The 907,515-nt window shown below is 42.3% G+C and overlaps 3 protein-coding genes across 6 annotated transcripts in view; 2 read left to right on the plus strand and 1 right to left on the minus strand.

The window, feature by feature from the left end:
- Nucleotides 1-110,249: 110,249 nt before the first annotated feature.
- Nucleotides 110,250-749,041, plus strand: LOC126326837 (ankyrin repeat domain-containing protein 6-like). Its single transcript, XM_049995795.1, has 15 exons — nucleotides 110,250-110,651; nucleotides 408,257-408,393; nucleotides 660,990-661,128; nucleotides 681,867-681,965; nucleotides 687,561-687,662; nucleotides 696,148-696,348; nucleotides 698,482-698,580; nucleotides 703,948-704,046; nucleotides 704,167-704,373; nucleotides 706,281-706,460; nucleotides 714,003-714,345; nucleotides 715,125-715,341; nucleotides 735,199-735,485; nucleotides 739,038-739,295; nucleotides 748,650-749,041. Exons 2-15 carry the CDS (start codon nucleotides 408,326-408,328, stop codon nucleotides 748,823-748,825), a joined length of 2,475 nt encoding a protein of 824 aa, XP_049851752.1. The 5' UTR covers nucleotides 110,250-110,651; nucleotides 408,257-408,325; the 3' UTR covers nucleotides 748,826-749,041.
- A 3,906-nt stretch (nucleotides 749,042-752,947) lies between these two features.
- Nucleotides 752,948-799,348, minus strand: LOC126326853 (signal transducing adapter molecule 1). Of its 4 annotated transcripts, none has more exons than XM_049995796.1 (11): nucleotides 798,574-799,348; nucleotides 798,000-798,160; nucleotides 797,569-797,814; nucleotides 793,163-793,238; nucleotides 775,315-775,497; nucleotides 774,188-774,304; nucleotides 772,154-772,256; nucleotides 766,688-766,761; nucleotides 763,052-763,254; nucleotides 757,132-757,418; nucleotides 752,948-754,149 (listed from the first exon to the last, which is right to left on the minus strand). In XM_049995796.1, the coding sequence occupies exons 1-11, from the start codon at nucleotides 798,614-798,616 to the stop codon at nucleotides 754,017-754,019; spliced, it is 1,626 nt and encodes a 541-aa protein (XP_049851753.1). In that variant the 5' UTR covers nucleotides 798,617-799,348; the 3' UTR covers nucleotides 752,948-754,016. The 4 variants fall into 4 exon arrangements, with proteins under 4 accessions (XP_049851753.1, XP_049851754.1, XP_049851764.1 ...); XM_049995797.1 differs by having other exon boundaries at nucleotides 752,948-753,452; nucleotides 798,574-799,328; XM_049995807.1 differs by lacking the exon at nucleotides 798,000-798,160 and having other exon boundaries at nucleotides 752,948-753,452; nucleotides 798,574-799,052.
- A 102,290-nt stretch (nucleotides 799,349-901,638) lies between these two features.
- Nucleotides 901,639-907,515, plus strand: part of LOC126326895 (chromatin assembly factor 1 p55 subunit) — a 53,976-nt gene continuing 48,099 nt past the window's right edge. The window contains exon 1 of the mRNA XM_049995808.1: nucleotides 901,639-901,859. Within this exon, the coding sequence (XP_049851765.1) occupies nucleotides 901,841-901,859 (19 nt within the window). The 5' untranslated portion in view covers nucleotides 901,639-901,840. The remainder of the gene's footprint in view (nucleotides 901,860-907,515) is intronic.

Consider the following 907,515-nt stretch of genomic DNA (forward strand, 5'->3'; position numbering starts at 1 on the left):
CTAAATTCTGGACATCAAAGTCTGTTAATTACTGGTACTTTTGATTTTAAAACCCACCAGTGTCATAAATGAGGCTCTAATGCAAATTTCAGATCTGCTTGCACAAGTATATAGATAGAAATCGTCCACCACAGTCATTCTTGCAGTTATCTGTTCTCACGTATGTGGTTTGTAATCTTAGCTGCATAACATAATTACCCCTCTGCCTGACATGGCCTTCTGTAAAGGTGGGCAAAATTTAATTGTTGCCATCTTAAAAGGGACTGTTAACAGCTGCTTCATCGCATAAGAACTGATTTAGCCCTTTTTTTTTTTTATAAGTTCTTGAAATTTAAAAGGTTTAGTTGTAAAGGCAAATTGGCTTGTTTGGTAACCTCTTGTGATTCTTCTGCCAAAGTGTTTCACCTTTATGTGATCTATTGCATACTTAAGTTTTTACATTCATAATATGAAACAACTGTTCCTAATTAGAATAAGTTTGATATCTCTTAATTTATAATTTGTCTAATTTCACACCCTAGAAGGTTCTCATTTACAACAGGGTGTATGGAACACAGTGAAGTACAGAGAACATGTTTTATATTTAATCAAAGTTTTTTACTTCATTCCAATAGCAACACATTCATGTTTGTATCACCTATGAAAGAAAACTCTTCGACAATGCTGTCCACTTTCCTGTGATGCATTTCTGTATTCACAGCTGTTCAGTAAGGATGGCATTTTGAAAGATAAATGTCGTCTCTGTGCTATGATTGTTTCAGTCTCTCTAGTGGATGGCATAGTATTTTCATATAAAATATTATCTCATTATATATAGTGATTATTTGTTTGTGCTATGTGCAGACAAGTAGATGATTGTTCCAAGTTCTCTACTGGCATATGAAGTATGGTTTTCACTGTGATATTTGCCTTAGACACATCTTTTATTTCCTCCACAGTAGTTAAAAATATTAGTTATTTAAATAACAGCAGTACTTTCGTATTTATGTATTACCTCCTTTTCTGCTGTGTGTGATAATTTGTCCTCATTGTACGGTTTGTATTATTGTAAGCCTGGAATATCAGAAAATATATGTCAGAATATTTACATCTGACAAAGGAAATGAGTTTATTAAAACTGAGTATACTCCAGTGGGATTTGAAAGATATACTTGTCACAATACATAGACTAAATGGAATTTAAAATAATTTCAGTTAACAAATTTAGTCCCATTTGAAAGTTTGAAAATATAATATACAACTGTGTCTGAAATGGAAGTGAATTTTTAACAGAAGGTTATTCATAATTCTGAATCAGGAACAGAACTGTGCTGGAAATAAATCTGGAGCACTGAATTAACAACTGAGTCTGAATTCCAGACTACTTACTTCTTTATAGTAAACTGTATTAACTGACAGTTAAAAATGAGAGGGGAAAAACTCAGAGAGAAATGTAGACTGCAGATTGTAAATATAAAAGTGGATGAAGGGAGACTGTGAAAGTGAGTGGAGAACAGAGAGATAAGAAGCCAACACTTTGTAGGGAAGCCATTCATCATTTTTGTAGGGTAGGAATACAGGTGTCGGTGAAGTGAAGCTTCAATTTGTATGGAGTGAAAGAATACCCACTGTTTATGTCTTATAGTACACTAGTAAAATCTTGGCTGTGACTGATACAGGTAGTTTTCCAGTGTTCTTAGATTGTGACAGAGTGCTTGAAAGTTATGTCACCAACAGAAAATGCTCAGCAAAACTTTAATTAGTTGGCAAAGTTTTCATGTAGTCTCACTAGTTATTGCCCCCCCTCCCTTTGCTTCTCTTGCCACTGGATATTGACAGAGCATCATTTCATGACCTGTGGTTTGTGAACCTTGAGGGGTTCACAAAATATTTCGAGGGGTTCACCAAAACTCTTTTACCATAGTGGCAGATTTAGAGGGTATGGCCTATTTCCGTTTCCTTAGTTTCTGTGACATTGTCATAATAATAATAATTATTATTAATAATAGTTATTATTATTATTATTTTAAAACTAAATGAACCCTGTAATGCCCCTTACTAAGTATGTGTAACATTGGGAATGTATCACATTATTTCCACAATAAATTAATGTTTACCACAAATGCCTTATTTACAGTTATATAACTATGTTATGAATACATTATTTAGCTACAGTGGAAATTTGGTCTGCCAGCTTCTTTGTGTTCTATCAACCATATCACGACCTCACTAAGGAACAGTTACAAGGTGGTCAGGCCTTTGATTTTCAACAATAGCCTTCCTCTTTGCTTGTGACAAATGCAGTAAGTTGTCAGTTGTGTATCAGAATCATTTTTGTTCACATTAAAGTGGATAACTTGTTGTAAAGTGGAAGTTGAAACGGAAAACAGGGTTTAACAAAATCACAAGTTAGTGTTGTGTCAACAGGTCATTCAGCTTCTAATGATGTGTAGCAATCTGACAAAAGTGAACCGTGTGTAAAGAAAAGAAAGTAAGATGATAATTACACTATGATTGGATTTTCATATATAGGTGACAAGGGCTTTACAAGACCACAGTGTGTTCTTTGTGATGACATTTTGCTAGCAGTAGTTTGAAACCTTCTCTGCTTCAATGCCACTTAGAAACTAAGCACCCCACCCACGTAAACAAATCTGCTGGTTTTTTTTGTTTTTTAAACACGAAAAGCTAACGAGTGGAAAAATGAATTAAATACTTTTGCAACCCCTGCAAACAGTGACAATGACAACAACCTTGAAGTGTCTTGTCGCGTTAGCTACAGAATTACTAAAACTCCAAAACCTCATTCAGTATCTAAAGATTTAGTGCGACCATGCATCAGTGAAGTAGTGCAGTGCATGCTTGGAGAATATTTCACAAAAAAAAATCAATATGGTACCATTGTCTGATAATACGATCAACTGCCAAATTAAAGACAAGTCAAATTATGTCGAAAATGAAATTTTGGAAAGAGTTTATGCCAGCCCTTCTTTTGCAGTGCAACTTCGTGAATCAACTGATCTTGCCCATTTACCTGTTTTGTTATTTTTTGTCTGTTACATTACTCGGAAGTTTGTAGAAGTGGAGCTACTATTCTGTAGTTCCTTAAGAGAGAACTATGGGAGGAGAGATATTTAAGTTAAGCAGTGAATACTTTTATGAAAATTCAATAGACTGTATTTGCTGTGTAAGCATTTGTTCAGATGGTGCAGATGGGCTGTTATGCTGGATTTGTTGTCAATGTGAATGCTCCTTAGACTCATTGTTGCGTTCATAGACAGGCTTTTGTTTGTAAACACTTGCCCGATGGATTGAAATCTGAATTGAATGATGCAGTGAAAGTAATTGTTATTAATGCTCAGTGTATAATTTCCTACATCTTTGCGGTGCTCTGTGAGGAAATGGGAAGCATTCATAGGTCTTTATCATCTCACCCTGAAGATAGGTGGCTATCTCAAGGGAGAACTATTTCCAGACTAAATGAGCTTAAAGCCTTTCATAAAGCAAATTACATGGAAAATGAAATCTTGCTTCAGACTTTACCTTATTTGGAAGACATTGTCTCAAAAATTAACAGTTTAAACTTATACCACCATGAGTCAAATTGGAAACGTGTTTCGATCGGATACAAGCTAAGTGTTTTAACACTCTTCATGACTTCCTGGTGGAAAATCATCTTCCTTTAGACAAAAATTTCAAGAACATGGTTGAAGAACATTTCAAGGAAATTGAGAAAACTTTCAGAAAATATATCCTGCTATGTCCAACAATATCAATTTGATTTGCAATCCCTTCAAAGAATCAACAGTTTAAGTATCCACATTAAGGGTAAATGAAAAAAAGGGAACTTCTAAGAATTTTCACTGATTTTGTTACAGAAAACTTACAAATCTTTGCCATTAACTGGGTTTTGGTTAAGTTTGAAGGATTTCCCAGCATTAGCGAATACAGTTGTAATGGCTTTAGTACCCTTTTCACCCAAATATTTGTGCAAAACGTCATTTTCTTCATTTGCCGCGTAAGTTAGATTAAGTATTGTGGAGGCTTAGGGACCGATGACCTCTGCAGTTTGGTCTCATAAGACCTTACACCACACACACACACACACACACACACACACACACACACACACACACACACACACACACAGAGAGAGAGAGAGAGAGAGAGAGAGAGAGAGAGAGAGAGAGAGAGAGAGACGTTGTACTGAAAATGATTTGAAACTTTATCTAACTTCTGTGGTACCTGACTTGAAAGCTTTGTGCCATGGAAAGCGACTGCAACTTTCTCATTGAATTGCAAGGAAGAGGCGTTGAATTACAATGAAAACTAGGCCTAGGGTTGTGTAACTTTTGAGCTGTAACTAGAGTAACTTTAGGTTTTAACCCCTAAGGGTTAAGTTAATTGTAGCTTATTAAACCATTTGCTTGGAATTAAATTCTATACACATCTACTGTATCTATATTTAAAAGCAAGTGGTTCATCCAACTCAGATCGTTGTAAAAGGGGTGTATGGGTTGAAAAAATTTGAGAACCGCTACAGTAGAGGATGTACTCCTGTTGTATTATGGTCAGGAAATTACAGTTAGGTCACCATCTTTGCCTGTTAATCCAAAGGTCCCAGCCATCATTTGTTAAAATGTTTAATTGAACACAGGCTGTGGTAGTCACTTTTATTCAGTCCATGGCTTTGTCAAAAGAGAGTGGACAAGTAGATGGATGCACAGGGTACATTCTTACCGCTGTGGTGAGAGACTGCCTCTAAAAGGATGATAATCAGCAATGACCAATAGCTTGAGAATGTAGAAGGCAATGTAAACCACTACATTAAAGGCATTCTTCTCTCCTGTCAGTGTTCAGGTAGAGGCTGTGCAGGTGGGTATTCTACAGGGGAAGAAGAATAAGGGTAATATTGTATGAATTGCAGTTTGTTATATTAGAAGTTTGAATGTTCTAGAGAAGGTGGAGAATTTCAGGAAAGAAATGAGCAGGTTTAATGTAGTAGGGATGAATGAAATTAATAGAAAAGGGCAAATTTCCATAGCTAAAAGGATAAATTAATAGTTCAGAGCAATACTGTTGTAACTAGCATTGCTCAAACTTCACTGTATGATAAATTGAAAGTTTCAGTATTTCTCACAAATCAACCTGGAAACATACACATGTGGATGATACTTAGAATGTGCTGTCGTTCCATTGTTGTTAGGTACTTTGCTGCAGCAAAAGTTCCAGAAGTTACTTCAGATATGGGATTATTGATAAAGGTATTGCTGTCTGACATTAATGTCACAATCATATTTCACTGAAATTGTACTGCTTCACATTTGGCTACACATGTGAATATCTTTATTTAATTAATTCTGTGGACAGTAATAATGCATCTATGACATTTCTAATTGCAAAGCTTTCTGGCACGTGAATGTGGTAATACGTAAGCAGAATCTCTGTAACACTTACATGTTGATCAAAGCTACCAGTAATTTATGCCGGGGAAGGTTATTACTGTGTCGTCCATACAGGAGTCTGTCCGATGGTCAAACGGCAGTTTGTTTGTACAATTCACCTGTGTGAACAGTTTCCTGAGCATGAAATTTAAAACTTCGGGTTTTGTTTTGCCATCTTTAATTGGCACACCAGACTGGTCAACAATGGACTGAATGGAAGCCTTAGACGTGCTTAGCGATTTTATGTAAGACCAGGTCTTTTGCTAAGGTGTGATGGTGGTAGTTGTATGCTTCGCGCATAGCTTTTTTTCACAGATGCCCAAATCTCTAATAACCTACACTTCTCGATGCCAGTTCCCTGTCTAAGTGAAATGCTAATAACTGCTCTATCTAGCAGAAACACTCTCCTAACCTTCTTAACAGATTTATTAAAATTTCATGATCATAGTTGCTACATCGATATCATGGTTGCTAATCCCCAGTTCTATACTAACAAATTCAGTAAGGTCCAGCCTGTTTGTAGCTACAAGGCATAAGATATTTCCATTTGCATGGGCTGCTGAACTAGCTGCTCAGATACTTTTCAGCAAACATGTTCAAAAGTATTTCACATGACTGTCTGTCTGTAACCCCCGCAATGAATCCAGAGACATCCCAGTCTATACTCGATAGGTTAAGGTCGTCTCCAACTAGTATTGCATGATCTAGGTACTGATGTGCTGTTGACTCTAAACTGTCTCTGAACAACTATAGGACTGTCGTAGTAGTATCTTGTGGCTGGTAAAAACTTGTCAACTGCAGTGAACACAACCCCTCCTATGGACTGTAATCTGTCTTTCTGATAAATATTCCACAACTCGCTAAATATCTCAGAGCTATCCGCTTCAGGTTTCAGGCAGCTTTCGGTCCAAGAATAATTTTGAGTGCAAGAACTTTCCTGGAGGGCAGTAAATTTGGGAACTTTGTTACGAATACTTTGACAGTTTACTGATAAAACTATGACAGATGAAGTGTCTTTATTCTGAACACCGTTTGACTTCTCTTGCAGTATATCAACTGGTGAGTGTGCATCAGAGCACCTCCAACTGTCGCCTAGTCTAAAAAAAACCATGTGCAATCCACAAGTACTCTGCTACCCGAGAAGCTGCCTTCTTTGTGTAGTGCAACCCTGACCTGTCAAGGGGAGTCCTACAAATCTCAACACAATAATGCAGGCGTAGAAATGTGCAGCCAAGACTATCACAGCTTCGACGAAGCCTTTGACTGAGATCCTCCATGTGGCTCCAAACCAAAGGACCCCAATCAACTCTGGAAACAATGGTGCAAACTGTGGGTTCTGCTTGCACCCCACACATGAAGCTGGTAGTCTCAACACCTCTGCCAGCCATGTGCACAAACTGAGGATCGTATCATAACCTATGCAAAAGACGTCATTGGTGCCACCGTGAGCCACAACTTGCAGACGACTGCACACTGCACACTCGACAGCCACAGGCAAGGCCGCCTCCACATCTCGCATGAGGCCCCCAGCAGGCATACTGAGCACACATTGGCTTTCTTTCCAGCCCTGAACCCTATCTGCCTCAGGGTCTCAATAACTTGCCCATTTACAAGAAACTTGTGGGTAATTGTATTAGTCTGTACATTACTCACACTGTACAGATACATGAAAAATGGAAATTGTTTTGATTCTGACCACAGAAATTATGAGAAGAGAACATTTTTGTAGTCATTTTCACTTTTCTGCAGCTAAGAACCTGTAGACACAGCTAGCTATGTCTGTGCTTCCTCTACACCCAATTCTGTCACACCACATGAAGCATGATCCCTTTCTAACTCCCATGTTTTAGATTGTCAGATTCTAGTGCTCAGCTTTCTTTTGTAATAGAGCAAGAATGCTTCACAATGTGGAATGTTGAATACCTGCTGCAGATTAAAACAGGCACATAGAAATGTACTGTCAGTTTATGCCAACTTACCAGTGGCTGCTTCTGTGTGAGCCATGTCTTTGTTTTTCAAATGTGTCCGTATTTTTTCCTCTAAAGAAGACTTATTTGATGGTTCAGCATTACTGTAGGCCTCACACTCATCACATGCATCCTTTTTAGGTTTGTTTGTTTGGGGTTTAGACAAATGACTACTCCAAAATAAGACACCTTCACATCTTGTATTTTCTGATGAAGAATCTGATTGCAGAAAATCTTAGTTTCTTGCTTTTTCTAGGCCCATTTGTAACATTAATCTGGAATGGCTCATTTTGTTATGTCAGCCAAAAGACAGAATGTAAGCTAGGTTAGGCTATATACAGTACAACACATTGCACTGTAACATGATTCATTGATTTTTTGCTACAATATGTTTAATATGATCATTGAGATAGAATAATCATACTTACGGCACTGATGACTAGGTGATATTAAACAATAAGCACAACACAAAATAGATAATTTGGTTTCTTTGTTCAGTGAAACAAAATCATAAAACCACTTATTACAAAAAGCCACACAAGCTGCCAAAGATATGAGTACAGAAGGACTGTAACAGCAGCATCAATGGTATTGCACTGAAAATGTAAAAAGTCTATTGTTATGATATTTGGACATCTTTATATGATGGATCAGTAAGTGGAGTACAGCCGATAGAAACACAAAAAACAACCGAAAATTTAAGCTCCTAGCTTTCGGAATAAATGTTCCTTCATCAGGGAGGAGAGAGGGGAAAGAAAGGAGCTTAAATTTTCGGTTGTTTTTTGTGTTTCTATCGGCTGTACTGAGCTGAGGTAAGTACTGGCCAGCCCCTCTATCTCTTTGTTAATAATTGTTTCACATCTTTATATGAGATTTTCCATTAATTAGTTGGATCAGTAAGTGGAGCAGTTAAAATTTTATTTCACTGACAAAACTTTATCTTGGACTACACAGTGGCACTGTAATTTAATTTTCTCCCAAAGTGTAGTTACAATAATATTCCTCTGAACCATCAAAATTTGCAATGAATGAGTCAGTCTTTCGATCATTGAATTGAAACCAACATCAGCCTTTATTTCAGAGGCATGTATGTCCATATCACAAGACAATGGCAATGAAACAGAGAAAATATATGAGGCATTAGTGTAGTTTATAATATAATATGTTGAGAATGAAACCTAAATAGTCATAGTTGAATGGTGCACCAAACTAGGAGAGAGTACGGAAGGCAGAAATATTGGAGATTAGGGTGAAACTGAAGTGTTGAACAGTTCAGTAGAAACCAGATGCACTATAATAAAGAAGGAAATAATTAAGGCAGAATTGGACACCATGTGTACAGCAAAAAGCAGTGCCATAGGTAATGAAGGAAATACACCAAATTATTAATGATGGAGGATATAAGATTGCTACGACTGATTGTGAGACAGAAAAACAATGTTGAATGTTGCTTAAGAATGGAATTACGTCAGTGCAAACAGGCTGACTCATAATGGGCCACATAATTAAAGAAATTATGAGAAGGTACGATCATAGGAAAATTCAAAATCTCCACCACTTTCCTACTCTTACTAGCCAGCCACATTCTGACTCACAACTATTTCACTTTTGAAGGTCAAATCTATGACAATTCTGTGTCGCTGCTATACAGCTTCCTAAGACAGCTTATTTATGGGCCATCTGGAGGAATTTTTCCTTTCCTATCAACACCTCAGACCCTTTGTCTGGTTCAGATTCACTGATGACATTTTAGTGATCTGGACTTGTGGCAAGGACAACCTGTGCTCCCTCCTCCTTAACTTTAACATCTGTTTCATATCCTTTCCATGTGACCCTTCTCAACTCGGTGAGCTACCTTCCTAGATGTTGATCTTCACCTCTCAAATTGATCCATAAATACATCCGCTGATATTATGTGCACCAACCACCAATAGTATTTCCATTTTGGTAGTTGTTGCCCATTCTCTGTTAAAATGTTTCTTCCATATATCTCCACCTGTGGATGCCACATCTGTAGTGGAAAGCAGGATTTGTCAAAATTCGCTGCTAACCTTACCAGAGCCTGTATTGACAATGTCCTATCCCCTCTGACTTCAGTAACCCTATTAACTAGCCATGACCAGAACTCCCCTTAATTACTCAGGATCACCCTGGCATTGAAAATCTCACCTACATGTTTCACCAAGCCTTTGGCTGCTGAGAGATTAAATATGACATTGAATACAAAAATAGTAATGGTGTTAACCTGTGTTGTGCAAATTAGGAATCTTTCTTTCTTTTATTTATTTATTTTTCTTTATTCTGGGTCATCAGTCTTATGGCTGGTTTGACCCACCACGAATTCCTCTCCTATGCCAACTTCCTCATCTCAGGGTAGCACTTGCAACCTACATCCTCACTTATGCGCTGCATGTATTCCAATCTCCATCTTCCTCTACAGTTTTTGCCATCTACAGCTCACTCCAGTACCATGGAAGTCTTTCCCTGTTGTCTTAACAGATGTTCCATCATACTGTCTCTTTTCCTTGTCAGTGTTTTCCACATATTCCTTTCCTCTTCGATTCTGCAAAGAACCACCTCATTCCTTACCTTATCAGCCCACCTAATATTCAAAATTCGTCTGTATCACCACATTTCAAGTACTTTGACTCTCTTCTGTTCCAGTTTTCCCACAATCTATGTTTCACTATCATACACTGCTGTACTCCAAATGTACATTCTCAAAAATTTTGTCCTCACTTACCTTATATGTTGCTATGCCTTACAGTGAAGTGCTATTTATAATAATTATGTTAATTGAACTATAAGACTGCACTCCATATGTTCAGGACTGTTGCCAGTGAACTATGGCAAGAGTTCAGTTTGGAGAAGAGCAGTTATCACAGGTCAGCCTTTCCTGCGGCAAGGTGTCTGGAAAGAGACTACTACTTGGTTTCACCAAGCTTCATTTATGAATTCGATGACTCTCTTAATACTGACAGTTGCCGAAGTTACATTTTTGCATTTCATCGATGTCCGTTTACTGTTACGATCATCAAAACAGGCATCAAAATTGACGTGTCGATTTTGGATTTTGAAGCGATTTGTTTAAACAGGATAGGTTCACTACACTTGGATATTCAGGAGTTGTGATAAAGCTAACTGATTGCAGTTGTGTTGTCTAGCTGTGAAGATGAGAAATAATGTTGATGTGGAATTATTGTGCATAAATTTGCTGGAAAATCTGAATGAGCAATTTCAGAGTCCAGTAACCACTTCTACATCTATACTCTGCAAACCACTGTAAGATGTACAGCAGAGGGTAAGAGCCATTGTACCAGTTACTAGGGTTTCTTCCTGTTCCATTCACATATGGAGTGTGGGAAGAACGGTTGACTGTGCTTGCAGTAATTATTCTAATCTTATTCTCATGGTCCCTATGTGAGCAATATGTACGGGATTGTAGTATAATACTAGAGTAACCATTTAAAGCCAGTTCTTGAAACTTTGTTAATAAGATGGTTTACACCCATCTTCAAGAGTCTTCTAGATCAATTATGTCCGCAGCTCGTGGTCTAGTGGCTAGCATTGCTGCCTCTGGATCATAGGGTCCCGAGTTTGATTCTTGGCTGGTTGGGGATTTTCTCTGCCTGGGGACTGGGTGTTTGTGTTATCATCATCCTCATTTGTGGCAGTGGCTAGAGTGGACTGTGTAACAATTGAGGCTTTGTATGGGCGCTAATAACTGCCCAGTTGAGCGCCCCCCCCCCCCCCCCCCAAACCAATCATCGTCATCATCATCATCATCCTAGTTCAGTCCCTTCAGTATATGTGGGGCTCTCTCCCACAAACCTGTGACTGTTCGTGCTGCCCATCTCTGTACATGCTCATATCCTCTGTGGTATGGGCACCACACATTTGAGCAATATTATAGAACCAGTCACACAAGTGATTTGCAAGCAATCACCTGTGTGATTGCACTTCCTCAGTATTCAGCCAATAAACCGAAGTCAGTCATCTGCTTTACCCACAACTGGACCTATGGGATCATTCCGTCTCATATACCTACATAGTATTTGTATGAGTTGGCCAATTCCAGCAGTGTCTCATTGATATTGTAGTCATAGGATACTACGTTTTTTTCATTTTTTGAAGTGCAGACTTTAACATATGTGAAAATCTACAGCAAGTTTCCAGTCTCAGTACCACTTTGAAATCTTATCAAGATCTATTTATGCATTTTCTTTCACGTAGTATTTTATTATAGATAACTGCATCATCTGCAAAAATCCTGATTTTATTTTTAATATTGCTTGCAAGGTCGTTAATAGACAAGTGAACAGCAAGGGTCCCAACACACATCCCTGGAGCACACCCAAAGTTACTTTTACATCTGATGATGACTCTGCACCCAAGATAACAAGCTGTGTTCTCCCTACCAAAAAGTCCTCAATCCAGTCACAAACTTCACTTGATACCCCGTATGATCATACATTTGACAATAACCATAGATTTTGCATTGAGTCAAACGCTTTTCAGGAATCAAGATATACTGCATCTACCTGGTTGCCTTGATCCAAAGCTATCAGTATGCCATTGGAGAAAAGTGCATGTTGGGTTTCACGTGATCGATGTTTTAGAAATCCATGCTAGTTGGCATTGAGGAGGACAGTCTGTTCAAGATACCTCATTATTTTTGAGCTCAGTATATGTTCTAAGATTCTACAAAAAATTGATATCAAGGATATTGGACAATAGTATTATGGATGACTTCTCAACACCACAGACAGTGAAATTTATTTCATTCATCTTTTCAACAGTATGAGGATTACATTGGGGCAGTTTTCCTGTGTTTTCCTTTGTAAAGGAACATTTGAAAATGGAGTTAAGCATTTCAGCCTTTGCTTTGCTACTCTCAGTTTCAGTTCCTGCCCCATTCACTAGGGACTGGACACTAACTTTGATGCCACTAAAAGCTTTTACATATGACAAGAATTATTTTTGGATTTTGTGAAACGTCATTTGACAATATTCTGCTACAATAGTCACTGAAGGCATCACACATTGATCTCTTGACAGCCAACTGCGTTTCATTGAGCACCTCTCTGTAGCCCTACACTTTGTTTTACACCTATTATACAGTAATCTCTGTTTCTTTAGAAGTATCTTTACAGTAACTGTACACCATGGAGGTCCCCTCCAGTTATGAACTGTACTTCTGGTTGCATATCTATCCAGTGCCTGGTCAACAATTCTTTTAAACTTGAGCCAGAGGTCCTCTACGCACTCCTGCTCTGTGCTGAAAATTTTGGGTTCCTCATTGAGATGTGGCACTACTGGTTTTCTATCTAGTTTAGTGAACATATGTATCTTTCTGCTTGTTTTAGTTGCCCTTTGTACTTTGGTAATCATTGCTGCCACAACCGTGTCATGGTCACTGATACGAGTTTCAATGTAAACATCCTCTAAAAGGTCAGGTCTGTTTGTTGTCATTAGGTCCAATATTTTTCCATCATGATTAGGGTTCCTTTCTATCTGTTCTAAATAGTTTTCAGAGAAGACATTTTGTAAAGTTTCACAAGATGTCTTATCACACCCAAATGCACCACTCCTTTTCCCATTTCCTTTCCTTTCCTTTCAATATACACTTAAAATTTCCCTAAAAATGTCACTGCTATCACCTCAGGTTTCAACCAACATTCTGTATCCAGTGTTATGTGAGCTCCATTGCTTTTCATGAGCAGTTCAAACTCTGGCACTTTGTTGTGAATACTTCAGCAGTTTACCATTAGGATTTTAATAAGCTCACCTGTGTGAAGCATTTGTTTCAATCTTACACAGATACGTCCAAAAAAGACCCTCGTGTGCACCCCAGACACAGTCATCTACCTGAATAGCACCCTCTGATGTGTAGTGTACACCTGACTTATTAAGGGGGGGGGGGGGGGGGGCTACAGTTCTCAGCCCTACGGCACATGTCCTGGAAGTCTGGAAGTCTCAGCCTAGATGGTCACAAAATCTTTGAAGTCACTGGTTCAGTCCTTCCACTCGACTCAGAACCAAAGGACTGTGATCTGTTCTGGGGACAATGCTACAAATTGTGAGCTCCATTGAAACTCCATATGCATGGCTGGTCTCTTCAGCCTTCTCTGCCAGTCACTGGAATGTCCCAAGAATGTCTTGTTCCAACGTGTGCCACAATCTGCAGTTGGTTGCACCCTGTTCTCTCAATGCCTGCTGGAGTAGCCTCTTCAAAATGTTGAATGAACCCCCAGGCATACATGCCGAGTGCATCTGGTGTCCTTTCCTGTCCCTTGCTGCCATTTGCCTAAGGGGTACCATCATTTGCTGTACATTTGAACTGCCAGCCATTAATAGACCCATACCCTTTTGCATTTGCCTCCTCCTGGCACCAGGTAAAACAGGTTTCCCCAAAACAGGTGAAGAGAGTCCCACTGTCTCAATTTCAGTTTGTTTCAATGAAAGACAGCATCTCAAACTTGTTGGTTAGGAAGATCGGTACAACACGCTGAATCCTCTCTGAGCCCTGTCCACCCTTTAAAGGACACCTAAATCCTACATTGACATGCCACTCACAGTGAAGTGGATGGGTAATGACAGATCCTATACTTTCTGCAGAGGAGACAGGAGAGGATAGTACTAGAGGTACCTATGGTACAGGTGTCACAGGTACAGAACGCTTGGGAGCTCTTCCAACACACTCAATTCACAGCAGTTGTCAATCGTTTGACAGTAGTCAGGACAATTTCCAGCTGCTTACCAACATAAATCAACTCATCCCGTGTCCAAGAACAGCAGTCACAGTGGGGCAAAATTTTGGGTGGTACAGTGTATTACAAGCAGAGAACAAATAACATTAATTTAAACCTGTTAGTTATTTCTTAATCTGTTGAGCTAAAAAGTTGATAATTCCCTGCAAGAAATGAAACATATATGCAAAACGAGTTTTCTATTAAGGCAACACGAAAACCTGTGCTAATAATTACTAGTTTCTTAAAACGTTTCGAAGTTAGTTATAGTTGTTTGCAAAATCGAAAACAAAGTCAAATTACAATAAATTCAGATAATATATAGGGATGTATACACAATATGTTAGAAAACTGCTACAGGAACTAAATTACAAATGCTGAATTGCTTGTACATTGTGCAAAGGGCAATGGTAGGTTCTGCAAATTCACAAAAACACACGTTTATTTGCATTCAACTACAATGAAATTCAGGGCTAATGTATTCTCTGGCTGAACTGTGAACCACAAATGCTAATTTGCCACAAAATAAATTACATACACAAAACACTCGTACCGGTAACCTACGAAACATAGTTACGTAAGCATCCAAAAATTCTGAAACTAATCTATTTCTCACTCAATTGTACAATGAAATTAGAGAAAGAGTGTTTTGAAAGAGTATATGCCTACTGTCCCAAAATTTTTAAAAGAGAATTACTTAGGCTGTGTTCACTGTGACACTGACAATGGTCATCAGGTGCCGTCACCGAAGGTTGCCCAATAACATCAGGCGACAGCTTGGTCACTGTGCATCCAATCTCATTTGTCGCTGTTTGACAGGATCTAGGTGCTTAGGTTAGGTTAGAATCTATACTATGTATGATTTTAGCCTCAAAAAGACAGGGTGGATACCACAATGCCTCTGTGCTTGGAGACGAGTGCTGCAGTGCAGTGTTTTCTATTAAAAAGGTACCGTGTATGTGAATAAGCTACACCAGTCTCGAAAAGAACGTGGGGAATATTGTACATTCTGTCATCAGTTATTGGCATTATACGATAAGCTGTACGAATATGAAGTAAAGGGGAAAATGTCATGCTACAAAAGATAAAAAACGCTTTAACTTTGTGACAATTTGTCCTTTTCCCACCATCGATTAGCAAGATGAGGAGCCATTACCTTTGACTCTAAAATGCCACTCTTTATGTGTTTCATATGTATACGTGTGTATTAAGAAAGTAAGAAGTTTCAATGATGCACCACATTAAGGCTCTCTTCCAAAGACATTTTTCTGAGTAAAGGTTATTATGCAACAGTGATAGAATGTGTGACTTCTATGTATAAAGGTTTTGTCAGTAAGTTACGAGCACATAATGGTTAAAAGTTATGTGGTGAAAGTAGATGCTGTTTCTACTGAATGATGCAGGAATGAAATTTGTGTGAGAGTAAGGAAGAATTAATTTATAATGTAAGATAGCTTTTTGGTTTCACAGCAGCTCACCTTATTCAAAAAATAGTAAAAATTAATGCAGTATTTGCAGGATATTCAGATTCTGGGCTACTGCAATGGTCCTTAAACGCTTGATCACTGCTCTGCAAACACATATTCAATGAATTTGAGAAAGTTTCTGGTGTCTTGACCTTGAAGTATTAGTTATTTGTTTCAATTTGATGTCAGTTATTGATTTTCCTACTCATGTGGAACAGGAAAGCAGCACACTGTTAGGTAATGTTTTTATGGACCAAGGTAAATTCAATCAAATAAAAACTTTTCCTATTAAGAAAGGTACGTCTGATCATAATGCACAGCTAAAGTATATGACGTAGCTAAATACAGTAATGCAAAACTGTTCTCCAATGGTGCACTCAATGATTTGACAATTGCAAAGATTAGGAAAAGCTTGCAACAGTTAGACTGGGGTAAGGTGTACAGGGAATCTGGTGCTGGTTTAAAATTTAACCTATTTCATGATATCTTTGGGAGTACATTTGAAAATAGTTTCCCTAAGAAGACAGTGAAATATCATTGTACGAACCCATCTAAAAAGCCATGGCTTATTAAAAGGATAAAAAAATCTTGTAAACAGAAAAGGGAAATGTATCTTATAGCTAGAAGGAATAATGATCCAAAAAGAGTGAAACATTATAAAAACTACTGCACAGTATTAAGGAAAGTTATCAGAAAGTCCAGAAGTATGTGCATTATGCCTGAGATTAGCACCTCTGATAATAAAATTAAAACAATTTGGAATGTTGTTAAAAGGGAAACTGAGAGTGCAGGAAGACTGTATTTCTATCAAACTCAGTGAAAAGTTTAACAAAAAGTTGGCAGCTGAAAACTTTTTTAATAGACCTAATCATTTTTTAAGTGTATTACAGAAAATGTGTTGTAGAAAATGCCAGGCAGTATAGATGCAATTTTGATAACATTGAAATTCAGCCCCTCTCTCCTACCAAAATTACGAAAATAATAAACTTACTCAAAACTAAAAGCTCACATGGAATTGATGGTATTTCCAGCAGAGTACTAAAAGCTTTTTCCTAACAGATAATTAGGATTTTCAGCCACATGTGTAGTAGCTCATTGAAAAAGGGAATTTTTCCAAATAGACTGAAATATGCTATTGTTAAACCAGTGAGTTAAAAAGAGTGGTAGGTCTGATGCTAACAACTACCACCCAGTCACACTTCTGACAGCTTTATCCAAAATTTTTGAAAAAGTAATTAATTCAAGAGTAGCATCACATGATTGTAAAAATGAAGTACTAACAAAATGTCAGTTTGGTTTTCTGAGAGGGTTTTCAACAAAAAATGGTATATATGCTTTCAATGATCAAATATTAAATGCCCTGAATAACTGAACCTCACCCTTTGGGATATTTTGTGATCTCTCAAAGGCTTAAGACTGTGTAAATCAAGAAATTCTTCAAGACAAGCTTAAGTATTATGATATGAGTGGGACAGTGCACAAATTGTTTAATTCGTGCAGAAGGTTGGAATTAACAGTACAGATAGTCTGCAAAAATCAACAGAGGCCTCTTAACTGGGGATGTATCAAGAATAGTCTCCCACAGGTTTAGTCTCGGCTCCGTTATTATTCTTGATATGTACTTATGACTTGCCACTCTCTATTCATGAAGATGCAAAGCTAGAACTTTTTGTTGATGGTACAAGACCCAACAAACAAGAACCAGCTGAGGAAACTGGAAAAAAAAAATCTCCCAGAAAATTATTAAGTAGTTCTCTGCAAATGGACTCTCAGTACATACAATTATATACAGTAAATGGCGTAACACCATTAAAAATGATGTTGTTGTGGTCTTCAGTCCTGAGACTGGTTTGATGCAGCTCTCCTTGCTACTCTATCCTGTGTAAGGTGCTTCATCTCCCATTACGTACTGCAGCCTACATCCTTCTGAATCTCTTTAGTGTATTCATCTCTTGGTTTCCATCTACGATTTTTACCCTCCACGCTGCCCTCCAATACTAAATTTGTGATCCCTTGATGCCTCAGAACATGTCCTACCAACCGATCCCTTCTTCTAGTCAAGTTCTGCCACAAACTCCTCTTCTCCCCAACTCTATTCAATACATCCTCATTAGTTATGTGATCTACCCATTTAATCTTCAGCATTCTTCTGTAGCACCACATTTTGGAAGATTCTGTTCTCTTCTTGTCCACACTATTTATCATCCATGTTTCACTTCCATACATGGCTACACTCCATAGAAATACTCTCAGAAACGACTTCCTGACACTTAAATCTAAACTCGATGTTAACAAATTTCTCTTCTTCAGAAACACTTTCCTTCCCATTGCCAGTCTACATTTTATATCCTCTCTACTTCGACCATCATCAGTTATTTTGCTTCCCAAATAGCAAAACTCATTTACTACTTTTAAGTGTATCATTCCCTAATCTAATTCCCTCAGCGTCACCCAAGTTAACTCGACTACCATTATCCTCCTTTTGCTTTTGTTGATGTTCATCTTATAAACTCCTTTCAAGACACTGTCCATTCCATTCAACTGCTCTTCCAAGTCCTTTGCTGTCTCTGATAGAATTACAATGTCATTGGCGAACCTTAAAGTTGTTATTTATTCTTCATGGATTTTAATACCTACTCCGAATTTTTGTTTTGTTTCCTTTATCGCTTGCTCAAAATACAGATTGAATGACATCGGGGAGAGGCTACAACCCTCTCTCACTCCCCTCCCAACCACTGCTTCCCTTTCATGTCCCTCGACTCTTATAACTGCCATCTGCTTTCTGTACAAATTGTAAATAGCCATTTGCTCCCTGTATTTTACCCCTGCCACCTTCAGAATTTGAAAGAGAGTATTCCAGTCGACATTGTCAAAAGCTTTCTCTAAGTCTACAAATGCTAGAAACGTAGGTTTGCCTTTCCTTAATCTTTCTTTTAAGATAAGTCGTAAGGTCAGTATTGCCTCATGTGTTCCAGTATTTCTACGGAATCCAAACTGATCTTCCCCGAGGTCGGCTTCTACCAGTTTTTCCATTCGTCTGTAAAGAATTCGTGTTAGTATTTTGCAGCTGTGACTTATTAAACTGATAGTTCGGTAATTTTCACATCTGTCAAATACCTGAGGATATTTCGCTTGTCTCATACATTTTGCTCACCAGATGGTAGAGTTTTATCAGGACTGGCTCTCCAAAGGATGTCAATAGTTCTAATGGAACGTTGTCGACTCGTGTTTCGACTTAGGTCTTTCAGTGCTCTGTCAAACTCTTCATGCAGAATCATATCTCCCATTTCATCTTCATCTCCATCCTCTTCCATTTCCATAATATTGCCCTCAAGTACCTTGCCCTTGTATACACCATCTATATACTCCTTCCACCTTTCTGCTTTCCCTTCTTTGCTTAGAACTGGGTTTCCATCTGAGCTCTTGATATTCATGCAGGTGGTTCCCTTTTCTCCAAAGGTCTCTTTAACTTTCATGTAGGCAGTATCTATCTTACCCCTAGTGAGATAAGCCTCTACATCCTTACATTTGTCCTCTAGCCATGCCTGCTTAGCTGTTTTACACTTCCTGTCGGGTTTTTGAGACATTTGTATTCCTTTTTGCCTGCTTCATTTACTGCATTTTTATATTTTGTCCTTCCATTAATTAAATTCAATATTTCTTCTGTCACACAAGGATTTCTACTAGCCCTGGTCTTTTTACCTACTTGATCCTCTGCTGCCTTCACTACTTCATCCCTCAAAGCTAGCCATTCTTCTTCTACTGTATTTCTTTCCCCCATTCCTGTCAATTATTCCCTTATGCTCTCCCTGAAATTCTGTGCAATCTCTGGTTCCTTCCGTTTATCCATGTCCCATTTCCTTAAATTGCCACCTTTTTGCAGTTTCTTCAGTTTTAATATACAGTTCATAACCAATAGATTGTCGCCAGAGTCCACATCTGCCCCTGGAAATGTCTTACAATTTAAAACCTGGTTCCTAAATCTCTGTCTTGCCATTATATAATCTAATTGGAACAGGCTTCTTCCATGTGTACAACCTTCTTTTATGATTCTTGAACCAAGTGTTAGCTATGATTAAGTTGTGCTCTGTGCAAAATTCTACCAGGCAGCTTCCTCTTTCATTTCTTACCCTCAATCCATATTCACCTACTATGTTTCCTTCTCTTCCTTTTCCTACTGTCGAATTCCAGTCACCCATGACTATTAAATTTTCGCCTCCCTTCACTATCTGAGTAATATCTTTTATCTCATCATACATTTCTTCAATTTCATCATCATCTACAGAGCTAGTTGGCATATAAACTTGTACTACTGTAGTAGGTGTGGGCTTCGTGTCTATCTTGGCCACAATAATGCATTCACTATGCTGTTTGTAGTAGCTTACCTGCACTCCTATGTTTTTTTTATTCATTATTAAACCTACTCCTGCATTATCCATACTTGATTTTGTATTTATCACCATGTATTCACCTGACCAAAGGTGTTGTTCCTCCTGCCACCGAACTTCACTAATTCCCACTATATCTAACTTTAACCGATCCATTTCCCTTTCTGCCCGGAGTTCCGAATGGGGGACTATTTCACCTCCAGAATATTTTACCCAAGAGGGCGACATCATCATTTAACCATACAGTAAAGCTGCATGCCCTTGGAAAAAATTACGGCAGTAGTTTCCCCTGCTTTCAGCCGTTCGCAGTACAAGCACAGCAAGGCCGTATTGGTTAGTGTTACAAGGCCAGATCAGTCAATCATCCAGACTGTTGCCCCTGGAACTACTGAAAAGGCTGCTGCCCCTCTTCAGGAACCACGCGTTTGTCTGGCCTTTCAACAGATACCCCTCCATTGTGGTTACACCTGAGGTACGGCTATCTGTATCGCTGAGGCACGCAAGCCTCCCCACCAACGGCAAGGTCTATGGCTCGTGGAACGGGAGGGGTGGGGTGGCGGGGGGGGGGGGGGGCATTGACAAATATAGACATTGAAAAGAAGTCTGTTGCCAAGGCAGCATATTCAAAATATCTGGATGTGTGCACCGATGAGAAATTGAATTGGAACAAACATGCTTATGATCTGCTGAAACAGTTAGGTTCAGCTACTTACGCTATTACAATTATTGCATATTTTGGCGATAAACATATCAATAAATCAGCCTACTATGCACATTTTCTTCTACTGATTTCATATGGCATCATATTTTGGGGTAATTCATCATTAAGATAAAAAGTATTCACTGCACAAAGGCATGTTATCAGAATAATAGCTGGATCCAACCCAAGATCACTTTGCAGACATTTATTTAAGGATACAGGGTACTTATAAACAGTGGAAAAAATCAAAGTTTTTTGTGACTTTATTAAATCCTGTAGTCCTTCCTGATTACACTGGCGTATACATTACAGGGTTTCAAATGAAAAATGACTTATATATACCAAATTTGAAAGTTACGGTCATGTATGCCACCACGCCCCCTTTATTTCTGTTACAGAAAGCAGTATTATTTCGAAAAGAACTGCGAACTTTGTTTCCAGCGATTACATGTATAGTACATTGTGTATGTTGGTAACAGTGCAGGTTTCTAGTGTCTGTAAATGATTATCTTTGCTAGTATTTACTTTTCTTTGACTGAAGCAGTTTGTTCACGTGTTATATAATGTTTGTTGCCCAAGTGCTACATATATTTGTGGAAGTACAGATCCTTTAGTGTGCAATAAATACAAATTATGTCATGCATCAAGAAATTCAATAAAATGAAATTCCATGGTAACCAGTTCACAAGCAAAGCAAGCCACGCTGTTGAAAGTAACCTATGTATCAGTTCTTCAGGGAAGAAACTCCCACATCGCACACCTCCTGGGGATTCAGATTTTTATGTTAACAATGATGGTGATTGTAGTGGATTTGCTGTAGTGGATGTGGTCATCTTATCTCCTTCGATAAAGGCATTGGCAAAATGTAAACAATGTGAAGGTGTAGGCTGTCTGGAAATAACCAAACAACAAAGTACCAGGAAGGGTGTAGCATCAAAATTAGTTGTTCTGTGTAGATCCTGCTATAAACCCTCTTCGAACATTGTGCATAATTTGTATGATGTGAATTTGAAGTTAGTGTATGCAATACGTGCAATAGGAAAAGGAAAAAAGGCTGCTCAAACGTTTTATGGTTTGATGGAGCTTCCTCCTCTCCCTCCTCCTCCTCCCAGTAAGTTCAGCAAGTACATAAAAATACTTTTAGTTGCCTTAACGGTTGTGTCTGAAGCATCTTATGAAACATGCAGTATAAGAAACTGTAAACATTAGTGGAACCAGGGACATTGCTGTTGCACTTGATGGGACATGGCAACGTCGAGGACATTGTTCCTTGAATGGTGTTGCAAGTGCTACTTCCCTGGAGTATGCAGAAGTTGTTGAAGTTGAGTGCTTACCTGAGCACTGCCACACCTGCCATGGTAACACTGAAGAACATATTGAACACAAGTGTTCTAAGAATTATGATGGTTTCAGTGGAGGTATGGAGTGTGATGGAGCTCTAAAAATATTTCAGAGGTCAGAGCCTATTTATAATGATAGATATGTGAAGTACCTAGGCGATGGGGACTCTAAAGCTTTCAATCAAATTAATGAGTTCAATGTTTATGGTGATACCTCGGTAACAAAACTGGGGTGTTGTGGACATGTGCAAAAGGGGATGGGTGCTAGACTGAGGAAGCTATGAAAAGGAATGAAAGGGAAGTTGCTATCTGATGGAAAATCTCTGTCTGGCCGAGGCAGAGTGACAGAAACTGAAATAGACTATCTTCAGAGTTATTACGGAATGACCATTAGATGAACTGCACCTCTAAATGATGTCACAGCAATGAGAAAAGTTGTATGGGCCACCTACTTTCATAAGTTGTCCACAGATGACCACTCTGTGAACAGTCTTTGCCCTGAAGGAGCAGATTCTTGGTGTGGTTACCAAAAAAGCGAAAGAAAGTCGTAAAATATACCATCACAAGCATTCTCTTCCTGAGCATGTTATGAATGAAATAAAACCAATTTTTAGAGACCAGAGTGTTCCTGTTTTGATTAGTAAATGTCTTCATGGGGGCACTCAGAATACAAATGAAAGTTTCAAATATTGCATGTGGGAAAGATTACCCAAGAATGTTTTTGTAGGAACAAATACACTACTGGCCACTAAATTTGCTACACCAAGAAGAAATGCAGATGATAATGGGTATTCATTGGACAAATATATTATACTAGAACTGACACGTGATTACATTTTCATGAAATTTGGGTGCATAGATCCTGAGAAACCAGTACCCAGAACAACCACCTCTGGCCATAATAATGGCCTTGATACGCCTGGGCATTGAGTCAAACAGAGCTTGGATGGCGTGTACAGGTGCAGCTGCCCATGCAGCTTCAACACGATACCACTGTTCATCAAGAGTAGTGACTGGCATATTGTGACAAGCCAGTTGCTCAGCCACCATTGACCAGACATTTTCAATGGGTGAGAGATCTGGAGAATGTGCTGGCCAGGGCAGCAGTCGAACATTTTCTGCATCCAGAAAGGCCCGTACAGGACCTGCAACATGCAGTCGTGCATTACACTGCTGAAATGTAGGGTGTCACAGGGATCCAATGAAATGTAATGTCCACTGTTCAAAGTGCCGTCAATGCGAACAAGAGGTGACCGAGCCGTGTAACCAGTGGCACCCCATACTATCACGCCGGGTGATACTCCAGTATGTCGATGACGAATACACACTTCCAACGCGATGTCGCCAAACATGGATGCGTCCATCATGATGCTGTAAACAGAGCCTGGATTCATCTGAAAAAATGATGTTTTGCCATTTGTGCACCCAGGTTCGTCATTGTGTACACCATCACAGGCACTCCTGTCTGTGATGCAGCTCCAAGGCTAACCGCAGCCATGGTCTCCAAGCTTATAGTCCATGTCGTTGCAAACATCGTCGAACTGTTCATGCAGATGGTTGTTGTCTTGCAAACGTCCCCATCTGTTGACTCAGGGATCAAGACGTGGCTGCACAATCCATTACAGTCATGCGGATAAGATGCCTGTCATCTCGACTGCTAGTGATACGAGGCCGTTGGAATCCAGCATGGCGTTCCGTATTACCCACCAATTCCATTTTCTGCTAACAGTCATTGGAATTCGACCAATGCGAGCAGCAATGTCACGAGACGATAAACTGCAATCGCAATAGGGTACAATCCAACAGTTATCAAAGTTGGAAACATGATGTTACACATTTCTCCTCCTTACACGAGGCATCACAACAACGTTTCACCAGGCAACACCGGTCAACTGCTGTTTGTGTATGAGAAAACAGTTGGAAACTTTCCTCATGTCAGCGTGTTGTAGGTGTCGCCACCGGCACCAACCTTGTGTGAATGCTCTGAAAAGCTAATCATTTGCATATCACAGCATCTCCTTCCTGTCAGTTAAATTTTGCATCTGTAGCACGTCATCTTAGGGGTGTAGCAATTTTAACGGCCAGTAGTGTACATTAAAAGTTGGTGTACTAGATGCAGTGATATATTTCAATGATGGACTGATAGGAAGGTTGGAAGGCCTGAGAAATTTAGGCATAAAATGTTGCTCTAATAAGGAATATAAATTGCTTGCATGTGACAGGCAACGGATGAATGAAGCTGAAAGATTAGCTCTTCAGGTTACCAAAGATCCAAGAAGTGCTAAAAGGAATGCCAAGAGGGAGCTTGAAGGTGCAGAAATGCTGCAGTATGAAGACTATGCTTCAGGAATGTTCTGAGGCACAGTTTAATTGGTCTTATATCTTCAATCACAGTTTCCCACAAGTTGAATATTTCAGAATTCAGGTATAACTATTTCCTAAAGTTTATAAAGCGTTGCTCTAATTTTTTCTGTAATTTGCAATAGTCCATACCTATGTAGTAGACCTAAGCTTTAATGCAGAATCAACTGAATTATAGAAAAAAACTACATTTTTACTAGGAAAAAATTATAAAAATTAAAATGTAAGATGTGATATTTTTTATCCTTGTAATATACATAATAGGTGAAATTAAACAGGTCTAGTACATCAGCCATCACGTCATGCATATATGGTAAAAAATCTGGTTTCCTTCAAATGTATAACATTGGATTAAATGGTAGGCCCACCTCAATTTGAGGAAGCATTTAGGAAAAAAAGTTATATCAATTTCTTTTTAAATTTTTTAATAACCCTAAGCAGGTTCATTAAAAAATTTAAAAAGAAACTGATACAACTTTTTTTCCAAAATGCTCCCTCAAATTGAGGTACCATTTAATTCAAAGTTATACATTTGAAGGAAACCAATAACCGTAAGCAGGTTCACCCCCCCATGAACCATGGACCTTGCCATTGGTGAGGAGGCTTGCGTGCCTCAGCGATACGGATAGCTGCACCGTAGGTACAACCACAACGGAGGGGTATCTGTTGAGAAGCCAGACAAACGTGTGGTTCCTGAAGAGGGGCAGCAGCCTTTTCAGTAGTTGCAAGGGCAACAGTCTGGATGATTGACTGATCTGGCCTTCTAACAACAACCAAAACGGCCACGCTGTGCTGGTACTGCGAACGGCTGAAAGCAAGGGGGAACTACGGCCGTAATTTTTCCCGAGGGCATGCAGCTTTACTGTATGATTAAATGATGATGGTGTCCTCTTAGGTAAAATATTCTGGAGGTAAAATAGTTCCCCATTCGGATCTCTGGGCAGGGACTACTCAAAAGGATGTCGTTATCAGGAGAAAGAAAACTGGCGTTCTACAGATCGGAGCGTGGAATGTCAGATCCCTTAATCGGGCAGGTAGGTTAGAAAATTTAAAAAGGGAAATGGATAGGTTAAAGTTAGATATAGTGGGAATTAGTGAAGTTCAGTGGCAGGAGGAACAAGACTTCTGGTCAAGTGAATACAGAGTTATAAATACAAAATCGAATAGGGGTAATGCGGGAGTAGGTTTAATAATGAGTAGGAAAATAGGAATGCGGGTAAGCTACTACAAACAGCATAGTGAACACATTATTGTGGCCAAGATAGATACGAAGCCCACACCTACTACAGTAGTACAAATTTATATGCCAACTAGCTCTGCAGATGAAGAAATTGAAGAAATGTATGATGAAATAAAAGAAATTATTCAGATAGTGAAGGGAGACGAAAATTTAATAGTCATGGGTGACTGGAATTTGAGTGTAGGAAAAGGGAGAGAAGGAAACGTAGTAGGTGAATATGGATTGGGGATAAGAAATGAAAGAGGAAGCCGCCTGGTAGAATTTTGCACAGAGCACAACTTAATCATAGCTAACACTTGGTTTAAGAACCATGAAAGAAGGTTGTATACATGGAAGAACCCTGGAGATACTAAAAGGTATCAGATAGATTATATAATGGTAAGACAGAGATTTAGGAACCAGGTTTTAAATTGTAAGACATTTCCAGGGGCAGATGTGGACTCTGACCACAATCCGTTGGTTATGACCTGTAGATTAAAACTGAAGAAACTGCAAAAAGAAGGGAATATAAGGAGATGGGACCTGGATAAACTGAAAGAACCAGAGGTTGAATGTTTCAGGGAGAGCATAAGGGAACAATTGACAGGAATGGGGGAAAGAAATACAGTAGAAGAAGAATGGCTAGCTTTGAGGGATGAAGTAGTGAAGGCAGCAGAGGGTCAAGTAGGTAAAAAGACCAGGGCTAGTAGAAATCCTTGGGTAACAGAAGAAATATTGAATTTAATTGATGGAAGGAGAAAATATAAAAATGCAGTAAATGAAGCAGGCAAAAAGGAATACAAATGTCTCAAAAACCCGACAGGAAGGGCAAAATGGCTAAGCAGGCATGGCTAGAGGACAAATGAAGGATGTAGAGGCTTATCTCACTAGGGGTAAGATAGATACTGACTACAGGAAAATTAAAGAGACCTTTGGAGAAAAAAGAACCACTTGTATGAACATCAAGAGCTCAGATGGAAACGCTGTTCTAAGCAAAGAAGGGAAAGCAGAAAGGTGGAAGGAGTATATAGAGGGTTTATACAAGGGCGATGTACTTGAGGACAATATTATGGATATGGAAGAGAATGTAGATGAAGATGAAATGGGAGATACGATGCTGCGTGAAGAGTTTGACAGAGCACTGAAAGACCTGAGTCGAAACAAGGCCCCCAGAGTAGGCAACATTCCATTGGAACTACTGACGGCCTTGGGAGAGCCAGTCCTGACAAAACTCTACCATCTGGTGAGCAAGATGTATGAAACAGGCGAAATACCCTCAGACTTCAAAAAGAATATAATAATTCCAATCCCAAAGAAAGCAGGTGTTGACAGATGTGAAAATTACCGAACTATCAGTTTAATAAGTCACAGCTGCAAAATACTAACACGAATTCTTTACAGACGAATGGAAAAACTGGTAGAAGCCGACCTCGGGGATGATCAGTTTGGATTCCGTAGGAATACTGGAACACATGAGGCAATACTGACCTTACGACTTATCTTAAAAGAAAGATTAAGGAAAGGCAAACCTACGTTTCTAGCATTTGTAGACTTAGAGAAAGCTTTTGACAATGTTGACTGGAATACTCTCTTTCAAATTCTAAAGGTGGCAGGGCTAATATACAGGGAGCGAAAGGCTATTTACAATTTGTACAGAAACCAGATGGCAGTTGTAAGAGTCGAGGGACATGAAAGGGAAGCAATGGTTGGGAAGGGAGTAAGACAGGGTTGTAGCCTCTCCCCAATGTTATTCAATCTGTATATTGAGCAAGCAGTAAAGAAAACAAAAGAAAAATTTGGAGTAGGTATTAAAATCCATGGAGAAGAAATAAAAACTTTGAGGTTTGCCGATAACATTTTAATTCTGTCAGAGACAGCAAAGGACTTGAAAGAGCTGTTGAATGGAATGGACAGTGTCTTGAAAGGAGGATATAAGATGAACATCAACAAAAGCAAAACGAGGATAATGGAATGTAGTTGAATTAAGTCGGGTGATGCTGAGGGAATTAGATTAGGAAATGAGATACTTAAAGTAGTACAGGAGTTTTGTTATTTGGGGAGCAAAATGACTGATGATGGTCGAAGTAGAGAGGATATAAAATGTAGATTGGCAATGGCAAGAAAAGCGTTTCTGAAGCAGAGAAATTTGTTAACATTGAGTATAGATTTAAATGTCAGGAAGTCATTTCTGAAAGTATTTACATGGAGTATAGCCATGTATGGAAGTGAAACATGGACGATAAATAGTTTGGACAAGAAGAGAATAGAAGCTTTTGAAATGTGGTGCTATAGAAAAATGCTGAAGATTAGATGGGTAGATCACATAACTAATGAAGAAGTATTGAATAGGATTGGGGAGAAGAGAAGTTTGTGGCACAACTTGATCAGAAGAAGGGATCGGTTGGTAGGACATGTTCTGAGGCATCAAAGGATCACAAATTTAGTATTGGAGGGCAGCGTGGAGGGTAAAAATCGTAGAGGGGGACCAAGAAATGAATACACTAAGCACATTCAGAAGGATGTGGGTTGCAGTAGGTACTGGGAGATGATGAAGCTTGCACAGGATAGAGTAGCAAGGAGAGCTCCATCAAACCAGTCTCAGGACTGGAGACCACTGGAGAAGCAGGTTCAAAAATATTCAAAGTACTTCTTAGAAAGTGTGCTGCATTACTGGATATCAACAAAAAATCTGTAAAACCTATACATTATAAACAGTGCCGGAATGAAATAGATGTTGATTTTTACATAGTATTGAGCACTAAAAGTACTCTGTATCCTCGAGGAACTTGGAATATTCACTGTAATTTCAATACATATACAGGGTGGTCCACTGATTGTGTCCGGGCCAAATATCTCATGAAATGAGCGTCAAACGAAAAAACTACAAAGAATGAAACTTGTCTAGTTTGAGGGGGGAAACCAGATGGCGCTATGGTTGGCCCGCTAGACCGTTATCGGTGCCACTACGATCGCATCCATAGTTGAAGCCTACAATTGACGTCAACAGAACTGGTTCATCGTGCTACTCACGAATGTTCGAAGTTTCACAATATATGCAATAGAAATTGGTATTGATACTATCAATGAAAGAGCCGGCCGCGGTGGTCTCGCGGTTCTAGGCGCGCAGTCCGGAACCGTGCGACTGCTACGGTCGCAGGTTCGAATCCTGCCTCGGGCATGGATGTGTGTGATGTCCTTAGGTTAGTTAGGTTTAAGTAGTTCTAAGTTCTAGGGGACTGATGACCACAGCAGTTGAGTCCCATTGTGCTCAGAGCCATTGTTTATCAATGAAAGATTACGCGGAAGCGACGTGAAAAATAACGTATGTGAATCTAGAATTGTAAAATGAGGTGGATCCGATCAAAAACAGCAGTATTTTTTTAATTTACTGTTTGATATTGGAATAAAAATTCAGTATGATAATTTCATGATCCTGATAATGATATATTCATGTATTAAGCTAGTTTTACTTTATTATTGCAGTTATTATTTGAAGTTAATTTTTGATCGCTGTCGCCTCCTCAGTTGGGGCGAATCCGATCACCGTTGTATTTCGTCTGCAGGAACGGAATCTGACTTCCAGTGGAGTGAATCCGATCACTATTTTGATTTTTAAAAAATATTTTGCTGTATTTGCAACAAAATTTTACAATGTCTAGACTAAACAAATTTTTACAAGCACATCAAACTTGAGATTTTTGCTATAAAAACAAAAGAATTAACGAAATTTGACAAAAATGTCATAATCAATGTGAAAATTATTTACTCAATGTCATAATCATCTATCCCTTCAAAAATAAATTTACCTCGCCTTCCGTGTCCTGGAACAACTCCTTTTTTTTTAAAAAAATAATTTGGGCTCTTTGTACCTCAGTTGCATCGTCAATTTCTGGAAAGACACAATAAAAATTACCATCAAGAACTTTCTTTCTCAGAAATTTAATTTCGTAGGCGTCATTAGAGATGCTTTCAATTTTACCAAAAACATCTGAACATCTTCTTCGTAGGAAATTTTACTATGGTGAAATCATTTAACAGTTCCTTTTCCTGGAGTTAATGCTGAAAACTTTGCTTGGCGCGGCCTTTATTTGTTTCATTAGAGCGAACCTGTTTCAATTTCATTTCGAAGACTGCTGCCCAAGAAACTTGTGATAAGCTGTTAGGTCAAACCAACCAGTCTCATTCCTGTCATAACCTGCACCAGCTATGCCCCCTTAAATCCAAGTATCGTAGAGGAGTTTTGCCCTATAAACTTTGTGTGGTGGGAGGACTGAGCCGTCGGCAGCTGCTGCAATCGTCACATTGATACTTGATTTATAAATATCCACTCTCCTCTCAGGATGTTTTGTGCCTCGCTTCACTATTACTTTCACGTGTCCAGGATCGTCACAGAAGTTTATCTCGTTATAGTTCATAATGTTGGAGGGAGGGACACTGTCTCAAGGTCACTCCAAGGTTTTTAAAATAATCAGTCACTGTTTCTCGGGTAACTGCTGCATTTACCCTCTTCACATTTTCACTTACTCTATCCGTTAGTTCTCTATTTCTTTTCAGAAAAATTTACCCACTGTTGCCCAGGTCGATTTTCACTAAATCGTCTTTCAATCCTCTCTGCTCGATTGACATATGCCTCTACAATTTCCCTAACATCATTATTTCTCAAAGGAAACACCCCCATTTCGCACAGCACAATAATCCTTCAACCAGACTTTTTTCAAAATGGTTCAAATGGCTCTGAGCACTATGGGACTTAACATCTGTGGTCATCAGTCCCCTAGAACTTAGAACTACTTAAACCTAACTAATCTAAGGACATCACACACATCCATGCCCGAGGCAGGATTCGAACCTGCGACCGTAGCGGTCTCGCGGCTCCAGACTGTAGCGCCTAGAACCGTCCGGCCACTCTGGCCGGCAGACTTTTTTCCTCACTGTTGGTTAATGCTGGTTGGACGCCTATTTTCTATTTGCACCTTTCATTGAATTTGTCATTTAATGTGGTACATGGAACTGCGTATTGCTCTGAAGCTTTCCGAATGCTTAATTTTCCTGATTTGACAGCTTTCGCTGCATTTAGACGAAATTCTCATTTGTAGTTAGATTTCCGTGTTGGTCCCAGAACCTTTTGATATATTCGCATAATTGGATTCACCTGACAAAAATGCAGTTTTGTAATTAGGCCTGCACAGTGCTAAGCAGTATTAGGGAAAAAAACGGAACTATATCACTTAAGACGCTCATATGCAAGCAATAATATTGCAACTTACCAGCTGCACTTCCAGAGTAAAGGGGGCCAGCAGAAGTTTTCACACTGTTGTGTTGACTACACGAGTGTAGCACAAGAATCAAACACCTACTAACAATGCGATTTGCTGATTGCACGCACTCCAACGCACCATTGTTGTTGATAGATTAGTCAAGAATTCACGACAATGGTCAGCTGCAATGTAATCGTTAAAATGCCACGCTCAGTTATAGAAACGTGGAAAAACCGGTATATGATCGGATTGGCACCACCTGAACGCATTCGCCTCATTTTACGGAACTTTTAAGTCACCACATTACCCTGTGCACGCTGTCTCACACAAGGGGACATTCCTGTGTCGGTATTTATATATAAATAAACGTGCGTATTGCTCGGATTTTTCACTTAGCTGATTCTGTCCACACTTTTACTCTGGCGTGCCGTAGGAGAACACTGCAGCATAAGTTTATCTCGATCAAAATCGCTAAAATGTGGAGCACCAACAAAGTACGTCTTCTGCTTGTTGCAGGTAACAATGCTTACTTCCACACAATGAATGACATAAAATTCATTAAAAGATATATTGTCTAAGAATGTAGTATTAAAACTTCTAGAGCAAATTGAAAATAGACAAGAGTATCTTACTGACAGTAACAGACCATTAACCCCAATACAACAGCTGATTTCTATGCTACTGGATCTTTTTGTACCAAACCTAAATGGAATTTCTAAATCAACTATCTGATGATATATCAAGGTGTCACAAGCAACTGCTTCGCTGAAACCCTGTATGTGAAATTTTCGCAAGGTGATAAAACTCGTTCAGTTATTCAGAACTTGTACGTGACTAGTAACTTGTCTGGAGTAATAGGAGCTGTCGACTTTCTATCTCCTTGTGGTCATAATGCGGGAGTGTTTCGCAAGAGAAAGTCGTGCATCTCCTTTAATATGCAGACAGTTTGCAATACTACCCAGCTAATTAGGAATATTGTAGTTCGCTGGCCAGGGTCAGTCCATGACATTTTATTTTTGACAACGCAGGGATCAGAATGTTATTTGAAACAGGAAGAATTCAAGAAGGGTATTTACTAGGTGATAATGGATATTGCCTTACGCCTCTCCTTCTAACACCGTTCTTAACTCCAAGAAATCAAGGAGAAAAAAAAAAAAATTACAACACAGCGCAAAAGAATTACAGAAACACTATCGAATGACAGTAAGGGGTTTGGAAAAGGAGGTTTCTGGCTCTACCGTTGGGTTTAAATACATTAGTAAGAACATCGGTGATCATTATAGTGGTTCAAATGGCTCTGAGCGCTATGGGACTTAACATCTGAGGTCATCAGACCTCTAGAACTTAGAATTACTTATACCTAACTAACCGAAGGACATCACACACATCCATGCCCGAGGCAGGATTCGAACCTGCGGTCGCGCGGTTCCAGACTGAAGCGCCTAGAACGGCTTATTATAGTGGCTTCATCTGTATTACACCGCATTGTTATACAAACAAAGGTTGAAGATCCTCCAGAAGATCATGAACTCCATCGCTGTCTTGAGGATAAAAAGGCGAATTAATAGAAAGTATTTAGTGTTTGAGGAAATAAACGTACGTGGTGTCGCAGTTCTACGGAATGGACCTGCAGTCGCTAATCGAAAAGATTTTCTCTAAGTGAAATGTATGTTAAAATGTGGTGAATACGTGAACGCGTAATGAAGTTTTAATGTAAAAACGTAAACCAACACATTCTGTTATATTCCGCCAATAGATTACAAAAACCATGTAGAAATAAACTTCATGCTGGAAAACCCACTGAGTATGATGTGCTGATTTCCAAGAAAGAAACACTCTTGTGTTGTAATAATTTATTTTATTTGTTTAGGTATATTCGAGAATATACGCAGCAATATTAGAGTACCCTTACTGGTAAGTATGAACAAAAAATACAATATTAGTGATCTGTAGAGTGATAGCAAAAATAAATTGTTTCCTTACTTCAAGGAAAACAGTATTATTTTTAACTTATTATTATAACTATTAACAAAAAGAACACGAACACAAAGATAATGACAGAATCCCACTTTTCACTTATTTTCACACATCTACTGACTCTTGGAGAACAGAAATGCTTTTAGCTTTTCATCCTGTTTCCTTTTTCATCTGTAGCAATTAAGATTCCTCTTAGTGTTTTTCAAGAAGGGAGTGTAACTGTTGGTTACGCAGATTTTTTTCTCGCTTACGACAGTTCCGATAGTTTCTCACGGGCTCTTGCACCTTCTGTACTTTTTACTTTCTTCAAGGAAGGTCTGTTCCATGCTGTTTACAGCTTCTCATTTGTAGACGCTGACGAAATATTGTTGCTGGTGATAAGTAGTGCTTCTTGTTCTGCATCTGGTACATCTATTTCCGTCTGCATATCTAGGACACGTTCCTCCAAAATCGAGACCGCACTGTCCCGAATGTTCTGATAACTATCAGATTAAAGGTTGCATAGGCAGCATCACAATCAATGCTGTTTGCAAGCGGATCTACCCGAGCACTGATTATCTGCAGTAATTGAAAATGATGTTTCGTCCAGTGATGGTGGGGTTGTAGCAACGCTACCTCCTGTCTTAACATGTTCACCCTTTCGTGTCCCCTTTTTTGGTTTTGTCCTTTGTTTGAAATTGTCAGTTGCTTCACCGTTCTTTTCTTTACTGATTAATTTGAACTGAAATAGTGTGCAAGCTCTTCCCATGCTTTGTCTTTTTCACACAATGTTGCGCCGTCCGTTTTCTTGTTTTCAACTACTTCTTTCATTTTGGAAATGAGACACACAAACAAACTTTTCTCATCATCAGAAAATTTGGATCATATCTTCTTTGCTTCTGCAGTATTTTACATTTCCGCCGGCCGGTGTGGCCTTGCGGTTCTAGGCGCTTGTCTGGAACCGCGTGACCACTACGGTCGCAGGTTCGAATCCTGCCTCGGGCATGGATGTGTGTGATGTCCTTAGATTAGTTAGGTTTAAGTAGTTCTAAGTTCTAGGGGACTGATGACCACAGATGTTAAGTCCCATAGTGCTCAGAGCCATTTGAACCATTTACATTTCCTTTGCGTAATTAGGATGTACTTGTAAGAATTAACATAAATTACAAGTAGAAGAGATCGAATACGTTTACTGTTTCCGCTATAGGTTTGGCGATCTACATTTTTCAACTGGAAAACAGAAAACAAACGATAAAACTCGATAGCGTTGATTAGTACACGATACGAGACTTTCATGACCTAATGTAAACTCTGTTCTGAATTGACAGTCTGTCAAAACAAACGCATTGTCAATTCATTCTGACTCGTGCTAATGAAACGCTATAGCTTTTGACGGTACGTCGGAAGTAAACGAGCTGTCGAATTTGATGTTTGCGTAGCATGTTTAGACTGAGGTAGGTGAAACGCGACATACATGTCATTGGCTGCCAGTGGCGGATGTGCATAACACTTCAAATCTAAGCTTCCCTGCAACCTATGTGGACTGAAGTTTGCTTTTTGGTTACTCTGTTATCTTCACTGCGTTCATCCATCAAGTTCGACATGCATTTACTTTGCCATTATTTCTCTCTCACTTCTATTTGCTCCTATATCTCTCATGCTGTACTTGTAACTTACCTATTACTCTCCAACAACACACTGCAATTTGAGTCTTGGATGTTACTCCAATGCAAGTTCAAACTTCTCTCATACATCATTTTGTTTTTCCGATCATGTGATTGGAGTGATTTGCCATTCCTTTGCCAGACTATGATATTGAGTATTTGACAATCACGATGTCAATGCAGCAACAAAGGTACTTATATACAATTCAGTTGTTATTCCTCCTTTACGGATCTGAATTCTGGGCAAATGTCAGTACCCTTGAAGATGCACATACAACAAGTATACGAATGACGGTTTTAAGATGCCAGTGACGATGAGCAGGACATGTAGTCCACATTCCCAATGACCACATTCCAAAACTGCTGTTTAGCTCTGAATTCACAGTGGGCAAACGATGTGTGGGAGGTCAGAGGAAATTATTTAAGAAAGTAATTGAGGTAACATGATGTGTCACATAAACATTAACATCTGGGCGACATGAGCTCCCGAGTGTGCATCGCGGAACACTAGTCCATTGCGGAGCTCTTCTTTTTGAAGGAAACAGCTGAAAAGTAGTGACTGGTAAGAGGCAGAGGAGAAAAGAAACGGGTATGTTGCGAAAAAACAGAAGGATATAAGCTGTTCTCTCTGGGACCACCTGCCATTGCTGTGGCACATTGTATACATCCTGCATCAGACTGTATAGTCACACCCAGTGGCGGATATAGAAAAACTTAAAGGAGGGGACGCTAAATATATCTTGAGCTACCTTTACTTAAAAAAAAAGTCACATGCAAAGTTTAACTCTGAAATAAACACTTTATTCGCACTGAAAAATTGCAACACTGCTACACTTAGCACTGAAACACACACGGTCACACTCCGCGTATTTCTAATGTCACTAATGCCAGTCGGTCTAGGGCGCCTTCCCACGGTTCGCGCGGCTCTTCCCGCCGGAGGTTCGAGTCCTCCCTCGGGAATGGGTGTGTTTGTTGCCCTTAGCGTAAGTTAGTTTAAGTAGTGTGTAAGCCTAGGAACCGATGACCTCAGCAGTTTGGTCTCATAGCAACTTACGACAAATTTCCAAATTCTAATGTCACTAAGTGCAACACTGACTGAAGTCCGTGGTAATAGCCAATAATCGCAGTTGTTCACTTTTTATCACTTCCAAGTTATCGCGACGATTGTAGCTTTCAAACTGACTACCTGGCAGCGGCTCTACTTTCCTTATGTATGTTGCTCGGTTGTTTCGAGAACATTCACTGCCAGAATGTTCGCTTCCAGACTTTTATGGAGTGTGAACAGATACTTACTCAGAAAGTGACAAGCGAAAATGTACCTTACGACGTATAATATAAGAGTGGGTTCCCAATGATGACGTCATACTGCAATTTATGTGTGTGAACTTTTATTGTCGATTCCGTTCCCTTCTAGTGCATTTGATAGAGGGTATAATCATCATCATCATCATCATCATCATCATCATCAGGATTTCCTTCGAGCGAGCCGGGTAGGAACTTTGTGAACGATATGCCTCCATTGGTTTCTGTCCTGGTATAGCTTTTCCCCTATCCACTACTCCTCTTGAGATCTTCGTTACCCTGGTGTGTCCATCTCTTTCTAGGCCGCCCAGTTGGTCTTCTTTCTGGTATCTCCATCTCCAGATACTGGAGTAGAGTTCGAGTCGGGGGCATTCGCTTCACATGATCGAACCACTTTATTCTCAAAGCACTTGTTCTATCCTCTGTAGTCAATGTTACCTGCAGATCTCTCCTTACATAATCATTCCTGACTCTGCCTCTCCTAGTTTTTTCTAGAGCTGACTTAAGGAACTTCATTTCACATGATTGTATTTGTCTCTTTTCTCTCTTATTTATGACACAGGCTTCTAGACTATACATCATGGTTGGCAGGAGATAAATTCTATACATGGTCTGTTTGGCTCTTCGAGGGACTTCCTTGTCCCAGATTAGATTTTGTGCTTGGTGGAAGAAGCTAGATCCTTTTGTTATTCTGTTTAAGAGTACTAGTTTGGAACTTCCATCGTGTGATATGATGCTACCCAGATAACCTTCTCCCGCTCCATTATGTTGTAACAAGGTGTGGGTGATCTGCTCATTTTCATTGCCACTGTCTTGTTCCTTCTCACAGTCAATGGACCCGTGTAACTACCCAATTCTTTATAAAATCAAAATTACAATCTCACCACAATTATTTAAAGGAAACATCACTGGTGATGGACAAGCTTGTGATTGTTTTACAATTTTCATTTGACTCAAAACGGACTTTATAAACTTCAATTCGTACATTTACCCTCTTACTGAGGCAATATAGAAATCTTCACTTTGATTGAATTACATAAATACGAATAGGAACCATATTATTTGGCGTCTGCAACCAAAATCATTGATAGTAGGCACGGTGAACAACCAATCACAAACAATCGTTCTTTTTTAACCATGTATCAAGAGACTAATAACACCATACACTTCCAATCAAAGTTACTCAGCCACATAATACCACAAATTCATTAAGAACAAAGAGATCTTAAAGCTTAATAAAACTGAACTGCCCACATATAGGTCCACAATGAAACATGCTTATACTAAAAATACAAAGTGAGTCAACCAAGGTCGCAAAACTTGCACAAAGGAATAATAACAAGTTGCACGTTCATTAAACAAACACAAATGGTTAAGTGTTAAATAAGAAGGGCTAGTAATAACTCAACCAATAAAATGAATAACAGAAAAGCCAATATTAACGAGGTGGCCTCACTTAACTAACGGACATAATGACTCAGAATGATTCCCAAATTGCAATTAACTTTAGAGAACAGCGTTAAGGCCCACAGCAATGTTTGGAAGCAATAGCGCTACGGCCGGCAAGGTATACGAGCGTTCGCTCCCCGCGGCTTGTGCACGGGTCACATAGCAGGTGGTATATATTTACATATAATCCCACCGGCCCCACAATGAACAGTCCTGACAAGAATCCATAAATGCGCCGACGCCAGGGAACGAACAGTCTTAACAAATGGCCTGCAGCACAAATAGATTGCAATGAAAACAAGGCCAGATCACAGCCACACAGGAATATATAATAAGCACGCCCCCAAATTCTTAAGGAGCTATACCCTAACATTACTTGTCCCTCAGTAAATTAGCAGGGAACTTAGAGATCACTTCCAGTTGCCTTAAAGCACTTTCAACATTAAATAAACATACCAAATGCGGCCGTGACAAATGATTAAACCATTAACTTTACGGCTGCCGGGCACGTACACAAGCACAGCCAGTCCCACAACGAACAATATGTCCTAAAACGCATGAAAACCATTTAAAACACACTCCACGGATGATCAACAACGGAATGAGGAACATCAGCCTCCTTAAATAGCCACTGTGGAACTAAGTTCAGAATCATCTCCGGTAGCTACCCATGCCACAATAAGTTTCAACAATGTTCTTAGTTAAACACAGAATAAAAGTCGTACGTAACTTGGAGCTTGCAAATTATGAGCTGGGAAGCTGCTCAGCGTGAGACGACGAATCCACCACAATTTTGCACGACAAGGCTCCTAACGATCGGCACCGTACATCCGGCACGCGCAAAAGAAAAAAAAAAAAAAAAAAAAAAAAAGGGCGGTGAGTCCGGCGAGGCCCATCCACCACGGTTAGGGACGCGGGCTTGTTTTCAAGACAAGTTGGCTCGTTGAACGCTGACCGGAGACTCACTCGTCACACGTTCACCCGGAAAACCCGCCGGGGGAGCAGTCAAAGACAACAGGACAGCCGAACATCGATATCAGCGGTGCAAGTCGAACACCCTAGCGCCATCCGCCACGGCTCATTAACTTCAATTTTTTAAATTCTGTGTGCCAGTAATCTAGTCTCCTCTGACTCTCCATGTCCGTCTCTCCCCAAATGGCGATGTCATCAGCAAAAGCAAAACCGTTGAGATCTTCATTTTCTTCTTCCTTGATTTCTGCCATGATTGTATCCATGAGTGTAATTGAGAGTAAAGGGGAGAGCAAACTGCCTTGTTGAACACCTCTCTTTGTCTTAAACCATTTTGACCCTACTTGTACACTTCTCTCACAGCCATCGTACAACATCTCGACTTTCTTAATTAATGAATGAGGAACATTACGTTTTCTCAAGCGTTCCCATACTTTATCCATTGGTACACTGACATATGTTTTTTTCCAAATCCACGAATACTACTATCAAGTCTTTTCCTTTTTCCCAATATTTCTTCATTAACTGATGGAGGGAGAAAATGAGATCTATTGTTCCTCTATTACTTCCGAACCCATGCTGTTTTTCCTCTAATTAGTGTTCTAGAATTTTCCGCAATCTTTTTTCTATGACCTTTTCCATTATCTTAAGGCAGTGTGATTCCTCGGTAGTTGCACATTTCTTTCTACTACCTTTCTTGAACAATGGTATTATAATTCCTTTTTTCCATTCATCTGGCACTTTGTTTTCTTTACATATCACCCCCAGCACCCGGTGTAACCATTGTATTCCATTGATTCATGCAGCTTTAATCATATCGACTGTCACCTCATTCATGCCAACCATCTTCCCACTTTTATTGTTTTAGGGAGTTCTCAGTTTCTAACCAAGAGATTGGCTCCTGCTCTTCCTCTTATTCAATGCCTTTGGTGTCACTTTCTTGTACGCCTTCCCTATTTAGTAAGATTTCAAAATAATTCTTCACCTCTTCTCTGATACCTTCCATGTCCCTGATAATATTTCCATCCTCTGTAAGGGAACAATTGACAGGAATGGGGTAAAGAAACACAGTAGAAGAAGAATGGGTAGCTCTGAGGGATGAAGTAGGTAAAAAGACCAGGGCTGCTAGAAATCCTTGGGTAACAGAAGAAATATTGAATTTAATTGATGAAAGGAGAAAATATAAAAATGCAGTAAATGAAGCAGGCAAAAAGGAATACAAACGTCTCAAAAATGAGATCGACAGGAAGTGCAAAATGGCTAAGCAGGGATGGTTAGAGGACAAATGTAAGGATGTAGAAGCTTATCTCACTAGGGGTAAGATAGATACTGCCTACAGAAAAATTAGAGAGACCTTTGGAGAGAAGAGAACCACGTGTATGAATATCAAGAGCTCAGATGCCAACCCAGTTCTAAGCAAAGAAGGGAAGGCAGAAAGGTGGAAGGAGTATATAGAAGGTTTATACAAGGGCGATGTACTTGAGGACAATATTATGGAAATGGAAGAGGATGTAGATGAAGACGAAATGGGAGATAAGATACTGCGGGAAGAGTTTGACAGAGCACTGAAAGACCTGAGTCGAAACAAGGCCCCCGGAGTAGACAACATTCCATTAGAACTACTAACGGCCTTGGGAGAGCCAGTCATAACAAAACTCTACCAGCTCGTGAGCAAGATGTACGAGACAGGAGAAATACCCTCAGACTTCAAGAAGAATATAGTAATTCCAATCCCAAAGAAAGCAGGTGCTGACAGATGTGAAAATTACCGAACTATCAGTTTAATAAGTCACAGCTGCAAAATATTAACGCGAATTATTCACAGACGAATGGAAAAACTGGTAGATGCAGACCTCGGGGAGGATCAGTTTGGATTCACTCGAAATGTTGGAACACGTGAGGCAATACTGGCCTTACGACTTATCTTAGAAGAAAGATTAAGGAAAGGTAAACCTACGTTTCTAGCATTTGTAGACTTAGAGAAAGCTTTTGACAATGTTGACTGGAATACTCTCTTTCAAATTCTGAAGGTGTGCAGGGGTAAAATACAGGGAGCGAAAGGCTATTTACAATTTGTACAGAAACCAGATGGCAGTCATAAGAGTCGAGGGGCATCGGCATGAAAGGGAAGCAGTGGTTGGGAAAGGAATGAGACAGGGTTGTAGCCTCTCCCCGATGTTATTCAATCTGTATATTGAGCAAGCAATAAAGGAAACAAAAGAAAAATTCGGCGTAGGTATTAAAATTCATGGAGAAGAAGTAAAAACTTTGAGGTTCGCCGATGACATTGTAATTCTGACAGAGACGGCAAAGGGCTTGGAAGAGCAGTTGAACGGAATGGACAGTGTCTTGAAAGTAGGATATAAGATGAACATCAACAAAAGCAAAACGAGGATAATGGAATGTAGTCAAATTAAATCGGGTGATGCTGAGGGAATTAGATTAGGAAATGAGACACTTGAAGTAGTAAAGGAGTTTTGCTATTTAGGAAGTAAAATAACTGATGATGGCCGAAGTAGAGAGGATATAAAATGTAGACTGGCAATGGCAAGTAAAGCTTTTCTGAAGAAGAGAAATTTGTTAACATCGAATATAGATTTATGTATCAGGAAGTCGTTTCTGAAAGTATTTGTTTGGAGTGTAGCCATGTATGGAAGTGAAACATGGACGATAACTAGTTCGGACAAGAAGAGAATAGAAGCTTTCGAAATGTGGTGCTACAGAAGAATGCTGAAGATAAGGTGGATAGATCACGTAACTAATGAGGAGGTATTGAATAGGATTGGGGAGAAGAGAAGTTTGTGGCACAGCTTGACTAGAAGAAGGGATCGGTTGGTAGGACATGTTTTGAGGCATCAAGGAATCACAAATTTAGCATTGGAGGGCAGCGTGGAGGGTAAAAATCGTCGAGGGAGACCAAGAGATGAATACACTAAGCAGATTCAGAAGGCTGTAGGTTGCAGTGGGTACTGGGAGATGAAGAAGCTTGCACTCCTTTTTTTCATTCACAATTCTCTTTGCTTGGAGTTTCTTTTGTCTGTGTTCCATCTCCAGTGATGTCATCCTGTGTTCATCTTTTGGTACCAGCCCCTGGTCCAAATTTCTTTTTTCAAAATCCATGTTTTTCTTTGTCATATTACGTTTTTTAATTGCATCTTTATTCTATCGTTCCACCTACTGGTTTCTTTGCCTTTCACTTTACCCTTTGTTTTGCCGCTTATCTGCACAGCACTGTTAACTATTGATGTTTTAAATAGGTTCCACTCTTCCCTTTCAGTTTTTAGCAATTTTTGTGCTACTAGATTTTGGAAACTTTTCTTATTTTTTTCTTCTTTCATCTTCCACTCCTTAATTTTTGGCATTCTTTGTACAGCATTCAAACTTTTCATCTTATAATTTAGATCAGCTGCTAGCAACCTGTGGTCGCTCTCCAAGTGCGCACTTGGTGTGACTTTAGTGTCCCTTACTTTTCCTCCAGTTAATTTGTCCCTTAAAATATGGTCTATAACTGTCTTAGATTTGCCATCCCTGCCATGTTGAGTAATCTTATGGCTATCTTGTTTCTTGAAGTATGTATTCTTCACTAAAAAGATGATTCCTTAAGCACAGATTTAGAATTTCTTCACCCTCAACATTTCGTCTTCCGTATCCAAAAGGGCCCATCACCTACTCATATCCATTTGTATCCGTGCCGATCTGAGCATTCAGATCCAAATTATCATAATTTTATCTTCTCTTACTTGGTCTTCCAGTTCTTCAAGGAATATCGTTTTTTCTTCCTCACTGCACGCTTGCTGAGGTGCGTGCACTTGGAGTATAGTAAAACTATTCTTTCCCAAGTTCGCTCTTGCTCTAATTATCCTTTCACTTACAAAGCTCACATCTGTAACTGAATTGATATCTCTGTAAAACACAAACCCCCTCCATTTTTTGCCTCTTCATTGTGACCCTCCCTGTATAATTTGTATCCACCTCTCTGCAATTTAGAGTTTTTCCGTTCCACTTGGCCTTACTCAATGCAAGGATATGAATCTTTCTCGTCTCCATCAGCCTTTCCTGTCAAGGTTATTACATTTAGTGTTCCCACTCTCAACTTGTTTTTGTCTTTTTGTTGAGTTCTAGTTTTCTGTTCTTGTTTAGTGTATCATCTTGCGTTCCTTGGTCTTTCTTCAGGCTGTGAAGAGCTGTCATTCGTTCCAGGGGAACAAGAAGTACTGTCTAGATTAGGTATTTTTAATCCGAGGCTCGTTCTTTGATTGAAAGCAACGACAACTATTTTCATCTGCTGGCCTGCTAAGCCTAATGCATCTGAGGATTTTCTTTCTGGGTTTACTCCCTCAGCCTTTGAAGATCCCTCAGTGGTTCCACTCTTCATTTGCCCTCAGGACGGAAAGCGTGCCTCCTCCACCAGCTGCGCCGTACCAAAGATATTCTCCTCCGCCGTAGCTGTCGTTAAGGACTTCGCCGTATCCCTGACAAGGGTTTAATAATGGCAAGGAAAAATGAGAGGTTTGGGATAGGATAGGATAGGAGACAGGCTAATGATAGGTCGTTGTGGGACACACTTCGTCTGGCTTCTCTCCTTTAGCCTGTCCGGCATGGGTGACTGCTGGTAGCTACGCAACCGTCGGCGTAGCCCTCTGGATCCAGAGCACGCAAACCTCCTCGCCAGCACAGATAGTCCTACGTTAAGGCAGTGTCCCCTGAGGAGGAGAGGGCCTATATAGTAGCAATGCGATTTTAGGAATCGTCTCGAAAGTCACTATTACCGGTGATGTACGCACCAATAGTTTCCCATACCTAACTCGTGTTACGAGCTATTAGTAAAAATATTGTTACGAGTTTCCTCGCATAAGAAGCTGAGTAACACCGTGGTGTAGTGGTTATGATACATGGAGGGTCGTGAGTTCAAAACCTGCACTTTACAATTTCAATTTCTATATTCGGTTCGAGTACATTCTAGAAGTGTCGACAAATGTCAAGAATCATTGTACTGGAATGTTCTGTAGCTGTATATACACTGAAACTTCCTGACAGATTAAAACCGTGTGCCCGACCGAGACTCGAACTCGGTCGGGCACACAGTTTTAATCTGCCAGGAAGTTTCATATCAGCGCACACTCCGCTGCAGAGTGAAAACCTCATTCTGTGTATACTGTATGTGTAGCGGCCGGATGCAGTCCGCTCCGCGCTCTTGTATGTGCAGGTGCTGAATAAACCTTCGTTAAGTGAAGTTAGTGTTCGTCATTCATCTAATTACACCTTCTTTTGACGTTATTCTGGTGAAGACTTTGGGTATTGGAACTTGTGATAGCGCACATTATCGACGACGAAGTGGCTCCCATCAGGCCACGACAGAGCCGCCGTTTGCGTGGCGCGAAACCCGACTTCGAGTCATATTCAACAGATCGCAAACTACCGGAGACAAAAGAAGAAGAGGACGTTACGATGCCAGCAACTGTGTGCTACCACATGAGACATCGTTCAGGGTTCTCTGGTGACGATGTCCAGGATCCAAACTACTGGCTGAAGGTACATGAGCGTATAGCCAAATTTAACAAATGGGACGACATATTTAACAAATGGGATGACACCGTGAGTTTGGCTAACGTATTTTTCTACTTGGAGAGCACTGCCAAGCAATGGTATGAGAACAATGAGGAGAGGTTCACAAGCTGGGAAGTATTCCAGGCGGAACTGCGCAAGTGTTTCGGTGACACACAACGACAGAAGTGCAAGGCTGAAGATAAATTAAAGTGCAGGGCACAGCGTCCAGGAGAAACTCAGCATCCTACATTCAAGATGTCTTCGAGCTGTGTAAAATTGTGAATCCTAGAATGATGGAGGAAGATAAGGTTGCTCATCTCGTAAAGGGTGTTACTGAGGACATGTATCAAGCCCTACTCCTGAAGGACGTTTCGACAGCAGACGGCTTCGTAAAATGGTGCCAGTATATCGAGACAATGCATCAAAAAGAATTACACGCAAGAAGTTTGAACGGCTTCCAAACGTCGTATCGATGTCTGTGATGGAGGAAGGAACTGATTTCACAAGTGTTCTTAGTCAGATGGTGAGAGAGGAAGTTCATAAAGCACTTGGACTTCTCGGCGAGAAAAATAACCGAGACACTTCAGGTCATAAGAGAGGAAATGGAACAGACATTGAACCCAATCTCTCGTCCTTCATTTCCCTGTAAAACGATGAAAAAGTCGAGACTCAGGCGAAGTTACGTTCCTACAATGCCGCATGAGGAACCTGTTTGGGCGCCAAGGAAGACTGGCGTCTGTTTCCAGTGCGGACGACCGGGACATGTGGTGCGCTGTTGTCAAGAAAGGTGGCGGATATTTGATGACACCAGGGCCACAAGGCAGCAGACCGATCTTAGCCGACGCCAACTCCGGGACGACGAAGATGAGCAAGAAGGTGTGGGCGCAGGACGACGTAGACCACCATCGCTGCAAGCTAGCCGGCCGGAGAGGACGCTCCCCAGCACGCCGATCAAGGTCTCCATCGCCGTTTAGAAGCTCCAGCTGGTCACCTAGCCGCCACAACCTGGAAAACTAAAGGGTGCGACCTTCCTTGGAGATGAGGCCGCCGAAGAGAAAAATCTTCCGCCGTCGATCACTACAAAAATGTTAGGAAACTACGTCGTTATACTCACGGATGGCCGACCAGCCCAAGCTCTTGTGGACTCTGCAGCATCATATTCAGTCATTTCGCAGAAGTACCGTCGCCAGTTGCAGAAACCGTATTCGTCGACAGCAAAACATATCTGCTGAAGGTGCCTAATGGGAAATAATGTACCATTCGTGTGGGTATAAGTGGCCATACACAGCCCTTCAAATGCATCGTCTTACAAGAGTGTAGTCATGACGTCATGCTCGGATGGTACTTTTTTAAAGCTTCTCAGGTAATTATAGATTGTGGTCGCTCGAAGATTATACTAAGCGAGATGAGATACTGTGCACAGGAAGATGCGCTTCCGAGTGTGTGGAGTCTATACGTGTTGGATGAAGTGAAGACTCCTGCAATCAGCGCTAGAAAGTTAACTGTCACATGTCATAACATGCATCAATCCATGGATCTTGCAGTGGAAAGTAAGAGAAGCATACCACTGAGGAATAGCTTGCTCATGCCAGCCTCTGTCGTCTCGTTTGAGAAGGGATTCGGTGAATTGTGGTTAGTTAACTGTCGCCGAGAACCGCAGATCCTTCCAGGGCGCATGTGCGTTGCAAACGCTGAGCCGTTAATTGAAGAACAGCTGAGCGTCATAGAAACTTCCCATGCCAAGTGTGTGGGCGAAATTAGCGCTACCACTACGAGACAAGATGTTCTAGCTTGACTATCACCAGATCTCACTAAGGAACAGCAGAAGAAACTACTTGCATTCTTCAAGAGTTCTCTTCAATCCACAGGTGAAGAGCAAATTTGACAAATCGACATTGAAGCACCGGATTAGCACTGGAGACCATCGACCAATAAGCCAGAGAGCATTCCATGTGTTAGCAACGGAACGTCGAATAATTCGCGTCGAGGTAGAGAAAATGATGAAGAATGACATCATTCAGCCTTCGCAGAGCCCATGGTCGTCACCAGTGGTCCTCATCAGGAAGAAGGATGGCAGTTGGCGCTTTAGTCTTGATTACAGGAAGCTTAATAAGATAACTAAAAAGGACGTTTACCCTCCTCCGCGAACTGACAATACACTACATTGTCTGAAGGTGGCTAAGTTTTTCGCAACCATGGACATGTACTCGGGATACTGGCAAATCGAAGTAGATGAGGCTGATCGTGAGAAAACAGCATTCATCATCTCTGAGAGCCTGCATGAGTTTAAGGTAATGCCGTTTGGTTTGTGTAATGCACCAGCAACTTTTGAATGGATGATGGATATTCTTCTACGTCACCTGAAGTGGACGATGTGTCTTTGTTATTTAGATGACATTATAGTTTCTCGGAAACATTTGATGAACATATAAAAAGGTGGGGGTCGTTCTTAAGTGTCTCCAATATGGCAGACTGAAACTTAATCCAAGAAAATGTCTTTTGGAGCAAAAGAAATCAAAATACTTGGACACCTTGTGTCAAACGAAGGTGTACGGCCAGACCTGGAGAAGGTGAGATCTATAACGGAATTTCCTGTTCCTAAATTTATTAGAGATGTGAGAAGCTTCATCGGATTATGTTCTTATTACCCTCGTTTTATCAAAGATTTTTGTATCATAGCCAGGCCACACCAAGGGTTTATCTTGGGTGGTGCTCATCAAGATTCTTTCGATGTGCTGCGAAAAGCTCTGACGACTAACCCTGTACTTGGTCTGTATGATGAGAGAGCGCCTACAGAACTACACACAGATGCTAGTGAGTATATGATCGGTGCTGTTCTGGTGTAAATTTCGGATGGAAAAGAGAAGGTTATAGCCTATGCTTCTAGGACACTTACAAAAGCCGAGAGAAACTACTCAACAACAAAAAGAGAATGTCTTGCTGTGATCTGGGCCATGTGCAAATTTCGACAGTATCTCTATGGAAGGCCATCCACAGTTGTTACAGACCACCATTTACTTTGTTGGTTGGCAGGTCTTAATGAACCAACAGGACGATTCGCTAGGTGGGCACTACATCTTCAGGAGTATGACATTAGCACAGTGTACAAAAGTGGAAGTGCGAGATGCCGATTGTCTCTCAAGAAACCCTGTGCAAGACCATTAAGACTTTGATGAAGACAGTGACTGTTTCGCTGCACTACAGGATCTCTCTGCTGAGCAGAAGGACGCCAAGGTATCTCAAATTATGCTTGCCTTAAATCGGTCAGAGGATGTGAAAGGACAATTGAAGGTAGTTAATGGATCACTTTGAAAGACAAACTTTGATCCGTTTGGAAAGAGGTGGCTACCAGTGATTCCTAAACACATACGCTTAGATGTCCTACAGAAATTCCATGAAACACCTGAGGCCGGACATTTAGGATTTATTAAGCCCTACGATAGAATCTACAAGAGATTTTTCTGGATGGGTTTACTTAGGAGTGTCCGTCACTATGTGTCGGACTGTAGATATTGCGAGAGGAGATGGGCAGTTCTTCAGGAACCACCTGGCCGGCTCATACCAATTCCACCAGCCGACACGCCTTTCCAGCGTGTTGGGATTGACCTTCTCGGACGATTTCCAACGTCTGCTAGTGGCAATAGATGGACCATTGTTTGCACTGAGTATCTGACACGCTATGCCACTACAAAAGCCCCGAAAACAGCCGAAGCATCTGAGGTAGTCAAATTTATCGTGGAAGACTTTGTATGAAAACACGGTGTCCCAAGGTCGTTAATTACGTATCGAGGAAAAGCTTTTCTGTCGAATCTTGTGACAGAGTTAAACCGTCGGTGCATATTTACTCATCACATGACGACTGGCTACCATCCGCAAACTAACAGGGTTACTGAACGCCTTAATAAGACCTTGGCCGACATGCTATCAATGTTCGTCAATGTTGAGCAGAGCAACTGACATGAGGTGCTACCTTTCGTGACGTTTACCTACAACACCACCAAACAAGACACTACAGGATTTACGCCATTTTTCCTGGTGCATGGGCGTGAGGCGACTACGACGATGGACTCTGTATTTCTGTTACATCCCGATGACGCGGACGACGACTAGATCGGCCAGGTGTTAACCAGAGCGGAGGAAGTTCGGCAGGTAGCTCGACTCCGCACGCTGCAGGCTCAAGAAAACGATCGCCAAAGGTATGACGCAAGCCACCGCCCTGTTGTCTACTAGCCCAGTACCTCGTTTGGATCTTCACTCCAGTTCGGAAGGTTGGTCTCTCTGAGAAGTTCCTCAGGCGCTACTCTGGACCTTATTAGGTTGTAAGACAGTTGTCTGATGTTACATATCAAGTTGAAGATTTCGACCCCGACACAAGACGACGAAGAAACATCAGGGATACGGTCCACGTCCATCGAATGAAGCCCTATAAGGATCATGCAACCCAGGGTAAATTGGAAGCTCTAGCGACAGGTAACAAGCGGAAAGGTGACGAATAGCGTAGCGGCAAAAGAGGCTGTAAGAAGATCACCGCCAGGGCGAGAATCAGTAATCAGGAGTCGGAGTATACAGGACCGATGACTCGTTCCCGGACTAGGAGTACGTAACACTGAGACGCTGTTCTCATAAGGAGAGAGCAATGTCACATATAAAGCTGAGTAACAGCGTGGTGTAATGGTTATGATACTGAACTGTTGCATGGAGGGTCGTGAGTTCAAAACTCACTTGCACTGTTATATTTTAATTTCTGTATTCGGTTCGAGTACATTCTAGAAGTATCCACAAATGTAAAGGATTATTGTGCTGGAATGTTCTGTAGCGTTATGTAAGATATAGTTAACGAATTAAGTTTATTGTAATTGATAACTAATTCAGTATTGGGTATGTGAATCGTGTAGCTGTATATATACTGTATGTGTCCTGGCCGGAGGCAGTTCGCTCCGCGCTCTTGTATGTGCAAATGCTGAATAAACCTTCCTAAGTGAAGGAAGTGTTCGTCATTCATCTAATTACACCTTGTGCTGCGTAACAAAATTTTCATTGAAAAATTACTATGAATTACTGTTACTAATACTTCACAATCAACTGATCACTCTCACTCTTGACTAATCTTCACACTAGCACTTGCTACAACTAGGATTTTTCACTTATTCATTCTTCAGTCTTAGTATTTCTGCTCCTGAATATAAACTAGCTTCCTATTCTGCGAATAGTTCGTATTTACAACGCTACGTATCGAAGGATCTCTGTACAACAAAACAGTAGAATAATCGCGACTTTTCTCGGACAAATGCCGTACGGGATAACGTATCGAGATCAATAGAATGGCCGCGACTTTTCTCGTAGGTTTGTATTAGCTATCTATGCGCCAGACAGAAACGTGTAAGATACGATAACGCGGACGCGCGTGCTACATAGGAGACTACAACTACTCGATAACTCGATTCAGTCAAGTCGACTGACGAAAGAAACGAACGAAGAGCGTGCGGGCTGACTGGTGGGGGCGGCGCGTGAGGCAGTGCACTCTCACCTCGACTGACAAATGATTGGAAGCCAAATCAATCAACTGCGAATGTTTGCTATGATGATAATGATGGATACACAATATTTCGTCTCAACGATACTCGTATTATTTCTGTACGTCTTAGGATTGCCTTGGCGTGCTATGTTATTCTACCTGAATGTGCTCTCAGGATTTCCAACTGAACAAATTCACGTTTTCTGATGAGGTGATCTATAAGGTTTTTAAAAGGCAGAAGCAGATGAGAGATTATTGTGTCATGCAGTTATGTACTTTTTCTTTGTATATGAAGGAAAATAATCCATTTGTGAAAATGTTCAAAATGGCTCTGTGCACTATGGGACTTAACATCTTAGGTCATCAGTCCCCTAGAACTTAGAAGTACTTAAACCTAACTAACCTAAGGACATCACACAACACCCAGCCATCACGAGGCAGAGAAAATCCCTGACCCCGCCGGGAATCGAATCCGGGAACCCGGGCATGGGAAGCGAGAACTCTACCACACGACTGTGAAAATGTAATTGGATATATATCTACTAGCATGACAAAAAAAGACGCATCGCGAAGGAATTGTTCAAATGGAATGGAAATTGGTAGATTTGATATATGTGTACAGACAAACAAAAGACCACAATTTCAGAAAAAAATGGATGATTTATTCAAGAGCAAAAGCTTCACAAACTGAGCAAGTCAATAATGTGTTGAACCATCTCTGCCCTTATTCAAGCAATTATTCAACTTGCCATTTATCGATAGACCTGCAGGATGTCGTCCTGAGCGAGATCATGCTAAATTCTGTCCAACTGGCGCGTTCATTTGTCAAAATTCCGAGCTGGTTGGAGGGCTCTGCCCATAATGCTACAAGTGTTCCCCGTTGGGGAGAGGTCCGACTTCCTTGCTGGCCAACATAGGGATTGGCGAGCACGAAGACAAGTATTAGAAGCTCTGGCTGTGTGCAGACGGGCATTCTCCTGGATCGCTTGCCATGGAGGGTAACAAAACAGAGCGTAGACGCACTGCTGTACTGTAAGGGTGCTGCTGATGACAACCGAAGGAGTCCTGCTATGAAATGAAATGGCGGCCAAGGCCGAATGGTGGGCGACGGTCAGATTGGTGTCCCACTACTGCCTGGTGCACCTCTGGACACGTCTTTGCTGATTATCAGGGCTCACTTCGAAGTGGGGCTCATCACCAAAGACAATTCTAGCCAATGAGATTCCACACTGAAGTGGCTGGAGACTCCCCTGACAGTGGTGGGGAACCGACCTGACTGTCACCCACCATACAGCCTGACAACCAGGAGTGATGGTACAGGGTACCATTTCACTTCATAGCCATACTCCTATGGTTGTCACACGCAGCACCCTTACAGTACAGCAGTAAGCTGACGATATGCTACAACCCGTTTTGTTGCCCTTCAGGGCAAGCCATCCTCGGCTTACATTTCAGCAAAATAATGCCCGCCCGCCCGCACATGGTGAGATGTTCTACTGCTTGTTTCATGCTTGACGAACCCTACGTTGGCCAGCAGTGTCGCCAGATGTCACCCTAACTGAGAACGATTGGAGCGTTATGGGCAGGGTGCTCTAATCGGCTCGGGATTTTGACGATCTAAAGCGCCTGTTGGACAAAATTTGTCACGATATCTGTCAGGCAGACATCCAACAACTCTATCAATGAATGCCAAGCCGAATAACTGCTTGTATAAGGGCCAGCAGTGGACCAGCTGGTTACTGACTTGCTAAATTTGTGAAGCTCTTTCTCTTGAATAAATCATCCAATTTTTCTGAAATTTTTTATCATTTGTTTGTATATATATGTACATCACATCTACCAATTTCTGTCCCATTTGAGGTTCGTCCTTTTTATTTCCCCCCTCCTTTTATAGTGTAAAAAAAAAAATCTACCCACCAAGCGGCCGTAGGGGAAGACAAACACAAAAGTTATGTAAATGTGCAAGTTTTCGTTGCCAGTTGCTCCTTCTTCGGGCAGAAGGGTTGAAGGAAAAGGAAGAGCGGCGAACGAAAGGGACTGGCGACGTTTAAGAAATGGAAAAGGAAAGTTGCCCAGAACCACAGGTCAGGGGAGACTTACTGGATGGGACGAGAACGAAAGAGGGATTCGGTCAACTCACTCCACAGATCTTATATATAGCAGATAGTAAACGAGAATATTTTACAGTTTGGCCGGCCGGTGTAGCCGAGCGGTTCTAGGCGCTACAGTCTGAAACCGCGCGACAGCTACAGTCCTGCCTCGGGCATGGATGTGTGTGATCTCCTTAGGTTAGTTAGGTTTAAGTGGTTCTAAGTTCTAGGGGACCGATGACCTCAGCAGTTAAGTCGCATGGTGCTCAGAGCCATTTGAACCATTGTACAGTTTTCCTTGTTGTCAAGGTTATTTCATCTATTTTTATAAGAAAAAGATACCAGTCCGTTGTGTGGACGGTTCGTTTCCTCCATATCTTTGGAACAGCAAAGGATAGAAATGACGTGGTTTTTTAAGCAATCAGTCAGTAGTTTTGTCAAGAGTTAATTCTGCACACATATAACAAAAAGAATTTACGCTATCCACTCAGGTTCGAGGCATATCTTGATCAGAATTAAGAGCTAACGCAGACCTTAACAAACTTAGAGCAACAAGCAATCACTTCATCTATTGTCATAACTTTCAGTGCTGAGATGAAAGTGACAACAAACAACGTGATTCTATGTGTTCCAGCATGACTCATCGGCTGTGATACCAAAACACCTTAATTTCGTCATGTGTCCAGAGTAATTTTGTGATGCTAGAAATTCCGTTTTATCTGTCTGAACGAAATATACAATGCATCTACTTTTAACCCTTTATACATTGTATCAATTACCATTTTTTAATTTATTTATAATTATTTTGCTTTTGGTACAAAATAATCCCTTGTAAAGTAAAAGTAGTTTTTTCTATGCTTTAGTGTAAATTATTCTCGCTGGTACTTACCATCAGGAATTTGAGGAAACACTCAGAAAGGACAAATTCAGATACATACAGTTTTATTTACATGTCTTCTTACAGTAACCTTGAAAACAGTTCTTTGTTTTCATTACAGCAGAGAAACATATTGCAGAATGAGCATTTAGAATGAGGTTTTGAGTATATTTTTCGAACTGAACACATCCCCCCCCCCCCCCCTCTCTCTCTGTTAGCTCTGTTGGGAAAATACAGGCCAATGAGCACCCACATTCAGCTTCGTTGTGTCTTTTGACAGAGAAAAGGAACTCGTCCTCTTCTTTGGTTGTTCTAGTGTGTTTTGGCTGTTGGACGCCCTCTTTTCTTACAGAGCTACTTCCTTGGGCTCTTAGTCCCGTTGCAAAGGTCTTTCTGAACTCTAGTAACGAAACATCTCTGTAAATGAAATAGGCATTAACATATGACATTTCAAGCAGGTAGGAGAACAATCTGTGCCACCATTTCTTCGAATTCCTTCTTTGTGTCATATAGTGCGTGGAACATACCTGCCTTGTCTACCCCGCCCGCTGATAATTGTAGTCTCAGAGAACTGCAGGTGCAACAACACCTTTCTTTGTCACATCCAGATCTTCACGACTAAAGTTGGTAGAATCAGTGCCTTGCTAATCTGTTGGAAAAATTGCTGTCTGTTCGGACGAACAGTTCCACAGGCAAATATATTGTTTGCCTTCAGGTGTTCAAACAACTCATCACTAGTGTACAGCCACATCCTTTGAGTGACCTCTTCAGTCAGTTCCCAACACTGTCGCTTAGCCCAAATCTCCCCTTATCTTCATTCCTCGTTGTCGACGGGACGTTAAACACTAACCACCACCACCACCACCACCACCACCTTATCTTCATTGTCCAGTCTCTCGCCCCAGTGCTCCTAATTTTACGAAGTTTATCAGAGCTATATTTCGGGAAAGCGCTGTTGTCATTTACGTGAATATTTGCAAGAATGTCAAAGTCAGTGCCACTTGACAAGTAGTGATTCAGATGAGACAAGCGATCTTGAAACGTCCCCTTAGAGAAATTATACACAACTGTGCTTAAACTGACACACAATATTTTTAGCGCAACGCAATCTGACTTTCAAAAATCCCTACAAAAGAATGGCCCTGACTAACATTAACCTATACCTTTCACAAATCACTTACCTCACCAAAAATCTTCGTTACTCGAACTACTGCAATACGGCGAGCGCCACTACTGCCAGCTAAATAAAAGATTCAAACTACGGAAGGCACTAACTACTGATAGGTATAGTTAGCAAATGAAAGATTTTAATAGAGAACAAACAATGTATTTACCTTAATAGTCATAATATATATAGCAGTTCATGACATACAGTCTTACAAATTTCAAAACTCCGCCATCTCTCTCCCCACATCCACCACTGCTGGCGGCTCACCTCCAACTGCGCAACGCTACGCGCTGTTGACAGCCACCTGCCCAACGCTACAATGGCGAGTGTTATAACAATGCCAACCAGCCACAGACTGCACACAGCACAGCCAGTGATTTTCATACAGAGGTGGCGTTACCAATAAAAAAACCTAAACAGCCTACTTACAATCTGAAGTCCTAAAAATGCCTGTATTTCTCCTTCTTCACTCTCCTTTGTTTTTCTTGAATGTACATATTACTTTAAAACATCAAAGCCGGCCGGAGTGGCCGTGCGGTTCTGGGCGCTACAGTCTGGAACCGAGCGACCGCTTCGGTCGCAGGTTCGAATCCTGCCTCGGGCATGGATGTGTGTGATGTCCTTAGGTTAGTTAGGTTTAATTAGTTCTAAGTTCTAGGCGACTGATGACCTCAGCAGTTAAGTCGCATAGTGCTCAGAGCCATTTGAATCATTTTTTGAAAACATCAAAGTTTCGGTTCACATTAAGGTACAGCAGTGAGAAAAACACTGCTGTCTCTGTTTCTACGAATGCTGCAAAACTGGACCCACTTCCTTTGCACATGCTGGCAAACTATTTGACAGATTTATCTTTTCCCACTTCCTTTCACTCTGAGGGACTGACGCATAATCGTCACTAGAATCAGATTCAGGAATTATTATAATATTTTGTAGTTTGGAACAGTTTGAAACAACACAATTTCATTCCCCTAATTCTTCTTCTGAACTGCCCTGTGACGGTGTGTCAATGTCAGAAAGCACATCTCCATCCAGGACAGCTAGGATTTCTTCCTCTGTAAGATGTTTTTGGTGATGTATTCTTGCTAGAAGCAGAAAGGTAGTATGTAGTGTCAAGATTGAGATCGTATTAACAAAAATTGGAATCATGTAATTATTACTAGTGAATTAGTCTTATTTAAAATAAAACTCATCAAATTTGTAAAGTTTTTGACATTGATGTACATTCTCTACATATACGGGGAGTATAATGAACTCAATATTTTCCGTCTATAAACACACGAGAAACCTCCAATTTCCTGTTGGTACTTTCAAGTACCAACATACACATTAGGTTCTACAACGCCACTTGACTGTGAGTGGCATGTCAATGTTGAGTCGAAGCGCCCTGTACAGGGTACCCAGGCACCACAAAGGCCACAGGGCGCTGTACCGATCCCCCTAACCAATAAATTTGATTTTTTTGTGTTTGTGGGGATTCGAGGTGCTATCTTTAACTGAAACTGAGCCAATGGGACTCACTTTCGGGGAAACCTGTTTTGTTCAGTGTCAGGAGGCGGCAAACGCAAAAGAGTAGGGGTCTGTTAACCGTCAGCAGTTCAAACGTACAGCGAATAATGGTACGTCTCAGGGAAATGGCAGCAAGGAATCGGAAGGAACATCAGATACATGCAGTGAGTATAACCGGAGGCCTCAATCAGCATGCTGCAGAGGCTATTGTGGCCGCCATTGAGAGAACAGGGTACAGCACACTACAGATGGTGGCGCAAGCTGGAACAAACAATGCTTGTCACCTAGGCTCTCAGGTTATACTTGGATCAGTCGAGCGACTAGCAGAGAGGTTGCTCGTGGGATTTAGGTGAGAATCATGATCTGCAGCGTTGTCCTCAGAACAGATCGTGGCCTCTTGGTTCTTAGTCGAGAGGGATGCCTGAACTAGACATTCTGACGGTTCTGTGCAAGCTAGGTTGTAACTTCCTATACAACGAAGGGTTGAGATTTGTAGGGTCCCCCTCATTAGCTGAGGTGTGCACTACATATGTGCAGCTGCCCACGCAGCCGACTGTGTGTGAGGTGCATACAAGTTTTTTTTTCTTTAGATAGGCAACTCTCCATCCAGTCAGGATAACAATAGATTTGGGAAATCCAGAAGTATCAATGTAAGATCCAAAGAAATTCCTCCCACGGACAGGAATATCAAAATCTGCAAGCTAGCCTTTGGTGACAGAAGTTCTCTGTCTGCCAAACAAGTAAAAAGTCGTAACCACTACACCCAAGAGGTGACGCGTATATCAACAGCGCACCGAAATTTGACATTCGAAAATAGTGGCTCCTGTGTGGACCACCTAATGAGTTGACTAACTTAACATAAAATTAATTTAATGCCTTCAAACCCACAACAAAATAAATGAGAGATTAGAGTCCACACAGAAGCATACCGACAATCCTTCTTTCCACGTACAATACGAGACTGGAATAGAAGGGAGAACCGATAGAGGTACTCAGGGTATCCTCCGCCACGCACCGTCAGGTGGCTTGCGGAGTATGGATGTAGATGTAGATGTAGATGTAGACATCATAGGGAATAAGAATGGGTGTCTTTGAAAAATTAATAACAAGGACCTACGGTATCACAAAGAGATTTATTAGCTAATATCAAGGTAAAGAGACAACAGACATATAAATAGAAACTTCAACGATATAACATTTCATTAACACGACCTCAGGTTGGTTTGCAATGGACTTGGGGAACCTATATGGAATTCATGTGTAGATGAGATTGGCTACTGTGAGTGGAAGAATTCCAATCTAGGCAAGCACATTACGTTCTATCGTTCCACTGATTGGTCTCTCGCGTCTAAACATAATTAAGCATGCAATGGACACCGGGAGTGACTACTGTGAGTACAAGGCTGCTACAAAAAAGATGGCTGTGAAAACGATTGTTCAGCTTCTGAATCTGCCGAAGCTGCGCAACGTTACTGATATAGCCAGTGAAAGACGAGATGCTGTCATATGCTGGAGGTGACCATTGCATTAGGGGCACCTTCAGCACTTTCCTCGAGCAGCAAGCGAGTTCGTGGAACCTTCTCATTGCTAGTCTCCCTTTGTAGTCACCGAAACTGGCCATAGGCCGTGCAGGGCAGTGGCTTATGGGCCGCCGTTCTGGAGGCCAGGCTTGTTTGCTGGCTGCTGAACCAAGAGGCTGGGAACGCAGGGGCTGAACGCAAAATGCCACTTCCTTAGAAACTGGTGGCCCCGGGCATCCTGGAGCCGGCCTAACCGCTTTATTAGCGAGTGGACGTCGTGTGGCAGTCAGGTCTCCTTATTCCGTGTGTGGGTCCAGGTAACCAGGTAAAGCGCCGTCAGGCTGGCGCTCGGCTAATTTGTTTATTATAAGAACAGCGTACATTGTGAGACGGGAGGACGCAGAGTGTGCTTGCCTAGTTTGGCATTCTTCCACTCGCAGTAGCCAGTCTCATCCACACATAAATTCCAGTTAGGTTCTCCAAGTCCATTGCAAACCAACCTGAGGTCGTGTTAGTGAAATGTTATACCTTTGAAGTTTCTGTTTATATGTCGCGTTTCTTAGATGCCGCCGTGCCTCGTCAAAACGGCGCCCACTAAATCGTTTTATGGGCGAGACAGAGCACTTTTCACGAGGAAGCTTCCCTCATCTTGTGAAATGCACCAGGGGTTTGGCTGCAGGAGCTACAGGCACTGTGTGCTGTTCTTTCGGAGAATAGGATGTTTACTGCACTGCAGCGATTGGTTGACGAAGATCGGTTTCCTTGTTAGAAAACATGATTGGCGCGGTAACCACTGCTGGGCCATGACAGGTTTATTCAAGAACATCGGGGGGAACGGCAGTTTCTCGGAAGGTTGTGAGCAACTGGAGAGGAGAGGATTTGCTTCTCGACCGTAACGGAGTACAGTCGCTAGAGCTCTTCTGTTTCTATAGAGAGAGCAGTTACCTGTAAAGACGTCCGGACACCCGAGTCAAACTGTATATTTTCGTGGACGTGAGACAATCACCGATGGATGTTGGGTCATCTCCCGCAGTACAATGCGCCACCGAACTTAGCAGCTCAGGCCGCGTCTGCATGCAGATGGCTGCCAGAAGCAGAGTTCGTTTTGTTTGCAGATGACACAAGTATTACAAGTCCGTATTTTCATGGATATTAATAAATGGTTTAAAGCCAACTCACTGACATTAAACTTCGAAAAGACTCACTGTATGCAATTCAAAACCTGTAAGAGGTTTCAACCCAGCATATGCACAAAGTATGAAGAAGAGCAGATAGAAGAGGTTGACAGTCTTAAATTCCTGGAATTACAACTTGGTAATAAATTCAGTTGGGAGGAGCACACCACAGAACTGCAAAAACGCCTTAACAAATCTGTATTTGCAATTCGAGTGTTAGCAGACATAGGCGACATAAAAATGAAAAAGCTTGCATACTTTGCCTACTTTCATTCCATAATGTCATATGGTATAATATTTTGGGGTAACTCTTCAAGTCAAACAAAAGTTTTCAGAGTCCAAAAGCGTGTAATAAGTATTATTTGTTGAGTAAATTCACGGACGTCATGTAGAAACCGCTTCACAGAACTGGGTATACTAACTACTGCCTCTCAGTATATTTACTCCTTAATGAAATTTGTCCTAAATAATATATCTCTTTTTCCAAAAACAACTCATTTCATACATACAATACCAGGAACAAAAATGATCTGCACAAGGACTTAAAAGCACTTACTTTAGTTCAAGAAGGGGTCCACTACTCAGGAACACTCATCTTCAATAATTTGCCAGCAAACATAAAAAATTTAGTTACAAATAAAGATCAGTTTAAAAGGAGCCTGAAAGACTTACTAATGGCCAACTCCTTCTACTCCATTGACGACTTTTTAAATAGAAACAAATGATGTATTGTATATATTCATACTATTAGTATTGTTATTTCAGCTTTAAAAAAAATTGACATCTTCCACATCCACGAGGATCTCCTCAGCACGGATCCAATCTAGCATCTCGTCTTTCACTCACTATATCAGTAACGTTGCGCAGCTTCTGCAAATTCAGAAGCTCATCAATCGTTTTCACAGCCATCTTTTTTATAGCAGCCTTGTACTCTACTGCCGAATTTAATTCTACTACTGCTACTCAAGTCATGCAATTACTGTTAGATCAATCAGTGGTTTACCCTAACCCTAACAGTACATCAGATCAATTGGGGAAAATTTAGATACACCAAAGGCGAATGAAATTGTATGATAATCACCGAAACAAAATGAAAGGGGAAGTGCCTGACGGGCATTACCACGGCAGTGGCCTACACGGAAGGCGCACCGCCATCTTTGAATACCCCACTCTCACAGTAGATAATTTTTCGCCATTTGTGGCTCGCTCAAGGCAAGGGATAATGTGACACAACACAAGGAAAAGCCTCAATTAAAAAACATGATAACAACCACTAGTCATGGTGAAGTCAGAAAGGGCAGAGATCGTGCAGGCGAATATTGCCAACCTCACAGCCAATTTTACTCTCATTCACAGGAATACCCATATGCACACACATCCTCTCTTCCACTTGCAAGAAAGTTGAGCACTGCTGGGTGTTGCCATTGTTAGCTCCATGGAGCACATGGTCGAGCAAACATCCAGACTTAATTCGTTAACAAGGCATAGTTTAATTGTGTCCACCACAAACCCACCATTCACTAGAAGAAGGAAAGGGGAAATACTTATAAAGGTTATGTGAAAAGTGGCCATGTACATTCAATGTCCCTGAGCAAAGAAAAGAGACAGCCAGACTGACGTAACCTAATGTCCTTTCGTATTGATTCATTAATTCAACATAACTGTTGCGCAATTTGCATTCACGTTTCATTAATACATGGAGTAGACGTGTAGCTGGATTTTCAAAATGTGTGTCACAATTTATACATGAAAAATAAGTTTATTAAAAGGCTATCAGTAAGTGAAAAACTAGTGAGGATACATACGAAAATAAATATCCAAGGTACACAAAAGAAAAAAAACAAATGAAGTCTAATGGTAACATTACATGAAAACACAAAACTAGGGATGTTTATAGCAGGGACTGACCACAGTGGCCAGTTGTGGTTTAGTGCTCACCAACCAAAAATGAGACCTACTTAAATCTATCAATTATAGCTTGTAATTTTAACGAGTGAGGTAGTTGATGACCAGAAACTAAGTTCACTGAACATTTGTGCACACAACAACAATGAAATACATTTTTTTCTTTGGTTTATGAAATAAATTGCGAATGGGCTCGACCTATCTCGGGTAGGTCTCGACAGAATTGTTTTACACAAGGCACTACGTAACACAGGCTGACAGCACAGTAGTCTTGGTGAGAGTTGCGAGCAGTCTTACAGACCAGGCCCATGCGGGAGTCGGTGGGTGTGGGCGTTGGTGGCCGTGATGTGTGTGATGTCCTTAGGTCAGTTAGGTGTAAGTAGTTCTAGGTTCTAGGGGACTGATGACCTCAGAAGTTAAGTCCCATAGTGCTCAGAGCCATTTGAGCCATTTTTGAACTGCTAATATATCCGGATCGAGTCCACTTTGAGCACGTATGTGTATTTTTAAAAACACTGTTTCAGCAAAAAGACCAGTTATCATTGGATAACAGGAGGGTGCAGATTACAGGCACGGTGTAGATGGTGTGACATAGATGACATTCAGTGAGAGCAGTGATAGTCCTCCACTGGAAAAAGTAAAGCCAAACACAGTGTTCATATTTGACGATGTTGCTGTGTAAAACCAATATCTGATTCGACGATATTTCTGTTTTGGTCGCCATTTGGTTGTTTATGTATTTTATCTGACTCAGACATATTCCATTGTCCGAAAACTGCTGGTGGGAGTAATGCAAACCTAATTATTGCATTCAAACAGAACAATCTGAATTTAAAGTACATTTACTAGGCTCAGACGGAGGTAAAGACGGAGCTTCTAGGAGTTCCTACGTACATCCATGGGAAGAGGCGAGATTTATGAAAATTTTAGATTCATGAAAAACAAAAAAACATTCTCATTCAGTGCTAGTGAGAAAAAATGTGAAAAATAAATACGCAACCAGTGTTAATATCGTATCATTAAGTTAAAATTATCTCTGTGTTGGATAGCAGAGTTAAATTGTACCTCAAGAACTATGTTGCACCTCAAGAAGTGAACTGTACCTCAAGAACTGAATTATAATCTCATGAACTGAATTGTAATCTGAAAACCTATATTGTATGTGTGTGAAATGAATAAACGAAAAAGTAGCATACGCCTTCGTTGTTGTTGTTATTTACAAAAAACCTATCCCTGTTGCAAGTATACATATAAAGGCTGTGCAGGACATGAATGACATTATATGGAGACAAGTCCGAAAGAACAGATATCATCTCCATATATAGTTCATGCTAACCGACCATGACCTTCTTCTTCTGTGTGGATGCACACGCATTGCCCGAACTCTTACGGGACTTGGTAAGATTTTCTGCCAGAAGTAATTAGTGTAGTGGGCAGGGGCACTACAAATGTAATGTGTGGTCATTAAGTAGGGAATGTAGGTCTCACGGGGAGCGTGCAAGGGATAAATCCCTGCAGTCGCACTATCCTCTGTGCTTCGGTTGCTCGGATGGATAGAGCGTCTGCCCTGTAAGCAGGAGATCCCAAGTTCGAGTCCCGGTTAGGACACACATTTTCAGCTGTCCCCGTTGATGTATATCAACGCCTGTCGACAGTGTAGGGTCTTGATTTAATTATCATGAATGACATTGGTTTTTCTGAAAGTGAGTGCTGTTAAGGAGGTGAACTTTAAGACAGAGAATTAAAAAAATATGTACAATGCTTGCACGAATAAGCCCATTGTGCAGCATAAATTGGCTTATCGGAGCAGGAAGCATGTGACCATGTCCGCTTCCAAAGACATATAGCAAACATGTATAAAATTATTTCTAGGAGAACCTCAGACATAGCATCAGGACGTAAATGTATAAAGGTGTGGAAAAAAAAGTAATCTGATTGTGATGTAAAATTTCATTTATTTCTCAAAGTAATTTTGGATTTTCATAAGCAGGTGCCACAGCAACACTATTTTCACACATCTTCTTCTTGAGTTGATGGAGAGCAGGGTACTCGTAGAATTCCAGGTCTTGAATAACAGCAAACTTGAAGTTTCGACACATCTCCTTCCCCTTCACGTAGATGACGGTCGAATAATCGAAGCGCTTTATAGCGTATACCAGGATCATCCCAGCGAATTCCATAGTAAAAATGTGTTAAACACTTCGCACTCTTCCATATTTTAGCGCACCTCAGATCCTCGGAAGACCTCGGTGATGCTATGTTTGCTGAGAATCTCTCTATTATTCCAGCATGTTCTGTCTATGCCATGTCTTTAAATATGAACTTTCTACGCTCATCATCACAGAAACCATGAAGTAGAGCAACAGGTAATTAAAAAAGTGGTAGCATCTTACTTGCCTATGTAACAAATATTATTATTATTATTATTGCCTTTTTCAGCTGAACACCCAGTATAATATATCTTAATTGGTCTGTCAATGTTGCTTTGCGCATTTGAGTTATAGGGCTTAAGGCAGAGCTCATACTTTGAAATGAGTTAATCCCTTTTAAACATGCCAGGTAGCAAATAAAATCTGTGCGATATATATACAGGGTGAGTCACCTAACATTACCGCTGGATATATTTCGTAAACCACATCAAATACTGACGAATCGATTCCACAGATCGAACGTGAGGAGAGGGGCTAGTGTAATTGGTTAATACAAACCATTAAAAATGCACGGAAGTATGTTTTTTAACACAAACCTACGTTTTTTTTAAAATGGAATCCCGTTAGTTTTGTTAGCACATCTGAACATATAAACAAATACGTAATCAGTGCCCTTTGTTGCATTGTAAAATGTTAATTACATCCGGAGATATTGTAACCTAAAGTTGACGCTTGAGTACCACTCCTCCGCTGTTCGATCGTGTGTATCGGAGAGCACCGAATTACGTAGGGATCCAAAAGGAACGGTGATGGATCTTAAGTACAGAAGAGACTGGAACAGCACATTACGTCCACATGCTAACACCTTTTTATTGGTCTTTTTCACTGACGCACATGTACATTACCATGAGGAGTGAGGTACACGTACAAACGTGGTTTCCGTTTTCAATTACGGATTGGAATAGAGTGTGTCCCGACATGTCAGGCCAATAGATGTTCAATGTGGTGGCCATCATTTGCTGCACACAATTGCAATCTCTGGCGTAATGAATGTCGTACACGCCGCAGTACATTTGGTGTAATGTCGCCGCAGGCTGCCACAATACGTCGTTTCATATCCTCTGGGGTTGTAGGCACATCACGGTACACATTCTCCTTTAACGTAACCCACAGAAAGAAGTCCAGAGGTGTAAGATCAGGAGAACGGGCTGGCCAATTTATGCGTCCTCCACGTCCGATGAAACGCCCGTCGAACATCCTGTCAAGGGTCAGCCTAGTGTTAATTGCGGAATGTGCAGGTGCACCATTATGCTGATACCACATACGTCGACACGATTCCAGTGGGACATTTTCGAGCAACGTTGGCAGATCATTCTGTAGAAACGCGATGTATGTTGCAGCTGTTTGGGCCCCTACAATGAAGTGAGGACCAATGAGGTGGTCGCCAATGATTCCGCGCCGTACATTTACAGTCCACGGTCGCTGTCGCTCTACCTGTCTGAGCCAGCGAGGATTGTCCACGGACCAGTAATGCATGTTCCGTAGATTCACTGCCCCGTGGTTCGTGAAACCCGCTTCATCGGTAAACAGGTAGAACTGCAACGCATTCTCTGTTAAAGCCCGTTGACACAATTTCACTCGATGATTAAAGTCATCACCATGTAATTGCTAATGTAGTGACAAATGAAACGGGTGAAAGCGGTGACGATGCAGTATGCGCATGACACTACTTTGACTCAGTCCACCGGCTCTCGCAATGTCCCGTGTACTCATGTGTGGGTTCATGGCAACAGCAGCTAGCACACCAACTGCATCCGCTTCTCCAGTGACGGGCCTGTTACGGACCCATTTGCGTGGTATGACCATACCTGTTGCATACAGTTGGCGGTAGATGTTTTGCAATGTGCGGCACGTTGGATGCTCTCTGTCCGGGTACCGTTCTGCATACACCTTGCAGGCTTCAGCTGCATTTCGTCGACACTCGCCATAGATGAGTATCATCTCCGCCTTTTCAGAGTTCGTATACACCATGGTCACAGTTCCTACAACACTACACTATCACAGACGTCTGGTAACACGGTGTACTACAGTTGGTTTGCTTGCGGAGACGAATGCAGAATAACAATAGCAGCAAGCGCTACATGCGAACACTGCGACAGCTAGACCAAAACACAACAGTGCACTACAGCCACACTCGTAAACACGGTCGTCATCGTAAACATGTCCCTGCAGATGCTGCTCGCCGTGTTTGTTACAACACGCAACTGAACGTCGGAGGTTTCAAGAGTCAACTTTAGGTTACAATATCTCCGGATGTAATTAACATTTTACAATGGAACAAAGGGCACTGATTACGTATTTGTTTATATGTTCAGATGTGCTAACAAAACTAACGTGGTTCAATTTAAAAAAAAACGTAGGTCTGTGTTAAAAAAACATACTTCCGTGCATTTTTGTATGGTTTGTATTAAACAATTACACTAGCCCCTCTCCTCATGTTCGGTCTGTGGAATCGGTTCGTCAGTATTTGATGTGGTTTACGAAATATATCCAGCTGTAACGTTGGGTGACTCACCCTGTATATCACGTACTGATTCTACAAGCTGAGTAGAGAACATGTAGTAATCAAAAGCGTTCACCTGGAGACGATCTTTAATCACTTCCATAAAAGTATCCAAGAGCACATTACACACATTTCTCGATTTCGCCCACTCAGACACGTTGTAAGCAGTAAGATTCTTTTTTTCCCAGCGAATCAGTACTCTTCAAGGGTAATTGTTCTAACATATTGAGGAATTAAGAGCTCTAGAACATTTTTTTATAATGTGTGGTGCAGCTGTGTTCTTGAATAGGTAGAGTTGTGCAGTCACTATCCCCCTTTAACAGCGATAACTGAAGCATGACCATACTTTGCACAATACACACACTACCGCTCCTCAGATTCACTATTAGAATTAGGAATTATCTTATTCATAGACATCCTACACACATTTCCAGTTGAATAACTGAATGATAGCGATTATTCAGTGTAGTGATTATTCAGTTACGTACAGCTGGTGCTCCGAAAGGGACAAACAGAAGTCTATTGTATGCTTAGAATAAAGCAGTCTTTACTTTCAAGTCCATGGGAGGTTTCTGCATAGCATGGTATTCCGCACACACGTTATAGGATCAAAACAGGTCTGTACAGTTAGTCGTCACTACTCGCTCATGTAGCAAACAAACTCTTTGCATGACGCTCTAACGTACTCTTTTGTTTTTTCAACAAACTCAATTTTGCGAGTTGCAACAACGGATCTGCCTCGTGGTGATCCTCCTCCTGGTCAAAGTGTAAACAGGTGCGGTGCTTAGCAACAGAAACTGAAAAATGTGCTCAGACTAGAACAGTTGGGCCCTAAAATTAACTCCGAATGGATGTACTATAGTATGTATTGCACTTGCAATTATATCTTAGTCAGGGAAAATTTGTATGATGTGGGTGATGGTAGATATGTCTACGGTGACACAAAGCCCGAATTGTCGGTCTGAATATATATAAGACACCGCTGTGTGTTGCTGGATTCACAACTATCAAACGCACGAAAAGGTGTCGTGGAAATGGTGAAATCGATAAAATAACAAAAAGACTCAAATTATTTTTGAAATTGTAATTATATCCCCTATTCATCAACAGATATGTGATGCCAGGAGGTTTTTTTGTACTGGGCAGTGTGAAAACGACACCCAGCTGGGGCGAGTGCGGACGTATCATCAGACGTTTCTGGTAAGTAATCAGACTACTACTCATGTCAAACATTACGAATGCCCAGGCGTAACAGGAGAATAGATCTGACGTGGCGAATTGTTATTTCAACGCATTGAAGAGTATATCCCAACGTAAGTGGTGACAGATTCATTTCGTAAACATCTGCATAATGTAGCAATACGAGGATTCTGTAACACCATAATTATACTCTAAATATTTTGTACTGATTAATTCTGTTCAATGTCAAGTATGTATTGTTCACTATGTAATGTCTTTGACCTATTGTAATGAAGTGGAAAGATGTGTAAAATGTTTTGTCTTTACTATTTAAATACTTTGTATTAATTGGAGGAAAATGTTATATAATTATGTGGCTTTTGTGTCGACATGTTAATGTATTTAAATATTAAAATTTTATAAAAGATGTTTTTTTTACAACTATGTATAAGCTGGTTCATATCTAGGCACTTGCGTTGTATAAAATGAAAAGCAACAGTACTTCCCATTTGCAACGGAAGTGAGTTGGCGCTCGCCAAAATAAGATAGACGCGGGCTAAAAGGTGGGTAGGAGTCAGCTGGCTGCTGGACAAGTCTGGTCTGAGCAGCAAGTAAGTGAGCAGCAAGTGCCGAGGGTAGCATCCAGTACCTGGACTAATGTGGAAAGGCCTCGGGTGTGTGTACGGCTATAAAATATTACTCTTTTAATGAAAAAGGCTCCAATGTTGGAAGTATCGTCGCAAAGAAGAAGATAATGGAGCAAATTACATCCAGAGGAAAGACCAGGTAGCCACCATGGACTCGCCACCAATATTGAACCATCACTACAGTAAATCTAAGAGGTCGGAATTCTGTCAAAGTATGAACCAGCACATTTAAGTGTTGTTTAATTTGCAATGTTGTTGTTGTTGTTGTTGTTGTGGTCTTCAGTCCTGAGACTGGTTTGATACAGCTCTCCATGCTACTCTATCCTGTGCAAGCTTCTTCATCTCCCACTACCTACTGCAACCTACATCCTTCTGAATCTGCTTAGTGTATTCATCTCTTGGTCTCCCTCTACGATTTTTACCCTCCACGCTGCCCTCCAATACTAAATTGGTGATCCCTTGATGCCGCAGAACGTGTCCTACTAACCGATCCCTTCTTCTAGTCAAGTTGTGCCACAAACTCCTTTTCTCCCCAATCCTATTCAATACTTCTTCATTAGTCATGTGATCTACCCATCTAATCTTCAGCATTCTTCTGTAGCACCACAATTCGAAGCTTCTATTCTCTTCTTGTCCAAACTATTTATCGTCCATGTTTCACTTCCATACATGGCTACACTCCAAACAAATACTTTCAGAAACGACTTCCTGATACATAAATCTATATTCGATGTTAACAAATTTCTCTTCTTCAGAAACGCTTTCCTTGCCATTGCCAGTCTACATTTTATATCCTCTCTACTTCGACCATCATCAGTTATTTTGCTCCCCAAATAGCAAAACTCCTTTACTACTTTAAGTGTCTCATTTCCTAATCTAATTCCCTCAGCATCACCCGACTTCATTCGACTACATTCCATTATCCTCGTTTTGCTTTTGTTGATGTTCATCTTATATCCTCCTTTCAAGACACTGTCCATTCCATTCAACTGCTCTTCCAAGTTCCTTGCTGTCTCTGACAGAATGACAATGTCATCGGTGAACCTCAAAGTTTTTATTTCTTCTCCATGGATTTTAATACCTACTCCGAATTTTTCTTTTTGTTTCCTTTATTGCTTGCTCAATATACAGATTGAATAACATCAGGGAGAGGCTACAACCCTGTCTCACTCCCTTCCCAACCACTGCTTCCGTTTCATGTCCCTCGACTCTTATAACTGCCATCTGGTTTCTGTACAAATTGTAAATAGCCTTTCGCTCCCTGTATTTTACCCCTGCCACCTTTAGTGGCAATTTGCAATAATAAGGCCAATTTTGTGAAACTTGTGTCCGATCCTTGATTTGGTTCCTCTCATGATACCTTTTAGGATCCACTCCACATAAATACTGACATCCGAGTATCCTGTGTGTTAAAATGTAATGAAAATAAATTGTTGATTATTTGCACAATTATTAATGCAAAAGGATATCTAGAGATACTGTGGTTTCAATGGAAGTTAAGGGAGGAAGTTAGCGTTGCATTTATGAAAACCTCCATAGTGATTGATTTGCTTTATTTCAAAGTGTTTGTGTTTTAAAGATAAACTGCATTAAATTCTGTTAATGAAAATTACTGGTTGTATCAATGGAAATAAGACAACACGATGTCTTGAGGTTAGTTAGAGTAAAATGCATTTAAAGCCATACTTAAGAACCTGTATAAAATATCACCGGCATTAACTGTTTTAATGTCCTGCAAGGAGAGTGAAATTTGTGGAAGAGTAATACCTAAATTTGCATCTTACAAATCGTCTGAGAAACATATGTTAATTTGCTTTAGAGTAATGGTCAGTATGAGAATCCCCACTTTAGTGTTGCTTAATATGAAGAAGCATTCTTGAACAATGAATTTACTAATTGCATTATGAAGTAATTGTAGAGTTGTGTGTACTTTATGTAGTAAAAATTGCAAAGACAGTTTGAGGGCCCCCACCTAATTCTTTGCCTATGAAAGATAAAGTTACTGTAATTGCTTTTATTCATTAAAATAGAAACGAGACTGCTTCACAGAGAGGAAAAAAGATCCTATTGTAAGTGACTTGTAATTAGCTTTGTACTATATGAAAAGTTACTATTGAAACAGGACAATGTTAATGTCCAATTTTGGTTTAGTAGTGTCTTTCACAACATTTGATGATGAGATAACTTATATATGACAAAGTATTACTGTTGAGAAGAAATAAAGTGTCAATTGTTCCTGTGAGAGCTTGCACATACTATTTATAACTGCTGGTATTCACTGTATCACTTATCTGATTATAGTAGAGTTTCATTGCACTTCTCTGGGAAAGAAGTAATGGTAGCTTTCCTTTACCAAAATTCAATACAGATTCTTTAAAAGTAATGTTTGTATTACTGTGCCTAATTAGGCTGGCGACCGTATTTTATTTTACTTAAGTAAACTTGGTTACTTAAGATATTTTCCAAATTTCAATCTTAACCTTTTTGATTTATACTGTTATATTAAATTCAAGTTCGATAACCCAAACCCATTAGGCAACTCACGGTCAATTTACTCAAATCCTCCCAGAGGGTAACATTAACTGCGTCGTAATACCATAATTGGTAATACACTGTATGTTGATATAACACATGACGCAGTATAGTGCTATAATTCAACTGGACCTCCTATGGTGTACAAACAGGATGGACCATACGGCTGCAACAAAATGGATATACAGAGAGTCCCCTCCTTGGCTCCCCTAAGCATATCCTCGCGTTTTCCTTGTTACACTATCGACTCCGACGTTGATTACACTATACCAAGCAATATTGGTGATCTCTTTCGAGTGCGGGAGCGCTGTTGATTATCACATGTGCCGGATGCCAGTGCTTTAACAACACTTGTTTGAGAGAGTCTTGGCAGGATACAACACCTTCCGGACGCGCAGACTGGAAGACTTAAAGGTCAAATAATTTCCTAGAACTGAGGAGAATCGAGACTCGTAGCTGGTGTGAGCGTGGGCATACCGTAATTTTGTCGGGTGGTCTACACATATAAATGATAACTGCACTGCTTGTCTGAAATTTGTATATGTTGCAATGGGAAGTTACTGTGGCTTATGTTCTGGCATGTGAAGAGGATATGACTGTGTGTCCTGTAGTGATGGAGGTATAGATTCAACACATCGATAGATATAAGGGTATGAGGGAGATTATATGTGGATAATTATGTGCTTTATAGATATTGGGATTCGTTCCAGTACCACAGCCGTCAAGAGAAGACATTTCCAGTACATCACTCGGTGTCAGATTGCAGCAGTGATCGTCATATTTAATTTTAATTACACTGATAATATATGTGCGTGGTTCCCACTACTCTTGTGAGTCTTGAGATGGCCACAGAAAGCATATCACCAAGCAGTCAGGTCGGGCCAGAAACAGTATCTCAGTGGACGCCTTTGTTCTGAGCTGGGGCTTCCCCCTTCTTTGCACAACAGTTTGGAAAGACTGAGAAAGCTTCTGGTCCGCTGTGGCTCATTACGATTTGGCTTCTGGGACCTCCTGGATGGGTGAATAGTGAACTAATATCCAGTTTGCATTGAGTCGCTTTCGGGACCAAGTGTGTAGCTTGTGTACTCCATGGAAATTTGAGAAGATTCAATATGACGAGTGTTTATGGTGGGAACATCGACAGTATTCGAACTCCTGCCACTCTGCTTCTCCTGGGGTCGGGACACTCTACAGCCGACAGGTTTCTCTCTGGCGACGTGCACTTCCACAGATGCGGTCGTGCTCCGCATTTATGACGAGAGTTTCCTCTGGTCTCTGAGTGCTGGTGCTGTACTGCAGCATGGTGCCTATGGACGTACAGAAGGTGAGTACGTGGGATTTAAGAGTGTTTTCAACAATCTCAGTAATCTAGTTGTGAATGGGCTGCGTCTCTCAATACATCGCAGCAGTATTTTTTGTTGTTCCTATCCTACAATGCGGTAGACGATTTCCTCCCTCCTTCTTCGTCCTGGTGTAGCTGAGAGAACTTAGAAATTCTGTAGCACTTTTATAAAAGAAAATACACCTAGAATACATGTAGTGGTTGGGAACTACATAACCGTGACGGTATAAATTCACATTGAAATTTTAAATTCCAACTATCATTTCATACGTCACCGCTTCCAATCGAGACATAAAATAACAATAGGGTTGGATTATTTAGTGAAATTTCCCATCAAAAGGCATAACACTGCTGTTTATGCACGCAAAATATTGTGCAGTGTCGGTCTCTTTTTATTTCGAGCCGGCCGCGGTGGTCTCGCGGTTCTAGGCGCGCAGTCCGGAACCGTGCGACTGCTCCGGTCGCAGGTTCGAATCCTGCCTCGGGCATGGATGTGTGTGATGTCTATAGGTTAGTTAGGTTTAAGTAGTTCTAAGTTCTAGGGGACTAATGACCACAGCAGTTGAGTCCCATAGTGCTCAGAGCCATTTGATTTTTTATTTCGAGTAGTTTTGAACTGCGCGTGTTTGAAGCAAATTGTTTAAATGCCTATATTAAAGCTTTAATTAATATTTCCTGTAGCACATCTGAAGCAGCATTTGTGAGATCTTCAAGATATGATTTTCTGCACCAGATTTAGTAACTCCTGGAGCAGATCGTTAGGTGTATGGATGGTTCAAATGGGTCTGAGCACTATGGGACTCAACATCTGAGGTCATCAGTCTCCTAGAACTTAGAACTACTTAAACCTAACTAATCTAAGGACGACACACACATCCATGCCGGAGACAGGATTCGAACCGCTCGGCCACTTCGGTCGGCCGTTAGGTGTACTGTAAGAAAAGTGCGCCAGGAACACTGGGGCAGTTAAGAGTCCATGGCGGAATGAAACATCTCATGCTGGTTCCTATATCATGTGCAAAGCAAACCACAGCTCTCTCTCTCTCTGTATGCAACGATATCTTTTTTTAAAAGTGTATTTGGAGACATCGTTAATTTGTGTATGTGAAATAGCTAACACCTTCGCCTTATACCTGCTACATCTTGATCATGTGACCGGAAATTAATCATTTATTAACTTTAGCAATATTTCTGGATAGATTCCCTGTCAGGTATTTGCTTTGAATTGAAGGCATCATGCGTGCACGGGTGTCCGACAAGTTGGGTCCAGCATAAAGATCACTTGAGATGGTGGTGGACTCCGACGGGAAGTGTGCTTTCGTTTGAGGAGGGCTTAGCTCGCTGCTGCTTGTAACGGCGATTCGAACCCTCCACGCTGCACAGCTGCACAGCCTACACAGTGAGGCAGCCGACAGCCATCGGGGCCGCGGTGCGTGGGCTGGGGCAGCCTGCGCAGGTGGCCGGACACGACATGGTTTCTCAGATACGCTTAAGCGATCTGTGACGGTGTAATCACGTGTTTCTCTAAGCGATCGGAATGAAAAAAGTGCAGCAAAAGCTTAAATATTCCACGCACTGCAATCGATTTCCTGACAAATTCTTCAAATAAACTGTATTCCAAACATCACCTTGTAACCCATAAATTGTTTAAATAAACAGTATTCCACACAATGTCTAAATTGTTTAAACAATATTCCATACACTATGATCGATCAGTCAGTATTTCCAGAAGTGGGAGGGGCAAGCAAAACTGAAGGATGTAGATATAATTGATTAATTAATTACTCCAAAAATTTGATACAGCTCGTGAATACCAAAACTGGTACAATTGAGCAGTTTTCCGCCAATTTTTTCATACAATTTAATTAATTAGTCAATTAATTTGATATCGCAAGTGGTGTCAGGTTTCTGAGAGAGTGGGGAGGGTATGGGGGAGACGTGGAAAACCAATCAACCAAACAATAGGTTAAGAATGGATTATCACCAGGGGGTCATAATTCTCTTAGCAGAACAATAGATTAAGGACTTGTCAATCGAAAGAGAACAATAGGTTTGTCCCTGAATGTATACGTGCCCCTGAATGTAGGCAACCCGTGCTAACAAATTGCGCTGATGTCCATTTAGTCCCCCTTCTAATGTCCACTGATCTAGAGGTGATCTTATTCTGCAGCTCGAGCACATGCGTATGCTGTTAAAAACAAATAATTTTCCTCTACTGGAAAAGCTGTAGTAGAAACAGCAGCATTGCGTGAGTCCATTGGGTGCAACAAATGTTAATCTATAGCTGAGCTATTAAATGATAGTTTGTAGGTGAAGACTTCCACATATTATTACTCATCCGATAAAACAACGCTTCCAAGTCCGTGTTAATCTGAAGTTACAATTTTGACACTCACACACAATCACAGTCACTCACCACTGTTAGCTTATGGTAATTAACCAAACCTGTTGGCAAAACGCTCGATCTAATGTGATCCAAATCGATCTCTTTGAAAGCTCATTTGTCGCTCCTGACTTTCACAATATGCTATGCGGATTTTGGTTATTCAGAAGTCACAGTTTACACATAAAAATCATTACTTCGCGTTTTCATCTTTTTCACGCGTATGTGTTCACTTTGCGGCACTCCACGGTCAAATTTAACTCATAATTACGTAAATTTTCAGATCTACCCAGAGCTCTTTACACAAGCGTCCATATGTAATGATGGCTGAGCTCCTAGCCTTAGAAAGCAGTTATGTAGTTCACAAAATACCAGTCACAACTTTATAATTTTTATGAACTATTTATTAAACGAGCAAATTATCAAAATAACTCCCTCTTTAAACAACAGAATTATCGAGAAGTAAGCTAACAGCATTTTACAAATTCCCCTAAGATCATGTTACACTCTCTTCGTATAGTCACAGTTCTCATGCTAATGTGTACTCAGTTAATAGACAATAATAGTCATTTATTATATCACTCTGCATTCACACCTCCATTCACACCTCCATTCACACTAATAATTAAACTTACTAAATTAAAATAATGAATAAAAAATAGGAGTGCAAGTAAGCTACTACAAACAGCATAGTGAACGCATTATTGTGGCCAAGATAGACACGAAGCCCACGCCTACTACAGTAGTACAAGATTAAATGCCAACTAGCTCTAAAGATGACAAAGAAATTGAAGAAATGCATAATGAGATAAAAGAAATTATTCATATAGTGAAGGGAGACGAAAATTGCATTGGGGGTAAGAAATGAAAGAGGAAGCCGCCTGGTAGACTTTTGCACAGAGAACTACTTCATCATAGCTAACACTTGGTTCAAGAATCATAAAAGAAGGTTGTATACATGGAAGAAGCCTGGAGATACTGACAGGTATCAGACAGATATATAATGGTAAGACAGAGATTTAGGAACCAGGTTTTAAATTGTAAGACATTTCCGGGGGCAGATGTGGACTCTGACCACAATGCATTAGTTATTAACTATAGATTAAAACTGAAGAAACTGCAAAACGGTTGGTATTTAAGGAGATGGGACCTGGATAAACTGACTGAACTAGAGGTTGTACAGGGTTTCAGGGAGAGCATAAGGGAACAATTGACAGGAATGTGGGGGGAGGGGGGGGGGAGATATACAATAGAAGAAGAATGGGTAGCTTTGAGGGATGAAGTAGTGAAGGCAGCAGAGGATCAAGTAGGTAAAAAGACAAGGGCTAGTAGAAAGCCTTGGGTAACAGAAGAAATGTTGAATTTAATTGATGAAACGAGAAAATCTAAAAAAGCAGTAAATGAGGCAGGCAAAAGGGAATACAAACGTCGCAAAAAGGAGGTCGACAGGAAGTGCAAAATGGCTAAGCACGAATGGCTAGAAGACAAAAATAAGGATGTAGAGGCTTATCTCACTAGGGGCAAGATAAATACTGCCTACAGGAAAATTAAAGAGACCTTCGGAGAAAAGAGAGCCACTTGTATGAATATCAAGAGCTCGGATGGAAACCCAGTACTAAGCAAAGAAGGGAAAGCAGAAAGGTGGAAGGAGAATATAGAGGGTCTATACAAGGGCCGTGTCGTTGAGGACAATATTATGGAAATGGAAGAGGATGTAGATGAAGATGAAATGGGAGATACGATACTGCATGAAGAGTTTGACAGAACACTGAAAGACCTGAGTCGAAACAAGGGCCCGGGAGTAGACAACATTCCATTGGAACTACTGACGGCCTTGGGAGAGCCAGTCCTGACAAAACTCTACCATCTGGAGAGCAAGACGTATGAGACAGGTGAAATACCCTCAGACGTCAAGAAGAATGTAGTAATTCCAATCCCAAATAAAGCATATGTTGACAGATGTGAATATTACCGACCAATCATTCTAATAAGTCACGGCTGCAAAATACTAACGCGAATTCTTTACAGACGAATGGAAAAACTGGTAGAAGCCGACCTCGGGAAAGATCAGTTTGGATTCCGTAGAAATATTGGAACACGTGAGGCAATATTGACCGTACGACTTATCTTAGAAGATAGATTAAGAAAAGGCAAACCTACGTTTCTATCATTTGTAGATTTTGAGAAAGGTTTTGACAATGTTGACTGGAATACTCTCTTTCAAATTCTGAAGGCGGCAGGGGTAAAATACAGGGAGCGAAAGGCTATTTACAATTTGTACAGAAACCAGATGGCAGTTATAAGAGTCGAGGGTCATGAAAGGGAAGTAGTGATTGGGAAGGGAGTGAAATAGCTTTGTAACCTCTCCCCGATGTTATTCAATCTGTATATTGAGCAAGCAATAAAGGAAACAAAAGAAAGGTTCGGAGGAGGTATTAGAATCCATGGAGAAGAAATAAAAACTTTGAGGTTCGCCGATGACATTGTAATTCTGTCAGATACATCAAAGGACTTGGAAGAGCAGTTGAACAGAATGGACAGGAGGCTATAAGATGAACAGCAACAAAAGCAAAACGAGGATAATGGAATGTAGTCGAATTAAGTCGGGTGATGCTGAGGGAATTAGATTATGGAATGAGAAATTTAAAGTAGTAAAGGCGTTTTGCTATTTGGGGGGCAAAATCACTGATGATGGTCGAAGTAAGAGCAGATAAAATGTAGACTGGCAATGACAAGGAAAGCGTTTCTGAAGAAGAAAAATTTTTTAACATCGAGTATAGATTTAAAAGTCAGGAAGTCGCTTCTGAAAGTATTTGCATGGAGTGTAGCCATGCGTGGAAGTGAAACATGGACGATAAATAGTTTGGACAAGAAGAGAATAGAAGCTTCCGAAATGTGGTGATACAGAAGAATGCTGAAGATTAGATGGGTAGATCATATAACTCATGAGTAGGTATTGAATAGAATTGGGGAGAAGAGGAGTTTGTGGCACAACGGTACCAGAAGAAGGGATCGGTTAGTAGGACATGTTCTGAGGTATCAAGGGATCACCAATTTAATATTGGAGGGCAGCGTGGAGGGTAAAAATCGTAGAGGGAGACCAAGAGATGAATACACTAAGCAGTTTCAGAAGGATGTAGGCTGCATGAAATGAAGCAGCTTGCACAGGATAGAGTAGCATGGAGAATCGCATCAAACCAGTCTCAGAACTGAAGACCACAACAACATTAAATTAACAACGATTGATGAAAAACGTAATAGTGACAGTGGATACAGTTTTGTTTCTAAAATATGCCGCTTTAACTACGTACGATTTGATAGTCCGTAAGATTCTGACACCTTTCGGCCACAGCTGTAGCAACCTGCGGCTAGCTACTGGATCGAATTGTACATCTATCGAGTTAGAACTATGACACATGTATGAAAGTGCTTGCCACCGTATGACATACATAGGCGCGTGCAAGGCGCTACGACTCAGTTGGCAATGCATCTCGTGTCATCGAGCGGAATGATCCGTGTTGTCAGAACAACTTCTTCATATGCTATGTCAGTTGTGGTCTTCGTCATTATTCTGTGTTTGATGTCGAAGCTGCCTGTTCGCACTAGTGACTCAATAATCCGTGCAAGTTCCTGGCGCGACACACATTGACGATCAGGATAAACTTCCCTTTACCGCTCTACCAGGTCGACAGCATTTCTTTGACTTCCGCCATGTAAACGTAACATGGCTAACTTCTTTTTAATAGTGTACATGTCTGTATGCAACGAATTTAAGCAGAAATGTCCTGTCGATCGGTAGCGACTCGAGAATATGTATTCTGGGTGTTCAGAAAAATTAGAGAGAGAGAAATTAATAGCATTTACAATACAACAGTTATGCTTATCAATAAGTTTATACAACTGCAGCCACTGACAATAATAATAACAACAGTAATAATAATATTAATAATAATGAGATGCAGAACTTATCTGACATCTGAATTGTTTTTGTGGAATATTGTGGTTTTGTACATAATTAACTACAGTTTAGGGTAATAACGAGGTAATTTGTAAGCTTTCATATCTCTCCATTTCGCATTTTTGTGTCAGTGGAAGTTTTCGTGCATTTCCATTTTTTCGGACAAATGTACAAGATCTTTAACAGATGTGTTAGTACACGATTTTACTTCCGTGTTGAAAAACAGGTACTCTTACGATGGACACTCACAATAACTTCTGCTGACTGTAAACAGACTTCACTGTTACATGTTCGGCTGTAGTCACGCTTATTTTACACTCTCAGTGAAAGGATATGTTCTAAGAGGCTCTACTTCCTTTGCGGTAACTCTTCCTGGTAATTTACCTCTGTGATCGCAGAATGAGATTTTCGGTTTGCAGCGGAATGCGTGCTGATATGAAACTTCCCGGAAGGTCAAAGTTGTGTGTCCGACCGAGACTCAATCTCGCGATCTTTGCCTTCCACGTGCAAGTGCTCTACTGACAAAAGTGCCCACGCAGGGGTCACGACCCATCCTCACGACTTCACTTTTCATTTAGCATTTAAAATATATTCAACGTAATTCATGTTTACACTGCTCACGAAAGCCGATTCCCGAACAGTAAACAACCAACTCAAAACACGATGTGCCGTTTGTGGAAAAGATTAAACTCAAATAGTAATATATGAAGATGGAATCTGTTCTTTCGCACATGTCCGAAAGAACAGATACTATCAGTGACCATGCACCTCTCTTAGAATGAAACGATAATTAAATCAATAACGTGTGCTCCGACCGGGACTCGAATCCTGGATCTCCCTCTTACACGGCAGACGCTCTACCCATCTGAGCCTCCGAGGGCACAGAGGATAGTGCGACATGGCGGCCGGTCGATACCGTTGAGCCTTCCGAAACCTGTTCGGACGGAGTTTAGTTTGTTCCCACAAGTATTTGCTCAAGGTCCACCCTGGGCCACACTAATAGACAAAAATCGAAAGATTTGCTCAATTTGCCTTGGCTGCGGGAAGTGTGTAATGTTTAAGTTTTGAGCCAGTTCTGTAGGATAGCTAGAGGGTGCTCATTCTTCCAATACGTATACAAATGGTCGCTAGAGCAAGGACTATCCAAAACATTTGACCTCTTATCTCTGTGATCAATGGAGTCGCAAATACGGGATGAGTCAAAAATGACTTTATAAATCGGGAACGATATAGAAATTTACTAACTTATAGAATTTTGTAGCAAACAACCTGAAGTTGTCAAGTGTCATTTTGGCTCCATTTGATTACTATTTGTGACATGGCGAACACCCTACCGGTAATCAATTTCTTCCCACACTTGTTGCAGCAAATCGGCCTTAATTTGTTGAACGGCAGCATCGTTACGATTTTTCAGGTTGGCTAAATTGTTTGGTATAGGAGGAACATACAAACGGTCCTTAATGAGACCCCAGACAAATAAATCTAGTTGTGTCAAATCTGCGGAGCGAGTCGGCCATGCGACTGGCCTGGGGGACGATTATCGAGGAAACCTCGACTTCCGTGAGGAAACGAGGTGGTGCGTCTTGTTGGTAGTAAATCATCCTCTCTCGGTCATCTTTATCGATCTGTGGAATTAAAAAGTTTTCAAGTGTCAGCGGATACACAATACTACTGACATTTTTCTCCACGAATAAGAAGGGGCCATACACTTCCAGTTTGCTATGGGCACAAAACACATTAACTTCGGGCCTGTCACGAACGTGTTCTAGAGTTCCATGTGGATTTTCGCTGCCCCATACTCTGCAGTTGTGAGTGTTCACCGCGCCAATGATATGAAATGTCGACTCATCGCTGAAGATTATTGTGTTCAGGAATGCCTAGTCGTCGTCTCCCCGATGCAACATTTCCACACAGAATTCCCCACGAATAAACTTATCTGCATCACTAATAAGCTGTGTCATTGTGAATCTGTATGGTTTTAAGTGTAAACGTTTCGGCAGTGCTCGCCATACAGTCTTTTGTGGAATGCCAGTCTCGCGAGACCAACGTCGCGTTGATTTTTCTGGACCGTGAGTCAACCCCCCCCTTAACCTGTTCGACATAAACATCAACACGCGGGCGACCTGGTGATTTGTCATGACACAATGAACAGCCTATCTCAGCAAAGTTCTTGTGCAAAAGCAGTGGCGGATTTATATATAGGCCCACTAGGCAAGAGCCTAGGGGCGGCACCCTAAGGGATCGGCTCTCTACTCATTTTAACCTTTTAAAATAACTGAGCTTACAAACGACAAAAATTTTTAATGCTGTTAAACAACATGCTAGTTTATATAAGCCTTAAGGACGAAATTCGACAATACAAGCTTGGAAATATACATAGTTTACTTGGCGACTGAATGGAAATTTAACATTGGGTTTCTGTCTGGTATCATCTTCATGATTGTTCAAAATATTTTGAAGTAAGCCGTCAGGGCAGCAATCTACAATACAATGTTTGAAACGTTATTATTCCGAGAATGTTGTTGGCTTCTACTTAACCCATATTTCCCCCGTGAAGCTACTGAGACCCCTGAAAACCTGTGATAAACTAGTCAGCAATTTCTTAAATACTGTAACATATGCGGGTCTCAGTATGTAAAATCTGACTACTTAAATTTCTTGTAGAAATTACGCAGAAGTGTAAAGTCAACCCTCCATTACTGTAATTAATGTGAAAGCTCTGTGGTCTTCAATATCTGAGCATTGATTTAATGAAACCCGTTCAACGAAACATGTTAATACTGAGAACGTTTTACATTTTTAAACACATATTTACACGAAAAGAACATAAGCAGAATATCTAATAATGTGTGAAATACACTTCACAACAGTTTGAAAATTTTATTTATTTATGTATTTAGTTACTTGTTTGGCGAAAAAAGAACAAGAAACCAACTTTCGTTTGTCTCATTTATTGCGCTGCAGCCTGCACGATATCCAAGTTCCCACTTCGTGCAACCGGAAGTACGTGGCATTGCAAATGTTATATTAAACTTCTTCACTAAGCTGTTTTTCTTCGAGGAAAGGTTATTTTTATTTCATGATGGAACAAATGGTGCATTTTCGTGTAGACATAACAGCAATGTTCACACAAATGACAACACACCACATCAACTGCCAACAATACTGTTTAAACTTTGTAGTCTCTCTCCTCTGCCCACAGAGACCGCTAAAATGTTATAGGAATAAGTGGAATAACAGTCCATCCAGCACACCTCACTGCAAGAAATTACAAAAATTATTTGCTTTTTAAATTAGAAAGACAGTGTCAAGAATATTCAGAACATATTTGGGACCCAGCTAAAATTCTGGCGACGCGGGAAACAGAAGACAAAAATGGGACTGTCCTGTTTTCTTTACGATACGAATTCCAGCCGGCAGGTGTGCTTCTACTGTTCACTGACAACAGAGAAACAGGTGACAATGAAATTAAATTATTCTGCATTGGTCAGTTGATTACTCCGTGTGAAAAGGAAAAATCTTTGTGCTCATGTGCGGTGTAGTACGCATGGAACTGGATACAGTCTTTCTTTCTTTCCTTTTACAATTTTTTTCTTTTGGTTTGACTGTTGAATGACAATTTTGTAAGTGCCTTAATATGAATAACGTGAAAAAAGCAAACGGCAAAATTTCGGAAATAATCGAAGGAAATGCGAGAATGAGAAGCCAATGTTCTAAAAACGCTTGGCACAGTAGATAAATTTTTTGCAAATAATGTTGCTGGTTCGGCTTCGAGTTCAAGAAGTACGGATGATATTTCTGGCATTGAAGCTGTTGTAAAAAAAGCAAATACAAACGAAACAAAAGTTAAAAATGAAGAAAAGCAAATTCTTCCTCATTTCGAGTTTCAAGAAAAACTAAGTGTCGAGTCATACATTACAAAAAGAAATAACCTCGTTGGTGATGATCCTGCAGAATAGTGTGTCAATGAATCAACAATCGACATCCTCTTACAACGTGGCATTAATCAAAAGTGTAACGGTGATTTTTCTAATTCAAGAAGATCAATAGGCGATAAAACCAGATATTTGAACAAAAATGTATTTTACCCTAAACTTTTAAATGTCAAATCAACTTTGCTTGATTTTCTAGTATACTCCTGTAGCACCGGTGCTGTTTTTTATGCACCATGTAAATTGTTCGGAGGTGAGGCCGCGATTGCTACTAAAGGTATTGCGAATAGGAAAATTTCCTAATATTTTATCTCATAATGAGAATTCACATTAACAAGCAAAAAGTCACTTGGAACAATAGCTAACCATTTCGGGTCATATGTTGAGACATAAAACATGTACTGGCGCAGTGTGTTGAAAAGGGTGTTTGCAGTTGTGAAGAAGCTAATAAATCGTGGACTTCCCTTATAATGATCAATTTATGATGTCTCTTGAACTTATAGACGAGTTCGATCATTTTATCGCAGAGCACATTGAAAGATATGGAAATCCAGGGCAGGACCATACAAGCTATCTTTCTTCAACAATCTGTGATGAAATAATAGAGCTTCTTTCTGAACGAATAAAAAGAATGATCATAAGTAAAATAATATCTGCCAACTACTTCTCTATAATAGTAGATTCCACTGCAGACGTTTCACATATTGATCAATTATGTTATTCATATTAAGATACGCGAACGAGAATGATGGACCTGTTGAACGTTTCCTTCTGTTTTTACCAAACGGGGGACCCAAGCCCGAAAACTTTGCTCAGGCCATACTGAAAGTCCTGTCTACAAATTCCATTGATATTACTGACTGTAGAGGCCTAGTCACATGACAACGCAAGCAATATGTCAGGAACTTCCACTGGTTTTCAGGCATGCATTAAAGTAAGAAATCCGAAAATGCGTTATGTGCCTTGTGCAGCACGTTCTTTGAATTTAGTCGGCACTAGTGCTGCAAGCTGTTATTGGAAGCATTTTTCAATGTAGTGCAAAACCTTTATAATTTTTTCTCGGCTTCTACACAGCGCTGGGATGAACGTCTTTCTTTTATGAAACCGGGAAGCAAATAGGCAAAAAGTTTATCAAAAACACGTTGGTCAGCAAGAGAGAAAGCGTGTGTAAGTATGTATGAAAACTGGAAGGGCGTTTTCAGTGCCCTCACACTTGTTGCCAATAATACGTTTTAAAAACCACTTGTGCGAAATGAGGCTTCAGCTTTACTGAATCAACTCAGCAGATTAGAAACAGTACTCATGATGACAGCTTGAAAGGACATACTCCGAAGATTTAATAGTGTAAATTTGAAATTGCAAAGTGTAAATATTGATACCTAAATAGTGCATGAATTATATGAATGACGTGTAGGATTTAACGCATCAATTCGTGGCATGTTGGACTGTTATGAAAATAAATCCATGGAGATTGTGACTGATATAGACTGTGATCACGAAAACGCAAACTTCATGATGACGAAGAAGCGGACTCTGAAGAAGTTTTTCTAACTGGAAGGGAAAAATTTAGAGTCGAAACATTTCACCCAGTACTCGACAACTTGTACGCCGAATTAGTGAGGAGGAAGGAAAGCTATAGAAACACTGTTGGACTCCTTCACAGTTTTCAGTGACCTTAAGAACAGTTCATCTGACGATATTGGTGAACGTGCAGCAAAACTCCAAGCGTCATATGACACAGATATAGAGCCTTCCTTCCCTAGTGAATGAGCACATTTCGCGGAACTTTTGAAATTCTGAGATTAGTGATATACCAACCGAAATGAGTAAATTCTTAAGAAGAGGGTGGTTACAGTGCGTGTTTCCGAATGTTGAAATTGCTCTTAGAATTTTTCTATGTGTGGCACTTGCAAATTGTTCAGCAGAACCCTCGTTTTCGGCTCTTAAAAGACTGAAATCGTACATACGTTCAGCGTTGTCTAGGGAGAGGTTGAACCCCTTGTCCATTCTTCACATCGAATCTGACCTCCTAACTGGTAACCGTCTGAACTATGAAGATACGATCAACGAGTTTTCTGCCGTCAAAGCCAGACGCAAACTTTGCGGACTGTTGAGTTTGTTTATTCATTCATATTAGTTTTAAAAATGTAAGATTATAATGTGATTTTTATTGTAACTTAGAGCACATTCATTGTATTTACAAACTACGTGTTACGTGTTTATTTTACTACTGCTTATGGCAGAACGCGGAACTTAGCCTCGTTTACGGGCAGACGTGGCCGAAGGCGCCCGACAGTGCTAAACAATACCCGAATGACCCAGGCCGCTCGGCGCTGTATAGTCGAGTCATACTGATACTGTAGTATATTACAACTGATGCGTATTTTTGGCGTCTGCTGAAATGTATAATTATCGCGGAGAGACGCTCAGATGTAAAATTGTTAATAAATAACGTACTTCGCCGGCCCCTGTGGTCTCGCGGTTCTAGGCGCGCAGTCCGGAACCGTGCGACTGCTACGGCCGCAGGTTCGAATCCTGCCTCGGGCATGGATGTGTGTGATGTCCTTAGGTTAGTTAGGTTTAAGTAGTTCTAAGTTCTAGAGGACTAATGACCACAGCAGTTGAGTCCCATAGTGCTCAGAGCCATTTGAACCATTTTTGAAATAACGTAGTTCAGTTCTGTCGATAAATACGTAAAAGCTTTGATAATAAAGTTAGAAAAAGCTATGGTGAGAGCAATAGCTGCAGTACAAAACTGTTCAGCCCTGACATAGATTAAAGGTATTTTGTACACTTAATTATGCAGCATCTAGCTACACAGACCCTAATGCTTTACACGTTAACTATTAGATTATAAAACAAATTAGATTTTTCCACACTAGTCTGTAAAATTATGTAATAGCAAATACAGTCTGTGTTTGTTCGTCTATATTTAGCTATCAGTTCGTGCACCGAAATCTCTATTTCAATTTCTTTTCTTACGCTGTCCTGTAGATTCACGTATTAATACCGAACATTTTTTATCTGCTACACATTCAAGTTATTAGATCGTAAAACGAAAGTTTAATTTTAATTTTGAACGCATCTCTGTAAAAGTACGTACTAATTTTTAATGTATGACACGTTAGCTCCAATTTTTAGATCGTAACACAACGTTTTAATTTTCATTTTCACCGGTTTCGTGTAGAAGAACATAGTAAAAGTGAATGTGTAACAAAGATCCGTTGTCTCCTACACGCTCTACTGAATTTTTAGGGCACAAAAGAAAAGTTATTTTCCTTGTGTTCGTTTTTGTTGTCTTTCGACAGTAAAATGTGTTAACACAATGCAGTTTTAAGTTTGTTTTATCCGCTGCCGTACAACAAATACAGATCAGACTAGACCGCTGAAGCCCCCTTCAGAACAACGAATAGCTGAGTACGGAAACAGCTCACAGCACTCCCATCCAAAACGGCAATTGTGATGAGATCGGGTAGTAGTTATTATTTAAAACTTTTTCTTTGGTAGGGGTGGGGGGGGGGGGGGCGCATATAATATGGTGTGCCTAGGGGCGCAAAATTTTTAAATCCGCCACTGGCCACGAGTAAATTGTAACTCTACTTGGAGGTTCATTCACGTATTCGTTGCGAAATTTACGCCGAACAGTAGTTGCACAGTTCGTTTCATGAAACCAAAACACACAGCGACAATCTCCGCACCAGTGAAAGTAGACATTTTAACGATGCGCTACCCTGGCGCTCCTGGTGGCGGAAAGGGGTACCGGTGCGTTGCGTGAATCAAACTTGAGGTTGTTTGCTACAAAATGGTACATGTACCGATTCTGTACGTTATCTCAATAAATTTCTACATCATTCGAAACTGTAAAGTCCTTTTCAACTCAACCTGTATGACCTCGTGGAAAATCGCATTTTGGTGTGCGGCTTTTTCGAACATACTGGTAGCGAGCACTTATCGTGCTCGACGGACAGCCGTTCCGAAAGCTGCGCCGGCGTAACGGCCCCGAAGAGCCCCCTCAGTAACTGCGGCGAGCGTGTGTACTGCGGCGCGCGCACAGCCGTTCCGCAGGTGTAGACAACGGAGATGAAAGCCTGTACCAGGAAAATACCGACGCGTGCTGATGTTGACGTGAGATGCGCGTATTAAGCGTCTATGACTGTAAGTTACGCGACAGTTCACTTCAAATTCTTTCTTTGTCAGCATAGTCGATATGGAAAGAAAGCACATTCCAAAAACTGAGTCAGCCTGAAGATTAGTGTCTCTGAAAAGTGTTCTAGGACTAAACATGAAAAGCATTGTGTGAAGTATTGACAACAACGATACAAATATGATGTTGTACAGATAAATAAATAAATGCCGGCATAAAAACAATGGTACCAGGATATAATAAGCATTTTCCCTACAATGACATACCCAGTTTCTTGTTTCTCTTGGTGAAGTACTTTGAAGCGCCAAAGAAACTGATATAGGCATGTGTATTCAAATGCAGAGGCATGTAAACAGACAGCGTACGGCGCTGCGCTCGGCAACGCCTATCTAAGACAACAAGTGTCGGGCGCAGTTCAAAAAATGGCTCTGAGCACTATGTGACTTAACATTTGAGGTCATCAGTCCCCTAGAACTTAGACCTACTCAAATCTCACTAACCTAAGGACATCACACACATCCATGCCCAAGGCAGGATTCGAGTCGGGCGCAGTTGTTCATAGAGATTTAAGCGAGTTTGGGCGTAGTGTTATAGTCGGCGCACGGTCGATGGAACACAGCATCTCTGAGGTAGCGATGAAGTGGGGATTTTCCCGTGCGGCCGTTTCACGAGTGAACCGTGAATATCAAGAATCCGGTAAAACATCAAATCTTCGACATCGCTGCTGCCGGGAAAAGCTCTTGCAGGAACGAGACCTACGACGACTGAAGAGAATCGTTCAACGTGACAGAAGTGCAACCCTTCCTCTAATTGCAACAGATTTCAATCCTGGGTCATCAAAAAGTGTCAGCGTGCGAACCATTCAACTGAACACAATCCATACGGGCTTTCGGAACCGAAGGCTCTCACTCGTGTACCCTTGATGACTGCGCGACACAAAGGTATACGCCTCGCCTGGCCCATTAACACCAACATTGGACCGTTGATGACTGGAAACATGTTGCCTGGTCGGACGAGTCTCGTTTCAAATTCTATCGAGAGGATGGACGTGTACGGGTATGGAGACAACTTCATGAATCCATGGACCTTGCATGTCAACAGGGGACTGTCCAAGCTGGTGGAGGCTCTGTGCAGTTGGAGTAGTATGGGACTCCTGATATATCTACATACGACTGTGATTGGTGACACGTAAGCATCTTGTCTGATACCTGCATCCATTCACGTCCATTTTGCATTCCGATGAACTTGGGCAATTCCAGCAGGACAATGCGACACTCCACACGTCCAGAATTGCTACAGAGTGGCTCCAGCAACACTTTTCTCAGTTCGAACACTTCCACTGGTCACCAAACTCCGCCGACATGAACATAATGAGCATATCTGGAATGCCTTGCAAAGTGCTCTTCAGAAGAGATCTCTACCGCCTCATACTCTCACTGATTTACGGACAGCCCTGCAGGATTCAAGGTGTAAATTCCCTCCAGCACTACTTCACACATTAGTCGAGTCCATGCCACGTCGTGCTGCGGCACTTCTGCGTGCTCGCGATGGCCCTACACGATATTAGGTAGGTGTACCAGTTTCTTTAGCTCTTTAGTGTAGATGCTGAACTATGAATGGACAAGAGCACTAATCTATTTACTCTTTTCTAAAAGGATGAAACACACTTATCAACTTAATTCAATCGTGTGCCGACAGAAGCGCTGTATCATTGTGAGAGATACAGAGGCGAACGGGTGTGCCGGGACGCACTGCCACTACCGCCACGTCATCATAACGCACCTGTGCGTAGCATTCAAGAATTGCTCCATAACGTAAGAGTGAAATTAAAAATTGAAATAGCTTTTCCAAACTTTGTCAGTGTTTGTTTCAGAATATTAATGTTAAAATTGTGTAATCTCAAAATGATCATTCGATTGTTGTTGTTGTTGTTGTTGTTGTTGTTCTGGTCTTCAGTCCAGAGACTGGTTTGATGCAGCTCTCCATGCTACTCTATCCTGTGCAACCTTCTTCATCTCCCAGTACCGACTGCAGCCTACATCCTTCTGAATCTGCTTAGTGTATTCATCTCTTGGTCTCCCTCTACGATTTTTACCCTCCGCGCTGCCCTCCAATACTAAATTGGTGATCCCTTGATGCCGCAGATCGTGTCCTACTAACCGATCCCTTCTTCTAGTCAAGTTGTGCCACAAACTCCTTTTCTTCCCAATCCTATTCAATACTTCTTCATTAGTCATGTGATCTACCCATCTAATCTTCAGCATTCTTCTGTAGCACCACATTTCAAAAGCATCTATTCTCTTCTTGTCCAAACTATTTATCGTCCATGTTTCACTTCCATACATGGCTACACTCCATACAAACACTTTTAGAAATGACTTCCTGACACTTAAATCTATACTCGATGTTAACAAATTTCTCTTCCTCAGAGACGCTTTCCTTGCGATTGCCAGTCTACATTTTATATCCTCTCTACTTCGACCCTCATTAGTTATTTTGCTCCCCAAATAGCAAAATTCCTTTACTACTTTAAGTTTCTCATTTCCTAATCTAATTCCCTCAGCATCACCCGACTTAATTCGACTAGGTTCCATTATCCTCGTTTTGATTTTGTTGATGTTCATCTTATACCCTCCTTTCAAGACACTGTCCATTCCATTCAAATGCTCTTCCAAGTCCTTCGCTGTCTCTGACAGAACTACAATTTCATCTGCGAACCTCAAAGTTTTTATTTCTTCTCCATGGATTTTAATACCTACTCAGAATTTTTCTTTTTGTTTCCTTCACTGCTTGCTCAATATACAGATTGAATAACATCGGGGAGAGCTAAAACCCTGTCTCACTCCCTTCCCAACCACTGCTTCCCTTTCATGCCCCTTGACTCTTACAACTACCATCTGGTTCCTGTACAAATTGTAAATAGCCTTTCGCTCCCTGTATTTTACCCCATACATTGTCAAAAGATTTCTCTAAGTCCACAAATGCTAGAAACGCTGGTTTGCCTTTCCTTAATCTAGCTTCTAAGATAAGTCGTAGGATCAGTATTGCCTCACGTGTTCCAACATTTCTACGGAATCCGAACTGATCTTCCCAGAGGTCGGCATCTACTAGTTTTTCCATTCGTCTGCATTTTGCAGCCGTGACTTATTAAACTGATAGCTCGGTGATTTTCACATCTGTCAACACCTGCTTTCTTTGGGATTGGAATTATTATATTCTTCTTGAAGTCTGAGGGTATTTCGCCTGTTTCACACATCTTGCTCACCAGATGGTAGAGTTTCGTCAGGACTGGCTCTCCCAAGGCTGTCAGTAGTTCTAATGGAACGTTGTACTCCGAGGGCCTTGTTTCGACTCAAGTCTTTCAGTGCTCTGTCAAACTCTCCACGCAGTATTATATCTCCCATTTCATCTTCATCTACATCCTCTTCAATTTCCATAATATTGTCCTCAAGTGCATCACCCTTGTATAGACCCTCTATATACTCCTTTCACCTTTCTGCTTTCCCTTCTTTGCTTAGAACTGAGTTTCCATTTGAGCTTTTGATATTCATACAAGTGCTTCTCTTTTCTCTGAATGTCTCTTTAATTTTCCTGCAGGCTTTATCTATGTTTCCCCTAGTGAGATAAGCCTCTACATCCTTACATTTGTCCTCTAGTCATCCTTGCTTTAGCCATTTTGCACTTCTGTCGAACTCATTTTTGAGACGTTTGTAGTCCTTTTGGCCTGCTTCATTTATTGCATTTTTATATTTTCTCCTTTCATCAATTAAATTCAGTATTTCTTCGGTCACCCAAGAATTTCTACTAGCCCTCGTCTTTTTACCTACTTGATCCTCTGCTGCCTTCACTACTTCACCCCTCAAAGCTAACCATTCTTCTTCTACTGTATTTCTTTCCACCATTCCTGTCAATTGTTCCCTTATGCTCTCCCTGAAAGTCTGTACAACCTCTGGTTTTAGGGACTGATGGCCTTAGCAGTTAAGTCCCGTAAGATTTCACACACCTCTGGTTTAGTCAGTTTATCCAGGTCCCATCTCCTTACATTCCCAACTTTTTGCAGTTTCTTCAGTTTTAATCTACAGGTCATAACCAATAGATTGTGGTCAGAATCCACATCTGCCCCTGGAAATGTCGTACAATTTAAAACCTGGTTCCTAGATCTCTGTCTTACCATTATATAATCTATCTGAAACCTGTCAGTATCTCCAGGCTTCTTCCATGTATACAACCTTCTTTTATGATTCTTGAACCAAGTTTTAGCTATGATTAAGTTGTGCTCTGTGCAAATTTCTACCAGGCGGCTTCCTCTTTCATTTCTTAGCCCCAATCCATAATCACCTACTACGTTTCCTTCTCTCCCTTTTCCTACTGCCGAATTCCAGTCACCCATGACTATTAAATTTTCGTCTCCCTTCAAAATCTGAATAATTTATTTTATTTCATCATACATTTCTTCAATATCTTCGTCATCTGCAGAGCTAGTTGGCATATAAACTTGTACTACTGTAGTAGGCGTGGGCTTCGTATCTATCTTGGCCACAATAATGCGTTCACTATGGTGTTTGTAGTAGCTTACCCGCATTCCTATTTTCCTATTCATTATTAAACCTACTCCCGCATTACCCCTATTCGATTTTGTATTTATAACCCTGTATTTACTTGACCAGAAGTCTTGTTCCTCCTGCCACCGAACTTCACTAATTCCCACTATATCTAACTTTAACCTATCCATTTCCCTTTTTAAATTTTCTAACCTACCTTCCCGATTAAGGGATCTGACATTCCACGCTCCGATCCGTAGCACGCCTGTTTTCTTTCTCCTGATAACGAATCCTCTTGAGTAGTCCCCGCCCGGAGATCCGAATGGGGGGCTGTTTTACCTGCGGAATATTTTACCCAAGAGGACGACATCATCATTTAACCATACAGTAAAGCTGCTTGCCCTCGGGAAACATTACTGCCGTAGTTTCCCCTTGCTTTCAGCCGTTCGCAGTACCAGCACAGCAAGGCAGTTTTGGTTAGTGTTACAAGGCCAGATCAGTCAATCATCCAGACTGTTGCCCTTGCAACTACTGAAAAGGCTGCTGCCCCTCTTCTGGAACCACACGTTTGTCTGGCCTCTCAACAAATACCCCTCCGTTGTGGTTGCACCTACGGTACGGCTATCTGTATCGCTGAGGCATGCAAGCCTCCCCACCAAGGGCAAGGTCCATGGTTCATGAGGGGGATCATCTGATTAAGCTGCGCTAAATACATTATTTGAAGAATAAATAAGTGGCGCTAAATAATGAAGCTAGAAAGTCAAAAATTGTTCAGAATATGCAAAAGTATGTCACAACTGATAGTTACAAGTGTCAACTTAATCAATGCAATATTTTGGTCAAAATCGGCGTTTTTACGAAAACTTGAAGGCGCTAAATATTAGACTCACAAAGATGAAGTTTCATATGTAGCCTCAGTTTGATAGAAAAACACTAACAACATGACACCATTAAGCTACCTCTATTAGTTTTGAAGTCATTTACTAAAAACCAAATTTGGAACAGAAACGTCGTTATTCATATCAGATTAAGTGTCATTCGTATTTATGATAGAATGTTCTAAATACAACACTTGATTACATTCATTAAATAATACAGCTGTACCAAGTTTCAAGACTTCATTGCAAATAACAGTCAATACAAGGACTCTTAAAAGAGGTAGTTTGGAGGTCATGTTCTACTGTTGGTTCCGTTCTAAAAGTTCTAGCCGGCAAAGTTTAAATGCACTTAAGCTGAAACTTTTCCAGTAACTGAAGCCAACTTCACTTTAATTATATAAAAATTGTGAATATTGTAAATTGTTGCACAACAGAGATATTAATTAATACGTGTCCAAGGTAAGAGCCATTTAGACGTTGCTGCTTGTCCCGAGGGCTTTTGACAGCGGATATTCCATTCGGCGGTCCGCTGCGTCCATTTATAAATACTGCCACAGAGGCAATGAGGGAGACATTTCGCACCGAGCTATCAATCTGTGTGCGCCAGTGAAACGCCAATATGCGCTGTGTTTCGGACGATTTTAGAGCTAGGTACCTACCAAAAGCGTTTTCCGGAAAAATAGGAAGTGAACTCGCGAGGACTAAATACCATCCTTGATCGCTTAGCATTCACGAAGTCACTGTTTCTGTGTTGCCTGTAATGTTGACAAACCAGCATGGCAAGTGGTGGGATTATTTTCCACTTTTGTAGCGAGAAATTAACTTTTATCTACATCTACATCCTTACTCCACAAGCCACCTGACGGTGTGTGGCGGAGGGTACCCTGAGTACCTCTATCGGTTCTTCCTTCTATTCCAGTCTCGTATTGTTCGTGGAAAGAAGGATTGTCAGTATGCTTCTGTGTGGGCTCTAATCTCTCTGATTTTATCCTCATGGTCGCTTCGCGAGATATACGTAGGAGGGAGCAATATACTGCTTGACTCTTCGGTGAAGGTATGTTCTCGAAACTTTAACCAAAGCCCGTACCGAGCGACTGAGCGTCTCTCCTGCAGAGTCTTCCACTGGAGTTTATCTATCATCTCCGTGACGCTTTCGCGATTACTAAATGATCCTGTAACGAAGCGCGCTGCTCTCCGTTGGATCTTCTCTATCGCTTCTATCAACTCTATCTGGTACGGATCCCACACTGTTGAGCAGTATTCAAGCAGTGGGCGAACAAGCGTACTGTAACCTACTTCCTTTGTTTTCGGATTGCATTTCCTTAGGATTCTTCCAATGAATCTCAGTCTGGCATCTGCTTTACCGACGATCAACTTTATATGATCATTCCATTTTAAATCACTCCTAATGCGGACTCCCAGATAATTTATCGAATTAACTGCTTCCAGTTGCTGACTTGCTATTTTGTAGCTAAATGATAAGGGATCTAACTTTCTATGTATTCGCAGCACATTACACTAGTCTACATTGAGATTCAATTGCCATTCCCTGCACCATGCGTCAATTCGCTGCAGATCCTCCTGCATTTCATTACAATTTTTCATTGTTGCAACCTCTCGATACACCACAGCATCATCTGCAAAAAGCCTCAGTGAACTTCCGATGTCATCCACCAGGTCATTTATGTATATTGTGAATAGCAACGGTCCTATGACACTCCCCTGCGGCACACCCGAAATCACTCTTACTTCGGAAAACTTCTCTCCATTGAGAATGACATGCTGCGCTCTGTTATCTAGGAACTCTTCAATGCAATCACACAATTAGTCTGATAGTCCGTATACTCTTACTTTGTTCATTAAACGACTGTGGGGAACTGTGTCAAATGCCTTGCGGAAGTCTAGAAACACGGCATCTACCTGTGAACCCGTGTCTATGGCCCTCTGAGTTTCGTGGACGAATAGCGCGAGCTGGGTTTCACACGACCGTCTTTTTAAAAACCCATGCTGATTCCTACAGAGCAGATTTCTAGTCTCCAGAAAAGTCATTATACTCGAACATATGATTAGGAGTCAGGGCGATAGACCATTTTACGTGGAATTTACTGCAGAGAACGCCTCTGAACTGCTAATACTACTGTTTCTGATAGGGACAATATTATTGTTATCAGGAATATTATTATGTTTGTTAGTGTGAACTTTCGCTGAATATATTAATCAATTAGAACTCAAATCTTTTATTTATGGTCATAGTTCCTGATCCCGCTGAATAGGAAAATTTTCTTTCAGTGAGCACAAGAATAATGGGGGCTGCAGATTGTAAATTATGGTCAGTATGTTCTCATCACTTTCTGGCTGACCACAAAAATAGTTTTCAGACACTTGTAAAAACGGCGACGACTGATATTAATCCACCCACCGCCCCAAATTGACACAGAAACATACATTATTTACTTTTACAACATATAAATATTAATAAAAGATACTGTAATAATTGTTATATGACGTAATGCGAAGCAATAAACTTCAAACTTGCCTGTCCTCTTGTTTTTCGCGATAATGTCTTGATTCTCTTTAGAGTGGAGATGACCTCTCTGCTGTGGCTGTAGTTATAGGAAGTGTGGTCAGGTTGTTGATATTTGGATACATGCCTTTGTAGTATATTTACAGTGCTTTCATGGCTCACGACGGTATGAAATCTGTTTCCACAGATTTCTTACACCAGAAATGTAATTCACCAAGAACGTCGTGAAATCCACGTTCCATTTCTTCAATATAGAATCCGAATAAGGCCTTTAACTCATTTCATTCTTCTCTATTTAAAGTACTTCTCTAGCTGAAATTGGGAACAGTGAAGAAAATCCATCGATCAGTTCCTTATGTTCTGTAAACTTAAACTTTATTATAAAACAATCGAAAAATGAGATACAAATCGCCCGTCGGTAGTACTGTTCAGGCTCATGCATCAAGCAGTACGGTCTGTTTTTTTGTATCTTGACCACCCGGAAAACCAAGTCTGAAACGTCCGGCTGTTGATAAATTTCGGTTGCTCTCTCACAAACAGTCCCGAAACTCTTTGTAGCAACAGACCCCAGAATACCCAGGCCTTCTTTAGTGTCTTCATCTGCTTCCACAGCTTCTCTCAAACAAAATGTTAGTTTCTGCAGTCACATTTCCACTCTTCAAGTGTTTTTTTCACTAATGGGTCTGTCTTATGGAGCATTACCCTTATCTTTATTGCATTTAAATGACCATTAGAAACAAACGATTTGTAGTTTATTAAAATGGTAACAACCTAATTTTAATATTGAGTGGATGATACAGAAGTTATATTTGTTGTCATGTAAGGTTAGCGTGATTCAACTATCGCAAGTATTCAACAACATTACATTCTTCCGAAATATAAATAAAAAAACTTACCCTGAAATATCACTTCAGGTGAACTCAACAATCAACACAATCTCAGTCACTCTAAGCACTGCAACTTTATCCTTTCCATCTGCGTGACGATCGTTTTAAAACTTCCACAGACTATTCATCATTTAGCATTCATGTAAACACACACTCAGTCGTTGGTTAGCGATCCTAGGACACGGCTTCTCGGTGTCATTACGCCATTGAAAAAGGTCTAAGTTATGTATTACGTATATCATTGTTGCATCACTATGAATGAAACTCTGATACACTCTAAAGTCTAAGGGATTAAAAAGTCTTCAAGTTTTTGTGACTACCACGTTGCGTCAGCCATGTTTCTTTTATTTCAAGTTCTAGTAATCTCAGCTGCAATAGTTCCACTCCATAGATTTCGATAGAATTCGGTATTAGTTGTCGGTACTAAGTTAAGATTCGACCCGAGTGGAGCATGAGTTACGGAGAAAACAGGAAGGAGAATCTTGTTGACACGTTGAGGAGGGACTTAAGAGGGGAAATGTTGTCTGTCTCCTAGAAATTGATGCAACTTCAGGTACGTGTGCACGAAAATAATCAGCAGCTATGCCATAAATTACACACTGCAGTAACAAGGTTATATGAAAAGATATCATAGAGTTCTCCATGTTCAAACACATTCGTTACCGGCACACTATTTATTTTTCAGTTGACACACGACACGGGTTCTCTGCGCTATAGCACTACAGCTATTGGGGCACTGAAGTTGGCTGCAGTCGTAAACATAAGAAGTCGGAACGTAGTGCACCGACATGTAGCAATAACAAGTAGGGAGCCGAAGCTCAGCTTGCATCGACAACTCATAGACATAGCGCCACTTCTCGCTGCTGCCAGACTTTGCAAAATTTAATTTCGTATTCATTAAACTAATAATTGTCATATTTTAACGTGAGAGTCTTTGAACATTTAAACCTACTTAAAAAGACTTCATTGCTTCGTGTGTCTTTGTGGGGGGAGGGGAGGGGGTTGTTTGGACCCCTCGTCCCCTCCCAGTGTCTACGTCCCTATTATTAGCATTCTGCATCTTTATTCTTCGTGTCCACATATTTATTTCTCAACATAGTCACCCTGGTGAAGAACACATTTCTCCCAAAGAGAGATCTGTTTCTTGATATTGTCACTGTAGAATGTTTAATTTTGTTGACGAACCCACAATGTCACATCTGTTTGCACCGCTTCATTACTATCAAAGCGAAATCCTCGAAGGGGCTCTTTAAATTTTAATACCTGATGAAAGTCGTTTGGGGCGTTGTCGCGGCTCTATGGAGGATGATCTATGACGGTGAACCCAAGGTGTCGGATTGTTGCAGATGTCGCAGTGCTCGTGTGTGGTCTGGTATTGTCATGCTGAAGGAGGGGTTGCTCTGTGTATGGACAAACTCTTAGAGTTCGAAACTCGATTAGAGCACACTCTTGGTCACGCAACAACATATTAAGTTACACACCGTCATGTTTCAAGCTACAATTCGAAGCCCCCTAACGGCAAGGTGCTGCAAATATGAAAATGGTGTAAAATGTTAACAGCGTTTGGCTTACTTAAAAAGCTTTGAGTTTTCACATAAAAAATTCGGAGACTTTACTTTTCAGCACGCTCTAGTATTACGCTTTCGCGAAACGTTACTCCCATGCCTTCCACGCTACACCAGAAAATGCCAGATTTTCGCCTTTGGATAACACTTGTTTCGCTACTACATAACGTACACTATTCTTGGAACTACCGATTTGATGGAAACATTTCTGGGAGAATCCTTGTAGTACATTAAAATGCGTTTTCAAAAAGACAAAGACAGTGTCAAAAAACGTAGTGTTAGTAAATATCAGTATGTATCAGTTTTATGGAAATCACGTGGTTAATGAATGACAAATTTTAACTTTCCATTGAATGGTAGTTTTCCAGTTTTCACTTTTGTTGTTTCGTTTATGTACTTCTTCCAAATCCATCAGAAACAAACGCAAAATAATTTTATTTAAAAAAGCGGATAAAGTGCCACTAGAAGCCTTCCTAAAAGACAATTTCCATTCCTTCCGAACTGACTATGCGAATGTAGACGAGATGTGGCTCAAATTCAAAGATATAGTAGCAACAGCAATTGAGATATTCATACCTCATAAATTGGTAAGAGATGGAACGGATCCCCCGTGGTACACAAAAAAGGTCCGAACGCTGTTGCAGAGGCAACGGAAAAAGCATGCGAAGTTCAGAAGAACGCGAAATCCTGAAGATGGGCTAAAATTTACAGACGCGCGAAATTTGGCACGTACTTCGATGCGAGATGCCTTTAATAGGTTCCACAACGAAACATTGTCTCGAAATTTGGTAGAAAATCCGAAGAAATTCTGGTCGTATGTAAAGTACACAAGCGGCAAGACGCAGTCAATACCTTCGCTGCGCAGTGCCGATGGTACTGTTATCGACGACTGTGCCGCTAAAGCGGAGTTATTGAACGCAGTTTTCCGAAATTCCTTCACCAGGGAAGACGAATGGAATATTCCAGAATTTGAAACACGAACATCTGCTAGCATGAGTTTCTTAGAAGTAGATACCTTAGGGGTTGCGAAGCAACTCAAATCGCTTGATACGGGCAAGTCTTCAGGTCCAGATTGTATACCGATTAGGTTCCTTTCAGATTACGCTGATACTATAGCTCCCTACTTAGCACTCATATACAACTGCTCGCTCACCGATAGATCTGTACCTACAGATTGGAAAATTGCGCAGGTCGCACCAGTGTTCAAGAAGGGTAGTAGGAGTAATCCATTTAACTACAGACCTATATCATTGACGTCGGTTTGCAGTAGGGTTTTGGAGCATATACTGTATTCAAACATTATGAATCACCTCGAAGAGAACGATCTATTGACACGTAATCAGCATGGCTTCAGAAAACACCCGCTCTTGTGCAACGCAGCTAGCTCTTTATTCACACGAAGTAATGGCCGCTATCGACAGGGGATCTCAAGTTGATTCCGTATTTCTAGATTTCCGGAAAGCTTTTGACACCGTTCCTCACAAGCGACTTCTAATCAAGCTGCGGCGGTATGGGATATCGTGTCAGTTGTGCGACTGGATTCGTGATTTCCTGTCAGGAAGGTCGCAGTTCGTAGTAATAGACGGCAAATCATCGAGTAAAACTGAAGTGATATCAGGTGTTCCCCAGGGAAGCGTCCTGGGACCTCTACTGTTCCTGATCTATATAAATGACCTGGGTGACAATCTGAGCAGTTCTCTTAGGTTGTTCGCAGATGATGCTGTAATTTACCGTCTAGTAAGGTCATCCGAAGACCAGTATCAGCTGCAAAGCGATTTAGAAAAGATTGCTGTATGGTGTGTCAGGTGGCAGTTGACGCTAAATAACGAAAAGTGTGAGATGATCCACATGAGTTCCAAAAGAAATCCGTTGGAATTCGATTACTCGGTAAATAATACAATTCTCAAGGCTGTCAAATCAACTAAGTATCTGGGTGTTAAAATTACGAACAACTTCAGTTGGAAGGACCACATAGATAATATTGTCGGGAAGGCGAGCCAAAGGTTGCGTTTCATTGGCAGGACACTTAGAAGATGCAACAAGTCCACTAAAGAGACAGCTTACACTACACTCGTTCGTCCTCTGTTAGAATATTGCTGCGCGGTGTGGGATCCTTACCAGGTGGGATTGACGGAGGACATCGAGAGGGTGCAAAGAAGGTCAGCTCGTTTTGTATTATCGCGTTATAGAGGAGAGAGTGTGGCAGATATGATACACGAGTTGGGATGGAAGTCATTACAGCATAGACGTTTTTCGTCGCGGCGAGAGCTTTTTACGAAATTTCAGTCACCAACTTTCTCTTCCGAATGCGAAAATATTTTGTTGAGCCCAACCTACATAGGTAGGAATGATCATCAAAATAAAATAAGAGAAATCAGAGCTCGAACAGAAAGGTTTAGGTGTTCGTTTTTCCCGCTCGCTGTTCGGGAGTGCAATAGTAGAGAGATAGTATGATTGTGGTTCGATGAACCCTCTGCCAAGCACTTAAATGTGAATTGCAGAGTAGTCATGTAGATGTAGATGTACAGTACAATCATTCTCTGGATTCTGTTGTTCCACTGTCAGAATCTTGTGCTCTCTGCTGTTTCTTTTATTGAAAACTGACAAGCCTGGCAGACGTGTTGCTTTGATGAACTCTGCTGCTGGTGTTGTTCGTGAAAGTGAAGGAAATCTGATTTTGTGACATATTGAAAGTTTCTAATCAGGGACGAAATATTTAGTTTCACCTGAGTGCTTCGGTAGTTAGGTTTTGGAATCTCTACGTATTGTTTCACACAGTTTCTGTGTTTTCATCAGTCGCTGAGCCAGATGCTGTCGCCTGTCCTGTTTCAGAGGAAAGCCACTAAGCCTGTAAGACCCGGGCAACGACAGAGGGTGGGAATGTTGGTAGTTGGGAGATCCAACGTTAGGCGCGTCATGGGGCCCCGTAAGGACTTGGCTGACAAGAAGGGAAAGAAAACCAATGTACACTCCGTGTGCATACCGGGTGGGGCCATTCCAGATGTGGAAAGGGTCCTCCCGGATGCCATGAAGAGCACAGGGTGCCGCCATCATCAGGTGGTTGCTCACGTCGGTAACAATGATGTGTGTCACTTTGGATCAGAAAAGAGTCTCTGTAGTTTCGAGCGGCTAACAGAAGCGGTAAAGGCTGCCAGTCTTGCTTGCAAGATGAAAGCAGAGCTGACCATTTGCAGCATAGTCGACAGGACCGATTGCGCACCTCTGGTACAGAGCCGAGTGGAGGGTCTGAATCAGAGGCTCAGACGGTCCTGCGACCGTGCAGGCTGCAGATTCCTCGACTTGCGCCGAAGGGTGGTTGGGTTTCGGGTTCCGTTGAATAGGTCAGGTGTCCACTATACGCAGGAGGCGGCTACACGGGTAGCATAGGGGCTGTGTGGCGTGGACTGGGCGATTTTTTAGCTTAGAGGGTCTTGGGAAAACATTAGAAGGGCTTGAGTCACCAAGTGTTCAGGCCGAACACAGGAAGAAAGTAGATACAGGAACCATCGGTACAACAGTTGTAAATTGTCATATCTGAGTTGGGAAATTACCAGAGCTCCAAGCGCTAATAGAAAGCACTGATGCTGAAATCGTTTTAGGCACTGAAAGCTGGCTGAAGCCGGATATAAGTTCAGCCGAAATTTTTTGCGAAGACGCTAACGGTGTTCCGAAAGGATAGGCTAAACACGGTTGGCGGTGGTGTGTTTGTTGCTGTTAGAAGTAGTTTAACTTGTCGCGAAATTGAAGTAGATACTTCCTGTGAGTTAGTATGGACAGAGGTCATTGTTGGCAACGGGAATAAAATAATAATAGGATCCTTTTACCGACCTACGAATTCAGATGATACAATTGCTGACAGGTTCAAAGAAAACTTGAGTTTGATTTCAAACACGTACCCGGCTCATACGATAATAATTGGTGGTGACTTTAATTTACCCTCGATATTTTGGCGAAAATATATGTTTAATCCCGAACGTACGCATAAAATATCATCCGTAATCGTGCTAAACGCATTCTCTGAAAATTATTTCGAGCAGTTAGTTAATGAGCCCACGCGAATAGTAAACGGTTGTGAAAACACACTTTACCTCTTAGCAACAAATAATCCTGAGTTCATAATGAGCATCAAAACTGACACAGGAATTAGTGAACACAGGGTTGTCGTAGCTAGATTGAATATTGTAATCCCCCAATCCTCCAAAAATAAGCGAAAAGTACATCTATTCAAAAAAGCAGATAAAAATTTGCTTGACGTCTTCCTGAGCGACAATCTCCACTCATTCCTTCCAAATTATTAATATAAGTGTAGACCAGAGTGACTTGAAATCAAATAAATACTATCGGCAGCAATTGAGAGATTTATACCAAATACATTAACAAACGACGGAGCGGATCCTCCTTGGTACACAGAAAGGGTTAGAACACTGTTGCAAAAACAACGAAACAAACATGCCAAATTTAAACAGAAGCAAAATCCCCAAGATTGGCGATGTTTTACAAAAGCTTGAAATTTAGCGCTGACTTCAATGCAAGATGCTTATAGCAGTTTCCACAACGAAACTTTGTCTCGAAACTTGGCAGAAAATCCAAAGAGATTCTGGTCGTATGTGAATTATGTTAGCGGCAAGAAATAATCAATGCATTCTCTGCGCAATAGCAATGGAGATACTATCGAAGACAGAGCTGCCAAAGCAGAGTTACTAAACACAGCCTTGCGAAATGCCTTCATAAAAGAAGACGAAATAAATATTCCAGAATTCGAATCGAAAACAGCTCCCAACATGAGTAACGTAGAAGTTAATATCCTCGGAGTAGCGAAGCAACTTAAATCACTTAATAAAAGCAAGTCTTCTGGTCCAGACTCTGTACCTATTAGTTTCCTTTCGGAATATGCTGATGCATTAGCTCCGTACTTAACAATCATATACAACAGTTCGCTCGACCAAAGAACAGTACCCAAAGACTGGAAAGTTGCACGGGTCACACCAATATTCAAGAAAGGTAGTAGGAGTAGCCGGCCGCGGTGGCCGTTCGGTTCTAGGCGCTTCAGTCCGGGACCGCGCAACCGCTACGGTCACAGGTTGGAATCCTGCCTCGGGAATGGATGTGTGTGATGTCCTTAGGTTAGTTAAGTTTAAGTAGTTCTGAGTTCTAGGGGAGTGATGACCTCAGATGTTAAGTCCCATAGTGCTCAGAGCCATTTTTAGTAGGCGTAATCCACTAAATTACTGGCCCATATCGTTAACGTCGATATGCAGCAGGATTTTGGAACATATATTATGTTCAAACATTATGAATTACCTCGAAGAAAACTGTCTATTGACACACAGTCAACATGGGTTTAGAAAACATCGTTCCTGTGAAACACAACTAGCTCTTTATTCACATGAAGTGTTGAGAGGTATTGATAAGGGATTTTAGCTCGATTCCGTAATTCTGGATTTCAAGAATGCTTTTTACACTGTACCACACAAGCGGGGTGTAGCGAAATTGCATGCTTATGGAATATCGTCTCAGTTATGTAACTGGATTTGTGATTTCCTGTCAGAGAGGTCACATTTCATAGTAATTGACGGAAAGTCATCGAGTAAAACAGAAGTGATTTCTGGCGTTCCCCAAGGTAGTGTTATAGGCCCTTTGTTGTTCCTTATCTATATAAACGATTTGGGAGACAATATGAACAGTCGTCTTAGATTGTTTGCAGATGACGCTATCGCTTATTGACAAATAAAATCTTCAGAAGATCAAAACAAATTGTAAAACGATTTAGAAAACATATTTGAATGGTGCGAAAAGTGGCAGTTGACCCTAAATAACGAAAACAGTGAGGTCATCCACATGAGTGCTAAAAGGAATTCGTTAAACTTAGGTTACACGATAAATCAGTCTAATCTAAAAGCCGTAAATTCAACTAAATACTTAGGTATTACAATTACGAAGAACTTAAATTGGAAGGAACACATAGAAAACGTTGTGGGGAAGGCTAACCAAAGACTGCGTTTTATTGGCAGGACACTTAGAAAATGTAACAGATCTACGAAGAAGACTGTCTACACTACGCTTGTCCGTCCTCTTTTGGAATACTGCTGCGCGGTGTGGGATCCTTACCAGGTAGGACTGACAGAGTACATCGAAAACGTTTAAAGAAGGGCAAGACGTTTTGTATTATCGCGAAGTATGGGAGAGGGCGTCACGGAAAAGATACAGGATTTGGGCTGGACATCATGAATAGAACGGCGTTTTTCGTTGCGACGGAATCTTCTCACGAAATTCCAACCACCAGCTTTCTTCTGCGAATGTGAAAATATTTTGTTGACACCGGCGAAAATATTTTGTTGACACCGGCATACATAGGGAGAAACGATCACCACGATAAAATAAGGGAAATTAGAGCTCGTACGGAAAGATATAGGTGTTCGTTCTTTCCGCGCGCTATACGAGATTGGAATAATAGAGAATTGTGAAGATGGTTCGATGAACTCTCTGCCAGGCACTTAAATGTAATTTGCACAGTATCCGTGTGGATGTAGGTGTAGATGTAGGTCATTGAGCTAGAAGGAGTAAAGTGGAAAATCAGTCTCACATTTGTCGATAGTCAATTCAAAAATTTTACTTTAAAACAAACTTTGTTTTGTGGGGAAAGACGCATCACAATTTTACATGAAAAACGAGGTGAAGAAACCGATTTTTTTAAAAGAGCTGTTGTTCCTGACGTTACAAAGTAATTTTCGAAATCGATAGTATAAATGGTGATGAAATAGAATAATGACTGGATAGCTCAAGTGAAATTTCGGATCATCTTCCTATCGGAGATAGATAGCGTGTTAATTATGCAAAGTAGATTTTCAAATCTGATGTTGCAATTCACAGTAGCGTTGAACGACCAAAACGTATTGAGGTACCTGTAATGTTTCCATAAGGTGAGGTCAAACAGCCGTAAAGTATTTTATAACATGCGTTTTAACCATCAGCTGTTTATTTGTCCTATTAGTCACCTACCGGTTTCGGTTATTAGCCATCATCCAGGATGTAGGGTACAAGAGATTGGTTAAGAGCATCCCATATTCGTTTGAAGCTGAACAATACCGAAATTATCCAGTGAAATTGTTTGTGAGCGATAGAGGCGGGATGTAGTATATTCCTACAGTTATCATTTCAAGCCGGTTCTTGAAACTTTGTTACTAGATTTGTAGGGTTAGTTTATCTTCAAGAGTCTGCTAGTTCAGTTCCATCAGTATCTCTGTGACACTCTCCCAAGGATTACAAAAACTTGTGACCATCTGTGCTGCCCTTCTGTGTATATCCCCCATTAGCCCCATTTGGCACAGGACCGACACAACATAGAATCGGTTGCACGACTGATTTGTAATCAATCTCCTTTGTAGACTGATTGCACTGCCCCAGTATTCTACCAATAAACCGTAGTTTACCACCTGCCGTTACTCACAACTGAGCCCAAGTGATCATTCCATTTCATATTCCTACAAAATGTCAGACAGAGGTAATTGCGTGAGTTGGCCGATTTCAACAGTGACTCATTGATATTATAGTCATAAGATACTACAATGTTTTCGTTTCGTGAAGTGCATAATTTTGTATTTCTGAACATTTAACAAAAGTTGCCAATATTTGCACCACTTTGAAATCTCATGAGCAGCTCCTTTCAGATAATAGTTCACCATAAACAACTGTGTCATCTGCAAAAATGCCTGGGGTTACTATTCATATTGTCTGTAAGGTCATTAATATACAACATAAACAGCAAAGGTCCCAACGCACTGCCCTGGGGCACACCTGAATTCGTTCGTCTGACGATGACTCTCCATCCAACGTAACATGCTGTGTCCTCCCTACCAGAAAGTCCTCATTCCAGTCACAAATTCCAATTGATGCTCCACGCGTTCGTTCGTGCTTTTGACAATAAGCGTAGGCGTGGTACTAAGTGAAATGTGTTTCGGAAATCAAGAAACACTGCATCCACCTGACTATCTTGATCCAAAGATTTCAGTATTTCTTTTGAAAAAAGTGCCCGTTGGGTTTCACATGATCGATGTTTTCGGGATTCATGCTGATTGGCATTGAGGAGGTGATTCTGTTTAAGATGCCTCATTACGTTTGAGCTCAGATTATTCTAAGATTCATCAAGAGCCCGATGTCAAAGATATTGGACGGTAGTTTTGTGAATCACAATGGAGTGTTAAAGAGTACTGATTGAAGATTAGGATTAATTTCTCGTTTGGTAAAGAAATATTTGATATAAAATAGGTAGTATAGAGCCGAACAGGAATGGTGAACCCAGTAGAAGCTGCGAGGTACATCTACACCTACATTTACATAGATGCTTCGCAATCTGCCTTACGGAGCGTGGCGGAGGGTACCATGTACCACTACTAGACATTTCTTATCCTGTTCCGCTCGCAAAGAGCGAGGGACAAACGACTGTCTATATGCCTCGATATGAGCCATAATTTCTCGCATATTATCTTCGTGATCCTTACGCGCAACATATGTTGCCGGTGTACAGTCGTTCGGCAGTCAGCTTCAAATGCCGATTCTCTAATTTTTTTCAGAAGCGTTTCTCGAAAAGAAGGTCGCCTTCTCTCCAGGGATTCCCATTTGAGTTCCCGAAGAATCTCCACAACACTTACGTGTTGTTGGAACCTACCGGTAAAAAGTCTAGCAGCCCCCCTCTGAACTGCTTCGATATCTTCCTTCAATCCGACCTGGTATGGATGCCAAACACTTGAGCAGTACCTAAGAATAGGTCGCACCAGCGTCCTATATGCGGTCTCCTTTACAGGTGAACCACTCTTCCCTAAAATTCTACCAATAATCTGAAGTCGACCATTCGCCTTCCCTACAACAGTTCTCACATGCTCGTTCCATCTCACACCGCTTTGCAAAGTTACACGCAGATATTTAAACGACTCGACTTTGTCAAGAATGTAACCGAACATCTTCCTACTCATCCGCATTACCGGCCGGAGTGGTCGAGCGGTTCTAGGCGTTTCAATCTGGAACCGCGCGACCGCTACGGTCGCAGGTTCGAATCCTACCTCGGGCATGGAAGTGTGTTATGTCGATAGGTTAGTTAGTTTTAAATAGTCCTAAGTTCTAGGGGACTGTTGACCGCAGATGTTAAGTCCCATAGTGCTGAGAGCCATTTGAAATCAACCGCATTAACTTTCATTTTTTCACATTTAAGACTACCTGCCATTCAACACATCAGTTGGATATTTTGTCTAAGTCGCCTTGTATCTTCCTACAATCAAACTGTAGCACCTTATCGTACACCACGGCTTCATCAGTAAACAACCGCAGATTGCTGCCCACCCTGCCCGCCAAATCATTCCTATATATAGAGATCAACAGCGACTCTAACACACTTCCCAGGGGCAACCCTGACTACACCCTTGTCTCTGACGAACACTTGCCGTCGGGAACAACATACTGGATTCGATTACTTAAGAAGTCTTCGAGCCACTCACATATCTGTGAACTTCTTCTTCCATATCTACATCTACATCCATACTCCGCAAGCCACCTGATGGTGTGTGGCGGAGGGTACCCTGAGTACCTCTATCGGTTCTCCCTTGTATTCCACTCTCGTATTGTTCGTGGAAAGAAGGATTGTCAGTATGCTTCTGTGTGGGCTCTAATCTCTCTGATTTTATCCTCATGGTCTCTTCGCGAGATATACGTAGGAGAGAGCAACATATTGCTTGACTCTTCGGTGAAGGTATGTTCTCGAAACTTTAACAAAAGCCCGTACAGAGCTGCTGAGCGTCTCTCCTGCAGAGTCTTCCATTGGAGTTTATCTATCATCTCAGTAACGCTTTCGCGATTACTAAATGATCCTGTAACGAAGCGCGCTGCTCTCCGTTGGATCTTCTCTATCGCTTCTATCAACTCTATCTGGTACGGATCCCACACTGTTGAGCAGTATTCAAGCAGTGGGCGAACAAGCGTACTGTAACCTACTTCCTTTGTTTTCGGATTGCATTTCCTTAGGATTCTTCCTATGAATCTCAGTCTGGCATCTGCTTTACCGACGATCAACTTTATATGATCATTCCATTTTAAATCACTCCTAATGCGTACTCCCAGATAATTTATGGAATTAACTGCTTCCAGTTGCTGACCTGCTATTTTGTAGCTAAATGATAAGGGATCTATCTTTCTATGTATTCGCAGCACATTACACTTGTCTACATTGAGATTCAATTGCCATTCCCTGCACCATGCGTCAATTCGCTGCAGATCCTCCTGCATTTCATTACAATTTTTCATTGTTGCAACCTCTCGATACACCACAGCATCATCTGCAAAAAGCCTCAGTGAACTTCCGAAGTCATCCACCAGGTCATTTATGTATATTGTGAATAGCAACGGTCCTATGACACTCCCCTGCGGCACACCCGAAATCACTCTTACTTCGGAAGACTTCTCTCCATTGAGAATGACATGCTGCGTTCTGTTATCTAGGAACTCCTCAATCCAATCACACAATTGGTCTGATAGTCCGTATGCTCTTACTTTGTTCACTAAACGACTGTGGGGAACTGTGTCAAACGCCTTGCGGATTTCAAGAAACACGGCATCTACCTGTGAACCCGTGTCTATGGCCCACTGAGTCTCGTGGACGAATAGCGCGAGCTGGGTTTCACACGACCGTCTTTTTTGTAACTCATGTTGATTCCTACAGAGTAGATTTCTAGTCTCCAGAAAAGTCATTATACTCGAACATAATATGTGTTCCAAAATTGTACAACTGATCGACGTTAGAGATATAGGTCTATAGTTGTGCACGTCTGTTCGACGTCCCTTCTTGAAAACGGGGATGACCTGTGCCCTTTTCCAATCCTTTGGAACGCTTCGCTCTTCTAGAGACTTACGGTACACCGCTGCAAGAAGGGGGGTAAGTTCCTTCTTGTACTCTGTGTAAAATCGAAGTGGTATCCCATCAGGTCCAGCGGCCTTTCCTCTTTTGAGCGATTTTAATTGTTTCTCTATCCCTCTGTCGTCTATTTCGATATCTAACATTTTGTCATCTGTGCGACAATCTAGAGAAGGAACTACAGTGCAGTCTTCCTCTGTCAAACAGCTTTGGAAGAAGACATTTAGTATTTCGGCCTTTAGTCTGTCATCCTCTTTTTCAGTACCATTTTGGTCACAGAGTGTCTGGACGTTTTGTTTTGATCCACCTACCGCTTTGACATAGGACCAAAATTTCGTAGGATTTTCTGCCGAGTCAGTACATAGAACTTTACTTTCTAATTCATTGAACGCCTCTCGCATAGCCCTCCTCACTCTACATTTCGCTTCGCATAATTTTTGTCAATGCACGTAACAGTTATATGCTCGTACCTTCGTTAGCAGCCTGCACTGGGGCACCATGTCAAATGCTTTTCGTAAATCTGGAAATATGGAATATACCTGTTGCCGTTCGCCCATTGCTCTAGTATATCGTGTGAGAAAAGGGCAAGCTGAGTTTCTCACGAGCGACACTTTCTAAAACCATGCTGATTCGTGGACATAAGATTCTCAGTTATATTCGAACTGAGAAAATGTTCGAGGGTTCTGCAGCAAACCTAGGTCAATGCACGTAACAGTTATTTGCAACCTGCTGGCTGTCCAATCCTCTGTTGAAGCTACTTTACGGTTGCTGAGTAACAGCCATGTTTAAAACTGTATTTAGAAAATATTCATCACAATAATAACCACAATAATCACAGCTTCCAGGAAGCGTAAAGGCAACAGTAATTGCAAGCTGCTGCAGCGTAAACGAATCTTTTCTCACTGCACCCAATCTCAGCAACTGTGACAATTAGTGTAACCCTGACGCGCTGCCTGGACTTTCTAAGACTCCAGACAAACAACATTCATTTGAATCTCAGTCCACCTATTAGTGTCAATACTGTTGCCGACATTGGCTCATCATTGCTGTATTCCCGTCGCACACTGCGCCATGCTGCCAATAGCCGCGGCTTCACAACATAGTAATTTTGGGATAAATACTACAATGCAGTCAATTTTAAGACAATTTCTCCCCCTCTTTTTAATAGCTTTGTCAACGTTTCTGAAGAGGTTTGAACCCTCTACATCCCTCTGACCACGCTCATGCTTACTAATGTCAAGTTCACTCGTGATGAAGAGAGAGAGAGAGAGAGAGGAAATTACCATTTTTACATGTTTTGCACGAACAAAAATCTGATCAGCTGCTCGCGCTATCTCTCTTTATAGCAAACTTTCATCACCCAGCCAAGAGAGCAGTTTTAAACATGCTGATACATAAATCTGTTTCTGTCAAAGACCAATTCCATTCAAAATTCAGATATGAGAAAAGGTGTTTTGGAAGAACCGTTATCATGAACGAGACATTAAATTAGCCCCCTCTGAGAAACTAAAACACGAAGATAATCTTTATAAGACGATTAGTCTACAGATCTCCTTCCTTTATTTCGGAACTGTAACAAATAATATAGACAGTATTCTAGCGACATAAGGTATACCAGTCAATTTTCTTATCGTCCTAGAAAATTGGCGAGATACTGCGCCTAATAAAAGATGGTTGAAATGGCTCTGAGCACTATGGGACTTAACTTCTGGGGTCATCAGTCCCCTACAACTTATAACTACTTAAACCTAACTAACCTAAGGACATCACACACATCCATACCCGAGGCAGGATTCGAACCTGCGACTGAAGCGGTCGCGCGGTTCCGGACTGTAGCGTCTATAACCGCTCGGCCACTCCGGCCAGCAGTAAAAGACGTCTTTGTGTCAATGTTCCTGGAATGTATAAAATTCTTATGAGTTCGGTAGCAGTCATATTGGTCACTCTATACCTACATTTAAGAACTCTGCACAGAGCACCGACATTACATTAAATATTACGTTTTCGACAAATCTGCTGTTGCTGAACGCAACCTTGTCCCATGCATCTACCTACTGGGATTCTATCATCAAAGAAGCCGTTGGGATCAGAAAGTGCTAGAGTTGTAAAGCTACCGTAGGCTACCGTAGACAACTATAAGTAAGCGTACACTACGATAGTTTTCATAATAGCTTCCGTCAGTTAAGATCATACCCATGTAATCTGTAGGTTCGGTTGGTGTGCTGCCTTTCTATCGGGCATTACCTCACAACGAGCGTTCTCTTTACGTGTGTTATCAGTATTTTACTAGATTCCCCTAAAAACCGGAAGCGATGAATCGTCTACATTAATAAAACTGACAAACAGCAGTAACGGATTCCTGACTCGAGGAAAAATGATCCTAGGGAAAAAGGCCCTACGGACGTGTGTCCGGAAATGCATCGTTGGCTCGTAGATGGCGCTGACGAATGAAAGTTCCTCTGACCACGTGCCGTGTGTTCCTTGTGTGTTGCAGCTGTGTGGTTTACACAGCGTACTGTAAGCAGCATAATGGTTCGGCATTCATGTCGGGAACAAGCCGAGACGATGTGTGTGCAGGTCGAAGCAGATGGGAACGGTCGAGAGGCAGCGAGGCTGTACAAGTACCCTCGCGGACGCCGACCACGTCACACGACATTTCAAGCCCATTTTGGGCGTTTGTGTGGTCATGGTTCCTTTCAGACAGACGAACGTGCAGGGCGACAGCGGATTGTATGAACATCAGATTTGGAGTACCGGGTTCTACAGGATATTCAGACGAACCCTAGTACAAGCTCCAGGCAAGTGGCCCGCCAACATGGTGTAAGACAGTACGATTATGTGTGTTCCGCATGACAACCGCTACTATCCCTGTCACCTGCAACGAGTCCAAGGATTATCAGTAGCGGATTTTCGTCTGAGGGAAGGATTTTGTCTATGGCTTTCGCACCAGAGCATCGCAGTTGTGAGATTTCTTTCACCAGTCCTCTTGACCGACCTAAGAAAGCGTGCATCGCATCTCATGAAAGCCACTTTGTACATCTGTTGTAACGTGGATGCGATGCACCTCTGTATTTTGTTCCTGGACGATTTGTTGTCGTTGAAAGCACACCATCCATTTCCAGCCAGTTCGTCGGTTTCATTAATGTTCACCCTGTATAAAGGGCTGGTTAACCTACAGAACATTTTTGTTCCAAATAGTTTCCCTCCCATCTGTTCCTTAGGAATAAAGAGTATTTATAGCATAAATGAAACTGTCAAAGTTTAATTAAAGTTTTATTCGAAAATTGTTGGTTTGTCAAGTGAAACAGGGGGATATTGTGGTAAAAATAAAGAAAAAGATACAGATTTATCATATGGCGCTAGAACGCAATTTCCTCAACAAAAAGGTAAAATAAAAAAAGAATAAAAAACAATAATATGGCAAACATCGCTTCAATACGTCGTCGAACTTGTACAAAACATATTTCTGTTATTCATAAATAACTTTCGCATTTATTACAGGAAATTCTTCCCTTTAATGATGAAAAACGGACTATTGAATACAAAATAACAATAATTATATACATTTTTATATTTGTGCATTTGAACTGTACTTCATCGAAAATAATTGCTTTGGCTGCAAAAAAGGACAGACGTTATGAGATCAGCTAATTTTTGTTACTTGTAAAATGTAATTTGTGTTCTTTAAGGGTATAATATACGCAATGAATTAAACTGAATGATGGGCGATTCTGATTATGTGCAAAACAAAAAACCACACAAAACGAAGAGAATTTTTCTCTCCTACACATTCATTTATGTTTCTTTTCCTACCAATTCTACCAGTACTATCGGTACTCCTACCATTTACTACGTCATTTGTGTACTGTACCAAAACTACCAAAGCGTAATTTTCATAGAGCGCGACTCTGACTACAATATCTTTAACCGAGACGGCGATTATATCCTTAATGGCACATGAAAACGGCTGTACGATGCCGAAAGGCCACAGAGAAATAAGCTAAGTTTTTCACCCTCTGATCCTCGACACCAAGGCGAGAACTTTTCATCTGGCTCTTGTATTCTTCAACGTTCTTCAGCAGGTAGATCCCGATGATGATGACAAAAATCGTAGTTGAAAGCTTGACTATACATACAGATCTAACGTGTCAATAAATCTGAGAAAAAATTATCCAGTTTTTTGATGGCATATTGTTATAGCTCATCCATGTGGACGAAACACAATGTGACTAGCTTAAAATGTCATACAGAGAAAATTTTTCCACGGGTCTAATACATATTTAATTACGTCTTTGCGTAACATGAAACAACATTATAAAATTTCATAGACATCAAAGCCGAGCAGAGAACTTTTCACCATGCCCTTCTATTTTTCAACGTTCCCTCTCTGTCGTACGCGCCGTATGAGATGCCGGCGTGCATAGCGCAAGGCGCCAGTGTGCATATGTTGCTCTTGGCCGTGCGCTCCCTCCGAAGCCCGGCGCTGGGCGGTGTGTCCGGCGCGCCGACTGAGATGCGGCCAGAGGGGCAGGGACTGTACGCGCCGCCCGCCGCCCACCGACCGGTTCTCTCCTCCCGCGGCGCGCCGGCGGAGGAATGCCAAGATGGCGGCCAGTGCGAGCGCCCCTGCCGAGGAGCGAGGCTGCGTCGCCTCAGTCCAGCGCCCGTGGCTCTCGTGCGTCCCGTGACTCGCGCTCTGGTGTAGTGCAGTGTGGTGTGGTGTTTAAGTCATATGTGCTAACTTGTCTGTCTGGTCAGACGACACTCGAGTGCATATTCGTTTGTTGACTGAGCGTGTGGTCTACTAGCAGACAGCGGTACGGCTTCGCGCCCTACCGCTGTCAGGCGGAGTGCCCCGCATCTCCTAACAGAGCGGAGTAACCTTACTTTGGTGGTGTGTTGTGTGAGAATGTGTCGGTGTCACTCGTGCAACATCTATTATTTGTGCCATTTAAGGAGTGTCGTTTCATAGTACTGTACTGCGCGCTGCTTTGACGCGGTGATTTCAACGCAAGGTAAGGAAAGCAACAGAATCGTAACTTATGTTTCATACTATTGTACTGTGTGCTGTTTTGCTGTGGTAATTTCAACGCAAGGTAAAGAAAGCAACATAATCATAGCAGAAGCTTTCTTCCGTCGATGTCAAGTAAGGTGATAGCAATTGTTATATTCGTTCTCTCGAGGAACAACATGAATACCAAAACTGTTTACACAGTGTTTTAATGTTTCGAGGAACATCTGCTCGTAAACGTCCAGAAGAGCAAAGGAGGAAATTCCTTTTGCTCATTTTGTCTTTTTTTGAACCGCTCCTTTTGCTCCAGGGGATTTCTTTTACGAAGGAAGTGAGAGTCGTATTGGACACAAATGATTTTTGTGTGTGTGTGTAATTAACTGTTGACATGAGTGTTCTGCACTATTTCGTAATAAACCATCTATCAATCAGTTCCATTATTATTATTTAAGTTGCATCAGCTTCACATTCAGCTGTGATTATATATGTTGTACGTCTACACAAATAGTCGCAAAAAAATATATATATTGTGAATGTGATGTCCGCTATTTCGCAATTACCCCCATAATAAATACAAATAAATCCGACAAATTTCAGACATGTGCTTTTTTTAAAATCTCTTGAAATTAGACTCGCTTGATAGCTTCCGAATAAAGATGTTCGTTGGCAGAACGATTGTGTTATAAATATCAGATTTGCTAGGTTATCACAAGGAAAGATGACTTAAATCTGGAAATAAATTATCATTAAAGCGACAGGTGACTTGCCTATTATTAAATAGTGTGTAGTTTATCTACAGCTAGTGTCACTCCACTGTGAAAATTACAAGTAATGCTGCATGCGCAACTACTATGTATCTTTTAAGATGGGAAACAACTAAAAATGAATATCATGTTAGAATAGATCAAATAGTTTTTCGTGATAAACATTGGTCAGGGCTGTTCCTTCTGCTCTGCTCCACAACTAGTAAGTGGACTCTTTATTTTGCGTAACAATACGTCAATATTTTGGCATGTTAAAGTACCAGACATGTTTGTTGGAATTTTGTGGAAAATGTCAACTGCAGATGTCATATTGTCAAATGAATGGAATTGTGATATTACTGCTTCTCAGCGCTATGTGAAATACAGGAATGGAAATACAAGAAGAGTAAGATTATCAGAGAGAGAGAGAGATAGAAAGAGAGAGAGAAAGGGCGGGGGGAGGGGATGGCGATTTACGTTGGCGATATTAGTTCAAAGATAATGGATTGAATACATGCCTAGTTAACACATTGTTTGTGTTTGTCCCATTAATCATGAAACTGTGTATTCAGTATTACACTATTATTACATAATTTCACATCACAGTACACACCATGTGATAAGTTCATCTAATAACTTTTCGTCTGCAAAGTGAAGAAAAAAGAAAGAATCTACCTTTACTCGCGTACTTTAAATTACTTAGCAAAAGAGGCAATGATATTTGAAATGCTTTGATAGTTTTCTTTAAACAGTTGTTCACTACTGACGCAGTGTAACAGCGAACTCAGTTCGGACTATCAAGTTTATTGCAGACAAAACTCGGAAAACTTTGTGGTTATACTACAATGAGCAGTCTTGCATAGATACGGTACTCATCTACAAATTATGACACAGACATGTGCCAAGACTCGTCAGGCGTTTGGAGACGACCGTCTACTTGAAACTTTGTAGTCTTACAGTTATAAAGAAGGTTTTATTGTTCAGTGACAAGGTTACGTTGGAGGATGATGTGTCACCGTCAATAGTTTTTAATCTGTTTATAGCACTCATAAGTACATAGTAAAATTTCCTATCCAAAGTAATATCTTAACGACGTCCACTTATAATTATTTTATTGAAGAAAAATTTGCAGTATAAGAATAAAACAGTTTCTCATGGCTAATAATATACGAAAAGGTGTTCTGCGAACTGGATTATCGTATCTCTATCATCGCAGTACTCCTTCACATCATAAACTACGTTGAGTACCTGATAGAAGATCAACGTTGACTTTGTTATTTCTAACTCGTGTTGTTTATCACTGAGAGGTTTTCAAATTTCAGCTGAAATAAGCCGGCATTTCACGTAAAGGGTGCATTTTACGTAGTTACAATCATTGATTATAGTTAACCGTCAGTGTGAAGTAATTATGAAAGCGTGTTTAACAAATATACGTAAGTCTGGGTAGCTAGTAACATAAATGTGGAAATAATTCTATTTTTATTTATTTACTGTATGACTGCCACCTTAGGGAAGCATCAGTTCTCTTAGCCCTGTATGAAACTAATTTTCTGTTGCCTAGTAGATTTCTGTCAACTTTTTGCGACGATTTGGGGCTTATAAAAATTCGGAAAGTAGGCCACAAAAGAAACCGTCTTCTTAATAAAACTCCTGGAACTGTATTGCAATACACAAGTGCCCTACAGAGGGAATTATTCATTAATTTACGAATAAATTGTTGCCCTATAAATTTTATTTGCAGCCAACCCGATTGTACAGCATTTGCTTGTCAATGGGAAGTAACGGATTGTATGAGGCAAACTTTATCGCGTTTGTACGCGTGGTATCCTCACCAGAACAAATGACAACAGTTTCATAACATCGATCTTAGAGGGGAGGCGCTTAGATCTTCTAGTAAATGATTAAGTGTCGCTAACTTCACGCGAATTCAAAAAAATTCCCGGGTAACATTACGATTCTAACCGAAAGCAGCCAAAACTCAGACACCTGTTGAATAGAGCGGGCAGCGTAGCTGCAACGGAATATGATATACGGATTTGAAAGAAAAGTTAAAATGAAGGTTTCAAAGCATAGTAGAACGGAGAATAGCTACTTATGCAATATCAATTTTGTGGAAGCTACAGTAGTGAAGACACTGAGAAATATTCTGTCTAAGAAGTAAACTTATACAAGATAGCCGAAGCAAGGGAGAAAGCGTAAGTTGATGTGTAAGTCATTATTGTACCCATTTTGGTTGGAGAACACCGAACCTGTTTTCGTAAATTACAGTGTAGGAAATATTGCAACCAGCCACAAGCTTTCCTGAAATGACATAATTATATTATTACTAATGTCGGGCCTGAGCCCGTCATCAGATGGTAGCGTTAACTTCTTGCAAGTTTTGCGTATATGTCCTAAAGTATAACAAAACTTTTTTGATGCATAGTTCACAAAGGATTTTCCGTTTTACATTTGCGTCCTAAAATTTAGTAATAAAGTCTTTGTAATTACATAGTTCTACACTCGTATATGCTCTATACATTGTACTTACTTTTTGAAAAGTCCACCTTTACTTAAAGTAATGCGGACGTATGAGTATTCTCCAATAAAAAAAATCTTAAATGAAATATTGAAAAAGAGGGGAAGTTTCTAAACGTGTACATATGAAGCACAGGAACCAGAATCCTAATTGGGACTTGTGAAAATGCAAGAAGAAGAAAATGGAACATTTTAGATGTGTCGCTGCAGAGGGACGTCAAACATTAAATGAAGAGAAAACGTAGGGAGAGACAATGTAGAATGTCACAAGAATAATTAACTTACCTGTGGAACATCCTCTAAAACACACAGAACAGTGACAGTGCTCTGGAAGAAGTAGTAGAGGGGGTAGAAAAGTTTGGAATATGCGAAACAGATTATGGACTGGTGGATATACTAAATACGTAGAGGTGAAAAGACAGGAATATATGAAGAACATCGTCATTTGGAATGGCGAATCACGAAATCACGCTTACATTGAGATCTATTGTCTAACTAGATCGAGGTCAGATGTACTGATTTGTGTATGAAGAAAAGTCGAATCTTCCCATCTCTCTATTTATAACGTTGTTACTAAGATGGCCAGGGAATAAAGAATTGTGTTAGAATTTTATTACTGAAAGTGCATGGCTGTGAAAGCACAAAACGTGGTTCAAAGGCGTTATTTGCCTAAAGGGAAGCCGAGACTCGTGGACGAGTAGGGTTCGTTTCAAGAAAATGTCCCAATCGCTGAACGCTTTTGCACACTGAATATTTTAATAAAGTGTAAATTCTGCTTGAGCAGTAAGACGTTTGCTGATTTTTTCCCTGTATGTTGTTCAGTGGCAACCCATAGCGGGTATGGCAGAATGGGCCGTCTATCGGACAAGATGAAAATCAATAGCAATCATCTTCTGTCTAATTTCCGCAGTTGAAGTACTTTTTCGGTTTCTAATTTTTGTGTATACAGCGAGTTCGTTCACAGGCTGTAGAAGCGCACACTACATTCTGTAGCAACAAGTAAATGGAATATGGCTTTCTTCATTCTCCTAGCTCGAATAATACTGTGGTATCGACATGCTAGTCGATAAGATTCAATGCAGACAGCTCTCGACGACCCTGTCCACTATTAATGGGTTGTTAAACACGAACTTCTAAATATGAAGTGATGAGAATTCGTAGAAATGTAGCGCATTTCACAGATTGTAAAAGTCAGGAGTGTGAAACAAGTTATAATTGTTGAAACATGCGTCCGACCGTCCTGACTTAAGTTTTCCGTAATTTTCCGAAATCGCTGTAGGCAAATGCCGGGATGGTTCCTTTGAAAGGGCACGGCCGATTTCCTATCCCCTCCATCCCTAATCCGAGCTTGTGCTCCGTCTCTAATGACGTCGTTGTCGACGGAACGTTAGACACTAATCTCCCTCTCCTCCTCCCCCTCCTTCAACTTATAATATTTTGGTGCCTCAATCTTCCTTATGCATATTATTATTAAGCATCAATAAGTCTGCCCATGGATTTGTCATAAACCGACCGGAATAACATGTTTGACATTTTGTGGATATCTCCACAATGGAACAGCAAGCAGTCACGTTTGCTTCTTCCACTAAGTAGCCTCAGAAGTCACATCACCGCACCGTAACATTTAAGGAGATTACAACGCAAACAAAATCTTTTAGAAAGTTGGTATATGTTTGTGTTTATTCCACCTTTTTTAATGTTTCAGTATAATCATTGGTAATTATCAAGTCAGACAAAGCTCATGGTCTGAAGTATTTAACGACTTATATTCTAATGATGTAGTGTACGAATTAAGATTGTGGATTGAAAGTACTTATAGCGCACACACAATAACGTCACGTTTTATATCTACACACACGGTGTTGATGGGAATCTGTATAATGGTGAAACCTGAGATGTTTAAATGTAAGCTACAGAGAAAACAAAAGCAGTAAACTTGAAGCAGGATCGTTATAGGTACATACATATTGTGAAATAAGAAGAGTGTACAATTTCTTTTCCACTGATACGGACTATAAAAGAAACTTCTTCATTCGCAGACGTAGGTAAATGCTCAAAAAGCGTGCGTTTGTTTACAGCACGGTATAAAAGGCCAAGTTCAAGAAATAGTTACTTCGAGAGATACAGGTTTCTGCAGTCTTGAGCACTACAACTTTCAAAATAGTTCCATGTTATGTACGCTGCAGTGTGCTTCAAACGAAAAAAATATGGAGCTGAGTCTTCTAGGCCTTGAATGATACAAATATAAATAAAACAAAGCAAAGTAAGTCAGTGTTTATCAGAAATGCTACACCAAAAAGGATACAAGTGCCTGAAATGATCTGTATACTACACATATTTATCTATCCCAGCAAAATCAGTTTCTAACATACAGCAACGAACATGGTTACAGAAGTTTACATAAACTATATACAATCGCTGGCATTGAGAATGAAGTACATGGCAAGCTACCATGTGTTCCAGTCAGAACCTCTAAAGGCACATGCACGAAATCAGAGATATCATGGTATTCAGAGGAACGCGACAAACAAGTTGCTAGCTAATCATATTCCAGAAACGCTCTAAGGTCGACATGTTAGGCCGTTCGGGGGACTGTTCTGTGGGAATACTGCAAGTGGAGCTATCTGAAGCAGAAAAAGTGCCCGAGGAATCTGAAGCAGGAGCAGTACTCAGGAAACTAAATCTCCCTGATGTGGCTGGTGTTTTTCAGTTCTCTCCCACTATATAAGAGGCGCATATAGCGTTCATTGGCCGCTCAAGCCATCACGCTGGTGTTTTTCTTTGGTGCCATAGGCCGCAATATTTCGTGAAACAGGGTAGCGAGCGGGTAGAGGCGCGTTTGAACACACCACCTCTCGCAACAGTTTCGTGATACTTAAACGTATTGTACGATTCTCTTTCGCGGCGAGGCGCATCAAAGACCTCTTCGCTTCTATCGTTTTGTGTATCATAAATGACGTCATTTGTTGCGCTCGAGATGACGATCTAGGACGAAAGCTTCTACCTCATATAATTACACCAAAACTACTCGCTTTTGTGGGATTCAAAGAAAAGGTAAACCACAATCGGACGAGAAGGGAGGATGTGTGGAAAGTCTCAACTTCCAGACCAAAAGTGATAATTTGGCAGATCATTGACGCAGGATACTGCGTGTAGTGACGTAGATGAATTCCTGATCTCTTCAGTGGATTCAATTGCCATTTCTAGCGGAAACAGATTCTCATATTCACTATGTTTACGTGGGGCTCCCAAACTGGACTTCGTAAATCGATATCGCAATACCGATTCTGGACATCCGGATGTAACTGGTGGTTTTCCACTTACACACTCGATTTTTGCTGCTATGTAACCGCACAATCGATTTCGAAACATACTTGGGTTTTCACATTAAGTTCGTTTCTTCTTTTTTTTTTTTTAAAAAAAAAGATCGACTAATATGGACGGAGTGACATTTTTTACAGTGATGGAAAAGAAGAAATATTAGACTTAGCATGAAACCGTCTGTCTTTAATACTCAACTGAAGAGAAATAGCGATTGTTCTGACTAAATCATAAACTAGAACGACTGTTCTCCAGACGCTATATTTGACTGGGCTAGCAAATCAGCTTCAGACCGCAACGTTTAACACGACAACGAAAGACAGTTTCCGAAATTCAGTTTTCGTTTTCCTGAAGATGAGTCGCATGTAAACGTAGTGACTGAAATCGTCGACGGAATAATTCCTTGCTCCGACTATGGTGACATCGCTTTCGTCCTTCAAATTCAGCGCCGTCATGAGGGCGGGCGCTGGTGCAGCAGCCAGAGAAAGGCCAGAGCACGCCGGCGTGGTTGCCTCGGCCAGACTGACGGCTCGCCTTATTCGTGCCTGCTTCGCGCAACGTATCGCTCTCTGTAAACAGAAGGATGAGACAGCCGCCTCACGAAACAGCTCCATCCAACCGCTTCGCGAGCGTATCTTGCTTGTAGCAAACGCACCTCAACGGGAGGTTTACTATCTTTTGGTTCAAAATATCGATTTTTTAAAATTGCATTTTTAGATCCATAAAAGTGTTTAGAATCCACCCCGAAACGGTTTTTCCGAATACGGAACGGAAATGTTTGTTATTCGCGGTTGAACAAAAAAATGCACCTGCCTGAAATCGACCTTTTTCACGCACCACTTTTTTTCTTTCGGAGGACGAGTTATTGTACCGGTGCTTGGGAGGAAACACACAAAATTCAAATGAAAGTTTGAACGCTTGTGTTTGGGAATTAGCCTCAAAGCATTTGCGTTCTGGTCCGAAGATTGTGGATATTTCGACTTTCCTGGCAGTGAGCAGCTTCAATGAAGGATTTCAGCAGTTCTGAAGACCATGACAACGATGGACGTCACCCTGGGACTCTATTCGACGCAGTTCGCCAAGCATTCGGACGACCACCGGATTCAAGCGGCCAAAAACCGCTTGTCACCGGCCGTACGAGGGGCTATGGAGCTGCGCAGGATGGCCTAGATCGAACATGATTCTTTGTTTCCGACGAAGCTAACTAAATTGTCTAGAAGTTGTACCACTTTTATTCCGATCCATCAACTATATTTTTACTTGGCCGACGCAGTCGAAAAATCGATGAAAAAAACCCTATTTTTCAAATGGCCGCCATTTTGTTTCTTATGGTCCAAATAACTTAAGTGACGTACAACTCCTAAAGAATCTTATATACTTCGCTAACGTCAACTCAATTTTTATTTCAGACGAGCCGGCTGATCTGTGACATACAGCGCGCGGAGGTCTACATCGAAATTTGCTGACGGCATTTTCGCCTTTGCTCTTCGATATTTCCGGTCGAAAAAATTCCAGTTTGTAGAGGAAATATCAATAAACATTTTGAGACAATTTGACATTGATAACACATCCTGAGAAAAAACTTCTCCAAGAACACGCTTTTTTCGGGCCATATATAGTAAACCTCCACTTAACGCCGTAGGACTATATGGTGCAGAATTCCCCGTTGCATGCTCTTGCATCGACCCAATACTGGACAAACTCTGCGCAACGTTACAGCTTTGCGAAAGAGATGGTAGTCATCACCTGCTGGGTTGGTTGGTTGATTTGGTGCAAGAGACCAAACAGCGAGGTCATCGGTCTCATTTGATTAGGGAAGGATGGGGAAGGAAGTCGACCGTGCCCTTTCAAAGGAACCATCCCGGCAATCGCCTGAAGCGATTTAGGGAAATCACGGAAAACCTAAGTCAGGATGGCCGGACGTTGGATTGAACCGGCGTCCTCCCGAATGCGAGTCCAGTGTGCTAACCATTGCGCCACCTCGCTCGGTCGTGCTGAGGTAACAATGCGTGTTTCAGTAGACGCTTGTTGCTAGGATAGAGTAAGGAATATCATTCGGTAAATAAACAGATGTGCAGAACACAAATTTTGTTGGCTCAAAAATCAGGCGACTTTGTGGTACTTACCCAAGAAAACTAACTGTTCCTCCTTTCACGCAGCTCGATTTTCATCAGTAATCACAACAATTATTCCCAATTGTTGTTACTAATAAACAGATGTGTAAAAACAGGAAAAATACGCGCATCGTTAAAGTTTAGACCTTTGTGAAAACTAAGCAAACAACGTTATACTGCAATCAGGCGACAGTTCTGGTTTGAAGCTGTCGGTGTGCTTACAACCCTATGGTCACTCGATAGATATTTGTATTCTCTGGTTACGCCTTCTTCGCCAAGTAGTTTTACAGATGATTCAATGTCATAACAGGATTGTTGAAAGAATCCTACACGAAAGAAGTGGTGTACAAAAAAGCTCGCTCGACTGATTATTCAATGCTATTGGTCAGTCTGAAACACCAGATTGGTTTGACGTTCAGGCTGCTATGCAGGGACCAGCTGGGCCTCAGTGTTATACTTTGTAGTTTTTACGAGTGGAATATCTAATTTAGAATTTTAAATTTTGATAATTTGTTACAAATTAAACCAGCTATCTTGCCATAAAAGATTTCCGTAAAATTTTCAATGAAAACAACTGTAAGAAAATAAAACATAACATGGGAGCCCCTCACAGAATCTTCTATAAAATTTTCCGCATTTTGACAGTTTTATGTTGACTACCTTATGTTATTTTGTTATCCTAGCATGCATTGTTGGCTGCCTTGTGTTTTTCAGTTTTTCTAGCACGCACTGTTGATTTGATATTGTGTGGAAACAGTTCATTAGTCTCCTAGCGCGCATCGTAAGGTGTGGTAATTTCAAAAAGAAAAAGTGAAACTTTTGATTTAGATAATACTACGTACTTAGAAAAAGTTATGTTAATTATAAATGACAGCAGGGATGAAGGTGCATATGAAATGAACATTGAAATTTGGGATTCTGAGGATGGTGATGCTTTAGAACGCGAAAAGGAAACCCCAAACATACAAGACTGCAGATATAACAGTGAAGATAAGAGCGACGGAGACAATGAATACAACAGTGCTGAATGCCTCATTGCTAAAAGTGGTATGGTATGGTCAGCTGACCCAAAAAGGCAACTAGACGGACTGCACACAATACAATTATAGTATCTTGTTGTTTGACCACCTCATCTCAAGGGTAAGTGAAGCTCTCAAATTATTCATTGATGAACATATGTTACAAATTATTATAGACTGCACTAATAAAAAGGTTCAATGTTTTTATGAGTAAATAACAACGGTGGTACCCTACAAATACTGATGAAATGTATGCCTTTTTAGGCATTCCATCACAATGGGATCCCTAAAAGCTAAAAGGGAGTCTGTAGAATTTCTGTGGACTGCAGATCCTCTTTACAACAGGGACATTTTCCTTGCTGCAACATCTAGAATTGGTTTCAACAATTATCATGAGTTATTAAATCTGATTATGTAAGTACAAAGGCCGATCGAAAAGCAGCTTATAAATTAGCAGCAATTAGAGTTATTTTTAAATTTCTTGTTACCTACTGCAAATCCTGATTTTTATTTGATTGTGGACGAACAACTTGTTTTCTTCCGAGGACGCTGCCCTATTACGGCGTATATGAAATACGGCATATAAACCTGTGCGATGGCAGAACTTACAGTTTATACCATTAGATTCAAGTGAAAAGAACGAGGGACAACGAGTGGTACTCGATCTAAAGGACTATCTTCATGTGAGTAACGTCGTCACAACAGATAATTTCTTTACCTCTGCCTCTCGTGAAGAAGAACTCTGCGAGAAGAAACTGACCCTCTATGGTATCCTAAGAAAGAACAAGGCAGATATTTGTAAAGTTATGCTTCGTAATGCATCCAGACCACTTAGAGTCCTCTACGTTTACTTTCAAAGATGAACTAACAGTAGTATCCTACATACTCAAAAAAACGCAGGCTCTAATTTTGCTAAGTAGTAAGCACCACGACAAGAGATTTGAAAAAAGAAAAAGAAAACTGTAAACCAAATATAGTTTTCCATTAAAATCAAACAAAAGGCGATGTTGGTACACTGGATAAAATGATAGCCGAGTATTGCACAAATCGCACAACAAGGAGATTGCCGCATATTCTGTAAGTGGACTTGACCAAGGTTCCCAAAATGCGGTCACGTTATGCAGACGACAAAAACGCAACATGGAAAACAAATTATTCAGTTACCAGAAGATACAGTGTTCTAGAACTAGGAAAGGAGCTGGTAATTCTACATATGAAGTAGAGGATACAAACTCCAGACGGTCTACACAGCCGGCCGGTGTGGCCGTGCGGTTCTAGGCGCGTCAGTCTGGAACCGCGTGACCGCTACGGTCGCAGGTTCGAATCCTGCCTCGGGCATAGATGTGTGTGATGTCCTTAGGTTATTTAGGTTTAAGTAGTTCTAAGTTCTAGGGGACTGATGAACACAGATGTTGAGTCCCATAGTGCTCAGAGCCATTTGAACCATTTTTCGGCCTACACAAAGTTATCATAGATGCCGTTTGAAATCTGATCCCGGAAGAAAAGAAGGCAGAGGTTGCAGGAGGACCACAAAAACTGAAAGGTGGATGGCAATTATGTACGAAAAGGCAGAGGGTATTGTGTCTTGAATGTTACAGTAATAAATAGTGAACGCGAATTGCGGAACTGCATGTAAAAACCTTAAACGCCACTGATAGTACATTATAAAAATGTTGAAATTCAGTTATAAATTCCAGTGAAAAATAAAACATAAAATACAGCGAAAAATAAAACATGAAACAAGTTGATTCAACTAATGCGATAGTTCTGGAATGTAAAAATGACATTGTAGTTTATAATTCGTTTGTTTAATCTATTTGATAACGCTAATTTTGAGGTAAACTGTTGGCAAAATAATGTTGAGACATCGGAATTGCTGTTTTAAAAAGATTTTATTTGTTCTAAGTAGAACATAAGATAATTATGTGGTGTTAATTCGAGTTTTCTGGACTCTCAGTGGTTTAAGGACAGCAGTCTGACAGCTAATAGCCGATACAAAGAGGAGCCCACGGTCGCAGTACGTTTCGTCATGACTTCGTTCAGTGAGCGTGAGAGTGTTACGGAGGTGCTTCAGTGGCGGACAGTACAGTAGAGGCGCTGTGTAGTACGGGGAGGTTTGGGTCCAGTCCTCACATTCCAAGAAGAGTCAGGCAAAGTACTACTTCTTCCCAGATATATTTCGCTAAAAGGCCACTGCGATAGAATTAGAAAGATTCGACTTCATATAGAGACTTGCCGCCACTATTTGAAGATTTGTGGATAGCATGTAAACAATCAAACTATTTATGATTTTGAGTCTGACGGACGATCTGCCGCATTCAGTGGAGCAGGTAACATACACTGTCAGAAATAATTGCAAAATCTTCAAGGTCTGCGTTCAATGGCACAAGGGTATCATATGTGGATACTGAGGGGTTGTAGTATTAGTGATTAATTTTCGCGGTCATCGGTGATCGTATGTCGCTCAAGAGGCCTGGTTGTGCATCCTGTCTGTTTGCTCTGCAAGCAGCAACTGTGCTGAGTTTAGAACTGAACAGTGCTTACAAAAAATTCATTCTGCGTTACAACAGTGTCCCAAAGTCGAGTACGTACCCCTGTCGAACAACTTGAGGCATTTGAAAGGGGTTAACATTGCGAGCCTGCGATAAGCTGAAAGGACGTATCGGTGGATTGTTGCACAGGTTGGGTACATGTTATCGATGGTGTGTCGCTGCTTTCAACAGTGGTCTGTGGAACATTCCTGCAACTAGTTTAGGATACGGACGTGAACGAAATATAGACACACGTCAAGATCGATGCATTGTGTGAGCGGCGGTAGCCGACCGAACATCGTCCAGAGATGACATCTGGGAACATGTTGCATCTGCTGTTTCATCAGAAACCAATGGGAACCGCCTGTTAGCAGCAGAATTGAGATCACGTGTGCCTAAGGAGAGACTACAGCTGATACTACGACACCACCTTGCAGCGTTACGCAGGTTGCAGGTTGACTGGAGTGGTGTTATCAGCGATGAGAGCACGTTTTGTCTGATGGTCGTACGCGTGTATAGCGCTGACCTTGTGAATTGCCTATTCCAGAGTGCATTCGCCCTTCGCCCACAACATACAGGTCTCATCTCAGGCTTCATCGTATGGTGGGTCGTCAGTTACAACTCGCGGTCTCGTTTGGCGGTTCTACAGGGGAAAGTAATGAGTGCCCGCTACATTGCACAGGCCGTTATCGCTATGCTACTACCACTTCTTCGACAGGAAGGTGATGTATTTTTTCAGCAGCACAATGCACGTCCACATACAACGGCTGCGACGAAAGCGCTCTTCGTGGTGTACAACAATTGGTTCCTTTTACCGGTTTACCGACGCAGAGTGCCACCATATGATACACGAATTGGAGTGGCATTCTTTAAAAAAGACGTTTTTCGCTGCGGTAGGAGCTTCTCATGGAATTTCCATCATCAACTTTCTCCTCAGAGTGTGAAAATACTTCGTTGGCGCCGACGTACATAGGGAGCAATAATCACCATAATAAAGTAAGAGAAATCACAGCGTTTTCCAACTCGCTGTTCGACAGTGAAAGGTAGAGAAGTAGCTTAAACGTTGTTCGATGAATTCTCTGCCAGGCACTTAATTTTAAATTTGAGAGCAGTGATGTAAATGTAGATGAATTGCCCTGGCCAGCTAGATGACCAGATCTCTCCCCAGTCGAACAAGAGTGGAACATGGTGAAGTGGGAACTGTTCTCCGGACCCTGCAAGAACCAATGCCGAACTGCAACAAAAGGTCCTTGGGTCAGTCTATCGCCACCTTTACTGTCCTTTGAATGCAAGAATACACGCCTGCATTGCCGCCAGAATGAGGTGCATTGCGCATTGATACCGCTGTTTGGGCACCCTTTACTGTAAATGTTTTTAATTCATTCTGAATTTATTATCACATAGTTATACAATGATGAATTGCCTGTGGCATCACTTGTCAATAAAATCTACTTGTCCTTGAAGATGTCGCATTTTTTTTCCGCCAGTGGATAACCAATCGGGGGCAAACGTCCGGTTAGGTTCTGCTACGAGGATATCTTCTACATCAGAAGTGACTGTTCAGTCCCGTCGTTAATAAATATTCTTTATTTAATAATGTGAGATTCACTCAGCCACCCGCCCACTGCAGACGGCACGAAATTAAACGGGAAAGCTGAGCGAGGATTGTTGTTTGTTCCTCGGAAGCGGCATTATTTGGCCTTTGTATTACGGGCGGCTGCAGCGTTCCTAATAGAGCCATGTAATTGCGAAGCGGTGCTGCGGTTTGGCGTTGCACGTCGCGGGTAATGGCCCTCCCTGGCGCTGCTCGCTGGCAGGAGGCGGCCCCGGCGTCGCTTCTTGCGCCGGGGTGGTGCCCCACGGTCACCAACCGGTTTGCTTAATGCACTTCCCTTGCTTCATACGTCTACCCGCTCTCATTTATAAAAAGATTCAGAATATGCGGCGAGCATTGTCGTTTCTCACTGTCTGTTAATCAGTTCTTCAGACTCGAATGGCATCATTTAACACACCGAAGAGTAAAGAAGGAATACCTGCGTTGAAATCTTCACGGCTATAGCTGACCTCCCCCCCTCCCCCCTCCACTTCCGACCGCTTTATCATTTACCTTTTCTCCTCTACCAGTGGATGATGTCCATTAATAGTTTCTTCTGTCTTTAAAGAATTGCAGCTCTCTGTGGATAAATGTAAATCTAATCCGATAATCAAGTGAAAGAATCGCTTAGTGTCTGTAGCTTACTTCACGTAGACTGTATGATCGGCGCAGATATTTTTTGTTGTGTTCTGTTTTTATTTGATAGACTTCATATGTTGGTTCGCAAACTGCGACAAATTCTAAACTGTCCACACTAATTAGGGCCGTAGAAACATTGGCTTTTCCGAATGTAGTTCTGATCAGAAACCGATTCTGGTTGCTGAGGTCAAAGGTTTTTGTTCGTCGTGCCTTTTGCGGTCTTATGGTGATATTTCCATAGAAACGGCCATTCTCTAACACGTATCTTTTTATATACAACCGAGAAGTGAAATACCAAATGTCGTAGATGTAGCTTTAATTATTTTATTATAACAAAATATTTTCTTAAAAATTGTCATTCACTATTTCGCCCAATTATGGGGGTTGTTTCCAAAAAAAGTGAGACACGTTTTAGAAAAAAATCTGACGGAGAAGCCAAGTACAAATTTTCATTGATTTAGTTTTGAAAATGCTTTAATAATGAAATAATTTCATAAAACTTTTCATCCCCTATTTCCCTCCATTAGGGGGCTGTATTTCTAACCGAAAAGTCAAATACCAATTTTCATAGGTGTAGCTTTAAAAATAATTCAGTAGTTCTTTAATAATGTATTTTTTAAAAACTTTCACCTACTATTTTAACCCCTTAGTGGCTGAATTTCCAAAAATGCTCATAAACAATTTTTTTAAAATTTCTGACTGAGAAACCAAATACAAATTTTCTTAGTTGTAGCTTCAAACTACCCATGACAGCAACATTTTCAAAAAGCCTTTTATCTCATATTTCACTCCCTTAGGAGTGGAATATCGTACAGTCCCTTCTTAAAAGATGCCTATAGTGTAAAATTCACACTCTCTCCAAGTTTCAAGTTTCTATCCTTAGCGGTTTGGGCTGGAAGTCTGTCAGGACATTGCCGTTTGTATACAATGTGTCCCACATAAAAACCGGTACGCCTCACGCCCGAGATTCAAGTAACAATGAATAGCTAAAAAAGAACAGGTTACAGCAACGTAAAAACATGTAGCTATCTGTTTATAAGAGATGCTAGAACTGGTGGCCATGGGCATTTCGAGACAGTGTTGTCACTTCACAATCAATCCGACTACAGATGATTGACCGGTAAGTGAGGCGCATTATCGGTTTTGTTTCGGGTGTGTGGGACACCCTGTACATAGATAACAACATCACTGGCGAAAGTTTTGAGCACGCCACATCGTATGTTGGCAACACTAAGAAGTAATATGAAATGGGACGATCACGTAAGATAGAGGAGGAGAATGGAAAACTTAGATTTGTTGGAAGGAAAAGTTCTGTGCGTCTAAAAAAGAAATAACACAGAAGACCCCAGAGCGACAATTTATAGAATACAGTTTGTGTCGTAACAGATCGATACAGTCCACACTAAACTGTAACAGAAGCGCTCAGGGAATTAAATGGGAATCCTAGGAAGGAAGACGACCTAGTTCCGGCAAACCTTGTTGGATAAATTTAGAGCTTAAAATAAACAATCAGTCGAATAAAAACAATGTACTTGTTATTGAGCCTTAAATGAGATAATGTGTTCGAAAACGACGGTGCGACCGCTTTGCTCTCACCAATGTATATCTCCTGGAGGGATCACGAAAGTAAGAGACATTAGGGTACGCAGAGAGGCGAATGTACAGTCATTTTACTCCGCACAATACGCGGATGTAATGGGAAAGAAAATTGATAACGTTGGTATGATGTACCCTCCGCCATGCACTGCACCGTGGCTTGTGAACTAAATATGTAAAGGTAGATGCAGACTTAATGGTCTGTTTCTGTATCTAGTGAATCCAACTTTTTTTCAAAAATTCTTCCTCTTCCCCATAAGAATCCTTTTTCATAATATGTCATTGAACATTATTTTCCGTGACTCCAGTATTTGTCCTTGTAATCTCGGATCTTTTATTTTAAGCTCAGGGTTGGCCGTATATCCATCTCTCTTGTTTTCTCTCTTCTTGTGACGTCTTGAACTATGCTCAAACACTACATTCTCCATTGGTCACTGCCACAAAGGCAGCTTGTTACAGCCATTTGATTACTAATTTTATCATTTGTGTGTATACACTGAACCGTTTCATGTATGACTGTAGCCGCGCGGGGCAGCCTGCGGGGGCTAGAGCATCCTGTCACGGTTCGCGCGGTTCCTCCCGTCGGAGGTTCGAGTCTTCCCTCGGGCATGTGTGTGTGTGTTGTCCTTAGCGCAAGTTAGTTCAACTTAGATTAAGTACTGTGTAAGCTTAGGGACCTATAACCTCATCGGTTTGGTCCCATAAGATCTTACCACAAATTTCCAATTTTTTGTATGTGTGTAGTAACCTCAACCAATCACTTTGCTCTGTTTTATTTTTAAAAAACCGTAACAAGCTTAGTGTACGTAACCTTAGTTTAAGATGGCTCAGTCAGTGTTGATACTGATGTTTGTCCAGCAGGTCGGAATAACAGTTTTCCTACTGTATGAAAATGGAGGGTAATTACTATTCTCAAAGCATTCTAAGATAAACATATTTTGCCAGCCGCCGGTGGCCGAGCGGTTCTACGCGCTTCAGTGTGGAACCGCGCGACCGCTACGGTCGCAGGTTCGAATACTGCCTCGGGCATGGATGTGTGTGATGTCCTTAGGTTAGTTAGGTTTAAGTAGTTCTGAGTTCTAGGGAGCTGATGACCTCAGATGTTAAGTCCCATAGTGCTCAAAGCCATTTAAACCATTTTTAAACATATTTTTAGTACTTCGATCACTTATCCGTGTTACGTTTTCTTGTCATTGTACAGCCGGATGATGCTTTTGCAAGAATTATTGCGTCGAGTTTTCAAGAAATACTTTGCAGTATTTACTTAGAAATTGTTTACCGAGAATCTGAGAAAGTATAAGTATTACTTATCCATTCCCGATTTGTTCATTCATTTAACGCAATTTATCCTTTGTCGCAAATTATCAGTGGCGTTCCTTCTTTACAATTTATCACAAGAACACTATATATATATATATATATATATATATATGTGTGTGTGTGTGTGTGTGTGTTTGTTATACACTGAGGGACTGCAGAACTTCCAGGAAGTATCCAAAAATTACATCCTCATCGAGATTGGTTAGTGAAATGGACAGGAAGTATCTGAAATGGACCAGATACTTCCCACAGGAACGGTTATGAATGAAAACAGCCACTAAACGATAGTGTAAGAGGCAGTAAACGCGCAATAATAACTGTAAAGCCTGCTAAACAGCTTGAATAATCAATGGATCTAGTCTGCTTACTACCATCACAACCGCAGTAATGCATCAATACATGTAAATAATGTAAGCCATTCAGTTCTATTCGTCATTAACACCTCCAAAAAAATATAGTTACGTAGTCCTCGAATAGCTCACTTCAAATGCTGGACATCACCAGGCTAAATGTGCCTGCATATGCAACGACAGCTGAAAATTGGTGCGGGATGGCACTCGAACTCGCATTTTCAAATTTTCCGAACAGTCGCTTTAGTCGTAAGGCTGTCTGAGCAGGCCTACACGCCTGACTCCAACTTCCAGTGTCACTGATGAACACTGCAGGTAGAGGTTCTCCCTCGATGTGTATGGGTGTAGCACGAATAAGGGAACGAATTTTATCCCCATCGATCCATCAGTTTGATATCAGTGGATTTCATTCAACACGTACATATCAACTGTCGCAGGGTAAAGATCCGTTGTGCAAGAAATACGTTTCTCTTTTGATGCCATTCCTATATACGTCACAGCTCCTGGGAGAATCTTTGGTTGCCGTGTTCGGAATTCATTATGGAAAGAACATCGACAGTGAAATCGGGTTGCAGTAGACCAGTAGTTAACGGCAACTGCTTGCGAAAAGTGAGAGATCGTGATTCGAGACCCATTCTGACAAAAAATTTCACATCAGAGCAGGTTCCGCATACCCGAACGTGTCTCTCTAATATCACTTCATTCCATTGCAACTTCACTGATTTTGTCTTCATTGATACCAGGACTGTGTTTCAGTGACTAAAAAAATTTCCATTTGTGACTGTTCATAGGAGATGTCCAAATAAAGAGTAGAAGTCTGGTGTGCTGTAGCGAGTCTAGATTACTTCAGGAGGAAGTCGAGCGATGCTATGACACACAAATTATTCGTAATTTATTAAAACTTGAGGGCAGCAAATACTTTGGAAACTCTTATTGTCCTCAGAGAGTAGCACTTGCACCCTACGTCCTCAATTATGTGCTGTATGTATCCCAATCTCTGTCTTCCTCTACAGTTTCTACCCTGTACATCTCCCGCTAGTACCGTGGAAGTTATTCCGTGATGTCTTAACAGATGTCCTACCATGCTGTCCCTCCTTCTTGTCATTGTTTTCCAAATATTCCTTTTCTTGCCGATTCTACAGAGAACCTCCTTATTCCTTACATTATCAGTCCATGTTATTTTCAACATTCTTCTGTAGCAACAAAATATTCGGTTCTCCCCTCTGTTCCGGTTTTCCCACAGTCTGTTTTTCACTACCATACAATGTTGTGCTCCAAAAGTATATTCTCAGAATTTTCTTCCTCAAATTAAGGACTTCATTTGATACTAGTAACTTACGTTGACCAGGGATTCACTTTTGCCAGTGCTAATCTGCTTTTTATGGCCTCCTCGCTCCTTCAGTCATGTGTTGTTTTGCTCCCACGGCAGCAGAAGACCTTAACTTCGCCCACTTCGTGATCACCAACCCTGATGTTAAGTATCTCGCTGTTCTCTTTTCTGCTACTTTCACTACTTTTGTCTTTCTTCGACTTATTCTCAGTTCGTATTCTCTATTCATTATTCATTCCATTCAGTAGGTCCCGTAATTCTAGGTCACTTTCACTCAAGGGAGCACAGTCATCATCGAATCTTATAGTTGATATCCTTTCACCCTGTATTTTAATTCCACTCTTCAGTCTTCTTTTATTCCCGTCATTGCTTCTTCGATGTACAGATTGAATATTAGGGGTGAAATACTACATCCCTGTCTTTCTGTCTAGACTCTGGCCTAAACTTTTAGGCTGGAGGTTTCAGCATGTTTCAGAGTGGCTGGCTGTTCCTTTTTTTCTTGCGGCCAGCCAGCCACATCCATTTGCTATATTGTTTCAGCTCCTTATATCACTTTCTTCCTGTGTTGCTAATGCCTTACTACTGACGCAATGCTTCATTTCGTGCTCCTGTGCATGTACGCCCATAGTTTTCCAACGTACTTTTTTATCTTCCAATTTTGTGTATTTTGACACTCGTCTCAATCTGTTTTCGCGCGAGCGCTAAAGACCTTGCTGTAGTGCGCCCATACAGACATCTCCATCTCTCCATCACCTCTCTTTTAATCCGAGCACCTCGTTCTTGGTCTTCGACTCTTATTATTCCCTATTGGCTCTTGTACAAACTGTATGTATGTTACCCGTCTTTCCCCATAGCTTACCCCTATTTTTTCGTAATTTAGAACATATTTCAACATTTGAGATATTCGAAGGCCTTTTCCAGGTCGCACATCCTACGTCTTTTACTTAATATAAAATTATGAATTATAGAATACAGCAATCAGTCGCCCTTTTTTAGATTTCATTACGCAAATCCAGATTTCGGCTAGTAGCTAGCCATTCTCAGTGCCTGTAAAATGCAGTGCTGAACCAGCTAGGCAAAATCTTCTGTAAAATGCAGTGCAGTCCCAGCTAGACAAGATTTATAAGTCACATAAAAAGACGCTGAGTGCACCCACTTTCCGAATGGAATGTAACCTGACATAAAATTATGAATAACTGCTCTGTTAGCAGGTACCCAGATCTGCGCAAAGGCGATTCTGTCTTCTTAAGCGACGATTACGAGTGGTCGCTGATTACACAGAGAGCGGGGCGAGCGGCAATGCCCTCGGACATACACCTACATCTACATCCATACTCCGCAAGCCACCTGACTGTCTGTGGCGGAGGGTACTTTGAGTACCTCTATCGGTTCTCTCTTCTATTCCGGTCCCATATTGTTCGTGGAAAGAAGGATTGTCGGTATGCTTCTGTGTGGGCTCTAATCTCTCTGATTTTATAATGGTCTCTTCGCGAGATATACGTAGGAGGGAGCAATATACTGCTTGACTCCTCGGTGAAGGTATGTTCTCGAAACTTTAACAAAAGCCCGTACCGAGCTACTGAGCGTCTCTCTTGCAGAGTCTTCCACTGGAGTTTATCTATCATCTACGTAACGCTTTCGCGATTACTAAATGACCCTGTAACGATGCACGCTGCTCTCCGTTGGATCTTCTCTATCTCTTCTATCAACTCTGTCTGGTACTGATCCCACCCTGCTAAGCAGTATTCAAGCAGTGGGCGAACAAGCATACTGTAACCTACTTCGTTTGTTTTCGGATTGCATTTCCTTAGGATTCTTCCAATAAATCTCAGTCTGGCATCTGCTTTACCGACGATCAACTTTATATGATCATTCCATTTTAAATCACTGGTAATGCGTACTCCCAGATAATTTATGGAATTAACTGCTTCCAGTTGCTGACCTGCTATTTTGTAGCTAAAAGATAAGAGATCTTTCTTTCTGTGTATTCGCAGCACATTACACTTGTCTACATTGAGATTCAATTGCCATTGCGTGCACCATGCGTCAATTCGCTGCAGATCCTCCTGCATTTCAGTACAATTTTCCATTGTTACAACCTCTCGACACACCACAGCATCATCTGCAAAAAGTCTCAGTTAACTTCGGATGACATCCACAAGGTCATTTATGTATATTGTGAATAGCAACGATCCTAGGACACTCCCCTGCGGCACACCTGAAATGACTCTTACTTCGGAAGACTTCTCTCCATTGAGAATGACATGCTGCATTCTGTTATCTAGGAACTCCTCAATCCAATCACACAATTGGTCTGATAGTCCATATGCTCTTACTTTGTTCATTAAACCACTGTGGGGAACTGTATCGAACACCTTGCGGAAGTCAAGAAACACGGCATCTACCTGTGAACCCGTGTCTATGGCCCTCTGAGTCTCGTGGGCGAATAGCGCGAGCTGGGTTTCACACGACCGTCTTTTTCGAAATCTATGCTGATTCCTACAGAGTAGATTTCTAGTCTCCAGAAAAGTCATTATAGTCGAACATAATACGTGTTCCAAAATTCTACAACTGATCGACGTTAGAGATATAGGTCTATAGTTCTGCATATCTGTTCGACGTCCCTTTGAAAACGGGGATGACCTGTGCCCTTTTCCAATCCTTTGGAACGCTACGCTCTTCTAGAGACCTACGGTACACCGCTGCAAGAAGGGGGGCAAGTTCCTTCGCGTACTCTGTGTAAAATCGAACTGGTATCCCATCAGGTCCAGCGGCCTTTCCTCTTATGAGCGACTTTAATTGTTTCTCTATCCCTCTGTCGTCTATTTCGATATCTAACATTTTGTCATCTGTGCGACAATCTAGAGAAGGAAGTACAGTGCAGTCTTCCTCTGTGAAACAGCTTTGGAAAAAGACATTTAGTATTTCGGCCTTTAGTCTGTCATCCTTTGTTTCAGTACCATTTTGGTCACAGTGTGTCTTAACATTTTGTTTTATCCACCTGCCTCTTTGACATAAGACCAAAATTTCGTAGGATTTTCTGGCAAGTCACTGAACGCCTCTCGCATAGCCCTCCTTACACCAAATGTTTCTGCGGCCTGGTAAGGAAACGCATGGGGGCGTGTCTACTGCGACGTCAGCTAGTCGTTGACACCTCTGGCAGCGACTGTCTTTACTTGGGGTGCCGTGTTTCGCTACCTCGTCTCGTGGACGATACCGTAAGAAAAACACCGCGCTGACGTACAAATTCGCACATCGTTTGCTGGCGACGGGAGAGAGCAGGTGTAGGCGCTGTTTCCCGGGTTGCAGAGCGCGCCTGCGCACGGGACGCGACTTTACCGCCGGGGGCTGGCCGCCTCTCGCTGCCCCCCTGCGTGCTCTGGCTGCAGCGGCGCGCGGGACGCGGGCCACCAGCTCTCACAGCACCAGTAGGCTACCTCCATTCCGAAGCAGCGGTGACAAGTGACGGCCGTTGCGGTCAGCGTTCCGGGAACGCCGGGCCAAGGTCAAGGAGTGAGCGGCGTCGCGCTCCGCGTGCTGCCCCCACCCCTCCACCCCCACCTCCACTAATGCAAAGGCACGCTGCTAGTACGTTGGTCGGCAAGTGTGTGCATTACTCTGTTCCTTTCACATTTTGTCAAATAAACCCATAGGCCGTCCTCTCACCGTACGTGAAAACGCACGCGAACGAGGAGCTGGTGACGTCACAGCGTGGAATTCCACGTTCCGCTACACTGCGGAGCGTAAAATGAAGAACCCGACATGTCAGGTTTTTGTCTCGTGGACAGAAGCGTGGGCAGTGCGATGCGACATCGTTCTAAGTAACAAGCAGAACATAGCAGCCGCGTTATTGTATGGCTTTAAACATCGTATTTGGTGGGTTTTCTTTCTCATGGAGTATATAGTACGAATGTCAGCTGTTTTAAAGAATCAGTAAATTGAGGATCTCTTGTAAGCAAGCCTCTTCTGCTACAATTAGTTATAATAAAATGACAGGAAACTGCATATCGTTACGTAAAGGCTTCCTGTAGTATTTTTAGTGTTTTAACTTATGTGCTAGGAAAGTATGCCGTTTCAATGCTATGGCACAATTATGAAAGAGCAAAAGCGTGTCTTTTTGCTAGCTACAATTTGCATATTTAATATCAAATAATGACATTTGTAGATAAAGTTTTTACGCAGTCTGTACCATATTACCGAGGTCTGTCTCGGTAACTTAGTTAATAGCATCGTGAGGTGTGAGCTGTGAAATGAGGTAGCACGTTATCCTCCACTTTCTTCCATGTTTTTTGTTTCACCTAACGTTTTCTAAGACTGTAAATCTTTCGTATTCATTTAATAGAAGCATTATCTCAAAAGTCGATTTTATTTATTGTAAATATTGTATTTCCTGCAGTTCTTGGTTCAAAGGCCAACGACTGGAATGTTTCCTCAGTGGCCAGAAATCTTAACGCGTCAGTTTGTGCCAGACAGTAAACACAAGTTACACACAGGAAGTTTTACCGTTATGAAACTTTCTGTAAAATACGTATACCAATCTCTGTGTTTATGGATTGGCTCGTGTTAGTACCTTGCCGGCAACTACACTACTGGTCTTTAAAATTGCTACACCAAGAAAAAATGCAAATGATAAACGGGTATTCATTGGACAAGTATATTATACTAGTACAGACATGTGATTACATTTTCATGCAATTTGGGTGTATAGATCCTGAGAAATCAGTACCCAGAACAATCACCTCTGGCCGTAATAACCGCCTTGATACGCCTGGACAGTGAGTCAAACAGAGTTTGGATGACGTATACAGGTACAGCTGCCCATGGAGCTTCAACTCGATACCACAGTTCATCAAGAGTAGTGATTGGCGTATTGTGACGAGCCATTTGGCTCTGAGCACTATGGGACTTAACATCTGTGGTCATCAGTCCCCTAGAACTTAGAACTACTTAAACCTAATTAACCCAAAAACATCACACACATCCATGCCCGAGGCAGGATTCGAACCTGCGACCATAGCAGTCGCGCGGTTCCGGACTGAGCGCCTAGAACCGCTAGACCACTGCGGCCGGCGACGAGCCATTTGCTCGGCCACCATTGACCAGATGTTTTCAATTGGTGATAGTTCTGGAGAATGTGCTGGCCAGGGCAGCAGTCGCAGTCGAACATTTTCTGTATCCAGAAAGGCCCGTACAGAACCTTCAATATGCGGTCGTGCATTATCCTGCTGAAATATTGGGTTTCGCAGGGATCGAGTGAAGGGTAGAGATACGGGTCGTAACACATCTGAAATGTAACGTCCATTGTTTAAAGTACCGTCAGTGCGAACAAGAGGTGACCCAGACGTGTAACCAATGTTACACCATACCATCACGCCGGGTGATACGCCAGTATGGCGATGACGAATACACGCTTCCAATGTGCGTTCACCGCGATGTCGCCAAACACGGATGCTACCATCATGATGCTGTAAACAGAACCTGGATTAAGACGAAAAAATGACGTTTCGCCATTCGTGCACCCAGGTTCGTCGTTGTGTACACCATCGCAGGCGCTCCTGTCTGTGATGCAGCGTCAAGGGTAACTGCAGCCATAGTCTCCGAGCTGATAGTCCATGCTGCTGCAAACGTCGTCGAACTGTTCGTGCAGATGGTTGTTGTCTTGCAAACTTCCTCATCTGTTGACTCAGGGATCGAGACGTGGCTGCACGATCCGTTACAGCCCTGCGGATAAGATGCCTGTCATGTCGACTACTAGTGATACGAGGCCGTTGGGGTCCAGCACGGCGTTCCGTATTACCCACCTGAAACCACCGATTTGATATTCTGCTAACATTCATTGGATCTCGACCAACGCGAGCAGCAATGTCGCGATACGGTAAACTGCAATGTGACGAAAATTCAGTTGATTGAACGAATAACTTCTACTAATATATATCTGAGATCATTGTACAACATTATGTAGTGTTCCACTACCAGCAATTCGCTGTTCAAGTCATCGACGAGTCCATAATCTTCTTCGCGATTTTATCTCCTCTTCCACAATTGCTAACAGAATTAACACGGCTATTTTACACGCGTCCATTTTTGTAAAGAAAATGCATGGTTTGCGAAGTAAATAAAACCGACAACTGTCGCTGGAGAGCGCTGAGAGAGCAAATCACGTAAACCAACTCGTCTCGTGTGCCAACGGCGCTGTCTCTCCAGAAGACGGATGTTCCGTCTGCGCCCACGTCAACGTTAGCTGCCTCGTCCCAAGCGAGGATGGCTTTACAGCGCATTAATTATTCGTGCCAGGAAACAGATGGTTCTGTGGTATTCACACCTGCCAGCTTTGCTTTCTTTGCAATTAGAATTATTACATTCCTTTTTAAGTCTGAAGGTATTTCCCCTATAGCATGTATCTTGAACTCCAACTGGAATGGTGCTATCAATGCTGTACTTTGCAAAGATCTTAATAATTCTGAGGAAATGTCATCTATTCGATGGGCCCTGTTTCTTCTTAGGTCTTTCACTGCTCTTTCAAATTCTTCTCGCAGTACTGTATCTTCCATCTCATTTTCATGTATTTACTTTTGCTGTAATGTTGGCCTCAAGTTTGTTTTCCTTATATAGACCGTTTGCCTATTCCCGAGTGGCCGCGCGGTTAGAGGCACCATGTCACTGACTGCGCGGCCCCTTCCGCCGGAGGTGCGAGTCCTCCCTCGGGCATGGGTGTGTGTATTGTTCGTAGCATAAGTTAGTTTAAGTAGTGTGTAAGTCTAGGGACCGATGACCTAAGCAGTTTGGTTCCTTAGAAATTCACACACATTTGAACATTTTTTGCATATTCCTTCTACCTTCCAGGTTTCCCTTCTTTGCTTAATACTCGCTTGCTATCTGATCTCTCGATATTCATACAATTGTTTCTATTTTCTTTAAAGATCTGTCCAATTTTTCTATAGGCGACGTATATCTTTCTTCTAGTTATAGATTGAAGCGCTAAAGACACTGGTATAGGCTTGCGTATTCAAATATAGAGGTACGTAAACAGGCAGAATACGGCCTGCTGTCGTTATGTGCAAGACAACAAGTGCAGTTGTTAGATCGGTTACTGCTGCTTCAGTGGCAGGTTATCAAGATATAAGTGAGTTTGAACGTGGTGTTATAGTCGGCGCAAGAGCGTTGGGACACAGCATCTCCGAGGTACCGATGAAGTGGGGATTTTCCCGTACGACCATTTCACGAGAGTAGCATGAATATCAGGAATCCGGTAAAACATCAACTCTGCGACATCGTTGCGGCCGGAAAAACATCCTGCAAGAACGTGACCAACGACGAGTGAAGAGAATCATTCAACATGACAGGAGTGCAAGCCTTCCGCAGATTGCGGCAGATTTCAAGGCTGGGCTATCAACAAGTGTCAGCGTGCAAACCATTCAACTTAACATCATAGATATGTGCTTTCAGAGCCGAAGGCCCCCTCGTTTACCCTTGATGATTGCACGACACAAACGTTTACGCCTCACCTGGGCCCGTCAACACCGACATTGGATTGTTGATGACTGGAAACATGTTGCCTGATTGGACGAGTCTAGTTTCAAATTGTATCGAGCGGATGGAAGTGTACGGGTATGGAGGCCGTCTTGTGAATCCATGGATCCTGCATGTCAGCAGGGGACTGTTCAAGATTGTGGAGTCTCTTTAATAGTATGAGGCGTGAACAGTTGGAGTGGTATGGGACCCCTAACACGTCTAGATACGATTCCGACTGGTGACACGTACGTAAGCATCCTGTTTGATCACCTACACCCATTCATGTCCATTGTGCATTCCGACGGACTTGGACAATTCCATCAGGACAATGCGACACCACAAACGTCCAGAATTGCTATAGAGTATTTCCAGGAACACTCGACCGAGTTTAAACGTTTCCGCTGGCCACCAAACTCCCTAGACATGAACATTATTGTTGGGATTCCTTGCAACGTGCTGTTCAGAAGAGATCTCCACCGCCTCGTAATGTTACGGATTCATGGACAGCTCTGCAGGATCCATGGTGTCGATTCCCTCCAGCACTACTTCAGACATCAGTCGAGTCCATGCCACGTCATGTTCCGGCACTTCTCAGTGCTCACGGGCTTCCTACACGATATGAGGCACGTCTACCAGTTTCTTTGGCTCTTCAATGTACATGTTTCTATGCCATTGCATTTGTCCTGTGCCATTCCTGTTAGCCATTTTGCAATTTCCCTCAATCTCATTTGTTAAACATCTATATTCTCTTTCGCCTGTTACAATTGCCCCGTGTTTATAGTTTCTCCTTTGGCCAATAAATTTCATCTCCTGTGTTATCCAGGGATTTCTGCTAGGCATTGTGTTTTTACCTGCGTGATCCCATGTCGTCTTCACTCTTTCACATCTCAAAGCTATCCATTCGCCTTACAATGTACTCCTTTTCCTTGTTTCAGTCCAACATCGTATAATGCTGTCTCTGAAACTTTCAAGAGCCGCTGGTTCTTTCAGTTCATCCACGTCCCAGCGCTTAGAACTCCTAACTTTCTGCAGTTTCTTCCGTTTTAAAATGTAGTTCACAAACAATAAATTGGTCATTTTCAATACATATTTTCTTCTTCGTTCTATACATATTGTCTTCTTCGTTCTACAGCATCTTTTTCCACAATCACCATATAACCTGATCACGTTATAAGCATAAGCTTTATACGATACTCAGCTGATCATACTTTATGTAAGCATTCCAGCAACTTTATTGTCATGTGTTTACTTACCATTGCTTGTGTAATCACTTTTTGTACGTTTATTTCCTTTGTGATACAGAGAGCGTGAAGATGGCCCAACGTAGAGAAAAATCGGTTGGTGAATAATAAATAACAAAGTTCCTCACACACTTAAATAACAAATTGAAATCTTTACAAAACGGGGCTCATAAGCAATTAAAACCGCAAACATGGCATATACACTATTTCATACATTAAAATCAATTGTCAGTACGAGGATGAAAGCCGAGGTAAGGTTCTGTGATAACTAAGTATGTGCTGCATGGCTTGTTTTTCCTTGCATACTTGTTGCGTGACAATGTGATTTTGTACCTGTGACTGCCACATAAATGTAGGGCAGCCCTTCCATGACGGTAACAGAATACAAATGCAACGGGAAAACCTCAGGTATAGAAGGAGTTCTACGAATCGTTGTTCACATTATCGTGGTGTTGCTCTGTCGTGATAAGACATAAGGCTTAATTGTGTATGTCTCGCTTTGCATTATTATGGAAATGTCAGGAAAGTGCTAGGGCATAGCCTGGCTCTTGCTGAACAAAACTGCCAGGGTTGTCGCGTTTAGCATACTCATCCCACTGACGGGATACCGTCAATCAGTGTGGTGCCCTAGCCTTCCTCAGAGTAATTGCCAAAAGCTTCTGCAACTAATTCAGGACACAGCCACACAGCTTGAATACGAGGTGCTCCTCAACTGATAAGCCAAATAATAACTAAAATATTTTCAAGTCTAGGATTTCTAACGGTGCCAGGTCAAGCGGCGCAATTTTCATTCAGGAGCACAAGTGTTCAAATCATCGTTTGTCAGGCTGATACAGTTTTGGTAGCAGACTCATGGAAATGTTGACCCTTTGCGTGTTCTGATGTAATTATCGACCAAGTGCTATTTATTGGTTACTGAAATTGTCCAGTCTAAGCCGGGATAGCAATTAAGTAATTTAAGCCATCGTTGACTGAAACTGACTTCACCGTTTCTCGTTTTAATTACATATTAACTATAGGTCCTTTGATAGTTGCCTGAGCAAGTCTGCTCATAGCCCGAGGAAGCCAAGGGCACCCACTGCCAATAAGATCACGGCTATTAAGCACAGTGGTGCTCAGACCAATCTTCGGAAAGACAATGCGTTTAATTTTTTAAGGCTACATAACATTCTATTGAAGGTATGAGTTATTGGCAAAGTTTTTCATTTGGGATGCCAGATATATTACGTCCTCGGTTATTCTATCTTAACGACAAGTTGGTGATATAAGTGCGAGTACTGTTGCAGAAAAAGTTTAAAGACAAGTTTCAATCCAAAAGACTAAGGATTATTAATCAGCACCTTTCTTCAGTCAGCCCTTTTTCGTATCGCAAAACTGCAGACACACAAAGAAAATTAATGCACAGCTCGCCATCGAAGCAGTCGTAGTCGTCTTGTTTCTACCTTATAATATGGTCCGTGAGGAATTCCACTACCATTTGATGTTGAGATATTTTCTGTTGGTGAAGATGAACAAAACTTAGTGCGCCGCTGGCTACGCATATGTCATCGTCTTCGTGTGTATTAAAACAATGTCAGAAGAATTCTGGTTTAATTTGAGGTTATGCAGAAAATAGTTGCTTCCCACCTTTTAATTGTGTCGACTCAAAAGTTATTGCAATGACAACTGGTACATGTAGATCTACGTTGATACTCTACAAAGCACATTTAAGTGCCTGGCAGAGGATTCATGGAACCACCTTCACAATTCTCTATTATCCCGTTCTCATACAGCGCGCGGAAAGAACGAACACCTATATCTTTCTGTGCGGTCTCTGATTTCCCTTATTTTATTATGGTGATGGATTCTCCCTATGTAGGTCGGCGTCAACGAAATATTTTCGCATTTGGTAGAGAAAGCTGGTAATTGAAATTTCGTGAGAACATTCCGTTGCAACGAAATACGCCTTTGTTTTAATGATGTCCATCCCAAATACTTTATCATTTCAGTGACACTCTCTCCCCTATTTCGAGTACTCTGACAGCTCTCTGAGTAAATCTGCTCACAGACATGAGGAAAGCGAAAACACTCACTTGCAATAGCACTCGAGATTCGTAAATTAGGCAATCCAATGACACTGCAGCTCTCCTACGTTAAATTAACAAAGCAGCCGATGTGTTCGGACGGCCGTTGTCTGAGAAATACAGACAGGTATAACCACTAACCACCCTGGTCGAATGACATCGAGGAGTTATTTATCCATTTACTGCGATAGGGAGTTATTGACAGATTTGAAGTAATTCAGAGTTGGTAAGTTGGTAAGTGCTGGACCTTGTGTTATACATCGGACTGTGGAAGCGAGTTCTATGGGCTGACGGTAACACAGCGGTGGTAGTAAGGGCTGCTGCGCAAACCGTGTCAAAGAGCTTTTGTTACATCTCGAAGGACTGGTGTCATCATCTGTGGCGTTACTGCAGTTACAGGTAGAACAGTCTGCATAGAAGGCGCCTTGGTCAGACAGTCAGCTACTGCTCTACTACTCAGCGCGTACCGAGTGGTACCAGCGTGTATTGAGCCAGGCAGAGGAAAAAAAAGTTGAGGCCTACGCTCTCTTATTCTCATGATCTCTACGAGAGATAACCGATGGTGGCAGCAGAATTGTAGCCTAGTGTTATTTGAATACTGGATATCTAAATTTACTCAACATGGTTTTGCCAGAAAAAAGTAAGCTTTGTTTCAAAGATTTCCATGTAAACCTTGTAGGCAGAGCATTCACAGCTGTGACTAATCGTCTTGGAGATTAAGAAACAGCTTCAGCTTTATATAATCTTTTTATTGTCAGATCAGAACTTGTTTCGTGGCACTGAAAACCACATCTTCAGGTGACATCTGCGTAACAATGAGTCATGAAAGAATAACAAACCATAAAATACCCACTAACATGAAATTTTTTAAAGAATATGTAAAAGAGACAAAATTGTATTCGCTTAACTACTCTGCTAGCCATTCAAAATGCAACACCAATAAGGAATCACACAGTCAAATTGATTTGAGAGGTAACACATTGTACAATGATCACATGATAGAAAAAACGGCCCCATGTGAAGTGAGGAAGATGATGAAATCAGTATTGAGTTCGCCTCATTGCTGGCTATAACCACTGCTACACACCTCGGCACTGAACCCAGGAGGCTCTGGTTGTGTTGTTGAGGTATAGCAGTCCAAGCTGCTTCCCCATATTGCCAAAGTTGGTCTTGTGAAGCAGTGAGTGTGTATCGTTACGAAATCATCGACCATACGTTTTAGATAGGCGAGAGACCGGGAGGCTAAAGCAGTAAAGCATCCGATGGGTGATGAAGAAGTCTTGAACAATGGGTGCCACATTTGGTAGCTCACTGACCTGTTGTAATGTGGCCGTCGGCAAGCTCCGATAGTATGGGAGGACAACCTGCTCCGACACTTCAGGGTCGTAATGCAGGCTGGTCAGTGTACCGGCAAAGTGTACTAGCGGGGCTGCGGGAGTGGTGTCCAATACCATCCCAAACCATAATACCGTGTGCAGGACTAAGTACGGCGATGCTTGAGGCACTGTTCAACTGTCTTTTACCACAGTGTCTCCAGACTCTAATTCCGAATCGGGATTCGTCGGTAAAAACAGTGTCGCTTCATTCGGTAGTCCATGTCCGTTGTTCATCGCACCATTAACGGCGCAAGCGCCTGTGGCATTGACTCAGAGGTAAACGCAACAATGGACACCTTGCAGACAGTACACTCTGCTGCAAACGACGTCAAATATTACGCGCGGACACTGCTCGTCGCGCAACGAATTTGTTGCGATACCGTGCGTGATGTGGCAGAGCGATCCGTCACTGCCATGCGCACAGCATGCCTGTCATCACGTGTGGCGGAGTAACGAGGTGGATGCAATCGGTTCCGTCGGTCCGTCATTCTCTCCTGCATCCAGCGACTACAGATCCGCATCGGAGTTACTTGGTTCCGCCCAACACGATCACCGACTTCTCTGAAGGATAATCCGCATTCCCTAGAGACAACTATTTTTGCTCGGTCGAGCTCAGAAACGTTTTCGAAAAACGCTCTCTGTCTTCTGCAAGGCATACGGAAGCTGCTTACGCAAAACACCCACACGAAAAAACAATGCCAGTACGTCCACAGGGCCGTCTGTTTCCCCTTTACATAGCACTTGCAGGTGGCGCTGCTGGTTTCCGTGATGCGCTGAAATGCTAATCGTGAGCATCGCTCGTCACAGCAAACAAGTGCTGTAAATTTCACGTGATCTGCATGCTTCCTTCAGGGTAGCGCATTTTGGGTGGTCAGCAGTGTAAGTCATAAGAGTCAAGTAGCCCGCAACATGGAACCCAACATTCGTTATCAGACCAAACTGATAAACCGCTAACTGGCGGTACGTCAATGACTCAAAATCAGCCAGACGTAGCGATCCAGGTCCAAAACGATCGATGGAACGTAAGCGAATTACATCACAGTAATCCTCTACTAACACATAAAAAACTATATAAAGCCACGATGAGCTTACAGCGAAATGGCACTATAGTCCATAAAAACTGGACAATGTGAGTCAAGCAAGTGGCTTATTAACGGAAAAGAAGGTACAAATAAAATAAACACATACCGCAACTCCAATCTATGCTCAAATCTATCAAAAGATTGCATTCAAAAGAGACATAATCTATATGTTTACCTAGAAAATCTCCAAACAGTCGAATGTTTTGGGAAGTTAGTTTACATAGACAACCAGTTTTGGCATCTCAATAATGCAATCTTCAGGATCCTGTGTACTCTATGTGTAGATACTTGGGTAATTGGAGCTATCAATATCTGGATTCCGTCAATTCGTTTTTGGAGTCTTTATTTCGAAGACAACTGGGTTGTTGTCAAGTCTTCGAAATAAACAGTCCAAAAACGAATTGACGGAATCCACATATTGCCGGCTCCAATTACCCACATATCAATATATCTGATAATCTATATGTAGAGTGCACATGACCCTGAAGATGGAATTATTGAGATGCCGAAAGTGGTTGTCTATATAAAATAACTTCTCAGGACATACGGGTGTTTGGCGATTTTCCATAGTAAGTATTTGACCGGCCACTGTCCCATATCCACAATAGATCAGCAGAGATATGCTGTTGTGGTTCGGTGAATCTATAGGTGGCCCCCTTACACGTTTGTTTCTCTCCATGGGTAATGTGGTTACGCAGATGCGTAGATCGATTCCTCGATTCTTATGTGCGTTCTTACGCCTATACGACAGGGTACGTGTCATCGTACAAATGACAAGTCTCGACCAAATGTGATTCATCTGGTGGGAGAATACTGTACAAAGGTACTTTGCGGGACAGGTTAAGTGAAATTATATTCATGATTTATTAATTTTATATTATGTCTTATGTTTCATGTTTTGGAGACTTTTCATTACGCTGTATTTTAGTCTGTCAACAATGTTATGATTTTTCCCTTCTTTGTCTAAATGGAGGTACTTAGTGGAATCAAAAAACAAGCAGTCACAAATGTGTTGGAAAATAAGTGAAAATTCAGGATATCAATATTGTTTCTGTCAATGTACTGTTTTCCAGTCTTTGAACTCCGCTTGAATGTGTACCTTGTTCCAATGAAACGACAGTTCTATATTTTGCCACAGAATTCGTAAGCGCATATGTGTGCAGCCGCCAGTGCAGTGCATAAGAAGCACACAACTCGTAAAAGTACTGTAGTCTCGGTTTCTCTTCTCCAACAAAAGCAGCCGTGCCGCGTGCCGCAGCTCAAGGCAATTCGGAAAGCTACTGCGAGAGAGTACTGGTTTATTGATGACAATCTTTCCTATTACATCGGATTCAATTAGGCGTAGTTGCTAAACATACAGCTATCTGCGGCTTTTAACAGATATAATGAAAGTTCTTTTATAGTTCTTCATCCCGAAGATACCTATGATGAAATGCATCCCATAACCGGTTTGCAAGGAAGAGAACATATTTCAACGTTTTAATTACTAACGCCGTATTAGGATGCCACAGATGTAGTTTATGAAGTCAATGACTCTCGGGCTCTCAGCACAGTCAGCGCAATAGTTAAGCACAGACATATTAGTCTTGGTACGATGTTCTATCACAGTTTTAAAAATTAAGAACTGGTAAATACTTTCGACCTGATAATATGTCATGATACGTTACGTAAAGTTTCGTTCATAACGAACATATTTATAAATCACACTCGATACTACACTACACAAACAGATTCTCTCATGTCCGTCGAAAACAGAATAGACTTGCCCCTTGCTGTGCTGAGCCATTCCCGCGCCTACAGCATGACGTCACGTTCAACCTGTTGTAAATGTCGCGTTCACCAGCCAACGGCAACTTAAAATATACTGCATCTATGGCCCCGTTCTAAATTGGCGATTATATGTAAATAGGGACCTGTATTGTCATATTGGCCACTGGGCAGTGAATATGAAGGTTACGTCTTCCAACAGTCTTGTTACGCAGGACCTAGACAACGAAAATTCTGTTGTCGTAAGTATATTTTTTTTATCGAGGAAGGAACGTTCGTCATTGTCATCAAGGAGGTATTATAATTTCCGCCTCATTATACTGATCACCCATATTGCGTTGACTCCTGACCTACTCGTAGAACGTAATGTGCAGCGAGCTAGCTTGCGAGACAGAGACGTGAGACACACCAAATGGACCCAATCCGCCCGGCGGATTAACGAACCTGGACAGGTACACCAGCCAGCCTCAGTATGGATTTTAGGCTGTTCCCCACGCTCGTTTAGGCAAATGGTAGGCTGCCCCCCCCCCCTCCCCCCGTCCCAAATTTCGCCTCAGAGAATACGATACACAAAGAGTTAAAATAAGATAACGCACAGGATAAAGTTTACACAACGTACGATATTGCGGTGTCTGTGTTGTACAGGAGTAGGACGCAGTGGTTCAAAAAGGCTCTGAGCACTATGGGACTTAACATCTGAGGTCATCAGTCCCGTAGAACTTAGAACTACTTAAACCTAACCTAACCTAGGGACATCACATACACCCATGCCCGAGGCAGGATTCGAACTTGCGACCGTAGAGGTCGAGCGGTTCCAGACTGAACCGCTTGGCTACTCCGGCCGGCTACGACGATATGTTCCCTCGAACATGCATACATGTAGACACTTGGTTGACAGTATATGGAAGCCTGGGTCCGAGGGTGGAGCGTGCTCGGATAGCCTAATGGTAAGGCGACTGCTCGAGATAAGCGGGAAATCCAAGTTCTGCTTCCGGCCAGGCACACATTTTCGTTGTCATTCCATTACAGAGCTGACAGTTGTCAATAATCGCAATAGAGAATACATTTCATGCGAAGTTTACACGATTCGCAGACAGCTGGCGCACACGACTTCCCTCCCATGGGGTACCTTGACAACTGCGGCGTCAGGAACGGGCTCCGGCCACAGTGTTAAATAACAAAATAAAATTTGCCAAAACTTGAAAAAGTGGACCTATACTAGACGGGGTGAACGCTGTGGAAAAGAAGACGATCACGTTGATTCCTGCTACTATAAATAATATCTTCCAGAATGTGTGATTTGTCCATACGTAAAAGTACCTGTTTACTAGCATGTAAACACTGGATCACACAGCGAATTATAGAGGCATCAGCATTATCTTATAATAAGTCTTTAAGTCCTGTGATACGTATGCACAAAGATTATTCTCAGACAAGATTCAATGTACTAAAACGTGTGACTAAAAAAATAATCAGAAAATTTATGAAATGACTGGCAATAGCTGATATAAAATAAAGTGCTCTCCCTTTATTTACGGTCACCACGAACCGACAACAAAGCTTCGCATGTGCTTCGTTTTAAGTCAGGGAAGTAATAATGATCTCCTGAAGATAATTTTGCCAATATGCACGAACAACAGTCTGTAGACGTGCTGATTTTTAGCACGCTTTCAGATATGGATTCGATTTCCACGAGAGATAGCACTCGCAACATCCAAGTTGGTTAATGATATCGGCTGAAGCAATGAATTAAAATGTGCACAGTGCCAAATTTCGAACCCCAGTCTCCTGCTTACTAGGCGGATGTGCTAGCCGTTACGCCACGCTAACACTGCGGCTGGTAGGCTAGCACGGATGACTCTGGTACGTGTGCCTTCCCGATACAAATTCCAGCTGACACCTTAGCCCATTACTGTTTCCTTCTAAACTTGCATGCATCGTACATAGAGGTGAGATTCAATATGTCTCAGGAACATCAACCGTATATGATCAATAGCCGAGTAGGTTGTTTAGCCTATTAATGAAGTCATCTCAAATAGTGTTCAGCAAAGATGTGCTTTAAAGAAACGTGGTGATCGTCGCACAGTTCGTTTCGGTACCACTGCGACAGTATATCTGCTATTGTCCCTGTTGCAATTGTGATTCTGCAAAGAAATGAAGGACAGTTGGTGATTATATAGGGTGGCCCAGGAGGAATGGTTAATATTTCGAGATACGACAGGAAATATCATCTGAAGCAAGAGAGTTTAGTAAACATGGGTTCTGAACTGCGTACCTTAACGCTATGAGCACTTCATATTCGGTACTGTGAAACAAACCTCTTTAACTTTAAGCTCTGTGCTTTTCGTATTTTGAGAGGTCGTAGCGTGTACCAAAACAGGAAACAAATGTCCAGTAAACTTGGGTTCTGAAGCGCATACCTCAACAGTTATGAGCACTTGTTCATTTTCTCTACTGTGGAACACATTTCTTCTATTGAACAAGTGCTCGTAGCTCTTAAGTTAAGCATTTTGGAACCCATGTTTACTTGACTTTTTTGCTTCGAATGATCGTTTCTGTCATATCCCTGAATACTGACCCCTGGGACACCACGAATAAAGACAACCAACAAAACTGCTTCTTTACGATCTTAAACAGATATTGTACACAATTAAATCCATGAATCTGTCACAGCGACAAACAAATTAGTGAAGAAATAATAAAATTTTATGAATTTTTCTGACACGATTGGTTGACAAAGTCACTCCGCATCGAACTGCTGTGCACCTACAGTAGTCTTAACGCAGACTCCATACTCACTCTGCACTTCGTTTGGAAACCACATTTTCAATCATCTCGTGGAAGTGAAAATGTAAACTGTGCTCTACTGCTGTACCTATGTAGAACACCGTTAGATGGATAATTACTTTCCATATTTGATGCTTGTAAGTATGAGCAGCCACCCTGGAACGATACATGTAGCGGCTGTTTTCTACGAGGAACGTTCCGAAAGTTATTGTTTTTCACCTGGAAACTTTATTGCCAAAAATAAATACACCATGGCGTCATGAACTATAGACATTGCACCATTTTTCTACATAGTCGCCACCGACATGGGGACAATTGTCGTGTCGTGGAACCGTTCTGAATGAACCGCTCTGGTAAAAGTCAGTGCCTCAGTGGGGAACTGGAATACTTCCACGGCACTGCAGCGGCCGTGGAGTCTGGAGTAAAACGGTGCACCCATGTCTCATTGTCTGTGCTGATTCTGACAGGAACTGATTTTCCTCTTGCACGTACTGCATCAACCGATCGAATCTGATCCCTATTCCTGCACTCTTGTGATCCGGTGTCAGGATTCTCGGTAGCAGACACTTTTCAGTAACCCAATACATCATGGAGATTGTTATGCCTCTGCGCACGCCCAATACGCAAGTGGCTATCACGTCTGACACCGTTATGCGTCTGTCCGCTTACGCCATGTTCTCTGCTGTAGCAACGTTGTTTTCATTCGTGGATGTGGAGGGACATCCACTTCGACGTTCGTTCATCCTCTACATTCTTCGTTTCTTCTCTAAAGATGCAACACCATCGATCACCCGTCTGATGGGACGTGATCTCTTCACTGTACATGGTCTGTAGGCGTTCATGGAGGACGGACAAGCTAGTCCCACGAGCCCGTTCATACCAGATAGCAGCACTCACTTCCACTGGTGACCACACTGTCACAGCTCGTCTCATTCGTGAAGTGGCTAGGTTGGATTGTGCAAAAATGGGACTGTACAAAAATTGGGACTTTGTACGGGCGCTGATGACCGCGCAGTTGAGTGTCCTACAAACCAAACATCATCATCGTTCGTCTGTTTGCCAGGGTGGCGTTTAGTCGAATAATATCGGGCCTCTCTCTTTCGGCGCTCTCCGCAAGCGTCGTTCCTCTTTAGCTGATGCCCCTTCCATCGGCGAACCGCAGTAGGCGTGGATCTATATGACGTTTGTTTGTGTCGCCCAGTGTAGCATCTTCTCTTTCAAAAATAGTGACGAAACTTACTTCCGGAACATCTCTCGTATTTTATGCTCGCTGTATGTTTCCTTTCATTTTCTGTTCTGTTTTATGAACTAGCAAACTTAACGTTGCTGGATAGTATATTGTACGTGCAGCTGAAAAAAGAAAGTGAACCTTAGATCGAAGGATAGACGATGATGGCTTCTCTAGCTTCAAGGAAGAGGATCTGTTTTGGAAGCTGCATAATCCGTAACTTGCTTTGGATAGACCTGGTTAGGCAAGCCAGGAAATGAGGAAATATTTTCACCTCGTTCAAGTCAGTTCGATACTTCAGTTATCCGCTGATGTTTAGGAGACCACGCTAGCAATGAGTCTTTTCGAAAAACCGAGTTGTAGTTCATTCCGGTAGCACAGTAATTCAGAATCAGACTATGTAGCCGTAGTGCTGCTTCTAGTGATTCCATGTACGTCGGTTCCATAGGATAAAGCGCCATATGCTGTTCAGGAAAGACATTCGACTTTATCAATAAGCTACTAACGAGAAATTTCATATTGGGTGCATCTGGCCTAGACCATTGGTGAAACCACAGGGGGCAAAATCCTCTCCCTGTCATTGGGATTTTCTTTTCTGTGGTCTCCATACATCATTAACTGCAAGTGCCGGGATAGTTACTTTGAAAAGCACATTCTCTAGTCTAGTCTCCTACATCCGTAACTCTGTATTCTGTATATATGAAGACAGTAGCTGTTCTCTAAAGAACAGAATACTGTTGATGACCGTGCACCTTTTCCCTGGAATAAATAATGACTAACTGAAACCCTCAGCTGCCGACAGGTGTTGTCGATTTACCTCGATGTGGAGTGAATGGGCAAATGTCTATAAGGTACATTGCATATGTAGAATTGTGGACAGTTGGGAATGTGAGTCTCACTGGAAGCGTACAAGGGATAAATCCTTGCAGTCGCGCTATTCATCTGTGTCCTCGGTGGCTCAGATGGACTCTTCCCACCAGTGAAAATTTCAGCCGGCACGGTAGCTCAGCGTGTTCGGTCAGAGGGTTAGCTGCCCTCTGTAATTAAAAAAAAAAAAAACTGAGCGGATGAATCAATAACGAACTTCAATGGGCGTCAGGTGACGTCCGCCACGAACAAAAAATAAAAAAATAAAAAAATAGATGGATAGAGCGTCTGCCATGTAAGCAGGAGATCCCGGGTTCGAGTCACGGTCGGGGCACACATTTTCAGCTGTTCACATCGAGGTAAATCAACGACACCTGTCGGCAGATGAGGGTTTCAATTAGTCGTTTATTCTGTATTCTGTGTTTCTCGTAACAATCGTAGTCAGTATTGCTATGTAGAAAGTAAATGAAGTTTTTTATGTTAATTGCGGGGTACGGCTCTGAAATTAAAACGTGAGCCAGAATGTGGCGTTACATCATTCACTGTAAACCCCAGCCGGCCGAGTGGCCGAGCGGTTCTAGGCGCTTCAGTCTGGAACCGCGCGACCGCTACGGTCGCAGGTTCGAATCCTGCCTCGGGCATGGATGTGTGTGATGTCCTTAGGTTACTTCGCTTTAAGTAGTTCTAGGTTCTAGGGGACTGATGACGACAGCAGTTAAGTCCCACCGTTCGCAGAGCCATTTTTGTAAACCCCACAATAAGCTACGAAATTCATTTGTAAAATTTTAGCGACGCTATTTTAGAATTCCATTCAAGATACTTTAGTTCTATTGTAAACTGTGGTGACTAAAACCCATGACAACGTAACAGAATTACATTATAATAACCGTAACTATCAGTCACAGCTGCAGTTTAGCGTCTTGCATCATCTGTGCAGATCATGCTTACACATTTTCCCACGGGAAAATGCGTGAATGGGTGGAAAACGTGAGACGCATTGACAGTGGAGGTAGCCGGATCGTTTCGCTGGTTAATTAACCGTCTACTTATGGCCGCCGAGGCCCATTAACTAAGCCGTCCACTGATGGCGCCAGTGTATCCTGGAATTTTCCCCACTGCGTTGTTCTTGTTCGTGTTTGTGCGCGCAGGGTGGACGAACACGTAGAGAGAAACCTATTATGCAGGGTGGCAAGAAATGAGGCACAGGCATACCACGTTGCTGCAGGCAAGTGGTAAGTTCTTGTTAAAGCTCTGTGTTGTATGGAATCTAGAGTCTATTACGGACTGTTCGCTATGATCTGATGTGTAACAAAAGCGGAACACGCCTGGTTGGTTGTGAAAGATTACTTTCTTTACGTTGCTCACCGAGGTCTAACTTTTTGTGGGCGGGCTGCTATAACAATGAAATACTTCTTTAGATTTGCCTCGTTTCTGATTTTTCAAAAAAATACCTCACCGATCATTGTATTAAATGGTGTACAGAACTCACCGAAAACCATCTTTTAACAGATATTTTGGGAACAATTTGATGTGTGGACACTAATTTTAGCCTCACATGTTTTTCTGAATTGTATTTTGTGCTGCAAGTGCAATAAAACGCGTTAATTATTCATGTACAGCATAGGCACTCATCTTGAAATAAAAACAAAGTAGAAGCGTGATTCTTTTCTGGAAATAGTTTAAAGCAGACTTCTAAAAAAAATCTTTGTCCTGATTCACAATTTTTTAATAATTATCAAAAATCTCAGTAATTAACTCACAGTTTTTCTTTAAAGTAAGTCTTATTTTCCAATTTATGTCATAATAATAGTCTTTTAGTTACGTATCTTTTAAGACAGTTTGCAAAATATCAGCCTTCTATCTTTAGTAGTTATTAATCAATGTCTACAGCAAAAAAATTGACTTCCAGGAAGTCCAATTGAAACTTGTTTGTAGACGTACCCTGAAAACCGCTAATGAATCCCAAGTGCATAATCATCTTGTTTATGGTTTCGTTCACCTATCCCTTTTCTTTTTCAGATTTCTTGGTCTTATTCTTGCTTGTTTGGTGGCTTCCAGCACTGATTTCTCTGCTTCGAAGAGTCTCCTGTACTCAGTAGCAATTAAGAATGTTTGCGTATTTAGTCCACCAGGCACTCCCACAACTCCATAACGTTAGACCTTGTCACTGCAACATTATTGAAACACAGCAGAGCATCCAGTGCACCCATTTTCAAAGTATTTAGTTCTACCAGAACAGCTTTTGGTATCCATTCCCATATAATATTGTTAAAATTGTTATTTGGGTTTTGAGTCTTAACATGTAATTACTTGCGTCACTGAGACATTAGACGCTAAAAAGTCGTATAAAATAAATGAGAACAAAATTCTGTTTTTAACAGAGCTTTCTGCGTGGGATGGGGGCGCCGTCAGGTGTACAGAAACTTCTAAATTCCTCAAATGTTGGAGAGTTGTTCGGTACAGTTTCCGCGAAGTAAATTTTTGTTGTTCGGAAATCTACAGGAGAATTTTTGAGAAAAAGAATTAAATCAATTTTGTGACACTTATTCACATATTAGTCCCCTTAAATCTTCTTCACCCTCGTGTCATCTCCTTCATCTAGGAAGTAACTTTACAGGAACGACGTGTTTAGTTCCGTAACAAAATTCCACGCTCACTCCTCGTGCTTTCTGTATCTTCATCTTGGAATGTCTCAGCCATCGATGTAAGACAGGACGTTAAACTATCACCTTCCTGGATGGTTCTGAGACGTTAACGTGCACCGAAGTTTGGAAAATATTGCACTAGCTACGTTGTCGTCATCGGAGCGAAACTTGTCCCGCGAGGCGTTTCGAAATATAGGGGCAAGCCCCCGACAATTGCGGCGTAACTCTTCCGAGATGCAAATCTCGTGAACATGTTTTCCTTCGTTCGACGCCGGAATGCGAGTGGGGTCTGGTTTAGGAGGTAGCCGGGCCTGCGTACAGGGCACCGTGCCGGTTAGTGTGTCAATTAAAAAGGGACGCGGCGCCGCGATGAAGACGTCCTGTCGGCGCGCCGCCGGGGGCAGTAAAGTGCGGCGCTTAACGACGCAGCCCCCACCAACACACACAAAACAACCTTCCAGGCGGGACTCTCCTTTACCTCGTTTTCCGCTGGACGTATCGCCACACTCACATTTACACGAGACGTTATTTGAGACACGCTCTGCAGCTGCTCCGTCCCACACCTTACTGCTGTCCGAGAAACACACACGCACACAAAACACGGACCATTCGCATTCCTCCGCTAGCGTGCAGAAGAACAAAGCGGCTCTACTTAATCTGAACCTGCTCGCAGAAAGATGAAACTTAACACGGAAAGCCATTCGATACGGAGAGCTCAACGATGTAGCTTTCAGCTATGTAATAATTGACCGTTTTATGTAGTATCTGAATCAGTAATTCATAGTAAACTTTAATTGATTAGGGGATAGTATTGGAGTAGAAGTGATCCTTTATACAGGATCCATTGACAGTGACCGGGCCAATATCTCACGAAATAAGCATCAAACGAAAAAACTACAAAGAACGAAACTCGTCTAGCTTCAAGGGGGAAACCAGATGGTGCTATGGTTGGCCCGCTAGATTGCGCTGCCATAGGTCAAATGGATTTCAGCTGCGTTTTTAAAAAAATAGGAAAGCCCATTTTTTATTACATATTCGTGTAGTATGTAAAGAAATATGGATGTTTTGGTTAGACCACTTTTTTCGCTTTGTGATAGATGGTGCTGTAATAGTCACAAACGTATAAGTACGTGGTATCACGTAACATTCCGCCAGTGCGGACGGTATTTGCTTCGTGATACATTACCCATGTTAAAATGGATCGTTTACCAACTGCGGAAAAGGTCCATATCGTGTTGATGTATGGCTATTGTGATCAAAATGCCCAATGAGTGTGTGCTGCTCGGTATCGTGGACATCATCCAAGTGTCCGGACCGTTCGCCGGATAGTTACGTTATTTAAGGAAACAGGAAGAGTTCAGCTACATGTGAAACGTCAACCACGACCTGCAACAAACGATGATGCCCAAGTAGGTGTTTTAGCTGCTGTCGCGGCTAATCCGCACATCGGTAGCTGACAAATTGCGCGAGAATCGGGAATCTCAAAAACGTCGGTGTTGAGAATGCTACATCAACATCGATTGCACCCGTACCATGTTTCTATGCACCAGGAATTGCATGGCGGCAACTTTGAACGTCATGTACAGTTCTGCCACTCTACACACAAGAGAAATTACAGGACGATGAGAGATTTTTTGCACGTGTTATATTTAGCGACGAAGGGTCATTCACCAACAGCGGTAACGTAAACCGGCATAATATGCACTATTGGGCAACGGAAAATCCACTATGGCTGCGACAAGTGGAACATCAGCGACCTTGGCGTGTTAATGTATGGTGCGGCATTATGGGAGGAAGGATAATTGGCCCTCGTTTTATCGATGGCAATCTAAATGGTGCAATATATGCTGATTTCCTACGTAATGTTCCACCGATGTTACTACAAGATGTTTCACTGCGTGACGGAATGGCGATGTGCTTCCAACATGATGGATGTCCGGCACATAGCTCGCGTGCGTTTGAAGCGGTATTGAATAGCATATTGCATGACAGGTGGATCTGACATCCCCGGATTTCTTTTTGTGGGGAAAGTTGAAGGATATTTGCTATCGTGATCCACCGGCAACGCCTGACAACATGCGTCAGTGCATTGTCAATGAATATGCGAACATTACGGAAGGCGAACTACTCGCTGTTGAGAGGAATGTTGTTACACCTATTGCCAAATGCATTGAGGTTGACGGACATCATTTTGAGCATTTATTGCATTAATGTGGTATTTACAGGTAATCACGCTGTAACAGCATGCGTTCTCAGAAATTGTAAGTTCACAAAGGTACATGTATCACATTGGAACAACCGAAATAAAATGTTAAAACGTGCCTACTTTCTGCATTTTAATTTAAAAAACCTACCTATTACGAAATGTTCGTCTAAAATTGTGAGCCATATGTTTGTGTCTATTACAGCGCCATCTATCACAAAACGTAAAAAGTGGTCCAACCAAGACATTCATATTTCTTTACGTACTACACGAATATATAATAAAAAATGGTGGTTTCTATTAAAAAAAACGCAGTTGATATCCGTTTGACCTATGGCAGCGCCTTCTAGCTGGCCAACCATAGTGTCATCTGGTTTCCACCTTCAAGCTAGACAAGTCTCGTTCTTTGTAGTTTTTTCGTTTGACGCTTATTTCGTGAGATATTTTGCCCGGTCACGATCAGTGGACTACCCTGCAGAAGTGAGATCTGACTTTCTGTATACAGTCCAGTCACATTAATGTGACCACCCATCAACAGCCTGAATAATCACTTTTGCAACGCGGATCGTTGCGACCCGTGCAGAAATAGAGACCGTGTGCTTCTGGAATGGCACGGGGAGCCATGCCGACTAAAGTACCGTGGCCAGCAGCACTATGTTTCTCGGCTGAGGATCGATGGCGCAAACAATCCGATCGAAGTGGTCCCACAGATTCTTAATTGTGTTTAAAGCCGGGGAGTTTGGTAGAGACGACAGTAGGGTAAACGTATCCTAGTGCTCTTCTAGGGACTCAGTTGTTCTCTGCCGTCTCCGAATAGGACATACGCGGTTGACCCACAGCTATCTCATTCGTCGTGAGAACCCGCTCAAGTGTCGCTGTGATGCAGGACTGATGGACTGCCCCCTTTTAGCGCCCTTGCGACAGTTCTTTAATTTACCAGCTGCTCTTCCTTTAATTCTCGGTCACGATGCCTCTATAGCTGACTCAGTTTTACGTTTTATCCGTGCAGCTAGGTTTTATCACTCGCTCTAGTGTGGGCGCTCTCGCATGATTTCTCAGGCTACACCCATCCAGCGACTTTTGATTGTGACGTGGATATCAAAGTAGTGTTTTTATGGTAAAAAATTGTGTTGGTACATTTATCAACGCTTTCCAGCTGGAGGTTCTTCGTTTGTAGTTGAGTGGTTGACCTTTCACCTGATCCATCAACCTCTGTAGACTGTTGCCCCTGCAACTACTGAAAAGGCTGCTGCCCCTCTTCAGGAACCACACGTTTGTCTGGCCTCTCAACAGATACCCCTCCGTTGTGGTTGCACCTACGGTACGGCCATCTGTATCGCTGAGGCACGCAAGCCTCCCCACCAACGGCAAGGTCCATGGTTCATGGGGGGGCCAACAAAATTAGGGATATTAAAAATCTTCTTGAGCTTCCAAAATTATCGTAAATCTTTAGACCTTGGCTATACAGTTATGTGAAGTATAAAAAGTATATTACAGAAACTTACTTAGTTTAGCAGACAGTCGATACCTTCATCGTAGAAGGATTATGCAATGGTATATTCAGAAATTTACACATTGTATGTGATTTCAGACACTGCTAAACTAGGTAAGTTTCTGTAATATACTTTTTATACTTCACATAAATGTATAGCCGAGATCTAAAAATTTGTAACATCTCTAATTTTGTAGGCTTCTAAAGATGGAAAATTAATTTGTCGTAACCGATTAGACATAATAATTTTTTTTGCAAGTATTGACTGAAATTTTGTCCTGAAAAAAATAATAATACCACCACGAGTTGACGAACAATTCATTACCATCATCTTTATATTTTCTACAGATCACATTTCGAACGTTTTGTGTCATCAAAGAATATTACCTGAAAATAAAAATATTTTTGAAGGAAGTAATAATGTGAATTCGAGTTACAATAAAACATTATTTTTCACTGCCAGTTGCAAACTCAGGCTATTAACAAATGCTACGGATACGTTTTGCCACAATTTGTATTAGTGATGCTTTGTAAAAAAAAAAAAAAAAAAAAAAAGTGTTCAAATGTGTGTGAAATTTTATGGGACTTAACTGCTAAGGTCATCAGTCCCTAGGCTTACACACTACTTAACCTAAATTATCCTAAGGACAAACACACACACCCAAGCCCGAGGGAGGACCCGAACCTGCGCCGGAACCAGCCGCACAGTCCATGACTGCAGCGCCTCAGACAGCTCGGCTAATTCCGCGCAGCGATGCTTTGAAATCCTCCAATGTTTTCCTTAAGGTTCTTCAAGCATTATGACTAGGCGATTGTTTAGATATTTTTATGTGAGTTTTCGTATAACGCAGATGATGGCCTGCGACAGCAACGGGTCTCCAGAAATTATAAACTGTTCTAATACCACTACCTATCAATCCCAAAGAAAGCAGGTGCGGACAGATGTGAAAATTACCGAACTATAAGTCACAGCTGCAAAATACTAACGCGAATTCTCTACAGACGAATGGAAAAACTGGTAGATGAGGACCTCGGGGAGGATCAGTTTGGATTCCGTAGAAATGTTGGAACACGTGAGGCAATACTGACCTTACGACTTATCTTAGAAGAAAGATTAAGAAAAGGCAAACCTACGTTTCTAGCATTTGTAGACTTAGAGAAAGCTTTTGACAATGTTGATTGGAATACTCTCTTTCAAATTCTGAAGGTGGCAGGGGTAAAATACAGGGAGCGAAAGGCTATTTACAATTTGTACAGAAACCAGATGGCAGTTATGAGTCAAGGGGCATGAAAGGGAAGCAGTGGTTGGGAATGGAGTGAGACAGGGTTGTAGCCTCTCCCCGATGTTATTCAATCTGTATATTGAGCAAGCAGTAAAGGAAACAAAAGAAAAATTTGGAGTAGGTATTAAAATTCATGGAGAAGAAGTAAAAACTTCGAGGTTCGCCGATGACATTGTAATTCTGTCAGAGACGGCAAAGGACTTGGAAGAGCAGTTGAACGGAATGGACAGTGTCTTGAAAAGAGGATATAAGATGAACATCAACAAAAGCAAAACGAGGATAATGGAATGTAGTTAAATTAAGTAGGGTGATGCTGAGGGAATTAGATTAGGAAATGAGACACTTAAAGTAGTAAAGGAGTTTTGCTATTTAGGGAGCAAAATAACTGATGATGGTCGAAGTAGAGAGGATATAAAATGTAGACTGGCAATGGCAAGGAAAGCGTTTCTGAAGAAGAGAAATTTGTTAACATCGAATATAGATTTATGTATCAGGCAGTCGTTTCTGAAAGTATTTGTTTGGAGTGTAGCCATGTATGGAAGTGAAACATGGACGATAAATAGTTTGGACAAGAAGAGAATAGATGCTTTCGAAATGTGGTGCTACAGAAGAATGCTGAAGATAAGGTGGATAGATCACGTAACTAATGAGGAGGTATTGAATAGGATTGGGGAGAAGAGAAGTTTGTGGCACAACTTGACTAGAAGAAGGGATCGGTTGGTAGGACATGTTTTGAGGCATCAAGGGATCACAAATTTAGCATTGGAGGGCAGCGTGGAGGGTAAAAATCGTAGAGGGAGACCGAGAGATGAGTACACTAAGCAGATTCAGAAGGATGTAGGTTGCAGTAGTTACTGGGAGATGAAGCAGCTTGCACAGGATAGAGTAGCATGGAGAGCTGCATCAAACCAGTCTCAGGACTGAAGACAACAACAACAACAACAACAACAACAACATCTTCATGTATTCATGCACGTACTGTTGCACAATTCTGATACGTTTGTTGTGGACGAGATTGTGGATAACCGTTGATCGAAAGACATTTCACAACGTATTATCAGAACTTAAGGACAATGAAGTCTCCGGGGGAGCTATGCGCACAATCTCGAAATGGTGCTAAGTGGAACTGTTTTTTGCATTCCTCCCGAAGAAATTTCCACGTCTTAGAAAAATATTGGGGAAAAGTACGCACCTTTCATTATATCTGTCTTACAGATCGCAATGGCCAGAGAATATTAAGATCCACAGATTGTGGAGACCAGAAATGACGTGTGTCTCTCTTGCATGCCCAACAAGCCAGCACATTTCCAGCCGTGACGCGAGCGCTACTGTTTTTGAACAGACAATTCCTTGTTGGGAACTATACCTACATCACTGACTGAGCATGGTAACATAATAGTTCATACACTTTACCAGTATCCTCCTGTCACTTACTACCATGAGACTTCAAAATACATTGCAGAACACGGAATGTGCTTCACGGCTGGAAAAATGACATCTCGACTAAGAACGCCAAATGTTGTAAAAATAAATTTTTATACGATATTGACAATGAACCCAAAATACACCATTCTTACATTTAGTAACCAACCTTCAGAAAGAAAATGATTGTTGTCCTGTGCCAACCCCAGTAACGGGCAGGAAAATTAAAGCAAACAATCAAATTAAAGAGTCTCAAGTCTTCACTGGCGTGAAGTTTGTTCGCACTGCTGTTGAATCTTTCGCTGGGAGCTGGGAGCTGGACATTGGCACCCTTCTCACGTATGCTGATTACATCGTCCAGGGTGCCTGGCACCGTACATAATTCAATCTACGTGGTCGACATAACCAGGCTTGAGGCAAAGGGCTTCCCGAATTGCTAAACACTCTGAACTATAGATTCTTCATTCCGTGGAGCTGTATAGACGGCGAAAATATTTCAAAGGGAATTTCTGCACAACCGCGTGATCTGCGCCGTAGTAACTGCAGGGTCGAGAGACATTAGTGTCATGCAGATGAGCTGTAAACTCTCGTCTCCCTGCCTCACACCATCCAAGTGCAGCAATTTGAGCGAAAAGCATGTACTGTATTAGGTGCGGCACGCTGTTACTACGTCAGCATTTTATTCTAAATGCGCGAACGTAGCATCACACGACGCCAGCTTGGAAAGTGGCGCACTTAGTTGCTAAGATATTCACATTTCTCTTAATAAATTACCTCTGTGTCTCATAACCAGTGTACATATCTTTACCTAACATTTCATTAGAGAGTCCGAGGGAAAGTGCGAAGCCGTAGTCATTTTAACTGCTCTAAGCAGTTACAAAAACAAGGACGAATAATAGTTCCATAATTACAAAACTGCAAGGATAACTGACCTTTATTACTGAAGCCACAGCACCAAAAACCTCTAATGAGTTGGAAATCTCCTGTCACTTACCCAATGACGTAAAATGTCTGGCAGCATGCAAAGCTAAGCAGAAACTGTTGCTTGACGACTCCTTTAGTTGTACGGACGAAATTTTGTTGGGAAAAATGTAGGTTTTTGTGATACAGAAACGAAAAATATTTACTTCTGTCGTTTTAGAGTGAGGATTCATCCACTGTAATGTATAATCATCCGTAAACTGGCTGCCATTAATAATAATAATAATAATAATAATAATAATAATATAATAATAATAGTGTACCCCATCCATGGTTACTACAAATATTGGATATATACAAAGTAGATCCTAAATCGATACAGTTCCTAAACAGAGTAATGAAAACTTGGAAAACCACACTTAATATCCAAACAAATTCAAATAATATCACATCACAGCCAATACAGATTAAACGTGGAATATACCAAGGAGACTCATTAAGTCCTTTCCGGTTCTGCCTTGCTCTGAACCCACTATCCAACATGCTAAATAATACAAATTATGGATATAATATTACTGGAACATACCAACACAAAATCACACATTTGTTATACATGGATGATCTAAAACTTATGGCAGCAACAAATCAACAACTCAACCAATTACTAAAGATAACAGAAGTATTCAGCAATGAATATGCATTTTGGAACAGACAAATGTAAGGAAAATAGCACAGTCACGGGAAAACACACTAAACAAGAAGATTACATATTGGATAACCACAGCGACTGCATAGAAGCGATGGAAAAAATAGATGCCTATAAATATCTAGGATACAGACAAAAAATAGGAATAGATAATACAAATAAGAAAAATGTAGACAAAGACTAACAAAAATACTGAAAACAGAATTGACAGCAAGAAACAAGACAAAAGCTATAAATACTTATGCTATACCAATATTGACCTACTCATTTGTAGTAGTGAAATGGAGTGACACAGACCTAGAAGCACTCAATACACTTACACGATCACAAAGCCACAAATATAGAATACATCACATACATTCAGCAACAGAAAGATTCACATTAAGCAGAAAGGAAGGGGATTTATCGACATAAAAAACCTGCGTTATGGACAGGTCGACAATTTAAGAAAATTCTTTCTAGAACGAGCAGAAACTAGCAAAATACACAAAGCAATCACTCATATAAATACATCGGCTACACCATTGCTATTTCATAACCAGTTCTACAACCCTTTAGATCACATAATATCAACAGATACGAAGAAAGCAAATGGGAAAAAGAAAACACTACATGGCAAGCACCCGTATCATCTAACATAACCACACATCGATCAAGACGCATCCAACACATGGCTAAGAAAAGGCAATATATACAGTGAGACGGAAGGATTCATGATTGCAATACAGGATCAAACAATAAACACCAGATATTACAGCAAGCATATTATTAAAGATCCCAGTACCACAACAGATAAATGCAGACTTTGCAAACAACAAATAAAAACAGTATATCACATCACAAGCGGATGTACAATACTAGCAAATACAGAACACACCAGAAGACATGACAATGTAGCAAAAATAATACATCAACAACTTGCCATACAACATAAACCAATAAAACAACCCGTTTCCACATACAAGTATGCACCACAAAATGTACTGGAGAATGATGAATACAAATTGTACTTGAACAGAACCATTACAACAGATAAGAGAACACCACATAACAAACCTGACATCATATTCACCAATAAAAAGAAGAAATTAACACAACTAATCGAAATATCCATACCCAATACAACAAATATACAGAAGAAAACAGGAGAAAAAATTGAAAAATAATCCAATTGTCTGAGGAAGTCAAGGACATGTGACATCAGGATAAATTTGACATTATACCAATTATACTTTCAACTACAGGAGTCATACCACACAATATCCGCCAGTACATCAACGCAATACAGCTACATCCAAACGCATATATACAACTACAGAAATCCGTAATTATTGTTACATGTTCAATTACCCGAAAGTTCCTAAATGCAATGTAACATATACCGTACAGTTAAAAGCAAGCCACGCTTGGTCAAGGTCCGCGTCACTTTCCATTTTTAACCAGACATAACGTCTGAGACTACATTCCATTATCCTCGTTTTGCTTTTGTTGATGTTCATCTTATATCCTCCTTTCAAGGCACTGTCCACTCCGTTCAACTGCTCTTCCAAGTCTTAAATATTTTACTGTCCCCTCTAATTTCGATAACTCTGCCTCATCATCAAATAATCAATCTGCTATCTTCCCATCCACACATTTTCCAAGAATACCTAACCTCTTGCGTTTCCTGAACAATGTGTATCAACTGATACAGTTGAACTTTATTACAGAATTCTATTAATCTTTCTCCTCTTTCATTCCTACCACTGAGGCCATATTATCCTCAGTTTCTTTCCGTGCGTCAACGTCCCGATCCTCCACAATTATAACGAGTTACCCGTCCAGAGCCCACATATGTTCGACGACGTCTTCATCTTCTGCCTGCGACGTCGGCTTGTATACCGGAACTATTGCTGTTGTCGCTGGTCTGCTGTTAACTATAATGAGAATAATCATATGACTTCTTTTCCTTGTGCCTGTGTTCCGCTTCGGCGCTGAGTCGGCGTGGTTATTAACGAATTTGGCACCTTTAAATTAAGAAGAGACCGGACACGTTCCCTATAGCCATTCCGTTCCCCCCGGGACGGACTATGTGTAGCGTTCTTCGTGTGAAAGTGAGTGACAGCTTTCTACATGATTGCGAATCGTAAATCTGAGTCGGGACTTGGGTACCAGTCCGATATTCAACTATTAGGACGTGCGAAATCGCATAAAAACCACGTCCAGGCTGATCGGCACACCGACCCTAGTCTTTAGTCGGCATAGTTGAGTCGATCTGGGTGATCCGGGCCACTCGTGACTCCGCTCTCGCCACCTCCCCCTCCCCCTCCCTCCCCCCCCCCCCCCATGCACCTCTTGGAAGCGGTGGTTTAACATCCATGGCTATCCGAGCAGGTCGAAAATAATCCGATGACTGAATTGTTCAAAGCAACTCACTCTCTGACCTACCTTATTTTCATAACGAATACTACGCTCATTGGACCATTTTCTGCTGCTACTGATAGACCCTACCTTCCCATTTCACTTCATTGAGTCGACTGTATCTAGATGGAGCCTCTGGATTTCCATTTCCAGATTTTCCAGCTTCCGTACAACATTCGGACTTTTGACATTCACGCTCCGACTCGTAGAGTATTACTCTTTTGTTGGTTATTCAAACTTTTTTCCGTTGGCATCTCGTTCTTGACAGTCCCCTCCCTAACATCAGAGTCGAGGACTAATCCGGAATTTTGTGCCAATGGAGAAAACACCATTTTTTTCAGTTCGAGACCATATGTCCTGTGGATACACATTGTATGTTTTCAATGCTTTGGTTTTCTCTTCTGCAACCTCGTGCCGTTGATCATTACTGATTCTTACACCTTCGAGGAGCAGTTTCCCACCCCAAGGCCAAGCGGGTGCCTCCAGCCTCTTACCGCTCCCTTTCTCTCTTTGACATGACCTTTGGCAGAACAAGTGTGAAACCACGTATCAGAAATCCTCATCAGGCAATAATGAATTTTTATAAAAAATTAAGTAGTCGCGGGATCCAGGACGTTTTCATTAATAAAAGACTTTCCCCCTAATTCTATAGAGCGCAAATGCGATATTCGCAGTAGACGGGAAACGAGCCTCGTTTCTCCTCTAAGAGATCCTGTAAAAGCTGCGTAACATCCCGCAGTAACGAATTTTTTAAACAGAAAAAGGAACTGATCACTCTCTCAGAAAGAACGCACGTTGGGCTAATCGAAGATGAGATTCGTAACACAGTGATATAACGCAGTCTCTTCGATTTTTTTAATGACGAACGACGTTACGTCAAAAGGGTGACGTCCAGCGATTAATGCTGCTCCCTCGTCACGAAAATACGAGATGTTGCCATTTCCCAGAGTGGCCCCGTTACACAGCACAATTACGTCTATTATTAGTATATATTTATTTGTGACCATTCATTCTACAGTCATTTGCAAACACCGAGGTATCGTAAATAGCACTCATTATGCAGTAGTTTAGTCAAGACACAGTGGAGAATTTAAAGTTTCAACACCCAAGCGAAGGCAGAGCAACATGAAAGCGCTGACGACAACACACTTTAACGCCGTAAATCAGTAACAATTTGCCATTGAAGGTGTTGCCTTACGCAACACAAACTGTTTTGTATTCGTTGTGCAGAAAACAGCCACTACATTCTACATACAACAATTTATTTATTGTTGTTATTAACAACAAAAGAATCGAAGGTTCATTTAAAGAAAAAACTCTTAATTTTTTTTTTCAAAATGAGAAGTTATTTGATTGATTTCGGCGTTTTCATCTGTACTCTGTGTCTGCTTTCAGACATCATCTGTGTACATATAGTGATTGATTTTCAGACCACATTGTGCACCTTTTTCTTTTCATTTCTAAGTAACCCATAATAACAGAATTTGCTATTTTTTATTTTAAAGAACGGACCCTACTGCAATATAAACTTTGGTCAGTTATGAATATAAATTGGGAATGCTACGCAACAGTACAAAAACGATTATCTTTAGTCGATGGCTCACATGGATTGGTTACGTAAAAGAGCATGAATGGTAGACTTCGATAAATCCTATGTAACTCACTCATTTCCAGCAGACCACCTCATATTGTCCTTCAAAGGCGCTAAAACTATTAGCTCTAAATTATTTTCATGAACATAAACCCAAAAATTTGGCATGCTACAAGTATGGCAGAACATTGGAAGGTTTGCCATTATACGACTTCAGTTCGACTTAACCTATTCGAACAAGATCGTGGAACAGAAGGAGCAGAAACTCCAAAGTCGCGCACGAGTCAGTAGATGCAATATATGTGAATCCTTTTATACGAAACGAGTATAAGAGTACGTGGAGAAAAACGTGGGGTGGCCGAAAACTACGATGGGCCAAAATAATATTTCCGTCTGGTCCTTAATTTACTATGTTGACATATTGGCGAGAACACTGACAGTTGTCAGCTAATGGAACCCCAAGTACTCCTACAGAGGGAAGAATGCTATCACCTTTCAGACTCTGCTTGAACTAGTGGACGGTTGGGCAGTATTCTTGAATTAACTTGACTTTCCAGCCCTTCACGTGGTTAGGTTCTTAGTATACCGCAGCCCTCTGTAGTCACAATGGCGGACAACTGTAGAAATTTCGTCTGTAATTCAATTGTAGTGTAGAGACGAATGCAAGATCTAGGTTCAGGAGCGGGATCAAATTTGGATAAAATATATCATTGACACGATTCACGGATGACAATGCTATCTACATCTACATCTACATTTATACTCCGCAAGCCACCCAACGATGTGTGGCGGAGGGCACTTTACGTGCCACTGTCATTACCTCCCTTTTCTGTTCCAGTTGCGTATGGTTCGCGGGAAGAACGACTTTCTGAAAGCCTCCGTGCGCGCTCGAATCTCTCTGATTTTACATTCGTGATCTCCTCGGTAGGTATAAGTAGGGGGAAGCAATATATTCGATACCTCATCCAGAAACGCACCCTCTCGAAACCTGGAGAGCAAGCTACACCGCGATGCAGAGCGCCTCTCTTGCAGAGTCTGCCACTTGAGTTTGTTAAACATCTCCGTAACGCTATCACGGTTTCCAAATAACCCTGTGACGAAACGCGCCGCTCTTCTTTGGATCTTCTCTATCTCCTCCGTCAACCCGATCTGGTACGGATCCCACATTGATGAGCAGTACTCAAGTATAGGTCGAACGAGTGGAAGAATTAAAGGGCGTGCTTAATGGAATGAACAGTCTAGTGAGCAGAGGCTGCAGTTGAGTAAACCAAAGAAGGACGAAAGAAATGACGAGTAGCAGAAATGAGATTAGCTATAAACTTATTAAATTGAGGACTGTGTAACAGACAATGAGAAAAAATTCTGCTGCTTTGGAAGCTAAATAAGAAGAATGGAGAATATAAATAGCAGAGTGCTAGAGCGCATTGTCCGGTAAATATATAATTTGAAGATGAAATTTTTGAGAATTTACATGTGGAGCATGGCATTGTTTGGAAATGTATCGTGGACGGTTGAAAAATAGGATAAAAAGCAAATATAAACGTTTGAGACGTGACGTTAAAAAGGATGCTGAAAATGACGAGGACTGATAAAAATATACGAGTACAGGGGGAGGGGATCTTCGCAGCATCGGCGATGACTGGAATACTATTACGTGGAAAATCGTGACCAGATGTAGGGACAGGACGTGTTAAGACATCAGGCAATAACTTTCATGGGACTAGATGGATTCACAGAGGGCAAAAATTGTGCGGGAAGACAGAGAATGGTATAAGCTCACTGGACAAACAATTTAAGAATTTTTAGCATATTGTAGCCCCATCAGCAACTCTGATATTGGACAAAAAAATTTATCACCCCACTGCCTACTCGCAGATGAACCGTTAAGCCTCTGTAGATGGAGCAGCTATCACGTCACGTGCTCATGGACGCGCGCACTGCCGCTGTGTGAGCTTGAGGCAGTAGCAAGCAGTGAGACATTTATGCTTCAACCGGACGTTGCACGTAAACAGGGGTAAATGCATGGACGTGACGGAGTGGCAAAAAGAGGCAATCGTGTTTAGCCGTGTCCGCAGCCATGCGGTATGTGAAGTTACTGAATTCGTTGGTGTTTCCCCGACTATCCAACGTGTCTACACGCAGTGATGTAGGCATGTTGTCACAGGACGACTCGTCAGAATTGCGGTAGGAAAAAGATCTTGGCTGGAAGAAAATGTGTCTGGTTTTCTGAACACTTCCCCACTCTAATACATCTGGAATGACCTGCAGAATCACCTGACTTGAACTTCACAGAAAATACATGGGTCATGTTGGGACAGCGGGTAAAACGCCGACATCACTATTCCCACAATTTGGTGGAATTGCGCGATGAGATCCACAGCGAACGGCTTAACCTGGATGCGACCTACCTTCACAATCTTTTGGACTCATTTCCTGACCGAATTCAGGCGGCTATTAAGTCCAAGGGCTTAATTACACGGTATTAAATTATGCTTCTAATGTTTTCTCTAGGGCTGATTAACTGTTTGTCCGGTGGGCTTATATCTAAAAAAAGAATTGAGGTGAGATGAAGAGATTGACACGAGAGAGAAAGTGCTGGTGGACTGCGTGAGAGTAGTCAGAAGAGTGATGGAAAACAGAAAAAAGAAGTGTAGAGATCTTCAGCTACTGCTAGGTAAGGCAAGGATGGTAAGTTAAATAACACTTCCTTTCTCCTGGTAATTACTTTAAGCGACTGGGTTAAAGGCTTGTCTCGGCTAATCGAAAAGGGAACTTAAATACGTGTACATGGTGTGAAATTCAGCAGCTTGATCACCATTTGTTTCAACTGAACATTTGTTATTCGTTACGATCACAAGATGTTTGGCGATTGTTGCTTCTTTAACAAGTCATTTTGATGTATCGCACTACGACAGAAAATGGTCTAGCAGTATGATGTGATTACTGAATAGACGAACCACGGTCGTAGTGAAGCATCAGAAGATTATTTGTTGAATGAACCGAAGCCCGTCATCGACGAAAGAACTGTGCTCCTGGTCCAGACGGTAAATATATGAGGAGTCAAATGAAAAGGTACGAAACGTCATAACAACCAAACCGGTTGAAATTTGCATATTCCGCTTTGGGATAAGGTAGTGAGACAACTAAGGACGCGAATTCAAAGCTGTGCCTTCAGCAGCCAAGGTGATGCTCACGGTCTTTTTCGACATCCTAGGTCCGATACTCATCGAATTCCTCCTGCGCGGAAAAACCATTAACAGTGACGTGTACTGTGATACATCCCGTAGCCTGCGCAAGACCATAAAGAGGAAACGGTACGAGCTACTCTAAGATAACGCTCGTCCACACTACCATAAGATCACGCAAATTGAATAAAAATTTTCTGGGTTTGTGACCGCATTGTCAATATACAAAACTACCGACGTTTCGGTCACTGTTGCAATTGTCCTTCTTCAGGGTGTTTCTGTTTACTGTTAAATGAGAAAACAACGGGTGCGCAAAATTCTCTGCTGAGCAGGCATCAACCCAATTTTCCGATTCAGCGACAGAATGAAAGATATTCTTCGTACAACGAAAGATGCAGTTGACAAACTTCATGTTGCTGGCGTTTACGAAGTCAGTTGCGTATGTGGATTAATGTATGTAGGTGATACAGAGCGACACATCAGCACACGGATATCTGAATACGAAAGATATATCCGACTAAGACAACACACCAAGTCAGGCGTGGCAGAACAACAGGATGAGTGCGGCCGACAGATTGATTTTGGTGAAGCTCGCGTGCTGGCGAAACAGCGGAGGAAGATTAGAGAGGCAACAGAAATAGCCAAGCGACCCGGCAATATGAGCAGAGCTCACGTGAAGCAGTACACATAGGGGCGCGGGAGACGTCAGCGGCTGCAGGTACGTACATAGAGTACTGGCGCGCCTCAACCAGCGCTAGAAAGCAGGAAAACAACGCCACGTGACAGTGCCGCCTGGTTTTTCCATTCGTCGATTTCCACCAATCAGAACCAGTAATCAAAACGTCGGGTTTCCAAAAATTAAAAGAAATCATAAAAACACCAATAAAGAATTTGTAGCGTCCCTCTCCTTGATCCTTAAGAGCCTATCAGAATTAGGTAACAGCTGCGTCTGCTGGTATATAAGAAACAGTTTTCTCATTCAGCAGTAAACAGAAACATCCTGAAGAGGTCACTTGCAACAGTGACCGAAACGTCGGTAGTTTTGCGTATTGACAATACGGTCACAAACACAGAAAAATTTCATCAACTGTGACAATGGTCGCTGAAGCCTACGTTTCTATGTACTGGCCAAGTGGGAACATCCAGCTACTGCCCAGGCATGTCGCCCTACGACTTCCATATATATATAAAGAAACGCGAAGGGAAGCGATTCAACTCGGATGACGAGCTGAAGGACGCGGTGGAGGACTGGCTGCTGTCAAAACCACAGAAATTCAGGAAGCAGGGAATCCTTCGGCTCGTGGAATAGGGGGACATCTGTGCTCAGTGCTCAGGTGATTACTTTTGAGTAAAGATTTCAATTACACCAACAACGTTGTTTCATACCTTTTCTTTTCAACTCTCCTCATTTATTCTATGGATATCTGTTTACAGCTGGTACGTTGTGGCATACTTTAAGCTGTACGCGCAAGACCAAAGTTCTCCGAGACTAATAGCTATCCGCATACTGGCTTGCACGATAGAAAGTGGCATAGAAGAACTTCTCTGAAAGGAAGACTTAATATTCTTAACAGTTCCAGCGAGGTGCCGTGGCGGATCGATGTCTTGGACTCGTTCGTTTTGGCTCGCCTGTGCTCGTATAAAACAGAATGCAAGAGGTGCTAAGTGGCGAAGGCGCGTCTCGGACCAGGGGAGTGGAGAATGAATGCAAATGTCGGTGCCGGAAGTGGAGCGGCGCGAGCAGAGCGAAGTAGAGGAGACCGCAGCGCGGGGTCGCGGCGGGCGGTCGTGACCGGCTGGCCGGTGGGCGGCGACTCCGGCTATCTCACTGTACTTCTCTCGCCCGCCTGCAGTACGACGACGCTGCCAGCCTGGAGGTCACTGCACGCCTTCCATTGCGATCCACGTCCGCACTTTCCTGTTCGGTTCGACGGCGCAGCAATGCCCGACATCTTTATGTGCGATACGACTTAATAGTGGATGGAAAACGAATTTCGGGAACCAATTTTCGCTGTCGTATCTACGAGGGGTAGTCAAAACTTTAATTGCCCCCTGAAAAAATAAACTTACGAGATCAATCCTTGTTTTCAGGTGAACTGCCTCTCCCTTTCGTACATAAAATAGAACACGAAAATGTGAAACTTCCCTGTGATTAATATATTAAACTTCAAATTAAATACAGCCCATGATGAGCACTACCCGTCAGGGTAGCCGAGAGCTCTACTGCGCTGCTTCCTGGACGCGGGTAGGCGCGTCGGCCCCGGATCGAATCCGCCCGGCGGATTAACTACGAGGGCCGGTACGCCTGTCAGCCTGGATGTGGTTTTTAGGCGGTTTTCCACATCCCGATAGGTGAATACCGGGCTGGTTCCCACGTTTCGCCTCAGTTACACGACTCGCAGACATTTGAAAACGTTCGCACTGTTTCATGGCTTACACTAGAAGCAGACAGCTGGGGAACACTAATTCTGTTCCAGGGGTTCTGGGTGGCGACAGGAAGGGCATCCGGCCACCCTCTGTAACTAACACTGCCAAATCCGCAGTAACACGGCCGGCCCCGATTTGCACTGGGACAAAGGCCCAAAGGAAATGATGATGAATAATCGTGAGCACACAAGAAAGGACAAAATTACGTTCAGACGCGGGAGTGCATCGGAACATAACCCAAAGGCAACACTTTTAAAACCACAACACTCTACTACAGTATTTAACATCAAATAAATGGCTATGACCAAAAAATATTGTTAATTACAAAGGCTGTTACAACGGACACAACACGTCCCCTGGCCTCACACTGTGCCAACAGCGGCCGCCTGTCGTTACGAATAGTTTGATTAGGGGTTGATACAGGAAACTTCTAAAACAAGATGAACAAACATGATGACATAATATTGCAACAGTAATGTATCAAAAAGCTGCTATAATTGCTAGACTTTTACATTAGCAATAGGCTTGTTTTGGCATTATTGCCATCTTCAGACTATCTACAACCAAATATTATTTGTTAAAAGTTGTAACGTTACAAATCGTAAAAATTTTGTTTTGCAGTCTGCTAGTACTTACTTCCATTCTGCTTCGTGGCGCCCTATGCAGCAATAAGGTTGCTGCATAGGGCGTTTCTAACTGCTGCCAAATTTTTAAATATTTAACTTAATTATCTCTGTTAAGTACTGTTATTCGCATATGTAAGCTAGGTCTTTTATTGCTTGTATACATTATTGTGGTTTTGACAGCTACGATTGGCAGCTGATCAAGCGATGCTATATGGTTATAATTTGTTTATTCATTTGTCTGTATCGCACGGGATTAGCCGAGCGGTCTAAGGTTCTTCAACATCATGACAGGGCAAATCTTAACAGTTATCTACTTTACATACCTCTTAATTAATTTTCATGTTGCAAACCCGTGAGATAAACTAATTAAGGAATAAATAAGTTAATTAGCTTAGGAAAAACATGTTTTGAAAACATAAAACTAGAAGCAGTCTTGGACTGTGCGGCTGGTCCCGGCGGAGGTTCGAGTCCTCCCTTGGGCATGGGTGTGTGTGTGTGTGTGTGTGTGTGTGTGTGTGTGTGTGTGTGTGTGTTTTTCCTTAGGATAATTTAGGTTAAGTAGTGTGTAAGCTTAGGGACTGATGACCTTAGCAGTTAAGTCCCATAAGATTTCACACACATTTGAACATTTATCTGTGTATCAATTATCCGTGGCGTGATATTATATTTTTTGTTGTGTTTTTGTAGTGTGTTTATATCTGTGTTTCTGAAGATGGTGATAATGTCGAAATAGGCCTATTACTAATGTAAAAGTCTAGCAATTAACAACCATAGCACCATTCTGGTGCATTACCATTGTTTATTATGTCATTGGAGGACAGTTACCGTTCTGGGGGCCCAAGAGAAAATAAACATAATGATTTCACAATCCCACAACTCGCCCTAGCTCTGAATTTCAACAGTGGCAATAACTATAGTTCACAAAATATCTTCGTAAATAAGAAAACAACCCAACTTTAAATAAAACATACGTGGCGTCGGTTAATGGCGCCGCGAAATTACTCAGCAGTTACTTTATTTGAAAAGGCAACATACATCAGGCAATAACCGCCCAACAGCAAACATTTAGTAAAAGGTCGCGGTGATAAGCAAATGGATCACCGATTGCAAATTGTAGGTTATTAAACAGGAGAATATTTGCTACAAACTTGGACCGCTAAGATAATTCAAATAAACGAAAATCACAAAAAGCTTTAAAAGGAACTTTACACACATATGAAAATAAAACATCTTTTGGAAAAATAAACAGCGCAATGATGTGTGAAATTAACATAAGAATAATAAAGCTCATTGCTGTTAGGAGGAGGGCAACACACATTATACAATTAAAGGACGGGCAATGAACAAAGTTTTACAGACTTCCAGATGCTGACCCATATCATGCCAAAACAAAGCTGAATTCTGTTCAACCACATAGAATACTTTTCCATCAGTGCACAAAGCCTTCCCAATGTGACACCAACTATTGAACAGAGCTCGCACTAGGCATGGACGAAGCGCAGACTCTTTAGCAATGGAGTGCTACAGAGTATCCGGTTTGTGACTGTAGAGGTCAGAACCAGACAAGCAAGCACAGTAGAGATGAATGCCCCTTGCGTTCCTACAAGGGGAATTGGAGCGACCTCATGAAAGCTGACGATACGGCTCTAATAAGGATTAGGAGCCTAGATATTGACATTTAGTTAGTTTTATAGGTACTTTTGTATTTTCCTATTCCTGTTATGTATAGTATTACTTATATACCTGTAATTTTAAACTGCATGTGAGCCATACGAATAAATAAATAAAACAACGTTGCTTGGATCCACTGCTGTGAATTACAGGTTTAAAAAAATACTTAGACACCACACGACCGGCCGTTACGGTCGCAGGTTTGAATCCTGCCCCGGGCATGGATGTGTGTGATGTCCTTAGGTTAGTTAGGTTTAAGTAGTTCTAAGTTCTAGGGGACTGATGACCACAGAAGTCCCATAGTACTCAGAGCCATTTGAACCATTTTGAACCACACCACCTCGTGCCTATCGTAAACAAACTTCCACGAAGCACTGCAATCCGCTCGGTAGTGAACCACCAAATTCACTTGCCCTTCCCCAGGTCTCCAGCGACCCACGCTTTCCTCCTGTAAACTTCGACGCCACACGCTCTCCACCTCGCGGCTAGCGATACATCGAGGTCCGATAGCAGGACTCTGCCATCGACTACGGGCCGTGTGACAGGTACAGGTCACAAGTCTTGTAACAGTTTGAAATTCTCAAATGGTTCAAATGGCTCTGAGCACTATGGGACTCAACTGCAGTGGTCATCAGTCCCCTAGAACTTAGAACTACTTAAACCTAACTAACCTAAGGACATCACACACATCCATGCCCGGGGCAGGATACAAACCTGCGACCGAAGCAGTCGCACGGTTCCGGACTGCGCGCCTTGAAATTCTCCACCGCGCTGTTGTAGCACGCCAGTAGAGCAGCCAAAAATAGATGGTGCAGCCCATCGATAACGTGGAGTATCGTAGGGTAACTTGGAAGGAGAACAATGCTGCAGCAATCCATCTTAGTTGGCGGAAGTATAAGGCAACAAGGTACCACCGTATGGCAGAGTGATAAGGTCTTGTTAACGCTTCCACTCCGATCAAACAGGAATAAATGATGAAGTACGAAGTGGCAGACTATAGCTCTGTGAAGAACCAAGAATCACAAGAAGAGGCTCTGGTGTATGTAGACTGGTATATTACAATTGAGGCGATAGTGGGAAAAGTTTTCGACATCCCGCACCATCGTTTTATTATGACAAAAGACGCCGCCCGTTAGGTTCCGCGGTGTTCACCAAATCACAAAGCTCGCCGAACCGTGGCAGCCGCTGATATGTTAGAGCTGTGTCAGTATGAGTTGGTCAGACACTTTATCAACTCGTACACCGGGCTAGGTGTGTCACTACGACCACCGGACATAGACGCATAGCAAGCAGTGGAAAAGTGCGGGTTCACCACCGCCGAAATATGCGAAGAACCAACCATCATCGAGCAAATTGATGTGGTTCGTTGAGTTTGCCGTGGTGTGATGCCAATAGATTTTGCTGTAAGGTACAAACCGTCACGGCATCCTACACCGAAATCTGCTGAGGAAGGTTGTCAAGACGAAGCATCGCGAGAAGTGGTTCAAGTTCGTCGTTCACGTCGACGCTCCAGCTGATTCTGCACATCGATGTCATACATGCTGCTTCTGTAGGCTATAAAATTTTGCGTCACCTAACATCTCACACGATGACTTCATACTGTTTCTTCGCGGGAAGAAACCATTTCATGGCAGGCATTTGGAGAATTTCAAGGCAGAAAGTTTACTGAACAGCCAAAATGCGGACTTCTACAATCAAGGTCTCTGCCAAGTAATCCATACCCGTGAAAAATGTACCGCACAAACGACTGGGTATATGGACCACGAGTAATACGACCATCATACCACAATGTTTCATGGTCGCAGCTAGATTTTTTTCCGGTTGATAGTTGAAACTTCATGACCACCTCTAGTAAATCAATTTCAGTCTTCCGAGCCTCAGTTGCATTATATGAATGATGTCTGTAAATCACACACGAATGATGTCTGTAAATCACGAGTTCCGTTTTCGTCAATATGGTAAAGCACCCTTTTTTATTTTTTTAAGAGAGAGTGCAATATCCACCTGGATACCACGGAACGTTTAACGAGGAGAAGAAAGAAATTGTTCAATTAGAGATATGTAGAAGTCTTAACGACGGCAATTAACAAGTGCGAAAGTGTTTTCTTGCAAATATCTATCTCACGAACACTGTGAAGAAAAGCCGAAGGGATTACTGATCTAACATGATGAGAAACAATATTTTCGATAACTGGAATGTCCAAAAAATTATCGAGTAATACATATTCTTATATAAAAACACAGAACTGGCGAATGTGGCCATCGACGGTGAGAGCCTTTGTCACTAAAGAGAGGGCGCCTGTAACGATACAGGAGAAATGTAAATGTTCAGGGATATGAGACGAACGATCTTTCGTAGCAAAAAAGTCTGGTAAACGTGGGTTCTGAAATGAGTTCTTTAAGAGCTATGAACATTTGTTTATATTCGCTACTGTGAAACACATCTCTTCTACTGAATAAGTATTCACAGGTCGTAAGCTATGCATTTTAGAGAATTCATTTACTAGAGGTTTTTGCTTCGAACGGTCCTTCCTGTTATTTCCCTTAATATTAACCATTCCTCCTGGGATGCCATATATAGCAGTTAACAAATTAGCCAGCCACTCAAATTACAGTTCGTTTATGTCGAGTCAGCAAGTATGTCAACATTTACGTATCTCTTCCCACAAAATAGGATAAAGGTGGTTTTAGTCAGTTAAACAAACGAATTGAGTAACTTCTTGGCCAGTTCAATACTCCTTTCGCCTTCACTCCAAACACAATCACTTCGTCAACACTAATCAACATTTTTTTTAAAAAAAAAAAAAAACAAGGAACAGCTTGATAACTAATCACGGCTCAAATGTTGCGGACGAGACGTTATACCCTAACCTTACTTCCGCCTTTCCTAAACTTCGTCAAGCATATTATCTATCAAGCATATTATCTTCCACTTTCCCGTGGCCATTTCTAGTCACTCTACGTATTGTTTTCTCTCCTCTCTCCAGTAGTTATACTCAACTGCTTCTCCAGTTTTTCTTATTTCCATTTCTTCCCTCACGTTCATTGCTGTCGTAACCCAAATTATAAATCTACATATTTTTATAAAAATCTATAATATTCCGTGTAATTTTCTATTAGTTATGTTATTAATGTTATTATCCCTTGTCTGATTAGTCTTTCTGGATGTTGCATTCCATACAAAATATAAGCCCCATTTTAACACAGAATTTGAAGTATGTCTCATAACTAACATTGTGATAAATAGGGCCGGGCAAACGATACTCGTGTTCGAACGAGCTCCAGATTTCCCGATAAGCCGCCCCGTTCGACGCAGTATCGAACCATCACGTGGCATTTGAGCTGCGGGGCGCGAGTGCAAGGGATACGCGAGAAACTATGAATTACGATCACACCGACAAGATACGACTTGAAGGAAACAGTATTAAATCTTACCACTGCGCAAACTGTTACAGTGTATAAACAAACTTGCAATAAGAGTTCTCATACACTGACAGATATGTAAATGCTGATTTTTACGTAAAAGTAGCAGGCAAAGGCGAAAACGACCTCAGAAAAATTACTTTACTGAATCTGCTGTATTTGGGTACGAGAGAATAATGATTTGCCAAGCGGGTTGCAAAATAGCACTCCAGTTCCTGTTTACATAATGCTATAGCAACAGGTAAAAACGGTACCAGATTTTAATCATTTTGGGAACAAGATGGTAACATTCAAATGAAACAAGAAAGAAAATTAATTAAGCATTATTTGCCTAACAAACGAAATATGTGGTGGTAAACTGACTGTAATTGATCCTTCGAGAATAAGTTATAATGACAAGACCAGTCTTGCAGGTAGCATCATAAGAAGTCACTAGATCGCGGGACAAGCGAAAGCTCAAGAATTAGAATCGTGGTTTATTTGTTACCGTTTTTACTTACGATCGACACACTGAAAGATACTTTAGTCCGTGTTTCACAGTTGTTTTTATTATTAAAATCCACGGTACAACAAAAACTCTAACATAGGTCGTAGACATAGTACCAACAACAGTCGCTAGACAGCGGGCCAGTCGACTGAACTCAATATTTCCCGAACTGTGACGTAAACTGTTCGAACAGTTCGAATCGTGCGCAAACACAAGCCCTACGATACACATAGAATAATGCTTGGTTACGCTTAAGAGAGAGCCCTACGGCGCTTATATTGCCAGAATAATCCTGTCTCGTTCGTCACTAATGACGCTACTATCACTTTGTACGTAAATAGGAACCATGATGTATCAATACGTCCACCTTGTTATTTATTTTTATTTACTCATCGAGGGATTATCTCTCGGTGACGCAGCGTTTGTCGTCATAAAAAATGTGAAGTTCCGCGTTCTGGGCCTAGACGGGGCAGTCGTGCACGGCCAACCGCTGTGTCATCTCCGGCCATTGCCGTCATCGGATACGGTACGGTATGGACGGGCACGTGGTCAGCACACCGCTCTATCGGACGTTGTCAGGTTTCTTGACCTTAGAACCGCTACCAGTCGGTCGAGTAGAGCCTCACTTGGCATCACAAAGCTAAATGCTCCCCGTTCCAGTCCTCCCACCAAGGAAAAATCCCCAGCAGTACCGGGGAATCAAACCCAGGTCCTCTGAATAGCAGACACCAGCGCTGACCACTCAGCTACGGAGGCGAATTTGCCATCAGAACACAAAGAAGATAATCAGTTCAAAAGATACATTTATACACAGAATATAGAAGTTTTCTTTTTTGAGGACAGAACAGGTGGTCTTACCGAGCACTCAGTTTAATATGACATGCAAGCTGACTCAGCTGGTCTTGTCGTGCAGTTCGTTCTGGAATCGTGACGTCAGCTTAGGGCAATGTCGATGATATCTTCTGCTGTAGGACTGATGCAGCTTATGTCTAAACCTCGATACAGATGAAAAGTACTGATGACAATGCTCACCGCGATGTACCCAAATCATCACTGGAAGACCGCTGGATACACCAGCTTGAAAACGAACGCTGCTTTTTGTGTTTATAGATTGCGTTTTGACCCAGTCGATGTGAGTTCAGACACAATGTGGTAACGGAGAGCGTAGGAAATTAAATAGTGAGGGTCGCAGTCTTAGGTCCTCTCTCACTCTAGGAAAATACTGCGCCGTGATGCAATCTTGTTTCGATGTTTTTCGATGATTTGGTGGGCGGGAAAAAGTCACAATCGTGCGAGATCCCTTAAGAAAAACCACTCTCGTTACCTGAGAGCAGGCTGATGCTACCGAGTCTTTACAATTATCTTCACTGTATGCGAGAAAAGACGATTTGGAGCCAGGTTCGGCTGGGCACCTTTCTTCTTAAATACATTAACGTAGTACTTGCCGAATGCTTGTTATGAAGTTAGAAAGCGGAATCATACCGGATATTACTTTATGATAAATAAGTACTGTCGAACATTTGCTCCTGGTGCTTTAATTTGTAAGCTTTAGCTAGCCATGTTATTTCACTCATTGTAAAAATTTTTGTCGAAGCTCCGAGGCATTAAAAGCTTTAATATATAAACATATACTGTACTAATGATGTTTTATGTAACCTGTCATATAGAAACTCGTATGTGGTACTCACTGTTTTCTTTGGTTCATTTCCACGTGATAAAAATAGAAATAAAACAAATGTTGCAATTCGCGAACAGATCAGATATTTACGCTTTGAATTGTCAGAAACAGTGCCTGTAAAAGTAAAACAGAATATTTGCTTGTGGAATTACTAAATGAATTTATTTACAAATATTTATGTAGTAATTTTATTTCAGGACACTGTGAAACATCTGGAGAAATTAACTGTTACTCTCTAGATTTAGTCATGTGTTTAGTCTTTTAGTGGAGACTTTTTGTTTTTCGTTGGTGATGTATCAACAATTTATAGTTAATATCCTATAATAATTCTACTAATGTTTAGTAATTAATATAGGAACGCACTCGTACTTTTAAGCCGCACCGTGAACGTTAAGTCACATATGTGATTTTGCAAAAGTTGTTTACTGTTCCGCTAACGGTCTGATGGTAGGCAGAACAGAGCGGTAAGAACCACCGCCCGTATTCGTTGCTCGACCAAACCGGTTCAGGCTTCCTGTTGTTTCACAGCGCCATGAGAACAGAATGCCGCGCGCAGCCATTCTTAGAATCACCGTCGACTTCTTATTCTGTCGGCTTTGGATAACATCTTCGTTAACAAATCGCAGCACCATGAGATACGAGTCATTACAGCTGGTTTATGTACAACAGGTTCGACGCCAAAAGCAGTTTTGGCGCGAAGTACAAAATTTTACTGTTAATAGTGAGGCAGGTAAGCTTTACATATGCCAGGCTGAAATGGTACGTTAGGAACCTGAGAAACTGACAAGACACTCCGTCGGGTGTACGAATGAAAAATCATTCTGGAAGTATGATCTTTCAGCGGTGCCGCTAGGCTCATCCAAGCACCGTTAAAGGTCTCTGTATATTGTCGCAATGCATTTTCTCCACACTACTGCTTTACTGACGTTCCTCAGTTGTATTTCAGACATAATACGAGAACATTAGTTTACGGTTCCTCGAGTGAAAGGTCATCTTAGATGACTGTCGAGCGAATATGAAAATAAGGTCATAACGATGAAGACGAAAGAAATGGCAATAATTATGTTCTCAACCAAAACTGATTAGTCACCATTTCCGATAAAGCATGCTTTCTCTCATTCTAGAAGGTACTGCGTTTCCTTAATGACGACCAGCGAAAAATCTGTGCGCCCCTGGCCAATCTCTTCCGTTGAAGAGAAAGTGCCGCGACCACCTACGGAAGAACTGCCACTTTGTTATATTCGAAAATTCTGAGACATATTTATTTTTGAACAGAAAAAGACGCTTGTGAACGTTCAATTCTGTGATGTGGTTGAAACTGGAAAGAGCAGTGAATGTTTCAAATAACACGAGGTGGGCAGAAATGGTTCAAATGGCTCTGAGCACTATGGGACTTAACATCTGAGGTCATTAGTCCCCTAGAACTTAGAACTACTTAAACCTAACTAACCTAAGGACATCACACACATTCTTGCCCGAGGCAGGATTCGAACCTGCGACCGTAGCGGTCGCGCAGCTCCAGACTGTAGCGCCTAGAACCGCTCGGCCATAGCGGCCGGCAGGTGGGCAGGAATACCTGCCGGACTGAACATGCAGATGCATCATACGCGCAGGTAATTTGTACGAAGAGATGCCTGACGTTACTAGATATGCTGCATCTTGTTCATCTCTATCCGATTGGAAGCTTGGATTTTTTTTAGGTATCTGTCACGTCATCAACAGAATACACCTTTATTTATTTAGCGTATAGCATTACACATGAACAGCAACTAAAAATTGTGGATTACATGATTTTACAAAATTTTACAAAAATATATTAATTTCGTAATATATTAATTTCGTAATTTATAATTTAAAAAATAAGTCTATAAATTAATATCTAATTTGTCGATCCATTCAAGGGCTGGCTCTGTCACTTCAAAGAAATCTTCCAACTTCACATGGTAGGCTCTTCTGCTACAGCTTGTTACAATGTGATGGATCGTTTGGTGTTTCCACAGTCGCATTGAGAAGACGAAGCTCTTCCCCGTCTGTAGAGGTTTTCAGAAGCACAAATGCTGTGGCCTGTTCGGATCCGACTAATTGTTTTCCAGGGACGTCGCGTTAGTTCCATTCCGGCTGGTCTTGTGTCAGATTTTTGGAGGGTCTGATGTTCCTCACAGTGTTCCACATATCTGTCCACTTTTTGTTGATACTGAAAGTTGCTGCCTGTAACTAATCTGCCACTAGGACAGATGTCTGCCTAGATTTCAATTGGTTCATTCGGAGTGCAGGAACATCAGAGTCCATAGGAAGCTCGGGGATTTTAAGCAATTTTTGATATTCCTTGAGGAGGGCGTCCTGTCTTCGGAGGTCTGGTGGCGCAACGTTGCTTCGAAGTGGTAACCAGTATAGTGGAGTAGAGCTGATGCAGCCTGTTACTGTCCTCATTGCTACATTTAGCTCCACGTCAACTTTCCTCACATGTGTGCTGTTAAACCACACTGGGGCACAATATTCGGCAGCAGAATAGAGGCAGCGCATCGCAGTGTCGTAGCTCTTGCGTCCCTTGAGGTACCACTTAACTTCTGTATGATGTTATTGCGTGATCTCAGCTTTGCTGGAGTGTTTTCCATGTCCTCCCTGTAAGAAAGGGTTCTATCAAGAGTCATTCCTAGATATGTTGGAGAGTCTTGATGATGAAGGAGCTGACCATTAAAGTTGACATTCAACTTCGCGTTGGCCATTCTGTTGTTAAGGTGAAAGCTGCTGACTTCAGTCTTCGTTGGTTTTGGAATCAGTCTCCACTTTTTGAAGTATTCATCTATTGTGCTTCGATCTGCGAGTGGGATCTCCTCACCAGCTTCAAGAGTTATCTGTTGAGTAGCCAAGGCTAGATCGTCTGCATAGATGAACTTCCTTGACTCTGTTCAAGGGAGGTCAGATGTATACAAGCTGAACAGGATTGATGTCAAAACTGAGCCGTGGAGAAGACCATTATCAAGTTTCTTCTGTCTGCTTAGTTGGTTGCCAAGGAGTACTTAGTAGTATCTCTCAGACAGCATGTTGTTTATGAGCCTGACTGTGGTTTGGCAGTGTGTAGCACTGACGAGTTTGTGCAAGAGTCCTTGTCTCCATATTGTATCGTAGGCAGCTGTAAGATCAATAGAAGCCATTGATTTTTAAGGCGACGTTGGAATCCAGTTTCTATGTGTGTAGTTAAGCTGAGCATTTGGTCTGCGCAGCTTCTGTTTGGTCTGAATCCTGCCTTTTCGATGGAAATAACTTCATGGATCTTTGGACTGATTCGTGTTTTTGGTGTTTCGCGTGGCACTATCACAGCACAGGGCTACACTGACGCTTTAAGCACCTTCTTGCTTCCCACTATTGAAGAGCAGTTTGGGGATGACGATTGCATCTTTCAACACGATCGAGCACCACTTAATTTGCACGAGCTGTGGCGGAGTGTTCACACGACAATAACATCCCTGGTCTGTACAGAGTCCTGACCTGAATCCTATAGAACACCTATGGGATGTTTTGGAACGCTGACTTCGTGCCAAGCCTCAGCGACAGACATCGATACCTCTCCTCAGTGCAGCACTTCGTGAAGAATGGGCTTCCATTCCCCAAGAAACCTTCCAGCACCTGATTGAAGGTATGCCTGCGAGAGTGGAAGCTGTCATCAAGGCTCAGGGTGGCCCAACACCATATTGAATTCCAGCATTACCGATGGGGGGCGCCACGAACTTGTAAGTCATTTTCAGGCAGGCGTCCGTATACTTTTGATCACATAGTGTGTATATCATGCATAAGGGGAGTTCACACAGAGAGGGGGAGGGATAGAGAACAGCGGGCAACCAAGTCAAACGGAAGTAAGTCCAGCACCGGAGCACAGGTGCCAAAATCCACAAACAGAAGTACCTTACACAAAACCAACGTGATCACGACGCCCACATCAGCAGACGGTCACTCGCAAATCCAGGTAGCGTAGAACACAACACTCCACACCAGCTCGGCGCCGAACAAGCTGCCGCCCACTTAGACGAACGACTGTCGACCAGACCCCGAATCGCATGCTCACCGTTCTTCAGCCGTTCCTCTCTCTCAGTGTCCCACCGTACGTCAACAGCCCGTATCCAACCTCCTCTAACCAGAGCCAACTACAAGCGGATTGAAGGGTCACCCGGTGGCGTGAAAGGGAAACGGGTCGCGCCACTAAGCAAAGATACAACAGCTAGGAAAACGAACCGACACTGCTCAGGCAGTGTCATGCTTCCCAGGGGCACGTCCAAAATTACTTTTGCATAACTGGGTAATTTTCCAACCAAGATAGTATGGTGTGTTCTGGCTCTAAAAAAAATTCTGTGCGGTCTCAAATGTATTTTTCTTCCTTATCTGGCATCAAACTGCTACTGAATGGAAAGCATAGCAACAACTACTTCACTTCGAGTAGTAGAAATAAGTGTTTTAAATGCAAACTTTTTAATTTCATTCACACATGCCGTACAGTCTATTCGAACAATACTCCCGACTCCGTTGAGGACGTTCGGGGACGCATTATTTAGGCTACGCAGTCACAAATTAGCACCGTAAGAAATATGCACGTAAAACGTTTGTGGGTCTTCAAGTTATACGTGAGTGAGGCAACACAGTAATACGGCACAGGAACGGCACCATTCGTTGTGAAGATCTGAGTTCAAATCCCAGCCTGACCTTCTCGATTTAGGATTCTGAGATTTCTTTGAAATATGTCACACAAATTCTGTAGGCGGCCGCTGTGACCGATCGGTTCTAGGTGCTTCAGTCCAGACCCGCGCTGCTGCTACAGTCGCAGGTTCGAATTCTGCCTCGTGCATGGATGTGTGTGATGTCCTTAGGTTAGTTAGGTTTAAGTAGTTCTAAGTCTAGGGGACTGATTACCTCAGATGTTAAGTCCCATAGTGCTCAGACCCATTTTTGAACAAATTCTGTGTTGAAACGTCTTGGAGATTAAAACTTTGTGCCGTACCGAGACTCGAACACTGAACCTTTGCATTTCTCAGGCAGTCGTTCTACCGGCTAAGCTATCCACCTACGATCTGTCCTCACAGTCTAACTTCCGGCAATACCAGTACTCTTACCGTCCAAACTTCACAGAAGGTCCTCTGCACTTCTTACGAGACTAGCGCCGCGCGGGATTAGCCGAGCGGTCTCCGGCGCTGCAGTCATGGCCTATGAGGCAGTTCCCGGCGGAGGTTCGAGTCCTCCCTCGGGCATGGGTGTGTGTGTTTGTCCTTAGGTTAAGTAATGTGTAAGCTTAGGGACTGATGACCTTAGCAGTTCAGTCCCATAAGACTTCAAACACATTTGAACGAGAATAGCAGTCCTGGAAGAAACGGAACCGCGAAGTCGTGGCTCAGCCACAGCCTGGGGGACGTTTGCACGACGAATTGCAGCGGAATGTGCGGAGAGTGCGCTTATTTGAAACTGCCTGGAAGATAAAAACTCCATTTTTTTGGGAGTGCACGCCAGGTAAGGTATGCAGGGAAATGTCTGTGAAGTTTGAAAGTTAGAAGATGTACTGGCCGAAGTGAATCTGTGAGGGCGTGTCATGAGTCGTGCTTAACTGACGCGCTGACAATACTGCCTGCCCAAAAAAAGGTCCCAGGTTCGACTCCTGGCCCGACACTGTTTTAATCTGCAGGAAGTTTTAGGTCAGCAGACCCGCCGCTGTAGAATAACGGAAAGCTGCGTTGGTTACTCATTAAGACCACAGTCAGTGGTCAATACTATCCTTGGCGAATTGAGCTAATGCACCGGCTTTAATGACGTCGACACCGCTGGAACCTTAAAGTCGAACATTCTTTTTTCGGAGTCATACAGCTGTGTGCAAGCCTGCGCCTGCTACTGGAGTGTAGCACAGTGTGTGTATACTCGCGGCAAGGCCTAATGAGACCCGGACAGCTAAATTACAGCTCGGCCGTCACTGCCTTCTATACCTGCCCTCTCCGCCCAATCCAGAACCGCCTCGCGGCCATCGTGATGCGCCTTGTAAATTATTGCGTCGTCGGCCGCATTAGTTATTAGCGGTTTTTCATATCACGTCCGCATCCGCGCCTTCTATTTGGTCTACAGGATTTATCGCGACCATCTCTCGCCGCGAAGCTGCCAAAGACATCCGCTGAAATGCCAGCACACACACACACACACACACACACACACACACACACGCACACACGCAAGCGCGCGCGCGCACACACACACACACACACACACACACACACACACACACACACACACACATAACCTCAATATCAGCGAGCATGCGTTATCTGCAGCTGATGAACGATAACCAGCATTACGTCTGTTGCTATATGGGACATGATGTTCATTTCGACTTAAGAACTTTGTAAAGCCTTCATAAGCAAAGCAATTATTGCTTGATAAAGCGAAGTCTCGATTAGAAGCCGCTAATAGTACCGATAGATTTAGCGGCTCTAACAGGCTGTTTGCTGATGATCCTGCTGTCTGCAGAAAAGTGTCCCTGAACGATTGTAATGAATTGCGGAGCACCTGGAAAACTTCTCCACTTAGTTTAATGATACGTCGGTATCTGAAAATGTATATATATAAATATAAGATAAGGCCTATAACGAAGAGAGAAAATCCGAAAGCATGTGATTAGCAGATTAACGGTGGGCATCTGGAGCACGTCACATCTTGTAAGTGTCTAGGTGTAGTACTAACAAGCGATATGAAATGAGACGATCAGTATTAGGGAAGGCGAACGGGAGATTAGACTTGTAGGAGTGGTTCGGGTAAAATGAAGTATCGCATACAAGGCGTCAAGTGCGACTAGCTCTCCTGTAACAGTGTTTGGAATCCGTATCAATTAGGCGTGACAGGACACATGGAAAATCGGGACTTTTTGTATGAAATCTGAGACAGAAAAATAGAAAATCTTTTGTTGTTTACAAATGACAAGCTTGATGAAGTACGACTTGTGTGTATGTCACTGCCGGTCAAAATAACTGCTAGCGTTATATGCTTTAAACGTAACAGTGTAACCTTATTTTCGGAAATAGTAATGCAGACCTAATTTTAAACTACACCAGTGACAGACAACATTTCATTGCTCACCTGGGTGATATGCGTCTGAGATTTTAGCTATATCGGTAATGAGACAAAACATTACGACCACCAGTCTATTACAGCAGTGATTCCGCATAGTATAAACTCGAGAAGTCCTTGGTCGGTTTCCGAAGGTAAGTGGCACCGAATTTCTGTGCAGAAGTCACGAGATTATCGTAAATTATGGGCCCGAAGTTTGTGGGTGCAGAGCTGGCGCCCAATAACGTCCCAAATTTATTCTATCGGGTTAAAGTCAGGCGAATTTGGAGGCCAAGACATTAAGAACGAGTCTGGCGTTGTGACAAGTACAGTTATCCTGCTGCATGATGCCAACACTGTAAGGAAAGACATCAAGGATGAAGGGATGAAGGTGGTCCGCAATAAAGTTCAGGCAGTCCATGGTTGTCATGGTGCCACGGTTACTACAGCCGGTACCATGGAAGGGCAAGTGAATGTCACCCTTGGCATAACACTGGTCCCACCGTCCTGCGATATAGGTGCAGTACATGTTTTGGGCAGGTGCTGGCCTGAATGATGTCGGACGATTTGCATTGAACGGTGTGCTGCGAAACACATCTGGCTGTACCAGTATCGTATTCTGATGTCAGATCTTCCACAGATCGATGCCTATTCTTGCTTCACAGAGTGGGCAAGCCTCCGACCTCTAAATTCTGTGCCGGCCCCGGTGGCCGAGCGGTTCTAGGCGTCTCAGTCCGGAACCGCGCGACAGCTACGGTCGCAGGTTCGAATCCTGCCTCGTGCATGGATGTGTGTGATGTCCTTAGGTTAGTTAGGTTTAAGTAGTTCTAAGTTCTAGGGGACTGATGACCTCCGTTGTTAAGTCCCATGGTGCTGAGAGCCATTTGAACCATTTTTCTAAATTCTGCGATGAGGCGCCCTTCACCCACATATTTTCATAGACGCTCACGACGCGAACACCCGACCAGCGTATGCGTTTCCGAGAATCTCGTTCCGTGTCAGTCTGCTCTTTTTCATAGTTGCATGTGTCAGTGGATTTCCCAGTTTGCGAGCCGTATGGTCGCTACAACGATTCTCCATTCGTCTGCGCTCCGCTACTGCTTCACGTGGCCACATCGCCAACAGGCGGCATTCACTCTCGCGGTGGGCAGTTGTGATCTTTTGGCCCACATTTGGTTGGTTCCTTTCTTGTTTCTCTTGAGTCATCAGTCTTCTGACTGCTTTGATGTGGACTGCCAAGAGTTCCTCTCCTTTGCGCAGAATATTTATGTTTAACCTGCGTCGACAGCGAAGTCATTGGAGACGGATCACAAGCTCGGATGAGGGAAGGATGCAGAGGGAAATCGGCCGCGGCCGCGGTGGTCTCGCGGTTCTAGGCACACAGTCCGGAACCGTGCGACTGCTACGGTCGCAGGTTCGAATCCTGCCTCGGGCATGGATGTGTGTGATGTCCTTAGGTTAGTTAGGTTTAAGTAGTTCTAAGTTCTAGGGGACTAACGACCACAGCAGTTGAGTCCCATAGTGCTCAGAGCCATTTGAACCATTTGAACCTTTCAAAGAAACTATTCCGGCATTTGCCTGAAGAGACTTAGAGAAATCACGGGAAACCTTAATCCGGATGGCCTGACGCCAGTTTGAACCTTCGTCCTCCCGAATGCAAGTTTAGTTTGCTAACCACTGTGCCCCTTCATCTCGTAGTACCACTTGCAGCCAACGTCCTTAGTGACTTGTTGGATGTATTCCAAACCCTATCTTCCCCTACAGGTTTTATCCTCTACGACTCCCTGTAGTACCATGGAAATTATTCCTTCATGTCGTTACACATGTACTATCGTCCTGCTCTTCTCCATGTCAGTCTCTTCCTCATGTTCCTTTCTTCTTTGATTCTACGATATCTCATCAGTCCACCTAATTTTTAACATTCTTATGTAGCAACAAAGCGCAAATGTTTCGATTCTGTTCATTTCCGGTTTTTCCACAGTCTGTGATTCGCTACCATACAGTGATGTATTCCAAATGGGCGTTTTCAGAAATTTCTTCCTCAAATTTAGATCTTTGTTTGATACTAGCAGACTTCTCTTGGCCAGGAGTGATCTTTTAGCCTGTGCCAGTCTCCTTTCTGTCCTCCTTGCCTCATGCGTCGTGAGCTATTTTGATTCCAAAGTAGTAGAATTTCTTACCTTGGTCTACTTTGTGATCACCAACCTGATAAGTTTGTCGCTGTTCTCTTTTATGCTACTTCTCGTTATTTCTGTTTTTCTTCGGTTTACGCTCAGTCCGTATTCTGTATTCATTAGAATGTTCATTCCATCCAGCAGCTCTTATAATTCCTCATGACCGCCACTGATGATAGCAATGTCCTCAGCGAATCTTATAATTGATATCCTTTCATTCTGAATTTTGATCCCACTCTCGAATCTTTGCTTTATTTACGCCATTGTTTCTTCGATGTATAGATTGAACAATAGGACCGAAAACCTGCATTCCATTCTTACACCCTTTTTAATCCTAGCACTACGTTCTTGGTCGTACTTTCTTACTGTTCCATCTCGGTTCTTGTACATATTGTACTATGCCCGTCTTTCCTCATAGCCACTTGTCTCAGAATTAAGAACATCTTACAGTATTTTACATAGCCGAACGCTTTTTCCATGTCTTCAGGCCCTACGAACGTGTCATAATTTTTCTTCAGTTTTGCTACCATTATCAAGTGAAACGTCAGAATTCTCTGGTCCCTTTACTTTTCTTAACGACGAACTGATCGTCGTCTAACAGATCCCCAGTTTTCTTTTCCATGGTCTCTATATTATTCTTGTCAGCAACTTGGCTACATGAGTTGTTAAGCTAACTGTGTGGTGGCTCTCATAATTAGCTGTCTCCGGAATTGCTGTCTTCGGAATCGTATGTATGGCGTTTCTCCGAAAGTCTGACAGTATTGCTCCAGTCTGATCGATTCTACACACCAACTTGAGCAGTCGTTTGGTTGCCGCTTCCATTTGTTACGGCACAGAGTATAAGTTATTAAATTTTTAACAGAGTTGAACCACCTTGACGTGAGATAGGCTGGTTACGCCACGATTAGCAGCGGACCAGGGAGCACGGTGATGCAAGACAGACGGACAGCACCGTCTCCAACTCTGCAGCAGCTGAGTGACAGATAGTCCACGCAGCGGGAAAATAGAAAAGGAGTGCCACTAAGCAAAACAAGGCAGCATGAAGCTATAGACACGGCTAGGGAAAACACTCATAGACCAATTTAAGAGAGAGAATCAAAGCAAGGGTAGCAGAATAACGAGGCCACATGCGGTCATCGGTAGTAAACCGCATGTCACAGAACTAGGGAGAGCTCTTTAAATACCGGAGCCAAGTAGAGGAGAACGGTTCAGATCAATGGAAACGAGAGTCCGTGTCGATGGCATTCCGTTCCACGACCATGTCGTTTTAGTAAGTCTTGCCTCAGATCAACCAGCGCAGTACCGGCCAGCCGTGGAGTGCCGCAGAGCTGAATTCCACTGACGAGCTTCATGCTGTCACACCAGCTACTACCGATGGGAGAGCTGATGAGTTACCAGCAGACCAGCAGCAGTGCAGTACCAGGTGCTGTACTCTCTGAGTGTTGGCGGAAGACTACGACCAGGTTCCTGGCGGACCAACGTCCAGTACGCCAGTGCACCTGGGTGCGCGGCCTACCAGGCCGGCAGTGCTGGGTTCAACGCCTGCCGCCTACACCACGCCGCGGATGGGGTGGTCCAGGGAAGAAGAGGCACGGAGAGGGATCGAGTACACTCCAGGCAGCAGCTGTCCATGCCGTACCAGGCTGGGCTATGCGTCCGTATCGACGCAAGACGAACGACGTCTCTCTAGGACGCAGGTGCAATGACTGGCGCAGCGTCCGACGCTGAGAGATTGTCCGTGGCCAGGGCAGGAGGCAACTACGGCCAACAGTGGACCATCCTTTGTAAACTTGTCACAATAAGCGATTCTCTGAATAATCAAGTTTTCTTAGCGCCACGAGCGCTTCCAGACGATTCCTGACATGGTGCAGAGGCGTCATCCGCTCGGCCCCTCTGTACATTATGATTTTAGAAATTCCGTTGGAATGATGTCTGTTCATTTTGATTCTAATACTAGAACCCCTATCTCTTCCATATCGACTCCAATTTCTTCTTCTATCACGTCATCAGACAATTCCCCCACTTACAGGCCCTCATTGTAGTCTTTCCACCTATCTGCAGTCCGCAGCTCGTGGTCGTGCGGTAGCGTTCTCGCTTCCCGCGTCCGGGTTCCCGGGTTCGATTCCCGGAGGGGTCAGGGGTTTTCTCTGCCTCGTGATGACTGGGTGTTGTGTGATGTCCTTAGGTTAGATAGGTTTAAGTAGTTCTAAGTTCTAGGGGACTGATGACCATAGATGTTAAGTCCCATAGTGCTCAGAGCCAGAGCCACCTATCTGCTCTCTCCTCTGCGTTTAACACTGGGTTCCCTCTGCGCTCTTAACGTTTCCGCCCTTACTTTTAATTTCATCGAAGATTGTTTTAATTTTTCATATGTTGATTCAGTCCTTCTGAACACATTTTTTTACATTTTTCATGGAGTCGTTTTGCCTTGACTTTCATGCACTTACTATTTGTTTTATTCGTAAGTGACTTATTCACCTCTTTCCCTGAACATTTTTGTACTTCATTCTTTCGTCGAACAGCTGGAGTATTTTTTCTCCTACCCATGGTTTCTTCGCAGTTGCCTTCTTGTAGCCAAGTTTTTCTTTCCAACTTCTGTGATTGCCCTTTTTAGAGATGTCAATTCGTTTTCAATGGAACTGCCTACTGCATTATTCCTTATCGCAGCATCCACATGATCTCATCATTCCCAGTACTTTGACATTCCGCTTCCTTCCACACTGATTCTTCCGTACGATTCTCTTAAACTTCAGTCTACGCTCCATCATTATTAGCAGTAAACTGTAATTTCAGTCTTACAATGCAACATCTGATTTTGACATATCAGATCGTGATGTAATCCAGCTGGAATCTTCCCTTATTTCCGACTATTTTCCACGTGTACCTCATCCTCTTGCTATTCTTGAACAAAATATTCACTATTACGAGCTGAAATTTATTGTAAAACTCAACTAATCTTTCTTCCTTCTCTTTACTTCTATCAAACGCATATTCGAGTAACCGTTTCCTTTATCCTTCCGCAGCAACCATATTAAAGTGCCCCGTGACTATTCGATTTTCATCTCCCCTTACATGCTGAATTACCCGGTCAGTATACTCGTATATTTTCTCTCTCTCTTCATCTTGTGCCTGCTACTTCGGCATGTATTCCTGACCTATTGTTGCCTGTGTTGGTTTGTTGTCAATTCCGATGAGAACAACCGTATCACCGGAAAGATCACAGTAATTCACTCCGTGTTGTACTATTGATAAGGAATCCTACTCCCGCTATACCATTTTCTTCTGCTGTTGATGTTACCCTATATCCGTTGGACCAGAATGCCTTGTTTTCTTCCTGGAGCTAAAAGCCAAAAGAGTCATAACGCTTACATCTAACACTTGCCAATTTTAAACTTGTAGCGCTTTTAAAATGACCTTTTAAGCTGAGATCACTGTGCGGATTGAAGTGTAACGTCCGCTTACCTGCCCAGGGAAGTTTACAGTGTTGCGAGCTGTGAACATCATCATTGTGCCGGAGTAGGCATCAGGCGAGCAGGCCGGCCTGGAAACGGATAGGGGGTCATTACGCGTTATTACAGATTCCGCCCCGCAGGTTGGGCAGCTGTGGGCGGCAACCAGCGGGCGGCGGCCGGCCGCCCACGGTCGTGTCATCATCGTCAGTAAAATGACAGTCCGTGACAGGACCTGCTCCAGCCCCGCAGGCGTCGCCTTTAATATGTTTGTTCATAATGTTTTCTGGAGTTTGAACTACGATTTTACTGTGTATAAAGCTGGTATAAAAAGCAATTACAACGTGATGGATTAATTAGAAAACTTGGAGCACGCATACCTAATTGTGAAACCACAGATTAGTACTACTACAATACTTCAAATCATTTGAGACGACGCTCGTAGGTTTCAGAGCGCAATACTTAAAATCATATACCTTCGACCTTAGGATTTGTTTTTTATGGCAGGTAACAGGTCAGTACTTTGTGATGCGGTGAAAAATACGTTAAACTTTGAGTCCTCCTCCAACTTGCTGGGTGAGCCGGTTTTGTGGCAGGAGGAAGCCAAGGGCGCACATACTCGAATAGGACCTTGGCTGTTTCACCATTTCACTTACTTTACTTCCTCGTGTTCGAAGGTGAAAATTCTTAAGCCCAAAACTGGACTTCGTGCAGTACTTCCTTATTCTTCTGCCATAATTCAACGAGAGTGGATTTCCTGGGACAGCCAGGACAGGTCTGGAGACGTTCCATATCCTGATATTCGCCACAATCACAACTGTCGTCGTAATCGTCTGTGAGGCCCCACTCCATCAGGTTTGCTGCGGTTCACGCTTTTCCAAATCTTCCGTCATATGTTCCCGTAGCTGGACATCTCCTGCAGTGAATGGCAGTCATTTGGAGGTTAGTTAAGTTCTTTGTTCAAAAATCTCTCGAGCTAGAAATGAGAAGAAAAGTAAGATTCTACAGCTACGTACATACCCCGCAAACCGTCGTACGGTGTGTCACGGAGGGTCTCCTATGCCATTACTAGCCACTTCCTTTCCTTTCCTTTCCCACTCGCAAATAGAGCGAGTGAAAAACGTGTATGTACCTCCGCACGAGCACTAATGTCTCTTATCTTTTCTTCGTGGTCCTTACGCGAAATGTTCGTTGGCGGCAATAGAACCGTTCTGCACTCTGCTTCAAATACCAGTTCTGTTCTTCGAAACGAACGTTGCCTTTCCTACAGGGATTCCCACTAGAGTTCCCGAAGCAATCCGCAACACTTGCATTTTGTTCGAACTACCGGTAACAAATCCTTTAATCTGACCTGGTGCGGATCCGAACACTTGAGCATTACTCAAGAATGGGAAGTCCCCTTGAGGACGAAGTGACTGAAGCTACCTGCTCGGATAGAGAATGAAAAAAAAGAAAAGAAAAAAAAACTGGCCGTGCAAATGTCAGCATTCAGCTTAATCGATTTAGTTTCAAGCAATCCAACGCAAATCTGGATGGTCAGACGCTTACATGAAGCCTATTCCAGCAGTACGAGTATCCAGTGCCTTACCCACTGTGCCATATCGCCCGAGAGCCTTGTACATGACAGAAAGCATCTCCGCTTTTGAAATATTTTTCAGTCCTTTGTGGAGGTAGTGAAGAGCACACTGTTGCGTAACAAATGGTCGTTACCTGTTTCCTCGATGACGTGTCAAGCCGAGGAAGTAGCGGCATATACTATACCAGTGGAGACGTCTCCCACTCTCCAGGTAACAAGTTATGGGAGCCAGTGTCCCTGGAACAGGCACTTACGAAATGGTATTTTGTTACCTTCGTCTGCAGTCGAGCATTTGCTGACGGGTATATCCACTAACTGCACGAGTGGTGTCAGTCTTCAGTGCAAAAATCGCAAACGCACGCTGGGGCCGTTTCACTCGATGCGAAATAGTGTGTTACAGTACTGATTGTGGCGGAAAACCTTCCTCGCTTATGTTTAGTCAGTGAGGCGAAGGGAACAAGTGCGGTAAATTACCAGACTGTGAGCCAATTATCTCTCCGCATCGTGATTAACTTCTCATGATCGGGATTCACGGTCGTGGAGAATTTTTTTGTATTCGCCGTTGACTGTAGAAATTATTTATATCACAATTGCAGTATCGGACTTTGGGACATTTGGAAGTGGTAGTGCAAAACATTTTGTTTCAGCAGATGTCAGACCATAAAATCCTCAAATCCTCCGAATTGCATACATGTCATAGTCAGAAGTAAGCCTTTTCACTGTAGATGATCGTGCGCTTCTACAGTGAAAGGGATTACTTTCGACGGTGACATGTTTACAAGTTGGAGGGTTTTAAAATCTGTCATGTGGTGAAGAAAATATTTTGCAGTACGGCTTGAAAATGGCCCAAAGGCCGAAACGGCAATTGTGAAATAAATACAGTCAACGGTGAATATGATGTCCTTAAAAAGTCTCTATGTTATGTTTGATTGAGTGGGGACGACTGCGTACTGCCATTGGTTAGATGGAGTTAACCATAGTAAATCCCCCTGATGCTTCTCGAGCAGTCACTAGGCTGTACACCGGCCATGGGGTTCAAAAAATTCCTCCATGTCAGATACGTAACCATCTGCAATATCACAAAAAATAAAACACTGCCGGCCGCGGTGGCCGTGCGGTACTAGGCGCTACAGTCCGGAACCGCGGGACTGCTACGGTAGCAGGTTCGAATCCTGCCTCGGGCATCGATGTGTGTGCTGTCCTTAGGTTAGTTAGGTTTAAGTAGTTCTAAGTTCTAGGGGACTGATGACCAAAGTTGTCAAGTCCCATAGTGCTCAGAGCAATTTTTTGAAAACACTGTGCAACACTCACAGGACTAAGCGCTGCTAAGTTGAGGAAACGAGAGAGATGTGCCTCAGTATTTATGTAGTCATGTAGTCCTCGAACATGAAGATGTCATAAAGTTCGTGTTTGGCCAAATAAATGACATCGCAGGTAGAGTCACTATGAGGCACAGCGCCTTATCAATCTGATATTTGTCACGTAGTACGTTCCAAAAGCAATGGAAGTATGCGGTAATTACTTTAATTTAACAGAGAAGAGTCTTGCAGTAACGGCAGGCTTACAGACCGGCCACTACTATGACTTCCGTTTCCGCATCCAAATGTCACAAGAGTACAGTATGGAGGAGAAAGCTTGTGCTTCCATATACACGGATGTTGGATATCTTCTTCGCCTCCTCTGTGCTTTGTCTGCTCTGAGTGATTGATGGTTTTGCTGTAGCTCTTGGCGCACGGAAGATATTTTGAGATCTGTAATTTTTTTGCTATATTTCAGTTATCCATGTTATGTAAGGAATGACATCTACCAAACGTTTCATGATAATTTCTATAAAAGAACGTACAATATGACTGCGTGTAAGTTGTGCAGTACCGGCCACTCGACTTTCAGTATCGGCCAGTAGTAATTTAAATTTTTATATTATATTCTCTTCTTCTCACTTCTTTTCAGATTGAAATGATTTTTTTTTTTTGTCGTCAGTCTACTGACTGGTTTGATGCGGCCCGCCACGAATTCCTTTCCTGTGCTAACCTCTTCATCTTAGAGTAGCACTTGCAAACTACGTCCTCAATTATTTGCTTGACGTATTCCAATCTCTGTCTTCCTCTACAGTTTTTGCCCTCTACAGCTCCCTCTAGTACCATGGAAGTCATTCCCTCATGTCTTAGCAGATGTCTTATCATCCTGTCCCTTCTCCTTATCAGTGTTTTCCACATATTCCTTTCCTCTCCTTATTCCTTACCTTATCAGTCCACCTAATTTTCAACATTCGTCTATAGCACCACATCTCAAATGCTTCGATTCTCTTCTGTTCCGGGTTCCCCACAGTCCATGTTTCACTACCATACAATGCTGTACTCCAGACGTACATCCTCAGAAATTTCTTCCTCAAATCAAGGCCGGTATTTGATATTAGTAGACTTCTCTTGGCCAGAAATGCCTTTTTTGCCATAGCGAGTCTGCTTTTGATGTCCTTCTTGCTCCGTCCGTCATTGGTTATTTTACTGCCTAGGTAGCAGAATTCCTTAACTTCATTGACTTCGTGACCATCAATCCTGATGTTAAGTTTCTCGCTGTTCTCATTTCTACTACTTCTCATTACCTTCGTCTTTCTCCGATTTACTCTCAAACCATACTGTGTACTCATTAGACTGTTCATTCCGTTCAGCAGATCATTTAATTCTTCTTCACTTTCACTCAGGATACCAATGTCATCAGCGAATCGTATCATTGACATCCTTTCACCTTGTATTTTACTTCCACTCCTGAACCTTTCTTTTATTTCCATCATTGCTTCCTCGATGTACAGATTGAAGAGTAGGGGCGAAAGGCTACAGCCTTGTCTTACACCCTTCTTAATACGAGCACTTCGTTCTTGATCGTCCACTCTTATTATTCCCTATTGGTTGTTGTACATATTGTATATGACCCGTCTCTCCCTATAGCTTACCCCTACTTTTTTCAGAATCTCGAACAGCTTGCACCATTTTATATAGTCGAACGCTTTTTCCAGGTCGACAAATCCTATGAACGTGTCTTGATTTTTCTTTAGGCTTGCTTCCATTATTAGCCGTAACGTCAGAATTGCCTCTCTCGTGCCTTTACCTTTCCTAAAGCTAAACTGATCGTCACCTAGCGCATTCTCAATTTTCTTTTCCAATCATCTGTATATTATTCTTGTAAGCAGATTCTACGCTTGATCTGTTAAGCTGATTGTGCGATAATTCTCGCACTTGTCAGCTCTTGCCGTCTTCGGAATTGTGTGGATGATGTTTTTCCGAAAGTCAGATGGTATGTCGCCAGACTCATATATTCTACACACCAACGTGAATAGTCGTTTTGTTGCCACTTCCCCTAATGATTGTAGAAATTCTGATGGAATGTTATCTATCCCTTCTGCCTTATTCGACCGTAAGTCCTCCAAAGCTCTTTTAAATTCCGATTCTAATACTGGATCCCCTATCTCTTCTAAATCGACTCCTGTTTCTTCTTCTATCACATCAGACAAATCTTCACCCTCATAGAGGCTTTCAATGTATTCTTTCCACCTATCTGCTCTCTCCTCTGCATTTAACAGTGGAATTCCCGTTGCACCCTTAATGTTACCACCGTTGCTTTTAATGTCACCAAAGGTTGTTTTGACTTTCCTGTACGCTGAGTCTGTCCTTCCGACAATCATATCTTTTTCGATGTCTTCACATTTTTCCTGCAGCCATTTCGTCTTAGCTTCCCTGCATTTCCTATTTATTTCATTCCTCAGCGACTTGTATTTCTGTATTCCTGATTTTCCCGGAACGTATTTGTACTTCCTCCTTTCATCAATCAACTGAAGTATTTCTTCTGTTACCCATGGTTTCTTCGCAGCTACCTTCTTTGCATCTATGTTTTCCTTCCCAGATTCTGTGATGGCCCTTTTTAGAGATGTCCTTTCCTCTTCAACTGTGCTGCCTACTGTGCTATTCCTTATTGCTGTATCTATAGCGTTAGAGAACTTCAAACGTATCTCGTCATTCCTTAGAACTTCCGTATCCCACTTCTTTGCGTATTGATTCTTCCTGACTAATGTTTTGAACTTCAGCCTACTCTTCATCACTATTATATTGTGATCTGAGTCTATATCTGCTCCTGGGTACGCCTTACAATCCAGTATCTGATTTCGGAATCTCTGTCTGACCATGATGTAATCTAATTGAAATCTTCCCGTATCTCCCGGCCTTTTCCAAGTATACCTCCTCCTCTTGTGATTCTTGAACAGGGTATTCGCTATTACTAGCTGAAACTTGTTACAGAACTCAATTAGTCTTTCTCCTCTTTCATTCCTTGTCCCAAGCCCATATTCTCCTGTAACCTTTTCTTCTACTCCTTCCCCTACAACTGCATTCCAGTCGCCCATGACTATTAGACTTTCGTCCCCCTTTACATACTGCATTACCCTTTCAATATCCTCATACACTTTCTCTATCTGTTCATCTTCAGCTTGCGACGTCGCCATGTATACCTGAACTATCGTTGTCGGTGTTGGTCTGCTGTCGATTCTGATTAGAACAACCCGGTCACTGAACTGTTCACAGTAACACACACTCTGCCCTACCTTCCTACTCATAACGAATCCTACACCTGTTATACCATTTTCTGCTGCTGTTGATATTACCCGATACTCATCTGACCAGAAATCCTTGTCTTCCTTCCACTTCACTGACCCCTACTATATCTAGATTGAGCCTTTGCATTTACCTTTTCAGATTTTCTAGTTTCCCTACCACGTTCAAGCTTCTGACATTCCACCCCCCGACTCGTAGAACGTTATCCTTTCGTTGATTGTTCAATCTTTTTCTCATGGTAACCTCCTCCTTGGCAATCCCCTCCCGGAGATCCGAATGGGGGACTATTCCGGAATCTTTTGCCAATGGAGAGATCATCATGACACTCCTTCAACTACAGGCCACATGTCCTGTGGATACACGTTACGTGTCTTTAATGCAGTAGTTTCCATTGCCTTCTGCATTCTCATGTCGTTGATCATTGCTGATTCTTCCACCTTTAGGGGCAATTTCCCCACCCCTAGGACAAGAGAGTGCACTGAACCTCTATCCGCTCCTCCGCCCTCTTTGACATTGCCGTTGGCAGAATGAGGCTGACTTCTTATGCCGGAAGTCTTCGGCCGACAATGCTGATTATTTATCAAAAGTTAGGCAGTGGCGGGGATCAAACCCGGGACCGAAGACGTTTCGATTATGAATCAAAGACGCTACCCCTAGACCACGGGTAATGATAAGAAATGACAAAAAATGAAGAGAAAAATCAAATGAACAATGCGTGGAAATAGTTGTGAGCAAGGATACGTCTAACAAAACGGCCACAGGGAGGCAGCTGAAGCCTTTTCTACAACTGGAAAAGGAAAAGAGATTAAAAGGAAAAAAAATAAAGTCTGAAAATGAGTTGAAGGAAGCTGAACTTAACTCGAATGTTCCAAAATGAAATAAACATGCAAAACATGGCCATGGAAAGCCGATTGCTAAACGGCCAAGAAAACTGAAATTTACTGGAAATAATAGAAGAGACTGTAAAGTGCATTACGTGTATTTTGGTGCAATTTGAAGAAGACTGGGTGCAGGGTACCGAGTACAGAGAACGAGTGCGGGGCTGCACATGGCGAGTCGATGAGGATGAATTACCGATAATGTCGACCAAGTCACGTGTTCATCTATACGGATGTTTATGTTCGGGGCACTCCATAGAGGATACATATCCTACAGGATGGGAGGGAGGTTTACTAAAAAATGTTCACTGAATGACTTTGGCATTCGCAACTTCTGGGAGCCAACAAATTTTGTCATAACAATCTACAATTCGTAATACCATCGATGTTAAAACATGCATCGCCATACTATTGCGCTTCAAGTTGGTCGGTGTTCTGTATCGAGCGCTGTCACATTACACTGAAATTTCAATTCGTCTGACCTATAGAGTGTGTCTTGTCTACGTATGCGCAGAAACAATCGACCTACACGTAATTTAAAAGTGAATAAAAAGTTGTTGTTATTGTTGTTGTTGTGGTCTTCAGTCCTGAGACTGGTTTGATGCAGCTCTAAATGCTAATCTATTCTGTGCAAACTCCTTCATCTCCCAGTACCTACTGCAACCTACATCCTTCTGAATCTGTTTAGTGTATTCATCTCTTGATTTCCCTCTACGATTTTTACCCTCCACGCTGCCCTCCAATGCTAAATTTGTGATCCCTTGTGATCCCTTGATGTCCTACCAACCGATCCCTTTTTCTAGTCAAATTGTGCCACAAACTTCTCTTCTCCCCAGTCTTATTCAATACATCCTCATTAGTTATGTGATCTACCCATCTAATCTTCAGCATTCTTCTGTAGCACCACATTTCTAAAGCTTCTATTCTTTTCTTGTCCAAACTATTTATCGTCCATGTTTCACTTCCATACATGGCTACACTCCATACAAATACTTTCAGAAATGACTTCCTGACACTTAAATCTAAACTCGATGTTAACTAATTTCTCTTCTTCAGAAACACTTTCCTTCCCATTGCCAGTCTAGATTTTATATCCTCTCTACTTCGACAATCATCAGTTATTTTGCTCCCTAAATAGCAAAACTCCTTTACTACTTCAAGTGTCTCATTCCCTAATCTAATTCCCTCAGCGTCACCCAAGTTAACTCGACTACCATTATCCTCGTTTCGCTTTTGTTGATGTTCATCTAATATCCTCTTTTCAAGCCACTGTCCATTCCATTCAATTGCTCTTCCAAGTCCTTTGCTGTCTCTGATAGACTTACAATGTCATTGGCGAACCTTAAAGTTTTTATTTATTCTTCATAGATTTTAATACCTACTCCGAATTTTTTTTGTTTCCTTTATCGCTTGCTCAAAATACAGATTGAATGACATCGGGGAGAGGCTACAACCCTCTCTCACTCCCCTCTCAACCACTGCTTCCCTTTCATGTCCCTCGACTCTTATAACTGCCATCTGGTTTCTGTACAAATTGTAAATAGCCATTTGCTCCCTGTATTTTACCCCTGCCACCTTCAGAATTTGAAAGAGTGTATTCCAGTCAACATTGTCAAAAGCTTCCTCTAAGTCTACAAATGCTAGAAATGTAGGCTTGCCTTTTCGTAATCTAGCTTCTAAGATAAGTCGTAGGGTCAGTATTGCCTCACGTGTTCCAATATTTCTACGGAATCCAAACTGATCTTCCCCGAGGTCGGCTTCTACCAGTTTTTCCATTCGTCTGTAAAGAATTAGCGTTAGTATTTTGCAGCTGTGACTTATTAAACTGATAGTTCGGTAATTTTCACATCTGTCAACACCTGCTTTCTGTGGGATTGGAATTATTAAATTCTTCTTGAAGTCTGAGGGTATTTCGCCAGTCTCGTACATCTTGCTCACCAGATGGTAGAGTTTTGTCAGAACTGGCTCTCCAAAGGCCGTCAGTAGTTCTAATGGAATGTTATCTACTCCTGGGGCCTTGTTTCGACACAGGTCTTTTAGTGCTCTGTCAAACTCTCACGCAGTATCGTATCTCCCATTTTATCTTCATCCACATCCTCTTCCATTTCCATAATATTGTCCTCAAGTACATCGCCCTTGTATAGACCCTCTATATACTCCTTCCACCTTTCTGCTTACTCCTCTTTGCTTAGAACTGGGTTTCCATCTGAGCTCTTGATATTCATGCAAGTGGCTCTCTTTTCTCGAAAGGTCTCTTTAATTTTCCTGTAGGCAATATCCATCTTACTGCTAGTGAGATAAGCCTCTACATCCTTACATTTGTCCTCTAGCCATGCCTGCTTAGCCATTTTGCACTTCCTGTCGATCTCATTTCCGAGACGTTTGTATTCCTTTTGCCTGCTTCATTTACTGTATTTTTATATTTTCTCCTCTAGTCAATTAAATTCAATATTGCTTCTGTTACCCAAGGATTTCTACTAGCCCTCGTCTTTTTACCTAATTGATTCTCTGCTGCCTTCACTACTTCATCCCTCAGAGCTATCCATTCGTCTTCTACTTTATTTCTTTCCCCCATTCCTGTCAATTGTTCCCTTATGCTCTCCCTGAAACACTCTGCAACCACTGGTTTAGTCAGTTTATCCAGGTCCCATCTCCTTAAATTCCCACCTTTTTGCAATTTCTTCAGTTTTAATCTACAGTTCATAACCAATAGATTGTGGTCAGAGTCCACATCTGCCCCTGTAAATGTCCTTCAATTTAAAATCTGGTTCCTAAATCTCTGTCTTACCATTATATAATCTATCTGATACCTTTTAGTATCTCCAGGGTTCTTCCATGTATACAACCTTCTTTTATGATTCTTGAACCAAGTGTTAGCTATGATTAAGTTATGCTCTGTGCAAAATTCTAACAGACGGCTTCCCCTTTCATTTCTTAGCCCCTATCCATAATCACCTACTATGATTCCTTCTCTCTCTTTTCCTGCTGTCGAATTCCAGTCACCCATGACTATTAAATTTTCGTCTCCCTTCACTACCTGAATAATTTCTTTTATCTCATCATACATTTCTTCAATTTCTTCGTCATCTGCAGAGCTAGTTGCATATAAATTTGTTCTACTGTAGTAGGCATGGGCTTTGTGTCTATCGTGGCCACTATAATACATTCACTATGCTGTTTGTAGTAGCTTACCCGCACTCCTATTTTTTATTCATTATTAAACCTACTCCTGCATTACCCCTATTTGATTTTGTATTTATAACCCTGTATTCACCTGACCAGAAGTATTGTTCCTCCTGCCACCGAACTTCACTAATTCCCACTATATCTAACTTTAGCCTATCCATTTCTGTTTTTAAATTTTCTAACCTACCTGCCCGAGTAAGGGATCTGACATTCCAGGCTCCGATCCGTAGAACGCCAGATTTCTTTTTCCCGATAACGACGTCCTCTTGAGTAGTCTCCGCCCGGAGATCCGAATGGGGGACTATTTTACCCCCGGAATATTTTACCCAAGAGGACGCCATCATCATTTAACCATAAAGTAAAGCTGCATGCCCTCGGGAAAAATTACGGCTGTAGTTTCCCCTTGCTTTCAGCCGTTCGCAGTACCAGCACAGCAAGGCCGCTTTGGTTACTGTTGCAAGGCCAGATCAGTCAATCATCCAGACTGTTGCCCCTGCAACTACTGAAAAGGCTGCTGCCCCTCTTCAGGAACCATACGTTTGTCTGGCCTCTCAACAGATACCCCTCCGTTGCGGTTGGACCTACGGTTCGGCTATCTGTACCGCAGAGGCACGCAAGCCTCCCCACCAACGGCAAGGTCCATGGTTCATCGGGGGTTACATATTATTCAGGCAGTAGGCGGCTTCCAAAGTTCTTTCCCGCAACTAAAAAAATTTAGCTGAAAGTATTGGCTAAATCGTTGACAAAAATTGGAGAAGGATTTTTCATCTGTAAATTATCGGTATTTCTACTGGTGACATTTTCGTGTATAGAAAGACTTCATCCTATATATACCGCCACTGATGAGCAAGTTTTCGGAAGATAATGTTTACGAAAGTAACTAATTTATAGGGGAGAGTCGTGTGGTAACGGCCGGGTTATGTTTTTTGACTTTACTGTGTAGTTGCGGTGGTTTAGTGGAATATTAATATACTTATACTGTTCTTTTACCTCAAGACTTGTTCTACGAATAGCACAGTGTAATTATTTTTATTTTTATGTTTATAGAAAGTAAAAGTACTACAATTACTAGGCTTTTGGAAAGTGTCTTGCAATATCGGCCATTGAATTTCTGTAATAAAATCAGTTGTTAATGATGCACTGCACTGCTACTTCTTGAATAATAATGAAACAAATAAGAATGGGAACTTATTGTTACTTTTTCAGTTCGGTTCACCAATGTTTAGCTCATTGATTTCCAGGGATCGCAAATGAAATAAAAGATTTTCTCCAGACCCACACATCCAAAATGCCTCTATACTTCGGTCGCTTGCAACGTCCACGCTGTCACATTAGTGCTGCGACGTGTCATCCAGTATTCAAACTGTCATTGCCTTATTTTCTTAATGGTGTACTTTGTCTTCACACCGAGTCCAACACTGCCGTAATTCAAGTTTCTTCTACTGCATTTACTATCTTCATGTTTCGAGTATCGCTGGCCAGAAACATTTTATCGATTGCTTCTCTTGATCTGATTGTCTTAAATCAGCTTTTATCTTCAGGAACTGGATTTGAAGTCTGTAAGTTGTATTGCCGTCTCTTGCGGAAGTAGTTTCTCTTAGTGTGGGTAGAAAACAGTCTTTTAACAACTTTTATCTCTGTAAACACGTTACTTTAACGTCCTTCATGATTTGTTTTATATATTCTAATATTTTGGTGCCCCTACAGCACTTCCATTACATATACGAAGTTGACGATATCTAGGTGCCATCTGTTCCTCCTCCTTGTAACTATTTATCTCGTCTATTCTTTCTAGAGATTTTTCGTTTTATGCATTGTTTCTCTACTTAATTTTAAATTTCTTTCCGTAGCACCGCGAGTCATTGTTCTCGTTTTGTCTTATTCCAGCGATCGACGTTTCAGTTCCATACAATCCTCAACTGTGAAAGGCTGTGTCATGTACATCCAAAACAATATATTCTGAAACACACAGTATTTGGCAGAAGTCCCTTGGGACCGCTGTCACTCCTCTTCGTCTCCTTTCCTGTCCTATTCGTGAATGGTCTATGAGAAAGACGAGTGTGTGAAAGAAAATGCCGAATCTCAGCTGATTAAGTGTCGTAAGCTGCAACTTATTCGTGAAGAAATACTTTAGAATATACACTCCTGGAAATGGAAAAAATAACACATTGACACCGGTGTGTCAGACCCACCATACTTGCTCCGGACACTGCGAGAGGCCTGTACAAGCAATGATCACACGCACGGTACAGCGGACACACCAGGAACCGCGGTGTTGGCCGTCGAATGGCGCTAGCTGCGCAGCATTTGTGCACCGCCGCCGTCAGTGTCAGCCAGTTTGCCGTGGCATACGGAGCTCCATCGCAGTCTTTAACACTGGTAGCATGCCGCGACAGCGTGGACGTGAACCGTATGTGCAGTTGACGGACTTTGAGCGAGGGCGTATAGTGCGCATGCGGGAGGCCGGGTGGACGTACCGCCGAATTGCTCAACACGTGGGGCGTGAGGTCTCCACAGTACATCGATGTTGTCGCCAGTGGTCGGCGGAAGGTGCACGTGCCCGTCGACCTGGGACCGGACCGCAGCGACGCACGGATGCACGCCAAGACCGTGGGATCCTACGCAGTGCCGTAGGGGACCGCACCGCCACTTCCCAGCAAATTAGGGACACTGTTGCTCCTGGGGTATCGGTGAAGACCATTCGCAACCGTCTCCATGAAGCTGGGCTACGGTCCCGCACACCGTTAGGCCGTCTTCCGCTCACGCCCCAACACCGTGCAGCCCGCCTCCAGTGGTGTCGCGACAGGCGTGAATGGAGGGACGAATGGAGACGTGTCGTCTTCAGTGATGAGAGTCGCTTCTGCCTTGGTGCCAATGATGGTCGTATGCGAGTTTGGCGCCGTGCAGGTGAGCGCCACAATCAGGACTACATACGACCGAGGCACACAGGGCCAACACCCGGCATCATGGTGTGGGGAGCGATCTCCTATACTGGCCGTACACCTCTGGTGATCGTCGAGGGGACACTGAATAGTGCACGGTACATCCAAACCGTCATCGAACCCATCGTTCTACCATTCCTAGACCGGCAAGGGAACTTGCTGTTCCAACAGGACAATGCACGTCCGCATGTATCCCGTGCCACCCAACGTGCTCTAGAAGGTGTAAGTCAACTACCCTGGCCAGCAAGATCTCCGGATCTGTCCCCCATTGAGCATGTTTGGGACTGGATGAAGCGTCGTCTTACGCGGTCTGCACGTCCAGCACGGACGCTGGTCCAACTGAGGCGCCAGGTGGAAATGGCATGGCAAGCCGTTCCACAGGACTACATTCAGCATCTCTACGATCGTCTCCATGGGAGAATAGCAGCCTGCATTGCTGCGAAAGGTGGATGTACACTGTATTAGTGCCGACATTGTGCATGCTCTGTTGCCTGTGTCTATGTGCCTGTGGTTCTGTCAGTGTGATCGTGTGATGAATCTGACCCCAGGAATGTGTCAATAAAGTTTCCCCTTTCTGGGACAATGAATTCACGGTGTTCTTATTTCAATTTCCAGGAATATATATATATATATATATATATATATATATATATATATATATATATATATATATATATATATATATATATGTGTGTGTGTGTGTGTGTGTGTTTGATCCCGCGTCCGAACACAGAATATGTTCAGAAAGGAGATACTCCGATCTCTGCCGCAATCAGGCAATGAAAGAATTCATTGGTGACAAATGAAATTTTGTATCAAGGCCAGTATTTGAACTGCTGTCTCTTGCTTACCAAGGAAATGCGTTAATCCCACTTTGGGAGAGTGTTGTGAACACTCCTGCACGGACTACCTAAGTACGCCTACCCCCCCCCCCCCCCCCCCCCCCTCTCCACGACCAATCCAAATTATCTTCCATTGCCCGAATGTGGCAGAGATCGGAATTGCTCCTTCCTGAATGTATTAGAGAGGTGTTCCAAAAAGAATTACCTGATTTTTGATTGTAATAATTACGGAACCTGGGACGTGCCGGCAAGGAAGTGTGCGTTGTTTGTATGGGCGTGGCCTAGACTCAGAAAATCGCCGTTTTCAGTCAGTCAGATATAAGACGGCGTTCGCTCAAAAGAAGGCGTTTTGTGTGCTGCAGTTTGCAAAGAATGAGTCAGTGATTTCGGTCCAGCGTGCCTTTCGTCGACATAATACGCTTATATCGGAACTCAAAAACGATCATGTCATTATTGAGAATGAAAGAGACACATAAAGTGAACTTTCTTGTGCCATTTCTGTGAAAAAGTGTACAGTCCCTTCTTTTTTGAGGAAAACACAATGACTGGAATGAGCAATGTTGCAATGCTACAGAACTGGCTTTTTGTAAAACTTCAGGAGGACCCCCATGGAGCTCCGCCACACTGACATAACAACATACGTAAGTTTCTCAATGACAATCTGCCACAAAGCTGTAAGGGCGCACGGGACCCTGAGACCCTGCCCTGCATTCTTGGCCTCCAAGACTGCCAGATATGAGTGAACACCAGAATAACAGCCGCCATAACTTCTGTAAAAGCAGATACACTGTGTTAAGTTTATGACGTAATTAGCTATCGTCTAGATGTTGTTCGAGATACTACTGGCGGACACACAGAGCATTTGTATTAGCGTAGCTAAATCTATAAAACTTTTGTGAGTATTTTGCAATTTATACCATGTCTGTAATATTTTTTTATCAATAAATATGTTTTGAAATCAGACATTCTTTTTGAAATGCCCTGTATGGGGGCCATGAAGGCTAATATGATCATTCAGTGCAGAGCACTTTTCGCCCGACCTCATACGGGACTTCTCGTGATGCGACCAGCAAACAAAGGAAGAAGGGCTAGGAGACGCTGTTGTCGTAATGTGTGGCAAATGGGAATTTGGTTTGAGGGGGAGGCATACGTGTGAAATCCGTCCAGTTCTGTCTAACCACTGAGCTAAAGTAGTGTACATAGTTAACGCATCTGCCTCGAAATCAGGGGACCAGTGTTCGAATCCTGGCCTTGGTGCAAATTTTCATTTGGCGCCAAAGAATTCGTTCATTGCCCGACTGTGGCAGAGATCAGAATTTATCTCTTCTGAACATTTTAATTCTACAGTTCACGTCGATACGCTACACATATCAATTTAAATGTTTTATCCTTCTCTTTACGCACAAAACCCAAAAAATTATCCACGGCATCACAACGTCTGTTATTCCTCACAGTCGTACCAGTCGACTGTTCAGTCGAAAACAGGCATTCTTATGCCAAAGATACAGACACACACATTAAAACGGACATTTTCTTGTAATAGTTCAGTGTACTGATATTTATTTCTAAACGTAATGAATAAAACAAAATAATAAAAGGAAAAAAAAATACTTCCGCCAGATCTGTAAAGTTGTTTCCATTTTTTGCGCAATATTCCGACAACCAACCTAGCTGTCTTCTTCAGGTGACGCAAGTTTTGCTGCTGTATGTATTCGCCATCTAGACTCTAACCAGACCGTGAACTACTGTTAGCCTCACGCCGGTATTTATAATCGAGTTCGATTTCGGTCCCACTACACTCTTAGATGCTCTTTTGTTTTTCAGATTCGCACAGATATTCCCTGAAACGCAAAATCTCTGAGCGTTTGTCATCTCAGGTGGACGTGATGGCTGACGAGATTTTAATAAACTGAGTGGCGGAGCCAAAGCGTTATTCAAACTTAAACTGCTTTCCCTGGTTGTTAGTCTTTCTCATATCTTTATTTATATAGACTCCTTAATTATGCTGTCCCACAAACTTTGCAGTTTGCACCATGATACTGGTCGCATTGTCTTTCACTTCGTGATTATATTCGATCTCTGTCTCCACTCTTCGATCCGTCACCATCGGTCACAAAGAAATTCGGCGCTAAGGACTTTAGCTCATAGAGGTGGAAGACTTTCAGACAAGGAAAGCCTCGCGTAAAAACTGCGACACATACGAACAGTATTCTGAATGAATGAGTACTCATAAAATTGAACGGGCTATGCAGCCTAAACAGGGAACGCCTGAGAAAGGGGTTGAGACAAACCAAGGAAGAGAAACCAAACGTCGTTGTGCTGGCTTATATCCGGGAAGATAGGTAGACTCTTACGGAAACATGGGCGCCACTGTATTTTGCCCCTTCAACTAAAATAAAAAGTATTTTTTGTTATGTTAGAGACGGTCTAGGTCTCCGAAAGCCGGAGGTTTCTTGCATTCCATACGAATGTAGCATGTCTTGCGTTGGGCAGACTATGAGAACAGTCGAGGAATTAGCGACACGCCTGACTAAAACACCCAACCAAATCAGCTGTCGTTCAGCACTGACTCGAATATAATCACGAAATGAAATACGATGAGATCAGTATTGTGCAGCAAAAGCCAAGTTTCTGGGACATCACAATTACGGAAGCTATCGAAACAAAAATGTCAGGAAACCTAGCAAACAGGGACGGCGCTCTAAGTTTAAATAACGCTTTGGGTCCAGCACTTAATTTATTAGAATCCCACGGGCCATCACATCCACCAGAGTAGGAAAACGCTGAGAGATTTTGGGTTTCTCGGAGTATCAGTGGGAACTCTGAAAACCAAAAGCGCATCAAACGTCGTAGTGTGCGTCAGGAGTCGAATTCGTCTATAAATAGCGGCGTGAAACCGCAATAGTTCACACTGCGGTTGGAGACCAGTCAGCGAATACACAGAACTGCACAAATAAGGGTCACCTGAGGAAGTTGAGTCGGTCGTCAAAATATTGTGCAGAACATGGAAACAACAGCTCGGCAGAACACCCTGAAATTCACTATTAATCAATCACGCTGAGAAAACCTGAGAGATCACATTTATATAGGCTTCCTAGAGCCTCTCTTACAGCATCTCTAAGCCTCTGTGTCGCTGTAGCACTTCCCAAGAGAACCTGCGAAGAAATGCACTGTTTTGGCATCTTCTCTATCCTGTCCACCGAATTTCCTGTTAAATGTCAAAGGACTGACGATCAGTGTTCAAAGATAGGTCGAACAAGGGTTTTGTAGGCTAATTTTTTGTGCCTAAATTTCATTTCCTTAGGAAGCTTCCTGTATGTGTCAATCTAGCATTGCTTTTCCTACACTAGTGGTCGTTCGACCTGAGTTGCTCCGGGTGCATATTCATAGATATTTAACTGCTATTAACATTTCCATTGATTTATCGCCAAATGTATAGTCGAATAGTAATGCGACTTTCCGATTAAATATACGAAATATGTTAAATTTATCTACGTCAACTGCTCTCTTTGAATTTTCTGCGACAACTCAGGAATTTCCTTTTCAGAGTATTCATTGCTACTTTTATAGATACTGTATAGTCAAAAGCGGCGGGCATTATTAACACATTACTGACTCCAAGTATCAATAAAACAACGTTGTCAACAGTGATACATTATAATGTTCTTTGAAGAGGGAATCATCTCTTACATTCCTGCTCATTGGCTTTCATTTCGGCTATTAGGCACTTACGAGTATTTATTGATTTACGTACACACTTGAAGTGCTGTTTCGTGTTTCTGCGGCGGGTCTGCTCTGCACATCACTGTCTCAGAACTAACTTCCAGTGGCATGTTGACTTTAATCGAAATAACGCGCACAACATTAAAGGACGCCTCTTTGGATCGACATTACGGTCTGCGAGACGTTCTTGTTTCATCTCAAAACTTGATTAGATCTGCACTTTTTTTTCAAAACCCCATTTTTTCCACAGGTCTGTACGATTACCTGCTCCATTCCAGCCTCGTATATTATGCACCATTTTGTGGTTCTAAATGTAGTTCACTTAATTTTATTTTTCGCTGCAGATAAAGTTTCGTTAAATGTGCTGACGCAGTTCACGTTTTTAGTAGTCAGTCTTTTTCTTTAAATTTATTTCATTAAATGTCTGTGGGCGCTACAAGATCCTAATGATTTCTTTGCGGTCCAGCACGAAGAGCAGATTCTTGCTGTGATATGTCCTTTGCACGGCGACGGGCCATAAAAGTCGTGGCGTTTCTTTATTTTATTTCGCCGCGTAGCATACTTCGGTTATAATCTGTTTCACACGAATCAGATATGAATATTAACGCCTCTTCTCAACCCACGTCATAGTGTGAGGAACACTTCTTTACAATAAAATGAAAATGTTTCCAACGCGGGATTTCCGAAACTAATCTATTCCATACAAGGTGGAGGAAAAAAGTTTGATGCGCGAGAATGTCTTCATATATTCCAAATGCGTGCTGTTCTTCTATTGAATTCGCTTGATGTTTCGCTTCTTTTACGTTTTGGCAGTAGTAAGTGACGGACAGACACGGTTGCACTGTAATTGCAGTATGATCCGCTGGAACCTTCTTTACTGCATGTAAAATCTGCATCGCTGACGCTAAGAAATTACCGGCTGCTTGAAGCAGAATGCTTCGCAAAAATTCATATACCCGTTGAGAACGCGAGACACATCAGAATAAATTCTCTCGGCTTGCACCGGGTATGCCAAATCTACTTCCGAGGAAGTTTTCGAGTCAAGATGTGTATCTTTCAAGCTATTCAAAAACGCACCGAGATTAGAATCAGGTCTCTGATCTCTCAAAAACTCTGCTAGTGCTCCATACTGTGCAGCTTGTCTCCAGGCGTTTTAATGGCGTTGCAAGATAGCTTGCAGCTAAATGATCCCAAATCAGACCCTAATCGGTGAATTCAGAAGACAATCTGTTATACTGCAATAATGCATGTTTGAAACGTTTTCGATTGCTAAGTTAAAACTGGTTTCTGAATTGGAAACTTCGGAATTTTGCTTTGATTAGTAATACGTATCTCTGCGAAGTGCTCCTTTTCTTAACTTCAAGAAACTATAGATGAGCGGCTGATAATGACGTTGACAGCTCTAGAAAAATTTATCCATTTGTTGAAAGCAAGTACTTAATTTCATTGTACAGGATGTTAACAACAATGTGACGAACTTTTAGTTTATCTGCGTCTTCACTACAAGCAAACAAACGGTTCTTCTTTTTTTACTGGACTTTTCGTGTTTACGGCGTTGTGACTGTTTCCAGTAGAGCGCTCATGTTTTTGGCTAAGGAAATAGAGCAGCAGTCAGCGCTGAGGCAGCGTAACGTTTAACGTACAGTCGACGTGGGTATCATTACGAGCACAACCTCACATTTGACACACATGGCTTACCAAACAGGACGTGACTTTTGTAGAAGGAACCGTCCCGACATTAGCTAAAGTAATCTGGGAAAACACCTAGACCTAAATCAGACAGCCAGGACGAAAATTTGAATCCTGCTAACTGTATACTAGCATAATGGCTAAAGAACAGAGGTACGTCACATTTTATTGAACATTGCAGCAGATATTGGCTTCCTCGAATATGAATGCCATACTTTCCAGCCATTAATAATAACGTAACCAGTGTGTAAATTGTGTACACTCGAGGATCACAGGGACCTGTCTCATCGTCTGGAAATCTTGGCCAATCAAGTTTCGGCTCTTAACACCGAGGACAGTTCTCGTTATCTCAAAAGACTTGGATTTAGTATTCATTTAAAACGGCTTAAAAGACACTCGTGAAGATTATGGCAAAATAAACCTGATACCGATGACTAAGTTACGGCTAGATAAACTTCAGTGCCCTAGAAGATTCACCTTCAATCACGGTTCCTACGGGGAACATGCACATCGCTTCCCCATAATGCGACTGTGTTAAAGAAAAGGATACCAACTACACTTGCTTGTTTGAACAAATAATAAGCTACAAGTAAAATACTAAGAGTCCTTACTGAAATGATAAATATATGTAAAAAATACTTTTGAGATTGATAGCTTTATCACAGTCGTTTCTAATTCCCAAATATTCCAGTATGAGTATGCGAGACAATGGCCATCGTCCATCGCGAGCTCGGTGACGTCGGTCTTTACCTATACAGACTACTTTCCTTACCGCTTCTAGAGCATTGGAACACATTTTCTATCCACAACTTCCATACTCAGTTATCAACTTTGCCCGCTTCTCCATCGTGGTTTTTCATATTTTTCAACAGGAATAGATGTTTTTGAGTTGTTCTGTGGCAAGAGTCTGTTACCAGAGAGAGATTTTCGCTCTGCAGCGGAGTGTGCGCTGATATGAAACGTCCTGGCAGATTAAAACAATGTGCCGGGGCGAGACTCGAACTAGGGACTTTTGCCTTTCGCGGGCAAGTGCTATTCGGACTGAGGCAAAGGTTCCGAGTTCGATTATCGGTCTGGCACACGGTTTTTATCTTCCAGGAAGTTTCATATCAGTACACACTCCGCTCCAGAGCGAAAATTTCATTCTGGAAACATTTCCCAGGATGTGACTAAGCCATGTTTCGGCAAAATCCTTTCTTCCAGGAGTGCTAGTTCTGCAAGGTTCGCAGAAGACCTTTTGTGAAGTTTGGAAGGTAGGAGACGAGGTACTGGCAGCACTGAAGCTGTGAGTCGTGCTCGGGTAGCTCAGTCGGTAGGGCACTTGGCCGCGAAAGGCAAAGGTCCCGAGTTCGAGTCTCAGTCTGGTACACTGTTTTAATCGGCTAGGAAGTTTCAAGAGTCTGTTATCTTCAACAGATCACAACAGACATATTGATGGAGCAGACGGTGTTCGACACTACGCGCCCCTACTCACATCTCGCTCCACACAGACGAGCAAGGACGCATGTTAATAAATATATTGCTGTTTGTATGTTGCTCTATTCACAGAAATGGATAGGTATCTCTTGTGTGTTTATGCGCTCTGTTACTCCTTTTTTCATTAAGATGTTGGCATCAATTAATGATCGAAGTGGAAACAACAGGTCCTCATCGCGTGCTTAGTTCGAAACGTGTTATTCAAAATTTAAATTCATCGTGTTCGTACGCTTGCGGCTGGTTCAGGTAATTATCCCAGGGAAACAATTTTTGCAACGTGCCAACTAGTTTCTGCTTCCATTTAATTACCGATGCAGCAAAAAGTAAACCTCAGTTACTGGCTGCAGCAACCTGGAGCTAACTCAAAATGTGAGAGCTCGTTTCCGCTTCATGTTGTTCATGTTGGCGAGCTCCGAGGAGGTTATTTGCCCGCTCTAATTACATAGCAGCGCTCCGAATTGAAACATATTTTGAGCGAATCGATAAACATTGTTAAAAACTGTTCGACTCTACCGTGACAAATGAACGTTAGAATTATTGCTAGGCGAATAAGACTAGACGCTGCTCCTACTACACGTAGCTTGGTGACTCAGTTGGACAAGTCCTTGGATACAAAGGTCAGAGCTACGTGAATGAAACATTGATTCCTTTGGAATTCTGTCCTACGTTTAATTTTCCACAAATTAGACTGCACAGTGTTATACATTTGAAATATTATTGTTGTTCGAATTCATAGTTACAATTTCTGATGCTACTCTTACTCAATTCTAAAAGACTAATCCTGGTAGGGACATTGTGTGTTTCAGAGAAATATTTGCTTCAATAGGTATAAAACAGAATATAATGGCAGCACGCTTAGAAGTGCGCGTGGAACCAAAGAGACTTCTGTCGAGAAGTCTTCTGTCGGATTTCTGTCAGACAACTGTCATTGCGATGCCGCCAGTGTCTTGCGTGCTGCTGCATCCGATTTGCAGTCCTGAGACCGTGCTGGATTGGAAGATATGGACAGCAAGCTGTGACGGGTTACCTGGCACACGGGTGCCGAAGCAATCAGCTAGAGCCTTTGTGACGGCTACGATAGAAGCGCTCCCGCGGCAGGCAGAATCGCATAAAGGAGCGCAGGAATTGCATGACACAGCGAGATACGATCGGCACCGTAAAACACGGCCGTCCGTGCCACCCGCGGCCCTGCCGCCCCCGCAGCTCACGGCGCCTACCGGGGAGGGGGTGGGTTGCACACGCTGGGGGCAGTTTTTTGCCCCAGCCGTAACATCCCATTACGTATCGCTAGAAACCCGGAGGTATCAACGAAATGGATCTAGACTTTATTCAGCAGTACTCTCTATCGGTTCCAGTCCCTAATATACGTCTCTAAAACTGGTAATAAAGAAAAATAGTCGATTTTCTAATACAAGCGCTACATCAAGCAATGTTTCTATTTTGACCACAGATTACAAATTAAAAAAAAAATAGAAATTGAGCAACGAGTATGAAATTACAGAACAGACTGTCGGAAAAAGGTGAATAATACCCACAATAAATACTTCGAGATGGGCCTGTGTCACCGTCACTGGGGGCCACTGGACGGCTGCCTCTGACACATTTCCCGATGATCACAGTATTGCTATAAATTTGTCTGATGTGTCATTCGAGCCTGAGGAACCTGTTTTACCTCTTCGTAAATGTGGACCAATAACTATCGAAACTGAAACTGGGGGATATACAAACAGTTTTACTGAACCATGTTCTTATTTCTAAAAAAAAATTGTTTACGGCGATGTTACATATAATTTGCCCGAGTGTGCTACGATTTGATGCATTCAGGTACACAAAATTAGGACACCATCCAGACGTTTCTTTTCGGCACGTCTTTCCCCTTATGGCTCTCACAGTCGAAAGTAATGTAGACGCAACACAAGGCAACAACGTACAAGGAGCTGTATTCGAGCATAAACAGACCAGAATTCGAACACTTCGTGGTCTCACAAAGTAGAGACAGTTCCTTGTGCTGTCTACATGGTTACCGACGGGGGGGGGGGGGGGGGGGGGGGGGAGGAAGGAAGGAGGAAGCGTAATGGCTGCTACGAAGTTTTACTCACGGCACGAGCAGCAGTGGGGCACCGTCCACCTGACTGACTGCTGTTGCACGACTCCTATTCGGGTTTCGTCTTTAAAGTGTTAAAATCTTACCAGAACTTATCATACTTCCTCCGTGCCCTCGTTCAAAACCAATATCTTATCCTGTCGTTTCGCTGGTAATCTGTTCCGTGAAGTTGACAACATGTCGCCTGCCTTTGAAAATAAACGCTCGGCGTGCACTGATATCCCTGGAATTGCCAATACCTTATACAACTAGGAGACTAAAACTTTAATGTCTTCTCACTGCTCTAAACTATTTGCCCACAGCGATGACAAGCGTATTCTTTAATAAAAACTCAATCCATCTCTTTCATAAGCCAGAGTATTTTCGAAAGAAGCGACTGCTCCATCCGCTTTCTTTCGTTTGCTGTGTGCTAATGTCTTATTATGACTCCAAAAGTTTTGTACCGTTTCAAGAGAGGAATCTCTACCTGGCTCGCTGCTGCTGGTGCCAGCGGTAGATTAAAACAGATTTAAACAACAATACAAAACAAACAAGTGAAGTCGAATAACACAAACTAGGGGATTCTAAGTGGATGAACTTCGAGCGAAACGTTGCCAAGATTTCCGAAACATCACAAGTACACCATCTGATAAAGTATTTGGTCACCCCTATGTATTGCGGAGAGGTGGGCCAGCCAGTTACGACAGTATGCGAGGAGTTGTGTGTTGCCAGTACAATCTACAGAAGACATCACCCCCCCCCCCCCCCCCCCACACACACACACACACACACACACACACCACGGACGTCGACAGTAGCTCAAAGATGGAAGAAAAGAAAACTACTTCGAATCCTGCCTCGGGCATGGATATGTGTGACGTCTTTAGGTTAGTTAGGTTCAATTAGTTCTAAGTTCTAGGCGACTGATGACCTCAGAAGTTAAGTCGCATAGTGCTCAGAGCCATTTGAACTATTTGAAGCAAAAATTCTTCCATCCTGGGAGCCCCCTACTCACTGCTTGATGAGAGGTCTGCCCTCTCTGAACACTGTGTACTTATGACCTCCCGGGTTCCCATCTCTGCGAAGCTGTAATGGAGAAACAAGTTATTCAGACATTTCCACAGCGTGCAGAACAATATTGTTTATACGCAGGCTGCTGAAGCTTTGCACTTGACAACGAGCGCTGTGTATGGTTTTTATCGCGTGCTTGCGTTGTACTGTGTTTTGTTTCGGTGTAGTTTAGAAAATTCTGAATGCCACCGAAGAGACTTCGTACGCCTGAAGACAATGCTTTGCGTCAAAGTGTGCCGCTGGACAACTAGTCTCTGAAGTTACTACGGAGTTTTACGAGAAGGAGAAAGAATACGTCAGCATTCGTGGACAGGCATCAGTTCTTGCCGATAAACTTGTAGAACGGACATCAAAGGCTCTTGGAATTAGTGCAAGAACAGCAGTAAGCAAGGGAGTGTTATTGCAAAAGTTAAAAGATGTAGATATGGGGCAAGACGATTCCGAGCCGTGTAGATCACATAATATGGTATTTTTAGCGACCCACGGAAAGGAGAAAAAGCAGCCTCACCTCGTCACCGACTTAGATTCTTTCGAGGCTGAAGCAGTTCGTAGGAATAATTATGGTTACTGCAGCATGAAAGAATGTCCTACCGTAGCAAAGTGTCGTTAAAAGAAAGTGAACTTTTCACAGGTGGGAAAACGTCACTAAAATTTGTGGTGAAAAGTACGGGTTTTCGTTACAAAGTGCTAGATGAACGCAAAGTCCTGTTAGGAAAGGCGCGCGTATTGTTACGGCTCGAAAAATATTCTTCTACAAAATTGTGGACAAAGATATTCATTCGAACTGTCTTGGTGATGACGATGATGAAGACGATTTTGGCACTGATCGCGATTGGAGTGAAAATGGGGAGCTGGATGGAATTTCGCCATTGTCGCCGTAAAATGATGAGTGAAAAGCTACGACCATCGATCATTTATTGCATCGTTGTCATTATAAAATGAAGACCGAGAAGTAACAATCTCGCTATTGTTTCAGAAAAGCGGTTGTCATCAAAAGCTTATTGTCAGTACTTCTTTGCTCCGTTATCGAAAGCGTGATCTTCGTTTTTCTTATATCTAAATTATTGTGCGGTTGTTTATTTTCTGCCATTTTGGTAGAATGTCAAAAACGAATTCTCATGTACACTGTTAATGCTCATATTGCTCAATAGCTTACATTTTCGAGATGGAACACAAAACTGTATGGTTTTTTGTGTGTATGCAAACTGCTGTTGCAACATCGCTACTGCAGTATAGCCAACCTAACTTGACGTAGCACCAACTGTCAAGTGTAATGTTTCGCCGACGCAGATACAGAAGTCGCTACACTACTCGGGTGCTCTCATATGACGCTTACGTCAGCGCATTGAGGACACAGGCCTCTTCAAGCGGCCTATGGTCCTACTGAGCAGGCAGCAGGTCCATATCAGAATAGATACGAGGAGGTAGTTGTAAAACACAGGGAGCATAAGGCTATTTAATATTTGTATAGAAACCGGAAGGCAGTTATAAGAGTCGAGGGACACAAAGGGAAGCAATGGTTGAGAAGGGAGTGAGACAGAGTCGTAGCCCATCTCCGATGTTATCAATCGTACATTGAACAAGCGGTAAAGGAAACCAAAGAAAATTTGGAGTAGGAATTAATATCCAGGGAGAAGAAATATAAACATTGAGGTTTGCTGATGACATTCTAATTCTGTCAGAGACAGCAATGGACTTGGAAGAGCAGTGGAATGGAATGGACAGTGTCCTGAAAGGAGGATATAAGATAAACATCAACAAAAGCAAAACGAAGATAATGGAATGTAGACGAAATAAATCAGGTGATGCTGAGTGAATTAGATTAGCAAGTGAGATACTTAAAGTAGTAGACGAGTTTTGCTGTTTAGGCAGCAAAATAACTGAGGATGGCCGAAGTAAAGAGGATATAAAATGTAGACTGGCGATGGTAAGGGAAGCGTTTCTGAAGAAGAGTGTAGATTCAAGTGTGAGGAATCTTTTTTGAAAATATTTGTATGGAGTGTAGCCATGTAGGGATGTGAAACATGGACGATAAACAGTTTAGACAAGAAGAGAATATCTGGCTTTAGAACTTGCTTATTAATAATAGTGATGCTGTAAGTGTTGGTTGATAATATTTACTGACAAAATGCAACCTAACGCTAGATTGCGTACTTACGGCTATCCTGTGTGGCCGTTTTTTAGTACGACTTTAAAAAGAGAGAGAGATTATAAATTGATCACCGATGCGACGGTTCTCAAATTGTGTTCAGGAGACGTACGGATTGATTAAGCGAATAATTGATCTTTTGACCCGAATTGACTTCACGCAATCAGAATCTTCGATGAAAATACCTAACGGACCTATATGAATATAAACATGGAAATGAAAGCAAATTAGTGGAATTTCGTAAGAGAAAGATTAACAGATCGGAAGTTGAACACATTAGTGGTCTCTCAAATACAATCGAGACACCCCGATAAAGAGCGAACCTGTAACAAAGGTCATATACGTATAATTTGAACATCATTTTTGGTTAGTGAAAGAAAAGAATAATAAGAAAATTACTGCATCATAAAATATTAATATATTCTGAACAAATTGGCTTTAAACTTATACACATTGAAATAATACACAATAAATGCATGACTTACATCTGATATTTCTTTTCTAAATGGCGCAGTCCAATAATTGTTGCTTTGTCAGTCCGTTCCTTCTTAAAATTAAATGACCTTGCGTGTGCGTAAGTACATTGTAAACACACCCGGGTTACCGAAATGCTTGTTCGTCGTTTCACATAGTTTTACACAAAATAAAAATAGAACTTGTAGCAATGCTATTTAGTACGTCGTAACATGTCGGCGACCAAAAGTACAAGTGATAATGAAGTCTCCTAGAATATTTCTTAAGAAATTATAGATTGTTCTTTCTTCTGTTTTGCAGTTTCTTGCTATCAAGCGCAGCGGCAATGATTTTAAATATCTGCGCCCAGTGTTTATTTAGAGTATTTAAACGCTGGACGCTCGTTTTGGTATAGGTGCTCATTAAAAAAATATTTCATCTCTTTACTCTCGTGCTGTGATGCTTAGCATCTTTACGAACTACAGCTCGTTGGCTGTCATTTTCTTTAATGATAAATATCTCACATGCAAATTAGCTGAAATCCAATAGTATTACCTATAGAAGCTTTTGAAATGTGGTGCTACAGAAGAATGCTGAAATTAGATGGGTGGATCACGTAACTAATGAGGAGATACTGAATAGAATTGGAGAGAAAAGGAATTTGTCGCACAACTTGACTAGAAGATGGGATCGATTGGTAGGACATGTTCTGAGGCATCAAGGGATCACCAATCTAGTATTGGAGGGAAGCGTGGAGGGTAAAAATTGTAGAGGGAGACCAAGGGATTAGTACACTAAACAGATTCAGAAGGATGTAGGTTGCATTAAGTACTGGGAGATGAAGAAGCTTGCACAGGACAGAGCAGCATGGAGAGCGGCATCAAACGAGTCTCTGGACTGGAGACCACAGCAACAACAAGTAATTACAGTATGACACAAGAAAAGACATGTTCAGCAACAAAGTTCAAATTCAACACTCACCATCAGGCCTAGCAGGCAATACCTTCGGGTAACACACTTCAGCCAACAGCTCAATAGGCGGAACCTATTACGAAGAAACCAAACGCATTGTTATTGGTAGAGAAGAAGTAGCAGCAGAATTAGTCGCTCAGGAGAGCTCAGTGGCTTTGATCGTGGATGTCACCTTAGCAATAGATCCATCAAAGACGTATCAGTATTTCTAAGCCTCTGCTATCCGATTGTTGTCACTATGGCCGGCCGCGGTGGTCTCCCGGTTCTAGGCGCGCAGTCCGGAACCGTGCGACTACTACGGTCGCAGGTTCGAATCCTGCCTCGGGCATGGATGTGTTTGATGTCCTTAGGTTAGTTAGGTTTAAGTAGTTATAAGTTCTAGGGGACTAATAACCACAGCAGTTGAGTCCCATAGTGCTCAGAGCCATTTGAACCATTTTTTTTTGTTGTGACTATGAAGCGGTAACGAGAAGGAACAACCTTAACTATGCCAAAAACCAGCCACATCTCACGTACTGATGGACAGTGACCGTCGAACATTGCGGTAGGTGCTGGTAAAATACCGCTTGAAATCAGTGAACCAATCGTGAGTTCCAGAGTGCTACCAGCAGTCCAGCACTCCACACATTGCTGCAGTCAAGGCTAAGCGTCGCTTGAGGTGGCGTATTGAGCGACGTCACTGGTCAGTGGATCCCTGGATACGAGTGGTCTGGAGCGATGAAACACGCTATGCCCTGTGGCCATACGATGAAAGTCTTCGGGTTTGCGAGTGCCATTATGTGTGGTGCCAACAGTACGGGAGTGTTCTTCATGGTTGGGGTGTGGCCCCCTTATCGCGCCTAAGAAAATGCTAAATGCGAGAAGATGTGAACACATTTCACAGTATCGAATACTTCGTGCGGTAGAGGAACAGTATGGAGGCGATGACTGTATCAGTATTACAGTGAACCCAGTCACAAATGACGTCATGATTTGTGGAAAACAGTATTCCCGAAGTTGACTGGCCTGCTCGGAGTCCCGAACTGAGTCGACTGGAATACGTTTGGGATGAGACAGACTGTCAACTTCGCTCCAGACCCCGAGCGGTTCTAGGCGCTACACTCTGGAACCGCGCGACAGTCGCAGGTTCGGATCCTGCCTCGGGCATGGATGTGTGTGGTGTCCTTAGGTTAGTTAGGTTTAAGTAGTTCTAAGTTCTAGGGGACTGATGAGCCATTTTTTCGCTTCAGACCTGAGCGTCCAACATCGCTATCTTCTTTGGTTTCAGCTCTGCAGGAAGAATAGGCTACCATTCCTTCACAGACATTGAGATATCTCATTAAAATTGTCTCCAGAAGAGTTGAGGCTGTTAAAGGCGAACGGTGCACGCGCCGTTCATTAATGTCCCCTAATAGGAGACCGGACACTTCTTGATCAGATAGCATTTACGCACACTCACTCTTTTGCACACACGCACACCGCTCGTTCAATTGTTGGCATGATGAAGCGCTGAAATTGAGTCATACGGACAAAATTTTGGGTAAATAAAATAAGCGTAATAAATCATTATTAGCATAATTCAATACGATACCTGTTATAAATTACTGATAAGAGTAAAAGCATCAGTTGAAAGATATCGAGTAAAAGTGTATTGATATTGAAATGAAAGAACTCGATACGAAGAAGTATCGATAACTTTCCCGTGTCGCTTCCCTAAGGTAAAGAGGAGAATAGAGGAGAAGCAACAGACGTGACTGTACCTAAAGAGGCGAGTAGAGGAGAAGCAATCTTCAGCCTTGGTTGTTTATTATACGATCACGGTAGAAAGACTTCGGGTCGTCAAGCATAAGCTCTGAACTACACCTGCGACTTGATAATTTTACAACTAGGTTGCTTCGTCGCACAATGGAAACAATACAACTCGCGCCTATACAGGCGTCCTACGATCGAGGGAAGTAACAAACTTTTAATTTACACACTTCATTCCTTAATTACAGCGAAGTGATATTTCATTCACCGCATTAATCTGTCCTAAATATAATTAGAAATAATTTAGTTTTCAACCAGACCCATAAAACTCTCGTTTAATTTCCGACCGCGGAGAGAATTAAGTTTAATGGCGAATAAATTTACTGTCTGAAGGTTTTCCTTTGCGGCTTAGAGCTGTTATAAAGGCGTAAATCAGCTGAGAGTCGCTTTACAAGGTGATGGAACGTATTTTTATCATTCCAGATACACAGTGTAAGAAAATATTCTACTTTCGAGTTGACTGCACCAGTAGTTCCTGGAATGTTTGTTTTCTTAAAACACACAACTGCTCGCTGCATCTCTCCCCGTGGTACTGTCGTTACTGATGCCCCAATTAGTTCCGAACCCTGTCGGAGGACATGGGAACAGCCGGTCGCTGTAGCATCACTAATTTGTGATTCACGGAGTAAATGGGCAGTACAAGCCGCCGCCGTGTTTCCCCTAATGCTCTGCAATCTGTCATCCAGTCCGCGTCACGCAGACGTAACACGAGGGTCCGCATTAATATGAGGCGGAAACGAATACCTAACATGCCAGCCGTCAGTGTTACTTCAACGACACTCCTTCTCTCTCTTTCTCTCTGTTTCTTTCAGCGATTGTTTGCACGTGAACCTTACTCTCATAAAAAAAAACCGCTTCAGATGTTGCCGAAGCAGTTTGATAGATGATGCAAATTACCGTGAAGATGGCAGGTATTTCGGTTTACATGTCTAGTTTGCGCTATTGAAAGCAATGGAACTGTAGCTTCAGATCTTCGTCGTCTGCTACGCGTGTTGTGAGTGTGTTGTGTTGTCGCAGCTATAAGCTGAAATTACGCGCCAGCTAGCGAACCCGTAATGCAGCGTCAGCAACGAGTGTTTATTCTTGGACTTTTGCTTTTCGTGACAGATCCGTTTTTCATTCATTGTTATGTCTATATAGTTAAGGAGCTTCCTCCTTTATGGACCAATGCTTATCATTCAGGAGCGGTTATAATTTCAAGTAAAACGTTGCTCGGTGGTATTACGTGTCGAGTGTATTTATTCTGTTAAATAAAGTTCCTACTTTTCACGGATCACGAGAGTCATATATTAACTACTACGACTCTTAATAAATTCATAACCGCTATTCAACAGCCCTAGTTCTAGCTACACCCGACAGAACCAAGAAGAAAGGTAGGACGATGACATCGTGTCTATGTCACGGTAAGATGGAACGCTTATATGTTTATGCAGGGATGGTGGGAGGAAGCAGCAAGACCTTGGAGAAATTACGTTTTTAAATTGTTACCCTTTCGTTCTTTCTATATATGTTATATCACTATAGAATAACATGCGGTTTTTTTCCACCAAAATACTGTCAATCACGAGGAAGGCCCTCTGTTGCATGGGCGACATCCTCTAAAGTAAAATATGCCAGAGGTAAAATAGTCCCCCGTCCGGATCTCCGGGCGGGAATTGCTCAGGAGGCTGTCATCAGGAAAAACGGAATTGCCATTCGTCGGATCACAACGCGGAATGTTAGGTGCCTTCATCGATTAGGTAGGTTAGAGAATTTAAAAAGGGAAATTGATAGATTGATGCTATAGGACGAATTAGTAAAGTGCGGCGGCACTCAAGTCAGTATAGGGGTATTAAATAGGGGTCATGAAGGAATAGTTTTGATAATGAATAAAGACACAGGAATGTTTGTAAGCTATTAGCAAGAGCATAGCGAACAAGCTATAGTAGCCAAAGTAGACACCAAGTCAATACTCACCACATAAGTATAAGTTTACACTACAATTTACTCCATAGATGAAGAAGAGATTAAAGGAATGTATGAGAAGGAAAAGGAAATTATTCAGATACTTACAGGAGACTAATATGTATTTGTGACAGGTGACTGGGGAATTCGGTGGTTGGAAAAGAAGAGAAGGAATATAATAGGGGAACACGGACTGGGTGAGAAGAATGAAAGAGCAAACCGCCTGCTATAATTTTGCACAGAGTATAACTTAATAATCGCTAAAACAATTTATAAATGGCGAAAGAAGACTGTATACATTGAAGAGACACGAGGAACGCAAGAAGGTTTCAGATGGATTATATAATGGTAAGACAGAGATTTGGAAACCAAATTTTAACCTGTAAGACACTTCTAGAGGCAGAAATGGACTCTGATCATAGTTTATTTGTTATGAATTGCAGATGAAAACTTAAGAAACTGCAAGAAGGTAAGAAATTAAGGAGACGCAAGTTGGAGAAATTGAAAAAAACAGAGACTGTTTAAGGTTTCAGAAACAGCATTAAGCCATTCGGCTGAAACAGGAGAAAAGAATGTAGTAGAAGACGAATATATAGATTTGAGAGATGAAATAAGGAAGGCAGCAAACAATCACGTATGTAAAAAAAAAAAAAGGCCTAGCAGAAATCCCTCGATAACACAGAGATGTTGAACTTAATTGGCGAGGGAATAAAATACATCAACAAATTATGAAGGAGGCCAAGGCGAATACCGATATCAGCCAGTACTAGCCAAAGAAGGGAAAGCTTAAAGGTGGAAGGAATATGTAAAGGTAAACAAATCATAGGAGGAAACAAATCATATGGCATTATTATGGAAAGAGAAGAAGAAATATATGAAAATGACGTGTGAGATATGATACTGCGAGAAGAAATTAACACGGCACTGAAATACCTACGGAGAAATAAGGTTCCTGGAAGAGACAAAATTCCCACAGAATTATTGACATCCTTTGGAGAGCAGTCATGAAAAAACTATTTCACCTGATGTGCAAGATATTGGTAGAGAAAATCCCTCAGACATCAGGAGTAATGTAAGATTTCCAATTCGAAGAAAGCAGTATTATCGGACTATGAGTTTAATAGGTGGTCGTTGCAAAATAGTGACGCGTATTATTCACAGAAGTTTGAAAAAACCGATACAAGCCGACCTCGGGGAAGATCACCTTGGTTTCTGGATAAATGCAGGAACACCTATGGCATTACTGACCCTGCGACTTATCTTGGAAGACAGACTGAAGAAAGGCAAGCCTACGTTTATAGCCTCTGTGTATTTAGGGAAAGCTTTTGCCAATGTTGGCTTGACTACTCATTTGAAATTTTGAAGGTAGCAGACATAGAACACAGGAAGAAAATATTATCTGCAAGAAATACTGCATTTATTTAGTTAAGATCCTCTGGGTTGTTACGCCACTTCATATTTCTTTAAAAGATCGACGTTTCGACCCCTCTGTTGGGAACGTCTTCAGGATCTTGGGGTGTTCACTGTAGATTGAGCACTCTCAGAGACCAGTGTCGCCTTCTCTTACCAAGAGGAGTTTTCCCGCGTTTGGAGAAGTGGGATCACTGGATAAAAATCTTGTGTTTACCATTGGTGGGGCAAGGCATTTATATAGGCCAGTCCAGTAACATTAATGAGGCCACCTGTAAGAAGCCTAAGTAACACCCACTGCTGCGAGACATGCAGGAGGAGAGTCAGTGAGATTCTGGAAGATACCGACAGGGATCTGGAGCCATGTCGACTCCAGGGCCGTGGCGAGGGCACTGGCCAAGGTACGAGCAGTCCTACCTAGGGGGTTGCACAGAGCCTCTAGTGGGTTTAAATCCTAGGAGTTTAGTGGCCAGGAGAGTTCGATAAACTCACGCTGGTGCTCTTCGAACCACGTACGTACACTGTCAGCTATGTGACGCCGATCAATTGCTTCGAACGTCTTCCTGTCGGGACACATTCGTTCTGGAAATCTGTCTCGATACAAACGTACCGCGCCACGGCTATTGCCCCGTGCTAATCCATGCATGAAATGGGCATCCGCCAACTCCGCATTTGTAAACATTGTACTGATTGCAAAACCACGTTCGTGATGAACACTAACCTGTTGATGCTACGTACTGATGTGATTGATGCTAGTACTGTAGAGCAATGAGTCGTATGTCAACACAAGCACCGAAGTCAACATTACCTTCTTTCAATTGGGCCAACTGGCGGTGAATGGAGGAAGTACAGTACATACTGACGAAACTAAAATGAGCTCTAACATGGAAATTAAGCGTTTTCGGACACATGTTCACATAACATCTTTTCTTTATTTGTGTGTGAGGAATGTATCCTGAAAGTTTGGCCGTACCTTTTTGTAGCACCCTGTATACTGTCCGCTGCTGGTGATGCCACCTGCCGCCTGTGAGCGGTTACCTCACGCTGAGTTCGAACATGGCCGGTGGTCACATTAATTTTATTAGACCTTGTAATGAGGACTTAAAAGGGAAGCAGTAGTTGAGATGGGGGAGCAAGGAGATAGCATTGCACTCTCTCGTTTGATTGGGGAGGGGGCTGTTACACAATCTGTACACTGAGCAAGCAAGCAGTAAATGAAAGCGATCACAAATTTGGAAAAGAAATTAAAGTTCAGGAGGAAGGAGTAGTAATGTTGATGTTTGGAGACTGCATTGTAATTCTATCAGATACAACATAGATTTCTGAGAAGAGTTGAATCTAATGGATAGTGTGCTGGGAAGAGATTATTAAGATGAAAGTCAACAGGCGATGCTGAGGTATTAGATCAGGAAATGAGTCACTAAAAGTAGCAGACGAGTTTTGCTTTTTGAGCAGCAAAATAACTGATGATGGAAGAATTAGAGAGGGTATAAAATGCAAACTCGGAACAGCAAGAAAAGCACCCCCATAAAAGAGCAATTCGTTAATATCTAATGCAAATCTAAATGTTAGGAAATCTGGACTGAAAGTATTTGCCTAGATTGCAGCCATGGACGGAAGTAAAACATAAACGGTCAACAATCCGGAAAAGAAGAGAATCTGAATTTTTGAAAAGTGGTGCTACGGAAGAATGCTGAAGATTAGATGGTGCAACAAATTAACTCCTCTCTCATAATCAGAGATGAATGTGTACTCTTTATTACTAATAATGCATATCATCGTTTAAGTAATTACACTTTTCAATTTTTTGAAAATAATTTAGGCACGGAACATCTCTTGCTCTTCACCCTACCTCTTATGAATTGCATCGTGTAAGGACGCCATTGTTCTTGCTAAATGTAATTTTGGTGTAAAAATATGATTAATTAAGCTAGGATATGTTTTATTTCTTATCAAAGGTACCAATTTCATATCTTAATAATATGTAAAACCGTTGTCTATGGTTCAGCTCTTAATAACGTAGGTACCTGATTGGTTTGGTGACGTGTTCGTTACGCACCATTCTTGCTCGCCATTATGCGTACATTTGCATTCTTTATAAGTCTAACTTTCCAATCTACATTTCTTCCCAAGAACTCCGGTTACTGGCTTTGTATAATCCAAAAAATGCTCTTACATTGCACATTATATTATCACGATCCGCCGTGACCAGAATTTTCCGCTCCCCAGTGACGATTCTCACCTGATTTCAAGAAAAAATTAGACCAGCAGGTAACAGAAAGGTTTTGGAAAAGTAGGAGGTTTGGTATTGATGAACACTGATTATTCTAACGATACATATTTCATTAATGTATTCCTGTTGTGGACACTTTTATGTATCCAGAATCCGAATAATTAATCTCTGTAGCATTCAACTACAATATTTTTTTTCAAAATAACTACACTTTTTGAGGAATGCATTACGATGGGTAGATCGAATAACTAACGAGGACTTACTGAACCGAATTGAGGAGAAAAGTAATTTACTCCTTGTGCAGAAAGGTGTGCAGTATGCTGCTGCATCCATGTTCAGTAAGCTAGCACAAGAATTCAAAAATCTACCCGCTTTCAAATCGAAACTGAAGAGTTTCCTCATAGGTAACTCCTTGTATTCTGTCGAGGAGTTCCTTGAAAATTAAGCTGATTCTTGTTCCTTTGTTGATTGCTTTTACTTAAACTTATGCCTTGACTTTTTTGGGTTCAAAAATTTTTATTTTTATCTGTTATTACTTTTACGTTGTAATTTCATGTACAGACACCTCAATTTGGTCCTATGGAACTTGACGTGTAAATAAATAAATATTTTAAAACTTCACTAAAAGAAGGGATCGGTTGATAGGACACATCCTGAGACACCAAAGATTGTCTGGTTAGTAATGGAAGGAAGTAATGGGGATAAAAATTGCAGAATGAGACCAAGGCAGTAAGCAGATTCAGATTTCTGTAGGTTGCTGTAATTAATCGGAGACGAAGAGACCTGCGCAGGATACACTAGCGTGGAAGAGCAGCATGAAACCAGCCTTCGAAATGAAGATTACAACAACAACATATCATACCATTGAAGAAAGAGGAAAGGCAGAGATACAGGGGCAGTAGACAAGAGAGGAAGAGGGAGATAGTACAAACGTTGGTGGCTGGATATTTTAGGTGTCGTATCGGGCTGTTATAAGAATGGCGTAAAAAATAATTCGCCTCGTCGATGGATTGCAATTTACATTTCAACAGAGGTAACGTAATCAATTTAACACAGTCTAACCCATACAATCATGCCACTCCCGCTTATTTCTGTAGTTATACTCCGCGACAGAAGCGCTCCCAAGCGGCCAGCAGGCTACACTTCCGAGAACGGTACCCGATGAGCGTGAACAGTACCGTTTATATTGATTTGTAACAAATTTTCTACAGTGGAAGGCATATGAAGTGCCATAAAATTGACAATAACTAATAAATGAAACATTTGTCTTTCTTTGCGTCCTAAGGACAATGGGAAGTGTAAAATGGTTTATTACATGATAATTTAGCTATGATTTTCTTGTAACCTACAGATATTCACTGAAGAACGTCGTTTTCTTTTAACGATAAAAAAATGATAAGTAAACGCCAGAAGACCTGACCTTTTGCAAAAAGATATCGTAAACCTACTCAAGATGTGGAATTTTTTTCACTACGCTTCCTCTCAAATCAGTGAATGTAGGACTTAGAAAATTTGAATGGAATGCAATAACTAGATTGTTTAACGTAGCAAACAAGCCACCAAAGCTGTAGCTGAGGGGAAAACCACACAAGTGATAATAAAACGACAAAAGGAAGAAAACTGTTTCCCAGTACAGAAGAAACCAATTCCACTATTGTTGCTATGTTTGAACCATAAACGGCAAGAATTTTCAACACATTCACTTCTGAAGCGAAATTGGTTACATTTACAAAAATACTCGTGCATTGGAAAGTCAAGGGAAGTGTAAGAATGTGCGAATCATTAGACTCCATACAAAACTGTTACGTGTCAAGACAAGTGCCTATCACAATAAGAACAGACAGCCAACAGAAATAAATGTTTGTCATATATGAAATATGTGTTTATATTCCGGGTAGTAGAGGTTTATCTCACTAGGGGTAAGATAGATACTGCCTACAGGAAAATTAAAGAGACCTTTGGAATCAACATGGATTCCGGAAACAGCGATCGTGTGAGACCCAACTCGCTTTATTTGTTCATGAGACCCAGAAAATATTAGATACAGGCTTCCAGGTACATGCTGTTTTCCTTGACTCCCGGAAGGCGTTCGATACAGTTCCATACTGTCGCCTGATAAACAAACTTAGAGCCTACGGAATATCAGACCAACTGTGTGATGGATTGAAGAGTTTTTAGCAAACAGAGCGCATCATGTTGTTCTCAATGGAGAGACGTCTACAGACGTTAAAGTAACCACTGGCGTGCCACAGGGGATTGTTATGGGACCATTGCTTTTCACAATATATACAAATGACCTAGTAGATAGTGTCGAAAGTTCCATGCTGCTTTTCGCGGATGATGCTATAGTATACAGAGAAGTTGCAGCACTGGAAAATTGCATAGAAATGCAGGAAGATCTGCAGCGGATAGGCACTTGGTGCAGGGAGTTGCAACTGACCCTTAACATAGACAAATGTAATATATTGCGAATACATAGAAAGAAGGATCCTTTATTGTATGATTATATGATAGCGGAACAAACACTGGTAGCAGTTACTTCTGTAAAATATCTGGGAGAATGCGTGCGGAACGATTTGAAGTGGAATGATCATATAAAATTAATTGTTGGTAAGGCGGGTACCAGTTTGAGATTCATTGAGAGAGTTCTTGGAAAATGTAGTCCATCAACAAAGGAGGTGGCTTACAAAACACTCGTTCGACATATACTTGAGTATTGCTCATCAGTATGGGATACGTACCAGGTCGGGTTGACGGAGGAGATAAAGAAGATCCAAAGAAGAGCGGCGCATGTCGTCACAGGGTTATTTGGTAAGCGTGATGGCGTTACGGAGATGTTTAGCAAACTCAAGTGGCAGACTCTGCAAGAGAGGCGCTCTGCATCGCAGTGTAGCTTGCTGTCCAGGTTTCGAGAGGGCGCGTTTCTGGATGAGGTATCGAATATATTGCCTCCCCCTGCTTACACCTCCCGAGGAGATCACGAATATAAAATTAGAGAGATTCGAGCGCGCACGGAGGCTTTCCGGCAGTCGTTCTTCCCGCGAACCATACGCGACTGGAACAGGAAAAGGAGGTAATGACAGTGGCACGTAAAGTGCGCACCGCCACACACCGTTGGGTGGCTTCCGGAGTATAAATGTAGATGGAGATGTAAGACAGAACCACTTGTATGAATATCAAGAGCTGAGATGGAAACACCGTTCTAAGCAAAGAAGGGAAAGCACAAAGGTGGAAGGAGTATATAGAGGGTCTATACAAGGGCGATGTACTTCAGGGCAAAATTATGGAAATGGACGAGGATGTAGATGAAGATGAAATGGGAGACATGATACTGCGTGAAGAGTTTGACATAGCACTGAAAGACCCCGGGAATAGACAACATTCCATTAGAACTCCTGTTAGCCTTGGAAGAGCCAGCCCTGACAAAACTGTACCATCTGGTGAGCAAAATGTATGAGACAGGCGAAACACCCTCAGACTTCAAGAAGAATATAATAATTCCAAGCCCAAAGAAAGCAGGTGTTGACAGATGTGAAAATTACCAAACTATCAGTGTAATAAGTCACGGGTGCAAAATACTAACGCTAATTCTTTACAGACGAATGGAAAAACTGGTAGAAGCCGACTTCTGGGAAGATCAGTTTGGATTCAGTAGAAATATTGGAACGCGTGAGGAAATGCTGACCCTACGACGTATCTTAGAAGCTAGATTAAGAAAAGGCAAACCTACATTTCTAGCATTTTTAGACTTAGAGAAAGCTTTTGACAATGTCGACTGCAATGCTTTCTTTCAAATTCTGAAGGTGGTAAAATACAGGGAGCGAAAGGCTATTTACAATTTGTACAGACACCAGATGGCAGTTATAAGAGTCGAGGGACATGAAAGGGAAGCAGTGGTTGGGGAGTGAGTGAGACTTGGCTGTAGCCTCTCCCCAGTCTCAGGACTGAAGACCAGAACAACAACATTCCGGGTTACTACCCGCAGTCATATATATATATATTGTATATTGAGCAAGCAGTAAAGGAAACAAAAGAAAAATTCGGAGTAGGTATTAAAATCCATGGAGAAGAAATAAAAACTTTGAGGTTCGCCGATGACATTGTAAATCTGTCAGAGACAGCAAAGGACTTGGAAGAGCAGTTGAACGGAATGGACAGTGCCTTGAAAGGAGGATATAAGATGAACATCAACAAAAGCAAAACGAGGATAATGGAATGCAGTCGAATTAAGTCGGGTGATGCTGAGGGAATTAGATTAGGAAATGAAACACTTAAAGTAGTAAAGGAGTTTTGCTATTTGGGGAGCAAAAAAACTGATGCTGGTCGAAGTAGAGGGGATATAAAATGTAGACTGGTAATGGCAAGGAAAGCATTTCTGAAGAAGAGAAATTTGTTAACATCGAGTATAGATTTAAGTGTCAAGAAGTCGTTTCTGAAAGTATTTGTATGGAGTGTGGCCATGTATGGAAGTAAAACATGGACGATAAATAGTTTGGACAAGAAGAGAATAGAAGCTTTTGAAATGTGCTGCTACAGAAGAATGCTAAAGATTAGATGGGTAGATCACAGACTAGATTAGATGGGTAGATCACATGACTAGAAGAAGGGATACGTTGGCAGGACATGTTCTGAGGCATCAAGGGATCACCAGTTTAGTATTGGAGGGCAGCGTGGAGGGTAAAAATCGTAGCGGGAGACCAAGAGATGAATACGCAAAGCAGATTCAGAAGGATGTAGGTTGCAGTAGGTACTGGGAGATGAAGAAGGTTGCACAGGATAGAGTAGCATGGAGAGCTGCATCAAACCAGTCTCAGGACTGAAGACCACAACAATAACATTCCAGGTAGTATAAACTGCAGTCATATACACTCCTGGAAATTGAAATAAGAACACCGTAAATTCATTGTCCCAGGAAGGGGAAACTTTATTGACACATTCCTGGGGTCAGATACATCACATGATCACACTGACAGAACCACAGGCACATAGACACAGGCAACAGAGCATGCACAATGACAGCACTAGTACAGTGTATATCCACCTTTCGCATCAATGCAGGCTGCTATTCTCCCATGGAGACGATCGTAGAGATGCTGGATGTAGTCCTGTGGAACGGCTTGCCATGCAATTTCCACCTGGCGCCTCAGTTGGACCAGCGTTCGTGCTGGACGTGCAGACCGCGTGAGACCACGCTTCATCCAGTCCCAAACATGCTGAATGGGGGACAGATCCGGAGATCTTGCTGGCCAGTGTAGTTGACTTACACCTTCTAGAGCACGTTGGGTGGCACGGGATACATGCGGACGTGCATTGTCCTGTTGGAACAGCAAGTTCCCTTGCCGGTCTAGGAATGGTAGAACGATGGGTTCGATGACGGTTTGGATGTACCGTGCACTATTCAGTGTCCCCTCGACGATCACCAGAGGTGTACGGCCAGTGTAGGAGATCGCTCCCCACACCATGATGTCGGGTGTTGGCCCTGTGTGCCTCGGTCGTATGCAGTCCTGATTGTGGCGCTCACCTGCAAGGCGCCAAACACGCATACGACCATCATTGGCACCAAGGCAGAAGCGACTCTCATCGCTGAAGACGACACGTCTCCATTCGTCCCTCCATTCACGCCTGTCGCGACACCACTGGAGGCGGGCTGCACGATGTTGGGGCGTGAGCGGAAGACGGCCTAACGGTGTGCGGGACCGTAGCCCAGCTTCATGGAGACGATTGCGAATGGTCCTCGCCGATACCCCAGGAGCAACAGTGTCCCTAATTTGCTGGGAAGTGGCAGTATGGTCCCCTACGGCACTGCGTAGGATCCTACGGTCTTGGCGTGCATCCGTGCGTCGCTGCGGTCCGGTCCCAGGTCGACGGGCACGTGCACCTTCCGCCGACCACTGGCGACAACATCGATGTACTGTGGAGACCTCACGCCCCACGTGTTGAGCAATTCGGCGGTACGTCCACCCGGCCTCCCGCATGCCCACTATACGCCCTCGCTCAAAGTCCGTCAACTGCACATACGGTTCACGTCCACGCTGTCGCGGCATGCTACCAGTGTTAAAGACTGCGATGGAGCTCCGTATGCCACGGCAAACTGGCTGACACTGACGGCGGCTGTGCACAAATGCTGCGCAGCTAGCGCCATTCGACGGCCAACACCGCGGTTCCTGGTGTGTCCGCTGTGCCGTGCGTGTGATCATTGCTTGTACAGTCCTCTCGCAGTGTCCGGAGCAAGTATGGTGGGTCTGACACACCGATGTCAATGTGTTCTTTTTTCCATTTCCAGGAGTGTATATTCTAAAGTATTTCTTCACGAATAAGTTGTAGCTTACGACACTTAATCAGCTGAGATTCGGCATCTTCTTTCACATTTATTTCACGATCATTCATGTCTTTTGATAACTTACTAGAGTTGGAACGCAAAAATATAATAACTATTTCGTTAATTCAGAAGAAAAACAATTAAAAACAAACGTTAATATTAAGGCTGCTTTCTCACCGCTAGGGGCGCTAGTGTCATTCCAGCTGTCAGATGGTAACAGTTTTCGCAGCTGTGTGTGTCGCGTTTGTTTGACAGTGGTGTAGACTTACGAAGGATGGTCATAGTTTTCATTATCATCTTGAAAAACTGAAATTTCATAACTAAGATTTTGTTTATTTGTAGGTACATTCTGGAGTGCCGATAGACATTAAAATCCTCGAGCCACAGTCCTGTATCACACCGCTAGAGGAAACAAAACTACACTGTGCATCTCTACTTAACAGTGGGCTGCTCCGTGTTGTCCTGGGTCTTCTAGCGGCGCGAGGTTTTTAAAGTGTGTCAAGGTTGCAGACTGTAACTGCAAATAATCAGAAAAGGAATAATATAACTTTTATAAAAATTTATGACCATCCCTCGTATGTATGCCAGTAACAAGATCCGATAAATAAATGGATAAGGAACAGACAACTCTTTCAGAAAGCAAGCTAAGGGGGAGGAAAGTAGGAGAAAGGAAGGCAAACACGTTACATATTTTAAATGATTCATTGAGGATGAATAATAATTGATCGAGGTAAGTACATCCTTGGAAGAACATCATCATATTATCATGCTTACATAGCGTCATTGGTTAATGAATTGTTGTGGATAGTCAGATCGTTCTATATTATATCAGAGAAATTTTCTTTTAATAAGAACTTCTGCAGAATAAGATTTCAGTGCACTCACTCTTTATGGTTATAAAATCAATAGTCACTCCTTACAGCCTTGAAATCAAACTTTGATACGATATTTTTCCAGTAACACTTCTGAGATTACCTGTTGTCCATGGTGAGAGACAACGCCTAAAATTTGGAATTCTCGGTACACAGTTGACACTATGACTATGTGTATGGAAGCAGCCTACTCACTCCGTATAAAATTCACATCAGTCTTTCTATTGTGTGCCAGCTAGTCCGCTGTAACTAGCTCTGACGTCATAAATGTGGCGCAATACTTTAAAAATCAAGTAAATAACCTGAAACGTTGCTAGCATGTCAGGAGTAATACTAAATCAATATGTGTTGATTATCAGTTCAATAAATTTAACCATTTTCGAAATTTGGACGTTTTTTTGTAAAAATTATTGGCGCAATAGAGCTAGAAACTTGAAAATTAATATTTAGATTCCTATTGCACAATAATTTAGTAGAAACAGTATTCTGGATCTCACAAATTAAAATTTTAGTTGAAATTCATGATTTTCTGGTTTTTGTATTAAAAATTAAGGAAGCAAGAAAGATTAAGTAGGCGAATAAATAAAGCTAGGATGTTTAAATTTATGTAGAAGGGAGATCCGCTATAATCATAAAGATGTGAGAAGTTTCAACAGAATAACTATAAAACTATAGCGATAGCGTATCTCCGAAGGGCAAGTTCGGAGCTCGTCTGCTGCGTGTAGTGTAATTAAATAATTTTATTATGATTACTTACCTGTGTGCTGATTGCACATTTAAATTGAGAGCTTCATCGGCCATCAGAAAAAGAAGCAATGATTTATTCAATAACTTAAAGTGGTGCATTACTAGCCCTGCGGCTAGTCGGGAGAGCGGATTAGATCAGGCGTTCTCTTAGCCGTCCGCACCGCGGCTTTATATATAAGAACGCTGCGCTGATTGGCGCACCACCTGTGCCGGGAGTCGCGTCGCGTCGGTATCATTGCTATAAACAGCTTCGGATGCCGTAATAAGTTACTCGGGATATGCGATACATGAAATCGTTTTCGAGTGAAGTGTTAATTCTGGGATGACTATAATGATCTTTCTTCAGTTTGCGTATGTCGTATTTTCACGTGCCGCCGCGGGACATACATTCTACCATTATTTAGCGTGGCGTTTGATGAACATTATTATCAAATGATGGCGAGCATTCACTAAAACATTTAATTTGGACAGTTATAGTTGCATCAGTGCATTAGACTCTGAACTGATCTGTTAGTTGGATTGTGTGGATTCTTTTTGGTCTGTGACTTAACATTTTAGAGAGAATCGTTTTTGATTATGAATCCCAGACAATCTCCTAATTCCTCAGAGCTATAAGCTGTAGCTATAAATGTATTTCTCAGATGAAGTGGGCACTAGGAATTCTTATTACAGGCTTCACGTTTTGCTAATCACTTTCTGGTTGCCAATATTGTAGTTAGAGAGCCAGTGGCCGGCCGCGGTGGTCTAGCGGTTCTAGGCGCTCAGTCCGGAGCCGAGCGACTGCTACGGTCGCAGTTTCGAATCCTGCCTCGGGCATGGATGCGTGTGATGTCCTTAGGTTAGTTAGGTTTAAGTAGTTCTAAGTTCTAGGGGACTGATGACCATAGATGTTAAGTCCCATAGTGCTCAGAGCCATTTGAACAATTTTTTTCTTTTTTTAGAGAGCCAGTGTTGAGAACCGCAACAACAGCAATAAATAAATAAAAAGGAACAAATATAACAATTTATTCCACCCGCCGCCTCACATATGGTGCATCGGCCGGGAAAAACAAAACATTTAATAACAATTTATCCACCCGCCGCCCTACATATGGATCTGGGAATACTGAATTCCCTAACGATTTCCGAAGTGGATTGTCCCATGTATCTGGATACCATTCCACGTTCAAAGTCTGTTGATTCCCATTTTGGGGCCATAATCACTTCGGAAACTTTTTCACATGAATCATCTGAATACAAATGACATCTCCCCCGATGCGCTGCCATTTTATACGTTACGTACGCGATACTACCGCCATCTGTATATGTGCATACCGCTATTCCATGTCTTCCGTGATCTCAGTGTAATCTAGTTAACTGTTATTTATTTTGCGTTGATGACCATAACTGATGGACCATTAAAGTTATATCTGACGAGAGTAGTTGCCCGATGATCCAATCATAACGACTCTTCATCGAGTATTTAGAGTCTGGTGATATAGAACGAATTATCCGGGTACCTATCTTACTTGATTAGGGAAATCACTGAAAACTGAAAACCATGGTGTTTGTATGAGGATTTGAAACCAACTACCCACGAATTCGGGTTTTAGATACTACGTCGGTTCTTTTCGGTCTGAATTGTCATTGGATCGTCACAGCAGAATTAAGTTATTCTGGGACTTCTTTATGGGTACTTAATTCTGAGAAGCGGATAGTTTTTGCCTTCTCGTGGCAGTAAATGTAACTGCCAACTAAGCACGCACGGGTTTATTAAGTTTGCCATTTCTGTTTTCGCCACCACTTAAAACAGCAGGATTGTCTTCAAGGAACGGTAATTGTTCCCTACACTTTTTTCCCCTCTTTACATCAAGAGGAACTTTAGGAAACGCAAGTAATTTCGTGACGACGTCTCCACTACTCCATCATCCTTTACTGTGTATCCATTCTTCTTCGTGGTTTTTGTTTGCTGAGAGTTCTGACATACTGTCTTTCATTTAATATCCTCAGTTGGTTTATTCATCATTGCGGATGTAGTTAGCTAAGAAGTGTGATGCTCCCTTGCTATTTATTGTCGGATATGTTCATTTCTTTCTTTCGGAATTTTCGTGTTCTTTCTGTTTTTTTTTTTTTTTTTTTTTTTTTTTTTCTACAGCTTTCATCAGTCATCAACGCAGCTTTCTCACGTTTTATTATTGCTTTCCCCGTGAGTTAGTAAAATATTTGTCTCATATCTACTCTGTTTCCCGTAACTTAACTTTTAATTAGCACGCTAGGGTTCTTCATTTCGTCACAATTGGTTGCTTTTTCTTAAATGTAAACCGCATTAAATGTTCTTTCTGATACATAATATTACAAGAAAACGGTCTTTTCTCCAGGGAATTATGTTTGTAACTGAATAAACCAAGTTCCGACATTTTTATAAAGAGTAAAGGCTGATTTTACCGTAGTGCTTTCTATGCTTGATAGGAAAAAATCGCCGCTGTAAATAATCCTATTTTACAAATTTATTGGTTTCTGGGGAACAGTTATCATTTGTTATTCTGTATTTATTTATGGTATAATTCCTCATTGAATTGTTCAAGCCATATTTTACATTAGAATTCTATTAGTGGTTTTCAATCTCATCCAGGACTTTACTAATTGAAACTGTTTGGCAGTTATTCTAACTCTGAAACAAAACTCGCAAAAGAAAAATGATATGACTCGTTGTATCAATGCAAACAGAGCTGAGGTCACAAAAGGCACTTTCAAAATTTTGTTGAGCCATACTATAATACAAAGAAAACAGGAGGTACAAACAAAATATTTTTCTCCGCCTTTGACGACAGTATAAATTTGGCAACATTTACAAGGCTGCTGTAAACTAAGTGAAAGCTTCATTTGCAACCTAACTAACTACAGAAGTCGCAATTATTTGGATGTCCGTTGAAATTGAATGCCAAAGACTTCACATGGACCGTGATTGCTCCAAACTCTACCGGAACTAACAGCACAAGGTGACCTCTCTTTCTCATAATTATAGTATTATAGCCTGTAAAAAAAAAAAAAAGTGAGTCACGATGATACGTAGCAGTATAATCTTCAACAGTCTGAACACGCGTTCTCTTCCGCTTATCGAGACACTGGACTCCGACTACCCAAATCACTCTCAATATTTAGATTTCCGTCATCTCCCTTAATCACTTAACCCACATATTGAGCAACTTGAGATTAAAGCTCATATTTTGCACGCATGTTTGCTTTCAGATTATAATCTTTTGGAAAAGGATTCTGTCTTCCTTTATTTTCACCAATACACCCAGAATGAGATTTTCACTCTGCAGCGGAGTGTGCGCTGATATGAAACTTCCTGGCAGATTAAAACTGTGTACCCTACCGAGACTCGAACTCGGGACCTTTGCCTTTCGCGGGCAAGTGCTCTACCAACTGAGCTACCGAAGCACGACTCACGCCCGGTACTCACAGCTTTACTTCTGCCAGTACCTCGTCTCCTACCTTCCAAACTTTACAGGAGCTCTCGTGCGAACCTTGCAGAGGTAGGAGACGAGGTACTGGCAGAAGTAAAGCTGTGAGAACCGGGGGAGACTCGTGCTTCGGTAGCTCAGTTGGTAGAGCACTTGCCCGCGAAAGGCAAAGGCCCTTAGACTTGCACCAGGCGAACGGCCTACCCGACGGGAGGCCCTAGCCACACGGCGTTTTCATTTCCTCTTCCACCTATCTGTGCCTGCCGCCTCCTTGCCCCTCACTGCCTTCTCTCTCCACTTTACCACGCCCACCCCAATAGGAGGGTGGTGCTTCTTTCCCCTACAATAGTTCCTTCCAGATTGTAGCTAATATGTGTAGGAAGTCTGATTGAAATCGTTCCAGGAGCTCAGGATGAGCTTTTTACTGTGTCTTTGCCTGCATACGTCAGTGACAAATTTCACACATATTTAGACCCATATTTCACCTGCATTTGTAGCGAATTTCGCCCTGCAGTTTCATTGTCACGCAGCTCGCTGTCGTATCGCCTGAACTATTTGCTGTACAACGAAATAGCTTTGGAGGTACATCCAGTGTTACATGTGGCTGCTGTCTGCGTAATATGTTGCGAATAGATGTAATAGCAAATAAGCAATAAATTAAAACGCCATACATGAAGGCGCAGTTTTTCACGCATCTCGGTATTTGACGTCGTGTCTCCTAAACCTCGTTTTGGACAACGATGTCATTTTGTAGGTTCATTCAGAAATATATATATAAATAGAGTCTGCAAAATATGTTGCGAATAGAGTTAGTGGTAAAGAAAAAGAAGCTAAAACATAGTGCATAAAGCTGTAGCTTTTCACGGGTTCATTGGTTATGACGTCATATCTCCTAACCAGAGTGTCGAACAATAATATAATTTTTTTTTGTACATTCAGTGGTGTACGTGAGTACTCTCAGCAAAATGTGTTATAATATAGTTAGTAGTTAATAAGTAATAAATTGAAACTTTATGTTTCATGCGCAGTTTTACTGCATGAATGGGAAAATGTAAGAAGCGATAAACTTTATTTCTTTCATCATTTTGTGGGGATCATCAGCGAAGAAGAGTCTCGTGAATACATAAATTGTATGGATTTTGTTTCGTGAAGGAAAAACTCTTTTTTATTTTTATCCTTGAGGAAATTGCATATTTCCCCCTCAGGGGGTAATTACGGCCAGGCTGAGAACTGTTGTGTGCGACAGTTTCAACTGTCGCACGTTCCAGAACGGGCTGCAGGCTTGCGTGGGCCGGTGGGCAGCGGCGAGCCGTGGCGAGCAGGCGCGACCGCCGTCCAGCGAAGTCAGCCGGCAGCCGGCAGCCGGACCCCGCGAGCTGTTCCCGTTATGCGAGGCGGCGCGGCGGGCCACACAGTGTACCGGCCGCGTTTCTCGTACCGGGAGTCCGGAATCTGTACAGGCTGTCTCCGCTTCTCGCAGCCCCTCGTCAGGTCACGCGTCTGAGATGGGGCGGGCGTTATGTGCGGAATGGAAAGGGCGTCTCGTTTCGCTTTCCGAATTTGTCTTCCGTTGCGTTTCGCCTGATCTGGATTTGAATTCAGGGAGGTCATTTCTAGGGTTCCGTGCCTCAGTTCGTAAAAAAAAAAAGAAAAAAAAAACCACCACACCTTATAGGACCACTTCGACGTCCATCTGTGTGTCTGTCTGTATGACTGTTAAGACCCCTTTTCTCAGGAATGGGCATACGTATAAAGTTGAAATTTATGTAGTCTGTAAATAGTCTTAAGATCCTTGGCGGTGTGAAAAATTTATAATTCTAAGTCAATATAATCAAAATATACGGCCGTTTATGTCACATATTCGAAAACTCATTCATAAAAACCTAGAGACGAACTGATACATTCGCGTCGATTATGGTGGTTTAGCAGCACACCCGTTCCCCTAGAGCAGTGATTGGGTTGGGTTGGGTTGGGATGATTTGGGGGGGGGGGGGGGAAGAGACCAATCTGCGAGGTCATCGGTCTCATCAGATTAGGGAAGGACGGGGAAGGAAGTCGGCCTTGCCCTTTGAAAGGAACTATTCCGACATTTGCCTGGAGCGAGTTAGAGAAATCACGGAAAACCTAAATTAGGATGGTCGGACGCGGGATTGAACCGTCGTTCTCCCGAATGCTAGTCCAGTGTGCTAATCACTGCGCCACTTCGCTCAGTGTAGCAGTGATTCTTGAGCTTTCTGAAACAATGACCCCTGAGTGCAACCATTCTCAACGTTACCGCCTAACTTAACTTTAGAATGTAAACATGTTTTCTGGGAATATTGTAATTTTTAAAATGGAAGAACAGAAATTATATTCATTTTTATGGGTGCTTTTTTAAGCCAAAATGATACAATGAAACAATTGTTGCTGTTTATTTCTAAGAACATTTTTTGAAGAACGATGAAGCAATTTTCAGTGCATCACGAGGGTTACCTATGACTCCATCTCAGAAAAAAAGGTAACAGTCCACACTGAGGATTGACACGCTTCCTCTTCCTACGACACCTGCTCCATCCATTCTCTGCACTCTGATTTAAAATCAACCAATGCAAAATTTGTGCGCTATACTTAGGCCTGCTGTTTGTGCATCACTTGATTGTTGGGTTCCTCACTTCCGAACTTTCTGAAATTGAAAGACATCAAGCTGCCATGCTTTGCGCCTCACCACAGCCATTATTAATAATAATAATAACTATAATACAGTGTAGGTCCTATAACAACTTAGTGGCCGTTACATAATTACTGTTGTGTTTTGCTGTCCAGTGGTTCGTTTATTTTTACGAAGGGAATAAAGAAGCAAACTATGGTCTATTGTGGGAACCACCTACAACTTGGACAAGGTGTTTTCATTAGATATCTAAGCATATGTACCCTATGCGTCTCAATTCCAGTGTCACAGATGCAACGCACAAAGTATGTATGCAGTGGATGGGTTGCGTGAGGAAGTTCTTCAAAGTATCGTTTCAAACATTAATGTTAGTGTTTGAAGAAAAATCCAGTTGTTGGCAACTTATATAATCAGTATTACAGTCTAACAAAATAGTGATAATATTGTTTTTTTAAATAATTTAGTGTCATGGCTGAAACGCAATTCAACCCTGTTGTTTTTTCCCCTCAGAAAATTAGATTTGTCCCTCTGGAGGTAGTTAACCCCAGGCTGGGAACTCGTGTGCTAGACTGTGCAAAGCTAGCACTGAGCGTGCTGCCGCATGTCCTAACTTTTGTTTTCTGTTGTATGGATCATTTTAGACGACTGCCAAGATGGTTCCTTTAAAGATCTCGCTGTAATCTTCTGCTCCCGTCATCAATCTCAGTAATGGTTACACCGCTGTCTAAATAGGTTATCAAGCTCTAGCGTTGATCTTCTTCTGGTCTCTGGCACCTCAATAGCTGCCGCCGTCTGACGGATTCGCCTGATTTCCGCGACAACGCGGACGCTATCATCCATCACAATGCACGGCGTGGTCTTCTCTTCGTGGTACCGGACATCTGTGGTGCGATTTGATCAACGATCGACTCACACGTCCTCAGGTGGTCACTGTACACTGACAGGCGGCTATGCACAGAAACCTAGTTGGGGATAGTTGCGAAGCGTCTTGCGGTACCTCACTGTGCGAGCAGCCACTCTGTGAGAGAACGGAAATATATCTCGCAGCCGCCGAACGATTAGTGATGCAGGAATTAGAGAGCTGCTGCATTTGACACGCTGGACGAGTGTGACGCGCCGGACAACAACGTACGAGCTGTAGTCGTGTTCCCTCCAAAAAGTGTGTGTAGCTAACCGATCAGAGTTTCATGTTACGCCGCGGTGTCAGTCACCTGATTCAGCTTTGTGGACAAATTGTAGAAAGCAAGTTAGAATGTCAGCATTCCGAAAGCTCTCGTCTGTCAACGTTTCTGCTGCTGTCCCTGTAATACTTGTCGCCAGGTTATAAGCCGTCGGTGTAAGAACGAGCACGATAAGCGTCTGCTCAAACTACTGGGCTAATAAGAGATGGAGATGTGAATGATGTGAAGGATAGGATGACATGTGGTATCAGAAAGTTAAATTTAACGCAGGGACAAAAGTGCAGTCTGCAAGCACTTACACCCGAATCCGAAATACTGAGTCTTGAAGTGAGACTCTTGCATTCAAGAGAAAACAGTGTCTTCCTATATTCTGAGTTTGTTTCCTATAGTTACATTCCTGTTGCTCTCAACCAGCTAATTCGTATGTATGTGCAGCTATTGACTATTTCACGACTTTCCTAACACTTCTCTACGTCTACATCTTACACGCTACTCTTTTTTGCTTATGTCTTATTCTTTTTTTGCGGTTCCGTATCTCAATGGATAAAGAAGGAAGGAAAGAAGTTTGAGTTTAACGTCCTGTCGACACCGAGGTCAGTACAGACGGGTCAGTTGGTAAAAAACAGAACACTCGTCTGTCTGGCTGTTACGGCCCCTTCCTCTCAGGAACAAGTACAGGTATCAAGTTCAAATTTATATCAAGCAGCAAGATGTATTGTCCATAGGGGGTGTGAAAAATTTATGCCTCCAAGTGCAGTCAAAAGAGACGGCCTGTTATGTGACACACTTTGATACTCACAAACTCACTCATCAAAACATGTAGGATACCTCCTGTTGACCTAAAATCAAGGTTCCGGAGAATAAATAAAGAAAAAAGTCGAAAACAGTTAACTTGTAATTATATCTCACAAAAATACTTCTTGCCATTTGTTGTCTGTCTGACTCTTTAAGACCATCTTTTCCCAGGCAGCCACGCTGAAATTTATGTCAAATGCTAAGGTCTAGGGTCCTCTGTCGGTGTAAATAACTCAAACTTCTAAGCCAAGGCGCTCAAAGGTACGGCCATGTGTCTCGCATATTTTGATACTCGCAAACTCACTCATCAAAACCCATTGATGAACCAATACATGCAGTTCGGGCTTGATGGTTTAACTGTAAAGCGCACACCGGAAGCCGCGAGATCTTGGTTGAACCAAAGATTTTTCGATCTTCGCTTTTGTGGAATCCACCAGAAGTGGGTGCCTATGAATAGGCGTGTGTTTAGGCAGATAGCAGAATTGACTGGAAGCACTTGCAATCAGAATAGCATCGTGAGTTTACTTAACTTCAAACAGCAAGTCCTAGAGAGTCAGTTAATCAGACGGCAGTCGTCAAACATAATCACACTGACAGACAGACTACTATAAACACTGTTGAGGCTTCGGCTGACTCCGCCAGTTGGCTGGACGGGCCTCGTTGCGGCGTCTTTTATGCCGGTCCCGTGGCGGTGCTAATGACGCGAGAAGGTGTGTACTCGAGCCGGCCGCTGATTGGCTGGGCCGTCCATGCTTTAGGCCAACCTCGGTATCCGTTCTGCTGTTTTGGCGTCGATACTACGTTATTACATTCTACCCTCAACTCCTCTCGTGAAAAACTCCAAGTCGCCGTCGTATGTTGGCGGGAATAACAGCGGGTAGGCGAAAGTCTGGATACAGGTGGCGATACTCAGGAGACAGGGGCCAAAATTGCAGCCGATACCGAATGGCCGGAAACGTCGAGCTGTAAAACAAGCCGTACGTTACGCACTCACATCCAGGGGCAGAGCATTATCTCCCGTCAGTGAAGGCGACACAGCGCCGGGAGATAATGCACTGACCACTGGAAGGCGGCAGGGCTAAAGGGGGCCGGCCAACTTTTGCGGATGCGGTTGGGGCTGCGGTGATGCCGACGGCGACAGCGGCGCGGAACCAGGAGCCGAAGGCGGCCGAGAATGCACGAATCTGGAAAGGAAAAACCCACGGCAGGATCGAGCAGCCCTACAAGCGAAGCTGATTCTGTTAACGCTTCTGCAACCTGATGGGAGCCTGTGGTACATAGAGGGAGCGTCCCAACACTCTCGATAAATATATATGTTTTTCGATAGGGTCCGCCTTTAGCAAAACACAGTTTTGTTTTTTAACCCAAACATGTTTCACTGCAGTTGCAGCATCCTCAGTGGGCTTTTATTTTCCATCTGTTAAAGATAAAGAACGTTCTTTGTTGTTTTGTATACATGTAGCTATTAGTTTTTTTTTAATGTAATTATAGATATTTGAAAAAACACATAAATTATGAAAATCCATACCTTATTTACCACATGGTGTGGTTTTTCTGACGCCTTGTGTTTCTACAATGACCGACAGTTTGTCATCTGCAACCACTTATACCTTAAAGTAGATAAATTGTTTAATCCAAAATTACGATTTGAAGAACTATGTTATTATTATGCCTGAAATTATTTAATTCTATGTGTTTGTGTGTGTGTGTGAGTCTCTATTTACATGGTGTTTCACTTACTCTTTTTTCGTCTTCATCTCTGTCAAACACTGAATATTGAGTTGCCACTGCCACTGTCACTGTCACTCACTGTTTCACTGTTTATCAGCTATAAAAACAAAACATGGCTGGCAGTGGAACAGCTGGAGGTGTAAAAACAAGATGGCTGACAGTGGAACAGTTGAAGGTGTTCCTGGCGGCTGTTTTGAAGCTTTCAGAGGTGACTGAGATATTTTTACTTTTTTTTATTATTATTATTCTTTTTAGTGTGTGTTTGTGTGTGTGTGTGTGTGTGTGTGTGTGTGTGTAAAAGGGGGAGACAGAGAGAGAAAGAGAGGGAGAGAGAAAGGGAGGGAGAGAGAGATTTTAGGTTTCAGGATCTTTTTTTTCTGGTGGTTGGGGGAGGGGGGTTAAGATCTCTATAGGTTGGTTTTGTCTGTTAATTCTTTGAGGGCAGAGAACAGAGTGCCATTGCAGAGAGCTGTGTTTGGGTTAAAAAACAAAACTGTGTTTTGCTAAAGGCGGACCCTATCCAAAAACATATATATTGTTAAAGCAAACACGGAAAAAAGAGCTTCAATACCAAGATGATTACTCTCGATAAAGCCTCATTCCCAGTTCCTGTGTATGAAAAGAGAAGACAACTTTAGAGCTCCGCGGAAGGTGCAGCAACCGAAGCAGTGTTCGATGTCGGCTGCCACGCAAAAGTTCCGCTGGTGACTGGCCGTTGCTTGCCTGGGAACAGTAGGATGAGAGGAAGATCACTAACGCCTGGTCTCGCGTATGGGAATTGCGTAATTTGTCCATCTGGTGCTTGAACATTCGGACGATAGGTTCCGCTTCACCATTAGAGTGAGGATAGAAGGATGCCTTCGTCACATGCTTGATGCCGTTGGCGTCACAAAACTGTTGAAATTCTGACGAAGTGATATGGAGTCCATTGAGAGTAAGGTCTGCAGCCGTTTCCTGAGCAATCTGACGGTGGTGTCTGGGAAAAGTGTTTCACTGTTATGAGCATTAATGTATCAATTAATGTTGTCTTTCATCGGAAGAGTACTGTTCTGCCTCATTAACATCACGGCAGGGGCTACACGTTCGTGTAAATGTCCTTGACGATACTGTTTGGCACTTTTATACAAGGAAGAACTGATTTGACGAAATACTGAGTATTTATTTCTGGGGAAAAATTTGCTTTTTTCACCTGACGATGGAGTTACCGAAAAGAGTAGAGTAGGTTTTAATTAAAATAAAAATTTGAAATTAAGACGAAATATTTAACAACTACTAAAATTATTAATAACTATTTTGACATATCGTATATATCAACATATATGAAAGTGGAAACATTTAACAGGAGAAATGACGTTTCTCTGTTTTAAGGCTGAGCCTTTTTTTGAGACAGCAAAAGCTTGTGCTAATAAATGTTCGAAGCAAGAGGTTTGTTTGTCGTCCATGGAAACTTATATGTAGGGTTCATTTTCTTTAATGGTTGGTCATGGTTCATATTCTCGATTATTTTGTTTATATAATATTATTTACGAGCCTTTAGGTAGATGAAGATTATTAATTAACAAGGGCGGAGGAACGTAGTTTCCGTAGCTGGTCAAAATTAGAAGAAAACTGCTTCCACTTATCTGAGACTAAACAAAGCTTTGGAAATCAGCGAAGAAAAAGTTGGCATTACCTGAAGAAATTATTTATAATAGTGAAAGATTAAATCCGAATATATTTTATAATATTGTACTTTATTATTGTGTTGTATAAACGACACAAATATCTTTGCTTTTAATACATCTGCGAGTATTGAATCACAAAGAAAACAGTAGTAACTCGTAGAATGAAGAAAATTTGATGCATGTTGCTTACTTTTTTCATCTCTCGTTGCATACAGTGTTTTGCATTCTAACTTAATCCACACCTCTTTGAGAACTCACAGTCTGCTGCCAAGAAAATTCCGCGGGGCAGGGTACTGGAGGAAAAAAACTGAGAAAACTACAGAACTACAGTGAAATATGACCAGGCAGAAGACGGTCTTAATAGCACTTTTCTGTGTAGATAATCGCTCTTGTCAGCGTTCGCCGCCTCATTAGCTCTGTATGGATATAATGATGATGGTGAAGACGTGTTCCGCCCATTATGAGGGTCAGTCACTGCAGGTTCCGTATTCTACACTTCTACTCGTTGTTCATCATCCTTTTCGTACGATGCATTCACCTCGATATTGTCTCTTTTTCTACCTCTGGTCCTGTCTCCAGTCAGCATTCCCTGTGGTGCCTTCTTTATTATACAGTCTATTTTCATCTTGTGTCCTAGCCAATTTATTTTCCTCCTATTATCTTCTCGTTCACCCTTTGTAACACTATATCCTTTCCACCTCCATTCCTCTCCACATCAAACTCACAATCGTCTCAGCATTTCTCCTGTCTGCGTCACAGTGTCTATGTTACGAAGGATTAGAGCAATACTCCATAAAAAAACACTCTACTAATCTTCTCCCTAAACTATCGTCAAATTAGACCACAATTATCAGTGCCTAACGAAGAAAGGAACCGAAAACATGCTAGCAGACGACATTTACTGATGTAGGCGAAAAATCAAGCAGAATTCACCGTAAATAAAACAAACAGTTTGTTAAAGAACTGTTTATCGATGTGGAAAATAAATGAAATTGTAAATATCTTTAATTACAGACAACTGATGATGTTTTAATAGAGACGTGCCTGGTGAGCAAAACAAGCATTTCCTTGTTGTTGTAATGAGAGAACAAAAATACCCTCAGAAATGGTAAAGCAACTACAGACAATATGGCCTCTTAGATGAAGACTTTTCCTTAATTGCTTATCTAATAGATCACAGAAAAATATTATCTATGCCATAGCTATCCTTGTTTTTATTTCTTGATTACATGTCATGTTACTCGTAGCTATGCAGATCAGATACCTGAAGTTATAAATTTTTACTTTATCTTTCCTGATTGCCTTCTAAAACTCGTTGCCTTACTCTTCTTCACATTCTTCTTCATTCCATATTGCTCACAGCCAGTGTTCTGCTCTTTTAATGTACTGTTTATTGCCTTTTTCATTTTCACTTAGTAACTATGTGAATCGTTGGCTCGTTGGTTCGTTGGCACAGTGGTGAAGTGTTATCCTATGGAGGCAAGGGTCAAGGGCTAGGTCCTCGCTCAGTCCTAAGCTTTTTATCTGTTATTTCTGCTAGTGTTTGTTGACGTATAAATGCTGAGTTGCACTGTGGACGTTAAACTGTAGCTGGGTGGGTAAGTCACTTGAAAGTGGAGGGAAGGGAAGAGCACTCCACCATGCCTAGCAAATAGAGATAAGAAACAGCGCGAGTACGAGTCTAGTGTTCCAGGTTGCATACTTCACAAATCAAGGAGCCGCTGCTACGTCAGTGCTAACGGGCTTCCCTTGTTCGTGCTGTAGTTCCGCGAATATGACACAGAGTCCGAGAACTGCGGTCGCTTCATACTCGTCGACTCGTTCTGCCTTACCGAAGCGTGCAGGAGTGCAAGGCTACTTGTGACTTTTTGTTAGTGCCGAAGATGAGTTAACCACTCTGTTGCTGTAAAGTAGCACTGACAAGGCGAAATGACCGATTGTCGGTATCAAATGGGCTTTGACGGAGCTGTGTTTATCAGACTGTGTTGGATATAACACGAAAATTAATTTATGCAAAATGCGCAACTGCAAAATGTCCCATTAGAGGAGGAGTGATATCTAGAATAAGTTTCACGCTATAATCCACGCTTCAGACGAAAAACACACAAAAGTTCGTTCAATCTAAACAAAGTGGTTGTGTTCTTGCTTATTCCACCTCCATTGTGGGAAAACGTATTTACTGAATCAAACGAAGACTGGGCACAGAGCGTCACTGTTATATCCAAGGGGGGAAAAAGTGACTGCCTTTTATGGGCTAACAGCGAGTTGCACAGCTTATCACTCAATTCCTTAATTTATTCCGGCCGGGGTGGCCGAGCGGTTTTAGGCGCTACAGTCTGGAACCGCGTGACCGCTGCGGTCGCAAGTTCGAATCCTGCCTCGGGAATGGATGTGTGTGTTGTCCTTAGGTTAGTTAGGTTTAAGTAGTTCTAAGTTCTAGGGGACTGATAACGTCAGAAGTTAAGTCCCATAGTGCTCAGAGCCATTTGAACCTTCATTTATTTTAATAATGAATCACCATTTAGACAATATATTTCATCCTCTTGTCATGTTTTTGGTACTTTCTCTATAGACTCGGCAAATCCTTGATAGTCTGTACATGTCAGCGTAATTGTTGGACATTTTTGAATAGACTTTAAATATTAAAGTAAATTTACAGAGGGCTTCGAAGAAGCTTCATCTGTAAAAATGTATATATGAACATAACAGTAGCCACTGCTAAAAAATCATTCGTTATATTGATGTTCAACTTAGTCTGTCGTACCTGAGAATGGCTGTAATGCCGAGATCATGACTGTGTGGAATAAATGACTAGAAGTTTATAGTTTAATGATGGAATTTTTTTATAATTTTTACGTAAGTAGCAGGAATGCTACGAGTCCGCAGTTATACCGCCGAACTCGACCACTTGTAGCCGACAACAGACTTCATTGACGAGTGGGCTGCGGGCACATGGTGACGGCGAGTTCGGAGATGGCGTCAAGGATTTTGCTGGCGAGTTTAAAGCGAGTACACGGAGTTCGCTTCAGGTTTCTACTAGTAAAGCACTGTGGTGTTCCAAACAACTTTCGACTTGATGGCAGATTTACCATTTTAAATGTTTTATCAGAAGATCCTATACATTTGATTTTCTTTCCTCCAGTTCTCACATTACTATTTTGGTGGAATCATCTAAATTCTAGAAGATACCAACTGAGAAGGTGAAAAACAACTGCCTTGTCTAACCTCTCTCCCAATTCTATTCCTCCTGTTATCTCATTTCCTATTCTTACATTCATCTTTTCTATGATTTATAAATTGTTAATAACATCTACTGTTTCCAATTAATTCCGATCTTCTGCGGGACATCTAAAATTTTAATCCAGTGAAATCCGTCAATAATTTTCTCCCACATAAACTGCATATACTTCTGTATCATTCTCGGTGCGTTTCCCCAATTTTTCATCCCAATATAGTTCTATATGTCGTACCTTTGCCCCTTTGAAGCCTAACGGCTCTTCGTCCATTTTTGTTCCAGTTTTAGACTGCAGTCATATGCATAGACGACACTATTAGAACACAGTAATTCCGCAGTTTTATGCGGGATTGCCGTATCCTGTCTTCAGCACATAGAGGAAGATGAGGGTTTAGGCGAGAGCGGATGTGCTGAGGCATCAGTATATCGTTACACCGTACAGGGCGATACCCACGAGAAAGAGAGGTCGTGGCTTGTACGTCACACCACGTGACACTCCAGGTCTTAACGAGTTCCTGCAGCCGTCTTCGGAGGGGACCGCGTAACTGTTTCAGACGAGTATAACAATTCTTAACTGTGCGTTTAAATGTAAGCAAGCTCTCCACAGTACTTGACATAGTTAAGACATTTAGTGGGTATCTTTTCATTGAGATACTGATTTCCCGTGGGCCGTACACGGAGCCAAGAATGTGGTCACTGAGAGAAAAATTGCTATATGACTACCACAAATAAATTTTAAAAAATATATCTCTAATTATCACTGACTTGTATTGACAACATAATTTTTAAAAACATATAGATGTGTAAGAAGGGTTTGAACCTGAAAATCCGATACAGTTACCGAATCTGGTATAAGAAATCATTAAAAACAGTAAGTAGTTTTCAAAATTTTAAAATACGTATTACATTCCTAGATTACAATATTTTCAAAAGGTCGACATAAAGTACTCCCTGCCCCCCCCCCCCCTTTCCACCACCACCACCGTTTGTATCGCGAGCGCTAACGACGGTGCATCTCGACATTTTTATCATCGATAAACATTGCCAGAGATGAAAGAACGATAAATGTCAGGTAATAATCCTTAGAAGTGGCAGGCGATCGAAACTTAGACTTAGGCTCAGTAGTCTTACGTTACCACCGAGCCCCTGTGGCTACAAAGAAGAAATTACAACAGTGTATCCTGAAGAAAATGAAGTAAGTAAAATGAAAGCGTGATCATTCAGTGAATTCACAACGATTTAGTTAGCCGGCAAAGTCTGCGTAGCCCAAGAGTCGTTCCTTGCAGACCGCACAGTTTCAGGGAGTGTTGTTACTAATGAACGGCGTCGGCGAGTGTGTAAAAGAGGTCAGCGGCGCTGAGGGAGGCGTCCAGGCTGCGTGCCGTGGACGGTGAGAGCTGGCAACGCCGCTGCGCAGCGCAGGTGTCCTTGCGGGGCGTGACCGCCGAGTCCCGCGTTCGAGGCACGCGCGCGTCTAGCCTATCCCGACCCGGCTCGTACCTTACCGGCCGGCCGCTGACTGCGCTGCGGGACTTAACACTGCGCTAGTGCAGCAAGCCCATAGCAGCAACAGTGTTGCTGCTTCAACCAAACTGCCGAAAAACAGCTTTGCGACTGCGAATGTGTGTCGAGATGTTCAAGGGTAGCAGGGAATGAAAGTATGAGGAAAGCTTTTATGCAACATTTGTAGCTTTCAAAGAAGCATTTGATTCGATTTACAGGGAGACATTATCCAACACTTTAAAAAAGTTTGGAGCTGACAACAAATTAGTGGCAATGAGAAAAGATACACTACCAAATGCTAAATGCAGAGACAGATTTTTAGGTGAAAAATTCAAGGCTTTTGAAATCAAATCTGGCGTAGGACAAGGAGATAAATTGTCCCCACTGCTGTAGGATTGTGTGCTCGAAAAGGTAATCAGGGAAAGGAGGAAAAGCGCAGAAGAAGAAGGAATTTTTAAAAAGTCCCAAAGGGAGAAAAGGGGACGACCTGAGTTTTGAGAGTTTGGCTTTTGCAGACGATCTTGATGTCTTAGCTGAATCTGTAGAAGAGGAAACAACGGAGGTAAATATCATAAAAGAGACAGCTTCAAAAGGAGGTGTATGAGTATTTTTGAAACAAAACAAAGTATATGACAGATGCGAAGAAGACACTGAAATACATGGAAACTGATTACGGAAGGATAGAAACGACTACAAAATTTAAGTATCTCGTTGAAATAATACAGTCAAATGCTTTGGACAAAGAAGTTAACTTAGCAAGGGCAAGGAAAATGGATGTGGCTTTTCATCTAACAAGAAATACTGTCCATAAATGCAAAACTCCAGTGCTACAACACTGTCATGAAACCAGCATGCCTTTATGCTTCAGAATTCCTTTCGTTACATACAGTTAAACAATTAGATGAAAGAGAGTGAAGGAAAGAAAAATAATCAGGAAGTTCTGGCACCAAAATATTGAGTATGGGAAATTTAATTTAACAAGTAAGAAAGAAATTTATGAAAAAATACAACCAGTATCAGTCACAACGAGGAAGAGAGGAATTGTATTCTATCAACATCAAACAATTGCTAGAAGAAACGAGAATAATAAAAAGAATTTTTAACTTTCTTAAAAAAAACCTAAAAATACCAATTACGTGGTTCAAAGAAGTTAAGGCAGACCTGAGAGAAATGGAAATAATGGAGGAAGCAATAGGAAGAAGAGGAAACTTCAGAGCAAAAGCAAAATGTTTCAAGGGCATCCAGGATAAAACATAGAAAACACAAGGGCAATGAAGACAGAAGAAAGATTAGAAACCCATAGCGAAAGAACTACTGGAAAGGATGAAAGGAGAAAAGAAAGAAACATAATTTATTTCATGCGATCCTTAGAAGGAAAATAAAAAAAGAAACCTCATGAAACTACAAAAAACTTCACTTTGAAATTAACACAGCACTGTAACCAAACTAAAGACAGTCCGTTAAAAAGTGCACATCGTGGCTCATCCGTGACATCGTAATCTGTTTCTGATTGTTACAAATCCGTGTGCTCTAAACACGCTTGGATCCGTTGTAAACACGCTTGGACCTTTGCCGACATGCTGTTCAGACGGTGGTCCAGACGTTGCTGCCAACGGCTGTCTCACACATCGACTCTTGAGGTCTTCCAGTGTGTGAGGAGGGCCTCTGCGACGGCACATTGTGAGTTTCAGTTGGTCCCAATCTGGCTCATGCCAACAGATACCGCAATCTGTTCCACTTCGTTCGTACCTGTCTATGTGTGGGAAGATGTCCCGATGTGGGAGCGGTATACTCTTCGTTCTCATCGCCTTTCAAAATGAATCCATCAATGAAATGTTGACTCTAGTCCACACAAAAGGTTCGCAGACTCTGGCCCGATACTGCACAGCTTTCAAATTACCCTCGATAGCTGCGAGATGTGTCCCATCTTGATAAATGAACCCGACCTAAGGTTGCCACGTGTCCGATATATACATAACACACTGAAGAGTTGAAGAAACTGGTACACTTACCTAATATTGTGTTGGACCTCGCGAGCACGCAGAAGGACTCAATGTCTAAAGTAGTGCTGGAGGGCTGTCCATAAATCCGTAAGAGTATGATAGGGTGGAGATCTCTTCTGAACAGCACGTTGCAAGGCACCCCAGATATGCTCAACAATGTTCATGTCTTGGGAGTTTGGTGGCCAGCGGAAGTGTTTAAAGTCAGAAGAGTGTTCCCGGCCCGGGTTCGATTCCCGGCGGGGTCAGATATTTTCTCTGCCTCGTGATGGCTGGGTGTTGTGTGTTGTCCTTAGGTTAGTTAGGTTTAAGTAGTTCTATGTTCTAGGGGACTGATGACCATAGATGTTAAGTCCCATAGTGCTCAGACCCATTTGAACCAAGTTCTCCCGGAGCAACTCTGTACCAATTCTGTAGGTTTGGGGTGTCGCATTGTCCTGCTGGAAGTTCCCAAGTCCGTCGGAATGCACAATGGACAGTGATGGATGCAGGTGGTCAGATAACACGCTTACGTACGTGTCGCCTGTCAGAGTCGTATCTAGACGTATATGGGTCCCATATCACTCCAACTGCACACTCTCCGCACCATTACTGAGATTCCACCAAATTGAACTGTTCCCTGCTTACATACAGGGTCCATGGATTTATGAGGTTGTCTTCCATACCCGTTCACGTGCATCCACTCAATACAATTTGAAACGAGACTCGTCCGACCAGGCACTATGTTCCCATCAACAGTCCAACGTCGGTGTTGACGGACCGAGGCGAGGCGTAAAGCTGTGTCGTGCAGTCATCAAGGGCACACGAGTGTTCCTCCGGCTCCGTAAGCCCATATCGATGCTGTTTCGTTGAAAGTTCCGCACACTGACATTTGTTGATGGACCAGCATTGAAATCTGCGGCAATTTGTGGAAGGGTTGCAATTGTGCCACGCTGAACAATTATCTTCAGTCGTCGTTGGTCCCGTTCTTGCAGGGTCTTTTTCAGGCACCAGCGATGTTTTACCGGATTCTTGATATTCACGGTACACTCGTGAAATGATGGTAAGGAAAACTCCCCACTTCATCGCTAGCTCGTGTCCCATCGCTCGTGCGCCGACTATAACACCACGTTCAGACTCACTTGAATGTTGATAACCTGTCATTTTAGCACAAGTCACCGATCTAAGGATGCGACAGACACTTGTCTTATATAGTCATTGCCGACCGCAGCGCCGTATTCTGTCTGTTTACGTATCTCTAAATTTGAATATGCATGCCTATAGCAGTTTCTTTGGCATGACCCAGTTTCGTCAGGCCTTTTAGCGATGAACTAGAGAACGCACAACCAAGGTTCATTCCAAGATAGTGACGTGTGAGCGAAGAGTAAGTATGAGGAGGAATAAGGAGGTATACCAAAAAGATATGTATAAATACCAACCAATGTTATCATCCAACGTTTTAGCAACGTATAAACTACTATATAATTTCGTTAACAGTGACAACATCAAGATATAGCTCCCTGCACTGCTAATATAATGCTTCTGGTACTTATAATGCCAGGGGAAGACCAAAGCTCAGTTATTTGACTAAATCCGCACGTGCTACTCTGCAGAATATACGAGTGGAACGCTCAGCCTCTGAATGCACGTCCTATGTACCTCCTGTGTGTACGTGCCTGAATACTGGTCCGTCTATACTTGTGGCTGTAATACACGACTGTGATTCTCGTAAATTGTTCTACTATTATCTTTAGATTGTAACTGTCATATAGACTTGCACAAATATTCAATTCTCTGTCTGCACCTTTGAAATAATTCTTATAGTGCATAGCAAGGATATTTTATTGGTAATTTAGAAATAGAGACATTAATGTGGAATGAATTGAAAATATTCCAAATGCGTACCAACGGTGACTAACGATTTCTCATCGCGTCCCCAGTAGGGTTTTTATAGTATTCTACCACTTTGTATCCTGTGTTCCTTTTAAGTATAATCTGATATGACAATTTGAAGAACATATTGGTTTATGACAATCAGGCCTTTTAACCGTACGTTACATCGCACAAAGAAACGACTTAAAATACCGCATTTTCTACTCCATACTTCACTGTTGGCACTGCACATGATGACAGATAACGTTCCGCAGGTATTCGCCAAACCCATTCATCGGATGTTTCCAGTCATCCACAGTCCAGTGACTTCTCTCTTTACATCACCTCAAGCGCCACTTAGCATTGATTACAAGAATATGTGGCCTATAAGGAACTGCTCCACCACTGTATCACATTCATTTTAATTCCTGAAGCACAGTAACTGGGGTGGCTAGACTGCTGGTAACACTTTGGAACTCACAAATGATTCATTTCGTCAACTTTACGCTATTTTTGGAACCACCCTCCGGATTACTAGACTGCTTTTATCAGTCAGTTTAAGCGAGGTCTACATGGTCTTCGTTTAGTTGAGGTTGTTCGTTCTCGTTTCCATTCGCGTTCACATCAACAAATGAGACTGTATGTTTTCATAGAACTTTTCAAATCTCAAACATATAAGATGCTCATGTGCAGACTGAAGCGACGAATGAAAACAAGACGGGGATTTGAACCTGGGTCTGCTGCTCTCTAGCCAGATGTGCTAGCCGGCCGCGGTGGCCGAGCTGTTCTAGGCGCTTCAATCAGGAACCACGCGGCTGCGACGGTCGCAGATTCGAATCCTGCCTCGGGCATGGATGTGTATGGTGTCCTTAGGTTAGTTAGGTTTACTTAGTTCTAAGTCTATGGGACTGATAATCTCAGTTGTTAAGTCTCATAGTGCTTAAAGTCATTTCACCATCAAATGTACTAACCACGACGCCATCCTGGCACGGTGGCTTCACACAACTGCATCGACTATCCTAGCATGGCTACTTCCTGAGGCGTGAATGGGAATTTCGATTGAGGAGGGAGGCGAACTAGGGTTGTCAGGGGGTCGTGGTGGTTAATGCGATTAGTGAACAGCATGCCCGGGTTCGAATCCCAGCCGCGGCACAGATTTTAATTCATCGCTTCAGCCTGGGTATATACGTTATCAACTTTTGACTCGGGCATCATTAGAAGGGTAGATTTGTTACTCAGGTGTCGTCCTGTGACAGTTCGAAGTCACTAAGCTATCCTGATCGATCCATTCCGCTGTTACCGCTATTCTACTGACAACACAATACTCTTCGCGTCCTTTCTAATAGAGTGTTCGGCTCTCGCGAGATCTAGTGGTCAATCCTGCATTACGCGAAGGGATTCTGATACTTTTGATCTGATACTGTATTTCTTCTTTGCTTTGTTGAGCCTCTTCCCCTTCATTTGGATACAGACATTCCACGCCACTGGAATAACGACCTTGTTGTACAAGCTTTGTTCTTGTACGATCCCAGTCGCTTGTCAATCGAACATAGTTGCCAAACTGACATATTTTGTCAATGCCGGTTATCTAGTCACTGAAAAAAGTTTCTGCGATAAAATTTGATGATATTGTGCGAAGTTGGAGTTGAAATCTGATATGCAAACGGTATTCCATTCCGTACATTGTTCCGACATTCGCTTCACTAAAACAGAAGTAAATTGTTATTTGCTTTGAGAAGAGTACAGCACGCAGCGTCACCTTGCTGCAAAAGCTTCCTTCGTTTCCGGTCTGCGGTCCGCTTGGAACAGCATTCCCCGCCCCACCCTCTTGTAGTGAATCCGAGACTTCTGGTCGGATGTTGACGTCCAGAACACAGTACACACAAGTGTCCACACCTCGGTACAGCAGTTGCTGCGTGCTTGTGGTGCTGGCGGTTTGCACAAGACTCCAAACGGCGAGTTAACAAGACCACAGGAGCAGGTCAGTGTACATTAAGCAGCTGACCGCGTGGGCAAACATGCTTCTTCCCGGCAAACAGAGCTCTGCCCACATTAACGAGCAAGTCTGTCCACTAACGAGTACCGCGGCACCTGCTTCAGGCGGCCCTCACACGCCCAATATTATTGACGCAATGACGATGTACCGCAAACGGTACAGTGTTACTGCGCAATATTTATGCCGGCGACGCGTCAGGTAGAACTCTGCCTTCATAGCGAACATATCGGCGCTCGCCTATCGGGAAATCGTATGTATTGTGACTGAGTTTCTTAGTTTGCGAAATACAAGCAGAAACTACGCGGAACGGGTGTAACAAGTCCAAGTTTTCTTTGGAAATTTGTGCTAAGGTTTTATTTGACCAAACTTCTTAGGTCATCGGTCCCTAAACCTACACGCTACTTAATCTAACTTAAACTAACTTACGCTATGGATAAAACACACACCCATGCCCGAGGAAGGACTCGAACCTCCGGAGAGGGGAGCTGCACGGGCCGTGACAAGGCGCCCTCGACCGCGCGGCTACCTCGCGCGGCCAAGTTTTCTTTGAATAACTCAACGGACGAGAGAGGTTTTTATGCTAGCATAGGTTCTAAACAACAACTACTGCTACTTAAAAGTTTAACAAATGTACTGCATAATTTATCACACATCTCTGCTGGTTCTTTGGATATCTCAACTGTTACTAATATTGGAAACGACATAAAACAATTATGCTAACACAAAATTTATATGATCCAGTGTTTGTACTACGACATATGTCGCGAGAAAAATAAACGTGTATGCTCACGGGATAGTTGGACTGGCCTTATTTGATAATTCTGAGAACTGCTACATGTAAACTAAACATTTCTGCTGACTGTTATGACACCATCTTCAGTTTTCTGTATTATTATGGACAACGAGGTATCAGTCAGGAACTCCATTTCTTCAAAGTACCACATGAAGCTTTCACATACTTATTACAGGGAACTTTCTGATCGTTTGTCATTTGCTTTTCTCGATTTTTTTGGTGGAAATTCATTCGAAATAAATTTGTCTCGGACGCGGCAGGAACTGAGATGAATTGTGCAATACTACTCTCACATGGAAACAATATACTACAAAAGGCAGGAACTGAGATGTATTGTGCAATACTACCCTCACATGGGTACAATATACTACAAAATGCATTGAACGAGCGTAATGTTTTTAAAGCTCTGTAGTCTTACGCAATATATTGCACAAACCATCAATACCATACTCAAACGGTGATTGTTATTGGACGCTTCTCATTATTTTGCAACAAATACTTAGCGTCTGAGGAACAATATCAGCTGCTGCTACTGAATAGGGGCTTCAGTAGAGCTTTGCAAATAAGGTAAAAGTCCCGATACGATCACTTCTCCGTTGCCAACGCGTAGAAGAATTATGTGACAGTTTGCCTTTGGACAGAACTACACTGTCCACTCACATTAACGTGGCCACCCGTCCAAAGCCTGAATAACCACCATTTGCTGCGCGGTCAGTTCCGAGGCGTACAGGAGTATATCGGTAAGGTTTCTATAAAGTACCGACAGGGATGTGGAGCCTGTGACGTGGCCACCTGGGCTAGGTTTCTCGGATGAGAATCCATGGCACGAACAGCGAGATTGAGACGGTCCCACAGATTCTCGATGGAGTTTATATCCGGGAACTTTGGTGGCTAGGGGAGTACGGCAAAATCATCCTGGTGCTCTTCGAACCACGCTCGTACTCTGTGAGCTGTGCTGGCCGCGGTGGTCTCGCGGTTCTAGGCGCTTCAGTCTGGAACCGCGCGACCGCTACGGTCGCAGGTTCGAGTCCTGCCTCGGGCGTGGATGTGTGTGATGTCCTTAGGTTAGTTAGGTTTAACTAGTTCCAAGTTCTAGGGGACTGATGACCTCAGATGTTAAGTCCCATAGTGCTCACAGCCATTTGAACCATTTGAACCACTGGTGGAGGGATATCCTAAATGATTGTCCGCCTTGTTGCTCATTTATCGACGGATTCCTGTCCTCCGATAAAAGGATTACGTAGTTATACTGTTTATTCCCCTGGCAGTTGTTTGTCTTGACAGGAATACCTCCCGGTATGATCAGCTCTTCTGAGCTGCTTTAGTCCTTGACATCATATAGTCAATTAACTGCACTGTTTTTCTACAATCACTCTCTTATCTGGCATTGACTTTTGGAATACCTGTGATCAGCTCCTTTTTTTTGTCTCTGTCTTGACTTACTCAACTTCCTGTGGTTTATCCGATCTGCCTGTGGATTCTCTAACTGTGTTAAATCTCTTCTAGGCTGTATGTTACGGCCGCCTGCGAATGGCCGCCTTTATATGGTTGGAACGTTCATTGCAGGCGCTGAGGAGGTAGGTCCAACCACATGGGCAAAAACTGAAAAATAGCTTGTAATTTTCTGAGATTCCTTGCCATTTTCGAGACTTTTAACTTCTTATGCTCCTCTTACACTCCGAAAGTTGACACCCCCCCCTCCTTGCATCCTTGCCTGTGGTGGGTCCATGCCCAATCCTGCTTTAGAGGGCTGCTCTTTCAGTAAGGGAGGAGCAGGCAGACACCCGACCCCTCCAGAGTGGGTAAGAGCCAGGAGGTGTAGTGTAGCAGGGTTTGGTGTGAAACGGTGTACGTTACCTCACACGCGAGGCGGCCAGCGCCCCGTTGTACGCAGCCAGTGGCGCGGAAAGGCGGCAAGCCGCGCTGCCCAGCGCCTGTCGCCCACCGCTGTGGAGCGCGCGCCGGCCTCTGCAGAGAGCAGTCGCAGGCCCGTTCTGTGCTCCCACGGTTGCTGCTGCTGCCGACAGGTATTTAGCGAGCCGTGAAATTACAGGCGGGACGCATTCTCGGGCCGGACGGCGCCCGTGTGATCGTGCATGGCAAACGAAGGTGCTTGCATTCTGGTCACTCACGTAGCACGGCGAGCGCCGTGCGGCAGCTGTTACGTTTTGATGTTCCTCACCGTTAAACAAGAGCGCGCAGGGTATCTGCGCACGAATATAACAAATGGTTACTACACTCCATTGTTCATGAATCAAGCAAATTCAGGAGATGCCAAATGTTAACAATGCTGGGATATGCATTATTCAATATTATTATGGTTCAAAAGTAAAGTTCCGTTTATTTAGTTAGTCAGTTAGTTTATTGTTCCGCAGATCATATAACAATAAACGTTATGGAGTCGAACGTGTCAACAGAACAAAACATTCATGGGATTTTCAAACTTGGTTGGACATCTTGAAAGAAAATATATCACGTTTTGAATACCTCGTCGCAGCAAAAATGTCTGTCCTTACCGTACCCAAGAGAGCTCGCTGTGTGTTTTGCTTTGAAGAATCCAAGTCTGCGACAAGACAACTGTGCAACGTAATTTTCATACAGAATATGCCTACTGTTCGTAAGTGTAACAAGTGTTTTATTGAAGTGGATGCTCGGTAAGACATAACAAATCATCAAGTAGTCCCCATCCATCTGACGACGTTGTAGCGCAAGTGAGACAAAGCTTTATGATCGGTCATGCAAAACCTACACGACGTCGTTCTCGAGGGCTGTGCGTCTCTCATATGACTGTCTGGCATGTGTTAAGAAAACAGTTGCATCGGCAACAACCAGGATTCTCTATATGTCCACGTTCCAGAAAAACAGTTGGATCGAGGTGCGCCAGTCGCATGGCCCCCTCGTTCTCTGGACCTGACGCTGTGCTCCTCCCTTCCTCTTCTCCTTCCCCTTCTTGCTACGAGCCTAGGCTGAAAATAGCGACAAAAAGCACACAGCTATTGTTGCCTGAAACCACATCACTCTACCATCAGCCTATGTTTGGAAGCCTCTATGGACAGGGACAGACAATAAAATATATAATTAAATGCACCCCTTTTAACTAGGAAACGACAGCTAATTGGAATTTTTGGTTGTCGTTTTCTTATCATCGCGATCGATATAGTTTCTGAGTTACATTTTCACTGTTAGCCAGTGATAATCGCCAAGGAAACAAATTAATTTCGTAACTTTATTTTTTCGAGGTCGATATATATATATATAAGAAATATGAATGTTTTAGTTGGACCACTTTTTTCGCTTTGTAATAGACGGCGCTGTAGTATTGCTCACAATTTTAGACTAACATTTGGTAACAGGTAGGTTCTTTAAATTAAAACACAGAACGTAGGTACGTTTGAACATTTTATTTCGGTTGTTCCAATGTGATACATGTACCTTTGTCAACTTATCATTTCTGAAAACGCATTCTGTTACAGCGTGAGTACCTGTAAATACACACATTACTGCAATAAATGCTCAAAATGATGTCCGTCATCCTCAGTGCATTTGGCAATACGTATAACGTCATTCCTCTCAACAGCGAGTAATTCGCCTTCCGCAATGATCGTACATGTATTGAAAATGCGCTGACGCATGTTGTCGGGCGTTGTCGATGGATGACGATAGCAAATATCCTTCAACTTTCTCCACAGAAAGAAATCCGAAGACGTCAGATCCGGTGAGCGTGTGGGCTATGGTATGGTGCTTCGACGACCAATCCACCTGTTATGAAATACCTGTATGCTATTCAATACCGCTTCAACCGCACGCGAGCTATGCGCCAGACATCCGTCATGTTGGAAGTACATCGCCATTCTGTCATGCAGTGAAACATCTTGTAGTAAAATCTTGTAGGAAATCAGCATACAATGCACCATTTAGAATGCCATCGATAAAATGGGGGCCAATTATCCTTCCTCCCACAATGCCGCACCATACATTAACCCGCCATGATCACTGATGTTCCACTTGTCGCAGCCATAGTGGATTTTCCGTTGCCCAATGGTGCATATTGTGCCGGTTTCCGTTACCGCTGTTGGTGAATGACGCTTCGTCGCTAAATAGGACACGTGCAAAAAATCTGTCATCGTCACGTAATTTCTCATGTGCCCAGCGGCAGGACTGTACACGACATTCAAAGTCGTCGCCATGCAATACCTGGTGCATAGAAATATGGTACGGGTGCAATTGATGTTGACGTAGCACTCTCAACACCGACGTTTTTGAGATTCCCGATTCTCGCGCAATTTATCTGCCACTGACGTGCGGATTAGCCACGACAGCAGCTAAAACACCTACTTGGGCTTCATCATTTGTTGCAACTCGTGGTTGACGTTTCACATGTGGCTCAACAGTTCCTGTTTCCTTAAATAACGTAACTATCCGGCGAACGGTTCGGACACATTTATGATGTCGTCCAGGATACCGAGCAGCATACATAGCACACGTCCGTTGGGCATTTTGATCACAATAACAATAAATCAACAAGATATCGACCTTTTCCGCAATTGGAAAACCGTCCATTTAACACAGGTAATGTATCACGAAGCAAATACCGTCCGCAGTGACGGAATGTTAGATGATACCACGTAATTATACGTTTGTGACTATTACAACGCCATCTATCACAAAGCGAAAAAAGTAGTCCAAGTAAAACATTCATATGTATTTACGTACTACACGAATATGTAATAAAAAATGGGGGTTCCTATTAAGAAAACGCAGTTGATATCCGTTCGACCTATGGCAGCGCCATCTAGCGGGCCAATGATAGCGCCATCTGGTTTCCCCTTAAAGCTAGACGAGTTTCGTTCTTGGTAGTTTTTTCGTTCGATGCTTATTTCGTGATATATTTGGCCCGGTCACTATCAATGGAGCACCATATATATAAAACTTATTTATATAAAAGAGATATGCACTTAAAATGTAGAGAGACATATATGCGCTTATGCAAAAAGCCGCCCGCTACTCACAGGGAGCGAACAATGTTTGGCACCGAGTATATCCGCAGCTCCCTCCATTAGCAGCCACCTCATTTCTCTCTGTCAACAAACAGCGGCGCGTAACTGTTTAGCGGTGAAGACACGCCTGTCTGAGTTACCATAACGTGTTTTTGCGGTAGAGGTATTTTTGTGAAACGCCTTCCACGAACTTCCTCGCGGCCAGATGCTGTAGCCGGTGAGTGAGGGAGCCGCATTCTGGAGCGCCGCTACGACCGCAGCCACGGAATGGACGGTGCAGGGACAGGCCGGGCCGCCGGGCTGCAATCACAGGAACCGCCGGCGGCGGCCAACAGCGCCTCCGCTGCTGCTGCTGCTGCCGCGGGCAGCGGGGGGCCGACACGCCAACTCGACGGGACACCAGTTCCCAGCAGCTGGCCGTCCTCGTGTTACAAAAGGCAACACACGAGACCAGGCACTCGAGCTACTGGAAGATGGCAAATTACTGCGACACGTCAAAAGATTTTATCATTACGAGTCCAAAGGACAAAACACTAGCTATTCCTCGAGAGAGCACGCTGGTCGCTCTGGAACGCAGTAGACGGTATAGGACTCGTACCAGGCGGTCACGTGACCCGTCACCGCTGGCGCAAGACGTGGCTGTGAAGTAGTATGTTTACGCCTGTTACTACAACCCGCATCTGCTCCCAATGGAAGTGACTCGATGGGGCAGTCACCATATTTATTTCGTTATATTGAGCTGTTTCGTATTATAGCTTGCGGGTATACTCGGGGTGGTGCGAAACATTGTTGGCTCCCTGTGAGTAGCGGGCGGCTATTTTTAGCCTAGGCTTGTAGCAAGAAGGGGAAGGGGAAGAGGAAGGGAGGAGCGGAGCATGTCTCATATAAGCATACTGTCAGTCAGTTACCAGATGTGTTCTGGTCCTGTGCTGGAGGAACGTGTTACTGAAGTGTAGCTGGTGCGTGTGGTCATTTGGATTCCTGTGATTCAATATGCCTCGCAAATGCGTGGACAAGGTAATGGTGCATTGAAAATTTATCACAAAGATGTCACCATTACCATCAAACGTCAGTTAATGACGCGTCAACGATGTAAGCCTTCAAGAGACACCAATATACCCATGACAAAAGACCAAAATCACATGACCGTGGTGTGGTGTAATGGGTAAAGTCGTGGACTACAGTGCCGAAGGGTGACAAACTCCGTGGACATCTGGACACACAGTTCACTACTTGTCTGCTGAAGGCGAGAAAAATGTCCTGAGTGACATTGTCCAGTTGTCTGCAATCCCAAATACGGACAAATTTTCTCTAGTTTTCTTTTTAGTGTCTTTCTTAACTGACCCTGGGGTTGGGGTGTTACTGCAATGAGGAGTTGATCCACGCCTTTTCCCCTCTTAGTACCGTTATTCTCTGGGCATGCTTTTCTCCGACAAACTATGCATGGAAAATCGCACCAAATGTGAAGAATTGCCGTACCCTCCTCATAGCGACGTCGGTTGGTTGCTACGTTGGTGGTATTATAAAAAATTATTTGTAACAATAAAATAAACTTGTCTCACTGATTTACTTTATACCCTACGCTGTTCTTGGTTTCTGGGGGAGGAAACGGGACAGGGTGAAACTCCTGTACACTTTGCTGCCATCCCTCCTTTTGCGCGTCAGGAAGATTTCTTTGTGGGGAAAAAAAGGAAGTACGTTCATAGGTTTGCGTCCTGCTCTGTGCTAATACTCTTCTTTCTTAGTCTTAGCGTTTTTAACACATTCTGGGACTTTCTTATGAATGTAATACAAATTTTTTTTAGCAGTATCCGATGTTATTTATGTCTCCGGCTGATTAGAAAACGAAGAATGAAGTAAATATTTCACTGTTTATTTCCGAACATGAGGCAACTTCCATCTTTGGAATCAAACCAGTCACTAGACTTAAATCCGGGGAATATGGTGGATGGTGCAGTGCTTCCCAGCCCCACCGACCGAACAGAGCAGCCACAGCTTGCGCTGTATGCGCCGGCACAATGTCGTGCAAAATGATGGGTGGCTTTCCCAGAAAGTGTCGCCACTTCTTTCGCAAAGCTGGTCGCAGGTGATGCTCCAAAAACGGTCATACTGTGCATTGTCGGTCTGCCTTGGAGGAACGTAATGCGTTAGGATAACACCATCACAGCCGTACACGAGAATCACCATAACTTTCACCATACTGGGGCTCTGACGCACTTTCGACTTTCGCGGCGACCCATAATGTCGCCATTCATTGGATTGGCGTCTCAGTTTCGGCAAGTACGATGGGGCCCATGTCTCATCCAGTGTTACAATGCGGCGTAAGAAAGCCTGTCCTTCACGCTCATGGCGCTCCAAGTGCGTCTGACCAGCGTCGTAACACATCCATTTCCGCATTTCCATCAAGTCATGCGGAACCCATCGTGATGCAATTTTTCGCACTCCGAGGTATCCCTTCACAGTCGCATGCGCTAAGCCAGTTTCGTGGGCGAGCTCACGAATCGTATGTCGTCGGTCACTGTCCACTAACGCGGCAACAGCATGCACGTCTTCTTCAGGGACTCTAGGACGACCTGCCCGATGCATATCTGCCACAGTCTGCCGTCCTTCGTTGAAGTCTTGTAACCAATGTGCCACTGTTCTATGCGGCAATGCCGATTTCCCGCACTACTCTTGAAGACCTTGATGAGACTGTCGTGCTATACGACCTCTGGCACATTCAATCTTGATCCAACTCCGTTGTTAGTTTCTCGAAAACATAGTGACAGCGTTACGTTAGACCGCTCGCTCACAAGTGACTGTGTTTCCCTCGACTGTGCGCTCGCCGGTGACGTTGGACAGGCGAGTCCCTTTGCTCGGAGGTAAGGTAGGTATCTCAACGGCGTGTGCTGTCAGCTACAATAGTAGATTCCATTGCCTACTGTCTCCACAGCAGTGTTGCCACTATTTAAGTTACAACCTATGTATTTTGACTCAAACTGAAACAGCTGATAGTGGGTTCACAACCGGGTATACTGAGATGGGGGAACCAATGATCGGGAATGCATAGTTATTGTGTTATGTTCGTACATAGCGTACACCGGATAGCAACAACGTAGCAATTACTCAAACTGACGACCGCCAGAATGAGTGCATGCGTGGCAACACCGCATCGAGTTCTGCCGCACTCTCTCGAAGATCCGTACTGTCTGTTCTACCAGGAGACAGGCAGCTTGGACCGTAGCAAGCAGGTAGTCATCCGTTACTGAGGGGGTTTCATACACCAATGTCTTGACGTAAGCCAGAAGAAAAGTCCAGAGGTATGACATTCGGCTGTCGTACCATGGGACACGACCTCCTGTTACAATCCGACGGATTGAGATGTTCTTGGACATTAATATCGAAGTGGGCTGGTGCACTGTGGTGCTGAAACCACATTTTTCGCGGACAACGAGGGGTACAGTTCCCAAGAACTGTGGAAGCACGTCTCGCAGGAATACCAGATAACGTCGACCAGTCAAATGGCAATGTTGTGAGAAGGTCGTATTAGATGATCTTGGACAATGTCCGCCCATATGTTGACAGAGAATCGGGGATGGTCGCCACTTTTATGGGTGGCGTGGGAATCGTCCTAAACCCAGACATGACTGTTGCGGCTGTTGAAAAAACCATCATGGGTTAATGAAGTCTCATCCATGAACAATAAAAAGTGTACGAATCTTGTCACTACACCATTGTGGTGGATAATCGACTGTCAGAAGTGACTGCGGAGCTCAAAATCCATCAGTCTCAGTGCTTGGGCACGTTCCTGATGACAGGGATGTAATACCTGTTGCACCAGTACTCTTCACACTTTATCATTAGGGCCACTTGACGAGTGCTGTTGCTGGTGGTGATCCACACGATCCAACACCATCTCCTCTAAGTCTGGAGTTCGGACATGTCTTTGGCGGGACCTTGGCCGACTCTCTGTGGCATGAATGACTCCATCTCTCGTAATTTGGTATCCACGGAGATGAACTTCTTCAATTTAGGATGACGCCTGTTGGGAAAGCGTTCTTTGTACATTGGTGTTGTTTGACAGGCACAACATTATGCCGCTCCGTACTTCAACTGCGTGTCTGCCAACTCTCGTGACGAGTAACATTCCATCTTTGACTACACGTTATGCAATGTACGCAGTAACACACCTCAACATGGACACGTCATAAGCTGTCTGATGCAATGGACAACTGACACCAGGGTAAGTGGGGTCCGTGCAGCACAGGTTAATGCAGGCGATGCATGCGATCGTCACTTGACACACGTGCTATCAGCCAAGTTGTGTGCAGTATGTGTGTTTGGTATACAGGGTGTTACATAAAGGTACCGCAAAACTTTCAGGAAACATTCCTCACACACAAAGAAAGAAAAATGTTATGTGGACATGTGTCCGGAAACGCTTACTTTCCATGTTAGAACTCATTTTATTACTTCTCTTCAAATCACATTAATCATGGAATGGAAACACACAGCAACAGAACGTACCACCGTGACTTCAAACACTTTGTTACAGGAAATGTTCAAAATGTGCTCCGTAAGCGAGGATACATGCATCCACCCTCCGTCGCATGGAATCACTGATGCGCTGATGCAGCCCTGGAGAATGGCGTATTGTATCACAGCCGTCCACAATACGGGCACGAAGAGTCTCTACATTTGGTACCGGGGTTGCGTAGGCAGGAGCTTTAAAATGCCCCCATAAATGAAAGTCAAGAGGGTTGAGGTCAGGAGAGCGTGGAGGCCATGGAATTGGTCCGCCTCTACCAATCCATCGGTCACTTAATCTGTTGTTGAGAAGTGTACGAACACTTGGACTGAATTGTTCAGGAGCTCCATCGTGCATGAACCACATGCTGTGTCGTACATGTTCTAGCAGCACAGGTAGAGTATCCCGTATGAAATCATGGCGGTGAATCGAGGGAGTGCAGTACATACTGACGAAACTAAAATAAACTCTAACATGGAAATTTTCTTTATTTGTGTGTGAGTAATGTTTCCTGAAAGTTTGGCCGTTCCTTTTTGTAACACCCTGCACATCACCCACTGCCTGTCTAGTGTACAACAGACACCCGGGATATTTCCGAGAGTGCGGCGGAGCTGCATGCCCCATTGCAATAGATGCATTGAGACTCGTGGTCGTCGCTTTGAAGAATTACTACCAAATACATTGTTGCTATACCGTGTACGCTGTGTATGTCCCTAGTACAATGAACAAGCATTTGCGGCCATTGGTTCCCTATCTCAATATACTCCGTTGTGGAACCACTATCATCTGTTTCAACTTGACCCAAAAGATCTCGATAATCAGATGTTTCTCGTTGTTATCGCTGTCATTCTAAACAGCTGAATCCCCCCCGCCTTTCTCACTACTCCTAACTTCTCGCCTGACCCCTGATACACGTCGTTCAACGCCTCCTGACAAACTTTTTGTGTCCAGTGAGCTTATTAACCTCGTAAAGAGCCGCACCAGTGGATGTGGTCAGCTTGTCGCGTCAGATAAGGACAGCAAGCCGTGACATAGCGCGGTGCCGCGGATAGGTGTGACGAGTCCTGAGCGCGGGTCCCGTTAGGCGCGCCGCGTGGGAAGCGGCCTTGCCTCAGCCTCAGACAGGAGCGACACGTCCAGCCCAGGCTCGCGCGGCGCAGCACGGGGCTCTCCCGACCACCAGCAGGACTGCGAGCCGTCAGACTTCTACACTGCGGGGAAAGAATGCAACACCTTCAGGGAATGCATGTGTGTACGTACTGATGTGTTGTAACGCTAGTGATTCATTTGTCACTGGCATCCACGACCGTATGACGCTCTGGAAACCTGTCTGTGCACTTTGCAGGCAGTAACTGTGATAAGTTCAGAGATGAATAGTTCATTTTGGTGCACAACCACGCTCTGCCGACGAGAACGTACTCCTGGTGAACAACTTCAGCCATTTGAACAGGGTCGCATTATGTGTGTGGTCGAAGCTGGATGGACGTATCGGCGCTTTGTTGCACGTGTTGATCACAGTGTGTCGCTGCTTTCAGGAGTGGTCTGTGAAACATTCCCACACCTGTAGACCAGTCTCTGGACATCCAGATAGTACAGACGCCGTCATGTTCGACTCATTGTGCGAGCAGCAATGGCCGGCCGAACATCACCCAGGGACTAAGTCTAGGCACATGTGGCAACTGGTGCGTGATCAGGGACCATTGGTAACGATCTTCTTATAGCAGAATTAAGATCACGTGTATCTCTGACATCACGACAGTGCCAGGTGTGGCTACTCTGGAGTCGTGGAAGAGTTGACTGGTGAGTGGAATGACGCTGTGTTGTTGGAGTAGGTTCGGTTCTTATGCGGATGATGCATGTACACGTGTGTGGCGTAAGCGTGGTGAGCTGCCTGCTCCAGAGCGCCTTCGCTCACGACACAAAGGTTTCGTCCCAGGCTTCATGCTATGGGGGACCATAAGTTACTACTCGCGGTCGCTGTTGGTGTTTCTGCAAGGTAAAATATCCTGCGCCGTGGAATTACACAGCCTGCTATCCTCGTCTTATTGCCATTTCTTCGACAGGAAGGTGATGCGCTTTTTCAGCAGGACAATGCACGTATACACAAGGCTGCCGTGAAGCAGCGTGCTCTTCGTGGTGCACAACAGATGGCCTGGCCAGCGACATCATCAGGTCTCTAGCGAATTGAACTGTTATGGATATATGAAACAGCAACTCACTCGTTCTCCGGGGCCTACAAGAACCTTCGTCGATTTGCAACAAAAGGCGCAACATGCTGTAGACTACCTATTGCAGTATGCCATTCGTCAGGTTATATGATTATCTGCACGCGAGAAAGGACGCCTGTGTTGCCGCCAGAATGGAGTGCACTGTGTATTGGTGCGAACTATCTGTCACCTCACTTAACAGTAAAATGACCTTATCCTTGAATCTCTTCCTTTTTCTTTCCGGCACTGTATTTCGCTGCAACATCTCGCTGGAAGAAACAGTAGCCAGCAGCTGCCGACCACTACTGCCCGCACATTTCGTCGAAATTACTCACAGCAACCGCGAGAAGCCCCGGGTCCAGGGTTCCGTCTTTTCTTTCTTCCAAGTGTATATCTTTGTTGAACAGTATGCAATTTCATTACATCATGATAAACATGCTAAGATACTGCATCGTTAAAAAAATAATGGCGGTAAACCTTCATTTGCATAAGAATACGTTGTGTCTCTACTACAAGATACGTGTCATAAAACACCGCATGAAACTGACACACAAAGCGGATATAACACAACAAAAATGTCGTCAAACCGCTCAGCTATGACAGGTGAGATGAAAATAGTTCTGGAACACCTTCTTGTAGTTCCGCTTCTTCTCTGTGACATAACGTTCTTCTGAAATACAGAGTTTATTAAAAGTTTTAATATAACAACAAAAATTTGGAAACATCAGTAAATCGTTTTAGAATAATGTGCACGAAATTGTAATAAAATAAACATTTGAAAAATATTCCTCAGAAAATTCTCTTTTTTGCGGAGGGTCATTCCCCCTGTCTTGCCTTATTCCTGTGGCACGCCGTTCTAGCCGTGGACTCACGAACCGTGTCTGATTCTGTCGTTGACGGCAGATTTGGTCAGCCTGTGAACGTGGGCCTTTACCCGACTGGCATGTTACCGTTCACGCCCGATCCCATCCCTCACTGAAGCAACTGAAAAGTATCCTGTGTTAAACTTCATTAGAATCGCTTGTCATTTTCAAGACACCAGTTTTCATCCCGCTTTAACACCCGAAAGTTAGGTTTGAAATCTGGAAAGTGATGTCTGTAAACATATTAACGTTTCTATCGAAATTTTCTTTTTGGGTGCGGAAAGAGGGGCATGAGTGGAGGTGAGGGTGGTCTTGACCGTCACCCGCTTCAGCCCCCCCTCCCCCCCCCCCCCCTCCCCGTCATATAGAAGTCAGTTTCACACGAAATACACGAGCTCTGCGGAATTGACAAGATTTGAAGTACAAGATACAGTCCATAATTACTACTCTAAACCTACAAACCAGTTATTGCAACCTAGGAAGAAATTCATAGTTTTGGCCTACCGTATTACTACTATTTAAAGCAATTATTGATTTGGATTGAATATTTTAAAATTCCATGTCAGAGTAGTAAAAATAATGTGTGTATATAAATAAAGTAAGCGTATTTTTTTCATGGCATTTCCGATCATCTTCTACATATTATTCTTTGCAAGCACATTGCTGAAATCTTTCTGCTTGTAGTCTGGATTACACGCGTGTTCTACTAGTCGCTCATCGTCATTGTCTCCGTCACTATAACTGAAATAATATAAAATGCGCAAAGAATGTAGCACAGCGGGCAGTGGCAACGTGACTGCCATACTGGTATACTGGTTCTTCCGCGGTCCTCGTAGCAGTTGCGAGAGAGAATCGACGGTGTCACGATTGATGACTTCGGAGCAGTTAAAGCGAGAATGGGTCTCTTGATTTGTCTGACAAACGCGTATATCCTACTGCTGTTCGGAATGTGTTCTGTATTTCAGGTTTATTTGAACCATCTGAGAATTGAAGAAACTGAAGTTGTAGATATCTGACGGCGAATGCAAACTATCCCGTGAAAACCTACTTACAAAGATTCAAGGACTAGCTTTAAACGAGGATTCTAGGAATGTACTACAACTCCCTATGTAACGCTCTTGCACTGATCGCGCAGACTGGCCTAATTACAGTGCCCACAGATGCATTTGAGCAAGCATTCTTCTGCGATACTTGAGTTAGTGGCACACGAAGAAGCCAAAGTAACTGGTACGATAGAGAGAACACTCTGCCATCCACATCACAGTGGTTTGCACAGTACGGAGGTGTAAAGAACAGTGATAACACAAAAGAAGAGAAGCGAAGTACTGTTGATGTTACAGGATGATGAACATTAAGTGGACTATGAGGAAGTTCTCCGCAGAGTCGCTGAGCAGAGGGACGTATGGAACACACTAGTATAGAACACGCGAGAGCAAGGCCGAATGTGTGGAAGAGGTTATAGAGCAGGTTTTTTTTCCAGCAGTCCGTCTCAACTGGCTGCCGATAAATTATGGTTATTAGTGTGGATTTGATTTCTGTATATTGATGTTTATTCTGTCTTGGTTACAGAAATTTTATTCGTTGAGTTTTCGTAATGCGTCGTTTGCACCAAACTTGGTGTTTAGAATTATTGGCAATATCTGATGACTATCGATTTCAACTGTGTGCGTTTTGTGGAAGCTCGTTTGTAGATACTTAACAGTTTTCGCTTATGTTCCCTTAAAGTGCATGTCACTCTTGCGAGAACGGAAATACACAAACTGCACACGGTTTTCTTTCAGTGGTATTTGCATCCGTTAAACTCTCCTGCCCTCAATACTTACTTGTATCCGCTATTTTTTTCCAGTCTGGTGCATCACTTCCGCGCTGTTTGTAAAATTCTGTGCACTATTCCTTTTTAGTGTACGTTCATTTTAAAATTTGTTCATTTATGATATTCTCTGTGATTGGAAACTGCCAGCAATTGCTAATTTTTGTATATGGGTGTGGTTGGGTTTAAGGATTTTTAAAACCGTCCCTATTTTTATTCGTCGACAGTTGCTGCTCGTTAGCCTGTCTGCAAATGTTGAATGTCAGTGGTAGCTTTTCAAGGAAAAATCAAGGAGAATATTAAGTTTGTGTTGGACAATATCTCAAAAGTAGGAATATCTACAGTTTTTGTCTTGGCTAATCTAGACCAATGTGAAGGACTGTGCACCCATCCAATCAGCTACATCTCCGTGCTCGTAATGTACCTATGTAATTCACTCTTTCCTGATCCTCGATTCCGTTCGCCCAAGAAGTACACTGCAAGTGACTTACAGAACTCTCAGATGAAGAAACGATGACGCGTTTCCAACAGACTTCCAAAAAAGTCTGGTGCTGTGCAGTGAGAAAGAATACGGCAACAGCTGCTAGAAGTCGTGAGCGCAGACACTGAGCCTCGGCTTTCTACAAACATGACCCCAATCCCTGCAGACAGATCTCCTCTGCAAAGAGTTCGACAAAGAGCAAAGTCACGTCAGATGACAAAAAAACGGAGCTTCCTACGCAGAGCTACACGAAAAAGTTAGTGTAAAAAAAGAAAAGAAACGAAACGGGTTAAATCAAAATTTATGGAATTTCAAAACGCTTTTCATCGTAGATAGCGACATGGATTTAGGCTTTTATCGAAAACGCCGCTATTTACCACCAGGAAATAAAAAAAAGAAGCTGCCATTGGTTTTGAGTAATTTCACTTCTCTGTATCAGGCAGTATATGTGTTTCTATCTACTGGAACTCGAGCACTTTTTTTTGCAGACTTGTTTCAAGAGCCGTTCCAAATAGAGATAGCGTTATCCGAAGCAGTGATGAATGACGCTCCAAGTACCAGTGTGTTCTGAATACCAAGAGAAAATATGGATTGTTGTAACCAGTCGAGTTGACTGCATCGTAATTCCGTTATGCGTTTCACTGGATTTTTTTCATCTATCATCACGTGGATTTTAATTAGTATGGCATGGATGTATCATTCGTTCAACGTTTTGGGTAATCTATGACACTGCCTTTCAGTTGTTAGAGGCTACTTCTCCAGTTGTATTTGCACCACATTCTGCACAGTGCCGCAAATTACACAAACAGTTGAACACTCAATACATCCATGTCTTATTGATGTAAAATCCACCTAATTATGGAGATAAAATGCACTGAAACGCATAATGCATAATTATTACTATCATTTGCCTTTATGACCAGATTGGACCACTTTAGTCAATCATTTCCTGGTCCTCTTCTTCAGTAAGCGCATATTTCTTTCTTTTTTAACTTCCCAGTATCTTTTCATTCGTTCTGATATTTCCTGACTTTCCTCATCTGTAGCCGGCCGCTGTGGAAGAGCATTTCTAGGCGCTTCAGTCCGGAACCGCGCTGCTGCTACGGTCGCAGATTCGAATCCTGCCTCGGGCATGGATGTGTGTGATGTAGCAACAAGTAGCATGGATCAAGGAAATTTAAGAGGACATGGGAGAACTATATATAACCTTGAATGATCTGCAAAACAAGAAAGAAAATCTCAAGAAACTGAAAGACAAGAAAATAAGATTTAAACAAAAAGTAGACAAACGACTCACAATGAAAAGAGTATTTACAAATGAGGAATCAAATGGTTCAAATGGCTCTGAGCACTATGGGACTTAACATCTGAGGTCATCAGTCGCCTAGAACTCAGAACTACTTAAACCTAACTAACCTAAGGACATCACATACATCCATGCCCAAGGCAGGATTCGGACCTACGACCGTAGCGGTCGTGCGGTTCCATACTGAAGCGAGGATCATCTTACTGTTTTTATCTTTTAGCATTAATGTTGGGGGATCATATCTTTGGAGTTGTCTGCTAAATGTTTTGTAGTAATCTCGTGAGCTTGTTTTCTTACTATTTGTTTCTACCATAGAAAGTATACCTTTTTGATATTGACGTTTGACCTTCCTTCATGTTTTTTGAGTCATCTTTCTTTGTTTTGTGAGTTCCACGTAAAACCCTCTGTTTTTTGACTCTGATATCTTAACCAGGCGTGCTGTGTATCTTCCACTGTTTTATTACATTTGTCACACCAGTGGCGTTTTTCCCTAGTATTTATTGGGGCTACTTGTTCAGCTATTTGTTTCAATTGGGGAATTATTTCATCCAGATCATCTGTTATTTTTAAATTCCTAGTTTGTTCTTCATATTCCTTGTTATTTATCAACTTATGAGGGTCATAGGTTCTCTTCTTTTTTGGGTGGGATTATTCCTTTTTCAATGGGGTGAATTTAATTTTTATTTTTATCAAGTAATGAGCTGATCCGGTGTCAGTTACTCTCAGGACTTTCTCATTGTAGATTTCCTTGTACTTCTTATCCATGCAGACATGATCCAACTGCCATTCCCCCTTTGTCCAGTCTGGGTGTTTCCAGGTTTTGAGTTTATTTGGTCTTCTCATAAGTATGTTGATTTTGAGATCATGTCATAGTTTCTACAGAATTCCACCAAACTCATGTCATTCTGGTTTGTTCGTCGTTGTACTGGCCATTTCTCTATTACATCTCTATATCTCTTTTCCCTTCCTAACTGGGCATTAAAGTCTCCAGTTAAAATTTTGGTGAGATTTTTGTTGGTGTTTATTGTTGTCTGATCCAAAAGTTCCCAAAATCCATCCACATCTTCTCTGTGGTCTTTTCTGTTATTTATGTCATTAGTTGGGGCATTTATTATTGTGTATGTTCTAGTTGCCACTTCTATAGTTAAATTTGAGCGTTGAAGAAATTGCACTTTGAATTTCATTATGGTATCATCATTTTGAGGTTGACCACGAATCCTGTTCCGAACTGCGGGCATTTCTTCATTGCTCTTTTCCCTCGTATTCCCTAGAAAATTTCTATACCCTTGTGATTCCATTGGTTCTTGATCAGTGTTTCTCATTTCTTGAAGTCCGGTTATGAGTATCCTCTGCCGATCCATTTCGTCTGTCAAAATTTTGAATGAGATAATTTATGTTGCGCGTGGGTATGTTACTTATCTGTCCTGTCTTGAGTCTAAGTTTCGGTCTTCTGTCAGTCTTGGGCATTTTCAGATGCTCCAACACATCTAAGTTATCTTTTAAGTGACTGCCCGCCGTATCCGAACGCAGTCTTTCCTGGCTGTTGCCAGGCGGTGGAATTTTCCTTAAAAGATTTACTTCCATGGTTGACTGTCAAAGTTGTTGAACCTTGTGTGGAGCAAGCTCCGGGTTACGACTACGGTTGTGAACCGTAGGGCGGCCCAGTTGTTCGTGGTTGAATCCATAATATTGCATAATATTGTTTAAAGAACAATACTAGTTACAGCAATTTGTATTTTCAATTAGTGTTCAGCCCTTCTTCAAAACTTCATGGAAAACTGCCGCCTGGCGAACCACCACTGTTTCATCCTCCATTAGCCGTCAGTGGTCGACAGTACTAGAAGAGCGTGTGGTCAGCACCGCGACTCCCTCGCCCGTTAATGTCAGCTTCATAAGTCTTCAAGTCTCCTCTCGAGACTGAGTGGACTCAACACTCTACAAGGTGAGATGCTTGTAGGGAGAAATGACTGCAACCGAGTGCTCTATATCGCATCTGACAGATACACCGACCACGCTGCTTGTGGAGTGCAGATGTGCTGAAGAAAGGAAACAAAGCTTAATACAGTCTACTCCTAAAAAGGAATGTTGTTTGTGCGATTACAAGCAATATACATTTTATCTGCTGTATCTGAAGCTTTGGAGCGTTTAACTGCACTGCTCAAAAGTAGCTGACCATCTCGATTACCTCACATTTTCAGAGCGATCACATCGCTTTTGACGCATCGACTGTTAATAAGAAGATACTTAATTTTTCAAATAGTGGTGCGATGAGGCTCGAATTTAGGTACCACATTTACTAATCATTTTGTAGACAAAACTTTAATACTGATGCCTTGAAGCCACACCTGACCGCAGGCTTTAGACAATCTGTTCACCTGGCTTATTCACAGTCGAGATCTTACATCTGCATGAGGACAGTTTTAAAACTTGGGTGACAAACAGGATCTGAAGCTAATATCTCACACAGCCCTCGTCCGTCCCTGTTTCCCCTCCCTCCTTCTCATAAAAGAGGAACTTGGTTGTTTTTCCGTATTGTAAAGTGGTGTCTTTTCTATGGTAAACAGTTTGCATGGGTGTAGGCAAATGAAACGAAATATTTGTTATGACATCCAAGAAGAACTCAGCTGGTAGCAGATTGGGGCTAAGTTTTTGCAGTTTCTAAGTACGCGGAAGAGCTCTGCCCTGTCCGACAGAACTTAGAAATTTCAGAAAACTACCTTCCGCACCTACAGAAAATGGGTTGAACATCTCAGAGCGTCCAAATATCCTCTACCATGATACAAATCTTACAAGCAGGATTACATCACACTCCACGTTCGCTTGACCGAACCTAAACTCCCAACGTAAGTTTGGTCCCCTCAGGATATCCAATGCTCAATTGCGGTAGGCATGAGGAGACAAGTGACTCCGCTGTCGCACGCTTTGTTTTCCCGGCAGTTTCTCAACTGGCAGAGTTCTTAGACGTATGTCATCCCAACATACGATATGCACATATACAGATGGCTGTAGTATCGCTTAAATAAGGTATAAAAGAGCAGTGTATTGGGGGAGCTGTCATCTGTACTCAGGTGATTCATGTGAAAAGCTTTCCGACTTTATTATGACCACACGACGGGGATTTACAGACTTTGAAAGCGAAGCGGTAGTAGGAACTAGACGCATAGAATGTTTCGTTTCGAAAATCGTTAGGGAATTCAATATTCCGAGACCCACATTGTCAAGAGTGTACAGAAAATACCAAATTTCAGACATTACCTCTCACCATGGGCAATGCAGTGGCTGACGGCCTCCACTTAACGACCGAGGGCAGCAGTGTTTGCGTTAAGCTATCAGTGCTAACAGAAAAGCAACACTGCATGAAGTAACTGCAGAAATCAATGTGGGACGTACGACGAACATATTCGTTAGGACAGTGCAGCGAAATTTGGCGCTAATGAATGGGATATGGTAGCAGACGACCGACGCGAGTGCCGTTGCAAACTGCCCGACATCCCATGCAACGCCTCTCCTGGGCTCGTGACCATGTCGGCTGGGCTCTAGACGACTGGAAAACCGTGACCTGGTCAGATGAGTTCCGATTTCAGTTGGTATGAGCTGATGGAGGGGTTCGAGTGTGGCCCAAACCTCAAGAAACCGTGGATTCAAATTGTCTACAAGAACTGTGCAAGCATACGATGGCTCCATAATGATGTGGGCTACGTTTACGTCGAAAGGACTGAGACATCTGGTCAAACTGAACTAGTCATTGACTGAAAATACCTATGTTCAGTTTCTTGGAGACCATTTGCAGCCACTGAGGTTCCCAAACAACGATGGAATTTTTAAACGCACCATGTCACCAGGCCATATCTGTTCGCGATTGGTTTTGAGAACATTCTGGACAATTCTAGCCACCCATCGAACATTTACGGGACATAATCGAGAAACCAGGTGGTGCACAAAAGCCATCACTGGCAACACTTTGGCAATTATGGACGGCTGTAGAGACAGCACGGCTCAGTATTTCTGCAGAAGACTTCCAACGCCCTGTTGAGCCCATGCCACATCGAGCTGCGGCACTACGGCAGCTTAAAGGAGATGCGACACGACACTCAGAGATCTACTGTGAGTTTTGTCACCTCAGTGTAAATCGATTTCACGGCCTGTTTTAGCTATACCTTTCTCGAGTTCGTTGTCCACTACAGACGTTCACTTGTGGAATAAGCTGCACTGTAACTCAAATCTAATAGAAAATCATACAGGACTAAAAAATATCCTGGATAATTTTCATTCTCGTGTTAGCTATGTTCGATGTAATTCACATCTTTTTCTTTTAAATGCGGTAAAGAAATCTCTCTGTTTAATTCATTGTTCCACTTTGCTTTTCTTCCTCTCCTCCTTATTCTAATGAACAATTTTGTCTCAGTAGCCGCACGAAACAGCAAAGTTTTATAATGTCAAGATCGTACCTGATGATCTAGTGGCCGGCACGATAGCTCGGCTTCTTTGTCCGGGGACTTTCTCCAGGCCATTGACTCATACGGAATTATTATTATTATTATTATTATTATTATTATTATTATTATATTATCAGCACTGTTTATGAACAAGAAACAGTGTAACTATAAGCAGAAAATAATTTTCAATTTAGACTGCCCAAGACTGACTTCACTTTTTTCGTTGTTGCAGGTACCTGTCTTTTCTGCAGCAGCTTCAGTAGTTCTGCCTTCAGAGCTGCTTGTCTTCGAATTGTGTGATGTTTGAGTGGTTTGACCCCCTTGCAACAGACAACTGTAGGTATTGTATCAATTCATTTAGTACTCCACTATCTCTGTAAGAGATTTGTCAACTGAGCACAATTTTTCCCCAGGCGTATGAAATATAAATAGTTGTTGTTATTGTTAAAAATTGCAAAGTAAGCGAGAAGCAGACTGCGGCCAAATGTATCTATGAACCTTCTGTCAGGCCTATCCACAAACGTGCATCCTTTTAGTAAAGTTCGTTCCTAGTAAAGCTGCCAATTTTTCATTTTCTAGCACGTCCAGTTGTTGTTATTTGAAATACACCTGTTTCTCACCAGAAATAAAAATACGCTTCAGTGCAAGTTCATAGGTCAGTGTTTTGCATCTGAATATTGTTTGACCTTATATCAGAGTCCAAGATAATGAATCGCAATACCCTAAACATTTTTCTGCAACTTCGCTACTGCAGCGCTACCAAGCGGTTGGAATGTATAAACACACTACGAAATTACTGTATATTATACATAGGGAGTGGAGAAGCATGTTACGGCGGAACAATATGACAGGGGATGCTACTGTAGTGCGGCTGCTAATTATTTGAGAACATTAACATTCCCGAGGGGATGGAAACAAGTCAGTGTTCGTTGCAGCTAGTTCTAGCGTCCTGTGTATTCTCTCCTCTGTATGGCTGCAGACTACACGCACTTGTTCACATTTGTGCAGTGAATTCAGAGCATGCGAGGGGGGTAGTGGGTATTGCCATTCGAGTTGCTGTAGCTGTCCATGGATATTTCCACTATGTGCGCGTCCTCGACCACGGTTCATGATATTTAATGATTCAGAAATAATCATGGAGAAACTACAATGTTTTGTGCATTCAGAAACACACGGTATTACATAAGGCCATATATGATGTGGTAGTTTTGGGAAAACAACCGTTTAAAACGATAATTAAAAAATTATAAAAATTATCAAAGAATGCGAGGGAAAAGCAAAAGGAATTCAGTTACGAGGGACATGTGCAAACAAGACAATCATAAAATGGCTAGCATTTGCAAATGAACCTGGCAATACACACCAACAACAGATAACAAGCACAAAAAGCGCTGAAATACTTACATAAAGTCTCAGCCAAAATGGTTCTTCAGACTTCACATGAGAAAACTCAACACCTGGTAAGGAAGAACAAAAATACACAAGCCGTGCACACAAAATACGGAAAGGTTAACAGAGGAAAACTTCAAATATTTTGGGAACTGCATACAAACAGGAGGATGTAACAACGCATCCGACACAGAACGAACAGAAAACTTTCAGACAGCGTACAAATTGGCGTGGACGCACTACAATAAAATAAACAGTTCAAGACAGGCAAACTCAGGCACCAGAGTACAACTGCAATACCAGAAGCGCTTTACACATCAAAAACGGCCACAACCAGAGTATCGGGCAGCAGAGAGGTAGAAAAAATGGAACGTAAAGCCGTCAGAAAAATTTTTGGAGCATTACACAGTGATCGTTTATGGATGAATATACTAACCAGAAAATTATACTAACACACAAACAAACTCACAGACATGATCAGAAAACAATGAGTAACATTCTATGGATACACATATAGACTGGACAACAACAGACTCATAACGAGAACTTTTAATGTAGCAAACAGTTCAATCAAAAAAGCCAGTTGGTTTCAACAAATAAAAGGAAACCCAAAATAAACAGGGATTAGTAGGGAAACGATATATGAAAGAGACAAATTCAGAAAAAAATTATGAACACACGACTTGAAGAAAAAGAAGGGAAGAATACAGGCAAAATATGGAGAGAGAAAAAGAAACAGGAACACATCGAAAGAATGAATAAGTTTTGGGAAGACAAAAAGAAGAAGGAAACAAGAAAAAATTAATAATCATGCAATATTCAAATTAATCACTGTCTTCAGGGAAAAAGTGTGTAATAATAATAATAATAATAATAATAATAATAACGATAATGATAATAATATGAAAATGCGACGTTTTGTTTTGTTTGTTGCACTCAGTTTTAAGAGAAAACCTGTAAACAGCAAGTGCACGAATTTAGAGACTTTTTCTGACGTTTACACATCAGACCGAGGATGGCAGCGCATTTAAAACATTATACAGATTGTTTTCTTCATGAATGTACGGATTTCACATCGTTTGCCTGCTGACACTGACCTGTAGCAAGACTGTAACTATTACTGCAGGGTTCTAATGATACTCCATTATTTGCGACTGATACGCACAAGGGAAATAATATAAAGAAATAAGACGCACTACTGATCACAGAACTTATACTTGACGTTTCTACCATGTCCGAAAGAACAGACGCCACACGTATAGTTATATAGATACTGTAGATCTCGACAGTCGGACGACCATTTCAATGCGGATGTGTACCATCGTTCGTCCCATAATTATAACAGAATGACACTGCGAGAAATGGGGAAAATGAACGGGGGTCACAGCAGCACTTGGTGAGTCTGAGTCGAAAGGGAAGCGCGTCCGATTGGCCGAGTCGATCAGGAGGACCGTCCGCGAGAAGCGGAGAATTTGGGTTCAAGTCCTGCTCAGGTCACAAATTTTCAAGTGCAGCTACTGAATTATTTCAACCCCCAAAGCAGCTATGTCACACAGCTTTCCTTTAGTTAAGAATGTAAGGCTGCGTAAGTCGATCGTTAGTGTCTGCTCTTCCTGACATGTCCGAAAGAACAGACACCCCTCATATAACTGGAGTCGGCATCGCTATTAACACATAGACAGCGACAAAATCTCTGGCTGCACATGGATGTTCCGTGGCTTTGTGGTTGTGTGTGTCTATGACGTAATTCTGCCAACTGCATACAAAAGTATGCACGGTTTATTAGTACGGCAGTTCAGCCATAATGACAGTGGAAGTCCTTAAAATCTTGAGTTTAAATCTGACGCGTCAAAAAATAAAAAATAAATCCAAGTAAGCTATTACTCTCCGTACAATTTTTCTGTGGCGTTTTCCGAAGCAGTTTCTTGAGCAGTGTCATGAAGCTCTCGGGCTAACAAAATTTAGATGTTACGAATCGCCCAATGCTCGTTTAAACTTTCTCTGTCTCTCCTGTCAATCAAACTCACTGAGAGACCGTACTGATGAGGTATGCTCAGTAATCGTGCAGACGAGTATTTCGTAGGCAGTCTTCTTTGTCCATGAATACTCTCTGGGAACAGTATTCGTCCACATTCTTCCTGTGAATCCCAGTCTGGTGTTGGCCTCCAATAGTACTAAGATTAAAGTGGCCGTTGCGGCTTAAATTGCTCCGGGCGGATAGAGGTCGATTTAGGACAACTGTGCTTGATTCCAGTGATTACTCGCCGAGGGTATAATCAAACGACATCGGGTCATTTCGCCTATTTACGCACATGACATTACTTTCTATTACGTTGGAGATCCGCTGCCGATCTCTTCGCCAAGCGTTGATTATTTGCTGGTCACCCTGTAATTCATTACAATGTTGTAATGACGCGATCTTCCTGTCTCGTATGCGAACAATCTCAGAGTGTTTCTGACATGATCTAAGATTATATCTATGAATGCAGTGCCCCTGTGCCAGTTTTTCCAGTTTTGCATCTTTTCAAGCGTCTCAATGCAGCATTATTATCATCACAGTAATTTCTATTATTATTATTATCATTATTATTATTGGGCCTATTATCATTATTGTCAATATATCTGAAATAGGTAAACTCACACAACATTAATATCCGGATACATGAAAGTCCGGGTGCGATAGCACTGGTTCGGTGAGAAGTATGAACTAGGATAATTTCTGATCACATTATTGAGTCAATTCTGACTCCAACCAGATTGATAGGACCGATTCAAGTTATTTTTCTTAGAGGTGTTCTTCCTTCTGTTTTTGTCGACCTAACACTACGGGCTCGTCAGACAACGTGGCTGCAAAATGACTGGGGTCCATCTCAAGCAAACATGCGTCATAATCCTGGCTCAGATACCAAAATTGACGGACGCTAATAGACGGGGACGTGTTCCATGGACATCACGGTCACAATATCGTGCATCTATTGACTACTTTCCGTTGGTGCTGAAAGGCTGTTGTGTATGCTGCTCTTGTAACATCTACAATCTCACCACACTTCCTTTACCATGAGCATCAGTCTCTTCACCAATGATGTACAATTTATAATCAGATTGAAGGTCAAAATATAGTACCTCCTTTTTAATCTTCTACGTGAATAATTCTTCTGTTGGGTTTTTAACGCGTCATGATATTCAAACAATTTTCAAAGTATCGAGGACCCTCAGCGCCAAAACCACACATTTCGGAACATGGATTTTCTCTTAAAATTGATCGTTTTCCGTTCCGCTCGACATAGTAAGTGTTCTGCAGCTGAAGTCCCTGCATCCACCTTTAACTAATAGATTGCTTAACTGATTAGAATACCAAATACCTTAAAAAATTTGACCCCACAGTTTTCAAATTTCGACGTTCCTCCGAGCCAAAATCGTGTATTTCTGCAGAGGGTTCCGTTTCACATAAACAGCTTGCTGCGCCGCACGACATACTTCGCACTGTGTGTGTTTCATCTGTGCACACTAAACGAGTAGCATAATATTCTGTTTGAAGACAATTTGACGAAGAATACCGGATTCGTTTTCTTCTGGTCATGTTGTTCGGACCCTTAAGTTATCAGGTAAACTAAATTTCTAAATGAGATTAATTGAAGGAGACTGGGGCTAAAACAATGTCAGCAAACTCTGTCACTTCCATTATGAACGTAACCCATTTTTACAAAACGACTTTTAAGTTTTCAGTTTCATTACTTGTTTCAGTGCTTGAAGCATAAGGAAACTTTGATCCCAGAAAGTTTCATTACAGAGAAAAGAATGTCTGCTGGAAAAAAATCTTTAGATTGTGACTAAGTTACTTTTTGCGATACCTTATCTTCTAGAGGTTCTAGTCCAGTAAGAGAAGCGGCAGAAATTTCTATGTTAACGTAGGAGAGAGCCACCGACTGACTGAACCATTGATTTGGATAGCGAATTGTTCGCAATGGTGTTAAAAGGTGTTCGTATTGCTACTATATGACAGCCAAAAAGCGATCTATCAGCTTAGATAATTCTGAACAGGATTCTTAGAAACAGGTCGCCTTACTGAAGTACATTCAGCAGGTTGCTGAGAAGCAGGTATCAAGTATTGTCGTGTATGATGGAGAACTTTTTCCTTGAAACACTGGCTGAGCTATGACAGAACAGAGTGAAACACTGTTTCGCAAGTATGAGGTAAAAAAAATAATCTTCGCCTTTTGCAGAGTGTACTACACGCACTATGCAACTAATCTCAGAATTTTAGAGTCTCTGTGTTGTCTTTAATGAAATAGTAATGTCGTAAGCTACTGCTCGCACTAAGAATGTTGTTGTGGGTGAGTTAATCGTGTGTGTGTGTGTGTTTTGGCTGTGGGAGCCGTTAACGTCATCTGACTGCTGACTGTCGTAAAATACAGCCCTAGTCACTGGGAAGCGCGAGCTGGTTTTTCAACGGCATCCTAGTCCCAGCCAGGAAGCTCTCAGGGCGCGAAGTTATGTCTTTGTAAAACAAGTGTTGAGCTCAGAGATGGTCTGAAACTCTAATGTCGCATTAATTCAGCTGGATATCTGTAACAAATGGAACTACTGTGAAATGAATAGTGAACACTTCCAACACGTGATATGAAAAACGTTTCTCTATACAGTGCTCACAAAGGTCTGTCAACTGAGAAGGAACCAAGTCCTCGTATTTAAACTTTAAAAATGCTGATCCCATATAAACAGTATCTGATTTGGTGAGTGGTCTGCTACTCGAATACTCGTATTACATTCGGCAGTATTGCAGACTGGACGAAGTAGACGAGTGCAAATCGCGCACTTACATCTACATAATTTCATATACACTGACAGAAAAAAATCGCAGCGCCAAAAAATAATTAACTTAGAGTAACGGAATTTCGGGAACACATTTGTCTAGGCGACGTATTTAAGAGGTTAACAATGCAAGATCTCAGGTTAACGTAAGTGAGATATGTCATACCGGTGTAACCACCAGATTGTTGAATAAAATCATGCGATCTTTAATGCCTTATGTTCTGCGGGTGCCAGATGTCATTTTGTGGTATTACGTCCCATGCTTATTGCACTTGGAGACATGTCTGGCGATAGAGCAAGCCAATGCAGCTTGTTGATGCTGTGTAGAGCATGTTGGACGAGTGTTATCCTGTTGGAAAAAACCCTCTTGAATGTTGCTCACCAATGGTTGCACAACAGGCCGAATCACCAGATTGACATACAAATTTGCAGTCAGGGTGCGTAGGATAACCGCGTGAATGTTTCTGTTGTCATGCGGCATCCCAGTTGTAGGTCGAGTGTGTCTACCACGCAGAAAGCTAAGTTGCGTGCGCTCACTTGGCCTCCTCCTAATCAACACACTATCATCACTGGCACCGAGGAAGAACCAGCTTTCATCAGGAAACACAACAGAGTTCCTCACTGCCCTCCAGTGAGCTCTCGCCTGACACCACTGAAGTCACGAATGACGGCGGTCTGGGGTCAGTGGAATGCACGATACATGGCGTCTGGTTCAGAGATGTCCTTGAAGAAACCAATTTTTAATAGTTCGTTGAGTCACTGTTGGTGCCAACTGCTGCTCAGATTGCTGCTGCAGATGCAGTACAATGCGCCAGAGTCATACGCCGGAAACGACGGTCTTCCCTCCTGTTGTGCCACGTGGCCGTCTTGAACGAAGTCTTCTTGCGACCGTCGTACCGCTGCCAGCAATGACGTACACTGGCCACATTCCTTCCAAGCCTTTCTGCAATAACGCAGAATGAATATGCAGCTTCTCGTAACCATAATAGAGAACCTCGTTCAAACTCGGTGGGGTGTTGATAATGGGGCCTTTGTCGCCTTAAGAGCATTCTTGACTAACATTAACTTACCACGTCCTCCCTCAAAGGTAAATATCGCGCCCGACCGTTACAACGTGTACTTAAATATGGTGGCACTACTAGCACCTTTCTTATGCGAATGGCGCGGGAACTGAATAGACATCGTCCTTCAGATGCAGAAACACGTCTACAAATTTCAATTTATGTCACACAACTACTGCTTGGTGTTGCGATTTTTGCTATCAATGTACATGTATACTCCTTAAACACATTTTGTACCAGTGTTATGGATTTTATGTCCTATTACGTTCACTGTGTGATCCTTCCTAATGCTTGCCCAACGTTTTGAACTGTTCTGACCATTGCTTAAAGTGTCAGATTCTTTTCCTACTACGGGCTTCTTTCGCCTTGGCCTCACTCTTCATCACAGCCAAGATGGTCAAGCATGCTTTAAATTAAGATCGGAAGGGGACATATAAACTTTAATTAAATAATTACAAACTTCAGATACAATTAAACAAATACATTGTTTCATAGGGATCCATAAATGCAATTACAAGAAGCCATATACATTTACTAAATTTGAAAACACTGAAATTAGTGGCAAAAGTTCTTTTACTGCAGTAATTGGCTGAGGGAATAAAGAAAACCAGACAGAAGAAAACGTGGAATAAATACGAATATAGAAATCAAACATGAAAAATGAGGACGAGAGAGGTCATGTCTAGTAACCAGAGGGACACGACAGCAGAAAGCCGGAGTTTTTCTTAGGGGGGACGCGCAGGCTAGTTGGTCCAGATGTGGTCTAAATGTAAGTTTCTATCGTAATTCTGTTGTATTCAGCTGTTTCGACTAGTGCCCGACAAGAGTGTAAACTGTTTTCCTCGACAAGGCCTGCAGCCGTTCCTGAACTGGGGCCTAAAGCATTCGGGTAAACTATCGCAACATGGCGCCTAAGCCGAAGGTCCATGTGGCCTGGAGACTGACTGTACTAACTGCGGAAGTTGCTTTTACCTGTAGAAGATCAGACCAGAAAATATGCATGACAGCAAGCTTTGATACTGTTTAAAACTTCGGTACTCAAAGAAAGTAGTCGACTGTTGAGAGAATTACTGTGTTTTACAGGTAAGCTGTGTCCACTTTCGCAACTCTGGGGAGGCTGCTCAGTTATGTTGCCAGTCTCTTAACGGTTGAATATGCCCCTATGGTATAACCACGCACAAAGGCTTACTTTTAACGGAAAACCTAGGCGAAAATTACTAGCTTCTTAATGAAATGGAACAAAGGTCCACAAAAATCCCCACCAGACATCGCTAGCTATTTAGAATCTCTGCTCTTGCATCACACATAAAACATAATTATTCATTAATAACTTCAAATTTCTATCTTATTTCTTCCTCAAAGACTTCTTATGCTTTATCTTCTCCACTTATCCTTTATTGACAACTTCTGCAACCCCTAGGGAGAGGAGAATCTCAATTAACTTATCAGTGTTGTTGCTGGTGGCCTAGGAAAGACACATATTACGCTCATAACTCTGGTCCAAAAAGGCAGCAAATACAGAGTCATGCCAGGGCTGCCAAATCAGACGAGTAGCCGTTACTGTCAGCACCGTAGTCATAGCACAGATTATGACAAATGTTGAACCTAGATCAGTAGACGTTTGCTTGAAGCTGGCGTAAGAACGAGGCGGCTGCTAGTCTAACGTCCTCTCTCACCTCATTACCACACGGTCCGTCTCCGAAGGTGTAGGTAAACAAGGAACTTGAGGCACGAATGGCACAGTGTTGCGATTACTGATGGAAGCCGCTTCTACTTTGGTGTCAGTAATGATATGCTTACTAATAAGGCATACACGAGGACAAAAGCAACTTTGTAAATCTGTGAAATTAAAATCTCCTTCTGGCTAGGATTCAATTCCGCGCTGCTCCATCTCTGCACTGTAACATATGTGGATCCTCTCTGGCATCCTGTCAACGAAAGTGGTGGCCTGCTGGTCAAGACAGTCCCAAACTTCCATGGTTGTCTTCTTGAGGTCAAGTAGTGTATGAGCAGCGCTGCTGTGGTGACGCAATGCAAGTTTCAGTGGTCCCAAGCATCCCCAACATGCGTGACGTCAGCAGATACATCAGGACATTCCTCTGTATTGATGTGTGCCTCTCGGTGATACCATGGGAAGCTGCGCGCTCTTTCATTATCTTATCCCCTCCCAATATTGCACAGCCCTAAAATAACTAACGGTAGTGATATGAAGTGCGAGACATCCGTACGCAATACCGGCCCGAATCATGACTGACCCATTCCTTGCCGAACCATTGCGCTTGCAGTACACGATACCGGCCCCTGTCACCCATTCCTTGCAATACCTGTGTGACTGCAGGCATGACACATGTGTTTATATCTGGCACTCTCCACACTCTAGGATACGAGTCATAAAAATGCGTCAAACAAAACCTGCATTCGTCGGTACATAGAACTCTACTCCACTTATTACGGTTACATTCGTATTTCTTTGCGCATCTTCTTCGCACACAGCGATGTTGCGTCAAGAGGTCAAATTAATCGTGTTGACATACTGACTGGGCAGCCACAAGTCTTCCAGCTGCCTCCTAGAGGTACAGTGCCTGTCAGCGGTAATTTGTAACTGCCAACGATGTCTAATAGGCAATTTTTCTGTGTTTCCTGTCTGATGATTATGGTCGATGTTCCTATGGCGTCGCCTTGGTCTACGGTAATTCTTCGTCATCTTCCCGTGCCGAATACATTCCTTGTCTCCAACCTGCGCGTGGTGTAGGCAGGCTTAAAGTGGCTCTTCGAGGTTTGTTGGCGGACTTAACAGTGTAGACAGACAGCATTGGTCAGTTCATAGCTGAATTAACGGCGAGCTCTGCTGAAATGCACGCAAAATACAGGTTTACTATTACCTCCATCACACAGGTGGCTCTACCTAGCGACACCCTTTGGCAAGAGGTTTCCAATTTATATCACACACACATACACACACACAAGCACACAGACACAGACAAAATGAGGAAGTCATGAGGGTGGCTTACACAGAAACCAAACGCAATAAAGAAGCTAAGTAATGAAAAACTGTTTTTTAAAGGAAGATAGACAACATGTTTAAAAATAGTTCAAATGGCTCTGAGCACTATGGGACTTAACTTCTGAGGTCATCAGTCCCCTAGAACTTAGAACTACTTTAACCTAACTAACCTAAGGATATTACACACACCCATGCCCGGGGAAGGATTCGAAACTGCGACCGTAGCGGTCGCGCGGTTCCTGGCTGTAGCGCCTAGAACCGCTCGGCCGTCCCGGCCGGCTAGATGACCAGAACCGCTACCAATAATTAATGGAGCGTCAGTAAACTAGTGAAGAGAGAGTAAAGAAGTTTCCGTACATGTGGTCGCAAATTACATAACCACATCTAAAGTTGCTGAGTAAGACTTTATACACTACAGTAAGGACAGGCAGGCTACAGAGTGTTCCGGTAACTGTCATTGTAGGAGCTGAAATGATTAGCGAACAAGTTAAGACAGTAAACAGAAGATTTACTTAACTTTTATTTCTGTAAGCGCGTGAAGACGTATTACAAGTAACGCAGCAAGGTTGTGTCGGAACCGTGACCAGGTGACGTCTGAGTAGCGTTGGGCAGGGAAATGGCTTCGACCGCGAGTGGGCTGTGTGGCTGCCGCCGGCCGCCCGTATTGTGGGGGCAGCGGTGCTCGTAGTCCATACCTGCCGGAGGCGTGGCTCAGCAGACGCGCACGCTCCGCCAGATCCTGCACGACTGCCGTCGACATCTGACGGAAATCAGTTTCAGCTGTGAGATGCTGGTAGGGTATATTGATAAGTGGTACCACTAAAATAACGAAGACTTAGATAAACTGTGCAGTGAGAGGGATAGTGTAGCTAACGCACAATATTTATCATAACTATTAAGGATAAATAGATGAGAGTATGTAAAGATGAAAAGGTGCTACTATCCCTGCTTTTATATTCTGTTCAACCACATTGGATATTTCAACACTGACGACTTGAAATGAACAAGAGGACCGGGAAATCGTTATTTTGCAAACATGAAAATACAAGTGCAGTATACAAATGAGGGAAGTGTAATTCTCGAAGAACAACAAAATAACCACATATTCATTACATACCATATGTAGTTCTTGCTGGAATAGAACAATCGGGAATGAAGAAATGACTAACTGCAGTTAATAACAATAATTTTTAAAAAAAGAGATGCATCGCCGGCCGGTGTGGCCGTGTGGTTCTAGGCGCTTCAGTGTGGAACCGCGCGACCGCTGCAGTCGCAGGTTCGAATCCTGCCTCGGGCATGGATGTATGTGATGTCCTTAGATTAGTTAGGTTTAAGTAGTTCTAAGTTCTAGCGGACTGATGACCTCAGATGTTAAGTCCCATAGTGCTCAGACCCATTTAAACCATTTTTTGAATCAGATACATCATTAACAGATAATACAGAAAGCACAGCATCAGGAAGTCCTACATACATTTTTCACGAAGGCGATGGTTTTGCAGAACCAAAAAAAAAATGCAAATTTGTCGAATGTAAATCAAAAAGATATCACTGCATTATCAGGTAAAACAACAGTCATATGTCGTAAAAGATAGATACATCATACCTACCTTAATCAGACCAACCGGACCACCGTAATGTCTCTAGCCAGCAACTGGCATGCAAACCAGTGACGTAGAAATATTTTCTCTTCCTGGACGTTAAATACTGAATTATGTTCAACCAGAGATAAAATGTCATCTTTAAATTGATTTTCAAAGCTGATAGGGATGACGAAAAACAAGAAAGGATATGAAATAAATTCTCGCTCTTGAGCGCGCGAGCAAAATATAACTTTTGTATTGCAGCCCCAGTGGAGGCGAAGTGTACGGTGGACACGTCCCAGCAAACGGTCTGCCTCTGGGCGGGCAGGCCCAGGAGTAAACACGCTAGCCACGATCCAGCCAGCGTCCCAGAGACTAGCCTATCCGTCCGCAGTCATCACGCCGAATACCGCAAGCCACCCACGGCCCCGGCAAAACAAACCGGCTGCGAGATCGCAAAAGAAAGAAGAACTTAAAGAGGAGGTAAACATTGACTATAGTGACAAGAAGGCGTCACCATTACACATGCGAAGTGGGCTTGCCAACGTGAATTACTATGGAAACTCGTAACTGAAAGACAGTAAGATTTGAGCTCGATTAACGAAGTATTTTTAACTTGCCAACGGAGGGAGTACCATATGGGAAAAACTGTACGGTCAGATAGTTCCTGAGTGTTTTTTTTTTTTTTTTTTTTTTTTTTTTTTTTTTTTTGATGATAGACTTTGCACAAGATACGTGTAAAGAGAAGTCAATATCAAACGAGTCCAGAGTTGGAGAATGGAAGAAAATGGTTCTAATTACTTCATAAGTTCATTGTAACGCATTTTAGAGGTATTACGAACACCTATTTAGGCTCATTCAAAATGAATGTTATTAAGTACTTAAAGAACAAGGAATTAGTTGGAATAAGATGAAGCGCTAACTGGTACGGAGTGGTAATTGCAAACGAAGGGAAACACCTCTCTGCTGTCAGACATAAACTGCTGTCTGCTTGGAAATACAGCCATCGACTGCCCAGACGTTGCAGCTGCTTAGCGTTCTGTACAACGTAACATATACGTAATTTTACATGTTTCTTCGGAATGCTGCGTCATTTGAAGCACTTACCCCACGTCTCTTCATACTTCACGCTATGAGCGGAGTCTTGTAAGTGCTATAGACACATAAATTAAAAAGGCAATTACTGTGCAAGTCCCTTTTAACGGCGACACAGAAGTGGTGTTTTTACGGAGCTTTAAACCATGCGAGTGAAGCTGAGTCAACTTCTATCCTGTGTTAGTGGCAGCAGTTCGGCAGAAAGGGGTGTGAATATCTCCACTACATCGTATGATATGCAGATATCCTGTACTGTTACCTACATATTTCTGCATTACAGAATTTCCGGTTATCACCGTTATCGCTCCAAACTTCGAATCAAATCTCTGCATGCACACAATACCTGTCCATAGAAGGCGTCGGCGGAGGTCCTGTTAAAATACAAGTGATCGACAAAGTATATAGTAACAGCACTGGTTTCCAAAAGTCAACTAAAAATCACGAAATTATGATAGCTCAAAAAGTTCTGTGGAATGCGATGAAATTTGGTTAAATAGTAAAACACTTCTGTTGTCCGTGGTGCTGCGTCAAACTGGTACGTTCATTTCACACTTTTCAAACAGTTTTTAATTCTAATATACAATCTTTATCAAAATATCAACATTACATGACACAGTATAGCAATTTCATTTGGTTTTATGAGTGCCTTGTGGCAAGTGTTTGCATGCAAACTTCTGAACTTCGGCTCTGTCTGGTGCAAAGTATATCGTCAATCCTTCAATATAATGTTCACGAACAACTGAATCCATGTGTTTCATTTAATATTACTGTTTTACATGGTATCTAAAACTATGCAACACTTTCAAAATGACTTATTCATATAAAAGTTATACCAATTTTGCAATGTTTGAGGAACAGATCAAAGAAGGAAATATCCCTTTTGATTTTTTTGATTTTTTTTACAGTTGATCAGACTGATCATATAGTCATCTACGTATTAAAATGTTTCTTTACACTAGGATATAGCCTATAAAATTTTCTTTTCGTGGTTATACTACAGTTTTCTTTTAAAAAAATACATTAATTAGGCACGGAAATGTAACTAATATGTTATACGTTTTCATACAGCGGGCGGATAAGTACTCGACAACAGGTAGCTAGATTTTACTAAAATGCTCGGTTGTTCTTTCCGTTATCCGTCACGAGGACTGCAGAAATAAAGGTTGGTTCAAATCTCCGGCTGATATTCCATTAAGCTCACAACATGGGGAATCACTAGTCTTATTTCGATGCAAAGGACTAACAAATAAATCATACGCGAATCTCATTGTTATTAACGGACTTTCTATTTCCTTTAAGCGAATGAATTAAGATTTTGGGGAAATACCGGCATGTATTTTTGTGTAACGCTTGTCTTTTAGATTCATTCCGTGTGCTTTCATGCTCTTCAAGGGTCCGTACTTGTAATTCTATTGATACTTTCAGTTGGTGACAGTTTGAAATCACGTGTTTGTAGTCAGTTCTTTGCCTTTTGTTCTACTTCGTCCATCGGCTCGTTCTTGCGAATTGTGTTTTCTCAACTCCTGTTTGTTACAGAGAATGAGTTAATGAGGTGTTTGCACCATAGTGGACGACTGCAAAGACTGAAGTACAATGTTGCTATCTGATAGGATTAGAAGTTTCTTAGGTTTGACTGTTTGGCCATAAATGACTACTTCTCATGGCATATGCTTACGCGCAGGAGACGGGCTTTCTTTGGGGAGTAAAAATTGTTGACGCTATCCGGTGTTTCGCTAGAAAATAACACAGCTTGCATTGCTTTTGTCATGGACTTTTGGTCTATCAGTGGTATTAAAATCTTGGTAGTTAAGTTGAATCACATATCGCATTTGTAGCACCGTATCGGCTAGTTCCCAATCTGTTGCAGCTAGGCACTGTTAATCTGGGGAGTAGTATCGTGCACAGGTCGTATGCGCTCGTGCAATAGTAGTGGTTCGTTAGCCACCAGTGTGTTGATGATGAAGGGATGTGACTGATGTGAGCTACAATGAGCAAGTTGCGACTGATCTATTGGTTGGATTCACTGCCCGGCAGAAGATGTTTCTCAGCATCATCTGAAGTGATAGCACAGCATTACCTGAGCTGCAGTAAGTAGGGTAAGATGGACAGTATTTTTGACCCAACGGCTTCCGTAGTTTCACTTATTGTTCATAAAATGGATTCTGATTAGTTTAATAAATTTTTCTTTGAAATTTATTGCCATAGTGCTTTCGTCTATTCATCTGATTAAATTTTTGAATTAATAATATTTTATGTTAATCATGCTCACACAACGTTCAGTATCCATTATGTGTCAGTCCATTTCACTGCCTAATCGCGTCAAAACAGATCTTCTAGTAAATGAAATGTTTGTTGAAGATGCCGGTCAAAATAGTGCCAAAATATTATATTGGTACCAAGTACATGCACAAGTCTGCCGAATTCATGTACAAATGCGTGTGCGAATTACTTATTTCTTGCAGCTTTGTAGACAGTTTGTTTTAACCAGTTGGCGAATAGATAATGAAAAACTGTGAAAGAGTTTCAAATAAGGCTTAATTAAGTGGCCTTAAGTACCGACTGTTGAGAAACATCATTAAGTAGATGGACCACGATAGTTTCACTAGTGTTCATCATAGTTTCAGGGCTGAGGGGGGGGGGGCGGAGGGGGGGGAGTGGATTAATTTCAATATCTGTAGTGTGATTGTGACAAATTCAATGTCTAATCAAAATGTTAATCAATCTCGTTAAATACCAGTCAGCTAATCGGTGCAGTTTTCCAGTCAGGAGAACAGTCAGGGTGAGAACAAATTTTTACGTGACTTCACGTATCCGTTGTAATAAAAATGGGACGAGATGTAGCTTAATCTGTTCACTATAGGCCGAAAATTAAGAAGTGTCCACGTGAACTTCAGTAAGTGTTTGTAATTGTACTCTGCGATTGATGAAAAGGACCATCAGGTTGCAAGCTATTTTTCATACTTTATTTATGTAGTGTCACATATTGCGCAGCTTGGATAAGTTCCATCACACGCTGAATCATCGTAATTGTTTTCTGGACTTTTTCCTCTTAATGTAGAGAAACCAATTTGTTCTTGGGGCATGTCTCAGTTGGAGGTAGACCGCATTAGATACCTCTTTCCTACGCTGGTAAATCATAATTCGAAGTTCGTCTGCTAAATAAGAGCACGAGTTTACATCTAATTTAGTGTTTCTGCTAAGGTTGCCACTGGAACAATTGTTATTGATTACTGCTATTTCAACCATAGCTCACATTGTACCCTTATTTTCATTTTTTATTTTTATTTTATTGTCTTAGCGTGATGGCTGGGCAAGGATCCGAACCCTGTTCCTTTGGAAAGAGCGCCTGAACACCTGCGCCCCATTGCTCGAAGCAATAGTTGGGAACTAGCTCGCTGAGCAGACAGGATGCACTTCAGTGACAATCAGAGTATAGGAGATGTACCACTTGTAGCTGTACGTTTATTGCTTGAAACTGGTATACAATTCCTCGGGAATGCTTCCATGGCCATTAAGCAGTAATAATCATTTCGCGAGAGCTTACAAATGAAGACAAGGGGCAGTATAATTAGCAGCGCTATGTCGTTAGGCTGGCTGGTCTGTTTGCCGCTCTGGCCTAACAAAACTGCCGTACTACGGTGTACCAACAGCACATAACTATTTGTAATTAGTTTTAACCTGGAACTCAAGGGACAGCTGCTCTCCACGTGTCTGCAAATGCTTGTCTTTATAGGCACAATCCAATAATAGTAATGGCAGCCTCCGTCGCACGTAATGATTGCCAGTTGATACTTGGCTGCTGTTCTCTTTCTACCTCTAAGAATTGTAGAAGCTGGAAGCACATTTCTGTAGGCACGTCACAGTATAACAAAATGATTCAAATGGCTCTAAGGACTGTGGGACTTAACATCTGAGGTCATCAGTCCCCTAGACTTAGAACTACTTAAACCTAACTAACCTAAGGACATGACACACATCCACGCCCGAGGCAGGATTCGAACCTGCGACCGTAGGAGCAGCGCGGTTCCGAACTGAAGCACCCAGAACCGCTCGACCACAGCGGCCGGCATAGTATAACTGTTTGATCCATCACCATGGGAATACCACTGTTACTTGAAGCCGTACTTGCCCTCTGTATACCGACGGGGGCCCCTAAGTGGGAACGTTCAAATCTTGAGCACAAGCCGTCTTTCTCAAGAAAATTAAGATAACGTATGTCTTACGCAAACGATTAACACAGAACTAAGTAGTTTCCTACCATCTCCTTGAACGCTCTGGGAACAAGAGGAGAAACTGTCACCTTAAAAATGTTAGATACGGAGATCTTACGAAATGTATACAGTTGAACAGAGTTCCTTTGCTTTATCTGTGGTTATTCTTACCCACATTTGTGATGTATATGTTTTCCATTCCGTTCAATACTTCAGTCAGGTTTTCGGCCCGAAGGGTTATGAAAGCCTTGTACGTTATCACTCATATCAATTCCCTTGCAGTTATATCATTTCCTGAAATATGCTTCCATTTACCAGGTGTCTCCAACTGGGAATTTTCTGCCTCTAAAGTCAATAAACATTGAGGATATTCTGATATTCTTTATTGTATCTACCATTATGGAGAACAATGTCAGAATTGTTTCTCCAGAGCCTTACATTTTTTTGAACCAAAACTGACCTTCGTGCAGCCTTTCTTTAATTTTTCTTCCAATTAATAGCCAACAGTTCAAAAGTCCGAATTCTTGAGATATAGAGCCCGCTAGTTTTCACGATCATCCTCTGAGCCATTATGAGTACAACCTAGATTACATGTTAGCAATAACGACCACAGTGGCAGCCATTAACAGCCTGCCGTCCACCTCCTGCTCAACATGCGCACTCGTGACCAGAAGTTACCGACTCTTCTGAGACTTACACACGATACAACATGAGGCTACCTATCAAGTGTGCACTAAAAGGCACATTGCAAACATTGTGACACAAGGCAGAGTGTTACGGGTACGAAGTATACCCGAAAACCGTCCACGAGCCATGGGCGGTGTTTCTGTGTTGTGGATAAATGCATCCACATGGCATGGGTAACGCTTCCCTTTTCTGAACGAGAGTCCCTGAAGATCATCAGTGGTCCGTCTGCATTGAGCTGCAATCCTGCGTACATTGTTCAATTTATCTTTAACCGTGCTTAAATCCGGGGAACGAGCTAGTCGTTAGAGACATGTGCTGTCGTATAGTGGATACTCGGGCATCCCAGCAATCCTGTTTGGATGGGAGTTATCACTCATTTGATGGAACTCAGATCTAGGGGTACCAAGACGAAGGCTCACGTATCATTTGCACACCCTCAGTCATCGTAGGACCCATAGGGAACAAATGTAGTGGCCTATCTGCTGTTAATAATATGTCGCCCCCACGAGAACACTAATTCCGGTTCCTTCCCTCAATGTTGGCATTGCAGTGACGTGTTCCAGGACGTTGCCAGGTGATACATAATGAGTAGAAATCTATCGGCTAAACCGTGAAACATCTGTGAACGAGAGACCAACCCGTTGTTCTGGGTCTATTCACAATAGAAAGGCACTACATTCGCTGATAAATGAGGTCTGACAGGTCGTCCAACATAGAGGAACGTCTCGATACAAATGATACACAGACTGAAGATGCACAGCGCGGGTGATGTGCATGTCCTCCGCCAAGGGAAGTTACAGTGTTTTCTGGACGTCTTCCTTGAGACAATTGATGTTAGGATGTCGAACATGGTCTAACTTTGCCCGCGCTACTATTAACGGCCTAACGTCTCGTACTTGTTGCAATCTTCTTCACAACTGTGACATGATGCTGAAGGCAACAACTGACTCGTAATCCATCTCAGATCTTTGATCTGCCACGTCTAACGGCATTCACAGGAGTTTCCATCTTCCCACCTGCCTCATACTTTAATACTGTCTACGGTCCTCTCCGCCCCCCCCCCCCCCCCCCAACACACACACACTCGCGCACACACGCGCGCAGCGAACTTGCAAATTTAAAAGCCCTTTTACACGAGGGCGTGCTAAAAAGTAATGCTCCAATTTTTTTTGTGTGAAAACGCTTAAAGCTTTTTTTAAATAAAACAAACATCTTACATCTTTATTCTTAACGTCTACACATTTGCGACTGCTGCTATAAGGCTCCGAACTGTAGCGTGTGACAAAGGTGGTGAGTAATTTAACCATATCCGTGCGGGAGAGCATGTTTAATCGAGTTTCGAAGAGTTCGTTCACACATGGCGCACTTTCTCCTTTAGCATGGCTTTGCCAGACCACATACGAGCGCTGCGAGGTCTGGAACAACCCGTCGTCTTAGGTTCACTATCACCGATCGTACTTCATATAATCTCGACTTGACCCCAGCTGATTTTCATCTGTTTCCAAAACAGAAAGAATACCTTCGAGAACTTTACTTTGATAGCGATGAAGTGGTGCTAGCAGAGGTGATGTCGTGTCACCGTCAACGAAATCAAACATTGCGCAGTGACGGTATCGACAAACTGGTTTGTCGTTGGGAGAATGTGCTAACTTGAGAACCTGTAGCCATGAAGAATGAATGTCAAGAATGTTAATAACGGCTGTTCTGTTTAAAAGGCTTGAACCGAGATTTTAGTGGGGTTGGAGGACTGGGATTGTACTAACTGATGAGGTTGAGTAAAATAATATTGACCGAAAAATGTATTTGCGGCAGGCACAGTAAACTCGGGGCTAGACCCAAGATAGTGTCGTGGCTGCGGGAGCACCTGCTTGGAATCCTACGTCAGGCACCATCGACAACCAGTAACGGCCACCGGCGCTTTCCTGTACTTGTCGGCGTAAGAAGGGTAAAAGAACAGGCCCGCAAAACTACAGACCAATGTCCTTAACATCGGTTTGCTGCAGAATTCCTGAGCATGTTACCTCTCCAACCGAGAATTAGAATTAATGGGCAAATTATTTGTATTTTAAGAATGAGATTACGTAGTAATTTGTGACCACGTGAATATTAATTATTACAGGTGCGCCAACTTTATTCGCGCTTGAACATCGGACTTCGTAACGAAATAATAACTGCAGGCTCTGAAAAGTTTGTGATCCTTAGTAGAGGTCTGCATGCGATGTAGAAAATGGCTGCTAATTCTTCGCCTGCCTGTCGTTTACTGGAAAGCATTACAAGTACAAACAGAAAGCCGAACATTTTATATGTCAGCCGTGAAAATGGTGGTAATTAGTTTTACAGTAAATTCCCAGTTAATGCAGTTATCATTAGCTAATAATCACATATGCTTACATCATCAGTGGGCAAGGCAAGAGAGAGCTGGCTAGCTGAAGGAGAAGAGAAGAGAGAGAGTTTGTTAAAGACAAGTGATTAACAACTTACAAAAATTCAGAGATAACGTTTTGTTGATTTTCATCGCAATGACTAATAAATACAAAGAAGTGCCAAAGAAACTGGTAATCCTGCCTAATATCGTGTAGGGCGTCCACGAGCACGCAGAGGTATCACAACACGACGTAGCGTGAACTTGACGTCTGAAATAGTGCTGCAGGGAACTCACGCCATGAATCCTGCAGGGCTCTCCATAAATCCGTAAGAGTACAATGGGGTAGCGATCTCTTCTGAACAGCACTTTGCAAGCATCCCAGATGTACATGTCTAGGGAGTTTGGTGGCCAGCAGGAGTGTTTAAACTCAGAGGAGTGTTCCTGCAGCCACTATGTACAATTCTGGACGTGTGGGGCGTCGCATTGTCCTGTTGGAATTGCCCAAGTCCTTCGAAATGCACAATGGACATGAATGGATGCAGGGGATCAGATGCTTACTTACGTGTCACCTGTCTGACTCGTATCTAGATGTATGAGGGTTTCCATATCATTCCAACTGCGCAAGCCCCACACCATTACAGAGTCTCAACCAGCTTGATCAGTCCCCTGCTGTTATGCAGGGTCCATGGATTGGTGAGGTTGTCTCCATACCCGTACACGTCCATCCGCTCGATACAATTTGAAACGAGACTCGTCCGACCAGCAACATGTTTTCAGTCATCAACAGTGCATTGTCAGTGTTGACTGGCCCACACGAGGCGTAAAGCTTTGTGTCGTGCAGTGATCAAGGGTAAACGAGTGGGCCTTCGGCTCTGACGATACTTCGTTGAATGGTTCACGCGCTGACTCTTGTTAGTGGCCGAGCATTGAAATCTGCAGCAATTTGCGGAAGAGTTGCACTTCTGTCACGTTGAACGATTCTCTTCAGTCGTCGTTGGTCCCGATCTTGCAGGATCTTTACCGGCCCCAGCGGTGACGAAATTTGATGTTTTACCGGAATCTCAATATTTACGGTACACTCGTGAGATGGTTGTACGCGAAAATCCCCACTTCATCTCTACCTCTGAGATGCTGTGTGCCATTGCTCGTGCGCCGAGTATAACACCACGTTAAAACTCACTTAGATCTTGATAACCTGCTATTGCAGCCGTAACCGACCTAACAACTGCGCCAGACACGTGCAGTCTTATATACACTCCTGGAAGTTGAAATAAGAACACCGTGAATTCATTGTCCCAGGAAGGAGAAACGTTATTGACACATTCCTGGGGTCAGATACATCACATGATCACACTGACAGAACCACAGGCACATAGACACAGGCAACAGAGCATGCACAATGTCGGCACTAGTACAGTGTATATCCACCTTTCGCAGCAATGCAGGCTGCTATTCTCCCATGGAGACGATCGTAGAGTTGCTGGATGTAGTCCTGAGGAACGGCTTGCCATGCCATTTCCACCTGGCGCCTCAGTTGGACCAGCGTTCGTGCTGGACGTGCAGACCGCGTGAAACGACGCTTCATCCAGTCCCAAACATGCTCAATAGGGGACAGATCCGGAGATCTTGCTGGCCAGGGTAGTTGACTTACACCTTCTAGAGCACGTTGGGTGGCACGGGATACATGCGGACGTGCATTGTCCTGTTGGAAGAGCAAGTTCCCTTGCCGGTCTAGGAATGGTAGAACGATGGGTTCGATGACGGTTTGGATGTACCATGCACTATTCAGTGTCCCCTCGACGATCACCAGAGGTGTACAGCCAGTGTAGGAGATCGCTCCCCACACCATGATGCCGGGTGTTGGCCCTGTGTGCCTCGGTCGTATGCAGTCCTGATTGTCGCGCTCACCTGCATGGCGCCAAACACGCATACGACCATCATTGGCACCAAGGCAGAAGCGACTCTCATCGCTGAAGACGACACGTCTCCATTCGTCCCTCCATTCACGCCTGTCGCGACACCACTGGAGGCGGGCTGCACGATGTTGGGGCGTGAGCGGAAGACGGCCTAACGGTGTGCGGGACCGTAGCCCAGCTTCATGGAGACGGTTGCGAATGGTCCTCGCCGATACCCCAGGAGCAACAGTGTCCCTAATTTGCTGGGAAGTGGCGGTGCGGTCCCCTACGGCACTGCGTAGGATCCTACGGTCTTGGCGTGCATCCGTGCGTCGCTGCGGTCCGGTCCCAGATCGACGGGCACGTGTACCTTCCGCCGACCACTGGCGACAACATCGATGTACTGTGGAGACCTCACGCCCCACGTGTTGAGGACTTCGGCGGTACGTCCACCCGGCCTCCCGCATGCCCACTATACACCCTCGCTCAAAGTCCGTCAACTGCACATACGCTTCACGTCCACGCTGTCGCGCCATGCTACCAGTGTTAAAGACTGCGATGGAGCTCTGTATGCCACGGCAAACTGGCTGGCACTGACGGCGGCAGTGCACAAATGCTGCGCAGCTACCGCCATTCGACGGCCAACACCGCGGTTCCTGGTGTGTCCGCTTTGCCGTGCGTGTGATCATTGCTTGTACAGCCCTCTCGCAGTGTCCGGAGCAAGTATGGTGGGTCTGACACACCGGTGTCAATGTGTTCTTTTTTCCATTTCCAGGAGTGTATTTCCGACCACAGCGCCGTATCCTGCCTGTATACATAACTCTGTATTTGAATACGCATGCCTATACCAGTTTCTTTGGCGGTTCAGTCTACATTAAGTTTGTTTTCTCTGACCTTGAACAGAAAAGATAATGCAACTACAGATGTTAAAAAGCATTTATAATAGAAAATATATACAACTTCAAGAATAATTTGGTATATGTACGAAAAGAAGTCGATGCATTGTTACATGTAGGCTTTTCTTTGTCTACGTATTGCAAAACTACAGTACATTTCCAGACGTTTGGTCTCTCTTGAGGGGGAATGCTGGCAGAAAAAAATATCAAGCTTTCCTGCAACATTTGAAATGTGCCACGAAACCAAAGCAAACAAGAAAACTAAGAGTGAGAGGCAGCATGGTCGTCAACTACTGTATTACAGTGCGACAGGAACTGGTTAACTTCCTATGTTAGGAAACGACGCCAAAGCTAACTGATCCAAGCGACGTGTTTGGCAGCTGATGCACACGCAAGCAATAGCGCGCACCCAACACGAGCAGTCGGTTTTGACGTGAAAGTCGCTCGGGTAAAACGATCTGAAGAGCTTCGCCCATAAGAGCTGTTGCAGGCACACGGAAAGGTCTGGTACTGGCGCTTCAGATATGTCACTTGCTTTCGGATCACATATCGAAGTGAACAACTTTTTTTATCGTTTATTCAGAAGCTCCCTTGAGTTATGGAGTTGTGTGTGCGTAACTTCTCCGTACACGCCGAGCAATGTAATGCTGTGTAATACCCCGGTGGCGCCACCGCTGTCTCCTTTGTAAGCAACGCCGGCGGCAGCGCTAATGAAGCGATCGTTGATCCCGGCATGCGCTGCGGCCGGCCTCCACACAGGGTATTTAGCTGCGACGCCGACGGGCGTCGTTGCGCTGCCGGCGCGCGGAATGCTGATGAGGCGCTCCAGTCCGCTCCACTCCACTTCCAGTCCCAGCGCCGAGCGTCGCGCTTCATGGCCAATCATAGCGGCGATTACGCAGCCATTTTCTGCGGTAATTTCTTTTCTGCATTCATAAGGAGCGGCCCTCCGCGTCAGGGTAGAATTTTGCATAACAAAATGTTTTACTCGACGTACACGCCCTAAGACATGGGCGATGTTCGGGGAGGTGTGACTAGGGAAGCCTAAGGATACAGTTCTCCACACTCAATTTTTCTCGAACGCTGCCTAGTGGTGTCGAGATGAATCTGGAATTAAATTTTAAGACATATAAAAAATATATAAAAGTTATACTGCGTCTTCCAATATACTCTGAGGTGACAGACATTATGTGATTCCTCCTTATATCGTGGCAGACCTCTGTATGCCCGGCGTAATTCAGCAAGTCGACGTGGCATGGACTTAACAAGTTGTTGGAAGTCCTCTCCAGAAATAATGAGCCATACTGTCTTTACAGCCGTCCGTAATAGCGAAAGTGTTGCTGCTGTAGGATTTTGTTCACAAAATGACCTCTCGATTATGCCCATAAATGTTTCGATGGGATTCATGTCGGACGAGCTGGATAGCCAAATCATTGGATCGAATTGTCCTTCAAACCAAATGTGAACAACTGCCGATCATTGAAAGGGGGCATTGTCATCCATCGTTGTTTGGGAACATGAAGTCCATGAGTGGCTACAAATTGTAGCCGGACATAACGATTTCCAGCTAATGATCAGTTCAACTGGACCAGAGGAGCCAGTCCATTCCATGTCAACACAGCCCACACCATTATTGACCCACCAAAAACTTGCACAGTGCCTTCTGGACAACATGAATCCATGGCTTCGTGGGGTCTGTGCATGCTCCAACCCTACCATCAGTTCGTACCAATTGAAATCGAGACTCATCTGACCAGGCCACTGTTTTCCAGCCGTCTAGGGTCCAACCGATACGGCCACAAGCCCAGGAGGGGCGCTGCTGACAATGTCGTGCTGTTAGCAATGGCACTCGCGTCTGTCGTGTGCTGCCACTGGATACGTTAGTCGTAGGTGCCACATTGATTTCTGCGGTGAGTGGCAGGGTTGCTTGTCTGTTAGCATTGACAACACCACGCAAACGCTGCTTCTGTTGGTCGTCAAGTGAAGGCTGTCGGTCACCGCGTTGCCCGTGGTGAGAAATAATGCTTGAAATTTGGCGTTTTCGACTCACCATTGATACTATGCATCTCGGAATGTCCCATGCGTCTATCTCAAACTATCATTCCGCGTTTAAAGTCTGTTAATTCCTATCGCGCGCCCAAAACTTTTTCGCATGAATCACTTAAGTACAAATGACAGCTCCTCCAATCCAGTACCCTTTTATACCTTGTGTACGCTATAGTACCGCCATCTATATATGTTCATATCGCTATCCCATGAGTTCTGTCACCTCAGTGTACACTGATAAGCCAAAACATTATGATCATTGCCCATAAGGAAACTTTATTCTGCTGGCGATGTTGCGGACGTATGGCCACAAAAGACGAGTATGTTAGAGACGAATTGGGAACCATTCTAGCGACGATACGGGAAATCCGGTGACTCACGCGACTTCCACAAAGTGTAGATTGTTATGGCATCTTCCACTAGGATAACTATCCATATCAAAAGGCAAGAATCGTGATACATTGCTTTGAGTAGCATAATAGTGAAGTAACGTTAATGTCTTCGGTCACCAAATACGCCTGTCCCGAACCCGATGACACACCTAGCATTATATTCGGCTCCCACCTACTAGCGGTCCGTATTTTCCTAGAACTGTGTGCGTTTGCGTAGACATCGCCGGTTAATTTTTGCAGCACTGCCACTAACCCCGCCCCCCCTCTTTCTTCCAGTCGCGAAAGGCACGGGAATAAAGATCGTTGTTAATCCTGTCCGTGAGATCGAAGATTTTTAGATTTTATCGTGAGGTGTACATAGGAGAAAGCAATATATTCGTTGACTCCTGTAGCAATGTACGGTTTCGGAATTTTGACGGTAAACCACACTGTGATACACAACACCTCTCTTGTGCAGGCAGCTATTTGAGTTTTATAAGCATAGTTACTCAAAGTTTCCGTGACGGAAAACGTTGCTCTTCTTAGGATCTCACTCTCGTCTCTCAGTCGCTTCTGGTAAGCGAGTTAGACTCACGAGCAATATTGCAGTAGCGCTCAAATGAAGATTTTTGTAATCTACCTGCTTCGTGAGCTGAATGCAGATCCTGGAGCTTTTCCCAATGAACCTCAGTGTGACTTTCCTATGATAAATTTTATGTGATCGTTCCACTTTAAATCACTCCGCACACATACACCCGGGTATTTAGTGAATGTGACTGCTTCCAATGAGTGTTCGACAGTCGCATAATCATGCAATGTCTCCCGTCCTATACATGGGCGATGCATTAAACTAAGCGTCGATACTCTGCAGATCTTCGTCTACAGCTCAGACTGTACTTCCGAGAAAGCACAGACGGAGACGTAAACAGCATGCCCTTCGGCACTGTCACATACAGAACGCTGTTAAGCGCTGCTTCAATATATGATCACTCCAATAATTATCAAGTTGTTACAAGAAAATAAACAGGACCATCTCTACATCTAGACAGGTACTCCGAAAGCTGCCGTACGGTGTATGGCGAAGGGTGCCCTGTGGAGCTACTAGTCCTTTCCTTTCCTGTTCAACTCGCAAACAAAAAATGGCTCTGAGCATTATGGGACTTAACTTCTGAGGTCATCAGTCCCCTAGACCTTAGAACTACTTAAACCTAACTAACCTAAGGACATTGCACACATCCATTCCCGAGGCAGGATTCGAACCTGCGACCGTAGCGGTCACGCGGCCCCAGACTGTAGCGCCTAGAACCGCTCGGCCAGTCCGGCCGGCCACTCGCAAACAGATCGAGGGAAAAACCACTGTCTATATGACTCGCATGAGTCTTAATTTCTCATATGTTCGTGGTCCTTACGCTCAATGTCTGTTGGAGGCAGCAGAATCATTCGGCAGTCAGCCGGTTATATAAATTTTCTCAATAGTGTCCCTCAAATAGAACATCTCCTTCCCTCCAGGAATTCCCATTTCAGTTGTCAAAGTATCTCCGTGTTGTTCGAATCTACAGGTAACAAATCTACGAGGGTAATCCCAAAAGTAAGGTCTCCTATTTTTTATACGTACATAGACCTGTTTATTTTCCACAATGGCTTACATTAGTTTACAGCTTGGACATTTAGCTATTTTTCGACATAATCACCATTTCCGTCGATGCATTTATGTAGACGCTGTAGCAGTTTTTGTGTGCCCATGTCATACCAGCTCGCCGCCATGCTGTTTCTGGACTCAGTTGTTACGGGTGACGAAACCTGAGCATACCACTTTACACCTGAGGCCAAGCAACAATCACGCTAGTAGCGGCATCCTTCTTCGCCAAAGCCGCGGAAATTCAAACAAAGACAGTCTGCCGGTAAAGTCATGACAGCCGCGCGGGGGATTAGCCGAGCGGTTTGGGACGCTGCAGTCTTGGACTGCGAGTCCTCCCTTGGGCATGGGTGTGTGTATTTGTCCTAGGATAATTTAGGTTAAGTAGTGTGTAAGCTTAGGGACTGATGACCTTAGCAGTTAAGTCCCATTAGATTCCACGCACATTTGATCAGTTTTGAGGATAACATACTGGGCTCTATTACTTACGAAGTCTTCAAGCCACTCACATCTCTGTGAACTTGTTCCATATACTCGTACCTTCGTTAACAGTCTACAATGGGACACCGTATCAAATGCTTTCCGGAAATCTATAAATGTGGAATCTGCCTGTTACCCTTCATCCATAGTTCACAGTATATCACGTGAGAAGGTGCAAGCTGAGTTTCGTACGAGCGATGCTTTCTAATACCGTGCTGATTCGTGGACAAAAGCTTCTCAATCTCAAGAAAATTTGTTATGTACGAACTTAGAATATGTTCAAGTATTCTGCAGCAAACCGAAGTTAGGAATATTGGTGTGTAATTTTGCAGGTTCGTTCTTTTACTCTTCTGATATACAAGTCACTTGCGATTTTTTCCAGTAACTTGGACCTTTGTACTAGGTGAGTGATTCCCGATAAATGCAAGGAAGATAAGGGGCCAATTCCGTAGAGTACTCTTCGTAAAACCGAAATCGGATTCCATCCCGACCTGAGGACTTACTGGCTCTCAAATCTTTCAGTGTTTGCTCTACGACAGGGATGCTTATTACTATGTCGTCCACACGGAAGTCTGTCCGATGGTCAAAAGACGGTATGTTTGTACGATTCTCGTGCGTGAACGATTTCTTGAACGATAAATTTAAACTTGGGCTTTCGTTTCGCTATCTTGAACTGCCATACCAGACTGATCAACAACGGAGCGAATGGAAACCTTGGACGCGCTTAGTCATTTTACATAGGATCAGTATTTTCTCTGGTTCCCTACCATATCTTCCGCTATGGCATAACGGTGCTAAGGCATAACGGTGATAGTTCTTGTATTCTTTGCTCTAAGATTTTTTCACAAACTCATGAATCTCGACTAACCTATGCTTGTGCATTCTGTTTGGAACTGAGAGTCCAACAGCCTCCACTTCCTCAGAATCTTCCCAGTTTCGCTATTGGACCATGGTGGGTCTTTCCCATTCTTTGATCACTTACTAGGCACATAACTCTTGAAATTAAGATTTACAATCTGCTTGAACTTTGCCCGTAATCCCTTTGCTTCTATCTTATTGGAACTAAGTGACATCAGTTCACTCTTTAAATGAGATGCTAACAACTGTTTGTGTGCTCTATCTAGCAGGAACACTCTCTTAGCCTTCCCGAATGATTCATTAACTCTCGTATCCATAGATGCTATAATGACATCATGACCGCTAATACCCGGTTACATACTGACTTTGTCGATAAGATCCGGACTCTTTGTAGCTACAAGGTCTAAGATATTTCCATTGCGCGTGAGCCACCGAGATGTTTTCACGAGATTTACATGGTAGTACCTGGGCTGTTGATTTGCAAGACAACGTCACGATCTTCATCTATGACCGTGGCGCTGTCTCAACGTATTTTATCGAGAACGGTTAAGATGGCTGTTTGTACTACGGTATTTTAATCTGTATAGTCCATTGAAGAAGTTGTGGGCGAGCAACGCTCGTGAGCGATTAACATATTAAGACCACAACTACTCTTTGATTTCAGAAACGGTACTTCAGATAGTCATGCGCAAGACAGTTTTTGATTTTAGTCAGTCCTGATTTTCGGGAACGGGTACAGATATTACAAAGAACAACATGAGTCATTGTTATCATTTCTTCTCTTTCTTTTCCTATTTAATAACTTACTTGTATATTTTCCTTTTTATTCTTATTCTAAGAAACCAGACAGTTGACAGCATTGACCAGTTGCCTTGAGTTACAGGATGAAATGTGAAACACTTGACGCAACCTTTGAAGTACTATAGCTAGTAAATGAATCACGACTATATTGTGACACAGTTCGTGCACTGCCTTCCTAGGTGAGGTTAAATGAAATCGATTGCAAAGTGTGTTTTCCTGAGAATACGAAAACTGAGACGCGAATGCAACTGATTTCTCTGTACAGTAAATATCTGTGTCATTACGACCAAATATGTCACATCCTTCCCCTGTCAAACCATGTACTGATACGATTGTCGACCTTCCACCGCAATTCCAATTCGATTTGTATCACTGTACTGTTCTGCTCAGGAACAGCGTTGCCCGTGGTAGGAAAGAATCCGAGCCTCAGTGCTGTGCTTGGTGTTAATGTTGGAAGTTCCACAACATGACACTTGCGTGGAAATAGGGACATTCACTGTGGGTGTGGCATGTTGTTCGAGAAATTCGACATCTGGGATAGGGGCCATAAACGCCAAAAATTCCTGGAAGATAGAATGCAGAAAGCGTGACTCAGCAAGTAAATAAAAGGAAATACGTTGCCTTTAACAAATCTAACGCTTCTTTGAGACGTAAGGTAATATTAGCCTATGATTACTACAGAGGAAAAGACTTATCTAGGGGTTCATTTAGAAGCAGTAGATCAAGGGATCGGGAACGAAGACCGGTTGTGCGATCCACACGCGGGTTTTATTTTACGCAGCTGATCACCTATGCAAAGACATCTTGCCCATTTCGTCACGGAGCAACTGACACAAACAGCTATAACCGGTCGTCTTCACTGATTTTCCCACGATGCTTTTCGAAGAATTTTACCGAAGTTGATAGTAGGAGATTACAATTATTTATGTCTTTCACTTGATATTCCTAACGGTCACTGTCAGGGCTAACTTAAAATATTTAGAATTAAAGTCATCAGAAAGCTCTTAGTGTCTTAATGAGATATTGAGCGGCAAGTCTTGATGTTTCTTTCTTTCCTGGAGACGTAAGTTTTTACAAGATTTCCTGTTGATGTACGTGGATTTATGTACTGCCGCAGCGTGATCGCGAAGACACGTCTGTGTACTGAAGCTCCTCTCGGAGGCAGCCAGTTTGAATCATGATGGTGGAAGAAATTTTAATCACCTGCGTTTGGCTGTGGAGGGAGGAAGGGGGGGGGGGGGGAGATGTTGACGTTCAGGTCCTGATCACCAGACTTTCCTCCAATGTCCTGGATTAAATTCCAAATGTCCTCTCTTGGAGTGAGACGCTGTAGATGATGATCTGTCTGCCAGGTGGGTACACACCCGTGGCGTTATTCGAGAGGAGCGGCCTATGTGTCGGCACCTGTCCCACCCATATCACCACAAACAATTACACCACGCTGCGCAAATACTCATCACAGTCATCCGCAAGACACAGATTCCTCATAGCAGGTCGGAGGAAGGAAACAGCAGACGACCTCTTCTGGAAACTTCCACAGGGCGGCAATGAGGGATATCCGCATCTGTTGTGGATAACGTCGGAAGTTCACAGAGCTTTTTTGCGGATGATGCTGTAGTATATCGAGAGCTTGTAACAATGGAAAATTGTACTGAAATGCAGGAGGATCTGCAACGAATGGAGCAGGGAATGGCAATTGAATATAGCAACTAGAAGCAGTTAATGCCATAAATTATCTGGGAGTAGGAATTACGAGTGATTTAAATGGAATGTCCATATAAAATTAATCGTCGGTGAAGCAGATGCCAGACTGAGATTTACTGGAAGAATCCTAAGGAAATGCAATCAGAAAACAAAGGAAGTAGGTTACAGTACGCTTGTTCGCCGATTGCTTGGATATTGCTCATCGGAGTGGGATCCGTACCAGATAGGGTTGATAGAAGAGATAGAGAAGATCCAGTGGAGAGCACCGCGCTTCGTTACAGGATCGTTTAGTAATCGCGAAAGCGCTACGGAGATGATAGATAAACTCCAGTGGAAGACTCTGCAAGAGAGACGCTCTGTAGCTCGGTACGGGCTTTTGTTGAAGTTTCGAGATCGTACCTTCACTGAGGATGGGTTAGGTAAGGTTAGTGTTGTTTAACGTCCCGTCGACAACGAGGTCATTAGAGACGGAGCGCAAGCTCGGGTTAGGGAAGGATGGGGAAGGAAATCGGCCGTGCTCTTTCAAAGGAACCATCCCGGCATTTGCCTGAAACGATTTAGGGAAATCACGGAAAACCTAAATCAGGATGGCTGGAGACTGGATTGAACCGTCGTCCTCCCGAATGCGAGTCCAGTGTGCTAACCACTGCGCCACCTCGCTCGGTTTCACTGAGGAGTCAAGCAGTATATTGCTCCCTCCTACGTATATCTCGCGAAGAAACTATGAGGATAAAACCAGAGAGATTAGAGGCCACACAGAGGCATACCGACAATCTTTCTTTCCAGGAGCAATACGAGACTGGAATAGAAGGGAGAACCGATAGAGGTACTCAAAGTACCATCCGCCACACACCGTCAGATGGCTTACGGAGTATGGATGTAGATATAGATGTTCCCAACAATCATTTACTGAGTGCCCGGTTGTGGCTTTGTTCGCAGTTTTAGTACTTATTTTCAGTTGTCTAGTGTTTATGTTACGTTAAGATCACCTAGGAAGGTAGATAGTGCCTATCCCCAGTTCATCAAAATGAAAATTTGTGCTATACGTTTTAGGTTCTCAGATAGATTGTTTGCTGTGGGAATTTGAGGTGAACATGTGAATTTACATAGAAACGGGTGTGGAAGATGACACAGTACCCCCAAGGTCAGTCTATACTGCTTCGAACTAACTCTACTTAGTGCGTCCCTTCCTTTGATCCATGTCATATTCATTTCCATGTTTCGCAAGGTAAGAGCTTGCTCAGTGGAATTGGAGCGTGAAGATATTACAGTAAGCCCAGACTTTTTCTCGATTATCACGTTCTCCTTCTCATTGTAAGGCCGCCATTGGGCACGGCGGTGCGTGCGGAGAGTGCCGACTATCAGTGCAGCACTTAAAGTGGGAGTGCTGTCGCTTTCTCCGGCGCCGGACAGCTGCTGTGCCGTGGACCTCGCTTGCCAATGAGCGCTCGCCCTCGCAGCCACTTGAGGAGCGAAAGTTGTAACCCACATACTGCGCTCAGCAGGCGCTCACCTCGCTAAACATCCAGCGAGCTGCCCATGAGACACGACAAAGTCCATATCAAATGTTCCGAAGTTGGGTCACAAAATTAAAAAAAGAAATAACTTTATTCGCCTACAATGTAATTTTCATTGACCACAGAGAGCTATTGGTAATATTGTCTTGCAAGTCTTGTAATCCTCAAGCAGTAATGTGTTTATACTGCTGCTGCTGCTGCTGTTATTGCTGCTGTTGTTGTTGTTACGAAAGATAACGGAGGTGCAGAAACTCAGTGCTGGAGCATAGTCGACTCCTCTCAAATAGTACCGGGTGAGCCGCCGAACGTCGTCCCCCATTCGACGATCCCATGATCACACTACAGCGCAGCGACCCCATTCGACGATCACATGATCACACTACAGCGCAGCGACCCCATTCGAAGATCACATGATCACACGATCACACTGCAGCGGAGCGACCTGGAATTTAATTCGACCGAGCAAAGCACCACTGCTGAAGAGAACATTAGAGGTTTCGACCACTGTGGTCACTAATTTAGATATCTGTCGAAGTGTGATGGAAAGAACTGTAATGTACAATCTTGAAGGTTGTCTACCCTACTCTGGGTGTAACTGATAGTATTAGATTTTACTCCCTATAATGGCAAACTAAGAGAGCAGTTTTTCTTGTTTGTTTGTTTATAACTTGCTCCATTACACACTATTTGTAATAATCCATGTATGTATTTTGTGTGTGTTCGTAAAGTAATGTTTGTGTTGTATGATGATGATGATGAGGGAGAGGGTGAGGGTGAGGCCCGGTGCTAGCACATAGCCTACCCCTCTCCAATAGCACCAAGGGGGCCGCCAAGCTTAACATCCCCACTTGGCGGACGATTCACCATCAACTGTGTCTCACGCCCTCACTGCACAAGGTATTGTGGAGAGGTTTGATATTCAAAGCAAGACACTGGCGCAAAATCTGTTGATCAGGAATTTTTACCCCACCACCTCTTCTCCCTTTACCGCCCAATACCAACAGAGCAGTATATTTCAGCTTCAGCCCCAAAACAGGTTGAACCAATCACAAAAGCATTGTCTGCTCGCTGCTTTTGAACAGCGCGTGCATCACTTTCGTTTATTTCGGCAGCTTATGACACAACTTCTTTTTTATAAAGACTGTGACAAGTCTCTTCATACTCTTTACATGCGACTAGCTGTAACAAACAAATCTATTTAGATTTAATGCGTTCGACACCATGTAGTGCTTGATATTCCTCTACATGTGCATGAGTATGCAAATGCATTCATTGTAACACACCTTGCCATTTCGAAAGGTTTATGCTAAGTTTGCTAAGTAGAATACTGCGTTATATAAAGGTAAGAAAAAAGTAAATGATGTTAGTAATTCGATGTTTACATGTCGAGAAGCTGCCACTGTAGTGGAATCACGGTCAGCCTCAAGGAAACAGCTAGTGCTTCATTTTTTTCGGAAAGGTAATGGATTAAGCAGCTAGGCGGAAAGGTTTATTGAAGCATTTCCCACGTTGGAAACGATGTGATCACACGGACCTACTGTCGTTTGGCCATAACTGTGGGTTCTTTGGTTGTTCTGGGAGAAGGGGCGTCAAACTAGAACACATGAAATATTAGTTCTCCTTATTATATAAGTGAACAAAAAATTACTTAACTTTGACACAGTTCTTTGCCACAGGAGTACTGGGTAAATTTCAGCTGTCATGCGCTCGCAAAGAGTCATTTGATGTTCTAATTAACATACTGTTCTCTTGAGGTACAATGCTTAACACTAACAGTTGACCTGGAACTTTAACTACTCGTTGGTGCTAGACGATGTCGTTGACTGCTGTAACCGAGTTCTCGAACTGGGAAAGAGCTCTTCGAAGATCGGCTCCATGGTGACCTCAGCGCTGAGAAAAAGGCGTAGTCTTCGGGAACGCCTCCCATACGTCGTTGTAGATTGCAGCGAGAGGCCTCTCTGATGTCTCTGGCACTGAGTCGCATTGCAGACTTTCATGTGGCACCGCGATCTCTGAAGGTACCATAGCAGACATCAACAGTACATATTTCCTCTCAGACTTTGTGAGGAGGAAACTGTACAGTCGCGTTCACACTGTGAGTGAAGTAAGAAAATCAGAAGGAACTCTTCACCGTTAGCAAATGACCAAACGATCATCGACAGTCAATCACTTCTACCTGAAATAATGTGGCTAGCAATACAATGTGTTTGGTACTGCGAGAACAATGGTCGTGTCCTGACCCAGACTCGAAAGAAGGAAGGAAGGAAGGAATATTTAGGTTCAGAGTTCTGTCGACGACAGGATCGTTGGAGCAGAAGGTCGACTTGTTGAAGAACAGAGAAAGAAATCATCCGTGTCCTTTTCAAGGGAAGCATCTCTTAAACGGTTTGTGGAAACCACGGAAAACATACAACTGGATCGCAGGAGTAGTATTTGAACCGATGATCTAACGAATAACAGTCCAGTGTTTCACTATTGCGCCATTTCGCTCTGTCCGTAGACTCGAGTCCTGCTGACAAACGCCAGCCGTGCTTAGTCGATGGTTGCGGCAACAAAGTCGGATGCACCTGTTTATCGCTTGCATTCTTTTCGCAGAGCGTTGCTTTGCAAAAATGGTACTGAAGTAGACAATATGGACGTATATGAAGTGCAGTGGCATAGTACTGAGGATCTATAGAGAAAAGTCGACAGAGAATACTTGGACTGCCTTAGCTGGAGCCTAGTTAGCTGACTATGTTTACAAGGGGTAACATTCCCTGACAACTTGTGCTTCTAGCGTTTCGTCTACATACATCTGTTTATCGCTGAACATCAGAAAGTGTTATTCAAGGGAATTCACGGTTTTCAGAAAAAATTCCTTAAAGGTAACAAAAACACACACACATACATACACACACACACACACACACACACACACACACACACACACACACACTCGAACTTAGTGCTCGCCTTTCGAAGGTAAATCCTATGAAAGATGCTAAGGAGGCTTCTTAAGCAGTGCGAAGGGTTTATTCTATCACAGAAGAAAAAAATGTTGTTAATAAGATACTGCACACACCAGAGATGAATTCCTGATCGTGACTAGTGGTACATGATGTCATCTAAATGACTCCAGGATTGTTAGAATTGTTACGGGATAACTTTTTTCAACGACTTCAGTCTTCAGACTGTGGGTGGGAGAGGGTTTCAGGGACAACTTTGAAGTATTGCTGTGAATGTAAGAAGTAGCTACAAAATTAATTATCATTGGCGATTATTTTGGTACATAATTTTCCGGTGAGACGATTCCGGACTGAGGTTCTTAGTCTTATTATGGTACCTATATTGTTTTTGTTTCACCATTAAAGTTTGTTACATCAGCGGAAGGCCGACACTCTCCATACAGATGAAGTGCCAAATGCCTTGTTGTAGGAGCTTGTAAGTAGGAAATGCTATTTTGCCTGAAAGATATATAAACAAACAGATGCGTCGCTGTTGATGTAGAAATATTGTATGTATTCTAACGAACGATGACTTCCGCAGTACGGAAGCGCTATGAGTAGAGGTGTGCGAGGATAAAAGACTGGCGTAAATTGATGTTTGCTGAAGCCGGACCTCGTAATTTGCATTCCACGGACTAGTAGTGCACTCATTTGAATTCGTTTTAATACAGTTAATGCTGTCATATTCGTAATACATTTTACAAGCGAAAATTTGTCATCATTATTGAAACTGATTTTATGAAATGTTGTGGCGAATATTGCCCCAACATTGGAAAGTCATATAAAGTGGTGTTCAAATGGCTCAAATGGCTCTGAGCACTATGGAACTTAACATCTGAGGTCATCAGTCCCCTAGAACTTAGAACTACTTAAAGCTAACTAACCTAAAGACATCACACACATCCATGCCCGAGGCAGGATTCGAACTTGCGACCGTAGCGGTCGCGCGGTTCCAGACTAAAGCGCCTAGAACCGCTCGGCCACACCGGCCGGCACAAAGTGGTGTCAAGAGCTGTCATCGCATATTGTGCATTGGTGAACGTTAGTAATATTGTTCATTTATCAGATTATGTAAATTCACCATAATGTTAAATCATTGTTCAAATAACTTACGGGAATGCATTCGGTTGACGGCGTCTACAACCGCCGGCAGGTGCACACACTGTCATTTTCGAGATAAAACTGCAGGCAGAAAGCATCGTGCAAGGGAATTTAAAACCTCGGTTTGTAGAACAATTCCTCAAAAGTAACACACACACACACACACACACACACACACACACACACACACACACACACACACACGAAGATATCGGTAGTGAAAATTAATGAAGTTATCGGTAGTGAAAATTAATAACCAACTCTGTCTTCCTATGGAATATAACAACATGGAGATTCTGGCATGCACTTCCAGCTATTAGGATAGTTTACTGAGAAGGCCCTCTGAAATTAAATTGGCAGGTTTTTGCTTAAATTCTGCGTGCAATACTGCTGTCTCCATGGTCAAAAAACGGAGGGGCAGTTAATGCTACCTCATACGTTAATTGTTAATTTTCATTATAGCTAACTTCTGATGTCGGTAATCTTTGGTTCAGTGGTGGCGCTATTGCTTTCAGGAATTGATCTACAAACCGGGGTTTTAAATTACCTTGCAGGACGCTTCCTTCCTACAATTTTGCCCTGAAAGTGACAGGAAGAGCACCGGTAGAAGTATCAGCTGTTGTCGACGACGTCACCTCGCTGCGTTCCCATAACTTATTTGAGCATTGTGTATGCCGGGAGAAAATCATGCTGAAGCGTAACAATTTTCAGAGTAACAAGTACTGAACTGCATACTTGGAAATATATTGAAGAGCAATGCTGATAGATTCACAGATTTTATACAAAATATTATTTGTCATAAGTGGTTCGCAAACAACACTTACACCACGGAGTGAATATTCTAACGGACGGATGTCGCCGAACAACATGTCTTGGGGCAGGTGTTGATGTTTCGCTAAATGACCTCTGCTATTGCAAACGAAATCAGATGGACTTACGCATCAAGACTGGTGCGACGGAAACACGACGTGCGTGTATCAGAGTGCAAACATTTGGAAGAAAGCCAACTTATTCCTTGCAGTAGTCGACAGCAAATCACCCTCTCTAACATGCTGCATTCAAGCCAATACAGTGTCGCCGTCGCGAATGGCTAATAATAGGTACTTAATACAATTATTATTATTATCATCGAATGCCTACGACGCAAATAGGAATAACTGAAGTATTGACACTATACTACGATGTAATAATTACTGTGGGAATCTGTAAATATGCTACCAGATGTCCGCATCAACGCCCGGTTTTGTCAGCTGTTATTCAGTGATATATCACAGGATATCTTCATCCGCGGCGACCTCTTGTTATGTAGTATCCAGGCGCATGGGGCATGCCGTTCCGGAATTGTCTGGAAATTCAGTATTTCGCGGTTCCCCGTGTAGTGAATGGGGAAAACGTCCTTAAAGGCGCCGTCTGCCACTACGGACAGCAGTCCGTGTACTTAATTGGCGTGACCCACTGACATCAGAGCGCACTCATCTGGCAACCAGGAATGCTTCACTACACCAGGCAAATTAATTTTAGTTAAACAAATCCTAAATACATTCGGTAATATCAGAGCAGCGTTATTTGACACTGATGAGTTATGACAGCAGTAGATGGGACACTGCGTCTGCTCCTGGCACACAATTTGAAGCTGGGTCGTCCCTCGGGCCTTATTCGATGTACCACAACCGCTGGTGGGACAAATCGTGAAGATTTTCAGATGATGTGCAGATCTCATAAAGTCACTAACCTCAGCCGTCCCCAACGCTTTGCACTGCATGCTAGTGTCTCTGTGGTAGGGGCAAGGGCAGGTGAAGAGGGGGGGGGGGGGGCGAGGGGGGAGAGATGTTTCATCTCATACTTGAGGTCCAATGATGAGAGTGCTTTAGTTTTTAGTGCAGATCACTAAATTAAGCTGATAGCTGACCTTACACACCTTCAATAGATTACCCGTCCCATGTTGTCAGTGACATTTACCAGTCTTTTTTGCGAACCCTGACGAAGGTTTCAGAACATCTTCAACGACAGATTTGGATACCAGGTCGAATATCTGGGAATAATTGAACGATCCGTTTATAACCTGAACACTTCGCTTGGAACAACCAAATATGTAGGAACGGAAACTTAACTGGCAGATTATAACTGTGCATCAGACCAGATCATAAATCGTGAACCTTCTCTTTCGCGGGCAAAGCTCTTATCGAACGAGCTAGCAGGGTGCTACTCCTGATTTGTCGGACCCGTACAACAGCTGTTGAGGCAGCATCTGTAAGAAGCCTTGAGATCTGCGTGTACATTAAAAAATTCCTAAAAATGAAGGTTTTGGCTTATCAGTCAGTGAAATATATGGTCACTCTAGCGAACTGTTAAAAATTGTAGCTAAAGTAAGAGAAAATTCTATAGAACCCAATATCAACATATGCAACTTGTGACCGTACTCGTATCCAGTGACTTCAGTTGCTCCCCTGCGGATACTACCAAATAAAGGAACTACAGTATAATTTTCTCAGTTCAGCGTGCTGCCAGTCAAATTTATATGGTCTGAAACTTTTGGATGGTAGTTATTTAAAAAGAAAAATCAGCTAATAACAACAATACTGCTGGTATTGAATAAGACCTGATTTATAAAGGAATAAACTTGATTTATTTTTCACATATTATCAGCATGCTCCTCGGTTGCATTAGATATTAATGAACACGCAGCGGGATTTTATATCCCTTGCCTTTGTTACTTTTGCAGTGGCAGTATTCTTCAAGTGGCAGAATTGGACAGAGACAAAAAATACTAAGAGCTTAAACACAATGGCCGGAACAAAGGGGACCTGAGACCCGAAGAGGAAGCTGAACAGCTGTGATGTATGTTGGCCTGTCGTATATTCTAGCCCAAACGAGCAAAACATGTAAATGTAAATGTAGAAGTCACTTCTACATTGTAAGTTATATGTATATTTTCCCTGTCGGCTGATTTATTAGCGGAGTATTAAGCGACACGGTAATAAATACCACATTGTAGTGGTCCATTCTCGTCGGGCTCTCGCAACCAGCTGTTCGAGAGGAGCTGGGAGGAGAAAGCCGGAGATAGTCGCGAACTTATGGCAGTGTTCACGGAGCCGTAGGCGTAAAAAATGTTTCACGTAAAAAGCGGATAGCAACAGTGTTGACGGGAGGAACTGAATATATTTTGGTCTGTAAGACCTTGGAGATACCTATAACGAAAATTTTCCATTTCGTAAGCTATCTTGCTGTAGAAATCTCCGAGCATTCCTTGAAGGATGAACGGAACATGTTAGAAGCCATTTCCTTCCTATGAGTGACGTCAGAATTTGGAGTATAACTTTCTGGAGAATAAACATTTGATAACAACACAAAATTTAAAGTAATCGGGAAGTCTTAGTAACTGCGGTCGCTTACACGCACCTATGCGATAGCGCTCGACTCGAAATTAGCGGATTCGAATTCCATTGGTAGGAGGGGTGAGGTGGCGGCAGTAAGTTTCTGATGAGCAGTTTTCGCGCCAATGTCCTTAGTCAAGTTACAAACCTCCCTGCAGTGTCTCGTGGAGTGAGGCCTTTTGACAATGTCGATGGCAATCCGTCCGTCGAGCGAAGACGCTATATCTATGTATTCCTAGGTGCGGGAATTTATTGCAGCATGCTACGGCTGGCCGCTGTGGCCGAACGGTTCTAGGCACTTCAGTCCGGAACCGCGATGCTGCTACGGTCGCAGGTTTGAATCCTGCCTCGGGGATGAATTTGTTTGATGTCCTTATGTTACTTAGGTTTAAGTAGTTCTAAGTCTAGGGGACTGATGACCTGAGATGTTAAGTGCCATACTGCCTAGCAGGGCGCTGCGTCAAACGCCAGGCGCGGCATGATGCCCGTCAGAATGTAAAAAGTGGAAGTGGTGTTTTTTTTATATAATTTGACAACTGCACGTGGGAATGATACTAGGGCTGCCTTGTGATACCTGAATTCAATGAGAATTTTGTGCTACTGAAATAGAAAAATATTTAAGCTTTTAAGAAAAGTTGGTTTTTCGCGCTACTCAATATTTATCACGCCATATCTCCTAAACAGCAACATAATTTTGTAGTTGGCTTTAGTAGAAGAAACGTTCTGGCCAATTGAGTCAGCAACAGTGAAGTAATAAAACAAACATCCGAAAAGCGACAAACTTTTTCCTTTTAAATCAGTGTGTGTGTGTGTGTGTGTGTGTGTGTGTGTGTGTGTGTGTTTGTGTGTGTGTGTGTGTGTGTGTTAAACGAGAAAAAGTTTCGGAAAGGTTTGAATTTACATTTACAGTTTGTTAGAAGTCGGTAGGTGCTACAGTTTCCCACAGACGAGAGCATTATTGTGTGGTTCATTGGCGTGAGCCGAGTTTCAGCGCGCTGCGGGGAACATTTTTGCTATTACAGGCACGGTGCAGTACGACGCGACAGTATTTAGCGCAGTGGTCGATCTAAAAAGCTGTTAGTTATGGCACTCCGAAAGTTCATGGAAGTTAGAGAAGAAGAGGAAGACTGTATATTATTACGAACAGAACACAGTAAGAGCAAAGCAGACAACTGTTCTTACGTCGTGAAGAAGAACGATCGTATAACACTGTAGTGACATGACGATGGATGATGCCGAGAGCGACAGTTACCACAGTCTTACAACGTAACAAAAATTAATTAACTGCTCAAGGACAACGTGATATCCTTTGGAGGTGTCTGCCCAAATTAACTGTTTTTGCGTTCGCTTCTTAAAATCGCTGCCAGCCACGTTCCACAAAATACGTTGTTCGGATGCTCATGCTGTTAGCACCCGCGCGCGTGAAACAAATCCTGCAGCTGCCGCCAAGCAGTCGCTGCTGCTCGGTTCGACGAACCCCCTCTCCTCAAAAAAAGCGTTTCCCGCAGGTAGAGCCCGCAGAGGCTTTGCGTTGCCCGCATCCTAGGAAAACGGTCTGGCATATTTGCATTGTGCGAGTGGGGAGCGCAGTCTCATACGTGTTTTGCGCGGAACTTTGCGCGAAATTCTCGCAGATGGGAAAACGTAGCTTAAGCTCTGCGACCACCTTGTTGTTATTCGACAGGACTGCAGGCCATTTCCCTTGTCTCAACAGCATACAGCGCAAAAATGACACCATGCTTTGCACACAACCATTACAGTCGCCTACAATCACATACAATTTCAATTGAGACCCAAGTCTCACACACCAGAGGGAAAAAGGGGCCATTGTGCTCGGAAGAAGAAAACAGTTTCCGATTAGGCGGCCGGACCTATCCCTGGTGGTTTCCCATTCAATAATACTATACTACTACTACAAAGTGACCAGGCCCAGTGGACACATCACACGAAAGTTACTTTTATCCTTGAGTTTCGCACACCATTGTATATGTAGAACGAAACGATGTGTTGCTCGATTGAATGTGTAGCATTGTACTTACTCTTCACTAAAAACATCTCTAGTCGAATAAAAACATCACTAGTCCAACATAAATTTTTCCGGTATCCCTGTATCGTATCTGTGCCAAGTATGTGACATTATGTAGATAACGTGAGTGGGACAGAGCAACCGAATCTGAAATCCGGCTCTTACAATATAAGCCATTAGCGTCCCGCACGCCATTCCATGACGTACACGAAGCAACTACCAATTAGATCTTTCTTTAGAAATTCTTTGTCTCACATGGCTCGCGTCTTCGAACTTTCAGTTGATTTCATTTCAGAGCAAATTGCATCGCTTGCTTTCCATCCTTACCTTGTGCCCTTGTATTTTTCTCCTTCATTAATCAGCTGAAATACTGAGTAAATTACCGGAAAAGTGAGACCTCAGCCAAAAAGGTTATTTTTGGGGGGTGGGGGGGGGGGGGTGGGAGAAGGGAGGGGGGAAGTCGCATCCATACAGCCATCTCAGTGGTGAAAAGAAGACGATACGTCGTGTTCTCAGGCAACTTCGTGTCAGATACGACGATATGCTTGTAAGGGCAACACAACACCCAGTTCGCGAGAGGAGAAAATTTCCAACTCAGCTGGGAATCGAACCCTGACCCCCTTCGACTGGCAGCGGAAGAAGTGTTACGCAGTATCCTATGACAGCTAGTGCTCACAGTATGTGCTCTACCCTCGACTTCGTCTGAGAACTGACTCTCGTAACTGCACCGTACGGCTGGTGCAGGGCTGGTGCAGCACGGCCCGCATGGAGGTCAGTGGCCCATAAGCGCCGCGCCGCTGGTTTGGCGGCAAACAGAATTGGCCCCGCGCGGCCCGTCCTTGTCCTGGAAAGTGCCGCCGGCCCCTCCCAGTGATTACGCAAGGCCGCTCATCCCACACCTGCCAACCTGACTCTCTCCGCCCGCCGCCGCGGCACCGACCTCCGGCGTTCTGCACTCTGCCGGTTGTTACGCAGCGAAACGAGTGTGGGTTGCAACTTTGCGGCTGCACCGAGCGACAAAAAGAGGGCAATTACTCCTGCGTGCCGCATTTCCAGAGCACGTGAAGTGGTGGTTACCTAAAGGAACAGCAGTGTCATCGTAAAAGAAAATGACATCCGTTGTAATCTAATGAATGGGCGCGTAATTAGTTTACAATAGTTGAAATCATGCTAGAAGCTTCTAGAAATAAATTCACAGACAACTCACAGAGAGTTCTGAAGACACATGTGATGTTTCGTGGTAATGGCTCCGCAAGGCATCCAAAGCGTTTCAAAGCTGTTCCATCCACATTCACATATACAATCTGCAAATCATTATAAAGTGCGTCGTAAAGAGTACTTCCTGTTGGACGACATATTAGAGTTTATCTACATCTACATCTATACTCTACAAACCACTGCGGAATACCTGTCACACTGTAAGTCCCACTGTCTGAGCTGTCAAGGTTTCATTCCGTTTCATTCGCGAATGGAGTGCGGGAAGAATGATTATTTAAGTGCCTCCATGGGTGATATAATTAATTTAATTTTGTCCTGACATGCATTGTCGAGGCAACATTGCATTGTGCTTCTGAACAACACAGGCACTGTAATATCATATTCATCCGTCGAGAGAGGGCAAGCAACCTCAGATTAAAATGACTCCTCTGTACGGGAATATACGTAACGAATGTTCGAGTGCAGGTAGTCGAGACGTGGTTGACATAATATGGAAGTTTGGGTCTGTCCTTGAAGCATGCTCGGATAGCCTAATGTTATAGCGACTGTCCCCGATAAGCGTGAAATTCTGGTTCGAGTCCCAGGCGGCACAAATTTTCATTGTCGTCATTCCATTATACAGCTGGTGGTTGTCCACAACCGCAACTGCGCAGACATGTCGTATATTTCACAACGGCTGTAGTCGCCGAAGTGACTGTTCCTTCGGACATGCAGTTCGTGTTCGTAGAGAACAAGCGCTGCCCTCTCACACTGTCCTGGTCACTCTTGCCGATAATCGCCGTCCAGGAAAACGAACTGGGTTCTCTTAGACCTGTATTACACTATCAAATTTCTTTGTCAAAGTTGATACGTCAAATATTTTTGGCGAAGTAGTTTGATGGTGTAAAAGTGCACTTTGTCAAATCTCGTCTGTCGTGAAATAAATTTGATCAAATCTAGCTCCTCGCTGTAGATATGACATGATACCACTTGGAGCGCTAGCATCGCTGCAGCGTTCTGTCATCTGTAGTGTGTTTATAAACACGGCCTGTAAATACAAAAATGGCTCTCAGCACTGGGGTCATCAGTCCGGTAAATACAATTGGTGTGTACTGATAACTACAAAATTAATAGAGATGTATGAAGCTGAAGAGGTACGTTACAACTAGAGGCACGCTGAATACAAAAATGGATTAAGAAGATTGGAGACCTAACCTAACTCTCTCCTGTGGCAAGGAATCGGAGTATTACAGTGAGACTGCCTTCTGCAGATATAGCAGTTCTTAGGTGAGTGTTGTGCTTTGTGATATGAGGATACACTTCACTGAGCACATACTGAAATGTATGTTCATCCATTCTTAAAGTAATTGATGTACGACTTGACGTCCTCCACTACGAGCTCACGTAACAAGTTTTGCTGAATGCTTTTACTGTCTCGTCGTAAAACCCACAGCTTCACCCAGGTACGTTTCCTTTTTTGTCCCCAGCTTCTCTTCCACATGTGCACACAGTGCAATTGTGGTACATGCAACTGCTGCTGTTAATAACAAGTTATTGTTGTCAGCCATCTTGAACTTTGACGAAAAATATAATGACAGTGTAATATCCCTTTTTAGCGCCACGTCAAAGATCTTTGTCAAATAAATTTGACGAATATTTCATCATATCTTTGATCAAATCTTTGACAAAGAAATTTGATAGTGTAATACCGGCCTTACTTCTGAGCCAATTACGCATCGCAGAACCTATTCTGTATGCTCGGACCCCCATTAAGTCTGCAGTGGGAGACTACTTTGGGAATATGCCCTTCATCTATGATTCGCAAGATGTAATATGAGAAAAGAGCAAGCTGAGATGTGCACTAGAGACATTTTCTAAAACCGTACTGATGGGTGGACAGAAGCTTTTCCGTCATGGAAATTTATTATTCGATCTGAGAAAATGCTCAAGAATTCCGCAGCAAACCGATCTTGAGGATACTGGTGTGTAATTTTGCGGGTCTGTTCTTTTACCTTTCTTATATACAGCAGTTACCTGAGCTTTCTTCCAGTCGCTTGGGACTTCGCGCTGGGCGAAAAGTTCCCTGTAAACCAGAAATGGGAGTCCATCCAAATGTGTCGGCATATTATTTTCAACTATAGCAGTTTCTTTTCTACGTCACGGGTGCTTATTACTATATCCTCTATACGGCCGTCTGTGCGACGGTCTAAGGACGGTTTGTTTCTACGATCCTCCTGCGCGAATAATTTCTTAAAAGCGAAATTTTAAAGTTCAGCTTTTCTTTTGTTGTCCTCTACCGGCGCACCAGACTGGTTGACGAGTGAATGAATAGAATCATTCGACCAGCGTAGCGATTTTAAGTAGGACTAGAAGTTTCTCGAGCCGGCCGCTGTGGCAGAGCGCTTCTAGACTCTTCAGTACGGAACCGCGCTGCTGCTATGGTCGCAGGTTCGAATCCTGCCTCGGGCGTGGATGTGTGTCGTGTCCTTAGGTTAGTTAGGTTTAATTAGTTCTAACTCTAGGGGACTGATGACCTCAGATGTTAAGTCCCTTAGTGCTTAGAGACATTTGGATCATTTTTTAGAACTTTCTCTTGTTTTCAGCAAGATCATCTACGTCTTTATAGCCGCAAGAATTTCTACTAACTTTTGCCCGTCGACCTTTCCGCGTTCTTTTTTGAACCGCGAGTGCAACAATCTGTTTCCTCAGCGCTCTCCGAATTTCGATATTAATCCACTCAGTCGGCACATACTTCTCCGGAACGCGATTTATGAGCTGTTTAAACTTTGATCATAATTCTTCTATGTCCATAATAAATGGTAAATAATAGGAGAGAGCTTAAAAAGTGTAAAAATAATAGTATCGTTTTATCAAGGAGGAGGAAGGGCAGAGCAACATAAGAATATCAATATTTACAAAAAGCAAATGTATGCGTCATCCATTCATTTACAATCGCCTCACTGAAGAGCATTTGCATATAGCCTCAAAAAACAAGTCAGATATTAACATACAGTCAGATATTAACATACATTCAGAAATAAATTTTCTGAAGCTGATACAAAATTTTGATGATGCCCACTGCATTTATTCATATGACGATAACAGCAATATTTTAAAAAATAAAGACGGCTTCCGCATAATAATCGATATATTTAAATGAAATGTAGAAATATATTTGACAGACATCTCATGTGACATGAATGATGTGACCACATCGAGGATGCAACTGAAAATGAGGAAACGGCCGTAACTAGCTTTTTTTTGGTCATCAGTCTACTGACTGGTTTGATACGGCCCGCCACGAGTTCCTTTCCTGTGATAACCTCTTCATCTCAGAGTAGCACTTCCAACCTACGTCCTCAATTATTTGTTTGACGTATTTCAGTCTCTGTCTTCCTCTACAGTTTTTGCCCTCTACAGCTCCCTCTAGTACCATGGAAGTCATTCCCTCATGTCTTAGCAGATGTCCTATCATCCTGTCCCTTCTCCTTATCAGTGTTTTCCACATATTCCTTTCCTCTCCGATTCTGCGTAGAACCTCCTCATTCCTTACCTTATCAGTCCACCTAATTTTCAACATTCGTCTATAGCACCACATCTCAAATGCTTCGATTCTCTTCTGTTCCGGGTTCCCCACAGTCCATGTTTCACTACCATACAATGCTGTACTCCAAACGTACATCCTCAGAAATTTCTTCCTCAAATTAAGGCCGGTATTTGATATTAGTAGACTTCTCTTGGCCAGAAATGCCTTTTTTGCCATAGCGAGTCTGCTTTTGATGTCCTCCTTGCTCCGTCCGTCATTGGTTATTTTACTGCCTAGGTAGCAGAATTCCTTAACTTCATAGACTTCGTGACCATCAATCCTGATGTTAAGTTTCTCGCTGTTCTCATTTCTACTACTTCTCATTACTTTCGTCTTTCTCCGACTTACTCTCAAACCATACTGTGTACTCATTAGACTGTTCAAAAATGGTTGAAATGGCTCTGAGCACTATGGGACTCAACTGCTGAGGTCATAAGTCCCCTAGAACTTAGAACTACTTAAACCTAACTAACGTAAGGGCAACACACACATCCATGCCCGAGGCAGGATTCGAACCTGCGACCGTAGCGGTCGCGCGGTTCCAGACTGCAGCGCCATTAGACTGTTCATTCCGTTCAGCAGATCAATTAATTCTTCTTCACTTTCACTCAGGATAGCAATGTCGTCAGCGAATCGTATCATTGATATCCTTTCACCTTGTATTTTAATTCCACTCCTGAACCTTTCTTTTATTTCCATCATTGCTTCCTCGATGTACAGATTGAAGAGTAGGGGCGAAAGGCTACAGCCTTGTCTTACACCCTTCTTAATACGAGCACTTCGTTCTTGATCGTCCACTCTTATTATTCCCTATTGGTTGTTGTACATATTGTATATGACCCGTCTCTCCCTATACCTTACCCCTACTTTTTTCAGAATCTCGAACAGCTTGCACCATTTTATATTGTCGAACGCTTTTTCCAGGACAAATCCTATGAACGTGTCTTGATTTTTCTTTAGCCTTGCTTCCATTATTAGCCGTAACGTCAGAATTGCCTCTCTCGTGCCTTTACCTTTCCTAAAGATAAACTGATCGTCACTTAGCGCATTCTCAATTTTCTTTTACAATCTTCTGTATATTATTCTTGTAAGCAGCTTCGATGCTTGAGCTGTTAAGCTGATTGTGCGATAATTACAGCACTTGTCAGCTCTTGAAGTCTTCGGAATTGGGTGGATGATGCTTTTCCGAAAGTCAGATGGTATGTCGCCAGACTCATATATTCTACACACCAACGTGAATAGTCGTTTTGTTGCCACTTCCCCTAATGATTTTAGAAATTCTGATGGAATGTTGTCTATCCCTTCTGCCTTATTTGACCGTAAGTCCTCCAAAGCTCTTTAAAATTCCGATTCTAATACTGGATCCCCTATCTCTTCTAAATCGACTCCTGTTTCTTCTTCTATCACATCAGACAAATCTTCACCCTCATAGAGGCTTTCAATGTATTCTTTCCACCTATCTGCTCTCTCCTCTGCATTTAATAGTGGAATTCCCGTTGCACTCTTAATGTTACCACCGTTGCTTTTAATGTCACCAAAGGCTGTTTTGACTTTCCTGTATGCTGAGTCTGTCCTTCCGACAATCATATCTTTTTCGATGTCTTCACATTTTTCCTGCAGCCATTTCGTCTTAGCTTCCCTGCACTTCCTATTTATTTCATTCCTCAGCCACTTGTATATCTGTATTCCTGATTTTCCCGGAACATGTTTGTACTTCCTCCTTTCATCAATCATCTGAAGTATTTCTGGAGTTACCTATGGTTTCTTCGCAGCTACCTTCTTTGTACCTATGTTTTCCTTCCCAACTTCTGTGATGGCCCTTTTTAGAGATGTCCATTCCTCTTCAACTCTGCTGCCTACTGCGCTATTCCTTATTGCTGTATCTATAGCGTTAGATAACTTCAAACGTATCTCGTCATTCCCTAGAACTTCTGTATCCCACTTCTTAGCGTATTGATTCTTCCTGACTAACGTCTTGAATTTCAGCCTACTCTTCATCACTACTATATTGTGATCTGAGTCTATATCTGCTGCTGGGTACGCCTTACAATCCAGTATCTGATTTCGGATTCTCTGTCTGACCATGATGTAATCTAATTGAAATCTTCCCGTATCTCCCGGCCTTTTCCAAATATACCTCCTCCTCTTGTGATTCTTGAACAGAGTATTCGCTATTACTAGCTGAAACTTGTTACAGAACTCAATTAGTCTTTATCCTCTTTCATTCCTTGTTCCAAGCCGATATTCTCCTGTAACCTTTTCTTCTACTCCTTCCCCTACAGCTGCATTTCAGTCGCCCATGACTATTAGATTTTCGTCCCCGTTTACATACTGCATTACCCTTTCAGTATCCTCATACACTTTCTCTATCTGTTCATCTTCGGTATGTATACGTGAACTATCGATGTCGGTGTTGGTCTGCTGTCGATTCCGATTAGAACAACCCGGTCACTGAACTGTTCACAGTAACACACCCTCTGCCCTACCGTCCTATTCATAACGAATCCTACACCTGTTATACCATTTTCTGCTGCTGTTGATATTACCCGATACTCATCTGACCAGAAATCCTTGTCTTCCTTCCACTTCACTTCACTGATCCCTACTATATCTAGATTGAGCCTTTGCATTTCCCTTTTCAGATTTTCTAGTTTCCCTACCACGTTCAAGCTTCTGACATTCCACGCCTCGACTCGTAGAACATTATCCTTTCGTTGATTATTCAATCTTTTTCTCATGGTAACCTCCCCCTTGGCAATCCCCTCCCAGAGATCCGAATGGGGGACTATTCCGGAATCTTTTGCCAATGGAGAGATCATCATGACACTTCTTCAACTACAGGCCACATGTCCTGTGGATACACGTTACGTGTCTTTAATGCAGTGGTTTCCATTGCCTTCTGCATCCTCATGTCGTTGATCATTGCTGATTCTTCCACCTTTAGGGTCAATTTCCCACCCCTAGTACAAGAGAGTGCCCTGAACCTCTATCCGCTCCTCCGCCCTCTTTGACAAGGCCGTTGGCAGAATGAGGCTGACTTCTTATGCCGGAAGTCTTCGGCCGCCAATGCTGATTATTTATCAAAATTTAGGTACTGGCGGGGATCGAACCCGGGACCGAAGACGTTTTGATTATGAATCAAAGACGCTACCCCTAGACCACGGGTACTACTCGTAGCTAACTACAATTACTTAATAAATATTCACTTATACCAATAGTCTGGTGGGAATGATGTTGTTCCTTAAATCTCTCATGCTCATTACTTATCCTCTGCGAAGGAAGGGGGTGAAGGGATAAAAATTCGCGGAGTCGTAATAATATGCGGTATGTGCTGGCAGCGAATGGGAGAGCGAGATGTCGGTCAGTTGTTGCAAGCTAATTAAAGGTAAAGTTACCTCCTTATATGTTCAGCTATTAAAGAGAACAATACGTCTCGAATTGTGTCGGTTACTTGGAGATTCTGGATGTCCTAGTTTCCCAAGAATTTGTTGTAATCTGTCAAAATCACTTTTTCTCCAGCTTAACTCAGGCGAGAGTACTCGAGTTAGGTCACGTAGATAATGTGTGGTACTTGTTCTTTCCAGTGGCAATGATTATTAATACAGTGAGTGACTGTTCACTAAGTTCAGGTGGACTCTGTTTCTCCGACACCCTATTTCCGATAAATCGTGCGACGACATCTGAGACTATATCTTTGTACAGTAGGGACGGCAGCTTCATCCGTATAGTATTTGTAGAACTTATTTTACTTGCAATCGACTTCGTTATTACGTAACCATCTTTAGGCCCCCTCTAATGCTGTACAGGAAGACAGAAATCGTCAGCTTTATATACGAAGCTGAAGGCACGTACGCATATTTTTGGGGAGCACTGCTTTTATTTTTCATGAAATCGTCACACTTGCAACTGCAACACTGTTTTCAAACATTGCCCCCCCCCCCCCCTCCGCTCCAGGTGGTAAAATAATGTTTTCTATATACGCGACGACGCATCACATTCCAATCGCTGTCCTGTCCACCTACAGTCACCGACTTTCCGAGATTTATCAGACTGTCTGCAGCTGCAGAGTCAGCAGAGAGCGAGGCGGCGTCAGTAGGGGACAGGGTAGCGATCGCAGACGCCGCCCCGCGGCTGCGAGCCGGTCACGAGCACGTGGTCGTGCAGGTGATCTGTTACGGTGTCCCCGAGCACGGTTTTCTTACGTTCGAAAATTATTTACAGCGTTGCTCGACTGGTTCAGTGTTGGGGAATACATTCGCTGTTGGAACCGAAGCAGGCGGCTGTTTATCTCACGCCGGAGCAACGGCACACGAACAAGTTTGGCAGCTGTGTTTTCTCCTGCGATGTAGTTCTCACTCGGACCATTATTTGTGTACCGTAGGTGGGGTCGACATTGCCAACCGAAAGTGACTGGCCGTGCAACTCCCTTACTTTTCCTCCAAACGAGTTCCCAACAAAGCTTGCTTCGAGTGGAGTACATTCGTACAAATTCGAGCCAGTTGGTGGACATCACTGGGGACAAATATGAATATTTCAAGCAGCTAAATCCACGCCCTTGACAAGAAAAATTTCTCGTTTCAGATAAATTGATAGAAAAAGTGGTCAGTTCTTTGGATTCGGGAAGGGAGGAGTTCACTGCCCCGTCCGATCATCTAGTTCCTGTTTTTCCCAGGTTACTCTCAGTTTCTTTAAGTAAAACGTGGGATGATTACTTTGAGAAGAATTTAGCCGACTGCCGTCTTCGTCATTCCTAAACCCGAGCCTGTAATAACTTTATTAAACACGGATCCTCCTGCCTGTATTAGTTCTGGACGCAACTAATTGGCTGTTCATACCACACACAATGAATGAAGACCATACTCAATCTTATGTACCGCACTCAAAGCTGATGAAGAGTATTGAATTTCTAATGATCCTGATGAAGGTAAAACATGAATTTAGTCCTACCTCGCAATAGGCATTTGAGAAGGAAAGTAATGTTCAGCACTAACGTAATAGTTTATTTGGAACCTTATATACGGTACATTGGCACGCTCAGTGGGTTGGTCTTAGGACGTAATTACGTTCAGCCTTGTCACCGAGCGAGGTGGGGCAGTGGTTAGTATACTGGACTCGCATTTAGGAGGACGACGGTTCAAATCCGCGCCCGGCCATCCAGATTTCGGTTTTCAGTAATTTCTCTACGTCGCTCCAGGAAAATGCCGGGATGGTTCCTTTTAAACGCATGGCTGAATTTTTTTCCGTCCTTGAAGCATAACGAGCTTGTGGTGCGTCTCTAATATTGATGTGACGTTAGATCCTAATCTAATGACGACGAGACGTTAGATCTTCATTCATTGACTTCGCTCGACCATGACTGGTAACCCAGCCTTGTTACTCACGTCAGTGTCGAGTTATATTACTACGTTCGTGTGGATAAGGCTTTTGATTACTTTTCAAATTTAAATTGCCACTGAGGAAAAACTTAAACTCTTTGGTTGGAGGCGAGCTGGTCGTAGAATTGCCACCGCCATCTGCAAAGCATCCGTAATAGTACAGAAATGACAAGTGTGGGGAAATAACGTCACAACATTTTATATCGCGGAAGTAAAGGAAAGAAGTAGATAAGGGAAACACTCCAAGTTAATAGCTATTTTTCGAAAGTAGTATTTTAGAAAGCTTCTGAAGAGAACTGTTGATTAATTTTGTGGTTTTTCATTGACCGCATTGTGACCTCCTTCTTGAGAGATTGTGAGATGTTCTTCTCTTGCTTAAAGGGTGCATTAAGAATTATGCAATGGACGAAATGATACAGAACCAGCACAATGTTCCAGAGTATAATGTACTCTATAAGGATTACGTCATCTATTTGGATTAATCATTACGCAGCCGACTGGGAAAATCACATGTAGTGGAAGAGAGAGAAATTTCTACGAAACAAGTATAAAAGCTTTGTCTGAAAATTACCCGACCAATGATGTACACTCAGTCGCAAAAGTAACGGCGCATAATTTTGCAGTTTGCCGCATGAAGAAATACAGAAATTGCACTTTCTAATGTATTTGGGACTCTGGGTACGACGTCGCAACGTGAAACACACGTCAAATACGAAGACTTGCTGTTGGGCATGTGTCTGTTACGTAATATTTCCTGAAAAGGGCTTGGGAAGGTGCAACAAAAGTATTCGGACAAAAGCGGACAACGTGAGAGAATAGTTCATTCCGAGACGCACAGAGGGTGAAGCGACTGCAGTGTGTCCGACATTTCCGCGAGACGATAGCAGGTCGGCAATGAGACGCAGGGGGAAGTGTTCTACGTTCGAGCAAAGGCAACTTGTCGTTTATCATGACGCAAAGGGGAAAACCTGCAAGGAAATTGCCGCAATAGTGAACATGAAGAAAAGCACAGTTCACGACATTATTAAACGGTTTTCAGAAAGAAGACAGATTGGAATTCCGTTGCAGTACAGGACGGACACGGACATTTTCACAGAGATATGACGTGTGATTGTGCGAAAGGTACAACAGACGCCGAAAATATCTGCCATACGAATTGCAAGTGAGATGGAAGGAGAACTTGGTATAAAAGTTCATCCCGAAACCGTACGGAGAGTACTACGACGATCGCAGTACCATGGTCGAGTGGCACGGCGAAAGCCGTTCATAAATGCATTGAACCAGAAGAAACATATGCAGTTTGAGAGGGAATACGCCGAATACGATCAGGCTTGGTGGAATCGGGTGATATTTTGCGACGAATGTAAATTTACACTATGGCAAAGCGACGGAAAAGCAAACGTGTGGCGAAAGGCCAATGAAGAGCTGAATCCCAGCAACCTCAAACCAAAAGTAAAGTTTGGAGGTGGGAGCATCATGGTGTGGGGATGCATGTCCGGCAATGGTGCGGGTGATTTGGTGTTCATTGATGATACGATGAACAAAGAAGCGTATTTGAATATACTGCGAGGACATTTGAAGCAGAGTGCACGACATGTAGGTATTGCGAACAACTTTCATTTTTATCAGGATAATGATCCCAAGCATACCGCGCATATTGTACAAATGTGGTTGCTCTTCAGTTGCCCGAAAGTATTGCACCCCCTTCCCCAATCACCAGACCTGAACCCAATCGAACATTTGTGGGATAAATTGAAACAGATCCTCCGCGCGGACAACGTCTATACGAAGTATGCCTAGTAGATTGGAGGAGGTATTGAAAATTAAAAGTGAACCCACAAGGTATTGACATTTTCCTCCTACAACTTATCAACGTTTATTGGACAGTGTCCGAATACTTTTGTAGCAGCAGGGTGTTTCATTTTTGTTGTTAATTTTTCTGTTATTTATGTTTTGTAAACGAAATGATACAATAATTCTTTTGTAATTAATGTTGTTACGCATGTATATTACTAATAAATATGTTTGGGTTTCATAGTCAGTGTTTCTCGAGTACTCATTGTGAAACTTCCCACTGTCCGAATACTTTTACGACTGAGTGTAAGTACAAACCGCGCAATTATGGTATGCGTGATTAGATTAAGAAAGAGTGAATGACAGAATATGTCTCACAAAAATAAAAAGTAAATTGCCTTACTATGAAATAAAAATAGAACAAAAACAGTCTGTTGGAAAGCATGCATCTTTCTGCCTGAGTGAAATCAAAATTTTCTGCTGGGTAACGGAAGTATCGTGTTGCTTCAGGCCGTGCACTGTAATGCACTGCTCTGCAAAACTTAAGGATCAGATAGGCAAAGGAACGTAAGATATTATCCACCGAGTAGCAATGAATGAAAGTGTGGTAGCATATTCTCAGAGCACAGAAGACTGGCTCTCACATGGCGTGAGGCCAGGCGACAATAGCGTCAAATGCAGCTGACCCCACACCACGTGGCAGTTGGCAGTTGAAGTGTCCGCCCCCGGGAGCTGAGTGTTGTGCCGGCACGGTAGCTCAGCGTGTTCGGTCAGAGGGTTAGCTGCCCTCTGTAATAAAAAATAAAAAAACTGAGTTAATCGATCAACAACGAACTTAAACGGGTGTCTTACGACGTCCGCCCCGAGCAGATGCAACGAACTGAAGCGAACAGAAATGAGATTAAAAAAAAAGTGGTCAGCACAACAGAATGTCAATCCTAAGCGCCCGGGTTCGATTCCTGGCTGGATCGGGGATTTTCTTCGTTCAGGGATTAGGTGTTGTGTTGTCCTAATCATCATCATTTCATCCCCATCGACGCGCAAGTCGGCGAAGTGGCGTTAAAACGAAAGACTTGCACACGGCGAACGGTCTACCCGACGGGAGGCCCTCGTCACACGACATTTACATTTAGTTGAAGTGACGGGGGGGGGGGGGGGGGGAACAGCGTGTGTGTCAGTCGGCGAACAGCTACGGTGCACTGTGATTGTATTTATTACAACATGGCCCGGACTACACACGGGGAGGAATCACCGGGAAACTGGAAGAAGGACTAAGTGTACAAGTGTAGCCCAGGAGTTTTTTATTGGTCACAGCATTGTTCGACGTGCACGGGGAGCGTTGCGGACGACATGCACTGCTGCTGGTCGACCACGGCCAGCTACAGCAGTAGGTGAGCGCTACATTGTGCAATAGGAAACAAGGAATCCTCGTCAAACGGCGGGCACAAATGCCGGACTGCAATGAACGCAATTGGACGCTCCACAGTGGCACGGCAACATCGGCAGCACAGTTTGCGGTAGTGCCAAATGCGTAGTGACTGAACCACCGAGGACTGAGATCGGGTCTTCCTGGATGACAGCGTAGTGACTGAACCACCGAGGACTGAGATCGCGTCTTCCTGGATGACAGCGTAGTGACTGAACCACCGAGGACTGATATCGGGTCTTCCTGGATGACAGCAGACTCAGTCTGAATAGTGATTCTGGATATGCCCTCATATAGTGGGAAGTGGGAACTCGTAACGCACCCACGAACGTAGTCCAACAGGGTCATTTTGGTGGTCAAGGTGTTATGTTGTGGGAAGAGGTACATATTGACCTTCAAACTTTTGTACACGGTACTCTGACGATTCAATGTTATTATGAGACAATAACCCTTCCTCATGTGCGTCTTATCACGCCGTGCTTTCGGCAGGAGCTCGTGGAACGAGCCTGGCCTGTCCCCCGTGTTAAATTCCATCGAGCGCCCGTGGGATGCGGTGGGGAGACGTATTGCAGCACATTCTCATGCACCAAAAACCATCCATCACTTTCTATCCCAACTGGCGGCGGAATGGAAGGTCCTACCACGTGAATTCTTTATCAGCGTCGTGGCCATCACGGATGCAAGTTGCAGAGCATACATTGTCGTCCGTGGCGATCACAACACACTGATTTAATATCCGGTGGACCATCATGTTTCGTGGTGACTAGGACGTTATTATTGTCTTTGAATAAAAGTGTCATTTCTGTTCGTCTCATTATCAGCTATCTCCTGTATTACGCTGTAGCAGCTCTTTCCAAGTTTCATCGAACTATGTCACTTGGCAGCGACACATCATGTGAAAGTCACTTTCGTCCTTAATTTTTTTCCTCTGGTGTATATCTGGATCCTCCGCGGTATGTTGTCCACAAAGTGGTCGAGACGTGCTCTTCAGTCCCTCCATCGCTTTAACGGCGCTGTCCTGGAGTTATCACAGCGTGAGAGAGTTCCTGTAATGACCCATTCCAAGGTCCAACTGAGCGAAAGCAAGTTCAGTCGATTTCACACCAGCAGGAAAGGCAGGTTAATTCCCACCTACTGGAGGTGGTAGACGTCGCGTTTTCGTCCGTCATCGTCTTCAAAGCCGAGCTCATCGCTGAATGTTGTCTCTAGAAACATCCGGATATTTTCAAATTACCCTCGATAGCAATGAGAGGCAAAAGGAGTAATCTGAATTGGCCTGACACAGCTGTTATAATGCCGCTGCTGCCGAAAACGATTTACGGCAAGGTGCTGCATTTTGTCAAAGGGCTGCACCCTTTCCTGTAGCTCCTGTTGCGGCGTGCTATGATACTATGACGCAGAAATTCCATTGTGTATAATTCTGCAGGCGTACACCTGAAAAAAAATAACGATGTAACACTGTTTTTCGGAGGCGACAATTAAAAATAAGAGTATATACTGCCAGCTGCAAAATACTAACGCGAATTCTTTACAGACGAATGGAAAAACTGGTAGATGGGGACCTCGGGGAGCATCAGTTTGGATTCCGTCGAAATGTTGGGACATGTGAGGCAATACTGACCTTACGACTTATCTTAGAAGAAAGATTAAGAAAAGGCAAACCTACGTTTCTAGCATTTGCAGACTTAGAGAAAGCTTTTGACAATGTTGACTGGAATACTCTTTTTCAAATTCTAAAGGTGGCAGGGGTAAAATACAGGGAGCGAAAGGCTATTTACAATTTGTACAGAAACCAGATGGCAGTCATAAGAGTCGAGGGGCATCGGCATGAAAGGGAAGCAGTGGTTGGGAAAGGAGTGAGACAGGGTTGTAGCCTCTCCCCGATGTTATTCAATCTGTATATTGAGCAAGCAGTAAAGGAAACAAAAGAAAAATTCGGGGTAGCTATTAAAATTCATGCAGACGAAGTAAAAACTTTGAGGTTCGCCGATGACATTGTAATTCTGTCAGAGACGGCAAAGGACTTGGAAGAGCAGTTGAACGGAATGGACAGTGTCTTGAAAGGAGGATATAAGATGAACATCAACAAAAGCAAAACGAGGATAATGGAATGCAGTCCAATTAAATCGGGTGATGCTGAGGGAATTAGATTAGGAAATGAGACACTTAAAGTAGTAAAGGAGTTTTGCTATTTAGGAAGTAAAATAACTGATGATGGTCGAAGTAGAGAGAATATAAAATGTAGACTGGCAATGGCAAGGAAAGCGTTTCTGAAGAAGAGAAATTTGTTAACATCGAATATAGATTTAAGTGTCAGGAAGTCATTTCTGAAAATATTTGTTTGGAGTGTAGCCATGTATGGAAGTGAAACATGGACGATAACTAGTTTGGACAAGAAGAGAATAGAAGCTTTCGAAATGTGGTGCTACAGAAGAATACTGAAGATAAGGTGGATAGATCACGTAACTAATGAGGAGGTATTAAATAGGATTGGGGAGAAGAGAAGTTTGTGGCACAACTTGACTAGAAGAAGGGATCGGTTGGTAGGACATGTTTTGAGGCATCAAGGGATCACAAATTTAGCATTGGAGGGCAGTGTGGAGGGTAAAAATCGTAGAGGGAGACCGAGAGATGAGTACACTAAGCAGATTCAGAAGGATGTAGGTTGCAGTAGGTACTGGGAGACGAAGAAGCTTGCACAGGATAGAGTTGCATGGAGAGCTGCATCAAACCAGTCTCAGGACTGAAGACCACAACAACAACACTGCCAGATAAAATTAGTGCACCTGGAAAAACGAAGACGAATTTGATTCAGTGGATGCCACCTGGGGAACAGCAGATGTACTGCTATGGTTTCGAAGTCCTCCGCCAACTGATAGCGTAATAGCGTACCATCCTTTAACGGGTAACGTTCACAGCCAGAAGCCTGAGTGTGGTGCAAACGCGTAAAGCAAACAGGCAACCATGCCACGGAGATGCACTCATGCTTCCTGCAGCCAACTGAGCGAATTCGAAAGGGGTCAAGTTGTGGCCTTCCTTTCGGAGAACTGTGCCAGCTGTGCAACGATGCTGGTATCTGTGCACACGCGAACATCTTCACACCCGTAGACGCGCTTCTGGACGCCCACACAGCACAAACGCCCACAGGACCGTCGTGTTGTAAGGGCAGCAGTGGCAGATCGTACAGGAACCACAGCACGGGTGAGAAAGCTTGTGAGCAGGTACGTGTCTACATCAATTGTTGCGAATCAATTATTACCCTTCTTCCACTCGCGCCCCAGCATCGACATGCACGGCTCAACTGGTGCGACCAGAGGCTCACTTGGAAGACGGAACGCCCCTGGTACATGCAGAATATTGTTAGACCCGCCCTTGCCGTTCCTGCAACAGGAAGACGATGTGTTGTTTCAACACGATGATGTTCATCCACACACGCCCCTTGAAACTCAAAATTTTCTGCAATGCATGCAACAACTTCTGTGGCTAGCACACTCTCCGGACTTGTCTTTAATCGAGCACGTGTAGGATATGACGGGACGAGAAGTGACAGGAGTGCGACTCGTCAACCAACAACTCCTACGCGAAGAGGTGAAGCAGGCGTGGCACAACATATCCCAGGACGGTATTCGCCATCTGTACGGACGACTGGATGCCTGAGTCAGCGCCTGCATTGCCGGCCGTGGAGACTACACTACGTACTGATACGGGTGCTTCGGCAAGGGTCGATACCTTGCATTCTTGTGCTATTGGTGTCTGGGTTAATCATTTCATTTACTCCACATGCATTGTTGCAACAATAAATCTTGAGTGAATTGGAATCCTCTAAAAAGACGTACTAATTTCTTTTTCAGGCAGTGTATTAAGCGAGTCAACCTTCTTGCAAGAACACATTTTACCAGTAGTTGCATCATCGGCAGATTCTCCTTTAATTGTTTCTTTTTGTTACAGTATGTGCGCCGTTTGGCTGTCACACGAAGTTCAGCGCAAGTCTATATTAATACAGTATGTCATCATTGCCAGATTTTGTTTGTTCTGAGCTGTACTTTATTACTATTGGACTGCTAAATGAGTTTTGTAACTACTTCTTTGTTGAAAGTGACTTTTCTCGTACTCACTGGCGAATTCTCGTTCCTACTTCGTCGCTGTCTTTTGCATTCTTTTTCGCCTGCACATTAATTATCAGTTTCTGCAAGCACTGGAACAGAGCTAAAATTTCTTTACGATAAATGTAACTTTAAGGGTATTCCTCATGGAGCCTACACAAAAAAGGACTTCTTTGATTGGCGAGCAAGAGTATTAGAAATGTTGAAAAATCTTTACTGGCAAGCACTCAAAAGAACACGTCATGTGTATCGCTAGAACCCATGCAGAAAATTTGAGGAATCGTCTTCCAGGGCAGAAGCTACGAATTCTCTTCAGTCCACTACGTATACTCCCGTAGAGATTGCCCATCGACTTCCATTTTTTTCAAAGCTATTGCTCTTCTGACGGGTTTGGTGCTGCCCGCCACGAATTCCTCTTCTGTGCCAACCTTTTCATCTCAGAGTATCACTTGTAACATACGTTCTCAATTATTTGCTGGATTTATTCCAATCTCTGTCCTCCTCTACTGGTTTTGCCATCTACAGCTCCCTCTAGTACCCTGGAAGTTATACCCTGATGCCTTAACAGATGTCCTTTCATACTGTCCCTACCCCTTGTTTTCTACATAATCCTTTCCTCTCTGATTCTACGCAGAACCTCCTCATTCCTTACATTATCAGTCCACCTAATTTTCAACATTAGTCTGTAGCACCCCATCTCAAATGCTGTTCCGGTTTTCCCACCGTTCATCTTTCACTACCTTACAATGGCGTTCTCCAAATGTACATTCTCAGAAATTCCTTTCTCCAATTTTTGATACTAGTAGGTTTCTCCTGGCCAAGAATGCCCTTTTTGCCAGTGCTATTCTGCTTTCGATGTCCTCCTAGCTCCTTCCGTCATTAGTTATTTTGTTGCCTAGATAGCAAAATTCGTTAACTGCAGCTACTTCATGACAATCAATCCTGACGTTAAGTTTCTCGCCGTTCTCGTTTCTGCGACTTCTCATTACTATCGTCTTTGTTCGATTTACTCTCAATCCATATTCTGTACTCATTAAACTGTTCCTTCCATTCAGCAGATCATGTAATTCTTCTTCACTTTCACCCAGGATAGCAATGTCATCAGCGAATCGCATCATTGGTATCCTTTCACCTTGAATTTTAATTCCACTCCTGCACTTTCCTTTTATTTCCATCAATGCTTCTTCGATGTACAGATGGAACAGTAGGGGAGAAAGACTACATTGCTGTCTTACACTCTTTTTAATCCGAGCACAACGTTATGATCGTCCTCTCTTATTATTCCCTCTTGGATCTTGCACATATTCTATATTACCCGTCTCTCCCTATAGCTTACCCTATTTTCTTCAGAATTTCGAACATCTTGCACTGTTTTACATTGTCGAACGCTTTTTCCAAGACAAATCCTATGGACGTGTCTTGATTTTTCTTTAGTCTAGCTTCCATTATCAACTGCAACGTCAAAATTGCCTCAATTTTCTTTTCAATTTTCTGTATTTTATTCTTGTCAGCAACTTGGGTGCATGAGCTGTTAATCTGATTGTATGATGATTCTCGCACTTGTCAGCTCTGGCAGTCGTAGGAATGGTATGGAAGTTATTCGTCCGAAACGCAGATGGTATGTCGCCAGACTCATACATTCTACAGACCATTGTGAATAGTCGTTTTGTTGCCACTTCCTCCAATGATTTTAGAAATTCTGATGGAATGTTACTTATCCCTTCCGTCTTAGTTGATCTTAAGTTCTCCAAAACTCTTTTAAATTCTGATTCTAATACTGGATCCCCTGTCTCTTCTAAATCGACACGTGCTTCTTTTTCTATCACATCAGACAAATCTTCACCCTCATAGAGGCTTTCAATGTATTCTTTCCACCTATCTGCTCTCTCCTCTGCATTTAACAGTGGAATTCCCGTTGCACCCTTAATGTTACCACCGTTGCTTTTAACGTTATCGAAATTTGTTTTGACTTTGCTATATGCTGAGTCAGTCCTTCCGACAACCATTTCTTTTTCGATTTCTTTACATTTTTCATGCAGACATTTCGTCTTAGCTTCCCTGCATTTCTTATTTATTGCAGTCCTCGGCGATTTGTATTTCTGTATTCCAGAATTTCTCTGAACACTTATACACTTCCTTCTCTTATCGATCAACTGAAGAATTTTTTCTGTCAATTATGTCTTCTTCGCAGCTACCTTCTTTGTACCTCGGTTTTTATTTCCAACCGCTGTCATTGTGCTTTTTAGAGAGGTCCATTCCTCTTCAACTGTACTGTCTAGCGAGCTATTCTTTATTGATGTACAGCCTTAGAGAACTTCAAGCATAGCTCGTCATTCCTTAGTACCTGTCCGTATACCACTTCTTCGCGTATTGATTCCTTCTGACTTTTAAACTTCAGCCTACAGATATAATTATGCACATAATATTCTCACAGATGTGTATAAACAATTATTCTTACCCATACTCCAACTGAGAATGGAACAGGAACAAACCTCAAAATAACGTACAATAAAAAGTAAACTCCATTACGTATTTCAGTGATTAGAATAGATGTAGATGTAGATATACACTATCCAATCACAGATATCCAGACACTTATTAGTGGACATTGATATGGTGTCCGCCTGCAATTCGCCTTTATGACGGCTTCAGCTCTGCTGAACAAACGTTCAATGACGTGTCTGAATGTCTGTGGAGGAATGGCACCACATTGTTTCTCAAGAACCGAAACCAGAGATGGTAGTGACGGTGGATCGAAGTTGACGTTCTATCCCATTCCTGTGGTGTTCCATTAGGTTCAGGTCGAGACTCTGGGTAGGCCAATCCATTTCAGGATTTCAGGACTGTTGTCGCCCACAAAGCATTGCATCATAGACGCTGATTTATGACAGGGTTGCCTCGTCATGCTGATGCAGACTGTTCCTCTAGTGTACTCAGCACACGATGCTGTGAAATGTGTTCACATCTTTCCACATTTAGCGTATTCTTTACCAAAGAAAGGTGTCCACACTCTAAACCACCTACGTATCGTAACACCACCTCATTGTTGCAACAACAAATGGAGGCATTCGCCAAACCCAAACCCAAACCGTCCCAACATATTACCCAACGTATAACGTGATTCATCATTCCAAATCACTCGTTTATAGTTTCCCACTATCCAGTGACGTCGCTTTTTATACCGTCTCCAGTATCACTTAGCACCAGGTACAGAAATGTGTGGCTTCGATTAGCTGTTCGACCGTTGTACGCCATTCTTTTTAACTTACTACGCACAGCATTTTGCTAGCTGGTCTCTCGGTAGCACTTTGCAACTCACGAGAGATTCCATCCCCTGACGTCTTGCGACTGTTTTACAATGCTCGACTATCCCTGTCCATCAGCACAAAAGGTCAGCCTGATTTTTGTTTAGCTATGGCTGTTCCTTTGCATTTTCACTTCACGATCTCATAATCCATATTGGCTTGGACAGCTTAAGAAGGGCTGAAATGTTCCTGATGGACGTTTTACTCAGGTGCCATCCAACGACAGTCCACTTTCGAAGTCCTCGAGCTCTTCTGAGAAACCCATTCTGCTGCTACTCTGCTTCACTATTACATCTCAGTACTCCCTGCTTCCTTTAATACTGGCGGCTCTTCCTCTCGTGACGTGTAGTGGTCGACTCCGCATCGAATATGGGTGTCCGGATAAATTAATCAGATAGTGTATACGTAAAAAAAAGGCTAAGAAATTTAACGGGGCTCTTAAGACCCATTGGTACCGACTGACCGCCATGTCATCCACAGTCGATAAGCGTCAGTGGATGCGGACATGAATGGGACGTGGTCAGCACCCCGCGCACATGGCCGTTTTCAGTTTTCGCTACCGGAGCCGCTTCTTGTCAACCAAGTAACTCCTCAGTTGGCCACCCCGCTTGCGAAAATCATTCAACTGACCCGATCACCCAGTCAAACCCGACAATGTATATTTTCGGTGATCTGTTGCCACTGAGGGCAGCCCGTTGGCCTAGTGTATTTGTAACCTCAGAAAATACAGGCGATACGTGAAATATGGACGACTTGTTATGGCTCCAGTAACCGGATAGTCTCTGGAAATGATTTCTAAGAGTCGTACCAGTACCCGCTGTGTAGTTCGGTGTCCTATCGTGTGATTCTGGTTACAGCAGAAAAATGTTTACACCACTGGAGGAAAATCATGAAAATGTGTTCGTTGCGATATCAGCTTTGTGACTGAATGAGGATTTCACTAATGCTGGAGTCCGTTATTCGTTCGTGAGTGTTATCTGCGATGGCGTCAGAAGACGAATCGGGTGTTGGTAGCGGAGGATGGAACACGACAGCAAGCCGGTGTTTCTCAGGTCCTCCGCGGAGAGAATGAAGCGTGCGTCACGACTCCTCGCTCATTGTCATTCCTTTCACGCAGTTTTCTCCTTCCTCTCCGTCCCCCTCCTCTCTCCCCCGTTACGTTCTCTGCAGTCACCATTCGTGCGGTCAACCACCCGTCTTGTAGCCCCTAGCAAACTACATGCAAGATCTTATTGTTTGACATGATCACATTTGGAGATAAGTGATCTGTTGTATTAAAGCTGTGAATTCGGAAAAAACTTAAATACTCAAGATCGAAAATGTAATTTTATTGATTTCTAGATTAATCTACAATTGCCAAAGGGTGGAACGCATCTTCATAATTGTAAGTTTCACTAATACTGGAGCCCGTCATGGCACATCGTCAGTTATGGAAGAGAGGTGACCACAGTGTCTACAATTAACTTGTTCTACAATTAACTAATAGCTTGTAGTAGTAACGTTCCGAAACGATTTAAAGCAGCGTCCCCTTGCTGCATCATGGTTTGAAATCTTATCTTCATTTAATTTCGAAGCTTTCGTGTAATGTGCTCCGCAAAGCAAAAACTAGTCAGTCAATAAATAAATAGGATCTTTGGTGTTAAACGTTGTCTTCAACATTTGACAGATGACAGATGCGGCGTACCAAAAACGTTAATTCTCAGCCAAGTTGTAATGTCGCTTCATCTTATAAAATACTTACAATGCTTAAATAATCCATTGTACGACCGCGTTACTGCTGCCTTTCTCACAGCGGTACTTCAGTGTATCGCGTTTCTGACTAAAACTAAAGTCTCATCCCGAACAGGCCATGAAAGCCCAACGGTACCGCCCGGAAGCCGTGTCATCCTCAGCCCATAGGCGTCACTGGCTCGTTAGAAACTGGACGCAAGCTCTGCTTTGGGAAGGATCTATACTGTCATGTTCTTTTCAAGGCAACCATCCCAGCATTTACGGAAACTATGAAGAACCAAAAAACTGGGAGGAGGTTTGAATCGCAGGTCATCCGAATGGGAGTCCAGTGTATTACCAAAGCGTCGCCTGGCGTGTGACAGGGGAAACGAAAAACATTGTTGCCTCTAGAGGGAGGTAATGGGTTTATGCAACGCACTGTCAGTGTTGAACTGTACTGAACTGGACGTTACCGAAAAGAACGTGTCGTTTTAGTTCGTTTTTGCTGACGATAGTATCGCGCGTCACATTTAATGCCAGAAGTTACCCACTGATAACTAAGCACCGTCCAGAGTAGTCACAACATTAACTCGTCAAACGAGACTCATCTTTCTCTGATCTTTTTGCATTCCATACTGTTCGTTTATCTCGTTACTTACGACATAGAAGTTGATAGCATTCGTTTTAGTGCATATCTCAGTAGAGGAGATGGGGTATTTATACTGTAAATTTCCTAAGTCCATTGTTTATATCTTCTTACAGACCTTGTGTTGCTGAGCGCCAATTCTGTGATTTAACGTGTATGAAAATCCAACTTACGCCATGTCGTTGGCTTCGTGCCACTGCCCTTGGCGGAGATGGCCAAGTGCTGCCGCACGTCTTACATTAGCATTGGAGCAACTCCAGTGGTGTCGCCGTGTCGTAGTTGAAGCCTGCTGACATTCCACTACGAGCGGACAGGTTCGTTCATATGATAGCACTCGTCTTGTCTGATATAATGTGTGGGTCTACGTTGCTACACGTTTAGCCACAATTACGACATGTCCTACTTTCTTGAGGACCTGTTCTACGGTACAGAAAGAGTATATAATCTAATCTAATCTAACTGACCATCACTTGATTGACAAGGAAATTTGCAGAAATTCGTGACAAGGAAGGATAATGACAGCCATTGAAAATTGTTTATAAATTTAACGCTTGTGCTTCCATTCCATAATTTCTCTTCACCATCTCTGCTGAAACTTACAGCAGTTGCTTGTCCCCGACAGTTCTGAAATTCCTAGAGGATCAGAAATATTCACGAAGAGCGCACTGAACAGTAGGTGAATCAGCAAGTGGTGCTAAGATGGATTCACCTGTTGCTTTAAATCACAGTTACTTTCGTTTGTCTTCAGCAATCCTGACTCATTTCGTAAGTGGGGTTTTCGCTATACGTCTGCATTTGTTCAGCAAAGTTCTCTCCAACAGCTCAAGGGCGTTACTTATTTTAAAAAAAGATATCCTTGGTCTTCAACAATCAAGTCAATTTTTCCGTTGATTTTGTTCCATAGCCTGCTTGATCTACCGGATATTTCTTTCGATGTCAGGGCATTATAGATTAAACAATAAATATGTGAATGTCGTAACCTTTGAATATGGCCTTCAGATGCTGGAAGTGCTGCATCAATTGTAGAAATGAGTAGTGCGAAACGCGCCACTCTTTAGTCCGCCGGGTTAACTCTCTTTAAGTCCATATTTATACAGGATGGTTGCGGGACCACGTCTCTTCAGTATAAAATGTCAAATCAAAACACCTTCAGCCGTCAAAATTTCCAGTTTTATTCTATTTGTGCTACCAGCTTCAGCGCTACTTTACGTCATCTCCAGGCCACCTGGCCGACTTGTAGGGAGAATCCCACCACTTGTACTGTAGAAATAGCGGTCAGCAACGAGTACATTCTCTGGTACGATTATGCAAGAGGTGGGATTCTTCCTAAACCTACTTTGAAATTATCCCTTTCGTTACCTTCACATTCATAACTCCCTTCCGATTTTCTCATGGCCTACTCGAAATTATCGAAGGAGTGTATTTTGTGATTTCCAGGCACTGTGCTTGCAGGAATCTCTCTTGAAATTTGTAGACAGACATCAGTTTCAGTTGGAAAGTCCTCAACAATTTTGTTGAAACATTTCTCTTTCCCAGTTTGATATTAATGTCTACCACAACAATTTTAACATTATTAGGAATTTTCTGTATTTCCGATTCGAGCAATTTCCGGAATTCATGTGCTTTGTTTGGACTCTTTTTGCCATCGACATTGATTGTTGCACTGGCATTAATTAATGTACGAGTTTTATTCACACATTTTATTGTTAGGAGAGAAATCTTTAAGAGAGAGATGAAAATCCCTTCACAGGTCCAGCGATTCTCTTGTTCACAACAGAAGCTGTCCCCCTTGTATAGTACATTTTCCAGGGTAGCCTTCATAAATTCTATAATTTTAGAACTTTTCAAACTACAAAAGCGTTCATTTTTGTAAACTGTTTCCTGGACTGCCATAATTACTATGTTCTGTTCGTCAAGGATTTTGGTGACCTGTTTCAATTTTCCTACTTGTAAACAGGAGTTGATGTTTCATGTTCGAGTGAAATATTTACGTTTCGATCTAATTTTAGAGTTCCCATTTCCAAAGAGCTCCGACTCTTTCTTATCCCTGTATGTTGTTATGCGCTCTCTAGAATCCAGTGGCTCAATCGCATTGCTTGGTGCAATGAGTGGTTCACCTTTCAGTTTACCGACCTAGAGTGCTTTCTTTCATATTCGTTTCCATCACGCATACTTATTAAAAGTATCTGGGGAATATATTTCCGCTTTCCAGAAGTTAAGATTGAGATTGCAAGTCCGTGAGCTGAGCTCAGCATGGCACTACTCACAGGGTGCTATTAGCCGGAACCTTATGATTTTTTTTAGCCGTGATTCTAGCCGGCTGTGACAGAGTTATTCTTATTCGACCGTTTAAAGAGTAGGACCTACGTAGATCTATTGGTTTGGTTTAATCTTCTCGCTTTCCTTATCACCTCACTATTTCTGTCACTACAGAGGTCTCGTCGTTCTTGTGACCATTTGAATTTTAGGTTCAGATTTCTTTCAGTTTGATGCCTGGATGTGAACTTAACAAGAGTCGATCTTTTCTCATCCTGCCAGTGGATCACCAGTGATCTCCTTTGAGATCCTTCTCGGTGTAGGCTAGCCTTCGTACTTTGATTTTTCTGGTCCAATTTGTCCCGGGGAATATGTTCTAGGTTAAACGAGATTCGTCCATTCGTGCCGTATGCCCATAAAATTTTTGACATCTTTCCCGAGCAATGAAACTGAGCCAAGTCGTCATGGGATTTATTTCTTCTGAACTTTAGCGTATGAAGATATCGTCTAGGACCCGAATACTTTAGGGGGACATTGACATTCACTGTCAGTGCCAATGTCTCAACTGCATAGAGTGCTTCAGTGAGAACGACAGTTAGATAGTGGCTTAGTTTGTCTCGGTGGAAAGGGATTATGTTCTAATATTTCAGATACAACTTCCTGCCAGTTTAAAATCTATACTTGAACACGGAACCTCAGCGTTTCCGAAGTAAATCCAGGAGCGACCTCGAACATCCTCAAAGCCTTGTTTTCGCTGTAGCTCTCTCAGAACTTACAAATAAGCGCAGACTGTGCTGCAGAGTGAAAATTCATTCAGTAATATTCAAGATGATTGTGTAGGTTTTATGAAATTTTTCTGCATAAATTGTACTGAACACCATAGCAATGTGGGCGTCCCCGATAATTTCCACTTGAGGTGTTCGAAGTATTGACGCACTCGACGTATTGAACCTGAAAGCCATTAAATTCGCGTAGAGGAGCAGTACTTGCACTTCGTAAGCGTAACTCTTATCTTCTCAAAAATGAGATTTGTTTCTATCAAAATTATCTGTGAAAGTCGCTGCACAAGTTAGTCGGACGTTAAAGTGAGATATCAACGGCCGCTTACTTCCGGCAGACGCAATTGTGCGGAGCCATTCACGCAGTTGAATCCGAAGCCGTCTGGTGGAGGGGGAGGTTTGCTGACCGTTGATGAGGCGGCGAACGGACTGCATTGTTCCCCGCTGGCGGGCTGTCGCCGTGCGGCATTGTTTGTTTTAGGCGTGCGGTGGGAGCGGCATTGTTCACCGTCCTCCCATTGTCCCGCTAGCCGATGCCAACGTTGCGGTACTGCGGCGCGGTCCGCTCGGCTTTTTGACTTCGAGCAAACACGCCTCTCTCTTAGGGTTCCTAGCAGAGCTTGATTTGTAAAAAAAGGAGGTTCCTGTACTGTGACTTTCTGGGAGAGGTCTTCAAACGTTATTTTGAAGGTTTTCCTAGCATTTAATAGCGCCAATACAACTTCGTAAGGGTAAAAACTCTTGTGCGCAAACAATCTTTTGTTACATGTTTTATTAATTAAATTAAAAATTGTTTTTCGATTTACGATTCGTTACCAAAAAGAAATTACAGTAATTTGAACCACTACACAATGAATAAGGAAAAAATCTTAAATGTTTTAACTTACAGTTTATGTAACTGTCGCAAATTTGGTAAGTCCTGTATCTCTTCTGTTGCTGTTGCCTATGAAGTGGGTAAACTTCTACGTACTTTGAAGGGTGAAAACGAGTCTTGGGGTAGCACCGGTTCCTATCAGATCACCGAAGTTAAGCGCTGTCGGGCTTGGCTAGCACTTGGACGGATTACAATCCGGTCAGCCGAGCGCTGTTGGTAATCGAGGTGCTCTCAGCCCTTGTGTGGCCAATTGAGGAGCTACTTGATGGAGAAATAGCGGCTTCAGGCACGAAGACTGACAAAAAGTCTGAGAACGGCGTGCTGACCACATGCCCTCTACGTCTGTACCTGTGAGACCTGTGGTCTCAGGATGACACGGCGGTCGGTACCGTTCGGCCTACAAGGACTGTTCGGACTGAGTTTTAGGAGCCATTCCATTTCAGAAAGAGCATTGAAGAAACAGTTTTTGTTAACAGAGAGGCTCTGCCGTCAGTAACGATCGGATTCACAGTCACACTGGAACGTCTTGATGATAGGTGTCAACTGAAGCTAATTTGTGGGATATTTTACTTTATTCGCAATATTTAGCAAAGTTCTCGCAACTGTCAATTTGTCACAATTGAAAACGAACTGCAAATGTCTCAGTATCATTCCGGATTATTATTTTTTTTTCGTACCACATCTCAAAATCTGTAGTTCTGATATATTTTTCGCACCTTCAGAAATCAAGCGCTGGTTGCCATAGTAAACTGTCAAAATTACCGAACACTGCGTGGCGAAACGATTTGCTGAGCTGAGGGCAGAGCGTAAAAGCAACAAAACACGTAGCGAACACAAAAATTTACATTATTACTTGTCACAGCTTTGAACACAATGTTGTTATCTTTAATTTTTCCGTAAAAGTTGCATGTTGCAAATTACAACGAATGCACAATTCTGCTTTTATCAGCAACACGCGATCTAGTGTCGGTTCTAGGCGCTACCGCGCAGGTTCGAATCCTGCCTCGGGCATGGATGTGCTTGATGTCCTTAGGTTAGTTAGGTTTAAGTAGTTCTAAGTTCTAGGGGACTAATGACCAAAGTTGTTAAGTCCCATATTGCTCAGAGCCATTTGAACCTCTTTTTTTTTTTTTTTGCTGTTATCATATTGAGACTCAATTTCTTTCCAGCTTCAGACCACGAATGATTCATGTGACGGAAAACTTTTTCCACATTGGCACTGCTGAATGAAACCACTATTATCTTTTCGTTAATTTAGTTATATGAATGGAATCCTAAATATACCGAACCACCCATACTTCGATATCGAACCGAGCAGTTCGCTAAAAAAACCGTTCACCTGGCAAGGTAGTTCTCTCTTCGGTACGTATGAAACCGCGACACAGGGGCACACCCACAGTGGGCGAGAAGGGCAATGAGACAACTGCCGCCAGTCACTACCCATTTATTTTTCGAATATGAAAAAGGACCCGCAACCACACGGCTCGGATTTCTGTGACGTGAAACACCTGGAGAATTATTACTAGACTGACCTGAAAATATTCATAAAATGACGTAAAATGATAAAAAACATATACGAGTTATAAAATGAACTAGAACAATGAAAACCTGTGTAGGAGTCAGGAAAAAACTACGAGGGAGAATGGAAAGTAACGCAAAATAATTTTTTCGGTGGTTTGCAGCTGGAGATCTGAAATTTCACGACGATATAGTTTGAAGTTTGCGCTACAGAGGGTACTTCGTTTCGATGTGCAATTGTGGCGAGAGAAGCGTGAGCTACGAAACAGACTAGGCACACATGTTACAGTCAGCTTGTGAAAATCAGAGAATTGTAGTTGGATATTCATGGGCCAAAGGTCATAAACCGAGTGATACTCACAGAGGCATCCGTGGCGTGTATGGGGACGACTGTATGGACGGCTGCGAAGTCTCCAGGCGGTGTGCATTCTTCCAAGAGGACCCTGTGAACTCCAGGCTACGGACGGCCGGTAACAGCTGCAACCCCGCAGCTTGTCGGAGCCATTGAAGCAGCAATTTTGAGCAACTGGCATGTGCAGCTGCGAACCTTGTCGCAGAGTTCAACATTTCTTATGGTTGGTGCACGATATTGTTTATAATTCGTTGAAATTTCTTTAAGTCAGTGTTCCCTAGGTGCCTAAGAACTTGTCAGACAACCACAAATGCCAGTTTATGATGAAAAGCTTGGATCACGTAACACGTTACGCACCAGAAGGGCATGAAATTTTGAAAGGAATCGTACCACTACACTTCGAAAACAAGCAGGCTTCTGTGGAGTGAAACATGCTGCTTCCCCAGTATGAAAGATATTTAAAAAAAGTGACTCAATCAGCTTGGAAAGTGCTTATGATGGTGTTCTGGGATATGCACGATGTGTTACTGGTGGACTTTGCTGAACACTGAACCACTCTGAATGCTGCAGCCTATACTAACCCTTTGATTAACTTGTGCCGTGCCGTTCCTGACAAACACCACAACATTAATGCCGACGGTGTCAAACTTCTAGATGTCAATGCTTGCCCTCATGTCACTACTCCTTTTCGTGAGCAAACTGCCAGTTTTGGGTGATAGGTGTTCCAGCATCCACCATACAGTCTGGACCTTGGAGCGTCTGTTTGGTCCCATGAAGAAATATCTGGTCGGGCAACGCTTTGCGACAGATGCAGAAGTGAAATCAGCAGTCCGCAGATAACTATATTCCAACTAAAATGGACTTCTACGAACAGCCAGTATCGAAACTAGTACCTTTGAGAACGTTGGTGACTCTGTAGAAAGAAGGTAAAAGATCCAAGTTAATCTATGATACTTTTTTGTAGCCGCCTTGTCACGGTAAGTGCGGCTGCCCCCAACCGAGTTTCGAGTCCTCCATCGGGCATGGTGTGCGTCTTGTCCATAGCGTAAGTTAGTTTAAGTTAGATTAAGTAGTGTGTAGGCTTAGGGACCAATGATATCAGCAGTTTGATCCCATAAAACCTTACCACAAATTCTAAAATTCTGATCCTTTTTTTTTGTTACCTATTCAACTTTTTGGTAATAAAATTATTGTGCGTTACGTTCCGATCTCCCCTCGTACAAAGAGGATAACTAATTTTAAATCGTGATGTTTTTATTTTAGAAATTTCATTATCTGTAGATGTACGAAAACCGCTGTATAATATTTCTCAAAGCTGTTGCAATGTATGAAAGTCAGCATGCAGATGTTCTCGAAAGTGAGGGAACGTCAGTTGTCGAACATATGCTTGTAGTTAGAAAATCATTCAATACTTGCTGAATGAAATTTTCCTTTAGTTCCAGGAAAGAATCTAAAAACATCTACCCACACGAATATTTCACAAATTAACATTGCTGTTGGTACAATATCAATACAAAATATCGATATTTTTGTTTCAGTACTCATAACCTGATACAAGCTAAGGACAGGAACTAATGTGACAACGACATCAAGGAGATAACCAATTTATTTTCAACATGGGCAAATAGACTGTTGAGCAACATTGTTCCGTTTTTCGTAGAGGCATATGAATTGTTCGTTCTTGCTAAGATTGAAAGAATAAAACGTTGTGTCATAAGCGGGAGTTAAACACAAACGTGTAAAAAATGAAACAAATCTTAAAAATGACATCATCCTTAAAAATTAAACCAATGTAACGAAAAGCGTTTACGTTTCTGTAACCAGAATATTCAGTATTTTAGTATTTGTGAACAATGTGTAGAGCCATAACTAAAGAAAGAGTACATGTGAACAAACTCCGGGCACTAGTAACAAGCTGTAATGAAATAAAATGAAGCTGCCGATTGGCTGAGTGACTAAACCACTGAGTGTGTACGCCGGTCAACTCGGCAGTATTAATGAAGTACATTGTAACAACTTTCCTAGTGATGCAGCTTACTGAAGAGTTAGTTTTTCACTTAAATTTTCAAAGATCAGAAGATAACGATATACGGCCGACATCGGTAATTCTGACAAAAGACCTTTTTCTCAAATAAGAGTATATTTTTGATTATTTTTTTTCATTCGAGAAAGGTTCCAGTTTTCATATTCTTACAGTATCGGTATTGTCTGCTTTGCAGTTTGATTCTAGAAATTTAGTTACCTGTTTTTCTGGTGATAGTCATTTGGTGTAGGGTGACCAGACGTCCCGTTTTTAACGGGACTGTCCTATTTCGTTCTGTGTCCCGTTGTCCCACAAAATATTCAGAGGGACGCCAAGTGTCTCGTTCTTTTCGTAATCAGCGGTAAACTTGTCTTTTTCTGCTTCATTTTTTGTCGATTATTTTTACGTCAATTTACTGCCATACATACAGTTTTTTTAACATTTCTTGAGTCTTGATCTGTCTTGAACGCAAAGATGGAATAGAAAAGTACTATTTTGGTCACGGGATGAAGAGATGTCTGAATAGATCATTTTCCGTCATAATGGTCAGCGCCAGTGGCTTATGCGTGAACTTCACATTTTTTTTTAGCGATTATTTGCTACTGCAGAAATGACGGATGGATGTAACAAGTTTTCGTTAAAGAACGGGGGCTATCAATGTTCAATTGTATTTGTAGTTACCAATTAGCCATTCATTGTTAGATGATACAGATTTGCAATAGACTTTTACAGACAACAACGAGAAGTAGACGGCAATTTCAACACAGGGTTCGGCAAGCTTGCTTTAGTGCGCTTCAGTGTCTGTTGTTTGCTCTGAGTGAAAGTAGTTCGTGCCCGTTAATAAGGGGAAGTGTTCTTTCTCGAAAACGACGAAATAGAGTCCCTTTTTTTGAAGGAAACCACGAGTACAAAAGCGGAATGTACATTGTATCGTACAGTTTTTTTTCCGTTGAACATGGAGGACATGCCCATATAACACAGCACCTAAAGGAAAACAAGCACTTGTTGACAGTTTATGCGAGAACTTCTAGCAGCATAACTTCCTTTGTAAGTAGCAATAAACTAAAAACAGAGGAAGATAAGCTTATAGCACCGAAAGGACTGTGTCCGTTCCATGCCTACGTCAATGGACTGCATGGCTCTTCTTATCAGAGACCTATTTGAGAAGAAATTCACATGTTCTAGGATAAAATGCGAGTCGAATTTAGTGAAAATCTGGTCACTCTAATTTTGAGTTCGAATTTTTTGCCAGTAAAGTTCCTGGACAGGATGTTTTATTTTCTGAGTTAGCAATACTAAAAAGGAACGAACGTTGTTTTTGTGTTAGCTGATACGTGTATGTCCTTGAAACGCCCTTGGCTATGTCTCCGCGCAAACTCACTAGGTTGCAGAGCTGTGCTCAACAACACGGTGACTGGGTTTCTGGCACATTAGTTACGGTGACGCAATGGATGATGATTGTGAGCAAAGAGTGAACCTTAAGTTCTGCGTTAAAACCCTCAAGTGAATTCAGGACAACGGTTAATCAAGCTTTTGCAGGCGAAGCACTTTGAAGAAGTCGTGTTTTCGTGTGGCACAAAAGGCTTCGTCCAGGCCAATCGTGATGATTGTTGAGGATGCAAGTTGGTGCTACCAGTATGATCCTCACACGAAGCGTCAGACTCGGAAAAGGTCAAAGGCAACCTTCGAGAACAAAGACAATGTTGATCGCATTCTTTGATAGTGAAGGATTAGTTCACCATGAGTATGTTTCTGCAGGTCAAACAGTGAATCGACGCCGCCACCCGGATTTGTGGCATTCTCAGGATTGGTTTTTACTGAATGACAGTGCTAGACCCCAATACAGCTTTACCTGTTACCGGGTGTCTTGTCAGACATTCTGTTATTGCCAACCCACGTCCTCCAGATTTGCCCAACCTCTCGCCTTACTATTTTTTCTTCTTACCGCGAGTGAAAAGGCGACTGAAATGAAAACTTCATCAAGATATCGCAGACATTCAACGGGCTGTGAAAAATGGACTTACAAGCGTAGCAGTTGAAAATTTACCTGCTTGCTTCCAAGACCTCCAGAAACGTTGGCAACTGTTTATAGGTAGGCATTACTTCAATAGGAGCTACGAAAATTACTTGGCAAGTGCAATTTTCTATTTAAAAAAAAACCTGTTCTGGAACTTTTTGACAAAGAAAGTTTATAGATTTTAGGTTTCATGTCGCACTTTCAGTCATAAGTGTTTTGCACCCAAGAAACTCGTCTATTGGTTGGTTATGAACGCAAATATTAATTCTAATTGTATGTACTGTTTTGAAAGCCGTAACTTCCATATTATGCACTGCACTTTCTTTAACTTCTGCTACAGTGTTACACAGTTCTGTCGAGGATATAGCTCTCCTCAAGCTGCCTCTAAAGTCTATACGTATACAAGAATTACTTATCCGTTTCTTGGAATCTTCTTTTCTTTTTTTCTTCTTTGTCCTAAAAACATTAGAAAAGCGTTCCTATCTGTGGTTGCGATTCACAACCAATAATAATGATGCTATGATCGGAATATCTCCCGATTCTCTACCTACCGGCCGACCTTATGCGAATGCACCGCATCTTGTGTGTGATCAAGCTTAAGTGTAGAGTAAAATGACGCGAGGAATCTTAATTGTTATTGAGACACAGTACGAACAAATTCGTTCAGTTGTTCCGATAGGTAATTCACTTTGCGATAGTCTTGTGCCGCGAGGCTGTGAGATTGCGCTGACGCACCGTCGTCTGTGCCACGACCTGCGGACGCGATTCGGCGCGCTCAGCGGGGAGGCAATTTGTGGGCTGCAGCCGGAGCTGCCTCCCTGCCCCCTGGCGCCTTCTCACAGGAGGTCCTCAGCCCGGCTCGCCCTCTCTGCCTCTCCTCTGGCTGCCATCCTACACCTCGCGCTGGTCCTCAGCCGCTAGCGGCGCAGTTATACGCGCTACGAGTTTCTGACGAGTGCACCCAACGGTCACGTAGTGTATGTGAGGCTCTTTATGTCGGAGTATGCTGTGCTGAGTAACTCACTTGGAATCTGGATACCAGTTGGCACGGAACATGAGAACTTCATGATATAGTGAGATATACCAACTGGAGATGGTATTTCCCCAGACATCTAACTAAGGCTACGTACTTATTTTATCTTATATATATTATAAGTACGTAGCCTTAGTTAGATGTCTGGGGAAATATCATCTCCTGTTGGTATATCTCACTATCCCGCTCGAATACTCATGTTCATCCAGTATCTAAAAATGAGAGCACTTTGTGACTTCCAACAAAGATTCTACATAATATCAAATCTTTATGTGGTGGTGGTTAGTGGTGGTTAGTGTTTAACGTCCCGTCAACAACGAGGTCATTAGAGACGGAGCGCAAGCTCGGGTTAAGGAAGGAAGGGGAAGGAAATCGGCCGTGCCCTTTCACAGGAACCATCCCGGCATTTGCCTGAAACGATTTAGGGAAATCACGGAAAACCTAAATCAGGATGGCCGGAGACGGGATTGAACCGTCGTCCTCCCGAATGCGAGTCAAAAATGGTTCAAATGGCTCTGAGCACTATGGGACTTAACATCTTAGGTCATCAGTCCCCTAGAACTTAGAACTACTTAAACCTAACTAACCTAAGGACATCACACAACACCCAGCCATCACGAGGCAGAGAAAATCCCTGACCCCGCCGGGAATCGAACCCGGGAACCCGGGCGTGGGAAGCGAGAACGCTACCGCACGACCACGAGATGCGGGCCCGAATGCGAGTCCAGTGTGCTAACCACTGCGCCACCTCGCTCGGTCAAAAAAAATCTTTATGAAACATTTTGTCGCCGACAACCCCCACAAAATGATGAAAGGAAAAAAAGTTTATCAATTATTATGTTTTCGCTGTTAATGCAGTAAAACTGCATGACATTTTACTTTATTCCGTCTCTACTAACAAACTTTACTTGGAAACAGTAGCCACATACACCACTGGATGTACCTTCAAAATTATGTCATTGTCCGACGAATAGTTTGGGAGATACGATGTCATACATATTGAGTTGTGTGAAAATGAAACTACAAGGCGAAATTCGCTACAAATAAAATACGTGTACATACGTTAAATTAATGTGACGTAGATTTGGCATGTGCGTACACGGACAAAGCCACGGGTGGAAAGCTCATCCTAAGCCCCTGGAACGATTGCAATCAAGTGTGGTACACACATTAGTTACGATCTGGGAAGGAATACTGTGGAGGTAAGAACCACCAGCCTTCTGTTGTTGGGGTGAGGGTGATAACGTGTACAGAGAAGGGGAAGGAGGAGTGGGAAAAACAGAGAGGGGAAAGGAGGAGATGAACACAGATTGGGGGGAGGTGAAGGGATTGGACAGCGAGGGGGAGGAGGAGACGTCCAGAATCAGGGGATGGAGGAGACGGACAGTGTATGAGGAGGAGGAAATAGACAAAGAGAGTGGGAGGAACAGATGGACTAATTGATATAAATACATATCCTGGTGTTTTTTAATAAATAACTGTTTAACCATAGGGTGGAGCTAGTATTCTATAGATCATGATCGAGGTCCATTGTAATGACGTGGAACGTAAGAACTGGTTTGCAAAATTATGTCTACACTATACTGCATATGCTGCATAGACCTCTACTACCCGTGTATTCTAAGACGATGCCGACAAGGTGGCTGATGGTAGTAATGTAGTCAATAAAAATCGAATACTTCCATCGATACTGTATCCTTTCTGGTTCCTACCGACTTTAATTAGGAGACAACACTGTGTTTAAGATATCTACATTTCGATAAATCAGATAATTTCGAACTCGTACAGATTACACTGTTTACCCCACGCGTTTTATTATGCTTAACTTGCGGCACTTGGATTACAGGAGTGTCCACACAAAGGAAAAAAAAATCTGTTTAATTCTTTTAAGCTTGGTAAAAAAAGTTTTACTTGCACCTAAAACAAAATAGAAAGAGATTTAATCTAGGTAATTAATAAGACTGAAAGGAGCAAGAATTATGTTTCTTCCCAGTACTAATGTTAAGTTTTTTCTTCTTTTTTTTAGATAAAAAGCCATGTAGTTACAAGCATTTACCGTTAGGGGCAATTCTACAAACTAACCTATTCATTGCGATAAACCGTCTATCTATATCTTTAATGTCTATACCAATAAGTTCCCGAGAACAGCAACAGTACGTTCTACAGTAATTACTTCTTACCTTCAATGCGAACGGGTTGATCTTGATCGGTGCTGCTTTCCTCCGTGTCCTATGTATTCTTTACCTTCTAAATTCAGCTTTTTAATAACACTCCTTTTGTAGGGTTCTAGATGTACCTACCTCTTTCATATTTTAATGGAATATTATTTAAATCGCTATATTAGCTCATTTTGTAATAATTGCCATAAGTTACTAGCTCTACAATAACGTTATCTCCATTATTTAACAATGAACACAATACACGCAGATCAAGAAAAAAAGAAAACAGGCAAAGAGATTCAACTGCAGAAAATAATTTGCAGTATTACCAACAGTTGAGTGTTAAAGAGGGGCGGGGGAGAGAAGCAGTGACTTAGGTACTTCTTGACACTTAATAAAAACGACTGATAGCGAAACGTCGAACGAATGCGCGACTGAATCATGTTTTGACATTCAGACCTGTGTAAACCCGTCTAGATACCAAAATACAGTTATATCATAACGTGAAAAGATTGACTTAATACCTTTTAAAAATCACCCATTCAATCAGTTTTCAGGTGAGAGTAGATTTCAGAACAGCGACACAGTAGATGTGTGTCAAAATTCGTAGCAGATTCTCAAAGACGTTTCCAGATGTGTAACTATGTTCTTGAAAGCCAGCGCTACCTGCTGTCGAAATTTTCTCATTTGTGTGTCTTACGTAGTGAGGGACAGAGTCCACAACGAGTGACAGTGGATACGAATCGATGCGAGTCTTTGCGATCCAGTGAGAAACCGGTGTTCGTTAACATCCTGTAAATATTCTGTAGAGTTAATTTAAAAAAAAATGTTCAAATGTCTGTGAATTCCTGAGGGACCAAACTGCTGAGGTCATCGGTCCCTAGACTTACATACTGCTGTAACTACCTTAAACTAACTTATGCTAAGAACAACACACACACACACCCACACACACACCCATGCCCGAGGGAGGACTGGAATCTCCAGTGGGAGGGACCGCGCAATCCATGACGTGGCGCCTCATACCGCGCGGCTGTTAATTCGGAATTCTGCAATGAGCAAGCCGTAGTCAGCAATTCCAAGACATGAAATTATATACCTCTGAAACGAATAATACGAGGAAGGAAAGAAGAGTGGAAGGATGAGAGTTAAATGCTATGTGCAATCAACAGATTACGTTACAAGCCTAACTGGAGAAATCGGCCGCTGCCACTTTGAAGAAACACACTAGCACTCGTGTCAAAGATTTAGCGTGATCACAGAAAGCTATTGAGGACCGGAGGACAGAGATTTTTGTTCCGCTTCCGCGTGTACGAGAACTGAGCTTTAACAAATGACCCACGCGACTCTGACGACGTGAAGGATGCTCTATCCTACGCATACGCGCGGTGCTCGTTCCTAGTTTGCTCCTCGATATACAGCAAGCAAGCGAAAAGATTCTCCCAGCTTCTTTCCAACACGCCTGTCATACTGTTCTCGGAGCTCTCTGGACATCTGTAATCACGTAGCGCGTGGATATATTCGCGCCGGCATCAAATAATCCTCTGCTTTGTAATATTGGTACATACAAGAAAGAAGACATATTTGACAAGTAACGAGTTTTTGCTGGCGGTATCCCGCTGAAGCGAACTACCCAGTGAGTGTCTCTCCCAATACTCGCATCAGCCGCCTGTTGCCCTTCCTGACTCCGCGGCGTCACCGCAATCTAAAGTGAAGACCATATAGACGACACGTGTCTGCGAGTCTGTTAAATTCTGACCTGCGGGTTTCAGTGTTTTCATTGTTCCCTTCCTAGCTGACATATGGTTTTTGAGATTTGATTAGTTGACAGTACTGCATCGTCACTTCTGTGATGAATGGGACGTCATCTGTTCTGTGATCTGTCACATCAACCTTATATACTAACCTTGTCGCTTTTTCTTTCTGTTTTATTTGATTGTTACTGATTATCACTTGTGAGCCGCGCCACTGAAACTCTATTGCATGTTACATAGCCTACTGCATGTCATATATGTACAAGTCACACCTACAGTCTTACGTATTTATCTTTTATTCACATCCATACAGGAATTAGCGAACATCTAATCTGTGATGTTATATATTAGTACCATAGGTATGGCAGTAAAATTCAAACATAAATTATATTTTGTTTACATGCATAAAAAAATAATAAAGGTATTAAAATAACATTTTTGCCTATTCCGAATACTACATATAACGTCCGTAAGTGTTTTATGCTTTACTATGTGGTGTGATATGTAAGTTAACATTTAAATATCTTTCGGCATTCAGTTACGAGCAGTTTACCGACAACGGATACAACATTAACTCCTACTGTCTTCAAAATTAACACGGTGATGGGAATGTCACATATATCCAAGCAGTACTGAATCGAACTGGGGAGAAAAGAAACGTATGGCACAACTTAACTAAAAGAGGCACATTGAGGCGTCATCAAGGAATACTGAACTTGATATTAGAGGGAAGTATAGTGGGAGACTGGGAGCGGTAAAAATTTTAGAGGAACACTTAGGTGTGAATACAGTAAGTAGGTTTGAGTGGAAGTAGGTTTCCGTAACTATTCAGAAATGGTAGAAGTTTGCTCAGTAACATGGAAAGCTGCATCAAACCAGCCTTAGGACAGAAGACCACACACACGAAATATTTTATAAAATCCTTGCAAACAGCTTTGACTTTTTTTATTTGTGTTGATACATGCGCGACAATATCGGGACAGCGCACTCGTGATACATATCACGACCTGGACTGTGCCATGAGTGCTCAATTCCTGCGTTTCCGTATGGACTTGAGTGCATTCGCAACTTCGTCCTGAGTCCACCCTCTCAAAGAAACTCATTCCTTTCTTCTCTCTCCCTCCCCTATTATTACTGTCCGTCGTTTTCGTAGGCCTCTGGATTCGCCTACAGTGGCACGGTGTTCCTAACTGAAGCGCTTCTAGCAAACAGAACGGAGACAAGTCGTCAGACGTAAAAGTAACTTCGGACGTGCCCCAGGGAAGTGGTATGGGACCATTACTTTGCAGAATTTACTGGGTGGTTACAATTAAACTTTCCCTATTCATCACGCTATAACATCGAAACTGATTACCGTAGGAGTACCAAACTTGGTAGCATTAATTTCAAGGACATGGAGAAGAGAAATAATCCAGAACTAATTCCACTGAAACACTTTTAATGTGCTGCGGCGGTACGTCCTACCATTACTTACCGGTACCATTACTGCTACATAAGGGCCTCAGTATGGCGCCAGTGTCCAGAAGAATCTGAAAGCGCAGGATTGCATTGTGCACAGCAGAACGAAGCATGTCCGCAGGTATGCTGGCTACCTCTCTTGACATGCTGTGCTTCAGATCAGCACATGTGTGAATGTTACCGAGGTAAACAAGAAATCACAGGGATTGAGAGCAGCCGATAGTACCGGCCAAGCATTTGGAACCGATCGACTGATAGTTCGATTGTTTCCAAATGTGTTTCGGAGAAGCAGGTGAACATGACGAGCGATTAACTAAGGTACGAGCATATGGGATTGGTTCCCAAGTATGTGACTGGCTCGAAGACTTCGTAAGTAACAGAACCCAGTACGTTGTCCTCGGTGGTGAGTGTTCATCGGAGGCGAGGGTATCGTCCGGAGTGCCCCAGGGAAGTGTGGTAGGTCCGCTGTTGTTTTCTATCTACATAAATGATATTTTAGATAGGGTGGATAGCAATGTGCGGTTGTTTGCTGATGATGTTGTGGTGTACGGAAAGGTCTCGTTGAGTGACTGTACGAGAATACAAGATGACTTGGACAGCATTTGTGATTGGTGTAAGAAATTGCAGCTAACTCTAAATATAGATAAATGTAAATTAATGCAGATGAATAGGAAAAAGAATCCCGTAATCTTTGAATACTCCATTAGTAGTGTAGCGCTTGACAGTCACGTCGATTAAATATTTGGGCGTAACATTGCAGAGCGATATGAAGTGGGACAAGCATGTAATGGCAGTTGTGGGGAAGGCGGATAGTCGTCTTCGGTTCATTGGTAGCATTTTGTAAAGATGTGGTTTATCTGTAAAGGAGACCGTTTATAAAACACTAATACGACCTATTCTTGAGTACTGCTCGAGCGTTTGGGATCCATATCAGGTCGGATTGAGGGAGGACATAGAAGCAATTCAGAGGCGGGGTGCTAGATTTGTACTGGTAGGTTTGATCATCACACGAGTGTTACGGAAATGCTTTAGGAACTCGGGTGGGAGTCTCTAGAGGAAAGGAGGCGTTCTTTTCGTGAATCGCTACTGAGGAAATTTAGAGAACCAGCATTTGAGGCTGGCTGCACTACAATTTTACTGCCGCCAACTTACATTTCTCGGAAAGACCACCAAGTTAAGATAAGAGAGATTAGGGCTCGTACAGAGGCATATAGGCGGTCATTTTTCCCTCGTTCTGTTTGGGAGTGGAACAGGGAGAGAAGATGCTAGTTGTGGTATTAGGTACCCTCCGCCACGCACCGCATGGTGGATTGCGGAGTATGTATGTAGATGTAGATGTGCAGTGGGGCTCCATCTTGCATGAAAACTGTTGAATTTAATGCGACTCTCTCCTGTAGGCCGGGTATGACGTGCTGTTGAAGCATACCGCAATATCGCTGGCCAGTCACACTGCACCGGGCTGTGGTCGTCGAGCGGCAACCTGTTCAAAAAAGAATGGACCAATAATGAATATAGCCGTGAAGCCACACCATACGGTGACACGTTCACCTGCAGAGGAACTCGATGCGCAGTGACTAGAGGTGAAGATCTTCACACTCGGCAATTCTGTGTGTCCACCTCACCTGTCAGAGAAAAATGAGCTTCGTCTGTCCATAGTATTGTCCAGAGCCAGCCCACTTCAGCTTCAATCCTTCCGAGAAGGAAGAGAGCGAAGTCAACACGTCGTTTTGTAACCTGCTGTACGTTACGGATCTTGTACGGATACCATTTGAGAATGGTTCTAAGCACCTCCCGTGGACCACGGGCTGTTCTACTGTCGTGACACAGCACGCGCACTGCTTGAAGATCGAGAATTGCACGCAGCGTTGTCTGCCATAGCAACAGCGATTGAGTAACCACCTGAGGTGCAACCGGTCTTCGGCCTCTTCCCAGAGCGACGCCCAGTTCTCCAGTTTATTCGAAATTCTTCATTATGCTCCGCACAGCAGGTGGAGAAAGATGAATCTTTCGTAATCCTTTCAGTTGGCGATATTCTCCAAGTGCAGCATTACTATTCTCTTAATAATAGAGCTAGGCCAATAATACCCTGCTCCTTTTGTGCAAACTGATGCTGACATGTCAACAAGTGCTCGGCGACTGGTCAGGCATGTGAGAGTATGACTCACGATGACTGATCACGGCACCTTGCGGCATTAGTTGGAACTGGAAGGTGGCACTGTGGCGCTTGGAAATAATGCACCCCCTTACTCTGGACATTAATGCTTCCAAGTTTTGCACTCGTACGGTAATTAGTTTCCGTGTCACAAAGTGGTAAACATCCAAAGTTTAATTGTAACTGCCCGTTATATAAATGAATTAGTAGATAACGTCGGAAATTCGATGATGGCTTTCCGCGGACGATGCTGTTCTATGCAGAGAAGTCGCGATCCAAGAAACTTGTAACGAAGTGCAGGAAGACCTGCAGAGGATCGATGCTTGGAAAAGGGAATGACAGTTGACCCTCAACATGAATAAATGTAACGTATTACGAATACATAGAGAGAAAAACCGTTTACTGTATGATTATAAAATTGAAGATCAATCACTGGAAGCAGAGCTAGAAAATATCTGGAAGTATGCGTACGGAACGATTTGAAGTGGAATGGCCACTTAAAATTAAAAGCGGGTAAGGCAGATACCAGACTGAGATTCATTGGAGGAATCCTGAGGAAATGTAGTCCATCAACAAAGGAAGGAGGTCACAAAACACTCGTTCGGCCAGTACTTGAATACTGCTCGGCTGTATGGAATCCGTAAGGGATAGGAATGATAGAGGAAATAGAGAAGATCCAAAGAAGAGCAGCGCCTTCCGTTCGGGGTTCATTTAGCAAGAGCGAAAGCGTCACGGAGATACTCCGCCGACTCAGTGGCAGATGCTGCAGGAGAGGCATTCTGCATCACGAGGTGGTCTGCTGTTAAGCTCCGAGAGCGCAAGTACCTGGAAGAGTCAACCAAAGTATTGCTTCCTCCTACGCATATCTCATGCTAAGATCATCAAGACAGAGATACGAGCCCACACGGAGGCTTACCAGCAATCGTTCTTCCCGTGAACCACACGCAACCGGAGCAGGAAAAGGGGACAGTGACACTGGTAGACAAGGTTCCGCTACACACAGTACGGTAGCTTGCTGAATATAGATGAAGATGTAGATACTTTTCGTGGTACTCCTTCAGACATGTGGCTGTGGGTTGTCCCGTGATATCGCCTTAGCTTCAATGCTTAACGTTTGTTGTTTATGTTCATTTCGCTATTCATTCCTTTATTTTTACGCCACCTGTTGGTTGGACATTGCGAAGTTCCTTTTGATTTCCCAAATATTTCCTTATCCCTCTCTTTCAAACCTCGGTCTGTTGCAATGCACACATGTATCACTGTGTTCTCATCTATCGTAATTCCATTACAGTTTCCTAGTTTCCCACTGTCGTTCCTGAAACTTAAATTACTGTACACTGCAGATGCAAAAGTGGGCCGTGAAATGTGTACAGCTGCCGCTAACAAACTGAGAATTGCCTAGATGTCTGTAGAAGAGTGGACGTCACTAGCCTGAGAGCCAAAGAGCGAACGCGAAAGACTTCTTCCACGAGAAATAATTCTTATAAATTCAAACCGTAGGCTTACAGGGGAAGTGTCAATTTGAATAAAAGCATTTTGGATATTAGGGCGCGTCCGTATAATACATTAAAAGAACAAAAGTGTCCATGGTTGGATCAGCTTTGCAGCGCTCCTATTCAGGACGACTAATTGCCCCGAAGAGGACCGCTGCAGTATCGGTCGAAACGTCGGCACTTCCAATTAAATTTTCATAACTAGGATTCACAGTCATGTGAACTTTCTTGAAAGACATCATGTTTACGCCAGTGACTGTTAAACTTTTTATTTCCACTATTGCAATTTCGGCCTTAGGCCATTATCAAGTGCAGATGTTTTGACTTCAAGCCATGATTACTTTATACAAGCTGCCACATTTATATGTCGTTGTCATTTGCTATTATATACATTCGTATACTTAGCTCCATTTGTAGCGAAGTAATCCTCGGTTCTAACGCTAGCATAGTGCGTAAAAATAATTGAAAACGTTATTCCAGTATGCGATTGTGAAATGCAGGAAATGATAACCGGTTTCAGTCTGTGGTGATCACTTTTAGATCTCTAGCCTGGAAACCACGATCGTAAATTTAAATTCGAAAATTCTAATGGGTCATAAAATGCAAACATAATTGACACATATTATGAGATTTTCTGCATTGCATTCATTTATGTTCGGCAAGGCAGTAGATCGACATTTATTGAAAGAGGCGGCAGTGTGCAAAGGTATTGTTAATGATAAGTGTGTAAACGTTTTGAAATACTGACATTCTGGCCCATCTAGACTGAGCGCGAAACTGATTTAAAGAACCGGCAAATAGTGTTGGCCCTGGAATCAAATGTTCAAATGTGTGTGAAATCTTATGGGGCCTAACTGCTAAGGTCATCAGTCCCCTAAGCTTACACACTGCTTAACCTAAATTATCCTAAGGACAAACACACACACCCATGCCCGAGGGAGGACTCGAACCTCCCCCGGGACCGGCCCTGGAATCCTGCAAAGTGTAGTTTATAAGATCTAATACCACGCTATACATCGTAGCCGTTGTACCAACCCCACTGTCACAGTGCGAGGTGTCACAGCTGTAATAAACACTGGATTCGTAATGGGAGAGTGGTGGTTCAAGCCCACTCTCGGCCATCCAGATTTGGGTTTAACGTGATTTTCCTAAACAGACAGAAACTGTGGTACCGTGTGTACAGAAACTTTCTTTCTGCTATTCGAATGAAAGACCATTACGATTAGGTAAAATAAATGCCGTATGGCTAGGGCCTCCCGTCGGGTAGACCGTTCGCCTGGCGCAAGTCTTTCGAGTTGACGCCACTTCGGCGACTTGCGTGTCGATGATAAGGACAACACAACACCTAGTCCCTGAGCGAAGAAAATGTCCGACCCAGCTGGGAATCGAATCCGGGCCGTTAGGTATGACATTCCGTCGCACTGACCACTCAGCTGCCAGGGGCGGAGATTAAGCTTAGGTGGTTAATGCAGAAAATGGGATGCGAGAAGCCATGCTTGGCCTCTCCCTCACTTTCTCTCTCCCTTCCTTCATATCTACTTCTAACATTTTGGAGCTCTCCCTGGGGCAGAAAGCCGTTGCCAGCGACTGCGGTTTAGGAGTCTGACGGGCAACAGGAGCTAGCTCGGCGCGCTCTGTTGCTGTTCCGTATCCTGCCCGTCCTGCTGGCTGCGCGCTAGTATCACCCCACCAGCACACACATCTCGCCGTACTGCGCACGTACTCAGACACGTGTCCCACAGCTGCAGACGACGTTACGTAAGTCCTGGTTTTTAAGGTATAGAAGCTCAATCTCTAGAGCAAGAAATAAATTCCCCAGCGTCACACACAGTGGGCGTTTTCGTTTTTCTTACTTAGATACACCTTGCAAGGGAAAGTAAATTTAGTTTCAACTTTAACTATGGTTTTTTTTTTTTTTTTGCTTTTCTTGTTATTCATTTATGCGTACACGAAGTGTTAAAAAAGTATTCAGAGTTGCTTTTTCTCATTTGTTTACTCGCGTGTTTACTGAATTCTGCAGGTCGTTCGTAATGCAAAGATCTTGCAGTAGAAGAGATGTGTTTCACCGTGGCGCAGATGAACAAGTGTTCATAGCTTTTAAGGTATGCAATTTAGAGTTCATGTTCAATGGAAGTTTTTCTTTTGGTCCACTCTACCGCCATTTAGAATATGGAATACTTTGTTCCTGCATAGAGGATGTTCCATCTATGTTGACCACTCTAAATCGCTTTTTGTCCAGAAGCAAAATAAAAAAAAGATGTATCAAGCAAGAGAAGTGCAGGTAGAAATGGTACTCAGGAACCGAGAATGTAAGTTTAGGTTTAAACTTTCCATTTCTTGAAGCGTCACAACAAGATGAGAAAACATCCGTGACGAAGTTGGGTTCTTGTCAGTTGTTCTGTGAAGCATTAGACCTACTTAAATCACAAAAACAAAAAAGTAATGGAAATATAGTTTTTAAGTAAGAAATTCCCTTACTCTAAACATGGTCTCTCTCGTTCAAAAGCACTGCAGTACTGTTCCACACTCTACACAGGATCTCGTTCAAAAGCACTACAGTACTGTTCCACATTCTCTTTGGTTGTGTATTTAGTAATAACGCAAACCTTTTATAGAAGATGGTTGAGTGGCTGGCTGGTGTCCATCTTCGTTTTTTCTAGTTTTTTACTTGCAACCTCAGCAGGTGACGACTTACATTACCTCGAGCGCCTAAACTGTGTACTGTGTATGAAAGTTAACTTCTACGTTTTTAATAACGTCATGTTTATATGAATGGTACAATGTGTCTTGAGGAGAGTAAGTGTATTAGTCAATAAAAAAAATAGTGTGCTATTAAAAAAAAAGGACTGCTGTTCACATGTTCGCAACGAACAAAGTTAGATGACAGGCAATAATTTAATTTTATCCATTTCTGACACTGTTTCTTCCATGACTGTATTACTTCCGCAAAATAAGGAATAATCGTCTTTGTGATTTTATTTCAACGCACGATGCATTTCGAACCCTGGAGGTTAATCTTCAGGTGCTTTGACAGGCTACATCGATTATATTTCTTTTTTTTCAGATTTAAGTAATTTTGGTCTGTTTCCAGTGGTGGATACATGGCTTTTGGAACACAGCATGACGAAACATGTTTATGGACATATACAGTACATACATGTATATACTCTGCATAATGCACTGAAACAAAGTCACGATTTTGACTGAAGGCGGTTGTTCTTTATTTTACGAAAGGCAATAATGCTGTTAAGCCCCCCGGGAAGCTAAGGACCGTTATCTTGATACATTTTTATTTAGATTTTGGACAAAATGGTGTATGTATGCTCCAGGTAAATGGGCAGCCCTGTATAAGATACTAGCAATTACCTTAAACGTTATTCAAATCAGATGACGGAAAATAAAAAATTATTTCAATACAAATGTAAAGAATTTTAAATTGTTACAGTTTATTTTCGATACGTTTCGAATACTAATATCAATTTCTCGGGAATTTTATCCTACATGGTGTAGACTATGATATACATATTTGATTTGACGAAGATAATGACTCCTATCACTCGTCCAGAAGAAAGGTTGGCACAGGTGTGACTTTTCCGGTGTTAGCCAGTCTTATCTACATCTACATCTGAACTCTGCAAAAGGCTGTGAAGTGCATGGAAGAGGATACTTTCCTTTATAACATGTGGGGATGCTCTGGCAGGAGTGCCGTAGCGCCCAGCCTGACGGCACATTTCCTTAACCCTCAAGACACGCATTCCGAAGACGAAACTGCGAACGCACCACATTTAAATGGCACTGCGTACGACTTGGTTTTGTATTTACCTGACTAACAACATAGATCACAAACGAAATAAATTGTCCGGAAGCCTTTCACACACATGTTTCTCGAAGTATTTTATTATATTTGCAATGTCATTACGAACACGTGGGAACTCTTCCTGAGGTGTGGCCGAGCGGTTCTAGGCACTACGGTCGCAGGTTAGAATCCTGCCTCGGACATGGATGTGTGTGATGTCCTTAGGTTAGTTAGGTTTAAGTAGTCCTAAGTTCTAGGGGACTGATGACCTTAGAAGTTAAGTCCCATAGTGCTCAGAGCCATTTGAACCATTTGAACTCTTCCTGACAAAAACAATGCAGACCTCCTGGACGGTTTTAACGTTAAAGAATTTGTCTTTTAAATGGTAATTACATTTGACATCAGTGTGTTCCATCTTCACATGCATAGGTGTGTTCTCAACAGAAATGGCAAATCTCGCGAAACCAGCTTGAAAACAAATGTAAGATGTAAGGTTGGCAGAGTTCTCAAAACATTTAGAAAACTTGCCTTGCAATGCTTTTAAGGGCAGGAACAATGAGCTACGTGAAAAGGATGATATTTTTTTGTCAGAATTTGTCCCTTCCATAGTGCGATTTACCTTTTAAATCAACGCATGCTCGTCAATGCTTGCAGTGTGTTACTGTGGACAGTTTACAGCCAAGTCCACTTAAAACGAGAGGTCTGCAATAAATTCCTGATGTTCCAATTTTCGTTCCTGCTTTAATTTTCCTTCATAAATTCAACGATAGCTGGATTTAAATCGAAAACCTGTTCCAGGCATGTCCTTGACTTAACCAACGTACTTTGCAGTAATATTTGAAGTCTACATATTCCTCTTTCAATTCCTTCAAAAGGTGTTTCTGCTGACAACGGGATAATGCGTGTGACTTCAGAAAATTTACTATTCGCACCACTAATTTCATCATGTGCTCTTTGCCCGTAAATTTAGCACTCAAATATTTCTTGATGTACAGAACAATGAATCCTGTCTATCATTGTAACTTTTTACTCTTTTATTGTCAACTAAATCTTTAAATTCTTTTTGCGTGGAATTGTAATGTCATCGCACATCAAATCTGCGGTAACTGTCGAAGTAACTGTATTCCGCATAAGTGATATTGAGAATTATTATCAGTCTTTTCTGCCATTTCCATTCATTTTTAAATGCTTCTGACGATAGATCGCTAGACTATCTCTTTTTGGGCAAACAGCCACCGGACCTGGGAACTTTTTTTACACAGCACACAAACAGCGAAGGGTAAATAGCGCCGACCCCACAGTCCTGCCGAAATGAAGATAAACATAATGTCGCGTTGTACCGAGTACTTCCGAGAAGTACCGATAAAAGCCGAGACAGGTCCAGCCTCGGCCCGCACCATGTATTAGGGTTTCTTTCCGTTCCATTCGCTTATGGCGCGTTAATGGTTGATTAAATGCCTATGTGTTTCCTCTAATTGGTCTAATATTTTCCTACGGGAGCGATAAGTAAGTGGTTGCAGAACGTTCCTAAAATCCTCACTTAATACGGTTCTTGAAAGTTTCTAAGCAGGCATTCGCATTATAGTCTGCGCCTACCTTGAGGAGCCTGTCATCATTTTTGTGATGGTCTCCGTTGGCCATACAGCTGTGTGGGCATCCGGGCTCCCATTCTCTCTATACACCCAAGAGGTATTCTAGGATGAATCACACGCCTGTAGATTCAGTGCATTTTCCCAATATCCTACCAGTGAACTGAAGTGTACCACTTCCTTTATACACGACTAAGCCCAAGTTATAGTTCCAGTGCAAATCGCTAGAAATAGTTACACCCTAATAATTGTGATGCATTGATGTTATGTTCCTAGAATATTGTGTGACGAGTAAGTGGCTTGAGGGCGAAAAGACTCGCCATGATTTAATAACAAAATTTGTTAATAGCTGAGTAAGCAGGGTCTGTTACAATACCGGTTCAGAGTGAACGTGCGAATGATGACAGCCGTTAGTAGAAATTTGTACGTCTCTAAACAGATTGTTGAGCGAAGCATGCAGCTACCACCGCCACAGCTTAGCAGATGGTCTTGCCGAGACCGCACTAAAATTCTGTTCCTAGGTAAAATTGGACAGCAAGCGAACCACAGATAACCTTAAACACAGAGTCAAGGATATTCACTACCCGTCCAGCTCGCCCATTCTTCTTTATCCCAGTAAAGTGGCGGTGAATTATTCACGATGGCAGAAAACGTATGCAAACCTTCCGCCATTCCTTGCAGACTGCGCACCTAATCTCATATTCGTATCAAACTTGTGTTCGTGATGTCAAGAGCACATTTTAATTATTTTGATACTTAAAAATGCTGCTCAGCAATATTCGCATTAACCAGACTGAAACAATTTACCTACCTAACTGCAGACCGTTGTAATTTTTAAGGGCATGGAAGCCAGTTATAGTTCCTGCTTCGGTCACTGTACTCGAGGGGTCTTCCCTAGGCGGTGCGCATGAGGTATGCCGCTCGGGCACACACAATGAGGGCGTGTTCCATCAGCGGACCTAGCCACCCGCGCACAATGACCAAGGCGCCGCTGCCATGGCTCAGTTTTTGCCGTAGTTATTCATTTCTCGAAGCCAGGGTCTTCCCATTTACACGAGGCCCCGCCGTGAAATGGTAGCCGGGAGATAGCAGTGCTTTTTGCCCGTAACTAATCGCCTGCGTAGCGTGACTGGACGGCTGCTAATGGGGATTTACTGCCACGGGGGCGCGCGCTTTGGCGGCGCCAGACGCTCCTTGCTTTGTTTCTGATGGGAACGCGCCGATAATGTCCAAATTGCTGTAGGCGGTGATGTACAGCAATTAATTAGAAACCAATTTCACTTCCTTATAGAGAGAGGCAGTAACTAGTTCCATAAAGCGGGCCTACGGAAGCGTCCAGTCGTAAAGCGCAGGACCGGTAAAGAGCATGTGTTCAGATTCTAACACAACTCATACCTTCTTTTCCCTAGCGTTCAATGCGAGAGCTACCTCTCCAAAATTTAACAAATTCTGTTTTGTTGCGTAAATATGTGGCCGATACCCATTCCTAACGCCACAGTCGTCAAACTGACCTAAGGAAGGGAAGTTGCGTACGCCATCTGTCTGTGACTCTCGTGAATTTGTTCTGTGTGTTATTTCAGCTGTTTGTGTATCGTATTCGCTGACGCGAAATTTGGGGACCAGTCCAGCATTTGTCGAAACGAGCGTGGGAAACCGCCTAGAATTCACACTCATGTTGGCCGGTGTACTAGCGGGGTGGAGGGGGGGGGGGGTGAGTGTTACATTGTAACTAAACCATCGTAAATTGCACTATTCCATACTTCATTCGAATGAAGTCGTAATTTGAAGGTTATGCATTAGTTCATTGCAGTTATTATACCTCCTGTCGTAAGTTACGTTCCAAATTAAGTACAAAATTTATTGTTTTATACGCTACCGCAATCGTAAATCTGGCGAGTGTTTAGTAATTTAGGATTTGATTTGATACGCGTCTGGATCACGTCCCTGTCTTACAAGAAGCGCGCTGCAGTTAGGCTATTCGAGCAGATGTAAAATCAGGATCACTTTCTTTCACTGGTGTCATGTTCCGCGCTGACGCAGGGTCGGCGTTGTTAGGAACGGATTTGGCAAGGTTAGGATGAAGGGGTGGCCGGATGCCCTCCCTGCCGCCACCCCGTACCCCCCGGGACGGAATTAGTGTACCCCTGCTGTCTGCGTCGAGTGTAATTAATGGAATAGTGCGATTGTGTTCAGATGTCTGCAAGTCGTGTAACTGTGGCGGAACGTGGGGACCAGCCCTGTATTCACCTAGCGGGATGTGGAAAACCTCCTAAAAACGACATCCAGACTGGCCAGCACACCGACCGACGGCGGTAATCCGGCAGGCGAATTCGATCCGGGGCCGGTGCGCCTACCCGAGTCCAGGAAGCAGCGCATTAGCGCTCTCGGCTCACGTGGCGGGTATGTAACATTAGGTTCACTGACCGCTGTTATTAACTCGAACAACAAAATGTATGCCCGAAATATGCTCAAGTGATACGTCTATCATGGGACAGTAAGTTGTTTCACGAGCAACAAGGCTGTCAGAAATTAGTGCAGACTGTTGCTGAGAGTGAAATAATAGTTCCTAACAGTGGGTGGAAGGGTTAATCAGCTTGGCTGTCGAGGAGGTTACTTTTTGGATGGATTTGCGCGAGCAGGGGAAAGAAGAATACTTCCTTCTTGTGCCGTTTTGTAAGTGCTTTAGCTGATACTATTCTGTTGACTTACTTCATGTCCATCCAGTGACTGCTGCGATGGTAGAGCGTCTGTCCTCGTTTTGTAGCATCTTTCTACACTATTTTGAGTGACTTTTCATTTTTCACAATGTTTTCAATGTGATGCTAACACTGCACAATGTACTAATACATGACAACTCGATATGTGTGTGTTCATTAGAGCTCACTATTGTTATGGTCTGCGCAGATACGCCGACAGAAAGAAATATCGCAATATAAGGAGGAGTTGTGCGTCGTAAACGAAAGTTGGTAGCCGTGTTTCTACATCTGAAAGTGATATCTATTAAGATTTCGCATCAGTCGCATAAGAATGGTGCTAGCAGCTCCATTGTGAGAATGCAAATTAGGTTTCCTTTAAATACAAGCCGCAACGATAGTGAGCGTTAGTTACCTTTGAGATTGGACATGGTGGGTTGAAGCTAGTCAAGACTGCCTCTAAGGCAACAAAGACGCCATTGGCAACACCTCACCGAGCTTGAACGAAGTCGTGTAATGGAACTACGAGAAGGTGAATGTTACTTCTGCGAAACTGCAGAAAGACTTGGCAGGAATGTACCCATTGTATGTGACTGCTAGCAGCGTTTGTTACGAGAATGTGCTGTCTCAAGAGGACTGGGCTCCGGACGGCCACGTGGCACTACCGAGAGGGAAGACCATCGTGTCCGGTGTATGGCCCTGGCGCACAGTATTGCATGTACTGCAGTAATTTGAGCAGCAGTTGGCACCATGCTGACACAACGAACTGTTACAAATCTGTTACTTCAAGGACAGGTCCGAGCCAGACGTCCCGTAGCGTGCATTCAACTGACCCAAAACTGCCGCCATTTGCGACTTCAGTGGTGTCAAGCGAGAGCTCACTGGATGGCTGAGTGGAGGTCTGTTGCGTCTTCTGATAGAAGCCGGTTCGTCCTCGGTGCCGGTGATAGCCGTGTGTGTTGGCTAGGAGGCGGCCAGGTGAGAATTCTTATGACACCAGGAGCAGTCTCGTGGTTATCTCAAGCACCCTGACTACAAATTTTTACATCAATCTTATGTCGACCTGTTGTGCTGCCGTTCATGAACAACATTCCAGGGGGTGTTTTCCACAAAGATAACGCTGGTTCACTTGCCGCTCTTATAACCCAACATTCTCTACAGAATGTTGAGGTGTTGCCTTGGCCTGCCCGATCGCCAGATCTGTCTCCAATCGATCGCATTGGGACGTCATCGGTTGACAACTCCAGTGTCATCTATAAGTAGCATTAACTGTCCCTTTATTGACTGACCAAATGCAACAGGCATGGATCTCCATCCCACAAACTGACATCCAGCACCTCAACAACACAAAGTACACTACTGGTCAATAAAATTGCTACACCAAGAAGAAATTCAGACGATAAACTCGTATTCATTGGACAAATATATTATACTAGAACTGACATGTGATTACTTTTCACGTAATTTGGGTGCATAGATCCTGAGAAATCAGTACCCAGAACAACCACATTTGGCAGTAATAACGGCCTTGATAAGCCTGGGCATTGAGTCAAACAGAGTTTGGATGGCGTATACAGGTACAGCTGCCCATGCAGCTTCAACACAATACCGTTCATTAAGAGTAGTGACTGGCGTATTATGACGAGCCAGTTCCTCGGCCACCATTGACCAGACGTTTTCAATTGGTGAGAGATCTGGAGAATGTGCTGGCCAGGGCAGCAGTCGAACATTTTCTGTATCCAGAATGGTCCATACAGGACCTGCAACATGCGGTCGTGCATTATCGTGCTGAAATGTAGGGGTTCGCAGGGATCGAATGAAGGGTAGAGCCACGGGTCGTAACACATCTGAAATGTAACGTCCACTGTAGAAAGTACCGTCAATGCGAACAAGAGGTGACCGAGACGTGTAACCAATGGCACCCCATACCATCACGCCGGTTGATACGCCAGTATGGTGATGACGAATAAACGCTTCCAATGTGCGTTCACCGCGATGTCGCCAACCGCGGATGCGACCATCATGATGCTGTAAACAGAACCTGAATTCATCCGAAAAAAATGACGTTTTGCCATTCGTGCACCCAGGTTCGTCGTTGAGTACAACATCGCAGGCGCTCCTGTCTGTGGTGCAGCGTCAAGGGTAACCGCAGCCATGGTCTCCGAGCTGACTGTCCTTGCTGCTGCAAACGTCTTCGAACTGTTCGTGCAGATGGTTGTTCTCTTGCAAACGTCCCCATGTGTTGACTCAGAGATCGAGACGTGGCTGCACGATCCGTTACAGCCATGCGGATAAGACGCCTGTCATCTCGACAGCTAGTGGTACTGGGCCGTTGGGATCCAGCAAGGCGTTCCGCATTACCCTCCTGAACCCACCAATTCCATATTCTGCTACAGTCATTGGATCTCGACCAACGCGAGCAGCAATGTCGCGATACGATAAACCGCAATCGCGCTAGGCTACAATCAGATCTTTATCAAAGTCGCAAACGCGATGGTACGCATTTCTCCTCCTTACACGAGGCATCACAACAACGTTTCACCAGGCAACGCCGGTCAACTGCTGTTTGTGTATGAGAAATAGTTTGGAAACTTTCCTCATGTCAGCACGTTGTAGGTGTCGCCACCGGCGCCGACCGTGTGTGAATGCTCTGAAGAGCTAATCATTTGCATACCATAGCATCTTCTTCCTGTCGGTTAAATTTCGCGTCTGTAACACGTCATCTTCGTGGTGTAGCAATTTTAATGGCCAGTAGTGTATGTACATTTGATGCTTGCATTCAACATTTCGGCAGATACACCGGTTATTAGTGTACCAGCATTTCACATTTGCAACGGCTTATCTCGCGTTTCCATTAATCTGTTGTCTTGCATTGTTTGTCCTCTAAATACTTTAGCTAAACAAATGTAATCGTGAAATTTCACTCTCTTCATTAGTTATTTTTCGGTGCTGTGATTATTTTCCACAACGTATAAGGTACTTATCGAAAGGTCAATACACTCATTTTAATATAATTTATATTTAAGTATACAATTAAATACTTCTTTTTTACATTGTATAGGGAAAAAATTCCTTATTTTTCATTGAATACTCCAGAACTGTAACAGTTTTCTTACAAATATTTTCTGAAAGGTGGAGCAATAAGATTGTGCAAGATAAACCTGAAGCCTACGGAACTGGTACTCTGATAAAAACTATTTTCTCGAGATTTTTAACGTTTCGTTTTAACTGCATGCATATCCTTACATATATTTCCTGTAGAAGCTACTCATCATTACTAGGATGTTAATTAGCGTTCTTTTTTATTTATATTCTCAGAATCTGAGATTAAATTTGGTCACAGAATGAATCACTATGTTTAGTTCTTTGAATGCAGATTCCTTTTTAAGGGAGAGTTGTGACAATCTCTACATGTGAATATTACGTCACTTCAGAAGTTTCAAGATTACTGCAAGGACCTCCTGAGTAATAATGCACTGGCGGAAAAAATGCAACACCTACGAGTATTGTTTTCAGTGGCACCAGGGTGTAATATGTGCACACTCAGTGGTTGCAGCGTTAGTAATTAATTTGTTACGGTCACCGTCGCTCAGGAGACCTGTATGTTCCCCCTCTGTTTTGACTTCACAGGCAGTAACTGTGCTGAGTTGAGCAGTGAACAGTGTTTGCAATATTCGTTCTGGGGTACAACCATGCCCCACCGACGATAGTGTACTCTGTTGAATAACTCCAACCATTTTAATGGGATCACGTTGCGGTCCTGCGGGTAACTGGATGTATCGACGGATTGCTACATATGTTGGGCTCAATGTAACGAACGTGTGTCGCTGCTTTTAACTGTGGTCTGTGGAACATTCCCACGCTCGTCGACCGGGTTTTGGTCGTCCGCGTACTACAGCCGCAAGCCAAGATCGATGCACTGTGCGAACTGCGATGCTGAGTGAACATCATTCAGTGATGAAATCCGGACACACGTTGCACCTGCTGTGTCATCAAGAACGTTTGAGAACCTTCTACTTATTGCAGTAGTAATCTCACATGTGCCTCTGGCTTGTCTACCGCCGACATCACAACACTGCCAAGCATGGCTACACTGGTGTCGTGAAAGAGTGGGATGCTGCCGTGTTCTCTTCACTGATGAGAGTAGGTTCTGTCTGTATGTGAGTAATGGACGTACACGTGTATGGGGTAGATCTGGTGCGGCCTATTCCAGAGTTCCATCCTCAGGCTTCATGGTGTGGGAACCCACCAGTTACAACTCGCGATCACATTTGATGTTTCTGAAGGTAAAGTAACCAGTGCCCGCTACATTGTACATACTGTTATCCCCGAGTCCTTCTCAGAAAGGATGTGCTTTTCCAGCAGGAGAACCCACATCCAAATACCGCTGCTGCGACAGAACGTGCTTTTCGAGGTATAAAACAAATGCCCTGGCCAACAGGATCACCAGATTTTTCACCAACTGAATAGCTATCGAACATGATAAAACGAAAAATTACTCGTTCTCCAGATCATGCAAGAACCATTTACGATTTGCATTAAAAGTTGATAGATACTTTTAATGCAGGAATACGAGACTACATTGCCGTCAGAGAGCGGGAGGGAGGGTGGGAGGGTGTGAGGAGGGGGCTGTGTGCACTGTGTAATGATGCGACTGTTTGGGTACCCTTTACCGTGACATGTGTGTCTCATTTGGTCTGAATTTGTTATCATATACATTTAGAATGATGAACCACCTGTCACATCATTTATCAATGACTGACCTTGTCCTTCAGGGTGCTACATTTTTTCTGTCACTGTGTATCTCAAATGTAATAGACAGTCACGATATCGGCCGCGAGTGTAATAGCGTCGAGGGTGTGGACACTAAGATATCCCAAGATGGTCGTCTCAGAATGGTACGTGAATCGTTGGGTATATACCACATGTTCCTCGGTGGTTGTGGAATCAGAAATGCTCGGTTAACGACATCATTGTTTATTTAACAAGACGCTATTGCATTGACTGAAGATAGCGACCAGATGGCGTGCGTTGATCGCCCGCCATCCGGCCGCGACGGGCGCGACCGTTAGGGCGGTAGACCGCCGGCTCAACAGCAGCGGCCGCGTCGTCCTCAAAGCTTCTACGCATTAGGCCAACGAAAGCCAACGAACGAGAGCCAATAGATTCGGCCGAACTTTGGTCACCATCGCACGGAGGTTCGGCCTTTCGTCTTCACCATCCCGTTGGGTTGGAGCCAAGGGAATCGGCCATGTGGAATCTCAATTGCCTCTGATAATTTGTTGAAATTAGTGCTATTTTTTAGTTACAATTTCTCCGACTGGTATTATGGAGGAAGAAGGGGATTTAGCAGCGTCGCATGTGCAACACTTAGTTTCGTCCAAGAAGCTGATTATCAGACAAATAAGAATAAGAAGTGGAAACGACGTACTTATGACCTCTCTTTAAAAACTAGGGAGCAGTGTGGTGAGACAAGATTAATGTCTCACCTTGAAGCTAAATTGGAATATGGACTGTCTCATACCTTTTTTCCAAATGAAAGCAGATTTCGAATTGTTACTGAATTTTGTAGGTCCTAAAATTTCCCAAGTTGAGATCAGTAGAGAACTCTACCTGGAGCAGAAAAATATAGATACTGGAAACTCATACGCCAACTTAAAGTATACCTTAAAACATCAAAACAGCTCATTTGCAAGATTATATCTGAATTCTGTTCAAGCATAATTAAAAGTCTAGACGAATATGTTAAGGTGAGCTCACTGCGAAAATATGTCAGTAAAAAGTACGTTTTCTTTTTCTCATTGTGCACATCATTTTCTAACAGCTTACTTGTTTCTCTCCATGCGTCTCATCATTTCAGTTTTTAATTTGTGATCGTGGTTATCGCAGTTTCTATCTTCCCATAGACATTCCCGTTCACGGTAAAGGTCAATCAGCTTCAACGCTGTCACTGCAGTTCATTTCACATTCCATTTTTTTTAAACACCATAAATACACACCTGTTCAACAGACACACCAGTCGCTACTGAACCAATGAACATTCAGCCCGGCTTCCACACTAGGTAAGGTGTCCGCAGGCCAACCCATGGTCAGTGCTTTGTCGTTACTGCCTGCTGTGCGAACCGCAACCAAGGCCAACCGCTTCGTTGGCCCAGATTGCCACCTGTATACACCAAGCAAATCTCGGCCAACGAAGAAGTGGGTTGGCCTTTTGATGCCAGACTGACGTACGGGAGCGGCAGGCGCGTCTCTGCTGAACAGCCACGCTGCCCCGGCGGTAGGCTTGGCGCGAGGTGCGAGCGCACTGGACCCGAACCCACGACCCTGAAGGTGTCTCCCCTTCCCTTGTGGGATACAGCTGGTGCGCCTGTAGCATCGGATCCAGGAGCAGCCCTCAGACCATCAGCTGGTGTTTGATGCAGCGGGACATGGACGTAGCTGAGTGACCCTCATGGGACAGTTGACTGGCGTAGGCAGCAGTCGGAGGACGGAGAGAGGATTGCGATTAACGTCCCGTCGACATCGACGACATTGGAGACGGAGCATACGCTCGGATTGTGACAAGGGTACGGAAGGAAATCGGCCGTTCTTGTCGTTAGAACCATTCCGGCGTTTGCCTGGACCGGTTTTGGGACATCACATACAACCTAAATCTGGATGGCCGGACACTGATTTGAACCGTCGTCCTCCCGAACGCGAGTCCAGTGTGCTAAACACTGCACCACGTCGCTCGATAGCAATCGAAGACAAGATAGTGCTTGGCACGAGCGGCGAGTGCTTACACCCACTCATTATGACGAGGAAGAGCTGTTGATAAATCGTCGACCAAAGCAGCGCAGCGCTCCCCGGCGTGGGGAAATCCAGGTAACCACCGCAAGCGACGGGGTCCTTGCACTATGCTGCGTCGACAGTACTGCAGCCACGGAAGCATGACTCCATAGACAACTAGTTGGCCTGCCTTGCAACGGGTTGTGAAGTCTGAAAGGAGGCAACACAAAGAAGGCTCTCAACTTAGAACTGTAAAGTTAAGGTTACTCCTTTCTTGCTCACTTGCTACATGCTTGAGTAGCTTTTAAGTGACTGTTACGAAGTTCAATAAAAAAAAAGACTAAAATATTTCTTCGTTTCTGAAAACAATCTCGTGGCTCTTTTTTGAGATTTTTTACTTCCACATTCACAACATGTTTTGGAGCCAGCCCATTGTTTGGTGGCCTGTCGGTAATTAAAATTTTGGATCAACAGTTTTGGAATATCTAGAAATTTCCGTACGTAGACGGCGCTTCCATGACCGATTACTTAATGAGCAGATCAGTGGAACAAGGGATTAGTTTTTCATATTTTTCATAATTTCTTCAATTGCACTGGAAACAAAAATCTTGCGCTGTTCGCAGCCACTGTTCATAACACTAAATATTCGATAACTTTTGCCGCATTTTTGAGTTTATTTGTTTTTAATATGCTGCAATTTTCACACATGCAATAATTGCCGTCATATCTTCCACGAGTTTATGTCTTTGAGGTTTACTTTTGCCATTTGTTAGAAATCTCGATATACAAGAACTACTAAGTTTCCTTATGATATCGGCGGTTCCCCCGCGAGATATGCTAGCCAAAGGTGACCTCTACTTTAACTGCCGCTCTGGTACTGGTAAATTTGGTTTCTGTCTGTGCGAGTGAAAGGTTATTGCACCATACGCATTTCTTGATGTACGGTATTTACAACCGCTTCTTAAGCTTATGCAGTTACACATGGAATTGTAAGATTTTGCCTTTTTTGACATCTTCGATTTTTTATTATTTTTTTACGTTTTTGAACCTTTCAGTTGTGTATAACTTTATTTGTACTCTTCAGTTAAAATTTCCGGGCTGAGAAGCTGTGGTCGATGTATAAAATTTCTATCTAACGTTTCGTCTCAATCTGCGGGAGACATCTGTAATCGTCCGGCTACTGCTACACACTACAAGGTGACCTCAGAAGATGTATCTCGCAGACGGATATGAAACGTTAGTTGTAAATTTTATACATCGACCACGGGCTCTCAGCCTGGAAGTTTCAACTGAAGACAACACCGGCCGTAAAAGCCTACATTGTATGATTATATTTGTACTATAGAAAGAATTTTTAAAATGGTTCAAATGGCTCTGAGCACTATGGGACTCAACTGCTGTGGTCATTAGTCCCCTAGAACTTAGAACTACTTAAACCTAACTAACCTAAGGACATCACACACATCCATGCCCGAGGCAGGATTCGAACCTGCGACCGTAGCAGTCGCACGGTTCCGGACTGCGCGCCTAGAACCGCGAGACCACCGCGGCCGGCAGAATTTTTAATTCCAGATTTTAATTACTGGTAGATCACCAGAAGATAACGTGGACCCGAAATATATTGTGAACGTGGAAATAAAAAAAATTACGAAAACAGCTACCCATTTTTTTGAGCAACCATGAAGCATTTTTAGAGACATTTTTATTATATTTGTCAGGATAGTTGCCTACCTCTCCCAGGACTTTGCCTGAAATAAATATTATGAAGTGCAAAATCCTCTGTCAGAGCCCCAAGTATATGTGGTGTTCCTTACGACCATGACAGGTCCCTAGAGGTGGTAATTTTTATTTTCAGATAGTGTATCAGCAAGGTAACCGCTGTGTTCTTCCTACCACTTTAAGGTACCGTACAAGTACGCAGTCTGATGCAGATGAGCTGTTCAGGGCTGAAAATTACGGCAATATTCCTGCTGTATACTGTAATGTCGTGGAATCTACGTGTGAAAAGTTAATGGTTGTCAGCGTCCCTATATCCGTTTCCCCTTTAGAAAGCTTGTAACAGCGACAGCTAGATTTTTTTTTTCCTCCCCTGCCTCCGGAGCTTTCCTTTGTGGCTGTCCCCCACTTCCGCGGCCTGCGGTATGATTCACAGAAGGCAGCGGTCATTGTCTCGGCGTCGGCCTCTCCGATACTCCGATCACGCCGGCTTCGCTTCCTCGCCGCCAGCCGCGCCGTGCCGCGCTGGGCTGGGCTGTCAGTGACGGGAAGAGGTCGCCTGCTACTGCTGTGAGACTTCCCAGCTGCAGCGAGTCTCTTAATGCTTCATGGGTAGCGACTAAATTTGTGGAAAATAAAAAAAATGCCCCAGGCTCTAATCACATTGCATTGTATACATTGTTTGATCGAAAGTACCTGGACATCTCTTTGTAATGCAGAAAGGGCCACTAGAGCCGCTCGTATGAAGGAAGACGGCGAGTATTGTGTTGCCAATAGAGAAGCAGTTAACAGCAGGATAAAAAAAAATGGTTCAAGTGGCTCTGAGCACTATGGGACTTAACATCTGTGGTCATCAGTCCCCTAGAACTTAGAACTACTTAAACCTAACTAACCTAAGGACATCACACACATCCATGCCCGAGGCAGGATTCGAACCTACGACCGTAGCAGTCACGCGGTTCCGGACTGAACGCCTTAACCGCGAGACCACCGCGGCCGGGTACAGCAGGATAGGTCGGTTAGGAAAGCTCAGTGGCTTCAATAATGGGCCAGCGATTAGATGTCGTCTGAATAATGAATCATTGCGGGGCACTTCAACAGTTCTAAAGCTGCCGAAAACGACTGTTGGAGATATTCTCAAGTGGATACGCGAGACAACAGTCACAGCTAATTCAAGACCAGGAAGACCTCATGTACTGGCGATCAGCCACGTTCGAGCATGGCTGAGAATAGTTGTAAAAATAGCATGAAATCGGCAGAAGCCACGAGCAGTCGAGCTGGCTCAGTTACTGAGTATTGGAAGTTGAAAAGAATTGGGTACAGTGGTCGAGCATCTCTTCAGAAGCCACCCGTCTCTGTAGAGACGCGTGAGGTGGTGTAAAGAGCGATGTCACAGGACAGTGGATAGCTGGAAACCTCTGATTTGAAGTGATTAATCACGTTGCACCTTGTGAACAATTAGGTGGAAGGGTTTGGGTCTGGCGAAGGCTTGGGGAACGTTACGTTCCGTCAGTGTGAACTGCAAACAAATTGTTTTACGAAATGGGGATGTTTTTCGTGATTAGAGAGTGCTGCCCTTATTGCGCTTGGAAACGCTAAACGACGAAGGATATGAACACATTTTACAGCATCGTGTACTATGAGGAACAGTTGTTTGTATCAGCATGGCAATGGAACCTGTAACAAAGCAGTGTCTGTGAGGCAATGCATTGCCATCAATAATATACCTCAAATGGACTGACACGCCCAGAGCTCTGATCTGAACTCAGTGGAACACTTTTGGGACATGGTAGGACGTCGAGTTCGCTAAAGAGCCCAGCATACAACATTACTACCACCATTTCTGATTTCGGATTTTAAAAATGGGCTGCCATTCCTCCAGAGACATATAGGCGGAGGGTGGGCACATCCCGTATTAATGTCTACCAACAGTTGTCCGGTTACTTTTGAGGAGATAGTACCGGCCGGGGTGGCCGAGAGGTTCTGGGCGCTCCAGTCGGGAACAGCGAGACCGCTACGGTCGCAGATTCGAATCCTGGCTCGGGCATGGATGTGTGTGATGTCCTTAGGTTAGTTAGGTTTAACTAGTTCTATGTTGTAGGGGACTCATGACCTCAGACGTTGAGTCCCATAGTGCTCAGAGCCATTTTGTTAAGTTCCATAGTGCTCAGAGCCATTTGAACCATTTTTATGAGGAGATAGTGTATGGTCGCAACGACTGAGTCGTGCACCTCTGGGCAGATTGCCTCGAAGTACAATTTCAGTATATTGTTTGTCATGGTTGCTCAGGGGATGTTGACGGTAATATAAATAGAGCCAGAATCTATCGCGTCGTGGGTCACATATCCTCCATGACGACAGTTCGAATGATCGTCCCGATCACTGGATATGATGAACATTTCGTAGAGCGCGTTGAGTAAAGAGGGAAGGTGTGCTACGAAGAACGCGACATAATGGGGTGAGTTATGGACTGAATGCATCACATAATGTTCAGCGTTTTCTGAACAAGCATCAGTAACGAGCCGTTATGAAAGCTGTAACCTCTCATATCACGCATCCTGGAGCAGGTATTGTGCTGTAAGGAACCGCTATGTTTACTGCCGTTCATTTATTCAACACTACATCCGCAATCGACTGTCACTTACACCAATCCACCATTGCATTCGGCTCTACAGTCTATCACACGCTGCACCATCTGAGTCGGTCTGCGTGGTGATGGTGATGAGACAGACGAATTCTGTCGAGTAATGCAATGATGTTTCACAGCCACTGAATCATTAAATTTTTAAAGTAATCGTTTCCACCTGAGCCGTTTATTGCTTTATCTGTAAATTAATGCATATACTTGCTGAAAACATACATTAGTGTAAGCGTGTAAGCACATTCAGATCATTGACTTTCATAATCTGCCGTGGCATGTGGTTGTACGAACGAACAGTCACGATGAAAGGTAATACAGCAATGATGTTACTATGCAGTCGATAGGTTCACACTCGTTCACTTTCATTGTCCGTCGGAACGAAGGTAATCACATCGAATGCAGAATAACGTACTAATAGCATGAGTGAATGCAGACCGCTCGCGTATTGACATATATCCTCAATGTCCGTGCATCTGCCTGCCCTGGTGAAGTCTGACAGCAAAAATTTTGATTGTACTTACAAGCGTCCACTGATTCAACCTACTTATCACACTTTTCCTGTTGCCGAATTTGTCCAGTACTATGTATGTACTGAATAAAACTTAGCAGATGGAGCAATATGTAGCTGAGGTGGAAATTATAACTTAAACATTTAGTGTCACCTTATTCATAAGGGAGCTTCCAGCAAGGGGTATCTGACTGTCATCCGTGCTGATAGTTTGGAAGGATCAAAAGACCTAAGTTCAAATATGGTTCTGAGCACTATGGGACTTAACACCTGTGATCATCAGTCGCCTAGAACTTAGAACTACTTAAACCTAACTAACCTAAGGACATCACACACATCCATGCCCGAGGTAGGATTCGAACCTACGTCCGTTCCGGTCACGCGGTTCCAGACTGAAGCGCCTAGAACCGCACGGCCACACCGGCCGGATGGTATCACATTGACCTGGGTGATGTCTAGTTATGCAGATAAGTATATAACTGCTTAAAAGTAATGAGGATAATTAAGAAAAATTTAATTAGTGATTTGAGATAAAATTATTATTTAAATGAACTGCCAAAAATTTTCTCTCTTCAACGCCCAGATGTTTCGAGCATAAAATGGAGCTTCTGTGCTTTGGCCTGGTCTCTCTTAATAATGATAACGGAATAGCGAACTATATTTAAATATATTATACATCATAGTTTCTGAACAAAACATTAAAATAAAAAAGTATAAAAACAGTTCAATGTTTTATGATTTATCTAAACGTAAATAATAAATTAGATTTAAGAAACATTTGACGTGCCTTTGAATGGTGCTCGTAAGCATATATAGCAAATAATGTGCCGTTTGAGAATTTAAAGTTCAATGTGTAACTTAGAATTTTGTAGTGCTATTGGATATTTGTCTTTATAACCCACCATACAAACATCCTTTAGTACCCTTTAAAATTCTGCCTTAAACATTCTCAATCGACAGCTCATTTTTCCACATGATTTTGACCATCATTCAAAGGCGCGTCAAATGTTTCTCTAATCTGTTTTATCTACCGTTTAGACAAATCATTTCACAAAATATATGAACGTTTTTTTTTCTAAAATGCTTTTATTCACCAATATGCAGTCCTGATCTGGAGCATTTCCTTAGTGCTTATTGCTGCTGTTGAGTGGCGTTGTTTAATACAACATAAGCGAAATGGAACGTGATACAGAATGCCGTATACGTAGGGAAAAAGAGTAAAATAAGGAAGACTAGAGGTTAACGTTTCATGACACTGGAGTTATTAAATGCGGTGCATTACTCAATTGTAGAAGATCGAGGTAGTCCTTTTTGAAGGAATGTTCTCCGCGTGGAATGATTTACGATAACCGTGTAAAAGTTAAGTACCGATGGCGGGACGGGGTTGTGAACTCCGCCCCTGCAACTCGTGCCCACCATCTCATTTCGCTCGGCCACAGGAAGCAGACGCAGTTAAGGGCGGCAACTCACGCTCTCCGTCGGAACTTATTTCCCAAGATTACGTTTTCCAAGCTATGCATTCTAAAACGATAACGAGCTCGGTTTGTGGAGGAATGGCGCAATTAACATGGCGGAAAAGCGATCTTCTAGCATTGGTAACAGCAAAAATCTTAATTTTAATGCCTCCTGTAAGAAATAACTGGCCCTTTTTACATCGTAATGAGAAGACGGAGACTAACTGGTTTAATCCGAAGCTATCCAATCCGAAGCGAATTTCCTTGACTGTGGCCGCCTGTTACAAAAACGGCTTTCGGTGTAGTACTTCACTCATGGGTACTCCTGGGTGCTTCTGATTGAAAACGTTTTTTTGTCGTTTCTCGTCGTCATCACGTAACAAGATGAGCATACACCTTTCGTGAGACTTCCACGGAAACCGACGTAATGTTATTGAAACTTCAATGTTTTCGTTTTGTTCTCATTCTTCTCCACCCTTCTTGTAGGTGAGTGGTGAAATCAGAAAGCCACCCACGTGCACGATAAAAGGGAGGTTCTCCTCCTCTTGGCACTTTCTCGCAATCACAGTAACTTTCGAATTTTATATTTTTTTCCAAAATCACGTCTCAGCTGAATCTGGACTGTTAATCACCTACTCATCTATTTGTTTCAATAATGTCTAAGTTTATGACATTAGCCAAATTGCCTGGTTTGCGAAATTCAGGACCTCTGCCTCGAAGCCCTTCGACTTTGCCACTCAGTATCATTAAACTATTTATTCCAGTGCCTTTTTCCTCTTTCGAATTATGTTGTCCTTTATTTTTTCGAGTCTGAGTCCTGTTTTAATTCAGAATGGTTGCGGTATTTTCCTAGTTATTTGCCTTTAGCTCACATGTTTACGAAAGACTGTTTGATTGAAATTTTTGTTTCTTATCTACTTTGAAATGACTGTCGAAAGCGCGATTAATCTGTGCGTAGAGTCGTATGAATTTAGCAAGACCACGAAACATATTGTATCGTCTGCTAACTGAGCTAAGGTTGAAGGTTTCCTTTTTTTTGTTAACCTCTCTGATATTTCCGTATTCGTCCCTCAATTTGAGTTATTAGCCTGTTCAGTAGGAAACTAGGAAACATTTTGTACTTGACGAGGTTGACTTGTATTCATCTGTCGCTGTTCTCTGTTTTGTGAATGGGTGTGTTAGTGCAGAGTCCTGGTAGTCTAATATTTCTTGTTTCCGTTTTTAATTAGACTGGGCAGAACCTTTTTTCGTGGAACCATCAAGTACTCACATGCCTGCAGTTATTTCATCTTCTCGAGATACTTCGTAGGATTTTCATTGTTTTTTTTAATTTGCTTTTAACCATATTTATTATCACGTATCAAGAATATGACAAATGGGAACTACAGAAGAGTCTAACAAAAACCGAATATGTGACAGTGAGTAGGCCTAGTGACTAAGCTGTTGTGAGCTAGGTAGAAAAGTGTCAATATTTGCTGGCATATACAGACAAAAACAGATTGAGCAATGCAGAAATAAAATACAGAATACAACAAAGCAGATGAATTCTTGTTGGTGGGACAAAAACATTTATAATAATAGTAAGGAAACTGGTGGTAGGGTAATGGTTTTATCTGTCGTATGCAGTGGACCAGAACTATTGATTTTAAATGCAGGCCCCAAAAATAGACTAATAGGTGTGGAAATTGTTTATTGACGAAGGAGCATCAGGATATCAAGGATCGAGAAAAAAAAGCTAATGAAGAGCTAGAACGAGAGAAAATGAGAGAGAGGTGGAAATGAAAGAAAATCATTAAAATTGTGTGGGTATTTGTTGAGAATGCCAGGACAACGGTGACTAAAGAAAATTTTTGAATGGGCGCCGCTTGGAGGAGTAAACGCGGCAAACGGCGACGTTCTTGGTATGACAACATCAATGAAATAACGGAATAACGGAACATCGCGAAGGGCGCAAGGATGATGCCCTGAATTGAGAGGTTTGGCAGAAGATAACAGGAATACAGCAAAACGTTGTTATCAATTGATCTTTGCATTAATTAATCCTGTAATAATAAAAATTTTAATAATATTATGACACACAAAATAACTTCATGTTACACTGAACAATGGCCTTTCTGTTCATTTGGCCTAGCGCTAATCACAAATTAGTTTTATCTATTAATTTGTACAGCATTTTCTCGAATGCGAATGTGTTAATTAAAATAAAAGGAAATGTATACATCATTGTTCTTCGTATTGTCTCATCCTCTCCCTGGTGTGATCCAACCGAGGCGTTCCTTGGGGGTTGGGTTGTTTGGGGAAAAGACCAAACAGCGAGGTGATCCGTCTCATAGGCGTTCATTGAAATCATTTTCCATACAAGCCGTAAATTCCAAATCCGACTGCATATTGAGATGGTTGACAATACACATTAATACACTCTAAACGGGTTCACTGCAGTTTCTTATGAAACATACGAGGGGCGTTCAGTAAATAATTCAACAGCTTTTTTCAGAAAGTAGGTTGGTTTTATTCAGGATTTCAATACACCATATTTTTTCCCATTCGTTTGGCTACAAAACACTATATTTCAACACAATCTCCATTCAGTACGACAGTCTCACTCCACTTTACTGGAAGGGCCTGTACGCTACCGACCTACTGGCCGACGTCTGAGCCAATGTCTTGGTGCATCAGTAACCGGCCCATCATCCACGTACTACTCCCGGCGGAGTGCACCCTTCATTGGGCCAAAGCAATGGGAGGTGCGAGATACAGACTGTAGGGAGGATGAGGGAGAACAGTCCAATGAAGTTTTATGAATTCCTCTCTGGTGCGCAGACTTGTGTGAGGCCTTACTTTGTCACGGAGAAGGAGAAATTGGTTTGCATATTTGTGGCGACGAAGAGGCTTAAGTCAGTTCTTCAATTTCCTGAGGGTAGCACAATACACTCAAAAGATTTGACCGTTGCACCAGGAGAGAGGTTGTTTTTTTTTTCAGTTAGAAGTGATGTACTATCTTTCATCGCCAGTGATGACGTACGACAAAAAATTGTCACCACTAACCCCTCGTAACTCGCAAGCAATCCCGCACAGATGGTACTTAGTCGCTCCTTATGGTCTTGTGTTAGGCGGCGAGGAATCCAACGACCACACACCTTTGAGTACCACATGTGGTGGATGAGTGTGACAGCACTACCAACAGAGACGTCCAGTTGAGCAAAGTGTTTGACTGCGACCCATCGATCAGCTCGAATGAGAGTGTCCTCACGTACCAACCATGCAGGAGTCACGACTGTTGGGCGGCCGACAGGCACGAGGGATAACTTTGCGCGACATTGTTGCGATGATGACAGACGCCTCGCCCAACGACTCACCATGATTTTGTTTACCAACAGCTCTTCGTAGATATATTGCAAGTGCCTATCAATATCTGCGAAGCTCTTGTTTTCTGCAAGAAGGAACTCAGCTTTCTGCTTGGAACCCACCTCCGTTATAGACGACATTTTGAAGGCTATGCATAGCGCCGCCACCTATCGGAACTTCATGAAACTATAGGGGTTCACGCGGTAAAGTTCCACTATGTTTCATAGCAAATTTCGCTCTTTTTAAACCGAAATCGGTCGAGAAAAAAAGTGTGGAAATATCACAAAGTGGACTATCACAAACGCACGCACGCACACACACACACATTCGCTGATCACTGATTCATAACTTATAATTAATTATAAATTTGTAGTTTTTCAGGAAGACGCTCTGCCTGCTGGATTCTCGTGACAATATGTCTTTGAATACGTTCGCTTGCCACATGGCCACTGGAATCTTTCGATGGGTGAGACTGCTTCTCACATATGATGAGCAAGAACTGGCCGTGTGACGTCTGTGAAGTTTTGCAGCGAAATTATAGGCTCCGAAATACAGTGGGCATGTATTATTAAGACAAACATTTTCCTTATACAACAGCAAACGTCTGGTCTTCGCTCAAATGTAAGAAGTTGTTTGTAAAGTCGCATTACGGAATTAACATCTGCGTAACGTTTTTCAGCGTTTTAAATAATAATTTTTTGTCGTGAGTTAAATGCTGCGCATTGATTTGACGAACTAATTTCGCTATGTATACCTTGCGGTGTTTTGTTCGCATATTAGGCTGAGACTGGCACCTACAATTGAAGGGCTTATTTCAGTAGTGTTACAAGTCCTTACCTCCACTTTTCTGATTATAGTGCTTCTGACATTAATGATCCAAACAAACAGAAAGAAAGGTTCATCTCTAGCAAGAAGCCATATGCTTGAATATTTCTGATATCTCAACTGCAGATTTTTCAGCGCTCATTTAACTTTAGGACTCTGTATCTAAAAATGAACAAAAATGGACTTGTACCACTATTGAAATAAGCCCTCCTATTGTTCCAGAAACGTTTGTGCTGGGACGCCTTCTATCCAGTTGTATTCACAAATTCTTTCAAGTCTGTGCTAGATATCTGTCCTGCCAATGGAGCAGGCGCGGCAGCGTGTCTCAGGACGAAATTATACCCAACGCCGCTTCGAATTAGCGCTCAGTTGGCTGCGCTTTCGCTCCAGTTGCTGACAATGACAAATGAAGAGAAAGCCACGACCGTCGGCCTGCACTATTCAGAGCTCAAATGCAGCGTGGCGCAGTTCTCAAAGTGTTCTTTCAAGTGAATCGACGTCCAGCAGGAAACAGATCGAATTAATGGCCATATACAATGAACGTTTGTGACCATCGTTAAAAGGATACAAATAGATGAAAGGGACTTAATCATTTTCTTCACGTGAAAGAAACACACGGTTGCATGGAACATTGCACGTAACTTAGAACTTCTTCCGTCAGAAGCACTCGAAACAATGCATGCTTTTGAGGTCACTGACACGTTTCGAGTAAACTCATCTTCCCAATATCTGCAGAAAGATTACAAAAGTCATGAGGAACACAGCTTTTTTTGAAGTAATTACCAAGCAATAAAATTGGCAAAAAGACAAAAATAGATTCAAAAATACTTAGAAACTAAATATATTAAATAGGACATTATACAGTAAAGACCATAAAATATATCACTACAATATATCAAAAACAAGAGAATCACAATAAATATACAAAGAAAAGCAAAGTGAATAACATAATATAGTACATAATCAAAATAAATATATTTTTTTTAAACAATAAATAAGTAGCTGGAAAAGCATACGAAAAGGATTCGTAAACACAAGTCGGAACTTAGAAAAAAAAGACCGTTTACATGAGCAATTACATAATGCCGAAATGTGAATGAAGGGAAAATATTGTCAAAATGTTGGTTGAAGTATAACACTGAAAAATACATATACATTAATGTAGTGATAATAACATCTTTTGGAACACTGTTTTTGGGACACGGCGAACAAAATTACAAAAAAAAAAATTTTAAAGCGAAAACAGTCTAGGTTCGCCGTAAGTCGTTAAAATTTATAACTGATTAATCAAGTGATCGGTTTTGATCGTGTTATTATCATCAGCAGACCATTAAAACTTCTTGAGGACATCTGGAGAGAAGGGCATGGAGCAGGCTGCTATGTAGCAACGATAAACAATGCTTCCATCCATGTTGTGCCCCATTCTTGGTGTTTTTGTGCAATGTTTCCCCCCTCCTCCGTTTTTATCTTACTCTCGAATGTGTTACCTATCATTCACAAATTAGGAATACACACAGTGCAAATCTAGTCTGGAGTACATTGTTTTTATCACTTTGTTAACGTATATGTATTTTGTAATGGTACAATTCAACGAGCAATTTGACAACATTTTGCCTCCATAAAAATTGTGGCATTATATAATTACTCATGTAAATGGTTATCTTCCAAGTTTCGCATTGTAGTTGCATACCCACTTCCTTATGGTTTTGATTCTTGTTAGTTATTCTTAATTTTTAATTATGTAGTTTATCATGTTATTCACTGTTTATGAATATGTGTAATAAATAAAGGTTGGCATTGGGCACGTCTGTTCCCTTCTTTCTCCCACACTCAGTTTCAGTCGTACGTCTTTGATTTTAGCTGTCCAGATTAATAAGATTCTGTCTTTTCGCAAATGTAATGCACATGTATTTTTTATGTAGTACGACACATGACGACTGTGTTACGTAGCTTTCATCTGTTTTCCCCCTCCTACTCTATCTTTTACTTTTGTTTTGTATTTAGTCTAATTCTTTTATTTTTGACATTTGGTAACGATGTATTTTATGGTCCTTAGTGTATAATTTCCTGTTTAATATGCTTTATTTTTAAGTATTTTTATGTCTATATATGACTTTGCGAACACATTCAGCGCTACTTTGTGCTGCTATTTGCAGCACCTGGTGGCGATGTTTGTAACCTTTTACATATAGTCAAATTTTCTCACTCAGTTGTACTCTGATGTCGATTGCTTGTACACGGCGCTATACCATCCGAATAAAGCTCACTACCTCCTTTGCTATGCTCATTTCAATATACGTTCTTCTAAATTTTTGCCAGTTTGATTACTTGGTAATTACTTCAAATAATGTTGTGTTCTTCGTGAGTTTTGTAAGCTTTTTGCAGATATTCTGAAGATGCGTTTACTCGAAACGTGTCAATAAAGTTGAGTTGCTGGACAACAAGTGACTCAATTTTTTTCCAGCGAGTATAACAGCAGTGTATAAAAAAAAGTCGAAAGCAGTACGTATTGACAACACTGGAACAGCTTGTGTACTTCTCAAGTGGAGAAGCTGTAATGAGAAGCCAGTCAGTCCTGTTCCTGTAAGTTACTTCGTATATCGCAAAAACCTTGCAAGACTGTAATTTAAGATTGCCTCGCTTCAGAGCTGCGTGTACCATTCACAACCATTTGTCTCGTACACAGGCAGGCCGATAATATATCTTCTGTGCAATTTTACACAGGCTTTTTAAATGACAATTGTTGCTCTGAGGCCACAATAGGTAAGTGAAATACTTTGCTCACTTCTTTCCTTCGGAAAGACGGATTTTTATCTGATGGTAGATATATTAGAAAGGAGAGGAAGAAAATTTTGCTACATAACTTATCTCCTCAGGAAAGAAACAACAGTTCCACGAAGCACTGACACCCGTTGTTTATGCTATCAACGTCTAGTGCACAATAGAGGTTTGGCAGTAATCATGTTTGGTGACGTACAATCTGGTCACTTGGAACTGTATGTGGTTGGAGTTGTTGTTGCTACGGTCTTTAGTCAGCTCTCTGCACTAGTCTATTCTGTGCAAGCCTCTTCGTTTCCGCGTAACTGCAGCAAGGCACATCAATCTGAAATTGATTCCTGGATTCAAGCCTTCATCTCCCTCTACAATTTTTACCTCCCACACTTCCTACCAAGGTCAAATTTACAATTTCGTGACGTCTCAGGACGTGTCCTATCAACCGACCCCTTCTAAATGGCAACGTCTGCCATAAATCTTTTTTTTTTAATTATTCATCGTGGCTAGATTCATTATTCATCCGATCAACGCTTCTAATCTCCAGCGTTCAACAGCACCACCTTTCAAAAGCATCTGTTCTCTTCTTGTCTGAACTGCTTATCGTCCACATTTCAGTTACATACAAGGCTACGTTCCAGACAAATACCGCCAGAAAATACCTCCAATAACTGATATTGCATATTGACATATTAACCAATTCCATAAATGCCTTTCTCGCTATTGCCAATTTGCATTTTGTATCCTCTCTACTTTTCCCACCATCAGTTATTTTACTACCCAAACAGCAAAACTGAAATGTTACTTTTAGTGTTTCATTCCTAATTTTATTTGTTCAGGGTAACCTGACTTAATTAAACTGGATTCCATTACCCTTGTTTCAAGTTTTAAAACTTATTTGTACTTGGCTGGAGCAGCAACCGTAGTATGAAATCTTCGTCAAGAAATAATAAACAGCATATCAGTTGCAAAATGGAAGGTTTGTTTAAACCCACTGACCAAAGTTTAACGTTTATTAAAAGGTATTCTTCAGAAGGAAATTAATGACAACTGTGTTACATGTTATAGCGGAGGTACGCTAAAATATAGCCAAAGGAGCCAGTGAAACAAAAAAATTCACCTCCATAATAATACTGAAAACATACACAACATAGTGGTCGTCATTGAGTAATATCTCACATAAGAACATCTAATCCACTAACCACTCTGTCACGCATGTTTTCAATATTATGGAGGTGATATGTTACATTTTACTGACGCCTTTGGGCTATATTTGAGCGTCTCCGCTGCGATATGTAACGCAGTTGTCCTTCTGAAGAAGAAGTTTTGCAAATGCTGAAGCCGTGGTCAAACGGTTGAAATAAACCTTCCATTTTCCAGCTAATTTGCTTTAAATTATTTCTTCACGTAGCCTTGTTTTATCTTTGTCGATATTAATCCTATATCCTCCTTTCAAGACGCTCTCCATTCTTTTCAACTGCTCTTCCAAGTCCTTTGTAGTCTGTTGCAGAAGTACAATACCATTGGCAAACCTCGAAGTTTTTATTAATTCTCCCTGAACATTAATTTCCTTTCAGAATCTCCCCTCGATTTCACTTATTGCTTTTACAATGTACAAACTGAATAACGATGGTCAGGCTACAACCTTTTCTCCTCAACCTTTCTCAACGTCTGTTTTCCTTTCAAGGTTTCGATTCTTATACCTGCAGTCTGGTTTCTGCAAAAGTTGTTCATAACCGTTTTCTTCTCATGTTTTATTTCCGCCCCCTTCAGAATATCAAAGAGAGTGTTTCAGTCCACGTTGTTGAGTTTTTTCCTAAGTCTACAAATGTTATAAACCTAGGTTTTTATCTTTACTTAAACTATTTTCTAAGATAAGTCTTGTCAGTACTGCCTCATGTGCTCCTCCTACTTTCTCCGCATTCCAAGCAGATCTTCCTCGAGATCGGCTTCTACCAGTTTTTCCAATCTTCTGTAAATAATTAGTTTCAGTATTTCCCAACCATGCCTTATTAAAAAGGTACTACCATCTTTGTAATTGTATTTCTTACGTTCTTTGTGAAGTCTGAGGCTATTTATCAAGTCTCATATATCTTTCATGCCAGGTGGAATTCTCCAAAGGATCTCAGTAATTCTGTGGGAATGAGGTCTACTCCGGGGAACTTAATCCGGCTTAGGTCTTTCAGTGCTGCATCAAATTCTTATCACGGTATCATACGCCTCAACTTATCTTCATGTACGTTCTCTTCCGTTTCTGTAATACCGTCCTCATGTTTGCTTTCCTTGTATAGATCCTTCCAACTTTCAGCTTTCCCTTCTTTGTTTCCTACTGGCTTGCCATCTAATCTTCTGAATTCATACTGCTGATCCTCATTTCTACATAGGTCTCTACAATTTTCTGTAGGATGCATCTGCGTTTCCCTTTGTTACGCACGTTCCTGCAGCTTTGCATTCGTCATCTATCCTTCCTGTTCAGTCATTTTGTACTTTCTGTCAATATCATATTTTCAACCTTTTTATTCCCTTTCGGCTGCTTCATTTGCTGCACTTTATATTTTTTTTCCATTCTTTAGTTATATTCAGTGTCTCTTGTGTTATCCAGGAATTTCTGTAGATCTTATATTTTTACCTATGTAATCCTGTGCTGCCGTTCCTACTCCATCTCACAAAGCTATTCATTCGTCTTCTATTGTATTCCTTTCCCCTGCTTCAGTCCAACGTTGTCTAATGCTCCCACTGAGACTCTCAGCAGCCTCTGGTTCCTTCAGTTTATCCCAGTCCCATCTCCTCAAATTCCTACCTTATTGCAGTTTCTTTAGTTTTAATCGTCAGCTTTCATAACCAACATATTATCGTCAGAGTCCACGTCTTTCCCTGGAAAGGTCTTGCGGTTTAAAATTTGATTTAGAAATCTCTATATTAACGTCATAAAGTCAGTGTAACACCTTAAATGCTCCCAGGTCTCTTTCACATCACCAGCGATCATTCATGAGTCTTAAAGTGTTAGCGCCGATTAAGTTACGCTACACTTCCTTTTTTGTTTATTTCACCCTTACTATTTTTCCTTCACTTCCTTTTCTTACTATCGAATTCCAGTCACCAAACACAATTCAGTTTTCGTCTCCCTTGACGATTTGTATAATTGCTTTTGTGTCATCATACATTCTTTTACTCTCATCTGGAGAGTTAGACTGAGGTGAAAAAAGGTCATGAAGTAGCGATATGCACATACACAGATGGCGGTAGTATCGCGTACACAATGTACGAAAGGGCAGTACATTGAGGGGGGCTGTCATTTGTGCTCAGGTGATTTATGTGAAAAGACTTCCAACGTGACTATGCTCGCACGACGGAAAGTAACAGACTTTGAAAGCGGAGTGGTAGTTGAAGCTAGAGGTATGGGACATTACATTTAAGAAATTGTTTGGGAATTCAATATTCCGAGATCCACAGTGCAAAGAGTGTGCCGAGAATACCAAATTTCAGGCGCTACCTCTCACCGTGGATAATGCAATGGCCGACGGCCTGAACTTAATGACAGGGAGTAGCGGCGTTTGCGTCGAGTTATCAGTGCTGACAGACAAGTAACACTGCTTGAAACAACAGCAGAAATCAATGTGGAACGTACAACGAACATACCCGTTAGGACAGCGCGGCGAAATTTGGCGTTCGGGACTATGGCAGCGATGACCGACGCTAGTGCCTTTGCTAACTGCCTGCAGCGTCGCTCCTGGGGTCGTGCCCATATCGGTTGGATCCTAGATGACTGGAAAACCGTAGCTTGGGTAAATGAGTACCGATTTCAGTTGGTAAAAGCTGATGGTAGGGTTCAAGTGTGGTACAGACCACCCAAGTCGTGAACGAGGCACTGCGCGAGCTAGTGGTAGCTCCATAATGGTGTGCGCTCTGTTTACATTGAATGAACTGCTTACTCTGATCCAACTGTACCGATCATTGACTTGAAATGGTTATGTTCTGCTACTTGGAGACCATTTGCATCCATTCATGGACTAACATGCTCCCAAACAACGGTGGAATTTTTATGGGTGACAATGCGCCACTTCAGTGGGCGACGGTTGTTCGCGATTAGTTTGAAGAACATTCTATACGATTCGGGTGAATGGTTTGACCACCCATCGAACATTTATGGGACATAACCGAGAGGTCAGTTCGTCAACAAAATCCTACACCGGCAACACTTTCGCAATTATGGACGGGTATAGAGGTGGCACGGCTGAGTATTTCTGCAGCGGACTTTGCCAACGACTTGTTGAGCCCCTGCTATGTCCAGCTGCTGCGCTACGCTGCACAAGAAGGGGTCTGACACGATATTTGATTACCTGCGGCTTTTGTCATCTCGGTGTAAGATTACATTAATGTGGTCGCTGTTGGCTTCGTGTCTGTCTTGGCTGTGATAACGCGTTCACTATGTTGTTCATAACAGCTGTCCCGCATTCCTGTTTTCTTATTTATGATTAGACGAACTCCTACATTACCTGTGTTTGATTTCTTGTTTTATAGCCCTCTCCTGACTTGAGCAGAAATCCTGTCCTTACTTTCACCGCAATTCACTAATACCGACAATATCTAACTTCAACGTATCCATTTATTTTTTTATATTCTCCTACTTTTCTACCGGATGAAGGGGTGTAACGTTTCTCGTTCCGGTCCGTAGAATGGCAGTTTTTAGTTTTCTGACTACAACATCCTAGTAGTCCCCGCCCGGAGACCCGAAAGTGAGGCTATTTTAGTAATTTTGTCATAACGTGGGGCCACAGTCATGATTTCGGCTTCAAAGTGCCATTATCAAGTGTTGTAAGTGCAATATGCCATCTTAGGCACTTTATAACACTTAAAACACTTGATAATGACACTTTGAAGCCAAAATCATGTTTGTGTAAGTGCAAATGTAACACTGTAAATAAATAGCAGTCTAATGGCGGTACTGACTTTAAAGTGTGAGGCTATTTTGCCTCCAGAATATTTTATCCAAGTAGACAACATCATCATTAAGCCATAGAGTAGACCAGAATACCCTCGGAGAAAAAAATAACGGCTTTAGTTTGCTACAGCTATCAGCGATTTGCAGCACTAGCACAGCGAGGTAATGCTGCCTAATGTTACAAGGCTACGCCAGTCATCCAGAGTGTTGCCCTTGCAACTACTGAAAAGCTTGCTACCCCTCTTGAGTAACCACATGTTTGTCTGGCCTCACCGCAGATACTACTCCGTTGTGGTTGCACTTATGGTATGGCTACCTTTATCGTTGTGCCACTCAAGCCATCCCACGCCAGGAAGCTCCATGGAGCATGGGAGGCTAGATGGAGACAGATATATTTTCCCACGATCAGAATCGTTCCTACAGATAGGCGAAGTAATATTATCGAACAGGCGAATGTGCATCTCACAAACGTAGATCACATCTCCAGAACTGTTAAAATAATATCTGATTTTTTCAGCATTCAATCTAAGACAAGGGTAAAAAACGACGTACCACGACGGAATCATCCGAATGGGACGGCAATCGGTATATGGGACTTACATATACAGAGAAACAAGTGATTACAATTTCAGAAAAACTAGAATTTTATTCAAGAGAAAGAGCTTCTCAGAGTGAGTGCTGGTACACCTCTGGCCCTAGTACAAACAGTGCTTCAGCTTGGCACCGTAAGGGTGCCGCGCATGACAGCCAAAGGGGTCCTGCTTCGAATTAAGACCTGTCTGGAGATACCCCGGACAGTGGGGAGATACCAACCTGACCGTCACCCAACGTAAGATCCAGCAACCAGCAGAGATGGTCTAGGGTGCTATGTTCTTTCATAGCAGGACCCCTTTGGTTGTCAGGCACGGCACCCTAAGGGCGTAGCAGCACGTCGACGGTATTCCAGGCTTCATTTTGTTGCCCTTCATGGTAAGACATCCTGCCCCCCGCCAATACACGGCGAGAATTTCTACTGCCTGTCTTTGAGCTTGCCAATCCCTCCGCTGGCTCGCGAGGTCGCCGGATCTCCCCCTAATGGGGAACATTTGGAGAAACCTGTGCAGGGCAGTCAGACTAGCTCGGGACTTCGGCGATACAACCCGCCAATCGAACAGCATTTGGCATGATATCCCTCAGAAGGACATTCAGCAACTGTATCAATCAAGGCCAAACCGAATTACTGCTTGCATAACGGCCAAAGGCGGACCAACGCGTTATTGACTTGCTCAGTTTGTGAAGTTTTTTCGTTTGAATAAATCATCCAATTTTTCAGAAATTGTAATTAATTGTTTGTCTATATATATACATCACATCTACAAATTTCAGCCTAATTCAGATTATTCCTTCGTGGTACGTCTGCTTCTTATGTGCTAGAGTGTATTGCTGCAGTACATGGGGCAATGACGTAGCTTTTTGCGAACTGTATGTCTGTTACGAACCTTGTACGAAAGTAAGATGAGGACGTTGAACAGTTCAGACAAAAAGAAAATAAGTGTTTTTAAACTGTAGTGGTACAGAAGAATAATGAAGACTGGATGGATAGAATGGATAACTGAATCGAACTCGTTATAAAAGAAACATCTGCCACACGTTGACTATAAGAAGGGAAGCACCAAAGAATCATCAGTTTGATAGAGGACGGATGTGGTAGCGGACGGAAGAGTGTATGTGCTAGGGAGCCCGCATCTCGTGTCGTGCGGTGGCGTTCTCGCTTCCCACGCCCGGGTTCCCGGGTTCGATTCCCGGCGGAGTCAGGGATTTTCTCTGCCTCGTGATGGCTGGGTGTTGTGTGATGTCCTTAGGTTAGTTAGGTTTAAGTAGTTCTAAGTTCTAGGGGACTGATGACCATAGATTTTAAGTCCCATAGTGCTCAGAGCCATTTTTTTATGTGCTAGAGAGTAGGGAGAAGTGTGGCGGGGGGTGGGGGGGGTGGGGGGGATTGTAGACACAGGTCGAGTCTAGAGGTTCAGCTGTATGTAGGTTGCAGTAGCGATTACGTAGATACAAGAGACTTGCACAGGATAGACTAGCATAGCGAGCTGGATCAAACCGGTCTTAAGACTAAAGACTACTGCAACAGCAGGAACAGCAGCAACAACAACAACAACATGCCCCCTTCATTTCAGCTCCTCGCCAAGGAACAAAGACAAGTCATAGCGAATGAGACTCAGAAACATGACATATGAAATATTATTCCTTGCTAATACTAATAAACAGACAAAAGAAAGTTCGCAGCAAAATCCTCACTAAAGATCTTGGGTGTAAGTAGAAGTGAATTCTCGGTAACAGCCGATTCCATAAGTGTCTAGTATATCCCGATTGCGCTAGAGATAATATTGTTGACGGATTTCTGGTTAGAAAACTTGCGGTTGCTGAGACGGGTTGGATGATAATCGAGGTCAACAATAATATCAATATCCATGAAACTGACGATATTCGCCTCTCGCCAGCCTGCAGTTTTCAAATATTCCACAACGCAACTGAACAATGCTTTGTGCTCGGTTGAAATCCGTATTGAGGAACGTTACTGCTTAGATAATCATAGGGCTGGCAGTGTTATGTAAGTTCTAACAATAAGACAAAAAATAACAGATAGACCAATGGTACTCTAGCTGAAATTTGCTTGTATTTGTTTGATAATACCTTGTTTCGAGGACGTCATATAAAGCTTTTTAGGCTTTGCGTGATAATTTTTGTATTGTGGTGATGAACCTAGTCATAAGAACGGCAGCACTTTTCTGTCACCAAACCTTGATTGAATATTTTCCACCGATCTATTGACTGACCCAACCCTGTCGAAGAAGAAAGATGCTACACTGGTTCAAGATCTTTGATCTACACTAATTTGCTGCTCGGGAGAAACTTAAAATTCTTGTTTCTTGTTTATTGTTTTATAATAACAGTTAAGTTCATTAACAAATATGTCTTCTACTACAGAGCTTACTTTTCCCTATGGTAGGTCGTAGGACAGTGAGAAAATGAGATTGTAGGATGTTAAAATAAAAATGTAACTGAACATCGTATCGCCACCTGGTGATCAAATTTCCTTTAGGCTAAATAAGATTTAGTAGACATAACGTTATTCAACAAGAGGTGATAGTGAATTATTACTTATTCTCCGGTGTATGACTGCCGTGATAGACCATGCTATTTCGCTGATCTACTTAAAGACTATTTCTAATTTTATCATAATGGAATACATATATCAAGGGGACATTTCTGCACCGGAGAGCAGACTGTTTGGGAAACCAACAATGTATCCATTACATTCATTAACGACAATGGTGCGATTTATATATGCATTAATGCGTTCTTGAACTTAATCTCAAAAAATCCCTGATGTGTTTGTCACAATATCGGATGCGTAAAAAGCATATACTGATCACAAAATGCAAAAAATATCTTCATATCACTCATGTGAAGCACAGTTATCTGCAGGGAAGTTTCCTCGTTAAGAAATGTACGGAAGTCCACTTTAAAAAATCGCCGTCGGTATAACGAAACTGCTTTTTGCGTGAGTAAACTAAGGTAACGCATACAAGTAACAGAAAAAAATATTGCAACCACTGAACTTTGGTTTTAGGCGTTGTACTCTCTATAAAGGAGGAATGGTCTAGAGTATCTCGAGTATTTCGGATCCTCACAGTAACAAATTAAAGTAGGAGATAGAAAGATTTGAGAGACATGCTAACAGATTTGTAACTGCCCGGTTCAATTAAGTATTAACAAAGATACTCCGCATTCTAATGGGAATTTCTAAAAAAGAAAAAATTAAAAAAAGCCCTCTATTCGCGTCACGATGGTGGTCAATGAACCAATAATTGTGGCAGATTATAAAATGATTCTAGCATCTCCTTTGTATGTATAGCGGAAGAATCATACTGGTCGCCTACAGAAAGATACAGGAAGTCACGTTTCCATATTGCATTCACAAGTGGCACAGGGAAGAAGGGACAGGTAACGGCACCAACACTCCACCGCCGTGCAGTCTGCAGCGTCTTGCGGTGTATTTACGCGGTTGGCTTAGAGGAGAGGCCATCCGCCTACCCGTTCTTCTCCCATCAGCATTTCAAATGTCGTAGATTCCCTAGTAGCTCTCTCTTATGCCTCTCTCGCTCTCTGCTGTACACATCTCTCTCTCTCTCTCTGTGTGTGTGTGTGCGTGTGTGTGTGTGTGTGTGTGTGTGTGTTCGTCAAGAATCGCTCTATTTGTCAGCAAGTCTGAAAAATCTTCCCAGATGACTGCCGCAACATCCATTAAGTAGTGAAGCGAGTCAGGGAGGAAACGGAAATCGTTACCTCAACATGTTCAGAGTGGAGATCTGACTCTCGCCTCACTGTGCCTCGTGGGGGAGGGGGGGAGGGCGGAAGTAATACACCAACTTCACAGGTGAGCCGATACTCGTTCGAAACCAGTTTTCTGATTGAAATTTTTCTCCAGAGTTTCAGATTCATGGTGCCATTATCTCGCATTATACTTCTTGTAACAGCGATGACGAATCATTATATATCATTGTTCTATCGATAAAAATATGTGGAAAAATCATATATCGAAATCCGTTTTTTAGTTACTTTATTGCATTTGCATAATGCGCTTTTCAGTTAAATGCCTAGCGCGATTCTGCGGGCAGCGCTAGATACCCAAAACATTAAGAACAGCTGTCCAATTTCCACGATTCGATGTCAGTCATCAAAGGTTCATTACCGTGCTAGCGTATAATACTATAAATCGTAATAAATTTCCACCCTCTAGTTCCAATTAGGGTAGAAATAAATCTCAATGTGTGTTTTGTGCAGACAAGGAGGCGTGAAACACAATATTTCAGTCACCAAGTTTAAAACACAAAAAATAATTTTCTCCGGACATTGGTTAATGCAGCGATTCAGATTCCAACGATTTTTATAAACGGGGAATAACATACAGTCGGCAACATCATCACCAACACTAGATATGATCTTATTATGCAGCGATATTGCCTTCTGCAAAATTAGTGACTTTTCGATACATACGGAAACGTCGTCTTCAGAAAGAATAGTTAACTTCGTGATGAAAACTCCTGCTTGTGACCAAAATGTGTAGTTGCGCATGGATGCCGCAACAAACGACCACGCGGGAGAATCGGTGGCTCTTGTCGAAAATAAACGACGAGTACCTACCAGGAATCACGTGAGAGACACACAGGTTCTGGCCCAGTTGGGCTGCCCGCCAATCCTGCAGGGCGTACGGTTTTCCGAGGCTACAACACTCCTTTCACTACTGAAACTTCATGCAATTCATGGCCAACGTTCTTCCTTTAGACGAAACAGCTCAGTGAAATCTTTATAATGTTATAATTTTATGTAAGAATTAGTTAGTTTCATAGTCGTCAGATTTTTCGTTGTGAGCTACAAGAAAGGTAGCGATGGCTGCGTAAATGTTGGTGCGTGACTTATCGATTCCTTCCAGCATTATTTGAACATTGTTTGATCTTCCTTTACACGCCGAAAAGTCGTCATGTGCATATCTTCGAACTTGTGTACAAAACAGTGTTATTTTTTTATTGGTAGCAGGCGTGAATTCTTGTGTTTTTATCTGTTGTTAATACCAATTAATGAAACGCGTAGTAAAAGTATGTGTTAACCTGGTACTCTGCTGGTGTGACGAATGGCGACAGGCAAATGAAAATTTTATTTTCTAAACAGAAAGAAAAATTAAGTGCTGTTCTTCCATCAAAGATATGGAAGTGAAAAAAAGAAGGGACATGCCGCTGTTGACTCACGGCGAACTTTGTTTTGAAGCCAGAGTGGGCGGGGTCTGCTGCCATCTTAAGCAGCCCAAAACGTTATCGAACGACTGTCTGCGACTGCTTCTCGTTCATTATTTCTGTCGTGTGCATGTAACAACTATTTTAAAGACTAAAAATTACAGTGCTTAAATGAATAACATAGTGTCAGGAAAGCAATCTGGAACGTGTTTCTGTTCCTGACTGCGTATTTGCTCTAGTAATAGCACACATTTGGCATCGTTAATGTAACATGTTTTTGCTGATAAATTTCGAGAAACCAAGAAGAGAAGAAAATGATGTGAAAAGCTGCTTTCGTAATCCATTTAATTCTACTTTTACTGTATTTATATCGATAGGAAATGAAGGTGGAACTCCGAAACCAATGCTTGTTTTCTTACTGGTACCACTTCTTGTTCACCGATTCTTGTTCGTTATATTTTAGGCTTTCAACTCGTATGCACAACATTTTTAACGTTCACGTTTGCAAAAAAACTTTCCAACTTGTCCGTAACTAGCACATAAACGTGTGCGACTAGGAAAGAAGCAAGGCAAACTATTGTATCTTACGCATGTTGACAAAGTGAACGACTTTTGGAATGTCAAAGAAACCAAATTGCACAGAGGTATACCTCCATACAGAATAATTTTTTAGATTGTTAGTGTAGTAGTTTCACAATACTTTCAACATATTCTCACTCTGAAATCTTACATGTGATGCTGTATTCAGCGTGTGACCAATAATAGCAATTTACAGTATAAAAAAACGATATAATTTTTAAACATTTTCCAGCATTTTACAATAGTATAAATGTGATTAAGGGAATGGTCTCAAACGGTTAGACGCTCTAAAATGGATATTCTGCTTTAACATGTTTGCAAGTCATTTTTTAGTAATGATAGCCTAACCTGTGTAACACATAAGCCTACTTTCCTAATAATAGCCAATTTGTTTCTTTTCCCGGAATTTTTTCGGCAATAGTCATGTCATTTTTACAGGAATAACCAAAAGTGTCACAGTTGGAATGTACGAGACCTATTCGGAAAGTAAGGTGCGATTAGTCGCAAAATGGAAACCACTGTGAACATCAAAGATGTTTTATTTGCAACAGTTAGCTATACCTTCCAGCTACTTCTCTACATAGTCGCCACTCCGATTTAGATATTTGTTGTAGCGTTGTACCAACTTCGCAGTACCCTGCTTCCCGTCAATTCTCTACGCTGGTCTACAGCTCGTTGTCTGTGCCAGAACGTTGTCTTCATAGCTAGCGGTTCATGTGGGCAGAGGTGAAACTCAGGGAGAGTCAATTAAGGGCTCTACTGTCGATGATGAAACAACTCCCATCGAAACCGCTGCAGGAGCATCTTCATTGCCCCTTCAGAGTGCGGCCGAGAATTGTCATGCAGAAGGGAACGTATGACAGTTATGTGTATTGCATCACACCAGGCCCTCATACTTGTTCTAAACATCTTCACGTGCTCCCTGTGCGCCCAGAACTGAAAAGAGCGACGTGACGCGAACCACGAGCATACTATAACTGTTCAACACATCTCTGCAAAGCTTCGTCAGATTTTCACTGTGGTTTCCATTTCGCACCTCATAGGACCTTACTTTCCCAATAGCCCTCGCATGTCATCTACTTCATTTTGCTTCTGAATTTCAATTTAAAGTTTTCAGAGAATACAAGTCTACACCATGCTTTGTGATGTACCAATAGTTAGTTAGCTAGTTTCATTTTCCATGTATCATTTGCGTGATAAATCGTAATGATATGGAACGAATTACTTTATATCAACGTCAATTGTTTTGCAAATATCGCTCCATGCTGATCATTTACTAGTTTTTTTTTTAAAATTAAAGATAGACAACTGTTAGTAATTCCTGCCCATCACCATTTACACAATACAATAATAGATAGTCTTCTGTGGAATAGGAGGAACTGTGAAAGAGAAGCGTTTCCAGTTTACTTTCAGATTTTACTTTGCTGTGTGTGAGGCGGTTTATATCAATGGGTATGTGATGAAAATTTTGATTGCAGCGTTGTTAACCCCTGTTTGTGTTACAGGCAACCTAAATGTGGTGTAATGAATGTCATTTTTTTCTTGTGGGATTGTAATTATGTACATCATTGTTCCCCTTGAAGTGCAGTGAATTATTTACAACAAAGTTGATGAGGGGACAACTATACCGTGGAGCGAATAGAGTGATACTCACACGCCGAGCCGAAGGGAAGTACCGGTATAACGAAAAGAGAGGTCGCATAACTTTTCGGTAATAGCCTTCAGGAAAGGAAGGAAAGAGCACGTGCGCGCGCGCGCGCGCACACACACACACACACACACACACACACACACACACACATTCATACAATCATACGCACAAAGCTCACACACACATGACCATTGTCTCCGGCGATTCCAGTCTGAAACTTTTTTAAAGAGGGAAGAAAATATGAACAATGAATAATTATCGGCGACAGGAATTTAGGACATGAGATACTGCACCAATAACGTAACCGTGTGTTGTGCGGGTACGATATCATTGATACTCTGACGCCGGAGCGTTTGAAGTTTGGAAGGCATCGAAAACATAGGAACTAATAAAAGTAAACAGCGCAGTCATAACTCACGTGTACAAAAGAAAACATTGCTTGAACGGCTCCACTTACGAATGAAATGTGATTCATTTAAAGTTAAGATTACGATCGATTCGATTAGTACACCAGATCACCAAAGTCGATAAATATCCCCAAAGGTCTAAAATGGGAAGCGACACGTCAGAGTGACTTCACAGGGGGGTATCACAGTGGTGAACTGTGGAGGTATAAATGCGGTGCAGCTAATGTTTTGGACTACATAAGATGTCGGACGTCGGCCACAAGTTAGCGCCGTAATTATAACTCCCTTCCACAATCATCACTTTTTTACTATTGCTTGAAAAACCACCAATCGGCTCCACGATTTGCCGTAAGTGACGATCGTGGCAGACGAGCTGGCTTACTGGTGACGCTTTCAACAGCCGATATCGACACTTTCTTCGTTACAAATGCTGCTTTGCAATAGCCGTCTGCTGTGGCAGAGCGGTTCTAGGCGCTTCGGTCTGGAACTGCGCTGCTGCTACGGACGCAGGTTCGAATCCTGTCTCGGGCATGGGTATGTGTGATGTCTTTAGGTTAGTTAGGTTTAAGTAGCTCTAAGTCTAGGGGACTGATGACCTCAAATGTTGTCCCATAGTGCTTAGAGCCATTTGAATTTGAATTTAACTTTGCAATACATTCAGCCGCGCGAAGTGTGATTTATTCGTTAACGTATTTTATGAATACTTACTGTTTGCTGGTTGTGGAATCCAATGACAGAAGCAATGCGCCAACAGGTTTCTCGCAGAACTGGCGCTACTGACAAATTACTTCCGTGTGTGCTGTTGTTAGCGTGAACGAGAAAATGGCTCTGAGCACTATGGGACTTAACAGCTGAGGTCATGAGTCCCCTTAACTTAGAACTACTTAAACCTAAGTAATCTAAGGATATCACACACACCCATGCCAGAGGCAGGATTCGAGCCTGCTACCGTAGCAGCAGCGCAGTTCCGGACGTTAGCATGAACGTTCTCATCACAATGTCATTAGGCATGCACAACTTTACACGCACTGACGATTATTTTTCCCAACGCAGTGATATCCGATGTTTTACAGGTTAAGCAGCCCCCACCCCCACCCCCACCCCTCTCTTAGAGCATTTAGCAGCTGACGTATTAAAAAGCTAGGTCAGCATCTCCAACAACTATTCCTCATCTGGAGTTTTTCTTCATGAGTAGGTACAAAATTTCCCTCGGGAACTCATCAGTAATCTGAATGAATGCAGGACACGCAGTTTATAAATTATCAGCGTCTTCTCAAACGCATTCCAGGAGTTATGGAACAGAGTATTAACACAGTCTTCGCTACCTACATCGCCTTGACCATCTTTCGTGAACACAACAACACAATACGTCTACAGTGACAGCGGTCCTAATTTTTCTCTGTACTCAAATGATAATCTCTCTAATGAATTCTAACATTTAAGTACAATTTTGTAAAAATAAAATTAACTGAAGTGTTCCTATTGTTGTGATCGAAGCTTACATTAGGTACCGGTCAAGCAAAACACTTTCTCCCGCTGTATGTAGTGTTCCAGGACAATATATAGGTATTTACATTTGTAGATCGAATTCTTAAGATAGAGCTACTAAGGAGGAATAGCATTTCTGTCATACAGTTTATTAAGTTCAGCAGTCGAATATAACAGTTAATAACTAATGGAACACGGCTTTTCCAGAAATTTATCGTGCCACTGCAAACAAGATCGTTGTTATATCTATGACTTTGGGGACCTCACCAAGGACAAAGCTTCTGTAAGCAGCAATACGTTAACGGAAATGCATCAAGGCAGAAAACTATGCCCTGTGGGGAAACTAAAAGACACGTCCACCAGTGTCACATACTATTTTGCCAAACAGCTTCGACATAAGAACAAGAGTTTGACAGGCAGTTGCTTAAATCTTGGACAGGTGAACAAATCAGTGAGGAATAAAGGTGTGCAGAATTTTACACAAGAAGAAGCACAATGCCCCAGCAGATTTTCTGGTCTTTGCAAATTTGACGGAATTGCTAAAAATAGAGGCTAATTTGACACAAACATCTAGTCGATATAGCACTGTGGTCTACTCTGAGCATAAGGTATTACAAGATTCAGTGATGGTGACGGAGACTGAAGGCCATGTGCTGTAGCGGAATGACATATTACGGTATGTGGGGAAAGACACAACATCTAAAGCAGGGTGGCCCCAGGAAAGTATGATAGGACTGCTCTTGTTCTCTGTATACATAAACGCCCGGTCGGGTACGATAGGGTAGACAACACTCTGCAACTGTTTTCTGATGATACTGCAGTGTACAGGGAAGGGTGGTTGAAAGACTCGAGAAGGATACATGATGCTTATTCACAATTTCTATTCCGTGTGATGAATGTGTTGTTTAAAAGTGGAAAAATATAACTTAATGCAAATGAGTAGGTATAACAGATCCATCGTGTTCAAATACATTATTAGTAGTGTGAGGCTTGACACAATCAAATCGATTAAATGTCTATGCGTAACGTTGCAGAGCGAAATAAAATGGAACAAGCACATAAGATGGATTGTAGCAAAGGCAGATGGTCGATTTCGATTTATTGGAAAAATCTTAAGAAAGTGTAGCTCATGTCTAACAATACGGAACACTTGTGCGACCCGTTCTTGACTACTGCTCCAGTGGTTGGGATCCCCGCAAGGTCTGATTAAAGGAAGACATCGAAACAAATCTGACTACTAGATTTGTCGCCGGTGTGTTCCATCAACACCCGAGTATTTCTCCATAAACTCAAATAGGAATTCCTGGAAAGAAGAAGACGTTCTTTTAGTTAAACATTATTGAGATCGTTTTGAATACCGGCATTTGCCACAGACTGCAGCACTGTTTTACCACCAACGTGCACAGGATGTAGGAAAATTGCCGCACTTGGAGGTTGGCTTATGATTCCTCATCCCGATTCCAGACAAAAGTTTATCCAGCAAAATCAGATCGAGAAACGTACCAGATGTCTTAGCTCACTGAGTAGACTGTTGGGACATCAAACCCACATCCACCATGGATCCTTTTTCTATTTTTTAGACGTCTGTTTCCCAGTTCTCGTCGTTTATAAGCAGGACTTCATTTTGTCACATGACAATAGCCTATCATATGACAATAGCCCATCACATGGCAGTGGGATCCATTAAACTGCATGCGTGGGTCTACTAACGGCGCAGTGCACAACCATTACTGCTGCTGTCGAGTTCATGTAGGGTGGCTTCTAGATGGAGTGCACAAACAATGAAAACGTCGGTATGCTTTTGGTGCTGGGTGCATCCCATAACCAAGCTGCTTCTGCTACTGCTGCTGTTCATCCGTATGCTGCACGGTATCCTCAAAGGCGCCTGGAGCAAAGCTTTCGTGAAACCGGTAATCTTCGTCCACAGGCAATGGAAGGAGGTCGTCCAAGGATTAGGCACACTCCACAAACAGAGGAAGCGATTCTTGAAACCATTTACCAGTCACCTCGGCGAAGTACCCGTGATATTGCACAGCGGTTCCAAATATCTCAAAGTCTGGTAGTTGAATTGTTGCACGTTAACTCAACACCAGCGGGCAGAAGACAGTATTCGAAGAGTACAGTTTTTGAATGGCTTTTGCACCAAGTAAAGGTAACGAACCTTTTTAAAGTAATGTGATATGGACTGACGAGTCTAGCATCACTGTTGAAGATATTTTCAAAATCCACAGCAGCCATTATGGGCGGGAACACAACCCACGAGTCATCTGTGTACACGGCTTTCAGGCACGCTTTGGCATAAACCTATGGGCTGGAATCCTGGGAGGAGTGCTTCTGGGCCGTTACTTATTCCCAGACGTTGAATGCGCCTTTGTATCGTCCGTTTCTTTGCAATACTTTGCCTGACACATTAGAAAACGTTCCATTTGTTGTCCGGCCACAGCTATATTTCCGGCATGATGATGCAATGCCACGCTTTGGAATGAATGTCCCTGACACTCTCCCCCTATAGAGCTAAGTGCCCCAGTGATTAGCACACTGGACTCGCATTCGGGAGAACGACGGTCCAAACCCGCTTCCGGCCATTCTGATTTAGATTTTCCGTGACTTTCCTAAATCGCTTCAGGCAAATGCCGGGATGATTTTCTTGAAGGATCAAGGACTTTAAATCGTATTTCTATTAAACCTATTGGTGGTACTAGCTAGATACATTTTTGTCTTGAATTAGGATGATGAAAGGACCGCACAACAGACTCGTCCGCAGGAATATAGAGTTGTTTTCACTAGCTTAATTTGTGAGAGGAAAAGGAATGACTAGCAATGATACGAGATACCATATGCCAAACGCCTTATGCGGGCTTCTGGAGTACGTATGTAGACGTAGAAACTACAGGTTAATAAGAATACAGAACAAAGATAAGAACTGCTCTGGTGTTCTGTTTCACTTCCGGCTATTCAGATATAAGATTTTTCCAGGTTCCCTAAACCCCTATTAGGAAAATACTACGAATTGGTCACAGCTCATTTCCTTCCCCATTCGTGTTTAAAAGTAATACTGAAGATATAGTCCGCGAGCAGTGCAATAGATATGAACGAAAACACGTTCATCCGAATGCTACAGAACTCGAAATTTTTACTGAAGGATATTTGTATGAAGGCGTGAACGATAGTTGAAAGCACTTGACATTTTCGAAAAAAAAAAATCCGTGAGAGGCAATACAGAGTATATTGTTGTGGGAGACTAGCTGATGTTACCGCCGACGAGACGACCCGGCTGTAGCAATTACAATCTTTTTTACTATTATTTCAACACCACGAGATGACAGTTGTAGTATCACACGACTTGAATGGCGAAACCAATGGCAACAAAAGTTGCCACAAAATTTGTTTACTGAATTATAGTCTCAATTTGAGTCTACCTGTCATAAATATGCGCAAATAACTCACGTGGTTGTTATAGTATGCTAATATTTTTTTTGTTTTATTTTGTTGCAGCGGGGTGTGATATGGACAGCATAGTGGCGACATTCGAACGACAGAAGGAATCGCTGCCACCGTTCACGAATGCCTCATGTCTTTGGTGTCAAGAAAAAGCAGCCCTCGCCCAGCGGGGAGGCTGGGAAACCCCAAAGGTACAGGTGCCGCGTCCGCATCCAATGCTGCTAACCTAAACAGAAATGTGTTCACTGGTTGTCGTAATAACATAGTTGTAATTGATTTGTTTACTGAATACGTGTTCCCTTAAAATGCAATACTGCAAAAGGTTGAGAGTTAACTGAAGCCGCTAATAAACACACACGTCTTAAGTGAAAATAATCACATAACTCCCTGTGCAACAAAGATTTTGAAGCACTAGAAAATTTTTTAAACAAAGTTGTGTTTTGTCTGGTAAGTATTTTGGACTCACTGGGTATGTTAAACAATCTGCTGAATAGCAAGACTCATAGAACTCTAGAATTTGGCAAACGTAGTGGGTAAAGCATTATTTTTCATTACTTTTGAAAAGCATGTGTAGCGCACGTACAAGCACACACGCATGCGCGCGTATACACACACACACACACACACACACACACACACACACACACACACACACACAGAGAGAGAGAGAGAGAGAGAGAGAGAGAGAGAGAGAGAGAGAGAGACCAGAAACGTGATCTACAAACGGAATGATACTAAAGTCTAAGAGAACTGAGAAATGTGTTGCAAGTGCATAGTTACACAGTGGTAGCTTGGTAGCGTACCATGCCACTCAACTACGGAAAAGCTCGCCTCACGTGGACAGTGTACTCATATCATTTGGCGCATAATCGCAAGATGATAATTTCAAAACCTTCTGAAGTTCTTGTGAGATTGTGTTCCAGTAGCAAATCACTGTAAAACAAAAGGACTGAAAAAAATAAAAATCCTATCTTATTAAGAAGTACGCACACAATAAAGATAGTACATTAAAAATGTGCTTCAATAAGGCAGTCATATCACGAGCGAACTTATATTTCTGGGGTATAAAGTGTCGCCATCTTTCGAATAATCTGCTGAAACTATTCTTTGATCATTAATTCAACACTTTTATCTGAGTAACGTCAACCATTGCTTCCCTAATCGAGATCTTGTTAGTCCACAGCCACGCCACCGAAGAAATTGTACAGCAACAGGAAATTCAAATTCAGAATTCCTGTTAGTCAACAGGAAATTCATCTCTGTCGCTATGAAATACAGGCCCAGCTGCTTGTCGAATGAAGGGCAGTGTTTCGCGCTCCGAATTTTTGAGGAGCAAGCAATTATTGTTGGGGTACCTGAGATACTCCGTGTTAAGGTGCTGGATTGGAACTCGTGAGGATGGCCATTCAAATCCCCTTCCAATCACCCAAATGTAGGTACTCTGTGGTTGCCCTACACCGCTTTAGCGAGTTTCGAGATGTTTCGTTTGAAAAACGTCCACAGTCACTGTCGTTTCCCAAGTGGACAAGTGCTCAGTTCATTCACTCCTAATCACTTCGTCATCGACAGGCGTTAATCCCTGCTGTGTACGACTTCGTACACTATAGTAAGGAGAGACGTGGTGTAGCAGCTGTCTTTGTAGAAAAGCTGGACAGGAGCGGAAACGATGAGCAACAGCTTCACGTAAGTGGTAGCTTTCTTCAAGCGTATAAAGTCTCATTAGAAATAATGCAAAAAAAGGTTCAAATGCTTCTGAGCATTATGGGACTTAACATCCGAGGTCATCAATTCCCTAGAACTTAGAGCTACTTAAACCTAGCTAACCTAAGGACATCACACACAGCCATGCCCGAGGCAGGATTCGAACCTGCGACCGTAGCGGTCTCGCAGTTCCAGACTGCAGCGCCTAGAACCGCGCGGCCACCCCGGCCGGCCCCAAATATTTAATCGACGTGACTGTGCCAAGCGCTGCACTACTAATGGAGTATTCAAACATGGGATTCTTTTTCCTATTCATATGCATTAATTTACATTTCTCTATATTTAGCGTTAGCTGCCATTCTTTACACCAGTCACAAATCGTGTCCAAGTCATCTTGTATCCTCCTACAGTCACTCAACGACGACACTTTCCCGTACACTACAGCATCATCAGCAAACAGCCGCACTTTGCTATCCACCCTATTGTAAAGATCATTTATTTAGATAGAAAACAACAGCGGACCTACCACAGATGCTCAACACAGTAGCACAGGAACAGCAGTCGAGCTTCACCATTTTGGAGAATCTCATACCCACACACTGGACTGTAAGAATATCCTCTTTGTTAAAATTGCTTATGTCAGTGGACTTCCCCATTAGCGACCTGGATCGTTTCTAGAATGATTCCGATTCGTCTCTGCTCTGTTTATACAGTTTCCTCAACGCGTCACGTGCCCGCATTGGCAGCAGCCGGCGTTCAGTCTCGCCGTGGGCACTGGTTGTAATGTTTTGCCGCATCGGTGTACACGGAATTACATTTATTATGTCCTGGTTGTTTGTGCACAGTACATCAGAAGTGCAGTTATTTTGATCTTAAGTCAGTTTCGAGACAATGTTAGTGGCATCCAGAATGAGATTTTCACTCTGCAGCGGAGTGTGCGCTAATATGAAACTTCCTGGCAGATTAAAACTGTGTGCCGGGCCGAGAGTCGAATTCGGGACCTTGCCTTTCCCGGGCAAGTGCTCTACCAACTGTGCCACCCAAACACGACTCACGCCCTGTCCTCACAGCTTTACTTCTGCCAGTACCTCGTCTCCTACCGTCAAAACTTTACAGAAGCTCTCCCGCGAACCTTGAAGAAATAGCACTCCTGAGAGAAAGGATATTGCGGAGACATGGCTTAGCCACAGCCTGGGGATGTTTCCAGAATGGGATATTCACTCTGCAGCGGAATGTGCGCTGATATGAAACTTCCTGGCAGATTAAAACTGTGTGCCGGACCGAGAGTCGAACTCGGGACCTTTCCCTTTCCCGGGCAAGTGCTGTACCAACTGAGCCACCGAAGCACGACTCGCGCCCCGTCCTCCCGAGTTGGAGTCTCGGTCCGGCACACAGTTTTAATCTGCCAGGAAGTTTCAATGTTAGTGGCATGCTGGACGACTGCCAGGTACGTGGAGCCTGCGCGCCTGCGGTGTATCCGTTTAGGGCGCGGCAGGCACGGAGCGTGCGGTGAACCGCAGAGCGGCTGCCGCTGCTGGCAGGCGGCCGGCGTTGCGCAGCCGACGAGCGGCGGATACGCTGCAGCCGTGGCGTGGCGTGCTGCGCTGCGCTGCTCTACTGTGTCCAGGCGCTTCTTGCTGCGCTCTGCCCGTCACGCGCCTCGGATGCTGCGCCCGCCCTAAACCACACAGTCAACCACTTCTTGTCTGTGTACCGCGCCACGGCCTGGCCATTCGCCTTTTTGTAACGCAGAGTGAGATGAAGAACTATCTGCGCTGTGTGCGGATCCCGCAGTTAGCGTTGCATCATTTGTGAGGCCACACGCACAACCGAGCACACGCGTCCGAGGCGACGCGACGTGTAATCGATCCATATTAGGCTGCCCCTTTAGTATAAAGATACTACCGTTTAGCTTCAGACTGACGAAACCACTTGTTGGGAAAGTTCGCTGCCGCTAGCTATCGCGGTAGTCTCGATAGAGACGTCGTGGCATCCATTATATTTCGGATGTTCAAAAAATGGTTCAAATGGCTCTGAGCACTATGGGACTTAACATCTATTGTCATCAGTCCCCTAGAACTTATAACTACTTAAACCTAACTAACCTAAGGACAACACACAACACCCAGCCATCACGAGGCAGAGAAAATCCCTGACCCCGCCGGAATCGAACCCGGGTGCGGGAAGCGAGAACGCTACCGCACGACCACGAGATGCGGGCATTTCGGGTGTGCTGCCGCAGAAACGCCATTGTTTTTACGGATAAAAAATTTATTTCGTATGCCACTATTGGCTAAGAGTTCCTGAAGAGGCATGTTTATCCGCCCGTTTGCAAGTTCTTTCAATAGGACGCCCCTTGTAGTAGGCTATACACGATTTCAGAGGATATAAAACAAACTTTTGTACTTAATTATGTATGTAACGTACCATTGGAGATCTAATAACTGTAATTAACCAATGCGTAATCTATAAATTATGACCTCCTTTAAATACGGGCTGATCAAAAAGTCAGTATAAATTTGAAAACTGAATAAATCACGGAATAATGTAGATAGAAAGGTACACAATGACACAAATGCTTGGAATGACATGCGGTTTTATTAGAACCACCCTATTGCTGGACGCGTGAAACATCTCTTGCGCACGTCGTTTGGTGGTGATCGTGTGTTCAGCCGCTACTTTCGTCATGCTTGGCCTCCCAGGTCCCCAGACTTCAGTCCGTGCGATTACTGGTTACCTGAAGTCGCAAGTGCATCGTGATCGACCGACATCTCTAGGGATGCTGAAAGACAACATCCGACGCCAATGCCTCACCATAACTCCGGACATGCTTTACAGTGCTGTTCATAACATTATTCTTCGACTGCAGCTGTTGTTGAGGAATGATGGTGGACATATTGAGCACTTCCTGTAAAGTACATCATCTTTGCTTTGTCTTACTTTGTTATGCTAATTATTGCTATTCTGATCAGATGAAGCGCTATCTGTCGGACATTTTTTGAACGTTTGTATTTTTTTGGTTGTAATAAAATCCCATGTCATTTCAAGCACGTGTATCAATTTGTACCTCTCTCTCTGCATTATTCCGTGATTTATTCAGTTTTCAAATTTATACTGACTTTTTGATCACCCGGTAAACTTCAAGTATAGTAGTACAGTTTACAATGGTTTAGTAGCAATATAACTTTCCCCTCCTGTAGTGTTCTGGGGTTAACCACCCAATAGGCCTGCCGGACAAAGGGGACCCTTAGTTTAACGTGGAATCTGAACCATGTGTCGTTCTTGGCATACATTCACACTGTAAAGGAGATCCCCCAAGCTTACCGTTTCCAGGGTTTCGCTTTGCCAGTAATCCATCAAACCTCTCTATTCTCTTATCTACAGTACTTAACTTTATGACCAACGTTTAAAATTATTTCTTTGCGTCTTTTTGCGTGATATATTCTACAACTGAGAGCAAATATGAGCAGAGGTTGAATCACTCATAAAATAAGGTCTGGGATGACAAGTTAAGCAATCAAAACTGCTAAATTAATTTTTGTCTTTATTCGATATCTTACGACGTCTTCGTCAGCTCAATAACTAGACGTATTATTCAGCTTGCCAAGAGGATATTCAAGTTCTTTTTTTAAAAAAATGTGTTCTTTGAAATGAATTACTGCGGGCACTTTATCTTTCACACAGAGCATTCTATCAACTTTTCTTTATTTCCGTAATTGCTTCTTTGATGTATAGATTAAACAGTATGGGTGAAAGACTACATCCCTGCCTCACACCGTTTTTAATCGGAGCACTTCGTTCTTGGGCGTCCTCTCTCATTGTCCCCTCTTGTTTCTTGTACATATTTGACCATTTGACATTGTCGACAAATCCTGTGAATGTGCCTTGATTTTTCTTTAGTCTATCTCTCTTAATTACACACTTCGATAAGAGAATTCCTGTAGCTTCCTTCGCCAGTGAGTCTCAGAAATGTTGCCGCTAGTATTTCGACAGTGTCGTACAACAGAATGTGGCCAGTGTCGATGCAGAATTCTGTCGCAACCGATTTGTTGAGCTGTAGCAGCCGGTGTACCTTCGGTGTTCTGTGCATGACTGTCCGACCTATGAAGACCACCCGCTTATGAACACCCGCTTTGCGGATCTTCAGGTCATCCGTGACGGGATTAAAAAGTGCTGCTGTATTCGGCGGAGGGCGGAAGATCACTTTATACTGTTACTTGGTGGCGATCCGACACATGGACGGAAGCCACGGATCTAAATGTCTCTAGTCTTCCTGTTTAAATCCCCCTGTTGCGGCTTTCATCTACATCTACATCACACTCCGCAAGCCACCTAACGGTGTATGACGAATCTTACTTCTGGTACCACTAACCGGTCCCTCACTTCCCTGTTGACTCACGAATGTAGCTTGTGGAAAGCGATTATCGGTAAGCCTTTGTACTAGCTCTAACTTCTCGAATCTTCTCCATATGGTCACTTCATGAGATGTTTGTGGGAGGAGATAATATGTTGTCCGACTTCTCCCGGAAAGCGCTCTTTCGAAATTTCGGTAGTAAACTTCTCCGTGATGCACAACGCCTCTCTTGTAACGTTTACCAGTGGAGTTTGTTGAGCACCTCTGTAACGCCCTTGCAGGACTAAACGATCCCATGACGAAAAGCTCCACTCGTCGTTGAATCTTCTCTAACTCTTCAATTTGTTTTACCTGGGTTTAAGGAGAGACCCAGTTAACAGGGCCAGAATGTGCTCCACTGACAACAAAAGGCAATTTGTAGTGTGAAACTGTAAGATGCTCCCACAATACTATGCTTTCAGGCAGCGTCAAGGATAAATTCTGTCGTCTAGTGAGAGACTTACGATAAAATGGGAGAGAGAGAGAGAAGAAGATCGACTATTTTTGTTGTTGTAGGTGAAATTGTATAAAACAAAATATTTCTTTTGTACTCGTATCCACGCAATAAGATAATGTATAGCGAGCTCTTCAGAGTTGTTTCGCCGCACGCTGTAGCCGTGCGGTCTCAGGCGTCTTGTCATGATTCACGCTGCTCCCCCCGTCGGAGATTCGAGTCCCTCAGGCATGTGTGTGTGTGTGTGTGTGTGTGTGTGTGTGTGTGTGTGTGTGTGTGTGTGTGTGTGTTGACCTTAGCGTAAGTTAGTTTAAATTAGATTAAGTTGTGTGTAAGCCTAGGGACCGATGACCTCAGCAGTTTGGTCCCATAGACCTTACCACAAATTTCCAATTCCAGAGCTGTTTCGTAAAGACATAAAACATCCCTCTGTAATGGGTGGCGATTTTATAACTAATTTCGTGCCAGTTTAACTGCATTTTAAGAGACGTTAAATCCTAGTAATCACTTGACGCATACAGATTATATTAAAAAGCATAACTTGCACTTTGAAATGAAAAAAGAAACAATTATACCGCTAATAATGAAACCTCTTTCCTTTTAACTGTTCCGCCAGTGCTCAGAGAAATATTCTCGCAAAGAGACGACATCGCTCGATGACGAGTACCGATCTTATTAGTGTGATGCTAACTGGGGCTTCACCACGATGACGAGGTTTGACTGGAGCAAATTCAGCTTCCTCGGCCACCCGTTCAAACAGGACCGCGCACTAGTCGGAGGATTCTGGGAAGGTTGCTGTGGTAGTAACCGCCCTGGATCCCACACAGAGCGGAGGTGGCATCGATGCGACATGCAGCAACCTTCACAATCCGTAAACAGAAAACTTACGGGCGATCGTTCACATCTTCACTTCACCGGCCAACATTCCATCTGTTCACAGTCCGGCTAAACAAAGACCTTCTACCTACCTTCAATCTTAGTACCGCAGTTGGCACTCTAGTATCTCTGGCTTTGAGAGCACGATATTCACACAGCTCCCTCCCTCTCGCGAATTCGGTCATATGTAACAGGAAACAAACTCATCAGATGAGTTAAGTTAAAACTAATTTCCAGAGTTACCAGCTTCGACCGTTGGCATGCATTAAAGAAATTCTCACTACAAGTTTCAGTAAAAATTTTCATTTCTGTTGGTGTCAGGCAAAGAACCAGCTATTTTTGAACGCAGGAAAACTCATTTCCTTGCAACGTGCACATTCACGTATTTGGTGTCTGTGCGTGTGTGTGTGTGTGTGTGTGTGGGGGGGGGGGGGGGGGGGAGAGAGAGAGAGAGAGAGAGAGAGAGAGAGAGAGAGAGAGAGAGAGAGATTATTGGAGGTTGATGTAATATGCGGAACCCACATCGCAAATTGTTAGCCCACGTTATCTTTTGCCTGCGCTTGTGTGCCCGTCATAACAACAACTGCTTTGCATTTCCGTGCATAGGCGGGCAATGCTTCTTGTAGCTCCCGTGTAACAGAGAAGCCGAGTCTAATCGCACATTCATTAGTAGCTTGCTTCTCGTTACAAAACCTGTGAATAATCGTATGACCAACGACGCGAAAACTATATACTGCTATTGCAGCAATGACTGTAGTCAGCGCGCCCAGCGATAAAGCACGCCGATATTGCGGAAATGTCACGCGTAATGAGGCAGCGTAGAGCAGTGAGCAGTAAGTGTGTGTGCGCTGTCGGACTGGAGTCGGCCCCTTTCACTCGCGAGCTGCACCGAGGGGTCTGCACTATGTGGGCGACAGAGAAACACGACGTTTCTCACAGGCCGTCTTACTGGCACCATTTCCCTACCCGTGTGCCGTGTAAAGTACAACGGAATTTACCTGACCGCTGGTATTGGTCACAGGAAACTACCAATACTAAAACATGTCTAGCTTATAGCCATTTTTCTTCAGTCTGGTACCGCGCGACCGCTACGGTCGCAGGTTCGAATCCTGCCTGGGGCATGGATGTGTATGATGTCCATAGGTTAGTTAGGTTTAAGTAGTTCTAAGTTCTAGGGGACTGATGATCACAGATGTTAAGTCCCGTAGTACTCAGAGGCATAGTCATTTTTCCTTGAAGGTAAGGTAACAGTGTGCGCCACTTGTTGGCGAATGCAGGTAATTTCTTTGAAAGGTGTACACAAAATGAATCTATAAGGTTAAATGAATAAGACAGTATCTAAATGACAACGTACACTATCTGATCAAAAGTATTGGGACACCTATTAGTGGACTGATATTTCAGTGTCAGGTTAAGTAAAAATCGCTTCCAGTTACGGTGAGTCTGAAACTGAAAAACGCACTGTGATAACTTCTGCCAGCTTGCTGCTTATTTTTACACGTACGATATTCGACAGTTGCGTTCAAGTCTACACAGGCGCCAGTCTTTAAGTACATTTAATAGCTAGATCTTACCTGCGTCTGTGCTCACATATCAGCAGTTTTGTTGTGAAGAGTGACGGTGAGTGAGTAATCTACTGTACGTGCAATAACGTATCTAATTGTTCCTGTAAGCACAGCTCGTAATGTGTGGCCCGCTAACCCCCCCCCCCCCCCCTTCCCCACCCAAGCTGTCCCAACGCACGACGCGTCAGCAGGCACAGCTTCGCTGCCGAGTAGTGCGTACAGTGGGGTGTGTCCAGGAGCGCATATATTCATTCTGAAAAGTAGCTGTAGATTATACGAAGTGTACATTATGCAATAAATAGTGTGAAAGTATGGATTAAATACATTGTAGACTGTTTAAGTACTGTATTCATTATTTTGAAACGAATCACGCAGCACATACCAGCCAATAAGAGCGTAATAGTGTTCAAGGGTTTGTTGCCGGATGACATTCTGCAAATTCCGCAATATTACCTCGGAGCAAATGTCCCACATCTTCAGATGGTTCACCCTTGCTGGTGGCTAGGCATGACCGACGGTATCCGCAAGTCGACGCTTTTTATATAGGACACACTCTCGAAGAACGCGGAGGCGCGGAAATCACGCATGCGCAGTCGTTTGCATATAGACTGTGACATACTAAAACGCCCTCTGCCGAAAATCCCAGAGTGGTCCTCCTGCGCTTGCGCTGTAAGGCTGTGTTTACTAACAGTGCAGCCAGACGTCACTCAATAAAAAGTTACACAAGACCAATATTATGACGGGTCTGTTATCGAAAAAATTTGAATTTTCTCATCGTGATTTAATAGCAGCTAATGCAGGGTTTCACGCTGTGCTCAGTCGAAATCCCGCATCCCTGTTGTTGAGAGTATCGGCTGTACATATATGTATTGCTTCCTTAATGGCGCAGCCGGCCGTGGTGGTCTCGCGGTTCTAGGCGCGCAGTCCGGAACCGTGAGACTGTTACGGTCGCAGGTTCGAATCCTGCCTCGGGCATGGATGTGTGTGATGTCCTTAGGTTAGTTAGGTTTAAGTAGTTCTAAGTTCTAGGGGACTAATGACCACAACAGTTGAGTCCCATAGTACTCAGAGCCATTTGAACCATTTGAACCTTAATGGCGCAACCCCAGAAAGATGATGGCGGGGATAAAACTTCCGTCTTTTCATAAATCATGCGATGTCCTGTATTCAGAGAATAGTCCGCAACTGCCGACTTTTCCGCTTGACGTAGGCATATATGATGCTGATGTTCATTGCAGCGTTCTTGTACTGTGCGACATGTCCGGCCTATACAGGGTGTTACAGAAAGGTACGGCCAAACCTCCAGGAAACATTCCTCACACACAAATAAATAAAAGATGTTATGTCGACATGTGTCCGGAAACGCTTAATTTCCATGTTAGATCTCATTTTAGTTTCGTCAGTATGTACTGTACAACGTGATCAAATTGTAAATTTTCATAATGAACATGTGTGGGCTGAATTATGGAATTTGCACAACGTCATTGACGGCAAACCCATGAAGACTATTTACAAAATATCTGCCAGGAAAGCTTGAAGAGTCACAATAAAAGCGTTTTCACAAACGTAATAAGGAGCAAAAGGCAAAGAGTAAATAGATCTGTGAAAGAGTAAATATTTTTCCCTAATCCGCGCAATATTTTTCACATCAGTATCTTTTACTATATACTTTCTAAAGTAGTGTATGTTCTTCCTTAGAGCTCCTATCGCCAGACCAAATTTAACTGTAATGAGTTCAGTCGTAAAACGTAACAGGCAGAGTTATTTTTGCATTTATAAAATTACTTTCGATGAAACTTTCAGTCATGATATCTTTTTTCCGTGAGCCGATTTTGATGAAATAAGGCCTATACGTTGCCCAAGCTCAAGTTGCCTGCGAAAGCCTCACGAAAATTCGTGTAGTAGTTCTAGAGAAACGTGTTCAGACAGGTAGATAGTTTTACAAATTTATTATTAATATAGATGTGACGCTCTACAGTTTGTTCACCTACCTACTTTTGTAGGTTTACAATGATTAACAGTACTGACCTTCTCAAGCATTTTCTCAGACTTAACCATCTATGAAATGATGATATCGCACGCTCTACATCCATAAACATAATATTTTCCAACAAAAATAAACACGTGTCCCATAACTGCAGGTACTGATTGATCCAGATAGGTTCCATTTTTCATTAGCTTCAAATATGCAATCTCAAATGAGCAAGGTCCTATTAACAATAAAATCAATAGGTGCAAATGTGTCATAGGGGAACTTACGCAGGGCAGGAGAGTGCACCGAAATGCGGAAAATGTTGAATGGGCTATTCAGATATTCATATTTTGTTAAGGCTGCATTAAATGAGAACAAAAGGGCATACATCGTTAGATCGAATGCTTGCGTTTGTTTTCAAACAGCTTTTGAATTAACTATGGCTTCATAGACAAGAAGAGAATAGAAGCTTTCGAAATGCGGTGCTACAGAAGATTGCTGAAGACTAGATGGCTAGATCACATAACTAATGAGGAGGTGTTGAATAGAATTGCGGAGAAGAGGAGTTTGTGGCACAACTTGACTAGAAGAAGGGATCGGTCGGTAGGACATGTTCTGAGGCATCAAGGGATCACCAATTTAATATTGGAGGGCAGCGTGGAGGGTAAAAATCGTAGAGGGAGACCAAGAGATGAATACACCAAGCAGATTCAGAAGGATGTATGTTGGAGAGCTGCATCAAACCAGTCTCAGAACTGAAGACCACAACAACAACAATGGCTACATGACGAGAATTAACTAGGTGTGGAATACAAAAGCTACTGACGGAAACACAAGTACTTACAAGCTATACGGAACAGTATAGCTATCAACAGCAGTCGATCGCATGTGGGAGAAGAAAACCGATTACCGCTAAATTAACAAATAAAGGCGTTACTGAGGGCTAATTCTGACACATATCATTGCTGATACAGGTCACTAACGTGGCACTGCCTACTAAAACGAAGTTTTTCATTCCCTTATGTCTCATATATAGCATCTATCAGCTTTTATTCATGACTTAATGCAATCGTGCCAAGGAAGGATACACCGACTTCGCCTCTGGCTATAAACTTGTATCGTTCTATTGTTATCGGAAGTAATCGACCATATAATCCATCATCAGTTAACGGAACACCCTAGGATTAATAAGAATGTTCTTAGAAATCAGGCTTTGGGGAACATCACAAAACCGCAATCGCCTTGTTTGAACTAACAGATGAAATTGACGACACATCGACACGGAGCATCTACAATGGTTCTTCTTAATTTCAGAAAATCTATGGACATGGTCTGTCTAAAGAAACTACTTACAAAATGAAAATATTGTATTCTGTCATGATACAGAAATATTATGATTGATATCTTACAATTCACGAACATTACATAACGAAATGAGTGCAGTATCAGATGTCTCTCACGGGTATTATAGGGCCATGTTATTTACCCGATATACAATTTCCTCCTCACTGTCTCACTGCATTTTTTTATGCAGACAACTGTATCCGACCAGCATATAGTAATGTGGAGGGACAGATACAAGTTCTATGAATCAAGGTCGATTTTTTTACGGTTGAGTCAAGAAGAAGTTTGTGCTTTAAGGGAGTGAGACTGAATCAGAAGCACCTATCATAATTCATTACACATTGGAATTCGTAACAATGCAGCTTGCTTCCACATAAAAATCCCTCTCACTTTCTTAACTGGAAATTATATTTACAGTTACAACATCATAAATCGATAAAGTACTTTCGAGTATCCTCATTAACTGTTGCTCAGACGTATGTCTGTGTGTACCCGGTGTAAGACAGAGAGGCTCCGAAAGCCCTAATGTGACCGCAGTAATGATAGCTGGCGCAAGATACATGAAATATTCGGTGCCTAAAGTCGTTCAGAAATTGGGCTGCTCAGTGCAGGATGGTCACTGTCTAGCGAGGGAGGACTCACCTGTCAAATCGGACAGGCAGCGCCTCGCCACGTGTGCCTAATAACCGAGAACACTGACTGACGAGCAGAAACGGCCGCGTTAACAGGCAGCCGGCACGGTGATAAACAACAGCCAAATTAAATTAAACGACTGTTGAAACAGCGAGTGGTTGATCTAATCAATACAGTGAAATCTGACAGTAATGATATGTAGAAACAGAAGAGCGGCGGGAGTGCAGTTTTTATAGGCGACTCACTACTGAAAGACTCGTAGTTCAGCTGGTAGGTGCTGATTTGGGAGTGGTACAGGTCATATAAAGGAATTGAGCAACGTGGTGGCGTTTCACCCGTGTTTCTTTTTATTTTGTAGCCATCAGTCTTTTCACTGTCGTCTTCTTCTTCCTATTCATCCCTATATATCTGGTACAACGAACATTAAGGGTCATCTCGTTTAAATACGGGTATTCTAATATTTCTCTGCCTCTACAATATTTCCCGTTAAGTAACCGTTCCAATGCGGAGTTCGAAAAAATCCTATGTCATCTACTAGCGGATACAGATATCCGTCCATATGTGATTCTTGAAGTTTTCCCGGCGTACTGAGTATTCGATGAGATTTCGGGATTGCAGCCGGATCACGTTGACTTCTTGCCACGATATTTCGGCTGGCAATCGTCCAGCCATCTTCAGGTGAGTGTGCGTCACTGGAGACTGCAAGTTCCGGGAGTCAGCTTTATAGCAAAAAATTGGCGCGAAAACGCATGCGCATTGGCCACCGTCACAGGAGCGTCCTCTGTCGAAGTCCGCGCCCTCTGGAGCTACTGTTCTATCTTTGGAGCGCAGGCACATGCGTAAAGGTGAAAACTACATGTCCGCCCTCTGTCGGAATGCGCGCCCGCGTCGCTAAAAACAGACGTCAGATGTCGCTAGACGTGTCATTTAGAATAAACCGTCTTCTCTCAGAGGAAATTAGAGAGATCACCGGGTCCCAAGCCTTGTCCAGTTGAAGAAGTCAACGTGATCCGGCTGCAATCCCGAAATCTCATCGAATATCCGTCCATATATCTATAATCACAACACTAATATCTACTTAGCGGATGAAAGCCTGCGGCGATGCGGACATGTGCGAATGTATTTGTAGATAACTGCAATAATAATTACTCTGTGGTTAAGACCTAAAGGACAATACTCAGATTTTCTTCCAATTTTGAAATAGATATGGTCGATTATAATGATTATTATTGTTTAAATTATTATTATTACTCGTTCGTGAGAGAGCGCCGCTTTAGAGAGTTCTATGCGTCTGTCACGAGCACGGTAGATGCATTGTTAACAACTGGAAGAGCTACAGATGGCGACACGGCCATCTTTAGAAGTTTTCTGCGCACATGCAACTTACTTTCTGCTTCCGTTCTACGTGCAGCTGCCTCCCGTCTGAGTAATTACTGTTTCTTTTGGATTAACAGACATCACTTATGCAGTTACCGCAAACTGGCAGAAAGCGAGGTGAAGGCTGTTCTAGGACGTTGTGGAGCAAATTCATTAACATTCAGAAAAGTTTATTTTGAGTATGAAATGCATGAAATAAGGGCTCTGCCTTCCAACGATCTAGGTTTTACGCCATGTAACAAGATTATTATTAATAATGTACACGAATTGTAAAACTAATTCTTTAGTGGTTCCTGATGATAAAGAAACTACGACAGAAATAACGTTCGCGTCTTGTGACACGTGTGTAATCTAACGCATGTGAGCTTTATTTGAGTCGTTGTGTTATCGACCATATAGTAGAAGCAGCAATAGATTTTTATCCGCACAGCGGAAATAATGAGGAACAGACAGCAAACACGTTCATTCTGACGACTATAATGCTTCTACCTTGTTATCTGGGAGCCATGTAACACGTGGGGTATGTGTAGATTATCGTCGTTATATTTTTACCTTTATTGAATGGTCAGCATAGCATTTTGTTACATTAACAATCATGTGCTACCAAACCCTTTTGGAAATGAACTGAATAAGATTGTTAAAACATTTGTATCATTCTTTTCTTTTTCCTCCTTTAATTACGACCAGTGGCGTCTTAACGTCCTAACACACTGACACGCATCTTCTCAAGTCGGTAGTAAATGGGTCTGGCACTCCGAAATCCCCAAACCGCACCAGAAGATCCGTTCGTTGATGCCAATGCTCCTCGCTGGACACGAAACAAATAGAAATTAAGCACAAAAATCTGGTAATCTTTAGAAAATAACACTCAATATAAGAGAAGTATACTGAAGAGCCAAATAAGCTGGTACACCTGCCTAATAACGAGTAGGTTCAAATGGCTCTGAGCACTATGGGACTTAACATGTGACGTCATCAGTCCCCTAGAACCTAGAACTACTTAAACCTAACTAACCTAAGGACATCACACACATCCATTCCCGAGGCAGGATTCGAACCTGCGACCGTAGCGGTCGCGCGGTTCCAGACTGAAGCGCCTAGGAACGCTAGGCCACTCCGGCCGGCAATATCGTGTAGGGCCCCGCGAACTCGTAGACGTGCCGCAACATCGACTAATGTCTGAAGTAGTGCTAGAGGAAATTCGCACCATGAACCCTGCAGAGCTGTCCATAAATCCGTAAGTGTACGAGGGGGTGGAGATCCCTTGTGAACAGTACGTAGCAAGGCATCCCAGACATGCTCAGTAACGTTCATGTCTGGGGAGTCTGATGGCCTGTGGAAGTGTTTGAACTGAGAACAGTCTTCCTGGAGCCACTCTGTAGCAATACTGGACGTGTGAGGTGCCGCATTGTCCTTCTGGAATTGTCCAAGTCCGTCGGAAAGCACAATGGATATGAATGGCTGGAGGTGAACAGACAGGATACTCATGTACGTATGACTTGTCTGAGTCGTATCGAGACATATCAGGTGTCCCATTTCACTCTATATGCACGCACACCACTCCATTACAGAACTTCCACCCGCTTCAACATTCCCCTGCTGACATGCAGAGTCGAATGGTTCAAATGGCTCTGAGCACTATGGGACTTAACTTCTATGGTCATCAGTCCCCTAGAACCTAGAACTAATTAAACCTAACTAACTTAAGGACATCACACACATCCATGCCCGAGGCAGGATTCGAACCTGCGATCGTAGCGGTCACGCGGTTCTAGACTAAAGCGCCTAGAGTCCATGGATTCATGAGGTTGTCTCCATACCCCTACACGTCCATCCGCTCGATACAATTTGAAACGAGACTCGTCCGACCACGCAGCATGTTTCCGGTCATCAACAGTCCAGTATCGGTGTTACGGCCCCGGCGAGGCGTAAAGCTTTGTGTCTTGCAGTCATCAAGGTTACACGAGTGGGCCTTCGGCTCGGAAAGCTTATATCGATGATGTTTCGTTGAATGGTTCGCACCCTGATACCTGTAGATGGCCCCGCATTGAAATCTGCAGCAATCTGCTCTTCCGTCACGCTGAACGATTCTCTTCAGTCGTCGTTGGTCCCGTTCTTGCAGCGATGTCTGAGATTTGATGTTTAAATCTAGATTATCTACCATTGTAGCAGCGGCAACCGATCTAACAACTGCGCCACCCGAGTTGTCTTTTATAGGCGTTGCCGCCCGCAGCGCCCTAGTCTACCATGTTTACATATCTCTGTATTTGAATACGTATGCTAGTAACAGTTTCTTTGGTGCTTCAGTGTAGCCGTCACCCACTCAGATAAATTGCGTGACTTACTTCACCACACGTAGTGTTATAGCTCCAAACGTTGAAACACTACAATGCATCGAATAGGCAGGACGCCTCATGTGATGGCACAATACTGTGTGAAACCTTACTGCGTTCCACTCCAGGGTGGTCTAACTGAAACGGCGGTGCGCTGACCGCGACCCGGCGCGGCAGGCAGGCAGGCAGGCAGGCAGGCAGTGTTCCTGAGCACGCGTGGGCGGCGACCCGCCGCCATCGCTGCCGCCCACGCGCCGTCAGTCGGCGGTCAGGGGGCGGAGAGGGGTCGCCCGCTGCTCGCACTGCGTCTCCGTGCCTGTCAGCGGACCTCACCAACTGCCGACTCACAATGACTGACGTGTTGCGTATCAGCCTTAGGCTGCGGCCACAGTGGCACCGGTATCGGTGCAACCCGCTGACGACCGACATCGGCCGAAGACGACCGATTTTACCTCCTCAGTACGCCACTACACTGAAGCCGCTCTTATCGCCCGAACGTACAGACTTTGGACGACAATCGGTGAAATTAAAATCAGTTTGTTTTCTTCAGTCATACTGGCCGACTTTCTCATACACGAAATATGGAGCGTGAAAAACTAAAAGGTTTGGTCTAATAAAGAGCTAGTTTGTAACATCCCGAGGATGAAAATATCATAATCGGGATATAGTTTAGAATCTATGGACTAATATCTCTGGAAACCACAAATAAGCAGAATAATAACTGGAAATTTTATGCACAAATTGTAACCTCGAAAAATAATTTCTTCAAATGAGAAGGTGGCTTACTTTATATGCTTATAGTTAGTGTACTTTATGTTTTTTGTGGTAGGCTGCCATTAGTTGTCTACAAATTATTACTACTGCTTACTGGTGTTTTTATGTCAGTAAGGTGATGATTCTGTTAATATTACGTGGTTTGCTAATGTGGTGTAATGCATGTATTTCCACTTTTCAGATGATTCAAATGGCTCTGGGCACTATGCGACTCAACTTCTGGGGTCATCAGTCGCCTAGAACTTAGAACTAATTAAAGCTAACTAACTTAAGGACATCACACACATCCATGCCCGAGGCAGGATTCGAACCTGCGACCGAAGCGGTCGCTCGGTTGCAGACTGTAGCGCCTAGAACCGCACGGCCACTCCGGCCGGCTATTTCCACTTTTCAGTGGTTCAGATGTTCAGAGTACTTTATGCTAAAGTTTATGCTTGTCCTTCACACATGTGCTGAATGACAGTCGTTGATGGTGAAACCACGTAGATCCGCACAAATTTAAGTAAATACAGCGAAATAGTGTTAATAACTTGCTTTTCACGGTCACCACGAATTAACTCGAGCACGTAACGGAACGTTTCTCTCTTCGCCTTATTTATTCGTAAAACTTACGTTGTTACCCCGATAACTGAGGACAGAATGTACATAATAGCCCATTCACATACATTCGGCTTCTTTTTAACAGCAAAGGCAATACGCAGCACTCGTCTCTAAGCACAGAGGCGTCATGATAACCATTCCACCCCAAGAGATTAAAATCTAACCTACTTCAGACGGGGAAAAGATTCTAATCTAGCCTAATCTCCTTGAGCCCGCAAAAAACTGACGAAGAACCTAACCGGATGCACCGTGTCCAATCTGTCTTGCCGATGTTACAGAGCTACATCTGGCGACTGTGTCTGACGACCGTACTCGGTGCCACTGTGACTGCTGCCTCATGCCTCCAAACTTCCATGCTTGACCGGTATTACACTGTCAAATTTCTTTGACAAAGCTGCTTTGTCAGATGTATTTGACGTAGTGTAACAGGGAGTTTTCGTCAAATGTTGTTTTTTGTTAAATCTATTTGATCAAATCTAGCGCCTCGCCAAAGGTTTCATCAAAGAAAGCGATCGTCTTCTCTTTACTGCAAACTGCATAAATAAACGCACCGCGTAAAAACACTTTGCGTTGTGTATATGGGGTGAAGAATCACATTCATAGCCGCAAAGGACGTCGTATTTCGGAGCTTATTGTAGCGCTATAAATATGCAAAGGCGTTCTATAAACTGGGATGAAATAAAATCCTTTTCCTTTTGTAGCCAGAGAGATAAAAATACACTCTCTTCCTCTAAAGCGAGTTTGTATAGTCTGCACTGACAGATTTGTATAAGAAGTGAAAAACAAGAAAGGTGTGAGGCATGTTCATTGTCACCACTGATGTTTATTTGCTCATTAAAACGAGGATTAAAGAATTGCTCTTAGTTGAGGACAGAAAATTAACACAGTACGATTCACTGATGATGTAGAATTGGTACGTAACTGAAAATGAATAGGAATGGAGTTTTGTGTTAAATGAAATGAAACATGTTGCAGCCAGGAAAGGGAAGCTTGATAGATACACGCAAGGGATAGAAAGGAGAAAGCTAAAAGTCTTTTATAACAATAAATAGGAGCTAATGTCTAAGAATGTAAAAATCGCCCCTAGTTTTGAATGTATTAAAATTACTCTGAAATCTGTAAGGATATTCGCTAAACGAACTACAGTTGGCTTAAAGCACCAGAAAGTACTTGGCAAGCACGTGGATGTACTCATTCAGTTTGTTTTAAGCTTGAAAACATCAGGTTATAATTCAGTTCTCATCTTGAAGGATTTTCGATGATATCATTACGACTCGGCTGCTGTGAATTGTCTACATCACATTGCACTCAGATTTTACTATTACATGTTAACATTGACAGAAGGAGGGATATCAGTTTAATTACATTTCGTATCCCGTTGGAAAAGTGACTGCCCTGTTTAGAGACTGACAACGTGAAACTGGCAGAGTTAAAAATAGATTTTTCTTAGTCGATATCATGTGGTTCTTCTAAAGGAAGTACGACGAAACATTTTACGACAGTGCAGTACCTCTTTCTGCGCCATGTAAAACGTCTTTGTCAAACAAATGTGGTGAATATTTGATCAAATTTCTTCGTCAAGGAAAGGAAATTTGATAGTGTAACACGCGCCCTACAGAGTACCATCGCACAGATTTTGGGAAGTATTTTCATGATTCTGATTAATGATTAGTCCTTGGAGCAAAAATGGTTCAAATGGCTCTGAGCACTATGGGATTTAACATCTGAGGTCATCAGTCCACTAGAACTTAGAACTACTTAACCCTAACTAACCTAAGGACATCACACACATCCATGCCCGAGGCAGGATTCGAACCTGTGACCGTAGCGGTCTCGCGGTTCCAGACTGAAGCGCCTAGAACCACTCGGCCACACCTTCCGACAGTCCTTGGAGAAAAAGGTGTAGTGATGCAGTGACATAACAAAAGTACACTCCTGGAAATTGAAATAAGAACACCGTGAATTCATTGTCCCAGGAAGGGGAAACTTTATTGACACATTCCTGGGGTCAGATACATCACATGATCACACTGAGAGAACCACAGGCACATAGACACAGGCAACAGAGCATGCACAATGTCGGCACTAGTACAGTGTATATCCACCTTTCGCAGCAATGCAGGCTGCTATTCTCCCATGGAGACGATAGTAGAGATGCTGGATGCAGTCCTGTGGAACGGCTTGCCATGCCATTTCAACCTGGCGCCTCAGTTGGACCAGCGTTCGTGCTGGACGTGCAGACCGTGTGAGACGACGCTTCATCCAGACCCAAATATGCTCAATGGGGGACAGATCCGGAGAGCTTGCTGGCCAGGGTAGTTGACTTACAGCTTCTAGAGCACGTTGGGTGGCACGGGATACATGCGGACGTGCATTGTCCTGTTGGAACAGCAAGTTCCCTTGCCGGTCTAGGAATGGTAGAACGATGGGTTCGATGACGGTTTGGATGTACCGTGCACTATTCAGTGTCCCCTCGACGATCACCAGAGGTGTACAGCCAGTGTAGGAGATCGCTCCCCACACCATGATGCCGGGTGTTGGCCCTGTGTGCCTCGGTCGTATGCAGTCCTGATTGTGGCGCTCACCTGCACGGCGCCAAACACGCATACGACCATCATTGGCACCAAGGCAGAAGCGACTCTCATCGCTGAAGACGACACGTCTCCATTCGTCCCTCCATTCACGCCTGTCGCGACACCACTGGAGGCGGGCTGCACGATGTTGGGGCGTGAGCGGAAGACGGCCTAACGGTGTGCGGGACCGTAGCCCAGCTTCATGGAGACGGTTGCGAATGGTCCTCGCCGATACCCCAGGAGCAACAGTGTCCCTAATTTGCTGGGAAGTGGCGGTGCGGTCCCCTACGGCACTGCGTAGGATCCTACGATCTTGGCGTGCATCCGTGCGTCGCTGCGGTTCGGTCCCAGATCGACGGGCACGTGCACCTTCCGCCGACCACTGGCGACAACATCGATGTACTGTGGAGACCTCACGCCCCACGTGTTGAGCAATTCGGCGGTACGTCCACCCGGCCTCCCGCATGCCCACTATACGCCCTCGCTCAAAGTCCGTCAACTGCACATACGGTTCACGTCCACGCTGTCGCGGCATGCTACCAGTGTTAAAGACTGCGATGGAGCTCCGTATGCCACGGTAAACTGGCTGACACTGACGGCGGCGGTGCACAAATGCTGCGCAGCTAGCGCCATTCGACGGCCAACACCACGGTTCCTGGTGTGTCCGCTGTGCCGTGCGTGTGATCATTGCTTGTACAGCCCTCTCGCAATGCCCGGAGCAAGTATGGTGGGTCTGACACACCGGTGTCAATGTGTTCTTTTTTCCATTTCCAGGAGTGTATTTACAAACCGCACAGTTACGGAGCGTGATTAAGATAAGGCAATTATTCGGAAAGAATTTACTTCAAATTTCACTCGGAGAATTATAAAGAATCTAATAAAAAGTATCAGAGCTCCCTATCGGTGGACACCAGAATTGGATGTGTCTACCTTTCGCCTTTATGACGCCGGAACTGTGCTGGGGACACTTTCATTCTGGTTTTTGAAAGTGTGTGGAGAAATAACACCCAGTTGTTACTCAAGGGCCAAAACCAGAGATGGTAGTGATGTTGGACGCCGGGGTCTGGAGTGAAGTCGAGGTTCTAACTATGTCCAAAGGTGTTCCATTGGGCTCAGGTCGGCATTTGGGGAAAGCTAGTGCATTTCATTGCCACCCAAATGCAGCTTCATGACAGGGTGCACTGTCATGCAGGGAAAAAAATCGCCTCTGAAATTTTTCTGTACTGGATACAGTATATAATGTTGTGAAATATGTTGATATCCTTCGCGTATAGTATTTTCTTCAGCGCGGTAAAGGGTCTACACCCTTACTACGAAAAACACCACTTACCGTAACACCAGCTCTCTGTTCTCCACATCGGCAAAACGCTTAAGTCAAACTGCCATATGATATAGCGTGATTCTTCAAACAAAATCATTCGTTTCCCATCATCCACTACTCAGTGGCACTATTTAAGCAACTCCAAGCATTGCTTGGTGTTGACTACAGAAATGTGTGACTCATGAGGGGCTGCTCGATAATAATGCCCCAGTCTTTTTAGCTCCCTACACACGGTCACTGTACTTGCTGGTCTGCTGGTAGCACTTTGGAAATGACGAGTGATTCCTTCTGCGGATTTCATGCGATTTTTACAACTACTCTTCTCAATGCTCGACAGTCCCTGTCCATCGCCTGGTTGTCCCTTCTCGATACCACTTCGCATCAGTACTACTCGACTTGGGGGAAAAACACGTCAAACACCGCTTCAACATTTCGCCGAACTTACAAAAAACATGCTTCTGTTATTCATAAGTAACTCTCGCATTTATCAATAATAATGAGAAACTCTTGCCTTTCATGATGAACGTTCTATTTAGTAGAAAATAACAATAATTGTACATAATTTTTTTTACGTTTGCGCATGTAAGCTGTACTTGCATCAAAAGTATTTGCTTAAAAAAATGAAAACAAAAACGCGTAAGTTAAGCGATTAACTAATTTTTATTACTTGTAAAATGCAATTCATATTCTCTAAAGATATAAAAGAGGATTAGCACTGCGGGTATAGTTATGTGTGGAAAAAAGAGACAGATCGTCGGCTCGTATTTTCTCTCCTATACATTCATTTATGTTTCCTTCCCTACCAATACTACCGGTAATCCTACCATTTATTACGTCATTTACATAGTGTAACAAAACTACCGATCGCTTAATCAGATCTATCACAGCATTGATGGTTTGATGCTAAAGGCACTGGTATTTCCAAGCAAAATGAATAAAATGTTGAGTTGCGGTAGAAAGCACTGGGGCTCATAGAGCTAAGTGTATCCGTTGGTGCAGGAGACTGTAATGGGTGTGCCTACTGTGTGTTTTCACATTTGTGTTGTATTCATCTCAAAGAAAAAATGGTTCAAATGGCTCTGAGCACTATGGGACTTAACATCTGTGGTCATCAGTCCCCTTGAACTTAGAACTACTTAAACCTAAGGACATCACACACATCCATGCCCGAGGCAGGATTCGAACCTGCGACCGTAGTGGTTCCGCAGTTCAAGACTGAAGCGCCTAGAACCGAACGGCCACGCCGGCCGGCATCTCAGAGAGCACCAACCGAGATGCCGAGCTTAAGGTCCCCACATGACGACTGATCTCCAACGTTGTCGTACTTCCCTACTCCATCAGGCAATACACTGAGGTTTGTACTTTTAAGTCACAAGATTGGGGCAAAATCTGACGCTCAGGAACTTTACACTACTACGTCACCTCCCCTTGTTGACCTTCCATCACCAGGATTCGACTCGGTTACATTAGAATTGAGGATGACGGTTAAAGGCATGCGTCATCGACCTCCGCAACGGAAGCGAGTGGTTTGTGCAAAATAATATGTACAAGCGAGAGAAAAACTCTGATAGTACCTAATTTAAATGTTAATTATAAACTTCTGGAGACTGCCCCAGAGTTTCAATGTCCTCTTCTTCCTCATCATAGCGAGTGTCTCACAGTCACAGGGTTCGCTTGTTCTTCTTCATAATGATGAAATGCGTCTGTTCTCCCTGCCGCCAAAGTCGTGAGTCAGCTAAATGAGGCAAATCGCTTGCGACCTGTTGTGCGAACTTCTTGAACTGTACGTTCGTGGGAAAGCCTCACTCGGGCTAGCGAGTGTACCGGATCAACTGACATTAATCCGACTCGCGGGTTCAGTGGTGTTCTGGGTCACCTCCCTATCTGGGCAACTGGCGCTTGCGCGTAATCTGCACGAGCAGGTTTCTGCCACGTCCTTTAAACACACAGCAGTAGCATAACGAAGCGATATGGAGTGGAGTGAGTATCTGAAATTCGTAGCGTAGGAGACTTAGATTTGCTGGCGAGATTCTGAGGAAGGAAAAGTAACATTACTGTGGTATAGAAAATCTACAGGTCTGCTTCAGTCTGACAACAAGCACAACTGTTCGGTGCGTCGGGTCCTGTTAGTTGTGGGCAGGACTTGAGCGACAACGAAAGAGTTGTGAGAGCTCATATAGTAGCATCATAGCAGTCAGAAGAATGGATTTCCAGGCACAACGCACTACACTCCTGTTACAATACTACGAAGTTTCTACAGTTTAATCCATTACCGGTAAAGTCTGAGTGAGATTTGTCACCTGAAAGGCTTTTTGTGGTTTAGAAGCTAGCCGCTGTGGCCGAGCGGTTCTAGGCGCTTTAGTCCGGAACTGCGCTGCTGCCACGGTCGCAGGTTCGAATCCTGCCTCGGGCTTGGATGTGTGTGATGTCCTTAGGTTAGTTAGGTTTAAATAGTTCTAAGGCTAGGGGACTGATGACCTTAGATGTTAAGCCCCACAGTGCATAGAGCCATTTGAACCATTTTGTTGTTTAGACTGAAGTTTAGAGTTCGTCGCCATTTTCCTGTCGACAGCGAGATACTGGCTGTATCCAGTTACTGACTTTATACAAAGGGTGTTCAGTAAGTAACGCAACAAACTTTTTCGGCTAATTTCGATTATAGAAGTGTTGAATTTGTTGTGGTACATCGTGGATTACTCCCGCTTCAAGTCCTGTAGTTTCATGAAGTTCTAATAGGTGGAGTCGCTATACATAACCTTCAAAATAGTGTCTGACTAAAGGAGACGCGATCCAACCAGAGAGTTGTCAATGAGTTTCTTTTGGCGGAAAACCAGAACTTCGCTGATATCTATAGGCGCTTACAGAATGTCTACGTAGACCTATCAGTGAGTCGTTGCGCGAGGCGTTTGTGATCATCGGAGTAAGGTCGAGTAAACCTGCACGATCTCCTGCATGCCGGCCGGCCGCAAGCAGCTGTGATCCTTAGAATGCTGGAACGTGCAGACACTCTCATTCGTGGTCATCGACGAATCACAGCTAAACACCTCGCTGCACAACGGGACGTCTCTGTTGGTAGTCTGACACACTGGTGCTGGTTGCGCTACTCAAAGGTGTGTGCCCGCCGGATTCCTCGCCACCTAATAGATCATAATGAGCAACAAAAGACCACATCCATTACATGGATCGTGGGGAGGTATTTGATGCGGCAAGACGTTGGATGCGACGTACACCAGTAAAGTAGTACCATTTGGCGTACAGATCCTCCTAGTAAGGTGGCGTCGTCGCATTGAACGGAGATTACGTTGAAAAATAGTAGTTTGTAGCCAAAAGTGTGGGGAAATAATACGGTGTATTGAAATCCAAGATAAAACCAACCCGCTTTCAGAAAAAAAATGTGTTCGTCAATTGTTGACGACCCTTGTACATCACACAATATCACTTTATTGAATAGTTATCTATTCACGACATATTTTTGGTTTATTGTAGGCTGGTTCTCCATACAGTTACTCTTCCGGGATATCACAACTGTGACTAAAAGACTGTCACTTCGTATGTCTGCGAATGTCTTTCTTCGCGACGGCTGCTTTCAGAATGACTAATGACTACTCGCTCTTGACTAAGGACTCCCCGATGCATCCAGGTTTTACATCATCCCCGAGCTACTATAAGGCTTCTGGAAATTTTCCTAATTTCGCGAGACAGGGATTTTCCAAAACGAAGACATATCTCCTTATTTCCTGGTGTGGTAGCCTTATGTAGCATCATGACTGTGAAATGGAAACTTACTGTTCATCACAAGTCCTTTGATAGCTTCAGTTGTCGTTAGCCCACAGCGTTAAACTTAAGGTGGGAACTTATGCCTTGCTTAGGTCTTATATGACGACCTGTATTTAGATGTAGACTCCGAAGGGCGGAGCAACTTGGAATTGTTCACGACTAAAAGTCATTGCCAAAGATGAAAGACATAAATAATATTTTAAGGAACTTTCCGCCATTTGACTGTAAATTACTTCCTGTTGTCATATGAACGTCTTCTTCCCACATTACATCTACCTTAGTGTATGCATCCAAGATAGTTGGTCAGCCATCAGTAGCCCACGATTTCATTTCTGTCAATGCTTTATTCCTCGTGGGATGTAGAACATTTTTAACGAAATTTCCATCATTTATTTCACACAATCAATCATTTCGGATTTTTTGCCATTCTCAAGTGCAGTATATTTGATCTGTCTCTGTGAGATGTCACTGTTGATGAAACATATTTCTGGACTTATAAACAAATCGTAAGTATGTACTTATATCCTTTAATACAACTGGTTTGCAAGACCAAAAATATGTTCTTTTTTTTTTTTTTTTTTTTTTTTTTTGACGATGGCACGTCACGTACACAGATTGGATATTTTGTAACGTTCCAACATGCACTTGACAATGGCTACAGAATCTTAATCATGATTCTGTGAAATAAATGAATAGTAATTCACAGTCAAATGGAGGAAATTTCCTTAAAAATATTATATATGTCTTTCACTAAGCATAAGACCTTAGCAAGGCACAAGTTATCATTGTTAGTTTAACGCTGTGGGCTAACGATAAGCCGACGATTGCCGTACAGAGGAAACCATAGTGTGTGAAAAGAAAGAGCTAGAGGGTTGATCTGCCGACTCAGACCCAGTCGGATGTGAACAGCATTCAGCGAAAGAAAACATGGTGACTGACGAAATGTATTCGGTACTCCAGGTCACCAACGGCTTTCTCCACAGAGAATAAGGAACTGGAGGATTATTCAAACTTCTGAGTCGTCACGAACGTGTGGAAAAAAATATAGGCGAGTAACGGAACGTCCCGTTATTCCGTATCGGCTATGGATAATTAATGGGAGGAATTCGAAATTTTTGAGGCAGTGACGAAACGATATTTGAGTATCGCTGCCTACTCGTTACTGGCGACATGCAACAGTCCTAATACTGGCGGAAATGCACGGAGAGGACCACCGGCGGATCTACGCATCTCGGTAGTGGCCACTCGGGTCGTATCCTGGTATGCATAGCGGGCTGCCTACGGTGCGGTAGTTCAGGAGCGTATGTAACCCGCGAGTACTGCAAGGCAGCTTCGGTACCTCTGACACTCGCCTGCCCGCCTGCAGGGCGCCGATACAATGGCAGTTCTGGTCAAATGGCTCTGCATCAGTGTTATTTCGGCTGACGCCCTCTTGTGAACCACACACACTTGACATATTCCGGCAGCCGAATTAACTTCGCGGCGGGGCTCCCTTGATGTCGCGACCAATGGACCAGAGCCAACAGTTAATTACGACGCGGCCGCCGGACCCTTCTGCGGCTGCTGACCGGAACCAATTAGAAGGGAGAATCGCCGCCAGGGGCGCCAATCAGAAACGCCGGTGGTCTCCTGCCGTAACGCTCTACCCAGACAAAAATTACTTTGGTTTACGTGTGTACCGGATCCTCCTCTATCTAGCCTTAGTAGTGGTACGGTGGTGAAATTTTATGTGTGAAGTTCCAGCTTTCTTGCTGAAGATGACGTGTTAGCTATCATATTTGAGGGCTCTCTGGCCTCCAAGCAGCTGGTGGAGAGCCGCGACGCGACGCAGCCTGCCTTATTTTCACTTTTCGCTTTGGGTGTAGCGTAAGAAAAATGTGCTCTAAAACGCGTACGAATCGTATAAAAACTCACGATGCACGGTGGCACACAACAAGCTGTATCAATGATTATGGAAGCCGACGCTAAAATGGAGCACTTTATTTGTTTTCAATTGGATCAATAAGGTTCTGAATTGCATTATCCCCTTTGCATATCTAGCAATATCTAGGAAAATTAATGATCGTATTAAATGTAATAATGTTTGTCTCAGGAAACTTGACTGACGGAGAAACCAGAGATTTTAACTGTTATGTCCCTCGAAAATTACTCAAATAATTGTCTACCGGTTAGCGTAATGTTCGCTACGTTAAAATTTCAGATAGCAAATTTCAGGTATTATCACTTCAATAATGTTCACTGTCCGTATTCTTTATCTGTTAACAATTTTAGTCTCCCTAAACTATCTCCGAAAAGAAACCTTTCCATTTCTTTAACTGATTCATTAAACTTGGGGAAAATGATGATCTTTGGACTCATATCGACAATATGGCGAATTTACTTTTTGGAATAAATCGGATAAGACAATTTTTATACACATATCAAAACCGTTTTTACATCACCCCGGTTCCGAGAGTTCCGGAACATGTACATAAATTTGGAATAGAGGTCAACATAAACATCATTTCCGCCCTTTGTATTGCTCATGAAAACCACACACTGCATGTGGTACCATCATACAGGGAGACCTTCAGAGGTGGTGATCCAGATTGCTGCACACACCGGTACCTCTAATACCCAGTAGCACGTCCTCTTGCATTGATGCATGCCTGTATTCTTCGTGGCATACTATCCACAAGTTTATCAAGGCAATGTTGGTCCAGATTGTCCCACTCCTCAACGGCGATAAGGCGTAGATCTCTCAGAGTGATTGGTGGGTCACGTCGTCCATAAACAGCCCTTTTCAATCTATCCCAGGCATGTTTGATAGGGTTCATGTCTGGGGAACATGCTGGCCATTCTAGTCGAGCGATGTCGTTATCCTGAAGGAAGTTATTCACAAGATGTACACGATGGTGGCACGAATTGTTGTCCATGAAGACGAATGCCTCGCCAATATGCTGCCGTTATGATTGCACTATCGGTCGGAGGATGGCATTCACGAATCGTGAAGCCGTTACGGCACCTTCCATGACCACCAGCGGCGTACGTCGGTCCCACTTAATGCCACTCCAAAACAGCAGGGAACCTCCACCTTGCTGCACTCGCTGGGCAGTCTGTCTAAGGCGTTCAACCTGACCGGGTTGCCCTCAAACACGTCTCCGACGATTGTCTGGTTGAAGGCATATGCGACACTCACCGATGAAGAGAACGTGATGCCAATCCAGAGCGGTCCATTCGGCATGTTGTTGGGCCCATCTGTATCGCGCCGCATGGTGCTGTGGTTGGAAAGATAGATCTCGCCATGGGTATAGGGAATGAAGTTACACTTCACGCAACCAACTGCGCACAGTAAGAGTCGTAACACGACGTCCTGTGGCTGCACGAAAAGCGTTATTCAACGTTTTGGCGTTGGTGTCAGGGTTGCTCCGAGCCATAATCCTTACGCAGCCGTCATCCACTGCAGTAGTAGTCCTTGGGCGGTCTGAACGAAGCATGTCCTCGACAGTTCGTGTCTCTCTTGCATCTCCTCCATGTCCGAACAACATCGCTTTGGTTCACTCCTAGACGCCTGGACACTTCCCTTGTTGAGAGCCCTTCCTGGCACAAAGTAATAATGCGGACGAGATCGAACCGCGGTATTGACAGTCTAGGCAATGTTGAATTATAGACAACACGAGCCGTGTACCTCCGTCCCGGTGGAATGACAGAACTGATCGGCTGTTGGATCCCCTCCGTCTAACAGGCGCTCCTCATGCATGGTTATGGTGGCTTTAGTGACATCTCTGAACAGTCAAAGGGACTGTGTCTCTAATACATTATCCATAGTTAACGTCTGTCTTCAGGAGTTCTGGGAACCGGGGTGATGCAAACTTTTTTTGATGTGTGTAGAATTGATATATTGTTTCAACTTCCAGCTCACAATTACACAACACACCGACGCGACTAGTGCTAACGGACAATGTTGGTACAGAACAAATCTGAAGACACAGAGAACGTACAATGTATATAACATAAACAAACTAATTGGTTGAGCTTTAATTTATTTTAGTACCTTTACTCTTCGTCACTGTCCTTCTCATTTTAAATACTTTTTATTGAAATATTATTCAAATACATTTCCGAAATGTTCCTTTAGAAGAAGGAATGAGTTAAAATAGTCTGTTAATTACCCATCGACATGGCGAGCGTTTATAATCGTGGCAATAGACGCACGACCTAGATGCACAATGTTTATAACAATATTCGGAGGGAAACACGATTCTATTGTACTGCAATTTTCTAATCACCTTTCTCTTTAGGTAAATGCCCTAACGGATCTCTCAACATTGAATGACCTCCCATAGCGGAGTTTGTGGTGGAACGTCGTCAGGCTCGAGCCGTCCTTTATCCTTCGTAAAAGATTGTGTTAGAGACTGGAGTCTTGCAGTATCGCAGCTTACGGCGACCACTGAGCGAGAAGAAACTCACTTCCCGCGACTAAGACTTTCTGTAGTTATATGTGAGTAATCATTCACTGTTGTTTCCTCTGCGTGTGTATAAATCTCGTGTTCGTGTCTGATACTGAAATTCCTCTTCCTATTCTGGTTGCATCATACTAAGGACGTACGTGTCTTTCCAGTCGAGAACCTCTGCGCTGTCAATTTGAAACGTGTGCGCCAACGGCGTACTGACAAGAAAATTACTGAGAACCCTAACGCAAACACAGGTCTTCACCCTCGCCTCCTTAGCGGTGTAGTCGTTATTTATGTTGGCTTATAGCGTGTTACGGATGCGGTGTGCTCCGTCAAAGTCACGTGGGAGAGCCCGGATAAGATCGGGCCTCGCGGCGAGGCGCTGGCGTGATCAAGGTCAGTCTCCCGGCGTCGCCCGTGCTGGGATCCAGACGGGCCGCGCCTGGGGGACGTGACGGTTCGCTTCCATAACTGACGTGCTGGCTGGGTTGGTCGACTTCAAATTTCACGTTCTGGTATGACGTCAGCTGAATATTACCTAACACAGCCAGATTATTTTCGGATCCGGGAAAGCATCGCGTACATACTATATTTTCTTCAAAGGAACATTTGGAAACACTTCTTTAATGAAACATGCCGTATAATAGCAATTTAGAAAGTTCTGGTCTTTGAAACTGATCCATAAATTAAAAACCACTGATACTTAAAACTGATTGAGGTTTTCTTGAAGGACATCGAATAAAATCTGACACACTGATGAGAACTGTGCTATCAATATTATCTCGAACAGAATCCTCCCGTTTTTACTCGGGGAGTTGCAATATGTGACGAAGGACGGACGTCGTAGAGAGAACTAACAGCATAAATGTTACCACCTGGTAGATTAAAACAGTTCGCCAGGTGCGGATTCATGATTCCCCCCTCACAAACAACATTTTAATAGAAGAATCTAATTTTTTTTCCAAAATTCGCACCTGTCTTTCGGAGACTAAGGGCCATGGAAACTTAAGTGCCTCTTAAATAGCAAGGTGTTCTAGAAATTTGAGGCTACATTTAAGACAGACATTTCAGTTTCTTGAGAGAGAGCAGCCTACCGACATGAATGGGCTCTTAGGCTGACTGGTAACAGTTTTTCAACAACAAATCCAACACGACCAATGAGTGCACAGGTGGAACTGTCAAAGAACAGGAAGACTTTCCACTAAGGGGAAATGAATAGCGTAAAATGGTGGCTTCTCAAACGTAGCTGGAAATAAGTTAAAGAAACAAGATTCCCATAAAACTCGAGAACTGTTTTATGATCTACGAATACTACACATCAAAACAAAAGTTATCATAACTGTATCATTATAGATCGACTGACGGTGCCTTAAAGTGGAAAGCTGAAATGCGCCTGGGAGAATAAAATACACCGCAGCAAGAGAAGGCGTTTTTTATTTACGAAAGAAGAAATATCTCCCTCATTTACACACCTTCATAGCTGCATTCTGTAGACCTGTGTTTAGTGAAATACTGATGGTTGTGGATGCGCGTGTACTGCCCAAATTTTCAGAAGAGTGTCTTTCATATGCTATATTTTTTCCTAATTATAACTTCTTGGACATTTTGCTAAAGCAGAGGTGGCCAAGAAGTCGGTTTACGAACCTTGCCAGGGCATGTGTGCCGTAGTACTCAACCTGGCTGCCCATTTCCCCCGTCACCACGCCACACTGTCTGAGTGGGAGCAAGGGGAAGAGGGGTAAACAGTGAACGTGCTGCATTTAAATGGAAATGCGGTCACGCTGAATACGACTTGCTTTCGTATCTCATAATTCTCAACAACAAAGATCACAAATCTTCAATATTATTTAGTAATTTTTACTACTCTGAATACATAATATAATTTTTATCTGGTACAAACTATTGGCAGACTGAGACAATTACGCAGATTTTCGGTCTCAGGTTGCCACATAATCATGACTTCTTTAGTTTCATAATCAAAAAAATGCCTTTCCCGTACACATGTTTGTCGAAATATTTTATCACGTTTGACGTCGTCACAGAGGCCCGTAAACTCTTCCTGAGGGAAATAATGATGTCCTGGACAGTTTCAACATCAAAGGATTTTTCAACAAAACTTGAATTGCATTCCAGCTCAGTCACTTCCTTTTGCACATGCACATGGGCACTTTCATCTGAAATGTCTAACGGTCTCGAAGCCAATTCTAAAACAGTTCTTATAAACAGTTTTTGATGTTGCTGAGCAGCAGTCGTACGGTAATTTTTAAATGAACACACATCATTTGACTGTATTGTTGTTTATTTAATTACGGCCCAGGTTTTCGCCTTCTATGCCATTTTCAAATTTTAGACCGGCGTTTACAAACCAATTCTTGTAATTCTTTCAAGACCACAACGAATTATTCAAATCTCGCGTTTTCTTAAAATCTAGTGAGTTTAGGGAACTGGACTGTGTTTATCAGAATGTATCCCTTGTAAACTGCGGTTTTATTTTGAAATGCATCCCCATCAACTCCGAAGGAAGTTATTTATCAGCTAGCACTGTCGTTCTTACTGTGGGCAGTGGGCAGTCAAGTCCACTTAAAATGCTAGCTCTGCAATTCCTTCCGGATGTTCTAATTTTCATTCTTGCTTTCCTTCATAAATTCAAAAATAGCGAGTTTGAAATCGTAAAATCGTTCCAGGCATGCCAGCTCATTTAACCAACGTACTTTGCAGTAAAACATAATGTCTCCACCCTCTTCGTTCAGTTCCATTTAAAACTGTTGCCACAGACAGTTAAATAATACATGCGACCTCTGAAATTCAGTTCATTTTCTTTACGTGCTCGATGCCTGCATATTTAGCACAGTGTGCTTCTTGATGTACAGAAGAATGTACCTGATCTGTCGATCGTTGTGATTTTTTGCTCTTTCATTGTCAAATAAGTCGTTAAATTCTTTCTGCATCGTTTTGTAACGTCATCTCGTAGCAATTTTGTAGAACACGTCGATTACGCAACTGCTTAACAAATATTGAGAATTCTGGTCCCTCTCTTCTGTCATTCGCATTCGTTTTTAATGGCCTGTGACGATAGACCGCTAGACTGCCTCTTCTTGTGCAAACAGCCACTGGACCTGTGAACATTCGTCGCACCACGAACAAAAAGCGGAGGGTAAACTGCGCTGACACCACGATTCTGCCGAACGGACACAGTCGTGTCGACCGAAAAACGCACCACAGTATCAAATCAAATGGCGCGCCGTACCGAATTCTTCCGAGAAGCTCCGAGGAAAGACGAGGCAGGTCAAGCCTCGGCGTCACATCGTGCCCGCGTGCCGTTTCGTCCGCCGTGGCCGGCCCTGTCCCAAAGTAATGCACGAAACACTAACGCAAATATATTGTTATATTTAAATATGTTATATATTTGTTATTATTATTAAAATCGTAGACATCTGTTTTATGCGGAACATAAGCGCAACAAAAAGTTATATTTGTGGGGCTTGAGAGGGGACAGACAGTAACAAATGGTGATACGTCCTCCAGAATACGAATCCAGTACCCTACCACTGCGCCATCTTGCTCGGCACCATCACACAGGTCCCACATCAAACGTAGGTACCCTACAACGAGCTGGTTTGGCTGATGGTAATAGTCGCTTAGGTTCTGCTGCTGCTGGTCCATTCTCAGAGCAGTTGCATCAACAACTCCTCAGACGTTCTGCACCGAGATAGATGAAAAAAAATCCCAATTTTGGACATAGTGTCTATTCTAAGGGCAGCAACAGCAAGTTAGTTCCTACATTACTGATACGAGTAAGCTTCGTCAACTTTTTTCGATGCCTGTGGTAACGGTATCGAGAACAGACATTCGATTACTTCATAGTATCGTAAGAAAAGTCAGACTCCATCGGAAGCATGGTACTGCGTTAGAAAATAATAATGTTTCACACTCGTTTAATAAGATTTAAAACGTCCTGGGAACTATGTAGTATCAAAAAACACAAGCGCTGCAGAGAAAATTAAATACCATGCGCAATCTGTAATAAACATATTCCAGTAATATTACATGATTCGAGTACTTAATTTAAACTCAGTTTTGTTCATACAAACATAGCGTAATCCCCTGCATATTGCCATTTATTCGGAATTAGACATTTTTACCTCAAAAAAGCTTATTTTAAACGACTGCTTTTGTCTTAAGAGAAACTTATAATAATTCCATATACGAGCAGCATAAAATTTATGTCGACGCCTAAATTTGTTTACGTTTGGAATGAATCTTAAAGCCTTACGTTTTTATTAGCTTCGTTCTTGAAAACATAGGATAATTCCAATCTTTCTCTTTTTATTCTAAACAAGTCCTTCTGTTAAAATTCAGTAACACAGTCTCGATCTCAATAAACGTTTATTATAGTTGGCAGCTGGTTTCGGTCTAAATTACAGACAAGCAAGACCAGTGTTCAGAAAGCTATGTAATTTTATGACATTTATTCACAAATTTCAAGTAAATCGCATCAGTCGTCAGCCGACTACGATTTCCTTTAAGAATGTCTTTGTTTGCAAAGGATGCTCTCAAAAGAAACAATTTCGCAGAGTTGTCTAGAACAGTGGAGTTCTGTGGGGCATTTAACAGCGCTCGTTTCGATTTCCTGTTATGGAATTTCACTAATAAATCCAAACATACAGCAGCCTCCTAAATTTCGACTTCTCGAGGCTGTCTGCGACAGTGTTTTGTTCCAAGAATAAACAATAAACTTCTGACGCTGATCAGCCTGCACGTAGCTGCACGCAGTTCACTTGACTTTTATCATTATTATTTACATTGTAGTGCGCAAGTAATTTGCTGCAACAAATGGCTTCAAGCCATATTTTATTATCCTTTGTGAAAGCCATCGTCGTCCTAAATTGGACGAGTCTAGTCAGAGAATACGCAGCTTCCATTCCTGTTGGCCGCCATATCAAAGGAACTGGTTGTTCCGTACCGAGGCAGCCTCCAAGGTTTCTGTTCCCCTAATGATGTGCTCCATCGGTCGCTATGGATTTGAGACACAAAACACATAGCCTTTGTATCTGCCCGCGCCTCAAGTTTCCTTGTGCGACTGCTTTATGTACGCTATAGGCGTACTGCCACTGTCACCTGCTACATTTAAGAACCCTTCTGCGTAGATCCTGAAGTACGCTACGTGTCGCCAACTGTCGCCGTGGGTAATAAAGCGTGCTGCAAGTCGTCTGCACGTACCTCACTCGATGACGCTGAAGCTCACAAAAGGGACAAGTTGCTGAAGTTGCAAAAAGTGGTGACAGCAGGATTTTGTTTTCGTGTTGCTCTGATTAACAAATGGTGCCCCTAAGTATCGCTGGTGAATGTTACAGCGTACCATTAATGACATCGATGAATTTCACTCATGTAATTACGTAATGGCTCAAATACATCATAAACTGGATGAGACCAACGTCGAAATATATGTGCTACGCTACCAGATGTGTGTATAAAACGAAAGTCTGTCCGTATGAAGATTTTAATTAATGATGATGTTCCGTCGTGAAAAACTTTCTGCACCAGGAACCTGTTGCTTCATGACATTAAATGTTAATATCTAATGTGACCTATTCACTTTGGTGATATTTACGTAAACGCTTCCAACCTGGAATTCCTTTGTTTAAGCACTCTTTTCTCCGTAATAGTTTCTATTGTATTCACCCTGCACATAACACTACAAAAACATATCACTGAAACACCATATAAGGTTTCATTAGAAGTAGTTGTGGCCTATCGCACATTGTTTTCGAGATCGCTTTACTGGAACTTTTCAGTTGTGACCTACTTCATGACCTCCGGCCTAAAGCTTGCGAATGATATGATAAATAGGTCGACAGTAACTGAATTAAGTTACCAACGATTTTACCCCCATGATAGTAAAAAAAGTAGAAATAGTCGAGGATGAACAACCCAATTATAGAGGTGTCAATCATCTCCTTTTTAATGACCAACTCTACAAAACTTCTCTTCCTATCAACACTGTTGATCGGCGCGCTCGCGGAGTATGTCGAAGGAATTAGTAGTTCCACTTTCTGTCACCAGATAACAAGTGCGCTGCAAGCAGTCAGAGTTTCTCCTTTTGGCGCTTGGTGACGAGTGTTAATTTCTTTTGTGAAGCAAATGTTGGTGTAAAGGGTTATGGCTCAAGTTCCCATACGAAACGCAATCGCTACATACTGCTGGTAATGTTGTTTTATGAGAACGGCAGTAACTGCAGCGCTGCATGACGGGAATATCACTGATAGAAACAGCTGCGAAGAGGCCCCATGTCAATAAGTGGGCTGAAGAATACAATCAAAAAATTTGAAGTAAAGTTGAATTAGATGATGCAGCATGGAGAGGGAGGCGGCCCATTCTGGCAGTTGTTGATGTTGCTGTAGCTACAGCCGACCGTGCAGCACATGCCTACAAATTCGACAGCCAGTGCTCGCGCTGCGTACTGAGCGAGGTGGGCGCAGTGGCTGGCACACTGGACTCGCCATGCGGGTAGACGACAGTTCAGATCCGCGTCCGCGCATCCACATTTAAGTTTTCCCTGGTTTCCCGAAATCCCTTCAAACGAACGCCGGGATGGTTCCTTTGTAAAGGGAAAGGCCACTTTTCCTCTCCATCCTGGACACAATCTGAGCTTGTGCTCAGTCCCTAATGAACTCGATGTCGACGGGACGTTAAATACAATCTTCCTTCTTCCCTTTACGAGCTGTGTCACGGGAATTGTCTCACCTCCAGTCAACAGTTGTGGCACTTTTTACACTGGTAAAGTTCTGACATTCTGACACGAGTCAGAATGTAAATGGATGACAGACGGCCAGGAAATATTCTTTGGAGAGACGAAGCACATTTTACACTGCACGGCGCCGTGATGCACAGAATTGTCGCATATGTGTTTCTACTCCGACACATGTAGTGCAGAAATGTCCGATTCACTCATCTTACGTGCCTGTGTGATGTGGTTTCACAAACTCCTTTATTCTCAGTCTGTTTTTCTGCGAGGAGACGACACCTCTCGAGCCTGCTGGCACTGTGACACTTGCACAATATAAGGACCTCCTTGTGCAACACGTGATCACAGCTTTCCAAGAACACAACTGTGTGCATACCACTGTTTTCACGCAAGATAGAGCGACACTACTTGTCGCTTCCCAGATGTAAGATTTGCTTCGAGAAACGTTTGGTAACGACCGCATCATCTCTAGGCAATTTCAAGATGCACGGTCTTCTAGATTCCCCGACTTAAATCCATGTTACGTCTAGCTGTGGGGAAATCTAAAAGATTCTGTCTATCAGGGATTCATCCAGACTCTTCCTGATCTGAAGGATAGCACACGACGACATATCGTTCTGATCACACTGGATATGCTACGAGCAACTGTCGACCAAACTGTGCGACGGATGCAGCACGTTGCTCAGCCAGGAGACCATCTGAACACACGTTTAACTTACGATCGTATCCTAATAAACATTTTCATCATGACGCCCCTTTTCCTGCACCCACACCACATTCTGACTGCTTTCTGCGCCATATTTTCACCTGGTGGCAGAACGTGGAACTATTATTTGTCTTCAGCATACTCGGCGAGTGCACCAATTAATTAACATACCTACGATCTTACAACCCGCGCAGTAACGCTAGAAACACACTGTATATTACAAAAAGTTCCAGTATAAAATGGGCCAGCCGTCATTTGAGAAATTATTAGCCTAGCTTGTACTTCTACTAAAACTAAAATGTGCAAAAGAGAAAAGTCATAAAGACATCAGGTTGGATCTAAGTACGAAGAAGTACTATGTCACAAAATTTTACTCCCAAGAAGTGATGAAATGTACTCCAGGCCTGACAAGTGTACTAACACAGCAAAAAGGCCATCGGACCAGCTTTCATTGCTATTGTATGTTTCTTTCTCTGTTATATGTTTGTTTCTCTACTATTCTCTCTATTTTGCTACTCGCTGCTCATTTAATAATTAATGATATACAAATTTAAAACCAATTCCATTCACAAATGGGCTCATCGCCATGATATGACACGTGGCCATGTTCACTGTTCGGGCGCTGATGACCGCGCAGTTTAGCGTCCCACAAACCAATCATCATCTTGATCACTGTTGCAGTAATTTTGTCGTAGATTCTTTACATTTCAAGGTCTTCCATTAGCGATTCCTTTGTCACATCCCTCCTCAGACGCGTTCTCCGAACCTGTTTTGTTTTAAATGTTGTCGAGTGTGTTACGAGTTTTTAAAAACCACCTGAACTGATGAGCAACATTACAATAAAAATGTCGCACATGTATAACTTTTCTCGAAGCTTACATTCTTTTCTTTTCTTCACTCGCGTGTTTTCAGTATGTGAATACAATTATTATTATTATTATTATTATTATTATTATTATTATACAACGATGCTTCAATGACGGCGGGTTCTGATTGATCGGCTACTTAGTTAACCACTTTCGGGTACAAAACAAATTCTTTGCCGATGGTATTCAATACTGGCACTGTAACTGCGTATTGTTATCATACTCGCCTTTATAATGTATCAGCGGCAGAGTCACTAAATTTCAGCCCATAGCAGAGGTTTTTCTTTCTCTGTGATATTCAGTGAGGTTTTAATATTACCAGTTGAGCACAAAGTATTAAAGTATTTAGTTTTAATCTTGCCCCGTTCTGCGTCGATTCGTTGCAGTACTTCGCAAGAACAAGTAAACATGATCATGTTTGAGGAAATAGTTTTGAAATATTAGTTCTGTTATGTTTAATGAGAATATATCGTTCCTCACTGCGCCTGAGGCACTGATTATGTTTTAGCTTCGTGGTTCCATAATGATGTATTAAGTGACACATAGCTGAGTAAGAATGTCAGTTGTTATCGGTATCAGTCCGAAGACTGGCTGGGTGCAGCTCCCCGCGCTAAACTGCTCTCAAAGTCTCTATTATGTCTTGCTTCTTAAATGACATAAAAACAATTAATTTGTAGCATCTTCAACTTTCACCGTTGTAATTTCACTTCGCCCTATTTTTCGTAGATCTGAAGATGGTTGTAAAGCAGCTGAAACCGGTTCTCTGTCTGTTTCATGTTGCGATCAAAACAAACTTTTGTGAAAAATTACGGACCGTGTATCTACTCAAATGACTGTCAGGTCTTAAATATAATTATAGCACTGCTTTCGTCCTGGAGGTGTACAGCTTGTTAACGGATTTATGAAATACGAATACCCTATTAGCGGAGGAGACACAAGTCGCAACTAATCATGCTGCTTCATTTATACACTGAGTGCTCTGTTTTTAGTTTGTTGTACTTAAAAAGATAAACATTAGCGTATCTAAGACGTGCTACCTTTCTTGTACGTTTAAATAAACATAATAATTCGTCCCATCGCATATTGTACTTCCTTCGTAACTTCTAGAAAGCAATTATTTCCCGTTATCGAAACAACTTGTACTTTCCCAAATTTCAAAGTCGAAAAACGCGCAAATTCGAACATTCATTATCCACCTCCTAGTGACCCAGCGAGGTGGCGCAGTGGTTAGACACTGGACTCGCATTCGGGAGGACGATGGTTCAATCCCGCGCCCGGCCATCCTGATTTAGGTTTTCCGTGATTTTCCTAAATCACTCCAGGTAAATGCCGGGATGGTTCCTTTCAAAGGGCACGGCCGACTTCCTTCCCCATTCTTCCCTAATCCGTTGAGACCGATGACCTAGCTGTCTGGTCTCCTTCCCCAAATCAACAAACCAACCAACCTCTTAGTGATAATTATGTATGATTTTGTATTTTTACGCAAAGGGCCTTTTGTTTACATCTTCTTGCGCTGCACTTGGAGAAAAAACATCACAATTAATGTGAAATTTCTAATTTTGTATCTTTCTTAGATTTAAGCCAGTCCCAATATGTGTGAGCAGGTACGTGTTACGCGCACTGAAGGGCTACTTAGGTAAGCCATACGTGACTGATTGATTCAGAGGCTAGGATATACAGACGTAGGAGCAAGAGGAGCGAGAGCCTGCCGCGCCAGCTTGTCACTGTGTGCGATGCTGCAGCAGACCTCTGGGCGGCCGACTTCTCAGCAACTGGCCTTTCCCGTCCCACGTCGCGCTACGACTCTTAGTCGTAACTGTCCCTGCTGGCTGTTACGTTGCGTATTCAGCTGCAGTGTCACAAGCCTGCTACGTATACTTGCCTCGATCTTCTTAAGCCGTGCGTTTGTCAACAGCTTTCAGATATTCAAAGAGTTCCATTTTTACACATCAGTCATTTTGACTGCGAGAACAATTTTGCCAGAGCACTGAAAGACCTAAATCGATACAGGGCCCTTGGGGTAGGCGACATTTTCTCATAATCATTGAGGCCTTTGGGACAGCCAGCCATGACAAAACTACACCAGCTGATGTGCAAGACATACGAGACAAGCGAAATACGTGTAGACATCAGGAAGCATGTAATAATTTCAATTCTAAAGAAGGTAGGCGCTGACAGTTACGAATAATGCCGAACCATTACTTTAATGAGACATTTTGCAAAATACTGACTCAAATTACTTGCCGAAAAATGGAAAAACTAGTAAAACCCAATCTCGGGGACCATCAGTTTGGATTCCGAAGAAATTTGGGAGCACGTGGAACAGTAATGACGCTACGACTTATCTTAGAAGACAGGTTAAAGAAAGGCAAACATTATGTTTATAGATTTAGAGAATTGACAATGTTGAGTGTCATACGCTCCTTGAAGTGATGAAAGTAGCAAGAATATAATACAATGATCAAAAGATTGGATTTGAAGTACATGATGGAGAAGCAGTAGTTGAGAAAGGAATCAGGCAAGTTTGTAGCCTATCGCGATATTATTCAATACCTACACTGACCAAGCAGTAAGGAATCCAAGGATGAATTTAGAGAGGGAGTTAAAGTTGAGGGAGAAGAAATAAATACTGTGTGGTGTACTAGAGACATTGTAATTCGGTCAAAAACATCAAAGGACTTGAAAAATCAGTTGGAAGGAATAGATAGTGGCTTGGAAAAAGAGTATAAGATGAGCATCATAAGACGTAAAACAATGATGTGGTAGAAATAATTCAGACGACGCTAATGGAATTAAATTAAGAAATGACACACTACGAGTAGTAGATGAGTTTTGCTATTTTGGAAATAAAATAATCGATAATGTCCGAAGTGGCGAGGATATAAATGCCGACTGGCAATAGCTCGAGAAGAATTTCCGAAAAAGATGAATATATTGTCACAGAAAAAGACAATTGAAAAAAACCTTAAAAAGTTGTAACACAGAAACGAATGACACTCTAGGGACAGAAAAATGGTAGTTAAAGTGCTAAATGTTGAAAACAGAGACAGAAAGGAAAGCTGCAAACTTTCAACCAGTTTGCTACATGAGAGAAAGGTGTTTGGCTTAAAAATGATGAATTAGAAGCTAATCGGTGAGTACTTTTCTATTTTATTACAAAAAATGCAATGAACTGTTTTAAATTTGTAACCTAAATGTGCAAACGAAGACAGGTAATATTTCAGGACACCCACTGAAGATGTCTTGTAACGATGATGAAACCTATCTGGGTGCACAAGATCAGTAAAAAAACCTTAAATGCAGCAATCAAAAGGTGTTGTTCTTTTAAAATACTGTATTTTATATGCAGTTTCTGCGAAAATGATCATCACAAGAAATTCGTTATAAATTTCAGTATTAGGAAGTATTTTCTGAAGGCATTAGTAGGGTGTGTTGCGATGAACGGAAGTGAAACTTGGCCGATAAACAGTTCAAATTAGAAGGTGAAAAAAGTTTTCGAAATGTGGCAGAACAGAAAAGTGACTAATATTTAATAAGGAGGTTCCGAATCGAACTCGGGAAAAAAGAAATCAATGGCACAAACTGACTAAAGGGAGAGGGTCGGTGGGTAGGTCACTTCATCATGTACCATGGAATCCTCAGTTTGGTAGTGGAGAGAAGTGAGTGAAACTAGAATTGTAGAGGTACACCAAGGGGGTTATAATGTGAACACATTGCAAATAGAGACGAAGAGGATTGAGCAGGGTAGAGTATGTTTGAGAACTACATCAAACCAACTTTCGGACTGAAGACCACAGCAACAACATGTCCTCTTGGTCCAGACGAAACGTAGAAGCAGAAATTTCACATCATTGGTTTGGGGAATGGGGTAACGAACTCTTTCTAAGATACTCCCCATGTGATGAAACTAGCCTGGTACTGAGGAATGAGACGGTGTACTACTTTAAGGCAAGCACCGGCGAGGTGGCGCACAGGTTAATGCAGTGGATTCACATTCGGAAGGAGTGGAGTCAGATCTACGTTACATCATTCCCGTTTTGATCCTCCTTTGTTTCCGTAAGGAGAACGTGGTGACACCTCGTTTGAAAAGGCCTCGTCTGATACCCTCCTCCAACTTTGTGCTAATCGAGCGTGTGCTCCGTTTCTATTGATCTCCGTGTTAACGAACGCTTAACACTAAACCTCCTTTCTTCTACTGGTATAAAAGAAATAACTCTAAAATGTATTAAATGCCCTGAAATGAATGTATCGACGGGGATGAAATGAATTCAAATTGAGCGGAAGGCACCTGCAGTGCCATGGGTACGTGGTGGAAGACTGAGACCGGTCTGGAGGAGAGCAGAGATTGCCCTGTGGTTTAGGTGACTGCTCGTGATGAGCATCCGGGCTACAGCCCCAGTCCGTCACAACTTTTCAATTTGCCATGTTGCATACGCAAATCTTGTCCTAATCTGACTACACAGTGTACACACTCTCATACACAACGGAGACTCGCTGTGCACTAAGACTCAGTTCTCCTGAATTAAGATGAGAATCCAAAAGATTTTACATAGTGCAAGTTTAAATTAAAAAAAAAAAACACACTATATGACAATTTCAAACGCTTCAGTTTAGTTTTCGTATTTACGTCTCACATCTTCCCTATGTTCCGACGAATTTTGTATTCCAGGCAACCTTAATCAGGGTGCAATAAGCTTCAGTCATTCGACAACATTCGTATAGGGGCCCAGCAGTCTTAATTCTTCCGCATGTATCAAAACTGATCCAGTGAAAATGTTTTGATACGATTGATGTTTCTTATTCTGAGGTGGTCTAGATAGCAAAAAAATTCCTTTTTTGCCGCTACAGATTAGTGATCGTAGAAGTTAGAATCGGAGCTCAGATCTACCATTGATTGCACTGAAGCTCCTGTTCTCGAGATTGAACACTAGTTTGAATATGTTAGATAAGTTGCTGATACCGTAACTTTTTTATTGGACTAATATTCACTGTAGCAAAGAAGCATACCTCCAGCTGATTTAAAGAACAATACATTGCTCACTGAATAACAGGTACTACGAGCTCTATTTAGGATACTAACTCAGCAATTAGAGATCGCTGATGAGTTTCTAGAATGCTTGGATTCTTCTAGTTAGGAGACATGGCATAAAATTGTTATGTTTCTGTCTTTACAACCATCATATTTGGCTACAAGAAGCTCTTCTTAGAGCAGTTGAGAAGGCAGCAGTGGCAAGATGACGTAATGTGATGTGAGGTACCGATGATAAAGGGTTTGTTCGGTAAGCGTATCGTGGGAAAGACCGCCTAAATTGTGCTCCTTCTCCGCGATTGGCAGGTGCGTTCGGAAGCTGCGCGCCAAAACGATAATTTTCTGTTATTAATGTTAGACAAACTAAACGGCGTATTTACTTGTATTTCAAATTAATCCGTCTCTCTACAGCGTGCTATCATTCCATTATTTCACAAGTATTAACAACCAGCAGAACAATAAAAATCTGTTGAACGAAAAGGCAGACGAAGCACTTCGATGATATTCGGATCGCGCCTAGCTTGGATGGCGGGCGAAGTGGTTCGGCTGTAAGATCAGAGCTGGTTCGGCGGCGTCGGAGGACAGACGTGTTGTCCGTCGCAGTAGGTGTCAATTAAGAGTTTGTTAGCAGTCTATAGTTTATAAATGTGACAAATGGACTGACAGTGTAGGAGCACAGACAGGTTGTCTGCGGTGGTTGGTATCAGTTAAGACTTAATTATCAATGTCTGGTTTATAAATGTGACAGCTGGTTAGGTAGCTATGGAGGACAGACATATTGTCAGTCGGCATTATATTAAGACTTCATTAGAAAGTACAGTTATTTGGACATTTAGTTGAGGACAGTGTGATAGTACGTAAGGAAATACGCAGTTCATTATTTTGTTGAATAATGGAAAGTATTTGTGACTCTGAAGTGAAATGTAATTGTGCAGTTTCCCGTGTTCTGCTAATAAAAAGCGAATGGCATCCCACATAAACAAACTAACTGAAAATTTAATTATTGACAATATATCACTCCTGCGCTAAGATTTTCTTACAGTCTCAAGATAATCTACGTACTGTTTTCTGCGCAGGGGACAACTACTATAGAAGAATGCACGTTGGTGAACATTAATTAGAACTTGAACATCCCACTCAGGGCGATGGAAGCAAATAGGCACCTCACATGTACTGCAATCTTAGTACAAATGAGATTAGTGTCACGTCATGTGTAGTGTCACAGAGGAGGTATGAAGAAGAGAAATATTTCTGAGGGAAGGGGGTTTATCATACGCTCGTATATATCACTATCTATCCTGCCTCCCTTTTTCTACTTGCCGTACAATGCCTTCAAGTATTAACGTGATCGGTGCAGTGGGAAAAGCTAGTGGTAGTATGACTTTGGTTATTGGCCCTTGTAACTACCAATGCAAAGCGCGGTAAAACGAATGCAAGTGTAGAAAGTTTGAAAAAAAAATGACGTTCCAATGGTTTTAGAAACAACGTATAATTTAAAATATCATAGAAATGAAAATCACTGGTGTAACTCACCGAATAGAGTTCTCCCTTCAGACCGATAGATCTAATAATTTATCTGTGGAAGATTTCAGTTTTTTTAATTTATTTTTGGATGCCAAAGACATGTGCTAACGTTTCTCAGTAGAAAAATGACTAAACAAATTTTATAAAGAAAAAGAAAGACTTAGGAAATAGTCATAGATTTGACATATTTAAAATATAGTGGCAAGAAGAACTACGTTCTAAGGAATTGTGCGCGCATTATTATGTTCCCTAGTACATTCAGTAGAACTTCTTTGCTGCTACTGAAATGGTGTCTCAGAACCAATCTTGCAAAAAGCAAAGACCTTTCTGCTCATATTATAGTCCTCACTTACCATACGGTTTAAATTTTCCAGGAGACAAAAATATTTCACAGTCTACCTCTCTCAATTTCTCGTGTAGATCTACGAATCCAACAACTGCATGTTCTCTGGTATTTTTCAGACCTACCTTCTTGGCTGTAGGGCAGGGGAATTTTCCCAGTGGTAAATTGCCAGATTTTGAATGACACACGTACTTCACGAAGATCGGTTTCCCTTGGTGCGTACCGTAAAATACGGAGAGAATAACCGTCGGGAGCGACATGAAACTAGTTGTAAGAAAATGTGGTTCCAGGCTGTAAGTCTTTTGAAGACTGTTGAGGAATTAAAATTCACCAAAAAAAGAAGCGGCAAAAAACACGTTCGAGAGGTTCTTGATGTTTGCTCATAGGTCTGCGACCGTTAAAATGTTGGACTGACAGCGGAGGCAGAGAATATTCAAGGAAGAGGGACGTATTTTTTCACGGGACCGTTTGCTCGACGCCAGAACGCTACGGAGATATTCTTGCAAACCCCCTTGGCAGATGTTAGAGGAAATACGTTGTGCACACGGAAGGTTACGATTGCAGTCCCGAGATTGACCCAGAAAGTCGGGCAGCATATTACTTCCTACCACATACGTCTCTTAAAATGACCGTGACAAGAAAATCGCAGAAATTGCAGGTTATCCGACAGCCTTTCTGCCTTCGCAATATTTGCGAATGGGACTGGTCATGGAGGAAGTGATAAGGGTGCCTTAAGTACCCTCTGTCACACAACTTAAGGCGGCTTGTGGAGTGTAGATGCAGCTGTAGATTGATCGTCAATGATACCCAAGTTGTTCTCCAACTACTCCCAACAAGAATACACCATAAGAAACAAAATTGGAGAATCTGACATGTTATACCAGCTATACAGAGCTCAAGTACATTCGTTTTAATTAAAAATTTGTGGCCTCCATTTGTGTCCTAATAAAATGTTTGTGCACTATCTGATCAAGGGTACGTGGAGATCCCTATGTAACGCGAAACTGACCACTAGATATCACGGGAAATGGATCCATCCGGCTGTACGAAAGGAGACTGGAACTATTGTCAGTAGAAAAGCAGTAACGGCAGAATCGGTTGGCCAGAGAGCTGAGGAACTGAACGTGGTCTAGCCGTTTGATGTCAACTGAGTAACAGATCCATTAGGGATATGACAACTCTTTTCAAGTTGCCGAAGCCGACTGTTCGTGTGACTGTGAAGTGGATACGCGAACGAACAATCATAGCTAAACCAAGACCAGACAAATCCCGTGTACTCACGGGACCATCGAGCTTTGAGGAGCTAACACAATGACTGTGCTTAGGGAGTTTAAAAGAATGGGGTGCCGTGATCAACCAGCTCCACATAAGACGCACATTCCTGTAGTCATTGTTAGCGATGTTTGAGGCGGCATAAAAAGCGACGCCGCCGGACAATGGATGATTGGAAACGACTGATGTGTAGTGCCGCAAGTGAAGTACGAAGGAGGTGATGTTATGGTCTGAGCATGATTTTCGTGGTTAGGCTGTAGGCCCTTTCTTGCGCTTATTAAAAACTAAATGCGCAGGGATATGAACACGTTTTACACCTCTGTTCTGCTTAGAGTAGAGGAACAGTTCGGAGAATATGGTTGCTTCTATCAGTGTGACTATGCACTCTCTCAAAAAGCAGGATCTGTTAGGTGTGGTTTGTTGACATTAACGTCCACAAAACGACTGACCTGCCCACAGTCCCGAACTGAATCCAGTGGAACACCTTTGGGATGAATTAGAACGTAGACTTCGCTCCAGACCCAGAATCTACAGAAACCTTCTGTAACTTCGGCTCTGGAGGAAAAAAGGGCTGTAATTCCTCCATAAACATTCAGACACCTCATTGGAAATGTCCTCATCAGAATTCAAGAGTTGTTAAGTAGTTGAGTGGACACGTCCCATAACAATGACCACTTATAGGTGTTCGGGTATTTTTGATCACGTACTCTCACTCGTAATGTGTGCACTGTGTACAATCCAACTGCCTTGTATCACATTCAGTAAGATGTGGCTAGACCAGGAGTCCTAGTCCAGAAGCGTGCGAACACGAGCGCTTCGCTGCAGAACGGGGTCTGCCTCTGGCGGGCGGTGTGAGCGTGGCTGTGCAGCGAGCAGGTAACGTAATGGCTGCCGCTCGCCTAATGGAGCGGCTGTGCCAGGACGCGGCTAATTGCAGGCACACCTGCTGACGTGGCCGCAGCTGCCTGCGCTCCCCGAGGAGATCCATTCCCTGCACACGGCGTCACTCGCTTCCAAAATCCAACGCCTTCCTGTGCCAAATGCAAGTTGCAAACGCCTGCTTCCAACATTTGTTTACTTGAGGTCGATTCACACACTTGGAACGGAAAGGCAAGACGTTCAATAATGCGTTTCAAATAGCAGCGTTCACATACATCTTCAATGGAACGGAACGCTAGGCGTCTTCTCCGATTTAACTAATGAGTTTGATTGTGTTGATCGCGAAATATTACTGCAGAAATTGGATCATTATGGAATAAGAAAAGTACCTCACAACTGGTTCCGCTCATACTTTAAGAACACACAGCAAAAGGTCATTCTCCACAGTAATGAGAACGGCTATAAAGCTGCCCCGTACAGTGTAGGGTGCCTCAAGGGTAAAATATATATAATAGTGGTCCCCGCAGTGAACATTAAGGCACCCCGTATAGGGTGAATCACCTGAAATGTGCACCGCAAATTTTGCAGAAATAGAAGTACTGTTGAGGTGCAGGATTCACAAAATGGATTGACAGGTAGCCAGGGGCTCGTATTGTTAACCAATACACAGGTTGTAATAACACTTAGAAAGTTTTTTTTTTCTTTTCAAATGGAGCAATCCCTACTGGCATGAGCGGACTAAAAGTAGAGTACGTTAAATGTCAGTGGTGTTTGTTGCAGTATTATAGTACTAATCGTTTACGAGATATTGTATTTTGAAATCATTACATTCCAACACTTGCTTGTGCCATTCATCCTCTGTAGCTGTTACGCACGATGTTATGTTAGCTTACATTGTGCTTGTATGTTCCTTGAATGCATTGTGACTTGCTTGTTAGTGTGTGACAGTGCAAGCGGTAGGTCGAAAGTGGAGAACGGGATTTATCAACGCAGAAAAGGCCGACATGCTCTTCGTGTACGGAGAGTGTTGAAAGATGCGATACGTTCTTGTATGGTGCATGCGGGAAGATATGCCAATCATCTCGGCAGTTATTTGTCACCGTCTTCAATCAGTTACGTGAAAGTGGTAGTGTAACACCTAGACAAAGTAACAAAAGGAAAAAAAGTGACGACAGAAGAGAGAAAATTAATGTTCTTGCTACTGTTGCAGTTGATCCGCACGTTAGTTCCCGCGAAATCGCACGAGGAAATGGCATGAGTCCGCAAATGTGCTATGCATTCTCCATCGACATAGGTTCCATTCCTACCACATCTCCCTACATCAAGAGCTGCATGGGAACCATTATGATAATCGTGTTAACTTCTGTACATGAGCATTAAAACAAGATTCCCCAGATGTATCATGATGTTGTTTAGTGATGAAGCACACATTTACCAATCATTGCCAGGTAAACCCAGAATTATGCACTATTGGTCTGTTGACACTCCCCGTTGGCTTCCTCAGGTGGAACGTCATCGTCCACAGAGTGTAAACGTGTGGTGTGGGATAGTGAACCATCAGCTCATAGACCCGTTTTTCGTAGACGGTACACCGGACGTCCACAAGTATCGCAGCCTCTTAACAGACAATCTTCCACGGATGCTAGAAGACGTTCGTATACAGACTATGAACCCGTGGTACTAACACGATGGCTGTCGAGCCCATAGTGCGCTACTTATGAATTGCTTCCAAATCGTTCGACTGGACGCAGGGAATCTGTACCTTGGCCGACCCGTTCCCCGGGTTTGGAACCTGTGAGGAAAGCTGAAATACGCTGTCTACAAGGACATATAAAATACATCCGATGACATGCAACGACGTATTGCTGCAGCATGCTCGAACATCTCCGCTGAAATTACGGAAAGTGTGCAACAGTCGTTCCATACAACACTGGGAGCTTGTGTTGCCGCTACCGCTGGTCATTTTGAACACAACGTGTGGTGGTCAATTATGTCGTTAGTGGTCAGAATGCACATAACTAGCGTGTACACTTGTGCTACCACAGTTACTGCACAAGTGTTGGTGTGCGGACATTTCAAAATACGAATCTCGTAAACGACTCGCACTAGAATCCTGCAATAAACACCACTAACATTCTAATTTACCCTACTTTCCGTCTGACAATGTCAGCAGACACTGTTCCATTTAGGAAAGTGCATGTTTGCACAAAAAATACACTTTCTAAGTATTATTACAATCTGCTGGTTGGCTATCAATACGAGCCCCTGTCTACCAATCCATTCTGTGAAAACCGCACACGTATAGCACTTCCCATTTCCCTCATATTCGCGTTACAAGTTTTAGGTGATTCAACCTGTCGTCTGCTTAGGATTCATGATGATGATGATGATGATGATGTCCCGTACTCCGAGGAGCGTAGGGGACGATGCGGGAGACCCGCACCGCCGTACTAGACAAGCTCCTAGTGGAGGTGGTTTGCCGTTACCTTCCTCCGACCATAATGGGGATGAATGATGATAATGAAGACGACACAACCACACCCAGTCATCTCGAGGCAGGAATACATTTTATTTTATTTATTACCTTTATGATGTAAATTCCATGTGATGTCTCGTTTCCTGACCATGGAGATTTGCGCCTCAGTTTAGTGCTATGGAACGAGGCGTGTAAAATAAATTGTAAAAAAATGACAAGAAGATATGACAATGCGTTAAGACGTCAACAAATAATTTCAGTACTACTTGATGGAGCTGTAGGGAGTAGAAAACGTTGGCAAAGACAGATATTCTAACATATCCCACCAATAACTGAGGATGTTGGGTACAAGTGCTACTCTGAGATGAAGACGTTGGCGTAGGAGAGGAATCCGTGGCGGCTGCATTACACCAGTCAGAAGACTGATGACTCAAGAAACCTCTACGAATCTACTTTATGTGATCTCGCGCATTCACTGCTTCAGCTGTTTTCCAGGAGGGACGTAAGTTGTGTGAAACGCAACTAGCTCTTTATACTCATCAAGTAATAAGTGCTATCGACAGAGGATGTCAAATTGGTTCCATATTTTTAGATTTGCAAAAGGCTTTCGACACCGTTCCTCAAAAGCGTCTTCTATCCAAGACGAAGTATCGCCTCAGTTGTGCGACTGGATTCGTGATTTCCTGTCAGAAAGGTCACAGTTCGTAGTAATAGACGGAAAGTCATCGAGTAAAACAGAAGTAATATCCGGCGTTCCCCAAGGAAGTGTTATAGGCCCTCTATTGTTCCTGATCTATATTAACGACATAGGAGACAATCTGAGTAGCAGTCTTAGATTGTTTGCAGATGATGCTGTCATTTACCGTCTTGTAAAGTCATCATATGATCAAAACGACTTGCAAAATGATTTATATAAGATATCTGTATGGTGCGAAAAGTGGCAATTGACCCTGAGTAAAAAGAAGTGTGAAGTTATTCACATGAGTACTAAAGAAATCCGCTAAATTTCGATTACGCGATAAGTCACACAAATCTGAGGGCTTTAAATTCAACTGAATACTTAGGGATTACAATTACAAATAACCTAAATTGCACATAGATAATATTGTGGGTAGAGCAAACCAAAGACTCCGATTCATTGGCAGAACATTTAGAAGGTGCAACAGGTCTACTAAAGAGGCTGCTTACACCACGCTTGTCTGTCCTATTCTGGAGTATTGCTGTGCGGTGTGGGATCCACATCAGGTGGGACCGACTGATGACATCGAAAAAGTACAAAGAAGGGCGCCTCGTTTTTTGTATTTTGGCGAAATAGGGGAGATAGTGTCACAGACATGATACGCGAATTGGAGTTGCAATGATTAAAACAAAGGCGTTTTTCGTTGCGACGGGATCTTCTCATGAAATTTCAATCACCAGTTTTCTCCTCCGATTGTGAAAACATTCTGTTGGCACCCCACCTACATAGGGAGAAATGATCATCATGATAAAATAAGAGAAATCAGGGCTCGCACAGAAAAATTTAAGTGTTCGTTTTTCCCGCTTGCCGTTCGAGAGTGGAACGGTAGAGACACAGCTTGGAGGTGGTTCATTGAACCCTCTGCCAGGCACTTTATTGTGAATAGCAGAGTAATGACGTAGATGTAGATGTAGACTTGAACCGAAGTACTCCCCCCTGATCTCTCATTATCGTATTGTGTGATCTCTACGTCTGATACACGATGGACGCAGGAGAACTGTTGAAATATCTTATTCGAATTTCAGTTCTCTTGAACTTCCATAGATTAGTGTAACGTGCTCGATTTTATCAAACTATTATCTGAGTTGATCACATATTTTTGAAGGTACGCCATGTCCTCAAAATACGAGGGTAATCCCAAAACTAAGGTCTCCTTTTTTTTTATAAGTACATACATCTGTTTATTTCTACAATGGTTTACATCAGTTTACAGCTTGAACATTTAGCTATTTTTCGGCATCATCACCATTTCTGTCGATGCATTTTTGTAGACGCTGTGGCAGTTTTTGTATGCATATCTCATACCAGCTCGCCGCCATGCTGTTCAGAAAGTTATGAATCTCCTCTTTCACCTCGTCTTTGGAGCTGAATCGATTTCCGGCCAAATGTTCTTTTAACCTAGGGAACAGGTGATAGTCACTGCGCGCCAGGTCAGGATTATAGGGTGGATGGGTGATTATGTTCCACTGAAACCGTTGCAGGAGAGCAACTGTTTGCCGAGCGATGTGTGGGCGAGCGTTGTCATGGAGGATGTGTACGCCCTTGCTCAACATTCCTCTTCTCCGGTTCTGAATCGCCCGTTTGAGTTTTTCCAGAGTCTCACAGTACCTGTCAGCGTTAATTACGGTCCCAGCGATTCAGCTCCGACGACGAGGTGAAAGGAGAGATTCATAACTTTCTGAACAGCATGGCGGCGAGCTGGTATGAAGGGGCATACAAAAACTGCCACAACGTCTACAAAAATGTATCTACAGAAATGGTGATTATGTCAAAAATAGCTAAATGTTCAAGCTGTAAACTGATGTAAACCACTGTAGAAACAAAGAGGCCTACGTACTTATAAAAAAATAGGAAACCTTACTTTTGGGATTACCCTGGTACGGCGTCAAGCACTATATTTATAGCAATAGTTACGTTTATCACTCCATTCGCTGCACTTTCAGATTCGCCTTACATTTAGCGTTGTTAATTTCGTATATATTCTAGAAATGTTTATAACTACGTACAGGTGGGTTGTATAATAGCCGCACGCTGGGCAGCTGAGCGCAGTTTGTGTCGACAAACAAGAGGAGCAGCGGAAGGCAAGGCGGGGCAGCTGTGCAGCGGTCGCCACACCAGCCAGCTGCGTCCTCAAAAACTTTTTGTCCCGAAGACGCCGAAGGCCTCAGACGCCCTGCCGGCGCAGATACCATTCACCCCTCTTAGTCTTTGATCCTGCTCCTTCTGTTTTCCTGCTCATCTTTTTTGTATTTCACTTTATCCTTATTTGTCGAAGACAATAAAACTAAAACACAGCTGTAAGTCCCACGCACTTACATGGAGCAAAAACGATTGAGGCCCCTGGGAACCATCAATTAACATCTTACAGTCATGTCAGCTTGTCTTTTACGAACTCGGTAGGAATCTATCGTGAAAAATCGAGGTAAACGGAATTTACTTTAGATTCTCTAGGACACACAGCACAGTTTGTCGCCTACTCAAAGAAATACTTGATCTGCTGTAATAGTCCTTTCTTGCAACTTAATATGTTATTTTCCAGAATTCATTCTAATGAACAACACATAATTCTTGTGTATCGTTCTTTGACTTCTCTTCATCTGTTAGTATCGAAGGACTTCAATTTTTCTACTGAAGTAAATATGTATCTTTTTCTAAATTCAGTTAAACAAAGACGAAAAATCTTGAATTAAGATTCACATTCAAACAACTCTGACCAAGTTCATGCAGAACAGACAATAATTATCTCTATTAGTATTCAACACCATTCAGATTTAGGCAAGGTACAACAGTTTTTGAAAAGTGACAATTTAATATCACATTTACTTGGTTGCCATGAGTTACTTTATTGTTCATTTGGGAATATCACATTTTGAAAGAGTGAACACAATAAATATGGTTATTGTTCTTGGGAAGGGACGCTTAAGGCATGGTTATCGGAAATAGCTTAGATTTTACCTGAATTACGCCTCATGGATTCAACCGATGGAATTCGTTTACTCTTGTTGGCTATACGTTGTGTTCGCGACCATATATTCGGCGTCTGCGTGCCATTGCGACCACCAGCTGTCTGACTTCGCGACTTGCGTTCAGTGGAACTCGGAGTGCCGCGGCCAGCCACAGGGTACTATATGAACTGCGAGTTACCGCTCTTATTTGTATTTACGCATGTCTCGTTAGGATTCATATGTCACTACCTGTAGTTACGTTGAAAATTTTTGTATCTTCGTAGTGATACGTAAGTTCGTGATGGAAAGTATCCGATATTGGAGTAGGTATCGACACTGCTAATTTGGTATTAATCAAAGAATTCAGATAAGCGTTGAGCAAAGGAATGAAGATCTTTAGCACATATCATCCATAGTTGCTCTATTGATTCTTGTCTTAGTTATTTTCACCAATTCCTGGCAATAGACGTTCCTTCTTATGTGTAACTTCATCCAAAATGTATCATAAACTCTATGAAACGGTTATCTCACAAGACTCTCTAGTTGTTTTCACCTTGGCACAATCCTGTTTGTTACTTGCGCTGGTCGCAAATGTGTTTTTACACGCGAGAGTGACGAGTTACTTCATAGCGCTATGTGAACTGCGAATGCACAAAATATGAACACAGTTCTCAAACTACATAAAACGGTCATAAGTACAACAAGCAAAATGAGTAATCGTACTCACTATAAACATGTGATCAAAATATTGGGAATTTTAACTACACCCCTTGTTGATAATTATACAATTCGTTGTGTGCATCAAAAATAATCTCCGTAATTAGTGCAAAAGCAGCTCCGTCCATGACCAGGGAACAAGATACAGGCTGAACATTTACCAAGAAAGAATAAACATAGAGCTTAAACAGACACTTTCTTCCAAGAATTAAAATTATACAATAATCTGCTTAAGGAGGCTGAAGAAACGATTAAAACTAAGTTTTTTTTTAAACAAAAAAGCATTTCAGAAGTACCTCGTAGAGAACACAATCTATACATTGAAGACTTACTTAGATAACACAGGAGCAGGGTTGGTAAACATGGAACTCTAGAATAATAATAACAATAATAATAATAATACAAAACAAGCTGAGAAGATCAACATTTGCGGAATTTTGAAAATATGCAATAGAACCAGTGACAATATCATTACACAGTGAAAATGTGGAACAAAGAAGAATTCCCAGAGCGTTGAACTACAGTTACAATCCATCCATTACATAAAAAAGAAAAATCAAATCCAAACAACCGTAGCGGATTTCCCTCTTGGATTTCACATATGCAGTCATGTCAAAATTCTGTACAATCGTTGTACTGGAAATGGAAGAATACCAAAGAGGATTTAGACCATGGAGAAGTTGCGCTGAAGAGATACAATCACTTTGAAATTGGTAATGCACTACCATAAAAGAAGACAAAAATAAGCGTATGACTGTATCCACAGATCTTCAGTGATGAAGAAGATACTAAGGAATTTCGATCTCTGTCCCAAATTAATAAAAATATTAAATCTAATTCAAACATGAGATTTAAAGTAAAGTTCGGAGCAGAAATACCTGGGCCATTTACGAATAAAACAGGAAGATCGCCGTTACTTTTCAACTGTGCAGTCGAGTAAGTGATAGGAGAATGGTACAAAGAAAATACTGAAAGCATAACAGTTCGAACGAAGAAAGATCAAATAAAGTTAAATTTCTTGGGAAGCTCAGATGACTTAGCATTGTTAGCTAATAACATTCACGGAACCAGAAATCAAATAACAAGCCTAAAAATATATGGCGCAAGAAATAGGACTCTAGATATCATTAGACAAGACTGAGATAATGGTAGCAGATTCACTAGTAATCAACCAAAAAAGTTCATAACAGGAAAGTAAAAATAATGAAAGATTTTCAATACCTAAGAGAAATTTTAACATACAACCGGGATGAAAAACCTGCACGGTAATTAAGAACTAACAAAATTATGAGAGCTCAAAATAAACGTGGTGTACAACAAAAAAGTCTAGCAATCAAAACTAAAACATTACAAGACGGTGATTCAACCAGAGGGGACATACAGAAGTGAGACTCTTTTCAGCCGCGCAGAAATATAGAATGGACAAAATCCTAAAAGTAGTGAGAAGAATAGCTACAGTAGACATAAATAAGAAATTTCAAAAAGATGGGCAGTGGCGGATAGGGCTGAATGAAGGGGTGTACAGCGAACGGGAGTGCATTATAAGTTCTACATGGAATAATGGATGTCTTTTTCTGATAAAATTATTAGGTCAACAGAAACCAGATTACCAAGAAGAATTATAAAAAAAATATTTCGATCGATGAAGTAACATGCAATATGGATAAAGGAAATCATAAAACATATGAAAGAGCTAGATTAATCCTGGGCGATTAGCAAATCAAAACAGAAAATTTGAAGGAACCGAAAAACATAACGAAATAGGATTTAAACAAAAACAGACAAACGACAAACAGCAAAAAGGGTATTTATAGGTGAGGAACGACAAAAAGATCAGAACGAATGAAAAAATACTGGGCAATTTGGAAAGAAAACCTATTGAAGACGATGACCAGAAATGATTGACTGAAATGATCCAAGGAGGCCGTAAAAGCAGACTAATAATACATACATGCATTTGTCAATTCACGCAACACTTTCACACTATGATATTTTTTGTATGAAGAACGTTACACTCAAAGTTCTGCAATGTACAGTTCAAACAACGTATGCTCTTTCTGAGGTGAACATCTTACTCATTGTGCAGAACTGCTGACTTAGTTCTTCAGGCAAGCAAATGAGAAGTTGCAAGGCACAAAATGGAAACAAAACAACTGATATCAGCTGATCATGTGTGTTATACAATGAGGATCCATAGAAAGTGGTACACTTGCCTAATATCATGTAGGCCCCCCGCGAGCGCGCAGAAACGCCGCACCACGACGTGTCATCACCCCGACTAATGTCTGAAGTACTTACATGGATATGGTAATACCATAGCCATATAAGTATATAGTTCTGGCAATACCGGCCATGACCTTCTTCTTCTGTGCGGATGCACACATATTCCCCAACTCTTACGGGACTTGGTAAGAATGTCTTCCGCGAGTAATGAGTGTGTTGGGGAGGAACACTACAAATATAGTGTGTGGACACACAAGGTGAGAATGTGAGTTTCACGGGAGGCGTGCGCGAGATAGTCCCTGCATTCACGCTATCCTCTGTGCCCTCGGTGGCTCACATGGATAGAGCGTCTGCCATGTAAGCAGGAGATCCCAGGTTCGAGTCCCGGTAGGGCCACACATTTTCATCTGTCCCCTTGATGTATATCAACGCCCGTCAGCAGCTGAAGGTATCCTAATGTCTGAAGTAGTGATGGATGGAACTGACACCATGAATCCTGCAGAGTATTCCTGGAGCCACTCTGTAGCAACCCTGGACGTGTGGTGTGTCGCACTGTGCTGCTGGAATTGTCCAAGTTCGTCGGAATGCACAATGAACGTGCATGGATGCAGGTGATCAGACAGGACGCTTACGTACGTGTACCTGTCAAAGTCATATCTAGACGTACCAGGGGTCCCATATCACTCCAACTATACACGCCCCACACCATTACAGAGCCTCCACCAGCTTGAACAGTCTGGTGATATGCAGGATCTATGGATTCATGAGGTTATCTCCATACTCGTACACGTCCATCCCCTCCATACAATTGAAACGAGACTCGTCGGACCAAGCAACCCGTTTCAATAGTGCAATGTCGGTGTTGACGGGCTCAGGCAAGTCGTAAAGCTTTGTGTCGTTCACTAATCAAGGGTACACGAGTGGGCCTTCGGCTCCGAAAGCCCATATCGATGATGTTTTGTTGAACGGTTTGACGCTGACACTCGTTGTTGGACTAGCATTGAAATCTGCAGCAGTTTGCGGAAGGGTTGCACTTTTGTCACGTTGAACGATTCTCTTCAGTGTTCGTTGGTCCCGTTCTTGCAGGATCATTTTCCGGCCGCAGCGATGTCTGAGATTTGATGTTTTACCGAATTCCTTATATTCCCGGAACACTCTTGAAATGGTGTACGGGAAAAATCCCTTCTTGGCTAATGGTTCAAATGGCTCTGAGCACTATGGGACTCAACTGCTGTGGTCATCAGTCCCCTAGAAGTTAGAACTACTTAAACCTAACTAACCTAAGGACATCACACACATCCATGCCCGAGGCAGTATTCGAACCTGCGACCGTAGCAGTCGCACGGTTCCGGACTGCGCGCCTAGAACCGCGAGACCGCCGCGGCCGGCAAATCCCTTCTTCATCGCTACGTCGGAGGTGCTGCATGCCATCGCTCGTGCGCCGACTATAACATTACATTCAAACTCACTTTAATCTTGATAACGTGCCATTGTAGCAGTAGTAACCGATCTAACAACTGCGCCAGATACTTGTTGTCTTATATATAAGCGCTTCCGACCGCAGCGCCGTATTCTGCCTGTTTACATATGTCTGTATATGAATAGGCATGCATATACCGGTTTCTTTCGCACTTCAGTGTATTATGAAATAATGTATGTGTAATGTGTGCAGGGATTGGTAGTTACAAATGAATGGGCAGAGTAGAACCAGCTACATTGCGAAATAACTTGTTCGTAAAACAGGTCCGCTCACTAGGGACAAACCGAATGAGGTTGCGCTGTTTTAGAGAGACTTGCTTTGTACTGAAGGGGATGCACGCTCCGATCTCCATCCAACCATGATGGTTTAAGTTTTCCGTGGTTTCTCTAAATTATTTCAGGCAGATGCTGAGACGGTATCTACTATAAGGACATCCACTCCGTAAGCCACCTGACGGTGTGTGGCGGAGGGTACCTTGAGTACCTCTACCGGTTCTCTCTTCTATTCCAGTCTCGTATTGTTCGTGGAAAGAAAGGTCGACGGTATGCCTCTGTGTGGGCTCTAATCTCTCTGATTTTATCCTAATGGTCTCTTCGCGAGATAAACGTAGGAGGGAGCAATATACTGCTTGAGTCCTCGGCGGATGTATATTCTCGAAACTTCAACAAAAGCCCGTACAGAGCTACTGAGCGTCTTTCTTGCAGAGTCTTCCACTGGAGTTTAGCTATCATCTCCGTAACGCTTTCGCGATTATTAAATGATCCTGTAACGAAGCACGCTGCTCTCCGTTGGATCTTCTCCATCTCTTCTATCAACCCTACCTGGTATCGATCTCACACCGGAGAGCAGGATTCAAGCAGTGGGCGAACACGTGTACTGTAACCAACTTCCTTTGTTTTCGGACTGCATTTCCTTAGGATTCTTCCAGTGAATCTCAGTCTGGCATCTGCTTTACCGACGATTAATTTTATGTGGTCATTCCATTTTAAATCACTCCTAATGCCTATTCCCAGTTAATTTATAGAATTAACTGTTTCCAGTTTCGGACCTGCTAAATTGTAGCTAAATGATAATGGATCTTTCTTTCTCTGTATTCGCAGCACATTACAGTTGTCTACTTTAAGATTCAATTGCCATTCCCTGCACCATGCGTCAATTCGTTGCAGATCCTCCTGCATTTCAGTACAATTTTCCATTGTTGCAACCTCCCGATATACTACAGCATCATCCGCAAAAAGCCTCAGTGAACTGCCTATGTTATCCACAAGGTCATTTATATATATTGTGAATAGCAACGGTCCTACGACACTCCCCTGCGGCACACCTGAAATCACGCTTACTTCGGAAGACTTCTCTCCATTGAGAATGACATGCTGCGTTCTGTTATCTAGGAACTCTTCAATCCACTCACACAATTGGTCTGATATTCTATATGCTCTTACTTTGTTCATTAAACGACTGTGGGGAACTGTACCGAACCCATTGCAGAAGTCAAGAAACACGGCGTCTACCTGGGAACCCATGTCTAAGGCCCTCTGAGTCTCGTGGACGAATAGCGCGAGCTGGGTTTCACACGATCGTCTTTTTCGAAATCCATGCTGATTCCTGCAGAGTAGATTTCTAGTCTACAGAAAAGTCATTACACTCTAAGATAACAACTGTTCCAAAATTCTACAACTGATTGACGTTAGAAATATAGGAGTATGGTTCTGCACATCTTTTCGACGTCCCTTCTTGAAAACGGGGATGACCTGTGCCTTTATCCAATCTTTTGGAACGCTACGCTTCTCTAGAGACCTACGGTACACCGCTGCACGAAGGGGGGTAAGTTCCTTCGTGTACTCTGTAAAATCGAACTGGTATCCAATCAGGTCCAGCGGACTTTCCACTTTTGAGCGATTTTAATTGTTTTTCTATCCCTCTGTCATCTATTTCGATATCTACCATTTTGTCATCTGTGCGACATGGCCGACTTCTCGTCCCATGCTTATCAAACGAGACCTGTAATCATATGAATCTGTACATGTGAATTATATTTTTATTTGTATTTTCTTAAACTGCAACGCCATTATATACTCAATATCATCATGAATGTTGTCCACGGATGGACACCACCACTACTACTACTACTACTACTACTACTGCATCAAGTATGTAGGACATGAACACTACTTGCAGCTAATCCGGTAAGGTGCAAACTAAATAGCACCCGTGCGTGCACGGAGTAAGGACAGCATGCGCTGTAGCAGCAGTTGCGGCTGGCGGCCGTGGCGACCACACGGCAGGCAGGCAGGCAGGAAGACGTGCCTCGGTGCCCTTATAGCGCTGTGCCAGCTTTCAGACATTCCAGCCGGCCAGGGCCGGTGACCGTGCCGTTATTTACCGCCGCCGCCCCGGGCTCCGCAGTTCTCTTCTCTGTCCAGAACTCTGCACGGAGACTGTGCTATTCTGAGATTGCCGCGCTCGTGTTGTCGGCAAAGTACGGCTCAACTAGTCGCGTAGAACATACTTACTTCCGGTTCACTGTTTATACTTCCTGCCACACACGTTTTGACATTACATTACCGCCAAAGTCGTTCGCGGGAGCCAACCTTTTTCTTATTTGTCCTGGAAACTACAGGGTGTCTCTAAAGTCTCGCTATCACCTCAAAGAGCATCGTGGTTTGTTGTAAAACGATTATCAGCTCTTACAGCTTCGTAGTTTGCTGTAATACGATTATCAGCTCTTAAGGCATCTGTATGCCAGAACTTCGACGTGAGCCCCAGTCGTCGCTCTTAGCACATCAAGACGATAGGCGAATTTTGAGCATACAAGGGTCAGAACTGCAGTACCAACATTTCTGACCGCTTAACAGATTCGTGTGCGAAGGGTAGTAAAGTCATTGACTGGAGTCGTGTGTACAGGATAATTGACGTAAAAGAAACCTAACGGCGTGACGGCAGAGCGCGGGGTCCATGCAATGGGACCATCACGACCCATACACTTCTCAGGTAATTGCATCTGAAAGGCTAACGGCTGCAGCTCTTCGCTCTGTGGTAACAGCAACTGTTTCGCGCACGTCCAATAAGCATTTACCGTTATGCTCTTATCTGCGAAGGAAAATGTGCCCATCCACCATATCGTATATTAGCCCACACCAAACATTAAGGTTCGAGCTATCACGGACGTGTTTACGTTTGTTATGCCGGAGCATCAAACCCTAATGAGGCAATTTGCATGTCCAGAATGTGGAATGTTACCTCATCAGAAAACAAGCACTTTTCTGGGTAAACTTTCTCAGCATTTGCGATTAGCAAAGATCATGCGAATGCATACCGAGGAGGACAATAGTTTGGATGCAATGCTAGGACAGTTGATCATGCTTCCCGCAGTTTGCTTTATGAACATTACGCGCTACGATTTGGAACCCTCTAGTGGCAGAGGTTGCAACTTGTGTCGAGAAGCGGGAAAATCGACCGAATGATTTGCATGACATCTAATACGTCAACCGATATTGAGAACAGAATAAAAAATGTGTTTAACTGAAGCTAGGACTCTGTCAATACCTGCTTGAGAAAAATGGCTCAAATGGCTCTAAGCACTATGAGACTTAATATCTGAGGTCATCAGTCACCTAGACTTGGAACTGCATAAACCTAACTAAGCTAAGGACATTACACATATCCACGCCCGAGGCAGGATTCGAACCTACAGCTGCCTGGTTCCGGACAAGCGCCTAGAACCACTCGGCCACAGTGGCCGGCGCCTGCTTGAGACACAGGGGGACATCACTTTAGGAAGGTCTTTGAGACTGCCTGTGTCTTTAAAGTTTTTGAACTGTCACATTATGCTTGCTTTTGCCTGTGCTGCCCTCCCAATACCGGCGTCGGTATTTCCGCAGTACGTTGTCACTTATTTGGGTTCTACATACCAATAGCATTTTACGCCTTTTCCTAGTCTGGGGCCATGCTGAAACATTCCAGGTCAAATCTGAAACAAAGGACAAAGGGAAAAAAAGTTGAGAGCTGCTAAATTTTTGCGTCAAACCACGCTTCTCTATCTCTAATAGTTTGCAAGCTATGCTTTTTTAAATGATCTTGTACTTTAGGAATAGCCTGTGCACACTCGGAATTTTGTGGATAATCCTTTGCGTGAAAGCAATGTCTTTCGTGCACTCCATTCTACTTTGTAATGGAAATGGAAATGCAGTGTGGCTAGGGCCTCCCGTATAGCAGACTGTTCGCCTCGTGCAAGTCTTTCGATTTGACGCCACTTCGGCGACTTGTGTGTCGATGGAGATGAAATGATGATGATAAGGACATCACAACACCCAGTCCCTGAGCGCAGAAAATCTCCGACCCAGCCGGGAATCGAACCCGGGCCGTTAGGCTACCACGGGCGGACACTTTGTAATGATGAACATTTTTCTTAACGAATGAAACCGTTGATGAATCGCACAGCTTTGCTGCGATTCTTGTCTCTATCTTCCTGTAAGTGGGCTGATAAAATATATTGAAGAACCTGCAGGACTAGTTTTGCAAACAATCGTCAATCACGTAAAATAGCGTGAACATAGTGAAGTATAATAGACCAACTTTCGATTACTATTAATTTTTTGAAAAGGTTGATTCATTCATCTCCTTATCTCTCTTTCGACGACGCTAATCCTTTGTATTGTATTGTATTAAACAGGGGACCTAGAAACTACGGAGAGGCTTCGTCCCCGCCGTAGCCCTCAGTGGTTCACAACCCCACAACAGGATACAGCATTCCACTCACCCCACAGCGAACCCAAGGTTATTGTGCCGTTCGGCCCCATTCTCGACTGATTACTAACACTTATAAAACATCTAATGAACTAGGACGAGATAAGCCGTTTTATAATATCTGTGACCAAGTTGGCGCATTCATGTCTTAGTGCGATATCGTAGGCATAATTAAACTATGTAAACTGTATGTTGCAAATGTACGACACAAGGGCGGTTTGTTGTGGAATTTTTTTCTAATTTGTTTGTTACCCAGGTGATGCGATACTATTTTTTCTACTTTGCTCGATGTCACAGCATAAAAAGTAAATAATTAATCACCACCATCATCATCTTCTTTCAAGTATTAGGTGCTGTAATCACCTGATGTCTCTGTCATCCATCCATCCATCCATCCAGCCGTCCATCTGTTACGAGTCAACCTAGTTCTCTCTTTCCAGTCGGCCGATAATTCACTATCTTTTTTTGGCAATCTGTTTTCTGTCATTCTATCAACATAATCCTTCCATTTCATTCTATTCTCTTTTATCTTGTCATTAACTGAAAAGATTTTTAAATCTGGTCTTATTGTTTCAGTCCTTATTTTATCCATTTTATTGCAGTCTCTTGCAAATCTCGTCGATTTCTTCTCTGCTGCTAATATACGAGATTTTTCCTGTTTGGTTACTGTCCATGACTCGGAACCATGTACAAGAGTAGGGACAGCCATAATCTTATAGAATTTCATTTATGTTTCTTTTCTAGTTTTTCTTCCCAAAAATCTTCCAATTGTTCCGCCGATAAGTTGAAGTTTATTAACTTTGTGTTTATTAACTTTCTTCTCAATGTTTTGTCATAGTTAAAACTAATATCACACTCTAGATAAATGAAGTGCGATTGCGTTCTGAAATTTTCTCATTAATTATTATTTTCGATCTGACTGGATTCTTTCCTTATCTTTGTCTTATATGCAGATATAGTTAAGTTGTAATATACTGTGTTTTGGCTCAATCTATCTACTGCTCTCTGTAAATTATCTTCTATTTCCTGTGTAATTATCTGGTCATCAGCGTATAATAGAGTTTTTAATGGTACGCTAGATTCTATTTTAATATATAGGTATATTTTATCTTCCCAATTCATAACTAGATCGTCAGTACATAAATTAAATAAAGTGAATGATAGTCTCCACCCTTGTCAACACCTTGAGTTATTAAAATGTCATCTGACATTTTTGAACCTTTCAACTATTTTTGTACTTACATATAGACTCTCTATGGCATTAATAAGATGTTTAGGAAAACCTTATATTTTCGATAAATGGGGTATTTTTACTTAATCAAAGGCTTTCTCAAAATCAGTAAATGGTAAATGCGTTTCTGAGCCTAATTCCGGACGTTTTTCACTAATTTGTCTTATTATAAATATATTATCATTACACGAACTTATAAAACTACTAATTATTTACGATGGTACGTTAGTAAATAAATAGTGTTTTAAGTGAGTTATGATCCGTGAGAGACAGTGCACCATAAGTTATTCTGTAGGAAGCTACAGTTCCATTTAATATAAAAGAAGAAACTACACATATAACCAAACGGCGTACCCTTTCTTGCTAAGTTCCCCCTCCAACAGCTATAAAAAAAAGGTGCAGAAGCTAATGTCAAAAACTTCCACACGTATATGTTCCAGACATACTGAAAAAAATAAAGAAAAAAACTAATGAAAAATTGCTTACATTTTTAATTACCTGGATGTCGGCCATTAATGAATTTTTCTTTGGCCAGACACATATTAAACATGAGACTACACCCACCCTCAGTTGAAGATGCCCAGTAGTTTCAGCGATTCTTGGAATTTTATATGTGTGATCGATGGTCAGAGAGTGTAAATTTATAGCGCAGACAAGAAACAGACAAGGTGCTATCGAACGCTCGGTGGCAAATTGAAGTTTCGCGTGCCTTAAGGCAATTACTTACTTCACGGTGAAGACACCAAACAGGTTTGATTATAATGAATATGTGAACAGAACCTGGGGCCAGCACGCAGGGTCGGGCTCCGCGGAGCAGCGATTTATTCCGTCCGTAATCCTGCTCTCAGAGGACCGGCACCGCCGCATTAGCGCTGCTCCACCCTAAGCCGAAGCGTTAAACGCGACACACGTAATGGACGAAATCGGATTTGTAATCCTGAGCCCAACATTCTGTCACTCTCTGCGTCACTTCATGTGACTACTTCGATTGTGCATAGCAAAAGAGCTTAGACAACTCACTTTCTCCCACTTCCCAGAGTCAGATATGTAATACGAGATCTATGGAGAGACATGAATTTCGCCGAACAGGTGCAGTTCTTTGTGCATCGAAAGAAATAAATGCGAAACTTCGAAAGTGAACTTGTTCGGCTGGTTCTTACAACGAGATTTCAAAAGCGAGGAAAAGCGTTGCTCTTTTTTCTTGCTCATAAAATTTGTCCGTAGTGGTTTACCGGGAAAGTTGCCTCGGACGTTAACTCATTTTCATTGTAATAAGGTAGAGAGGGTTTTAAAATTACCTAGCAACATAATTTCTTTAACTCAATTGAAGTGCGTAGGATGCTTCCTCCTTCATCGATCCTATACTCGAGACGGCGTAAGAAGTTCACTGACGGCTCGCAGCGTTGTTGGCAGCCTCCAACTGCGAAGCGCCAACTACGGACGAAAACGCCGTCTACAGAGCTGTGACAACAACATGAGGCGTTGTCTCTGACATGAAGCGTTGCCATAGAGACGTTTATAAAATCGCGTTACCTTGTTGATTGAGGTAGGCCCAGGGAAGCTGGCATGCCCAGCCTCCATTGCAACTGTCAGGGATCAGCTGACGCTGACTCACTTAAACCACCTAGTCTAATGAAGCTGTTGACCAGTAGGTATTAAACCCCAACCTACCGTTTTTGAGATCCTCCAGTGCAATTAATTTCTTATTATCTAACATTCTTTGGATTTTTTTGAGTTGGGTCTGCATTTGTGTCTGCTAGATCTTCTCTGCATTCCTCAGCCAGCAGTGTCTTCAATGATCAGTGTTGCATGACGTAAATCTTTTGTTTTTTCTCTTCTGTTACAAGTCCAATGAGTGATGAATTTTTTAAGGTATATCCTCTATGTGATTGGAGGGCAGCGTGGAGGGTAAACATCGTGAGGAAGACCAAGAGATGAATACACTAAGCAGATTCAGAAGGCTGTAGGTTGCAGTAGGTACTGGGAGATGAAGGAGCTTGTACAGGATAGATTAACATGGAGAGCTGCATCAAACCAGTCCTAGAACTGAAGACCACAACAACAACAACATCCTCTATGTCCCTTCTTTTGCTAAAAGTTTCAATATTTCCTCGCCTAGGTTATCAACACCATATCATGTTTCGTGTACTCCCATGATTTTGAATGCCAATGTACAGCACCACTTTCTCCTAACGCTGGCGAATTAACAAAATCTCCAAACGTGTTCCAGACAGGGCTTTCTTAAACAGTGTCTCAGACGTTTTGACTGCATTTATTGTAATAAAACAAGCCCAGGTTCATTTGCTTCCTGCATCTCTTATAATCGATCATATTATGAGGTTTTGTCTCCTATAAATGACAAACGAAGATTAGGACTCTTACTGACCTCTAAAACCGTTGAAACAGAATGTGTATTTGATGTGGTTAATGAAGAGGAAGGAAACTGAACAATCTGTGTTCAAGAAACCGTCCAAACACTCACTTCATCTCATTAATGACAACCTGGGAAACAAAATCTATCTGAACGGATGGATGCTTGAACTCCATTCCTACATGTGTGTTCCTGTATTCACATTCTTATGCTCGAGAAATCTTATTTTTTCGTCACACTTTTCACACTAGGAGGGCACAGACTTAAAATTCGTATTGATTAGTGATATAAGGTGTTGCATTCTGTATTCTCATCAGACAGCCGTATCATAACAGTTTGTGTTCTTTAATGGTATTAAGCTAAATTTGCTGTTATATTTAAATAGTGCGGGTTGGTTTGTTTGAGGGAGGAGACCAGACACCAGTGGTCTCATCGGGTTAGGGGCGGACGGGGAAGGAAGTCGGCCGTGCCCTTTCAAAGGAACCATCACGGCATTTGCCTGGAGCGCTTTAGGGAAATCACGGAAAACCTAAATCAGGACGGCCGGACGCGGGATTGAACCGTCGTCCTCCCGAATGCGAGTATAGTGTGCTAGCCACTGCGCCACCTAGCTCGGTCATTTAAACAGTGCTTCCGCTTCCTTAGTGCATACCTTTTGCAAGTCTAAAAATTTCGGTGAGCCACTTTGAGCTTTCTTCTGTCCTGAAAATATTTCTCGTTTATGCGCAATTGATAAATCAATGTAGTTTGGTTTCTTTGCACGCAACCAAATTAACGTCGTAATTTTCCTCTACTTCTGATTTTTCTTTTTTCCGTGTCTTGGGAAGTCCTCCATTTTCTCACCTACCTTGCAGTGCAGACATCCATGTCTCCACAACGTGGAGCTAAATTGAAGCACATTACAAAGAAACTAAACAGTCAGGCGAATACGAAATATACTTTCCACTTATTTCGAATATTTTGTTTTTCCTAGAGCTGTATCTCACCCTATAGTGAGCCAATAATACATAAGTTGAAGACAGGCGAAGTAAGTCCCATCACTTGGCTCATGGAGACAGGGAAACGTAAACCAACGGTCAGAGAAACGGTTGCAACGAATGAGATAAAATTGGGCACCATACTCTGATTTCTAGAGCTTTTTCCTAATCATTAGTAGTTTCATATTAATGGAAGAGGCGCTCCATACTGATTTACACTTTTCCCCCATCATTCATAGTACGTCATTCGAGTCGTCGTTGCAGTTGCAAGTATTTAGTGCTTTAGTGTAACGGTAGGTGGCAGGACTATCACTAGAGCTGTAATCCCTGTACAATACGATCTCATTTCCCAACTGCTGTCATTACGTGAGCGTACAACATGGAGTGTGGCAAAGCGCCGGACGCCGTGGTTTCTATGAAGGAGGGATACTGTGGATGTTTACAGGCGATCGTTGGATAGAGAGTGCGCGCCATCACGAAAAGTGCTCTCGTAACACGATAACGCTCGTCCCTACACGAGTTGGAAAACGACGGCTGCCATCGCTGAAATACGGTTCCAGGTACTGCCTCATCCACCCTATTCTCCTGACCTGGCTTTTTCTGTAGGCCTTCCTCGAACCACATCTTTAGAATCCAACGCATTCATCACAGGACTGCTGCTCGCAATTCCTGGAAGTCTGCGAAATGATATCCGAGCAGAGATTTTTTTTATAGTCCTGAAGAGGTGGTAATCAGGGGGGGTGGGGGGGGGGGGGGGGAGGGGCAAGTGAGGAGAATAAGGTGAGTGCGGCAGAACATGGTGCCCCACGTCAGCGATGGCAGCCGTGGTTTTCAGACTCGTATGGGGATCAGAGTTGTCGTGTTGCAAGAGCACTTTTCGTGCCGGTGCGCATTCTCCACACTCTGCCACCAATCACCGCAATGTCTACAACCTCGTTTCAGCGGTGTCCTTGGTAATCACACTCGACATTCTCCGCTCACGTAACGGAGAAACTGGCTGTACCGTGCAGGGTTAGACATCTAGTGATTGTCATGCCACCTACGGTTATACCAAGGGACAACATACTTGCAACTCTAATGATGAGTACCATGAATGCAGTGTAAATCAATATGGAACCCCACCTCGTAGTTCGTAGTCTGTTAGTTATTGTAGTACTGCCCTTCTTCTAACTTTGACTCTATGCCGGATTCCCAGGGCTCAAATTATTTGCAATTTTGTAAATTTAAATAAACTGTAGCAGTCATTTACGATTAGTAGCCGTTGCAAGAATAAAAATACATTTAAAGACTTTGTTTACAATAACTGTGTAACACCCTGCGGCCAGCCCCAGAGGTGCGGGCAGTGCTGATGGACCACTGTGTCATCTTATGGCAAATGGCGTCGCTAGGATCATTACTCTTCACATTTATTTTTCATTTAGACTTCTCACTGTTTTATGAAATCTCTAAGATGGACTCTGACGAAAGCTTCAAACACTGCGATCACTAGGAAAGCCTTTATTACAGTCAGACTACCAGTTTCGGCAAGGCTGTGTTGTCATCTTCGTATCTGCAGTAGGACAGAATCGACCGGGTGGAGGTTCGATTCCTCCCTCGGCATGGGTGTGTGTGTTTGTCTTTAGGATAATTTAGGTTAAGTAGTGTGTAAGCCTAGGGACTGATGACCTTAGCAGTTAAGTACCATAAGATTTCAAATACATTTGAACATTTTTTGAACAGAACCGAAACTGACAGGACAAACAGTTAACCAACGTGATATAGCACTCTACACACATACTTCCATTTCGACAGTATATACGGAACAACGATATGCCTTATGGTTTGTAACATTACGTCTTCTTTTTCATCAGTAGTGCAGACGTCTTTACACAAGATATCAGTATCTCGAAATTCGCTTGATATCTGCACGCCAGACGGAAAAGAAATATTAAACACAAACATGTTACTGATGAGCCGACTACGAGTGCTCATATACATCAACAGCTGACAATTAACAGAGTCAGTTGTAAACATCCTAACTGTGCTGGTGGGGCTCGATAATATGGTCTTCCAGTGGGGTTCACGAGTTAGATTCCCGGCGGGGTCAGGGATTTTCTCTGCTTCGTCATGACTGGGTGTTGTGTGATGTCCTTAGGTTAGTTAGGTTTAAGTAGTTCTAAGTTCTAGGGAACTGATGACCATAGATGTTAAGTCCCATAGCGCTCGAAGCCTTTTGAACCATTTGAATCTTCCAATGGAAGATACAAGTATGGATATATTATTCCATATAACTATTTTATGTTAAATGAAATTCACAACATTTGTAAGCCAGTTGAGTGACCACAATAATTTTGAAGATATCTTTCAATTTTTTTAATAAAGTAACGCAATTTCTTATTTTCTTGTACAGTTTTTTTTTTACGTTGCACTGTCCAAAATCAGAAGACATTTGATTTAGGTTCTGTATGTATACGTGACAGCAGCAGGCACGAAGGCAAAACTTTATTATATTCAAGAAAACTTCGATGTCAAAGATTATTAATATCTATGTCATGATTAAAATTAACACTTGATACATCTAATTTATTTGCGCACAGACAAATGGAGGAACTTTACACATCTTGTAGGGCCTTGTTTAATTTTATTATCGAAAAAGAACGATGTACGGATAGGTTTTTTACTGCATCATATGAACTGATCTCTAGATGACTTAAACCCATTTCGCTCATTGCTAAGGTGCTACTGCATTATCGGAAAGCGTCGGAAATACTGATGCAAATTTAGAAGGAGAATTGCAGTGGGGTGAGGCTAGAATTGTAAGTTTAAATCGAGGATAGACACCTGTTAGTGTTGTACATAGAGGGGTCGCCCGCCATTGTGGTTGTGGAGTAACAGCTACCCCGTTAGTGCCCCAAGCAGGAGACCTGGGTTCTAAATTCAGCGAAGGTAAATATTTTAATTTAATCCAGAAACCGAAAGACAAACATTCATAGAAACCAAGAAAAAAATGTGTGTATATTCGCTTTAATCCAGATGGGCAAAACTTCGACATTGTAGATGTTTTATGTGATTTAGAAATAATTATATTCGCTTTAATCCAGATGGGCAAAACTTCGACATTGTAGATGTTTTATGTGATTTAGAAATAATTATATTCGCTTTAATCCAGATGGGCAAAACTTCGACATTGTAGATGTTTTATGTGATTTAGAAATAATTATACAACAAAAAATCCTTGACTGAAAGGGGAAAGAAAAAAGCAACAGTCGTACACAATTTACTCTCCACCTCACATTATATACTGCCTTATGGAGTATAGATACATAATCGGTAGTTTTACGCATATTACACATTAAAGTGCAAATCATACATCGCTGATCTCAAAACTGTTGTGTTCTCTGACTTGGCTTATGTATGTTGTAAATAACAATTGAATTTTATTTAACATAAAGAAATTGTTTGGAATAATAAATCTATGTTTTTGTCCAATTGAAGAGGATATTATCGAGTGATACCACCACAGTGCCATCTGATGGGCTTACGCAGCAGAATGTTTACGCTGATTCTCAGTTAGTTGTCAGCTGTTGATGTGTGTGAGCATTCCAAGTCGGCGTATTAGTGTCATGTTTGTAAGCGGTATTTCTTTTATTTTTGACCCACCGAATTCTGGTCAATTTCACGACACTGACGTGTGTATACGTGATGTAGCACCAATAACGGTACTGATGAAAATGGTGATGCAATGCTATAAAGCATAACGTATGTTGTTGTTCCACATATTGTGATAAATGAAAATACACTATAATTTAAAAAATCAATTCTATAAAATATACTAAGACAAAATCCAATAAAATTGTTTTATCAGGCTAGTTAACTGTTTGTTCTGTCAGTTTCGGTTCTGTCATATTGCAGATCCGAAGATGGCAAGACAACCTGGTTGTCGGTACCATGTAAATGCTTTGCTAGCGGGCGTGGCGTTTCAAAGTTTGAGTCCACACTACTGCAGATCGCCCCACGCTGAGAGATTGTTAGGAATACAAAATTTTTCTAAGGTTTTCATCGTAAGATTACATTAATTTTTTAATTTTCATCATTAGTTTTAAAAGTAAGACATTGTTTTGATGAAGGACAGCTACTAATCAGTTGGTAGTTGTTTGCATGCGGTTTACATCTGAAATAAAAATGTTACTTTCATTTCCTATTGTTACTCCATGACATTCGCAATCAGGATAACCTCTAAGGTGTAGTCGGCCATGTTCATAGGAGAGTGATTCATTATTGAATCTTGCGTGTAGTAAGGAACTTACAAACATTATATTTTCTTTAATTGTGTTGAACCAGGTGTTCGAGGGTCGTTTCGCTGTATTTTGCGGTAATATTTGCCTTTACTGCACGTCGATAATTGATATTCGTCTTCCCATTTATTTTATAGTGTAGCCTGCAGGTCTGATGCTGGTAACGAGATGGTTTTAATTGTGCCGTTATGAATGTGGGTGTTCTGAGTCGGTGACTATTTCATTACATTTAATGTTAGTGTATCCCTTGATCCACATACATTTTACCACCTTTCCAAGTTTTTTGTTTCATTTGTGCTTCTCATAGTGAAATTAACAGAGGATTAGTTTTGTTGAGAAGGGCTGGTATCTGCTTATCTTGGCGTAAGTTTCTAGAATCCGCAAAAGTCAAAATCCTTTTAATGCGAGCTTCCTGAAGTAATGTAAAGCAGCAGGTATAGTTGTGAGTCATGCATAAACACTAGAAGTCTCACGGGAAAGCGAAAACAATCTGTACTGCGACACAGAAAGGCGTAAGCCACTGTGCCATTACGTGTGGTTTTAGAACCGTCAGTACATATCTAGAAATGAAATGTTTACTCTTTCTCAATTCATTTCTTCAAAAGTCAGAGTTTTCGAGTTTCTCTGTTAGTCGGTGCTCAACTGCAGAAAGCCGTTGAAAAGGTGCCGCGTGGCAGTTACTAGCGTTCACCTACTCAGCTACAAAGGCTAAAACGTCTTGTGAGCGCCTAAAATTAGATTCACGTTAGTGTGTGTGACACTGACAGTGTTTAGGTGACAGATGTCAAATAGTGACTTAATCTGTCTTTTGAACACCTTCATTCATTTTTGTTCCATTTAGTATTTTCCTTTTTAGGCAGAGTTCTGAGTTCATCCACGTCGCATTACTCTTATCAGGCGGAACGAAAAATAATACGACCGCATTGTAACAAGAAATAACAAGAAAATGGCAATGTGACTCGCGACGTGACACTAACATTGTTTTGTATTCACTGCACATAGATGAAGTCACTGTATCGATATTACTTCGCCATATCAATTAATTGACGTAACGATCATCCAGAAACGAGATTTGGAAAACATGCGCCAGGTTTAACTTTTAACTGGTGTGATTTTCTCGAATACGGGAGATACAGTTGCTAGAAAAATAAAAACAGAAGGTGGGTTTTGGCTTAAAATTCAGAAGAATACGGGAGTTCCCGTATAATACGGGAGAGTTGGCAACCCTACTTCCAGCATGACAGAACCCCTAATCTAGGCCGGCCGGGGTGGCTGAGCAGTTCTAGGCGCTACAGTCTGGAACCGCGCGACCGCTACGACCGCAGGTTCGAATCCTGCCTCCTTAGGTTAGTTAAGTTTAAGTGGTTCTAAGTTCTAGGGGACTGATGACCTCAGAAGTTAAGTCCCATAGCGCTGAGAGCCATTTTAACCCTAATGTGGGCACTCGTGCTCGTCCGCAAGGGAAGTTACTTCCGTCGTCCGCGCACACGCGCTCGTTCAGTGACATCACTTCCGTTCCATCGGGGTTCCGGCCTATAGCTTCTCTTTCCGAACGAGAGAAGCAGTTTGCTGTCCCCTTTGTCTACGTAGGAACGCTCTGCGACGAAACAAACGCATTAGCAGTCAGCGGCGGCTGCCAGTGCGCCGGTCGTCCTTGCCGCGGGAGCTGCACTCGAGGGTACAGAGGGACCAGACCGTGGAGTGTGGAGTGCGCGTCCGATGGTATCAGAGAGCGCGCCACTGAATGGGCGGCGCGGCCTGTGTTTACTTGAGAATGGAACTCGCGTGCCCGTCGGGCCGGTTAGGCCGCCTCTGAAATCCGAAACCCGCTGCCGAACACACTCCACGCGCCGCATCCGCCACCCAGCCGCCCTACGCGACCGCTCAATTAGGCCGGCCACCGGGCCGGCGGGAGGCGGCGCTACGCAGTCACAGTGCTTTCATTACGGACCAGTAGCGACTGTTTAAGCGAGCCGCAGGTCGTACGAAATTATGCAGCACTTGTTACACCTCCGATGGCAAATACACTACTGGAAATTGAAATAAGAACACCGTGAATTCATTGTCCCAGGAAGGGGAAACTTTATTGACACATTCCTGGGGTTAGATACATCACATGATCACACTGACAGAACCACAGGCACATAGACACAGGCAACAGAGCATGCACAATGTCGGCACTAGTACAGTGTATATCCACCGTTCGCAGGAATGCAGGCTCCTATTCTCCCATGGAGACGATCGTAGAGATGCTGGATGTAGTCCTGTGGAACGGCTTGCCATGCCATTTCCACCTGGCGCCTCAGTTGGACCAGCGTTCGTGCTGGACGTGCAGACTGCGTGAGACGACGCTTCATCTAGTCCCAAACGTGCTCAATGGGGGACAGATCCGGAGATCTTGCTGGCCAGGGTAGTTGACGTACACCTTCTAGAGCACGTTGGGTGGCACGGGATATATGCGGACGTGCATTGTCCTGTTGGAGCAGCAAGTTCCCTTGCCGGTCTAGGAATGGTAGAACGATGGGTTCGATGACGGTTTGGATGTACCGTGCACTATTCAGTGTCCCCTCGACGATCACCAGAGGTGTACGGTCAGTGTAGGAGATCGCTCCCCACACCATGATGCCGGGTGTTGGCCCTGTGTGCCTCGGTCGTATGCAGTCCTGATTGTGGCGCTCACCTGCACGGCGCCAAACACACATACGACCATCATTGGCACCAAGGCAGAAGCGACTCTCATCGCTGAAGACGACACGTCTCCATTCGTCCCTCCATTCACGCCTGTCGCGACACCACTGGAGGCGGGCTGCACGATGTTGGGGCGTGAGCGGAAGACGGCCTAACGGTGTGCGGGACCGTAGCCCAGCTTCATGGAGACGGTTGCGAATGGTCCTCGCCGATACCCCAGGAGCAACAGTGTCCCTAATTTTCTGGGAAGTGGCGGTGCGGTCCCCTACGGCACTGAGTAGGATCCTACTGTCTTGGCGTGCATGCGTGCGTCGCTGCGGTCCGGTCCCAGGTCGACGGGCACGTGCACCTTCCGCCGACCACTGGCGACAACATCGATGTACTGTGGAGACCTCACGCCCCACGTGTTGAGCAATTCGGTGGTACGTCCACCCGGCCTCCCGCATGCCCACTATACGCCCTCGCTCAAAGTCCGTCAACTGCACATACGGTTCACGTCCACGCTGTCGCGGCATGCTACCAGTGTTAAAGACTGCGATGGAGCTCCGTATGCCACGGCAAACTGGCTGACACTGACGGCGGCGGTGCACAAATGCTGCGCAGCTAGCGCCATTCGACGGCCAACACAGCGGTTCCTGGTGTGTCCGCTGTGCCGTGCGTGTGATCATTGCTTGACCAACAAGGTCAAATGGTGACAGCGATCTGCCCTTGATGACCATCAGCAAATGATTCAACCATGATTACCGCCACCAGTGCATCGTAATCATCGTCTGCAGTTTATCACCAACTGCCGGACATAGGCCTTTTCCAGGCTGCTCCATACATCACGATTTTCAGTTTTTCGCATTTAAGTTTTGTCGCCCTTGATTCATTATGTCGATAACCAGCTTCCATTACATATTTCTCAGTGTCTTTTCTTAACAATAGGATTCTAACACAGAATCTCCTTGTTCATTTCCCATCGTTTCGCCTCGGTTAATACGAAAATCAGTCAAAATGAAAGACTTAAAAGTTTGATTAAAAATTTACATTTTGCGCCTTTGTTCTGCAAGTTGGTAGGACTGTTACCCATGATGTATGGAATGTTCTGCAGGCAGCACCACACTATAGACAAGTTGAAAGCCGCCATAATACCAGTTCAAAACGGTTGTCCCGCTTGCTACATGCACCAAGGAAGAACAGCATTCTGTCAAGCGTTTTCTGCTCAGTGAAGGTACGAAATCCATCTGCGAATGAAGGTCCAACATAGGGATGCGTGTCTATCACTGCAACAATTGTGTGAGTGGAGTAGAAAGTGCTAAAATGGCGTCACTTCTGTGACAGATGTTCAGCGCCCCTTTCATGCACACCGTGTTGTGACACCAGTCTTGTTTTCCCTCATCTTTGAGTCACCAGTCTCTACACCTTCCTGTAGTATCGTGGACGTTATTCCCTCATGTCTTAACAAATGTATCATCATCCTGTCTTTTTTTCTTGTCTGTGTTTTCCGCGCATTCCTTTCTTCTCCGATTCTGGACATACTCTCCTCATTTCTTACCTTATCAGTCCACCTAATTTTCAACATTACTTTGTAGTACCACATCTCAAATGCATAAATTCTCTTCTGTTCCGATTTTCCCACAGTCCGTCTTTCACTCCCACACGACTCCGTGCTCCAACATATATTTTCAGAAATTTCTTCCTCAATTTAAGGCCTGTATTTGCTACCACCCTTTTTTTTTGCCAGTTCTAGTCCGCTTTTTATGTCCTCCTTGCTCCATCTGCCATGGGTTATTTTGTTGGCTAGGTAGCAGAGTTCCTTCATTTTGCTTACTTCATGATCCCCAATTCTGATGTTAAGTTTCTCGCTGTTCTCATTTCTTTGTTTTGCTCTCAATCCACATTCTGTACTCATTACACTGTTCACTTCATTCAACAGAGTCTGTAATTATTCTGGTCTCGCGGTTCTAGGCGCGCAGTCCGGAACCGTGCGACTGCTACGGTCGCAGGTTCGAATCCTGCCTCGGGCATGGATGTGTGTGATGTCCTTAGGTTAGTTAGGTTTAAGTAGTTCTAAGTTCTAGGGGACTAATGACCACAGCAGTTGAGTCCCATAGTGCTCAGAGCCATTTGAACCATTTTTTTGTAATTATTCTCTACTTTCACTGAGGATAGCAATGTCATCAGGGAATCTTATCAGTGATATCCTTTTCCACCTTGAATTTTAATTCCACTATTGAACCTTTCTTTTATTTCAGTCATTGCTTCTTCAATGCATAAACTAAACATTGGAAGCGAAGGCTACATTTCTGCCTTACACGCTTCTTAAACCAGAGTCTACTACAGCAGCTGAAGCCTTGTGGCGGTGGATGAGACAACTTCAGATGTGAACGTTAGTCACGGATAAGGACATCATTCACAAAGTGCTCAAGTTTAATTTTTTAAACTGTTTGCAAGATGGATGTCACGGCAGCATGTTAGCTTACTCTAGTACTGAAAAAGTGATGTGTTGACATATGTGAATAACTTTTACGCTACTTTGAAGCAGAAGGCGATGGCTTTTTCGTGAGAATCGTTACAGGGAACTAAACCTGGGTACACTACCATCAACCCGAAACAAAGAGAACAAGCAACGAACGGCGCCATTTCTCATCACCAAAACCCAGAAAGTTAAGGACGCAGCCATCTGCAAGGAAGATGTTGCCGACTCTCTTAGGGTGAACGAGGCATAGTGTTTGAACACTGCACGACTAGAGGAAACATCACCAGTGTGTCCTATTTCAGTACGTTAAAAAAAAAATCGTCTCTGGCCTGCAATAAGATAAAAGCGGCGTGGACTTGTGACTGCAGGTGTAATTTTGGAACATGATAGTGCCTCATACAGCCCGTACAACACTTGGAACCACCGACGACCTCCAATCTGATACTCTACCATATCCGCCATACTCACCAGACTTCGCACCGAGTGATTACCACATGTTTGGGACACTAAAAGAAGCCACGGGAGGAAAGAAACTTCGTTCCAATGAAGGTACGCAGCAAGCGGTGCACGAGTGACTGCGCACACGACTAAAATAGTATTTTTTCAGAGTAATCAGCGCATTTTCTACGTGCCTGAGGGAGTATCGAGAAAATGATACACTAATGATCCACTTTTGTCAAGTAAAAAATGTTTAAAAATTTGTAAGGTTTAAATTTGACTCCTTCTCATAATTAGATTCCACTATATTATTTTAGATATACTGTTTATTTCACGGATACGTAGTTAGGAGATCGCCAGTGATGTAGAACATGTCATAAGGAAAGACTACAAGAAAGACATACTCTAATGTTCCTTCCATAGATTCTAAGTGAAACGATTTTCGTGAAAATGGAATTAGTCATATACTCTGAAACATATTTTAACTGAAGAGGTAATAACAAACTTGTCACAAACATGTAAATCTATATAAATTCACGTCTGTAAGATAATTATCAGGCTATTCTAATCACGCATAATCAAAAAGAAATCTCGCATTGTTTGTTACATAGGGTGTATAGAAAAGAATCATCCGACTTGGCACGTCTGTCTTCCTGAAACTAATATAATGAAATTTTTTTTTTGATGAACAGGAAACTCAAAAGCTTTATTCATACCTTTTCATAGGTGTTCAATATGCCCCCCTTGAGATGCAAGGCGTATGTCAATGTGGTATTCAAATTGTTCACACACTGCAGCGAGCATATCTTGAGTTACAGCTTCCACAGATGATGTTACGCGAGTCTCAGTTCATTCACTGTTTTTGCTAACGGAGGCACATAAACAGAGTCTTTTATAAACCCCCACAAGAAATAATCATATATAGTCAAGTCCAGTGACCTTGGAGGCCAATAATGTAACACTGAATCATATGGTCCATTGCGACCGATCCATCGTTCAGTAATCCTTTCATTTAAAAATTCCCTCCCTTCCAGATATCAGTGTAGCGGTGCCACATTCTGTTGGTAAATGAAGTCGTTAGAATCAGTCTACAACTGTGGAAAAAGAAAGTTCTCAAGCATTTCGAGATATGTGCTTTCTCTAACAGTGTTCTCGTGAAAGAAAAATGGACTATACGCCTTTTACTGTGAAACTGCGCAAAACACATCAAATTTTGCAGAGTCCATCTCATGTTGTAAAACATCGTGTAGTTGTTCCGTACCCCATACTCTCACATTAAGACGGCTCACCTTGCCCTTTAAAGGAAATGTTGCCTCGTCACTGAACACGAAACGTGGAAGAAAACTGTCATCCTCCATCTTGCCAACAACGAAGTTACAGAGTTCCACACGTTATTGTTTGTCACATTCACGAAGAGCTTTCAGTAGCTGAATTTTTTATGTTTTCATTTGTAAACGTCGATGCAACACACGCCAGACGGACATCGTGGTCATGTTGAGCTGTCGAACAGCACGGCGAACGGACTTCTGCTGACTCCTTGTGAAACTAAGGCGTATGAGTTCGACATTTGTGTCAGACACTCGGGGACATCCAGGCGATTTGCCTTTACACGAACTGCCTGTTTCTATAATTGTTCATGCTTTCATCTAATGCTCTGTGCTGTAGGAGGAACCACACCATACCTAGTAGGAAAGTGACGCTGAACAGTTATTACTGACCTGCACTGCGTAAAACGTAGAACACAAAACGCTTTCTGTTATTTCGACACCATTTGTACCAGAACTGAAATTGGCGCATACTGCTGCTATCTAGAGGTAATCACGTAAAACTCGAAAGTTACTCTTTCCAGTAGTGCGTTGTTCACACATATTTCAGGTAACATAATAGTTATATAGTTTTCTTTTAATTGGATGATTCTGTTTGATACACCCTGTATATCTCGTCCGGTTCTACTAACAAATTCTTCAGTGGAGTAGAGGTAGTTGGCCATCAATAAATCCTTTAAACTCCTCTTGAACTGAGCTTTATTCGTAAATAAACTTTTAATGGCCGCTGGCAACTTAGTAAATATATGTGTTCCTGAGTAAATGTTTTACAATTTCTGAATTTCAGATAGTGTGTCTTCTTAAAGTTTAGTGAGGAAGCATTGGTTTGGAAAGATTTATTAATGTCCGTTATAACTGCATTAACTGCTCTTTCTAGAACTATTCTTGCTGGATATTTACTGCAGTGTTTGTAATATCTGCAGAAAAAAATCTTGGCCTCTGGTGATGTTACTAATGAAAGGTCATTACTATTGACGAGAAAAAATAATGGCTCTAAGACGGTGTCTTACGCAGTACCAAATACGTTATTAGTTCACAATTTGATGAAGGCTGATAAATGAATACAGCACTCTTTTCTATTGAGACCCTTCGTTTTCTGCAGAGAGGTACTAATCACAATCCATTTCAGCTTCGTAACGGTCACTGTGTGTCCTTAACTCTCCTCTTTTATGTCGCTTCTGATTATGCCGATTATGCCCAACGGCCACCCATTCGTCAATCGTCGGACAATTCAATTTTTAATTGCTTGAGCATTTAACGTCCATGTTTCGCTTCAGCAAGGTAGTCCTTACAGTGTACACTGGTTATAGACTTTCTGTTTAAGGCGAATTTGGAATTGTCTTCCGAATACAGCATTTTGTTTTCCAAATGAACACCAAGCGATTTGTATCCTCTTGTTTATTTTCTTAAGTGTCCATTTCACCACTAACATTATCCTATCAGAATACAAACTTTACGTTATTTTGATTTTATGTTAATTTACCGTCAGTCTCACCATCCTACTTCGGCTGTTCGGTTCCTGCATCCTTTGCTGAAGTTTTTCTGGATTCGAGTAAGCGGTTTTCTAAACTTCTTAAGTGTGTCAGTGTTTCGTCGATGTTTGCAGAACGGCTGTGCTCCAGAAACTTAAGGAAAACGACGCTCTTTTCATACACAGAGGAGATACTGTACTTTCGTATCACTGGCTATAGAAAATGTTAGGTCCTGGAGAAGATGCCTTTCCATAGAATGGAACTTCGTTTCTGGATCTAAATGATATCCTCTTCTTTTAAGTCGTATAATGAAATCGTAGGATAAAGTGCTTTCGTTAGTTTCAAACGCTTCAGTCACACCAGAGCGCCTATTGCTGAAGTACCCGCTCTGCAGACACCAGACCTTACGCCGTCATCTGAACCGTGCAGCAGGCTCACAGGCTGTGAAGTTCGCGACACGTCTGAACGTGGAAATCAATTCCACCTTTCCGGACGATTGGTGTGAGTGGTCTCAGTAGATGGTCTCCCACTCTGTTATTGGTCTTTAATGTCGGTTTCCACTTCCGTGAACTTCTTCATCCACGTGTGCACATTGTTCTTATGACTGTCATTATAATCGCATACTTACTGCAGCCGTGTTAGGTGGCTGGAATGTCAGATAGCTTGCACCCGTCCCTTCGTCGAGAGCTCAATGGCAGTGAGCAATTGCTCTTTGTAGTTCATTAGTACAAGCGAGGAATGCAAGCATTGAGAAGTAGACAGGAGGTAAAGAACTTAAAAGATTTTTTGTTACTATAATGTCTCAAAGAATTGAGTGATTGCTATCACACAGACTGGACCTGAACGCTATATAAATATCTCTTCCTTGACTGTTCTCAGTCTAAAAACATAATGACGTAAACAAGAGATGTGAGTGGTTTTCAATACTTTTTCGAAAAGTAAACTCCACATCAGTATACAAAGATACATGATATGAAACACTGGAAAGTAATTCTGATCCGGAAGACAAAAAAAAAAAAAAAAAAAATCCACTAACTGCGGCGATGAAAGCACACGCAAAAATCAAAGTAAACTATGGCTTTTTCTTCGATTTTTCTGAATCACTAAACTGTAAACGTTTAAAGAAGAGGGAACAATTCTTCAAATAACAGTTTGGCTGGAATTTGTTCGTAACATAATCTATTTGAAAGTTCACTGTCCCTTCTTTAACGCCCCTCTTTTTTTTAGTGCCGTGTTGTCTAACATTATGTGGTTTACCACGCACACACAGGAATACATGTTTACCAGGAAAGTCGACGTAACGTTAAGTACCTACCGACAAAGTGTCACTAGCTTAGCGCACGGCCCCGCACTCTTCCCGTTCCTTCGTGGCAGAGAACAGCTGCGCAAACACCCGTGTACGCGCGTGGTACAAATACTGCATGGCGGTGGGGTAGTTCGTCCATTTCACTGCAACGGTACGCGACGAAGTCCTCAACTCTGATGTCCACTGAATCTATTCGGTAAACAGGAAGAACAAAATTCCTTTATTTCTGTTCATTGTACGTGACTCTTAAGAACGTTGTCGGGCACCCAATACTTCTCTGTTTGATTCATCATTGCTGAGTGTAGAGACGATGTGGTGCTTGTGCGACATATTACTGTGCCTGTTTTATGGGCTGTTCGGAATGCATTAAATAAAAAGATTTTAAAAGTAAAAACTTCTAATGTCTAGATTGCAATTTTCCTATCACAATTAAAGTTGATAGCTAATTTCTGTTGCTATCTGCAACCGTCTTCAGATCGTCCGAAATACGCAAACGAGATGGGTAAGCATTGGAAAGAATAGTTAGCTGTAGTCATGCAAAAATATATATTCGTAAGTATCAAAGTAATAGCAATAAGTTGTCGAAAATATCACCGTGAGCAAGACAGGTTGTAGACGGTGATTTCGAAGGTTGACGATTATATAGCAAATTGTACAGTTGCATGAGTAGAAGTTGGACCAAAAGCTCACTGCTTGCACTAGTATAACAGGTGTTATCGTGAGAGCAGTATATGCAATGATTCCATAAACTGTCAAATATTCCGAAGCCTTGGTTACACAAGAATGAACCCGCGTGACGTATAACGTACTCATCTTCATAAAATATGTATAAATTGAAGGATAACATGATAACTCTTCACGCCACCAGTCTGACAAGACACATCAAGGCGAGATAAACTGAGATGAGCTTTTGATCCAACGGCTGCTCATACTACTGGACAGTTTCCTATTTGACTGTCAACCTGCGAAATTATCGTCTACAACCTGGCTTGCTCACGATGACGTTTTCAACTATGTTCTTTTATTGTTTGGTACTTACGAATACATGTTGTTGCATGACTACAACTAACGATGCTTTCCAATGCTTATTCATCGCGTTTTCATATTTTGAACGATCTAAAGATGGTTACAGATAGCAACCGAAACTAGTTATCGAATTTTAATTGTGATAGAAAGTTGCTGTCTTGGGATTAAAAGATTTTGCTTTAATTTTTTTTATTTGATGAACCACATTAAGACCGCCGTCTCTCATCTCTGACCACGTCAGGCTTCACTGGTTATGGAATGATATGAAGGAAAAGGGATAAACATGGTGTCGGAACATAGTGTACCGGCTGTAAGTACTTTTAAAACATTACTTCGTATTTATTATATTTTTCACTCTTCTATCGCAATCTGATGCGTTACGGAGTTAGAATTCCATCTTCAATTACTGTAACCTTTTATCTACATATTCGCCTACACCTTGGTCTCATCTTCACTACATAAATTGATCTTAAGCCTGTACATTTTCTCGCTGAGAAATTACATGCATGCAAACAAGTCCAGCCGTCACATTTCCGCCCCTTTCAATTGTCTGATGCATATTTGTCAGTTTAAGCGGATGTGTTGCATAAGGTGCGTTTACGTGAGTGATATTTTACTGTAGTGCCTGGCTTAAGGCCGAGGCGTCGGCGGTGTTCTCAACCTGGGCTGGAGAAAACGTCGTATGGCCGTGCTACATCTACTGTATCTCCGCTCTCGTCTTGTATGTTTTCTGCTCAGTCACCCTCACGTTTGCTTCCTCTTTCTCAATCGGAGAGCACAGCAACTCCAAATCGTGTAACCTGAGCACTGAAACAGTATTTTGCATCAGTTCGAAAATTGGCACTCATACGTAAAGGCACTGGATTTCTTTGTTTTACCTATGACAAAATTCGATTGCATTATTCCGGATGCTGTGAATGCACAGACGTACTGTATTATCCGGCCTGTTGTCCGACATACATGCACGCGCACACACGCATACGTACAGAGAGAGAGAGAGAGAGAGAGAGAGAGAGAGAGAGAGAGACGGAGGGTGGACTGCGAAATAAGGAGTTCAGTCTAACGAGAAATATCTTCAAAAGGCCATCTGGTTATAATGATAGTAAAAAGATCAAAGGAAAGGAATGAAATAATTTGACTAGCAATCGACTTGAGAGGATATATTAGGCGGCAGTTAGTGTAAACATGGAGCGCCCTGAAATCTTCCGTACATTAATTCATGACGAAATGCATTATGCGGTGCTACGTAGCTGTCTCTCGTTGATTAAGCTAAAAAAGCAACGTGAAACAATCATAGAGAGAGAAACATTGCAACAAACAATCCCACTAAAGAAATTTTATTTTACGACGCTAAATCTTCAAGGTTCGCAAAAGTCTCATTCGAGTAAGAAATATATTAGTACATCCTTAAGTATTAGAAATATGATATATAGACATGTTACAGTTTTAAGCCACTTAAAGGGTACTCTCAAGGGAAGGATACGAAATATCTTTAATGCGCAGTCGATGTCATGATCCTTAAGGATGAATCTCTATACCCTATTGGAATAGAATGGCGCAGAGAGATGGTCATGGGCTTTCCAGAGGAAACACCCTTGTACAAGTAAATCTCAGTCGACCTGTAACAAGAGTTTGACAGTGCAAAATGGTGCCAGATGTTAGAAATTGAGAGAAATATGGGGATAAGTTACAGGAAGAGACGAATAATAAGAGTGGACGATCAAGGACGAAGTGCTCGGATTAAAATGGGTGTTAAGACAGTCTTTCGCCACTACAGTTCAATCTGTATACCGAAGAGTCAATGATGGAAATAAAAAAAAGATTCAAGATTGGAATTAAAATTCAAGGTGAAAGGATATCAGTGATACTATTTGCTGATGACACTGCCATCCTGTGTGTATATGAAGAAGATTTACATGATCTGCTGAATGGCATTCAAAGTGTAATGAGTACAGAATATGAATTGAGAGTAAGTCGAAGAAAGACCAAAGTAATGAGAAGTAGTAGAAATGAGAACAGCGAGAAACTTAACATCAGGATTGATGGGCACGAAGTGGAGGAAGTTCAGGAATTCTGTTGCCGAGGCAGTAAAGTAGCCAATGACGGACGGAGCAAGAAGGGCATCAAAAGCAGATTAGAACTGGCAAAAGGGCATTCCTGGCCAAGAGAAGTCTACTAGTATCAAACATAGGCCTTAATTTGAGGAAGAAATTCCTGAGAATGTACATTTGGAGCACAGCTTTGTATGGTTGTATAACATGGACTGCGAGAAAACCGGAACAGAAGAGAATCGAAGCATTTGAGATGTGGTGCCACATAAGAATGTGGAAAATTAGGTGGACTAATAAGGTAAGGAGTGAGGAGGTTCTGTGCAGAATCGGAGCAGAAAGGAATATGTGGAAAACACTGATAAGGAGAAGGGACAGGATGATAGGACAACTGTTAAGACATCAGCGAATGACTTCCGTGGTACTAGAGGGAACTGTAGAGGGCTAAAACGGTAGAGGACGACAGAGATTGGAATACATGCAGCAAATAATTGAGGACGTAGGTTGCAGTTGCTATTCTGAGATGAAGAGGTTAGCGCAGGAGAGAAATTCGTGGCGGGCCGCATCAAATCAGTCAGAAGACGTCCATAATAAGCATATTCCGTATCCATACAGTGCGCCACACCTCTCAGAATTATTACTTTTCTGCCAACGGTTCTGCGTAAAGGGGACCATCTAACGCGTAGCAGACGATCGCAATCTGTTTTGCAGAGCGCTAACAAGAGAAAAAACTAGAACGCTTACTGATGCATGATAACTGAAGTGGAAAGGTAGAGTGTACGACTGAATCTCAGGAGTGATGATATCATGCACAAATATCAAAGAACAAATACGTAGGTTATTTGTATCCCTTCGTCATTCGGTATCTCATCATTAATACAGTCGACACAATATTTACGATTATATTTGACAGTTAGCGCTTTACTTGACGTGCATTTGGACACTGTTGGCTGTATGAGCCAAGCGATCTTGAAGGGAAGCTGAGACTGATCTGTTGCTGGCGACAAACTGCTTTGGTACCTATCTCAGCCTATCGTCTCAACCTTAATCAGTAGAGGAAAGGATGTCTTGTATGGTACTGTTGCATGGAGGCCGCCTAATTGAAAGGAATTTAGTTTATTTTTTGCACATTTTAAAGAAAATATTGTGAGGTTCTTAAGAGGAAAACCGAATGACAGCGCAGCGGGTAAGGAGCGTGGTAAGGTGTTGGTACAAACAAACAATTAACAACATAAAAAAATTGTTATATAAATAGCTTCCATTTTTTAAAAATCTTTTTATATGATTTTTCCACGGTATAAACAATTTTTGTAAAACCGTTAAAAGATTGAACAAAAACATTACTCACACTAACCCAGATCATTGGTCTAAATCCATCAAAGATTACTGTGCACAAATATTCGAAGGCACAGACGGATACGTGTGTCCCTTAAACAAAATGGGATTTACTCCAACATTTATCAAAACATGACGTATGTCATCTTGTAAAAAGATGAGACTGTATTTAAACTGAGTCAGAGATACCATATAGCCAAACGTGAGATACGAATTGCTTAAACGGAACCAAGAGAGACAACGTGGCTAAGCTTGATGCATGCCACCTATAAGAGAACAGAAATTTATTTAAACGGAAACAAAAGGTATAATATAGCTTAGACGTGACGTACGTCACCCCAGTGTTTAAAGAAACACAGCACATTTAATTAAAATTAAATTATACATTAACTGACTGGGCCATTAAAGAGAGTAAGCTTTCACTCTTATTTTTATTGAAACAATATCTACACGTGTCAAGCGTGAAAACTAATACAACAGTGTCTGCAGCAATGTGTGAAGCACCCAACTTCCGTTATGGTCTGGAGTGTGATGTCCGTGAAAGGTCCTGACAGTTACGCATTGTTGAAGGTACAATGAGACAAGAACAATATAAAGAAATCCTTGGAAAGGTACTTTTCCCCCAAATAAATGAGTGGTTTCCCAATGAAGATGCAATTTATATGCATGATGGGGCACGTTGCCACAAATCCAAAAGTGTTTCTAAGTACTTGGAAGAAAAGCAACTGAAAGTGTTGTCCTGGCCATGGAATAGCCCTGATATGAACCCAATTGAAGATTTATGGGCTATTGTGGAACAGACGATAAGGAAATTTACAATAACCACGAAACATAATCTCATGGAGAAACTGGAGGAAATCTGTTACCATGACACTGATATTAAAATATCATGTGAAAAGTTAATAAAAGTATGCAAAACAGGATAAGGCAAGCATACAAAGTATTGAATGCACAAATATAATAATAATGTGGATATAAATGTGTAATAAATGTAAAGTTTTGGAAAATAATGTCTTTATTCTAATAATTTGAACACGTCTGTGCAGCAGAATTGAAACTGTCAATGTTTAATTCAGCTTTTTTTCGAAAAATGGTAATATCTAGTGTGAAATAGATTTATCTTATAGCACTAAGAAAAGCACTTTCCTCGAAAAAAGGTAAAATTAAAAATAACGCAAAACAAAAACATACCAAATATCGCTTCATCACTTCGCCGAACTTATATAATACATATTTCATTAATTCATAAACAACTTGGACTCTTATCAATAACAAAGTGAAATATACATTTTGTAAGGATGTTAAATACATAATGGACTGGCACTGAACGATGTGCGGTTCTAATTATTTACAAAACAAACAAAAAACTAACAGAAATTTATGGATCCTAGTTTTTCTCTCGACCATCTATTTATGTTTCTTTTTCTAGTAATGCTACCAACACTACCAGTAACACTACCAATAACTACGTCATTTGTGTAGTTTCATAGTTTTTGTAGAGCGCAACTCTACTACGAGGACATATAAATAAGGTGGAGTGCCGGCACTGTTCTTCGAATAACGCTGCAGCCTTTTGCTTCGGAAACCGTTAAGCACAATCGTTGCTTTTCTAGTGACGTATATGTCGCCCGTATTTCAGAGTCGAAAGCGATAAATATTGGAAAAAGATTTTAAAAAATGTACACCCCCCCCCCCCCCTCCTCCAGGCCGTAAATCACATCTCATATTGACAGATGACGCAATACAGCGTTTTAAAAATAATAGAAAAAAGATATGGAGACAGGTCGTAATCCTTTAGGTGTTCCTATTACCATGCCAAATTTCTGTAGCACCCAGGGAACCGTGTCACGACGACAATTTAACGTCGCGTTGAGCACATATTTTAACGGCTACTAGCTAGACAGCTTTTTATATAATCTGTAAAAGGAAACACTAGGCCCCGGTAACAGCACCATTAAGTAAACAAAAATTACGCGCGTCGTTTGTGGTGGCCGTGTGGTCGGCCGCTGCATCACGGATGCCGGTAGCCGGCGCGGCGTGTTTAATATTCAGCCACGGCAGAACGCCGCGGGTGAGGCGTGCGCTGCAGCGCCGCGGCAGATTTATAGCAAAACGGCGGCGCGCCGCGTTGCGATATGACGTCATTACCGTCAGCGCCACGGCAGCCCGGCACAGGCGGCGGCGTCGTTCGACGAGTGCTGTCACTCAGCGGGTCACGGCTCGCGACTGACCGCACGTGAGCCGGCCGGCACGCCCGCCTTTTACATACAAGGGGAACACCGTGTACTGACGGCCCCAATTTGGGCGCCGCTCTCGTCAATTCCTCCTCACCGACGAGGCCTGAAGTAACGTTCTGGCGGTCACGGAGCTGTTTTACTAGAGGCAGAGGTTTCGCGCCGTTTCAGACGGCGATTCCGACGTTTACCGGTTCAATAGACGGCGAGGGAATTTCCGAGCGACCTCTGTGCATTAGGGGTAGCGTCGTTTCATCGAGTTCCGTATACAGGGATAACGCACCTCTCTTCACTTGAGTGATGCTGTGGTGTACGGGGGGGGGGGGGGGGGGGGTGTCGTCGTTGAGTGACTGGCGGAGCATACAGGATGGACTTAGGCAGAACTTCCATTTGGTGTGATGAATGGAAACTTCGTCTAAATGGAGAATAATGTAACTTAATGCTGGTCTGTTGTTTTGAACTGGGTGTCTGATGCGGTATGGTATTTTCTGCCTACCGCCTTTTCTTCTCAGACAGGAAGTTACACTCACCTGCCGATCTGCGGTCCCTGGAAGGTCTTTCATCGCCTAATTGATAGCTTCATTTCATGACATAGGACAGTGGGAAAGTTGCAAAACATGACAGACAGTAAAGATGATTAAAAGAGGCGAATACACTACTGGCCATTAAAATTGCTACACCAAGAAGATGACGTGCTAAAGAGGCGAAATTTAATCGACAGGAACAAGATGCTGTGATATGCAAATGATTAGCTTTTCAGAGCATTCACACAAGGTTGGCGCCGGTGGCAACACCTACAACGTGCTGACGTGAGGAAAGTTTCCAACCGATTTCTCATACACAAACAGCAGTTGACCGGCGTTGCCTGGTGAAACGTTGTTGTGATGCCTCGTATGAGGAGGATAAATGCGTACCATCACGTTTCCGACTTTGATAAAGGTCGGATTGTAGCCTATCGCGATTCCGGTTTATCGTATCGCGACATTGCTGCTCGCGTTGGTCAAGATCTAATGGCTGTTAGCAGAATATGGAATCGGTGGGTTCAGGAGGGTAATAGGGAACGCCGTGCTCGATCCCAACGGCCTCGTATCACTGGCAGTCGAGATGACAGGCATCTTATCCGCATGGCTGTAACGGATCGTGCAGCCACGTCCGGATCCCTGAGTCAACAGATTGGGACGTTTGCAAGACAACAACCATCTGCTCGAACAGTTCGACGAAGTTTGCAGCAGCATGGACTATCAGCTCGGAGACCATGGCTGCGGTTACCCTTGACGCTGCATAACAGACAGGAGCGTCTGCGATTGTGTACTCAACGACGAACCTGGAGCACGAATGGGAAACGTCATTTTTTCGGATGAATCCAGGTTATGTTTACAGCATCGTGATGGTCGCATCCGTGTTTGGCGACATGGCGGTGAACGCACATTGGAAGCGTGTATCCGTCATCACCATACTAGCGTATCACCCAGCTTGATGGTATGGGGTGCCATTGGTTGCACGTCTCGGTCAGCTCTTGTTCGCATTGACGGCACTTTGAACAGTGGACGTTACATTTCAGACGTGTTACGACCCGTGGCTCCACCCTTCATTCGATCCTTGCGAAATCCTACATTTCAGCAGGATAATGCACGACCGCATGTTTTAGGTCCTGTACGGGCCTTTCTGGATACAGAAAATGTTCGACTGCTGCCCTGGCCAGCACGTTCTCCAGATCTCTCACCAATTGAAAACGTCTGGTCAATGGTGGCCGAGCAACTGGCTCTTCACAATACGCCAGTCACTACTCTTGATGAACTGTGGTATCGTGTTGAAGCTGCATGGGCAACTGGCAGCTGTACCTGACTCAATGCCCAGGCTTATCAAGGCCGTTATTATGGCCAGAGGTGGTTGTTGTGGGTACTGATTTCTCAGGATCTCTGCACCCAAACTGCGTGAAAATGTAATCACGTGTCAGTTCTAGTATAATATATTTGTCCAATGAATACTCGTTTATCATCTGCATTTCTTCTTGGTGTAGCTATTTTAATGGCGAGTAGTGTATATTGCAATAAATCATACGACTGTGAGGTCGCCCTGTCACAATTTTATAACATGCGCTTTTAAATCTGAGTGAGTGGGCACGAAGCCACCTTGTTATCGGACAAGGAATTAAGACAAGAAAATTCATCAAAACAGGTCGAAGTTAAAAGAGACGACATCCAGTCCCTCGAGACTGAGGAATGATTGAACGAGAGATGCTAGCCATGAGATCTGTATAGCGAAAACAATAGTAATGACCAGCCGGTACAGCTTACTTCATTACGATTTGTGAGGTCGCAGTGCCGGGTGCTCGCTGTACAAGCCGTGTAATCGCTCACTATCAACCACCGTGACAGCTTCAAGCTCCCGAACGCTAATCGTACTGATCCACATTGACGAACCTAACACGCGGCCACTCCCAAGGTTATGAGAGACAGTATTTCTGTAACAAAATGGCGGTACCTTCGGCAACACCACTGTTCGCGAAATCAAGGTGTGCGAAACCAGCGACAGAATGGGCTGGAGAGCGGGTCAGGGCGCTATTTGAAAACTCGGGCGCCGCACCGCAGTGTGCATTCGCAGTTCACAAGTAGCTCCTAGCAGCCAACATGATAGCGGCAGGTCTCTTTGCCTCTCAGGTTGGGCGCGAATTCTCCGAATCAGGGAAAACTAGTATGCCTACGCCAACGTATAGCTTCACTTTACTTTCAAAAGTGACGGCCAGAAATTAAGGAAATTTGCCATTTTGAGCAATAATTTTTTTTTTTTTTTTTTTTTTTTTTTTTTTTTTTTTTTTTTTTTTTTTGTTTGAGTCATCCGTCTTCTGACTGGTTTGAAGCGGCCCGCCACGAATTTCTCTCCTGTGCCAACCACTTCATCTAAGAGCAGGAATTTCAACCTACGTCCTCAGTTGTTTGCTGGATGTATTCCAATCTCTGTCTTCCTCTACAATTTTTACCCTCTACAGTTCCCTGTAGGCCGCGCGGTTAGAGGCGCCATGTCACGAACTAAGCTGCTCCTCCATCCGTAGGTTAGAGTCCTCCCTCTGGCATCGGCGTGTGTCTTGTTCTTAGCATAAGTTTCAGTTACTTTAAGTACTATGTAAGTCTAGGGACCGATGACCTCAGCAGTTTGGTCCCTTAGTAATTCAAACACATTTGAACATTTGAGTTTCCTGTAGTACCAAGGAACTTATTCAGATGGCTCTGAGCACTATGAGACTTAAGAGCTGAGGTCATCAGTCCCGTAAACGTAGAACTACTTAAACCTAACTAAGCTAAGGACATCACATACATCCATGCCCGAGGCAGGATTCGAACCTGCGACCGTAGCAGTCGTGGTTCCGAACTCAAGCACCTAGAACCGCTCCGCCACCGCAGCCGGCAAGGAAGTTATTCCCTGATGTCTTAACAGATGTCCTGCCATCCAGTCCATGCTGTTTGTCACTGTTTTCCATAAATTCCTTTTCTCTTAGCTTATTCGTCTATTTAATTTTCAACGTTCTACTATAACACCACACCATAAATGCTTCGATTCTTTTCTGATCTTCCCACAGTCCATGTTTCACTACCAGACAATGGAGTGGAATATATGTACACTCTCAGAAATTTCTTCCTCAAATTTGGGCCTACGTTTGACACTACTGACTTCTGCTGGCCAGGAATGTCCTTTTTGTCAGTGTTAGTCTGCTTTTTATGTCCTCCTTGCTCCATCCGTCATCGGTTATCTTGCTGGCAGAAGACCTTGACTTCATCTATTTCACGCTCTTAAATTCTGATGTTAAGCTTCTCCCTGTTTTCATTTCTGCTGTAACTTATTATTTTCGTCTTTCTTCGATTTATTCTCAATCCATATCCTGTACTCATTTGACTGTTCATTCCATCCAGCATATCTTGTAATTATTCTTCAATTTCACTGAGGATAATAATGTCATCAGCGAATCTTATCATAGAGATCCTTTCACCTTGAATTTTAATTCCATTCTTCAACCTTTCTTTTATTTCCATCATTGCTTCTTCAATGTATAGATAGAAAAAGAGGTGCGAATGACTCCATTCGTGTCCTAAATCTTTTTTAATCTGAGCACTTTGTACTTCGTCTCGCCCTCTTATTGTTCCCTCTTCGTTGTATTATATATTGTATATCACACTTCTTTCACTATAGCTTAACCGTTTTTTCCTCAGAATTTCTAACATATTGCACCATTTTACATTGTCGAATGCTTTTTCCTGGTCGCCAAATACTATGAACATCTCTCCATTTTCTTCTGTCTTGCTTCTGTTAGTAACCAAAGCCACAGAATTGCCCGTCTGGCAACTTTACTTATTAGTCCATTAGTGGAAAACCTGTGCTTGCTGGCATGTTAAACGGACCCGTTGACCAGCTCTTGTCAATGGCGCCCTTCTTTGTCTTCTGTCGAATCATTTGTAACAGCCAGCTCAATCTGGTGTGCGCTAATATTTTCACTATACTTCCATATTTGTGTGCAAATCCTCGTCACGCGTCGCCAGAAATTGATTCAGCAATCTGCACGTCGTGCGCTGCGCCCATTATGCACCAGGTACACGTTGAACAAACGACTGACACGACCTCGTTACTGCGGTCCATACCTGGACACCAATCACGCAGGCACCGTGGACTCTGCGTAATTGTTGGCCAGTTTACGCGCCAGATACAGTACGCCGTAACGAGCTCTAGTCGATCGCTCGGCTGGTATTTCGGCTATAAGAAATCTGTATCGTTAATCAGACTTACCTTTGGCCTTTATGGTTCCGTCATCTGCAAAACAGGAGGGGCATTCACTGAGTAATGCAGCACAGCTTTTTTCCTCGGCCAATTTCGGTTGAAAAAACACGGAATTTGTTGTGGGACATGACGGAATACTCCCATGTCCTCATCTACAGTTTCATGAAGTTGTGATAGGTAGCGGAGCGATACGTAGCCTTCAAAATGACATCTGCAACGAAGGTGCTTTCCAAGCAGACAGCTGTCATTGAGTTTCTTTTGGCAGAAAACCAGAGCATCGCAGATTTTCATAGGTGCTTGCAAAACGTCTACGGAGACATGGCTGGGAAGAAAAGCAAAGTGAATTGTTTGGCGAAGCACCGAGTTTGTACAAACCTGTCCGATCTCCATCGTCCTGGCCAGCCTCGCGTAGCTGTGACTCCAGCAAGCTGGAACCTGGAACCCCTCACTGCTCAACTGGACGACTCTATTGGTAGCGCTGAAACACTCGTCCTAACTGAAGACACAGAGAGCAACGAAGGACGGTCTGTGCGGAATTGCTCGCTTGTTACGAGGCTGATCGTGAAAATTTCTTGTCGAACATCGTCACAAAACTTCATTGGACTGTTCTTCCTCATCCAGCCTAAAGCCCCGATCTCGGACCTTGTCTCATCTGTTAGGCCTAATGAAAGTGCGCTCCGCAATGATGAGGAGCTTGTTGATACAGCAAGACATTGACTACAACGTTGACCAGTTGAGTGGTACCATGTGGGCACGCAGGCTCTCCCAGTTCGGTACCGCAAGGTCGGCGCATTCAACGGAGGTTATGTTGAAAAATGGGGTATCGTGGCTAAGAGAGTGGCAAATAATATCCTGTATTGGAATCCTGAATAAAACTAACCTCCTTTCAGAAAAAAAACCGTTTTGTTACTTATTGAACGCCCGGGCTAGCGCGACAAAAAAAATGAGGTGCCCATAAGGAGAGGGGGAAACGAAATTAAACTCCACTGGTTGTAACGGTATATGATGTTACACCAGTGATAAGAATATCGAGTCAAATTTACCGACAACTTGGCAGTATGAGCCACTTATCATTATATCACTGCACCTGCACACACTGGATGCCAGACAGTCGTTGTAACTGGCACTTGATATCATGTGTACTGACACTAGGATGGAGTTGACGTCCGAGCTGGTCCCAAGGATGTTCTATTGGGGTAGATCTGGCGATCTACGGGAGTACCTCAATAAACTGCCGACAGTTCATGGACACACGATCCGTGTGTGGACTAGCATTGGCCTGTTAAAAAATGGCACCACAGTATTGTCCTGTGAGATATAGCATGTGAGGACGCCGTTCCCTAGTTATACCTGACGGCTCCAAACCCCACGACGCCAAAATAACACAACTGCGCGCCTCCCCTGACAAACTAATTGAAGGAATGGCACCTCCCCATAGATCGCAGAGTGGAGACCGTCATCCGGGATAGTGCAGCACTGCCATGGCTGAAAACGACGCAACGTCATTCATCAGCAGTCCTTGCTTCTCAGTCACGGATCCACTCCAAACGCAGCCGTATGTGGTGCTGTGTTAACGGCAGCCCCCGCAAGGGACGGTACGTGTCTAGTACGGCTGGTGCTAGTCTCCAGCCAATGGTACAGAGTGTGGCAAGAGTCCAGTCCTTGTTCTCGGATGCAGGAGCAGATGTGACGAGGTCACAGTGTGCTCGGTGCATTGTACGGCAGTCCTCCCTTGTGGTGGTCAGACGAGGTAGACCGGAACCTTGACGTCGAGTACGGCTGACCGCACGTTGTTTTGCTGTCGGGCATCAGGCAGCTACCACATCCGAATGCCCCACAAATCTGGATATTACGCGATTTGAACCAAATGGAGACCCAGAATGAGGGCCCTTTCAGACTCTATCAGTTGTTGATAACGCTGCCTAAGTTGAGTATATGTCATCTTCGTGTCTTTCACAGTGACCAACCAACATCTGATGTTGTTCGCACCCCACTACGCCTGTTAAAAACAGTAAACAAGAACAACGCCAATGCACTCTGGTGACCGTTATACCTGTCGAACAGAGTAAAAAAAAAAAAAAAGAAGAAAAAAATCAAATGTGTGTCAAATCTTATGGGACTTAACTCCCTAAGCTTACACACCACTTAACCTAAATTATCCTGAGGACGAACACACACACCCATGCCGAGGGAGGACTAGAACCTCCGTTGGGATCAGCCAGCACAGAGTCGCAGCTCTAATCATTTACATACCCGTCGATTGTGTGTACGAAGTTGCGTCGTGTCATCCGATCATATCTTCTCTGTGCTTCGCTCTGTTTTGTTGGTCAGTCTTCGGCTTCAGTATACCGTATCCTGCAGGTCTCTCATTACTGTATACTACTTACGCCACGAAGAAATACGTCTAGATATCAAAAGAGATACAAATACAGGACAAAAAACGAAGCATCACGAAGGAATTATCCAAATCGCATGGAAATTAGTTGACGTGATTTACATATACAGACAAACAAATGATTACGATTTAAGAAAAACTGAATTATTCAAGAGAAAGAGTTCCTCAAACTGAGCTACTCAGTAACGCACTGACTTACCTCTGGCCCTTATTCAGCCAGTTATTCGGTTTGGCATTGATTCGTAGACTTGCTGGATTTCCTTCTGAGGGATATCGTACCAAATTATGTGCAATCGGTGAATTAGATCGTCAAAATCCCGAGATGGCTGCAGTGACCTGCCTATAATGCTAGAAACGTTCTCAACTGGGGAGAGACTCGGAGACCCAGTTGCTCAAGGTATGGCTTGGCAAGCCGGAAGACAAGCAGTAAAAACTCTCGCCGTGTGCGGCCGAGCATTATCTTCCGAAAATATAAGCCCAGGATGGCTTGAACCACTGTGCCGTTGGGGTCCTGTCATGAAAAGAAATGGCAACGCAGACCATCGCTCCTGGTTATTGGGTCGTATCCCGGACGACAGACAGGATGGTATCCCACCGCTTTCCGGGGATCTCCAGACACGTTTCGCTTTTCATGGAGGCTCATTTCGAAGCGAAATCCATCACTGAAGATAACTCTTCTCGAGCCAATGAGATTCCAAGTATAAGATGTGTCTGGAGAGATCCCAGACAGCGGTGCGGTACCATCCTGACTGTTGCTCGCCATGAAACCCGGTAACTAGGAATTATGGTCTGAGATGCCATTTCCTTTCATAGTAAGACCCCTTTAGTTGTCACCCGCGACACCCTTAGAGCATAAAGGTACTTCGACGATAATATACGCCCCATTTTGTTGCCCTTCATGGCAAGCCGTCCTTTGCTTACATTTCAGCAAGATAATGCCGGAATGCACACGGCGAGAGTTTCTACTGTTTGTCTTTGTTCTTGACAAACCCTATGTTGGCCAGCAATATCACCGGATTGCTCCCAAATTTAGAACTTCAGAAGCATTGTGGGCAGGGCCCTTCAGCCATCTTGGGATTTTGTAGATCTAACGCGCCAATTGGACAGAATTTGGCACGATATCCCTCAGGGCGATACCTAACAACTCTTTCAACCAATCCCAAACCGAATAACTTCATTTGTATCTTCTTTCTGACAAGTGCTGTTCATTGATATGTGCAGATATTGTAATTTACTGCTTGTAGTCCGCAGCTCGTGGTCGTGCGGTAGCGGTCTCGCTTCCCGCGCCCGGGTTCGATTCCCGGCGGGGTCAGGGATTTTCTCTGCCTCGTAATGACTGGGTGTTGTGTGCTGTCCTTAGGTTAGTTAGGTTTAAGTAGTTCTAAGTTCTAGGGGACTGATGACCGTAGATGTTAAGTCCCATAGTTCTCAGAGCCATTTGAACTGCTTGTATTTATAAGCACTGGTGATTATCACGCAGTGATTGAAATCTGTTTGCAACAGAAATAAAGATTTATACTTAAACTACCGATGCTGATCCTCCTTTGGTTCTTAATACTGATGTGGTGGTCGTGGTGCATGCATCTCCCGATGCGAGTCCCCACTCAAAACAACCCATTTTCCGTGTTTCTTTTATCGCTTGATCGAAATTAATTATGTCATAATTATATAGTTCATATTATCGCAGACTCTTCATAATACTATTTTACCTGCTTGCACGCCAAGAGACCGTTTCCAAATTTTGTTTCATTAATCAAACGGTATTTGCGAAATGAGATACTGCAAGTCGAGCATTAACCCAATTAGCGGCGTGAACAAAACCTTTTGTTTCTAATTATATTTATTACTGTTTCTGTTTTACTTACAAGAACAATGACTCGTTTGTCTGTGCCTTCACCAACGAGAGCGCAAAATATACTGTCTGCAATTAGCGGCGGCGCTGAAGTCGCCTTATTACGTCTTCCAATTAGAGGTCTTGTTTTGACTGATACAGAACACTCGTGCAGTACATCTCGAGTGCCTGCTGGTTTTTGTAGCACTTTCGACAGCTCACTTTTATTGCTTTATGGCACATTTTTCTTTCTTTGAAGATTTCACTTGCGCTCTCTCCTTTCCCTCTCGTATACGGCCATTGTAATGCGACAGCGAAGATTAATTTTTACACCAACAACAGTTTAGCCCCATGAAAAGAAAGTCTAAGTACTGACGCCGAATTTGTTCCTAAAACTAAAATATTCTTGAATAATTGCACAGGTAAATCAAGCCTTCTGTTTCTGGAACGGTGGAAGGGTACTTACTCAGCTTCTACATAGGGATGGACTCTGCCCACAAGAAAAACCTTGGACGAAATTTGTTGACATAAACGGCAACTTAGTTGAATATACTTTTGACCAACAAAAATCTTTCATCACTGGTCTGAGAAATTTTTCGTACGGCGTGCTTCATATTTCGCTTTCGATCTGCGTTATACAAGGCGAAAGTGGCTAAAAAAATCAGTAAGAATCGGGAAAGCAAGCGGGACTGATGGAGGATATTACCGGAATTTACAGAACAACGGGGCAAGGAATGAACAAAATTGTTATCAGATTTTACGCTCATATACTACATTCAGGGGATTTCCAGAATTAATTTTCACTCTGCCGAGGAGCGTGCACTTCCAAGAACGCTAATACCGATAGGTATGCAAGAGACCATGTGTGAAGTTTGAAAGATAGGAGGTGAGGTATTGGCAGAAGTAAAGCTGTGAAAGCAAGTCGTGCAAAAGGCAAAGATCCCACGTTCCGCTCACAAGTTTTAATCTGCCACGAAGTTTCATATTCAGTAGATGTTCCAAATCAGTTCAAAACTGTCAATACTTTAGCAATCTTAGAACCGGGAAAAGCGCCTGATGACCCAGCAAATTTTTGTCCAATAGAAATTTTAAGTGCACGCTCCAATTGTTCTATCTATCTATGTATCTATCTACATCCGGATCCCGCTCCAGCTACTGCCGGGTCAGGGTGCTGACATTATTAAAGCGCCTTATCTACAACATTAAGCAGTCGTCGATTCTATGTGCCACCCCTTCAGGTCGGTTTCAGAAGCAACTGCTGTGGCTGGTACAACCAGTAACTTGACTCATAGCAAAGTGGGAAGATTTCGAAAAGGCCTTAAAATCTGTGTCACGTTTGTGGACCTGATTGCAGCATATGACACAATTGCCCTCAAGCTTGAACAGTGCTTTTCTAGGCGCAACTTACAGATCTGATTACAACAAATTAATAAATCATTCAAAGCCACAGTTGGATACTAACAAATTGATACTAAAAAATTGAACAAAATCAGAAATGAACTCCCCCGAGCATCAGTACTTGTATCATTGCTATTTAATATTTGTATCACCGATATGTCGTCTAATACATGTCCGAAATTCAGCGACGCAGATGATCTAACCATCGCAACTCAGAGTACACCATTCGAGGAAGGAGAGAGAATTTTATCGGACCGCTTGGAAACACTCCACAACTATGTTTTAGAAAAAGAGAGACTACTCCCTCCAAAGCTGAGCGGTGTGTTCGTTCCAGCTAAATAATCATCTAGCAGCTAAACAGCTAAACGTCACATTCTCTGGGAAAACAGCTCGACACAACTTCTTGGTGTTTCGCCAGACCGCTCATTAAAATTAAAGAAATACTTTGAACACACAAGCCAAAAAATTAAACGTAGAAACATCAACTTCGGGTAGAACTTCTAGGCTGAGAGGTCATAGTCGCTATACAAAACTGTTGCCTGACGTGTCTTCTCCGACTGCAGTTGCCGTTTTACTTCCGAAAGTGTCTCTCGTAGCCGAAGACGAAACATCAGGGAATAGTTTTATACAAATCTACCATTGCCTTTCAGCCTGGACTTTACCTAACGCCATCGACGCGCAAGTCGTCGAAGTGGCGTCAAACAAAAAGACTTGCAGAAGCCGTTCGAATAGCCTCAGACAGGGTCTCCCGGCCAATAACGTTATACGATCATTTCCATATCTCACGTCTCTCTCACGCCACGTATACTTTACACGTCGAGCAAGTCACTGACCTTACCCAGTATACACATGGACAAATAAATATTTAGATACAGAACGGTTCATATGTTTTTTGCGGACCATTTCGTCCTAGAATTAAATAAAAAATGGCTCCTATCCCTCCGTCCCGACTAAAGTTTTCGAGAAGTTTCCGTTGGTTGTAACACAAAAGCTAGAACTGGAAAACCTCTTGCAAATGTTCCCAGTTGGGGTTGCCTCTGCCCCCTATCAGCTCGCCTGGAAAGACCCTTGCTCTCATGGGTGATCACACAATACATTCACAATGACGCACACAACAAACAGACACAAGAAATTTTAATTTTTTTCTGAGACAAACGCCAGAACTGGAAGTACCCTCCCAGCGCTGTAGTATGTAGATTTTTAGTAGATATTTAAAGTTTTTTTTAAATCTTAAGCACCATAATGCTTAGTCATACTAATTAATTTGATATTACGTTAAAATATTATGTATACTGTCTCATGTGCAACATATATAGTCTGTTCTTGTATTTAGGTAATAGACTAAAAGTAAAATAGCAAATAAGTGAAATAAATACAAGTCCAGATAATGCACAGATTTTAAAAACTTCTAACACTCTGCCTCAGCGTTAGCTAAAATAGAGGACATGTCTCCACATCAGCAGCCTTTGCGCTCTTGCCCGAACTTCAAATATCTTACGTTTGTACGTGGCTTGTGGTCAATCGTACGTTACAAGCGTGACAAACCGGGCGATCTCCCCGTTGATCAAGAAGTCACGTGTTAATGCACAGTGTTCTGTTCGGAGACGGGCGACAGCGCTTTATCACACTGCAGTGACCGGCATGAGGTACGCCACAACTGGGCAGTTGGCTTCACCGACAGTAGCCTAATGTTTGTCGTGCGTTGCCACTACTCCTCCCATAGTTTAACGCCTTTGAGATGTTAGCGAACAGGGAAATGGCGCACAGAGACACACTGAGTTCCCCAGAGGCCTCCTTGGATCAAATACCTGCTAGCTCATTTTGTAAGTAGGCTGTTTAGGTTTTTATATTGGTAACGCCACGTAGAACTCTGTATGAAAATCACTGGCTGTGCTGTGTGCAGTCTGTGGCTGGTTTGCATTGTTGAAATTTGCTATTGTAGTGTTGGGTAGTTGGCTGTTAACAGCGCGTAGCGTTGCCAGTAGGAGGTGAGCCGCCAGCAGTGGTGGATGTTGGGGGAGAGATGGCAGAGGGGACGATCTGGACGTGTGTCCATCAGAAAGAGTAAATTTTTATGACTTTTGAACATTATTAAGGTAAATACATTGTTTGTTCTCTTCAAAATCTTTCATTTGCTAACTATGCCTATAAGGAATTAGTGCCTTCAGTAGTTACAATCTTTTATTTAGCTGGCAGTATTGGCACTCGCTGTATTACAGTAGTTCCAGTAACGAAGATTTTTGTGAGGTAAGTGATTCATGAAAGGTATAAGCTATTGTTAGTCAGGGCTATTCTTTTGTAGGGATTATTGAAAGTCAGACTGCGTTGCGCTAAAAATATTGTCAGTTTAATGTTGACGAGAATAAGTAAAGAGAGAAATGTCTGAGTACGTTCAGCTCTGCTCAGCTGTTTGAAAATAAAATAACGTAAGAGGTTTACCAGCACAGTCATTTAAAATTTTCCAAAGGGGACGTTTCAGCGCTGCCAGGCGGCGTAGTAGTTAGCGCTTTTGAATAGTGAGCAGGAAAACCGAGTTCGAATACCGGCCTTGGTTCAAATTTTCGTTCGTCGCTTCAGTCTGCATATGTTCATGATAGATATCTGTGACTTGAAAAGCTCTCTGGAACCATATAGTTTCATTTGATTGTAGTTTATCATTTTATATTTACATATTTTCAAGTTATGTGTACTACTGCTACTACTACGTACTGCCGTGCAATACATTAATAGATAAGAATAATGTTGATAAGGCTAACGTTTACTGGGACACAAGACTGAAAGCGCTCGCTGCCGTTTTGAACGCCGCCCCAGCACCAGCAGTGGGAACAGCAGCAGGTTATTAAGATATAGAGGACACGTTGTATATTCCGCGCAGAACCGCGGATTTATTTGGCACTTTATCTCGCAATTATAACGAGAATGCGAGAAAAAGGAGGAGAATCAGTGGCGAAGAGCTGTCCCGGCCGAAACCAGATTGGGGACAAACACACGCGGCAAGCGGCGATGCCGGCGCAATCGGAAAGCGAGAACAGGTTTGGTGAAGAGCGGCGCGCGTCTCTGCAGACGGCCACAACGGCAGAGCAGGGCGAGGCTGGGCAGAGGCGCCTCCTGCCGCGGGCCGCGCAGCCGGCCGCAGCAGATGGCGGCGCTAGATTTACGCCGCGGCAGGACTGGTTTCTTGCCTTCCCATCCACTTGCTGTGGAAGGGGGCGGGAGGAGGCACGCCGGCCATAGGCCACGGCTGGAGCCGGCGCTCTCTTACAGCTCGCTCATCACTTCCGCTCTGGCCTAGCGTAGGCTGGAGGCCTCGAAATTATTGTGGTTTCCAGAAATTAAGAGGAAAATCGCACCGGTGGCTCAAAAACGTTGTTGTTGTTGTGGACTTCACTCTTGAGACTGGTTTCATGCAGCTCTCCATGCTAATCTATCCTGTGCAAGCTCCTTGATCTCCCAGTACCTACTGCAACCTACATCCTTCTGAATCTGCCTATTGTATTCATCTCTTGGTCTCCCTCTACGATTTTTACTCTCCACGCTGCCCTCCAATGCTAGATTTGTGATCCCTTGATGCCTCAGTATATGTCCTACCAACCGATCCCTTCTTCTAGTCAAATTGTGCCACAAACTTCTCCCCAATCCTATTCAATACCTCCCCTTTAGTTACGTGATCTACCCACCTAATCTTCAACAGTCTTCTGTAGCACCACATTTCGAAAGCTTCTATTTTCTTCTTGTCCAATCTATTTATTGTCCATGTTTCACTTCCATACATGGCTACACTCCATACAAATACTTTCCGGAACGACTTCCTAACACTTAAATCTATATTCGATGTTAACAAACCTCTCTTCTTCAGAAACGCTTTCCTTTCCATTGCCAGTCTACATCTTATATCTTCTCTACTTCGACTATCATCAGTTATTTTACTTCCTAAATAGCAAAACTCAGTTACTACTTTAAGTGTCTCATTTCCTAATCTAATACCCTCAACATCACCTGACTTAATTCGACTACATTCCATTATCCTCGTTTTGCTTTTGTTGATGTTCATCTTATACCCTCCTTTCAAGACACTGTCAATTCCGTTCAACTGCTCTTCCAAGTCCTTTGCTGTCTCTGTCAAAAAAGTTCACCTTCGTAAATGCTGGGGTTAGTCGCTGACTTTCCTACTCTCAGATTAGCAACTTCTTACCGCCGGAGAAATTTGCCCTTTGATCAGGACCGTGGCAGTGTCAGACTTCTCGTCGTACTGCAGTTATTTCTGTCCAAACATTGTCGTATCCACAGAGGAAAAGAGCCGAGTCTTACAAAGAAAATGTAAACCAGATTCAGTGCAGTAGCGGGAATTGGCAGGATGCCTGGCGTCACTCGACGGCAAATACATAGCCGGTCAGCGTGGCGGCAACCACCGGATGCGACGTGAGCATACAGCATTATCCTTACCAAGTGTTCTCACTACACACCTATCTCAAAATAAGGGGATGGAAAGTTTTCCAAAGTAACATCGAGCACAAGGATAGAAAACAGAGAGAGGCGTACTGGAAAGGGAACCTATGTGTCATATCATGGAAATAACACGCTAGAAACGCCCTCTCTACTCAGTGTCAGTTACTAAGGAAGAGTGCAAAAGAGAGCCAATGTAAAGGCAGCACGCCTTCAGCATTACGTCATGTCAGAGAAAGATGGGGATGAGGGGTAAAGGCTGCACAAAACTAGCGAGCACAGCGCCCCTGCGAGAGTCAGAGGGAAAGAATTAGGTTTAATGCTGCCGGAAGCTCTAAAACGGATTATTATCGAGGGACTCTGTTATTGTAGTGGTCCATTTTTGGCTACCAAGCCCATCAAGAAAGAGTAGCAGAATAGAAGAAATTTTAGGGAAAAAAATTCGGAATTGTAACGCACTTCTTGTTGAGATCAGTACCAGCTGCTTTCCAGTCCTGAGGCCAGTTTGCGAGGAGGAATAGCTCTGGGGGACACACACGTCTCCGGCCGGAGTGGCCGTGCGGTTCTAGGCGCTACAGTCTGGAGCCGGGCGACCGCTACGCTCGCAGGTTCGAATCCTGCCTCGGGCATGGATGTGTGTGATGTCCTTAGGTTAGTTAGGTTTAATTAGTTCTAAGTTCTAGGGGACTGATGACCTCAGAAGTTAAGTCGCATAGTGTTCAGAGCCATTTGAACCAGGAGGCGCTCCAGCGTCGAGCCGACACAGTCAGAGTAGCTGTATGGGCCACGGCGACCACGCCGACGACCCGGGTCGTGGCCACAGTGTGTGCGTACTCAGCAGCAGCTCTTCTGTCCACTCGTTGCACACGCGCATAGCTGTCGTAGCAAGATGTCCTGTACGAACCGAAATGTCACGCTATGACAAACATATTGGTCTGAAAGAGAAAATTTTGCGCCGTTCGGAGTCCCTCACATCTGATGCTGCGCTCTTTGGCGTCAACGAGGCATTATGGCGCTTGTTTCAGCACAGATCATTAGTTTGTATTCTCTTTACTTCATGATTTAACATAAACCTGTCTTTTGCACTCAAACACTCTGCCATTCAGCCTACATATTTGATGTCTCCCTGCTGTCCTACTCATATATGGCTGGTGACTGGTATAATGATCAACACATATTCCAGGTTTAGTTTAATAAGGGTCATTCTTTCAATATATTGCTATTTACACAAATGTCACTGTAGTTTTGCCTTTTTTTCATCCGTTTTTTGATTCAACTGTCCTCTGACTGATATATGCGACGAGCCACTATTTCCTCTGTTGTGCCAGTTCCATGCTCACGGTAGCAACTCCATCCAACGTAAACTGAGGAGTTACTTGATGTGTATATTCTAATATATCTAGCCGGCCGTGGTGGTCGAGCGGTTCTAGGCGCTTCAGTCCGAAACCGCGCGACTGCTGCGGGCGCAGGTTCGAATCCTACCTCGGGCATGGATGTGTGTGATGTCCTTAGGTTAGTTAGGTTTAAGTAGTTCTAAATTCTAGGGGACTGATTACCTCAGATGTACGTCCCATAGTGCTCAGAGCCATTTTCTGATATCTCTATTCCCCTGCAGCTTTCGCTTTTTGTGGTTAAGTACTATGTAAGTTAATGTCTGATGTCTTAACCCATATCCTATCGTACTGAACCTTCTAACAGTTGGTGATTTCCACATATTCCTTTTATCACCGATTCTGCAGTGGTACTCCCCATGTTGTATGGAGAGCTGAATTTGTGCACAGTTAATCTGATGAAACACATATATTTCTTTTTCGGTTTACGACTTAGCCTCCTGCCGACTGATAGGTCCATAAAGACCGTAGTCTAAGGATATCCAGTTCAGTTAGAGAAAGAGACGAAAAGGAATCGGGAGTGCCTTTATTAAAGGATAAAAATATTGTTTCAGCTGTCAACAGCATCGAGATACCTGGAGACATGCGTGATGGACACTATGCTTCTTCACAATACTCTTATTCACTAACGGTTGCCATCATGGACCGTCTTCAGAGTGGAAAAATGTCTATTGTGACAACTTGAAACATGTCATGTGAAGTTATTTTTTCACTGTAAATATGGTGCATGATCTAAACCGTTAGAGAATAAATGTATTGCAACACAGCACAGCGTGAGTCATGCATTTCTCCAAGTTTATACACCGCAGTTATTTCGGAAACCGCCTGACGCTACTTAGACACACTATGAGTTTAGTGTCCCAGGCACTGCTTTCACAAAATATTCAACAGCCTCGCATCTCTATACCATTCACCTAAAATCAAAACCGACTGCGTGGTGGAGGAGAGAGATACGCGTCTGCGATGGTTACCAGAGAGACTATACCTTTGTATGTACTGTAGCCGCAGTATGTGTATATGAATAAATGAGAAATTCACCCTAGAGCATAGCCCGGTTGAGCTGTTTCATGTTGTCGGTTCAAGCTGGTGGCTACAGCACAACACAATTTTTCATGCAAGCAGCCCTCAAAGATTTGCTGCTGCTAGTGATTTGGTAAGTAGATGTACGTATCGCAGTGTCTAAGCCACTTAGTCGGAGGCAGAGTGTGTGTTCGCCCTTCGAGGAGCCACCAAGAAGTTAGACATGGACCACAAACGGATTTATTTTTTGGATGAAAATATATTATCGTCGCAAATTATCCGCCTTCGTGTGTATGCTAAATTCAGAAACCTGTCTGCAAGTGCTCTTACAGGACACTCTCTAGATTGACCTCCACTACGAGCGATCTTGTTGTGGCTCTAGGTGTCAGAATGTGAGCGCACACAAAATGAAATTAAGGACCTGTATTATGGAAATAATAATGGTTATCCTGGAATTTTTAAGGGTGGAAAGGGGGGAGGGAGGAGGGACTTAAGAACAGAACAGTTTTACGTAAAAGCGAAGCATCATTATATGCCCAAGTATTAGACCTCTTGACTTATTATAGACTGGTCGAGAAGTTTTTCCTGCTACCTTTTCATTAGTCGACCTAGCGATCTTACACTGTTGTTCACATTTTGTGATCCCACTGATGCAACCAACTGTTCGTTTAGATAAAAGCGAAGCAAAATTTAAAAATGCTTGTTGTTTACCACAAAGGCTTTCTATGACCATGAAGACGCTGGTACAGGTACCGAATACTCCTGGACAGAGCGCCGCACGCGATATCCCTTCGCGTCGCAGTGCGCCATTATCCCAAAACTCGTCCCGGCCGGGCTGTAATTAATTGCACGCATTATGCACAGTTCCGAACAAACTGCTGGCAGATCGATAAAGGCAGTCCCGTGCTCAGACTAATGATGGGCTTACGATGCAAATGCCTTGCGAATAACGGGGGCTGTAAGGGATGCAAAATATATTCTTCCCGAGAAAACTGATATTTAAGCCCATTCAGCAGGTAAACATAATGACAAGGTGTTTTAGAGTAGGCTTGACTCTCAGAGGAAGTGTTTGAATAGAAATCTCATACGAGTATTTTCTCGTACGTACGTACGTACTCTTATGCCAGTGTACGAATCTGATGGTCGTATATGAGAATCGTTGGACAATAAGTGATTGTGCTTAAGTCAGCAGTTTTTATGGCATGTTTCTTATGATCACTCAAATACAATTATTCTGTCTTCCAGTTATTTACAATTCCTTGTAGTAATGTCTCTCGGATTATCGATTTGTTCTTCCAAATTACGTACCTGTTACTAGAGTGGGTAGTATTCGCCCTCAGTGCCCATCCTCCGCTTTCTGGGAAGCATTAGCATTAACTTCCATTAAAAGCATCGCAGAGATGTTTATTACTGAAATTACGACCGTACGTTCAAAGGAGATCCGAGCAACATAGCCTGTTTCTTTCTCCCATTTTTGGGGGGTCACTAGTTTTCTGACAGTTTGGATCCTTTCACTACAAGCCGTTGGCTGCTTTTTTTCAGCAACTGATCTAAAAAAACAAAAAAATGTTGTATAAGCTGTGAACACCCATCTGAAGATGAACTTTTTTGTGTAAATAAACAGCATTATTAACAGAGACTGGTTGCTGTTTTCTTCTTTCCAAGAATCCACTAGCATTTTCGACAAGTAAAGGGAATAAAGTCTATGTTGCAAGTGCCATTAACACGGACGCGCTACGTTTTGCACAGTCCAGCCGCATTAGTGTGTCCACCAGCCAAAGGCCGGATCGCTGCGAGACACGGATGTGGAGGCTCACCGACTCGAGCGCCGTGGCCAGCTGCGCTGGATTTCTCGGCTGAGGATCCACGGCGCGAACAGTCCGATCGAGGTGGGCCCACAGTATCTCGATTGGGTTGAAATCTGAGGAGTTTTGTGGCCGGGGAAGTACGACAAACTCATCCTGGTGCTCTTCAAACCGCGCACGTACACTGCGAATTGTGTGACCCGCTACATTTTCCTGCTGGTTGACGTCATCGCGTCGAAGAAAAACGGATTGCAGTTAGGGTGGATGGTCCCCAAGGATAGATGCATGGACGGCCGAAGTAGCCGAGCGGTTCTAGGCGCTACAGTCTGGAACCGCGCGACCGCTACGGTCGCAGGTTCGAATCCTGCCTCGGGCATGGATGTGTGTGCTGTCCTTAGGTTAGTTAGGATAAAGTAGTTCTAAGTTCTAGGGGACTGATGACCTCAGAAGTTAAGTCCCATAGTGCATATTTGTGTTGATCCAGTGTGCTTTCTAGAAAGGCGAGATCACCCAGCGGAAGCCCTCCGGGCTGTAACGTTCCGACGATTGTTGCTTGCCGAATACACCAACGACCATCTGTCCGATGAGGCATAAAACGTGATTTATCTGAAAAGACAACCTGCTTCCACACAGCGGACGTGTAACTGCAGTATTAACGTTCAAGTTGCTGCCTTCGTCCCCGATCAACAGCAGTCAGCAAGCGTGCTTTGACTGGACGAATGCTGCGGAGATCCAAATACAGCAGCGTTCACTGAACGGTTGTTGAGGAGCCAGTGTTGTAGCCCCTCGCCATTTAGCCAAGCACGTTATACGAGGGCTGTCCAGAAAGTAAGTTACGATTGATCGCGAAATGAAAATCACAGTGAAAATCAGAAATGTTTCATTTGTAACAGTTAGCTCAACCTTTCAGCTACTTCTCTACGTAGTCGCTGTTCTGACTCAGACATTCGTCGTAGCGTTGTACCAACTTTCCAATACCCTCATCATAGAAGGCAGCCGCCAGTGTTTCCGCCAATTCTCTACGCTGGCCTAAAGCTCGTTGTCTGTGCCAAAATGTTGTCTTCATAGCCGTTCGTTTGAGCAGAGATGAAACTCAGTGGGAGACAATTACGGGCTGTATTGTGGGTAACCAAACATTTCCAATTGAAACGGTACAGGAACATCTTCATTGCCCCTGCAGAATGAGGCTGAGAATTGTCTTGAAGAAGAAACCGCACGACAGTCATGTAATGTTGGTGCATAGCTTCAGGGGAAAATTCTCACCAGGCCCTCGTACTTGGCGGGAGACACTATTTTCTATAACATCTTTACGCGTTCACTAAGAGCTCAGGAATGAAAAGAGCGACATAATTCTACCTAGAGTCATACTAGAGACACTGCCCAACACATCTTTGCAAAGCTTTATCAGATTTTCATAGTCGTTTCCATTTAGGGACCGATTGTATCTTAATTTCTGGACAGCCCTCGTACTTTAACCACGACGACAAGCGATATGTTTACAAATAGCCATCTGGGTAATACCACCCCTGGCGCGAAAGGAAATGTCCTTCTTTTGGACATCAGCGAAGTCGCTCCGTTTCCGCAATACGACAACGGCTGCAATGCCACCTGCCGTCTTTTATTACGCGCTGACGTCTAAGATGGGCGTTGGTCACATTAAAATGACTGGACATGTATTTGTGATGATAGAAGTACACAAATTTAGCATTAGATTTTAGCTAGGAGAACTGTAGTCGACAAAAACGGACTCCTTATATTTTTTAAATTTTGGTATTCCACACGATAGCACAGCTGACACACATCTACTAACGCGTATTTCAAAGACTTTCTTCGCAGTTTGGCACCTAAATCATGTCTAGGGACTTTCAACAGACTATCGAGAACACAACAGCCATGGAATCGCGTTTTATGGAAAAAATAGAGCATAGAATGTTTCTGATTTCCATTTTCATACGAAATATGTAGTCGCGTGTATGTGGCTGGGACACTCTTTGGCATCATTGCGGTGATGGACCGTATCTCAGTTGTCATCAGTTGGGTTTAATACTATTGACTGTAAAGAATCTGTTTACATTCATGCTGGTATGTCGGTGTGTTCCAGAGGATGAGAACGATACAGTCGGAGAACCTCAGTGGAAATTTTACGCTTGTTAGAAGTGTACGCCTCCCCTGGTGTTCTGAAAACGTAAATACGTTCAGCGGTAGGATAGCTCATAAGTGGACTCCTGGGACGGTGTTATACGTTTCTACTGGTACGTGGCCGTGGGTTCGTTGCACAAATTAAGCATTTTCTTTTTGCTCAGTTTTTTTCCAAGTAGTGTAGCCTCGTCGGTAGATCAGCACTTCTTCAGAAAATTAACAGACACGCTGGAGAATAAGGATCCTGCGATACGCCGCAGTGGTTAACACACTGGACTCGCTTGCGGGACGACCACCCAGATTTAGGTTTTCGTGATTTCCCGAAGTCGCATAAGCCAAATGCCGGAATGGTTCCTTTGAAAGGGTGCTGCTGATTTCCTTCCCCATCCGTGAATTGTAGTACATGTGCTCGGTCTCTAATGACCTCGTTGTCGACGGGACGTTAAACCATTATCTTCCTTCCTTTTGGAGGCTAGGAACACTTTCACACACGCCGGTTAGTTACGAAGAAATAATAAAACAAGCTCAGCCGTTGTTTATCTCGTTATGTGTACATATCTTGCCCCTTAATGATACAGTAACACGGGACTGAGGCGTGAGTACTGCGGTAGCTGTCGCGGTTGTTTTACGGGCCAGTATTACGGCGGCCCGCCTGTGGACGCGGCCCCGTCCAGCTGCGGCTGGCATTTGCAGCGGGCCGCTGGCCGCTGTCCTTGCCGAGGTCACGGCGCGCTCCGGCCGGTTGTCGAACCCACGACCGCCTGCTTCTCGCCCCGGCTGCTGCTCCACACACATTCATTACATTCCATATGGCACAGGTCGGACTGACCTAGTGCATCTTGGAAGATATTATAAACACTACAGGAAAAATACGACGTGCATTCAGATAAGAACAGAACCGAAAGGGGGGAGGGGGGGGGGGGGGATGTTCAGGCGGACCGATGGCTAAAGCCCATCACTACTTGTCGAAGACCAACTACTGTACATTGTTGGCCTTCCTTGAGTTCAGCTGTTTCTTTGTTAATCAGTTCACTTCTTACTTGCAGCTGAATGTAATGAAAATGCTGTCGTTTATTGTTTTTGTGCTGTGTGCTCTTGTGTTAGTTTCTAACTATCGATAAGTCTGTAAAAAGAAAGAAGAGGAAAAACTATTCTGATTCGTCCTAATGGCGCTATGGTAAGTTAACATGTACGCGCGACTGCAATAGCCTAATTACCTATCCACCTTAACGTTATGTGAATACTGATGGAACGTTGGGACTGGAATATGTCAGTATTTCACAAGGTAGGAGGGCGGTAAAACTCATTACAAATAACATTAAATTCACAGCATAAAAACACAATTGGATTTTCCTGTGTCACCAGAAAATCGCGTTGATCAACAAAAATATCGCCGAAACGGCGATGGTTTAATTCTATCATTAGTAGCCCAAAGGGCAAAATGTCGCCCAATCTGGTCACCCGGTCGGTACACAGGTATGAAAACCAGTTCGGATACGGATCGATGGGAAGGGGCAAGTGGTAACAGCACGTTCTTCAGTTAGTTGGTTTCTAAAAGATTTTTTCAACGGGCTGCTTCAATTCGTCCGAGCTGACTGCGCCCTGTGTCCCCCTCACCCCAACCCTCCTCCCTTTGGCCGAAATCTATTGACGCTATTGTCATACTATAATACCTGAAGCCAGGAATTCCACCCAAAATTAAATCCTAAAATATACATACATTCACGGTCTCAATGCCCCTGCTGTGTGCGGCCGAGAATTGTCATGAGGAAGGAACTGCATGGCAATTACGTTATGTAAGGTTGCATGAAATAGGCGAAATCTCTCGGAAGGCACTCACACTTGGCGGCAGACACTATGTTCTAGGCGTATTTACGTGCTCATTGTGCGGGAAGAGCGGCGTGACGCGATCGGCGCGCATACTAGAGACACTGTCCAACACATCTGTGCAAATCTTCATCGGGTTTTCACTCTGCTTTCCATTTCGCATCTGTGCGAATCTTCAGCGGATTTTCACTCTGCTTTCCATTTCGCGACCAGTCAGACCCTCGTACATACAATTTCACGAGACATACTCCCACAAATATTAATAAAAAACTCTGTTGTAACAAAATGCTGATATTTTAAAGAAATATTAATTTTTATATTTCATTTCTAAGTACAGCATAATTATACATTAAACACCTTTTCAGAGACACAATACTATTACGATTATAGTGAGGTTGAGTAGCATTACAAGTCTGTCTTATATTGGCTCGGGTGTAGAACATATTCACACGCATTTCCTTCCTAACTTTCTCCAACCTCCAGGTTTAATATTTTTTATATTAGCCCTAACAGAAGATGTACTTCTACGCGAAGTTGTAGAACACTGCAGCTAACGAGGAATGCTTTATTACTTAGGTGAGGAAATGCTGCTGAATAGAAATCCAGAAGTTGCATTACCCTGATTTTTCATAGTTGAGTTTTGAAGTGTGGTGGTTGCTGAGATCTCTCAGTTCATCCTCTTCAATGAGTTTAAGTTTAGAAGTACTGGAAAGCTCGAAAGGATTCTTTATCCATTCATACATGATGTTGCAGTGTGATTTTTTCGACAGTGTACTAACTCTAGGGATTGATCGCCGAAAGGATACGGAATTAAAAAAGGTCTAATGAACTTATGACCAGAAATGCGTGGTTTCCATGTGCTAGAGACCATTTATTCAATCATACATTGTTATAAAGACTGCTGTCTAATGCGCACTGTACGATGCAGCCACAGTTGCAGTATGTGTTGAAAATGGTTTCCATGTGTCTCAACGCGTACGTATATGCCCCGTAGCATGTTTTGCCTCACACGTTCACATCAGCCAGGCTGTATCCGAACAGTGTCAAAGGCAGCATGAACACGCTGCTCCAGTGTCTCCACATCTGAAATGGGCTTTGCATACACAATACTTTTCGAGATGTCCCCATACCCAGAAATCGCACGGGTTGAGATCCGGTTATCGATCAGGCCATGCAACTGGACCTTTCGTCCGACCCATCGGCCAGGAAAGATACGATTGAGATGCGTCCGGACGTTAACGGCGAAGTGGGCTGGAGCGCCATCATGTAGAAGCCGCATAACCGTTCGAATCATCCATGGCACTTCTTCCCCCACATGAGGCAAAGTCACCCGCAAGAAACGCCGATACTTCCAGCCTGTTAGGCGACGTGGAAGGAACATTGGTCCCAAAATACGGACGCCAATTATCCCGACCCACGCATTCCGGCTGCACCGATGCTGATGGTTCGCTGCCATCATACCATGTGGGTTCCGAACGATGAGAAGTTGCAGATGAGAAATTGTAGATTGTGTAGCAGGATAGCTACCAAAATAAATGTCCAATAGCATCATGTGAGTATGTAAACTAATGCATACATCCACTCTTTCTGCCAATTAAGCTATAAATAGAACTTTGACGTAATGTTATAAATAACACACAATGCATTATGACGTTAATACATATCTCAACCTTGAACTATGAACAAATGGTGTATAATATTTGACAAAAATTGTTCATTCACAATTGTAAATATTATGTTCCAAAGGTTTCGCTAAATGCTAATATGTAAAAACAATTTTATAGTTAGAAAATATAAAAAATAGCCCACTGAAGATAGCACACAAAATGATAAGGTGTCTTGCATAAGGCGGAATTCCTCGTCCTATTTTCGTAACAAGCACGGACCTAACAAGAAGAACTGCAACACCACAAGATGATTATACTATTACAGCAATTGCTAACAATAACGGCTGCAGTCCAGAACTAATACAGGAGCTAAATATTAACATAAACTCCCACATAACCAACCACTAAAACAAACCAACGCTAAATAACACCACATCAAAGCTAACAGAAAAATATGTGAGCATACCGTTTTTAGGGAAACGGTCACAAACCTTTTCGGAGGAACAAATGTCAGAATCAGTTCTTACAAAAAAAACAAAAAATGCCACCCATAAAATTATAAATAACAGCAAGTCGTAGAATCTACCAGGAATGCACAAACTTAACTGTAATTCGTATTCAAAGTGATACATTGGCCAAACAGGAAGAAATTCAACATACGTTTCCGGGAACACATGGATGCTCTTCGTTCAAAAACATAAACAAATACATATTTGCCTACATATAGCAGAAGGTGAACTTCAAGTGACAGATATAGTTCAAAACTTACAAATACTCCCACCCGGCGAAGAAAGGAAAAAGAATGATATTACTTAAAGAAACTGAAATTTATTCTCGCCAATGTGCATCCCCAAATGAGATATAAATGACCAGTCAGAGTTACCCACCAAAATTTTTCTATGGAATTTTCATACTTTGCTTATACAAAGCAGTACGGGCGTAAAAAACATAAATCAATGCGAGCCCATTCCGCACGAGGGGCCCCGGGTTCGATTCTCGGTGTGTAGATATTTTCTGCGCTCGGGGACTAGGTGTTGTCCTCGTCATCATTTCGTCATCATCCAGTTGCCGAAGTGGCGTCAAATAAAAAGACTTGCACCAGGGTACCGAAATTCTCGAAGGAGGACGGTCAAATATGCCATATCCACATTCAACATAATGTGTATCTGTTTTTCTGTCTTTACTGTATGTAAATGTCATTCCAAACGTGAGTAAAATATGTAACATTAGTTCTCTTATATGAAATGTACTATATTATTTTCTTAATCTTCTATATACTCTAATTAAACGGTCACAAATGCATTTCCTTAACAACCATAAAGCGTACTCAGAACATTAATGCTCAGTAATTTCAGTTCTTTTTTATTAGACAGAAGCTTAAACTAGAAATAGTACTTTCAGAACCTGTAAGCAAAACATAATTTTGATCATAGATATAATTTGTAGATGTCAGTCGCGCAACGTGGTGGATAATAGGCTGCTTCTGTGCAAGACAGAAATGGAAAATTGTTCGTGAAATATCTATGAACGCAAAAACCGGAATAGCAGCAACCAGAGTAGGAATTAAGCACATCTAACCCGCATTGTATAGCAAATACACAGCTCGTGAAATGGAACAGTTTAACAAAATTATTTTGCACAGGGCAGCTGCAGCACACGATTCGCTGTCAATGTTTTAACGATGTCCTTACTGAAGATTGTAACATGTATTGCGCTAGTTCAAGATGGGTAGGAGCCCGAAACGTGTAATGGCTTACAAAAAAATATATTAAAAAAGTGGCTGGTTGTCGTATTTTTTAAAATAATATAATCCACAGCCACGGAGCTCAAGAATCAATAAAACGGATGCTTATTGTACAAGAACAAATTGATCACATTATCCGTGTACCAGTTCCATACCTTCTACAGTGCTCTAAAGCGACCAGCGCGCCCTTTTGAGAGTGTGGCTGATATTTTGCCGGCTGCGCTTAGCTGCAGTATCCTGGATGGACTTTCCCAGTCAAGAATCCATTTTGATGGAAAGAAGCCAGTTGTGTCGAGGACCACAACAAGCAAATTGTTTGAAAGAGGGTGCTCTGGTAATGGAGCAGTGAATTGTGGGACCGATCAGAACAAAAATTAATGCACTGGACTGTGGCTGTCAACCGGGGAGCTTAGAGGACGACTTTGTTAGCGGCACTAATCCTGGGTGTGTTTCTTTTATTAACAGCTGTCTAAACAGCGTTTCATAGAATTACTACAGTTTCGATTCTTGCAGAACAAGCAAGTTGAACAGTGTCCTGACGCCCAACTTGGTCACTTGACATCAACTGGACGGCAGTTGCTTTCGTAACAAGATACTTGTTCTTATTTCTATGATGAGTCATAACAGTCGGAATGTCCATTGAATGCGATCAATGTAAGGGTGAAGAAAGGAATCTCCTAAATGGATTGAGTGCTCTGATCGCACAATTCCAAATGTCATTGAAAAGAGGAATGCTTACATGTGTAGGCATTAGAACGGGAGAAACGGGAGAAGCGGTGTAATGTGAATGGTTGTTCAGTAATGACGTACTACTTGACGGTTTACATGATGAGAATTTAACATAGTTTCCAATTATTCGCGAAAAAAGTCATAACCACCGAGAAACTGCAATACGTCTATTTATTTACTACTGGTTTCGATGATACTATTATTTTGCGATCGACATAATCAAGACATACTGGTTTGGTAGAACCAACCACTGTCATCATACAACGCGAAACACTAAGTACTGTTCAACGCTTTTGTAACTGAACCTGCATAACTAGAACACTTCGACAGTACTGTGATGTTGGTGAACTTTACAGTAATCACGTACCTCACTGAATATTAAGAAAACATTTGAGTACCGCAGTACATTCGACACCCCCAGGAGTAGTGTGAACTGACGTATCGCCGACCGTGAAGTCTAGTTCATTAGTAGTCTGCTTAGCTCCCCAGCAACGTGCTAGCCTGCTGGGAGCCGGTTACAGAATTAGTTTCGGTCTCCAGCTTGGCACAACTAATCAGCCCACCCTTTGCGGCGCCCGACGGCGCTTACAAGCAGTGGACGAATTCGGCGCCTTTGAGAGCAACCTGTCGCCGACTAAGGCACCGCTTCACATTTCCGTAAAGATTTCGCAGGCGTGTAAGTGTAGCCAATTGTATTCAGATATGATAGGATTACAGTGATTAATGTCATATTTAACCAAGGTTATTTGTCGTATTCATGCTCGAGTACCTGCAAAATGCATATAACAAACGGCTCCCTCAGTGCCTAGTACTTACAACTCACTCACTCTCTCTCTCTCTCTCCCTCTCCCTCTGTGGTGTGCGTACTGTAAGACCTTCGGTTCACACACCGTCAGATTATTTGACTTGTCGCTCTAACGAAGTAGGCGAGTGTCAGCCTACTCATCGTGGTCTTATCGTGGCGTGTTTATCTTCTGCCGTTAGGTCAGACGATAGAAATGCCACTTGCAGGCTTAGAGTAGCAGATTGACGGTGACCAACTTTGAACAGAACTTGATTAATTTTCACACACATTTATTAAAATAATAACAAGCATAAAAATAATTTAACTTGGTTCTGGATGCTATTTACAATTGACAATCTGAAGTTCCTTTGGTCTTGGTACGTTAATCTTATTCTCTCATATCTCTGATACTTGACAAAAGTGTCTATACATTTCTCTTCATGGCTATGTACAGGAATATGATAATCTTATTAGGCGCAGACTGAATCTTGACTGCAGACTAATGCAAACTGACTAATCGGAGGTCTGTACACTCGTTATAATACCTCGCGCGTTCAGGTATCACTGCGCGAGTGTGATCCGCGAGGAGGAAAGGTTCTACGTTTGCAGCAATCTCATTGGCTGCGTTACATATTAATACTCGGATCGGTGGAAGCAGAATTTGGTCCGTCTCTAAGACAGCGCCATCTCGTAGTGCGGAGACGGACGAGCGCTGCGCCTGCGCTGTTCTGCTTAGCGGGGCGCGCTCTGGTGGGAAAGTTGTGTACGCGCTGACTACGCGGAACAATGTACACAACACCCTCTCTCTCTCTCTCTCTCTCACTCACACACACACACACACACACACACACACACACACACACACACACACCGCCAAACATTCGTTCAAGTGCGAGAATATCGCTTCACCTGAGCAACCGAGAGTGGTAGCGCAGTGGTTAGTACAATGGACTCGCATTTGGCAGGCCGACGGTTACAAGAGCCGTCCGCTCATCATAATTAAAGTTTTCAGTGATTTATCCAAATCGGTTACGGCAAATTCCGCGGTGGTTTCTTTGGGAAGGTCACGTCCGACTTCCTTCCCCATCCTTCCTTAATCCGAAATTATGCTCGATCTCTAACGATCTCGTTGTCGACGGAAAGTTCGACAGTAAGCTTTCTTCCTCCACCCGCGCAGGGCCGCCCCCCCCCCCCCCCCCCTGCGCTAGTGGGAAGACAGTCGTTCCGCGAATTATCAGCTTCACGGCACACTGTAAAAAATGGGCGGAACGTTCTATCAATTGTCCAGTTCCTCGACGACAGAAATCCTCTCTTTGTCTATGGAGCCATTCGAGAACCGCAGTGTGAACGTCTTCTTCGTTGGAAAATCTCCTTTCCTCCAAAACGTTTTTGCGGCTTGTCGAAAAGATGGATACCGCATGACGTAAGGTGTGGAATTCCCTATCAGCATCGTCCACGTCTGTGCAGCCTTGGCAACATTTCTCTAAGGCTGGGCGAAATAATGTGTTGAGTCCATACCATGCCAGAATTTCGCGTTGTGTGTGTGTGCAGTTTAGAAGTTTTGCACACTAGATTCACACTGCCCCGCTTACATCATCTTTGGAGCATGTTTCCAGCTGGTGTGCCATTTCACTACCACATTGTGATGTACCTGTTACCAGCATGACAGCAAAACAGTCTCTGCAGGAAACCTGTAACATGTACTATCTTCCGCTCTTGTTGCACAACAGTTTAAGCGTGAGTTCACAAGTGTCACTTTTTGAAGTCCCTACGTACTTACTCCAATGCAGAGTAGTACTTTGTCGACTTCATCGTCTGCGATACTTCAATTTAACTATGACCATAGTGTGATGAGTTTCCATTTGAAATCTGGTGCGCCGTACTTATTAAAACCTATTGCTGTTACATTCTTGTGACAACATTTCGAAGCGTGTTCCGGTGAGGATTTGCAACATTAGTGAGGTTATCGATCAGTGACACGACGTGACGCAGAATGGCGATGTATTGTTGCTAAAACTGTAAATCAGAGATGAAACTGGAATACGCAACACTAAGCGACGTGACAATTGAAAATAAATAATGTGCTGCCAAGAAAATAGTAAATTTGTACTCACATTCAACAGAAAGCAATTCACAAAAATTTGGAATTTCGTACTGCAAACCTCCGGGCAATATTTTGATGAAACAAAACCGCCAGCCTGGTGAGTTTGGACGCAGTGTTGTTACATCGCGTTCGCCGCCATCTAAAGACCTGAAATGTGTCAGGCCATTGTGAGAAGTTCTGCATGCGGTCCGACAGCGTAAAATATGCCGCTGGGATAGCACAGCAGCAGGCGATAAGCCTTGTAACGTCAACACTCTGTAGTGTCGTTGGATGCTATTTCCGGGCGTCGGTTGCTGTCATCAGTTTGTTGCTCAAGACACATTCTACAACCCTTCAAACTTTGTCGGCATCTCTTTGTCACATCGTCTACATCTTCTCACTGCTGACGTGTAAGAAGCAATTCCTCGTTCGTCGTATGGATGGTGATACCTTTGTCTGAAACGCTGATATTAAAAGAAATTCGCTGATATCGTTAAGAAATTTTACAGGTCCCCATTAGTTGCATGGAACAACAGATGTTGCACGTTTGAGCAGGTGTATTGCGGAACATGTGACGGATCAAGCGATGTGGCTTTGCTGTTAACTAATTGTGAAAATGACAGCTGGAATTGTGTGAGGCAACATCTCAAGATATTTCGTTGGTTCTACCACTATTCTCCGAATTGCGGCCAATCATACGTCATCGGTTTAAGTGACTAATGTATCCAATGCGTGAGAAAGTACTCTAACCAGGATCTCTTCCCTCAGGCCTGAAACGACTACCATACGGTTGATGCGATTACGCACTTCATGCCGCATTATTGCTGACGTCACAAGCTCCTCAAGTGCACCTCAAGACACATTACTTTCTTCTGCAATCGCGTGATAAGTTGTATGTACTCATTCCTTGATGAATCTTTATTGATTGCAAGCCTAAGACGGTGGAGAGAGCTCATTGCATTTTTTCATTACGTTTGAAAAGTCTCCAAAAAACTGAGAACAGGAAGGACTGTCACTGAACACGTTTATGAACACACAATTTGACAGGACTTGGAACAAAATTGATCTGATGCTTGGATCGAAAACGGAAACAAAATTATTCTGAATATTCAACAAAAGGTTAACTTCTCCTTGAAGTGTCCACGTCCAAAGAACAAAATTTGTCAGTTCCTAGTAGGAAACTCTAACAACACTTGGAAAAAAGAAAAACAAGCAATGTCGCTACCTGACGTGTGATACGTCAAAAAAAATGGTTCAAATGGCTCTGAGCACTATGGGAATTTACATCTGAGGTCATCAGTCCCCTAGACTTAGAACTACTTAAACCTAACTAACCTAAGGACGTCACACACATCCATGCACGAGGCAGGATTCGAACCTGCGACCGTAACGGTCGCGTGATTCCAGACTGTAGCGCCTAGAACCGCTAGGCAACTTCGGCCGGCGGAGAGCAAATCAGCACGAACATTGGCAACAGTCAACCACGCTTTATAATATTACTGGTATTTTTTTAAAAAAATAGTGTAGTATTATATTTATCTATTTTGCTGGTGGCAAAATGGTAAAATGATGCATAGAAAATTTTTACTTGTGGATAATGAAATTATATATTCTACCAAACAGCATCAGATTCCCATCAGACGGACGAGAACGTTGTCCGATGCCGTTATTGATAATTACATTGCCTGGATACTGATAGAAACGACCGGTAAAAGAGATCTCAGGGACGCTGAAATAAAAATTTTATAAAGTAATAGCCGATTGAACACTACTAGAGTTCGGCTGTGGCCACCAAACAATTCGTTGGCAACTCTTCTTAGCTACAGCCTGAAAAAGTTATAAAATGCAGCATAATAATTTTATATGTGGAATTAACGAAAAAGGAAAATAGATTGTTAATCTAAACACGGCTGTTTTAATTAAATTAGCGTAATTATTGAACCAAAAGTTATAGATACGAGTACGACTCCTACATTTTGTGGAACAGCTATCGAAAACAAATGAGAGAGAGAGCTCACAGCTCCTGCTTTTATACAAGCTAAAAACAAATTACGGGGACTGCCATCAACTTGCTTTACATTTCTCTGGATCATTCTTTACCGGAACAGCAAAAAAATACATTCCTTACATTAAATCGTGACATTTTCCTCTTACTTTACAGATTTATTTTCACAGAAAAAATTAATTCGTAATGTATTTTAGCCTTAATTAAACTATTGGGGCATATTCTATTAATTATTCAAATAAGCAACATTTCAGCTTGTCTAACTTCAACAGCAAAATTAGTTAAAGCAGAATCAATATATCCACAACAAAACACGGATGAACCATGCAGTACATCAATCACCTTGGCTACATCAGTCGCTTACGTCATAGTATCAGCGCTTTGCTACACATGTAAGCGCTCTTGCGCTGTTACTCCGCCGAGATACCACGTCGTCATGTACATCGTGTGTATCGTTCGCGTCCAACTATTTACAAGACCGTTATGGATGTCAAGTCCGACTGATATGAATGCTGATGTAGCCAAGGTGATTAATGTAGTTCATGGTCCACGAGTGTTTCGTACCGGACGTTTTGATTTTGCTTTAAGTAATGTTGTTGCTGAAGTTGGACAAGCGTGGCTGACTGTTGCTATTCTTCGTGTTGATTCAGTCCTCCGTTCTTTGGCAACTATTTTGGAGAATTTTTCTCCTCGTGATGTTATCGAATGCAGGACTTTTATGGCATCTCAGTCGTATGCCGCTATGAGAAGCGATGCGTCTGCAAATTTTGGCGACTTGTGTCGTTTGGGGCTTAAACCAGACCTACACGTGGATTCACCTCCGCCTAGGAAATCCAGATCCATGAACGGCAGTTCCGGGAAAGTCATGTTGGCCTTTTTGACTTTCTGGAACACGGCGCCACAATTAACGCACAACTGTTCTCGGACAGCAGACACTTTGCAAAAACTGAAATAGTCCAAACGCCCAGGAATGTTGACGGACGGTATCATTCTGTTCCAGGACAATGCGCACCTACAACTTGTCAAAGTTGTTTCGACTACGCTGCAGAAGTTCCGCTGAGAAACCATTACACATCATCCATACTGTCTCCATCTCTCCCCGTGCGATTTCCGTTTTTTTCCTGAAGAAAGACGTGCATGTTTACAGTCATGGTTCCATAGCAACCGCAAATATTTTTCCATGAAAGCGTTGACCGTCTTGTCTCACATTGGAATAAATATATCAACAGTTATGGCGATGGCGATTACTTTTAAAATAATAAACAGTTAACTTGCTTTTCTTTCATCTGTCTCGTTTTCGTTGGCTGCCCCTTATATGCTTATTGAGATACTGGTAAGCCATTACTCTTCTAAACAATGAATTCTCAAACACCTTTTTAAACATGAAAATAGCTGATAATCGTTTACATTATATCTTTCACCCTTCTTGTAAAGCGATTTCATGAACGAGTGTTCTGATCTGTCAGGAAACTGGCCACACCAGAAAGAGAAATTGCACAGCTGGTTTACTTGAAATATCACCGTACCCAAGCGAGTCCTTACTCTTTAATGATGTAATAATTGATTCAGTTTCATATTGGCTTGTTTCCTGTAGCTGCATATGATGTAGTTGTTATGAAAGAGTTCTACATACTTACTTGCACCAACAAAATTTTTATTTAATTTGCCGACTACTGAAGAACATTATCAGAGCTAGTGCCGCTGTCCATGATTATCCTTAATCTCATAGCTATGCATGGACAACTTTTATTCCTATCGTTTCATTGCATCGTACCAAATGTTTCATTTTTTTCCTTCAGTATGTACCTGTCTGCTTTACATTGACGTGGCGCATGCTTTATAAGAATGCATCATAACGTGGCACATGGGAGTTATAAATATGGGAAATCTGGGGTCTACAAAATATCGTGCTGTGATAAAAGCTATATCGGCCAGACTGAGTGGTCCTTTGACTTGAGATTCAAAGAACTCACATACGCCAGCAAGAAATCAGCATTAGGTTTGCATGTATAAGACGGGGGGGGGGGGGGGGGGGGGGACAAGATATTGGTAAAAAAGATGACCAACAATTAAAAATTTTACATGATGTCGAAAAAAGTAGACATTTACACTTTTTAGGAGAACTGGAGATTAACGTCACGAAACGCAGAGAACCGGATAAACTCCTGAGTGATCAAAATGAATTTGCAACTAATGCATATATTAATATTTACGACGATTTACTTAGCTGAGGTGGTCGCTGGTCCGCCTTTGTGATCGAGTGCTCCACTGTGGTGTCCGGGCCGCGTCCGCGTTGCCCAACACGTGCCCAGCAAACTTTAACGCCTCCCAGTCGAGAAAAGGGAGCCAGCGGACTGTAACAGCGAACTGCCCTGGTCGTCCACTCCGTGCTGTCTCTCGTAAGCGTATGAGCAGTGGCGTAAACATGTAGCAGCCTCAACTGCGGCGCCACCGGACACCGAAAAGTATACTGTAGAGATGGACGCTCTTTTATTAAAGGCCTCACTTTATTCTCAACAGAGTTTACTGTTTTTGTTGAGGGTATTTTTGTTCTGCCATTGGGCCGGCCAGAGTGGCCGGTAGGTTCTAGGCGCTACAGTCTGGAACCGCGTGACCGCTACGGTCGCAGGTTCGAATCCTGCCTCGGGCATGGATATGTGTGGTGTCCTTAGGTTAGTTAGGTTTAAGTAGTTCTAAGTTCTAGGGGACTAATGACCTGAGAAGTTGAGTCCCATAGTGCCCAGAGCCATTTGAACCATTTCTGCCGTTGGAACTACAAAAGTGCGTAATTTGTTTCACATATGCGTTTCGCTTTATTGATGTAAAGCATTATCAGTTGTCTGTAATTTAGTTATTTACATTTTGTTTTGCTTTTATATCGGAAAACAGGTCGTAAGTAAATTAACTGCAGACAACTGATGATGCTTTACTTCAATAAAGTGAAACGCGTCTGGTGAAAAAAATTACGCATTTCTGGTTGCAACGCAACGACAGAAGAAAAATACCCTCAAGAATTATGAAGCAACTGCGGTCACGATGGCCACACAAATGAAGTTTTTACTGTTGTAACGACCTGTAATTACTTTTGTATTTGATGAATAACTGACTGAAGTATTATTGCAATAGTTGTCATATTTTATGGTTTTTACGATTGAAGATTGTCTTATAGAAGTCGCGAGTGTAGTGCAAAGCCCCGTGGTTAGAGGTGCCACGTCACGGATTGTGCGCTCCCCCCCCACCCCCCCCCCCCCCCCACCCCCCCTCGCCAGAGGTTCGAGTCCTCCCTTGGACATGGTTTTGTGTGTTGTTCTTAGCGTGTTTTTTTTTTTTTCGTGCAAAGGGAAGGGAAAAGCTGTAGTATCAGACGCAGAAGTGAGCCATATTGGATGGCTGGACTCGACTGTGTGTTTTTTTTGTGAATAATACCGCCTAGATCGGTTCTATATATGTGCTTATTCATGCGTCTTCATTTATATTCTATTTTAATGAATTTTCGGCTATTGCCGTCATCAGATTAAAACTTGTAACACAACTTTGTCTCAGTATCAGTAAAGTATGTCTAATCGCGACGCCACGCGTTGACAGTTGACGCCCATTAAGAGTAGATCTTTAACAAGTTGTAAATGTTGATCTGATGATCGCAGTAGCCGAAATGACAACATAAGCGACGCAGGTGATTTTATTCGCAAGATCTTCATAATCATCACGGACTCACACAGGAAATTTACACTCCTGGAAATTGAAATAAGAACACCGTGAATTCATTGTCCCAGGAAGGGGAAACTTAATTGACACATTCCTGGGGTCAGATACATCACATGATCACACTGACAGAACCACAGGCACATAGACACAGGCAACAGAGCATGCACAATGTCGGCACTAGTACAGTGTATATCCACTTTTCGCAGCAATGCAGGCTGCTATTCTCCCATGGAGACGATCGTAGAGATGCTGGATGTAGTCATGTGGAACGGCTTGCCATGCCATTTCCACCTGGCGCCTCATTTGGACCAGCGTTCGTGCTGGACGTGCAGACAGCGTGAGACGACGCTTCATCCAGTCCCAAACATGCTCAATGGGGGACAGATCCGGACATCTTGCTGGCCAGGGTAGTTGACTTACACCTTCTAGAGCACGTTGGGTGGCACGGGATACATGCGGACGTGCATTGTCCTGTGGGAACAGCAAGTTCCCTTGCCGGTCTAGGAATGGTAGAACGATGGGTTCGATGACGGTTTGGATGTACCGTGCACTATTCAGTGTCCCCTCGACGATCACCAGAGGTGTACGGTCAGTGTAGGAGATCGCTCCCCACACCATGATGCCGGGTGTTGGCCCTGTGTGCCTCGGTTGTATGCAGTCCTGATTGTGGCGCTCACCTGCACAGCGCCAAACACGCATACGACCATCATTGGCACCAAGGCAGAAGCGACTCTCATCGCTGAAGACGACTCGTCTACATTCGTCCCTCCATTCACGCCTGTCGCGACACCACTGGAGGCGGGCTGCACGATGTTGGGGCGTGAGCGGAAGACGGCCTAACGGTGTGCGGGACCGTAGCCCAGCTTCATGGAGACGGTTGCGAATGGTCCTCGCCGATACCCCAGGAGCAACAGTGTCCCTAATTTGCTGGGAAGTGGCGGTGCGGTCCCCTACTGCACTGCGTAGGATCCTACGGTCTTGGCGTGCATCCGTGCGTCGCTGTGGTCCGGTCCCAGATCGACGGGCACGTGCACCTTCCGCCGACCACTGGCGACAACATCGATGTACTGTGGAGACCTCACGCCGCACGTGTTGAGCAATTCGGCGGTACGTCCACCCGGCCTCCCGCATGCCCACTATACGCCCTCGCTCAAAGTCCGTCAACTGCACATACGGTTCACGTCCACGCTGTCGTGGCATGTTACCAGTGTTAAAGACTGCGATGGAGCTCCGTATGCCACGGCAAACTGGCTGACACTGACGGCGGCGGTGCACAAATGCTGCGCAGCTAGCGCCATTCGACGGCCAACACCGCGGTTCGTGGTGTGTCCGCTGTGCCGTGCGTGTGATCATTGCTTGTACAGCCCTCTCGCAGTGTCCGGAGCAAGTATGGTGGGTCTGACACACCGGTGTCAATGGGTAATTTTTTCCATTTCCAGGAGTGTATTTCCTCTGTTGATAACTAGATTGTAGGCGACGTCTCTCATCCGTCCAAGCCACTGGCAGTCACTGTGGAAAGCTAATATAGAAAAGAGATATAATTTCTGTTATCTCCGCAAATGCAACAGTTTTGTTAACAATTGTTGACAACAAGTGCTCTCAGCGGCTAGCCCAAATTACATCTCACTAACTGTTGGTCGCAGGCTTAACGTTAGCGGAATACACACGCAAGTCAAGGGAAAAAGTGCGTAGGAGTAGTAAGTTGGAATGCATGAAAGCACATTACTATAGCAGATAAGTGCTGGCGTGGAGTTAAATGAGAACATTGGATGTCTGCCATTGTCTCTCACAAGTGAATAACACAGGAACTTGTCAGCGGACCATGCTCCCATTTGTTCACCTGCCCACTCCTAGCGGTTCAACAAGACAATGTACCGAGTCACCTGTCCTTTGTCATATACGAGACTCCATGAGTCATCACAGCCGTCACAATGAAGGATGTACTAAATGCAAATGCTTGCGGCCAGTTTTTGTAATCGTGAATTTTATAAATATCGGTATCCTACAAGAGACGGAAATAGCCTTCAGAGTACTGGAGGGCATCACAGTTGATAACTACTGAATACCTGCTTTCTTCGCCACACGAGTCGTCTGCCCAACTGGAATACTTTCAAATGGCTCTGAGCACTATGGGACTTGACATCTGAGGTCATCAGTCCCCTAGAACTTAGAACTACTTAAACCTAACTAACCTAAGGACATCGCACACATCCATGCCCGAGGCAGGATTCGAACCTGCGACCGTAGCAGTCGCGCGGTTCCGGACTAAGCGCCTAGAACCGCTAGACCACCGCGGCCGGCGGACAGAGGGTGAATGAAAGACATTTGTTCGGAGGTTTTCGGGAAAGAGTAATGCATTTCTGTAGGGTACCGAATATGAGATGAAAGTACGATGGCATGATTTTCAAAAAGGCATCACACCAGACATCAAAAGAATTAAGACATGCTCTATTTGGATAGTTACTTGTCGATGTAGCCTATGTGAAATGTAGGAAAGAACTTAGCAAAATCTTTGTAAGAGAGGCGACCTTTTTCTCGCGAAGCCGCGTTGATTATATGTATAAAACGAATATTCGAAGAAGTGCGTGAGGGAATTCTGCAGTCCGCAATGTTTATGCTGCGTCGGTATTATGAACGTGAGGTGAAAGATACTAGGACGCTTACTGAGGTATCATTTCTCCCCCGCTCCGTGCAGCAATGGAATAGGGCAGAAAATGGCTGATATTAGAACACTGTTTCAGGCACTGTGCAGAGGCTCGGTGAGAAAGTAAGTACACATCCGGGAAAAAATAGTACAGCTTGAAAGACGATGTCGTTCTTGATCTGATGACGGCATAAGCCACCTGAGGGATAGCAGGTATGCTGACAATGGTTTTAGCGTTGTCCGCAGCAGAGTGGAGGGAGTGGTCCGTGGTCCTTTGGGACAATTGTCACACAACTGGGACGTAACGATACTAGTGTCAGTTGCCACGTCAACATTCTCACACCCATAGACGTGGTTCTCGACGTCCACGCAGCATAGAAACCCGCCAGGTTATGGGAGCAGCTGCAAATACAGCTACCACAGCACAGGTAAGAGGTCTTGTAAGTCCCGAGGTGTCAATACGAACTGTTGCGAACTTGTTATTAGCAATGAGGCTACGGCACGCCCGTCTTAAGTTCACGCCACAGCATCGACCTGCAAAGCTCGAGTGGTGCCGTCAGAGGATCACTTGGAAGATGAACTGACGCGCCGTGGTCTTCGGAAATGAAAGCAGATTCTGCCTGCACGCAAATGATGGTCGTTTGCGCGTATGACGTAGACCTGGCGAACGCTGTCTCGTAGAGTGCATTCGTCCAAGACACCCTCACTCCACTCCAGGCCTTATGGTCTAGTGTGGAATAAGCTGCACCACTCGTACACCTTCGTTGTTCCTGGAGGGAACGGTAACCAGCGCTCGGTACGTGCAGAATGTTGTTAGACCCGTTCTTTTGCCATTCTTACGAAAAGTAGATTATGGATTGTTCCAAATAGATCATGCTCGCCCACGCACTGCCCGTGTAACTCAGTGTTCCGCGAGACGTGCAGCAACTTCCCTTGTCAGCAGAGCTCCGGACTTGTCGCCTACGTGTGGGATATGATGGAACGGGAAGTGACGCGTTCGACTCGCCAGCCAACAACTCTTACAGAGCTACGTGAACAGATAGAGTAGGCGTGGCACAACGTATCCCAGGACAGTATTCGCCACCAGTACGATCGACTGGATGCCATACTCAGCTCCCGCATTGCCGTCTGTAGAGGCTACACCGCGTGCTAATATGAGTGTTTCAGTATGGATCGATACCTGGTACCTCAGAACTGCTTGTGCTATTGATCTGATGTAAGGCCGGCCTATGTTGCCGAGCGGTTCTAGGCGCTTCAGTCTGGAACCGCGCGACAGCTACGGTCGCAGGTTCGAATCCTGCCTCGGGCATGGATGTGTGTGACGTCCGTAGGTTAGTTAGGTTTAAATAGTTCTAAGTTCTAGGGGACTGATGACCTCAGATGTTAAGTCCCATAGTGCTCAGAGCCATTTGAACCATTTTTTTGAAAATGTAATCGTTACGTGTACTCCATATACATTGTGGCAACAATAAATCTTGTGTGTACTGGAAAATTGTGAAAGTGTGTACTTCCTTTTTTCCGGCAGTACAAGTGTAGGGGCAGATTTGCAATAGATGCACCACGATCGGCTCCCGTATCGATCTTACCTTTATCGACTCAATAGAGTCTTAACAGAATGATTGGCTCGCCCATGTTTTTAGCAAGTGAACAGTCACCTTCATACTCCAGTGTCATCATTTTAGCTTCGTTATGTATTTGCGAGTTGTTTACAGCTCTTGCAGCCGTTGCTCGTAACCGAGACTTTGAACCCTTGCTTAAAGCTTCTTTCAAATTTCTCTGTTGCGTATCCTTCTCTACTTGATTTATTTGTTCTTCACAAAAAGTCCTCTTTTTTTTTTTTTTACTCGCGTATAGTTTGCCAACAAAGTACTTTTCTCGGTCAAGGTTCATCCCCCAATCTCATCACATACCGATACCATTTCAAACGGCGTTTTTTCACGTCTTCGCTGATGCACATGAGAACTGTCATTCGTTTCTTGATTTCCTTATTCGGAACCTTCTCTCTCGTTAAAAGTCTACAACCTCTTCTCGAAAAAATCCACTCACAAAGCTTCAAGTCATCTTCTATTTTCATTTGTCAATTCCTTGGATCCTGCTCGATATGAACAAATGCTTTGTATTACTGAGTCATGTAACATTTTTTTCTTTTTCTGAATTTTAGAATATTTGACCACATGAATAGTATTTTACAGGATGTGTGATAGAGTTGTGCGGATGAACGAGAGAGGAATGAGAGATGGTGACTGCATTTTTAACAAAGATTGCGTTTTATGCCTTTCAATATTTTAGACGTTTAGCCTCTTACGCTCGTCATTGAGCACCGATAATTCATTCATTCTCTCTCTCTCTCTCTCTCTCTCTCTCTCTCTCTGTCACACTCAAACAAACACAAACACACACACACACACACACACACACACACACACACACACAGAGAGAGAGAGAGAGAGAGAGAGAGAGAGAGAGAGAGAGAGACAGACAGACACACACACACACACACACACACACACACACACACACACGCCGGCACGCACGTACACACACACAAAAGGAAGATGAGGTAGCGGCCGATACCGGACAAAATATTTTGTTTTTGAGAACATTTCTCGTGTAGAAACAGCGGTCTGGCTAAAAGTGCTTTAAAATGGATTAAACACAGTTTCAACCATAAGAACATTTATTTGGGTGAAATCGGTTTCTGTCGATGTTTCACCATCGTCAGGCGGTTGTGGTGAATGGAGCGGGTGTTCTAAGTCCACGACGTTGACGCTTACCATCATGCCTTGGTGGTCTGAGGATGGTCAAACGCCGACAGAAACAGGTTACCACCGAAATAAATGTTTTTGCGGTCGAGAGTGTTTTTAATCCATTTTTAAAGTTCTGTTGGCGCTGTAACGCCAATGAGCCAACCTTGCAGAGGAGGAGGTGAAGGAGGAGGAGGATGATCAAGACTAGGAGGAGGAGGAAGAGGAGTAGCATAACAAGAGAAGAGAGAATGGACCTCCATTTTTCTTTGTAATCACTCATCTGGAAGTGAACACGGTTCTGCAAATATTAGCAGAGGCGATTTATATCGGGGCGATTAATCAAACGCGGTGAAGACGCGTATTTATGCAGCAACTTGACACGATGCGAGCGTGAGATAGGCAGCCCGTTGTGGAGACGTGGCGCGGGCAGAGAGGAGGCGTCAGATGTGGAGTGCCAGACGCTTCGCTTCGCTTCGCCTCTGTCCGCCGCGCCGCGCCACGCCCGCATTCCCGGCCGCTGTCCGCCGGAGCGCAAGACGCTCGGCTGCCGCACGAGGTCGTCGCCCACGCGCGCGCCGGCCGCCGCATTAGCATATCCCGTGGCCGCGGCGGAGCTGTCGGCCAGGCGTTGTGCTGTCCTGTCACCAGGCGGCGCCGACACCTCCACGCGGTCGCTTCTGCTGCCGCAGGCGCTCTCAAAACTACTCTATTGCTGCAATGTCCCATCTCTTCCTCCATTTGGCACTTAAGCAGCTACAGGCACTTCCAATCGATTCTTCGTCACTCTAGTGTTTAGTTCGAAGTTTATATTTTCCTTTAACATCATAATGACGCAAAGCTGCAATATCAATAGATAGTGTCAGCTTCGCTGCCTCCCTCGGCCACTCAACAAAATCCGCCCGCTGTTTACTCATGCCTTCACTTCTAGCTTCTCCTTCCCTATGCAACCCAAATAATGTTTCCTTTATGTACAGTCTGGTCACTAAAATCGATTACACCGTTAGTTTCCAGAATGAGATTTTCACTCGGCAGAGGAGTGTGCGCTGATATGAAACTTCCTGGCAGATTAAAACTGTGTGCCGGACCGAGACTCGAAATCGGTACCTTTGCCTTTCGCGTGCAAGTGCTCTACCATCTGAGCTACCCAAGCACGACTCACGCCCTCTCCTCACAGCTTTACTTTGCCAGTACCTCGTCTCCTACCTTCCAAACTTCACAGGCTCGCAGGAGAGCTTCTCTAAAGTTTGGAAGGTAGGAGACGAGGTATTGGCAGAAGTAAAGCTGTGAGGACGGGGCGTTAGTCGTGCTTGGGTAGCTCAGATGGTAGAGCACTTGCCCGCGAAAGGCAAAGGTCCCAAATTCGAGTCTCGGTCCGGCACACAGTTTTAATGTGCCAGGAAGTTTCTTACACCATGAATGCTTGTACTCTGACGATACGAAAGTCATAATTTTGCTCAGCGTAGAGCAACGGCTCTACGTGGCCTGGACTCGACAAGTTGTTGGAAGCCCCTGCAGAAATATTGAGCCATTCTTCCTCTATAGCCGTCCATAACTGCGAAAGTGTTGTCGGTGCAGGATTTTGTGCACGAATTGACCTCTCATTTATGCCCCATAAACGTTCGATACGATTCATGTCGGGTGATCTGGGTGGCCAAACTGTTCCATCGAATTGTACAGAACGTTATCCACACCAATTGCGAACAGTTGTGCCACAATGACATGATGCATTGTCATCAGTAAAAAGTTCAAAGAAAGGCAGCACGTTTTGTATTATTGCGAAATATGGGAGAGAGTGTCACAGAAATAATACGTGGTCTGGGCTGGAAATCATTAAAAAAAAAGGCGTTTCTCGTTGCGACGGAATCTTCTCACGAAGTTCCAATCACCAACTTTCTCCTCCGAATGCGAAAATATTTTGTTGACACCGACCTACATAGGGCGGAACGATCACCACGATAAAATAAGGGAAATCAGAGCTCGTACGGAAAGATATAGGTGTTCATTCTTTCCGAGCGCTATACGAGATTGAAATAATAGATAATTGTCAAGGTGGTTCGATGAACCCTCTGCCATGCACTTAAGTGTGATTTGCAGAGTATCCATGTAGATGTAGATGTCCATCGTTGTCTGGGAACGTTAAGTGCATCAACGGCTGTAAATGGTCAATTATCGGTTCAACTGGACCACAAGACTCATTGCTTATAAACACAGCACGCCATTATGGAGTTACCAACAGCTTTAGCAGTGTCTTGTTGACAACTTGGGTCCGCCAGCCGCTGTGGCCGAGCGGTTCTAGGTGCTTCAGTCCGGAACCGCGCTGCTGCTACAAACGCAGGTTCGAATCCTGCCTCGGCCATGGTTGTGTGAGGTGTCCTTAGGTTAGTTAGGTCTAAGTAGGTCTAAGTCTAGGGGACCGATGACCTGAGATGTTAAGTCCCATAGTACTTAGAGCCATTTTGAACAACTTGGGTCCATGGCTTCGTGGCGTCTACATCACACTCGAACCCTACCATCAGCTGTTACCAACTGAGTTCGGGAATCATCTGATCAGGCCACGGTTTTCAGTCATCTAGGGATCAGGCAATATGGTTACGAGCCCAGGAAAGATGCTGCAGGCGATGTAATGCTGTTAGCAGAGGCACTCGCGTCGGTCGTGTGCTGGCATAGCCGATAAGTACTAAATTTCGCTGCTCTGTACTGGAGGATATGTTAGTTATACGTCCCACATTGATGTCTGCTTCTCTGTTAGCACTGACAACTCTTTGCTAACGCCGCTGCTCTCGGTCGTTAAGCGTTTTCCGTGGTGAGAGGTAATGCCTGAAACCTTGTATTCTCGGTGCGCCCTTGACATTGTGGATCTTGGAATACTGTATTCCGTAACGGTATCTGTAATGGAATGTCCCATGCTCTAGCGCCAACTATCATTCCGCATTCAAAGTCTGTTAATTCCCGTCGTGCGGCCGTAATCGTGTCAGACACATTTCGACATGAATCACCGGAGTGCAAATGACAGACCCGCCAATGCACTGCCACATTATACACTGCACAGCCGATACTACCGCTATCTGTACATGTGCATATCGCTATTCCATGACTTTCGCCTCGTCACTGTAGATGCAAAGATTAGCATTTCAGTGCAGCCACATTGTAGGTGCAAATAACATCATCTGTATCCTGTATGTAGTATCAAGTTAATTGCATCCCCACGTCTGTTAGTGGGATGGTCGCTTTTATGACTGACTGAACACTGCTGGGGACACTTTGCATGAGTTGTCTCAATCCCTGCTGAGGATTGACAGCCAATTCCCCTCAAGAGCCGAAGCCAGGGAAGATAGTGTACACCGGGGCCTGGTACTAAATCGGCCTTCTAACCCAATCCAAAAGTCTTCCATTAGGTACATGTCGGGACTCTCGGCTGGTCAGTCCGTTTCAGGATCACTACTCTCCACGACCTATTGCCTCAGAGTGCAGTGTTATGCAATTGGCTTCCCTTGACGCTGGAGCAGTGGCTACTAGGCATGTTACACAGTATTAGCGTGCACCTCCAGGAGTGAAATATTTCTTGTGCAGTATGCTTAGATATGTGTCATGACCGGTCGACGATACACCAGTTCAATTCTGTGCGTATTTTTAGAGCCCCGGTTTTTCTCTCTTGGGATACTTCATTGTTGTTAGGCATACTTCATGCTAATAAGAACCACCATAGCTGTTGTCAGTGACATTTAGTATGTCACGATCGGTTTCGTTCTAGAGCATCATCAGGTGACACGATCAACAGCCTCCGTGACAAATTCTCACAATACTGTGCCGACATCATAAGTGAAGTTGTATACCTTTCATACGTACCGTTAAGGTCAAGCCTTTTGAAAGACGGGTAGATTCCTTTAGTCATGATATTGTCACAATTCTGTGAGAAGTTATTACGAAGATGGTGATCGTGACACCCGGTGACTGTCATTGAACGAAACAGGTCGTGTGCCTTAATACAGATGTGGTGGTTCTTATTAATATCGACATGAACCAGTTGTGAAGCTCCATGTGAGCAAGACAAACTTCATCCGTCGATATTCAGTTTTTTCCCTCGAAACGACAAAAAATTCTGTCTAGCTTCAAGATAGGCCAGTATTCTTACAGTTCAGTTCCACGTTGCTGACTCTGCGTGACGTGTAGGTCGCTTGTTTCGGAAACCAGCGGCTGAACACTGGACTGCCACGTGAGACGAGCGGCGCTCAAAATACCCGTTCGGCCGTCCGTATTTAGGTTCTCCCTATATCAAGTACGTCGAACGTTTTTGAAAAGACAGCGCTGAATTACTGCTCCATCCTCATCCAAGACAAACGTTTGACCTCATCGTAGAAAGCGCAGTCCTCTTTTCCATCGACGTAGTCCGTCTGCCCAGGCAGGTGACGCATCGATTAAGACGCTGGCTGGATCGTACACTGGAAGAAAAGGTTAAAAATTTTCTTTCGACCTTCCTGACATATGTACCGCGTAATTTTTCAGACCTCCCGGTGTGGCTATTCTGTTATTTAATGGCGCTGCAAACGTTGGGTTTAACTAACAACTGTCCCATCTTCCTGTTCCACAACGCTTCACAGAAAACATGGTTGTGGCCCAGGTGAACCGTCCATCAGACAGTGGCCTAACACGCAAATGCGCAATGGATAACTGTTTAAAAGTTCTTTTGTTTCCTAACGTTTGCATCTGGCATCCTACACACTCTTAATTCCCACCACGATAATGTTCAAAAGTCAAAGAATAAATAGCTCAGCCTCAGACTAATTCTCTCTAATAAGTAATATTCTTTAAATTAACGGTAAAGCTTCATTGCACTGTAAATTGGCAAGATAATCATCACATCACAATATTTACATACCCATCCTGCCATAAAATAAATTCCTCTGTTGGAACTAAACAGGCTGCGTATGTTCTGAATTTATAATTGCATTCAATGCGCCTTGTGGTCCCTAACTATCTTGTCCTCATTTCAGAATCAAGTAATATCAAATACGATCGATACCAAAAATACAATATTACATGAGTCTCATAAGAACACTTGCAGAATGTCATGATTTACCGCTAAAGCTGTGATAAAACTTCTTCTTTAGTGATAAGTTTCGCACATGGACCATCATCAGGTTCACAAAACCCTTTACAACATTGTGCTATGAGATATAAGGCCTCTGATAATAAAATCGATGAATTCGTTACTGTTGTCACAAAATAAACATGGTTAAAATGGCTCTAAGCATTATGAGACTTAACATCTGAGGTCATCAGTCCCCTAGACTTAGAATACTTAAACCTAACTAAGCCAAGGACATCACACACATCCATGCCAGAGGCAGGATTCGAACCTGAGACCGTAGCAGCAGCGCGGTTCCGGAGTGAAGGACCTAGAACCGCTCGGCCACAGCGGCCGGCTGTCACAAAATAACATAAATTACGTCGTCAGTCATGTAATGTGTCAGACAGTGCAATCATTCATGCTACATCAATAGTCAGCATTAACACTACGAATGGAGGCATTTACATACTGCCGACTGCACATCTATCACCGTGGAGAATACTTCCGGTCGTAGCATTAATGCTGATTGTAGACTCATCAAGAATGATGAGTATATTGCTTGGCACGGTTTATGATTGAAGATGTAATTTATATTTGTATGTGACAACAGAGACGAATTCATGGATTTTACTACCTGACGTCATGACATCTTCTGTTACGATGCTTGATGGTTTTATGAACCTGGTGATGGTCCGTGGACCCAGACTGGTTCTTAAATAAAGAAACTGTATCTGCAGTTCTTGGCTGTAAATCATGACTTTCTCGAAGTATTTACGAGCTGTAGGACACCGTCAGTGCAGTAACTCACGCGTTACAATGTATTTCATTTCTTCATTAATCTGCGATGGCTCCCCTACTCCCTTTGCTAGTTGGACCATTGTCAGGTTGACGTCACTGTTCATGCTGTTTACGACCAGGTACTCCAGTCCCTTGCTGGTTGACATACAGTGACGTACAATGTTACAGGCACAATTTCCCATTTGCAACGTTAATCCAGTTGCTCAGCAAATATTTTTTTCAAAATCGCCCTGTTGTTATCGCTCTGCAGAAGGAAATAAAATTTTAAAAAAGCCGATATTGATGGACCGTCAGAGCAGGAATGATTCCCGAATCACGTCTGTGTCCGGTGGCTTCACCAACTACCTCTAGGTGAGGTAGACTGTCGTCTGTCGCGACATCTATGCTTCTGGCGAATCCTAGCAAAAACAAGCCCTGTGCTGGCCATAACAACGCCTTCTAGACACAGCAGTCCAGGTGGTGTTTGCCATTCGCGGACCCTTTCGCGGACAAGTCAGTTTCCCTATCTGCTCGACCGTCAACCGCTCGTCGGCACTCACAAAGCAGCAGTTTGCAGTCTGCGGGATGAGTTCTCGCGCGACCGGTGACACCGCCCGATAGAAACATGCTACGCATGACGCGTATCTGCGGTACACTTGCTCTGCTGCTAAGGCGTTGGTGCGTGACCTGTTCAGACTGCGTAGCGGAAACCAGCCGCGTCTCCGCCTGCCTTACAACGACGGGACTCGCCAGAGGACCAACAAGTTGCCATCAGCGGACGAGGCAACAAGGAAGTGAGGCGCAGGATTTGGCTGGAGCCGGGTTTGGCTGGGGGTTCTGCAAGTCGTGGCCTTGTTATTAAAGCCGGCCGCGGTGGTCTCGCGGTTCTAGGTGCGCAGTCCGGAACCGTGCGACTGCTACGGTCGCAGGTTCGAATCCTGCCTCGGGCATGGATGTGTGTGATGTCCTTAGGTTAGTTAGGTTTAAGTAGTTCTAAGTTCTAGGGGACTGATAACCACAGCAGTTGAGTCCCATAGTGCTCAGAGCCATTCGAATTCGAACCTTGTTATTAAGCGAGATATCACAACATGGAGCGCATAGCAGAATTAAAAACTCTGCTGTTGATAACAGATCAATACTCTCAAAAAAACTGTCAATACCAGAACTGAACAGCGAATGATTCTGGCTTGAGAGGAACTGTAGTAAAATGTTTCAGATTAAAGTTGTAGTTGGAAAAGAGGCTCTCGCGTTGCTGCTTGTGGCTATGGCCTTTGACGTCATTTTCAAGGTAATTTGGACATTAAACTGGTCTTTTAAAATGGAAACCTAATATTTGATTTAAGATTTGAAAAGAGAGGTAAGTTTTACGTATAAAATGATGCATTATTCAAGGTCATGGCAAGGTTCAGTGAAGGTCAAATGAGCACATATATTTTTAGTTCTTGTTGTGCTTAACTGAGAATACAGCAAAATACAGTTAGATGAAAAATGGAAAGGAAATCCCGACGATGAGAAGCGAGGGGACTCACTCAACGACTTGTAAATCAATGATCTACTTTTTATCTATGTTTGTTCTGTCTCGAGAATGTCCAAATAACATTTATACGTTGTGATATATTTAGTTTTGCAAATAAACTCATTACTTAAAACGAAAAGTTCAAATCTCTCTGCGCTCTTTCCATAGCCAACGTCACAAACAGAAGTTTCCATGAACCAAGCTCAGCCTTCGAAAGACTTGGGATCATGGTTACTGGTAATGAAATGTGACCTCTTATGCCACTTTCAGTTTGTATCGATCATTGTATTTTTCTGTATCACTCCTCTGTTTCGACTTCATACCTGCTAAATCTAATAACATATTTGCTTATTTGACCTTGATAAACCCTGTCACAACCTTGAATATTGTATGACTTTACACGTAAAATTTGCTGTTATTTTCAAATTTTAAATCCAATATTAGGGTTCCTACTTTTAAAAATCGCTTTTTCTTCCTTATCACCTTAAAAAACACATTCAAGATCTCGGCCATTTGTAGCAACGCGTAACCCTCTTTGCCACATACAACTTTCATCGGAAATATTTTGGTCTCATCTCTATCCCGACTTATTCCCAATTAAGGATTAAAATGGTCCACCATATATAGTCTATAAAAACCTAGTCCAGCCTATGTGACTTAACAATAGACACCAACTAAGGCGACAACTAGTGTCAGTCCGTAGTAAACATGGCTGAATAGGTCAGGAGTCCACCATACACAGGAGGCGGCTACACGGGCAGCAGGGGCTGTGTGGCGTAGACTGGGCGGCTATTTAGGTTATAGGGTCTCGGGAAAACACCAAAAAGGGCTTCAGTCACGAAGGGTGCTGGCCGAACACAGGAAGAACGTAGATACAGAACCATCGGTATAACAATGGTAAATTGTTGTAGCTCTGTTGGGGAAGTACTAGAGCTCCAAGCACTGATGTTCAAATCGTTATAGGCACTGAAAGCTGGCTAAAGCAGGAGGTAAGCGCAGCCGAAATTTTTGCGAATAACCTAACGGTGTTCCGAAAGGATAGGCTAAGCACGGTTGGTGGTGGCGTGTTTGTTGCTCTTATAAGTAGTTTATCTTGCCGCGAAATTGAAATAGATATGTCCTGTGAGTTGGTATGGGCAGAGGTCACTGTTGACAACAAGAATAAAATAATAACTGGACCCTTTTACCGACCTCCCAATTCAGATGATACAATTGCTGGAAGTTTCAAAAGAGACTTGAGTTTGATTTCACAGTTACCCGACTCAAACGGTTGTAGTTGGTGGTGACTTTAATTTACCCTCGATATGTTGGAGAAAATACATGTTTAATTCCGGAGGTACGCATAAAACATCAACCGAAAAAGCATTCTCTGAAAATTATTTCGAGCACTTAGTTCATGAGTCCACCCGAATAGTAAACGGTTGTGAAAGCACACTTGACCTCTTAGCAACAAATAATCCTGAGTTAATAACGAGCATCAAAACGGATACAGAGATTAGTGAACACAGGGTTGTCGTAGCGAGACTGAATATTGTAACCCCAAATCCTCCAAAAATAAAAGAAAAATATACGTATTCAAAAAAAGCACACAAAAATTTACTTGACGCCTACCTGAGAGACAATCTCCACTCCTTCCAAATTAACAATATAAGTGTAGACCAGATGTGGCTTGAATTCTTAGAAATAGTATCGGCAGCGATAGAGAGATTTGTATCAAATAGATTAGTAGTAGTAGTAGTTTTATTCATCCGTAGATCTCTTTTTACAAGGATATAGGACATGTCAAAGTATTTACAAGCTTAGATCAATTTACAATAAGCTAATTCGTATACACATATATTTACAGACTTCTAGTTAGAGACAATCATTAGATTTTACTCCTGGTATACAATAATTTATTTACAAATAACTCATTAAATAATGTAATGCCACACTATTCACTCATATTTCACTATCAGTCACTGCACACACTATACACACATTGTTTCATAACACTTCACTCACTACATACACACACACACACACACACACACACACACACACACACACACAGGTGATCCTTGGGCCATTTTCTGTACTGCAAGTTCCCATTTGCTATCCTGAAAAAACTGAGTCAGCATCCCTTCATAATGAGTGAGATGTTGAGCTCAGAAAGAGGAAGAGGTGTTAGTATTGTGCTATGCATAGCTTGAGGGGAGAGTGTCTCTAGAAAGGAAAAAAGAAGAAAAATAATAAAGTGAAGGTGTTATGTGGAATATTGGATGTTTTATAATCATCATTATTATTATTATTTGTTTGTATAACATTTTTTTATCAAACCCCTACTCTGCTTTATCTAAGTAATCCTTCAATGTATAAAATGTATTGCATAACAGGTACTTTTTAGCTGCCTTCTTAAATAAGTGTATTTTTGAAATTTCTTTAATCTCTTCTGGTAATTTATTGTACAGTTTTATTCCTTGGTAGAAAATGCTGTTTTGAGTTTTATGTTTATTTTTTCTTGGTAAATGTAAGTTGAGTCTATCTCTTGTTGCATGGTCATGGACAGAGCTGTTTGTGCAGTAATTGCCAATGTTACTTTTGATGTGTACAACTGACTGGTAAATGTGTTCACATGGAGCAGTTAAAATTCCCAGTGTTTTGAACAGATCTTTACAATGAGCTCGACTACTATTTCTGGTTATTATTCTTATGGCTCTTTTCTGGAGTTTGAAAATTGTGTTCATATTTTGTGGATTTGTTCCCCAAAAAAGAATGCCATAGCTAAGAATTGAGTGTACATATGAATAATATGTAACTAAAAGACACTGCATGTTACACACAGATGATAGAATTCTAAGGGCATAACATGCTGATGACATTCTGTTTGCAAGTACCTTTGTGTGTTCACACCACTTCAGCTGAGAGTCAATATTCATTCCTAGAAATTTTGCATTTGTTACACAGTCTATAGAGGTGCCATCTACATTTAATTTAACATTGTCATTTTTCCTCTTCAAACTGAAGTTCATGGCATTAGTTTTCTTTATGTTTAATGTCAATTTGTTGCTTATTGACCAATCGTAAACTTCCTTGAGAGTTTCATTTGCTTTCTCGGTAAGGAGTTCTCTTGTTCTCTCAGTGACTATAATATTGCTGTCATCAGCGAAGAGAATTTTCTCACCATGAGTAACACTACTGGGAAAGTCATTGATGTATATCAGGAATAGTATTGGTCCTAATATGCTACCTTGTGGAACCCCTATATTAATACGTTTTGGTTCTGATAAGTATCTTACTAAATGTTTAGATCTATTTGAAGTATGTGTTATCTCTACTCTTTGTACCCTATCTGTTAGGTATGATCGAAACCAGTCATTAGCTACCCCTCTTATTCCTAATGCTTCTAATTTATTTAATAGAATCTTGTGGTCGACTGTATCAAAAACCTTAGAAAGATCCAAAAATATGCCTGTGACACACTCATCTTTATCAAGAGCATTAAGTACAACTTTTGTGAATTCTACTATGGCTGACTCCGTATTTTTGCCACTTCGAAAACCAAACTGTGATTTGCTTAAAAGATTGTATTTATTCAGATAATTCATTAATCTGTCTTTCATAATTGCTTCTATTATTTTTGAGAATGCTGACAGCAGGGAAATGGGCCGGTAATTTTCTATGTCTTCTGCATTACCTTTCTTAAGCAAGGGTACAACTCTTGCCTGTTTTAGCTGCTCTGGAAATGTCCCTGATGTGAAGGATTCATTTATTATATTTGTTAATGGGCCTTGTATAATCCATATGCATTGTTTCAGTACACACATTGGTACATCATCTAAGCCTTCTGACTTTTTATTTTTTAGCTTTTGAACAGTTTTATTGACTTCATTCTCTGTGGTTGGAAGTAACATCATTGTATCTAGTGCAACAATTTTTGCAGGTGTTATATTTGTTTTGGGGAATTTTTGCTGTAACTTCTCTGCAATACTTGAAAAATGCTCGTTTACATAGTTTGCTAAGTGTTGTGGATCATTTATTACCTTATCCCCCTCCCTTAGCAGTATGTTATTCTGCGTTTGTTTGCCTCTCCCCGTTTCCTTTTTTTATAACATCCCAGACTGCTTTGCTTTTATTCTCTGCATTATATATTATTTTGTCATTAAATGACTTTTTTGCAGCAATCAGCACCTTCCTATAAATCTTTTTGTATCTATGATAGAAATTTAAGAATTCTGGATCATTGTGAATCTTTTTCATGGAACTGAGGTGTTTAAGTGTTTGGGAGGACTTCTTAATACCTGCTGTTATCCATCTGTTTTTGTGAGATGTTGATACAGTCATGCATACTTTTGGAAATGCTGTTTCAAAGTTCAATTTAAACAATGTGGAGAATTTGGAGAATTTCATATTCACATTGGTTTCCTTATACACTTCATCCCAGCTTTGTTTTTCTAGTTCTTTTGAAAAATCTTTTATTTTGATTTCTGATAGATGTCGTTTATAGGCTTGTAATTTAGGGAATGATTCGATGCCTGATTTTACTGTTGTTATTTGACAGAGATGGTCTGATAATCCGAGATCTTTTACAGCTACATCACATTTTTCCCTGTCTATATTTGTGGCCACATGGTCAATTACTGATGCAGTCATTGTAGTAACCCTTGTTGCACTATTGACCAATAGGGACATGCCAAAACTTTGAAGGATATTTATGAAGGTGCTGCTGGATTCATTTATGATATTAGTGTTGATGTTTATGTCCCCACACAGAATTATGTTGACCTTTGTACTTGAGACTTTATCTAGAACTTCTGTTAATTTATTGAAAAAAGTGTCCACACTACCACTGGGAGATCTATACACACACAAAATGATTAATTTCTTGGTGATATCGATCCCTGATAATTCAATAGCTGATATTTCAATGTGTTTGTCTTCACTTACTGTACTGAGGTCATGTCTAGATTTGTACCGTGTTCCTTTTCTGATATAAATGCATGATCCTCCACCCCTTGAAGTAGTTCTGCAGTAAGAGTTTGCCCTTTCATACAATGATAATACTACATGTTGGATTTCTGTGTCTCTACACCAGTGCTCAGTAATACAAACTACTGTGCAGTTCAAAGATTGGAGCTCAACTTCTAATGCTTGTATTTTATTTTTTATTGATTGCATGTTTTGATGGAGGATTGTTAAGTCTGTGAAATGCCCCATGTTACTCTTTCCGATGGTTTGTTTTTCTTTGTGACATCTGGTATGTGTGATTTTTGAAGTGTTATAATCTGTCTTGTGAGTGATTGTTTCAGTATTTTTTGAACTGCTAGAGATACTCTTTAGGCAGGGGAACCTGTTGTCTGGATTTATCCTAAAAAAGACCTACTTTTCCTACCTATGACAACAGGTATTTGACCATGTGTGGCCCGAGATCCACCCCCTATACTTTCATGAATCAGCTGTACCAATCTTCCCTTCCCGGTCCTGTTTAGGTGTAGGCCATGCCTAGTGAAACCCCATCTGTTGATAGTCCCGACGGGCACCAGAGAAACATGAGCAAAGTTGGCCGTCCTCAGAGCCATCCCCAGCCCCACATTGATTCGCCTCACAGCTCCATCAAGGCGTGGCTGATCATGACGCCGGAACAGCTCAACAAAGTGTACATTGGTGCCATGAGTCAGGGAAGCTATCTTGTCCAGGTCACCACCTATTTCATATGCCCCATCCCTGTCCAAACTGTTTCCCGCCCCACCCACTATCACTACATGGTCCTCTTTTGTAAAATCCTTACATAAAGACCCTAGGTCTTCTATCACATGACTTAGCCCTGCATTTGGTTTGAAGATACTGGTGGCCTGGTACGCTGCCCCTAAACTTTCCTGTAACTGAGGGCCTACACCTCGCCCGTGGCTACTACCTAGCAGCAGCACTTTCTTCTTCCTAACACTTTGTACATTCCTAGGCTTCTTGGCCTCGGTTGAAGTGTGCTGCACATTTCCTGCTCCTCGTTCTACCTGAGGCTCTTCTCCACTTAACTCTGGCAGTGGCAGATACCTGTTTTTGGTGTTGATGATAAAACTATCAGATCGCGTTCTCTTTCTTCCTATCCTCCTACCAGCTGCCAGTTCCCAACCACCCTCCTCCCCCCTATTTCCCTTGATCCTTATCAGTTCCTTCCTTGCTTCCTCCAACTGTGCCTGAAGGGCACAGATTTTCCTTTCCTGCTCCCCAATCAAAATGTTCCTACTGCATACTCTGCAGTTCCAGGAGAGAGCCTCTTCTGTTCTCCCAACATTCTCCCCACTGCATCCCCCCCAGTGAAAATATTTCCTACAAGATTGGCAACAAATCCCTCTACTCACTACCCTATAACAGCTCCCACATTTCTCACTCATGGTCAGTTTCGAAAGAATAGTTAAGTTTAAAGAATGTTTTAAATTTGTCAAGGTCGCGAGATTGTATGTCTGCAAGCAAAAAAAACGACACAAAGATCTTATGTGCGGTGGTTGTTGTTTTTCTACTGATTTAGAGATGCAAAAACAGAAGAATGAATTTGTAATTACTTTGCTTTTAGAGAATTTAAGTTATCAGGCGTGTTTGGTCAGGTTTTTAAACGTTTATAACTCGGAAAATTTAGACCTAGATCGCGTCTATCTAACTAGTAAACAATACGAAATGTGTTAGTTAAATACGATTTAGAAATGTTTAATTACACTTTTATTGCGATAATAGACACTGATGAAACTAGTAGCTGTCTTTTTTAAACGATTTTTGCACTATCAAGAAAACTTGAATAGAATTTGTTGTGTTTATGTCACGCAAAATTACGGGTTATGTCGCGATTATCGGGACCTCAGCTAAAGAACAAGTTTTTTCAAGAACAAGCTCTGCTTGGACGCTAATATTCAGTTGTGTGACAAGAACGGACACTACAGCAAGTAATAAAAACAAAGAATATTTAAACTTGGCACTATTTCCTCTTAAATAAGTTATTTTAGCGGACGAAGAAAATACCTGTGATCTCACTCGGCGGCCATCTTGTGTGAATATGTGTGATTAACGAACGACGGAGCTGATCCTCCTTGGTACAAAAACGGATCAGAACATTGTTTAAGAAACTACGAAACAAACATGCCAAATTTAAACAGACGCAAAATCTCCAAGATTGGCGGTCTTTTACAGAAGCTCGAAATTTAGCGCAGACATGAGTGCGAGACGCTTATAATACTTTCCACGACGAAACTTTGTCTCGAAACCTGGCAGAAAATCCAAAGACATTCTGGTCGTATGTGAAGTACGCATGAAGCTGACAAAGTCCCACGTTGACCGTTGAGGCTGCTGCAGTATCACGGTGCTTGTTTGCCCTTGCTGACTGTCAACGAACGCTTTTCTGATCGCACTCTTCCACTCCGAACTGTGGACCGCGACAGCACCAAGCCGAAACAAGGGCGGCCAGCACGCGACACAAGTAGGGATGGCGAGTATAACTGTCGATTTTTTCCCACGGTAGTGTACCCTGACTGTTAAAAGCGCTCCAAATAAGCAGTTTCTGAAATAATCGACTTTCGATTTTTATTCCTGTTACTTACCGTAATGAACGTAGAAATCGAACAAAGGATGAAAAAGTTTGATTCTCTCAGCTTCCGCGCGACCACTACGGTTGCAGGTTCGAATCCTGCCTCGGGCATGGATGTGTGTGATGTCCTTAGGTTAGTTAGGTTTAAGTAGTCTAGGGGACTGAGGACCTCAGATGTTAAGTCCCATAGTGCTTAGAGCCATCTGAACCATTTTTTCAGCATAAACCCCCGTATTCTAGGATTGCTCCTTCCAGTTTTAGTGATAGTGAACTGCTTCGAAATCTATGTTTTTGAAACAGTCTTTTAAAGGTTTTTAAAAGTACCCATGTTGTTTTCCGTTTTATCCGTTTACCACTACTCTTTTTAATTTAAATACGAAGTACGCCTTGTTCCATTTAAGTCTAAATCCTTCAATTATTTTTTTTACCATTCCATATGTTTTTAATCCACGCAAACGTCTCACATTTATGTTAGTAAAGTTTTAAACATGGCTGTTATTCAGCAACCGTATACTAGTAAAAAATAAATTTCGTGTGACTATGGCCTCTTATCGGGTAGACCGTTCGCCGGGTGCAAGTCTTTCGATTTGACGCCACTTCGGCGACTTGCGCATCGATGGGATGAAATCATGATGATTAGGGCAACACAACACCCAGTCCCCGAGCGAAGAAAATCTCCGACCCAGCCGGGAATCGAACCCGGGCCCTTAGAATTGACATTCTGTCGCGCTGACCGTTTTTTTTAAATATTTTTTAAAATCTCGTTTTTGTTCTATATTGTTTGTCGAATTTGTTCGTGGCGGACGTCCGATAACACCCGTTCGGGTTGTTCGATGATCCGTTCACTCAGTTTTTTTATTACAGAGGGTAGCTAAACCCTCTGACCGAACATGCTGAGCTACCGTGCCGGCACCGTTCAGCTACCGGGTGGCGGACCGTATACTAGTTTCAACATAGGATTATACAGCCAACTAATTTCGATACCGCCGGCCGGTGTGGCCGTGCGGCTCTAGTCGCTTCAGTCTGGAACCGCGTGACCGCAACGGTCGCAGGTTCTAATCCTGCCTCGGTCATGGATGTGTGTGATGTTCTTAGGTTAATTAGCTTTAAGTAGTTCTAAGTTCTAGGGGACTGATGACCACAGATGTTAAGTCCAGTAGTGCTCAGAGCCATTTGAACCATTTTTGAGTTTCGATACCTACTTCGTGTGTCTTCATCTGAATGAAATTTTGATAAATCCTATAAACTAATACATAGAAAATTAGGTATGACAAAAACACATTGACCAAGATGACAATTTTCATGAAGTTCGAAGGTAACGTAACGTAAAATTACATTGCTAAAAAACTATGGTCAGAATTTAGGCCAGCTATGCTTAAATCAAAAGTGAAAAAAATCGTTCTAGCCTTTGCCAAGTGTGCCCAGCTGGGAAAAACATCAGACTGATCGGCTCAGTGGCTGAAATGCTGCCGTCCATGATGAAAGATTCGTCTCTACTACCTGCGAGCTAAAGCCGATTTTACAGTGAGGAAGATTTTTTGTGACGGTGCGAGGAAGTTCGTAATCAACACAATGAATCAGGTTACCAATCAGACATACCTGTAATGCATATGCACTGTATTTCTCCGTTTCCGATGAGCTTGACGTTATTGCAACAATTATATTTGCGTAGCGACTGTTTTCTTTTTTATATTTTCTGTTCTCATCGCTCAATTCTAACTACGCTGTGTAGCTTCTTTTGCTAAATATTCTATTGCATTGTCGATGGGAACGATTCCATGCTACAGTACTGTCTAACATTATTTGTTTCACCTACATTTTCTGATTGAAGCCACCCCCTTTGGTGGCAGAAGTCATTTACACTCAACTGCCGCCACAATTCACGTGTCCCCTGCAAACTGCTGTGTACTGTCAGCCCTGCCGTCGTCTTAAGCGCTTAACAAAGTTCAGCGATGACCCAGGTCGTCCCTTTGCTTTCGTTCGCTGCCGCGGCAGGCCACGCAACGCTTCTCGCGCTAAGGCGAGAATGTTCCCCCCTATTGTTTTCCGAAGGCAGACGACCTGCTGACCTCATGACTTCCCACGCGCTAGGCTGCCGTGGAAGCAGCCTAAATCATTGTGGCCAACGAAATTTTATGGGTCATGTCGCGTACCGCCCAGGCAGTGGAAAAGCGAGAATGGCTTCGCGATGTGTCAGCAGACAGGCAACCCGGGTGTAGCCATCATCTGGGCGGCTATCTTGGGAGAGTGCTGTTTCCGAATTGTCAGCGTGGACAGCGCACAACACTCGTATGCAGGGGCGGTTTCTGTGCACCTGATATTAGTTTTTCCGTGAATTTATCTTTTTTACCTTTCTATCTTCCTTTTGGTCAAGTAGTGCCATAAATGTCTTTTCCCTCCGATTCTATTCAGTGGCTGCTCATTAGTTACATGATTTACCCATCTAACTTATAGCATTCTTCCACATTTCAAAAGTTTTCATTCTCTTCTTGCCGAAGCTGTTCATCGTCCATGTTTCACTTCCGTACAAATCTTCACTCCAAACAAATCCCTTCAGAAAAGACTTCCTAACAAGTAAATCTACATGCGAAGTTAACAAATTTCACTTCTTCAGAAACGCTCTTCTTCCCACTTCCAGTTTATGTATTATATACTCTCCACTTCGGCCATCATCACTTATTTTACTGCCCAAATAACAAAACTTACCTACAACATTTTGTATCTAGTTTCCTAATCTAATTCCCTCTACATCTCCTGATTTAATTCTACTACATTCCATTACCATTGTTTTGCTTTTGTCAAGGTTCATTTATAACCTTCTGTCAAGAAACTTTCCAAGACCTTTGCTGTCTCTCGCAAAATTAAATCTCATAGTGAAATTCACAAAGTTTTTATTTCTTCTCCCTGAACCTTACTTCCTTCTCATATTTTTTCTTTGGTTTCCTTCCCCGCTTGCTCAATGTACAGATTGAATAACCTCGGGGATAGCCTACAACCCTGTCTCGCTCCCTTCACAACCGCTACCTCCCATTCATGATCCTCGATTCTTATATCATATGTGCCGTACAAGTTGTATATACCATTTCGCTCCCTGAATTTTTTACTCTTGCTGTGTTCAGAATTTCAAAAAATTTATTCCAGTCAACATTGTCAAAATCTTTCTCCAAATTTACAAAAGCTATGAACGTAGTTGTGCCTTTCCTTAACCTATCTTCTGAAATAAGTTGTAGGGTCAGTATTGCTTCATGTGTTTCTTGATTGATTTCAGAATCCAAAATGATCTCCCGAGGTCGACTTCTATCAGTTTTCCGTTTTCTGTAAATAATTCATTTTTATGTTTTGCAACTGTGACTTAGCACCTGCTTTCTTCGGAAATAGAATTGTTAAATTCTCCTTGAAGTATGAGAGTATTTCCCTACCTCATACATCTTGCAGCCCAGGCAGATTAGGTTTGTCATGACTGGCTCTCCCAAGGATATCAATAGTTTTGAGGGAATGTCGTCAACTCCACAGCCCTTGTTTCGACGCAAGTCGTTCAGTACTCTGTCAGAAACTGACCTATTATTATCAAAACACGCTGCATTAAAATGCCGGGCAGGAGACAGAGGGCAAGAACCTTTTATCATATAGTCTACTTGTCAGCGTAACGCAGCCTGTTTCAGCATTAGAAATGGAAAACATAGTGAGTGACAGACTGCAAGGATGAAGGTCGCTTGCTTGTTTGAGAGTACATTTACGATGCATCCTGCTCGTCAGTGCTTGGAAAATCATTTTCAGGCTGTTGTTCTGTCTACCCTCTCTCCCTCCCTCCCTCAACCCCCCCCCCCCCCCACCTCTTTGGTGGTAGCCCCTTAAAGCCTGCTAGAAGATACAATGTTCTTGGTAGTTGGAAATAATGTATTTCAATTATACGTAAGTAGAAATTCTTAGTGCACGACCACAAATTGTTGCAAGTAAGTACGCTTTGGGCAGAACGTCTAACGTTTTATATATATATATATATATATATATATATATATATATATATATATATATATATATATATACGTACGAACACGAACAAAGATTTATATTAGTATTAGTGGACCGATTCACTATAGTGAATTCCAGCACCGGATGATTCCGAAGAGAAGAATTTAACTTTTTTCTTGTTCATTCGCAGGGCTCTTCTACGTTATCGCGGACCATAAATCGTATGGGCTGTAGTCATGAGGTCGGTCATACCAATTTGGTCCTGTTATCGCCACTTCCAGAATCTATAACCTTTAGCGGAGCCGCCCCTATGCCCCAACATCATGCAGATAACGGACGTCACGTAACGTTAAATCTCACATAGTCGAAGCTCGTCCTCGGGGATACATCCGGTTGTATTACTGCCAAGAGTCAGCATTTACGCTTCTGAGTTTCGTATCATCCGTGTTTCCATTCGTGATAGGAGGATTCACTGTTCGTAGTTCCAAAATCATTGATGCTTCTCCTTGCTAAGTGGTCAACCCCCTTCGTTATACGTAATTCCATAATATCGTTTTATCCAAATCATATGGACTCCGTTGTTAATTTCGTTTGCTTCTGAAAAGACCGTTAGCTAGGTTTTCCAATTTCTGTTTTTGTAATTTCTCCAAAGATGAACTCTGCGAGTATCAGTGTGGCCGGGAATGTCTCTAGCCTTTCAGAAAACAGCTTCTCCCGATAACTAGTCTCTCAGCTGTGTAGATGGAATTTTTGTTTGGCAGGGCAATTACTCTGTAGACTCCATTAGTAATACTGCAGATGGGAGACTCGTCGAAACTAGTGCACAAGGGTTGTGACGTGATTATAGCTCTTTGGAAACAGAGATAGTAAAACCACAGACTGACTGTAAACGTCTGTCAAACCATCTGTGTTAATGTTGAGTGCCTTTCGCTGCCGACGCTTAAAAACTAATTTGTTATGGAATTAGTTTGCACTCAGCGTCCCAACTTTAACGTAAAGTCTCCTTAAACGAGAGCATTTAGAGAAAATGTATCACTCAAAAATAGGTGAAGCAGCAAATCCACCACGACCCCCACTTCAGAGCAGGAGGAAAGTATGGGAACGGTTGACAGCGAGTTGCAGTGTGGGCTATTACCTAGAGCGTTAAAGTCAGTAACTGTTCCTAAGCACCGGCTGTTAGCTGCACACATATTATCATCTCGAGCGATTTTAATGTATTATTCGTTCCTCGTACAATTCGTTACGAGTGCTTTTACATACAATAATAGCAGCGAACGTTTTGCACAGCGCGACTTGTGGACTACTCAGAGGGCAGAAGAGAATACTATTATCGAAACAAATCGTCATTTCGAATTCACGATCGAAATAAAGAAAATACACTGCCTGACAAAGAAAGATGTGGTCGGATGTCAGTGTTAACTTGGTACACGCACACAACATCGGTGGGTACGTAACCGATTCGAGTAGCAATTCTCAGTGGGAGGCAGAAGGGCGATCAGCCTTGGTAGGACTTTTAAAGAGCGTGAACAGCGCCATATCTTGAGTGATACGGTGGAGGACACAAAGACGCCACGTACTCTTGTGAGACAGTATTATCAGCACCGGACAGCGTTTGAAAGGGGCCTCATCGTGTGTCGCAATTTCGTCTACTGGTCGGATAGTGCAATATGTAGATTTGTGGGGGCTACCGCAACAGAGGATCGTCGTACTGTACGCCAAGCACTGAAGAACCAAAGAAACTGGTACACCTGCCTAATATCGTGTAGGAACCCCGCAAGCACGCAGAAATGCCGCAAAACGACGTGGTATGGACTCAACTAATGTCTGAAGTAATGCTGGAGGGCAATGAATCCTGCAGGGCTGCCCATAAATCAGTAAGAGTACGAGGGGCTGGAGATCTCTTGTCAACAGAACGTTGCAAGGCACCCCAGATATACTCAATAATGTTCATGTCTGGGGAGTTTGGTGGCCAGTGAAAATGTTTAAACTCAGAATAGTGTTCCTGGAGCCACCGTATAGCAATTTTGGGCGAGTGGGGTGTCGCATTGTCCTGCTGGAATTGTAATAGGATGTCGGAAGGCACAATGGATACGAATGGATGCAAGTGATCAAATGGTTCAAATAACTCTGAGCACTATGGGACTTAACTTCTGAGGTCATCAGTCCCCTAGAACTACTTAAACCTAACTAACCTAAGGACATCACACACATTCATGCCCGAGGCAGGATTCGAACCTGCGACCTTAGCGGTCGCGCAGCTCCAGACTGTAGCGCCTAGAACCGCTCGGCCACTTCGGCCGGCTGCAAGAGATCAGACAGGATGCTTACGTACGTGTCACCTGCCAGAGTCGTATCTAGACGTATCAGGGGTTCCACATCACTCCAACTGCACACGCCCCACACCATTTCAGAGCCTCAACCAGCTTGAACAGTCCCCTGCTGACAGACAGGGTCCATAAATTCATGAGGTTGTCACTATACCCGTACACGTCCATCCGCTCGATACAATTTGAAACAAGACACATCCGACCGGGCAACATGTTTCCAGTCATCAACAGTCTAATGTCGGTGTTGACGGGTCCAGCTTTGTGTCGTACAGTCATCAAAGGTACACGAGTAGGCCTTCGGCTCCGAAAGCCAATGTCGATGATGTTTCGTTGAATGGTTCGCACCCTGAAACTTGTTGATGACCCCGCATTGTAATCTGCAGCAATTTGTGGATGGGTTGCACTTCTGTCACGTCGAACGATTTTCCTCAGTCGTCGTTGGTCCCGTTGTTGCATGATGTTTTTACAGCCACAGCGATGTCGGAGATTTGATGTTTTATCGGATTCCTGATATTAACGGGATACTCGTGGAAAGGTCTTATGAGAAAATCCCCATACATCGCTACTTCGGAGATGCTGTATCCCATCGCTCGTGGGCCGACTACAACGCCACGTTCAAATTCAAGTATGCTTGATAACATGTCGTTGTAGCAGCAGTAACCTATCTGACAAATGCACCAGACACTTGTTGTCTTACATAGGCGTTGCCGGTCGCAGCGCCATAATCTGCCTGTTTACATACCTCTTATTTGAATACGCATGCCTATACCAGTTTCTTTGTCGCTTCAGTGTACATCTGCGCCTGGCATTTAAGAAAAACATTGGATTCATTGTAATATTCTGTCAATTTACACTATTGGTCGGAGACTAGCTGCAGCCGGCCTAGGGAACTACCGCTCCACGCTTAGGATGTCGTAACACCACGGCACAAACGGCTGCTTTGTGCCGTGACCGGGAAGTATGGACTACTAGTGAATGGTGTCGGTTGTGTTCAGTGATGAATCGCGGTTCTACGCTACTCCGGATGACCTTCGTCGGCGAGTACAGCGGTGACCTGAGGAGACGTTTGATTCTTCCAGTGTTTGGAGAGGCATGGAGTGTTACTCTTGGGGTAGAGGTGTGGGGAAGCAGCGGGTGTGACTGCAGGTCACGCCTTGTAGTCACCGAAGGAAATCTGCTGTACGTACGGTACGTCACGACACCCTCGTTCTCGTGTGTTTCCTCTAATGTAGAAGTATCGTGGTATAATTTTTCAGCAGGACGATGCTCGTCGACACCTGGCCAGTCTCTGTATGAAGTGTCAGAGTGAGCCTGAGGTATTCTCGTGGCCGTGAAGATATTCACATCTATCCGCAATAGAATATGTGTGGAACCAGCTCGGACGTAAGCTCCGTCCCACAGCCAGTATCCAGGCTGTCAAGGACCAGTTGCAACAGTCAATGTCAATAAAATTCACCAAGAGCTGTATATCGACATAAATGTTTCTTCTGGGTCTACTGAAGTAGGCCAAGGAGAAGGCCGCTGCAACCGTGGGCGAAACGTTGGTTTTTCTCCAGCGGCAATAGTTTATGTCGACTGACTCTGGCCGCGGAAGCCTACGCAATTATAAGAGCCGTCTACTTTAAGATATTATTTTCCTTTATTCTGAAAGCAACCAGTTTCGGCATTTCATTATGCCATCTCCAGGCGCCATACGCTTCTATCCAAATAAGCGAACTTGTCGTATAGCGCCATAGATCACTGAATATCGTGAACTGCTGTCACGTCTTCGTTTAAGCTATTGTATAACCATTGTAATTCACGATATCCAGTGATTTATGGTGCTATACGACAAGTTCGTTTATGGAGCCTGAAATGCCTAAACTGGTTGCTTTCAGAGTAAAATTAAAAAAAATCTTAAAGTATACGGCTGTTAGTGAAATTTATTGAACCTGACAATTACTTACCAGCCGACGTCCCCTGGCCATGAAGGACCAACAGAGATAGAGTTAACAACGGTTGTCGGCCGGCGAGCATCAGGAGATGATATGATACTCCTCCCCAATGAATCAGTGCATGCATGTAGGCCAGAGATGGTGCAAAATCATACGGGGGGGGGGGGGGGGGTGTACGGGGGGTCGTGCTGCCTAGTTCTTTGTAAAGTTGACTCGATATAGTAATCACTGAAATAACTTCACATACCCTCTCGAACTGTGTAGCGTTATTAGTTTCCATCTGGGTGTTATTTTTGTTTTTTGTCAGCAGTATCTGTGAAGAGTAATAAAGATACCTTTTATTTATACGATGTGGCGAAATTTCTATAAATTGATGGGACGAGCAAGGCTTCTGTAATTGAATAGAACGATGTATGACATTGTTTCCATCCTTGAATCCGTTATGTGGTCGTTCCTCCCTTCTTTTTATGGTAGATAGTTTCTTCTGTTGTGTACTACAGCAGCACATCCGAAGTATCAAGATGTATCATATTATTTCATCTTTTTCCGGCCGCTGCTTTGTGCTCGCACTATCCGCTAATCTGAAAGCTGGGGGACGGGGAGAGCGGTTGGGGACGGCTCTTCCGCTAAGTCTCTTAAATGGGTGAAAATAAACTTTTGAAGGCCATAGTAGAAAGCAGCAGTTTACAGAAACAGTACTAGCTGCAGCAAAAAATGGGAAAATTGAAATACCTACATTTCTAAGGACGATTCGCTGGAAAGCCTAGATGTTAGCTCGTGCAGTTGTTCGGAGTTCGGGAAATCGATGAGTCAGCCCGCAGCCCTCGTGGGACTGAGTGTGCCCTCTGGGGAGGAAGTAATTTTCTTCTGGTACAGCCTGTCCATTTTTCTAGGTGAATGTCGCCATTTAGTGATTCTGCACATGCTCGGCAGGCAGAGCCCTCAAACTGGGCTACCAGGGCAAGTAGGCCCTGGAAGGCAGAGTCTACTGAACGACCCGGACTTGTCGATGTTTAGTTGACGTTAATAAATTATATTTGTTGCCATGTAAATCTGAATGCGATGTTTTTGTGTGACCTTTCTTATGTTGACTTTGAACTGTGTTGCTATTTCGTTGTTCTCGAGATTATTGGTGGAAATTGCCAGACGTCAGTTCGAGGAGGTATATGGAGAACTGCTTGTGGGAGTCTAACGGACAGATCTCGGAATTTTCCTCATAGTAAAACTGATGAAAAAAAGCATTGTAATCGTCTGTTTATATTGAAATTAAAATAACTTTGTGAGTGACGTTCCAGCAAGTCCAGTGGCAGAGGCCAGTCGCGAGTCACTTCCTCGAGCCGCACGTCCTCGCTAAGCTGCGTGTTTCGTTGGTACGTGCTGAGCCTTGTCTAGCGCGGCCGGCCACACGCCACACGCCTTACGCGATCCGGAGCCACACCACTGCAATCTGTCAGTAGCAGTTATTCAAGCTTTGATATCTTGTTTGTCCACTTTTGATACACAATACAGCAGCGATTCTGCATAACGTGTATTCGGCAAGAGCTTGGCAGATGTCCGGAGAACCTAAGTGGCACTAGGTTTCAACATGCAAATCCCCATAAATTACGGCCGGTGCTTTGTGGACAAAGACGGCGACGGATAGCGTCCCAGAGGTGCTCCATCGGTTTCACATCAGGCGGGTTTGGTGTACAAGACATAAACATAAGTTCGCTACCCTCCTCCTCAAGTCACAGTAACACGATACTGGCTTTGTAACACGGACAGTTATCCTGCTGTAAGATGCCATCGCTGTCGGAAAGACGTCAACCATGGAGGAATATAACTGGTCCGCAAACCTGTTCATGTAGTTCACGAGCGCCATGGCGCCTTTGATTACCACCGCATGTCCCAGTGAAGCCAAGGTGAATGTCCCCCACAGCACAAAACTGTCCCCACCAGCGCAAGTCTATAGCGAAGTACATGTTTCTGGCAGCTGTAAGCCTGGTTCAAATGGCTCTGAGCACTATGGAACTTAATAGCTGAGGTCATCAGTCCCCTACAACTTAGAACTACTTAAACCTAACTAACCTAAGGACATCACACACATCCATGCCCGAGGCAGGATTGGAACCTGCGACCGTAGCAGACGCGTGGTCGTAAGCCTGGATGACGGCTTATCCGGTCACGACTGTCAACTTTATGTAACAAGAAGAGTGATTTATCTGAACGGGCAACAGGTTTCTACTGATCCACGCTCCAGTCTCGATGATCCCGAGCCCACTGTAATCGTAATTGTCGATGTCATTGGGTTAACATGGAAACACCTAGGGGTCTTCTGCTGCGGAACTCCATGTTCACCAATGTGTGCTGAATAGTGAGCCCCGAAACACTTGTGCCTGCGGCAGCATTGTACTTTGACGCTAGATCTGCCACAGATCGTCGCCTATTCTGATCTACAGCGCGCGAAAGCCTATGACCTCTACGTTTTGCAACGTGCCGTGAACGTCGGACACCTAGTCGCCTACTCGAGGGTTTGACGTCGCCGTAGACGCAGCAGCAGCACGCGAACAGACAACCAGCTTCACCATTCTCAGGAGCTGGCTCATAAAAAACCTGCCGTTTGTCCAAATCACTTATGTTGGTGGGGTTCCCCTTTCGCGGCCTGTATCATCGCTATAATAATTCCCTGTTCGTCTCTGTTGCTCTTATACGCATTCCTCACCGCGACAGGTGTCCACGCTGGTGCCAGGTGGCACTGAATCTCGCGGTGGGTAGTGGCCATAATGTTTTGAGTCATCAGTGTAGGCACATACAGGACTCACTACTGAGTTTGTCATAGTGAAATGTCTCGTGAGTCAAAGTGAGCCTGGCGTCCTTATTTACACTGATGTCAATTTGCTTTCTTTCGGCACGATTTTTTCTCAACCTAGTTCTTAGTTCAACCACGAATATTTTGTGCAGATTGACTGCGTAGCTATGGATGGCCTCTGTCTCCTCTGGTGGTCAACTTTTTTATCGGAGGCTTTGAGGGGAGAACACTGGAAACAGCAGCCCTTAAACCAACCGTATTTTAGATGTGTGTGTACGGTACTTCCATAGTGTGGCCTTAAATTAATGGAGTTGTTACACCACCTCAGATCCATTCATCAGAACATCCGGTTCACTATGGAATTAGAGAAATATGGCTCTCTACATTTCCTGGTCGTTTTGGTTAGATGGAAGAATGATGGTTCATTGGGCCATTCAGTTTGTCGTGAGCCCACTCGGGCGACTTATATTTACAATCATTGAGCTAACACAGTGTGCTTAAAATGTACGCAGAGCTCACACAATCTCAGATGCAGATAGTCTACTAAAGAGTTCGCGTCCATAAAGACAGTATTCATGGAAAATGGCGATTCTACCGGGCAGATTAACAGGGCACTATAGTTTAAAACCACGAACCAAGAAATGGATAAAGAGGAGACTATGCCGGCAAAATCTCTAGCTTTTTCTCCCCTTGTATTTTCATACCATTGTTGGCAATATTTCGTTTAAATCAGAAAGATTCCTCCGTAATTTTCAAGTGAAAGTGGCTTTTGGCCCATTATCTAAGACTGCCCAACTGTTGAGATCAATGTTAGGACAATTTGTTATTACAGAAGGCTGTAATTAACAAAATACTTTGTCGTGTGATATGAAATATACATATCAGACCATGCGCACTGTGGAAAAAACTTGCCACTCTACAATGATACAGCATTCGCCTTTTGCAGCCAAGAAGTCTGTTATCACAGAAAATTGCATCTCCAAAGCAATATGATAAAACAGTAATTTTGATCACAGCAACAACTAGTTGAAATATCTAGATTATAGCCCGAAATTTCTTCTAACGTTTATTTACACTGTTTTAGTAGCGCAGCGAAGCAGAGAGTCGCCAACGGCCTTGCCGCAGTGGTAACACCGGTTCCCGTCAGATCGCCGAAGTTAGCGCCGTCGGATGGGCTACCAGTTGGGCGGAAGACCGTCAGGGTCTGCCGAGCGCTGTTGGCAAGCGGAGTGCTCTCAGCTCTTGTCGGGCCTACTGAGGAGCTGCTTGACTGAGAAATAGCGACTCCGGTCGCGGAAACTGTGCGTTGTGCTGACCACACGCTCCTTCCATATCCGCATCCACTGACGCCTATCGGCTGGGAACGACGGCGTTCGATTGGCACCGTTTGGTTTTCCGAGTTCTGTTCGGGTGGAGTAAATAAATCACGGACTACTTCTGTCTCGCCAATACATATTTCGTAGTACCCTTGCGTAATTTATCTCGCGCGCAGCTCACTGCTGAGAGTCGAAGCTCAGAGACGAACGAGAGGAACGTTTCAAAGGTTTTGAACTGTCGTAAACCGGGTGTTCGCAAGATCATGTCACAGCATTCAATATGTAACAGATAAGAATGTTCATTCAAAGGAAGACTTAGGTCCCATTATGAGTCGTTCTGCAGAGGACTGTGCAGCATGTCTACATATTTCAATACATTGTTTGACCAATCTTCGGCACCGGAACATAGATTTTATGTATCTAGCACTTGCAGTTAAGAGCGCAACAATGTTTTTGTAATTATTTCAATATGTTAAGAGAAGCGCTAATTAAAGCGGAAGTTTTGAAATTTATTTGCACTTTTAAACGTGCTGTGTACACTACTGGCCATTAAAATTGCTACACCAAGAACAAATGCATGTGATAAACGGATATTCATTGGACGAATATATTATACTAGAACTGACATGTGATTACATTTTCACACAATTTGGGTGCATATATCCTGAGAAATCAGTACCCAGAACAACCACCTCGGATCGTAATAACGGCCTTGATACGCCTGGGCATTGAGTCAAACAGAGCTTGGATGGCGTGAACAGGTGCAGCTGCCCATGCAGCTTCAACACGATACCACAGTTCAACAAGAATAGTGACTGGCATATTGTGACGAGCCAGTTGCTCGGCCACCATTGACCAGACGTTTTCAATTGGTGAGAGATCTAGAGAACGTGCTGGCCAGGGCAGCAGACGAACATTTTCTGTATCCAGAAAGGCCCCTGCAGGACCTACAACATGCGGTCGTGCATTATCCTGCTGAAATGTAGGGTTTCGCAGGGATCGAATGAAGGGTAGAGCCACGGGTCGTAACACATCTGAAATGTAACGTCCACTGTTCAAAGTGCCGTCAATGCGAACAAGAGGTGACCGAGACGTGTAACCAATGGCACCTCATACCATCACGCCGGTGATACGCCAGTATGGCAATGATGAATACACGCTTCCAATGTGCGTTCACCGCGATGTCGCCAAACACGGATACGACCATCATGCTGTAAACAGATCCTGGATTCATCCGAAAAATTACGTTTTTCCATTCGTGCACTCAGGTTCGTCGTCGAGTACACCATCGCAGGCGTTCTTGTCTGTGATGCAGCGTCAAGGGTACCCGCAGCCATGGTCTCCGAGCTGATAGTCCTTGCTGCTGCAAACGTCCCGAGCGGTCTAGGGCGCTACAGTCATGGACTGTGCGGCTGGTCCCGGCGGAGGTACGAGTCCTCCCTCGGGCATGTGTGTGTGTGTGTGTGTGTGTCCTTAGGATAATTTAGGTTAAGTAGTGTGTAAGCTTAGGGACTGATGACCTTAGCAGTTAAGTCCCACAAGATTTCACACACATTTGAACATTTTTTGCAAACGTCATCGAACTGTTCGTGCAGATGGTTGTTGTCTTGCAAACGCCGCATCTGTTGACTCAGGGATCGAGACGTGGCTGCACGATCCGTTACATCCATGCGGATAATATGCCTGTCATCTCGATTGCTAGTGATTAGAGGCCGTTGGGATCCAGCACGGTGTTCCGCATTACGCTCCTGAACCCACCGATTCCATATTCTGCTAACAGACAATAGATCTCGACCAACGGGAGCAGCAATGTCGCTATACGATAAACCGCAATCGCGATACGCTACAATCCGACCTTTATCAAAGTCGGAAACGTGATGGTACGCATTTGTCCTCCTTACACGAGGCATCACAACAACGTTTCAGCAGGCAACGCCCGTCAACTGCTGTTTGTGTATGAGAAATCGGTTGGAAACTTTCCTCATGTCAGCACGTTGTAGGTGTTGCCACCGGCGCCAACCTTGCGTGAATGCTGTGAAAAGCTAATCATTTGCATATCACAGCGTCTTCTTCCTGTCGGTTAAATTTCTCGTCATCTTTGTGGTGCAGCATTTTCAATGGCCAGTAGTGTAGTTTTGTATGTACAAGATCAGAGCAACGAGAGCAATGTACCTCATTCCCCTCTAGTGTAACCTTTCCGCTAACAATTGTATTTTTGTAAACTTTCGAGCCGAGCATGTTGTTGTCATCCCCCACTTCGGTATAGGTTTTATACAACACTGACACTGATCTTTGCTTCACAAGTTATAAGTTTGATGCGTGACATTTTATGTTTGTTGACTAGTATACATATCGCATATAAATATTATACCATATTTGTAAGTTCAGTAATCAGGGTGCAATGTGACTGCTGCAGACAAGAAAGGTGGACCGTTTCCTACGCTTGAAGGAAACTGAACCCTGTCACAGGAAGTGCGAGTAGCCGACAACGTGCCGCATGGAATTTTGGCGGAACTGCTGGCTGCGAGCAGCCGGCTGGGCAGAGGGCGCTCCCGTGCAGGATTTCCGCTCTGGCGCCCCCGATAACAGATGCGCCGCTTTTAATTTTTTGCCGCTGCGATGGTGATCATGACAGGACGGCCAGGGAAGCCAAACAGCTACGTCCGGGGGACGCACGAAAAAGCGCTAAGTAACTCGGTTCTCAGCGCCTCTTTGTCCACTGTAACGCAAGAAGCTGTCGTTGGTTTCATTGTTTTACAATTACCCAGAAACAGCATTCGAAACGAGAGTGGTAGGTAAGTCTATTAATTTTGTTTTTCGAAACAAGGCCTTCTTTATTTCTCAAGCAAAGCTTTTGGTAATGGCTACAGGCTTGGCCAGCCAGTTTATAATGTACCCATTCCATATGAAAAGTACTCTTCCAGATTTACAGCCACACTCTGCAGCTCTCTGTGAAATGCGTGGTAGGGGTTATTTCCCAATGTATCACTATTGGGGTATTTCCCGTTCAGTTTCTATAAGGCGCTCAGGACGAAAACTTAACTGCGACTGTGTGCACAGTAGGTAGTCTAATATCGTCTTCGAGGTCGCTACGAGAGCGTTATGTAGGACGCTTTTGTACGCAGGAATATTCGTAAATACCTCCGATGTTTTAAATGCACGAAAACTACGAGACATACAGAAAATAGACACACCTCAGTGGACAGAACATTTCTCCAAGTTCTCATCTCACATCAATAGACTGTTAATATAGGCACCATTTGTGACACAGCAGACGTCAATACACGCGAGCAATTTAATGAAACGCCGCGGAAGGCGCGGCAGCAACCCGCTTTAGACGTCTGTTCAATGGGTTGGCTATCTGTAGGCGCGAACTAATTCGTCGCAACAGTACGGTGCGGACTATTTCTCTACGTGTTGTCACGTGTCTGGCCACCAGTGCGACTATGTCACGGCGCGTATTACGAATGGAAACTAGGAGAGGTGCTCTACCCATTGATACGCGTCGCTCTCCCGTGTGTCTCGCAATTTTCTTTTGAAACCCTAGAGACGGATTCGAAGGCAGGATACCGAAAAAATAAAAAAGTCGTTTCTGAAAGTATTTGTATGGAGTGTAGCCATGTATGGAAGTGAAACATGGACGGTAAGTAGTTTGGACAAGAAGAGAATAGAAGCTTTCGAAATGTGGTGCTACTGAAGAATGCTGAAGATTAGATGGGTAGATCACGTAACTAATGAGGAGGCACTGAATAGAATTGAGGAGAAGAGGAGTTTGTGGCACAACTTGACAAGAAGAAGGGACCGGTTGGTAGGACATGTTCTGAGGCATCAAGGGATCACAAATTTAACATTGGAGGGCAGTGTGGAGGGTAAAAATCATAGAGGGAGACCAAGAGATGAATACACTAAGCAGATTCAGAAGGATGTAGGTTGCAGTAGGTACTGGGAGATGAAGAAGCTTGCACAGGATAGAGTAGCATGGAGAGCTGCATCAAACCAGTCTCAGGACTGAAGACAACAACAACAACAACAACAACAACAGAGATAGATTCCTCAAATAACACTCTTTCTTGAAACATCCATGTAGGCCATCGTGGGATAAGTGGTATAGAGCTTTAATCGTCTCCCAGTTGAGATCTGTAGCAATTCTTTGACACTCTGCCGTCTCATGCTGTCCTTCAGTACCCTTTGTTATGAGTCCTACACACCTAAGCAATACTCTGCGGCGGCACGCACAAGCTCCTATGCACACTTGTTTCATTTTTTCGGTATCCTGCCTACGAATCGAACACTGCCACCTGCTTTACCTCTGAACGAACTTGTATAGCTATTCGTATCATAACTCCGCGATCCGGCCCAGAGGATTTCATATCCTGTCTGCAGCCTCACACAGGAATTTGCATGAAATGCTTGACTACACTTGAGTTTAATTGGTATTCTAGTCATAGGATTCTTCGTTTTTTGTGTTTTCTTACTTGCAAGTTTTTACATTCCCGTGGATTTAAAGCAAGATGCTAATATTTGCACATTTCGAACCCTTAAGAAGATTTGAGTGAATATTTCTGCAATTATTTTCAGAAGATGTCGCTATAGTCACAACTTCCGGAAAAAGTCTGAGTTTGATGTTGCTAATGTGCGCGAAGTCGTTAACGGATATGAAGGGAACGGGTCCCAACACACTACCGTGAAGTCCACATGAAATTATCTCTCTAGGTTTCGACGATTCTCCTTCCAAGATAACGTACTGCATCATCACTACCAAGACGTCACCACTCCAGTCACAAACTTTATGTAACATCTCCTGATTGTACTTTTTTCAAAAGATATTCATTTGTTATCGAGTCAGACAATTTTGGGAAATCAAGAAATACTACAAGCACCTAAGTGCCTTGACCCGCTGCTTTCATGGTGTCACGTTAAAAAAGCGCGAATTGGGTTTCGCATGACCGATGTTTTCGGAACTCATATTGGTTGACACGGAGGAGGTCATTCTGTTCGAGACACCACATTACGTTTGAACTCAGAATATGTTCTAAGATTCTGTAATAGACGGATGCCAATGATATTAGACAGTACATTGCTGAATTCTTCTTAAGCTGTTCTTGTAGACATGTGTTATTTGTGGTTTTCTGCAGTTACTGGAAAAAGATTTTGTTTGATAGAGCTACGGCTAACTTAGCTGGAAATTGTGTATAATATATAGGACGATTTCAGCTGTTTCTCAACGCCAGCGATACTACTATCTACAACATTCGCGTTTGATGAAAGTAGTACTGACTTACTAGCACATTTTCGGATTAGCTACTGGGAAGAAATCATTTAAAACAATCATGCACAAAGCACAAAAGACATTTAGAGGAGACCGTATGATACTAAAATACGATAACAGTGCGTCACTCCCAACTTATGCATCAGGATGTTACTGCTGTGTAAGTCTGAACATTATAGCAGTAAAAAAATATTCTTGCATATCGTTCTTGGCCGTTTTTCAGCCAATTATTTAAAACGATCTGGTAAGGAAGCGTAATACGTTCCAGTTATGGCGTAATTTTATACAAGAAATCTATGAGGATTATACTTACGGAACGCACGGAGGCAGAAGTAACAGAATATGCAACTCCTTCCACTGCAATCCGTTATTTTCATTTCAGATTGAATTTCTGGAGCATGATTTTGGACCCAAGTAACGTCTACACGCAAGGATGCACTCAGAAAGTCCTGTGAACAGCCACTTTACCTTGTCACATTGCTAGAATCTGAAAATGTTCTTTCTAAAACTTTCTTGATTAAATGTTGACACTTACGCAGTCCTTTCATGACACACTATTCGTCTAGGTTTCAGAAGAGAACTCTAAGACATCAGATATTCTACGGCCTTTTTTCCAGTCTGCCAACTCATTAACCATATAAATGCCTTCACAGCAGCTTCCTGTGTGCAGACCTCAGCTGAGTGAGGAGACTGCTCTTCATTTTCTGTGCTTCTGCGACCAAGTTAAACGGATCAGTCCACAAATGATTGCTCTTCAGTTTCGTCGTGAACGTCATACAGTTGAGCTTTACCCTAAATGACTGCTCAAGCCTTTAAATAAAAATGCTTGGTAATACTACGGAATTCTTTCTTCCCTCTACTTTTTCGCCACATGTCGTACTGGCAGACTCATATGCCGACACCCAAACATCTCATACGTTTGATGGTTTCATCAGATTTGTTACATGTAACATACTGCCAAACAGTTAAGAGCCTATCAAAATTTGCCGCTCTTTCAGACACATTCACGTGTCTATTCAAACCCCACTCACAGACTGCATGATTATTCTAAATTTAATTCGTTATGCATAATCAGCTAGTTAAATAGGTCGTTTGTGTGAGAGCTGATCATTCTGAAAAATTCACGAACTTGACGCTAACTTCCGCTGTGAGGGAGATAGCGTCTCGGATGAGAACAGTACTGTTAAATTAGTAGGCTATAGGTACGCTGTGTTGGCGCTTTGTTGATGTAGCCCCCACGTTGCTTCTGTTCCTTAGATTCAGTCCTTCCTCTTAAAAGCGGTGCCAGTAGCCTTTACGACTTTACGAACGTTGTGGTTGTGGACTTCGGTTAGAACTTGTTACTGAAATGGAAGGTGCGAACACTGCCATTTCCCTCTGTGCAACAATTATACAAAAATTTCTTATCATCACGAAGCAACAAACATACATCACGATAAACTGAGTGAACGATGCACGCACATTTCACACAACATGCTTCCGATACTGCGAGTGAGTTTTTTTCTGTTTGGAAGATGACAGCCACTCAGTTGTTACTTTGCGGGTTGGTATGTAGTATAGACATTGTACTGTGGCTACTACAGTTAGTGGTACTTGCTGTCAAGTTTCTTAGGAGAAATTCAGACATGACGAGCTAATCGTTTTAATATGATGTTTCTCTGTATCAAGTGTATATAATGGTATCCTGAACAAAATAGAGAATTTTTTGCGAAATTTAGGCCCCTAGACCTATATCAACATCCGTGGAGTTTATTTTTACTTTGCTGTACTGTTGTTTCTTCGTGGTGATAAGAATATTTCAGCAAAATTGCTGTAGTTATCAGCATGGATTTGATTTTTGAAAAAGTTTGTGCAACGAAATATAATAAGGAGAAGTTGATAAAGCTGATGAATACTACGAATAAAATTGTTGTATCAGAATTTGTATTAAAGGTACTGTATACAAAATGGACACATGATTGATGAAGAATAGTAGCAACGGGACCAGAGGTTTGATCAACATCTTCTTCGGGAAAGATACATTCAAAACGGTTTTCGACATTAAAAGAGCATTCTTGGTTTCAAACAATGACAACTGTGAGGGAATATGTCTCTGAACCGCACGACTGATGCGCAGGATTCTATAGAACTTAAGCTACCCCACGGAGAAAGCATAGAAGAAGAAACTGGCGGCGTTGGGAATGTATTGCCTTAGGAACATGTTAAAAGCGGACAGATTTAAAAAATATGAATGCGAAACATTAACAGAAGCTTAGACTTGTTTCAAAGCGTCCCACTGTAGTGAATTTTGTACTGAAAGGAGTCCTAGAGAGGAAAAATTGTAAGGATGAAGCTTAAAACACGAAATTTTTTTAGCGAGGATATATAGTGTACTAGATGCGCTGCCTACATAATAGGGAGAAAAGAGGGAAGCCGTCAAACAATATGAAAGACTGATAAAGTTTTGAAAAATATGTGAAACATCGACTTGCCAGTGCCGTTTATACGAACGAAATCTCAAGGTTGAACATCCAGTTCACAAACATCAACCCACCTGTGCTTTACCTGCATTTCCACACTCTGACCGCCATTCTGGCTGGTAGCTTGGGATTCGTGGTACAATTGCCTACAGAATCCACTGCCACTTGTCATTATCTCACTCAGAGCATACGTGCACTGAAGTTGGGCAACTTCAGTGAAGTAAACGTATTTACAATTAGATTTCATACTCTGGGCCGCCATCAGTTGTGAATCAATCAGGTAATCACATTTGCAACGCGCCCTTGCCAAACCCCATCTCTGCTCAGCTACTCACAGATCCCTGCTAAAAACCTGTATTGCCTATCATGTTGACAACTGGGCCTGTAAAACACCTTCGCAGAGTAAACAAATCACCCCAATAACGTACGTGTAAGATACAGAATGAAGCAATCCGTTAACTTTATCCCCGAAAGGCTACATGTGTTAAAATGAAATAACCTAAACGGATTAAAGAAATACATCAGACGTTCGTGTAAAGGACTAGTTCATGTGGACAGCGGGCTTCATCAAGGGAACGACTTATTTTGAGTTAGATTCATAATTAATGACTGAGTCGTAAGGAGTGACTAGTATCAAAACCGTTAACGAAGACGTTTGCTCCTACTAAAACTTACTAATGGTGCTTTGGGGGAATTTTGCAGCACCCTCGATTCAGACGAGATAATTCCCACCTGTTTGTGATGATATAACAGAGTAATCGTAAACCTGTTTCACAAATGTGTACACCAGGTGCAATAAATTCACGTCGTTAAGTTATCTGAAGCTTGTGAACACGTTCTATGGGATAAGATTTAGAAAGCGAGATAAGTCTAATTGATGTCTCTTCCTGCAATACAGGTTGTTTCTCCTGATGTCGCAGCTCGCCCAAGTTTAGCAGACGACTAGGAATTCAGTTGCTACAGGGAAGTAGGATTGGTTCTGCAGTAACTTTGCTCTCTGTCGTCAAAAGTGCGACGTTCTCGCTCTCTAGTTTGTAGCGACAGAATACTTAAGCTTCTGATCCACCATTATTTCTTACAAGTGTGCAAATCTATTTGATCTAGAGAATAAAGAGATTTTTGCTCTTGGTAGCTTTACTTTAAGGACTGTGCTCTCAGACACATATTCTTCCGAACTATAGTGAACCTGAAACAGCCACAGCTCTGTAAAAATGTGACTGAGTTTACCTACTCCTTCAACTATTATCTTGGGGGGAGCGAGGTGGCGCAGTGGTAAGCACACTGGACTCGCATTCAGGAGGACGATTCAAATCGCTATCTGTCCATTCAGATTTAAGTTTCCGTGATTTTCCTAATCGCTTAAGAAAAGTACCGGAATGGTTCCTTTGAACAGGCACGGCTAATTTCCATCCCCACCTCTTCCTAACTCGAGCCTGTGCTCCGTCTCTAATGACTTTGTTGTCGACAGGACGTTAATCTAATATTCCTTACTTTATTCCTTATCAAGGACAACTTCAAGTCCATCTGTTTCTACACAAATTCGTCTTCTTTGCATTAGCTTTCGTATTCCAGTTACTTATGACGTAATACACTGTGGCGACAAACGTCATGGGACATCCTTCTGACCGGCATTGTGCATCAACTCGACGTGGCATCGACTCAAGTTGTTGGAAGTAACCTGCAGAAATATTGAGCCATGCTGTCTCTACAGCTGTCCATAATAGCGAAAGTGTTGCCGATAAATGATCTTGCGCACGAACTGACCTCCCGATTTATTATTATTTCTTTTTTTTTTGGGTGGGGGGGGGGCCTCAGTCTTCTGGCTGGTTGCGGCCCGCCATGAATCCCTCTCGTGCCAGCCACTTCATCTCAAAGTAGTGCATGCAACCTATGTCCTCAGTTATTTGCTGGGTGTATAGCAATCACTGTCTTCCTCTACAGCTCCCTCTAAAACCATTGAAGCTATACCCTGATATCTTAACAGATGTCCCATCATCCTATCTCTTCTTCTTGTCAGTGTTTTCCACATATTCCATTCCTCTCCGATTCTGCAGAGAACCTCGTCATTGCGTACTTTATCGGTACACTTAATTTTCAACATTCGTCTGTAGCACCACATCTCAAATGCTTCGATTCTATTCTGTTCCGGCCTTCCCACAGTCCATGTTTCACTACCATCCAATGCTGTGCTCCAAACGTACATTCTCAGAAATTAAGGCCTATATTTGATACTAGCTGGAATGCCCTTTTTGCCAGTATTAGTCTGCTTGTGATATCCTACTTTGTTCGTCCGTGATGAGGTGTTTTTCTTTTTCTGTTTCTACTTTGTCATCACCAGCCCTGATGTTACGTTTCTCGCTGTTCTCATTTCTGCTACATCTCATTACTTTTGTCTTTCTGTAGTCTCGCGGTTCTAGGCGCGCAGTCCGGAACCGCGCGACTGCTACGGTCACAGGTTCGAATCCTGCCTCGGGCATGGATGTGTGTGATGTCCTTAGGTTAGTTAGGTTTAAGTAGTTCTAAGTTCTAGGGGACTGATGACCACAGCTGTTAAATCCCATAGTGCTCAGAGCCATTTGAACCATTTTTTTCTCCTATCTACTCTAAATTCATATACTGTACCCATTAGGCTGCTCACTCCGTTCAGCAGATCCTGTAGTTATTTTTCACTCTCACTGAGAGTCAGCGAATTTTATCATTCATATCCTTTCACTTTGACTTTTAATTCCACTCTTGAACCTTCCTTTTGTCTGCGAGATTGCTTCTTCGATGTATAGACTGGACGTTAGGGACAAAAGACTACGTCCCTGTCTTAAAACCTTTTTGAGGCCGATCACTTAGTTCTTGGCCTTCCACTCTTATTGTTCCCTCTTTGCTCTTGTACATACTGTATATTACCTGACTCTCCCCATAGCTTACTCCTATTTTTCTCAGAATTTTGAACATCTTGCACCATTTGGCATTGTCGAACGCTTTTTCGAGGTCGGAAAATCCTTTGAACGTGTCTTGATTATTCTTTAGTCTTGCTTCCATTGACAACTGCAACGTCACAACTGCCTCTCTGGGCCTTTATATTTCCTAAAGCCGTCGTCATCTAACACATTATGAAATTTCTTATCCATTCTTCTGTATACTATTCTTGTCAGCAACTTCGATACATGAGCTGTTAAGCTGATTTTGGGACAATTCTCGCACTTTTCAGCTCTTGAAATGTTGAGAATTGTGTGTGTGATGTTTTTCCGAAAGTCATATGGTATATCACCAGACTCAGACACCAACGTGGACAGTTTAGTTGCCACTTCCCCCAATGATTATAGAAATCCGGTGGAACGTTATCTATCCATTCTGCCTTATTTGATCTCAAGCCTTCCAAATTTATTTAAATTTTGATTCTATTCCTGGATCCCCAATTTCTTCCCTGTCAACTTCTAAATTCCTCAATTTTGCTGAACATTTTTGTACTTCCTTTTCTCGTCAATCAACTGAAGTATTTCTTCTGTTATCCATGGTTTCTTCGAAGTTATCTTCTTTGTACCTATATTTTTCTTTGCAACTACTGGGACTGCCTTTCTAGAGATGCCCATTCCTCTTCAACTGAACTGTCTACTGAGCTATCCCTTATCGAAGTATCTATAGCCTCAGAGAACATCAAGCGTATCTCTTCATTCCTTAGCGGCCGGCTGGAGTGGCCGAGCGGTTCTAGGCGTTACTGTCTGAAACCGCGCGACCACTACGGTCGCAGGTTAGAATCCTGCCTCGAGCATGAATGTGTGAGATGTCCTTAGGTTAGTTATTTTTAAGTAGTTCTAAGTTCTAGGGGACTGATGACCTCAGAAGTTAAGTCCGATAGTGCTCAGAGCCATTTGAACCATTCCTTAGCACTTCCTTATCTCACTTCTTTGCGCATTGATTCTTCCTTACTAGTCTCTCAAACTTCAGCCTACTCTTCCATCATCACTGAACTCTAATCCGAGTCTAGACCTGCTCCTGGGTACGCCTTACAGTCCAGTATCTGATTTCGGAATCTGTGCCTGACCATGATGTATTTAATATAACTGAAGTCTTCTGGTATCTCTCGGCCTTTTCCAAGTATAGCTGCCAATGGTGATGATTTTTCTTCGGAATTTAAGCTTAGCTCTATTAGAAGCCGGGACCGAGAATGTTTTGATTAGTAATCAAAGACACTACCGCTAGATCACGAGTGCCTTACCTCTGAATTATGTCGCATAAGAGTTTGATAGAATTCATGTCGGACGATCTGGCTAGATAAATCAATCGCATGGACCAGTGACATTGCCACTGTCATCCATCAAAATTCCATCATTGTTTGGGAGCATGAAGTTCATGAATGGCTCCAAATGGTCCCCAAGAAGACAAACATAACCATTTCCAGACAATGTTCGGTTCTTTCACTTCCAAATAAACACAGCCCACACCATTATTGAGGCAACACCAACTTGCACAGCGCCTTGTCGACATATTGGATCTACTCCACACCATAACCCTCTCACCAACTGAAATCAGTAATCACCCCCTGTGGGTTCGGGGGTAAGAATAGGCCCACGGTATTCCTGCCTGTCGTAAGAGGCGACTAAAAGGAGTCTCAAACGTTTTGGCCTTGTGAGATGGTCCCCTAACGGGTTTGACCTCCATCCTTCTAAATTTTCCGAAGAGCGAGCCGATTGGGGAAGGGCGCCTTACAAGGAGCGATGTGTCCATCAAGCATTACCATCTCTAGCCAGGTTTGTCGTCATCGCTTAGCAGTCCCGCTCACCTACCATCTCTTGGGCGTGGATTTGTTCTTGGGTGCGGTTTCTTGCAGTCTGCTATGCTGTGTCGCTTTATGCGCCAATGACGATATTGGACTACATCACCTAAAATCCAGCACGGTAGCCAGTCCGTTGTGGTGGGGCCGCCATGTACCCTGTTGGTTGTAGCCCCCTGACTACACAGGGATCGCTCTGCTGATGCCAGCGCCGTTAACTCCCCACGTATGCCAAGGAGTAGATGCCTATCTCCTTGGGGCATTGGGACTCCCGGCAATGGCCATCCTGCCAGGTGGTCGTTGCTGAGGCTGGGTGACGCCCGTGGGGAGGGCCCTTGGTCAGAGTAGGTGGCATCAGGGCGGATGACCCGCAATGAAGCGTGGTACATCATCTCTTGCTGGTGGCCAGCCGCCAGCAGTCTCTAAGCGTTCCAGGGCTCAATACAACGCAACTACATATGACCCCAAATCGTTCCCCTCCCTGGCTACACCATGGGAGGAACGAAAGACTAAGGATGCCAGCGAACCATACTCGCCCCGCAACCTGGTGTGTACGAGAGCTGATGGTGAATCCTTTACATCCATGAAGCCTCAGTTCTTCGTCGAGCACTTAGAGGACAAGCTCGGGGAGGTGGAGGGCTTGTCCAAAATGCGCTCGGGCTCGGTTTTGATTAAATCGGCGTCCTCCGCCCAGTCCCGCCGGTTACTCGATTGTAACAAGCTGGGGGATGTTCCGGTTACAATCACGCCCCATAAGAGTCTTAATATGGTCCAGGGCATAATATTCCATCGGGACCTTCTATTGCAGTCCGATGACGAGCTTCGCGCCAATTTAGAGCGGCGAGGTGTTCACTTCGTCCGGCGCGTACATCGTGGTCCAAGGGATAAGCAGGTTGCCACCGGTGCCTTCATCTTGGCCTTCGAGGGTGATACTTTACCTGAGAAGGTCAAGGTGATGGTCTATCGTTGTGACGTCAAGCCCTATATTCCTCCCCCGATGCGGTGCTTTAAGTGCTGGAAGTTCGGGCATATGTCTTCCTGCTGTACTTCCAGCCTCACATGTCGAGATTGTGGACGCCCATCACATCCCAATACTCCATGTGCTCCGCCTCCCATCTGTGTAAACTGCGGAGAGCACCACTCACCTTGCTCGCCGGACTGCAGGATCTACCAGAAAGAGCGCAAAATCATGGAGTATAAGACCCTGGACCGCCTGACATACACTGAGGCCAGGCAGAAGTTCGAACGCCTCCATCCTGTTCGAATGACTGCCTCTTACGCCGCGGCTACTACTGTTATGGCCCCATTGGCTCTCCCTCAGACTGCCACCTCTCAGAGCCGGAATGCTACACCTGCCCCCTTGATGGTGGGGGGCACTTCACTCCCTGCTGCTCCTGCACTACCTGCCTCAGGAGCAGCAACCCCCCAACCATCGGGGACATCAGTCCCCACTTCTAAGCTGGGGAAGCCTCAAACTTCCCCTGCTCGAATAGCACGGAAAGGGTCCCTTGGGTCCCTTCCTTCCCAGGTTTCCGCCTCTGGGAAGGGTGACGTCAGCCAATGGAAGAAAAGCAGACCAGCGGCTGATCGCAGGGCTTCCCGCTCCTCCTCCGTCCCGGAGACTGACTCGCTGGAGCCCTCCCAGCCAATGAAACCCAAGGACCAGAGAGACAAGACGAAGAAGAAGACCTCTAAGGCCAAGGGACACGCGGTGGCATCCACCCCACTGCTCCCTACAGGCTCTGCGTCCGGGGATAAGGTGGAGATCCGGGCGTCCGCTGAGGACCTGGATCTCGCCGGACCCTCGGACGCGATGGAAGCAGATTGTACTGGTCCTCCATCGGTGGCAGCAGGTGACCCAGTGGCGTGATCTGCCTTCTCGGCCCCTTCACGCCTTTTTCGGACATGGACAAAGCAATACTCCAGTGGAACTGCAGCGGTTTTTTCCACCACCTTGCTGAGCTTCGCCAACTCATCAGCAGTCACCCTTTCCTCTGCATTGCCCTACAGGAAACTTGGTTTCCGGCAATGCGGACCCCTGCCCTACGTGGGTATCGGGGTTATTACAAGAACCGGGCAGCTTATGAGAGGGTATCTGGTGGAGTCTGCGTCTTCATCCTTAACTCTGTCTACAGCGAATGTGTACCTCTTCACACGCCTTTAGAGGCTGTCGCTGTAAGGATGTGGTCGCCTCAGCCTATTACTGTCTGCAGTTTGTATCTTCCGCCAGATGGTGATGTCTCGCGTCATGTGTTGGCTGCATTGATAGCACAACTGCCTCCTCCTTTTGTGTTACTGGGCGACTTTAACGCCCATAACCCCCTGTGGGGTAGCGCCGCGATTACTGGCCGGGGTAGAGATGTCGAGACTCTTCTCTCGCAGCTTGACCTCTGCCTCTTAAACACGGGAGAGCCGACACATTTCAGCGTCGTCCATGGCACATTTTCGGCCATCGACCTTTCTATCTGCAGCCCCGGACTTTCACCATCCATCCACTGGAGTGTCCATGACGACTTATGTGGTAGTGACCATTTCCCCATCTTTCTGTCACTACCACAGCGTCACTCTTCTGAACGCCCCTCCAGATGGGCTCTGAATAAGGCTGATTGGGGCTTGTTCTCCTCTCTCGCCACTATCGCACCTCCTTCCCCTGACACCATTGATGCGGTGGTTCAGTCGGTCACCACCGGCATCGTTTCTGCGGCGGCATCTGCGATTCCCTGTTCATCCGGGTCCCCTCGGAGGAGGACTGTGCCTTGGTGGGCGCCCGAGATCGCAGAGGCGATTAGAGATCGCCGGCGGGCTCTTCAACGCCATAAGCGGCACCCGTCCTTGGAGAACCTCATCGTTTTTAAACAGCTCCGTGCCCGTGCCCGACGCCTTATTCGCCAACGGAAGCAGGAGTGCTGGGAACGGTATGTTTCCACCATTGGCGTCCGTACCTCTGCATCGCAGGTTTGGGCTAAGATTAGGCGACTCCATGGCTATCGGCCGCCTGTCTCTGTCCCTGGGCTTTCGCTGAATGGAGTGGTGTGTACTGACTCCGACACGATTGCGGACCGGTTAGCAGCGCATTTTGCTCAGTGTTCCGCATCTACGAATTACCCACTGGCCTTCCGCTCCCGGAAAGAGCGGTTGGAAAGTTGGAGGCTTTCCTTTCACACGCGCCACGCGGAGTCGTACAATGCTCCTTTCAGCGTCTGGGAATTCCAGAGTGCCCTATCTGCTTGCCCTGATACGGCTCCTGGGCCAGACCGCATCCACAGCCAGATGCTGAAACACCTCTCTGTGAATTGCCAGCGACGCTTCCTAGATGTTTTCAACCGCATCTGGGTTGAGGGTGTGTTCCCGTCTCAATGGCGAGAAAGCATCGTCCTCCCCGTGTTGAAACCTGGCAAGAACCCGCTGGAGGTGGACAGCTACCGCCCCATAAGCCTCACCAACGTTCTTTGCAAGTTGCTAGAACGTATGGTGAGCCGGAGGTTGAGTTGGCTCCTCGAGTCTCGAGGCCTTCTGGCTCCGTCTCAGGGTGGGTTCCGCAAAGGCCGCTCTGCCGTCGATAATCTGGTCTCCCTAGAGTCTGCCGTCCGTACAGCCTTTGCACGCCGCCAACATCTGGTTGCCGTCTTCTTCGACATGCGGAAGGCGTACGATACGACTTGGCGATATCACATCCTGGCCACACTTCATGGGTGGGGTCTTAGGGGCCCGTTCCCGATTTTTATTCAGAATTTTCTGTCGTCTCGTTCCTTCCGCGTGCAAGTTGCTGCGTCCCATAGTTCCTCCCGGGTCCAGGAGAACGGGGTCCCACAGGGGTCTGTCCTCAGTGTCTCCCTGTTTTTAATTGCGATCAATGGGCTCGCTGAGGCGGTGGGATCGTCCGTCGCAGCTTCGTTGTATGCAGACGATTTCTGCCTCTACTACAGCTCCGCTGGCATTGCAGTTGCTGAGCGCCAGCTGCAGGGCGCTATCCGCAAGGCGCAGTCGTGGGCTGTAGCGCACGGCTTCCAGTTTTCGGCCGCTAAGACCTGCGTTGTGCATTTCTGCCGGCGTCGCACGGTTCACCCTGAGCCACGCCTTTACCTTGACGGTGAACCTCTTGCTGTGGTAGAGACGCATCGGTTCTTGGGACTGGTATTTGATGCCCGGTTGACTTGGCTGCCTCATATTAGGCAGCTTAAACAAACATGCTGGCGGCATTTAAACGCTCTCCGTTGCCTTAGCCACACCGGATGGGGTGCCGATCGGTAGACCCTTCTCCGGCTGTATCAAGCGCTGATCCATTCCCGCCTTGATTATGGGTGTGTGGCTTATGGTTCGGCGTCGCCATCAGCGTTGCTATTGCTGGATCCCATCCATCACTGCGGGATCCGACTCGCCACAGGATCATTTCGGACAAGCCCTGTTGACAGCTTACTTGTGGAGGCTGGTGTTCCTCCATTGCGGATCCGGCGCGACCGACTTCTGGCCGCTTATGCTGCCCACGTTTGTAGCTTGCCAGGGCATCCCAACTACCGTCTCCTGTTCCCGCACTCGATCGTCCATCTTCCAGACAGGCGGCCCCGGTCAGGGTGTACGATCGCGGTTCGCATCCGGGCTCTACTGTGTGGGATTGAGTTTTTTCCTCTCCCGCCTGTTTTCCGGGCCAATCTCCGTCTGCCCCCTTGGTGTGTGCGCCGACCATGCATTCGGCTGGATTTGGCACAGGGTCCGAAAGACTCGGTCCCTCCTCCGGCCCTCCGCCGCCGCTTTGTTGCTCTCCTTGCCGAGTTTCCCGGATCTGCCGTGACCTATACCGACGGTTCGATGGTCTCTGGTCGCACTGGTTACGCTCTTACTCTAGAGGATCATTGTGAGCAACGGTCGCTGGCACCCGGGAACAGTGTATACACTGCCGAGTTGGTTGCCATCTATCGCGCCCTAGAGTATATCCGCTCCCGCTCAGGTGAGTCCTTTGTCATCTGTAGTGACTCCCTGAGTGGTTTACGAGCTCTTGACCAGTGCTTTCCTCGTTCCCGTCTGGTGATGGCCATCCACGAGTCGCTCCATGCTCTTGCCCGTTGCGGCCGCTCCGTGGTCTTTGTTTGGACCCCAGGTCATGTCGGCATCCCGGGCAATGAGCGGGTTGACACGCTGGCTAAACAGGCAGTGAGTTCACCGGCTCTGGAACTCGGCCTTATGGAGTGTGATCTCCTGTCGCTTTTGCGCCAGAAAGTGCTTGGTGCCTGGGGTGACGAGTGGCGCACCCTGCCCACGCCCAACAAACTTCGGGCGGTGAAGGAGACGACCCGTGTGTGGCGCTCCTCCATGCGGGCCTCTCGGAAGGACTCTGTCGTCCTCTGACGGCTGCGCGTTGGCCACACGTGGCTGACGCACGGCCATTTGTTGCGCCGGGAGGACCCACCGCTATGTCGCTGCGGGGCAGCTCTGACGGTGGTCCACATTTTGGTGGACTGCCCGCTTTTAACAGGACTCAGGCAGACGTTTGCGCTGCCTGATACCCTCCCTGCCCTTTTATGTGATGACGATGCTATGGCGGACCTCGTGTTGAGTTTTATTCGGGCAGGGGGTTTTTATCGTATGATTTGAGTGTTTGTCCTTTTATTTCCTGTATTGACTTGGGCCTTTGGCCTGTGGTTTTAAACTGTGGGTTTTAATGTCATTTGGTGGTTGGCTTTTCCTTATTTTCATGGTCGGCCAACCACCTTCACACTCGGTGCGATTTTAGTTCCGTTTGTCTGGTCTTTGTCTGCCTTTCTTGTATTGTGTCGTCCCTTCTCTCAGTTCTCCGTTTTTAACGACTGACAGTTTTTATTTCGTGTGATTTTATCGTGGAACAAGGGACCGATGACCTTAGCAGTCTGGTCCCTTCAATCCCACACCCAACCAACCAACAAAATCAGTAATCATCTGACCAGGCCATGGTTTTCCAGTCGTCTAGGGCGCATTCGATTTGGTCGCGAGCCCCGGAGAGGTGCTGCAGGCGATATCGTGCTGTTAGCAAAGTCAATCTGCTACCATAGCCCATTAACATCACATTTCGCCGCACTGTCCTAACGGATACGTTCGTCGTACGTCTCACATACATTTTTGCAGTTATTTCACGCAGTGTTGCTTGCCTGTTAGCATTGACAACTCTACGCCAACGTCGCTCTTCTCGGCATTAAGTGAAGGCCGTCGGCCATTGCGTTGTCCGTGGTCAGAGGTAACCCCTTAAATGTGGTATTCTCGGTACGCTCTCGACACTGTGAACACCGGAATATTGAATTCCCTAACGATATATGAAATGGAATGTCCCATGCGTCTAGCTCCAACTATCAAACCGCTTTCAAAGTCTGTTAATACCCATCGTGCAGTCATAATCATTTCGGAAACCTTTCCACATGAATCGCCTGAGTACAAATGACAGCTCCGCCAATGCACTGCCTTTTCGCACTTAGGTACGCGACACTACCGCCATCTGTATATGTGCATATCGCTACCCCATGACTTTTGTCACCGTAGCGTATTTTTCACAGTCAAACTTAGCGACTTCCACTGAAAAATTGATGTTGAAGTTCGATAATCCACAATAACGATCATCTTACGTTCCGACATAATTTACCCCATAGTCGTTGGGACGGGAATGACGGATTAATTATACTTTTATTCATAACTAAAAACCACCTTATAAAGGAAAATAATTAGAACTCACTTCATAATGAAACAAATCCTGAGCATAAACAGCTTGTTTTCAAGACGCGTTCGTGTCGACAACTCCCACTTAAAAAGCTCAGACGAACACATGCCCAATATCTAGTGGGCTTGGACCAACAAACACCGAGCGAGGTGGCGCAGTGGTTAGCACACTGGACTCGCATTCGGGAGAACGACGGTTCAATCCCGTCTCCGGCCATCCTGATTTAGGTTTTCCGTGATTTCCCTAAATCGTTTCAGGCAAATGCCGAGATGGTTCCTTTGAAAGGGCACGGCCGATTTCCTTCCCAATCCTTCCCTAACCCGAGCTTGCGCTCCGTCTCTAATGACCTCGTTGTCGACGGGACGTTAAACACTAACCACCACCACCACCAACAACAACAACAACCACTTGAATCTCAGTGCATGTAGTTCTGTTGCACGTTCATATCTTCGTCATGTGTGACAATGGGTTCCTCATTGACGTATATGGCGTTGAAAAATGATGCACATCTTTACACATGCTCCATACACAAAGAGGCTTACTTTTTAACTTGTTTTCTAGTCGAAATGGTTTCGTTGCGTGTTTAGGTGGTTTCTTAACAGCTGAGTGGCGGTTTAGGGTGTATTTACTAGCGCTGCCAACGAACTTGCTGAGGTAGGTACTGTTCATACATACTTTCTGAATGTGCAACTGACTGCAGACGCGGAAAGTGATCGCGTAAAATGCCTTCGTAGACAGCTGCGGCAACTTGCTGTTAACAACACTGCATTTATTGACGATGAAAATGGACAGGGAGGGACAGGGCTGTCGGAAGATGCAAACAGAATGTTAAAGTTAAGTGAATCTGTGGTGTCCAAATTACGGAAGAAGAGATACGATCCAAAGCGGAGTGGGGTTAGGTGTCTACCCCAAAGAACACAACTGATGGTATCAATAAGTGTCTGGTCAGGCAGTAATTTATGAGATATTACGAAGAATACAAAGAAATATCAACTTGTTGTTGCCGAGAATTGGCTAACAAGGAAATTCTGGGGAAGCTGTTCTGTCTATGGGATTTGGTTTTAGGGCATTTAACGAGAATTAGGTTATGAAAGATGATATACAAAACAGACATCAGAATTAAAGGGACCAGTGGTTTATTCACGGAGATTACACTGTGAATAAATGTAGACACAGTGACGGGGTGCAAGCAGTATTGTGAGACAAAAGTGCCGATCACTGTTTCTGTGTGCTATGTAGCGCTTTGGCGCACACACGTGTACTGTGTGACAGCACTCCACTCGTAATAATATTGGGTCAATAGTAATTGGTAGCTTTCAACCACGTTAATTGTGCTTAATAACGGCCAACAACGCGTCTCGAGAGACACAACTGTCATCATCAGGTTGTTAACAGTGTGACGCTCTGAGTCTTTCTACTCACTCTCTTTATCTCAAATGGCCTAACTATGTGCGTCACCAACTTTTTTAAGTTCTTTGGATTCGTATGTGTTCTTATCTAGCTGGGCACTGTTCAGAATTTTGAAGGTTTACTGCACCTCTTGCTTAGTATTATATTTACAACGACAGATTGCTTCAAGGGCTCGATCAAGATTCCACTAACTCTTGCTCAGCGCATTGTTGTTCAGAGTTCTAAAAGTAGATTATAGGTAACTTTTCAAAGATTTTAACCGCTCTGTTCCGATTTAACGTCTATGAGCGCAGCTGTCTTTAGCTGCTCTATGTGCCATAAATCCTGCAGAGATTCGACTAATCCCTAGATTTGCCGTCCGAAAAATTTCGTACACTCGAGTCGCGAATGATACGCACTTGACTCAGCGATGACACGAAGCGAACTGCATTAGGCTAGCATGACATCAGCCCTTACGTAGCCCCGACCTTTCGTTGCAAAACCACAAAATTAAGAGATACTGTACTCATTACTATAAGAATAACACATCCAAACACTTCACGCGACTCGTACATGCGCGCTGATTTATTTGAGCCGTTAAAAATACCAGTTTCATTGCCTTCTTATCCGACAATGTAGCATGTTTTCATCTACTGGTTGCATGTGATGTTTTATAACAATAACTGTATTAGACTTATGATAGCCATACGTTTTGCACATACATTACGGTTAGAATGTTTACTACCTTTTCCTTGTTGATATTTGATATTAGTTTTTCTCGGGTAATTGTTCTTTGTATTACTTGCATATTATTCTTTGTCAGAATTAACATTAGTTACTATTACCCATTATAAATTTAAGGAGAACTAAACCTCTCCAGATAGTTATTCTGTCTGCTATGCAATACTGCCGCTACACTTATTACTTTGCAATTTAATTTGCAGTAAAATACTCTTTTTAATCCTCGGATCCATATTCTGGATCTTAACTTAAATTTTACTGCTTTAATAGAAATTTGGAAATTGTTTTCGTACAGAACTGTTCAAGCGCAATCAGTCGACACTTTGTTCGTTAAGATCTCTTAATGCGCTATGGTAATAGGTATGTTTCTATCTTACATCTTCAATACCTAAAGTAGTACGTTCAATAAGTAATGCCCCACATCTTTTTAACAAAAGCCATTAATATACTCGTACATAGACAAGCGTTCTTGTTTGATGTTTGTTCTGTCCGCCGGTGAAGTTTCGGACCGTTGTGGTGGGCCGGATGGCAGAGCCATACTACAGCGTGAAAATGGCGTCTACATAAGACTCACGTTACAAACAGCGTGCTGTTATTGAATTCTTGTGTGCAGAAAAAGAAACCGTGGTGAGCATCCATAAACGTTTGTGTCCAGTGTACAGCGATGCTGCATTTGATAGGAGTACAGTTGGGCGATGGGTAAGAAAAGCTACAGCCTCAGGAAATGCAGAAATGGAGCTCCATGGTCAGCCACGCTCGGGACGTCCTGTCACAGCCACTGCTCCAGACGTGCTGAATCGTGAGGTTGCCATTATTCAAGCCGACCGGTGCATCGCAACTCGACAATTGGCTCTACAGTTGTCGGTCATCATTGGAAGTGCGTCTGCAATGATCGAGACTCTTGGATATTCAAGGAGGTGCTCACGACGGGTTCCACGAATGCTCACAGCGGACCATAAGATTCAAAGAAAGGCCATTTAATCTGAATTGTTGGAGTGTTTTGAGACCGACGGAGGGGCCTTTCTGTCACAGGTCGTTACGGGGATGAAACCTGGGTGCACCACTTTGCGGCGGAAACAAAAAGGCAGTCCATGGAGTGGTAACATCCTCATTCGCCACAAAAGAAGACAACCCCGTCGGCCGGAAAAAACATGGTGACAGTCTTCTGGGATTGTGATGGCGTCATTCATGCGGATCCAGAGACTTACGTGAAGACTGTGAATGAACTCAAGAACCGTTTCCGACGTGTTCGATCGGACAAGAATCCAGCAGAAATCTTGCTCCAACACGATAATGCACGCCCGCACACAACTCTGAGAACCCGGGAACACATCGCCACATTGGGTTGGACATCATTGTCTCATCCACCCTACAGTCCAGACCTGGCATCCTCAGACTTCTATCTTTTTGGGCAGCTTAAAGATTCTCTATGGGGAACAAACTTTGAAGATGACGAGAGTTTCAATCATGCAGTGAAAACATGACTACGCCTACAGAACAAGAGCTTTTACCAGGAGGGAATACATGCTCTCCCACAATTTTGGCGTGCAGCCATTGAACGTGATGGAGACTATGTAGAAAAACAGAACATGGACAAGACGTGTTGATGTATATTGTCACCAAATTGTGTCTCTGCTCTGAATATATTCCGAGAAAAAACTCGCCCCATTTCTCTCTCTGATGTGGTGGCGCTGCCTGTTCTGTATATTAATATGGAGTTTACTTATGTGACGGCCGTGAAACAATTGGGGGCCTCTTGAGTTTTCGCCATGACGGCCGCCTAACAGCTCTAACAATACCCACTCGCCCCAGAAGGCAAACCACTCTCAGTAAGCCTTCGAACTACTTACTGCCCATCTGTCAGCCGGCTTGCCTCATGACTCGCATACTCCGCCAGTAACAGACGTTCAAATGAACCGTTCGCTGGCTATACACACAGCTGCAGACGTCACCTCACCGCGTGCTATGCTCGCCTGTGTCGGGGCTCGCGCTGCATCCCTCCACGTCACCTGTCAAACCAAATCGCGTCTTATCCGTGTGTGTACATCATCTCGCAACAGTCAACGTGTACGGTAAAACACTAAAACTCTAGCGATACATTTGAGGCGGTTACAAAAAAAAGAAAAGATAAAATGAATACTGTTAAACTATAATACTGGAGTTTACTGTGCTACGCACCAGCCGGTCGTTGTGGCCGAGCGGTTCTAGGCGCTTCAGTCCGAAACCGCCCTGCTGCTACGGTCGCAGGTTCGAATTCTGCCTCGGGCATGGCTGTGTGTGATGTCCTTAGGTTAGTTACGTTTAAGTAGTTCTAAGTCTAGGGGACTGTTGACCTCAGATGTTACGTCCCATAGTGCTCAGAGCCATTGTTGAACCTAAGTTTCTTCTTCTAATTAGGACTGTTTGATAGATACATGCTGTTCTGCAGGTGCAACGCTGTACTGTGGTTGAATGTGAATTTGGTACGAAGTATGTAAGATGTTAGGGGTATGAGTGCGGATACTGTGATCATTGGTACCTTAATATGTACCCGCTTCTGCATGGTAACTGTTCTTTCTCAGTGTCCAACTATTTTCTCGCAAACACGTCATGTAATTTACTACCTGATGTTTCCTGAACGGTCGTAACTCCATCACAAACTGTAAGTGGACTACGCCTGTCAGTATGGACTAGCCTTTTGCGTCCACACATCCACTATTCAGCACCTGACCTGCCACCCAGGGGGAAATAATTTTAATGGGTTGATCTTGCCACATGTACTTGAAGGTACTAACTGAGCTAAAAACATACTTCTCCTAATAGCTATAATAATTAGACTGCAAATGAAGTAATTATTGATATTATTGTGCTCAGTACACTGCCCTCAGTCACCGATAGAATATCTGCAGCTAAACCCCAACTCACTGTGTAATTGAATAGATAGTTGTGGCTGCGGTTGAATCTTCATAGTGTTAATATGACCCGCAGTCAAAAGAATTCTTTCTGAAATCCACTAAAGAATCGCGAATGGATAAGCTTATGGAAGAATTAAGTGTCGGTGTAGTGGTGCTGTTGGTCGAAGAAAGCCTTAATACATTTGCGAATAGCAAAAGGTCTTTTCAGTCCGAGGACTGAAACAGCGGCTTACATTTTTATCGTCCTAAGGGCTGGCGAGTTTGAAAGGGCCATTTGCATAACTCCGTTTCACGCTCTGTAAATGAAGCCAAATATTTCTTCAGCAACATAGTATACTTGCATTGCTTCAGTGCAGACAGGGTTTATAGTATATAAACTGAGAATAAAATAAGTCATGACGAGTCGCTAAGGACGCTGCAGTCAGCAGAGAAATTCAGGGTGAGGGAACTTTCATGCAGTCAGGTACGATGTTACTACGCATTTACGACCAGTGCGAACCATGCCTCTTGCAGCTTTACATACATGTGGGTGGGGCACAATGTTTTATGACACAGACGTACGTAGTGGCAGCAAGCTGACGGCTGGCACTTATTTTATGTGGCTTTTATTCCGATACTTAAAAAACAACGCATTTTGCTGCCAGTTTTGTTGTTTTTACTTTATGAGGATAGCTGCCATGGTAATGAGCAGGGTGCGAGACATCCGGCGCCCACCGTATGAACGACCGTGAGAAGTACGTGTTATAGTATGAATTACTTCTCCCTGTTTATTGACCTGGAGGAAGCGTTCGAAATTTAAGTGGAATGAAACGGTTGAAACCTTGAGCGTAACTGTAAAGTAGAATAATAAATTTGAAATGCATTAAAGACCAGTCCGTGTTAAAAAATTAAAGGACAGTTGCATTTTTCTGCCACCCATGTTCAAGAATACTGAAGAAAGTGAAAAAAAAAGACTTGAAATCGCAGACATTGGTGCCAGCTGTATGGGCACTCATAGTTCAGCTTACTGAGAATATGCCCCGTTGGTCAAATATAATAAGTTATGTTTAACATCTTCATCGAGCTTATTAAAGCCGCAGCACTGGGTAGTATTGGAAAAGGAAGACGGAAGGAATAGCTCAGGCTTTTTTGACAGCCCCAGAATTCGTCTTCTACGATTTATAGAAACAACAGCAAACCTCATTTGAGGTGACAGAAGAGCTATTTGAGGCCCACACAAAAGAGTGGCACCTCGGCAGGTGAAACTAAAGACGACTTCGGCGACGGAAACTGGTCAGCTAAAAAGTTATGAGCACTACCTACCTCGTGTTTTGCGGACACGTAACGGGGTAAAGAAAGTACCTTATATAAGCGAAGCAAAGCAGAGGTGGGAAGGGACTCGTTCTAGCAACGGCGCAGGCCGCTGAAGGAGAATCCCACTGACACAAGCAACTTCGGTAAACAGCAGATTATTACTGCCTGGCGCTTGAAAACAGCGAAGCTGTTCGCGTGATGTTGTCATGACAATCTATGAAAAGCGACTGAAGGACCGCGAAACCACGAGTAGACCACAAGGTGTCAGACGTCCGCGTCTCGCAGAACGTGGAGGTTGTAGCGTTTCTCACAGGAATATGAAAATACAATTTCAGAATTAACTTCCCATGGTTGGGATTCGCAGTCATGCAATATTTCTTAAAAAACATCATAGTCGCTGTTGACTGTATAAAATATTTATTATTACGACTGCAATTTCGGCCTTATGGCCATTTTCAAGTAACACTGCAAAAGTTACCTAAATACAAAAGTCAAGCAGAGGGTGTATATACATAATTGAGCAAACATTTCATTAAGATAGTAGCGCAATTATAAGAATTGGTGAGAAATGTACAATATCAGAATATAAGGCTATCTGACATGAGTACATGTCGTCGTCAAAATGCAGCCTTTTGACTGTGAGAGTCCCACAAGATCCGATGAGTACGACACTTATGACAGCGTAATATATTGTTAAATATGTACTGAACTGTCAATGTTACGATCGTTCTAATAATCTATCAGACATAAAAGCTCAGGTGCACTGACAACATGTGGAGCTAAGTCCGTTGCCGCGAAAATACATTTACTAAAGATACTGCCTGTGCACGTAGCAAAGATAGTGCACACCAAGGATACAACTTATAAACTTTATATCGTAAAGTCTTTTCATATGTGGACATCATACAGCTTTCTAAATAATGCAATGATCGTAAGGGGCAGTAGGGTAAATAAATAAATGTTCCCATCCTGCATGAAAGCTCATCCAAAACAGACTACAAAACTCATATGAAAAAAAAACAATACCTGGACATAAAAGCCACACACAGACACCCACTGGTGACAAAAGTATGAAAGATAACACAAATGGAAAGTTTCAAATGCCTGGGAGAGATTATACAGCAAACAGGATCGAACGCGGCATCCAAGGAAGAAAGGATCGCAAAACTACAAAAAGCGGTATAAACTCACATGGAATCATTACAACAAAAGTATCATTTCCATCAAAGGCAAATTAAGACACTACTGTGCAGTAGTCTTGCCAGAGGCCTTTCATACTACAGAAACAACAGCAATGAAGGGAAGAACGAAAATCAAGGAGATGGAAAAACATGAGAGGAAAATAATGAGAAAGATCTATGGTCCAAATCAGAGAGAAGGGATCTGGATAAAGAGACCGACAAAAGAACTGTACCAACAGATAGAGACGAATACAAACAACATCAGGAAAAGAAGGGTGAAGTTCTGCCGACACATACGTAAGATGAACGAAAATAGATTGACCAAGAAAGTTTTGAACATAGTGACAACTAATAGAGTGAAACCAGCTGGGTAAAGAAAAAATTGGGTGACATCAAGAAACTGATCACCTTCACAGAAGACATGACAGACGGGGAAAAAATCAGAAAACAGAAATTTCAGCAAACGTCCGAAGGGAAGAAGACAGGAAAGAAGTGGACAGAAGGCAGGGAGAAGAAACACAAAGAATGTATGAGGGAATTTTGGGATGAAAAAAGAAAGAGACAGAAAAAAATCCATGAAAACTGTGTTTTAGCGCTCACCTTAGCGGGGAATTAACGTTAATAATAATAATAATAATAATAATAATATAAACATGTATTACGGGCCACTGAAGATACATCATAAATAAAAGAAGCGAAACGCGTATGGAAAAAAACAAACTGCCTTTCATTTAGTTGCAAAGACGGTACATACCTCAATGAATAGATATACACTGAAGACCCAAAGAAACTGGTACACCTGCCTAATATCGTGTGCGAGCACACAGAAGTGCCGCAACACGATGTGGAATGGACTTGTCTAATGTCTGAAGTAGTGTTGGAGGGAACTGACGCCATGAATCCTGCAGGGCTGTCGATAAAACCGTAAGAATACGACGGGCCGGAGATCCCTTCTGAACAACACGTTGCAAGGCATTCCACATATGCTCAATAATGTTCGTGTCTGGGGAGTTTGGTGGCCAGTGAAAATGTTTAAATTCAGAAGAGTGTTCCTGGAACCACTCTATAGCAATTCTGGGTGTGTGGGGTGTGGCATTGTCCTGCTGGAATTGTCCAAGTCCGTCGGAATGCACAATAGACATAATGGTTGGAGGAAAACAGACAGGATACTTATGTACGTTTCACCTGTCAGTCGTATCTAGCCGTATCAGGGGTCCCATATCACTCCAACTGCACACACTCCACACCATTACAGAGCTCTCACCAGCTTGAACAGTTCCCTGTTGGCATGCAGTGACCATGGAGTCATGAGGTTGTCTCCATACCCGTTACAATTTGAAACGAGATTCGTCCGACCACGCAACATGCTTCCGATCATCATCAGTCCAGTGTCTGTGTTGACGGACCCAGGAGACGCGTAAAGCTTTGTGTCGTGCGGTCATCGAGGATGCACGAGAGGGCCTTACGCCCCGAAAGCCCATATAGATGATGTTTCGTTGAATGGTTCGCACGCTGACAGTTTTCGATGGCCCAGCATTGAAATCTGCAGCAATTTGCGGAAGTGTTGCGCTTTTGTCTCGTTGAACGATTCTCTTCAGTCGTCTTTGGTCCTGTCCTTACATGATTTTTTTCCGGCCGCAGCAATGTCGGAGATTAGATGTTTTACCGGATTTCTGATATTGACGGTACACTTGTTAAATGGTCGTACGGGAAAATCCCCACTTAATCGCTACCTCAGAGATGCTGCGTTCCATCGCTCGTGCGCCGACTATTACAACACGTTCAAACTCATTTAAATCTGGATAACCTGCCATTGTAGCAACAGTAACCGATCTAACTCTGTGCCAGATACTTATTGTTTTATATAGGCGTTGCCGATCGCAGCGCCGTATTTTGGATGTTCACGTATCTCTGTATTTGAATACGCATGGCTATACCAGTTTCGTTGGCGCTTCACCGTATTTGTTGCCAATTGGAACACTTTTGATGATGGTGGCGCAGAGTAATGTGTAGGCAAGATGTAATAATTTTAATTAATACATGTCGGGAACGGCTGGTTACCACCTCGTGTGTATCACTTCCCAGGAGGATTTAAGCCGGTTTTTAACGCCAGGTGGGGTGTGCTCGCATTATTTTGTGCAGCCCTAGTAGAGAAGCGGAGCGGAGCGTTTCGTCAAAGGTCGGTTGTGGCGCTCGTCGGATGAGGTGGCGTGGGGCCTCGTAGGGGCACGGCGCGTGTGTAGGCCGGTGAGTGGCAGGTGTGGCGGTTTCTTTAGGCCGGGCCCGTAACGGCCGCGACCGCCTAATTGTGGGGCTCAGACAGAGCGGAACCGGCGGGTCGCCACGGCCCGGCACACCAAGGTACGCGGGCACGCGCCCCGCTGCAGTCCTGCCACACTCAGTGACGCAGGCCCGCTGCCCAGGCCGCCTGCAGCAAGGCTGGTCGCTAACCCACAGCCGTCCGAAAGTGTGCACAAGAGGCGGCATTTGCCATTCCCCTCCTCCACTTCTCGTCGACCCTCTCGCCTCTGCCCCCCCCCCCTCCCTCCCTGGGAACCTGGAGCACAGAATTTGTAAGCGTACGTTGAGTGGATAACCATCAATTCTCTGGGACATAAGTTTTTAGCGTTGACTATAAAATGTAGTACTTACAGCACATGTGGCAATGACCTTGCCGCAGTGGCTGCACCGGTTCCCGTGAGATCACCGAAGTTAAGCGCTGTCGGGCGTGGTCGGCACTTGGATGGGTCACCATCCAGGTTGCCATGCGCAGTTGCCATTTTTCGGGGTGCACTCAGCCTCGGGATGCCAATTAAGGAGCTATTTGGCCGAATTGTAGCGGCTTCGGTCAAGAATACCATCATAACGACCGGGAGAGCGGTGTGCTGACCCCACACCCCTCCTATCCGCATCCTCCTTTGAGGATGACATGGCGGTCGGATAGTCCCACCAGCCCACTCGTGGCCTGAAGACGGAGTGCTTTTTTATAGCACGTGTCTCACAAGCGAACAACTCATTTATCACAAAAATAACAATATTAGAGTCTCCCTCACCTCGTGCCCCCCTCCCATTCAACCTCCCCCCACAGCCCAAGAAAACTTCTGTGGACGCCAACGGTTCTAACCTTCCCTTTGGGACTCGAAGCTTACCACTTTGTTTTCATACTAATATTTAACATAAACACATTTTTTATTTTGATAATGGAGAAACTTTTTATTTTTCTGAACTACCGCCGTTGACGAGCGTTTCTTAACACAGCGAGCAATGAAAAGTTATTTGTGATGTTCTTATAAAAACTGCTGCGCTGAGTTCACACCAATTCGCTTAAATTTTCGTCAGTTAGTTCAAATCAATATTTAAATTTAATGAACTTGTGGAATACGACTCTTTATACCCCTCCCGCCCCCACCCCCCTACCTTCCTGTGTGAGGTTTCCTTGGTTTTGCAACAATAAAATCCAAGACTAACGCCACTTCAGTTGTACATTCTTGTTTCTTTGTAAACAAGGGCATAAATCTAACACAGAAAGTTTCTCATTCAATGTCACTTTAGTTTCCTGCAGAACTAACGGGAAAAGTTTTTTACTGAAACCACTGCGGTTAGTGTCATGAACGCATTTCATGTTACTAGTCGAACTGTGACAATGTCATTCAATACAAACCACACTGATTTACTATCAAACGCTACAAAAACGAATTCCTCTTCCGACTTTGTACTAAATACTCGATGAGGAGCTAGAACTTGTGGAATGAAGGGTTCTTGGGAGGGAACAGTTCAAAACCATTCGACAAAATTTGAATATGATCCGAAGCAACAGACAGTGTTTACGCTTTTTCAAAACTGATTCAAATGGCTCTCAGCGCTATGGGACTAAACATCTGAGGTCATAAGTCCCCTAGAACTTAGAACTACTTAAACCTAACTAACCTAAGAACATCACACACATCCATGCCCGAGGCAGGACTCGAACCTGCGACCGTAGCAGTCGAGATGTTCCTGACTGAAGTGCCTAGAACCGCTCGGCCACCGCGGCCGGCTATGCTTTTTCAGGAGGAGGTGGGGGATGCAACATTCTTCCTGTTTGGCAAAACCCTCGGTCGCATCTACACGTCTTTAATGAGTATTTTAGAAATGAATCTGTACATAGACAGCCCGTAAAGTAATCCTAGGTGCCTGCAGCCAGGCAACCCCTTGACCGCCCGTTCCTGCTGCATGGTTGCAGGCGCCGAGGACTGCTTCACAGGTCGTTTCTGAACGGTCCAATCTTTAAATTGCTCAATAAAGGTAGGCGGGTTTTGCTGAACTGGGAGGTCTTACAGGGACCATTTGCTGTTTTATTCACGCATGTGTCAATATGTCACACACCAACGTGATCATGCCAAAGAAGAGCGCGAAAAAGGAGGGCGTCTTCAAATTTCGCCAAGTGATTTCAACGGTGCCTATTGGTTACAACCTGTACACGAGAGCAAAAATTGGTGTTGCGGTGCACTTCAAAGGGATGTGATCACGTTCAATAAGATGCAGCCCTATAATGTCCTTCGAGGAGGACTGAAACATCCGGCAGTGTCAGCAGTGTCAGATGTTGTCAAGCACGTCTTCCTGTTGCTCATCGCACTGCCAACAGTCGTTTTCGACCGCTAAACGTGTGGGAATCAACCTCTCAAGGAAAGGGATTGTTTCTTTGGTGCCCTTGGTGCCAATACCTGAGAGCTTTTCGAGTTGACTCTGAGCGGCGGTGTGTCTGAAATGTTTTGCTCGTCCACTCATAAGAAAACCGCTTGATTTCAACGCTGGATGTCCCAGTTGTGACGTCCATCGCAGAGACGTCAATAGAAGGGGTCAAACTTCTGTAAAAGTGGCTGCGACCGCTCTCCCATGATGTGACACGTCCACTATGGCGTTGGGCAAAATTGTGGTGAAATCTTGTGCCAATGTGATGTTATTAAACCACCTTACACGTCACACGAACTTCTGTGCTCTGGTCTTTTTTTCGCACGTATCGACACCTTGCTGTTCGAAGCGTCGTAAGCCGGCCGTTGTGGCCGAGTGGTTCTTCGGCGCTTCAGTCCGGAACCGCGTTGCTGCTGCGGTCGCAGGTTCGAATCCTGTCTCGGGCATGGAAGTGTGTGATGTCCTTAGGTTAGTTAGGTTTAAGTAGCTCTAAGTCTAGGGGACTGATGACCTCAGATGTTAAGTCCCATAGTGCTCAGAGACGTTTGAACCATTTGAAGTGTCGTCGAGTCAGAGGATGACGTCTCAGGGCGCCACTATAATGCGAGATGTAGGCACCTTTGAGCCAAATTTCAAATTTATACTTCGCAATGACAGGCAGTTGCGGGGTTTCGAACAAGTTATCCCTTAATTCTGTCGCCTAGTGTATGTTAAAATAAACAGGCCGGTATCGTGATAAGCGTACATCACTTACTTCGATTGTTACCAATAAAATATCGTGGGTAATTTATGATGGTTGGTAATTACCCTTCTTCTGGCAACAGTTACAGAAAGTCTTCATTAGTAATGCCAAAAAGTCGTCCGTTTCTCTCTCAAACGAACGTTATATATTAAGTAACTGTTTCTTCTCGCCACTTCATTATATACACGTGTCAGCAGTTTTAGTGCACGATTCGTGTTCATTATTTTTATCGTCGTGTAATTTATTATATCGTTTGATAAAAAAGCGCATTAAATTTGATGAGTTTCTGCATAATAGGGATCCGGAGATCAGTGAAGGTTTTACGATTGCTGCAGGAAAGAAAAATATGATAACCACGAAAATCACTCTCCGCCTTTGATCTTGCCAGAGTATCTTTCAGTCACATTGTACTCCGACTTTGTCAGTGCACGTCGCGTAACATTTTCATGAGCCATACTGTGTAGACGTTACGTCTAGGTGGTTGATGTAATAATATCACGCGATAGTGTGCAGCATCTCCCATGTATCTTGACCGCCACAAATAACTTTTTGTCCAGAGTGTGCAGCATGTCCCATGTATCTTGACCGCCACAAATAACTTTTTGTCCAGAAGCTAAATGAATAATGTATCAAGAAAAAGTTGTTTAGCTACCAAGTGGATGCAAACCAGCAGGATTTCCTTTCTTGTAACTTTGTTCGTTACCCAGATATGAACAGCAGTACATATTTTTTACCATTTCGTGACCAAATTAACGAAAATTTCGCTTAATACGATAATTTCTTTTTTTTCTTCTTTTGGAATGGATACTGAGTGAGGCCATGTTTCTAAATTTCGATTTTTGTTTATATTTTTTAATTATTTTAAGTGGGTTAAGTGGGACGTATATGTCCCGTTGGACACAAGGAGGAATAAATAGTTCTCTAAATTTATTCCCCCGCGAATCCAGCGAGACACACAGGTCTCATTTAAAATAACTTTTTACAAGGGATTAGGATCTGCAAAAATAAGAGAGGAAGTACCATTATTATGATAACAGATTTCAAGATAAAAAGTCAGATACAGTTTGCAAACTGGTCACCACCCGAAAGATGATACGCCAAAAGCAAAAGATAGAGATGGCACAAACCCTGCTAAGCTTGCCCTGCAACCATAGCAGTGTACACAGTCATAACGGGAGCAGAGGCAAAGATGTGCTGTTGGCAGTAGGTCACTCATATGATGGAATCGTCTTTTTTCTGATATTGCAGTTGTAAACAGTTTCATCATGTGGCAAGGCCGCCCGTACAATAGTTTGCAGGGGAGGACACCTAAACCTGGGGTTATAGAACATTGTTAATATTTTGGAAGGTGAATGGTGACTTGTAAGCAGCCATAAAAATGTTCCAGTTCCGACTCTGTAAAAAACCTGAGTTATACTGACTTCTAAATTATTTTCTTGAAAGCAAGGCATCTCTTTCTCGAGAGGTAGGTGGGGGAGGGGGGGAGGGGAGGGGGGACGGGGATCGGCCTCCATTGCCCCCGAGTATAGGCGCCGCTGTACTGTGGAACTGTAACAATGGAAGAAAATGTAACTTTCTTTTCACCTTGCTCTTGTGAAGCAGTTTTCAACTGGGAGGAACATAAAGCAAAAAGGAGGAAAGTCTTCATCACAATAAGAAACCACGAGTTTTTGGAGTTTTCCGTTGCACATCAATTGAAGGGAAATAATGTAAGACTGCAGCACCGAATAAAATACATGAAAGTAAATAGTTAGATGCGGTACAAATATAAAAAAGGAACAAATAATAGTTCTTTACACATTCTAGCCATAAGGCAAAACTGCTAAACGAATTTCAAAGTGTTTTATCAATAACATGGGCACAAATCTGGCGATTCGTAGCAGACAATGCAACAAAAACAACAAATAGCTTCACTGGGATTATCTATTGCAGAATAAACTACATGAAACGGCCAAAACACAAGGTACACAATGCACATCTCAAACAATTGCGGGATATCTCGTGCATTAGGTGCCAAAGTAGTGAGCCTGTAGGCTGCAAGTAGTTGATACTTTCAACGCTAGATCGCTGCACCAGGCAGACGTAAGACTTTCATATCTCTGTGAACTCAAGAAAATAAACTTCTGTGTGAGGCACGTAAACCCCATTGTTCATAAAAGGATTCAGTAACGCCCTATGTTTTTTATTCAGCAGCCCACTTCCTCTCCTCAAGACCTTTTGACAAAGAATCACAGTGTACTATCCATGTACCGTGTTAGAAACGTAACAGAAAATTGATTTTGGACCTACTTTCGTAGCAGGTCGTCCTTCTGCTGGAGTTGACAGCAAAAACTGGAAACACACAGAAAATGCACAGAGGCCGTGCAGTGAAACGTCTTCAGTTGAAGGCGTGTGCGAGTACAATGTACACGAACGAAGGAACGGTAGAAATGCTACTCATCTATAGAGAATGTAAGCGCAGAGCATAATTGCAATAAGTAAAGTCCCGCGTTCTGGCCACAGACAAGCCAACGGGCCGACTTAATGCCTTGTCATCCTCTGCCAATGGCATCATACGATGCGGGATTCATAGGTACACGTCTCCTGTACTCCGCCCTTCCGGTCGTTGTCGGGTTTCTTGACCCTGGAACCATTACTAATCGGTCGAGTACCCAGTACCAGCCCTCCCACCAAAGAGAAGACCTTGGCGGCACCGGGAATCGAATTTTGGTCCCCCGTACGAGAGTCAACCGCATTAACCACTCAGCTAGGGAGTCAAACAGTAATCGTAATAAAATTTGCTGGTTTGTCTTATGGGTGGATATACCACGGTACTGTAGTGCTTTTAAACTATATATTGTATACAGAAATGGCTATTCTTGATTAAAAACTGCGTCAGCGTTACTGTTCTTTTATTGTGGTTGACATCATTCTTCTTATATTGTGGTTGGGGACAGGCGTAGTGTTACTCAGGCGCTTCTGGAAATGGGAAGATTTAAGTTTTTAACCCAGGGTAACGCAGTCGTCGCAAAATTCGCACAGACGAAGCAGCCGAAGTTACTGTTTTTAATAGTATCATGTGTGATGAATGGTACACTGTGATATGTTTTTGAAGATATGTCGAGGACAGTAAGTGGATTTCCGAATAAAAAACAGTGTTATATTTAAAAAATGACATATTGCTTCTCATAGTGAAAAAAAGTTAGAAGAAAGGCAGTAACGCAACTTATTGTGCTTCTGATAGATAAACGTTTGCATGATACGTTTTTCATTTTGCTTCTGGACAGAAAATTATTTGGAGTGGTCAAGGTAAATGGGATTTCCCAGATACTCCATTGGAAATAATCTCTGATCTGCATACGACTGGTGGCAGGTTTTTGTGAAGATGGAATCACTATGTCGCTACATGCCTGACTTCACTTGCAGTTGCTTTATTGAATTCGCTGAAAAAATGGCTCTAAGCACTATGAGACTTAACATCTGAGGTAATCAGTCCCCTAGGCTTAAAACTAGTTAAACCTAACTAACCTAAGGACATCACACACATCCATGCCCGAGGCAGGATTCGAACCCGCGACCGTAGCAGCAGAACGGTTCCGGACTGAGACGCCGGCATTCGCTGAACAGACAGCTCAGACATGACTTACGGGGATGAGGAGATGAGCAGAAAATAAAAGTCGTGGGTGGAGGAAAATGGGACTCCATCGCACGGGGACTACAGCTAGCACTCTTCCCGTAATACGTCATTGATGTTCGCCTGAAGTCGCGTTCACTTATGGTAATACTTACCCAAAAGACGTAGAACACAGTTTTCTACTGCTCTAAAAGTATTCAGTCCCCCGGCTTATATAGTGGAAAACATATTTCCATTAAATAAAGTGGCTTTCTGTAACAGTAATAGCGTCCTGCCTCTCTCAGGCCCAGCGGGGTCCCCGGCGAGTGTCGAACCAAGCACCGGCGTAAAGGCAGCGCGCGCACCGGCTGGCTAGCGTTTAAGCTCGCCTCGTAAAAAGCCGCCGCTTCAGCTTAACGACCGGCGCCCTCGGCCGTAACTTTTCGCGCATCGGCAGGCAGCACGAGTTACGGAGGGCAGCGCTGTGCGGCTTACGGCCCTCCGCAACAGTCCCGAGCACTTTTCGTCGGTACGTGTTTTCTTGTTCCAGGTTTTTACGAGTCTCCTTATCGTTGCACAGGAGGGCTGTTAGTGACAAAATACGCACACATTTGAGGTACCTTCCTCTTTTTCCGGTTGTTTTACAAAGGTCGAGTGTCCAAGACTCGCTCCTCTTTTGCGGTTAAGCTTTTTGGCCGTATCAAAAGGTGGCTAATAAGTTAGTAAAGTATGACATAACAGTCAAAATGGAGAATCCGTGATTGCAAAATATTTTTACACAAGGGTTAAAAATGTATTCCATGTTTTGAGATGTGGTAGTACGGATCAATACAAGAAAAAAATCCAGTATAGCACTAAAATGCATACCTGTGCGTCTTCACTACTATGGAACACACCTCTTTTATTGGAAGCTGTTCGCCATCACAATTGACCTGCAGATGCAGCAAACGAATGAGAAACAATTGCCCTGTCATTGCCCATGGATACAGCAAGCGCGGGCCGAGGTGGCCGAGCGGTTCTAGGCGCTACAGTCTGGAAATGCGCGACCGCTACGGTCGCAGGTTCGAATCCTGCCTCGGGCATGGATGTGTGTGATGTCCTTAGATTAATTAGGTTCAAGTAATTCTAAGTTCTAGGGAACTGATGACCTCAGATGTTGAGTCCCATAGTGCTCGGAGCCATTTGAACCATACAGGAAGCAGTAAACATGTGTTGGTGTTGTTCGTGTAACCCTGCGCGTAATGGCGGCACAAACGCACTATGCATTTTGATAAGTTTGTGTAGTTTTATCTTTGCATTTACCAACATGATCGAAATCTGTTTTTGTTTATCGTGACACCTGATATCTTTGGTATAAACAAGCCTGATGAGCGATGTCCAAGCACTACAGTGATGCTTCATCCAGGCCTGCCAGCGCATACGTGATCAACGGCAGTTTTTCAGAGTGTGCCCATTTCCCTAAGGCTTACGGACTACGTGGCGGGGATTGGGCAGAACCCTCGAAGATGTCAGAACACGAGCCAACGCTCTAGTGTTCTGAATTCAACGCTTTGTGGTAGCCTTCTGCAGTGCCATTACGAGTAGAACGTCAAGTATGCTCCGTTGAATCTGCAGTATTTCCTACAGGATTTTAGAGAAACTATTCAATATAAAATTTGATTTTTGCTGTACGTATAGCTTTATATGTCAGCTTCATAGTGAAGTGTCCATCATCTCACAAATAGCCGTACTTATGGTGACACATTTAAGTAAGAAGGCGCCCGAAACTCGAAAAATTATGCAATGAGAAATAGAGATCGCTATGATGATGCGTTTGGCGAATGTTACAGCATATGTTGCTGCAAATGAAAATTTAGCTAAGGTATTGAATTTTACTTTAGACTTGGCAGGAGGTCTCTGTATCTGCCTTCAGTCGCTAGAAAATGTAATTTATGTAGCACCTTCACTTCCGACGTCAACGTCAATAACACTGATGAATTAAAAGCCGGCCTTAGTGCTCGAGCGGTTCTAGGCGCTACAGTCTGGAACCGCGCGACCGCTACGGCCGCAGGTTCGAATCCTGCCTAGGACATGGATGTCTGTGATGTCCCTAGGTTAGTTAGGTTTAAGTAGTTCTAAGTTCTAGGGGACTGATGACCTCAGAAGTTAAGTCCCATAGTGATCAGAGCCATTTCAACCATCTGACTGCACGTCCGTAAGTGTAAACAAACATTAAATGTGAGCAAATATCACTTTCACCACCAAGTTATTTTAAACGGCGCATGTATGAAAACTAGAGAACAGTTATTGACGGCATCGTGTTTTCAATTTCTTAAACCACATATTAGTCAAATACGTAGACTTTAAAGGGCGACCACGGCGCCATAGTTACTGCAGTAAAGCGCAGAGTTGCCTACAGCACGCTTCGGGACCGTGCAGGCAACCCGCGTTACGGCACTACACGACTGCCGCAGAAACTGTGGCACCGTTTCCGTTATTTAAAGTATTCGAGAAGGTGAAACGTTTAGAGCAGCTGACCCACGCCTGCCATCACTAATTGTACCTCTAGTCCTCACTTCTGTGCACATGTATCATTTTTTTAAAAGTGCGTTTGTTTTGAAAGTGATTTTTTGTTTTTTTGTTTTTTACATTTATGGATAGTGCATTCATACCCACCGAGTCAGCCCCTGACGTGGGTGTATCCCTGTCCAATTGCATTTTTCAGGTTTTGTTTCGTTTCGGAAATATATGAGGTGCCGAAGTTAGGCGGTACACCTTGTACATTGAAAGAGTGATACAGCATTCACTTACACTTAATGCTAGGTCTGTGTTACCCTCTTTAGATGCACTTTGCTTCCCCTATATTGATTTATCTATTTCACTTGCCCTATTTTGAAACAAAAATGGAAAGTCCACACTAAAATAACTATTAACAAAATTTGAACTGAACAAGTGGCATCCAATGTTCAGCAGACTGTGAGCCCACATCATTTGGAAAAGGACAAATCATCTAAATGGGCGGTACTTTCAGACTGATGCAGGCAGAAGTATTTTTGTGATCCACCATGTCGTCAGAAATACGCATTATCTACTTCTTCAGTAGTTATTGTTAAGATAACAAAGCTTCACAGCGAATTTTGTGAGCAAGTGTAGGTTCTGTGAAGTGGTCGGCCGCGGTGGTCTAGCTGTTCTAGGCGCTCAGTCCGGAACCGCGCGACTGCTACGGTCGCAGGTTCGAATCCTGCTTCGGGCATGGATGTGTGTGATGTCCTTAGGTTAGTTAGGTTTAAGTAGTTCTAAGTTCTAGGGGACATGACCATAGATGTTAAGTCCCATAGTGCTCAGAGCCATTTTTAAGATAACATATAACATCCGTTATTTGATGTTACCTCTCCGCTCAGTAAAATGCGAATTATATGTAAACCTTGTATGGCATTGTTGGTTGGGATGTCCCAACGGGTGGGTTCAAGCGCCTAGCGGAAACGATGTATTTCCTCCGTACACACTGGCCGCTCCCCTTACAGATAAATGAGAGATGTTCGTATGTGTGTTTGTGGCGTGTAGGCCGTGCGATGGATGCCTGTGCATTGTAGTGTTATGTTAGCGTTGTATGATGATGACGCTGATGATGATGAGAGAAGGGAGAGCTGAAACCCGGTCCCGGCATATGGTCTACTCCTCTCGAAGAGCACCAAGGCGGGGGGAAAGGGGAGGGGGCTCCGAGCTTAACGTCTCCATTCTACGGATGGGTCAACCATCGACCGCGCACTTCCCTCACTTCATGAGGCACTGAGCAAGGGGTTCGGAAATTAATCCAGGGCATTGGCATAAAGACTTGCCGGCAAAATACTGGCACTGAAAATTTCTTCTTTTATGACCAGGATTCTAACCGACTTACTTCCAAGACGAGCTCCACAACACAGGTGTGGGTCGTCAGCGGTCTCGGCTGCGTGGCCGGGCAGTGGAATACATTTCATATTCTAACCGGACATTGCTACTCATAACCTTTCAAATGTAACCCCCCCCCCCTTCTCCCTATATACGTGTGGCATGTTTTATGTCAAACCAGATTTGGAAACTATTCCGTATCTCGTCTTTAGAAGATAAGAGAACAGGGTAAGTGCATTCTTGAAGATGACAATAACCCACCTGACGTACTGTCAACAGCTCCGGGACTTATCATTTCTCGTTTCACCAGTCGAATATTCAGGTGTTCTTTACAAATTTCTGCGTCTGATGTCTTGCCTCATCATTGCCTAACTGAGTCTGCAAGCACCAACGAAGTCAACTGGTTGCCTCGTCATTCAGACAGAGAGCGAAAACCACACTCTCTGTCCCTCTTGTATCCTTAGTTTGGTTCAAATGACTCTGAGCACTATGGGACTTAACATCTGAGGTCATCAGTCCCCTAGACCTTAGAACTACTTAAACCTAACTAACCTAAGGACATCACACACATCCATGCCCGAGGCAGGATTCGAACCTGCGACCGTAGCGGTCGCGCGGTTCCAGACCGTAGCGCGTAGAACCGCTCGGCCACACTGGCAGGAGCATCCTTAGTCCCTCAGCAGATGCTTCAGTTACGTTCTCCAACCTGGAACTGCGAATTCTGTTGTGTCGTCCGGACAGAAACTGAGTTTCTATTTGTGCTGCCTTCTCGAACGACTGACATGGGAACAATTCACACTGCTGCTGTCCTGCGTGTAACACCAGAAAGGTTATTAATAGCAGTATTGAAAGCTGTTCTAACAGTATAACTTCACAAAAGCGCAGTGCCACAAAATCCATCGCCAAATTTTAAACCCACACGTGGACACTAACGTTTGCTACAGACACTTCCGTTTGTATACTTCACAGAACCTACACTTGCTCACAAGATTCGCTGTGAAGCATTATTATAATTCATAAGGAATACTTATATGCGTAATTTCTACGTAGAAGAAATAATTAACTACATTAATCGTCATTAAAACTAACTTAAGCTCAAATATGGATAAATGAATACTTATTCGGCAGGCAGATGACAAATATAAATACGAAATCAAGTTATAATGTTTTTCCAGAAAAGCTCCTATTCCGTAGAAGAATTCCTGTTCAAAATACCTACAAAATGAAGACTCCATTATGCAGGGAAAATAATCTGTGGTGGTATTCCTTCGCTTCCCACAGTTCTGGAGGCCAATCCTAACAGGGGATAGAGCCGCCGACACTGTACGAAATACTGAAACTATAACCGGAGTTGGTAATTATTCTAGGCGCTACAGTCTGGAACCGCGAGACCGCTACAGTCGCAGGTTCGAATCCTGCCTCGGGCATGGATGTGTGTGATGTCCTTAGGTTAGTTAGGTTTAAGTAGTTCTAAGTTCTAGGGGACTGATGACCTGAGAAGTTAAGTTCCATAGTGCTCAGAGCCATTTCAACCATTTGAATAATTATTCTCTCTGAACAGGGGTTTTCCAGCGACTTGTTGCGTCCATGCCAAGCCGATTGAAAAAGAGGTCCAACACGATACTAGGAGTTAGAATTTTAGTTGCGATCAATTACTCGAACAACATCGCCAAATGAAAGCAGGTTCGACTTGAATTAAAACGTCTAGTAATCGAGCCACAATAACGCTCGATTTTTCTGGCCATCAGAGAAGACACGTTGTAATTCAAAAAAGGTCTCTCGTAGATCGCTTGCTAACAAACATATTTTCACCGTTTGATGGGATGAAATTTTTGTACAGAATAATAGCAGTTATATCGTTAGCTAACTGAAACGCTATCGGTGTAGCGCAATTATTTTACAAGAATTATGACTGCTACGGTCGCAGGTTCGAATCCTGCCTCCGGCATGGATGTGTGTGACGTGCTTAGGTTAGTTAGATTTAAGTAGTTCTAAGTTCTAGGGTACTGATGACCTAAGATGTTAAGTCCCATAGTGCTCAGAGCCATTTGAACCATTTTTACAAGAGTTACAAAAGGCGCGGTTCTGCACAGAAAGAACTTACGTGAATTCCAGTTCGATCAACTGTACAAAAGGAAATCGGAAGAATGCAACGCACTTGCGCCTGTATAATAAAAACTGTAGATTCACTGTGTCTTAGAACATGGATGCATATATAGTTATAGTGTCACCAATCAACATATGAGCAAAATGGGTAAAATGATAATTTTTTATAGAGATATTACATCGTATTATAATTCTTAGGAAATCTATGCCTCACACACTGCACTGCCTGTTGATCCGCGGAAGGCATTTGATTTCCCTCCTTCCATCTACATCTGGGAGACATTCCCCGATCCGCCACGTGGGGAAGCGCCCTGTATGGGTTAAGGATCTAATGAGATGTTTCATGTGGTGTGCCCTCGTGTATGGTGCTGAAACGTGTACACTGAGGAAGAAAGACTGACTGAGGCTGGAGGCTTTTGAGATGTGGACATAGCGGAGGATGGCAAGAATAAGTTGGATGGATAAAGTGAAAAATGAAGAGTTGATGATAAAAACAAAGACAGTTACTGAGTCTAATAAAGAGAAGGAAAAGAAACTGGATTAAACATGTATTAAGAAAAGAGATGGGGTTTGTAAAAACAATCTTAAAGATGTATGTGGAAGGTAAGAAGAGACTTCAGATTCTGGATAATGAGATGGACGGCATGTTCCAACATAAAGAAGGAACCAACGGATAGCAGGAAATGAAGAGGTGAAGTACCCGCTGACACATTAGAAACCTGATAATGATGAAATACATACTTCTTTTATTAAACTAATATTTTTATTGTTATATCAACTCATACGCAGGCTCTAGGATCGGTGACTCAGTACATAAGTGTTGGACTAAAAATTATAAGTTTCTTCTGTCATTTATAATTTTCACCTCCTCTGGGAATGGTTTGTGTATGTGAAAAACCATGTTGCGCCGTGGTTCGGCGTCCGCGTCCAACAGTAGGTCCGTCTAGTACTGTTTCTGTAAGACAGTTAAAAGGTGAGAATGCCTAGCAAGGCAATGCGGTATTCAAAACAATCTTCGAGTTACGGACACCTTTACCTCTGTAATGCATAGTTTTTCAATTACTTCTTACATCAGCTAATTCCGTCTTTATGGTTTCGAGATTGTACAACGGTACCTAACACAAACGTATAGTAAGCGATGAATTTGTCAAATAGGTGCAGTAACATGACCTCCCCATTCACCTGCCTTTAATCTCTTAAATTTTATGGTGACCTCTTAAAACCTCTTAAAAGCACTCATCGATAACGTGTGCAGAATCGCGTGTTCCATTATGTGAGCAGAGAGAGTCGCTCTGCATCGCGGTGTAGCTTGCTGTCCGGGGTTCTAGAGGGTGCGTTTCTGGATGAGGTATCGAATATATTGCTTCCCCCTATTTATACCTCCCGAGGAGAACACGAATGTAAAATTGGAGAGATTCGAGTGCACACGGAGGCTTTCCGGCAGTCGTTCTTCCCGCGAACCATACTCGACTGGAACAGGAGAGGGAGGCAATGACAGTGGCACGTAAAGTGCCCTCCGCCACACACCGTTGGGTGGCTTGCGGAGTATAAATGTAGTAGATGTAGATGTAGAGCAAATACAAGGGCAGTCAGGTGTGTTCGCTCAAGTTTGTGATTCTTTGAGGGGGGCTGAAAGATGGAAAAAAAATGAGTGAAGACCGCTGATCACATATGGTTAACGTAGGTCACCATATCGGAACAAGTGTTTGTTTTAGGACATACATTTGCATGACATTCTTATTCTAGTTCTTTTGTTTTCTGACATCCTATCTAACGAAATAACTCTCTTCACAAAGAACTATATTATTGGCGTACTTTAAGACACTCGCAACGTACATCATGAGCTAGAATGGAAAAATAATAACAAAGCACGATAAACTTTAAGTACCAGTATTAAGATGAGCGAGAGAATGGACGCAATAAATCTGCAGGCGTGCGAGATCCTGGAAAACGTTGCATGCGGTCAGGATTACGCGAAATCAAAACAAGGAGCAGACGTTCTCAGTTACAAACATGACGGTGATCTAGATATAAAGCCTGTACTCTCTGGACTGCAGAGGACTAACGACCGTAAGATACATGAAATGGACCGAGCATCCAAGAGCGAGAGATCCCGCTCTCTTCATACTACCGTGATGCTTCGTGTCTCAGTTCGATATTAGCAACAAGTAAAGCTCCAACCCTCCGTCGCGCCTTATGAACGTATATAGCGGTGAGGACCGTGCATCACGGTGAGGAAGAAGTCTGTGGAGAAGCACAGTCCGGCTTTCCCACAGCCAGCGGTCCACGAATTGCCACACGTAGCGAGGAGGAGGAGGGAGGGAGGGGGGAGGGAGCGGAGGTGCGCGTGGCCGCGACAGAAGAACGTGGACGTGCCCGTCGCGCATGACGTTGCGGCTGCGGTGTAAACAGAGCCGCGGCCGGGAACGCGATTCCTGCAGCCACCGGCGTTACGCCCCATTAGGGGCGCCTGCCCGTGGCGGTGGCGCGCAGCCCGCACCGCACCGCGCTGCTCGGCGCGGTGTCGTCCTCCGCTGCCTGCTCGGTTTCCCCGGCCCTACAAGCCCCTCCGCGGAAGACCCGGCTCGGATTTCGCGAGGAGGCCACCTAGACGTCGTTGCGGCATCCGATACGTGCAGGAAGTCGGCCCAGTCCTTGTTCTCTGCTATCACAAGCGGCTTCTGATTTACTGCCGCTCTTCCGGTTATTCAGTTTCTCCCGCACTTTTGTACATTTATATTCCACTTTCGTGGCTTCGTTCCTGGTGGCACTTTGTAAGACATCATTTCCTGGCCACCCATGTGTGTTTAGCAACCAGGGTCAGTATTTTGGCTACAGGGGGAGGAGTATTTTTCAGCGCGGAGCTGATGGGCTGGACGTCTACTAATCTTCCTAAATCGGATGTGGGCAGAGTGTACATCGCGGACTTACTTACTTTAAGGTATCACCTATTGATAATAATCTACGGGCGTCAAAGTTGGCTACGTAATTGCAAGTTTCCGTCAGATCCCGACAGCGGTTGCTTGAGATCTGGCGGACCCAGTGGCATACACCTGCTGAGCCACGGTTCCAGGAGCTCTGTACCACGATTTCCCTCTACCACCGCGAAATAGAACGGCCACCGGCAGCCCCTCAGTCCACTAACCCTTTGGAGCCTCTTTGCTACGTGACGCCACACAGACGCCGCGTAGTCGCTGCTCCGAAACCATTGATGGTTCAAAATGGTTCAAATGGCTCTGAGCACTATGGGACTTAACGTCTGAGGTCATCAGTCCCCTAGACTCAGAACTACTTAAACCTAACTAACCTAAGGACATCACATACATCCATACCCGTGGCAGGATTCGAACCTGGTCCCGAGTTCCAGTCTCGGTCCGGCACACAGTTTTAATCTGCCAGGAAGTTTCACATCAGCGCAAACTCCGCTGTAGAGTGAAAATCTCATTCTGGAATAAACCTTTATTTGCAACTGGTTGGCTGACATTTCAGTTTCATTTATTCTGAATTACACAGTTGCTGTTACGCAGCCAGGTTTCAGATATTTAACTTCACACATTTATAAAACTTTTTATTGCTCACAACACCCACAAAATGATGAAGGAACTTTATCCCTTACCATAATTTCGTTGCTTATATTGTAATACTGTCGCAAGAAGCATGACATTTTATTACTTCTTCACTACTAACTATATTCGCGACTCATTTTGCAGGCATTATTCACACGTATCACCGAATGTACCAAATAAATAATTACGTCACTGCACGACATATAGTTTAGGAAGTACGACGTCGAAACACTGAGCTGCGTGAAAATGAAACTGCAGGGTGAAATTCGCTAGAGATATGGATGAAATATGAGTACAAACACGTGCGAAATACGTTAAATGTATGTGAAATATATTTGAAATGTATGGACGCGGGCAAGGCCACGGGTAAAAGCTCCTCCTAAATCCCTGGAACGATTTCTGACAAATTTGGTACTCACATTAGATACGATCTGGAAAGAAATACTGCGGGGTAAGAATCACCAACTTCCTTTTAGTGTGGGGGTGATAACGTGAAGGAAGAAGGGGAGAGGAGGAGATAGATAGACAGAAGGTGGGGGGGGGGGGGGGGAAGGAATAGATGGACAGCGAGAAGCAGGAGGACGAGTTGGACTGGGACCGGGGGAGGGGGGGAGGGGGAGGAGATGGAGGAGAGAGGTGTAGGGGGAGTTGAAATAATAAAAAAATTGGAATAAATACATGCTCGTGCATTATTTTAATAGATAATTCTTTAAACAATGGGTTACACTGCTGGGCGGAGCTACTACTACCAGCCGGCCGCGGTGGTCCAGCGGTTCTAGGCGCTCAGTCCGGAACCGCGTGACTGCTACGGTCGCAGGTTCGAATCCTGCCTCCGGCATGGATGTGTGTGATGTCCTTAGGTTAGTTAGGTTTAAGTAGTTCTAAGTTCTAGGGGACTGATGACCACAGATGTTAAGTCCCATAGTGCTCAGAGCCATTTGAACCATTTTTTTACTACTACCATATACTACCCTGCGATGTATAGAGTGACGTCACACAAAGTGCTTAGGGGAGTATGGTCTTATACTGTAGCGTCCGGCTGGCCTGCGTCTCATACACTCAGCAGGGATTCGGATATTCGTAATGGGGGCGCTGCCCCGACAGTAAGGGCTGCTCCGACGTATCCTACGATGAACATCTTTGCATGATTGAATCGTGTCTCTACTATCTCTTTGAGAATACTGTTAATCCTGCCGAGAGCATTTGCATAATACATCAAAGACAAAATAACTTGTACCTCGTCGACAGAGGACTAAAACCTTTTTTTTTTGTGGGGCCATTAGTCGTGACTTGGTTGATAGTAGTTCAATGTGGTTCTTTCTAACACTTATGATGTAGATAAAGGCTCCTATTTTCTGCCGGAAAATGGCAGAATAATTGCAAGATGAGAGTCCCAATGTTCACTACACTGTAATATAATGAACAACGCCACAAAAGTCCACCTACAAACAAGCTGTATTTCATGTCAAATAAATACATTATCGTTCTTCTCCGCTTTATGCGTCGCAACAGAATTTACGGCGCGCTGTTAACTGGCTCCTTTCGCACATAATTTGCATAAGCAGGGACGAGACGAGTGGAATCTGGCAAACGTCCAAGCTGTAGCTCGAAGGGAAGAGGGGACAACGCTGAACCGTTATTGAAGCTGCTTGTGATAAAGAACCTTCTAATTTTGGTTGGTCACAAAGTTGACTTAGGACCGCGATGTAAGGCCGTTTAAACCTACAGAGGAGACCGGTGACCTTTGTAAAGGAGTAAATTGTAGAAATCAGTGTCTTTGTCACATTTTACTTTATTAAAATTGATGACTGGTTTCCGCTTTGTAGCCGGCATCATATCCAACTTGGCACCTACGTGTCGCTGCACCGCTCGTTGGATCTGATGATAGGTGCAAAGCAGAAATCGGTCAATATTTAGTTCTGTTCTTCGCCGATGCTCAGTGCCTCCCGTGTGTCATAAACTGTAGCTACCAGTCCTCCGCAATCTGAAACGTACAGGATCTCTAGCCAGATGACTAGTGCCTTAGTAATTAAGAAGCCTTCTTCTTTAGTATGCTATTCGTTACGTTATTCAAGCAACATTTTCCTAGTTCTCCCTGTTTTATTGATTCATTCATGGTCACAAATTTAATATATTCGTTGGCTTGCTTAACCTCATGCCAGTGTTCAATGCTTAACCTATTACTATTACAATTATTTCTTTGGTGATTTCTGTTTTATGTGATTTAGATACAGAAATGTGTTCTACGCAACTACCTAACGTTTAGTCTCTTAATTGACGTAGATGGCTGATTTTCAAAAACAACTAACAACATCTTTATAATCTCTAAGGATATCTCAAGCATTAGGAAACAAAACATAAGCCAGAAACCTGTCTTATACTATTAGGTAATTCCCACGAAACAGAAATAATCAAAGAAGTAAAAACCAGCCATCAAAGTTTGCATTGTATGATTAAACACAGTAAATGAGCTTCCTACTCTCGATTTCATATTTTATTGCTAGCCAGACGCTTTGCAAGCGTCTAGTACTGCATAGTGTATCAGTGGATAATTCGTGCAGATCTGGGAAAAGTGTTTTTTTTTTATGGTTGGCAATCGGTTATTTTATCAATGCCAGTTATTTTCAGGTGTCCACAAATATCTTGTGGCACTGCTCCCTCTGTTCCGGAAACCAATAGGACAACGTCCACTGGCATACGGCAGAGTCGCCGTAATTTGAAAATAAATATTAATGGCTTGCTCTTCCCACACATACTTGGAGGTGCTAACGAATTAAAAACATATGACTTGTAATAGCTGTAATAGTTAGTCAGCAAATTACGTAAGTACTTATGTAATGTTGTCCAATACACCGTCCTCAGCCACCGATAGAAATATCTACACTTATACCCGTTACAGCCTGTGTGCATTGATGAGCTAAAATATTATAACCATCTGCTTTACAGAGTGCTAGTCCAACTTCTAAATGAAATACAGCCAAGATCTAGAACCAGGACACACAGGTACTATAAATTACATGCTGCTGCCAAGTGGATGGGGAGCTGGCGTGAATTAGCGTCACTCGGTGTGTTCCACTGAGTTCAGATCAAGCGTAATTGGTGGTCAGAACAATGAGTCCACTGTCATGCTCTACAAAATAGTGCAGACGATTCTGGATGTTGTTAAACGGATATTTATTCTCCTCGAAGGTGCCATCACCGTTAAGTAGGACATTAAGCGTGAAGGAATGCAGATGGCCCGGAAGAATGTTTACCTATACCACAGTAGAACCGCTTGGCCACTCCGGCCGTGACGGTTCCTTAGATTACTCCTGTGGAAGCATAGATTAATGTCCCCCATACCATAATACTGCCACCACCGGCCTGTGACCGTGGTGTGGTGAATGTTTCGACCAGCCGTTCGCCTGGCTGAGTGTATGCAGACGTGATCATTGACTTGGTGTAATGAGAAACGTGGCTCATCCGATCAGCTGGCACGCTACCACTGATCTACAGTGCAGTCTCGATGATCCGTTGCCAACTGCAAACATAATTGACAATGTCAGATTAACATGGGAACATAGAGGTATCCCCTGCTGTGGTGTCCCATTTTCGACAATGTGCTTTCAACAGTCTGCTCCGAAACACTTGAGCTTGCACTAGCATTGTGCTCCGAGTCTCTGACGTCAGATTTAGCACAGATGGCCGCATATCCTACTTTAAAGAGCGGGCAAACCTCCGGCCTCCACGTTCGGTGATGAGGCGTGGACGTCCAACGTCTTGTCACCCACTCGTGACTGCGCTGTCCTTCAACTAGGTGGCGCAGATGTTCATGAGAGTAGCACTCCAACAGCCGGCAAGCTACGCCTTTTCCCTGACGAAAACTATGATAATTTGCCTATTGTCAAAATCGCTTATGTCATTGGGTTTCCCCTTTTGCTACCCATATCGTGTCTAAAATGATTCCCCATTGCTCTCCGCTCCGCTACAACACGTTCCTTAGCCTATGAGGTGCTTTCAACGCTACCAATTGAGGTCCTTAACGCTTTGGCTATCAGTAATAATATAACATCCCAACTCATAAACGGTTGACCGAGCGAAGTAGCCCAGTGGTTAGCACACTCGACTCGCATTCGGGAGGACGACAGTTCAAACCCGCGTACGGCCTCCTGGTTTAGGTTTTCCGTGATTTTCCTAGGTTGCTGCAGCCAAATGCGGCGATTGTCCCTTTGAAAGGGCACGGCCTACTTCCTTTCCCACCCTTCCCTAATCCGACTGGAGCGATGACTTCGTTGTTTCGTCCCCTCCCCCAAACCAACTAACCATAAACAGTTCTGTGTAAGAATATCCGAATGGTGCATGTACTTGTAATTCTTCCAGCACAGTTTTGCGCAATGAATTACATTGGAAGTACATAGGCACCCGCCGTCAGTCAGGAGATAAAAGTTTGTTGTGTGTAGAGCCACGTGTTGTTGTAAAATAACTGACAATGGCCCGCCGCGGTGGCCGAGCGGTTCTAGGCGCTTCAGTCCGGAACCATGCGGCTGCTACGGTCGCACGTTCGAATACTGCTTCGGACATGGATGTGTGTGATGTCCTTAGGTTAGTTAGGTTTAAGTAGTTCTAAGTTCTAGGGGACGGATGATCTCAGATGTTAAGTCCCATAGTGCTTAGAGCCATTTGAACCATTTTGAACTGACACTGAATAAATTTTGCTTTACTAAAGCTGAGTAATATCTATAATATAATCACATAGGACCTCTCTAATAAAAAGAAACACAGTTAATTAGAGCGAGTTAATTTTCTTTGGTAGTATTTCTAACAGAGGCTTGCTAAAGTGACCGAAATGAATTGTTTGTACAGTTCTAGAAAATGGTATTTTCATGTGACACAAATTCAGTACATCGTCAAAAGTTAATAATGAAGGCAGTGGCTTCACGCTATTTACGTTTACCTGTTGAAGAGAATTTAAACAGTAAAATAACAGGTCTGTCACCTGATCGCGCTCTGCAAATCCCATAAAATTTGATCGTGGCGGCTAGATCAGTTAGTTGTTGCCAGTGAGCGCTGGCAAGCAGCCACCTGTTGAAGATGTCGAGCAGCTGCCTCAATGAAGTGTTACGGGATCTACACAGCGCGATCAGGTGGCGGAGCTGTTATTTGCTCTTCAATAGATATACGTAAAAACTCTTTCATTATTAACTTACGCACGCGCGTTTCGTCGTGTGTGTGTGTGTGTGTGTGTGTGTGTGTGTGTGTGTGTGTGTTTGTCAGTGGGTGAAAGAGAGAGAGAGAGAAGCGGGGAGGGGGTGGGGGGAAGGAGAACACATGACCATGCGCCTTACACATCCACGTAGGTGTTTGACGCTATATCTCGCCGCGCGTTGAGTTATGTGCTTACCAATTCGCTTTCTCTGTTTAACATCACAAGGTCGTTGACAAATGCTAAGCAGCTGAATGGAGAGACTCACGACTATAAATTTCATCAAGTCTCTTTGGTATTTCAGCCGCTTCAGGCTATTAAATCTCCTCTAGGGGCATACATTTTTTTGCATTTTTTTCTTGAATTTTATCCTTTTTTCTTCCTTGTGCAGGACTGAGTAGTAACATCAGCTTTGTTATGTCTGCTGGACTTCATGCAACCTTCATTATGTTGGAGCGGCTTAAGTTGTTACTTGTTGGACGTCATTGTTTCGCAATGTTATTTATTTACAAACGAATGGGAGAACCTTATGAGGACACCCTCTGGGAAAATCAGCTTGGGTTCCACATAAATTAGGAACACGTGAAGCAATACTGACCCTATGACTTACCTTAGAATGAAGAATGGAAAATCTGTGTTGAGATCATTTGTCGATTTAATGAAAGCTTTTGACAATGTCTGCAATGAAACTGTGAAAGTACCAGTGATAGAATACAAAGAGCGAAAGGTTATCTACAATTTATAGAGAAACAAGACCACAATTGCAAGAGTCAAAGGACGTGAAAGGGAAGCAGTGGTCAAGAAGGGAGTCAGACTGGGTTGTAGCCTATGCCCGATGTTATTCAGTCTGTACTTTGAGATAGCTGTAAAGGAAATTAAGGATCAAGTTGGACCGAGAAGTTCAGAGAGAAGAAATAAAAACTTTTATTTTTACCGATGACATTGTAATTCTATGAGAGACAGCAAAAGATGTGGAAGAGTGCTTGAAGGTAATGGAAAGTGTCTTGAAAAGAGATTCCAATATGAATATCAACAAAGTTAAGAAAAGAGTAACAGAAGTCTGTCGAACTGAAACAGACTATGCCGCGTTTAATAAATGAGGACACTAAAAGAAATAGATGAGTTTTATTGTTTGGGTTCAAAACCAGAAACATGGAGGAAGTGCAGGGGATGAAAATTAACGATACCAATAAAAGCATTTCTGAAAATTTGTTAACATCGGAAATAATTTTAGGACGTTTTTTCTGTTACAGAAGTATGCTAAGACTAGATGAATGGGTCGGATAACTAAAGAAGAGCTATGGTTTCGTATTGGGGAAACATTATGATACAGCATGACTAAGAGAAGGGATGGATTGATAGGACTCATCTGGAGGCGTCAGTGTTTAGTCACTATGTTCATGGAGTGAAGTGTTACGGCGTAAAAACTGTAGAGGGAGACTATGGGCAGATCTATGTGGACCGAGCTGGTAGTGGCTGTGCAGGGATGAAGAGACTGACACGAGACAGACTAGCGTGGAAAGTAGCATGAAATCTGTCTTCGGACCGACGATCACAACATTATGTCCTCAAGGAACACATTGCTTTGTAGTTATAAATGCTGAATAAACGAGCAGCCGGCAGAGAGACAAACACAGTGTCCTCGTCTGCTGCGTCCTCGGAATTCCACAGCCGAATCAAGGACTCGTGGTGCATTAGGATGCGTATCTCGCACTGCTCGCCACAATGGAATTCTCGAATCCCGTTATGTAGCACAGAACCAGCAGCTTCTGCCCATCGCCTTCCTGTGTAAACCAGTTACTTAAGTCGTTGCCGTGGAAGGCTCTGCTGTTGGAATAACCACCAGTACTAACAAAGACTTTTTTTTCGTGACTTTCGCCATCACTCAAAAGTTTCATTCTTTCGAGTGTTTAAAAAGCTTCTTTGACGTCATTTCATTCGTGGTCCACACACCACGTGACACGCTATTTCACTACACGCCGTTATAGCTTCTGATCTGGGCGCAAATCAGGCTGCTTGACTATTCCACTCTTAAAAACTGTTTTTTGTGGGTAACCAACATCGCTTAGAACCGGAGCGCTGGATTAAAAGGCTTCTGTCCCTGCAACTGTAAATAGAGGCCGACCCAAGTGGTCGAGCGGTTCTAGGCGCTTCAGTTTGGAACCGCGCTGCTGCTACGGTCGCAGGTTCGAATCCTACCTCGGGCATGGATGTGTGTGGTGTCCTTAGATTAGTTAGGTTTAAGTAGTTCTAAGTCTAGGGGACTGATGACATCAGATGTTAAGTCCCATAGTGCTTAGAGCCATTTCAACAATTTTTGTAAATCGAGCCCATTCCTAGTTTTTAGTGATAGGTCCTGATCCAAAAATTGCAAAGAATTTGAAATGTTGATTGTCATTGCCCCTTAATCGAACTTTCTAACCACCGTCCTTGGATCTACAGAGAGAACAATCCCTGGATTGTATTAAATGTTTGTGAGCACGCACTAACACGTTACAGACAACTCCCACGGAAGTAGCTCAGTTTGCAGCCATCTTAGATGTGCGAGGTATAGTCACATATTTTCTTCCTTGACAGAGTTCTCCGTCTTATTCTAAGAAATGCAGTCTAACATAGCGCTCGCACTAAAATGTAACACTCTTACCTTGGCACGTTAACCGTTTGTGGGTCTCCCCAGTGGCGAACCTTCTATCGAGTGACTAATTTATTCTGGGTCTATAGCCCTACAACGACCTACACGAACTCGGATGCACCAAGATATGGTCATCGATCAGAGAAGGTATCACACATGAGGGATCTGAGCTGAATATCCTTGCAATCACTATCTGTATCAGGTAACAAACCCTGAAATTGTTGTACTATCTGCTTCCATATCTCGGGGTATAGCTTTTTCTAAGAATAAACAAATTGTCATTTTCACTTACATACGAGGGTAGAACTTAAATAGTGGCAACTATTTATTCACAACCGATACAAAAGAGTTACATGTTTGCACCTGTTACTGTCCTTCAAAATAGTCACCAGCGTTGTGTAGAACCCCTTGCCAGCGATGTGGAAGGCGTCGTATACCGTTAGCAGAGCCTGTTCTGTTGATAGTGTCAATGGAGCGGTCTACTGCCTGTCGAATCTCTGGAACAGTTCTGAAGCAAATGCCACGAAGTGGTTCCTTCATCTGCGGAATCAAATCCAAGTCACAAGGACTTAAGTTCGGACAGTATGGTGGATGGTGCAGTACTTCCCAGTCCCATCGACCGAACAGAGCAGCAACAGCTTGCGCTGTATGCGCCGGCGCATTGTCGTGCAAAATGATGGATGGGTTGCGCAGAATGTTTCGCCGCTTCTTTCGCAAAGTTGGTCGCAGGTGATGCTCCAGAAACGACCAGTAGTACTGTGCATTGACGGTCTGCCGTGGAGGAACGTAATGCGTTAGGATATCACCATCACAGTCGTACACGAGAATCACCATAACTTTAGACCGCTCCATTCGCACCATGAACAGAACAGGCTCTGCTAACGGTATACTACGCCTTCCACATCGCTGGAAACGGGTTCTACACAACGCTGGTGACTACTTTGAAGGACAGTAACAGGTGAAAACATGTAACTCTTTTATATCGGTTGTGAATAAATAGTTGCCACTATTTAAGTTCCAAACCTCGTTTTTTTCTCATACAAACGGATGCGATTAACAGTGTTAAACTTCAACCGGAGACATTAAATAATCCACTCAGCAAAGTCAAACTATTACAATTCGATTACTGTAAATCATTCGGAATGTATATTTCCGTTTCTCATACAAATATCCCGCCGTGGTTCCCTGGTTACCCATTGCAAATATTAAGCCCATATCAGGTTAGTTCAAAAGGTTCAAATGGCTCTAAGCACTATGGGACTTAACATCTGGGGTTATCAGTCCCCTAAACTTAGAACTACTTAAGCCTAACTAACCTAAGGACATCACACACATCCATGACCGAGGCAAGATTCGTACCTGCGACCGTAGCAGCAGCGCGGTTCCGGACTGAAGCGGCTAGAACTGCTCGGCCACATGGGCCGGCAACCATTGATCTTACTTTAGTTCAGACAGCCTTGTCCTTGTTGACACTGATAACTGGACTCTATTTCTTGCCCCATTATTTGTAATGAGTCTTTGTATGCTCGGAGAAATACAAGTTACACCATGTGATCAAAAGTATACGGCCACTCCCAAAAACATACGTGTTTCATATTAGGTGCATTGTGCCGCCACCTACTGCCATGTACTCAATATTAGCGATCTGAGTAGTCATTAGACATCGTCCCGCGGAACTCACGGACTTCGAACATGGTCAGGTGACTGGGTGTCACTTGTGTCGTATGTCTGTACGCGAGATTTCCACACTCCTGATCATTCCTAGGTCTATTGTTTCCGATGTGATAGTGAAGTGGAAACGTAAAAGGACACGTAAAGCACAAAAGCGTACAGGCCGAACTCGTTTGTTGACTCACAGATACCGCCGACAGTTGAAGAGGGTCGTAATGTGTAATAGGCAGACATCTATCCAGACCATCACACAGGAATTCCAAACTGCATCTGATGTTATCAGTCCCCTAGACTTAGAACTACTTAAGCCTAACTAACCTAAGGACATCACACACATCCATGGCCGAGTCAGGATTCGAACCTGCGACCGTAGCAGCAGCGCGGTTCCGGACTGAAGCACCTACAACCGTTGGGTCACAGTGGCAGGCTATCAGGTTAGTATCAAACAGTTCTGACCTAGCTAGTACATCAGCTACAGCTCAAGACTTCGTACGACATAAGACAAGACAAAGCTGTTAATACAGTGCTACTCGTGTTTTCACGTACTCGTGTCCTTTCTGCAGCGATCGCAGGCGGGGTCTCCTTGGCGGCCGTCCCATCGTCGCTGCTAACGACCGGATACGCAGTCCACCCATTAGACATCGACAGCGTAGCTCGAGTGGAAACAAAATTCTGAATATGTTGCAATCCATTTAACACACAGCGAATCCGCCACACAGGCAGTGCGTTGCCCTCTCAACAGGCGCTTTATTCAAACATCTGCCAACTAGATCGGATACACAAATATTAAAAGTTAATCGTGACAGACGCTACAGGCTATCCGTCACAACAATATAGCAACAAAGTCTTCAACTACACCGCTCTCAAAATGTGTATGTCAGAGAGTCACAGTATATGCAGTTCTACCACTCACAACATATCATCATATCTACAACTCGCGGCACGCCTCAGCTGACTCTAATGGGCCTCTAATCTGCGAAATACAAATGTCAGTGATCGACTGTACCATCCTGCTTTCCTGCTGTTCGAACAGTATGTGACAAACACGCACAACAAGCAAGCATTTAGCATCGCGACGACGACGACGTTAGAGGAGCAAAACACGTAGTCAGAACTTCTGTACCAAAGACCTTTGCCAGAACAGACTGTTGGAGGCACACAAAGCAGAGAAATGAAATGCACTGAAATGAAATGAATAAATCAATGAAAATCGTGTACGAGCAGCATGAAATGACATCAGTGCAAACCGTTCAGTTATGCTCAATTTGCGATGTAATGAATGTCTAGGACTCAAACCTGGATTTCTTACTTATCCCGAGCAGTTACCCTAACTATTAGTCTCCAATAGGACTATCTATACACTTAAATCGTACTCGGAACAGCTAGTGGACAGAATGGACTCTCTTCATAACAGAGCGTGTAATTCATTTCACGTACTTCCCTTGCGGAAGATTCTTGACCGACTTCCTTCCCCCAGTGACGCTATTTTCACTAAACCCAATGGGAGAGCAGTTGTAGCAGTGTTTGGACATTAGAGATGGAAATATCAGTGATATCGAAAGTTTACGTTTGGGCTGGAGGCGTGTTCAGATATCAATGATCGCTACTAACAGTGCCAAGGATGTGTAATCACTGTAAGTCGGAAGTACTGAAGCAAATATAGTGACCAGAATTCGTGGTGAGCGCGGTGAATCTTTGCCACCAAATAGTTCTCTGAAGACAGCTGAAGTCAATCACAGTACGGCGTGTGGCGGTAGACGGCTTCATTTGTCGTGAGGGTATCAAAGAGCCCAGACCGGGCGTGGCCCTGCTATTGTTGCCGAGGCGCCGACTTTACATACAATGCCCGCTGCTCACAAATTCCATTGCTTCAATGCGTCATTCAGGTCATCTTCAGATCTAGCAGTGCGATTAAGATCTCGCTCTCTGACCAATAATTACTGAATACTTTGTAATGAGACTTTTAATTAGCATTTCTTAACACGCGTAGATGGTGCGATTCAGTTCACATCGAAGGACGTACCCTCACAATACATTCATTTAATTATAAGTGAGTTTTCGACAATATTAGGTAGAGTGAGATGTTTGAAATACAAGGACGGATAGATGTCAATAAAAAGCGATGTATCTACAATACAAAAACGTATGATTGATAAACAACTTGAAGAGAGTCATTGGTGTCCGGAAAGGTGCGTAAGGTAGCATTGCAGCTTATCGCCTCTGTATTCTAATTTTTAAGTAAAAATTCAATTAAGTTATCGGAAAAACGTATTTTAAGTTGCGTGAAAGTGAACTGCTATCACATATCAATAATAAGTATTCAGTGAAAGTGTGACTTAGAACACCTCTTGGACAGAGTGAACTGTCTTCACAGCACACAGTGTCGGTTGTGGACAGAGAAATAAGAAAGCGACGAGTAGCAGTAACTAGGAAAACAAAGACTTTCAAAATTTCAGAGGTAGAGTGAGGTGGGTAAAGCAAGTTTTCTTCAGCGGATGACCATGCTGATTGAAATTATTGATATAGAATTAAGGAAGAAGTTATTGAAACTGTGGGGCTATAGGATTGCAGAGGCCTTATTAAGGAAAAGGTTTCTGGTCTGCTGCGTTCCCTTAGCGCGCTAAGTCACCGCAGAAAATATACGGAGCTGATAAAATGATCGAGTTAATATTTCTCTTTCAACAGCAAGGGAAGCAGGTATCATTCTCTTGGGTTACACGGCATACAGGAATTTCGAGAAATTGAAACGTCCCCTTAGAAAAATTATAAATGACTGTGCTTAAACTGACACGCAATATTATTAGCGCAACGCAATCTGACTTTGAAAAATCCCTACAAAAGAATGGCCCTGACTAACAATAGCCTATACCTTTCACGAATCACTTACCTCACAAAAATCTTCGTTACTCAAACTACTGCAATACAGCGTACGCCACTACTGCCAGCTAAATAAAAGATTCAAACTACTGAAGGCACTAACTACTGACAGGCATAGTTGGCAAATGAGAGATTTTGATAGAGAACAAACAGTGTATTTACCTTAATAATGTTCAAAAGTCATAAAAATTTACTCTTTCTGATGGACACACGTCCAGATCGTCCCCTCTGCCATCTCTCCCCCAACATCCACCACTGCTGGCGGCTCACCTCCTACTGGCAACGCTACGCGCTGTTAACAGCCAACTACCCAACACTACAATAGCAAATTTCAACAATGCAAACCAGCCACAGACTGCACACAGCACAGCCAGTGATTTTCATACAGAGTTCTACGTGGCGTTACCAATATAAAAACCTAAACAGCCTACTTACAAAATGAGCGAGCAGGTATTTCATCCAAGGAGGCCTCTAGGGAACTCACTGTGTTTCTGTGCGCTATTCCCCTGTTCGCTAACATCTCAAAGGCGTTAAACTATGGGAGGAGTAATGGCAACGCACGACAAACATTAGGCTACTGTCGGTGAAGCCAAATGCACAGCTGTGGCGTACCTCATACCGGTCACTGCAGTGTTATGAAAGCGCTGTCGCCCGTCTCCGAACAGAACACTGTGCATTAACACGTGACTTCTTGTTCAACGGGGAGATAGCCCGGTTTGTCACGCTTGTAACGTATGATTGACCACAAACCACGTTCTAACGCAAGATATTTGAAGTTCGGGCAAGAGCGCAAAGGCTGCTGAAGTGGAGACATGTCCTCCATTTTAGCTAACGCTGAGGCAGAGTGTTAGAAGTTTTTAAAATCTCTGCATTATCTGGACTTGCATTTATTTCACTTATTTGCTATTTTACTTTTAGTCTATTACCTAAATACAAGAACAGACTATATGTTGCACATGAGAGAGTATACATAATATTTTAACATAATGTCAAATGAATTAGTATGACTAAGCATTATGGTGCTTAAGATTTAAAGAAAAAGAAAAAAATACTTTAAATATCTACTAAAATTCTACATACTACCCTTGGGCCATCTGGCACACTGACTTATGTAAAAATGTTTTATTGTGGAGAACGCAGTTGATACACATCCTGATTACTAGTTTCAGCAAAGTTATTTTGCTATCTTAACATCTTTATGTCCGTCCCCGGTAGCTGAATGGTCAGCGTGGCGGATTGTCAATCCTCTGGCCCCGGGTTCGATTCGCGGCGTTGTCGGGGGTTTTCTCCACCCAGGGACTGGATGTTGTGCTGTGCTCATCACCATCCTATCATTTGTTTACTACGTATATAGCTTAACGTTGTTCCTACAGTATATGTTACTATGTACGCGACTGCTGCCACCTGGCGTTACTCTGTAGTATTGTTGTTGTTGTGGTCTTCTGTCCTGAGACTGGCCTAATGCAGCTCTCCACGCTACTCTATCCTGTGCAAGCCTCTTCATCTCCCAGTAACTACTGCAACCTACATCCTTCTGAATCTGCTTAGTGTATTCATCTCTTGGTCTCCCTCTACGATTTTTACCCTCCACGCTGCATTCCAATACTAAATTGGTGATCCCTGGATGTCTCAGAACATTTCCTACCAACCGATCCCTTCTTCTAGTCAAGTTGTGCCACAAGCTCCTCTTCTCCCCAATTCTGTTCAATACCTCCTCATTAGTTATGTGATCTACCCATCTAATCTTCAGCATTCTTCTGTAGCACCACATTTCAAAAGCTTCTATTCTCTTCTTTTCCAAACTATTTAATGTCCATGTAGTATTATGGAGTTCTTTTGAGAACTTTCCCGCAGTACGGAGACGGTAATCAACATACACCCATCTGACACTGGTGGATGCACTCTATCTTATGTATTTGACACCTCTGTTCCTTACTGATATAGTGATAGCTTTTATTTTAGTGTATAGAGTTGCACGGGGGTGTCTTTTCTGTGAGGTAAGTATTATTTTAGTCTATGACGGTGGAGTCACCATAAATTATTTAGCGCTTTCCTTAACGTAGTATTTTTAGTTTCAAAATTTACCTGCTGTTTTCAGTGGCTATATGGCAATGTGCCACTCGTAGGGGCTTTATAATTCACGTATCAGATGGTATATAAAACTGAGTGAACGTTTTCTTCGAAATTACGTATGATAATTGTTGTTGTTGTTGTGGTCTTCAGTCCTGAGACTGGTTTGATGCAGCTCTCCATGCTATCCTATCCTGTGCAAGCTTCTTCATCTCCCAGTACCTACTGCAACCTACATCCTTCTGAATTGGTGATCCCTTGATGCCTCAGAACATGTTCTACCAACCGATCCCTTCTTCTAGTCAAGTTGTGCCACAAACTCCTCCCGAGTTCTATTCAATACCTCCTCATTAGTTATGTGATCTACCCATCTGACCTTCAGCATTCTTCTGTAGCACCACATTTCGAAAGCTTCTATTCTTTTCTTGTCCAAACTATTCATCGTCCACGTTTCACTTCCATACATGGCTACACTCCATACAAATACTTTTAAAAACGACTTCCTTACCCTTAAATCTATACTCGATGCTAACAAATTTCTCTTCTTCAGAAAGGCATTCCTTGCCATTGCCAGTCTACATTTTATAAGATAGTTATAAACCTTGAAATATACTTGTAACACATTTGTAAAGATGGCAATATAATTCCTCTGAAATTAGTAATCACGATATGTATGAACTACAATCTGGGCAATAAAACGTCTATTCTGGAAGCTTTTTGACTATGATATGTTGTACACTAAACTATTTAGAACTGACGTCGAAACAATACGTGTGTGTGTATTTTTTGCGTTCTTGTTGTAATGTTCTCTACGTTGATTATTAGTTTCAGAAGTCTGGATTTTATCATGAGTTGTGAATATTGTTATTCAGCTCACCTTTATTGTTGACAGTGGCTCTGTGATCCTACGGACTACTTCTTCGAGTACTACAGTTTTTGTTGCAAGTTACGTCATGTAACACCATACCTAATTCTTCAGAATTACGTGCTATATATTCTTCAAGTCAGCTTCAGTTAACTCTTGTTAATAAACAGTTCTTTGTAGAACAACATTATACAGTAATAACCTTCTAACTCAGAATAGCATATAGTAAGCCTCAACCTGCAGTTCCGTACATGAAGCAATAATCGTCTCCTGTTTATCTCCAAATAGATCTCAGCACTGTCCCATCGTGGGTTTTACGATTCTAGGTTTGATGTGTGACCCCACTCTGGCACCAAGACACATGGAGCGCGATTAAACGACCCTGCAGGTTTTTTCTCTTGCGGAGTTAACTGCGATCGCCGTTCCACGTTGCAGAGACGCATTGGCCCTCTATATATAGCTCGCCACATGAAAAATAAATAACAAAATGGCACAATAGTTTCTCTCTCCTATACAGTAATTCATTACATCCTTTTATTGATTACGAGTATCATTCGTCAGAAAACTAAACGTGGAGTTACACATTACTTTTCCGGAGTTGCGCAACACCACAGCGTGTGTGTGTGTGTGTGTGTGAGAGAGAGAGAGAGAGAGAGAGAGAGAGAGAGAGAGGGAGGGAGGGAGAGACGGGGGGGGGAGATGGAGAGACGGGGGGAGAGACAGACAGAGAGAGAGAGAGAGAGAGAGCGCTTGTAACTAGCTACGTAAACACTGGCTGGATGTTGCTGTAATTCTTAAAGTAGCTTAATTTACAGGCTCGGAGCTCAATAAGCGTGAACATGGATAAATTAATGTTTAATTTTTATTGAACTGTAGTTTTTTAACTTTTACCCATTGTAACATTACTCCTGCACCAAACTTTTGAACGGGTGCTAAAGACCTCTATGTCATGCGCACAGACAGTCTCATCATCATCATCATCATCAACATCAACATATGAGACAGCATTGTTTGGAAGTCAATCGTGGAAAGTGGTGAAATAAGAAAAAAATTGAAAATATTCAAAATACGATGCTGCAGGTGGATGTTTAACTTTACTTAAGATAATGTAAGAGACGATGAATTAATAGGAAGAATACATGAGAAGAGAAGTCTGCTGGCCGGAATGGTCGAGCGGTTCTAGACGCTACAGTCTGGAACCGCGCGACCGCTTCAGTCGCAGGCTCGAATCCTGCCTCGGGCACGGATGTTTGTGATGTTCTCAAGTTAGTTAGGGTTAAGTAGTTCTAAGTTCTAGGGGACTGATGACCTCAAAAGTTAAGTTCCATAGTGTTCAGAGCCATTTGAACCACTTGAAGAGAAGTCTATGAAAAATCGACACTGCAAGAAAGTAGACCTGTGCGATATGCGTTGTTGTACTCAAGAATAGTTACTCTGACGTTGAAAGAGTTTGCAGGGAGCGGGGTATTGTAACGACAGCCGAGATTACCCGCGATATATAAAGCAGATAATGGAAGTCGCTTTAAATGGTAGGCATACACAGGTGAAAATATTAACGTAGCACGATATATAAAGGACGATATCAAACATCTCTCTGTGTCTGTGGATTCTTTAGCTTCCTGATTTGCAGCTATGTAATACACTCTACCTTGCTACCAAGTGATTTCGCAGAAGCGTTCCTAGCAGCTCTCGCAGGTACTGTCCCTTCTGAGTTAGAACAGACGGAGGTATTTCACATCTGAACGATTCATTAACTCGCAGTCACACTAGCTTTCATCTTTGGATTACATTTCCTAGACAACTGTCCGGCAATTCAACAACGCCGGCAATCTGCACACTTGAAGCACAGTGCCCCCCCCTCCCCCCTCTTACTAAATTGCATTGACGATTGTTTTATAATCTGGAAACAGAATAGATTACAGAGACCTGCCCTTGTCGTCTTATTGCACCACACTGGGGTGAGGCAGGTTGCTCAGCGTCTGTGATGTTTCACGCGTGACGTGTTTGAATTTCATTATGCAGTATTTGGGAGAAACATTCCACGGCTTCGTTTCTTGCGTGCTGCGCCGAACAGCAGCAACTGCCGGTTCGGTTACATTTTCCCGGAAGGACACCGCATGAGAAATAATGTATACTTCATAACAACCGTGTTTCCCACGAACTGCCTTCACCGAGTACCAGACACCGGGCATTACAGTGTTCCAGTAGAGATGGGCGGACAACGTCAGCTCAGTGGCCAGTCACGAGCAGGTTCTCACAGTGCTGAGCATGGACTGCTGAAGAATAGCACCATACTTGCTTCGCGATTCTGCGATTCTTCTGCGAGACCGAGCACCCACGCCACCACCTACACCGTTGCTCTTCGGACTTCTCGGTACTACTTCCGGGGACTCCTTGATCACTCATTGTCCTCTACAATCGCCAGCCGTCATTCCCATTAATATTTCGTACCCATAAATCCGTCGTGTACCTTTCTCTCGTACACAAATTTTAAGCTCTTGTACTCTGTACTGCTAGCTTTCCCCGTGCTTCCTTGTTTCTCTCGAATGGAGCGCGAGAAAAGTTACTGTCGGTATTCCTTTGCGCGCGTCTTAATATCATGTTCTTATGGTTCTAACGCACGATATGGACAAGATGATCACTACGCGCGATGTACGATTGAATCAGTGGAATCATGATTCTGTTAACTTGCCTATCTAGGCTGGTGGTCTCATGGTGAAAAAAGAAGTAAAGCGCTTGCTTGATAACCGAAAGATCGCGAAATTCAATCCCGGTGGACCAAGGAAATTTTTTAGTCTGTCTTTAACCTAGTCTTCACCTCTTAGTGATGTGAAGATTTCACAGATGATACATAGGTCAACATTTAACGTGTTACGCCAAAGCGGCGCTTCCACTTACGAATTTGGCTTTACCCGAGTTTCTTTCGGAATTATCCGCAACAGTCCGCAAAAATCTTAAAAATCCTTACAACTACATCTACATTTATACTCCGCAAGCCACCCAACGGTGAGTGGCGGAGGGCACTTTACGTGCCACTGTCATTACCGCCTGCCGGCCGCGGTGGTCTCGCGGTTAAGGCGCTCAGTCCGGAACCACGTGACTGCTACGGTCGCAGGTTCGAATCCTGCCTCGGGCATGGATGTGTGTGATGTCCTTAGGTTAGTTAGGTTTAAGTAGTTCTAAGTTCTAGGGGACTTATCACCACAGCAGTTGAGTCCCATAGTACTCAGAGCCATTTGAACCTTTTTTTTTTTGTTGTCATTACCTGCCTTTCCAGTTCCAGGCGCATATGGTTCGCGGGAAGAACGACAGCCGGAAAGCCTCTGTACGCGCTCGAATCTCTCTAATTTTACATTCGTGATCTCCTCGGGAGGTATAAGTAGGGGGAAGCAATAAATTCGATACCTCATCCAGAAACGCACCCTCTCGAAACCTGGACAGCAAGTTACACCGCGAGGCAGAGCGCCTGACTTGCAGAGTCTGCCACTTGAGTTTGCTAAACATCTCCGTAATGCTATCACGCTTACCAAATAACCCTGTGACGAAATGCGCCGCTCTCGTTTGGATCTTCTCTATCACCTCCGTCAACCCGACCTGATACGGATCCAACACTGATCAGCAATACTCAAGTATAGGTTTAACAAGTGTTCTGTAAGTCACCTCCTTTGTTGATGGGCTACATTTTCTAAGGACTCTCCCAATGAATCTCAACCTGGTACACGCCTTATCAACAATTAATTTTATATGATCCATTTCAAATTGTTCCATATGCATACTCCCAGATATTTTACAGAAGTAACTGCTACCAGTGTTTGTTCCGCTATCATATAATCATACAATGTATTCGCAAATACATTACATTTGTCTATGTTAAGGGTCAGTTGCCACTCCCTGCACCAAGTGCCTATCCGCTGCAGATCTTCCTGCATGTCGCTGAAATTTTCTAATGCTGCAGCTTCTCTGTATACTACAGCATCATCCGCGAAAAGCCGCATGGAACTTCCGGCACTATCTACTAGATCATTTACACACACACGTCTTATAACCGTGTACGACACGTGGTTCGGACTCCACGTTACACTGTAGATCCCCTTTCCCTAGTAGGATTATAGAGGTGGGATAGGGACGAGTAGGTCACCGAGGAGGTGTCCGTTAAGCCAGGCGAAATTATTATTATTATTATTATTATTATTATTATTAATCTTCCTTCGTTATGCCGAGTTGAAGAGCGCTTTTGAACTTGTTAGCTTGGTCTGGCAGCTTTTTTCCCATCACCTCTTCCTCAAATCTCTTCGCGAATTTGTTGTGTTGTTTCTTGTGTTCCTCTGCCCACTGTTTTGCAGTGTTTTCAGCTTTCTCTGCGAATGTGTAATTTGTAGCTAGGATTACAAAGACTGTCTGTTGTTTGAAGTGATCTTCTGTGGCATTCATTTCTCTTAAGGCTTGCTTAACTTCTTATAATCAAGCAATTTATACCTCTTTTAAAATATATTTATTTTTGTTTTAATGTAGTGTTGGCCATTCTGTGGATGTGACAGTAGAACTTCAAGCGTCGTCTGTGTACTGCATCGGTGAACTTGTCTAGTTCCGTGTACAGGTCCGTAATTTTTCTTTTAATCTATAAGCCTCTTATATTAGTGGGACCATAAATTTTTCTTAGAATTGTTCTCTCTTCCTCTGCAATTTCATCATTTTTTGCATGACCTCTTAGAGATGTAGTTTCTGATACTTATAGTGCTTCAGGCGCAGCAATGGAGAAGGAGATTAGTGTTTAACGCCCCGTCGACAACGAGGTCATTAGAGACGGAGCCCAAGCTCGGGTTAGGGTTCAAATGGTTCAAATGGCTCTGAGCACTATGGGACTTAACTTCTCAGGTCATCAGTCCCCTAGAACTTAGAACTACTTAAACTTAACTAACCTAAGGACATCACACACATCCATGCCTGAGGCAGGATTCGAACCTGTGGCCGTAGCGGTCCTTGCGGTTCCAGACTGTAGCGCCTAGACCCGTCGGATTAGGGAAGGATGTGGGATGTGGAAGGAACTCGGCCGTGCCCTTTTAAAGCGCAGCAATAAATGTCTTGTAATGGTAAAGTCTCAGATTACAGGATATCATTTGTTTACCACAGTGATTCCATGTCATTCTGTACGCTTTCTGGAGTTTGGTAATACTTTCTATATTGGCCTTAATGTCTAGTCCGGATGGTACTACGGTTTCTCCGGGATGTTTAAAAGAAGATAGATGAGAAATTGTTCCTTATTTCATTCGTAGTGTAGATCTTCTGATGTTGTTAGCAAATTTTCCATAAAATGAGTCTTCTCGTATGACATTTTAAGATCTGTCCCTGACGTTGCCTTGCGTAACTTCTCTATTGGCGTACTTGGTTTCCTCGCTAGTCTAAGTTGAGATCAGCCGGCCGCGAAGGCCGTGCGGTTCTAGGCGCTGCAGTCCGGAACCGCGGGACTGCTACGGTCGCAGGTTCGAATCCTACCTCGGGCATAGGTGTGTGTGGTGTCCATAGGTCAGTTAGGTTTAAGTAGTTCTATCTCAAGGGAACTGATGACCTCAGATACTACGTCCCATAGTGCTTGGAGCCATTTTTTATGCAGTTATGCCATTCTCTCATGGCGCTTTGTTATTTTTGAGCGATTGAATTATTTCTCTTGTTTCTTGAAATGTTGGCGGATAAGAGTCTGGGTTTGGTACAGGTTTCTAAAAATGAAATCTTTCCATCGGAGGATCACAGTTCAGCAAATTTCGAAAGTAATGAGCAAGTATCATGAAGTTTCCTTTATTGTCTGTCTCTAGTTTCCAATCTATTTGACGAAAACACAATGTTGGTGGTTGATACATAGAAAAATGTGTTGTAGAAATTTCGGGTGTTGTTTTTCTGGAACCCTCGTCCATTTCTATACGCCTGCTTTTGTCGTAGGCATGTTTTCCGCAGCAAATTGTTTTTGTGGTTACCGTCAAGATGGACTCTCGTCTTTCAACTGTTTAATTTCCCTTCCAGTGATTCCATGCTTTGAGTCGCTCACCGACGATTTCATCGCAGGTCATGTTCCACAATCTGTATTTACGGTTCCTGGTTGGTTGTCCCGATTTCGTGGCTGATGTTTGTAATGTGTCGCGGAGGTTCGGCCACTCCTTGGGATATTGTTGTTGTATGTCACCAACGAAGCCTCGGCGTTTTACTTCAGGTAATCTGTATCAGCTTTTGAAAATCTGTTTCTGTTGCGTCTGGATATATTTGCCTGGAAACTAATTTTGATGTGGGTTAAATAATTATCTGAATTAAAAAATGGTTCAAATGGCTCTGATTACTATGGGACTTAACTTATAAGGTCATCAGTCCCCTAGAACGTAGAACTACTTAACCTAACCTAAGGACATCACACACATCCATGCCCGAGGCAGGATTCGAACCTGCGTCCGTAGCGGTCGCGCGGTTCCAGATTGTAGCGCCTAGAACCGCTCGGCCACTCTGACCGGCAATTATCTGAATCAACAAATCTCTTCCGTACTCTGACGTTTTGAATCTCATGCTTACGCTTTGTAGGAGCTGCCACATATTTAATATGGAATTCCACTAATAATAGGTTAGTTGACCTCCAGGTTTTCTTTTTGTGTAGAGGTTTCGTAAACCTTGTAAACGTGTTATTACTACTATTATTATTATTACTTTTTATAACTGCTTTTTGCGAAAATAACGTCTTTTTGCTGTCAAGTTCCCGAGAATTTTTGAGACGTACCCATCGCTTTGTTGTATCTGGCGATATGTATCGAGTGATACTTGACAGCTCCTTGGCCTAATCGGCTTTAATTTTCGCTTTATCCTTGTTCCATGTTTCAACCATAAGGGACGCACCTATGTTTCATTACTTTCCGTAGCTGCTTGTCTGTCCTTGTCACAGGATTCTGTCATAAAGTACCTAATGGATGATACATATTACTGCCACTAGACAAACAGTGTATTTTCGATAATTACTCAGCAGACACGACTTATTACTCCACAGAAGTTATACATTCTAAATAAACTGTGGGTTTTTTATTCTATCTCCCAAAGACAGAACTACATCTATATGCCCTCTACTAATGTAGAGACATATACAGGGTGTTTCAAAAATGACCGGTATATTTGAAACGGCAATAAAAACTAAACGAGCAGCGATAGAAATACACCGTTTGTTGCAATATGCTTGGGACAACAGTATATTTTCAGGCGGACAAACTTTCGAAATTACAGTAGTTACAATTTTCAACAACAGATGGCGCTGCAAGTGATGTGAAAGATATAGAAGACAACGCAGTCTGTGGGTGCGCCATTCTGTACGTCGTCTTTCTGCTGTAAGCGTGTGCTGTTCACAACGTGCAAGTGTGCTGTGGACAACATGGTTTATTCCTTAGATCAGAGGATTTTTCTGGTGTTGGAATTCCACCGCCTAGAACACAGTGTTGTTGCAACAAGTCGAAGTTTTCAACGGAGGTTTAATGTAACCAAAGGACCGAAAAGCGATACAATAAAGGATCTGTTTGAAAAATTTCAACGGACTGGGAACGTGACGGATGAACGTGCTGGAAAGGTAGGGCGACCAAGTACGGCAACCACAGAGGGCAACGCGCAGCTATTGCAGCAGGTGATCCAACGGCGGCCTCGGGTTTCCGTTCGCCGTGTTGCAGCTGCGGTCCAAATGACGCCAACGTCCACGTATCGTCTCATGCGCCAGAGTTTACACCTCTATCCATACAAAATTCAAACGCGGCAACCCCTCAGCGCCGCTACCATTGCTGCACGAGAGACATTCGCTAACGATATAGTGCACAGGATTGATGACGGCGATATGCATGTTGGCAGCATTTGGTTTACTGACGAAGCTTATTTTTACCTAAACGGCTTCGTCAATAAACATAACTGGCGCATATGGGGAACCGAAAAGCCCCATGTTGCAGTCCCATCGTCCCTGCATCCTCAAAAAGTACTGGTCTGGGCCGCCATTTCTTCCAAAGGAATCATTGGCCCATTTTTCAGATCCATAACGATTACTGCATCACGCTATCTGGACATTATTCGTGAATTTGTGGCGGTAGAAACTGCCTTAGACGACACTGCGAACACCTTGTGGTTTATGCAAGATGGTGCCCGGCCACATCGCACGGCCGACGTCTTTAATTTCCTGAATGAATATTTCGATGATCGTGTGATTGCTTTGGGCTATCCGAAACATACAGGAGGCGGCGTGGATTGGCCTCCCTATTCGCCAGACATGAACCCCTGTGACTTCTTTCTGTGGGGACACTTGAAAGACCAGGTGTACCGCCAGAATCCAGAAACAATTGAACAGCTGAAGCAGTACATCTCATCTGCATGTGAAGCCATTCCGCCAGACACGTTGTCAATGGTTTCGGGTAATTTCATTCAGAGACTACGCCATATTATTGCTACGCATGGTGGATATGTGGAAAATATCGTACCATAGAGTTTCCCAGACCGCAGCGCCATCTGTTGTTGACAATTGTAACTACTGTAATTTCGAAAGTTTGTCTGCCTGAAAATGTACTGTAGTCCCAAGCATATTGCAACAAACGGTGTATTTCTATCGCTGCTCTTTTAGTTTGAATTGCCGTTTCAAATATACCGGTCATTTTTGAAACACCCTGTACAATCCCTTGAAGCTTCCATGTATAGCCTTCTACCTCGTGATACTGGTCACTAGTAGGACTGTGGTAATACAGGGTTTAATGTGTAAATAAGTTTCCAGAATGAGATTTTCACTCTGCAGCGGAGTGTGCTCTGATATGAAACTTCCTGGCAGATTAAAACTGTGTGCCGGACCGAGACTCGAACTCGGGACCTTTGTCTTTCGCGGGCCAGTGCTCTACCATCTGAGCTACCCAAGCACGACTCACGCCCCATCCTCACAGCTTTGCTTCTGCCAGTATCTCGTCTCCTACCTTCCAAAAAGAAAGGATCCGTATCCTTTCTTTCAGGAGTGCCATTTCTGCAAGGTTCGCAGGAGAGCTTCTGTAAAGTTTGGAAGGTAGGAGACGAGATACTGGCAGAAGTAAATCTGTGAGGACGGGGCGTGAGTGGTGCTTGGGTAGCTCAGATGGTAGAGCACTTGCCCGCGAAAGGCAAAGGTCCCGAGTTCGAGTCTCGGTCCGGCACACAGTTTTAATCTGCCAGGAAGTTTTGTAAATAAGTTGTTGTTACAAAGAGCCAGACAGCTTTGCAAGGTCTGACGCCGAAAACATAAGCAGAGATTAGAGGAGCCATACTTTACGCACGTTGGTAACCATCCTGCATAACCAAAACAGAAATTCTTGCTAAGTCGAAACAAAGCCCCGGGAGTAGACAACATTTCATTAGAACTACTGACGGCCTCGGGGGAGCCAGTCCTGACAAAACTCTACCATCTGGTGAGCAAGATGTATGAGACAGGCGAAATTCCCTCAGACTTCAAGAAGAATGTAGTAATTCCAATCCCAAAGAAAACAGGTGTTGACAGATGTGAAAATTACCGAACTATCAGTTTAATAAGTCACGGCTGCAAACTACTAACGCGAATTTTTTACAGACGGATGGAAAAACTGGTAGAAGTAGACCTCGGGGAAGATCAGTTTGGATTCCGTAGAAATGTTAGAACACGTGAGGCAATACTGACCCTACGACTTATCTTAGAAAAAAGATTAAGAAAAGGCAAACCTACGTTTCTAGCTTTTGTAGACTTAGAGAAAGCTTTTGACAATGTTGACTGGAATACTGTCTTTCAAATTCTGAAGGTGGCAGGGGTAAAATGCAGGGAGCGAAAGGCTATTTACAATTTGTACAGAAACCAGATGGCAGTTATAAGAGTCGAGGGGCATGAAAGGGAATCAGTGGTTGGGAAGTGAATGAGACAGGGTTGTAGCCTCTCCCCGATGCTATTCAATCTGTATTTTGAGCAAGCAGCAAAGGAAACAAAAGAAAAGTTCAGAGTAGGTATTAAAATTCATGGAGAAGAAATAAAAACCTTGTGTTTTGCCGATGACATTGTAATTCTGTCAGAGACAGCAAAGGAGTTGGTAGTGCAGTTGAACGGAATGGACAGTGTCTTGAAAGGGGAGTATAAGATGAACATCAACAAAAGAAAAACGAGGATAATGGAATGTAGTGGAATTAAGTTGGGTGATGCTGAGGGAATTAGATTAGGAAATAAGACACTTAAAGTAGTAAAGGAGTTTTGCTATTTGGGGAGCAAAATAACTGATGATGGTCGAAGTAGAGAGGACATAAAACGTAGACTGGCAGTGGGAAGGAAAGCGTTTCTGAAGAAGAGAAATTTGTTAACATGAAGTATAGATTTAAGTGCCGGGAAGTCGTTTCTGAAAGATTTTGTATGGAGTGTAGCCATGTATGGAACTTCAAAAAATGGTTCAAATGGCTCTGAGCACTATGGGACTTAACATCTTAGGTCATCAGTCCCCTAGAACTTAGAACTACTTAAACCTAACTAACCTAAGGACATCACACAACACCCAGCCATCACGAGACAGAGAAAATCCCTGATCACGCCGAGAATCGAACCCGGGAACCCGGGCGTGGGAAGCAAGAACGCTACCGCACGACCACGAGATGCGGGCTGTATGGAAGTGAAACATGGACGATAAATAGTTTAGACTAGAAGAGAATAGAAGCTTTCGAAATGTGGCGCTACAGAAGAATGCTGAAGATTAGATGGGTAGATCACATAACTAACGAGGAGGTATTGAATAGAATTGGGGAGAAGAGGAGTCTGTGGCACAACTTGACTAGACGAAGGGATCGGTTGGGAGGACATGTTCTGAGGCATCAAGGGATCACCAATTTGGTACTGGAGGGCAGCGTTGAGGATAAAAATAGTAGAGGGAGACCAAGAGATAAATACACTAAGCAGATTCAGAAGGATGTAGGCTGTAGTATGTACTGGGAGATGAAGCAACTTGCATAGTATAGAGTAGCATGGAGAGCTGCATCAAACCAGTCTCAGGACTGAAAACCACAACAACATCATTATATCACGGAGTACCTACAGGCCCGGTACGCTAAATTTACAGGCAGTGAGCCCAGAGAGGCGATGGAACGACGCTTTAAGCAGAAGCGAACACAAGCAGGGCTAATGGACGGCGCTGTCCGTGTTTACCGGCCGTACGGTTGTCCGTCCCTTTTAGGGAGCGTGTTTATCCGCGGCGCCGGTGGGCGGGTCAGAGTGTTTGGGTACAAGCGCCTCTCGCGCTGCGAGCGCCGGTCACGCCAGCAGGCGGCGCCGCTTCTCACCTCCTCGCACAGGCCGGCGACGAGCATTTGCCCAATGTCGCCTTCCACCGACGTACCGTGTCAACAGTCTGATCTCTGAAGGACGCGCTTTCTGAAGAATAAACTTGAGAAGGCTTACGTCGCTGCTTAATAGGTTGCTAGAATAGCTGGTCTAATGCTGTTCCAAAATCCTTATCTATTCAGGCACTTCGGGCGCAGTCCATCATCAGACCATCGAAAAGAAGCTTTCATACAAATTATTGGTGTTAGTGCAGTTGAGTTCCGACGCTCACGGCTGACACTTGTGAGTCTGTACTTTATTTGAACACTGTGTTTTTGTTATGTTCTGGCCATGGCTGTGCTCGAATTGCATCAATGAATAAGAATTTTTAAACAGGAAGCGACCAGTTATTCTGACAACTTATTCAGCAATGGGATGGATCTCCTCAGATATACGTCATTGCCGCAATCCTCCTGTGCGACACGTAGCGTCTTAAGTTTCGAAGAGTAATCAGGGAACAATACACACTTGTCAGATAGTGTTACTTGTACAGGGAGGTCCATTGATCGTGACCGGGCCAAATATCTCACGAAATAAGCATCATACGAAAAAACTACAAAGAACGATCCACCGACAACGCCTGACAATGTGCGAAAGAGCATTGTCAATGCATGTGCGTACATTACGGAAGGCGAACTCCTCGCTGTTGAGAGGAATGTCGTTACACGTATTGCCAAATACATTGAGGTTGACTGACATCATTTTGAGCATTTATTGCATTAATGTGGCATTTACAGGTAATCACGCTGTAACAGCATGCATTCTCAGAAATGATAAGTTCACAAAGGTACATGTATCACATTGGAACAACCGAAACAAAATGTTAAAACGTACCTACGTTCTGTATTTTAATTTTAAAAACCTACCTGTTACCAACAGTTCGTCTAAAATTGTGAGCCATATGTTTGTGACTACTACAGCGCCATCTATCACAAAGCAAAAAAAGTGGTCAAACTAAAGCATTCATATTTCTTTACGTACCACACGAATATGTAATAAAAATAGGGGTTCCTATTTTAAAAAACGCAGTTGATATCCGTTTGACCTATGGCAGCGCCGGCCGGCTGGGCCGAACGGTTCTAGGCGCTACAGTCTGTGACCACGCGGCCGCTGCGGTCGCAGGTTCGAATCCTGCCTCGGGCATGGATGTGTGTGATGTACTTAGGTTAGTTAGGTTTAAGTAGTTCTAAGTTCTAGGGGACTGATGACCTCAGAAGTTAAGTCCCATAGTGCTCAGAGCCATTTGAACCTATGGCAGCGCCATCTTGCGGGCCAACCATAGCGCTATCTGGTTTCCCCCTTCAAACTAGACGAGTTTCGTTCTTTGTAGTTTTTTTCGTTCGATGCTTATTTCGTGAGATATTTGGCCGTGTCACTATCAATGGACCACCCTATATATCTTTATACACTCAAAACACGAATGAATTATCCGAATGAGACGCTGAAATCAGTAGATGTGGTCCACATGTACAGACAAAACAAATCAGCACAGTTTCAGAAAATTTTTATTATTTGTTCAGTAGTAAGAGCTTCACGAACTGAGCAAGTCAATAACGCATTGTTCCACCTCTGACCCTTATGCGAACAGTTATTCAAATTTGCATTGCTTGACAGAGTTGTTGTATGCCCTCCTGAGGGATATTGCTCCAAATTCTGTGCAATTGGTGTGTTAGATCGTCAAAACTCCAAGCTCGTTGGAAGGCCCTGCCCGCTATGCTCCAAAAGTTATCTTTTGGGTAAAGATCTGGCGACCTTGCTAGCCATGGTAGGGTCATCGGAGCTCAGTTAGAAATGGGAGCAGTCGCCGAAGATAGCTCCACTCCAGTCAATGGCATTCCAGGCCGAAGACATGCTTAGAGACGCCCATCACAGCGGTGGAATACCAACGAGACATTCACCCATCATACGGCCCGACATACAGGAGTGATGGTCTGTGGTGCCACTTCATTTCATAGCAGGACCCCTTCGGTTGTCATCCGCGGCAGCCTTACAGCACAGCGGTACGTCGACGATATTGTGCTCCCCGTTTTGTTGCCCTTCATGGCAAGCGATTCTGGGCTTACTTTTCACCAAGCTCGCCCACACACAGGTAGAGTTTCTACTGCTTATCTGGTGTTTGCAAAACTCTACCCTGGTCAACAAGGTTGCCGATCTCTCCCCAACTGATAAGGCTTGGAGCATTATGGACAGGGCTCTCCAACCAACTAGGGATTTTGACGATCTAACTCACCAATTGGACAAAGCTTCGCACGGTATCCCGCAGGAGGACATCCAACAATTCTTATCAATAATCCCAACACAAATAACTACTTGCATAAGGGCCAGGGGTGCATGACTGATTTACAGAATTTTTGAAACTCTTTCTCTTGAATAACTCATCCAAATTTTCTGAAATTGTAATCATTTGCTTCTCAGTACATGTACATCACGTCTATCGATTTCCGTCCTGGCTGGATTACTGTAATCTCAAAAAGGGCAAGAAAATCAAATTTTATTCTTTCTTGAGGTCTCTTAAACTTTGCATAAAATGTCAAGTTATTAGTCAGAATTATGTCAATAATAATAATAATAACACAGAGGATTACGTCTGTTATTCTGCTCAGAAAAAAAATGGTAAGGCCAAAGAAAAAAACTGCTGTAGAAACTGAGGAGGTAATACGTTTCTCACATCATTAATCCGCCTACCTTAAGTATCTGGACATAAAAGAAAGTAAGAAAGATAAAGGTTTCACTTTTTATTGACAACGAGGTTAGCGGAGCCGAAACACGGACTCGGATTGAGAAAGGATGGGGACGGAAATCGGCTGTGTCCTTTTGAAATAAACCATCCCTGCATTCATCTTGAGCTACTATATGTACACTACGAAAAACTTCTATCTGGGTGGCCCGATGGGGAATTCAACCGCTGCCTTCTAGAAAGCGAATTCAGTGTCTTAGCTACTGTGCCATCTCACTTCACTTGGTTGCCGGCCGAACAAGGTGCGACGCGGACCACGTCATGTTGTAAAACACCGAAATAACATTCCGCCGCTATTGGAAGAGTAGCCTTCAAAAATGGTTCAAATGGCTCTGAGCAATATGCGACTTAACTTCTGAGGTCATCAGTCACCTAGAACTTAGAACTAATTAAACCTAATTAACCTAAAGACATCACAGACATCCATGCCCGATGCAGGATTCGAACCTGCGACCGTAGCGGTCGCTCGGTTCCAGACCGTAGCGCCTAGAACCGCACAGCCACTCCAGCCGGCCTTGTGGCCTTCACTAAAGTTTCTAAAACTATTGAATGAAACCACTTGATCTCATTCTTGCTTCAGAGGCTTTAACGTTAGTTCTTAGTTTTTCAATATAACGCCCACTATAATCCAGAAGTACCTTGAGACATGAAATCACAGCTAAGTGCCCTATATCTCACAATGTTGAACTAAATGTAAGACACTTCGAAAACGTAATCAAATGTAACTGTTTAATTTCCGATGGTCCGCACATCAACATAACGGTAGCCTTTTTTGTTTTTAGGCAGTGTCGTTGATACCGCATTAGTCTAAGCTTTTTCACAACAACAGCGCTTCAGCACAAGAGTCAACAATTTTTTCTATCGAACAGCAATAGACTTAGGACTTATTTCGGAGGATTAAGAAATCCACTGCATGCAGTGAAACTTAGTTCTTTCTAATGCATAATGAATGGGGTTGTATTGTACAACATTCGTAGTACCCTTATAATGAATATTGCTTGTCTAGAGAATGGGTTACTCCATAGGTATATGTCAAGATTATTAGTAAAATGCAGCCTTTGAGGCCTTTCTGGTGTGACTCGAAATTTCGACATACCGACATTCAACAGGGTCATAGGTTTTAATTTCACCTGTTAGTGAAAAATAGTTTACAAAAAAAAATTAAGCCAAGCGACTGCCTTGTAAAGTGTCTACGGTATGAACTTCTTAAGTTACTGACATCCTTTTCGTGTACCTGAGCGGTCTTAGGCGAAACGTCACAGACTGAGCGGCCGCTCCCGCCGATGGTTCAAATCCTCCCTCGGTCATGTGTGTGTGTGTGTGTGTGTGTGTGTTGTTATTAGCATAAGTTAGTTTAAGCAGTGTATAAGTCTAGGGACCGATGACCCCAGCAGTTTGGTCCCTTACGAATTCACACACATTTGAACATTTTCCTTTACTTGTGAAATTTCGGAATTATTTTGTTTCAGTACGGCGTCCTGCCAATATCTACACCGCAAGAGAATTTGAGCTTTGTGTAGGATATATTACCTAATGTGTATTACAAATAACAAATGTGTTGCCCCAGAGCGTTGAAAATAGCGTGATCTTAGTTTCTGAGTTACGAAAGGATCTACAGGGTGAAAAGTATTTAAGCCGACAAACTCTGGGAAGTTGTAGGGGACCTCAAAACAAATATTTTTCCCGTCATTTTCTCCTATGAGGATAATTTAAACCGGTAGAGGCAGTATTACGCTCGTCAGTTGTTAGAGGCCGTATTACTATCTTCAGTTGGTAGAGGGCGTATTACGCTCTTCAGTTGTAGGTAACTGCTGTCCACCAGTGTAGTAGTGCATTGTCTCTCTTTACTAATGGAGCAATGCACATGGGGTGAGTACACTGATGTGGTTGGTGCGTACTACGTAGCGCACTACAACGGACGAGCTGCACAGCGTGTTTATCAACAACAATATCCTAATCGCCGTATCCCGCATCATACGACCTTTGCTGCTGTGTACCAACGTCTGCGTGAGACCGGCTCATTTAGCAGATTACCTGGACAGGGACACCGTCGCACGGTAAGAACGCTGCAATTTTAGGAAGCTGTCTTGCAGTATGTGGAGCAGGATCCTTCAATCAGTGCAGTTCTTCGTTAAGGTGTGGGTTGGTGTTGTTGGGGACAGTTTAATTGGGCCCTATCTGCTACCTAGACCATTAAACGGCAGGCACTATTACAATTTTCTCTCTAGATCATTGCCAGAATTGCTGGAAGATGTCCCGCTCCCTACAAGACAACGTATGTGATTCCAACATGACGGGGCGCCGGCACATTTCAGCCGACGTGTACGTCGATTCGTGGACCGACGGTTCCCAGAAACGTGGATTGTCAGAGGTCGTCCTGTACCATGGCCTGCTCGATCCCCAGATATGTATCCTCTGGACCTTTTTGTGCGGGGCTAGATGTGTAATCCTGTTTACGCAACTCCTGTTGCATCAGAAGAGGATCTGGTTGCCCGGACAGTAGCAGCAGCAGAAACAATTCAGGATACTCCTGGGGCTATTGCCCGTGTCAGACAGAACATGATCCGACGGTGTAATCTTTGTTTACGTGTCAATGGAGGCATTTTTGAAAATCTAATGTAATTGGAATTGGGTTGTGTTAATGTGTTGTCTCTTGGTCATAAAAAATGGAAAAGTGTTTGTTGGTTTAATTAATTTGCGACCAGAGAAATCTTCCTCTACCGGTTTAAATACCCCTCACAGGCAAAAATATTTGTTTTTATGTCCCCTACAACCTCCCAGAGTTTGTCGGTTTAAATACTTTTCACCCTGTATAAGTAAATACCACACACATTAGAAACGATTGTGAGTCGATTTTCAGTGAAATCATTTTCCATTGTCGTAATACATGTGTGTTACACCAGATCAGTGGAAGTGCCGCTTCTTCCGAATCTCGTAAATAAATTATTCCTCAATTTATTCCTTTTGTAGTAGTTCTTCTTTCTTCGTCTTTTGTTTTAAATTTGAGTTATTATTTCGTCCCTATCTCTGCCGGAACAGATACAGCTGTCGGTAATTACACTGGCACGACAGGAAGTGTAGTAAGGTCTGCTCCAGGGGCACATTATGCCTCTGACAATTCGTGGCTGGAAAACCGCTCTGGTAATTTGTGCACGGTGTTACAGCGGCCTGAGTGCTGGGTACGGTATGGTATCGCGGCGTGGCGTGCCGTGGAATGCCGCGCGCTTTGGCGGCCGTCCAGTGCAACCTCACACGCACCTGCTGCCTGCTCCCGCTGCGACGCCCGTACGGGAAAAGCCATAAAATTTATAACCGCGATTCCTCGCTGGGACGAAACTACTTGTAGCTAGCGGCCAGGCCTTTTTTTTTCCGTCCGCTGTCGGTAGGCGAGATAGCGCATTCTTTGTTCCAGGCTTTCTCGCTGTACAGCTGCACAGGGAGGTGAAACCATACCGAATACCTGGTACGATTCTAGTCTCGGCAACGGAAAAGGTTTCGCACGACTTCTCGTGCTTGATCTCTCGTCGATTAACTACAGACGTTGTTAAAGCGACTACATTTAAAACTTGCATCAAGTAGTAGCATGTAAAACATAGACCTGGGCAATGGTATTGAAAACAAATATTTCTTAATGCAAAGAACGCCTCGTACTCGATATAGAAGGTACTCGACAGTGTACGTTGCCCTCAGTGAAAAACAGTTGAACTGAGAGTAATTCTGCAGTTAAATAATCTTAAATAATAGATTTCGGGGCTTCTGACTTCAGCTTCAGTTGTTCCTGATACATGTAGAATTTGAAAGGTGTAAATGTTAGGAGAAATGGTACATAAAATACGAATATCGGTTTGTTTGGTACATTTGGAAGATTATTTGGAATGGTCACTATTTTGAGGATCTTCGCATGCTGAATACATGGATGATACGTATTCTTTGGCTATCAGAGGTTGCAGTATTATTGAGCAGAGCTCGGGCGAACGAAGGTGTCGGAAGTAGTTATCGGCCAGGGACGGAGAGAGAGTGTTGTGTCATGGCAGAATGAGGAGCTTAGATGGCGGATGTGCTGTACATAAATTCTTATCTGAGCTGTTCCATGATGTGATAGAGGATATACAATTATTTTTCCATTCTTTTATAGAGAGACGACACTTTTAGAAGACGGTAACATGTATCAAGTTTTGTTTACTGCCAAGCGCTAATGGCAAATTATTGTATAGTAAATGATTCAGATGGCTCTGAGCACTATGGGACTTAACTTCTGAGGTCATCAGTCCCCTAGAACTTAGAACTTCCTAAACCTAACTAAACTATGGACATCACACACATCCATGCCCGAGGCAGGATTCGAACCTGCTACCGCAGTGGTCGCGCGGTTCCAGACTGTAGCGCCTAGAACCGCTCAGCCACCCCGGCCGGCTATTGTACAGTAAAGCTTTCATTGTGTGCTTGAATTATCGACCATGTGTTCAATATTCTAATTAGTTTGCTCCCACCATTGCTAGTTAAAAGTATTTCATTAGGAAAGGAAAGGGTTAAGTTTATATACACTGGAAGTCATGGGACAGCGATATGTACATATACAGATGGCGGCGGTATCGCGTGCACAAGATATAAAAGGACAGTGCATTGGCGGAGCTGTCATTTGTACTCAGGTAATCCATGTGAAAAGGTGTTCGATGTGATTATGGTCGTATGACAGGAATTAATACACTTTGAGTGCGGAATGGTAGCTAGAAGTAGACGCATGTGACATTCTAGAGGGAATTCAGTGTTCCGAAACCCACTGTGTCAAGTGTGTGCCGAGAATACCACATATCAGGCATTACCTCTCACCACGGCCAACGTAGTGGCCGACGGCCTTCACTTAACGATCATGAGCAGCGGCGTTCGCGGAGAGTTGTCAGTGGTAACTGACAAGCAACACTGCGTGAAATAACCGCAGAAATCAATGTGGGACGTACAACGAGTATCCGTTAGTTCAATGCGGCGAAATTTGGCATCAACGGGCCATGGCAGCAGGAGACCGACGCAAGTGCCTTTGCTAACTGCACAGCGTTACCTGCAGCGCCTCTCCTGGGCTCGTAACTATATCGGTTGGACCAAGACCACTGAAAAACCGTGGCCTGGTCAGATGAGTCTCGATTTCAGTTGGTAAGAGCTGATGATAGTGATCGAGTTTGACGCAGACTCACGAAACTATGGACCCAAGTTGTCAACAAGGCACTGTGCGAGCTGGTACTGGCTCCATAATGATGTGGGCCAACTGAACCCACTGTTTGCTGGAAGTGGTTATTTTCGGCTACTTGGAGACCATTTTCAGCCGTTCATGGACTTAGTGTTCCCAAACAGCGTTGAAATTCTTCTGGGTGACAATGCGCCATGTCATCGGGCCACAACTGTTCGCGACTGGTTTGAAGAACATTCTGGACAATTTGAGCTAATGATTTGGCCACCCAAGTCGCCCGACATGGGACATAATCGAGAGGTCAAGTCGGCCACAAAATCCTGCACCGGCAACACTTTAGCATTTATGGACAGCTGTAGAGGCAGCATGGCTCAGTATTTCTGCAGGGACTTGCAACGACTTGAGGAGTTCATGCCACGTCGAGTTACTGCACTACGCCGAGCAAAAGGAGGTCCGACACGATATTGGGAGGTACCCCATGACTTTTGTCGCCTCAGTGTAATCTAGATATTGCGTGTAAAAGTAAATTTTATGATAAATTGCAATACTGTAAAAAGGTTATCGATCATTTTAGTTCATTAGTAGGATTACATAAAATTGCAGAATACTTTCTTATTCGTTTCTAAACATTTCATGAGGCTAATACCTATTATGAGATTAAAAGATAGGTTTGGAAAGGCCTGCGCTATTGCGGGGACAATGAACCATATTTTCAGAAATGAAAGTGCCTGGGCCTGCACTATTGCGGGGACAATGAACCATATTTTCAGAAATGAAAGTGCCTGGGCTGCGACAGGGCTTTTAATTTTTAACTCAACCCTGCCCGCGGTTAACTCTAGACTTTCGATTCTAACAGACGGATTTTAAAAGTTACTCATGTTCCACGAGCATTAAATCCGTGGAGCAGTAAGCCGCGTAATTTGTCCCATGCGCCGTATATGGACAGGAGTGTGTGGATTCTGAAGCGGCCGCGAGTCTGATTTCACGTGAGGCCGCGGAAGCTCCGACGCAGGGATGGAAAGAACGTTTGAATATGTCAGCAATAATTCTGCTTCTGACAAGACACTAATTCTTACGGAGCAGACAAACACACAAACGAGAACTCTCCGTGCCGACAGTCTCCATGTCACAATATTTAATGTCGGCAACCTGTATCCTGCGTCCGCCCCCGGCAGCTGAGTGGTCAGCGCGACAGAATGTTAATCCTAAGGGCCCGCGTTCGATTCCCGGCTGGATCGGCGATTGTCTCATCTATTGGTCTGGGTGTAATTTCAACCCCATCGAAGCGCAAGTCGCCGAAGTGGCGTCAAATAGAAAGACTTGCACCCGGCAAACGATCTACCCGACGGGTGGTCCTAGTTACACGACATTTACGTTTAACTGTATCCCGCGACGGAATTCGAGCTGTCACCACTGTACGTCGCAAACAGCAATCGAGGCAGAAGTTGGAAACGTGTAGCCGTGCATCGAAAAAGGTGCAGTCTACTTCACCTGCGTCAAATGTTACACTGCGTGCGTTGTCTACGATGGAAAAAGGCCATATTCTGGGCGGTTACATTGCAGGAAGTGGCGAAGGCTTTCGGCCCTACTGGACGAAAAATACGCGAGGAGAGGCCTGGATGCCAAAAGAGGACAAAGTTCTACAAACTACACAATTTTTAAGAAAACGAGTCTTGGCAACGGGAAAACTGAGGGATGTCAAATACAAATTTTTAGAAAATCTGCCTTATTAGGCAAAGCTCCGAGTTTCACCTTAACCCATATTTAAAAACATGTTTTAGGGAGAAGTCCTTTAAGAGTGCTATGTAAAGGCCACTGATGCCATAATGCGTGGGCTCCATCAAGAAGACGGCTGGAATCTAGACGCAAAGAAAACGTCGAACAACAGAATACCAACGTAGAGGGGATTACATTGGAAAGCAAGTGCATTTGTTACCTAAAGAAACATATGTTTTCAAATTGCTCTCACGGATTAAGTAAAATATAAATCTCACTCAGCGTTACTCGTGAAAATGGATAGCCGTAGAACCATTTTCCCCCCTAAGAGAATGTGTCACTTTCGCAACCAGTGGATACTTTCTTTATTATTTCGAGATCTCCCGAACGTGCTCCGTGGAACGTGAAAGTCAATAATTGTCGAGCCAAGGTTTCTGTGGGCACGGCAGCTGCGCGGCCGTTGCAGGTGCGCAGCGGCGACGGTGACGTCACACGCATACCTGTCGCCCGTACGCATGCGCGGCACGCGCCGTGTCGTGCCGGCGGCTGTCGTGCTGCCTGCCTGCGAGGCACCGACTGTCCACCGTGCCATACCAGTTTCCTTTTCACCTCTGTCAAGCAGAAGAACCTACCATCGGAATACACAGCTGCTGCGAATCTTCCTTCGGAAAGAATATCCCGAATGTACGACCACTGTAGGCATATATGTTTCAACTTGACGAAACTGACACGCAGTTCCGAAATGTATAGTGATGTTTTATTCAGATTGCGAAGCCCAAGGTAACCTAAAAATACAAACTGAACCCTTTATTATTAATGTAATGTGCGTATTAAGTTCCTACGAGTTGCTTGCCTTTGGTTACAATGGACTTTTACCCATTCCACATCTATGAAGTTCTCCATCTTGATGACCTCTGCAGAATACGATGAATGAACCAATGAATGAATTTAACGGTTACAAGAAAAGTAACTCATAAAAACAGTATTAGATTTGGCTTGTAGTTAAAGTGCAATAACGAGAAATATAAGATAGTATACGTTCCGAAACAATTTCGAATATAGAGACGAGCTGACTCGGTGTAGAAGTAACGTACAATTTAGAAACAGTGGATATTAGTTTTACTAACAACAAAATAGCAATGGGTTTAAAACTATCTCAAAAAGAGTCAGACTTTACCTATCTCAATGCATTTCCTGTGAGCTGAAAAAAATAGGTGTTGTTTGTCATCAGCATCAGTTTAACTGAGAGAAAGTCATGTGGTGTTCTTGGTTAGGAGACACCCGGAGGGTAGGTTGAGCTGCCGAATTGCTTTCTTTTTTGCTTAGACTGACCTTTCCATCGCGATGTGTGTGATCTCTCCAGTGTTCTGATGAGAAGAGCTGACTACTTTGAGTATATTACGTACATTGTCTGATCAAAAGTATCCGGACGCCTATTTGTGGACATAAATACTGGACGTGTCTATCTTTCATCTTTGTGACGGCTTGAACCCTGCTGCGGACGCTTTCAACAGGTATCTGAATGTCTGTGGAGGAAGGGCAGGCCATTCTTCTACGGCAGCCGAAACCAGAGAAGGTTGTGTTGTTAGACGCTCGGGTTTGGAGCGAAGTCGACGTTTTTAATACAGCCCAAAGGCGTTTCAGAGGGTTCAGGTCGAAACTTTGGCCAGGCGAATCCATTTCGAGAATATTATTGACCACAAAATTTCACAGATGCTAACCATGCTGATACAAATAGGTCTCGTCTCCGAATTGTTTCTCTACTGCATTGCTGCTAGCGCTGTGGAACAAGAGTGATTCCTTCTGCTGGTTTCACGTCGTTTTTATAACCGTCCTTCGCAATGGTCGACGGCGCCTTGGGACGTGAGGACTGTCTGGTTTTGGTTTAACCGTGGTTGTGTCTGCGCTTTTCCACTCCACAATAAAGTCATCAGCAATCGACTTGGATAGCATTGCAAGGATTGAAATGCCTTTGATCGATTTGTTAATCAGGTGACGTTCACTGACTTGTCCACGTTCGAATTCACTGAGGTCTTCTGAACGACCTATTCTGCTTTTACTGCTTTGCTACTGTGAAAACACAATGCTCCCCGCATCCTTTTATAAGGCGTATCCTCCTGCGTGGCAACTGGTGGTAAATTACGCATTACATAAGGATGTTCGGATACTTTTGATCAAATGCTATGTTAGTGTCATCGATAGAGCTGAAAGAGGAAAGAAAGACTGAAAACAGAATAGCTGAACGTCCTCATCCAACTTAAAGATCTTCACATCTTCATCGAGTGTTACATTGGATTGAGTTACACCATGAGACACTGTGGAGATGTATACAAGATGTTTCTAAAATGAATGTAAAAGATGAGAGGGCTTGTAAATGGGTCATAACAAGCAACTTTCACATATCAGCCCAAGTCGGAATCCTTATCGTTCGGCGCTAGGCGTTATTTAAAAGCGTCGCGCGTTCCGGGAAGGTAGGCATACGAACCGCCACCCGAATCTACATGGTAACAGGTCGGCACGGCAACGTTTTCAATTTCTTTGTTACATCAAAGTAAAAGGGAGGTGGGGTTGGTGTTTCATGTCGTTTATTTGCAAACAATTACAAAAAAAACTGGAAATTACGCCCTCCTGCTTGAAAGCATGCCGTACGACGACGCCTGTGACTGCCGCACCTTTTCAAGCGTCCGCGGAAAACTATGACAGCATCAGAGGTTGCCATAATTTGCACTCTCAGCTTTTCATCCGCTTCGATACGTGTTTTAGATAACAGATTTCAGTTGTGTTTAGATGAAAAACACGGGGGATGTCAAGCCGGGATAACGTGCAGGTCATGCTACTGGCCGCACCGCAAGAGCTAAATGCGCAGTTGCACCATCATGTTGATACAACACGCGCTGTCGCACTTTGTATGGGACATGTTCCAATGTTTCTCTAAGCAAGATTAAGTATGAGTTTGCGTTCAGTCGTTGGGAGAGCATCTACTTACCAATCAGATTATCGCCTACCAAACCAGCCCGAATATTGTGGGCAAAGCGCTCTTGGTGACCCGAACAGAGGGGCGTACAGATTTTCCTATGCCCATATGTGCTGATTGTGGCTGTTGAAAACACCTGCTCTTGTAAGGGATGCCTCATCCGTAAAAAGTACAAAGTGTGGGAATTCAGTTTGGATGGCACACCTCTGCAAAATAACTGGCAGAAGTCAATGCGAAGCGCAAAATCTCCTGGTTTAAGGGCTTGAACTTTCTGAAGCCGGTAAAGATGCAAATGATCTTCATTCCACACACGCCAGACCGTGGAATACCTATAACTCGAGCAACACTCCGCGAGCTTGTAGAGGGCGTGTTATGCAGCTGTGTTAACGCCTCCTCTTCAGACTCTGTTGCACTGACGAACGTGTCCGGCCTTCGCATCTGTATCACAAAATGAAGGCATCGGTTTCGATGTGGGCGTCAAATGCACATGCTACTTTATGATACTTTGTCAGTGGACGACATACCTTAAGTGCACCTGCTCTAAGAGAGACACCTGTGGATGGCGGTGAGCGTGTGCAGATCTGGCACTCGACGATTCAGACACCGCTCTGTTCCGAACCAAACACAAGTGTGTCTCCGTTTGTTGACACCCTGACGTACGACATTATATCAAACAGGCATTCACATGCCAGCAAATGCCGGAAAAAATCGTGTGGTGTTACCCTCCCCGGAATACCTGCTACTATTTCAACGCGGATGGCAGGCTGTTTGCCTACCTCCCCGGCGGCGATCGCTGTTAAATGTTGTATAGCGCTCCAACGCTAAAGGACGCGGACGTGGGTTGCTGTGCGACAGTTACTTGTTATGACCTACTCTACCAGCCCTCTCATTTTCTTTTTTACCTTTGTTTTAGAAACACCCTGTAGAATTTAATTCTAGAGCCTGATACGAAGTCTCGTGATCAAGAAGTCCCAATATCAGCCTAAAATTAATTGAAAATTATTGTATATAACTTCCATCTTGACCGCTATTTATATTTTTATTTGTGTAATACAAATGTCCGTTGTATTCTTGTGGATTACTTGTATGAAATGGCTGCATGCTACTTTTCGCGAAACGAGTGTACATCCAATATGTAGACGTTACCTTGAATTTTACTATGAAAGTTCCAATTCATTATATTTATAGATAATTTTTTTAAATGACTGTATGCTTGACTATTAGAAGAAAATTTGAATTTTAGTAGACAAGTCAAATTGCATTTAACGCCATGTAATGACCACAGATTGTTACATAAAGCAGGCTGCTTCACTAAACAGCATTCGTCATGGTACAAGTGTACGGGTGACTTGGCGAGATACAATGCAACAAAGTATTGAAGTTGGCATGTCTTCGTTTTGTTCCATATAATGTACTGTATTTCTGGTAGAAATATTATTTCTCTCATTTCCAGAATGAGATTTTCACTCTGCAGCGGAGTGTGCGCTGATATGAAACTTCCTGGCAGATTAAAACTGTGAGCCCGACCGAGACTCGAACTCGGGACCTTTGCCTTTCGCGGGCAAGTGCTCTACCATCTGAGCTACCGAAGCACGACTCACGCCCGGTCCTCACAGCTTTACTTCTGCCAGTATCTCGTCTCCTACCTTCCAAACTTTACAGGAGCTCTCCTGCGAACCTTGCAGAACTAGCACTCCTGAAAGAAAGGACACTGTGGAGACATAGCTTAGCCACAGCCTGGGGGATGTTTCCGGAGTGAGATTTTCACTCTGCAGAGGAGTGTGCGCTGATATGAAACTTCCTGGCACATTAAGGAAGTTTGGAAGGTAGGAGACGAGATACTGGCAGAAGTAAATCTGTGAGGACCGGGCGTGAGTCGTGCTTCGGTGGCTCAGATGATAGAGCACTTGTCCGCGAAAGGCAAAGGTCCCGAGTTCGAGTCTCGGTCGGGCACACACTTATAATCTGCCGGAAGTTTCATTTCTCTCATTTGTTCTTTTTATCTGAGAGATTCTGATGATAGCTGTAGCCGAAAAGCGTTGAGGAGCATATTTTTAAAAAACTGAAACTTTCATGGGCCAATCGGGGCCGATCGACCACCATGTTGTTCTTGGCAATGTTTTCATCGGATGCGGTGTGGAGGGCATCTGGTCAGCACACCGCTCTTCCCCGTCGTTGTCGACTTTCTTGACGTGGAACTGCTACTAACCGATCGATTATCTCCCCATTTGGCCTCCTGAGGCTAAGTGTACCTCAAGCAGGCCTCCTGCGAAGGAAAAATCTGTGGCAGTACCAGGAATCGAACCCAGGACCTCCGCATAGCAGTCAGCTACGGAGACAGAGTTTTGTGTATACAAAGAAGAAAATTCTCCATATAAACACCTGAACTGACTGCCCCGAACCGAGCGTCACTGCATAAGCGTACATTAACGACCTCACTTACTGAGTTGTATACCACTATTACTAATACGCTGGCGATGCAGCCCAAAAAATTGCTGTAGAGAACTAAGTTTTGATAACGACGTGATTAGTCATAATTCCATCCAGAGTTTCATGTTAGCAGACAATCAAGTAATAATCTCAAGTCCAACAATGTTTGCTCGAATTACGGACAGCAATGTAAGGGTATCATTTAAAGTTTGCATAGTCAATTTTTTTTCAGTAGGGCTTTGTTCGGGGAGTAGTTTATCAATTTATTTTGTATCCTTGCTGCGTACTAATTTTCTTTGATTTCTATCATATTGATTTCCCGACTAAAAACTGCGTGTTCCTCCAAGGACAGAGCTGCATTTCGTGACTGTTTAGAGAACATTTTGTATAGCCTGTCGCTGTTCCTTCTATTTATGAGTGTGACAATAGCGAACAGTGCCGTGTTTACGTGATATAGAATACTGGCTGAATCTCATGTACGGACTCTTAACAGCGGGAACTTTGTCACATCCATCCCACAAAGATAGGATTTAGAGCAATTTTCTAATTAAAAGCTTACAACGCAGCATTTAAGATTTATTGTTTAATTGTATAACATCTTACTATACGCTTTGTGATATAAAGAATGGATGAGACTGAAACATTTAAATCATTAAAGTATAGCAGCTACTTTTGCAACATGTCTGTGGTTAACTATACTTCTTTTAAAAAAGGATAAAAATCTGAGATTCACGACCACGCAAAAAGCTATATTTAAATTTAAAGAAGCACCATAATGTAATGGTAACAGACATGTTTGTTAGATAAATTCAAATTTACCAGTTATGCAAATTTTACTGATAAAATTAACTCCGTCTGAACAGGCCATGAAGCCCCAACGGTACTGACCGGCCGCCGTGTCATCCTCAGCCCACAGGCGTCACTGGATGCTCATGTGGAGGGCCATGTGGTCAGCACACCGCTCTCCCGGCTGCATGTCAGTTTACGAGACCGGAGCCGCTAATTCTCAATCAAGTAGCTCCTCAGTTTGCCTCACAAGGGCTGAGTGCACCCCACTTGCCAACAGCGCTCGGCAGACTGGATGGTCACCCATCCATGTGCTAGCCCAACCCGACAGCGGTTAACTTCGGTGATCTGACGGGAACCGGTGTTACCACAGCGGCAAGGCCGTTGGCGCAAATTTTACTTATATTTAATTAAAATACTATACTTTCCTAGATAATCAGTCTTAGCGTGAAAGTTTCAGTTAATCTCATTTTCTTGTTAGTTTCAGACCTACGCTTGGTACTAATAAAGCTGCTTATAATGTCTAAAATTATCACTTTCGATACTGAGCGAAGAAAGTTTCCCGCGATGAAGCTCGTGGTGACTGCATGAACTTATTATAACATCACAAGTAAGGAACCTATTTGTGAGATGCTGTAGATCTTAAGATATCTTGTGCTCCGCCCACAATATCTCTTTAATAAATGAAGGTGTCCGAAAAATGTTTTCCAGCACTTCAAGAGCAGAAGACGTTTCTGACGACAGCAATTCCTGGGTTGGAAGAAATCGCCACTCTGCGTAGTCGATCTAAGGTGTGCTAAGATCACGTTCACAATTCTTTTAAGAGTCTTAGCGGTATTTCCAAGTGAAGTGGCGCGCGTGTTCGACCGAGAGCCACCGAGGGTCTGACGCCAGGCTACGCGGTGTTTGAACGATGAATGCTAACCAAAGAAAAATTCCGTCGAAAAAGGCAGACTAAGCCCATAGAAAAGAATCACGCATACCTTTTTGCGATTTATGAGTGACTGCACCGCAGTATTGGCTCACGGACGCTTTTTTACTTGACTTTATGTATGCGAATCTATTTGTGGTGCGGGCTGCGATGCACAAACTCGCTCTTTACAGACTCTCTCTGTGTTAAAGTGGTTAACCAAGTGCGTGACTAGTTCTTAAAGTGTGTTGCCTGCACGGGTGTTGAGGAGACGGCCACACACCTGCCACATTACGCCGGTACTGTTCCGTTAACTTCGTCTAACTTGATTAAATTGCAGGAAGGTTTAGGATTGGCGAAATTTACAAATGTCCTTAACGGGATCTGGGCACTTTTGAGTCGTTAAAATGCTTATTGGAGCCTCGGTTAATACTGCGAGTGCAACGAAAGGTTGATTTTCAGGCTCACTCAAGACTGCACCAAGTCCGGCTCAGCACATCGTTGTTCAAAGTAAAAGTTAGAGAAATCGATTTTGGATAACTTTTCAAATTTCACAGATCTATGCAGGTATGTTCACAGATTCCTCAACACGACGCTGCGGTTCAGACTTAAAGTTCACAAGCACAGCTTTTGAAAAGCTTCTCAAAGTTCCCCAACTCCTGAAGAAATTCTGGAAGTCCCTAGACTCTTCGCCTAACAAATTTCAATCACTTAGGTTGCGACTGACACGACGACCATTAGCGTATGCGTTGACGACGAACCTCGAAAAGCAACTAACCACAGACAGCGGTGCAAAGCCCACAAAATCATACAAACTGAACACACTACTTAAAACCGTAGATCTATACATTGTACAAGACTCGCGCTTGCAATTATGATTGTTTTCAGCTCTTGAAAAATGCCACTTTGGTTGGCTCTTCAGCAGTAGATATATCATAAGATCTTCCGATGCCTGCGCTTGAACTTTATAATGAATAAAAATTGCATTAAACTTATCGTTACCAGAAGCGTTACACATTATTTAGGGCTAGTATGTCATCAGATTTTCGGTGGTTATATTACTGTTTCGGCGAGGTCGTTGATTTCTGGGTTAATTGCAACTTATTAAGTGAAATAGTCGAAATTAGCATGAGTTACTGTTACCTATTTTAAACCTGAGAAGAATAAACCTCTAGATTGTTATTTTACTCTACTGTTAGATATTTATTGTTTTACTATTTATTTTGCACTAAATTGAGTTTTAACACTCGGAACCAACGTTCCTGCCCATAACTCAAATGGTACTGCTTTGACATAAATTATGAAGTTGTTTTCAGGTAAGGCTATTCAAGCTCTATCGCTTGACACTTTGTTCATAAAGATAGCTTACGACATTTGGAAAGTATTAATTTTTAAAGATACTAAGTATATTTATTTCTTCCATCCTCAACACCTAAAGTACTACTGCATCTACAGAGTGGGTATTTAGACGTGCTTCCTTGCCTCGTTACTCTCTTTCACATGTCGACAAAGCCGTATCTTTTTTAATATTACTTTGCTACAGCTGTGAAATAATTTACTGCCTATGAGTTTTCGCCATGGCGGCACCCCAATATTACGTGTGTAACTGTAACGGCCATTTTGCTGGGCAAAACCGCTGGCAGCAACACTTCTCAGTACCCGCTGTACACCTGACCGCCGGCTTGCTACGCCAGAGGCAGAGGCCGAGGTGTCGCCTGCTGATCAAGCAGACAGCCACGAGACATCATCTGGTGATCGCAGAGGCCATTCCACGTTCCATTCTGTGTGCAAGTCGCGCCGTTTTGCTGAAATCACACTGTTTGAGATTAATACCTCCTCGTCTTAATTCTAAACAGGGAATCACGCAACATGGATAGGTAGCGATCTATGTTCACAGGCACTGTTTGCCCGTCTCCACGAAAACATAAAAAAAGTTCCATTAATGGTGTATCGGCATACGCCATACCACTTAATCTCTTGAGTCGTAGAGACTGTTGATGCCCAGTAGCTTAACTGTTGTTTTGCCATCCACGACAAATGGAAATGAAGCCTCGTCAGTCATGATCAAAATGGAGTCGTCTAACAGCATTGCGACGTCCTTTCTTCAAACCTGTGTCGACTGATGAAGTCACTTGGCACAGTTATTGCACGACCATTTCTCAAAGGGGTGAGAATGGAGGTCGAAGTGTAACATTCAGCGAACAGACTTTTCTGAGGCAGAAAGAGGTGATCGCGATGCACTAATGAAAGATGAAGGGTGGCTTAAGCCACCTGCGGTGCCTTGTGTGCTAGCATGAGGCACATCCCACTTATCAGGTGAAATGCACACAGGTAGATTACAAACTGTTCTCGAAACCCAGTCGAGTTATGATTGCCGATTGTAAGCAAGTAACAGTTGGATCGTAACGTATACTGAATCCAATGAAGTAAGCAGAGTAGTAGTAATAGAGCAGACGGTAGGAGAGTAACAACACGACATTAACTATGTCTTTTGGTTGTTAGGAGCACTCTCTTAAGTTTCCCCGGAAATCATGGAGTCTCTCTACGTGAGATGACGTGTTGGAGCAGGGTGTGCCCGCCAAACAACTCGTCGCTTTCAGTGAAGGTTGGCTTGGCACACCGCTGGCGGTGCAACCTCGCAGATCATATCTCTCTGTATTCGATATCTGAATCGATATCGGCGAAAGCACTTTTCAACGTTTTTCAGAAACCGAACAGTTCGATTACCTCTCGGCTCAGTCCCTGATCTCGAAGATTCTGCCGTTTTGAAAGTACTTGTCCACATCATAGTGGTGTCCCGTTTTGGAAAGCGATTCTGAACACGGAAAATGAAATGATTTCGAAGTCATCAATGCGTCAGCACAACAGAATAGCCCGTTTCAGTCAACGCATTATAAATAAACTGGAACGGCATATGGCATCACGTTATATAAACCATTCCAGAAACGTCGGAAAAAGGCCGCGCGCTTGACAGTATTTCCATAACACATCCTCGAGAGACCCTAAATCTGCACTTTTAATATTTAAAATACTTATAAGAAGTCTTGGTTCATCAGCATATGTGCGAACGTGTGTGGTCTTAAATTAGAGGAGAGCAGAGAATGAAACAATAACCCCTGTGAAACTAGGAAGATAGCTGTACTGTAAAATAAAAACAAAACAGTAACCAAAATAAAGACACATCTGCGGAACCAAAATCGGCCGTTGGGTAGCATTCAATACCACGTTTCTGCACCCCCTCCGAGGCAAATTATCGGATCCTCCTTGGCTTCCTGTTCATTAATGTGGCACAGATGCTGCTCAAACCTGCCCCACTCCCCTGACGTGACACACTGTAAGACGAGGCCCACGGGAAAGACAAGCCGTGGCGCGTACGTCACAGCAAGTGACGCTGCAGTTCTTACGAGTGCCAGCAGTCGTCTCCGGCGGGGAGCGAGTGACATTTCAGACGATTTTCCTAATTCTTGACTTCGTGCTTAAATGCATGTAAGTTCTCGATAGCACATGACAAAATTAAGATCTTTAGTGGGTACCTTTTCAATGAAATATTGATTTCCCATGCGTCGTGCACGGAGCCGAGCGTTCGCAATGTGTGACGAACAAACCGTCTATTGTGACGTCACAAATTCGTTGCAGGACCCCTATATGTCGTTGGCCTCGTTGTAAGAGCATGGGTCCATCCCACTCCCGACCTGGGGCAAGTTATCTCTCCTTTTAGACGTTTGTTCCATTTAAATTTATAGGGGAACATTCTTGATTTTAAATTTGAATATTTTTTATAACATTAATTTGAATATTTTAACTATCGTTACCTATTATTTGCATACCATCTATTCAAATAAAACACGAAAATTTTAAAAAAATAGTTTATTTACAACCAAAATGACTAAATTTGAACCAAATTTGTCTGTCGAAATACCAACAACATGAACAAAGCCACAAACGACTGACTGTGTTCCCGGTTGCCCCAGGCTGGGAGTGGGCTGGCTACACAAGCAATGGGGATCATCGAACATCAAGACGCTGCTGAAGGAGCTCTGCCCCGTCAGCTAAAGACGACGGGTGACAGATGCAGGGGAAGAGCAGCTGATAGGAAGTCGCTGAAGAGACCTTTAAAAAAAAATAACCGGAGGATGAGAAGATGAGAAAATAGAGAAGTTGAAAAATTCCCTCTGGGGGTTTCCTTCAGATGGCGCCGATGGTTTTGCAGTTTTTGAGAACCGAGAAGCTTGATAAAATTTTATTCTATTGAATGAATAAAAATAAATATTATGATAATGAATTTCATGATCTAGAATTTTTGGTCTGAATCTAGTCGTGCATTCGAAATTATACTTTCAGATATCTTGCAATTTGCGCTCATGGCGTGGGATGAGTGAAAATATAGTTATTTATATCTAAAGATGTCATTTTCCGTGCGCGTAACTGCCTTCTTACTTTGTCTAAAAAATGAAGCTCTTGATTTATTACGGTTATTAATATTAAAATGTTGATTTGGGTTAGACTGAATCAGTGACTCCACTTATCTACTACTCAGAGACCTGTAGCATGCATTCCACTGATCCCAACCCACCGCCACTTGTGTCAGGTGAGAGCTCATTGGAGGGCAGGGTGGAGGTCTGTTGAATTTTCCGGTGGAAGCTGGTCCTGCCTCGGTGCCAGTGATGGATGAGTGTTGGATAGTTGGAGGACCGTTGAGGACCTGCAAACAAAGTGTCTGCTTTCTTGACAAAATGGACCTACAGCTGAAGTTATGGTCTGGGGTGCGATTTCGTATGACAGCAGCACTCTGGTGGTTATCCCACGCACCCACACTACAAGTCTGTACGTCGATCCGGTGATTAGACCTGTCGCGCTGTTATTCATGAGCAGCATTCCAGGGGTTGATTTCCAACAGGATAAAGCCCTCCCATGTGCTGCTGTTCTAACCCGACACGCTCTACAGTGTCGACATGTTGCCTTGGCCTCCTCGATCGCCAGATCTGTCTCCATTCGAGCACGCATGGGACTTCATCGGACGACGACTCCAGTGCCATCCACAAATAGCATTGACCGTCCTTCTATTGACTAACCAAGTGCAATAAGCATGGAACTTAATACCACAAACTGACATCCGGCACCTGTGCAACACAATGCACGCACGTTTCCATGCTTGCATTCAACATTCTGGGGATTACACCGTTAATAACGTACCAGCATTTCACATTTGCAAAGGCTTATATCCCACTTACATTAATGGTAATTTCCTAAATGCCGGCCGGTGTGGCCGAGCGGTTCTAGGCGGTTCAGTCTGGAACCGCGCGACCGCTACGGTCGCAGGTTCGAATCCTGCCTCGGGCATGGATGTGTGTGATGTCCTTTGGTTAGTTGGGTTTAAGTAGTTCTAAGTCCTAGGGGACTGATGACCTCAGATGTTAAGTCCCGTAGTGCTCAGAGCCACATGAACCCTTTCCTAAATTTCATTACTCTACATTAATTAGATTTTGGTGTTGTGATTTTTTTTATCAGTGTAAAATACCTTATTTATATTTAGCCGTTATAACCTTCATAAAAGTAGAGTTCCACATAAGCCCATGAATATTGCGGTATTGACTCCAATCTAAACGGAAGTAGCTAGTGGGTCGTTTATCAAAAAACTTAGACGTCAATTCAACTTTTTCTTATTCATTTACCCGCTTTTCCTTTCAGACTTCCTCCCGTCTCAAGTGTCTGATAATAACATCAGTATGTCAGTCATAACCAGACTCTGAACTAGATCGAGTTCAGCCATAGTTAAATACGGAAATACTGGGCAGTACTGGCTAAGAAACTGTCTCCCAATGCGTGCTCTTACTGTGTCGCGTAGCTTTCCCTGAGCTGCGGTGTGCTGCGCTGCCTTACCCCGTGTTGCCTACGTACCAATGTGTGCATGTCCAAATAATGGGGCGGATAATATTTTCGCTCAAACTTCGCTCTTTGTGTTGCGCCTGCGCACAGGGTACTTCTCTTTTGCCCCGATGCTCGCTCTCCTGAGAATGGACATTTCGTGGTGCGACCCTGAGAGGTTATACACTGTGTTCGAATAGCTGCTGGGCCGTTACACCTGATGTTGGAAATGACGTCTACGGGCGGCTATACAAGTCTGAACTCGCTTAATTTTACTGGCAAAAACTTTCTGCAGATTTGTTTCTGATGTGCTTCTCACATACGCAGTTATTTCAGTTTTTAAATCGCGAAGCGAGCGTGAGCGACTGCGATGAACTACATATTTTGATGCTTCCGTAAAATTTTGTTGGAGTATGGTTCGGCAAGCGAGGACGCCATAATTTATTTACAGGACACGTTCACTAAAAAAAGCTCTTCGACAAGCTGCGATGAGCTTTTAGCTGTGTGCTCAGTAGCGCCATGTTGTTGATGTGCTCAGTAGCGCCATCTTGTCGAAACCGTGAGCAGTTGATTCAGTCTTTCTTTAGCTTACCAATGAAATCGTGAATCATTGACCAATAACGTTCACTGCTCACAGACTTTCAAAAGAAATAAAATAAAAATAAAGATCCAGTAATTCGCTGTCTGGATATTGCTACCGAGTTTTAATTTCCTGGTCATGCAATGAAGTTTCAAGCACGGCACAAATGTTCTCCGTTGACAATAATCGTGTGTATTGTGTGTTAACATGACTAGAGAGGCCGGCCGGTGTGACCGAGCAGTTCTAGGTTCTTCAGTCTGGAACCGCGCGACCGCTACGGTCACAGGTTCGAATCCTGCCTCGGGCATGGATGTGTGTGATGTCCTTAGGTTAGTTAGGTTTAAGTAGCTCTAAGTTGTAGGCACTGGTGACCTCTGATGTTAAGTCCCATAGTGCTCAGAGCCATTTGAACCATGACGAGAGAAGTTGACCAGATACAGAAGGTGACACCAAAAATATCGATAGTATTCCTCTCAGTAAGTTCTAAACCATTTGCAGTAACCGATTCGACTTTCATGATCCGCACCTTTCAGTTTATCCACTGCTGCCAGTTTGTACGGGAACAGTTTTAATGTTTGCCTAACCGCTTTATAGGTGGAAGCAAGCCCGATATCTTTTTCTTGTGCCAGCTTGCGCGAAGATTTTGCCTCTATTGCATAGCGTCAGAAATATCCAACAACTTATGCTCGTTTAGTTTAGATGGTCTTCCAGAACTTATCTCTTGAACTTTTCTCACAAAGCCCACCAACTGCATTTCGATAAGGTACTGCTGTTTCCGGGAACTTTTCAGAAAATTCCTCACGCACCAAATCTGTGTATTTATCATCCTGTCGAAGAACATGTCGGACAAGAAAAATATGTTCCTCAGAGACTCATTTTACTAAGGTTTGAAGCTCCTCTTGATGTTTTTCCGTGTTTGCGACTTAAAAATTGAGTTATTTTGAAAATCAGCCTTATGCAAGCACAATTAATTAAATGCTTTTTTTTTAGATTTAGCCAGACATGTTTCGACACCTTTGTGTCATCTTCTGTGGGCCATTTTTTTTATTTCTTAAAATTATATCGCTAAATGAACTGTCTCGGTAAAGATAAAAGTAAAAAATATAAAAAATTAATTAATTGTCTTTGCATAAGACTGATTTTCAAAATAACTCAATTTTTACGTTCCTCAGTTGAAAGCATCACAATCTAAAAACAATTTGAACATCTGAACATTACACATCGCGTGCAATAGCTTTCATCAACTGAACCAAACAGATACAGCAACAGTAGAACGATTTAAAAAACAATCACATTCTGGCAGCATGTGTTCAATCAACTTTGTTTCGATTTTCCAACGAAATCCGCATCCTTAGTTCGTAGTCGAGTGCATATCGACTTTCCGAATGCACTATACCCTGTACCCTGTTTAGCTCGCTACTCACATGAGCGTGCCTCTGTCGCAGGTGCCGGCGAGACGGCGGATCGGCGGCGGCGGCGGCGGCGGCGGCGGTAGCGGCGCGCCTGCGTGAGTCTGCGGCCCGCGGCGACACCAGGGAGGCGCTGCGACTTCTCGACGACGGCGCCCCGCTGCTGCCCGACGAGGTAAGCCGTCCTCCGCGTCTCACCTCTCTTTTACTCTAACGACTGTTTCGCCAGCGCGACTCCTCGTACTAGATGAACGTCACATGCTTTGGTGTAAATTAGACGCCAACTACATCTCGAGTGAGACAGTGACGTCAATGACAATGCCATTATTCCGAATGTGGAGTTCTAAAAGTGGATTCACACTTGCCGGAGCGTAACCGTCACGTTTTTGAACGTCGAAGGCGGTACGTCGACGTCGAAAGAACGTCGTGACGTTACTGCTGGCTCGTAAAATACTCATCAGAGGCCCTATTTCGTAGTTCGTGGTACATCGTCATAAAATGCCGGAATTTAGTTTACAGCATTTTGCAATGATTCCTGCTACAGTTGATGATAACGAAGAGAGAGCAAAAAAGACTGCGTGAGAAAAATGTTAAAAAATCGAGACTGTGAAGGCGAGTTCCACACTCCTTACAAGGATCTGTAAGAAGAGGAGTCATCGTTCTATAAATATTTCAGAATGCCAAAACAGTAGTTTTTTTACCTGTTAAGCAAGATACAAATAAGAATTACGATCATAAATTCAAGGATTCGTGGAGATAGGCCTATGTTTATTGGCAATAAAACAAACTGCCTTCAGTTAGTTGCATAGACGGTACAAACCTCCACGAATTTAAAGCAAATAAGGGAAAGACGGAAAACAGAACAAATGACGATAAATCCAAGATTTAGACGTCCAATATCACCTCGACAGAAGCTGATGATCTGCCTACGGTAAGTTTAAATGGGCCATTTTAGTGTATTTAAACTATGTTTACATATATTTCTGCTTCTTGCTGTTCGTCGTTAATTTATTACGAATCTTATTTTAAACTTATGCATGCCGCATCAGTTTTACTCACAGTTTTTCTTTTCGCTATTCCACTGGAAAAATCGTGGGTAGAGTACACTGAACAAGATAAGTATCATTTATTGCAGTGTATTCCTTCAGTGTATAAAATAAAATACTTTAATATTGTCGTCCAGTACATATTAGCACCTTTTCGCAATAGCAGGCAGTGGGAAATTCTTTCGTATCAGCTCACCCTGTGTACTAAATGTATCAGTTGCTTGTCAAGCGGGCTACACTATACAGGGTGTTACAAAAAGGTACGGCCAAACTTTCAGGAAACATTTCTCACACACAAATAAATAAAAGATGTTATGTGGACTTGTGTCCGGAAGCGCTTAATTTCCATGTTAGAGCTCATTTTAGTTTCGTCAGTATGTACTGTACTTCCACGATTCACCGCCAATTGGCCCAATTGAAGGAAGGTAATGTTGACTTCGGTGCTTGTGTTGACATGCGACTCATTGCTCTACAGTACTAGCATCAAGCACATCAGTACGTAGCATCAACAGGTTAGTGTTCATCACGAACGTGGTTTTTCAGTCAGTGCAATGTTTACAAATGCGGAGTTGGCAGATGCCCATTTGATGTATGGATTAGCACGGGGCTATAGCCGTGGCACGGTACGTTTGTATCGAGACAGATTTCCAGAACGAAGGTGTCCCGACAGGAAGACGTTCGAAGCAATTGATCGGCGTCTTAGAGAGTACGGAACATTCCAGCCTATGACTCACGACTGGGGAAGACCTAGAACGACGAGGACACCTGCTATGGACGAGGCAATTCTTCGTGCAGTTGAAGATAACCCTAATGTCAGCATCTGAGAAGTTGCTGCTGTACCAGGTAACGTTGACCACGTCACTGTATGGAGAGTGCTACGAAAGAACCAGTTGTTTCCGTACCATGTACAGCGTGTGCAGGCACTATCAGCAGCTGATTGGCCTCCACGGGTACACTTCTGCGAATGGTTCATCCAACAGTGTGTCAATCCTTATTTCAGTGCAAATGTTCTCTTTACGGATGAGGCTTCATTCCAACGTGATCAAATTGTAAATTTCCACAATCAGCATGTGTGGGCTGACGAGAATCCGCTCGCAATTGTGCAATCACGTCATCAACACAGATTTTCTGTGGACGTTTGGGCAGGCATTGTTGGTGATGTCTTGATTGGGCCCCATGTTCTTCCACCTACACTCAATGGAGCACGTTATCATGATTTAATACGGGATACTCTACCTGTGCTGCTAGAACATGTGCCTTTACAAGTACTACACAATATGTGGTTCATGCACGATGGAGCTCCTGCTCGTGCGGTAGCGTTCTCGCTTCCCACGCCCGGATTCCCGGGTTCGATTCCCGGGGGATTTTCTCTGCCTCGTGATGGTTGGATGTTGTGTGATGTCCTTAGGTTAGTTAGGTTTAAGTAGATCTAAGTTCTAGGGGACTGATGACCATAGATGTTAAGTCCCATAGTGCTCAGAGCCATTTGAATTTTTTTTTATTTTTTATTTTTTTTTATCTCCTGCACATTTCAGTCGAAGTGTTCGTACACTTCTCAACAACAGATTCGGTGACCGATGGATTGGTAGAGGCGGACAAATTCCACGGCCTACACGCTCTCCGGACCTCAACCCTCTTGACTTTCATTTGTGGGGGCATTTGAAAGCTCTTGTCTACGCAACCCCGTTACCAAATGTAGAGACTCTTCGCGCTCGTATTGTGGACAGCTGTGATACAATACGCCATTCTCCAGGGCTGCATCAGCGCATCAGGGATGCTATGCGACGGAGGGTGGATGCATGTATCCTCGCTAACGGACGACATTTTGAACATTTCCTGTAACAAAGTATTTGAAGTCACGCTGGTACGTTCTACATCTACATCTACATTTATACTCCGCAAGCCACCCAACGCTGTGTGGCGGAGGGCACTTTACGTGCCACTGTCTTTACCTCCCTTTCCTGTTCCAGTCGCGTATGGTTCGCGGGAAGAACGACTGTCTGAAAGCCTCCGTGCGCGCTCTAATCTCTCTAGTTTTACAATCGTGATCTCCTCGGGAGGTATAAGTAGGGGGAAGCAATATATTCGATACCTCATCCAGAAACGCACCCTCTCGAAACCTGGCGAGCAAGCTACACCTCGATGAAGAGCGCCTCTCTTGCAGAGTTTGTTAAACATCTCCGTAACGCTATCACGGTTTCCAAATAACCCTGCGACGAAACGCGCTGCTCTTCTTTAGATCTTCTCCATCTCCTCCGTCAACCCGATCTGGTACGGATCCCACACTGATGAGCAATACTCAAGTATAGGTCGAACGAGTGTTTTGTAAGCCACCTCCTTTGTTGATGGAACACATTTTCTAAGGACTCTCCCAATGAATCTCAACCTGGTACCCGCCTTACCAACAATTAATTTTATATGATCATTCCATTTCAAATCGTTCCGCACGCATACTCCCAGATATTTTACAGAAGTAACTGCTACCAGAGTTTGTTCCGCTATTATATAATCATACAATAAAGGATCCTCCTTTCTATGTATTCGCAATACATTACATTTGTCTATGTTAATGGTCAGTTACCACTCCCTGCACCAAGTGCCTATCCGCTGCAGATCTTCCTGCATTTCGCTACAATTTTCTAATGCTGCAACTTCTCTGTATACTACTGCATCATCCGCGAAAAACCGCATGGAAATTCCGACACTATCTACGAGGTCATTTATATATATTGTAAAAAGCAATGGTCCCATAACACTCCCCTGTGGCACGACAGAGGTTACTTTAACGTCTGTAGACATCTCTCCATTGATAACAACATGCTGTGTTCTGTTTGCTAAAAACTCTTCAATCCAGCCACACAGCTGGTCTGATAATCCGTAGGCTCTTACTTTGTTTATCAGGCGACAGTGTGAAAGTGTATCGAATGCCTTCCGGAAGTCAAGAAAAATAGCATCTACCTGGGAGCCAGTATCTAATATTTTCTGGGTCTCATGAACAAATATAGCGAGTTGAGTCTCACAAGATCGCTGTTTCCGGAATCCATGTTGATTCCTACAGAGTAGATTCTGGGTTTCCAAAAACGACATGATACTCGAGCAAAAAACATGTTCTAAAATTCTAGAACAGATCGACGTCAGAGATATAGGTCTATAGTTTTGCGCATCTGCTCGACGACCCTTCTTGAAGACTGGGACTACCTGTGTTCTTTTCCAATCATTTGGAACCTTCCGTTCCTCTAGAGACTTGCGGTACACGGCTGTTAGAAGGGGGGCAAGTTCTTTCGCTTACTCTGTGTAAAATCGAATTGGTATCCCGTCGGGTCCAGTGGACTTTCCTCTGTTGAGTGATTCCAGTTGCTTTTCTATTCCTTGGACACTTATTTCGATGTCAGCCATTTTTTCGTTTGTGCGAGGATTTAGAGAAGGAACTGCAGTGCGGTCTTCCTCTGTGAAACAGCTTTGGAAAAAGGTGTTTAGTATTTCAGCTTTACGCGTGTTATCCTCTGTTTCAATGCCATCATCATCCCGGAGTGTCTGGATATGCTGTTTAGAGCCACTTACTGATTTAACGTAAGACCAGAACTTCCTAGGATTTTCTGTCAAGTCGGTACATAAAATTTTACTTTCGAATTCACTGAACGCTTCACGCATACCCCTCCTTACGCTAACTTTGACACCGTTTAGCTTCTGTTTGTCTGAGAGGTTTCGGCTGCGTTTAAACTTGGAGTGAAGCTCTCTTTGCTTTCGCAGTAGTTTCCTAACTTTGTTGTTGTACCACGGTGGGTTTTTCCCGTCCCTCACAGTTTTACTCTGCACGTACCTGTCTAAAACGCATTTTACGATTGCCTTGAACTTTTTCTATAAACACTCAACATTATCAGTGTCGGAACAGAAATTTTCGTTTTGATCTGTTAGGTAGTCTGAAATCTTCCTTCTATTACTCTTGCTAAACAGATAAACCTTCCTCCCTTTTTTTTAATATTCCTATTAACTTCCGTATTCAGGGATGCTGCAACAGCCTTATGATCACTGATTCCCTGTTCTGCACATACAGAGTCGAAAAGTTCGGGTCTGTTTGTTATCAGTAGGTCCAAGATGTTATCTCCACGAGTCGGTTCTCTGTTTAATTGCTCGAGGTAATTTTCGGATAGTGCACTCAGTATAATGTCACTCGATGCTCTGTCCCTACCACCTGTCCTAAACATCTGAGTGTCCCAGTCTATATCTGGTAAATTGAAATTTCCACCTAAGACTATAACATGCTGAGAAAATTTATGTGAAATGTATTCCAAATTTTCTCTCAGTTGTTCTGCCACTAATGCTGCTGCGTCGGGAGGTCGGTAAAAGGAACCAATTATTAACCTTACGTTCTGTTGCTGTGTGTTCCCATTCCATGATTAATGTGATTTGAAGAGAAGTAATAAAATGAGCTCTAACATGGAAAGTAAGCGTTTTCGGACACATATCCATGTAACATATTTTCTTTCTTTTTGTGTGAGGAATGTTTCCTGAAAGTTTGGCCGTACCTTTTTGCAACACCCTGTAGATGTGGGGGAGGGGGTGGGAAGGGGGGTCTACAGTACGGGCCGTCGAAACGTTCTTCCCGAGAAACCATGACGTGATGCTGATGTGAAGTGACCTGTCCGCTGACGGCGAGTGTGAATACCACCATTTGAACCACAGAGAACAATCTTTTGACGTTACGTGCGCGACGGTGACGTTCCGACAAATGTCAAGTCTCCTCAAACGTGGCACCGGCTACGGTCGGGAGAAGCCGTCGCCAGAGGTCGCCCAATAACACCGGCCGGCAGTTTCGCTACAATGATCCGATCTCTTTCGTCAGTTTATGGCGGGGTAAAGGAGGTTAGGCTGGATTAGGTTAAAATCTAGGCTGTGTATGAACTTCCGACAGTGGGATGGATACCACAATGCCTCTGTGCTCGGACACGAGTGCTACAATGCGGCTTTTACAATTTAAAGAAAAAAAAGAAAGAAAGCCAACTTTCTTGTAAATGAGCTACATTTGTCTCGGAAGGAATATGGCGACTACGGTACGCTCTGCCTTGAGTTATTGGAATTACCAGGCAGATTTTACGAATATATTAGATGAAGGAAGAAACATCCGGTTACATACTTGAGATGAATCGTAGTGACCTTGAAAAGCAAGACTACACACACTCAGTTTTGCTGAATTTATTTGATGTTGTGCAGACAACGTCAGTTAACTTTCAATGACTGTCATTCAACATAAGTTGTGGAAGACTAAGTTTAGAACAGGATACGCTGACCACCTAGAGCACTGAAAGTATAATTATATAAACTACCACGAAAGGGGGCTATTTAAGCCACTTTTCAACTGTAAACATATGTCGTTCAAAAATTATTTACTTTAGAGAGCAACTGATTGAGTTAAAACATGGGTCTTTTACTCTATTTTGTATTTACATATGACAAAATGTTCTGAAACACGTCTATCTGAAGCTGTAAACTGAAAACAGCTGGTACGGTAGCTCAACGTGTTCGGTCACAGGGTAATTAAAAAACTGAGTTAATCGATCATCAACGATTAAAAAAAAAACCGTGGTAGCCGGCCGGTGTGGCCGTGCGGTTCTAGGCGCTACACCATGGAACCGAGCGATCGCTACGGTCGCAGGTTCGAATCCTGCCTCGGGCATGGATATGTGTAATGTCCTTAGGTTAGTTAGGTTTAATTAGTTCTAAGTTTTAGGCGACTAATGACGTCAGAAGTTAAGTCGCATAGTGCTCAGAGCCATTTGAACCATTTTTTTTTTTTTTGAAAACGTGGTAATTTTAGTTATCCCGTAAAATGGGGTAACAAAGGCCATATATATATATATAGAAAGAAAGCTCTACATTCTTATTACAATGTTGGCGTGAAGTTTGGACTGTTTTCTAGCCAGCTGTCATACAGATTTTCTAGCTTAAAGGTGGTGTAAGGGGGAAGTAGGCTTCCATGAGCACTTCCTAAAAACATAATAGATTTACTTGACTTCGAGAGATCAATAATGCGTTCAGTGTGGCGTGCCCCTCTTCTTACTGCAACTTTTTTTTTTTTTTTTTTTTTTTTTTTTTTTTTTTTTAAATACCTGGGTCATCCGTTACATTTGTTTCACCATAGTTCACTATCATACATGGGTCAACGTTCATAAGTGAGACTGTGAGTTCATGAAACAATTGTTTACGGTTTCCTTGTTCACAGCTACTCTACTTCTGTTAATATTTTGGCGCAACCGATGTTAGGGGCACTACTGTGTCTCTTTATGAATCATTCGACATAATCGATGCCTGCATGTTGTCCGTAAATCGTGGTTCATTTCTTCCACTTCGGCCATGATAGGTCTTGACAACCAACCTAATATCAAAGACATTAGTGGCAATTTCCAATCTCCAAGTCACCCACACACATTCTGCCAACTGCTGTTGTTCTTCACTGGAGAATTCAAACTTCGTTTGTTCCTCCTTTCACTAATGCAGTAAGAGCACACCTTGAAATGCCATACTTTTTACACGGCTGCCTTAATGAACGGCCATTCTTCACCGCATGTAAAGCTATTTCTAATCTCTCTTCTCTTTACACTTTATAGCTCCAAAAAGCCTTTGATTCTTTCAGACCATATTGTTCCTAAAAGAAATGAAAATATGCCTGTTATTTCTTTTAAACTTGATACTGTATGGTATGGTGTGACAAAAGCCACACTTTTCTAGGTGGCTTATATTACCCCATATTTGACACTCCTGTAAACTTTTCAGTAATTAAAAAAAAGTTTTGGACAAATATGTTGTGAACCAGCAAAGAAGTTCAAGTATATTTGAGTTTATGTTGGGAAATGGTGGTATTAAGCTTCGTTGGTAAACACCAGCAAACGAAGTTTTGAAGGGTACAAAATTGTGCTAAAATTGATCTGGAACAAAAATAATTATCTAAACTTACCTTCAAATAATGAACACTTTTCAAAGATACAGAGATAATCTGTGCATTATTACTTACACAATAGCACCAACAAAAGCTTACAAAATAAAAACAGTGATGACAATGTTAGGATTCAAAGTTTATCTTGAGAAACAGCTTTTGTTACCCCATTGGCTTAAGTAACCCCGTTTTACGGTACATGTGTAAACAGCTTTATGTAACAGTGTCACCAACCTAATGCCGTAAAAACGCCAATAAGCAGTAATAATAATTTGTAGACAGCTAATGTCAACCTAACAGATTCACCCAAATAGATTCACCACGGTATTGTAACTTTATAAGATACACCATTCTTCGCACTTGAACAAATTATTTTTTGAGGGTACAGATAATTCACATCTGAAATTTACGATGATTTTGCTTGCTTGTGGTTTCCAATAAACCTGCGATTTCAGTCCATAGATTCTGAAGAATATCCCGATTACGATATTTATCAGCCTCAGGATATCGCAAACTCCATCTTTGACTAAAATTATCAGTTTTCAGTCCATGTTTCGTGTAGTGTAGAACAATATGACTGAAGAAAACAAAGTGATTTGAATTTTACCAGTTGTCCGAAGTTTGTACGTTCGGGCGACGAGATCGGCTATATTGTGACCACAAACGAAGCACCATATTACAGCATAAAGAATCCTTGACGAACATCTTTGTCAAAGATTTCGCCTAACATCTTGAACAAATTACATGAATGAAGTTTACGTGGCTATACTATTAGTTTCAACGAGAAACGTTATGCGAGAGTTACTGACGAATTTCAAAGCGTACCTGTTTTTTAGCAATAGGATCAACATTCTGTCTTCTTTGAATTGTTGCTCTTCCGTTTTCAAATGTAACGTTGAAACTATTTGTCCCCAGTTCCTGCATTGACAGGAGGGTTGTGCCATTGTCCAGGAACAAATAAATTATTTTTAATCTAAATTGGCACTAGCTTTCCATTGTCACAGCTGAAAATATTCATTTCAAAGGATTGCATTGTCTCCAAAAAAGTTCCATTTTTTACAATGTTAATAATTATCTGTCGTTCAAGCATTTCAGGTACTGTTTCTGGCTGAGCCAGATGCAGCTGCCTGCCCTGTTTCAGAGGATGATTCTCACCTTCAATGTCCGGGCAATTGCAGAGGATGGGCTTATTGGTAACTGGGAGCTCCAATGTTGGGCGCGTAATGGGGCCCCTTAGGGATATGGCGGCTAAGAAGGGGAAGAAATCCAGTGTGCACTCCGTGTGCATTCCGGGTGGAGTCATTCCTGATGTGGATAGGGTCCTTCCGGATGCCATGAAGAGCACAGGGTGCAGCCAGCTGCAGGTGGTGGCACATGTCGGCACTAATGACGTGTGTCGCTTTGGATCTGAGGAAATTCTCTCTGGATTCCAGCGGCTATCTGCTTGGCGAAGGCTGCCGGTCTTGCTTACGAGATGAAGGCAGAGCTCACCATCTGCAGCATCGTTGACAGAACCGATTGCGGACCTTTGGTGCAGAGCCGGGTGGAGGGTCTGAATCAGAGGCTCAGACGGTTTTGCGACCGTGTTGGCTGCAGATTCCTTTACTTGCACCATAGGGTGGTGGGGTTTCGTGTTCCGCTGAATAGGTCAGGAGTTCACTACACTCAGCTGGCGGCTACACGGGTAGCAGAGGCTGTGTGGCGTGGACTGGGCAGTTTTTTAGTTTAGAAGGCCTCGGGAAAGTACGGGGTGGGCTACAATCTCAAAGGGTGCATGGCAAATACAGGACGTGCTTGGATCAAGGAACAGTCGGAATTGTAGTTGTAAATTGTTGTAGTTGTGCTGGGAAAGTCCCTGAGCTTCAAGCGCTAATAGAAAGCACAGAAGCTGAAATCGTTATAGGTACAGAAAGCTGGCTAAAGCCTGAAATAAGTTCTGCAGAAATTTTTACGAAGTCTCAGACGGTGTTCAAGAAAGCTAGATTAGGCAGAATTGGTGGTGGAGTGTTTGTGTCTGTCAGTAGTGGTTTATCTTGTAGTGAAGTAGAAGTAGATACTCCGTGCGAATTGGTATGGGTGGAGGTTATACTTAACAACCGAACGAAGTTAATAATTGGCTCCTTCTACCGACCCCCAGACTCCGATGATATAGTTACTGAACAATTCAGAGAAAATTTGAGTCTCGTAACAAATAAATACCCCACTCATACGGTTATAGTTGGTGGGGACTTCAACATTCCCTCGATATGTTGGCAAAAATACTTGTTCAAAACCGGTGTTAGGCAGAAAATATCTTCCGATATTGTCCTAAATGCTTTTTCCGATATTTATTTCGAGCAGTTAGTCCACGAACCCACGCGAATTGTAAATGGTTGCGAAAACACACTTGACCTCTTAGCCACAAACAATCCAGAGCTAATAGAGAGCATCATGACTGATACAGGGATTAGTGATCACAAGGTCGTTGTAGCTAGGCTCAATACCGTTTCTTCCAAATCTACCAGAGACAAACGCAAAATAATTTTATTTGAAAAAGCGGATAAAGTGCCACTAGAAGCCTTCCTAAGAGACAGTCTCCATTCCTTCCGAACAGACTATGCAAATGTAGACGAGATGTAGCTCAAATTAAAAGATATAGTAGCAACAGCAATTGAGAGATTCATACCTCATAAATTGGTAAGAGATGGAACTGATCCCCCGTGGTACACAAAACAGGTCCGAACGCTGTTGCAGAGGCAACGGAAAAAGCATGCGAAGTTCAGAAGAACGCGAAATCCCGAAGATTGGCTAAAATTTACAGACGCGCGAAATTTGGCACGGACTTCAATTCGAGATGCCTTTAATAGGTTCCACAACGAAACATTGTCTCGAAATTTGGTAGAAAATCCGAAGAAATTCTGGTCGTATGTAAAGTACACAAGCGGCAAGACGCAGTCAATACCTTCGCTGCGCGGTGCCGATGGTACTGTTACCGACGACTGTGCCGCTAAAGCGGAGTTATTGAACGCAGTTTTCCGAAATTCCTTCACCAGGGAAGACGAATGGAATATTCCAGAATTTGAAACACGAACAGCTGCTAACGTGAGTTTCATAGAAGTAGATACCTTAGGGGTTGCGAAGAAACTCAAATCGCTTGATACGGGCAAGTCTTCAGGTCCAGATTGTATACCGATTAGGTTCCTTTCAGATTACGCTGATACAATAGTTCCCTACTTAGCAATCATATACAACCGTTCGCTCATCGATAGATCTGTACCTACAGATTGGAAAATTGCTCTGGTCGCACCAGTGTTTAAGAAGGGTAGTAGGAATAATCCATCGAACTACAGACCTGTATCATTGACGTCGGTTTGCAGTAGGGTTTTGGAGCATATACTGTATTCAAACATTATGAATCACCTCGAATGGAACGATCTATTGATACGTAATCAGCATGGTTTCAGAAAACATCGTTCTTGTGCAACGCAGCTAGCTCTTTATTCGCACGAACTAATGGCCGCTATCGACAGGGGATCTCAATTTGATTCCGTATTTGTAGATTTCCGGAAAGCTTTTGACATCTTTCCTCACAAGCGACTTCTAATCAAGCTGCGGGCCTATGGGGTATCGTCTCAGTTGTGCGGCTGGATTCGTGATTTCCTGTCAGGAAGGTCGCAGTTCGTAGTAATAGACGGCAAATCATCGAGTAAAACTGAAGTGATATCAGGTGTTCCCCAGAGAAGCGTGCTGGGACCTCTGCTGTTCCTGATCTACACTCCTGGAAATTGAAATAAGAAGACCGTGAATTCATTGTCCCTGGAAGGGGAAACTTTATTGACACATTCCTGGGGTCAGATACATCACATGATCACACTGACAGAACCACAGGCACATAGACACAGGCAACAGAGCATGCACAATGTCGGCACTAGTACAGTGTATATCCACCTTTCGCAGCAATGCAGGCTGCTATTCTCCCATGGAGACGATCGTAGAGATGCTGGATGTAGTCCTGTGGAACGGCTTGCCATGCCATTTCCACCTGGCGCCTCAGTTGGACCAGCGTTCGTGCTGGACGTGCAGACCGCGTGAGACGACGCTTCATCCAGTCCCAAACATGCTCAATGGGGGACAGATCCGGAGATCTTGCTGGCCAGGGTAGTTGACTTACACCTTCTAGAGCACGTTGGGTGGCACGGCATACATGCGGACGTGCATTGCCCTGTTGGAACAGCAAGTTCCCTTGCCGGTCTAGGAATGGTAGAACGATGGGTTCGATGACGGTTTGGATGTACCGTGCACTATTCACTGTCCCCTCGACGATCACCAGAGTTGTACGGCCAGTGTAGGAGATCGCTCCCCACACCATGATGCCGGGTGTTGGCCCTGTGTGCCTCGGTCGTATGCAGTCCTGGTTGTGGCGCTCACCTGCACGGCGCCAAACACGCATACGACCATTATTGGCACCAAGGCAGAAGCGACTCTCATCGCTGAAGACGACACGTCTCCATTCGTCCCTCCATTCACGCCTCTCGCGACACCACTGGAGGCGGGCTGCACGATGTTGGGGCGTGAGCGGAAGACGGCCTAACGGTGTGGGGGACCGTAGCCCAGCTTCATGGAGACGGTTGCGAATGGTCCTCGCCGATACTCCAGGAGAAACAGTGACCCTAATTTGCTGGGAAGTGGCGGTGCGGTCCCCTACGGCACTGCGTAGGATCCTACGGTCTTGGCGTGCATCTGTGCGTCGCTGCGGTCCGGTCCCAGGTCGACGGGCACGTGCACCTTCCGCCGACCACTGGCGACAACATCGATGTACTGTGGAGACCTCACGCCCCACGTGTTGAGCAATTCGGTGGTACGTCCACCTGGCCTCCCGCATGCCCACTATACGCCCTCGCTCAAAGTCCGTCAGCTGCACATACGGTTCACGTCCACGCTGTCGCGGCATGCTACCAGTGTTAAAAGACTGCGATGGAGCTCCGTATGCCACAGCAAACTGGCTGACACTGACGGCGGCGGTGCACAAATGCTGCGCAGCTAGCGCAATTCGACGGCCAACACCGCGGTTCCTGGTGTGTCCGCTGTGCCGTGTGTGTGATCATTGCTTGTACAGCCCTCTCGCAGTGTCCGGAGCAAGTATGGTGGGTCTGACACACCGGTGTCAATGTGTTCTTTTTTCCATTTCCAGGAGTGTATATAAATGACCTGGGTGACAATCTGAGCAGTTCTCTTAGGTTGTTCGCAGATGATGCTGTAATTTACCGTCTAGTAAGGTCATCCGAAGACCAGTATCAGTTGCAAAGCGATTTAGAACAGATTGCTGCATGGTGTGGCAGGTGGCAGTTGACGCTGAATAACGAAAATTGTGAGGTGATCCACATGAGTTACAAAAGAAATCCGTTGGAATTCGATTACTCGATAAATAGTACAATTCTCAAGGCTGTCAATTCAACTAAGTACCTGGGTGTTAAAATTACGAACAACTTCAGTTGGAAAGACTACATAGATAATATTGTGGGGAAGGCGAGCCAAAGGTTGCGTTTCATTGGCAGGACACTTAGAAGATGCAACAAGTCCGCTAAAGAGACAGCTTATACTACACTCGTTAGTCCTCTGTTAGAATATTGCTGCGCGGCATGGGATAGTTACCAGGTGGGATTGACGGAGGACATCGAAAGGGTGCAAAAAAGGGCAGCTCGTTTTGTATTATCACGTAATAGGGGAGAGAGTGTGGCAGATATGATACGCGAATTTGGATGGAAGTCATTAAAGCAAAGACGTTTTTCGTCGCGGCGAGATCTATTTCCGAATGCGAAAATATTTTGTTGAGCCAAACCTACATAGGTAGGAATGATCAACAAAATAAAATAAGAGAAATCAGAGCTCTAACAGAAAGGTTTAGGTGTTCGTTTTTCCCGCTCGTTGTTCGGGAGTGGAATGGTAGAGAGATAGTATGATTGTGGTTCGATGAACTCTCTGCCAAGCACTTAAATGTGAATTGTAGAGTAGTCATGTAGATGTAGATGTAGATACAATGTTGGATTTTATGCTTCCAAACAGAAATCACAAATAAAGCTTTTATGATCAGTAGCTCCAGAACATTCTTCATGACACTTCAATGGACATTTAGTACAAGTTATCCATTTTTTCCCTGAGCCTGTCAGTCAACTAAGGACACTAGCAGTCAATTTCACTGTCTGCATCGTCTGTCATCATCATCAGTTATCTGCTATATTAGCAGTTCCTTTGCCTCTACATTTTCTGAGATCCATTGCTTCCTTCTTAAGGCTGCTGTATGTTATACCACCTATCATGTCATCCAGTATCTGGAATCTCTTCCTTCCTTGCTTCCTTTTCCCTTCTACATAACCTTCTAAAACTGTTTTTATCAGTCCGTCATGCTTTCTTAATATATGCCCAATTCAATTTTTTTTTCTTCTCCTTATTACATCTAGTAACTGTCTTTTCTCTCCCACTATTCTCAGTACCTCTTCATTTTTTACTCTGTCCATCCAACTTATTCTTTCCATCTTCCGCCATGTCCAGATTTCAAAAGCCTCCAGCCTTTCTCTGTCTTTTTTCCTCATAGTCCATGTTTCAACGCCATATAGAACAACACTCCATACAAGACATTTTCTGAGTTTTTTTCTGAGTTCTCTGTCCAGGACGCTGCAGAAGATTTTCCTTTTCTTATAAAACTCCTCTTTTACCATTGCTATCCTTGTTTTAATTTCTGTGGTGCACTTCCAGTCGGTGTCTATCCTGCTTCCAAGATCCTTAAAATTTTGCACCTGTTCTAGTGTTACTCCATTCAGCATAATTTTTATTTCCCCATTTCCTCCTAGTTCCAATACTTTTGTTTTATTTGTGTTAATTTTCATTCCATATTTTTTTCCATTAGTTGCAATCGTGTCCACCAAATCCTATAATTCTTTTTCCCCTGTGGCTAGTAGAACCATGTAATCAGCAAATCTCAAACATCCTACTCTTCTTCCTCCAATTTCTACTCCTTTGCCATCTAATGTGCATTGCTCAATCATATCTTCCAAGTAGAGGTTGAAAAGAGTAGGTGATAAACAGCATCCTCATCTTACTCCTTTTCGTAGTCTGATCCAGTTTATACTTTCTCCTCTCACTTTAACTGAAACTTTTTGATTAAGATATAATGAGTTTATAAGTCTTCTGGTTTTCCAGTCTACTCTCTTTTTCCCTCATTATAGTCGCCAGCTTGTCCCAAACCACATTGTCAAATGCCTTTTCTAAATCGATGAAGCACATATATAGGTCTCTTCCTTTTTCAATAAACCTTTCTCCCAAGATTCATAGGAGCCCTATTGCATCTCTGGTGCCCATATTCTGTCTAAAGCCAAACTGCTCCTCGCCGAGATTCTCCTCCATTAGTTTTTCAACTCTTTTATTAATTATTCTTAACTTCACTTTGGCTGCATGTGAAATGAGGCTGATTGTCCTGTGCTCGCTGCATTTCTTGGTTCCTTGCTTTTTTCGGTAATGGAATCATTACTGTTGTCAGAAAGTCCTCAGGCCATTCACCACTGTCATATATTTTATTACTGTCAATGGTTTATCAGGATTTTCATCTGATTCTGAGAATGTCTCTTATGTGGGACATTCCTTTTCTCAATTACAATAGTTTTCTTCTTATGCATGATTCTTCCTTTTTATGTTTTTCAGTGAGTTAATTATTTTTGTTTGATCTATCCACAAAAACAGTGTTTGCAACATTGTATTCACTGAGCTTCATTTTATATGGTGTACTTGTCAGAACAGTTGCTGGGCAGCTTGGTCATCCTCTTTTCTTCAAATGAACGGTTTGGTCTTTCAGTTATGGCAAAGGGCTTATACCTGTCGGAAAAATGTTGCAGTCATTTGCAGATGGTGAGGAAGTTTCACACCTGGCCTGTTCTCGAACAATGGGTGTACCACTCTTGTTTACAGGTGGTTGGGAGCCACTAGGTCCAGGCTGGGGCTCAAGTAGTTCCAGTCTGATGAGACTTGTTTCAGCTGGATATTTGTCAGTTTTCGGTGAACGATGGACAGAGTCTTGTGGGTCATCTTGTTGATGAGTGGACATGGTAGAGTCAGCCACTGAAAATTCATGGTCTTGGAAAATGTCTCTGTTCAATGGATACAGTCCAGTTATTCTAAAACCATATTCTGCTTTAGTTACTGTGACTGACTTTTCGTAAGCTTCAGCAAACAGCTTTGCAATCTGGAACCACTCTACCTATATGACTCACCACTCTACCTATATGATTTTTCAACCAGTTTTCTATTTCCTGTGCATAGTAAGTTTTCAGGGGAAACATAAATCTCTGTCAAGAGGTTGCATCTTATGAGAACAGTGAGGTGGTAAACTCACTATATGTACACAGTTTTCCCTAACTGACACAAGTAAGGGTAAGTTTCTTGTATGTGAATAGTGTCCATCTAAGACCAGGATCACAGGGTCTTCGTTGGTAGGTTTCACACTTTCTAAAACTGATCTCCAAACCATTTAAGGAAACTTTCAGATTCTATCCATCCTGATTTATGGTAGACAGCCATGTTTCCATTCAATGCCACATCTAATAGCTCTGGCTTTTGATTTTTTCGTGGAAATACAAATAAAGGAAGTATAAAGTGTCGCACTCATGCAAGTAACAAGGATTACTAACGATCCTCTCTCTGCTGAGGATACAGAGCCAACTTGGCATTTACCTTTCAATGCAATAACTTCCATTATCTTATGCTGTAGAACAGTCAGACCAGTCTCATTACAATTGTAAAGTCTCTTAGGGTCAAAATTTATCTTTTCTAGATGGGGTTCATAAATGTCAAAAAAACTGCTGAACATTTTCCCTGCTAAATCATCTAATATGTTTCATTGATGTTTGTTGTGGTTTTCTTAAACTAAGCTCTGGGTGTCTCCGCATAAAAGAGTGGAGCCATTTACAGCTAGCAATAGTTGTCTCTTTATTAAAAGGGGTTCGTAAAGAATATTTTTCTACCAAATCAAAAGCCATCTTCTTTATATCTTTTGCAGTTTAACCATAAAATCTGGCCTCCACATTGGGGCAATATTTGACAAGGGATTGCTCCAGCTCATTGTTTTTAGCACACATTTTCTTCAAAGTTTTACTGACATTAACTTATTTAAATCTGTATCTTTGTCTTTCAAAGTTGATTTTGGAACATCAAATTGCTTCGATGCACATCCCAGGCTTATCTCTCGATTCCTAACAGCAATGATAGCTCTTCTCATATTTTCCTAAGTCCACTACTTTCTCTTTTTAGGTGACATCTGTAACAATACGTTATAGCTTGTTGCAAGTACAGACAGAGCGATGAAATATTAGAAATGGTAACATAAAAAAGTGAGCATATTATCACACAGTGTGACATTAGAACGACAGTAGAACTGCGATATTAGGAGAAAAACCAACATTCGACTCTACTGCCAAAATAAACTATGCAAACGATGATATGCTGATGTCTTGTTAAGCTACATTATTCTGTGGTTTCAGTTTTATGCCGCACTGTTTAAAAATAGCTTGCCTCTTAAAATATTGATTGCTGAGCTTTTGAAACGTCAAAAACTTTTCCTGTGCACAAAACTTTAGAAAAATTTCACAGACTGAATGCTGCTGCACAACCAACCAAAGATGACACAGTACTAAAGGGTTGCTGTTATACACCTGACGAACGTAATCCCGCCAGGTAGCTGCACCTACTTTGTATTATTTAGAAGGGTGCGACATTAGGCTGAGGTGCAATAATAGGCACAGTTCCATACCATAGGCCATAGGCTCTATTGTGTCCAAATTCACCACAGTTATGACATTTAAAACTAAACTGACACTTTCGAAGACATTCACAAATTTGTTTTTTCTTTGAGTTTTCTGATGCGTGAAACTGTTTCTGTAGGTGTTGAACACTGTTCTGTCCCAAGTTTACTACAGGCGTCTTCTTAGAGAGTTCAGATGTTAATTACGTGATCAATCAGCCTATTTTTCATAAACTGTAACTTTCGATTTTCTGTAGACGATGTCTCAATTGCTGTTACAAATTTATCAGTTATCATATTTATGCAACATAGTTTAAAAAAATGGCACACGGCGTATTTCGTAAACTGTCGCACATGTCTACAGAAGATCATATACTGTAATAACTTGCCAATTCTAAGAAAAGCCTACTCATTGTACTTTTGCTGGATGGAACTTCAGCTGCAATAAATGTTTATGTAGAAGTACTTAACTAGCAATGCTTTTTCTTTCACATGTGTCACACAAGTTGTACAACATTTGAAATATACTGCTGCAGCCAGTCACGTGTTCAAGGTGGTTGCCCAAATTCTGTCTGTTAGGTATTTTTAATGACTTTTTCTGTGATGGCTCATGATTTTTTTTAATTATTTGCCTTTCTCATTTCGTTTCTGTTCTGTGTCACTAGACATTTCATTTGTTCTGTCTGTGCTTCTACAGTGACGTCGAACAAACCTAATTCACTCAGCATACCTTGTATTTGAAATTTCCAATTTCTTAAGTAGTTCCCATTAAAAAGTGGAACCTGATATTTGCTATCATATTCTTACAAAACCATGGCATTTCAAGCTGATGAACTAGAAATACAAAACTCATGTATTTACACAATAGTTAAGTTGAACTTCCAACTATGTACTTTCTCTCTCTAAGTCCCTAACCTGATGATGGAAAAACTGGTACCAGACACAAAACTTCATGGCGGATTAAAACCACGTACTGGATGGGGATGTGAACCCGGGACTTTGCCTTTCGCACGCAGCTACCCAAGCATGACTCATGACCCATCTTCAATAGCTCTACTTCCATCAGTACCTCATCACATACCTTTCAAACATCATAGAATTTCTCCTGCTTAACGTGTGGGGCTAGCACTCCTTGAAGAGGTGGCTTACAAAACACTCGTTGACCTATACTTGAGTATTGCTCATCACTGTGGGATCCATACTAGGTCTGGTTGACAGAGGAGATAGAGAAGATCCAAAGAAGATCAGCGTGTTTCATCACAGGATTATTTGGTAAGTGTATTAGTGTTACAGAGATGTTTAGCAAACTCAAGTGGCAGACTGTGCAAGAGAGGCACTCTGCATCGCGGTGTAGCTTGCTGTCCAGGTTTCGAGAGGGTGCGTTTCTGGATGAAGTATCGAATATATTGCTTCCCCCTACTTATACCTCCTGAGGAGATCACGAATATAAAATTAGAGAGATTCGAGCACGCACAGAGGCTTTCCGGCAGTCGTTCTTCCCGCGAACCATACGCGACTGGAACAAGAAAGGGAGGTAATGACAGTGGCACGTGAAGTGCCCTCTGCCACACACCATTGGGTGGCTTGTGGAGTATAAATGTAGATAAAGAAAGGTTATTGCAGAGACATATCTTAGCAACAGCCTGGCAGATTGTTTAGAGAATAAGTGGAGTATGCACTGATATGACACTTCCTAGAAGGTTAAAGTCGCGTCCCATTCTGGGGCACAGCTGTAATGTGTCAGGAAGTTTCATATCAACACATAAATTGCTGCAGAGTGAAAAAGTCATTCTGGCTAGTTGCAAGCAAGAAACTTTAGTTTTAAGTAATTTATTCAATGAAGAAGAAACTGTATGTTTGACACTCTTTACAACCTTGGTGTCAAAGTCTCTCCATTATCATAAATGAGTGCACAGCAAACAAATTGTAGTGTGTGTAATAAATTATAATAATTTTGTTACATGGATATGCAAATGATTTATTCAGAAATGAGATTTCAGAAGCCACTGAGGAAATAAAATTGTAGTTAGGACACTTAATTCACACAATTGCCCATAATGACTGTACCACACCGATATGATCTGTGACCATGTCATGTGACAAGGGCCTCCTGTCGGGTAGACTGTTTGCTGGGTACAAGTCTTTTGATTTGACACCACTTCAGTGACTTGCACGTTGACGGGGATGAAAATGATGATGATTAGGACAACACAACACCCAGTCAATGGACACAGAAAATCTCTGATCCAGCCAGTTATCGAAGCCGGGCCCTTAGGATTGACATTCTGTCGCACTGGCCACTCAGCTATCTGCGACTATGATCTTGTGTAAACAAAGAAATACATTCTGCAAACATATTTTTCTCAAAAACATGTACATAGTATGGAAACATCAAAGTTTTAGGTTCCAGAGGTACAGGATGTAGATTCCACAGTACTCATAGGCCACACTTAAATGTGCTAGAGAAGTAGCTTAAAGTGGAAAAAAATACACAATTAAAGTAGCAAGAAATGTAATGCATGGCATAAAGCAATAAGGAGAATAAGTCCATCTCTACATATCCTCTGTTCGCCAATACTGCCATGGACAGATTTATGTCCAGAAGGAATTAAGAGTCCAACAAGAGGTTGCAAATCTTTTTCCTATTAGTCCATTGTTTCAAACCCTTCCTTTGGGCAACATCAGTGAATGCTGTATGTAAGCAATGTTTCAACTGATATCAATAATTACTTGCAAATTTATTTTCCTGACCAACATTCTTGAGCTGAACAGGACCATTCAAGCAGGGAAAGGAAAACCTGCACTATGTGCGGAGGGAAACTTTTCAGAAATGTTCCGTTGGATGAACTTTGTCCAAAGCTTTTTCCCATGTAAGCTCTATCATGTGTATTTATATACTTCATAATGTTTACAGCCTTTTACTCTTAATTAAAATACAGAAAATGATTGCTTTGTAAATGGAGCATGAAGTTTGCTTTGAGTGTAAAGAACCCTGACTGTAAAAGATTTATATATGGAAAGGCTTCAGAGAGAGGGTGAGAAGGTGGATGACTGTGATTGTTGGTTGAATTGGGTTGCAGTGATTTTTTTATTACAAATGTCTGGATGAACGCATGTTCCCTTAGCATAACAAACCAGATGACTGACTGACTAGCTAAGTTTTGTTTCAGAATGGGTGCAATGCCCTGCACTTGGCTGCGTCAGCAGGCCATGCAGACACTGTGGCTGCTCTCCTGCTTGCTGGCTGCGATGTTAACATCCCAGATTCGGTATGTGCAGTGCAAGTCTTGCTTTAGTGTTGTTTTATACACCTTCATCAATTAGTTAAAAGCAATTTATGGCTATTAATCAAAAAAAGGATAGCATCATTCACACATTTATGTCATTATTCCCTTCTATTTATGTGTCACAAAAAACAATTCTTCTTCTTCTTTTTATTTGTATTTTTATCATTAATAATATTACAGTTGCTGCCTTTATTCATTTTTATTATGTCTGTTCAATCTGGTGGAGACTAAAAAATGAAGTTTTAGCTGTACAATCACATCTACGTGTCAGAAGCATTAAGAGAACTGTTAGAAAATTATAATTGCTGATATCTTCTGGGCAGCACCAATTACCTTCATTTACTTCTTATTGACATGCTACCATTTTGCTCAGAATGTCTGCATTATCACGTGTCATAAGTTTCCAGGTTGTATCCACTTTTGATCAAAGTGGGAGACATTGCTCTCAGGATGTGTTCACATCAACCAACGACAACCCAGATATAATGTCCCAATGTTCAAGATTATTATTCTACAATATTATGTCCAAACCTTTGGTATCTGATAAATAGTCTTTGAGCTTACAGGAAGTCGAGATTTCTTATATGGAGTTGCCAAAATAAAACTGGCCTGAAAATTGTGCATCAAATACTGATCTTAACACTATATAATGGCTGTTCAGTGTAGTGATGAAGATTTTCTAATAAAGAAATGTGTGTGTTATAAGTATTTACATGCCAAAATGGGCTGAACCAAACATCATCTAAAGAAATTAGAAACTGTGAACCCAAATGTTCCGACACCATTTCATTCAGGAGCAGAACTAAACATGTGAGAATTGGTCTGGAGGCAGTAAATCATACACAACAGAACATTTTTAAGGACAAAGATATATAGGTCTGTATTGACAATGTTCTTACAAGACACTCTTAATTCTCACTTGTTCAGCTAAAAATAGCTGCAATTTTTCAGGTTTTTCTGCAGGCAATGTATTACTTGAAGAACATTTTCTCATGTTTGGATTTATTCTGGGTAGTTTTCTAATTATGTCTTTGCTGTAAGATTGTGTTGATACAAAATGTCAAAAACTGTTTGGGCCAGCTTTGTTTTGGTCACCCAATACTGTTATTATGAGCAATGAAACAGACTTACCTTATCTCATACACAGTTATTTGTTGGGGAAGTAATATCTTATTATTTCACACCTACAGTTAGATATGATATCTTGTCCGGTTACTGTTAATCAACATTTGATGTCATTCCGTACTTTTCTAACTAACCATTCAAAATGTCAAACTTCTTCATTGTTAGACATTATATCCAAAAATATCTGATTGTTAAACTGCTTCACTTTTCTTTTTAACAACCAGGACTTACTCACCATTTTCAAAATTTCAATATGTTATCAACGTCTACATCAGTAGTAGCTGCCCTTCATGAAGTCCAAAGATTTGTTCCCACCTCAGTGACTACGTACTCGTCATGATACATGAGTAGTATGAATATCTAAAAGATAGATGAGTCAATAGTGTGAATAATAATGCAGTTTCAAAACTGATATGCTGTTAGCTCCAAGAGTAGGCAGTACACTGAATCAAATGTCATCTGAATATCACTACTGAATCAATGAACTATTGAAACCACCACAATTCAACACTCTAAATTTGAGTGATCCAAACAAACTGTCTCTTTGACTGGCAATTCCCTTGTTAAATGTGATGAACATGGTCAACACTTAGTTATTAAAGACATAGCAACATATAGCAGCTTCACCAGAACATATATCTTATTCTGAGTAGTTTCAGATGGCTTGAATAAGTAATATTCTGGCTTTTGTGTGTTTTACCTCTGGTAGTTACCTCTAATGATAGCAAAGTAAAATCTGGAATGGCTGTCTGAAAGAACAACAAAACAAATTTTAAGATTCTGTTGTCTGAAGATGATTCAGAAAAGGACCAAGGTTGTCAGCTGTCACAGTAAATTAATCCACAATTCCTTTCCCACAGGAGAGCTAGTGTTGTAAAATACAAAGAAGAGCCACTGTTGAGATAGACAATGCTGCAAGGTGGTGAGAGCTTTGCCTGTGAAAGGTGAGAGTCTGGGTTTGAGTACCAGTCCAGCATACAGTTCTCATCTGTCAGGAAGTTTCACAGTACACGGTTCACTCTAGTGCATTTATTCAGAAAATTATGTTTAGTTATTGTTGGTCTTTTTATTTATTGTTCTTAGTCTCTAGTTTTAACACAACAAGCTGCATGGGCTAAGCTTTGCCCATTTAGTTGGCGAATGACTGCTTGACATAGCAAAACATCACTATCATTTTAATACTTCATGGATAAATTAAAAAAACAATTCAGAGGAATTAATTGCAGGTTACGATTATTAAAGATTGCTGGCTTGTACATGTATCTAGTAATTCTACACATATTATGCACATCAGTGATAATACTTTGTTGACTGGTAAATTCAAGTTGCTGTGATTGTGTCTTCAGTACTCCACATCCATCAGTATGCCACATCAGCAGGCCTCATCTGACTAAACTTTTCATATAAGTTATTACTGGTATTTAAATGAAACTGTTTTGCTGTAAGAACATGAAACATTTCTATATATACGTACATACTTGGAAGCTACTGTATGGTGCATGGCAGAGGGTACCTTATACCATTGTCATTTCATTTTCTGCTCCACTCACAAATAGACTGAGGGAAAAGCTCTGTACAAGTACTAATTTCTCTTATCTTATCTTTGTGGTTTTTACATGAAATGGGCATTGGCAGCAGAAGAATCATTCTGCAGTCATCTTCAAATGCCAGTTCTTTAAATTTTCTTATTAATTTTTCATGAAAATAATGTTTTCTTCCCTCCATGGACCACTACTTGTGTTCATCAAGGATCTCCATAATACTCATGAAATGATTGAACCTACCGGTAAAGAAATCTAGCAGCACACTACTAAATTGCTTCAGTGTCTTCCTATAATCTGACCTGATGGAGATCCCTTGAGCTGTTCTCAATAATGCATCATGCTAGTGTTTTACACACAGTCACCTTTATACATGGGCTACATCTTCCTAAAATTCTCCCATCAAACTGAAATTGACCAGTCACCTGTCCTACTACTGTCATTAGGTGCTTCCATATTGCATCACTTTGCAGTGTTATGCCTAGATATTTAACTGATGTTACTGTGCCAAGCTGCACATGACTAATGCTGTATTTGAACATTATGTGATTGTTTTTCCTGCCCCCGAATTAACTTACATTTTTCTACATGTAGAGCAAGTCAGCTTTCATCATAACACCTAGAAATTTGTCTTAACTTATCTTGTATACTCCTACAGTTACTAAATGACAATACCTTCCCATACAGCACAGTGTTATCAGCAAACAGCTGCAGATTTCTGCAACCATGTCCAACAGATAATTTATGTATGTAGAAAATAAGACTGGGCCTATCACACTTCCCTGAGGCACTCCTGGCAATATCCTTGTCTCCAATTAACACTCCAATCTAGGTCTCCATAACAGACTCTATTACACAAAACATCTTTGATCCATTCACATATCTGGGTACCTAATCTATACGCTCAGACCTTCGTTAACAGTCTGCAGTGGGGCTCTGTCTCAAATGTTTTCCAGAAATCTGCCTTCCATCCATTTTGAAAGATTCTTTAGCAGAGATTACATTTTTATGAATCTTTGTCATCCATATCATTTTATGTGGGCAAATTGAATGCAGTTCTTTAATACTGTATCCTATTAGATTTGTACTTAAAAGATTTTTTCCTTCTATTTCAAATCAAACTATCAGAATGATCCCAGAATATTAATATAAGCCCATATTGCTTCAGAATACAGTGATAAAATGTTCAGTGTTGCTGTCTAGTTATTAAAAATTCATTTATCTGCTTTAAACAAAAAAACACATTTATTAATACGTTCACTTACAGTTGATGTGTAGAATTCTGATAAACTTAAAAACACTTTCCAGCTTCTATCTATTTCCTGTGCCTCTTAGATGTCCTACAAAATAATATAATATAAATTATTTCTAATTGAAGCTTGCAATATGGGACTTTCTACCAAGAAAATGCCATACTAGTGAGGCATTACATCATAGTCAATGCAATTTGAAATTAAGTTTTTCCTGAGAAAGGGTGAGGTGATGCACTGAAGATATTCACTGATGTGGACGAGCATAGTACCAACCAAACAAAATTCAACTTTTCCACTTCAGACCCAATCTTTACTTGAATCTCACCTAAAAATTAAACTACTCAAATTACTCAGCTCAGATGCTACCCAATCAAACTCAGGATAGAGAAAGTGTTATAGTTTGTCTTATATTACTGCAAAAATGCTACAAAACTGTGACTCATGCTGGATCCATGCTTTCTCCAGATGTCAGATGATAGACAACCACCAACTTTTAATTTGGCCAAATTGAACACTTCAACCCATTTACAACAATATATTACATTATAACCTCATAAAAATAAAGTGCAAACTGCGACAAAGTTAATTCATGATTTATATACTGCTATCGTCCACTTCTCATCTCATAGATATTACAGTGGCTGGTTTCTTTACCGCCCGTCAAATTCTGCTACCTATAGAACTGACCAAGATATCTCCCATACACAGGTGAAACAGATTAGAATATCCATATTAAACAATCATCATTCCTATAAGCAATATGCACTCATTGCATAAGTGTGTGTGTGTGTGTGTGTGTGTGTGTGTGTGTGTGTAATAGAGGGAAACATTCCATGTGGGAATAATACATCTAAAAACAAAGATGATGTAACTTACCAAACGAATGCATTGGTATGTTGATAGAGACACAAACACACACACAAAATTCAAGCTTTTGCAACCCACAGTTGTTTCATCAGGAAAAAGAGAAGGAGAGGGAAAGACGAAAGGATGTCGGTTTTAAGGGAGATGGTAAGGAGATATTCCAATCCCGGGAACGCAAAGACTTACCTTAGGGGGAAAAAGGGACAGGTAAACATTCGCACACACACACATATCCATCCACACACATACAGACACAAGCAGACATATGTCTGCCCAAACTCTTTGCCTTACTACACTACTGGTACAAAGAGCTTACAGAAGGAGACTTCTACCCAAGAAAATGCTCTGTTAAGCAATTGGGGTGTTAGATCATAATTAACACAATCTGAAATTAAGTTTTCCTTGGTGAAATCAGGTAATACACAGAAGATATTCGCTGCTGTAGGCAAGCACAGTTATCAACCATCTATTGGAACATTAACACCAGAAGTCAGTTTCAAAGGGAAAATGAAATGTTATGAGGGAGACACTTTAGTTGTCAGCAGCATGTATTTCTTCTAAATGTCTATAAACACAGAGATCTTTTGTTGCAAATAATTTACTTGCTTGCATGTTAATAATTATGCTTCCCATCCAGTAAACAGTTATTTGTTATCACAACTATCATAAATTGTAGACAGTTTACTTCTCTTAAATTTATTATTATCTGAATTATTTTTCAAATTTTATTTAAAATTATGTTAAAACTGACACACATCACACAATTTGTCAGAGAGTATATTGTGTTATTTCAGTTGGGCTGTAGTGCTCTCCAGCGAGCTGCTGCTGATGGTCATGTGGAAGTGGTGAAACAGTTGCTCAAGCATGGTGCCAATGTCAATCATCAGGATAATGTGGTATAGTAGATTTCAGATAGTTAGGCATTAAATCTTTAAAATAGAAACCTTCAGAATCACCAAAAAAATATTAACTTATAAGGGGACTCCTTCCATAAGTTTTCTGATCAATTTTCCAACAATATTTTTATTTGTTTATTGGCTCCATAGACCAGAAACATTGCATACAACTAGGCCTATATTACATGTAATGATAAATATGCATTATTTACTAAGCATTTAGCAAATTATGATTTTTTACAATAATATTGTAGCCTATTTTGTGGTAAATTACTGTTTTTCTTTACATCATTTATGCTGATTGTACCTGTACGTGTAACTGACATTTCTTTTTGATACAGTAGTTCTATTGCACTTTGTCTTACAGTTTAACTGTAGTGCATAAAATCATTAATACTATAACAACAGTTTTTTTATCAATAAGTTTTGAGAGATTTTTTGCAAATATTTTTACTGTTTATCTCTCTCAAGTTTGAAGGTAGTTCTTCTAGGGCTTTTGGTCCTGCATATGATGGTGTTATTTTGTATTTCACAGTGTTGTATAGGTGTTCACGGAAGAGGCCTTGTTTCTTGTGTCATGGTTATGGTGTCTCTTCTTATCTTCAGTATCAGAAGCATATTTGAATTTTGTCCACACTGGAGCTCATATAGGTATTTGTTGGGAAGTATTAAGATCTTATGAACTTTAAATGCTGAACTGCAGGATTCTCTCCATTTAAGGTTGGCTATCATTCTTATTTCTCTGTTTTATAGTTTGAATATTCTGTTAATGTTTGTATTGGAGGTGTCTCCCTACAAAATATGCCACAACTTACTGTTGGATAGTGCATAGTATATCATTTTCATATTATTTGTGTCTTTTAGGTAGTTGAGTTTATGCAGTACATGTAGGTTTGAACCCATTTTACCATCCGCATAAATTCAATGTGTTTATTCCAGTTTACATTTTCATTGATTATTACTCCAAGGAATTTAGTGCACTTGGAGTTTTCTGCTGTGCTTTCATCTATGCAATTGTTGGTGTTCTAACTGAGATGGTTTCTTAGTTTGAAATTTAGGCAGTGTGTTTTTATAAAGTTTTATGCATATTAATTCAGTAAATATTTGAATAGCATTATTTATTTCAGAGTCGGCTTTTATTTTTGCATTTTCTGTGTCTTTATCCATGAACATTAGAGTTAAGTCATCTGCATAAGTAACTAATGACTAATGATGTCTGAGATGTGATTTGTGCATAAAATTAAAAGCAGTGGGCCAAGAATTGATCCATGTGGCACAGAGAAGTACTGTTCCCACTTGAGATCTTATATTCTCTCTTCTCATTTTTATGATCTCTGTATGTCATCTCATGTTTGTCAGGTATGATACTATCCAGTTTCCTGCAGTCTCTCTTATACCATATACTCCCAATTTCTATTACAGTTTTGTGATCTATACAGGCAGATGCCTTTGTCAGATCCATAAATACTCCTACACATTTATATTTAGAGTACAAGTTGGTAATGACATTCTCAATAACCTTTATTACCAGATCTGTGATGCATTTGTTGTTCTGGAAGCCAAGCTAGTTCTTGTCTATTAATCAAAATTTCATCAGAAATGTGAGTCTCTGGGTTTAAGCTTGTTCAGATATTTTTGATATAGCTGGTGTAAGAGGTGCTGGTCCATAATTTTCTGGTTCTCCTCATTTCCTTTTTATGTATTCATTTTACCAATTCTGACTTTCAGAAATTTGGAAAAATCCCTTCTAAGAATGATATGTTGATTAGTTGTTTAAGAGGTTTCTTGAGTTCGTGCATTTTTGTGATTTGCATTAGAGTGCCTATCTGTGTTTTGTTTAATTACAGTCTGAATACATAAATAGTATATGTTTTGTTTGCGAAGACCAGAGTGTAGAAACAAAACTTATTCATTCTGCAGTCTTAAAATGAACTTTTTAAATATTTACAGGAAAATGAAAAGTAATGATTCTGATTTTCAGTAACTAGCACTTGCTGATATGAGTGACAGTTGACTCCAAATGTAAACAGATGTAGTACATTGACTGTAAACAGATGGCCAGCTTAGATATTACTTGACTATAACTCCATTCAAAACTTCTCACATTAACAATAACCATTCCTTGAAATGACTACTGATAGAAAAATGTGAAACAAGTAATGGAGAAGAGAAGTGTCACTGGCTAATCCACTACCCATGAAGGAGTTAGACTACAAGACTGCATCTGGGGCCTTTATTGGGACTGTTTGTATGTATAGGATCCTTGCCACATAAGGAATGAGACAACCAAAGACTGCGTAACTCATGAAGATTTCAACTTATCAAAATGAAAATGGTTAATAAGTGCTTAGCATACCTGTGAAAAACTGTACTGAGCCTTGTTTGAATAAGCAAGCTTGTAAAATATTGTTTTCCCAAACTACACCTAATGTCCATATGTCTCACTGACAAACATGTGGCATTTTTGGATGTTTTCACCCGCTATTCTCTTAAAGGAAATATAAAATACCAAATGATGCTAGTATCTTGTATGTTCCGACAAGTACCATTGTTAAATCCTAGTTTTATCTCATCATCACCCCATGTGTTCGATGATACGTTGTAGTGAGTGATGATTCCCAAGTTGAAACTAAGAACACTTTATTAATGGCCCAAGTTCATTAATAAGTTTAGTTCTAAAAACAACTGAATATCTTTTGTAATCACTTGAGAAGAACAGAAACAACTCCAAGGAAGCTCTCATCCCAAGTGGCTGTTGACCAGCATCCATGGGGATCAAGTCATGTGGAGTACTGTGAAGCAGTGCTGAGATGGTGCAGTATAGCACACAGCATCCTGGCTGGCCTCAGTGAGTTCAGATTGCTGAGCTATGAATGTAGCCAGCTCCCAGCCTGGAACTGCTTGAGCAGTTGAATGCTGCTACTGGAGGCTGTGCTTCACCTTATACATCCATGAGGCAAGTGTGTTCAGAACCACATGATATGATGGCAGTAATTGTTTCCTTAACAGCAACACCATTAGTTTCCTGATGCGCATACTGGTTGGACACATGACTGGTGCCCCACACAACAAGCTGAGTATCAAAGACTCTATACAGTGTTGGGTCTACAACACACAATGCCCTTGGGGTATTTGTAAATAATCTTCAGAAGAGAGGTGCCTATGAGCCAGTGGTTAACTACCTGCAGAACAAAGACATTGTGTTGGAAGCATAATGTAGTCAGCTTATGACCACTATACAACAATTCCTTTTTTTGATAAACAGCTTTTTCCTCTGATTGTCCACTAATACCTACACCCTCATTTCATTAGATAGCCACTAGAATAACCAATGGAACGGTAACATTCTAGAAAATCAGAGTGTGGAATGTAAAAAGCTATAGAATATGAAAAGGGGACTGCAAAGACTTAGTCCAGATATCATAGGGACCAGTGAAGTAAAACAGAAAGGAGATAACGATTTATGGACAGATGAACATTGAGTAATAAGAAAAGTAGAAAATGGGACTAGGATTGATTCTGAAAAGGAAGGTAGGGCAGAGAGTTAGTTAGTGTGAACAGTTTACTCATGAGGCTGTTCTCATCAAAATCAACAGTTGTAAAGGGAGATAAAAACCTAATAATCATGGGGAATAGGGATGTGGTAGTAGGGGAAGGAACAGAGAACAATGTTACAGGAGAATATGGGCTTGGAAACAGTACTGAGAAAGGAGAAAGATTAATTGAGTTATGCAATAAGTTTCAGCTAGTAACAGTGAACACAATGTTCAAAACTCACAAGAGGGAGGGAGGAGAGTATATTTGGAAAAGACTGGAGACATGGGAAGAAGATTCCAGCTGGATTACATCATAGTTAGACAGAGATTCAGAAATGAGATATTGCATTACAAGCTGTACCCAGGGGCAGTGGCAGATACAGAATAACCTCAAGGAGGAGGCACTAAAGGTATCTTGAGCTACATTTACTTTTACTGTAATAAAAAAATAACCAAGTTACATGCAAAGTTTAAGAATGTTTTATTTAAACTGATTTTACACATATACAAGACAGTGCCCTCTCAAGATATAAGAAAGTTACAATTGTGGTTCTCTTCCTTAAATGATGAATTCTATATGCCTATTCTTCCTGGAAAATTGGCTAATTACATTGTCAATAGGACAATCAATGTCAGGGTGAGTGTTCAACAGAGCTAAGCCATTAAGTTGATCCTCCTCCACTGTCAACCTCAGCCCTGTCTTTGTATGCTGCAATGTTGAAAAACTTTTTTCCACTGTAGCAATAGATGCAGGTGGACAAGCAAATATTTTACACAGCATGTGCAAAGTAGGATAGTTAGATCTAGAACAAACAAACAACACTTCCATAACAGAATCATGATTATTAAGGACATTTATGTTCGTTTGCTTGTATTGAAGAATCTTTACCATTAGTCTCTTTTTAATCACTCGACTCACTAGGGTCGACTGATGAAAGAAATGAACAACAAATAGCATGCGAGCTGACTGGCGGGGACAGCACGGATGGCAATGCGGGCGGCCTCGCAAGGGGGGGGGGGGGGGGGGGGGGGAGGGGGGGTGTGCGCAGCCCCCATATGTATCTTCCAATGTCCAGGAGCTGATATAACATCAAATCACAACTTGATAATGATGAAGATTAGACTGAAGATTAAGAGAATCATCCAGAAGAATCAATGTGGAAAATGTGGGATACTGAAGTACTGAGGAAACAGGAGATATATTTGAAGTTCACTAAGGATGCAGTAATAAATACCACAGTGGGCAGTTTAGATGAAGAGAAATGAAAATGACTAAAAACAGCCATCACAGAAGTAGGATAGACTAACTTAAGAACAAGAAAAATAATGTCGAATAAACATTGGGCAACACAAAAAATACTTCAACTGACTCATGAGCAAAAGAAGTAAAAAACTGTTCAGGGAAAGACAGGAATCAGTCAGTTAGGAATTAAATAAACAGGTAGTGCCGCAAAGACAACACAAAATGGCTGCATGAAAAATTGGAAGAAATAAAAAAATAATGATTGTTCGAAGGATTGATTCCACACATAGAAAAGTTAAAACAGCCTTTGGTGAAATCAGAAGTAAGGGTGTCAACATTAATAGTACAACGGGAATTCCACTCTTAAATGCAGTAGGTTGAAAGAGTAGACTGAAGGCCTGTAGGGGGAGGAGAACTTGTCAGTGATGTGGTAGAAGAGGAAATGGGAGTCAGTATGGAAGACGCAGATAATCCAATATTAAAGTCAGGATTTAAAGAGCTTTGCAATCAATTAAGTCAAACATTCCTTTGGAACTTCTGAAATCATTGTGGTGATGAGGCAACCAAATGACCATATAAGTTGGTATGTAGGATCTATGAGACTGCAGACATAACATCAGACTTTACAAAAAATACTATGCATTCATTCCCAAAGTAGCAAGGGAAAAAATTACATGAAACCTCACACATCCAGCTTAACTTGAATGCAAGTGCATGGAAAAAATAATAATCAGAAGTATAAGAAAGTAAATTGAGGAACCTGTTAGATGACAATCAGCTTCATTTTTGGAAATGTAAAGGCACCAGACAGCTCTAACATTGTGATTCACAATGGAAGCTAGGTCTAATGAAAATTAAGATGTCTTCATAGGATCTGTTGACACAGAACAAGCGTTTTGATAATGAAAATGGTGCAAAGCATTTGACATTTTGCGTAAAACAGGTGTAAGCAATATGTAAAACCGTTAGTATACTGCATGTACAATAACCAGGAAAATGAAAAAAAAAAAACAAAGGTCTTAGATTAGAAAGAATATAAGATAGGGATGGTATCTTTCACACTTTACTGTATGTCAAAGAATCAATTACTAAAAGACAAGAAAGGTTCAAGAATGGGATTAAAATTGAGGATGAAAGAATGTCAATGACAGAAGTTCTTGATGACTGTGCTGGCATCAATGAAAGTGAGGATGTACTACAGGACCTATTGAATGGAACAGACAGTCTAATGAGTGCAGAACGCGGACTGAGCATAAACCAAAGAAATATGAAGATGATGATGATGAGATTAGTGACAGACTTAACAACAAAATTGGTTTACCCAGAATATGGGTGTTAAGGAATTCTGCTACCTTGGAAGCAAAAAACCATGAGGGATGAAGTAAGACTAGCATAGGCAAAAAGAGCATTCTCGGCCAAAACAAGCCTACTAGTATAAAACGTAGACCTTTATGCGAGGAAGAAGTTTCTGAGAACGTATGTTTGGAGTGCACGACATTGTACAGTAGCAAAAGGAAAGGAAGAGAATCTAAGCATTTGAGATGTGGTGCTACAGAGAAATGATGTAGGTTAGATGGACTGATAAGATAAGGAATGAGGAGGTTCTCTGCAGAATCGATGAAGAGAGAAACGTATGGAAAGCACTGTTTAGAGCCGCCACTATTTTTCAACACTACTGCGTAAAATAGAAAAGTTGCCATGGCTATTGAAAAGACTATGGGAGCAGGCAAGTGAGGAGCAGACAAAACACAGTTACATAAGATGCAACAATGCCACTGGTTGAATCCTCATGGCAGGCTGAGGCACAGGTCAGCAACTCAATAATGTCAATACAACAGAGAGACAGGGTGACAATGGTTTCAACAGACCTATTGCTACACCTCCAAGCTAGAGGTTTGTGTTGCATACATCATTGTAAATGGTGCTTTGGCAAAACAAGTAGGCGCTGAAGCTTTATCAGTTCCGATAATTTTTAGCCAGATGCAGCATTGCAGCAACATCTACGAGGGGAAGTCTATGTCAGTTAGTGGGGAGACATTGTCCTGCAAGCAGCCATCAGAGATCTGAAATGCATCAATCACACTCCTACTGCTGGTACTATGTCCACTGTTTTTGGCTTAGTGTCTTCCAGTCAGTAGGCCACCTTGTAAGAGTGGATGCCATTCTAATGGCAATCTTCCTCTACAATAACCACGGCAGTTTTATGCACCTTCCAGTGTGTCCAGCTTGGAGCTTCAGAACTGCATCCAGATGGCTCACATGGTACCGTGGTCTCTGCATGTCAACTTTCCTGCCCTGTTGCTGGCATCCTAAAAGGACACTGGCTGCCTGTTACATCAGAGCCGCAGCATTCGCTGTCTTAAGCACACGCCCATGGGAGCATTGCCAGTATAGAACGTCATGACAACCATTGTAATTTTTTCTCCAATAAAATTTGTGGCTAAGAATGATGTTTCCATGAGCAACTGTTGGTCATTATCTTCACAACAACAAATCGCTTCAACTCAGTCCTGCCACTGTAGAGACCATCCACCTTGGGCCGCTGCCACTGACTTCAAAAAGAGATAGGATGACAGTACACATGTTAAGACATCAGGGATCAACTTGCATCATACTAAAGGAAGCTAAAGAAGATTAAAACTGTAGGGGAAGATACAGATTGGTATATATCCAACAAATAATTGAAGATGTAGGGTACAAGTGCTACTCTGAGATTAGGAGGGTAGCACCAGAGGAATTCATGGTAGCCCACATCAATTCAGTCAGTAGACTAATGATAAAAAAAGGTAGCAACTAGAATTGAGAAAGCACCTACCACCTTTGCAAGGCATATTTCGCACTTTTGCTTCAGAACCAGATGCATTCCCCCCAAACACACAAAACAGAACTTGATATCACTCTCAGTTTATTTATATCAGCACTTGGTAGATCACTTTAGCATAACTTCCAAGAAATACATCATAAAAAGACAAAAGAAAAGTTTGTCTGATTATCGGAAAAGTAATTGTCTCATGCAACTGATTTAATAGCTATAATAGTAACAAATTCTCACACAATGTAGACAGTGTCTTAATTTAAATGAAATAAAATCAATGTGCACTCACATCATTAGCAGTATTTCATTCAGTATAATGACTAAGGACACAGGTCTGCAGAGTGTAGCTATATGTTGTTAAACATAGGTAATACTGCTTCTTTGAATTGTTTTCAACTTCTGTTTGGAAAAAGTCAGTCTTCATGTTGTGTTTTCTTGTTAGTGAAAGGTCTTTCCTTCATGTAGATCATGGGATCAGTGCATGGACATAGAAACCATCTTAGGTTCATTGTTCAAAACAGGTGCGATCAGCCTATGAATGGGTTTCTTCAGTTGGTTGGAATGTTTTCTGCAGCTAATCAGGCTACAAGACCATCTACATGAGCTAGACAACACAGACAAGTGAATGAAATGCATCCTGCATTGAAAGGAGCTTGTAATGCTCCAAAATGATTTGCCATTTTGATATTTATTTTTCATGTTGCTTTATTCTCCAAAAGTTAAATGAGAAACCTGGAAACAGATATACGTAAAAATATAAACACTTTCACTAAAATTTTCTTTGAGGAAGAGGGGGAACATGAGCCTGTTGACCTCCTCCTCCACCCTTCCCATTGTATCCATACCTGTTGAGAGAGCTACAGAAAGTGATATGTTTTATGGTTGTTGCAGCATGGCAACACAGCTTTACATGAAGCTAGCTGGAAAGGCTACAGCCGTACTGTAGCAGCACTGGCTCGATGTCGTGGAGTTAATCTTCATCTAAAAAACTGTGGTGGATTTGCTGCTCTCCACCTCTGTTGTCAAAATGGGCATAATCAAAGTTGCCGTGAGTTGCTTTTAGCAGGCTGCAACCCTGACCTTCAAAATAATGTAAGTAATGCTTTCTGTGATGAATGTAATAATGTAAATGTCTTGCCTTTCAAAGATATATTAAACATAAAGTTATCATAGGCTCATTCATTCACTGCAGTCATTTAAACTAGGTGCTATTGCTTGTAATATAATGTCTGCGACACAACATAATGTCTGTGGCACAACAGTTCAAATTTATTTGACTTTATTCAGATAACAATATCTGTTGTGTCTCTCTTCTTTCTTTTATATTGTTTGCAGAATCATCTAAATTTAGTCTTCATCTTTCAGAGTTTTTTTCATTATTCAGTGTACTGTGTTGCAAAATTCACTGTTTTATATTACCTTGATTATCAAGTAATTGTTTGCATTGAAGTATCAAACTTAATGAGTCATTCTTGTGATTGGTGAAACACTTGCAACCATACATTCACATTCCTATATTAAAAACACTTCCTATTTTCTGGACCATCTGAAATGTGTTTCAACCTCCCTCTTATGCCTCACGTGGCAACCTATCACTGGTACTGCTGCCCTCTACACAAACATTCCCAATGTACCTAGCCCATCTTGCACAAGCAGATCAAGAGTTGCAGCCATGAAAATCAGTATAACCCTCTCTTGTAAGTTAATGTGTGCTACACCAGAAGGAAGGCCATGTGCATGACAGCCCATAGCATATACTAACCAATGCGCAACCTCAAATATGAAAGCTCAGTCTCAAGCATGTATTTGATTTCCACGACACACATGATCTCAAATTATCAGTAATTACTCATGTTATTGGCTACCTGTTGTTCACTTCTGTACCCAATCACACCATACCTTTTTGTACATTATTTCTTTTTGTCTACATTTTGTGAATTCTTGTTCTTTTTCTTCCTTGGCTGCTTCTTCTCTATTTTTACCAACTTAATTTTCCTGTGTTGCTTTCTATTTTCATGTCATTCTTGCTTCTGTTACAAAAGAGTTCTTTATCACCTATTACTTGGCAGCTATCCTCTTGACCATATATAACACCTCAGGTTCCAAAATATTCCATCTACAGCTTTTGACCTATCTTATGTATCAGTTAGAGTGTTTCAGGTTTTAAAATTTATCGGTAGCTTACAAGTCATCATTGATTTCCCCTTAATGAGACATGAGTGACCTTTTTTCTGATTAGTCTTTCTTCCTTCAACCATTAACTCTTTTTTTTACTATTGAAGAACCAATGCCTTTAAAAGTTGACAGTTTTGTTTGGATAATATAGAGGGTGATCAGGTACAGTGTGAAAAGCTTGTAAGTGTGTTGCAGGGTAGGTTTTGCTGAGAAATGTTTGTCAAGAAAAAAATTCAATACAGTGTGCCATTTCTGAATAAATGAGCATTGAAGTTACCCAATCAGGTCACTGCATGCAGAAATTCAAGTGGCCAGCCAGATACAATTAGTGTCCATTGTTCTTATAGTGAGATTGCTCAGCCTTTGGCTTGGGTTCGATCCTTACTGCAACCCTAGGGCCAATTTTTATACTGGCCGCTTGTTTGGTTTTAGAAAACCAAACTAAGAACACATTCTATAACACTGCCTCTGGTGTGGCATTTGAATTTGTGTGTGCAATGGCCTGATTGGCTAACTTCAATGTCAGTTAACTCAGAAGCAGTGCTACATATCAAATTTTTTCTTAAAATTTATTTCACATCCCAACCTATTCTGTGACACTCTTAGAAACTCTTCAGCCTCTTTCTAATCACCCTGTATGTGTGTTCATCTCTGTTGCCTTTTGATAAGTCCAAGTCAATTGTATGGGTATCTTTATTTGACTGAAATCCAGTTTGATGATCATTTCCCAATTACATATTTGGATCATTTTGTCATTTTGTATCACTTGCTGTGAAGGTATTGCTCCTTGCCAGATAGTAAAGAATCTTCTCTTTTATGGATTATGGCATAGCATGCACATTAATCCAAAATTAGTTTCAGACAGTTAAATAACTATTGATGATTCACTCTGCACCTTCACACACTTGGAAACAGTCAAAAACTTCATAGTAAAAAGTCCCCTTTTGTTTATATTTCTTACATTTTTGCCAATGTATATAACCATTTCACGTAACATTAAGCATTTTTTAAATTTCAAATACATGTCTGCACGCTGTTCTGTTTCCACAGTATGGTGATACACCACTTCACACAAGTGCCAGGTATGGACATGCTGGAGTAACAAGAATTCTTATTAGTGCCCAGTGCCATGTTTCAGATCAAAACAAGGTAAGTCGCAGCTATTATGGCTGTTCCTATTGCTGGCATTGCTGTATTTGGTGTCCCACTTTAATTACATAAAAGCTTTTTAAGGGTAATTGTGATACAGTGACCACATGCCAAAAAAATTAAATTCTGCTTGCTTTGCACTTAAAATTATCATGAGTGTGACAACGTGCATACAGAAATACCAAGCCAATTCTTTCCCTTGTCCTTCTCCAAATGAGCTTGTGCTCTGTCTCTAATTGTCTGTCCTTTCTCACTCTATCCTACCTTCATTTTCCACATTGGAATAAAAATATTTCACAGGCTGCAATTGGATACAAGGCATGAAATGGCTACTCATCTAAAACAAAGTTAGCTACAGACATACTTTATTAACATCTTCATCCACATTTTGTTTAACTTTATGAAGTCTGAAACAGTACAAAGGCAGACATTGGCCACATAACTCATTACTAGTTACACATTTCAAAAATATCTGCCTCCATAAGGAAGGTCATTGATGCATAATTGAATGCTCACACTAAACACAGAGGCAGACCATCTCCAAAGTTAAGCATTTAGCAGGTCAACATATCAACTTAGAGACCATTTAACAATACATATGTGGGCTGCAGGGTAGTAGTTTATTTTCCAATTCAAGGAAGGCAACGACATCTGATCACCCAGAAAAAGCTGAATCTTTTCTGGTCCCATACAGAAGCCACCATTCCAAGTAATTACCTATGCTAACCACACTTCACAGACAGCAGAACGACACCACCATTCCATAATCAAAACATCACTAAAGGTACAGCAGTTGTTTATACAAGCACACTTTTAAACATATAAGATGGTCTATGCAGATGTGGCAATGAACAAAAGCACTGGGAGTTGTTGGGTGAGGTGTTTGTCATCACAACAAGGTTGCGCAAACCTGTCCGATCTCCTATGTGCTGGACAGACACATTTCCATCTGTTTGGCCCAACAAAGGATCCACTTTGTGAGGAACAGTCCCTGGAGAATGGGGAGGTTATTTATGCAGCAAGATGGTTCTGACATCAACCAGACCTACAGGCAGAAAATGTGCTCCTGTTTCTTTGCAGTGTCACTGGGGACAGTGTTACCACATGAATCCAGAGTAATTCAATGCATGTATTATTTGTTGGTGCATATTTGACTCAGAGGACTCCTGATGTCAGTCATATAGTGCACACCTGGATTGTTATTGAGAGGGGGCTATGTGTGTACCTTGACCTTTGTTGCTACCAACTACTGTGAATCTGAGCGGATACTGAATGTTAACATCTACATCTACATCTACATCTACATGACTACTCTGCAATTCACATTTAAGTGCTTGGCAGAGGGTTCATCGAACCACAATCATACTATCTCTCTACTATTCCACTCCCGAACAGCGAGCGGGAAAAACGAATACCTAAACCTTTCTGTTCGAGCTCTGATTTCTCTTATTTTATTTTGATGATCATTCCTACCTATGTAGGTTGGGCTCAACAAAATATTTTCGCATTCGGAACAGAAAGTTGGTGACTGAAATTTCGTAAAAAGGTCTCGCCGCGACGAAAAACGTCTATGCTGTAATGACTTCCATCCCAACTTGTGTATCATATCTGCCACACTCTCTCCCCTATAACGCGATAATACAAAATGAGCTGCCCTTTTTTGCACCCTTTCGATGTCCTCCGTCAATCCCACCTGGTAAGGATCCCACACCGCGCAGCAATATTCTAACAGAGGACGAACGAGTGTAGTGTAAGCTGTCTCTTTAGTGGACTTGTTGCATCTGCTAAGTGTCCTGCCAATGAAACGCAACCTTTGGCTCGCCTTCCCGACAATATTATCTATGTGGTCCTTCCAACTGAAGTTGTTCGTAATTTTAACACCCAGGTACTTAGTTGAATAGACAGCCTTGAGAATTGTACTATTTATCGAGTAATCGAATTCCAACGGATTTCTTTTGGAACTCATGTGGATCATCTCACACTTTTCGTTAATTAGCGTCAACTGCCACCTGACACACCATACAGCAATCTTTTCTAAATCGCTTTGCAGCTGATACTGGTCTTCGGATGACCTTACTAGACGGTAAATTACAGCATCATCTGCGAACAACCTAAGAAAAATGCTCAGATTGTCACCCAGGTCATTTACATAGGTCAGGAACAGTAGAGGTCCCAGGACGCTTCCCTGGGGAACACCTGATATCACTTCAGTTTTACTCGATGATTTGCCGTCTATTACTACGAACTGCGACCTTCCTGACAGGAAATCACGAATCCAGTCGCACAACTGAGACGATACCCCATAGCTCCGCAGCTAGATTAGAAGTCGCTTGTGAGTAACGGTGTCAAAAGCTATCCGGAAATCTAGAAATACGGAATCAACTTGAGATCCCCTGTCGATAGCGGCCATTACTTCGTGAGAATAAAGAGCTAGCTGCGTTGCACAAGAGCGATGTTTTCTGAAGCCATGCTGATTACGTGTCAATAGATCGTTCCCTTCGAGGTGGTTCATAATGTTTGAATACAGTATATGCTCCAAAACCCTACTGCAAACCGACGTCAATGATATAGGTCTGTAGTTAAATGGATTACTCCTACTACCCTTCTTGAACACTGGTGCGACCTGCGCAATTTTCCAATCTGTAGGTACAGATCTATCGGTGAGCGAGCGGTTGTATATGAGTGCTAAGTAGGGAGCTATACTATCAGCGTAATCTGAAAGGAACCTGTGACTTCTGAAATTTTCCCGGCGTATTTGTTCTTCTAATAATTTCCGGGTATGCAGCCGGATCCCGTCGACATTCTGCCACGATATTTCGGCCCAGAGACGTCCGGCCATCATCAGGTGAGTACACAACTACTGAAGAGCCCAGGTGCAGTCGCGCGAGAATCGGTATAAATACCGCGACTGCACCTGGGCTCTTCAGTAGTTGTGTACTCACCTGATGATGGCCGGACGTCTCTGGGCCGAAATATCGTGGCAGAATGTCGACGGGATCCGGCTGCATACCCGGAAATTATTAGATGAAAGGAACCTAATCGGTATACAATCTGGACCTGAAGACTTGCCCGTATCAAGCGATTTGAGTTTCTTCGCAACCCCTAAGGTATCTACTTCTATGAAACTCACGTTAGCAGCTGTTCGTGTTTCAAATTCTGGAATATTCCATTCGTCTTCCCTGGTGAAGGAATTTCGGAAAACTGCGTTCAATAACTCCGCTTTAGCGGCACAGTCATCGGTAACAGTACCATCGGCACCGCGCAGCGAAGGTATTGACTGCGTCTTGCCGCTTGTGTACTTTACATACGACCAGAATTTCTTCGGATTTTCTACCAAATTTCGAGACAATGTTTCGTTGTGGAACCTATTAAAGGCATCTCGCATCGAAGTACGTGCCAAATTTCGCGCGTCTGTAAATTTTAGCCCATCTTCGGGATTTCGCGTTCTTCTGAACTTCGCATGCTTTTTCCGTTGCCTCTGCAACAGCGTTCGGACCTCTTTTGTGTACCACGGGGGATCCGTTCCATCTCTTACCAATTTATGAGGTATGAATCTCTCAATTGCTGTTGTTACTATATCTTTGAATTTGAGCCACATCTCGTCTACATTCGCATAGTCAGTTCGGAAGGAATGGAAATTGTCTTTTAGGAAGGCTTCTAGTGGCACTTTATCCGCTTTTTTAAATAAAATTATTTTGCGTTTGTTTCTGATGGGTTTGGAAGAAATGGTATTGAGCCTAGCTACAATGACCTTGTGATCACTAATCCCTGTATCAGTCATGATGCTCTCTATCAGCTCTGGATTGTTTGTGGCCAAGAGGTAAAGTGTGTTTTCGCAACCATTTACAATTTGCGTGGGTTCGTGGACTAACTGCTCGAAATAATTTTCGGAGAATGCATTTAGGACAATCTCAGAAGACGTTTTCTGCCTACCACCGGTTTTGAACAAGTATTTTTGCCAACATACCGAGGGTAGGTTGAAGTCCCCACCAACTGTAACCGTATGAGTGGGGTATTTATTTGTTACGAGACTCAAACTTTCTCTGAACTGTTCCGCAACTGTATCATCGGAGTCTGGGGGTCGGTAGAATGAGCCAATTATTAACTTAATTCGGCTGTTAAGTATAACCTCCACCCACACCAATTCACACGGAGTATCTACTTCGACTTTACTACAAGATAAACCACTACTGACAGACACAAACACTCCACCACCAATTCTGCCTAATCTATCTTTCCTGAACACCGTCTGAGACTTTGTAAAAATTTCTGCAGAACTTATTTCAGGCTTTAGCCAGCTTTCTGTACCTATAACGATATCAGCTTCTGTGCTTTCTATTAGCGCTTGAAGCTCAGGGACTTTTCCAGCGCAACTACAACAATTTACAACTATAATTCCAACTGTTCCTTGATCCAAGCACGTCCTGTAATTGCCAAGCACCCTTTGACATTGCAGCCCATCCCGCACTTTCCTGAGGCCTTCTAACCTAAAAAACCGCCCAGTCCACGCCACACAGCTTCCGCTACCCGTGTAGCCGCCAGCTGAGTGTAGTGAACTCCTGACCTATTCAGCGGAACCCGAAACCCCACCACCCTATGGCGCAAGTCAAGGAATCTGCAGCCAATACGGTCGCAAAACCGTCTGAGCCTCTGATTCAGACCCTCCACCCGGCTCTGCACCAAAGGTCCGCAGTCGGTTCTGTCAACGATGCTGCAGATGGTGAGCTCTGCCTTCATCTCGTAAGCAAGACCGGCAGCCTTCACCAAATCAGATAGCAGCTGGAATCCAGAGAGAATTTCCTCAGATCCAAAGCGACACACGTCATTAGTGCTGACATGTGCCACCACCTGCAGCTGGCTGCACCCTGTGCTCTTCATGGCATCCGGAAGGACCCTTTCCACATCAGGAATGACTCCTCCCGGAATGCACACGGAGTGCACACTGGATTTCTTCCCCTCCTTAGCCGCCGTATCCCTAAGGGGCCCCATTACGCGCCTAACATTGGAGCTCCCAACTATGAATCACCATGGCTCCCATTCCTTTTAATTTCTCATAAGGTGCATGTCCGATAAGTCAGTGCCAACAAGCACAGAAAAACAAGTGCAAAATACAACTAGAAGTTACTGCACTTCATTTGCTCACTAGCATGTATATTGAAACATGCATATGTATATTGAAGCATGCATATTGAAACTAGTCACATTTATCTTCAAAGCTATTGTTAACTATTATGTAGACAACAACAAAACATATTTGCCTTCCTTAATTAAAATTTTCTTTAAAATTTTAAAGCAATTATTATGTTAACACCATCACCCATATTGAGCAGTTACGAAATCGTATGAATTTTGACATTCTATTTGCAGAATGGTGACACTGCATTACACATTGCTGCAGCTATGGGTCGCAGAAAACTTACAAGAATATTGTTGGAGGCTGGTTGTGACAAAAGTCTTAAAAATAAGGTATAATGTCAATAAAAGAAATTTTAATCATTTTTTATCCATGGTTCATATTATAATGCAAAAGATTTTTCCTTGTCATTCACATATTTGTATTAAGTCTTATTAGCAAATTTGTTTCAGCAAAATGAGACAGCAAGAGATATTGCTTTACGGAAAGATCTAAATGAAATTCTCTCTATTCTGGACAACTGCCCTGTATCAAGGGCGAATTCAAAGTACACAAAGACTGTCCGTGAGAAGGAAATAAAGAATGATAAGAAACGGGAAAAGAACGAGAGTGGGACAAGTAGTAAAGACAGCAGCACCCGTCACAAAGATAAGAAGAAGGTTCGTTAATATCTGTTATTTCAAGCTTATTGTTGCGTCAAACACATAATTGGTATTTAAATGTGCAAGCAGGATGTAAAAAGCAACTTGATTTATTGCTTTTGAACAAAATTGTTATCTATGTTCATTCTTACAAGAAGGATGACATTTTGGGTTCCACAGGGTTTTTTTTAGGCTGAGAGTACTATTTATATGATTACTTATCCAATGTTGCAGGTGTTAGATAATAAAAAAATGTAACAGCGTTTTTATTTAGTATCCATGAATAGTGCGACAAGCTACAAATATTTTATTTACGTTTATCAATTTTTTATGGATGAAATATTCATTCATCAATAATATTTGTTCTTGGATTAGTGGTAGTTTTGGAAAACATAATCTTAATAGATGTTCCACTTGTTAATGTTCTACGTCACAGTTTTCTGCGGTAACTCATCATTTAAAAAGAAAGCAACTATTGCATGAAAGTAAACAGTGGGAATAACTTTTGATATTCACCCACAAGTGTATAGTACTTAGCAAGATAGATATGTGCTTATGAAATTTGTCATAAATAGTCCATCACAAATTGAGAAGAATAATGAAGAATAATAATATCCACTGCTGCTACATTAGAAGAAAAAATTACATTTTGTCTCATCATTAAGACTGTCAGTGGCTGACAAAATGGTTGAATATGCAACCACAAAAATCTGTGATTATTTGCCCAATAACAAAGTTTGCATGTAGTTCACGAAACATATTTTCAGTTTAAATTGAAATTGCTTATTCTGGACTATCATTCCCATCTGTAGATAAATTCTTAATTAAAACTAGTAGCTTGTTTAACACGGAAGAAAATTGTGTTACAGTGTTGCAGATTTTGAGTATGTTTCACTAGTAGCATGAGTAATATATTCACTTTTATTAAATATAAGACACTGTGCTTTTATTTAATTTTTGCTTCATCTTGGGTTATCAGTTATCTAACTTGGTATATGATTTCCTCTCCTATGCTTCTATCTTCATCTAAAAGTAGGACTTACACCCAACACCTTCAATTATTTTGTTTAATATATTCCAGTCCCTGTCTTCCTCTACAATTTTCGACCTCTCCAGCTCCCTCAAGTACCATGGAAGTTGTTCCCACCCCTGGATGTGTTAACACATGTTAGACCTCCTGTCCCTTCTTCCCTTCCTCACTGATTCTGTAAAGAACCTAATTTCTTATCTTATCCATCCACTGAATATGTAGCACGCTTCTGTAAACCTTACCTCAAACATTCTGATTCCTTCTTTTCTGGTTTTCACAAAGACCATATTATCTTCTGAATCACATTAAGCTCCAGACACATATTCTCTGAAACTTTTTCGCTCAAATTAATGCCTTTCTCTGATACTAGCAGGCTCCTTTTGCTCTCTTTACCTGTGTTAGTTTGCGTTTTATCTCCTATTAGCTTCATCTTCCTTGTGTTATTTTTTTCCAAGCTCCTTTTGGTCTCTTTGCCTGTGTTAGTTTGCTTTTTATCTCCTATTAGCTTCATCTCCTTTGTGTTATTTTTTTCCAAGATAGCAGATGTCCTTCACTTTATCTACTATGCGGTCCTCAATTTTTATGTTAAGCTATCACTAATCCCATTTCTGCCCCTTGTCATCATCCTCATCTTTTGTTGATTTACCCTCAGTCCATATTCTGGGCTCATTAGACTGTTGATTTGAGTCAACAGTTCCTGTAATTGTTCTTCATATTAATTGAAGATATCAATGTCATCAGTCAAGCTTCTCATTGATTTCCTTTCACCCTGAGTTTTAATTCCACTCCTAAACCTTTCCTTCATTCCTTCTTACATCTAATCATAATTTAGTCAACTTGTGTTTTAAAGGATAAATTGTTACTTGTATCAACAGTAAACAACTTTTTTTTCCAGCACAAAAACACCCATAAGGTGCACTTTGAAAGGCCAACAGGCAAGCAGTGGTCACCTTATGGATGTCATTACTTTCCAGATCCTAAAGCATTTCCACAACCAAATCTGGATTCCTTACCACAAGAGCCTCTGAAAAAGGGTGAACAATATTATCTAGATTTAGCTGGAAACATTCGAAAGGTAAGAAAACAAATCATCAAAGGTCTCCAGTTCCTATATCGCACCATATATAGGATGCTTGTTTTAACTTGAGATAACCAAATATATCGAAAATGTTGCAGTGTAACACACTTGATTCTACATTTAATTTAGGATGTAAATGTAAAACTTGGTGTTTCAGTGGCTAATTCTGATTTTCAAACATTACTTGAGTGTTTGCAAATGTGATTGTGCAGAGGATAGGCAGTAATGGGATGGTTGTGTCTGATGGTCAGCAACGCAGGTAAGGCATGAGTCACACTGTACTGTGCATGTTCAGAACAGACTAAGCATCAGTGGAGGTTGTTTATGAGTAGTGCACACTTCTTATTTGCATTCAGAGGCCAAGGTTAATGTGCAATGAAAGACCTAACAGAGTTCCAAAGAGAGCAGAATGTGGGGACCCGATTAGCGGGAGCATCAGTAACCAAGATAGCCAACTTATTGAATGTTTCAAGATCAACTGCTTCAACAGTCATGACAGCCCAGACAAAGTGTGGGAAGACATCATCACGTAAATGTGATAGTGGATGCAAATCAAAACTAAATGACAGAGATTGTTGTGCGCTAACATGAATTGTGTCAAAACAACACAAAACTACGGTGACTAAAGTGACTGCCAAGCTCAATAGCCAACTTTGGGACCCCGTATCTATCAACACCATCTGCTGAGAACTCCATAAAGCAAGTGGATGAGCTGCTATATCAAAATCATTAGTGACAACAACCAATGCAAAGGAGCATAAAATAGGATGTCAGGAGCATAAATCCTAGACAGCATCAGTGGAAACACATCATATGGTCCGACAAGCCAATGTTTTCATTATTTCCAACATCTGGCTGGATTTATGTCTGGAGAATGCCAAGAGAAGCCTGCAATTTTGATTGCTTGATTCCAACAGTTAAGCATGGGGGTGGAAGTTTGATGGTGTGGATATTCATATCATGGTATTCTGCTGGTCCCATCATTACTCTCAAAGGCCATGCTACAGCCAACAATTATGTGAACATGTTAGGTGATCAGGTGGACCCCATGATTCAAATGTTGTTCCCCAACATGATGCCATATTTCAGGATGATAATGCACCCATTCATATAGTCAGGACAGTACAAGTGTGGAATGAGGAGCATACAACTGAACTGTGGTCTCTTCCCCAGCCAGAACTTCAACATTATCAAACTCTCGTGGGCAGTATTGGAGCACAGACTCCGGAGTAGATTTCTGCCTCCCTCATCACTACAGGATTTAGAAGAGGTTCTGATCAAAGAGTGGCATATTATTCCACTGGAGACTATACAATCATTATATGCCAGTATTCCATGAAGAATTACAGCTGTGTTATGGGAAAATGGATGTCCAACCCATTATTAACAAACCATTCCCAAGTAAGTACAGGTGTTTACATTATTTTGTCTATCCCTTGTACAATAAACATATGACTAGACATTGACATTTGTGGCAAGCAAGCTACTCATATGGCAATGTAGTTTTCTTTTTTGTGGTTGTAGTGAGTCACCAAACAAAGAATGCTTGATTTTAGTGGCCATCCTGAAATACTGCCATCAGGGTGACTGATTTTGGCAGGTGTTTCCATCCAGCTGTCATAAATATTGTGCTGACTACTATGCAGCTACCGACAGAATACAAACCACAACCATTTTAATCAGGTCAAATGTCCTTGAAACGAGTGACAAATGGTGAGGCAACAAGACTCCCCAATATCAAGCACCCCAATGGAAACAGACCTGGATCATGCTTAAGATAGTTTCTAACAAGCTATTGAAACAGCTACCTATATTGTACTGTACAATCAAATTTGCAATACTAAAGTACATTCTGAACATAAATATCAATTATTAGAACAGAGGTTTACATTTACAACACAAATGAAAGGTAGAATCAAATGCATCAATTCTTAATTGCAAAAACGGGAACACTCAATATTTGTCAATTGAAGTATCACCTACTATGAATGTAAACATCGGTCTGAGGTAACTGTACATATTTTATGGCTTAGAATCTGGATATGCAATAAAAATATTGGGGGGGGGGGGGGGGGGGGGGGTGGCTCCCATCTTAAAATACAAGGTTGAACCTGCCCACAGAGGAGTGGTATTAGGAGGTGTCCAGTTGCAGCTCAGATGGATGTCCCCTTTACTAATTTTAATTTCTCATATAGAGCATTGTTTTCATATGATGGATCATTTTTGTGATATTTAGATGCCTCAGGTTAAAAGAAACACCATGTATATATTGTCATACTTATACTTTATGGGAATGAGGGAGAGAGGAGGAGAGATGGATTGCCTCATATTGTAAAAAAGCCTATCACTGTGTTAATGGGTGCAACAAACCCCAATAAAGCTGCATAGATTGGACTTTTGATTCACTTGAGAAATATTCCTGTCCACTGCCCCACATTATCTTTTTGGCTACATTTGATGCCATCAGCCTCTAAAAAATGAACAGTTTGAAGGCAGAGTGAAAATTCCTTGGCTGGCACAGAAATTGTGGTGATGTCAATCAAGTTTTGTTTTTGTGATGATGATACATACTGCATAACAATATAATTGAATGTCAAATTAATCTTTGAAGCATTTTTCTTTATATGCATTTTTGAAGAAGTTACATTGTGAGTGTACATTTTTCCTTTCAAATGGATAAACTCATGTACCGTATCATTACGAAATGAACTGTCCTTGGAAAGTCAGAAATTTGTCTGAAGTTGGTGAAGGTTTTTTAAAACACACACACACACACACACACACACACACACACACACACACACGAGTAATTCATAATGCTGTCTTCATTACAACATATTGTGTAAGTTTAATATGTTACCTCTAGTAAATGTGCATTCATCCATGAATAACATCAAGCTCAGGAATTGTGGCTGAGGTATGCATTGTTGTAAATACCACTACGCAAACTGTACCCGTTGTGGGCAGTCCTCCTCTCGTAATGCCTGGACCCTCTGCAGATGATACGGATGGAACCAGGGTTCATGGACAAGATGCCACACAGCTCTTTTATCCATGTGCAGCACATGTGCCACCTGCCGAGTGCTGATGGCTGGATCCTCTTTGAACACTGTCAGCACGTCCTTCTCCAACCATAGTCTTCGAGCTATGCATGGATGAACCGCATCATGTTTTGGCATTTATCAAAGGCAAACAGTAGACTGGGGATAGTATTTGCAAGTACCAAGAACCAAATGCTACTGAACGAACACATTTCATGCAGAAAATACTTACATCCTACTTTATGGATTCTCTGGGGCATCTCTCAATGGGCACGAATGTAGATATGTGTGCTTGGGGAAAAGCTCCACATACAGTCTTGCAACAGCTCTCCCATTGCAATCCACTTTTCCATATGAAAGCAGAATGTTGGTCATTTCCACAGCTGTGTACTGATACATGTCACACAGCTGTTAACAATGTTACTGCAGTGGCAGATCACAATATGTTTGCACTAGGGTGTCACAAGGGCCATATGGAGGAATGTAGTGCATGCACAGAAATGTTATTAGGCTCAGGTTGTCCAAGTCGTACACAGCTGGCTAAAGGATTGCATATATTCCATATTACAACACCACAAATAATCGAAATAAACTGTCTGAACCATTCATTCTCAGGCTTTAACACTCTCCAGTGCACAAGCCATTCATTTCCGAATATGGGTTTCTTCTTGAAAACCAATCAGTTTGCCTCGCTGCACAACATACTAAACATAATTTAATACATTGGACAAGGGGCCGCAAATGTCAGGAAATACCCCAAAAGTTGATGACAAATTTTGAACACTTAACGTCTCCAGATGTACTTCACTGCATGTGGAGCAGTGTAGCCTATCAGTTTGTCATCATTGACCATCCCAACCCAAGAAGGCTCTAGGCCTACATTTGCAACTTTCAGGCATGGGGCTCAAGGTTTGAGTTTTGTGTCTGGCAGGCAGTATTTTTTTGCATTGCATTAGACAATTACGTGCTTACATTGAGGTAAGATTAATTATTTTATATACTGGTCTTGTGGTTTCCATTGGTTAGTTGCAAAGTTTAGCACAACAAATACGTACTGTATTGCATCACAAATAAGTAATGTCTGTAAACAAAAAAGGGGGACAAAAGGAAAGAAATAAAAAAATTAGAACAGCTTTTGCTTGGATACAGGGAGGCCAATAATAATGTAACTTCTTAGTTTATGATAGATCACAATTACAAAAGAATATTGAAAAATAGAAGCAACGAAACTGGTGTTCTACTGTTTTAAGTGTGGAACGTCAGACCCTTAATGAGGCGGGTAGGTTAGAAAATTTAAAAAGGGAAATGGATAGTTTAAAATTAGATATAATGGAAGTAAGTGAAGTTTGGTGGCAGGAGAAGCAGGACTTCTGGTCAGGTGACTATAGGGTTATAAATAAAATATCAAACAGGGATAATGCAGGAATAGGTTTCATAATAAATAAAAAAAATAAGGACTTGGATAAGCTACTATGAACAGCACAGTGAATGCATTATTGTAGCCAAGACAGATACAAAGTGCACACACACCACAGTATTGTGAGTTTACAAGCCAACTAGCTCTGCAGATGATGAAGACATTGAAGAAATGTATGATGAGATAAAATAAATTATTCAGATAATTAAAGGGAATGAAAATTTAATAGGAATGGGAGACTGGAGAAATTTGATAATAGGAAAAGGAAGAGAAGGAAAAATAGTATGTGAATATCAGCTGGGGGAAAGGAATGCAAGAAGATGCCACGTGGTAGAATTTTGCACAGAGCATAATTTAATCATCACTAACATTTGGTTTAAGAGTTTTGAAAGAAGACTGTATATGTAGAAGAGACCTGGAGATATCAGAATGTTTTAGATTGTTTATATAATGATACGACAGAGATTTTGGAATTAGATTTTAAATTTTACAACATTTTCAGGGGCAGATGTGGACTCCGGCCACAATTTATGGGTTATGAACTCTAGACTAAAACTGAAAAAAACAGCAAAAATGTAGGAATTTGAGGAGATGGGACTGGATAAACTGAAAGAACCAGGGTTTGCAAAGAGATTAAGAGGAAGCATCAGGGAACAATTGACGAGAATAAGGAAAAGGAATGCAGTAGAAGAAGAGTGGGTAGCTTTGACAGATGAAAAAGTGAAGACAGTAGAGGATCAAGTAGCCTAAAAGACAAGGCTTATTACAAACCCTTGGGTAACACAAGAGACATTGAATTTCATTGATGAAAGGAGAAAATATAAAAATGCAATAAATGAAGCAGGTGAATGGGAATACAAATGTCTATAAAATGAGATTGACAGGAAGTGCAAAATGGGTAATCAGTAATGGCTAGAGGACAAATGTAAGGATTTAGAAGCACATATCACTACAGGAAAGGTAGATGCCACCTACAGGAAAATTAAAAAGATCTTTGAAGAAAAGAGACCCACCTGTATGAATATCAAGAGCTCAGGTGGAAAACCAGTCTTAAGCAAAGAACAGAAAGCAGAAAGGTGGAAGGAGTGTGTAGAGGGTCTATACAAAGACATGTACTTGAGGGTAATGTTATGGAAATGGAAATGGAAGAGAATGTAGATGAAGATGAGATGGAAGATAAGATACTGTATGAAGAATTTGACAGAGCACTGAAAGATCTAAGTCAAAACAAGGTCCCGGGCGTAGACAACATTTCCTTAGAGCTACTGATAGCCTTTGGAGAGCCAAACATAACAAAATTCTTCCATGTAGTGAGCAAGATGTGTGAGACAGACGAAATGCCCTCAGACTTCAAGAATAAAATAATAATTCCAATTACAAAGAAAGCAGGTACAAACAAATGTGAAAATTACCGAACTATCAGTTTAATAAGTCATGGCTGCAAAATACTAACATGAATTCTTTACAGATGAATGGAAAATCTGATTGAAGCTGACCTCTGGGTAGATAATTTTGGATTCTGGAGAAATGTAGGAGCATGCAAGGCAGTACTGACCCTATGTTTTGTCAAAGAAGACAGGTTAAGGAAAGGCAAATCCATTTATAACATTTGTAGACTTAGAGAAAGCCTTTGTCAGTGTTGACTGGAATACTCTCTTTCAAATTCTGAAGGTAGCACGGGTAAAATACAGAGAGCAAAATGCTTTTTACAGATTTTACAGAAACTAGATAGCAGTTGTACGAGTTGAGGGGCATGAAAGGGAAGCAGTGGTTTCTCTAACAAATTTGAGGTTTGCTGATGACATTGTAATTCTGTCAGAGACAGCAAAGGACTTGGAAGAGCAGCTGAATGGAATGGGCAGTGTCTTGAAAGTAGGATATAAGAGGGACATCAACAAAAGCGAAGCAAGGATAATGGAATGTAGTTCAATTAAATCAGGAGATGCTGAGGGAATTAAATTAGGAAATGAGACGCAAAAGTAGTAGATGAGTTTTGCTATTTGAAAAGCAAAGTAGAGAGGGTATAAAGTGTAGACTGGCAATGGCAAGGAAAGTGTTTCTGAAGAAGAGAAATTTGTTAACATCGAGTATAGAATTAAGTGCCAGGAAGTCTTTTCTGAAGGTATTATATGGAGTGTAGACATGTACGGAAAAGAAACAAGGGTTATAAACAATTAAGGAACAATTAAGACAAGAAGAGACTAGAAACATTTGAAATGTGGTGCTACAGGAGAATGCTGAAGAAGCATGAGTAGTTCACATAACTACTGAGGTGGTACTGAACAGAACTGAGGAGAAAAAAAAAATTGTGGCACAACCTTAGTAAAAGAAGGGATCCATTGGTAGGACACCTTCTGAGATATCACGGGATCACCAGTTTAGTACTGGAGGGAAGCATGGGGGGTAGAAATAACATAGGGAGACCAAGAGATGAATTCAGTAAGCAGATTCAAAAGGATGTAGAATGGAGTATGGAGTAGTTACTTGGAGATGAAGACACTTGCACATGATAAGAGTAACATGCTGAGCTGCATCAAACCAGTCTTCAGACTGAATACCACCACCATCACCACCACCACCACCACCACCACTACATTTATTATCCACTTTTGAGATATTTCGCAACATTTGCGGCCCCCTCTACCTTATATTAAATTACTCAACTCAGCATCATCTATGTCACTTCAGGGGTATTTAAATGTTAATATTAGAATGAGAGAGGAGAGAAAGAATATCATAGCTCTATAGAGACTGTGGCTATGACATTCCATATTTTGCAATACATATACAAATTCAAATGTAACTATATTAATTTTTCTAGGATCACGTGCCAATAGACATCCAGAGTAACATAATGTAATCAAAGCTAAGCCAACATTTTGGAAGAAGCTTCTTAAACACGCTTAACATCTCCACAAGGAGATTTAATTTTGCAGGACATCAGCCCATTATGACCAGTCTCTTCGATTCCCTGCCAAAAGTTGTCTGTGTGAAAACAGCATTCATACACTTTAATATATGTCTCTGTGATTATAATAGTTTTTGAAATTTCTGTTAATGCTGATATTTTCTCCATGACAGGGCCCAGTAGGCGTTGGATACACATGCTACTGTGCCCCATTTTTCCGGCACATGGAGGCCCGGCTGGACCGAGATAAACAGGAACTGAAAGAGCATATCGATCAGGCTCATGAACGACTCGATCGCAAAGTTTCAAGCTTGGAGCGCCGTACACAGGGCCGGTTATCTGAACTAACACGCTGTGTTGAAGATGGACATGCACTGTGCGAGTCACGACATCGTCAGCTTGAACAATGGCTTGCACGTTCTGGTCCAGGAAGACATTCAGAGCGCATGGTATCAGCAAGAACACCATCACCCAATATTGTAACTAGAGCTCGCAGCTTGGAGAATGTATTGGATGGTATTTATTCTTCCTATTCACTTTATGCATTAAGAGTTTTCAAATATATAGTTATGTTAATTATATAATTTACCCTAGCTCACAGTGTAAATCTAATGGAGTATTAGATATTTGTAAATGAAAAGTACAAAAATGTGAATGTTCTACAGGATTTGATGTTGAAATCTTTTGTATAGCTACAAGAGCTTCAATTTTAAAGGCATTCTCTAAAGAGAAATGTAAACTAACAAACATAGTTAATCAACAAGCTAAATGGGTGTCTCTTCACCATTTCCAAAATAATGTTACTTCTGTTGTACAACACTTGCTCATGCCACTACTGCTATTGACCTTATCACTCTCAGAAGCTGAAAACTTTAATAATTCTAAATAATCAGCAATAATGAAATTTTAGCTACAGTGAATATTTTAAAAACAAAATTTCACGAATTTACAGTCAAATTTTTATTTTGCAGTTGTATATGTTGCATTTCATCTTAGCTTGACCATTTTTGCTAATTAGTTTGATATTTATTTGGACTAATGCATAATTTCTATGCTGTCATTGAACATTTCACTTCTTCATTCCATGTGGCATCCATTTGTAGTGCAGAAAATATAGTCTCATTTTTCTGTTAAATTGCAATTATGGATTCTTTCTGTTACTACCTGCTGTTTTACTTTTTTTTCTTTTTACTCAACAACTGATGTAGTATGTTTGATATTTCAGACAGCATTTTAAAATGTTAATATAATGTACTTTTTGTTTCATATCATTTCTAAAAATGCTTGATACATAGGTGGGGTGGAGCGATTTGGTGAGCCTCGTGAGCATAATCGTAGCTATGATGCTCTGCTGGATGAAAATTGGCGAGAACAGTCAACAAGACAGTCTGCTGAGGTGCTGCCTGATGTTGATGTGTGCTACGATTACGATGACAGACACGATGGCAATCAGGGATTTGAAACCATACTCAACAAACGTGCTGCGATATATGGTGACTCGCTCACTTGCAGGTTAGCAGTTATTTCATATGTGCTGTTCTTTTAAACTATCATAACACCTAAACAAAATTCTTCACCTCTGCAGAAAAGTAAACAAATATTTGGCAGTAATTGTAGGTATTAAACAAAAACTACACCAGTGCAAGTGATTTTGTGAGGCTTCATTTAAGAAAATGAACTGGTCACAATGGTAAAGATAAATGAATATTGCAAATCTTTAATTAAGATTTAACATCTGTAACCTCCAGAACGAAATTTTCACTCTGCAGCAGAGTGTGCACTGATATGAAACTTCGTGGTAGATTAAATCTGTGAGCTGGACCGAGACTCAAACTCGGGACCTTTACCTTTCATGGGCAAGTGCTCTACCCAAGCACAACTTATGACCCATCCTCGCAGCTTTAATTCCGCCAGTGCCTCCTCACCTCCTACCTTCTGCTCTCCTGCAGGCCTGGCAGGCAAGTGCTAGTGTAAGACAAACGTCCCAAGTTTAAGTCTCTGCCAGGAAGTTTCATATTAGCACACACTCTGCTGCAGAGTGAAACTTCCATTCTGGAGACGTCCCCCACACTGTGGCTAAGCCATGTCTCTGCAATATCCTTTCTTCCAGGAGTGCTAGCTCTGTTACTTCTGCAGGAAAGCTTCTGTGAAGTTTGAAAGGTAGAAGATGAGGTACTGACAAAATAAAAGCTGTCAAAATAAAAGCTGTTGAGGACAAGGCGTGAGTCATGCTTGGGTAGCTCAGCTGGTAGAGCACTTTCCCACAAAAGGCAAAGGTCCCAAGTTTGAGTCTTGGTCTGGCACACAGTTTTAATCTGCCAGGAAGTTTCATCTACAGCCTCCTCAGTACCAAGCAGCTGCCTCAGCCATGATTTTTCTTCTTCATTAGTATCAGTCCAAATGTCCTTTACACCATTAAAATAATTTGAATTATCCTACCCAAAACAGTTAATGTAAGAAAATAATTACAGTACAAAATAAACATGAATTAAAAAAGGCATCTGTAATTGATTGTGACATGCATCAGTAGTTTCTATATGATGTACACAAGTTATTCCTGTGTGCCATGCATCATTCAGCTACATTTTCATGTAACATAAAAAATGATTATTACTGCAAATGTGAGGTGATAAGTAAAAAAAGTTGCCACTCATCTATTTAAAGTTGCTCCTGTGGTGTAATCTTTCAGATACATAGAAGAGACTTATTTTTATACAAGATCAACCTCTTCCTATATAGATAAAGATGATACTTTTACAAAAGTTCTCTTCTTTCTTAAGTTTCACCACAATCATTAGTATTGTTAGTTGTTGCTACACTAATCTCAGATTAGTTATCTACGTGTGAAGTATAGTTATATGAACTTGTTATATAATGAATAGAGATAACAACAATTTCTGCTTGCCCATTGGGAGTAGATAAAAGCACACATCAGTTATAAAAATGTTGTTAGCTTTTAGATCATGGTTAAGAGATTTTATTTCAAGTACCCTACTTTGCATTAAGGGTAGAATATTTTGGGTGTGCCCCAGAAAAGTATGATGGGACCCTTGCTGCTCATGTTGTATATTACTGACCGTGCAGACAATATTAATAGTAACCTCAGGTGTCTTGCAGATGATGCCGTCACATGTAATGAAGTACTGTCTGAAAGAAGCTGCATAAATATTTAGACAGTTCTTGATAAGATTTTGAATGGTGCAAAGATTTATAACTTGCTTTAAAGCTCAAAAATTTAGAACTATGCACTTCATAAAACAAAACAAAAAACATAGTATCCCATGACTATAATATCAAAGAGTCACTGTTGGAATTGGCCAACTCTTACAAATACCTAGTAGTAACACTTTGTAGGGATATGAAATGGAATGATTAGATACACTCAGTTGTGGATAAAGCAGATGGTAGACTTCACTTTATTAGTAAAATACTGGGGAAGTGCAATCAGTCCACAAGTAGATCGCTTACAAATCACGCGTGCAACCAGTTCTAGAATACTGCTCAAGTGCGTCAGACCCATACCAAATAGAACTAACAAGTGATATTGAATGTATACAGAGAAGGGCAGCACAAATGTTCATCGTTTTGTTTGGTCCATGGGAAAGTGTCACAGAGATACTGAAGAAACTGTACTGGCAGACTCTTGAAGACAGACATAAACTATCCTGAGAAAGTCTACTAACAAAGCTTGAAGAACTGGGTTTAACTGATAACTCTAGGAATATACTATAACCCTCCACTTATTGCTCACGTAGATAAGATTAGAATAGTTACAGCACAACTAGAGGCATTCAAGTAATCATTTTTCTGGCGCTCCATTTGTGAATGGAACAGAAAGAATTTTAATAACTGGTACAATGAGATGTACCCTCTGCCACACATTGCACTGTGGTTTGCAAAGTATAGATGTATAAGGTGGTATAGTCTGTAGTGTGTAACTCTACTCAGTCTTTTGATTTATTAACTGGCAGTTTAGTCAGTGTGTCTTCTCTTGCATGTGGATGCCATCAGTTCTCTGAAATGAGAATTTATAATCCTATGTCTCAAAGACCCTCCCAACTATGACCTGAGTGTGCTGCAAATTTAAATTCCATCTCTCTTTTATTTTAGTCTTACAGAAGTAAGAGCTAAGTTAGTATAATTCTAAGTGCGTCTACTGTATGTCTGCAGTTACCAGATAAGTGGGAGGCAGAGTGAATTGACACATATTTCGGGGTAATTCCACCCATTGTGGAAAAAGAGGAAGTATGAGTACTACCTTTTTGTTACAGAAAGCTTTACTTTACTTACACAAAATATTCTACAATTATCTTGATTATCACATCAGTTCTCCACAGAAGGAAACTTTCATTTTGGCATTGAACCATAGATTGTGCCTAAGACATTCTGTTCCATACTTTTTTCTACAGGGAAGACAGTGTAATGAGTGTTGCAGGAGAAATTCTGTTGAGCTCGAAAAAAAATGTTTGGAGGTATTAGCATTTTTATTTCTTCCATTAGATTGGTCGTACAAGGATGGTTTGAAAAGTTCTCAGAATCACCACGAGAGGTCAGCACTAGCGCAATGAGTTGCTCACGTGATATTCATTGGACTGTTGCCTGTAAAAACATGCCATGTCAGGGCTCTTGGAAAAGAGCTGTGACAGTGGTGTGGCTCTGTTGTTGCTCACATGTAGTGATTTGCAAAGATGGAAAAAATTGAGATTCAAACAGTGATTAAGTACTTCATAAAGAAAGATATGAAAGCAAAGGACATTCATGCTGATTTCCAGAATACACTGGGGGACTCTGCTCCTTCATATTCATCTGTTTCCAAGTCTACAAATGAATTTAAATTTGGTCAGGAGAGCTTAGATGATGATCCGCACAGTGGTCGGCCAAGATGTCACTACTCCAGAAATCATTGCAAAAGTGTGCAAAATGGTAATTGAAAGCACATGAAATTGCTCATGCTTGCCAGATTTCATCTGAAAGGGTATATCACATTTTAACTGAAGAATTAGAAATGAAAAAATTATCTGCAAAATTGGTTCCGCGACTCTTGATACTGGATCAAAAGCATTTGCGATCGCTATGGCAAAATTACATGAACTAAGGCATGAATTGTTGCCACGCGCACCTTATTCACCTGATATTGCTCCATCAGACTTCCATCCTATACCAAAACTGAAAATTTTTCTTGGTGGGTGAAGATTCACTTCAAATGAAGAATTGATAGCCGGAGTTAACAACTATTTTGGAGGCCTGGAGGAACATAGTTGGACCCTGTCCATTAATCTACAAGGATACTACGTTGAAAAATAAAAAAATGTTTCAGTGGTGTAAGTACTTTTTTTCTATTCCGTTCCGAGAACTTTTCAAACCATAGAGGTGGTATGTAGCCCCTGGGCAATTTCACTCTGTCCCAGGTTCGATTTCTGAGAGATTTTCTACACTTTAGTTTTTTCATGAGAGTGGTTTTCATTGCCCAATTACATAGTTTAATTCAGTACCTGTTCACTAGTTATCTGATTTACCCATCTAATACTCAGCATTTGTTAACAATTCCCTCCCAGAAACACTTTTCCAGCTAGTGCCATTCTGAATTTTATATCCACCAGTTACTTTTCTGTTCAACTTACAAAAAACCTTTACTAGTTTTCATTTCCTAACCTAATTTCCTCAGCACCACCCGATTTCATCCAACTACATTCCATTACCCTCATTTACTTTTGTTGTTTCTCCATATAATCTCTTTCCAAGACACCATTCTTGCCATTCAATTGGTCTTCCAAGTCCTTTGCCATTTCTGACAAAATTACAATGCCAGTGGCTTGCCTTAATGTTTTGTTTCTCCTCCCTGAACTTCAATTTTCTTTCCAAGTCTTTCTCTGGTTTCCTTCACAGTATGCTCAATGTTCAAATCGACTAACTCTGGGATGTCTACAACCCAGATTCATTCCCTTACCACCATACACAATTCTTCTTGTTGAATAACAGTACCACAAGTTTTTACATTATTTTCCCCCACCACTTTATGAACTTCACACGTGCTGCAAGAGAATATTATTTAATATTGGGAAAGGAAAAAAAATTGATTTATTCAGACAATGGTAATTTCATGTAATATAAAATTATGATATACAGTTCATCAGATTTGACTCCATAGGATTAATTATGCCCCAGGACAGATGTAATCCAGTGGGGAAAAAAAGGTCATCATCAGTCATAATACCATCCGTATTTTATTGCAGACCTAGATTTCACCCAATAATGCAGCTACCATCAGTGCTATTGATACAAAAAAACACAGGAAGCAGCAGAAAAAAGCACTCTAACCAAGACCCATGTCACAGCTGTACACAAAGCCAATTGCAAAATTTCAAACCATTATAATGAGCGAGACAATACAGTAGTTAGCACACTGGATTCTCATTCGGAAGGACAGCGGTTCAAACCCACGTTCGGCCATCCTGATTTAGGTTTTCCATTATTTCCCAAAATTGCTTCAGGCAAATGCTGGGATGGTTCCTTCAAAAGGGCATGGCCAGAATTCCTTCCCCATTGTGATGGAACCGATGACCTCGGTGTTTGACCAACCCCAAATCACCCAACCACCCTCAGACAATTATAGATACTCATGTACACTCAGCTTAGTTATAATGGCACATATTACACTGTAACTTTAGCATGTACAAGCATAAACGTGTTTAAAAAAAACTTTAATCCTTAGAATATTAAAATAGGAGTAACAAACTGGCATCAAAATTACATTTGTCGATTTTACAATTTATGTGTTACATTTTTGGATTACAAAATAATTACCAATACAAATTTGTGTTGACACTATGTAATGAAATTTTGAATCAGGTGAAAGTAAAATACAATAAAATTTTTATAATAAGCTTGTTAGAAAGTTTCAAAAAACTAAAATACCACACATTGATGTTAAAAACTACATCACAGAGTGTACAATCTGAAATACTGGAGGTGTACCATATGAATACAAACTGTATGACTAAAAATGTATGTTGTCTTTCCAGTATTTGCAGATTGGACACTTTGTAATGAAGTTTTTAATATTAATTAATGCCATTTAAGTTTTTTGAAATTTTCTAGCAAGTATATTATAGACATTTTGTTGTATTTTACGATAATGATAAACTTTTTAACACGTTTTAATGTACCTCATTATAACAAACTCAATATATTGCAATATTTGCCACAACGCCTATTGTAATTTATATGCTGCCAGAAAAAATTGCATTCTACTATTATTATTATTATTATTATTTGAATTAATTTTAATCTCATGTATAAATTTTATCTTCAGTCATTTCTTATACACCCTCTTTGCAGAAAAGTTCCACAACAGGTTTTTTTTTTTATTTTATTTCTGAGTTTGCAGTACTAAAAAGGAACAAATAACATGTTTATGTTACCTAGTATGTGTGCATCCTTGAAATGACCTTGGCCATGTTTCCACATGCACTCACTAGGTGGCAGGGTTGTGCTTAGCAACACACACAGTTCTTGGTGCACTAGTTATAGTGACACAACGGGTGCTGATTGTGAGAAAACAGTGAACATTAAGTTCTACATTAATCTCAGGAAAACCGCTTCTGACACATGGACAATGATTGAGCAAGCATATGCAGACAAGGCACTTTCAATAAGTTGTGTTTTTGAGTGGCACAAAAGATTTAGTGAAGGCAGAGATTCAGTGCAAGATGATCCCACGGCTGGTCGCCCACCTACAGCACGTATCGGTGCAAACGTGGAGTGTGTAAGGCAGTTACTGCAAGATCTTCTTGTAACTGTGTGTCTATATCAGAAGAACTTAATTTGAATTGTGACATGTGTTATAAGATTGTACGTAAAGATTTAGGGAAATGGAAACTTAATACAAAACTCATCTCTTGCACACTTAACAGATTACCAGAAAGAAGAAAGGCACAGAATTTTTGCTGTACTATTCGATAGAGCCAGACATGATCCCAAATTTCTGTCAAAGATTATTTCTGGGGATGAAAGTTGGTATTACCAATGTGTGTGACCCTCACACAAAGCGTCAATGTGCTGAATGGCAGAGTCCTGGATCACCAGCCTTCAAAAAGGTCAAGTGACAACCTTTGAAAACAAAGACAGTGTGGACCACATTCTTTGATAGTAAAGGATTAGTTCACCATGAGTATGTTCCTCCAGGTGAAACAGTGAACCAGAATCTTTACAATCAAGTCTTGATATGTTTGCAACAAGCAATTCGACATTGCTGCCCAGAATTGTGGCTTTTCAGGACTAGTTCTCACTGCATGACAATGCAAGACCTCATACTACTTTATCTGTTACCGATAATCTGGCCAGACATTCTGATATTGGCATCTCACATCTGCCATATTCACTTGACTTCTCACCTTGCATTTTCTTGTTTCTGTGGGTGAGAAGGTGACTGAAAGGGAAGCTTCATTAAGATATCACTGACATCCAACAGACTGTGACAAATGAGCTTATACGTATTCTAGTTGAAAATTTCCCTGCTTGCTTCCAAGACCTACAGAAACATTGGAAACTGTTTAAAGACAGCTAAGGGGGCTTCTTCAATAATCACTAGGTTCATTAATTGGTAAGTGCAATTTTTTGTTTAAAAAAAAATCAGGCCTGGAACATTTTTGACAAAGGGAGTATATAGATAATGGAAATAGATGGCATTGGCCATCCAACATCATGTAAACAGAGTCTAACCATATGGATCTGTAAACAGCAGCCTCAGTTTGAGTGATGTTTATACATGGTAATATTTTCTTATAATGTGTGTCATTATAACTATGCTAAGTCTATATGAATACCTGTAAAAGTATGTAATTGTGCAATTGGCACAACTGTGACACAATTCTTGGTTAGTGTGCTTTTTTCGTGCTGATTCCTGTGTTGATTTTTTATTTACATCTCTGATTATAGCTGTGCTGTTAGATGAAATCTAATGAAATAAAATGCATATGATATTATGACTGATGATGACCACCTTCCTGTTCTGGATGATTTACAGTTGTGCTAAATTACCAGACATAATTTGTGAAGGACTTTGTTTCATGAACATCTACATGGTTTCCCAAACCTCCAGTGTAAAAACCATATTGATAGTATTTAGTAAAGTAGTAAAGGAGTTTTGCTATTAGGGGAGCAAAATAACTGATGATGGTCGAAGTAGAGAGGATATAAAATGTAGACTGGCAATAGCAAGGAAAGCATTTCTGAAGAAGAGAAATTCGTTAACATCGAGTATAGATTTAAATGTCAGGAAGTCATTTCTGAAAGTATTTGCATGGAGTGTAGCCATGTATGGAAGTGAAACATGAACGGTAAATAGTTTGGACAAGAAGAGAATAGATGCTTTCGAAATGTGGTGCTACAGAAGAATGCTGAAGATTAGATGGTAGATCACATAACTAATGAGGAGGTATTGAATAGAACTGGGGAGAGGAGGAGCTTGTAGCACAACTTGACTAGAAGAAGGGATCGTTTGGTAGGACATGTTCTGAGGCATCAAGGGATCACCAATTTAGCGTTGGACGGCAGCATGGGGGGTAAAAATCTTAGAGGGAGACCAAGAGATGAATACACCAAGCAGATTCAGAAAGATGTAGGTTGCAGTAGGTACTGGGAGATGAAGAAGCTTGCACAGGACAGAGTAGCATGGAGAGCTGCATCAAACCAGTCTCAGGACTGAAGTCCACAACAACAACAACAACAACAACAACAGTATTTAATTTTCCCCATGAAATGCAGGAGAAAGAAAACTGGCGTTCTACAGATCGGAGCGTGGAATGTCAAATCCCTTAATCGGGCAGGTAGGTTAGAAAATTTAAAAAGGGAAATGGATAGGTTAAAGTTAGATATAGTGGGAATTAGTGAAGTTAGATGGCAGGAGGAACAAGACTTTTGGTCAGGTGAATACAGGGTTATAAATACAAAATCAAATAGGGGTAATGCAGGAGTAGGTTTAATAATGAATAAAAAAATAGGAGTGCGGGTAAGCTACTACAAACAGCATAGTGAACCTATTATAGTGGCCAAGATAGACACGAAGCCCATGTCTACTACAATAGTAAAAGTTTATATGCCAACTAGCTCTGCAGATGATGAAGAAATTGATGAAATGTATGATGAGATAAAAGAAATTATTCAGGTAGTGAAGGGAGACGAAAATTTAATAGTCATGGGTGACTGGAATTCGTCAGTCGGAAAAGGGAGAGAAGGAAACATAGTAGGTGATTATGGATTGGGGCTAAGAAATGAAAGAGAAAGCCGTCTGGTAGAATTTTGCACAGAGAATAACTTAATCATAGCTAAATTTAATCATAGCTAACACTTGGTTCAAGAATCATAAAAGAAGGTTGTATACATGGAAGAATCCTGGAGATACTAAAAGGTATCAGATAGATTATATAATGGTAAGACAGAGATTTAGGAATCAGGTTTTAAATTGTAGGACATTTCCAGGTGCAGATGTGGACTCGGACCACAATCTATTGGTTATGACCTGTAGGTTAAAACTGAAGAAACTGCAAAAAGGTGGGAACTTAAGGACATGGGATCTGGATAAGCTGAAAGAACCAGAGGTTGTACAGAGTTTCAAGGAGAGCATAAGGGAACAATTGACAGCAATGGGGGAAAGAAACACAGTAGAAGAAGAATGGGTAGCACTGAGGGATGAAGTAGTGAAGGCAGCAGAGGATAAAGTAGGTAAAAAGAGGAGGGCTGCTAGAAGTCCTTGGGTAACAGAAGAAATATTGAATTTAATTGATGAAAGGAGAAAATATAAAAATGCGGTAAATGAAGCAGGCAAAAAGGAATACAAATGTCTAAAAAATGAGATCTACAGGAAGTGCAAAATGGCTAAGCAGGGATGGCTAGAGGACAAATGTAAGGATGTAGAAGCTTATCTCACTAGGGGTAAGATAGATACTGCCTACAGGAAAATTAGAGAGACCTCTGGAGAGAAGAGAACCACGTGTATGAATATCAAGAGCTCAGATGGCAACCCAGTTCTAAGCAAAGAAGGGAAGGCAGAAAGGTGGAAGGAGTATATAGAAGGTTTATACAAGGGCAATGTGCTTGAGGACAATATTATGGCAATGGAAGAGGATGTAGATGAAGACGTAATGGAAGGTAAGATACTGCATGAAGAGTTTGACAGAGCACTGAAAGACCTGAGTCGAAACAAGGCCCCCGGAGTAGACAACATTCCATTAGAACTACTGACGGCCTTGGGAGAGCCAGTCATGACAAAACTCTACCAGCTGGTGAGCAAGATGTATGAGACAGGTGAAATACCCTCAGACTTCAAGAATAATAATTCCAATCCCAAAGAAAGCAGGTGCTGACAGATGTGAAAATTACCGAACTATCAGTTTAATAAGTCACAGCTGCAAAATACTAACGCGAATTCTTTAGAGACGAATGGAAAAACTGGTAGATGTGGACCTCGGGGAGGATCAGTTTGGATTCCGTAGAAATGTTGGAACACGTGAGCCAATACTGACCTTACGACTTATCTTAGAAGAAAGATTAAGAAAAGGCAAACCTACGTTTCTAGCATTTGTAGACTTAGAGAAAGCTTTTGACAATGTTGACTGGAATACTCTCTTTCAAATTCTGAAGGTGGCATGGGTTAAATAAAGGGAGCAAAAGGCTATTTACAATTTGTACAGAAACCAGATGGCAGTTATGAGTCGAGGGGCATGAAAGGGAAGCAGTGGTTGGGAAGGGAGTGAGACAGGGTTGTAGCTTATCCTCAATGTTGTTTAATCTGTATATTGAGCAAGCAGTAAAGGAAACAAAAGAAAAATTTGGAGTAGGTATTAAAATTCATGGAGAAGAAGTAAAAACTTTGAGGTTCGTCGATGACATTGTAATTCTGTCAGAGACGGCAAAGGACTTGGAAGAGCAGTTTAACGGAATGGACAGTGTCTTGAAAAGAGGATATAAGATGAACATCAATAAAAGCAAAACGAGGATAATGGAATGTAGTCAAATTAAATCTGGTGATGCTGAGGGAATTAGATTAGGAAATGAGACGCTTAAGGTAGTAAAGGAGTTTTGCTATTTAGGAAGTAAAATAACTGATGATGGTCGAAGTAGAGAGGATATAAAATGTAGACTGGCAATGGCAAGGAAAGTGTTTCTGAAGAAGAGAAATTTGTTAGCATCGAATATAGATTTATGTATCAGGAAGTCGTTTCTGAAAGTATTTGTTTGGAGTGTAGCCATGTATGGAAGTGAAACATGGACGATACCTAGTTTGGACAAGAAGAGAATAGAAGCTTTCGAAATGTGGTGCTACAGAAGAATGCTCAAGATTAGAAGGGTAGATCACGTAACTAATGAGGAGGTATTGAATAGGATTGGGGAGAAGAGAAGTTTGTGGCACAACTTGACTAGAAGAAGGGATCGGTTGGTAGGACATGTTTTGAGGCATCAAGGGATACTAATTTAGCATTGGAGGGCAGCGTGGAGGGTAAAAATCGTAGAGGGAGGCCTAGAGATGAATACACTAAGCAGGTTCAGAAGGATGTAGGTTGCAGTAGGTACTGGGAGATGAAGCGGCTTGCACAGGATAGAGTAGCATGGAGAGCTGCATCAAACCAGTCTCAGGACTGAAGACAACAACAACAACAACATGAAATGCATACCTCAATAATACACTGTGTAGTGTACTGGTGGAGCGGTTTTACTCTCCTGTCATAAAGAAATGAGGAGAAAATTATTTTGAACCAAGACTTTAATGCTGTCATTGAATTACATTGTAATGCAAACATTGAGACTGGCAGTCACCTCTTTGAACAATTCCTTTGCTATATGATGAGAGTCATTTGTCAATAAAAAAGTAAACATTCGTTTCTGACCAAAAGTGTTGGGCACTCTCAGAACAAGTAAGAGTTGTTGCCTCGATACCGGAGCTGCAGTTTCACTGATCAATCAAGACACTTACAAATTGCTGGGCACACCTCCGTTGCATGCCACAAATGTTAACTAGCTATTCATGTCAAGAGATACCTGTGTTAGGACAGTAAAGCCTTCTTGCAACATCTATATGTTTCGTTTCAAACTGTAAGCCCAACTAGATTTTCTGTAGTCCCCGCCATCTCCTCAGTAATATGCTAGTCTGTTGTTTTGAAGCTGGAAATATTATTCAGTATTTGATGGTGTTTGCTCCAAACCTCATTGATTGATAACTGCCGTCTGCTTCACATCTGCTGCACAGTGAGCTAGGTAAATTTAAGTATTAACTGTGTTTTCTTACTTGTCACTTCTTTTTCCATGTGTTTATGCTTTTAGGAAGCTTTAATTTTCGAGTACTAGTAATAGTGTTCCATAGGTTTTGTGTTTGTTTTGAATCCAGTCCAGAGACAGATAGTGCTTATTTTCAATGTTTCCAAGAAGAAGTGTCTAGTAACCACAGTTTAGTCAGCTATCAGCTGCCTTTAGTGAATTAGCAGTCTAGTTAAAAGTTGATTAACTCTCTACAGTAAATTGTTGATTTCTTAGGATGGATAGGATGTGTGACTGCTGTGTTCGGACGCTGGAGGAGCTGGCCACTGTTTGCGAACAGCTGAATGTGTTGATGGCCGTGGTCAGCCGTCTTCAGGTTGCTGCCTCGGAGTGTAGCAGCAGTGGAGAGTCTGGTGCATCGCTTGGTACACCCCAGGTGTTACATGCGTCACCCATGGTCCCTGTTGTCGAGACATCTTCGCGGGTACCGGACGCGGTTGGGCCACCCTCTCCCCAAGGGAAGTGGCGGGTTCAGCAGCATTCGCGTCACACGAGGCAGAGGGTCAATGTGGTGGCTAGCCGTGTGGCATCGCCTGCTCTGCCTGAGAAGGGAAATGTGGCCGCTCCTTCAGCAAGGTCCAAGCAGGCTCATGGGGGGAGGAGTTTATTAGTGATTGGGAGCTCCAATGTTAGGCGGGTGATGGAGCCCCTTAGGGAAATAGCGGAAAGGTCGGGAAAGAAGGCCAGTGTTCACTCTGTCTGCTTGAGGAGGGAGGCCCTGCTAGCAGCGATAGAGAGCACTGGGTGCACCCGACTGCAAATTGTTGCTCATGTCGGCACCAATGACTCCTGCCGTCTGGGTTCAGAGGTCGTCCTCAGTTCATAGAGGCAGTTGGCGGAGTTGCTGAAGGCGGAAAGCCTCACTCATGGGGTAGAATCTGAGCTAACTATTTGTAGTATCGTTCCCAGAACCGATCGCGCTCCTCTGGTTTGGAGCCGAGTGGAAGGCTTAAACCAGAGGCTCAGACGATTCTGCGGAGATCTGGGGTGCAAATTTCTTCACCTCCAATATCAGGTGGAGAAATGTAGGGTCCCCCTGAATAGGTCAGGCATGCACTACATGCAGGAAGCAGCTACAAGGGTTAGTGGAGTACGTGTGGAGTGCACATGTGGGTTTTTTAGGTTACAGAATTCCAACCTAGGTGCAACAAGATGCCTCCTGAGATGCGACAAGGTAGTAGTAGGCAAAATGCAACAGGGAATAACAATATTATGTGGTATTAGTAAACTGCAGGAGCGTCTATAGAATGGTACCAGAACTGTACTCGTTAATAAAGGGTTGCAATGCCCAGGGACAGAAAGTTGGCTGAAACCAAATGTAAACAGTAATGAAATTCTAAACTCAGATTGGAATGTATACCACAGAGACAGGCTGGACAGTGAAGGTGGGGGCATGTTTATAGCGATAAGAAGTGCAATAGTATTGAAGGAAATTGACGGCGATCCAAAATGTGAAATAATTTTGGTGAAGGTCGCGGTTAAAGCAGGATCAAACATGCTAATAGGATGTCGCTATAGGCCCCCTGGCTCAGCAGCTGTTGTGGCAGAGCACCTGAAGGAAAATCTGGAAAATATTTTGAGTAGATTTCCCAACTATGTTATAGTTCTGGGTGGAGATTTTAATTTGCCAGATATAGACTGGGAGACTCAAACGTTTATGAAGGGTGGCAGGGACAAAGAATCCAGTGAATTTTTTTTAAGCTACCTTGAGCAGTTAAACAGAGAACCGACTTGTGGCGATAACATATTAGACCTTCTGTAGACAAACAGACCCAAACTATTTGAAACAGTTAACGCAGAACAGGGAATCAGCGATCATAAAGCAGTTACTGTATTGATGATTCAGCCGTAAATAGAAATATTAGAAAAGGTAGGAAGATTTTTCTGTTTAGCAAAAGTGACAAAAAGCAGATAACAGAGTACTTGATGGCTCAACACAAAAGATTTGTCTCAGGTACAGATAGTGTTGAGGATCAGTGGACAAAGTTCAAAACCATCGTACAATATGCATTAGATGAGTATGTGCCAAGCAAGACTGTAAGAGATGGAAAAGAGCCACTGTGGCACAACAACAGAATTAGAAAACTGCTGCGGAAACAAAGGGAACTTCACAGCAAACATAAACATAGCCAAAGCCTTGCAGACAAACAAAAATTACACAAAGCGAAAGGTAGTGTGAGGAGGGCTAAGCGAGAGGCATTCAATGAATTTGAAAGTAAAGTTCTATGTATTGACTTGGCAGAAAATCGTAAGAAATTTTGGTCTTATGTCAAAGTGGTAGGTGGATCAAAACAAAATGGCCAGACACTCTTTGACCAAAATGGTACTGAAACAGAGGATGAAGACTAAAGGCTGAAATACTAAATGTCTTTTTCCGAAGCTGTTTCACAGAGGAAGACTGCACTGTAGTTCCTTCTCTAGATTGTCACACAGATTACAAAATGGAAGATATCGAAACAGATGACAGAGGGATAGAAAAACAATGAAAATCACTCAAAAGAGAAAAGGCCGATGGACCTAATGGGATACCAGTTCAATTTTACACAGAGTAGGGGAAGGAACTTGCCTCCCCCCTTCTTGAAGTGGTGTACCGTAGGTCTCTAGAAGAGCGTAGTGTTCCAAAGGATTGTAAAAGGGCACAGGTCGTCCCCATTTTCAAGAAGGGACGTCAAACAGATTTGCAGAACTATAGACCTATATCTTTAACGTCGATTAGTTGTAGAATTTTGGAACATGTATTATGTTCGAGTATAATGACTTTTCTGGAGACTAGAAATCTACTCTGTAGGAACCAGCATGGGTTTCGAAAAAGACAATCATGTGGAAACCAGCTCGCACTATTCGTCCATGAGACTAAGAGGGCCATAGACTCGGGTTCCCAAGTAGATGCCGTGTTTCTTGACTTCCGCAAGGTGTTTGATACAGTTCTCCACAGTCATTTAATGAACAAAGTAAGAGCATATGGACTATCAGACCAATTGTGTGATTGGATTGAAGAGTTCATAGATAACAGAATGCAGCATATCATTCTCAATGGAGAGAAGTCTTCTGAAGTAAGAGTGATTTCAGGTGTGATGCAGGTGAGTTTCGTAGGACCGTTGGTATTCACAATATACATAAATGACCTTGTGGATAACATCGGAAGTTCACTGAGTCTTTTTGCGGATGACACTGTAGTATATAGAGAGGTTGTAACAATGGAAAATTGTACTGAAATGCAGGAGGATCTGCAACAAATTGACGCATGGTGCAGGGAATGGCAATTGAATCTCAATGTAGACAAGTGTAATGTGCTGCAAATACATAGAAAGAAAGATCCTTTATCAGTTAGCTACAATATATCAGGTCAGCAACTGGAAGCAGTTAATTCCATAAATTATCTGGGAGTAGGCAGTAGGGGTGATTTAAAATGTAATGACCACATAAAATTAATCATCAGTAAAGCAGATGCCAGACTGAGATTCATTGGAAGAATCCTAAGGAAATGCAATCTGCAAACAAAGGAAGTAGGTTACAGTACACTTGTTCGCCCACTGCTAGAATACTGCTCACCGGTGTGGGACCGTACCAGATAGGGATGATAGAAGAGATAGAGAAGATCCAACGGAGAGCAGCGTGTTTCGTTACAGGATCATTTAGTAATCGCAAAAGCATTACAGAGATGATAGATCAACTCCAGTGGAAGACTCTGCAAGAGAGACGCTCAGTACCGACAATCTTTCTTTCCACGAACAATACGAGACTGGAATAGAAGGAAGGGCTGATAGAGGTACTCAAAGTACCCTCTGCCACACACCGTCAGGTGGCTTGCGGAGTATGGATGTAGATGTGGATGTAGAAACCCATATATTAAGCTGTAGAAGAACTTGCAATTATTTATACAAATTGTTCAATAGTATTAAAGTTAAACACAGTAAGGATATAATTTTAGCTGATTTAACATTAACTGTATTGCTTTCATCCTCTTACATACTTCTTGCATTTACTGACACACACAAAACCAACCACTGAAATAGTGAACCTTTATATACACAACAACTGTTGAAAGTAGATGAAAATTATATTTCCTTGTAATCTACTGATAATAAGAGGAAAGAGTGACCTATGAAATGAAGAACAGAATCACACAGCTAGGTGGTCTTACTCGCCACATAATATATTCACTAAAGAGCATTGTAACCTCTACCTACTGGGTGGATTCACATCTACATTGACGTTATCCTTCCATCTAGTTTTGCAAGATTTAGTGAAACTCCACATTTTTTTCTCAAAACATCTGCCACTCCACTGCAAAATACAATGAAATCTTTGAAAATTCCACATCCCAAAACTAAATTCCCTTGAACATTACAAACTCATTAAAATTGCATGTACATCTACATTGCAAACTGCTTTTTGCATATTTATATTAAAAATCTTTTTTGAAAATTGTGTATTTTACTGTTAACCCAAAAATTATTTCTTTATTCATTACACCACTTACCTCATTGTCAACTTCTAACAATTTCTTCATAGCAACTGCTGGTAATTTCGCTACATGCATCTTTGTTTGGTTTGTCTTTGCCTTTCCAGAATGCAAATCTTTCATCACGTCATCATTTACATTAACTGCAATAAACTGAATCTCATTACTACAACTGTTAATCAATAACAATTCAATCTTCTCAACCTTAATTGAATAAAACTACATGATTCCAGAGACCTTTTCAAGTCTCCAACATCTATGATGAATTTGTGCAGACTGAAGCAATAAATAAAAATATGTACCAAGGGCAAGATATGAACCAAGGTCTCCTGCACACTTGCATAGTGGCTTTACACAAGTGCCCAGACTACTCTAGCATGCCCCCCCCCCCCCCCAGTCTAAATTCTCATTCACACCTCAACCCACTTTGATGTTTGGGAGACTTGGAAAGGTCTCTGGAAATGTATAATTTAATTTGATTAAAGCACCTATGCCTGTGCTTCAGGCTGGACCCTAATTTCATTCAATGCTGAGGTGTCATTCCAAAATAGTTGTAGAGCCTCTGCAATGCTGTCTGATTTAAGGAGAATACCTACTGGACTGAGGCATGAATGGGAACTTGCATTGGGGAGGGGGGGGGGGGTGGAAGAAGCATGCTGGGGTAGTTGTGCAAAGCCACTGTGCAAGGTTGGCATAGTGGTTAGCACATCTGCCTAGTGAGCAGAAGACCCAGGTTTGAATCACGGCCTTTGTACATATTGTGATTCTTTGTTTGTCTGCTTATATACTTGTCAACTTTGTCAAACTTTCTTTTACCATCTGCACAAACCATATTTCAATATAGTCAAATGCATCACTTGTTACATCAACATTTTCTTTAGCTACCCTCACCTCCTCAATATCAACAACATCAATTTGCTTTGTGTTGAAGACCATTTTATTACTATCATCAGATCATATTTGCATTACTTCAGTTAAATCATTCTGACAATCAATAACATCAACTTCTAGCCCCTCAGTATACATTTTTCCAGCTCATCTCCTCTTTCCAGTAGATTCTGACTCCAAACATCTAATAATTATCCCATATTCTTTGACATTTTATGTTCCATTTTTCAAACAAGTTTTCACTAACTGTAAATGCTTGTCTCAGTTTTTAAATTGCTATTTAATGTCACTACCATTTTTATTCATTTCTACTCTGAAACCACCGCTGTCACTTTTGCTATGAATATTCTCATTCATAAACTTCATCAACAGTGATTTAAGAGACTTGTTTTCCAACATTTTCTGTGCACTCTCACCATCTACACTGTTTTTCATTATCCTGTCATGCTTTTTATCAATATTGTCTGAACACTTAAAAAACAAACAATTTTACCTTTAAATTGTCTCAGCGGTGGTAGGTGTAGCCATCAAAATTTGTCTGCCTTTCCCACTTCTGCATCAGTTTGCAATATTTACTGCTGAATTCCATGCCAAATATCCTCACTGGCTGTCTAAAATAGTGCTGACTTTCTCATCCCTGATTGGCTGAAGTCCCCTCCATGTGACAGCATCCATTTAAATGCACTGTCCCTGTTCACAGTTTTGTTTCACCCATGCCTTTTGAAATGTTTTCACTGTTCACTGCCACTACAACCCCCAGTTCATATTTCCCAATAACACATTTTAACCTGCAAATTCAAAATTATTTTCACTTATCATTATCCTTCATAAGTTCGTTGTTATTGTGTCTGGGCAGATGAACTTCCTCACCCACATAAACTGTACTTGGTACTGCCTAAGATTGTTATGACTATGCTAAGGTGGAATTGTTCTTCACATGCCTGAGTAATTTTTAGTTGTGCTAGGATGGGACAACTCTTCAACCATAAAACACCAAATTTTAAGCCAACAACCTGATTTCTGTGGCCTCCGTCATCTCCTTGAAGGACTTTCAGTCTCTTGTCTTGACTCTTAAACTCTTATTTAGCATTTGAAGGTGCTTGCTCAAAAAACTTTACACAACACCACAATTTAGGTTGCATTTTTTATGCATTTATTAGCCTCCAAGTTATATTGTTGTGATGATGACCAGTTTCTCCATTTCATGAGATTATTAGCCACTAAAATCAGGTCAGCATTCACAAGCAACTAACAGTCCTGTGGCAGAATTACTCAGAAAATTGTAAAGCTACTGAAGCTTAAATTAATGAAGCACTGTCCAACAATCAGTGATAGTTCTAAGAAGTCACTAGACAAAGTAATTAAGTGTCATACAGAATGCAGGCCATATTTGTACAAATCACTAAAGTTCACATAGACTATTGTCTAGTATTAAATAGCCATACAGAAGTTCACTGCAGTAATTCATTTAGTGCAGTCATTAATAAAAGTCACCACTCCCAATAATTGTTTGTTCTAATGACAGTCAACATCCAATTCTTCTAACAACAACAACACATTTCAGTCAAAATATTCCTTAAGTTAAGTTACAAGAATTACTTTAAGCTTTTAAACATTGACAGTACTGAGTTTCCACGGATACCAATATATGTATTTTTGCAAACAAGTTGCACGTAACTATTGGATGAGCAAATACTACGAGCAGATTTGACATAGATGTTACATGTCTGTTAGCTCAACCGTGTCTGGACACAGACTCCAAACTGAGAGGTATCTAACTATGTAAAGACTGGCATTTGAACATTACTATTTCAGAAATTCCACATTTGAAAATTGGCTATGTTAATCATTAATACAGATAAAAAAATTTGATTTATGATAGATCTAATAATCTAGGAAATTAAAAGAGTTTATGGCATGACTTTATGCATACACATTGGGAATACCTTTCCTATGAGTACAAGTGCCATATTGGGAAATATTATAAGTTAGATGAAAATCTTAATAGTTCAGTCATCCAATGCATAAAATTTAGATTTAGAAATGTGCAGTGGCAGAGGTTAGAGTGTAACAAGCACTGAGGCAAAAATCTGCACTGGAAACGTAGCTCCTTCTAAAACTGAATATTAATTATCTCAAATTAATTAGTTTCACAGAATTTGGAATAAATTATTTAAATTTATAAAAATTAAAACAGTCTTTATCACACGAAAACATTTATGCAATCAAGACTGTTCTAATTTAAAAACAAACAAAAAAAATCAGTCAGATCACTGTTCTTCCAATGATGTTTAAAAAAGAAAAGTTATTTAAGAGTTGTAATTAATGGTGTCACAATCCCCAGAATTACATATTAGCCCATAATGTTTTGCTTATTACTTCAAGTAATAAAAGCTACACTTAGGTATAATTTCTAATTAACTCATTTCCTAATAAAACTAAGTGCAGCATTAGAATCAGCACACCAAATACATTACCCTGAATAATGAATCTAACAACAAGTGGGAAACAGCTTACATGACATTTTGAAATATTTGAACACCTCTCAGAGGCATACTACTGACAGGTACAAGATCTGAGAAATAAGCAAAGGGGTACAAAAATATATTTGTTATTTACAAGAGCTTGAGTCATAACTGATGGAATAGTTCCAACAAGCCACTTCACAAGTCATGAGAAAACCTTATAATAAATCACATTTTCAGGTCATCTAGTCATGCAACAGCACTACAGCATATTGAAGAAGATCGCCTGCAAAATATCTCCAATCACAAGCGCCCTGACAACATTAGGCACCAGAAAACTATAGGCAACTGCATGGACAGATGGCTTAATAAGACTTTTAAGACTGATGGTGTCATAGATGGGAACAGAATAACTTCAAATGACAGGGCATATAAAAAAGGCAATGATCAAGATGTGTCATTGCCGCTTCAACATTCAGTGCCTGAAATGGTTGCACGGTTTCAGAACTCGCAGATGTCTCATACAGGTATTTACATATACTTTTCCATTTTTTCTTTCAGTTTTCATTTGTGTTCATTAAAACACAGGAGTTGTCTTTTACAGCCAGATTTTATTTTAGCAGCAATAGAAAAATTAGTAATGAATGTATAGGATGAAAGCAATGAGCAACTAAAGTGTCCAGTGAATTGATGTTTGAATATCAGCTCTGGTTTGGATTTTAATCAATGCCTTTTTAGTGGAATACCACCATACAGATGATAGGACAGAATTTGTGGAAATACTGTCAACTGAAAGTAGAGTTCATGACACAATGTTAAAGTACACAGAAAGCAAGGCAGAAAGAGCAATTAAAAGCAAAGGACAAATAAAAAGAGTAGGGATGATATATATATATATATATATATATATATATATATATATATATATATATATATATATATAGAGAGAGAGAGAGAGAGAGAGAGAGAGAGAGAGAGAGAGAGAGAGAGAGAATCAGACGAAATAAAAGAACAAACAGGTGCAGTAAATTTTGTGTGTGTGTGTGTGTGTGTGTGTGTGTGTGTGTGACTACACTACCTGCAAAGTCTCAGTACAGTAGCAACTAAATTATTTATCCAAACGAAAAAAGAGTAGCATACGTCTTCATCATCATTATGTTTAGTAAACATGAGTGTCACACAGATGCTGATTAAACTACAGATTAAACTACAGCAGTATATGTTACAAGAGAGGCATTGAGAATCATGGAAAGATTCACTGTTAAAAGTTCTGAGTATCCATTCCAAGAAGAGCCAGCATGCACATTACTTACTTCCAGATTATTTTGCAAAATGACCACAACTGAAAAATTAGACAAATTCAAGTTCATACAGAGACTTCCCAGCAGTCATTCTTCCTGTATACATTTACAATTGGAAAAGGAAATGAGGTAAATAATAGTGGTATACAGAGTACTCTCTGCTACAAACAATAAGGTACATGTATGAGTGAGTACTTATGAGGTCGTTAAAACATATGAGGGGTTGGCCTGGGGAAAAAGATTTGAATACTGGAGACTGAAGACAGTTTTGTTAGCAAAACCTATGCAAATGAGATGTGTCCTCTGTTCACCAGACAGTAAGCCAGCATCCTGAATTCAGCACTTTAAATGGGAAATGAGGTGGTAACATTGAATTCTTCATTATCAGACTTGGCCAAATTTTGCCATATGTCATATAGTGATGGCTTTTGAAACTGTCAATGAAACACTGCTCATTAGATGAGTGTTTGTCACACAACAGCTCCCTTATTGATCTTAAAAGGAAGAATCCCATGTTTCAGCATCAGGTTTAACCCTACCCTTCTAACAGTGCTGCCACCATCGCTGCTGCTGCCGCCGCCGCCGCCGCCGCCACCACCACCACCACCAAAATAACATACAAGCTGCTCATGTGACATAATTGATAAAGGATTGCATCAGGCTGTCAATAGAACACAAAGGTTCCAAGTCTGAATCCTAATCTGGCACCCAGATTTAATTTGCCAGGAAGTTTCAAATGAGCATATAGTCTGCCCCAGAGTGAGAATCATTCTGGAATGAGTAAAAAAATATTTATGTTGTCATTTCATTCTCCTGCAAGCCTGGCATTTTTCAAAAGAATAATTCAACTTTCAAGTTTGGCAATGCAGAAAACAAGTTTTTCATTGCATGGTATCTTGCATAAAAACAAGAGGTCTTGCAACAGGTGAACAGTGCCAAGTGACAAAAGTGGTGTATGTTATTAGTGAAAGACAACAAAGGCAAATATACAAGACAGAAGCAATGTAAAATCTGAAGTAGATGTACTGTTAACCAACTGAATGTTGTGGACATGTTCACATAGTGTCATAGCGCTTTCCTCGAAATGCTGTGGACATGTTTATTAGTGCCACTAGATTGACTGCTGTGTTCTCTGGGTGCAACACACAGCTGTAGCATGTCACAATCTCACAGTAGCTGTTCAAAGTCCTGGTTGGAATATTTGCATGCTGATGTTTGATTTTAAGGATGCTTTATGTTTTTGTATATTTTTCAGTTTTGACACCAGATTATTTACCATTGTCCTATTCAGTATGGGCAGGACACAGTCCAGGAATTTTTGTTTTATTTATTTATTTATTTTTTAAAGAAAAGTTATAGAGGTTCTACTGGTAGTAGAACTGACAGCGACAATTTTTTGTGTCAATAACTGATGATTTCTATAACATCTGAGAGTTCCAGTTCCGAACCACACATGTCAACTGGCATAGTAGTATTTTTCCTGGCGGATATTGAATTATTTCTTCAGAATATCAGTAATCTGAAAGACACTGTGAAACTCTTTAAAATATAATATGCTTTGGGTATATTTGTAAAGGGGACGAAGTGATTTTCAACCAGTTATGCATGTACTAAGAAATACTGATGAAATGGCTAGTATTTTTCAAATTTCAAAGATATTGGACATAACAAGCTTTGTTGCTATTTGTCATTCCTCATGCCCTGGATGAAAGAGTTAAAAACTGTCAATCGCTGGTCCTGAAAAGTACTTTTGAAAACTTCAGTTTCCAACAAATTTATATTCTGAAATCATTCTGTGTTACTTCCAAGAATGTTCCACTTCAATAACTTTGTTGTTATCAAAGCAGAAACTGTATTCATTGCTTTGATCCAATATTCCATGCTAAAAGCTCTCCAGTGGCAAAAACCAATTTTAGTTGAAATTGCAGTTATTTCAAACAGTGTATCTGAACCAAACAAAATGTTTCAATTGATAACAATCCTCAATGACTGATGAACTATTCACATATGAAAATTTTGTCTTGTACGTTGGTGCAACACATAAATTGAATTCAACATCACCATGAAGAGAACTATTTGGAATGAGGGTATACTCCTTATGTTGACACTGCTTTTAAAAGCAAACAATCTGTTGTCAACTGCTGTTTGTGTATGAGAAATCGGTTGGAAACTTTCCTCATGTCAGCACGTTGTAGGTGTCGCCACTGGCGCCAACCCTGTGTGAATGCTCTGAAAAGCTAAGCATATCATAGCATCTTCTTCCTGTCGGTTAAATTTCACGCCTGTAGCACGTCATCTTTGTGGTGTAGCAATTTTAATGGCCAATAGAGTAAAAACATATTTATATTTCGTCAACTTGGTCTGAAGACACTCACACTCCCTCTGCCCCCCTTTCCAAAAAAAGTAAAAGTTTGAAAATGTGTGCAGTAAATATAAATAGTAACCAGATAATTAGAATTTCTGATTTTGAATCTTTGCTATAGGTGAATTACTGTGGTATTGGGACTTATCTGACAGTATTACATCTGCTTGAAATGTGAATTACAAACAATTGAAAATGTGGCTTTCAATGTACCAACTAAAAAAGAAATCAAATAATTTACAGTACTTTATCTATGGAGTTATTTTCTTATCAACAAAAAGTATTTGGACAATATAATTATTAAGTAATTAATTTAGCTTACTAATATGATGAGGGCATTTTTAAATACATTTATATGTGCATCATCCTAAAAGAAAATGTATTCCATATCATGCAAGTACTATCTGTATTTACAGCCATCCAGAAGTGCTACAGTCATCCATCTGAGCGAGTTGGTGACAGCTCAGATTCAAGTGAAGATGAGTGCGAAGGTCAGGCTGCCGCAGTGGTGCCAAATTATGAAAATGTCTGCCCTCAGCCTGATGCCTCACAATTGGCCAGGCAGCGTGTTGGTGTCTACAGCCCAACACACGAAGCTAGTGATCTTCATAATGATTCAGGTTACAGCACAAGACTGTATGGCAGTTCTAAGGGACCTTCACCCTCTTTGTCAGGTAAATACAAAAACATTACAAAAAGGTTGATTATTCTTAAAGAAAGTATAATTTTCTGGACGGTAGATAATACTATGATGCCCTTATATTGTTTTGTTCCTCAGCATCATTTGCATAAACCTTCAATACATTGGAATATGTTTTCTTGTCCCCAGTTTCTCTGCTAGCTTTTGCAAACAGGACTCCTAGCAGAAGCAAGTTTTATGCCTGTCTACACATTTATCCTTTGATGATATTCTGCAAGCAGATTTTCTCCATCCAATACAACTAATTTATCAGTTCATTGTTCACATTAGTCTGTTACTGGTGTCTGTGTGCATATGATTTTTTATTTACACTGAGTGCAGGAAAGGAACAACCAGAGTATGCAAATTGGAACAATATGGAAACCAGACATCTTATTAGATTATTTGAAAGAGATCCTCTACTTACAAAGTAATTAGGAAATAAAATGGGAAGGGGGAATGAAAACTGTTCAGAAACTGAAGTTTCGAGCACAGGAAGTTATGACTATCTACCTTTTGCATTGAGCCTATCTTGTGGTACTGCATAATGAAAGAATTACTTTTTGTTACAAAGTGCAATGAGAAAAACCACACAACTGTTGCAGGTATAAATATGCCACAGTACAACTGAAAGGGTTGGCAGAAGAAAGTGCTAACCCACAAGAGCATATTTTGAGTTTAAAAAACAAGAACAAATGTAATAAGAGAAGACAACAATTGAAATGATTGATTGCTACTCATTACATACAAGAGGCAGTCAGTTTCAGGCTGGCATGCACAATGAAAAAGAATACTAGATATATTCTGTGATCACACACCCTGTCCTCATTCCTTCACAATCTCAACACCTTATTTCCATCCACTTCACTTGGTTCTTCTCAACCTCCCATGCAATCTAGCCACCTGTGGATGTTGTATCTGCAAGTCCCTTGCACTGTATGCTGAAGATAGCACAAAGGCCTTCAAAGATATGCACTATCCCCCAGACCTAGTCCCCAAATAGATTTCCCATGTCGTAAGTCCCCCCCCCCTCCCCCCCCCCCCCCACACACACACACACAATCCCCTCACCACCCTCAAGATTCAGCTATAAAGGAGCATCTGCTCATCACCAAATACCACCCTGACTGGAACAACCAAACCACATCCTTCGTCAGGGGTTGGATTATCAATCATCGTATCCTTATATGAGGGACTCCCTACCCAACACCCTTCCCAACCCTCCTAAAGTGATGTTCTGCTGCCCCACCAACCTAGTATACCCCACTCCATGCCACTCCCAACCCCAATCCAAGTGCAAGACCTGGCCAATTCACACACCACACACTTCCTATTCCAATAGTCACAGGCTTATCCTACCTTATCAGAAGCCAGGCCACCACTGAAAGCAGTCATGTTGTGTATCAGTTGTGCTGCAATCATTGTTTAGCTTTTTATATTGGTATGACTACCAACCAGCTATCCACTACAATGAATGCCCACTGCCTTACTGTGGCCAAGAGAAAAGTGGACCACCTGTAGCTCAACATGAAGCTAAGTATAACATGCTTGATTTCAATGGCAACCCAGCCATCTGGATGCTCCTCACTAATACCAGCTTTTCTGAACTGCAAGGATGGGAGCTATCCTTACAACACACTCGTCTTCTTCTTCTTTATCATCACCTTGTCCCATGTCACGTAGGGTCGGCGTTGTTCTTCTGGATCCTTCTCCTCCGTAGTACTCTATCCATTGCCTCTTCCTTCTTCCATCCTTTCTCCCTTAGGTCCCTGGATATCTTATCCTTCCACCTCATCTTCGGTCTTCCTCTCCTTCTCGCTCCTTCAATCTTTATATCTTCAACTCTGTTTCCGATATACTCTTCCCCTTTTCTCTGTAAGTGTCCGTACCACCTTAGTCTGGTCTCTTGTATCTTTTTCCCCATGGGTGCACTTTCACAGCTCATCTAACAAATTCATTTCTAATCCTGTTCTTCCTTGTCATCCCACACATCCACCTCAGCATCCTTATTTCCATCACTTCCATCTTCCTTTCCTAGGCTACTATGATTGGCCATGTCTCTGCCCTGTATATCATAGCAGGCCTTACCACCGATTTGTACACTTTCCCTTTAAACCCAATGCTCACCTTCTTGTCACACAACACTCCACTCATTTTCATCCAGTTGTTCCAATCACAATTTATTCTGTGTTGTATATAGCTTTCCAGTCCTCTGTCCCTCTGTATGTACGACCCCAGGTATTTAAATTTGCAGACCGATTTCAGCTCATCATCCTGGATCTTGGAAGACTTCATCTGCACATCTTTCAGTGCTAAATATTCTGACTTTGTCCTGCTAATTTTCATCCCTTTTTCTTCTAGTGCCTTCCTCCAACCCTCCAGCTTTTCCTCAAGTGTGTCGATGCTCTGCTCACAAAGAACCACATCATCCGCAAACATCATATTCCACAATGCTTCCTTCTTCACATCTTTCACCAGCACATCCATAATCAGGTCAATGAGGTAGGGACTAAGCACAGACCCTTGATGTAACCCTAATTTTACTGGAAACTCCTTTGTCATGCCCACACAACTTTTCACCTGTATCATTGCTCCTCTGTGCATTTCCTTCACTAACCTCACATACTTCTCCAGCATGCACTGCTCTCTCGTGCTTCTCCATATTTCGTCCCTTGGGACTCTGTCATATGCTTTCTCAAAATCAATGAAAGCCATATGTAGATCAGCTTGTAGCTCCCCGTGCGTCTCCGCTATCCGCCTTAAAGCATGTATTGCATCAGTCATTCTTCTTCCAGGCATGAACCCAAACTGTTCTTCACACACCACAGTCTCCTTGCGTAACCTTGCTTCTATAACTCTCTCCCAAATGTTCATTATGTGTGCCATCAGTTTAATACTTCTATAGTTACTGCAGTCCTGCACGTCACCTTTCCCCTGAAATATTGGGATCAGTACACTAGTTCTCCACTCGTCTGGCATCTCCTCCTGTCGCCAAATCTTCTTCATTAAATCCCAAAGGAGCTCAATTCCCTTTTTACCAAGATACTTCTATACCTCAATGGGGATCTTGGTCTGGGCCAACTGCCTTCCCATTTTTCATATTTTCAACTGCTCGTTCGACTTCATCTCTACTTATATCCATTGTTAATCCTTCGTTTGCCCCTCCTTCCTTAGTTTTCACTCTTACATTTCCTTCATTTAGCAATTTCTCAAAATAATTCAGCCACCTTTGGATTATTTTTCCATGGCCATGCAGAATTATTCCTGTTTCATCTTTCATTTGTTTCATTGCTGTTAGATCCTTAGAAGCTTTATCTCTTGATTTGCCTATCCGTATCAGTTGTCTCATATCCTGATTTTTCTGTAGTCTTTCGTATGCCTCCCTTACTGATTCAGCTTCAGCTTTAGCCACGGCTCGTTTTGCCTCCTCCTTTGCACTTTTGTATGCTTGCCCGTCCTCAGCACTTCCACACATATCCCACTTTCTCTTAGTGTCTTTCTTTTCCTTCACAACCTTCTGCACCTCTTCATTCCACCACCATGCTTCCTTACCTTTTGGCACCCCTCTCCCAGATGTTAACCCAAACACTTCATCCTCAGTCTTCCCTATAACAGCACTATTTATTTTCCACCACTCCTGCACACTCTCTGCCAATTTTACCTTTCCCAGTACTTTTTCACTAAACTCCTCTCAAATTTTTATCCTTTAATATCCACCACTTAATTTTCCTTTCACATTGATTTATGTGTCTGTCTTTTACATACTTTCATCTCACAATCCGCTACAATCAACTTATGTTGTGTTGCTATTCCTTCATTGTATATGATCTTCGTATTTCGCACCTCCCCTCTATTTTTCCTTCTACATAATATGTAATCAATTTGGCTTTTATTTTGGCTACTCCTGTATGTTATTAGTTTTTCTCTTTTTCTTTGGAAGTAGGTATTCATAATCACTAGATCAAAAGCCACTGCAAACTCCATTATCTTTTTTTCCTTCCTCATTTCTCTCGCCATACCCCCATAGTCCATGCACCTCTCTTCCCCACCTTTCCTTCCACCAACATGACCATTTAGATCCCCTCTATCACTTTCATTCTCTGGTATTCCAACCATTACTCCATCCAAATCTCTCCAAAATTTTTCCTTCTCATCCTCCGAACATCCTGCTTGGGGTGCATAGGCTGTCAGCACTGTTACTATTTCTCCGCCAATCGTGATCTTTACATACATGATCCTATCATTTACTCTGCTGACTTCACATACCTCTTCTTGAAGCTCTCTTGCACTACTATAAAGTAGCTAATAACCTTCAGCTACGATCTTTGCCTTATTGCCCTTCCACCTTGTCTCTTGCACACACAAAGCCTTTATCTTCCTCCTCTGCATCATGTCTACTATCTCTCTTCCCTTCCCATGTTTAAAGTTCCCACTCTGATCTTGAACACCTTTGGATCCTTCGCAAAACACCTCCCCCGGAGATCCGAATGGGAGGCTGTTACTCCAGAATATTTATCTGGAGAAACATCCATAATTCCTCTTGTTTTGGCAATGTTTTTACAGCTGGATACCATTCCTGGTGCCAATCCCCTTCCCTTGTTAGAGGGGCGGAGGCTTGCTAGTTTTGGTCTGCCCTGGGTATTTTATTTCCCCAATACCCACCATATCTGGTGAGCATTCCCCTATCCGCGAACCGGGAAGGCGCCTGATGGGAGACTAGCAACTCCACTCCTTACAAAACTCACTGCTCCCGAAATCATCCTGACCCCAACCTAACATAACTTATTGTTGCTGCACCCACTGCTAAACAGTTTGTGACCCCTCTGTCTTATCACCTCCTCCCAGCTGACATCCACTAACCCTCATTGTGTACTGCTCACTGCCAATGCACCCACCAAGCTTTTACCCTTCTCTGCTCCTCTCCTTTCCACTCTTCCCCCCTCCCCCCCCCCCCTCCCCCCTGGCATGCTGATATGAGTGGTCCGCTGATAGTGACCGGGCCAAATATCTCACAAAATAAGCTAAAAACAAAAAAAACTACAAAGAACGAAACTTGTCTAGCTTGAAGGGGGAAACCAGATGGCACGGCGGTTGGCCCGTTAGATGGCGCTGCCATAGGTCAAACAAATATCAACTGCGTTTTTTAAATAGGAACCCTCATTTTTTATTACATATTCGTGTACTTCGCTTTATAATAGATGGCGCTATAATAGTCACAAACATATATGTATGTAGTAACATTCCGCCAGTGCGTACAGTATTTGCTTCGTGATACATTACCCGTGTTAAAATGGAGTTTACGAATTATGGAAAAGGTCGATATCGTGTTGATGTCATGATGTCATGATCAAAATGCCCAACAGGCATATGCTATGTATGCTGCTCGGTATCCTGGATGACATCATCCAAGTGTCCGAACCGTTTGCCAGATAGTTACGTTATTTAAGGAAACAGTAAGTTTTCAGCCACATCTGAAATGTCAACCACAACCTGCAACAAATGATGATGCCCAAGTAGGTGTTCTAGCTGCTGTCGCGGCTAATCCGCACATCAGTAGCAGACAAACTGCGCGAGAATCACGAATCTAAAAAACGGCAGTGTTGAGAATGCTACATCAACAACATCAATTGCACCCATACCATATTTCTTTGCACCAGGAATTGCATGGTGACAACTTTGAACGTCATGTACAGTTCTGCCACTGGGCACAAGAGAAATTACGGGACAATGACAGATTTTTTGCACATGTTCTATTTAGCGACGAAGTGTCATTCACCAACAGCAGTAACACAAACCGGCATAATATGCACTATTGGGCAACTGAAAATCCACGATGGCTGAGACAAGTGGAGCATCAGTGACCTTGGCGGGTTAATGTATGGTGCGGCATTATGGAAGGAAGGATAATTGGCCCACATTTTATCGATGGCAATCTAAATGGTGCAATGTATGCCGATTTCCTACGTAATGTTCCACCAATGTTACTACAAGATGCTTCACTGCATGACAGAATGGCGATGTACTTCCAACATGATGGATGTCCGGCACGTAGCTCACGTGCAGTTGAAGCAGTATTGAATAGCATATTTCATGATAGGTGGATTGGTCGATGAAGCACCGTACCATGGCCCGCACGTTCACTGGGTCTGACGTCCCCGGATTTCTTTCTATGGGGGAAGTCGAAGGATATTTGCATCGTGATCCACTAACAACGCCTGACAACATGTGTCAGCTCATTGTGAATGCATGTGCGAACATTACGGAAGGTGAACTACTCACTGTTGAAAGGAATGTCGTTACACGTATTGCCAAATGCATTGAGGTTGACTAATATCAATTTGAGCATTTATTGCATTAATGTGGTATTTACAGGTAATCACACTGTAACAGCACACATTCTCAGAAATGATAAGTTCACAAAGGTACATGTATCACATTCGAACAAGTTAAATAAAATGTTCAAACATACCTACGTTCTGTATTTTAATTTTAAAAACCTACGTGTTACCAACTGTTCGTCTAAAATTGTGAGCCATAAGATTGGGACTATTACAGTGCCATCTATCACAAAGCGAAAAAAGTGGTTCAACTAAAACATTCAAAACAGTTGATATCCATTTGACCTATGGCAACGCCATCTAGCGGGCCAACCATAGCGCCATCTGGTTTCCCCCTTCAAGCCAGACAACTTTTGGTCTATGTAGTTTTTTCATTTGATGCTTATTTCGTGAGATATTTGGCCCAGTCACAATCAATGGACCACCCTGTGTGTGTGCACACACATACTTTTTCACTGTGCCAGTCTACGATTAAATATCACCTCTATGTCAGGAGTAGCAATCTCTCCTTCCCAACTGTTATTCCAGTCAGGATTTTCTGTTGTTTGATAAGACAGACCAATGTATAAAGAAGACACCATCGTGTAGTGGTACTTTGAAAATACTTGTTACCAGCATGTGACGCACCCAAAAATAATACAACTTGATCAATCTCTACGAGATTGATGACCCCTTCAATTAAAATAGCAGCCCTAGTACACATCAAAACGTTTTGAGTCACCTCAGTACCGGAATCTACATTAAATTGGAATAGAGATCAACATAAACATCATATCCACCCTTTTTATTGCTCATGAAAATCACTCATTACACGTTGTACCACCACATAGCGACACCTTCAGAGGTGGTGGTCCAGATTGTTGTACACGCCGGTACCTCTAATACGCAATAGCACGTCCTCCTGCACTGAAGCGTGACCGTATACATCGTGGCATACTATCCACAAGTTCATCAAGGCACTGTTGGTCCAGATTGTCCCACTCCTCAACGGCGATTTGGCATAGATCCCTCAGAGAGGTTGGTTGGCCACGTTATCCATAAACAGCCCTTTTCAATCTATCCTAGGCATGTTTGATAGGATTCATGTCTGGAGAACATACTGGCCACTCTAGTCGAGTGATGTTGTTATCCTGAAGGAAGTCGTGCACAATGGGGACACGAATTGTCGTACATGAAGACAAATGCCTCACCAATATGCTGCCGATATGGTTGCACTATCAGTCGGAGGATGGTATTCACATATTGTACAGCCATTACATTGGGAGTGAAGTTGCACATCATGTAGCCTATTGCGTCACAGTTTGAGTCATAACATGACATCCTGTGGCTGGCTGCACGAAAAGCATTATTCAATATGGTGGTGTTGCTGTCAGGGTTCCTCCGAGCCATAATCCATAGGTAGTGGTCATCCACTGCAGTAGTAGCTCCTGGGCAGCCTGACCAAGGCATGTCATCGACAGTTCCTGTTTCTCTGTATCTCATCGATGTCTGAACAACATCGCTTTGATTCACCCCGAGATGCCCAACTACTTCCCTTATTGAGAGCCCTTCCCAGCACAAAGGAACAATGCGGACACGATCAAACTGCGGTATTGACCGTCTAGGCATGGTTGAACTACAGACAACATGAGCCGTGTAGCTCCTTCTTGGTGGAATGACTGGAACTGATTGGCTGTCGGACCCCCTCCATATAATAGGCACTGTCATGCATGGTTGTTTACATCTTTGGGTGGGTATAGTGACATCTCTGAACAGTCAAAGGGACTGTGTCTGTGATACAATATCCACAGTCAACGTCTGTCTTCAGGAGTTCTGGGAGTCGGGCTGATGCGAAACTTTTTTTGTTGTGTGTATATTGGACAAAATTAATTATCAAACTGTAAAGTTGGAAAATCTTAAACTTGCAGTGAGACACACTGATAGCTATGAAAACCAACTGCATGTTAAGTTTATGACATTCTGACTCTGAATGAATACTGTATATTTAAGCAAAAGGAAAGCCATCTCCAGACACACTACACATCTATGGCTTGAACACTACTGCAACACAGATTAAAAAGCTAGCATTAATCTGATAAAAAGACCCAACAATTAAAAAGTAGGGACCCCTAAAATGATTTTAATTATATACTTGTGAATTATTAAAGACAATAGCAATTGCAAGTGAAATCAGAGTGACAGCATCTCATCACAGCTCTTAATCTTGTCGATTTGGCTGCCACACCAACTTTGGTGAATCAAAAAAATTTCTTCATTGGTCTCTCTATATGCTAGAATCAACAGAGTCACCATCTTGCACATTAATATGGTGTGACTTCCAAGGGATGAGATTTAAACTGACTTGGGAGTTTTTACTTTTGCTTCCTTCACATTTAGCGATGTGCCTGTGAAAAAGCTATGTACCACAGTGGTATGGAGCCCACAGTGTACCATCTCCCACAGGCTATGCCTGGTAAAGCACTGTGATTTTCAAATCAACTTTCGGGCTCATTACAGCTTTGCTTTATTTTGTCACGTCAAAGTCCATGGACATACTGCACGATCTGCAAGTGGACTAATACTGTAACCACTTCTCATTTTCTTCAGAATATCCTAAAAAACATTTATCTATTAGATGAGAAATAATAACCCACCAAAAGCTTCAATACGAAGTTTTAAGAGATTAACTGTGATTTTTGGGGGAAAAAAAAGTTTTAAAGATGAGCGATACTTGTTTCAGAATATCAGAACAGTAATGAAATGTGCGTACTGAAAGAGGGGAGAAGGCAGGAGAGGGAGGGACGACCTAAATGAATACGAAGTTGGAAAAATTGCAGTTTGCAACTCTTCTTCAATTCATGATTTAGAGAAATACAAATAAGGACATGTAATTAAAGTTAAAAGAAATATTCTGTTATAACAACTATGGTATGGCACACACTGCATGTGAATAATTGTGAATAAACTGTTATATAGCAGAATATGCCTTTTTTACACTTGACATGACTCTTATAATCGTTCTTTGTCTCTAGGACAAGTGGAGAGTGAAGCACATGTTCAGAAGACAACTATTTACTCATCTCAGAAGCAATTAAGAATCACTGATCGGCCAACCCATCACACACATTTAGGAATGTTACCGAAACAGAGGTATGAACAAGAAGGAGAAGAAGATAGTAATAATATAGTGACCGCAAGTTTAGTGTGAAGTCCCTGCACTGGCTTGCAGTAAGCCAAATGTACACAAATTGAGCTTTAATCAAACCCAAACCTTTACTTTTATATATATATATGTTTAAACACTGTTTCCAAAGTACAATAATTTTTAAGTTTTATACATATGTACATATGTCACTTGTACAATATGCTGTGTGTGTAAATATGTGTAATTCTCAACAAATAAACTTATTTTATTAAAAACAAATTCTTAAGTCTGAATGTGCAAGAGGTACCAAAATTGCAGTTCTGTACCGTAAGTATGACAAAGCAACCCTTTACTGGGTAAGAATTAAGACAAATTAGTTTTAAGCAGCAGTCATCAGCAAAAGAAAATGTATGACAAACAGAGTTGTCTCACAATCCAAGTTGTGATACGTCATCTACAAACTGCTTCATTGGCTACCAGATCCACCCAAGAATAATCAACTAAAACTGATGGCTAGACAGAAAAAGACTTTCCATCTTTCCCTCAACACTACACTTAATGAAAAACTTAGGATTTCATGTGTTCAGAAAGTTGTGGCAGAATGTAAATGATAATGGAGGTGTTGAGTTACTGAGAGGCAAACTGGAAACTTTGCTAGCCTTCAAGCAAATCTTTTTTCGAGTTGACACACACACACACACACACACACACACACACACACACACCTGTGCAGGTACACTGTGACAGAACTGCAATGTGGGAGGCAGTGAAGTGTAGTATGGCACAATGTAGCTATACAGAGAGAGAGAGAGAGAGAGAGAGAGAGAGAGAGAGAGAGAAAGAGAGAGAGAGAGAGTGAGTGTGTGTGTGTGTGTGTGTGCAGACACTGTTCCAAACAAAGCAGAAAAGATGTAACATACTAATGTGTGATGTGAAGTTTCATACGTTGCTGTACTACATCACAGCATGTTATGAATGGAGAGTAATCTTTGAATACAGCACAATAAACAATATTCACTTCTAAACTACACTGCCAGCAAAAAAAAAAAAAAAAAAAACGAGTGAAGTGCACAGAAGACATGTCAGATGTCAATGTAACTCCGTACACTTGGCAGAGTCTGCAAGGGGCCTCATTGCGTGTTCATTTGGCAGCTGGTCAAATCGTGTAATAACTGATTTGTGGGGCACTTGGATGTGACTGATCCGATGTTGAACAGCAGGGGAATTGGGGGCAGACATACTGACTGTCAAGGTTCTGGTCGACCACATCTGATTACCACAATGGAGGATCGCTGTACTGTACACCAAGCACACTGTAACCCCTTCACATCCATGCCTGGCTGTCTGAAAACAAATACTCCCTGCAACATTCTGTCATCCCACATCATTAGACAGAGACTAGCAATAGCCAGACTAGGGAATTAATGTCCCATGCATAGGCTATCATTAACACCTCCAGTGCTCGGAGTGGTGCCATGACAGGGAAGTATGGACTGCTGATTAACTGCATCACATTGTGTTCAGTGATGAAATTCTGTTCTGTACTACCCCAGATGACAATTGTTGGCGAGTATGGTGGTGACCAGGAGAATGGCCCCATGCTTTGGACAGGCACTGTGATGTTACTCCTGGCATCAGGGTGTGGGGAGCCATTGAGCACGACTTCAGCTGGTAGTGATGAACTAACAGCAAAATGGTATGTTAGACTTCATGTGATTGAGTGTTACCTCTCATGTGGTGCCATTTTTCAGCAGTAAGATGCTCATCCACACATGGAACATGTCAAACTGTGTGCATGATGTCGAGGTACTCCTGTGGCCTGAAAGATACCCAAATCTGTCCCCCATACAATGACATGGGACCAGTTCAAGCGTCAACTGCATCCCAGAGCCCGTATCTGGGATAACAAGGACCAGTTACAACAGTTTTGGGCCAGCTTGCCTCAGGGGAGGATACGAAACTTTACAACACACTTTCCACAAATGCATCAAGGGTAGAGGAGGCAGTGACGACATGCTCCTAAGTGTGCTCAGACTTAAATTTTTTGTCAATCTGACAGTTATGTATCCAGTGAAATAAAATCTCATACCCTCTCAAGCTGTGAAGTTTCATTTAATTTCCTCCTCCCCTTCTGTGTACTTTGCTTATTTTGCCACACAGTGTATATTAGTATAATTCCAGGCACTATACAAAACTACTCAAGTCAACTGCACGTGTCAAAATCTGAACAATATACTTCGTTCACCATCAGAATAAACCTGATGCAAACATGACGAATGGTCAGCAACCGTAGCTTTCATACACTACTGCTGTTCTGACCTTTGAAATAGTTCCAACTTATCAATTAGATATCTTATTACGGTCTCAATGTAAATGAAACTTTAAGACATTCAGATCTAGCAACGGCCGACAACATTTTTCTTAAGTGTACTTTAGCTAGGTAATTTTCACGCTTCCTGCTTCACGGTGAAACACGTGCACAGAATGCCATTAATGGCTAGAAAGAAGTTGTTTTTAATGTTTTTCACAACATTACAGAGAAAAATCAGCTTTCAAGATTTTTGAGAAACACTCTGTTGTAAATTTAGTTAGTAGTTTGTAGATTATACCCATAGTGTAACTGTCAGAATTCTCTATTAGTATACGAGTAGGCTACTGGGCAGCAGTCTGAAACCTCTTGGAGCTGACTTTTTCCATTTCAATATCTAAATCATTTAAATATGAAATTCATCAAATATATGGCAATTAAATCATACTTAACCATCATTTTTTCAAGAAAAGTGCATGTCTTCTAGTTTATAATTACACATCACACGCAAATTTCTGGCTTTCATTGCAAATCACAGTCTTAATTATCGATATTTTGTAAAATATTGTTGAAGCTAAGAAAAACATTACACAAATTTCTGGGAGATAAATGAAAAATCAAATATTTTTGTTTGAATATGCCCATTGTTTTGTAGGACAGATGTGGTCTCTCGTGAGCCAGCGTGACACTCGTCATAGAAACATGGGAAAGTGTAATTTTCGCGGCTTCGAGCACATTGTACAGATGCCGCACTTTTACAGTTGTCACCTTAACACTGCAATCTGAACCCAATAGAATTGATATGGAGCCAAGTTAAGAGACTTGTCACAAGAAATAATGAGACATTTAAGCTGCAAAACAAGCTGGAACTAATGCATGAAGCTTTGTGACATGTCACTGCCAAACGATGGTGAAATGCGGAACACCATGTCATAAAAGAGGAGAAGGAAACATGGACTTTTTGATGGCATGGGATTCTGTTGCTGATCGCCTGTATTCCTTTGAGTCTGATATGGATGGAGTTTAAAGATTACCAGACGACTAACAGTATTACCTTCAGTGACTTCAATATTTAACTACATGGTGAAGTCCAAGCAGTGCACTTTTATGCCACACACAGTTCATGCAAAAAAAATTACCCTTGTTGAAGGCAGGAATTTTCATCATACTTGTTCTTAATTACAAAACTATGTTAGCTAAGATTGAGAGCATGTTAGGTTTGCAATTAGATCCCTTAAAAAGCATATTGCCCGAGTTTTACAATTATTTCATTTTTTCAAAAATTAAATGACATTCAAGGTTATATTGTTCTCTGCTCGTCTCTTTTTACATCTGTCCACATGACTGCAGGTTAGTTGCACTAGATAGCGGGCCAGTGCTGTCCAAGTTAAATGTACCAGTAAAGCTGTTGTGTCGTATTATCGCTGAGTGGATGTATGCGTAACCACAGCATAAAATGTATCCTCATTATCGTACTTGACTGTACTCAAGGTAGTTTGGCATAAACTACACATCAAACAAAATCCAATGATTTTCCAGCAAATGCGAATGAATACCTAGTGTAATGCTTACATGAGGTTTAATCTTATGACGACCGGAGTGTAGTATGTGTGGTATTATTCGGGAGTGTCATTTTTATTTTGAATACATGACTCTTATAAAGAAAGACAATTTTTTCCTTCCTTTAATTCCAACAACTTTTAAAAAGAATAGGATGATTCCTGTAGTTGCAATTGTATACCTTTCTGAATGGAAGTTAAAGTACTGCAACTTATATCACGAAGTTGTAAATCTTGTGTTCAATATGACAATTTCTATAGGCAAAATAATAGGCTATCATTTTTTAATATGTATCCACATTTACTGAGACTAGAAGATTCTGAAAAAAGTTGTATTTTCAGTTATTTGTACAATATTTCAACAAAGAAGTTTTAAGCACTACAGTTATTAATAAAAACACACTTAAAATTAAGGCTGACTTAAAAATTTAATACTACATCATATGCAACAATTTAATACAACATAGCAAACCATTTTTCTTAAATTTTTATGTACAATTTTACAATCAAAAACATTTACAGCAATGAAAATTTGCATGGTATGTAAGTATGTATATGTATATTTTATACATTTTCCTGTTAAAATTCAAGCAATTAGAAGCTTGAAGTATTGTTACATTTTTTCCAATTGGGCTACAGAAACTTTGGTTAACCATGAACTCCACAGCTACTGCACGACCCAAAGCTAGTAGACACTTTAACGCAAGTGTGACTCACATGGAATGTTTCATTAAGTTGCTTTTAACACACACATTTCAGTGAAGACCTTGATCATAAAATTAAGTATTCATCACAGCACTGCAAATGTGAAGACAATCATTGTCTGCAACAAATAAATATTGCACTGATTGACTGACTGTGCTTAAAATCAGTTTGATGGCTGGTTTACCAGCCATTATAAAATTATGCATAAAATGTAAGAAATAAATAAACATATGAAGCTTTATAACAAATTATACTGAGGACAAATTATGTATATAAAATGTATACTTCAAAACAGTAATCTGACACTGCAGATAAATTCAAGAGTAGAATCTATAATAAAATCTCAATGCCTAACATTTAAGCCATTAACTGTGATACATGCATAAACTCCATATAATGGCAGTATTTCCAAGGAAACAGTCATTCTTTATGACAAAAACTGCATCTGAAGATTGTATATGAAATTTTCTGTAACAGCAGCTTCACTCAAAGATTACTTGCAATAGAGACCCAATTTTCTTGAAACAATTTGAACATTTGTAAGATATACGAAGCACCCTTCTCATCTCATTCCTTCTACATTATGACCAAACGTTTGTTCCAGAAGCCTTACAGAATGAATGGTAACATTGCAGTTAGCAACATGGTCCTACTTTTTCACACCAGTGAGCTGAATTTTTTTTCATAAGAGAGGCTGCCCCCTCGGTGAGAAGGTGACGCCGGCAGGGGGCAGTTGGCCTGATGCCACTCCATGAGGATGGCTCATGAACACTGTAGGTGGTCCACCATGAGGGGGGAAGGTAGACATTCCACTGCTACAAGAACAAGAAAATAATAAGTCAGGATTGACATCTGCCCAAAGGATGAAGGAAATGGAAGGATTCATTTGGAAAGAGATATAGCTACTGGTTCTTAACCATATTACTGAAACATGTTGAAGCAGTTTTTCTGCAAAGAAACTGACAAAAGAAAAAAAGGTCACAAATCTATATACTTTCAAGATTTTACAACAACAAATAATTTAATTAATGTCTAAAGCACATATATATCAAGTTTACACACAACAGTGAACCTAATTATAAAAAACTTTTGTGCTCATATAACCAACACAATAACCATTAATCATCATAATCATGACGTACGACATTGAATATCAATGAAACGAAGTCACAACAAAAGTAGTTAATAGTTGTGTCCCTTCAAGTTTAACTGTTGCGGAATTACTGACAAGTTGTTCCAGTCAACATATGGAGTAAAGTCCCAACGAAGAATAATAATACAAATTCAAACAAGTATTTTACTAAATTATTATATGGAGGAAACTTCAATTAAAATACAACTTTAAGGAAAAACCTTTCTTCCTCCGGCACAGATGATGTGCAATTTGAAAGAAAACTAAAAACATTATGACTATCAATGTATCTGGTTGGGTAGAAACGTCACTCATAGGAGATCAGACGGAAAGTGAATTTAGTTAAGCCAATGTACTAGGATTGTACAACAGACAACAAAACTTCATAGATGTAATAAATCCGTATTATTGTGCTGTAAACAAATTAAGCTTGCACAATTCTATACTTCCAACAAAGTGAGTAGAAGAGAAACTATGTTTTCATCTTGTTCTTCCCGAAAGTAAGTCTTAATTGCTTCCACAGCACATGTACTGATGCCATATGAGAGCATGTCAGACATATTTTTTGAAGTGGTGACAATTCATGTTTCAAACAATGCCTGTATCGTTTCGGTGACTTCATTTTTGAGAGTACACTGTCCAGAAGAGACTCATCATCACACTGCATTCCGTTTTCTTCTTCTTCAATTAGCATTTATTTTTCACATACCTTCCCAGTTTTTTTTCCCCATACTGATTTTAGAATGATCGACTATTAACTCGTTTTACGCTTTTCATCCGAGAACTGCTTTTACAGGCGACTGATTTCGGCATTGGCTGCTGTTATTTTATTATGTAATCACAAATCTTTCGGTTTAATACAAGTCAGTGTCCTTTTTTAAAGTATTACTCGTGTGTGGGATACCAATTTGTTCCATAAATTTTCCTTGACAGAAGAAACACACAGACATTTTAACTTCTTGTTCAATATTTTCTTTGCTGTGGCTTTTCTTTTGATGAATGTTTTACTGGTGATTCTTTTGTGTAATATTTTGATAGATATTTCGGTACATTGAGAAATAAATAAGGAACCGCTCCTAGTTTTACAGACCACTTATCTTGGAATTTTAACTTATTTACTATCAATGGCAAACAAACTCTGCTTTTGTGACAAGTTCCTCACCAAAATGTGAATCGTACACAAAACAATTATCAGCCAGATCTCTGTCTTTCAGAGATTTTGCTCTGACCCATTTGGAATATTTTACTTTGTTTTTTTAAGATGTAATAAAATGTTTACGTTTAATTTTCCTGTAGCCCAATCTGCACACTCTTCTCCTTCAAGTATGAGTAACTGTAATGCTTAACACCACCTTATCGCCATAGTCTTCAACTCGCAATACTGTAGACAAACCACAAAATAAGCAGAACAATACTAGCAACACGCACCTTCTGATACAGTAAAATTGCTTCAACTTGAGTCACAAGCAAGAATGCTGCTTGTAGCCCACAGGCATGCCACCTGACCTAGGCTACTTGTTTAACATGCAGGGAGTCAGAACACTTTATATCCATCACATCTACATTTGTAGCCTTCATGGCAATGTATGGTGTGAGGCTGAAGGTAACAGGAGAAGAGTAGTATTTATTTTCCCCTATTTCATTTACAGATGGTTCACCCGGAAGAAAATTTGCTAATATCTTCCTTTGAAGCCCAAATTTCAACAAATTTGCCATTAATGCTTTTATGTGAGGTGTCAAAGGAAGTAATATATTTCTTAAATCGCCTTTGAGAGTGGATCATGCTTCCTTCTGATTCTTCTGAGACAGTAGAGACCAGCACCTGCCTTCCCCACAACTACAGTTATGTGGTTTTATTACATTAAAATGACTGGAGACCTGATGTTTCTGACAAACTCCAGTGAATGGTAACCTATCATGAAACAATACTGGTTTGTGTGTTTATGCTGATCAGCAACTAATCTTTGCATATTGCAATTTTCTACTGACGTAACCTTCCTTCCTGTGAACAACAGTGTCGACTGCAAACTACCTCAGAGAACTAAGTACTATTTCACTGATACTATCTCACTTCCTTAGAGTACATTGGATGCTATTTTCACTTCTGACAAATCCTCCCAGTTAAAAATGATACTAAGTTCTGTTTCCCAGAGTGACTCCAGTCCAATTGCATACCTGTTTAGATATCTTCTGTGCACAACATGGGTTTAACAGCTGCCTGTGCACAAGTGCTCTGCTTTACAACCAAACACTGTCTATTCTTAAAGGGAAATCCACAAGGAGTTTTAATCTCAGCAGCCATGAATTTAAAACAAGACTGGATAATCTCCAATATAATTTTCCTTATCTTTAAAAACGGAAAAAAAACTGACCTCTTTAATCTGACTTGCAATTTACTTTGCTTTTGCAGTTTATACAGTTACAAAAATTTGTAGTGGAGCTACAGTTTTTTTAATTTGTCATTATTTATATTTTTTTTTACAGCCAGTTGTAGCCTACATATGACAGATCATTTACTCAATTTAAACCAATTTAGTTTCAATACTGCCTATACTTTTTTGTGAGTAAACCCGAATAATTCTTCTTTGTTATGAGCTGAGTCTGAGCCAACAGCAGTAATGATGAAAATTCATACTTGTGATCCAACTTGCTAAGCTGTACTCACCTGGGTGGATAAGGCCCTTGTGTGCCTGGTGGCTGCGGTGGTGGTCCTGGTACCTGATGCTGTTGCTGCTCATCACGAGGTCTAGGGCCAGCCGGGCCCAAGTGAAACTGGGGTGGCAGTGTCATGGAGCCAGTTGGCGGAGGCACTGGGTACTGGTCAGGGCGTGGAGCGGGTGCATAACTGTACTGTGGTTGTGGTTGTGGTGGTGGCCCTGATGGCGGAGGTGGTGGCTGCTGAGCAGGCATTCCCATGGGGAAAGGAGCACCCATTGGCACACCATTGTATGCCTGTTCATAAATTATCAAAGTAAAATCCGAAAAGAAAGAAAAAAAAAGATAAAAAGATTGTTTCATTACAAAATGCTGATGGTACACAGTCATTTCTATTGAACAAGTGAACATGTGAAATTTCTGTGGCTTGTCTTTGTAAATGGTTTGTAAATGCACAACAAAATTTTAGCACTTCACTTTTATTATTCCAAATTGTAACTTCAGTAGCTTGCACTGTTTAAAGGCATGGCAGACATGTGCCAAAATTAAAGCACCAAATCTTTCCTTTTCATTATCATACACTGTTTCCAGACACCATGTGAACTTTCTATGCAGTTATAATGGGCAAACATAGAAAAACATTGAAGAAACTCTCCTTTTACATCACACTTTTGTGGTGTCCCTTTCACTGGGTTTTCATGTATACTTTTATTGGTGGCCAACTCCCATTCCACTGATTAAATTCTTAGTACAACCAACTGACAACATATTATTAATAATATAAAATAATGAATGTTAGATGAATTTTGACTTCTGATTTCTGCAATGCAATAATATCACATGTATAAATGTTGTAAAATTGTCTGTTAATCTTCAGTGTATGCACATTTAAATGTTTGTGAGAATGTTCATAGAATGAAGTCTTTCACAACCAAATGACATAGCTGCTGGTAAATCTTTCAGGGTGTGAGGAGGTGGTACAAGAAACTCTCTGCTCCTGACGTTTCGTCCAGGACTGCATTGGACATCATCAGATGCGCTGCTCCACTAAGTCTTGCCGAGTCGGCAAGGCTCAGCAGAGGAGCACCTCTTAAGACGTCCAGTGCAGTCTTTGACAAAACGTCAGGAACAGGAGAGTTTCTTGGACCACGACCTCACATCCCAAAATGTTTACCAGCGGTTTTGTGAGAATATGCCATTAATTTTTAAATGAAAATGTTTCATATTTATTTATTTCCATTCTTTGATGACAATTTCACTAAAAACATTAGCATCTCTTGTGGAGACATATAATACGCACTTTGGTTTTTCATAGCATATTCTATAGCCATCATTTCAAAACAATTTACTGGTGCCAATGAAGGCTTGGCTATCTATGACAGAAAAGTTGCTAAAAAGTTTAACAGTTAACATGTCACTTATCTTACCTTAATCCACGAGATGCCAGTAAACTAGATAAGTGAAAATTCTGCTCCCATTCACTCATTTGTATAGTTCTCAATTTGTTTAAATATTTAGTACTATTCCAAGGACTTGAGCTTCATTTATAATGATTCAGTTATAACAGTAACAAGAAATACAACCAGAACAGCATGGTTTACTCGACTAAACCCACAGGGAGACTGCTTTACAAGAATTTATGAATACCATGTGAAAATTATTCAGGAATGACAAAAATCACAATTTTCTGTAGTTACCATCCTGGTAATTTGCATATTTCAAATGCACGAAATGTAACTTAATACTTTGTAATGTATGTATATAATTGTGCAATTGATAGGAATCTCAGACCACAGACTACTATTAATGCAATATCATGTACAATTATCCATTTCTTTTAAACACCTTTTATGGAATTAGATTAATTTCACTGTATAACTAATTTTTGTTATGCTTTTTAAATTTTATAATGAAACGGCAATAGAAAATTTGTGCTATAAATGTATTTTCACTAATGAAGTTTTAGCTATTCTTGTCCTGAATTGACATGTATATATAAAACATTGAAAGTTGACCATTAATTTCTTTACTTTAAGACTCTTCAAGACTGGACATAATTCTTTTATTATTATACTCATGGATTTCTATAAGAGATTCATTTTTGCACTAATGTTGGTGCATATACTTTCTCTTTGTCAAGTGCTACCATTTTTATTCTCTCATCAATTACTTCAGTTGAAGGCATGCTGGATACTGTACTAGCAGAAATTTTATTCTTGCCAAATGGAAACAGTAGATGACATCCGAAGCTGGTTTGTGAAAGTATGCACGTGTTCATTTTCAATGGCTATGGAAGTCCAGTTTTAAACATAGTTATGCTGCAATGTCACAAATATTAATCTTGCTCAATTCCAATCTCTGGATAGATCATGTTTTAAAATAAACATTAACTGTTTAATATCTTTCAACATTTTAATGGCCCCTCTCTCTCCCTCTCTCTCTCTCTCTCTCTCTCTCTCTCTCTCTCTCTCCCCCCCTCCCCCCCCCCCCCATATGTACCTGCCATGCTTCCTCCCCCTTCCTTGCCCCACTCCAGACTGCTGTTTCTGTCCAACACCATAGTTGCAGTCTGCTTCGATAGGCTGGGAGCCTGGAGATAGCACTCATGTATGTGGGAAATTGACTACTTTTTTCCCCCCTTACTTTTGTGTGTGTCCATGCACTTTTCCTTTCTTTTCTGAAGGAGGCTTTGGCCGAAAGCTCGATGTTTAACAATCTTTGTTGTGCCTGTCAGTGGCTCAATGCCTCATATTTCTGGTGAGTAGCAATCTACGCTTTTAATTGGTTGTCCATAAGAAGATCAAACCATATAGGACAAACAGTGAGTAACTGAGCTATTAAAATGTATGTGTAAAAATAGTTAATGGTTCATAGTTAAATTGGAATACACCAAAGGACCAATTGTTTCAAACTTGTGTTCAAGGTTTGCATCTAACAGACTACTAGAGGCCAACAATACTGGTTGACAGGCACACTGAGTACTGAATTTTGCTTGATCTACTTCATGGTGTGCATTAGTTTCATGACTCTTCCCAAGTAGATTTTTTAAAGTAGAAAGGTCACCCAGAAAGTAAATGCACCAAATTTTTTTCTCCCTCAGTCAACAACAATGGTACAAAGTCAACACTTCAGGTATGCAATATCTGAAGTTTCCAGAGTGTGTGCACAAACTTTCTGTTTCCTCTGGCAGGTAGCGTAACTGCAGCAACATTTTAAACTGGCATCTGTACATGATGTACATTATAGGCAGTGTGTCACCATTGAATCTCTTGCTGCAGAGAAAGAAACTGTAGGGAACCACCACAAACATTTGTGTAGAGTTTATAGAGCATCTGCAGAAGAACAGTTAGTACCTGGGCAAAGAGGCTGAGGTCATTTCGAGAAATTACAGACCAATATTCCTAACTTCAGTTTGCTGTGGAATTCTTGAACATATTCTCAGTCCAAATTCAATACATTTTCTTGAGACTGAGAAGCTTATGTCCAAAAATCATCACAGTTTCAGAAACCATCACTCCTACAAAACTCAGCTTGTCTTTTTCTCAAACAAACTGCAAACTATGGATGAAGCGCAACAGGCAGACTCTATACTACTAGATTTCCAGAAAGCATTTGCTACAGTGCCCCATTGCAGGCTGTTGAAGGTATGAGCACATGGAATAAGTTCACGGATATGTCAGTTTCTCAAAGCCTTTTTAAATAACAGAACCCAGTATGTTGTTCTAGACACCGAGTGTTCATTAGAAAGAATGGAGTCACCAGGAATGCCCCCAGGGGACTGTAATAAGACTACTGTTCTCTATACACATAAAAGATTTCAAACAATGGAAACTCCAGGTGGGAATAAAAGCAACATAGGAAAAGACAGATTGATAATTACCAAAAAGATTGCATTCCGGCCCGTGATACTGGAGTTAGCAGTCAAGTACGCACGAGGTGTGCTTGCTTGTGTGTGTGTGTGTGTGTGTGTGTGTTTTTACTGATGAAGACGTGCCCAAAAACTTTATGCAAGTGTCTTAATTGTGCCTGTCTGCAACTGTGTGTCTTCTTTAAAGTTAGTAGTAATCTATCTTTTCCTACATTGTATGTAAATGATTTGGGATTTGGGGAATAGGATGGGCAGCAATCTGCAATTGTTTGCTGATGACGCTGTGGTTTATAGTAAGGTGTCAATAATTGAGTGGCTGTAGGAAGATACAACATAACAGTCAAAATTTCTAGTTGGTATGATGAATGGCAGCTAGCTCTAAATATGGGAAAAATGTAAGTTAATTCATATGAGTAGGAAAAACAAACCTGAAATGTTTGGATATAACATTATTAGTGTACTGCCTGACACAGTCACGTCATTTAAATATCTGTGCATAATGTTGCAAAGTGATATGAAATGGGACGAGCATGTGAGGAATGTGGTATGGAATGCGAATGGTTGTATTTAGTTTATAGTGAGAATTCTACGGAAGTGCAGTTCATCTGTAAGGGAGACTACATACAGGATGCTGGTGCAACCTGCTCTTTAATACTTTGGGATATGCACCTGGTCAAACTGAAGGAAGACGTCAAGGCTATTTGGAGGTGGGCTGCTAAATTTGTTACCGGTAAGTTTGAACAACAGTAAGTGTTATGGAAATGCTTCAGGAACTGAAATCTGAATCCCTGGAAGAAAAGGCAATTTTCTCTTTGAGGAACACTGTTGAGAAAATTTAGAGAACTAGCATATGAAGCAGACTGCCGAACGATTCTACTACCGCCAACATATATAGTACATAAGGACCAACAAGGTAAGGTACGAGAAATGTGGGCTCATAAGGAGGCACACAGACAATTGTTTTTCCCTCACTATTTTCAAGTGGAACAGGAAAGGAAATGACTAGTAGTAGTAGTAGTAGTAGTAGTAGTAGTAGGAAGGGTATCCTCCACCATGCACTGCACTTTAGTTTGCATAGTATCTATGTAGATGAAGGCGGTTTGGCAGAGCTCTAAGGTTTGCAGCATACTGCCACATCTGACAAGATGCAGATTGCTGATTTGCTCATTTGTGATGCCAAGAGAGATATGTGAACACATTAACCAAACTCGAGAAGCGCTTCCATTTACTTCAGCACCATAACATCCCGGATGATTGTTTGATTCAACATAGGGAAAGAGATTGTGTAGAAAAGTAGGGAGTGTAGAAGAAACATAATTCTTTTTTATGTGTATGTTCGAACAATGGAAAATCCAGGATGGAATATATTATTGTGTGTACGCTCACTGTGTTCAGTAATTAACTGTTGAAGGAAATAAAATGTAGTGCATTATTTTAGGTATGACTCATGTATTTAGGAATGCTGTTTGGAGACCATTCACACACACTGACAATTCAAGGCCCTTCAAAATAAAGCCCTACATTCTTGAGTGGTATCCCATTCACATGTTACACCAATACTACAAAGGGCAGTTAGCTGGAAACCTGTAATGCAGATTTTATCCATCTATGAATCTGTAGGCCAGCATCCAACAAACTACTGACTGTTTGTATACCTCTTCTGTCTTACTCTATTTTAGATAACCAATTTACTGATGTCTCTCTTTGTTACAGCTACGTACTAACTCATAAGAAAGTATTGCACAATTTCACTACTGTATTGAACAGGAATATATTCCTCTCATATTAATTTAGCCTCCTCTTATTTATATTTTGAAAGTGGCAGAACCCTGTAATTTTTGTGCACCTACGTGTACACAACTGCCTTGTCAGTTTTTGTAGGGTGCCGATGTCTTTGAACTCTTAAGCAGAATTAATATACTTTTTGTACATAGTTGACAAAATTAAAAATGTAGGTACACATTATATTACAAAGATGCATAAAGAAAGACAAAATGAAGAGTATCTATACTATAAAGAAGCTTACTTAAAGGTATCACAACACACTGCTGTATATACTCACATTAGCTGGGGCTTGATGTGGGTAGCCGAAAAGCTTAGGCATTGTATGGTACTGCCCGCTCATTGGTGCAGGCTCTCTCATTAGGGTATGGTACAAGTTGAGGGCCTCCACAAGATCAGTGCTCAGCTGTGTAAGCTGAGCATGCTTACGATCAACTCTTTCGAGCTCTTGGTCTATAAGTGGACCCATTGTGTTAACTTGCTCTGAAAATGAAAGCAACAGCTTTAGATAAAATTTGTCTATAGACAACACAATTTAAGATTATACCTATACACTAATCCACAATTTTTCAAGGGAACACTAAAGTAGAATCTATTATTGGTTTATACATTACTGAAAGCTGAAACAATATTTTTGCAGCACTTTTTCCACCTGGATGACAGTGATATATTAGTACTGCTTTTTTACTTTAAAAGACTTGGTGGAATGAAATGTTAGACAAACGTATGACATAAAATAAATTTTCAAAGAAGGACTGGAGGCAAAGCAACTGCACCTCAGATCACCAGTTACACTTAGAAGAAACTGAATTCTTGAAACATTTTTTTAATGGGTGGAGCAGGGAAAATAGTAATTCGAAATTAGCAAATGCACTCCCGTATGCTAGAAGATGTTAGCATATTTCAGGCAGTCGCAATACAACTTATGAAAAGAATAGAAAGTTAATTTGGAAAACAATGACGATAACAAATAATTTACACAGAATGTTTCAGGATCCAAGTTATACACTTGAGTGAAGTGCAATTGGCCACTGTCAACAATGAACTGCAGCCAACTTTGATTAAAGTAGTTTTTCTGATTCTAAGGCTTCAGTGTGCCTTGATATACTAGCAGCCATCAGCATGTGTTGTTTTGGGTTCAGCACAGACTATGAATTGTTTGAGCTCACTGGCCCCCATGTCTATGAACATCAGTTTCTAACAAGGAGATATCTGCACCACAATACCTTTGATGTATTTTATCAACAAAGTCAAGAAATTATGTCACTATTCTGAGCTGTTAATGACTGAACATGTGATGTAGGGGCAAAGGATTTTGAGAATGTCATGAGATAATTAGTAATGCACCATAACTAGTATGCACACTACATCATACACCACAGGCATACATATATGAAGCGCAGAGAGAGAGAGAGAGAGAGAGAGAGAGAGAGAGAGAGAGAGAGAGTGTTTGCACATTGTGTGTCCCTGATCTCCCAAACTCCCAGATTGATTTCAACCACATTTGGCACAAGTATCAGCACTGTGGTGTTTATAACCTGCTAGTTCCAATGCTAGTGGAAGTACAGACAAACCAAGTTTTTCAGCCCCTGGCATATAGGCTGCCCTGCACAACAGGAATGTTGTGCGGGAACAGTATCAACCAGCCTACAGATCAAGGGAAAGAAGCAGTTTTCCAGATCCTAACATGTAGGCTGTCCTGCACAACAGATGCGTTGTGTTGTAGTAGTAGTAGTAGTAGTAGTATAAGCCTACTTTATCAGCTTGCTTTCGACGCAAACCTGTATGTTAGGGGAAAATACACGATTTTTCCAAGTCCCTGATTTTTAGCCTGCCCTGCACAACAGCCATGTTGTAGGACCGTATTGGCCTGTTTTATTGATCTGTACTGCAGGGGATACATGTGCCAATGAGCATGGATGGAGACGAACTGAGATGAGTAGAGAAAGGGATGAAATGAGCAAGAGGTAGGAGAAAATGGACAAAGAGAGGGAGGGAAAGAGGGTGGAGGGAGAGATGCATGAGGCAGCTGAAAGTTGGAGACGGCAGGTGGAAAATGAAGAGGGGGAGGCAGAAGGATATAGTCAGAGGGAGCGGGGAGGAAGATATGGGGCAGAGAGCGTGGAGGAAATGGACAAAAAGAGAGGAGAAGATAAAGAGACAGAGACAGTGGGGAGGACAAGATAGAGAGATCGAAGTGGGAGGATGAGGTCACCAGACAGAGGGAGGAAGAGGTTGACACAGGGAGAGGGAGGAGGTGCTGTGTTCAGTACATGGGTCTAACACACACATGGACAAAGCCCTGGGGAAGAGGCTAATAATCATATAAAGGGTATTAAGGGATGAGAACCTATGAGTGTACCACGAACATGCAATTTCACACCCGATACGAAATTTGTTCTGTAATTTTGCAGTCAACACCGCTGAAGTATGAAATGCTATGATGCTGCCTTCTACCTTAAATGTTGTGGTTATTTTAACAGACAATATTGTCTAAAATTATTATAACTTATAAGCTGCTGCTGATGGATGTTTTCTATGAAAATTTAGGTTGACTAACCAGTAACGATCTTGTAGGACTTTTGTATGTCTGCTGGCACACTCAACGTGAGTGGCTTGTCAATTCTGTGACCACTCCTACAGAACTGGTGGCACACACTACTTTCTGTAAGCAAAACAACCTCTGGTTTCAACATAGCAGGGCCTAACCTCATTTCAGTGTTAGCACAGTTGCTTCTGTGGACTGCCAGGTGAGTAGTGCTCATCACCCCAATACCACCAGAGTTGAGTTATTTGCTTCAATCATTTATGTATGTCATGAAACTGAATTCTGTCAAGCTTTAAAGGGTTGAAAGAGGACCAAATGTACACAACAAATATGGAAAAACCATCACCACCTGCTAGTCACTACTGTTGATAACATAACAAAACAGTTTCTTAATTTCATCTTTATAAGTCTGCTACACCTTTTCTGTGTATGCACTCCTATTCTGCATTTTAAATTGTCATTGTTTGCAATCTTGCCTGTTTATGAACTGAAAGCTATATTTCATGCAGATCATATTGATAGTACTAGAACTTTTCTCACATGGTTCTTAATGGTGGTTTATATAAAAACCTAAGATTATATTTTGGTTATCCGTGACATGTATATTTTCCCTGTTCTAAATTGGTATATACTATTCTTTGTTTGGATATTTCAGATATTCTTGTAAGTGAATGTTCTAATTTTTTGTACATGACGGTTTTGAACAGTCACCTTAACTGTCGTATATCCATAGCTAACAATGAGTTTATCCGTGAGTGTGCTTGCCAGGTATAGTTTCAATGTCCATGACACTTCCCTGAATATCTATATAAACACAAAGAAACAGATTACCCCAGACCATAAAGCATTGGGGGGGGGAATTACCCACAGACAGTGAAGAGGAATGAGGTGTGACTATGTTAAGAGAGACCCAAGAGTGGAGTGTTGTCTATGACAGAAAGATGAAAAAGTAGGAGAAGATTTTGGCAACAGTCTGCATAAATTAAGATTGGAACAAAAACACAGGAACAGGTTGCACTGTCCCTTCAACCACATGAAAGACACTACATATTTATATCTCAACCAACAGCACATACGTGATGTCGCAGAATACACAATACTTCAGCCCACTCTGTAACTCCTGTAGGGAGAGCAAAGGCAAGACTAGACTATCAGAAGATTCAAAGTGGCATTTAAGCAGATATTCTTGCCATGTGCCATTCGTGAATCCTAATATGTTAGGAAAAGTGGAACAAGTTGATATAGTGGTTTTAGCAAATAAAAAGATGACAAAACAAAAATGAAGCATACCAAACAATAATCTGAGTTAACACGCAGGTAATTTCGATTTAGAATGAATCGGGGCAAACAAGACAACTGACAACTAACCTTCTAATCTCAGCATTTCTTCTGTATCGGCATGATCTTCTGTAGGGTCAGCTTCATGAAGCAAATGCAGTAACCTAAAGGGGAATAAATACAAACTTAATACATACAGTAAAAATAAAAGAAAATAAAAAATATAAGGAAAGTAACTTTCAAGTCAATATGGAAATGGATAGCCTGGTACAATGTAAACAAAGGTAATTACTCAGCAAACAGTAACACGTGTGCATGCAAGCTTCCACGCACGTGCAACCCCCACCCAAACACACACACACACACACACACACACACACACACACACACACTGGGAGGGTCGGTGATGGTAGTTGACAGGTGGGAGGGAGGCAGCAAGAACATAGGTCAGGAATGCAGGAGGGAGAGGCATCAGACGCATGAGACAGGAATGTGACACATGCACTGGCACCTTTGAGTCCATGCTGCACACTATGACAGTGGCGTGGAGTACTGGACTGGGAGAGGATGAAGGAAAAGATGAAGGCGAGGCTGTGAAGAAGATGGTGTAGACATAGACTGATTGAAATGAAGGTCCTGGAGCAAGGTGGAGGTGAGTGGAGGACAAGGGGCTAGTGTAGTTTGAGGCCAGGAGCACTACGAGGAGGAAGGATGTGTTGGCAAGGACAAGGGTTTAGAGTGGCCACTCACTTCATGCATCACTGAAAAGAAACTTTCCTAACTACAAAAAACCCCAAACCCTTGCCTGGTTCAGGTTCATGACAATATTTTGATGATCCAATACTAAATTGGTGATCCCTTGATGTGCAAATACCCACACTTAAATCAGTCAATGTCAGAATACGAGCATTTAGTAAGTTGCAACAAACTAAGTATAATTTCAAATGTTTTTGTAGCTTTCTCACTTTCACGGTTTACACAAATTATTTAGAGAATTGGGGGTTTACTGTTCAATTAATAAGCTGCTGTGTCTATCACAAAGGAACTTCACTCTGATTTTTTAAAAAATTATCACATTTCTTTCATTAAGTTAGTAACACTTGCTTTTTAGTTTATTTTTTCTTATCAAATGATGATCTTGAGTCCATAGTTTATTTCAGAAAGTACAGAACTTTATAGCATGTTACGATAGTTCAATTACAGAAACCTTGTCATTCAGTCTCACAAAGATAAAACATTACATTTAACTTTCAGACATGTAATGTTTCATACTATTGCTGACAAAGTAAATAATCTGGTAGTGAGAGTAATGACTCACAGATTAGTAGAGGCATACACTGAGGTCACAAAGGACATTGGTTACTTCCTAATATCATGTCCGACTTCTTTTGCCTGGCACAGAGCAGAAATTCAACATGGCATAGACTCAACACGTCACTGGAAACCCCCTGCAGAACTATTGAACCATGCTGCAAATAACTGTCCATAATTATGAATCTGTTGCCTCAATTATGTCTGATGAATTTTCAAAAGGATTCATTTCAGGCAATCGAGTAGACCAAATCCTTTTCTCGAATTGACCAGAATGTTCTTCAATCCAATTGTGAACAACTGTGGCCCAGTTGCACAGTGCATTGTCACCCATAAAAATTTTATCATTGTTTGGTAACAAGAAGTCTATGAATGGCTACAAACTATCTCCAAGTAGCCGAACATAACCATTTCCAGTCACTGATCGGCTCAATTGCACCAGAGGACCCAGTCCATTCCATGTAAACTCGTTCCACACCATTGTGGAGCCACCAACAGTTCACACAGTGCCTTGTTGACAACCTGAGTCTATGGTTTCATAGGAGCTGTGCCACACTAACCCTACAATCAGCTCTTATCAACTGAAATCAGCACTCATCCGACCAGGCCTTGATTTTCTAGTTGTCTGGGGTCCAACTGATATAGTCACAAGCAAAGGAGAAGTGGGGCAGGTAATGCCATGCTATTAGCAGAGGAACCCTGCATCTGTAATCTGCTGCCATAGCCCATCAACATCAAATTTTGCAACACTATTCTAACACAAGTTCATTGCATGTCCCACAATGATTACTGCAGTTATTTCATGCAGTGTTGCTTGTCTATTAGTGCTGACAACTCCACACAAACCCCACTGCTCTTGGTCACTAAGAGAAGGCTGTCAGCCACTGCACTGTCTGTGGTGAGAAGTCATGTCTGAAATTTGGTATTCTTGGCACACACTTGGCACTGTTGATCTCAAAATATTGAATTCCCTAACAATTTCTGAAATGAAATGTCCCACGAGACTAACTACCAATCCACATTCAAATCCTGTTAATACCTGTTGTGCAGCCATAACCAAGTTGGAAACCTTTTCAGATGAAACACCTGAGTACAAATGACAGCTTTGCCAACTCACTGCCCTTTTAATCCTTGTGTACTCAATACTTCTGCAATCTGTTTATATGCATGTTATCCCACACCTTCTTCACCTTGTGTATAGCTGCATAGCAGTTACAGGTAAAAATTTGCTAACAAATTCGCAGACTTAGGAGTTCATACAAGCGTTAACTGCTGACAGATACAATGACTAATTTGTTTCAAAAATGTATGCTTCTTTACACAATAAAGATCATTTTGTGTAATTCTATGGATAAATAAGCCATACAATACTAGAACCTTAAGAAATCACCACTGCCTAGTCTTCAAATGGGGGCTCTTTCTACACACAAAATTAACAGATGGATTCTGCAAAACCGTATGTAGCTGGTGAAACATATGTATGTGCACTGGGTGATTTTAGGACAGTGGTTTGTTCACGAAGGGCGCAACCTGGAAACTTCTGAAACTATATACATAGTCAGCTGGCTGTACAAGGGATATTTTGCCTTCTTAAGGATCCATTTAAATGGCCTTTCCAATCTGAGTATTTATACTGGGAAATGGTGATCGGAATGAAAATCACTACTAATTTTCCATGGAACAGTATCAAAAGGACAAGTAATAAGCAAGATCAAGAGATGAAAATAATCTTGTTGCAGTTATGAGTTGCAGACCTTGAATTGCAGTGTGCTTTGTGAGGATGGTAACCTCCATAAATGGACAGTAAAGGTAGATGTTGGCACAGTATCACAGCACGCTATGTAGATTGAACTCTACATAGAAGAAAATGTGTGGGTGTTAAAGGAGTGGGGAGGGAGGGGGGACAAAGATGAGTTGCGTTATAAGGTGCCTGAGAACCTCTAGGGAGATTCGATTACTAGTTTAAAGAGTACTCCTTTCTTTCCAGTGACTCTTAGGTTCTGATGACTACTGTTTGTAATTCAGTGATAAGTGGAACAGGGCTGTGGTGATGCATGCAATATGCAAATACAGAAACCCGACTGGGTGTGCATCAATATTTTAAAATATGTGTCCTGGAGACGAAGTATAAAATCCTTGTTCCACCGCATGAGACTGAATCATTTCACATTCCAATGAACTGCAATAGACATATTAGCAACAATGTTTATTTTCATCTTTTTGTCTTGGTGGCAAGCCCATGTTCCAGAATATTTAGCCCATTTTGGAGACAATCAATAAATACATCTATTTTCCCCAGTTACAGGAAATACTTAGTAGCTCTTGCACAGCTTCCTATACCTGAGTAAAACTAACAACTGGGATGTGAGCAATGTCCCTGGAGTATATACTCCCAACAATTATAAACCCCATCAACAGAGGACACACTTTTTTTTTTTTTTTTTTTTTTACAAAGTAGAGGATTAAACCCAATAGTTGCCACTGACATTTGCTCAAATATTACAATTGAGGGGATTTATAACTGGGACCCATTCCAGCTTTTTCCATACCCATACCTAGCCTTTATTGGTTGAGAAATCTTTCTTCATTTTAACAGTTTCACTTTTGTTTGATGAAATGAGATAACTGTAAATATTAGACACCATAAAAAATGTCATTAATGATTACCAGTACAAGCATGCATTCTTGTGAGTGCCCTTTGCACTATCAAAGAACACAATGAAATGCAACATGAAGCTGACACCAAGTGCTTGTAAAGATACATCTAGGTCAGTACTATCACCAACTACTAGCAACTACATTGATGAGGCAAAACGTAATCAACACCTACTTAATAGTGTCCCACCCTGTTTTTGGAGTGCAATACAGTAGCAATTTTGTGTGGCCCAGATTTGACAAAGTGCTGATAGGTTTCTAGAAGTATGTGGCAAGTTGTGGAATAGGCATTTAACAGTATCTGAGATAAGTTCCATCATATTCAGATTAGATGAATTTCATGGCCAAGACATCAAAGTGAGTCTACTATCATGCTTCTCAAACCACTGTAGCATGTTTTCAACTTGTAACAAAAATTTGTCCTGCTGGAAGATGCCATTGCCGTAGAGGAGGAGTTCAGGCAAATGGGATGCAGGTTCTCTGCTAAAATGTTCACATAGTGTATAGCTGTCATGGTGCCTTTGATTAATACCTATGGAACCCCAGGCAGATGGCACACACAGCACAATATTGCTCTCAACAGTTTTCATCTGCAGCATGGTGCACGTTTCTACCAACCACTTGCCTGGATGATATGTAACATGATTCATCCAACCAGCTGACACCTTTTGCTGTACCAACTTCCAACATACTGATGGAGGATAGGAGGCTGGATTCACAATCCAATATCAATGATCCTGTGCCCACTGCAATTTTAACTGATGACTTTATTGGGTGAACATGTAAATACAAAGAGGTTCTCTGCTGCATAATCTAATGTTCGATAATGTGGACTGAACAGTGTGCTCTGAAACACTTGTGCCTTCCCCATCATGGCTCTCTGGTCATAGCTGCCAGATATCACTGCCTATCCTGCTTTACAGTTTAGGTAAGCCTTCAACCTCCACATTCTGTGGTGAGATATGGACATCAACACTTTCCAGAATGAGATTTTCACACTGCAGCGGGGTGTGTGTTGATAAGTGCCAGGAAGTTTCAGGTCCAACACCTTGCCACTTACGGTTTCGCAATCCTTCGATCACTTCCTACAGATGTTCAAGACATTAGCATGCCTGCAACTGACCAGCTTGGCTCTTTCTGAGATTCTCATTGCCATGTGCCTGGACATACTAATTGGCTCTTTGTCAAAGTCACTTATGTCACTGAATTCGCTCATTTTGCAGCTGTACCACTGAGGAATAATTCCTCAATTCGCATATGTGCTTTGCTTTTACACTTTTTTCGGTATTGTGTACCTGCAACATCACCAATCAGCATCCAACCTTCTGGTGAGCAGTTGTTTAAAGTTTCAGCTCATCAGTGTATATATCCCTAATTGCCATTCCATACCCCTTAGGAGGAATTACACAAGATTTCACTACACAAGCAACAAGAAGTAATTTGTTACTGCTCACAAAAGAAAGTAACATATTAAATGCAATTGTGTTTCAAATTTCTTCGTGTAACCAAACATAAAGACTATATATTACAAATTTAGTTTGTAAACTGTTTTTCTACTATACACTTAATTTTTCAACAGGACTAACTGACCTATCAATTTTTTGTTCATCAATTTCTACTTCCACAAGTTCTTCAACTGTCTTTACTTCAACAGCTTCATTGAACTGTACAGATTTTCTTGGCTGCTCAGCTTCTGAAATTTACAACAATAACACAAAATGAAAAATTTGCACTTTATTCTACACAAAGATATGTGCATTTCAGCTTATATCTTCATATCTTATTTCTAAAAATGATAAATCACAATCTTTATGGTTTAAACAATGAAAAACTGCACCAGTTACTTATTTTTCATGTTTAGAACACAACACATTTTGAGAATTTGTTCTCATTTTCAAGTGCATTTGTTTACATAAATATTTTTTTGTGACATTTGCATGTGTGATTTTCTGGCGCACTTGCACTGTAGTTATTCTTCTGAGTTTATACTGCAATCGGAAAATCAGACAAATGAATCTTTGAATGCTGCTTTATATGCTAATGTTCGCAACAGCATATCTATTCTTTAATTACAGGTATTGTGCTCCTCCATTTACACTGAATATCACACACACACTCACACACACACACACACACACACACACACACAAATCACACATGCTGTTTGTTTTTGTAATAAAAAAATGCTGAACAGATATTACAGCAGTACGGTTTCCAAAGAGTTTGTATACAATCAGAGGTGTGAAATTTTTAAGTATTATGTTATATATGTAAAATTGTTTATTATAAAGTTTATTTTACAATTATGTTTCTGAAACTTCCTGGCAGATTAAAACGGCATGCTGGACCGTGACTCGAACTCGAGACCTTTGCTTTTTGCATGCAAGTGCACGCACTGCTGCAGAGTGAAAATTTCATTCTGGAAACATCCCCCAAACTGTGGCTAAGCCGTGTCTCCACAATATCCTTTCTTCCATGAGTGCTAGTTCTGCAAGGTCTGAAGGAGAGCTTCTATGAAGTTTGGAAGGTAGGAGACAAGATACTGGCGGAAATAAAGTTGTGAGGATGGGTCGTGGGTTGTGGTTGGGTGGCTCAAATGGCAGAGTATTTGCTCACGAAAGGCAAAGGTCCCGGTACACAGTTTTAATCTGCCAGGAAGTTTCATATCGGTGCACACACTCCTGCAGGAAAATTTCATTCTGAATTACATTTCACTTCATTGAAGCTGTTGACCAGAGACTATGGGGGCAATGAACATATTTATGAAAATTACAAAGTTATCATATGCAGAATGAACATTTGAAGAAATTAACTGACTGATCATCTAACTTGTCACTGAGAACTTTCTCTTCCTGCTTTTTGTCGTGTACAAAGATTTCCATCTTCTTCATTAAACCCACTGCATTGACTTTTGGAAGTGGTGAAGTATATTAATATCTTCTATGTTTCTGAATGGGTGTCCAGTGCTCTTTTTTTATTTTCATTGCTATGCTGATTTTGTAAAGCAGTTAGGTGTGTAACAATTCTAATTAGGAAGTTAGCATACGAAAAAAATTAAAGCTTTCAGCCATTAAGGACTTTGTCAGCATTACACACACACACACACACACACACACACACACACACACACACACAAAAATGTGCAACATTCCATCCTGGATTTTCCATTGTTTGACAAAAAATTAAAAGATTCATTTGAGCAATTTTCCAATTGCAGTAAAACCTCAAAAACGTAACTACAGTGCAAAAGGCAGAAAAACACAGATGGGAATATTTTAAAAAAATACTTGTGTACACAAATGCACTTGAAAATGAGAAATTCACAAAACACATTGTACTAATCATGAAAAAATATGTAACCCAGGCAGGTTTTAATTATTTAAAATCATGACAGACACAACTACAGGCTTTTCCATATACTTATCATCAGGAGTACAGAGAAGATAAGAAGAATATGTAAAATGAATACAGTATAGGGGAAACCCATTCAGCACCCAGGATAAGAAATAAATTTCAGTTAGTCTAAAATAGAAGTAAACGTAATATAATCACACAGTGAGAAGCAAACATTAAGTAAATTTAAAATCTGACTTACTTAAATTTATTGGCAATCACTATACTTACTAAATTGCTCTGGTTCTACAGAAAGATCTGCTGTCACAAAATTAGCTGGAAACAGTCCTTCTCCACGATTGTTGTATCCCTTCCACCAATTTGGATCTGAATCATCCAGTACATGGACTGTGGCAAAAAAGTTCATGCCTTATTAACAAATTCATTAACCACAGGAGTAAAAGTATCAAATCTATTCTATAAATTATGATAAAAAAGGGGTAAAAGAGCATATGTGCAGTTAGATTGCTTCACATTTACAGTTTTATGTGATGTAGCACACCATATTAACACATTAAATAAGTTGCAAATTGAAATTATGATCAAAACATGTTTTGCAATTAACATACACACAAAAATACATGACAAGACAGCAACAATGAAAATAAGATTTCTAACATCACTGAGTGTATTTAACAATATGGTTGGCTGAACAGATATTTGAGCCCCATTCTTCCTCAATAAAAGTCCAATGGTACAGCAAACTACAAGTGTAATAATGTCTAGTAGTCTATGTGCGACCATGAACAAATGTTTTCTCACGCACTTTCATGAAGTCAAGTAAACACTTTACTTATAAAAACTAAAGTCGTCACTTGTACCACAGAACAAGTTACAGATCTTCACACCACTGTTTTCACAGATCAAATAACAGCCTAAATGTGAAAAATTATTTTACTTCAGAGTCAATTGAGAATTTACTGTATCTCAGTGTGACATACCTCTATTTAATCAAAGTTATTTGCAGCATTCACTGTATATGTATGTAAAGTCAGTGCTAAATATTTTTTTATCATTAAATAAACATCAATTCTTTCTAGCTTACTCAGAAGATTTATTTCCTCACAAGTCCCTCCATGGGTAACAAAATGTTGAGTCATCTACCAGAAAATTCTAAACTGGATCATACCTTTTTAACTAGATTACAGATATCCTCAATTGCATCCCTGAACTGTGTTAAAGAAACAGCACATTTCACTCTCTTTGTGCACAATGCCTCAACATTTCTCTGTAATACATTTTAATACATAAATAACTTTGTTACATGTTGTGCTATGTCAAGGATTACATAACAGAGAGACTTACAAACTATTAGTTTGCAATTACAAAAAAATAATTGCATAATAAAACATACATACTGATCTCCCCTGCGGCAAAAGTTAGTTCATTGTCTTCAGCAGCTTCAAAATCATATAATGCCCTCACTTTACGAGCTTCTGATGAAGCAGACGCTGAGCCTCCACTTCCAAGAGTGGCTGTAGGATACAAGCTGCTTTGCGCTTTTGGTGAGCTCTGCGTTTCTTTCAATGAGAGTTCTATTGCTGGAAAGAAAGAAAAAAGAATGTCAGCATTCCAGCAAAGAGAAAAGAGCAATGAAGAAAGGTTATATGTAGGGGTCTATTAATTGTCAGTAGTCCAAACGTACAGTGAATGACGATACCCCTTACGGAAATGGCAGCAAGAAACAGGAAAGGACACCAGGTGCACTCATACTGTGTATGCCTGGGACCTCATTCAACTTGCTGAAGAGGCTGTTCTGGCAGCCACTGAGGGAACCTGGTGCAACCAACTACAGATTGTGGCACACATTAGAACAAATGAAACCTGTTTGCACCATGAGGTCATACTGGAGTCACTTCAGCAACTGGCAGAGAATGCTGAGAAGACCAGTCTTGCACATGGAGCTGCAATGAAACACAAAATTTGCAGCACTGTCCCTCAAAACTGATCGTGGCACCTTGGTTCCAAGTCAAGTGGAAGGACTGAACCAGAGACTTCGAAGGTTCTGTGACAAGTTAGGCTGCGACTTCCTGGGCTTGAACCATATGGTTGAGAACTGTAGGGACCTCTAAATGGGTCAGGTGTGCACTGCACATCAGGGATGGCTACTCAGGCAGCTGACTGTGTGTGATGGGGGCACAAGAGTTTTCGTAGATTAGGCAACTCTTCCTCCAATACAGATAGTGATAGCTGTAGTAAACCCAGAAGTATCAGTGTAAGATTGAAAGAAATGCCTCCCACAGGTGAGAATATTAAAATCCTAACAGTTAACTGCCAAAGCATTCACAAAAAAGAGCTAGTGCTTGAACCACTCCTGAAAAGTGGTGAAGCTCACATAATACTAGGTAAAGAAAACTGATTGAAACCAGAAATTGACAGCAGTGAGATTTTGGGGGGAAAATGTATGTGTACATTGAAAGGATAGGCAAATGGGAAATGGAGGTGGTGTATTTGTCGCAGTGGACAAGAAAAACAAATCCACCAAGATAGAAATTGAGGCAGCTTGTGAGACTGACTGGGCAAGTACAAAGGTTGGGCACAAAAGGATAACTGGATCCTTCTAGCATCCACCAGACTCATCTGCTGACATAACCAAAAAACTTCAAAAAACACATCAGTTCACATGTAAATTAAGTCTCCAATTATACTTTAACACTGGTGGAAATTTTAACCATCCAACAATCAATTGGGAAAGTTACAGTTTTGTTAGTAGTGGTTGTGACAAGACATCCTGTGAAACATTACTAAATGCCTTCTCTGACAATTACCTACAACAGATAGTTTTCAACGCCACTCGTGATGCAAATATATTGGATCTAATGGCAACAAACATATCTGACTTCTTGAGGATGTCCACATTGAAACTGGTGTCAGTGACCATGATGTGGTTGCAGCAACAATGATCACCAAAGTACGAAGGGCAACTACGCCAAGCAGAAAGACAATATATGTTCAATAAACTAGAAAAAAAATCAGTTGTATCACATCTCACTGAGGAACTTGAAACTTTCAGCACAGGGCAGGTACATGTAGAGAAACTGGCTCAGGTTTAAAACAATATTTGACCATGTACTGGACATATATGTACCCAGTATAACAGTTCATAGTAGGAGGGACCCTCTATGATATACAGTAACTGTAAAGAAATAGATTACTGCATAATTGGTGTAATACAAATCATACGACTATAGATAGAGAGATGCTGAATGAAATACATTTGGCTGTCAAGAAAGCAATGCATTAAACCTATAGTGCTTCGAGAATTTCCACATAAATTCTAAAACCACTTGGCCTTCCTCCATCTCGAACCCAGGATATTTTAAATAGAAGGGTGAGAGAGACGAATCCGATGTACTGCGGATTACATGTTTGTGTGTGCATGTCTAAAAACAGGCACACAGAAAATGTGGACGCAGCAGCTGATCAGCGGGCAACAAGTACCTGCTGTACGATCCATAGAGTTTCAGTGTATGTGTAGAGAAGAGCCTATGCTATTCTTTGCTGGTTTAGTGACTGATGATTGTTGTTAAGAAGAAATGAAGAAATAACATTAGATCTTTATGTAATTTATGTGTTGGACTTGCTAGAAGCAAGACATGTTCATAAATTAAGAGTGGTTCTTAAACCAATTCATTTATAAATGTAAGTAAATGCATTTCTAAAGCTCAAAAAGCAAGTGAAATACAAGACGGAGATATTTATATGTGAGAGGGTTATTCTGCATAGTCCAATAGATCGTTAGTTTGTGAAAACAAAGTTTGTATATTTACTCCACACGATCTATTGTCAAAAACACATTAGAGCTTGGCGACTGGTGAATACACGAGTAGAAAATGTAGAAAGAAGTTTCCAAGAGAGAATAGCTAACTCTGATACAGTAAATATAAGTAGTGTGGAGGAACAATTTAAAGGAATTAAAGATCGAAAAGTCACCGAGATTATAATCTCCGGAAACGTTTCAACTAATGCTTCTTCCAAACTGATACTAGCAAGGCTATAGATGACATGCGGAAAAAATTCAAGCCTGTCCAAAACAAAATAGAAAGAAAGTGTATTGTCACCTAATGTTGTGTTACCTAGTGAAGTGGTGATTGTTTAGCAGTGGGGAGACTTTCAAACAAAATTTAATGAAAAGTACTAGTCTGCACTTGCTCAAGTGAAGTTAATATCAGGTCCACGGGATCCGGGCAGATTCATCTATCTCTCAGGGACATTAACGTTCTGTATTAACGGGCAGAGTGACGATCGTCGGATCCAGAGTTGTTTTCAGCGTTTCTTCTGTAATAAAATTTTCCTGCACCGAATTCTCCCAACTTCTTACACTACTCTATCATCCCCCACTTAGAGCTTATTAGAGAAACATACCAGCGAGAAATTGTGATTATGTCACCCTATATTGCTCCTGGTATGTGACTGCATCATCCTTGGTTGTTACACAGTTGTACCCGCTAGGAATCTTGGTTGCGTCTTCCTCGGTTATACCAGGGGTACCCCTTCCTGTCCTCATGACTCTTCCTGGCTCACCCCAACTTATCCTGACTTTACTAGGGGGCGACTTCAGGTGGGAATTGGTATGTATATTATCCCTGAAATAAGATAAGATTAAATCTGTCTAGCTAGCCATTCTCTCCCATGGTTTCGATTGTAATGCCGACAGCAGCCGACGCGGTCTCCACATATAGTGAGTTTTTATTTTTGCCTGAATTAGTCCTTGTAAGTAATCTCTTCACCAGTTTTCTGTACAAATCTGTGGGCAGATGTCTGGGTGAAATCAACATCATTAAATTTGTATATTCTATTAATATGAATCATAATTACAATGATTCCAAAATTGGTTTACTTGAAAGCTGCCTGGTAATCCTTTTTTGTCACATAGTTCTAAGTAGGTATGGAGAACCATACCTGGCACATAACTTTCAAAATAATTTCTGAATTCGTGAGAACAACGTTCTCACACTGAATGTAAGATAATCAAGTTAAAGACATTGAAGCATATTTTTCTTAGTAAACTGAATGGAATATTATATTTGTGGAAAACATAATATTGTGTGTCTAATTAAATGATTGTGATAATGGAACATATAACTTTATACTTGGTACAGAATATTTTATATTTTTTATGAGATATGATGTAGACGGGAGGGTTTGTATTAATGTCGAAAGGAGATGGGTAGTGTAGGTAAAAGCATGATTAACACTAACCAATACATCATGACTAACACAAAACACGTATCACACCTTTCAAATGAGCCTCGCAAACAAGTGTGCCTGATTCTTCACCATCTGCCGTTTCCATGAGGTTGCTAAGATTTTCTTCGGGGACCTCAAGGGTGAAGGTGGGAATGCCCGTTCTGTAGGGGACAATTTAACACAATACCTCATGGAATCCTGGGGTAGGAGGGGGAGGGTTTCCTGTCTTTGAGGCTGTCTTCTTTATCTTCTTCTATCTTAGCAACCACATCTAGCTTTTTTCCTTTCTTGCTTCTCATCTATACTACCTATCTATTTTTCCCCCCTCTTTCAATATTGATCTACTTCTATCACAGAAGTCCTTCCTGGTTTCTGTGGTTTCCAATACCCTACAACTTATCTTCAGACCAGAAGGCCAAAGAATCAGACTACACGAAAACACTTCTACATACACATAAAGAAATACGAATACACAATGAAGTTACAGATTAAAAGGATGTAAGAACAACCAAGGGTTTTAGGGGGAAAAGATGTGTGTACATCTCAAAAGATGCACACATTGTTTCTTAAGTGAAGGTTCTACATCTTTCCTTTTTTTGTCTTATATTGTATACACATTCGTGTATGTAGAAGTAGGGGTGTGTGTGTGTGTGTGTGTGTGTGTGTGTGTGTGTGTGTGTGTGTGTGTGTGTGTGTGTGTGTGCTGAGAAGTGGAAGAGGACTCTACAGTATTAGAGGAGGTACTAAGAAGTGAGAGTGAAGTGTAAAATAGATTTTATTTTTACCAGAAAATATTTAATTATAGTGCACATCAAGATGATGATGTTGTTGTTGATGTTCAGTCCTGAGACTGGTTTGATGCAGCTCTCCATGATGATCTATCCTGTGCAAGCTCCTTCATCCAGTACCAACTGCAACATACATCCTTCTGAATCTGCTTAGTGTATTCATCTCTTGGTATCCCTCTACGATTATTACCCTCCACGCTGCCCTCCAATGCTAAATTTGTGATCCCTTGATGCCTCATGACATGTCCTACCAGCTGATCCCTTCTTCTAGTCAAGAAGTGCCACAAACTTCTCTTCTCCCCAATCCTATTCAATACCTCATCATTAGTTATGTGATCTACCCACCTAATCTTCAACATTCTTCTGTAGCACCACATTTCGAAAGCTTCTCTTTTCTTCTTGACCAAACTATTTATTGTCCATGTTTCACTTCCATACATGACTACACTCCATACAAATACTTTCAGAAACAACTTCCTGACATTTAAATCAATACTCTATGTTAAATTTCTCTTCAGAAACGCTTTCCTTCCCATTGCCACTCTACATTTCATATCCTCTCTACTTTGACCATCATCAGTTATTTTGCTCCCCTAATAGCAAAACTCCTTTACTACTTTAAGTGTCTCATTTCCTCCTGTATTTTACCCCTGCCACCTTCCCAATTTGAAGGAGAGTATTCCAGTCAACATTGTCAAAAGCTTTCTCTAAGTCTACAAATGCTAGAAATGTAGGTTTGCCTTTTCTTAATCTAGCTTCTAAGATAAGTCGTAGGGTCAGTATTGCCTCACGTGTTCCAACATTTCTACGGAATCCAAACTGATCTTCCCCGAGGTCGGCTTCTACCAGCTTTTCCATTCTTCCATTCGTCTGTAAATAATTTGTGTTAGTATTTTGCACCTGTGACTTATTAAACTGATAGTTCGATAATTTTCACATCTGTCAACACCAGCTTTCTTTGAGATTGGAATTATTATATTCTTCTTGAAGTCTGAGGGTATTTCGCCTGTCTCTTACATCTTGCTCACCAAATGGTAGAGTTTTGTCAGGACTGGGTCTCCCAAGGCCGTCAGTAGTTCTAATGGAATGTTGTCTACTCCCGGGGCCTTGTTTCGACTCAGGTCTTTCAGTGCTCTGTCACAGTCATACTCTTCACGCAAAATCTCATCTCCCATTTCATCTTGATCTACGTCCTCTTCCATTTCCATAATATTGCCTTCAAGTACATTGCCCTTGAATAGACCCTCTATATACTCCTTCCACCTTTCTGCTTTCCCCTCTTTTCTTAGAACTGGGTTTCCATCTGAGCTCTTGATATTCATACAAGTGGCTCTCTTCTCTCCAAAGGTCTCTTTAATTTTCCTGTAGGCTGTATCTATCTTACCCCTAGTGAGATAAGCCTCCACATCCTTACATTTGTCCCCTAGCCATGCCTGCTTAGCCATTTTGCACTTCCTGTCGATCTCATTTTTGAGATGTTTGTTTTCCTTTTTGCCTGCTTCATTTACTGCATTTTTATATTTTCTCCTGTCATCAATTAAATTCAATATTTCTTCTGTTACCCAAGGATTTCTACTAGCCCTTGTCTTTTTACCCACTTGATCCTCTGCTGCCTTCACTACTTCACCCCTCAGAGCTACCCATTCGTCTTCTACTGTGTTTCTTTCCCCCATTCCTGTCAATTGTTCCCTCATGCTCTCCCTGAAACGCTGAACAACCTCTGGTTTAATCAGTTTATCCAGGTCCCATCTCCTTAAATTCCCACCTTCTTGCAGTTTCTTCAGTTTTAATCTACAGTTCATAACTAATAGATTGTGGTCAGAGTCCACATCTGCCCCTGGAAATGTCTTGCAGTTTAAAACCTGGTTCCTAAATCTCTGTCTTACTATTATATAATCTATCTGATACATTTTAGTATCTCCAGGATTCTTCCACGTATACAACCTTCTTTTATGATTCTTGAACGAAGTGTTAGCTATGATTAAGTTATGCTCTGTGCAAAATTCCAACAGACGGCTTCCTCTTTCATTCCTTAACCCCAATCCATAATCACCTACTATGTTTCCTTCTCTCCCTTTTCATACTACGGAATTCCAGTCACCCATGACTATTAAATTTTCGTCTCCCTTCACTACTTGAATAATTTCTTTTATCTCATCATACATTTCTTCAATTTCTTCGTCATCTGCAGAGCTAGTTGGCATATAAACTTTTACTATTGTAGTAGACATGGGCTTCGTGTCTATCTTGGCCACTATAATAGGTTCACTATGGTGTTTGTAGTAGCTTACCCGCACTCCTATTTTTTAAATTCATTATTAAACTTACTCCTACATTACCTGTATTTGATTTTGTATTTATAACCCTGTATTCACCTGACCAGAAGTCTTGTTCCTCCTGCCACTGAACTTCACTAATTCCCACTGTATCTAACTTCAGCCTATCCATTTCCCCTTTTAAATTTTCTAACCTACCTGCCCGATTAAGGGATCTGACATTCCACACTCCGATCCATAGAACGCCAGTTTTCTTTCTCCTGATAACGACATCCTCTTGAGTAGTCCCCACCCAGAGATCCGAAAGGGGGCCTATTTTACCTCCAGAATATTTTACCCAAGAGGACGCCATCATCATTTAACCATACAGTAAAGCTGCATGCCTTCAGGAAAAATTACGGCTGTAGTTTCCCCTTGCTTTCAGCCGTTTGCAGTACCACAAAAGCAAGGCTGTTTTGGTTAATGTTACAAGGGCAGATCAGTCTATCATCCAGACTGCTGCCCCTGCAACTACTGAAAAGGCTGCTGCCCCTCTTCAGGAACCACACATTTGTCTGGCCTCTCAACAGATACCCCTCCGTAGTAGCTGCACCTACGGTACGGCTATCTGTATCGTTGAGGCACGCAAGCCTCCCCACCAACGGCAAGGTCCATGGTTCATGGGGGAAGCATAAAGATGTATACTAGGACAATGAACCATGAGGCCTACTCAATAAAGGATAAGGAGGACGGATGCGGCATTGCTAAGGATATATGGCAGGCTGACCTACACAGAGATAGGACGACCTGTGGCCTGATGAATAGGGATGTTTTATAAAGGAACATACCTACTAGAATGGAAGGAAGATCTGCACTCTTAGGGGCAATCCACATGTAATGTATGGGTACTGATCCTAGAGGAAAAGGACAGTATTATCACAGAAGTTACACATTTAATAGGAATTATTCTAGAAAGTTCCCGAGTTCGAGTCTTGGTCCAGCACCCAGTTTTAATCTGCCAGGAAGTTTCAATTATTCTAATTATTCTAATTAACTCTAACACTGACTGAAATATTCACATTTTGTAATTAAAGTAAAATGAAAAAATAAGGAATAGCTAAATAATAAGAAAAATGGTATTCACAGTTATTAAAAAAACAAGGTATACCGTTGAAATATGAATTATTATATGCGATATAAACGTACATAATGATGGTATATAAAATACCACGTGTTATTTGAGGGGGGGGGGGAATAAGTAGTGCTTTGAGAATTTCTGCATAAATTCTAGAACCACTTGGCCTTCCTCCATCTCGAACCCATGATATTTTAAATAGAAGGGTGAGAGAGAGTAATCCGATGTACTGCGCATTGCGCGTGCGGTGTGTGTGTGTGTGTGTGTGTGTGTGTGTGTGTGTGTGTGTGTGTGTGTGTGTGTGTGTGTGTGTGGAAACAGTCACGAGCAAAATGTGGACACAGCGGCCAAACAGCGGCTGGTAAGTACCTGCTGTAGGTTCCATAAAGGTAGGTTGGTTGGTTGGTTTAAAGGAGGGAGAAAGGACCAAACTATGAGGTCATCGGTCCCTTGTGCCTAATAAAACATTGCCACAAGGGTGAGAATAAAAGAGATGAAACATAACGCAAAACAAAAAGAAAGGAAAAGACACAATAACGAAGGGAAGGCAACGAACACTAAAAGGAACAAAAGAGGACAAGGAAACAACAGAAAGACACTAGAAACAGAAGAGAGTAAAACATGAATGCAGATTACAATGGCTGGCTAACCACGAGAATAAAAAGGGAAAGTCAGCCACTCTGCAACACATTAAAACCTCCATCCTAAAAGCACTAGGGTGGAGGACACAGAGGGACAAAGGACAGGGCTAAAACCTACATAGAAGTATAAAACTCACTCTCACGGATAAAACATAAAACTAAAGCTGGTGTGGAGGCATTATCACCCAACACCAAAGGCAGGGTGCTGGGAAAGTTAAAAGTCTGCCGCAGAGCAGCTAAAAGTGGGCAGTCCAGCAAGAGGTGGACGACTGTCATTTGGGAGCCACAGCGACACAGGTGGGTCCTCGCAACCAAGTAGGTAACCATGCGTTAGCCACATATGGCCAATGCAGAGCCGGGAGAGGACAACTGATTCCCTGTGAGAGGCCTGCAGGGAAGAATTCCACACATTCATAGTCTCCTTAATGACACCCAATTTGTTGTGTGTGCTGTTAAGCCATTCCGTCTCCCACAGCTGGAAAACCCTTCGGTGTAAGACAGAACGCAGGTCAGCTTTGGATATGCCTATCTCCAGAAGCGGTTTCTGCGTCACCTGTTTAGGCAGGCTGTCGGCAAGTTCGTTGCCAGGGATTCCAATGTGTCCTGGAGTACAAACAAACAATCGTTAGCCCCAATCTGGGCCGCCAATGCGGGAGATGGACTGCCGCGGGTGGGAAAAGGAGATGGTAATTCGGATGCTGAGGCGAACTATGAATATGTGCTGCGTAACTTGCGAGCAGTTGTGCACGACTGATCTGCAGTGGAGGGACACCAGCTTCCACCAGTACGCTGGTCACCGGACTCGTCCTAATAGCTCCTGTCGCTAACTGAACCCCACAGTGGTGCACAGGGTCGAGTAAATGCAATGCTGAAGGTGCTGCCGAACCATAAACCACACTCCCATAGTAAATTTGGAATTGGACATAAGGGCTCTGTAAAGCTGCAGCAGCATACAGCAATCTGCACCCCAATTGGTGTTGCTCAGGCAACGGAGGGCATTGAGGTGCTGCCAGAACTTCTGCTTAAGCTGACAGTTTTTTCCCCAAGAGAATTTAAAACTAGTGGCATTAGATTGTTCCTCTAACCCCAATAGTCAAATGAAATTGCCAAGTAGCTGTTGCAAGGTAGGAGAGCACACGGAAGATGCTGAAGTCATCCACAAATAAAGAACACAGTACAGGATGCCACACTGCAGACATAATACTATTTATCACAATGAGGAATGCCATGACACTTAGAACACTCCTTCAAAAGAGTCCCTCAAGGGACACCATTCTTCTGTGTGAAAGATCAGATAGAAAATTCCCAAAATAGAGGGTAGATGGCCATGGAGCCTCCACTGATAGAGCTGCAGCAAGATATGCCTCCAGGCAGTATACTATACTCTTTCTAAATCGATGAAAACACTTAAGGTGTTGCTTACAGAGGAAACCTTGTGCAAATGGTGTTTCAAGCGGGGTCATTGTTATCAAGTGTGGAGTGGCCTCACCTGAATCCACACTAGGAGCAAGTTACTAAGGGCTTTGTTTCAAAAACCCAAACAATGTGCCAGTTGACCATTTGCTCCAGTGTCTTTCCTAAATAGCTCATCAGACTAATGCTACGACAGTTACTGAGGTTAGTCTGATCCTTCCCTGATTTTAAAATCAGGATTAAAATAGATTCTATCCACAAGTTGGGGAAGTCTCCTGTCAACCAAATTTGATGAAAGAGCTGGAGGAGAACCTCCAACTGTGGATCCAGCTGTTTCAACATGCTTATGTTATCAGTTCATGACTGGGCATAATATCAGGAGCTACTGAAAATGCGTAACACAACTCACACAGGGAGAAAGGCTGCTTGTATTCCTCAATGTTGCTGGGACATAAATCAAAACAAATCATCTCATATTTCTCCAATAATGATGGAAGGCTGGATCCTGCCTAGCATTAGTTGTAGTGGCCTCATACAAACAAGCTGTTGTCTGAACAATGTCTTTTAGTGATGTTAGGAGACATCCCTGCTCTTTTACAGCCACCGTAAGTGGTCTTTAGTTCCACTTTGAGATCCTCCTGATGGCTTCCCATACTTTAATTGTGGATGTGTACCTATTAATGGAGTTCAGGAACGCTTGCCAAGACCTCTGCTTATACTCCCAAATTATTCTCCTCACTTTTTCTCAGGCCATACAACAACTTGGACATTTATCTTTAGCTTGCCCCTTAGGGAGCAGGCATTTAAAAGGTAGCCTGCTACTCAAAATATGCAGAGATGTCGAGTCACAGACAGGCACAACAACAAAAAAACTACACTTGAATAAGTTTAACTCTCACATACATTACCACTGTCCCTGGCTGGCAAAGCCAAACTGTGAGCAACTGCACATGATGTGTGAGTGTGTGAGACAATCTGGGTGGTTGGGATAAGGAGAAGGCCGGGGTGGCAAGGGACAGCAGAGTACAGGTTGCGTGTGGGAGCATACACGGACAAGACAGAGAGAAGGTAGGGCAGCTAGGTGCAGTCAGGAGATTAGAAGCGGGGGGGGGGGGGGGGGGGCAGGGCAGAAACAGAAGTAAAAAGACTGTAGGTGCACTTATGGACTGGAAAGCTGAATAGTGCTGGAGTGGAAATACGGAACAGGATAGATAAATGAAGGAAAATCACTAACGAAGGTTGAACCACAGTCAGTCTGTGGCCATTCATGCAGACAGACAGCTTGTTGGTTGCCATGCCCACTTACAATCCAGCACAGTGGTTCTAGATCACATTCCTGGTTTCACAAGTAGCCCTGCCTTTGATGGGATAGGTGATGCTTTGACCACACTGGAGTAACACTGGAGTAGATGATGGTGGTGGGATGTATGTAATAGGTCTTGCATCTAGGTCTATTACAGGGGCACGAACCTTGAGGCAAAGGGGACTGGACTGATTAATGAAAGTTGTGAATTTCTTCCAGGAAGCCCTCTTCTGTTCTTTTATCAGTCGCCTCATGTGCTCTCACAGATCTGAAGGCATGAAGGTTTTCTGTAGTTGGACGGTGTTTGAAGTTCCACTGAGTTGTTCATCTGGCCCTGATTGCCAATCATCAGTCATACACCAAGGTATAGGCCATTGGTCTGAGGTGGTTACTGTACCCAGAGCTCAATAACTACAGCTTACAGAAATTAGGGACAATTTAAATATCTTGCATTTACAACCTAAAGATCTGACACTTAACATGTCAGAAAAAAAACTCAAATCACAAAATGTGAAATTAACCAACCAAATAGCATCTTTAATGGACAAATTGAATTAAAATTTATGGCCATGCTCAGTAATTATTTACAATGTATTCAGGGTATTGCTTCTCAGAAGATAAATTAACTTTTCTATAAATGCATTTAAATTTATAATGTGGTATTTCATTTCCACTTTCTTCTGCCTAGTCTCTTCTTCCTGTTTGTGCCCCATTGGTCTGCTATGTTGGTGTGTGTTTATTTGGACGAGGGGAAGCCATGTCTTTATGTACTACGTATATGTCGTATGGTTAAAGAGCATTCCCTAGACAGAATAAAGTAATTATAGTATGAGGGTCACTCCAAAAGAAATGCACACTATTTTTGTAAAAATACAGTTTACATTCTGCGTGTGTGAAAGTTTTACAGTGTGTAGATACATCCTTCCCACTTGTTTTAAAACTTAGTTCAACCTGTTCCCGTGAGTGTCGCTGTCACAGCACGTCTTCAAGATGGCTGCTACACTTAACATTCATCAGATACAACATGCTGTCATAGAATTCCTGTACTGTGAAAATGAGACAGTGGGAAACATCTACAAGAGGTTGAAAAAGGTGTATGGAGATGCTGCTGTCGATCGCAGTACAGTTAGTCGGGGGGCAAGCAGGTTACGTGATGAAAGCGGGCATGGCAGTATTGAGGACTATCCTCGCAGTGGCAGGCCTCATATTGCACACACTCCAGACAATGTGCAGAGAGTTAACGAATTGGTGACTGCTGACAGATGCATCACAGTGAACGAATTGTCATGCATGTTAGGACGGGGGAAGGAAGTGTTTGCAGAATACAGAAAGAGTTGGTGTTAAAAAGGTTTGTGCCAGGTGGGTTCCCAGGATGTTGACAGTGGCTCACAAAGAAAGAAGAAAAATGGTATGCAGCGAACTTTTGGAACAGTACGAGAATGGTGGAGATGTATTTCTTGGAAGAATTGTGACAGGTGATGAAACATGGCTCCATCATTTTTCACTAGAGACGAAGAGGCAATCAATGGAGTGGCATCATGCAAATTCACACCAGAAAAGGAAAAAAAAAAAAAAAAAAAAAATCGAAACCACACCTTCTGCTGGAAAAGTTCGGCTACGGTGTTTTTCTCAGTTATGAAGGACTCTTGCTTGTGGACATCAAGCCAAGTGGAACCACCATAAATTCTGACGCATATGTGATGACACTGAAGAAACTTCAAGCTTGACTGAGTCATGTTCAATCACATCAACAAAAGCAGGATGTTTTGCTGTTGCATGACAATGCACGGCCACATGTCAGTCAAAAAACCATGGAAGCAATCACAAAACTCGGATGGACAAGCCTTACAGTCCTGACCTGGCTCCATGTGACTATCATCTCTTTGCAAAACTGAAAGACTCTCTTCGTGGAACAAGGTTTGAAGATGACTCCCTTGTGTTCACTGACAAATAGTGGCTCCTACAGGTTGGTCCAGAATTTCAGCGTGCAGGTAAACAGGTGCTGGTTTCAAGATGGCATAAGGCAGTTGAGAGGGATGGAAATTATGTGGAGAAATGAAAATATTGTTCCTGGAGGATGTATCTACACACTGTAAAGCTTTCAAACATGTAGAATAAAAGATTGATTTAAAAAGTGTGCATTTCTTTTGGAGTGGAATGACCCTCTTAGATTACACAAGGGGGTCATGGCCCTGTGGACCTCAGCACAATCTACTTTTTCTTACATCATGCACCCATTGTGTGTATGTTGGCTACTGGCATTCCTGTTTAAGGTTAACCTGCAATTAAAATGCTTTTACTTGTATACTGATTCCTAATATGTGTTATTGTATTTTTGTTGATACTGCTCTTGCATCAGTGATCGATAGAGGATGACTGTTTTAAGATTTTCTTTTAATGTTTGGGTCCAAAAGTTATTAGCCCACCAAATGCTCAGACTGGTAAAACAAAGTGACAATATTTGCAGATGCACCCACACTCAACTAACAGTACATAAGTGCAGTTATGAGCTTTCAGAAGCAGGCAACAAAATGTAAATTAGAAAATGTAAATTAGAAAATGTAATCCACAGCCATCCTGGGATTCTTCTCACCCACACCGTCGATAGCAGAAATAATACCGCATTTACTCGAATCTAAGCCGCACCTGAAAAATGAGACTTGAAATCAAGGGAAAAAAGTTTTCCCAAATCTATGCCGCACCTGAAATTTGAGGCTCTAAATTAAAGGGGAGAGAAAAGTTTTAGACCGCCCCTCCAAATAGAAACAATTGGTCCATTGTAACGTACGACACAATTGAGGTCGAATGGATGAAGACACAGCTACAGTAGTTTGGTTTTAGTCGTAAGCTTAACAGTCAAGCTTTACCAAGTAGCCATTGCTCCGTCCAGGTGCTCCGTCCGTATTTATACGGATACCCTTCCTTTTTCAAGTGCTTCGTCTGGTTTGAATCAATTGCTTATTTTGCTTTGAATTGATAAGTGCCGTTCTCTTTGTTATAGGTGTTTACGTAACTAAGCAGAAAACGCATTATTGTAGTGTGTCACGCATTGTTTGTGGCATTCTGATAATGAGTGTTTACGACCTGTCACCACTCATATGGCATGGCTTGCTTTTGTGCACACTACCGCAGCTTAAAAATTAATAAATAAATAAAATAAAAAAAGAGGAAGTGTCGCATAACCTAAACGACGGCAAGGGACTGCAATTTGTTGTTACTTACACTGCTTTGATAATGATCAACAAAAACCAAAAAATAGACTGCGTATGATAGAATTTATTCTAAATGAGAGTTTAGCGAAAATTTTGCTCCGTTTGAAAATCTTTGCAGGCGCCTCTTTATTACATTATATTCTGCACAGAAATTAGAGTCCTCTTAGATTCATACTTCATTTCTGACTGTATCACTATTCAGCATAAGAATAATACGAATTTAAACATGACATTATATGTATATTCTTCTGTGTTTGCTGTTGTCTCACTCTAGTTTCGTAGTTTATTAGGCAGACAGGATTTAAATAAGATAGGAGCAAAACACGAAAGAACACATGGCATAATGTTTACATTCTTCTACCTTTTCTTTTATATTATTTACTGACACACAGGTTTTGGCGCCAGTATTTATCTTTGCGCCTGCAAAGCATGCCTGTGTAGTGATACACATATAGACGGCAGAAGCTAGTTGTGGCGGCACCTACCAACATTTTTCAGAACTTTCACTTACTTTGCACTCGGTTCTAAGCCGCAAGGGTTTTTTTGGATTACAAAAACCAGAAAAAAAGTGCGACTTAGATTTGAGTAAATACGGTAGGTTAGAACTCTAGTTGTGGGTTGGTGCCTGCAGTGTATTTACTTATGTGATGGCATCACGCCCCTTCACCTGGCATTTTAATATTAGTGTCTAGTATACAATATTGGTAAGCTAGAAACTGTACATAAAGGAGACATACAGGGAGTCCAGCAAAGCAGTCCCTGATTTCAAAATAAGTATCCCCAAAACCACGATTACTAGATAAGTGCAACACACTGTATGTTTAGTGTGTAAGCACTAAAAATTTTAAACAGAATTTTCAAAAAGTTGCTAACAGATGGCTCTGTAATTGCAATATGCAGTGCCCATAATTAGTGTGTCGCATCTCAGGGCAATAGTTCCACTGTTGGAAAGTGAAAGGAGGTTATTTTACCAAAGGATGGTGTTGAAATCATGTATTTCATTTAACAGCATGTTTTTCTAAAACTAATACCACACCGTCAGAAAACAGTCCTACGGCAACGAAGCATAGTTTTCAAAAATGATTTAATGTTCCGAAGGGACCCTGTAAAAACCATTTGCAAGCTCTTCACCAAATTCCAAGAGACAGGCAGCATGGCTGATTATCTAGAGAGAAATGTTGGCCTCCAGGCCAACTGTAGTTTCTTCAAGCTGTCACCATGATTTCTGGAATTTTCGCAAAATCCAAGAAAATGAGTCAGATAAATTTCAGTGGAGACTGGTTTTAAGTGTTCCAGCATGCATAAAATACTGACACAGACCTAAAGCCACCAGGCTATGCCTGTGCAAGCTGGGTGACAGAGGGTTGACTTAACAAACCAGATTTGCATAACGAGTGATGATAAAACAATTAATATTGGAAGCACCTGGTTTACAGATGAAACACTCCCATCTCAATAGTACCTTGAATAAACAAAACCAGTGATTCTGGTGTTCTGGAAATGCCCATTTTTGCGAAGCAAAATGGCTGCAGCCTCCCAGAGTTACTGTTTGGGTTGCAATATGCAACAAGCATACTATTGGCTCTTTTTTCATGAGAAAAATGACCACTAGTGACTCTTACACTACAATTTTGGTACACTTTGACACCACAAAACTAATGTTGGAGCCCAGACTACATTGTATCAAACAGGTATTTTGCTTTTTTTTTAATGATTACTTGGGGAATAGAGTCACTTCATTGGATTTTGGAAATTTACTGGTGCAGGGGTTGATTGGAGAGCCACCACACCATGCTTAACAGCTTGAATCGACATTCAGTGTGGCATTTGAGTGTTTAAAACAAGACACTACAGAATGTGATGGCAAATGTCACCATTCATTAGCAGCATATCCGTACTGTAAGTGGCATTCATTCTGGCAAGATTGTGATGTAATTCCAAAGACTGCTTGCAGAAGACACGTTTAATTGCACAAACGAATATTGTATGAGCTGCAAAACACATAGTGCCATATGTTAGTAGCTTTTAACTATTTCACAACTTCTGCAATAATTCCTACAGCTTCCACACCAAACCTACCTTTTGCTGCAATCATCTGTCAATCTTAGTTTTTGAGGTATTTAATTTTTAAATCGGGGGCTCCTTTGCTGGACACCCAATACTATGCTTACACTGACACCAATAGGTGCAGAGGCTTTGTATCTTTTATTGTTTTCCTGGTACCTATATGTGAAAGTTTCATTACTTCACATTATGTAGGGGAATGTTAGTGACATGGGTAAGTCTGGACCTTTTGAAGTTTGTATTGTTTTATGGATTGTTCAATCATCATTAGTCTATGTTCTTATTTCATTTGGAGTGGTTCTGCTCTTTCACATTAGGAGGATCTGCTGTTTTATGTAAGCCCAGTTCTGCAAGTGGTTTTCTGTGCAGTCTTAGAATACACAAGACGAACTTTCTGCTTACATGCCATGCACATGAGACTCAATACATTACCCCCTTCTAGTTGACGTATATGGATATTCTGTACATATTTTAGTATCTTCTATTACAAGCTCTACCAGTTTTCTTGTAGATTGACAATGTGTATAGTCATTGAATAGTCAATATGTATAAAATAGTTTATGTTTATGTGATACAATGCAATCTCTCCCACCCAAAGAAACTGCAGCATGCTGATGTAACCATAACGCAAAAATGCTATTAGTATTTTAACACTAAGAATATAAAGGATGACTCTTCATAACAAATCGAATCGCACAGCAATAAAAATATTTTGTCATTTCTCCAAATATTTTAGGTGCTGGTTGAACAAGCTGTTTTAAAAACTATTTTCAATTGAGAGTACTGGTATTTTTATACTGCACATCTTGACACTGAAAAACTTACTAACATTAGAAAAGCATACTGACATAGGAAGCTACACAACAGGAGTAAAAACAAAATGTAAGAAAAGTTCTCTCCTCAGGAAAGATTGTACTTATCTAAAGTTGAAAGAGTATTCATCAGCTGTTTGACAATGGATAAGTATGAGGGAGGGGTTTACCAAAAGTTGGAAATATTAGTTCATTGGGTTGAATCAAAATTCATCATTTTTCCTCAATAACAAGCCCGGCACCACAATGATTTGCAAAACCGTAACAAGAGATGTTCATTTAGAATGTAATCTTCATTAACATATTAATCACAATAAAAACTAAAACAAGACACACACACACACACACACACACGACTTGAAACATGCTACATTAAGAACATATTCCACTTGCCTTTCGCAATGTCATCTTCCTCTTGTTGACTAGACACTACATTTGGGTCTCTGCTGACTGGTGCAGGTTGCCTCGGCTAGGGGAGGGAAAAAGTAAAAAATAAACTGACGAAAATCTATAGCTCGTAACGGTAAAAAAATCTAGTCACAGTAATCAGTACATACAAATATCCCTTTTACAATAAAAGGAAAAAAATTAAACAGACCACATGGTTTAGGGTTATTACTGTCATCTGAAACCTGAAAAGAACGCACGGAATTTATACAATCCTTACCCATTCATTGTAAGATCATCACTGCAGAAAAATATTTTACTTATATGATCACTGTCAACAGCAGCTACCCAAGATTCACTGTTAAGTGATTACCACTGTTAATTGAAGACTCATTTTATGTACACTCATACCATTGCAAACTTCCTCCCTTAGGTATATACAAAACAGAAAAAGCAGCAAACAAAATACATACTGCCATATAAACAGCTCATGGATTCACAAAAGTATAAATTAGTTCCTTGAATGCAATTAAAATAGGATATACAGCCATCACTCAGGTGGCACTAAATATATCAAATGCATGGTAGCTGAACACTGGGGATGACAGGTGGCACAGTTATCAGTGTCCTTACAGATGAACCTCTAAGGACAATTAGAACTCCAGGAGAGGGACAATCTGAAACTTGGCCAAATTCTGAGTAATAGGTTAGTCATTTTAAGACAAAGAATCTGATTCTGTTAACCAGAATCAAACAATTTGCAGTTCAGGGAAGTCTTATTTGGCAGTTCAGCTGAATGAGAGTGAAATAGAATTACTAACACATATTCTGAGCAGAGAACTGTATCTAATAACATCATCTTAGATCTTTTCTGGAACTCGTGGACAATACTAAACAACGCAATGTGAAAATTTTTCAGAATATAAAATATGAAAGACTGAAATAATGTATTTTAAAAGTAAACATGGTAGACATTATGACACAATAAAGCCTGCTGTGGTAGACACCTTTTAGTATGCACAACTCTCTACATATCTACCAGGGTAAAAAAGAAATTGTCATACAAGGGGACCTTGGGAACTTCCCTGCCCTCTGATTTTCCTTTTACTTACATGTTTTGAAGGCCAGTGCCTGGACATTACCAAATTTTAAAACTAGAAGATTACTTCACATAAACATAAGTTTTGATACAGGTGAGTCCAAATTTTTAATTTGCTGGGAATACTTGCATGCCATCATTATCTAAAATAAAGATATTTTATCACAATCTGGATTCGGTATTCATTAGTATTGCCATTTAATAATAAATACGGAATTTAAATAAGAGTAAAAAATGCAACTATTGAGAATCTAACCCATGCCTTTAGGATCACTATGCTAATACACTATGTCTCTCACAGCTGCTAGCAATGACCTTCAAATCTTAAGCACAGAGAAAATCAAAGAGGACCAGTCTGTATGGTCGCCTTATTAGAAGTAACAACCTAGCACCAAAGCAGTTTTGAGGAAAACATCCCGAGGTGTAATACATCAGTCATAGACTGAAATGTTCCATATCTTTGATATCCACTTGCCAATGAAAGATGTTTGTGGGTTAAGACAATTAGTAAGCAGGAAGCACCCCACTTTCGGGAGATGCTTTGATAGTTTGTGCAGATCAAAACTGTACCGATCTTGCGTTATCAAGAATGCAGACTGCAGGCTGGCACTTCCACCTGCTGGGTGGAGTCCTTTGCTCTTTGGGGCCATGAGCGGGAAGACATGGAGTGCACGTGACCTCCATGACACCAAATAAATCACCATGGCATTAATGTTCAGATTTTACTGTACTACCATTCAGAGTCTCAAGAGAGATGGATGCATGACTATATCTAACTGGAATGTAATGTATGTGTAGTAAATTCATTAAGAGAAGTAGGATTTGTGCATTATAGGAATTAAACTGAGTTCAACTTCTCCGAGTGTGTTACTCCACTGGAACAAAAAATTCTTTCAGTACCTTCGATGCAACAGATCAAAGTCTACAGAGGAGAAAACTGTGTCACGGTTCATGGATACTGAATAGCGAGAACCTTGCAGCATTGGTATTTGAAATGTAGAGCAGCATTTAATGAAAGTTACTTGACAGCCATAATAATGTTGTGACTTACTTTTTAAAGCCCCTTGTATAGTCATGTAAAATGCTTTAACATTTGTTAGTTGGGGCAAATTAACAGGGCAAATGCCCAAAATTCATAAATGTTTGAGCATTTACAAATTTTAAAGATTAACTGAGAAGTGGCACTTGTAAAAAAATGTTTAACTGATGTTTTGTACTGGAAATTGTTTTTTGCAACACTGCTTCTGTAATGATCATCTAACTAAGTTGAAAAAGCTGCTTGAGAGTTAGAGAAGAGTTATTCAAGGAAATAAATTGGACAGTTTTAATGAGGTCAATTCTCATGGTAGTAAAAAATATATTGCCGATTCTGATTCCATGAGTCAAAAAATCACCGATTCTCTAGGAACCTAACAGTATTGTAATCTAATGATTCCAGCATCTTCAGCATAGATTCTTTGTTAATAAATCTTTATTATGTTAGTGTTCTCATTTCATCTTCAAAGTAGTGTAGTCATACGAAAGTTGTTAAACAAAGGAGCGGAATAGGAACTATAGTATGTCTCAAGTCACTGCATCTAACAAAGCTTCCCCCCCCCCCCCCGAAAACAGTTTAACATTTAAGAATACATTCATTATTAAGAAGCGCATGCCAGCCGTTTAATACATTCAGTACATTTTGTTATCAGTAATCATTCCTCAGTAATATTGAGAGATTTGACACAGATTATAAAGTGTGTTACATTACCTAAGGACAATTTGTTTTTTAAATGTATATATACCTGCTTATCACCACACAGCTGTTCAAGACAGAGTGAGTGAGTTTTTTTGAAGTGACTGTTAAAAAAAAACCTTTCCTTCTTGGTAATAATATCAATGAACGACATACTAATATCGAGAGTATCATCTCATCCCTTATTTTAAATGGTAAAATACACATTTTAGCAGTAATTTTAGAAGTTCTTTTTTTATATAAATGCCCAGATTTTGGACATTTAAAACTGCTTTGGGCAAATGCTCATTTGTACATGTTCTGTGCATTGGGCATTTGCCTGTCCCACATCACTACTGTTGGAAAACGAATAAGTCAGTCCAGATCAAAACCACTGATTTTTGTTAATTCTTTAACTTTGATGTGTTAGTCTCCCCATTTTTTAAATTTTTTTTACATTTGCCACCAACCATGCAGTTTACAAATAGCACAAATGCCAATACCTTCTAGCAATGTAGTCAATGTTTTTAGGTTTCAAAATGGAAGAAAAACTGACTTTCGACGAACTTTGGGGAGTCAATTTGTATGTACAAAACTATTGAAGCTATAGAGCTGACTTCTCATTTCATAGTTATTTTACTGCATTTCCATTTCATATGAAATACAAGTACTGTGAAATGAAATTAATATTCCAAAAATAAAAAACTTATTTTTTAAAAATCTCTAACGCAGCCCTAATTTTTCTTTGAAAAGTGTATGCCTCTTACACATATTCTGTACACCTTTGATAAAAATGAAAAATAGAAAAAGATGAGTTGAAAGGGAGTTTAAATTTTAAATATATTCCTGCACCACACTCATTTTTCTTGCATCTAGCCATAAAAACAGTGTGAAACATTTTACTTTTTGTTTACTCTACAGCTATGTTCGATAAACAATAAACTAATATCTAACAGTAAGATCTGGACCTTCTGTTGATTTGATGTGGACTGACTCTACCAAACCTTGAGCATTGCTAGCTTTGTGACAGTGGCAGAATTATGTACCACCATGTTTGAAGATCTGTACATTCCTAAAAATGAGATACTGAAGATAAAGTAACCCACTGTGAGTATAACATTGTGACAGCAAGTAAAAAAAAAAAAGTGTATTCCCACAAGGAGCATCCAAGTTAGTAAAAAAGGGAAACAAAAGCAGCACTTTCACAGAATAATCCACCCACTATTAATGGTAAACCAAAAGGTTCTATTCGTGTAATTTTGTATGAAGTGTGTCATAAGTGTTTAGCAATTTCATAACTTCAGCAATCTCTGTAGCACTTGTTCCCGTTCTTTCATTGTCATATGTCTAGCTTATACTGACCATTCTCCTAGATGGTTTCCGTGCTACTGAACAAACAATACTAGTATATTGGCAATAATATGCAACAATCATGTTTGCCATTAAAACTACTACTTAATGATTCATTGTTCTAATGTTTTTCAATTAACCCTTGTCAACTTCCATTGATATCATGACTATGAGGCCAAATAACTCCAAAGATGTTACAGAACCTAATGTGTTCACCTCTGAATTGTTTACTAAAACCTTACTGACACTCACCATGTCGGAAAGCTGTGTGAAGTCTGCACCGTCTTGTTTAAGCCTGGTATACAAAGATGGTATGAGATTCAGTTGAGGGTCTGTTTTGAAATCACCTTCAGCCCACTTTTTCAACAACTGTTTCAATTTATCAGCAATTCGTGGCTGACTTCGGGCTAGCAGTTTTCGAAATTCTGTTTCAAAATCTCTTGATGCAACTTCCAGATGGAAGGGCTTTCCACAATTGCTCACACAGGCATCCAGTAACTGAAATAAAAAAGAAATCTAATTGTATATATATTTATGTTTTACTCTGGACATGGTATGTAAGATAACAACTTGGATTTGTTAATGGGAGATTTCTGTTAGGGTCAGGAAAAGCTTAATTAGTTAATCTGCAAAAAATACAAAACTGACTCTCCATAATTAGTATGATCTGATGCAGATCTTACCGTTAAGGCTTGCATAACAATGTGGGGATCCTGGTGATTAAGCCGTCTCACAATAGACCGCAAACAGTCCTTAGCATGTGTAGGTGAAGTCCCCACTTTGTCACATATGTCCATGATCAGCCCCCATTCTTCCGAAGTATTCTTCTCGTCAGTGGCTTTCTCTAAATAGTGACACACTGCATGAAGTACTTGAATACTTTTAAAAAACGGTGGTGACTACTGATTTAAAGAAATTAGCTTTTATTAATGTAAAGTCCTCCATGCAGTCACTGACTACGCAGAAATCCGGCAACGTTCTACAGTATTTTGCGAGAGCTGTTCTAATATGACGATATTTACAACCATTTAAAACAAAGGTTCCCTGACAAAACAGATTTGGTCTCCAGGAAATTAACCAAACTGACATGAAGGGATGATGCACATAAAAGCATGCAAATAACAGTGCTCGCAATTTTCTCAAAGCACACACACACACACACACACACACACACACACACACACAAATTAAATGACACACTATATCACACGTCAAGTGAAACCTGACAAATGTTATGACGAGTGGAAGAAACCTTACCAACATCAGCATCAAACGGTGATGACGTAGAAAATATTCCCATTTTCTGGCCCGAAATTACTGTCACAAATAACTATCTTGATATTCGCCTTTAATTTAGCAATCACAAACCTTATCATTCAGGTGACTTTTGGTCATTGCCCGTATAAACACACACTCTGTGAAACAGGTACAGATAACTAATAGCAACCCAGCTGCATCATCGATTCTAAGATATTAGTTTTCTCAATGAATGAAACGTCACGAATATTACAGTTGTATCAGCGTAGTTGTATTATTCCGACAGTGGAGTTCAGTAATATTTCTGCCAGTGCGAAAGTATCAGTACTTATGAATCTGTGATAATAACAATCTCACAGTTTCTTAGCTGGAATGGACTCAGTTTGATCGCTGGCCCCTGCGTTCGAACGAATACCCACATCAAAATAGAAATATAAATCGTAATATCACAACTGACAAACAGCGTAGTTGATAATTGTTTTTCATTTTCTGCAGGCAACTATAACAAGCAGAGTTTCTAAGATTTATAGCATCAAATGCGTTCCTTTCGCCTACTGCCAACATAAAATTACACGAAATATATGTAAGGCACAAGTTGACTCCTTTTATTTTCAATTAATATAGTACTAACGCAATAATGAGCGACCCTGATTCTCCTTATTTTCAGTTTTTTTAAACAATAGTCCCTTTTTCGCTATTCTGTAGTACAATATACTAATGTACGCCATGGGATTGAGATATCCAAATATACAGATGGCGTTAGCACCGCGTACACAAGGTATAAAATGGTCGTAGTGCATTGACGCAGCTGTTATGTGTACTACCTAGGTGACTCTTGTGAAAAGGTATCCGATGTCATTATGGTAGCACGACGGGAACTGACAGAGTCTGCAAGTAGAATGGTAGTTGGAGCAGCATGCATGGAACATTTCATTTTGGAAATCGTTAGAGAATTCAATATTTCGAGATACACTATGTCAAGAATGTACCGAGAATACCAAACTTCACGCATTGCCTCTCGACAGGGACAATATAGTGGCAGACGACCTTCACTTAACGACTGAGAGCAGCTGCATTTGCACAGCGTTGTCAGTGTGAACAAACAAGTAACATTGTGTGGAATAACCGCAGAAATCAGTGTGGGACGTACAACAAATGTAAACATTAGGGCACCGCAGGAATTTTGCGTTAATGGGCTATGACAGCAGACAACGGACGCGAGTAACAGCATGGCATCTCCTGCAGCACCTCTCCTGGGCTCTTGACCATATCAATTAGGCCCTAGATTACTGAAAAGTACCGACATTAGTTGGTAAGAGCTGATGGTAGGATTCGAGAGTCGTGCAGACCACATGAAACCATGGACCAAACCTGTCGACAAGGCACTATGCAAGCTGCTGTTGGCTCCACAATAGTGTGGACAGTGTTTACATCATATGGGCTGGGTGCTCTGTTACAACTGAACCAATCATTGACTGGAAATGATTAAGGTAGACTACTGGGAGGTCATTTGCAGTCATTCATGGACTTCACGTTCCCAAAAAACGATGGAATTTTTATGCATGACTGTGCTAGAGGTCACGAGGCCTGAACTGTTCCCCATTGGTTTGAGAAACATTCTCAGGACAATTCGAGCAAATGATATGGTCATCCAGGTCGCCTGACATGAATCCCATTGAACATTTATGGGACGTAATTGAAAGGTCATTTTGCGCACAAAATCCATCACTGGCAACACTTTCGAACCAAGCACAGCATGGCTCAATATTTCTGCTGGCGACTTGGTGAGTCCATGCCACGTCGACTTGCTGCACTATGCCAGGCAAAAGGAGGGCCAACACAATATGAGGAGGTATCGCACGACTTTTGTCACCTCATTGTACGTAAAACTTATGAAAGTATCAGTATTTTGTCTTTTCTTATTCCTCGTCGTAAAAGAATGTAAATAGTATGTACAAGTTCATCATGTAAAATACAGAGCTAAAGTATAGGCTTATTGTACAACCACACATTTTAAATAAATTGTCGCTAGACATATCAGTTGTTGTGAATGAACAGAAGCCTGTTCAGTTAACCAGTCAAAAAGATACATCTTACATGCAAATAAAAATTACTATTGATATTAACAACAGAGATAATGATAGTTCAAATATAAAACGATGTATTTGTTTGCCTCTATTAATAAATGACAAGATAGTAAAAATAGGGCCGCCTCTGGAGATATGCCATTTTAGTGATGGTATTATTATGCTTTCTGTCATTATTGACAATTCCTTAACTGTAATATATTTCAGTGGTTAATTAGCACCTCGCTCATGAAATCTCTAGGTAACGAATTTTATTATTATCGCTTGTAATAATAATGTACGTGGTGTAAGCCAGTGAATGGGCTATTGGCATGACTGCAGCTAGTGTGCAACCTATGTTGATCACAGCACTATGAAGAGGAGAGTGGCAGGCCAGTTGCTCAGGGCATCTTTCACCCCATGAATAATTTCACAGTACTCATTTGACAACCAACTGAGTGAACCTGGGGTCGTTCTGAATAGATCTGAAAGAGGAAAAGTCCATGCCCCCTTCCTATGATTGAACCAAAGTATCCAGGGCTGGAGTCTAGTCCTTCATCTGTCAAATGCATTTGTCATTTACATTCACAAAGACGGAAGATGAATATCAGTAAAAATTTAGGATCTTAAAGAACTGCTTCTGACGATTTTTTGGGGGGTTAAGAAGGGAAACATATATGACATAAATACACTTTACAAGTTTCAGTTATACAGGTGACAATACAAAAACACAATGAACCATTAACTGCCAAGTTTAGATTTTCGTTGACTGTTTTTACAGCTTGTGCTGTATGCTACAGCTAGAATTAGGGACTGATACCCAGTGTTCCAGTTTCTTTGTTCTGATCCTGTATGGGAGTGGGAAGGGGAGGGGTGGTGACATGAAGGGCATCTTACCACACGCTAACACTACTTTCACCAAATCCAGATTAATATGCTGACCCAGTGAAGACACGGGATACATGAGGTCTCTATCCAAGGGATAGGGAGCTCATGTATGTCAACTGCTGGCCACGCCATCCTCCATTATGCAGACCATGGAACTGCTACTTCTCAGTTGAGCTGCTCCTCATGGCAGGTATCTACACTGATCATGCAACTATTGAGGAGGACAAGACACGAGATAAGGCCAGTGAAGAGAAGAAGGACTAAAATATTTCCTCAGAACATCAAGCTATACTATAACGGACTATACTGGCAAGTAGTGAGTTAAGACGCTTGTAAAGTCAAGTAGAGAACAACAAATGACCAAATACAACACTACTACTCCATTATCAAGATCCAAATACGATGAACGGTCTTCATTTCTCATAGGTGGTTCATCATTGATGATTACAGCGAAACGCTCACTCTCCTCAAGAAGAGCGCCCTTCCAGCCAGTATCATCAGGAGTTTATGGCAGTAGGCTTCTGTTCATCCAAGACACTACAGCCCCCCAAATATCCACAAGCATAGAGTCCCACTTTCGCTCACAATGTAAGTAGCAGTGGAACAAGAAATTCCTTGTTAGTCAATTATGCGTCATCATCCAGAACAAAGATCACCTGATCACTACAGCCATCGAATCTCTTACTTTCCATATAGTGTATTTACGACATTTATGTTGCTTGCGTCTTTGGAACTCATTGGTTGCTGATCAGTGGAGGACACTTTGGAGCTGTTTGGACATGTGATTACTACAAATACATTTTATTTAGCGAGTAGTATTTCCAGCAGGCAGACAGAATTGCAGTTGAGAGCCTTCTGTTTCCCATGGTGGCTGATTGTTTTATGGTAGATTTGGAAAGCAAGGACTATAGTCCACAAAATTAAGACCTTTCTGTCTAGGAAAGTAAGAGGATGACATGTTTATGGCACTTGGTCTCATGGAGCAGAAATACTGCCCATGTTTCTTGAGCACCAAAATTCTCCCAAGCTGAATATTCAGTTTTCAATGGAGTTGAAAAAGAATGGTACATTACCTATTCTGGACTTCTTGATGTGAAGTAAAGCCAGTGGAATGCTGGGACATACTGTGTACCACAAGCCTGATCCCACTAGTAGTCCAGAAAGTGCTTGTTGTTTCCTGTCCTTTCAGGTGATCATTAACTTCTGGGTACACTTTTCTGAAACACAGGGTATTCACTGCCCATTCCAACCAAAGGGAGTTCAGCACAACAAACAGCATAAAAACACACCCATTGCCTCAGTCTTCGTGGCGATTTCGGTAGTGATTGTCAAAACTCAGAAGAATTCTTAACAAGAGTTCCACTGACTCTGACTCTGAATTAAGCGATGTTTTCGCATTGTCTGATTAGTGTGTAGTGTACTTACTGCCATTAAAAATTGTGTTTGTGAATTTATTTCGATTAATTCTTATTCTTGTTGTGAGACTAAGAAATACTGTTTGGCCAGCTCTCGTCATCTCCTTACAGCAAGTTAGACTGAATTTTAATTCTATTTCAATTTGTACATGCACCAAGATGTTATGCAATGTGTTTAATAGTTTTCGAGATTTGCAATCTAAAGAAGAAAACTTTTCCAGACGTGAAAATTTCTTACACTTCAATATTTAATGTAACAACGGCCCTAATTAAAATTAAGAAAAAATATTTGATATGCTTATAGATACCTCTGAGACCGATACTGTACGTAAATTTCAAAATATTTACATAATATTTATAGGAGATAAAGATATTAAACGTCATAGTTGTTTCTAGTTCAGGACTGATAGGATTGCTCAAAAAAGCTATTTTCAGAAATTTATATACAGGAAACGTAATGTACTACGAAAACTGTTAAGAATTCTTTGCCGAGTGCGTTATTTTGATAATGAATGGAAAAAAAATATTTTGCTCTTCACCAATAGTTTTTCAGTAATGACGTGATAAGTTAGAATCTGTTTGCGAAATCGAGAATTTAAATGGTTTCAAACAAATTAACGTAACTCTTGTCCTAATTAAAATTATGAATAGATATTTGACAGATTAAGAGACATTGTAGAGATATACACTCCTGGAAATTGAAATAAGAACAACGTGAATTCATTGACCCAGGAAGGGGAAACTTTATTGACACATTCCTGGGGTCAGATACATCACATGATCACACTGACAGAATCACAGGCACATAGACACAGGCAACAGAGCATGCACAATGTCGGCACTAGTACAGTGTATATCCACCTTCCGCAGCAATGCAAGCTGCTATTCTCCCATGGAGACGATCGTAGAGATGCTGGATGTAGTCCCGTGGAACGGCTTGCCATGCCATTTCCACCTGGCGCCTCAGTTGGACCAGCGTTCGTGCTGGACGTGCAGACCGCGTGAGACGACGCTTCATCCAGTCCCAAACATGCTCAATGGGGGACAGATGTGGAGATCTTGCTGGCCAAGGTAGTTGACTTACACCTTCTAGAGCACGTTGGGTGGCACGGGATACATGCGGACGTGCATTGTCCTGTTGGAACAGCAAGTTCCCTTGCCGGTCTAGGAATGGTAGAACGATGGGTTCGATGACGGTTTGGATGTACCGTGCACTATTCAGTGTCCCCTCGACGATCACCAGAGGTGTACGGCCAGTGTAGGAGATCGCTCCCCACACCATGATGCCGGGTGTTGGCCCTGTGTGCCTCGGTCGTATGCAGTCCTGATTGTGGCGCTCACCTGCGCGGCGCCAAACACGCATACGACCATCATTGGCACCAAGGCAGAAGCGACTCTCATCGCTGAAGACGACACGTCTCCATTCGTCCCTCCATTCACGCCTGTCGCGACACCACTGGAGGCGGGCTGCACGATGTTGGGGCGTGAGCGGAAGACGGCCTAACGGTGTGCGGGACCGTAGCCCAGCTTCATGGAGACGGTTGCGAATGGTCGTCGCCGATACCCCAGGAGCAACAGTGTCCCTAATTTGCTGGGAAGTGGCGGTGCGGTCCCCTACGGCACTGCGTAGGATCCTATGGTCTTGGCGTGCATCCGTGCGTCGCTGCAGTCCGGCCCCAGGTCGACGGGCACGTGCACCTTCCGCCGACCACTGGCGACAAAATCGATGTACTGTGGAGACCTCACGCCCCACTTGTTCCGCAATTCGGCGGTACGTCCACCTGGCCTCCCGCATGCCCATTATACGCCCTCGCTCAAAGTCCGTCAACTGCACATCCGGTTCACGTCCACGCTGTCGCGGCATGCTACCAGTGTTAAAGACTGCGATGGAGCTCCGTATGCCACGGCAATCTGCCTGACACTGACGGCGGCGGTCCACAAATGCTGCGCATCTAGCGCCATTCGACGGCCAACACCGCGGTTCCTGGTGTGTCCGCTGTGCCGTGCGTGTGATCATTGCTTGTACAGCCCTCTCGCAGTGCCCAGAGCAAGTATGGTGGGTCTGACACACCGGTGTTAATGTGTTCTTTTTTCCATTTCCAGGAGTGTATAATGCACTTCTCGTCATAAAATCTAAAGCAAGCTGGAGTCAGAAAATATCTATCAATATAGTAGGCAAATCTTCGAGTATTTTGATGCATTTTGCGTACATCTATCGTAAATAAACTACGAAAAATGCTAGGGGTCCAGTACATCACTCTTAGCTATTGCAGATTCCATGTAGTATGTAAGATAATTTCATAAACAGTGACTAGTTGCTGTTTGTTCATAAATTGAAAAGTATATTGTAGTAACGTATTTAAATGAGGCGTTATGTTTGTGACCTAACTCAAGGGAAGGCATTTTAGAACCAAAAGCGATGTATAAACATTCGAACTCTGTGTGTCAGTTTCCACTCTAATGGCCGCCGCCCAGCTATTCAATTTGTCCGCTCTTCACAGTCGACCACTCGTGCGGTTGTGGGGGCCTGGAAGTACCAGTGCCATGTCTTCCACACTTACACGTATTAAGTAGATCAGAGATGAACATAACCGAAGTAACAAGTGGTCGTGAGATGTCACAGAGTTCTAACTTTGATGTTACACTGATGACAGTAAATGAAACTACATCACATATCTCCGCGAGTAACATTCTGCTCGCACAGGAAAACATGGAAAGCGAAGATAACATGATTTTTGACGACACTTTACCGTCACCCATCATACGAAATCCAAATGTTGATTTACAAAGTACAGTTGTTAACAACCAAAATACATTAGATGGCAACCAAAATGACACACTTGCCGCGATACTTCAAAAACTCGATAGTATGAACACCAATTTGCGTGCAGACATGAAAAATAGAATCACCAATTTGTGTATGGACATAAATACAAAATTTGACAGTTTGTCATAAAACCCTACCATAGTAACAAAAGACATAAACAACATAACACAAGAGAAGAAACAAGTTTTAGAAGATTTTCATAATACAGTCACACAACAGACCAGTGATTTGACAAAGAATTTTCATGAAGAAATGAATGTAAAATTTAATGGAAAAACAGCTAAAGCAAGATATACTTTTCGAAGTAAACAATAAAATTATGGGAATAAAACAGAAATAAGACACTCTTAAAGAGCGAAATGATCAGTGCAGCAGCAAATAAAAGCGATTAAAGACACACACGCAAACCTGGAAGCTACACAAACAAAGTTAACTTCCACAGTAAAGAACATCGCTACTGGAGTGAAGAAACTGCATAAGGATTACGAAAATATACCAATAGCTATTGATGAACTCACTTTAAAAGTAGCATCACTTGAAATCGAATCAGCCTGTGCCAAAAAGGAAAGAGACAAAATTAGTGAAAATTTATGTGATGTAATTTCACAAGCCGAAGCAGGTACTTTGACAAAACCAGTACCACAGCGGAAAAAGAAGTGAAGGAATGTAGATTAATCAATGATGTAGTTAAAAAGTTATTCAGCAAAAGGAAAACGACATTATCGACAAAGTGAACACCAATTTGCAAGCTATGGAGCATAGAATACACAACTACTGAGGTGAAAGTGGTAAGAGACACAAGTTGTACACATAAACAAAGAGCCAGCCATAGCAAACCAAAGTAACGTATGCACACAGATCATTGCGAACCTTACAAACAATGTCGGTAGTAATGACAGACTACAGAGTGTAAGTTCACATGGCATAACACCAGAACCAGTACCTATGAGAAATGTAAATAATTATGACAACTATGTAAACACAGCACAAAATACAAACAGCTTGACCACTATACTTGCTGGCGAGGGCCTATTAAGACACCGTCAATTTCCAGTGTTTACAAGTGAAGGTAAGAGGATGAACCCTGTAGTATTTATTAGTGCTTTTTGACATGTGTTTCCCAGAAATTGAACAGAAGCACAAAATATCATGTTTGTTGTTGGGTACACGCAAGGCGATGTTCTTTTGTGGGCAACGCAGGCAGCCGAGCGTTGTGCCACATATTTACAATTGGAATGGGCATTTATTAACAAATACTGGTCAGAAGCCATACAGCAGAGACTTAGGCGAGAGGTTTTTAACCTTGCCCCTTTTAATAGCAAATATGGTAGCTTACGAGGGTATTTTGAGAAGTATTTCAATAAAACACGTTATTGGACGAATCCTATTTCTGATGTTGATGTTTAAAAAATTTTAAAAAGTCGTTTGCAATCACACATTCGTGAAAAATTAGTTCTACACCTGAGTATGACATAGAATATTATCTATCCATTTTAGACTCAATCAACCTAATATAAGAGAGGAGAGTAATAACAAATAGAGCATCAGATATCCAAACACCAGAACAACATAAGTCGAACAGTAAATACAAAAAGCCAGATGCGAACATACAGCAAAGTTGGTACGCCCATCCACAAGGATACATTAACTGCGGTAATGGATACAGGAATGGAAATGGCAAGAACAAAAGATTTAAGCTAAACTTTCCGTATAAAAGGAATGGTTACCTTCCGGAAGCTAATTTCAATCCCTCCTCTCAAAACTATGCACCGCGTGTAAATAGAAACAGTCAGCCACACCAATGGTCGGCGCGCGGCAACAACAATAACATGCAACATGCTGGGTGGCAGCCAACCTTTGCCTAACAAAGTCACAACATGGCAACATTTCACAACAGCCATATGAACACTCGAGAAAGTATGTCACAAGCTGGTAATGATACAAACTGGAGAGACAATCACACAGTACAAGTGACAGAAATTGTTCCATGCACAGAAGTAGATCAGACTACACCGGAGGAAAACCCGAATCAGTCGTAGTTGAGCCCTATACTATAGACCTGACAAGCGATGGGGGAAAATCAGATTTTAAAACATGTTTCTTACGATTCGATGAGCAAGGAGACATAAAATACAATCTATACTAACATGAACTATAATCGACGAAAAATATACTATAAGAAGAAGTGCAAGCAGTAATCAGGTAAGTAATGTCATAGTTTTATAAAAAAATATTATGTGTACTTTTGAATGAAATATGTATAGACTTAAGCAGTTTTCTTGTTTTGTAAGCAAAGACAAACATTTGACTGGAAGGAAGTGTAAAAATACAGCTTCTTGCGAAGCGAAGTGCAAACTGGAGCAGCGTACGACTCAGCTGTGCGCTCTCAGCAATGCATGCTTACGTCAGTACTATGGAAGACACATTGACCCTCTGCAAGCGCGACAGGTTAACTCACAGCGCAACCAAATAGAAATGTGAAGCTGCATAAGTATCAAACTCAATTTCAAAATAAATAATAACACATAACAACTATATTTACTATCAGGGAACGGAAGAATATAATATTATATCGGCATGCGAAGTTGCGTCAGTACTAAGATATATACATTGTAATTAGAATTTAAAGATATCATTACAACGAAATATGCAGGACGTGTTAGTTAACAAAAGATAGGGTACCGTAGGAGATGTCAAAGTAATTTTCTTTGCAGGGTAAATGAATAAAAAGAATAAAAATTCAAGTGAATAAATATATAAACAAAAAAGAATGAAATATAAAAAACGTCTGCGAACGAATGTGATGACCGAGTATATGAGTGGCTTATGAGCTATGAAACACAATTAGTTTTTAAGTTAGTTATAAGTTTTTCTTTTATATATTGCAGCGACCAGTGCAGCGACATGGCGCAGAAGAAGAGATTTGTGATGGGTGTTATAGGTACCAAATGAAAAAACGCGCCGCACCTCAAAGAAATGATTTAATTATTCGTATGTCTATGTGTATATGTTGGTCATCAAACAAACGAAGAATATGAATATACATCTCCGCAGTGCGGCTACAAAACGTTTACTCATAACTACTGACTACGAAGTGCCCATAAACACGGAGGCATGAGACATCAAATAAAACTAATCAATTCCTAACGTGTCACATGAGAATATAAACGACAGCATTTCCACGTAATTGTAAAGAGGTAAGCATGAGGTAATGCAAAAACTTCTGCATTACAAACACAAGGCTACACGTAAACAAATATAAGCAATGGTATGGTATATAGTACACGAGTAGTTAATATGTTTTGGTTCCATGAAAAAGGAGTTCCTTGGTAAGTGATTTAAGAAAGGACGAACAGCATTTCCTTAGTAATCCATAAACCCATAGAATAGTACTCCTTATTCCCTCCCCAACGCAGGAAGTGGAGCCAAAGTGAAGTTAAGGCAGCAACGTGTAATCCTGATGTAAATGTTTTTCTCTATTTGTCCCTAGGAAATTTGAGCCATGTGTGGCTCGTGTTCATGCCATATCTTATTTGACATCCTGTTTTTACTGTCCTACCACCTCATTATGTTAATTTCAATTACTGGTGTCACTGAGTAGCTACCTTGCCTGCCCGTGAGCAGCAGCAGCAGCGCTTATCGATATAAGCCCTGACGTATTATCTTTGCTGACTGCTATTACTTCTTGGTTGGCGTGTGTTCAGAGAGTTCGTATCTGTCAGTGAGTTGCAACGTGCCAGTAGTAGAGTTCGGACCTGGCAGTCGGACGGTCGGCACACGGCAGGAGTCGGTCAGGTTGGAGCGTCAGTGACGTTCGGATAGCCATGACTCGCCTGACCGTTGCCGGCACACATGGTTTCAATAGGGATGGTCTTGGTTGATCGCCGGTTGGTCGTCTTACTGGACGACATGATTGCTCGCCGATCGTTTGTGGGTTGGCTATGTGTGTGTCTCAACAAGTGTTTCGTCGTCGTCACTGCATAGTCACTGCTTTTACCATTGGTCGCATTCTTCGTCCAAGTGTTTGTGATATTGTGTGTGGCTTGTGATGTAGACCGCCCAATTATTTTAGTGCTGTTTCTGTGCTGATGTGTAGCAGTTGGTCAGTTGGCGCAGTCGTGACGTAGCACTAGTGGGGCATGCAGTGTCAGGAAGGTGAGGATAGCCATCACTTGCCTGACGATTGTGGGCACAAATGTTTTCAGAGGGGACGACTTTGGTTGACCGTAGGTTGGCCGTCTTGTTAGACAATGTGTGTATGGCTGGCAATTGCTTTTGGGTTTGCTGCATGCGCCGAATCGTGGTTCATCCTCTTTATTGCACAGTCACTGCCATGAGCATCATCTAGTCCTCGTGCAGATGTTCGTGGGGCTGTTTATAGTTTATGTCATTTTCACTGACAAGTTTATTTAAGTGTTGCTGGCGTACTGCCTCTGAGTTAGTCGCTCCTTTGATTAAATGACATGGCTTTTCAGGACGTCCACCACTTATGGGGGTTGTCTGGGATGCATTCTTGTTGGGTTCCACAGTCTCTACTGTCAGCATTGTTGGAATTTTGGTGCAAGTGTGGAGAGGAACATTAGTGGAGCATTGGTGTATTGACGGTCTGTCTCTTGGGTTGCCTTCAGATTGAGTGAGGTTGGGTCGACTGCCTGTCTCACCTAGCTGAATGTTAGTATTTCAAGTGCTGGCCGACCCCCCGAAACGTCTGAGAGCCGTTAGCTGCAATGCCTTTCTTATTTTCTGTTGTGTGTATTTGTATGGCTCACAGCCGATGTTTTGAATTAAACTTGATTTGTTTTCATATGTGTTTTAAGTCATAAGCCTTCAACCGCTTTGAAATTCAATTTCCTTACTTGTCAAGTGCTAGATTGTTTGGCCCTTCAGTCTATAAAAAATATTGTTTAAAGATAAAGCCTTGTGCCTTCTGCCTTTAAAGGTTAGTTTAGTTGTGTTTTAAGTCATGGGCCTTGATTCATTTTGAAATTAAGGTTTCTTGTTTGTCAAGTATAGTTAAGAGGAGGTGGGATACAATAGGTTTTGTTTATAACGGATTTGATGGTGAAATACTGTTAATAAAGGTGGATTTGACAGTAATTTAATTTAACTGATATTGGCTCTGAGGTGTGTACACATCACCCATCGCTGTTAGATTGTTTGGGGCCTTCAACCTAATTGAAGATAATGCTTTGGTGTTTAAATTTATTTTACTTTGTGTTTTGAGTCATGGCGCTTTCAGACGTTTTTAAATTAAACTTCTTGTCTTTCGAGCATCAGACTGTTTGGACCTTCAGCTTAATTGAAATGAAGGCTTTCTGCTGTGTTTTCTTTAAATTTAATTTTACCTTGAGTCTTAAATCATGGGCCTTGAGATGTCTTTAAATTAAACTTGTTTGCTTTTCAAGTGTTAGATTTGTTGGTCCTTCAGCCATGTTATAGTACTTACTTACATGGGGCCTTCTGCCTTCTACACATTCTGTTTTGGGTCTGAATCTGAAGTTAATGGGTTTAGCCATTTTTAAATTTAAGTGATTGTGCCCTTAAGGCATAAGATAGTGTGGTCTATTTAGCCAATAACTAAGTTCAAAAAATTTGTGCTGTAATGTTTGCTCAAATAATAAAGTTATATGTGTTCAAGTGTAACTGACAGCCACTCATTTCGGCCCCTTTCCATAATTACAAGTACCTGTTCTGTCCTGCGGGTTTAGCAGGGCGTTTCAAAAATATAAACTCTCATAACTGATGTATGCATTACTGAAAAATAAAATGTGGATGCACTAAATGCATATATAGTAACACAAAGTAAAGAAATATAAGTAAGTTATATGTATTTATGTATGAAGGAATTTTTTTTTAGTTAACAAACTTTATCAACTAGTAACTGCAATTGAAGAAGAAATTTTGCAATGTTTTAGTATTTAAGAATTTTCTACATTTAATACAAATAATGGGTGTAATGCTAGTCTTAGATATAGGCCATTGTAATATGCATTGTTATGTCAAAATGTTTATGCGAATTTTAAGAGCCATCTGGAAAAGATGAACTTGAAAAACTAACAAAACTTCGAAAACTATAAAGATTCTCACGACAAAGTGAACAATGAAATATATAGAGGTATCCAAACACGTGTGCAATAGTGCAACAAAACAATTTTGGTAGTGTTATGCTACACAACGTCTGATACATTAATCAGCAAACTACAATTGTGCAAGCATCACTTACCTTGACATTGACATCTCGTGGAAATCGGGGTTTCTGCCGGATATCAGCGTCTTCCAAACACGATATTTCGACATGACATGACGTCTTCATCAGGTGTTCGCTGAGACTGGGTGCTTGCTGGACCGGGTCGCATATTTATGCCTGCCCAGTGCCTGGTGTTCTGTTTGCCGTTCCCTACTCGGTCCGCGCCCGCGAGTCGCGCTCTCCTGCCGCTCTACGTGTTCCCTATACCGATCGCGCCCACTCTGCCCGCCTCCAACTGCGGCCGTGGCAGCTGAAACCATGGAGGTGGAAAAGCACTCGCGCAAGCGGCCTGCCGACGCGAGTGCTGCCACCACCTGCAAGAGGTCTGCCACTAGCTCGAACAGCAGCGCACCCACGCTCCGCACACAGCGGAAAGCATCGAGGAAGGGTAACAAGACCCTTCCCCCGGCCGCTGACGATGAGGGCTTCACACAGCCCTCCCGCAAGCACACAGCCAGAGCTGTCGTGCTCGCCCAACAGTCGGCCATCAACACTGGCAACCGGTACTCCGGCCTCTCAAATGACGCTGGAGAGCCCATGGAGAGCCAACAGCAGAGGAAGTCGCCCCCACCGCCCCCTGTGGTCATCAAGTGGACCGGCGGCTTCAAAGAGTTCCGAGAGAAAATCAAAACGGTTGTTAAGGGGAACGTGACGTTTCGAGTCGCAGGGCGCGACTTACATCGCGTTATCACCAAAACAGCTGAAGACTACCGTGGGGTCATGGACCTCACCGAAAAGGAGGGGCTTCACAGCTTCACCTACTCCTCGGAGCCGGTGAAGACGCTGAAGGTCGTCTTTCGCAAGCTCCCGTTCAGCATGGACCCAGGGTACCTGCGGGAGCTGCTTGAAGATCTGGGCTTTCCCATCCGCGCCATAGCGCGCATGAAGTCGCCCAGGGACCACTCCGACATGCCGCTGTTTATGGCGGTTCTCGATGACACCATCGAGAACCGCAAAATCTTCCAGCTGACGCACGTGGCCGATGTCGGCGTCACCGTGGAGAAGCTACGCAGGAGACGAGGCCCGCCGCAGTGCTTCAACTGCCAGGCCCTCGACCACGTAGCGAAGTACTGTAAGATGCCTCCTCGCTGCGTCAAATGCGCGGGGGACCACGCCACTAAAGATTGTAAGATTCCGAGAAAGGACGCGCCCACTTGCTGCCATTGCGGCGAGAAACACGTGGCGTGCTACCGCGGCTGCACTGCCTTCCGGCGTGCCACCGCAAAACAACGAGGACAACCGGCGCACTCCGCGCGGGTGCAGTCCGGGAGAAGTTACGCAAACGCTGCCACTGACAAGGCACCCGCCAAGTCAACTGAGCAGCGTCCTGCCGACGCCGCCGTCGAACGGGGGCGTGGCAACCAGTCCGAGCCTGCTCCAGAGGCGGTAGTCGCTCACGGGCGCGGACCGCCGAGAGAGCAGCCTGCAACAGCGAGGGGCGGCCGCCGGCGCGGTCGGCGGAGGGAGCGTCCTGCCCGCGAGACGCCAGCTCCACAGCCTGCTGTTCGAGACCAGGCAGCGGCACCACCCCCAGGCACTGACAGGACTTCTGCAGCGAGTGTCGCGGAAGAAGTCAGGGCCATGAGGGAGGACTTCAAGCTGTTCCTGACACAACTTCCGCAGATGATTGCGTCTGCAGTGCAGTCGGCCGTTCAGGCCATCACCACACCAGCTGTCCCCACACCCAAACATGGATAGGCACATCCAGGGCCTAACCGTTTGTGTGTGGAATGCGAACAGCATCAGAACCCAAGCGGGAGAATTCCGCCAGTTCCTGCGTGATGAGCACGTGGACGTTTGCCTCGTCACCTAGACCTGGCTGAAGCCAGGCGTGGACGTGAGGGCTGCAAAATTTCCGCTGCTACCGCACGGACCGGGCAACCCATGGAGGCGGAACGGCGGTGTACGTCAAAACGTCGTTGCGCCATCACCAGGTTCTACTCCCAGAGACGCCGACTCTGGAAACCACGGGCGTCGTCGTCTGCACTTCCGCAGGCCACGTCACGTTCGTGGCAGCGTACCGACAACCGTCGGGACACCTGCAATCCAGGGACATCGAGACGCTGCTGTCGATGCGCGGGCACCTCTTCATCGGCGGCGATCTCAATGCTAAACACCCGGAGTGGAACTCCAGGGTCACCACCATCAGCGGCAGACGACTACTCCGGGTCGCAAACCTCCACGACGCCATAGTGCTGGGTCCCTTCGACCCCACGCACTACCCGAAGCGTGGCCGTCCCGATGTTCTAGACATCGCGATCGTGAAAGGGGCAGCTCACAACGCGATCGCGACCACGCGCTGTGCCCTGTCCTCAGATCACCTGCCAGTGATCTTTGACATGGACACAGACGGGATGGCCCCACCTGAGTACCGCAGCGCCCGCCTCAACACCAATTGGGCGCACTTCCAACTGCACCTAGCAGAGACGGTCACCGCCACACCCGATCCGGACGTGGAGGGGGTGGACGCCGCGCTAGCTGCGTTCACCCACTACACACTCGCGGCGGCAGATGCGGCGGCGCCACAGCGACCAAGGAAGCCGATGGATAAATCCAAGCAGCTTCCGCCGGATATCTTGATGTCCATCCGTGAGAAGAACCGGGTCTTCCGTGAGTGGCAGATCACGAGAAGCCCCGCCACCAAACGCCTGCTAAATCGCCTGCGCCGCGAGATATCGGCGGCCGTCAGCCACCACCGAAATCGGGACTGGGCTGGCAAAATAGCCACGCTCAGAATCGATGACGGAAGCGCCTGGGCCGTAACTAAGAGCTTCCTGAGGAAGGGCCAACGCATCCCGCCGCTGCAAGTTGGCAGAGACGTCGTCGCGGAACCAGATGCCAAGGCGAGCGCCCTTGCGGACGCCTTCGCGGAAAACTTTACACCGGTGGACGACGTCGTCGATGACGACATGATCCGCGAGGTGGACGAGCGCCTCCCACTGTACCTGACCCAGCAGGAAGAGGACGACATCCTCACAGAGACAACAGAAGAAGAGGTCCAACATCACCTCAACTTCCTGCAGCCCAGGAAGGCAGGGGGATGTGACAAGATGGGTAACGCACTGCTGAAGAAGCTGCCGCCGGAAGCAGTGCGTGTCGTCACAGCGATATTCAACGCCATCCTTCGCACTGGCGTCTACCCTGCTGCGTGGAAACACGCAGAGGTGGTCGCCATCCCGAAGGCTGGCAAAGATCCTAGGCTGGCGCAAAGCTATCGCCCAATAAGCCTCCTGCCTTCCCTCTCGAAAACCTTCGAGAGGATTTACTCGATCCGACTGCAGCGCCACGTCAGTGAAGAAGGCCTGCTTCCTGACGAGCAGTTCGGATTCCGCCGCGGTCATGCTACGCAGCATCAGCTACTACGACTGGTGGAGCAGGCAATGGGGGCCCTGGAACATCGCGAGTATCTCGGGGCGGTTTTCCTTGATGTTTCTAGGGCCTTCGATAGCGTGTGGCACGACGGCCTCCTGTACAAGCTGCTGGTACAGGGGGTTCCTGTGTCGCACGTCCGCCTTCTCCAGTCGTACCTGCGCGGGCGCACCTTCCATGTGCGCGCTGACGGTGGCGTGTCAACGGCGCGCCACATCCGAGCAGGAGTACCGCAGGGGTCCGTGCTTGGCCCACTGCTGTACTCTCTGTACACCGCCGACGTGCCAAAGACGACGCCGAGGGTGCACCTGGCGCTCTACGCGGACGACACCGCCATCTACACTCGCAGCAAGGACGCGCAGCTAATGCGCCGCCGGCTGCAGCTCTCCTGCAACGAGATTGGAGCCTGGGCCACCAAATGGCGGCTCAAGTTCAACGCCGGGAAAAGCCAAGCGGTGATATTCACGCGCCGCCGCATTCCCGACGCGCTGCTGCAAGTGCGGATCATGGGAGGCCCCATCCCGTGGTCGCGCACAGGAAAATACCTCGGCGTCACCCTCGATCGACGCCTGACGTGGGGTCCACACATCCGGGAGCTGAGGGGCCGAGCGCTCGGCAGGTTGCGCCTGCTGTACCCGCTCCTCAACCCAACGACGACACTGCCCCCCCACTGCGGCCTCTCGCTGTACCTAGCACTCATCAGGCCAGTGCTAGAGTACGCGGCCGTGGTGTGGGGAAACGCGGCAGAAATGCACATCCAGACGCTGCAGCGTGTGCAGAATAAAGCCCTTCGGCTGGCTCTACACCTGCCGAGGGACTACGGCACACGCAGGCCGCACGACGCCGCTGGAGTCCAGATGTTGGAGCGCCGCTTCCGCGCGCTCGCTACACCATTTTATGAGTTGACGAGGACCTCCGAAAACCCGCTGGTCAGGGGGCTGGGAAACCAACCCCACTGGCGCCCAGCGACCAGATGGCCAGACCTGCTGCTGGAGTAATCCAAGCAGCAAGAGAAGAAAAAATTACGAAGCGTGAAGACGTGAAGACGAACAAAACGTGAGGACCACAACGACAAATTGCGATCTCTGATGCAGGAACAGCAGGCCCTGCTTAACCTGCCCAAAACGTGCAGTGAATGCACGAGATGTCACGCACGACGACGATGGCCTCCTGGTGTTGCCTTCTCGGTCCGCGCCCGTGAGTGGCGCTCCCCTGCCACTCTGGACGTTCCCTATTCCGTCCGCGCCCGCTCTGGCCGCCTCCGACTGCGGGTGAGGCTTCCTGGTGATCCCTTCTTGGTTCGTTCCCACAGTGTGCGCATGTCTGAGGCTCGTTGTTGGTGTTGGAAATATATTTTCTCCGGTATTGCTTCAGCAGTTCAAATGTCAGGTTCCATGCAGTGCTTAGCTGGTATCCTGCTTCCCGGTTAATCAGGTTTTGTGCCATATTTATCTCTATAGATTCAGTGATGACACTATCCCAGAACCTGGGGGTCTGGACCATGACCTTGGTGTTCTCATAATCCATGGAATGTTCCAACTCTAGGCAGTGTTCAGCTATTGCTGATTTTGTGGCCTGACTTAGCCTGGTATGTCGTTGGTGTTCCTTACATCTGATTTCCACCGTTCTAGTCTTTTGCCCAATGTAGGACATACCGCATTCACAAGGAATATTGTAAATGCCAGGCTTCCTTAATCCCAGGTCATCTTTGACTGTTCCAAGTAAAGCCCTGATTTTGCTTGGTGGGCAGAAGACACTCTTGATGTTATGTTTCATTAATATTCTGCTGATCTTGGCAGAAACAGGCCCAGCATACGGTAAAAATGCCAGCTTCTTGATTTCTGCTTATTGCTCATTCTCTTGTGTATTCTGATGCCTGGCGGGATGTAGAGCTCGCTGATGTCCCTGGATGAGAATCCGTTGTTAGCAAACACTTTTTGAAGATGTTCAAGTTCCCCTGCCAGGCTGTCAGAGTCAGACAGTGTCTTGGCTCAGTGTACGAGTGTTCTAAGAACCCAGTCTTTTGTGCTGGATGGTGGCAGCTGTCGGCCTGTATTTATAAGTCTGTGTGTGTTGGCTTTCGGTACACACTGTGGCTGAAGGTGCCATCCGCCTTCTTCTTCATCAGGACATCCAGAAACGGAAGCTGACCGTCCTTTTCTAGCTCCATGGTGAATTTAATATTTTAATGCCTTGAGTTCAGGTGGTCGAGGAAGTCCTCCAGTTTTCCGCGACCGTGGAGCCAAATGACAAATGTGTCATCAACGTATCTCAGGAAGCATGTTGACTGGTAAGTGGCAGTTGTAACAGCCTCGTCCTCGAACTTCTCCATGAACAGGTTGGTCACTACTGGTGGCAAGGGACTACCCATCGCCACCCCTTCAGTCTGTTTATAGAATTGACCTCCACACAGGAAGTAAGTCGATATTAGAATATGCTTAAACGCGGACAGAATAGGGAACGTCCAGAGTGTCAGGGGAGCGTCACTCACGGGCGCGGACTGAGAAGGCAACACCAGGAGGCCACGGCCGCATTTGGGGGCGGGCAGAGTGGGCCCGGACGGAATAGAGAACACGTAGAGCGGCAGGAGAGCGCGACGACTCGCGGGCACGGACCGACTAGGGGACGGCAGACAGAACAGTCATAAATATGCGACCCGGTCCAGCAAGCAGCCAGTCTCAGGGAACACCTGATGAAGACGCCAAGTAATGACGGCGAAATATCGTGTTTGGAAGACGCTGATATCCGGCAGAAAAACCGATTTCCACGAGATGTCATCAAATCGCCGTGGAAAGTCTAAGAAATTACCTTGTCATTTGTTGTTTATGTGCAGTATCCACTGAAAATGTGGATACAACGGATAAGGTTTTTTCCCAGGCCATATCAAAGATGAATTATCTGCCACAGCCTCGGTTCTTTAAGAGTAAATGCACATGCACTGCACTCACAATGGAAAACAACGCCACAGCAAAATTATTCGACGGACAATACGACACTCAGTCTGAAAATGACATTAAAAGCGCGATTGGAAGCACGAATGACCATACACAATAATGCGTGGAGCATTAACAGCTATTGCACAGACAACAAATATATTTTGTGTTCGTGCGCATAGAGACTGGCAATGTTACAAAAGGACAAGTGGCTGCTCTTGCAGCGTTCTCATGTAAATTCTAAATGAATTATCATTCCATATGTGGGTCGTGTATTTCCTGTAATATAAGGTGTAAGCAAGACACACTGACATCTACAACCCAAAATAGAAAGGAAAATACGCCGAAAAATAAAGGTGATTGTACCCCTTCCAGTAACATTTAAATGTAAACTGTACGAATGTACGCTAAACACTGTGCACCTCCACTGCATATCACCGCACAGTGTAGGAGCAATTCTATAGATACATAAGGAAAAACCCCAACACACTATGACAAAAGTTAAAAACCACTGATAATAAACACTAGTGCAACGGCTGTAAATGTAGGAAAAGATCTATTTCGCTACGCCATAAGGTGAATGACAAATTTTGGAAATTTCATTAAATTTTTTGTCATTTATTTAATAGACTCTGTCTTTAGTTCTCGTAGGGAGAAGATATATTCTTGTGAGAAGTGTGTAGTAGACATTGTATTATCTGAATAATATTTTTTATGAAAATATTAAGAGTGAGGATTCTTATTAGTGCAAAACAACGAAAGTTTTCATTTCCTTCTGCGCTTTATGCTAACGTCACGTCACTGTAGTTGCCTGCGTCTGAAGAGGAAGCCCGATAAAAATCAGCGTTGTATTCATGGTCAAAAATGAAAAGTACTTATGGTAGAAGAAGAAATATATATATAACTAATTTACAGAAGTCTCAACGGCGTAGAGGACGCAAAAATCGACGTAAGTTCACGCTCCTACTGACTTACAGTTTACAAGAGTTGCAAATTAAGACCAAAAGATTATCCATTCGATGCAATTCATTCACTTCAGAACTTATAAAAATCAAATTTGGTACGATTATAATTAATTTGTATTATATATATATATATATATATATATATATATATATATATATATATATATATATATATATATATATATATATATAATGTCGAGAAACATTATCTGAGTTTCTCAGTTGATGCACTACCATTCTTTTATATGGTTTCAACATCAGTTGGTGCACAGCTCTGTGAGCAGATGCTCTTGACACACCAGTCTGAAACGCCAATTGGCGGAGAGATTTTCTCAGACTTTTTCCAAGGCCTCCTCTAATAATTTTTATGGAAATATTAAGTGTGAGGATTCTTATTAGTGCAAAACCACGAAAGTTTTCATTTCCTACTGCGCTTTATCTTGTCTAATTTATTTTTGGTTAGAACACCATTTTCTCTAGGCCTTCGTTTGTGTAACACAGGTACAGTCTCTTGAAATTTCTTCACTAATCTGCATATTATACAATCATTGGAAGCATGCATACCAGGATATTTTCAGGTGAGCTCAAGCCGAAATTCTGCATATAACTCTGTTCTTGCACAATTCAACACAAGAAACCCTCGCTGACCCAATATATATATACCATACTGAATCGGAACTGATAGGTAACTCTAAATAAAACATCCAAATATTCGGGCGCACATTATGGAAGACATGCACACAGTGTTAATGATTGAAGACCAAGCCAAGTGACATAAGGGCAGAGAGAGCCCTGGAGTCGGCGCACTTGCAATAATGACGTCTAGCAGCAATGTTTGAAGCGATTAAACTTGACAAAAAACTAGAAAGAAACACCAATAAATTCAGTCACACAGAGTAGGGGCACATGCAAAGTATTGGTGACCGGGAAATACACATAGCAAAACGCAGCAAATGCAGTGGCAACACCAGGAAAACGCTCCATGCGAACCACAGGCCCCTCCCTGGCATCTTTCGTGAGACACCCTTTATGTAGATGTAAATATAGATTTAGATGGTGTCTTAGTACTGGAGTTAAATTATATTAAAATGTCCATGCTTACCAGGTCTGAATCCTACCTTTAAATAACCAAATTTCATAAATATTCTTTAACACCAGAATTGCAGGAATTTTTACATACTTAAAACAAACAATATTCAAATTGACGACTATTTTAGCACACTGTTATTTGAAAAAAAGCTTTATTTACAAAAGAATGTTCAAACTGAAGCTGTAGATTATATTTATTTGTATGAGGCATATTCAGAAAGTATGTGTACTAGATTTTTGTTATTTTGAAAAAGTGTAACTGAAAAAATTATCTCTTTATGACAATTTTTCCACAAAACCACCATCCCATTCAGTGCATGTGGTGAGCTGTGGCACAAGGTTCTTTGTGCCCTCCTTGAAGAACTCTCCCTGTCTTGTGTCAAATTTAATTTTGAGCTGTTTTGTGTCATTACATAAATAATGTGGTCGTTTCAATCTATGATGACAACACCAAAATGTCGTAAAGCAGATAAGAGGTGTAAAAATGCTTTATTTCTTATAACGAAAGTGAATATGTTCTAGAAAAACCATCATTGGAGCCAGCTGTATAAGTGTTCACCCAGAAGCAGCAAAGCCCATCTATGCAGCGGAGGTTGACAGCAGTAATGTGTGCCAGAGATCATCCTGGGCTAGCTGGCCGCTATACAACGAAACGATGGCCAAAAGAAATTATATATTGATTGTGAAAGAATAAAGGTAGCGCCCTACGTTTGTCCAGATTTATGGTTCATCTATGGCTTTGTGGACAGAGCAATTAGTCATTATCGAGGAGCCGAAGAGTATGTGAGCTTGAGCTGGTAAGACGACTGTCATGTTACTGCGTATGGGTTGAGAAACATTTACGTGTGACACTGTTGATACTTTTCTAAGAAAATTTGGTATTGATTTTCCATGATTTTTTTTTGGAAAGGTTTCGGAAGCTTGTGATGAGTGGATTAAGATTTTGAAATGCAAGATTAGATAACGCAGTACCGAGACAGGGCACAAACATTGGAGCTGTTTGAGGTTTTTTGTTTTAAGTAACTCCTCATAATTTTGTTTTGTACTTGACTTCTTTAGTGACGACCTTAGTGCAGCTTTGCTGGTACGCTTTGTTAGTTTAAATATTAGTATTTGTGTGTCATAAGTATGACAACAAATGCAAGTTTTAATGTCAGCAATTGTGTCTAACAAGGTCTGGTTTTGTTGTCTGTGATAGTTTGTTGCTACACCAAAGGATTTCGGTGTTTGTATGGTTAGGAGAGCTTGGGATATGTGTTTAATAAAGTGGGTTTTATTTCTTCAGGAGTATGATCTAGATATGAGGTACATAAAAGGGGACGAAAACGAGGTACCAGGTACCCTGTCTCGACTACCATTAGGAATGGAAGATGACATCGCTTGTTCAGAAATTGGGAGTCAATTTACCGTCTATAAAGTCAACCAGTTGGAGTATCAGGAATAGCTGAAAGGTGTAATGTGTAGAATAAAGGATTATCAACAAAGGGATGGTTGATTAAATAGTGAAAAGAGTAAGTTTTCAGTGGTCGAGAATACACATAATTGGAAACAACAGTGGTTATACCATAATGGTGTGTTCTTTACTAAAAGCAGGAAAAAATTGAAACAATGGGGCATATATATTTCTCAAGCATATGTGAGATAGTTAATATGAAATGTACATTATAGGTATGGGTATTATGGAGTAAAGAAGCGTTTGACTCAAATCCAAAACTATTACTTTTATATCACTAGGATAGTGTGAAAAGAGTTAAAGACTTGTAAGCTATGTCAACAGCGAAATATCCTAAAGAAAGATCTAAAATAAGGTCATATCCCATAATACCAGGGCATCTGTGGGATCTCTCAGCGATGGACATTTATGTGTCACTTCTCTATGGATGTGGTAGTGTAGTACATGTATAAGTGTATTAGTGATACTTGAAGTATGGTCTAAGTTACTAAAGTTATACCCTATCAAAGCTGTTACAAGCACATCCATCACACATATATTAGAGCAGAATACCTATCTAAAGTAGGAAAGCGATAAAGTCTGATTTACGACAATGGTGCACAGTTTCTGCCTTAAAGGTTGAAGGAATTATTTCAGAATAAAAGTATAAAACATTTGTTGATAGCTCAGTACCGTCCCCAAACCAACACAAGTCAGAGGGTAACGAGAGAATAACTAGATTTAGGATGTACCTATTGTGCTCATAGACATACTAAATGGCCCACGTTTCTGAGTAAGTGTGAATGAACATTAAATGAACTACCACATAATAGTACTGGAGTAGCTCCAAGGGAGTGAGCAGAAGGAAAGATTATGGGAGCCTGGTTATCAAACATGGTCGGAAAAAAAAATTTGGAGATTTGTGGTAAGTTCCTATGGGACCAAACTGCTGATTTCAATGGTCCCTAGGCTTAACAGCACTTAAACTATTTTATGCTAAGGACAACACACATCCATGCCACAGGGAAGACTCGAACCTCCAATGGGGGGAACCGCGCAATCCTTGACAAAGCGACAAATATGTTAGATTATCCACCCACGAAAATGGGATTGGAAAACGCAATGACAGATTTTGTAAATAATGACTTGCAGAAAAACTCATAAATGATATGGAAATGATGGAATAAAAGTGTGAGGATGGTTAATTTTAAGATTGCTTATTAGGTCTTAGTGAAATCATATTTAAAAACCAGTAAAATAAATAAGAGTATTAAAAGGTTTGGTCATCTGTACGGCGGTACATTTGGGATTCAAGAAGTGCCCCATCCTACAGCAGTAACAATGGGAGAAGTAGATTCAGATAAAGTTATGGGAAAATCTACCTAAGTGAATTAAAATGGTCTGTCTTTTCCTGTGTGAATAAATCTATTGATGAGGAACAGGACACCAATATAGATATTAAGAATGTTGCTGAGAATGATTTGAATGAAATATTTACTGTATATCCGTTTGAAACTATAAATGAAAAATCTTAAAGGTACATTGATTCAAAAACCAAAGAAGAGAGAGAAACATTGTCGTTAATTACTGATGACTTACACATAAGTAGAATTAAGGAAAGTGTACGGCAAAATACCCTAAAAGAAGATTGCTGACATGTAAAGGTAAGAAACATAAAGTTACTAAGAAATATGTTTAATTCTGAAGTAGATCTGTGCTTTCAGAAGTCATTTTATAAAGTCAAGATGTTTGAAATTGAGGCGAGATGGCCCTAAGCTTATAAGAAGAGTGTGAACTTACATAGTTTAGTGAGATGAATTTATTCATTAAACTCACCTGGCACACTAATAATGATACTGTGCCATATTTTACTTTAATTTCCTAATAGTACATAAATTGCTGTTGGTTTATGTTTTAATATTAGTTAATGGCGTTATGTGTTATGTCGTATTAGAATAAGAGATATTTCGCATTTACAGAGATCATAGCTACAAGGTGCAAGGTTATTGTTGCAGGGATGGGTAGAATGGATAATCAAAAACTTTGATTGAGTTACAGACTGCAGTAAATTTGTCATCACATTTCCTAGACACGTAAAAACTGGGAAGAGGCGATGAGGTCAATGGCTAAGACAGCATTAGAACGATTGTGTGTTACTAATTAGCTGAAATAACATTAAATGAGGTATTGATCAATCTGGATTTAAAACAGAGTTTAATGCCATATTGTTAGCCACATCCTATTAGACTGAAGGGAGGAGGTTGCTCTGTAATGTGTCATCCTACCATCTCCTTCCCCAACTTCAGAAACTCCTTGTGCACCTAGTCATTTGCTGAAAATCTAATTCACTCATGTGAGCCTTCAGGCAGTTTAGTAGGTGAAAACATGGAGTTACAAAGTCGAGGGAATACGGAGGGGGGGGGGGAGGGGGGTTCAAAACATACCAACCAAATGAGTCCAATAGCATCTTGGAGTCGTGCAAAAAGAGCTCTCCTCTCATAAGTGTCGCCTACTTTTGTTTTCAATGCTCCTTGTGAGGTTTTATAGGGTCTCACAGTATCGTTGTGCATCGATGGGCTCCCCCTGAGGTAAATATTCGATAAAAATAATACATTTTCGTTCGTAAAACAAGGAACCATGATTTTTTGCGAAGAATTGTGGTTTTCAATTTTTTAGCAGATGGAGAATTGATATGGCGCCACTGTAACGACTGGCTTCTTGTCTCAGGCTTGTAATGAGCCGCCGACCTTTCATCAACAGTCACAAATAGAGCTTAGAAAATCCTCACTTTCCAAGTCAAGTCGCTCAGTTAACCAGATTATTTTTGTACTGCTCTGTCAGCTGTTTTGGGGCCCACTTCGTGCGCAGTTGGCGATGTCCCAGTGCTTCTGTGAATGTCTCGTATAAGAGAGTTCTGGAGAATTGTGGAAACACTGCAGGAATTTCATTCACTATCAATCAGTAGTCTTCAGGAACAGATTCCTCGATTTTTTGCAGCAGATCGTCAGTCAAAATGGAAGGTCTTCCACTCCCAGAATTTTTGTTCTGCTTCTGCTAAAGTCCCTATACCACTTAAACACACTCGTTCTGTTCAAAATACCTTCGCCTTTGAAAGGTGTTATTCCTTCCAAGAGTAAGAAGCAGATGCAGCATGGAGCTCTCTCTTGGCAGGCTTTCTTACCGACGTCTTTTATGAAGCTGCACATTACAACATGGGATAACATACAGATCACAAGACTTAGTGACGTTACATGCTGCACCGAAATCGAAAAGTGTGTCTATCGAGTTTCGCGATCGTTCGGTTCACAGCACGCGAGGCGAAAACGACGCTCGAAACATCAATATTCATCTCAAGCAGAGAGAAGCAAAGTTATGTTTTTCCTTTACTGCAGGGTACGCTAACCCCGGAGCTACATAGTTTATAAATGTGCCAAGTGCTGCATTCATGTGGTATGGGATGTGGATAAGAGAGAGATTAAAGTGTTGGGAAGAATTAACTCTGAAAATTACAGAAAAAGTACAAATTATGTTGCCTAATATACCTTCATCAACTCCGAAAGTGCGACGACTTACAGGCAACACTGAATACAGTAACGTTCAAGTGTTCATTAATGAGTCTCAATTAAAGAAGTTTATTTTTAGAAACTCTTAAAACTAGTTTCAGGAGCTGGTCTGCAGTTAAGAATGGGTGGGCAGCCATTCCAGTAGACGAAATAAAGCAGCAGCTCATTTATCTTTCGTCCAATGAATAAATGCTGTTTCAAAACTCCAACACATTGAGGATCTCTCAACAATGGTAAAATTTGTTGCAATAAAATGACGAAACACCTGGTAATGGTGGTTAAAGAAGTACTTTAATTAAAGACATTTGTTTGGAAAGTTGCCTTTTAAATCTATTGATAATATGTCAGTCTTTTGTATGCTTTTTATTTTGAATGGTAATTTGCCTCACCAGATGATCAACATGTGATTTTTTTTTACATTTGCGTGCTTTAGTCTTGATTTGTAAATTATTGACAATGACAACTCAAACTTGAGAGAGAGAGGGGGGAGGAGGGGGTACCCATATTTCCACGTCTGTAGCCCTACGTTATCATAACTAGTGGAGTATCAGCTTTTTTATTGTATCTTTGACATAATGAAGCCTATCCCTGGTGTTATTAAATCTGTATGTTGAGCAAGTAGTAAAGGAAACAAAAGAAAAATGTTGTGTAGGAATTAAAGTTCTGGGAGAAGAAATAAAAACTTTGAGGTCTGCCAGTGACATTGTAATTTTGTCAGAGACAACAAAGGATTTGGAAGAGGAGTCGAATGGAATGGACAGTGTCTTGAAAAGAAAATGTAAGGTGAACATCAATAAAAGTAAAACGAAGATAATGTGATTGAGTCGAATTGAATTAGATGATGTCGAGGGAATTACGTTATTAAATGGGACAATTAATGCGGCAGACCAGCTTTGCTATTTGGGATACAAAATAACTAATGATGGTCGAAGTAGAGAGGATATAAAATGTAGAGTGACAATGGCAAGAAAAGCGTTTTTGAAGAAGAGAAATTTGTGAACATCGAGTGTAGATTGAAGTATTTGGAAGTATTTTCTGAAAGAATTTGCATGGAGTGTAGCCATTTATGGAAGTGAAACTTTCTGAAACATCAAGCAATCACCAATTTAGTACTGGAGGGGCGTGTGGGGAATAAAAATCGTAGAGGGAGACTAAGGAATGAATACAGTAAGAGAATACAGAAGCTTGTAGGTTGCAGTAGTTACTCAAAGATGAAGAGTCTTGCAAAGGCTGGCGTTGCATGGAGAGCTGCATGAAACCTGTCTTGGGACTGTAGAACACAACAACTAAGAATGGTATTTTTTTAATATAAATCCTCAGTGTGTCATTGCCTTGAGATGGCATAGTTTTAATTCATAATATGCAAGATACAGTGCGAAATGCAATGTTAGCAGTACATTCCAAAGATCTGTTCAACAGAGTTCTTTGTATGCAGAGAATCAATCCCCCTGTGAATATGTCGTCACGAAGCTTATGACATCATTACATAGAAGCAGAAAGAATATAATAACGGGTACAGTTCACAGTATTTTGCCTGATCAAAGTATTGCACATAAGGTTATAAATCTAGGGGTTATTTATTGCCATTCGAGAGGTGATGTAGCATGGAGAAACAATCTTGTCCATTCATCAAGCCATGAAAAAAATGTTATCATTATCAGCATACCTCATTCAAGCACAGAAACTGACAATAGCCCAAACCTTACACCACAAAATATAGAATTTAATAATAAAACGAAATATCGAATGGATATACCAAATCAGAAGTCTGGAAAATATCAGTGATAGATAATTAAGGAAATACAAAATTGTTAAGGCTTTCGTGGCCACTTGTTGACAGACTGCCTGTTGGCTTCTGTCTCGGGTTCTTCGGCCGACGTTCGTCTGATGATTTTTCTGACGTTTCGCCAGCACGAGTGGATGGCATTGTCAAAGCTTCACCCTCCTTTGCCGGTGGTGTACTGGAGCCGAGCTCGCGGCCTCAGACTATATGTACCTGGCGCGCCACGTCCGATGCGGTTCTCCTCTTGCTACCTGCGACGGTCGTTCGCTGCAGTACGGGAAGCCAGGATCCGTTTACCTTAAGGCTTTCCTCTTTCTTATTGAAACTGTTCTCGTGTTTTTGTATTTCTATAGCTTCTCTGAATAAGCGCGTGTGATAGTGCTCCTCTACAGCCATAACTTCCGTGTCGGGGAATTTTATTATGTGGTCGGTCTCATTCAGTGCGTACTCTGCCAAGGCCGAATTCTCCACCTGTCCCAACTTGCAATGTCGCTTATGCTCTTTGATCCTGGTGTTAATGGATCGTCCAGTCATTCCGACATAAACGTTTCCGCATGTGCTTGGTATAAGGTATATTCCCGACATTGCAAGTGGGTCTCTTTTCTCCTTCGCCGATCTAAGACATTCTTTGATCTTCCTTGTCGGTTTGGAAATCGTCTTTACGCCATGTTTGCGCAATATACGGCCGATTCTGTCCGTCACCCTGGGAATGTATGGCAGAAAGGCAGTACCTGACATTTATTTTTCTGGTTCCTTACTTCGCCGAGTGTCTGGCTCTGTTACACTTCTAATATAATTTGTGGAGTACCCATTGCTCCTCAGGACAGTTTCCAGGTGTTGCATTTCTCGTTTGAGGTGTTGCGGCTCACATATTCGTCCTGCTCTCGTTACGAGCGTACTAATCATGCCTCTTTTCTGGCTGGGGTTGTGGTTTGACAGTTTGTGCAGGTATCAGTTTTCGATACACGCTGTGTCCCAGGTTTTCGCCTCCCTTGTGACCAGCACATCTAGAAATGGTAGTTTCTTGTCCTTTTCTACTTTCATGGTAAATGTTATGTTGGCATGGAGGCTGTTCAAGTGTCTTAGGAAGTCACCGAGATGTTCTTCAACCTGGCTCCACACCACGAAAGTATCATCGACGTACCTGTACCACACCTTAGGTTTGCAAGTCGCCGAGTCCAGTGCCTTTGCTTCGAATTGTTCCATGAAGAAGTTGGCCACCACTGGACTGAGAGGACTACCCATGGCGACGCCTTCCAGCTGTTCGTAGAAATCGCCATTCCACGTGAAATAGCTCGTGGTGAGACATGCATGGAAGAGCTTTCTGATGTCTTGCGGGATAATGGAACCGATGTGCTCTAGAGCGTCACTGAGTGGCACTTTCGTAAATAACGAAACAACATCAAAGCTGACCAGGATGTCGTTTGGTGCAAGTTTCAGTTTCTTCAGCTTCTCAATGAAATGTCCTGAGTCCTTAATGTATGTGTCGGTCTTCCCCACGTGTGGCTGGAGCAGAGAGGCCAAGTGTTTTGCCAGTTTATATGTCGGTGAGCCAGGAGTGCTAACGACCGGTCTCAGTGGAACGTTGTTCTTATGGATCTTGGGTAATCCATACAGCTGAGGTGGTAGGGCTTCTGTGTTGCACAGGTTTCTCTGTATGTCCGCCGGCAGAGAAGACGCCTTGATTAATCGATTCGTATTCCGTGTGATACGCTGCGTCGGATCTGCATTTAGTTTTCGGTACGTCGTCGGATCTAATATGTCTCGGATCTTTTGCTCATAATCTTCGGTCTTCATTACGACGGTCGCATTCCCCTTATCGGTAGGCAGTACCAATATACTCTTGTCGGCGTTGAGATTCTTAATGGCTTGTACCTCTTCTTTCGTCAGGTTGAAAGCTGGTGGTTTAGCTCGGTGCAGTATCCTGTCTGTTTCAGTGCGTATTTCTTCTGCCCTTTCACAAGGAAGAGTCCAAATGGTTGCTTCGGTGTTGGCAATGATGTCCTCCATAGGTATAGTTCTCGGGATGATAGCGAAATTCCCTCCTTTTTTGAAGAACAGACACTTCCTCTTCGGTCAATTGTCGTTCAGTGAGGTTGACCACTGTGTGTGACATGTCGGGAATCGCCTTGTCGGTCTGCTTCCCGCATCTCTCAAACTTTTTTCTCCTGTCGCTCGGTGCACCGCTCGAGTTCGTCCTGCCTGCTCCTGTGAGTGATGCTGTCGATCTTGTCGTCTCGATGCATTCTGCTTCTTAGTTGATAGAAAATGTCCAGAAGTTCCTGATCCGTTCTTGCCAAGTCTCTCCGTGTAGTATGTATTCGCTCACGAAGAAAAGCTCGTTCCATTCTGTCGTAGATACGATGTGCCTGGGCGGTGGCGAATAGGCGCTTACATCTCAAGAACTTCGGCACCGTGACAGAAAGGCGACATCAGTCGCGCTTTCTTCTTCCGTCTTTGGTCAATGCAGAATGCAGAACCTGGCACATTTATAAACTATGTAGCTCCGGGGTTAGCGTACCCTGCAGTAAAGGAAAAACATAACCTCTGCTTCTCTCTACTTGAGATGAATATTGTTGTTTCGAGCGTCATTTTCGCCTCGCGTGCTGTGAACCGAACGATCGCGAAACTCGATAGACACACTTTTCGACTTCGGTGCAGCATGTGACGTCAAAATAACTCCATGTTTGCACTAAGTCTTGTGATCTGTATGTTATCCCATGTTGTAACGTACAGCTGCATAAAAGACGTCGGTAAGAAAGTCTGCCAAGAGAGAGCTCCATGCTGCATCTGCTTCTTACTCTTGGAAGGAATAACACCTTTCGAAGGCGAAGGTGTTTGGAACAGAACGAGTGTGTTTAAGTGGTGTAGGGACTTTAGCAAAAGCAGGACAAATATTCTGGGAGTGGAAGACCTTCCATTTTGACTGATGAGCTGCTGCAAAAAATCGAGGAATCTGTTCCTGAAGACTACTGATTGATAGTGAATGAAATTCCTGCAGTGTTTACACAATTCTCCAGAACTCTCTTATACGAGACATTCACAGAAGCACTGGGACATCGCCAACTGCGCACGACGTGGGCAGCTGACAGAGCAGTACAAAAATAATTAGATGAACGTCGGCCGAAGAACCCGAGACAGAAACCAATAGGCAGTTTGTCAATTAATGATATGTCATAAGCAGTTACAGCAACACCTTATGAAGAACTAATATACACTCCTGGAAATGGAAAAAAGAACACATTGACACCGGTGTGTCAGACCCACCATACTTGCTCCGGACACTTCGAGAGGGCTGTACAAGCAATGATCACACGCACGGCACAGCGGACACACCAGGAACCGCGGTGTTGGCCGTCGAATGGCGCTAGCTGCGCAGCATTTGTGCACCGCCGCCGTCAGTGTCAGCCAGTTTGCCGTGGCATACGGAGCTCCATCGCAGTCTTTAACACTGGTAGCATGCCGCAACAGCGTGGACGTGAACCGTATGTGCAGTTGACGGACTTTGAGCGAGGGCGTATAGTGGGCATGCGCGAGGCCAGGTGGACGTACCGCCGAATTGCTCAACACGTGGGGCGTGAGGTCTCCACAGTACATCGATGTTGTCGCCAGTGGTCGGCGGAAGGTGCACGTGCCCGTCGACCTGGGACCGGACCGCAGCGACGCACGGATGCACGCCAAGACCGTAGGATCCTACGCAGTGCCGTAGGGGACCGCACCGCCACTTCCCAGAAAGTTAGGGACACTGTTGCTCCTGGGGTATCGGCGACGACCATTCGCAACCGTCTCCATGAAGCTGGGCTACGGTCCCGCACACCGTTAGGCCGTCTTCCGCTCACGCCCCAACATCGTGCAGCCCGCCTCCAGTGGTGTCGCGACAGGCGTGAATGGAGGGACGAATGGAGACGTGTCGTCTTCAGCGATGAGAGTCGCTTCTGCCTTGGTGCCAATGATGGTCGTATGCGTGTTTGGCGCCGTGCAGGTGAGCGCCACAATCAGGACTGCATACGACCGAGGCACACAGGGCCAACACCCGGCATCATGGTGTGGGGAGCGATCTCCTACACTGGCTGTACACCTCTGGTGATCGTCGAGGGGACACTGAATAGTGCACGGTACATTCAAACCGTCATCGAACCCATCGTTCTACCATTCCTAGACCGGCAAGGGAACTTGCTGTTCCAACAGGACAATGTACGTCCGCATGTATCCCGTGCCACCCAACGTGCTCTAGAAGGTGTAAGTCAACTACCCTGGCCAGCAAGATCTCCGGATCTGTCCCCCATTGAGCATGTTTGGGACTGGATGAAGCGTCGTCTCACGCGGTCTGCACGTCCAGCACGAACGCTGGTCCAACTGAGGCGCCAGGTGGAAATGGCATGGCAAGCCGTTCCACAGGACTACATCCAGCATCTCTACGATCGTCTCCATGGGAGAATAGCAGCCTGCATTGCTGCGAAAGGTGGATATACGCTGTACTAGTGCCGACATTGTGCATGCTCTGTTGCCTGTGTCTATGTGCCTGTGGTTCTGTCAGTGTGATCATGTGATGTATCTGACCCCAGAAATGTGTCAATAAAGTTTCCCCTTCCTGGGACAATGAATTCACGGTGTTCTTATTTCAATTTCCAGGAGTGTATAAATACATGATAAATATACACAGCAATGTATTCCCTGTAATCAGCAATGCTTTAAATAATAAAGACAAAGCGCTGAGTAAAAAAATAGAACCCAGAGCAGAGCGTCAAAACGCACGATCAAAATGCGTGATATGTGTGCTACTTCGAAGAAGTGGCTCATACAAAATGCAATTTTAATTTAAGAGGCATATTCACAAAGTAGGTGTACTGTTACTACAACAGGCTGTGGTTTATGTTTTTTGAGGATTGGCAACACGTGCGGTGGGCCGCGGGCTCTCAGGTTGGCGCAGGCACCTATTATTTAGGCAGTTTGTGGTTTTAATGTGTTCTGAAGATGGCGTGGTTATCCGCGTCGAAACTTAGTTGAAGATCGGATTTCTATTTGCAATCGAGACGGATTCTTTATAATCATTAAATTATTCACGATTGCTGACGCTCGGCAAAGTTAAAAGTTCTCAGATTCTTTGTTGTTGTTGTTGTGGACTTAAGTCTGAAGACAGGTTTGATGCAGCTCTCCATGTTACTCTATCCTTTGCAAGACTGTTCATCTGCGAGTAACTACCACAACCTCCATGCTTCTAAATCTGCTTACTGTATTCATCCCTTGGTCTCCCTCTACGATTTTTATTCCCCACATGCCCCTTCAATACTAAATTGGTGATCCCTTGATGTCTCAGAATGCGTCCTACCGACCGATCCCTTCTTCTAGTCAGTTTGTACCACAGATTTCTTTCCTCCTCAATTCTAATCAGTACCTCATTATTATTTATGTGATCTACCCACATAATCTTCAGCATTCTTCTGTAGTACCACATTTCAATAGCTTCCTCTCTAAACTGTTTATCTTCCATGTTTCACTTTCATACATGGTTACACTCCATACAAATAATTTCAGAAAAGACTTCCTGATACTTCAGTCTACACTCCATGTTAACAAATTTCTCATCTTCAGAAACGCTTTTCTTGCCATTGTCAGTGTTCTTCAACCATGGTCAGTTATTTTGTTGCCCAAATAGCAAACCTCATCTGCAACTCTAAGTGTCTCATTTCCTGATCTAATTCCTTCAGCATCACCTGATTTTATTCGACTACATTACATTATCCTTGTTTTCCTTTTGTCGATGTTCATCTTATATCCTTCTTTCAAGACATTGTCCATTTCGTTCAATTGCTCTTCCAAGTTCTTTGTTGTCTCTGACAGAATTACAATGTCGTCGGCAAACATCAAAGTTTTTATTTTTTCTCCCTGAACTTTAATACCTACTCTACATTTTTCTTTGGTTTCCTTTACTGCTTGTTCAATGTACAGACTGAATAACTTCGGGGATAGGCTGCAACACTATCTCTCTCTCCCATTTCAATCACTGATTCACTTTCATGCCCCTTGATTTTTATACCTGCCATCTGGTTTTAGTACAAGCTATCAATAGCATTTCGTTCCTTGTGTTTTACCCCTACATTCTTAGTGTGATTTGTTATAATTTAATGTCACATAATGACATATCAGCTGTTAAAGCCATTACATCAAAGATATTGTACAAAAGTTGACATTCCACTAGTTCATGGTAGCATAGTGGCTACAGGCGTTGAATTATGACAAGAGTGGTGTCTATGGAGGAATTTTGCGTCCTCCCATATCCAAAACATTTTTTTTGCCTTCGTGTTTCTAAACAGTTTTTGGACACCTTTAATAAGTTAACAGAAGTAATATTCGATGTTGTGTGCATATAGAAGTGCTCTCACTCTCTCTCTCTCTCTCTCTCTCTCTCTCTCTCTCTCTCTCTTTCTCTATCTCTCTCCCTCAGGTTTGAATTGTCATTGTCAGTAGTTTACAAATTAGGCGTGAAACATGCAAATGTGAACAAATATTCACACATTCATCATCTGGTAAAAAAAAAGCTTACAAAAGACTGACACTTTTGCAATAGAATTAAAAGGTAACTTATTTTCAGCCATCTATGAAACTTATGAATGACAATTTATGAGCTAATTCTTTTAGGGCACTTCTTTTCTCAAGAAATGTTTTCAACTAAAGTACTTCTTTAACCACTATTACCAGGTGTTTCGTCCCACAAATCTAAGTTCTGCTCGTGTGGCCAAAGCAGAGGAACTCCTGGATGTACGAGGAAGTATCTCCAGGAAGAGACACAGAAAAACCGCCAAAGCTCGCCCTGTCATTACTGGTGCAAAAATTCAGAGTAAGAATCTGGGTCTTAAGTCGCAGAATGAAACTGGAGTATGACCGAATTCATACAACACAACTATTCCGAAAAATTGCAAGACTGTCCGATTCCGACGAAGATCATACCGAATGCCATGCACCCGCGCAACGCAAGAGAGAAATAAATGTTACTTAACTCCTCACTACCCTCGAAAAGCTGCGAATCAGCTTTAAGTGCTGATTCCACAATTCCCGCACACCATCTCAGAATATCATTCACGCCGATAGCGACCGTTCCTTCCGATTTCGAGTAGGTCCTTATGATGTCAACTGGCCTCAGTTTAAGTTGACCAATCATGCCTCTGCTATTTACCTGGCGGCACTGAATTTTCCGTTTGACCGGTAGGATTCATAAGAATTCTCAGAATCATGATGACAATACAGTCAGTTGGTGCCAGCAGTCTTCATTCCAGACACACCGAAACGGTATACAACAAACTATGACGATACTCAGACGGCTCGCAGGTCGGCTCGCTCTCGATACAACAGGCGAAACACTAGCAAGGTCAGTCGCCCCACCAGGTGCTCAAGTGCATTGCTGTATGACCCTCTCCATATTCACTGAAGTGCAGACCTCCCACGAAAAAGCAGTGTGTCTCATCCTCCGGTGCTCGCCTTACAACAAGCCACCCACGGAAGTAACAGAAAAAACTAAAAGCAAGGCCACATACAGTTCCCAACATACACAGCAGTTAAGTGAAAGGTAATTTGAGCTCTCAGTACAAATACTCTGATCAGAATAACTTTATTGGACCCTTTCCCACGATGAAATGATATAAAACATTACTAAAATTGATGAAAATGGGAGGTGATATACATAGGAAGGCATGGAATCTCTCAGAGTTGGTGAAAAAATCGATGAACTTGTTCGTAAAGACTGTTGATTGACACTGGATGAAATTCCTGCGATGTTTCCACAATTCTACAGAAATATCTTATACGAGAGATTCAGAGAAGCGCTGGGACACCAGGAACTGTGGACGGAATGGGTCCCAAAACAATTGACAGAGCAGCATAAGGAAAATAAGGTGAATTGAGCGACTTGACTTGGAAGGTGAGGATTTTATGAGCTCTATTTGTGATTGGAGACAAAACATCGGTGGCTCATTACAAGTCTGAGACAGAAAGCCAGTCGTTTCGGTGGCGTCATACCAATTCTCCATCTGCCAAAAAAATTCAAATCCATGATTCTGGGCAAAAAATATAGTTCCTTCTTTTGCGGATAAAAAGGCATCAATTTGGTCGAATATTTGCCTCAGGGGGAGCCGATTGATTCACAACGATACTGTGAGACCCTATAAAACCTCAAAAGGACCATTGAAAATAAAAGCAGGGACACTTATGACAGGAGAGTGCTTGTTGCACGACTCCAAGATGCTCTTGGAGTCATTTGGTTGGTATGTTTTGAACCCCCCTCCGTATTACTCCAACTTTGTGACTTCAATTTCAATAGTGCAGCAAGGTTTATGCAATTAATTATTTTACTAGGAATATACTGCCTATAAAATACTGTTAACCCAAGAAAATATTTCAACTGATTCTTGTTTCTAGCTGATGGGCAATTTTGAATAACATCTAATTCCCTCTTATCTGACTGTACACCACCAGGGCTTACAATGTTTCCAAGAAGTTTTATCTCGCGACATTGAAAATGAGACATAGCGAATTTAACTGTTAAACCTTTAGCAGCAAATCTCCTTATACCTCCTCTACAAACTTTACATGTTCTTCCCAGATTTTGGAAATCATTAAAATATTGTTGACATAGACAAATACCTTTTGTAACAGCTCCTCTCCTAGTACTAAATCAAAAACGCATATAAATTGTGCTACCGACTCATTCAATCCAAAAGGTAAAACTTTGCATTGATAAAAGCATCTATTGAATAAGAAGGCTGTGTACTTTCTGGATTCCTTTGCCAGCTTGATCTGCCAGTGCCCCAACATCAGGTCGATAGAACTTAAATATTAGGCCCTGTAAAATCGTACCAATTATTCCTCCATCAGAACTGGACAATCCTTTCGATATCAATTATTTTATTTACTGTCCATCGCCAACCGAATATCCCTATATGGTTTTTTAAATGGAGCTATACGATTGATACATGGACTGACAGACCGTTCAGTAATATCCTAACAGATCATCCTATTTATTTCGTTTCTCACAGCTTCATGGACACTTAATGCTATTTGGATTTTAAAAATATTTCATGTTTCTTCATTTTTAACACACACTCATACTCTTCGATAATTCCAGGACTTTCTCTATATGCTACTTCATTTGTCATTAATATCAATTTTAAATCTCGCCGTTCCTCATATGTTAAACCCAACGATTCTGAGCATTTTACATTAACCTGCTCTTCCCAGTTTATTTCCTCTTTAATCTCGTTTTCTTAATATACATCTTCTTTTATCTATTTGAACTTTCCAACTATTACAGCTTCCTGTTTCCCAGTCTTGCTCATTATTGTTTTTGAGTCATACCCATCTTTGTACATTGTTAGTTTTGATGGACCTTACCGCCGGCCGGAGTGGCCGTGTGGTTCTAGGCGCTGCAGTCTGGAACTGAGCACCCACTACGGTCGCAGGTTCGAATCCTGCCTCGGGCATGAATGTGTGTGATGTCTTTAGGTTAATTAGGTTTAATTAGTTCTAAGTTCTAGGCGACTGATGATCTTAGAAGTTAAGTCACATAGTGCTCAGAGCCATTTGAACCATTTGAACCTTACCTCTGTTTGTAAAACTACCCCATCTGCCTTTAACCAATCCATCTCAGGTAATACAAGCAAACCGACAACCGCTACTACAAGGATAGACTGGTGAAATGTTATTCCTGAAATATTAAATGGCAACAGTACTTCCTCTTCAACTTTCCTAACTTTCGTTCCAGTCAATCCTTTAACACGAACGTTAGTCGTCGATAAACGACGACTTGCCAACTCCTTTTGTTTCTTTCCCAAACTTCTTTAGGTAGCAAACTTCCTTGCTTCTTGCGTCAATCACAAAATTTACAATTTGATCTGTAACTAAGCCTTGCACTGTGAGGTTAGATTCTACCTGTACTTTACTCCCTTACATTTCTAACAGTTACTCTTTATTCAAAAGTTACTGGTCTGTATAACGATGGAATGCATTACTAATAGCTTCATGTGTAGTTGACAGTCCTGCCACTGGAACTACTTGATGACAGTGCGTTACATCCTCAATATTTACTCCCCTATGTGACTTTGATGCTGTCGCCTTTCCTGACTGGTTATGATTATTCTCTCTATTGTAGCTCACCTTATGGTTGTTATTACCATTACACATTCTCCTGCATCCACGGACATCATAATTCCTATTATTAATATTCATGTTGCTGCTAACATTATTAAAATTCCTATATTGATTATTATAATTTCTGTTATTATTCGATTCGTTTCGTTCCCACCTATTATTTCTACCTCTACCAACTGCTCAGGAATTACTGTTATCCTTGTAGTTACTGTTACATTCATAATTAGAACTGTGAAGCAAAGCAAGCGCTGTATCATGTATAAGATACAGAGGCGAGCGAGTGCACGGGACTTACCCTAGTTCACTGCTAGTAGCGTCACGTCATCGTAATGCGCCTGCATATAGTATTGCACCACATTTAACATAAAAGTAAAAATTAAGATTTGTGTGTAAAACTTTGTTAAAGTATAGTTCTATTTAATAATGTTTCAGGTAACAAATCTTAATGTTATAAAATTAGTAGTTTACGTAAAATTCACGTTTTGAAAGAAAAATAGGAGGCGCTAAATAATGACGCTAGGAAGCCAAAATTTGGTGAGAAGGTGCAGTAAGAAGTCATTAATGAGTGGTGCTGGTTTCCAAAACCATAAAACTAAAATTGACTCCAGAATCCGCGTTTTTCGGAAAAATCAGAGGCGCGAAATAATAGAGCTACAATATTGAAAATTGGTAGGATGCTTCAGTTCACCCTAATAATAATAATGGAAATACCACAATCAGTTACCTCTTCTAGTTTTTTAGTAATTTAGTAAAAACTACTTTTGTGAGTAAAATGTACATAAGCATTATAGATTAAGTACTTTAAATTTTAATGATAAAACAAATTCTTTAAGACCAATGATCAGATAGGACAATTAACAAAGCTACACCAAGTTTTAGTCTTGTAGCATAATTAACAGCTGATACAAGTCTTGATAAAGCTATGGTTCAGAGGTAACAATCTACCGTTAGTTCCATTGTAAAAATTCTAGAGAGTAAAGTTTTAATTTTAGCGGGCTGAGATTTTCTACGTGCTTCTGTACTGCTCAGATGTATGTATACAAAAATTGAGAAGTTTGTAAAGCTATTATTAAATGTGATATTTAAGATTATGTGCCTGAGATAGCGATCATTTGGAGGCTGCAGGCATCTGCATAGGAACGGAAAGAACAGATGCTCTCTTGGCGGTACGCGCCGGAGCTATATAAAAAGAGCGGCAGAGGCAGTAGTAAGCTCACTCCGCATTAGACCAACGCCTAGTCCACGCAAGCTTAACGTCCGATCGCGCCTCGCCTCGGGTGACGTCATAGCGGGCTGTGACATGCGCGTACTTAGCAATGTAAACGGACATTGAAAATCGCGAGGACTGTACACCGTCCTGGATCGTTTAGACTTCGGTAACAAACTGTTATTGTGCCGTCCGTGTGAAGTATAATTCCGCGTGGCAAGTGGTGACTAACTCCACTTTTAAGGCGAGCATTAATTTTTTTTTAACATTATTGCGAACTATTAATAGAGCACCGTTAGTTAGAGTAATGAACTATTCGGGAGGAACTTGCTGTAGAAGTCGCCTCTGAACTATTAAACGATTGGCTGAATTAACAATATTTAATGTCTTTAGCATTTTCAGAAGTTTCGAGTAATTTGTGTGAGCCTTTAAGATAATAAAATCTTGTTTGAAACTTTAAATTTTATTGAAGCAGCCCTAATCTCGTGAAGAACTATGGATATTTTTCGTTTAGCTGGGCTGTACAGGAATGTGGCCGTGCAGACTGGGAACTAAGGTCAGTAAGTTTCCCTTCGCTTTCTGACTGGCCACCAAATTAGTTGCCAGGCTCGCGTGATTTAAGGTGGCAATGTTCAACTTTCATTCAACATTAAACAACGACTTCTTCGCCGTCCCACATATGTTGCATCGGCAATAGTCTGTTACGTGAAATGAACATTCAAACAACTCACATTCGACAACTTCTTCGCCGCCCCACATATGGTGCTTATCGGCCGGGAAAACTGAATTAAAAGCAAATAAAAGTGCTCGATGTGTGAAAGCGATTGGTATAAATTAACGAACTCGGTAGGCAATAACAGGACACTGAATTGAACTAGTGTGGGAACAGTGTTACCAGTAAAGGCGGGTGTAGTGTATAAACAATAAGTGTCTACCGCTGTACGTTGGTTAGTGACGATGGTGAGGAAGGCGACGATGCTGGATCGCGGCTGCCGACGGCGCTGAGACTAAAGGAAGACGGTGCGTCATCGCGGAGCTGCGCTGATCTGCGAGACAGCTGCCGGCTGCGCCGAGCGGTCAACGGTGCCTTGCTGCCCCCCCCCCCCTGGAGCTATTGCAGTAGGCGATTCCTGTGGCGGTACTCGACGCTACAGCTGCTGCTGCTGCCTTCAATACGTCGCGACGCGTCGCATCACGATTGCTGGTACACCGCGACGACATCATTCGTCGAAATCAAGCATTTAAGTTAAGTCAAAGACTTTTAAAATATTTATTAACTGCTGCTAACAAACTAAAAGATATGGAAAGTAGTGTACATTTCAGAAGGGAACCGGTCTCTGACCAAGAATCCTCAGGATCAGGAATTGAGTTTAATGAGGATGGTTCCATTAATCCCTCAAATATTGAAATAGAAGTCAAAAGGGAGCCAGTAGAGTTGCTAACTTTGTCAGGTAGTGAAACTGAGCTCAATGTATCTCCAGCTCAGTCAAGTCAAGAGATACAAAGTATCAAGGTAGAAGCTCCGGATTGGATGCAAATACTGTTTGCCAAACTCGAATCAAACCAAAATAAAATTGAGGCTAAAATTGAGGATAGTAATAAAGAACTAAAAGAAGAACTGCAATCAAAATGGAATAGTTTGAATTATAAGATAGATGCTATTCATCATGACATTCAAGTAAAAGTAGGGCAACAGTTAACTAAAATGCATAGTACTTTCAAATGTGAAATAGATCAAATTCAAAAAAATTATCAAGAGGCAGATGAACTTTTGGAAGTGAGGTTGTCCGAAAGATTGAGCAACGAGTCCAAACTTTGCTCTGACAAAGTTAAAGAGGTACAAATTAAAGTAGATACTTGTCAGAAAAACATTGAGAAAGTAAAAGAAACCTGTACCGAAATTCGTGGTGCAGTGGAACAAAGATGTTCTGCCAGGATAGAAGCAGTAGAGTCACAAGTAGAGGAATTAAATACTAACATTGCTAACCTAGAAAATAGAGTAACCTCTGTTAATTCTAGTCATTCTACTGTACAGCATGTGACTTCAGTTGACGCCGCTTTTATAGGGTGTCGACAGTTTTTGCGCTTTGATCCTGATAAGTACATTCACCCTCTTGAATTTTGGAATGACTTTGAGGATGTTCTCCCCAACACTTGGTCAGAAAGAGAAAAAATTTCATTTATAAGAAGTCATTTGTCAGGTGATGCTTTGCGATGGTCAGCGGATGTAATGATCAAATGTAAAACTTTATCTGAATTTAAGTCTGCATTTCTCAACGAATACTGGTCACATAACAAACAAAATGATGTGTTAAGGGAATTCTGGAGTGGTAAGAAGTTTTTCCCAGGGCGTGAATCAGTAAAGGATTTCGCTAGGAAGTGGGTTTCAAGACTGTCACATTTGACATTATGGGTTTAGAAGGTAAGCTGCCGTGGTACTGGCAGAAGAGGATCATTTCCGCCCCTAGAGATAATATAGACAAATTTATTGAATATCTGGAAAGAGTGGAAAGAGTAGCTGCTGCTGAGGAGCAGGTGCAGCAGAATAACAAATCTTCTAACAATCACATACAAAATAATGGAAACGTGAACGTTAGAAATATGGAAGTTAGGTACACCAAAACAAACTATCGAAACCAAAGCCGTGGCAGAGGAAGAGGGAGTAGATACTCACCACGCTTTCGTAACAACTACTATGACGAAAGTGGAGAAGTAAATACTATGCCATTAAGACAAGAAGGGAGTCATGATGCTACTATATCTAGTGGTGTCACAGATGAACACAACAGGCCGCGTGTGGGAAACTAAATCCCGTCTATGAGGAAACTGGCGCTCACCAGGCGGTAACAGTAACACAGCCAGTAACGGAAACACAGACAATCAGCCAACATACACAGACAGACAACATGGATGACGAAATAAATACAGATAATACCAGTGATGTGTTAAGCCACTCTCACAAAATAGTGGATAGTATTTTGGATACACTAGAAAAATGGGTCAAGGAAGAACAGGAACTCAAGGTAGATAATGGGTTTGAGTCTGATGGGAATAATGATGAAGTAAAAGCTTACATCTTAGATGAAAATGGCAATCTAAAAGCTGAAGTAGAAGTAGCAGAAGTAGAATCAGTACTGCAAAACTTTAGAGAGGAGGAAATGATGAATGAAGGGGGTAGAAATAGTAACGAGGTGAAAGAATCTAGTAGCTGTGTAAACGTGCCACAAATGGTTGAAGGTGACGACATTCTTATGAACAGCAATATTGCGCAGGGACGCAGTTGCTCAGAGGTAGAGGATAGTTTGGCTGATGTGCAGCAAACAAAAGTAGAAAAAGTCGTCAGATGCTTCGATTTAAAGTTAGTGGACAGATTAGAGAAAGCAGCTAAGATTATAGAGCATGATGAGCCCCAGGATGTAAATGTAAATGTAATTGCAACTGATCAGAATTACTTTAACTGGAAGAACATAGAACGAGATTTATTACACGAGGTGTGTGAGCAACCTGTTCAATGTAAAATAACTCACCCTGTTATCAAAGTAAACATATCAGGAGTCACTGTGCGTTGTCTGCTTGACAGTGGCAGTGAAGCAAGTGCTTTATCACAAACATTTTTTGACACCATACCCAATAAAGAGAAGTTAACAGTTATGAAAGTAAGTGGCTTAAAGATTATAGGTGCTACTGGAAAGGTCTCTAGACCAGTTCAACACGAAGCTTTGATACCCATTGGTATAAATGACGTAGTAATAGATCATCCTTGTTTGATTGTGCTAGGCTTAAGTGTTGATATGTTGATTGGTACTGATTTCTTATCAAAGTACCAGGGAAAGATCAATTTTGATCAGAACAACTTAATTTTAACTTTACCTGACTCTAAAGTGATAAGAGAGTCTTTTATAGGAAGTCATATAGGCGGTAGTAATGAAACTTGGGAACTGCCTATTAGAATAATAAAGAATAAAGGATACTTGCAGGAAAATTTGGTTTTCAGTGAGAATGAGGAAAGTGCTAAGGTTGAAGAGAGACACATCCTAAAGGAAATAGAGGAAAAGGTACAATCAACAAAGCAAATTGCTGACGAACAAAGATACAGAGGTGAGCTAGTGCTGGTCAAAACAAAAGAAAAATCAAAGAAAATTTCAGCAGAAACTAAAAAGTTTATGCATGTATATCATGGACCATTTAGAATAGTAAGTAAACCTCATGCAAATGCCTATCGTTTGGAATATCCAAAGAGTAAGAGAGAACTAGGTCTAAGAAATATTGTGGATCTAAAGGAATTTAAAATTAACAGTAATTAATTACTGTAGGGAGTCTGCCACTCTTTGGCGGATACACGGTTTGGCGTACCGTGCAGTCCCAGCTGGGTGAAACTTTATTTCCTTTTCAAGTTTCATTCCCTTCTTCTGGTCTATCATAACAGGTAAGAATCACATATGTCTTCATGTTGTATATATGCTATTAGGTTTTAAGTATTCTTAGTAAGGATCTACCTAGTGAATGGCAAAACAAAAGTCTGAGTACCAATAAGAGGCAAACATGGCTAAAATAAATAAATTAAAATATTTCATGTAATTGTAAAGGGTTAGAAACTACAACTAAGAGAGACACTTTGCAGTATACGAAGTATGAATATGAATAATCCATGAGATTATGCAGAAGGTAGTATGTTGCTAGAAATAAGGTTGTCTGAAGGAAAACAGCGTAAGAAGGTAATGCTCATAGAGGCAAGCAATGGCGTTTTAGAATTAAATAAATGGAGATGTGTGGAAGTGGTGTGAGGATCGCACCAAATATATAGAAACAGGACGTCAATAGGCTGACAAAAGGAAAAGGGAGAAAGAAGTGGAGAAATGAAGTATTTTGAATCTGGAAGAAAAGGGAGAAAATGAATAAGGTGAAGAAGTGAAGTAAGTAAATTGAAGTAAATGATGTAGGATTAAAGAATAATTCCCTCACGTCTCGTGAAATGGTGAAAAACGCTAAATCTTGCTTGAGGCAAATAAATAGTTAAACAGACAACAGAAACACACAAATATTGGAAAATGCAGAAATTTGGAATCGGTATACTGAAAATAACTAATTTCTTTAGTAATTCATACAATAAAGCAAAGTGCTGGTCAGCAAATGACTTCTTTGATGAACTAATCCATACGATAATTAAGCCAGAGTACATTAAAACTAAAAGGTTACTCAATTTTCTAAGTTGAAGCAAGATCTTAATATATTAATTTGCTAAAAGAATTTTCACTATTTAGGAACCTAAAAGATTATTTATGAAAGAAGAAAGTAGGAGCTATTGTATCAGATACGACTTAGTGCTAAATGTCTTTCTGACAACTTCACAATTAGTAAAATAGTGCCAGAATATAAACTATAAAATGTACTTTGACCTACCTTAGATATAAGTTGAAAACGGAAACTTAGACTGTATTGTCTGTTTCTCAGGGACATGCAGGCTGCATGAATGACTGACAACAAGCGGTAGGGAGATTGGAAGTAGAGACGCAAACCACAGTGAATACAATTTCCTCCCACAGTTTTGTCAATCAGTGAAATTAAATGAGTGTTACAATAGGACACCCACCACAGTGCCGAGTATTATAGTAAAAGAAAAATGTGAGTGCGTTGCAGTGATAAAAGTCGTGTGTATTTTCTTTTTCAGGAAGAGACTGATTTTAAAGAAAAAAAAATAACTATTTTGTAACCATTGAAAAATTTATATTTCCATGTAAATGTATGTAAATAATTTGTGAATGTCTTCTGTACTAGGTTTTCTATGTGTATATGAGTATGGTTATTTTGTGTATGTAGTAATAAGGAATTTCCTAAGAAGAAGCAACTTAAGTTGAAAGAGGTATACTAAAGTAATCCATCGCTTGTTTGTTCTTTTAGAAATTTAATTTTGTTTAAAAATAGATTTTCACGAAAATTAAAAAGGGGGTGATGAAGCAAAGCAAGCGCTGTATCATGTATAAGATACAGAGGCGAGCGAGTGCACGGGACTTACCCTAGTTCACTGCTAGTAGCGTCACGTCATCGTAACGCGCCTGCATATAGTATTGCACCACATTTAACATAAAAGTAAAAATTAAGATTTGTGTGTAAAACTTTGTTAAAGTATAGTTCTATGTAATAATGTATCAGGTAACAAATCTTAATGTTATAAAATTAGTAGTTTACGTAAAATTCACGTTTTGAAAGAAAAATAGGAGGCGCTAAATAATGACGCTAGGAAGCCAAAATTTGGTGAGAAGGTGCAGTAAGAAGTCATTAATGAGTGGTGCTGGTTTCCAAAACCATAAAACTAAAATTGACTCCAGAATCCGCGTTTTTCGGAAAAATCAGAGGCGCGAAATAATAGAGCTACAATATTGAAAATTGGTAGGATGCTTCAGTTCACCCTAATAATAATAATGGAAATACCACAATCAGTTACCTCTTCTAGTTTTTTAGTAATTTAGTAAAAACTACTTTTGTGAGTAAAATGTACATAAGCATTATAGATTAAGTACTTTAAATTTTAATGATAAAACAAATTCTTTAAGACCAATGATCAGATAGGACAATTAACAAAGCTACACCAAGTTTTAGTCTTGTAGCATAATTAACAGCTGATACAAGTCTTGATAAAGCTATGGTTCAGAGGTAACAATCTACCGTTAGTTCCATTGTAAAAATTCTAGAGAGTAAAGTTTTAATTTTAGCGGGCTGAGATTTTCTACGTGCTTCTGTACTGCTCAGATGTATGTATACAAAAATTGAGAAGTTTGTAAAGCTATTATTAAATGTGATATTTAAGATTATGTGCCTGAGATAGCGATCATTTGGAGGCTGCAGGCATCTGCATAGGAACGGAAAGAACAGATGCTCTCTTGGCGGTACGCGCCGGAGCTATATAAAAAGAGCGGCAGAGGCAGTAGTAAGCTCACTCCGCATTAGACCAACGCCTAGTCCACGCGAGCTTAACGTCCGATCGCGCCTCGCCTCGGGTGACGTCATAGCGGGCCGTGACATGCGCGTACTTAGCAATGTAAACGGACATTGAAAATCGCGAGGACTGTACACCGTCCTGGATCGTTTAGACTTCGGTAACAAACTGTTATTGTGCCGTCCGTGTGAAGTATAATTCCGCGTGGCAAGTGGTGACTAACTCCACTTTTAAGGCGAGCATTAATTTTTTTTTTAACATTACTGCGAACTATTAATAGAGCACCGTTAGTTAGAGTAATGAACTATTCGGGAGGAACTTGCTGTAGAAGTCGCCTCTGAACTATTAAACGATTGGCTGAATTAACAATATTTAATGTCTTTAGCATTTTCAGAAGTTTCGAGTAATTTGTGTGAGCCTTTAAGATAATAAAATCTTGTTTGAAACTTTAAATTTTATTGAAGCAGCCCTAATCTCGTGAAGAACTATGGATATTTTTCGTTTAGCTGGGCTGTACAGGAATGTGGCCGTGCAGACTGGGAACTAAGGTCAGTAAGTTTCCCTTCGCTTTCTGACTGGCCACCAAATTAGTTGCCAGGCTCGCGTGATTTAAGGTGGCAATGTTCAACTTTCATTCAACATTAAACAACGACTTCTTCGCCGTCCCACATATGTTGCATCGGCAATAGTCTGTTACGTGAAATGAACATTCAAACAACTCATTCGGCAACTTCTTCGCCGCCCCACAACTGGTTCTGTTATTCCCTCTGCAATTTCCATTTCTTTCACCACTGTAATTATCTTTTACTTCTACACAGTTGGACATTCTCATACCGCTTTATCCTTTGAATTAAAACTCTACAACGTGTTGAGCCTAAAACCGCCTTTCTCCCACTAATCTCTCTCGAACTCTGTCTGGCAATTACGTAATCAATACCTCAGTAAGATGTATTTTGTTTAGAGGTTCATCTAAATATAGGGCTCAGTTAAGATGATTTTCCACAGAATTCCTAAGTCCGCCCCAGATCTCATTGCATCTTTTACATCTAAACAATCCAAATTGTAAAGTTCTTTGAGCATTAGAGGAGCACTACTTAGCTTTGAATGGACTTGTAAAACCTTCAACTATATGAAAGTTAACTAAGTTTAATATCGCCCACTGAGAAGCATCTTATTCTAAATGACTAATCATGACTCTTATTCTTCTAAACGACTAATCATGTGTGTTATACATCGATTGTCGTCCCATGATGAAGGTAAAGCCCCGTGAAATGATTTTAGAAATATTACAGGGAGTACTGACACCCTTGGTTTATAACCTGTAAAATGATAACCACTGCTTTTAACTACTGGCCTCAACTCTTAAACAAAAGTACTTGTACACTTCTCATGTTTACACTTAAATCTATGTTCACAGTTAGAGTCATTAAACTATGTATAGACTGATTGTTCTCTCTGACTGTTACCCCTATAACTAACGATAAGTATATTTTCACTGCTTGGCTTCGACACAGTTCGATTTCCACTTCTGGAGTGGAATCCATTTACAACAGTAGCAATATTGGGGGAAAAACAAAGGACAGGCAGTTGAATATCTGCTTCTTTTACCTTATCCACAACCAATTTTTGCGTCTTTTCTATCTCATTATTCATCCCCTTCTTCAGATTTCCAAACTTACAATGCACGACTACCTCTATGCCTCTAAATTATCTTGTAAAACCTTTCCCTAGATACAGTTATCTGATGGTTAACATCTTGAACTAACAACTCTATCGCTTGGTGTTGCTCTTCTGTAACCTGTTCTATCTTTTTTACTATTCTATTAGTAATTCCCTCATACCACTGATTTAATGCTGCTACCACAGTTTTTAATTCTTCTTTAACATCATCAGTTCTCTTGTCTAATACTTTCTTTAAACCCTCTAAATCCCTCCGTGCTTTCTGTAAATCATCCTCCAATTTTGTCTGAGCATTTTTCATCTCCTTCTGACCATCTTTCATTCCTTTCTGTAGATCTTTAGCGAAGTGAGCTATAAACTCCTTAATATCCTCTGACATTTTGAAAATTTCCCTGGTTTTATCTATATTGCAAGTAATTTCTATCGATAATTGTTATAATTACTTCCTATTTCCTACAAAATACTTCTTCTGCTCCGATTACACTGATCAAATGACTCTCAACAATATGCAGATTATCTTCTACACAATATAAAAACACTGTCACAAAATTTCAACCCAAACCACATGATCTCACACCATATCAGACACATGTAAGAATGTAAAAGGTCTTTTGTTACTTAATGTTCTCCTTTTGTTGCCTTTTCCTTTTTCTCGATCTACTGGGTGAGATGTTGCAGCCAATGCTGAAGTTAAAGCCAAAGCTGGTGCCATAGATGCTGGTACCTGCAAGTCTCCTATTGGATTTTTGCTCATCTAGTATGCGACTTGACACTAAGGCCAGCCAGTACCTAGACAAACCTTAGGACTAATCTTAACCTATGGGGTTAAACAGTGACCTTCAGACTAATAAAATTTTACAACATAGCCTTTGTTCACTACTCTACTCTTTCTCTAACTCTCATATAACCCCCTGTTCTTCAAACAGGTCACCCCATATGATGAATTACATTATTATTATTTTCCTTCTTTTCTTTTAATGTAAATAAGCATCAAACGAAAAAACTACAAAGAACGAAGCTCTTCTAGCTTGAAGGGGGAAACCAGATGGCGCTATGGTTGGCCCGCTAGATGCCATTGGTCAAGGGGATATTACATATTTGGTTGTACATTCTTTATATGATATTCAAACAATATAAGATACTGCTTTCCTTTATGGCATAAACTGATATAAATTTCATTTCAATTTACAGTGACTTCTTGTTGGAGCATATTTATCAATTCCAAAGAATAAAAGAAGTGAACAATGGTCTCTACAATAGATACTATGCGCGCTCAGATAACTATGCATGGCCTCACCTCCTCTATCATCCAGCATTCTCCACGAAAGATCTACATGTTATAGGGTTGAGGAAATTCCACGTAAAAGCATTTATGTGCTCAGTTACGTCTCATTACTAGACTGAACAGTGATCCCAAGAACAAAATAGTTTGCTCTTTATAAACATATGTCAAATCTGATTATACCCATCATATCAAATACTTATTCAGTGTTTAAAAGTGATGCTCAGTATTTACTCGCTATGTTCATTGTATATAGGTCAACAATTTCATACGATGAGGCACACAGAGTTGTATCAACAATACAACGCTGGCCAGTGTGGCCGCGTGGTTCTAGGCACTTCAGTCTAGAACCGCACAACAGCTACGGTCGCAGGTTCGAATCCTGCCTCGGGCATGGATGTGTGTGATGTCCTTGGGTTGGCTAGGTTTAAGTAGTTCTAAGTTCTAGGGGACTGATGACCTCAGATGTTGAGTCCCATAGTGCTCAGAGCCATTTTTTTGTGTGAAGTCCCATAGTCTTAGAGCCAACTCATGCAACTAATAGCATAACATTTTACACAGCAGTTCACAAAACAACAGGAAAATATAGGACAACGGCTTACACAGCAAAATCAGGCATTTAACGATTTCAAAAATAGTAGTCTATTAGTCAACAGTTCAGTGAGGTGAGCAAAACTATACGCACAGAATTATCTGACGAACTATCCGGGAAGTTGACAGAGCTAGGTAAACAAGACACAATTCTCGACATATCCCGCAATATAAATGTGTTAACGGAAAATGCATCACCCGTAGACGATAAACAGGAACAACTTGTAGGTGAGTATATTGTCTAATTCAGGAGAAGCAATCCCAAGTGGATGCGTCAGTAAAAATTGCGACGGACGCAGTCAGCGAGCTGCAAGACGTACGCAAAAACTTACCTACAGAAGGACAAAAGTTAAATCTAAGAGTAGATCAGTTAAGTTTAGAGTCAACATTTGCCAAAAACAGAGAGATAAGATCTGTGTAGATGTAAAGGAAAAAACTGAGAAGGCTGACGATGGTATGCTGGATAAGGGTAGCACCCTTGCTGAAATGTAGTGTCAGAGTGCAAAATTTATGTAGATACTGTAGAAGAGGCTCTAAAGGACGAAGAAAGTCAACTTCTAGCTAAAATAGATTCAGGTTTAAAAAAAGGAGAGGAAAGGTTACGAGGCAGTATTGCTAAGACTACTGACATTCCAAAACAACGTTTGACAGGAAACAAACCCATGCTTTTAGAGAGGTTAGATACTTTCACTCATTACCCACAATACGGGGCTAGCCCGTCGAAGGAAAACAGCGAAGGTTGCAGAAAACAACACTTGCCAACTGCCATACCTGTCGAGCAAGAGCAGTTGCCAGGCGCTATACCACAAGCGAACGGAAACACGCCTGCCACAGACAGCGAGTATGTTTGTCAACATTACTTGCAGATGATGGATTACTTAGTCATCGACAATTTCCGATATTTACCTCTGAAGGGAAAAGAACAAACCCCGTGGTCTTAATCAGAGAATTTCGAAATGTTTTAACTCGTACCTGGATCGAAGCCCATAAAATTAGATTTTTTGTTGGATACACACAGGGTGACTATCTGCTATGGGCTATGGACATGGCGGCACGTCGCCAATACTATGAGCAGTTTGAGAGAGCCTTTTTGGATAAATATTGGTCTGACACCGTACAAGAAAGGCTCAGACTGAAGTATTCAACCCAGCTACATTCAGTAGCAAACATGGAAGCTTAAGGGGCTATTTTAAAAAATATTTGAATAAAACTAGATACTGGACGAACCTGGTATCTCGAGTAAATGTGCTGAAATTTTAAAGAGCTGTCCTTCTGCCCAGGTTAGTGAAAAACTCATTACCATTCTGGAACACGACACCGAATACTTTCTGTCTGTACTGGACTCAATAGGTTTGATATACGAAGAGAGGCCAGTATAACCCAAGCCTGTCAATATACAGATAGTGCCACAGAGATCTACAGACCAACAAGTGAAGAACGGATCTGTAGTACAACACGGATGGCAATCTTACTCCACACAGAACCTATGGCAACGGCATCGGTAATCACAAAGGCAATTGACAAAACGGTAAATTCAAGGGCGGATATGAAAGAAATAGGTAAAAATTTAACAAAAACAACTACAATGGACAAGTAGCATATGGCCAGCTTATACAACATGCAGAGACACAAGATACTGGCAATAATCAGCCGATCGTTTGGCAAACGCAAAACAATACCAGAGAGCCGAATAATCCACAGACTGCGGAATTCGGCCAGCACAGTAACGCAAATATGCCGAATAATTCGCAAAGACAAAGAGAATTCCAGTCGAGAACCTCACAGGATACTCATTGGCGTAAACAAACATCAGCAGTCCACATAGTAGAAGTTACGCCTTACCCAGAGATTGATGCCACCGCATAACTGGAAAACTTGAACCGGTCACGGTAGGCCCCCGTTCTGTGAGCTTGGAAGAGAGGTTGGACACGAGCTTGATTGACACTTGCTTTAAAAGATGCGATCATGGTAGTGATGTAAAGAATGGCTTGTATCAAAGTAATAAGGGTATACAGAAAAATTTGACTGAGGGCATGGGACAAGGTACTATTAAAGCCAAAATATCTTACCTTGATGTACCTGTGGTGCTTGACACAGGTGCTATGACTAATTTGACATCACAGGGATTCTTTCAAGAACTGAAGAAAAGTGGGCGTATACCCACACTGGGAGTGCAAAATTGCAAGGTACAAACTGCCACAGAAATCGAAAGGAGTCAAAATAGAAGCTTTAATTCCTGCACAATTAGGACAGTTTTCTGTAAAATGCAATTTTTTGATAGTAGATAAATTAATAGTTGATTGTTAAATCGATGTGGATGCATTTAGAACATTTGAAGTACAAATTGGTATAGGAAAAGGCCAACGTTATTTCACTGTAAATAACCTATTGTTTGTAATAGACCTAATCAAAGGAAGTACTAATAGACGTAAAACTGAAGTTACTCAAGACTTCGAAGTTCAGTTGATAAATCCCATAGTTATGTTTGTCAACACCTACAATAACGAACAGTCGGCAGCAGTTGAAGTAAATGTCGACTCAATAAGCACAAACGGAAGTGAATCAAAGTGCTTGTCTCAAGAACAGAAGGCAGTACTTAGGGAACTGACACTTGCTTATACACATGTATTTGAAAAAAGACTAAGGATCATTAAGGATTTTGTGTACAAAATGGAAGTATATCCTCACGAAACTTTTTGTTCTACTTCATACCCTAAACCATGGGCAAAAAAGGAAGAAGTAAGAAAAGAGATTAACAAGATGATTGAATGGGGCATAATACAATCGTCATTTTCTCCTTATTGTAGTCCTAATTTGGCCTCGAGCAAGCCAGATGGCAAGGTGCGCTTGGTCCTCAACGCACGCAACATTCATCAGATTATTGCACCAATCCGAACGCGTCCAGACAACTTAGAGGGACAACTTATGAAATTTCTTACTATAATTGACCTCCAGCCTTCATATTGGTAAATAAAACTACATGAAGAAAGTTGGAAGTATACTGCCGTGGCATGTGGGGACAGGAGCTTCGAATTTCAAGTGTTACCATTTGGATTGAATGTAAGTATAGGTGTATGTATCTCTGCACTGGACAGAGAGCTAGGGCCCGGACTTTTGAGTAAGGTAACGGTATACATGGACGACCGTTCAGTCGCTACACCCACTTGCATAGAAGACTTATGATTAATTGAACAAGTATTGAGATAGTTTCCTGAATATAGAGTAACAGGTTATGTCAAGAAATCTGATTTCAGGGAAGAAAATATAAAATTTTTAGGACACATAATCTCTGAAAGGCATATTGCCACATCCTAAAAAAACTTGATGCCAATAGGAGCTTCCTTGTTCTTCAAACCAAGAGACAATTAAAGGCATACTTAGGCCTAGTCTCACAGCAAAGGTCATCCCTAACCAATTTATGAGAAGTGTTGCTTTACTCAACCTTCTCCAGAAAAATAAATCTTGGTTATGAGACAAGCAATGTCAAATTGATTTCGATGACCTTAAGCAAGCCTTATTAAATGCTAATATTTTATCTCAATCAGACATGAAGAATTTTAGTTTCTGCACCAACACGTCTTCTCAAGGTCTTGATGCATGCCTTTTTCAAATGATAGAAGAAGAGCGAAATTTCATCCCTAAAGTAATTAGCTTCGCCAGCTGCGCCTTATTCGAAACTGAACATAGATATTCAGTTACAGAGTTGGAGGGTTTGGTTGTAATTTAGTTCTTTAAAAATTATGAATATTTCCTCTGGGGTAAACACACAAAAGTATACTGTGATCATCAGTCCCTATCGTTTTTGTTAACTTGTAAGTTACTAAATCGATGGATAGCCAGGTGGTGTAAGTATCTTCAAGAATTCGATTTTGAAATAGTGTACATAAAAGGAAACGAAGCCATAATAGCAGATGCTGTTTCTCGATTACCATAAGCCTTGTTAGAGGAATTCAACGATCTTTTAGTGCAGGAAAGTGAAATAAGAGCTATTATGATGGAGGACAAAACACTCCAACCATACTATGTCCATATGTGTAAACATAGGGACACTGACAAAATAGATAAATATTGTCATTTACCCAAACTTAGACGAAGAATACTACAGGTGGTAAGAATGTGTATTGTTTGCCGGAAAGCAAAACATTGTAATAACTATAAACAGATAGAACTACATCCATTGTGGCAAAAACCTCCATAAAAGGTATTGTTAGATGTGGCTGGACCCTATCCTAAAGGTAAGGGGCGAGTAAAACACATAGTAGGTCTGTATGATATTTTCACCAACTATGTAAAACTGTATGCTGTACAGAACACTACAGACAGTTCAACTGTAAGGCTAATCAAAGAGGATTATTTTGCAAGAGTAGGAATACCAGAAATCATTTAACAGATATTGCCTCATATTTTGTTGGATGTAAATGGAAAGAGTTTGTAGATCCCAATCAAATCAAACACATTTTAGCATCCAAATTTCATCCCAAAGCATCCCCATAGGGAAGGTGCTTAAGGAATTCAACAGTTTTGCGAGGGTCTATATACCTCATGAACATACCAAGTGGACAGAATATGTGACTACCTTCTTACAGGTTGTTAACAACCTTACCCATACAAAAACTGGATTTATGCCAAATGAGCTAACGTTCAATTGAAAACAAGTAAACGAGTGGGAAAAACCTTTGCCCAAGATACCGATACCGGAATTATAATTGGATGATAAAATATGAGAAGCAGTAATCAACCTTGAAACCTGGGCTAAATTATAGGAAAGGCATTTATGATAGAAAACTGAAATATACAACACAATTTTATATAGGACAAGGGGTGTTACTTAAAATACATCCCAAATCCATAAGAATTGGAAAACTGAACCATAAATGCGAACTGCTATACACCAGACCATATGCATATCCCCTACCCAGAAGCGTACAGATTTATACACGTAAACACAGGTAAAGGCAATGGCCTTTACTCACATAATACATTTAAATACATTTATTTATTGAAGGAGGGCAGTATACCATCTAAGTTTTATATATATATATATATATATATATATATATATATATATATATATAAGATTTAGGATGCTGGAAAATCACATTCCAGGATTTATGTTGTTAGTTCATAAGGAAAATTTTTGTTTGTGTTTTTCCTTGTATGTCAAAAGTGTAAACAATAAGATGAGTGGATGTAGAATTTTAGTTTTATGAGTCTACAGATGATGATACTCTAAATACAACACTTCACCTTATACATGGCCCAGTTGTAAACAAGTGAACAAACTTGTGAAATGCACGGTAGCTTTGCTTGCAATAAACATCTCGCCACGACAAGGTGGTATCGAGGCGATGCAGCGCATGCCCATTGCGGAGCAAGCTAGTCACAAAAAAAGCAAGAGTGTGCACGCCAGACAGATACAGGTGGGAGTATTGGAACACCCAAAACAAACAAACTCTACGAGCTACAGTCTGCACTAACATTTGTGGAGCCTGTTGCATAAAGAGGGGCATAGAAAATTAAGGGAGAGTCTATACTACATTATGACTGTCTACACATTACACGCACACAAAGATGAGCTTAGGGATTATATACACTGAAATGGACCCTAAACTATGAGATATTTACTTAAGTTATTCCATTATATATGTATATGTGCAATATTTATAAATTTAAGTATTGAAAGTACACGTGTTAATTATATTTGATAGACCAGAGAAGACTTGATGCAGGTAAATAAGCGAGTAGAGTATAAGTGATGAACTGAATAACAGGTCGAACTACATCTATAATACACGCTATCTTTCAAATTTGTAATGTATGTAGATACGCACTCATGACATTAAATAAGTTTTTTGATAGCATGACTGCACACTGAAGTGAATGAATACATGGTTGAATGCATGAAATAGCCGTTGGGCCACTATACACTTATCTATGAAGATTTAGTTTTAAGTCAGTATTAAGTTTTTCTTCCAGGTAACGATGCTTCGACACATCCTAAAATGAAGAAAGATAAATGATTGTAGTGTTAGGTACCATATAAAAATAAGAAAGGACTGCACTATAAGATAAATATAGTTATGAATGTGATAGTGTGAAGATATGTGGAGAAAAAAAGCAGTTACAGTATGTCACACATCACATTCTGAACTAAGGTTGAGCACTACCAAATAATTAAGGGGACAAAACCCAACTACTGTGAGCATCAACTACCCATAAAAGCTTCAAACATCTGATTTAAATTGACATTTTTATACATGTTTGTTACTTATGTAAACACTGTTTAGCACTCATTGTAGATAACATGTTGTATTGGCTCAAAAATGGTTCAAATGTCTCTGAGCACCATGGGACTTAACATCTGAGATCATCAGTCCCCTAGAACTTAGAACTACTTAAACCTAACTAATCCAAGGACATCACACACATCCATGCCCAAGGTAGTATTCGAACCTGCGACCGTAGCGGTCATGCGGTTGCAGACTGAAGCGCCTAGAACTGCTTGACCACACCGGCCGGCGTTGTATTGGTGATACAACTCTGTGTGCCTCATCGTATGAAATGGTTGACCTTTATACAGTGAACATAACGAGTAAATACTGAGCTTCACTTTTAAACACTGAATGAGTATGTGATGTAATGGGTATAATCAGATTTGACATGTGTTTATAAACAGCAAACTATTTTGATCTTGGGATCACTGTTCAGTCTAGTAATGAGACGTAACTGAGCACATAAATGCTTTCACGTGGAATTTCCTTAACCCTATAACGTGTAGATCTTTCGTGGAGAATACTGAATGATAGAGGAGGTGAGGTCATGCATAGTTATCGGAGCGGCGCATAGTATCTATTGTAGTGACCATTGTTTACATCTTTAATCCTTTGGAATTGATAAATATGCTTCAACAAGAAGTCACTGTAAATTGAAATGAAATTTATAACAATTTGTGCCATAAAGGAAAACATTATCTTTTATTGTATGAATATTATATAAAGAATGTACAACCAAATGAGAGCAAAAAGTGTAGTCACATAAATGGAATCGAACAATGTAATGAAAATGTAATTTAACAAAATGTACTAAAATGAAACAACAAGCAGACTATAATGTACATAAGCGACAATAATGGCATGTCAGCAAATGAATACGATAAGTGTATTTCGTAATAGTATTCATATTTTTTTGTTGTTGTTACGTATGTAGCATGTAAAAAGGAAACTACAGAAACTTTATAAACTACAACTGTATGAAAGATGCTCAAAACCAAAGCGCTAGAATATATGAAACCTTGCTGCAAAGTGTTAAATGTGCGTGTGATTTAGGTGTGTGTGTGTGTGTGTGTGTGTGTGTGTGTGTGTGTGTGTGATAAACTAAAAATGGCATTACTTTGTTTAACATTAATTTTCTATGCTCGAAAACGTAGTAAAAGCGGTAACAAACTTACTTTGTCGATAGATGTTGGATGTTCAGCTGGTGTGCCCGCTGAATAAGTGAGAGCGATGAGCTGAAATAAATTCCTCAAGCTGCTGATATGGAAACCAGTCGTCACTGCATCGAAGATTTCACCAACGATCACGACGCTGAACACAAGCTTCACGAATTTGTGCAGTAAAAGCTACTGTAAATGCATGACATGGGCACTTTGGCTTTGTACTAGACATGTGAGCGCGAGCCGGGACGATAATGACCGTTGCGCTGCGTGTACGTGCTTCACAAACTGAATACTATGTAGATGCTGAATGACAACAATGGGACTATGCGGTTACAGTAAACACTTTGTTAGGAAAGAAAACTTATGTATTTATGTGTTAAAACAAGCTCATATTTTTTTAAATGTAAGTGCTCTCTCTCTCTCTCTCTCTCTCTCTCTCTATATATATATATATATATATATATATATATATATATATTCTGAGAACACTTTCATAACCTCATCTTCAATCAACGGAACTCTGCATAACTTGTATCTCCCCAAATCAGCAAAGTATCATAATTATTTTATGTACTGTAAAATTAGTCTTTGATATCTAGCATAAGAGTGTAATTTCCTCTTTCCTTATAAAAAGGTTGTATAAAGGATTGACTAGATAATACTTCTGCTTGCCACTGATCTTACACTTATATAAGACGTCACATGACACACTAATGACTAATTTGAGATTCAGTATTTCATACCATTGCGATTTTACAGTTGACATGAACCAATAAACTTAACAGGGTGTCTGGCATACTGTCTGGTGCACATCCTCCCACTGATACACACACACACACACACACACACACACACACACACACACACACACACACACAGAAATACACTCCTGGAAATGGAAAAAAGAACACATTGACACCGGTGTGTCAGACCCACCATACTTGCTCCGGACACTGCGAGAGGGCTGTACAAGCAATGATCACACGCACGGCACAGCGGACACACCAGGAACCGCGGTGTTGGCCGTCGAATGGCGCTAGCTGCGCAGCATTTGTGCACCGCCGCCGTCAGTGTCAGCCAGTTTGCCGTGTCATACGGAGCTCCATCGCAGTCTTTAACACTGGTAGCATGCCGCGACAGCGTGGACGTGAACCGTATGTGCAGTTGACGGACTTTGAGCGAGGGCGTGTAGTGGGCATGCGGGAGGCCAGGTGGACGTACCGCCGAATTGCTCAACACGTGGGGCGTGTGGTCTTCACTGTACATCGATGTTGTCGCCAGTGGTCGGCGGAAGGTGCACGTGCCCGTCGACCTGGGACCGGACCGCAGCGACGCACGGATGCACGCCAAGACCGTAGGATCCTACGCAGTGCCGTAGGGGACCGCACCGCCACTTCCCAGAAAGTTAGGGACACTGTTGCTCCTGGGGTATCGGCGACGACCATTCGCAACCGTCTCCATGAAGCTGGGCTACGGTCCCGCACACCGTTAGGCCGTCTTCCGCTCACGCCCCAACATCGTGCAGCCCGCCCCCAGTGGTGTCGCGACAGGCGTGAATGGAGGGACGAATGGAGACGTGTCGTCTTCAGCGATGAGAGTCGCTTCTGCCTTGGTGCCAATGATGGTCGTATGCGTGTTTGGCGCCGTGCAGGTGAGCGCCACAATCAGGACTGCATACGACCGAGGCACACAGGGCCAACACCCGGCATCATGGTGTGGGGAGCGATCTCCTACACTGGCCGTACACCTCTGGTGATCGTCGAGGGGACACTGAATAGTGCACGGTACATCCAAACCGTCATCGAACCCATCGTTCTACCATTCCTAGACCGGCAAGGGAACTTGCTATTCCAACAGGACAATGCACGTCCGCATGTATCCCGTGCCATCCAACGTGCTCTAGAAGGTGTAAGTCAACTACCCTGGCCAGCAAGATCTCCGGATCTGTACCCCATTGAGCATGTTTGGGACTGGATGAAGCGTCGTCTCACGCGGTCTGCACGTCCAGCACGAACGCTGGTCCAACTGAGGCGCCAGGTGGAAATGGCATGGCAAGCCGTTCCACGGGACTACATCCAGCATCTCTACGATCGTCTCCATGGGAGAATAGCAGCCTGCATTGCTGCGAAGGTGGATATACACTGTACTAGTGCCGACATTGTGCATGCTCTGTTGCCTGTGTCTATGTGCCTGTGGTTCTGTCAGTGTGATCATGTGATGTATCTAACCCCAGAAATGTGTCAATAAAGTTTCCCCTTCCTGGGAGGAAGGGAGTGTATATATAACAAACAAGAGAACACACTTCGTGTTTTAATATGTAATGCACTTCTTATGTAAGACTTTTACTGTAGTCATTTGTAAATTTTATATTTCTTTGTTCTATGTGCCTAATGTGTTAGTTTGTTGAGCCAATTAGTCCACATGATTATTCTAATTTACATTTTCATATATTTTTAAATTCTTGTATTCATGTCTATTTAAAGAATTTTGGAAGACCCTTGGATCTCTTAAATAGCAAGCCCCTTCAGGGGGTAATTGTAATAAAATAGCCCCTTGGGCTTCCTTTGCCACACCCTGAAGAGACTACATTAATTTTAATTAATTATTTAATGTACAATTCTACATTGCAACTATACCAGTAATTAGTCTGTTTGAGCAAACTTGTTTAAAATCTAGTCAGAGCATCCATTTGATCTTATAGACTGTAAAGTAATGGGACTACCTTCGTTTCAGCAGTTTGTTAGTGTGGGTTGCCTACATCAGGGGCAGGTATGCACCCTGGGGCAAACCTATTGTTCTGTTAAGTGCTTTTCCATGTCAACTTATTGTTCTCTTTTAATTGACAGGTACATAACCTATTGTTCTGCTAAGTGTTTTTCCATGTCACCTCAGTTAACCTATTCTCTCCCCCCCTCCCCTCCCCACCCTCACAAAGGGGGTGCGGGCGCAGTTTGTTATTGTGGATTGCCTACATCATGAGTAGGTATGCACTCAGGGACAAATCTATTGATCTTCTTTGATTGATAGGTACTAAATGAGGCAGCATTATACTGTATGTTTATTGAGGTACCAGTGATACACGCGAGTTGCCTACTGTAGTTGATGCTTTTCAGGAGGACAGAGAACCATTCACCTCTAAACTTATTTACACCTGTGTTAAAGGATAACAGACAGTGCACAGAGTGATCGATTGAGATGGAGCTGTAGCGAGGTACCATTTAATGGTTGACTGATACATTCTAGAGAAGGAGAAGTTGCTGCACGTCAATTTTTCCAGTGTTTTGTCGGGGTGCATCAGTTGCATAACATAGCCTGCATTCTACTCGTATACTGTCTTCATGCGATAGTTAATGGTAAACCTGTCGGTCATCAGAGGACTTCCATCTCACGTATGATGAAACTTGACACATTCCTCTAAACGAACTTTGACTCATGCGATGTACTCCATCCCCTCTCCCCCCCCCCCCCCCCCCCTCACCTGTCGCATCTTGGGTGCAAAATCGAGACTTCAACATCATAACTAAGTTAGCGAAGGGAGCTTGTGATGCTCTGCAATCCCCATGTACACATTTGCCCATCAGATGTGACGTTTCAGAGTTAGTGATGGAATGACTTGTAAGATTCACATATCGGACACTGCTGCTATACCTTTATCTGTCTCCTTGTAGGAGGTATCCCCCGCTACTAACGATAATTTTATATAGGCCTGATGCAGGCGTCGTATAATTTCTGAACTGTGGGCACTATACGTCTCCGGAAAGCTATATTGTGCTCGTATCATGCAGAGCAAATGTTTTACGGGAGAAGTTTTTTCGTTTTACGGTGCGATAACATAGTTTATTGGAGAGAACCCGGGAAGAAGGATGTATGTCATGCGCTTGAAATATGTTTCTCGCAATGGAATATTAACAACGCTACATTCCATATCACTGATAGGTTGGAAACACAGGCGATCTAACATTATAGCCCATTTTAAGTGCAGTATGTTGTAGCCTTAGGAGTGCATGTGTTTATGTTCTCTCGTACCAGTACCTTTCAGGTACGGATCCTAGACTCCAGAGCAATACTTTAGAGCTGATAGCTTGGTTGATTTATGTAAAATCCGTCTGGAGCTCCATTGGGCATAAAAATCATTCCTTTCTTGTTCTTCTTAACTGTCTTCTATTGCATCATGACACTTTGAAATCTGTTACCACACATCGATAATTGATGCTAAGCTCCTCAACATGGGAGCATCTCTAGATGGATGAGGACTCGGAAAGCTCCATTCAGTCACGAGTCGTGGAGTGTAGCAGTCTTCTTCTGGTCTGTTGCAGATTAATTCACTAACAGTGCTGCAGGGCGGGTTTGTCAGTGAAAGTGTGAGCAGGGTCTTTCACTCTCTAATTTTACTCTAAGACAGCGAGAATGCTCTGTGACTCCCCTACGCAAAGACATATACTGTAAATTAAACACTATGCTCTAGGTGATAGAAATATGTGGAGCAGTGTCTAGTATACTTTAATGATTTATGTGTTCGAGAATTAACACTGAATGGATGCACGGGCATAGTAATCTATCGATGTTCACAATGATACTCGCAAAGTGGAGAAGGGGTGGTTCAGCTATGATACTGAAATTGGCGAAACATGCTGTCACATCATTGGCAGGTGTTGAAGTTACTGTAAAATTGTTAAAATTGTTCACGCTGTCAATTGTAATGCTTATTATTAGAGTACATCGATGGTGTCTTTTCCATCCCATCCGTGCACTGGCACGCTGTTGGCTACCACATGATGATTGACTGATATCGCTTGTTTGAGTTGGGGGCAGAGTTTTGGTGGATGGACAGCACCTTCTGGGGTGGATAGCACTGAAACAATGATCGCGTACATGAGTGCAATATGAGGAATCAGTCGAAAGGGAATGCAGTGCCACCAGCTATTCCGGCAGTGTGAGAGATGAGTCTAAATGTAGAGCTCGTGAATCACCTTCGGACTGTAGTTTGGAGGCCTACGCTAACGCCAAAAAACCGCCGAATGGTCAAAACACAGTCCTGTTGCACTAACCCAGGCCATTCTGTTTTACACATGGGTTGCAGAAGGTGTTGGATATATCTTTCTCTGACTTCTGCTCAGTTCCGACTTAAATTGGAACAATCACATGTGGAAAGCCCTAGAAATGGGATCAGTTGCGAGATGCGTTGGGGTGACTAAAATTACATTGGAATTTTACTGTAGCTGCTAGGCTCGGGAAAGGTGACTCGGTTAGAGATATGGGAGTGCCAGAAATATGACTGAGTAGTGGTTGTAATTATTAAAGGAACTGTCAATAGGATCCAACGCAGGTATGTGCTTGAATGGAAAGGCCTGTTTCCAAATCCCAGACATAATTTCTAGCGGATAGTGTAACACTAGAGATCTGAGAAGCTAGTATACATTTTCTTACGACCTCAATCAGCACATCATCTACCTCTACTGTTTGTGTTTCTTCTCGATCAGTCATCGCCTATAGCTTAGTGGATATATCGCAGAACCTCTCATATGGTATCGAGACAGAAAGCGCTACCAATACTATAGAATTATCTAGCTGTGGCGGTGTGAGGGAGTCTCAAATACCGCTTAATACCATGTTCCTTAACCGAATCACTTACAAAATGCGGTAATTTTATCACGAGGTTGCATTGTGGGCTATGTGTTGGTCTGATAATACACATTTCTATGATCACTGTCACGGTATTTGTCCAGAAAAAAACCACCTCATTCAGAGGTAATGTCGTATCTCGATTCGTAAATTGGATATAGCTTTTAGTGTGGATACTTGTGAGCACCTGTAGAACCAAGACCGCTTCACTTTCAAAGTGCGGTATTTTTATCACAAGGCTGAATTTTGGGCTATGTGTTGGTCTGATAATACACATTCCTACGATCACCGTCGCAATATTTGTCCAGAGAAAACCACCTTATTCAGAGGTAATGGCATACCTCAATTGGTGAACTGGATATAGCTTTTAACATGGATACTTGTGCGCACCTTTAGAACCGATACTGCTTTTGACAGTAACATACAGTAGTTGTTGCGATCGGGTTTTTTAACATGTGGCCGATTACATCTCTCTTTCTAAGACACAGTGATAGCACTCGCAAGAAAAACCTAGGAGACGTGCACTGATCATTGATTTTCGGTCAGTATTATTTTGCATCGTGTGGAATCATTTACTGGTCAAGTATACCACTTAGTAATAGTGGAGGATGCGTGATATGTTTGCAGTTGAGCATCAGGCTTATAATGTATGTGTTTGTGTACCGACATGTGTAAAGGAAATGATTATGTCCAGTAATATGGAAGGTACAGATGTTTCCAATTCCAGAGCCACAGCCTTCAGCAGGGTGTATTTCCGATACTTTGCTCATTGTCGAATGCCGTTCAATTGAGACCGTGATTGTAACATTTAATTGTAAGTACACGGATAAAATATATACGTGACTGATTTCTTAGGATGATTGCTTCTACCTTCTCAGCCTGCAGCGCCGGTGATCTGTGCAGAAATGATTCACGTTTCCTGTTAACGGCAGCAGCCATCCGAATGCAGAGGCCCGTTGGGGTGTAGGAATGTATCTGAGTCAATTATGCCGTCCTCTAGACTACCGAATAGCGAAGTAATACTTAGTATGTGTTGGGCGGCTTTCGTGATCAAGTGGAAATTTGAGAAGGTTGTGTATGGAGGTGCGTTTGTACTGGACCATTACTCCCTCCCACGTAAATACTGCTTCCGTACATTTCGTGCCTTTATTTAGTTGAGTGAAGATCGATTGTGGGGTGGGCATCTAGCATGTGGAAGAGACATTTTCTGGTTCTATAGACATGAGAAAAACCTTAGTTGACCTTGTAAATTACAGAGATGATTTCGATTGTGTTACATCGCCGAGATCGGTATTCATGGGACGAAATATCATTTTTCGCCTGTTTCTAGTTACTCAGCGGTCTAGAGCACGCTCCACCTAGCTAACATATCGGGTTTGCGTAGAAATAATTCCCAATCTATATCTGTGGAATTATGTTCCGTGAGTGATTGGCAGGATGCTGCCTATTGCTTGATATCGAGAAGTACCGCGAAAATGGTATAATATTATGGCGAACCATGCGAAAATATGTATGTTCTTCTAATCCCCAGGTCTGGAGATGTGTGTAGAAAAGCGAGCGAGCAAAGAAGCAGGTTCGTAGCAGAAACATTAACGTGTTTGTGCAGAGGGGAAACGATACTGAATTTGTAGAACAGTTCCGAGAGTGACTTCGGTCCGCTAAGTGTGCTCTGATCGCGCCCTGGCGGTGATTCGCTTGTGATCGTTGTCTGCGGGAAAATCTCTAGTGCTGTTTGGAGTATATATATATATATATATATATATATATATATATATATATATATATATATACAGTACTGCCCGTCTTCACGGTATATGTACGAATGATGTAAAAGAGATGATTCTGTTTGGCGCAGGATACCAACTGTATGCAGTGATATATTGCTGAGATGGAGATCGGTTTTGTGCACTATTAACCAAGCTCCTGTCCTCTGTGGGAGAGCAGTGTAATTGGGTAGGAGGCCTTCCGTATTTGACGTTATATAGGGTATGCTGTGATATGTTGATGGGTTGCAGGTCGGTTTCACGTTCTAATATTCAAGCTCCTGTGCTCCGTGAAAGAGCAAAAAAAAGATTTCGTATGTCTACTCGTAATGGAAGGATGGACTGGACAGGGTGAAGTGTGATTTCAACGTACTGAGAAGTATATCTGAAAGTAAGTGGTGATAGATTCATCTCATAAACAGCAGCACAATATAGCAATGCAAGTGTTCAACTGGATCTGCTATAGCAGGGCTTCCCAACCTTTTCAGCTGGCGGACCCCTTCTTCAGTCGATAATGACGCCATCCCCCCTCCCCCGCCCCGATGTATCAATAGTCTTTGCTTTAAAGATGAATGAAAACAACCTGAAATTAACGATCCAATTGGAATTCTCTCTGTATCTAGACACTTACTAGTGGATTTACTCCCTTTGTTGAACACAATATAGTCTGATTAAAATTACTTGGTAATTGAAATTTCATACGATGGATCTGTCTTCCTCCAAGAACAGTCAACATCACGTCCCAACTGTTCGCTGTTGGCAAGCTGTCGCTTATGGTCTGTTCACTTCCACTATTTAGCTACTGTTATGTAAGGAGCATGCATATTTCGTAACAGTCGTGTGTGTGTGTGTGTGTGTGTGTGTGTGTGTGTGTGTGTGGAGGGGGGGGGGGGGAGTTCGTGAAATCCGAAAAAAAAATGTTCAAATGTGTGTAAAGTCTTCCTTCGATCGTCCTCCCTCCTCATTCGTTTCAACTGGAAACTTCCCTTGTTGTGAAGGCGATGGAGAAACTGCAGCCTTCTTCAATGATCCTGACTTCAGCCACTGGTCCATGTTAGAAGTAATAAACTGGTCAAAAATCGACTTATGAAATAGGTAGTGCATTGACAAGGCAAGTTTAACATTTAATGATGCCGGAGGCCGCATACGTGCCAACGAGCGCTGTGATTGGTCGACAAAGCTAGCTCCGCGCATGCGTAAAAGGTTTCAACGTATCCAGCACCGTGAGCCGGAGCACAAACGACCCCTGTATTGTTGCTAAACAGTCGATCACAGAAGCCTCATTCTCCGGCACGAAACTGTGTATACGTTCTCACTTAGGAATCGCAAAGACTGCTTGGGGATACAACCTGAAGTAAAAGTACACTTGTTTTTCACACGAAAAAAAAGTGATGAATTTGATTTTCACATTTTTATTCAATAATTTTACTCATTATTTGACACGATTTGGTGAAGGGCGACCGCAGACCCCCTAGAAAGAGCCTGCGGACCCCTAAGGGGTCCTCGGACCACAGGTTGGGAAGCCCTGTGCTATAGTATAGAAACAGGATGGGGAATACGGCTGTAATGATACGCCCTCTCATCGGCACCCCAAAGCATACACTAGCATTTTCCTTGCTGTTCTATCGATAATGATGTTGATTACCGTACACCAACCCGTGTTGGTGATGTTCTTCCAAGCATCACGTCCGTGGGTGCGGTATTCGTTATCAGAACACAGTTCCGAGCATGTGTCCTTCATAACATGTGTTTGAGAGAATCTTGGCAACACCTTTCAGAAGCGCTGATTCGACGACTTTGTCAGATGATTTCCTAGGACTGGGGAGAATCGAGAAATATAGCACGTGTGAATGTATGTATACCATAATTTTTCAGGCGCTGTACAGATATAAAAGATAACTGCACTGTTTGTGTAAAATGTGTATATCTTGCAGTGTAAAGTTACTGTGGCTTATGTTGTGGCATGACTGGAGAAAATGAGTGTGTCTCCTATCGTGAGGGACGTAAAGATTAATGACATCAATAACCACGAGAGATTCATTCCAGAGGAGACATTACCTGTACATCGATCAGTGTCAGACAGCAGCAGCAATCGTAATATTTAATTGTGTTTAGATTGTTAAATATTCTTGTAAGTCTTGTGTGTATTTGATGATCGGTAGACAACTTTTGTGGGGATTAACTGTCAGTGCAACGTAGTGATTGTGCAAAATAATTTTGTCTCTCAAGTCTTGTCTGCAGAAAACAATGACAGATGGTACTCCCAGACCAGCAGCTTGACAGGTAAATTCACTGAAGGACACGTTGTCCTGTTAGGAATGTGCCCTGGGAAGCATTGCAATATCTCTAGGCAGTGGACCAAACTGCAGCTATGCGTCATCACACCGGCAGTGATACTTAGGTGAACATGTATTTCGACAAGTGTGAACGAGATGTCAGCGCCTCATCCCTGTAGAGCCAGAACTGTCGCGTCGTAGCTTCGCTGGGAGCGTTGATGCACGCCAACTCCGGTGTCGGCGGCAGGTGTCGGGCGGCGGGATGTGTTTTTATTATTAGCGATCTTTTGTTTAAACTATATTCCATCTACATTTATACTCTCTAGCCACCAAGCGGTGTGTGGTGTAGGGCATTATTCACAGCAAAGTCATATTTCCCTCCTTTTGCTCCACTCGCGGTTGGCACGAGGGAAAAAAGAGTCTCTGAACGTCTCAGTACGAGCTCTAATATCCGTTATTGAATGGTGCTCACTGCGCTATATGAAAGTTGGTGGTAATAATATATGCTCTACATTCTCAGTGAAGATAGGATTTTGGTATTTAGTGAGAAGCCCCTTCTATTTAGCGTGTCATCTATCTGCAAGTGTGCTCACTTCAAACTTTTCAATGAAATTTGTAACGCTCTCGCGATGGTTAAATGTGCCAGTCACGAATCTTCCTGTTCTTCGTTAGACCTTCTCAATCTCTTGAATCAGAGCCGACTGGTAAGGGCCTCATACAGGCGAACAATACTCTAAGACCAATAGGATGCTGCAAATTAAAAAAAAAAACTATCCCATACATGTGATGAATATCGATTTAATTAACTTGAATAAATGTTTTATATCAAGGTGGTGTTAGCAGTATAATAGTTTGAAGGGTGGGTGACAAAGAAGAATGCGCCATAAATGGTGTTCAAAAGGATGTGAAATTCGAAAACTGTGCCAGAAAATGGTGGGAGGACATAACTGATTACTTAATTTGGCATCAAAGGCGAGACATTAGTTTAAGGAAATGGATGTGACATGGAAAGCCACTTAACAGAACAATAGGTTAAGTGCCGACAAAGGCCCAAGCATTAGGTTAAGACACCCAGAGTACAGTGCTGAACATTAGGTTATACAACATTCTTGCCCCATGTAAAACAATATTCGACACACAGCAATCGATTTCTCTCCAAATGACCTATCAACTGAGTCTTTTTCTGACCAATTTCTGGGAGGGTGGCATGGATGATGGGGAAGGGGGTTTTACTAGAGGGGGAGAGGTTAATTAATTGGTCAATTTAATGAAGTAGTCAATCATATTGATAAGAGTGACAGGGGCTATTCCAATAACTCAGACCTGGAAGTGTACCTGTAGCAGTGAGGGGGGAGAGGAGGGGGTGGGGATGGGATAACAATAGGTTAGGAGTGGTGACATGGAAAAACACTTAGCAGAACAATAGGTTAAGTACCTGTTAATAAAAGGAGAACAATAGGTTTGTCAATGAGTGCATACCTCCCCCTGATGTAGGCAACTCACACTAACAAACTGTGCCCGCACCCTCTTCTCGAGGGGAGAGGGTAGAGGGAGGACAATAGGTTAAGTGTGGTGACATGTATAACCACTTAGCCTGACAACAGATTAAGTACCTGTCAATCAGAGGAGAACAATAGGTTGATATGGAAAAGCACTTAACAGGTCAATAGGTTGATATGGAAAAGCACTTAACAGAACAATATGTTGACATGGAAAGGCGCTCAACAGAACAATAGGTTTGCCCCTGAGTGCATACCTGCCCCTGATGTAGGTAACTGGCACTAACAAACTGTGCTGAAACGAAGGTAATCCCACTACACTGTAAATTTCACATATACTATGTGCAACTGTATTAACTGTAGTATTTTCGTACAACAATGAGTGACTTAGTTGATCACACAGGATTACACACTACAGAATTCGATGTAACACTGCGAAACACCAAGTCGGTCCTGTACCGCCAGCGACTTGCCATCTGGAAGACGTCTCGATCTCGTGAGCCCATAAACCACTCCACCAAATTACCTGACACCCAGACCTTTGGCCAGGAACCGCATGCAGAAAGTTCCAAAGGCCGATTCCTGCTTACACTAATCACTACACTGTAAAATACTGTTTCCTGCCAGGACTTTTCAAACGTTTATTTCCAATAGTTTTAGGGAAAGATGTAATACCTCTTACTAAAAAATAATTTTTTGTGCAATATGTTGTGTAATGATTTCGAGCCAAAGAGTTAAAATGGAACTGCTGGACAACGAAGAATTCAGTGAGGTGCAGGATGCGTATAATATGGACTGATAAATAAAATATTTGCAGACTTATAAAAGTTTACCAATTTTCGCAGCCACAGTAACAACGTGAACCGCAAAAATTAAAAAAATAGTGCCTCTACCAGCTGCGATGCAGTTATACAACGAAGTGGCTAAACTGCAAAAATGTGGAACTGTTCATTAATTTAGAGATGAAATATTGTAACGAAAAATGTCCATGAAATCTACATAGTTTGTGGATCTTCATTCTTGAGGTGTACCTTCGTTGCAAATACTCCTGAACTTTTCTGCTGTGCACCTGTAATTACAAAACTAACCGTCTAACGCGAAATAAATTCCAGATACAGATTTTCCACAAAATTGCTTTATTCACACGCAACGTGATCGGCGGTGAAAAATATGTAAATATATTCTACATGCTAGTATTAACTTATGCGCTTTTATCCACCTAAACATTTGCTTTTGATGAATGTACAGTTTACATGCACAAAGATAAAAAAAATCTGTGCAATTATTGTTGTTATTTTTACTCAACAGAACGTTCTCCATCATGATTAAAGGCAAGAATTCCCTGTTACAAGTGATAAGTGCGAAAGATGTTTCATATATGCCCAAGGAAATACTGCACCTTTGTTTGATAGGTTTTTGTTTTACATTCATTTAATTTTACATTTCTGAGAAAGCTCCGTTTTCTAGCGATATATGAACAATCTGTGTATCTTTTTTATTTTTACTACAGTATCCCTCTGCTTCACGTTCCAAAGCAACAATTTTCTATTAAAATCTAAATTAAACAATGAAAGTATCGATTTTGCTATAAATACTGTTTATTTTTAAGTAACGCAGGAGGATAACTGTGCAGAACATTGTTATGTAGGTTGTGCGGTCATTTATATATCCGCATTCAGTTTCTAGACCGTTCAGGGTTTGTGGGGGAATCTTGTAAGACAGTGACCGCATACATTCACAAATCGAAGACAATGAGGTAGCTTCCGATAGATATGTAGTCCACGTAACGTACAGGTAAAATAGCTATGATCTTAACTGAGCAAAACTATTAGGTAAACTACCGTAGTCTACGGTAACCTAAGCTAGTTTCCCAACTCTTAATTGCAAGTCAGGTAGGGAACACTCCTGTCACACACGACTGTTCGGCGGCAAACCGCTTGCGAATTAAGTGCGCTAGCCCAAGCAGCAGAATAAACGCCATGAGTCACAGCTGGCCGCGTAGCTCCCTGTTACGACAAGCTGAGGGGATTACTGCAAGATTATACAGTCACTGCAGGACACCTGATGAATATAAGCGGGGACTTGCAGCAGCGTGACTGACAACACTTGTCAGAGCAAAGGAAATAATTACCTGCAGGCAACAAAAGGTCCTTTTGAACATAACGAATTAGAAAGCCGGCGGCTGAAGCAACAATAGGTGCCGTAACAATACAGCGACTTACTGTACGACATAGGCCCTCTTGTGCACAGGACGTGAGTAACGAAAGGTAACGTATCTTAATTGTGTAGTAAATGAGGAAATAGTTTTGAGATTCCGTGAAAATGACTCTGGCTACAGTTGCCAATAGTCAGTAGCCATGACATGTTCTATCTCTCTTCAAACAGATACCGCACTCTGTCTGTGCGACATGATACAAAATCGCTTTCTACAAACGTTCTTCCCTGTCCTAGGCAGGGTACACCCTTGACATCACCATTCACATAACTAGTTCCACATGCTTCACCAAGAGTGACCCCGAAATGTATTAATGCAACAGTGAGAGAACTTCGAAAACAAGAAGTACCAGAAGGAACAAATTACCATACACTGGCAGTATCAACATGTCAACATGTAATGTTTCTTGGCACATGGGATATGTTATTCCGTAACCTATAACGCACCAAGCACTGGCTGTCATGAAACTGCCTTCTCTTTTTCTACAGTTCACGAGAATTTTATGGCATTGGACTTCGTTAGATTTACCACACATACTTCAATTCATTATTCCAATATCTGTGCGTTCAAAGTAAAAGATATAGACAACAGAAAAGCACAGGTGACAGAGCCACCTGGCAGTTCTATGTCCCCTGCACATGGAGCCATAAACCCATTCACAAAAGTTTCCGCTTCTGGCAACTGGCCGAGATACCACCTTCGGCCATTTTTACTCTCTGTAGCCAATCACCTCCTCACTGCTGGCCATTCATTCGCAATGGATCAGTCTCAAAGTACAAATTTCTGTATTAAAGTCACTACTCCAGATGAACCTGAGCTCTGAGCGTTATTTGCAAGACAACAGCGCTGAAAGACAATTCTCGACTTCATGGAAAAAGTTGAGACCAGCTGTACAAGAATTCAAAAATAAAAAGCAATGGAAGTTTTTTATTACTTTTTGATGAAATACTACTAGTAGAATTTATCATTTACGTCTCCAGCAAGAAGCCACAACAGTGACACCATTAATCAAGCGAAATCCTATCGTATGCAGTTACTGGGTTGAAAGTTGTAGGTAGTCGTACAGTTCGCGTATTTGTTGTCTTCGAAGTGCTGCTTTCGCCTAGTTGAAGTCAGGCAGCACCTACCGGTACATGATTTGATATTGTTTCTCACTTAAAGCTTTGGAGAAAAGTTTAGAATGCATAGTCAGCAATTTTCAAAGCTTTGGTAGTTTTTTTAAATTTTAGTTTATTGGTTTTCGGTTCGTGCCGATGCAGCCATCTCAATAATGGAAATACGATACCACAGTGTGCTTGAGGCAATTTTCTTGTCTTTAATAGCGATACGAATGTTAAAACGGAGAAAAATCTCCGAGGAGGCTGGGAATTGAACATGTGCCCCTTTGGGTAGCAGTTTGCCGCACTGCCGCCGCAGCTATGGAGGTAGACGTGCTGTGGGAGACGAAAAATAACTGATTAAAAAAAAAGAATTCTGGCTAGTATATTCCCGGCAAGTGTAAACAAACAAATCTGGACAGTCTCTATAGAATTACTCTCAATAGGTTCTTCGGCAAATCAGTGAACTTTCAAGTCATTCCACTTGTTTGTGGCCTTCTTTTTCTCTATATGTCACTGTGAATGGCAGCCATCTTTACATTTGAGACTACTACGAATGCAGCCAAGACACAGCAGCCGGTAGCCAGTATTCCAGTTGGAATCTGTAAGGGATCAGTGATCCCACGAACATAGATGCTAGTAACCGACGCCCGGGTCGATAGAAGACAGGAGTCGATTGTTGAGCGCTGCAGTAGGCAGTGAGACGAGTGTCGAATGCGGAGTAATACTGGAGAGTGTCGAGCGAGCGGTGATGCTGGAGAAACAGGCAAGAATGGTGGTCGAGTGAGTTGTAAACAGTGAAATTCACCGGAGTACGACGAGTGAGCACGTCGCCCTGCTCGTCGTGGGGCTGACCCTTACTAAATACCGATTCGGGAGTAATATGAAACAGAAAGTGGTAAGTGCCAAATTACGTGTTTCGTGTCAACCACGTCGGCCAACAACAACCATGGATTGCACTGAGGATTGTTGTGAATGTTAACCATCAGCATTGCGTGTGACGAAGTACCTAAAATCAACTACTATTAAAAGACATACCGTAATTAAACGTGTAAAGCGAAGGTAGCAACTGCCTCAGAATTTGCGTGTTAGCAGGAAATATATGTCAGTTTGTACATCGCAACCTTTATGGTCCTTAATAAGACAAACTTTCAACCATTCCACTATTCAGTCGCAAAACAGCCGCACTCCGTTGAAATACCCCCGAAACCACATCAGAACAACCGATAGCCTTTCATCCATTAAGCACACGATCATATAATCATAATAATTAACTGTTTGGCGGCTTCGATAAATTACACAAAATCCAGTAAAGGAATTAAAAGGGGGTGTTTCAAATATCCACAATGGCAGCTGAAACAACTGCAGTGCCAGCATGAGGGGGAGCTGTAGCCCGCGGCCGGCCGGTGTGGCTGAACGGTTCTAGGCACTTCAGTCTGGAACCGCGCGACCGCTATGGTCGCAGGTTTGAATCCTGCATCGGGCATGGATGTGTGTGATGTCCTTAGGTTAGTTAGGTTTAAGTAGTTCTAAGTTCTAGGGGACTGATGACCACAGCTGTTAAGTCCCATAGTGCTCTGAGCCATTTGAACCATTTTTGTAGCCCGCATTGAGGAACCGCCTCTGGCTGTAGCGGCTGTTGGAAAGTTCTTTCCATGTCCGACAAACTTCCACTTGCTTCTCTAGGCTCTAGCATTGCTTCCACCACGCTTGCCCATATCAGGAATCGTTCTCGTTGGTTGGTTTTCGGCCTATTTATTTACTGAATATTTCTAGGGCTTTGCATGATTCAGAACACATTAACGACTTGATACGTACTTTCTGTGTTTACATAGAACATTACCTGCTCATTAGATTATAGATCAGACAATTATAGAGTTTATAAAGTAACATAAAGAGGCGGTGTTTGAACCTGTTTCTCAAGGTTTCTACCAATGGCAGTCTTATGGACGGTCGCCCGTCTTGCCTGTAGTTGCTGCGTAAAAGATACAAAGGCGTCCATCTACGTTCCTTGGATGCCATATTGAATCTCTTTAGATAACTGTGAGAAAAAATATTATACCAGATTCATTAAAAAATTTCAGCAGGACAATGCACCAATACTCAGTTATTTGGTTTTGTGGTATCAATATTGCATTCATCTTGGACAAACAAGGCTCATTAAATAATTTTTAAGCCTCCAAATACTCGCTTTCCAAAAAAATATTGACATACTGTATAATACTACAAATTTTACGTGTTCTGTGCACACTTTATACACTAATAATTCGAAAAATCTGGGCGTTAATTAAACAAAAAATAGAAAGCTGGGAATTAATTGGACCAAAAAATCGGAAACACAAAACAGGGTACTAATTAGAATCACAAATTACGCGAATCTGGGTATTAATTAAACGAAAGTGTCGTTTGGTGTGTCCCTAATGTGCTACCTCTTATTCGCACTCGCTAATTCCGAACGTTATTGTTTGGTTACCACCTGACCCCAACGTTCATCCTGTCACTTCTTAGCCAACGTTGCCCAGACTGCAGCATCACCTTAGCAGATCGCAGTGGCAAGGAATGTCCTTTCTGATAATTGGCATATGGCTCAATTAGGTTTTCATCGTAAACAGCCCGCAGCTCAGAGTACCCCAGGTGGCGTCGCCTACCACCGAGTCAGCGGATGTTGTTGACGCATTGACGATCCCACTGCAGCGGCGTCGTGACGCTGCTTGGCAGGTTCGCGTCGGTCGCAGCATCAAAATTTCCGCCCACAACGGTTTCTGCGTCCTCAGCGTCTTTCTCCTTTTGTTCATTGGACGATCCAGTGGTCCTGTCCTAATTGTCGTTTGTTGCAAACGGAGGCCATTTGCGAGGTATGCTGCGAGATAGCTCATTTGGCGACCTGTGAGTCCACGTCGGACGCCCCTGTGTTTTCACTAGACCGTGCGGCCGTCGCCTGTGCCCCACACCTTTGCCCCAGCGTAATTGGCAGACGACGTTGTTTGTGGATGGGTGACCGGCTGATTATCAAGTAGACGTCGGCCTACAGTAAACAGCGCATCCTTTTGTGGGCGCAATTTTGTATCTCTGGAACGACAACTTACGCTGTTGGGCTGGGCAGAAAATTTCGAGGCACATGGGTCTCTCAAGCCGTCGGCGGCGTCTAAATGTTGTCGCCTGTCCCATTAACTCCTCCGTGTGCAACAAGGTAAATGCCGAGTTCCAGTGTTGGCAGGATAAATGTGTCATTTCTCCAATTTCGTCGAGTCAGTAGGACACCCCATTGGCGGTGATTCACACGCCCGACGGCGATCTTAAACGGTCAATGCCCAATGTGTCGTGGATTTTTATCCAGTTCCATAGCCGCAGAGCTATTGGCGAAGTTGTGAGATGGCCTGTATTTTTCATACATTGCCTTGGACGATGCCTATCTGCAGTTGCCATTGGACGCAGTTTCTCGGACGTTCTTGGTTCCCAACATCCCCTTTTAGCTTTACCAATTTAATCACTTGCCTTTGTGGAATCTCATCTGCACCAGAAATTTATCAGTAGTATTTGAGAAGTTGATTCAGACCATTTCTGTTGCGTCTGTTACCCTGGTGACACCTGGGTAGAGTGCCCTAGATGTGAGGAGCATTCACGAATCTTTCAGTCAGTTTTCTAATGACTCCTGGCAAGTGGCCTTCATTGTAAACTGCAAAAGTGCAGTTTTTTCTCCAGAAAGGTGACTTTTTTGGAATATGTTCTTAGCAAAGATGACTTTGTCCTTATGGACAGCCACGTCAAAGCCACCATCAATCTGCCAGCGCCCAAGAAACTGGAGGAACTCCAATAATTTTTCGGTAAGATTTCATATTATGCTCAGTTCATTCCCTGGATTGAACACATTTGCCATCACATTAACCAGCTTCGCCAGAAGGGTGTTAAGTTTTTCTGGTCTGTGGATTGTCAATGGGCTTTTAATACTCTTAAGCAGTGTTGGTGCTCTCTCTCCCTTTCTGACTTCTTTTACACCAGGAAAACTTTTAACCCTGTACCTGGACATGTTATAATATGACAGTGGTGCGGGAATATCTCATTGGAATCCAGTGGCACCGAACAGGCCATCGCTTATGCAGCATAATTATTCATATGTGTTAAACGAGGCACTATCTATTATTTTTGAAGTTCAAGGTTCAGCCTCGTCACTGAGAACAAGCCGCTGGTTTCTGAATTTGGCTCATGTTCCAAGCTGCCAGATAGGATTGCCTGCCAAATGCAGAAGTGGGGCCTCTTTCTCAGTAGCTTCTATTGCTATGACATTCGTTACTGCTCCATCTCTGACAATGCCAATGCTGATGTGCTATCGTGACCACCAGTTGAGTCTGACGCAGTGTTTGACCAATGGGAGACTCTTGTGCTTGTGTTGAATCATATTTTCTGCAGGAGCTGTTGGATTTTCTTTTGGCAGGGTGAAAGTTCGCAACTGCCACAGCCACTGACCTGTTTTTCCACAAAATCGTTTTGGCTGTCCATATGGGTTGGCTGGAGTGCGTCTCTTAAGGCGCAGACCCAGTGTAGAGTACATATTTTCTGCTGCATGATCGGCTCAGCGTTGTCCAGCGGCTTTCTCATGCAATGCCGTCCAGTGGTCGTGCCCCACCCAGCGTTGCATCCTCACATACTCCAGTTGCTCCATGCATTGTACTTGGCACAATGTCCCTTCTACTGGCTGGAAACCCTTCAGCCAGTGGCAGGGTTGGCAGCTGGGTGTCATGGTGGGCCACAAATATCGGCAGTGTTGATCCCAACATTGTTCAAGCGGTGGAGTCCCACTTGTCGCGGTATGTCACTCTCTTGCTGCCCGCTCGAAGCTCTCTGGCAGCATCCTGTCACCTGCAACCTTGCGCCCCAGTGAGGCCCCTGGATCTTCTGGTGTGGAGACCATGGAGTTTCACCCAACTCCTCCCCCACTACCTCCTCAACCCCCACTGCCAGCGGAGGTTGTTTTTCGTCTCCACTGCAGCCAGTGGACACATTGTTGCCTTAACCACCATGCTATCCTACTCTTCTGGGGTAGGCGGCAGTGTTGTCGTTACCTCCTTTGGTAGTTGGTCTCCTGCTGGGTTCTCTGGCACCCTCTCCAGCTCTGGACTGGAGGTCGCAGTGCAAGCCTGGACATTTTCGGACCTACATGGCCGTTTCAGGAGGAGGAGGTATGTACTATGACTGCAAACAAACATCGCGATGAAGGCAGATTACCTGGCGTGGGTAGTCCAGTGAAATAGTGGGGAAATCTGCCATGGCAGGCTGCAGCAAGCTAGACAGGCTAGGCTAATTCTGACTTCAACCATTGTAAAAGTCACACTGCTTTGTGTTCAGTGTTGTTGTTGAGTGCTCAATCAGCAGCCACCTGCGGCAGCCATGTACTAAGTTTAATTGCGAGCATGTCTCTATGTGGTTTTGGACTTTCTGCTTTCCAATAGACTGACTCATAAAGCCGATTTTTGTTTTCTCTTATAGAGTTCTGGCCAGCTGGTGTGGCCGTGCTGTTCTAGACGCTACAGTCTGGAGCCGAGCGACTGCTACAGTCGCAGGTTCGAATCCTGCCTCGGGCATTGATGTGTGTGAGGTCCGTAGGTTAGTTAGGTTTAATTAGTTCTAAGTTCTAGGCGACTGATGACCTCATGACTTAAGTCAAATAGTGCTCAGAGCCATTTGAACCATTTGAACAGAGTTCTGTCCCATGGTTATTGTCGAGCACTGTCGGCCCATGGCAGTGTAATGTAGTGGTGTTGTGACAGCCTGAGCAGATAATGAATAAGACTAATCCTCCTTTGTTTTGTGATTCGAAATATGGTGTCAGATAAGCGTAGAGGCTGTCAGTTCATCATTCAGTTATTTGACTACCACGACTGCTGCAGAATTGGTTTTCTTCTGAGAGGCATAATTACTCAATGCCTATTATGGAAAAGCAGTAGAAGACTCTTAAGCTATTCCCCATCTCTCGCTGTGGTGGTACTGATTTGAAGAGTGCGACTACTGCATGTTCTTTAAACAGTGTCAACTTCGTTGTTGACTATGACTCCACATCTGGTGTTAACTGGAGTAGTTGGTGTCCTTCCTGTTTGGTCTGTAACTGACCTCATTACCATTATGACTTCACGTCATATTCATTGAACCCTTAACACAAACTATTCCTCTCAGAGGTTGTTAGGTTGCTCAGAATGGTCGAAACAAAAAATGGTTGAAATGGATCTGAGCACTATGGGATTTAACTACTGTGGTCATCAGTCCCCTAGAACTTAGATCTACTTAAACCTAACTAACCTAAGGATATCACACATCCATTCCCGAGGCAAGATTCGAACCTGCGACCGTAGCGGCCGCGCGGTTCCAGATGTATCGCCTAGAAGCGCCCGGCCACCTCGGCCGGTCTCAGAATGGTCGAGTTGCTCTTTTAACATCTATGTTCTCTCTTGGCTATTCCTTGGATTTCTTCCTTCCATCAACGTGCTTCACTGACATTCAAAAAGATGTCTTCTGTTCAAAACCTATATCTCATCTGGAACTCCTGTATTCTTTCTCCATTTATTCCTGGCAAGTCAGCTTTTCTCCTCAAATGCCTGTACGATATGGTTCAGGCATTGTAGCTCGTCCTTTTATATTATTTCAACAGAGTCTCCTTTCTTTCTCCTCCATTCTCTTTCTCTGTTCCCTATCTTGCTAGCCAAGTCAGTGTGTTCAGTAACCATGAATGGCACCTGTTCAACGTCGTCAAATGTTCCATGTGTGCAGTACATTATGTGGGAACTGAGTTTCATAAGGCAGTGTACTTAAAGTAGGTAGGTAGTGGGTGTTTGGGCACACATTGCATTTTCCCCTCCCCTTCTCACCTCCCCCTATGAGGTCACGTGGTATTGCTAGATTTTTGACAAAAGTCGACTGCCCAGTGCATAAAAAGGTGGGGAGTTCAAATTATACCAGTAAGTTCAAAACTTTTCGAGAACTTAAAAAAGAGACCAGTTGTGCTACTGTTTTTTTTTCCCCACTAGTTTGACTTCATTTCGGAAGAAGGGTTGCTTGATGGGAATTTCAAAAATACAAGATGGCGAATTGTCATACTGGTGGAAGTAAGTGTGCTAAGTACCTGGAGTACTGGTGCAGTTCCCTGACATCAGAATCAAAGATGGCGAAACTGGAATTTGACTGCAGCCACCATTGTTGCCAGATTTCCTGGGTTCCAATGTATGAGACAAAGGATCTTTGTTTCCCTAAAGATCCAAGCCTGTAGTTGTGAACAAAGAACATGGTCACCCCTACTCCCACCCTCCCCCTGCGCCAGTTCTAGGACAAAATGTCCTTGTTTCCCCTGCACCTCCAAAAATGTTTGTTAGAGAAGTATGCCAGTCTGAGTCTGGAGATGTTTTTTATCATACAGGTAGTAACCTTTTCAGCGACATGAAAACCACTTAATATGTTTTCCCAAGCTATTATTCACTGGACCTGCAGGCCATATTTATATCAGTCAGGTCACTTACAAAATTCAAGATGGCTATTGGCATCACACGCACATACATACTGCTTCTCTTAACTCCAATTTCCGTGAGTAACATTGGGAGCCTATTTTCACCCCAAGTCTACCTGTGTTGTGGTTAAACAGTTCCCCTCCCCATGCCCCCAGTTTAAACAGTTGTCACCCTAACTTTGCATCTGACTTGTCCTCAGCTTACATCGACTTCCACTATGTTTGAACAGCTGCCAGCACTGCTGGGATAAGATATTCAAAAAAGTGTGAAATTCATCTTAAATTTAAAATGTTGAGAAATTCACTTATTCTATGAATAAAATGATGGGAAACGATCTGGTTGACAAAAACAGACCACTTTTCCTAACTTTAAAAGTGTATAGTTCACTGGTACAGTCTTTATGATTGGCAAACACTCGTAACAGTCGTATATGATAGGACAGGAATAGGAAAGGGCGGCACTTGCGTCTTTTTTTTACACAGATACCACATCAAGGGGGAGGGGGAGGTTCTTTTCCATGCTGGTTAGTACTGGGCAGTTCTTCCATGGTTCCCTCGAGTTGGGGGAGTTTCCATGCTACTGCAAGTCTCACCACCACCACTTCGACAACCACCTTATCTGTGCAGGGCGAGACTGCGCCATGCTGTGTCACACTCCACAGCTCCTATCGTAAGTAGGCTGTTTAGGTTTTTATGTTGGTAACGCCATGTAGCGATCTGTATGAAAATCACTGACTGTGTTGTGTGCAGTCTGTGGCTGGGTGGCATTGTTGGAATAGTCGCTATTGTAGTGTTGGGCAGTTGGCTGTTAACAGCGCTTAGCGTTGCGCAGTTGGAGGTGAGCCGCCAGCAATGGTGGATGTGAGGAGAGAAATGTCGGAGTTTTGAGAGCGGATGATCTGGACGTGTGTCCATCAGAGACAGTAAATTTGTAAGACTGGATGTCACGAACTACTATATATTATCACTTTTGAACACTGTTAAGGTAAATACATTGTTTGTTCTTTATCAAAATCTTTCATTTGCTAACTATGCCTATCAGTAGTTAGTGCCTTCAGTAGTTAGAATCTTTTATTTAGCTGGCAGTAGTGGCGCTTGCTGTATTGCAGAAGTTCGAGTAACGAAGATTTTTGTGAGGTAAGTGATTCATGAAAGGTATAGGTTATTGTTAGTCAGGGCCATTCTTTTGTAGGGATTTTTGAAAGTCAGATTGCGTTGCGCTAAAAATATTGTGTGTCAGTTTAGTGTTGATCAGAATAAGTAAAGAGCGATATGTCTCAGTACGTTCAGTTCTGCTCAGGTGTTTGAAAATCAAATAACATAAGGGGTTTACCAGCACAGTAATTCATTCAATAATTTTTCTAAGGGGACGTTTCACTATCAAACCACCCTTGGAACCAGACTGCTGCGTCGGGCACACAACACTCAGCTACAGAGAAGCTGCTCCTATCTGTGGGTTGGACTGGTCAGTGCTGCATCATTATTTAGCAATGTGGACTGTTGTCTGCCAAGTATTGTACTCTACAGGTAATATACTCCTACCACAGCTGATTACATTATTCTACAGTTAAGCACTGTAAAGCGTCGTATTGTGATATGTCGGACCTCCTCTGCTATCGGTGCGACCACAGTCCATTCACCACGCTCATGTGTCCGCTCGCATTCGCCCGATACTGTACTGTCAAGATGTCTTTCTCTGGTGTTCTGGGGCATACAAAACTGTATGAAAGCAGACCTTCATCCCTTACTGCATTTGCAAGTTTTGCAAAACATTAATGTGGAAGTTTACTGTTGTGATGATCATTTAACACAGTCCTACAGTCCCTGGATGCATATTTTAAAGTAAAATCGGCTATTTGCTAGTAACTTTCTTACCCAATCATAAATATAATTTGATACACTGTATTCCATTCAAATGACGACAGCGTGGAACAGTATTGAACACAGTATCAATAAAGACGCAAGTATCTAACGCCATCCAGTGTCGTGAACGAACAGAACTAGTTTCCCCACTGTTAAGAACAACATGCTGTTCGCTAGGAAAACTTCAATTCAGTCATAAATCCGGCGTGATATTCCATATTTTGTTCATGTGGTGACTTGTCGGAACTGTACTGAACACTGACCAGAAGTCAGGGACATGGTACATACTGCCTTCTGAGTGTTGTAGACGAACAGAGCGAGACGAGTTCCACACAATCAATGTTTGTGGAATTCATGTTTATATTCTGTCTGCAGAAAGAGCATAAAACGTCTTCAAAATTTGCGCAGGTGACTGGCACTAACGGTAATGTGCATTAACTAAATGATGGTTTGCACAGTGCCTTTGAAAAGTCAGATAATGGGTTGTCAGTGAAAAGTGTTTCCTGGTTCTCGATAGCCAGATTGAACATGTCTTAGAATTCACAGTGTGAACTTGGTAATGACTTAACGCCATCAAGCACTCCTTAGATTCATATTTTGAAGTCAGAACTAGTGGAGACAAAACGCCTCTGTTGGTCGAAGTTGCGTGCATTCTTGAAAAATGGAAATGCCTATCTACTATCGTATTGGTTCACCTTTCTTCACACCAAATACATCGTCATGAATCTATGATACACGGAATGAACAAGCCCTTGATAGGTTGAAAGGGAGTGAAATATGCAATTTTTGAACAGGTGACAGTTTTTCGTTTTTCTTGAGTGAAATATATTCCGATGAAAACACTTCCTACTGAATCCGAATTACGTACACAATGCGAAAGTGCTGATGGTGAGTTAATGCCATCCAACAGTCCTTAGGTCTATAGGTAAAAGAAAAATCAATAGAGCTGTATTTCATTACTCTACAGGGCCACAAAACTTCAGTCATCCCTCATATAAACAGAACAGATATAGTATTCAGGCGATTTTAGGCGATTCCTTCCAAAAATTAAAAGTATTTTACGTTGTGTGTGGGACATCTAACATCTCTGTGGTTTAACATCATGTGGTCCTGTGAGCCCTGGAGCTCAATGTCATCATAATTAATGTGAAGATTTTTACTTTATAGATATATATGACGAAAGTAAATCTGTGGTACTGCCTTGCTTTGACAATGGAACCATTGAGATGGAGATGTAATGTTTGTGATTTCAGTCACTCAGAATTTATAAGATCGAAGTTTGATGATAAGTGTCGCAGTTTTTCGATCGGAGATAGATGGTAGTGCAGTACAGCTATTCAGAAGTATGCAGAGATTTAATTGCCGGGCATATACATTGTATAATTTCCACAGGCTTTTTAAATTATTTTTGATGTATGCAGGTGTGATCCCTTCACCAACACACTTGCGTTGGAATTCTTTTGCTGGTCAGGGTTGCTAAGCATACCACATGCAATGGAGAAGATGCTTTTAGAAGTTTGACACAGCGTTTCACAGGTGGGCTTTCGTTGCAATTCATCTATTCATAACTGCATCGCCTTATAGCCAATAGCACACGGTTAACGTAGCAGAAGTGCCATAACTGTAAGTTGTGTGTAAATTGAAGGTGGAGGGAGGAGAAAGGAAAGGAATGGGACTATTAATGTCGGCTGCGTTGGAGCTTTATGCGGATTCAGTGGTGGTGAGTGTAAATGTGTGCCACATTAGGAATTCGAACCTGGGATCTCCTGCTTACTAGGCAGTTTCGTTAACTGCTGCGCCACCTGGACACAGTGTTTATCGCAACTGTGCAGACTATCTCGGCATGTCTCCTGACCGTCTCCCACTCCCACCTAGCGCCACCTGTCCGCAGTGTCTGTCCATGTCCTCCATGCTCGCTAATGTGAGATTCCCACAAGAGGTCAGACGTAAATGTGCTTCTTCAATGATGAAGGTGGATTCGATGCACATTGAGGCGGATTAGGTGTATAATGTTTCACAGCTGCAGATCCCATGTGGTGTCTGGTTTTTTGGCTATGTCTGAAAGAACCGACACCATGCATTTATATAACAGTAAGTATTATACTACCATCACAGTGAACTATATACATCCTTAAACCAAAGTAGCACAATTCGACCCTCCTACCACAGACACTCACCCTGCTGGAAGACAGAACACAGTTCGTTATACTGGACTGCTGATGTTGCATGTTTCAACATATATAACCGACAGGCAATTGTTCCAAGTCATAACTAAATCATTTGTGATGAACACCAGCATTAGTTGCACTGGTCTACAGTAGCATGACACTCTTATATCATAGCTAATTATAAATATGCTTGTGCAGGAAAATTCTCCAGTGGATTTCTTATGGTACTACCTTCTGGGGTTTAATGTCAGTTAAAACTGTGAGCCATTGATCTCAATGTCATCGTTGTATAGTATTATGTAGAGAGCTCTCAAAACCAATTATTATCAACGTATATATGCATGGCCATAAAACGGAGCATGTAAGATTTTCTGGTGCAGCTTCCCTCAGTCGAGCTTCAGAGCATAATTTCAGATTGCATGGTACGTACTAGGACTGCATTTTAAAGTGATATTTAGGTGATTCATCACATACACCGTAAATATTTTAACGATATACATAAGCCATCTAAAATTCCCAGCGGGTTTCTAAACAGTTGCGGAATCTAAAGATGAGAATGCTACGTGGAAATATGTTCGTAATCGACTGGCGCGGTAGTGGGACTTCTAATAACAATCTTACGCACTTTTTCGGGCTTTCTAAATAATTTTCTGATGAATGTTGTTATGATTCCTTGAACAAGGACGCTTGAGCAGAATATCTTTTTGCTGGCCACTTTAGCGAATGCCATGAGATGAGATGTGAAGTGACCGCACGTGTGGACTTGGAGAAATTCCTCAACATTGTGCAAGTATACTGTCAGATTTATGCTGAGACTAATATTCAGTGTAAGTGTTACGCTGTGGAACCTCATCTCTCAAGTTAAACTCGGAAAATAAGGACAGAATGATATTATTTATTAAAACATTTGTCACATTTATCTAGTATGTTACAAAAACCCTATTAACAAACCCTTCGTAGAAAACATAGTCTGTGTAGGTCCCGAAACAGCAACAGTTTATGGCCAACAAGGCATCACAGAAAAACATTAGAGTTCATGATGCTTCCAAGTCCACTTAAATTCGAAAACAACACCATGCGGGTTCTCTTACACATATTTCCAGACATATAAGCTAGTCCACATTTCATAACGATAATAATTACACAATAATATTAACAGGTGATATATTGACGGAAAGGAAGAGCTGTGTTTCAACATCTGATAGATGATGTCTATTCAAATTTCGCGTCAGTCGCGCGTAAGAATGGCGCTACTTGCACCAGTATGAGGATGCAAATTAGGTTTGATTTTAATGCACGCTGTAATGGTCGTGAGTGTTAGTTACCTTTGAGATTGGACGTGGTGAGTTGATGTTAGTAAAGAATGCCTTTAAGGCGACAAAGACACCATTATCATCATCTCACTGGGTTTGAGCGATATCCTGTAATAGCGCTATGAGAAGTTGGGTGTTCCTTCTATAATAGTCTAGAAAGGCTTGGCACTAATATAGCCTCTATACATGACCATCTTGTTCAGCGTGTGGCTTTGGAGCATCATACTGCATCTGCTGCTGAACCTTAAGCAGCTGTTGGCAACACAGTTACACAAACTATTGTTACAGATCAGTTATTTCAAGGACAGCGTAAGTCCGATATCCTGTAGGGTGCGTTCCACTGGACCCAAACCACCGCCACTTGCGACTTCAGAGGTGTCAAGCGTATTGGAGAGCAGGGTGGAAGTTTGTTGTGTTTTCTGATGAAGGCTGGTTCTGCCCCACTGCCAGTGCTGGCCATGTGTTGGCAATAAGCAGACCAATTGAGTGCTTGCAACCAACTTGTCTGTGTGTTAGATGCACTGGACCCACACCTGGAGTTACGATCTGGGGTGCGATTTTGTATGAAAGCAGGAGCACTCTCGTGGCTCTTCCATGCATTCTGACAGAAAAATAGTACATAAGTCTGGTGATTCGACCTGTTGCGCTACCATTCATGAACAGCGTTCCAGGGGATGTTTTTCAACCGGATAACGTTCGCCCATATACCACTGTTGCAACCCATCTTGCTCTACAGAGTGTCGACATCTTAACTCGGCCTGCTCGATCACCAGAAGTGTCTCCAATTGAACACATATTGGACATCATCAATCAACAATTTCAGCATCATCCACAAACAGAATTAACTGTCCCTGTATCTAACATAAAAGTGCTACAGGCATGGAACTCCAACCCACAAACTGACATCCAGCACCTGTACAACACTATTCATGCACGTTTTCATGCTTGCATTCAATATTCTGGCGGTTACACCGGCTATTAATGCACCAGTATTTCACGTTTGCAAATGCTTATATCGCGCTTATGTTGACCTCTGACCTTGCAATGTTAGTAACTTAAATATGTTACCTAGACCAATGTACTCCTGAAATTTCTTTACATTAATTATTTTTTGGTGTTCCGATTTTTTCCGTCGCTATATATGGCTCCAAAACAAGTCCAGCTCAAAATCATTCCATCACAGATTTTAGTGTGCACCTTCCAGGAATTCCCAGTCGTTCTATGCACCCACACCTTTATCTTCTACAGATGGCCCCCTGCACTCTCATTTGAGAATTTTCACTTGATACCAGTAATAGCATTACTAAAATCTGAAACCAACAGCAGCATCACTAAAAACCAAAAACTCAATCTACACATATCAGAAAAAGTTTTGCATCACCGCGGTTCCGAGAGTTCCGGTACCTGTACAGAAAATTGAAATAGAGATCAACATAACCATCATTTCCGTCCTTTTTATTGCTGCTCATGAAAACCATACATTGCACGTTGTACCACAATACAGCGAGACCTTCAGAGGTGGTGGTCCAGATTTCTGTACACACCACTACCTCTAATACCCCAGTAGCACGTCCTCTTACACTGATGCATGCCTGTCTTCGTCGTGGCATACTATCCACAAATTCATCAAGGCACTGTTGGTCCAGATTTTCCCACACAACGGCGGTTCGGTGTAGGTCCCTCAGAGTGGTTGGTGGGTCATGTCGTCCATAAACAGCCCTTTTAAATCAACCCCAGGCATGTTCGATAGGGTTCATGACTGGAGAACATGCTGGCCACTCTACTCGAGCGATGTCGTTATCCTGAAGGAAGTCATTCACAAGATGTGCCCAATGGAAGTGCGAATTGTCGTCCATGAAGACGAATGCCTCGACAATATGCTGCCGATATGGTTGCACTATCGGTCGGGAGGATGGCATTCACGTATCGTAACGCCGTTACATTGCCTTCTATGACCACCAGCGGCGTACGTCCGCCCCACATAATGCCACCCCAAAACAGCAGGGAACCTCCACCTTGTTGCAGTCGCTGGATAGTGTGTCTAAGGCGTTCAGCCTGACTTGGTTGCCTCCAAACACGTCTCCGACGATTGTCTAGTTGAAGACATATGCGACACTCATCAGTGAAGAGAACGTGATGCCAATCTTGAGCGGTCCATTCGGCGTGTTGTTGGGCCCATCTGTATCGCGCTGCATGGTGTCGTGGTTGCAAAGATGGACCTTGCCATGGACGTCTAAAGTTGGGGATCATGCAGCCTATTGAGCACAGTTGGAGTCGTAACACGACGTCCTGTGGCTGCACGAAAAACGTTGTTCAACATGGTGACGTTTCTTTCAGGGTTCCTCCGAGCCATAATCCGTAGGTAGCGGTCATCCACTGCAGTACTAGCCCTTGGGTGGCTTGAGCGAGGCATGTCATCGACAGCTCCTGTCTCTCTGTATCTCCTCCATAACCGAAAAATAGAGCTTTGATTCACTCCAAGACGCCTGGACATTTCCCTTGTTGAGAGCCCTTCCTGGCACAAAGTAACAATACAGACGCGATCGAACCGCGGTATTGTCTGTCTAGGCATGGTTGAACCACAGACAACACGAGCCGTGTACCTTCTTCCTGATGGAATGACTGAAACTGATACGCTGTCGGACCCCCTCAGTCTAATAGGCACTGCTCATGCATGGCTGTTTACATATTTGGGAGGGTTTAGTGACATCTCTGAACAGTCAAATGGTTCAAATGGCTCTGAGCATTATGGGACTTAACATCTTAGGTCATCAGTTCCCTAGAACTTAGAACTACTTAAACCTAACTAATCTAAGGACATCACACACATCCATGCCTGAGGCAGGATTCGAACCTGCGACCGTAGCAGTCGCGCAGCTCCGGACTGAGCGCCTAGAACCGAACACTCAAAGGGACTGTGTCTGTGATACAATATCCACACTCAACGTCTATCTTCAGAAGTTCTGGGAACCAGGGTGATGCATCAGTTTTTTGTGTGTGTAATTCATTCATTAATAAATTTAAATCATGTTAATTTCGGCCTTAAATATGCAAATCAAACATTTATGTAGCTTGCGGATATCGGTGAAGTGGCTCATACAATTGCAGCTTTTGTCACCACCATGGTAGCTTTCCACTTATCTAACCACCATTAATAGTTTGGACCTTTTGTTTACTGTACACACAGATAACTGCTAGTTACCATACATAACGCACATTTCAAACAGAAATACCATATGATACAACTCCTGCCGCCCAGCAAGACACAGAAAAATCCATGTGAGTTTCGAAGTCATGGTTAGCACTCTGCAGTTATATGAAAATGATTTAATACCAAAATACACTATAACCCAATCCCCACGGCACCGTACTTCGCACTTTATTCTCACATCACAGTATATGCACAAACCTGACGGGGAAACAGTCACCAATAACGTTTGTTTCGTTACGTTAGTTCTATAATGCTTAGGAAACCACGAGGCAAGGACCAACTGTACCACCCATGAGTTTGCGGCAAAACACTGTGACAACAAGCGATGAGCAATGTCATTTCAGAGCAGCAAATTCCCTTAAGTATGGAATTACTCAGAAGGCCTACCACAAACAGTCCCTTGATTCAGCATATCTATACTACAGTACAGGAAGCTCCTCCTGTCTAGTATGCCCCATCAAAAGCAACATACTATCACGTTCATGCTATACGTGCCTCGTTCCTCTCTGAAAGCAGTGGCTCAAATTTGGTTCTGTTGTGTTGTTGTCTGTGGTTTGGAGCTGCCTACTTTTATTTTACTTTTAATTTTGCCGTTTCGCTTTGTGATTGTGTTATTATTGAAATCATTATTTTGTGGTACTTGCATTATGTGCAGTGACTCAAATTCTCCACAAAATTAGCCACAGTAGTTATTGCAAGCGTCTTCATAATTTACAGAACACTGACTGCCATAGCCCCACTTGTTACACACACATTCCGTTACGTCTTGCCTCACATACAGCCAACCAATTCATTATTTACACTAACAGATAAAATAATAGAATAACGTTCACAAAAAGTATTAATATAATAATACTGTCCAATATAATATTAACAGAGCCCAACATCTTTCACTCGCTCATCCATGAACTGCTCCACAGAAAATTGAAACTAAAAGTCAAATCAGCTGTCACCAAAGTTTTCAACCACTCGCTAACAGCTAGTAAACCCCTCCCCCTCCCCCCCCCAAAAAAAACTCGTCGGCTCTATCCCCCTCTCTCTCTTCTCTCTGTCATTCATACACACACACACAAACACACACACACACACACACACACACACACACACTATAAACATCATAAATAGAAGTTAATTTCGAACATATACTTCGTTAGGTAGGCGAAAAATTAGGTAAACATACCAAAGAAGATGAAACACATAATGGAGTCGCAATATTTATGTTGTGAAAAACGGTATACGAAGAAATAATACTATCGAGTGACAAAAGAACAATAGCGCACCACAAAAAAAGAGTGAGAAACATGGTGAACAGTGTGTGGAAGGCGAGAACACAAAGTGTGATTATATGGTTATATGGCAGTGATAAAAGTGGTAGTGCGACATTCAGACGAGATGTGAGGAAACACAGATTAGCAAAACGTAAGTAATTACTTTGTTTACAAAAAATCGCGAAGTGAACTGTTTTTTTAATCTAAAACTAACAAAACTGTATCGTTATAGATCCCACTGACGATGCCTTAGAGCCGGCTGGAGTGGCCGTGCGGTTCTAGGCGCTACAGTCTGGAGCCGAGCGACCACTATGGTCGCAGTTTCGAATCCTGCCTCGGGCATGGATGTGTGTGATGCCCTTAGGTTAGTTAGGTTTAATTAGTTCTAAGTTCTAGGCGACTGATGACCACAGAAGTTTAGTCGCATAGTGCTCAGAGCCATTTGAAGCATTTTTGATGCCTTAGAGTAGGAGAAGGCGAAACGCATATGGGATAAATAGAGTAACTAGCAGCAGGAAAAAGCAGTTTTATTTAGAAAACAAGTATTTAATGTGAAGTTTGTTTGTCCTTCTAAGGAAGACAGGTTTAAATCCGTCGAAACCATGGTAAAGGTTATTGGAAAACCACCATTTATTGCAATTGGTTGCTGTCTATTATACCTGCTGTACTGTAACCGTTGCTGTAGTGCAGCCATGTTCAAAATATTGAGGATGGAGTATGGGCTAGTTGGCACATCCTTGCTTATCGGTAAGGTATGGCGGTCAAAGGGCTGTGTGTCATGCATCGGTGGGAGGATGGTAGCTACAGCCAGGACTGTTGTTATATAGAGGACTGTTGTGTAGTTGTTATGGGACTGCATCTTTGTGTTTGGTTTTGTTGTGTTGTTTTCTGTGGTTTGGAGCTTTCTACTTTTATTTTACTTTTAATTTTGTTGTTTCGCTTTGTGACTGTGTTATTATTGTAAACATTATTTTGTGGTATGTGCTTTATTATGTCCAGTTCTTTTTGGTAGCTTTCTTTGGTGAGTGGTACTGTGTTGACTCTATGGAGCATGTGTCGAAGTGCTGCTTTCATTCACATTAGCAATCATTCAGTAAAGCTGTATCCACATGACATGTATCAGTAATGGTTTGTATGTCCATATGTAAAATTTAAGACCCCTAGAATCAAGGACTTGGCACATCAATAAAACTAGTGTCATAAAATGACAGACCATGTTAGTAGCTGCATGCTGACTCATGACAAACTGAAGCCCCCAGAATAAAGTACTTGGCACATCAGTAAAACCAGTCTCTTAGAATAACAGACCATTTTAGCAGCTAGATACTAATATGGTCTGTTATTTTAGGAGACTGATTTTACTGATATGATAAGCCCTTGATTCTAGGGGCCATAGTTTTTACATGTGGACATACAGACCATTGCTGATACATGTCATGTGAAGACAGCTTTGCTGATTGATTGCTGATATGAAGTTTTTTTGTCGTTCTGTGGAAAAAGGCTTAAATCTATAGAAACCATGGTAAAGGTTTTTTGACACCACTATTTATTGCAACTGGTTGGTTGTCTATCATACCTGCTATACTCCACCCTTCTATTCCCCCACACCCTCTCCTCCCTGCTTCCGAAGGACTACACAAAAATACTATAGTACCAGAGTTTTGGGCTTCTCAGGGGTTTCTTTTTTCACCTGAGAAAGATGACCACATATGTTCTGCTCTTGTTTGCATCAAATAATTACAAATTGACAAGATCTAACAGATCGACGTCCTGAAGCGGTTTCTTAAAACAGGACGAGTTACTTTGATATTTTATCACCAGCTGTACTTACTGTGTTGTAGTCTTTCACCATGACCCAGTCCCCTATCTTATAAGGGTTTGGCTGTCGACCCTGATCATATCTTTTAGTTTCAATTGTATGCGCTCGCTGGTTGTTCTGTTTGGCGTTCTTCCATTGTGCAGCCAATTGTCAACCCAATATCTTCTCCAGCAACAAATCATCTAATGAACACAGGTTGCACAATAGAGTCGACACCTTGAACTTTAATTCCACGGGAGTATTCCATGCATCTCACTCTTAGTGGTATTAAATGCCAACATCAGCCAAGACAACAAGTAATCCCACTAGCCCTGGTCTTTGCTGAAGTACGCCTTTAGGGCGGAGCTGAGGATCCGAATTGTACATTCTGCATAAAAGGCTTCGTATGATAAGGTGTAGTGGTAATAACCTTGATTCCCATTTTAAAAAATCCGTGAAGAGTGAATGACGAGGTGTTATCAGTAACCAGTGTATCAACCGGACCAAACACTGAAAAAATGTCCTTCAGGTCATGGATGGATAACTGTACGCGAGTTTGCCTCTTTCGTCTGGATAAACCATACACATCTTGAAAATGCCTCAGTTCAAATTAAGATGTAATCATTCCCTTCCTTCGTTCTTGGAAATAATCCGACGAAGTCGACGAATATCTTTTGGAATATCCTGTCCGCCGGCCTGGATGCAAGACAACCCCACTATGTGTTCTGAACCAGAGCTTGAGGGACTGCCAGAGCTTGAGGGACTACTATCCTAGGCTTCTCATCACTGTGAACATAACACCATAACACTCCCTTGCTCGTGATGTATGGAATTTGAGTTTCTCCATTCTTAAGCTTATTTATGCTTTCCAACAACTCCTAATCCTGTGTCTGATATTCCCTAACATACTTAAATAACTGTGGTGTATAATTTAAAATCAAATCAATTAATTACAGCCCCTCTTGTGTGTTCTGCGAATTAAACATTTTATGTAAGATATCGGAAATAATGTTTGTCATTTCCTTTTATATTTACTACATCAAAGGAAAGTGCAAGGATCGTTACTGCCTGTTGTTTGTCCGTCTCCAGTTCAAAGCAAGAGTGTTCTATTTAGTACGTGAGCTTTTCTACTCCATACAGTACTGCCAGAACTTCAACTCCATAAACGGAATATGTTTTTTTTTCTTCCAATTCATTCAGCGCCCTCGATGCATAAACTATGGGCCTCTTCAGTATTATCCTGGAGCAAAACCGCACCCAGTTCTTGCATGGTTGCATCAATCTGAAGAATATATTGGCTAATAAAATTTGGTAGTTGCCTAACCGGAGCTGTACTCAGAGCTTGCTTGGTACTTTTGAATGCTTGCTGTTGCGGTATCCCCCCCCCCCCCCCCCCTGCACACTTACATTTAAAAGCTTGTGCCTTAGATTATTTAGTGGAGGGCGTTTTGAACGAAGATGTCAATAAATTTTCGAAAAGTATTCTCCATGCCGACGAAGCGAGCAATGACCCTTACGTTAGTGGTTTTTGGGAATTCCAGTATGGGTTGCAGCCACTGGGGATCGATAGTTATGCCATTATCAGACACACCATGCCCCAAGAGCTTCCTGCTACTGCATGCAAGCTTTAATTTGTTGGGATTTATAGCTAATCTGGCTCTCCTCAACCTTGTAAAGAGGTGCTTCTAATAGTATACATGTTCCTCAAAAGTCGCACTGTAAATGATACGATTGTCTAGTTAATAGTATAGATATTCAAACTTTAGAAACTCAGCATGCTGCAGGTGAAAATAGGTCCGCAACCAGTTTTATAATTGAAGTAAATGGTTGCAGCTCCGTCATAGGTTCTGTTAAGTAGTTTCTTCTTTTTTATTTCTTGATGGTGATTTGTTACAAACAATTATACCCACTTTCAAACCATTCATATCATAGGTGTGACAATACAGGCGAAAGCCTATGTACAAAAACCGCTCCTGCGGTGACGATCAGAGCAGTACTATGACCTATTCAACAACAGTAAATGGACCACTTATTTACTGTTTTTGAGTCGTGAATCAAATGGTTCAAATGGGTCTGAGCACTATGGGACTTAACTTCTGAGGTCATCAGTCCCCTAGAACTTAGAACTACTTAAACCTAACCTAACAGTAGCGGTCACACGGTTCCAGACTGTAGCGCGTAGAACCGCTTGGCCACCCCTGCCAGCCCAGTCGTGAATCAAACTTGAGGTTGTTTGCTACAAAATGACGCATCTACCGATTCTGTAAGTTATCTTAATAAATCCCTGTATCACTCCAAAGTTGTAAAGTCCTTTTTGACTCACCCTGTATTTGCAACCGATTTGTTTCCACAGCAGCATTCACCCACTCTGCCAGTGCTGACATATTAATCAGTCCCGCAATTCATAAATTTGCTTTGGAAATGCCTCTCTCTGTTCAGCAGTCAATTCTACCACATAGTACACTCTCTGTGAATAACGCTCTACTTTAGCTTCTAACTTACGAACTTGTGAGTATGTTGGCCTCGAATGAGTATATAACTCCCTTCGTTGACTAACTTCTGCGAGCGCAACGTTAACAGCAGTGACAGCCAAAATTATCTGTTCTACTTCCTTTGGGATGACAGCAATTGGTAGGTCCATATTTAGGCGTAACCTTTGCTTTAAGTCACTGACATTTCCTTGCATCTTTGCACCTCGATACCGCAACTCGTGCGTTAGCTCCCTTACAATTGTTGAAGTCATTCTGTAACACAATAAAATTACGATTAACAAGTAAATAATACACTTACAACCGATCAGTAAACTACGACTACCATCATTGTGCACTGATCTGCCAGATGTTATGACCAGTTACCATTTGTGCGATGGAACTTCAACTAATCAAATTAAACTCGGAAAACGAGTACAGGGTGACATTCATTAAAACATTAATCTTACATTTATCTAGTGGGTTTCAAAAAAGACATCCAATGCAAAATGTTACATGCAAGCATAATATATCCGTAGCAGTCGGATCTCCCGATCTACAGTGTGAGTCCACAATACTTTTCTTTTAAAACTTTTGAATAGCAAGTGGGATGTGGAGACACAATGTGGAATAATTTGAAAGCAAATTTCACTTCCATTTTGTATTTTAATAGTCCGCAGCTCGTGGTCGTGTGGTAGTGCTCTCGCTTCCCATGCCCGGTGGGGTCAGGGATTTTCTCTGCCTCGTGATGACTGGGTGTTGTGTGATGTCCTTAGGTTAGTTAGGTTTAATTAGTTCTAGGGGACTGATGACCATAAATGTTAAGTCCCATAGTGCTCAGAGCCATTTGACCTATTTTTTTGTATTTTAATAATCGAAATTAAAGGACGTGAACAAGGCATTACTGATCATTGCAACTATAATTTAAATACCAAATTAATTCTTTAGGCAGAACTTCAAATATTCCTAGAATTAACTCTTTATACAAAATTTACATTCAGTATTTGAAAATGAAAAGGGGTGAAGAGTGATATATTCCTTTCTTGACTATATGCATATGTGAGATATTGAAACAACAGTTTCAAATAGTCAAGCAATGCAAGGTACGAATGTTTGCAAAGCAAAACTGAAAATGTTCCATAAACGCAATACCCCACTTTCTACGAAACTAGTGCACGTGGCTGGATATAACCTTTTTAATAAATTCCAGGTTACAGTAAAAGTATTGCGAAATGAGACCTCTATGCCAGTAGAAACGTCTGTTTCCAAGCATACCCGACAAGCTTGTCTCTCTCTCTTTACTATGGACTGACTACCTGGCAACAAAATGAACTTTGGAATCCGGACAAACTGAACTTCAAGAAATTTACCACGTATGTGGTTGTTAGAGGTACCACACACATTTCGAAGTGCTCGTCAGCTGGCCTCATCGTCCTAATAAGAAGTTGAAGGCTGTCAGACACTTTTAGAACAGAACTAACATGTAAGGTAAATCGCACTACATGTATCGGACAGACTGATATTAAAATATGAACAAGTGAACTACACAAGGTGTGGGGTCCCTGCATGATATTAGGCAGTTGTACGAGTTTCTCTGGCTCTTCAGTGTATGTGGAGCTCAATATTTTGCGACATGGCAAAAATGGGAGAGAATCTTGACTGCAGACGACAGTAACATCAGGGAGCTAAACAGGACCAAAGAAAGGGTCAAGGCAATACTTATTATTATTATTCTCATGTCAGAAACATACATACAGCACAGTTTACACAATTATTGACATATCAAACCAGTTTATATAATCTATGATCAAAATTTGGCCACTTCCAGTGAAGGCCGTCTTTTATTCAGGTGGCTGGACACAGTCGACACTGAAGCATGTGTTGAACAGTCGGTTTTGTTTTCTTCAATGTATTCCCATTTCGCCAGGTTAGCCCTTGATCTGCCTACTCCTGACTTCAGCCTATTAAAGGACTTCCAGATTGGCCAATTCTCATCATGACCATGGGGTACACATTCTGTGAATCTATTCTCACCAGGAGGGTGAGATGAATCAGCCCTCCATAGTTGCAGCCTGGCTTCTTCATCAGTGGTTGTTAGGTTCTCTGATGTTCTGAGTAAACGTTTCCTCAACCTTTGTTGTTGTGGGTAGGGTTGTGCCCATGCATGGGACGTGTTTTTTCCTGCTCCAGTTCCGTTCTTTCTCTGTTTGGTGCTATTTGTCTTAGAACAGGAGGTGGTATAATTCCTGCTAGTTCTTTCCCTGTTTGCTGCTACTTCTCTGAGAACTGGAGATGGTGCAATTCCTGCAAGGTGGTAGAGATATTCGAATGGAGTCAACTTCAAGCAGCCTGTTATAATTCTGCATGTGACATTTAGGGCGATATCCACCTGTTTAGCATGTTTTTACTTATAACGAACTGGACATGCATACTCTGCAGCAGAGTGGCATAGTGCCATTACAGAAGTTCAGATGGTTTCAGCTTGGCTGTCCGACTGTGATCCGACCAGCTTTCTCAGTAGGTTGTTTCTGGTGGAGACTTTTGATCTGAAATTCATCTAGTGTTTTTTAAATGGTAGACATCTGTCAAGTGTTAATCCTAGGTATTTTGGAGTGTCACAGTCCCTAACCATTCTATCTTTAAATTGCAGGTGGTTTCCCAATTTCTCAGAAGGAAAACACATACTTATGTTTAGTTTAAGCTGGTTTGTTCTGTAGTGTTTTCACACATCTTCTAGAGTACTCTTTAGGGCGATATCTATTGAATCAAAGGCAATGGTGAAAGACAGTAAGGCAGTGGTACAATGGCATACCACATAACTGATGAGCTTGGAACAGGTACTATTGATTAATACATGCCTGTCATGGAAATTGACAAATCAGATAATGGAGTATGAAAAGGCATTAGTTGGCACTATGAATCAGGATCTATGATTTATGCAGATCTGAGTGGGTGTGTAGGATACATGAGTTAACAGCTGTGAGGCTGCTGCAGTTACTAGTGGACAGCATTGGGATGTTTTATTAGTTAATACAGTTTTAAAAACAGATTAAAGCTATTGTCGCCTTGAGAATACTTTTTATGCTTGCAAAAATCTCTTAACAAATAGTGCTAATATTAATACATTTCTTCTTTAGCAGTGTTAAACACATACACTCCTGGAAATGGAAAAAAGAACACATTGACACCGGTGTTTCAGACCCACCATACTTGCTCCGGACACTGCGAGAGGGCTATACAAGCAATGATCACATGCACGCACAGCGGACACACCAGGAACCGCGGTGTTGGCCGTCGAATGGCGCTAGCTGCGCAGCATTTGTGCACCGCCGCCGTCAGTGTCAGCCAGTTTGCCATGGCATACGGAGCTCCATCGCAGTCTTTAACACTGGTAGCATGCCGCGACAGCGTGGACGTGAACCGTATGTGCAGTTGACGGACTTTGAGCGAGGGCGTATAGTGGGCATGCGGGAGGCCGGGTGGACGTACCGCCGAATTGCTCAACACGTGGGGCGTGAGGTCTCCACAGTACATCGATGTTGTCGCCAGTAGTCGGCGGAAGGTGCACGTGCCCGTCGACCTGGGACCGGACCGCAGCGACGCACGGATGCACGCCACTGTTGCTCCTGGGGTATCGGTGAGGACCATTCGCAACCGTCTCCATGAAACTGGGCTACGGTCCCGCACACCGTTAGGCCGTCTTCCGCTCACGCCCCAACATCGTGCAGCCCGCCTCCAGTGGTGTCGCGACAGGCGTGAATGGAGGGACGAATGGAGACGTGTCGTCTTCAGCGATGAGAGTCGCTTCTGCCTTGGTGCCAATGATGGTCGTATGCGTGTTTGGCGCCGTGCAGGTGAGCGCCACAATCAGGACTGCATACGACCGATACACACAGGGCCACCACCCGGTATCATGGTGTGGGGAGCGATCTCATACACTGGCTGTACACCTCTGGTGATCGTCGAGGGGACACTGAATAGTGCACGGTACATCCAAACCGTCATCGAACCCATCGTTCTACCATTCCTAGACCGGCAAGGGAACTTGCTGTTCCAACAGGACAATTCACGTCTGCATGTATCTCGTGCCACCCAACGTGCTCTAGAAGGTGTAAGTCAACTACCCTGGCCAGCAAGATCTCCGGATCTGTCCCCCATTGAGCATGTTTGGGACTGGATGAAGCGTGGTCTCACGCGGTCTGCACGTCCAACACGAACGCTGGTCCAACTGAGGTGCCAGGTGGAAATGGCATGGCAAGCCGTTCCACAGGACTACATCCAGCATCTCTACGATCGTCTCCATGGGAGAATAGCAGCCTGCATTGCTGCGAAAGGTGGATATACACTGTACTAGTGCCGACATTGTGCATGCTCTGTTGCCTGTGTCTATGTGCCTGTGGTTCTGTCAGTGTGATCATGTGATGTATCTGACCCCAGGAATGTGTCAATAAAGTTTCCCCTTCCTGGGACAATGAATTCACGGTGTTCTTATTTCAATTTCCAGGAGTGTATATATGACAGTTTTTATCACAGTCAATGAATAAAAAGGCTAACATGGAACTGTATAAATGACCAACATGTTACCATAGAGGCCCTGAAAAATATGTTACTTGGCTTGTGTTACATCGAACTGTAAAAATAAGTTACAATCTACCTAATAAGTAACACATTAGTTTCCACTCAATAATCAAATTAATTGCATATGATATATGGTACAATTTCCAAGCTAAGCTTATCTTCAAAAATTTCAGAATTACTTTCTTCCTGTGACTTCTGAAATTTTCCCGGCGTATTTGTTCTTCTAATAATTTCCGGGTATGCATCTGGCTGCATACCCGGAAATTATTAGAAGTACTTTCTTTCTCATTTAAATTACACGACTTCTATTGAAAGGAACTAGAAACACTGAGTTTGTATTTGTGTATTTCAGTACATGCAGATTTTTTAATAATTATTAAATGTAACTTATAAGCCCTTAAATTCAATAAATTATTAGAAGCAGAGCTTTTCCTGAATATTAATTTACAGTTAGATGTTCCCCGTATCACTGAGCACTAGCTAACAAAAGGGAAATATGAAAAAACACCAGTTGGAGAATATAATATACCTAGTTGTTCTTGTCGAAGTGAAAATAAGGGAGGAGGTACAGCGATCTATGTTAAAAAAGTGTGAACTACAAATGCCTCACAAAACATAGTTATCTGCTAATAGAAAAAGATTCTGAATTTTCTTTAACTGTCTTGACAGACTCTGGCATACTGATACTGAACATGTATAGAAGACCCTCCTGTGGAAATCTCAGGACTTTCAGTCACTTCCCAGAAGCACTACTTCCTGAACTCTGTGTACTCAATAAAATTTTGCTAATATATGGAGATTTTAATATTGACTTCCTTAAACCTGGGAAAAAAATACGATCAGTTGCTAAATCAGCTCTTGATCAGGATGTCATAAATGCAGATATACAATACTACTCAACTGAAATTATTAATACGGTTTACAGTGACCATGAGGACCAGATGCTCACAGTGAATTTAACTGTCCTGTATAATACAATGTCCTATAAACACTGCAATGCAAAGGCTGTTTAATGATGAATGTATAAGGTCTTTTAATTATCTTTTAAGGACTGGACAAAAGTATATGAAGAAAATGACATTAACAGTATGTTTAATTCTTTTCATGAAAAATATCTTCACTATTTAAATAGTGCAATCCATTGAAATCGAAGAGAATTGAAAGAAACGCAAATTCATAGGTGACAAAATGGATAAACATTTGTAGCCAAATCAAGCTCTATGTGAAGAGTTACATGCAAGACCATGAAGTTGATTAGTTTAGAACATACTGTTAAGTCTTACTGTGCTGTCTACAAGGCAGGCAGACAACAAGCAAAATATCTACTGAGACTGAAGGGAGCCTATCAGAACCACAGTAATACTGAAAACAATCAGTAAACAGATTGTTGTGTTTGTCGTTAGACACTACAAAGATAAACATTACCCTGGTGTTATTGAAAGCCTTATCAATGGTGGTGCAGTTGTAAATATCTTGACACCCGCTCTTCACAATTGGAAATGACCTGTAAAATGGGATGATATAACTGAATGTATAAACCCCTCAAACTAGTGAAGGGAAAGAGGCATTGTTTTCAGTGCCAGAGTTGATCGAAGGTGATGAGTTTGTAACAAATATTTCCTACTTTAGTCACTGATATTTTGACACACCAGCATATCTAATGAAACATTGGCCATTTCTTTGGTAACAAAACATGGCTAAATTTTATTCTTGCTTTTTACTTTTTTACATCTCAAGATAAAAAAATAATTGTGCTACCCAGAAGTTTATTATTTTTGTCCTTTTAATAGTGAAAAGTGGATAAATGTTGGTTCATAGTGGTTCTATGAGATTATAAAATAAATTTTAAAGAGGATAGCATTGCCCCAGGCTGTTGTCCTGTCTTAAAATAATGTTTATATTATGTAAGCCACTCTATGGGCTACTATGCTCCAATTTTTAAAACATTATAACATGTCGTTGTATGTTATTGGATGGTTTTTACAATATTTTACAACAGACTAACATCATAAGTTATTTTACAAAACTACTATGCACTACGCGGTTTTGTTTGAAAAACTATGCAGAATTGAAGCAAAGTAGCCCACAGTAATTACAAAAAATACAAATACACAGCTCCCTTGGCGACAGAAACATAGTCCAGCAAGCATCTGACAGCGAAATTTTTATTTTAACTACAGAACTAATCGAAATTTCAAAAAGGCAAATGATGAAACATCACATTAGAAGATGTTAATATTAATTGTGTTAAAAGATTTTCATGAATAATTTAATTAATATAAAACTGCCCAATACACAGATAAAAACTGAAATTCAATAAGAATTGTAATGAAGATTCATAAATTTGTACAAAAAAGAAACATAAAGCCTTAATAATATGTTGTGGTGTAGTAAGGGCTTGATACAAGTAAGTAACTGCATTAATCTCAGATATGGTATTTATGATATTCCAAACAGTGCCTAAACATCTACTTTGCATTTTACATGCATTATTCAGGAACAGTCAGTGTTTTTCAAGAATTAATTGTTTTTACTTCGATATATATAAATCTATTACTTTCATATGGTTGTCACTGAGTGATCTACGCACTCTGCAGCTAGAATCTGAAAAGGGTAGTTACGTACACAGCTACAACATTAAAAGGAAGAAAGACCACCACTACTGCTGGTGACTCAGAATAGTGTTCAGCTTCCATACATAAATACCTCTCCTCATTCCTCCAGTAAAATACAGTGTTCACAGCTGTTACAGTATAGTGTAAACATATAAACTTCATCTTTTCCATGGATAGTTTTCAATTAAAAACAAATAGCATGTGTAATACAGAGCATAAACAAATTTGGTTTCCTTTTTTAATTGCAATTTTGTGGTACTGTCAAAGGCTAAAACATTTATTTGTATTGTATTGTATTTTATTGACCTTGGGGAAGTCAAGTATTCATTATTGCAAATATGTTTTACATTTTATTTGTTACAGTTTGAATTTGTTAATGTAAGCCTGTGCAATATAACAAGATGGTAACAAAAAATCACGTTGTGCTTTTACTTATTAGGTAGATTGTAAATTATTTTTACAGTTCGATGTAACACAATGGACCATGGTGGGAGCTAAAGGGAATAAATAGAGACCAGTGAATTACATACTATAAGGAAACGTAATTATCAGGCATAAGTGAACTTTTACCAAGAAATTAGTTTATGTTCAAAACATTTTGGAAAAAAATCATTTGCTATGTAACATTTTTACTCCAAAATAGTTTTTTTTAAATTATATATGAAAGCTCTTGGCATTTCTGTTCTATTAATTTCATTTGTTATAATATTATACCTCCGTATCCCAACATGTAGAACACTTTTCTGGTAACCAGACATTCCAGACTGCATTGTATTCAGATCACACTGCTGTCTTGTTTCATAGCAATGATTGTTTGCATTTAATATTAATGAACTGTCTTTGTTTAGTAGATACATCTTAACGAATGGTATAAAACTATAAATGGAAACGGGTGGCGGTGTAATAATTCCAAATCTCTCGAAATGTTGCCTACAACATTCATTATACCTCAGATTACATACTATATATATTGCCATTTTTTTGCATTTTGAAGATATCTATGCTGCAGAGCAAATTCTCCCAATATAAGACCCCATATTGTAGTATGAAGTGAAAGTAAGACTAGTATACTTATATAATAACTGACTTGGCGACTGGTTTGCTGAGTCCCCTTAGAATATAACACACAGCTCACAGGTTATTTAAGATATAATTGAAATGAGTGTTAAATTTAAGATTTTCTTCAAGACAAATACCAAAACACTTTACTGACATCACATTGTATAGTACTTGGTTGTTTAGGAGCATGTCAGTTATTTCTCGTTTTTGGATGAGAGGCTGAAACTAATGGGAGTTGTCTTTTATATCTTTGTAATTAGATAGTTCTCACTGAACCATTCACTCAATGATGAGATATGTGCTTTAAGGAAGTGTTCCATTTCTTATGAATCACATGCATTCTTTCAGATTTTCATTGCTAAAAATTGTATATTGGCTTGGTGCTAGCTCTCATTTGCATTCGTACCATACTATAACAATCTTAACAGTATTCACTTGGAAATAATAAGATTCATTCCAAGTTGTATCAAGTCTAAAACGAAGCAATGAAACTACTGTGGAGCTCCTTTGATCCGCTTTATCCATGGTAAAAAGTTCTCCATTTTCCCATAAAATAACCTCCAAGGCTGTTGTCGATAATATAGTGATAAATAGCGTGTTGGTTACAAGTTTGTGGCTGTGATTTAGACAATGATTAATTTCTATACAGAAATGAAGGTCATTTGCCTTCTGTTTACCTATTTTTCTGGTAACAAATTACCACTTTTTCTCTGACAAAAATTACCTCAAAATTCATTGGCACAAATGTGGTTGGCAGAAAATATAAAAGATAGCGAGTGGCAGAATAACTCAAACATATGCGCTAGTAAACCATTAACTACTGGGCAGAATCAAAACTGTTCCGAAATTTTTATTGCAGTAGGTACTATGCAGAATTGAATCTTTTTTCAGAGTTGGAGCAAAATTACTTCCCTAGGACACAGTAGCCTCTCTGTACGGTACGATTTTATCGTGTCATCTACTGCTAGGGGAAGACAGCTTTGGCTTTGTGTACTAAACGTTGGTAGAATGAAACACGCCCGCAAAGATACTAGTGCTGCTTGATTGTGAACGCGCCCTACGTACATTTGGCGCGGTACGGAGAACAGTTTGTTGTTTGGTTTGGCAAATATAGCGGCAATGGGTGATAAGGATGGAGGTGAAGAAAAGTGCTTTCAAATATGTGTGCTAGTTTTTGTTTCTGTAGCTAGACCGTTGATAATCTTGTTTTTGCTTTTTGATTATAATTTAAGTTAGTGTATCTACCGGCTTTCACATTGCTGTTTACTGGCTTGATGTGGAGAGCAATCATTGCTTCATCATTTCCTTGTAACCTTATTAATCTAGCGCAGCTAATATGACTGTCTGATATCATGATATTTTTGTTTTTTGTCTGTTGACTTTTCTTGCGCGTATAATATAAAAGTTTGAAGCTAGCTAAAACTAGTACTTGTTACTCATGATTCGTATGGTTGACAGTGACAGAACAACACTCGTTTGGAAGTTCTTCGATATATTTAATCATTTGAAGAAGCCTAATTTGTCACTATGAGGTCATGCGGCATCTATAACTAGACATTTATTTTTTGTAGTAAAAAGCTGTGTAGGTCCTATTAGTTTCTTTGGATTTGATTCGTTTGTCACTTTGTGGTCTACATTACAAAAGTTCTTTTTATCTATTAGTACTGGTTTTGGTTTTCTTCAAACTTGCCATAATTTAAAAAAATAGACTGACTATTAATAATGACATCTTTCTGTGGTGATGTCTAGTTAAGGGATACTTTGTCCACAATGCTTTTCAATTCGTCTTTAGATAAAGCTAACCATAAGCGTCATATATCTGAATAGTGAATGGGAAGTTCTAGCGCAATTGACAGTTCGAATCGAAAATTGAATATGCCCACTTCACAAGGAGGGCAAGTAACATTGATAATACTACGTTTTGGCTTGTAATAAGTATGCAGGCGCCTAGTTACAAATATTTAAGCCCACACGTCAACAAAAGAAAGTCTGCAGTGAAGTAACGGCCCGTACATCCAATACCAGCAGATACTACCAAGTGGGTGGGTGGTGGGAGGAGGAGGAATCCTTCCTAGCTATTAAACCAGCATATATAAATGAACATATTGAAAATTCTTACTAGGGCTGTGACCACTTGCGCATCTGAACCAGGTGGCAGTAACCAGTGCTGATGGGCAACAGCTATACTAAATATTTTACATGAATCTTGCAAAACCTGTTCAGAATGACTGCATATGGAGAATATGATTTAGCATAGCTGGCATGAGCATAATGAATAGTAGAAGAATAACATGCTGGGACCTTTCCAATAATGACTGATGGACAATGAAAAGGGTTCTCTACTGTTGGCCAATGGAGAATGAAGACATTGAAAGTGATGAATAGCTAATGTGGTGTACTAAAATAATGAGGATTGTAGGGCAGGTCAGGATGGAGACATGTTATTGGAGAAGTTAACCCTTTAACACCCATGCAAGGTAGAAATGCTGTAATAACAACCTGAAATCTCCAAATTTAAGATTATTGCATTTATAATGGTTACTGGTAATGGCAGAATATCTGGCAGCTGTAAATCTAATGCATGTGCACACACAGCAGTGTAGGGGTCAATTGGAATAATTTGGGCAAAAGGAAACAGAACTCTTAGAGTTCAATGGTTTGTAACTTACTCCCAAGACACAATTTTGCTGTCAGTTCAATGATTCTGTTGCATTTTCAAGCATGATGATCCTTTCCATTAATAATAACCCATGGATGGGAGAAGTTTTGGTATAATGTGTATTCGAGTAAATATACTCCATTGTCCTGTTATGCCACAGTTACCCCAGACATAGGTAAGAATAGGACCATGAACCCACGACGTAGTACAAATAATTTTCAAAAACGTTTGAAGAATCAACAATGAGTCAAAGGACAAACAGATAATTCTACTTCATACTGTTAAAGTGAATTTGAAATATCTCCATTACAGTTGGGTTCACTCATTGCTTAAAAACATTTTTTGTAAATCAGTCCATCTCTTCAGGAAAATGGAATGATAACCATCCCTCATGCACCGGAGTAAGAACCTCCTGGGAGATTAGTTATTAGGTTAGCTTGTGTGGATCTTGTGCTGTTACCTGTTCCTGTAATCCTTCAGTCACCAAACATGTTTTGGTAATGCAGTGCCACCCACAATCCTCTGAATTTGAGTTAATTCTTGTATGATAACCAGAGATTTTGTCTTCATTTCCGTCACTAGGTCCAGGAAAGACTGACTTGGTATTTTAAATGTAATATTGAATATTGTAGCAGCAGGATACTTCGACTTTAGTTTTTTTACTACTTCTCTGGCCATTTCAAGATGATTTGAATCTTATGTGGATGTCCATTCCATAATATATGCTCGTGGCATGATCTAGAAACGAAAACTGAGACCATTGTTCACCATGAACTACAATTATACCCAGATTACCTCATTAATTGTAATGTACTACCATATTATTAGTGATATATTACAGATGTTATTAAAATTCTGTTGTAAACATGTGTAAGGTGTACACATTTGAATTTGATTACTATATCACAGCTGTTTTCTCAACAGCACCTCTTCAACTACAGTTGTATGTCTTCATTGCATTGTTATGAAAAACAAACAGGTATTTAAAAATGGCATTATTACTATGCCCAACGCATTAACACCATATTGTAGCCAATGGGAAATGCACAAAAAATACTAAATTTGAATATGTGGGAAGGTTATATTAGGTATTAGAAAAAAAATTGTCGTTTACTCTGATTACCTCACAATACTCAAATTATCCCAGCTGGCCCTGTTTACTCAAATTGTTTTAGAAAGGTGTGGTTATATATAATTAAAAACAGATAATTATGTTGTAACAATAAGAATTTTACAGGACTACAGTAACACTTATTGTTCGCTATAATCCAGTGTTGCACTGGGAAGAATTCTGTCTTTTGTGTCCTTGATGAGCCCATATTGCAAACAGTTTTTGGATGTAAATCAGGTAGACTTTTCTTAGTTCAGAAACTATACTGTTGTTTCCTGTTCAGAAACTTCTTGCTATGTTGTAGCTGGACCAGTGATTTGAAATGCTGTACGTCTCAAAAGTCCTTTTTAAAACTTCTATCACTATGCTCTTTCTAGGGCTACATGAATTTGTTTTGCACTGTATGTCAGTTATGTTCCTTTTAGCTGGCTCAATGAATGTTAGCTGCTCAAGGCCAAATAAATACAAGAATAAATAAATAATGGTGTAGGTCTTAGAGAGGCGTGCAAGATGTTCTGTGATTGCTGATAGACTATGGATGTGGATTGTTACTCAGACTTCATACTCTGACATGAGGTGATAAAGACTACATACACACTGTCAGGCTTGTGAACTATTGATCATCTGCCACTGATTTCTCATGGCGTGTTAGTATTTAATATTTACTGCAACAATTGGCAAAGCATTTAATTGATTTTCTTAAATTTTTCATGAAAACGACGGCTGTTCAGGATTTGTCAGGCAGGAAATTGAGCATTGTGTGAATCTTAATTTGTTTTTTTGCCCAGAGGCAAAGACATAAATTTAGTTTATGTGAATGACACACACCAGCATGAATTTTCCACCAGTTTTACCATTGAGCACAGCAGTTATTTCAGGGTACTATTCTGATGAATGTGAGCATGGGAAAATACAAAGTTGCTTAGTCATCAATTTGTGAATGTCCTGAAGATAATTTTCAGATGGTGAACTATATGCAGTCCTAACACTGTTGCAGGTGTTAAGATTGCATAACGAGATGCCTTCTGCTTGGTTTCCCTACTTCTTGTTAGGCTTTGTGACTTTGTTCACAGCAGATAAATTGAGGGAAACAATTTGCTGATTCCAGTTAGGTGTTAAAGTTCATTGTAGTGATTTGCCATCCCCTTGCACTTTGTGAACAGGGTCTTGTGGCTGTTGTGGGGGCAGGTAAGTCTCTTGAATGCAGTCACTTTAACCAGACTTTGTGCAATGTGAAGAAATTTAGCTTGAGTTTCCCTTAGGCTAGAAGACACTGCTGACATACAGAATTGTGACATACTAATTTCAGTATAACATTTTGTCAGCTACAGATTTTGGCAAATTAACCGTCTAAAATGTTTTCACACACACACACACACACACACACACACACACACACACACACACACACACACACACACACACACACAGAAAAGTGGTAAGTCAACCACAGTTCTGTCGCCAATATTTTCTTCACTTTGATTTTGTGTAGGAAATTCATATATTCAAAAGGAGAAATTGACTCAGATATATAGTGTTTGTGGAATTAGAGAGAGCTTTTGACAATATTGACTGGAATACTCTTTGAAATTCTGAAGGTAACAGGGGTAAAATAGAGGGAGTGAAAGGCTGTTTATAACTTGTACTGAAACCAGACAGCAGGTATGAGTAGAGAGGCATGGAAGGAAAGCAGTGGCTGAGAAGGGAGTGAGACAGGGTTCAAGCCTATCCCCAATGTTGTTCATTCTGTACATTGAGCAAGCAGTAAAGAAAAACAAAGAAAAATTTGTAGCAGGTCTTAGTTTGGAGAGTAGAGAAGAAAGTTTTGCCAGCAATTGAACAGAATACAGTGTCGTGAAAGGATGATATAATATTAACATAAACAAAATTGAGACAAGGATAATGGGATGTAGACAAATTAAAAGAAGAGATTTGCTGTTTGAGTAGCAAAATAACTGATGTTGGCCAAAGTAGAGAGGATATAAAATGTAGACTGGCAGTGGGAAAAAGTGTTGCTGAAAGAGAGAATTTTGTTTACATCGAATATGCATTTGTTAGTGTCTTTTCTGAGGGTATTTGTCTGGTGTGTAGCCTTCTATGGAAGTGAAACATGGACAGTAAACAGTTTAGGCAAGAACAGAATAGAGGTTTTTTGAAATGTGGAGCTACAGAAGAGTGCTCAAGGTCAGATGGGTATGTCATGTAACTAGTGAGGAGGTTTGGAAGAGAGTTGACACTAGAAATTTGAGGCACCATAGGGATTCGTTGATAGGACTTATTTGAGGCATCCAGGGATCACTAACTTAGTATTGGAAGAAAGAATAGAGGGAGGCCAAGAGGTGAATATAGTAAGCAGGTTCAGAAGAATGTAGGTTGCACAGGATAGAGTAGCATGAAATGCTGCATCAAACCAGTCTTTAGACTTAAGACAACAGCAACCACAACTTTAAACCATTGGTAATGGGGAATGTGGAGGTTACATTAGTGATATTGAGCAAGAAAGCATTTTTCGAAGTTGAACCCTTGACAGTGTACATTTGATGATCAAATACATATAATAGATTGCAATGAATACAATTAGTTTGTGAAAATATAATGCAGTTTAATTGATGAAAGAAACTACCTATTAAGTGGCAGCAGGAGAAGACACTTGTGAAAGTATTGAAATTAGCAAGTTTTCTGAGATATTGGTACCTCCTCGTGCAGAGGGGTTGAAGGGAAAGGAAGTGGGAAACAATAGAGGGAGAAAATGATTGATGAAGTTTAGGAAATGGATTTTGGAAGAGTCACCCAGAACTTTAGGTCAGGGGACTTACCACATGGTACGAGAAGGAAAGATCAGTCTTTCCATCTCACCCCCTCTGCCATTTCCTAAATCTCAACAGTCTTTTGTTTCCACCCCTCTTCCTTCCCCTTCAACCCTCTGTGCCAGGAGGAGCAATCAACTCCAAAAGCTTTGCAAATTTCGACCTACCCCTATTCTCCAGACTGAGAATTCTCACTCTGCAGTGGAATGTGCGCTGA

Source organism: Schistocerca gregaria, chromosome 2 (assembly GCF_023897955.1).
Source record: "Schistocerca gregaria isolate iqSchGreg1 chromosome 2, iqSchGreg1.2, whole genome shotgun sequence".
In the NCBI taxonomy this organism is placed as follows: Eukaryota; Metazoa; Arthropoda; class Insecta; order Orthoptera; family Acrididae; genus Schistocerca; species Schistocerca gregaria.

Excerpts from the sequence above, each read along its gene's own strand:
- LOC126326853 (XM_049995796.1), bottom strand. The coding sequence starts at position 798,616 with ATGGGAATATTTTCTACGTCATCACCGTTTGATGCTGATGTTG. Across the intron at positions 774,305-775,314 it reads TTTTGCCGCAGGGGAGATCA|TCCATGTACTGGATGATTCA; the intron begins GTATGTATGTTT and ends TTTTTGCCACAG. Across the intron at positions 757,419-763,051 it reads CACATCAAGCCCCAGCTAAT|GCATACAATGGTGTGCCAAT; the intron begins GTGAGTATATAC and ends ATTTATGAACAG.
- LOC126326837 (XM_049995795.1), top strand. The coding sequence starts at position 408,326 with ATGCCTCATGTCTTTGGTGTCAAGAAAAAGCAGCCCTCGCCCAGCGGG. Across the intron at positions 704,047-704,166 it reads ACAAAAGTCTTAAAAATAAG|CAAAATGAGACAGCAAGAGA; the intron begins GTATAATGTCAA and ends AATTTGTTTCAG. Across the intron at positions 704,374-706,280 it reads GTCACAAAGATAAGAAGAAG|CACAAAAACACCCATAAGGT; the intron begins GTTCGTTAATAT and ends TTTTTTTTCCAG.